Here is a 1,077,942-nt window from a genome sequence, read left to right on the forward strand (position 1 = left end):
TGAAGTTTAGCAGTAGCTAAATACATGTTTAATGCAAATGTCAACATTGATCTTTAAATGTAAGGGGTACTGCGAATGACTGCTCCAGACTCATTCTGTGTCTTTCACAAACCACTTGCCTCCCTGGTGCCTCAGGCCTTGGGCCTATAATTTTTTGAAGTTTAGCAGTAGCTAAATACATGCTTAATGCAAATTTCAACAATGATCGTTAAATTCTCAGCGCTCTGCCAGGGCCTTCTCCTACCCCGCCTGGGCCGATCCGAGGACCTCACTAACCAACTCACTAACTAATCCAATCGCTTATAGCGACGGGCGGCATGTACAAAGGGCAGGGACTTAATCAACGCCAGTTTATGAACCTCATTTACTGGTAATTCCTCGTTTTAAGGTTAAATAATTGCAATCCCAGATCCCTATCACGAACTGGTTTCAGCGTGCAACACGCACCTGTCCTTGAAAGATAGAGACACGCTAATCCATTCAGTGGAGCGCTAGTGCGGCCCAGGACATCTGAGGCCATAACACACCTGTTATTGCTCAATCTCGCAATTGATCGGGCAAGGTAAGGGGTTATTAAAGCCTCTTGGGTACTGTTGAGGCCTACTCCTGACCGCTCCTGGTGCAATGTATGGGGTAATTAAACACTCTTGGGTAGTGTTATTGTTAAATTTACTGATAATTTTATCAGTAATAAAATTGAATTTTGCAGAATGCGAACCGTTACACAACGGAACGCTTGTTGCGTGTGATTTTTTAATGAAAATATATATATATATATATATATATATGGAGAGGGATTAACTCTGCTTAATCATTTTTGGCGATTAGAATCCTTTTGTGATCTGATCTTTTGGAGACAGATGCGCTTACACAAATCTCAAACATTGTGTGGTTTATTATTTTTGAGAAGAATGTCATTTGGTGGTCCACCGTCCTGCATTATAGAGTCTTCTGAACTGCTGTATATGCGCTTGTTTTTAAAAAACAGGTATTTTGTCAGACAATTTCAATAAAATTTTGCGTTTTTGTGGGGTGGATTGTGAAGCCCGGGTGTGTATTCGTGCATCAGCCAACTCCAGGCTGTGTCTTTCAGGTAATCTATGGGTTCCTGATGCCGCAGAGGTGGGGCCTGGGTCTGGGAATTTAAAATTTTTGGATTGTGGGTGCTACCAAAAAAGATGGACACACCCTAATCCGTTCAGTGGAGCGCGCCTGCGGCCCCGGACATCTGAGGGCATAACACACCTGTTATTGCTCGATCTCAGGAGAAGGGGGGGTTCATCATCGGGAGAAGAGAGTTGCAGGTTGCCCTTGAGTCAGCAAGGTGGTAGCACGGTTGGCAGTCAGCGTGGTGTGGCAGCAAACCTCTTCTAAACTGGGTGTTTCCCGAGACACGTGTCATCAGAGAGCACTTAGACAGAAAAGAACAACCTTAACTTCAGAAGCTCATAAGTACTGAAAGGATTAAGATTTTTTAATAGAAGTAATATACAAATCGACCCATTGACTGGTTTGAGTGGCATTGGGGCCGCTCTGCCGGTGGGTCGTTTCCCCCCCCCCCCCGTGGGCACTGGTGTTGCGGCGGTGGTGGTCGCCGCCCAGTGCTATGCCATTTTATGCTAGGGAGGTTAGGGACCTAAATAGGTGGCCTTGACGTGGCGAGTGGGCTTGTACTTTTTGATCAAAAATGTATACTAACAACCTGTTAGTTTTTGATATTATGCTGAGAAGCAATCAGATCATTATACAAGATTGTAGATGTGCACCATGTCTGTTTTCTACCCGAATTCACACTGTGTTTTCTATCCCCTCCTTTTTTTTTTTTAACATGTGCTGCACTCTTCCCCACCCCCTCAGCCCAACCCTATATAAGTAGTAGTTAGCTACACAAGGGCCATTTCTTTCCTAGCAGCCTCCCAGTTCGACTGGGAGAGCATGGTAAGTGAGCTATTACACCTTGTTCACACTGGTGTTGTGCTGTGCGGCGTCTGTTGCTGCCGTGGCGCCGTGTCTGCGGGGAGGTGCGACCCATTGACTGGTTTGAGTGGCATTGGGGCTGCTCTGCCGGTGGGTCGTTTCCCCCCGTGGGCACTGGTGTCGCTGCGGTGGTGGTCGCTGCCCAGTGCTACGCCATTTTATGCTAGGGACGTTAGGGACCCACTCTAAATAGGTGGCCTTGACGTGGCGAGTGGGCTTGTACTTTTTGATCAAAAATGTATACTAACAACCTGTTAGTTTTTGATATTATGCTGAGAAGCAATCATTATACAAGATTGCAGGTGTGCGCCATGTCTGTTTTCTACCCGAATTCATAATATACAAATCTGTTTAACTTTCTGGAGCCAGTTGATATATAAAAAAAGTTTTTTCCTGGATAACCCCTTTACCGTAAATGACGCCTGAACTTTTGATTTGTTTAAACTTCAACATTAAAGAGTATTATCCTATAAAGCAATCACTTGATTCAAATAAGCTACAGTGTTCTAATCTGCTATATGTTATGAAAATTTAATTAGACGTATCATTATATGTGTAATGCTTTTCCACTTAGATCTGTAACCTACGCTATATATACAAAATTAAGTATTTTCTATAACTTAGCATTACACTTCTACAATCTGCATTTTTTTCACATTTCTTCAGTTTGTTGAGCAATCATATTTGTTTTTCTTCATATTTAGAACGTAGGAACATGTGCAGGGATCATTGTGGTTTGCGCCCTGGGGAGTTTTTTATACTTCGATGCCCAAATTCTGCTAGTCTCACTTCTTTCTTTTTATCAATGGGCTTGCGTTGTGTCATGTGGCAAATGTAGAATTCACTAATTTTAATTTTGTTGACATCCTCCCTAGAGAGTCATAGGTTAAGTTTTCTATTTTCCACAACAGAATAGGTAAAAACTAATAGTTTCAATAAGTTCTCAAACATAGTTATATTCAAATGTATTTAATAAAATATAAAATCATGATGCAGGATCTGAAGACATACATTTTCTAGTGTTATTTAACTTGGTAAAACACTTTCACAAAAAAAATGTCCTTCATTAAAAACTATTCTTCATCAAAAGATATAAATACATAAATTAATTCTAAAATAAAGTGCATATTTTTTAATATCAGTGAAAAAACGTCAATAAAATTTACAAATGCTTTTTAACACTGAAGTAAATCACAAAATATATTACATATAATATAATAAATATACATAGTTTTAGTATTTTTATGAGTAGATTTAATGACAGAAATTCTCTGAGTATTGATGCCTAAAATTGTTGATGTAAAAGTGAAGTGTTGGAATAAAAATATTGAGATAGCAGGAGAGTGCCTCATCCCAATTGATTCTTTCCGATCTTGGCCAACATGGACCTCAGGTCCACTGCTCAAAAAAATAAAGGGAACACTAAGATAACTCATCCTAGATATGAATAAATGAATTAATTGTATGAAACACTTTCATCTTTACATAGTTGAATGTGCTGACAACAAAATATCAATTGAAATCAAATTTATCAACCCATGGAGGTCTGGATATGGAGTCACACTCAAAATCAAAGTGGAAAACCATACTACAGGCTGATCCAACTTTGATGTCATGTCCTTAAAGCAAGTCAAAATGAGGCTCAGTAGTGTGTGTGGCCTCCACGTGCCCGTATGACCTCCCTACAATGCCTGGGCATGCTCCTGATGAGGTGGCGGATGGTCTCCTGAGGGATGTCCTCCCAGACCTGGACTAAAGTCAGTCAGGCTTCCTCCAGCAAGAACATGGAGGGCTGTGCAGCGCCCCAAAGAAATGCCATCCCACACCATTACTGACCCACCGCCAAACCGGTCATGCTGGAGGATATTGCAGGCAGCAGAACGTTCTCCACGGCATCTCCAGACTCTATCACATCTGTCACATGTGCTCAGTGTGAACCTGCTTTTATCTGTGAAAACACAGGGCATCATTGGCGAATTTGCCAATCTTGGTGTTCTCTGGCCAATGCCAAATGTCCTGCACGGTGTTGGGCTGTAAGCACAACTCCCACCTGTGTACATCGGGCCCTCATACCACCCTCATGGAGTCCGTTTCTGACCGTTTGAGTGGACACATGCACATTTGTGGCCTGCTGGAGGTCATATTGGAGGGCTCTGGCAGTGCTCCTGCTCCTCCTTGCACAAAGGCGGAGTTAGCGGTTCTGCTGCTGGGTTGCCCTCCTAAGGCCTCCTCCACATCTCCTGATGTACTGGCCTATCTCCTGGTAGCACCTCCATGGACACTACCCTGACAGACACAGTAAACCTTCTTGCCAAAGCTCGCACTGTTGTGCCATCCTGGATGAGCTGCACTACCTGAGTCACTTGTGTGGGTTGTAGACTCCATCTCATGCTGCCACTAGAGTGAAAGCACTGCAAGCATTCAAAAGTGACCAAAACATCAGCCAGAAAGCATAGGAAATGAGAAGTGGTCTGTGGTCGCCACCTGCAGAACCACTCCTTTATTGGCGGTGTCTGGCTAATTGCCTATAATTTCCAACTGTTGTCTGTTCCATTTGCACAACAGCATGTGAAATTGATTGTCAATCAGTGTTGCTTCCTGAGTGGACAATGTTAGTTCATCAGAACACCTATGATCTACCTAAAATCTAGATCTGTCTCAATAAGCTGTAGTCACTATTTGGTATCTTTTAAAGTGTAACTCTCATTATAATTACCTTTTATTTATTTACAAAATGTTAATGATTTTGAGATTTTTAATGTATTTTATTAGGCTAATCTGTCCTCTTCTTTTCAAAGATGGTGCTTAAACTGTCACCCCCATCGCCATTCCTGAATTGCAGTTGCTAATGCTGTGCCCCAGGGCCGGCTCTTCCTATAGGCAGAATAGGTAGACGCCTAGAGCACCCTCTTGATGGGGGGGGGGGGTTTGCCTGCCGTAAGAAAGTAAGACAACCAGCATCCGAACCACTGGCCCAGCCAGCAGCATGAGGAGGAGGTTTGTTACTGTGTGTAACCCCAGTAGTACGCTAATTACAGCAGGAGGGGGCTTGTTACAGTGTGTTGCCATAGAAGTAAGGTGGTGCGTGTCAAAGGGCAGTCCAATGGGCGGAGTCAAGGGGGAGGCAAAGATAGCTTTTGCCTAGGGTGGCAAAAATACTTGCACCAGCTCTGCTGTGCCCGTACACAGTAGCTTTGAATGGGCAGTAAAAGGGCTGCACTGTGCGCTTTCTGCTCCCAGTGCTCTCTTTCTCTTAATAATTTCACCTGATGCTTAACTTGATGCTCTTTGTCTCTATTATTGGGTACAGCATCAGGTAAAGCTATTTAAAAAGATAGAGCCCTGGGAAGCAGTGGAAACACAACACAGCTCTGCTGCTGCCTGCGCTCATCTGCTGTGTACAGGCACAGCACAGCAACTGCAGATTAGGTGTAATTAGTTTTTTAGCATAAAGAGAGCAAAACAAATATCAAGTAGGGGTCTAGTTTAGACCCCAGCTAGAAAAGACTAAAAGGAACAAAACATAGAGGGAATAAGGGGATGCTATACCATGGTAGCGAGAAGCAGTAACAGTAAAAAAAAAAAAAAAGAAAAAAAAAAAAAAAAAAAAGGAAAATCATTGGGAGGGGCCCTCCTCCATTATGGAGGAACAGTGAGCCCTTCCAACGCACCACAATGCAGAAGTGAGCAGGGGACTAGTTTAACACAACAGGGCTTCAAAATAACATGAGCCATGCACTCCAAAGCTTTAGAAATGCCTCAGATTAATTTTACTCTCCTATAAATTATTCTGACCTTCAATTCAGCAAACCAATAAATGATATATGGGGACCAACCGTGTTGAAGGATCACTAGTCAAGAGTCAGCAAAGTTCTTAGGCATACTGTTTTTCAAGAGAGACTAAGATATCTGGAAGAAGGGAGAGCAAGACCAACTGTGGAATTTTGGAAATGTGTTTACCTGAAAATTGTTGATAGATACTGAGAATACGTCCCCCAGAATGCTTTGATGTTGTTGCAGCCCCATCAGACTTGACGCATGCTGCCTTCCCCTTAGCAGCAGCACAAACAGTAATCGGAGACTACTGTCCCACTGTAGGACCCCAATACCATCATGAGATGATTTTGTAGTTTTTCTCTTTGGTGTGGGATGCCAATAACATCCTATTGATACATCTACAAATTTTCAGAGGACATACTGACTTCTTGCTACCAAGCGCAAAAGAGTGAGGCTCTAGCTGGACTGCTGAGATAGAAGTAAGCCATAAAGTCTCAAGAGAGCCGACAACCACACACTAGAGGAGGGAAACGAATGATCAAATAATGCAAGTGTGTGGCCAGAGAAACAAAGCACCAGGGAGGCCCCCACAAAGGAGAGAAACTGTCTGCACTCTTACCAAGAAAGACATCTGGCAGGCCATAGCCACATAAACTTTTAAAAGACAGTAGTTTTCCATCATTATCTACTTCAGCCTAGGCCCAGAGGTGTGATCCAAGGTCACGAAGGACCTAGCCAACTGACCCTGCAGGAAGGCAGAATTTCTGACAGAGGAATCATCAACCTTGGATGACAAAAAATACCAAACTTTAGTACTCAACTATCTCAAACACAAACAGCATACAGGACCAGGTAGGGTCCACCAGACATACCCTCCCTATCAGAACTAGCTAACCACGGTGCTTGAACCAGAGCAACCAGACAAAAAGATTAAATTCCCAAAGCTTTGGAGAGCCATTGTGTGCCCAATCTAAAAATGAGTCAGGACTGCTGCTACATGGTAAAGCCATAGATCAGGTAGCCCTTTATCACCTTGCAATTTCAATTTTGCCTTGTCCACTTAACTATGGACTACCCATGTATCAAGCATTGAGAGCAAAGGCATGCTGCAGGGAAGCAATTGTACATTTGGAATTTACTACTGTACGCATGTTATTTAGAGCGGTGGGAAATAGATTAGCCTATTAAAATACATTGGGGGATCTTCTTAAAATCATTTACATTTTGTCAATAAAAAAATATAATGATAGTTACACTTTAAGTAAACAAATGTTGCAAAAACACTGTTGGCCTATAGGAATCAATGAGAACCCGTCATCTCTCCTGAAAAAGGAAAAGCACAATTTAGAGTTCCATGGAAAGATGGTCCAGCATCATAATTTCACAATAAAAATTAGGTATTTAATAGCCAGATAGCTCACTAGTCCCCTTAGACACAAGTCTAAGGTATTGTAGAAATGTAAAGGTAGAAATGTAAAATAGTGAGTTTCAAGCTTCATCCTCAGGTGCTGTTCTCAGTCCATGCAATACACTGCAATGTAGATGAGAACTATGCCTGTTTTGGGGACTCTTTTTGCTGAGTAGAAGCATTCAGCGCAGATTATTACTATTATTATATTTAATTAAAAAAATAATATGATCTTATATGTCCTACATTTCTTTCATTCTAGACTTTACCAGTAATTTTTAGCAGTGGCTAAAAATTACTACTGCTCTCTTTCTAGCGTTAGGTCATTCTGCATCCTACTTATCTGGCTGAAAAGCAATGTTTGTTTTTCCAACAGTGGTGACTTTTTTCAAGCTCTTTTTCGGTTTAACAATGCTGTCTTGCCTTGGTAGATCACAATCATTGGAACCAAATGGGGAAAATCTTGTCGGTAAATCCACAGACTGTGAAGTACAGTCAGGTGACTGTCTCATCTGCCTCATTTCTTGCCTTTTTCCACTATTAAAAGAAACAAAAAATGTATGTTAATTTTAAAGCAGTCCTATTTCCATCCTACAAACACTGGTAAAAAGGTAAGCTCAAAGACAAAGCATAACCTGTCACTTTTATCCTTGAGTGACTGGCCTACTATGGACATGTCCTAGTTTTTATTGGCATTCAGAACTGATAAATGTTATTGGCATTCAGATGGTCCTATAAACTTGCATTATGAGACAGTGTTGGTAATGCGACACATAGCTAGGAGACAATGTGCTAAGCGCACACTTCCTCCATCTCAAGTTAGCAATCGGTGGAGGTCTAAACACCTCTGCTTATTCTGGGCTATGTAGACAAGTAACTTGGCGATGGGATAGAAAGGTGCTGGACACAGTCTGGAAGTGATCTAAAATTCAATCACCCATGATACAACACGTTTTACAGTAAGACTGCTTTATCAGTGATGAAGCAGGCATACTGTGAAACACGTTGCATCATGGGTAATTAAAATTAAGATCCCTTCCAAATTGTATGTCCAGCGCCTCTCTATCCCATTGCCAAGTTGGAGGAAGTTTTACAGTGTGTTTAAGTACTGATGTGGAACAGCTGCAGGCACTCACACTACTATCTTTACTCCATAGTTACACTTGGTGGAGTGAGACCCTATGTGGTAAGTGCCACCTTTACTACACCTAATCTGGTTTTTACGTTATCACACCAGGGATCACTGTCTGTGTCTTGTTTTTAATATGTAGACAAGTAGGTAGCCCTACTCAATGATTGACAGCACTCTCTCTAAGACACTTTTAATAGCTGTTAATTATAACTACGACTGTGAAGTTTACTACTTAGCCCAAAATGAGCACTATTTAAAGGGGTACTCCAGTGGAAAACTTATATTTTTTTAATGAACTGGTGCCAGAAAGTTTAACAGATTTGTAAATTAAAGGAATGTGGATACCGCTCTCACCAGCGCCGGACACCTCTTACACCTGTGCTGCGGACTGCCGGCACCGCCTCTGGCAACTCCTTATGCTAGAAAGAACTCCGTCCGGCACCAAGGTATGAGGTAAAAAAGGCTTGTCTTTATTTATTCCACTGCAGGATAAATACAGATAAAGATGTCTGATGCGTTTCGCCCTTTACAGGGCTTAATCGTAGTCTACGATTAAGCCCTGTAAAGGGCAAAACGCGTCAGCAATCTTTACCTGTATGTATCCTGCAGTGGAATAAATAAAGACAAGCCTTTTTTACCTCATACCTTGGTGCCGGACGGAGTTCTTTCTAGATTTGTAAATTACTTCTATTTAAAAGTCTCAATCCTTTCAGTACTTAATAGCAGTTGTATGATACAGAGGATGTTCTTTTCTTTTTGAATTTCTTTTTTGTCTTGTCCACAGTGCTCTCTGCTGACATCTCTGTCTGTGTCAGGAACTGTCCAGAGCAGGATATATTTGCTATGGGGATTTTCTCCTGCTCGGGACAGTTCGTGATACGAGCATCAGGTGTCAGCAGAGAGCACTGTGGACAAGACAAAAAAGAAATTCAAAAATAAATGAATTTCCTCTGTAGCATACAGCTGCTAATAAGTACTGGAAGAGTAAATATTTTTTTCATTGAAGTGATTTACAAATCTGTTTACCTTTCTGGCACCAGTTGATTTAAAAAAATAAAAAAAAATTTCCACCGGAGTACCCCTTTTATGGTCTATTCACACGTACAGTATTCTGTGCAGATTTGATGTATTTTGATGGATTTTCTGCTGCAGATTTCAATGTAAACTGAACACAGCTTAAAATCCTGCGCATCAAATCTGCACAGAATACTGTATATGTGAATAGACCCTAAGGCAAGATTTTCAAAATACATATGGCCCAGATTAATCAAGCTGCATAAATCCAAAACAGTCTGATAAAATTGCACTTTTGTAAAATAAACAGTTACTCAGTTACTCATTTATAGTTTTATTTTTGCGTTTTGTTTTTGTAACAATCACCAAGTGATTTAAATAATATGATAACCTTATTCTTTGGGTTAATACGATAATGCAGCTATTAAAACTTTCCCGTTTCTGAATGGTTCCTTGCACAACGGACACCAACGGATCTTGAATAGGGCTGTGTGGTTTTCTGTTGAGTCCATTGTTTTGCAGCACAAAAAAATTTAAGAAAATGGAGCTCGTACACTGATGTGAACAAGGCCTTTGAAGTTCTCTTAAGAGAAGTAAAGAAACTGAAAATCAGAAACTAGCATCTCTTGGAAAAACTGATAGAGAAAGCATTTTCGTTTATGCCATATACTACAATAATGATATACATAAAACGGGGTCAAGTACACAAAAGAATGTCCATGGGGTGCAACTATGTTCCCCAATATGAGAACTAGAAACAGTGAAAAAGCAATAATCATCAAATACTGGCAAACACCCAACTGTAGTAATCAAGGGGTTAATCGACAAGCTAAGGTACAAAATATAATACATAAAACACACAATTGAAACCATTTAAAAAACTCATGGGAGAGTACACTGCAAAACAGAGGAGGCAAGATGCTCACCCTCAAGGGACACATGTAAAAAGATAATAGAACACAATAAATATCGGCTAACAAACTATCTACGTATAATTTTAAAACATGTATTGCACTATAACCATGAAAGAGATATGAAACATGAAACAGTAATCCTGTCTCCACTATTACACAAATAGTATGCATTACAGTTGCAGCGACACGGTGTCCCCCACACCTTAGCAAACCCCTCAGTGCTTGTACCATTACTTATGTACTGCTCTCTGCCAAAGGGCACTATTAGCTTTTGCCTGACAGGACAGATACAGCAGCAGTAGAAGGCCCTCACATGTATTTTCCAAGTCCTGCGCTGATATTTTTATTTAGTGTTCAGAACAGAGAATGGAGCTGCCACCTAATGACAACTCTGTATGGATACTGCTGCATTTATGACTTATGGTCTGGAGGCCTCTCTGTCAAAATGTTTGGTTTTGTAAGGTTTTATCGTGTATACAGGTAGCTTCTTTTTGCAAACCTAATGTATAAAATTCTAATTGAGCAAACCATGCAGGTATTCGTAGTTCTAATAGAAATGGTGACAACTCTTCTGACACCCACATAGGAATCCTGACTCATAACCATTCCCAGTGGATTTTATTTAAATGTCTGATACAATGCTACAGTTGACATTGACAGGGATGTCGGCAGAGAGCACTGTGGACAGACAGAAAATAAATCCAAAAAGAAAATAATTTCCTCTGTAGTAAACAGCCGCTAATAACTACTGGAAGGATTAAGATTTTTTTAATAGAACTAATTTACAAATCTGTTTAATTTTCTGGCACCAGTTGATTTAAAAAAAACAAAACAAACAAAAAAAACTTGTTTGATAAAAAAAGAAAAAAAAAGCCACCACAAAAACATGTATAAAAAACATTCAACAGTCATACAAACAAACATAAAACCCTTAGTGCTTAACCCCTTAAGACCCAAGCCCATTTTCAACTTAAATGGGCACTGTCACCAACTTTATTTTTTGATATGTTGTAGTACTTATGTACTACAACATATCTCTAATATACTTTTATTATTATTTTTTTTTCATTAAAAAGGTTTAATTTACATTTAAAAACCGGCTACTGAAAAAGGACTGATTTTGGAGTGGCAATCAGTCCTTTTTCAGTTAGGCTGCACTGGCTCCCTGCCTGTCAATCAGACAGGTGGGAGCGAGCGCATTGGCTCCCCGGCCACTGGCTGGGAGGCCACTCCTCCCGGACATCGCCGCCGCCTTGTTGCCGCCGCTGTCCCTGCACGCCCGCTGCCGGACTCTGCAGTAACTGCAAGTGTAAAGAGGGAACGGTGTATGCGGAGCGGGAACGGGCTAGTGCCGTAGCGGGGGGGGGTTTGGGGGGGAACGGGCTAGCAAAAAAATAAATAAAAAATAGGATGGTGGGAGCTACCCTTTAAGGACTAGAGCGTTTTTTGCACATCTGACCACTGTCACTTTAAAGGGTAGCTCCCACCATCCTATTTTTTTTTTGCTAGCCCGTTCCCCCCCCCCCCCCGCTACGGCACTAGCCCGTTCCCTCCTCCCCCTCGCCCCGCACACCCCGTTCCCTCATTACACTTGCAGTTACTGCAGAGTCCGGCAGCGGGCGTGCAGGGACAGCGGGGGCAACGAGGCGGCGGCGATGTGCGGGAGGAGTGGCCTCCCAGCCAGTGGCCAGGGAGCCAATGCGCTCGCTCCCACCTGTCTGATTGACAGGCAGGGAGCGAGTGCAGCCTAACTGAAAAAGGACTGATTGCCACTCCAAAATCAGTCCTTTTTCAGTAGCCGGTTTTTAAATGTAAATTAATCCTTTTTAATAAAAAAAAAATTAAATAATAAAAGTATATTAGAGATATGTTGTAGTACATAAGTACTACAACATATCAAAAAATAAAGTTGGTGACAGTGCCCATTTAAGCATTAATAACTCTGGGATGCTTTTACTTATGAATTTGATTCCAAGATAGTTTTTTCGTGACATATTCTACTTTAACATAGTATTACATTTTCGTTGATACTTGCATCATTTCTTGGTGGAAAACTCCACAATTTCATGAACATTTTGAAAATTTAGCATTTTTCTAAATTTGAAGCTCTCTGCTTGTAAGGAAAATAGACATACCAAAAAAATTATATTTTGATTCACTAATATAATATGTCTACTTCATGTTTGCATCATAAAGTTGACATGTTTTTACTTTTGGAAGACACCAGAGGGCTTCAAAGTTCAGCAGCAATTTTCCAATTCTTCACAAAATTTTCAAAATCGGAATTTTTCAGGGACCAGTTCAGTTTTGAAGTGGATTTGAGGGACATCCATATTAGAATTACCCCATAAATGACCCCATTAAAAAACTGCACCCCTCAAAGTATACAAAAGGACATTCAGAAGGTTTGTTAACCCTTTAGGTGTTTCACAGGAATAGCAGCAAAGTTAAAGGGGTATTCTGCCCCTAGACATCTTATCTCCTTAAGGACCAAGGACGTATGAGTACGTCCTTGGTCGCTCCCGTGATATAACGCGGGGTCCCATGGTGACCCCGCATCATATCACGGCGGGCCCGGCGTCATAGTGAAGCCAGGACCTGCCGCTAATAGCACTGATCGCTATTAACCCTTTAGCCGCGCGCTCAAAGCTGAGCCATGCGGCTAAAAGTGAAAGTAAAAAGTGCCGGTTAGCTCAGGGAGCTGTTCGGGATTGCCGCGGTGAAATCGCAGCATCCCGAACAGCTGTACTACAGGAGGAAGGTCTCTTACCTTCCTTCCTGCAGTCCAATCGCCGATGGAATGCTTCAAGCCTGAGATCCAGGCTTGAGCAATCAATCGCCGAAAACACTGATCATTGCATCCCTATGGAGATGCATTGAACACTGTTAAAGATCAGTAAATGCAATGTTATAGCCCCCTATGGGGGCTATAATATTGCAGAAGAAAAGTGTAAAAAAATCATTAACCCTTTGAATTATCCCTTCCCCTAATAAAAGTTTGAATCACCCGGCATTTCCAATAATCAAAAAAAAAAACTGTGTAAATAAAAACAAAAATAAACATATGTGGTATCGCCGCATGCGGAAATGTCCGAATTAAAAAAATATACCGCTAATTAAACCGCACGGACAATGGCGTACGCGCAAAAAAATTCTAAAGTCCAAAATAGCGTATTTTTGGTCACTTTTTATATCATGAAAAGATGAATAAAAAGCGATCAAAAAGTCAAATCAATGCAAAAATGGTACCGATAAAAACTTCAGATCACGGCGCAAAAAATGAACCCTCATAGCGTCCTGAACACGGAAAAATAAAAAAGTTACAGGGGTCACAAGATGACAATTTTAAACGTATAAATTTTCCTGCATGTAGTTATGATTTTTTTCTGAAGTAATACAAAATCAAACCTATACAAGTAGGGTATCATTTTAACCGTATGGACGTAGAGAATAAAGATAAGGTGTCATTTTTACCGAAATGTACTACGTAGAAACGGAAGCCCCCAAAAATGACAAAATGGCTGTATTTTTTCAATTTTGTCGCACAATGATTTTTTTTCCCGTTTCGCCGTAGATTTTTGGGTAAAATGACTGATATCATTACAAAGTAGAATTGGTGGCGCAAAAAATAAGCCATAATACTGATTTTTAGGTGCAAAATTTAAAGAGTTATGATTTTTTTAAAGGTAAGGAGGAAAAAACGAAAGAGCAAAAACCGAAAAACGCCCGGTCCTTAAGGGGATCTACCATGCGGCACCCACCTTTAGCGGCTTCCAGAACCGCTGGAGGTCCTCAGGCTGGAGTCCATCTCGACCAAGGGTATGGAAGATCGTGATGTCACGCCTCCGCCCCCGTGTGACGTCACACGCCGCCCCTCAATGTAAGTCTATGGGAGGGGGCGTTACAGCTGTCACGCCCCCTCCCATAGACTTGCATTGAGGGGCAGAGTCCGGTCCCTGTCCAGCGAGCGGAGGGGTCTGGAATTCCCACGGGCATACATGTACGCCCTTGGTCCTTAAGTACCAGGACGTCAGAGCGTACCCATACGCCCATAATCCTTAAGGGGTTAAAGATGCTTTTTAATCCAAAGACAACTACAAGTACATGTGGAGGAGGCCTTACTCAGCATAAAATTACTTCTACTGATTCCACCTACACATTTAACTTTAGGAATTTGGAGATGTATGTAAACATACACTACAGTTTAAGAGCAAGGTAACCTAATGTTGTTGTGGCAGCAGAATACACACTTAAAACTCTTGGCAGCTCTGTAACCTGGTGCTAAAGTGGACAGGGCTTAATGTTTAGGGTGCATGGCGTCCCATGTATGCCAAATTTACAACAATGTGCACCTGCAGGTGAGAGTTGAAGGGTGCGTGCCTCTCAATAAATCCAGCAGTTATGTCTCAGGTAGATATATATTTTTTTAAGTGGGTGGTCTAACAAGACTCTGGGTCTCAGCATAAGACAGCATAGAAGCACTTCCCCCACAACCCACTTAGGAGATACGGTACTTTCGTGAAGTGTACCACTTGCAGATGCTGTCTCTTGTTGCTCTGCATGAGCCAGCATCTACATCCACATCTGTAAATCCTTTTCCCTTCTACTACGCTCCTGGTATCTGATTGGCTGGGGCATGCTAATCTATTTCCCTGCTCTTTGCTACATCACGTCACCAAATTCTGATTGGCCAGGATGCATCATGTGACTCTCCTGCATAGCAACTGTACTTATCTAATGGAGACCTATAATTATATTAATCTGTACTCTTTACATATGGATTCTAGACAAGCAATGATGTAACTACTTTAGGGTGCGTTCACACAGAGTAATTCAAGAGGAATTTACTCGAGTAATTCCTCTTAATTCTCCTCTCCAAATTAATGCACATCTCCTCTGCCAACTAACTTTAATGTTATTTCCGCTGTCCTGTTCACACTGCGGAAATTCTGCTAGCAGAATTCCGACGCTGAATTCCGTTCCGCTTGAAGAAAGAACATGTTCATTCTTCAAGCGGAATCCACTAGCAGAAATCAATGGTAAAAAAAAATTCCGCCAGACATCGTTTTCGCGCGGAATTTGCGCGGAAATGGCTGAAAAACCCTTCACTTCTTTCTCCCCCATTTCCGCGTGCAATTCCATGCAAATTGCGCATGAATTTCCTGCGAAAATGAAATTATTTTTTCCGCCCGTAAATTTTTCAGCGTGAATTACTCTCCATTTACTCTGTGTGAACGCACCCATACTTGTTGGCTTTAATTTTGTAATTATCTATTAATTACTATTGTATACCCACATGTTTTTGTCAGGTTGTGCGCCAGATTCTGTCTCATTGCACCAGAAATCTGTCTCATGGCGCCAGAAATGGAAAAAAAAACAAAAAAAAAAAACGCGACCAACTCTCCATTTTACTGAGAAAACCTGAAAAAGCATGTGGCTGTCAGGAGAAAGTGGCATGGTCACAGAAAAGGGGGCGTGCCCCTGTCATTTAAAAACATATTTACTAAGGTTTCCACAATAAATGTGGTGGATTTCAGCTGAGGAAAACCCGACAGATCAGAGCAGGTGTAAAAAAGCAAATTGTAGGCAAAGTGGAAATGTAGGGAAACCTTAGTAAATACTGTGGAAATTTATTTTTTTAGGGGATTACAACCCACAAAGAAAACTCCACTCCACTCTTAGTAAATCAGGGCCATTGTTGTTTCTGTGTATGGCCCCTCCCACATTTTCTGGCACCATTTTTAGAGTATATATACCTTGCAAGTTTATTATTCACCTATACTGATCTGATGAAGTGGGTGCAGGGGTGTGGAAATGTAATAAAAAAAACTACTTGTCCACAGGACTAAAACAGAGCAAAATCTACTTATCCCTCATGACGATCCACTTGTCCGGGCCAATTTTCGCTTTTACGCTCTCATTTTTTCCTCCTCACCCTATAATAGCCATAACTACCTACTATAAGGATATCTTTTAATTTTCAATAACATATTCTCAGAAACAAAAATATATATATAATCGGCGAAGTGAAATTGAAATAGTAAAAGATAATTTCGCAAATTTGGTTGTTTTCTTTTCTACGCCATTTACCTTGTGGTTGAGGTAACATGTTATTGTGATACTTTAGGTATACTTTATTACAGCAATACCAGATTTGTATAGTTTCCGTCATGTTTGACTAATTTTACAAAAATTCTGAACTTTTTCAAAAAATTTTAATTGCCATTTTTTGACCCCTTTAGCTTTTTTTTTTTTTTTCGCATTCCAGGCTGTATGAGGGCCAACTAGGCCACCAGGGGGCATTCACATGTCCCTTTAGACGCCGCTGTCAGCCGCTGGCTATTAGCGGCGGCCCCCGGATACTGAGAACAGCCAGGGGGCTGCTGAGTACGGAGCGGAAACGAGTCGGGAGCCTGCCATAAAGACTGCTGAGCGCCGCCGTGCTTGTCAGGTCCGGTCCTGCTTGCGTGAAGCCGGGCTAGGGGCTGGAAAAATTCACCTGCCTGGCGCCCGGAACTACATGTCCCGGGCGTCGGGCGATAGGAATTCCACATCCCTGGGGTGTGTACCCCTGAAATGCATTTCATTTTACTACCTACAGACTTTTGACTTTTTAACAAAAAAAACAAACAAACACTATGTTCTCCTATACATCCTCCTGGTTTGGACATCTTTCTTCAGTGGAATATAAGCAAAGGCAGTGTGATGGGTGGTAGAAGATAGCGGGAGAAAAATTTGTGCTTGTGACGCCTCTTTCTCCCATTATCTTCCGGTAGAATAACGGCTGCAATAACGGACATCAGAGAATCACATTTAAGTGAATGGTATCCTCTGTGACAATCACACTAATGGACGTTAAAGGCTAAAAAAAAGAGAGAGCCTTTACAGCCATTTGCAGCGGAGCCCAGCAGCATTGTGACAGTAGCCTAATATTGTAATGACTTTAATATATCATGACATTCATACATATAGAGTTTTGTATTTTTTGTATGTGTATTTGTATGTACTTAGACATCTTGACACCTTTACCAGGCATCCTAAAAAAGATTTAAAATTAAGTGCACTTATACTTTTTAACAGAAATGAAAATACTGGTTATTTTTACTGTGTAATGTTCAATTGCAAGCAAGAACACTTTTCAGGCTTTGGCAGTGTTTCCTGAGAACTTTATTTAGCAGCGAAGCCAACACAAACATTCAACAAAAATCTACCAACACATAATAATTACTGGAAAGATCAGTATCCGTTCACAAATATTTGAAGACAAAATGATAAATTATTTTATGGGGGGGGGGGGGCACTATCCAGTATTGACACACTTCCTCCACTTTGCTTTCATTTCTGTGAAACGCCTAAAGGGTTAATAAACTTCTTTAATGTCATTCTGACTACTTTAAGGGGTGCAGTTTTAAAAATGGGTTGATTTATGGGGGTATCTAACATACAGGCCCCTCAATTCCACTTCAGAACTGAAATGGTCCCTGAAAAATCAGATTTTTAAATTTTCTTGAAAATCTGGAAAATTGCTACTAAACTTATAAGCCTTCTAACATTTAAAAAAAGTTAAAGAATGTTTATCAAATGATGGAAACATAAGGTAGACATATTGTAGATGTGAATTAATTATTAATTTGGCGCAGCTTGATTATTTGTTGTACGAGCAGAAAATGTACAATCAAGAAAAAAGCTGCACATACTATGGAACATATATATGGAACTTATATGAAAAACTTTGCTTATATGCTTCCAAAAGTTTCCATCCAATAATTTAAATGTGCTTAAAACCTAGTCTTGCAAATTAGCAAATTCTCCTATATGTCAAACTGGGAAAAGGACCATTGAAAACAAGGTATAATGGGGAAGATTTATTAAATCCTGTCCTGAGGAAAAACTGCCCATAGCAACCAATCAGATCACTTCTTTCATTTTTCACAAGGCCTCTGCAAAATGAAAGAAACGATCAGATTGGTTGATACGGGCAACTTTTCCTATGCACAGGTTTTGATAAATCTTTATATATGCCCCTGGTTGAACCCAATTATAAAATTGTCCAGAGATAGCAAGTTGCGCCTTTATGTCCACCTGTAAGGAATAAAGGGGAAGTAGACACTCTTACTAATAGTTGGGGGGACTGTACTATCTTTAAAAGGTTCTAGAGCCGGATCTCGGATATGCTCTATTCAATAATTCAAGGAACAATAGCGCTGATAAATGAGACGGGTCCATGGTGAGTCCAGACACTCACAAAATTCGTATATTTTGTGTTCTCATCAGTCAAGATTGGAACAGTGACATTTTGGAACAAAAGAAACTATAACACCTTTAGTGAAATCCAAGATGAATAAGATACTGACCAAAGATTGCCTGCATAGCATAGTAATTGATAAGGGCCTATTTTGGGGTGGGGGTCTGGGGGTTGACAGGGGGTTTACTTGATTTATACATCCTTAGTAAAATTCTATACAGTAGATACCATTATAACTGGCATCTAAACTCCCCTCTGTAGATCTACACCATAGAAATATAATTTTTATCTGAATTTTGGACATGTTACAAAGTGGACAACTGGCCTTAGATTCTGCTTTATAATGTATGAATTTTTAAAATTTGGGTCCTTAACACTCTACCAGTTAGTTTACATATAGAACATATTCTACTCTCCTTAGGAGTGGATAACCGAGGAAGACCAATGCAGGATCACAATGAAAATGGAAATCTCACACAAGTAACATCCTAGCATAATGGCTAATGATCTGGAGGCATCTCTTACAATACATACCATCTGCTACCATCTTAAAAAACAGTGAAGTGTTCATGAAAGGTTACCACAGAGGAAACCACTGCACTCTAAAAAACACACATTACTGCATGTTTGCTAAAGACCACCTGGATATTACACAGTACTGCTTCATAATGTTTTGGTAAAACATTTAAAATACAACTTCTAGTGTGAGAAAACTAAATTGTTTAGCTACATCTAAATACTATTCCAACACAACTGTGTGCTTTAAAATGGCCTTCATGTGATACTGTACTACAATGTTTAAGCAGACATCTCAAAATATACATAAAAATAATATTTTAAGTCTGCTTAGAAGACGCCTAATATACTAAATATGCTACTTATCAATAGCCAACATACATTGGCATTGTAAAATACTGAATGAGCCATTAAGAATCTGAGGAAGAGGGTCATTATTTCAGAAGACTTAAAGGGATTATCCACCATAACATGATTTTAGTACTTACCTGCCAGAACTGGGTATTTCCTCATGGATTTTGTTCTCTAAACTACATATCCCACAGTTCCATGCTTGCTTTCCTTCCTCCTACACATCAAGCCACCCCACCCATTGAAACACAGTGTTTTCTAATCAGGGGGGCACCGCTGTTGCAAAATTGAAGCAGGACAGATGTCCTTTGATCATCTGACTAGTGATGTCAGGTCTCGACACACTGCAACCTGGGAAATCCCGAGGCATGAGTACTTTTGTATGCTTTTAAAAATAAATATTGGTGCGATAATCACAGAAGAATTGTGAGACCACCGTCACACACAGGTACAGACACTATATTATGAAGTACACTAACATTACAGCCCCTGTAGCATAATCAAATAAAAAAAATTCCTGGAAGGACACAGCCCATTTTCACCTAAAGGACGCAGCCAATTCTATTTTTGCATTTTTGTTTTTTTCCGCCTCGCCTTCTAAAATCCATAACTCTTTTATATTTCCATTCCCAGACCCATATGATGGCTTGTTTTTTGCGTGACCAGTTGTACTTTGTAATGACATCACTTATTTTACCCTAAAATGTATAGTAAACCCAAAAATTATTTTTTGTGTTAGGAAATTTAAATGAAAATCATAATTTTGCAAGTTTGGGGGGCTTCGTTTTCACGCTGTATACTTTATGCGAAAATATACATGTTTTCTTTATTCTCTGGGTCAATACGATTAAAATGATACCCATGGTTACATACTTTTCTATTATTGTACTGCTTTAAAAAAAATCTCAAACTTTTTTTTACAAAATCAGTATGTTTAAAATTGCCCTATTTTGACCACCTCTAACTTTCTTATTTTACCGTATTTAGGGATTTGTGAGGGCTCATTTTTTTGCACCATGATCTGTAGTTTGTTTTGGTACCAGATTTTTTGTTTGCTTTTTATAAAAAAAAATTTCAGTTTGATGTGACAAAAAAAAGCTGAATTAAAAATTTTTTTTTTTACGTTTACGCCGTCCGCCGTAGGGGATCATTAACATTATATTTTTATAGTTCAGACATTTACACACACAACTATAATATGTTTATTATTTATCTTTTTTGTAATGCTTTTATGTATTAATATGGGCAAAAAAGGGTGATAAAATTTTTTATTGGGGAGGGGATTTTTTTAAATTTTTGTAACTTTTTTTTAAAACTTTTTTTTTTTACATTTTACACTTTTTTAGTCCCCATAGGGGACTATTTATAGCAATCATTAGATTGCTAATACTGTTCAGTGTTATGCATAGGGCATAGCAAAGATCAGTATTATCGGCAATCTTCTGCTCTGGTCTGCTGGGGCAGATCAGTGCAGAAGACCCCGGGAGAAGGACAGAGGCAGGTGGGGGGACCTACGTCCGCCATCTTGGCTGATCTGATCCCGGCGGCAGTACCGTGGGCGATCAAATCAGCCATTATAAGTGTCGCACTGCCGCAGATGCTGTGATCTGCATTCATCACGGCACCTGAGGGGTTAACCCCTTAAGGACTCAGGGTTTTTCCGTTTTTGCACTTTCGTTTTTTCCTCCTTACCTTTTAAAAATCATAACCCTTTCAATTTTCCACCTAAAAATCCATATTATGGCTTATTTTTTGCGTCGCCAATTCTACTTTGCAGTGACATTAGTCATTTTACCCAAAAATGCACAGCGAAACGGAAAAAAAAATCATTGTGCGACAAAATCGAAAAAAAAAACGCCATTTTGTAACTTTTGGGGGCTTCCGTTTCTACGCAGTGCATATTTCGGTAAAAATTACACCTTATCATTATTCTGTAGGTCCATACGGTTAAAATGATACCCTACTTATATAGGTTTGATTTTGTCGCACTTCTGGAAAAAATCATAACTACATGCAGGAAAATTTTTACGTTTAAAAATGTCATCTTCTGACCCCTATAACTTTTTTATTTTTCCACGTACGGGGCGGTATGACGACTCATTTTTTGCGCCGTGATCTGAAGTTTTTAACGGTATGATTTTTGTTTTGATATGACTTTTTGATCACTTTTTATTCATTTTTTAATGTTATAAAAAGTTACCAAAATACTCTTTTTTGGACTTTGGAATTTTTTTGCGCGTACGCCATTAACCGTACGGCTTAATTAATGATATATTTTTATAGTTCGGACATTTACGCACGCGGCGATACCACATATGTTTATTTTTATTTACACTGTTTTATTTATGGGAAAAGGGGGGTGATTCAAACTTTTATTAGGGAAGGGGTTAAATGACCTTTATTAACACTTTTTTTTACTTTTTTTTTGCAGTGTTATAGGTCCCATAGGGACCTATAACACTGCACACACTGATCTCCTATGCTGATCACTGGCGTGCATTAACACGCCTGTGATCAGCATTATCGGCGCTTGACTGCTCCTGCCTGGATCTCAGGCACGGAGCAGTCATTCGTCGATCGGACACCGAGGAGGCAGGTAAGAGCCCTCCCGGTGTCCGATCAGCTGTTCGGGACGCCGCGATTTCACCGCGGCGGTCCCGAACAGCCCGACTGAGCAGCCGGGATACTTTCAGTTTCACTTTAGAAGCGGCGGTCAGCTTTGACCGCCGCTTCTAAAGGGTTAATACCGCACATCACCGCGATCGGCGATGTGTGGTATTAGCCGCGGGTCCCGGCCGTTGATTAGCGCCGGGACCCACGCGATATGATGCGGGATCGCGGCGCGATCCCGCTTCATATCGCGGGAGCCGGCGCAGGACGTAAATATACGTCCTGCGTCGTTAAGGGGTTAATGGCAGATATCAGCCCGATCGCTGATGTCTGCCATTACCGGAGGGTCCGCGGCCATGCCGTAAATGTAGGGCGCTGTGCACTAAGAGGTGCTATGCAGCGCCGTACATTTACAGCGCATGTCCTTAAGAGGTTAAAGGGGTACTCACCTGGAAAACATTTTTTTTTTTATATCAACTGGTGCCAGAAAGTTAAACAGATTTGTAAATAACTTCTATTTAAAAATATTAATCCTTCCAGTACTTATCAGCTGTTATATGCTCCACAGGAAGTTCCTTTCTTTTTGAATTTCCTTTCTGTCTGACCACAGTGCTCTCTGCTGACACTCTGTCCATTTTGGAAACTGTCCAGAGCTAGATAGGTTTGCTATGGGGATTTGCTTCTACTCTGGACAGTGCCTAAAATGGACAGAGGTGTCAGCAGAGAGCACTGTGGTCAGACAGAAAGGAAATTCCAAAAGAAGATAATCATACAACAGCTGATAAGTACAGGAAGGATTAAGATTTTTTTAATAGAAGTAATTTACAAATCTGTTTCACATTTTGGCACCAGTTGATTTAAAAAAAAAAAAAAAAAAAGGGTTTCCAGGGGAGTACCCCTTTAAAGGTAAGCAGACAATTTCATAGGGCAGTAGGAAATGCAAGCAGAAAGCTTGGGTGTATAGGGAGAGGTATTAGAAGTAGAAAGAGGGAAATGCTTATGTCGCTGTGCAGAGCACTGATGAGTGCAGCAATGTGGACAGTAATGAAGACCGTATCTCTAGAAGCATATACCGTATGTATCGGCGTATAACACGCACTTTTTAGGCTAAAATTTTTTGCCTAAAGTCCATGTGCGTGTTATACGCCGATACAGCCCCAGGAAAGGCAGGGTAGAGAGGCCGTCGCTGCCCGCTTCTCTCCCCCTGCCTTTCCTGGGGTCTAGAGCGCTGCTGCCGGCCCTTCTCTCCCCCTTGCTATCGGCGCCGCTGCCCGTTCTGTCCCCCTGACTATCGTGCCGGTGCCCCATTGCCGGCACCGATAGCCAGGGGGAGAGAAGCGGCGCCGACAGCCAGGGGGAGAGAAAGGGCAGCGGCACCCATTGCCGGCGCCGCTGCCCCGTTGCCTCCCCCCATCCCCGGTGGCATAATTACCTGGGTCGGGTCCGCACTGCTGCAGGCCTCCGGCGTGCGTCCCCGGCGTCATTGCTATGCGCTGCACGGCGCAGCGCATGACGTCAGTGCGCCGCGCCGTGCATAGCAACGACGCAGGGGACGCGCGCCGGAGGCCTGCAGCAGCGCGGACCCGACCCAGGTAATTATGCCACCGGGGATGGGGGGAGGCAACGGGGCAGCGGCGCCGGCAATGGGTGCCGATGCACCTTCTCTCCCCCTGGCTGTCGGGGTAGAGAAGGGCCGGCAGCAGGGCTCTAGACCCCAGGAAAGGCAGGGGGAGAGAAGCGGGCAGCGACGGCCTCTCTCCCCCTGCCTTTCCTGGGGGTATATCGGGGTATACACGCGCACACACGCACCCTCATTTTACCATGGATATTTGGGTAAAAAACTTTTTTTACCCAAATATCCTTGGTAAAATGAGGGTGCGTGTTATAGGCCGGTGCGTGGTATACCCCGATAAATACGGTAAATATATTGGAAAGAGTTAAAAAAAGAACTACTAAACTAGTACATGGGTTGCCGGATAGAACTTACCAGGAAAGGTTAAAGGACATTAACATGTATAGCTTGGAAGAAATACGAGACAGAGAGGTTAGGATAGAAACATTTAAATACATAAAGGGAATCAACAAGGTAAAGGATGAGAGGATATTTAAACTGTTGGGAATGAAGGGCGTACCTGCCTACCCTTCGCCCACTCCCTTTATATAATCTGCACGCTATTAAGCCTTTAGACGCATCTAAAAGGAAACTAAACTGCTGCCGGTTAGCTCAGGGGGCTGTTCGGGATCGCCGCGGCGAAATCGCGGCGTCCCGAACAGCTGTAGGACAGCAGGAGGGTCCCCTTACCTGGCTCCTCGTGTCTGATTGCCAAATGACTTCTCAGTGCCTGAGATCCAGGCATGAGCAGTCAAGCGGCAGAATAATTGATCAATGGTTTCCTATGAGAAACCATTGATCAATGTAAAAGATCAGTGTGTGCAGTGTTATAGTTCCCTATGGGAGCTATTACCCTGCCAAAGAAAAAAAAGTTAATAAAAATCATTTAACCCCTTCCCTAATAAAAGTTTGAATCACCCCTCCTTTTCCCATTTAAAAAAAATAAAACTAAATAAACATAGGTTGTATCGTCGCGTGCGGAAATGTCCGAATTATAAAAATATATTGTCAATTAAACTGCATGTTCACGCGAAAAAATTCCTAAGTTCCTAAGTCCAAAATAGCGTATTTTTGGTCACTTTTTATATCATGAACAAATTAATAAAAAGAGATCAAAAAGTCAGATCAATACAAAAATGATACCGCCGCAAAAAATTAGCCCTCATTCCGCCCCGTAGGTGGAAAAATAAAAAAGTTATAGGGGTCAGAAGATGACAATTTTAAACGTATACATTTTCCTGCAAGTAGTTATGATTTTTTTCAGAAGTACACAAAATAGGGCTCGGTGGTATGGCCAAATATGTGTATCGTGGTATTTTTGTAACCTCTGGCGGTTCCACGGTATATAACGGTATTGCCCCCTCCCCCCCAAAATTAATTATTAGCCCAGCTGCGCTGTCCCCATCGGGGTACTACTTACTTCACCCGCAACCGCTGCCCTCCTCGTCCTCCTGTTTGTTGCGGCCGCCGGCGCTGACATTCTATACTGTATCCCTATGCCCGGGCTGCAAAAGGTAAACAAAAATAAACTAACGCATGTTCTGACGTCGGCCTTACACTGGGGATGTGAACGTCGGACAGCTGTCAGCCTATCACTGGCCGCAGCGATGTTCCTCCCCGGCCGGTGATAGGCTGAGCCCACTGTCATGTAAGAAGCCGGCTTCTTACATGACAGTGCACTCAACCTATCACCGGCCGAGGCGGAACATCGCTGCGGCCGGTGATAGGCTGACGGCTGTCCGACGTTCTCGTCTCCAGGAAGCAGGTCCGGACCGACGGTGAAGGTGAGTTTAAGTTTATTTTGTTTACCTTTTGCAGCCTGGGTATAGGGATACAGTATAGAGCAGTGGTATTCAACCTGCGGACCTCCAGATGTTGCAAAACTACAACTCCCAGCATGCCCGGACCGCCAACTGCTGGGTGGGCATGCTGGAAGTTGTAGTTTTGCAACATCTGGAGATTGAAGACCACTGGTATAGTGTGTCAGCGCCGGCGGCCGCAACAAACAGGAAGACAAGGAGGGCAGCGCTTGCGGGTGAGTAGCACCCCGATGGGGACAGCGCAGAGCTGGGCCAATAATTGGGGGGGAGCAGAACAGCGCTGTCGGGTCACATATGATTAGTTCCCCGATGTGGGGACAGCGTGCAGCGGCTGATAATTAATTCATTCCCAAGGGGGAGGGGCCAAACCAGTATTGCGGTATGGGTGAAAATTTATTTCGCGCAGCACAAAAATGTCGCTATTCGGTATGAACCGGTATACCGCCCAGCCCTACGACAAAATCAAACCTATATAAGGAAAGTATAATTTTAATCGTATGGACCTACAGAATAAAGATAAGGTGTAATTTTTACCAAAAAATGTACTGCGTAGAAACGGAAGCCCCCAAATTTTCCAAATGGCGTTTTTTCTACAATTTTGTTGCAAAATTATTTTTTTTCCCGTTTCTACAGGCTTGATGTAGCTCAGGCTTGGAGCAATCAAATCCCGATCGGACACTGCAGAGACAGGTAAGGGAACCTCTGCTCGCGTCCTAGCTGATCGGGACATGGTGATTTTATCGCGATGTCCCGATCAGCCCGACTGAGCTGCCGGGAAGTGTTTACTTTCACACGCGGCGGTCAACTTTGATCGCCACGTCTGAAGGGTTGATAGCGCGCGGCACAACGATCGGTGCCGCACGCTGTTAGCCCAGGGTCCCGGCTATGAATAGGAGCCGGGACCGACCCAGTGTGATGTGGGGTCACGGTGTGACCCTGTTTTAAACACCGGGACCGGGCGTACAGGTACGCACTATGTCCTTAAGAGGTTAAGGAACATCTTATTAAAGATAGTACTCTGACTAATTCCAAAATCAGGTTCTTGATGGATCTACTGGAGATCATTCTCTACAGGAACTTTTTCAGATTTGGGGAGGAGTATTTACTCCAGAAACAGGGGACTTCGATGGGGTCCCCTGGGGCCCCAAGTCTGGCTAACATATTTATGTGTAAATTTGAGGAGAATTTTGTTAAAGGTCCTTTATGTGGACGATGTGTTTGTCCTCTTGACGGGCACACAGCCCCAACTTCACGAATATGTAGAATATCTTAATGGATGCTATCTGCTTATTGAATTTTCATGCCAGATGAATGAGAAAGAAATATATTATTTAGATGTGAAGGTGAGTAAAAACCCAGAAGGGATGCTTGATACTACATTATTTGTGAAAAATACAGATTGGAATAATTTATTATATCGTGATAGCGGACATGTCTCACAGGGTTTTAAAGGCATACCAAAAAGCCAGCTGATTAGAACAAAAAGGATCTGTAATAAAGAAAGTGAGCTTCAGAAAAATAAAGAAATGGTGAGTGAAAAATTTGTACAGAGAGGATATGACAGGAAGGAAAAGACACTTGGCTGTCTGGGCATGCTGGGAGTTGTAATTTTGCAACAACTGGAGGCACACTGTGGAATACACTGCCCTATGGGGACAAAAAATATTGTGAAAATAAATGTGTAAAACATAAAAGCAATAAATGTGTAAAAAAAAATCACCCCCTCCCCTTTTTTTCAAATAAAATAATATTTACATAAACAAACATATTTGGTAATGCGGCGTGCATACATTTCCGAACTATTAAAATATAATGGTAATGAAACCGCACGGTCAATGGTGTAAATGTAAAAAAAAATACCAACGGCCAGAATTGCAGCTTTTTGTTCACTTAATGTAGAAAAAAAAAAAAAAGGAAATCCAATAAGTCCCAATCAAAATAAAAATGGAACTAATAAAAAATACAGATCACAAAAAAAAATACAGCGCAAAACATTAGCATAAATAAGAAAGTTATAGGGGTCAGAAGAGAACATCTGTGACCGAAAACAACGTATTCCCCTATCCACAGCATAGGGGATAAGTGTTTGATCGCGGGGGGGGGGGCTGACCGCTGGGACCCCCCACAATCTCCCAACACGCCCCCTCCATGTAATTCTATGGGAGAGTTGGGAAGGCAGCGTTCGTGCCTACCCTATAGAACTGTATGGGGAGGGGGCGTAACAGTCAACCTCTCTAGGTCGACGCTACGCGCATTAGCGCTCTCACCGAGCGCTAATGCGGGGACCCTGTTCAGGAGATCGCGGGGTTCCCAGCAGACGGACCTCCTGCGATCAAACACTTATCCCCTATCCTGTGGATAGGGGATAAGTGTTATAATGCTGCGGCATACTGATTATTATTATTTTTTTAAAGATATAAGGGGGAGATTTATTGGAACTTGCTGAGAAAAATGGAGTAGTTGCTCATAGCAACCAATCAGGTAGTGTGTCCTGGAGTCAATGTATGGTGAGTGCTGTGGCTCCAAGCCCGACCAGTACTTTCTATAGCCCCCCATATGTGTTCCGGTGTCACCTTCTAGTAAATCAGTAACTAAAAAAATTCTGAGAATACAATTTTACATAAACTATATTGAAAAACAGTGGGCGGGGCAATGTATTTTCGGCTTTTGGCCAAGCAATGACCAAATTTTCGGTTTTAGTCCAAAATTTCCCTTTCGGTGCATCCCTAGTTGTTACCCTATTGTTTTCTGTACTCAACCGGACTCACAAACTAGTCTGAATTCTCCCTGGGTATAGTTGTTTTATTTTTAACCTATATTCTCCCTAAAGAGCCATATGTCTGTAGAAATGGTGGGGAGATCACCCTGAAAAAGGGCAGCATGGCACAGTAGCTCTGACCCTCATAACTACTAGACATTGATAAACTCTGCACAGAAAAGATCAAAGATAATTTTGACATTTTTAATGGATGCCCAAATGACATTTGCACTTTTATCAGCTGTTTCCTCAAATCTAGAACATAGAAGAATTTGGGAATATTGGGAACTTTTTAGTAATTGCTCTGAAAACTTTCCTGCAACCCGATTAACAGTCTATACTCACTATAAAACACTACTGAAAACACTACTATACTATAAAACACTATCGAAATCCTTTGGGTATAAATCCCATCTCATAACAACTGATGGCAAATTACAAGGATATCCTAAAGGGGCCTAAGTGCTGAATAAACATTTCCATACATTTATTCTCAGGTTTGGGACGGGCACCAAAGTTAAAACCCCTACATATCACAAAGTTATGGCAAATCCCAGCATGATGCCACTGCTTTACGAGATGGGATAACCTCTTAAATGGTGGTGTACAGTATCCTTATGCAGCCTGGGCCATAGCTTCTAGCTTTGCTTTTAGTGATAGTCTATACGTGAATTAAAACCCTGTTTCCAAGTATCTAAGCCTGTGCACCTTCAAGCCAGAGGTACACTTTCTATCACTAAAACAAAGGACTGATATTTGTTATACATAAAACTGGTTTATTAAAAATAAAAAAATTGACAATGCAATATTATGTATTAACAAAGCTTTACGCCTGCAAATGGCACATTCTAAGTAAAAACAATTGTTTCTGGCAGTGATCAGAGGGCTATTTCATTCCATATTTTATACAGGAGTGGAAAGTCTATAAAATAACTGTTTTGACATTGTGAAATAGAAGTAAAATCCCTTTAATCAGTGTATCTTACGGTGTCACAGGTGAGCCCACATCTGTGTCATGATGTGACATAAATTTCAGATCCTTTGACTTGCTGGGGACTGCTGACATCTGCAAAAACAACAGAGAGACAATGTAGAAGTATGAAAGGCAAGGAGGCCAAGTCTTTACATCTTACAAACCCACTAGCTTCCTGGGGAAAGGCAGAATACACCCTATTTCCAACATGGTCTCATTTGAGGTCTCCTTATTGAAATGTGGTAGGAAATACATCCAGGCCCCACTTTCTCCCAGTAAGGCAATTTTCAAGTGAGAAACAAACATTAGAAATTACTCAGAGTACACTTTTACATGCACCTGGCTGTTCACCGGTTGTAGACAGGTTTAGATCACTAACCACATAGCCAAGTAAGATATGAAATTGTCAATGCTAGAAATGCTACTAGCATGCCTTTTCTATTAAATTACAAGAGAATGAGGTTTGCAAATACACCTTTTACTTACATTGTACTGTACTTTATGATGGAATTATAGTGCAGATTCTTCAAACCAAATACCACAACAAATACACAAAGTGTGAGCTTGACCTTTGCCCTTTTGAATTTAGGGACAAACTAAAATATGCAAACTGTACAGTGTGCTATATTCTGACGCCTTTATTTTTCCATCTATAGAGCTGTGTGAACGCTTGCTTAGCACCAACATGTAGTCAGATATTTACCATAGCATTTATGGGATGACCAATGACCAATATCTCTGATAGCGAGTGTCGGCTGTTGATAGCAGGCGGAACCCATTGGGGTTTATTTAATAACGTGATCCTGACTCTTTTTTGTCGGGTATTGCGCCCATATTGTGTCGCACCAAAAAAAAAAAAAAGAAAAAGAAAACCCTCCATTTTACAAGAAAAACCCAAAAGAGGGGCGTGACCAACTGATAACGTGGGTGTGGTCCCGACAAAAGGGGTGTGGCCCCGACAGTTTTGAAAAATCCCAACATACTATGGTTTCCACAGAAAATGTGGTGGATTTGAGCTGAGGAAACCCTTACAGATCAGAGCATGTGTAAAAAAAAAAAAAAAAGCTAAACGTAGGGAAAAGTGCAAAATGTAGGCAAACCTTAGTAAATACCTTGGGAAAATACCAGTCGGAAATCAAAACCCACAAAGAAACCTACACTCCACTCTTAGTAAATAAACCCCATTGTGTATGAAGTGGGCTCAGGTTGTAAGCCAGCTCTATACTCCCCAAGAATGCATGCATGGTGGATGTCGCTATGGGAATAGAAAAACAGAGCTAATTTCTTTCAAAAACAGCTTCATGTCTGTCCCAAGGTTGTGTGTGGTATTACAACTTGGCTCAATTCACTTCAATGGAACGGAGTTGCAGAACCACACCCAACCTGGAGACAGACGGAGAGCAGTTTTTGAAAGAAATTGCTCTGTTTTTCTATTCCTGGATAACCCCTTTAAGGTCCTGGGTTTCTATGACTTCACATGTACCCCTATATATGATGTACATAACACAGTATAGAACTTACATGTGCTGTAAGATTTTAGTACTTATTTGTATAGTGAGATAGCATTATACAAATACTCTTCATCATCACAACGTTTTTCCTCCTAAAGGGGTTTTCCACATTGGACATTTGAGTGTGTCACAGAGCCTCACAGCCCTGTTTGTTCTAAGTGCACAGAGCCCTGCTTGTCCTCAGTGTACAGAGCCCTGCTTGTCCTCAGTGTACACAGCCCTGCTTGTCCTCACTGCACAGAGCCCTGTTTGTCTTCAGTGTACAGAGCCCCGCTTGTCCTCAGTGCACGGACCCCTGCTTGTCCTCAGTGCACAGAGCCCTGCTTGTCCTCAGTGTAGAGAGCCCTGCTTGTCCTCAGTGTACAGAGCCCTGCTTGTCCTCAGTGTACAGAGCCCTGCTTGTCCTCAGTGTACACAGGCCTGCTTGTTCTCACTGCACAGAGCCCTGTTTGTCTTCAGTGTACAGAGCCCTGCTTGTCCTAAGTGCACAGACCCGCTTGTCCTCAGTGCACAGACCCCTGCTTATCCTCAGTGTACAGAGCCCTGCTTGTCCTCAGTGTACAGAGCCCTGCTTGTCCTCAGTGTACATAGCCCTGCTTGTCCTGTGTACAGAGCCCTGCTTGTCCTCAGTGCACAGAGCCCTGCTTGTCCTCAGTGTACAGAGCCCTGCTTGTCCTCAGTGCACAGAGCCCTGCTTGTCCTCAGTGTACAGTGCCCTGCTTGTCCTCAGTGTACAGAGCCCTGCTTGTCCTCAGTGTACAGAGCCCTGCTTGTCCTCAGTGTACAGAGCCCTGCTTGTCCTCAGTGTACAGAGCCCTGCTTGTCCTCCATGTACAGAGCCCTGCTTGTCCTCAGTGTACAGAGCCCTGCTTGTCCTCAGTGTACAGAGCCCTGCTTGTCCTCAGTGTACAGAACCCTGCTTGTCCTCAGTGTACAGAGCCCTGCTTGTCCTCAGTGTACAGAGCCCTGCTTGTCCTAAGTGCACAGAGCCCTGCTTGTCCTCACAAAGGCACTAGCTGTAGAGACAAGACAGTATTTTTTTACCCATATACACATTTTTAACCAATGTATATTAGAATTATACATATAATGTTACTATCTACAATATGTCAATTTTGTTTGCATTTATTTTTCAGAATTACACAATAGGGTAGTTAAGTATTTTTCTCCCTAAACTGGGCCAGGTATAGATTATGGTTGCCATGGAGTTAAGATTACCTCTGTAACCTCAGCAGCTAAGTTACTTCCTATATGTATAAAATGCTTGACTGTTGTTATATTTAGCAAATATTACTCTATATGTTCATGTAATGTAGGATTCATTTGGCCTGATCACCTTAAGTCATATTGGTTCCCCTTTTCTATAGAATGATTTTCCATATGGTGTGGCTCCTTTTGAGGTTGTAGACCCTTATATGTAAACTTGTGGGCAGAACAATGAGCTAATATGTTTATTTTATATATAGATAATAGTTATTGTCCTGCAATAAATGTTTCTGCAGTCATAGCCATGTCTTTTACTTATTAAGTGGTAAACAGGTGCCCTTTACAGATATGCATGATAAAAAAAATCTAATAAAAGCAAGGAAATAAGCATGCATCTAATGAACTTTCTATCAAGCAATGTGTACTTTCTTCATTATTGCAAAGCAATTGCCTTAGGTGGATTGGATATGCACCAAACCATAGGACATATCAGATATAATATGAAGGAGTATTGTTTGAAGTTGCCTTTTGCAAAGAAGGAAGTCTATTTTCTCCAAAATAAACACTCATATGACTTATACTGTAATGTGTATGAACACATCCAGGAACCAGGGACAAAGGGACAAACCTTTTCACAGACTGAGAAATTAAATCCTTATTACAAAAACAGGACAGACAAAAGTTATTTGCAAATTATTAAATAGGTATTACATTTCAAGTTTGAGGTCACTCTTAAAGGTTAACTTATGCTAGTTTAAGACATTTATACGTGGATTAAAATTGTCGAAATGAATGACAGGTGAAGGCTTTCTAATGGAAATCACTATTATGGTCATATGAGCATGATGTTAATTTCTCTGATCAACATACAATGTAGTGCTGGGCTTGTGCACTGGGAACAACAGAAATATGGCTCAGAAAATGATAGTGGGGGCAAATAATAATTCTAAACATCAGTACCCACCTTGTATCTAACTTACTTTTACACATTATAATACATATATATACAGGGTGGACCATTTATATGGATACACCTTAATTAAATGGGAATGGTTGGTGATATTAACTTCCTGTTTGTGGCACATTAGTATATGTGAGGGGGGAAACTTTTCAAGATGGGTGGTGACCATTTTGAAGTAGGCCATTTTGAATCCAACTTTAGTTTTTTCAATAGGAAGAGGGCCATGTGACACATCAAACTTATTGTGAATTTCACAAGAAAAATAATGATGTGCTTGGTTTTAACGTAACCTTATTCTTTCATGAGTTATTTACAAGTTTCTGAACACTTATAAAATGTGTTCAATGTGCTGCCCATTGTGTTGGATTGTCAATGCAACCCTCTTCTCCCACTCTTCACACACTGATAGCAACACCGCATCAGTGTGTGAAGAGTGGGAGTATAAGCCTAGGGTGGGAAATACATCATCCCCCCTGTCATCATCCCCCCCTCCCCTGTCATCATCCTTGCGTCATCATCCAGACCCCCCTGTCATCATCCCCCCTGTCAACCCCACCTCTCCGTCATTATCCAGACCCCCGCGTCATCGTCACCCCGGTCAATATCCCCCATCATTATCCAAACCCCCCATGTCATCATCCAGATTCCCCTCCCCCCGTCATCATACAGATTCCCCTCTCTTGTTGTCTACTCACCTCCCCAGATTTTGCTCAGTTTTTGCTCACTCAGTCCTCACCTGTTGCCTAGTAGCCACCCATCTACGCTGCAGGGACAGTTGCAGATGTGCACATCTGCACTTGAGGAAGGGTGGTACAACACCTGAAACGCGTCTTGCACTTGATGTAGTCTGTTATTTTATTTGAGTTTATTTAATAAACAAGTTTTATTGGACTAAGAGGATTTTCCTCACTTTAATTTTTTCCTCTGGAGATAGCGCATGGTGGATAGTTTTTTCTACCTCCTCTCTCTGCATCCTCCTTATTGGTTCCACGCAGTTGGCACCGGTCGAATCCCAGGCGGCTTGCAAGTCTCCCAGAGTACCCCACTCACAGGGGTCATATGCTTTACCTCAAGGCTATATCCAGGTGAGAGTCCCATCACAGACCCTCACAGACAGCCATTTGGATCCACAGAATTACACTTCTTTCATCTAATCAGCATGACAGTGGTACAGTCACAAAGTAAGGATCAGTTGCTATGGCAGCAGGGGCTTTCTGACAGCCTATTTGGCTGCCATAATAGTGCTGGTATTACACCTGTGGAAAAAACTATTTTCAAATTAACTGGTAGCAGAAAGTTAAAAAGATTTGTAAATTACTTCTATAAAAAAATCTTAATCCAGTACTTCTTAACTGCTGAATGTGTCACAGGAAGTTGAGTTGTTCTTTTCAGTCTGACCACAGTGCTCTCTGCTGACACCTCTGTCCATGTCAGAAACTGTTCAGAGCAGGAGAGGTTTGCTATGGGGTTTTGCTCCTACTCTGGACAGTTCCTGATACGGACAGAGGTGGCAGCAGAGAGCACTTGTGGTCAAACAGCAAAGAAAAACTCAACTTCCTTTGGAGCATACAGCAACTGATAAGTACTGGAAGGATTAAGATTTTTAAATAGAAGTAATTTACAAATCTTTTTCAGTTTCTGGAACCAGTTGATTAAAAAAAAAAAAGAAAAAATAGTTTTCCACTGGAGTACCCTTTTAAAGTCACCTAGGGTGATTAGGCAAAAAATAAGATACTCATTTTAATCACCTTCCCCCCCCCCCTTTTCCAGTTTTCAAATGAAAAAAATGTAAATTTAAAATACAATTAACATAATTGGTATTGCTGTGTTAATTATCCCACATGGTGAAATCCATAAAAACTATCAAAAACTGCAATTTATTTTGGATACCTCAACCTGGAAAAAAGAGAATAAAATGCAACCAATAAAAGTGCAGCTCACTGTGCAAAAGAAGAGCCCCATTATAGCTCTGAAGAGGAAAAACATGGTCAGAAAAGGGTGATACAAAGCAATTAAAATAATAATAACAATACATTTTTATATTTTAAAAGTAGTAAAATATATCATAAACTAGACAAAATGGGTATCACTCTAAGTGTACCAATGTTAATATACCATACTGTATAATTTTTCTAATAACCATAAGATAACTGGGGGGGGGGGGGGGGGATTTTTCATTCCCTACTCCAGCGCACAGTGGCTTTTTTCACTCTCGCTTGTACAGAAAATAAGTTCCCCCTTTGTGTTGTATGTCCTGACAGACTTTAGGTTCCTAATAAATGTAACACAAAGGATGACCCCTCTCTAGAATGTTTAATAGTGTTTTACGATTACACCTTCACAGGCAATGGCATGCCTCTGTTTGCTCAAGATAATATTTTTTATTGATTATGTCTTTCTCTTCAAGGCCAATGTCAATATGTAATTCTTAGGTTATTTCATTTGACAACTATGAAAGGACAGCTCAAAGGATTAAAGCTCCTCCTACGAGATAACAAACATCTCGTCACAGCTCATCCATTCCAGCCAAACAGGTTCCAGAAAGCAGTGAGAAAGAAATGACGACATTAAGATCACATGTCAACTACAACGCTCAAACTGGTTTTGTGTATGTGAACATTCAATGAGATGAGGTATATGGGAGAAAGAAGTCTGATCAGGAGTGGCAACCCCTCTTCAGAATAGGATCGACTTTTTGTGAAGTCCCTCAGTTGGCCAAATATCCATATAAAAGTGACAGCTCCATGCCTGTGCTATAGGAATATAGAACATTATTATAGATTGTGATGGTGAGACCCACACAATCTAATGGTACCATTAAACTAATGACTACGAGGGTGCTATGGTCCGTGCATGCATTACTACTGGTCTAACAATGTTACACTAATGCGTTTTCTGTTTCTTTCACAGCTGGGTGGTTGAGTTTTGTCTAGATCACTTTCACAATTGTTAAGCTGCCCCTGCTAAATAAAGCCACCACTTATAGATACAATAATGCCAGTTTCCATTTACTCTAAATTTTACATTTATGTTTAACTACATTTTATGGGGAAAAGTATTGGGACATGTCTCTTAATAACCTAATTCAGGTGTTTAATAAGTCCCATTGCCATAGGCACATAAAATCCAGCCCCAACCAATGAGTCTGCCTATATAAACATTTGTGAAAGAACGGGTTATTCTAAAGAGCTCCCCGAATTCTAGTGTGGTATTGTAGCAGGATGGCAATGTGCAACACATCAATTCATGATAATTCTTCTCTCTTAGATCTTCCATTACCAACTTTGAGTGGTATTATTAAAAAGTTTATTTGTAATGCAATTTTTTTGTTCCATTCAAGGCATGCTGCTGCTTCATGCAGGTGCTAGAAGTCAGACCCCCAAAAACTGATATGGATGGGCTATCCTAAGGATAGGACATCAATATTGCAGGCCGGGAAACCCCTTTAACTATCTGTTCCTTTACAGAGATTTTACTGACAAACATCTGTTCATTCTTTAAATGAAACTTTTTTTGTGTGTCTTTACTAGAACTGGAATAACCAGTTATAACCTATTACATTCTAAAATCTGCACTGGAGTGTCTACAAGTAAGCCAATAATAACATAATGATGTTGACAATATTGAGTTAGTTAAAGGGAATCTGTCAGCTGCAGATCTGCAGACACTGTTAGATAGCAGTTATGGTATAAGCCATGGTACCTTCAATAGAACTGTTCATTCTTCTAAAACTACCGCTCTCCTCACTGTCAGGGATTTAATCCAATCAAGAAGGGACAGGGAAGTGAAGGGGAGTGAGAAAGCATGCCAGCATATGGCACATTAGTGGCTTGGAGCCACATCTCTGACACTTGGCTACAGAGGAAAAACATTTTTTTCCAAGTTTTCAAAGGTATTAAGAGTCGTAGGCCTCCTTTACATATACAGTATCAGGCGACCAGCGGCAGAAACTGATAGAACAACTGATCCAATTAATTAGAACAGGACAGTTCACAATCATCCAGCATCTCAGTTTTGATGCTAGATGGTTGAGCTCGCTGAACCGGCACTGGACAGGGGAACGCATCTTGCTGCGTTCCCCCATCTGGCGTTCAAAAAAAATGGACGCCAGGTGCTACACAACTGATGACAACTGATGCATGTTGTGGCATCAGTTACGCTGAGATTTAAAGGAAAACTGTCAGCTTGCTTCCCCCGCACTAACCAGCAGTACTGGCTGGTAGTGTGGGGGACGCTGATCAGTTTCATGTTTACCGTCCCCAGATCGGCCCCGCCGTTCATCCATAATCTTCTATTTTCGGTATATGCTAATTAGGTGCTAACTTGCACCGGCCGGCCAGGCTAACGTTTTCTGCCTCTTCCTCTTCTCCCCGCTCTGTAATGAAAAGGGAGAGGCGGAGGAGGGAATGAATATTGATGAACTGGGCAGTGCTGCAGCCGGCGGCGCTGACGTCAGAGTGCCAGTTAGCCCGGCCAGTGCAAGTTAGCACCAAATTAGCATATACCGAAAATAGAAGATTACGGCTGAACGGCGGGACGGATCCGGGCACGGTAAGCATCAAACTGATCAGCGTCCCCTGAACTACCAGCCAGTACCACTGGTTAGTGCAGACGGAGCAAGATGACAGTTTTTCTTTAAGATGGGATTACATATGCCGAACATCCGACATATGTAATCCTACCAAAACAGCTATCTGGCATTGTATGCATGTCATAACATGATTGGCAGCTGGAAGATTGTGTATGAAGAATGGGCCTATTTAAAGTTCAATAAGCAAGATAAAGAGAATAGTGTTTTATCACCTTGTTAAGGCTAAGTTTCCACTTTTTTTGGCAGTTTTTGAGCCAAAGTCAGACATGGATCCATAAGGAAGGAGAAGTATAAGTCCTTCCATTATATGTCCTATTCCTTTTGAATACACTTCTGGCTTTGGCTCAAAAACTGCAGTGGCAGTATTCCAAAAACTGCCAGAGAAAAAAACAAGTGGAAACCTAGCCTTAGTGGTAAAGTGGTTTCTCCTGACATTGGACAAGTATAAAAAGAATATAAAAAAGAATAAACTGATCCAACATCTGGAGCTTCCCTTTATAAACATAGTACATTTGGAAGTGTTCAGACCCTAAATTTTTTTCATATTTTGTTATAATGTGGCCTTGTGTTAAAATCAGAAAAATACATTTTTTTGCTAATTTAATAAAAAGGAAAAAAAAATATTCTCAAGGACATTCAGACCCTTTCCTATAACTATGCACTTTATCTCTGGGGTCCTCCCATTTCTTATGATCATCTGTGAGATGTTTCCTACACCTTGATTGGAGTCACCTGTATTTAGTCAGCCACCAATTGTGCACATTCTCCCTCTCTTAAAAAGATGAGAGGCCTGTAATTGTCATCATAGGTATACCTCAACTATGAGAGACATAATGAGAAAAATATCCAAAAAATCACATTGTCTGATTTTTAAAGAATTTTTTTGGCTAATTATGCTGGAAAATAAGTATTTGGTCAATAGCAAAAGTTAATCTCAATACTTTGTTATATCCCCTTTGTTGGCAATGACAGAGGTCAAACGTTTTCTGTAAGTCTCCACAAGGTTTTCACACACTGTTGCTGGTATTTTGGCCCATTCCTCATGCAGATCTTCTTTAGAGCAGTGATGTTTTGGGGCTGTCACTGGGCAACATGGACTTTCAACTCCCTCCAAAGGTTTTCTATGGGGTTGAGATCTGGAGACTGGCTAGATCACTCCTTGAACCTGGAAATGCTTCTTACAAAGCCACTCCTTTTTTGACTGGGTGGCATTGTCATGTTGAAAGACCCAGCCATGTTTCATCTTCAATGCCCTTGCTGATGGAAGGAGATTTTCACTCAAAATCTCACTATACATGGCCCCATTAATTCTTTCCTTTACACGGATCAGTCGTCCTGGTCCCTTAGCAGAAAAACAGCCCCAAAGCATAATGTTTCCACCCCCATGCTTATGGTGTTCTTTGGATGCAACTCAGCATTCTTTCTCCTCCAAACAAGACAAGTTGAGTTTTTACCAAAGAGTTCTACTGTGGTTTCATCTGATTATAAGAAATTCTTCCAATCCTCTTCTGGATCATCCAAATGCTCTCCAGCAAACTTCAGACAGGCCCAGACATGTACTGGTTTAAGCAGGGGGACACGTCTGGCACTGCATGATTTGAGTCCCTTGCGGCGTAGTGTGTTACTGATGGTAGCCTTTGTTACTTTGGTCCCAGCTTTCTGCAGGTAATTTACTTCAATGTGATTTTATGGATTTTTTTTCTCATTATGTCTCTCATAGTTGAGGTATACCTATGATGAAAATTACAGGTCTCTCTCATCTTTTTAAGTGGGAGAACTTGCCCAATTGATGGCTGACTAAATACGTTTTTGCCCCACTGTAAATTCAGCTGATTGGACAGGGTCTATATAAGATCTTTCAGCTGACAATGAATATCAGAGCAAACACAAAGCTATGAAGAGCTCAGAGATAGGGAAACCTGGAGACACAGATCTGGAGGAAGGTACAAACAAAGTTCTGCTACACCAAAAGTTCTCAAGAGTGCAGTGGTCTCCATAATTCTTAGATGGAAGAAGTTTGGACTCTTTGTAGAGCTTACCGCCCCATCGAAGTAAGTAATCAGAGGAGAAGGGTCTTTGTACTTCTCTTAGAGGTGAACAGTTACTCTGACTGAGCTCCAAAAATCCTGTGTGCAGATAGAAGAGACTTCCAGAAGGTCACCCATCGCTAAATGTCTTGGAGCTGCCCAGCCACAGCCTTGACTTGGACTCTATCGAAATTTGTGTTTTAATTTTAGCACTAGGTCACAATGCAACAAAATGTCCATTTCAAAGACCCTGCATCAAAAACTGCATGTGCGATGCCAAACTGAGGGTGCATTTAAACCACATTTTAGCTATACAGGGACCGGATCTGGCTGGGGGGAGTGAAAACCGAGCGCTCCCATATCCCAGCTGGACCCGGCCCTCTTCTCATTCATTTTCCCCATATCCAGTATTCTGACCAGACTGAAAACCGAAGCATACCACGGTTTTCAGTCTGGTCAGAAAACCGGATAGGGGGCAAAAATTAGCCGACCGGAGTCACTGTTTGACTCCAGTCGGCTCATTTAAATGAATGAGAAGGGGGCCAGTCCCCGCTGGGATATGGGAGTGGCCGGTTTTCACTCCCTCCCAATCGGATACGGTCCCCATATAGCTAAAACGTGGTGTGAATGCACCCTTATACTGCTGCCATGGAAAAAAATTATGTTTTATTGTGTATTAATCTATATCAGGGGTGTGGAACTTTAATATAAAAACTACTTGTCCACAGGACTAAAATGGAGCAAAATCTACTTGTCCCTCATGACGACCCACTTGTCTGGACCAATTTTTGCATTTACACTCATTTTTTCCTCCTCGCCCTAAAATAGCCATAACTACCGTATATACTCGAGTATAAGCCGACCCGAGTATAAGCCGAGACCCCTAATTTCAACCCAAAATCCCAGGAAAAGTTATTGACTCGAGTATAAGCCTAGGGTGGGAAATACCTCATCCCCCCCTGTCATCATCCAGACCCGTCATTAACATCCTCATCATCATCCCCTTGTCATCATCCCACACATCCCCCCTTCATCATCCCCTTGTCATCATCCCAAACATCCCCTTATCATCCCACACATCCCCCCTTCATCATCCCCTTGTCATCATCCCACACATCCCCTTATCATCCCACACATCCCCCCTTCATCATCCCCTTGTCATCATCCCACACATCCCCCCTTCATCATCCCCTTGTCATCATCCCACACATCCCCCCTTCATCATCCCCTTGTCATCATCCCACACATCCCCTTATCCCACACATCCCCCCTTCATCATCCCACACATCCCCTTATCATCCCACACATCCCCCCTTCATCATCCCCTTGTCATCATCCCACACATCCCCCCTTCATCATCCCCTTGTCATCATCCCACACATCCCCTTATCCCACACATCCCCCCTTCATCATCCCACACATCCCCTTATCATCCCACACATCCCCCCTTCATCATCCCCTTGTCATCATCCCACACATCCCCCCTTCATCATCCCCTTGTAATCATCTCACACCCCCCCCCTTCATCATCCCCACCCCCCTTCATCATCCCCACACCCCCCCCCTTCATCATCCTCTTCTCATCATTCGCCCTCAGTGGTCTTCAACCTGCGGACCTCCAGAGGTTTCAAAACTACAACTCCCAGCAAGCCCGGGCAGCCATCGGCTGTCCGGGCTTGCTGGGAGTTGTAGTTTTGAAACCTCCGGAGGTCCGCAGGTTGAAGACCACTGCGGCCTTCAACATGCGGACCTCCAGAGGTTTCAAAACTACAACTCCCAGCAAGCCCGGGCAGCCATCGGCTGTCCGGGCTTGCTGGGAGTTGTAGTTTTGAAACCTCCGGAGGTCCGCAGGTTGAAGACCACTGCGGCCTTCAACATCATCCAGCCCCCTCTCATCCCCTTTAGTTCTGAGTACTCACCTCCGCTCGGCGCTGGTCCGGTCCTGCAGGGCTGTCCGGAGAGGAGGTGGTCCGGTGAGGAGGTGGTCCGGGCTGTTATCTTCACCGGGGGCGCCTCTTCTCCGCGCTTCCGGCCCGGAATAGAGGCGTTGCCTTGACAATGACGCATAAGTACGTTGGCAATGAACGCACCTCTGCGTCGTTGTCACGGCAACGTGACTATTCTGAGGCCGGGCCCGAAGCGCTTAGAAGAGGCCTCCCCGGTGAAGATAGCAGCCCGGAACCACTATGCCACCGGACCACCTCCCTGCAGGAGCGGACCAGCGCCGAGCGGAGGTGAGTACTCAGAACTAAAGGGGGTGAGAGGGGGCTGGATGATGTTGAAGGCCGCAGTGGTCTTCAACCTGCGGACCTCCGGAGGTTTCAAAACTACAACTCCCAGCAAGCCCGGACAGCCGATGGCTGCCCGGGCTTGCTGGGAGATGTAGTTTTGAAACCTCTGGAAGTCCGCAGGTTGAAGACCACTGCGGGTGGGGGAGTTCACTCGAGTATAAGCCGAGGGGGGTGTTTTCAGCACGAAAAATCGTGCTGAAAAACTCGGCTTATACTCGAGTATATACGGTACCTACTATAATGATACCTTTTAATTTTTCAATAACATATTCTCCGGAAGAAAAAAAAAAAAAATCTATCTACCTATCTATCTATCTATATTATATATATATATATTACATCGGTGAAGTGAAATTGAAATAGTAAAAGATAATTTTGCAAATTTGGTGGTTTTCTTTTCTACACCATTTACCTTGTGGTTGAGCTAACATGTTGTTTTGATACTTTAGGTCACCTGATTAGAGCAATACCAGATTTGTATAGTTTCCGTCATATTTTACTAATTTAAAAAACAATTCTGAACTTTTTCAAAAAAATGTAATTGACATTTTTTGACCCCTATAGCTTTAAAAAAAAATATTTTGCATACCAGGCTGTATGAGGGCTAATTTTTTGCGACATAATCTGTTTTTTGTAGTAGTACCATTTTGGTATTGATCTGAATTTCAATAGCTTTTTAACTTTTTTTTCTGGAATATTATAAAAATTGCAATTTGGTATTTTTTTTTACATTTACGTAATTTACTGTATGGGATACATAATGTTATATTTTAAGAGTTCGTAAAATTACGCATGCAGCGATACTAAATATGTTTATTTTTATTATGTTTACATGTTTTTATATAGGAAAAGGGGGTGATTTGAACTTTTAACCCCTTAAAAGTTTGTCTTTTAACCCCTTAAAGACCACGGAGGTAAATGTACGTCCTGGTTTGGTGGTACTTCGCGCACCAGGAAGTACATTTATGTCCTGTGTATGACCGCGAGCATTGGAGCGGTTCTTGCGTCATACACGGCAGATTCCGGCTGCTATCGTGGCGATCCCATCATCTGTAATGGCGGACGGAGGTCCCCTCACCTGCCTCCGTCCGTCTCCCTGCATCTCCTGCTCTGGTCTGAGATCGAGCAGACCAGAGCAGAAGATCACCGATAATACTGATTAGTGCTATGCTCTATGCATAGCACTGAACAGTATTAGCAATCAAATGATTGCTATAGTTAGTCCCCTATGGGGACATAAAAAGTATTAAAAAAAAAGGGGAAAAATGTAAAACTAAAAAGTAAAACAAAAGTAAAAAATCCCCTCCCCCAATAAAAATTGTCAGTTTTTCCCATTTTACCCTCAAAAAGCGTTATTTTTTTTTTATAAACATATTTGGTATCGCCGCGTGTGTAAATGTCTGACCTATCAAAATATAATGTTAATGATCCCGTACGGTGAACGGCGTAAATGTAAAAAAAAAGAAGAAAAGTCCAAAAATGCTGCTTTTTTGTCACATTTTATTGAATTTTTTTTTTTTATAAAAAAATGATCTAAAAGTTTTATATATGCAAATGTGGTATCGAAAAAAAAGAACAGATGCCGGCGCAAAAAATGCGCCCTGTATACGGAAAAATGAAAAAGTTATAGGTGGTCAAAATTGGGCAATTTTAGATTACTGATTTTGTACAAAAAGTTTTAGATTTTTTTTAAGCGGTAAAAAAATATAAAAGTATCTAGCCATGGGTATCATTTTAATCGTATTGATCCACAGAATAAAGAACACGTCATTTTTACCGTAAAGTGTACAGTGTGAAAACGAAGCCCTCCAAAATTGTGGTTTTCATTATTTTTTGGGGTTTGCCGTACATTTTATGGTAAAATGAGAGGTTTCATTATAAAGTACAATTGGTCACGCAAAAAACAAACCCTTATATGGGTCTATAGATGGAAATATAAAAGAGTTATGGATTATAGAAGGCAAGGAGGAAAAAACGAAAACGCTAAAATAAAATTGGCCTGGTCCTTAAGGTTAAAATGGGCTTGGTCCTTAAGGGGTTAAACTTTTATTAAAACTTTTTTTTTATTACACTTTATTAGACTTTTAAGAGGAATCATTAGATTCCTCATACAAATCAAAAGAGTTCTACTGAACTCCATTGATCTGTGTGCCCTGCGATCCATTGATAGAGCCTAGTCCAGCCAGGCTCTATCAATGACAGAGCCACAGACATTAGGGAACAGCGGTAAGCCCTCCGGCTACCTCTATAGTGGATCTCCCCCCACCACGATCACACTGCGGGGAGCGATCCACCTCACTAGCCTTCACATGTCCCTTTAGACGCCGTTGTCAGCTGCGATGTAAAGGGTTAATAGAGCTGAGTGTGTGATAGTGTGTATGTAGCAGAGCTGAGTGAGTGTGTGTATGTAGCAGAGCTGAGTGTGTGAATGTATGTAGTAGAGATGAGTATGTGAATGTGTGTATGTAGCAGAGCTGATTGAGTGATTGTGTGTATGTAGCAGAGCTGAGTGTGTGTATGTAGGAGATTTGAGTGTGTGAGTATATAGTAGAGCTGAGTGTGTGATCAGGTGTATGTAGCAGAGTTGAGTGTGTGCGTGGTCATGCTTACACATAATCACACATTCAGCTCTGCCGCACACTAATGTCGCACACTAATTTCTGCTACCAGGGTGCCTACAGCTTTTGCAAAACTGCAACTCCCAGCATGCCAAGTTTTGCCATACTAGGAGGCATTCTGGTTGGTAAACACTGATATAGACAGATTGTTCAGCAAAATTACATATTTTTTGCGCCAAAATTGCAGAGTTTGGTGCCAAAATCAACAATTTTTGTGTCAAAATTGTCAATTTTAGCGCCAACTTTTACATCCAAGAAAATTCTGGTGGAAACATCTCACAAAATATTCCATGGTTACTAGTGCCCAGACAAGCGATAACTGTATAAATAAAACATTTCTGAGCTTAAATGTGCAGGTGCAGTGACCAAGAATTTTTTTTCAATTTTGTTTTTATAACATTTTTCAATAATATTGCAAGTATATGGGACATCCAGTACCTTACTCCACAAGCTCCGCTCTGCATTTCCTGGTGAATGTGTCAATCTGGCTTGCAAACCACACCCCATCTCACAAAGACACACCCACAATTTAAGCCCCACCCCTTTTATTATCTACCTTTTTGTGCATCAGTCTGGCTTGCAAATCACACCCAGTCCCACAAAGCCACGTCCCCTTCTATTTTCAGCTTACAATATCTTTATCACAAATCAGTCCCACCTGAGGACAGGATATGAGGATGGGACATAAGGATGGCATATGAGGTCAGGATGTGAGGACGGGATGTGAGCATGGGATATGAGGTTGGGATATGAGGTCGGGATATGAGGTCGAGATAGGAGGACGGGAAATGAGGCCGAGATAGGAGGTCGGGATATGAGGACGGAATAGGAGGTCGGGATAGGAGGTCGGGATATGTGGTCAAGATAGGAGGTCAGGATATGAGGACGGCATAGGAGGACGGGATATGAGGATAGGATAGGAGGACGGAATGGGGTTGGGATATGACAACAATATATGAGGACTGGATATGAAGTCAAAAGCTTCCTCCTTTGTTGATTTTCCTCCCCAACAAGGATTAGGAAGAAAAAAATGGGCACCGCTGGGTACTCAGCAAGTATATTGTATGTTTTATCAATTCTACAGAAACCAGCAATGAATTAATGCACATGAATGTTGATTTATGGTGCAGATATGCCCATCTCCCCACTGACTTCAATTGGGAATTTAACCCCTTCCTGGGTTTAACTGTATGTCTATAATAGCGAGCCATCTCCACAAATGGGTGTACAGTTACAGCCACAGGATGACATGTGCTTAGGAGCTGTGCCTGTGTCTTCTGCCGACGGTCAGTAGCAAAGCTGTGTTCTGTTCCTGTCAGTAGTTCCTTTAGATGCTACGGACAATGTGACTGCAGCATGTAGCAGTGTTACAAAAGGAGGGAGCTCCCTGTGTTCTCCACTAGCACAATGAGAATCAATTGGGGAATACTGATGGTAGCCATGGTAATTGATGGCCTGGGAATATAATTTAGAATGAAGTTTTTAGAAAATAAAAAGTATATATACATATTTGGTTTCACCCTGTCTGCAATGATCTGGCTATAAAATGCTTGTTTAAGATTCACCATAGAAAAAAAAAATACAAATATGCCAAAACTACTGCTTGTTGCTAATCCTTAAAAACAAAAACTGATTAAAGTGTTGCATGCAAAAAAAAATAAAAAATAGTACCACTTAAAATGTAAGATCATCCAGCAAAAAAGCACTTACACAACTCTGCTGGTAAGAAAAAAAAATTACGTCCTTCAGTATATGGCAGTGCACAAACAATTTTTTTTTTATTACAAAAAATTATTTTTATGGGGAAAACGTAATAAACAAAAAATATATATAAATTAGGTATTGTCGTAATTGTGCCAAACTGCATACGTTTATCGTCATTTATATTGAATAGAGTGCAGCAATCAGAGTGTCACATGTACCTCAGACTGGTACCAATGAAAACATCTTGCAAAACATTTTTGGTACCTCAAGGCCTCTGCAAACTTGAATGATGCATGCAAAATCTCACTAGGATGAATAATTTCTATTTTAAAGAAAACTCATTTTGTATTGATTTGTAATGTTAGGCTGGGTTCACACTACGTTTTGTCCCATACGGGAGCGCATATGGCAGGGGGAGCTAAAACCTCGCGCTCCCGTATGTGACCGTATGCGCTCCCGTATGTCATTCATTTCAATGAGCCGACCAGAGTGAAACGTTCGGTCCGGTCGGCTCATTTTTGCGCCGTATGCGCTTTTACAACCGGACCTAAAACTGTGGTCAACCACGGTTTTAGGTCCGGTTGTAAAAGCGCATACGGCGCAAAAATGAGCCGACCGGACCGAACGTTTCACTCCGGTCGGCTCATTGAAATGAATGACATACGGGAGCGCATACGGTCACATACGGGAGCGCGAGGTTTTAGCTCCCCCCTGCCGTATGCGCTCCCGTATGGGACAAAACGTAGTGTGAACCCAGCCTTATACAGAGTTTAGGCAACAAAAGAAAGTTAGACGGGACAGTATTTAAAATTTTTGCCCAGACTTCCAGCACAGATAGTAAGGCCCAGGCATTCACTTTGGTCTATTGGGTGAGGCTCCAGTAAAAAGTTGGAGAAGCTGAGCTATAAAACAAAGATTTTCTGTTAAGAAGTTGGACATTTACCATCAGAGAAGTATGGTCAGAATGATCTGCCTCTAAATGTTCCTGGGAAACAGGATAATATGATTTGGATGTTGTAGGGTGGTCATACTCCTGCTGGACTAGAACAGAGAAAATAGGACAGTAGTAAGTTTACACAAATAAATTTAGTGTTAGAGCAAAACAATCAGTTAAACGAACATTCATTTCTATTTTATGAACTTACTTTCAGCAGCCACATAGTTTGCTGGAAAGTAACCCTGTTGTCCATTCTGTAGACTGCCAAACCACCAATTATCATTATCTTTGTACAACACATGGATAATGTCACTACGATGGATGCTTAGCTCGTCTGATCGATGTGCTGTGTAGTCGTATAGAGCTACCACCTAGAAGAGAGATAAGACCACCACAACGTTATCACCTTCATGCCACAAAGACACCCTTTACCATTTACTTCCTCTTACAGTAAAACAGCTGAAACCAAAGCAATACCTTGGTAAAAGTTGAGGCTTTGTAAACTTTTGCTAAAGGAATCAAGGTGGTGGGAACACAGCAGGAGACATATGATAATGGGCTGTGGGAAACGTGAGAAATGGTTTAGCACACTGATCATGCCAACTACTGTACCCATTCCCAAACAGCTGGTTCTTTATTGATTTATGGACGTGACGTGAATTCATTTCTTAGAATGCAAATACACCACAGTGTGACACTTGGAAAGCTATTGAGGTGACAAGGCATTTAGCATTTCACAGCATTTTAAAGTTTCTTTTTGATCTTAGGGTTCTATGTCTTTATAAAATTTATTATACACATTTTATAGTAGTGCTGCGCACACAAGTCCTTTAACCTGTTAAGGAAGAAGGGCGTAAAGGTACACCCTTGTGTCCAGGAGCTGCGCACGCTTTAGAACAGTGATTGTCGGCTATTATCAGTAGCTTCACACTCATTGCTAATGACAGGCAGCGTCGATCCTGACGCTGCCCATCATTAACCTTTTAGATGCTATGATCAATGCCGATCACCGCATCTTAAGCGAAAGTGAAGCATCTGCGGTATCTCAGAGGGGCTCATATAACCCCTGCGATGTAATCATGGGGGTTCTGTGAGCTAAAAGTGGATAGCCAATCAGACTGCATAATGCTATGCCATAGGCATATAATTATACAGTAAATGTAATCTTATGACTATATATCAAAGTCCCCTATAGGGATTTTAAACGTGTAAAAAAATTAATACGAAAAGTTTCTAAAAAGCTGCCCGTCATTAACCTTTTAGACACGATGATCAATGCCGATCATGGCATCTAAAGTGAAAGTGAGGCATAGCATTATACAGTAAATGCAATCTAATGACTGTATATCAAAGACCCTTATAGGGGCTTAAAAAAGTGTAAATAACATTTTTTTCTAAAATTATATAAAACCCCCTCTCCTTATAGAAAAAATTAAGTACTCCTATTTTCCCATTTTGCAAAAAAAAAAAAGGTTGGTATATTTGGTAATGCTGCATAAGTAAATAGCAAAACTCTTAAAACATACTGTTTATGATCCATGGTAGACAGCGTAAATGTAAAAAAAAATCAAACACCTAAATTACTGATTTTTATCACATCATATATCTGGAAAAAAAAATATATAAAAAGCGATCAAAAAGTCCCATCGAAGCCTTCATACAAACAGAAAAATTAAGTTATAGGGGTCAGAAAATGCCAATGTTATGCATATGAAGTTTGATTAAAAAAGTTTTCTGTAGTAAAATAAAAGAAAAACTATAAAATTGGGTATAGTTTTAACCCCTTAAGGACTCAGCCCATTTTGGCCTTAAGGACTCAGACAATTTAAATTTTACGTTTTCATTTTTTCCTCCTCGCCTTCTAAAAATCATAACTCTTTTATATTTTCATCCACAGAATAGTATGAGGGCTTGTTTTTTGCGCGACCAGTTGTCCTTTGTAATGACATCACTCATTATATCATAAAATGTATGGCGCAACCAAAAAACACTATTTTTGTGGGGAAATTAAAACGAAAAACGCAATTTTGCTAATTTTGGAAGGTTTTGTTTTCACGACGTACAATTTATGGTAAAAATGACATGTGTTCTTTATTCTGAGGGTCAATACGATTAAAATGATACCCATTATTATATACTTTTATATTATTGTTGCGCTTAAAAAAAATCACAAACTTTTTAACCAAATTAGTAAGTTTATAATCCCTTTATTTTGATGACCTCTAACTTTTTTATTTTTCCGTATAAGTGGCGGTATGGGGGCTCATTTTTTGCGCCATGATCTGTACTTTTTTTTGATACCACATTTGCATATAAAAAACTTTTAATACATTTTTTATAATTTTTTTTAAATAAAATGTATTAAAAAAGTAGGAATTTTGGACTTTTTAAATTTTTTTTCGTTCACGCCGTTCACCGTACGGGATCATTAACATTTTATTTTAATAGTTCGGACATTTACCCACGCGGCGATACCAAATATGTCTATAAAAAATGTTTTTTACGCTTTTTGGGGGTAAAATAGGAAAAAACGGACATTTTACTTTTTTATTGGGGGAGGGGATTTTTCACTTTTTTTTAAACTTTTATTTTACATTTTTTTACATTTTTTTTTTACACTTGAATAGTCCCCATAGGGGACTATTCATAGCAATACCATGATTGCTAATACTGATCTGTTCTATGTATAGGACATAGAACAGATCAGTATTATCGGTCATCTCCTGCTCTGGTCTGCTCGATCACAGACCAGAGCAGGAGATGCCGGGAGCCGCATGGAGGAAGGAGAGGGGACCTCCGTGCGGCGTTATGAATGATCGGATCCCCGCAGCAGCGCTGCGGGCGATCCGATCGTTCATTTAAATGGCGAACTGCCGCAGATGCCGGGATCTGTATTGATCCCGGCACCTGAGGGGTTAATGGCGGACGCCCGCGAGATCGCGGGCGTCGGCCATTGCCGGCGGGTCCCTGGCTGCGATCAGCAGCCGGGATCAGCCGCGCATGACACGGGCATCGCTCCGATGCCCACGGTTATGCTTAGGACGTAAATGTACGTCCTGGTGCGTTAAGTACCACCTCACCAGGACGTACATTTACGTCCTGCATCCTTAAGGGGTTAATTGCATTGACCTACAGAATAAAGTTAAAGTATCATTTTTTTACTATAAAGTACACTGCGTAAACCCCCAAAAGCTGCAAAATTGCAGTTCTTTTAAAAATTTACACCCACAAATATAAATTTTGGGGTTTCATGGTACATCTTATGGTAAAACGTCATTACAAAGTACAATTGTTCGTGCAAAAAACAAGCCCTCATATGGCTTTGTAGATAATGGAGAAAATAAGAGTTATGGATTTTGAAAGGAGAGAAGGAAAAAACAAAAACGCAAAAATGAAAATTGGCCTGGTCCTTAAGACCAAAATGGGCCATGTCCTTAACCCCTTAAGGACGCAGCCCTTTATCACCTTAAGGACTGAGCCCTGCTTCGCAATTCTGACCACCGTCGCTTTACAAATTAATAACTCGAAAACGCTTTTACCGAATATTCTGATTCTGAGATTCTTTTTTCGTGACATATTCTACTTTATTTTGGTGGTAAATTTTCGGCATTACTTGCAACCTTTTTTGGTGAAAAATCCCCAAATTTCATGAAAATTTTGAAAATGTTGCATTTTTCTAACTTTGAAGCTCTCTACTTGTAAGGAAAATGGATATTCCCAATAAATTTTATTTTTATTCACAAATACAATATATCCACTTTATGTTGGCATCATGAAATGGGCATATTTTTGCTTTTAGAAAAAATTAGAGGGCTTCAAAGTAGAGCAGCAATTTTCAAAAATTTCATGAAAATTGCAAAATCTGAAGGGACAGATGTTACAGAACTACAACTCCCAGCATGCCTGGGCTGTCTGGGCATGCTGGGAGTTGCAGTTTGGCCTTCCTAGTGGTTGCCACAGTAAAGATCACTTTACTTTCACTTTCATTCCTCCCCCCACCCCCCACTGTCGTACCTGTGCCTGTCTCCGGCGACGATCGGGGGTCCCCGGCCTCCATCTTCTCCCCACGTTCCCCACAACATCCAGGGGTGGGCAGAACAGGGGGTTGCCATGGCAACCCACTGTCCTGTGCTGCCATTGGTCAGAATCAGTTCAGGACCCCCCTGGGCGATGTAACCGGCTAGCGGCGGGGACCGGAATTCCCACGGGCGTATGTATACGCCCCACGTACTTAAGGACTCGGGATGCAGGGCGTATGCATACGCCCGGCGTCCAGAAGAGGTTAAAAGGTTAAACTGGCACAATTTCTAGACATAAGTCTCTTCCTTATACCATTTGCTCCAAAACATGGCACAAGTCAAAAATAAATTTGGTGCAAGTAGTTTAGTCACATCTATTTTACATATTGCTATTGAAGATTAAAAATGTATTTCATATAGATTATTTGAGATTATATTGGTAACAAAGTCCACTAGAGACAAGGCAGATCTGGCACTGCCCGTTCATGCAATGAAAAGAATCAATGGATAGGAGGCGTGACCTGAGTGGAGTCTCTGCCCCTCCCCCTCTCCTAGTTTTGTCTCCTGTAGAAGCAGAGTGAAAATCCTGCGCATCAAATCTGCATATGTGTGAACGTACCCTTAAGCAGAATCTCCACCTTAACTACTCATCTGATATGTCTGGATTATAAACAGTTGCTAAAATGTGAAAATGTCTTTGTAGTTGCCCAAGCTTTAGATAAAGCTCAGATATATCCATACATTTTGCAATGATATGCTTATTTTATATCTTTTCAGTTCAGTATTCTGCAATAATAAATACAGTCTGAATGCAGGACACTCACCGTCTCTTGTATTGGTAGAATACTGTCAGCTTCTATTTGAAGTGAAGAAACCTTTGCTTCTGAATTACTCTTAAACAATAAAAATAATCTATGAGAAATGAATGAATTCAGAACAGAACAGTCTGACAAAATTGAATAATTAGTCCTAAAATTAGGGAAAACAGATGTCTGTAGCTTTCCTATGTACCGCATTTTTCGTTTCATATGACGCACTTTTTCTCCCCCAAACGTGGGAAGGAAATGTCTGTGCGTCTTATGGAGCGAATGTGTGTGCCGATACCCGGGATTTGCATGGTATCGGGAACTTGTTTAATGTACCTGATACCAAGACCGATACCTGCTGCGTTGCAGCCGTCAAATGCCCCGCTCTGCAGCAGGGGGCACTGTCTACAAGGGGGGGGGCCTGCTGTTTACAAGGGGGCACTGTCTATAAGGGGGGCCTGCTGTTTACAAGGGGGCACTGTCTACAAGGGGGCGGGGGGGGGGCTGCTGTTTTTTTTCTTGTTCTCCTCCTCTAAAACCTAGGTGCGTCTTATGGTCAGGTGCGTCTTCAGAAAACACTGAAATCATAGCAAAAATTTTTTCAGACTGAGTGGGTGTCTATTTGTCAAGGAAAACGGAAAACATAGGTAGCAGACCTACCGTGAAATCAAAATTATAAATACAGTGATACCTCAACATACAATAGTTTCAACATACAATGGTCTTTTCTGGACCATTGTAACTTGAAACCAGACTCAACATACAATGCTACGGACAGTCTAGATCTGTGAAATGTGTCAATGGCTGGAAGAACAGAACAATCAGAATGGGCATTCACTGGTAAAACCCCTGTATTGCTGAAGCTTATGCACTGAATGGCTGTCTGGTAGCGCCCCCTACAGTACAGGGAGTATTACATGTTCTGTACTACTTTTTACCTGTGCCAGGGATAGCTGCGCCTTTGGACACCAGGTGAGGGCTACTCCATTTTACTGTTTTAGGACATTGCGTGTACTGTACAGGACCTTGAAGACGCTCCTGTCCTCTACATAGACAGTGATTTACAGCTTCCTGCAGATTTTTCTTACTTTAATATGTAAGGATTTGCTTTCTCTATATTAGTTATCTACCTAGTTTTCTTTAATCCTCACTTTTTCCTATTTTGGATGACAATTTGGTGGCTTCAGAACCAATTACAAGGTTTCCATAGAGTTATGGTCTCAACATACAATGGTTGTCCTGGAACCAATTAATATTGTAACTTGAGGGACCACTGTACATGGAAGCTTACTAGGTAAGACTTTATACATAAATGTCTATGAAGTAAAATTACATAAAAAACTGAATGGAAGCTTTCTAAACATCACTTCCAGTTTCTTAACAGGTGCTTTCACAAAACAAGTTTTACTTCTATAATTCCTTTCTGCCCACATATTCACCTATAGCCAAATTAATAAAGTTTTTGTTTGTTTTGTAAAATTGAGGCTTTTTTTAAGGCAGGGTGTGTCTGTGTGTCTCATTGGCACAGAAGCCCCTGAGGTCTGTTTATAGTGACTCATACAATGCAGCAATAACACAGAAACCTGTAGAAATGAAATAAGTATCTTCTGAGGTGCCTGTTATAGTTTTGTACAGTTCTAACAAGAAATTGTTCAGTAACAGACACAACCATATTAGGCTGGGTCCACACTACGTTTTGTCCCATACGGGAGCGCATACGGCAGGGGGGAGCTAAAAGCTCGCGCTCCCGTATGTTACCGTATGCGCTCCCGTATGCCATTCACTTCAATGAGCCGACCGGAGTGAAACGTTCGGTCCGGTCGGCTCATTTTTGCGCCGTATGCGCTTTTACAACCGGACCTAAAACCGTGGTTGACCCCAGTTTTAGGTCCGGTTGTAAAAGCGCATACGGCGCAAAAATGAGCCGACCGGACCGAACGTTTCACTCCGGTCGGCTCATTGAAGTGAATGGCATACGGGAGCGCATACGGTCACATACGGGAGCGCGAGGTTTTAGCTCCCTCCTGCCGTATGCGCTCCCGTATGGGACAAAACGTAGTGTGGACCCAGCCTTAGTCTATTATTAGATATGCAGGGCAAATGCAAGCTGTATTGTGCTGAATTCTACAGTACCCTGCATAAATATTGACTCCTCTTGGACTTTTCCCCATTTTGTCATTATATAACCACAGATTCAAGTTATTTTCAGTGCTAATCATCTCTGGGAACTCCTTCAAGACTGTCGGAAGACCATTTCAGGTGACTACCTCTTGAAGCTCAACAAGAGAATGCCAAGAATGTGCAAAGCAGTAATCAAAGCAAAAGGCGGCTACTTTGAAGAACCTAGAATATGACATATTTTCAGTTGTTTCACACCTTTTTGTTATGTATATAATTCCACATGTGTTAATTCATAGTTTTGATGCCTTCAGTGTGAATCTACAATTTCCATAGTCATGAAAATAAAGAAAACTCTGAATGAGAAGGTGTGTCCAAACTTTTGGTCTGTACTGTATGTATTCACCCCCTTTACTGTGAAACCCTTAACAAAGATCTTGTGCGACCAACTGCCCTCACAAGCCATATAGTAAATAGTCCATCTGGCGGCAATTTAATCTTAGCACAAATACACTAGTTCTGTGAAAGCCTTAGGGTTTATTAGAGAGCGTTACAGCAGCATGAAGACCAAGGAGATCACTTAATAGGTCAGAGTCAAAGTTGTGGAGAAGTACAAAGCAGGGTTAGGTTATAAAGAAATATCCCAAGGTAATTTCGTGGAGCACCATGAAATCATTTTTAAAAAATGAAGATAATATGGCACAACTGCAACTTTACCAAGACAGAGCAGTTCACCTAACGTGCCAAGCTGGACAAGGAGAAAATTAATCAGAGAAGCAACCAAGAGGCTCACTTTGGAGGAACTGCAAAGACCAACAGCTGAGGTGGGAGAATCTGTCCAAAGGGCAACTATTAGTTGTGTACTTCACAAATAGTCTGAGCACACCATCCATACAGTGAAACATAGTGGGTAGAATCATGGGGTGAATATCTATGCAAGGCCCTGTATGTTCCATTTGGTTTCTTAGAGGAAAAGAAGGACATGTGATTCTTAGTTATACACTGCAATATAAAATATGTATATTTTTAAAGTGGTTGTCCTAGGGGTAAATTTAAATATATGTATGGAGGCAATGACCTGTCTCAGCCAGTGATTAGCTGATTGGGGTGATTTCTGTGGGGGCAACACATCACAGAAAGCAGGAAAAAGGGGGGACCTTTAACACTGGCACAGCAGTTGATTGAGGACCAAAAGAGATCAGACTTTCAGATGTATTTTTTGTTATACATTACTTGGTGTATTCTCATAGCTTTTCCTATTTTCTTATAAAGCTGATGTTAATTCATTTTGCAGGTCTTATCTAGGCAATAATTGTCAGAAATTTAAAAACCCCTTGATGTCGTGAATGCATTTAACAGCCAAAGTTTAATAAGTGCTGTTGCTAATGTATTTACTAACAATATCCTTACGTAAATTCAAGAGCTGTAGTTGCTGTAGATTGTTCTATAGATATACTAACATACTGTTTCAATCATTGGGAATCAAGCAAGACAATTTTTTTTCCATTAACATTCACACCCAAAGAGGAGGGACCCAGCGGCGGCACCCCCGCGATCAGACATCTTATCCCCTATCCTTAGAGGCGAAGTACCCCTTTAAGACAAAAGCTGTGTTCAGTCTTTAATCATAATAAACTATTAGGAAAAAGATTACCTCAACATTTAGATAAATTCTATTTTTTAGTTTCTATTATTTAACTTTGGAACCTTTACTAGGAACATTGATATAATGTGTAGTGCTGATGTTTGAAGTAAATACCACTTACCATTTTCAGTTTGATTGATGGTGTCCGACTAAGTGACTGTCCAACTGGGCTGAAACCACCTGCAAAAAGACAAAACAATTAGCTGTTTTTGGGTATGTTATTCTCTACATGTTGTGAAAACAATGGGAACTCTGTGCAGGTTTAGTGGAACCCTCATAGATAAGGGTTGGAAGAAACATCAATCGACACATGTAAGTTCTGAACTAGAATGGTTACTACAATCTTGTCTAACAGGGTTATGAAACATTTTACAAGTGTTTTTTTTCTTTCTTTTTTTTTTGGTGGTGTGGGATAGGGGAGGGAGAGTAAAGTGTTGGAATGGTTCTGGATCGTCAATTCCTGCAAAAATATTTATAATAAATTATTCATACCTAGAAGGTGAGGCCAAAGTGAGGGCTTTATTCTTTTCAAAGCATCAACAGATTTTAATATAGGCATTTATGGCATATCCAGCGGGTGTAAAATATAGGCATGGCAATTCAATTGCAAAAGAAAAATCTATGAAAGGTTTGATATGCTGCATCAAAAAATATAGTGAACGAAGAATTGATTAAGGAAATTGAGGCATTTTTCATTACAATACTGATGGGCTCTGACAGCTTACTATTATTTATCTAAAAAAGGTGTGGCAGAGCAGTCACAATACTCCAGCATATCATACCATCATAAGTGGAAGTATGACAAGCTAGACCTGTTGTTCTGGTTCACCAATGGTTCAAGTTGCATGTCATTAGAAATACAATGCAAAATCTGTCACAAATGCTGCCATTTGTGGGTGGCATTGCAATGTAAACAAAGGGAACATGACCCACACTACCACACAGAACTATTTCAAAGATATATTTTTTTGGTTTTTCTTTGAATATATATGAAGGTCCTTAAACTAAATAAATTTAAGCTTGTCTGAGCAAAGGAGCAAAAGACCTATTTTAGTGTTATACACTTTGACCCCATTTTGGAAAATACACCACACATGGATGCCAACTTGGAAACTCGTGTATCAGTGAGAGAAGTAAACATTTTGCCCGATTGGTGTTTTCTAGAAATATATATGCATTGCAAAGGGAAAAAAGCACTTTTAGGCTGGAACTCCACTGAGGTTTTTTTTTTTTTTTGCAAAAACGCCATTAAATACGCCAATTTTCCCGCACTGCGTTTTTTCTGTGAAAAAACGCCACGGCCAGATGTTAGCTGGAAGTCAATGGTAAACTGCAAAATGCCAGATTCCCTTGGTGTTTTTTAGTTTGGCATTTTTAAATCCTTTTGGCGTTTTTTAGCAATTTCGGGCTCAGAGGCTGGATTTTCAAATAGTTTGGCGTTTTTTGCCTTGAAATTGTGACGTTTTCTTCCCATAGAAGTCTATGGAAGAGCAAAAACGCCAAGAAGAAACGTCATGTTGGTTTTAAATTTTGTGTTTTTGCAGGCGGTTTTTATTCATTTTTGGACTTTTGCGATCCAAAAAAATTATGGAGATACCTTTTTTATTAAATTTTCGTAGGGCACCATAAAATTTTTTTTTTTATAAAAAAGATACAGTAGTGATGGAAAAAATTGTATCTAACGAAATTTATCTTTTTTATTACGAAATGTTTATTAATTTTTAAACAGGGATCAATTTATGTGGGCGGGTAAAACACTAAAAATATAGCCGACAATAATAAAAATTTCTTGTGTGTGTTTTTCACTGTTTTTTTTAAACATTTTTAAGGTAGTACTACTACTCCCAGCATGGAACACACTGTTCCATGATGGGAGTCGTAGTACCTGTACTAATTGACAGATCGCCCGTTGCGATCCTCCTGTATAATGTATAGATGCGGCGGCCGCTCTTCTATGGTCCCTTGCACTGACTTATATATACACATATTCATATTTCCCACAGAGAGCTGTGATTGGCCAGATGGTTCCAGCCTATCACAGCTCTAGGAATATGTGTGTATATATACGGCAGTGCAGGGGACCGTAGAAGAGTGGCCGCTGCATCCATAAATTATACAGGAGGATCACAGCGGGTGTCAGGAGTGATACCCAATGTGATCTTTCCTTAACTACAAGTACTAATACTCTCAACATGGAGTACCCTCTGCCCCATGCTGGGAATTGTAGTACTTGCATTAATAGACAGATCGCATCATGTGTCAGAAATTACACTCACTGCGATCTGTCTATTAATGCAGGTACTTCAACTCCCAGCATGGAGCAGAGTGTGCTCCATGTTGGGAGCAGTAGTACCTGCAGTAAGGGACAGATCACAGCAGATGTCACTCCTCCTGACACCTGCTGCGATCATCCTTATGTGAATGTCGGGATCAGCTGTCCTCAGGGCTACAGAGCCGGGAGAACAGCTGACGCTGAGCCGTAGGTATACATCGTCTACTGCCCAGCAAGAACTTACAGTGAGCCTGCAATGTGTAGACAGTATACACATTGCTGGCTCACTTAACCCCTTGCTGAGCTGGGCGCTATGCACAAGCCTAGCAAGGAAAGAGTTAACTTACACTGCTGGACAGTGTAGGTTAACCCTTTGGGCGGTATACACTATATACACAGAAGACGAAGTCCGCTTACTTCCCTCGAGTCCCAGGCAGGTCAGTGTAGCTCCACCCCTAATGATGACGTCATTAGGGGTGGAGCTACAGAAGGGAACCGGGCTAGTAAATCTGAAGCTCTGTTCATATTGTCCGTTTTGTATAATGTGAACAGACCCTTCTGGCAGTGTCTACCCAGACAGGGAGACTCCAGCTGTTGCTAAACTACAACTCCCAGCATGCCCAGACAGCCAAAGGCTGTCTGGGCATGCTGGAAGTTGTAGTTTAGCAACTATTGGTGGCTCCCTGTTTGGGTAGACATTGCATCATCATAGGTGCTCTCCCCAGTGGACAGCGCCAAAAATGTCATAACCAATTTTTTGTGTTTTTTTTCTTCTCGTTTCAGATCCGTGTATGCAGAGGCTTACGGCGGATTCAATGGATTACGGTGGATTCATTTTCTTTTAATAAAATGGTTAACGAGGGCTGTGGGGGAGTGTTTGTTAAAATAAAATAATTTTTCCAATTTGTTTTTTTTTAAATTGAATTTTCAGGCTTAGTAGTGGAAGCCGGTTTTTTTGACGGAATCCATTACTAAGCCAGGGCTTAGCACTAGCCCCCAAAACAGCTTGCGCTAACCCCCAATTATTACCCCGGTACCCACAGCCACAGGGGTGCCGGGTAGAGCCGGTACCAACAGGCCCGGAGTGTCAAAAATGGACTTCTAGCTTCTAAGGAGTCCTAGCCTTATACAGATATGCATTTTCTGCATATGCATTGTCCAATATGTTGTGCTGAGCCATGAGACACTAACTTCACAAATTGATAAAGGGGTTGTCCAGTAAAAGACAACTTATGCCTTATCCACAGGATAAGGGATAAGTGTCTGATCATTGTGGGTCTGACCGCTGGGCCCCCCGTGATCTCCTGAACAGGACCTCATCTCAGTGATTATGTGCTGCAGACTGCACATGCTCCATCCACTTCTGTGGAAACACCAAAAAGACCCAGGTAACTTTGGCATGGTTTTTCTGATTATTTTTTTTATAATGTTTACAGTACAGATTAAGCCCTTAAAGGGGTACTCTGGCCCTAGACGTCTTATCTCCTATCCAAATGTACTGTCAGTCATCCTTATTTACATTATGTACCATTTGCTGCCTTCCATGTACCTACTACTATTATCCCATATCAGTCAGATGTGCCAGTTATGTTGCTGTATTTTTTGGTGATGCTGTTTTCTTTTATAAATTAGCCATTTTTAATGCATATCAATAAAAATTTTCAGTTTTACATGATTTAGTGACTCAGTGTTTCTAGTTTTTTGGGTTATGCATATTGCAGGAGATCACAATGTACATTGTGCCTATATTTACAAAGGTAGATAACTTTGTCAATACTGATTAATGATAATACTTGAACATACCCTTTTTTTCCCCATAGGGATAAAAAAAAAAAAAAGGGTTGGAAAAAAAAATGTGATTGAACCCCTTCTCTAATAAAAGTTTGAATCACCCCCCCCCCCCTTCTTTTCACATTTAAACTATAAAAATATAACATTAATTAAACTTCACAGTCAATGGAGTACACACAAAAAAATTCCAAAGTCCAAAGTTGCGTATTTTTGGTCCCTTTGTATACCCTAAAAAAATTTTAACGAATTTATACACGAAAAAAAATAAAAAAGTTATAGGGGTCAGAAGACATTTTTAAACATGCTAATTTTCGTACAAATAGTTATATTTTTTTAAAAGAAGTAAAACAAAATCAAACCTATATAAGTTGGGTATCATTTTAATCATATGGACCTACAGAATAAATATAAGGTGTAATTGTTACCGAAAAGTGCACTGTGTAGAATCGGAAGCCCCCAAAACTTACAAAATAGCTTCTTTTTTTTTTTGCACTACTAAGATTTTTTTTTAATGGTTTCACCATAGATTTTGTGGTGAAATGAATGAGGTTATTAGAAAGTACAATTGGTGGTACAAAAACAAGCCCTCATATGGGTCTGTAGATGCAAAATTGAAAGCATTATGATTTTTAGAAGGTAAGGTGGAAAAAGAAGCAAAGTGCAAAAATGAAAAGAAAAAATGGTGGTCTTGAAGGGGTTAAAGTAAAAATGGGGACGTCCTTACAGGGTTAACCTTATTTTTATTTTTTTTTAACTTTTTTATTTTCTGTCCAACTGGCGTATGCTAGACTATGCAATCACTTGGATGCTGATAATACATTGTAGTACAGACCTGTAATAAAGAGTATTGTGTATGTCACAGCAACATACATGTATAGCAATTTGCAGACATGTACATCCATGCTTCCCGATGTACATGTCAGCCCTCATTATGCTTGTTAGGAAATTCTTACAGAGTTACACAGTTGAAAAAATACATACTGTATGTCCATTGAGTTCAACCAAGGAATTGAAGGGAAGGGGTATGGTTGGACGAAGGGAAAGAGATGTGTTTTTATATTTCTGCATAAACATTAATGTTATATTTTTCTAGGAATGTATCTAACCCTGTTTTGAAGCTTTCAACTATTCCTGCTGTGACCAGTTCCTGAGGTAGACTGTTCCATAAATTCACAGTTCTTATGGTAAAGAAGGCGTGTCGCCCCTGGAAACCTTTTCTTCTCCAGATGGAGGGAGCGCCCCTTGTTCTTTGAGGGGGTTTAACCTAAAATAGTTTTCCCCATATTTTTTGTAAGGGCAATTTATATAAGTTTATCGTATTCCCCCTTAAACATCTCTTCTCAAGACTAAACAATCGTAATTATTTTAATCTTTATTCATAGCTAAGATGCCCCATGCCCCTTATTAGTTTAGTTGCACGTCTCTATACCCTTTCCACCGCCATGTCTTGGGTTGATCCTCTGCTATTCCTCCTGAAAATGTATAAATATATTCTGGGTGTTACTATCTCTACTGTCTACATGTCCCTCCATAATCTTACACGATTCAATGTGTAGAGACAGGTGTGGACAGTTTGACGTCTTAAAACGTCCAGCTAGTCTGCACATGACTCCACAAGGATTTTCTGATGGTCCTTGCAGAGACTGCAGCTCCAGGACAAGAAAGTTTATTACCATACCTGCCTTCTCAATTGCTGTATAGATGGCACTCAAGTAACATCCATGATACTTTCCCCTTCCCTGCTGGTGAACACATGATCGCAGGGTAGCTTCAGCAGACCCAGATGAGCTCTGCAGTGAGTGTTAGGAGCCTGTATTTCACTGTAACTGGAGTTTAAATATCAGCTCCAGTGTTTTAGACACATCACAATAGCTAACTGGCCATATATACTTCCTGATAGCACTGGGTATATATATAACTAAGTTGTACTTTAAAGAATCCCTTACCAAAACAAGGTTTCCCGCTAAGCAAAATTGGTTGTGTGGCCACATCCCACAATACTCCTAGGACAGACCATTACATCTGTGTGCGTTATTTTTTTTTGTCACTGAGTGTGAGTAATTCCCGCAATTTTGCTTTTCAATTTTTATTATTATTTTATACAAATGTCATAAAATATATCTGTGAGTTAGTACTAAATGTTAAAAAGAGTACATATAAGAAATATGCAAGAAATGCTTTCATTTGACATTTGTCTATTTTATAGCAAACATGTAATGTACCTTTATGAAATGATATGACAATAATGGCATCACTAAATGAAGAAAGAACAAATGAACCCAGCGAAGGAGCTCTAACATAATTCAGAAAAAGTCATGAAAGGACAAAGCAGCCTTTAGGCAGCAAAACAGGACTTGTGTGTTTAATGCTGACCACAAACCAAGCTCCAAATGCCCTCAGGTTTCAGTAAAAGTATTATAGAGAAGACCAAACAGTCATTTGCATTGTATACAGTGCATCATGCTATGGGCTAGGACGGGTGAACAATGAAGTACAAAAAAGTTTTAAGAGTACATGAGTTTCTTTACACTACTAAAGTTCATGCAAATATGTGCAAAAATGAAAAAGTAGCGCCAAACTGAAAAGGATTATATATTTTTCTACCAAATTTGCAGTTCATGATCTGTCTATTAAGTTGGCTCACAATAAACAGAGTAAATGTGTTCTTCATTGCATAAAACACAAGAAAAAATAAGTAGACACCCTTTCTCATTGGTGGGTTCAGCCACACTAGCTATACTCATATGCTATACTCATATGCTTATCAATAACCATTAGTGAGTGGGATTGAACTAGCGTCAGGTGCCCTTATTCCAATGGTGTTTTTTTCTTCCTTCATGTGGATTTAGCAAATTAGTTTTAGTCAGAGTCTATTGACTAAAACAACCTTTAATTTAAGTCATATAGTAGTCATCTAACCTGTTTTATTTTTAGACAACTAATTATCATAGGCTTTTAGTTGTCTTAATCTATAGTAATCTAATAAAATTGAATGTGTTTAGTTAAAGTGTAATGCAAATTCTAGAGAAAAGCCAAAATAAAGCTCACTGATGAATACCCCTAAAGAAAAAAGCTACTGATCTGCTATTTATTAGTATTCCAGGAAAAAACTTTTTTTTATATCAACTGGCTCCAGAAAGGTAAACAGATTTGTAAATTACTTCTATTAAAATATCTTAATCCGTCAAAGAATTATCAGCTGCTGAAGTTGAGTTGGTCTTTTCTGTCTTGCAACAGTGCTCTCTGCTGACATCTCTGCTTGTCTCGGGAACTGCACAGAGTAGAAGAGGTTTGCTATGGGGATTTGCTTCTACTCTGGACAGTTCCCGAGACACCTGTCATCAGAGAGCACTCAGACAGAAAAGAACAACTTCAGCAGCTCATAAGTACTGAAAGGATTATGATTTTTTAATAGAAGTAGTTTACAAATCTGTTTAACTTTCTGGCACCAGTTGATAAAAAAAAAAAAAGTTTTCCACGGGCGTACCCTTTTAAGGTTTGAACATTGATTGCATATAGACAAAAAGATTAGTTCTGAAGGGGATCTCTTCCAAAATCAGTCGACTAAAATTTAGATAGATTTGTTAAAGTTTTAGCAGCCATTATAACTTAGTTTTTAGTTAGATTTAGTCTTGTTTTAGTTTCTGAAAAAGCAGTATTGACTGACTGAATATTCTAATGGATGGGGACTTTATAGTAAAATTTAGTGTGAATGCTAGGCTTAGGGAGTGTAATTATAAGGCTGAGGGGGGATAAATCCTTACCAAGGGTTGTGTAATTATAAAGCGCTAACAACACCCCCACCCTAGCATTGGTAGCCTATTTTGCTTTTAAAATCATTTTTGTCTCAAAAAATGATGCAATCATAACCAGTAGAACTCTGCAATAACCATGAGAACGTCTAGACTGAAATTCAGAATGAAGGTGATAGAGCCAATGAGTCTATGTTTTAAGTAAGCTTTCGCTTAAATACATTTGCTTCCAGTTTGACTGTATGCCCACTTCTGACTTTTACATAAACTGTGACGCATAGCCCAAGTATTCCAGTAAGAACGTTCAACAATAGTCATCAGCTTATTGTAAAATGTGGTAAGGGTGCTATATAAAGGGTTTTTCCCACAGATTGAATTTTATCACCTATCTGCACGATAGGTCATGATGTCTACTTGCTCCACTGCTGGGATGGCAAAAATCAATAGAACAAGGTGTCCCCCATTCCTCTCCAATGCACGACTGCAATGAAGAATTTCAATGGAACTCTCAAGCAGTTTGGTGTGTAGGTTTTTTTCGATCAAGAAATCTATAAAAACATTCAAATGTAAATATGCTTCTATACAAAATAAGTGCTTACAGGTATTTTTTTCTATAAAACAGGACAAATGTTATCATTTTTACAATGAGGTCCATTAATACAAGACAAAGCAGGAAACATTCTAAAGTTGGTCAAATACATTGAAAAAGTTTTAGTCTTTTAACCAACCACTCAATATTTCCTTTTATTTAGAACTGTACAAGCAGGGATACTTTGACCAATTGTAATGATTACTCAGGGCATGTTTGATGTCAGTATACATATAAAAAAAACATAAAAGAAATAAATAAGCATCTGCCCTAAATCTGGCTTGTTGTTTTTATGATTGAATTGGAACAATAGATAAATGAAAAAAAAGGCATTAGGTTCCTTCTGCACTCTATTCATTACTGGGGCACGTATAACAGTTGGCACTAGGGGACTGCTAACTGAGGGAATGGCAGCTAAATACAGTTTGTGTCAATTTGATGGTGCGTGATCCACAAGGAATTCTTGATGGGCCTAGATTTATCAAAACGTGTGCAGAGAAACAGTGGAGTAGTTAGCCATTGCAACCAATCAGATCCCTTCTTTTATTTTTACAATGACCTGTGGAAATTAAAGCTGGAGTCTGATTGGTGGCTGTAAAATTTACTTTTTAACATGATGTACCCTTCCAGCTTTTTGGGAACAGAAAGCAATAACCATTCTGAGAGCCACATAATGGTGTTTTTTCCATTTTTAGTCAGAAAATCAGGGGGCTGTGTGGTGACTTGCAGGCACTACTGTGACCTCACACTTCCTTGTTCACACTGGTGTGGTGCTGTGCGGTGTCCGTCACTGCCGTGGCGCCGTGTCTGCGGGGGGGTGCGGCCCATAGACTGGTTTGAGTGGCATTGGGGCCGCTCTGCCGGTGGGTCGTTCCCCCCCTGTGGGCATTGGTGTCGCGGCGGTGGTGGTCGCCGCTCGGTGCTGCGCCATTTTATGCTAGGGACGTTAGGGACCCACTCTAAATAGGTGGCCTTGACGTGGCGAGTGGGCTTGTACTTTTTGATCAAAAATGTATACTAACAACCTGTTAGTTTTTGATATTATGCTGAGAAGCAATCAGATCATTATACAAGATTGTAGATGTGCACCATGTCTGTTTTTCTACCCGAATTCGATCTCACACTTCCATTGTGCAACTTGTGGTGCAGATTGCACACTGTACACATTTTGGTGGATTAACTCTTTGAATATCTAAGCTTTATCAAAAGATATCTGAGGTTATAAACCCTACAGATCATTTTCAGTAAACTGTATGAAAAAATAACCAAAGCAACTTAATGCACTAAGTTTTCATAAAAATAAAAAAAACATTTACAATGTAAAATCCCCCTCCTATTACAAGAAGAATGGCCAGCTGTTGAAACTCTAGAAGTTTCTAAATGTCTCATCTCCCTTAGCTTCTGAGAGGCTTGTTGAGTAAAACCAAACAAATAAAACAAGCAATCCAGCATGTATAAAAAGTCTGAAAGTTCACACTGGAAGACATTTTCCAGCAAACTGACGTTCAGCCATACTATGGAAAATATACATCATCTTATATCATTTGCATCTGAGGTGTAGCCACAACAGAACAATGTGTACATCATGCCCCCATTTACTTCTTGAATTGATTCTTGATAAAATTGCAGGACAGTGCTGCCAGGAAACTCTCTGACATCAGTACCCTTAGTAAGTGTTACTTCTCACCCTATAGTGCTCCGACCTGCTTAATAAGGTCTTTCATGCCACTGCAGCTTTGGAAGGTGTGCTATAGAGTCCTAGCGCCATGTTCACACCGTACATGTCTACTCTTTCTGCGGAATCTGCTCGGAAATGCAGTGCTGTCTATGGAGATGGCTCATTTCAAAAGCAGTCCTAGCGTCGGTGCCTGCTATAGGGCACCGACGCTAGGACTGGCAGGCACCGACGCTAGGACTGCTTGGAAATGAGCCATCTCCATAGACAGCACTGCATTTCCGAGGAATTTTCCAGGCAGACATTCCGACATGTGACCATAGCCTAAAAGAGCAGACTCTGTCCCATTCTGTATGTTTGCTGTGTATGGAAAACATTATATAGTTTCTACCTACTAGCTCAGGGACGAATGAAAAATAGAGTTAGAACCTGCAGTGGAAGAATATGGTGAAAAATGCCCTACAAGATGTCACGATGCCGGCTGGCAGGAGGTGGATCCTCTGTGCCAGAGAGGGATTGCGTGGACCGTGCTAGTGGACCGGTTCTAAGACACTACTGGTTTTCACCAGAGCCCGCCGCAAAGCGGGATGGTCTTGCTGCGGCGGTAGTGACCAGGTCGTATCCACTAGCAACGGCTCACCTCTCTGGCTGCTGAAGATACAAGGGAGTAGGCAGAAGCAAAGTCGGACGTAGCAGAAGGTCGGGGGCAGGCGGCAAGGTTCGTAGTCAGGGGTGATAGCAGAAGTTCTGGTACACAGGCTTTAAACACACAAAACGCTTTCACTAGGCACAAGGGCAACAAGATCCGGCAAGGAAGTGCATGGGAGGAGGATAGATATAGTCAGGGACCAGGTGGAAGCCAATTAAGCTAATTGGGCCAGGCACCAATCATTGGTGCACTGGCCCTTTAAGTCTCAGGGAGCTGGCGCGCGCGCGCCCTAGAGAGCGGAGCCGCGCGCGCCAGCACATGACAGCAGGGGACGGGAACGGGTAAGTGACCTGGGATGCGATTCGCGAGCGGGCGCGTCCCGCTGTGCGAATCGCATCCCCAACGGCCATGACAGAGCAGCGCTCCCGGTCAGCGGGACTGACCGGGGAGCTGCAGGGAGAAAGACGCCGTGAGCGCTCCGGGGAGGAGCGGGGACCCGGAGCGCTAGGCGTAACAGTACCCCCCCCCTTAGGTCTCCCCTTCTCTTTATCCGGTAACTGCCTCCCCTGGGATGAGGACACCGGGAAAGGATGGAGGGATTCCTCAACGGCAGGCAGAACAGCAGGAGTAGGAATGGGGAGAGAGGGCAGAGGGCGAGACCTGGCACGGGGCAGTGTGACACCAGGACGAGGGCCATGCGGGGACACAGGGGCTTGCCTGATGGGACTGGGAGGGGGGGAGAGGCATTTCTTGTGGCAGGCAGAGTCCTTAATGACCTTAGGGGGACCGGATACAGAAGGAACCACAGGGTCAGGCGAGACCGATCCACTTGCATGGCCTCCTCGGCGGGAGGCCTAGGCGCAGATTGCAGTGGAGACTGTGGGAGAGGTGTCCAGAGATCTAAGTCTTTTTCCTGGCGGAGCTCTTGATGCCTCTCAGAAAAACGCATGTCAATGCGAGTGGCTAGATGAATGAGTTCATGCAGGTTAGCAGGAGTCTCTCGTGCGGCCAGAACATCTTTAATGTTGCTGGATAGGCCTTTTTTAAAGGTCGCGCAGAGAGCCTCATTATTCCAGGATAGTTCAGAGGCAAGAGTACGGAATTGTATGGCGTACTCGCCAACGGAGGAATTACCCTGGACCAGGTTCAGCAGGGCAGTCTCAGCAGAAGAGGCTCGGGCAGGTTCCTCAAAGACACTTCGAATTTCCGAGAAGAAGGAGTGTACAGAGGCAGTGACGGGGTCATTGCGGTCCCAGAGCGGTGTGGCCCATGACAGAGCTTTTCCAGACAGAAGGCTGACTACGAAAGCCACCTTAGACCTTTCAGTAGGAAACTGGTCTGACATCATCTCCATGTGCAGGGAACATTGCGAAAGAAAGCCACGGCAAAACTTAGAGTCCCCATTAAATTTGTCCGGCAAGGACAGGCGGAGGCTAGGAGTGGCCACTCGCTGCGGAAGGGGTGCAGGAGCTGGCGGAGGAGATGGTTGTTGCTGCTGTAGCTGTGACTGTACTTGCTGTAGTTGTGACTGGAGTTGCTGTGTCATGGTGGTCAAGTACGACAGCTGGTGATCTTGTTGGGCGATCTGACGAGCTTGCTGGGCGACCAGCGTAGGGAGGTCAGCGACAACTGGCAGAGGAACTTCAGCGGGATCCATGGCCGGATCTACTGTCACGATGCCGGCTGGCAGGAGGTGGATCCTCTGTGCCAGAGAGGGATTGCGTGGACCGTGCTAGTGGACCGGTTCTAAGACACTACTGGTTTTCACCAGAGCCCGCCGCAAAGCGGGATGGTCTTGCTGCGGCGGTAGTGACCAGGTCGTATCCACTAGCAACGGCTCACCTCTCTGGCTGCTGAAGATAGGCGAGGTACAAGGGAGTAGGCAGAAGCAAAGTCGGACGTAGCAGAAGGTCGGGGGCAGGCGGCAAGGTTCGTAGTCAGGGGTGATAGCAGAAGTTCTGGTACACAGGCTTTAAACACACAAAACGCTTTCACTAGGCACAAGGGCAACAAGATCCGGCAAGGAAGTGCATGGGAGGAGGATAGATATAGTCAGGGACCAGGTGGAAGCCAATTAAGCTAATTGGGCCAGGCACCAATCATTGGTGCACTGGCCCTTTAAGTCTCAGGGAGCTGGCGCGCGCGCGCCCTAGAGAGCGGAGCCGCGCGCGCCAGCACATGACAGCAGGGGACGGGAACGGGTAAGTGACCTGGGATGCGATTCGCGAGCGGGCGCGTCCCGCTGTGCGAATCGCATCCCCAACGGCCATGACAGAGCAGCGCTCCCGGTCAGCGGGACTGACCGGGGAGCTGCAGGGAGAAAGACGCCGTGAGCGCTCCGGGGAGGAGCGGGGACCCGGAGCGCTAGGCGTAACACAAGAGTTACATACTGGCAAGAAACGGTGGTTTTTCACTTGGATGGAAGTGCCACAGATACACAAAGGCACGAACAAGTATCTCTGATTTAAGCTGACTTAAGGTGATCAAGACAAATAATAAATGTAGTCATGGTTGACAATACATCTTCAACATTTTATATACTAAAATGCAAAATATATTCTGTATAAAATAGAATATAAAAAACTCTCTTCAGACTAGAAGAAAGGAAATGATCCTGCAACCTTTCCAGCATCTGCAGACTGGTACAACCAGTTTTTACACTTGAAAGAACTGGAAAAAATCCAAGCTTTCCAGTGAATATTAAAGAACAATTTGAACAATCCAAAATTTTCTTCAACATATAAAAGTTACCCCCCAATAGTTAACTAGCTGTTCACCAACAAAGCTATTCATTGAAACCCAAATACTTCATGAAACTGGATAAAAGGTTAAATTCAATAAAGTATTCCAGCCCTATAAAATGTATTCCCTATCCACTAGCAATCAGAAAAAAATATCCCTGGATCAAAAACCCTTGTCCAGTATCTAGAAGAGACTATAAACTGTCATATTTTTACTCTCCAGAAAAGCATTCAGGCCCCTTTTGAGTTCAATATATATATATATATATATATATATATATATATATATATCTTACTTTAGGGAGCATGAGGTGTGTTTACCGCATGCTACCACGTGCTGAACAAAGCAGAAGAGCAGATAGGAAATAAATATAGCAGGTGATAGTCTGCAGTAAAATTACATGTTCTTTAACACTGGAGTGCTATGGGAGGGGAGTGAGCACTGTAGGAGGACTGTAATAAAGAGCAGAGAGAAAGCAATGTATTCTGGGCACTCCATAACTGCTTAACCCCTTAAGGACTCAGGGTTTTTCAGTTATTGCACTTTCGTTTTTTCCTCCTTACCTTTTAAAAATCATAACCCTTTCAATTTTCCACCTAAAAATCCATATGATGGCTTATTTTTTGCATCACCAATTCTACTTTGCAGTGACATTAGTCATTTTACCCAAAAATTCACGGCGAAACAGAAAAAAAACCATAATTGTGCGACAAAATAGAAGAAAAAACGCCATTTTGTAACTTTTGGGGGCTTCCGTTTCTACGCAGTGCATATTTCGGTAAAAAATTACACCTTATCATTATTCTGTAGGTCCATACGGTTAAAATGATACCCTACTTATATAGGTTTGATTTTGTCGTACTTCTGGAAAAAATCATAACTACATGCAGGAAAATATATACGTTTAAAAATGTCCTCTTCTGACCCCTATAACTTTTTTTTCCCCACGTACAGGGCGGTATGAGGACTAATTTTCTGCGCCGTTATCTGAAGTTTTTATCAGTACAATTTTTGTTTTGATCAGACTTTTTGATCACTTTTTATTCATTTTTAATGGTATAAAAAGTGACCAAAAATACGCTTTTTTGGACTTTGGAATTTTTTTTGTGCGTACGCCATTGACCGTGCGGTTTAATTAATGATATATTTTTTATAGTTCGGACATTTACGCACATGGCGATACCACATATGTTTATATATATTTTTTATTTACACTGTTTTATTTTTTTTATGGGAAAAGGGGGGGATTCAAACTTTTATTAGGGAAGGGGTTAAATGACCTTTATTAACACTTTTTTTAAACTTTTTTTTGCAGTGTTATAGCTCCCATAGGGACCTATAACACTGCACACACTGATCTCTCATGCTGATCACTGGCGTGTATTAATACGTGTATTATCGGCGCTTGACTGCTCCTGCCTGGATCTCAGGCATGGAGCAGTCATTCGTCGATCGGACACCAAGGAGGCAGGTAAGGGCCTTCCCTGTGTCCTGTAAGCTGTTCGGGACGCCGCTATTTCTCCGAACAGCCCGACTGACTAGCCGGGATAGTTTCACTTTCAGTTTAGAAGCGGCGGTCAGCTTTGACCGCCGCTTCTAAAGGGTTAATACCGCACATTGCCGCGATCGACGATGTGTGTTATTAGCCGCGGGTCTGTCCCGGCCGTTGATGAGCGCCTGGACCGACGTAACGTGATGCGGGGTCGCAGCGCGACCGCACTTCATATCGCGGGAGCCGTCGCAGGACGTAAATATACACGTCCTGCGTCGTTAAGGGGTTAAAGGGGTACCCCCCTGGAAAAAAAATTTCGTTTTTTTAAATCAACTGGTGCCAGAAAGTTAAACAGATTTGTAAATTACTTCTATTTAAAAATCGTAATTCTTCCAGTATTTATCAGCTGCTGTATGCTCCGCAGGAAGCTCTTTTCTTTTAGAATTTCCTTTCTGTCTGACCACAGTGCTCTTTGCTGACACATCTGTTAGTTTTAGGAACTGTCCAGAGCAGGAGAGGTTTGCTATGGGGATTTTCTCCTACTCTGGACAGTTTCTAAAATGGACAGAGGTGTAAGCAGAGAGCACTGTGGTCAGACAGAAAGGAGATAGAAAAAAATAATAATAACTTCCTCTGGAACATACAGCAGCTGTTAAGTACTGGAGGGGGTTACGATTTTTTAATATATGTAATTTACAAGTCTGTTTAACTTTCTGGCAGCAGTTGATAAAAAATGTTTTTTTTCCAGTGGAGTACCCCTTTAACCTGGAAGTGCAACCAGGAAGTACAAGACTTAGATGCCCAAAAAGAAATAGATTTGTGTTGGTTTTAGAACAAGGGCAATGCTGTATGCTTCTGCAGATTTTTTTTTTTATCCCCTTTAGGGTCTATTCAAACGTACAGTATCCTCTGCAATTTGAAGCTGGATTCAGTAATTTAGTTTACATTTAACTCTGCAACTTCAAATCCTGTGCATCAAATATGTGCAGGATACTGTATGTGTAAATACACCCTTAATATTAGACTATACCCTTAGGCCATGTTTAGGTATGGCAGACGTCTTGTGTATTTTCTTGCAAATCAAAAATGTACTCCTAAGTTCAAATGTAGCTATGATTTGAGGAAAATGCTGCAAATTTCCAAACTGGAGCATACCTAAAATATGGCTGGATTTTCTCTCATCCCATCTGAAATTTATACCAGTGCATCTCAAACTGTTAGGTGGCTTTACTGGCATGGCTCCGGCCAAGAGCCAAGTGACTTGTTCCAAGTCACTCTGAATGTCACAATATATAAGACGCACCCAATTTTAAAGGAGGAAAATCTAGAAAAAAGATTCTGAACCAAATACAATGTATAGGACATTGATGTTCAACCTGCGGACCTGCAGATGTTGCAAAACTACAACTCCCAGCATGCCCGGTCCCTGCAGCATAGATGGACAAAGATGGACGGCCGGACAAGCTCCCCCTTCCTTCCCACCGAGGGGAGTAGAAAACAAAAGGGGGGTTTGGATGATGACGAAGGCCTCCAGATGTTTCAAAACTACAACTCCCAGAATGCCCGGACATGGCTGTCCGGGCATGCCGGGAGTTGTAGTCTTGCAACATCTGGAGGTCCGCAGGTTGAAGACCACTGGTATAGGAGGTAATACTCACATGTCCCCGCCGCTCCAGACCCGTCACCGCTGCCCTGGATGTCGCCCTCCATCACTGTCGCCGCGTCCCCGGGGTGTCCCCGTCGCTCCGGAACGTCTCTGCTGCCCGGGATCCTCGTTCTCCGTCGCCGCCATCACGTCGCTACGCATGCAGCTCCTATTGGATGACGGGATGGTGTGCGCGACATGATGACGACGAAGGAGAGTGCCGGCCATGCAGGGGATCCCGGCACGGAGCAGTCATTTGCCGATCGGACACCGAGGAGGCAGGTAGGGTCCCTCCCGGTGTCCTGTAAGCTGTTCGGAATGCCGCAATTTCACCGCGGCGATCCCGATCAGCCCGACTGAACAGCCGGGTTAGTGTCACTTTCGCTACAGACGCGGTGGTCAACTTTGATCGCCGCGTCTGAAGGGTTAATACAGGGCATCACCGCGATCGGTGGTGTCCTGTATTAGTCGCGGGTCCCGGCCGTTGATGGCCGCAGGGACCGCCGCGATATGACAGGGTTTAAATGCAGGCAAAATGTGTATTTGCCGTATAAGACGCACCAACTTCCCCACCCCCCCAGTTTTGGGGAAGAAAAAGTGCATCTTATACGGTGAAAAATACGGTATGTAATGCAGCACAGTACTGTAGTCTTTAGAAGGGGTGATTTTTTTTATTTGTTTAAGATGAATCATTAATTTATATAACAAAATAATTAATCATTACTAAATGTAGCTCTGTATTGTAAAACAATTTCAACTGTACATGTGTAGTTGATGAATAGTATGCAGCAAACAATTCAGAAGTCTTGTGTCCTTCAACAGATCAACAAACCTACATAAGGAGAATCCATGAAGCATATCATCAGTAAGGCAGTGTGTAAACTTCACGCTGTACAATCCAGGACACATACGTTGTTTGGCCTGGGAAAAGCCGGCCTCTCATTGCTCACAATTTGAGTGAAACATGAATTAAGATGACAAGATCCATCCTGTTAAACGGCTCCCTAAAAATCTCATGCTTTCCTCCGCAGACGTCTTACAGGTGTTGTGGACTTATCATGGTCTAGCAAACATCCATGTTTGACCACTGTGAAAGCTGACACAGACCTGTAGTGAAATTCAACTACGAGGAGACATCAATTATTACGGATACAGAGATCTATAGTCTAAGGAAAAATGCTGGCTATTAAGTTAACAAGGGAGTATATAGTATATATATATATATATATATATATATATATATATATATATATATATATCTAAAATCATATGCTACAATTTGCATAGAATAGAATAGAATAGAAACATAGGGGAGATTTATCAAAACCTGTCCAGTGGAAAAGTTGCCCAGTTGCCCATAGCAACCAATCAGATCGCGTCTTTCATTTTTAACAAGGCCTCTGCAAAATGAAAGAACCAGTCTGATTGGTTGCTATGGGTAACTGGGCAATTCCGTTTCACAGGTTTTGATAAATCTCCCCTATAGAGTATAACAAATCGTGATAGCAAAACTTGCTTAAATAAAGTACTATCTAGTTTTGTCTAATATTTCATGTATTACCCTCAATAAAATGAAATGCTTTACTATTTTAATTAAGGTCCAATTTCTATTTAAAACAGAACATTTTATTTATTTATTTAACTAGTGAAACTAGTTGTGGAATGGAAAATGAAGACTGTTTAAATATTTTTTTTCTAGATCTTGGAATATAGCCAGCAAGGTAAATGTTAAATGTTTTCTATCAGGTTGCAGAAGCATTGTCCAGGGTGATGTATACAGGGCGTCCCTAAAGAAATGTTGGTGTTGAGACCATTTTCTTTGATGGTCATCTATTGGTAAGACATACCTCACCATGTCGATTGACCAATAAATGCACCAAATGGAAAGGCTGGGTGAAGCACTTCCTACGTGGACCCAACATTATATGAAAGAATGTGCTTAAATTGACAAAAATGTACAGTTACTGCATCGGGTTAATCTGAATCTTGTAAAGTGCGGTGGAAATCACACTGGAGATGAAATTTATAAAAAAAAATATGCATATTGACTATGTCCAGACTCCTCTAGTCTAAACCAGATATCATAATATACAAATGCAATATATTAGAAATCATGAAAATATTAGATTTGGGATGTGTAACTACAGCAAGTATGCAGATACATAAAAAAATCTATTGGTCCTGGTGTAAAGCACAACAAAATATATATATTGATTATACATATATATATTATTGTTCAAAACATTTTTATTAGGTGTAAATATCATTACCATATATACTCGAGCATAAACCGAGTTTTTCAGCACGATTTTTCGTGCTGAAAACGCCCCCTTCGGCTTATACTCGAGTGAACAGCAAATATGTTCCTGGCTTTAGCTGTGAGGAGATGGTCCTGGCCGTCCATCTCCGCCTGTCAATCCCTTGAACCAGTGGTCCTCCAGATGTTGGAAAACTACAACTTCCAGCATGCCCGGGCAGCCATCGGCTGTCCGGGCATGCTGAGAGTTGTAGTTTTGAAACATCTGGAGGTCCGCAGGTTGAAGACCACCGGGCCTTCGTCATCATCCAGACCCCCCTTATGTTTTGTACTCACCTCCCCTCGGTGGGAAGGAAGGGTGAGCTGTTCCGGGCCATCTATGCTGCAGGGACTGTCCGGTGGGGAGGGTTAGTCGTTCCGGGCTGCCCATCTTCACCGGGAGGCTCTCTTCTCCGCTCCGGGCCTGGCCCCGGACTAGTGACGTTGCCTAGACGACGACGCGCAGGGATGTCCGTGCGCAGCAGACACTGCGCGGTGGCGTCAAGGCAGCATCACTAGTCCGGGGCCAGCCCGGAGAAGAGGACCTCCCGGTGAAGATGGACAGCCTGGAACGACTAACCCTCCCCACCGGACGGTCCCTGCAGCATAGATGGACAAAGATGGACGGCTGGACCAGCTCACCCTTCCTTCCCACTGAGGGGAGGGGAGTAGAAAACGAAAGGGGGGTCTGGATGATGACGAAGGCCTCCAGATGTTTCAAAACTACAACTCCCAGCATGCCCGGACAGCCAATGGCTGTCCGGGCATGCTGGGAGTTGTGGTTTTGCAACATCTGGAGGTCTGCAGGTTGAAGACCACTGAGGGATTGAAAGGCGGTGATCATGAAGGGGGGGGGGCGGTGATGATGACGGGGGTGATGATGACAGGGTGATGATGACGGGGGTGATAATTAAGGGGGTCTGGATGATGACATGGGGGGGGGTGATGAATTTCCCACCCTAGGCTTATAGTCGAGTCAATAACTTTTCCTGGGTTTTTGGGGTGAAATTAGGGGCCTCGGCTTATACTCAAGTATATACGGTAATATACTTTTTGTTCTATTGTGAAAAAGCTTTATATGTATTTCCTGCAGGAAAAAAAGAGCAGTGGGGTCCAGGATCAGGTCAGAATGGTGGCAGCAGTGATTGGTGCAGGTAAATATGTTGTCTTTTTTATTTTCACTGCACCCCGAGGCTTAAAAAAATAAAATAAAAACCTTTCTTGTGCAGAAAACCCCTTTAGGCCCACTCATCTGCCTGATAAACAGGCAGATGAGTGGGCCTACAAATCGTAGTGCAGAATTTCTACAGATGACATAACAAGGAAGTGCTCATATAATATCCATTTGGATAAGACATTATCATGGCAACTAGTGAACAAGTTACACTGGGTGACAGTGAGGAACCCTAAAGGTCAGTGTATGGGCATATAACTGTAATAATAACATGTTTAGCACAACCAATGGCAACCCCCATTCATACAGTTGTTGATTTTATCACATAACTATTTAATTTCAAGCAGAAATTAGCACCTACAACCTATTTTGGCCAGAAATACAGTTTTTATCCTACGCCCATGTATGACTTGGCACGAGGTACTTTCTTGGAGCCCAAAGGCAAGAACACAATTATTCTAGCATCAGGAAAAAAAGAAAAAACAAAACTGGTCATTTTGAATGTGAAGGTAAAAACCAGTTATTATGTAAGAGTGCATACAATGATATCTACCATGGGATCAAAATATTAAATAATCCTAATATAATCTTAATTGTTTTAAATGTGCATTTACTGTAATTGCTTGCATAAGGTGTAAAACCTGAAAGTGCTAGGGAGTCTGTAAGATTATATGCAGGCTAAATGGGGGATCTCCACCCACTGTAAGAGTATTTACAATTTCACAATGTTTCCATCTCTATGCGACATCAAGGGCCAATATAAGTAGTGTTCACATTCAGCTAATTCCATGCTTCTAATAGAGTGTAATAAAGCCGTAGTATGGTTGCTCAACCAGTCCCCTATTCTAGCAATTTTGCCACGGCTATAACATGATCCATTACCTCTGTGGAGATATGGTATTTGCTAAAATCCCTATTAACACATGATAGGAGAGGATAGCAACAATGCATTATTAGATTAAAGGGGTACTCCGGTAGAAACCTTTTTTTTTTTTTTTTATAAATCAACTGGTGCCAGAAAGTTAAACAGATTTGTAAATTACTTCTATTAAAAAATCTTAATCCTTCCAGTACTTATTAGTTGCTGAATTCTACAGAGGAAATTCTTTTCTTTTTTGGAACACAGGGTTCTCTGCTGAATCACAAGCACAGTGCTCTCTGCTGACACCTCTGTCCATTTTAGGAACTGTCCAGAGCCACATATGTTTGCTATGGGGATTTTCTCCTACTCTGGACAGTTCTTAAAATGGACAGAGATGTCAGCAGAGAGCACTATGCTCGTGATGTCAGCAGAGAGCTCTGTGTTCCAAAGAGAAAATAATTTCCTCTGTAGTGTTCAGCAGCTAATAAGTAGTGGAAGGATTTTGATTTTTTAATAGAAGTAATTTACAAATCTGTTTAACTTTCTGGCACCAGTTGATGCTCAGGATTTGTAACTGCAGATTAGAAGCTGTGCTCAGTCATTTAGTTTACATTGAAATCTGCAGCAGAAAATCCTGTGCATCAAATAATGTACATCATGTACGTGCGAACGTGTGAACGTACCCTAAAGGGGTATTCTAGGGGGAAAACATTTTCAAATCAACTAGTGCTGGAAAGTTATACAAATTTGTAAATTACTTCTATATAAAAATCTTAAGCCTTCCAGTACATCCAGCATACTCCAGTGAAAGTTGTGTAGTTCTTCCCAGTCTGACCACAGTGCTCTCTGTTGACACCTCTGTCCATGTCAGGAACTGTCCAGAGCAGGAGAGGTTTGCTTTGGGCATTCTCTTCTACTATGACAGTTCCTGACATGGACAGAGGTGTCAGCAGAGAGCACTGTGGTCAGACTGGAAGGAACTACACAACTTTTAAAATAGAAGTAATTTACCAATCTGTTTAACTTTCGGGCACCAGAAACATTTGTTTTCCACCAGAGTACCCCTTTAAGCATTCTAGAAATGACCCTCTTAACCAAAGCATGTATACATATGTCAAGTCTTTAGTCTCAAATCCAAGCAGTTACAGTGACTCACCTGATCTGAACTGCCTGTATGGTTATATTTACTGTAAACCCCTCAATAGAAACCGAACAAAGCAAACAGTTTTAACCCTTTCCTACCATAGCCTGCATTTAATATGATCCCACAAACATGATGGCCAGTGAACCTGGGTCAAGCATTTTTAAATCCTTATGTCTAGTGATAAACAGTTACCATTTATCCTGGCAAATTATTTCAGACAAGGTAAATATAAAGTAGTTGAGTACTGTTCGTGTTGGCTTCATAGTTTGTTGTTAATCTTTTCTCTCATGGTTTTACCATACATGCCCTACTTATGCATCCTGGAAGATTGTTTGAAGCCTGTATTTATCTTAAACAGACTTGCTATAAAAAATGATAGAAAGTACATTGTAATAAGGTGAGAGTATTCTATATCTATCTATTTTTGTGTGTTGCTAAGCATCCAATCGGAAGGAAACCCCCACAACATTCTGCTTTATATACTAAGTCTAATAACAGACACAGAATTTTTCTAAAAAAACAAAAAACAAAACAAAACATCATGGAGTTGAAAAATGAGGCGACAGGTATTGTGGCAGGTTTTTTTTCAGTAACGCTAACAAAGAAAGATAGGCGTATATAGATCAAAATATATAAATTTTATTGAACATAACGGCATCACAAAAACACACATTTAACCCCTTAACGAAGCAGGACGTAAATGTACGTCCTGGTGATGTGGTACTTAACGCACCAGGATATACATTTAAGTCCTGAGCATAACCGCGGGCATCGGAGCGATGCTGGCATCATGCGCGGTAGGTCCCGGCTGTGGATCGCAGCCAGGGACCCGCCGGTAATGGCGGACACCCGCGATCCCGCGGATGTCCGCCATTTACCCCTCAGATGCCGTGATCAATACAGATCACGGCATCTGCAGCATCGCGGTCACTTAACAGGATGATCGGATCGCCCGCAGCGCTGCCGCGGCGATCCGATCATCCTGCACGGCAGACGGAGGTCCCCTCACCTGCCTCCGCTGCCTTCCGGGAGTCTTCTGCTCTGATCTGCCTTCTCGCAGATCAGAGCAGAAGATGACCGATAACCCTGATCAGTGCTATGTTCTATACATAGCACTGAACAGGATTAGCAATCCAATGGTTGCTATAAATAGTCTCCTATGGGGACTATAAGAGTGTAAAAATAAATGTAAAAAAAAGTTTAAAAAAATTGAAATTTTTGAAATGACCCTCTTAAAAAAAGCATGTATGCATATGTCAAGTCTTTAGTCTCAAATCCAAGCAGTTACAGTGACTCACCTGATCTGAACTGTCTGTATGGTTATATTTACTGTAAACCCCTCAATAAAAACCGAACAAAGCAAACAGTTTTAACCCTTTCCTGTAAACCTTTCCTGACCGCCGCTTCTAAAGTGAAAGTGACCCGGCTGCTCAGTCGGGCTGTTCGGGACCGCCGCGGTGAAATTGCGGCGTTCCAAACAGCTTGCAGGACACCGGGAGGGCCCTTACCTGCCTCCTCGGTGTCCGATCAGCGAATGACTGCTCCGTGCCTGAGATCCAGGCAGGAGCAGTCAAGCGCCGATAACACTGATCACAGGCGTGTTAATACACGCCTGTGATCTGTGTAAAAGATCAGTGTGTGAAGTGTTATAGGTCCCTATGGGACCTATAACACTGCAAAAAAAAAAAGTAAAAAAAAAGTGTTAATAAAGGTCCTTTAACCCCTTCCCTTTAACCCCCCTTTTCCCATAAAAAAATAAAACAGTGTAAAAAAAAAATGAAAATAAACATATGTGGTATCGCCACGTGCGTAAATGTCCGAACTATAAAAATATATCATTAATTAAACTGCACGGTCAATGGCGTATGCGCAAAAAAATTCAAAAAGTAAAAAAAAGAGCATTTTTGGTCACTTTTTATACCATTAAAAAATGAATAAAAAGTGATCAAAAAGTCAGATCAAAACAAAAATCATACCGATAAAAACTTCAGATCACGGCGCAAAAAATGAGTCCTCATACCGCCCTGTAACTGGAAAAATAAAAAAGTTATAGGGGTCTGAAGATGACATTTTTAAACTTATACATTTTCCTGCATGTAGTTATGATTTTTTCCAGAAGTACGACAATATCCAACCTATATAAGTAGGGTAACATTTTAACCGTATGGACCTACAGAATAATTATAAGGTGTCATTTTTACCGAAATATGCACTGCGTAGAAACGGAAGCCCCCAAAAGTTACAAAATGGCGTTTTATCTTCGATTTTGTCGCACAATGATTTTTTTTTACGTTTCGCCGTGCATTTTTGGGTAAAATGACTAATGTCACTGCAAAGTAGAATTGGCAACACAAAAAATAAGCCATAATATGGATTTTTAGGTGGAAAATTTAAAGGGTTATGATTTTTAAAAGGTAAGGAGGAAAAAACGAAAGTGCAAAAACTGAAAAACCCTGAGTCCTTAAGGGGTTAAAACCATTTAAAGGGGTATTCCAGGAAAATCTTTTTTATATATATCAACTGGCTCCAGAAAGTTAAACAGATTTGTAAATGACTTCTATTAAAAAATATTAATCCTTTCAGTACTTATGAGCTTCTGAAGTTAAGGTTGTTCTTTTCTGTCTAAGTCCTCTCTGATGACACCTGTCTCGGGAAACGCCCAGTTTAGAAGCAAATCCCCATAGCAAACCTCTTCTAAACTGGGCGTTTCCCTTGACAGGTGTCATCAGAATTTACAAATCTGTTTAACTTTCTGGAGCCAGTTGATATATATAAAAAAGTTTTTCCCTGGAATACTCCTTTAAGAAAACATGATGACAGAAACAAAACTGCAAAGGTGCAGAATAGGATGTCTACTTGGTAAATAAATACTGTCACGACTCGGCTGGCTGGAGGTGGATCCTCTGTGCCAGAGAGGGATTGGCGTGGACCGTGTTGGTGGACCGGTTCTAAGTTGCTACTGTTATTCACCAGAGCCCGCCGCAAAGCGGGATGGTCTTGCAGCGGCGGTAGCAACCAGGTCGTATCCACCAGCAACGGCTCAACCTCTCTGACTGCTGAAGATAGGCGCGGTACAAGGGAGTAGACAAGAGCAAGGTCGGACGTAGCAGAAGGTCAGGGCAGGCAGCAAGGATCGTAGTCAGGGGCAACGGCAGGAGGTCTGGAACACAGGCTAGGAACACACAAGGGAATGCTTTCACTGGCACAATGGCAACAAGATCCGGCGAGGGAGTGCAGAGGAAGTGAGGTATAAGTAGGGAGTGCACAGGTGAACACACTGATTAAGCCTGCTGCGCCAATCAGTGGCGCAATGGCCCTTTAAATTGCAGAGACCCGGCGCGCGTGCGCCCTAAGGAGCGGGGCCGCGCGCGCCGGGACAAGACAGACGGGGAACGAGTCAGGTACGGGAGCCGGGATGCGCATCGCGAGCGGGCGCCTCCCGAATCGCATCCCGGCTGAGAGAGATATTGCAGCGCACCCGGTCAGCAGGTCTGACCGGGGCGCTGCGAATGCGAGGATGCTGCGAGCGCTCCGGGGAGGAGCGGGGACCCGGAGCGCTCGGCGTAACAGTACCCCCCCCCCCCCTTGGGTCTCCCCCTCTTCTTGGAGCCTGAGAACCTGAGGATAAGACTTTTGTCTAGGATGTTGTCCTCAGGTTCCCAGGATCTCTCTTCTGGGCCACAGCCTTCCCAATCCACCCAAAAAAATGTTTTCCTCTGACCGTCTTGGAGGCCAGAATCTCCTTCACGGAGAAGACGTCAGAAGAACCGGAAACAGGAGTGGGAGAAACAAGTTTGGGAGAGAAGCGGTTAATGATGAGTGGTTTAAGGAGAGACATGGAAGGCATTGGGAATACGAAGAGAAGGAGGAAGAAGGAGTTTGTAAGAGACAGGGTTAATCTGGCACAAGACTTTGAAAGGACCAAGATAGCGTGGTCCCAGTTTGTAACTGGGGACACGAAAGCGGACATATTTAGCGGAGAGCCATACCTTGTCTCCGGGAGCAAAAATGGGGGGAGTTCTTCTTTTCTTATCGGCAAATCTTTTCATCCGGGATGAAGCCTGTAAAAGAGAATTTTGGGTCTCTTTCCATATGGTGGAAAGATCACGAGTCACTTCATCCACAGCGGGCAAACCAGAGGGCAAGGGAGTAGGGAGGGGGGGAAGAGGGTGACGGCCGTACACCACGAAAAATGGGGACTTAGCAGAATATTCGGAGACTCTGAAGTTGTATGAGAATTCGGCCCATGGTAGAAGATCTGCCCAGTCATCCTGGCGGGAGGAAACAAAATGCCGTAAATAGTCACCCAGGACCTGATTAATTCTTTCTACTTGCCCATTGGATTGGGGATGATAAGTTTAATTTGATCTTGAGCTGTTTACAGAGGGCCCTCCAGAATTTAGACACGAATTGGACGCCTCTATCCGAGACGATATGCGTGGGCAAACCGTGAAGGCGAAAAATGTGTACAAAAAATTGCTTTGCCAACTGAGGCGCTGAAGGAAGACCAGGAAGAGTAATAAAATGTGCCATCTTGGAAAATCGATCAACGACCACCCAAACAACTGTGTTGCCATGGGATGAGGGCAAGTCTGTAATAAAGTTCATACCAATCTGTGACCAAGGCTGTTCGGGGACAGGCAGAGGATGAAGGAGGCCAGCAGGCTTCTGGCGAGGAGTCTTATCCCGGGCACAGACAGTACAGGCCCGCACAAAATCAACAACATCCGTCTCCAGAGTCGGCCACCAATAAAAACGAGAGATGAGTTGCAAGGATATTTTGATGCCCGCATGGCCTGCGAGGTGGGAGGAGTGTCCCCATTTGAGAATCCCGAGACGCTGGCGTGGAGAAACGAAGGTCTTCCCTGGAGGAGTTTGCCTGATGGAGGCTGGAGAAGTGGAGATCAGACAGTCAGGAGGAATGATGTGTTGCAGAGAGACCTCTACTTCAGAGGCATCAGAAGAACGAGAGAGGGCATCGGCCCTAATGTTCTTGTCAGCAGGGCGAAAATGAATTTCAAAGTTAAAACGGGCAAAGAACAACGACCACCTGGCCTGGCGAAGGTTCAGTCGTTGGGCAGACTGGAGATAGGAGAGATTCTTGTGATCAGTGTATATGATAACTGGAAATTTTGATCCCTCCAGCAGGTGCCTCCATTCCTCAAGCGCCAACTTAATGGCCAGTAGTTCTCGATCCCCGATGGAGTAGTTTCTCTCCGCCGGAGAGAAGGTCCTAGAAAAAAACCCACAAGTAACAGCATGCCCGGAAGAATTTTTTTGTAGAAGGACAGCTCCAGATCCCACTGAAGAGGGATCTACCTCCAATAGGAAGGGTTTAGATGGGTCAGGTCTGGAGAGCACGGGAGCAGAAGAAAAGGCAGACTTGAGATGTTTAAATGCGTCTTCCGCTTGGGGAGACCAGGACTTGGGATTGGCATTTTTCTTGGTTAAAGCCACGATAGGAGCCACAATAGTGGAAAAGTGTGGAATAAATTGTCTGTAATAATTGTCGAACCCCAAAAAACGTTGGATAGCACGGAGTCCGGAGGGGCGTGGCCAATCTAAGACGGCAGAGAGTTTATCTGGGTCCATTTGTAGTCCCTGGCCAGAGACCAAGTATCCTAGGAAAGGAAGAGATTGACATTCAAAGAGACATTTCTCCATTTTGGCATAAAGATGATTGTCCCGAAGTCTCTGAAGAACCATGCGGACATGCTGGCGGTGTTCTTCTAAGTTGGCAGAAAAAATCAGAATATCGTCCAGATAAACCACAACACAGGAATATAGGAGATCACGAAAAATTTCATTAACAAAGTCTTGGAAGACAGCTGGGGCGTTGCACAGGCCAAGGGGCATGACCAGATACTCAAAGTGTCCATCTCTGGTGTTAAATGCAGTCTTCCATTCGTCCCCCTCCCTGATGCGGATGAGATTATAAGCACCTCTTAAGTCCAGTTTGGTAAAGATGTGGGCACCTTGTAGGCGATCAAAGAGTTCCGAGATAAGAGGTAAGGGGTAGAGTTTTTTTACCGTGATTTTATTAAGTCCGCGGTAATCAATGCAAGGACGTAGGGAGCCATCTTTTTTGGACGCAAAAAAAAATCCAGCTCCGGCAGGAGAGGAGGACTTGCGGATAAACCCCTTTTTTAAATTCTCCTGGATGTACTCTGATATGGCAAGAGTCTCTGGAGCAGACAGAGGATAGATTCTGCCCCGGGGTGGAGTAGTACCCGGGAGGAGGTCAATAGGACAGTCATAAGGCCTGTGAGGAGGTAAAGTCTCAGCTTGCTTTTTGCAAAAAACGTCAGCATAGTTCATATAAGCCTTAGGAAGACCGGATACAGGGGGAACCACAGGGTCACGGCAGGGAGTACTGGGAACCGGTTTAAGACAGTCCTTGTGACAAGAAGTACCCCAGTTCTTGATTTCTCCTGTGGACCAATCAAGGGTTGGGGAATGGCGTTGAAGCCACGGTAATTCAAGAAGAATTTCAGAAGTGCAGTTGGAGAGGACCAAAAATTAAATTTTTTCGTGATGAGGTCCGATGCACATTAGGAGAGGTTCCGTGCGGTAACGCACGGTACAGTCCAATCTTTCATTGTTAACAGAATTGATGTAGAGGGGTCTGGCGAGACTGGTCACCGGGATGTTGAACCTGTTGATGAGAGAGGCCAAAATAAAATTTCCTGCAGATCCGGAATCCAAGAAGGCCATAGCAGAGAAGGAGAAGGTAGAGGAAGATATCCGCACAGGCACAGTAAGGCGTGGAGAAGCAGAGTTGACATCAAGAACTGTCTCACTTTTGTGCGGAGTCAGCGTACGTCTTTCCAGGCGGGGAGGACGGATAGGACAATCCTTCAAGAAGTGTTCGGTACCGGCACAGTACAGGCACAGATTCTCCATGCGGCGTCGTGTCCTCTCTTGAGGTGTCAAGCGAGACCGGTCAACTTGCATAGCCTCCACGGCGGAAGGCACAGGAACGGATTGCAGAGGACCAGAGGAGAGAGGATCCGGGGAGAGAAACCGCCTCGTGCGAACAAAGTCCATATCCTGGCGGAGCTCCTGACGCCTTTCGGAAAAACGCATGTCAATGCGGGTGGCAAGATGAATAAGTTCATGCAGGTTAGCAGGAATTTCTCGTGCGGCCAGCACATCTTTAATGTTGCTGGATAGGCCTTTTTTAAAGGTCGCGCAGAGGGCCTCATTATTCCAGGATAATTCGGAGGCAAGAGTACGGAATTGGATGGCGTACTCGCCAACAGAAGAATTCCCCTGGACCAGGTTCAGCAGGGCAGTCTCAGCAGAAGAGGCTCGGGCAGGTTCCTCAAAGACACTTCGAATCTCCGTGAAGAAGGAGTGTACAGAGGCAGTGACAGGGTCATTGCGGTCCCAGAGCGGTGTGGCCCATGACAGAGCTTTCCCAGACAGAAGGCTGACTACGAAAGCCACCTTAGACCTTTCAGTAGGAAACTGGTCCGACATCATCTCCAAGTGCAGGGAACATTGCGAAAGAAAGCCACGGCAAAACTTAGAGTCCCCATCAAATTTATCCGGCAAGTTTAATCGTAGGCCGGAAGCGGCCACTCGCTGCGGAGGAGGTGCAGGAGCTGGCAGAGGAGATTGTTGCTGGAGCTGTGGTAATAGCTGCTGTAGCATCACGGTCAGTTGAGACAGCTGGTGGCCTTGTTGCGCTATCTGTTGCGACTGCTGGGCGACCACCGTGGTGAGGTCGGCGACAACTGGCAGTGGGACTTCAGCGGGATCCATGGCCGGATCTACTGTCACGACTCGGCTGGCTGGAGGTGGATCCTCTGTGCCAGAGAGGGATTGGCGTGGACCGTGTTGGTGGACCGGTACTAAGTTGCTACTGGTATTCACCAGAGCCCGCCGCAAAGCGGGATGGTCTTGCAGCGGCGGTAGCAACCAGGTCGTATCCACCAGCAACGGCTCAACCTCTCTGACTGCTGAAGATAGGCGCGGTACAAGGGAGTAGACAAGAGCAAGGTCGGACGTAGCAGAAGGTCAGGGCAGGCAGCAAGGATCGTAGTCAGGGGCAACGGCAGGAGGTCTGGAACACAGGCTAGGAACACACAAGTGAACGCTTTCACTGGCACAATGGCAACAAGATCCGGCGAGGGAGTGCAGGGGAAGTGAGGTATAAGTAGGGAGTGCACAGGTGAACACACTGATTAAGCCTGCTGCGCCAATCAGTGGCGCAGTGGCCCTTTAAATTGCAGAGACCCGGCGCGCGCGCGCGCGCCCTAAGGAGCGGGGCCGCGCGCGCCGGGACAAGACAGACGGGGAACGAGTCAGGTACGGGAGCCGGGATGCGCATCGCGAGCGGGCGCCTCCCGCATCGCATCCCGGCTGAGAGAGATATTGCAGCGCACCCGGTCAGCAGGTCTGACCGGGGCGCTGCGAATGCGAGGATGCTGCGAGCGCTCCGGGGAGGAGCGGGGACCCGGAGCGCTCGACGTAACAAATACACATACAATACACCCGACGTTTCGCGTTAATAGCTTCTTCCGGGGTGTTACGCCCCGGAAGAAGCTATTAACGCGAAACGGCGGGTGGTGTCGGAGGTCCTACTGTTCTTTCACTAGGTGATACTTGTATACCCCCCCTTTTACTGCATTATATGTATACTTTTTCTACCCTTAACTGCAGCATTAGTGGGCTTACAATTTATATAGGATACGTTGCATGTTGGTTCAGCGTACATATGTGTATTTATTTACCAAGTAGACCTCCTATTCTGTACCTTTGCAGTTTTGTTTCTGTTATCATGTTTTCTTAAATGGTTTTAAATGTGTGTTTTTGTGATGCAGTTATGTTCAATAAAATTTATATATTTTGATCTATATACGCCTATCTTTCTTTGTTAGCATTAATCTCAATGAGTAGGATCTTACACTCTAGGCACTTCTTGTAAGTATAAACTATGTTTTTTTTTCAGGCCAAATACAAATCAAACAACAAACAAAAGTCGTGTCTGTTCTTAGCCGGATGGGGAAATGGAGAAATACAGAAAAAAAAATTAATAATGACATAACACAACCATACAAATGTTGACAAAAAAAACATTATGGATCAAGAAAGAGTTGTTATTTCCAATGAAACTTTATACGTGAGAATGATGACACACGTGATTATAATATTAGAAGGAAAGATTACATCTATTGGAGAAAACTGTACAACTGAAAGTAGGCTTTACTACCCTGTTGGGCCGCCTTTAGCCTGGATACAGAACTAGATACATTGGACATGGAGCCTGTATGCATTCACGTCCAATGTATCTAGTTCTGTATTCAGGCTAAAGGCGGCCCAACAGGGTAGTTAGTAAAGCATGAGGTACATTTATCCCCAAATGTTGCAGATGGGCCTAAAGATCCTGCAACACTCATAGATTGCTGAACCTGGCTTGTCAAATGATCGCCTGGTGATAAATCTGGTGACGGGGTAAGCAAGTAAGTGTTGCAATCTAGACATTCCTGGGAATTCCTTGCTGTGTGTGGGCAAGCATTATTTTTCTTATTATTATTATTAAGCACATTTGCATTTCCCCCCTTGCATTTTAATAGCCATAACCCAGCTGATTTTACCACAAAATTTACAGTGAAACATTATATATATATATACATACCGTATTTATCGGGGTATACCACGCACCGGCCTATAACACGCACCCTCATTTTACCAAGGATATTTGGGCAATAAAAGTTTTTTACCCAAATATCCTTGGTAAAATGAGGGTGCATGTGTGTGCATGCGTATACCCCGATACACTGTTTCTGACCTCGCAGAGGCCCCCAGGAAAGGCAGGGGGAGAGAGGCCGTCGTTGCCCGCCTCTCTCCCCCTGCCTTTCCTGGGGTCTAGAGCCCTGCTGCCGCCGCTTCTCTCCCCCTAGCTATCGGCGCCACTGCCCCTTCTCTCCCCCTGGCTATCAGTGCCGCTGCCCCATTGCCGGCGCCGATAGCAAGGGGGAGAGAAGCGGCGCCAGCAATGGGGCAGATGCGCTGCGAGACGCAATGACGAGTGACGTCACTCGTCATTGCGCTGCGCAGCGCATAGCAACGACGCAGGGGACCCCACACCGGAGACCAGAAGCAGCGTGGACCCGACCCCGGCAACAGGTAATTATACAACCGGGGATGGGGGAGGCAACGGGGCAGCGGCGCCGGCAATGGGTGCGGCTGCCCCTTCTCTCCCCCTGGCTATCGGCGCCGCCGCCCCATTGGCACCGATAGCCAGGGGGAGAGAAGGGGCAGCGGTGCCGATAGCCAGGGGGAGAGAAGCGGTGGCAGCAGGGCTCTAGACCCCAGGACAGGCAGGGGCAGAGAAGCCGGCAGCGACGGCAGGTCTCTGCACCTGCAAAAGCCGCTGCAGTTCATTGATTTAAAGCGCCCGCTTTAAATAATTGAACTGCAGCGGCTTATCGGCATATAACACGCAGATAGACTTTAGGCTAAAAATTTTAGCCTAAAAAATGTGTGTTACACGCCGATAAATACGGTATATATATATCTTTATTTGTGTTGCAAAATAGAAAACTCCCCCTCAATTTTTATAACTCTTGAGGGTTTTCTTTCTATGCAGTACCCTTTTCTGAACCTCTTAAACTTTTTTTTTCCCCATATATAGGGCTATATGAGGGCTACTTTTTTTGTATTCTCTAGTTTCTATTGGTACTATTTTTTTTTTATTTTAGATGGGACTTTTTGATCGCTTTTTAAACATTTTTTTCTGGTATCTGAAGTAAACAAAAATCTGCAATTATGGTGCATGGTATTTTTTACATTTATGCTATTCATATTCACCATGTGGGATCATAAACATTATACTCTAAAGGGGTATTCCACTGTAAATATCTAATCCCCTATCCAAAGGATAAGATAGTAGTTCGCGAGGGCCCCTCCGCTGTGGCAGCCCTGTAATTCGGTGGACGGAGCAAAATCCCCGATGACTGCTGTCATACCCCCACCATTCACGACTACGGGAGGAGGCATGACGGCTGAAAGCTTCCGTGTTCCGGAAGCCACCGCTGCCGGGCTGGAGATCGCGGGGGACCCTCGCGATCTTACATCTTATTCCCTGTACTTTAATAGTTTATATAATTCCTGGCATGGCAATACCAAATATGCAAAGAAAAATAAATTGTTAACATGTTTTTATTTATAAGAGAAAAAGGGGGTGATTTTAATATTTATTAGGGGAGGGGCTTATTTATATTTGAAAACACTTTTAATCCTTTAAGGACTCAGCAAATTTTATTTTTGCATTTTAGTTTTTTCCTCCTCGCCCTCTAAATATAACTTTTTTTTATATTTTTATCAATAGACAAGTATGAGGGCTGGTTTTTTGCTCATCCAGTTGTCCTTTACCATAAAATGTATGGTGCAACAAAGGTTTCGTTTTCACACTGTACAATTTACGGTAAGAATGACATGTTTTCTTTAATATGATGTGAAAAAAAGCAGCAATTTTGGACTTTTTTTTTTTTAACGTTTACGCCGTTAACCATTAACATTATATTTTGATAGATATAGCAGAGCTGCGGAAGATCCGACCATCCATTTTAGTGACCGCACTGCTGCAGATGCCTTGATCTGTATTGATCACGGCATCTGATGGGTTAATGGCACACACCAGCGTGATCGATGACGTGCCCCAATACCGGTGGGTCCCTGGCTACTGATAGCGCAGTCATGTACATGTACGTCCTGGTGCATTAAGTACCAACGCACCAGGACTTAGATTTACGTCCTGTGTCGTTAAGGGGCTAAAATGATTAATTAATTAATAATAAATAAATAAAAAAAATTTAAGCCCCCATAGGGGACTATTACAAGCAATCTTTTGACTGCTAACAATGTAAAATGCTATTCCATATTGTTATTGCCACTGTGCTTAGACAATCTGTGTGAGGCAAAACATACAGTGGGGATCAAAAGTTTGGGCAACCCAGGTAAAAATTTGCATTAATGTGCATAAAGAAGCCAAGGAAAGATGGAAAAATCTCCAAAAGGCATCAAATTACAGATTAGACATTCTTATAATATGTCAACAAAAGTTAGATTTTATTTCCATCATTTACACTTTCAAAATAACAGAAAACAAAAAAATGGCATCTGCAAAAGTTTGGGCACCCTGTAGAATTTATAGCATGCACTGCCCCCTTTGCAAAGCTGAGACCTGCCAGTGTCATGGAATGTTTTCAATCATCATCTGGGAAGACCAGGTGATGTCAGTCTCAAAGGTTTTAAATGCCCGGACTCTTCTGACCTTGCCCCAACAATCAGCACCATGGGTTCTTCTAAGCAGTTGTCTAGAAATCTGGAACTGAAAATAGTTGACAATCACAAAGCTGGAGAAGGCTATAAGAAGATAGCAAAATGTTTTCAGATGTCAATATCCTCTGTTCTGAATGTAATTAAGAAATGGCAGTCATCAGGAACAGTGGAAGATAAAGCAAGATCTGGAACACCAAGAAAAATATCAGACAGAACAGCTAACAGGATTGTGAGAAAAACTATTCAAAACCCATGTTTAACTGCACAATCCCTCCAGAAAGATCTGTCAGACACTGGAGTTGTGGTACACTCTTTATTGTCCTAGCACCTCCGCTGCCAGGGTGGATTTCCAGTCTAGCGGGACGCCGTCTCCATCTCGTGGTCTTAGGAGGCCTAAGGTATCGGTGCCACTGTTGTTTCTTGTTTACTTCTAGTATTTTTTCTGCACATGTTCTTAAGTTGAGCACGCTACCTAGCCTTGTACCAGCTATGGAGACAGATAATAGTTCCACAGATGGTAATCCAATGCCGGACACAGGAAGACAGGACGCTGGAGCGTTTTTTTCATCCTGCAATTTGCAGGATGAATTGCAGCTAATTAGCACACGAGCACTTGAGCACAGAATTGTTTCACTCACTGAAAAGGAAGCAAGATCTTTTTGGTCTATTAATTCGTTGCAGGCTTATGTTGACTCAGGCAGAGCTCCTAGGGGTTTAAGGAATTATAAATTTCCGTCCCAATTTTTGGATAGTAATGAGTTCATGCATGCTTGGAAATCTGCACATATGCAACATGCTTTGAAATTGGTAGAAATAGTCCTGGAACAACATCAGAGAGACTATGTTAAAATTACTGAAGATTTGGAAAGGTCTAAAAGTGAATTTCGTAAACGAGTATCTGAAATCCAAGCAACCACTTTCTTAAAAAATCTTGAGAAGAAGATGGCCCTCCTCCAGATTGAGATAAAAGAAGTAAAACGTGACAAATTTGTGCGCGATAAGCGCGATTATGACAACGATAATGTTTTTTCTTGGAGTACCAATAATAACAAAAATGGTAGAAGAAATGCAGGTAGAAGATTTAGAAGAAGAAACTTCAAGGGTCGCAGAAGCCAAGATTTCTGGACCACTGAATCAGACACGAGCGCTTCAGATGAGGGTAATAGAGATTCTAGCCAGGGAAACTCCTATACTCAGCAACCCCCTTTAGAAAGAAGACCAGAAGGGGGGGCAGAAAGAGGCACGCTCAGAGGAAAGTGGGCACAGAAACGCAAGGAGGTCACTTGGAGGGATTAGCAGGGGAGACTCTGGTGGAGAACCTGACAGATGTTGTCCTCCCCCAGAGTACTCTGACTGCTTTGTCTAAAGGTCTGAATTTTGGATTAGTTGAAGGTTTTGATTTTGTCTCCTTTGAAGTCGATTTATTTAGGGCTGTTCGTAAAATTAACCTCAATAAGTTTTTTTCCAGCTCCATAAAAAAACCTCCTGCATTAATTGATTGTAATACACCTTGCCATATAGGCCCTTTGGGCTTTATCCCTGTTAAGGGTTTTGATGCTAATGACATGGAGTTTACGAATATGTTAGTTGACTTGGCATCAGATGATGCCACACAGGTTCGATGTGGAGGGGACTCCCCCCCTTTTTTGGGGGGGGTCCCCTCCATATTCAACCCTCCCTTGGCACCGGGTGGCCCTATTGATTTGTTCATGAAGGCAGTAAAAAATGACATGAAGGCACTCATTTACCCCCATCCACTGAGTAACTTATCTAACGATGAATTTGAAGGTCTGAATTGGTTAGTTAAGAGAGAGGATCTTGTCACCTCAAGAGCAGATAAGGGAGGCAGTATTGTTGTTTGGTCTAAAGTTGATTATAACCAAGAGGCTCAGCGTCAATTGTCTGCGATAGATACCTATGAAAAGTTGTCGGAGAATCCTACGAGCCGTATTAAAGAGAAGTTGAGATCGTTCCTTCGCCACTATGTAGAGGTTGGAGTGTTGGATCTGAAATTAGCGGAACGTCTTATACCTGTGACCCCCAGTGACCCCAATTGGTATTTGTTACCTAAGGTACATAAGTCCCGCACCCACCCCCCTGGACGACCTATTGTTGCGGGGGTGGGTTCGGTGACCGAGTACTTATCTAAATACGTAGATTGGTCCCTTAGACCCCTCCTTACCTCCATTCCAACATATCTTAAAGATACAGGAGACGTATTAAGGTTTATTCACGACTTTAATTGGGAACCCTCTTTCTCGTTGGCATCTATAGATGTAGAGGCGTTGTACACCCGCATTCCCCATATTACGGGTGTGCAAGCCATTCAAAACATTCTGAATAGGACCGACAAGTCACACGGTTTTGTACAATTTATCTGTGATGCCCTCATGTTTATTCTTAACAATAATACTTTTCAATTCGACAATCAATGGTTCCGACAGAAAGTCGGAACCGCAATGGGGAGTCCCACCTCCTGTTCATACGCGAATTTGTTTTTAGCCGCGTTTGAACAGGAGTATGTTTTCAGTACCTCCAATCTTTTTTCAAGGCATATTCGGGCTTTTTGGAGGTATATGGATGATATCCTGGTGGTGTGGGACGGGCCTCCAAGTGTGTTTGAGGATTTTGTAGCCTATCTTAATGTCAATGCTATGAACATGGTATTTACGAGTGTGTTTGGGGGAGATAGTCTCGAATTTTTGGATCTTAAACTCTATGTGGAGAACAACCAGCTTCTGGCACAAGGCTATAGGAAAGATGTGGCAAGAAATGCTCTTTTGCACTATAAGAGCTCCCACCCTATTGAAACTAAAAATTCTATTCCGTATAGCCAGCTTTTACGTTTAAAAAGAAATAATAGCAAGCAGTCTGATTATGAGGAACAAGCAGGACACTTACTTACACGCTTTAGACAGCGTCAGTATCCTGATGAAGTATTAGCACGAGCTTACAGGAGAGCTGCAATTAAAAACAGAGAAGATTTACTTATTGATTCAAAAAATAAGAAAAAAGATTTTCCGTCCACCACTGAAGAAAATTCAAAATTCACGTTTGCTTTTAAAAACAGCCCTCTGAATCACGTTATCAAATCTGCCATCACTAAGAACTGGTATCTACTAATGGCAGATCCAGACATTGTGAATACAGCACAAAATAGACCCATAGTTACCTTCAGAAAAAACAAGACTATCGCTGATCTACTGAAGGGTCAGAAGTTGAATAGAGAAGCACATCCCAAGGAGACTTGGTTGTCTGGTATAGCCCCGAAAGGGAATAAGAAGTGCGGCTTCTGTCCTCAATGCCCTCACAACATTAATGCGATTTCTATTAAATTAGGGAGTTATGTTTTTGAAATAAAACACCTCATCACCTGCCGGAGCACCTTCGTTGTATATTTTTTATGTTGTAGTTGCCAATTTTTTTATATTGGAAAAACCGAGAGACAACTCCGGGCCCGAGTGCGTGAGCATATGTACTCGGTTCGAAAAGGAGGTGGTTCCCCAAGATTTGTTCAGCATATGCAATCCATACATGGTGGAAATTGCACCACGTTAAAATTTGGAGGTCTTGAAACAATCCCTTGTCACCCTTCTGGAGGAGATAGACGTCGTCTGCTCCTGCGTGCCGAGGCGCGTTGGATACTGCGCCTTGACGCACAGGGGCCGTTAGGGTTAAATGATAAATTTGATTTTTCCCCTTTTTTATAAATTTTTGTTTATTCAGGGCAGATTTAGGTCTATTAGTATTGATGTACTTACCTAACTTGCTTTTTGCTTCCTTATGTGGCGTTTTCGGTCCGTTCACTTTTGAATGTAACACGGGGTGAGAGTTCACCTGGAATCATGTGACTCACCAGCTGCACCTTTATAATTCGCACAGCGCGATGACGTTAACGAGGCCGGATGAAGCGCATTCCTATGCGTGAAACCGCCGGCAGTCGCCTCTGAGCGCTCCACAACCCATGTCCTCCGTGTTCGAGTCGTGACCCGAGATGGGAGCAGGATTACCTGGATAGAAGCGGTGAGTGCAGGACACCTTTTTTCTTTATTTACTACAATTTAGTGACTACGGTCTTTATTGTCCTAGCACCTCCGCTGCCAGGGTGGATTTCCAGTCTAGCGGGACGCCGTCTCCATCTCGTGGTCTTAGGAGGCCTAAGGTATCGGTGCCACTGTTGTTTCTTGTTTACTTCTAGTACACTATAAAGAGATACTTGTACAAATATGATCTTCATGGAAGAGTCATCAGAAGAAAACCTCTTCTATGTCTTCACCACAAAAATCAGCGTTTGAACTTTGCAAATAAACATATAGACAAGCCTGATACATTTTGGAAACTGTGGACCGATGAGGTTAAAATTGAACTTTTTGGCCGGAATGAGCAAAGGTACGTTTGGAGAAGAAGGGGAACTTCATTTAATGAAAAGAACCTCTGTCCAACTGTTAAGCAGGGGGGTGAATGAATCATGCTTTGGGGTTGTATTGCAGCCAGTGGCACTGGGAACATCTCACGAGTAGAAGGAAAAATGGATTCAATAAAATTTCGGCAAATTTTGGATGCTAACTTGATGCCATCTGTGAAAAAGATGACGTTAAAGAGAGCATGGCTTCTATAAATGGATAATGATCCTAAACACACCTCGAAATCCATGGGGGATTACATCAAGAGGCGTAAACTGAAGGTTTTGCCATGGCCGCCACAATCTCCTGACCTCAACATAATTGAAAATCTATGGATAGACCTTAAAAGAGCAGTGCGTGACAGACAGCCCAGAAATCTCAAAGAACTGGAAGACTTTTGTAAGGAAGAATGGGCAAAGATACCTCAAACAAGAATTGAAAGACTCATGGCTGGCTACAAAAAGCGTTTACAAGCTGTCATACGTGCCATAGGGGGCAGTACAAGATATTAACTCTGCAGGGTGCCCAAACTTTTGCAGATGTCATTTTTTTGTTTTCTGTTATTTTGAATGTAAATGATGGTAAATGATGGAAATAAAATCTAACTTTTGTTGACATATTATAAAAATGTCTAATCTGTAATTCGATGCCTTTTGGAGATTTTCCATCTTTCCTTGGCTTCTTTATGCACATTTATACAAATTTTTACCTGGGGTGCCCAAACTTTTGATCCCCACTGTATAAGTGGAGAGGCTCTAAGCAGCACTTAGGTAAAAGAGAGACCTTTGACCTTTAATCGGTACCCCAGTACTGGGCTGCATAGCTCCCAATCAGCCACTTGAAACTGCCGGCAACATTATTTCTAGCTTTCAGATGCCATGATCGACATTGATCACAGCATCTAAAGGGTTAATATTAGACATGCGTCCTGGTGGCTGATAGCTCCTGAGCTTGCTTCTTTGCATGCACAAGAGGGACACGTATATCTTGTGTTGCTAACCGGTTAAAATATAACTTAAATGTGCACTGTCAAATACAAAAACTATGTTGTATGTTATATGTTGTACATATTGGCAAAACATTAACCTAATATACTTCATAAGAAAATTTTATTTCCTATTTATAGAAACCATGGCTTATAAAATCATGGCATTGTCCAAGCTGAAGCACAGGCATTGACAAAGTCCAGTCAGTGATGGTGAGCTAGCACTCCTCCGTCTGATAGGACAGGAGAGAGCACAGGAGAGTACTATCAGATAGGAGAGAGCACAGAGGAGTACTATCAGACAGGAGAGAGCACAGAGGAGTCCTATCAGACAGGAGAGAGCACAGAGGAGTCCTATCGGACAGGAGAGAGCACAGAGGAGTGCTATCAGACAGAAGAGAGTACAGAGGAGTGCTAGCCTGCCCTCACTTACTGGATTTAGTCCATGCCTGAGCTTCAGCATGGACAAAGCCTTGATTTTATAAGCCATAAGTTCTATAAAAAAAAAAGAAAATACAATTTTCTTATGAAGCAAATAAGAAAGTTAATGTTTTTTCAACATATAAAAAGTTTTTGTATCTGACAGTGCCCATTTAAGCAACAGTTTATGTCCTTCCACTGTTCAACTCAACTCAGTGGTTGTTTGCTTCTTCTCTTTGCTGCATTATATGGCTAGTTACGTTTAGTTCTGCTCATTCAACTATTTTTTTTATTCTTATCTGCTACTTGGTTTCTATAGATTTGAAGTGACAATGCCAAATCTACTTGAGTGTCAAGCAGATGTGTGAAAATAAGGAGCATTTCCTGTGTTATCAGAAAATTACCTATTGTTTCAGTAAAGTTTTTATGTTAAACATATATGTCTTTCAAATTTTTGGTTTAACTATCATTTTAAATAATCCTGAATTCTTGCAGTTTCTATTTTGGCTAATAGTCCCCAAACTAAACTCATATGTCCTGTTCAGTACAGATCACTTGGCTTTTTTTCAACATAGACAGGAGTAAAGTGAAAGGTGACACCATTATATAAATAAAAGAGGTACACACAATACGTGTTGCTCACAGATCAGCCTCCCCATTTCTCTAGAATAACCTCTGCAAAGGTCACTGAACATCCTCAGACACCTTCATATCAATGAGACAGCTACTGTTGCCTATGTCCATGGTGCTTTCAGTAAAACATATCTCTAAATGCTGTTATAAACAGTTTAGACAAGATGCCTGCCCCTATATCAATGTATAAAAAATACAATTACAAAATAAAAACAGATAACAAAAAAGGAATGTATGCAACACATTACCTTTAAAGGGGTACTCCGGTGGAAACCTTTTTTTTTTTTTAATGAGCTGGTGCCAGAAGGTTAAACAGATTTGTAAATTACTCCGATTTGAAAATCTTAATCCTTCCAGTACTTATTTGCAGCCGTGTGCTACAGAGGAAATTATTTTATTTTTTAATTTCTTTTTTGTCTTGACCACAGTGCTCTCTGCTGACATCTCTGTCCGTCTCAGGAACTGTCCAGAGCAGCATAGGTTTCCTATGGGGATTTTCTCCTGCTCTGGACAGTTCTTGATATGGGCATCAGGTGTCAGCAGAGAGCACTGTGGACAAGACAAAAAAGAAATAAAAAAATAAAAGAATTTCCTCTGTAGCATACAGCTCTTAATAAGTACTGGAAGGACAAATATTTTTTTTACAGAAGTAAGTTACAAATCTGTTTAACTTTCTGGCACCAGTTGATTTAAAAAAAAAAAAAAGTTTTCCATCGGAGTACCCCCTTAACTAGCATATTCAATTGTGGATAGTTACTCAATGTAGCATCAATGCTATATATATATATATATATATATATATATATAGACAAACAAAAGTCCCCAGAGTAGGAGTTAGTGAATGAACATGTGGGTCTGTCATGGAACATATTCTTGTCTAGTTACATTCATTTTTAATATTTTCAAAAAGTAAGAAAAAAAATCTCTGTACAGAATAATTTGCTTTCTGGACAATGTATAGAGATCATGTGAAATAGATCCTGCTTATAAGCCAAACAAGCTTAAGTCCTACTGATTGTGAATTCTGTCAACATCCCCTTTTTAACACCCTTGAACAATATTGCTTTTTTACTTTTAATATAATAGCCCTAATATTTATAGAGAGAACATGAGCTGATGAGAGAAGTAGCAATGAGAGACACAGACGCATACACTGTGGTTAATCTCATGCTATCATTAGGGGTTGTTTGCCATCATCCCAGGCTTCAAGGTATAAGAGTTAAGTACATAAACATTATTTTCAGTGTTTACATTGAAATGATGGGGAGTATTTCTTGCGGCAATTCACACAGGCCTATAGCCTTCAAATTCAGGGAAATCCCATGCCATCTAAAAAGATTTTTTTTTTTTTTTTGTTATTACATAATGTTATTTGTTGCTGTTATTTGTTGCTGTAACATTACAAATGTATTTTACAAATGTATTTTTATTGTACATATAATAATAATGAATATGTATTTATATAGAGCCAACAAGTTATGCAGCACTTTACAAATTTTGAGGGTACAAATACAGACAAGTATGAGACATAACAATATTACACACTAAGGCTATGTTCACACATCGGAATGTCTGCACGGAAAATCTCCATACGGAAACACATAGATACATAGTTAGTACGGTCGAAAAAAGACATATGTCCATCAAGTTCAACCAGGGGATTGAAGGGTAGGGGTGTGGCGCGATATTGGGGAAGGGATGGGATTTTATATTTCTTCATAAGCATTAATGTTATTTTGTTCCAGGAATGTATCTAACCCTTTTTTAAAGCTGTTAATTGTTCCTGCTGTGACCAGTTCCTGAGGTAGACCGTTCCATAACTTCACAGTCCTCATGGTAAAGAAGGCGTGTCGCCCCTTGAGACTAAACTTTTTCTTCTCCAGACGGAGGGAGTGCCCCCTCGTCCTTTGGGGGGGTTTAACCTGGAACAGTTTTTCTCCATATTTTTTGTATGGGCCATTTATATACTTATATACATTTATCATATCCCCCCTTAAACGTCTCTTCTCAAGACTAAACAATTGTAACTCCTTTAATCGCTCCTCATAGCTAAGATGTTCCATGCCCCATATTAGTTTAGTCGCGCGTCTCTGCACCCTTTCCAACTCCGCAGTGTCCCTTTTATGAACAGGTGCCCAAAACTGAACAGCATATTCCAGGTGAGGCCGTACCAATGCTTTATAAAGGGGGAGTATTATGTCCCTGTCCCTTGAGTCCATGCCTCTTTTGATACATGACAATATCCTGCCGGCTTTGGAAGCAGCGGCCTGACATTGCATGCTATTCTGTAGTCTGTGATCTACAAGTACACCCAGATCCTTCTCTACCAGTGACTCTGCCAGTTTAATCCCCCCTAAGACATACGATGCATGCAGGTTATTAGTACCCAGAATCAGAATCCTGTTTAATTCAACTAGACTCCACTGTAGCGGAATCTCCATGCAGAATTCCTAGCGGAATTCCACACAGAAATTCTGACGTCTGAACATAGCTTAACATAACAATATTTTTTCAATCAATTGGTTCCAGAAAGTTATACAGATTTGTAGATGACTTCTATTAAAAAATATTAATCCTTCCAGTACTTATCAGCTGCCATATGCTCCAGAGGAAGTTGAGTACTTCTTTTCAGTCTGACCACAGTGCTCTCTGCTGTCACCTCCATGTCCATGTCAGGAACTGTCCAAAGCAGAAGAGATTTTCTATGAGGATTTGCTCCTACTCTAGACAGTTCCTGACAAAGACAGAGGTGTCAACAGAGAGCACTGTGGTCAGACAGAAAATAAATTCAAAAAGAAAAGAACTTCCACTGGAGCATAGAGCAGCTGATAAGTATTGGAAGGATTAAGATTTTTAATAGAAGTCATTTACAAATATGTTTAACTTTCTGGAACCAGTTCCAGTTGTTTTGAAAAAAAAAAAAAAAAAGTTTACAGCACAAGATTAACCCTGATTCCAGGCAGCATGGATCCAGAATTCAGCAAGGAAATTCCTAACTGAACTTCCATAGTATATAAGGGCCCTAAAGATGTTTGCCCTGCCCCCTGCATTTACAACATCCCAACATAGTCACATAATATCGCTGACCATACAAGAATAATATATCTTAATTGTTTGCCCTATGATTCATTTATGTGGTTAGGCTATCGTGACCTGTGAGGTCATGAGGGTAGGGGGTAGGGCTAGCACCTTAAAGATATGATCACAGATCTGGATCTGTTGTATATTTTCCTAACTAACTTTAATAGTAAAAACAAGATCTGCAGCAGACCTATAACCTGTGAACATATACGGTACTAAGACAGGGATTATAAAGTGGCAGTGGTGTATTATGAAGGCCTGCATGGCAAAACATCTGTCTTTATCCTCTTTGCTGTGAAATAAAGCTCTTTAGTGGTACAGTGGATTTTGTTGCACACTGTATGCAAATATGTACACAAAATACACAATACTAAAAAATATAAAGATATATTACTAAGCCAGACCACAAGAATACATTATTTTATCATCTCTTTATTATGCTATAGAATCCCTTTAATATTATTAACTTGAGTAAAATAAATGTTTGAGCTAGTAATAAAAAAAGAGGTGAAGTAATCAGAAAAATGGTTCTTAGTGCCATCTAGTGGTCAGTTTTGTTGTAGGCAGCTTCTGAGTGCTTGGAGTTTGTGGTTGATTCGGCAGATTAGTATATAATATTGTTAATCAGATTACACAGATGAGCGAGGGGATTATCAGTATTGACCATAAACTCTGGTGGTTTCAGTGGTCTCCTTATTTGAAAATAAATCATTTGTATTTTTGTGCTTTTATGTGTCTTATTGGTTTGCGCAGCGCCTTATGGCATTAGCAGTTGGGTGATGGATGAAGGGGCCACTAGGCTGAGCTTCCAAACTAACGGCAACACTTTAAACTGTTCTGACCTGCTATTCTTTTTGAGGAACATATCACCCCTTACCAATCAAGATGCCCATGGGCATTGACATGACCTCCCTCTTTATGAAGTATCACCAATAGAAATTGCCATGACTCTACATAATCGTGCTCATACTAACACAGTGCATGCAATATTAACATAACATATTAACATGGATCAGTTGACATTATCACAGTGATAAAATGTAGCGAACCATCTCATAGGCCTGCTGACCCCAGGGATGGGATTCCTGCTAAGCAAATGTTAGGGGGTGCTACCTTGATTCTTTCCGATTCCTGGTTAAGTTATGACTTTCGCAAAGACTAAGCTGCGACAGTCCCTGCAATGATCAGTGTTATCAGCGGTTGGAGTGCACATCGGACAAGTAACCATTCTAAACAACCAGAATATAATTTTTTAGACTGAATCTTAAAGGGGTACTCCGCCCCTGGCATCTTATTCCCTATCCAAAGGATAGGGGATAAGATGTTAGATCGCCGCGGTCCCCCTGCTGGGGACCCCGGGGATCGCCGCTGCGGCACCCCGCCATCATTACTGCACAGGGCGAGTTCGCTCTGTGCGTAATGATGGGCGATACAGGGGCCAGAGCCGCGTGACGTCATGGCTTCGCCCCTCATGACATCATGGCCCGTCCCCTTAATGCAAGTCTATGGCAGGGGGCGTGACGACCGCCACGCCCCCTCCCATAGACTTGTATTGTATTGAGGGGCGGAGTCGTGACGTAACGATGCTCCGGCCCCTGTATTGCCCATCATTACGTGCAGAGCGATCTCATTCAGCGCAGTAATGATAGCAGGGTGCTGCAGCAGCGATCCCGGGGGTCCCCAGCAGTGGGACCCCGGCGATCTGACATCTTATCCCCTATCCTTTGGATAGGGGATAAGATGTCTAGGGGCGGAGTACCCCTTTAATAGTTCCTGCTGGTGGTGGTGTAATGGTGTGGGGGCCATTTTCTTGGCACACTATGGGCCCCATTGTACCAATTGAGCATCATTTATTTGTGACAGCCTACCTAAGTTTTGTTGCTGACCATGTCCATCCCTTTACACCCTGTACAAAATTATTATGCAAATTATATTTAAGTGTCACAAAGATTAAATATTTTGTTTTTTAGTTTAACTCATGGATGTCATTGTGTCTCAGGGCTCTTTTGATCACTGAAAACAATCTTGGACACCTGTGATAATTAGATTGCCAGGTAAGCCCAATTTAAGGAAAGCTACTGAAGGTGGGTGTTCCACATTATTAAGCAGAGCACCATTTTCAAACAATATTGGAAGAAAAAGGATCTCTCTGCTGCTGAAAAGAGTTAAATAGTTCAATGCCTTGGACGAGGTATGAAAACTTTAGACATTTCACGAAAACTTAAGCATGATCATCACACTATTAAGAGATTTGTGGCTGATTCAGAGCACAGACGGGTTTGTGCAGATAAAGGCACATTGAGAAAGATTTCTGCCAGATCCATGCATCGGATCAAGAGAGCAGCTGCTAAAATACCATTACATAGCAGCAAACAAATATTTGAAGCTGCTGGTGCCTCTGGAGTCCCACGGACATCAAGGTGTAGAGTCCTCCAGAGTCTTGCAACTGTGCATAAACCTTCTATTCGGCCACCACTAACCAATGCTCACAAGCAGAAACGGCTGCATTGGGCAGAAAAATACATAAAGACTCATTTTCAAACAGTCCTGTTCACTGATGAGTGCAGTGCAACCCTGGATGGTCCAGATGGATGGAGTAGCGGATGGTTGGTGGACGGCCAACCTGTTCCAACAAGGCTGTGATGTCAGCAAGGCGGTGGTGGAGTCATGGTTCGGGCCGGAATCATGGGAAGAGAGCTGGTCGGGCCCTTTAGGGTCCCCGAAAGTGTAAAGATGACCTCTGCAAAGTATGTGGAGTTTCTGACTGACCAGAAGGAAAAACTATGCTTTCCGTAATAAAATCATCTTCATGCATGACAATGCACCATCTCATGCAGCAAATAATACCTCTGCATCAATGCCTGCTATGGGGTTAAAAGGAGAGAAAGTCATGGTGTGGCCTCCATCGTCCCCTGACCTCAAACCTATTGAGAACCTTTGGAGCATCCTCAAGAAAAAGATCGATGAGGGCGGGAGGCCGTTTACATCCAAACAGCAGCTCTGGGAGGCTATTCTGACATCTTGCAAACAAATTCAACAGAAACGGTCACAAAACTCAGAAGTTCAATGAATGCAAGATTTGTGAAGCTGCTGTGAAATAAGGGGTCCTATGTTAAAATGTAACGTGACCTGTTAAAATGTTTAAAAAGTTAAAGGTTTGATTGAAATTTAGATTTCAGTAAATATTCTGCAAACACTACAAATGACAATTTTCAGTTCTTTACAACCTATAAACAGTTTTGAAACTTATTGTGCGTAATAATTTGGAACAGTGCATTGTAAGTTTTTTATGTCTAAAAAAATACTTTTATCATTAGAAGGTTTGTTCAATAAAATTTGAATTGTACTCTTAATAGTTGATGACATGAGAATTATACTGACAGTTATTGACATGAATTATTTACTTAAATGAGAAAAATATCAAATGCATAATAATTTGGAACAGGGTGTATTACCACAGTGTACCCATCCTCTGATGGCTACTTCCAGCAGGGTAATGCACTATTTCATAAAGCCTACATCATCTCAAACTGGTATCTTGAACATGACAATAAGTTTACTGTACTGCAATGACCTACACAGTCACCAGATCTCAACCCTTTAAGCCACTTTTTGTGATGTGGTTGATAGGAGAATCTTATCATGGATGTGTAGCCAACAAATCTGCAGCAACTGTGTGATGCCATCAAGTCCATATGGACAAAAATCTTAGAAAGTATCCCACGAAGAATGAATGCAGTTCGAAAGGCAAAAGGGGGTCCAACATGGTACTAGCAAGGTGTATCTAATAAAGTGGCCAGTGAGGGTTTATAAATAGGTTTTTATCAAGTGGCATATGGTGTTAAACAATATTTCTGACTGACCATTCAGTTACACAGTTCTCCTCTGTTGAGTAGGGAAAATGTTCAACTTTTCTGTACCACTCAAATGTCCAGATGGGAACACTGGATGCAACAGAATGGATCCTTTACAAGAGGAGTCCAATCAGAAGCCCATATAAGAAAAATGGACAAAGCATTAAAGAGTACCTGCCACCAAACTAAACTTTTAATATATTGTTCCTTATGTTATTATAAGACAATTTGCTATTTACTTGCTGTTAAAATTCTCAACTTTTATGTTTTTAATGTGATTGAAAAAACGGCCACTAGGTGGCTCTGTTCTATTCCCAAATAATTAATTTAGTCTTCACCCGGACTTGCAGAAGTCCAAACTCAGGAAGTGCGTGTCGGGAATGGCGAGTCACAGCTCTTGTAGGCTTCAGGGACGTTGCGGCTGCTGGGGAATGCCTGCTTTCTCCTGCCAGGAGCTCAGACAATGGGAGCAAGGGGAGAGGTATGATACAGAGGTTTTTAAAGCACGGAATTTTTTTTTAGGGCAGGAGAGGTGTTAGGAGTAGTTAGTGAATATAATCTGAGTTAGTTTAGAAAATATGGTTTGATGACAGGTACTCTTTAAATCTACAGACCATCCAACATAGTTGCCTTCTAGAATGGTTGTGCTTGATTAAAAAATGCTCAATGCAATGTTTTTAATAATCTGCTCAACCATATCAGATGTCAACTACAGCGGACTGCCAAACCTAGCCCTATGCCATATGGCAGATTTATTAATACTGGTGTTTCTTACTTCAGCCTAGAGTAAAATGTACCAAATTGTACCAAATTTATTAAATAAATAAATTTGACTTATCTTATAAAATCCAGAACGTAGCAGAATCTCTCCATACCTGATGAACAACCCCTTAAAAGGAACCTAACATGTTTTATACAAACCAGTTAAAATGCTGCATTTAAATTTGGTTAACCGATTGATAGACCTGAGAACCACATATATTTGTATTAAATATAGGACTGTGTCATTTGGGTGTTTAAACCATGAAGAGTATAAGAAATAGGAAAAATGATTTCCTTGTCTCAAGTAGATCGTAGACAATTAGACTAACAGGTGCCATACATTGTCAATAACTGTCTGCCAAATATTTGTTCGGCCAATTATTGCTACCAATCTCTCCATACAGGAACAGAATGGGTAAGCTGCAGCCAGACTGCTTTGGTGCCAGCTTATCCCTCCCAGAACAATATCTCCCCACCAATATCATCTCCTGGTGGAAAGCAGGGGGTTTGAATGTAACCAGGGGAGAAACGGGGGGGGGGGGGGGGGGGGTTGTATGAAAGCAGGGGCAGAAGCAGGAGGGGGGCTGAATGCAAGCAGGGGCAGAAGCAGGGAGGGGATTGAATGAAAGCAGGGGCAGAAGCGGGGGGGAGTTTAAAGAAAAGCAGGGACAGAAGGGGAGGGGTGTTGAATGGAAGCAGGAGCGGTGGGGTGAAGGGAAGCAGGAGCGGTGGAGTGAATGGAAGCAGGAGTGGTGGGGTGAATGAGAGCAGGAGCGCTGGGGTGAACGGAAGCAGGAATGGTGGGGTGAATGGAAGCAGGAGCAGTGGGGTGAATAGAAGATGGGGCAGGAGCGGTGGGGTGAATGGAAGCAGTGGCAGGAGTGGTGGGGTGAATGGAAGCAGTGGCAGGAGCGGTGGGGTGAATGGAAGCAGGGGCAGGAATGGTGGGGTGAAAGGAAGCAGGGGCAGGAATGGTGGGGTGAAAGGAAGCAGGGGCAGGAGCAGGGGGGTGAATGGAAGCAGGATTTTTTATGACACTGGGCACAAGGGAATGCAGAAGGGGTTTGAATGTGAGCAGGGGTAGAAGCAGAGAGGGGGGGGGTGAATGGAAGTAGGGGGTGGGTGGTTTGGTGGCTGTGGGTGAATGGAATCAGTGGCAGGGGTGGATGGGTGGCTGCAGGGTGAATGGAAGCAGTGGGTGGCTGAGGGGTGAATGGAAGCAGTGGCAGGGTGGATGGGGGTGAATGGAAGCAGGGGTGGGAGTGGCGGCGATTATGAATTGTGAGAGATCTATACAGGAGCCTGCCGCCGGCTTGTTAACTTAATAAATGCGGCTCGCAGTGGGTCTTAGCAGAATGACGTGCTGCGATCTGCACCTGAGCCCCTGGACTATAACTCCCATCATGGACGGAGTAGTAGTCCTAAAAGTGTCGCAGCTGGGGGATGTGTAAGTGCCATCCCTCAGCGCTGCGGTACTACAACTACTCCCATCATGGGACAGACTCTGTCCCGTGATGGGAGTAGTAGTCCAAGGGCAGAGGGACAGAACGAGCTACACAGTCCAGGCCTGACTCTGTTCTCATTATGCGTTTTGCATAATGGGAACAGAGCCTTTCTAGCAGTGTGTTCCCAAACAGGGAGACTCCAGCTGTTGCTTAACTACAGCCCCCATGATGGGAGTTGTAGTTTAGCAACAACTGGAGGCTTCCTGTTTAGGAACACACTGCATTATGTGTGCTATCCCAAGGGGAGAGCGTAAAACATGTACTAACCTATATTTCTTGTTTTTCTTTTCTTCTCATTTCAGATACCTGAACTACGTCAGATTCGGTGGACTGCGACGATGAACAGCGTTTTTTTAATTTCAATAAAATGGTTAACGAGGGCTGTGGAGGATTTTTTTTTTTATAACATTTTTTTTTCAATGTGTTGTGTTTTTATAATTTAATTTTCAGGCTTAGTAGAGGAAGCTGTCTTATAGACGAAATCCATCACTAAGCCAGGGCTTAGCGTTAACCCAAAAATCAGCTAACGCTAACCTCCAATTATTACCCCAGTACCCACTACCACAGGGGTGTCGGGAAGAGTCGGTACCAATAGGCCCAGAGTGTCAAAAATGGCACTCCTGGGCATAGGCGGTAACAGGCTGGCGTTATTTAGGCTGGGGAGGACCAGTAACAATGGTCCTCGCCCACCCTGGTAACGTCAGGCTGTTACTGCTCGGTTGGTATCTGGCTGATACTGAAAATAGGGGGAACCCTATGCGTTTTTTTTTCTTTTCAAATCAATAAATAAAATAAAAAATGAGTGCGGTTTCCCCATTTTTTTCATTTTCAGCCAGATACCAACCAAGCAGCAACAGCCTGACATTACCAGGGTGGGCGAGGACGATTGTTACTGGCCCTCCCAGCCTAAATAACGCCAGCCTGTTACCACCTAGGCTCAAGAGCAACATTTTTGACGCTCCAGGCCTGTTGGTACCGGCTCTTACTGGCACCCCTGTGGCGGTGGGTAACGGGGAGCAATAATTGGGGGTTAGCGCTAACTGATTTTGGGGCTAACGCTAAGCCCCAGCTTAGTAATGCATTATGTCTACAAGATGGCTTCCACTACTAAGCCTGAAAATTCAATGATAAAAAACACAACACTTTAAAAAATATTTTTTATTTAAAAAACACACTCCCCCACAGCCCTCTTTAACCCTTTTATTGACATTTAAAAAAACGCTGTTCATCATCGCAATCCGCCAAATCTGACGTAATGCTCTGCATTCACGTATCTAAAATGAGAAGAAAACAAAAACAATAAAACTACAACCATTTCTGTGATTTCTATCAAAAAGCTGGTGTGAAATTTTGGATGTAAACTGGACTCTCACCCCTTTGAAAATATCATGTAAAGCAGACAATATACATGAACACTCCCACTTTTACAAAAAAACTGTGTAAACCGCGGCACAAAGCTCTTTGAAAATGTGGTCGATACTTTTCGCGCCACATTCTTTAAGAATCTCCCCCTCTGTGTACTTATGATTTTACTATTGTGCAGAGTTTTGTTCGGCACACACTGCTGCTCCAGCACTTCTAGCTATGTAAGAAGTACCGCGGGAAAATGCCACAGTCCTGTGAAGTGTGTGGGGTAGAGAAGGAGTGTTCGGTAGAGTGAGAGGGGGTGTTTCCATATTTGCGGGGGGAGGGGTGTTTATATTTTTGCACAAATGTATGCAAAGGAGTGCACAACTTTTGTAAATCTTGAGCAAGAGTGTAAATTAGACAAGCAGTGTAAAGGGGTAGATCTGTGTCTACAATAGACACCTAATGATAAATCTCCCCCATTGTCTGCATGTGTAAGGCTGCTGGGGGCATTGTGTGTGTGTGAGGCTGCTGGGGGCATTGTGTGTGTGAGGCTCCTAGGGACATTGTGTGCATGTGTGAGGCTGCCTGGGGGAATTGTGTGCATATGTCAGGATGCTGGGGCACTGTGTGTGTGAGGCTGCTGGGGGCATTGTGTGTATGTATGAGGCTGCTGGGGGAATTGTGTGCATATGTCAGGCTGCTGGGGGCACTGTGTGTGTGTGAGGCTGCTGGGGGCACTGTGTGTGTGTGTGAGGCTGCTGGAGGCATTATGTGCAAGTGTAAGGCTGCTGGGGGCACTGTGTGCATGTGTGAGGCTGCTGGGGGCACTGTGTGCATGTGTCAGGCTGCTGGGGGCACTGTGTGAGGCTGCTGGGGACATTGTGTGCATGTGTGAGGCTGCTGGGGGCACTGTGTGTGTGTGCATGTGTGAGGCTGCTGGGGACATTGTGCATGTGTCAGGCTGCTGGGGGCACTGTGCGTGAGGCTGCTGGGGACATTGTGTGCATGTGTCGGGCTGCTGGGGGCACTGTGTATGTGCATATGTGAGGCTGCGGCGGACATTGTGCATGTGTCAGGCTGCTGGGGGCACTGTGCGTGTATGTCAGGCTGCTGGGGGCACTGTGTGTGTGAGGCTGCTGGAGGCATTTTGTGTGTGTGTGAGGCTGCTGGGGGCATTGCGTGCATGTATCAGGCTTCAAATAAACAAGAGCAATAAACAACAAAAAAATAGCCTTCAAAAAATTCTAATCTGATGGGTCAGCTACAACATTTACACAGTACAAGGAGCTTAATAAAATCTGTAAAAATTTAATAAAAACCGCAAAAATTCAAAACGAGAGACAGGTGGCCAAAGAAAGCAAAACTAATCCTAAATATTTTTTTAGATATATAAATGCAAAAAAACCAAGGACAGATCATGTAGGACCCCTTAATAATGATAATGGGGAGGTTGTCACGGGCGATCAAGAGAAGGCAGAGCTACTGAATGGGTTTAGTTCTGTATATACTAAAGAAGAAGGAGCTGACATTGGACAGGTCAGTGCTGGTAACACATCATGTACTGAACTGGCTTAATGTAGAGATGATACAAGGTAAGTTAAGTAATATAAATGTAAGCAAATCTCCAGGGCCAGATGGATTGCACCCAAGAGTTCTTAGAGAGGTAAGTTCAGTAATATCTGTACCCCTGTTCATGATATTTAGAGATTCTCTGGTGTCTGGTATTGTGCCAAGGGACTGGCTCAAGGCGAATGTGGTGCCAATCTTCAAAAAGGGCTCTAGGTCTTCCCCAGGAAACTATAGACCGGTAAGTTTAACATGCACTGTGGGTAAATTGTTTGAAGGACTTATAAGGGATTACATACAGGAATACATAGGGGATAATTGTATTATAAGTGATAGCAAGCATGGGTTTACTAAGGATAGAAGTTGTCAAACCAATCTAATTTGCTTTTATGAAGAGGTGAGTAGAAGCCTTGACAGAGGAATGGCTGTGGATATAGTGTTTCTGGATTTTGCTAAAGCATTTGATACTGTCCCTCATAGACGTCTGACAGGTAAGTTAAGGTATTTGGGTTTGGAAATTTTAGTTTGTAACTGGATTGAACACTGGCTCATGGATTGTACCCAGAGAGTGGTGGTCAATGATTCGTACTCTGATTGGTCCCCAGTAATTAGTGGTGTACCCCAAGGTTCAGTACTGGGCCCGCTGTTGTTTAATTTATTTATCAATGATATAGAAGATGGTATTAACAGCTCTGTTTCTATCTTTGCAGATGACACCAAGCTTTGTAGCACGGTACAGTCTATAGAGGATGTGCATAAGTTACAAGATGACTTGGATAGACTAAGTGTCTGGGCATCCACTTGGCAAATGAGGTTCAATGTGGATAAATGTAAAGTTATGCATCTGGGTACTAATAACCTGCATGCATCGTATGTCTTAGGGGGGATTAAACTGGCAGAGTCACTGGTAGAGAAGGATCTGGGTGTACTTGTAGATCACAGACTACAGAATAGCATGCAATGTCAGGCTGCTGCTTCCAAAGCCGGCAGGATATTGTCATGTATAAAAAGAGGCATGGACTCAAGGGACCGGGACATAATACTCCCCCTTTATAAAGCATTGGTACGGCCTCACCTGGAATATGCTGTTCAGTTTTGGTCGCCTGTCCATAAAAGGGACACTGTGGAGCTGGAAAGGGTGCAGAGACGCGCGACTAAACTAATATGGGGCATGGAACATCTTAGCTATGAGGAGCGATTAAAGGAGTTACAATTGTTTAGTCTTGAGAAGAGACGTTTAAGGGGGGATATAATAAACGTATATAAGTATATTAATGGCCCATACAAAAAATATGGAGAAAAACTGTTCCAGGTTAAACCCCCCCAAAGGACGAGGGGGCACTCCCTCCGTCTGGAGAAGAAAAATTTTAGTCTCAAGGGGCGACACGCCTTCTTTACCATGAGAACTGTGAACTTATGGAACAGTCTACCTCAGGAACTGGTCACAGCAGGAAAAATTAGCAGCTTTAAAACAGGATTAGATACATTCCTGGAACAAAATAACATTAATGCTTATGAAGAAATATAAAATCCCATCCCTTCCCCAATATCGCGCCACACCCCTACCCCTTAATTCCCTGGTTGAACTTGATGGACATATGTCTTTTTTCGACCGTACTAACTATGTAACTATGCTGGGGCAATTGTGTGCATATGTCAGGCTGCTGGGGGCACTGTGTGTGTGTGTGTGAGGCTGCTGGAGGCACTGTGTGTGTGTGAGGCTGCTGGGGGCATTGTGTGCATATGTGAGGCTGCTGGGGTCACTGTGTGCATGTGTCAGGCTGCTGGGGGTACTGTGTGTGTGACTGCTGGGGGCATTATGTGCATGTGTGAGACTGCTGGGGACATTGTGCATGTGTCAGGCTGCTGGGGGCACTGTGCCTGTGTGTCAGGCTGCTGGGGGCACTGTGCCTGTGTGTCAGGCTGCTGGGGGCACTGTGTGTGTGTGTGTCAGGCTCCTGGGGCATTGTGTGCGGCTGCTGGGGTCATTGTGTGTGTGTGTGTGAGGCTGCTGGGGGCCTTGTGTGCAAGTGTTAGGCTGCTGGGGGCATTGTGTGCAAGTGTGAGGCTGCTGGGGGCATTGTGTGCATGTGTCAGGCTGTTGGGGGCACTGTGTGCATGTGTCAGGCTGCTGGGGTATTGTGTGTGTGTGTGAGGCTGCTGGGGACATTGTGTGCAAGTGTGAGGCTGCTGGGGGCATTGTGTGCATGTGTCAGGCTGCTGGGGGCACTGTGTGTGTGTGTGAGGCTGCTGGGGACATTGTGTGCATGTGTCAGGCTGCTGGGGGCACTATGTGTGTGTGTGTGTGAGGCTGCTGGGGGCATTGTGTGCATGTGTGAGGCTGCTGGGGACATTGTGTATGTGTCAGGCTGCTGGGGGCACTGTGCGTGTGTCAGGCTCCTAGGGCATTGTGTGCGGCTGCTGGGGTCATTCTGTGTGTGAGGCTGCTGGGGCCATTGTGTACATGTGTGAGGCTCCTGGGGCATTGTGTGCATGTGTCAGGCTGCTGGGGGCATTATGTGCATGTGTCAGGCTGCTGGGGGCACTGTGTGCATGTGTGAGGCTGCTGGGGGGCATTGTGTGTGTGTGCGTGTGTGTGAAGCTGCTGGGGCACTGTGTGTGTGTGAGGCTGCTGGGGGCATTGTGTGCATGTGTGAGGCTGCTGGGGGTACTGTGTGCATGTGTGAGGCTGCTGGGGGCACTGTGTGCATGTGTGAGGCTGCTGGGGGCACTGTGTGCATGTGTGAGGCTGCTGGGGGGCATTGTGTGTGTGTGAGGCTGCTGAGGGGGGCACTGTGTGCATGTGTGAGGCTGCCGGGGGATATTGTGTGTGAGGCTGCTGGGGGCACTGTGTGCATGTGTGAGGCTGCTGGGGGGCATTGTGTGTGAGGCTGCTGGGGGCACTGTGTGCATGTGTGAGGCTGCTGGGGGGCATTGTGTGTGAGGCTGCTGGGGGGGCACTGTGTGCATGTGTGAGGCTGCTGGGGGGCATTGTGTGAGAGGCTGCTGGGGGCACTGTGTGCATGTGTGAGGCTGCTGGGGGGCATTGTGTGTGTGTGCATGTGTCAGGCTTCTGGGGGCACTGTGTGCATGTGTGAGGCTGCTGGGGGGCATTGTGTGTGTGTGTGTGTGTATGTGTCAGGCTGCTGGGGGCACTGTGTGCATGTGTCAGGCTGCTGGGGGACATTGTGTGTGTGTCAGACTGCTGGGGGTAATGTGTGCATGTGTGAGGCTGGTGGGGACATTGTGCATGTGTCAGGCTTCTGGGGGCACTGTGCGTGTGTGTCAGACTGCTGGGGGCACTGTGTGTGTGTGTGTGTCAGGCTCCTAGGGCATTGTGTGCGGCTGCTAGGGTCATTGTGTGTGTGAGGCTGCTGGGGCTATTGTGTGCATGTGTGACGCTGCTGGGGGCATTGTGTGCATGTGTGAGGCTACTGGGGACCATGTGCATGTGTGAGGCTGCTGGGGGGGCACTGTGTGTGTGTGAGGCTGCTGGGGGGCATTGTGTGTGTGTGAGGCTGCTGGGGGCATTGTGTGTGTGTGTGTGTGTGTGTGTGAGGCTGCTTTGGGCACTGTGTGTGTTTGTGAGACTGCTGGAGGCATTGTGTGCATGTGTGAAACTGCTGGGGGCACTGTGTGTGTGTGAGGCTGCTGGGGGCACTGTGTGCATGTGTGAGGCTGCCGGGGGCACTGTGTGTGTGTGAGACTGCTGGAGGCATTGTGTGCATGTGTGAGACTGCTGGGGGCACTGTGTGTGTGTGTGAGGCTGCTGGGGGCACTGTGCATGTGTGAGGCTGCGGGGGCACTGTGTGTGTGTGTGGCTGCTGGAGGCATTATGTGCATGTGTGAGGCTACTGGGGACATTGTGCATGTGTGAGGCTGCTGGGGGCACTGTGCATGTGTGAGGCTGCGGGGGCACTGTGTGTGTGTGTGGCTGCTGGAGGCATTATGTGCATGTGTGAGGCTACTGGGGACATTGTGCATGTGTGAGGATGCTGGGGGCACTGTGTGTGTGAAACTGAAGGTATTTGTGGGGAAAAAAGATAGGGTGATGCTGGAAAAGTACAGAGCCTAATATTTTTTTTTTTTTAAAGGTTCTGTGGTGAAGACATCACCTGTGAGTCCTGCATATAGCAGCACTGTAATCTACATAGCTCAGGGATGTGGAAATCCTATTGCCCGATGCCCGGGACAAGTAGTTTTGGGTGCCGGGCAGGTGAATTGTTTATAGATTTAGCCCTGTATCGGGCTAGCAGGGACAGACCAACTTCCCCCTATTTTTTCTTTAATGCCGGTGTGAGGTGCAGGAGCCGATGCAAGTCTGCACCTCACACCGGCGCTCAGGGTGTATGGAGGGGGCAGTGGCGGCCCCCAGCTGATTTCAGTAGCCGGGGCCCACTGCTCAGAGCCCCCCCAGCCGATGTGAGGGGATCTCAGGAGCGAGGGCAGAGCCCGAGGTCACACGTCTGCAGGAGATGGTTAAGCCACGCCACCTCCTCCCCCCTCCAGGAGGATGGAGAGCGCAGCTCTGCATAATACAAGAAGACAGGGGGAGAATGAGGATGTACACAGCTCCTCCCTCCCCCACACACAGCCTCTCCCTCCCCCCTGCTCTGTCTACACAGGACCTAATTTATCACGGGGAGGTTTCAAGTATTCACGGGGGAAATATAGAGCGGGGAGAGGACGTGTGTGAGGAGACTGCACTGCACGGGCTGGGGATTTCACCTCACACCGGCTCAGGTGAGGAGGCTGAGCATGCAGGCGGCGGGAAGGGTGGTTGTATATGTATGTAATGTGTGATTGGGGGGGGTGTATCAGTGGCGGGTGTATGTATGATGTGTGCATATGTATGGTGTAAATTTATGGTGAGTGTATGTGTATATATGATGTGTGATGTGTGTATGTAATGTATGATGGGGGGCAGCGGCGGGTGTATGTATGTATGATGTGTCTATGTATTATGTATGTATGTAATGTATAATGTAATGGGGCAGTGGCCGGTGTATGTATATGTGTATGTATGATATGTGTATGCATGTATGTTTTGTTCAGGGGCGGACTGACAAGCACTGCTGCCAGTTGTGCTATATAATTTTACTTATTTTTACTGTCTTCTGGCCACCCGCACTATATTGCACCCCCAGAATCCCATCCCCTTCATACTCACCCGCCGACCAAGAGCCCCACGGATGCACGCAAACCGTAACCTAAACTGTAGAACTATAAAGTGTAACATGCTGGGAGTTGTAGTTTTGGTTCGGGTCAGCTGCAAAGCCATAGGCTGCATCAGGGCATGCTGGGTGTTGTAGTTACTAACTGTAATTCCCAGTATTCCTTGACACAGACTATGGCTCTGCAGCTGACACACCAAAACTACAACTCCCAGCATGTTACACAATAACCTTAAAGGAGTACTCCGGCGCGCACTTTTTTCCTTTTATCCTGTCCGGGCTGCAAAATAAAAGAAAACACACTTTCTCTTACCTGCCAACGAGCCCCTGAAGCTCCGGTACAGGTGTTCGGTCCCTGGGCTGTATTCTTCTTACTTCCTGTTAGCCCGACACGTCACACGGAGCTTCAGCCTATCACCGGCCGAGGCGGGACATCGCTGCGGCCGGTGATAGGCTGAAGCTCCGTGTGACGTGCCGGGCTAACAGGAAGTAGGAAGAATACAGCCCGGGGACCGAACAACTGTACCGGAGTGTACCGGAGCTCCGGGGGCTCGTTGGCAGGTAAGAGAAAGTGTGTTTTCTTTTATTTTGCAGCCCGGACGGGATAAAAGGAAAAAAGTGCGCGCCGGAGTACTCCTTTAACTGTCCTACTATACAGTGCAACATGCTGCAATACCCACACAACCATAAGCTGTATCAGGGCATGCTGGATGTTGTAGTTATCTAGTAACTAAATGCAACTTCAAGCATTTTCTGACACATAATTAGAGTAAATAAAATGCACCACAAACTGGAGAAGCAGAACCCCCCCTCCCAGTAACACAGCCTGTTCACTGTTACCCAATCAAAAGACTCCATATAGAAGTCCCTATGAAGACTGAAAAATAGTGATTAAAATATTTTAAGAAGTGCGTATCTATGTGAATAAGCCCCTTTCCTAATAAAAGTTCAGATAAAAACTACAGATCATGTCACACAAGATTGCCCTCATCCCTGTATATGGAAAAATTGGAGTTATAGTGGTCAGATGGGGGGGGGGGGGCAATTTTCTGGGCTTGCCTCTGGCGTAGAAGGAGCTAGCTACAACTCTCCCGCCGCTAATAGCCTGGCATGCTGCGATCACCTTGGCCGCTATTAGACCATTACATCACCGCTGTCTAAGTTGACAGCAGTGTCTAAAGGAATCTTATATCCATCCCTGGTGGTCTAGTGGGGTGGATCATACTATTTTGGTTGAAATAATTTTATCTACAAGGACAAGTGGATTTTCTTAAGGGACAAGTAGATTGTGTTCCACTTTAGTCCCTTGGACAAGTATTTTTTTTATTTATTTCCACACCCCTGATAGCTATCCGATATATATGTGATGTGTATTGATTCTTTTTAGCCATTTTTTCTCGCGCGTCGAATATTATTTTGGCGAGGGGTGCCCCGAGCCGAAAAAGGTTGGGAACCACTGGTCTAACGTGTTATTCCACAGTGCTGTGCAATAATTGTCATTACTCTCACAGGCCCCTTTTTCCATTATCACTAAGTGGGACATTTATCGTGTATTAAGAAAGTGTCTAAAGTCATTTATTTTTGCTTTGGTTCTGCTTATGTGCAACATATTTATCACACTATTGCAGGGGGTGTTGAAAAAATTGGCACGCACAAGCAAAAAATTATAAATCACAATTTGCTCTGTACAAAAAAAGCAGTTGGCAAAAAATTTGTAACTTTTTAAAAGAGCTTCACAAAGGCAGTCTGGTTCAGATTTACGGTGTTTAGGAGGGCCTTTTGCTTATTGTGTAAAGTCACAAAAAATGTGCAGTTGTACAAAGGTGACATTTCATGTGCTAATTATTGGCAAAAAGTCAGTCTAAAGACAATAACAAAATTTCCCCTTACTACAGTATGTCCACCATACTGCGCCACCATGTCACTAGTCAACTGTATTTCATAAGTATTAGTACAGTGGGGCAAAAAAGTATTTTGTCAGCCACCAATTGTGCAAGTTCTCCCACTTTAAAAGATAAGAGAGGCCTGTCATTTTCATCATAGGTATACTTCAACTATGAGAGACAGAATGGGGGGAAAGAATACAGGAAATCACATTGTAGAATTTCTAATGAATTAATTGGTAAATTCCTCGGTACAATAAGTATTTGGTCACCTACAAACAAGCAAGATTTCTGGCTCTCACAGACCTGTAACAACTTCTTTAAGAGTCTCCTCTGTCCTCCACTCGTTACCTGTATTGAACTTGTTATCAGTATAGAAGACACCTGTCCACAACCTGAAGCAGTCACACTGCAAACTGCACTATGGCCAAGACCAAAGAGCTGTCGAAGGACACCAGAAACAAAAATGTAGACCTGCACCAAAAATTGCACAAAATTTGCAATAGGCAAACAGCTTGGTGTAACAAAATCAACTGTGGAAGCAATTATTAGAAAATGGAAGACATACAAGACCACTGATAATCTCCCTCGATCTGGGGCTCCACGCAAGATCTCACCCTGTGGTGTCAAATGATCACAAGAACGGTGAGCAAAAATCCCAGAACCACACAGGGAAACCTAGTGAATGACCTGCAGAGTGCTGGAACCAAAGTAAGAAAGGCTACCATCTGTAACACACTACGCGGCCAGGGACTCAAATCATGCAGTGCCAGACGTGTCCCCCTGCTTAAGCCAGTACATGTCTGGGCCCGTCTGAAGTTTGGATGAGAGCATTTGGATGATCCAGAAGAAGGGTAGGAGAATGTCATATGGTCAGATCCAAACCAAAGTAGAACTTTTTGGTAAAAACTCAACTCGTGGTGTTTGGAGGAGAAAGAATACTGAGTTGCATCCAAGAACACCATACCTACTGTGAAGCATGGGGGTGGAAACATCATACTTTGGGGCTGTATTTCTGCTAAGGGACCAGGAAGACTGATCCGTGTAAAGAAAAGAATGAATGGGGCCATGTATCGTGAGATTTTGAGTGAAAACCTCCTTCATCAGCAAGGGCATTGAAGATGAAACGTGGCTGGGTCTTTCAGCATGACAATGATCCCAAACACACCGTCCGGGCAACGAAGGAATGGCTTCGTAAGAAGCATTTCAAGGTCCTGGAGTGGCCTAGCCACTCTCCAGATCTAAACCCCATAGAAAACCTTTGAAGGGAGTTGAAAGTCTGTGTTGCCCAGCGATGGCCCCAAAACATCACTGCTCTAGAGGAGATTTGCATGGAGGAATGGGCCAAAATACCAGCAACAATGTGCGAAAACCTTGTGAAGACTTACAGAAAATGTTTGACCTCTGTCATTGCCAACAAAGGGTATATAACAAAGTATTGAGATGAACTTTTGTTATTGACCAAATACTTATTTTCCACCAAAATTTGCAAATAAATTCTTTAAAAATCAGACAATGTGATTTTATAGATTTTTTTCTCATTATGTCTCTCATAGTTGAGGTATATCTATGATGAAAAATTACAGGCCTCTCTCATCGTTTTAAGTGGGAGAACTTGCACAATTGGTGGCTGACAAATACTTTTTTGCCCCACTGTATGTAGACAGGGACTATTATAATAATAAATCCGGTAGTACAGAAAGAAGTACAGGCAACTCACCACTTAGTAGATTCTTACTCTGTGTTTATTGCTGGGACATGCAGGCAAAGCGGCTCCACGCCGCACCGGGATACCGAGCGCTAGTGCGTATACGATGACAGCTGTTTCTTTCCACTTAGGAACTTCAACAGAGACGATCTGTTGAAGTTCCTAAGTGGAAAGAAACAGCTGTCATCGTATACGCACTAGCGCTCAGCATCCCGGTGCGGCGTGGAGACGCTTTGCCTGCATGTCCCAGCAATAAACACAGAGTGAAAATCTACTAGGTGGTGAGTTGCCCGTACTTCTTTCTGTACTACCGGATTTATAATTACTCTGATTTTCCATGTACATGAGCACCACCACACAAGATTAACGAATTGCTAGCTGGAAATAACACATAGACAGACGAAGGGAGACAGAATCAGGGATAGCAGTGCCGACACGCTTCATCGCTACTGGAGCTCTACTATTATAATAATGTTTTATGTATCTTTACAATTTTTCTTTTTTTTTCCTTTTAATGTATCTGGTACTGTCGCATTAACATAAATCCTTACTGTATTGTATAGACAATGCAGAAAGGTTACTTTTAGGTAGGAGTAGTTCAAGATACTAATAGGGTCCAAAAGGGTAAAACGCCTCAATGAAAAATTTTTAATAACATAAATATTCTTTGGTGGAAATATTTAGTTTCTAAGAACTGTTTGAAGCCATTAGACACAAATGCTCTTTTTTATAGTGTATTCCTGAATGACTATATCTTCATCTCAAAAGATAGATGTCAACATTTGGTTTAATATACACATGGGTTTGTTGTGTGAAAACTAAGTGTTGAGATCTCTGATATAGTAGCAGAATGGGCAAGTGCTCAAAGCAAAAAGCTCTATCTAATCCTTAGTGGAAATTCCCCTTCTAGAATCATCTGAGGTAATAACATGGAGAAATGTAATTATTCTCCTGTCCTGCCAAGTCTATTTCAGCACATGCTTATTCTTGCTGATCTGAACTATGTAGCTCGTCCCTGTTAGAGAAGCATTAGGAAATTCCAATATGAATACTGAACTTAAATGATCTTCAGCAAATGGGTAACATGCACAGCTGTAGGACTATACTCCAGAGCCCATGTGTAAAAAGTTCAGGCATTGCTATACACATGTATTATGACAATGTGACAATTTCCATTTCACCATATGAAGCACAAAGAATGCCACAATATTAAATATCAAATAGTAACTTTTGTTTTGAAGTTATTCCATGTTTCAGAGTACGGTAATTCAGTGTTTATAGTCTGAAGCAGCTGGGAATGTCTATCCTAAAAGAGGTACTCCACCCCTAGACATTGTTTTCCCTATCTAAATGATAGGTGATAAGATGTCTGATCGCAGGGGGGCTGGTCGCTGGGACCTCCCATGATCTCTGACCCAGCACCCTGGCATTCTGAGCATTGATGTTCAGAACACCGTGATCTCAAGAACAGTGACCAAAGTTCTCACTTCTGATTGGAGCGGCCAGTTGCACATGATTGAAGCCATTCCATTATTTGTCTAGGGAGCTGCCGGAGATACAAGTAAATCTAACTCTGGTAGCTCTACAGACAAAGAATGGAAGGGCAGAGCACACACAACTCAAGTCCTAGTCCTCCAGGATGAATTCTATGTTTACCTCAGTTAATATTAACATAACGTTCTGACATGACAATATTGTGAAATATTTTTAGGAAAGGAACAATTCAGGTTATGAAAATGTTTTTAGGTGTTTGTGTTTTGAACAAAAAGTGAAGCATACTTTATAGTGCAGTGTATCCTAGAAATTGGAGCACTTTTAATAAAAAAAATTATATTCTGGAGGAACATCACATTTATTTCAAGGGGTATTACAAACTTAATTTTTGTACATATAAAATGTTTTTAATGGTTTAATGTGGTGGCAATGTTATAAACAAATATGTATACCACTCTTTACCTCTGTTCTCATGATGGGTGGGGGTCCCAGTGGTTATTTCCTATCCTGTAACTTTTTTGAGTTTTAGGGGCTATTATATGAACATGTACAGTATCTTGCCCATATTTGATGCGCAGGATTTAAAGCTCCAGATTTAATGCTGTGTTCAGTCATTTCGTTTACACTGAGCTCTGCAGCATAAAATCCTGTGCATGAAATATGCGCATTATTATTGGCAATCGTCTCTTGTCTGCTCAGGCCAGAGGAGAAGACCCCAGGATGATGGCCGGAGAAGGTAAGGGTACCTCCGGCCACCATGTTGGATGATCAGATCCCCGTAGCAGCGACACGGGTGATCCGATCATCCATTTAAACGACCACATTCCTGCAGATGCTGGGGTTATTGGCAGATATCCGCTTGATTGCTGATGTCCTCCATTACCAGCTGATCCCTGGCTGCTGATAGCAGCCAGGACCTGCAGTGCATGAAGCGAGCATCGGTCCGGTGCTTGCGTCATGTACAGGACATAAATGTACGTCTGGGTGAGGTAAGTACCAGGGCACTAGGATGTACATTTACGTCCTATGTCGTTAAGGGGTTAAAGAGACGTTCCTACCACTTACTGAATATTTTCATTTGGAAAATTATTAGACGCCCCAGGCTCACATTTTGCCTTTTAAGTGACATCACAGTAACAGGTCAAACATTATAGATATTTTCACATGGGAAAATGTGTTTCATTTTGTGTTCTAGATTGTTTTAAGAAATCTATTTTCCAAAAATCCTGATTTTCAGGTTCCCTGACTTATATATTTTTGATTTATCCTGAAGGGTGTACCAGCTTTACATAGTTGTTTACATTTCCTAAGCTTGGTTGACAGTGAAAAACTAGATGGACAAGTCAATTGAACAAGGAGAGTCCATCAATTTTGGACAGAGGGAAAAAAAATTTGCATAAAAGGTAGCTTAGGAAGCTTAGTAAAATACCACTGAACTAGAGCTCTAAGGGTGTGTTCACATGTGCAGATTTTTTATTGCAATTTTTGAATACAAAACAAGGATAAGTATAAAGGGAAGATCGAAACTTTTTTCAGAGCCATTCCTGGCTTTGTATTCAGTCATTGGAATTAAAAACCCAAATGTGTGAACACAGCCTAAACTTATTAAGCACTGTGCAGTCAGATCATTGACCATTAATAACTTTTATGAAAAATAGTTTTATATTGAGAAATAAAAACTATATTTTTTTTTATTTTTTTTTTATATAATGTAGGTTACACTGAATTGCCATTTCAGTCACACAATGGCCCTCATTTACTATTGCAAACCCGACATGTTTTGTCGGGTTGTGCACCAGATTCTGTTGCATTGCGCCAGAAATTCTCTCTGCGCCAGAATTTGCGCCAGAATTTAAAAAACCCAGACTAACTCTCCATTTTGCTAAGAAAATCCGAAAAGGGGTGTGGCTGCCAGGGAAATGGGCGTGGTCTCCGAAAAGGGGCGTTTTCCCAACATTTTCACAAAAAAACAACAAATTTACTAAGGTTTCCACAGAAAATGTGGTGGATTTGAGCTGAGGAAAACCAGACAGATCAGAGCATGTATAAAAAAAAGCAAAGTGTAGGGAAAGTGGAAAATAAATTGTAGGGAATTAAAACCCACAAAGTAACCAAAACTCCACTCTTAGTAAATGAGGGCCAATATCTCAGTCACTATAAAAAAAACTTTTGATATGTCACAGGGACACGACCAAAATTTTGATCGGTTGGGGTCTGGGTGTTATCTATATCAAGCGAGACGAGCACCATTATATGTGCAAGAGATTTGTCCCACTAAGGGACTTGTCTTATGCAGCAAGACAGAGATTAAAGGAACCCAGTGAGTTAAGGGGGTTTTCCAGAAATAGAAAAACAGAGTTATTTTCACTCAACAACAGAACCACACCTGTCATTGTGTGCGCTATTACAATTTGGCTCCATTGACTTTAATGGAACTGAGCTGCAATACCACACACAACCTGAAGACACATGTGGTGCTGTTTTTTGAAGAAATCAGTGCTTAATGATGCACTTCCCCCAGATCTAAAGGTTAATGGGGATCTAAACACCCAGACATTGACTTTTCACATGTCCCTGTAACATGTAAATTTTAAGAATCACAACCAGAATGGAAGTGAAAGCCTTATGGGAAACCTTTGTGTTGTCCAGACCACCAGTCATAGAGGCAATCCCTGGTGGCTTCTCCATTATAGTCCAAATGGAATAGATCAATTAAGCTGCTGGGGATCACCCGGATGACTGACGCTTCTGGAAACATGAAAGTGATGACAGGTTGCCTTAAAAAAGTAACACTAAACCTTGATAAATGTTAATATAAAAATTATATTTTCTGACACAACAGTCAAAATTCCACAGACTAAAGAGACAGACTATTTCCTGGTAATAGAAACAATGTTATAGAATTAAAATTCTTACCATATGTATTGGTACCAAGAGGTTGTAACTGTGTGCTGGATGTGCCCGTAAGCCTCAATTTAGAATGAGGTGACAACAAAGAAGGGGCTGGTTGGAAGCCATTGGATCCACTCTGTAAACAATAACAATAAGGAATGTGATATCTACAGTGTAATTTAAAACTTTTTTCATTTCAATTTAAAAAGGTCACTTTGAGAAATAAAAACTAAATCCATGATGCTGAAACTTCAGTATTAGCAGGGCTTTTATACCAGAGAGGCTCCATAAATAAGTGTGGAAGCCCAACATTACAAAAGGGGTAGACAAATATGACTTGCTATGTAAATGTATTACTAATAATACTATGCACTAATAATAAACAGCTCAAAATTAAGTAAGTAATAGTAGTTACTGGCTACGATAAGTAGGCAGGTGCCAAGGTCTCCATTCAGGGGAAATTTATTAATAACCAATACTGGGGCAAATTTACTATAGCAAATGAACCCGATTTCTAGAGATACATGGAGGTGTTGTGTCGGCCGCGGCTTCCTGCGGGGGTCGGAACGGCCACTTCTGGCAGACTGCCGGGGTCCCGTTCAGGAGATCGCGGGGGATCCCAGCAGTCGGACACCCCACGATCTATAAATTATTTTTCACTGCACTACTCCTTTAAATATTGTAGTCTAAGGAATTGACTGTTGTAGCCTGGGCCACTGTGCTTTTACATTTGTGCACCCAACTGGATCATGTGTCTCTCCCGAAAATGCAAAAAATTCTGCAGTCTGGTTTTCTGTTGTGAAACGGTGAGGGTTCAGCACTGTGGGACGTTTCTGTGATGCTTTGTCTGTGGGGTGGAGTGGCCCAGAGCCAGGGGCTTGGTCGTGCAGCAGTGGGGCTGCCTGGCCACTGGGTCGCTCCCCCTATTGGGCATGGGGTCTCGGAGGCAGTGGTCACCGCCGGGGGCTACGCCAGTGTTGGGTTAGGGACCCACGAGGTGGCCTTGACGTGGCAAGTGGGCTTGTACTTTTTGATCAAAATGTATACTAACAACCTGTTAGTTTTTGAAATTATGCTGAGAAGCAAGTAGATCAAATTACAAATGGTGGATGTGCGGCTGTGTTTCTCTCTTTTTGTGTTGACAATGGTACTCACCTTGTCCGGTTTCGTGGCGGGAATCTCCGGAAATCTTGGCCATTAAACTTTAGCTCCGGCCCGACTTGGGGCACGGGCCGAGCTTAGTGACGTCGCATTTACAATATGTCTACTTTATGTTGGCATAATTTGTTAAATGTTCTTTTAATTTTTTACAATGTTATACAACTTAGAAGTTTGGCAGCAATTCCCAACATTTTTGAGAAAATTTCAAAATCAGATATTTTTTAGGGACCAGTTCAGTTCTAACATACAGTCCCCTCAAAGTGGATTTGAGGGGACTGTATGTTAGGACCCCCTGTAAATCACCCCATTATAAAAACTGCACCTCTCAATATAATCAATATGACATTTGGGAAGTTTATTAACCCTTTAGGGTCTATTCACACGTCAGAATTCCGCCTGAAATGAAAGCCCAATACACTTTTATGGGATTACACACTCCCGTTAACACTTCGGAAATCCCGCTATTCCGCAAGCGGGATTTCCGAAGTGTCAACGGGAGTGCGGAATCCCATAGAAGTGTATTGGGCTTTCATTTCAGGCGGAAATTCCACCGAGTGAATAGACCCTTAGGTGTTTCACAAAAATTAAAGCCAAGTGGAAGTGCAGATTGTCATTTTGCTCCATTTTTTCTGTAACACAGCAGGTGCTGTTAGAGAAAGGCCTCTCAATATTTTCTCCCCTAATTCCGACGTATTTGGAAATATTCAATATGTGGCCCTTGTGCACTACATAACTCATACACAGGCCTCAGACATGACCGAGTGCAGTGTGGATTTTGTGTCTTGCTTTTATTAAGGATATTTTATTGGCATCATATCAAGATGCAGAGGCCTTGGGGTCCCAAAATATTTTTGTGAGACAAATTGATGTTTTCATTGGTACCATTTTGAGGTACATGTGACATATGCGTCACACATTTAAATAATTTTTTTTTGGTGGCAGGATTACCAAAATACTGGAATTTTAGCAAGTTTATTTATTTATTTTGTATAAATTACATGGTAATTTTATTTTGCTGGTCAGTTTGAATAAAGTGATACCTCATTTATGTACTTTATTTTGTAGTTTATTATATTTACACTATAAAAGCTATTTTTGATTTAAAAAGTCATGTTTGTGCATCACCATTTTCTGAGATCCATAATTTTTTTTTACATTTTTATACACACACATATATATATATATATATATATATATATTTATATATATTCCAATGCGGAATTCCGCACGGAAATTGTGCTATGTGAGCATAGCCTTACACTGACACCTATCAATTTTAGGCAATGTTCACACAGCAGAATTTCCGTGTGGAATTGAAATCAATGGGATTCTGCTGTGCTGTTCACATAGCAGAATTCAAATTCCGGTGTCCGCAGAAAGAATAGACGTGTCAGGAGCAATGTTCAAACAGAGATTTTCTGTGCGAACAGTGCCGTTTAAACATAGCCTTGCACTGACACGCATAGCAGATTAGAATTTGATCGGCTTCCAGAGCCAGGTACCCAGACACCGTTCTGAGGTCTCTGGTTGCCATGGCTACCATTGAGACCCTGTGATCACATTGTAGAGTCTTGATGGAGTACAAAGGGGGCTCCCTGCCTCTGTCATCCCGATCAGTGCTGCAGTCACACTGCAGTTCACCTGGGTAATTCCAGCGCTAGAAGCCTGATTAGTTGACCAGGTGCAGTGATCAAATGCCACACCCTCAGATAGAGGATTCATGGGAAATGTTGGCTGCATTACAGAACTATTTCTATGATGAATTATCATCCAAAATGGAGCCTAATCCCTGCCTGCCACATCAGCCTAAACAGGTAAGCACAGGCATACACAAGAACCTCTACATTATTCTTTTGTAACAGCCTATGCTACACTATAGAAGAAAACAAAAATTTCATGGGAGTGCTTCTTGATTTATTACCAGCAGTAGGGCTGTGATTCCACTTGACAGTTTTTTGGAATACTACCACTGCAATTTTTAAGCCAAAGTGGTTTTATGAGGAAGGAGAAGTTTAAAGGGGTAATCCACCATAAGGTGATTTTAGTACATACCTGCCAGACAGAAATGTACATGCTTAGGAAGGATCTGCGCTTGTCTTGGGGGTAAATGGCTATGTTGTGAGATTACTATAATGCTGAAGCTATCTTTTTGTGAACTGGGTATCTCCTGTTGGATTTCCGTTCTCTCAAACTACAAATCCTATAATTCCTTGTTTGTAAGTTTGAGGTCACTTTCCTGCCTCCCACACATCAGCCACACCCACCCATTGAAACACATCTGTGATCCTTTCCAAATGAGTTGCATTCCATTCAAAAGACAAGTGTTTTCTAAATAGGGTGCCTCCAGCTGTTGCAAAACGATCTCTCTCCCACCCAGCGGTCGCTCCACCCATTAAAGCAGGACAGGCTCCCTTTGCACACCTGACTACTGTCTGTCGCACTGCAACCTGGGAAACCTTAAGACCTGAGTAATTTAGCATGCTGTTAAAAATAAATATTGGGGCGATAATCACAGAAGAATTGCGAGACCACCATCACACACAGGCACAGACTATATTATGAAGTACACTAACATTTCAGCTCTTGTAGCATTGTCAAATAAAAAAAAAATCCTGGAATACCCCTTTAAGTTCTTCTCTTCTATTTCCCATTCCTTTTAAATCCACATCTGGCTTTGGCTCAAAAACTGCCAAGGGGAATCCCAGCCTTACAATATTACTGGCATGCTTCAGCAGTGTTTTAAATGACCAAATCTTGATAAAAACGACATTTTACATACACTCACTGTCACTCCAAAGGCATGCTGAGCATCTGCTAACCCCCCTCTCTGCATGGAACATGTTTTAATCTCAGTCATTTGAAGCTTTTGCATATAGAAAATGCAATAGAAAATGCTAACTTTTCACTAGTATTTTCAAAATATCAGCAGAATGGAAACACCTAAGGTACCGTATATACTCGAGTATAAGCCGAGTTTTTCAGCACGATTTTTCGTGCTGAAAACACCCCCCTCGGCTTATACTCGAGTGAACTCCCCCACCCGCAGTGGTCTTCAACCTGCGGACCTCCAGAGGTTTCAAAACTACAACTCCCAGCAAGCCCGGCCAGCCATCGGCTGTCCGGGCTTGCTGGGAGTTGTAGTTTTGAAACCTCCGGAGGTCCGCAGGTTGAAGACCACTGCGGCCTTCGACATCATCCAGCCCCCTCTCACCCCCCTTTAGTTCTGACTACTCACCTCCGCTCGGCGCTGGTCCGGTGCTGCAGGACTGTCCGGAGAGGAGGTGGTCCGGTGGGATAGTGGTTCCGGGCTGCTATCTTCACCGGGGAGGCCTCTTCTAAGCGCTTCGGGCCCGGCCTCAGAATAGTTACGTTGCCTTGACAACGACGCAGAGGTGCGTTCATTGCCAACGTACTTCTGCGTCGTTGTCAAGGCAACGCCTCTATTCCGGGCCGGAAGCGCGGAGAAGAGGCGCCCCCGGTGAAGATAGCAGCCCGGACCACCTCCTCACCGGACAGCCCTGCAGGACCGGACCAGCGCCGAGCGGAGGTGAGTACTCAGAACTAAAGGGGGGTGAGAGGGGGCTGGATGATGTCGAAGGCCGCAGTGGTCTTCAACCTGCGGACCTCCGGAGGTTTCAAAACTACAACTCCCAGCAAGCCCGGACAGCCGATGGCTGCCCGGGCTTGCTGGGAGTTGTAGTTTTGAAACCTCTGGAGGTCCGCAGGTTGAAGACCACTGAGGGCGAATGATGACAAGGGGATGATGAAGGGGGGATGTGTGGGATGATAAGGGGATGATGAAGGGGGGATGTGTGGGATGATAAGGGGATGATGAAGGGGGGATGTGTGGGATGATAAGGGGATGATGAAGGGGGGATGTGCGGGATGATAAGGGGATGATGAAGGGGGGATGTGTGGGATGATAAGGGGATGATGAAGGGGGGATGTGTGGGATGATAAGGGGATGATGAAGGGGGGATGTGTGGGATGATAAGGGGATGATGAAGGGGGGATGTGTGGGATGATAAGGGGATGATGAAGGGGGGATGTGTGGGATGATGACAAGGGGATGATGATGAGGATGTTAATGACGGGTCTGGATGATGACAGGGGGGGATGATGTATTTCCCACCCTAGGCTTATACTCGAGTCAATAGTCAATTTTCCTGGGATTTTGGGTTGAAATTAAGGGTCTCGGCTTATACTCGGGTCGGCTTATACTCGAGTATATACAGTAAATAAAAGAATACACGGCTTACTTTCATGTCAAAATGGTCATACCTATTCAAAACACCTTCTTTTAAATATATTTTCATGATCTATAAATGAGACTGTATTTGGGAAAAGTACAAAATAATAAACTTATACCGTGGGGCAAAAAAGTATTTAGTCAACCACCAATTGTGCAAGTTCTCTCACTTAAAGGAGATGTCCGGTACGGACTATTCCTATTCCATCCTGCCCGGGCTGCAAAAAAAGAAAAGAGAAAACAAACTTTCATTTACCTTCCTATGTTCCCCCGGAGGTCCGCAACAGCTGATCGGTTGGCCGGGTCATCTACTTTCCTTAGCCCGGGAAGTCAGACGATGCTTCAGCCTATCACCAGCCAAGGCGGGACATCGCTGTGGCTGCTGATAGGCTGAAGCGCCATGTGACGTTCCGGGCTAAGGGAAGTAGGAGGTAGACAGCCCGGCCGACCGATCAGCTGTTGCGGAGCTCCGGGGGAATGTAGGAAGGTAAGTGAAAGTTTTCTCTTTTTTGTAGCCCGGGCAGGATGGAATAGTCCGTACCGACATCTCCTTTAAAAAGATGAGAGAGGCCTGTAATTTTCATCATAGATATACCTCAACTATGAGAAACATAATGAGAAAAAAATCCATAAAATCACATTGTTTGATTTTTAAAGAATGTATTTGCAAATTATGGTGGAAAATAAGTATTTGGTCAATAACAAAAGTTCATCTCAATACTTTGTTATATATACCCTTTGTTGGCAATGACAGAGGTCAAATGTTTTCTGTAAGTCTTCACAAGGTTTTCACACACTGTTGCTATACCATTCCTGGCCCATTCCTCCATACAGATCTCCATGCAGAGTGATGTTTTGGGGGGGACGTTGAGAAACACGGACTTTCAACTCCCTCCAAAAGGTTTTCTATGGGGTTGAGATCTGGAGCCTGGCTAGGCCACTCCAGGACCTTGAAATGCTTCTTAAGAAACCACTCCTTCGTTGCCCGGGCGGTGTGTTTGGGATCATAGTCATGCTGAAAGGCCAGCCACATTTCATCTTCAATGCCCTTTCTTTACATGGATCAGTTGTCCTGGTCCCTTAGCAGAAAAACAGCCCCAAAGCATGATGTTTCCACCCCCCATGCTTCACAGTAGGTATGGTGTTCTTTGGATGCAACTCAGCATTCTTTTTCCTCCAAACACGATGAGTTGAGTTTTTACCAAAAAAGTTCTACTTTGGTTTCATCGAACCATTCACCCAATCCTCTTCTGGATCATCCAAATGCTCTCTAGCAAACCTCAGACAGGCCTGGACATGTACTGGCTTAAGCAGGGAGAAACGTCTGTATGATTTAAATCCCTAGCGGCATAGTGTGTTACTGATGGTAGCCTTTGTTATTTTGGTCCCATCTCTCTGCAGGTCATTCACTAGGTCCCCTCGTGTGGTTCTGGAATTTTTGTTTACCGTTCTTGTGATCATTTTGACACGATGGGGTGAGATCTTGCGTGGAGCCCCAGATCGAGGGAGATTATCAGTGGTTTTGTATGTCTTCCAATTTCTAATAATTGTTCCCACAGTTGATTTCTTCACACCAAGCTGCTTGCCTATTGCAGATTCAGTCTTCCCAGCCTGGTAGAAGCAAATCCCCATAGCAAACCTCTTCTACTTTGTGCAGTTCCTGAGATAAGCAGAGAGCATTGTTGCCAGACAGAAAAGGACAATGCAACTTCAGCAGCTGATAATTATTGGAAGGATTAAAGGGGTACTCCCGTGGAAAACTTTTTTATTTTTATTTTTTTAAATCAACTGGTGCCAGAAAGTTTAACAGATTTGTTAATCACTTCTATTAAAAAATCTTAATCCTTCCAGTACTTTTTAGGGGCTGTATACTAAAGAGAAATCCAAAAAAGAAATGCATTTCCTCTGATGTCATGACCACAGTGCTGACCTCTGCTGTCCATTTTAGGAACTGTCCAGAGCAGCATATGTTTGCTATGGGGATTTTCTCCAGCTCTGGACAGTTCCTAAAAGGGACAGCAGAAATCAACAGAGAGCACTGTGGTCATGACATCAGAGGAAATGCATTTCTTTGTTCGATTTCTCTTTAGTATACAGCCCCTAAAAAGTACTGGAAGGATTAAGATTTTTTTTTTATTTTTTTTAATAGAAGTGATTTACAAATCTGTTTAACTTTCTGACACAGTTTATTTAAAAAAAATAAAAATAAAAAAGGTTTCCACGGGAGTTTTTAATAGAAGTAATTTACAAATCTGTTTAACTTTCTGGAGCTAGTTGATATAAAAAAAAGAAGCTTTTTCCTGGAATACCCCTTTAATACAGGCAACGAGTGGAGGACAGAGGAGACTCTTAAAGAAGAAGTTACAGGTCTGTGAGAGCCAGAAATCTTGCTTGTTTCTAGGTTACCAAATACTTATCTTCCCACCATAATTTGAAAATAGATTCTTTAAAAATCAGACAATGTGATTTTATGGATTTTTTTTCTCATTATATCTCTCATAGTTGAGGTATACCTATGATGAAAATCTTTAAGTGGGAGAAATTGCACAATTGGTGGCTGACTAAATACCTTTTTGCCCCACTGTATAGGGTTTTTGCCTCCTAACTTTTTATTTTTTAAACTTACATAGTAGTTTGGGCCCTAATTTTTAGGAAAATATATGGCAGCATTTCATTTAAATACACTTCAGTATGGAGAAATAAGACATTTCAACACTGTGTTTATGCCATTTCTGTTATGATTGATCTATTGATCTGGTACATATTTTTTTGTATTTTTTGCATTATAGTTTTTTCGCCGTTGGGACCCCTGCAATCTCGATGCAGCCCCCGGCATACTGTGAAGGGAGCTGTCTCCGAGACAGAGATATGACGTCACGGCCACGCCCCCTTGTGACGTCACACCACACCCTCTCCATTCACATCAATTCAGGGGGCTGCACAGAGATCGCAGGGGTCCCAGCGGTGGGACCCCTGCGATCACACATCTTAAGGATAAGGGATAAGATGTATAAGGCCGGTATACCCCTTTAAGGGACTTTTTATTTTCATTATTTTTATTCTCCAAAATCCAAACAGACACCTTTGGGGGTCTCTACTGAGCCCAGGGCGGTCCAGTAACCCAATAAGTCCAAGTGTTCACATTGCTGGGACTAACAGGATCAGAGGGAAGGGGGACCCCTTCATTTTGATTGCACCATGGCCAGCAATAATCAAAGTGCTTAAGGGGTTAAAAGGTTGGGATTTACTCCAATGCAATTTATTACTGCTGAAGGGAGACCATCTACCAAAGCCATCCTCTATCAGGCAAGCATGTGTGTACTGCTGCGGTGCCCCGCACCATCACCACTATATACTCAAACTGGGATGCAAGAAAGGAACCCCTTCCATAAGATACATGTTCATGATGATTCTGAAAGGGTAGGGGTTATGCAATCCTTTAAAATTAATTACCTATTCTTAGGCTGGAGTAGATGATAAAGGCAGCATTGTCTCCAATGAACAGATTCAGGAGAGGTGGGTACCAGACTCTAGTGGTAAGCCTCCTAGACACATGTATTAATGTGCAACAGGAGAGGTGGCACACCAATAAGTGATTTTGCACGGTGTTAATACTTCTCCATGTCTGGAAAGAGAATTGCTGTGCAGTTCATGTTTATCATTCAGATATATGAATTATGGTATTGAAAGGTTTGTTGCAGACAGAGCACAACACATCACACAGAGAGCAGTGGACCCACCAGTTCTTTATGTGAATCGTGCTTTGCACTGCTAATCCCATAAAATAAGGTGTTGTCATGCTTTTATTTATAAGGTATTAGCTTTATTGGTTTTGCAAACCCTGATATGCAAAATCTTGCCAATCGGGTAAGCAGTGCCATTTAACTGTTCTTTTAAGCTCATCCACTTCATGCGAACATGCACCACATTTTGGCAGAAACGACACTCCAATTTCAGTGCAACACTTTTTAATTATTCCCATCAGAGAGGTGGGACAACCCCTTTAACTTGATCAACCACTAGGTCCAAACTGTCCAAACATCAATCCACAGGTATATGAAGACCCTGAGTGTTTCAAGAGAATATTCTACACGCCATCTCTAACCGCCTGAATTGTCAACATCTGACAGAGTTAAACAATGCATTGAGCAGCAACACAAACCTGGATTCATCTGAGCAGACATTGTTTATCCATTGCTCCATGATTTCATTGTTTCACTCTTCAGCTCACTGGATTCTTGAATTTCTACTTCCCTTAGACAGCAATGGCACTCAGAATGGTAGTCTACAGTTATAGCCCGCCCATCTATGTTAAGGAATGATGAGTTGTGCACTTGGACACAGCGCTGTATTTTGTTAAAATCTGCCTCAATGTGCACTACCTGTTCATCAAAATTATTCTTGACATCCTTCTTAGACCCATTTTGTCTACAAGTTGTTTAGATTCACAGGATCCCCTGAATGTTTTTTCCTCGATCACATCATTTTTTATATACTCTTGACACATTTGTGTAGAGGACTCCACAGGGTTAACATTGCTTGTGTAGTGGCCCTGGTTTATCTATCAATGACAACAGTGGTCCTAGCTAATCTATGACAATAGTCTTATACATCACTTGATTTTCTTATACAAGGGAAGGGTCACGTGTATTTTCTGCAGCTGATTTTGCTCCCTAGTGACTTCAATGGGTAGGAAAATATGCAGCAGCAAATAGGCAGCATATATGCTACATGTGACCCTACCCTATGTGGATACACACTGAAACTTATCCACAGAAGACTTTCTCGCTTGATTTTATGCCGCACTCCCAGATTATGGGGGACATTTAGTATACTGTTTAGAACAGTTTAGATGGTCTATATTTGTCTCTCAGAAAGTCTCAGTCTTTTTAGTTTAGACTTTTATGCGACTTTTGCTTTAGAGCTTTTCTCCGCAGAAATAGTATAGTGGTCTACAATAGAGCTTAAAATGCAGTGGTCAGGAATTTATCAACTGAGACTTTTACTGGAAAGTCTCAAAAAAGTTGAGTCAACGGAAAAAACGCAGAAATGTCAGACCATGTTAGACCCAGCAGAAATCCAATCTAGATAGTTAGTAGAAAGCTTTTTATCAATTTTTTAGGACGTACAATGCCACACAGTGCTGTTTATGTTTCAATTGACATTTTAGCTTGAATCTTAGGGGTAATCTAATATAATAATATAAAAAATTCTAAATTAATACAATTTAATCCCATTAATCCCTAATTTTTGAACACATCAGACCCTAAGAACGAAAGCAAGTGTAACTACCTCACAGAAGACGTACGAGGTGTTCGCTTTAGAGTATACCTTCTGTGTGGAGGGAAGTCCGTTTGAATAAGTTACTGTTCTACGATATATTTGTCTCTGGCTCTGAGACTTTTATGAGACTTTTCTAGTCTTATTGTCTCAGGCTCTGAGAATTGTATGTGACTTTTCTCACCTGAAGTGCTGTGGAGATTAGACAATAATGTCCAATAGAAAAATTTACTAAACACTGTGCGACGTTTGATAAATTTAACGGACAATAGACCCATGCGTAGAGATTTTTCTCATCTAAGAACTGCGGAGAATAGACAATGATAGTAAATCTCCCCCAATGTGTCTAATTTGCATACAGTAAAGCTCCAATCATTATAAGGTAGGGATGTCTCAGAGGCTACTCAGACCATGTCCAAAATGATGACATTGATTATACCTTAAAATCATTACTCTCAATGTCTCATAACATTTGTTAGTTACACAATGGAGTGTCAAAAACCAGAGTGGCACAGAAGACTCTGTCTATCCCGAGCCTGTCATTAAATAGGTACTCGGCCCTGAGACATCTTATCCCGAATCCAAAGGATTGGGGATAAGATGTCTGGTCTTGGGGGTCCCAGCGACCCTATCCTATGTAAGATATATAGGGGCATAGAACCCCTTTAATAGCATATTCTGGTGGGCTTACCCTTGCTTGTAACGTCTTTTTGTTGCAATATTCTTTGCTATAAAGGAATAAATAAGATAGTAGGTAGTTTCTGATTAGAAAGAAAATACACTTTTCTACTATGAGGCAACTCATTTAAGAAATACAGGTTGTGAAGAGAATTGCTTAACACCTTTACGACAACAAGTAGTGGTGTTGGTTAAGCTTGCCTAATGAAAGAAACCACAATCCTGTCAAAATGATTGTTTACTACAGCTTTTGCTAGACAGAGATAAAACTTCAATAGGAAAGCCATTTATGTAAAGCATGTTTGGCTTCATAATAAAATACTTTATCCAAGTTCAGGGTACCTGTTTTGCCTCTTGGCAACACAATGCAAATTATGTGAATAATAAATGTACAGTGGTTCCTAATTTTCATGCAAAATGGGGCGATTGTGCTCCTTTAAAAATAGTTAAGTAAAAAATGTAAAAGCAATTCATCTTTGTTTTGTGAATGCTCAAGTGTATGACCCATGAGATTACCAATTATTTGCACATGAGCTTGCAAGTCAAATAGTTTTCAAGTTCTACTGTTTGAAGTTCTTTTTCCCCAAAATAAAGAATATAAATAATTTATTTTAAAAAGGTCAACAGCTCTTGACAAAGCAGTTTTGTTAGCAGCAATGATCACAGGTTGTAGTGGTGCTAGGGCATCTCACATTAAGGTGGTAACAATATGCTAGGGAACCTGGCAGCAAGTGTTCAATTACCCTGCACAATGCCACAGGAATGTTAAAGGAGGATTACATTTTAGATCACGGGGGGTCCGACCGCTGGGACACCCCAAGATCTTTTGTATGGAGCGCCGACTCTCTTCAGGAGTTTTAGCACGGACTGAAAGGCGCAACAGACCATACTTTTCAGTCCAAGCCAAAAAAATCAAATATAATCCAAAAGTAGTCACTAGGGGGGACATTTATCAATGGAATAAAAATGGTGGGGTCCAGCTAACAAATATAAAAATTTAAACAAAACTTTTACTGAGTGGTATTAAAACACGATCAAGAGCAACAAAAAACCTAAAGGTACATTAAAAATAAAATGCTGATGCGTTTCGAACTTCAAACGAGTTCTAAGTCATGGCAAAATAACATAAAATCGTGAAGGTTCTATACTTGAGTATCGGAGAGGTTTAGAAGATGGAGTCAGAGTTATTGCTAGAAGAGTGCAGTCACTTAGAGACAGATTATCACCCAGGGAATATTGTTCTCCACAAGGTAGTAACACTTGGATTCCACTATCGGATGCTACAAGTGTAACCAACCGAGATGTTCTATGTGCAAATTCATGTCTAGTACAAAACAATATACATCTTGCATCATAAATCAAACTTACTGTATCAAAAGTCTGAAACTGCAACACTGATCATGTCATGTATCTAGCCACCTGCAGAGACTGTTCGTTGCAATATGTAGGATGCACACTAGAAAACCAAAGCTTCGAATAGCGGAACATATGAGACACACCCTGCCCTCCAATATGACCTCCGGTAACAGACCTTCTTCTGGTTTTACTAAACATATTCGTGAGGTACATGCAGGTGATACATCCTGCATTATGATCACTGGGATAGAAAAGGTTCAACAAACCCATCGGGGAGAGGATTGGGCCCATCTTGTGTTTACACAGGAGGAATTCTGGATATTGTCTCTTGACTCCCGTGTACCAAGTGGGTTTAATTATTGTAACAACCTCATGTATATCTACTAGTATATCAGTATAATGACTTTTGATAACCTAAATGTGTACTGTAATACACAGTAACTACCATGTGCGATTTAGGTCTCAGGTTTTAATAATAATATTGTCATCGTTAATATCTTTTAATTATCGTTAATATCTTTTTAATATCTTTTTTTAATAGACATAGTTTATGTCTATTGCGGTTTTTGTCTACTTAAATTGCTCTGTTTATATGTTAAGACATGTGGTCTCCCTTAGCAACCACTGTTCATCACTTAATACATGGTGCACTGTCGTTGCTAGGCAGGCAGGCATTTGGCATATCAGTGCTAGCCATGTCGATCTTTAGTGAGTTCCTCGATAAGCCATATTAATTTTTTTTTTCGATATTTATGTTTTCACTGCTCATTCTTTTGGTCCAAAATGTTACTGATCGATCGACATGACACTATGTTGCTGCTATTTATCTGTAAGTATATTTCTCTAGATGTAGTGATGGTGAGATTCTAACGTTGTGTCACACTTTGACCAATTTGCAAATGTCGGGCAGTGAGTTACTAATGGCTACCACGGTTCCCTTGTTCACTCGTCTGCAGGGTCTGGTTCCACACCAGATATTATTCCTTATCCTTGCAGCCGGCAGAACCGGAACTTTCGTCACACGCCGAATCCACTGCCGACACCTCTCCAATAATCAAGTATGGATGTATATAAACCTTCACGATTTTATGTTGTTTTGCTATGACTAAAAACTCATTTGAAATTTGAAAAGCGTCAGTGTTTTGTTTTTAATTCACCTTTAGCTTTTTTTTTTGTCTTGTTCATGTTTTAATACCACTCAGTAAAAGTTATGTTTTCATTTTTATTTTTGTGAGCTGGACCCCACCATTTTTGTTCCATCCATTCCATACGGGATACGGCCCGCATTGTCCGTGCTCCAAGCATTCCTGCAGTGCCGCACTACAGCCGCAGTCCTGTTATCCAGTGTCCGTATTGGGTGGTGAACTGAACTACATTTTTTTCTTACATTTATCAATGTTTGCATCGGTAAGCAAGATGTGTATGCATTTTTTTTTGCTTTAGTTTTGCTTATGTATTACATATTTATCAAACTATTCAAGGGGCTTGATAAATTTGGCACAAATAATAAAAAATCTATAAATTATGTATGTATAGCATTTTTTATTTCACAGATCAGCAAAACTTAAAGAATGACTTCTGAACATCACTTATAAAAACCACCTTGTCACCTGTTATTATTCTGCCCTAAATGTTTGAAAATGACTTTTTCATGTGTAAAACTTTAAAATGTTTTTATACTTAAATATATATTGTGGATTTTTAAGTGAGTACATATATATTTTTACTATTATTATTATATATTTTTTTACTTTTAAATATATATATTATTCCTATCTTTTTTGTTTGGGGGGGGGGGGGGGGGCCGCTAATAAATATTGCCCCCCCCCCCCCCCCCACACACCCGAAAAAAAATATATATATATACACACACACACATATATATACACACACAGTCATGGCCTTAAATGTTGGCATCCCTGACATTTTTCAAGAAAATGAAGTATTTCTCACAGGAAAGGATTGCAGTAACACATGTTTTGCTATACCCATGTTTATTCCCTTTGTGTGTATTAGAACTAAACAAAAAAAGGGAGGGAAAAAAAAGCAAACTGGACATAATGTCACACCAAACTCCAAAAATGGTCTGGACAAAATTATTGGCACCCTTAACTTAATATTTGGTTGCACACCCTTTGGAGAAAATTACTGAAATCAGTCACTTCCTAAAACCATCAATAAGCTTCTTACACCTCTCAGCCGGAATGTTGGACCACTCTTCCTTTGCAAACTGCTCCAGGTCTCTCTTATTGGAAGGGCGCCTTTTCCCAACAGCAATTTTAAGATCTCTCCACAGGTGTTCAATGGGATTTAGATCTGGACTCATTGCTGTCCACTTCAGAACTCTACAGCGCTTTGTTGCCATCCATTTCTGGGTGTTTTTTGACGTATGTTTGGGGTCGTTGTCCTGCTGGAAGACCCAAGATCTCGGACGCAAACCCAGCTTTCTGACACTGGGCCATTGGTAATCCTCAGATTTCATGATGCCAGAGGCAGCAAAACAACCCCAAAACATCATTGCACCTCCACCATATTTCACTGTAGGTACCGTGTTCTTTTCTTTGTAGGCCTCATTCCATTTTCGGTAAACAGTAGAATGATGTACTTTACCAAAAAGCTCTATCTTGGTCTCATCTGTCCACAAGACATTTTCCCAGAAGGATTTTGGCTTACTCAAGTTCATTTTTGCAAAATGTAGTCTTGCTTTTTTATGTCTCTGTGTCAGCAGTGGGGTCCTCCTGGATCTCATGCCATAGCGTTTCATTTCATTTAAATGTCGACTGATAGTTCGCGCTGACACTGATGTTCCCTGAGCCTGCAGGACAGCTTGAATATCTTTGGAATTTGTTTGGAGTTGCTTATCCACCATACGGACTATCCTGCGTTACATAGTTAGTTACATAGTTAGTATGGTTGAAAAAAGACATACGTCCATCAAGTCCAACCAGTTGACACCTTTCTACAATTTTTCTCTTCTGTCCACACCCAGGGAGATTAGCTACAGTTCCATAGGTTGCAAATTTCTTGATAATGTTGGGTACTGTGGACAAAGGGAAATCTAGATCTCTGGAGATGGAATTGTAAGTCCTCAGACAGTTCTCTTTTCCTCTTTCTGTTGTCCATGCTTAGTGTGGCACACAGACACACAATGCAAAGACTAAGTGAACTTCTCTCTTTTATATCCGCTTTCAGGTGGGAATTTTATATTGCCCACACCTGTTACTTGCCCCAGGTGAGTTTAAAGGAGCATCACATGCTTAAAACAATCTTATTTTTCCACCATTTTGAAAGGGTGCCAATAATTTTGTCCAGCCCATTTTTAGAGTTTGGTGTGACATTATGTCCAATTTGATTTTCTCCTCCCATTTTTGGTTTAGTTCCAATACACACAAATTGAATAAACATGTGTATAGCAAAACATGTATTACTGCAATCCTTTTCTGTGAGAAATACTGCATTTTCTTGAAAAATTTCAGGGGTGCAAACATTTACGGCCATGACTATATATATATATATATATATATATATATATGCCAAGCAGCTCATGACACCACCTTCTCAGGTAGCATGCCCTAAGATCAGCTCTGACTCCTGTTACGAAGTCTCAGAAACTGATTGGGATTTATGCCAAGCCAGAATTCTCCCAAGAAGGGAAGAATACCCATCAGCAGACAGCTGTTTCAGGGTGCTTGCCCCTCATCAGTACAGGGTGTTCTGGCTTGGCTGAGGTGAGAGGCCTGTGACTAGCTAAAAGAGGTAAGTATTCTCCTTAGGGAGGAGCACCGCTTCTGGTGTAGAATCTCCGTTCTACACCGGAAGCGGAGCTTCTCCCTAGGAGAATACTTACCCCATATATATATATCACAAAAGAAAACGTCCGGCACTCAGGGAGTTGCAGGTAAAACTTGTGGATGGCTTTATTCAAACGCTGTAGGCAGGACAAGATCTTGTCCTGCCTACAGCGTTTGAATAAAGCCATCCACAAGTTTTACCTGCAACTCCCTGAGTGCCGGACATTTTCTATTGAGGGGCCAGGAAGAGAGAAAAACCCCTGGTGGGATCAGAGGGGAGGGGGGAATGGAGTCTCCCTCCCAAGAAAGCAGATATGATATTTAAAACAATGCTAGACTCAGGGTGTTCAATGCTGTGCAACAAGCTGACAAGACCATCCTAACACAGCTGCACTCTCACTCTCATGGGCTGATACCATCATGCTGTAAGAACTTCATCTTTTGTTTTCTGAACTTGCCTTGCTAAACTCTTTTATATATTGTTATACCTGTATGTCATTTATTTCTGTATTTTTATATAGTCAGCACTGTGATACCTTTTATCAGATTAAATGTTTAATTAATCAGCTCTGGTCTTTGATCTCTAAATACATGAGCTCACCTTTCTGAAGGCAGCTCTGGTGGAAACACGTTTATCTAAGGGTTAATTTGGTGACTTTCTGGGACTTGTAGTGGATACCCAGAGGTCTGGTGGCCTTAACCCTTGCACCATCACACTTTCTCTAGCGTCGTAGGTGGACTGATAGGGTGTGATCGTGACAACTGGTGGCAGCGGTGGGATATATTTAGAGATTTTTAGTGTTTGCTGGATTTTACCTGTAAGGAAATCTTAGCACTAAAAAAGAAATTGCATACATATTCTTGTGTGTAAATTCCAAAGACAGAGCTCAGTGCTGGTTTAAAAGACATACAAAAAGAGTGCAAGACAGTTCTGTCCTCCCCATCTCTTGTTTTACCTCCTCTGTCTCATCACGGAAATATGGAGGCATATCGCAAGCAGTCCAAGCCTGCACTGGAGCTAATGTGCCGAGAAAAGGACATCCCTACTGCAGGAAAGAACAAGGAACAACTTATTGCTGATCTTGTGGAGTATGATGCCCGTGCAGAAGAGCTGAGTGACATGAGACAAAGTCCTACAGCTGGAACTGCCATCCAAGGACTGATATCTCCTGGGGAATACAACATTACTCCCCATCAGGACAGTACTCCACATGAGGCCTTGGACTCTTATATGCGGACTGCCTTACAACACCTTGGGAATGTGGATGCCAATAAGACACTCCAACTGCTTCTCCAGTACCAAACTGCAGAGAGAGAGGCACAGATACGAGCTGCAGAGAGAGAGGCCCAGATACGAGCTGCAGAGAGAGAGGCTGCAGAAAGAGAAGCCCAGCGAAGGCATGAACTGGAGGTTCTGAGGCTGAGAGTGGATGCTTTATCCACATGCAGTGATGTGCAGGATCAAGGAAACCACAAACCTCGCCTGGAACATTTCCCCATGTTGGACAAAGGTGGTGATCTGGATGTGTTCCTGAGGGGATTTGAAAAGGTCTGCCGGAAGTTCCATCTACCTAAGGAACAGTCGGGACGATATCTAACCCCACGGCTGCGAGGGAAAGCTCTGGATGTGTTTGCTTCTCTTCCCTCTGAAAGTGACCAGGACTATGAGGCAATAAAATCTGCCCTGCTAAAAAGTTTTAATCTGACTCCAGAGGCTTATAGGAAAAGATTTAGGACTTTGCAACAAAGCGCCACAGAAAGCTGCATTGAACATGCAGGTCAGCTAAGGACTGCATTCAGGCAATGGACTGGGGGCCTACAAGTCACTACCTATGAGGCCCTGGAGGACTTGATGGTCCTGGATCAGTTTCTCCAAACACGGAGCTTCGAAGCCAGAGAGTGGATTTTGGACCGCAAGCCCAAGACAGCAATGGAAGCAGCAGAACTAGGAGATGACTTTGCCAATAACCGGGTGCCAGCAGCAAAAGCATGGATCTGCACAAGCTGGAGTAAGTACCTGGAGGCGAGCCACACACCCACAGAGCACCACCAGGTCAGCCAGGAAATTCTTGCCATCATCCCCAAAAGCAACAGGAGCCACATTGGGTCAGGGGGCACCCGCCGATGTTACAGATGCAACAATATTGGGCACCTGAGTGCCACTTTCCCCAACAAGAAGAATTCTCCACCGGCAGCTGGAGGGCACACAGCCGTTCTTCTGGTGTCTGGAGCGGTGGAGAAAAGAGGGGATAACCTACAGAGTGTAACTGTGGGTGACCGGGTGACAGTGGGGTTACGAGATTCTGGAGCCTCATTTACCTTGATGCGGCCTGAAGTGGTGGATACAGAGAACATCATGCCTGGAAGAACCATGGCCTTAAAAGGAATTGGAGGTGTGCGGCCTGCTGTGCCCATGGCCCGTGTGTACCTGGATTGGGGTACAGGCAAAGGTTTGCGGGAGGTGGGGGTCTTTGAGGACATCCCTGTTAATGTTCTGCTGGGGAATGATTTGGGTCGGATGCTCTGTCATTATGCTCCAGAGGACACTACCTGCACATTGGAAGGGCTAGGAGAGAGCCCTGTTCATTCTGAGGTACTGTGTGAGACTTTGGGAGACACTGCGAAATGTGGTAACTGGGAGGGGGTGCAGGGGATTGATAATTGTTTACCTGTGACTGAACCAGTAATGTTTTCCAAAAGCTGAATGGGGTGTATTGTAAAATGTGGTGACAATGCATTGCCAATGCCAAAACCTAGTGGAGATGGGCTAGGGGGAGGGGTTGGTGTGCCCCTGGTGACATGTAAGGATGAGGGACCAGCAGTGAGTGATATGTCCCAATCCTGTGAGCCTAAGGAGGAGGAGGGAAGGAGCGATAGCTCTGTGTATGATGCCTGTATTGTTATGTCTGGAACTGGGGAGAGGAAGGTGGAGATGCTTGTTCAACTGGGGGAAATGTGCTCCCTGATGCCCCAAGATGGGGGGAGGGAAATGACCATTTCCGGGAAGCTCTGCGCAGTGACCCTTCCCTTGAAGGGCTGAGACAACGTGCTGAGCATACAGATGTTGACACAGAGGGGCATCGGGTATATTGGGAAAATGATATCTTGTACTGGGAGTCCCTTTCCAAAGGCATGCTAGGGGCCCAGGAGAGAGAAAGGCAGTTGGTAGTTCCTAGGCAGTACAAGAAAGACACGGGGAGGTGTCAGGCCCAAGGCCTGATTATTAAAATCCTATATGTGTATTATAATTATAACTGTGTGATGTATTATCCAAGCCATGGGTGAGAGGTCATTCAGACTGTGGGTTTGTGTATTGCATTTTATTGGGGAGTCTGGCTGTTTGTTTACATCTCTTTTGAAGTCAAAGGCTTTTTTGAAGTCATGCACTGTGGTCCCATCCTATAATCAAACAGATAAGGGGCCAGGAAGAGGGAAGACCCCCTGGTGGGATCAGAGGGGAGGGGGGAATGGAGTCTCCCTCCCAAGAAAGCAGATATGATGTTTAAAACAATGCTAGACTCAGGGTGTTCAATGCTGTGCAACAAGCTGACAAGACCATCTTAAGAACAGCTGGACTCTCACTCTCATGGGCAGATACCACCATGCTGTAAGAACTCCATCTTTTGTTTTCTGAACTTGCCTTGCTAAACTCTTTCATATATTGTTATACCTTTATGTCATTTGTTTCTGTATTTTTATATAGTCAGCACTGTGATACCTTTTTTCAGATTAAATGTTTAATTAATCAGCTCTGGTCTTTTATCTCTACATATATGAGCTCACCTTTCTGAAGGCAGCTCTGGTGGAAACACGTTTATCTAAGGATTAATTTGGTGACTTGCTGGGACTTGTAGTGGATACCCAGAGGTCTGGTGGCCTTAACCCTTGTACCATCACACTCTCTCTAGCGTCGTAGCTGGACCGATAGGGTGTGATCGTGACAACATCTATATATATATATAAATATATCCATATATTTTTTGTTAGTGTTTTTTTTTATGGGGGGGTGTACTTTCACATTTTTATAGATGAAGTGCATTCTTAAGCCAGGGCTTAGTGTAAGATTTCAAATCATGAATCAGTATCTCTCTTTTGTTAACTGGTAGCCAGGTATTTGACGGCTCTCACTTATGTTTTCTAAAATATAGCTCTGTAAATAAATTTTTACTGAGTACAGTCAGGCTTTGGAGATGGCTCACTGTCAAATCTGGGCAATGAATTAGTAAAGTCCAAACCCCTACTTTAAACTTTTTTGTACGCAGGCCAGCTCTGGTGAAGGTATACCCGACCTCATCACCATGCTGCTATTTTTTGTAAGTAAAACTCAAAGCATGCCCATCCAGTGCAGACATGCTGCGAGTTGTAGTTGCACAACATAGCTGGCAGATGTTCTAGGCGGCCGGGTGGTCGTATTTATTTTGTTTACTTACCTCTCTCATTGCTTCCTTACTTGCTTCTGGATTTTTCCTTTCATTTTTTTCACACTTGCCTTTGTGCGACATTTTGATCAAAAAGTCGCACAAAAGTAATAATTACGTTGCACGGGGTAAAAAACCAAGTGCTGTAGAACAGATCCTGCTGCAAATTACTTTTAACTGTGAAAACCCAGATTTGGAGTCTACCACAATGTCCCTTTCACCCCCAAGCCGCCTTGATTCTGACCCCACTGGATGTATAAGCTTTGTTTGAGAAATGAAAAAAAAAGAATTACACAGACCAAGAAATTATAATTAAGAAAATATAAAAACATAATAAAATAATTAAAAAACAAAAACATATGTGGTATCGCCGCGTGCATAAATGTCCGGACTATGAAAATATAATGTTAATTAAACCGCATGGTCAATGGCATATACGTAAAAAACATACAAAAGTCCAAAATTGCGTATTTTTGGTCACTTTGTATACTGTAATTTTTTTTTATAAAAACCGATCAAAAAGTTCCATCAAAACAAAAATTGTACCGATGAAAACTTCAGCTCATGAAAAAAGTTATATGGGTCAGAATAGGAAATTTTAACCTCTTAAGGACGTAGGGCGTACCTGTACGTCCTACACCCGGGACCCTGGGCTAACAGCGTGCGGCATTGATCGTTGCGCTGCTCGCTATTAACCCTTCAGACGCGGCAATCAAAGTTGACCGCCGTGTCTGAAAGCGAAAGTAAATGCTTCCGGCAGCTCAGTCGGGCTGATCGGGACATCGCTATAAAATCGCAATGTTACGATCAGCTGGGACGCAGGCGGAGGTCTCCTTACCTGTCTCCGCGGCGTCCGATCGTCGATTGATTGCTCCAAGCCTGAGCTACAGGCTTGAGCAATCGAGCCCCTATCTCGATGATCCGTGCAAAGCTATGGCTTTGCAGGGATCAGCATAAGAGATCAGTGTGTGCAGTGTTATAGCTCCCTATGGGAGCTATAACACTGCAAAAAAAAAAGTGGAAAAAAAAGTTAACAAAGGTCAAAGCATTAATGAGAGTTTAGCAGTTTCAGTAGTGAGAAACGGGCGGATTCTTGAAATGTTTTTGAGATACAGGTGACAAGAATGTGAAAGGGACTGAATATGGGGAGTGAAAGACAGATCAGAGTCAAGTATAACTCCAAGACAGCGAGCCTGCTGCCCGGGAGTTATGGTAGCACCACATAACAAGATGGAAATGTCAGGGTTTGGTACAGTATCAGTTGATGGAGAAAAGACAAGAAGTTCTGTTTTAGAAAGATTTAGTTTTAGATATGAAAAGGACATGATGTCTGAGACGGCAGAGAGACAAGTATATGATGATAGCATCAATTATGGTTGGTGAATGGTGGCTTTAGTCTGCAATTTATCTTATATCACAAACATAAGAATAAGAAATATAAAAGTGTTAATTTACATCACGTAAGCACAATGACGGGAATTTCGCACACTAGTAAAAACAGATAATTCTAATTATGTAAAATACATTCTTGAGGGAAAACATGAGGCTCAGTAATGATTACATGGGGGCTAGTGTTATAAGTCCTAGTTTTTGGCTTTCATTAAAGACACCTGGAATTGGTACGAAACAGAATTAAATAGCTGAAATGCAAATGACAAACAAATCAGCTAAAAACACATTAATTCATGGTAGACTGCTTTAGCTGTACACCTATTATGCAAAATGTCTTATACATTTCGTATAAGTCACAATTTTGCAAAATGTGCTGAGAGCAAATCTAGATTAAACTTTTATTTTTTAACTGCCCTGAATGCCAGCAAGAAAAAAAAAATGGCCTTACCTCCCACATCTCCCCTGGTGCCTCTGGAATCCCCCGGCCTTCCTGCTTCTTGTGGTCAACTCGTCACACTGCAGCTCAGCTAATTGCCGTCCGCAGCGATGTCCTGACTTGGACACTGATAGGCTGTGCCGCGGTGTGACTATTAAGCCCCGACCCCGTTCTTCCTGTTGCCAGGGCCCAATGTCAAAATCATTGGACAAGGTGGGACATTGCTGCGGCCAGTGATTAATTGAGCCGCAGTGTGACAAGTCGAACACAAGTAGCAGGAAATTATACCTGTCTCATAGCAGATGATTGTCTGCAAGGTTATAAGATCATGTTTTACCTATAAGCTTAAGAGTCGTTGGGGCTGGGCTGAACTAAAGCATATACACCCTCCTCCATGCTTGGCATGTCTGATGCACAGGGTTTGTCTTTCAACACTGAGCCCTGTACATCTAGGGAGGGATAAGGGAGGTATACATGCTGCAGCTCAGCCCGGCCTCTACGAGTTTTTAGCTTATTTAAAGAAAAAACTCAGCTGAAAACTACACCCAAATGAGGAATTGAATTGGCACACAAACTTTCAGGTAAACTGTGAGCTGTTGGCAAAATTGTAGGCATATGGGTTTGATTTTGAATGTGCTAACCACTATGTAGGACGGCCCTCTATCTGCCTGAAAAATCTTGCAATTTTTTTTGGCAGAAATCAAAAGCATAACTTTAGTTTTCTGTTGCAGATTTTAGTTTGTTATGGCTTCGAAATGCCCACAGATTGGCTCCATAGCGAGGCATTCATGGCCCCCCACTGGTCTCTTTTCTTCTGGCTCCAGCAATGATGTAACCAGACCCACTGCAGCCTGTAATTGGCAGACATCATTTCTGGAGGCCAATAAAAAGAGTCTGGTTAAGGGCAAGATAAGTGATACCCCAGCAGTGTAATTAAATTATTAAAACACTGATATGCACAATAGGGGACATGTATCAAATAATTTACACCATTTGTGTGTGTAAACTCTTGCGCAAAAATTTGGCAAGCTTTTTTTTGCGGCTTTTTTTGCATACATTCTGATAGAGCATTTCCTCCTGATGTCGCGATACGGGGGACCTTGGAGTGACATCTATAGTACACACGGATTTATTAACTGCGTCCTTTTCCTTTACACCCAAAAAATGTCCGCAAGTACCATATTATATATATATATATATATATATATATATATATATATATATATATATATATATATATATATATATATATACTCGAGTATAAGCCGACCCGAATATAAGCAGAGGCCCCTAATTTCACCCCAAAAACCCAGGAAAAGTTATTGACTCGACTATAAGCCTAGGGTGGGAAATGCATCATCTGCCCCTGTCATCATCCAGACCCCCCTGTCATTAACACCCCTGTCATCATCACCCTGTCATCATCCCCCTTCATCATCCCCCCTTCATCATCAACCCGTCATCATCCCCCCCTTCATCATCACCCTGTCGTCACCCCCCCCCCCCTTCATCATCACCCCGTCATCATTCCCCCCCCTTCATCATCACCGCCTGTAAATCCCTCAGTGGTCTTCAACCTGGGGACCTCCAGATGTTGCAAAACTACAACTCCCAGCATGCTTGGACAGCCATCGGCTGTCCGGGCATATGCTGGGACTAGTAGTTTTGAACCATCCGGAGGTCCACAGGTTGAAGACCACTGTGGCCTTCGTCATCATCCAGACCCCCCCTTTAGTTTTCTACTCACCTCCCCTCGGTGGGAAGGAAGGGTGAGCTGGTCCGGGCCATCTATGCTGCAGGGACCGTCCAGTGGGGAGGGTTAGTCGTTCCGGGCTGTCCATTTTCACCGGGAGGCCCTCTTCTCCGGGCCCGGCCCCGGACTAGTGACGTTGCCTTGACGATGACACGCGGGGACGTCACGCTGCTGCTCACGGACATCCCTGTGCGTCATTGTCAAGGCAACGTCACTAGCCTGGGACCGGGCCCGGAGCGGAGAAGAGGGCCACCCGGTGAAGATGGACAGCCTGGAACGATTAATCCTCCCCACCGGACGGTCCCTGCAGCCTAGATGTCCCGGACCAGCTCACCCTTCCTTCCCATCGAGGGGAGGGGAGTAGAAAACTAAAGGGGGGGTCTGGATGATGACAAGGCCACAGTGGTCTTCAACCTGCGGACCTCCAGATGTTTCAAAACTACTACTCTCAGCATTCCCGGACAGCCGATGGCTGTCCGGGAATGCTGGGAGTTGTAGTTTTGCAACATTTGGAGGTCCGCAGGTTGAAGACTACTGAGAAGGGATTGACAGGCGGAGAGTTCACTCGAGTATAAGCCGAGAGGGCGTTTTCAGCACGAAAAATCTTGCTGAAAAACTCTGCTTATACTCGAGTATATACGGTACCTTATTTTTTTTTTATTTTTATTTTTTTTTTAAAGCCATCTTGGACTTGACGTAGCAAGATGCTCTAAATCATCGATTCTATTTTTCAAAGAGTTAATTGAGGAGACTACTATATTTGCCCACAATTTATGAAACTCATTGTGCTTGACTGATAAATTTAGCGCTTCTGAGCATAATTTAGAATTCGGAAAAAGGGTTAAACTGCTTCTACCATACACAAATAATGATACATGTCCCCCATTGTGCACTAGGCTAAGAGAAGCTATGGTAGGCACAATCGCGAGGAATAATATATCAATGAAAAAATGTTTTAGGTCCGCAGGTAGGTATCACAGACAAATACCTGGGGGTGCAGAACCTGGAATATGCAGTCTCAAAAATAAGTAACAATATAAGAAAAAGTAGGTAGCACTCATCCAGGTAAAGATAAAGTTTACAATCTTTATTGAAGCATTCTTAACCCCTCAAGGACCAAGGACGTGGCCCCGCGTCATAGCGGGTCGGGCCCGGCCTCTAACAACGGCCAGGACCTGTGGCTAATAGCGCGCGGCAGTGATCGCGGTGCCGCGCGCTATTAACCCTTTAGACCCGGCGTTCTAAAGTAAAAGTGAAACCATGCCAGTTAGCTCAGGGAGCTGTTCGGGATAGCCGCGGCAAAATCGCGGCATCCTGAACAGCTGCAGGACACGAGGAGGGTCTCCTACCTTGCCTCCTGGTGTCCGATCGCCAAATGACTGCTCAGTGCCTGAGATCCAGGCATGAGCAATCAAGCGGCAGAATCATCGATCACTGGTTTCCTATGAGAAACCAGTGATCAATGTAAAAGATCAGTGTGTGCAGTGTTATAGGTCCCTATGGGTGCTATAACACTGCAAAAAAAAAGTGAATAAAGATCATTTAACCCCTTCCCTAATAAAAGTTTGAATCACCCCCCTTTTCCCATTAAAAAAACAAACAAACAGTGTAAATAAAAATAAAAATATGTTGTATTGCCGCATGCGGAAATGTCCGAATTATAAAAATATATTGTTAATTAAACCGCACCGTATATGGCGTACGCGCAAGAAAATTCCAAAGTCCAAAATAGTGTATTTTTGGTCACTTTTTATATCATGAAAAAACGAATAAAAAGTGATCAACAAGTCCGATCAATACAAAAATGGTACCGCTAAAAAAGTTATAGGGGTCAGAAGATGACAATTTTAAACGTAAACATTTCCGTGCATGTAGTTATGATTTTTTTCAGAAGTACGACAAAATCAAACCTATATAAGTAGGGTATCAATTTAATTGTATGGACCTACAGAATAAAGATAAGTTGTCATTTTTACCGAAAAATTTACTGCGTAGAAACAGAAGCCCCCAAAAGTTACAAAATGGCGTTTTTTTCAATTTTGTCTCACAATGATTTTTTTTCTCCGTTTTGCTGTAGATTTTTGGGTAAAATGACTGATGTCATTACAAAGTAGAATTGGTGGCGCAATAAATTAGCAATCAATTGGATTTTAAGTTGCAAAATTTAAAGAATTATGATTTTTTAAAGGTAAGGAGGAAAAAACGAAAGTGCAAAAATGGAAAAACCCCTGGTCCTTAACTTTTTTTTTAACCCCATAGGGGACTGCATACGCTGATCTTTTACATCGATCTTTATTATCTCATAGGATAAAATTGATCAATGATTCTGCCGCTTGACTGCTCATGCCTGTAACCTACAACGTAGAGGGGGAAGATAGTGTAGATAGAGAGGGGGGACTTATTAAAGGAGTAGTCCAGTAGTGAACAAGTGGTGAACAACTTATCCCCTATCCTAAGGATAGGGGATAAGTTGCAGATCGCGGGGGTCCGACCGCTGGGGCCCCCCGCGATCTCCTGTACGGGGCCCCGACAGCCCGAGCGAAGGTGGCGTGTCGACCCCCGCACGAAGCGGTGGCCGACACGCCCCCTCAATACAACTCTATGGCAGAGCCGGAGTGCTGCCTTCGGCAATCTCCGGCTCTGCCATAGCGATGTATTGAGGGGGCGTGTCAGCCGCCGCTTCGTGCGGGGGTCGACACCCGCTATCTGTCCGGAGAGCCTGGCCCCCGTACAGAGAGCTCGCAGGGGGCCCCAGCGGTCGGACCCCCTGCGATCTCAAACTTATCCCCTATCCTTAGGATAAGGGATAAGTTTTTCACCACTGGACTACCCCTTTAATATACCTGGGGGTGGAGCGGAGGGAGGGGTTAGAAAAACAATGAACTTTAGGAAGGCAAAGTTTGATCAACTCTTAACAATATAAAATGGGATAATGTCCTCAAAAACAAGAATACTGACACTAAATGAGAGACTTTTAAAAATATCTTAAATTCTCACTGTAAGATGTCTATACCTTATGGGAAGAAAAGGGTCAGAAATAAAAGAAAACCAATATGGATGAATACAAATGTTACGGGGGCAATCAATGACAAAAATAAAGCATTTAAACTACTAAAACATGACGCAGGAGTGTGGAAATTTTATAAAAAAAACTACTTGTCCACGGGACTAAAATGGAGCAAAATCTACTTGTCCCTCATGACTATCCACTTATCCGGGCCAATTTTCGCTTTTACGCTCTCATTTTTTCCTCCTCGCCCTATAATAGCCATAACTAACTACTATAATGATACCTTTTAATTTTTCAATAACATATTCTCTGAACCCAAAAATATATTAGGTGAATGGAAATTGAAATAGTAAAACATAATTTAGCAGCTTTGGTGGTTTTCTTTTCTACGCCATTTACCTTGTGGATGAGATAACATGTTAGTTTCATACATTATGCCGGCCTTATTACAGCAATACCAGATTTGTATGGTTTACGTCATGTTTTACAAAGTTTAAAAAAATTCTGAACTTTTTAGAATTTTTTTAACTGCCATTTTTTAACCCCTTTAGCCTTATTTTTTTCCACACCAGGCTGTATGATGGCTCATTTTTTGCTCCATAATCAGCTTTTTGTATCGGTACCATTTTGGTATTGATCTGACTTTTTAATCACTTTTTAACTTTTTTTTTCTGGGACATTATAAAAATTGCAATTCTGTGGTTTGGTATTTTTTTTTACATTTACCGTACGGGATACATATTGTTATATTTTAATAGGTCGTACAATTACGCACAAAGCGATACCAAATATGTTTATTTTTATTATGTTTGCATGTTCTTATATAGGAAAAGGGGGTGATTTGAACTTTTAACATGGAAGGGTTAATGTGAGTTTTTTTTTTAAACTTTTAATAAACCTTTTTTTTTTTTTTTACACTTTATAAGAGACTTATTATTTAGACTTATAGGAGGAATCATTAGATTCCTCATACAGATGAATTGAGTTCTATTGAACTCAATTGATCTGTGTGCTCTGTGATCTATTGATAGAGCCTGGTCCAGCCAGGATCTATCAATGACAGAGCCACGGGATGGTAGGGAACAGAGGTAAGCCCTCCGACTACCTCCAAAGTGGATCGCCCCCCTCGCGATCAAGCTGCGGGGGGCGATCCACCCCACTAGCCCACCAGGGAGCATACACATGTCCCTTTAGATGCCACTGTCAGCTTTGACAGCGGCGATCTAAAGGGCTAATAGCCAGCCGTGGCGATCGCCGCATGCTGGCTATTAGCGGCGGCCCCCGGCTACTGCGAACAGCCTGGGGCTGCAGAGTATGGAGCGGGCAGGAGTCTGGTTGCTGAGTCCGACTGCTGAGCGCCGCATGCTAGTTATTAGTGGCGGTGTGAAACTTGCGCCCCGTGCAGACCGCTCCTCCCCTCAGCTCTCCGAAGCTAGAGCTGGGGGAAGAGAAGGCAGAGGATGCAGGTCTGCACGGGGAGCAAGAAGCCATGCCGCCTCATCTCCCCCCGCACGTCTGCATGGCATAAAGAAGGCAGAGTAGGAGAGAGCCCGCTCCATACAGTCTGCAGAGCACCGCAGCGCTTGTCAGGTCCGGCCCTGCTTGCCCGAAGCTGGGCTAAGGGCCGGAAAAATTCACCTGCCCGTCGCCCGGAACTGCATGTCCCGGGCGTCGGGCGATAGGAATTCCACATCCCTGATGACGGCAGCGAAGAAGCATTAAAAAGCTATAGAAAAAAATGTGGAATAAAACAGATAAAAGCCGCAAAAAATAGAGACAGAAAGACTCGTTTCCAAAGAGAGAAAAACTAACCCCAAAATGTTTTTTAACTATATAAATAATAAAAAGGTTAAAATAAAAGTGTTGGCCCTTTAAAAAATTATGAGGAATAAATTATAAACGGGGATCAGGAAAAAGCTAATATATTAAAACACATTCTTCTCCACTGTATTTACAGACAAAAATGAAATGCCAGGTGAATTACAGCGAGTTAAAGGGGTACTCCGGTGGTTAAGATTTTGGCTATATTGCACCTTCTTTTAATGTTCATGTTTTTTGCAATTGGCATGTATTATATATTTGTGTAGCATGTGTCTTTTTTTCTTACCTGTTTGTGGGCCAGGAAGTTCGGTAGTTCTGTGTTGGATCTCCTACTGTTGTCCACAGGTTAGGAATAGGCTGTGGACAACATGTCATGGCTTTTTTTTTCTCTGTTCTTTCAGAACTGCATGAGAGAAATAAGCCACGCCCCTTATCTCCCCCTTCTGGAGGACGCAGTTCTGCATGAGAGAGAGAAGCCAGAGCAGGGGGAGAGAGAGGACATACACAGCTCCTCATCACCCCTCCCCCTGCTTTGTCTTCTGAGGATGCAGGTCTGCACTGAAAGAAGACAAAGAAGATTAGAGTGTTATCTGAAGGGGAGGATAACAAGGTGCACGGGCTGGGGATGTATAGACTGCAGGAGAATAAATCTCGGACTGGGGGTGATTTCTGTGTGTGAAGAGGGGGGGGGGGGGGACTCCTGAATGACACAAGCTGGGAGTTGTGGTCCCTGTTATGTGTGTGTATGCTAGGGTTTACAAACCAGTGTGCCTCCAGCTGTTGCAAAACTACAACTCCCAGCATGCTTGGACAGACTTTGGGCATGCTGGGAGTTGTAGTTTTGCAACAGCTGGAGGCACACTGATTGGGAACACAGGCCTAGCCTATTCAGTATATTACAAAAAAGGGCATTGTTTCCCAACCAGGGTGTCTTTAGCTGTATCACAACTACAACTCCTAGCTTTTGGCTGTCCGGGCATGCTGGTAGTAGTAGTTTTGCAACACATGGAGGCGCCCTGGTTGGGAAACACTGGTGTATGCCCTATAGAGGTGTGGTTAACTACAACCTCCAGGAGACTACAGAGGCAGCATGCTGGTGTTATACCACAGACTGAAGACTCCTGAATGACACATGCTGGGAGTTGTAGTCCCTTTTGTGTGTGTATGCCAGTGTATCCCAACCAGGGCTTATTATATTAGTGTGCTGTGTATAAGGGGGCTAACCCGGGAAAATAGTAGGGTGGGTAAAGGGCGGAACAAACAAAAAAAACAGCAAGCCATGTGGCATGCTGGGATTTGTAGTTTTCAGCACAGTAAGAAAAAGGAAATAGAAGCAAAGATAGGAAAACAAAGTGGGAGATAAAAAGACAACAAAGAACGGAAATAGAGTTGCCAAAACAACAAGAATAGAAATGAAACAAAATAGGGTAAGTCAAAAACGGAAAAACACGTTGACCACCGGAGTACCCCTTTAACCCCTTAAGGACATAGGGCGTATCCATATGCCCCCGTTTCCAAGTCCTTAAGGACCGAGGGCGTATGGATACGCCCTGAGCATTTCCGGCCCCCACCGCTAGCCGGAGGGGAGCCGGGGCCGGATGCCTGCTGAAATCGTTCAGCAGGCATCCCGGCATATCGCCCAGGGGGGTCATTATGTCCCCCCATGTCGGCGATTGCCGCAGATCGCTGGACAATTCAGTCCAGCGATCTGCGGCAGATTCCGGGTCAATCGGGTCTCCAGTGTCCCGATGACCCGGAATTACTGGCTGAACAGCCAGAGCCTGCAGGGGTGAGGTGGCACTGGTGCCACCTCACGATCGCCCTGATTCGTCGGCCGGATTACCGGCCGACCAATCAGGGCGCCTGCTGCGGGTGTCACTCCCGCAACCCGCTCCGCCCCTCTTCCGGAGGACGTGAGCGGATGCGGGAAGACGACCCCCGGTGCTGGGGACCCCGATCCCCGGCGCCCCTGTTGGGATCGGGGCCCCAGGAGCAGCTGCGGCGGTGGAGACGACGAGGGACTGACCTGTGCTGCTGGATCGTTGGAGGTGAGTGACAGCCTCCTGTTGTTGCTTAGCAACAGCTCCCAGCATGCAACAAGGGCATGCTGGGAGCTGTAGTTATGCAACAGCAGGAGGCAGACCACCACAACTCCCAGCATGCCCTTATGGGCATGCTGGGACTTGTAGTTTTGCAACAGCTGGAGGCACATTCTTTCTATGGAAAAGTGTACCTTCAGCTGTTGTGTAACTACAACTCCCAGCTTGCACAATCAGCTAAAGTGCATGCTGGGAGTTGTAGTGGTGCATCTGGTGGTTGCATAACTACAACTCCCAGCATGCCCGTTGGCTGTCGGTGACTGCTGAGAGTTGTAGTTTTGCAACAGCTGAAGGCACACTGAGTTAAGTAGTAAACCAGTGTGTCTCCAGCTGTTGCATAACTACAATCCCCAGCATCCCCAGCCAATGTAGTATGCCTCCGGCTGTTGCATAACTACAAGACCCAGCATGCCCTTCCGCTGTCCGTACATGCTGGGGGTTGTAGCTTTTGCAACAGCTGAAGGCACACTGGTTGCAAAACACTGAGTTTGTTACCAAACTCGGTGTTTCACAACCTGTGTGTCTCCAGCTGTTGCAAAACTACAACTCCCAGCATGCACTGATAGACCGTCCATGCTGGGAGTTGTAGTTTTGCAACAGCTGGATGTTTCCCCCCCCCAATGTGAACGTACAGGGTACACTCACATGGGCGGAGGATTACAGTAAGTATCCGGCTGCAAGTTTGAGCTGCGTCAAATTTTCTGCCGCAGCTCAAACTGCCAGCGAGAAACTACTGTGAACCCCCGCTCGTGTGACTGTACCCTAAAAACACTACACTACACTAACACAAAATAAAATAAAAAGTAAAAAACACTACATATACACATACCCCTACACAGCCCCCCTCCCCTCCCCAATAAAAATGAAAAACGTCTGGTACGCCACTGTTTCCAGAACGGAGCCTCCAGCTGTTGCAAAACAACTACTCCCAGTATTGCCAGATAGCCACTGACTGTCCAGGCATGCTGGGAGTTTTACAACAGCTGGAGGCCCCCTGTTTGGGAATCACTGGCGTAGAATGCCCCTATGTCCACCCCTATGCAAGTCCCTAATTTAGGCCTCAAATGCGCATGGCGCTCTCACTTTGGAGCCCTGTCGTATTTCAAGGCAACAGTTTAGGGCCACATATGGGGTATCGCCGTACTCGGGAGAAATTGTGTTACAAATTATGGGGGGTATTTTCTGCTTTTACCCTTTTTAAAAATGTAAAAATTTTGGGAAAACAAGCATTTTAGGTTAAAAAAATTTTTTTTTTTTACATATACAAAAGTCATAAAACACCTGTGGGGTATAAAGGTTCACTTAACCCCTTGTTACGTTCCCCGAGGGGTCTAGTTTCCAAAATGGTATGCCATGTGTTTTTTTTTTTTGCTGTCCTGGCACCATAGGGGCTTCCTAAATGCGGCATGCCCCCAGAGCAAAATTTACTTTCAAAAAGCCAAACGTGACTCCTTCTCTTCTGAGACCTGTAGTGCGCCAGCAGAGCACTTTTCACCCCCATATGGGGTGTTTTCTGAATCGGGAGAAATTGGGCTTCAAATTTTGGGGGGTGTTTTCTGCTATTACCCTTTTTAAAAATGTAAAAATTTTGGGAAACCAAGCATTTTAGGTAAAAAAAAATAAAAAATGTTCACATATGCAAAAGTCGTGAAACACCTGTAGGGTATTAAGGTTCACATTACCCCTTGTTACGTTCCCCGTTCCCCTTAAGGTGAAAAAGGGCTTGGTCCTTAAGGGGTTAAGGTAAATTCCTCAGTACAGGTCACCTGTCTAACCAAGAAGAAGTACAGTGCCGCCTACAAAAAATCTAAATAGACAAATCACCAGGTCCAGATGGCATTTACCCCCGTGTTCTAAAGGAATTAAGTAATGTAATAGACAGACCCCTATTTTTAATATTCAGGGACACTCTAGTAACAGGGACTGTTCCCCAGGACTGGCGCATGGCAAATGTGGTGCCAATATTTAAAAAGGGGTCAAAAAGTGAACCCGGGAATTATAGGCCTGTTAATTTAACCTCTGTGGTATGTAAACTGTTTGAGGGTTTTCTAAGAAATGCTATTTTGGAATATCTTGATAGAAACAAATGTATGACTCCCTATCGGCATGGCTTTATGAGGGATTGGTCAAGTCAAACTAACCTGATCAGCTTTTATGAGGAGGTGAGATCCAGACTGGACCAGGGGCAATCGCTGGATGTCGTATATCTGGATTTTTCCAAAGCATTTGATACGGTGCCTCATAAAAGGTTGGTGCATAAAATGAGAAGGATGGGGCTGGGGGAAATTGTGTGCAAGTGGGTAAGTAACTGGCTCAGTGATAGGAAACAAAGGGTGGTTATTAATGGTACTTATTCTGATTGGGTGACTGTTACTAGTGGGGTACCACAGGGGTCAGTCTTGGGTCCTATTCTATTTAATATATTCATTAATGATCTTGTAGAGGGGTTGAATAGTAAAGTAGCAATCTTTGCAGATGATACTAAACTCTGTAAAGTGGTAAACACAATAGAGGACAGTGCACTGTTACAAATGGACCTGGATAGGTTGGAAGTTTGAGCTGGGAAGTGGCAGATGAGGTTTAACACTGATAAATGTAAGGTTATGCACATGGGGAAGAAAAATCGGGGCTGGGATTATGTATTAAATGGGAGCACACTTGGGACAACTGACATGGAAAAGGACTTAGGAGTCTTAGTTAAAGGAGTAGTCCAGTGGTGACACAGTGGTTTACAACTTATCCCCTATCTTAAGGATAGGGGATAATTTGCAGATCGCGGGGGGTCCGACCCCTGGGCCCCCCCCCCATCTCCTGTACGGAGCCCCGACAGCCCGCGGGAAGGGGGCGTGTCGACCTCCGCACCAAGCGGCGGCCGACACGCCCCCTCAATACAACTCTATGGCAGAGCCGAAGCGCTGCCTTCGGCAATCTCCGGCTCTGCCATAGAGATGTATTGAGGGGGCGTGTCGGCCGCCGCCTCGTGCGGGGGTCGACACCCGCTATCTCGGCGGAGAGCCGGGGCCCCGTACAGAGAGATCGCGGGGGGCCCCAGCGGTCGGACCTCCCGTGATCTCAAACTTATCCCCTATCCTTAGGATAGGGGATACGTTTTTCACCACTGGACTACCCCTTTAACAGTAAATTTAGCTGTAGTGACCAGTGTCGGGCAGCTGCTGCCAAGGCAAATAAAATCATGGGGCGCATCAATAGGGGCATAGATGCCCACGATAAGGAAATAATTCTACTGCTGTACAAATCACTTGTCAGACCACACATAGAATACTGTGTAAAGTACTGGGCACCAGTGTACAAGAAAGATATAGTGGAGCAGGAGAGGGTTCAAAGACGGACAACCAGAGTAATGCGGGGAATGGGAGGACTACAGCACCCAGAAAGATTATCAGAAATTAGGGTTATTTAGTTTAGAAAAAAGGAGGCTTGGCACGACCTAATATCGTATTTTTCGCCCTATAGGACGCACCGGCATATAAGATGCACCCAATTTTAATGGTGTAAATCTAGGAAAAAAAAGATTCTGACCCCAACAGTGATCTCCAACCTGCGGACCTCCAGATGTTGCAAAACTTCAACCCCCAGCATGCCCGGACAGCCAACGGATGTGTTGGCATGCTGGGAGTTGTAGTTTTGCAACATCTGGAGGTCCGCAGGTTGAAGACCACTGGTATAGGAGGTAATACTCACGTGTCCCCGCCGCTCCGGACCCATCATCGCTCGTCACCGCTGCCCTGGATGTTGCTCCATCGCTGTCACCGCGTCCCCGTGGTGTCCCCAATGCTCCGGACGTCTTCTTCCCCGGGATCCACGCTCTCCGTCGCCGTCATCACGGCGCTACGCACGCCGCTCCTATTGGATGACGGGACGGCGTGCGCGACGACGTGATGACGTCGAAGGAGAGCACCAGCCATGCAGGGAATCCCGGCACGGAGCAGACACCGAGGAGGCAGGTAAGGTCCCTCCCGGTGTCCTGTAAGCAGTTCGGGACGCCGCGATTTCACCGCGGCGGTCCCGAACAGCCCGACTGAGCCGGGTTAGTGTCATTTTCCCTTCAGACACGGCGGTCAGCTTTGATCGCCGCGTCTAAAGGGTTAATACAGGGCATCACGTCGGTGATGTCCTGTATTAGCCGAGGGTCCCGGCCGCAGGGACCGCAGCGATAGGTGTGTATTCGCCGTATAAGACGCACCAACTCCCCCCCCCCCCCCCCCAGTTTTGAGGAAGAAAAAGTGCGTCTTATACGGTGAAAAATACGGTAGCTATGTATAAATATATCGGGGGCAGTACAGAGATCTCTCCCATGATCTTTTTATACCCAGAATTGTATCTATAACAAGGGGGCATCCTCTACATTTAGAGGAAAGAAGGTTTCTACACCAGCACAGATGGGGGTTCTTTACTTTAAGAGCAGTAAGACTGTGGAATTCTCTGCCTGAGGAGGTGGTCACAGTTAACTCACTAAAATAATGTTTAATGGGTCTGGATGCATTTTTGGAGAATAACAACATTACAGGTTATGGATTCTAGATTTATAGGGACAGAAGGTTGATCCAGGGATTTATTCTGATGCCATATTTGGAGTCGGGTAGGAATTTTTACCTCTAGTATGAGGGTTTTTTTGCCTTCCTCTGGATCAACTCAGTAGGGACTCATTAGGGTTATAGGTTGAATGTGGTGGACTCTGGTCTTTTGTCAACCTTATGAACTATACTACTATGTAAGAATGAGAAATTTTTATGCACAAGTAGGGGGCTATCAGGGGCTCAATAACTCCAGTAAGAGCATGGAAATCACTATGAGGGACATTTATCAATGTTTGCTTATGTATTCTTTTTTTTTTGTAATTTTTTCCTTACATTTTTTTTGCTTATGTGTGACGTATTTATCAACTGGTTTCAGCCTGTTGATAATTTTCTTTCACGTAAGCAATTTTTCCTTTTTTACTTTGGTAGTAGCTTTTTCTGCTCCATGTTTGAGCTGGAGTAAATTTAGTCAATTTTTTATGCTGTTGCGACTTTTTTTTACGCAGTTGCGACTGTCGCAGTTAATAAATACCTGGCTACCCGTAGTCCATTTTAAAATTATTACTACATAGTAAATTTTAGGAAAACTTGCTTTTCTCGCTTTCCAGTCAAAATGTCGCACGAAAAATCGAGTAGTCGCAGTTGAGACAATTTTGCGACAATTATAGTAAAGAAAACCTGACTAAACCCGTTGATAAATGTCCATATTTGTCACCATTCTGAATGGGTATTGTAACAAAACCATACATGGTGTAACCCTTTTGAAATATTGGTACACTGTAACTGAATTTTAATGCTCCCTGAACCAAGATCCAATACGCTGAGTAGTGTGGATGCAAGCATTGGCAGATTGCATCCCCATCTGGAAACAAAGTCTGGACTATGGAATGGAATTGGTCACTTTGAGTACATAGATACTTCTGGGCTGTTACTTTACCTTTGAGGGAAACTATCAGACCCAACTAGTGCAATAATAATTCATCACAAACATGCAGGAATCCCTGACATACTTGACAGTGGGTGCAAGACAATTAACATTACAGCCTTCCCACAGTCATTCCAGCCATTTTTATGACCATTAGGGAGTAAAACCAGACCCATCAGACCAAATTACAAGTTCCCATGACTCCAGTGTTCATATTTTGTGGTTGTTGCCCCACTGAACACATTGATGTTTTGTGGTATCAACAAAGGTTTAGATATTGCAGCTGCCACGGATATTGGGGAAGATTTATCAAAACCTGTGCAGAGGAAAAGTGGAGCAGTTGCCCATAGCAACCAATCAGAGCACTTTCATTTTTGTAAATTTTTTAAGGCCATTAAAAAAAAAAAAATTAAAGTAGTACGCACCACCCTTCCTTTGCACAGGTCTTAATTATAATCTGCAGTTTTCACTGATACTAGTGCCCATAAACTTGCATTAATTTGAGGGGTAGAAGTTTTGTGGGCTTTAATTACACAAAGTGCTCTTCTGTCCCTCCTGTGAAACTCTGGCATTCGACCACAGCTACTTCTGTCTGTGGATGTTTTTACGCACTGCATAACAAAATGTCATAAAAGAAAATTTAAAAAACTGTAGATTTTGACACACCCATCAAGCCTGAGTTAAAGCCTCCCCAACTGGCACACACCAACAATCATTCCCACTTAGAATGAGGTAAGGTTTATCAACTGCAATATATTACGTGACGAAAACACTTGTGTGTGTGTGGGGGGGGGGGGGGGGTTGGGGGATACTAGTAAGAGCAAGTGTGTCAGCATGAGTTCAAATTCACTATGTAAAAATGGATTTGTTCTAGTTATTTTATCCAACCCCTATATGTGTCATGACCAAATGGGGGGACAGGGAGAGTGAGCCCTAGGCTTTCCCTATATATACACTCACTGCCTACTTGTCCATATACCCTTAGCGGTGAATCGGCAACTTGGAGCCGGTCCCTCCCTGTGCTACAGTGCAGTGGCGTAAAAACAAATAATATACATAGTCTGTCACATAAACCAGACAGGCTACAAATACTAACAGGGCAGAATATAGTGTATTAACAAACAGTTCATAAACTAGATATCAGATAAACGTCAGACATGATAAAATGAACAAGACTAGGTATGCAACAAGAATACAGCAGAATCCAACAGATGCAGAGGATGGACGGAAAACTGAAAGCTAAAACACTAAACTGATCAGGTAACATAGGACACTGTTCACACTGGACACAGATAACAAACATGAACTTCATGAAAACAGATCCAAGAAAACCAAACTCTACAATGTAGAGGAACACTGGTCAGGATACTAGACAAGACATTTCTCAAGATTAAAAACAGGATATATATATATATATATATATATATATATATATATATATATCAAGACAGGATAAATTCAAAACCAAAACTTCACTATGTGGAGGAATAGAACAGGATTCTCACAGTGTGAACACAGACTAAGCAGAACAGACATACTAATCCTAAAACCGACAAATGTAACAGACTAAAATCTACAATAAACAAGACTATTTAACCGTGGCTAAAACTCAGATATATAACAGGATAAGTACAAGGTGCATGCTTAAGCAGATTTGGAAGTGTATTGCACAATAACCAGACATCATTGTAGCATTATTGCACATTACCAGCACAAGAATGCAGGAGAACTTTGGTTAAAATAGATACACCCAAGATCTAAGTGGTTCTGAGCATTAGCCATTCCCAATCCAGGGAGAATAGCAAACTGGTCAGAACAAACTAGTGTGTGAATACACACCTAAACAGAAAAATGCAAAAACAAATAAACGAACATTACAATATGTGCCTGTTCCTATGAAATACTTGATGATATAGACTAAGGGACAAAGAAGAAGAAGTGAATGAAATGGTTGAAGACATATACACCAATAGGACTTTCAGGGGAAGGAAACAATTATCCACCTTGTTATTCCCCTTCCTCTAATAAGTACTGACTTCTGCTAGCTGCCCTATTGTATTGGTTTACATAGTACATCCCACTGTACATGACTGTTTGTGGATTTCTATAGAAATGGCTGTGCTTGGCAGGATTCCCAATATCACGCCCACACCGAGAATACACCTGTGCAAAGACTGCTGATCGAGAACACCTGTCACAGGGACTGCCTGGGACAATTCCATAACATAATATAACAAAGCCTTACACATAAAAATCAGCCCCCACACTCAGGAGTCAAAATGTGGAAGTAAAATTGCGAGATATGCGAAACAGGATGCATAAAGAGGTCCACACCTACATTATTTTCAGTATTAAATGTGTGCACTCACAAAAAAACTAGCAGGTTTCATGCTTTTCTACAGTATATTATAATTCTGAAGAAAAAAAAAAAAAGGATGAAATGAAATGGTTTGTCTGGTATACTAAAATAAGTGTGCACACCACCTATTACTTAGCGCTAATCCTGAAATACAGTATATACTGCCTATAGACCATGGCTGCAGCAGATGTCCAAATATATAAACACATGCAGACAGGCACATACAAAACAGAGCTCATATATACAACCAGAGTTACTGGAAACGTCATTTAGTCTACGCCTCCTAAAATGCAAATCACCATTGCGCTCTCCATACAGACACTAGACTTGTAAAGAATGGTTAGGAAATAAAGCTCGGCCATTTAGATAATTGTACATGCAGCTATGGAAGGTAAGGGAACGTATTACAGGCTTTACAGAACGAGCACAACAAGTGATGCAATTTATTTGCAAAGTTACTCAGCCTTTAACCTATGTTTTAACACCTTCCTTGCAATGGATATATCTGTGATTTGAGCACTAGATGTAGACCTAACAGCCAAATCCTGGCCAAATAATTCTATAAATATATTAAAAAGGTGGTGGTGAAGTAAGGAGACAAATCAGTGACCACAAGGAGGCATGTACTAATAAAACACAGAGACAAACAGGTCTGTGACCGTAATCCACTAAAACATTTTAATAAAGTTTATAGATTTTACTCTTTCTCTGTCAATTTCAGATCCTCGAGGCCAATTTCATAGAGGATTAATATGGCCACATGTTTTCGACCATATTATAAGTCCTGGCACAACAGTGTTTCTAAACACCAAAACTAACAGCTGTCAGTTGGGTTATACATATAGATAAGACTCCAATAATGTTTAACTCCTTGGGGACGGAGCCCATTATAACCCTAAGGACGGGACCAATTTTTGAAATTCTGACCACTGTCACTTTAAGCATTAATAACTCTGGGATGCTTTTACTTTTCATTCTGATTCCGAGATTGTTTTTCGTGACATATTCTACTTTATGTTAGTGGTAAATTTTTGTCGATACTTGCATCATTTCTTGGTGAAAAATTCCAAAATTTGATGAAAAAATTGAAAATTTAGCATTTTTCTAACTTTGAAGCTCTCTGCTTGTAAGGAAAATAAACATTCCAAATAAATAATATTTTGATTCACATATACAATATGTCTACTTTATATTTGCATCATAAAGTTGACATGTTTTTACTTTTGGAAGACATCGGAGGGCTTCAAAGTTCAGAAGCAATTTTCCAATTTTTCACAAAATCGGAATTTTTCAGGGGCCAGTTCAGTTTTGAAGTGGATTTAAAGGGCCTTCATATTAGAAATACCCCATAAATTACCCCATTATAAAAACTGCACCCCTCAAAGTATTCAAAATGACATTCAGTAAGTTTGTTAACCCTTTAGGTGTTTCACAGGAATAGCAGCAAAGTGAAGGAAAAAATTCTAAATCTTCATTTTTTTACACTCGCATGTTCTTGTAGACCCAGTTTTTGAAATTTAACAAGGGGTAATGGAAGAAAAAGCCCCCAAAATTTGTAACCCAATTTCTCTCGAGTATGGAAATACCTCATATGTGTATGTCAAGTGTACGGCGGGCGCAGTAGAGGGCTCAGAAGGGAAGGAGCGACAATGGGATTTTGGAGAGTGAGTTTTGCTGAAATGGTTTTTGGGGGCATGTCGCATTTAGGAAGCCCCTATGGTGCCAGAACAGCAAAAAAAAAACACATGGCATACTATTTTGGAAACTACACCCCTCAAGGCACGTAACAAGGGGTCTGGTGAGCCTTAACACCCCACAGGTGTTTGACGACTTTTCGTTAAATTTGGATGTGTAAATGAAAAAAAAAATTTTTCACTAAAGTGCAGGTTTTTTTTCCCAAAATTTACCATTTCTACAAAGGGTAATGGGAGAAAAATCCCCCCAAAATTTGTAATGCAATTTCTCCCGAGTACAGAGATACCCCATATGTGGCACTAAACTGTTGCCTTGAAATACGACAGGGCTCTGAAGTGAGAGAGCGCCATGTGCATTTGAGGCCTGAATAAGGAATTTGCAATAGGGGTGGACCCGGTTACAAGGATGGGGCTTGTCTCCACCAAAACCCTACAGCAGTGTCTCCCACAGGGTGCCTCCAGCTGTTGCAAGACTCCCAGCCTGCCAGGACAGTCTATGGCTGTCCGGCAACACTGGGAGTTGTGGTTTTGGAACAGCTGGAGGCGCCGTTTAGGAAACACTGCTGTATGAGACGTTTTAGATTTTTATTGGGGGTGGGGGGGGCGACGTGTAAGGGGGTGTATGTGTAGTGTTTTACTTTCTATTATTTGTTAGTGTAGTGTAGTGTTTTTAGGGTACATTCACACAGGCAGGGGTTCACAGTAAGTTATCTTGAAGGAAACCCACTGTAAACCCGCCCGTGTGAATGTACCCTGTACATTCACATGGGGGGGGGGGGGCGCCCCAAACCTTCAGCTGTGGCAAAATGACAACTCCCAGAAGGCACTGATGGACCGTACATGCTGGGAGTTGTAGTTTTACAACAGCTGTAGGCACACTGGTGGGGAACCACTGAGTTAGAAAACAGATTCTAGCTCAGTGATTCCAACCCATGTGCCTCCAGCTGTTGCAAGACTACAACTCCAAGCATGTAGTCTGTCAGTGCTCTCTGGGAGTTGTAGTTTTGCAACAGCTGGAGGCACACGGGTTGGAATCACTGAGTTAGGAAACAGACTCTAGCTCAGTGTTTCCCAACCAGTGTGCCTACAGCTGTTGCAAAACTACAATTGTCAGCACAGCCAGACAGTCACGGATGCTGGGCGTGTAGTTCTGCAATATCTGGCCCTTCAGATGTTGCAGAACTACAACTCCCAGCATGCCTGGACTGTCTGGGCATGCTAGGAGTTGTAGTCATGCAACAACTGGGGAAAAACAGTGGCCTCCAAACTGTAGCCCTCCAGATGTTGCAAAACTACAACTCCAAGCATGCTCAGACTGTCCAGGCATGCTGGGAGTTGTAGTTCTGCAACATCTGAAGGGCCAGATATTGCAGAACAACACGCCCAGCATCCCTGACTGTCTGGGCATGCTGAAAGTTGTAGTTTAGCAACATCTGGAGGACCACAGTTTAGAGACCACTGCACAGTGGTCTCCAAACTGTGACCCTCCAGATGTTGCAAAACTACAACTCCCAGCATGCCCAGACAGCCTTTGGCTGTCTGGGCATGCTGGGAGTTGTAGTTTTGCAGCTTTTAGAAGGCCACAGTGAAGATCACTAATCGCGGTCTTCACTGCAGCCTTCTCAGCCGCACTTTCCGGCCGCCGCTCCTCCTGCTCGCGCCGCTGGTTCCTGATGCCGCCTCCGCCGGTCCGGAGGCGGCAATAGGAATGGCGTACGCAGCGGCGTAATGATGTCGCTACACAGGCCCAGTAAGGCCTTGCGGAAGACAGCAGAGGACCGGAGAAAACAGCGGAGGTCCGGAGATGACCAAGAGAGCCCAGCGGAGGCCCGGGGTCACCATCGGGAGCGGCAGGGACACCATCGCGAGCGGCGGGGACAGGTGAGTACAGCTTCCTATACTTTACATTGCACGAATCCCTCAACATACAATGGATTCGACAAACGATGGCTTATTTGGAACGAATTACCATCGTATGTTGAGGGACCACGTCAGTGCGCCGCGCCGTGCAGTGCATAGCAACGACGCAGGGGACGCAGACCGGAGGCCTGAAGCAGCACGGACCCGACCCCGGCAACAGGTAATTATGCAACCGGGGATGGGGGGAGGCAACGGGGCAGCGGCGCTGGCAATGGGTGCCGCTGACCCTTCTCTCCCCCTGGCTGTCGGCGCCGCTTTTCTCCCCCGGCACCGATAGTCAGGGGGAGAGAACGGGCAGCGGCGCCGACAGCAGGGGGAGAGAAGTGGCGGCAGCAGGGCTCTAGACCCCAGGGAAGGCAGGGGGAGAGAAGCGGGCAGCGACAGCCTCTCTCCCCCTGCCTTTCCTGGGGGTGTATCGGGGTATACACGCGCACACACGCACCCTCATTTTACCATGGATATTTGGGTAAAAAACATTTTTTACCCATATATCCTTGGTAAAATGAGGGTGCGTGTTATAGGCCGGTGCGTGGTATACCCCGATAAATACGGTACATTTTTCATTTTCACAGACCACTGTTCCAAAAATCTGTCAGACACTTGTGGGGTGTAGATGGGGTCACATGGGGGGGTCCATTGTTCTGGCACCATGGCGGCTTTGTGAACACACATGGCCTTCAATTCCGGAGCACTTTTCATCCACATATGGGCCATGTTCTCACTCAGAAGAAATGGGGTTACACTTTTTAGGGGGCTTTTTTTTTCCTATTTTCCCTTGTAAAAATGAAAAATTCAGGGTAACACCAGCATTTTAGTGAAAAATATATATTTTTTTCATTTTCCCAACCAACTTTAACCCCTTGAGGACTCAGCCCATTTTCACCTTAAGGACGCAGCCAATTTTATTTTAGCGTTTTTGTTTTTTCCTCCTCACCTTCTAAAATTCATCTCTTTTATATTTCCATTCCCAGACCCATATGAGGGCTTGTTTTTTGCGTGACCAGTTGTACTTTGCAATGACATCACTCATTTTACCCTTAAATTTATGGTAAACACAAAAAATAATTTTTTATGTAAGGAAATTTAAACAAAAATAATAATTTAGCAAATTGGGGGGGCTTCGTTTTTGCGCTGCACACTTTCCAGTAAAAATACATGTTTTCTTTATTCCTTGGGTCAATACGATTAAAATGATACCCATGGTTACATACTTTTCTATTATTGTACTGCTTTTAAAAAATCTCAAACTTTTTTTTACAAAATCAGTATGTTTAAAACTGCCCTATTTTGACCATGTCTAACTTTCTTATTTTACCGTATTCAGGGATTTGTGAGGGCTCATTTTTTGCGCCATGATCTGTAGATTGTTTTGGTACCAGATTTGCATTATTGTGCCTTTTTGATCGCTTTTTATTTTTAAAAAAATTGCAGTTTGATGTGACAAAAAAGCAGACATTTTTTACTTTTTTTTTTTTTTTTTTTTTTTTTTAACGTTTACGCCGTTCGCCGTAGGGGATCATTAACATTATATTTTCATAGCATGCAACAATACCAAATATGTTTATTATTTATTGTTATTTTACACTTTTATGTATTAATATGGGAAAAAGGGTGATTAAAAACTTTATTGGGGGAGGGGATTTTTCACATTATTAAACAACTTATTTAGTCCCCATAGGGGACTATTTATAGCAATCATCAGATTGCTAATACTGCTCAGTGCTATGCATAGGGTATAGCAAAGATCAGTATTATCGGCGATCTTCTGCTCTGGTCTGCTGGAAGGTAGATCAGTGCAGAAGACCCCGGGAGACAGATGAAGGCAGGTGTGGGGACCTCCGTCCGCCATCTTGGCTGATCTTATCCCCGCGGCAGTGCCGCAGGCGATCAGATCAGCCATTATAAGTGCTGCACTGCCGCAGATGCCATGATATGTATTGATCACGGCACCTGAGGGGTTAATGGCAGACATCAGCGCGATCGCTGATGTCCACCATTACCGGCGGGTCCGCGGCTGCTGACAGCCACCGGAACCCGCCGGGAATGAAGCGAGCGCATCTCCTACGCTCGTATCACAGCCATGCCGTAAATGTACGCCGTTGTGCGCTAAGAGGTGCTATGCGGCGCATGTCCTTAAGGGTTTAAAGAAATTCGCCAAACACCTGTGGGGTGTTAAAACTCACTATACCCCTTGTTACGTTCCGTGAGGGGTGTAGTTTCCAAAATGTGGTCACATGTGGGTATTAATTATTTTGCATTTATGTCAGAACTGCTGTAAAATCAGCCACCCCTGTGCAAATCACCAATTTAGGCCTCAAATTTACATAGAGCATTTTACACCTACATAATGGGTATTTTCGGACTCAGTCTTTTTTTCCTTTTATGAAAATGAAAAGTATGGGGCAACACCAGCATGTTAGTGTAAAAAATGTTTTTTTTTTTTTTTTACAATAACAGGCAAGTGTAGACCCTAACTTTACCTTTTCATAAGGGGTAAAAGGAGAAAAAGCACATCAAAATTTGTTGCAATTTCTCCCGAGTAGAGAAATACCCCATATGTGGCCCTAAACTGTTGCCTTAAAATATGACACGTCTCCGAAGTGAGAGAGCACCATGCGCATTTGAGGCCTAAATTAGCGATTTGCATAGGGGGGGGGGGGGGGGGGGCGTATGGGTTAGTGTAATGTTTTCAGTGTACATTCACACAGGCATGGGTTTACAGCGAGTTTCCCGCTGGGAGTTTGAGCTGCAGCGGAAGATTTGCTCCATCTCAAACTTGCAGCGAGAAGATCACTGTAAACCCCCGCCCGTGTGGTTGTACCCTGTTACAAATCTGTTTAACTTTCTGGAGCCAGTTGATATATAAAAAAAAAGGTTTTCCCTGGAATACCCCTTTAACTCTGTTTCGCAACCAGTGTGCGTCCAGCTGTTGCAAAACTACAAGTCGCAGCATGTTGGGAGTTGTAGTTTGCAACAGCTGGAGGGACACTGGTTGCTAAACACTGATTTAGGTAACAAATTCAGTGTTTTGCAACCAGTGTGCCTTCAGCTGTTGCAAAAAGCTACAAGTCTCAGCATGCCCGGACAGCCAAAGGGCAAGCTAGGACTTGTAGTTATGCAAGAGCTGGAGGCATACTACTAAAACTCCCAGCATGCCCTTTGGCTGCCCGTGCAAGATGGGGGTTGTAGTTATGCAAAAACTGGAGGCACTCAGTGTTTCGCAACCAGTATGCCTCCAGCTGTTGCAAAACTACAACTCCCAGCATGTACGGTCTATGCATGCTGGGAGTAGTAGTCTGCAACAGCTTGAAGCACACTGGTTGCAAAACACTGAGTTGGGTAACATACTCTGTGTTTCGCAACCAGTGTACCTTCAGCTGTTGCAAAACTACAACTCTGAGCATACACTTAAAGCCGAAGGGCATGCTGGGACTTGTAGTTATGAAACAGCTGGAGGCACACTACTGCAACTCCCAGCATGCCCTTTGGCTGTCCGTGCATGCTGGGGGTTGTAGTTATGCAACAGCTGGAGGCACAAAAATGTGCCTCCAGCTGTTGCATAACTACAACCCACAGCATGCACAAACTACCAAAGGGAGTTGTAGTTGTTCCTTCTGCTATTGCATAACAACAACTCCTAGCATGCCCTGAGTCCTTAAGGATCAGGGATGTAGGGCATATGCATACGCCTTGCATCCCCAAGAGGTTAATTATCATTGTCGCCCTCCTCTGCACTATGTTCCTGTCTCAAGTCTTTATGCCTCTCTTGATATAACTCATGACTTTGTTAACCTTGACAGCAGCTGCCTGGTACTGATCACTAAAGTTGAGCTTACTGTCCACCAATATTCCAAGACAGATTGATAAATCTGGTCTTCAGTGTTTGATGAACTCTGCTCTATTTTAATTGCCCAATCTTTTGGTTGTTGAGGGGTTATTAACTGCCGCCATAGGAGTCTGGCAGCAGCTGTCCTTCCTCTCCTCATTGAGAAAACATCCAAAACTCAATCAAGCCTAGCATGCATGTGTATGAGGGGATCAAGAAAGATAGCTATTGGTATGCTTATAGCCAGCTTAGGGTTTTTGTTGCATGGTTTAGTTATATGTTTGTGCAACAGTGATTTATTATTATTATTTATTATTCTTTAGTAGCCTGAAGCACTGTAAAAGTACTATTTCCTATAATCAATTTAGGCTGCTTTCACACTGTAAAATAGTTCTGTTTAGGAACTTCCGCCAGAAGTTCCATCACTATATCGGCGAAACCTGGCCGTTACAAAACCCCTGACGGCAGTGATTAAATTGCATTCAGGCCTATGGGGTTTTGTAACTGCCCGTTTGCATCTGCAGATGCCCGTAATTCATTACGGGCGTTATATAGTGACGGGACATCGTGGCGGAAAAATTACTGCATGAATTACGGGCATCTGCAGGTGCAAACGGGCAGTTACAAAACCCCATAGGCTGCAATGCAATTTAGTCACGGCCGTCAGGGGTTTTGTAACGGCCAGGTTTCGCCGATATAGTGACGGAACTTCTGGCGGAGGTTCCTAAACGGAACTATTTCACAGTGTGAAAGCAGCCTTATGTGTAGGAAATGAAACCTCAGTAAAGATGTGTTCATTTTCTCTTTAAAAAGTTTGAACGTCAATAGCAGACAAACTTAAAGGGGTACTCTGCCCCTATCCAAAGGATAGGGGATAAGATGTCAGATCGCTGGGGTCCCGCCGCTGGGGACCCCCGCAATATAGCACGCAGCACCCACCTGTGACTGCTTCCGGAAGCGCTGGAGGCTCTCAGGCTAATTCCTCCCGACCACGGGGACGGAAGATCGTGACGTCACGACTCCGCCCCCGCGAGACGTCACGCCCGCCCCCTAAATGCAAGTCTATGGGAGGGGGCATGACGGATAGGGGATAAGATGTCTAGGGGCGGAGTACCCTTTAACACCTTAAGGACCGAGCTAATTAAGCCTGTACGCCCCGCGAAGACCAGGTCTGTTTTTTTCAAATCTGGGATGTCTGTCTTTATTAGAGAATAACTCTGGTGACATTGTTTTTTTGTCACAAGTTGTACTACATGTAAATAGTAAAAGTTATTCGATACAATTTGTATTTTTTTATTTACAACGCAAGAAATCGTGAAATTTAAAAAAAAAGACGATTTTATTGATGCTAATAGATTGCATATATTTATACATACTGTGCATTTTTCCTATAAAAAATTATAATTTCATATGTCTACTATATTTTGTCAGCTTTTTTTTTTTTTTTTATAATTCACATTTTAGTTGTATTAGAGGCCTTTAATTTTCATCATAGGTCATACCTCAACTATGAGAGACATATTGAGAAAAAAAAAATCCATTAAATCACATATAAGTATTTGGTCACCAACAGACAAGCAAGATTTCTGGCTCTCACAGACCTGTAACTTCTTTTTTAAGAGTCTCTTCTGTCCTTCACTCGTTACCTGTATTTATGGCACCTGTTTTAACTTGTTATAAGTATAAAAGACACCTGTCCACAACCTCAAACAGTCAGAGTCCAAACTCCACTATGGCCAAGACCAAAGAGCTGTCGAAGGACACCAGAAACAAAATTGTAGACCTGTATCAGGCTGGGAAGACTGAATCTGCAACAGGCAAGCAGCTTGGTGTGAAGAAATCAACTGTGGGAGCAATTACTTGAAAATGGAAGACATACAAGAACACTGATACTCTCCCTTGATCTGGGGCTCCACGCAAGATCTCACCCCGTGGTGTCAAAATGATCACAGGAACGGTGAGCAAAAATCCCAGAACCACACGGGGGGACCTAGTGAATGACCTGCAGAGAGCTGGGAGTAAAGTAACAAAGGCTACCATAAGTAACACACCCCGCCGCCAGGGACTCAAATCATGCAGTGCCAGACGTGACCCCCTGCTTAAGCCAGTACATGCCCGGGCCCGTCTGAAGTTTGCTAGAGAGCATTTGGATGATCCAGAAGAAGATTGGGAGAATGTCATATGGTAAGATGAAACCAAAGTAGAACTTTTTGGTAAAAACTCAACTCGTCGTGTTTGGAGGAGAAAGAATGCTGAGTTGCATCCAAAGAACACCATACCTACTGTGAAGCATGGGGGTGGAAACATCATGCTTTGGGGCTGTATTTCTGCTTAGGGACCAGGATGACTGATCCATGTAAAGGAAAGAATGAATGGGGCCATGTATCGTGAGATTTTGAGTGAAAACCCCCTTCCATCAGCAAGGGCATTGAAGATGAAACATGGCTGGGTCTTTCACCATGACAATGATCCCAAACACACCACCCAGGCAACAAAGGAGTGGCTTTGTAGGTTCCTGGAGTGGCCTAGCCAGTCTCCAGATCTCAACCCCATAGAAAACCTTTGGAGGGAGTTGAAAGTCCGTGTTGCCCAGCGACAGCCCCAAAACATCACTGCTCTAGAGGAGATCTGCATAGAGGAATGGGCCAAAATACCAGCAACAGTGTGTGAAAATCTTGTGAAGACTTACTGAAAATGTCTGACCTCTGTCATTGCTAACAAAGGGTATATAACAAAGTATTGAGATGATGAGGTATACCTATGATGAAAATTACAGGCATTTAGCTACCAGGATTCCTTTTTGCATTTACCGTAGTTCCCAGGATTCCTGTTTGACTCTTTTTGAATTTTGGTACCACATATGCTACAGTCCTGTTGAACAATCCCCGACATTATAGAATCTTTAAATACAAGGAATAAAGGTCTGTCTAGCATGGTACCTAATTCCTGCAGATGGATGCCATCTGGGCCCAGTGATTTGTGTGTTTTAATGTTATAAGCTGGAGGCACACTTCTTGTTGGGTTAAACAGGTGGGATTTGCTGCAAAATTTACATTATTGCTTTTTATGTCCTCTGATTTTCCTGTGTAAACACAGTAGAGAAGAAGATATTTAGTACATTGGCCTTTCCCCTCATCCTCCTCTGCTATTACACCCAGATTATTTCTTAGGGGGCCAACATTTTCAGTTTTAAGTATCTTATAATTTATGTAGGTAAAGAATATTTTTCAATTATTTTTACTTTCTATGGCAATCATTCTCCCTGTTGCAATGTATGCCAATATTATTAGTTTTTTACAGAATTTATTCTCTTCCTTTTTTAACATCTCCCCACTACCATCTTGTTTCAGTAGTCCAAATGAATTCCTCTTATCATTTATTGCATCCCTACCTGTTTTGCTTAACCACATTGTTCTTCTGCTATGTCTAACAAATTTATTCCCATAGGGTATATGTTGTTCACCAGATCTATTCAGGAGGCCCTTAAAAATACAGAGGTCCCTCAACATACGATGGTAATTCGTTCCAAACGACCCATCGTTTGTCGAATCAATCGTATGTTGAGGGATTCATGCAATGTAAAGAATAGGAAGTTATACTCACCTGTCCCCGCCGCTCCGGACCGTGTCCTCACGCTGTCCCAGGGGCTTCTGATGCTGTCCCGCGTCTTCTTCGGGATCCTCCGGTGTCTTCCGCATCTTCTCCAGGGTCCGGGCCTCGCTTTCTGGTGACGTTATTAAGCTGCTGCGCCGGCATGGCGTGCGTAGCGACGTAATAACGACGCCGGAAAGCGAGGCCCGGACCCTGGACAAGATGCAGAAGACGCTGGAGGATCCCGAAGTGGACCCGGAGCAGCCGGGATAGGTAAGCGAACCTGTCCGGGATGCTTAAACTGCTATCAGACAGCAGCTTAAGCATTTTGCGCTGTCGGATAGCCCCGATATATAAAAGCATCGCATGTCGATGCTGACATCGACTTGCGATGGCCTCTGAGAGGCCATCGTATGTCGATTTGATCATATGTCGGGGCCATCGCATGTCGGGGGGTTATTGTATCCCATTTAGTGTGTCTACTTTTATCACTGAGGGCAAAGACCCAATCTATGTGACTAAGTTGCTCTCTTAGTTGGTAAAAATTGGCCTTCCTAAAGTTTAATGTTTTTGTAGCAATTAGTTAATAAAAATGTATAAATTAAAAAATAAATAAATAAAAATAATAAAAACTTATTATGTTGTGATCAATATTACTAAGATGACCCTCTACCTCTACTTTGGATACGATGTCTGACCTACTATTTAGTACAGCACTTGACAAATTTGTTAAGATTTTAGGAGCCAGCAAAAAAGTAAAGGAGCGAGGCCGCTACACATCACATAACATTATATAAATCGGTCATTAGTGTCCCTTCATATCTTTCCAAGTCACAGTCATAAGTGTCCCCTCAACTCTCCATGTGTTACAGCCATTACAGTCTCCACATCTCCCCGTGTTACAGTCATTACTATCCCTTCATCTCCTCCTGTGTCACAGTTATTACTGTCCCCTCATCTCTCCATGTTTTAAAGTCATTATTGTCCACGCATCTCCCTCTGTGTCACATTTGGTACTATATTTTCCATTGTTCTCTACAATGACCACCCACTTGATTACTTAGCCAATAAAGAGCAAAGATTTACATCAATAAATGACAAGTTAATCTAGAACTTTTCCCACAAAACCATATATCAATCTGCATTTTCAATGTGACAGGTTTAATGTTGTACTAGAATCAGGAGAGAATTTATATATTGAGGAAAACTTTTAATATTTTTGGTATGCGCTTTGAAAGAGGCTCAGATATCACCATATTATGGCTGGTGGGCCAATTGAATAATCCTATACCAAGTACATTTAAATCAAACACTATACACCTTTTAACATCACATATACAGGCCCTGTTGTATGTTAGATTAAATATGCCTTGGGTTGAACAGCCTTAATATAACTGCAGGCTTCAGAAATAATTCACATATGCCGCTTACACATAGGAGATGTTGTCAACGTGAATTATCTCTTTCACTGCTTGGTTGATAGGAAGATTGAGTAAGGGAAACTGAGATAACCACCTGGATAGCCAGCAGCATTGATGATGTAACACAGATCTGCAGGGCTTGATACTACATATGCATGATCACTGTTGTTTTAATAATTATGTGCTAAAACAAACATCGGCATTACAGTAATATTAAGACTATTTCTTTGTTCTATCACAACTACAAAGAAGTCACATGGCAAAGAAAACACAACTTCTTACAAGGTGTTGATGGCATTAACGTGAGAAGGCTTTTTCACTCATAATTATGATGCTGCTTAAAGGGGTTTCCCACAATCATCACTTCTATGCAAGAAATGCAATAAGTGCCTGATCAGTGGAGGGCAAACTGCTGGGACCCCCACTAATGATAAGGGAACCCATGACCATGATGCTTAAGGCATACCTCCAAGGTTCAACTTCTGCCTTTTCTTCAGTGTGGGCGTGAAGTGACACAGTCTACGCTGGGCAGTAGCTGCTGGGGTAACTGTGTGACAGCCAATGAGTTCTATGTACAAGTCCTAGTAATCAGAAATTGGTTTGTCGACAGAACTCAGTGGGTGTCATAAGGCTTCGTCTGCAACTGTACCACCCAGCATGCACTAAGTCACTCCACGCCTGATCTGAAAAACAGAGGGGAATTGATCTTTAGAGGCATGCTTTAAATCTTGGGGACTTGAATATGAGGTTAAAGGGGTATTCCAGGCCAAAACTTTTTTTTATAAATCAACTGGCTCCGGAAAGTTAAACAGATTTGTAAATTACTTCTATTAAAAAATCTTAATCCTTCCAATAGTTATTAGCTTCTGAAGTTGAGTTGTTGTTTTCTGTCTAACTGCTCTCTGATGACTCATGTCCCGGGAGCTGTGCTGTTCCTATGGGGATATTCTCCCATCATGCACAGCTCCCGGGATGTGACATCATCATTGAGCAGTTAGACCGAAAACTTCAGAAGCTAATAACTAGTGGAAGGATTAAGATTTTTTAACCTGTTCAGGACCCAAGGCATCCAGGGCAAACGCCGAGGGGGGCCATGTAGGGGAAATCGCCCTTGCGATCTGCGGCGATACCGGGCTGATCAGGTCTCTGGGACCAGACCGCCCGGTAATTTAGCATGATCCCGGCTGTCACAGACAGCCAGGACCATGCTGAAGGCTAGGAGCGAGGTGGCAAGCCTGCCACCTCCTCCGATCCCCTGAGATCCGTCGGTTAGTTAACCGACCAATCGCAGGGGGGGGCGGTTACTTCCTCCCACCCTGCCCGTCCCCTGAAAGTCAGGAGAGGACGGGAGGAAGACCGGAGGACGCGGCGGGGGACGGGGGAGTGCTTGGGACCGTCCCCGATACTTAGCACGTCCCGGATCCCGGCGATGAAAATGGTGGCAGCGGCGACAGGTGAGTGGATCTTCAGCCGCAGTCGGGCCCTTTACAGCAATGCATGTCGCCGTAAAGTGACATGCATTGCTGTAATGGGACCCTGTATATTACAACTCCCAGCATGCCCAGACAGCCCTTGGCGTCTGGGCATGCTGGGACTTGCAGTTTTGCAACATCTGGAGGTCCACAGTTTTGATACCACTGTGCCCTTCCAGATGTTGCAAAACTACACATTCTCAGCATGCCCTTACTGTCCAGGCATGCTGGGAGTTGTAGTTCTGTAACATCTGGCCCTTCAGATGTTGCAGAACTACAACTCCCAGCATGCCTGGACAGTTTTGGCATACTGGGAGTTGTAGTTTTGCAACATCTGGAAGGGCACAGATTGGGAACCACTGTATTACTGGTCTGCAAACTGTAGTCCTCCAGATGTTGCAAAACTACAACTCCAAGCATGCTGGGAGTTGTAGTTCGGCAACATCTGGCTCTAAAGATGTTGCCAAACTACTACTTCCAGCATGCCTGAGAATGTTTGGGAGTAGTGGTTTTGCAACAACTGGAGGCACACTGGTTGGGAAACATTGTCTGTTTCCTAACTCAGTGTTTCCCAACCCGTGTGCCTCCACCTGTTGCAAAACTATAGCTACCAGCATTCACTGATGGACTGTACATGCTGGGAGTTGTAGTTTTGCAACAGCTGGAGATCCCCCGCTGTGAATGTACAGGGTACATTCACATGGGCAGGGGCTTACAGTGAGTATCAGGCTGCAAGTTTGCGATGCAGCAAATTTTGTGCGGCAGCTCAAACTCGCAGCGGGAAACTCGCTGTAATCTCACGCCCGTGTGACTGTACCCTAAAAACACTACACTACACTACACTAACACAAAATAAAATAAAAAGTAAAAAACACTACATATACACATACCCCTACACAGCCCCCCTCCCCTCCCCAATAAAAAATGTCTGATATGCCACTGTTTCCAAAATGGAGCCTCCAGCTGTTGCAAAACATCAACTCCCAGTATTGCTGGACAGCCGTTGACTGTCCAAGCATGCTGGGAGTTTTGCAACAGCTGGAGGCACCCTGTTTGGGAATCACTGGCATAGAATACCCCTATGTCCACCCCTATGCAAATCCCTAATTCAGGCCTCAAATGCGCATGGCGCTCTCACTTCGGAGCCCTGTCGTATTTCAAGGCAACAGTTTAGGGCCACATATGGGGTATCGCCGTACTCTGGAGAAATTGCCTAACAAGTTTTGGGGGGCTTTTTCTCCTTTCACCCCATATGAAAAGGTGAAGTTGGGGTCTACACCAGCATGTTAGTGTAAAAAAATAAATTTTTTACACTAACATGCTGGTGTTGCCCTATACTTTTCATTTTGACAAGAGGTAAAAGGGAAAAAATCCCCCCAAAATTTGTAATGCAATTTCTCCCGAGTACGGAGATACCCCATATGTGGGCGCAAAGTGCTCTGGGGGCGCACAATAAGGCCCAGAAGGGAGAGTGCGCCATGTACATTTGAGGTGATTTGCACAGGGGTGGCTGATTGTTACAGCTGTTTTGACAAACGCAAAAAAAAAACAAAAAAACACATGTGACCCCATTTCGGAAACTACACCCCTCACGGAATGTAATGAGGGGTGCAGTGAGAATTTACACCCCACTGGTGTCTGACAGAGCTTTGGAACAGTGGGCTGTGCAAATAAAAAATTTTGTACAGCTCACTGTTTCAAAGATCTGACAGACACCAGTGGGTTGTAAATGCTCACTGTACCCCTTGTTACGTTCCTCAAGGGGTCTAGTTTCCAAAATGGTATGCCATGGGGGGGTTATTTTGCTGTTCTGGCACCATAGGGGCTTCCTAAATGCAACATGCCCCCCAAAAACAATTTCAGAAAAACGTACTCTGCAAAATCCCCTTGTCGCTCCTTCGCTTCTAAGCCCTCTACTGCACTCACCGAACACTTTACATAGACATATGAGGTATGTGCTTACTCGAGAGAAATTGGGCTACAAAAATAACAATCCATTTTCTCCTTTTACCCCTTGTAAAAATGAAAAAATTTGGTCTACAAGAACATGCAAGTGTAAAAAATGAAGATTGTGAATTTTCTCCTTCACTTTGCTGCTATTCCTGTGAAACACCTAAAGGGTTAAAATGCTGACTTAATGTAATTTTGAATACTTTGGGGGGTGCAGTTTTTATAATGGGGTCATTTGTGGGGTATTTCTAATATGAAGGCCCCTCAAATCCTCTTCAAACCTGGTCCCTGAAAAATTGTGATTTTGGAAATTTTGTGAAAAATTGGAAAATTGCTGCTGAACTTTGAAGCCCTCTGGTGACTTCCAAAAGTAAAAACTCATACATTTTATGGTGCAAACATAAAGTAGACATATTGTATATGTGAATAAAAAAAATAATTATTTGGAATATCCATTTTCCTTACAATCAGAGAGCTTCAAAGTTAGAAAAATGCTAAATTTTCACATTTTTAATCAAATTTTGGGATTTTTCACCAAGAAAGGATGCAAGTTACCACAAAATTTTACCACTGTGTTAAAGTAGAATATGTCACGAAAAAACAATCTCGGAATCAGAATGATAACTAAAAGCATTCCAGAGTTATTAATGTTTAAAGTGACAGTGGTCAGATTTGCAAAAAATGGCCGGGTCCTAAGGTGTAAAATGGCTGGGTCCTTAAGGGGTCAATAGAAGTAATTTACAAATCTGTTTAACTTTCCGGAGCCAGTTGATATATAAAAAAAAGTTTTTGCCTGGAATACCCCTTTAATGTAGAAGCCAGGCATTTGAGCATGTGTGTATCCTGCACCACACTCCAATAATCCACCATGGTTAGGACACGATTTAAAGCAATCCTTTCCTACACCATAAGATTACCTCAGTAAGGTAATGTGAATCAGGGTACACGGGTTTAGGTTACATGAAAGGAAGGACATCAGAACTGGTGTTCCTGGTAATTACTAGAAGGAAAACTTGAAAGATAATGCACCTTTCTGCTTGACCAGGGTTACCACATCTACCTGGATAATTTTTAAACCACTAGCCCAATATTCAAGTGCCTCACACACACTTCCAGAAGAAGTTGTGTGCCATGTGGCACTGTTAGTAAAAATAAAATAAGCCTTCCTCAGCCTTTATCATAGGGCCGTAATGAGGTACCTAAACTCTGTATGACTTACACTGAGAACATTATACAATGTTGTCAATTTTATTAATAGGGTAAGCATTGGATGAAGTGTCAATGTACCAAAATGATTGATATTTCCCATTATATAGAACACAGATTAAAGCTACAGAACACCAGAAAGATATTTAAAAAAAAACATCCTTGAATTGCTACTGTCAATGTTCAAGGTGCCACGACAAAACACACCCTACGTAAAAGGAAAGTGCCCATATATGCAGTAATAAAAAAATTTTTTAAAACACCACCCGCTCAGATGGAAACGTTACCGCATTTGCCAAGTAGTGGAGAATACCCTTGTAGAAACCGGCGCTGCAGGTTTTAGGACATCAATAGAAGTTTGGAGACAGAAGTATAGTTTGAAGATCCTTGGCAGGACCGATTATTGAGTAATACACATAAAATAACAAACATATTTATGTATATTGCTATTATGCCCCATATGTCTCTATTGCTAATATGGCTAATACTTAATATGCTATCACACTAAACCTAATTGTGTCCCCTAAATTTTTCAGCCCAGATTGCCTTAATCTGTTACGAGCCTTATATGCGCAGACTCCTGCTATATGTTCCCAATGACAGCTGTCAAACAGTCCACAGTGTTCCCTTGTGTGCCTGTTTACACTGACAGCTGTCATCCACAGCACTTCCCGGTGCCGCCTATATGCACAACCTATACCTTAAGTAGCGCCCCCGAAATGTTAGACCCTCAGAAATGTTTTCCCAATATCCTCCTTTTTAGTGTTACTGTGATGTACTTTATATTCACTGTGAATTGCACTGACAGCGGCCCCGTACTTACAGCGCCGCCCGACACCCAAAGCACACAGGATGTTATCCCCGCTCCTGATTGGCTATGAGCTGGACATGTCACTGCCTACATAGCAACCTGTCATAGCAACCCTGCGCTAGATGCGAAGAAAGCCTCAGGCGCTTGTTCACACAGTTTCAGTCACTGAGTGTCCGCACTGACCGGAAGTAAACATTCGGCGCACGGACAGGACGCTATATACTATTTTAGATATAATGAAGTTTATTTATCGGTGAACATTTGTTTTACTATGTAAACATTTATTATTGATGTTTTTATGTTTATTATGCTACTTTTATGGAAATTCTCCACTGTGTGTGTGTTTTTTACCATGGCTCCTCCCCTGATTTTTGGTGTCATTTACTGCATTATTTATTGACCCTCTGCACTGTATGTTGGTATTCTGATCTGAGGAAGGGAGAGTTCCTCCCGAAACGCATCATCCACCTTATTGTTTGTTAATTTATGTGTATTACTCAATAAACGGTCCTGCCAAGGATCTTCAAACTATACTTCTGCCTCCAAAATCCTATTAATGTCCTAATACCTGCAGCACCGGTTTCTACATGGGTATTCTTCTCCACTGCTTCCCAGACTCTATTGGACAAGGGCTCCTTGTTTCCTGCTACCCACAGGCATAGCAGCAGCTTCAGGACACACTAACCCCAGTGGTGGAGTGATATGCACTTTTTCTGCTTAATAAAGGTGAGTGGCCACCTGACAATTCTTGCAGGTTGCCCCTGCATTACTGTCAAAGCACTCCAAGGGTAATAGACGAGGCACCGGCATCGGTTGTTTCTTTTTTCTATTTCTATACAGGTACCGCATTTGCAAGGCATGCTTTGTCATGGTAAATTCAAATAGAAAAATGTCAGCAGCACCACCATTCATAAAATGTCATCCTTTGTTCATATGCCATATAGATACACCAGTCCTCTCAGACCGGTAAAACTATACGGAAAATGAATAAAGAAAGACTGTACTCCGACTGTCTTTATGTTATCAGCTGAGCACCAATAAAAGTCCTGTGTGCTGCCCGCGGCTTATGTGTATGTATAGACAGAAGTGAGCTGTGGAGAAGTGTCATGGTGTGCACAGGTTATCCCCAGAATGTACCGAATGACATAACTTAGTAGTTAAAAATGAAAACATAAGATAGTAAGGAATGCACATACCAAAACAGAATCCAATTTCTGCTTCACTTTCATCATTCGCATTGAGGATTTTGCAGCAATTACAGAATCTTGAAATGTAAAAGTATCTGACCTATTTTTTCCATTTGCATCAATAGAAGTTTGCACTGATTCAGCTTCAAGTTGGGCAACTATGATAAATAATATAAAAACAAGTGCTTTAAGACATTTTTTTCTCTAAATCCATATACCCACATATTATAGACATATACAATTTATATAAAGGTTTGCGTTTAATATCATAGTCTAAGACAGTTAATACAGCCTTTTGCAGAGCATTATATAGAGGAATAAAAATTAAGACTTAACCCCTGCTGGACTTTGAGAAAACTCTTCTCTACTTTGAAGTCTTTGTAAAACTTGGGATAGTTTCTATTTCATAATCCATAATAGTTTATATAGTGAATAAATTAGAATGCAGAAAAATGAAACATGTGCCCTGTGGTATGGTCTCTGCAGTGGATCTGAAGCCTTTACTATGCTGAGAATCTTCTCTGCACTGCCTTAGTTCACCAGGTTGGGACTAAATCAATAGGATCCCAGTATGTGAAAATAAAAGGCCTCATTTACTAAAGCTTTTCCGAGTAAATTTTGTAGGGTTTTTGTGTTGCACGTGTTATGTGGCAGAATTTCCAACAACAATGCCAAAAAACCCTGCTAACTCTCCACTTTGCACAGAAAACCCCAAAAAGAGGCATGGCCATCAGGGAAAAGGGGCATGTTTCCACATAAAATGTGGTATATTTGAGCTCTGGAAAATCCAACAGTTAAGAGCATGTGTTAAAAAAGTAAAACAAAAAAAAACGGCAAATACAAGATACAATAATGAAAACCATGGGAAAAAAAACGGAATAACTAGTAGGACCCAGGCAGGATTAAAAAAAATATCACTATATTACTTTTTGTAATTGTTTTCTGCAGTTTGCAGTTTAGAATAGTTACAAAATTCAAATGTGCACTGTCAGAATCAAAAACTTTTTATATGTGGTACATCTTGACAAAACATTACATTTCATAAACATTTTTTACTCCTTTTTATAGAAATCAAGGCTTATATAATAAAAAGACCAATAGGGGGTTCCATACATAATCCTGTTCAGCTGCAGCATTATCTTTGTCCAAGCTGAAGCACAGGCTGAGACAAAGTCCAGGAAGTGAGGGTAGGACTAGCACTCATCTGTGCTCACTCCTGTCCTGTCTATCAGACTGCAGCATGAAAACAGAGAGAAGGGGGATGAAGAGAACAAGCATAGCACAGCAGACTCAGGAGGGAAGTGAATGCAAGGTGAGTGATGGCAGGCTCAGTGCTTGCCTCGGACACGCCCTTCCTGAGCAGCAAATATCAGAACGAGTGAGCAAAGATCAGAAGGGTTTGTTAGCCAAATACAAATGCTAGACACATTATTAACATATATAAGCTTTATTTTGTTCAGTGATATGATAGATTAAACGCGTTAAATATGACAACACACATTTTCAGTTAAAGGCAAGACAGAAAGCTATGTTAGCAGAAGCAATATTGAATCCGTAAGCATGCTCACCCTTGTAGTCATAAATGTATACAATAATTGGCTGGCTAAGCCCAAAGGCACAAAATGCTACCATGTGTTCATGAGGATGAAAGGCCACATCTCGAAGTGGGGCTGTATATGAGAGCTCTGTATACTTTGCTACTTGATCTCCTAGGATAAAAGAAACAACCATGTAACAACGTTTATAGGCAGTATAGAAATTAAAGGCATAAAATAGCTGACGTCTACCCGTCTATGGGTCATAATAACTCTGATTTAATATAAAATAACTAAATGTTACAGTGCAATGGATTTCTACCATGTCTCACCTGTTTCAGCATTCCACACATATGCAGCCCCATCTTCACTACCTGCTATGACAAATGTTCCACATGGTGTAAAGGCACTGTGAAGTTTTTCTCTGTAATTTGTAGCTCCGATATATTTTTTTGCAGCTAGTCTAGATAGAAATAAATGGCAATAAAAATTACACATACAAAAAAATGTACTAGATTTTCTAAAGAGTCTTACAAAGAGAATCAAATATAAGCTAACTGTACTAACCATATGTTTAAAAAACAAACAAAAACACTATGGAAAAGATTTTCTAAGAACGGCTTTTCATACACTGGTTTCATGTAAAACTTTACCCATGTTTGCTATGGTGGATTTACGGAGAGGTGCACGCCTTTCAGTAAATCCTGTGCTTCATGTTAGCATGAAACTGGCATAGATTTTAACTACACTGTATGCATGTTTTAAATGTAAATTGTAATAAATGAGGTGCATGGGAAGCGGGGCACCCCTTTCCCTCCACTTAGCAAGCCTGCGCCGACTGGGGTTTTTGCATTCCAGTCTGCACCAGGCACGGCCCTGGATAGATAACCCCTGTATAGATTTTACAAAATTCTTACATTCTAAGATCCATAATTCGAACGGTGCTGTCTTTTGTATGAATTAACAAACGCCTTCCATTTGGATGGACTTGTAAGTGATTCACAGCTATTCCTTTCATTTCAGTTTCTTTTATTTCCTAAAGAGGCATCACAAAAAAGAACAAATTCATTTACAGATTCTTACAACACAGGGTACGATGGCGTAAATATTTTCCAAAAACCTAGTGCTATTTAAAAGAAATATATAACCTACATGTATATTAGAACTAGATAAACAGGTTCCTTTTTTATTTTCTGTATATGATGAAAAATTCTGTGGTATGGAAAAGGTATGCTTTTCCCATCACCTATTGACCATGGTGTCATCCTTTTATGTTTGCCTCCAGTTGATAACACTACCTTTGATAATTGGATGACAACGGAAAAGTCATTGCTACAAAACAGAAGGTGTAAGCCTATTATGAGCCTAAGTGGTAAGCATGGAAAAATTTTATATTTTAGGGTTATTTACGTAGATAGTGAAATCAAAAACATGAAAAAAGACACCAAAACTTTCAAAAAAATATTTTTAACTTAAAAGTTTGATTTAAACAATGGATGATTTTCTAACAGTACAATCAATACTGGGTTCTCTCCTCAGAAACAACTTTCAGTTTAGAGCTATTAGGCTAAGTTTATACTTGTTTTTCTGTCCTGCGTTTTTTGGTTTGAAAAAAACGCAAGAAAAAAACCAGTGCAATTTCCTGCGTCTGGCGTTTTCTCTGGCGTTTTTTCATTTGTATGGAAATTGCATTTTTGGCCCCTTTGAAGGATGCAGTAGTGATACATTATACAGAAGGATCGCAACGGAACTCAGGGCGATCTGTCAATTAGTACAGGTATTACTACTCCTATCATGGAACAGTGTGTGCTCCATGCTGGGAGTAGTAGTACCACCTAAAAAAAAAAAAAAAATAAATAAATAAAAGTAAAAAACACACACACACTAAGTTTTTATTATTGTCGGCTACATTTTTAGTGCCCTGCCCGCCCACATAAATTGATCCCTGTTTAAAAATTTATAAAAATTTGGTTATAAAAAAGATAAGTTTTGTTAAATACAATTTTTTCCATCACTACTGTATCCTTTTTATTATATTTTTTTAATGGTACCCTACAAAATTTTATTTAAAGGGTATCTCCCTCACTTTTTTGGATCGCTAAAGTTCAAAAGAGAATAAAAACCGCCTAAAAAAAAAGGCCAAAGTTAAAACCCACATGGCGTTTTTGTTGGCATTTTTTTACTCCCATAGACTTCTATGGGAGAAACACACCACGATTTCAGGGAAAAAGACGCCAGTGGCTCAACATGCTGCGATTTTGCAAAACCGTCAAGGAGCTGAAAAACGCAAAAAAAGAGTGAAAAAAACGCTAAAAAGGATTAAAAAAAAAAAAAAAAAAACGCCAAACTGAAAAACACCAAGTGGAAAAAGAATTTTGCGATTTCTCATCGATTTACAGCTAACATCTGGACGCAGCGTTTTTTGGCCGAAAAAACACCATGCGCCACAATTGACGTTTCTCTCCCCCCCCCCCCAAAAAAAAAAACAAGTAGAAACTTAGCCTTACATTACTTAGCTGAGTTTCCCAGTGGAGCCTATGCCAGCCAGATATTTTGCCATGGTGGCCATTGTAATAGCCATGTAATGTTATATAAATGAAAAAAGAAATACATTTTATACATAAACACAAAAATCCAAAGAAGGAAGCGGCACTCCAAAATGTCCAAGCAAAAAAAAAAAAAAAGAAAAAAGACATTTTGCTATATCCAATTTTTTTTTTAGGACATTTTGGAGTGCTTCCTTCTTTGGATTTTTGTATTACATTTTGGGATGTAATGTCAGGTCCTGGAGCGGAGTCTCCAACTTGGATAACTATCCGTTTAGGGACTAGAAGTCCATACACAGTGCCCAACATAATACGAATACATGGACATTTTATACATAGATGTCTTCACTTAACTAGATTTAAACTATATATACTAAACTTCCAGAGATTCCCACAACTTGAAAAGCTTACCTTTAATATTCCCCAGAGCTCAACAGGGTTCTGTTTAGGACCTCGGCTGATGCTTGTATTCCACATGATTATAAGTCCTGAGCTGTCTCCAGAAAACATGTGAAGTCCTAAGTGAAAGATAACAACAGGTTACTAAACCACTTACAAAGTATTCATATAGGCCAGTAGTGTGCTGCTTGGTGAAGAATTGCACATGGTCTATTACAGTTTGGCGAGGAGGTTTATGTCTGTGCATTTTTTACAGGTGAAACCCACTAAAATATATAATTAGGGACAAGAATTAGAAAACAAAAAATGTGTCGGCAGATGAGAACCATTTGGCCCATGTAGTCTGACCATTATTCAGATTTTTTTTCCCAGCAGTTCTACACTGCCCAGAATCCGTGGTTATTAGGCCCGGAAAGATGCAGTGGAAATAAGCCTCTTTAAAAATCATTTTAACCCTTTAAGGACCCAGCCAATTTTCACTGTAGGACCCGGCCATTTTTTGAACATCTGTCACTTTAAACATTAATAACTCTGGAATGCTTTTAGTTATCATCCTGATTCCGAGAATGTTTTTTCGTGACATATTCTACTTTAACATAGTGTTAAAATTTTGTGGTAACTTGCATAATTTTTTGGTGAAAAATCCCAAAATTTGATGAAAAATATGAAAATTTTGCATTTTTCTAACTTTGAAGCTTTTTTGATTCACATATACAATATGTCTACTTTATGTTTGCATCATAAAATTGACAAGTTTTTACTTTTGGAAGACACCAGAGGGCAGCAATTTTCCAAATTTTCACAACATTTTCAAACTCACAATTTTTCAGGGACCAGTTCAGGTTTGAAGTGGATTTGAAGGGTCTTCATATTAGAAATACCCCACAAAGACCCCATTATAAAAACTGCACCCCCTAAAGTATTCATAATGACATTCAGTCAGTGTTTTAACCTTTTAGGTATTTCACAGGAATAGCAGCAAAGTGAAGGAGAAAATTCACAATCTTTTTTACACTTGCATGTTCTTGTAGACCCAATTTTTGAATTTTTACAAGGGGTAAAAGGAGAAAATTTATACTTATATTTGTAGCCCAATTTCTCTCGAGTAAGCACATACCTCATATGTCTATGTAAAGTGTTCTGCGGGCGCAGTAGAGGGCTCAGAAGCCAAGGAGCGACAAGGGGATTTTGGAGAGTACGTTTTTCTGAAATGGTTTTTGGGGGGCATGTTGCCTTTAGGAAGCCCCTATCGTGCCAGAACAGCAAAAAAAAAAACACATGCCATACCATTTTGGAAACTAGACCCCTTGAGGAACGTAACAAGGAATAAAGTGAGCCTTAATACCCCACAGGTGTTTCACGACTTTTGCATATGTAAAAAAAAAATTTTTTTTGCACTGAAATGTGTGTTTCCCCCCAAATTTCACATTTTTGCAAGGGTTAATAGCAGAAATGACCCCCAAAATTTGTAACCCCATCTCTTCTGAGTATGGAGGTACCCCATAAGTTGACCTGAAGTGCACTACGGGCGAACTACAATGCTCAGAAGAGAAGGAGTGATATTTGGCTTTTTGAGAGCAAATTTTGCTCGGGGGGCATGTCGCATTTAGGAAGCCCCTATGGTGCCAGAACAGCAAAAAAAAAAACACATGGCATACCATTTTGGAAACTAGACCCCTTGAGGAACGTAACAAGGAATAAAGTGAGCCTTAATACCCCACAGGGGTTTCACGACTTTTGCATATGTTAAAAAAAAAAAAATGTTTCACTAAAATGTGCGCCTCCCCCCAAATTTCACATTTTTGCAAGGGTTAATAGCAGAAAATACCCCCCAAAATTTGTAACCCCATCTCTTCTGAGTATGGAAATACCCCATGTGTGGACGTCAAGTGCTCTGCTGGTGCACTACAATGCTCAGCAGAGAAGGAGCGCCATTGAGCTTTTGGGAAAAACATTTTTGGAATGGAAGTCAGGGGCCATGTGCGTTTACAAAGCCCCCAGTGGTGCCAGAACAGTGGACCCCCCCCTCCCACATGTGACCCTATTTTGGAAACTACACCACTCACAGAATTTAATAAGGGGTGCAGTGAGTATTTACACCCCACTGGCGTTTGACAGATTTTTGGAACAGTGGGCTGTGCAAATGAAAAATTAAATTTTTCATTTTCACGGACCACTGTTCCAAAAATCTGTCAGACACCTGTGGGGCGTAATTACTCACTGTACCCCTTATTACATTACGTGAGGGGTGTAGTTTCCAAAATGGGGTCACATGTGGGTATTTATATTTTTGCCTTTATGTCAGAACCGCTGTAAAATCAGCCACCCCTGTGCAAATCACCAATTTAGGCCTCAAATGTACATGGTGCGCTCTCACTCCTGAGCCTTGTTGTGCGTCCGCAGAACATTTTATGCCCACATATGGGGTATTTCTGTTCTCAGGAGAAATTGCGTTACAAATTTTGGGGGTCTTTTTTTCCTTTTAACGCTTGTGAAAATAAAAAGTATAGGGCAACACCAGCATGTTAGTGTAATTTTTATTTTAATTTTTTTACACTAACAAGCTGGTGTAGCCCCAACTTTTCCTTTTCATAAGGGGTAAAAGGAGAAAAAGCCCCCCAAAATTTGTAGTGCAATTTCTCCCGAGTTTGGAGATACCCCATATGTGGCCCTAAATTGTTTCCTTGAAATACGACAGGGCTCCGAAGTGAGAGAGCGCTATGCGCATTTGAGGACTAAATTAGGGATCGCATAGGGGTGGACATAGGGGTATTCTACGCCAGTGATTCCCAAACAGGGTGACTCCAGCTTTTGCTAAATTTCCAGCATGCCTGGACAGTCAGTGTCTGTCTGGAAATGCTGGGAGTTGTTGTTTTGCAACAGCTGGAGGCTCCGTTTTGGAAACACTGCCATACAATACGGTTTTAATTTTTATTGGGGGGGACAGTGTAAGGGGGTGTATATGTAATGTTTTACTCTTTATTAGGTGTTAGTGTAGTGTAGTGTTTTTAGGGTACATTCACACTGACGTGTTACGGTGAGTTTCTCGCTAGGAGTTTGAGCTGCGGCGAAAAATTTGCCGCAGCCCAAACTAAGCAGGAAACTTACTGTAAGCCTGCCCGTGTGAATGTACCCTGTACGTTCACATGGGGGGGGGGGGGGCAAACCTCCAGCTGTTTCAAAACTACAACTCCCAGCATGTACTGACAGACCGTGCATGCTGGGAGTTGTAGTTTTGCAACAGCTGGAGGCACACTGGTTGGAAAACCTTCAGTTAGGTTCTGTTACCTAACTCAGTATTTTCTAATCAGTGTGCCTCCGGCTGTTGCAAAACTACAACTCCCAGCATGTACTGATCGCCGACAGGCATGCTGGGAGAAGTAGTTATGCAATAGCTGGAGGTATGCAACTACAACTCCCAGCATGCCGAGACAGCTGATTGCTGTTTGGACATGCTGGGATTTGCAGTTTTGCAACATCTGGAGGGCTACAGTTTTAGAGAACACTGCAGTAATCTCCAAACTGTGGTCCTCCAGCTGTTGCAAAACTACAATTCCCAGCATGCCCTGACAGCAAACAGTTGTTTGGGCATGCTAGAAGTTGTAGTTTTGCAAGATCTGGAGGGCTACAGTTTAGGGACCACTATATAGTGGTCTCAAACTGTAGCCCTCCAGCTGTTCCAAAACTACATATTCCAGCATTCCCAAACAGCTGTCTGGGCATGCTGGGAGTTGTAGTTTTGCAACATCTGGAGGGCTAAAGTTAGAGACCACTGTATAATGGTCTCAAACTGTACCTTCCAGATGTTTATAGGCAACTCACCGGCTTCTGTCGGATCCAGCCGCACGTCATCGCCGCCCGCCGATCTCCGTCGCCTGCATCCTCCGTCGCCCGCCCGGATCGGTAAGTGGATCTTCGGCGCCGGTCCCTGTCGTTTCCCCGTCCTGCCCCGCCTATTGTGGGAGGGCAGGACGGGGAAAACGAAAGTAAACCCCCCCGCCCCCGATCTGCTATTGGTGGTCGCGTCTAGACCACCAATAGCAGGGATAGGAGGGGTGGCACCCGTGCCACCTCACTCCTATCAGTTCAGGGGGATCCTGGGTGTCTTAGACACCCGCGATCCCCCTTACATTCCGGGTCACCGGGTCACTATAGACCCGTAATCGCGCAAATCGCAAGTGTGAATTCACTTGCGATTTGCCGCGATCGCCGACATGGTGTGGTCTGATGACCCCCCTGGGCATTTGCACGGGATGCCTGCTGAATGATTTCAGCAGGCATCCCGCTCCGATCCCCGCCCGGCGCACGGCGGGGACCGGAACTGCCCATGACGTGTTGGGACGTAACGTTACGTCATGGGTCCTGAACGGGTTAAAGGGGTACTCCGGTGGAAAACAATTTTTTTTTTAAATCAACTGGTGCCAGAAAGTTAAACAGATTTGTAAATTACTTCTATTAAAAAATCTTAATCCTTCAGGGATGTGGAAATCCTATAGCCCGACGCCCGGGACAAGTAGTTTTGGGCACCGGGCAGGTGAATTGTTTATAGATTTAGCCCTGTATCGGGCTAGCAGGGACAGACAGACTTCTCCCTTATTTTTCTTTAATGTCGGTGTGAGGCGCAGGAGCCGATGGAAGTCTCCACCTCACACCGCCTCTGAGTGTATGGAGGGGGCGTCGGCCTCCAGCTGACTGCAGAGCCCCCTTATCTCCCCTCCCGGAGGATGGACGCAGCTCAGAAGACACAGCAGGGGGAGAGAGGATGTAGACAGCTCTGTGCACAGCTCCATCCCCCACACACAGCTCTATCCCTCCCCCTCCCCCTGCTCTGTCTAGACAGGACCTAATCCACCACGGGGAGGTTGCTTGTTTGCACCGGGAAAACATAGAGGAGGGGGAGGGGAAGGACGGAAATCTCACCTCACACCCGCCGGGACTACAGCTCTGATGTCCACTCATGGCGGCTCAGGTGAGGAGACCGAGAATACAGGCGGCAGCAGGAAGGGTGGTTGTATATGTATGGTGTGAGTGTATGTATGATGTGTATGTAATGTATGACGGGGGGGCAGCGGCAGGTGTATGTATGATGTGTGCATATGTATGGTGTATATCAGTGTTTCCCAACCAGGGTGCCTCCAGCTGTTGCAAAACTACAACTCCCAGCATGCCCTGGGCATGCTGGGAGTTGTAGTTTTGCAACAGCTGGAGGCACCCTGGTTGGGAAACACTGGTGGATATGTATGGTGTGAGTGTCTGTGTGTGATGTGTATGTAATGTATAATGTGTGTATAATGTCTAAGTGTGATGTGTGTGAATGTAATGTATGATGTGTGCATATGTATGGTGTATATGTATGGTGTGAGTGTTTATGTGTATGTAATGTATGATGTGGGGGGGGGGGCAGTGGCGGGGGGGTGTGTATGCATGATATGTGTATGCATAAATGTTTTGTACAGGAGCAGACGGGCATTAGGGCAGTTGTACCATCTAATTTTATTTATTTTTGTGGCACCCGCACTAAATCGCACCCCCGGAATCCCACCCCCTTCATACTCACCTGACGACCAAGAGCCCCACGGATGCACGCAAACACGCCCGAACCAAAACTACAACTCCCAACATGTTGGACCATAACCTAAACTGTAGAACAATAAAGTGTAACATGCTGGGAGTTGTAGTTTTGGTTCAGGTCAGCTGCAGATCTATAGGCTGCATCAGGGCATGCTGGGTGTTGTAGTTACTAACTGTAATTCCCAGTATTCCCTGACACAGACTATGGCTCTGCAGCTGACACAAACCAAAACTACAACTCCCAGCATGTTACACAATAACCTGAACTGTCCTACTATACAGTGCAACATGCTGCAACACCCACACAACCATAGGCTGTATCAGGGCATACTGGGAGTTGTAGTTATCTAGTAACTAAATGCAACTTCCAGCATTTTCTGACACAAAATGCACCATATAAACTGGAGAAGCAGAACCCCCCGCCCCCCCAGTAACATAAGACCCTATGAAGACTGAAAAAAGGTGATTAAAATATTTTAAAAAGTGCGTATACATGTGAATAAGCCCCTTTCCTAATAAAAGTTTCCAATTTTCTTTAAATAAAAATAATGTACAAAAATAAACATAAGTGGTATCGCTGCATGTGGAAATGTCCAGACTATTAAAATATAATGTTAATTAAACCGTACGGTGAACGGTGTAAATGTAAATAATAGTCCAGAATTGCTCATTTTTGGTCACTTCATATGAGAAATTTTTTATAAGGTGATCAAAAAGTTACATCTAGACTTTTCTGGGCTTATCTGGGGTGTAAGAGGAGCTACAGCTCTCCCGCCGCTAATATCCGGACATGTTGCGATCGCCTATTAACCATTAGATCACTGCTGTCAGCAGTGTCTAAAGGGATCTTATATCCATCCCTGGTGGTCTAGTGGGGGGGGGATCAGACTATTTTGGTGGAAATTATTTTATCTGCCAGGACAAGTGGATTTTCTTTAGGGACAAGTAGATTGTGTTCCGCTTTAGTCCCTTGGACAAGTAGTTTTTTTTAAATTTCCACACCCCTGTCCTTCTAGTACTTATTAGCTGCTGAATACTACAGAGGAAATGTTTTTCTTTTTGGAACACAGAGTTCACTGCTGACATCATGACCACAGTGCTCTCTGCTGACATCTCTGTCCCTTTTAAGAACTGTCTAGAGTAGAAGAATATCCCCATAGAAAACATATGCTGCTCTGGTCAGTTCCTAAAATGGACAGAGAGCACTGTGCTCGTGATGTCAGCAGAGAGCTCTGTGTTCCAAAAAGAAAATAATTTCCTCTGTACTATTCAGCAGCTAATAAGTACTGGAAGGATTAAGATTTTTTAATAGAAGTCATTTACTAATCTGTTTAACTTTCTGGCACAAATTGATTAAAAAAAAAAAAGTTTTCCACTGGAGTACCCCTTTAATCCTTCCAGTACTTATTAGTGGCCTTCCAGTACTTATTTACGACCACAGTGCTCTATGCTGACACCTCTGTCCATTTTAGGAACTGTCCAGAGCGGCATATTTTTGCTATGGGGATTTTCTCCTGCTCTGGACAGTTTCTGACACGGACAGAGGTGTCAGCAAAGAGCACCGTGGCCTTGACAGTAAAGAAATCCAAAAAGAAAAGAATTTCCTCTGTAGTATACAGCCCCCAGATTAATGACAGAAATGCATTTAGTTGTCATCATGATGTAAATTAAAGCATTAAGCAGTTCTGATGTTTACATGCCCACTGGATGAATGGGCACACTGATCGGTCTGTCGTCAAGCTGTGATGTACTGTATATTCTGACACCTTTACATCACAGATTGAATTTCCTTCATTCCAGCTAGTTGTGGTTTTGTAGTTCTTCTATGAGACAGGACTTGACAAGCAAGACTTCACTTCCCATCCACATGAGTGAGCATTTGGCACTCATGACCCTGTCACATTTTACCAGCTGCCCAACCTCTGACCTCTTTTATTTGGTGCTTATCACTACAAGACCTCCCTTTTTGGAAATCGTCTGACCCAATCATCTACACATTACAATTTGGCCCATGTCGAAAGTAGCTCAGATTCTTACGCTTGCCCATTTATCTGCTGCCAACACATCGATTTTGAGAATTAACGGTTCACATAATTATATATATCCTACACCAGTAGTCTCAAACTGTGGCCCTCCAGATGTTGCAAAACTTCAACTCCCAGCATGCCCGGACAGCCATTGTCTGTCCGGGCATGTTGAAAGCTGAAGTTTTGCAACATCTGGAGGGCCACAGTTTAAGACCACTGTCCTACACTATACATGGCAGGAGCTATTGTCACAAGATTATCAATGTTTTCCACCTTGAGGGTAGGGTCCCACGTAACGGATCCGTAGCGTATTTTAAGCTGCAGATCCACCGGTGACCCAACCCATAGTGTGCCTCCAGCTGTTGCTAATCCGCTGCGAGCAGGCCAGGGGGCGGGGAGTGGCGGGGTGGGAGGGTCAACAGCTGGAGGCACACTATGGGTCGGGTCACCGGCAGTCCCACAGTGTAAAATATGCTGCGGATCCATTACGTGTAACCCTAGTTTCCAAAATGGTATGCCATGTGGTTTTTTTTTGCTGTCCTGGCACCATAGGGGCTTCCTAAATGCGGCATGCCCCCAGAGCAAAATTTGCTTCCAAACAGCCAAAATGTGACTCCTTCCCTTTTGGGACCTGTAGTGTGCCAGCAGAGCACTTTTCACCCCCATATGGGGTGTTTTCTGTATCGGGAGAAATTGGGCTTCAAATTTTGGGGGGTATTTTCTGCTTTAACACTTTGTAAAAATGTAAATTTTTGGGGAAACCTAGCATTTTAAGTAAAAATATATATATTTTTTTACATATGCAAAATTCGTGAAAACCCTGTGGGGTATTAAGATTCATTTACCCCTTGTTACGTTCCCCAAGGGGCCTAGTTTTCAAAATAGTATGCCATGTGTTTTTTTTTGTTTTTTTTTTTGCTGTCCTGGCACCATAGGGGCTTCCTAAATGAGACATGCTCTCAGAGCAAAATTTGCTTCAAAAAAGCCAAATGTGACTCCTTCTCTTCTGAGACCTGTAGTGCGCCAGCAGAGCACTTTTCACCTCCATATGGGATGTTTTCTGAATCGGGAGAAATTGGGCTTCAAATTTTGGGGGGTATTTTCTGCTATTACCCTTTTTAAAAATGTAAAATTTGGGGGAAAACAAGCATTTTAGATAACATTTTTTTTTTTTTTTTACATTTGCAAAAGTCATGAAACACCTGTGGGGAATTAAGGCTCACTTAATTCCTTGTTACGTTCCTCAAGGGGTCTAGTTTCCAAAATGGTATGCCATGTGTTTTTTTTTTTTTTTTTGCTGTTTTGGCGCCCTAGGGGCTTCCTAAAGGCATCATGCCCCACAAAAACCATTTCAGAAAAATGTTCTCTCCAAAATCCCCTTGTCGGTCCTTCCCTTCTGAGCCCTCTACTGCGCCCGCCGAACAATTTACATAGACATATGAGGTAGGTGCTTACTCGAGAGAAATTGGGCTACAAATACAAGTAAAAATTTTCTCCTTTTACCCCTTGCAAAAATTCAAATATTGGGTCTACAAGAACATGCGAGTGTAAAAAATGAAGATTGTGAATTTTCTACTTCACTTTGCTGCTATTCCTGTGAAACACCTAAAGGGTTAACACACTTACTGAATGTCATTTTGAATATTTTGCGGGGTGTAGTTTTCATAATGGGGTCATTCATGGGGTATTTCTAATATGAAGACCCTTCAAATCCACTTCAAAACTGAACTGGTCCCTGAAAAATATCGAGTTTGAATTTTTTTTTTAAATTTGGAAAATTGCTGCTGAACTTTGAAGCCCTCTGGTGTCCTCCAAAAGTAAAAACATGTCAATTTTATGATGCAAACATAAAGTAAACATATTGTATATGTGAACCAAAAAAAGATTATTTTGAATATCCATTTTCCTTACAAGCAGAGAGCTTCAAAGTTAGAAAAATGCAAAATTTTCAATTTTTTCATCAAATTTTGGGATTTTTCACCAAGAAAGGATGCAAGCTACCATAAAATTTTACCACTATGTTAAAGTAGAATATGTCACGAAAAAACAATCTCGGAATCAGAATGATAACTAAAAGCATTCCAGAGTTATTAATGTTTAAAGTGACAGTGGTCAGATGTGCAAAAAATGCTCTGGTCCTTAAGGTGTAAAATGGCCTGGTCCTTAAGGGGTTAAGTTTTGTGAACAGCCGCTCTTTCATTGTTATGCAATTTACACAAAAATTACATTTACTTTATTCCTTTTTATGTATGTATTATGCAAATATTTTTCCCATTACACTATATCCTGTTGTAACTTTTTGCATATATACAGCATCCTGAACTGAAAGGCAGATTCACTAGTGAAAAAGCCAAAATCAACAAAGGGAGAGGTTTACTGAATATGACCTTAGGGTTATTTTATTCATGTTTAAATATGGGCACCTGTCTAAAGCAGACTTAATTATACTCTGTTAAGCTATGTACCCATGGATAAATTTCCTGGGACTACAGAACATAGCATTATACCTGTGCTTTTTATCTGAAGTAAGCTGTGAGGGAGAGGAGGACAATTACAAAGCATATTATTTCAGTAGAATTTATATACACACACACACACACACATATATATATATATATATATATATATATATATATATATATATTTTTTTTTTTTTTTTTAAATCAACTGTTGCAAGAAAAGTTGAACAGATTTGCAAATTACTTCTATTAAAAAATCTTTATCCTTCAAGTACTTATCAGCTGCTGTATACTACAGGGGAAGTTGTGTGCTTCTTTTCAGTCTGACCACAGTGCTCTCTGCTGACACCTGGACAGTTGCTCCTACTCTGGACAGTTCCTGACATGGACAGAGGTGTCAGCAGAGAGCACTGTGGTCAGACAGAAAAGAACAACTCCACTTCCTCTAGAGCATATAGCATCTGATAAGTACTGGAAGGATTAAGATTTTTTAATAGAAGTAATTTACATATCTGGTTAGCTTTAATCAGTCAGTTAATATAAAAAAAAAATAGCTTTCTACCAGAGTACCCCTTTAAATGGAACCTTTTAGGCTATGTTCACATGAACTTGATTTAGTTAAAAAGACAAGACTTAAGCAGAGAAGAAAAATCCTGCATGTCAGATTTTTTTTCCTCTGCTAAAATGCTGAAAAATAACGGACATCTAACAGAACCCCGTTGGACAACATTTAAAGTGAATAGGACCTGTCAGGATCCGCTTTGTGTCCATGTTCTGTTATCAGTGGCAGTAATAGAGCTCTCGAATGGAGCCCCACAACACTGATGTAAGCCTTAGGCTGGGTTCACACTACGTTTTTGCCATACTGTTTTCAATCCGTTTTTCTAAAGAAAACCGTATGGCAAAAAAACGGATGGAACAGTATGGACAAAAGTAAACCGTATGCGTTTTTAAACAGTATACTATTATTAAAAGTGCATACAGTTCCGTCAGTTTTTATTTTAAAAAAAAACCATACGTTTTTGAAAATTTTGTCCATTTTTAATGGGAGGGGTCTTGGGTGGGGACTTTAGGATTCAAATGTGCATGTGCAAAGTAAAAAGGTATACGTTTTTCCCGTATGGAACCGTATACATGTGCGTTTCCCACTGACGTCCATGTTAAAAAAAAACGTATGCGGTTGCAGTACGGTTTTTAAACCGGAGTCAAAACCGTGGTTGACCACAATTTTGTCTCCGGTTTAAAAACCGTACTGCAACCGCATACGTTTTTTTTTAACATGGACGTCAATGGGAAACGCACATGTATACGGTTCCATACGGGAAAAACGTATACGTTTTTACTTTGCACATGCACATTTGAATCCTAAAGTCCCCACCCAAGACCCCTCCCATTAAAAATGGACAAAATTTTAAAAAACGTATGGTTTTTTTTTCTATAAAAACTGACGGAACTGTATGCACTTTTAGTAACAGTATACTGTTTAAAAACACATACGGTTTACTTTTTTCCATACTGTTCCATCCGTTTTTTTCCCATACTGTTTTCTTTAGAAAAACGGATTGAAAACAGTATGGCAAAAACGTAGTGTGAACCCAGCCTTAGTTGTTTCATACTACCTGAACCATGTGTGCGCTCACTACAATGCACCTAGATTTAATCGAAAAGTTGTGGAGTTTTAGAGAAATCTAATTTGACAGCAGCCTACTTTACTGTATGCCTGATTTGTGGCTCATCTGTAACTTCTATGAAAAGCAGCAACAATGATGATTAAATTATATTGCATGACAGTGAGGGTACCTGTGCCCATATCATGCCCCGCCCCCTCAATGCAAGTCTATGGGAGGGGGCGTGACGCCCCCTCCCATAGACTTGCATTGAGGGGGCGGGGCGTGACGTCACATGGGGATAGAATCGTCACGTCACGATCTTCCGTCCCAGTGGTCGGAAGCCAGACCCTCCAGCGCTTCCGGAGCAGTAACAGGTGGGAGCTGCGGGCTATATTGTGGGGGTCCCCAGCGGCCGGACCCCCGCGATCAGACATCTTATCCCCTATTCCTTTGGATAGGGGATAAGATGTCCAGGTGGAGTACCCCTTTAAAGAAAACATGCCAACATGTCGTGAAAACTGACTAGTTGGTATACAGTCACAGGTAAAAGATTGGAGACTGGTATAAATTTTGGTATTCACACAGTTTGCGGCTTCAGTGCATCAAGATCTTTCAGTCAGAATGAAACGCATCAAGCTAATGCTATACTGTTTTTGTCCTGCTGGTTATGCGTTTTTAATGTACTACAAATAAAGAAGATTGACATTTTTGTGGCAGGAGAGCTCCCCATCGGTCTGGGCATGGATTCATCATGCTGGTTTATGTTTTGTATTTTTGTTTTTTTACATTGACTGAAGTACAATATAAGCATTTAATAAGTTTATAAACTTTCATTGACAAATATTTTATGTTTACAATATTTACAGTGCTTCTTTGTCCAGACTTCTGCAATTCAGTCTGACATGCTGGATATCAGCTTTCTGCTCAAATCCTCATGACAACCCATTCTTGCCTAGTCACTGTTTGAAGTGTATCAAAATGTCACTGTTTTGTTTGCTAACCCACTTTTCATTGATTTGCTTTATGCACACTACGGAACTTCTGATGAGGAACTGATTTTGCCAAAAGAACAAACATGTTCACTCTTTTGGCCCAATCTTCCCAGAATGGCAATTTGGTCTACAGGACAACACTTAATGTCTGTGTGGACAGTAAGCTCAAACTCTAGAGGAGACTGCTGCACATGGAATCCACGCTTAGTTTCCTTGTGGAAATTCAGTGCAGAAATTCCATAGTGTGAATGGGTACTCTGCCCCAGATATCTTAGCCCCTATCCAAAGGATATGAGACAAGATGTCTGACCGCTGGGGACCCCCGCAATCTCTGCTGCGGTTCCCCAGACATACGGTGCATGGAGCGAACTTCGCTTTGTGCCGGATGACCGGCGATGTGGGGCGTAGGCTCGTGACGTCACAAGCAGGGCATGGCCTTGACGCCACAAGCCTCCGCCCCAAGGACATGCCCCGCTCGTGACGTCACGGCCATGCCCACTTAATGCAAGTCTATGGGAGGGGGCATGACGGCCGTGATGTAACGAGCCTCCGGCGCTGCACCCGACGCTCTAAACGAATGCTAGGTGCAGCAGGGAGATTGCGGGGGTCTCCAGCGAAGGGACCCTCGCAATCAGACATCTTATTCCCTATCCTTTGGATAGGGGATAAGATGTCTAGGGACAGAGTTCCACTTTAAGAAATTTGTAGGTCAGTGTAGGCATGCATTAAGTCCTGATTTACCACAATATTGGTCAATAAAATAACTTTTCTTTTCAGACGAGGACACTATTTGTAAGGAGTCACATTTTTATCTTATGTTTAAAACCTCTCAATTTAAAAAAAATACCAGAAAGAAAAAACATTTTGGAAACATACTCTGCTCAAAAAAAAAGGGAACACTTAAACAACACAATGTATCTCCAAGTCAATTGCACTTGTGTGAAATCACACTGTCCACTCAGGTGGTGACCACAGACCACTTCTCAGTTCCTGTGCTTCCTGGCTGATGTTTTGGTCACTTCTGAATGCTAGCGGTGCTTTCATTTTAGTGGTAGCATGAGATGGAGTCTACAACCCACACAAGTGGCTCAGGTAGTGCAGCTCATCCATGATGGTACATCAAAGCAAGCTGTGGCAAAAGGTTTGCTGTCGGTCAGCGTAGTGTCCAGAGCATGGAGGTGCTACCAGGAGACTGGCCAGTACCTCAGATGTGGAGGAGGTTGTAGGAGGGCAACAACCCAGCAGCAAGACCGCTACCTCTGCCTTTGTGCAAGGAGGAGCAGGAGCACTGCCAGAGTCCTGCAAAATGACCTCCAGCAGGCCACAAATGTGCATGTGTCCACTCAAATGGTCAGAAACAGACTCCATGAGGGTGGTATGAGGGCGACATCCACAGGTGGGGGTTGTGCTTACAGCCTAACACCATGCAGGACGTTTGGCATTTGCCAGAGAACACCAAGATTGGCAAATTTGCCATTGACGCCCTGTGCTCTTCACAGATGAAAGCAGGTTCACACTGAGCACATGTGACAGACGTGATAGAGTCTGGAGACACGTGGAGAACATTCTGCTGCCTGCAACATCCTCTAGCATGACCGGTTAGGCGGTGGGTCAGTAATTGTGTGGGGTGGTATTTCTTTGGGGGGCCACACAGCCCTCCATTTGCTTGCCAGAGGTAGCCTGACTGCCATTAGGTATTGAGATGAGATCCTCAGACCCCTTGTGAGATCATATGCTGGTGCGGTTGGCCCTGTGTTCCTCCTAATGCAAGACAATGCTAGACCTCATGTGGCTGGAGTGTGTCAGCAGTTCCTGCAAGAGGAAGGTATTGATGCTATGGACTGGCCCGCCCGTTCCCCAGACCTGAATCCGATTGAGCACATCTGGGACATCATGTCTCGCTCCATCCACCAATGCCACATTGCACCACAGACTGTCCAGGAGTTGGTGGATGCTTTAGTCCAGGTCTGGGAGGACATCCCTCAGGAGACCACACACCACCTCATCAGGAGCATGCCTAGGCGTTGTAGGGAGGTCATATGGGCACGTGGAGGCCACACACACTACTGAGCCTCATTTTGACTCGTTTTAAGGACATTACATTAAAGTTGGATAAGCTTGTAGTGTGGTTTTCCACTTTGATTTTGAGTGTGACTCCATATCCAGACCTCCATGGGTTAATTTGATTTCCATTGATAATTTTTGTGTGATTTTGTTGTCAGCACATTCAACTATGTAAAGACGAAAGTATTTCAGATGATTAGTTCATTCATTCAGATCTAGGATGTGTTATTTTAGTGTTCCCTTTATTTTTTGGAGCAGTGTAAATTTTCTTATATAGTTTAACTCCTTGCATAGCCTCTATGTAAGTGTAAGGCCAAGTCAAGAGGAGGAGGCAAATCACATCAGGCATTATTCTTTGGCAAAATCTGCATGTGTTACATTTTTATTACGTTACAGATCTTGCCAAGTGCCAAGTGTTACATTGTGAAGTAAGAAATACACTGAAGAAATGTGCTGCTTCTCCACAACAGAATGGGCATGCTATGCATTTCAAAATCACCAGCACATAATATTTCAGGTACATGTGGTTGGGCCTTTCAACACCCCATTCAGCCTGCACAATCTGCCATGGTCTGGACCTGATCTAAATTTCCATACTGCCCAGTATGAGCCACAGGAATGAAATATAGCAGCAATGGTTCTTTTCTGGCACAGACATTGTAGGAGACTTGGGAATGACAGTCCTGATTGAGAAATATAAAGACCTGCTAACACTGGTTATGAATTCCATGATAGTGTATTTATATAGGATTGCAAAGAACTCTGGGAGGAAGTTGATCTTTAAACAAAAAACTTACCTTCTGCATCAAAACAAAGCGAATTAATAAAACTTTTATGGCCATCAAACTCCTGTAGTAGATGACCATAGATCTCCTTAACCTTTACATTCCACACTCTTATGACTGCATCATAGCATCCAGTCACAGCTAGCTGATCGGACATGGGGTGAAACTTAGCTGTGTATACAAAGGAAGGGTGAGGTAATACTTTTGTGGCAGATGAAGCCTCATTTGTAATTTTCCAAAGTCTGTAAAAAAACAAAGATGAAATAAATGTTAAAGGATTGTACTTGACTTCATGTTAAAAAGCTACTTCTATATTGTTGCTAATTCATTTCATTTAAAGAGGTTCTCTTCTGCCTCTGAGACATTTCCAACATAATGCAGTATTAGTGATTGGCTGCAATGAATTCAGAATGTCAATTTTTATCACTGGAGCAATGTAACATCATTTAGTAGATTAATGTTAGGTACAGCAGTGATTTAACACCTATTATCTTAACTATAAATATGTTTTTCAGCTGTTCCAGCTAGTAGTTATGAATAGCCCTTCATATTGAGCATTTACTTGGACTCAAAGAAAAAGATGATCATGCCCCTCAATCTAGTCTCAAATTTTTTTGCAGGGTACAGCATCCCACTGCCATTATGGAATACCATTGTTATGTACAATTTATAGGTAGGTTGCACAAATCAAAGTAATATCCATATGTCAGGACCCCAAATTTCCTAGAAGAACATTATCCAGAGCATTACATTAGCTCTGCTAGGTTGTCTTCTTCTTACCGTACATCCTAGTGCTAACTCTTTCCCAGGTAAACAGCACAAATTAACTGGGCTGTTCCCATAATGTAAGAAAGTGTCATTCATCAGGCCATCATCATCAGCTATTTCTCCATAGTCCACATCTGACTGTCATGTGCACATTGCAGATACCATTGGCATTGGAGAGGGGTCAGCGAGGGCACTTTGACTGATCTGCAGCTACACAAGCTCATATACAGCACTGTGCGTTCTGACTTTCATTGATGGGATTACCTTCTTTTAATCAATCTTTGCTACAGAAGCTGTTCTGTGGGATTCCACCAGACAAGCTAGCCTTCACTCCCCAAATGTATCAATAAAAACAAGAGATCGATACCGCGCCTAGCGCATTACCCTTGGTAACAAGAGTAGTGAATTCAAGGGTTAACAGAGGAGACCATATAGATGGCCGCTCACCTTGAGTCAGATAAATGCAAGCCTATCACCCCAGTGATAATGGGGTACTCAATGTACGTGGAGTCTCTGCTGGCCTTCTAGGTTGCAGGGAACAGCTGCACTGCTGTCCTGTTGCGATAGAGGAGAAGTTTTTGAAAAAAAAAAACCTTTGGAGATGGCGCTGCGGCTTCCTTGGAAATGAAGGCGATGGACTGGATGTATATTTTAAAAGGTTCGCAGTGGAACTACTTTATTAAATCAAGAAAATTAAAAAAGTGGAGATGACGCGTTTCGGGAGGTGCCCTCCCTTCCTCAGATCAGGATGCTTACAGTCAGATCAGTGCACTTATATATACACCAAGAAAACGCCAAAGTACAGGTAAAGGGGCGTGGCTACATGACATCATACAGGTAGATATACAAACTAAATTATATATACAATATAAATGCTTATTCCACGTGTTCTGTACATCTTTAAAGAGGACACTTACATAGACATGTATATAGTAATATAATTCATTAAATATATACAGAACACGTGGAATAAGCATTTATATTGTGTATATAATTTAGTTTGTATATCTACCTGTATGATGTCATGTAGCCACATCCCCTTTACGTGTACTTTGGTGTTTTTTTGGTGTATATATAAGTGCACTGATCTGACTGTAAGCATCCTGATCTGAGGAAGGGAGGGCACCTCCCAAAACGCGTCATCTCCACTTTTTTTATTTTCTTGATTTAATAAAGTGGTTCCACTGCGAACCGTTTAAAATATGCATCCAGTCCATCTCCTTCATTTCCAAGGAAGCCGCAGCGCCATCTCCAAAGGGTTTTTTTTTTTCACAAACTTCTCCTTCAAATGTATCAATGGTTGTCCATTCTTAAAGCACCTTTGGTATGGTTTAACCATTGCATACTGGAAAGAACCCAGTAGACTTGCCTTTTTTTTGAAGATGCTCTGACCCAGTTGTCAGCCCATCTGAATTGCACACTAGTTAAAGTCGCTCATATTACTTCACTTGTCCATTTTTCGGATGGGAGTAAAAAATTGCATTCTCAATTTTTAAATCCCCCACTCTTTGAGCACTATTGGAGAAGTAGTCCCCCTTGAAAGCATTGTAGCTTGGTGTACAGAAACATCACAACATCATATAAACTGCAAATCACAAAAAGGTCAAAAATCTAACTCACCTTACTGTACCATCAGAAGAAGCAGATAGCAAATGCTGATCATCTTTGGACCAGCAAAGGTCATAGACAACATTAAGGTGACCATGAAGCTCTATGAGATACTGACCTGAAGGAATTTCATATACTGCAAGACAGAAATGAAAAACAACTATTAACTCTTTTAATTAAATACACTTATGGATTTTATGCTTTTAAAAATATAATTAAAAATAGCCTTCCAAGGGGGTGTTAGCAATAAAAAATAAGTTTAAGTGCTCAGGCTAGCTAAAAAATAACTAACTAAGGGATATTACCTAAATAAGGGATATTCTGATCCCCAATCCCCTGCCACTGTGGTCCAAACTGTTCCTGGGACCTATTAGCACTTTCTGGTCTGGTCTTTTCTAGTCTTGACACAAGAAAATGCTCATTCAGCCAACCACTGGTTAAGGCAGGTCAGGACATTTCTTGCTTGGTGAGACCCAGGCAGTCAAAAGAGCAGACAAAGATTCACACTCTAAGCTTTCAGGAAACTGTCTTATTTTTTTATATTATGATGACACTGTATACTCAAACGTTTGGCTATGTAGTCTAAACCTCTTTATGTAACAGCAGTCTGACTCTGTATTATATATCCCAACAATAAAGGTTTTGGCAGTGAAGTCTGGATCTCCTGCTAGGATTCTCTATCTTCACTGCATTTTGTCTACTCTCTGTTCTACAGCCTCTGCAGAATCCTGTTATCAGTGAAGTCCATCACAGTTATTCTCTGTTTGGTTTGTTGTCAGCCCTTCTCTCCTCTCCTGAAGACACTTTCAGCTGATTTCTGACCACCTCAAAGTTGACCTCTTTTCCCATGAGCTTAGAACAGTGATTCCCAAGCAGGGTTTCGCGGGCTCCAGCGGGGCAATTTTTTTTTTAAACTCCTGCCCCGGCCAGCGCACCTGTGAATCACAGCCTGTGTGCGCATTGCGTGTACGAGCGCACTGTGCACACAGCGTCCCCCTCCCCCTGCGGCGCAGTGAGTGAGTTACAGGCGCAAATTTCTGAGGGATTTCCTGAGCCGAAAAAGGTTGGGAAACAATGGCTTAGAAGTTGGATCAGGAGGGGTTAGAAAGGCTAAACTAGCTTTCCTGATGGACTTTGCTTGTAAAAAAAAAAAAAAAAAAAAAAAAAAAAAAAAAAATATTTAATACAGACTTATGAAGAAAGTAACATAGTCCATCAAGTTCAACCTATACCCCTAATGAGTCCCTACTGAGTTGATCAAGAGGAAGGCAAAAAAAAAACTCATACTAGAGGTAAAAATTCCTTCCCGACTCCAAATATGGCATCAGAATAGATCCCTGGATCAATGTTCTGTCCCTATAAATCTATTATCCATAACCTGTAATGTTATTATTTTACAAAAATGCATCCAGACCCTTTCTGAACTCTTTAACTGAGTTCACCATGACCACCTCCTCTGGGATAGAGTTCCACAGTCTCACTGCTCTTACAGTAAAGAATCTGTGCTGGTGTAGAAACCTTCTTTCCTCTAGACGTAGAGGATGCCCCCTTGTTATAAATCCAGTCCTGAGTATAAATAGATCATGGGAGAGATCTCTGTAAGGTCCCCTGATATATTTATACATAGTTATTAGGTCGCCCCTAAGCCTTCTTTTTTCTAAACTAAATAACCCTAATTTCTGATAATCTTTCTGGGTACTGTAGTCCTCCCATTCCCCGTATTACTCTGGTTGCCCATCTTTGAACCCTCTCCAGCTCCACTATATCTTTCTTGTACACTGGCGCCCAGTACTGTACACAGTATTCTATGTGAGGTCTGACTAGTGATTTGCACAGCGGTAGAATTATTTCCTTGTCGTGGGCATCTATTGATGCCCCCCATGATTTTATTTGCCTTGGCAGCAGCTGCCCGACACTGGTCACTACAGCTTAATTTACTATTAACTAAGACTCCTAAGTTCCACATCAGTCATCCCAAGTGTTCTCCCATTTAATACATAATCCCAGCACGGATTTTTCCTCCCCATGTACATTACCTTTCCCAGCCCAAACCTCCAACCTATCCAGATCCATTAATAACAGTGCACAGTAGGGATCGACCGATATTGATTTTTTAGGGCCGACCTTTCAGGCCGATAGCAGATAACTTATACCGATATTCCGGTATAAGTTATCAGCTATTCCCTTAAGGTATATCCCTCTTACAGTGAGAATTTAAGATATTTTTAAAAGCCTCCAATTTAGTGTCAGTATTCATATTTTTGAGGACATTATCCCATTTTATATTGTTAAGGGCTTCTCTGAGTTGATCAAACTTTGCCTTCCTAAAGTTCATTGTTTTTGTGGCCCCTCGAGAGATTCCCTTATTGAAGAACAAGTTATAATGTATTATATTATGATCACTATTTCCTAGGTGTCCTTCTACTTGCACATTAGTTACTCTGTCAGGTCTGTTGGTTAATATTAAGTCTAGTAGGGCGCCCTCTCTGGTCGCACCCCATACTAGGTATTGCCACATCCAAAATGACGTGTACTATACAGCTATAATGTAAATTATCCCACTGTAAAAATAAAACAAAAAAGCACAAAATTCGCCAATTTTGGTGCAAATAGCGGAATAAAAAAGATCAAAAGGTAGACATATTGCAAAAATGATACCAATAAAAAGTACAGCTTGTCCCGCAAAAAATAAGCCCTCACTCAATGGCGTCGGACGAAGAAAATTAAAAAGTTACGGCTGTCGGAAAATGATAACACAAAAAAGGGAAAAAAATAATTTTTCTCAGAAAAGGAAAAAAGAACAAAGCTATATAAAATGGGTATCGCCATAATAGTACCGACTCACAGAAAAAATATAACATTACTTTTACCATACAGAGAACACCATTAAAAAAAATAATAAAAAAAAAATGCCAGAAATTTTCCATAGTTTTTTCGTGACATATTGCACTTTATATAAGTGGTGCATGTGTCAACAAAAATGCACCACTTACATAAAGTACAATATGTCACGAAAAAACTATCTCAGAATAGCTCGGCTCAGAAAAAGCGTTCTAAATGTATTACCATTTAAAGAGACACATGTCAAATAAAAAAATAAATAAAAAAGCCTGGTCATTAGGGTAATAAATGGGTCTGTCTTTAATGGGTTAAAGTCCCACATTATTATCACGTCATTCTGATTTGCTGCCTTGTCTATTTGCCTCAGAAATTGATCTTCTGGCTCTTCCATTATATTTGGTGGCTTATAGCAAACCCCTATCAGAATGTTTTTATTTTTATCTCCATACTAGCTGAGTACCCGGCGTTGCCCAGTTTTTCCTTCCTAATCCTTGTTGGGGAGGAAAATCAACAAAGGAGGAAGCTTCTGAATTCATATCCAATCATCATATAGTGTTGCCATATCCCGTCCCCATATCCCGTCATCATATCTCAACCTCATATCCCATCCTCATATCCCAACCTCATATCCCGTCCTCATATCCCGACCTCCTATCCCGACCTCCTATCCCGACCTCATATCCCGACCTCATATCCCGTCATCCTACCTCGACCTCATATCCTATTCTCATGTTCCATCTTTATATGCTGTACTCATATCCCTTCCTTATGTCCCATCCTCATATCCTGTCCTCAGGTGGGACTAATTTGTGATGAAGATATTGTAAGCTGAAAATAGAAGGGGATGTGACTTTATGGGACTGGGCCTGATTTGCAAGCCAGACCGATGCACAAAAAGGGTAGATAATAAAAGGGATGGGGCTTAACCAGTCTTTGTGAGATGGGGTGTGGCTTGCAAGCCGGGCTGACACATTCACCAGGACATGCAGAGCGGAGCTTGTAAGGTACTGAAAGTCCCATATACTTGCATGAGACTTGAAACAAAAACCCATCTTTTATATAAGGGTGTAGGTAAGGGTTAATTTAACGATCATATTTTTATTTGACATATAAGTAATATGTGTACCAGGATTATTGAAGTATCTCCAGCCGTACGGAAGTTTTGTGGGAACATACATTTCCCATAGATTTGCATGGGACTTTAACCCCTTAAGGACTCAGGGTTTTTCCGTTTTTGCACTTTCGTTTTTACCTCCTTACCTTTTAAAAATCATAACCCTTTCAATTTTCCACCTAAAAATCCATATTATGGCTTATTTTTTGCGTCGCCAATTCTACTTTGCAGTGACATTAGTCATTTTACCCAAAAATGCACGACGAAACGGAAAAAAAAATCATTGTGCGACAAAATCGAAGAAAAAACCCCATTTTGTAACTTTTGGGGGCTTCCGTTTCTACGCAGTGCATATTTCAGTAAAAATTACACCTTATCATTTTTCTGTAGGTCCATACGGTTAAAATGATACCCTACTTACATAGGTTTGATTTTGTCGCACTTCTGGAAAAAATCATAACTACATGCAGGAAAATTTATACGCTTAAAAATGTTGTCTTCTGACCCCTATTACTTTTTTATTTTTTCACGTATAGGGCGGTTTGAGGACTTATTTTTTGCGCCGTGATCTGAAGTTTTTATCGGTACCATTTTTGTTTTGATCGGACTTTTTGATCACTTTTTATTCATTTTTTAATGGTATAAAAAGTGACCAAAATACGCTTTTTTGGACTTTGGAATTTTTTGCACGTACGCCATTGACCATGCGGTTTAATTAATGATATATTTTTATAGTTCGGACATTCATGCACGCGGCGATACTACATGTTTATTTTTTATTTTTTTTACACTTTTATTTTTTTTATGGGAAAAGGGGGGTGATTCAAACTTTTATTAGGGAAGGGGTTAAATGACCTTTATTAACACTTTATTTTGCAGTGTTATAGGTCCTATAGGGACCTATAACACTGCACACACTGATCTTTTACACAGATCACAGGCGTGTATTAACACGCCTGTGATCAGTGTTATCGGCGCTTGACTGCTCCTGCCTGGATCTCAGGCACGGAGCAGTCATTCGCCGATCGGACACTGAGGAGGCAGGTAAGGGCCCTCCCGGTGTCCGGTCAGCTGTTCGGGACGCCGCGGCGGTCCAGAACAGCCCGACTGAGCAGCCGTGTCACTTTCACTTTCGCTTTCGAAGCGGCAGTCAGCTTTGACCGCCGCTTCTAAAGGGTTAATACCGCACATCGCCGCGATCGGCGATGTGTGGTATTAGCCGCGGGTCCCGGCCGTTGATGAGCGCCGGGACCGACGCGATATGATGCGGGATCGCGGCGCGATCCCGCTTCATATCGGGGGAGCCGGCGCAGGACGTAAATATACGTCCTGCGTCGTTAAGGGGTTAAACAAAAACCCCGACCCTCATAAATGGGGGTAGTTAAGGGTTTAATTAACTTTAAGTGGAAATATAAATTTAAGTGGACAATATCGAAATATCTCCTGGAAATTATGCAGTAACATATATTTCCCATTGACTTGTATGGGACTTTAAACAAAAACCTTGGTCCTGGCAAATGGGGGCGAGTAAGGGTTAAATCACCTATCCTATGTTTGTTGTTGACATAAAGGTAACATGTGTGCCAAGTTTCATGTTAATAGCTTTAGCCGGACGTGATGCTGGAACATACACACACACACACACACATTGGGAAAGATTTATCAAAACCTGTCCAGAGGAAAAGTTGCTGAGTTGCCCATAGCAACCAATCAGATCACTTCTTTCATTTTTCACAGGCCTTTTCAAAAATGAAAGAAATGATTTGATTGGTTGCTATGGGAAACTGGGAAAATTTTCCTTTGCACAGGTTTTGATAAATCTCCCCCATTGAGTTTTATATATATATATATATATATATATATATATATATATATATATAAATTCTACCCATAATGACTCCACATTATTGTTTCCCTCCCGTATATCCTCCTGCAGTGCGGCCTTCAGACTGGACTTTACATAAAATCAACCACTCCAGTTCATCAGTTTTATTGGTCAGACTTCTGGCATTAGTCATCACGCAATACAATGGTGCATGTTTTTCTTCCTATGAAGCCTATTCTAGCCGCTCCCTCATCTGCCCCCTCTATGTTGTAGGTTCCCTCCCCCCCAGTCCCTAGTTTAAACCCTCCTCCACCCTTCTGGCCATCTTCTCCCCAAGCATTGTATTGTATAATTGTATTCTATAAAGCAAGAAAAAAAATATAACAGCATGCTGCGCTATTTGTTGGTAAAAATGCTGCACACCATACCAGAAACACGGCAGATCCCATTAAAGTAAATAGGGTCCATCAGGCAATGCAAAGTCTGTTATGCAACGGATTCACTGTTTTTTAATTGCTGTGCTTTAATGAGGTGGAAACAATGGAAAAGACAATGCTGGTGTGAAGCTAGTCTTTTCCCCTCCATGTATATATTCCTTCTTCATTTACTTGTTTAGTGTTGCTACGACAAGCTAAAACCCTTCTAAATATAAAGCGTCATCATTTTTCTACCAGATTAAGATACTTTGACTCCAACAAAACCAATTTTTGCGTTCTCCCTCAAGTAGATTATTGTATAACTGGCAATAGATCGCCATCTAATGGTCATGAAAAGGATTATTTGCTTTTGCTAGTTTACCATAGTAGGGACATAAACAAAACTAGTGCAAGGCTAATGTGTGAAGTAGCACCTCACTGCTTACACATTTACAATAAGTTCTTCTCCTAATGTTTGATATGGGCATTACCACTAAATATTACCAATCTACTTATTATATGTCCTATAACCAACTCCCATCTAGTTATATAACAAAAAAATAGCAATACATATTGCAGTGCCAAAGAAATCTTAGTCATGACGCCAAATCTGGATGTACTGGCTGGACCTCGTATCCTGAAAGAAAGAGGATTAATGTATAATGGGATTTTCTTCAGCTTTTAAGAAGCTGATGATCTAAAGAGAGGTTGCAGAAGGGGAACCTGTATTTTGATGGGTAAGATAATGATTGGCTATCAATATTTTTGGTTCTTCAAATAATTCTGCTGCTCCACATCATAGCTATTCCCTAAGAATGTTACCGTTAGATACTAAATACTCAATGCTAATGTTTCTCAATGCAGCAGAGGTTTGAAAAGGAGAAGTAGTGGTCAGTATAATAAGAAATTCTTCATAGTTAATCTCTATATTTAATGAATATGTAAACATAACATATAGGTCCATCATACACAGCAAGAGTCATAGGGCCTCTGTATACAGAGAAATACAAAGGCACTCACACATGTTGACCGCTCCAAGAGCTGGCCGCCCCATTAAACTAAGTAATTGGGGGGAAGGGCTTTAGCAAAAGAGATGACCAAGAACCCAACCGTACTCTGGCTGAGCTCCAACGATACTGACAGGAGACAGTTCCAGAGAGTATCTCAGTCTCTCCCATAGAGAAGAATTGAGGGCACGCGAGGAGAGCCGCAGTGCCAGGCAGGAGATCGTGGGGGAACCCGCATTCACACACTTATCCCCTATCCAAAGCATAGGGGATGAATCTTCACGAAAAGGACTTCTCCTTTAAAGAGGGAATTCGCTCCCTCTGTAAGCCACGTCAATGCCTCAGTCACAATAGAAAGCCAACCACATAGTCCAGCTGGTACAGGACTCCCATGCAAAGTTCTGACTATGCCACAGTAAAAAGCTGCAGTGACTGCAGAAACAAAGGTGTGCTGGTGCTCGTTAAGGGGTTAATTTCTCTTGTGTTCTGCAATAGTCAAATAAGTTATACAGCAAACATTGGAACTCTGCCTAGAACCTCAAGAATTTCCAGTTGGTCAGGATAAACATAAAAGGAGCTCATATTTTACCATGCCAATCAAGTATACATACAAAATACTGCTCCATAATAACAAGTAGGAAGCATAGCCTTTTATAATAATACAACACACATAGAGAAACACAGCCGCACATCCACCATTTGTATCTGATTGCTTCTCAGCATAATTTCAAAAACTAACAGGTAGTTAGTATACATTTTGATCAAAAAGTACAAGCCCAATCGCCACGTCAAGGCCACCTGTTCAGAGTGGGTCCTTAACCCAACACTGGCGTAGCACCAGGCGGTGACCACAGCCTCCGAGACACCAAGCCCATAGGGGGATGGCCGCCACAGAGAACCACACCAGTGTAAACACTTACCATGTGTTCCCTACCAGAGGGCTGGGAGAGTGTAAGGAGGAAACCATTTGCAATCTCCTGCTAACTTTTTGATCAAAATGTATATAAAGCTGTTAGTTTCTACTTGATCTATTTTCTGAGAAGAAAGTAGATCAAAATACAAATGGTGGATGTGCGGCTATGTTTCTCTATTTGAGTTTTACATGTGTAATCTCTCCCTTCTTCCATGGCCAGCGCTCCACTCCACCCATTCGGCCCAGGCGTTAGTAGGACACTGTATGATGGTTTCCTCCTTACACTCTCCCAGCCCTCTGGTAGGGAGCACATGGTAAGTGTTTACACTGATGTGGTTCTCTGTGGTAGCCAGTGTTTCTGTGATGCTTTGTCTGTGGGATGGTGCGGCCCAGAGCCAGGGGCTTGGTTGGTCAGCAGTGGGGCTGCCTGGCCACTGGGTCTTTCCTCCTGTGGGCTCACTGTCTCGGAGGCAGTGGATCCCCGCTCGGGGCTACAGCAGTGTTAGGTTAAACTCACTCTGACTAGGTGGCCTTGACGTGGCGAGTGGGCTTGTACTTTTTGATCAAAATGTATACTAACAACCAGTTAGTTTTTTAAATTATGCTGAGAAGCAAGTAGATGAAAATACAAATGGTGGATGTGCGGCTATGTTTCTCTATTTGTGTTGTGCCTTTTATAATAACTTCATTATGACATTGGAAATAATAAGAAAGACGAGTTTAGCTCTTAAAGGCTAAGTTTCCACTTTCCTAAGTGTTCATTTTGCCCCCCCCCCCCCCCCCCCCCAAAAAAAAAAAAAAAATCCAAAAGAGTCCCATGTAATTTTTTTCTGTGAAAAAACGCTGCGGCCAGATGTTAGCTGTAAATCAAGGAGAAATCACAAAATTCCTTTTCCACTTGGTGTTGTTCAGCTTGGCGTTTTTTAAATCCTTTTGGTGTTTTTTCCACTCCTTTTTGGCGTTTTCCTGCTCCTTGGCAGTTTTTTTCAAAATCGCAGCATGTTGAGACTATGGCGTTGATTTCCCTGAAATCATGGTGTTTTTCTCCCATAGAAGTGAAAAAACGCCAGGAAAAACGCCATGTGGGTTTTAACTTTGGCGTTTTTGCAGGCAGTTTTTATTCTTTTTTTGGACTTTAGCGATCCAAAAAAGTGATGGAGATACCTTTTTTTAATTAAAATTTCATAGGGTACCATTAAAAAATTTATAAATAAATGATACAGTAGGGATGGAAAAAATTGTATTTAACGAAAATTATAATTTTTATTACGAAAATTTTATAAATTTTTTAAGAGTGACCAATTTATGTGGGCCGGCAGTGAACTAAAAATGTAGCCGACAATAATAAAAATGTGGCCATTTAAATGTAAAAATAATATTTTTTATAATTTTGTTAAACGTTTTATTAGTAATGTATTTTAATAATGTGTTTACTAAAGTGTGTGTCTAACTTTTTTCACTTTATTTTCTTTATTTTTCAAATTTTTTAGGTAGTACTACTACTCCCAGCATGGAACAGACTGTGCTAATAGACAGATCACCCCGGGTGTCACTTCTGACACCAGTTGCGATCCTCCTATATAATGTATAGAAGCGGGCGGCATGGCTGCTTCTCCACTCCTCTGCAATGCATTCTGCGATGTGACATTATCTTCACATCACAGATTCAGATTTCCCGCAGAGAGCTGTGATAGGCCGGATGGTTCCAGCGAATCACAACTCTCAGCAGCATATACGAATAGGTATATATACAGATCAACAACAAAGAGACCCCAGGGTGGGTTAGGGTAATAATAACCAAAAAACACCTTTGACCCTGGAAGACCCAGGGTCACTGATACCCTTATTAAATCCCACCCCTAAAACTTAACTTTTATTTATATTTAGATTAGAATTATTAAATAATAAGTATATAATGAATGATGAGTGTGTTCACTTAAAATCACGGGTTGGTGTGCTTTGTAATAGTATTTCAATTGTATCCAGTTAACCACTGTATATGTATTCAATATCGCAGGTGGGCTGCAGTACCACCATGGATTGCACACCAACTACCGCTAATTAAAATGCTGAAAATGCCCCCTCAAAGCACACCAACCCGTGATTTTAAGTGAACACACTCATCATTTATTATATACTTATTATTTAATAATTCTAATCTAAATATAAATAAAAGTTAAGTTTTAGGGGTGGGATTTAATAAGGGTATCAGTGACCCTGGGTCTTCCAGGGTGAAAGGTGTTTTTTGGTATATATACAGCACATAATACAGTGCAGGGGACCAGAGAAGTGCGGCCGTGCCCCCCGCATCTATACATTATACAGGACAATCGCAGCGGGTGTCAGGAGTGACACCAGCTGTGATCTAACTTAACTGCAGGTACTACTGCTCCCTTCTGCTCCATGCTGGGAGCTTTAGCACCTGCATTAATAGACAGATTGCGACAGGTGTCAGAGGTGACACCCACTTCGATCTGTCTAATAATGCAGGTACTACAGCTCCCAGCATGGAGCAGAGTGTTCTCCATGTTGGGAGCAGTAGTACCTGCAGTTAAGTTGAGATCACAGCTGGTGTCACTCCTGACACCTGCTGCGAACGTCCTTCATCCTTTTGAGATGCGGAGCGGCTTTCTCCTGCCCTTCGGATCTTTGCACTATACTCCGGCCAGCCAGTATATAGATACAAATTTACATCACTGATTCATATTTCCCGCTGAGAGTGGTGATTGGCTGGAACCATCACTGGCCAGCCCGGAGTTCAGAGCAGATATGAAAGTGCTGTGGAGAGCAGCTCCGCATCTCTGCAATATAAAGGACAATCGCATTGGGTGTCAGAAGTGACAGCCGGAGCGATCTGTCTATTAGTACAGGTACTACTACTCCCATCATGGAACAATCTGTTTCATGCTAGCAGTAGTAGTACTACCTAAGAAATGTAAAAAAATCAAGAAAAAAAAGTCATACACACTTTAACACATTATTAAAATACATTACAAATTTAAGGGTAACAAAATTACCGTATTTATCGGCGTATAACACGCACTTCTTAGGCTAAAATTTTTAGCCTAAAGTCTGTGTGCGTGTTATACGCCGATACACCCCCAGGAAAGGCAGGGGGAGAGAGGCCGTCTCTGCCCGCTTCTCTCCCCCTGCCTTTCCTGGGGTCTAGAGCGCTGCTGTCGGCCCTTCTCACCCCCTGGCTATCGGCGCCGCTGCCCGTTCTGTCCCCCTGACTATCGGTGGGGGCGCCCCATTGCCGGCGCCGATAGCCAGGGGGAGAGAAGCGGCGCCGACAGCCAGGGGGAGAGAAGGGGCAGCGGCACCCATTGCTGGCGCCGCTGCCCCGTTGCCTCCCCCATCCCCGGTGGCATAATTACCTGAGTCGGGTCCGCGCTGCTGCAGGCCTCCGGCGTGCGTCCCCTGCGTCGTTGCTATGCACGGCGCGGCGCACTGACGTCATGCGCCGTGCATAGCAACGACGCAGGGGACGCACGCCGGAGGCCTGCAGCAGCGCGGACTCGACTCAGGTAATTATGCCACCGGGGATGGGGGGAGGCAACGGGGCAGCGGCGCCGGCAATGGGTGCCGCTGCCCCTTCTCTCCCCCTGGCTGTCGGCGCCGCTTCTCTCCCCCTGGCTATCGGCGCCGGTAATGGGGCGCCGGCACCGATAGTCAGAGGGACAGAACGGGCAGCGGCGCCGATAGCCAGGGGGTGAGAAGGGCCGACAGCAGCGCTCTAGACCCCAGGAAAGGCAGAGGGAGAGAAGCGGACAGCGATGGCCTCTCTCCCCCTGCCTTCCCTGGGGGTATATCGGGGTATACACGCGCACACACGCACCCTCATTTTACCATGGATATTTGGGTAAAAAACTTTTTTTACCCAAATATCCTTGGTAAAATGAGGGTGCGTGTTATAGGCCGGTGCGTGGTATACCCCGATAAATACGGTAATTATAAAAAATATTATTTTTACAATTAAATGGCACCTTTATACATTTTTATTATTGTTGGCTACATTTTTAGGTCCCTTCCCGCCCACATAAATTGGTCCCTGTTTAAAAAATAAAAAATTTGTTATAAAAAATATAAATGTTGTTAAATAAAAAAATTTCCATCCCTCACTATTCCTAAGGCTGGGCGGTATGACCAAATATGTGTATCACGGCATATAACGGTATTTTCAACTGAGTCTGAGCACACTATCATGTAAGAAGCCGGCCAGAGCTCCTCACATGATAGTGGGCTCAGCCTATCACTGGCCGGGGCGGGACATCGCTCCGGCCGGTGATAGGCTGATGGCTGTCCGACGTTCCCGTCCCCAACGTGAGGCCGACGTAGGTGAGTTACAGTTTATTTTCTTTATCTTTTGCAGCCCGGGCATAGTGATACAGCATACAGCAGTGGTCTCAAACCTGCGGACCTCCAGCTGTTGCAAAACTGCAACTCCCACCATACTGGGAGTTGTAGTTTTGCAACTTCTGGAGGTCTGCAGGTTGGAGACCACTGGCGTACAGTATAGAGTTCCAGCTCCCGGCGGGCCGCAACAAAGAGGAGGAGGGCAATGCTTGCGGGTGACATATGTGAGTAGTACCCCGCTGGGCTGATAATCAATTGGGGGGGGGGGGGGGGGGGGGGGCAGAACAGTGCTGGCGGGTAACATAGGATTAGTTTCCCGATGTGGGGACAGCGCTGGGCTGGGCTGATAATACATTCCCGAGGGAGAGGGGCCCAACCGGTATTGCGGTATAGGGGAAAATTCATATCGTGTAGCCCGAAAAATTCGGTTTTCGGTATCAACCGGTATACCACCCAGCCCTAACTATTCCTTCTTTTTTTAGTTTCTTTTATTTATTTTTATTTATTTATTTTTTGGGGGGGGGGGGGCTTGGTACTCAACAAATTTTGAAAAAAAACACCAAGAGGGCCAAAAATGCCATTTCCACTCAAAGGCAAAAACGCAAGAAAAAACGCAAGAAAAAACACCAAACGCAGGAAAATGCAGTGGCGTCGTTTTTCAGGCTTTTTTTGGGCTTCACTTACTTAATCTTAATCTTCACTTACATGCTGCAACATTTCCAGGCATATGCCACATCCCTGCTAAGAATTTTTTTTTGTATCTGCTGCTATTGTACATATTACACATATGGAGAATTTAGCTTTCATTTTCATTTAAGCAAAATCACAGTTAAATGTTGCCGTGACCTGGGTATCTAGTCATCGGGTGGGTCTTGGCAGCTGATCTATACTCCGTGAGAGATAGCAAAATGTCCCAAATCACAGGATGGAGGTCTGACCCTACCCTTCAGAATGTTATATTGTTATGAAATATCATTTAAGTGTCACTGCCATTTAAAACAACTTTTGACATGTCAAACAGACATGTCAAAAGTTTAGATTGAGCTCAGTCCTGAAACCTGCTGCGATCGCGAGTTTAAGCTGAGCGAAGTGAAGAAGTACTGGCATATTCTTGCAATGTGCCATCATTTCTTATACGTGGAAAAATTGAACAATACTTTAAGGGTACGTTAGGCACGCAGGTTTGATGCACAGGATTTGTAACTGCCGATTAGTAGCTGTGCTCAGTCATTTAGTTTTCATTGAAATCTAAAAGCAGAAAATCCTGCGCATCAAATCTGTGTGCATGTGAACGTAGCCTAAAGGGATTATCCAACAGTTGCTGGAAAACAAACGGTTTGGCCATTCAGAAGCACTAATACATGCACTGTATATTGCTCACTGGTAAATAAAATTCACTTTAACCCCTTGCCACAAATGGACATATATATATATATATATATACGTCCATTTTTCCTGTGACTAAACGCAAATAGACGTATATATACGTCCATTCCCGATCACGGTGCTGCAAGCGTGGGCTGGGGCCGGCAATCGCATATCGCCGGGAACCCGACGCAGCTGTCATGAGCGGGGCTCTGATCCTGACAGTTAAAGGGGTACTCTGATGGAAAACTTTTTTTTTTTTTTTAAATCAATTGGTGCCAGAAAGTTAAACAGATTTGTAAATGACATCTATTAAAAAATCTTTACCCTTCCAGTACTCTTTAGCAGCTGTATGCTACAGAGGAAATTCTTTTCTTTTAGAATTTCTTTTTTGTCTTGTTCACAGCGCTCTCTGCTAACACACAGTGCTCTCCGCTGACACCTCTGTCCGTGTCAGGAACCCTCCAGAGCAGAATAGGTTTGCAATGCAGATTTTCTCCTGCTCTGCACAGTTCCTGATACGGGCATTAGATGTCAGCAGAGAGCACTGTGGACAAGTCAAAAAAGAAATTCAAAAAGAAGAGAATTTCCTCTGTAGCATACAGCTGCTAAAAAGTACTGGAAGGGTAAAGATTTTTTAAATAGAAGTAATTTACAAATCTGTTTAACTTTCTGGCACCAGTTGATTTAAAAAAAAAAATGTTTTCCACCGGAATACCCCTTTAACCCCTTCAGTTTGGGAATAAAAGTAAAAAAATAAATAAAATGCCCCTTTGCCAAGAAAAGCCCGGTAGTATCATAAATGAAATAAAAAAAATAAAAAAAACACACAAATTATATAGATATTAGGTATTGCCACAACCGTAATGAGGTGTACTATAAAGCTATAATGTAAATTATCCTGCACGGTAAACGCCATAAAAAAATTTTTTTAAATAAAAAAAAACGCAACATTTGCCAATTATAAATACAAATAGCGGAATAAAAAAGATCAAAAGGTAGCATGTATCGCAAAAAAGATATCAATAAAAAGTAAAGCTTGTCCCGCAAAAAATAAGCCCTCACTCAATGGCGTCGGACGAGAAATAAAAAAGTTAAGGCTGTCGGAACATAACACAAAAAGGGAAAAAATTTATTTTGTTCAGAAAAAGAACATAAAAAGCTATATAAAATGGGTTTTTCATGTTCCTTGAAAAAGTCTATCTGACAAAACGTACGTCAGAACGTGTGGTGCCTGGGTGTAACATGGGTGAGTGCAATATCTTAGAATCATAGTATGGTATATTACATTAGCACATTAGGAGAGTGGTAGGAAGTTTACAAGCCTGATATAGTGCATCCCACCTTGGGGTTAACATTGATTGTGCAATACACTACCTACCTCTGTCTCCCACCTCATGTTAGTATATATGATTTTTGCACTTTCTCTTGACCATTATATGTATCATTGACATCCAGTCCCATCTGATTGTATTTTAATTAACTCTTTGGTGTTCCCTATATGTGTTATGTGTTTGGATTTAAAATAAAAACATATTTTAGTATCAGTAGTAAGTGCTCAGATGCTTTTGTGTACAATAAAATGGGTATCACCATAATCGTACCGACCCACAGAATAAATATAACATCACTTTTATCATCCAGTGAACATCATAAAAAAATTTTTTTTTTTTTAAAAGCCAGAAATTTTCCAGTTTTTCACAACATTTGTGAAAAATGCTTCATGCATCAACAAAAAATGCACCACTTATAAAGTACAATAGGTCCCGAAAAAACAATCTCAGAATCGCTCGGCTCAGAAAAAGCTATTACCATTTAAACATGTCAAATAAAAAATTTTTAAATTTTTTTAAAAAAAGAGCCTGGTCATTAAAGGGGTATTCCAGGAAAAAACTTTTTTTTTTTAAATCAACTGGCTCCAGAAAGTTAAACAGATTTGTAAATTACTTCTATTAAAAAATCTTAAGCCTTCCAATAATTATCAGCTGCTGAAATTGAGTTGTTCTTTTCTGTCTGGCAAAAGTGCTCTCTGCTGACATCTCAGGAACTGCACAGAGCAGGATAGGTTTGCTATGGGAATTTGGTTCTACTCTGGACAGTTCCCGAGACACGTGTCATCAGAGAGCACTTAGACAGAAAACAACAACTCAACTTCAGCAGCTCATAAGTACTGAAAGGATTAAGATTTTTTAATAAAAGTAATTAAAAATCTGTATAACTTTCTGGATCCAGTTGATATATAAAAAATGTTTTTTCCCTGGATAACCTCTTTAACCACTTAAGGACCCTGGGCGTACAGGTACGCCTTGATGCCCTGGTACTTTAACCCCTTAACGACGCAGGACGTATATTTACGTCCTGCGCCGGCTCCCGCGATATGAAGCGGGATCGCGCCGCGATCCCGCATCATATCGCGTCGGTCCCGGCGCTAATCAACGGCCGGGACCCGCGGCTAATACCACACATCGCCGATCGCGGCGATGTGCGGTATTAACCCTTTAGAAGCGGCGGTCAAAGCTGACCGCCGCTTCTAAAGTGAAAGTGAAAGTGACCCGGCTGCTCAGTCGGGCTGTTCGGGACCGCCGCGGTGAAATCGCGGCGTCCCGAACAGCTGATCGGACACCGGGAGGGCTCTTACCTGCCTCCCCGGTGTCCGATCGACGAATGACTGCTCCGTGCCTGAGATCCAGGCAGGAGCAGTCAAGCGCCGATAATGCTGATCACAGGCGTGTTAATGCACGCCAGTGATCAGCATTAGAGATCAGTGTGTGCAGTGTTATAGGTCCCTATGGGACCTATAACACTGCAAAAAAAATGTAAAAAAAAAGTGTTAATAAAGGTCATTTAACCCCTTCCCTAATAAAAGTTTGAATCACCCCCCTTTTCCCATAAAAAAAATAAAACAGTGTAAAAAAAATAAAAAATAAACATATGTGGTATCGCCGCGTGCGTAAATGTCCGAACTATAAAAATATATCATTAATTAAGCCGTACGGTCAATGGCGTACGCGCAAAAAAATTCCAAAGTCCAAAAAAGCGTATTTTGGTCACTTTTTATATCATAAAAAAATGAATAAAAAGTGATCAAAAAGTCCGATCAAAACAAAAATCATACCGATAAAAACTTCAGATCACGGCGCAAAAAATGAGTCCTCATACCACCCCATACATGGAAAAATAAAAAAGTTATAGGGGTCAGAAGATGACATTTTTAAACGTATAAATTTTCCTGCATGTAGTTATGATTTTTTCCAGAAGTGCGACAAAATCAAACCTATATAAGTAGGGTATCATTTTAACCGTATGGACCTACAGAATAATGATAAGGTGTAATTTTTACTGAAATATGCACTGCGTAGAAACGGAAGCCCCCAAAAGTTACAAAATGGCGTTTTTTTTTTCGATTTTGTCGCACAATGATTTTTTTTTCCGTTTCGCCGTGCATTTTTGGGTAAAATGACTAATGTTACTGCAAAGTAGAATTGGGGACGCAAAAAATAAGCCATAATATGGATTTTTAGGTGGAAAATTGAAAGGGTTATGATTTTTAAAAGGTAAGGAGGAAAAAACGAAAGTGCAAAAACGGAAAAACCCTGAGTCCTTAAGGGGTTAAGGGGTACTCCGGTGGTTAATTCTTTTGACTATATGGCATCTTCTTCGCAAGTTTTTTTGCAATATACATGTGTTATATGTTTTGGCAGCATGTATGTGTTTTTCTTACCTGTTTGTTGGGCAGGAAGTTCTGTAGTTCAGAGGGTTTTCTTTTACTGTTGTTCACAGTTCTGAGTCTGTTGTGGACAAGATGTCATAGCTTTTTTTTTCTCTCTGTCTGCATGAGAGGAATAAGCCACGCCCCCTCATCTCATTCAGCTGAGTACACAGCCCCTCCCCTCCCCCCTGGTCTGTATTCTATGGACACAGGTCTGCACAGTAGAAGAACCTCACAGATAAGTGTTATCTGAAGGGGAGGATGAGAAGGTGCACGGGCTGGGGATGTATGGACTGCAGGGGAATAAATCTCATACTGGGAATGATCTCTATGGGGGAGATTTATCAAAACCTGTGCAGAGGAAAACTTGTCCAGTTGCCCATAGCAACCAATCAGATCCCTTCTTTCATTTTTCACAGGCCTTCATAAAAATGAAGGCAGCAAGCTGATTGGTTGCTATGGGCAACTGGGCAAGTTTTCCTCTACACAGGTTTTGATAAATCTCCCCCTATATGTGAAGGGGGAGGGGGGGGGGGGGGGGGGAGGGACTTCTGAATGACACATGCTGGGAGTTGTAGTCCCTGTTGTGTGTGTGTGTGTGTATGCTTGTGTTTACAAACCAGTGTGCCTCCAGCTGTTGCAAAACTACAACTCCCAGCATGCCCTGACAGACTTTGGGCATGCTGGGAGTTGTAGATTTGCAACAGCTGGAGGTACACTGGTTGGGAAACACTGTTCTAGCCTATTCAGCATACACATCATGTTACACCAGTGTTTCCCAACCAGTGTGCCTCCAGCTGTTGTAAAACTACAACTCCTAGCATGCCCAAAGGCTGTCAGGGCATGCCGGGAGTTATAGTTTTGCAACACCTGGAGGCACCCTGGTTGGGAAACACTGGTGTATGCCCTACAGAGGTGTGGTGAACTACAACCCCCAGGAGACTACAGAGGCAGCATGCTGGTGTTATACCACAGACTGAAGACTCCTGAATGACACATGCTGGGAGTTGTAGTCCCTTTTGTGTGTGTATGACAGTGTATCCCAACCAAGGCTGATTATATTAGTGTGCAGTGTATAAGGGGGCTGACCCGGGAAAATAGTAGGATGGGTAAAGGGCGGAACAAACAAACAAAAAAAAAAGGAGCCGCCCCAAACCAGCAAGGCATGTGGCATGCTGGGATTTGTAGTTTTCAGCACAGCAAGAAACAGGAAATAGAAGCAAAGATAGGAAAACAAAGTGGGGGATAAAAAGACAACAAAGAACGGAAATAGAGTAGGCTAAACAACAAGAATAGAAATTAAACAAAACAAATAGGGTAAGTCAAAAACGGAAAAACACGTTGACCACCGCAGTACCCCTTTAAGGACCCAAAAATGGAAAAACCCTAAAATGCTGGTGTTACCCTAAATTTTTTATTTATACAAGGGAAAAAATGAAAAAAAAAAGCCCCCCAAAACTTGTAACCCCATTTCTTCTGAGTAAGAACATACCCCATATGTGGATGTAAAGTGCTCTGCGGGTGCACTACAATGCTCAGAGGAGAAGTAGCGCCATTGGGCTTTTGGCGAGAAAATTTTTCCGGAATTGAAGGCCACGTGTGTTTATAAAGCCCCCATAGTGCCAGAACAATTGACCCCCCCCCCCCCACATGTGACCCCATTTTGAAAACTTATAAGGGGTACAGTGAGCATTTACGCCACACAGGTGTCTGACAGATTTTTGGAACAGTGCTCCGTGAAAAAGAAAAATTACATTTTTCATTTGCTCAGCCCATTGTTCCAAAGACCTGTCAAACGCCAGTGGGTTGTAAATGTTCACTGTACCCCTTATTACATTCTGTGGGGGGTGTAGTTTCCAAAATGGTGTCACATGTGGAGGGGTCCATTGTTTTGCCCCCACAGAGGGCTTTGTAAATGCTTCTATTCCAACCAAATTCTCTCTCCAAAAGCTCAATAGCACTCCTTCTCTTCTGAGCATTGTAGTTCGCCAGCAGAGCACTTGATGTTCACACATGGTGTGTTTCCATATTCAGAAGAAATGGGGTTACAAATTTTGGGGGGCATTTTCTCCTATTACCCCTTGTAAAAATGTAAAATTTGGGGAAAAACATTTTAGTGAAAAAAACATTTTTTTTTTCATTTACACATCCAACTTTAACGAAAAGTCGTCAAACACCTGTGGGGTATTAAGGCTCACTGTACCCCTTATTACGTTCCTTAAGGGGTGTAGTTTCCAAAATAGTATTCCATGTGTTTTTGTTTTTTTTGCTGTTCTGGCACCACAGGGGCTTCCTAAATGTGACATGCCCCCCAAAAACCATTTCAGAAAAACTCACACCAAAATCCAATTTTTGCTCCTTCCCTTCTGAGCCCTCTACTGCGCTCGCCGAGCACTTCACATACACATGAGGTATTTCCTTACTCAAGAGAAATTGGGTAACAAATTTTAGGGTGATTTCTCTCCTTTTACCACTTGCAAAAATTCTAAAACTGGGTCTACAAGAACATGCCAGTGTAAAAAATGAAGATTTTGAATTTTCTCCTTCACTTTGCTGTTATTCCTGTGAAACACCTAAAGGGTTAACACACTTTGAATACTTTGAGGAGTGCAGTTTTTATAATGGGGTCATTCATGGGGTATTTCTAATATGAAGGCCGTTCAAATCCACTTCAAAACTGAACTGGTCCCTGAAAAATTCAGATTTTTAAAATTTTGTGAAAAATTTGAAAATTGCTGCTGAACTTTGAAGCCCTCTGATGTCTTTCAAAAGTAAAAACATGTCAACTTTATGATGCAAATATAAAGTAGACATATTGTATATGTGAATCAATATATCATTTATTTGGGATGTCCGTTTTCCTTATAAGCAGAGAGCTTCAAAGTTAGAAAAGTTGGAAATTTTCAAATTTTTCATAAAATTTTCAAATTTTTCACCAATAAATGATGCAAGTATCGACAAAATTTTACCACTAAAATAAAGTAGAATATGTCACAAAAAAACAATCTCGCAATCAGAATGAAAAGTAAAAGCATCTCAGAGTTATTAATGCTTAAAGTGACAGTGGTCAGATGTGCTAAAAATGTTCGGGTCCTTAAGGTGAAAATGGGCTGGGTCCTTAAGGGGTTAAGGTAAAAAAAAAATGGGTCCGTCCTTAAAGAGGTTAATTATATTCACCCGGATAACTCATTTGAAGGGAATCTGTCAGACTGTTTCACATAGTGGGTAGGAGTTTAATAACCCGTTATGGACGCAGGGTTTTTCCGTTTTTGCACTTTCGTTTTTTCCTCCTCACCTTTTAAAAATTATAACCCTTTCAATTTTGCACCTAAAAATCCATATAAGGGCTTTTTGTTTTGCGCCACCAATTCTACTTTGCAGTGACATCAGTCATTTTACCCAAAAATCTACGGCGAAACGGGGAAAAAAATTGAAGTGGTTTTAGTGGTCTGACACGAAATTGAAGAAAAAATTTTGTAAATCTTGGGGGCTTCCGTTTCTACGCAGTACATTTTTCGGTAAAAATGACACCACCTCTTTATACTGTAGGTCCATACGATCAAAATGATATCCTACTTATATAGGTTTGATTTTTGTCGTACTTCTGAAAAAAATCATAACAACATGAAGGAAAATTTATACATTTAAAATTGTCATCTTCTGACCCCTATAACTTTTTTATTTTAGCGTGTATGGGGCGGTATGAGGGCTAATTTTTGCGCATTGATCTGAAGTTTTTAGCGGTACCATTTTTGTATTAATCGGACTTTTTTATTTACATGTTTTTTTTTTTATGGGAAAAGGGGGGTGATTTGGACTTTTATTGGTTAAAGGGTTAAATCACATTTATTAACTTTATTTTTACACTTTTTTTGCAGTGTTATAGCTCCCATAGGGGGCTATAACACTGCATGCACTGATCTTTTACACTGATCACTGCAAAGCCATAGCTTTGCATTGATCAGTGTTATTGGCGGTCGATTGCTTAAGCCTGCATCTCAGGCTTGGAGCAATCAATCGCCGAACGGACGCGCCGGAGGAAGGTAAGAGGACCTCCGCTCGCGTTCTAGCTGATCGGGACACCGCATTTTCACTGCGGTGGTCCCGATCAGCCCCACTGAGCAGCCGGGAAGCTTTTACTTTCGTTTTAGAGGCGGCGTTCAACTTTGAACGCCACATCTAAAGGGTTAATAGCACGCCACACCGTGATCACTGCCACGCGCTATTAGCCCTGGGTCTTGGCATGAGTTACATGACGGGACCGACCCGATATGACACGGGGTCAACGTGTTACCCGGCGTTATATCGCGGGAGCCGGCCAAGGATGTAAATATACGTCCTTGGTCGTTAAGGGGTTTTCCAGTGTCAGAAAAAAAAAATCATATATTGCTTGGGACAAGGTAAAATAAAAAAAACTACTCCTGTTGCAGCCCCTGCTACAGTCTTTTACTGGCCTCTATCTCTTCCTGCTTCCAAGGTGAGCCTTCTTAACAGGACCTGGCTAATCAGCCAATTACTGACTGGAGTCCACTGTTGGCAGTTACTGTCTGATCAAGCAGGTCCAGCTCAGACATCTCGTCTTGGAAACAGCACTGACCAGCTGGGGTCCGGAAGGTGCTGGAATGGAAGCTAAGGTAAGGAACCAAGGTAGGTATGACTTTTAGAACTTTTGCTGGAAAAATTTGCAAATTGTTTTTATATATACCTATATATGCAAGTACAGCCGGGCAGATCATCTCCTAGCATTTCCATCCCCTATGGCTGCTTGCCTCCTCCACCTGCATTTGACACGGTGCTTGGGGGTAGAAATGCTTGGCATTTGAAGCGACTGGCCTTGCCTGTGGGCACTTTCTTCTCATTTGCATATATATAAAAAAACGCAAATTGCTTTGTTCACAAGCGGAAGGTCACAAAGATAAAGCTATGCCTACGAAGGGGCTTTTAACTCCTGCATGGGATTAGGGGTTGTCGAAAAGGCAGAAAAGATCTTACTTTTTTTGCTCCCCTGTGCTCATTTTCGCCCTTTGCACATTTCAGTAGTATACTTTCCGAAGTCATAAACATCATGTGTGGGCGTGGTTTCGCCCACATGCGTTGATCGTGACTGGCACCCAACCTCTCTTATCTTTAAAGGCATTCTTCCGAGATGTGCATGGTGGAAGTGAATGCTGGGGAGCAGAACAGGTATGACATTTTCTGCTCCCTGGATAACCTCTTTAAAGTGAAGCCTTACTGTAAAAATGGCCAGACAGCTCTGATATTAAAGAGTTTGTGTCACCAAAATGCTGTTTCTTTTACCCAATCTCGTGCAAATTCATCAGACATGTTAACTTCAAAGTTAAAACACAGTTAGTGTTAACCACATCTACTACTAATTTGGTTCTGATTAAAGGGCTTTCTTTTTATTACAGCCTGATCACAACTTTAACTATGTATAAACTAGAATTGAAAGTGTTACTGTCATTTATAGAAATGTTGACATGTGAAACAGACATGTAAAATGTTTTGAACGGTCCGGTCCTAGTGTTCAAACTCCCACCAAGCTCTAGATATAACCGGGAGAAGCGTAGGCCATGTGCTTAACACCCCGGCTCGCCACCTGATCCCAATAATAACCAGGAGATGGGCTCCATTTTAAGTCTATAAAGTCACTCTCCTGCAATGAGTAGAATCAGATATGCGAGCCAGCAAGTGAAGCACGCACACACACTTCTCCTGGCTACATCTGGAGATCGGTGGTGGTGTCAGCACTGATACCCAACAAATCAAAGCCTACATAGTAACACAGTAAAGCTTTAAACAATATGATAAGTTAGTGTACTTACAGTATATCGGATAACCATCTCTGTTAGCACACGCTGCAGCCAATGTTCTACCAACATGAGAAAAACACAATGAGAAACACCCCATGTGTCCACCTCGAAGTGACAAAAAATGTTTGTTGGGAATACGGCAAGCCTATCAAAAATAAACACAAAAGGCACAAGATGTTACCAAATACAGAAATGACAAATAATAAATGTCCAACCTGCTAGTAAGAATAAAAGGGCCCTAAGGCTGAAATACCTATACAAGCAGAAATGGAAAATCAACGCCAAAGTCTAATGATATTCTGCATACTGTGCATGAGAATGCGGTTTCCGCAACTGCATAGAAAACATTTTTGCGTATAAATCTGTAAAAGTTGCATACTTGGAGATTCTAGACAGAAAAGCAAACAGATGCACATTAAAAGCACTTTAAAGTGGTACTACACTGGAAAACATTTGTTTTAAATCAACTGGTGCCAGAAAGTTAAACAGATTTGTAAATTACTTCTATTTAAAAATCTTAATCCTTCCAGTACTTATCAGTTGCTGTATGTTCCAGAGGAAGTTCTTTTCTTTTTGAATTTCCTTTCTGTCTGACCACAATGATCTCTGCTGACACCTCTGTCCATTTTAGGAACTGTTCAAAATAGGAAAAAATCCCCATAGCAAACCTATCTTGTTCCAGACAGTTCCTAAAATGGACAGAGATGTCAGCCGAGAGCACTGTGGTCAGACAGAAAGGAAATTGAAAAAGAGAAGAACTTCCTGTGGCACATATAGCAGCTGATAAATACTGAAAGGATTAAGATTTTTAAATAGAAGTAATTTACAAATCTGTTGAACTTTCTGGGACTAGTTGATAAAAAAAAAATAAAAAAAAATGTTTTCCAGGAGAGTACCCCTTTAAACTGCACATTTGTGCTATATAAACTTAGCGTTTTAGGAAACTTACACACGGTATCATTCTTGATTTTAACCCCTGTTTCTTTATAGTACAGGACTTTGGAAAAATATCAAAAAGTAGTAAATAGTGATATTTTTTTACAAACATTTTAGCAACACTTAATAATCTATAGGTTACTTTGCAAGCAGAAGATTTTACATGTACCTGACCAGGCAGTCGAGTCCACTTGAAAGGTTCCTTTTTCTGTCTAGAGTCGGCTGAATTATTTTCCGTCATAGCACTGTCATTCTGAAGGTCAGAGTTTAGGTTTTCCTGTTGGGCAGCCATACTGTAATTTTGGTTTACCTTAAATACAAAACATTAAAAAGAAAACTTTCAATTGTAACAGTGTGTTCACTTTAAAGTTGTACAAGATAAAAAAAAGATTACTTACATGATCAGGTAGCTTTAGGCCTTTAACAGATACATAAAGAGTAGATGGGTAACGGTTTCTGGGATATTTTAGCCACCATTCGTAGACATGAGTGCTGGAAGCTACCCTAGCTCTGGAAGGAGGGTAATAAAGTTGAAGGCGTAATTTTTTATCTACATTGAGAACTTCATTGGCACCAACAATCTAAAAGTGAATGGGAAAAAAAAGGATGTAAGGCAAAAAATATACAATAGTTTTTTTGTTTTTGTTTTTAGAATAGTTATGATTTTTAATTCACAAGATAACAAATAGGTTGGCTGACTATCTGATGCATGGGGGTCCTCCAAATCGTACTGCCACTGATCACGGAAATGAAGAGGCCAAGGATCCCTGCTCTAGGAAACTACAATTTTGCCTTATTCAAGTGAAACCGTTTCTATTGAAAAGTGTTATGAACAAGTTAGGGAATAGTTGTACAGAAAAGTAACACAACAATAATCTGAAGGCAACCCCATCCTAACAGGGCACAGTCTTCTTAGACAATGGCCCTGATTTACAATTGTAAACCCTACCTGTTTTGTCAGGTTGTGTGCCAAATTCAGGCGCATTGCGCCACAAATTGTGCCTGAACAAAATTTCAAAAAACCAACCATCCATTTTACTTAGAAAACCCCAAAAAGGGGCGTGGCTGTTCGGAAAAGGGCCGTAGCCACTGAAAGGGGCGTGTCCCGACATTTTCAAAAAATCCCAACATATTTACTAAGATTTCCCCAAAAATGTGGTGGATTTGAGCTCTGGAAAACCCCACAGATCAGAGCATGTGTAAAAAAAGCAAAATGTAGGGAAAAGTGCAAAACGTAGGGAAATATTAGTAAATACCATGGAAAAATACTTGTGGGGAAACAAAACCCACAAAGAAAACAACACTCCATTCTTGGAAAACCAGGGTCAAAGTATATAATATTTGCTTGAAGATGGAAGGTTTGAAGAAAGATGTAAAATACCAGGAAAAACAGGAAATGTAAAATACCTTTAGGAAAGCCCACGCAATTTTTTGGAATCCTTTCTCCTTTATTTCAATATCCGAGTTGGAGTTAAAACCTTCTTCGTGTGATAAATCAAGGATCTGTAACACAATGTATTCAAATTCAAAAAACTCCAAAAGTAAAAATGTGTACCTTTATTAGGAATAACAATACATACGGTATAGTCTGTTCAATGGAAAAACAACAACGGAGGGCAACAAATCAAAAATTCAAGATTTACCTATAAAATCAGAAATGATGGCGACGACAAAAAGAACCTAAATAGGATTGCAAGTTTACATAACAAATGAACTGCACAGTAATCCCAATACATGCAATGCATCCAAAATGCTGGGCCCTTCAACCACCAATAGATAACAATACAAAGAAAAAGCAGATCTCACAACAATTTAGCTTGCAATTTGGAACTGTTTCCATGGCAACATTTCAGCTTCTGGCTCCACCCATCTGAAGCGTGCTACTGCCCTACATGGCTTTATCTCGCAATCAGTAGGGGGTCTACTTTTTTTTTTATCTAGAAAGTTGACTGTATTACAGAATAACTCTGGTTAGATTATGACATTTATATTTTCAATTTGTAAAGGACATTTTGTTTTAATGCACTAAGCAAGGTTTGCAGAGACTAAGAAGTGGCAGATCATTGGAACCCTGGGGGGCGTGGCTTGGCATGCTGGCGGACGGCAGCAGACCTTGAGAGCTCTGGCCGGGCCATCTCTCTCAGGGCAGCAAGAAGGCTATGGGAGGCAGGCATAAACATAAAAAGAAGCCTGAAGCTACTTTGGAAGTCCAGGAGTCCACCCATACCACTGCAGCATTCTTCCACCCCCAGAGAAGAGAAGAACGGGGCTCAGATGCAGCAGGCCTCCTCCCAGTCATCCTCCTCAGAGATGCCGGCAGTGAGCAGCGCTGCGCGTGCTCCGCGCTCAATAATGGCGGAAGCGTCCGCCTTACATTGTGATCTGCAGAGTGGTCGGGCGGCCGACTCTGCAGCCCCGACGGAGAAAATCAGCGCACCCCATGATCCAGGTACACACCTAGCCCCGGCCCCACAGCTTGATCAGCAGCTCTCCACTCTTACCTCCTCAGCTGCTCCTGCTCAGAGTGGCTTGCAGGCGCTGCTTCCACTACCACAGAGGGGTGGGAGAGAGGCATCTCCTCAGCTTCCATCTTCTCTATTGCAACGCAATAGCTTAGAGCTGCAGAGAGGTCCTGATAAAATCAGCGCCACACAAGTCCCAGGCTGCCTGTGACAGCCACCTTGCCACCAATGAGAAAGCAGTCTACATCTCTACTGTGCAGCAGCCCCTTCCCCCTCATGATAGGGACACTTCTGGACTCACATGGCATCAAGTCTCACAAGCCTCTCCTGTCCCATATGGTTCTTTAAACCAGCAATTAACCTTGCCTTCTGTTCCAGCACCCCAGTTAACTCATTCCATGTCTCCATCCCTTTATTCTCCCGGTGGAGCAGCTCCTATCTCTATGGTTGATATGGACTCAGGTGCCTCGGCATCTAGTGAGGAATCTACTGACTACACTAGCCCACCGGAATATTGGGGTGCCAGCCCACTGGCAAAAAAAAAAAACTTTTCAAAACACCACTGAAAAATGCTCCTACTGAGAGACAGGGATCTGACTATTCTCCAGATGATTCCAGACAGAGAGCTTCAAGCTCTCGCAGGTGCTCGCTCACCAGTACGCCTACCACTGTTCTGCCACCTGATCCACGTATCCAGCTGAATGCGTCAGACCCACCATAACCATCTCCTGAGATGGCAGCACATACGCTAAAAAGCCATCCAGAACTCTAAGCACTCTTGGCCTTACTTCCCACAAAAAAGGACTTACTCACTCTAGCTACAGATCTTAAATCAGCCTGGGAGGCAGACCTGGAGCCTGTTCACTTAGATGTCACAAAATTGAAACTACAAGTCCGTGACCTGAAACACAGGGATGTGGAAATCCTATCGCCCGACACCCAGGACATGTAGTTCCGGGCGCTGGGCAGGTGAATTTTTCATAGATTTTGCCCTGTATCGGGCTAGCAGGGCCGGACCGACTTCCCCCCCTTTTTTTTTCATAACGCCGGTGTGAGGTGTGGGAGCGGATGTAGACTTGCATGGGACGCAAGTCTGCACCTCAGACGGCACTCAGGGTGTATGGATTGGGCTCCTGATTCCTGCCCGCTCCATACTCGGCGGTCCTCGGCATTTCAGATGCCGGGGGCCGCCGCTAATAGCCCGGCATGCGGCGATTGCTGCGGCAGGCTATTAACCCTTTAGATCACCGCTGTCAAAGTTGACAGCGGTGTCTAAATGGATCTTTTAACCATCCCTGGTGGTCTAGTGGGGTGGATCGAAACCCCCCCCCCCCCCCCCGCAGCGCGATCGTGTGGGGGCGATCCCCTGTGGAGGTAGCCGGAGGGCTTACCTCTGCATCTGTGGCTGCCCCCATAGATCTGAATTTGATTGAGCCGGCCTTGAGCAGTTTCAATCAAATGAACACAGATCAAATGGAGTTCAATAGAACTGCATTGAACTGTGTGAGGAATCTAAATGATTCCTCCTAAAAAAAAAAGTGTATAAAAAAAAAAAGTTTAATAAAAGTTTAAAAATACCCATTAATCCCTTCCATATTAGAGGTACGTTCACACGGGCGGATTTATTTGCAGGTTTCCCGCTGCGTATTTGAAAGGGTCTCTTCTCTGCTGTCCACAGATTTTCCGCAGTGGAATTTCCGCTGCGGAAAATCCGCCGCAGACCCTTCTGACTTCAATGGGGCTTGCGGCCGATTTTCCACAGCGTAAATTCCGCCTCAGAAAATCTGCTGCGGACAGCTGAGAAGAGCCTGCCCCCTTTCAAATACGCAGCGGGAAACCCGCAAATAAATCTGCCCATGTGAACGTACCTAAAAGTTCATATCACCCCCCTTTTCCATACTGGGAGTTGTAGCTTTGTAACATCTGGAGGTCCACAGGTTGGAGACCACTGGCGTACAGTAAAAGAGTTCCAGCAACAAAGAGGAGGAGGGCAGTGCTTGCGGGTGACATATGTGAGTAGTACCCCGCTGGGCTGATAATTTATTGGGGGGGAGCAGAACAGCGCTGGCGGGTAACATGATTTTGGGGGGGGGGACGGGGAGCAGAATAGCGCTGGCAGGTGACATGTGACTAGTTCCCCGATGTGGGGACAGCACAGCGGGCTGATAATTCATTCATTCCCGAGGGGGAGGGGCCAAACCGGTATTGTGGTATGGGGAAAAATTCATATTGTGCAGCACAAAAATTTCGGTATTCAGTATGAACCGGTATACCGCCCAGCCCTAATTTCAACCTGGGCAGCGCCACTACAGCATTTTCTTCCTACCGTCGTCTGGACCTCCACCGACTTCCGCAAAGAGCCCGGTTATCGCTGCAGGCTGCAGCCAAGGATCTCTCCAACCACCCCCCTAATCAGGGGTTCAATGCAAGAAACCAAGTGTCACCTAAGGTGAGCAATATTTCTGGGCATACGGGACATCTATACGAGGCACAGTCCTCTTTTTTTGTTCGCATATTCCCCTCTAGAGCTGGCGGAAAGCCCAGATCCCAAAAAGCCTAGAGATGTTATCTGCAGGGTTCATCACTATCAAAGAAATTATGCGACAGGCTTATACTTTACAACATCTCACCTATAACGGATCGGAGTCCGTCTCTCTCACAGAGAACCCTACGTCCTAGGGCAGCATTACGGCCCCTCCTATCTATGCGCAGAATGCTAAAATAATCTACCACTGAGGATTTCCCTTTGCCCTCATTGCCAGGCATGGCTCAACTGTTGCATCCCTACGACACCCTGGAGAACTGAGAGCTTTTCTAGAGACAATCAAACTGTTCCTCTGCCGGATTGGGAACAACTCTACCTGGCTTCAGTTCCTCTTCCACCGCCAGGTTCTCACCATCTTGATTCGCCACAGCGTTCACGACCTCCGACTGTTCCACCTCCGCAAGCTGGACCTCTGGATGTCACCCGCCAGAAACGTAAGACCTGAGATTCTCCTGCCTTGTGATATTTATGTTACTGCCTTTTCTCTCTTTTGATGGTACCTTTTACAAAAATGCTTCATCTCGAATCCTACTGGACTTCCCTGAATTTTGCACTAATGTGTTGATGCCCCTTTATTTGCTTTTCTTCCACCCTTAATTACATTGTTCACAGTGTTTGTTCCTGTCTTTCCTTACATTATATATACAGTCTATATTATTACTGGTGCCCTATTAAGCTACCCACTGATTGCTGAGTCAGCTGGGTATTTGTCCCTGAATTCTCAGCCTTAATGTTCTCAACCCTCTTGCTGCCTTCCTAGTGTTTCCCACTAGGTTATTGCCTGGACTGGTTCCGGTGTCGACAGTAGCCCTTATGGCCTCCTCTTGTAGACCTCTTGTGACTGTCCTCTTACGGTTGCTCTCTTTTAGCTCTCTGGTCATCTTCTCCTTTGTTCTATTTCTCACACCTCAAATTTTCATTTTAATACTCCGGAGAAAAGAGCACAACTTCTTTACACATTTCATAAGCAGAAGATGCATATTTTGTGTCTGCAAGAAACCCATTTTACGAACGAATCTTTGCCCCGTCTCCACTAGATATAATTCTACCTGGTTGAACAGCACCAACCCAGATACAGGACAAAGGGTGTTTCCATAGCCTTTTCACAAATCCCTTCCCATAGTTGTTTCCTAACACATCCTCAGGCCTGATACATTTTCACTAACTGTGAGTTAGCGGGTCAGAAATTGACGATAGCGACAATCTATGCCCCCAACCATGCTAAGGTGCCGCTTCTTCTCAGAACGCTTGTTTGACACAGGTCCTATTATTTTCTGTGGCGACCTAAACCTTTCGCTTTTCCCACTGTTAGATACCTCTGCGGGACACGCTTATGTGTCTTATCGCAAACTACGCGCCCTGAAGAAGAAACTGCACCTAATGCAGTTGAGTGATGTCTAGCGGGCCCTCCATCCTGACTACACTTCAATTTTCCCATTCTTGAAGATCCTACTCTAGAATAGACTACATTTTCTGCCCCCATCACCTTTTGCCATCTGTACATTCAGCGGCCATTGGTGTCACTACATTGTCAGACCACACACCAGTAATGTTCACCTTCTCCCTTCCCGCTTTGACCAAGCCCCATGCGACCTGGAAATTAAATTCTAGAGTCTTTGATACTGGATCAACTTTGCCTCCAAGAGCTTCGAAACAGTGAGTCCAACTTTGCGACCTTCATAAGCAAAGCCGCTCTGAATCGGTGCTTCTAGACCTGATCAAAACCAGACATGAGTTACTAGCCCACATGAACAAGCAATGCAAATATTATAAACAACTGACAGGTAAGGTGTTCTACGAATGGGGGAAGAAAGCAGGTCTGATCCTAGCCAGGGCCCTACGAGCTAAATGATCTTCGTTGTTTGTCCCCTCTATCCGCAATTCCTCGGGCTCTCTCACTTATCTCCCTAACAAAATTGCAGAAGCATTCCACTCCTACTACTCCTCCCTTTACAACTTACCGAAACAGAGTTCCCCATCTGCTTCCACTCCTCCTCCTCCTTCCCTTCTGGAATACGTTTCCTCTACGGCTTTACCCTCCCCCCCCCCCCACCCCCCTTTTGCTGCGACCATCCAAGAACTTGAGGCTCCGTTCTCACCTGCCGAATTAGACTCAGTGATCTCGACCCTTCCTTTTCCTCCTTCCCTCATCTCCTTCTCCTCTCTCCCTGTGCCTACCAACCTTCTCAACCCCCCCCCCAGGAGGTTGGCTTGAGCTCTTGGACTTTTACGGATATTGGGTCACCTATAATGGTTGTCACTAAACTTTCCATGACTCCTGAATGGCATATGGAGGCATGACAGAGAGGAAATGCATAACTAGGCCAATCTAACGTAAATGTTTACTTTTTTTTTTCTTATTTTTTAAACGACAGGGACAAATGTGGCAGCAGAGAGCAGTGTGGTCAAACTGAAAAGAAATACACAACTTCCTGTGGAGCATACAGCAGCTGATAAGTACTTGGAGGGTTAAGATTTCTAAATAGAAGTTATTTACAAATCTGTTTAAAGAGTACCTGTCACCAAACTAAACTTTTAATATATTGTTCCTTATGTTATTATAAGACGCGTTGATATTTACTTGCTGTTAAAATTCTCAACCTTTATATGTTTTAATGTGATTGAAAAAAAGGCCACTAGGTGGATCTGATCTGTTCCCAAACAGTTAATTTGGTCTCCACCCGGACTTGCAGAAGTCAAAACTCTGGAAGTACATTCCGGACATGGCAAGTCACAGCTCTCGCAGGCTTCAGTGATGTCACACCTGCTGGGGAATGTGCACTTTCTCCTGCCGGGAGCTTACATAGTATGAACAAGGGGGAAGGTATGATACAGAGCTTTTTAAAGCTCAGAAATTTTAGGAGTAGTTAGTGAATATAATCTGAGTTAGTTTAGAAAATATGGTTTGAAGACAGGTGCTCTAACTTTCTGGCACCTGTTGATTTAAAAAAAAAAAATGTGTTTTCCACCCGGAGTGCCCCTGTAAGAGGTTACTATCAAGCTGTACATTAATTTATAAACCATTTCCTTTACCTCAAAGAATATGACAACATTAGGGTGGTCTTCCTTCATATGCAAAAAATGTGTGAAACTCTCCATAAATATGATTTGTTCATCCCACTCAGGAACCAATGTTTTCATCCGCTTGTAGTCATATGGCTGTGTAAACTTGGGAAGAACATACTCATTTCTTTCTTGGTCATCAAATGATGAAACTGCATCAGAGCTGAAAATAAAGCACCACAATTACAACACAAGTTGTGAACTGGATCAGGTTATTTAAAGGTAAACTGTCAGCAAAGTCACTCCCATTAACCAGTGGTACTGTCTGGTAGTGCGGGTTACGTTGATTTAAATGATGCCTACCATGCCTGGATCCGTCCCTGCGTTCGCCTGTCCTCTTCTTCTAATGAGGCACAAGTGGCACGGACGGGGTTACGAGCTGAGCCTCTGGCACTGTGATGTCAGCGCTGTTCATTCAGCACTCGGCCCGGGTAATGAGTATTAATTCCCTCCCTTCGCCTCTCCCCAGTCTGTAAGCGCTTCTACTGCGCATGTGCCACTTCCTGGATACACTCACAAAGATGGCCTCCGCTGTAATAAAGCTGCGCTAAAGCCGATTCCGTGTGTACCCAGGGAGCGGCACATGGGCAGTAGAAGCGCCTACAGAGCGGGTAGGCGGGGAGAGGCATAGGGAGGGAATGAATACTCAGTGTGTCAAGGATGTAGAGCTAAGCTGTTCCGTTGCCACAGCCTGACATACTTCCTTGCCTGTCCTCACCTCCCAGTCCCATTTTGGCTGGTGTACAGGGCCCTGTATATTAATCAAAAAGGGACTGAGAGGTACAGGGAAGTGAGGGGATGTGCTAGGCAGTGGCAATTGAGTTGAATAGTAAAAAGGCCATTTTATAGACTTGGCAACCACCATCAACTCCAGAAAAGGTACAGTCTGTTTTATACTCTTAACAGCTATCCAACGGTATCAGCTTTTTTATGAGATACAAGCAAAAAATCATCCTAAAATTTCACCTTGTCTCTTTCTTGACATATTCGCCTGTTCTTTGATCAATGACATGAACCTTCACCAAGGGCCGAGATACCATGAGATCAGTTTTGAGTTTGTCAGAGCGATGAATATGTAGTCCCAACACCAGGCTGTCATCATACATGTGTCTAGGGCTGCTTTTATCTACATTGTCTTCTCTTGGGTCAAGTCTTTGGATACCTATTAACATAAGCAAAGTGTTTCCTGAGCAAAAAAATATGAAAACTTGTATGTGGACTACATTACATCTTAAGGTTACATCCAGAACTGGCATTGGCTGGATTATGCAAAGAAAATCTACAAAAGGTACGGTGCACTATGTGTGATTGATTTTGTTATAGATGTGTCACAGTATTCATCTGAAAAGGGCAATAAAAAAATTAGTTAGTACATTCAAATTAGGGATCGATAACTTATACCGATATTCCGGTATAAGTTATCGGCCATTTCCCCCCCACCCCCGGCCCAGCAGAAGCGGGCGCTTTAAATGAATGAACTGCAGTGGCTTTCGCGGGGTCAGAGACCGCCGCCCGCTTCTCTTCCCCTGCCTGTCCTGGGGTCCTCCCTAGTCCAACCACCACCGCCGCTGCTGCCCCATTGCCTCCCCCATCCCCGGTTTTATAATTACCTGTTCCCGGGGCCCGGGGTCCATGCTACTTCTGGCTCCGGCAGTGTCCTGAGCTGTCACTGTGCGCACTGACGGTGATGTCGCGTTGAGGACGTCACTCGTCATTGCGCTGCTCAGCGCGAAGGACGCAGCAGGACTTCGCAGGAGCCAGAAGTAGCACGGACCCCGGGCCCGGGAACAGGTAATTATAAAACCTGGGATGGGGGAGGCAATGGGACAACGGCGGCGGTCTCTGGCCAGGGAGGCGGGCCGGGGGGCGGGGCATTATCGGGATATCGGCAAGGTAATTGCCGATACCGATAATGTCCAAAATCGTGACTATCGGCCGATAATATCGGCCAAACTGATAATCGGTCGATCCCTAATGCAAATAACATCATCTATAGGGCATATGGCTGAGGGTAAAAAGAGAATAAGGAATAAAAAGGGACTTGAATTATGGGAATTCTCGAAATGTGAAGAAGTTGGATTTCAATATAATAAATTTAAAAAAAAAATTATTTAACAGATATTTTAGTAAACAATTCTATGAAATGTGGAAAGTTACCCAGACTTTGGATTATAAAGCTTAGTTAAACAGCCCTTTCTGACAGAATATACATGTGGGCTCCTAAATGAACAGATACTTCTGGCATCATGGCTCTTATTACTGAGAAGTGATGGCACGAGTACAGAAGATGACCACTGAGGCCACTGTGACACCCACCGAAGCTTGTTCTAGGATCGCCGCAGGATCAGATAAGTGAGTATCTATTGCTTTGTCCTGCCATGTTTTGGGCCATTTAAAAAAAAGCTTGATAAGCCCTTTAAAAGGTGTTTTCTGGATATATAAATGTTTTGATATATCAGGCAGTGAATGCTTGAGATGACTACATCCCGGTAGTTGAACGATGAAAGGGGCCCTGCTTGAACCTACAGCTTTTATAGCGGCCCAAGAAAAAAAAAGACACTGTTCAGTACCAACCTGTCTTTGACTTCTTAGATTTCCTGCCTTCTATTTTAGGAACCTCTTCATGTACATCAGCGTTAGATGGAGATGCGTCTGACTGAGGCTGATCATGTATTTCTGCTGGTGTGGCTTGCAATTCCAATAGGGACATAACACTGTGTAAAAACAATAGATATCATGAGTTTATCTGCAGTTCATTTTACACTTAGAAATTAAGAAATAGCCTGAACTAAGATGCTTTGAAGGAAATCTGTCAGCTCTCTTCGCTGCAGACACTGTTGGGTAGCCCCACTGTGACACTGTGGAATTTACGCGCTGAAGTTCCACGTGGACGCGCCGATTCTGGAGGAGGCTGCTGTAAGTGGAATCTGCCTCGGAATTTTCTTATTTCCATGTGATAGTTTTTACTTTTTCTGGAAGCATCTGCATAAAACAGGGCCGTTTGCTGTACTAATTCATACAGCACAAGATGGAAACCCTGACATAGAGGTCATTGGGGGCCTATAAATGAATTTATCACGAGACAACATACACCTGTGCTCGCTTTATAGACTGTGAACGATGGCTGTTTTCAGCAGTCATGCACTCACTGTTTTTGACAACCAAAGACGATCCTGTCGATGTCCGTCTATAACCCCTTAACCGCACTGATCAATAGCGATCACGGAACTTAAGCACCACAATAACAGTCCCTGTAACTGATTGGCACCCCAGCAACATGTATGCAGGTTTGATTGGTTGATTGGTTTTAATGCATGCAGGAGATCCACTCACCTGCCCTATGCGAGTCCCGGATCCAATCTGCTGATAGAGCCGGCTAAGGTAGGCTCTATCAGTAGATGATCAGTAACACTGAGTAATGGTATGCAATGACGTAGCAATTATTCAGTGTTAGCAATCTAATGATTGCATATAATGAATGCATATATATATATATGCAATATTTTTTATACTGAAAATAAGCCCCTCCCCTGACGAAAACTAAAATCACCCACCTTTTCCATTTTTCTAATAAAAAACACAATTTTGTATTTCCGCGTTTGGAAATGTGCAAACTATTAAAACATGATGTTAATGATTCTATATAGTGAATGGCGTAAAACTAAAAAAAACACCAACGTCCAAAATTGCTCATTGTTGGTCACATCCCATCCCAGAAAAAAATGAAATGAAAAGTAATCAAAAAGTCATATAAAGGCAAAAGTTGTAACAATGAAAACAATTACAGCAATAAAAATGAACCCTCATACAGCCACGTATATGAAAAAATAAAGTTAAAAAATAAGTTATAGAGGTCAGAATAAGCACTCTGTTCTATGAAAGGGACAATTTCTGATGGTATGGGACAGTCCATGGCATCAGGACCTGCCTCACTGAATACCACTTGTTTGTTATGGGCATGAGGAGGCCTGCAAGCCACATGTGGCTCAAAAAAACCCACTGCAGGTCCCCTTACATTTAACTACCCATGACAAACTCAATACCTGGTTTCTGGCTCCGTTTCCACCAAGTCTCTCTTCTTCCTCCTCTTTTTCCTTTCAGTCCCATTTGGTAGAAGATGTTGTTGGTCGTCGCTGCTGAAAAGATGAGTGCTTAGTTTCTTCTTTATCTTCTCTTTGATTTCATCGGTCTCCTTCTGGGAAACTTTAAGTCTGTAATCCTCCAGAAGTTGATTCTCATCCTGAAACTCAGTAGCGCTAAGATGTTCTGAAGTGGTCTCCACCATTATCTCAGAATGTATAAATTGTTGTCCCTTGAGGTTTGAGATGTTACTAGCATTGACTTCCTCTACTAAGTCTGGTTTTCCCATTTGGTCACTAGGACTGCTTTTGTCTACCACACCAGCTTTCTTTTTTTTCTTCTTTACAGATTTTACATGCTTGAGCTCTTTGGTAACTTCATTGCCACCTTCTTCACTTTCCCACAGCAATTCTCTGGCTTTTTTCCTTGTAATACTTGGATGATCATCTTCTACGATGTATGAACCACTTTCTAATGTTTCTTGCACGTGATCAATGGCAGGGGGGAGTGGATGTCTGAATGTTTCAAGCTTCAATGATAACATGAAAAAAATCAGAAAAATGCTATACAATTACAACAGATGTTGACCTCCACTTGCAATGGTATTCTCACATAAACATTATGAGGAAATCTCATTTTTACGTATACAATATAGATTTACACTAGCATTTCTGCCCATTACTCTGTTCAGTTACCTACTGACTTTTACTCTGGGGGATTATTACACTAAAACTATTAAAGTATCAGATCACACAATGCTCTTGTAGTTAGATATTCCTGTTACATTCTTGCAATGTTGCCCCTTGCTGTTCTTTTGATTCCTCCCCAGAACATTCATCTTATGTGCCCGGTTAAAAAATAGTTCTAATTTAACTGAACTAACACATAAAAATAACATTTAATATTGGGACAACCCCTTTAATAAGTCTCCCAGAAAATGAGTAGAGACTGTGAACTACAAAGTAACAATTCACAAAAAAATCTTTCAGAGCTGAGCACTATGGATGCACTACCTTCAAATAAATGGCCACATATCGCTGTACACATGAGATACATACTACAACATGTTCTTCTTTAGGAGTTTTCTTCTTTCTTGTCTTCTTTGCCTCTGCAAGGGCAACATAACTCTGGAAGACTTCATCAAAACGGCTCTTGGTCCTCACTTTAGCCTCACTCTCTACTGCAATAGAAATACTGGGTTATATTATACATAGATGCATTAAGTACAAAGTACAAGATCCAATGAGATGTCAATAACCAGAACAATTCTGTAATAATCACTACAACTGTACTCTTAACCCCTTAAGGACATAGCGTTTTTCCACTTTCGTTTTTCCTCCTTCCCTTTTAAAAATCACAACCCTTTCACCCATTTGATGGCTTATTTTTTGCGCCACCAATTCTACTTTGTAATGACATCAGCCATTTTACCCAAAAATCTACAGCGAAACAAAAAAAAAACATTGTGCAACAAAATGTAAGAAAAAATGCAATATTGTAATTTTTGGGGGCTTCCATTTCTACACAGTACATTTTTTAGTAGAAATGACACCTTATCTTTATTCTGTAGGTCCATACAATTAAAATGATACCCTACTTATATAGGTTTGATTTTGTCGCACTTCTGGAAAAAATCATAACTACATTTACGTTTAAAATTGTCATCTTCTGACCTCTATAACTTTTTAATGTTTCTGCATACGGGGTGATGTGATGGCTAATTTTTTACGCCGTGATCTGAAGTTTTTATCGGTATCATTTTTGTTTTGATCGGACTTTTTGATCGCTTTTTTTTTTTTTCATTTTTTATGGTATAAAAAGTGAAAAATACGCTATTTTGGATTTGGAATTTTTTTGCTTGCGCATACGCCATTGACCATGCGGTTTAATTAAAGATATATTGTTATAGTTTGGACATTTACGCACGTGGTAATACCACATGTTTATTTTTATTTACACAGGTTTTTTTTTTATTGGGAAAAGGGGGATGATTCAGACTTTTATCAGGGAAGGGGTTAAAGCATCTTTATTAATTTTTTTTCTTTTTGCAATGTTGGACTATAACATGCAGAACATTGATTCAATAAACTTGATCAGTGTTATCGGTGGTCGATTGCTCAGGCCTGGATTTCAGGCAATCAATTGCCGATCGGAGGCGCAGGAGGCAGTCCTAGCTGATCGGGACATCCCAATTTTACCGTGATGGTCCCGATCAGCCCGACTGAGCTACCGGGAAGCATTCACTTTCGACAAGGCAATCAACTTTAATTGCTGCGTCTAAAGAGTTAATGCCAGACATCTGCCTGAACGGCGATGTCTGGCGTTAGCCACGGGTCGTGGCTGCTGATAGCAGCCGGGACCGTGCGGGTATGATGCGAGCTCAGCTCCTGAGCTCACTTCATAACCCTGCCGTGCCGCAGTGCCGTTTATAAACGGCGTTTTGCGGAAAGAGGTTAAAGAGTACCTGTCACCAAATAATACTTTTAATATAGTGCTCCTTGTGTAATTAGCAGACACTTTCCCATTCACTTGCTTTTAAAATTATCAACATAAATATGTTTAAAATGTGATATAAAAAACGGCCACTAGGTGGCTCTGTTCTGTTCCCTGACGCAATTAATACAGTGAGTTCAGTCTCTTCTAGCCTGGCAGGAGTCCGAACTCAGGAAGTGTTTCTCCGCACTGAGCTTGATTTACAGATGCACAGAAAGTGAAAGCTCCACAGATTCTCACTGAAAACCACACAGACTGACAGCTGAAGGGGAGCCTCACTGATAGCAACACAGACTGAAACATGCACAGAGCCTGAGGACTTCTATTCATCACAATGCTGCAACAATGTGAGGGCAGAAGTTGTCCCCCAGAAGGCTTCAGTGATGTCATGCCTGCTGGAAAACACCCACTTTCTCCTGCTGAGAAATAGCACAATGCGAGCAAGAAGAAAGGTAAGATACACAGGAGGGGTGTTCTGAATAGTTAAGGAACATAGCCTGAGGTAGCTGAGAACAGTTTATTTGGTGACAGGTACTTTTTAAGCTGCATCCAGATAGTTTATTTGGTGACAGGTACTTTTTAAGCTGCATATGGGTGCAGTCCAATAAATGCAAGAATGCTCTCCCATAATTGGGGATGACCTGATACTGATACCCATTCAGATACCTGCAGACCATAAAAAATCCCTCTCACCTTCCCTCAGCTGAAGTCTCTTAATAGTTCGCTCCATAATTCAGAGTGGTGCAGGCACTGCTGTGTGATGAAATTACATCATCGTGTGGGGTGCAGAAAAAGGTCCTGCACCACTACCAGAGCGGAGGATGCAGAGGCCTCAGGGCAAGAGCGGATGGAAGGTGAGAGGGATTTTTATTATTTTCTTTTGGATGGGACTTATTGGGGGAAACTACATAAAGGAAATACACTGCTCAAAAAAATAAAGGGAACATTTAAACAGCACAATGTAACTCCAAGTCAATCACACTTCTGTGAAATCACACTGTCCACTGAGGAAGCAACACTGATTGACAATCAATTTCACATGCTGTTGTGCAAACGGAACAGACAACAGAAGGAAATTATAGGCAATTAGCAAGACACCCCCAATAAAGGAGTGGTTCTTTAGGTGGTGGCAACAGACCACTTCTCAGTTCCTATGCTTCCTGGCTGATGTTTTTGTCACTTTTGAATGCTGGCAGTGCTTTCACTCTAGTGGTAGCATGAGACGGAGTCTACAACCGACAAAAGTAGTGCAGCTTGTGTAGTGCAGCTCATCCAGGATGGCACATCAATGCGAGGTGTGGCAAGAAGGTTTGCTGTGTCTGTCAGCGTACTGTCCAGAGCATGGAGGTGCTACCAGGAGACAGGCCAGTACATCAGGAGATGTGGAGGAGGCAATAGGAGGGCAACAACCAAGCAGCAGGAGGAGCACTGCCAGAGCCCTGCAAAATGACCTCCAGCAAGCCACAAATGTGAGAAGGAGCGGTTTCAGCAGGAACGCCGGTTCAACGTGGCGCTGGACACGGACAGCCAAAGGTGGATAAAAGCAAGGTTTTTTTAATCTTCCCAGAATGCAACACGTTTCACTGCAGAGGCAGCTTCATCATTATGGGGGCGTTTGAAGCCCTCCACATAGCACAGTCCCTGACCTATTCACCATACATATTTTATTTTCATCGATATATCGATGATTTGTTCTTTTTATGGACAGGGACTGAAGATCAGGCCCATGATTTAGTTTCTGCCTTAAAGGGGTACTCCGGTGCTTAGATATCTTATCTCCTATCCAAAGGATAGGGGATAAGATGCCTGATCGCGGGAGTCCCGCTGCTGGGGACCCCCGTGATCTTGTTTATGGTATGTTTATTTTTGGATAAGGGATCAAGAAGTCTAGCACCACCTCTGTTGTCACTTGACTTGTCACTCAAAAAAAAAAAAGGATTGGTTACTGGCACTTGTGAGTACTTGGGGAAAAAAAAGGAGGATTTTTTTTTGTACTCACCGTAAGATCTCTTTCTCATAGTCTTCACTGGGGGACACTGATACTGATGGGTATATGCTCTTGCCACTAGGAGGCGCTGACACTAGGAAAAAAAGACCACTCCTCCCTGGCAGGATATACCCGCCGTACCTGAAGGGTAATAAAATGCAACGTCCGCAAAACGCTCCGGGTGATAAACTTCCGTGTCGAGACAAGTAGAAGTGCGGTATGGTGAGACCGCCCCACAAATGGGATTGCAGAGAAGTCTGGGCAGGATCACTACACATGGTCGAGACCTCAACCACCACTAAAGCCCAAGATTTCGGAGGGCCGACCCAGAACCGACCCAGAAGAGAAGGCATGCCACAGTCTCCCAGGATAGTGTCCAAGACAAGGAGACTAACTGGTCTTGGACCCCAGCGGTCTGAGCGGACCAGAGCACTGCGAAGCAACATGCTGTCCAAACGGGAATGGAGGGGGGACAAAAAGGAACCCAGCTGGGACTCCCAGGTTCTGGGCACAGGAAGGTTACCCCAGAAGACTGTGGTGTCAGTGCAGCACCAGTGACACTGTAAAAGGGAAGGATGAACACACCCTCCAAGGAGATTGTGCCGAGGGAGGAGGAAAGCAATGGTACGACCCAAACAACAGACGGTGGCTAGACCGGCTGTCGCTGATCCACGCATGATCACATAAACACCTCCAACAGAGGAGAGTGCCATGGCTGCATGAGCAGCAGTAGATAACCAAGAAACAGGAAAAGAGCCAGGCTGCAATAGCGTTCAGTAAGCACACAAGCATAGACTGCTAAAAGCTCTTCTTCTGCTCGCAGCAAAAAGCAGGGCCCGGCCAGATACCCCACCAATAAGGTGGGAAGAGAGAGATGGCTCCATCTTGGCAATAGAAAGCGCTCCGCAGAATAGTTCCCCCCAGTGGAGGGGAAAAGAAGGGGTAGTCGAGAAGAAACTCAGGCACTGACCATGTCAAGCTGTCTGATTTCCGTAACCCCTGTGGAAGGGGCAATGTCATATGTGCCAGGCACTGAAGGAACAGGGGAATTCTGCCCTACGGCAACGGAACAAAGTACTGGGTAGACGAAGCCCCCAGGAACCCTGCAACAACATATCAAGGAATGAAGGATCTAAATTGTATCCCCAGAGGGATTGCAATCCCAGACACTGGTGCATGGCAAAGACACAAGACATGACTACGAATGCATGTAAGAAGCAAAAGCACACAGCAACCAACAGAGTTGAGAGGAACCCCCATTGGTGTGAAACTCTGGACCATATGGGCGCCAACGGAGCCATCCCGGTTGAGTCCAAGGCAACTGAGCGGGCGCCTGAGCCACCCTGCACAGGAACCCAGGAAGGTATCTGGAGGCATGGGGGGAGGCTGAACTGACGGCGTTGCCCCAACAGGCCCCATGCCAGAAAAGAGGAGTTCAACCGCCGCAGAACTGTGGTAGCAAGATCACAGGAAGGCCAGAAGCACACACCACCGGCGGAAGGGAAAGTGGGCACTACACGTGCAGAGAGTCTATAGCATATGTAGGGACACCGACATGGTTACCTCACGACATTAGTGGGGTTCCAAGACTGCAGACACGAAAGAAGCCGCAGACATCCAAAAATCCAGAATATGGAAAACAGGCTCAGCACCCAACAGTGTGTCACAACCATGCCCCAAGCAGACCAATGTGACACACTTGGAAAGGGGAACAGAAAGTTCTGCAGTGGCTGTAAAAGGCCATGGAACCTGCAGGAAATGCCTACACCCCATCCCCTAATGGTGTCACACACCAGGACAGCTGTCGCAGATGCAGAGATGAAGGATGCATGTGGGGCAGTACAGGTATAAAAGGTCAAGGGAACCCACAGAGACACACTTTGTGGAACTTCACATGGAAAGAGTCACCGGACTGCAGACGCGGGAGCGGCAGGAATGGGGAAGGTGACCTGGTGAAGCAGAAAACCATGCAGACACAGACACCGGGTTCCGCATGCAGAACCACACACCAAAAGTGGGTAACCAGTCCTCAGCCGTGAGAGCGGCAGGCATGTAGAGAGGGACCTGGTAAAGAAGGGAACCCTGCAAACTAGTATGTGGTGTATTGTATATGGCACAGGGAGCAATGTGGGGTGATTTACACGGAACTACACCCTGGCAGTGGGTCACCTGAACTTCCATCCATGGTGTGGGAAGTGTATGGTAGTTGACCCAACGTAGTAGTAAACCATGCAGACAACCGTCTCGCTGACTGGGAAAAGATTCCTGAAGGTACAGGATCCCTCCATCAAACATTCCACAAGAAGTGGGGTACTGTAGTGTGGCCGATTGGCCGGGTAATCCGGTGGTGTGGGAGACCCAGCAGACAAAAGTCTGGCTGAGTGGTATCAGTCCCAGTACCTGCAGGGACCCTCATCCAGATTCCTTACACCAGCAGAGAGGTACGGAAAACCTGGCCATGCCCGTGGCAGCCCTGAGATGGGAAACCAACGCTAAGTCAGTACACCCCCAGGCGCTGGCGAAAAGGGGACGACAGCCAGATATGTGAACACGATGCCCCTCTGTCGCATGTGGGAGGGAGGTGAGGCCTAACAGCCATGGATAGCATCCCAGCCACCCTAGGAGATCGAGGGAGGCCGAGTAGTCGTGGATTGTATCCCCGTCACCTCGTATAGGGTCCATAGGACATGTTGGGGACCTTATCGGACCCCTCGCTGTTACGCCGAGCGCTCCGGGTCCCCGCTCCTCCCCGGAGCGCTCGCAGCGTTCTCTCATTCGCAGCGCCCCGGTCAGACCTGCTGACCGGGTGCGCTGCGATATTACTCCCAGCCGGGATGCGATTCGCGATGCGGGACGCGCCCGCTCGCGATGCGCATCTCGGCTCCCGTACCTGACCCGTTCCCCGTCTGTGTTGTCCCGGTGCGCGCGGCCCCGCTCCTTAGGGCGCGCGCGCGCCTGGTCTCTGCCATTTAAAGGGCCGCTGCGCCACTGATTGGCGCAGCAGGCCTAATCAGTATTCTCACCTGTGCACTCCCTACTTATACCTCACTTCCCCTGCACTCCCTCGCCGGATCTTGTTGCCATTGTGCCAGTGAAAGCGTTCCCTTGTGTGTTCCTAGCCTGTGTTCCAGACCTCCTGCCGTTGCCCCTGACTACGATCCTTGCTGCCTGCCCTGACCTTCTGCTATGTCCGACCTTGCTCTTGTCTTCTCCCTTGTACCGCGCCTATCTTCAGCAGTCAGAGAGGTTGAGCCGTTGCTGGTGGATACGACCTGGTTGCTACCGCCGCTGCAAGACCATCCCGCTTTGCGGCGGGCTCTGGTGAATACCAGTAGCAACTTAGAACCGGTCCACCAGCACGGTCCACGCCAATCCCTCTCTGGCACAGAGGATCCACCTCCAGCCAGCCGAGTCGTGACACTCGCACAGCAGAGGGGAACCGGAACTCCAGTTGTAGATGCCTCAGCCACGTGATAAGTGACAGGAGGCGGAGGAAACCACGCAGACCACTGTCTGGCTTACTGATATGGGTCCATAGTATACAACAGGTCACTCCATCAGAAACCTCGCACCAGTAGTGGCGTAGCAGAATCCAGCCGCGGATGCGGCAGCTGTGAGATGAGTGACAGGCGAGACTACTGTCTGGCATATTGATATCAGGTCCAATCCCTGCCACTTCCACGGAGACCTCACACTGGATGTGGGGATCTGGAACACTAGCCACGGATGTGGCAGCCTGTGGAGGAGGGACAGATAGTATGCCCATACCAAGGACACCCCCTAGATGGGTGACCAGCGGAATGACAGAAGAAGAACTGCCAAAGTGTCTGTAGCGTGTGTCAGGAATGCAAATGCCCTTGCAAGGGCAGTGCCATTCACTGTAGGGGGGGGGGGGTTGCCGGAATTCGGCTGAGGGCACGACAGACATGGTTTGGCACCCAGCGATAGGGAAGAACTGACTGCATTCCCAACCTTCCGAGGGATCGTGAATCTCTGGCAACGACCTACCATGGCGGATTTCATAAAATTCCCTGACAGAGTGAGAACCCAGCAGAAAAAAGGTATGCCGGAGGTGTACCGTATTTGACTCAAGGTAATTTGCCACATCAGGCCCCTTATGAGGCGATGGAAGCAAGAAGGCGGTCCCCATATACAGTCCCTAGAAAAGAAAAACTAGCAGATATTAAGCTGATAAGAACAGTTATTAAAGGCCTGTAGTAGCTATTGGATGTCAAGTGGGACCCCACAAGAAGAAATGGAAATGAAGGCACAATTCAATTAATGACCACAGGAGGGTGCCAAGCAACACCAAATGGTCACAGTGACTAGAAAAATAATCTTTTTTGAGTGTGTGTGAGCGATTGTACTGAACATGGCAGGAAGGGAGCGTGGGGAGCAAGGCACCCCGCTCTGTAGTGGCCGCATGAACATCTAAGCGAGAGGGGCTGGGACACCCACACCATGAGCAGCACGCATGCAGGCAGCCTTAGGAGCGGTGACGGCTCAGAGCAACGCGCTATAGAAGTACCTGGTAAGCAGCCACACAGCTCAGAGGCCAGGAGAATGGGCCGGCTGGAAGAGCTCCCGCCGGGCTGCACTTAGTTGAGGCCAGCAGTACCGCTTTATGGAGCGCCACCAACCTCTGCAAAGGTGGATGGGCGGAGCTAGGCACCGCTGGAGGCACACAGAATAATAGCTGCGGGGAAGTACATGCCGGTCATAAGAATGACCCGTACAGCGTACACATCTGGAGAGGAGGCGCTGCCTAGCCTCCCGGTTCATGCGCTGGCTGAGGGAGAGAAGAAGTGCGGAGCCACACGCAGCCATAACCCCCTGAACTCCCGCCGGCTGAATACACCGGACGGAGCAGAGGAACTGCAAGGAAGTTCAGAAGTAAGTGGGGAAGGAAACACCTGCGGAGGGAGCCGCTGCATAGGGCCAGCGGCTGTCCTCCAAGACCGAGTATGTAGAACACACGACCCCCCCAGGAGATCCCAAGCGAGCCCCACACATAGGCGCTCCCAATAAAGGACAGAGTCCATATTTTAAAGAGGAATGGAGGGGGAGGGGGGTACATACTCACCTGCTGACGCCATCCTCTATACTCACCTCAGGCGTCTTCAACCAGCTTATGGCCACGCTGCATCATACCAGGCTAAGATAGCGGGGCGAGCAGGGGGCAATGGGGGACCCGGACCCAGGTTACAACCACCAGGCGCTGGCCGTTGGTGATAAGAGGTTGACGGCCCATAGTCTTATGTTCCGTGCCCCTTTGTCGCATATGGGGGAACAGGTAGTGCCTGAACCCCCCACCTGAAGAAAGGAAACAAAAGAGAGGAAAAACCTAACTAAACAGCCCTTACTAGAAAATAATAAAAAAGAGACCAGGTCTGGAGAGCACCAGACATGTGTCTTGCCTCCTACTGACACTAGCTAAAACTGATTACCTCTCTTCCAGTGGGCGGATACATCCTGCCAGGGAGGAGCAGACTTTTTTTTCCTAGTGTCCCCGCCTCCTAGTGGCAAGAGCATATACTCATCATTATCGGTGTCCCTCAATGAAGAGCGGACGAGAAATATTGGTATTTCTACATGGTCTTAAAATAATGGTATTGGGACATCCCTATCCGTAATATACAGTAAGAAATCCAGAATCTACAAGGCATTCATAGTTTCCAAGATTATTTTTAGTATTAAATAGGTTCAGCGGATTTAGAGAAAAGTGCTAATGTGTTGTGTGACTAAAAGGCCACAGGCTGCTGATCACTGACATACGTAATACACAATAACAGCCTGCTGGATGGAAACAAGAAATAATGACAGCCATTTCACCTGTAGGCATCTTCAAACCAAGAACCAATGCTGTTTGCACATAATCATTTTAGCTTCATATCTGTCCAGATCTCAACCTGTATATAAAAAAAAAAACATAAATCCATTAATACATAACAATACTGCGCACAAAATATATTATAAAGGACATACAAAATTTGAGGAGGTTAGAGATCTCACGTCACTTACAGTGAATGAAAAAATTCCAGTTTGCATTAACTCCTTAAAGGGGTACTCTGCTGCCAAACATGTTATCCCCTATCCAAAGAATAGGGGATAACATGTCTGATCGCGGGGATCCGGGCGATGGGGACCCCCCACGATCTCTGCTGCGGTGAGAACTCCGTGCAGTGCCGTATGACTGGCGAACACAGCCGCCACGCCCCTTCCATTCATGTCTATGGGAGGAGGCAAGACGGCTGTGTATTAGCAAAGGATCATAAACACTATAGTTAATTAGTTAGTACAATTCCCTACACGGCAATACCAAATATGACTATTTTATTTTGCTTAGATTTTTTTATTTACAAATAATAGGAAAAGGGTGATGATCTGAATTATTTTATTTACACTTTTTAAGTCCCCACAGAGCGCTTTTTAAAGTGTTGCTGCAAATGCAAAGAGACCCACGGTTCTTCAATTCATTTACCCTAATATAGTCTATGGCAGGGTTTCCCAACCAGGGTACCTCCAGATGTTACAAAACTACAACTCCCAGCATGCCTGGACAGCCTTTGGCGGCTGTCCCGGCGTGCTGGGAGTTGTAGTTTTGCAACACCTGGAGGCACACTGGTTGGGAAACACAGGTCCATGGAACCAATGAGCTGGACGAGGCGGCTGGTTTGGTAGTGAAGTCTGCTGCCCCGCACTTCACCACCTAATAACTCACGATCCCAGCGGGTCTCAGGACTGAGACCTGATGCAATCTAAACTTTTGATATGAATGGACAACATGTCAAGTATTTTTTGGCAAAAGTGCCCTTTACCATTATAGTGGCACCCTATGTGTGTCACTGGTAATAGGGGCACTCTAGGGTCATCAATGGTTTTAGAGACACTCCAGGGTCTGTCACAGGTTATAGGAAAATTCTGTGGTCTTTCAATGGTTATAGGAACACTCTTTGGCCGTAACTGGTTGTAGTGGTACTCTAGGGTTGTCACTGGTTGTAGGGGAACTCTAGGGATGTCACTGGTTGTAGGGGAACTCTAGGGATGTCACTGGTTGTAGGGGCACTCTAGGGATGTTACAGGAAAACTCTTGGGCTGTCACTGGTTCTAGGGGCACTCTAGGGATGTTAAAGTTATAGGAAAACTCTCGGTCTGTCACTGGTTCTAGGGGCACTCTAGAGTCTGTTACTGGGTCTAGGGGCACTCTAGAGTCTGTTACTGGTTCTAGGGGCACTCTAGAGTCTGTTACTGGTTCTAGGGGCACTCTAGAGTCTGTTACTGGTTCTAGGGGCACTCTAGAGACTGCTACTGGTTCTAGGGGCACTCTAGAGTCTGTTACTGGTTCTAGGGGCACTCTAGAGTCTGTTACTGGTTCTAGGGGCACTCTAGAGTCTGTTACCGGTTCTAGGGGCACTCTAGAGTCTGTTACCGGTTCTAGGGGCACTCTAGAGTCTGTTACCAGTTCTAGGGGCACTCTAGAGTCTGTTACTCGTTCTAGGGGCACTCTAGAGTCTGTTACTGGTTCTAGGGGCACTCTAGAGCCTGTTACTGGTTCTAGGGGCACTCTAGAGACTGTTATTGATTCTAGGGGCACTCTAGAGTCTGTTACTGATTCTAGGGGCACTCTAGAGACTGTTACTGATTCTAGGGGCACTCTAGAGACTGTTACTGATTCTAGGGGCACTCTAGAGTCTGTTACTGGTTCTAGGGGCACTCTAGAGTCTGTTACTGGTTCTAGAGGCACTCTAGAGTCTGTTACTGGTTCTAGAGGCACTCTAGAGTCTGTTACTGGTTCTAGGGGCACTCTAGAGTCTGTTACTGGTTCTAGGGGCAATCTCTAGAACAGGTACATTCTACCAGATAGCACTGTTTATGGGGCTCCCTTTAGCTGCCTCCGTCATTCGGTAGCACTATGCATGGCATAGATTACACAGGCACTCCCGTTGGCATACACTGATAGACGTGAAGTTTCCGTGAAGTGCCCGGTGTACATTAGGGAGTGGGGCTTGTCCGGGGCAGGCAGGGCTCCGGGTGTACACGGAGGGTAGGGTTGCACTAGGGCACAGGCTCCTCCATTGCTGCAGCACAAACAGGATGACGATCTCACCTCAGCGCCACAACATTCAGAACCAGAACCGCAAGGACAACACTCTGCCCGCTCTTCCGTTACTTTCCTGCAGCAACAACAGCTCCACGGTTACCGGCCCCGCCTCCCGCCGTCACCCGGGCAACCCGGCAGCCAATCGGCTTAGAGAGGGGTAGGCGGGCGCCATTCGTACGGAGGATGTGGCACGGCAGGGCATGCGGAAGTGGCTGGGCTCTGGGTACAGGGACTGTGGGGATGCTCGGGCTCCGCTATGGTCATTGTGTGCGCTATATGGGGGAATCCTACAAGCTGTGCCTGAAAATACGTTTACACTCAGGCGGCATCGGAGCGGCAGATCTGCGATAACACTAACCAATAATGACCCGAGCTACCCAAATGACACCTATACCCACAGTGTCTGGGAAAATACAATACAGAATATGGGGCTCATGGTCACGGATATTTAACCAATATACTATTTATTGTGTAGAAAAATATGTCAACACACACATATATATATATATATATATATATATATATATATATACAGTATATATAGCTGAGTACCCAGCATTGCCCAGTTTTTCCTTTTCAATCCGTTTTTCTAAAGAAAACCGTATGGCAAAAAAACGATGGAACAGTATGGGAAAAAGTAAACCATATGCGTTTTTAAACTGTTATACTGTTTTTAAAAGTGCATTCAGTTCCTTCCGTTTTTATTTAAAAAAAAAATTTTTTTTTATAATTTTGTCCATTTTTAATGGGAGGGGTGTTTGGTGGGGACTTTAGGATGCAAATGCGCATGTGCAAAGTAAAAACCGTATACACTTTCCCGTATGGAACCGTATACATGTGCGTTTCCCATTGACGTCCATGTTAAAAAAAAACGTATGCAGTTGCAGTACGGTTTTTAACCTGTTCAGGACCCATGGCGTAACGTTACGTCATGAGTCCGCTGCTGATCTTTAACGCGGGGCCGGGACCCGTGGCCTAGCGCGTGGCATTGATCGTGGTGCCGCGCTATTAACCCTTTAGACGTGGCGTTCAAAGTTGAACGCCGTGTCTAAAGTGAAAGCATGCCGGTTAGCTCAGGGAGCTGTTCGGGATAGCCGCGGCAAAATCAGGGCATCCCGAACAGCTTACAAGACAGCTGGAGGGCCCCTACCTGCCTCCTCGCTGTCCGATCACCGAATGACTGCTCAGTGCCTGAGATCCAGACATGAGAAGTCAAGCGGCAGAATCATTGATCACTGGTTTCCTATGAGAAACCATTGATCAATGTAAAAGATCAGTGTGGGCAGTGTTATAGGTCCCTATGGGAGCTATAATACTGCAAAAAAAAGTGAATAAAGATCATTTAACCCCTCCCCTATTAAAAGTTTGAATCACCCCCCCTTTTCCCATAAAAAAAAAAAAGTGTAAATAAAAATAAACATATATGGTATGTGGAAATTATAAAAATATATTGTTAATTAATTAATGGCGTACGCGCCAAAAAATTCCAAAGTCAATAAGTCCTATCAATGCAAAAATGGTACCGCTAAAAACTTCAGATCACTGCGCAAAAAATTAGCCCTCATACCGCCCCATAAGCGGAAAAATAAAAAAGTTATAGGGGTCAGAAGATGACAATTTTAAACGTATTAATTTTACTGCATGTAGTTATGATTTTTTCCAGAAGTACGACAAAGTCAAACCTATATAAGTAGGGTATCATTTTAATCGTATGGACCTACAGAATAAAGATAAGGTGTTATTTTTAGCGAAAAATTTGCTACGTAGAAACGTAAGCCCCCAAAAGTTACAAAATGACGGGGTTTTTTTTCAATTTTGTCTCACAATGATTTATTTATTTTTTTTATATTCAAAATGCTTTTATTGAATCCAAACAGGTCATAACATACCATATACATAACATAGCCAATGCACTTAAGGAACTCTAAATCGGCAGACAAAATTCAGAATATTGAGTGACTTGGGCATGAGTCCGGTACAACAGACATATATGTAAATTGTAGGTTCAGAGCATCAAATCACTATTTGGCATTAAGTGGTGCACATTACCGAATAATATAGATAAAGAAAACTGTGGCATTGTCAAGAAATTGTCAGGTCAAGAAAGCAAAACAAACAGAAACATCTAATCGTAAAAAGAGGAAAAAGGAGAGGTAGGATAACGTAGAATGAGGGAGGGAATAGACGGAGCAAGGGAGAGAAAGAGTAGGGAAGGTGGGGCTATCGCCCCTTCAACTAACCTGTCCATCGGCGGCCGCCTCCAGGCCGCCACGCCCACACAAGCAACATCAGAGGTCACTGCAAATGAACACATCAGGTCGAAGCCGCACAGGTTAAGGTGGAGGCTGGAGAAGGGGTGTCATACTCAAACACCAAAACTATTGCAAGAGGAAGGACGGGGAGTCTATATAGGATAGCCACGGCAACCAGATCGCCGTATATTTAGCCTGTCGGCCATACGAATCCGCTATCAATTCCTCCATTCTGCAGATGAACAGGACCTCCTTGTACCAGTCCGAGACAGTGGGTGGAAGCGTGTCTTTCCAACGCCTGGGAATCACTGTTCTCGCTGCCACTAGAAGAAAGTGGGCCAAAATTTTAGAGGGAGTTTTCCTGGACACCGGCAGAATGGACAAGAGGACTTTAGCTTCGTTAGGGTAAGCCACACCAGCAATCGAATGTATTTCAGAAATCACTCGGGTCCAGAAGGGGGCCAGTGATGGGCACGACCACCAGATATGCAGCATGATGCCTCGAGCCCCCCCACATCGCCAGCAGGCCTCAGATACTGAGGGGTAGATTCTATGCAAAACTGAGGGCACTCTGTACCACTGGGACAAGATTTTATAAGTGGTCTCTTGGGCTCGGCAAGAGATAGACATCTTGTGGCGCAATCTAAAGGCCGCTGACCATTCTGACGGAGCAAACTTAGTGCATAGTTCCAACTCCCAAGCCCCCACAAACGTAGGCAGAGTTTGCTCTGCTTCTTCTAGGAGTAATCCATATATCTGAGAAACAGTTCGTGTGGTCGGGGAGGAGAAAGCACACAATTCCTCAAATGGGAGAAGGGGTCTATTCAGTAGTTGCCAGCCCGTAGTGTCTACGAAATGTTTAAGCTGGAGGTATTGCATGTACAGTGCTGGCGTGCAGAGGTGCTCAGGCACCAAAGCCGTGTAGGGGCGAAGCATCGAACCCTCAAGGAATCCCCTGATCAGCAGAGTGGGAGGTTCCGAAACGTCCAAAAAAGAGGAGCGGGAAAGGCCAGGAGGAAAGAGAGGGTTACCCAGGAGGGGGGTGAGGGGTCAGTCTTGGGAAAAAATAGACCTATGAGACAGACTTCGTTGGAAAAATGTGATCAGTTCCCCTATGACCCATGGGAAGGTAGACCGCCTAACACCTGTCAGAGCATGTGGGGGCAACCATGGTAGGGCTCGGAAAGCCCTGGTCTCGTCGATGAGCTCTACCTCCGTCCATCTCCTGGTAGGGGAGCCGTACAGGAAATCCAGGAATCTGGTCAGAGAGGCAGCCATATAGTAGGCTTTGCAGTCAGGGACTGCCAACTAGGGATCGACCGATTATCGGTATGGCCGATATTATCGGCCGATAATCACGATTTTGGGCATTATCGGTATCGGCAATTATCTTGCCCATAATGCCCCGCACCGCGACCGCCACCCCCTCGACCCGCCGCACCGCACCCCCGACCCACGTCGCACCCCCCACCGTGATGCTAGGCGGTATACCGGTATGGATTTTTTCCCATACCGCTATACCGATCGGGCCCCTCCCCCACCCTCCGAGTCAATAAAAAAATTAAACTTACCCGTAATGGGGGTGGTCCAGGCCATCCTTCCTTCATGTAGTGTCCGGCGGCGTCGCTGCGCACGGGCGTCACTGCGCAGCGACGTCTATGCAGTGTACTAGGCCTGCCCGGAGTGGAGAAGATGACCGCAGGAGAAGGACAGCCCGGACCGGACCACCCTCCACCCGGAACGCCCCCGGACACTACAGGAACGATGGATGGATGGCCCGGACCACCCTGACAGGTAGGGGAGAGAAGCGGGTGGCGGCGGCGGTCTATGGCCCCACAAAAGCCACTGCAGATCATTGATTTAAAGCGCCCGCTTTAAATCAATGATCTGCAGCGGTGTCGCAGGGGGTTAAATAGCCGATAACTTATACCGGAATATCGGTATAAGTTATCGGCTATCGGCCCTTACCTGCACCGATTATCGGTATCGGCCCTAAAAAACCGACATCGGTCGATCCCTACTGCCAACCCCCCCCGATTGCTTCCGAATGAGTAAAACCGCCCTAGAAATCCTGGACAGCCTCCACGCCCAGATAAACAAGCGGAACAGTTTGTCTAGTCTGCGAAAGAAAGCGGGTGGGACGCATACCGGTACCGTCTGGAAAAGGTAAATGAGTCTGGGTAACATATTCATTTTCAGTATTCCTATCCTGCCCATCCATGAAAACAACCCAGATGACCATTTTGTTAAGTCCCCTTCTAAAGTGCGTAACAGAGGCAGGTAATTCAGACTATACCACTCTTGAGGGTCCACTGGGACCTGTATGCCCAAATACTTGATCGAGCCCGTGGCCCAGCGAAACGAGTATTTCCTTTTCAGTCATGACACTTCAGAGGCAGAGAGGGTGAGATTTAGAGCGACACTTTTGGACATGTTAATCCTATGGTTACTGAAGTCCGAGAAACGGCTCAAGACACTCATGACCACGGGCAAAGAGGTGTGGAGAGAGGAGATATAGAGGAGCAGGTCATCCGCAAAGGCCGTGCAGAGGTGCACACTACCATCCCGGGAGAACCCCTGGATATGGGGGTCAGATCTGAGAGTGATCAGGAGATGCTCCATACAAAGAAAATATAAAAGCGGGGAGAGCGGACTCCCCTGTCTCGTTCCGTTGCGGATGGTGATCGGGGAGGAAAGAGAACCATTTACTCTGATTCTAGCCTGCGGGTCCCTGTCTAAGGCCAAAATTCTACCCAACATGTTCGGGCCCAGTCCTATCTGTCTCAATGATGCCTCCATGAACCTCCAGTCCACCCGATCAAAGGCCTTCTCGGCGTCAAGGGACGAGAGCATCAGTGGTTGTTTGGTTGCCACACCTCGATGTACAATAGAGTAGGCCCGCACAGTGTTATCCCGAGCCTCTCTAGTTCTGATGAAACCTGATTGATCGGGGTGGACCAGAGGGCCAAGGATGGACGCCATACGGTCCGCCAATATCTTTACGAACTACTTTGTGTCTGCATTAAGGAGGGCTATAGGCCTATAACTCTATCATGAATTCGGGTCCCGCCCTTCCTTGGGGATAACAGTTATAATAGCGCCCAGAGACGCCGCCGGGAAACCGACCTTGGGGGAGATGGAATTAAAGGTTCTACACAGGAAAGGGAGGAGGAAATCTTTCAGTGACTTAAAGAATTTGTGCCTATAGCCATCTGGGCCCGGACTCTTACCCGACTTCAGCTGTGAGATGGCATGAGATATTTCCTCCTCTGTAAAGGGGGCATCCAAAAAGTCTATATCTCCCTCTGGGAGTCGGGAGAGAGCGGTTTGCTGAATATAGTCAACAAGGGCACCATTCGGGGAGGGTGCAGAGTTATCCTTGGTCTGGGTAGGGAGATTATATAACTCAGAGTAATATGTCTCAAATGCCGTCAGAATCTCATCAGTGAGATGAGTCTTCCTACCATCTCGGGCAGTGATAGACGGGACGTACAACGACGCCCTCCTCTCTCTGAGAGCTTGGGCCAGGTATTTCCTGGGCTTGTTGCCCCATTCATAAAACGCCCTTGAACAGCACTGGCGAAACTGTTTATATGAATCGTTCAACAAGGCACAAATGTCATGTCGCGTCCTAATGAGATCCCTCAGCATGGCTTCTTGTAATGAGCGTTTATGTAAAGCCTCCAATCTAGAGAGCTGAACATAAAGGCCCTGCAATTTGACTGCCTTTTCACGTTTGAGACGGGTACCATGACTAATCAGGACCCCTCGGATCACACATTTGAGCACCTCCCATTGTGCAGGTAAGGGCATTTGGTCAGAAGCATGCACAGCAAGGAAATCAGTCTCAGCTTTCCTCAAATCCGCCAAACACACAGTGTCAAGGAGTAGGGACTCATTAAGACGCCACATGAACTGTGGTCTACACAGAGAAGGCATAGAGAGCGTGCAGTAAACTGGTGCATGGTCCGACAGAAACAAGTGACCAATTTGTGTGGAGGAAAGACTTGATAAGTAAAAGTGTGTGAGGAAAATATAATCAAGTTGGCTATACGTTCTATGAGGGCTAGAAAAATGTGTGTAGTCCCTGTCCCCCGGATGTTGGAGATGCCACACATCGCACAGTTGTAGAGAATGCAGCAGTTTCCTGAGTCTGCTCAGTTGTCGGTAAGAGATAGCAGTGCTTTATGTCGATGTGTCCAACACAGGCTGGAGAGGGAGATTAAGGTCCCCACCCACTGACAGCATACCCTGGGCGAAAGTCTTCCAAGGCTTTCAGAAGGAATGGTACCTGGGAGGTGTTGGGTGCATAAATGGATGCCACTGTCACCACCTGGTCTAGAACAGCACCCTTAACAAATAAATAGCGAGCCTCCGGGTCCACCTTCACTGCTTGCGCATCAATAGGGAGCGATCGATGAAAGCCGATAGAGACTCCCTTGGAACGTGCGTCGGGATTAGGGCTGTGAGCCCAGGTGGTAAAGTACCGCACCAACCTGTCCGGGACATGGCCTTCTTTAAAATGGGTCTCTTGCAAACATAAGATCTTAACTTTCTGTTTATGCATGTGATAAAGAATCTGAGACCTCTTCTCCGGCACATTAAACCCCTGCATGTTTAACCCCTTAACGACGCAGGACGTATATTTACGTCCTGCGCCGGCTCCCGTGATATGAAGCGGGGTCGCAGCGCAACCCCGCATCACATCGCATCGGTCCCGGCGCTCATCAACGGCCGGGACCCACGGCTAATACCACACATCGCCGATCGCGGCAATGTGCGGTATTAACCCTTTAGAAGCGGCGGTCAAAGCTGACCGCCGCTTCTAAAGTGAAAGTGAAACTATCCCGGCTAGTCAGTCGGGCTGTTCGGGACCGCCGCTGTGAAATCGCTGCGTCCCCAACAGCGAGCAGGACGCCGGGAGGGCTCTTACCTGCCTCTTCGGCGTCCGATCCCCGAATGGCTGCTCCGTGCCTGAGATAGCACCCATGGCAGTGATCTCTGCATAGAATAAAAGTATGCATTGTTATAGCCCTCTATGAGGGCTATAACACTGCAAAAAAAAAAAAAAAAAAGTGTAATAAAAAATTAAACATGTAAATAAAAACAAATATAAACATATGTGGTATCGCCGCGTGCGTAAATGTCCGAACTATAAAACAATATCATTAAATAAACCGCATGGTCAATGGCGTACGCGCAAAAAAATTCCAAAGTCCAAAATAGCAAATTTTTTGTCACTTTTCAAACCATTCAAAAATGAATAAAAAGTGATCAAAAAGTCCGATCAAAACAAAAATGGTACCGATAAAAACTTCAGATCACGGGGCAAAAAATTAGCCCTCCTACCTTCCCGTCCCCATAAAAATAAAAAGTTATAGGGTTCAGAAAATGACAATTTTAAACATATAAATTTTACTGCTTCTAGTTATGATTTTTTTCAGAAGTACGACAAAATCAAAAGTATACACGTAGGGTATCATTTTAACCATATGGACCTACAGAATAAAGATAAGGTGTCATATTTACCGAAAAATGTACTGCGTAAAAACGGAAGCCCCCAAAAGTGACAAAATAGTGTTTTTTCTTCAATTTTGTCGCACAATTGTAATTTTTTTTGTTTCGCTGTACATTTTTGGGTAAAATGACTTATGTCATTACAAAGTAGAATTGGTGGCGCAAAAAATAAGCTGTTGCATAGAATTATAGGTGAAAAACTGAATAGAGTTATAATTTTTTTAAAGTAAGGAGGAAAAATTGAAAAGGAAAAAACGGAAAAACCCTGAGTCCTTAAGGGGTTAAAGTGGCAACTTTTACCTCCGCCATCCTACAGCCGCTGGTAGTCCAGACAAGGGGAGGTGATGTGGACGGGGCGGGACACTCAAGGCGACCACCAAGGAACAGGCACCTAAAAGAAAGAAAGGAGAGAGAAAAGTTAATAAATAAACAACAAGGAGAGATAACGGGTTAGTAGAGCTATAAGGAGGGACAAAAGCAAGAATCACTTGCGCTAGGATATTAGTGGCAGTATCTAACGGCTGGGGGGGAAGAAGAGGAAAAAGGGGGGGAAGGAGGAAGGGGAGGGGAAAGGAGTAAGGGGGGGAGGGAGGGGAAGGGGGGGTGGGGGGAGAGAGAGGGGTAAGGGGGGGGGGGAGAGAGAGGGGTAAGGGGGGGGCGAAGAGGAGGAAGGGGGAGACTGTTCCCACGAACCACCAATAGACAATGGATAGGCTTCAGGGAGCAGTGATATACTGTATTAAGGCACTCTAGGCAACGTCTCTATATGTATCAGGGTTCCATTGAGGGGCCAGCTGAGCCGCGTCTCGGTCTTCTCTGGCGTTGCGGCATTGGCCATCCTGGGTTAGGGCGTCTGACTGGAGGGCGCTGTGAAGCCGTGTGGGGGTGCAAAAGGGTGCTTTAAAAAGTCGGCCCATTCCGGCAGCTGCATAGGTGGGAGACCCAGTTCGGTAAGAAAATGTGGCAGTTCCTCTGGGACACGGAGTGATGCAGTCAGGTCTTCGTTGTTAACATGCAATGCGAAGGGAAAACCCCAGCGATATGGGATATTTCTCTCCTGAAGGACGCGGAGCAGGCGTCGGAGCAAAGCACGTTGCCGGAGAGTCCTTCTAGATAGGTCAGGGTACAGGTGCAAGGATAGCCCCATCAAAGTTTATTTCACCCCTCTGTCTCACTTTATGCATAATCTGCTCCTTCAGCACGTATCTGTGGACCCTACAGATTACATCGCGTGGTCGGGTTGAGTCAGAACTGGGAGCCCTCAGGGCTCTGTGTACTCTGTCCAATTCAATCAAGGACTCAGGTTAGCGACTAAGCAACATATTAAAGATGCCTGTGACAGTAGGCAGGAGGTCCTGAGAGCGAGTTGCTTCAGGCAAGCCGCAAATACGTATATTATTTCTACGGCTGCGGTTCTCAATATCTTCAAGATGATCCGCAAGAGCATGGTTAGTTGTCGACTGGGCCGCCGCGGCCATCTGTAGGTCTCTCAGATAATCCAGGACAGTAGTTTGAAAGTCCTCCAGAGCCCTAACTTTACCCTGCAACTCAGCGACATCGTTTTTAACAGGTTGAAGGTCCTGAAGCCAAACATGCTTTAAATCAAGGGCCATCGCTGACATGTCAGACTTGGTTGGCAGAAGTGATAACAGGGCCTGCAATTCGGGGTGACCTTTCAGCAGTTCCACCACCTGGGCTGGGGGCAGGAGAGATGAGGCAAGGGGGTCACCCTCCACCATCGCCAGGTGGGCTTGGCCGGAGACTGGGATGAGAGCTGCCTTATGCATTTCAGGAGTCAACAACAGGATTCAGCAGGGCCTTGGCAGTAACGGCACCCTGTTGTCCCAGGGCTGGTATAGGGCTGGAGTCCCAGGACCCCTCGGACAGTGGGCTATGGGGCTCCAGGGCAGGAGGGGGGGCATCCAGAGGTCTGTCAACTGTGTCAAGGGGCCAGTCCCGTGAACTGGGAAGGGGGCCAGAGCCAGCGGGGATTTCCTGGCTTCCAAATATGGAGGGGGACTCCTATAGATGGCGAGCGCGCCACAGCCTCCACTATTCCAGGTGAGGGGGGGGGGTGCCATGTGGTATCCGTGCACAGTCCCGTTCTCAACCACCGTGGTCTCCTCGGCACTCCTCTCTCCACACTCCGCGAGCAGCGCAAGTGAAGAGGGCTATCAGCAGTGATCTCCGTTGGTGTGGCCGGGAGCCGGTGAGGATCTGCACAGCGCGCACTAAGTACGCGCCTCTTCGCGGCCCACGGGCGGCCGTCCCTGTGAGAGAGCCGCCTCCTCCTCCCGCCTGGCAGCTGTCTGCGGCTGTTCTCTGGCATCCGGAGTCCGGGTCGGAAGATCCATGAGGGCCTGTAGCTGCGATCCACGGCCCGAGCTCCCGGACACAGCAGCGCTCCTGCGCGTCACTGCTGCGAGGACTCCCGCGCCATCTTGGACTGACCAGGCGTGGGGTCCTCGGCGTGTGTGAGCCCAAAGAGCGGGCTAAAAAAGTTTGAAATGGGGTTTGTAGGCTGCGGGGAGCTCCCTCTGAGTCTCTTGGTTCTGCCTGTGCGTTTGGGTGGCATGAGATCAGCAAAATCCCCGCTATTTAGGGCCGTAGGAGCGGAGCTCAGCAAATGTGCGTCTGTCTTCTTCACATGTCAGGCCACACCCCCCATCTCACAATGATTTTTTTTCTGTTTCGCCATAGATTTTTGGGCAAAATGACTGACGTCATTACAAAGTAGAATTGGTGGCGCAAAAATAAGCCATCATATGGATTTTTAGATGCAAAATTGAAAGAGTTATGATTTTTTCAAGGCAAGGAGGAAAAAACGAAAATGCAAAAACGGAAAAACCCCAGGTCCTTAAGGGGTTAAACCGGGGTCAAAAACGTCAACTGCAACCGCATACGTTTTTTTTACATGGACGTCAGTAGGAAAGGCACATGTATACAGTTCCATACGGGAAACCGTATACGGTTTTCACTTTGCACATGCGCATTTGCATCCTAAAGTCCCCACCCAACACCCCTCCCATTAAAAATGGACAAAATTATCAAAAACTTATGTTTTTTTATTTTTTTTATTTTTTTTTTATAAAAACGGACGGAACTGTATGCACTTCTAAAAACAGTATACAGTTTAAAAATGCATACGGTTTACTTTTTCCCATACTGTTCCATCCGTTTTTTTGCCATACGGTTTTCTTTAGAAAAACGTATTGAAAACAGTATGGCAAAAATGTGATGGGAACCCAGCCTAACCTGTCCATCCGGGGAATTAAGAATTAGTACAAGATATCTCTGTGCTCCAAGGTGGACTCTGGGAGATTGCGTTCTAGTATCAAAACATTCCTGTTTCTACTGGATGTTATATGGGGGATTGCGATAATTCCTGTTTAGCTATAGATCCCTGTTTCTGGTCCATGGACTTGGAGTCTATTGGATGTTCTGGGGGATTATGCTATATTCCTGTCTGTTCCTATAGTCTGTTGACTTATCCGTTTTCCTGGTTGGTGTTTTGAACTCTATTTGTTATTAGTTCTTGTATTCTGATCTCTTGAGTTTTGTACATGTCTACTTATCTATAGTGACCTCTGTTAATGACCACAGATCTATAGAGACCTCTGTTCATGACCACTGAGTCCTCTGTTCATGTCCGACGATCTTTAGTGTCCTCTGTTGATGTCCGCTGATGGTGTCCTCTGTGCTGCTCCCTGATCTGTGTCCTCTGAACTTATATACTATAGAGTTGTATTTTCCTGTTCGTTTTCTGGTTGGTGACTGACTATTTATTAGTGTGTGTTTTTATTATACCCCAGCACTTTAGTTCAGGGAGGGACCATCGCCCAGTTGTCGATTTACCGTATAGGGTTTAACCCAGTGTATTAGGTTTAGTGTAAGTGAACAGGCTGACAGTTTTCCTTTATATAGACACTGCATATATATATATATATATATATATATATATATATATATATATATAGGAGCTGCAGCAGGATATGTTTAAATGTCTTTGACAATTGCGAAGCCTGAGAGTAGCCACACGACTAATGCAATTAGGAGTCTGAATATTGCAAGCCCAATATAAGTCAATGGAACTTTGGCCATTCACACTCCTGAAGGCATCAATTTGGGGGCAAGTTATGTCCTACGAGATTCTATGTGACTTTTAAAACTATCATGCTGCAGATCATTGTGATAGCTACTCTAATAATCACCTCTTGTATCCCAGCAACCTCCTGCCCTAGAGAAAAAAAAATATCTATCTATCTATCTATCTTACTAATAATGTCTTGTAGGAAAGAGCAATTGGTAAATCTCTAACCACATCTTCTTTGTGTGGGCATTGTCGGCATACTTTGGGTTGGTTATATCCCATGACAAAGTCCTTTCTTGGACATAATTAAAGGGGTACTACCGTGCTGACAACTTATCCCCTATCTAAAGGATAGGGGATAAGTTGCGCCTGATCGTGCGGGGTCCTGCCCCTTGGGACCCCCGCGATCTCGCACGCAGCACCCCGCTGTCATCAGGCCCTGGAGCGAACATCTCTCTGGGTCTGATGACTGCCGATCACGGGGCCGGAGTATTGTGACATCATGGCTCCGCCTCCATGTGACGTCACTCTCCACCCCTCAATGTAAGTCTATGGCAGGGGGCGAGACAGCTGTGCATTTGGGGTTGAGCATCTCCAGCCATTTTAGATCACGTCTTTGTTGTTGCCGGACATGAGATCACGGGGGGTCGCAGTGGCCGGAGCACCCACTATCTCCTGTCTGGCACCCACGTTAACCTCAAAACAAAGCAAACTACGCTACGTGCAGGATTAGTAGTCGTGACACCACTTGCATTCATGACTATGGTTGAGCCAGAGATACCCGAATGCTGTATACGCACATATATACATCCATGAATGGAGAGGGCATGTCGGCCCCAGCCTGCTGAAGCCTAGCACTGCTGTTATTCCGACCCCTTGCAATCAGACAGGGATAAGGGATACGATGTCTAGCAACAGAGTATCCCTTTACATAAAGTACACATACACAGGTATACTGTACTTACCTTTTCCTGACTTTTGCCTTAGGAAGAAGATTGTTTAGCAGTTTGTTTTAGCGTGTGGGTTGTTCCAGTAGTGGTCCAAATGAATATCCAAACCAAAATTTCAAAATATGGTTCATATTTAATATTGTCAGTTTAAAATTTTACCTGGCTACCTTCACTCTGGGTTGAAGCTTCTGTTTCACAAAATGCTTCTAATTCTGGCTAGAAATTAAAATCATAGAACACTAAAATTGAACTTTTAGAGGGATGTGCAGTCTGCATTGTTTCCCACCCAGGGTGCCTACAGCTGTTTCACAAGTAAAATTCCCAGCTTGACCTGCCAGGCAAAGACTGTCAGGCCATGCTGGGAATTCTAGTTTCAAACCAGCTAGAAGGCACCCACGTTTGGAAACCCACGTCTATTGAGCAACCCGAATGTGTGCCTTCTGTTAGAAACGAAAATTAATCAACTTACTGAAAATTGTTGGGGTTCCGGAACAGTTTCAGGACTGGGAGACTGTTGGAGACAAAAAGATTATAAGTATTCCATCTCTGGCTATTCATGTACTGTTGTTGACCTTAATGGGCTATGAAACTAAAGCAATACATACACCGCCAAGAGTCCTCCGTCAAGAGTCCTTCCTCAGCAGAAGACATCATGCAACCTATGTATGAGTAGCGTATATACATTTTTGTAAAATAATAAAATTTAAAAGATAGCTATCGATCTCTAAAAAATGTTTTTTATTTTTAAAAATATTTGTTGTTTGAAAAATCTATATTTTTTTCTTCAAACATGTGTCAAAGTGCCAAACATGCATAGAATGTTTAAAAAAAACACCAAGGAAGGCACTCCCATTTTGCCCCACAATTATCAAATGGTACCCCTTTAGCGAGCACATAGCACTACCAGACATTGCAGGGTTAACATAACTGAATGTGCAAGCACCCCCACTTTATGCCACAATAAAAAAGATTGCACCCCTTCAGTAAGCACATGGCATTACCAGACACTGCATGGTTAACCAAACTGAATATGCATGGACCACCATTTTGTAACACACTTAAAACATTGCACCCTTTAAGCAAGTACATGGCACTACCATACCTTGTAGGGTTAACATAACTGAAGGTGAATGTACTCCCATTTTGCGCCACACTTTAAACATTGCTCACGTTTGGCAAGCATATGGCACTACCAGACATTGCAGTGTTAAAATAACTGAATGTGCAAGCACCCCCACTTTATGCCACAATAAAAAGATTTCACCCCTTAAAGGGGTACTCCGCTGCTCAGCGGAACTGGAGCCGGGAGCTTGTAATGTCATAGCCCCGCCCCCTCGTGACATCACGCCCCGCTGCCTCCTCAATGCAAGTTTATGGGAGGGGGCGGTCATGCCCCCTCCCATATACTTGCATTGAGGAGGCGGTGGGGCGTGATATCATGAGGGGGGGTCTATGACATCACAAGCTCCTGGCGCCGGCTCCAGGAACAGTTTGTTCCAAACGCTAAGCAGCGGAGTACCCCTTTAAGCAAGCACATGGCACTACCAAACATTGTATGGTTAACCAAACTGAATGTGCATACACCACAGTAGAAACAATGCACCCCTTAAAGGGGTAGTCCAGTGGTGAAAAACTTTTCCCCTATCCTAAGGATAGGGGATAAGTTTGAGATTGCGGGGGGGTCCGACCGCTGGGGCCCCCTGCGATCTCTCTGTACGGGGGCCAGGCTCTCCGGCCAGATAGGGGGTGTCGACCACCGCACGAAGCGGCGTCCGACACGCCCCCTCAATACATCTCTATGGCAGAGCCGGAGATTGCCGAAGGCAGCACTCCGGCTCTGCCATAGAGTTGAATTGAGGGGGCGTGTCGTACGCCGCTTCGTGCGGAGGTCGACACGCCCCCTCCCCGCGGGCTGTCATGGCTCCGTACAGGAGATCGCGGGGGGCCCCAGCGGTCGGACCCCCCGCGATCTGCAACTTATCCCCTATCCTTAGGATAGGGGATAAGTTGTTCACCACTGGATATCTCCTTTAAGCAAGCACATGGTACTCCCAGATATTACATGGTTAACATAACTACATGTGCATGCACCCCCACTTTGCACAGTCCTAAAAACATTGCACCCCCATATAGATACTCACTTTATCGGCAAAGTGTACAAGATGGGGTGCGGGGTGCATTAAATGTTCAGATCACCATGGAGATCCTTGACAGACTTTTATAGCAAGTACCAGTGCTTTTCAGCAAAGGTCAACTCTTCTACTGAGCATGTGCAAGACAAAACAGTATACAAAAAACAGTATGCCACTGCGGACACATACGGTTTGCATTGACTGCAATGTTAACAAAAACAGTATGTGGAACATATATACGGCTTTGAAACAGGACACAAATCTGTAGTTGACTATGGTTTGCTGTCCGGGGAAAAAACCCTACGAACACAAAACCGTACATGGTGTAAAGTCAATGTATACGTTTTTCGATATGGGGCCATACGGTTTTCACATATAAAACTATGTACGGGAACCGAGTAACAAAATCATGATGTGAATGCAGCCTAACTTACAGGTATACATCTGTACTCTACTGCCCTCTGGTGGATTGGAATCATTATTGCTGCTTCATACCCCTGTTTTGGCATATGGATAGACATCATGCATAGAGTGGGACCTGGATCTACATTCTTATCAGAGACAACCCCTTTAACACTTTCCTGCAGATTGTAATTGCATAACATCAATTCATATTACATAGATTATTGTATGGAATCATGATAATTCTATTTCCCTTACATGTTTAGCTTATATTATACCAAAATTGGGCTGCTAATTCTTTTAAAGAACTTTCGTTGTATTTCACTTGCAAACAGTTTTCAATTAAATATTCAGCATTCATATTCACGATGCTCTAATGCCAGAATCAATATGTATATAAAATAATATTCTTAGTATGGATATAATCAATTCGGATTATTTCTATAGCTTCTCCAGACTTATAAACTGGTGCATGGTGCCATCCGCAAGCTGACATGATGAATTTTTAATGTGAATTTAATCTAATAATTTTATTTGGCTGCTTGACTGTTATTCCTGACTCAGGGGGTGTGAGTCTGATTCATGCCTTCCCAGCCTCACGTTTACACCCCCTCAGATTCCTTTTATTTAGGATATTGGGTAGGCATCATATAAACATACAGAGGCCTTGGGGGGGTGCCAAAATATTTTTGCAAGAACAGTTGACGTTTTTGTTGGTACCATTCTGGGGTACATGTGTACTCTGATCACTTTTCATTCATTTTTTAATTAGGTGACATGAATTATACAAAAAACAAACAAAAAAAATTTTTTTTTTAACCGTTCTTTGTGCAGTGTAAATTTACTCTAGAATGTTCTTTCACTAAGCCTATGACCCAGGATTATCAAAGTTGTTTTTACTGTACGGTGAACAACGTTAATTTAAAATGCAAAAAAGGAAGGACAAATAGCTTCATTCCATTTCTACCACAAAAAACGAGTTAATAAAATTAACCAATTAGATACTGTATCTGTACCCCTTCAGGATCTACTCCTGAAGAACATCACAAAGTTAAAGGGGTACTCCGGTGCTTACACATCTTATCCCCTATCCAAAGGATAGGGGATAAGATGCCTGATCGCGGGAGTCCCGCAGCTGGGGACGCCCGTGATCATGCACGCCGCACCCCGTTTGTAATCAGTCCCCGGAGTGTGTTCGCTCTGGGTCTGATTACGGTCGACCGCAGGGCCGGCGGCGTGTGACGTCACGCTCCCCCCATGTGATGTCACACTCCGCCCCTCAATGCAAGCCTACGGGAGGGGGCGTGATAGCTATCACGCCCCCTCCTGTAGGCTTGCATTGAGGGGTGGAGCGTGACGTCACACGGGGGCGTGACGTCACACGCCGCCGGCCCTGCGGTCGCCGGTAATCAGACCCAGAGCGAACACGCTCCGGGGACTGATTACAAACGGAGTGCCGCGTGCATGATCGCGGGCGTCCCCAGCTGCGGGACTCCCGCGATCAGGCATCTTATCCCCTATCCTTTGGATAGGGGATAAGATGTATAAGCACCGGAGTACCCCTTTAATGAATGGTTCCTGGGACTTTTCTTGAGATGATCTCTGTAAAGCGTTCACAGAATGTATAAAATATATAAGTTTTAATGATGTGACACCAGCCCATGGTCTGTATTGCTTGCCAAATGCTGACTCTTTGTTCTCCAGTAATTCAGAAATATTATTTTTTGCATGTATTCTGATTTTTTTCATATGTTTTTGTCATTTAACTAATAGTGCTCAGAACAAGACTATTGCTGCCAAGTGCTACAAACTCATGTAAAGGCAGCTGTGCTTTTTCATCTCTTCCTACCATAACCCATATTTGACTTTAAAAAAGTTTTTACTGTAGCTGTAGGAAGGATTTTGGATAACAGTCTTTAAAGGGAAAGGTAGTTTACTTTCTATATACACTGCTCAAAAAAATAAAGGGAACACTTAAACAACACAATGTAACTCCAAGTCAATCACACTTCTGTGAAATCACACTGTCCACTCAGGAAGCAACACTGATTGACAATCAATTTCACATGCTGTTGTGCAAATGGAACAGACAACAGGTGGAAATTATAGGCAATTAGCAAGACACCCCCAATAAAGGAGTGGTTCTGCAGGTGGTGACCACAGACCACTTCTCAGTTCCTATGCTTCCTGGCTGATGTTTTGGTTACTTTTTAATGCTGGCAGTGCTTTCACTCTAGTGGTAGCATGAGACGGAGTCTACAACCCACACAAGTGGCTCAGGTAGTGCAGCTCATCCAGGATGGCACATCAATGTGAGCTGTGGCAAGAAGGTTTTCTGTGTCTGTCAGCGTAGTGTCCAGAGCATGGAGGCGCTACCAGGAGATGTGGAGGAGGCCTTAGGAGGGTAACAACCCAGCAGCATGAACTCTACCTCCGCCTTTGTGCAAGGAGGAGCAGGAGGAGCACTGCCAGAGCCCTGCAAAATGACCTCCAGCAAGCCACAAATGTGCATGTGTCCACTCAAACAGTCAGAAACAGACTCCATGAGGGTGGTATGAGGGCCCGACGTCCACAGGTGGGGGTTGTGCTTACATCCCAACACCGTGCAGGACGTTTGGCATTTGCCAGAGAACACCAAGATTGGCACATTTGCCACTGGTGCTCTGTGCTCTTCAGCAGGTTCACACAGAGCACATGTGACAGACGTGACAGAGTCTGTAGATGCCCTGGAGAAAGTTCTGCTGCCTGCAACGTTCTCCAGCATGACCGGTTTGGCGGTGGGTCAGTAATGGTGTGGGGTGGTATTTCTTTGGGGGGCCGCACAGCTAACCATGTGCTTGCCAGAGGTGGCCTGACTGTCATTAGATACCGAGATGAGATCCTCAGACCCCTTGTGCGACCATATGCTGGTGCAGTTGGCCCTGGGTTCCTCCTAATGCAAAACAATGCTAAACCTCAATTGGCTGGAGTGTGTCAGCAGTTCCTGCAAGAGGAAGGCATTGATGCTATGGACTGGCCCTCCTGTTCCCCAGACCTGAATCCGATTGAGCACATCTGGGACATCATGTCTTGCTCCATCCACCAACACCATGTTGCACCACAGACTTGGCCTCATCAGGAGCATGCCCAGACATTGTAGAGAGGTCATACGGACACGTGGATGCCACACACTACTGAGCCTCATTTTGACTTGTTTTAACCTCTTAAGGACACAGGGTGTATGGATACGCCCTGCATACCGAGTCCTTAAGGACCGAGGGCGTATCCATATGCCCGTGGGAAATCCGGTCCCCACCGCTAGCCAGTTGGGGACTGGAGCCGGATGCCTGCTGTAATCATTCAGCAGGCACCCTGGCACATCGCCCAGGGGGGTCCTGAGACCCCCCCATGTCGGCGATCGGAGAAAATCGCATGTCAATTCAGCACCACAGACTGTCCAGGAGTTGGCAGATGCTTTAGTCCAGGTCTGGGAAGACACCATCTGCCACCTCAACAGGAGCATGCCCAGGCATTGTAGGGAGGCCATAGGGGAACGTGGAGGCCACACACTACTGAGCCTCATTTTGACCCCTTAACGACTAAGGACGTATATTTACGTCCGTGGCTGGCTCCCGCGATATAACGCGGGGTCACGCGGTGACCCCGCGTCATATCGGGTCGGTCCCGGCATGTATCTGAAGCCGGGGCTAATAGCGTGCGGCAGCGATCGTGGTGCCGCCCGCTATTAACCCTTTAGACACTGCGTTCAAAGTTGAACGCCGCGTCTAAAACTAAAGTGAAAGCTGCCCGGCTGCTCAGTGGGGCTGATCGGGACCACTGCAGTGAAAATGCAGTGTCCCGATCAGCTGGGACACGAGCGGAGGTCCTCTTACCTGCCTCCGCTGTGTCCCTTCGGCGATTGATTGCTCCAAGCCTGAGATGCAGGCTTGAGCAATCAACCGCCGATAACACTGATCACGGCAAAGCTATAGCTTTGCAGTGAACAGTGCTGGCAATCAGTGTGTACAGTGTTATAGGTCCCTATGGGAGCTATAACACTGCAAAACAAAAGTGTCCAAAAAAAAACCCATGTAAATAAAAATAAATATAAACATATGTGGTATCGCCGTGTGCGCAAATGTCCGAACTATAAAAATATATCATTTATTAAACCGCACGGTCAATGGCGTACGCGCAAAAAAATTACAAATTCCAAAAGAACGTATTTTTGGTAGTTTTTTATATCATGAAAAAATTAATAAAAAGCGATCAAAAAGTCCGATCAATATAAAAATGGTACCGCTAAAAACTTCAGATCACGGCACAAAAAAGTGAGCTCTCATACCGCCCCATAAGCAGTAAAATAAAAAAGTTATAGAGGTCAGAAGATGATAATTTTAAACAGATACATTTCCGTGCATGTAGTTATGATTTTTTTCCAGAAGTACGACAAAATCAAACCGATATAAGTAGGGTATCATTTTAACCCCTTAAGGACTTTGCCCTTTTTCACCTTAAGGACTTTTTTGCAATTCTGACCACTGTCACTTTAAACATTAATAACTCTGGAATGCTTATACTAGAAATATTCTACTTTAACATAGTGGTAACATTTTATGGTATCTTGCATCCTTTCTTGTTGAAAAATCCCCAAATTTTATGAAAAAAATGAAAATTTTGCATTTTTCTAACTTTGAAGCTCTCTGCTTGTAAGGAAAATGGATATTCAAAAAAAAAAATTTTTTTGGTTCACATATACAATATGTCTACTTTATGTTTGCATCATAAAATTGACAAGTATTTAATTTTGGAAGACACCAGAGGGCTTCGAAGTTCAGCAGCCATTTTCAAATTTTTCACAAAATTTTCAAACTAGATATTTTTCAGGGACCAATTCACTTTTGAAGTGGATTTGAAGGGTCTTCATATTAGAAATACCCCATAAATGACCCCATTATAAAAACTTCACCCCCCAAAATATTCAAAATGACATTCAGTCAGTGTTTTAACCCTTTAAGTGTTTCACAGGAATAGCAGCAAAGGGAAGGAGAAAATTCAAAATCTTCATTTTTTACACTCGCATATTCTTGTAGACCCAATTTTTTTATTTTTGCAAGTCGTAAAAGGAGAAAATTTTTACTTGTATTTGTAGCCAAATTTCTCTCGAGTAAGCACATACCTCATATGTCTATGTAAAGTGTTCGGCGGGCGCCGTAGAGGGCTCAGAAGGGAAGGAGCGACAAGGGGATTTTGGAGAGAACATTTTTCTGAAATGGTTTTTGGGGGGCATGTCACCTTTAGGAAGCCCCTAGGGGGTCAAAACAGCAAAAGAAAACCACATGGCATACCATTTTGGAAACTAGACCCCTCGGGGAATGTAGTATGGGATAAAGTGAGCCTTAATACCCCACAGGTGTTTCATGACTTTTGCAAATGTAAAAAAAAAAAAAAATTTTCACCTAAAATGCTTGTTTTCCCAAAAATGTAACATTTTTAAAAAGGGTAATAGCAGAAAATACCCCCTAAAATTTGAAGCCCAATTTCTCCCGATTCAGAAAACACCCCATATGGGGGTGAAAAGTGCTCTGCTGGCGCACTACAGGTCTCAGAAGAGGAGTAGTCACATTTGGCTTTTTGGAAGCAAATTTTGCTCTGGGGGCATGCCGCATTTAGGAAGCCCCTATGGTGCCAGGACAGCAAAAAAAAAAAAACACATGGCATACCATTTTGGAAACTAGACCCCTCGGGGAATGTAAAAAGGGGTTAAGTGAACCTTTATACCCCATAGGTGTTTCACAACAAAAAAAAATTTTTTTTTTTACCTAAAATGCTTGTTTTCCCAAAACTTTTACATTTTTAAAAAGGGTAAAAGCAGAAAATACCCCCCAAAATTTGTAACACAATTTTTCCCGAGTACGGCGATACCCCATATGTGACCCTAAACTGTTGCCTTGAAACACGACAGGGCTCCAAAGGGAGAGCGCCGTGCACATTTGAGGCCTAAATTAGGGACTTGCATAGGGGTGGACATAGGGGAATTCTACGCCAGTGATTCCCAAACAGGGTGCCTCCAGCTGTTGTAAAACTCCCAGCATGCCTGGACAGTCAGTGGCTGTCTGGTAATACTGGGAGTAGTTGTTTTGAAACAGCTGGAGGCTCCGTTTTGGAAACAGTGGCGTACCAGATGTTTTTCATTTTTATTGGGGAGGGGGGCTGTGTAGGTGTATATGTATATGTAGTGTTTTTTACTTTTTATTTTATTGTGTGTTAGTGTAGTGTAGTGTTTTTAGGGTACAGTCGCACGGGCGGAGGTTCACAGTTTCTCGCTGGCAGTTTGAGCTGCGGCAGAAAATTTGCTGCAGCTCAAACTTGCAGCCGGATACTTACTGTAAACCTCCGCCCATGTGAGTGTACCCTGTACGTTCACATTGGGGGGGGGAAGCATCCAGCTGTTGCACAACTACAACTCCCAGCATGCGCTGACAGATTGTACATGCTGAGAGTTTTAGTTTTGCAACAGCTGTAGGCACACTGGTTATGTATCACTGAGTTTGTGACCTAACTCAGTGTTTCACAACCAGTGTGCCTCCAGCTGTTGCAAAACTACAACTCCCAGCATGTATGGTGCATGCTGGAAGTTGTAGTTTGCAACAGCTGGAGGCACACCGGTCGTGAAACACTGAGTTAGGTAAAAAAAAAAACTCTGAGTTTCACAACCAGTGTGCCTTCAGCTGTTGCAAAACTACAACTCTCAGCAGTCACCGACAGCCAACGGGCATGCTGGGAGTTGTAGTTATGCAACCAGCAGATGCACCACTACAACTCCCAGCATGCACTTACCTGTTTGTGCAAGCTGGGAGTTGTAGTTATACAAAAGCTGAAGGTACACTTTACATAGAAAAAATGTGCCTCCAGCTGTTGCAAAACCATTAAGTCCCAGCATGCCCATAAGGAAATGCTGGGAGTTGTGGTGGTCTGCCTCCTGCTGTTGCATAACTACAAATCCCAGCATGCCCTTTTTGCATGCTGGGAGCTGTTGCTAAGCAACAGCAGAAGGCTGTCACTCAGCTCCAACTGCTGCTCCACGCCGCCGCTGCAGGTCAGTCCCTCGCCGCCGCCGCTCCTGGAACCCCGATCCCAACATTGACGCCGGGGATCGGGGTCCCCAGCTCCCGGGGTCTTCTTCCCGCACCCGATCACGTCCTCCGGAAGAGGGGCGGAGCGGGTTGCGGGAGTGACACCCGCAGCAGGTGCCTTGATTGGTCGGACGGTAAACCGCCCGACGAATCAGGGCAATCGTGAGGTGGCACCAGTGCCACCTCACCCCTGCTGGCTATGGCTGTTCGGGGCCGTCAGAGACTGGAGACCCGATTGACCCGGAATCGCCGCAGATCGCTGGGCTGAATTGTCCAGCGATCTGCGACCATCGCCGACATGGGGGATCATCATGACCCCCCTGGGCGATATGCAGCAATGCCTGCTGAACGATTTCAGCAGGCATCCGGCTCCGGTCCCCAACCGGCTAGCGGTGGGGACCGGAATTCCCACGAGCGTATGGATACACCCTGCGTCCTTAAGGACTCGGGATGCAGGGCATATCCATACGCCCTGCGTCCTGAAGAGGTTAATCGTATGGATCTACAGAATAAAGATCAGGTGTCATTTTTATTGAAAAATTTACTGCATAGAAACGAAAGCCCCCAAAAGTTACAAAATGGCGTTTTTTTCTTCAATTTCGTCACACAATGATTTTTTTTTCCATTTCGCTGTAGATTTTTGGGTAAAATGACTAATGTCACTACAGAGTAGAATTGGTGGCGCAAAAAATAAGCCATCATATGGATTTTTAGGTGCAAAACTGAAAGGGTTATGATTTTTAAAAGGTAAGGAGGAAAAAACGAAAGTGCATATCCAGACCTCCATGGGTTGATAAATTTGATTTCCATTGATAATTTTTGTGTGATTTTGTTGTCAGCACATTCAACTATGTAAAGACAAAAGTATTTCATACAATTAGTTCATTCATTCAGATCTAGGATGTGTTATCTTAGTGTTCCCTTTATTTTTTTGAGCAGTGTATTACTGTTGCATATTGTTATAACATTTGTGGGCCTAAAACAGTTTTATTTATTAGAAAAATAAAAATATAAGTATAGAGTTCCCCCATTTTTTATTCTCAGCTAGATACCAACCAATCAGCAACAGACTGTTACCAGGTGACTTTTAACAGGGTAAAAAAAAATTGTTTTCAGAGAAATGAAAACATGTAAAAAAAAATGCTGGAAAAGCAGTTGCAGTTTCACACACATATATATATATATATATATATATATATATATATATATATATATATGTGTAAACCAACATTTTACAACAGATTGAAAAAAAAAAAGAAATAAAGAAAAAAAAACACTATTCATTATAAAATACTTTATCTAAACAACAAAAAACATATTTGGTGTTGCTGCATTGGTGAAAACTTGTGCTAAAAACTAACAAAAAATAAATAAATAAATAATGCAACAATGCTTCAATTAAAAGAGTTCCACTCCAGAAAGGTATCAATGTCATCCTACAAAAGATAACCCAATCATTCCCCCCCCCCCCCCCACCCCATTCAGAGCTGGTATTCTTTACTCTTTTATGTATTCCCAAGACTGGATATAAAAGAAGAAAATTCTCAGTCTTTGCTTTATACCATTCCATCTCTTTAAATGGGCACTGTGACCAACTTTATTTTTTGATATGTTGTAGTACTTATGTACTACAACATATCTCTAATATACTTTTATATATTTTTTTAATTAAAATTGTTTAATTTACATTTGAAAACCGGCCACTAGGGGTCTCCCTCCTAGTGGCCGGCTGCAGCCTGGCGTGACGTCACGCCTGAAAAAGGACCGATGCGGCCGGGCATCGGTCCTTTTTCATTCAGCCTGTGCTCGCTCTCTGCCTGTCAATCACACAGGCAGGGAGCGAGCGCATTGGCTCCCCGGCCACTGGCTGGGAGGCCACTCCTCCCGCACATCGCCGCCGCCTCCACCACCTCGTCGCCGCCGCTGTCCCTGCACACCCGCTGCCGGACTCTGCAGTAAGTGTAATGGGGGGGGTGTTGTGATGGAGGGAACGGGGTATGGCACGGGGGGGGGGGAGGGAGACGGAGGGGACGGGCTAGCGCCGCATGTAACTAATAGTTTATCTACACAGGGTGCCTCCAGCTGTTCCAATACTACAACTCCCAGCATGCCCTGACAGACAATAAATGTCAGGGCAAGCTGGGAGTTGTAGTGATGAAAAAGCTGGAGGCACCCTGTGTAGATGAACTAAGGGCGGAAGTCCCCCCCCCCAGCAGGCATCAGTGACGTGGTGCCTGCAGGGGAAGTCTGCCTGGTAGTGAGCACACTGCCAGGCAGACAAAAAGCATTTTTAATATAGTAAAAATTAAAAGCAGGGAGGGGGTTAGGGATAGATTGGCAATAGGCAAGGACAGAAAAAAAAATAGGATGGTGGGAGCTACCCTTTAAATCCACTCATGGCTTATGCTCAAAAATCGGCATCAAAAGCTTTTACAAAAATAGGCAGTGAGATTCCTGCCTCAAATTCCTTAAAATCTTTAAAAAATACTAAGTATAAATATATATCCTTTGGCCCTGTCTTTACCAGAAATGAATAAGAATAGCCATCTAACTGTTACATTATATGACAACCCACATATTAACAGGATGTAAATGAGACAAGGCATCATAAAAAATAAGATGCAGGTGGAAACAATGTTGCTCTCGGAGACAGTACTGCCTCTGTTAAGCTGAATCCCAACATATCAACCCACATAGTTATGCCAATGTAAAGGCCGAGCTTTTCCTGCTCAGCGGCCAGATGGACAGGAAGCCCAATGTGTTTCCTGGTCTCATAGGTGGCATATTGAAGAGGGCAGCCAGTGAAAGCAAATGTTCAAAGCATGACTGACCAGACGTTTAAACGCTGACCTCACAAGGTTAAAGTTGCTATCCTGTAGTCATCTAGTCTGGCGGACAAAAATTAGATGCCAAAATATTCTGATTATTTTGTAAGTTTGAAGGTTACCAGGGCATCTGTTTATTTTGTGTACTGCGTTTGTACTATGTCATTTAATATTGAAGAAGACAATATATTATAGTGTCCCTTTGTATCTTGACATCTGCAATAACAGATCTGTTAGGGACCTTTGCTTGCAGTAAATCTCGATAGACGCTACTATAGGTCAAATACTATTCTGAGGAAACATTAGTGCTGGAGCATCTCTTCATAGAACTTTATGTTAGGTCATTATTCTCTCATTCTTCCCTGAAATGTATGAATAGATTGACGTCTGGGTAATGTCATTCTCCCTGTCAAAGGGATGGGCGCACATTGTCACTTTCTGATTGGACAGTGACAGACTGTAGTGACATGGTCCCCAACTGGTAATGCCTGGTAGTCAATTTCTTCATAAATAACAGGAAAAGCACAATGTAGAGTTCTGGGATACTCTCTTTAGCAGTTTTTTTCTAGTTAAAGTAATAGCCCTGAATCTGCCATCCTAAACAACAGATAGACATTATGGGGTTGCCCATAGCAACAAATCAGATCGCTTCATTCATTTTTTAGAGGCCTTTTCAAAAATGAATGAAGCAATCTGGTTGCTATAGGCAACTCAGCAACTTTTCCTCTAGACAGGTTTTGATAAATCTCCCCCTATAAGAGAGTCGCCATGGTAACACATCAACATCCTCTTGCACCTTTTCCTCAAGCCAATTAGATTCCCACTTATTCACTTTGACCACTTCATCTAAGAGGTTACACAGCTGGAATCAGAGTTAGCCAAGATGCGCGCTGTTGTAGCATAATGTCAGCTGTGTATCAGCTACAGCCATTAGTGTACTGTAACATTGCATTGTGGTGTGGTATCAGTATACTACACTGTAGGTAGGGGTTAGTGGTTCAGAATGCTCTTTGCCAGCTATTTTAGCCCCTTCCTGCCCTAGGACATATGCATATGTCCCAGTTGCTAACATGTAAGCCCAACTGGACGTATGCATACGTCCCGGTGATATCCTGCTCAGCGCAATGCCCTGCAGGAGATCGCTGGAGGGACCCAGCTGTCAATCACATCCCGTGTCCCACCGCAGCTGCTGAGATCAGGAACGTGAAGGTCTCGGAAGGATTAACTCCGTAGATGCTGTGTTCAGTCCTGATTACAGATGAGCAAATTTTTTAAATTTCGATTAGGCCGATTCGCCGAATTTTCCGAAATAATTTGGTTCGGTCTGAATTTATTCATGGCAAATTTCAAATTAAAAATGGCTATTTCTGGCCTACAGAGAGCCTCAATAGGGGTCTTGAACACTTTGCCTTGCTGTAACACGCATGGGGTGTGTGCTGGGTTAGTGATATAATACTGTTATTCAGTATAACATGCAGATTAGAGGCATTGTTATTAGAATCATTGTCGCAGAGTGGCACAATGACAGAGCCTGGAGGTGGCATCAGTATGAGGAGACCATATAGTGGCTGGATGACACAGCCTGGAGTTGGCGGAAGCATGAGGAGACCATTTATTGGCTGAATGACACAGCCTGGAGTTGGCGGCAGCAAGAGGAGACTATATAGTGGCTGAATGACACAGCGTGGAGGTGGCGGCAGCATGAGGATACCATATAGTGGCTGAATGACACAGGCTGGAGGTGGAGGCAGCATGAGGAGACCATATAGTGGCTAAATGACACAGCCTGGAGTTGCAGGCAGCATGAGGAGACCACATAGTGGTAGAACGACACAGCCTGGAAGTGGAGGAAGCATGAGGAGACCATATAGTGGCAGAATGAGCTCAGGCCTCTCGCTGCGACTCCTGCTGCCACTCGCCCCTAGTCTGCTGAAACCTGTGCCTGATGAATTTAGGCCTCTACCACACCTCTGTGCATGTCCTCGCACTTGTCTGCCTGACATACTTAGTGTGTATATGAGGGGAGGACAATATGCTCCACTATGTTTAAAACAGTATTTGTCCACAACACCACCAGGTGTATACTTTTGGCTGGCCTTTCACAGTATCTAGGCCCTTAAGACTTTAACAGGAACAAAATGGTACACCACTTAGATGTACGCACAGGTTACACTTAATATAGGACAATACACTTTTAGTGCCTACCTACCTTACCTTCCCGCCTTCCCAGGGTTCCTTGCCCCATGTCCTTACAACAACTAGTCCTTTGAAGCATATTCCATGGTACAAGAGTAGTTGTGAGCCAAACCGTTTCTAAGCATAGATGTACCAATGACTAGTTAGGGAGAGCTAGCAACAAAAACCTTGAACCTAAAAATCAGGGGGGAGGGAGGACGGGAGGGGAAGGGAGGAGAGGAGGGTGGCAAGTGGGGTGAGGGTATCGGGGGAAGGGGTGGGGCTGGAGGCGGGGAAAGGGGGGGAAGGAGGGGTGGGGAAGGGAGTGGGTGGGGGGATGCATAGGGTTGTGACAATTACCAGGGAGGGAAGAGAAGGTAGCACTCAGAGAACCGTCCAGGAACATGCCCGGGAAGGGGAGGCATATGGACAACTTGCTAACCAGTAGGATGAGCTGCAACTGAGATTCAGCCTTGACCCAAGACACGCGAAGGTGAGCATGAGTGCCCTGAGCTTCACAGGAGAGCTTATCTGCCGTGCTGTGTGAACACCCACTCAACTAAGCGATCATATATTATTACTATTACTATGGCAAGGAACATCCAGACGGCGTGGTCTAGACCTCCCTGTCTACGCAAAAGTTGGAAACCATCCACGGTTGCCATATTTTGAGGAACTTGTCGCGAGTATGCATTTGTCTGTGTTGCATCCCCTCAAAACAACAGATCTGGTGTACTTTAGTGAGCCACCCCTCTATGGATGGAGGGTCAGTTTGTAGCCAGTGGAGAGGTATAATCGATTTTGCTGCCATTAGAAGGTGTGTGATAAGTGAGTGAGTGCCTGCCGAGTAGCCAAGGCAAGGGAGTCCTAAAAGGGCTGCTGCAGGAGAAATCAGTGTCTTAGTGGATGTAATGGAGTCTATGGCCCTCAACACTTCTCTCCAAAATGGTTCTATAGCTGGGCAGGTCCACCATATATGGGCGAGAGTTCCTGTGTGGGAATTACATCTCCAGCATAGGTTGGTGTCTGACAGGCCACGTGTGTAAAGAAACTCAGGGGTCCTGTACCTTCTCGATGTCAGTTTGTATTGCGTCTCCTGGAGTCTCACGCACCTTGAAAAGCCATGCGACTGCTTCAGTATAATGGAAACATCGGTTTCCGACAGAGAGAGATTCAGTTCCTTAGCCCATGAGGCCACATAATGAGGAACATTTCAAGGTGACACCTGTGCAAGGAGAGCGAGGCACCCAGGTAGAAGCCTCTGCCTGGCTTGGGGGTCGAGGAGCATTTCCTCAAACTTATTTGGCTTTCTCAGCGGGCCATACAGTTTCCAAAATCGTGCACAACATGAGGTAAAGTGGTTAACATGTAGAAAAGAGTACCTCTGGTTCGGGAACAGTCAAAGCAGCGTCTCAGATGATGGCGTCACACCACCCTCGAACAACCGACTCACAGGCATACGCCGTAGGTTATGCCACATTGGTTGAAGTGTCTCCGAGAACCTCTGCACAGCCGCAGGTATAAGGCTAGCAGGGAGAAGTGGCGAGATAGAAGGAGAAGCAAGAAGCTTCTTGAGCATTGGATCTGACGAAGAGGGGGTCTCCGCCCCTCGAAACGCATTATCCCTGCACATTCCTGCATGAATAAAGTATTTTCTGCTTTATTGAAAACCAGACCTACGGCTATTATTCATCTTGAAAAGGAGTGCTTTTGGAGCACCGTGTACTTCCGAGGATCATAGATCCTCACTTCTTGCTTCCATTGACCGGACGTCCAGGACCGGTTCCCGGGATAGTGAAGTGCCAGCAGCTCTTTCTAGACCACGTGTCCCCCAGAGATCTGGGATCAAAGCTGATTACGGTGTTGTGCCTGGGACACAACACGCTCAGGTGAGCGCAACACCTTTCTTCTCATCGCCACACTATTGCATAAACAGAATCATGGCACATTAGTGCGCTTTTTCTCTGTTTCTTTTTCATACATATACTGAGATAGAAGGAGAGAGAGAGGGGGATAGGTCATACCAAGTAAATTGCATGCCTTGGAGCAGAAGGTTTGGGGAGCCATGTCTAAACCTATCGTTAGGGGGCAACCATAGGGTCTCCAGGATATCAGGCAGAGGAGACCTCACATCATGGGTAGTGTCAGCACCCCCCGCTTGCAGCTGGGTAGCTTTGTAGAGTAGCCTGACATCAGGGAGTCCGATACCCCCCGCCGTAGGACTTCTGATCAGGATGCTATGTGTTAAACGCGGCCTTTGAGATTTCCAGACATACTTAGAGAACATAGACTTTATGAGTTTGAAGAAGGATTGAGGCAGGGCGATCGGCAGCATTCTCAAGACATATATAAATTTTCGGTAAAGCGTAGCAGTTTATAACATTTTTCCTACCAACCAGGAAATCAATGGGAGATCATATTCCTCCAATAACGTACCTATGTCCTTTAATAATGGCCTATAGTTACAATCGTATATCTTGGAAACGCTTTTATGGATGCGAATTCCCAGGTATTGCAAAGAAGAAGCCGCCCATGGGAAGGGGATAGTGCTGGCAAGGTGCTTTTCTAGGGCCTGAGGCAGGGAGATGTTTAAGAGCTCGGATTTCAGGATATTAACCTTAAAATTGGAGATTTCGCCAAACTGTGTAAACAGAGTGATAAGATGTGGTAAGCTATTCACGGGATCTCTGAACAGAAAGAGAAGATCGTCAGCGGATGCTAGAAACTTCAGTTCCGCTCCCTGCGTGAAGATGCCCCTCACACCCTCCATCTGGTGAACCTTTTGTAGAAGCGTCTCCATGACCAATACGAAAAGGGTGGGGGACAAGGGACACCCTTGGCGAGTGCCGTTCCCTATGGCGTACGGGGGTGAAATGACCTAGTTTACAAGCAGCGCGGCCGTGGGGTTAGAGTAGAGGGTGAACACAGCGTCAATGTAGGGCATAGGAATCTGAAATGACATCAAGGCTTCCTTCATGAAAATCCAGCTGACTCTATCGAAAGCCTTCTCGGCGTCGACACCAAGAAGGACTAGGGGCTTGCCTCGGTGGAAGGCTTCATGCATACTCATCAACAATTTCCAAGTGTTCATGCACCCCTCCCTACCTGGGATAAAACCTGCCTGCTCATTCCCAATCAGATGTGGCAAGAACTTCTTTAAGCGCAGAGACAGCAGTTCTGCCCAGACCTTTAGATCCGCATTTAACAGTGAAATCGGACGATAACTACTGCATTTTACTGGGTCCTTACCCTCCTTAGCTAGTAGAGTGATATGGGCCTCCTGCGTCTGAGTGGGGAGAGTGTCACCCCAAAGGGCCGCATTGCACCACTCGGAGAGTCTAGGTGTTAGGAGGGTGCTAAATTGTTTATAATAGGCAAGGGGTAGGCCATCCGGGCCTGGGCTTTTGCCTTGTGGGAAGGAAGACAAAACCCTAGTGACCTCCTCCTCCGATACTGGCCTGACTAGGTCCCGACCCATCTCAGGCGTGATGGTGGGGAGATTTAGCTCCCGTAGGAAGGTCCTCGCCTGGGATTGTCGATCCTTGAGCTGCGTGGGGGTGTCACTCGCCCGTAGATTATATAGGGATTGCAAACAGATTATTTTTTTTTTTATATAGGGCCATGTTAGAGATAATTTGTGGATCGTCCCATAGGAAGCGCGAATAGCATGAATGTGAGTTTTAGCCCTTGCCTTCTTGAGCAACGTGTTCATAACCTTCCCTCCCTTATAACCATGGGCATACATTCTGTGTCTGGAATGGAGGTAACATTTAGCCGATTTTTGTTCCAGGTAGGTAAGTAGTTTTTCCCTTAGCGCCTTCAGTTCAGATTGAACCCCAAGGGCAATTGTACGCTTGTGCGTTCTTTCCAGCCTCGAGATGTCCCCGAGCAATTGATTTATGTGCCTCTGCTGATCCTTCTTCAACTTAGATCCCCATGATATGAGTATACCCCTGATATATGTTTTGTGGGCTTCCCACACAATCGGGACTGAGGGACCAGATCCTGAATTGATGTTAAAGTATGTCTGGAGGTGTCCCTCTATGTCCTCCCTGACTTTCTGATTGTCTAGAAGGCTTTCATTAAGCCTCCACCTGATTGGCGTGGGCGTGGGGGGGGAAGAGAGAGGGATAGGTGAACAGGTGCGTGATCAGAAACAGTTATAGCAGCTATACCTGCGGCTGTGACGTTGGCGAGCAGAGAAGAATGTACCAGTAAGTAGTCCAGTCGTATTGACGAGTTGGTAGATTGGGGACTCTCCCCTCTTTAAAGTGTGTCTCTTGTAATAGTAGCAGTGAGGCCTTTCGTTTACGTATCACCTCCAGCACATGATTCCGTTTATTAGGGGTGTTGAACCCTCTTACATTGTAAGAGAGAATCGTGAAAGTGGACATACTGTGTAAATCGATTGTGTCAATGGTAGAGTGCTAACTAGGGGAAGGATGGGGGGGATATTAGAGGGGAAGGATGGGGGGGGGATATGAGAGGGCAAGGAGAGGGGGGGGGGAAGGGGTGGGAGAACTGGACCGGGAGGGGGAAAAACCTACTGGGATGGCTAGCTAACAGGTGAAAAACCTATAAACCAGGGAAATAGCACACCGGCGGTGTGCTAACGTGGCCCGCAGTGACAACTAGGAAGTATGTAATCACTAGGGTCAGGGTAGAGGTGAGGGGGAGATGTCAGTCAGAACACAACTAACGGGTTTCCTAGCCTGTGAGCACGGGCCTAACACCTAGCTAGGTTGGGTCAAGGGAATATTGCAAACAGTGGACTATCATACCAGGAAGATACAGAAAGGTTTTTAGAGAACCATTCCAAGATAACATGACAGATACAACATAGTAAAAACCATAACTTGAAACATTCCCACAGTCCCCGACCGAGGGGAGAGCCCCAGTAAGAAGAGACATAGAGGTCGAGTATGTGCGGTTGCTGAGACAGGACAGAGTAGAGTAGAGTAGCGTAGCGGGGAGGAGAGGGAGCAGAGCTGCGGGTAAGGGGGGTTAAGAAGGAGAAGAGTTGGAAGAGAATCAGGAGGGAGAAAAGGAGTGGGTATGTAATCAGTGGAAACATCCCCCCAGAGCTAGAGTAACTATATGCGGTGGTCTGGCACCCAGAGCAAGTATAACTCAGTATGATATAGGAAAATGACATAATACCCAGGGTGACCGTCAGTACGGTATTAATCAAGTGCGTTATGTGCAGACTAAGCAGCTTAACGAACCGGGGCATCTTGTGCCGTCAGAGCTGTCCAGAGAACGCAGTGTTAAGAAAGGTAGGAAGAGTATAAGAGAGAGACAGCGGGGATTAAAGAAATGAGTGTTCGAGAGATCAGGTAAAGAGAAAACGCATCAGGGAGACTGGGAAGGATGAGCATGCTTTCAGAGAGAGTATTAACCCCCCAGGCCCTCCATCATGAACAAATAAATGCATTGTATACGGAGATACCAATCTTACATACGGTACAACATAGAGTCAAAGGCAGGGGTCGGCAGCTGGAGTGTGTCCGTTCCGTCCCACACATGCAATAGTGAACGCTGTAGATATACAGGCAGAACAAGGTAAGTGATAGGCAGGAGAGGGGATCGTGAGTAAAACAAATAGTAGAGGTGTAAATTACAGAAGGAAGGATAAGAGAGGGATAAGGAAAGGAGGGTAGAGATGGCAAGAGGGAGAGCACGGAGAGACGTTTCAGTTCAGAATTAGGCAGTGGGTACTCCCTGTGAGAACAGGAGCTCGAAACAGGATACAGTCTCGCATAGAGAAGCCTGTCACAGTCCCACCGGAGCAAGAAGCATAATCTCATTCAGTCGGCCGAAAACAGGTTCCCACATCCAAGGCGCAGCAGCCGCTGACTTTCAGGCCGAAGCAGGGAGCCTCTCAGCGCGGAGGGGGGGGGTTCTTTCGTCGGGGTCTTCTTATTCTTGTTGGACTTCTGCTTTGTGGATTGTCTCCAGCCCTCTCGCCTAGGCAGCACGGGTAACTGGGGTAAATCAGAGACCGGCAGCCAAGTAGGAATTTCCATCGGTGGCACATCCAGAAGCAACCAGACAGCAGGTAAGTCCTCTGGAGTTCTAACTACGATCCTTCTCCCGTTTATGTTGATGGAAAGTCCAAAGGGGTAAAGTCAGGCGTAGTTAATGTTTCTGCTCCTCAGCAGCTCCAGCAGAGGTCTAAGTAACCTTCTCTTGGCCAGCGTGGTCGGGGAGATATCCTGATAGATCGCAATTTCATCCTCACCCAGGACAAGCGGCCTATGGTCCCTTGCAGCCTTGAGAACTGCCGCATTGTCCACATATGAGAGTAGTCCACATATTACGTCTCTCGGAGGCTCCAGAGGACGGGGTTTGGGGCATAATGCTCTGTGAATCCGCTCTATGGTGATCCCCGCTGCCCTCTCAGGGTCCAGTAAGGCAGTGAAAAGTTCCAGCGCAGCGTCCGACAGTGTTTCGGGGGCCCAAGCCTCTGGGATGCCTTTGAACCTCAGGTTCTTCCTGCGGCTCCTGTTTTCTTGGTCCTCAATAAGGGCCAGTGCCGAATTAACATTCAATACCAGCCTGCTCTGCCGAGCCACCAGCGCCTCTGAGTGAGCTGTGAGTCCCACGCATGTAGCCTCCAGAGCCTCGGTACAGTAGCCTATGGCGTGGACGTCAGTTTTTATCTCGGTTAAGTCAGCAATGACCGGCTTCAGCTCGTCTGACAGTGCCTTTTTCATAAACGATTTTAGGAATCGCTGTGTAATTACTGCTGCCTCCTGCCCCTCTTCCTCCCCGCCAGAATCCTCAGCGTCGTCATACATACTCTGCAGGGAGGACGCCGGCGCCATCTTGGGAGGTCTCACTGGTGATGCAGCACCTTTCTTCTTTAGAAACTTGGCCATGTCGGCTTGATTTCTTCCCGGCCCAGGGGATTCAGAGCGGTCCTGGTAGGATCCCCTACCTATTTCACCCATTTTTCAGCTTGGAACAAGGCAGTAATAGGTGTTAGTTGCGTGCTAGGACAGGGAGCTGCAGGCTCACATGTCCATTCATTCCGCGGCTAGGCTCCGCCCCCTCAGATCCACCATTTTAGATGCCCTGGAGCCTGGACCGCACTAAATGGAGTTTAATGAAGCGATTCGTGCGATTCGTTGCGAATCAAATTTGTCCTGAAATTCGTAAGGAATTGTCAGATTCGATTCGCTTATCCCTAATCCTGATCACAGAATCTATGGGGTTGAAAGGGGGAGGGGGCATTTGAACTATTATATGCCGCTTTACTGGTGGTTTAGTGGGACAAATCGGCTCTGTTGACATTGCAGCCCAAGGCTTTCTAAACGTCTCGTTGTCTTTACAGATGTGCTTATAGAGTCTACCATAGACATGCTGCACTAGCAAATCACAGAAAAATCTAGTCAATACATTGCAATAGCAATTCATTGAATTTAAAGGGGTACTCCTTATTAGCTGCTTAATACTACAGAGGAAATTATTTTCTTTTTTGGAACACAGAGCTCTCTGCTGACATCTCTGTCCATTTTAAGGACTGTCCACAGTAGGAGAAAATCCCCATAGCAAACATATGCTGCTCTTGACAGTTCCTAAAATGGCAGAGAGTACTGTGGACCTACCCCACCACACAGAGCACAGACCTGCACGGTACAGGCTGCGCTAAAGTGAGTTGGGCTGCCACACCTGTGACAGACCTTGGGCTGCCGCTGGTAAAAAATTTGGATTCTGTCTCTCCCAAGAAAAGCAGCTGATGGGATGTGGGCAACAGTGCTCCCCGAACGCTTCAGTTTAACGAAAAACGTCCAGGCCCCAGACCAGATCCCATGTTAGTCATAGTTCTTTTTCGGCATGTCCGTCACATCCCCATATCGGCTGAGCCAGGTCACAATGTCATAGCAAGAGAGTGACTCGTTAAGTGTCAAAACGGTCACTTTCTTGGCCAAATTCTGGCGGGATATCGCCTTTACGGTGAAATCCCTCCAGCCAGGCTCGCTTTTCACCACCTCATAGTTTGACCAGAAGAGTTCAAGACCCTCTGGCCGAACTAAGCTGATGTCAAACTCGGAAGTACCGTAGCGGTGGATCAGGGCAAAGATGTCACTTTCCCTGAATTCCATCTGGAGGAGGAGCTCAACCACCTTACCCTGAGGCGGACATGCATCTTCGCCCCTCCACACTAAACGGACTACATTCCTACAGCCACTTTCGGGAGTGGACCAGACCACCTCCCTGTTTTGTTCTCGGAAGGCCCCTAGGCCATGTCTTTCTATTCAAAAAGACAGGTCAACCTCACCCCTTCCCTCTACATGGATTGACCTGTCTCCCCTACGTAGAGCCTCCAGGAGGCGCTGTTGCAAAAGATCCCCAGAGCCAGATGGAGATGGGGATCCCCCTGATCCCCCGGCAGTGTCGCTGGCATAACTTCTGGGAGAAGCAGCTACTACCGGGAGGGCAGTCGAACTAGAACCTGACCCAGACCCCAAACCATGACCCTTGTTCCTAATATAAGCATCAGCAATAACACCTCTCTTTTGCACCACTCTTCACCTGCATTTCACAAGCAACCCTCTCATGCACCCCACTTGCACTTCTCTCATGCACCCCACTTGCACCCCTTCCTTTTACTCCACTTGCACCCCTCTCTTGCACCCCTCTTGCACTCTGCTTGCACCCTCTCATCCACACTGCTACTACAACTCCTCCCATGCACACTACCATAACTCCCATTCTGCACATTACCATTTTTATTCACATTTTTGCTCTCACTTTCACTCTTGCCTACACTCTCCCTTGACGTGTTACAGGCCGGGCTGGCTTGGTCTATTGCTCCTGGTATAAGAGTTGCCAGTTTAATGATTGGGGCTATACGGCTCTTCTATCCAGTCTCTTGGTGCATAGATGCAGGCTCCGTCTCCAGCATAGGTGGCCATGCCCCCTCGCACGCCACCATAGATTTTGGCGGGAGCTGTTCCTCCGGTCCCGCCCCACCTACTGCAGCTGACGTGCAGGGAACCTCCCCGTTTGCAGGGGAGTGCCCGCAGCGCCAGATCCAATACCGACCACATCACCTAGGGGACCGCCTCCTGAACCAACATGATCCGGCACCCGGACACTCCCCCCCCTCACAGGGGAGTGCCCTGCAGCGCCAGGACCTGTACCGCCCACTTCAACCGGGGGACCGCCCTCTGAACGGGTAAGTCTGCTGCCATTTTCTGGTGCCTGGACACCCTCCCCCCTCACAGGAGCGTGCCCTCTTTTTTCTATAGCACCCGCGGCCATTTTGGGTGCACTACTGTATCCCCCATGCTGGCCCCGCTCCACTACAGAAATGGGGTCTGGCAGATTGGGGGACCAGCACCCTGAACCAACTTCTCAGCTGACCCAGACTGGTGGAAGGAAGAAAAAACAAACTTCATTTGTCCTTCTGTTTTCTTTCTTTTCTTGCCCTTTGCTTTTTTATTCCTCCTCTTCTCTTCTGGGCCCAAATCTTCTCCAAAATAAACATTTTCTAGACGGGTGGGGGACTCCTGTATAGCAATTGTCTGCAGGAGACCCCCGTCTGCGAAGCCGCTGCCTTCACTGCAGTCACTGCCATCCTCATCCTCACTGGAGGGAGGTAAGGCCACCTGAACTGGATTTATATAGTCTTCACTCAGGGTAAGTGGGGGGTCAGGGGTAGCAATGGTGGCACACATAGATCCAGTGTCCATATCCCCCTCACTCACATTGCCCTCCTCACCTCCTTCACCTTCCTCCTCACCTCCTCCTCACTGCAGCAATCATCTTGGTGACTTTCACCACCTTGTTGGAGAACTTCTCTTCATTAATTAGCTTCTCTCTGAAGATGCTAGCACCCTCCACAATGTCTGCTCTCCTCCTCACAATCTCCTCCACTTCTTTCCTCAGAGATCTTACCTTAGTATTGAATGCTGCTCTCTTGGCCTTAGGTGCGTGATCATCTTGGTGAATGGCAAATTCCATATCATCTCTAAGGCCACGAAGCTGCTTTCCAAGTTGTTCATATTCAGCCATCTTCGCCTAGATTTTGGATCCAAAGGTTATCAGGGATTCTCTGTTCCCCTTTGCCCCCCATTGCTGGGGTTCTGAGGAGCCAGAGACAGCTGCTTTTCCTCCACTCCTTTTCCTGGAAGAGCTTCTTTTCCTTGCTGAGCTTTTGCTGGAAGCTTTGCAGCTCCCAGCTGAGGTCGGGGGAGGGGGCCCCACATTGCTGTGGGCCCTGGTGGTTCTCCACACCCCATCCTGACTACTGGCCGTTGCATAGTCCTTCACCCCCCCCCCCCCCCCCGCCGGCCAAGCACGGGGAATGCAAGATGAAGCCCCAGATTCCCGGGGCTCCATAGCAGGAGAACCTACCCGGGTGCCTGCCACACACCTGGCTAGGGGCTGATGGAATCTCTGCTTCTTTGGAAGTAACAGGAGCTCAGAAGAACACAACCTCACTCCAGAGATGTACTCACTATTCTGCTGGTGAGGTCACTGTGTACATATATTACATTACTTATCCTGTACTTATCCTGAGTTATATCTTGTACTAGCTGAGTACCCGGCATTGCCCGGTATTCCTACCTAATCCTTATTGGGAGGAAAATCAACAAAGGAAAAAGCTTTTGACTTCATATCCCATCCTCATATATTGTTGTCATATCACGTTCCCATATCTCATCCCCATATCACGTCCTCATATCCCGTCCAAATATCCCATCCTCATATCCCGATCTCATATACTGTCCTCATATCCCATCTTTATATCTCGTCCTCATATCCCGTCTTCATATCTCGGCCTCATATCTCGACCTCATTTCCCGACCTCATATGCCATCCTCATATGCCATCCTCCTATCCCGTCCTCATGTCCCGACCTCATATCCATACCTTATATCCCGTCCTCATATCCCGTCCTCATATCCCATCCTCATATCCCGTCCTCATATCCCGTCCTCATGTCCCGACCTCATATCCCGTCCTCAAATCCCAACCTCATATCCCATCCTCATATCCCGTCCTCATATCCCATCCTTATGTCCCATCCTCATATCCTGTCCTCAGGTGGGACTGATTTGTAATGAAGATATTGTAAGCTGAAAATAGAAGAGGACGTGGCTTTGTGGGACTAGGTGTGATTTGCAAGCCAGACCGATGCACAAAAAGGGTAGAGAATAAAAGGGGTGGGGCTTAAACAGTTGGCGTGTCTTTGTGAGATGAGGTGTGGCTTGCAAGCCGGACTGACACATTCACCAGGAGATGCAGAGCGGAGCTTGTGAAGTAAGATACTGGAAGTCCCATATGCTTGCATGGGAATTGAAACAAAAACCTATCTTTTATATAAGGGTGTAGGTAAGGGTTAATTTAACTATTATATATTTTTATTTGACATATAAGTAATATGTGTACCAGGTATTATTTAAATATCTCCAGCCATATGGAAGTTATTTGGGAACATACATTTCCCATAGATATGCATGGGACTTTAAACAAAAACCCCAACCCTCACAAATGGAGGTAGTTAAGGGTTAAGTTAACTATCCTATATTTTAAGTGGACATATAAATAACATGTAACCAAGTATTATCAAAATATCTCCAGCCGTTTAGAAGTTATGCAGTAACATATATTTCCCATAGACTTGTATGGGACTTTAAACAAAAACCCAGACCCTGGCAAATGGGGGTGAGTAAGGGTTAAATTACCTATCCTATGTCTGTTGTTGACATATAAGTAACATGTGTGCCAAGTTTCATGTTAAAATCTCTAGCCGTTTGGACGTGATGCTGGAACATACAAATATACACACATACACACATATACACACACATTGAGTTTTATATATATATATATATATATACTATCTGAGTACCCGGCGTTGCCCAGTTTTTCCTTCCTAATCCTTGTTGGGGAGGAAAATCAACAAAGGAGGAAGCTTTTGACTTCATATCCCATCCTCATGTATTGTTGTCATATCCCAACCCCATATCCCGTAATCATATCTCAACCTCATATCCCGTCCTCATATCCCTTCATCATGTCCCGACCTCATATCCCGTCCTCATATCCCGTCCTCATATCACGTCCTCATATCCTGTCCTCATATCCCGACCTCATATCCCGTCCTCATATCCCAACCTCATATCCCGTCCTCATATCCCAACCTCATATCCCGTCCTTATGTTCCATCCTCATATCCTGTCCTCAGGTGGGACTGAATTGTGATGACGATATTGTAAGTTCCCATAGACTTGTATGGGACTTTAAACGACTTTAAAGGGACTTTAAACCCTGGCAAATGGCGGTGAGTAAGGGGTAAATTACCTATCCTATGTTTGTTGTTGACATATAAGTAACATGTGTGCCAAGTTTCATGTTAATATCTTAAGCCATTTGGACATGATGCTGGAACATACACACATAAACACATACACACACATTGGGGGAGATTTATCAAAATCTGTGTAGAGGGAGAGTGGTGCAGTTGCCCATAGCAACCAATCAGATAGCTTCTTTCATTTTTCACAGGCCTCTTTAAAAATGAAAGAAGCGAGCTGATTGGTTGCTATGGGCAACTGCACCACTCTTCCTCTGCACATGTTTTGATAAATCCCCCCAATTGAGTTTTATATCTATACTAGCTGAGTAGCCGTCGTTGCCCGGTTTTTCCTTCCTAATCCTTGTTGTGGAGGAAAATCAACAGAGGAAGCTTTTGACTTCATATCCCGTCCTCATATATTGTTATCATATCCCAACCTCATATCTCGTCCTCATATCCCGTCCTCATATCCCGACCTCATATCCCGACCTCCTATCCCGTCCTTCTATCCCATCCTCCTATCCAGTCCTCCTATCTCGACCTCCTATCTCAACCTCCTATTCCGACTTCTTATCCTGTCCTCCTATCCTGAACTCCTATCCCGTCCTTCTATCCCGACCTCCTATCCCTATATCCTATATTTTAAGTGGACATATGTGTAACATGTGACTAAGTATTATCGCAATATCTCCAGCCGTTTGGAAGTTATGCAGTAACATATATTTCTCATAGACTTGTATGGGACTTTAAACGAAAACCCCGACCCTGGCAAATGGCGGTGAGTAAGGGTTAAATTACCTATCTTATGTTTGCCTGGGTCGGGGTTTTTGTTTAAAGTCCCATACAATTCTATGGGAAATATATGTTACTGCATAACTTCTAAACGGCTGGAGATATTTAGATAATACTTGGTCACATGTTACTTATATGTCCACTTAAAATATAGGATAGTTAATTTAACCCTTAACTACCACCATTTGTGAGGGTTGGGGTTTTTGTTTAAAGTCCCATCCAAATCTATGGGAAATGTATGTTCCCACATAACTTCCGTACGGCTGGAGATATTTCAATACCTGGTACACATATTACGGGTTGGGATATGAGGACGGAATAGGAGGTCGAGATAGGAGGTCGAGATATGAGGATGGGAAAGGAGGTCGGGATAGGAGGTTGGGATAGGAGAGCGAGATAGGAGGTCGAGAAAGGAGGACGGGATAGGAGGACGGAATAGGAGGACAGGATAGGAGGACGGGATAGGAGGTCGAGATAGGAGGTCGAGATAGGAGGACGGGATAGGAGGACAGGATAGGAGGATTGGATAGGAGGACGGGATAGGAGGACGGGATAGAAGGACTGGAAAGGAGGTCGGGATAAGAGGTCGAGATAGGAGGTTGAGATAGGAGGTCAAGATATGAGGATGGAAAAGGAGGTCGGGATAGGAGGACGGGATAGGAGGTCGAGATAGGAGGTCGGGATAGGAGGTAGAGATATGAGGACGGGAAAGGAGGTCGGGTAATGAGGACAGGATAGGAGGTCGGGACAAGAGGTCAAGATAGGAGAACGGGATGGGAGGACGGCATAGGAAGTCGGGATAGGAGGTCGGGATAGGAGGTCGGGATATGAGGTGGGGATATGAGGACGGGATATGGGGTTAGGATATGACAACAATATATGAGGACGGGATATGAAATCAAAAGCTTCCTCTGTTGATTTTCCTCCACAACAAGGATTAGGAAGGAAAAATCGGACAACCCCGGGTACTCAGCTAGTATATAGATATATTATACTCCAGATCTGTACTCACTATTCTGCTGGTGGTGTCACTGTGTACATACATTATATTACTTAGAACCTGTATAAAAGAGAAAAAGAGAAGGACCAACGGGCGGCGCCTCGTGTATTACCCCAATATATGTGTTGGAGGTGGGGGGAGATGGGGATGACCCCACGGGGATTATAGATGGACTTCATTATTGCTTCCTCCATAACCTGGATTACAGCACTACCACTCCTAATAGTCGCAGCGCCGGGTTCAAGGGTTCTTTTTGCCGGACCTTCTACTCACATTATATTACTTAGGGTATGCTCACACTGCGGAATTGAAGCTGAATCTCCACTCGCTGAATTCAGTGAGCGGAGATTCAGCCTGGCAGCCGGCGGCGGCGGTATGACCGCGCGGCATTGCGCCGTCACCATTGACATCTATGCAGTGCTCGCGGACTTCCGCGCAAAGAATGAACATGTTCTTTCTTTGCGCGGAACAATTTTAGCGGCCGCCACTGAAATTCTGCAGTGTGAACGGGTCTCGCGGAAGACCCATTCACAAAGATGCTAATGTTCACTCTGCGGAATTTTACTTGCGGAATTCCGCTCACGAAATTCCGTGGGGATTCCGCAGTGTGAACCTACCCTTAGTACTGCTTCTGAGTTATAGCCTGTATTATACTCCAGAACCACTTTATTAATTTATTTTTTTGGTGGGGGGGTGCAATTTTCTGGGCTTGCCTCGGGTGCAAAAGGAGCTAGCTATATGTTCATATACACTGCTCAAAAAAATTAAGGGAATACTTAAAGGGGTATTCCAGGCAAAAACTTTTTTTTTATATATATCAACTGGCTCCGGAAAGTTAAACAGATTTGTAAATTACTTCTATTAAAAAAATCTTAATCCTTCCAATAGTTATTAGCTTCTGAAGTTTTCTGTCTAACTGCTCAATGATGATGTCACGTCCCGGGAGCTGTGCATGATGGGAGAATATCCCTTGCATGATGGGAAAATATCCCCATAGGAGCTGGACAGCTCCCGGGACGTGAGTCATCAGAAAGCAGTTAGACAGAAAACAGCAACTGAACTTCAGAAGCTAATAATTATTGGAAGGATTAAGATTTTTTAATAGAAGTAATATACAAATCTGTTTAACTTTCCGGAGCCAGTTGATATATAAAAAAAAGTTTTTGCCTGGAATACCTCTTTAACCCCTTAAGGACCAAGGACGTACCGGTACGTCCTTGGTCCTGCTCTTCTGATATAACGCGGGGTTACACAGTAACCCCGCGTCATATCATGGCGGGCCCGGCGTCATAGTGAAGCCGGGACCCGCCTCTAATAGCGCGCAGCGTCGATCGCGGCGCCGCGCGCTATTAACCCTTTAGCCGCGCGCTCAAAGCTGAGCCGCGCGGCTAAAAGTGAAAGTGAAAGTTCCCGGCTAGCTCAGTCGGGCTGTTCGGGATAGCCGCGGCTAATCGCGGCATCCCGAACAGCTGACAGGACAGCGGGAGGGCCCCTTCCTGCCTCCTCGCTGTCCGATCGCCGAATGACTGCTCAGTGCCTGAGATCCAGGCATGAGCAGTCATCCGGCAGAATCGTTGATCACTGGTTTCTTATGAGAAACCAGTGATCAACATAGAAGATCAGTGTGTGCAGTGTTATAGGTCCCTATGGGACCTATAACACTGCAAAAAAAAAGTGAAAAAAAAAAGTGAATAAAGATCATTTAACTCCTCCCCTATTAAAAGTTTGAATCACCCCCCTTTTCCAATAAAAAAAAAAAACACAGTGTAAATAAAAATAAAAATAAACATATGTGGTATCACCGCGTGCGGAATAAGTCCTATCAATGCAAAAATGGTACCGTTAAAAACTTCAGATCACGGCGCAAAAAATGAGCCCTCATACCGCCCCATACACGGAAAAATAAAAAAGTTATAGGGGTCAGAAGATGACAATTTTAAACGTATTAATTTTCCTGCATGTAGTTATGATTTTTTCCAGAAGTCCGACAAAATCAAACCTATATAAGTAGGGTATCATTTTAATCGTATGGACGTACAGAATACATGTGAGGTGTCATTTTTACCGAAAAATGTACTACGTAGAAACGGAAGCCCCCAAAAGTTACAAAACAGCGTTTTTTTTTTCAATTTTGTCGCACAATGATTTTTTTTCCCGCTTCACCGTAGATTTTTGGGCAAAATGACTGACGTCATTACAAAGTAGAATTGGTGGCGCAAAAAATAAGCCATCATATGGATTTTTAGGTGTAAATTTGAAAGAGTTATGATTTTTTAAAGGCAAGGAGCAAAAAACGAAAATGCAAAAACGGAAAAACCTCCGGTCCTTAAGGGGTTAAACAACACAATGTAACTCCAAGTCAATCACACTTCTGTGAAATTACACTGTCCACTCAGGAAGCAACACTGATTGCATGCTGTTGTGCAAATGGAACAGACAACAGGTGAAAATTATAGGCAATTAGCAAGACACCCCCAATAAAAGAGTGTTTCTGCAGGTGGTGACCCCAGACCACTTCTCAGTTCCTATGCTTCCTGGCTGATGTTTTGGTCACTTTTGAATGTTGGCGGTGCTTTCACTCTAGTGGTAGCATGAGACTGAGTCTACAACCCACACAAGTGGCTCAGGTAGTGCAGCTCATCCAGGATGGCACATCAGTGCGAGCTATGGCAAGTAGATTTGCTGTGCCTGTCAGTGTAGTGTCCAGAGCATGGAGGCGCATTTTTTTCTGATTTTGTGGTCAGCGCATTCAACTATGTAAAGACGAAAGTGTTTCATATGATTAGTTCATTCATTCAGATCTAGGATGTGTTATCTTAGTGTTCCCTTTATTTATTTTTTATTTTTTTGAGCAGTATATATAGTTCTGAATACACTGCAGTATATCAAACAGTGACCACTCAGCAACATATAGTAACATATATTTAGTACTACTTGCACTGCAGATGCTATACAGCTAACTAATGAGTATGGCAGAAGTACATCATATTTAACAATGGGCACACTTTAATATTTTCTGGGAGGAAAGTAATTCAATTCCTCTCTAGAAAATGAATAGATTTTTGTAAATTAAATAAAACATCAGTGATTTATCTTTCAAATGTAGCACAATTTAAACACTGTATTCCAAATCCCCAACCTCCACTAATTTTATTTTATTACTAGGAAAAGCTTGGCAGGAGTGTAGCTGTCATGGTCTACTGACGTAAATGACTTAGGTTTGGTGTTCGACTGCCAGGTGCTGATATTTTAATTGCATAAATCTGGCTTTTCTGTCTGGGACATCAGTAAAGTCCTCTTAGGACAGTGGTAGTAGCAATAAGTGCTCCTATTACAATACGGTCCTCTAGTTATTATAGAAGCAGTCCAAGAATAGGGGTTTCTTACTAAGTACAACATAGGCTAGAATTGTAGAATACTGTAGAGGCTCTTGTGTATACCTATTTTACCTAATATGGCATGCATGGGTTATCTATTGCAGCCTACATTTATCCTGATGCCCCTAAATTAGCAGAGACAGGAGAGGGCGCAGTGTCTCAACACTGCATTTGATTTAAGTCCTATATAAGTGCAGCAATTGATAGATCAGTGACACAGAATGTCTGTTCCCTCCCTATCACTACACTTACAGATTATTATATTAGATACAGCTTCAGCATATCTCCTTTTTTCCCTGTAAGCTGTTACACTCAGGAGAGCATTGTATGACTGCATCTTATAGGACACACTAGAAAATCTCCACACACCACCTAGCAGAAACAGGCAGTGTCAGGGCAAGTGTATCATTTTTCAGTTGGTTACTGTACGCACTCAAATACTATATTACTGAACTCCTGGCCTCTTAGATAGGCCGACATTTTATCTTGATATCCTGTCTACACAGTAGAACATGTAATTTTGTGACTAGGAAGGACATGATGCATTTGCAGTAATGATAAAGTATGGATTCAGCTGAGCTGGGATGAAATAAATGACACTAGAACATAGCTTCATATGAGCAATACATTTTTTTTCTTAACCCCCTAACGACGCAGGACGTATATTTACGTCCTGCCCCGGCTCCCGCGATATGAAGAGGGATCGCGCCGCGATCCTGCATCATATCGCGTCGGTCGCGGCGCTCATCAACGGCCGGGACCCGCGGCTAATACCACACATCGCCAATCGCGGTGATGTGCGGTATTAACCCTTTAGAAGCGGCGGTCAAAGCTGACCGCCGCTTCTAAAGTGAAACTGACCCGGCTGCTCAGTCGGGCTGTTCGGGACCGCCGCGGTGAAATCGCGGCGTCCCGAACAGCTGACCGGACACCGGGAGGGCCCTTACCTGCCTCCTTGGTGTCCAATCAACGAATGACTGCTCCGTGCCTGAGATCCAGGCAGGAGCAGTCAAGCTCCGATAATGCTGATCACAGGCGCGTTAATACACGCCAGTGATCAGCATAGGAGATCAGTGTGTGCAGTGTTATAGGACCCTATGGGACCTATAACACTGCAAAAAGAATTTAAAAAAAAAAGTGTTAATAAAGGTTATTTAACCCCTTCCCTAATAAAAATTTGAATCACCCCCCTTTTCCCATAAAAAAAATAAAACAGTGTAAAAAAAAATAAAAATAAACATATGTGGTATCGCCGCATGCGTAAATGTCCGAACTATAAAAATATATCATTAATTAAACCGCACGGTCAATGGCATACGCGCAAAAAAAATTCCAAAGTCCAAAAAAGCGTATTTTGGTCACTTTTTATACCATTAAAAAAATGAATAAAAAGTGATCAAAAAGTCTGATCAAAACAAAAATCATACCGATAAAAACTTCAGATCACGGCGCAAAAAATGAGTCCTCATACCGCCCTGTACGTGGAAAAATAAAAAAGTTATAGGGGTCAGAAGATGACATTTTTAAACGTATAAATTTTCCTGCATGTAGTTATGATTTTTTTCCAGAAGTGCGACAAAATCAAACCTATATAAGTAGGGTATCATTTTAACCGTATGGACCTACAGAATAATGATAAGGTGTAATTTTTACCGTAATATGCACTGCGTAGAAACGGAAGCCCCCAAAAGTTACAAAATGGCGTTTTTTTTTTCGGTTTTGTCGCACAATGATTTTTTTTTCCGTTTCGCCATGCATTTTTGGGTAAAATGACTAATGTCACTGCAAAGTAGAATTGGCGACGCAAAAAATAAGCCATAATATGGATTTTTAGGTGGAAAATTGAAAGGGTTATGATTTTTAAAAGGTAAGGAGGAAAAAACGAAAGTGCAAAAAACGGAAAAACCCTGAGTCCTTAAGGGGTTAAGTGAGTTCAGATGCCATGCATAATGTAAATATATTAGTGTTATTTTAAGAACTGTTGTTTTTAACATAATGGCCCTTATTTACTAAGAGTGGAGTGTAGGTTTCTTTGTGGGTTTTAATTCCCTACAATTTATTTTCCATGGTATTTACTAAGGTTTCCCTACAGTTTCCACTTTCCCTACACTTTGCTTTTTTTACACATGCTCTGATCTGTGGGTTTTCCTCAGCTCAAATCCACCACATTTTCTGTGGAAACTTTAGTAAATATGTTGGGATTTTGTGAAAATGCTGGGAACACGCCCCTTTTCGTGACCATGCCCCCTTTCCCCGATGGTCACGCCCTTTTTTGGGTTTTCTCATTTCAGGCGCAATTTCAGGCACAAATTCAGGCGCAGACAGAATTTCAGGCGCAAGTTCGGGCGCAGACAGAATTTCAGACGCAAAGCGTGGTACTTGGCTTTCTGAAAGGTACCTATATAACTAAACCTCCTGAGCGGTAATCCTGAGCGTGACTCGGGGTTAATTTTCCCTGCCAGGATCGGTAACCCCGAGTCACGCTTGGGGTAGAATTGCAAAGTTCCCGGCCGGGCTGTACGATATATCGCAAAAGAAATGCAATATAGCGATACGGCCCCCGGGAAAACATGCGATTATCTGCTCGGGTCGGCTCCCGTTGCGGGGGCCGGCCAGAGCAGGTAAAGAAAAATACTAAAAGTCAGTGTTTCCCTACCAGGGGGCCTCCAGCTGTTGCAAAACTACAACTCTCAGCATGCCCGAACAGCCAAAGGCTGTCCGGGCATGCTGGGAGTAGTAGTTTCACAACAGCTGGAGGCACCCTGTTAGAAAAACACTGAGCTAAATGTAAAAGGAAAAAGTAGTAAAATAAAAAAGCCTTTTGCTCACCTAGTCCCGGTCCCTGAAGATGCCGTTCCCCTCCGTGCGCTCTGGTCCCTGCTCTATTCATCTTCTAGGACCTTTCACTTTTCAGCCAATCACAGGCCGCAGTGGTGTAAAGCCTGTGATTGGCTGAAGGGGAAAGGGCTTGTTCTGCAGCAAATACACTAGGTTTGAAATCTGCCCGGTAAACCTAGTGTATTCTGCTGCAGGACAAGGGGAGAAGGGGGGGGGGGGGGAAGAATGTGACAAAGGGGGGAATGTGACAGAGGGGGGGATGTGACAAGGGGGGGGGGATGTGACAAGGGGCAAGGGGGAGGGGAATGTAACATGAAGGGGGAGAATGTGACAAGGGGGGGAATGTGACAAGGGGGGAATGTGACAGAGGGGGGGATGTGACAAGGGGGGGGGATGTGACAAGGGGGAGGGGAATGTAACATGAAGGGGGAGAATGGGACAAGGGGGGGAATGTGACAAGGGGGGAATGTGACAGAGGGGGGATGTGACAAGGGGGGGGATGTGACAAGGGGGAGGGGAATGTAACATGAAGGGGGAGAATGTGACAATGGGGGGAATGTGACAAGGGGGGGAAGAATGTGACAAGGAGGGGGGAGAATGTGACAAGGGGGATGTGACAAGGGAGAGGGGGAATGTGACAAGGGAGGGGGAATGTGATGGGTTAGATGTGAAATGGGCGGGGGGGAGATGTGAAATTTAGTGCAAAAAATTGTACCGCTTTTGGTACAAATTTCCAGAAAGAATCATACCGCCAGGGAGGTTAAGCCCTGAGCCATTGGGGCCGTTGTTGCCCGTTGTGCCCCGTCACGGCCGTTTTCCACGGTATTTACTAAGATTTCCCTACATTTTCCACTTTCCCTACACTTAGCTTTTTTTACACATGCTCTGATCTGTAGGGTTTTCCTCAGCTGAAATCCACCACATTTTCTGTGGAAACTTTAGTAAATATGTTGGGATTTTGGGAAAATATCGGGAACACGCCCCTTTTCTGTGACCATGCCCCCTTTTCCCGACGGCCATGCCCCATTTCTGTTTTTTTCTTAGCAAAATGGAGAGTTAGGCCCTTATTTACTAAGAGTGTTGTGTAGGTTTCTTTGTGGGTTTTAATTCCCTACAATTTATTTTCCACGGTATTTACTAAGGTTTCCCTACAGTTTCCACTTTCCCTACACTTTGCTTTTTTTTACACATGCTCTGATCTGTCTGGTTTTCCTCAGCTGAAATCCACCACATTTTCTGTGGAAACTTTAGTAAATATGTTGGGATTTTGTGAAAATGTCGGGAACACGCCCCTTTTCTGTGACCACGCCCCTTTCCCCAACGGCCACTTCCCTTTTTTCGGGTTTTCTTAGCAAAATGTAGAGTTAGTTGGGTTTTTTCATTTCAGGCGCAATTTCAGGCACAGACAGAATTTCAGGCGCAGACAGAATTTCAGGCGCAAATTCAGGCGCAGACAGAATTTCAGGTGCAATGCGCCTGAAAATGGCGCACGTCCCGACAAAACATGTTGGGTTTGCAATAGTAAATGAGGGCCGATGTCTTTGTAATATTCTGCCATAGAGAGCTGATCTAGACAGCCATAGGGGTTTTGTGTTCAGCCACATACACTCCGCGCTCTCATAAGACCAGGACTGCTTTATTTTAATCATAAAATGAATACAAATGTGTATCCTTTATGTGTTTTATATTGTGTTTTGTACACTTTATTGCTTGTTTGAAGACTGTAGCACATTCATTGTCAACATCACAAAGAAATTCAGGAGATATCAATAAAAAATTTCTCTAAACTTTCTCAATTCTGGGCAAGTAAAGCAACCTAATTGCAAAGTCTAGATTACAATATACTTATCCAATTGGCATTGGTCACTGGGCACGGAGGAAACCATAATAGCTTTAAGTAAATCATTCAGTCTCATTTTACTATAGGTCTGAATTTCGTTTCATATATGAAAAGTATAATTTGCTGTTCTTATACGCTGACAAGTAGCACATAGCAAATAAGATAATTATGGTGTTATGAAGAATTGGGGCTTACTGCTCTCTTTCATATATGTATTTTTTTAACGTATATTTCAAATGTACAACATATTCTTGGAGTAGAATGGTTAGTTAATAACATCATACACATCATGCAAGAAATGTCTATGTATCTGTAAATTGACCACCCTTATACATTATATTATTACTATTTCTTTTTTTTCACACTTTTTACTACATATATTTAATATATTAAAATAAATTTTATTACAGACAGGAGGCTCGTATCAGATGCATATTCCTTCTTTATTTTGCCCAATAGCAGAAAGAAATGCAAGTGTTAACAACATAAAAAGAAAAAATGCTGGTAACTAGGTACCTAGCAACCCTGGTGACTCCCCTTTCTCTCCTCCACCAATGACCACACACAGGGAGTCCTATATAAACTGGCTGCAGCTCCTCCTCCTCCTCTTTCTTTCTGCTCAATAGCAGCATCAGTAACAGATAAGTGTCTCTCTCAGTTTTGAATTAGTTATTGCTCACATATCTGGGGCCCATTCTCTGCGGGCTTCCAGGTGACCCTAGTGTCTTTTTCACTTTCATTCTGTACATCCTGTACATTCATCTTATGTAACCCTTACTTTTAATTTTCGCTCGCCTGTGGTCAGTACTTCAGACTTCAGGCTCTTCCTGTCCCTCTCTATCTCGATCCCCTGTCATCCCGTTCCCGCCTGGGACGCCCTCCTCCTTCTCTTACCTCCGTTCGGGCCCTCCGCCATTCTTCCTTACGTCAGCACTTCTTCTTCCCTGCTGTTCTTGCGAGATCGCTATCGCGCATCTCGCGCTCGCTAGTGTGGGCGTGTCCTGTATCGCGCTTGATCTCGCGAGGGCGGAGGGAAAGGGACGTGATCTACATCGTCATCTTTCTGCTGACTGCGGCTGGGTGTGTGTCCCTGCCCGTGTCAGCTCTCCTAAACAGGCCGCACAGTTCAGTCGCCGGCGCGCCGTTGCTCCGCCCGGCAGTACGGTCAGCCTGTAACATGCTCTGCACTTGCGCACTTTGCGTGGCTGACTCGGGGGACTGTGTTCTGCGGTCGTTTTTGTTATAGTGGAGGTGCTGCGGGACAGGGTTAATTCCCTGCGCCTTGCTGCCATACTCCCACATTTGTGTACTTTTGTTTATTGTTAACCCTTGAGTGTCCCAAGTTCTGGTTTCTTCACAGCCCTGTGTCCAAGCTCCATTAACCGGCATACTCCGTTCCTCATTTAAAAATCACTATGTCTGATGACAATATGACTGTCCCTTCGGGCGGTGTAACCCCCTCTACGCTGGATGCAGATATCTCCCCCACTGATCTACTGCACCAGTTGACTAGATCTATGCATTCCGCTATTGCATCCGCAATGTCGGCCGTCAATGCCAATATTTCCCGCTCTGTCTCCCTGGCGCTTGCTCAGCCTCCCCAGGAGGAGTCTGCGTTGGCCGCGGATCCGCTCTCTGCCTCCCACGCTCCCTCACAGGCTCCCAGCCTTTTAAGACCCGGTAAGTCTGACCGGAAAAGACGACACTGTACAGACATACTTACCCATCCCGCTGGATTAACGGCTGATGTGGATGGCGTGAAACATAAGACCTCAGTGCCTCCTGAGGATAACAATGCTTCGAGTGCTAGACCCCCAGCCCACGGGGATTATGTAAGTGGTCGGGCTTCTCGTTCCTCCAAATGAGTCAAACCAAACTCATTTGTGGATGAGTTGGAGGAGGAATCTGACGTGATGTCTGAACATCTTGACACGGACGTGAGTGAGGAGGATGAGGATTTTGATGTGGAGGCTGGCCCTTCGTCCGCCCCTGTCTCCAAGACGGAGCCCCCTTCTGGAGGCCCAGTGGACTCGTTAGGAGTCCCCATTTTTAGCCCGGATGACATTACTCACCCCAGATCCGGGGAGTGGACACCCTCTCCTCAGGTGTCTAACTATATTGAAACCTGGTTGCGCAAATCAATGGATCGCGCCAACCGCAGTAAACTTCGGGCGGAATGCCCTAGGCCATCTATTGGCAATAACGTGGCGATGACGCCCGAATTGGACCCCATCCTGGTAAAATACCTCCTTAAGTCGGGCAAAAATCCAAGGAAGGGAATAGACAAATCCTTCAAAGGGGTACAGGACAAGCTTCTGGATGTCCTGGGTCCCTTAACAAAAATTTTGGACCTGTCCGAACAGGCGGTCGCTTCAGGCGCCCCTGTGGATGCGGAGGTCCTAAGGGGGTGGGCGTTGCGAGCAGTACGTATGCTCGGCAACGCCAACACTGCCATGTCGGCGGAACGCCGTAGATCTATCCTGATGCGGCTGGACCCCCAACTGACTCACTTGGCCAGCGATGAGCCCGGTCCATCTGCAGATGGCCTTCTTTTTGGCGAGTCATTTATCAAAAACATAAATAAATTTGTCGGCTTATTCTCCAGCCTCGACAAAGCCCAGAGCTCCCTTAAGAAATCTTCTCAGGGGAAGGTTTTCAACAAGGCTGGAAGGGGCAGGGGTTGTCCTTCCAGCCGTGGATAATATTATCGACCCTACAACAGAGGAACTGTGCATTTCATTCCAGACAGGCAGCATTATGCCCCCGCTCTGCCTACACAACCAGTCACCCCTTTCTTCCTGACCAGAGCCCGTCCATGGAGGGCATGAGGATCAGCGCGTGGCTACCCCAGGTCCAGGGGCGCAGGTGAGACTTCTTACTCCAATGTTGCCGGATATACCGGTGGGGGGTCGTCTAACATATTTTTTCCACGCCTGGTCCCAGATCACGTCAGACCCATGGGTTCTCCAGGTAGTTTCGGGCTATTGCATAGAGTTTGCATAGGCTCCCGTACAGACCCGCTGCCCGAGGGTCATTCAATTTGCAAAGGCGGACAGAGATCTGGTTCGCACAGAACTGATAGAGTTGGAGCAAAAGCGAGCCATAGTGGAGGTGCCTTGGCGTGCTCCAGGCTTTGTCAGCAATATATTTCTGGTCAAAAAGAAGGACGGGGGGCACCGACCCGTAATCAATTTACGTTACCTGAACGAGTGCGTTGTATACCGACATTTCAAAATGGAGGGGATACACCTTCTCAGAGATCTTCTGCAGCCAGGAGATTGGCTGGCGAAGATAGATCTGAAAGACGCGTATCTTACAGTGTCGGTTCACCCTTCTTGCCGGCGGTTTCTCCAGTTTTGTTGGGAGGGCCGCAAATGGGAGTTCACATGTCTCCCGTTCGGTCTGTCCTCTGCTCCGTGGTGCTTCACCAAGCTGCTGAGACCAGTCATGGCCTTGCTCAGAAGTCGCGGTGTTAGGCTAATCGTCTACCTCGACGATATTCTGATCATGGCTCATACAAGCGAACTGGCCAGACAACACGTCCGATGGACAATATCGCTTCTCTCGGACTTGGGATTCCTGGTCAACGACAAAAAGTCGGTGTTGTCACCGGCGAGGAGTATGGAGTTTCTGGGTTTTCTAGTGGATACCCAGTCTGCCACTCTGAGTCTTCTGACCAAGAAATTGACCACGATACGCAAGGAGATTCGGAGTCTCCTCCACAAACGGGTGGTTTCCTTGAGAGCTATCGCACGGATCGTCGGATTGCTGACGGCTTCCGTGCAAGCGATTTTTCCATCACCCTTGCACTACCGAGCGCTCCAGCGCCTGAAGATCAGGCACTTACAAGGGGGCCTTTCCTACTAAGACGAGGTTCCATTGTCACATGAAGCCAGAGATGAACTCCTTTGGTGGCTTCGACACGTTCGGGATTGGAATGGAAAGACCATTTTCAATTCCAAACCGGATTTGGTGATGGAATCGGATGCCAGTCTCTCCGGCTGGGGTGCTCGTTGCGGGACATCTTCCACAGGGGGAAAATGGTCCGCGACGGAAATGCAGTTACATATCAACTGCCTGGAACTCCTGGCGGGTTCCTTTGCTCTCCGGAGCTTCGCATCCCACAGATCAGATTGTTGCATTCTGCTGCGTATGTAGCGGCCGTGCAATATATCAATCGGCTGGGCGGAACAAAGTCGAAGGTCCTTGCAGACCTGGCAACGGAGTTCTGGGAATTCTGTCTTCAGCAGAACATCTTGCTGAGAGCGGAATACCTTCCGGGGATTTCCAACTCCATCGCGGATTGGAACTCCAGGTACCTCAGGGATTTCAGCGACTGGATGCTAGACCCTTCAGTTTTCCAATCGATACTATCATTGTGGGGACCGTTGACCGTGGACTTATTCGCTTCCCGGGTCAATCTTCAATTGGATCTGTTTTTCAGTTGGCGACCGGACCCGGAGGCCGCGGCCACGGACGCGTTCCTGCAACATTGGCCGCAGGACATACTTTATGCCTTCCCGCCATTTGCCATGATTCCCAGAGTGCTCTGGCAGACGGAGAACCAGAAGGCGACTTTGGTGTTGATCACCCCATGGTGGTCGGCCCAATCGTGGTTTCCCCAGATTCTGGGATTGACCATAGATGTGCCGAGACTGTGTCCGCATCATCCCTCGTTGCTTCGGGATCCGAAAGGGGAACCCCATCCTTTGATTCTACTCGATCAGCTGCCTTTGATGGCTTGGCTAATTTCGGGTCATCGTCACTTGAGGGACGTATTTCACAAACAGCTAACAACCTTATTAATGAGGCATGGGCTCCGGGTACCAGATCGGCTTATCGATCTGCCTGGGGATTTTGGCTACGTTGGTGCGCACGACGGGATCTGGATCCCGTTCGCGCCCCTTTAGCTGAGATCATAAATTTTCTATCTGACTCGTTTGAGGCGGGTAAGGCTTACCGCACAATCAATGTGTATCGATCGGCCATTTCGGCACATCATTCCCTAGTGGATGGTTTGCTGATCGGCCAGCACCCTGTTATATGCCGCCTCATGAGAGGAATTCGGTTCCGAAGACCGCCTTCTTCTCGGTATCAGGTTACTTGGGATGTTTCCCTGGTGATACGCATGTTTGAGATGTGGGACGATAATGATGACCTGTCCTTTAAACATCTTTCCTTTAAATTGACTATGTTGTTGTGTCTTATCTCCATCAAACGGATTTCTGACGTGCGCGCCCTCGACGTCTCGCGGAGACAGTTTATCCCTGATGGGGTTCGTTTTTCTGTTTGCCGACGTACGAAAACTAACTTGCGTTCGGTTTTTTACCCGTCTTTCCCGTCGCACCCAAAGTTGTGTGTGGTTCGATGTCTCCGGTCTTATGAGCAAAGGACCGTTCCATTTCGTTCTGCGCGGAATTCGCAACTTTTGATTTCTTTTTGTTCCCCGCATTTACCTGTTTCTCCTCCTACGCTAGCTCGTTGGGTGAAACAGACTGGCGTTGGCGGGGATCGACGTGTCGATTTTTAAAGCGCATTCCACTAGGAGTGCGATGGCGACCAAAACTCTTCAGTCTGGAGGTTCACTTGCTGAACTTCTTAAGGCGGCTGATTGGTCGTCCGAGGACGTCTTTTGGATGTTTTACTTTAAACCTACTCCACATGTATCTATGTCTGTACTATAACCATGTTTTATTATATTGTTTTATTATACAGTTATTTATTGTCTACGCTTTGAACATGCATCTGATACGAGCCTCCTGTCTGTAATAAAATTTGAGATTTTCCTAGTATAATGACGGAAAATTAGGATTTTATGAAGACAGGAGGCGAGTATCATCCCACCCAATATTCCCTGCCCTACTCTGCTTCATGTGTTCTCTGTTTCAGGATATTGAAGAGTTCCTAATCAGCTGGGGGTTCTATCGTTGAAGTTACCCGTTGGTGACGCTGTTTCTTGTTGAAGTTACTGTCTCCGGTTGGCTTCGCATCATTGGAGTTGGCTGTCTACCGGTGGATAGGTCCCAGATCCGCATTGGACAGCTGGACTCCTGTTCCGGGTGGTGTTCTGGCGTTCGAGAGATGGTTGTCTACTAGGAGGCTGCTTGACATAAAGAAAGAGGAGGAGGAGGAGCTGCAGCCAGTTTATATAGGACTCCCTGTGTGTGGTCATTGGTGGAAGAGAGAAAGGGGAGTCACCAGGATTGCTAGGTACCTAGTTACCAGCATTTTTTCTTTTTATGTTGTTAACACTTGCATTTCTTTCTGCTATTGGGCAAAATAAAGAAGGAATATGCATCTGATACTCGCCTCCTGTCTTCATAAAATCCTAATTTTCCGTCATTATACTAGGAAAATCTCAAATTATAAAACATTTTTTTTGCTATTACATTTTTTGGGAAAGAATCTTCCTGTAACACCTCCCTACACTGTCATTAAAGGGTTATTCTACCCCTACTCCACCCCTACTCCACCTGATCGCGGGGGTCCGGCCGCTGGAACCCCTCGTGATCTCCAGGCCGACACTGCGGCGTTACGGACACGGAAGCCTGGGGCTTCTGTGATTGTGATGCCACGCCACACTCCCTTCATTCATGTCTATGGGAGGGGCGTGACAGCTAGTACACAGCCATCATGTCCCCTCCAATAGACATGAATGGAGGGGGCATGGCATGAAACCCCTGGCTTTTAACACGCGGCCAGACCCCTTGTGATCAGACATGTTATCCCCTATCCTTTGGATAGGGGATAACATGTCTAGGAGAGGAGTACCCCTTTAAGTAGCTTGGCTAGTGATAGTGTTGTTTTTGTCCCTAAAACTATATATAAGTGTTTAGTACCCTATATACAGAATGCATTAACTATTTTTTTCTTTTAAGTGCAGAAATCTCCCTTATTCATAGCACTTTAGCTGTCTAAGTTGTGGTAACTATATAATAGAACAAGAGTACCGCTCGATCCTCGGATCCTAGCCCCTGTGCTGCAGACTGGTAGGGTGGCGTTCCCTTCCACGTGCAAACAGTAGAAAATAGGAGGCGTCCAGCACCAAGAAGGCAGGTAAAATCGATTTATTAGAGGTACAAAAACGTGGCAAACAGCATACAAGGAGCGTAGTTCCTACGCGTTTCGGGCTAGTGTGCCCTTAGTCATGGCATCTATATAATAGACCATTATTCTTTAATTTTTGAGTTGGAGGTTGAATGGAGCTATAGCATGGAAAGGTGGATGAGCCCTTCAAGGGGTTTTCCAGGATAGGCCATCAGTATCTGATCAGTGGGGTTGGCAACACCTGCACCCCAGACCTGTACATTTTGGGGGAGATTTATCAAAACCAATGCAGAGGAAAAGTTGACCAGTTGCCCATAGCAACCAATTAGATAGCTTCTTTCATTTTGCAGAGGCCTTGTTAAAAATGAAAGAAGCGATTTGATTGGTTGCAATGGGCAACTGGGTAACTTTTCCTCTGCACAGGTTTTTATAAATCTCCCCCTTTGTAGTCTCCCTGCTGGGTTACCACAGCTCAACTATTATTAAAGTAGTAGTCTCATGGATAAAAACGTATCCCCTATTCGCAGGATAGGGGATAAGTTTTAGATTGCGAGGGGTCTGAACGCTGGGGCCCCCGGCAATCTCCTTGTATGCAGCCCCAGCTCTCCCCTGGAGAGGCGTGTCACAACCCCCACCCAAAGCGGAGGCCGCCACGCCCCCTCAATATATTTCTATGGGAGAGCTGAGAGCCAGGGCACCATACAAGAGATCACGGTGGAACCTCAGCGGTCGGACCCCTCGCGATCAAAACCTTATCCCCTATCCGCAGATAATACATTTTCATCCATGAGATATCTCCCTTAAGACCTGGCACCATCACTACACAAAAAAATGCCAGGGCTTCTGTCAACGTACATCCAGGCACCATAGCTCTGTAAAACAGCTGATTTCCACAGTAGTTGGGTGTTGCAGTCCTCTGATCAAATATGCATGGCCTCTTAAACTGTGGAAGATTCTCACCATTCCAAAAAATTGGAGGCTTTAGTTCCAGCTGCTGGTACAGTGTATGATCACTTATGCACTTACAGCATGACTTCCCTCCTGACAAAAAGTGATGAATGTTTTCTTCTTCATGACCAGTGTAAACAATCTTCTGGACACACAACACCCATAAAAAGATATTTTAAAATCACCCAAAAAAATCTGATCATGTCCTCCTCTGCGTCATTCTGTCGCAGCTATATGCTATTACTATTTTGTAGAACAGAAGAAAAACTATCATTAAAGGTTTTTCATAAAGCTCAGAATCTTGTAAATTTGTTTTTTTTTAGTTATACCTTTTATTGGCAGAAATATACTGTGTCATTAAAATAGTGAACCAGAAAGAAAACAGAAACATGGAAAGTGGAATCCTTGCCAAATCTGATTATTGGAGCATTCTTAAGGTGACGGAGATGAAGGGATTTTCTTATCTATATGCTTGAGTATTTATATCATAATAATCTACAAAAAGAAGCCAACTTATTTTGAAAGGTTGTCTGGCAGAAATAGATCCTTGCAAAATCCAGATTAATTCAACAAGCAGAAAGGTCTAGAACTGAACTACTACTCAGATCATGCGAAGAAGGCAGAAAAAGATAAGTCACACTAAGAATATGTCATGCGCCTCACCTGGTTCAGCAGTTTTCTCTGCAGGCAACTGCAACTCCAGTTGCCGTACGCACCCATTTGCCAGGAAACTGAACACCTCCTTCTTCTTCGCTCCAGTGATTCCATGGATTTCTGCTTCCTTTGACCAGTCACATTAAGTTGGCCATTGATGACTTGAGATTCTTGCCTGTCTCATAGTTTTTCTGTTATTTACTCTGTACCTGACTTTAATCTTGCCTTCCTTTTTTGGTTGCACCCCTGCATTACCCTTTGAATTGATCACATTGTTTCTGTGGTGGTGGTGGTGGTATAAGATCCTGGCCTGATTCTTCTGACTACAGTTCTGTTTTACCCTCTGGCTTGTTGCATCCTCTATTAATGCACCCTGAATACATTCCTGACTTTTCTTCCAGTTCTTACAAGTTTCAAGTTGTTACCTAAGAGTTAAACTGGGAAAGGATGAAGATCAGGGAGATTTCTTAGACTCCATACCCTATTCTAGCCAGCACCAAATCAGTTGTGGCCCATTTTTTTGGTAAGAAACCTTGTGTGTATACGAATATCTCGACTAACCCCTTAAAGAGACTCAACTATTTATATTTTATTTTTATGCTAAATAATGTCTGACACATATTCTGTTCTTTTTACAGATGCATCATAATGATTCACCCCTCAACTGAAATTTGGTTTATTTGCAAACTTTGCACATTAATTTGATTGAATGTTGCTTTTGGTCTTAACACAGGAAAGTGCCTTGCTCAGCCAATCGGTGGCCGCAACAGTGACCCGCTTCAGCCACTCATTGGGTAAGTGGGCATTTCTCTGTGTTGGTACTAAAACGAGGAAGTGCCGGATTGAGAGACCAGCCTCTGGTTTTTACACTAGCCTAGGCACATTTAAGTATAAAAATACATTTCTTTACAAGCCCTATACATAAATCTGCAAATGTGTGTAGGTCAAGGCTTAAGTGGTCCTAGAAGAAGCCCAAGGAATTGGTTTTTGTATGCACAGGCTTACCCATGTCAGCTAAGTAAGCTTGCAAAACTATCATGTTTATTAAAGGTGTCTTGGTGGCTTCTCTTACTAAAGACCTTTTGCATGGTTACTAACAATTATTACTTTCCTGAATAGTGGGGAGTTTGCATTCTCAACATAGGAACAAAAAGAATAATGGCCATTTGAGTTGCAATCCACTGATTTTTTGCAATACACATGATATTGAAGGGTTTTATGAACTGTGCCTTTTTGTTAAAAGGTGCAAAAAAGGCGCAAAGCCACTGGCAACTTCACCAGCCCAGACTTAGCTTAGCTTTATGGTGTTTGTGAAGAGAGAAATTTCAGAAAATGTGACCTGCACAAAATTTATCAAATATTCTGACCAGTTAATAAATGTGGTACTCCTACACATTACCAGCACACACAAAAAAAGTGTAAAAAAAATGCTCCACTTACATCTACAATGATAAATGCTGACCATTGTGTTGGTTTCTCTGACATCATATTCACTTTTGGCATCATGTGGTTAATACTATGGGCACATGTGGGCAAATTATGACACTCTATAAGCACTATATATACCATCCTTTGGCTTTATGTGCATAGGGAAATGCATTTTCATGTAAAGTAAATTTTTGTTATGTATGTATTGTTAGTTTTTTACTTTTTATCTCTGTAATACCTGCCCACACACATACACACAATGGGGGAGATTTATCAAAATCTGTCCAGAGGAAAAGTTGCCCATAGCAACCAATCAGCTCGCTCCCGAGACATAGACCACATGACATCAGCCATTGCTCGGGTGCCTGGCTTGCTGCTGTGTCTATTGCTTAGCCATGCTCCTGTACTGATGTCAACACATCAAGCCCAATGCAGTCAGAAGAGAGCTGCACTGACAGCGGGGAACTTTAGTTTATGGCCAACGTGCGCCATGAAAAGAAGGACAGAAATATAAAGTTGCATGGAAACAAAAATAGTTGTCAGCAATTGATGCAAGGGGGATGCATGTAAGTTAATGTGCTGGTCTGGGTGCTTTATTTCTTTTTTTCCACTTACTCGGCTAACACCCCAAATCAATTTCTATGTTACACATATTTTTTTTTGCAAGACAAAAGGATGCCCAGCACAAGATGTACAGTAAAACTTGAAGATCTTTATTGGATAAACTTCATGTGGAACAAGTAACGCCGACGCATTTTGGACCTCACAGGGTGCTTAGTCATGGCATTGTAAGGCACAGATCACAGAGCATGCTTAGTTAACTCGTCAAAAGAACTATACAGGGTCTTCTCCAGGTGATTGTCCCTATATTCATGGAGCTTGCATATCTTTAAAGGGGTACTCCGGTGCTTAGACATCTTATCCCCTATCCAAAGGATAGGGGATAAGATGCCTGATCGCGGGAGTCCCGCCGCTGGGGACCCCCGTGATCTTGCACGCGGCACCCCGTTTGTAATCGGTCCCCGGAGCGTGTTCGCTCCAGGTCTGCTTACCGGCGACCACAGGGCCGACGGCGTGTGACGTCACGCTCCGCCCCTCAATGCAAGCCTACGGGAGGGGGCGTGATAGCTGTCATGCCCCCTCCCATAGACTTGCATTGAGGGGCGGAGCGTGAGGTCACACGGGGGCGGAGGCGTGACATCACACGCCACCGGCCCTGTGATTGAAAGAGCGAACACGCTCCGGGGACTGATTACAAACGGGGTGCCGCGTGCAAGATCACGGTGGTCCCCAGCGGCGAGACCCCCGCGATCAGGCATCTTATCCCCTATCCTTTGGATAGGGGATTAGATGTCTAAGCACCGGAGTACCCCTTTAAATGCTGTTATAAACAGATTGATGCCCCCATAATATTGCACAAAAATAAATACAAATTACAATCAGAAAATAGAAATAGACTGTTTTTAACTCAAGTGAAAAATAAATATAACACTGCATATAACATCTACTGAACTCGGGGGCTTTATCATACAGATACTACAATTTGTCCTTCGGCTATGCATGTGGAAAGGTTTAGAGGTAAGGCATTAAAAGGGAGTCTAACAAGATGTGGTGAACCAAGGATAGAGCCTTGAGACATAACATTTTAGTCAGTGAAAATGGTCAATGTATTCTACGTTATCTGACCCTGATTTATAAATAGCACCAGTATTGTGAAATCACTTGCTGCTTTAATATTGATATGTTTGGTTAAAACTGAAATCTGTCTGATCACACAATAGTGGTTACTGCTAAAAAGATTATGAGGGGAATTTATGGAAGCTGCTAAGTGACTTTTTTTGCTTATTTTATGCGGATAAATTGTCACATGTGCGCCAAAGCAACTTTTCGTGCGACTTTTTGAGGGTATGTGATCTTAAGCAAGAATTGTTAAAATTCCTAGGTAAGCAAGTTTTCAATTTTTCACTTTGCAGTAGTAGTGAATTTATTATAGCGACATTCGCAAAAAAAGTTGCATGTAAGTAAAAAAACACTGCACAGCAAACCAAATGAAATCCTATCTTTTGAATTTCACTTATGTACTGTTTCTGAATTAATGGCGATTTCACTTGAATTTGTGCTATTTATTAAAAAATGTTTCCACAAAACTCTACAATCTAAAAAATCCCCGCCAGCGCATTTATAATGTGACCCCGCCGGTGCATTTGTCTTAATTTTCCCGTGCAGCACTATATTTGACAATAATATCTATCAGAACGCATCCAGCATCCGCCCAGCCCATGATCCTGATAGATATACTATTCATTCATAGAGCAACGGCTGCAATGTATATAGAAGTTCTGGGGGGGCAGACATATAGCGTTATCTGCCCCCCACAGCGCTTCTATATACATATGCAGCCGCCGCGCTATGAATGAATAGTATATCTGGCCGGGCGGCTGCTGGATGCGCTGCTGACAGATATACTTGTCACATATAGCGCATTTTTCATAATTTTCCCGTGCAGCGCTATATGTGACAAGTATATCTGTCAGCAGCGCATCCAGCAGCCGCCCAGCCAGATGATCCTGAAAGATATACTATTCATTCATAGAGCGGCGGCTGCATATGTATATAGAAGCGCTGTGGGGGGCAGATAACGCTATATGTCTGCCCCCCCCAGCACATCTATATACATATGCAGCCGCCGCTCTATGAATGAATAGTATATCTATCAGGATCATCGGCTGGGCGGCTGCTGGCTGCATTGTGATGGATATACTATTCACATATAGCGGCGCTGCACTGTTGACAACTGTGCCGGCGGGGTCACATTATAAATGCACTGGTGGGGGGTATAGATATATACATATAAATGCGCTGTCGGGGGTCATATTTTTATTAATGCGCTGGTGGGGGTATATATTATATATATATTCATTTAACAAGCCGCCAGCACCTGCGACTACACTGCGCTGCCGCTGGCTTCTATATACACTGAAAAAAATTAATTATCCTTGCGGGAGAGGGGAGCTCTGATTGATCATTAGCTATTCACCAATCAGAGCTACCGTGTTCCGGCAGCGAGGATTATGAATTATGAGAGTGTTTATAGAAGCCGGCGGCAGCGCAGTGTAGTCGCATGTGCCGTCGGCTTCATAACTTAATTAACATTTAAGTTAAAAAGCCGGCGGTACATGCAGCTACACCGCACTCCTGTGCTCCTATATACACTGACATAATTCATAATCCCTGCCACCGGGAGACAGGAGCTCTGCTTGGTGAATAGATTTTTACCAATCAGAGCTCCCGTCTCCCGGCGGAGATTGTGAATTAAGAACTGTATATAGGAGCTGGCGGGGAGCGCAGTGTAGCTGCATGTACCGCCGGCTTTTTAACTTAAATGCGGATCGCTTAACAAGCCGGCGGTACATGCGTCTACCCCTCGCTGCCACCAGCTTCTATATACACTGTAATAATTCATAATCCCTGACGTCGGAACATGGGAGCTCTGATTGGTCAATAGCTATTGACCAATCAGAGCTTCCCTCTCCCGGCGGCGGGTTTATGAATTATTACAGTGTATATAGAAGTTGGCGGCAGTGCAATGTAGTCAAATGTACCGCCGGCTTGTTAACTTAATAAATGCGGATCGCAGTGGGCCTCTGCAGAATGACCCCTTGCGATCTGCACCTCAGCCCCTGGACTATAACTCCCATCATGGGCAGAGTCTGTCATGATGGGAGTAGTAGTCCTAAAAGTCCCGCAGCCAGGGGATGTGCAAGTGCCATCCCTCAGCAGAGCCGCAGTACTACAACTACTTCCATCATGGGACAGACTCTGTCCCATGATGGGAGTAGTAGTCCAAGGGCAGAGGGGCAGATCACAGCAGATAATTCTCCGAAGATCCGCTGCGATCCGCATTTATTAACTCTACAAGCCAGCGGTACATACGTCTACACTGCGCTCCCCGCCGTCTCCTATATACAGTTCTTATAATTCATAATACCTGCCAGGAGACAGGACCTCTGATTGGTCAATCAGCTCACCAATCAGAGCTCCCCTCTCCCGGAGGGGGTTTATGAATTATAAAAACTGTATAAAGGAGCCGGCAGGCAGCACAGTGTAACCACAGCATAGTGTAACTGCATACAGTGTAGCTGCATACAGGACTGCACAACTGTTACCGGCTGTTCTAAAAAGTCTGTCTGGAAATCAATGGCATACATGGACAACTTTGGTCCATAATACCTTTAACCCCTTAAGGACGCAGGACGTAAATGTCATCATACAGATCATGGCGCAAAAAAGGAGCCCCCATACCGCCACTTATACGGAAAAATAAAAAAGTTAGAGGTCATCAAAATAAAGGGATTATAAACGTACTAATTTGGTTAAAAAGTTTGTGATTTTTTTAAGCGCAACAATAATATGAAAGTATATAATAATGGGTATCATTTTAATCGTATTGACCCTCAGAATAAAGAACACACGTCATTTTTACCATAAATTGTACGGCGTGAAAACAAAACCTTCCAAAATTAGCAAAATTGCGTTTTTCGTTTTAATTTCCCCACAAAAATAGTGTTTTTTGGTTGCGCCATACATTTTATGATATAATGAATGATGTCATTACAAAGGACAACTGGTCGCGCAAAAAACAAGCCCTCATACTAGTCTGTGGATGAAAATATAAAAGAGTTATGATTTTTAGAAGGCGAGGAGGAAAAAATGAAAACGTAAAAATTAAATTGTCTGAGTCCTTAAGGCCAAAATGGGCTGAGTCCTTAAGGGGTTAAAATGAAAAATGTTGATGATTTTAACTAAAGAGAAAAAAAAAGTATATTACATACCTCATCCACAATTATCTCCAAATCTTCATCAGTAACATTTTTTTTTTTTTACGCTCACGCCATCTTTTATGATGTACAACACCAGAAAAATCAGAGGCTGAATCATGGTGTGAATGAAAAGTAGCTAGGGATCCCTGACTTTCAACTGCAGCTCCATCTTCAGTCATTTCTAGTAATAACTGCTTAGCTGCACTTGGTGGTACTGAATGTTTTTTTTTTGGACTTATGCTTGCCAAAAGATTGAGCCATGGCAAGGATTATACTCAGGTAATGTTTTAAAACTTTAAAGAATTACGGAAAAATGAATTCACACTTGACAGCAAAGTAACAAAGCTTGGAGATTGATGAGGAAAGACTTTCTAGCTACTTGCTTAGTAGTATACCTTCAGAAGTTGCTTTGTGAGGTGATTTTCAAAGTTTGACTTTCGTGCGCAAAATTTACTACTGCCGTGCAACATTTTGATAAATCATGAAAGAAAAAACAAAGCAAAAAAAATATAAAAAAACACTACATAGATAATGACTTTCAGAAGCAACCTTTGATACATTCCCCTCTATATCCCAAAATTAAAAGTATTTAGTAATTTTTGACAACCTCTGCATGATTGCAGTGAGTAATACTCATCTGTTTATGAGGTGGTATATAAATGTCACACACAGTATTAAAATTTTTACTTGTATTGTTGTGCAAACATTACAATATTGTGGTAGGTGGGGGTTGATGATAGATATGAATTCTTGGCTTACCTTTTGGGTTGCACAAATATCAAGTTCATGATGCCAGAAGTAGGGTTGTGTTTGTAGTAAATGGTAGATGATGAGGCTTGTAGTGTCACGTGTCAGGAGCGGAGGATTTAGAATAATAATCCCACTAACCAATACTTCAAGCTGAAATCTGTACCAAGGCCCCAGGAAAATAATACCTCAAAAGCCAGAGTTTTTAGATGAGAACTAGGAGGGGCATTCATCAATATTTTATTAGTATATGTGCTATTATTGATGTGAAAAGTCGCCTAAGAATACACCTCTCTGCACCAAATTCACCAAAAGTCGCACGCCATTTGATGAATATGGTGCATGGGAACATTACCTCAGAGTCCTCCTATTTTTCTCACCTGTTCCGTCAGTGTGCGGCACTGGAAATACACTAAGCAAGCATCAGGCAGTAGAAACAAGCTACTTCACTTGCCTGCTCGGCATCATCATCCCCCCCTGCCACCCATTATCCCAAATTATCCTGCAGGCACAATTGGGGGTGGGGGGGAATCAGAGGACCAACACCGCGTCAGTTCATCAGGGGGATGTGTTCCACCTGTCCCCCACTGTACTGGCGCCTATGTTACTTGTTTAGACTGCTTTCCAGGGCTGAAGTGACATGGTGTGAGTTTGTGTGTAAATCCCAGTGCTGCAACTTTTTGAGACTTTCAGAAAAAAGTTGCACATAATGAATCAGTGCCTACTGCATAAAACTAGTCTAAAGCACTGCAAATGGTAGCTCACTTTCAAATATGATCAAAAGCAAATGTCTCGCAAAGGTCGCATGGGAAGTGCCTGAGACTTTTGGTGAGACAATTTTAGGCTGAAAAAAAGTTTCTAAACAGCTTAATGAATTCCCCTCTTGTTCTTTACTTCAGAATGCAGTTACAATACAGGTAAAGAATCCTTTATACTTAATGCAGAATTGAAAATGCAATACTTGAGGTACATTTGGTGGGTTCTGAAGTAGCTGATAATTTGTCACTGTCACAGTCCTGGAGTAAATGGTAGACTTGAAATATGGTCACTATGGGATTTTTACAGGGACTTTTTTTTTTATACTGGGAACACTGTTCCTATTAGCAGGAGTCCTGCAGGTCCAGCCCTTGAGTGGAAATTTTGGTTGAGTTGAATTGAATTGACTTGTGATTCCCTTGTAACATGTGCTGACTCAGAGGTTGCGGCTACAGTGAAGCTAAGGCTATGGGTAACGTCTGTGGGTACCTGGCTTGTTCATGATGAAACTTTACTGCAAAGATTTATCCTTGGCTGTGGACTGTACTTCTAGGCTAGGTATTATCTAAAATAAATTTTCATGTTTCAGGGGTCTTTACAGGGGTGTCCCATTTTCAGATATGCAAAGTCCCTCAATTACATTTCCTCAGGTATTCTGGGACATCTTTATCTGAGTTTATCCAGAAGGGAATCCACTCAACTGCCACTCGACTAGGCCAGGTCCTGAAGAATAGTAGCACCTAGTCTTTCCTTTGAAATAGAGCCTGTCGGTTCTGCTTTTATCTCCAATGCTACCGCTTGTAGTTGTTGCACACCTAAAGCTGAATACACTAGACAGGTTTTTAACCTGTGCTGAAAAATCTAAGATTTGGAGAAAAACTCCCTTTTTCTGCATCATCTAAGGGTTAATCTATGGTTTGTGTGTGTATACCATTATGAATACAATACAGCATTATAAACAGTAATAATGTATCTCTTGTACATAAAAAGTTATTTAAGAACATCTAAACACTAGAAAAAATTCATTAATGCAAACCACCAAACCCTTAATATAAATTTACAATATTTAGTAATAATGTTAAGCCAAACCTAAGGCTGTATTTTAGTGATGACTTTAACAGGTTATTAGGTTCACTTTTTGCAACTTGGCATCCAGTCAGTCCATCTTCCTCTCGCACTCAAACCGTCTCCAGGAAATGGGATGTAACACGAGAGGAAGGCAACAAAAATTTAGACACCCAATAAGAATTGTGCATATTCTGCCATGAGGTTTCTAATGTTTATGTTCCGATTAGTTCATCCAAAGCTTCCATGAAAGTATAATCCTATGTTTAGTCAATGCTTGGCAACACAAGTTAATCTAAAAGCCTTTCACCCACAGACATTCATTGTTGTTAGTTTAAATGTCTAAGAACTGAGGGGGCCACACATTGTGATCTGATAAACACTTTATTCGAGTAGGAGCAATAAAAACATCACATTTAAGAAATGCAGCTGATAAGTACCACCAATGTTTTATAGTCTTTATACTTCGATAAAAAGGATAAATCATTCCATTTGGTCTCCAATTATTACTCTGTTTTGCATGTAGCCATTATAGGGCTCACTAAGTCCATGTAAATGGGTCTATGCTATATGATTTGTTTGACTCTGATTTAATAAAGAAGGATACTAAGGATTGTTTTTTGGATTCCAAGCATATCAGACAGGAAACAATTGGGTGATTCTCCACCAGACTCTGTATGTATGTTGAAGGTTTCCAAACATGTAAGTGCCCAATAAATAGACAGCAAAATGATCTGGAATATACAGACTTTATAATAGCTCATATCCCTGGAAAACTGAATTTATTTTATTGTAAACTTTCTTTTTTTAAGAGGATTTCACACCAATAGTTTTTTTAAATTGTAACGGTAACCCCCAGGGGTTAATTTCTGCAAGCAGCTCCCAAGTCTTTTTGGGAATATTTCTTTAATGGCAACCGCTCTCTTATCTGGCTAAACCAAGGTGTGCCTTTTAGGGAACAACTCTATTCATCACCCTTACCTGTTTCAAGGAAATATGCATTTTCTTAGTCAGATTACCAATTCCTAGTCCCTGCTCAGAACAACTGAGAACTGGAGGTGTGGAGCAGTCCTGATTTGATATGCCAAAGAATGAGATAAAGACTCCATCAAAAGATGTGCCAGGGGTCAAATGACATGAGATTCAACTTTATGTGCCATATAACAAATTCAAAGGAGCAAGGTATGCGGAGAGGACACGGGTGGTGGATCCTCTGTGTCAGTGAGGTGATGGCTGGGCCGTACCAGGGGAACGGAATCTAAGGGGTTACTGGTTTTCACCAGAGCCCGCCGCAAAGCGGGATGGACTTGCAGCGGCAGGTAACCCCCAGGTCGTTCCACCCGATAGCGACTCAACCTCACTGACGGCTGAGACAGGCGCGGTACACAAGGACAAGGCAAGAGCAAGGTCGGACGCAGCAGAAGGTCTGGGCAGGCAGCAACGGTTCGTAGTCAGGGGCAACTGCAAGGGTCTGGGTACATAGGCAATGGAACACACAGAAACGCTTTCTCAAGGCACAAGGCAACAAGATCCGGCAGGGACAGGAAGGGGAAGTGGGTTTATAAAGTGTAGGGAGTGTTAGGAACTAATTGGGCCAGGCACCAATTAATGGTCGCCGGGACTGAGCAGGAGGACGGGGCAGGTGAGAGACATGGGGCGCGATCCGAGAGCGGGCACATCCCACACCTCGGATTGTGTCCCCTCCGGGAACATGGGAGCGGTGCCGACCGGAGCGCTGCATATGGAGGAAGCAGCGGGACCCGGAGCGCTCAGCGTGACAATGATCAAGGACCAGCTGTCCTATTTGCTGTACCCCAAAAAATTGGACCTATTTAAAGGAGTAGTCTAGTGCAGACTATTCCAACTCCGTTGTGCCAGGGCTGAAAAGAAAAAAGAAAACAAACTTTGACTCACTTTCCTGCATTCCCCCGGAGCGTCACTACAGCTGATTGGTCCTCTGATCCCATCACTGCTTGTTTGTTTTCCTTTTTTTTTTTCAGCCCGTGCACAACAGAGTTGGAATTGTCTGCACTAGACTACTCCTTTAAGAGCATTACTGGCCACAAGCAGGGGTGTTGGTTAACACTATCATCATTTATCCTTTAGTAATTGACTATGAACCAATCAACTGGTCCCAAGGACCCCCAAAATATTCAGAATTCACCCTATAGATCTGTATATCTTCCCCACCCAAATGAAAAGACATCCAAACTGTCTTCTGCAAGATGCACACCATCTGACTAAACATAGGAACCACCCTTGTCCAGCAGTTTGTGGCAAACAGCCAATCCACAACTGACATTTACAAATTCATAAACTATTATAAATAACATATTTCTTTAAAGGTTTCTGGTATTCTGTGGATTTGGTACAGAATAAGTACATTATTTAAACCAAACCACAATGGATCTTACCACCAAACAATTTCTCTCAATCCCCGGTCAGGCTCATGGCTAAGGCCATAACAGCATGGGTTAATCATGAGGGCACTGTCACTGTGCCACTGCGATCAACCAGCAGAAGCCTTGCTCGAACCTTTCGAGAATAGAGTTATAGAGTTGTGCCTTGCACCTCCCCCCCAGCAACTATATCTGGCACCCTAATACTTATACATATAGTACAAGGTACTGTGTGCAATGTTATACTGTAATTTGACATTCAAGGTAGTTTCTTATTGTTTACAGTTTACTAACTATACAACAACACATGGTACAATAAAGAATATGCTTGCGATTTGTAAACTGGTCAATGTCACGTTTTATGCAGACAACTATAATGCTTTTCCATGCCAGTTCTTTGGTGCAACTCAACATTCACTTGTCTGTGCCAAATTATTTTCCATTTTATCTGAAGCTTGTCTTCTAAACTTTTTTTTACATGATTTACATATCTTTAAAGCATACCTGTCATTTCATGGCACTTGTCAGAATAAGCGGCAGTGTGTGTACATGAGAAGTAGAAAAAAAGGCTCCTTTTAATACTGAGTACAAATCACACATCAAAAAAGTGCATTGAAAAAACACTCCTTTTAATACTGAGTACAAATCACACATCAAAAAAGTGCATTGAAAAAAATGTGCAAATTCATCATATATAGCGAGACAATTTTATACATTTTGTAGAACTAAAACTAGCATAAGAGATTTGAAAGTGCAATATTTGGTGCTTTATTAAATCCAGTGGGTTCAATAGAAAATATATGCATTCAGAAGCATTTTATGCATTTCGTGTTATACGCTGTTAGTCATAGTGCAGATTCAGCAGCATTTGACGCGTTTCGGGATAAACACCATTAATCATAGTGCAGGTTCTAGTCACAATAGAACAGATTAAAATAGTGTTATAAATGGTCACGAGACTGTAACTACTACAACTAATGGAACCCAAGTATGGCAGTAACTTATACAGGAGATTATACAAGAATGTATAATGTCTGGTTAATCATATTATCCAGCATGTATCGATTTTCATCTCTCACTATAAATAGTTATTTTGGAAACATGGAACAAACCCAAAGGTGGATAAACAATCTGTCAAATAATAATAATAATATTTTCACATAGCAACAGCAAAAATATTAACACAAAGTAAAGAATAATTCCACTCAGCTTAGGAAAACTAATATATTAAAATCTAGTCCTTGGCTTAGGTTCATGCTTGACCAGTTGCACTTTGTAATGACATCACTCATTCTATACTAAAATGTATGGTAAACCTAAAAAAATATTTTTTGTGTAAGGAGATTTTAATGAAAATCTTAATTTAGCAAATTTGGGGGATACACTTTACGGTAAAAATGACATGTTTTCTTTATTTTCTGGGTCAATACGATTAAAATAATAACACAAGCAATGTGTGCAACTCACAACCAAAGATCCGAGGTATAAGTGGTTAAATGCCGATCCCCCACCGGCCAGAAATGAAGTAAATGACAAAATTATTAACCACACCTCAAAGATCTCACCATACTAATATGGTGCACAATGTTATTGATGAAGACAGAATTGTTTGAAAAAAATGCAGAATTTATTACGATAAAATAAAAATTTTTTATAATAAAACAATAATAGATGTATTAATAGTACATGTATAAAGCAATGAAAAGCACCTATATGAACTTCTACCACTGGGCCCTAGTGGTAGATAGTATAATAAATTAATTAGCAATAGATGCTGTATGATGTCGGCACTAAAATAGTTAATCCCAGAAAGTCCATTATTAGTATTTGAGATGGTAAATGTCCATTACTGTAGATAATTCCGGATATATTGTATAGTTCTTATATATATATATATATAAAACACCCGTGTGGATGCGCTGTTACTGTGTTGTAACAAATCTTATACACTCACCAGTGTGAGTTAACATTATATTTGTATAGCTCGGACATTCACACACGCGACGATATCAAATATGTTTATTATTTATCTTTTTTTTTTTTTTTTACGCTTTTGTGTATTAATATAGGGAAAAGGGGTGATTTTAAACTTTATTGGGGGAAGGGCTTTTTCACATTTTTTAAACTTTTTTTTACATTTATTTTTAATTTTTTTTAGTCCCCATTGGAGACTATTTATAGCATTCATTAGATTGCTAATACTGTTCAGTGCTATGCAGGACGGAGGCAAGTGAGGGGACCTCCGTCCACCATCTTGGCTGATCTGATCTCCGTGGCAGTGCCTCAAGCGATCAGATCAGCCATTTTAAGTGCCGCACTGCTGATGATGCCGTGATCTGTATTGATCACGGCATCTAAGGGGTCAATGGGAGACATCAGCGCAGCTCCTGCACTCGCGTCACAGCCGTGCCGTAAATGTACGATGCTGTGCACAAAGTGACGCTATGCAGCGCTGTACATTTACGGCACATATCCTTAAGGGGTTAATGAAATCTAAAATGAACATGTACTAACAAATGATACATCTTTGTCATCCAAATTTCCAGTTCCTCTTAAATCTAAACCAAGATTGCCCCAATGAATTCAAATATCATAAGAACACACTGGGTAAGAGACGTGTCTCCAATGAAGGGGTCTTGTTTGGAATCCATGTAAATACTTTTGGATGTGATGTCCCTTAAAATGGGATCTTGTGCGAGAACTACGGTAGTTAGTGGTGGTTGACAATTTTAGCTCTGAACTGGCTACAAAAAATATCACAAAAACAGGACCTTTTTCACATGTGTTTTATTCTGACCGCCCTTTTTTCTTTGACTATGGGCAATCAGAACCCTGTGTTTCCCTATATTACCCTATAGCAAGCTTTATTCAAACAGTACTGATAATATCCTCTTTGTCGCAATCTCTCCATTAGGAGCAGTAACTTTTTGGAAAAAAAACTCACCACTATATTTTGCTGCATATCTTCTGCAGCTAGTTTTGCTTCCCATTGACTTTAATGGGTAGGAAACTAAGCAGCAGCAAATACACAGGAAAATATGGCACCTTTGACCCTACCTAAAATTTGCATAAAAGAGTAAGTGCAAGTTTAAAAAAAAACTGGTGTGAAAGTTGCAAATTATAAATTCCCCCCTCTCTTATCCAGGCTATGACTGGTCCATAGTACTCTGGTGGAAAACTTTTTTTTTTTATCAACTGGTGCCAGTAAGTTAAACAGATTTGTAAACTACTTCTATTAAAAAATCTTAACCCATCCAGTACTTATCAGCTGTTGTATACTACAGAGGAAATTCTTTTCTTTTTGGGTTTCTTTTCTGTCACAACCACAGTGCTCTCTGCTGACACCTCTGTCCATGTCAGGAACTGTCCAGAGCAGGAGAAAATCCCAATAGCAAACATATGCTGCTCTGGACAGTTCCTAAAATGGACAGAGGTGTCAGCAGAGAGCATTGTGGTCGTTACAGAAAAGAAATTCCAAAAGAAAAGAATTTCCTCTGTAATATACAGCCGCTAATAAGTACTGGAAGGATTAAGAATTTTTAATAGACGTAATTTACAAATCGAAAAAGAGAAAATTATATAGGTATGTGCAGCTCACAATTAATACGCACCGAGGTCAAACTGGGCAAGCAACTATACCTTAATTGCTGGAAAAGGGAAAACCAAAAAATACACAATGTACCCCGGACCTTCTAGGTGAGTAAATGAAAATAGATATACGTGGATCGTGCTTCAATAATAATCAGTATTTATTATAAAAATATGAATAAAATTAGGTACTTCTCACAGGGCCCTTGTGAGGAGAACATACATATTAAAAGGCAACCTAACAATATATTTAGGCATATAATAATTAAAACAATAATCCTGGCATAAGATAACAAAAAAATGAGAACTGTACCAAACAAGTATGTTAAAGAATTGCTCTTATGAATATTTAGGGTAGATATGTCCCTTTTAAATGCAGTATCAAACAGTCTGTAGTATTAAAGATTATGTTACTGGTCTTTGAATGGTAACTCAGGCGATGGGTGTTGTTCCCGCAATGACTGGGTGTCCGTGGTGCACACAGTCCTCTGTGTAGCGCTTCCAATCGAAGGCCTGGTCCAGTATTGTCCGATTGAGAGCGGTGGCAGTCGCCAACGGCTGAGGCGCTGGCAGGCGCCGAAGATCGCAATAGTGCCCGGGGACTGCTGGCGCTGGCGTGCGCTGGAGTTGGTAATTCCTCACCGCTTTGCTGGTTGATAAGCAGGACCATATACTGGAAGGCTGAAAGCTCGCCTCGTGTTGCCGGCGTCTGACGTCAGCTGTGGTCAGAGCCGGGATGGCTGCACCGGGATGGTTGTACCGGGATGGATTTGAACTGCTGGACCGGCTAGGTAACAGAGTAAGAGCGCTGATGGTGGTACAGTTCATGAAAGGTAACCGGCCTTGAGGTTTGGGCACAGTTCTCCAAGGGTAGTATTATGCACATTTACTGGCACAATACTACCCTTGGAGAACTGTGCCCAAACCTCAAGGCCAGTTAGCTTTCATGAACTGTACCACCATCAGTGCTCTTACTCTGTTATGTACCCGGTCCAGCAGTTCAAATCCATCCCGGTACAACCATCCCGGTGCAGCCATCCCGGCTCTGACCACAGCTGACGTCAGACGCCGGCAACACGAGGCGAGCTTTCAGCCTTCCAGTATACGGTCCTGCTTATCAACCAGCAAAGCGGTGAGGAATTACCAACTCCAGCGCACGCCAGCGCCAGCAGTTCCCGGGCAATATTGCGATCTTCGGCGCCTGCCAGCGCCTCAGCCGTTAACGACTGCCACCGCTCTCAATCGGACAATACTGGACCAGGCCTACGATTGGAAGCGCTACACAGAGGACTGTGTGCACCACGGACACCCAGTCATTGCGGGAACAACACCCATCGCCTGAGTTACCATTCAAAGATCAATAACATAATCTTTAATACTACAGACTGTTTGATACTGCATTTAAAAGGGACATATCTACCTTAAATATTTATAAGAGCAATTCTTTAACATACTTGTTTGGTACAGTTCTCATTTTTTTGTTATCTTATGCCAGGATTATTGTTTTAATTATTATATGCCTAAATATTTTGTTAGGTTGCCTTTTAATATGTATGTTCTCCTCACAAGGGCCCTGTGAGAAGTACCTAATTTTATTCATATTTTTATAATAAATACTGATTATTATTGAAGCACGATCCACGTATATCTATTTTCATTTACTCACCTAGAAGGTCCGGGCTACATTGTGTATTTTTAATTTACAAATCTGTTTAACTTTCTGGCACCAGTTGATTCCACCAGTTTTCCACCGGAGTACGCCTTTCATAGTCCCTGTCAAAAAAACGTTGCTCAATTAGTTATTTTGTAATATATCCTATTAGACAAAAATGCTTATTTTCTTGTTATCAAACTGTTTACCTCTCACCCACACTGCTGCTGCCCAAATCATCTTTTCTGAAAATCAGCTCAGCACTGTCCTATGTCTTTAGACAAGCAATACAAGTCAATGGGGGAGGGGAGGCAGCTCTGGGAGAACTGCAAATTATAGATGAAGCCTGTAGAGCAGAAATCTGCTGAAAAATACCATATATCAGTTAAATAATTGCCAAATATAGTGCTTATGTACACAAACAGGGCAGTGTATCCTGATAAGTCACCTGAATGACAGGTATGCTATATTAAACAATAATAAAGAGGACCTAAGGACCTACTGATTACTTTTTTAACCATGTTAGATCAAATATCTTGAAACTCTCATCCTCGGAAACAATGTCGTAAAATGACTACCGACAGGTGCTTTACTCTTCCAACCACATAAATTGACCATGGCTGAAACAAAAAAATATATATATATTTTCAAATTTTGCAACTAACTTTGTTCTTATTGAGCACTTACACTGTTATTTCATGTCTTAGTTGAGCTCTGGGACAGACTAGTTTATGGCCAGATTAGTAGGATAATAAATAATTCTAGGCTAATGACCTAAGCAGAGAGGAGACTGGTAGCAGAAGGAAACATAGAAAGAAATACAGTATGTAATGTGTAAGAACATTAAAGTTAGTCCCCAGCCAAAAACTGAACTCTTGACAACTTGAAGGTTCTTTACATTTATCAGCTATGAACTTCAAATGTACAATAAATTGTGTCTGGGACTTGGAACTGTAAATGGAAAATCACTCTGAAGCATATAAAATGCATTACAAACTGCACAAACATATATCCACAGCTGCATAATAAAAAAGGTTAAGAATTTTCTGAAATTGTTATTGTTCTGCAGGCAGACATGATCCAACAGGATACGGCTTCATAAATGTCATCTATGAATGCTAAAAAAAATATAAAATGTAAACATAAATGTCATGTAAAAAGGCATATTAATGGTAGACAAAAGACAAGATAAGGCAGTACCGTACTTACATAGTTATTTTATCTAAGGCATATGTGCTCCATTCCACATTCAAGATAAGTAAAGTAATGTAGGCAAGTGGGTCTCTAATACGAGATCGGATCTAAAGAATGCATTACTTTCTTTTGATGTACTGTACATATGGTAGTATATGCTACTTCCTTGAAAGTTATTATGATCTGCTGACTCAGACTTTTTCTACTGTATCTCCTTTTTGAAGCACTTTGGGAAAGTATGTTGTCATGAACCAGCGACTTTTTGCCATTTTTGACTAATGCTTGCCCATATTTGGGGTGTTTTATCCACTTGTAAATGGCAGCCATGCTTTAAGAGGTTGTCTGGTTTAGAAAACCCCTTACTGTGGGCTCCCTTAATAGAACATAGTAGCAGCTGGTAAATGAGGGATTACCCCTCATAGCACCTACAGGAAATAATCATTCTATGACTGATTTTCCTTTTTGGTGCCTTACCTACTTGCCTCTGAGCTTTTGTACTTTTGGCATACTTCATACCTGCAACCTAGGTCTTAAAAAGTTACTCCCATCTCAAACTTTTTGTCATATCCACAGGATATGGTATAAATATCTGATAGATGTGGGTCCTACCTCTAGGACTCACAACTATCTCAGGAATGAAGGTTCTCCAACTCCTGTATAGCCTGCTTGCTGAAGTTAAGGAGACATCATAGCCTGCGGTTCCACACTTTTTATGCAACTCCCATCATCCTCTGTGGCAAAATTTGGCTGGTTGACCACCTCCAGCAACTACAAGCAGGCCAGAGCCGGGGCCCTCTTTCTATTGATAAACAATCTACATTGAGAACTTCCCTGCCCTGCCTATCAATGTAGAGGGCTCTGGGTATGGAAGAAGAGCCCACTCTTTGTAGCTTAAATCTGCTGACAGATTCCCTTTAAATATGCCAAAACATCTAATTTTCGAGCTTTTATGGCATGCTTATTGTGGAACTCACTGTCCGCATGAAGTGTAGTGCACAAGGACAGTGGAAACACAGGTCAGTTGGAAGTAGTAGTCCTTTACTTGTTATGTCATTTGTAAAGCAAAGAAAGAAACAGGCGCTCCCTTGTGAAGAACCAACGGGATCACAGGTGTGTGGGAGGGGAGGGAAAAGTAAAGGCTCACCCTGCCAGGTTGTGCGTACTCCCACACAACCAAGATGTGCGTTTGATATGATGATCTCGGTCTGCAGCCTTCCCAGAGATAGCGGAGAGGTGTAAGGTGAACTTCAGAAGAGATGGGAATATCGGCGCTGACCAAGGAGAGGACAATAGAGCCAGGTGTGTAGCGAACAGATTTAATCCAATGCGACGCGTTTCACCGCGCTTGCGCGGTTTCATCAGGCCTGATGAAACCGCGCAAGCGCGGTGAAACGCGTCGCATTGGATTAAATCTGTTCGCTACACACCTGGCTCTATTGTCCTCTCCTTGGTCAGCGCCGATATTCCCATCTCTTCTGAAGTTCACCTTACACCTCTTTGTTATGTCATTTGGCACACTTAAAGGGGTACTCTGCCCCTAGACTTCTTATCCCCAATCTGAAGGATAGGTGAAAAGATGTCTGATTGTGGGGGTCTCCTGCAGCACCCCTGTCATCTGGTGCACGAAGAGAGCTTCGCTCAGTGCCTGATGACTGATGATGCAGGGGCCCGAGGATCGTGATGTGTGGGGGTGGGTGATGAATGTTGAGGAGGCACAGAAAGGGGGGTGGGGTGTTTGGATGAATGATGAGGCACAGGGTCATTGGGGTATGATGAGTGGGGACAGCAGTGTGGCGGGGGTGATGAATATGTTAAGGAGGCATAGCAGAGGGGATGATGAGGAGGAAGCATGGGAGGGGGGTTGAGGTGTGACGAATGATGAGGGGGTACAGCAGTGGGGGGGGGCTGATGAATGATGAGACAGGCACAGCAGTGGGAACAAGATGAATAATAAGGAGGCATAGTGGGGGAGGGGGGTTTGAAAGATACGGAGGCACAGCAGTGGGGGGGGGGTGATGAATGATAAGGCACAGCAGTGGGAGTGTGATGAATGATGAGGAGGCTGAGGCACAGCGGTGGTGGGGGGGTGATCAATGATGAAGATTTATTTCAATATAGTCTTCCTTTAGTGTTATATGGCTACAAAAAAATTACTGCGTGGGGGCGGTGTTATGTTGAGGGTGACACCATTTTCTTCCGCACCGGGTGACACCAGCCCTAGCAACGCCACTGCTTACAATTGTCCTCTTCTGACTGAGGACTGTTTTTTTTTACTGTGACCTGTAGTTTTTATCAGTACCATCTTTGTCTTGATGGGACTTTTTGATCGCTTTTTATCCATTTTTTCTGGTATATAGGTGACCAAAAACATCACTTCTTAAACTTTGGTGCTTTCTTATGTTTATGCCATTCACTGTAAGGTTTTATTAACCTTATATTTTAATAGTTCGGACATTAACCCCTTAACGAACACGGACGTATATTTACGTCCGTGGCCGGCTCCCGCGATATAATGCGGGGTCACGCAGTGACTGCGTGTCATATCGGGTCAGTCCCGGCATGTAACTGAAGACGGGACCCGGGGCTAATAGTGCACAGCAGCGGTCGCGGTGCCGCACGCCATTAAACGAAAGTAAAAGCTTCCTGGCTGCTCAAATGGGCTGATTGGGACCAACGCAGTGAAAATATGGTGTCCCAATCAGCTAGGACGTGAGCGGAGGGTCACTTACCTTCCTCCGGCACGTCCGATCGGCTGATATCGACCGCTGATAACACTAATCAATGCAAAGCTATGGCTTTGCAGTGAACAGTGCTGGCAATCAGTGTATGCAATGTTATAGTCCCCATTGAATTCTGACTCTCTCCTCATGGTACTGTTTCTATGAACATAGTTTTTCTTTTCAGGATAATGTATGGGGAAAATTTGTTCCATCTGCAAACACTGCCAGCATAGCTGTAATTCATGATTTCTCAGAAGACTGGTGGGAACTGACTTATTTCCCTTCTTCTGCACTAGGACATTGCTTGGCATGTCAAAAAAACACTGGCATTTGATTTGCATTACAGATTTGACTGTGGGTGTACAGTACCGTATTTATCGGCGTATAACACGCACTTTTTAGGCTAAAATTTTTAGCCTAAAGTCTACCTGCGTGTTATACGCCGATAAGCCGCTGCAGTTCAATTATTTAAAGCAGGCGCTTTAAATCAATGAACTGCAGCGGCTTTGCAGGTGCAGAGACCACCACCGCTGCCGGCTTCTCTGCCCCTGCCTGTCCTGGGGTCTAGAGCCCTGCTGCAGGCCCTTCTCTCACCCTGGCTTTCGGTGCCGCTGCCCGTTCTCTCCCCCGACTATCGGTGCCCGCACCCCATTGCCGGCGCCGATAGCCAGGGGAGAGAAGCGGCGCCGGCAATGGGGCAGCGATGCCGACAGACAGGGGGAGAGAAGGGGCAGCGGCACCCATTGCTGGCGCCGCTGCCCCGTTGCCTCCCCCATCCCCGGTTGTATAATTACCTGTTGCCGGGGTCGGGTCCGCGCTGCTTCAGGCCTCCGTTGTGCGTCCCCTGCGTCGTTGCTATGCGCTGCGAGATGCAATGACGTCACTCGTCACTGCGCCGCGCCGTGCAGTGCTGTTACCCGGCAACAGGTAATTATACAACTGGGGATGGGGGAGGCAACGGGGCAGCGGTGCCGGCAATGGGTGCCGCTGCCCCTTCATCGATAGACAGGGGGAGAGAATGGGCAGCGGCACCGATAGCCAGGGGGATAGAAGGGCTGGCAGCAGGGCTTTAGACCCCAGGAAAGGCAGGGGGAGAGAAGCGGGCAGCGTCGGCCCCTCTCCCTCTGCCTTTCCTGGTGGTGTATCGGGGTATACGCATGCACACACACGCACCCTCATTTTACCAAGGATATTTGGGTAAAAAACTTTTTTTACCCAAATATCCTTGGTAAAATGAGGGTGCGTGTTATAGGCCGGTGTGTGGTATACCCTCGATAAATACGGTAATTATGCTGTTTAAGAAAAGTGATCACAAACCATTGGTAAAGTGGTGCACTGCCTCAATGCCAGACCATGTCTCAGCAATGGCATCATCCTTCTGCACCAGCATGGCTGTAAATTCTGTTATTTTTAACTCTTTCGCAATTTCCAGAGCTTTTAGCTCACGGAATCCTCTGGTCACAGCATATCCTTTGTGACACAGTTCGCTAAAACTCTTCTACCTGTTTGTCAAGTTCTTCATGGCAGCCAACCTAAGGACCTCGAAAACTTTTACTAGTTGCCTTTACGCTGAAAGGGTACATTCACACTGTGTAATTCCCGTGGAATTTCATGATTAAAATTATGGGCAGTGAACATTAACATCAGTGGGAATGGGTCTTCCACGAGACCCGTTCACACTGAGGAATTTCAGTGGCGGACCATTCAGCCGCTGAAATTGTTCCACGCAAAGTCTGCGAGCACTGCATAGCCGTCAATGGTGAAGGTGCAGTGCCACGCGGTCCTACAGCCGAAGTTCTGCCACTCACGGAATTCTGCAAGCAGAGATTCCACAGTGTGAACTAAAAGTTCTTTCTTATGTGCCCCCAGTGCCATTTCAGTTCATCCCTCTCCATTCCAGCTCATTCCCCATCTTTACAGTTCATTCCCCTCCATTTCATTTCATTCCCCTCCATTTCAGCACATACCCTCCTTTACAATTAATTCTCCACCATTCCAGTACATTCCCCTCCTTTACAGTTCATTCCTCTCCATTTCAGTACATCCCCCTCCTTTGCTGTGAATTCTCCACCATTCCAGTTTATTCCCCTCCTTTACAGTTCATCCAGTATAGTGATCCCTCAACTTACAATGGCCTCAACATACAATATTTTCAACATTCAATGGTCTCTTCTGGACCATTGTAACTTGAAACCAGACTCAACATACAAAGCTACAGACAGTCCAGATCTGCGAAACATGTCAATGGCTGAAAGAACTGACCAATCAGAATGGGCATTCACTGGTAAAACACCTGTATTACTGAAGTGCATGCATTGACTGGCTGTCTGATAGTGCCTCCCTACAGTACAGGGTGGTACTACATGTTCTGTACTACTCTTGCCACAGTTAAGTGTGGCTCCATTTTACTTTTTCAGTACACTGTGTGTACTGTACAGGACCCTGAAGAAGCTCCTGTCCTCTACATAGACAGTGATTTACAGCTCCCAGAAGATTTTGGTGGCTGCAGAACCAATAACTAGATTTCCATAGCATTATGGTCTCAAGATACAATGGTTTCAACATACAATGGTTGTCCTGGAACCAATTAATATTGTAACTTGAGGGACCACTGTACCCACTGTACATTCCCCTCCATTACAGTTCATCCCCCTCCTTTACAGTTCATTCCTCTCCAATCTAGTTCATAATCATCCACTCCAGTTCATCCCACTTCATTCAAGTTCATTCCCCTGCATTCCTCCATTTCAGTTCTTCCCACCATATCATATCCAATCTCCTCCATATCATGTTTATTGGATGAACATGAAATGGAGGCGATATAATATGAAATGGGGAAGAAAAAAACTTCTTCCTCTCCATTTTATGTACTGAAACTTTGTATATGGCCTGAAGTCTGGATGCACACTCCCTCCCATTTGGCTCTGTTCTGCTGCTGTGCCATAGAGTGCAGGGAATTATTGGCATCATCAAATCATCAAGTGAATGATCACTTTCTCCCAACAGTAGGCACTGCTGGGAGGTGCGCAGAAAAGGAGCCAGACCACCACAGAACAAGAGCCAGGAGCCACAAAGGAGGAGCCTGGAGCCACAAAAGAGGAGTCAGGAGCCAGACCGCATGTGGAAAAGAAGTTACATAGTTAGTATGGTATAGTTACATAGTTAGTATGGTTGAAAAAAGACATACGTCCATCAAGTTCAACCAGGGAATTGAAGGGAAGGGTGTAAGGGGATAAGGGGAAGGGATGTTGTTTTATAATTCTGCATAAGCATTAATGTTATTTTTCTTCCAGGAATGTATCTAACCCTGTTTTAAAGCTATTAATTGTTCCTGCTGTGACCAGTTCCTGAGGTAGACTGTTCCATAAATTCACAGTTCTTAGGGTAAAGAAGGCGTGTCGCCCCTTTAGACTAAACTTTTTCTTCTCCAGACGGAGGGAGTGCCCCCTCGTCCTTTGGGGGGGTTTAACCTGGAACTGTTTTTCTCCATATTTTTTGTATGGGCCATTAATATACTTATCATATCCCCCCTTAAACGTCTCTTCTCAAGACTAAACAATTGTAACTCCTTTAATCGCTCCTCATAGCTAAGATGTTCCATGCCCCACATTAGTTTAGTCGCGCGTCTTCACCCTTTCCAGCTCCGCAGTGTCCCTTTTATGGACAGGTTACCAAAACTGAACAGCATATTCCAGGTGAGGCCGTACCAATGCTTTATAAAGGGGGAGTATTATGTCTCTGTCCCTTGAGTCCATGCCTCTTTTGATACATGACAATATTCTGCTGGCTTTGGAAGCAGCAGCCTGACATTGCATGCTATTCTGAAGTCTGGGATCTACAAGTACACCCAGATCCTTCTCTACCAGTGACTCAGCCAGTTTAATCCCCCCTAAGACATACGACGCATGCAGGTTATTAGTACCCAGATGCATAACTTTACATTTATCCACATTAAACGTCATTTGCCAAGTGGATGCCCAGACACTTAGTCTATCCAAGTCATCTTGTAACCTATACACATCCTCTATAGACTGTACCGTGCTACAAAGCTTGGTGTCATCTGCAAAGATAGAAACAGAGCTGTTAATGCCATCCTTTATATCATTGATAAATAAATTAAACAACAGCGGTCCCAGTACTGAACCTTGGGGTACACCACTAATAACCGTGGACCAATCAGAGTATGAATTATTGACCACCACTCTCTGGGTACGATCCATGAGCCAGTGTTCAATCCAGTTACAAACTAAAGTTTCCAAGCCCAAAGACCTTGACTTACCTGTCAGACGACTATGAGGGACAGTATCAAATGCTTTAGCAAAACCAGAAACACTATATCCACAGCCATTCCTCTGTCAAGGGTTCTACTCACATCTTCATAAAAGCAAATTAGATTGGTTTGACAACTTCTATCCTTAGTAAACCCATGCTGGCTATCACTTATAATACAATTATCCCCTATGTATTCCTGTATGTAATCCCTTATAAGTCCTTCAAAAAATTTACCCACAATGCACGTTAAACTTACCGGTCTATAATTGCCTGGCGAAGACCTAGAGCCCTTTTTGAAGATTGGCACCACATTCACCTTGCGCCAGTCCCTTGGCACAATACCAGACACCAGTGAATCTCTAAATATCATGAACAAGGGTACAGATATTACTGAACTTACCTCTCTAAGAACTCTTGGGTGTAGTCCATCCGGTCCTGGAGATTTGCTTACATTTATATTACTTAACTTACCTTGTACCATTTCTACATTAAGCCATTTTAGTACATTACATGATGTGTTACCAGCACTGACCTGTCCAATGTCAGCTCCTCCTTCTTCCATAGTATATACAGAACTAAAGAACCCATTCAGTAGCTCCGCCTTCTCTTGATCGCCCGTGACAACCTCCCCATTATCATTATTAAGGGGTCCTACATGCTCTGTCCTTGTTTTTTTGTATTTATATATCTAAAAAAATATTTAGGATTAGTTTTGCTTTCTTTGGCCACCTGTCTCTCATTTTGAATTTTTGCTGTTTTTATTACATTTTTACAGATTTTATTAAGCTCTTTGTACTGTTTAAATGTTATAGCTGACCCATCAGATTTGAATTTTTTGAAGGCTATTTTTTTGTTGTTTATTGCTCTTTTAACCTCATTTGTAAGCCATGTAGGATTTAGTTTTAATCGTTTATATTTGTTCCCCTTTGGTATATATTTAGCTGTATAGTTATTTAGAGTTGATTTAAAAATTTCCCATTTACCTTCTGTATCAGTATTTGAGAACACCTCCCCCCAGTCTATGCCCTGTAGTGCAGATCTCAGCCCAGGAAATTTGCCTTTTTAAAGTTATATGTTTTTGCCTTCCCCGTCTGTCTTTGTTTTCTACATTTTAAATCAAAAGTAACTATATTGTGGTCGCTATTACCAAGGTTTTCCCGCACAGTTACATTACCAACCAGCTCTGCATTGTTGGAAATTATCAGATCCAACAAGTCATCACTTCTTGTTGGGTCCTCCACAAACTGGCCCATAAAATTATCCTGCAATAAATTTAGGAATTTTCTCCCCTTTGTAGTTTTAGCCAGCCCCCGACCCCAATCTATATCTGGATAGTTAAAATCTCCCATTATTACCACTGTACCTGCCCGGGCAGCCCTCTCTATTTGTTTATGCAGCCGACCTTCTATCTCTTCAGTTGGGAGCTGGACTTCCACAGCCGCTTGGTAATGTATGAACCACCATTCTGGCGCAGCCCCTAAGGCCCGAATTTAGATTGACATTGATTATACGACGAGTATGGTAATAATAATTTCAGGAGGTACAGTATATATTGTAATTTATTTCTGGGGATACAGAGTGTGTTATAATCAATTTCATGGGGCATGGGGTGTATTATAAATCATTTTAGGATAACAGTAAGTAACGCTATTTTCAAGTGACACCATGTGTGGTGCTGTTATTTTCATAGGGCATATCTTGCCACAGTACAATATTGAGAGGGCACAGTTTGTTGACCTGTTGCTTTTAGAGGGCAGAGTAAGTGGCAGTGTTAAATTTTGGGGTAGAGTGTGGAACTTGTCTTAGAGAATGAAAATCTGCTTTAAAAGTGAGGAGCCAAAGATTTCTGGTTTGCAAATTGTGCAGAGATGACACATAGCTGAAAGAAGTCATGGCAGTCTGAACCAGAGATCACCTGTGAATCACTGAATGTCATTGTGTATTCTGTCTGACCTGGTGTTGTACTATGTTCACTTGTAAGGTCTGCAGTGATGGTGGGTAAAGGAGTAACTGTTAGCTGTTAGCATACCCTTATAAATGTAAAGTTCATGCTGAGAGCTAAAGTTTCACTTAGTCAAAACTTTAAAGAGTACCTGTCACCAAACTAAACTTGTATTATATATTGTTCCTTATGTAATTATAAGACACTTTGCTATTTATTTTCTGTTAAAATTCTCAACCTTTATATGTTTTTAAAGCGTACCTGTCAGATCCCACAAAAAAAACTGTTATATGTTACTCAGTACCTCATCCTGATCATGTACATGTAATTTTTATGTCTCTATCACCCATATTTCACTAAAGAATACTGTAGCATATAACAGCTGCTCAATGTCTTTTCCATCTTGTCAAAGGGAGGGGGCGTGTCCTTCTCTTGCCTACACTGTGATGACTCCTCCTCCTCCTCATGCTGACTCACTGCTTTCGGGAGCCTTGCAGCCCTGCTCTGTAATCCTTTCCTCTCTGGTTTTATGCTGCACACACACACACACAATGATTATTGGAGATTGCCTGTACTCTATCAAAGACAATATAGTGAGTGTATAACTTACATAACTTATACGGCCATCTTGGCGGAGCCTCAAATAGAAGACCTGCAGAAAAGCACAGTCAGAACAGCAAAGAAAAGCAGAGTGTTGCAGAGGACAGAAAGTCTTAAAGAGCCAGCACAGTATAAAACCCTGAAGTACCAGATCGCTAAGCTAAGATCCTGTCTGGACTCACTCCAACTCCCGAACGTCGCACTCAAGTTCCAGCTCAATGCCCTCAATTTCCAGATCAGTGCTCTCAAGTTCGAGATCTACGCTCTCAAGTTCCAGATTAAAGAACAGCTGCATCTCTTAAAAGGACCTACGCTCCCGAGCCTCATTTAAAGGGACAGTACTTTAAATCAGGATGTCAGATCCTGCAGCACCAATGCCACCTCCGGGCCCTGCTCCAGCTCCACCACCTGCCCAGCAAGATGGTGGTGCTCCGGTGGTCTCATCAGCGGGGCCGCCACCACAAGCCAGACAAGATAAAGCTGATTCATTTCCAGCTTCTTCATTCATCTCAGGAGCTCCAGTTGCCGCACCTGTCTTTTTGGGGAAACCAGTTCTCCCCAACTACAATGGGGATCCCTTTACATTGAGGGACTTCAAAGAGAAGATACAAAGTCTTTTTGTTTTTTATTTTTTCCCCCCTAACCAGCAGGTGCAGTTACTCACAGGACAGCTACAGGGGCCTGCCCTGGAGGAGGCCCGCACCTGTCCAGCAGCCGACAAGGCTACAGTGGAGAAAATCTTTGAGGGGCTTTACCAAGTGTTCGAGTCTCACTCCCCCTCTGAGGTATGTCTAAGACTATATGAGCGACGTCAGAAGCCAGGTGAGACTCTTCGGGCATATGCTGTAGCATTACAGAATGCTTTAGAAACGGTGCAAAAGTTGGATGGCATTATGCCCGAGCAGGGTAACAAAGTACTGACGGACCGGTTAATAGATGGGGCATAGAATAAATGGAATAAGGCCCAACTTAGGATGCTGGCGGTGCAGAATCCCGATATGCATTTCCCAGCCTTTAAAAGACTAGCTATCAAGGTTATTGAGTCAGGGCCTGACGCAGAGGAAGTTAGTGCCCCTTCTGCTGAGGCCCCGGGAGCCTTGGTGTAACCAGTACCCCCTTCACCACCTATTCCTGCACCTACTCCCACTAGTTCCTGGACCACTGACCTACAGAATGTACGACAGGACATAGAGTATTTAACTAAAGCTTTTAACCCCTTAAGGACTCAGCCCATTTTGGCCTTAAGGACTCAGACAATTAAATTTTTACGTTTTCATTTTTTCCTCCTCGCCTTCTAAAAATCATAACTCTTTTATATTTTCATCCACAGACTAGTATGAGGGCTTGTTTTTTGCGCGACCAGTTGTCCTTTGTAATGACATCACTCATTATATCATAAAATGTATGGCGCAACCAAAAAACACTATTTTTGTGGGGAAATTAAAACGAAAAACGCAATTTTGCTAATTTTGGAAGGTTTTGTTTTCACGCCGTACAATTTCTGGTAAAAATGACATGTGTTCTTTATTCTGAGGGTCAATACGATTAAAATGATACCCATTATTATATACTTTTATATTATTGTTGCGCTTAAAAAAAATCACAAACTTTTTAACCAAATTAGTACGTTTATAATCCCTTTATTTTGATGACCTATAACTTTTTTATTTTTCCGTATAAGCGGCGGTATGGGGGCTCATTTTTTGCGCCATGATCTGTACTTTTTTTTGATACCACATTTGTATATAAAAAACTTTTAATACATTTTTTATAATTTTTTTTTTAATAAAATGTATTAAAAAAGTAGGAATTTTGGACTTTTTTAATTTTTTTTCGTTCACGCCGTTTACCGTACGGGATCATTAACATTTTATTTTAATAGTTTGGACATTTACGCACGCGGCGATACCAAATATGTCTATAAAAAATGTTTTTTACGCTTTTTGGGGGTAAAATAGGAAAAAACGGACGTTTTACTTTTTTATTGGGGGAGGGGATTTTTCACTTTTTTTTTACTTTTACTTTTACATTTTTTTACATTTTTTTTTACACTTGAATAGTCCCCATAGGGGACTATTCATAGCAATACCATGATTGCTAATACTGATCTGTTCTATGTATAGGACATAGAACAGATCAGTATTATCGGTCATCTCCTGCTCTGGTCTGCTCGATCACAGACCAGAGCAGGAGACGCCGGGAGCCGCACGGAGGAAGGTGAGGGGACCTCCGTGCGGCGTTATGAATGATCGGATCCCCGCAGCAGCGCTGCGGGCGATCCGATCGTTCATTTTAATCGCGAACTCCCGCAGATGCCGGGATCTGTATTGATCCCGGCACCTGAGGGGTTAATGGCGGACGCCCGCGAGATCGCGGGCGTCGGCCATTGCCGGCGGGTCCCTGGCTGCGATCAGCAGCCGGGATCAGCCGCGCATGACACGGGCATCGCTCCGATGCCCGCGGTTATGCTTAGGACGTAAATGTACGTCCTGGTGCGTTAAGTACCACCTCACCAGGACGTACATTTACGTCCTGCGTCCTTAAGGGGTTAAAGAGATGGTGGGCAGGTCTGAGCCTTCCAGGCCTGATATGTTTACACCTAAAAGGCCTGCCCTCGTCCTGTTCCTCCGCCCCCTACTCCCCCTGTAAGACCACTCAGCGACCTATTTGTAGTTTTTGCAACAAAACGGGACACTGAAAGAGTCAATGCTGGGCTTTAAACGGGCGTCCCCTGGGGTCGAGGACCACACCTCAGGAGTAGCTATTGAAGGTCCAGAATCAACCAGCACCAAGACAGGTTTCTCGATGTATGTTGCCCCTTGCCCGTATGGGAAAATTGTAGTAGAGGGGGTCCAGCTAGAGGCCTTGATAGATACCGGGTCCCAAGTGTCTACTATTCCTCAAGGGGTGTTTTATAAATATTGGGGGCCTGAAAGGTTATGTGAACCAGATGATGTAGATTTTAGGGTGGTCACGGGGAATGGGAAACCAGTACCCAGACATGGCTACTGGAAGCCCACAGTGCAGGTCGGGAGGCATGTTCTTCAAGGACAGGGTGTTATTGTTAATAACGTTAACGATCAGCATGCAGCCGAATTTATTTTAGGAATGAACATCATGAGACACTGTTTTGACGAGGTTGTCTGTTCATTGCATGCATCTCTCCCTCACATGTCACCCTCAGGCCGGCGAGTCGCGCTACACCATCTAAGAACCCTTCAAGCGGAGCAGAAGTTCATCAACCGCCAAGGGGAGATCTGTCATGTGAGAATAGAGGATATATAAGGGCTGTAACCTGCAACCGCAGATGGAGAATATTATTTGGTGTTGTGCCCAACCAGGGGGGAAGAACCAAGATTATCAGGCGTTATTGGAACCCATCCAACTGGAAGACTACCCTCTAGTATGTGCAGCCAGAAGTCTTGTGACAGTAAAGAATGGAAGAGTACCGGTTCAAGTGGTTAACCTAGCAGATGTCGTTACCTGGCTACCAAAGTATACTCCGGTGGCTCAGCTATATCACCTGAACTCCAAAGATGTGGTGTCAAGGCCAAAAGTAGCTCGACAGGGGACCACTCAGACTGCCCAGGGGGCCGACAAGGGCCATCCAGAACCCAGGTGGACTCAGTTGCAGATTGGAAGTGAAGATATTCCCAGAGACCAGGTTAATTGGGTCATCCAAGTGGCCAAGCAATACCAAGAGGCCTTTAGTAAGCATCCCAGTGATTTTGTCCAGACCACGATGATCCAGCATCGGATTCTGACTGGCGATAGCCCCCCAATAAAAGAAAGACTTCGTCCTGTGGCCCCGGGAATTTATCAGACGGTGAAGAAGATATTACTGGAGATGAAGGAGGCTGACGTCATTCAGGAGAGCCAGAGTCCCTGGGCTGCTTCTTTGGTCCTCGTCAAGAAGAAAGATGATACCATTCGCTTCTGTGTGGATTATAGAAACAAAATTTTTGGTTCTGCACATGTCTAGTGCCGATGGCGAAGGAGGACCGTGAGAAGGACCCCTTACTGCCCTTCTGCGGGGTACCACGAAGGAGAATTACAATGGAAGACTCCCGATACAATGGGCAGAAGAACAAGAGACAGCTTTCCGCACTCTGAAGTGTCTTCTCATTGAACCTCCCATCCTGGCATATCCTGACTATGGTCAGCCCTTCCGGCTGTACACTGATGCCAGCTTTGAAGGCCTGGGAGCTATCCTATCCCAGGTGCAAGAGGGTAAAGAGAGAGTGATCGCCTATGCAAGCAGACACCTGCGAAGAGCCGAGAAGAATGATGCCAACTACAGTTCTTTCAAGTTAAAGCTCCTTGCCTTGGTCTGGGCGGTCACTGAGAAGTTCAAGGACTACCTGGCAGCCACTCCCTTTATGGTCTACACTGACAATAATCTGTTGGCACACCTGAATACTGCAAAATTGGGAGCCATTGAACAGCGTTGGGGCTCCCGACTGGCTAACTATGACTTCCTTATCAAGTATAGGAGTGGTAAAAGCAACATCAACGCTGATGTACTATCCCGTATGGCTCCTGTCGAAGAACCACCCGTAAAAGACATGTGGGAAAATGTGGAGATGCCGCCCTTCTATCAAAGGTTTGTGAGTCAAAATACTCAGGCTACCTAGGAAGGAGAAGAGCCTGGACCTCCCTAGGTTCTGGAAGATCTGTATACTTGGAAGACTCTCCAGGATGAGAGCCGAACCATGGGGGATCTCCTAGACTACGTACTCCAGAAGAGGGTACCCACTCGCCTGCGCAAGTCACAAGGAGACTTTGAATTGAAAAGATTGTGGCGACAACAAAATCGCCTGTTCATCCACAAGGGATTACAGTAACCCCCCGACATGCGATGGCCCCGACATATGATCAAATCGACATATGATGGCCTCTCAGAGACCATCGCATGTTGATGTCAGCATCGACATACGATGCTTTTATATGTCGGGGCCATCGCATTAACTGCTATCCGGCAGCGCAAAATGCTTAAGCTGCTGTCGGAAAGCAGTGTACAGTGGTCCCTCAACATACGATGGTAATTCATTCCAAACGACCCATCGTTTTTCGAATCCATCGTATGTTGAAGGGTTCGTGCAATGTAAAGTATAGGAAGTTATACTCATCTGTCCCCGCCGCTCCGGACCGCATCCTCACCGCTCCCGATGCTGTCCCAGGGGCTCCTGATGCTGTCCCGCTGCTCCGGCTTCTTCTTCGGGGTCCTCCGGCTTCTTCCACATCTTCCCCAGGGTCCGGGCCTTGCTTTCTGGTGACGTTATTACGTTGCAGCGCCGGCACAGCGTGCGTAGCGACGTAATAACGACGCCGGAAAGCGAGGCCCGGACCCTGGAGGAGATCTAAAAGACGCCGGAGGATCCCGAAGTGGTCCTGGAGCAGCGGGAATAGGTAAGTGAACCTGTCCGGGATGCTTAAACTGCTATCCGACAGCAGCTTAAATTTTGCGCTGTCGGATAGCAGTTAATGCGATGGCCCGGACATATAAAAGCATTGTATGTCGATGCCTCTCAGAAGCCATCGCATGTCGATTTGATCATATGTCGGGGCCATCGCATGTCGGGGGGGTTACTGTAATGTGCCCCAGCAGGTTCACTTACCTATCCCTGCTGCTCCGGGTCCTCTCCGGGGTCCGGGCCTCGCTTTCCGGCATCGTTATTACGTAGCTGCGCATGCTGTCCCGCGCAACAACGTAATAACATTACCAGAAAGCTAAGCTCGGACACCGGTGAAGATGCGGAAGACGCAGGAGGACCCAGAAGAAGATGCCGGAGCAGCGGGACCCCATCGGGAGCCCCAGGGAGACCATCGGGAGCGGTGAGGACGCGGTCCGGAGCGGCGGGGACAGGTGAGTATTTAATGCACTTTTACATTGCACGAATCCCTCAACATACGATGGATTCGACAAACGATGGGTCGTTTGGAACGAATTACCATCGTATGTTGAGGGACCACTGTACTGTACCGAAATTCCTTGGATCTGTACCGAAATTCCTTGGATTTCAGGGGAGCGTCTGCATCAAATTCTAGTTCCCCGAAGGGACGCAGCCATGGTCCTGAATGCATACCACGACCAGTCAGGACATTTTGGAGTTCACAAGACTGAAGCCACCATCAGACGAAGGTTTTACTGGGTGGGAATGCGTGGAGATATTGAAAAGTGGTGCACCAAATGCACTGTCTGCAATGTTACTAAGAATCTTTGCAAGGATGCGAGAGCACCTCTACACCCCATCCACGCTGAGAGACCTAATCAGTTGGTTGCCTTGGACCATGTGAAGCTGTCGCCCACTCGATCTGGCTATACATATGCCCTGACCATGGTGGACCATTACTCCAAGTGGGTGGTGGTCGTCCCTGTCAAAGACTTTACTGCCAGGACTGCTGCTCAAATGTTCTACAACCATTGGGTTCAGCCTTTGGGATGTCCAGAGTCAGTCCTCACGGATCGAGGGACTGCCTTTGAAGCTCAGCTGTTTAACCCCTTGGGGACGGAGCCCATTATGACCCTAAGGACGGGAGCATTTTTTGCAAATCTGACCACTGTCACTTTAAGCATTAATAACTCTGGGATGCTTTTACTTATAAATTTGATTCTGAGATAGTTTTTTCGTGACATATTCTACTTTATGTTAGTGGTAAATTTTCGGCGATACTTGCATCCTTTCTTGGTGAAAAATTCAAAAATTTCATGAAAAATTTGAAAATTTTGCATTTTTCTAACTTTGAAGCTCTCTGCTTATAAGGAATATGGATATTCCAAATAAATTATATATTGATTCACATATAAAATTTGTCTACTTTATGTTTGCATCATAAAATTGATGAGTTTTTACTTTTGGAAGACACCAGAGGGCTTCAAAGTTCAGCAACAATTTTCCAATTTTTCAGGGACCAGTTCAGGTTTGAAGTGGATTTGAAGGGTCTTCTGGTTAGAAATACCCCATAAATGACCCCATTATAAAAACTGCACCCCTCAAAGTATTCAAAATGACATTCAGTCAGCGTTTTAACCCTTTAGGTGTTTCACAGGAATAGCAGCAAAGTGAAGGAGAAAATTCAAAATCTTCATTTTTTACACTGGCATGTTCTTGTAGACCCAGTTTTTGAATTTTTACAAGGGGTAAAAGGAAAAAAATCCTCTTAAAATTTGTAACCCAATTTCTCTCGAGTAAGAAAATACCTCATATGTGTATGTCAAGTGTTCGGCGGGTGCACTAGAGGGCTCAGAAGCGAAGGAGCAACAATGGGATTTAGGAGAGTGAGTTTTTCTGAAATGGTTTTTGGGGGGCATAGAAAGCCCCTATGGTGCCAGGACAGCAAAAAATCCCACATTGCACACTATTATGGAAACGACACCCCTCAAGGAACGTAACAAGGGGTACGGTGAGCCTTAACACCACACAGGTGTTTGACAACTTTTTGTTAAAGTCGGATGTGTAAATGAAAAAAAAATATTTTTCCACTAAAATGCTGGTTTTTCCCCAAATTTTACTTTTTTACAAAGGGTAATAGGAGAAAATGCCCCCCAAAATTTGTAACCCCATTTCTTATGAGTATGGAAATACCCCATGTTTGGACGTCAAGTGCACTGCGAGCGAACTTCAATGCTCAGAAGAGAAGGAGCGCCATTGAGCTTTTAGAGAGATAATTTGTTTGGAATGGAAGTCGGGGGCCATGTGCATTTACAAAGCCCCCCGTGGTGCCAGAACAGTGGACCCCCCCACATGTGACCCCATTTTGGAAACTACACCCCTCACGGAATGTAATAAGGGGTACAGTGAGCATTTACACCCCACTGGCGTTTGACAGATCTTTGGAACAGTGGGCTGTGCAAACAAAATTACATTTTTCATTTTCACTGACCACTGTTCCAAAAATCTGTCAGACCCCTGTGGGGCATAAATGCTCACTGTACCCCTTGTTACATTCCGTGAGGGGTGTAGTTTCCAAAATGGGGTCACATGTGGGTATTTATTTTTTTGCATTTATGTCAGAACCGCTGTAAAATCAGCCACCCCTGTGCAAATCACCAATTTAGGCCTCAAATGTACATAGTGCGCTCTCACTCCTGAGCCTTGTTGTGCGTCCGCAGAGCATTTTACGCCCATATATGGGGTATGTCCGTACTCAGGAGAAATTGAGTTTCAAATTTTGTGGGTCTTTTTTTCCTTTTACCTCTTGTGAAAATAAAAAGTAAAGGGCAACACCAGCATGTTAGTGTAAACATTTTTTTTTTTACACTAACAGGCTGGTGTAGACCCCAACTTTTCCTTTTCATAAGGGGTAAAAGGAGAAAAAGCCCCTCAAAATTTGTAGTGCAATTTCTCCCGAGTACGGAAATACCCCATAAAATACCTAAACTGTTTCCTTGAAATATGACAGGGCTCCAAAGTGAGAGAGCACCATGCGCATTTGAGGACTAAATTAGGGATTGCATAGGGGTGGACATAGTGGTATTCTACGCCAGTGATTCCCAAACAGCGTGCCTCCAGCTGTTGCTAAACTCCCAGCATGTCTGGACAGTCAGTGGCTGTCCGGAAATGCTGGGAGTTGTTGTTTTGCAACAGCTGGAGGCTCCGTTTTGGAAACACTGCTGTACAATACGTTTTTCATTTTTATTGGGGGGGGGGACAGTGTAAGGGGGTGTTTATGTAGTGTTTTACTCTTTATTAGGTGTTAGTGTAGTGTAGTGTTTTTAGGGTACATTCACACTGGCGGGTTACGGTGAGTTTCCCGCTAGGAATTTGCGCTGCAGCGAAAAATTTGCTGCAGCTCATACTTGAAGCAGGAAGCTTGCTGTAAACCCGCCCGTGTGAATGTACCATGTACGTTCACATGGGGGGGGGGGGGGGGGGGCAAACCTCCAGCTGTTTCAAAACTACAACTCCCAGCATGCACGGTCTGTCAGTACATGCTGGGAGTTGTAGTTTTGCAACAGCTGGAGGCACACTGGTTGGAAAACCTTCAGTTAGGTTCTGTTACCTAACTCAGTATTTTCCAACCAGTGAGCCTCCAGCTGTTGCAAAACTACAACTCCCAGCATGCACGGTCTGTCAGTACATGCTGGGAGTTGTAGTTTTGCAACAGCTGGAGGCACACTGGTTGGAAAACCTTCAGTTAGGTTCTGTTACCTAACTCAGTATTTTCCAACCAGTGAGCCTCCAGCTGTTGCAAAACTACAACTCCCAGCATGCACGGTCTGTCAGTACATGCTGGGAGTTGTAGTTTTGCAACAGCTGGAGGCACACTGGTTGGAAAACCTTCAGTTAGGTTCTGTTACCTAACTCAGTATTTTCCAACCAGTGTGCCTCCAGCTGTTGCAAAACTACAATTCCCAGCATGTCTGATCACAGAAGGGCATGCTGGGAGATGTAGTTATGCAACAGCTGGAGGTACGCAACTACAACTCCCAGCATGCCGAGACAGCTGTTTTCTGTGTGGGCATGCTGGAATTTGTAGTTTTGCAACATCTGGAGTGCTACAATTTAGAGACCACTGAACAGTGATCTCCAAACTGTGGACCTCCAGATGTTGCCAAACTACAACTCCCAGCATGCCCTGACAGCAAACAGCCTGTGTGGGCATGCTAGCAGTTGTAGTTTTGCAAGATCTAGAGGGCAATATAGAGATCACTGTGCAGTGGTCTCTAAACTGCAGACCTCCAGCTGTTGCAAAACTACAAATTCCAGCATGCCCACACAGCAAACAGCTGTCTGGGCATGCTGGGAGTTGTAGTTTTGCAACATCTGGAGGGCTACAGTCTAGAGACCACTATAGTGGTCTCAGACTGTAGCCCTCTAGATGTTGCTAGGCAACTACTCACCGGCTTCCGTCGCATCCGGGAGCCCCCCTCTTCTGCCGCACGCCGCCGCCGATCTCCGTCGCCGCCGCCGATCCCCGTCGCTCCGCTGCCTCCGGAGGGGTAAGTGGACTCCGGCGCCGCTCCTCTTCATTTTCCCCGTCCTGCCCCGCCTATTGTGGGAGGGCAGGACGGGGAAAACGAAAGTAAACCCCTCCGCCCCTGATCTGCTATTGGTGGTCGCGTCTAGACCACCAATAGCAGAGATAGGAGGGGTGGCAACTCTGCCACCTCACTCCTATCGCTTTAGGGGGATCGTGGGTGTCTTAGACACCCGCGATCCCCCTTCTATTCCGGGTCACCATAGACCCGTAATGACCCGGAATCGGCGCAAATCGCAAGTGTGAATTCACTTGCGATTTGCGCCGATCGCCGACATGGGGGGGGGTCTAATGACCCCCCTGGGCATTTGCACGGGGTGCCTGCTGATAGATATCAGCAGTCACCCCGGCCCGGTCCCCGCCCGGCGCGCTGCGGGGGCCGAAATTCCCACGGGTGTATGGATACGCCCTTCGTCCTTAAGTACCAGGACGCAAGGGCGTATGCATACACCCTTCGTCCCCAACAGGTTAAAGAACTCTGCCAGTTCCATGATTGCAAGAAACTCCGGACCACAGCCTATCATCCTCAGGGGAATGGGTTGTGTGAAAGGATCAATCAGATGTTCATTCATATGCTGAGAGCAGCGTCTGTCTCTAGACACGAAGAGTGGCCCCGACTCCTGCCTGAGCTGCTGGAAATCTACAATAACACTATCCACTGCTCCACAGGGTACACTCCGGTTTTCCTCATGATGGGACGACATTGTCAGCTGCCAAAGGATAGGGCTTTTGGATTACAAGTCCCTTTTAATAACTCCCCTCAGACCTCACAAGATTGGGTCACTGAGCACCAAAGGGGGATTGAAGAGGCTAAAGAGATTGAGGAAAAGAAGATGGGTGAAGCTCAGGACCGACAGCAAAGAGATTACAATCGGCACGCTTCAGCCCAACCATTGCAGCTTGGAGACAGAGTGTGGCTCAGAAAATTCCCCAAGTCACATAAGCTGGATTCCCTCTGGGAGACAGAGCCCTACACTATTACTGCAGTGCCGTATCCTGATACTGATGTCTACGAGATCCAAAAGGAGGGATTTGAACCCCAGGTGGTCCATAGAAACAGGATTAAACTATGTCTAAAAGAAGAATTACCACAACCACCTCCTCCTACTCCCCCGACTGCAAGGCCAGTGAGAGAATATGTTGAATTCATCCATCAATGGACGTTCCAATGTTCTCCCCTCATCAGCCTGCAATGTTCTGTGGTGTACCGTGGCCAACCCCTGTCCAGCCATCTTTAGTTTCCTCGCCCAGCTTTAGTCCATCTCCACTGACCGCTCCAAGCAACTTAGAGCCAACTATGCCTATTCCAGTGGGTTCTCTCAGTCTAGAAAGGGATCTCACTCCTGCTTCCAGCCCTCAAGCTGGTCCCTCAGGGACTGAAGTGGTCAGAGAGTTGTTGATCAACGAGGTTCCACATAGTCCAGAGATGGTGTTGCGACGTTCTCAAAAGTCTACTCAGGGTAACCTACCCTTAAGATACCAAGACTGACTCTTCACATAATTCATGTACACATAATACATCAAATAATCACTCTAGTGAACCTACCTCACTATAACTTAATACACTAAACCAAACAAAAATATATCTCACATTCTAAGTAACCAAAGAAACAAAACTTTAAGGGATTGTAGCCTATGTTATTATTCAATTCCTGCCACTGTTGTGTACACTAACTTTGTTCTCTCTATGTGTTCAGGATGCTCTTCCTGGGCAGAAGGCACTCCTGTAAGCATAAGTATATACACGTATTCAAAAGGTAACCTATATAAGGTCTATCTGTTGAGTTCTAGGGATAAGTGCGTGTAGCCAATGGACCCTAGTAGCTAGTTATTGGCAGATACTGTGTCCCTGAATATTATACTGTGCCCCCCCTGAATATTATACTGCCACATGCTGTGCCTCTGAATGTGATTCTGCCACCCACACTGTGCCCCTGAATATAATACTGCCACACACTGTTCCACTAAATTATAATGATGCCACACACTGTGCCCCAGAATATAATACTGCCACTCTCTGTGCCCCTGAATATAATACTGACAGGAGCACATGATTGGAGCTGTATATTTGAGACCACTGGAGAGTTACAGGTTGAGGAGCACAATTCTATATAACCTGTCCCCCTTAATAATACTCACCTGTCTCGCATACCATCTTGCATCGCTGCTCTGGCCTCTTCTAGTTAGGACTGGCTAAAGCAGAATGATGCAGGTAGTGCTAAATGAACAGGGGAAGAAAATGAAGGGGTGCCTGGGCATGGAGCATAGTGTTTCCTTGCACTGGCCAGCACTATAGCTATTTGGTTGTATCAGTGTCTTAAAGACAAAGATGCAACTCACTGCAGGGAGATTGGATCCCTCCTTTCGCTGGATGCCCAATTCAGCAAGGGGTGGGTTAGAGGGTTAGGCAGTTGCAGTGCAGAGGTGCTGCTTTTCTGTCAGGATAGTTGGGGCTGTGGTCAGGGTTTGGACCTTAGTCCACCAGTTAAGAACCCCTGCACTATAGCAAAGCCCCTGCCAGGATGTTTTCCATGTATTATAATGGAGGTTTTTGAATTGTGTGTTAAGGGCAGATTTTTGTGTGTGTTTTGGGCTGAAGTCTCAGCCTAAGCACGGGTCTGATGATTTGAACTGACAGCTGTCAGTTGAGGGCATTAGATCTGCGGGTGTGCCAGGACTTGTTGCTGTAATAAAACCGACCTATAGCTGATTGTGAGTGGTACTTTTATAATAGGCAAGATATCTACTGTTGGAATCTGTGGTGTGTATATTAGGGTTTGGCCTATGTTTAGAATTTAATATACATGTTCTGATCCCGTTTGTGCTTGTTGTAACTTTAATGCTAAAAGCTAGAATTTGATTATTGGTTTTTTGTTGCATATGCTTTAAGAAGCTGCACCTATATATATCATTGATCGACTTACATCACAGTTAAAGAGTACCTCTCATTTTATAATCCTCCCAGTTCACTGCCCCATGATGATAACCCACCCCCTGCCTTTATTTTTTTAATTTCCTACCTTGATATTGCTCTGTATTTTCTGCTCAGTCAGATTCATAGACTGGGAAGGGGCAATCCCCAGCAGGTGTGACATCATCTGAAGCCATACAGGGGAGAACTTCCTCCCTCACTCTGCTACACATAGCCCAGAGCAGTTCAGTGTGTGAAATGAGCTCTGATTGGCTAAGGCTGCATACACCCCCTCAGCAGTCCAGACTGCATTTCCTGATGTTGGACTTCTGCCAGGCCCGCAGGAGTCCAAAGTCTGTGCAAGAGATTGGGAAAAATGTGCTCTGGACAAGTAGGGAGACACCTAGTGGCAGCTTTTTTTAAACACAAATAAAACAGAAAACATTATTTTAAACAAAGTTGTTACTATTGTTACGTTTTGTGCTCCGGCCACACACGCTGGCTGTTAGCGCATGGTCCCGTTACCTGCTGCTTCCGGCGGGGCTGGGACTCACATCATGTGATGTGCCCGCATGCGAGCCCCAGTCCGTCACTAACCTGGTGCTTCTCCTGCCCCAGCCTATGCCTCTCTGCTCTGGAGCGCGTGTCCCCATCCCCTAGGGCCAGTGCGCTCATTAGTGTAATTCCGCTGTGGCTCATTGATAAATTACCCCACCCTCCTAATTTCCCTGCCGGATCTTTGTTGCCTTGTGCCTGAGAGAAAGCATTTCTGAGAGTTGCCTTACCGTGTATCTGATCCTTTGCTGTGTGACTTGACTTTGCTCCTCTGCCGCCTGCCTACTGACCTCCTGCTACATCCTGACTATGCTACTTTGCCGCCGGCCTTGACCTTCTGCTATCCTGACTACGAGCTGCCTTATCCCTCCTGTGCCTCGCATCTCCTTTATCCGCCTGTGTGGTCGAGCCGTGCCAGAGGTAGCGACCTGGGTGCCGCTTGCCACAGCAAGTCCATCCCGCTTTGTGGCAGGCTATGGTGAAAACCAGAGGCACCTTAGACTCTGCTCCCTGGTACGGTCCGAGTAATCTGCCACACAGGACCAGCGGATCCACATCCACCGGAGTTCCTGTCTTCTGAAACGTGAGCATTACAATTATTTACCATAAGGAATGCATTAGCAAAAATTAGTTTTAATGACAGTGCCCATTTAACCTCTATTCTGTGGATGTTTTTGTTTCTATGTGCTCACAATGCAATTTTTTATAAAGTACAGTAATCCCTCAACTTACAATGTCCTCCACATACAATATTTTCAACATACAATGGTCTTTTCTGGACCATTGTAATTTGAAACTAGACTCAACATACAATGCTATGGACAGTCCAGATCTGTGAAACGTGTCAATGGCTAGAAGAACCAACCAATCAGAATGGACATTCACTGGTAAAACACCTGTATTCCTAAAGTGCATGCACTGACTAGATGTCTGGTAGCACCCCCTACAGTACAGGGAGGTATTACATGTTCTGTACTACTCTTTGCCTGTGCCAGGGATAGCTGCTCCAGGTGGGGTGGCTCCATTTAACTTTTTTGGGACCCTGTGTGTACTGTATAGGACCCTGAAGAAGCCCCTGTCCTCTACATAGACACTGATTACAGCTCCCAGCAGATCTTTCTTACTTTTAAATGTAAGGATTTGCTTTATCTATATTAGTTATCTACTTTTTTTTTTTTTTTTTTTTAAATCCTCACTTCCTATTTTTGGATGACATTTTGGTGGCTTCAGAACCAATTATCAGGTTTCCATAAAGTTATGGTCTAAACATGCAATGGTTTTAACATACAATGGTCGTCCTGGAACCGATTAATATTGTAACTTAAGGGACCACTGTATGCGATTACGAAGACATGTGATGAATTCTTTCTAGACCCAATTATGTATATGGGCTTTGTTTGCGTTTAGCAGACACCCCCGAGTGAAAGGGTTACACATTGTTTTAACCGTTTTCTTGGTGCAGAAACCAAAAATCACAAATAAACGAATTTCATCCTGGCGATAAGAAAGGACATAGACCATAAAATGGCTGGCTCTGTGAGGGCTGTGAAGCAGGCAGCTCACAATGCGTGTGATGGTAAGGTATGTGCAGAACACCTCTACCTATGAATAAGTGTGAGAACACATTCCTCTCATCCCCGCTCTGTGAAATGAGTTGTGCATGCAGCAAGGGAGAAGAGGAAAAACTCCAAGCTGTTTGACGTCACTTTGGAAATGAGGAAACAAGCACAGAAAGGGGAGCTCAGTGCTGGGAGCTGACAGTGTTCAAGCTTATTGGTCTGCTGCTGTCTGCCAGTGGCGACTGACTCCAGCACCTCCCAGCTCTACAGCCTTCACCAATAAACAGTCCTATAGTTCACACTGCAGCAGCCTCAAACTAAAGTAGAACCCCCCCCCCCCCCAAGCTGGGACCCTCATCTGCCTCATCTACCCTCTCTTATTAACCCCCTTCTTCCCATTACCATTGAATCATTCCCACACCTAATCCTGGATGCTGTTGCTGGACTCTGCAGCACAAGTCTACATGTACAAGCAGCATCGATCACACATTTCAAGGCAATCGGAGGTCACTGAGCTGCAACTATGGTTAAATGTCTTGTTTAATGGTTGAGGTAGGTAGCACTTATTGCATTTGCATCTAATTCTTGAAGCAGTCGTAGATCCGACTTCAAGTGATGAAGCTGGATGTCATTAGTATTGCTATTAGTTATGTTTCATGTTGCTTTGGTCTTGGTGATACAATTATATTTCCATGGTAACAGGTTTGTAGTATCTGCTGCCTTCATGTTGCCTCTATGGCAGGTCTGATTTGCCTTACTAGGAGGTGGGCTTACAAGTGTGCACTTTATAAACAAATAAATACATAAATAATAAATATAAAGTAACATAAAATGATACATTATATATATATATATATATATATATATATATATATATATATATATGCAGCAAGCTATATACGTATCCAACAGCACTCTGATTCAGTGAACAAAAGTGAGTTGTTTATTCACACACACATATATATATAAATATGTATATATAGTTCACCAATATGTAGGTATTACATATATGTCATATTCAGTGTGTAGTTGACCAATACGTAATTATATATATATATATATATATATATATATATATATATGTCATCTTCATATCTGCTGTAAACTAAATACTTGGTAAGCAATGAGGTACGTGCATGGCTAATAGAAGAGTGATTAATCTCATGCCCGGAATGGCTTCATTTGCCTGTCGGGCTATTTTATACAGATAACGTCTCTATTTTTATAATGCTTTGAGTGGTCACGTCTGAATATGACAGTAAACATGTACTAGACAAGTTGATGCCAGATAACACACTGGTACATTGTGGATGAGTTATGTGTTGCCAGAGTTATGCCCTAATCATGCCTTTGTGTCTTAATTTGCTACACCAATAAAAAGTTGGGTAATATATATATATATATAAATATATATATATATATATATGTGAGACATATGTCTATAGACGCACATGTATATTCTGTTTACTCTATAATAATCTGCTACACAAATATAATGAGAACAAACCACAGATGTTGTTTCGGCAGGCTTCAAATTGTTACTTGTTGCAACACAAAATAAGACTGAAAATGACAAATTCTCCTACTATTGCGCTAGTTTTGACTTTGCTGTATTTTTATATGTTTTGGATGCTTTGCTTGGATTGAATTTAGAGGTTTCAATGATCCGGTCTGAATTAAAACCAAATATTATTCTTTATCCCTTTTCCTTCTTAATATTCTGTTTCCAGCCTTTGAAAAAAAGAGCTACTGCTAAGTCGAATCGAATAGTAAAAATAAGAATGAATTCTTTGTGGCCTAGGCAGCAACACAACACTCGACCTACTCATGCAATGCAGAGCTTGTTGGGAGATTGCTGCAGTGTGTGAATGTGCAAGGCACTGCATAGCATTATTGAATATTGAGTACAACAGGTAGACAACCGTACATGGCTTGCCTATATATATATATATAACGAGTCAGAAATGATTTCCAAAGGTGGGTGTACATTCATAACAGCCCAGTGGATTGTTTATCGACTTAACCTAGTGCGTGTGGGGACAAAAGCGGGCGCTAATGTTTTGTCTATTTCCAAATACTATATGAAACGTGAAACGTGTCATCATTTTCTGCATCTGCTTCTTCGACCTTTCGAGATATGCATTTTAAAGGAGACATCCGCGGAAGCATGAGATTTACAGGCGAATACCTAGGTAAACAACCTCTATGGTGTTAGCAAAATGCCTGTTTCTCCTACCTAAAATATGGGATAATAAGGACTTACAATAAATTATATTGTACGAGAGGCAGCAGTGTGCTCCGAAATGCCAAAGTGCTGTATCGTAGCAGAAAATCGGCATCCCCGATGACATGAAATTACTTCTCTATCTGGTAAAAAAAGGGTTAAATCCTAGTTTGCTCCCAACGTATTGCAATATGTTGGACTTAAAGCACTTCGGGCATTGCACATCGCATTTACATTCGTTTACTTATTAGCGTTTCTAAGAATGGTTGGCATTGTGAAAGGTGTTACTTTGCAATGTGCTGCAGTTTTTTTTTTTTCCCCCCAAGCAGCCTTGGAGTTAAGGACTGTACATATATTATCAGGGAAAAATGCAGAGGATGTGGTATGTGCTGTGAATGGACAATTGCTATTCTGCAGTGCTTGGTAGGAAAACAGGGACTTTGTTTGTTGCTTACCAATGACTGAGACTCTTCTATCTTGTGAACTGTTTTTTTTTAAATCAAATATTAATAATAATAATAATAATAATAATAATAATAGACTTTAGATCAGTGTTTCCCAATCAGGGTGCCTCCAGCTGTTGCAAAACTACATCTCCCAGCATGCCCGGACAGCCTTCGGCTGTCCGGGCATGCTGGAAGTTGTAGTTTTGCAACAGCTGGAGGCACCCTGGTTGGGATACACTGCTTTAAATGAATGATGGCTGCTGATTCTATTAATTATTTGATTGTTAGCACATAGTGTGTGGTTCCTTGTACGAAAATTTAACCTGTCACCTACTGTAAGAAGACTGCACAATAGTAATTTCTTTTTGAAGCTACACTTTTGTGCATCCATTGAACGCACCCTGACCCCAGACCGATTCTTTCACTTTATGGAAGCTCACAGATGGTTTATGTTGCTGAACTTTAGGGGGCGCCACTGCGCTCAATCCTTAAAGGGGTTGTGCGCTGCCCTGACTTTCGAAGCTCGAGCTCACAGCGTCCGGAAGTTCATTACTCCGAACGCTGTGTGCGAGCCTCTGTGTTTGCGGCCGCCAGGCGTGACGTCACGCCCGGCCCCTCGTCCAAAGTCTACGGGAAGGGGGCATGACAGCGGTCGCGCCCCCTTCCCATAGACTTTCATTGATGGGGCGGGCAAAACGTCACGAGGGGGCGGGCGAGACGTCACGAGGGGCCGGGCATGACATCACTCCCGGCGGCCGCGAACACGGAAGCCCGCACACAGCATTCGGAGTAATGAACTTCCGGACGCTGTGAGTGGAGCTCCGAAAGTAAGGGCAGCGCACAACCCCTTTAATGGCGACCAGGAAGCTGTAAAATAGCTTGCCAAAATGTGCCCTCCATTCTGTAAGGCGTCTTAGCCATTTAGCAACGCTTCTTTAACCCCTTAAGGACCAAGCCCGTTTTGGCCTTAAAGGGGTACTCCGGCGTTTAGACATCTTATCCCCTATCCAAAGGATAGGGGATAAGATGCCTGATCGCGGGGGTCCCGCCGGGTCTGATTACTGTCGATCACGGGGCCGGAGCGTTGTGACGTCAAGGCTCCCCCCATGTGACATCACGATCCGCCCCCCTCAATGCAAGCCTATGGGAGGGGGCGTGACAGCTGGTCATTAAGTACCAGGCACAAGGGCATACCTGTACGTCTTTCATCCTTAAGAGGTAAAGGGTCAATCCGGCGAAAAACAACTTATCCCCTATAGCACTCGGGTCTCTTTGGCGGTCCCATAAAGAATGAATGGACATTCTTCTCTCAGAGAGCTGGGGCACCAAGCAGGAGATTGTTGGGGTCCCAGCAGTTGCCCCATCCCCCTCCCCCCCCCCCAAGTTGTTTTTGCCAGACCACCCCTTAAAGCCTTTACAACTTACAATAGTATAAAGATTGTCAGGAAAGTAATGTACTTTTTCAGGCACCCTGGTACATTATCATCATTATTTATTTAATTATGCTTGATAGCACCTACATATACTGGGGCACTGTACAGAGATTCTCACAATTCACATCAGTCTCTTAACAACCTGGCTGGCAATTTAATTTCCCTATCTAAAAAGCATACAGAAACTTCCATAAAAAGTCAAATAGCCTATTAGTATATATTTGGATCATGGAAAAATATCAGAGTACCCAAGTACCTGTAGGAAGCCCATGCAGACACACACATAAATGTGAACGTAAAATAGTCCACAAAGTAACCTTTCTTACAACATCCCTGAGTATTACTTATATATGACTGTTGTTTCAGGTGCTCTAAATCTAGTTAAGGGAGTGTAGGGCCAAAATGGAATTGGCTGTTGAATCTAAAACTAATTAAATTGCTAATTCTATCAAAACTGACTGCTGTGGCCTCCACTGATAACAAGAGTGGGGGTCCCAAGTGCCGGAAAATGAAGCAGTGGCACTTTATATAAGACTGTCAAAATAGCTAAGCCATTTTTGACAATCCCATATAGGCTAAACAGAGTGCTACTGCTTCATTCAGGCAGGGACACCTGTGACCCCCATTCTTTTGTTATCAGTGGAGGCCTATCTTGTGAATACAAGACATACAGAAAATCTTCAGATCCTTTAACTTTTTTCACATTTTGTAATGTTGCAACCTTCTGCTAAAATAAAAAAAAAGTCTAACAGATGACAGTAAATACCAAGCTATGAGGCAAAAATAATTGCCTGTACAGCTCAGAGAAAGGATTGTGTAGAGGTACAATTCTAAAAAAAAAAAAAAAAAAAATTCTGATGCACTAAAAGCTGCCAAGAGCACTGTGGTCACCATAATTCTTAAATGGAAGACCTTTGGAACAACCAGGACTCTTCCTAAAGCTGTCCACTCCACCAAACTAAGTAATCGGGAGGAAAGGACCTTGATAAGAGAGATGACCAAGAACCCAATAGTCACTCTGGCTGAACTTCAAAGATCCTGTGTGCAGATAAGAGAAACTTCCAGAAGTGTTGTGATACGTGGCTTTGGGGTAGATTTAGATTTGGCTCAAAAGGTTTCACAGTAATTGATTAGTCAAATATCTGCAGGCCATTTGTCTGAGGTCATCAAGGTGGCTGCCCAAATGCTATGTCAGCTGGCCACCCATACGCCTCAGTAAATATTCAAAATGTCTGCTCCATGTGCTTTACTGAATATAATATACTCACAAAAGCCCAAGTACATTAGACACTTAACTAAGCAGTATTACTGGAGCCCAAATCTAAATAAACACCCCACAGGCCAACCTTTACTTAGGAGTTTCAAGGGTAACTGATTATTAGTTATTGGCAGCCTATAGCTTTGATTCTCCTGCTCAAGGATGACTGGTTTGGTTGTATTGCGTAAATATGAGTTATTTGACAACATTTTAAGCATATAAAAGTTGCCTGTTGTACATGTGTTGCATGAGCGTGATTGTATATGCTAACTTTGAATCATACAACCGAGCTTTAATGTAAGACTTGTGTGTATTTATAAGGAAAGCTAAGTTTGAAGCAGATAGGTAGTAACTTGACATAGTATGAGTTTGCTTGTTCATCAGTTTGCTTGTTTCCCTAAGTGATGGTACATGTGCCTGTTATTCTGTGAAAGAATATAAAGGGGTACTCCGCTGCTCAGCGTCGCCCCCGGCGCCAGCTCCATTGTTTGGAACAGTTTGTTCCAAATGCTGAGCAGTGGAGTACCCCTTTAAACATATGTGATTGATTTCTGGGTATGATTACTTTAATTAGAAACACTTGTGTGCTGTAAGTTTTGCAGCACTAACTTTAAGGTTTATCTAATGGAGAACATGAATTCACTTCTGTGTGCTGTAATAGGTTTGAAGCTTTTATGTCTAGCATTGCATTCCAGGTACTAAAAAAAAAAAAAAAAAAGAGGTTTCTTTTTGTCCAGGTCAAATGGCTCCACTGAGAATGGGCAGATTTAGGTTTAACAAAGGTTTATCAATAATGGAGACCCGTGTAAGGGGATGAACTTAATTGTCCAGGGATGAAATGTACAATATCTAATGTTGCATCTGAATTTATAAATCTTCTTAAATCTCTGTACCCGTCAGCTGATTTATGGGCCATAATGGACAAAGAGGGAAGAGACCCATGGGACCGTTGATTCCTGGCACAGTGTTTGTTACCCATTATGGCTTAGGATCAATGGCCCCATGTTTTCCTTTGACTGTATTGGTGGAGATAGAAACCAACCACACCAAAGTTTTAGCCTTGGTAGACACTGGGGCCGAGGTAACCTTCCGAAGTTGTAGGCTCCATCATTGAATCACAAAGAGGGTCTAATGGAAGAGCAACTAAGGCAGAAAGAACAAACAGTCACACACACATTCCATAAACAAAGAGTCCATGGGTTTATGGCTAACATTTTGGGTTTCCAATTTCCTGACAATATCTTGGGGATAGATATATTGTTAGGGCACAGAGTATAGATGCAGTGAGAGGTGCTTAGACTCTTTGTTTTCAAATCCTCTATGGTGAGGAGAAATGCAAAGTGGAAACCTGTGGTCATTTCTTCCCTCTCTGTAGTCCAACAAGGGCTGCTGGGAGGGTTGAAAGAAATCAGATTATTGTTAGGTGTAGTTCATCCTGCAATTAGCCCTTTAAATGCTCTTGTGTGTGTAAAGGAGCTAGATTCCTCCTGGCGAATGACGTATTGATATTAGGGGCCTCAATGTATTTGCTCCTTCATCGAGCGCAGTAGTCCCCCAATATCGTCTGTCAGTTTAATACAGCCAAACAAACCCAAGAGTGGCATGCAATGATTGATCTAGTCAATCCTTTCTTTTCCAATTCTCATTGCACCAAAGTCCATTTTGCATTCACTAGGCTAGGCCCCAGACTATCTACATTCCACCACCACAAGCCATGGACCAGTTGCCAGAGAATCAAGCCAAGCTGAAGGTGCTCATATTTCAATACTTCATAGAGACTATGACTCTAAAGGCCCCATAACTGGGTGCGAAGAGGCCTACCAATCTATGCAGAGGTGGACAAAAGTCAAGCTCTTACACAAGTGAAAATGGTACCCACAAGAGCAAGGTGGATTTAAAAACTGGTGAATTTATGGATTTTAACCAAGCTTCAATGGTCTCGTGACACATGAATTCTTGCCACATCCAAGATACCTGCTTTCTCCAATCAAGTCAGTTTTGGTTAGTCTCATTAGGAATTATATCCTGTAAGGAACAAAATACACTGGACAGTTGTAAAAGCAATCCATATGCAGAGATGAGGATACAAGAGCACGATAATGGTGATTCACATAAGCACATGGATACAGGGGCTACAATTGGCTTGTCACATGGCTCTTTAGTGAGAGGAGCTATCGGAAAAGATCTGGGCACCTGCCCCGACAAGAGGGATACCAAGATGACTCAATGAAGGAACCTGAAGACCAAAGACTGAGATCCTGTGGTTCCAGTTTACTTCAAATGGCTACACGGGGGCATGCAACTGAAGGACTACAACTACACACGTCCCATCTGCAGACAGTATACAGCATGCCAACAGAAGTTCAAAACTGACACCAGTTACTCACTTTACTGGTTAGTCCAACAATGGGCACAGGACTATCCCATTTAATCCACCCAATCCTCGGGGTTGATTAATAGGTGCAATGAGCTTTTGAAAGGATATATTCATACATGGGGGGGGGATAGAACATTTACACACTTTCTTATAATTCTGCATGACTGACCACAGAACGCACCTTTATGTGCCAGGGTTACATGTAATAATGACAATACTTTTGTTAGTTTTAAGGTTGACATGTACAGGTAACCTCCCCTAAAAAGTGGAAAAATAAAACCTTGTTTTAATGTAAACTAACAGATCAGTAGGCCTGGAGAGGACTGGAGTAGAACTGGGTGGAATGTGTGGACAAATAAATGTGGAACACATCTCTGTTTAGAAAAAAAAAATGGAATAGCTGCCGGTACCGTTCTAGGAGAGGTGGCGATCAGGGCTTTCCACAGTTCAAGTAGGAACCAAAGCATGGTTATTTCCAAAGTCTTATGAAATAGAAGGAGGAAGTTAGTCTAAATAGTCATGGTTATATAAAAACTATATTATTAAATAATGATTCTAAACCTGTTTATTTTCCTTTCAATTGATAATGACCGTGTAGCCCCACTGATCTCCATAGATGCCCAACACCTCACATATTTACCAGATGCACGCTCCCCTAAATATTATCGTCCAATCCATCTGTCCAGCCTGGCTGCAGCTACAAGCTTCATGAAACACCAGACATCAAATTATTTGGGGTGGATGGGAAGCTTGGGGAAATATTATTGTACATGAAATATTTATTACAGTATAAATATGTATTTCTTTATATGTTTCACTATGTGTATGTATTTTTGAGCAAGATTAGCAAATACGGATTTTGGAGATACCCCTATTAGCAGTAACTTCAGTGTATTTATGGTATTAAAACCAAGAGGTGGAATGTTATGGATATGAATAATGATATGAAATTGTTATATTTGTGTTTTTATGCCCATAAGCTTCACAGAGTTAAAAGTTAAATACCTTTTCAACACAGGAAGGGCTCATTTCAATGTAACATCCTGTCTTTTGTTATAGACCTGCCTGACTGCTTCTAGGAGGTGTTACCTGCTGACTACACCAATTGTGGTTTTTAGGATAAGAGTACAACAAAACATGCACCTCCCCCCCGACCACGTGCTTTCTTTGTTAGAATCCCCAAAATGGCCACCAACTATATAAAACGGAAGCAGAAAGAACAGGCTAAATTTATAGGGCCTAAATATGTTTGTAAACACCCAGAAACACTGACTAATCCCTTAGGGACCAAGCCCATTTTCACCTTAAGGACCAGAGCGTTTTTTGCACATCTGACCACTGTCACTTTAAGCATTAATAACTCTGGGATGCTTTTACTTTTCATTCTGATTCCGAGTTTGTTTTTTCATGACATATTCTACTTTATGGTAGTGGTAAATTTTGTCGATACTTGCATCATTTCTTGATGAAAAATTCAAAAATTTTATGAAAAAAATAAAAATTTTCATACTGTGAAGCTCTCTGCTTGTAAGGAAAATAGACATTCCAAATAAATTATATATTGATTCACATATACAATATGCCTACTTTATGTTGGCATCATAAAGTTGACATGTTTTTACTTTTGGAAGACATCAGAGGGCTTCAAAATTCAGCAGCACTTTCAAATTTTTCACAACATTTTCAAAATCGGAATTTTTCAGGGACCAGTTCAGTTTTAAAGTGTATTTGAAGGGCCTTCATAGTAGAAATACCCCATAAATTACCCCATTACAGAAACTGCACCCCTCAAAGTATTCAAAATAACATTCAGAAAGTTTGTTAACCCTTTAGGTGTGAAGGAGAAAATTCTAAATCTTCATTTAGGGATAATAAAAGAAAATGCCCCCCAAAATTTGTAACCCAATTTCTCTTGAGTAAAGAAATACCTCATATGTGTATGTGAAGTGTTCGGCGAGCGCAGTAGAGGGCTCAGAAGGGAAGGAGCGACAATGGGCTTTTGGAAAACAAATTTTGCTCAAATAGTTTTTGGGGGGCATGTCACTTTTACGAAGCCCCTATGGTGCCAGAACAGCAAAAAAAACAAACACATGGCATACTATTTTGGAAACTACACCCCTCAAGGCACGTAACAAGGGGTCCAGTGAGCCTTAACACCCCACAGATGTTTGACCGCTTTTCGTTAAAGTAGGATGTGTAAATAAATAAATAAATTTCACTAAAGTGCATTTTTCCCCCCAAATTTACAATTTTTACAAAGGGTAATACCCCCCCCCCAAAAAATTTGTAACCCCATGTGTGGCCATCAAGTGCTCTGCTGGCGCACTACAATGCTCGGAAGAGAAGGAGCGCCATTGAGCTTTTGGAGAGAGAATTTGTTTGGAATGGAAGTCAGGGGCCATGTGCATTTACAAAACCCCCCGTGGTGCAAGAACAGTGGACCCCCCACATGTGACCACATTTTGGAAACTAAACCCCTCACAGAATTTAATAAGGGGTGCAATGAGCTTTTACACCCCACTGGCGTTTGACAGATCTTTGGAAAAGTGAGCTGTGCAAATGAAAAATTAAATTTTTCATTTTCACGGACCACTGCTCCAAAAATTTGTCCGACACCTGTGGGGCGTAAATGCTCACAGCAACCCTTATTACATTACGTGAGGGGTGTAGTTTCCAAAATGGGGTCACATGTGGGGGGGTCCAGTGTTCTGGCACATGTGGCCTTCAATTCTGTAAACACACGTGGCCTTCAATTCCAGACAAATTTTCTCTCCAAAAGCCCAATGGCGCTCCTTCTCTTCTGAGCATTGTAGTGCACCCGCAGAGCACTTTACATCCACATATGGGGTATGTTCTTACTCAGAAGAAATGGGGTTACAAATTTTGGGGGAATTTTTTCCAATTTTCACTTATGAAAATTTAAAATTTAGGGTAACACCAGCACTTTCGTCAAACACCTGTGGGGTTTTAAGGCTCACTATACCCCTTGTTATCTTCCATGAGGGGTGTAGTTTCCAAAATGGGGTCACACGTGGGTATTTATTTTTTGGTGTTTATGCCAGAACTGCTGAAAATTTGCCACCCCTGTGCAAATCACCAATTTAGGCCTCAAATGTACATAGTGCGCTCTCACTCCTGAGCCTTGTTGTGCGTCCGCAGAGCATTTTACGCCCACATATGGGGTATTTCCATACTCAGGAGAAATTGTGTTACAAATTTTGGGGGTCTTTTTTTCCTTTTACCTTTTTTGAAAATAAAAAGTATGAGGCAACACCAGCATGTTAGTGTAAAAATTTAAATTTTTTACACTAACAGGCTGGTGTAGACAACAATTTTCCTTTTCAGAAGGGGTAAAAGGAGAAAAAGCCCCCAAAATTTGTAGTGGAATAGCTCCTGAGTACAGAAATACCCCATATGTGGCCCTAAACTGTTTCCTTGAAATGCAACAGGGCTCCGAAGTGAAAGAGCGCCATGCGCATTTGAAGACTAAATTAGGGATTGCATAGGGGGGGACATAGGGGTATTCTACGCCAGTAATTCCCAATCAGGGTGCCTCCAGCTGTTGCTAAACTCCCAGCATGCCCGAACAGTCAGTGGCTGTCCGGAAATGCTGGGAGTTGTTGTTTTTCAACAGCTGGAGGCTCCGTTTTGGAAACACTGCTGTACGATACGTTTTTCATTTTTATTGGGGGGGGGCAGTGTATGGGGTGTATATGTAGTGTTTTACCCTTTATTATGTGTTAGTGTAGTGTTTTTAGGGTACATTAGCACGGGTGGGCTTACGGTGAGTTTCCCGCTAGGAGTTTTGCACTGTGGCGGAAAATTTGACCGACCAATAGCAGGGATAGGAGGGATGGCACCCCTGCCACCTCACTCCTATCCCTTCAGGGGGATCGTGGGTGTCTTGGACTACCCTGATCCCCCTTGTTTTCCAGGTCACCGGTGACCCGTATGACCTGGAAACGCCGCAAATCACCAGTGTGAATTCACCGTCAATTTGCGGCAATCACCGACATGGGGGGGTCTCAGGACCCCCCTGGGCATTGGCACGTGATGCCTGCTGATAGATATTAGCAGTCACCCGGTCCGGTACCAGCCCGGCACGCGGCAGTGACCGAAATTCCCACGGGCGTACAGGTATGCCTTTGGTCCTTAAGTGGTTACGTTTTGCACAGCTATGAAATATTTGTACAAGATATTTTGGCAGAAATGTCTTGTACCACCAGTGTATCCCACCAAATCACTCGGTAACCAGCAAAGTTGATAACATTTAATAAAACATTAATTAGCTAAACCAAATAAGACATACAAGTATTAATACAATAGTACATACTCTATGTTTAGCACACTAGCATAGATCTACCCGACTGATATAAATATTTAGTGTAGAAATGATACAGCAATATACTTATCCATCCATCTATGGTGTTGATGAGCAGATGCTCCCCTCTTGCAGGAAGTTCAAAGATACTAAAAAGAGCCCTTTCTAAGACTATTATCCCCTAATGCCCCACCTTTTGGCTTAGGCTCCACCTGCTTTCCTCACATAAAGCGGAAAACAGGTTCTTTGGCTACGCCTAATGTGGCTGTGTTTGAAACTAAGCTGTAGACTGTGGGAGCAGGACATTTATACTAAATGGGATATAATGGATGTAAAAACACATAATTTCAATATCCATAACAAAAAGGTCAACCATTACTGTAGCACTCTAGGGTTTATGGCAGAGTGGCCAGAAAGAAGCCTCTCTTCAGTAAGTGATACATGAAAGCCTACTTGAACTAAAAAAGAAAAAGCACATGAAAAAGGACTGTTGTACTTGAATCCAACTTTAAACGTTTTGGTCTAAACATCATGTCTAGAGTAAACCATGCACTTCTCATCACCTGCCCTATACCATTAAATTACCCCTTTAATAAAAACCTGATCCATAGTGCTTTGGACCTCAGATGGGATGACAACAAGACAATGACCACAAGCACACAGCCATGACAACACAGGAGTGGCTTGGGGACATCTCTATGTCCTTGAGTGGCCCAACCAGAGCTCTGCCTTGAACCTAGTAAAATAGCTCTTATATTGTTGTTGGTAATGAGCGAAACCCTCAAGATTTGTTTTAGGAGGTTTTGCTAGAATTAGCCATTAAATTAGTTTCAGATTCAACAGCCAATTCGATTTCAGCCGGACACTACCTGGGCCAGATGTAGAGCACCCGAAATGAGTCTCTCATCACTTATTGTCATGTATTAGTGTACCTGGGGAACACCTCTTTAACTACATTGTAAGAAACAACTGTGGTAAAAAACTGTGATAAATTCCCTTCAACCCCCTGAAGATGCACACCATAATGGTTTGGTGCCGCCATAGGACCTGCATTGTATTCTTACTGAATGCTCTGAATGCATGAGCATTGTCACTCTGCCACGTGATCAAGAGAATGACCACTAATAGAATACATGGCTGTGCTCTTGTTCTAACAAAAAACAAACAAAAAAAATCAGAGAAACTTCTGATCTCCATTATTTAACCCTTAGTATGATGCAAACAATGTATATTGTAACATATAAGAGGAAAGTAAAGGGGGATCCCCCTTTGATTACATTACATTGTGATATGATCTACAGAATGCAAATACACATACAGCCCAGTATCCATTTGAAATTCTAGGGCTGTCTGTCCATGATTCACGTTGTCAGACTATACTTAAGTATTTCCCAGCAACAGCCTGTGTATGAGATTTATAAAAAAAATTAAATATAAATGAATAAAAAATATTCATTCAATGAAGAAAAAATGAACACAAATATGCATTTACATACATTTTATAATATAACTCAAAGCAACAAATAATACACCTAGTGGGTATCACCATAATCATAACAACCTGTTGTATAAATATATGTATTACATTATTAAAGTTAAATTGCGTAAAAAAATGTAATGAAAATTACAACAATCTTTTTTTGTAAATTCATTAGTATCAACACACAAACACACACACACACACATATATACAGTATATATATATATATATATATATATATATATATATATGTATATATACACACTAGCTGAGTAACATGACGTTGCCCTGTCTTCCGACCTATACCCCATATCCTGACCTCATATTCCATCCTCATATCCCTTTATAATTCCTGACCTCATATCCCGACTTCAAATCCTATCCTCATATCTTTTCCTCATATCCTGACCTCATATCTCATCGCCCATACTAACTATTCTTTACAACTGCCTGCTGGACAGTCATAAGGATGTTTAACCCCTTAAGGATCAAGCCCATTTTAACCTTAAGGACCAGACCAATTTTATTTTTGCATTTTTGTTTTTTCCTCCTCGCCTTCTAAAATCCATAACTCCTTTATATTTCCATCTACAGACCCATATAAGGGCTTGTTTTTTGCGTGACCAATTGTACTTTGTAATGAAACCTCTCATTTTACCATAAAATGTACGGCGGGAGGAAATTTTAATGAAAACCACAATTTTGCACATTTTGGAGGGTTTTGGAGGGATTTTCACTTTTTTTACTTTTTATTTTTACATTATTCAACTTTTTATGTCCCCATAGGGGACTATCTATAGCAATCCTTTGATTCCTAATACTGTTCAGTGCTACTGTTCAGTGCTATGTATAGGACACAGCACTGATCAGTATTATCTGTGATCTTCTGCTCTGCTCCGGCCAGAGCAGAAGACCCCGGGAGACGGCTGGAGCCAGGTGAGGGGACCTCCGGCCGCCATGCTGGATGATCGGATCGCCACGGCAGCGCTGCAGGCGATCCGATCAGCCATTCAAACTACCGCACTGCCGCAGATGCCGTGATCTGTATTGATCACGGCATCTGAGGGGGTTAATGGCGGACATCCACGGCTAGAAGCCGGAACCTGCCGTGTATGACGCGAGCACTGCTCCGATGCTCGCGGTCATACACAGGACGTAAATGTACGTCCTGGTGCGCGAAGTCCCGCCAAACCAGTACGTACATTTACGTCCGTGGTCGTTAAGGGGTTAAAAGTCCCGGGCAATCTCTGCAGCCTAAAAGTAATGCGAAAACCACAAATGTTATGGAAATGAGTCCTGTAAAAAAGAACATTTATAATGTTAAATGCTGAATGTTGAATAATTACAAATGGAAACACTGGGGTTCTACAAGTCCCAGCATAACTTTTTATTAAATAAATACACTTTAAATACATATGTAATACATTAATACATAAGTACACAGTGGAACACTGAGGCACTCAAAGTACCAGAAATGCTTTGGTTCTAAAAGTTCTAGCATATTCTAGTTATAAATATACAGTGGAACATTGAGGCAATACAATTCCCAGCACAACACAGTAACGCATTTAAACAAAGAAGAACCCAGGAAGACTGCAAGTCCTTGCAAAACCTAGTAATAAAAAAATTACACAGAAAGACACGGGTACTGCAAGTACAGCATAACCTAGTCATCGTAAAGCATAACCTAGTCATAGTACAGCATAACCTAGTCATAAGAAAAACACAGTAAACTATGGAATAGAACAATGAGACTTACCTATCCTATCCCCTTTATGACACGGCACACCATTGTCTTCTCTCTTGTATGCAGAGAGAGCTCAGAGGGGAGAGAGAGGAGCTCAAGGGACATGTCATGTACGAAAAAGAAAGACTGGGGGCTGGGTGACTGACACTGTAGAAAAAAATAGGATCAGCATGGCCACATTACTAAATATTCAAAATAGGAAACGACAATTACTATCCTTGAGTGGCCCACTGCCGACAGAGGCCCAAAATCACCAGATGGGCAGTCCAGACCTAAAGACACCATATTGACAAGGAGTCAATAACTTCATTTGACAAACTTCATATTAGACTTATCTGACATATCAATAGAAAATTTAGATGCCCCATTATTCTTTTCTATTCTTTTTTTTTTATCATACAGGAGAAAAATTAACATTAAAATTGGGCATCATGTGAATTAACATCTAGCTACACCCTCCTGGCAGGAATCACAACCTAAAATTTCTTGTAGCCTTACAGCCTTTGTATACTTCTAGTTCATAATTATATCTAGTTGTCTGGCATGGAAAAAAGAAAAACTGCTCTCAGATTTTCAGCACTATTCAAGGCTGGGAACTGTGAAGGCCGATCTGAAACTCTAATCTTTCATTTCTTGAAGTAGTTCAAGGCTGGAGGTGAAGTATATTTGGGATCATTGTCTTGTCTTTGTTTCAGCTTCAGTCTCTTCACTGACTGTTGACCATTTACTCCCAGAGTCTGTTTATAAGTACATATGCAGCAAAGAAATGAATGAAAGCCGGCCACTCACCAATTAGTTCTTTCTTCAAGCTTTTATTGCAGCAGCATAATACTCACATGATAGACGGGGGGTATACAAAGGGAAGAGCATGGCTGGACGAAGCACTTGAGTGTGCGAAATGGAGCTTGCCGGCTCTTTACCATCCTGCTCTTCCCTTTGCATACCCCCGTCTATCATGTGAGTATTATGCTGCTGCAATAAAAGCTTGAAGAAAGAACTAATTGGTGAGTGGCCGGCTTTCATTCATTTCTTTGCTGCATATGAACATTGTGAACCTGTTGAACACTGCTACTAGCCAGAGCACCACCTACACTATAGAAGCAAGAACCAACTACACACCCTAGTCCATGTACCTCCAGCAGTTGTGAAGCCGCAGTGCCGAACAGATATTCTCTGTGCTTTCTGTTTATAAGTAGTAGAACCCATTCTTCCCCTTTGCACACAAGGTTTTGGATCTGACACACTTAACAATACTTGAAACTGTTACTACTTTTTAAGGATTTTCTTTTTTTTATACAACCAAAGTAGTTTTTTTTTAAATAATTTTTTTAATTAACTATATTTTGATATCTTTGACTACAATTAAAGGAATCCTGTCTTTAATTTTATGTTGCAGGAAGCAAATAATCACAATTGCGGAACACTATGAATTATACTGAGACTCTCAGGCATTTCAGAGTAATCAGTTTGAAAAAGCCACCAGTACCTGGGTAAATAGTCATGGGGGCGGGCCCCGGCAGGTTGGGTGATACGTCTCACTCTATACACTGCTAGGAAGAGACGTGTCACTCAAGCTGGCCAGGTTGGAAGCAGTCTCCAAGGCCTGCCCACACTAGTACTTACACGAATGGCATTTGTAACCAATGATCACTATGAAAACTTTGAAACAACATAGACCTCATACAGCTTGGTATACGGAAAGATAAAAGCGTTAAAGGGATCAGAAGAGGACAATTTTATGCATACTAATCTTTGTACAAAAAGTTATAATTTTTTTGTAAAATAAAACAAAACCTATATGATTGTATGGACCTACAGAATAATGATAATGGGGGAGATTTATCAAAACCTATGAAGGGGAAAACTTGCTCAGTTGCCCATAGCAACCAATCAGATTGCTTATTTCATTTTTGAAAAGGCCTGTGAAAAATAAAAGACGCAATCTGATTGGTTGCTATGGGAAACTCCACAACTTTTTCTCTGAACAGGTTTTGATAAATCTTCCCTATGTCATTTTTACCGAAAAGTGCACTGTGTAGAAACACAGAGTCTTTGGCATCTTCACTATATGAAGCTCCATTTGCAGTTTTTTTTTATGAATTAAAGTTTTTTTTTTACAGAAGCTAAAGCAATATAATTTTCTGCAGCATATATGTCTGTATTTATCCATGTTTCTCATTTCCTCCTTCCTCCCCCCCTCCCCAACTTACCCTTACCTCCTCCATAGACTTCTATGAGCAGTGTAACCTGATCTCTCATTGAAACTAAAAGCCTTTGTAGATTCCCTCTAGTGATGGACTGAAGAGGAGGGAGGGTGGTTGCAGCTTCATAACAAAAGAAAGAGATATTTTATCTAATAAGATATGTGACATAAATTCTTATATTTACTTGTGATACTGATTTATGCAAAGTTGTTAGAAATGACAGTTACACTCTAAGTTCCTTTTAACCTATGAAAGTATGTATGGAAATGAAAGATTTATTCTGTTACAAGATATCTTATGAGAACCAGTACTGCATAGTCTCTCCATATATGTATAGTCCTATTGTCTCTCTTTTACACAGGCTTATAGAAGTTCATAAAGGAAGTATATAAAGAACAAGTATTAAATACAAGGGATGAATTGGTGGGGACAGTAAAGAATAAAACTCAGGGGAGATTAGATCTCATAGCACTGTGTTATAGTGAGATCTCTAGAGCTGTGTGTGGGGGATTACCTTCTATGCAGGTCAGTGGAGGAAGACTGGAGAAATAAGCTCTGGTAACTAGGAAGGCAATGTTTCCAAGAGATAGACTGCATTGCACAGCTGGAAAATACAGCTGCTTGATGGTCACATGATGTACACTGGTAGAGAAGACACTAGAGCTGCACAGAGGCATAGATGAGCCTATAAAAGGTGGAATACCCCTAAAAGTGAATTCTATTTTTGCTTGACTGTTGTTACAGTAGTGATATTCCTTTTGTCCAGGGTTTTATCTATAAAAAAATGTACATATTAACAACATTTAAAATGATAAATACTTACAAATATAACCAGAGTATTTATCCTAGGATTTGGCAGAAGCATAGAAAACCATGTATGTGATGTTTTGCCAGTGCTTGAGAAACTTCAAATATTAATTGTACTAGTTCTATTAGGGAATTTCCACAGTAAATGCAGTACACAGTATGCAGAACAGGTTGCTCCTATTGTTTGAAGATAGACAATTGTGCGCGAAGCAAATAATGGAGCTTTCCAGGAGCAAACACAGTATAGAAATGTTTGCTGTTATGATACAAAGCCCAATAATTATAGTTTAGGGTACCTGGAAAATGTTACATCCTGTTCTAGTTCCTATTCAGGATTAAACACTTTTTTATTGGGCAGGACTAAAGGCAAAGTCTAATGAACAATGGTTACACCAATTCATCCCTACGTATTTGAGCCCATATTGAATTTTACAGTTGTTCAAACTGCCTATACCTTCAATAACACTGGGCAACATGACTGACTTCTTTCCTGACGCTGAAGGTCTGTCAACATTAGATGATTGTTTGGTAATGTGTTTGGGTGACCGCTTCCCCCATCAGTGATTTTTGCCATGTTTCCAACTCCTTATCTTCTAGCTATTTTATTTTTCCACATAGAGAGCCACAAAAAGGCTTGTTTTTCTGTGAGATTAATTGTCGATTTTAAAGACACAATTTAGTTTACCATAAAATATACAGCAAAAACAAACAAACGTTTGAGGGACTTTGTTTTTGCGCCACTCCCTTTGAAGTAAAACTAATATGTTGTCTTTATTCTACAGATCAGTATGACTATAGGGATCAGTAGCATTTTAAACATTTGTAGTGTGGGTGATTTAGACTTTTATTATTTTATTCTTGTTCCCCAAGGGGACTTTCATTAGCAATAAACGTCTATGGCCTATCCTTACGATAATACTGTAAAGTTTATTCAGTGGGGTGCAAACCTTTGGTATTCTGACCAATCATAATTCATGGTCATGAAGGCATCATGGTGGCTCAGTGGTTAGCATTGTTGCCTTGCAGTGCTGGCATCCTTGGTTCAAACCCCACCATGAACAACATCTGTAAAGAGTTTGTATGTTCTCCCAGTGTTTGCATTGGTTTAGGTACTTTGGTGGGGTCCTCCCACACTTCAAAAATATACTGTTAAGGTATTTTAGATCATGAGCCTCAGTAAGGACATGGACCAGTTTGAGTGTACAGCACTGTGGAACCTGCGTGCACTATATAAATAAAGAATTATTATGAAAGGCCCTCATCAGCATAAGCATCTCTACCTGGTAATGCAGGTGGTTCTATTCATACGCAAGTGTTGTGGCCCCTACTCATCAATCTACCATTGATGGCCTACCCTAAGGAGCCCAGAGGTCATTGCTTGAAAACAGCTGACACAATCATTTCTCAGTTTCAAGAGGGAACAGTGCAAAATTTTATGGGATACAAAGCTAGCAAACATGTAGCATGCTTATTACTTAAAGGGATACTCTGCCCCTAGACATTATATCCTATCCAAAGGCAGGAATGGAGGGGGCGTGGTGTGATGTCATGAGGGGCGTGGCGTGATGCCACGACCACAGCCGTCCGAACCCAGCTTTGGATAGGGAATAAGATAAGACCTCCTTTGGTGGCCTGTAGTTGCAAAGAACAAATAATATGATTTTTCAATGTCACAAGGAGTCATGGCCATAGCTATATAGATTGCTGAGGCAGCAGGGACATAATAGGTTATCCGCAGCTGAACCAGCCACATTACATGGCAGAAGTGGCACAATCTTTTAATCATGCTAGATCACATCATAAATGACTACAGTTTTTAATATGTAAACACGGTAGATTCTATACGGCACCATAGTATGTGCAGTATTTTTTTAATTTAGGTAGAATGCCTAGCTATAGCTTTTACACTAGACCATGTTTAAGCTATTATTCAGATTACTCATATTAGAATGTAGCAGAAATTCCTAAGGATTTTGGAACCTTGGTCTGGGTATTAAATGACTTGACCCTATATGTAATCACAGGATTCCATGATCACATCATTATCATGTGTATTATGTATAGTAGTTGCAGAAATAGCTAAATCTTTTTTCATGAAAAAAGATCTGACCCTTGAAGCACATTTTTGTTACCTTTGTCATTTATCATAAACAATGAGGGAAAAATGATGATTTAGTGCTTTGTGCTCAATACAATGGAGACAGCTATGCAATGATGCTATAGACCAGTAGATGGAGAAATGGGCATGGTAATGCCGGGCGCTTCATGGCTGTACCAGAATTCTTTTAATACCTGAGAATTGATTTATTAAAGTCACGTAGGGGTCACATGATGCAAATCTTAAGCCAGGATCACACTACCACTCAATAAAACATATCTGTCTGCACAATAATCTGTTCAATTTAATAATGTGTCCAACGCACATCTATGTTTTATAAGCTGACAGAATTAGAACTTGTGTGAATGTGTGATGTAAATGCCATTTTCTCTGCTAGTATTAAGTATTGCAGATGAAGGTCAGTTCAAGTCTTTACCATAGTTGTTACCATAGTCACAATATATAACCTACAATATATAACCTACAAATTATATATAGGATATTCATTATGCATCAACAGAGTCTTCTAAAATATATATGAATTATACTGTATGTATTTCAGATGTTTATGCCACAAATGGAGTCTAGCCAATGACTCGCATAGCTAAGGGTCAGAGCAGAATCTGATGAAGATATTTCTATAACACGGACATCATTTTTCTTTGCCCCATTCTGGATCTTCAAGGGCCCAACACCTTGCTCTGTTTACTGGTTTTAGTTTTGGTTTCTGTGCCCATTTTCTTCACATTTCTTCTATGAGGCCTATTACTTATTTGGGATGTGTTCCTTCTTTTGAACTGATGTGTCTACAGTTTCTTTTTGTAACTTGACAAAATTATAAACTTGTATGATTCCATTAAAGGGTACCTTTCATCAAAAAAACTTTTGATATATTATAGATTCATGTATGCAGAATAACTTTCCAACAGCATGTTATTGAAAAATATGCTTCTTTCTATTTAATTTTCCACTTTGAAAAAATGACCACTAGGGGTCTCCCTACCAGTCCTTTTTAATAGATTTCAAACTCATGAAGGAGTCCTAAATCTCAGACTGCAGCCGGGACACAGACAAACTCAGCACTGCTCACTGCCAGGGAGTTTGCCTGTGTCCCGGCTGCAGTCTGAGACACCTAGTGGTCATTTTTTCAAAGTGGAAAATTAAATAGAAAGAAGCATATTTTTTAATAACATGCTATTGGAAAGTTATTCTGCATACATTAAACTATAATATATCAAAAGTTTTTTTTTGATGAAAGGTACCCTTTAACAGAATATATTTGTTTGGTAAAGAGTTCCTGTCATTTCAAGTAATCTTTTAGGGTCAGTTTCCTTGTGTGTACATGCAGTGTTTTTTTTTTATTTTTTTGTTGTTTTTTTTTTTTTTTTTACTACTAAATGACTTGTATATGGCATTTTTACTACTAAATGACTTCTATATGGCATTTTTACTACTAAATGACTTCTATATGGCATTTTTACTACTAAATGACTTCTATATGACATTTTTAACCAGATTTCTGCTCTGCAGGTTTCATCTCTAATCTTATATTATCCCTAAAATAGTGGATGGAACTTGAAGGGGTTGTCCAGTTAAAGACAACTTTTTCCCTAGCTACAGGATAGGAGATAAGTGTCTGATCATGGGGGCTGACTGCCTTTTTTGTGAAGTACAATATATAAGAAAAGTGAATGTTTTGCCACGATGTACAACATATAAAAATATTTTGAATCTGACAGTGCCCATTTAACCTTTTACTATTGGAAAAGTGGGTGCTATGTTTGTGCTAGTAGTTGGAAATATGTTTTTTTTTTTATACACCATCAACTTTCATTAAAGTGAAATTTTTTTTTATTTTTGATTATGTGTATTTTTTAACACCATTATTTTTTTAAACTAATAAAATAAAACCTTTACAGATTTTTTTTTTTTTAAATACGTTTTGTATGTACATTATGTATAGTGGCTTCTTTTTATACAGCTATATATGCCAGTCTTTGAATAGTAATAATATTAGAACATTTATATAAAGAAACGACTTGATAGTAGTTCAGCCTGTGGTTCACTACTGGCGTTCCTGTTTTCCATGTATTAGGTCCTGAGTTTAATGGACATGTTCATGGACATGTACAAATTCAGAAAATTCTGAGACTTTCTCCAAACATCAAGTGGAGCAACATTCAAAAAGACAATAAAAAGTAGTTATTCTAAAAACAAAATACGGTAATATTTTGTCAGGATGGGCCACAGTTGGACAGCTGACTGGTTTGATTAGACTATAATGCCCTTACAGGTGTGGACCTGCTGAGCAGAGTCTAAGTATCCTCTCAGTTTGACCCTTTTGTATCCTCTCAGTTTAGCCCAGTTTGATCCCGCTAGAGGATGAGGAAGCTGCTGCAAGATACCATTTTGCTGCCCCAAGACTGGTCCTGGTATAGGCAACGGCTGGCAAGGCAGGCTAAACAGCCCTGATGCAAACTCTGGGGATACAGGAAGAGGTGATGCTAGTGTAACAGGAGAGTCAGTCAGAGTCAGTGCTGGTCAGCAACAGGAAATGTAGCCTAATGATGGTTAAACAGCTTTAACCCCTTAAAGGGGTAGTCCAGTGGTGAAAAACTTATCCCTTATCCTAAGGATAGATGATAAGTTTGAGATTGCGGGGGGTCCGACCGCTGGGGCCCCTTGCGATCTCTCTGTATGGGGGCCAGGCTCTCCGGCCAGATAGCGGGTGTCGACCACCGCACAAAGCGGCGTCCGACACGCCCCCTCAATACATCGCTATGGCAGAACCAGAGATTGCCGAAGGCAGCGCTCCGGCTCTGCCATAGAGTTGTAATGAGGGGGCGTGTCGGCCACCGCTTTGTGCGGGGGTCGACACGCCCCCTTCCCCTGGGTTGTAGGGGCCCCGTACAGGAGATCGTGGGGGGCCCCAGCGGGGCTCTCACCGGCAATCACAGCGGGGACATCGCTGGATCGCAAGGAGAAGGTAAGGAGACTCCGCTGCCAGCTCCGATATCTACCCCGAGCGTGACTCGGGGTTACCGCTTCTGGTAGCGAAAATTAACCCCGAGTCACGCTCGGGAATACCGCTAGCCTGGTTAAGGACGCAGCCCTTTTTCACCTTAAGGACTGAGCCCTTTTTCTCAATTCTGACCACTGTCCCTTTACGACTCGAAAATGCTTTTACCGAATATTCTGATATTGTTTTTTCGTGACATATTCTACTTTATTTTGGTGGTAAATTTTCGGCGTTACTTGCATCCTTTTTTGGTGACAAATCCTAAAATTTCATGAAAATTTAGCATTTTTCTAACTTTGAAGCTCTCTACTTGTAAGGAAAATTGATATTCCCAATAAATGTTATTTTTATTCACAAATACAATATGTCCACTTTATGTTGGCATCATAAAATGGACATATTTTTGTTTTTTTTTTAAATTAGAGGGCTTCAAAGTAGAGCAGCAATTTTCAAAAATTTCAAGAAAATTGCAAACTCTGAAGGGACAGATGTTAAAGAACTACAACTCCCAGCATGCCTGGGCAGTCTAGGCATGCTGAGAGTTGTAGTTTTGCAACATCTGGAGGGCTACCGTTTGGGCACCACTGTAACAGTGGTCTCCAAACTGTGACCCTCCAGATGTTGCAAAACTACAACTCCCAGCATGCCCAGACAGCCTTTGGCTGTCTGGGCATGCTGCGAGTTGCAGTTTGGCCTTCCTAGTGGTTGCCACAGTAAAGATCACTTTACTTTCACTTTCATTTTCACCCCCCAACATGGTTTCCCTACCTGAGCCAGGATCCAGCAGTCTCCAGCGACGATCGGGGCACCCCAGGCATCTTCTTTTCCAGGTACCGGCCTCCATCTTCTCCCCACATTCCCCTCGACATCCAGGGGTGGGCTGAATGGGGGGTTGCCATGGCAACCCACTGTCCTGCCCCGCCATTGGTCAGAATCAGTTCTGACCAATGGCAGGGGATAGGAGGAGATCGCAGCACTGTGACATCACTCCTATCCCTCAGGATGATCAGTGCTGTCACTGACAGCTCCGATCATCCCTATTTTCTGAATTGACATGCGATTTTCTGCGATCGCTGACATGGGGGGTCTCAGGACCCCCCTCGGCGATATGCCGGGATGCCTGCTGAATGATTTCAGCAGACGTTCCAGTCCGGTCCCCAACCGGCTAGCGGCGGGCACTGGAATTCCCACGGGAGTATGCATACATCCCACGTCCTTAAGGACTCGGGATGCAGGGCGTGTGCATACGCCCGGCATCCTTTAAAGGTTAAGGTGCAACTGAAGGTGAATTGCTGTCTAAGTACAGATGCAGTTAAAAGGGGTACTCCGGTGGAAAACAATTTATTTTAAATCAACTGGTGCCAGAATGTTAAACAGATTTGTAAATTACGTCTTTTAAAAAATCTTAATCCTTACAGTACTTATCAGCTTCTGTTTACTACAGAGAAAGTTATTTTCTTTTTGAATTTCTGTTCTGTTTGTCCACAGTGCTCTCTGCTGACACTTCTGTCCATATCAGGAACTATCCAGAGCATATGTTTGCTATGGGGATTTGCTCCTGCTCTGGACAGTTCCTGACATGAACAGAGGTGTCAGCAGAGAGCACTGTGGACAGACAGAAAGTAAATTCAAAAAGAAAAGAACTTCCTCTGTAGTATACAGCAGCTGATAACTACTGGAAGGATTTGAATTTTTTTTTTAAATAGAAGTAGTTTACAAATCTGTATAACTTTCTGGCACCTGTTGATTTAAAATAAATTATTTTCCACCGGAGTACCCCTTTAAGTATGGACAGTCCATGTCATGCACAGGAGAGTCATCAAAGTACACAAGGGTCAGGCAGAGGCAACGTCAGGTAAACAGACACAAGTCAGATACAGAATAGCGGATCAGGAACAAAACAACTTCGCAAGAGCAATATTACAATTTTGCTCGGAAAAAAGGTCATTGGGCAGGGAAGCCTTAAATAATTAATGCCAGATAGAAATAGGTGGAGAACACTTTAGTGAAGCACACACTGGCCCTTTAAGTGGCAGCCAGTGCATGCTGCAGCCATGGGGAAAGCAACAGGAGAGAAGCCAGAGGAGGAAGCCTGGACCAGACAGCAGGAAGGTTGAGCAAAGAAGGAAGCCCACCAGTGGTGCATGCCAAGACACACTGCACACCAGCGGGTGCCAACCTCTGCTGTTACATACACCCTGTGTCCTTCAGAGGGGGAGAAAGGTAAAAACTGCTGTGAAGACATTTCCGGCTGATCCATTATTCAAACCAGATCAAACAGAAGAAACATTTACTGTATGTCTGAAAGTAATATGCCTTTAAGTTTCCTGAGAACTGATTGCACAATGGCAGGGTATGTACACTTCATGACAATGGGAGTGGTAAGACCGTATTGTCAGTTTTGTCATACATTTCCAGGAGGAATAACTTATTTAACTCTACAAAATTTTGATTTTATAGGATATAGGGGCATTTACTAAAACAGACATGTTGGCAGTCAGGTTGATTTATCACGAGTTTTTAAAGGGAACTTTTATTAACTATAAAATGTTGGATATGAGTAATGTTATTTACACAACTTATTTCTAAAATAACCAGGAATAAAAAAATAAAATAAAAAAAAATATCTCCTCAATGTTTATTATGCATTGGGAATATGAAGAGCCTTGTGAATTCACAGTATTCAAAGTTACACTTCTAAGAGTGTTGCTATTGATCGCTATACTCAGCTAAGCATGAATGATTTATGGGAAAAGCTACTTGTACTGTCATAGATGAAACAGATGGATGGAATTAGCTTTTTTTCTATCGTATCGAGCCTGGTCCAAATAGCAGAGAACACATTTAAGTTTACAAAACTTTTCTTTTCTCCTGCCAAAACTTTCAGCACAAAACATAGGATGCGTTGCTATGATTTGTAGAACTGGAGACACAAATATTCCCTAATGTGCAAAATATTGAGTGAGAACACTTTGATTTTCTGAGCTTTTGCTAATAATTTAGTCAGTTTATAGTATTTTATAGTATAGTATAATTTTTTTGTATGGCTGCTGTAGAAATACATGTTCCAAGTTTTGCAATGGAGCAGAATTGACTAAATGTTTTCCTTTCCAAACCTCTTTATTTTTTATATATTAAAAAAGCCAATAGAAATGATCAGAATGGAAAATAAAAATAAAAATGTTCAATACTTTAACTGTCATATACAGAGCCCTAGAATCATAACACTGGAACTTGTACTGGGTATCAATGTGTCATCAGTAAATGACCAATTGTTTAAATCAAGTTAAACATGTTAATTTTTGGTGGTTTTTCTATTTTTTCCATTTTTATTTTCTGTATTTTAAAATAATTCTTAAATCTTGCAGTATTCCTACCACTAAAGGTGGCCACACTTTTAATAACTTTTAGCTAAACAATTAACAAAGGCTGCCAGAACAAAAGAGTCTGGCAACTCCATCTGTTGGTGAAGAGTTGGGAGGCTGCCATCACCTTAGAGAGTCAGCAAACCGACTGCCGTAAGCTGATTTTACCGTAAGGTGTGTGAGAACCTTAAGCCTAAAACCATGCTGACTTAACAAAAGAAGAGAAAAAACATACCAAAAGGTGCACATCAAGAATAACAGCAAATAGAAATCTTTATTAATACAAAGATAATGATCTATATACAAAGAATGTACATGAATAGGCACACTGACAATTAAAAGCAATTAAAAATGCGGGGAAGAACCCCCTCCCCACCCCCACCCCCTCTCCACAACCAGGAGGATCCAAATTGGATCCCTCTACAAGGACGCCAATATGCAATATGTAATAATTGGAAAGGACTCCCCTTCATGGTACACAAAATATAAAATAACAGGTATCATGCAAAACAACATTAGTGTACGCTATCAATTATGTATTGTTGCAATATAAAGAATCATTTACAGCCTCACAATAATATGTACTAGCCAAGTGGCCCCAAATATAACCAAAGATAATCTGGAATCAAACATGGAAACCTGGAAAAACAAAGCAGGGAAATGGAGTCAGAGTAGCACTATCCTGGGAGCGGGCGCCCGACCGAAGTCCCCGCGCTTTCCGTCACCAGAAAGGGTGACTTTCTAATGGGTGTTGTCCCAACACCACTGAGGAAGTCACCCTTTCTGGTGACGGAATTGCAGAATAGGGCAATTTTGTTCGAAAAGTTTGGCAATTAAAAAAAAAAAAAAAAAAAAAAAACAGAACAATATTCAAAATGCATGTAAAGATAACAAGCCAATTTTACTGTAAAGTGCACGTTGTAAACAGAAAACCCCTAAAAAGTTGCAAAATTGCTTTTTTCTTTTCAATATCCCCATCACAAATCATAACATTTTTTTGTTGCATCGTTCATTATACGCAAAAAAAAAAGCTGTCATCAAATAGTGCAATTGGCCCCACAAAAAACAAGCCCTCAAATGGATATGTGGATGTAAAATTTAAAGAATTATGGCTCTTAACCCCTTAAAGACAAAGCCAACTTCAATTTAGCATTTTCATTTTTGCAACTCGGTAATACTGACATGTTCTCTTTATTCTGGGGGTCAATATTAGGGATCAGCGAATCGAACCTTATGAATCCGAATTTGTTACGAATTTCAGGAAAAATTTGCTTTGAAACTAATCCAAATATCGCTTCGATTTGAGTGCGGTCCAGGCTCCAGGGCATCTAAAATGGTGGATCCACATGTGAGGACGTGGGGCAAGGAATCCTGGGAAGGCGAGATGACCCTGAATCACATGCAGCATGCAGCCTATCAGCAGCCAGCCACCCCTGTGATGTCACAGCCCTATATAATCAGCCATCTTGCGGCCAGGCATTGCAACATTTTATTTCAGAGAGATAGAGCTTTGTGTGCGTTGCAGAGAAAACCAGCTTTACAGCAGCGATTCACCACAAGCTCAAATCACTGCATCAAAGCACTGACAAGAAAGAGAGAGAGAAAGTACACAAAAAGGAAAGGTGTGCAAAAAACACCATGTGCCACCTACACCACCAAGTATTGATGGGATGCAAAGACCTCTAAAAGGTGGAAGGGAACAACATATGGTCCATTGTAATAGGTGGAGGTAAAAACTTCCCCTGTAAGGCCCTACTCTCACACTATTAATTACCTTCTTGATTAGTGTTAAGTGTTACTCGTCCTAAAAAGGGCAGCCCCACACAGGAACCTCTCCCTATTTCCAACAAAAAATACAGGGAAATGGCAGTGTTTTTAGGTGGAAATAGGGAGAGGTTCCTGTGTGGGGCCGCCCTTTTTAGGGCCAGTAACACTTGCCAATAAGGGAATTAATAGTGCGAAAGTAGGGCCTTACAAGGGAAGTTTTTACCCCCACCTGTTACAGTGGACCATACGTTGTTCCCTTCCACCTTTTAGAGGTCTTTACATCACATCAATACCTGGTGGTGTAGGTGGCACATGGTGTTTTTAGCACACCTTTCCTTTTGTTAAATTTCAAATAATATAGTTCATCCTAAGAATAATATTAAAAGTAAAGTTTTACGTAATGCATTTCCTCAATTCTTACTTGTGCATACCAACACTTTGACAAAAAAGACCTTTTTCTTCTGCCTACCTGCCTCAGCTACTATTCTGATCCTGCCACGCACCTGATGCCACACATTTGATGCCAAGTTCTCCTTCTTTCACCAACCTCTGTCACCGGGTACTGGTATTAACAACCACCCGCCCACTCTACCAAAGTGTACCAAAGTGTACCAAAGTGTACGGCAGTGCAGACATGTGGAGCTGTAACTATGGTCAGGAACAATACATATCTTTTATGGCCCACTGGGTGAATGTGGTTCCTGCAGAGCCACAAAAGCAACTTGGACAGGTCATGCTGCTTCCGCCTCCATGCTCTCAGGCCATTTGTCCTGCGACAGTGTGCGACTCCGCCTCCTCATCCTCCACTTTGTCCTCAGCGTCCACTGCACGGACAAGTCTCAGTGCCTCTCCAGCATACCATGTGTACAGGGCACGGCGATGTCATGCTGTTCTTCACATGGTTTGCCTTGGCGAACGGAGTCACACAGGGGAGGAACTGCTAAAAGTAATTCATCAAGAAATCAAATCATGGCTTACTCCACGAAAACTGGAAATGGGAACCATGGTGACTGACAACGGGAAGAACATCTTGTCTTTGCTGCGTCAAGGAAGCCTGAGTCATGCACCCTGCATGGCACACATGTTAAATACAGTGGGGATCAAAAGTTTGGGCACCCCTGGTAAAAATTTGTATTAATGTGCATAAAGAGGCCAAGGAAAGATGGAAAAATCTCCAAAAGGCATCAAATTATTGATTAGACATTCTTATAATATGTCAACAAAAGTTAGATTTTATTTCCATCATTTACACTTTCAAAATAACAGAAAACAAAAAAATGGCGTCTGCAAAAGTTTGGGCACCCTGCAGAATTTATAGCATGCACTGCCCCCTTTGCAAAGCCATTGTTTTTGTTTTCTGGTATTTTGAAAGTGTAAATGATGGAAATAAAATCTAACTTTTGTTGACATATTATAAGAATGTGTAATCTGTAATTTCATGCCTTTTGGAGATTTTTCCATCTTTCCTTGGCTTCTTTATGCACATTAATACAAATTTTACCTGGGGTGCCCAAACTTTTGATCCCCACTGTATGGTTGTCAAGCGGTCCCTGAAGTGTTCTCCCCATCTGCAAGACATCATAACAATGGGAAGGAAACTTTGCATGCACTTTAGCCACTCATACACCGCAGAGCACACCCTTCTTGAGCTGCAGCATCAGAACTGCATCCCCCAACATAGTCTGATTTGCGACATTGCCACACGTTGGAATTCCACCCTCCATATGTTGGACCAACTATATGAACAGAGAAAGCCATCACCGATTTCTTGATGATCCAAGCGGATGGGGGGACTCCCCTGCGTAATTTCAATGTCAACCAGTGGCAGCTCATTCGTGACACCTGCCGTTTGCTCAGGCCCTTTGAGGAAGCCACATTATTAGTCAGTCACAAGGATTACGGGATGAACAATATCATTCCACTGCTTAATTTCCTACAATACATATTGGAAACAATGGCTGGTCAGGGCACTGGAGAAGTGGCGCCTACATCTCATGGCCACATGAGCCCTGTGGGGACTGAACTGGAGGAGGGTGTGGAGGGGGGACATTGGAGCACAGGCAAGGTTTTGCAAAATGGGTGGTATTTATAGTCATCTGACAAGAGAGGAGGATCAGGAGCAGACTGTGGAGCTACAGGGTGATGAGGAAGACGAGACAGAGGACCCAGACACACCGTGGCCATGTGGTATCCTCATGCTGCTGGCACATTAAATAAAACTGAGGCCCTATGGTCTTGCCAGGCTGTTGCCACCTCCAGGCTGGGTCATTCTGCCACATTATGGTCTCCTCATGCTGCTGCCACCTCTAGGCTAGGTCATTTTATCAACTGGTGCCAGAAAGTTAAGCAGATTTGTAAATTACTTCTATTATAAAATCTTAATCATTCCAGAACTTCAGCTGCTGTTATGATCCACAGGAAGATCTTTTAATTTCTGATCTAATTTTCTTTCTGCCTGACCACAGTGCTCTCTGCTGACACCTCTGTCCATTTTAGGAACTGTCAAGAGCAGGATAGGTTTTCAATGGGGATTTGCTCCTACTCTGGACAGTTCCTAAAATGGACAGAGGTGTCAGCAGAGAGCACTGTGGTCAGGCAGAAAGGAAATTCAAAAAGAAAAGAACTTCCTGTGGATCATAACAGCAGCTGATAAGTACTGGAATGATTAAGATTTTTTAATAGAAGTAATTTACAAATCTTTCTGGAACCAGTTGATTTAATTTTTTTTTCCAGTGGAGTACCACTTTAAATGAAACGTTTTAGGTTCATCTATTTGAAATCTTAAATTTAAATAAAAAACAAAATATATCTTTAAACTTTTCAATTGTGAGGTCCTATGGTCTCACCAGGCTATTGCCACATCCAGGCTGGGTCATTCTCACACCATATGGTCTCTTCTTGCTGCTGCCACCTCCAGGCTGTGTCATTGCACCACCATATAGTCTCCTCATGCTGTTGGCACATTAAATTAAACTTTTAAAAATGTAATCTATATAAAATCTTCAATTATTTAAATTTTACAAAATATCTTTAACTTTTTCACTTGTGAGGCCCTATGGTCTTGTCGGGCTGCTGCCACCTCTAGGCTCTATCATTGTGCTGCCATTTGACTCCTTGTTATATTGGGTTTTGTGGACATACAGTATTTGTTCAAAGTAAATGCTTCAGGCACCTGGGACATTAAACTTGTGAATCTAATCAAAATCTTCAATTTAAATTTAAAAAAATCTCTTCAATCTTTTCATTTGTGAGGCCCTATGGTCGTCGTCATATATATCCTGTGGAATTACCACAAGAAACCAATGAAACAGGTTGGAGCGATAACAATGAACCATAACTGATTAAATGAAACATTCACACTTTTACAGTTGGGGGTGGGGGGGGGGGGCTGAGAGGCAGGGGCTGGAACAGGTGGTAGCTCACCTCACGGAGGACCAGACCAGACCGAATTTCTTTCAGAAGATTCGGCGAATTGGCCGAATCGAATTTTTCAAAAATTTGCTCATCTCTAGTCAATATGATTAACCCCTTAACGACCATAGATGTGTATACACGTCCAAGCAGGATGAACGTTCCCGCACCAGGACGTGTATACTCGTCCATGGTTCTCGTGGGTGCTGCCCAGTGCACCCACGAGATCGCGGCAGGGACTTGGCTGTAACACACAGTCGGGACCCTGCCGCACTGCCGGGACCGAAGAAAACTTCGGTCCAGGCAGTTTAACCCTTACAGCCGCGGTCGGAAGTGACCGCTTGCTGTAAGTGTTATGACAGAGGGAGGGAGCTCCCTCTGTCTCCCCTTCAGCACCCCGCAGCGCGATCGCGGGGTGCTGTGTGTAATCCCGGCGGGCGGGGACCTGCTGCACTAGCAGGCAGCATATATCTGCAATGCTTGTGAATACTAAGTATTCCAAAGCATAAAAAAAGTGAAAAAAATATAAAATAAAAGTGTATAAAAGCAATAAGTATAAAAAAAGTGTAAAAAAAAGTGTAAAAAAAAGTAAAAAAAGTGTAAAAAGTGTAAAAAAAATAATAAAAACACATTTATTAAATAAATATAATAAAAAATAAAAATGTATAATGTGTAGTATCACATGACGCACATCCGCAGCATATTACATGTCACAATAATGAGCTCCCCTCAAGTTAAATTGTTAGGCTTCTAATTAATTTAAAATGTTAATTAAAAACAAAAAAATGCTGTCAAAATAAAGTAGACATCTGAAATTATAAGTTTCATAAACTATTTGGTCAGTATGTATAAATTTTTCCAATTAAAAGATATCCATGTTTACCTACTTTACTATTATTGTACTACTATAAAAAAAAAAACTTCTTTTTAAACAAAGTTAGTATGTTTAAAATCGCCAAATTTTCCTAATACGGGGCTGTATGAAGGCTGTTTTTTTGCACTGTGATCTGTAGCATTTATTGGTTCAATACGCGGAAATACCAAATGTGTTTATTATTTTAATTTACTTACATTTTTCATGTCTGCATAGGGGCTATCTATCAACAACACTAGATTGCTATTACTGTTCAAGGCTGTGCATAGCACTGATCATTAATATCGGCGATCTGTTTCAATGGTCTGTTAGAAGGCAGGCCAGAGAAAAAGACCTCCGGAGCTGCTGGAAGGCAGGTGAGGGGACCTCTGGCTACCAACCGAACTCATTGAACCATTGATCAGCATCTTAAGTGTTAATGGCAGGCATCAGCGAGATCGCTGAAGTCCGCCATTACTGCTGTTGAAAGCAGCCAGGATCTGCCATGCTTCTGTGTTCGCTTCCTGTATAGGACGTAAATGTACGCTCTGGGTCATTAAGTACCAGGGCACCAGCATGTACACTTACATCCATTGTCCTTTAGGGGTTAAAAGACGAGGTGTAAAAAACAAAAAGGCGAAAATTAAAGTAAGGCCGGGTTCACATCACGTTTTGTCCCACACGAGACCGCATACGGCAAAGGCAGCTTAAAACCTGCGCTTCCGTATGCCTTCGTATGCGTTACGTATGTAATTAATTTCAATGAGCTGACCGGAGTGAAACGCTGACTCCGATCGGCTCATTTTTGCCCCGTGTGCGGTTTCCCCACCACACCTAAAATCATGGTCGACTACGATTTTAGGTCCGGTGGAAAACTGCATACGGGGCAAAAATTAGCCGACGGGAGTCAGCGTTTCACTTCGGTCAGCTCATTGAAATGAATTTCATACGGGACCGCATACGGGAGCGCCAGTTTTAAGCTTCCCCTACTGTATGCGGTCCCGTATGGGACAAAACGTGATGTGAACCCAGCCTAACCTGTGACCTAATGACAAAATGAGCTGTGTCCTTAAGGAGTTTAACCCCTTAAGGACGCAGGATGTAAATGTACGTCCTGGTGCGGTGGTACTTAACGCACCAGGACGTACATTTACGTCCTAAGCATAACCGCGGGCATCGGAGCGATGCCCGTGTCATGCACGGCTGATCCCGGCTGCTGATCGCAGCCAGGGACCCGCCGGCAATGGCCGACGCCCGTGATCTCGCGGGCGTCCGCCATTAACCCCTCAGGTGCCGGGATCAATACAGATCCCGGCATCTGCGGCAGTGCGCGATTTGAATGAATGATCGGATCGCCCGCAGCGCTGCTGCTGGGATCCGATCATTCAGAACGCCGCACGGAGGTCCCCTCTCCTTCCTCCGTGCGGCTCCCGGCGTCTCCTGCTCTGGTCTGTGATCGAGCAGACCAGAGCAGAAGATGACCGAAAACACTGATCTGTTCTATGTCCTATACATAGAACAGATCAGTATTAGCAATCATGGTATTGCTATGAATAGTCCCCTATGGGGACTATTCAAGTGTAAAAAAAAATGTAAAAAAATGTAAAAGTAAAAGTAAAAAAAAAGTGAAAAATCCCCTCCCCCAATAAAAAAGTAAAATGTCCGTTTTTTCCTATTTTACCCCCAAAAAGCGTAAAAATTTTTTTTACAGACATATTTGATATCGCCGCGTGCGTAAATGTCCGAACTATTAAAATAAAATGTTAATGATCCCGTACGCTTAACGACGTGAACAAAAAAAATAAAAAGATAAATCCAAAATTCCTACTTTTTTAATACATTTTATTAAAAAACAAAATTATAAAAAATGTATTAAAAGTTTTTTATATGCAAATGTGGTATCAAAAAAAAGTACAGATCATGGCGCAAAAAATGAGCCCCGATACCGCCGCTTATACGGAAAAATAAAAAAGTTATAGGTCATCAAAATATAGGGATTATAAACGTACTAATTTGGTTAAAAAGTTTGTGATTTTTTTTAAGCGCAACAATAATATAAAAGTATGTAATAATGGGTATCATTTTAATCGTATTGACCCTCAGAATAAAGAACACACGTCATTTTTACCATAAATTGTACGGCGTGAAAACAAAACCTTCCAAAATTAGCAAAATTGCGTTTTAATTTCCCCACAAAAATAGTGTTTTTTGGTTGCGCCATACATTTTATGATATAATGAGTTATGTCATTACAAAGGACAACTGGTCGCGCAAAAAACAAGCCCTCATACTAGTCTGTGGATGAAAATATAAAAGAGTTATGATTTTTAGAAGGCGAGGAGGAAAAAATGAAAACGTAAAAATTAGTCCTTAAGGCCAAAATGGGCTGAGTCCTTAAGGCGTTAAAGTGTAAAAAAACACAAATACTTTCAACCCTTGGCAATATCACAGCTTTTTATATTTTTTTGTAATGTTACTTACAACTTTGTTCCCATAGGCCAAACTCTTAGAGTTTCTGTATCCTAAAAACACTGTATTAAACTGCATAACCTCCATAACTTTATAGCTTTTAGTTGGCTAACACAGGGTCAATAGTTATTATAAGGAGACTAAAAAAATGGAATATCCTTGGAATTGTTGCCCATGCTTTTACAGACAAGGTTACGGAGGAGATAAAGATAATGGATATTGTGTAAATGTTTAGGTCCTTGAAACTGTTCTGGAAAAAAAAAATCTAATTTCTGTTATTTAATATTTGGACTAATGTGACCACTAACTCTCATAACAGAATGTTATACTTTTAAAGAAACAAATTGCATTGTCTTTGTCTAGCTGATTCACCCTAAACACAACTTTAGTTCTACAAACCACTCTGCAGAAAAGTTACTTCTCCGTCTGCTGTAAAAATGCTGTTAAATAACAGGGCCAGACAACTTATTATTTGTGATTTACAATAGAACTACACTATTATTACACTGTCTAATAAAACAACTTACTGGCCCTGATTTTTTTTTTTTTTTGAGTGAACAACTTGGCAGATTTACATGTTGTTCTTGACCAGAACACAAGACCTCCTTTTAGTAATATAATAAGGCTACGTACTGAGCCGTTGCACTGCCCTTAGATATCTCTATGTACACATTTATGTATACCATAGTTCCCAAACCCACTCCTTAGAGGGGTACTCCACCCCTAAACCCCTATTCATGTCTATGGAAGGGGGTACGAGGGCTAGTACACAGTTGTAATGCCCCCTCCATTCATGTCTATGGGAGGTGGTCGTCTGTCATCCGATTGTCGCCCATCATCCGGCATGGAGTTGAGTTCGCTCGGTGCATTGGATTGCGGGGTGCCGCGCCAGAGAGCACAGGGTGTCCCAGCGGCCGGACCCTCACGATCAGATATCTCATCCCCTATGCTTTCTATAGGGGATAAGATGTTTTGGGGCGGAGTATCCCTTTCAGACCCACCAACAGTCTAAGGCCTTGAGGACTGGGTTAGGGGCCACTGATCTATATACATCTTTTGTTTTTTAACTTTAACACCTAATATAAAGTTAAAGATTGTTTTACTTTTTTGGTCCCTTCTAACATGAATCGAAAACTAAGGGTGCATCACTTATCTGGAGTTTTATGTGCTAGATATTGTGGTTAACTCGGTTCTTTATGCAATATTTTCTTGGTTCAGCATTATCCTCCAGATAGGAGGTACCGAATCTGAACACGAAAACAGGCAAACTTTAGGCTTGAGCAGGATAACCCATGGTCTCAGTGTTTATAGCTGGTCCTCTTTACTCTAGTTCTTCTTATCGCTAGTTTCTTTGTCTTTATCCCTGGATCAGGTTATAACTGCTTGATTTACAGTAAGTACTTGATCATGGCTAAAAAACATTGAGGTAGAAAACATCCACTTGTCTTGACACAGCTTAAGTTCTTAACTGCAGGTTATAGGTCCTGATAGATTATGACTTTGTAGACATGAGGTACTAGGCCATCTTGGGTCCTGGTGTACTGTTATGGGTCACTTTTGCAACTTATCCCCAAAGTCTGTAGTTCAATTCTTTTTTTCTTCTTTTTCTGCTCTTAGAAAAGGATTAGGTATAGCTAGTGTCCTGGAGTTACAAGATGTCTGGTACTTGTCATAAACTGTCACAAGGAGAGAGGTTGGCACACTTCTCTATGCTCCACAATCCCCACTAGACTAACTAAATTTACTGTTCCTCTCAGTAGAGAGACTGGGCCAAAGCAAGATCCTTCCTTCTGTTTGAAAGGGTGCTAGCGGTGTGTTCATTTTTCTTAACCACTTAATAAAACATTATGAAATATTGCAAATGGTTAGAAAATTGCATAAATATCACAACCACATATAAAATGATCTATACAACAGTCACCTATCAGACTACACCCAACACCCTGCAGGGATCTCAGTGGGACACTGCAAATCCTGTGCTCACCAATTCCCTCTGAAAGTCTTCTCCAGCTACAGTAAACAAAAAATATGCTCTAAACTAGGGATTACTCCAGACTTAAAGTAGATTTTTTTTAATCTACTGTATTGCTATATCTCTAAATGTCATATGTCAGTATACTATGCCTTAAAAAGATAATAATATTAATATAATTTTAATACATATAGACAGAGAAAGTCTACTTGTTGACAACAATCCTTGAGGCTCACTGGTAGGTTTCATACAGCAGTATTTTGCATCACTATTTTTAGGCTAAAATTACTTTTTACCTTGTCTGTGTTTTAGACCAACTCATGGTTTTTGGCTTACAAATACTGATGCAAAATACTAAGCCGAATACTTCTGTGTGAAACCAGTCGTGTCTATGCCCCCCATCTATAATATCCTGAGTTTAACCCCTTAAGGACTCAGCCCATTTTCAGCTTAAAGGGGTACACCGGTGAAAAACTTTTTTTTTTTTTAAATCAACTGGTGCCAGAAAGTTAAACAGATTTGTAAATTACTTCTATTAAAAAATCTTAATCCTTCCTGTACTTATTAGCTGCTGAATACTACAGCGGAAATTCTTTTCTTTTTTAAACTCAGAACTGTCTGCTGACATCATGAGCACAGTGCTCTCTGCTGACATCTCTGTCCATTTTATGAACTGTCCAGAATAGCATATGTTTGCTATGGGGATTTTCTTTTACCCTGGACAGTTCCTAAAATGGACAGAGATGTCAGCAGAGAGCACTGCTATTTAAAAAATAGGAAAAGGGGGGGGGTGATTTAAACTTTTATTAGGGGGATGTGGCTCATTCACATGTATTCTCTTTTTTTTTTTTACCACTTTTAAAAAAAAAAATTTGCCCCCTTAGGGGGCTATACTATGCAATCTTCTGATTGCAAACACGGTTCAATGCTATGCCATTGCACAGCATTGATCAGTGTTGCTGGTGCTCTGCTGCTCTAGCCTCTCTGCAGGCAAAGAACAGCAGATCGACGATCGGACGACGAGGAGGCAGGTGAGGACCCTCTTGTCATCCAGTAAGCTGATCAGGACATCATGATTTTGTCGCAATAGTCCTGATCAGCTCCGCTGAGCTGCCGGGATAGTTTCACTTTCAGTTTAGATGCCGCGATCATCTTTGATCGTGTCGTCTAAAGGGTTAATGCTGGGCATCGGCCCGGCATCAGCCGTGGGTAGAAATTCTTTTCTTTTTGTATTTCTTTTTTTGTCTGTCCACAGTGCTTTCTGCTGACACCTCTGTCCATGTAAGGAACTGTCCAGAGCAGCATATGTTTGCTATGGGGATTTTCTCCTGCTCTGGACAGTTCCTGACATGGACAGAGGTGTCATCATAGAGCACTGTGGACAGACAAAAATAAAAAGAAATCCAAAAGAAAATAACTTCCTCTGTAGTATTCAGCAGCTAATAAGTACTGGAAGGATTCAGATTTTTTAATAGAAGTTATTTACAAATCTGTTTAACTTTTTGGCACCAGTTGATTTAAATAGAAAAGTTTTCCACTGGAGTTCCACTTTAAAGGATAACCAGTGTAGTAACTGGCATGAGGGTAGCATTGGTGTAGTGGCTAGAAAGAAAGATGTGCAAGGCTGCTGCATTGAGGTTGAACTGGAGAAGGGAGAGTTCAAGGAAGGGAAGGCCTATTAGTAAATAGTTACAAGAATGAATCAGAACAACAATAAGAGTTGATTCTGGAGATGTTGTTTTACATGAGTCTAGCATGACCCCCAGGACAGATTTGCTGCCTAGGAGTTATAGTGGTACTGAAGACCAAGTTTGCTGATAGTTTGTCTGATGGTGTTTGTGTAGAGAGAGAAGAGGAGATGACCCAGGACTGATCCCTGAGGAACCCCAATAAATGGGAAAGGAGGGGAAGTAAAGCTGGGGAATGATACACCGAAGGAGTAGTCAGGAAAAAAAGAGGTCCGTGCCCTTAAAGGGGTACTCCGGTGCTTAGACATCTTGTCCCCTATCCAAAGAATAGAGGATAAGATGCCTGACCGCGGGAGTCCCGCCGCTGGGGACCCCCGGGATCTTGCACGCGGCACCCAGTTTATAATCAGTCCCCGGAGCGTGTTCGCTCTGGGTCTGATTACCGGCGACCACACGACCGACGGCGTGTGACGTCACGCCTCCGCCCCCCGTGTGACGTCACGATCCGCCCCTCAATGCAAGCCTACAGGAGGGGGCGTGACAGCTATCACGCCCCCTCCCGTAGGCTTGCATTGAGGGGCGGAGCATGACGTCACACTGGGGCGGAGGCGTGACATCACAGGCCGCCGGCCGTGTGGTCGCCGGTAATCAGACCCGGAGCGAACATGCTCCGGGGACTGATTTCAAACATAGTGCCGCGTGCAAGATCACGGGGGTCCCCAGCGGCGGGACTCCCGCGATCAGGCATCTTATCCCCTATCCTTTGGATAGGGGATAAGATGTCTAAGCACCGGAGAACCCCTTTAAGACAAATGGAGCAAGGCATACTAAGAAAATATTGGTAATCTACAATGTCAAATACTGCAGGGAGATCCAGGAGTATCAACCAAGAGAAATTGCCTTGAATTTATCTGCAAAGAGATTATTTGTCACCTTAGTAAGAGCAGTTTTTGTGTTAAGCAGCAGAAACCAAATGGGCAGGGGTCAAAAAGAGAATTATAAGAAATCTGTTTATTAATATGTATAAATATATTGGTATGTATAATTTTATACACTCAGGCTTGGCAGACTAGCTGCAGACACTTCTGCAACTGAAAAACTGTATGATATATATATATATATATATATATATATATATATATATATATATTTATATATATTTATATTGTACAGTTTTTCTGTTGCAGAAATATATAGGCCTTTTTGCAGCATGTGCATGAAATACTGCAAGCCACATAGAGATGAATTAAACAGTCTTAGGGGGCTAAATTCAAAAACTGTCCGCTGCCATATCACCGCCGAACCAGCATCGCACCCCAGATAGCGACTCCAGATTTTGAATCGTATCGGATTTTGTTGCCGGATTGAAATCTGTGATCTGCCATGATTTTTAGTTCGGCAATAAAACTGAATCCACCTGGTGCATTCAAATGAATGGGGTGTGACGGGGATACCGCATTGGTCAATTTTTTAATTCTACCACCAGATCTTGCTGCCCTATCCCCAGAATATGATGGGAATGTACCCTCAGATTTTTTAGCACAAAATCTATTGTATCCAGAGCATTCTATTATGAGGCCTAATGTCTCTATGTTAATATTAAGCTGCAAGAGTTTATAGAGAAGCAGTTCCCATATGGGTTTCCTGGACAATATTTTTACATGGGGCTCTAATTTAAAGAGGGTTATAAGATGTGACATTGCCGTCACATCCTTATTATGGTGCCCTCTACTGTTATTTAGATTTCTTCTAAATGTGTCCAGTGCTGGTGAGAAGCTACTTATTGGTAGTGTTGCTCGCGAATATTCGCAATGCGAATGCGTATATTCGCGAAATATCGCAAATTCGAATATGACCTATGCCGCTCAACACTACTTATTGGATACTGATTCTTATTGGTTGACCTGCGCAATAGATAGAATCCATCTAAAGCCTATGTATTGAATGATCTATGAGCGCTGACTACTAAGCTGTGTGACCACTGCAACTGGATATGCTGATATCAAGAGAACACAGGGGGGCACAGTATGTAACAGCAACAAAAAAAAAAATTTTTCTTTGTGATTTAACACAGTAAATTAATATTAATTTATGGGAAAACCCCTCAGGACTGAGCCTGCAGTAATTTATTTTTATTTTTGTATCACCACATGAAAAGAGCCATAACTTTTCTTTTGGCATTGAGTTGTATAAGTGGGATGAGTTGATTCATACAGTGTAACTTTTTAAACATTTTTTTACCTTTCTGAAGGGAATGAAAAAACTGAAATTCTGCCATTTTTATGCATTTTATATGATATGGCATAAATTATCAATGGCTTGCTACAATCACAGCAATATCAATTAATTATATTTTATGGAGAAACTGTTTTTAATTTACCACCTTAGGATATTATTTTTGTTTTCCTTTGATGTAACCAGATGTTTGCGCATGACAAATCATACTTTTTAATATACTATTTTGGAGTACCTATAAATTGTTTATCCTTATAAATACTGTTTATTATCTTTTATAGACATGTCAGTCATTGGCACCCTGCAATTGCATCCTGGGATCTGATGGAATGGCAGAGATACCTGTTATCCATGACATTTAAAGGGTTAAACAGCAGAATGTTAATTATCTTAGATCCTGGTCATTGTAGTGGGATATCAGTCATGCCGGGCATGCTGGGAGTTGTAGGTTTGAAACATCTGGAGGTCTGCAGGTTGAAGACCACTGCGGCCCTCGTCATCATCCAGACCCCTCTTTCGTTTTCTACTCACCTCCCCTCGGTGGGAAGGAATGGTGAGCTGGTCCGGGCCATCTATGCTGCAGGGACCGTCCGGTGGGGAGGGTTAGTCGTTCCAGGCTGTCCATCTTCACAGGGAGGACCTCTTCTCCGCTCCGGGCCAGCCCCGGACTAGTGACGTTGCCTTGACAACGACGCACAGGGACGTCCGTGCGCAGCAGACGTCCGTGATGTCCCTGCGCATGAACGTCCCTGTGCGTCGTCGTCAAGGCAACGTCACTAGTCCGGAGCCGGCCTGGAGCGGAGAAGAGGGCTTCCCAGTGAAGGTGGACAGCCGGAACGACTAACCTTCCCCACCGGACGGTCCCTGCAGCATAGATGGCCCGGACCAGCTCCCCCTTCCTTCCCACCGAGGGGAGGTGAGTAGAAAACTAAAGGGGGGTCGGGATGATGACGAAGGCTGCAATGGTCTTCAACCTGCGGACCTCCAGATGTTTCAAAACTACAACTCCCAGCATGCCCGGACAGCCGATGACTGTCCGGGCATGCTGGGAGTGGTAGTTTTGCAACATCTGGAGGTCTGCAGGTTGAAGACCACTGATGAAGGGATTGACAGGCGGTGATGATGAAAGGGGGGGGGGGTGATGACGAGGGAGATGATGACAGGGTGATGATGACGGGGGTGTTAATGACGGGGGTCTGGATGATGACATGGGGGGGATGATGTATTTCCCACCCTAGGCTTATAGTCGAGTCAATAACTTTTCCTGGGTTTTTTGGGGGAAATTAGGGGCCTCGGCTTATATTCGGGTCGGCTTATACTCGAGTGTATACGGTATATGTTTCTGTGCAAGGAGCAGATGCTACTTTATGGAATCCCACAAGGTATATGTTTGTACGGTCCAGTAATATAACCATCAGTTAATACATGGCTATCACTGAAGCTATGAATGGATGCAGCCACAAGATGCAGATTACTATACCAGGCTTATTGTAGTGGCAGATCTGAGTATGACAAGCAGTAGTGCCAAGTAGAAAGAAGAAAAAAGATTTCCCTGTTGCAGCATCCAGCAGAAGAGCTTTGCCCATTCCAGCTGCCACCCAAAGTCAATGTTTAGTGCATTTGTGCTATTTCCTCTGGCTCAATAGTCTCTGCATCAAAGCTGCACATAAAGGAGACTGCATCCATGTAAAATGGTGAGTATGGGAATAGGCCAGGAGAGTGACTTCTCCCACCAGCTATCTCTACAGTAAGATGTGTTACAGTCTAATATCAATGGTATATATCAATTGTCCTCAAGATGTATATCTCATACCTTGGCTGTTTGAAGTCATGTGGACAGTGCTTTACTATTTAAATGTACTGTACTTTAATGAGAGTAGTACTGTGCTTACAGATATCAGCTTACCACTGCTCTTGTCCCAAATGTTATGACAATTATGCTTTATGTCAATCAATAAAAATACCTTTAAAGATGTTTTCAGACTCTTAAAAACAACATGCCAATGGTTTACATTCTGTGACATAAGTCACTTACTAATTTTCACACAATATATGTTTTTACATTTATATTCTATTATATTTTTTACATCAGATTAATTGATTGCACATATTGTATATATATATATATATATATATATATATATATATATATATATACTTTGGAGAATTTGCATGTCACGTGTGATCACTTTTTTTTTACACCTTTTTGAGCACTTGAGCACTTTCTTTTTTCTTTTTTATTCTCATATACGGTATGCACTTTCTATATTTATATTGCACTTTATATATGAACTGGAAGTTTTCCAGATACCTTTGATATTTGGTTGAGTCCCTCATTAGAAGAATAGTGACTGGAATATATTATACTGTATTTTTTATAGTGATAATGTTAATGCCTTACCTTGTATCTATGTTGCCCTTACACAATATGGCCAATTCGTGGACCTGGTGGGATGGGCGCATGCGCGCGATCCCATAAACGGTCATGCGAGATCTAGCAAGTCCGCAGGCTGGATTCTTACTGCGCATTCCTCCGAGCGTGAATACGTGGTGGACGCACCACGTCGTCTATACACCGGGACATGCGCAGTGCAGTCCAAGATGGCGGCGGCCATGCGAGACACGAGGGGAAGCGCTTCCACGTTCAGGTGATGTTGTGCTTTTACTTTCTGTCTTGTGATTGGTGTTTGGGGGATCATATAAATAAGGTGTTTGTACAATATACCATACATTGCCTGAAGAAGTTCTATGCAAAACTGTGTTGGGGTGGCGGTCTCAGTGGTAAGGGTTCCCCTTTTCTATCACATGGATATTGTGCAGTATTGTACCTACCTATACTGTGGGCTGTAGTTTGTGGTTGCTAGTACCTGTCAGTACGCTGACAGTGGTCATTGGCCCTACAACATAGCACCATACTTATTGGATTGGTAATACTGCATTATACTTTCTCATGTGTGTTTACATCTATGCATTGGTAACCCTTGAGGTGTGTGAGTAGGCTGGCATATTATATGATTAATTCTCCCGTGGTTACACCTGCTCTTATATATTTGTCATTGTCTTATGACTTAATGTGGCATATGAGGCATAATGGCTGTCTCTGTGGTTATATGATTTAATGTTGTTTTTTGTAGTTAAAAATGCCTTTGTAAAGCAGTGTCGCATGCAGTCACATGACCATGCTCCTAGTGTTTGTTTCCTGATTGTGTGAGGTTCTGTAAACTGAAGACTGGTTATCTCCCCTTCACCTGTTTCCCTTACTGCTGTATGGGAGGTTACATACCACATGCCTTTTCTCTCTCTGCTCCTTCATTCTTCCCCTTTCTTTCTGTCTTAGGAGGATCATGTGTCCCATGCTGGGCAGTAGTTCTAGTGAGAAATAGAACTGCAGAGCTGTGTTTCATGTAAAGACAGTTATTAATTGCTCTAGCTGTAAATGAGGGAAATGTCTTCAAAAGGGAAGAGGGGTCAAGAACTGCAGTTCCTTATAAGTTATTCCCGTTTAAAGCAAGCTCTGGCAGCATCAAAACAAAGGTGTTATATAAAGTTGGATAAGATAATGAAAAGTAACTACATCTGATGTACTATGGTAGTATCATCTTGTGAGCATTTGTAATGTCCCAGTACTGGATATGGTCCTGTACTACCCTTAGGCCCTGTCTGGTTGAGACCCTCAGTGACCTGGGGGCTCCCCTGCATGATCTCCCCCTGTTGTTTCCAGAATGTTGTGTATATCACTTTAATACATAGACAGTATCCTTATGTATAGGTAGTACAAAGGACCTGTGTAAGTCTGTCACACGTTACGTTATGCAGTCTCATGATTTGTTGTCACATGTTCTCCCAGAGAGCGCAAGCTTAACCTATGGCCTGCAGCTTGACCAATGGGCTTTAGTCCAACCCCCCTCTATATAAAGGGGCGGCCATTACAATTAACTCTCTTAGCTCTTATGCTACCTGACTGAGCACAGCAACCACCAGAGATCTCAGTGCAAGTGATCAGCATCTGTAAGACCCCAAAAGCTACAGTCATTCCAGTAAGTCACAAGTCTATGTCTGCTGTCACTGAAACTAGTCAAGTCCCGATAAAGTCAAGTCAAGTCCAATCTCGAGTCAAGTTAATTACAAGTATATTGGTCCAGCAAGCTGCAAGGTCCTTCTAGGTCCTGGCCACCTCTCTGGGAAATCTGGCCTTAGCTGTGAAGATAATTCCCTCTGTCTTATACTAAGTAAAGCCTTCATTTGACCATAACTGGTTGTGGACTTTCCTTTCACTACTAGCAACTGGGAAAGCAGAGAAACCGGGCGTGTGGTGTTCCGGAACCCTAAAACCCCACTGGCGTCACAAACATTAGGGGTTCACAACATCTTGTTAATACAATCTGATCCCACCACTAACACCGCTACACCTGTGGTCCCGCCATACACCCCTGAGTCACCACACATTTATCTTATCAGCTTAGGAAAATATTACCTGTTAGGCCCCTTTCACACTACAGGCATCATACTGTAAAAACCTCCATCATTATTCCCGTGAAATAGTCCTTAAAACGGACATAAAAAATCCCATTCATGTCAATGGGATTTTTTTGCCATCCTTTTGCATATCAGTTTTTACTAATCTCCGTTATTTTTGCCTGCACAAAAGACTGTGCATGCACTTTTTGTTCTGGCAAAAATAAAGGTGCAATAACGTCTGTAAAATTTAACATTGAAGTCTACAGGGAATGGATGTTCACAAAAGAAATCTGTTATTATCCGTTATTGTCCGTTTTTAATGATCCGTTTTTTGTACTGAGCATGCTCAGTACAGCATTACAATCAGGAAGTCACATGGAAATAAAATAACGGACATAAAATAATGGACTATAACGGGTGATAACAGATGATACATGTCCGTTATTTTGACAGAATGTCCAGCAAAATTGGTCATCACTCATCACCAGTTGTATTCAGTTATTTTATCCATTTTTTCATGACCCGTTATTGCTGAATAACGGATGTCCGAATGCAGGAACATAACTGTAGTGTGTAATAGGCCTTACTCATTGTACACGATGTATATTACCTAGGAAAGGTCGAAAGATTTCCATGAAGGTATTTCATTGTATCTCTAGTGTCAACATACTGTCAGAATGAAGCACTTTGTATCAGTTTAAATTCATCCTTTAAAGTCCAGTGCCTTTACTTTGTAAGCAGAAATATGTCATGGACAGAGTTGTTTAGTATATAACAGCAGTTGTTCTTCTTTTCCTTCATATAATGTACCATAGTTGACGTGACCATGTATGCTGTTTCACATAAAAAAAAATGTGCAACATCACAATGAATAAACACACCTGCAGCACATATTAACGTAATGCACATGTTGTACGCCTTTGTGCAACCCTATGGGGGCAAAAAAATATGCAATTTCTCAAGCACCAGGCTGTATCCTATTTATTCAAATACACATTCCCATGAGATACAGTGAGATATTTGGTTTAATAATCATGCTGCAGATGTCTTGGATGCTTGACTCTATGTTCCTACATCTGCTCTTTATTTTTGAAAGTAAAAGATAAAAAATAAATCTCAGTGTATTATAGCCAGATATACATGCAGCCTGAGGTTAGATGAATACAAACTTCAGAAAACAGAGCAAGAGGAGAAATGGGAAGATAATACATTTGGCAATGTCTAGAATGGACAAGCTCCAGACAATAGATGGAGAAAAATACCCAGATTTCAGGCACAGGAACGTTCCTTATTGAAGGACTTGCTAAGGCTAATATTACTTAGCAAGAAACGCACTTTATTACGTGCAACAATATTAACCCCTTAAGGACCAAGCCCATTTTCACAAATTTTTTCACTAAAATGCTGGTTTTTCCCCAAATTTAAAATTTTTACAAGGGGTAATAAGAGAAAATGCCTCCCAAAATTTGTAACCCCATTTCTTCTGAGTATGAAAATACCCCATGTGTGGACGTCAAGTGCTCTGCTGCCGCACTACAATTCTCAGAAGAGAAGGAGCGCCATTGGGCTTAGGGAGAGAGAATTTGTTTGGAATGGAAGTCAGGGACCATGAGCGTTTACAAAGCCCCCTGTGGTGCCAGAACAGTTGACCCTCCCCCCACATGTTACCCCATTTTGGAAACTACACCCCTCACAGAATTTAATAAGGGGTACAGTGAGCATTTATACCCCAATGGCGTTTGACAGATCTTTGGAACAGTGGGCTGTACAAATGAAAAAATATATTTTTCATTTTCACGGATCACTGTTCCAAAAATCTGTCCGACACCTGTGGGGCGTAAATGCTCACTGCACCCCATATTATATTCCATGAGGGGTGTAGTTTCCAAATGGGGTCACATGTGGGGGTTCCATTGTTCTGGCACTATGGGGGCTTTGTAAACACACATGGCCTTCAATTCCTGACAAATTTTCTCTCCAAAAGCCCAATGGCGCTCCTTCTCTTCTGAGCATTGTAGTTCGTCCGCAGAGCACTTTACATCCACATATGGGGTATGTTCTTACTCTATTTTTCCTATTCCTATACGCTTTTTTCCTATTCTCCCTTGTGAAAATGAAAAATTTAGGGTAACACCAACATTTTAGTAAAAAAAAAATGTTTTTTCATTTTCCCATCCAACTTTAACAAAAATTCGTCAAACACCTGTGGGGTGTTAAGCCTCACTATACCCATTGTTATGTTCTGTGAGGGGTGTAGTTTCCAAAATGGGGTCACAAGTGGGTATTTATTTTTTTTGCATTTATGACTCAAAACCACTGTAAAATCAGCCACCCCTTTGCAAATCACCAATTTAGGCCTCAAATGTACATAGAGCCTGAGCCTTGTTGTGCATCTTTTTATGCCAACATATGGGGTATTTCCGTACTCAGGAGAAATTGCATCTTTTTTTCCCTTTTACCTCTTGTGAAAATAAAAAAGTATGGGGCAACACCAGCATGTTAGTGTATCTTTTTTTTATTTTTATTTTTTTTACACTAACAGGCTGGTGTAGACCCCACGGTCTCCATATTTCTTCACAGTGCCCCCATACTGCAGGCCCCATGAAAAAAAAAAAAACACCAGTCACTTCTCCATTGTTCCACCGAAGCTCCAGGCGCTCTTCTTTCTGCGGCTCCTCTTCTTTAAATGCAGGCAGTATAATATACAGAGACACTGCACACACAGGCAACACTGCCTGAGGTGACAGGACAAAGCTACGAAGCTCCATCCTGTTACAGCTGCAGTATGCTTCAGCACATAAAGTTTTAAGTTGAACTCGCTTGGAACTAGCGCCCTGAATCCCTCATCCACTGAGCAATCTAGGCTGGAGCCTACTTTGCCTGTAGATGGTGCCGGCCCTGAGACTAATACCTCTTTAATAGTTGCCTTAAAGGGAAAACTTTTTTTTTTTTTTATTAATTGGTGCCAGAAAGTTAAACAGATTTGTAAATTACGTCTATTAAAAAATCTTAATCTTTCCAGTACTTTTTACGGTCTGTATGCTACAGAGGAAATGGTTTTCATTTTGGAACACAGAGCTCTCTGCTGACATCATGACCACAGTGCTCTCTGCTGACATCTCTGTCCATTTTAGGAACTGTCCAGAGCAGCATATGTTTGCTATGGGGATTTTCTCCTGCTCTGTACAGTTCCTAAAATGGACAGAGATGTCAGCAGAGAGCACTGTGGTCACGTTGTCAGCAGAGAGCTCTGTGTTCCAAAAAGAAAACCATTTCCTCTGTAGTATTCAGCAGCTAATAAGTACTGGAAGGATTAAGATTTTTTTTATTAGAAGAAATTTACAAATCTGTTTAACTTTCTGGCACCAGTTGATTTAAAAAATTTTTTTTTCCACAGGAGTACCCCTTTAAAACACCACATGCAGCTGCATTTTTTTCACTCCCTCCCATTTCCCCTTTTCATCACAGCCACGTCTGTTATGTTTCTTGCAGCACCTATTACCAGACATCTCAGTCTTCCTGACACCCAGTGAAAGGGGAAAGTGTGTGTAAAGTTGTTAAATAAGGACATCCTGAAATAGAAAAACAGCATATTTTTAGCACTTATCAGTATCTGCAATCTATTGCAAAAATAGTCCCCTGTAGGGATATAACAAGTGTAAAATTCAATAGTAAAAGAAAGTTAAAAGTTAAAATGCGTAACTGTCCAAACTCGTAAAATATAATGTTAATGATCCTGTACAGTGGACAGAGTAAATGTAAAAAAATAAATCCAAAATTGCTGTTTTTTGTTACATCTCTTTCCAAAAGTTTTTTTTTTATAAAAAAAAAAACTAATGAAAAGTCACATATGCACAAAAGTGGTACCAATAAAACTAAAGATCACGGAGCAAAAAATGATCCCTCATACATCCTTGTATACGGACAAGTGAGAAAGTTATAGGTGGTCAAAATAGGGCAATTTTGAACATACTTCTTTTGGATATGTAACCATGGATATGAATTTAATTGTATTAACCCAAAGAATAAAGAAAACATGTCAAGTGTACAGAGTGAAAACGAAACTTTCCGTTCATTTTATGGTAAAATGAGTGATGTCTTTACAAAGTACAATTGGTTGGGCAAAAAAAGCCTCATTTGGGTCTGTGGAAGGAAATATAAAAGAGTAATGATTTTTAGAAGGCGAGGAGGATAAATGAAAATGCAAAAACAAAAGTGTCTGTGTCCTTAAAGGGGTAGTCCAGTGGTGAAAAACATATCCCCTATCTTAAAGATCAGATCTCCTGTATGGGGCCCCGGCTCGCTGGCCAGATAGAGTGTGTTGACCAATGCACGAAGTGGCGGCCGACACACCCCCTCAATACAACTCTGGCAGAGCCGGAGATTGACGAAGGCAGTGCTCCGGCTCTGCCATAGAGTTGTATTGAGGGGGTGTGTCAGCCGCTGAACAGCAAGCTGGGGCCCCATACAGGAGATCGCGGAGGGCCCCAGCGATCGGACCCTGCACGATCTGAATCTTATCCCCTATCATTAGGATAGGGGATGCGTTTTTCACCACTGGATATCTCCTTTAAAGCCAAAATGAGCTGTGTCCCATGTTTATATACTTTGCTTTTATTGTACTGCTTTCAACCTCTTAAGGACGTAGGGCGTACCTGTACGCCCTAAGCCTGGTCCCGGTAAATAAAACAGGGTCACACCGTGACCCCGCATCATACCGGGTCGGTCCCGGCGGCTAATGACAGACGGGAACCTGGGCCAATAGCGTGCAGCACCGATCGTTGTGCTGCTCGCTATTAACCCTTTAGACACGGCAATCAAAGTTGATCGCCCTGTCTAAAATGAAAGTGATAGCTTCCCAGCAGCTCAGTCGGGCTGATCGGGACCATCGCAATTAAATCGCGATGTCCCGATCAGCTAGCACGCGAACGGAGGTCCCCATACCTTGCTCCGTCGCGTCTCGGTGAGTGATTGCTCCAAGCCTCCAGGCTTGAGCAATCGACCGCCTATAACACTGATCAATGCAAAGCTATGGCTTTGCAGTGGACAGTGTAAAAGATCAATGTGTTCAGTGTTATAGCCCCCTATGGTGGCTATAACACTGCAAAAAAAAAGTGACATTTTTTTTAATAAAAGTCATTTAACCCTTTCCATAATAAAAGTTTGACTCACCCCCCTTTTCTAATAAAAAAACAAACAAACTGTGTAAATAAAAATAAACATATGTGGTATCGCCGCGTGTGGAAATGTCCGAATTATAAAAATATAGCATTCATTAAACCGCATGATCAATGGTGTACACGCAAAAAAATTCCAAAGTCCAAAATAGCGTATTTTGGGTCACTTTTTATATCATGAAAAAGATTAATAAAAAGTGATCAAGAAGTCTGATCAATACCAAAATTGTACCGATAAAATCTTCAGATTGCGATGCAAAAAATTTAGCCCTCATATCGGCCCGTACACAGAAAAATAAAAAAGTTATAGGGGTCAGAAAATGAGAATTTTTAACATATAAATTTTCCTGCATGTAGTTATGATATTTTTCAGAAGTACAACAAAATTAAACCTATATAAATAGGGTATCATTTTAATCGTATGGACCTACAGAATAAAGATTGGGTGTCATTTTCACCGAAAATTGCACTGCGTAGAAATGGAAGCCCCCAAAATTGACAAAATGGCATTTTTGTCGCACTATGAATTTTTTTTCCCGTGACTAATGACTAAGGAAAAAATAAAAATGCAGAAAAAAGGAAAAACTTAAGGGGTTAAAAAGCAATTTTTTTGGGAGAAAACAAGTATGTTTAAAACTTTCAAATTTTTCCATATACGAGGCTGTATTAAGGCAAACTTTTTGGGCTGTGATCTGTAGCTTTTATTCGTTTTATCAGTCCCACTTTTACATGTATGTGACTTTTTGATTGCTTTTTATAAATCATTTTTTGGACTTTGATGTCACAAAAATGCAGCAATTTAGGACTTTTTTTTTCGTTTATGCTGTTCACCGTATTGGATCATTAATTATCATTAATTTTAATAATTTGGACATTTACACACACACCGATACCAAATATGTCAAATTTTTTATTTTTTTGGCTTTTTGAAGTTAAATGAGGAAAAGGGGCAATTAAAAATTATTAAAACAATTTTTAAGGTGATTTAAAAATTTTTTATTAAACTTTTTTTATTTTTTATTTTTTTTTACACTTTTTATTCCCCCACAATTTATATACATGGCTCTGAAGACCCTGGGATGATATCCGGAGCAGGCGAGGAGAAGTCTGTTGGCCATCTTGGATGATCCCTGTGGCCGTGCTGCCGGCAATCCGATGATCTATTAGAACACCCGTATTGCCACTGTATGTCCACCATTACCGGCCAGGACCTGCCATGCATGAAGCGAGCACCACTCCAATGTTCGCGTCATGTACCAGATGTAAACATACTTCCTGGTGCGTTAAGTACCAGGTCACCAAGATGTACATTTCATCCTATGTTGTTAAGGGGTTAAATCTTTGTTTCATTAACTTCAATAGAACTAAGCTGCAATTCCGCATACAACCTGAGGATAGGTTTAGGCACTGTTAACCCATAGTCCCATAGATACAAATCATTGCTTTGTTTACATAAAAACTAAAAATATTAACCTAGAGATGGTACTAAACAGGATGCAACAGCTTATTTAGCATCCAGGGATAACTATGTCTGGGAATAACATTTGTTATAGTTAATATCTATGTGATTTTTGACATTCGGCATCAGGAAGTCCATGATTTCTTCCTATTATTTCTCAGAACTGGGTGTTAACATATTATTTTTCAGTAAAGGAACAAGTTTCTTTTAATCCATAACCATATATAAAGTTCACTTCCTCATCAGTAACAGTGATTATCCAGTAATAAATCACCCTACAAATAATACAGGGTTAAAAGATGACTTAGCAGGAAGTTATTTTTTCTGGGTTCCAGGAAAAAAAATAAGTTATTATGTGAAATTCCTCCTAGTAGTGAAATGCAGCCTGTGGTGCCATAGCAGGAAGTGATCTTTCCACATTTGACAGCCTGTGTCAGTTGTCCATTTACCTAGTAGTAGAATTGTAGCCTGGGAAAACATAACTCAATGAATACTCTTGACCGAGGATTAAAACGAACAATTCTGGCAGTACAGAAACTTCAGTCTTCTGTCATTTCTAGCAGACAAATGTATAAAATAAACTGTATATCCTATAAACAGCACATGCCAATCCATCTTTCCTTTCGTAACAGTGATTGTTTTGTTTTCTAATTTGCTCACAGTATGTAATATAAAATAGAGAATTGCAGAAAAATTAAAATAAAAAAAAACTATGATAGATAGGTAGATAGATAGAGAGAAAGCAAATCCCTAATATATTGCTATAGTGCTATTAAAGTGGTAGTCCAGTATAAGTGTCAGATTGCGGGTTGTCAGACCGCTGGGACCCCCGTGATCTCCCACCCGGAGCCCCGGCTGTGTGCATGAATGCGGTGTGGCGACCGCTGCACGAAGCTGTGACTAACACGCAACCTCCATGTTTAATGTCCGTTTTTCTGTGTTTTGGTATTTTCTGTTTTGGGTCCTGTTCAGACATGCAGTTTATGTCTGAACAGTTTCTGTGTTTATTCTCCCTGGTTTGGGATGAGTTAACCTTCCAGCCCATCAGCACTGGGAGGGTATGTAAGGCCTCTTCAGGTGCTTCTCTTGGCTGGTAATTTCACCTATTACTCTGACCATGTTTCTTTATTAACCTTGGTCTGTCTGGGCACATTTGACCATGGTTATCTGTCCTTTCTATGTTTTTAATATCTGGATTTTACAGCCAGAAAGAAATCTCTGTACAGACTGATACTGTGCTGGAAGATGATATATAGTACAGTACAGTGGGGGAAGAAGAGGTTACTAATGCACTGGGTATGCAAGGTGCTATGAGCAGAAATAAAATATACAGCAGCAGCAAAGCAAGGAAAGGGTTACACAAAGCACTGAGCTGTTGAGATGAGTGGAAAGAGAGTCTCTGGACATTCCCAGATGCATGTGCACAGACTCTCTTATGCTAATCCATATTCCCACTTCTTGTGTTCCGTCTTGCTTTGTACAGATGGATCTCCCCTATCAGGAAGTGGACAGCAGATTTCAAAGAAAGGAGACGCCTAGTGGCCAAGACTTAAGAGCTGTTTTTCTGGGGTATGAAGTCATTTATGTTTAATGGAGGGTTTTACACTCAATTGGAGGGAAGTTGGTGAAAATGACAGTGACTATTCAAATCAAATCGGTTGGGAATCCAACTTATACATTTGATTACTGTTTATAGGACCCTATTACTCAGGTTGGGGGTTTATATTTCCTGGTGTTCATGTTGAAGTTCTTTTCCTTTACATTTTCTCATAAACCTTATTTATGGAGCCTCTTCATCATCTCTCATCAAGAGCCATCATGACACCATTCAGCCTGGCACACTCCTGTGTAAAGTGCCTATAAAACCATCAGCATTACAAAAACATTGACCCACCCTCTTTATTACTTATCCCTGTGGTCTTTGTTATATGTAACTTTTATTATCAGTTTTTCCGGAATGTTTTTTCCCCCCCAAAATATTACTTTTATTACTTTATTTTACCATCTCTTTGCATTTGCTTCCTATTTGTTTATACTCAGTGTGATATTATTACATAAACAGAACGCAGTATATATTGAAATGTCATGGAGGTATTTACTTAGAAGTGGGCAGATGTTATAACATATTAGGTCAGTTACAGATTAGACTTAGATAATGTCATTACTGACTGTTGGTGAAACAGATGGCAAGAATGTACATAGTACAGTATGATGGTGACCCAAAGTGGGTGTAACTTCTGCCTCTGCTCTAGTGAATTACAGAGCAGCCAAACAAAATGAAGATGTCTTTGGGATCCCTAAGGTAAGTATTAACCACTGCAGTAGGTTTAGCTACTTTCTAATTTCAAAATGACTTATTTTGTTAATGAAATCTTACAAACCTATGTGGTCATGGACATAAATGTAAGACGGACACTTCAATAAATAATAAGTTAATTAATTTAGGAAATATTTTTACTGTATTAATCCTGTACAGATTTTTAGGATACTTTAGGGTTTTCTTCTTCACAGCAAAATCTAATGTCAGAGTTCTGTCTGGTTTTCTCCAACCAGAGAGCAATGCATTGTGTGAGCTCACTTGACAGGCCAGGTCCACACTATAGAATCAGCGGGTGCAAAATTTCCAGGGGGAAAATTCTGGGCGCCACATGGGCTTTGCCGTCCTGATAGACAGCAATGTCTGTGCTATTGATTCATTGAGAACATTGAGCAGGTTTAATGTGCTAGCAAAATTTTTTGATCAGAATTTTCTGACCGAAATTCCGCCCAGAAAATTCTGCAGTGTGAATGGGTTAACGGAAAACCCAGTGTGAACCCAGCCTTACACTGATAAGCTGTTAGGTTGCATGCCTGACATTGGAGTGGTGCTACAATGCTGTGCCTTTCCAAGGGCAAACAGCAAATTATGAAAGCAACAAGATTAAAATTGAGGGTCACAAACTAATTTAAAAACATTACAAAAAACATTGTAAAGTTAAATAGGACCTGTGGAAAAGTGCAGGTAGTAAACACAACAGTAAAATCCCTATATCTGAGGAATAGCAAATCGGAGCAACAAGATAAAAGTAGTTTAAGAGTATTTTTCAGAACTTGCATGGCAGTTTTATGGTGTAAAAAAAGTTGCAAAATATAGTGCAAGCTTCATCTTGCTGAAAAATGAGTGACTTTTCTGTGTTATGGGCAGAAATTGAGAGCATTGCGCAAACAAATTGCAATGCCAGATTACTGGGGAAAGTATTGATAAATTCTCTTCAATGTTAGAATCAGGGCACCAGAGGCTACAAACTGATAATATACAGTAACCCAATTATTTACACTTACTACAGATTGCCTGTATTTACATTTCCAGGTGTTAGTACACAAATATATGTGAAACGGAAGGAAAGTCTAAGGATCTTCGTAGTTGGGGTTTTCTTTACTGTAGGGCAGTGAGTCTATGCACTTGCTGCCAGAGAATTTGTAATGGTTTAATCATTGAAGGACTGTAATAGAAGCCTTACTTGTAGCACATAATAATATTACATCTACAATAGACTGCTGGAAATGTTAGTGATTGTCCTATTGGAGTTAAAAATCATTCTCCCCCCAGCAACAGTTCTCATAGGGATTGTGTGGTCGTCCTCCGGATGATGCAGCAAGCATATAAATTGAAGATTGTAACCCTTCGACATTTCATCTTAGTTTTTATTCCAAGTCTCAGCCTCTGTTATACTAAGGTGTGCCAGCAAGGATTCATTGCTCATGGAAACTTTCTCTGAATGTTAGAATGTGATCACTTGGACACCAAACAGATCATAAGGTTAAACCATAAACCCAAACGGGTAATAAATGGCTACCAGCTGGAATATTGTACATGTATGAAATATGGGGGTTTAGGCTTAATGCTCGCTCCCTAGGTAGAAAAGGCAGTTGATGCATTATTGTTCAGCATAAATACTACATCCAAATACTAAAAACATACTACAACATTTATATGAATCCCCTAAAGCCTAGTTGAAGCTGCCAACTACTCACCTCAAACCAACTACTTGGCTCAGATCAAATATTCACCTTAGGCCAACTACTCACCTCAAACCAACTACCCACTTCAAACTAATTACTTACCTCAGATCAACTACTCACCTTAGGCCAACTGCTCACCTCAAACCAACTACTCACTTTAAAGGGGAACTCTGGTGGAAAACTTCTATTGAAAAATCTGAAGCCTTCCAGTACTTATTAGCTGCTGTATACTCCAGAGAAAATTGTGTAGTTCTTTCCAGTCTGACAACAGTGCTCTCTGCTGACACCTCTATCCATGTCAGGAACTGTCTAGAGTAGATGCAAATACCCATAGAAAACCTTTCCTGTTCTGGACAGTTCCTGACACGGACAGAGGTGTCAGCAGAGAGAATTGTGGTCAGACTGGAAAGAACTACACACATTTCTCTGTAGTTTACCTGTAATATACAGCAGCTGATAAGTACTGGAAGGGTTAAGATTTTTAAATAGAAGTAATTTACAAATTTGTATAACTTTCTGGCACCAGTTAATTTAAAAACATTTTTTTTTCCACCGGAGTTCCCCTTTAAACCAACTACTCACCTCAAACCAACTACTCGCCTCAAACCAACTACTCATCCCAAACCAACTACTCACCCACCCAAAACCTACTACTCACCTCAAACCAACTACTTACCCCAAATCAACTACTCATCCAGACTAACAACTTACCTCAAACCATTTGCATTGCCAGTGGCTCACTACAAGGAAGCTGCCAGTGCTTTTTGTCCTTGCCACGGAAACAATGGCTGCAGTGATCCATACTGACTAGTGTTAATATTTTTCCCAACAACACTCCCTCATATAAAATAGGTCTCTTGCCAATATTTCTTTATTCCTAATCACTCAACCACTTGCGCCTCTGCTGGACCCTCCTTTTCTACTTTAGAAATTCGAACTACTTTGGGGACTAGAGATAATTGTGGACAATTCCAGTCACCTCGTGTAGAGATCATTATCACTTCATTTCACAGTTTGACTTTTAGGTCAATGCATAGCATAAATCGGTCCCTTTTCTTACCAACAAAAGTTTCAAGAAATTATAATAGCCTTATAACACAATTTTAAAATGACCTTACCATTTGGTCCACACCATCTCTACGGTTAGAAAAAATACACGTCATCTAAATACACTCCATAGAGCTGATCACATTCCTACCTATCTTCAACAATTTGACCCTACAGTATCCAATGAATGCTTTTGAGGATGTGGCTTGCATTGTGACATATGGTGCATAATGTGAACAATTCATGCTATTAACGCCAACAGCAATGCTTATAAGTAACAATGGATACATTTCCAGGATTAATGGAACCAACTAGATCATTCCATTCATTGCTTTAACTATTAGAATCCATATTGCAGCTAACTGGAAAACTAATTTTTCCACTTAAGCATTGATCAAAGAGCAAATTAACTCAATAATTCTGTCTCAATGAATAATGTATGTAACCATAACTGATACCACTGACGATTTCAAGCCATATATAAACTTTGGCGAGATCATTCAGCTACTCAAAAACTACTATAGACTATTACAATATAATCTTTATTATTTCATCTCCTGGCTCTACACTGTTTTATGGCCCTAACAGACAAACCTGGCTTAACATACTAGTAGGTAAACCATAACTTACATGTTTCACTGTGTGACCTTTACATGTTGTTTTGTAATCCATCGTTCTCCCCTTACCCTTGTCTGTTTTATATTATTTTGTTGTTTTATTCTCAGCCCTCTGCAAGAAAACTTATATTGGTTTTACTTGTGTGTAAAATGTTATGAAACAAAAAAATATTTGGTGAATACCATTTCTTCATGTTCTTCTCAGTCTGTAATACAGATGTTACGTTACCCCCACTGTATATTGATAGCAAGTACTGTAAATAAATAGCAATAGATAGCAAGTACTCAAAAAAATAAAGGGAACACTAAGATAACACATCCTAGATCTGAATGAATGAACTAATCATATGAAATACTTTTGTCTTTACATAGTTGAATGTGCTGACAACAAAATCACACAAAAATTATCAAAGGAAATTAAAATTAATAAACCCATGGAGGTCTGAATATGGAGTCACACTCAAAATCAAAGTGGAAAACCACACTACAGGCTGATCCAACTTTGATGTAATGTCCTTAAAACAAGTCAAAATGAGGCTCAATAGTGTGTGTGGCTTCCATGTGCCCGTATGACCTCCCTACAATGCCTGGGCATGCTCCTGATGGTCAACTTCTCTACAGTCTGTGGTGCAACGTAGCTTTGGTGGATGGAACGAGACATGATGTCCCAGATGTGCTCAATCGGATTCAGGTCTGGGGAACGGGCGGGCCAGTCCATAGCATCAATGCCTTCCTCTTGCAGGAACTGCTGACACACTCCAGCCACATGAGGTCTAGCAATGTCTTACATTAGGAGGAACCCAGGGCCAACCGCTTAAGCAAATGGTCTCACAAGGGGCCTGAGGATCTCATCTAAGTACCTACCATCTTAGTCTACCTCTGGCAAGCACATGGAGGGCTTTGCGCCCCCCCCCCCCCCCCCCAAAGAAATGCCATCCCACACCATTACTGACCCACCGCCAAACCGGTCATGCTGGAAGATGTTGCAGGCAGCAGAACGCTCACCATGGCGACTCTGTCACGTCTGTCACATGTGCTCAGTGTGAACCTGCTTTCTTCTGTGAAGAGCACAGGGCACCTGTGGCGAATTTGCCAATCTTGGTGTTCTCTGGCAAATGCCAAACGACCTGCACGGTGTTGAGCTGTAAGAACAGCCCCCACCTATAGACGTCGGGCCCTCATACCACCCTCATGGAGTCTGTTTCTGACCATTTGAGTGGACACATGTACATTTGTGGCCTGCTGGAGGTCATTTTGAAGGGCTCTGGCAGTGCTCTTCCTGCTCCTCCTTGCACAAAGGCGGAGGTAGCGGTTCTGCTGCTGGGTTGTTGCCCTACTACACGTCTTCTGGTGTACTGGCCTGTCTCCTGGTAGCGCCTCCATGCTCTGAACACTACTCTGACAGACACAGCAAACCTTCTTGCCACAGCTCGCATTGATGTGCCATCCTGGATGAGCTGCACTACCTGAGCCACTTATGTGGGTTGTAGACTCCGTCTCATGCTACCACTAGAGTGAAAGCACCGCCAGCATTCAAAACTGACCAAAACATCAGCCAGGAAGCATAGGAACTGAGAAGTGGTCTGTGGTCCCCACCAGCAGAACCACTCCTTTATTGGGGGTGTCCTGCTAATTGCCTATCATTTCCACCTGTTGTCTGTTCCATTTGCAGAACAGCATGTGAAATTGATTGTCAATCAGTGTTGCTTCCTGAGTGGTCAGTGTGATTTCACAAAAGTGTCATTGACTTGGAGTTACATTGTGTTGTTTAAGTGTTCCCTTTATTTTTTTGAGCAGTGTATTACTTCCTTATGCAAAAAAGCCATTTCTGCTTTCTTCTTCTGACAGTCTGTGTTTGTGGGGGATGCTAACTTTGATACAGTCCAGATGTTGTCCTGTTTATGCATGTGAAACACTAAGACAATATTTGCTTTTAAGAAGCTTTTGTAAATACACTGTATCTTGTCAGGATTTCTTCTAGAATCTTCATCAGGTAAAGTTGACTGGACTATTTCAATTACAGCTTAAAGGCACTTGTGTTAAGATTAAAGGGGTACTCCAGTGGAAACATTTCCAGAATGTTAAACAGATTTGTAAATTACTATAAAAATCTTAATCCAGTATTAGCAATCAAATGATTGCTATAGATGGTCCCCTATGGGGACATAAAAAGTGTAAAAAAAAAATAAATAATAAAAAAAAAATGTAAATTGTCCCTTTTTTCCCATTTTACCCCAAAAAAGCATAAAAAAGAAAATAATAAATATATTTGGTATCGCTATGATCCCTTAATGTGAAAATAAAAAAAGTCCAAAATTGCTGGACTTTTTTTTATTTAAAAAAATGTATAAAAAGTGTTTTATAAGTTTTATATTCGCAAATGTGGTATTGATAAAAAGTACAGATCATGGCGCAAAACGATACTCACGGCGTCCAGATTCACCCAGCCATTCTGCCACAATTCGCCTTTTTTATTATGCAAATTAGGGCCTTGGGTATGGGCGGAGCTCTGAACCAAGATTGGGGCACACAAGCGCCGTACACTAACAAGGGGCGCAAGAGCAGGGAGGGGGGTTATGAACATTGATGAGCCGGGTGGAGCACCCACTCTGTGAAGATAACGTCAGCGTGCCCCTAGCTCGATTAGGAGCTCCGCCCATGTCCCAAGGCCCTCATTTGCATAATAAGAAAAAGGCAAATTTTGGAGGAACGGCTGGGCAATTCTGGACGCTGTGAGTTTTGTTTTAATCAGCATCACCCACACTACAAGCCTGTGTGACAGCTTTAGTCTGGGTGATACTGCTGACAGATTTCCTTTAAAGGGGTTATCCACCATTTAGTATGTACTTGGCAGACAGTAATGGACATGCTTAGGAAGGATCTGCGCTTGTCTTGGGGCTAAATGGCTATGTTGTGAGATTACCATAATACTGTGGCTAGCTTTTTGTGCACTTGTATTTCCTGTTTGACTTATGTTTTTTTGACTACAAATCCCACAATGCCCTTTTCCTCCCTCTCACACATCAGCCACCCCACCCATTGAAACAAAAGACCTGTGGTTTTCAATCAGGGTGCCTACAGATGTATTAGTTGCAGATTGATCGCTCCACCCATTGAAGCAGACAGGCTCCCTGTCATCAGCTGACTATAATCCGAGACAACAGTCATTTTGTATGCTGGTAAAAATAAATAGTGGGGTGAAAATCACAGAAGAATTGTGAGAAAATCGTCACACACAGGTACAGACACTATATTATGAACTACACTAACTTTACAGCCCCTGTAGCATAGTCAAATAAAAAAAAATCCTGGAATACCCCTTTAAGTGGTGCAATTTCTGGGGAAACCTTTTTGCCATGAATCACATATACATAAAAAGTAGAAAAGGAAAACAGCACACAATGAGACAAATTTTCCCAGACTTTGTTTTAAATTGTGTCACTATATGGTGTACAGTATATTGGAGCAGTGAGCGTGGCTTCACCATGAAGAGAGATGAATGGAGTGTGATTTAACATGTGCCGCAATGCTCATATTCCAAGTTGTAATAATTTAAAGCCAACTTGAAATTGGCATAATTAGCATAAATAAGCACATGCCTAGATAAAGCTAGTCATCAGGATTCCAGGCATACCTTTTTGTAGCCATATCCTTTCCAGCACATCTTCTTTCATATTAGCATCATACTATTACTGAACAAATCCTGTATACAAATACTAACATAAGGAATAATGCTATTATTCAAGGTACAATACCAACACATCATGACCACAATACATAACAGCCTTGTGTCTGAATAATACTGCCATGCTGTTTCTATAGAGAACACCCTACACAGATCAGAAATACCCACATACAGTGCCCATATGGCTGTAGATACCGGCACTACACATGCTTTACAGAGTATATAAGTGATGTGCAGTTACATCTATTAACTCACAGATGGCATCCACATTTCTATGAGAATCTGTCAAACATCTTAGGCTTTGCACTTTTCCAACACCATCTTCGTCTTTTCTACATCCACAGTGCACCAAATGGTATTGCCCATCTTGGTATTTACAGTAGCTGCTCCCAGTAGGTAGATATGTGCCTCCTTTAAGTATTTTCCCCCAAGTAAGATGGCTGCCATCAGTAGATAGATAGGTACCCGCAGTAGGTTGTTTCCCCCAGTAGGTAGCCATTTGACTATTGACTGTGGCTTATAAGTCGTTAAACTGGCAGGAGTGGACATAACCCCCTTTCCTGGTGTTCCCAGCAGGGTCTCGGCAATGTATTATAATAAGGCTCCTGCTGCTTAATCCTGCAGGCAAAGTGACAGTGCCCCTGTGATCAGAATGGGCTCTGCTTGTCCTAAGGTCTATTGGCTTTGGCCACTAAGGATTGTGCAGAGAACTCCTTAAATTAAATAATTCACATCCTCTCTTTTTGTTAACCTTTCATGGGGACTGTTCCTGCATATGTGTGTGTGCAGCTTTATTTTTAGTTGGATTTTTCATTAAATATGTTGCCTTTGGAATCTCCTAATATTTCTGTTGATATCACTCCAATTTTTTGGTTAGATTGCTCACAAATAGTACAAAATTGGTATGAACACTGCCAACCCTCCTGAATGAGTGTATACTGTAACATCTCCAATTGCTTCCATCTCCAGTGACATGTTTAACATGTTTTTCTAATATATAGGTATCGATGAGTAATTGAGTATCATAATTAAAATAATGAGGCATAGGTCCTGAGCAGATTCTCTGACGAGGTTAGTTATAGATTGGACCAGGGTGAAGTTGTGAATATTTTGGAGTAAATAGGTTAGCAACTAGCTCAGTGATAGGAAACAGAGGGTAATTATAATAAAACATAATCTGGCTGGGTCACAATTACTAGGGAAGAACCACAGGGGTAAGATTTGACTCTCAACATTATCCTAGGGGAGGGGAATGGGAAGGTGATATTGTATAGGCGCAATGCCCATGGGGAGAAAAGGTGTACACCGGTGGAAACATTTTTTTAGCTGTGGAGGGGCATCTCTTCTATCTAGAGTTTTTTTTTTTTTCATTTAGAGTTTCCAAAAAACTTTATTTGCTTTCAAAATAAAAGAAAGAAACCATACTTACCTTCCCTGATCCCCCACAGATGACATTCAAACTGCTTCCTGTTCCCACAGTAGATCTTCCAGTAAAATCTCAGTCCAAACACAAGGAGTAGAAAAAATCATATAGGGACTTAGATATACAACTCTTCCATCTAACAATGTATTACAAAAGAATGGGAAGTGCTAGCACTTCCCATTCTATTGTCAGATATTTCAATCCTGTAGTAAATGCCCACTCAGACAATTGCCAGCTGAGGTGGGTCTCCACGGTGACCAGTCATTGGAGCAGGCATTACCTGCAGGAATGAGACAGCACAAGAAGTGGGAAGCAGCTGTGAGCATAGGGGGTTGGGAGCAGTTACATCAGCAGCTGCTGGGGATCAAGGCAGCTGCGTATATTGTTTCTTTTTTATTTTATAATGCAATGTCCCAGTACAGGATATGGTCCTGCACTACACTTAGGCCCTTTCAGGTTGAGTCCCTCAGTGACTTGGGGGGCTCTCCTGCAGTGTCTCCCCTGCTGTTATTATAAGTGTCATTTATGGTCATAGGATTATAGTCAGTGTCCTAATGTCTAGCTAGTCTAAAGGACCTGTGAGATGTCTGAAGGACCGGTGAAATGTCATATGTTATGTTATGTTGTCACATGATGTTACCCAGAGAGCACCAGCTTAACCTATGACCCGCAGCTTGACCAATGGGCTTTAGTCCAGCCCCCACTATATAAAGGGGCGGCTATTACAATTCACTCTCTTACCTCTTACCACCTGCTACTGAGCACAGCAAACACCGGAGATCTCAGTGCTAGTGACCAGCATCTGGAAGGCCACAAAGCTACAGTCATTCCAGTAAGTCAAAAGTCTATGTCTGCTGTCACTACAAATAGTCAGGTCTAGTCTATAGTCAAGCCTGAAGTCAAATCTCTAAAGTCTATTACAAGTCTAATTGGTCCAAGCAAGCTGGGAGGTCCTTCTGGGTTCTTGGCCACCTCTCTGGGAATCTGGCTTAGCTGTGAAGATAATACCATCTGTCTTAATTCAGTAAAGCCTCCGTTAAACCATAACTTGGTTGTGGACTCTCCTTTCACTGCCTATCCATTGGAATAGCGGAGATACCATTCTTGTGGCTCCGGTACCCAAAAACCACTCTGGCATCACGAACATTAGGGGCTAACAACACCTTGCCCCTGGGGTTAATACCATCTGGCCCCATCCACCTACATCGCTACACCCCCCGTGGTCCCGCCATCACCATGGGTCACCAAATTTAAACACCCTTAGACCACTCTTAGAACATGTTTATGCCTGCATTACCCCTTTAAGACCTGATGTTGGCATCATGGCACAATGATTGCAATTTTAAAGGGGTAGTCCAGTGGTGAAAAACTTATCCCCTATCCTAAGGATAGGGGATAAGTTTGAGATCGCGGGGGGTCCGACCGCTGGGGCCCCCCGCGATCTCTCTGTACGGGGCCCCGGCTCTCCGCCGAGATAGCGGGTGTCGACCCCCGCACGAGGCGGTGGCCGACACGCCCCCTCAATACATCTCAATGGCAGAGCCGGAGATTGCCGAAGGCAGCGCTTCGGCTCTGCCATAGAGTTGTATTGAGGGGGCGTGTCGGCCGCCGCTTCGTGCGGAGGTCGACACGCCCCCTTCCCGCGGGCTGTCGGGGCTCCATACAGGAGATCGCGGGGGGCCCCAGGGGTCGGACCTCCCGCGATCTGCAACTTATCCCCTATCCTTAAGATAGGGGATAAGTTGTAAACCACTGAGTCACCACTGGACTACTCCTTTAACACTTTTCAGTGTTGGACATTGTGTGAGCCTACACTGATGTTCTGCAATTCCTCATTCTGCAAGATGGCAGCCAGGAAGTCTTGTTTCCTGATTCCTAGTGAAATGCCAAGTGGCAGCGCACTTGTGTGCAGCAGCATGCTAGTCATGAAGACATACAAATACTGTATGACAATTACACAGGACAGGTTCCCTTTAATAAATTGTGAACATCAATGGACAGAGGGGTAATGTTTCCCGCCATAAATAATGCAGTAGATATATAATCTTATTGTTTTCTTCTACTTCCAGAAGAAACATGATTGACAAGCTGAGGTTCCTTGCAATTAGGAAACTAAAGAATAATATGTAATAAACCTACAAGTCCATGATGTGACTGGGTAGCTGCCCCTGCTCATTTGCATGCATGTGGGCTGTCTTGGGCTTTTTGAAGAGATGGGAAGATGTGGTGAGTAGGAGTTATGAATGATAGACAACAGATAAATGTGTACCACACAAGCACAGATATATGATTAATACTTTTAATATATCTGAGAGTATTGATGCTCAAAGATATGTAGTTTATTCTCTCTCTACCTGTCACATTATAAAGTGTTCTAGCTAAAACGCTAGATGTAATTCCTGCATTTTCTGAAGAGATTTCATATTTTTATTGTGCATTCACCACTACCTCAAATGAATGAATAAATTCTGTATTTGTTTTGCCATTTTGCATAATAGAGAAAAATATTCTAAGGCTAGCATGTTTTTTTGATGCAGTTTTTTATGAGGCAGAGCCAGAAGGGCATCCAGCAAGAAGAAGAAGTAAAAGTCATTCCTTTATAATTCTCATTTTCATTCTTTTAGAATTTATTCCTGGCTTTGGCTTAAAACACACACAAAAAAAATCCCATAACAATAATGTGTGAGAATAGCCTAACTTTAGCTAAAAAATAAAACAGTAGTTTTATGTCCAGGAGTTGGTGGATGCTTTAGTCCAGGTCTGAGAGGACATCCCTCAGGAGACCATCCGCCACCTCATCAGGAGCATGCCCAGGCATTGTAGGGAGGTCATACGGGCACATGGAGGTGACACACACTACTGAGCCTCATTTTGACATTACATCAAAGTTGGATCAGCCTGTAGTGTGGTTTTCCACTTTGATTTTGAGTGTGACTCCATATCCAGACCTCCATGGGTTGATAAATTTGATTTCCATTGATAATTTTTGTGTGATTTTATTGCCAGCATATTCAACTATGTAAAGACGAAAGTATTTCATACGATTAGTTCATTCAGATCTAAGATGTGTTATCTTAGTGTTCCCTTTATTAAGCAGTGTAAGAATGTTGGCATTTTTTTTATATTAAGTCTACAATACTGTATAAAAGGTTGCAATATGCATTCTTAAAGGGACTTTGCTATGAATAATGCTTGGAATAATGGTGCCATCACCATCATTACTGGTGTATAAGGCTGGATTCACCCATTTTAGGCGCGTATTGTATTTTACCCGAAAATGTCACATGAAAATGTGTCAGCATTTTATCAGATTACGGCCTCAATTTTTTGACAAATTGGCAAGTTAAATTAAACAATTAAATTGAATAGTTAAATTGAATTTAGCCTAATGTATACCAACAATACATTTTAGTTGCCTACTTTGAACACATGAAATGCACTGTTGTATGGCAGTACAACAAGCGCACAAATACGTTGGTAGTACATAACACTTGCTATTTGGTTCACTCTGGATTTTAGTCATTGTACAAACAAAACATTGTAGTTATATAATGATTTGGAAATGTTTTCTTCTGTGTGTATTTTCATTTTTAGGCCATATGAACAAATGGACATCATAAACCAAAGGGGCTACGGCTATGGCGGACTAGGCTAGAAATTCTAAAATGCCACTGCACAGCTGTCAGTATCTTCTGACGGTAACACATGTTCTGTTCACTAAGTATCTCAGGCAATACCTGGATATCTATTGTTTTATAAAAGAATAACAACACACTGGACAAATTTTGGGGAATTATTGCACAAATAACTGGATTTGTAACAGGTTGTTCAGTTCCATACAGGCCATTCATAATGACGTGAATTATTTAAAGAAAAGTTTAGAACTTTTGTGACAGAAAGACAGAATTTTAGAGGTAAAGGTCGCACATTTCATATGTAATAAACAACAAATAAAATTTTACAGAATCTAAAGAAAAACCTCAGGACTTCAGGTCTCTATAACATGTAAAGAAAAGTTGTATAACACAGCACAAGGAGCCACGTCTAGCAACAAAAGCAAAAAAAATAGCCTACCCTCTACTAGTATTGTATTGTATTGTATTAAAACACAAATGTAATTTTTATGCCAATTTATGAAGTATTTTTCTGAGCCAAAGCCAGGAGTGAATCCATAAGGAAGGTTTACACGCAACCAACGCAAGTAACAACATAGTGACATTCATGTGTTTGGCTCACAAAATGGCATAAAAAACTGCAAGTGTGGCTCCATCCAAAATAGGGACATAAAATCCATATATACTTATACCATTTATAAATTTCTGATTTTACAAATGGATACTTATATGGCATTCCGGAGTGTACACAACCGGGTAAAAGTATGTTCACCCAGCTATCATTGGTATATATTACATTAGCATTTCATTATGTAAATGATTATGTATTTCATAAGTCTACAGATAAAAATATAACTGCACCTACCCCCCCCCGATGAAAAATCAAGTCGGCAACAAATTCCCATTTTTCAAAAAAACAGCAAACAAAAAAAAACCTTCAAACACATAAACATAGTTGCTATTGCCATGTGCAGTATTGTCTGACCTATTTTAATATAATATTAGGGATCGTGTACAGTGAGCAGCGTAAACAGAAGAAAAAAACACAATTTTTAATCAAGTATATATCAGGAAAAAAAATTCTAAGAAAGCGTCAAAAAGAAGAAAACATGTACATTTTATCATGAAGTGCACTTTGTAAAAACAACCCCTTCCCCCTGGTCTCCCCCAAAAGTTGCTAAATTGCAGGATATTTTTTTTATTTTTTACTTTTCCCATATGGCTCAATGGAAGGAAACATGAAAACAGTTATGTCTCGTAAAGTGTGAGGAGGAAAAAAATAGAAACTCAAAAATGAAATTTGGCTGTTTCCTTAGGGCCACAATGGGCTTGATCATGAAGGGATTAAAATCATGGGAAAAACTTGCGCTCATGAATGCAGCCTTACCAAACTCTTGTATTGAACAAAGCCAAAAAGAAAAAACATGCTCCCCTAGTGCAGTTCTTTTGGGTATTTGGCAAGTGCAAACAAAGAAATTCACTTACCAAGTGATGTTGTGCTGAGGGCAAAACACCATATAGCGTTTTAATAGAGATGACACTCAGTGTGCAGCCTTGATCCTCAGGGCAGAGACTCGCTCACCGGCTCACAAGTAGAAGAAAAGGCAGAAAAATGAATCTTCACCAGGCGCAATTTCAGTGTCGGATAGAGGTCACTTGAATCAAGGATAATGTACCACCAACGGTTTATTAGGCACAACAAACAACGCGCTTCTTGCCCGGAAAGGGCACTTCATCAAACAACAAACATCCAGGTTTAAATAGACAGTCCTTATGTCAATTCAAAGGTTACATCAATCAGGCTATTCAGAGTAGTTTACAACATCTGAGTAACCTTCAGTGCAGTATTTAGAACAATAGATAATATTAAAACATCCTCTAAAATAATATACTAGGCTGACTACATATTAGTTAAAACATCAACAAAATAGCATATTGAAAATTAGCAATATAATCCCTCGGCAATTTCTAGCTGGAATGATGCGAAAGAGAGAGAGAGTGCGTGTAGGCATAGGTGTAGTAGGGGATTCGCTGCAGAGCCCTGTGGCCGTGGTAAAACTGGTTTTAGTGAATGGGAACGCCAGACATACCATAGCGTGGCTAGCATTGGGCGAGGTTAGTTACAGTTAATAGAGATAAGGTCTTTGTATTAGAAAACATGTTTCAATAGAGACCAGAACTGTATTAGTGGATAGTGCCGTATCAGGGCTGATATCTCCGCAGACAACCGCTGTGTCACAGGAGCGCAATAGATGTTTGAACTACTACAGGTAATTAGATAAACGGAGAGTGCTACATTATAGTAGCGTAGCTAGTGTAGGCCGGGGTTGGGATAGTTAGACTGGCAGAACGTTATGTTGTAGTAGCGTAGCTCATATGCGGCAGGGTTTTGCCCCGACAGTATGTAAAGTAAATAGACACGCTGGAGAAAACATGCTTCTCTCTCGCATCTACATGCACTCTCTCTCGCATCGTTCCAGCTAGAAATTGCAGAGGGATTATATTACTAATTTTAAATATGTTATTATGTTGATGTTTTAACTAATATGTTGTCATGTAGTTAGCCTAGTATATTATTTTGGAGGATGTTTTAATATTATCCATTGTTCTAAATACTGCACTGAAGGTTACTCAGATGTAGTAAACTACTCTGAATAGCCTGATTGACGTAACCTTTAAATTGACATAAGGACTGTCTATTTAAACCTGTATGTTTGTTGTTTGTGCATGCACATTGCCTGATGAAGTGCCCTTTCTGGGCAAGAAACGCGTTGTTTGTTGTGCCTAATAAACCGTTTGTGATACATTATCCGTGATTCAAGTGACCTCTATCCGACACTGAAATTTCACCTGGTGAAGATCCATTTTTCTGCCTTTTCTTAATTAACTCTTGTATTGAAAATCTTAGATATTAACCTCTTAAGGATGCAGGGCATACCTGTAGGCCCTGAGTCCCCTCCCTTTCTATAACACAGGGCCACGGCATGGCCCCGCGTCATAGCGGGTCAGGCCCGGCCTCTAACAATGGCCGGGACCCGTGGCTAATAGCGTTCGTTGATTGCCGCGTCTAAAGTGAAAGTAAACTACTCCCGGCTTTTTGGGATTGCCACGGCAAAATTGCGGTGTCCTGAACAGCTGGAGCACACAAGGAGGGTACCTACCTTCCTCCTGGGTGTCCGATCGCCGAATGACTGCTCTGTGCCTGAGATCCAGGCATGAGCAGTCAGGGGCAGAATCATTGATCAATGTTATCCTATGGGATAACAATGATCTATGTAAAATATCAGTGTGTGCAGTGTTGTAGCCCCCTATGGGGGCTATAACTTTGCAAAAAAAAGTGAAAAAAAGTTAATAAAGATCATTTAACCCCTTCCCTAATAAAAGTCGGAATCACCCGTCTTTTTCCATAAAAACAAAACAAAAAACTGTGTAAATAAAAATTACCATCGGCGCGTGTGGAAATGTCCGAATTATAAAAATATATGGTCAATTAAACCGGCGCGGTAAATGGCGTACATGCAAAAAAATTCCAAAGTCCAAAATAGCTTGTTTTTGGTCACTTTTTATATCATGAATAAAAAGTGATCAAAAAGTCTGATCAATACAAAAAATGGTACCACTAAAAACTTCAGATCACAGCGCAAAAAATTAGCCCTCATATCACCAGCTGTACGCGGAAAAATTTTACGGAAAAACCCTGAGTCCTTAAGGGGTTAATGATACAATCAGCAAAATGTTACATTTGTAATTAAGCATTTGTCTAATTAAGAAGCAATGAATCTAGTCATCAATGAGTAAGAGTCTATTCACACGGCAGAATTCTGCCTCAAATTAAAGCACATAGACTTCGATTAGATTCCGCACTCCCATTCACACTTCTGAATTTCCGGTTGCAGAATTCTGCAAGCAGAAATTCCGGAGTGTAAATGGGAATGCGGAGTCCCATAGAATTCTATAGGCTTTAATTTGAGGCGGAATTCCGTAAGCGGAGATTCTGGCATGTGAATAGACTCCAGCTAGACACGTGTGGTGAGGGTGTGATAAGGGCAGATGTTATTACCCTAGGGGCATGTTTGTATGCCTTGTATTCGTGATGCCAGGGCGTGGTTAACCTCTGCACCACCCGAGGTATGGCCCTTGAATCCTGGGTTGGGCACGGGGCAAATAATGACGTGTTACGGAACAACAGCAGCTTTACTGAGGCAGACAGATGGAATGGAATAGTTTTTACAGCTCAGTTAGGCTAAGACTTAGGAGACTTGCGGGCTTCCTGGGACTCGTAGTAGACTTGGCTGAATTATGAAGACCCATGCTGAATTTAGACAGACTTGACTGATTTGACAAGAACAGACTAGACTTTACCCCTTGTGTAGCTTACCAGGCTTTGACGTTCACCTGTGGGGCACTTGGTTGGTGGATGCGTGGCTGCATGGTTAGGCCTTGGGTCTCTCCAGGACACCAGACACTCTCAGGTCTTGACTATTCCCCAGAATGCTCTAAACTGCACTGCTCTGGCTAGCTCCTCCCTTGGTTTATGTGGGGGAGACTTTGGAGGGGTCCTATAGGTTACCCACAAGTCACCTGGTCACTGATATTTTCCCTGGTTACACAGGCTTAGCAACAATATTTAAAGTCATACATGCCTCAAAAGATTAACCAGCACATAACATAAGAAAATGTTGCATATTTAACAATTGACAGTCCATAAGAGGGATGTGGACCCAGGGGACACTGCAATAGAGTCCACCAGACAGGACAACAAGGGTACTGGGGTCCAACTCCTGTATTGGGCCACCACACATGCTGGTTGGTACAGTTGCCGACCAGTTTCCAATTATAATTTATAACTATTAGTGCTTTTGTATGGGACTCATTGAACGCTGGTACAGTTGCCCCGGCTCCTGGATCACTCAGCGGGTCCAGCAACTCTCCATACCAAACATTGCAGAACTGGCCAGAGTGCAACACTGGATTTGCACTTTTGTTCAAAGAGGACAAATCCACTTGAAAAGTTTTAGCACAGTTTATTTTATGATTCTCATTTTTTTATTAAATAAAGTATGTGTAAGGTTTATTTGGCACATTGAATTTTAAACCTGATCTAGATGCTTCCTGTAGTAAACACTTTGTACAGCTTGTCAGTCGTGAGATTCTTTTATATGAACTATAAACACGGTCTCTGTTTATCCTTAACACAGTTCATTATTTCAGAGTAAAGGTACTGCATGTTCCAAATATTCTGTCTTTCTGTAAGTGCTTATTAAAAAGTTATTATTTGTTTACCTTTATTGGAGTCAGGAATCAGGAATGATTCATATTCTTGGCATTTTTTTCTAAAATGCTAAACAAGCATGGTGGTTTATATTTACAGAACCCTCAGCAAAAAGGCATAACATGGTCTGCTGCAATTACACAAAAATGAAAACACACTTTTTTTTTGTTGTTTTTTTTTAAACATTTTTTCAGGGTCAATATTGACAATAATCAAAAGGCATACAGAGAACATACAAAGTGATGTGCAAATTAAAGGGTACCTGTCATGATCTTGATAATTTTTTTTAAAATTCTCCCAGCTCACGGCACCCATCATAACAAACCACCACCTTCCTTTTTTTTCCTTTAATTCTTTTTTAGTTTTCTACCATGAAATTGTGCTGTATATTCCTTGACAGGCATGATATCATCTGAAGCCCTGTAGGGGAGAACTTCTGTTCTCTCTCTGCAACACCACGCCTAGAGCAGTTTAGTGTGTGATGAGCAGTCATTGTCTGAGACTGCACACACCTCCCTCAGCTCTGAACTCTAACTGAACTCTACATTCTCTGAGCTCTGCCCAGCAGCTGCAAAAGGGAGCAGAAATATCCAGCACAATGTTAGGCACAATATTTAGCACTATGCACTTAAGGCACCATGACTCTACAGCAGTGTTCCCAACCAGGGTGCCCCCAGCTGTTGAAAAACTATAACTCCCAGCATGCCTGGACAGCCTTTGTAGTTTTGCAACAGCTGGAGGCACCCTGGTTGGAAAACCCTGCTCTACAGTCTAGCTCAGCTCAAAGGGAAAGGTAACTGAATTCAGCCATATACACTATAAACACTATGCTGAGGTCCCACCTGCATTTAGGACATTTGTCTCTTCCAGGCTGCTGTAGGAGACAATCTCCAAGCAGGATTGCAGGCAGAACCAGAAGGAGGACCCCTGGTGGCCAAACTTTTAGGGGTTTATCTAACGCACAAAATTTTATTAAGAAGTCTATTAGAACAGTAAATCATATAAGCTAATGTATAATATATTAAATGTAATTGATCGTGACAGGTACCATTTAAGATCATGTACAGTTTAAAGCTTTACGAAACATAGCTATTCTAGAGTCCCATCCACTCCATATCCAATAAAGACCCCTCACCACTTTTATTTAATAAAAGGGGGTGGGGGGGTTTGTATTAACCCCTTAACGACATAGGACGTAAATGTACGTCCTGTACATGACGGACATCAGCGATCGCGCTGATATCCGCCATTAACCTACCCAAATGCCGTGATTAATACAGATCATGGCATCTGCGGAAATGCCGTTGTTTATATGGATGATTGGATTGCCCCCAGGGATCCGATCATCCAATATGGCGGCCGGAGGTCCCCTTACCTGCTCCGGCCATCATCCCGGGGCCTCCTCCTCTGGTCTGACATCGAGCAGACAAAAAAAGAACATTGACGATAATACTGAGCAGTGCTGTGCCTATGCATAGCACAGTTCAGTATATGCAATCTATTGGTTGCTATAAATAGTCCCTTATGGAAACTATAAAAGTGTTTAAAAAAAAAAAAAGTAAAAAAACATTTGAAAAAGCCCCTCCCCCAATAAAAAATTTAATGGCCCCCTTTTCCCATTTTATCCCAAAAAGTGTAAAAAAAATAATTAATAAACATATTTCGTATTTCTGCGTGCGTAAATGTCTGAACTATCAAAATATAATGTTAATGATCCTGTATGATAAACAGCGTAAATGTTAAAAAAAAATAGGCCAAAATTGCTGCTTTTTTTGTCATTGATTAAAAGCTAATAAAAGTTACATGTACGCAAAAGTGGTACCAATAAAAACATCACAGGACAAAAAATCAGCCCTCGTACAGCCCCGTATCAGGAAAATGAGAAAGTTATAGGTTGTCAAAATAGAGTGATTTTAAACATACTAATTTTGTTAAGAAAGTTTGAGATTTTTTTTAAAGCAGTACAATAATAGAAAAGCATGTAACATGGCGATCATTTGAATCGCATTGATCCACAGAATAAATAAAACATGTCATGTTTACCGTAAAGTGTACAGCGTGAAAACAAAACCTTCTTAAAATTAGCAAAAATGCGGTTTTCTTTAAAATTTTCCCACACAAATAATATTTTTTTGTTTCGCCTTACATTTTTCGGTAAAATGAGGGATGTAAAATGAGCGATTTTAAGAAGGCAAGGAGGAAAAAACTAAAATGCAAAAATAAAATTGGCTATGTCCTTTAGGCCAGAATGGGCTGTGTCCTTAAGGGGTTAACAATGTAAAAAAAAATTGTAATAAATAAATAACAATGTAAAACTAATACATATCAGAACAAAGTAGAACTTGGTTCACACCCTGGTAGACCCACCAACTCCCCAAGGAAACTATACATAGATTGGCACAGGCACCTTGAAACAACAAATTGCATTTCAACACATTTACCTGGTACCCTGAGAAATGTCCAGATGCAGCCAAGGACCAAAGAATACTGTCCAGGAGCACCTCAGGAGAGTCTACAAAAAGATACGTATTATTGACAAAACATGCACATTTTATTTCCCCTCTGTCCATCTGGATCCCTAGAGGCTTAAAATCTATATGAAACAGCAATGGTGACAGGAGACATTCCTGTTTAGTACCCTTTGGTCCTAAGAGAATAAAAATACTTATCTGCCGATCTGCATACAAAAGTTTCTTCAGATAGCAGAGAACCATAAATCACTTGTCACGTATGGGAAGGAGTACAACACTATTCTCGCCCACTCCCCATTTCCTTGTCTACTTGCCTATCCGCCCTAGGCAGCGGATCGACAACCACGTTGACGGACCCTTCCTGAAAAAGTGAGGGAAGTTAGGGTCAACACAACAAACTACAATACAGTCTGAGTCAGGACACTGTAAGGGAGCACACAGACTAACAGAAATTATATCTAAACACACACACAATAAGTCACAGTCCAAAAGCTGAGTCAGTACCAAGAGATCACAGAAGTGCCAAGTCACAGAAACAGGAGAAGGGTCAGAGTACAGAGCCAATAGGTCAGATATGCCAAAAATACAGGATACAATATAAATGCTAGCTAGGAAATTAAGCTCTTTCGCAGGCAGGGTGTAAGAGCAGACTGCCAGCTTATATAGGAGCCAGAACAGGTGCTCCAATCAAGGTCAGCTGACCAAAATGTAAACAAAATGTAAGCAAAAGAAACTGTCAGAACTGTTTAACCCTATGGGTTCTGACATCACTTTTGTGGATAACATAACCTTTTAACATGCCATGAAGCAACCGTCATAGCATAAAGAGGTGAAAAATGAAAAAAGATCAAAGCTAAACAGTCTAGCCATGTAAGAGTGTAGTCCTAGAAATTGACAAAGCTGACCAGTATGGAAGTAAAGGTGCTACAAAACACAGAATGGTTTATCTTACAATGTCTGTGTTTGAACATTTACAATGTCTAGATAAAACTTTGATTTATGTTAATAAATGTGTGTTGCGTTCTTAGTTATGAATACCAAGGCTATAATTTTGCATCATCCTTTTTGAATCACCCTGAATAGTATTTAAACAGTTATAGAAATGTTGTCCATGTATACAAGCCCATGCAAAAAACATGTATTAAAAAAAGCATCTGTCAACAGGTTTAAAGGGGTTATCCACCATAAGGTGATTTTAGTACATATCTGGCAGGCAGTAATGGACATGCTTAGAAAGGATCTGCGCTTGTCTTGGGGCTAAATGGCTATGTTGTGAGATTACCATAACACTGTGGCTAGCTTTTTGTGAACTAGTATTTCCTGTTTGACTTTTCTTTTTTTGACTGCAAATCCCACAATTCCATTTTCCTTCCTCCGACACTTCAGCCAACCATCCCCTTGAAACATAAATGAGCTGCATCCATTCAAAAGACCTGTGGTTTTCAATCAGGGTGCCTACAGCTGTTGCATTAGTTGCAGATTGATCTCTCTCCCACCAAGCGATCGCTCCACCCATTGAAGCAGACAGGCTCCCTGTCATCAGCTGACTAGTGAGTCAGGTCACGGCCGCACTGCAACCTGGGAAAAATCTGAGCCAACAGTCATTTTGTATGCTGTTAAAAATAAATATTGGGGTGAAAATCACAGAACATTCATGAGAAAACCATCACACACAGGTACAGACACTATATTATGAACTACACTAACTTTATAGCCCCTGTAGCATAGTCAAATAAAAAAAATTCCTGGAATACCCCTTTAAGCCCATGAAATCGCTAACACAGCAACATTGGTCCCATTGAATGGAGTTTAGACATAACTTTACTGCCGATAATGCTGCAGGGGAAAAAAGAGAAATTAAGGTTTTAATATCTCCTGCAATGCATACAAATGTTAGAATAATGTGGCAGAATTAGTTATCATATTACATTTTTGGACATTGTTAACTTAAAGTGGAGTTATCATTTCAGCAAGATGTCCCCTGACCACAGCATAGGTGATAGCTTGCAGATTGGTGGGGGTACAATCCCTGGAACCCCTGCCGATCTGCAGACCACAGGAAAATTGTAGGTCAAATGAACGGAGTGCACCATACATGCGTGGCCACTGTTTCATTATTTCTCTATAGCCCTTCTAAATTTTTGAAAGGTTAATAGAGAATGGTTGGCTGCGCAGGTGCAGTTGGCTCAGTTCCTTTGGGACTACAATTCTACTAGGTTTTGGGGATCGGCAAGTGTCCCAGCAGTTGGATCCAGCTAACTAACTAGTTGTTCACTAACCTAGGTAACAGATGACATGTAATTTGATTATTATTAGTTTTCATGAATGCTGCCAAATTAGGTCTTCTTGTCTGCACCTATGAATCGAATTACATATTTTCCTATCCTAACCACTCAGTCTTGCCTCCCAACAGACCTAGTTGCCATGTTCAAAGTCAAAAACTGAAACAGGGGTTGTGCCAGGGGGATAATTCTAGAAGGTTGTTCGCTTTCTGCACAACACATATCATCAGGGGAGTAGCTAGAAACCCCAGGGCCTGGTATGAAAAATTGCCTTGGGCCCCCCTACCACCTGATGACCCACTTCCCCAATCCCGGACAAACCCTTACTCGGCCGCACAAAGATATCAGTGAACACAGCACTGATGGGACACAGTCAGGAGAATTCACAACAATACAAGTGACTAACAGGCAGGGCCAGACAGACAAAACAGACATTTAAAAATAAGCAGACCATTTTTCTGGAGGGGGTCCAACTGCAAGGACCCCCACCAATCACCCAATCACCCAATCACCTTGGTTCCAGTTACTATCCAGCTGTTATAAAGCTATAACTCCCATCATGTCAGGAGAGCCTCAGGCATTATAGGAGTTGTAGTTTTGCAACAGATGTATAGCCACAGATTGGAGTACAGCGTCACCCATCATCACTGCGGAACTTACAAGTGACTCCAGCTGATAGGACAGTCAGGAGTATACACAATGATATGAATGACCTAAGTGATGTCTTCTCTGTTGTCTTTTCTTTTCTTCTTCATCTGGTCCAGACGTCAGGACTTCTTCCAGCTCCATCTTCTCTGCAGAGTCTGATACCCGGACATCATAGGCTCCTCACTTTGTCAGTAGATCCACACTTTGAAGACAATAATCATTATTATCCTGCTAAATACTGTACCCCCTTAATATAATACTGCCAACCACTGTAACCCCTGAATATAATACTGCCACCTACTGTACCCCTGAATATAATACTGCCACCTACTGTACCCCCTTAATATAATACTGCCACCTACTGTACCCCCTGAATATAATACTGCCACCTACGGTACCCCTGAATATAATACTGCCTCCTACTGTACCCCCTGAATATAATACTGCCACCTACTGTACCCCCTGAACAGAATACTGCCACCTACTGTACCCCCTGAATATAATACTGCCACCTACTGTACCCCCTGAATATAATACTGCCTTCTGCTGTACCACCTGAATATAATACTGCCACCTACTGTACCCCTGAATATAATACTGTCACCTACTGTACCCCCTGAATATATTACAGCCACCTACTGTACCCCCTGAATATAATACGTCTACACACTGTATCCCCTGAATATAAAACTACCATCAACTGTACCTCCTGCATATAATACTGCCACCCACTGTACCCCCTGAATATAATATTGCCACCCACTGTACCCCTGAATATAATACTTCCTCCTTCTGTACGCCCTGAATATAATACTGCCTCCTACTGTACCCCCTGAATATAATACTGCCTCCTACTGTACCCCCTGAATATAATCCTGCCACCCACTGTACCCCCTGAATATAATACTGCAACATACAGTACATACACACACACCATTCATACATACAGTACATACACACACATCATAGACACGCCGCCTCCGCCCCCACACACATGCATAACACATACATACACATCATACATACACATATCATACATACAACTGCTGGCTCCAGATCCCCCCGCATAATACATCTCCACACATCATATATACATCTTGTTTACACACATCTATCATTCATACACACACATCATTCATACATCATACATACAGTACATACACACACATCATACATACAGTACATACACACATCATACATACAGTACATACATACACATGACATCATACATACAGTACATACACACACACTTCATACATACACACACATCATACATACACATGCTACCTCCGAACCCCAAATTCTATGATCACCTCATGAACGAGCAGATACCATTATTCAGGATGGTTGAACGTGTGTAGCCCACAAATCCCTCCCCCACCCCACAGATTCAATACATTTTCTGCTGCAGATTTGCTGTGGTAGATTCTGCTACCCATTGAAGTCAATGGGCAGCAAAATCTGCTGAAGCAAATCTGCAGCAAAAATACGCACATGTGAATGCACCTTTAGGGTAGGGTCACATGTAACAGATCAGTAGTGTATGTTACTCTGATCCGTCAATGACCTTACCCTATAGTGTGCCTCCAGCTGTTTTCCCCCCCCCGTGTCCTGCTGACAGCAACAATCTGCCACTATGAGCCGCTCCATTATGTTTCAGAGTACACAGCATGTGCCCACGGTGACTCGCAGGTCCCTGTGTGGCTGCTTGTTAGTGGCAGATTGCTGTTGTGAGCAGCACACAGTGTGAAAAACAGCAGGAGGCACTCTATAGAGTCAAGTCATTGGTGGATCCGCAGCGTAAAATACGCTGCAGATCTGTTACATGTAACCCTACCCTAATGTTAATCTGTACAGGTTGATTTATGATAAGAGAGGTTTCCACAATATATTTTTTTTTCTCTAACTTAAAGGAGTACTCCAGGATGCAAAAATTGTCATTCAGACTGCCGGCAGTAAAATAATAAATGTACATACCTGCTGTCGCTCCCCAGGTGCCTCCAGTAACCCGCTCCGGCCTCCGCCGCAATCCTTTCCCTGTTGTCGGTGCCTATCGCCGGCCGAGTCGGAACTTCGCTGCAGCCGGTGATTGGCTGAGTGCAGTATGACTCACTGACAACCATGAAAAGGATCGTGGCGGAGGCAGGAGCAGGTTACTGGAGGCACTATGGCACTGTAAGCCAGTGTTTTCCAATCATGGCACCTCCAGCTGTTGCAAAACTACAACTCCCAGCATGCCCAGACAGCCTTAGGATTTCGGGCATGCTGAGAGTTGTAGTTTTGCAACAGCAGGAGACACAAAACTAGAAATCCCAGCATGCCCAAACAACCTTTGGCTGTCCAGGCATGCTGAGAGTTGTAGTTTTACAACAGCTGAAGACACCATGGTTGGAAAACACTGGCTTGTGACGTCAGAGGATGTCACTATGCGCAACTACTATGAAGTGAGCGCAGGAGTAATGACGGGCGTTACAGGGGATGGTGCAGCGTGACGTCGTGGCCCCGCCCCTCGTGACATCATGGCCCGTCCCCTTAATGCAAGTCTATGGCAGGGGGCATGACGACCGCGACGCCCCCTCCCATAGACTTGTATTGAAAGGGGCGGGCCGTGACGTCACAAGGGGCGGAGCCGTGACGTAATGATGCTCCGGCCCCTGTATTGCCCGTCATTACGTGCAGAGCGAACTCGCTCTGTGCTGTAATGATAGCGCAGTGCCGCAGCGGGGATCCCGTGGGTCCTCAGCAGTGGGACCGCAGCGATCTGACATCTTATCCCCTATCCTTTGGATCGGGGATAAGATGTCTAAGGGCGGAGAACCCCTTTAATATTGATAACCAATCAGAGCCTAGGAGGGGGTCATATGTAGTCTCCTCAGGCCTTCAGCCTGGGTGCTGATTTTTACCTTGTTCTGGGTTTAATCCTGTTCACTTTTATCTGCGTGTGTGCACATTGTATGTTGTATTGCCATGGCTTTTTGCTCATTGCTAGCTTTTAGCTCTATTCTGATATTCTTGTTATTATGTGCACCTGGTCGGGTTTAGTCTGTCTCATGTGTGTCTTATTATGTGTTTTTGTTGGTGTGTTTTCACACCTGCTTCTGTGAGCCTTGAATCTTGACCACTGTTGAGACCTGTTTGTGCTTTGTGTATTTATGAATCAGTTTAGTATCTGTAACCGTGTTTAGATGTGTTTTGGATTTTAAGTTTCCTCCAAGGTTAGATCCTCTCTCACACAATGGTGTGCCCTCTAACTTCGAATCTATTTGGATTTGGTATTTTGTGTCTCTCTATTATTGGAGTTTGGTGTTGCAGTTATCTGGTTCCTCCTAGTGTTGGAGTGGTTTCCTAAGCTTCGCTTTGTCCCTTACATAAGAATCAGTTTGCTTTGTTTGAATTAGTTCTGTGTATCCTGTTGGTCTTTGAGTGTTTGTCTCTCCCTGTTCTTGTAATTCTAGTATTAGCATATCCTTAAAGGGGTACTCCCATGGAAAACTTTTTTTTAAATCAACTAGTGCCAGAAAGTTAAACAGATTTGTAAATCACTTCTATTAAAAAACCTTAATCCTTCCAGTACTTTTTGGGGGCTGTATACTAAAGAGAAATCCAAAAAAGAAATGCATTTCCTCTGATGCCATGACCACAGTGCTCTCTGCTGACCTCTGCTGTCCATTTTAGGAACTGTACAGAGCAGGAGAAAATCCCCATAGCAAATATATGCTGCTCTGGACAGTTCCTAAAATGGACAGCAGAGGCCAGCAGAGAGCAATGTGGTCGTGACATCAGAGGAAATGCATTTCTTTTTTGGATTTCTCTTTAGTATACAGCCCCTAAAAAGTACTTAAAGGATTAGATTATTAAAGATTTTTTAATAGAAGTGATTTACAAATCTGTTTAACATTCTGGCACCAGTTGATTAAAAAAAAAAAAAAAAAGTTTTCCACGGGAGTACCCCTTAAAGTTATAGTGTCTGGCTTCAGTCTTACCTTGTTCATTCCCTGCATCCCTGGATAAATCTCACCGTATATAATTCCTAGTTTACCTGTCTTGTTCACATTATCATATCTTTAGTTTATCTTGTTCTTAGGCTGTTGTCTGTTCGCTGTATTTCTGTTACTTTGTTTCTCTGATGTCTGTTTTGTGTTACTTTGTATTCCTGCTGTATTCTGGTTTATTGACTCTGTGTTCCCAACCTGTACTATACTTATTTGTTGTTTTGAGTGTGACGGCCCTGCACCTTAGCAAAGGCACTGGCTCCAAGTTGTGAGATGCCATTTAGGGCAGTTTTGCAAGTAGGCAGGGAAAGAGGGTTCCGGGATAAGCTTAGGGCTTACTCTTCCCTGCCCAACGTGAAGTAAGCATGACAACAATGATACCAAATTTAAATAGTGTTTTACCAGTAAAATGACATTTAGTTTTTTTTGCTTTGGATCTTCATAATCTGACCCCTATAACTTTTTACATTTTTCTATCTATGGAGCAGTGTGGGGAGTTTATATTGGTACCATATGACATAGACTGCCCAACTGCCTTTTGCAGAGTATAACAAGAGATCTATCATAGCAGCCTTTGGGGCTTTCAGGAGGTTCCTGGCTGCCATGACGAGCAATCGACAACACACAATTGAGTTGGTGGGAAGACAATCCGAAACATGAAAGGACTGGCACCTTCCAAATAACTGCCTAGCTGCCACAGTCACTATTGATGGTGGCATCTATAGAGTTCAAATGCCAGCAATTATTTCAGCCATATTTTCAGAAAAACTGATACTTTTTTTTTTTTTTTAAAGGGAATCTATCAGCAGGTTATGGCATCTTACAATACAGAGACACCTTGCACCAGAGTGCAATATTAAGGTTCTCAAATCAAAAACTGTCCAGAGGTTTGGATTTTTTAAAGCAGCCCTTTTTCATACACTGTGTCAAATATACCTTGAACAACCTTACCTACAGTACATCTCTCGTTTTCTGATTTGAATCAGACTTCATAATAGGAATGTATCCCTAGACTTTTTTAAACGATTAGAGCCAGATACTGAAACATGTTCTTTATTCTAGTCTCTCTATTTTCTGATTGTAATTTCTTTAAATTTAATTTATTTTGTACTTTATACCGTATACCGTATTTTTTGCCGTATAAGACGCACTTTTTCTTCCCCAAAACTGGGGGGGAAAAAGTCGGTGCGTCTTATACGGCGAATACACCCCTATCGCGGCGGTCCCTGCGGCCATCAACAGCCGGGACCCGCGGCTAATACAGGACATCACTGATCGCGGTGATGCCCTGTATTAACCTTTCAGACGCGGCGATCAAAGCTGACAGCCGCGTCTGAAGGGAAAGTGACACTAACCCGGCTGTTCAGTCGGGCTGTTCGGGACCGCCGCGATCTCACCGCGGCGGTCCCGAACAGCCCGACTGAATAGCCGGGTTAGTGCTTACAGGATACCGGGGGGGACCTTACCTGCCTCCTCGGTGTCTTCTCCATTCAGGGATCCCCTGTATGCCGGCGCTCTCCTTCCTCATCATCACGTCGTTGCGTACGTGCGTCGGTGTGCGTAACGACGTGATGGCGGCGACGGAGAGCGAAGATACCCGGCCGGCAGCAGAGACGTTCCGGAGCGACGGGGACACGGCGACAGCGATGGAGCGACATCCAGGGCAGCGGTGACGGGTCCGGAGCGGCGGGGACACGTGAGTATTACCTCCTATGCAGTGGTCTTCAATCTGCGGACCTCCAGATGTTGCAAAACTACAACTCCCAGCATGCCCGGACAGCCAACGGCTGTCCGGGCATGCTGGGAGTTGTAGTTTGGCAACATCTGGAGGTCCACAGGTTGAAGACCACTACTGGGTTCAAAATCTTAATTTTTTTAGATTTTGCCCCTAAAAATTGGGTGCGTCTTATACGGCGGTGCGTCCTATAGGACGAAAAATACGGTAAGTAGCCACTAGAGATGAGATAATTTTTTAAAAATTCGATTCGGCCGACTCACCGAATCTCCCAAAAAATTTGGTTCGGGTCGAATTTATTTGTGGCAAATCGCTATTAAAAATGACAATTTCTGGCCTACAGAGAGCCTCAATAGGGGTGTAGAACACTTTGCGTTGCCCTAACACGCATAGGGAGTGTGCTGTGTTAGTGAAATAATACTGTTATTCAGTATGACATGCAGATTACATGCATCTCTATTAGAATCACTGCCGCAGAGCATCTGGATGTGGCAGATTATTTTATGTAATTTTTATTTAAGTTAATTAGAATTTTTATTTTATAGTTTGATTACCCATTCTGGTGAGCATCGAGCTGGCAGTCCGCCGCGAGGCGAGCTACCACCTGTTCCAGCCCCTGATATAAAATCAATGCACTTGGGTCAATAATGGCATTTGAGAATGTAGATTTAGTGGCTGTTACTGAGACATGGTTTAATGAAAGGAATGACTGGGACATATCCATACCAGAATGTATTCTATGGAGAAAAAGATAGAGCAGAGCTCCTCATAGGGCAATACGTTTGGAACAATGTAAATATGTGTATGGTGAGACTGTAAAACAAGTAAGTAGTCTCGCTCACCTTGTACTGTTGTGTATATAGACACAACAGCAATAAGCGCGTGGTTCAAAGTGATGGTGGAGCAGCTTCCTGGAATCGGCAGCAGGTAAACCTGTCCGAGGTATTTGATGCAAGTGCTGGTGCTAGGCAGGAAAGGTACCAGGTTCTATAGCGCAATCCACCACTCAGGCAACTCAACCTGCAGACTGTACAGGAGCCGTGTGCTTACAGGACCTGCCATACCAGGGTACTCTTTATACAGAAGAGACAGAGAAGGCAAGAAAGGAGGAGGAGTGGCCCTACATGTGAAAGATAGCATAAAATCTAACCTAATACAAGTTAGTGAGGCCAACATAGAGTCTGTTTGGGTTACGTTGCAGTTTGGTAATCATGCAGTAACTCGTGTAGGTGTGATATATAGACCACCTGGCCAAGTCAAAGAAGTAGATGATCTACTAGTTGAAGAAATATCTAAAATGACAATGAAAGGAGAAGTTATCATTATGGGAGACTTCAATCTTCCAGATATAAACTGGAAAACCAGAATAGCTAGTTCTGCCAGGAGTACAGATATTCTAAATTCCCTCCTGGGATTATCTCTACAACAAGTGGTTGAAGAGCCAACCCGGAGGGAGGCCATTTTGGATTTGGTATTCACAAATGGGGATTTGGTATATGATGTTATTGTTGGTGAAAGCTTGGGATCTAGTGATCACCAATCAGTGTGGTTTAATATGAGAACAGTGAAGGAGCCACACCACACAAAAATAAAAGTTTTAGATTTTTAGAAAAACCGACTTTTCAAAAATGAGATTAGTCATAAATGAGTCCCTATCATACTGGAACAAATTACATGGAGTTCAGGAGAAATGGGACTACTTAAAAGACACATTATTGAAGGCAACAGAAAATTGCATTAGACTTGTCAGTAAAAGCAGAAAAAGGAAGAGACCACTGTGGTACTCAGCAGAAGTGGCCAAAATCATAAAAAACAAGAAACTAGCATTTAGTAATTATAAAACAACCCAGAGCAATGAAGATAGGGAAATCAACAAGACTAGGCAGAAAGAGGCCAAGCAAGTTATAAGAACTTCTAAATCGCAGGCAGAAGAAAAACTAGCTCAGTCTGTGAAAAAAGGGGATAAGACATTCTTCAGATATATAAATTAAAAAAAGGAAATTAAAACAAGGAATAACTAAATTAAAAACAAAGGAAGGAAGGTATGTTGAAGAGAATAAAGGGCTAGCCGACTGCCTTAATGAATACTTCTGTTCAGTTTTTACAGAAGAAAAAGAAGGAAAAGGACCTCCATTAGAGAGGAAAACTAAGGAATCATTTGATGCATGTGTCTTTACAGAGGAAGAGGTTCTACGTTTGCTGTCTAAAGTGAAGACAAATAAATCACAAGGGCCTGATGGGATACACCCAAAATTATTAAGAGAGCTTAGTGGTGAGCTAGCAAAAGCGTTAACAGATTTAATTAACCAATTACTGGTAACAGGAGTCGTCCCGGAAGATTGGAAATTAGCGAATGTCGTGCCCATTCACAAGAAAGGTAGTAGGGAGGAATCAAGCAACTATAGGCCAGTAAGTCTGACATCAATAGTGGGGAAATTAATGGAAACCTTACTGAAGGATAGGATTGTGGAACATCTAAAATCCCATGGATTGCAAGATGAAAAACAACATGGGTTTACTTCAGGGAGATCATGTCAAACAAATCTTATTGATTTTTTTGATTGGGTGACTAAAATTATAGATGGGGAGGGGCAGTAGACATTGCATATCTAGATTTTAGTAAGGCTTTTGACACTGTGCCACATAGAAGACTTATCAATAAACTGCAGTCATTGAGCTTGGACTCCCATATTGTTTAGTGGATTAGGCAGTGGCTGAGTGACAGACAACAGAGGGTTGTAGTCAATGGAGAATATTTAGAGCAAGGTCTTGTCACCAGTGGGGTACCTCAGGGATCTGTACTGGGACGAATATTGTTTAATATCTTCATAAGTGATATTGCAAAAGGTCTCAATGGTAAGGTATGTCTTTTTGCTGATGACACAAAGATATGTAACAGGGTTGATGTTCCTGGAGGGATACGCCAAATGGAAAAGGATTTAGGAAAACTAGAAGAATGGTCAGAACTCTGGCAACTGAAATTTAATGCGGATAAGTGCAATATAATGCACCTGGGGCGTAAAAACCCTCAGGCAGAATATAGAATATTTGACACAGTCCTGACTTCAGTATCTGAGGAAAGGGATTAAGGAGTAATTATTTCAGAAGACTTAAATGTAGGAAGACAATGTAATAGAGCAGCAGGAAACGCTAGCAGAATGCTTGGATGTATAGGGAGAGGTATAAGCAGTAGAAAGAGAGAAGTGCTCATGCCGCTGTACAGAACACTGGTGAGACCTCACTTGGAGTATTGTGCGCAGTACTGGAGACCGTATCTCCAGAAGGATATAGATAGTCTAGAGAGAGTTCAAAGAAGAGCTACTAAACTAGTACATGGATTGCAGGATAAAACTTACCAGGAAAGGTTAAAGGACCTTAACATCTATAGCTTGGAAGAAAGAAGAGACAGAGGGGGTATGATAGAGACTTTTAAATACATAAAGGGAATCAACACGGTAAAGGAGGAGAGCATATTTAAAAGAAGGAAAACTACGACAAGAGGACATAGTTTTAACCCCTTAAGGACCCTTGAAGTACGCGTACGTCATGACAACCTGGTACTTAAGGACCCATGACGTACGCGTACGTCATGGACAATTCCGGCCCCTGCCGGGCAGGGATCGGCAGCGGATGCCTGCTGAAATGCTTAAGCAGGCATCCAGGGCAAACGCCGAGGGGGGCCATGTAGGCCCCCCATGTCGGCGATCGTCGCAAATCGCAAGGGAAATCGCCCTTGCGATCTGCGGCTATACCGGGCTGATCAGGTCTCTGGGACCCGACTGCCCGGTAATTTTGCATGATCCCGGTTGTCACAGACAGCCAGGACCATGCTGAAGGCTAGGAGCGAGGTGGCAAGCCTGCCACCTCCTCCTATCCCCTGCGATCTGTCGGTTAGCTAACGGGGGGGGGGGGGGCGACAGGTGAGTTCCTCTTCAGCCACGGTCGGGCCCTTTACAGTAATGCACGTCGCCGTAAAGCGACATGCATTGCTGTAATGGGACCCTGTATACTACAACTCCCAGCATGCCCAGACAGCCCTTGGCATCCGGGCATGATGGGAGTTGCAGTTTTGCAACATCTGGAGGTCCACAGTGTGGAGACCACTGTGCCCTTCCAGATGTTGCAAAACTACACATCCTCAGCATGCCCTTACTGTCCAGGCATGCTGGGAGTTGTAGTTCTGTAACATCTGGCCCTTCAGATGTTGCAGAACTACAACTCCCAGCATGCCTGGACAGTTTTGGCATACTGGGAGTTGTAGTTTTGCAACATCTGGAAGGGCACACATTGGGAACCACTGTATTAGTGGTCTGCAAACTGTAGTCCACCAGATGTTGCAAAACTACAACTCCCAGCATGCTGGGAGTTGTAGTTCGGAAACATCTCTCTCTAAAGATGTTGCCGAACTACTACTTCCAGCATGCCTGAGAATGTTTGGGAGTAGTGGTTTTGCAACAACTGGAGGCATATTGTCTGTTTCCTAACTCAGTTTTTCCCAACCCGTGTGCCTCCAGCTGTTGCAAAACTATAACTACCAGCATGCACTGATAGACTGTGCATGCTGGGAGTTGTATTTTTGCAACAGCTGGAGGTCTCCCCCCCCCCCCCCCCTGTGAATGTACAGGGTACAGGGTACATTCACATGGGCAGGGGGCTTACAGTGAGTATCAGGCTGCAAGTTTGCGACGCAGCAAATTTTGCGCGGCAGCTCAAACTCGCAGCGGGAAACTCGCTGTAACCCCCCGCCCGTGTGACTGTACCCTAAAAACACTACACTAACACAAAATAAAATAAAAAGTAAAAAACACTTCATATACACATACCCCTACACAGCCCCCTCCCCTCCCCAATAAAAATGGAAAACGTCTGGTACGCCACTGTTTCCAAAATGGAGCCTCCAGCTGTTGCAAAACAACAACTCCCAGTATTGCCTGACAGCCGTTGACTGTCCAAGCATGCTGGGAGTTTTGCAACAGCTGGAGGCACCCTGTTTGGGAATCACTGGCGTAGAATACCCCTATGTCCACCCCTATGCAAATCCCTAATTCAGGCCTCAAATGCACATGGCGCTCTCACTTTGGAGCCCTGTCGTATTTCAAGGCAACAGTTTAGGGCCACATATGGGGTATCGCCGTACTCGGGAGAAATTGCCTAACACATTTTGGGGGGCTTTTTCTCCTTTAACCCCTTATGAAAAGGTGAAGTTGGGGTCTACACCAGCATGTTAGTGTAAAAAAATAAATTTTTTACACTAACATGCTGGTGTTGCCCTATACTTTTCATTTTGACAAGAGGTAAAAGGGAAAATTGCTGTTGAACTTTGAAGCCCCCCGAGTCTTCCAAAAGTAAAAACATGTCAATTTTATGATGCAAACATAAAGTGGACATATTGTATATGTGAATAAAAAACAAAATTATTTGGAATATCCATTTTCCTTACAAGCAGAGAGCTTCAAAGTTAGAAAAATGCAAAATTTTCAAATTTTTCATAAAATTTGGGGATTTTTCACCGAGAAAGGATGCAAGTATCGACAAATTGTTACCACTATGTTAAAGTAGAATATGTCACGAAAAAACTATCTCGGAATCAGAATGATAAGTCAAAGCATTTCAGAGTTATTAATGTTTAAAGTGACGGTGGTCAGATGTGCAGAAAATGGCCGTGTCCTAAGGTGTAAAATGACTGGGTCCTTAAGTGGTTAAATTAGAGGGGCAAATGTTTAAAAGTAATATCAGGAAGTATTACTTTACTGAGAGAGTAGTAGATGCATGGAATAGCTTTCCTGCAGAAGTGGTCGCTGCAAATACAGTGAAGGAGTTTAAACATGCATGGGATAAGCATAAGACTATCCTTAATATAAGATAGTGCCAGGGACTATGATAGGATAGGATATTGGGCAGACTAGTCCTCCCTCTCAGTGGGTGAAAAAAAGGCCCCCATTTTGTGGCGGTAGCGAGGGTCCAACAAGGTGGAGAGCCAGAAGTCATCCCGCTGCCGAATGGTGACAATTTGGCGGTCACTACGCCAGCAAGTGAGGTTGCATCGTGCCATTTGTGCAAATGACTCGGAGGGACTCACTGCCTCCATCTCCACTGCATACTGCCACGGTGTGTCTGGGTCCTCTGTCTCACCTTCCTCACAACCCTTTAGCTCCTCTGGCTGCTCCTGCTCCTCCTCTCCTGTCAGATGACTAGAAAAACTGCCCATTTCACAAAACCTAAACTGTGCTCCACTGTGCCCCTCCCCTCCTCCTCCTCCAGTTCAGCACCCACAGGGCTCATGTGGCCGTGAGATGTAGGCGCCATGTCTCCATTGCCCTGACTAGCCATTGTTTCCAACGTGTTGTAGAAAATGAAGCAGTGGAATGACATAGTTCATAACGTAATCCTGGCGACTGACAAATAAGGTGGCTTCCTCAAAGGGCCTGAGCAAACGGCAGGTGTCATGTATGAGCTGCCACTGGTTGACATTAACTTACACCCGCTTTGATGATCAAGAAATCGGTGATGGCTTTTCTCTGTTCGCATAGTCGGTCCAACATATGGAGGGTGGAATTCAAACATGTGGCAATGTCGCAAATCAGACTATGTTGGGGGATACCGTTCTGACGCTGCAGCTCAAGGAGGGTGTGCTTTGCGGCGTATGAGTGGCTGAAGTGCATGCAAAGTTTCCTTCCCATTGTTAGTATGTCTTGCAAATGGGTGGAACACTTCAGGAGCCGCTTGATAACCTGATTGAACACGTGTGCCATGCAAGGCGCATGGCTCAGCCTTCCTTGTCGCAGTGCAGACAAAATGTTCTTCACGTTGTCAGTCACCATGGTTCCCATTTCCAGTTTTCGTGGAGGAAGCCATGCTCCGATTTCTTTATGAATGACTTTTAGCAGTTCCTCCCCTGTGTGACTCCGTTCGCCAAGGCAAACCATGTGAAGAACAGCGTGACTTATCCGTGCAGTGGAGGCTGAGGACACAGGGGAGGATGTGGAGGTGAAGTCGCACACTGTCACAGAACCAACGGCCTGAGAGTGTGGAGGAGGTGGCATGACCTGTTCAAGTTGGTGTTGTGGCTGTGCAGGAACCACATTCACCCAGTTGGCCGTAAAGGACATGTATTGTCCCTGACCATAGTTACAGCTCCAGACATCGGCACTGCCATGCACTTTGGTACACACCGACAGGACTGGCCCACCTTCACAAAGTTGTGCAGGGCTGATACTGCCTTCTTCGCAAAGAAATGACGGCTTGGGACCCTCCACCTCGTCCACCACTTGAAAAGGGAGGGACTGCAGCACCAACAGCTTGGACAGGAGCACATTCAGCTTCTGTGCTGTTGGATGAGTGGGCGCATACTGTTGTCTCTTGGACATGGCTGGCGGAATGACTGACTAAAAGTAGGAGGAGCAGGAGCATCTGGAGTGACAGAAGGAGCTCCCTTTGGCTTAGGTGGTGGAGCCTTGGCTGGCTGAAAGAGGGAGCGACGTGGTACTGGGTGATGTAGAAGGCTGGACCACTACATCGGAGCCACGGTTTTCCCAGGCTGCTTTATGGTAGTGCAGCATATGTAGACGCAGAGTTGTGGTGCCAACATTGGGACCCTGGCCACGCCTCACCTTCTGCCGACACATCTTGCATGTGGCTATGTTAACCACCTCTGGATGCTTGATTAAAAAAAACGTCCACACAGCCGAGTAGCTGATTTTCCCACCAACAGTCCGCACTAATTGACTGCTACTGCCGCTGTCTCCAGGAACCCCTGTTCCACTACCTCCCAGGAAGGTTGGCTGCCGCGAAGCAGGTGGTCTCCCCAGGGCACTTTTGGCTCCAGAAGTTCCACTTCTGCTGCCATGCTGACTGCCAATCATGCTACCACCTTGCTGGCTCAGCTGCTACCTCACGGGCAACCTGCAACCCTCTTCTCCTGATGATGAAGCCCCTTCTGCACCCGGCTCCCAATTGCGATCGGCTTCATCATCATCAAGTGTCTGCACGTCACTGATGTCCTCCTCAGGTTCCTCAACAGTGTCTGCTTCAGGACGCTGAACACTGGCAACAACACCACCCACGTCACTCTCCTCATCACTACTTGCCCACCTAGCGGAGGAAGCGACGGATGTCTCATCCACTTCTTGGCTGGGCAGTAGCTGCTGACTGTCCTCTATTAGATCGTCCTCAGTGAATAGTGGAGCTGAACCCACAGCATAAGATACTTCTGTAGGAGAGGGAACAGCATAGGACAGAGGCAATGGGAGGACAGGGACTGCTCCCGGGCCATGCCAACATAGGGTTGTGTCTGAGGAACCCACCAACTGTTGACTGGGGGTGTCAGATGTCACTTGTGATGAAGTGGATGACCGTGTTAACCAATCAATGATGGCAGACGGGTTACTGGTCGAGACACGACCGCTAGCTGATACCGGTAGATCAGGCCTCTCGCTGCGACTTCTGCTGCCACTCGCCCCTAGTCTGCTGTAACCTCTGCCTTCGCCCGATGAATTTAGGCCCCTGTGCACTTCTCTGACTGACTTACTTAGTGTGTATATGAGGGGAGTACAATACGCTTCACTACGCTTAAAACAGTATTTGTCTAGAACAGCGGCAGGGGTGTACCTTTGGCAGTCCTAAACCAGTATCTAGGCCCTTGAGAGTTTAACAGGTACAAAATAGTACACTCCTTAGATGTAGGTATGTGGTATGCACTTATGAGGGCTGAAAAATTTGCTACAGTACGATAAAAAAAAGTATTGGAGTAAAACACCAGCCGGTGATTACTTTTGTCTGGCCTTTCACAGTATCTAGGCCTTTCACAGATTAACAGGTATAAAATAGTACAGTACTTAGATGTATGTATGTGGTATGCACATATGAGGACAGAAAATGTGCTACAGTATGCTTAAAAAAGTATTGCTTTCACAGTATGTAGGCCCTTTACAAATTAACAGGTACAATATAGTACACTACTTAGATGTAGATATGTGGCATGCACTTATGAGGGCCGTAAAATGCTTAAAAAATGTGCTACAGTACGCTTAAAAAATTTATTTTTGCACAACATTAGCAGTACACAACAGTACTGCAGCACACAGTCGCTGTGTACTAAACCCAAAATTGCACTCTTTCAAAGACTATTAGGAATGGATTGCTGGGTATTATACAGTCTATAGACTAGTATAATCAGCAGACCATTTGTTGTGGAACAAAGACACAGAGTTGCGCTGAAAAATGATTCCTCCATGTGCAGTGAAATAGCCACTAGTGGGGGCTATAACTCTGCAAAAAAAAAGTGTAAAAAAAAAAGTTAATAAAGATCATTTAACCCCTTTCCTTATAAAAGTAAGAATCACCCCCCTTTTCCCATAAAAAAAATCTGTAAATAAAAATAAACATATGTGGTATAGCTGAATGTGGAAATGCCCGAACTATAAAAATATATCGTTAATTAGACCGCAAGGTCAATGGCGCATGCGCAAAAAAAATTTCAAAGTCCAAAATAGTGAATTTTTTGTCACTTTTTATCATGGAAAAATGAATAAAAAGCGATCAAAAAGTCTGATCATTATAAAAATGGTACCGATAAAAACCTGCATGTAGTTATGATTTTTTTTTAGAAGTACCACAAAATCAAACCTATATAAGTAGGGTATCATTTTAATCGTATGGACCTACAGAATAAAGAGAAGGTGTAATTTTTACCAAAAAATGCATTGCGTAGTTATGGAAGCCCCCAAAATATGCAAAATTGATTTTTTTTTCAATTTTGTCGCACAATGAATTTTTTTCCGGTTCGCCGTGGATATTTTGATAAAATGATAAAATAAGCCATAATATGGAATTTTAGCTGCAAAATTGAAAGCGTTATGATTTTTAGAAGGTGATGAGGAAAAAATGAAATTGCAAAAATGGAAAAACCCTGTGTCCTTAAGGGGTTAAAGGAGTATTCCAGGAATTTTTATTTTACTATGCTACAGGGGCTGTAAAGTTAGTGTAGTTCATAATATAGTGTCTGGGCCTGTGTGTGACGGTTTTCTCACAATTCTTCTGTGATTTTCACCCCAATATTTATTTTTAACAGCATACAAAAGTTTGAATCACCCCACTTTTCCCATAAAAAAAACCAGTGTAAATAAAAATGAAAATAAACATATGTGGTATCGCCGCGTGCGGAAATGTCCGAATTATAAAAATATATCATTAATTAAACCGCACGGTCAATGGCGTACACGCAAAAAAAAATCCTATCAGTCCTATAAGTCCTATCAATGCAAAAATGGTACCGCTAAAAACTTCAGATCATGGCGCAAAAAATTAGCCCTCATACCGCCCCATACCCGGAAAAATAAAAAAGTTATAGGGGTCAGAAGATGACAATTTTAAACGTATAAATTTTCCTGCATGTAGTTATGATTTTTTCCAGAAGTACGACAAAATCAAACCTACATACGTATGGTATCATTTTAATCGTATGGACCTACAGAATAAAGATAAGGTGTCATTTTTACCAAAAAATGGACTGTGTAGAAACGGAAGCCCCCAAAATTTACATAATGGCGTGTTTTTTTTCCAATTTTGTCTCACAAAGATTTTTTATTCCATTTTGCCGTAGATTTTGGGTAAAATGACTGACGTCATTACAAAGGACAATTGGTGGCGCAAAAAATAAGCCATTGTATGGATTTTTAGATGCAAAATTGAAAAAGTTATGATTTTTTAAAGGTAAGGAGGAAAAAACGAACAAATGCAAAAACGGAAAAACCCCGGGTCCTTAAGGGGTTAAGTATATGCCATTGCCTTAATTAAAATTATATTTTTATAGTTCAAACATTTATGCACGCGGCAATACCACATATGTTTATATTTATTTTAGTTTTTTTTGTGATTCAAACTTTTATTAGGGAAGGGGTTAAATCACATTTATTAACTTTATTTTTTTTACACCATTTTTTTGTCTCCATAGGGGACTATTACATGCAATCTTCTGATTTCATATACTGTTCAATGCTATGCCATAGCATAGCATTGATCAGTGTTATCAGCGCTCTGGTGCTTGAGCCGGCTGAGCAGTCATGGAGCAGCAGATCGCTGATCGGACGGAAATGGAGGCACCGTGGCAGTCCCTAACAGCCCGACACTGAGCTGTCACGTATTCTCGCATATCTCACATATTTACATATTTTCATATTTTCAATGCAACACAAGAGACCTTTGAAAATGTAAGGAGAAAAAAAAGAAAATGTAATTAACATCACTGTAATAGAAATTACTGTAGTTTTTTTAATATCTCCCCCCCCCCATGTGTTCCTTATCCCTTCTTTAGACCCTCTCACAGTTTCCTTCATTATGTCACACTTAATATCCCATAATGACAAAGTGAGAACAGAATGTTGGAAATGTTTGCTAATTTATTGAAGTTTGCATTATTTTCCCATCATGGTTTGGTTTTTGCTCTGATATACATTGTCGGCTGTGAGACCTTATATAGACAGGGCTGGGTCTTTCCAATCAAGGTGTAGAAACATCTCAGAGATGATCAGGAAATGAGAGGCCCCCAGTGCTAGATATCTGGTGGAGCAAAGGGTCTGAATACTTCTGTCTATACAACATTTTAGTTTTTAATTTTCAATAAATTTGAATACATTTATAAAAATTCAATTTTCACATTCTCACGAGTGCAGAATGATGGAGAAAAAATAGATTTTTTTTTTATTTTATTTTAGCACACAGCTGCAACACATGCACCATTTTGCACCAAACTGCACCAATCATATCAATTATGTCAAAACTGACCAATTTAAAGTTCATCAGTAAAATACAAACATCATGTGTCATTATCAGAAGAAAAATCTACCATAGATACATTGGGGATGCAGAAAATACTAAGGCCACACTTAGAATTTTCTAGGTAGGTGCAAAATCAAGCAAACACTGATGGAAAAAAAACAATAAATGTGTCAGGAAAAGGTGTTATGGGGGGGGAAGATGTCTAAGGACAGAGTACCCCTTTAATGCACGCATTGAGTGACTAAAGTGAAGAAACTGTTAAAATGGTGCTCCGGTGGGAAACAATAGTTTTCAAAGCAATTGGTTCCAGAAAGCTTACTGCCCCCATTATGATAAAACCCCCTGCCTTTAATTTTATTATTTCTTAGTTTTCTACCTTGTGTGTGAGATATGATTGGATAAGGCTGCACACACCCCTCAACATTTCTTGCTTTTGGACTTCTGCCAGGCCAGCAGGAGTCCAAAGTCTGGGCAAAAGATGGGGAAAAATGTGCTCTGGACAAGTAGGGAGACACCTAGTGGCAGCATTTTTAAACACAAATAAAACAGAAAACTTCATTTTTTTTTTAAACAAAGTACATTAGGAAGATTTTGTATTTACCATATGGAGTGCAATAGCAAAATCTAGTTTTAATGACAGTGCCCATTTAACATTGCCCATGTAAATTACTTCTATTTAGAAATCTTAAGCCTTCCAGTACTTATCAGCTGCTGAATGTTCCATATTGGTTGCACTATGTCACTGAATTGTGCATGCACATGGGGCATAAATTTTATATTTGTGTCAACCTTTCTGTTGTGTTTGTGAACAGGAGATTCATTGTTTTATTTATTTAAATAAAACAATGCATCTCCTGTTCAGGACCACAATAGAAAGGTTGACACAAATATAGAATTTATTTATTTATCCATCCGTCAGTTTTACACACTGAACCCCAATGAGGTCATAGAACTTTTTACTATATGTTTTTTTTTTAAAGGGGTATTCCAGGCAAAAAAATGTTTTATATATATCAACTGGCTCCAGAAAGTTAAACAGATTTGTAAATTACTTCTATTAAAAAAATCTTAATCCTTTCCGTACTTATGAGCTTCTGAAGTTAAGGTTTTCTGTCTAAGTAATCTCTGATGACACGTGTCTCGGGAAACACCCAGTTTAGAAGAGGTTTGCAATGGGGATTTGCTTCTAAACTGGGCGTTTCCCGAGACACGTGTCATCAGAGATTACTTAGACAGAAAAGAACAACCTTAACTTCAGAAGCTCATAAGTACTGAAAGGATTAAGATTTTTTAATAGAAGTAATTTACAAATCTGTTTAAATTTCTGGAGCCAGTTGATATATAAAAAAAAGTTTTTTCCTGGATAACCCCTTTAACTTATTTCTGACATCTTAGCATTTGGAGGAATACTTTCTCCTGATGTGCACTGCAGAACTGAGCTGGGTCCACTGAGACCAACAGCTCCTGCGTCTACCTGGCACCCAGCGGTCAAGTCCTTTACAGCACTGTAGTAAACACCATTGTATACAGCAAGGAAGGGACAGAGTGTAAAGATGTTTTGTGGTGTGCCGACATTAAACAGCCTAGTAAATGTTAAAGGCAATTGTGTCTAAATTGGTTATATGTATTTAATAATATAAATGTATAGTATAGTGAAAAAGACTTTTATTACCTTCAGTAGATGGGTAAAATTGCATGAAGCCATGTGCTCTTTATGAATGCTGTCACATTGGCTTTCTAGACATGTGGTTATCCTTTTAAGAAAGTATAAAATGCTGTTGCATAAGGAGGCATTTTATTATGGTAGAGTCTGTTACACTGACATATTTACATGCCTGTTAAAATAAGCCTAAAAATGCAGCTACTTTTAGTGGCATGTAAAATACTAGTAAAGTTTGACTTAACTGAAATATTGTAGCTTTTAAAACACCCGATCATAAATTTTTTCAAATACATACTGCAAACCTGATACACACTGTTCGACTGCCGTAAAGACAACAAATGCATCCGTCATAAAACTCTGATTAGAACAGGGTGTCAAACTCAAATTCATCGGGGGCCGCATCAGCAGTTTGGTCACCCTCAAAGGGCCAGTTGTATCTGTAGGACCCCTCCCCCCCCCCACATACCCTATATGCTGGCGTATAAAACGACTGGGTGTATAAGATGACCCCCAACTTTTACAGTTAAATGTAGAGTTTGGGATATACTCGCCATATAAGACTACCCCTCCTACCGCAATGTACAGTACCTTGTAGTTCCCCCCACATTAGGTAGGTAGCATGTTCCCCCACATTGGTAGGCAGCATGTTCCCCCACATTAGGTTGGCAGAATAGTTCCCCCCACATTAGGTAGGCAGTATAGTTCCCCCCACATTAGGTAGGCAGCATGTTCCCCCACATTAGTTGGCAGCATGTTCCCCCACATTAGGTTGGCAGTATAGTTCCCCCCACATTAGGTTGGCAGTATAGTTCACCCCACATTAGGTTGGCAGTATAGTTCCCCCCCACATTAGGTTGGCAGTATAGTTCCCCCCACATTAGGTAGGCAGCATGTTCCCCCACATTAGTTGGCAGCATGTTCCCCCACATTAGTTGGCAGTATAGTTCCCCCCACATTAGGTTGGCAGTATAGTTACCCCCACATTAGGTTGGCAGTATAGTTACCCCCACATTAGGTTGGCAGTATAGTTCCCCCCACATTAGGTAGGTAGCATGTTCCCCCACATTAGTTGGCAGCATGTTCCCCTACATTAGTTGGCAGTATAGTTCCCCCCACATTAGGTTGGCAATATAGTTCCCCCCACATTAGGTAGGCAGTATCGATCCCCCACATTAGGTAGGCAGTATAGTTCCCCCACATTAGGTAGGCAGTATAGTTCCCCCCACATTAGGTTGGCAGTATAGTTCTCCCAACATTAGGTAGGCAGCATGCTCCCCCACATTAGTTGGCAGCATGTTCCCCACATTAGTTGGCAGTATAGTTCCCCCCACATTAGGTTGGCAGTATAGTTCCCCCCACATTAGGTTGGCAGTATAGTTCCCCCCACATTAGGTTGGCAGTATAGTTCCCCCCACATTAGGTTGGCAGTATAGTTCTCCCCACATTAGGTAAGCAGCATGTTCCCCCACACTAGTTGGCAGCATGTTCCCCCACATTAGTTGGCAGTATATTTCCCCCCACATTAGGTTGGCAGTATAGTTCCCCCCACATTAGGTAGGCAGTATAGTTCCCCCCACATTAGGTAGGCAGTATAGTTCCCCCCACATTAGGTAGGCAGCATGTTCCCCCGCATTAGTTGGCAGCATGTTCCCCCACATTAGGTTGGCAGTATAGTTCCTCCCACATTAGGTAGGCAGCATATTCCCCCACATTAGTTGGCAGCATGTTCCCCCACATTAGGTTGGCAGTATAGTTCCCCCCACATTAGGTAGGCAGCATGTTCCCCCACATTAGTTGGCAGTATAGTCCCCCCCACATTAGGTTGGCAGCACCCAGTATAGTTCCTCCCCACAGACATACAGCCTCCAGCCATATACAGTGTATGGCTGGAGGCTGTATGTCTGTGTGCTGCCCCCACTGTGATCTGGTCACCGCTCCTCCGGCCCGGGGTCACATCTACTGCTATGGCCTATGGACCATAGCAGTAGGTGCCAGGACCGGTTGAGCGGTGACTGCAACGCTGAAGAAGATAACGCGCCGCCGGTCACTTAACAGGGCCTGCGCGCATCCTCCTGAGATGATCCTGCCGTCCTCCTGTTCCTCCCGCGTCTCTATGGTTGTACGCACGGGACGTCACTGATGTCCCATGCGTACAACCATAGAGGCGGAGGACCAGGAGGACCGAAGGAGGATCGCCGCGCATGCGCTGAAGAGGCGGCTTTCTTTAAAAAAACAAAAGCGAGATTAAAGGTGAAGGCTGGCGGCCGGTGGCGGGCCACATGACGAGGTCTGGCGGGCCGGGTGTTTGACACCCCTGGATTAGAACATCCTTCAGGAAAAATGTAAATAAACATGGTCAGTTTAAGTCCTGTTCCCACTGGCATTATCATTTTTCAAGAGTCCATGATAAATGTAATCAAAGTTTTTCACTCCATATGCCCAGGCTTTTGCAACAAAAAAAAAAATTGAACTGGCATACATCCTGCTCCCCCCCCCCCCCCAATAGTGATGAGTGGCAGGGCCATATTCGAATTCACAATATTTTGCAGAATATAAGGAAGAATATTCGTCCTATGTACACATAATTTGCATATTCGCTGTGTTCGTTCTCGTTTTTTCATGCGAAAATTCTAAATTAAATTAGCATAGTGCGCATGCGCAATTATATCTTTCACCTAAAAGAAGGGAGGGATCAGTGTCCAGTCAGGTAGTGCCGATATTCGCATAAACTCACATAAAAAATTTTGCATAAAAAAAAACTAATATTCGTCCTTACGAATATATATCACTATATTCATAGTATTCATGAAATCGCAAAGTGCCGATATTCGCGGTAAAAATTAGCATTTTGAATATTCGCGCACCCCCTCCCTGGTATTGCCGGCCCGTCCTCCGCTGCAATCTTATTCCTGCTTCTAGTTCCCGACATGCAACAAAGCAGCTCAGCTAAGTTCTGTGGTCTGCGGCCTGACAAAGTGCTTAGGGGCGTGATACGGTCCGTGGCCAGACGTCTGAACTCCCCCCGGATCCGTCTGTCGCCTCCCTGCTCGGACCGATGTGGTCTGCTGATTCCTGAATCTGGTCCGCCTGCAATTGGAACGGTGAGCGCTCCATCTCTTTCTTTCTCTTTGTGTGAGGTTAAAGGGGTATTCCAGGAAAAAAACTTTTTTAATATATATCAACTGGCTCCAGAAAGTTAAACAGATTTGTAAATTACTTCTATTAAAAAATCTTAATCCTTTCAGTACTTATGAGCTTCTGAAGTTAAGGTTGTTCTTTTCTGTCTAAATCCTCTCTGATGACGCCCAGTTTAGAAGAGGTTTGCTATGGGGATTTACTTCTAAACTGGGCGTTTTCCGAGACAGGTGTCATCAGAGAGGATTTAGACAGAAAAGAACAACCTTAACTTCAGAAGCTCATAAGTACTGAAAGGATTAAGATTTTTTAATAGAAGTAATTTACAAATCTGTTTAACTTTCTGGAGCCAGTTGATATATAAAAAAAAATTTTTTCCCTGGAATACCTCTTTAAGTTCTGTGGTGTCTCACCTTGGCCAATGATTGACCAAGGTAGCCAAGATGACATATTGTGCTCAGGCACCAGGAAGAAGACCAGGGCCAGGGCTCAATATATCCACCTGCCACTCAGTCACTCACCGGCCAGCTGTACCCAGCAATTAGCTAAGCTGCATTGTTTTGTGTTGACCACCAGAAGAAGAGGATCACAACAGAGCACGGGATGGTAATACTGACACAAGCGGGAATAGCAGAAGGTAAGTCCATGTTAATTTTTTTAATTGCAGCAGTCTGGGCATAATCTCTTTTCTAACAGACCCTAAGGGTACATTCACACAGATGGATTACCTGTGAAATTTCCGCAGTGTGCATCCTGTTCCAAATTATTATGCAAATTCGATTTAAGTGTCACAAAAATGAAACATTTTGTTTTTCAGTTTAACTCATGGAAGGCATTGTGTCTCTGGGCTCTTTTGATCACTGAAAACAATCTCTGAAGCCTGTGTTAATTTGATTGTCAGGTGAGCCCAATTTAAGGAGAATCTACTAAAGATGGATGTTCCACATTATTAAGCAGAGCACCATTTTTAAGCAATATGGGGAAGAAAAAGGATCTCTCTGCTGCCAAAAAAAGTGAATGCCTTGGACGAGGTATGAAAGCATTAGATATTTTATGAAAACTTAAGCGTGATCATTGCACTAGTAAGAGATTTGTGGCTGATTCAGAGCACAGACTGCTTTGTGCAGATAAAGGCACATTGAGGAAGATTTCTGCCAGATCCATTCATTGGATCAAGAGAGCAGCTGCTAAAATACCATTACATAGCAGCAAACAGATATTTGAAGCTGCTGGTGCCTCTGGAGTCCCACAGACATCAAGGTGTAGAGTTCTCCAGAGTCTTGCAACTGTGTATAAACCTTCTATTCGGCCACCACTAACCAATGTTCACAAGCAGAAATGGCTGCATTGGGCAGAAAAATACATGAAGACTAATTTTCAAACAGTCCTATTCACTGATAAGTGCCATGCTACCCTGGATGGTCTAGATGGATGGAGTAGTGGATGGTTGGTGGATGGCCACCCTGTTCCAAAAAGGCTGCGACATCAGCATGGTGGTGGTGGAGTCATGTTTTGGGCCAGAATTATAGGAAGAAAGCTGGTCGGCCCATTTAGGGTCCCCGAAGGTGTAAAGATGACCACTACAAAGTATGTGGAGTTTCTAACTGACCACTTTCTTCCCTGGTACAGAAGGAAGAACTATGCTTTCCGTAATAAAATCATCTTCATGCATGACAATGCACCATCTCATGCTGCAAAGAATTCCTCTGCATCAATGGCTCCTATTGATAACCTTTGGAGCATCCTCAAGCAAAAGATCTATGAGGGTGGGAGGCAGTTTACATCCAAACAGCAGCTCTGGGAGGCTATTCGGACATCTTGCAAACCAATGCAAGCAGAAACTGTCCAAAAACTCACAAGTTCAATGGATGCAAGACTTGTGAAGCTGCTATCAAATAAGAGTATGTTAAAATGTAACGTGATCTGTTAAAATGTTTAAAAAGTTTAAATATTGTTAAAAGTTTTATTGAAATAGCTTTTGATTTCAGTAAATATTCTGCAAACACAACAAATGACAATTTTCAGTTCTTTACAACCTATAAAGTGTTTTGAAACTTAATGTGCATAATAATTTGGAATAGTGCATTGGAAGTTTTTACGTTAAAAAAAAGACTGTTATCATTAGGAGGTTTGTGCAATAAAATTTGAATTGTAAAAGGAGAATTATGCTGACTGTTATTTACATCAATTATGTAGGTAAATGAGACAATATAATTTGCATAATAATTTAGAACAGGGTATATTTGCTGCGGAAAAACCGCAGAAGATTTTGCTACCATGGACTTCAATGGGTCCGAAGGAAAATCTGCCTCTATTGTAGATGGATTTTCTGCTGATCCATTGAAGTCAATGCTAGCAAAATCTGATGTGGATTTTCTGTGGCAAATACACTGCAGAAATTACGCAGGTAATCTGCCCGTGTGAAGGGTGCGTTCACACGTGCGTATTTTCTGCTGCAGATCTGCCAATGGGCAGCAAAATCTGCAGAAGATCTGCACTAAAAGTATACATGTGTGAACGTACTCTCTTGGATCATATTGAAAAGGTAGATCATCAAGTTTATTGGGTTTTTTGTTACCTGGACAGAACAATTTAGAAAACTGTATTATTCCTTCCCAGGATCAATGGAAGCCTGAAGGGCTTTTGTAAGTCTTCTTGTTTCACGTTTCTTATATTTAGGTCACCATTGATTTTAAATCTACAGTATCCCATGATAGTATCACCTAATTTTTTATTGTAACTTTTTTAATTCTATTAACTGTGTAAGATCATAGGGAATGTCATCTTAGTGAGCTGCTTCTAACAGCATTTAGAGAGATTCCTTTAAGCAGTCGATACATGTCTGTACATTTACGCCCTGAAGTGCATTCTGTCTATGAAGCGAGTGGAGGAACTACACTCTTCTTTTCTTTTAAATAGTAGAGTAATAGAAAATGTATGTAACCATGGATATCACTTTAAATGTATGCAGAATAACTTTCCAATAGCATGTGTTACGCCGAGCGCTCCGGGTCCCCGCTCCTCCCCGGAGCGCTCGCTTCACTCTCCCCGCTGCAGCGCTCCGGTCACATCCTCTGACCCGGGGCGCTGCGATTCCGCTGCCAGCCGGGATGCGATTCGCGATGCGGGTAGCGCCCGCTCGCGATGCGCACCCCGGCTCCCGTACCTTACTCGCTCTCCGTCTGTTCTGTCCCGGCGCGCGCGGCCCCGCTCCCTAGGGCGCGCGCGCGCCGGGTCTCTGCGATTTAAAGGGCCACTGCGCCGCTGATTGGCGCAGTGGTTCCAATTAGTGTGTTCACCTGTGCACTTCCCTATATCACCTCACTTCCCCTGCACTCCCTTGCCGGATCTTGTTGCCATTGTGCCAGTGAAAGCGTTCCTTGTGTGTTCCTAGCCTGTGTTCCAGACCTTCTGCCGTTGCCCCTGACTACGATCCTTGCTGCCTGCCCCGACCTTCTGCTACGTCCGACCTTGCTTCTGCCTACTCCCTTGTACCGCGCCTATCTTCAGCAGCCAGAGAGGTGAGCCGTTGCTAGTGGATACGACCTGGTCACTACCGCCGCAGCAAGACCATCCCGCTTTGCGGCGGGCTCTGGTGAAAACCAGTAGTGGCTTAGAACCGGTCCACTAGCACGGTCCACGCCAATCCCTCTCTGGCACAGAGGATCCACTACCTGCCAGCCGGCATCGTGACAGTAGATCCGGCCATGGATCCCGCTGAAGTTCCTCTGCCAGTTGTCGCTGACCTCACCACGGTGGTCGCCCAGCAGTCACAACAGATAGCGCAACAAGGCCAACAGCTGTCTCAACTGACCGTTATGCTACAACAGTTACTACCACAGCTTCAGCAGTCATCTCCTCCGCCAGCTCCTGCACCTCCTCCGCAGCGAGTGGCCGCTCCTGGGCTACGCCTATCCTTGCCGGATAAATTTGATGGGGACTCTAAGTTTTGCCGTGGCTTTCTTTCCCAATGTTCCCTGCATCTGGAGATGATGTCGGACCTGTTTCCCACTGAAAGGTCTAAGGTGGCTTTCGTAGTCAGCCTTCTGTCCGGAAAAGCCCTGTCATGGGCCACACCGCTCTGGGACCGCAATGACCCCGTCACTGCCTCAGTACACTCCTTCTTCTCGGAAATCCGAAGTGTCTTTGAGGAACCTGCCCGAGCCTCTTCTGCTGAGACTGCCCTGTTGAACCTGGTCCAGGGTAATTCTTCCGTTGGCGAGTATGCCATACAATTCCGTACTCTTGCTTCAGAATTGTCCTGGAATAATGAGGCCCTCTGCGCGACTTTCAAAAAAGGCCTATCCAGCAACATTAAAGATGTTCTGGCCGCACGAGAAATTCCTGCTAATCTACATGAACTTATTCACCTAGCCACTCGCATTGACATGCGTTTTTCCGAAAGGCGTCAGGAACTCCGCCAAGATATGGACTCTGTTCGCACGAGGCGTTTCTTCTCCTCGGCTCCTCTCTCCTCTGGTCCCCTGCAACCTGTTCCTGTGCCTCCCGCCGTGGAGGCTATGCAGGTCGACCGGTCTCGTCTGACACCTCAAGAGAGGACACGACGCCGTATGGAGAACCTCTGCCTGTACTGTGCTAGTACCGAACACTTCCTGAGGGATTGTCCTATCCGTCCTCCCCGCCTGGAAAGACGTACGCTGACTCCGCACAAAGGTGAGACAGTCCTTGATGTCTACTCTGCTTCTCCACGTCTTACTGTGCCTGTGCGGATGTCTGCCTCTGCCTTCTCCTTCTCTACTGTGGCCTTCTTGGACTCTGGATCTGCAGGAAATTTTATTTTGGCCTCTCTCGTCAATAGGTTCAACATCCCGGTGACCAGTCTCGCCAGACCCCTCTACATCAATTGTGTAAATAATGAAAGATTGGACTGTACCATACGTTTCCGCACGGAGCCCCTTCTTATGAGCATCGGATCTCATCACGAGAGGATTGAACTTTTGGTCCTCCCCAATTGCACCTCGGAAATTCTCCTTGGACTTCCCTGGCTTCAACTTCATTCCCCAACCTTGGATTGGTCCACTGGGGAGATCAAGAGTTGGGGGTCCTCTTGTTCCAAGAACTGTCTAAAACCGGTTCCCAGTAACCCTTGCCGTAACTCTGTGGTTCCTCCAGTAACCGGTCTCCCTAAGGCCTATATGGACTTCGCGGATGTTTTCTGCAAAAAACAAGCTGAGACTCTACCTCCTCACAGGCCTTATGATTGTCCTATCGACCTCCTCCCGGGCACTACTCCACCCCGGGGCAGAATTTATCCTCTCTCTGCCCCAGAGACTCTTGCCATGTCTGAATACGTCCAGGAGAATCTAAAAAGGGCTTTATCCGTAAATCCTCCTCTCCTGCCGGAGCCGGATTTTTCTTTGTGTCCAAAAAAGATGGCTCCCTACGTCCTTGCATTGACTACCGCGGTCTTAATAAAATCACGGTTAAGAACCGCTACCCCTTACCCCTCATCTCTGAACTCTTTGATCGCCTCCAAGGTGCCCACATCTTTACTAAATTGGGCCGATGCTCTCTCTCGTTCCTCGGATGCCTCAGAAGTTGAACTCTCTCCGCAACACATCATTCCACCTGACTGCCTGATCTCCACTTCTCCTGCCTCCATCAGGCAGACTCCTCCAGGAAAGACCTTTGTTTCTCCACGCCAACGCCTCGGAATCCTCAAATGGGGTCACTCCTCCCATCTCGCAGGTCATGCGGGCATCAAGAAATCTGTGCAACTCATCTCCCGCTTCTATTGGTGGCCGACTCTGGAAACGGATGTTGTGGACTTTGTGCGAGCCTGCACTATCTGTGCCCGGGATAAGACTCCTCGTCAGAAGCCCGCTGGTTTTCTTCATCCTCTGCCTGTCCCTGAACAGCCTTGGTCTCTGATTGGTATGGATTTTATTACTGATTTACCCCCTTCCCGTGGCAACACTGTTATTTGGGTGGTCGTTGATCGATTCTCCAAAATGGCACATTTCATCCCTCTTCCTGGTCTTCCTTCTGCGCCTCAGTTGGCTAAACAATTTTTTGTACACATTTTTCGTCTTCACGGGTTGCCTACGCAGATTGTCTCGGATAGAGGTGTCCAATTCGTGTCTAAATTCTGGAGGGCTCTCTGTAAACAACTCAAGATTAAATTAAATTTTTCTTCTGCATATCATCCCCAGTCCAATGGACAAGTAGAAAGAATTAACCAGATCTTGGGTGATTATTTGCGACATTTTGTTTCCTCCCGCCAGGATGACTGGGCAGATCTCCTCCCATGGGCCGAATTCTCGTATAACTTCAGGGTCTCTGAATCTTCCTCCAAATCCCCATTTTTCGTGGTGTACGGCCGTCACCCTCTTCCCCCCCTCCCTACTCCCTTGCCCTCTGGTCTGCCCGCTGTGGATGAAATTTCTCGTGACCTTTCCATCATATGGAGAGAGACCCAAAATTCTCTCTTACAGGCTTCATCACGCATGAAGAAGTTCGCGGATAAGAAAAGAAGAGCTCCTCCCGTTTTTTCCCCTGGAGACAAGGTATGGCTCTCCGCTAAATATGTCCGCTTCCGTGTCCCTAGCTACAAGTTGGGACCACGCTATCTTGGTCCTTTCAAAATTTTGTGTCAAATTAATCCTGTCTCTTATAAACTTCTTCTTCCTCCTTCTCTTCGTATCCCTAATGCCTTTCACGTCTCTCTTCTCAAACCACTCATCCTCAACCGTTTTTCTCCCAAATCTGTTCCTCCCACTCCTGTTTCCGGCTCCTCGGACATCTTCTCTGTCAAAGAGATCTTAGCTTCCAAAAAGGTCAGAGGGAAAACTTTTTTTTTAGTGGACTGGGAGGGTTGTGGTCCTGAAGAGAGATCCTGGGAACCTGAGGACAACATCCTAGACAAAAGTCTGCTCCTCAGGTTCTCAGGCTCTAAGAAGAGGGGGAGACCCAAGGGGGGGGGTACTGTTACGCCGAGCGCTCCGGGTCCCCGCTCCTCCCCGGAGCGCTCGCTTCACTCTCCCCGCTGCAGCGCTCCGGTCACATCCTCTGACCCGGGGCGCTGCGATTCCGCTGCCAGCCGGGATGCGATTCGCGATGCGGGTAGCGCCCGCTCGCGATGCGCACCCCGGCTCCCGTACCTTACTCGCTCTCCGTCTGTTCTGTCCCGGCGCGCGCGGCCCCGCTCCCTAGGGCGCGCGCGCGCCGGGTCTCTGCGATTTAAAGGGCCACTGCGCCGCTGATTGGCGCAGTGGTTCCAATTAGTGTGTTCACCTGTGCACTTCCCTATATCACCTCACTTCCCCTGCACTCCCTTGCCGGATCTTGTTGCCATTGTGCCAGTGAAAGCGTTCCTTGTGTGTTCCTAGCCTGTGTTCCAGACCTTCTGCCGTTGCCCCTGACTACGATCCTTGCTGCCTGCCCCGACCTTCTGCTACGTCCGACCTTGCTTCTGCCTACTCCCTTGTACCGCGCCTATCTTCAGCAGCCAGAGAGGTGAGCCGTTGCTAGTGGATACGACCTGGTCACTACCGCCGCAGCAAGACCATCCCGCTTTGCGGCGGGCTCTGGTGAAAACCAGTAGTGGCTTAGAACCGGTCCACTAGCACGGTCCACGCCAATCCCTCTCTGGCACAGAGGATCCACTACCTGCCAGCCGGCATCGTGACAGCATGTTATTAAAAAATATGCTTCTTTCTATTTAATTTTCCACTTTGAAAAAATGACCACTAGGGGTCTCCCTACCAGTCCTTTTTTTTTTTTTTGATAGATTTCAGACTCATGCAGGAGTCCTAAATCTCAGACTGCAGCCGGAACACAGACAAACTCACCCCTGCTCAATGCCAGGGAGCAGTGTTGAGCTTGTCTGTGTCGCGGATGCAGTTTGAGATTTAGGACTCCTGAATGAGTCTGAAATCTATAAAAAGGACTGGTAGGGAGACCCCTAGTGGTCATTTTTTCAAAGTGGAAAATTAAATAGAGGAAGCATATTTTTTTAATAACATACTATTGGAAAGTTATTCTGCATACATTAATCTATAATACATCAAAAGTTTTTTTGATGAAAGGTACCCTTTAATTGTATTGACCCACAGAATAAAGATACTGTCAATTTTACTGCAAGGTGCACTGCGTATAAAGAAAACCCTCAAATTGTTTTCAATTTCTGGCTCAGATAATTTTTTTTTGCTTGTGCCGTGCATTTAATAGTGAACTGAAAGGTGTCTTTGTAAAGTACAAATGGTCACTCAAAAAACAAGCCATCACATGGCTCTATGGATGGAAACATAAAAGATGTATATATCTTAAAAGGCGAGGAATAAAATACTAAAACACTAAAATAACAATTGTCTCTGTCCACAATGCCAAAATCCGCTGTGACATTAAGAGGTTAACATAAAAAATTGGTTTACACAATAGGTCATTTTTTTTACACCATCATGAAGGCAGCCTGTGTTCACATGCCCTATTAAGATACATTATAAGAAACATTATAAAAAAAGGGAGAATGTATGAGCATATCCAGTTCTGATGGTCAAGACATACCGTACTTGAATTTCATAAATGGCCATTGTCCCCCCACATAGAAAATGCTGCCCACACTATTACTACATCACCACCAGCCTGAACAGTTGATACAAGACAGAATGGATCCATGTTTGTATGTTGTTTACATCAAATTCTGACCCTTCCATCTAAATATATCATCTGGAATTTCGATTTGTCAGACCATGCAACGTTCTTTCAGTCTTCTATTGCGAATTTTGGTGAGCCTGTGTGAATTGTAGACTCGGTTTCCTGTTCTTAGTTAACTGGAGTGGCACCTGGCGTGGTCTTCAGCTGCTGTAGCCCATCTGCTTCAAGGTTCAATGTGCTGTACTTTTAGAAATGGTTGTAATGAATGATTATTTGAGTTACTGTCGCCTTTCTGTCATCTTAAACCAGTCTACCCATTCTCCTCTGACATCATATACTGGATTATTATTGTTTTTAACCATTCTCTGTAAACCCTAAAGATGGTTGTGGGTAAAAGTCTCAGCAGATCAGAAGTTTCTGAAATACTCAGACCAGACTCTCTGGCACCAACAACCATGCCACATTCCAGGTCACTTAATTCCCTTTTGTTCCCCCCATTCTGATGCTCAGTATAAACTTCAGCAAGTTGTCTTGACCATGTATACATTCCTAAATTAATTGGGTTGCTGCCATGTGATTGGCTGATTAGCTATTTGTGTTAACCACCAATGGAGCAGGTGAACCTAATATAGTGGTCTTTGAGTGTATGTGTCCAAGCATTCGTAAAGCCATAAAACTAGCTAAAAGAAATATTTCCTGACTTCCAGAACTTTTCTTTGGCTCCTATAACAATAATTTCACGTTTTCTCGCATAAGAAAGCAATTACTTTCCACAGTCTAGGCTTCACGGGTCCAACTGCTGTCACTTATGTATGAAGAGAACAAAAGCTAAATCCAAACTTGTCTTTTTGTTTTGTAAAAGAACTTTTGTGATTGAAATCTTGAATATTTGCTTTGGATGAAACAATTTGTAAAATAATTGCTGCATAGAAAGTTTTGGACTTAAAATGTGCGAAACAGGAATACTGAGACAGCTGCCCATACGGTTTTAGGGGATTGAGATGTGGGCATCCCACAGTGCAAAATGAGTAATGGAATATTCATTGTTGCAATGTATATATCGTTGTTATGGTTAGGTAAAAAAAAAAAAAAATTGCAAAGGTTAATCAAGTTTATTCTCTATATATATTAAAAAGGGGTGCATAAATATATAAAGATAAACTTAACCCCTTAAGGTCCCAGCCAATTTTCAGTGTAGGACCCGGCCATTTTTTGCACATCTGACCACTGTCACTTTAAGCATTAATAACTCTGGGATGCTTTTACCTTTCATTCTGATTCCGAGATGGGTTTTTAGTGACATATTCTACTTTATGTTATTTGTAAAATTTTGTCGATACTTGCATAATTTCTTGGTGAAAAATTCCAAAATATGATGAAAAAATTGGAAATGTTGCATTTTTTTTTTACTTGTAAGCTCTCTGTTTATAAGGAAAATGAATAATCCAAATAAATTATTTATTGATTCACATATACAATATGTCTACTTTATGTTTGCATCATAAATTTGGAAGACATCAGAGGGCTTCAAAGTATAGCAGCAATTTTCCAATTTTTCACAAAATTTTCAAAATCAAAATTTTTCAGGGACCAGTTCAGTTTTTAACTGGATTTGAAGGACCTTCTTATTAGAAATACCCCCTAAATGACCCCATTATAAAAACTGCACCCCTCAAAGTATCCAAAATGACATTCAAAAGGTTTGTTAACCCTTTAGGTGTTTCACAGGAATAGCAGCAAATTAATGGAGAAAATTCAAAATCTTCATTTTTTACACTGGCATGTTCTTGTAGACCCAGTTTTAAAATTTTTACAAGGGGTAAAAGGAAATACCTCTTATGTGTATGTCAAGTGCTCTGGGGGGGGGGGGCACTAGAGGGCTCAGAAGGGAAGGAGCGATAGTGGGATTTTGGAAAGTAAGTTTTTCTGAAAAAGTTTTTGGGAGGCATGTCACATTTAAGAAGCCCCTATGGTGCCAGAACAGCAAAAAAAACAACAAAAAAAAAACACATGGCATACTATTTTGGGAACTACACCCCTCAAAGAATGTAACAAGGGGTACAGTGAGCCTTAACACCCCACAGGTGTTTGACGACTTTTCGTTAAAGTTGGATGTGTAAATGATTTTTTTTCACTAAAATGCCAGTTTTCCCACAAATTTTTATTTTTTAAAAGGGGTAATAGGAGAAATGCCTCACAAAATTTGTAACCCCATCTCTTCTGAGTATAGAAATACCCCATGTGTGGACGTCAAGTGCTCTGCTGGTGCACTACAATGCTCAGAATAGGAGGAGTCACATTTGGATTTTGAAAAGCAAATTTAGCTGAAATGATGCCAGAACAGTAAAAAAAACTACATGGCATACTATTTTGGAAACTAACATATTTTGGAAATGTAACAGGGGGTACAGTGAGCCTTAACACCCCATAGGTGTTTGACGACTTTTTGTTAAAGTTGGATGTGTAAATGAAAAAAAAAAGAAAAATTCACTAAAATGCAGTTTTTTACCCAAATTTTACATTTTTACAAGGGGTAATAGTAGAAAATGACGCCCCACAATTTGTAATCCCATTTCTTCTGAGTATGGAAATACCCCATGTGTGGACATCAAATGCTCTGCTGGCGAACTGCAATGCTCAGAAGAGGAGGAGCGCCATTGAGCTTTTGGAGAGTGATTTTGTTAGGAATGGAAGTCAGGGGCCATGTGCGTTTACAAAGCCCTCCGTGGTGCCAGAACAGTGGACCCCCCCCACATGTGACCCCATTTTGGAAACTACACCCCTCACAGAATTTAATAAGGGGTACAGTGAGTATTTACACCCCACTGGCGTTTGACAGATGTTTGGAACAGTGGGCTGTGCAAATGAAAAATTACATTTTTCCTTTTCACAGACCACTGTTCCAAAAATCTGTCAGACACCTGTGGGGCGTAAATGCTCAATGTACCCCTTATTACATTACATGAGGGGTGTAGTTTCCAAAATGGGGTCACATGTGGGGGGCTCCATTGTTCTGGCACCAGGATAGCATTTCTCCTGCGGTGTTGCTATCAGTGTGTGAAGAGTAGGAGAAGAGGGTTGCATTGACAATCCAACACAATGGGCAGCACATTGAACACATTTTAGAAGTGGTCAGAAACTTGTAAATAACTCATGAAAGAATAAAGTTACGTTAAAACCAAGCACATCATTGTTTTTCTTGTGAAATTCCCAATAAGTTTGATGTGTCACATGACACTCTTCCTATTGAAAAAACAAAAGTTGGATTCAAAATGGCCGACTTCAAAATGGCCACCATGGTCACCACCCATCATGAAAAGTTTCCCCCCTCACATATACTAATGTGCCACAAACAGGAAGTTAATTTCACCAACCATTCCTATTTTATTAAGGTGTATCCATAGAAATGGCCCACCCTGTATATAGAAATGAACATAAACTACTTTGATACCATATTGGCAAATAAGACATGAATTATTGTAACACTAGCATTCTGCTCACGCTAATGTATTGCTCATCCTGGCATTTGCTTTGGGTTAGCTTCCCTGCATGTGACTTTAAAAATATATATAAAAAATCCCATAAAAAATTTGAAAATACAAAAATATCCTGGCAAACATATTTAGTAGAGATGAGCGAACTTACAGTAAATTCGATTCGTCACGAACTTCTCGGCTCAGCAGTTGATGACTTATCCTGCATAAATTAGTTCAGCTTTCAGGTGCTCCCGTGGGCTGGAAAAGGTGGATACAGTCCTAGGAGACTCTTTCCTAGGACTGTATCCACCTTTTCCAGCTCACCGGAGCACCTGAAAGCTGAACTAATTTATGCAGTATAAGTAATCCACTGCTGAGCCGAGAAGTTCGTGACGAATCGAATTTACTGTAAGTTCGCTCATCTCTAATATTTAGTGATGCTGTGCGTAAATTTTTTACATTTTTTTTAAAAGATAAGGTTTATAATCCTGCATAGTGGGCGGCATAAAAGAAAAAAAAATATGTTTGCTGATTTTTGTTCAATGATATGGATTTTATTAGTGACCTATTAAATATCTGACCCCTGTCCTAATTCGTTATCAGAATATATGCACCAAAGGAAATGAAACTTCAAAATTTTATTAGTCAGTCGTCCAGTTGTATAGACATTGCAATTAGCATAAATTCCCGCCCTCATAGGGAGGTGAATATGGCCTTGGCATACCATAAAAGGTATGGTCTTTCTGTTAGATTTTTAGAAGGCTTCTAGGCGTTGGCTGGGACTGGAAATTCCTCAACTCGATGGGAGGAGGGAAAGCAAGGAGCAGAGTAGCGTGGGGGATGGGCTTTGTCAAATAGTCTTTTTATAATGCATACACACACACACACGCACACATACACATATATATATATATATATATATATATATATACACATCGATTACAACATCATACATTTTGAAATGTTACTAATGAAAAGTATAGATCACAGTGCAAAAATAGCAGTAGAAAATGATGTCCGGCACCAAGCAGCAAGTAAAAGTCAATTTTATTGATGCATACCAATAAAAGTACAGGCAGATCGGAGCAGCCTACGCGTTTCGGACAAGCATGTCCTTAGTCATGGCATTATGACTAAGGACATGCTTTTCCAAAACGCGTAGGCTGTTACGCAATGCCTGTACTTTTATTGTTATGCTTCAATAAAGTGGACGTTTACTTGTTGCTTGGTGTCAGACATCATTTTCTACGTTTGTATTGGAGAGGGGTGGCGCTACCCCTCAGCCCAGGCACAGCGGTGGCAGCAAGGATTCGAGCGGTCTCCTCCACATACACAGTGAAAAAATAGCCTTAAAACTGTTCCGTAGACAAAATAAATTAATAAAATAAAAAAGTTCTAGGGAGTCAGTTTTACCATAAAGTGCACTGCGTAGAAACGAAAGCTAAATTTGGCTCTGATTTTGCGGTAAAATAAACTACCAGGTCCCACATAAAACCAGCTCTCATATGAGCCTCCAGATGGAAACTGAAAGTTATTCTTTTAACCTCTTAAGGACCCATGACGTATGCATACGTCATGTCTTTTCCTGGTCTCCGCCGCTCACCCGGCGGAGATCGGAAGCGGATCCCTGCTGAAATCCTTCAGCAGGGATCCAGGGCAAACGCCGAGGGGGGCCATGTAGGCCCTCCATGTCGGCGATCGCCGCAAACCGCAAGGGAAATCGCCCTTGCGATCTACGGCGATACCGGGCTGATCGGGTCTCTGGGACCTGACAGCCCGGTAATTTTGCATGATCCCAGTTGTCACAGACAGCCAGGACCATGCTGATGTATAGTAGCGAGGTGGCAAGCCTGCCACCTCCTCCTATACCCTGCGATCCGTCGGTTAGTTAACTGACCAATCGCAGGGGGGGGGGGGGGGCGGTTACTTCCTCCCGCCCTGCCCGGCCCCTGGAAGTCCGGAGAGGACGGGAGGGAGACCGGAGGACACGGCGGGGGACGGGGGAGTGCTGGGGCCCGGCCCCGTTACTTACCTCGTCCCTGAAGCCAAGGATCCCAGCGAGGAAGATGGTGGCGGCGGCGACAGGTGAGTAGATCTTCAGCCGTGGTCGGGCCCTTTACAGCAATGCACGTCGCCGTAAAGCGACATGCATTGCTGTATTGGGACCCTGTATACTACAACTCCCAGCATGCCCAGACAGCCCTTGGCTTCTGGGCATGCTGGGAGTTGCAGTTTTGCAACATCTGGAGGTCCACAGTTTGGAGACCACTGTGCCCTTCCAGATGTTGCAAAACTACACATCCTCAGCATGCCCTTACTGTCCAGGCATGCTGGGAGTTGTAGTTCTGTAACATCTGGCCCTTCAGATGTTGCATAACTACAACTCCCAGCATGCCTGGACAGTTTTGGCATACTGGGAGTTGTAGTTTTGCAACATCTGGAAGGGCACAAATTGGGAACCACTGTATTAGTGGTCTGCAAACTGTAGTCCTCCAGATGTTGCAAACTACAACTCCCAGCATGCTGGGAGTTGTAGTTTGGCAACATCTGGCTCTAAAGATGTTGCCAAACTACTACTCCCAGCATGCCTGAGAATGTTTGGGAGTTGTGGTTTTGCAACAACAGGAGGCACACTGGTTGGGAAACATTGTCTGTTTCCTAACTCAGTGTTTCCCAACCCGTGTGCCTCCAGCTGTTGCAAAACTATAACTACCAGCATGCACTGATAGACTGTGCATGCTGGGAGTTGTAGTTTTGCAACAGCTGGAGGTCCCCCCCTTGTGAATGTACAGGGTACATTCACATGGGCAGGGGGCTTACAGTGAGTATCAGGCTGCAAGTTTGCGATGCAGCAAATTTTGCGCGGCAGCTCAAACTCGCAGCGGGAAAATCGCTGTAACCCCCCCTGCCCGTGTGACTGCACCCTAAAAACACTACACTACACTAACACAAAATAAAATAAAAAGTAAAAAACACTACATATACACATACCCCTACACAGCCCCCCTCCCCTCCCCAATAAAAATTAAAAACGTCTGGTACGCCACTGTTTTCAAAATGGAGCCTCCAAGCTGTTGCAAAACAACAACTCCCAGTATTGCCTGACAGCCGTTGACTGTCCAAGCATGCTGGGAGTTTTGCAACAGCTGGAGGCACCCTGTTTGGGAATCACTGGCGTAGAATACCCCTATGTCCACCCCTATGCAAATCCCTAATTCAGGCCTCAAATGCACATGGCGCTCTCACTTTGGAGCCCTGTCGTATTTCAAGGCAACAGTTTAGGGCCACATATGGGGTATCGCCGTACTCGGGAGAAATTGCCTTACAAATTTCGGGGGGCTTTTTCTCCTTTCACCCCTTATGAAAAGGTGAAGTTGGGGACTACACCAGCATGTTAGTGTAAAAAAATAAATTTTTTACACTAACATGCTGGTGTTGCCCTATACTTTTCATTTTGACAAGAGGTAAAAGGGAAAAAAGCCCCCAAAATTTGTAATGCAACTTCTCCCGACTACGAAGATACCCCATATGTGGGCGCAAAGTGCTCTGGGGGCACACAACAAGGCTCAGAAGGGAGAGTGTGCCATGTACATTTGAGGTGATTTGCACAGGGGTGGCTGATTGTTACAGCAGTTTTGACAAACACAAAAAAAAAACCCACATGTGACCCCATTTCGGAAACTACACCCCTCACGGAATGTAATGAGCGGTGCAGTGAGAATTTACACCCCACTGGTGTCTGACAGAGCTTTGGAACAGTGGGCTGTGCAAATTAAAAATGTTGTACAGCCCACTGTTCCAAAGATCTGACAGACACCAGTGGGGTGTAAATGCTCACTGTACCCCTTGTTACGTTCCTCAAGGGGTCTAGTTTCCAAAATGGTATGGCATGTGGGTATTCAGGTCAACTTATGGGGTACCTCCATACTCGGAAGAGATGGGGTTACAAATTTTGGGGGGTATTTTCTGCTATTAACCCTTGCAAAAATGTGAAATTTGGGGGGGGAAACACACATTTTAGTGAAAAATTTTTTTTTTTTTTACGTATGCAAAAGTCGTGAAACCCCTGTTGGGTATTAAGGCTCACTTTATTCCTTGTTACGTTCCTCAAGGGGTCTAGTTTCCAAAATGGTATGGCATTTGGGTATTTTTTGCTGTCCTGGCACCATAGGGGCTTCCTAAATGCGACATGCCCCCAAGCAAAATTTGCTCTCAAAAAGCCAAATATGACTCCTTCTCTTCTGAGCATTGTAGTTCGCCCATAGTGCACTTCATGTCAACTTATGGGGTACCTCCATACTCAGAAGAGATGGGGTTACAAATTTTGGGGGGTATTTTCTGCTATTAACCCTTGCAAAAATGTGAAATTTGAGGGGAAACACACATTTTATTGAAATTTTTGTAAAATTTTTTTACATATGCAAAAGTCGTCAAACACCTGTGGGGTATTAAGGCTCACTTTATTCCTTGTTACGTTCCTCAAGTGGTCTAGTTTCCAAACTGGTATGCCGTGTGTTTTTTTTTTCCTGTTCTGGCACCATAGGGGCTTCCTAAATGCAACATGCCCCCCAAAAATCATTTCAGAAAAACGTACGCTCCAAAATCCCCTTGTCGCTCCTTCCCTTCTGAGCCCTCTACTGTGCCCGCCGAACACTTTACATAGACATATGAGGTATGTGCTTACTCGAGAGAAATTGGGCTACAAATATAAGTATACATTTTCTCCTTTTACCCCTTGTAAAAATTCAAAAATTGGGTCTACAAGAACATGCGAGTGTAAAAAATGAAGATTGTGAATTTTCTCCTTCACTTTGCTGCTATTCCTGTGAAACACCTAAAGGGTTAAAATGCTGACTGAATGTCATTTTGAATACTTTGGGGGGTGCAGTTTTTATAATGGGGTCATTTGTGGGGTATTTCTAAGATGAAGACCCTTCAAATCCACTTCAAACCTGAACTGGTCCCTGAAAAATTGTGATTTTGGAAATTTTGTGAAAAATTGGAAAATTGCTGCTGAACTTTGAAGCCCTCTGATGTCTTCCAAAAGTAAAAACTCGTCAATTTTATGATGCAAATATAAAGTAGACATATTGTATATGTGAATAAAATAAAATAATATTTGGAATATCCATTTTCATTACAAGCAGAGAGCTTCAAAGTTAGAAAAATGCAAAATTTTCAAAATTTTCATCACATTTTGGGATTTTTCACCAAGAAAGGTTGCAAGTTACCAAAAAATTTTACCACTAAGTTAAAGTAGAATATGTCACGAAAAAACAATCTCGGAATCAGAATGATAACTAAAAGCATTCCAGAGTTATTAATGTTTAAAGTGACAGTGGTCAGATGTGCAAAAAATGGCCGGGTCCTAAGGTGTAAAATGGCTGGGTCCTTAAGGGGTTAAAAGGCAAAGAGGATAAAATGAATTTTGTTCTCATGCTTCTTGTTCCATTATAGTGTAATTCCCAAGCCTGTTTTCTGACCCTGTCTCTGCCTTCCATCTTTATCCCAGCCGTATTCTAGTGTTTGACCGCAGTTTTACCCGGACTATTGAACCTCAACTACTGTTTTTGACCATGAACAATCTCTATCAGCCCAGACCCCATCCTGTACCCCTCTGTGCTCTGCACTAGTGTTTTCAGTCCGGCAAGGCCCGCTGCCTCCTACACTTAAACTCCTAGAGGTAATACCCTAGTTGTCCTCTGCAAGGAAAAACTGATCCTTGTATTGGGGTTAAAAAATAAAAGCCTGGAGATAACTTAGAAGACACCTTCAGGAGTGGCCCAAAGTCAAAGCAGCAAGGAGCTTTATACCCACTGATTGTTACAGCCATGTATAGGGGCTTAAACAGAAGACATGCTGCTGAAGAATTAGGTTGTTTGACCTATACTACTATATTATAGAATTAAACAAACTATATTTAATATTTTAGTCAGGATAACTTACAAAAGACAATTCTAACAATACAATATGGATACCGTAAGGAACTCCTATGCCAAAAGACTTTTCATAATATGAGGAGGATGGCCAAATGGCAGGTTTCATAAAAAGTACTATATATATATATATATATATATATATATATATATATATATATAACCATGAGTATTTGTTTTTGCAGTCTGAACTCTTATTCTTATTCTTGGACTATATATAACCTATACAGGTGTTTTCATAGGGATTGTTGTTACATGGGGTGTGCTACAAGTTATATATAGTGTGTGACTTTTCCAGTCAGTTCAGGTTATTTATACCGCACATTTACCTCTTGTCATTCCTTCTATTTCCTTTCTATGGTCTGTTCTTTTTCTTGTGAAAGGTCTTGCCATTATTTCCCCTCAGGTAAGGAAAAGGAGATTCCTCTGTAAAAGAATTACTAGCTTTGTTTGGCTTAGTGTTTAAAATAAATCTGACTTCATGGCATTGTAACATTAAAGTATTAAACTTCTTCTCCACATAATTATATTTCCATAATGTATTTTAGGAGTAAATGGGTTAAGAAAATTTCCAAAGGTAGATAGTGGTATAACGTAAGTGTTATAATGTAAGTGTATAAGACATATACCATATATACTTCTCCACTCCAGGCCGGCCCCCGGCCTAGTGACGTTGCCTTGACGACAGCGCACAGGGACGTTCATGCGCAGGGACGTCTGCTGTGTACGGACGTCCCTGTGCGTCTTCGTCAAGGCAACGTCACTAGGCCGGGGCCGCCCCGCAGCAGAGAAGAGGGCCTCCCGGTGAAAATGGACATCCCGGAATGACTAACCCTCCCCACCGGACGGTCCCTGCAGCATAGATGGCCCGGACCAGTTCACCCTTCCTTCCCACCGAGGGGAGGTGAGTAGAAAACTAAGGGGGGGTCTGGATGATGACGAAGGCCTCAGTGGTCTTCAAACTGCTGACCTCCAGATGTTTCAAAACTACAACTCCCAGCATGCCCGGACAGCCGATGGCTGTCTGGGCATGCTGGGAGTTGTAGTTTTGCAACATCTGGAGGTCCGCAGGTTGAAGACCACTGAGAAGGGATTGACAGGCGGAGAGTTCACTCGAGTATAAGCCGAGGGGGGCATTTTCAGCAGAAAAATCGTGCTGAAAAACTCGGCTTATACTCGAGTATATACAGTAACTATATCTCAGGCTGTGTTTGGTGCGTCTATTGCAGATTCTTTCAGATTTTGAAAGGATATATACACTAGACACTTTTCAAGATTGTCAAGATAAGCATAAAAAGTGTCTAAAACACACATCATGCCATGTACCCCACATTAGTGGTTCTGTTAGTTACAAAATTACAGAGAATATTGTTTGGTAAGCAAAAGTGTCTGCACCTATATTTGTCAATAGAGCAATATGATCAATGCACACATATTGGGGACATTTTTTAACTTAAAGGGTTTAAATGAATCAAACTGAAAAACATGGACAGATGCACTGTGTTTCAGTTTTAGGTTTGATGTCAGATATCTGTTTTGCATTCTTTACTGGATACTGTTTTCTCCTTGCGCACACACTATTGGCTGCCTCCTCCTTACTCCAGCAGGATGTTGTGTGGATATATGGGGTGGGGTGGGGCATGCTGCTGATGGGGGCGGGGGGCTTGATGGGGGACATGCTTATAGTGGGGCTGGATGGAGGACATGCTGATGAGAGATGAGAGTCTGGTGTGGATCTTTAGGGGGCATGCTGATGGAAGGCCTGGTGTGGATGTATGGGGACATGCTGATGGGAGGAGCGGTGTGGATGTATGGGGGACATGCTGGTGGAGGGGGCTGGTGTGGATAGATGGGAGACATGCTGATGAGGAGTAGTTTTATATCAATAGAGGTCAACGAAGGGTGCTATCCACTGCATTAAGGCTACAAAGTGGTCACCTGGGCTGGATAAAGGAAGTTCCCTAATTCCATTGTGTATTTTATGTCCCATCAGTGCTGTAGTCACTGATAGCATCTTGCAGGGCTGGGTGAGTGGGGTCAACTGGTGGCATTGTCAGCAGGGAAGGGGTGTCAACCCTTTGGTTTCCAGCTATGCGCATGTTTACTCCCTCACTTTCCAAAATTATTTCTCAATTAAATATTGGCTACTTCATAAGCATGTTTACTTGGACATTATACAGTATTTCTATAGAATGATGTAAAGAGATACGTTAGTATGAACAGTGATTATAAATCAGTTATATAGCATCTGTGACTATTGATTATTAGTACAAAAAGCGGAACTTCTGTCTAATAATAGTTTATGACACATTAGTAAAGTTCTATAGCCAGGATACCTAAATACTGACTACTATTGATTTACCTAGTTTATTGCTAGCGTAGTGGCTACAGGAACATTTCAGGCTGATGAGGGCAGTAGTCCCTAATGATTGTGTCATGAAGTTAAAGGAGTACTCCGGTGAAAACCTTTTTTCTTTTAAATCAACTGGTGGCAGAAAGTTAAACATATTTGTAAATTACTTCTATTAAAAAATCTTAATCCTTCCAGTAGTTATTAGCTGCTGAATGCTACAGAGGAAATTCCTTTCTTTTTGGAACACTGATGACATCACGAGCACAGTGCTCTCTGCTGACATCTCTGTCCATTTTAGCAACCATGCATAGCAGATGTATGCTAAGGGCAGCATGGTGGCTCAGTGATTAGCACTGCTGCCTTGCAGTGCTGGGGACTTGGGTTCAAATCCCACTAAGGACAACAATAAATAAAGCATTATTATTATTATAATAACATCAGCAGAGAGAACTGTGGTTGCGATGACATCAGAGAGCATTCCAAAAAGAAAATAATTTCCTCTGTAGTATTCAGCAGCTAATAAGTACAGGAAGGATTAAGATTTTTTTTAATAGAAGTAATTTACAAATCAGAAAATTAGAAAAATGTGTGCAGCTCACAACCAGGTATTCGAGGTTATTGTGGTTAAAGGATTGATCCCCACCAATCCAAATGGGTAAAAACTAAAACAAAGATTAACCACACCTCAAGAATACTACCCTAGGGTACACAGTAAATAATTGTTTGAGACATAAAGTTTTGAAAAAAAGTGCAGATTTTATTAAAACAATAAAAACCTAAATGGTTAAAAATATCAGAGCAATGTCAATGTTATCTTAAACTGTCATTGGGCCCTAATGACAGATTTAGAAAATATGAATATATGTATAGCAACCACCTAATATAGAATAATCTATAGATGTAAAAAACAAATGCAATTTTTCAACGATATATAATGATCCGGAGTCGACTATTAGTCCGGCACCTATGATGAATAAAAAAGGGCTGATAGTCCGGCACTTGTAATGGAAAAGGCAAAGTCACTTGATGGACTGATGTATAGGTGTATAAAAAGCTGCCCACAGTTGTTAGACAAATGCAAAGTTCAACCTCACCCTGGCTGCTGGTCCCGTACTGCGACGGGCCGATAGTTGAAATTCTTGTGTTGGCTGCAGCAATCCTGGCGTGAGAGCCTGGATGGATATGGGCTCCGGCAGGAGACTCTCTCGGGAACGGTCCGTGGTATCGGCAAATACCTGGATGTGTATCGGACCTTCGCTGGAGAGATCGTGGCTGGGTTCTGGTAGTGCAGGCAGCAGGTTGGTAATGCGCTCAGTAGGAGAGGATGTTTGATGAATGCAGCAAGTGGTGCACAAAGTTCTGGTCCGGCTTCAGTCTAGGTGGTGCGTGCAAATTGTGCTCTGTTCAGATTAGATATCAGCCTAGACGCGTTTCAGGGTGCTAAAAACGACCCCTTCCTCAGTAGGCGACTGAGGAAGGGGTCGTTTTTTAGCACCCTGAAACGCGTCTAGGCTGATATCTAATCTGACTTTGCCTTTTCCATTACAAGTGCCGGACTATCAGCCCTTTTTTATTCATCATAGGTGCCGGACTAATAGTCGACTCCGGATCATTATATATCGTTGAAAAATTGCATTTGTTTTTTACATCTATAGATTATTCTATATTAGGTGGTTGCTATACATATATTCATATTTTCTAAATCTGTCATTAGGGCCCAAGGACAGTTTAAGATAACATTGACATTGCTCTGATATTTTTAACCATTTAGGTTTTTATTGTTTTAATAAAATCTGCACTTTTTTTCAAAACTTTATGTCTCAAACAATTATTCACTGTGTACCCTAGGGTAGTATTCTTGAGGTGTGGTTAATCTTTGTTTTAATTTACAAATCTGTTTAACTTTCTGCCACCAGTTGATTTAAAAGAAAAAAGGTTTTCCCCGGAGTACCCCTTTGAGTTGAGTTAACTTGCTCTTCCTCTGTGAACTCCACAATATTCTTTTTTTCCTGCTTAGTAACATAGTTCATAAGGTTGAAAAAAGACCACCAAGTTCAACCTATATCTCTAATGAGTCCCTGCTGAGTTGATCAAGAGGAAGGCAAAAAACCCTCATACTAGAGGTAAAAATTCCTTCCCGACTCCAAATATGGCAGTCAGAATAAATCCCTGGATCAACGTTCTGTCCCAATAAATCTAGTATACATAACCTGTAATGTTATTATTCTCCAAAAATGCATCAAGACCCCTTTTGAACTCTCTTACTGAGTTCACCATGACCACCTCCTCAGGCAGAGAATTCCACAGTCTCACTGCTCTTACAGTAAAGAACCCCCATCTGTGCTGGTGTAGAAACCTTCTTTCCACTAAATATAGAGGATGCCCCCTTGTTATAGATACAGTCCTGGGTATAAATAGATCATGGGAGAGATCTCTGTACTGCCCCCTGATAAATTTATGCTTAGTTATTAGGTCGCCTTTAGGCCTTCTTTTTTCTAAACTAAATAACCCTAATTCTGATAATCTTTCTGGGTACTGTAGTCCTCCCATTCCTCGTATTACTCTGGTTGCCCGTCTTTGAACCCTCTCCAGCTCCACTATAGCTTTCTTGTACACTGGTGCCCAGTACTGTACACAGTTTTCCATGTGTGGTCTGACTAGTGATTTGTACAGTGGTAGAATTATTTCCTTGTCATGGACATCTATTGATGCCCCCCATGATTTTATTTGCCTTGGCACAAGCTGCCCGACACTGGTCACTACAGCTAAATTTACTGTTAACTTTTCCACGTTAGTTGTCCCAAGTGTTCTCCCATTTAATACATAATCCCAGCCTGTATTTTTCCTCCCCATGTGCATAACCTTACATTTATCAGTGGTGAACCTCATCTGCCACTTCCCAGCCCAAACCTCCAGTCTATCCAGGTGCATTTGTTTAGTATCATCTGCAAAGATTGCTACTTTACTATTCAACCTCTCTACAAGGTCATTAATGAATATATTTAGAGATTAGCGAATTTTTGAAAAATTCGATTCTTCCGCTTTGCCGAACTTTCCGAAAAAATCTGGTTCGGTCCGAATTTATTTGCAGCAAATCTGTATTAACCACTTAAGGACCCAGGGCGTCCTGAGTCCGCTCCCATTCAATAACGGCGTGGCCCCGTGTCATAGCGGGTCGGGCCCCGTGGCTAATAGCGCACGGCACTGATCGCGGTGCAGCGCGCTATTAACCCTTTAGACGCGGCGTTCAAAGTTGATTGCCGCATCTAGAGTGAAACTAAACTAATGCCAGTTAGCTCAGAGGGCTGTTCGGGACCGCCGTGGTGAAATCGCAGCATCCCGAACAGCCGTAGGACATGAGGAGGGTCCCCTTACTGGCCTCCTGGTGTCCGATCGCTGAATGACTGCTCAGTGCCTGAGATCCAGGCATGAGCAGTCAAGCAGCAGAATCATCGATCAATGGTTTCCTATGAGAAACCATTGATCAATGTAAAAGATGAGTGTGTGCAGTGTTATAGCCCCCTATAACATTGCAAAAACAAAGGGGAATGAAGATCATTTCACTTCCCTAATAAAAGTTTGAATCACCCCCCTTTTCCCATTAAAAAAAAAAGTGTAAATAAAAAAAAATAAACATATGTGGTATCGCCGCGTGCGGAAATGTCCGAAATATAAAAATATATACTTAATTAAAACAACACAATGGTGTACGTGCAAAAAAAAGTACAAAATAGCGTATTTTTGGTCACTTTTTACATCATGAAAAAATGAATAAAAAGTGATCAATAAGTCCGATCAATAAAAAAAATGGTACCACTAAAAACTTCAGATCACGGCGCAAAAAATTAGCCCCATACTGCCCCAAATGTGGTAAAATTCAAAAGTTATAGGGGTCAGACGATAAAAATTTTAAACGTATAAATTTTCCTGCATGTAGTTAGGATTTTTTTTCAGAAGTACGACTAAATCAAACTTACATAATTAGGATATCATTTTAATCATATGGACCTACAGAATAAAGATAAGGTGTCATTACAAAGTAGAATTGGTGGCACAAAAAATAAGCCATCATATGGATTTTTAGGTGCAACATTTTAAGAATTATGATTTTTTTAAAGGTAAGGAGCAAAAAACAAAAGTGCAAAAACGGAAACACCCTGGGTCCTTAAGGGGTTAAAAACCTATATTTCTGGCCTACAGAGAGCCTCAATAGGGGTGTAGACCACTTTGCCTTGCTTTAACACGCATAGGGTGTGTGCTGGGTTAGTGAAATAATACAGTTATTCAGTATGACATGCAGATTAGAGGCATCGCTATTAGAATCACTGTTGCTGAGCGGCACAATGAGCCTGGAGGTGGCATCAGTATGAGGAGACCATATAGTGGCTGAATGACACAGCCTGGAGTTGGCGGCAGCAAGAGCAGACCATATAGAGTCTGAATGACACATTCTGGAGTTGGCGGCAGCATGAGGAGACCATATAGTGGCTGAATGACACAGCATGCAGTTGGCGGCAGCATGAGGAGACCATCTAGTGGCTGAATGACACAGCCTGGAGTTGGCGGCAGCTTGAGGAGACCATATAGTGCCTGAATGACACAGCATTGAGGTGGCGGCAGCATGAGGAGACCATAGCATGGCTGAATGATGCAGCGTGGAGCTGGTGGCTGCATGAGGAGACCATATAGTGCCTGAATGACACACCGTGGAGATGGTGGCAGCATGAGGAGACCATATAGTGGGTGAATGACCCAACCTGGAGGTGGCAATAGCCTGATATAGGGTCTCACAATTAAAAAGATTAAAGATATTTTTTAACATTTAAATTCAAGATTTCAAATAGATGAACCTAAAAAGTTTTATTTAATGTGCCCGCAGTATGAGGAGACCACATGGGGGTACAGTGACACAGCCTGAGGAGACCATATAGTGGCTGAATGATACAGCCTGGAGTTGGTGGTAGCAAGAGAAGACCACATAGTGACTGAATGACACAGCCTGGAGTTGGCGGCAGCATAAGGAGACCATACAGTGGCTGAATGACACAGCCAGGAGTTGGCGGCAGCATGAGGAGACCATATAGTGGCTGAATGAGACAGCCTGGAGGTGGCAGCAGCATGAGGAGAACATATGGTAGCAATATGAGACAGCCTGGAGGTGGCATCAGCAGCATCAGGAGTTCTGAAAGTGACCCAGTGACATAGTGGGGTGGTGGGTGGCAATACCCGTACCAAGTGATGAAGGTGGGTAAAAATGGAGAACTTGGCATGAGATGTAAGCATCAGGCAGGTGGCAGGATCAGAATAGTAGCTGAAGCAGGTAGGCAGAAGAAAACGGTTTCTTTTGTAAAAGTGTTAGTGTACATTAGTAAATATTGAGGGTATGTATTATGTAAAACTTTTAATAATATTCTTAGGATAAAATATATGTACCCAAATTTTTTTTAAATCAAACAAAAGGAAAGGTGTGCACCAAGTATTGATATGATGCAAAGAACTCTTAAAGGTGGAAGGGAACATCTCTCTACTCTACTCTCGAATTATTAATTCCCTTCTTGGCAAGTGTTACTCGCCCTAAAACGGACGGACCCACACAGGAAACTCTCCCTATTGCCACCTAAAAATAGTAGGGCCTTACAGGGGAAGTTTTTACCCCCACTGGTTACAATGAACCATATATTGCTCCCTTCCACCTTTTAGAGGTCTGTGCATCACATCAATACTTGGTGGTGTAGGTGACACATGGTGTTTTTTGCACACCTTTCCTTTTGTTTGATTTCAAAAAATTTTGGGGTACATATATTTTATCCTAAGAATATTATTTAAAGTTACGTTTTACGTAATGCATACCCTCAATACTTACTTATGTACACTAACACTTTTACAAAAGAGACCGTTTTCTTCTGCCTACTTGCTTCAGCTACTATTCTTATCCTGCCACCCGCCTGATGCCTCACATCTGATGCCAAGTTCTCCTTTTTTTACCCACCTTTATCACCGGGTACTGGTATTGCGACCCACCGCCCCACTATGTCACTGGATCACTTTCAGGACTCCTGATGCTGCTGATGCCACCTCAAGGCTGTCTCATTTCCTTTTTTTTTATTTAAAAAAATTTGGGGGTACATATATTTTATCCTAAGAAAAGTTATGTTTTAGCTAATGCATATCCTCAATATTTACTTGTGGTCTGATGCCGAGGAATGTCTGTAACTGGGGAGCAGCACCTTAAATATGTTTTACACTACCCATATTTGTGTTGGTGTGGCACCATGGTCAATCTACTCTAATGCATCAGGCATTGGTGGGCGGAAATCCTGGCTGATCCATGTCTGATTCATCTTCACAAAGGTCAGTCTCTCCACATTTTTCATGAACAGACGAGTTATCCTTGGGGTTACTATGGCCCCCACCACGCTAGTCACCCGCTATGATGGCACATTACTGGCCGGGCAGGACAGCTTTTTAAGGGAAAACTCTGCTAGTTGCAGCCACAAATCAAGTTTGGCTGCCCAGAAGTCCAGCGGATCTTCAAGGTCTGTTGGCATGGTCATGTTAAGGTATGCCACTGCTGGTTCAGGTCCTGCTCCAGGTCTACCTGCTGCTGATGAGTTGCTTCACTATGTTGGTGAAGAAATCTACTCATCAGCGACTGTAGACTAAGGCTGCTGATGGAGCTGGTACTGCTCCTGCCAACCTACCCTTCCCCAGCAGGCATGGCAGTGGACAGTGGAAGGTGAGTGCAGAGGGCCCCCCGAGTCAGACTTGTGAGAGGATGGACGATGGCGCAAATAGGCATCGGCCCACTGACTACGTAGCATGTCTCTGTAGTAGGTCAGTTTGTCCTCCCTATCAGTGGGTGGAAAAAAGGCCCCCATTTTGTGCCGGTAGCAAGAGTCCAATAAGGTGGAGAGCCAGAAGTCATCCCACTGCCGAATAGTGATAATTTGGCGGTCACTACGCAAGCAAGTGAGCATGCATCGTGCCATTTGTGCAAGTGACTCGGAGGGACTACCTGCATCGATCTCCACTGCATACTGCCACGGTGTGTCTGGGTTCTGTGTCTCACCTTCCTCATAACCCTCCAGCTCCTCTGGCTGCTCCTCCTCACCTGTCAGATGGCTAGGAAAACTGCACATCTCACGAAACCTAAACTGTGCCTCACTGTGCCTCGAAGTATGACTCGAAGTAGGAGGAGCAAGAGCATATGGAACGACAGAAGGGTATGACACACAGCTTCCTTAGGCTGAAGTGGTGGAGCCTTGGCTGGCTGAAACAGGGAGAGGCGTGCCACTGGGTGATGCAGCATGCTGGACCACCATATCAGAGCCATCGTTCTCCCAGGCTGCTTTATGATGATGCTGTATATGTTGACGCAGGGCCGTGGTGCCAACATTGGGACCCTGGCCACGCTTCAGCTTCTGCCAACACATCTTGCATGTGGCCAGGTTAACATCCTCCGGATGCTTGATGAAAAACTGCCACACCGCCGAGTAGCAAATTTTCCCACCAATAGTCCGCACTGATTGACTGCTACTGCCACGTACTCCAGGAACCCCTGTTCCACTACATCCTGGGAAGGTGGGCTGCCGCAAAGCAGGCACATTTTGCTCCAGACTTTCCACTTCTGCCACCATGCTGACTGTCAACCATACTACCACTGTCATACTTATTGTAGGCCCAAAAATGAATCACTATGTTTAATAGAATAATAGCATGACGTGTCCGCCATGTTACCCCGACACCACCTTGCTGGCTCAGCTGCTGCCTCACGGGCAACCTGCAACCCTCTTCTCCTGATTATGATGAAGCCCCTTCTGCACCCAGCTCCCAAGTGCGATCGGCTTCATCATCATTGAGTTATATCTGCATGTCACTGATGTCCTCCTCAGGTTCCTAAACAGTGTCTGCTTCAGGAGCCTGATTTCTCGCAACACCACCTCCAACACCACTCTCCTCATCACTACTTGCCTGTCTAGCAGAGGAAACGGTGGATGTCTCCTCCACTTCTTAGCTGAGCAGTAGCTACTTACTGTCCTCTAGTAGATCATCCTCACTAAATAGTGGAGCTGAACACACAGCATAAGATACCTCTGTAAGGGAGGGAACAGCATAGGACAGAGGCAATGGGAGGACAGGGACTGCACCCAGGCCATGCCAACTGAGGGTTGTGTATGAGGAACCCACAAACTGTTGACTGGGGGTGTCAGATGTCATTTGTGATTAAGTGGATGACCGTATTAACCAATTGATGATGGCAGATGGGTTGCTGGTCGAGACACGACCGCTAGCTGATACCAGGAGATCAGGCCTCTCGCTGCGATTCCTGCTGCCACTCACCCCTAGTCTGCTGTGACCTCTGTCTGATGAATTTAGGCCTCTGCCACTCTTCTGTGCATGTCCTGGTACTTCTCTGCCTGACATAATTAGTGCGCATATGAGGTGAGTACAATACGCTCCACTAAGGTTAAAACAGTATTTGTCTACAACACCAGCAGGTGTGTACTTTTGGCTGGCCTTTCACAGTATCTAAGTTCTTAAGACTTTAACAGGAACAAAATAGTACACCACTTAGATGTATGTATGTGGAATGCACTTATTAGGGGAGGACAATGCGCTCCAGTAGGCTTAAAACAGTATTTGTCTACAACACCAGTGTTACGCCTAGCGCTCCGGGTCCCCGCTCCTCCCCGGAGCGCTCACGGCGTCTTTCTCCCTGCAGCTTCCCGGTCAGTCCCGCTGACCGGGAGTGCTGCTCTGCTATGGCCGTTGGGGATGCGATTCGCACAGCGGGACGCGCCCGCTCGCGAATCGCATCCCAGGTCACTTACCCGTTCCCGTCTCCTGCGGTCATGTGCTGGCGCGCGCGGCTCCGCTCTCTAGGGCGCGCGCGCGCCAGCTCCCTGAGACTTAAAGGGCCAGTGCACCAATGATTGGTGCCTGGCCCAATTAGCTTAATTGGTTCCCACCTGTTCCCTGGCTATATCTAGTCTCCTCCCTTGCACTCCCTTGCTGGATCTTGTTGCCCTTGTGCCTAGTGAAAGCGTTTTGTGTGTTTATACCCTGTGTACCAGAACTACTGCTATCTCCCCTGACTACGAACCTTGCCGCCTGCCCCCGACCTTCTGCTACGTCCGACTTTGCTTCTGCCTACTCCCTTGTACCTCGCCTATCTTCAGCAGCCAGAGAGGTGAGCCGTTGCTAGTGGATACGACCTGGTCACTACCGCCGCAGCAAGACCATCCCGCTTTGCGGCGGGCTCTGGTGAAAACCAGTAGTGTCTTAGAACCGGTCCACTAGCACGGTCCTCGCTATCCCTCTCTGGCACAGAGGATCCACCTCCTGCCAGCCGGCATCGTGACAGTAGATCCGGCCATGGATCCCGCTGAGGTTCCCCAGCATTCCATCTCTGATCTCACCACGGTGGTCGCCCAGCTATCCCGACAGGTCGCCCATCTAACCCACCGACTGTCGGAAATGTCCACCATTGTGCACCAACTTCAGTCGCAACTGCAGCAGCAATCATCTCCTCCGCCACCTCCTGCACCCCTTCCGCAGCGAGTGGCCACTCCTAGCCTCCGCCTGTCCTTGCCGGACAAATTTAATGGGGACTCTAAGTTTTGCCGTGGCTTTCTTTCGCAATGTTCCTTGCACTTGGAGATGATGTCGGATCAGTTTTCTACTGAAAGGTCTAAGGTGGCTTTCGTAGTCAGCCTTCTGTCTGGAAAAGCCCTGTCATGGGCCACACCGCTCTGGGACCGCGATGACCCCGTCACGGCCTCTGTACACTCCTTCTTCTCGGAAATTCGAAGTGTCTTTGAGGAACCTGCCCGAGCCTCTTCTGCTGAGACTGCCCTGCTGAACCTGGTCCAGGGTAATTCCTCCGTTGGCGAGTACGCCATACAATTCCGTACTCTTGCTTCTGAACTATCCTGGAATAATGAGGCTCTCTGCGCGACCTTTAAAAAAGGCCTATCCAGCAACATTAAAGATGTTCTGGCCGCACGAGAGACTCCTGCTAACCTGCATGAACTCATTCATCTAGCCACTCGCATTGACATGCGTTTTTCTGAGAGGCATCAAGAGCTCCGCCAGGAAAAAGACTTAGATCTCTGGACACCTCTCCCACTGTCTCCACTGCAATCTGCGCCTAGGCCTCCCGCCGAGGAGGCCATGCAAGTGGATCGGTCTCGCCTGACCCTGGAAGAGAGGAATCGCCGTAAGGAAGAGAATCTTTGTCTATACTGTGCCAGTACTGAACATTTTCTGGTGGATTGCCCAATCCGTCCTCCACGTCTGGGAAACGCACGCTCGCACCCAGCTCTCGTGGGTGTGGCGTCTCTTGATGCCAAGTCGGCTTCTCCACGTCTCACGGTACCTGTTCGGATTTCCACTTCAGCCAGCTCTCCCCTCTCAGCCGTGGCCTGCCTGGACTCTGGAGCTTCTGGGAATTTTATTCGGGAATCCTTAGTGAATAAATTCCGCATTCCGGTGACCCGTCTTGTCAAGCCACTCCACGTTTCCGCGGTCAACGGAGCCAGGTTGGATTGTACCATACGCTTCCGCACGGAGCCCCTTCTAATGAGCATCGGATCTCATCACGAGAGGATTGAACTTTTGGTCCTCCCCAATTGCACCTCGGAGATTCTCCTTGGACTTCCCTGGCTTCAACTTCATTCCCCAACCCTGGATTGGTCCACTGGGGAGATCAAGAGTTGGGGGCCCTCTTGTTCCAAGGACTGTCTAAGACCGGTTCCCAGTAACCCTTGCCGTGACTCTGTGGTTCCCTCAGTATCCGGTCCCCCTAAGGTCATTAAGGACTCTGCCTGCCACAGGAAATGCCCCTCCCCCCCTCCCAGTTCCATCAGGCAAGCTTCTGTGTCCCCTCATGGCCCTCGTCCTGGTGTCACACTGCCCCGTGCCAGGTCTCGCCCTCTGCCCTCTCTCCCCATTCCCACTCCTGCGGTTCTGCCTGCCGTTGAGGAATCCCTCCATCCTTTCCCGGTGTCCTCATCCCAGGGGAGGCAGTTACCCGATAAAGAGAAGGGGAGACCTAAGGGGGGGGGTACTGTTACGCCTAGCGCTCCGGGTCCCCGCTCCTCCCCGGAGCGCTCACGGCGTCTTTCTCCCTGCAGCTTCCCGGTCAGTCCCGCTGACCGGGAGTGCTGCTCTGCTATGGCCGTTGGGGATGCGATTCGCACAGCGGGACGCGCCCGCTCGCGAATCGCATCCCAGGTCACTTACCCGTTCCCGTCTCCTGCGGTCATGTGCTGGCGCGCGCGGCTCCGCTCTCTAGGGCGCGCGCGCGCCAGCTCCCTGAGACTTAAAGGGCCAGTGCACCAATGATTGGTGCCTGGCCCAATTAGCTTAATTGGTTCCCACCTGTTCCCTGGCTATATCTAGTCTCCTCCCTTGCACTCCCTTGCCGGATCTTGTTGCCCTTGTGCCTAGTGAAAGCGTTTTGTGTGTTTATACCCTGTGTACCAGAACTACTGCTATCTCCCCTGACTACGAACCTTGCCGCCTGCCCCCGACCTTCTGCTACGTCCGACTTTGCTTCTGCCTACTCCCTTGTACCTCGCCTATCTTCAGCAGCCAGAGAGGTGAGCCGTTGCTAGTGGATACGACCTGGTCACTACCGCCGCAGCAAGACCATCCCGCTTTGCGGCGGGCTCTGGTGAAAACCAGTAGTGTCTTAGAACCGGTCCACTAGCACGGTCCTCGCTATCCCTCTCTGGCACAGAGGATCCACCTCCTGCCAGCCGGCATCGTGACAACCAGCAGGTGTGTAATTTTGGCTGGCCTTTCACAGTATCTAGACCCTTAAGACTTTAACAGGAACAAAATGGTACACCACTTAGATATCTCTTTATGTGGTATGCACTTATGAGGGGAGGACAATGTGCTCCAGTACGCTTAAAACAGTATTTGTCTACAACACCAGCAGGTGTGTATTTTTGGCTGCCCTTTTCACAGTATCTAGGCCCTTAAGACTTTAACAGGAACAAAATGGTACACCATTTAGATGTACGTATTTGTTACGCATTTATGAGGGCTGGACAATGCGCTCCAGTATGCTTAAAAACAGTATTTGTCTACAACACCAGCAGGTGTATACTTTTGGCTGGCCTTTCACAGTATCTAGGCCCTTGAGACTTTAACAGGAACAAAATGGTACACTTAAAGGGTACCTCTTATCAAAAAAACTTTTAATATATTATAGATTGATGTATGCAGAATAACTTTACAATTGCATGTTATTAAAAAATATGTTTCTTTCTATTTAATTTTCCACTTTGAAGAAATGACCACTAGGGGTCTCCCTACCGGTTCTGGCAGCAAGCATTTCAGACTCATGCTGGAGTCCTAAACACTACGAGCTGCCAGTCTGCTTTGTTCACAAAGGAGAACACTCAGCGCTGCCAGCCTGCTTTGTTCACAGCCTGTTTGGCTGTGAACAAAGCAGGCTGGCAGCTCTGAGTGTTTAGGACTCCAGCATGAGTCAGAAATGCTTGCTGACAGGACTGATTGGGAAAAATACAATAGAAAGAAGCATATTTTTCATTAACATGCTATTGTAAAGTTATTCAACATTCATTAATCTAAAATATATCAAAAGTTTATTTGATGAGAGGTACCCTTTAATAGAGGACAATACTTTTTTAGTGCTCTGCTCACCCTAACTGGCTGGCTACTATTAGCTTTTCAGTTGTTGTACACACTTTCGCTGCTGTAATACACCCACAAGTGTACTTTCTCTCTCAGTCTCTCTCCCTTCCCTATCAGTGCTTCTAGGTTGGATTTGGGCTTGAGGTGAATCACTGCTGTAAAAAAGCTTTTCTGTGCAACACACACTGCTGTCTGTCCCTCTCTCTCTGTAATAGAACGCTGATGTGACTGGCTGCAAGATGGATGCCGATTATATAGGGCTGTGACATCACAGGGTGGATGGCTGCTAATAGGATGCTCATGCCGCATGTGATTCAGGGTCATCCCGCCTTGTTCCCACCTTCCCAGGATTCCTTGCCCCATGTCCTCACATGTGGATCTGCCATTTTAGATGCCTAGCCCCTGAAGCCTGGACCACACTAAATGGAGTTTAATGAAGTGATTTGCGCGATCGAATCTCGGCGATAATTACATTAGTTATAAATCAAATTTTTCCTGAAATTTGTAACAAATTCAGATTCATCAGATTCCATTCGCTCATCTCTTAATTTATCAAATAGAATAGGACCCAAGACTGACCCCTGTGGTACCCCACTAGTAACAGTCACCCAATCAGAATAAGTACCATTAATAACCACCCTCTGTTTCCTATCATTGAGCCAGGTACTTACCCACTTGCACACATTTTCCCCCAGCCCAATCCTTCTCATTTTATGCACCAATATTTTATGTGGCACTGTATCAAATGCTTTGGAAAAATCAAGATATACGACATCCAATGATTCCACCTGGTCCAGTCTGGAGCTCACCTCCTCATAAAAGCTGATCAGGTTAGTTTGACAGGACCGATCCCTCATAAATTCATGCTGATATGGGGTCATACATAGTGATGAGTGGCAGGGGCCATATTCGAATTTGTGATATTTTGTGAATATAAGGACGAATATTTGTACATATGTTAGCGAAATTCGCATATTCGCTATGTTCGTTTACTTTTTTTCCCATGCAAAAATTGTAATGAAATTCGTATAGTGCGCATGCACGATTATAACTTACAACTAACTAACACTATACCCTACACTAGAACCTATTTGCTAAACTAACCTACCCTATCTAACACTATCACTTTTTTTTTACACAGTACACATCATCAGTGATGTGTGCTGTGAAGAAAAAAAAACAAACGAATATTCGTCATTACAAATATATAGTGCTATATTCAAAATATTCGTGAAATCGCGAAGTGCCGATATTTACGGTAAAAATTTGCTCTCGCTGTATTTCCCCTGGCATTTCATTTCCCTCTATGAACACAGTGGAGAAGAATTTGTTTAATATATTTGCTTTTTCCTGATCCCCGTCTATAATTTCTTCCTCATCATTTTTTAAAGAGCCAACACTTTCATTTTTAACCTTTTTGCTATTTATATAGTTAAAGAACATTTTGGGGTTAGTTTTAATCTGGCAATTACTTTGGCAATGAGTATTTCTGTCTCCACTCTTGCGGCTTTTATCTGTTTTTTACATATTCTACATTTTTCTCTATAGCTTTTTAATGCTTCTTCACTGCCGTCCTGTTTTAGTAGTTTAGATGCTTTATTTTTGTCATTTATTGCCCCCTTAACATTTTTATTCATCCACATTGGTTTTCTTCTATTTCTGACCATTTTATTTTCATAAGATATATACCTCTGTGTTGGCCCAGTACAGGAGTTGCACTCCTGTACCTCTTTCTGTCCTGTGTGGCGGACTCTATCTTAGTGTCCCCTAAGTCCACCCTTATTGTATATATCTCAAATTGTAAATAAGTGCCTAATGTTATATGTGAGAATGTCTTTATAATGTTCATATGCCTTTAAATAAGGGGTCTCAAACTCAAATTATCCGGGGGCCACTGGAGGTAGTAGCTGGGTGAGGCTGGGCCGCATGAGCCCCTTACATATAATGCCCTCATCATACGCCCCTCATCATCCACCAACAACACCCCCCACCAGCAGTAGCACCCCCATCATCCACCAGCAACCCCTCCATTCCCCCTACCCCGTGTAGTAATAGCATGAGCTGACGGATGATGGGGGTGCTACTTCTGGGGGTTCCCCACATTAGGTAGGCAGCAGGTTCCCCACATTAGGTAGGCAGCAGGTTCCCCACATTAGGTAGGCAGCAGGTTCCCCACATTAGGTAGAAGCAGGTTCCCCACATTAGGTAGTAGCAGGTTCCCCACATTAGATAGGCAGCAGGTTCCCCACATTAGGTAGGCAGCAGTTTCCCCACATTAGGTAGGCTGCAGGTTCCCCACATTAGGTAGCAGCAGGTTCCCCACATTAGGTAGTAGCAGGTTCCCCACATTAGGCAGAAGCAGGTTCCCCACATTAGATAGAAGCAGGTTCCCCACATTAGGTAGAAGCAGGTTCCCCACATTAGGTAGAAGTAGGTTCCCCACATTACGTAGAAGCAGGTTCCCCACATTAGGTAGTAGCAGGTTCCCCACATTAGGTAGAAGCAGGTTCCCCACATTAGGTAGAAGCAGGTTCCCCACATTAGGTAGAAGCAGGTTCCCCACATTAGGCAGAAGCAGGTTCCCCACATTAGATAGAAGCAGGTTCCCCACATTAGGTAGAAGCAGGTTCCCCACATTAGGTAGAAGCAGGTTCCCCACATTACGTAGAAGCAGGTTCCCCACATTAGGTAGTAGCAGGTTCCCCACATTAGGTAGAAGCAGGTTCCCCACATTAGGTAGAAGCAGGTTCCCCACATTAGGTAGAAGCAGGTTCCCCGCATAAGGTAGAAGCAGGTTCCCCCCATTAGGTAGTAGCAGGTTCCCCACATTAGGTAGAAGCAGGTTCCCCACATGCACACACACACAGACACACACACACAGAGACACACACACACACACACACATAGACAGACAGACACACACACATGCACACACACATAGACAGACATGCACACACACATAGACAGACATGCACATACACATAGACACACACAGAAAGACATGCACACACACATAGACAGACAGACACACACACATGCAAACACACATAGACACACACAGACAGACACTCACACATGCACACACACAGACAGACAGACACACACATAGACAGACATGCACACACACGGAGACACACACACAGAGACACACACACGTAGACAGACATGCACACACACAGACACACACATAGACAGACACACACACACACACACACACACACAGACACACACACACACACATAGAGACACACACACACACACACATAGACAGACAGACAGACAGACACACACACATGCACACACACATAGACAGACATGCACACACACAGAGACACACACACACAGACACACACACATAGACAGATATGCACACACACAGACACACACATAGACAGACAGACACACACACATAGACACACACACATAGAGACACACACACACACACACATAGACAGACAGACAGACAGACACACACACAGACACACACACACACACACACACACACACACATAGACAGACAGACACACACACACATGCACACACACATAGACAGACATGCACACACACAGACACACACACATAGACAGACAGACACACACACACGCACATGCACACACACATTGACAGACAGACACTCACACATGCACACACACATAGACAGACAGACACACACACATAGACACACACAGACACCCACACATACACACACACATAGACCTGTCCTGCGCTTCTACTGTAGTGAAGAAAACTGTGTCTTGAAGCGTTCTCTGTCCCGAACAGCTGAGGAAATTGCTGAGTCACTGTGCTGAGTGCTGAGACACTGTGATTGGTTGATGGGGGGGGGGGCGTGTGCAGTCTCTGCTCTGCTCAGGACACAGAACTGCTTCCAGACACAGTTGTGTTCACTACATACCTGGCGCAGGCCACAAACTTTCGTTCCGCTGGCCGCAAATGGCCCGCGGGCCGGGAGTTTGAGACCCCTGCTTTAAATGTTGTTACCAAGTCATGTAACTAGGGAAGGTGTCAGTGACCAGATGACTTGTGTGGTCACCTATAGGACCTCTCCTAAGTGCTCCTATATAAACCAAGGGAGGAGCTAGTTCAGTCTCTGGAGCTTTTTGAGTTCATGTTGAGGAACAGTCAAGACCTGAAAGTGTCTGGTGTCCTGAAGAGACCCAAGGCCTAGTCACGCAGCCATGCTTCCATTATATTATGATCAGGTGTCCTTTTCCCAGGTGTCCTTTTACCTGCACATTAGTTACTCTGTCAGTTCTGTTGGTTACCATTAAGTCTAGTAGGGCGCCCCCTCTGGTCAGGCCCTGCACCATTTGAGACAGATAATTGTCTTTAGCTATAGTCAGAAACCTGTTTCCTTTATGAGATTAACAGGTCTCAGTCTCCCAGTTTATATCTGGATAGTTAAAATCCCCCCATTACTATCACCTCATTCTGATTTGCTGCCTTATTTATTTGCCTCAATAATCGATCTTCTGGCTCTTCCATTATGTTTGGTGGCTTATAGCAAACCCCCATCAGAATTTGTTTTAATTTTTATCTCCATATATTTCTACCCATAATGACTCCACATTATTTCCCTCCCATATATCCTCCCGTAGTGCGACCTTCAGAATGGACTTTACATAAATATAAACTCCTCCCCCTTTCTGTTTTGTCCGATCCTTCCTGAATAGACTATTACCCTGTTTGTTGACCGCCCAGTCACAGCTATCGTCCAACCAAGTCTCTGTTATACCCACTATGTCATAATTCTCCTCAGACATTATCAACTCCAGTTTGTCAGTTTTATTGGTCAGACTTCTGGCATTAGTCAACATGCAATTCAATGGTGTACATTTTTTTCCCTTTGAAGCCTATCCCTATTAACTATTCTAACCCCCCCCCCCCCCCTTCACTCCAACCCCAGGTATATTAATAAGTCCCACCTCTCTGTCTACACTATCTTCCCCCTCTATGTTGTAGGTTCCCTCCCCCCCAGTCCCTTGTTTAACCCCTTCAGGACGGAGCCCATTTTTATCCTTAAGGACCGGAGCGTTTTTTGCACATCTGACCACTGTCACTTTAAACATTAATAACTCTGGAATGCTTTTAGTTATCATTCTGATTCCGAGATTGTTTTTTCGTGACATATTCTACTTTAACATAGTGATAAATTTTTGTCGATACTTGCATCCTTTCTTGGTGAAAAATCCGTAAATTTGATGAAAAATTTGAAAATTTAGCATTTTTCTAACTTTGAAGCTCACACGAATAGCAGCAAAGTGAAGGAGAAAATTCACAATCTTCATTTTTTACACTTACATGTTCTTGTAGACCCAATTTTTGAATTTTTACAAGGGGTAAAAGGACAAAATTTTTACTTGTGTTTGTAGCCCAATTTCTCTCAAGTAAGCACATACCTCATATGTCTATGTAAAGTGTTCGGCGGGCGCAGTAGAGGGCTCAGAAGGGAAGGAGCGACAAGGGGATTTTGGAGCGTACGTTTTTCTGAAATGGTTTTTGGGGGGCATGTTACCTTAAGGAAGCCCTTATGGTGCCAGAACAGCAAAAAAAAAAACACATGGCATACCATTTTGGAAACTAGACCCCTCGGGGAATGTAACATGGGATAAAGTGAACCTTAATACCCCACAGGTGTTTCATGACTTTTGCAAAGTGCTCTGCTGGCGCACTACAGGTCTCGGAAGAGAAGGAGTCACATTTGGCTTTTTGAACGCAAATTTTGCTCTGGGGACATGCCGCATTTAGGAAGCCCCTATGGTGCCAGGACAGCAAAAAAAAAACCACATGGCATACCATTTTGGAAACTAGACCCCTCGGGGAACGTAACAAGGGGTTAAGTGAACCTTTATACCCCACAGGTGTTTCACGACTTTTGCATATGTAAAAAAAAAATTTTTTTTTTACCTAAAATGCTTGTTTTCCCAAAAATTTTACATTTTTAAAAAGGGTAAAAGCAGAAAATACCCCCCAAAATTTGTAACACAATTTCTCCCGAGTACGGCGATACCCCATATGTGACCCTAAACTGTTGCCTTGAAATACGACAGGGCTCCAAAGTGAGAGCGCCATGCGCATTTGAGGCCTAAATTAGGGACTTGCATAGAGGTGGACATAGGGGTATTCTACGCCAGTGATTCCCAAACAGGGTGCCTCCAGCTGTTGCAAAACTCCCAGCATGCCTGGACAGTCAACGGCTGTCCGACAATACTGGGAGTTGTTTTGCAACAGCTGGAGGCTCCGTTCTGGAAACCGTGGCGTACCAGACGTTTTTCATTTTTATTGGGGAGGGTAGGGGGGCTGTTTAGGGGTATGTGTATATGTAGTGTTTTTTACTTTTTATTTTATTTTTTGTGTAGTGTAGTGTTTTTAGGGTACAGTCGCACGGGCGGGGGTTCACAGTAGTTTCTCGCTGGCAATTTGAGCTGCAGCAGAAAGTTTGCGGCAGCTCAAATTTGCAGCCAGATACTTACTGTAATCCTCTGCCCATGTGAGTGTACCCTGTACGTTCACATAGGGGGGGGGGGGACATCCAGCTGTTGCATAACTACAACTCCCAGCATGCCCGTTGGCTGTCGGTGACTGCTGAGAGTTGCAGTTTTGCAACAACTGTAGGCACACTGGTTATCTATCACTGAGTTTGTGACCTAACTCAGTGTTTCACAACCAGTGTGCCTCCAGCTGTTGCAAAACTACAACTCCCAGCATGTACGGTGCATGGTGTACGGTGACTGCTGAGAGTTGTAGTTTGCAACAGCTGGAGGCACACCGGTCGTGAAACACTGAGTTAGGTAAAAAAAAACTCTGAGTTTCACAACCAGTGTGCCTTCAGCTGTTGCAAAACTACAACTCTCAGCAGTCACCGACAGCCAACGGGCATGCTGGGAGTTGTAGTTATGCAACCAGCAGATGCACCACTACAACTCCCAGCATGCACTTTAGCTGTTTGTGCAAGCTGGGAGTTGTAGTTATACAACAGCTGAAGGTACACTTTTCCATAGAAAGAATGTGCCTCCCGCTGTTGCAAAACCATAAGTCCCAGCATGCCCATAAGGGAATGCTGGGAGTTGTGGTGGTCTGCCTCCTGCTGTTGTATAACTACAGCTCCCAGCATGCCCTTTTTGCATGCTGGGAGCTGTTGCTAAGCAACAGCAGGAGGCTGTCACTCACCTCCAACGATCCAGACGCTGCAGGTCAGTCCCGCCGCCGCCGCTGCTCCTGGGGCCCCGATCCCAACATTAACGCCGGGGATCGGGGTCCCCAGCACCCGGGGTGCACGTCCCGCACCCGCTCACGTCCTCCAGAAGAGGGGCGGAGCGGGTGCGGGAGTGACACCCGCAGCAGGCGCCCTGATTGGTCGGCCGGTAATCCGGCCGACGAATCAGGGCGATCGTGAGGTGGCACCAGTGCCACCTCACCCCTGCAGGCTCTGGCTGTTCGGGGCTGTCAGAGACGGCCCCGAACAGCCAGTAATTCCGGGTCACCGTGTCACTGGAGACCCGATTGACCCGGAATCGCCGCAGATCGCTGGACTGAATTGTCCAGCGATCTGCGGCGATCGCCGACATGGGGGGGGCATAATGACCCCCCTGGGCGATATGCCGGGATGCCTGCTGAACGATTTCAGCAGGCATCCGGCTCCGGTCCCCAACCGGCTAGCGGTGGGGGCCGGAATTCCCACGGGCGTATGGATACGCCCTCGGTCCTTAAGGACTCGGGATGCAGGGCGTATCCATACGCCCTATGTCCTGAAGAGGTTAAACACTCCTCCACCCTTCTGGCCATCTTCTCCCCAAGCACAACTGCACCCTCCCCATTGAGGTGCAGCCCATCCCTATGGTAGAGCCGGCCCAGTTCTCCATGAACCCAAACCCCTCCTTCCTACACCAGCTTCTGAGACACTTGTTTACCTCCCTAATCTCCTGCTGCCTCTCTGGTGTGGCTCGTGGTACAGATAATATTTTTTTGAAAATATTGCCTTGGAGGTCCTTGCCTTAAGCTGACGGCCTAAGTCCCTGAAATTATTCACCTACCTCTTACTTTATCATTGGTGCCAATGTGTACCAGGACTGCTGGGTCTTCTTCAGACCCATCCAACAGCCTCCAGCTGAGAGGCTGAGAGTTGTAGTTTTGCAACAGCTGGAGGCACACTGGTTGGTAAACACTGAAATAGATAGATTGACTGGGCATAGATCAGTGTTTTCCTACCATGGTGCCTCCAGCTGTTGCAAAACTACAGTCCAGGCATGCTGGGAGTTGTAGTTTTGCAACAGCTGGAGACACCCTGGTTGGAAAACACTATCTATCTACCTGCCTCCAGCTGTTGCAAAACTACAACTACCAGCATACCTCAACAGCCAAAGGCCCAGGAGTTGTAGTTTTTTAGTTTTGCAACATCTGGAGGCACCCTGGTTGGTAAAAATATATCCATGTCCTATCTATCATCTATCTATCCATCTAATATCTTTCTATCTATCTATCTATCTACTGTATCTATCTTATATCTATCTATCATCTATCTATCCATCTAATATCTTTCTATCTATCTATCTATCTATCTATCTCATATCCATCTCATATCTATCTGTCTATCTCATATCTATCTATCCATCCATCTCATATCTATCTATCTATCTATCTACTGTATCTATCTTATATCTATCTATCATCTATCTATCCATCTAATATCTTTCTATCTATCTATCTATCTATCTATCTATCTATCTATCTATCTACTGTATCTATCTTATATCTATCTATCATCTATCTATCCATCTAATATCTTTCTATCTATCTATCTCATATCCATCTCATATCTATCTGTCTATCTCATATCTATCCATCCATCTCATATCTATCTATCTATCTCATATCTATCTATCTATCTTTCTATCTATCTATATCCATCTCATATCTATCTATCTATCTATCTAATATCTATCTATCTATCTATTTCATATCTTTTTATCTCATATCTATCTATCTATCTCATATCTATCTAATATCTATCTATCTATCTATCTATCTATCTCATATCTATCTCATATCTATCTCATATCTATCTATCTATCTATCTATCTATCTATCTATCTATCTCATATCTATCTATCGCATATATGTCTATCTATCTCATATCTATCTATCTATCTCATATCTATCTATTGCATATCTATCTATCTATCTCATATCTATCTATCTATCTATCTATCTATCTATCTATCTCATATCTATCTATTGCATATATATCTATCTATCTCATATCTATCTATCTATCTATCTATCTATCTCATTTCTATCTATCTATCTCATATCTAATATTTATCTCCTACCTGAACAATTGATGTATGGGGGGGCAGACAAGTTCTTTGCACAGGGGCCCTATGCTGTCTGTGTCCGCCCCTGAACTGCAGACATAAATTAACACTTGAACATATTGTATCCCTTCTATTTTCCACCCCCAAATGTTATGTCCGTTCTCTCCCTTCTATTTTCCATTGATCTTCATAGATGGAAAACAGAGACACACCTCCAATAGCGCAAAAGTAAAGAGGCAAACAAATCGGGTTAAAAACATTAAAGAAAACATACATGTAATAGAGTGAAAATCAAAAACCTCAAGAATCTGAGCTACAACGTTAAACCTTCAATTGAAAAGGTACATAGTCTCAATTAACTCTCTAGGCATTCCAGTATTCAATTTAAAGATCCATTTGGTTTCTTTGTGGGCGTATATCTGTTTCCACTTACCATCTCTTGGAGACACCACTGTTCTATCAATCCCTCTGATCTTCAGTTTGCTTGTCTCACAATCATGAAAAATCTTGACGTGACATGGAATTGTCTTCAATTTGGACACTTCCTCTTCATCCTTCGCTGCAATAATTCCTGGAACATGTTTGTAAAACCAAAAATATTGGAAACCGAAGTATCCCTTAGTATCCCCCCCCCCCGATGTCTGACACGTGATAGAATGTGTAATCCTGTACTCAATAGGGATTTTGACTTGGATATTTTTCTATGAAAAGAGAATAATGTACAGAACAATGTTAGTATGAGCAGAGCTAATAAATCAGTTATATGGCATCACTGGGTGACTCTGTTTATTAATAGTACAAAAAGGGGAACTTCTATCTAATAATACTTTATGACACATCAGTAAAATTCTATAGCCAGGGCATCTAAATACCAGTATAGCATATTATAGTGACTAATAGTGACTGCGATTGATTTATCTTGTTTATTGCTAGTGCTGGCTGAAATATAGATTCAAACCTGTGTTGTATATGAGACATATGGTTTATAATATATATATATATATATATATATATATATATATATATATATATTTATTTATATATATTTATATATATATTTTATATATATATATATATATATATATATATATATTTATATATATTGATCCTACAGTATTTTAATACAAATGCACCATAACCAAGGTAGATCAGCATGTTTACAGCATGATCAGCATACCAGTTTCTGCATCGTCATGTTTTGCTTTTTAGATGCACTAGTACAGATACTAAATAAATAAAATGTATTACTAATTTTGTGATAAATTATTTATCACCCACCCACAGAACAGTAAATACATACAATGCTATTGATGGGTTTCCTACCAAACAGAAGAAGTTGGTAATTCACAACCAAGCTAGGAAAGAAGGTTGGTACAATATATGTCAAATGCTGGTAACACTCTTGCCATTCTAAAACCTATTTATCAATCTGTTTATAGCATAATTCCTACTAGAGGAGAAAATAAATATTGCCTATGGTTCTGTATCTGTACCCAATGGGGCAGTTTATTAAGCTTTTTAGACATTGTAAACTTAGACTGGACAATTTAAGGATAAACCAAATATAGCACAGTGGCTCATGCTACCAGATAAATTTGACATATCTTTAGACACTGTTGTCTAGCCTTATACCACCTATTAATTGGCTTTTTATCATGGCAAAATTTTGCATATACAATTTTTAACACACTGTGATGTATTTCAACCCCTTCCCCCATAAGCCCAACTTCTTTCTGGATAAGCCATGGTAATTCATAAAGCCGATAGCTCTACCCCCCCCCCTCATATTATACCCATGAGGTACAATACCCCTTTTCCTGACAAGGAGCGGAGCGAGGTACCGGGACACCAGGGGAGCGGTGGCATGTTCTATTTTCTTGCAGCCTGGGCATTTTGGGGGGAAAAAAATTGTCTGGTGAGATATCTCTTTTAACTTCCTCAATATTTGCCTCCTAACAGCCCAATCAGGGAGTATTAGAAATTTGCTTAAAGGGGTACTCCGCCCCTAGACATCTTATCCCCTTTCGAAAGGATAGGGGATAAGATGTCAGATCACCGGGGTCCCGCTGCTGGGGACCCCGGGGATCGTTGCTGCAGCACCCCGCTATCATTACTGCGCAGAGTGAGATTGCTCTGCACGTAATGACGGGCGATACAGGGGCCGGACCATTGTTACATCATGGCCCCGCCCCTCGTGATGTCATGGCCCGCCCCGACAATATAAGTCTATGGGAGAGGGCGTGGCAGCCGTCACGCCCCCTGCCATAGACTTGCATTAAGGGGACAGCCGTGATGTCATGAGGGGCGGGGCCATGACGTCACGCTGCTCCGGCCCCTGTATCGCCCTACATTACGCACAGAGCGAACTCGCTCTGTGCAGTAATGATGGCGGGGTGCCGCAGCGGCGATCCCCGGGGTCCCGAGCAGCGGGACCACGGCGATCTAACATCTTATCCCCTATCCTTTGGATAGGGGATAAGATGCCAGGGGCGGAGTACCCCTTTAATTACACTTCTATTCCCACTGACATAGACTTATACCAGACCTTGGTGCCTGCAATATCACGCCCTAACATTTTACACACTCCCCATGCGATGCTCTAAACACCGGTTAAGGACAATCCTCTCTGCATATCTGTGTGGAGGTATTGGTAAAAAATTGCAACCTCAAATCACTGAACCCATACAAATCTATGTTGGTCACCCTAGTAGGGGACTTTAGTTTCCAAAATGGCTGTTTAGATCTGGTATTTCTACATTGGCATGCACAGGGTGTTTGTACACCATTGCACTTATTGGACCTTCGTACCAAATCTCTGCTACCTCTCCAAACATTGCGGGACAAACACTCCCTGACCATTGCCCTCATTGTCACATTGTCATCTATGTTTACACTCTTTCTCCTGCTGAATGGGGCTCAACTTTGTATTCCTTCATGACAGGTCCCACACCTTGTTGGGGAAAAATATCTCTCTTTTAAAAATACTTACACTCTCTCTTTAATTATAAGTCTATGATGATGAGGGGGGCCTCTCTGCCCTTCCTTTCACAAAGTATACAGAAATTACCCTTAGGACCCTTCATAGGGCAAACATATCTATGCTAATAGGTCACAAGATGGGTATTTATTCCATGGACTATTGTGTTCACTGTGCTTCCCCCTGGGCAAACATTTACCATTGTCTGTGTGCTTATTCAGCCTTTTTGGAGGCAAGGCTGTGACCTCACGAATATTTACTTGACCAATAACTTTCTGGTTGACACTTGGGGACTGCTTGTCTGAGTGGACCCTAAAACCTGCCGATATAAAAAGGCACTAAGAAAATCCTATAAATGGTCTCCACAGCAGCTCAAAAAGTCATACTACAGAAATGGATAGGTCCTATCGCTCCACTATGTAAATTTTTTCTTAAAAAATTGCATTTATGGTTTTGCATGGATTGGGTTAAAGCTATCCTCCAAAAGGAGAAGAAAGTGGAACACTTCTTTAACACTTGGGCAAGCTACATTTCCAATTTACCTTCTAGCACACAACTAGCTATGAAGGGACACTTTGAATATACCGCTTGGTACCTTGAGCAGGTAGTCGGGGTCCATCCCCCATGTAACTCCCTAGTAGTACCCATTTCTGGGTGCCAAAAATACTGCTGTCTCTGAATCGTACTCTTGTATACACTATCAAGCCTCTTACGGACCCAATACCTGATTTCTCCTCATGCATTTTCTTTACATCCTCAATATTGTTCTTTCCTTTTGTTTATTGTGCTATGGTATTAAATCGGGGCACCCTAAGCTATTTAAAGAAAAGAAAATATATATTTTTTGTTTGCCCACAGGTCCTCTTTAACTAATTTTTGTCAAGGAATATCTTAGCTATGAGGAAAGATGAATAGAATTGAATTTGTTTAGTCTTAAGAAGACACATTTAAGGGGAAGATCTGATCAACTTATTTAAGCATATCAATGGTCCATACAAAAATACGGTGAAAAACTGTTCTAAGTTAAACCCCCAATCACCCAAATAATCAGAAAAACTTATTGGGAAAATAATATATCGCTATAGTAGCTCCCAACAGTCTTATAGCACTTATTAGGTGAATGCCAAAATATGCAAAACCAGAAAGACAGAAAACAGCGGAGTCACTTATCAAAAAAACAATTCATATAATATGCAAATAAATGTTATTGACAGAGAGATTTCATAAAAGAAAAACACACATAAATGATAAAGAGGAAACTAACACCAATTAAAGGCAACATCACCAAATACTGCAACAGATAATAGTACATATAATATACATAGGGATGGTAAGTACACGGCTCAAAAAATTAAGTAAATACTGTGTAGTGCACAATTGAGGCACAGGCACACTAAGACAAATAGGTACCTAGAAATTGAATAAGTATATGACTAAAGTGTTACATGCCTTGTGCAAATATGCAAACATATGCAGTGTGTAGACTACAGCAGCCAAAAAATACTATGTGCAAAAAATACAATTAGACAACTGTATGATCTAGATAGCACAATAATGAGGCAAATATATTGCACAAATAAAACACAGACACGTGAAATACCAATAGCTATAAGTGCTAGAGATAGAGACATATGAGACAAAGGTGTCGGGTGCCTATGTGCAACGTTACAAAGGTATATGGCAAGTAGACTATGACAGACAACACATTTAATGTGCAAAATACAGTTGAGCAGCAATACAGATGAAAATAATTGCAGTTGCAAGGTACAGATGCAGCAGCCTGCATTTCTGCATGTCACCTTTATCCGGGAGTACTTCCATCCCAGTCTTAATGGGGGAGATTTATCAATATCTGTCCAGAGGCAAAAGTTGCTGAGTTGCCCATAACAACCAATCAGCTCGCTTCTTTCATTTTTTTTTTTTAAAGAAGCGATCTGATTGGTTGCTATGGGTAACTCAGCAAATTTTCCTCTGGACAGGTTTTGCTAAATCTCTCCCAGTTTGTCTATATATATGCAAAAAGCATCAATGAGGTGAAGGTAGTTATTAAGCTCAAGATACGCCCATTATTAACATCAAAAGCACATACTTTTATGGTGTTAAGATGGCGCATGAATGTCGCTTTTAGCTCCGGCCGCAGGTGATAAGGCATGTAGCTGAGTCACAGAGAGACATGACACTCGGGGGGAAACCGTGCCGAAGACGAGCGACGCATGCGCACAAATGACAAGGTCCGTGTGTTGGAAAAGTGCCAACACACTGAAGTGCAGGAGACACGAGAGCTAGTGGAGTCCTGAGGAAGCCTTCCTAGTTGAAGGCGGAATGCGTGGGGTCTGCTGCCTCCGTGTTTGGGATGAGGACATTCTGCCATTGCACCTTTACTATCTAGAGACGGTTATCTCTCTCATGTCACATGCACTTCACTAGGACTGGTATTTACCTTGATTTGACCTGCTAGCCATTAAGATAGTTGGATAGATGCATGTCAGTTGGTATGCTCATATTTGGATAGTGTGGAATTGATTTCATCTTGATGTTATTACCTTTGTGAACGTTTTGTACTAACTGCATTATATATTTGAAAGTGGTGTTACTCTCTATTCAGCAATTTTTGTGGCAGGATTGTCCCAGCACGGGGTGGGTGTAGTAGAGTTACATTTCTCCACCCAGAATGTATGTTTTTTAATTGTTTTTAAATGTCAGTATACTCTCTTCCTTTTTGCATATTGAAATAAAGATGTTTTTTGTATGGCACATGAGACTGATTAAATAATTTATTGGTGTGCAGCATCATATAGTTGCTAGCTTTCTCTCTTCTTTCTGAAATAGTATCAGAGGAACTGGTCACTGCAAAAACAGTCGAGGTCTTCAATACACGGTTAGACAAATTCTTAGAACAAAATAATATTAATGCTTTTATAACAATAAAGAATCACATCCACCCATACCTTTTTCCTTCATCCATCGCCTCCCTTCCTGGGTTAAACTTGATGGACATGTCTCTGTTTAAACCGTGTTAACTATGTACTATATATCTACCTATTTACTGTCCTGCAATAAAATGTAGGAAAAAACGGAGGTAGCGCCGGGTGCGGTTTAGGTCTTTATCCAGTATAGGTGGGTACCCAGGTGGGGGTAGTGTGTTCCTTGCCGGTGATGGTAGCTTGGTATGCAGGCCAGCAGCGTGAGGACGGAGCCCAGAGAAGAGTCCGTAGAGTAATGTAGAAGTATTGGAGAGAAAAAGCTGCGTTGGCGCTCCCAAGGAAGTAACCCAAGTCGTGGATATTGATGCAAAATAATTTATTCTTACAGCATAAGAAATCAAAGAAAATAATAAATATAATATATATATATTTATATTTATTATTTTCTTTGATTTCTTATGCTGTAAGAATAAATTATTTAGCATCAATACCCACGACTTGGGTTACTTCCTTGGGAGCACCAACGCAGCCTTTTCTCTCCAATACTTCTATTTACTGTCCTGTCCCACGTAAAAATCTGTAGATCAGTTGTGCAGAACAGTAGCCAAGCATAGGTGCTACAGAAAAGCTAAATACTTTCATCTAGGTTGGCATGCTGGGGGAGAGGGATGCAGTTCCCCACACTAATAAAGGAGAAGTCTCCCGGTAAAAATCTTATAGCCTATCCACTGGAGACCTCCCACAATCTACTGTATGAAACGGGGGCCGCCATGGGAGAGCAGTTCCGCTATCTTCGGCTCTCCCATAGAGCTATATGGAGGGGACGTGATGGCCCCCCCTTTGTGCGGAGGTCATGACGTGTCGCTCTCGGGGAGAGCCAGGGCTCCATACAAGAGTTTGCGGGGAGTCCGAGCATTGGGGCCTACAAATAGGAGATACGTTTTTCACCATGAGGCTTCTTTAATAATATGTATGAGTTATCAGATGAAAAGATATAGAATTAGATTTATCATTCTTTTCAAACGTATTTGAAAAAACATAACGTTTTTTTTTTTTTTACGGAAAAATTTTTGTGCCATATATGGGTTATTTATGAAGTCTGTAAAAATTCTTACACAATTATTTTGTTCCTTATTCTATTTTAACACAACATTTATTTTAAAATTTAGTGGGTACGCCAGCATGTACGTGTCCCAAAATGAAAATGAACAAGGTGTGCAGTGTGTATTAGTTAGTTATTATTTATATAATAATTTTTTTCTATAATTAACATTAACATTAATGTAGTAGCTTTGTTTCATGAACAGTTGATAAAGTGGGTGTTAATGTCCTTTTCTGCAGACGGATGCACTTTCTGTAAGCCAGGTTGGACCTGGAATACATATGCGACTTTTAAATGGAGATGCAACTTTTTTTCTTCATAAATAGTGACTATCGCATTTAATTAATACATGACCACTGCAAAGTAAAAAAAAAAAAGTTACTACGTGAGCAGATTTCAGAAATGTGCTTTGGAATAAGCAAAAATCTAAAAGTTGCAGCATGTATAGAAAAGTCCCACGTGCACAAGTACGTGTGTCTTTTTTTACTATGGAGCTTGATAAATCACCTTCATAGATGTCAATAGCTGGAGTATTCTTTTAAAGCGCAACTGTCATGGATATTGTACCCCCCCCCCCCCCCCCCAGACTAATACCACCCGCTTTCTCTCTGCCTGTAGTGAAAGCAGAAGCAGCACGCCTCTGGCACCAGGAGAAGAAAGAAGAGGAGTACGGGCACTGTATATCATAAAGGTGCACATAATATGTGTAGGCTCAGTGGAGTCACACCGGCCCGCACATCATGGACATCGGGGGGTGGGGACCTGTGTGTCAATCACACAGTGGTCTAGCGCTCACTTACAGGGGATAGGCGTGGCAGAGGCGGGGCATTACGATCCCCAGCCACGCCTGTCCGACAGTTGCTGACCGCACTATAAAACTATTTTCCTGCTGATAAAGTGTGATAAAGAGCAGCCAAAAGTATAGCTGCATTACACATATCATCATCTATACTATCATGTTATTAGTCTGGGGGTATAATTTCCATGACAGTTGCGCTTTAAAGCTGGGGCAACAAACAGATTTTGTTGTTTTTGCTCTACGTTTTAATAATTTCAGTTTGAGACATATTATATAAACATTTCAAACAACTTTTTTTTCAGTGAATGTTATGGTTTAATGGATAATTCTGTGGTAAATATTTGGTATTTTGCGGCCATAAAATATAAACCCCAAGAAGCTTTGTTCTGTTGCATCCATTTCTTGTGATCATTTCACTTTTCTATGTGGTTTCTTCATGAGGGCATGGATAAAATCCTACTTTGAAGCTGCTCTAGTATGAAATTGCATATAATTCATAGTTATGAATACAGAAGCATTTAAATGCTAAAGTCTTACATAAACAGTCTTTTGTTCAATATAAATATCAATTTGACCGCAGGCTGGATAAAATCCAACAGATTACTTGTATAAGGATGTGTTGAAGGGTTGTGATACCAGATGTGTGTGTTGTGTCAACATTAACAGCCAAGTAAGGCCAGAAGAAGTGCATTTGCGCGAAACCTACCGGTTTGCAGCCTCTGAGCCTCCCCTCCTCCTCCCAGCACCCTCCATCGGTCTCTATATGATGTGGTCTTAGGACGCAATGAGTTTGCTGGACTTCTCCATTATTGTTCATTAACAGCCAAGTGCCTTTATATCATGAAATAATATCATACATAATATATGGTGATAATATATTTATGGCGATAATACCCACGAGATAGCATAGACATGTATGTCAGTCCGGCTGACTTATTTATCAGCTACCCTGAGGGATATAAATCACAAGCCTATAAATCAAGCCACAAGGACTCTTTGCTGACTTAGGAAAAGAATTACATAATAATCTAAAATCACAGCTCTGCGTAATCATTATGTGCCAATTTAATAGTAACTTAATCCCCACTAGGGGCATAATGATCGTGGTTGCAAGGGGTGTGACCGTGACTGTGCCTGGCAGAGCAGGGAGGACAACCAAAGATTTGGAGCAATGTGTCGGCTCCTCAGGACATGGCCTCTACTTGTAGGTTGCCTTTAAGTGATCAAGGACAATTGAGAAGTTATGTCCGACAAAGTCTTTTCAAGGACCAGGAAGCATCCAGCAAATAGTTGCTCAGGGTGTGAATGGAGAGGGATGAGTTATTGATGTTTTGTTTTTTTATTAGCACAAAGAGAGGAACTATTGATGGGAAAGGGACAAATATAGTGTGCCTCACAAAAGAGGGCATAATGATAGTATTGAGGGCAAAAAAAAAAAGGTATATTTGTGTTAGGGCACAGGAGGAGGGCTTGCTGCAGTGTGAGAGCACAGAATGGGACCTAAAAGAGTGTGGGGCCACTGTATGTGACATAAAAATTGTGACACCCTAATAGAATTCTGACAAAAATCCACAATTCATTGCATAGTGATTTTTTATACTACACTTCCATAATTCACATCGGATAATTGGCTTCCTATGAAATGAATATTGCCTGGTAGAGCATGAAGGAATATATTGATCTTATTCTGTATATTCTGCAACATTTATAGAGCCTTACTCTATTTCAGTATGTCTTCAATGTCAGAGAAAAAGAGAAACATAAAAATTATGAATACAGCAGAAAAAATATGTATTATATGGCAGAATAACAGGGTGCCTATAGCACCATAGGACGGTGCCGCAGGAACTCTGCTTCCCTTAAGACTCTATCCACATCTTTACCATGTACAGGAGGCTTTATGTGGTGTCCCGGTACCGCATCCTATGCGGTCCCTTTATGTGTATGGGTCCCCATAGCCAGAGTCCCTAGGACGTAGGGGTCCATGTTGTATAGTCTACCCCTTGTTACCTCTATTCCATCTAGTAAACCAGTAACTTATGCAAGATTTATGTAAATATAGTTATATAAGGGAGCGGTGGCCATTATTCGCTCTCTTGTTCCTGCGCAGCGAAGCAGTAAGCATCTCTCTTGTTCCTGGGCTGTCAACCGAGAAGGATCTGCGTAGCTATTCTCGCAGTGAGTTAGGCCTGAGCCTTGCGGCGACGGCTGATCAATGCTAAATCGAGAGTGTATCAATCCCCAGACACTCTGCAGCATCACCGGACCTAAACTAACCCCTAAATCCGGACGGATCTGCAATATCTACCCTAAATTCAGAGACTTTCTAAATACCTCAAGGTCCGCAACAACTGTCAGTCACTAAGCAATATAAGGACTGTTATATTAGACTGTTACTGTGCCTTGGATGTACCGTAAGCACTTAAGTAAAGTTGTTCAAGTTCAAGTTAAATCTCCTTGTGGACCTTCAGTCATTTCATGCACCTATCGTTACTGGGAAGGGCGGCGATGGGCCAGAGAATTACCTCAGCATACTAGCCCTCAGCCTGGCGTCACAAACTATAGGGTTAACATTAACCCCTCATATACCAATACAACATCCCCACCACTATACACCCCCCCAAGGGCTACCACATTTACAAGTACAAATCAAACTTACAGTGGGGCAATAAAGTATTAAGTCAGCCACCAATTGTGCAAGTTAAAAAGATGAGAGAGGCCTGTAATTTTCATCATAGGTATACCTCAACTATGAGAGACATAATGAGAAAAAAAAAAACCATAACATCACATTGTCTGATTTTTAAAGAATTTATTTGCAAATTTTGGTGGAAAATAAGTATTTGGTCAATAACAAAAATGTATATCAATACTTTGTTATATACCCTTTGTTGGTAATGACAGAGGTCAAACGTTTTCTGTAAGTCTTCACAAGGTTTTCACACACTGTTGCTGGTATTTTGGCCCATTCCTCCCTCCAAAGGTTTTCTATGGGGTTGAGATCACGAGACTGGCTAGGACACTCCAGGACATTGAAATGCTTCTTATGAAGCAACTCCTTTGTTGCCTGGGTGCTGTGTTTGGGATCAATGTCATGCTGAAAGGCCCAACCACTTTCATCTTCAATGCCCTTACTGATGGAAGGAGGTTTTCACTCGAAATCTCAAGATACATGGCCCCATTCATTTTTTCCTTTACACAGATCAATCATCCTGGTCCCTTTGCTGAAAAACAGCGCCAAAGCATGATGCTTCCACCCCCATGCTTCACAGTAGGTATGGTGTTCTTTGAATGTAACTCAGCATTCTTTCTCCTCCAAACACGACGAGTTGAGTTTTTACCAAAAATTCCTACTTCGGTTTCATATGATCATATGACATTCTCCCAATACTCTTCTGGATCATTCAAATGCTCTCTAGCAAACTTAAGATGGACCCGGACATGTACGGGCATAAGCAGGGGGACACATCTGGCACTGCAAGACTTGAGTCCCTGGCGGGGTAGTGTGTTACTGATGGTAGCCTTTGTTACTTTGGTCCCAGCTCTCTGCAGGTCATTCACTAGGTTCCCCCTTGTGGTTCCAGGATTTTGCTCACCGTTCTTGTGATCATTTGGCACTACAGGGTGAGATCTTGCATTGAGGGAGATTGTCAGTGATCTTGTATGTTTTCCATTTTCTAATAATTGCTCCCACAGTTGATTTCTTCACACCAAGCTGCTTGCCTATTGCAAATTCAGTCTTCCCAGCCTGGTGCAGGTCTACGATTTTTTTCTGGTGTCCTTTGACAGCTCTTTGGTCTTGGCCATAGTGGAGCTTGGAGTGTGACTGTTTGAGGACAGGTGTCTTTTATACTGATAGCAAGTTCAAACAGGTGCCATTAATACAGGTAACGAGTGGAGGACAGGGGAGACTCTTACACAAGAAGTTACAGGTCTGTGAGAGCCAGAAATCTTGCTTGTTTGTAGGTAACCAAATACTTATTGTTGCACTCAGACTCCTGAATCAGATACACCTGGACTGGCCCCTACATGGTGTGTTGTAGTGCTCATGTAAAAATCACAATTCCATCTTCACAGGCGCACAGAAAAAGAAAGACGGAATACATACAACAGGGATGTGGAATTCCTATCGCCCGACTCCCGGGACTAGCAGTTTTGGGCGCCGGGCAGGTGAATTTGTCAGGCCCTTAGCCCGGCTTCGGGCAAGCAGGGCCGGACCTGACAAGTGCTGCGGCGATCTGCAATCTGTATGGAGCGGGCTCCCGACTCCTGCCCGTTCCATACTCTGCAGCCTGTGTCCTCCGAAGCAGAGCAGGGGAGATGAGAAGCTGTGTACAGTATTTGTCTTCTCTCCCCTGCTCTGCAGACGTGCGGGGGGGGGGGGGATGAGGGGGCGTGGCTTCTTGCTCCCCGTGCAGACCTGCGTCCTCTGCCTTCACTCCCCCCCAGCTGTAGCTTCAGAGAACTGAGGGGAGGAGGCACGTTTGCATGGGGAGATGCTTGCGGCACTCACAGGGGAGTATGGAGCAGGCTCGGGATTCCTGCCAGCTCCGTACTCTGCGGCCCCCGGCTGTTCTTAGTAGCCGGGGGCCGCCGCTAATAGCCAGCATGCGGCGATCGCCGCGGCTGGCTATTAACCCTTTAGATCGCCGCTGTCAAAGCTGACAGCGGCGTCTAAAGGGACATGTGAATGCTCCCTGGTGGGCTAGTGGGGTGGATCGCCCCCCCGCAGCGCGATCGCAGGGGGGCGATCCACTATAGAGGTAGCCGGAGGGCTTACCTCTGTTCCCTGCTGTCCCGCTCTGTCATTGATAGAGCCTGGCTGGACCAGGCTCTATCAATGGATCACAGAGCACACAGATTAATAGAGTTCAATAGAATCTATTCATCTGTATGAGGAATCTAATGATTCCTCCTCATAAGTCTAATAAAGTGTAAGAAAAAAAAAAGTTCTAATAAAAGTTTAAAAGACACACATTAACCCAGTGGTCTTCAAACTGAGCCCCTCCAGATGTTACAAAACTACAATTCTGGAGGGCCACAGTTTGAAGACCGCTGCATTAGCCCCTTCCATGTTAAAAGTTCAAATCACCCCCTTTTCCTATATAAGAACATGCAAACATAATACAAATTAACATATTTGGTATCGCTTTGTGCGTAATTGTACAACTTATTAAAATATAACATTATGTATCCCGTACAGTAAATGTAAAAAAATACCAAACCACAGATTTGCAATTTTTATAATATCCCAGAAAAAAAAGTTAAAAAGCGATTAAAAAGTCAGATCAATACCAAAATGGTACCGATACAAAAACAGATTATGGCGCAAAAAATGAGCCCTCATACAACCTGGTATGCGGAAAAAAAATAAAGCTACAGGGGTTAAAAGATGGCAATTAAAAAAATTAGAAAAAGTTCAGAATTAGTAAAACGTAAAATTAGTATGACGTAAACGATACAAATCTGTTATCGCTGTAATCAGGCGGCCTAAAGTATAAAACTAACATGTTATCTCAACCACAAGGTAAATGGCGCAGAAAAGAAAACCACCAAATCTGCTAAATTATTTTTTACTATTTCAATATCACTTCCCTAAATATATATATATATATATTTTTGGTTCAGAGAATATGTTATTGAAAAATTAAAAGGTATCCTTATAGTAGGTAGTTATGGCTATTATAGGGAGAGGAGGAAAAAATTAGAGCGTAAAAGCGAAAATTGGCTGGGACAAGTGGATCGTCATGAGGGACAAGTAGATTTTGCTCCATTTTAGTCCCGTGGACAAGTAGTTTTTTATAAAATTTCCACACCCCTGTACAATATACAATGCCTTGATTTCTTTATTTTCTCCAAATGGGGTAAGCCATGAGGGGAAAGGGAGAGTGGACGGGTGCTTCGGAGGAACTCTGTATCACACTGGTCCGCACTTCATCAGGCCCTATGTCACATATCTAAAGGGAATGTTTTAACATCACCGTGGGACGCATAGAAAATGCAGACATACAAGTGGATCAGGATTGGGGTAACAGTGAATACAGGTAAGCAATAACAAACGATTAAAAACAATGCATCTATAATGCAAATCAAGTTTCAACTAATCAGGTTGAAAAGAATAAATATCGATTCTGAAACCTATCGTATACAAGCAAAAGAATTAGAGGATTGTTTAAGTCAGAGAGCTTACCCAGTGGAGGTTATATTAAAAGTGAAAGATAGAGTAGAATTCCTAGAGAGGTGCTGTTCAGAAAAAAGGAAAATCTGATAGGACAGTATTCACATTTAGGAACTCACCATTAACTCAAGTGATAAAGCCAATAACTCAAGCCATTCTCAAAAACTGACCCATGTTACAATGCGATGAGGATCTGAAATCAGTAACAGATAAAAAAAAAAATATTTTAAATTATAGAAAGAATTGAACAATCCAAGTTCACCGTATTTTTTGCTCCTTAAGATGCACTTTTTCTCCCCCAAAAGTGAGAAGGAAATGTCTGTGCGTCTTATGGAGCGAATGTGTGTGTGCAGGGAAGGCTGCAAGGGGGGAGGGGGTAGGCTGCTGACGCTTACCTGCTCCTGGGTCTGAAAGGGAAGTGCTCCTCTGCCCCGTTCTCTTATTCATGCCGCTGTTGCTGTCCCGTTCTCCTGTCCGCATAATGGAGTCTTTTGGAGGAGCATGTGACGTGTGTGTCAGATGCTCCTCCATAGACTCCATTATGCGGATGGGTGAACAGTGCAGCGGTAGTGACCGGTAAGCAACTACAAGGGGGTCCTGCTGGCCACAAGGGGGGTCCTGCTGGCTACAAGGGGGGTCCTGCTGGCCACAAGGGGGGTCCTGCTGGACACAAGGGGGGTCCTGCTGGACACAAGGGGGGTCCTGCTGGCTACAGGGGGGGTTCTTCTGGCTACAAGGGGGGGTACTGCTGGCCACAAGGGGGTCCTGCTTTTTACAAGGGGGGTTCTGCTGGCCACAAGGGTGGTCCTAAATATTTTAATACCCGTTTGGTTCAGAATATTATTTTTCTTGTTCTCCTCCTCTAAAACCTAGGTGCGTCTTATGGTCAGGTGCATCTTATGGAGCGAAAAATATGGAATTTGAAAAAGTAAAAAAGACGGATCTTGCGGTAGCTGTTCTTTTTGTGACCTTAATTTGGAGAAGAATGAAATAAATTTGGGAGGAACAGTAATAAAACTCAAACAATTTGCTACTTGTAGGACTAGCTATGTAGTATACTACCCCATATGTGAATGTGGATAAGGATAAGAGAAAATTTACGTACGTTAATAACTAAGAAAGGTTGTACTAGATCATTCAACATATGTGTGAAAATCACAATGGAAATCTGAGGGCCCTAAAATTCATGGTCCTAGAAAGGATTGAACAGTTTCCAAATGGTGGAGACATGCATCAGCAGTTGCTATTGTAGAAATCCACATGGATTCTCCGTAGGAATGCAACAGGCCCGTTAGGCCTAAATGAATATAATAAAAGGGGGGGGGGGAGTATTCATATAACAGCAACTGTGATGTATCAACTTGATTTGCATTATAGATGCATTGTTTTTAATCATTGTTTGTTATTGCTTACCTGTATTCACTGTTACCCTGATCCTGATCCACTTATATGTCTGCGTTTTCTGTGTCCCATGGTGATGTTAAAACACTCCCTCTAGATATGTGACGTAGGGCCTGATAAAGCGCGGACCTCCGGAGCACCCGTCCACCCTCCCTTTCCCCTCACTGCTTGCCCCGTATGGAGAAAATGAAGAAATCACGGCACTGAAGAATATGGTATGTGTCCGTCTTTCTTTTTCTATCTTCTGGTGAAAATTCTTTAAAAATCAAATATAGTGATTTTATGGATTTTTTAAGATCATGGGGGAGATTTATCAAAACCTGTGCAGAGGAAAAGTTGCCCAGTTGCCCATAGCAACCAATCAGATCGCTTCTTTCATTTTACAGAGACCTTGTTAAAAATGAAAGAAGCAAACTGATTGGTTGCTATGGGCAACTGGGCAACTTTTCCTCTGGACAGGTTTTGATAAATCTCCCCCTATGTCACTCATAGTTGAGGTATACCTATGATGAAAATTACAGGCCTCTCTCATCTTTTTAAGTGGGAGAACTTGCACAATTGGTGGCTGACTAAATACTTTTTTGCCTTACTGTATATATATATATATATATATATATATATATATATATATTAATTTACCAAGTTTACTTAAATGCCTCTTCTGCAGATTTTAATATACAACACAAATTCTTCATTGCTGTGTAAATGTCTATGTCTTGTCCTAAATATGGGATAATTATAATAATTAAATACAGACAAGTGTTCAGTGCTTCAAATCTATTGTATGAAAGACAATTAGAAATGAAAGCGAACATTTCCCTAGAGAACTCACAGTTTAGCTTTTTTCTTTGGATTTGTCACACTCATGCAGCATTTCACGCTTTGCATTTTTTTACATGGTATAAATGATGTTTCATAGAGTACATTATCATTTCTTAACCGGGTCATATTACTTATTAGCAAGTCAATTTGATAGCATATTGTGCAAAGCAATAATAAATTATTACATTAGGAAATTCTAGATTTGTAGGAAATTTACCGTATAATTGAAGTAAAAATGCTAAATTGTTTTGATGTAAAGGAAATAATGTTACTTGTAATGTTATTGTTGACTACCTGTGCTTAAAGTGTAGCTCCCACCAAGTACTATATAATCTAATATGTCCCTACCTAGTAGTAATCTAGCCCTAACCCCCTACCTGGCTTCAAAAATTTTTTTAATCGCTTTAATAGAGCAGATTTAGTGCTTCTAAATCTGCTCTATAAAGCAGGGCAGGAAGCAGCGCTTCCCAACAGGCGCGACGCCACTGACGTCTTGCTGGGCGCTTGCTTCCGCCCTCAGATCGTCTATGCATGAGTGTTTTATTTATCTAATATGGTGCCTCCAGCTGTTTCCCAACTACAACTCCCAGCATGCCATGATTGCTATTAGCTGTCAGGCCATGCTGAGAATTGTAGTTGTGAAACAGCTGGAGGCACCCTATTAGATAAATAACACTTATTCCTAGTGCTGGGTGGTATACAGTACCGGTATGAACCTGATACCATTTTTTTTTCTCCCAGCGGTGTCACAAGAATGCCTCCCGCGAGCGCAATCGCTACCATCACCGCTAGCGGGGTCCCTGTGCCCACTAGCAGTGTCACAAGAATGCCGAGCACGAGCGCGGCTCTGTTCCCCGTCCCTGTCAGCTCTCAGGGTACGGGAACAGATTTAAAAGCCTCGCGCGCGGCTAACGTAGTACTGCGCAGGCGCAGCACTACGCAAATAGCGTAGGGCTAACGTAGGCAGTGCCAGGAGCCTGGCGTTAGCCCTACGCTATTTGCGTAGTACTGCGCATGCACAGTACTACGTTAGCTGCGCGCGAGGCTTTTAAATCTGTTCCCGTACCCTGAGAGCTGACAGGGACGGGGAACAGAGCCGCGCTCGGCATTCTTGAGATACCGCTAGTGGGCACAGGGACCCCGCTAGCGGTGATGGTAGCGATCACGCTCGCGGGGGGCACATTTGACACCGCTAGTGGGCACAGGGACTTCGCGTGCGGGGGGGCGGAAGTTAGGTCAGTGGAGCTGGCCAATGCGCGCAGCCCCAGCTATCAGCGTGCTCGCTCTCGCCTGTTTGATTGACAGGCGGGAGCGAGCACCGCAGTGACTGAATTTTGACTCATTGCCAGGCTTAAATGAGTCGAAATTCTGTAGTGACGTCACTGCCGAATGCATTCGGCCACTAGGAGGGCGACCCTTAGTGGCCGAATATAAAAGTGATTTTAAACTGGTTTAAAATCACTTTTTTTTTATTAAAGTATATTAGAGATATGTTGTAGTACTTAAGTACTACAACACATCAATTTTTTTACTTCATGACAGTGCCCATTTAAGTGCGAAGGGGGGTTCACACTCAAGAGTTTAATTCAGCTTTTTGAGCCAAGGCCAGGGATGGATCCAGTAAGAGGAAGAAGTCCTTCCTTTATATTCCATGTTCCTTTCCAATTCACTTCTGGCTTTGACTATAAAAAGATATTAATGTAATAAAAAAAGACTGTGCATGGTTATATGCTTAAGGTTTTTTTTTTTATGTTTTAGACTGGAAATTTATAAAAACAGGACCAACATTAATAAAAAAACAAACCCTGATGTTCATGACTATATGAACAACCAAATATCATAAGGAATGTTTTACTTTGGGGCAAGTGGATTTTGGAGTGGAGATTTCCTACTCCATTATGACCAGCCAGTAGGGAAAGCAAGTCAGATGCTTTGCTGCATCGCTCCTAGGAAGAAGGAGGGGATTCTGCTGTATAAAGCTCAAGAGAGTCCTCATCTGGAATACTGTATTCAGTTCTGCACTCAGGCAGCAAGTGTCTAAGGAGTAGAGGTGCATTTGTAGAATGTCTAGACTAAGAACTAAGAAAAAGACACTCTTGCCACAATGTCTTAAATGGTATTTTCCATCCCATAATGTGATTGTCATTATACTTGGAGGAATTAATAAAAACTGTCATAACAACTATCTGTTTTTTTCCCCATGACAACCAATCACAGCTCAGCTTTCATATTATAACTGGCTGTGGTAATATAACAGCAGCTGCTTTTATTTATTTCCCCAATGTATTTTTATTTTTCCCAGGTTGCCTGGAATGTAAGAATTGTTTGTAGTGGAAAGGCCTCCTTGGAGTGGTTATCTTGGATGTATCTAAGAAGTTGCAAATAAAGGACTTCAATTTCTTAAAGAACAGATTAAATTTTTGTGTGTGTGTGTGTGTGTTCTGTCTTCAATTTGTACATTTCCATTGCAACAGAAGGTGACAGCCATCTCACCAAAAGGCTTCTTCTGGCTATTAATTAACCCCTTAATGAACGTGGATGTATATTTACATCCGTGGCCGGCTCCCAATCTGTGAAGCGCGCTCAGAAGCTTAGCGCACTTCGTATCTGTGGGGTCCCTGTTGCTATGAGCAACTGGGACAGTCGGCTAATACCGGACATCGCCGATTGGGCTGATGTCCGGTATTAACCCTTTAGACGCCGCGGTGTCTAAGACGAGAGAAATCCATGCCGGCTAGCTCAGCGGATCTGTTCGGGACCGCCGCGGTGAAATTGTGGTGTCCCGAACAGATGAGAAGACAGCAGGAGGCTTCTACCTAGCTCCACGCTGTCCGAATTGTGTTTGATTGCTCCAAGCCTGAGATCCAGGCTTGAGCAATCAAGCACAGATAAGACTGATCTATGCTATGCTATGGCATAGCAGTGATCAGTGTGTGCAATGTTATAGCGGCTATAACATTGCAAAAAAAAAGTGTAAAAAAAGAGTTAATAAAGGTGATTTACCCCTTCTCTAATAAAAGTTTGAATCACGCCCCTTTTCCCATTTAAAAAATGTGTGAATTTTTTTTAAATAAACATATGTGGCATCGCCATGTGTGAATGTCCGAACTATAAAAATATTAATTAAACAGCACAGTCAATGGCGTATATGCAAAAAAATTCAAAAGTCCAAAAAAGCTTATTTTTGGTCACTTTTTATACCATAAAAAATGAATAGAAAACGATCAAAAAGTCAGATCAAAACAAAAATGGTACCGATAAAAACTTCAGATCACAGCACAAAATATGAGCCTCATACCGCCCCGTACGCAGAAAAATATAAAAAGTTATACGGGTCAGAAGAGGACAATTTTAAACATGTAAATTTTCCTGCATGTAGTTATGATTTTTTCCAGTAGTATGACAAAATCCAACCTATATAAGTAGGGTATCATTTTAATTGTATGGACCTACAGAATAAAGGGAAGGTGTCATTTTTACCGAAAAATTTACTGCGTAGAAACGGAAACCCTAAAGCTTACAAAATGATGTTTTTTTCTTCAATTTTGCCGCACGATGATAATTTTTTTTTGTTTCGCCGTAGATTTTTGGGGTAAAATGACTGATGTAATTTCAAAGTAGAATTGGTGGTGCAAAAAAAAAATGACATATAGATTTTTAGGTGCAAAATTGAAAAGTTTATCAAGTGCAAACACGGAAAAACGCTTAGTCCTTAAGGGGTTAATTGTTTGGAGGCACATGAAATAGTAAAAATTATAGGTAGACAATGAGTTTCAAAGGAAATGTAGTTTTATTATAGACAGGATTGATGCCCACATTGATTTGGAATTTGATTGCTGATTGATTTGGAATTTGATGGCTTTATTTCCCGCAGAGAGCACAAAAGCTTTGAAGTTACAGTTTACTCTAGAATAGATTTTGCGAAATAGGTATAGGTCTCACTGATGTTACTGTTGGGTTTACAGATAAATCAGACCAATGTTATTTTAATGAAACACCTGCACTTTCCAAAATCCTCCCGATACCAAAACTAATGCTGTACACAGAAAAAACAAAACTGCACAGTTTATTTATGACACAATACACCCCAATTAATTTATTATATAAGAATGTAAATCTTTAAGTGGACAAACACCTTGTAACGGTCTTACCGTAAACGGCTGGGAAGTGGATCCACTGTCCTGTGTGGACAATGGCTGAACTGCACCAGGGAGCGGAGTCTAAGGTGCCGCTGGTATTTTCCAAAGCCCGCCACAAAGCGGGATGGACTTGCTGCAGCAGACGGCACCCAGGTCGCTACCCCTGGCACAATCCGTCCACAAAGGTTGCCTTGATGTAACTTGCAGGATTGGTAGCTGGGTGCTACAAAAAAGCCGGTTTGTGGGAGGCGCTGCTCGCATATGTGGCCTCAGGCCTCAGACTCAGGCCAGCACAGGTAAAAATTGTTTATTGTGTATAAAAGTGGACAACGCGTTTCGGCACATAAAGTGCTTTCCTCAGGTCCAAAACGTACTATGCTATAAGATAGTAAAATGAAAAGTATAATAAAGATTAAGTAAAGACAAAAGTAAGAGATTATACAGAAGGAATGTAGTGTGATATGTACCGCACAGGTATGTGCGTGGTCTAAAATGGATACAAAATTATGATTATGATATTTTATTTTAATAATTAAAATGTGTCACAATATGAATTAAAGTATGCAAATGTAGCATTCGTTGGCTAGTTTGCATTAACATACTGCAGTAACACACTGCCTATGGTCCCAGAAAATTGGTATGTCAGTGGTGTTACAAAGTTACAAAGAATATAGGAAATCTTGACATATTGCATCGCATTACAGACACATTTCTACAGGACGCTATATACATGTGGTTATTAGTTCAAACATTGAATGTTGATGGGGCACAATATATATACACTTACTTTATGGCACAACTTTGGTATACGGTATGTTAGTTTAAAATATGGTATTGCAATAGATTTATAGAAAGGGACTTACCAAACTTCTTTGATAGTATGCAGAGTTAATTAATGGTGAGCTGGTCCTTTAAATTATACAGAGCTGGTGCGCGCGCCCTACAGAGAGCAGAGGAACAAGCAGGTGAGAGGACACTCGGGACTCTGATGCGGGCGCTTCCCACATAGCGAGTCCCGGAGCCGCTGGGTGCACAAAATGGGGAGCGCTCACGGCCGCACGGAAGGGCTAGTAACGCCCGGGACACACATGTGGGGACACATACGTGCGGGCGCGTCCCGCACCACGCGTCCTGGGACGGGCAGGGACAGAGGAGAGGGAGTGCTCATGGACAGAATGGATGGCCGTTCAGGAGCATTGCCCCAAGCACACCTAATACACAGTTATATTGAGTGATCATTGTGCTGAGTAGTTGTTTTTTTTTTTTTTTGGTGTATAGCAGTGTTAGATTTACACTGACTTCAACAACCCAATTTATTTATTATATAAGAATATAAATCTTTAAGTGGACAACCACCTAATACACGGTTATATTCCTCATTGTAGTCATCATTATGCTGAGTAGTTTTTTTTGTTGGTGTATAGAAATGTTAGTTTTACACTGACTCCAACAACCCAACACTGCTTTCAAGGATTTGTCACATTTAATAACTAAAACCTGTAAAACTCGTAGAACTTTGGGAAATGTTTGTTTTGTTGCAAAGGCAAACATTAGCTAATTTGCTTCGGCCAAACCTGGTAACACAAGACCAATGAAAGTATGGACACAGATATGATGTCAGGGTAGCCCAGAATACTTTGCAAAAAGCAAGATCACATGACCTCAATTTAGCCAATAATTGCTTGCATAGAGGTCCAAGCCAAATAAGTTGCAGTATAGAGGTTGGTCAAGGGCAGAACCAAAGTGTATATATGCAGCTATGGCTGGGATTTTAAGGAGATGAGCTGATCTGTGAGAGACAGTGTGTGTGTTTACAGCATTCTGCAGTCCTTGTACAATAAATACTAAAGGACTATAGTATCTGCATTGCGATTGCCATTTTCCATTTGCTTTGTCAGGGCAGGCAAAATTGTATGTGAGTTCAGAAAACACATTGTCTAAATGTTGCTGATTTAACCATGCCGGAAGCATTGCTTCTTGCCAGACACTAAACCTTGTGCTACTCCCAAGGGATACTTTTTTGGATTGTTTGGAAAAAGCCATTACAGTTTAACATGGGCAGGCAACTGCTAACAAAAAGGAATTATTTTTGTACTTCTATTTTTATTTAAAAATGCATACAAAATATGAGTACAGTGTGTTTTTAAGTTGTTAGTTACTACGGGTTACCACAAGCCGCTGTAACATTGACATTAACTTAGCCTTAAAACCAGTTCAAAAAGTACCTAGATATACCTCTATATGACCTAGCAGTGTTATTTAGGGCTTTAGGCACTGTTGTACATAAGTTTTGGGGTTATTGCTGAGTTCCAGGTTGAGTCACAACTTATTCACTCAAAAACAAACATTTTATGAAAGGGTTCGGAGAGCTTCCTGATTTTTCTTTTTTAAGTTTACTCAACCCTACTAATAACTCACAAGTTAACTTTCTAACACACATTTGTTGTACACAAACCGTAGGAGGGTCACTACTATTTTTACTCCCACTACTAAGAGTCCTTCTTCAACTGTACTCTCCTACCATCTTGTGTCCAGTCCACTGGCACCACAGAGCTAAAATGGTCAGGAACAAAACACGCATTAGGGGACCCAACCTTCCTCTACACACTGTGCACCAATCACTTCCAAGCTGTTTGTCTAGAACTGTACATTCCTGGACTCTAACTCCAGGATCAACAGTCAAATCTTGCAGCCTAAACCACCCTGCTACAAAGAAGCCAATTACCAATCACAGTTACTATTGCCCTATATTGATCAACCACTACTTCCTGTGAATGAGTATTTTGGCTCAACGGTGATCTGGCTTTCCTGGTCTTAATACTACCACTATCTCTTGTACAAAGCATAGATCTGACCTCTGACCACAGTTGGTCTGTCTGTCTCCTGTGTACTAAACTCTGCATTTGTCTGACCACAGCTGATCCCCCCCCCCCTCTATCCCTCCCTCTCTCCCTCTCTCTCTCTCTCTCCCATTTACCAAATAATACATAACATCTTTTTGTAATTGTGTAAATGCATTGTCTCTCTTATTGGATTTAAGATCTAAGAACCACCATTGTTACATAATTAACAGATCCAAAGGACGCTTTTCAGATCTCTGAATAGCAATACATTGCTTTCAACCTCTGTGTAAGAGTAACTGAAGAGCCAAGTCATGGAATTAGACATACAAGTACAGGAGTTGTGTGCTGATACTACTGTTGTTAGTGCTACAGATACATTTTTTTCCCTTAATAGTTAAAAATATTCTTGCACCAATGGTTTCTTATCCGCTGCTATAATTTTTTTTCTAGTGATGCCATACATTCCCTACCAATTAGTTATTTATCATAGCCCCTGCTAGTTGATGATGCGCAAGCCTGTGCACCCCCTACTCTGGATAGCTTGAAGGACTTACTTGATGGCCCCCAACCACTGTGCTTACACTGAGTGGGTCTTAAGTAATTTTTGCCAGGGAATGCTCTCAGTTCAAAAATACACTGCAAAGTTTAGATGCTTGGCTTCTGGTATTTTGTGAAAGTTTTTCATGGAAACCTTTCTGAGGTTAAAAATGAGTTTGCTGAATTATATCTTCCAGCAGGCTGTGAGAATTATATTCTTTTAAGCATTTACAACTATCTGTTTGGGATATCACTTTGCTTGTTATGGTGTTAAGAAATAGCATACCCTACTTCCAAGCAAAATGTTTTGTTGTTCTATATGATCCATAGGAAATATCTAGCCAATCTGTATGAATTTTTTATTTCTTCTGCTGACAACTGCGTAAGGTCCTTGTGGAAGGGAACGAATGGCATTACAATACAGGAATTTAGGTGCACTACTGTTGTAACGAATGGCATTAATAGAAAAAAAAATTCTAGCAGCGGATAAAAAAAACCTTGGTACAAGAGTCTTTTTAACTTTTACTGACAACAGTAGTATTAACAAACAACTCCTGTCCTGGGAGTTGTCAGGGAGGCAGGGTCTAATAGGCAGGCCGAAGTTTCTGTATGGGTCACTGTTCTAAGGGTGAGTGTTCTTTCTATGCATAGGGTCATCTAATATCAGAGTGTAGGGAGAGGTATGTGTGTTAAGGTTATGTACATTGTTCAGACCTTATTTATATATTTCTCAAATGACCCAAAAATACACCCTACTAATTAAGCACTGCCGAACATCCATGTGTTCTGTCTGTGGAGAGGAAAGATAATCCACAGCCAGACAGTTCTTATGTCAGCTTATCTCTCCTCAAACAATAGGTTGGGCAGTTGAAACCCAACCCATCTTTCTACCAACAAAGTCTGACAGTGAAGACTGGTGAGTGTAATGTCCATTTATTTGTTTTTGTATCTTTCTGTTTAGGTGTATATTCACACACTAGTATGTTCTCCCTGGATAGGGAGTAGGTTCTCCCTGGATAGGGAATAGTTAATGCTCTGAAGAATGAGATCTCGGGTGTGTGTGTTTTAACCAGAGTTCTCCTGCATTCTGACTGCTGGTTATTTTGTGCAATAATGCTACTATGATGTCTGTTTGTGCTATATACTTGAGCATGCACTTTGTATTTATCTTGTGATATTTTATCTGAGTTTTAGCCATGGTTTTATAGTCTTGTTTATTGTATATTTTAGTCTGTTATTTGTTGGTTTTTAGGATTAGTATGTCTGTTCTGCTTAGTCGGTGTTCACATTGTGTTATTCTAGTTTTACCTGTGCTCTGTATGAATAATTCCTGTTTGGTATCCTGGAGTCTATTTAGACTCATCTGGTTCTGGTCTAGAGTTTCATGTATTATATTTCTGTTTCCTACTGGGTCAGCATCCTGATCACACGGTGGAGTGTGCCCGCTGACCAGTAGTCTATTTGGCTTCATTATAATGGCTACTCCTTTTGTGGAGTGGGGTGTCTAGTTCATGTTTGTTATCTGTGTCCAGTGTGAACAGTGTCCTATGTTACCTGTTCAGTTTAGTGTCTTAGCTCTCAGTTTTTCTGTTTATCCCCTTCATCTCCTGGATTCTGCTGTATACTCATACCATGCCTAGTCCTGTTCATTTTATCATGCCTGCCTTTAATCTGTTATCCGGTTTATGAACTGTTTGTTAATTCACTATATTCTGCTCTGTTTGTGAGTTTATATTCTGCCCTGTTAGTATTAGTATCTTGTCTGGTATTTCTGGTTGTCTGGTAGCTTTCCGTTTCTGTTTCTGGCCTGTGACCGACTATGTATATTATTTTTTTTTATGCCACTGCACTGTAGTGCCGGGTAGGGACTGGCTCCAAGTTGTCATTCACCACTTAGGGTGTTTGGGCAAGTAGGCAGGGAGAGTGTTTTTAGGGTCAGTTTAGGGCTCAGTCTCCCTGTCCCCACAGTCGGTCATAACAGTGAGGCTACCAAACACTTCCAACATGCCAATTCACTTGGCACTTGACTTTATGATTTAAAAAGATTTCTGCAATTCTTATATTCAGCATTGTCGTTTCGGCCCTAACAGACCTTTATCAGAAATCAGTATTGCAGCGCAGGCATAGAAAAAGATCAATAATGGGGCCGGATGGCAGGAAGCAGGTAATGTGCATTTGTGACATGTAGAGACTAGAGGACTCCTCAAGTGACTATATGTTGTATGCACCGATATCTGGACGCATTATTGATCTTAAACTACGCCTCTGCAGCAATCCTGATTTCTGATGAAGGTTGGTTAGGACCAAAAGGACAATCCTGAATGTAAGGATTGTGCAAAATAAATCTTGAATCATAAATTTGAGTGCCATGTTGTTTATTGTACACTACGAGGGATTGGGATCCTACTTGGGCACCACCAATATGTATACATATGGTATATATAAATAAATATATTATATATATATATATATATATATATATATATATATAGCAACAGGAGAATACAGCAGCAGACTGCTAGCACAAAGATATAGATAAAACATGAGTATATAGATAAAACATGAAAAGCTATACAGCTGTAGTGCAATAAATGAAAATATGAAATCATGAAACCGTGAGGTACTTAGCTTGCAATTTGGCGACCAAATAGCTTGGACCGTCCCACCACGGTAAGGTGACCTCATTGGGACGGACCCTACACTATGAATATGCCCCTGTGTGAACAGTTCAGCAGGCAATGCACGATCTGAAACATCCAAGACACCTTATATACACCTGATAGAGGTGTATATATATATATATATATATAACAAAAATAGAGAAAAAGAAACACAGCCGCACAGCCACAATTTGTATTTTAATCTACTTGCTTCTCAGCATAAATTCAAGCACTAACAGGCTGTTAGTATACTTTTTGATCAAAAAGTACAAGCCCACTCGCCCCGTCAAGGCCACCTATATATAGTGGGTCCCTAACCCAACATTGGCCTAGTGCTGGGCGGCAGCCACCACCACCACAACACCATGCCCACAGGGGGAGCAACCCAGTGGCCAGGCAGCCCCATTGCTGCCCGACCAAGCCCCTGGCTTCGTGCCACACCACCCCACATACAAAGCATCACAGTAACAATGACCGCCACAGTGCAACTACATCAATGTGAATACATACCAAGTAGGTGAATACCTACCATGTGTTTCTCTATTTGTGTTGTATATAAATGTATGTGGTATATGAGTTGTGGTAGCTTCTTAAAGGGGTACTGCGGCCCTAATACATCTTATCCCCTATCCAAAGGATAAGATGTATGGGGATAAGATGTATGATCGTGGGGGTCCCGCCACTGGGGACCCCCGCAATCTGTCATTTCGCACCCACCTTTGTGAACTCTCAGCAGCGCTGGAGGCTCCGATGTGAAGCATGACAACCACGGGGCCGGAGTATCGTGATGCCCTCGTGTGACATCACGCCCCCCCCCCTCAATGTAAGTCTATAGGAGGGGGCGTGATGGCCTAGAGGTGTCACCTGCCCACATCAAAGTATAAAACTGCAGATGTAGAGAACTGGAGTGCACTTGCATGGGGGACTAGATCTAATTTTGGATGTCAAACGCCATTTCCTACCAGACCCCATGGAATAGAACTCTGTAACTTTTGTAAGTAAGGATTCAAGTTTTTCCATTTTATTTTATTTTCTGTGTGGGGAAACTTTGTCTTATCAATATCTGTTTTTATATGCACTGTGAATATTCTTCTTTTCTAATAAATCATTTATTTATTAAGTCCCGCCTTATGTCTGGTAAAACCGACATACATTGTCCTTGAAGAGAGCTGATTTATAGTCTTAAATTTACTTACCTTTTCGGCTACATCATAGATTTGAGTTAATCTTTTTCCTGTTTTGATATGCTACTGGGGATAGTATATTATATCTGGGAATTGTAGCATATCCAGATTGGATTAGAAGCTTCCTTTTAGCTTGAAATTTACAGGTGGTGGCAGTGATCCCTTTAAGTGTGAGTGACATAAGAGGGGATTTTTTTAATCATTATTTTCAGTCTAGTGTAGACAAATAGGGATTTTATAGATAACCCTACTACCCGCTCCTGTCGGTTCATGACAGTCAGCAACAACAAAAAGTAAAATTGAATTCTACATTACAATCACAATGCGTGTACCCCACAGTATCAGCAAACTAAAATTAGAGTTAGGGTTTCATGGGGATCTAAATTGGGTTTTGTTGTACCAACGAAGGTTGATCACCAACGTTTGATTTTATTAAAGCAGAACCATATACATTATAACATATAAGTTAGAAAGGTTTGAACAAAAGAAGCAGTGCAACAAAAAGTGGTAAATATAATAACATTTTCTGCTGGGATAACTTAGTTATATGATACTTACTATAAGATGTACTCTACAGCTACATAGCCTTCATGCTGCCATATGCTGTACCTCAAGTAAATTAAAACAATAGTTTTAGCAATATAATATGTCATTCTTTATGATCATTGGGGATCTTGCCCTGTCCATCTTAAAATCAGTGGGGGACTTGGAGGTTGGACATTAACCAATCATAAAGGAATGACATATTCTAGCGATGTAATCACTTTAGGAGATAGGAGTAACCCTTTCATGAATTCATTAGCAGATCATATATAGAGAACTTAATACCAAACATTCTCTTTTGTCCTTTCAGAGGTGCGGAGAAATCCCATTTGACAACCTTGATCAGAATGCCAGATGTGTGTGCATGTTAGGTAAGAGCTCTTTATTTTCCTAATGTAAAAGCTAAATGTTAAGGAGCTTCACCGCTGTATTTCTGGTGTGAAACGAATACAGTCATTATGTTGCTCGGTTTTCATTCACAAAATAATCCTATTAGTTTTGGCCGGGAACACAAAGTTAAAATATTTTTATATACTGAAATACTCTTTCTAAAAAATATGTATATAAAATAAAAGTTGAATTAGGCCATAAAATTGATGTCAAAAGTGCTTTTTTCATGTGCCTGGAATCTTGTTGAATATTGGGCTGGAAGATATTTGTGGTTTGAATCCCAATTCCCACAAGCCACGTGAAAATAGTTTCTTGGCATTCTCTGTACAGCAACCATTGCAAGGACATTCACAGCTAAGAAATTATTGGCATCAAGCAATGAAGCAAACATTGCAGGCAAATAAACTCCTTATTATGACTATAGATGGATCTTACTGAAAGTCATCTTATGAAAAAGCTACCATCATATTCCCTAACTGTCTTGTTCACAGAAATGTCTACACGTTGTAGACACATCATTATTGTCTTCATTGATGGCTAATAAGAAACTGTCTGGGTTATTTGTTTACATAAAAAGTATGTTTGCCTTGTTTAAAGGAACAGAGATAGCTACTCTGGTCTAAGATATGACTAGGCCAGGGTACACGAACAATTGTTAATTTGGACTTCTCATAAGGAAGTGATCTCCGGGATAGCAGATCTTGAGGGACTCCTTAGTCTGAACTTTGACACCCTAACAAAAATAAAGTTAAAAAGTAAGTTTCTTTGCAATTCCTTTTGGCCAGGCAGCAGAGTTAAAGGGGTTAAATCAACTGGTGCCAGAAAGTTAAGCAGATTTGTAAATTACTTCTATTAAAAAATCTTAACTCATCCAGTACTTATCATGCTCCACAGAAAGTTCTATTGTTTTAAAATTTATTTTCTGTCTGACCACAGTGCTCTCTGCTGACACCTCTGTCTGTCTCAGGAACTGTCCAGAGCAGAATAGGTTTGCTATGTCGATTTGCTCCGGCTCTTGACAGTTCCTGACATGGATAGAGGTGTCAGCAGAGAGCACTGTGGTCAGACAGAAAAGACATTTAAAAAGAAAATAACTTCCTATGGAGCATACAGCAGCTGATAAGTACTGGAAGGAATAAGATTTTTTAATAGAAGTAATTTACAAATCTGTTTAACTTTTTGGTACCAGTTGATTGAAAAAAAAATGTTTTTCACCAGAGTACCCCTTTAAGCAAGCCATTTAGTGGGGGCAATAGCATTCACCAACATGTCTAGTTCTACTTAGCATGTCTATTTTATTTCATAATGTTAACCCTTAAAGAATGATGGCATTGAGCATAGTGTTTGTCCTGTCTGCCACAGATTACACAGCACCATGAACTGCATGATTTCACTATTTTGGTATAACTGCTCCTCAACTGGCATGAATTAAGGACAATAAATAATGTTGTCTACACATTAAACCTTCATGTATAAACATGCGGCCTATGAAAAGCATTGGGGTTAGATTTATTGCATCATATATTATCTGCAAATATGCATAGACTTTTATGAAAGAAATCTAATCTCACTATTCAGTTCTGAACAATTTGTTATTTTACATTAAAGAGTACCTGCCATCACAAAAACTTTTTATATGTTGTTAATGAATGTATTAGAAACAACTTTCTTATAGCATGTCATATTAAAAAAAATTTATAGATATTTATTTTGACTTGTAAAAACTGACCACTAGGGGTCTCCCTATATGTCCTGGCCACATGTCTCTCATAGAGTTCAGACTCATGCATGAGTCCTAACTCTCATAGTGCAGCCTGGACAGTCACGAGCACAGCGCAGCTCCCTGCCTGTCAATTAGACTGACGGGAACGGGCACTGTGCATGCTGCATGGCGCACCTCAGCAATATTGAACACTGCCTGCAGTGAGCAAGCTTTGAAAGAGGATTATGAAGGAAATATTGGGCGAAAATGAAAATGAAAAACTATGGGGCAGGTAATGAAAAGGGCAACATACCAGCAGGATATTATAAAGCAATGGTGGCAGGTACTTAAGTCAGATTCATGAGCTAAAAATGTTATTGTGGACATCACAAGTCCTTTAAAGTTGTACATTCCTTTTTAAATAATTAGCACTAAAGAAGATTTTTTGTTGTGGGATAGGACCAGATGGGTTTGCCAACATGTCACATGCATATCAAAGAGCGTTGGGAGGTTATGGATCTGTTGCTTGTTTACTAGTTGTCTGTACCATTTTTGGCATGTGTTAACCACTGCATAACAGGAACACACCCCAAGACCTGTTGCTTTGGAAATGCTTTGACACAGTCATCTAGCCATCACAATTTGACTGGGCCAGATCATCTCCAAAATGAAAGGTCTTGTGAGTTGTTCCCAGTATTTAGCGGTTAGTTGATAGCTTCAAAGAGTGCTTTCAGGAAGGACAACCAGCAAATTGTTGAAAGAGTCATGGGTGCTCGAGGCTTATTGATGAGTGCATAAAAGGAAAGCCAGCCAATCTGGTCCAATGCTACAGAAATGCTGCTGTAGCACAAAATATTGGAAACGTTAAAGCGGTTATCCAGGAAAAAACTTTTTTTTATATATCAACTGGCTCCAGAAAGTTAAACAGATATGTAAATTACTTCTCTTAAAAAATCTTAATCCGTTCAGTACTTTTTAGCTGCTGAAGTTGAGTTGTTCTTTTCTGTCTTAGTAATCTCTGATTACACGTGTCTCGGGAACTGTCCAAAGTAGAAGCAAATCCCCATAGCAAACCTCTTCTACTCTGTGCAGTTCCCAAGACAAGCAGCGATGTCAGCAGAGAGCACTATGGCCAGACAGAAAAGAACAAGTCAACTTCAGCAGCTGATAATTATTGGAAGGATTAAGATTTTTTTAATAGAAGTAATTTACAAACCTGTTTAACTGTTTAACTGGGGCCAGTAGATATGTAAAAAAAAAATGATAGAAAGATGTCAGAACACAAAGCGCATCACAGCTTGCTGAATACTGTGCTGATGCCTAGCCATCGAAAGGGCCTATATTAGGTAAGAATCAAAACTGGACCATAAAGCAAAGAAGGAAAAATAAACCTGGTCTCATAATTTTGTTTTACATCACATGAATTGCTGGGTGCATGTGTGTCACATCTGAATAAGACATGACTCCAGGATGCATCATAGGAGATTAAACTCAAAAATAGAATGGCATGGCTAACATGGAGAAACAAGAAAATGTGTAGTTGCAAAAATCTTTATATAAATGTTTCACTGTGAAATTTAAAACTGTTAGGGGGTTAGGTTATGTTTACAATATTTTAGTATGAGAATATGGTTAGTGTTGAGGGGCATAGGCCATATTCGAATTTGCGATATTTCGCGAATATATGGATGAATATTCGTCATATATTCGCTAAATTCGCAAATTCGTAATATTCGCGTTTTATTTTCGCATATGCGAAAATTCGCGTATGCAAAAATTAGCATATATAAAAATTTGCATAAGCGAAAATTCGCATATGCGAAAATTTGCACGCCAGTCTCACACAGTAGTATTAGAGCCTTCTTTACACCACACAAGCTGGAAGCAGAGAGGGGTGATCACTGTGATGTGTACTGTGAAAAAAAAAAACGAATATTTGTAATTACGAATATATAGTGCTATATTCGCGAATATTCGCAAATTCGCAAATATGCGATATTCGCGAATAAAATTCCTATTGCGAATATTCGCGAGCAACACTAAATATGGTCATGTTCCTGGCTTCTATGGTGAGCCATGCAGTCAGATGCCACTTCATTGGACCCATGCACTATATTAATAATTGGAAAGCTTGCTTGCTTCCCTTCCCCTTCATGCTTGATTGACAGTTAGCCGGAAGCCGAGCCCTATTTAAAACCTTATAAGTGTGCACAATTTGCATGCACAGCACATAAAAGACATTTGCACACAGGGCTCGGGAATATTAGCTGAATCTGACTGTCAATCAAGCAGGGACAGGGATAGGAGAGGGAGCGTGGAGGTGTTCCAGCCCTCAGCCCTTCAGGGGCTTGGGAATGCCTTTTAGACACTTGGCATCAGATAATAAAAGTATTTTTCTATGTTATGGAAGCACAGACAGCTATGTAACAGTGTCAGCAGTTTGGCACGTGACTTGCAGCTGACACATCCTTTTTAACATGTTTCAGTTTACATATTTTTGAATAATAAGAACAGATACCCTGCATTGTTGTTGTTTTTTCGCACTAGTACTAGTATTTTTTAAAAAAAAATTTCCACCTTATCCCTTGCTTGAACACTCTCTACATTGAAAGGATGACACAGTTTGTTTTCACTGCTCGTTCATAAGGTAAATTGGTTGATTAAGGATTATCAGGGTTATATAAGCAGTAAAGGTGATTACTGTAATCCGTCCTTCAACAAGCCATGCTCCAGGCCAGTAGAGTCATCACAGGGAAAAAAGCCCTATATCAAACAGCATTCTATGATATATTCTTTACATCCCTAACTATAACCTGAGAGCTAACAATTTTCACCCAAAAATTATTAGCCCCGATTAATGAAATTGTTCAAACTTACGCAAGGTGTTCTAAGAAAGCACCAAATTTATAACCGTGGCTTATGCTTTTCACTAGATTAGTCTTAATCTTTAGACATGGTTATCTAACACATTTTAGACCATTCCTATATACCTACACTGCCTTTTATAAATCCATCTAGATTTATTCCTATCAATGACAATAAATTCCTTATGACACTTACTATCACACTATATCTATCATATACACATACATACATTCACTCATATACATATTTTAATAACAATGATCGCCACACTTTTCTTCAGATTTACATACTAGTCCATTTCACTCCATTTCGGTTCTTTCCATTGCACACCTGTCTATGTCCATGCTTGCCGGCAGTCCACAAGATGATCTCGGACATCACTGTCACCACTATCACAGCCAGAAGGCATAAGGACTGCCACATCCAAGGGTAAGCGGTACAGTGTACCGAACCGGTTACCTAACGGCCGCCGTGCCGTACTCTCATTACCATCTGATGGCCGCCGTGCCATGCTTCCAGCACCACCCATCGGCCGCAGTGCCACTTCTTCATCTCTTTCACCTGCTTCCATCGGCCGCCGTGCCGACTAAATTTTGTTGAAGCCACTGGGCTACTTGGTTTCCCACGGTTACCTCTGAAATTAATTGGATTCAATACACTGCTGTGTTTAGCAAATTTCCATCTGGAGGAGCAAACTGAACATTTGTATTTCTAGAGCAGATTATACCCCAACAGTGGGCTGTTAGTTTGGGGACTCCAGCGCTTGCAAGTGCACTGCAGACGCTCATATCAACTCCCACTGCTCTACAATCCACTTCTAACTACCAATGGTGTCAAACTAAATAAGCTGCTCATGTGATTGTTTTTTGTAATTATTATTTTTTATTATTTTAAAATCATTTTAACTATATATGGAAAGTGCAAGGATCCTGCACTTCCAGTGATTGTTACTTTGTATTTAGCCAAATAAAACATTGTTGTACCTTGGACATAGACACTGTTTGATTCATTTGTTACAAATCTGTACACTACATTATTAGTTAGACAGTGTATCCAGTTTTTCATTTAACCAGCTGCACCCTTATCTAACTACACCAAACAGACATACACCACATCTTTAACATTAGACCAACACCACAACTTCCAACAGTATTTTCATTTACTCTGATCCCATTACATCAATAGACTTACACCACATCATAAATTTCCATCCCTGCACATTTCTCTTCTCATCCATCTCTATTCCCACTGACAACATTACTATCACATTTACCTTTATTCCTAGCATATCTAGTCCTTGAGAAGAAGCCAAAACTGCTGTTTTACATTTTAGACCATGCTCCATTCTGCAACACACCTATTTCTCACAAAAGTGTTCAATGGAAAAATACATGACAGTAAAGTTTCACATAGGGCCATAATTATACCAGTTTATGGTTCTTGTTATGGGCTGTTTAAAGGGGTTATCCAGGAAAAAACTTTTTTTTATATATCAACTGGCTCCAGAAAGTTAAATAGATTTGTAAATTACTTCTATTAAAAAATCTTAATCCTTTCAGTACTTATGAGCTCCTGAATTAAGGTTGTTCTTTTCTGTCTAAGTGCTCTCTAATGACACCTGTCTCGGGAACCGCCCAGTTTAGAAGCAAATCCCCATAGCAAACCTCTTCTAAACTGGGCGGTTCCCGAGACACGTGCCATCAGAGAGCACTTGGACAGAAAAGAACAACCTTAACTTCAGAAGCTCATAAGTACTGAAAGGATTAAGATTTTTTAATGGAAGTAATTTACAAATCTGTTTAACTTTCAGGGGCCAGTACACACACACACACACACACACACACACACACACACACACACACACACATATATATATATATATATATAATGTTTTTTCCTGGATAACCCCTTTAACTCTTTTAATACAAAGAGGGGGGCTCAACCACAATATTAAAACTAGGTGCTACTTACAGTGGAAGAAGCTAAACTAAACACACTGCAAAAAGGCTAAAACTGAGAAGAAAGTGGACACCACTATTATATCATGAATACAAATGAAATAATTTATTGCACATAATTAATAAATAAAAAAAACACAGATACATATATATTGCACAAAGGACATTTAAAATCACTTAAAACTGCTCACTAGGAGCAGAGCACAACCCTGTAGAGGGGCCATGAACCCACTCCCCCGGGAAATGGTTGCTGACCAGTATAGATGTAAACAATTACTATTGGTATGTCCCAATGCCCATAAGAGTATAAACAGTCTCCACTGAAATAATAACAGGCTAAACCGTGCCACAATAGACAATACAATGGTAGATTACCTGGGCAAGGAGATAGAAATAGCAAACCAGACTGGTGAAGATGGTATGGTCAGCAACCATTGTAGTGTGCTATTAGTACTGGGTCATTTCCTGGGGGAGGGGGTTCATGGCCCCTCTCCAGGGTTGTGCTGTGCTCTTTGTGAGCAGTTTTAAGTGATTTTAAATGTCCTTTGTGAAATACATTTGTGTTTGTGTATTTTTTGGAAGAATTATGTGCAATAAATGTTTCCATTTGTATTCATTATATAATAGCGGTGTGTATGCAGTGAGGAGAGATAAAAATCGAGGAACAAAAGAAGGCGCTATCAAAGTGCCGTAAATGGTGGTATACAAAATGAAAATAAAAATTATTTTCAATACATAGAGATGAGTAGAATGGTGTGTGATGGTCACACTCACCTTTTGGTGTTGTGCAGGTTCAGGCACAATGCTGATGTTCACTTTGTGAGTGTATTCACTCTGAGAGATCCTTAAGGCTGCCGGGCATCCGTCCCGAAATCCGTGATGTCGGTCTGATCTGTAGTGATGTGGGTGCCGGGGAACCTCCGGTGAGGTGCTAGTCCGACCCTGGTGAAAATGGTGATGCTTCTCTAGGGCGCCTCAGGTATTGCAGATTCTCAAACCTCCGTTTCATTAGCTTAGCACACTTCCTACCCGGTGGGTCCCAGTTGCTATGAGCAGCCAGGACCCATGGTTAATGCCGGGCATCACTGATGGGGCAGATACCCGGCATTAACCCTTTAGACACCGCAGTTAAAGTTATGATGTACAAAATGCAAGGTTAGCGGTGCTGGTAGCTCAGGACAGCTGATCGGGACATCCATTGAGTGGACAGTGGGAGGGCCCTTACCTGCCTCCTCGCCGTATGATAGATGCTCTGAGGCTCTGGGCAGCTATGGCACGCTATAGCAGCAGAGCACCGTTAACACTGACTAATGCTATGCTATGGCATAGCATTGAACAGTGCATGCAATCATAAGATTGCATGGTATAGCCCCCCCCCCCCCCCATGGGGACTAAAAAAAAGTGTAAAAAAAAGTTAATAAAGGTGAGTTAACCTCATCCTAATAAAAGTTTGAATCCCCCCCTATTCCCATTTTTTTTAAAATAATGTAATGTAATAATAAAAAATAAACATAATCATATGTGATACTGCCACGTGCGTAAATATCCGATTAAAATATAAGGTTAGTTAAACCGCAAGATGACTCATGATACAGGGGCCGGAGGATCGTGACATCACGGCCCTGCCCCTCATGATGACACGCCCCACACCCTCAATGCAAGCCTATGGGAGAGGGCGTGATGGCTGCCACGCCCCCTCCTATAGAGGTTGTGATGTCACGAGGGGGCTAGGCTGTGATGTCACATTCCTCCTCCCCTGTATCGTAAGTCATCAGGCTCATTGCAGCTAATGGCAGTGAGGGCTGCAGGAGAGATCTCGGGACCCCTGCGATCAGACATCTGATCCCCTATCATTTGGACAGGGGATAAGATGTCTAGGGGTGGAGTACAACTTTAAGGCCAAAATGTGCAAAAAACTGATAGGTGGTGCTAATTATTTATTGCGATTACCTATTGACTTTATTTTTTTTATTTTTTTTGCCTTTTTTATTTGCCTATTGACTTTAATTAGGACGTCATTAATCTGCAAAATCTGCAATAAATCCTCAACTGTTTGGATTTTGCAATGGAAGCAGCAAAATCCGCAAGTGTGTTTAGTTTGCACACTGTATGCACTGAAAGGCTGTTGCTTTGTGGCACTGGAGTGAGATTAGCTCGGCCTCATCCAAATAATCAGGGACTGAAGTAGTTTAGTTAGCGCCTGGACAAGGATGAGTAGTTTGAGGGGAATGTATCAAACCATTAAAAATTTGTAGCATTAAAAATCGCAGGGAGGCCCTGTGCGACATTTTCTGCCACATTTCATTTAGAACATTTACATTTTATTACCATGAAGTGTTCTTATTTAAAGCACTTTAGAGTACCATGTGCGACGTTTTGTGAAATGTTGCACAAAAGTTGCACTGGCCAGATTTAGAAGTTAACACAGGGCAGGTCAACCTTGCCCTATATAACTATTTAAATGTCTCTATGCAACAATTGTTTTATGGTCCTTATGACAACAATTGTGACATTTAACCAGAATGAGGTAGAACAGTTCTGTGGGAATTCAACAACTTTTGTGCGCCATTTGATAAATTTGGCATACGTCCGACACTTTCTCTGTGTCGTTTGTGCTCTAAACAAGTTCAAAACTCACTCCAGTCTTTGTAAATGTCCCTCTTTGTGTTTATCTTGATTTCTGAGATACTGTATGGAAGATAAATAAAATGGGCAAGGAAAAGGCTGGTGTCACACGGTAGTTTTTCGGACAACTGCCACTGCCATTTATGAGCCAAACTTAGAAGTGGATCCAGCTGGAAGTATAAGTCATTCCTCTATATCTATTATTGCTTCTGAAGTCACTCTTGGCTCTGGCTGTATACGCCCCTATACGGATGCAACAGAAACTTACGGAACACTCAATGGGGGATATTTATCAAAGTTGTCTATGTCCCGCATCAATATAGACCAAACTACAGAGCGTTAGGCCAGTCTATTGTGCGCCTAATTTATCAAAAGGCCCACGGCTCTTGATAAATTCTGCGCACGGACTTCGTGATCTATGCTTTAGATTGTATTTAGACCTGCTCCAGTATGGTCTCACATTTCAGTGTACTTTCAGCCGATGCCGCTTTTGATAAATTCCGCACCAATGCATTTTTCGGTCTAAAATAGACTAGCATGCATCATGTTCTCAAAATCTTCTAAAGCAAAAATCACACATATTTAGACTGCGACTTTCTGTGCGACAAATTTAGACAGGAAAAAACCAGTCTAAATCCTTTGATAAATATCCCCCCAATGTGTGTATATATGTCCCTGCTTTTACACTAACAGGCCACTATACACATTAAACAGCAAACACGTACAACAGCAGAGAGCTTCTATATTTTACTTTTTATAGAGAAATACGCCAATATACGGCGGCAACAGAAACTTGCAGAACAGTCAATGAGTGTGTATATAACCCTGCTTTTTACACTTCCAGGCCACTATACGCTTGAAACTCAAAACACGTACAACAGCGGAGTGCATCTATATTTTACTTTTTATAGAGAAATATGCCCCTATATGGCTGCAACAGAAACCTGAGGAACACTTAATGTGTGTGTATATATACAGTAATAAACCCCAGTATGGTTACAACAGAAAAAAGCATACTCTCTCTCTCTGAATTGTCCCTGCCTGCACTATGGTTGCTTGCAGTCTTTGAACTCAATTGGCAGACTCTGAAGCAACTTCTGAACTGTTACAGGTGGCCATGACATGGCTAGTGGGCTTGCACTTCATGATCATAAAGTATACTAACGACCTGTTAGTTTAATAAATATTGCTGAGAAGCATTAGGTCAAGGTGCATGTTGTGGACGTGCGGACCATGTTTGTTTTTTCTCAAGTTGAATTCACATTGTATTTTCCGGTCCCTCTTTTTTTGTTGTTGTTGCTTGGTCTGCACTCTGCCCTTCCCCCTCAGCTCAGGCCTATATAATTGGCAGGAAACTGCATTAGGGCTCTATTCCTGGCAGCCTCCCAGTTTCATAATGGGAGCACAGGGTGAGTGAGCTTTTTACATCTGTTCCCCCTGCTTCGGTGCTGTTTGGTGTCCGTTGCTGCCCCGGCGCTGTCTGTGGGGTGGCGCGGCCCAGGCACTGGTTTGAGTGGCATTGGGTCTGCTCTGCCAGTTGGGTCATTTTCCCTGTGGGCACTGGTGTAGGGGCATTGGTGGTTGCCACCCAGTGCTGCGCCATTTTATGCTAGGGACCCACTACTTACAGGTGGCCGTGGTGTGGCTAGTGGGCTTGCACTTCATGATCATAAAGTACACTAACGACCTCTTAGTTTAATAAATATTGTTGAGAAGCATTACATAAAGGTGCATGTTGTGTATGTGCGACCATGTCTGTTTTTTCTCAAGTTGAATTCAACTTCTGAACTGTCCCTGCCTGCACTACGGTTGCTTGCAGTCTTTGAATGGGGAGTGCTTCCTGTGATGATCTTAATTGGCAGACTAAACTCTCCCTGCCTGCCTGCAGTTATGCAGGCTTGAGGTCAATGGATTTCCCCTATGCTGATCTGTATGTATCAGTAACGCCGATTATTGACCACTCAGTGTCTGCTCTCTCTCTTGCCAGAATGAATGCAGGCTTGAGGTGAATGGATTTGCTGCTGTAAAGATCTGTATTGTCAGTAACAGTGATTAGTGCACACACACAGTCTCTACTCTCTCAGCAAAATGTCCGGGAAATGCCCGTCTTCGGCAATGGCTGACGAATATATAGGGCTGTGACATCACAGGGCTGGCTGCTGATAGGTGCATGCCACTAGTGTTCGCAATTCGAATTTTATTCGCGAATATCGCATATTCGCGAATATTCGCGAATATAGCGCTATATATTCGTAATTACGAATATTCGTTTTTTGTTTTTTTTTCACAGTACACATCACAGTGATCATCCCTCTCTGCTTCCAGCTTAGGCTGGGTCCACACTACGTTTTGTCCCATACGGGAGCGCATACGGTAGGGGGGAGCTAAAAGCTCGCGCTCCCGTATGTGACCGTATGCGCTCCCGTATGCCATTCACTTCAATGAGCCGACCGGAGTGAAACGTTCGGTCCGGTCGGCTCATTTTTGCGCCGTATGCGCTTTTACAACCGGACCTAAAACTGTGGTCAACCACGGTCTTAGGTCCGGTTGTAAAAGCGCATACGGCGCAAAAATGAGCCGACCGGACCGAACGTTTCACTCCGGTCGGCTCATTGAAGTGAATGGCATACGGGAGCGCATACGGTCACATACGGGAGCGCGAGCTTTTAGCTCCCTCCTGCCATATGCGCTCCCGTATGGGACAAAACGTAGTGTGGACCCAGCCTTATGTGGTGTAAGAAGGCTCTAATACTACTGTGAGACTGGTGTGCGAATTTTGGCATATGCGAAAATTAGCAAATGCTAATGTTCGCATATACGAAAATTTGTATATACTAATTTTCGCATATGCAAATTTTCGTTTATGCTAATTTTTGTATATGAAAATTTTCGCATATGTTAATTTTCGCACGCACGAATATTCGCATATGCGAAAATAAAACGAGAATATTAAGAATATGCGAATATTCGCGAATATGATGAATATTCGTCCATATATTCGCGAATATTCGCGAATTCGAATATGGCCTATGCCGCTCAACACTACATGCCACCATGTGATTCAGGGTAATCCCGCCTACCTGCCTTCCCAGATTTCGTTGCCCCATGTCCTTACACATGTAGCTGTCATTTTATCCCCCCTCAGCCCACACAAAATGTAGTGACTGAAGAAGTTCGTTACCACGAAGCGCGAGAAAATTCGAATTCATTAAGAATCAAATTGTTCATGAAATTCGGAATGAATTCGACTTCGTCAGCTTCGATTCGCCCATTTCTAGCCATAATCACAATTATGACAAATCACGTCTTGAACCATTTTGCTTTGCATGTAATGAGTCTCTCTCATATATTAGTTTTACCTTTTAAGTTGCATTACTGAAATAAATGAACTTTGTATGATATTCTAACATTTCGAGTTTCACCTGTATACTCTCTGCACCCCGCCCACAAAGTGTTAAGCCTGCATATGGCGTGAAGTGAACCTGTTCTGGATTTCACGCAGCTAAATCCGCAATATGAAATCCGCAGCAGAGTCGCTACGTGTAAATACCCTAAGGGTCTATTCACACGTACAGTATCCTGCGCAGATTTGATGTGCAGGATTTGTAACTGCAGATTAGAAGATGTGCTCAGTCATTTAGTTTACCTTAAAACCTGCAGCAGAAAATCTGCGCATGAAACTGTACGTGTGAACGTATTCTAAGGGTAGTCAAATAGGGATGAGTGAATCGAATCTGACAAATCCAAATTTGTTACAAATTTCATGAAAAATTGGCTTTGCAACGAATCCGAATATTGCTGCGATTCGATCGCACAAATCAATTAATTAAACTCCACTTAGTGCGGTCCAGGCTCCAAGGTATCTAAGATGGCGGCTCCACATGTCAGGACATGGGGCAAGGAACTTCATGTAGGCAGGATGACCCTGATTCACATGCAGCATGCAGCCAGCCCTGTGATGTCACAGCCCTATATAATCGGCAGCTATCTTGCGGCCAGTGTTCTATTGCAGAGAGAAATGGACAGGGATTAGAGTGTGATGCACAGAAAAGCATTTTTACAGCAGCGATTTACCTCAAGGCCAAATCCAGCCTAGAAGCACTGATAGGGAAGGGAGAGAGATTGAGAGAGAAAGGGCAATTGTGGGTGTATTACACAGCGACTGTGTGCTGCAGCACTGGTGTGTACAACAACTGAAAAGCCAATAGTAGACAGCAAGTTAGGGTGAACAGAGCACTAAAAGCCATAATAATTTGCTGTTAGTGTTATCAGTACAGGTTGTGTGGTGGAGCGTATTGTCCTCTATTAAATACAACCTGTGCGTACAAAGGTGGTGTACGATTCTGTTCCTGTTAAAGTCTTAAGGGCCTACTTACTGTGAAAGGCCAGCCAAAAGTACACACTTGCTGGTGTTGTAGACAAATACTATTTTAAGTGTAGTGGATCATATTGTACTCCCCTCATAAGTGCATACCACATAAGTACATCTACATGATGTACCATTTTGTTCCTGTTAAAGTCTTAAGGGACTACTTACTGTGAAAGGCCAGCCAAAATTACACATCTGCTGGTGTTGTAGACAAATACTGTTTTAAGCGTAGTGGAGCGAATTGTCCTCCCCTCATATACACACTAATTATGTCAGGCAGAGAAATGCCAAGACTTGGACAGAGTAGTGGCAGAGGCCTAAATTCATCAGGCAGAGGTCAAAGCAGACTAGGGGCGAGTGGCAGCAGGAGTTGCAGCGAGAGGCCCGAGCTCCCGATACTAGCAAGCAGTCATCTCTCGACCAGCAACCCATCTGCCGTCATGGATTGGTTAACTCAGTCATCCATTTCATCACAAGTGACATCAGACATCCCCAGTCAACAGTCGGGGGGTTCCTCAGACACAACCCTCAGCTGGCATGGCCTGGGAGCAGTCCCTGTCCTCCCATTGCCTCTGTCCTATGCTGTTCCCTCCCCCACAGAAGTATCGTATGCTGTGGGTTCAGCTCCACTATTTAGTGAGGACAATCTACTAGAGGACAGTCAGCAGCTACTGCCCAGCCAAGAAGTGGAGGAGACATCGTCCGCTTCGTCCACTAGGCAGGCAAGTGATGAGGAGAGTGGTGTGGGAGGTGGTGTTTCGAGCGTTCAGGCTCCTGAAGCAGCTGAAGCAGACACTGTTGAGGAACCTGAGGAGGACATCAGTGATGTACAGACACAACTCGATGATGATGAAGCCGATCGCACTTGGGAGCTGCGTGCAGATGGGGCATCATCATCAGGAGAAGAGGGTTGCAGGTTGCCCGTTAAGCAGCAGCTGAGCCAGCAAGGTGGTAGCATGGTTGGCAGTCAGCATGGTGGCAGAAGTGGGAAGTCTGGAGCCAAGCGTGCCCAGGGTAGACCACCTGCTTCACGGCAGCCTACCTTCCTGGGAGGTAGTGGAGCAGGGGTTCCTGGAGTCAGAGGCAGTAGCAGTCAATCAGTGCAGACTGTTGGGTGAAAATCAGCTACTTGGCGGTGTGGCAGTTTTTCATCAAGCATCAAGAGAATGTTAACCTGGCCACATGCGAGATTTGTATGCAGAAGGTGAAGCGTGGCCAGGGTCCCAAAGTTGGCACCACGGCCATGGGTCAACACATGCAGCGTCACCATAAAGCGGCTTGCGAGAACCATGGCTCCAATGCGGTGGTCCAGCCTGCTGCATCACCTAGTGGCACGCCGCTCCCTGTTTCAGGCAGCCAAGGCTCCACCACCTCAGCCAAAGGGAGCTGTCTTTCATACCCATTTTCTGTCTCTCCAGATGCTCCTGATCCTACTACTTCGAGTCAGTCATGTCTAGTTTCAAACACAGCCTTTTGTGACAGTTTTTCATTTCTAAGAGGATATCACACAACTTTATTTTTTACTTTCGTCTCGTTTCTGCTAGATTCACTTCTAATATTGGCTCAAAAAACTGAATAAAAATTATGCCAAATACTATCACAAAAAGCTGTGTGTGAATCTTTCCACCAACAGGCGTCATACTATCTTTTTTTAAAGGTAAAAAAAAAAAATATTTAATTTTGGCAACAGTTTTTTAATTCAGTTTGAGCCCAAGTGAGAACTGGATTTAAAAGAATTAGTCCTATTGTTTACCATAGTCCCATTGATTTCACACATACATAATCCTCTGCAGGTTTTCCGCACTGGAAATTCCGCTTGCTTTTCTGCAGAAGAAAACCTGCAGCAAAATTGAAGTAAATGGGAAGCATATTAAAGGGGTACTCCCCTGAAAAACTTTTTTTTTAAATCATCTGGTGCCAGAAAGTTAAACAGATTTGTAAATTACTTCTATTTAAAAATCTTAATCCTTCTAGTACTTATCAGCCTCTATTTGCTCCACAGGAAGTTATTTTCTTTTTGAATTTCCTTTTCAGTCTGACCACAGTGCTCTGTGCTGACACCTCTGTACATTTTATGAACTGTCTTGAGCAGGATAGGTTTGCTATGGGGATTTGCTCCTACTCTGGACAGTTCCTAAAATGAACAGAGATGTCAGCAGAGAGCACTGTGGTCAGACAGAAATTCAAAAATAAAAGAACTTCTTGTGGAGCAAATAGAAGCGGATAAGTACTAGAAGGATTAAGATTTTTAAATAGAAGCCATTTACAAATCTATTTAACTTTCTGGCGCCAGTTAATGTAAAAGAAAAAATGTTTTCCAGGGGAGTACCCCTTTAATCTGCTTGCAGAATTCTGCAGCGGGAAATCCACAAGTGGAATTTCTGCAGTGGCAAAGCTGCAGTGAATTATGTATGTGTGGATGTACCCTTAGGAATAATAAGATCTGTCAACTAATTGTTGACAATTTTCGAAGAGCAACGGAAGAGTTTAACTGCAAAACATGGAATAAAACAGATTGACGGATGTTAGATTCTTACACACATCCTAAATGTCTGTATATGTATAAAATGGCTGTAAGGTAAAAAAAAAATGTTGTCTGTGGATTCACTTTGCTTAGACAGACACCTTCTATTTTACCGAGCATCCAACAATTCTCTAAAATAGCTTAGATTGTGTTACTAATATAACATGTAATGTAGGTTTGATGCTGTACTTTATTTTCCTTCTCTTCAGAGAAGGAAGAGGTGGATTTAATGTGTGTATGGGCTTCTGACGTCAGTGAAGGAATGTGGGAATCCAGTGCTTCCCACATTGTTAGTGCAGACCAGAGGCAAGCAGCAAGCACAAACTCTGCTCTAAAGAAGAGTTCTTTGTGCTTCCGTGTTGCCCTCGCAGTGAACTGATATTAGTGGGTTGTTGTTTAATTGTTATCCTCTTTGGCATTGAACAAAACTGCAGAACCTCCTACAGCTAAGATAACATCAGGATTGCATTATTGCCTTATTAAACACTATTATGGTAGTTTTGTCTATAGAATTGGCTGCTACTGTAAATATCCTGCTTACAATTTTACACAGAGTAATTTAATCCAAGATTCCAAGGTCCTTGTAACAAATATATACCTTCTCCAAATAATATTCAGTACGAATTCACTATGATTGGTATGATCATAATAGATGGCTATAGATGCTTTGGCCCCTATTCTCTTTAATATAATGAATGACTTTGTGGAAGAATGCACAAGGAATTGCACAAGTAAAACGTCACTTTTTGCTGGTGAAAGTAAACTGTCAGGTAATGAACACCAATAACAGTATTTTATTACAAAAGGATCTGAATACGTTGGAGCTTTGGCAGAAAAGAAGCAAATGGGATTTTAAACTGATCGATGAAAAAGCAAATAATACACAACAATAAGTTCAACACTCACCAAGCACCAAGACATACGTAGATAATGTTAGATTGCTTTACTGTTATATTTATTATATTTATAAACTTGAGTTTCTCAGCAAGTCCATCCCCCATGTCAAGGGGACCTAATGAATCCCAACTTGTTGTTCCACTTTTGGGGTAGGGTCACACGTAGCGTATTTTGCTGCTTATTTGCGGCTCCATATTTTTCTTCCCAGGGAAGTCAATGGGTAGCAAAATCAGCTGCGTATTTTGCTACCCATTGACTTCAATGGGAAGGAAAATACACAACAGCAAATACACAGCAAATTACGATACGTGTGACCCTATTCTTAGGGTCTATTCACATGTACAGTACCCTGCACATACTGTATTTGATGCGCAGGATTAAGAGCTGGGCATCAAGGGTCAGTCCACACTTCCTTATTTTTGCTGCAGATTTGCTGCAGCAGATTTAGCTGCCCAGTGCAGCAAAAAATAATAACGTGGGAACTGAACCTGAGGGTATATTTACACATACAGTGTCTATTTCAGATTTCATACTGCTAATAGGATCCTGCAGACTTTATGCTGTGTTTACTCATTTACTTACATTGATTTACAAAGCATGAAATCTGCAGCAAACAACTTACCCTAAATGTTAGCATATCCAAACAATATTGCCTGAAATGTAAAAACAAACATGCCAAAAAATTTCAGCAACATTTGGCAAAATTGAGTGTGCAGACTGTTTTTGATTTTTTCTCATTGACTTGCGCCTAGATTACAATCTTTATATCTATCTATAATCTAATATCATGTTCACACAGTGGAAAATTTGTGGAATGTCTGCCCAAAAAACATGAGCAGACATTCTGCAAACAGCATGCGCCAGCAGAAAATGCTGGCGCTAGGACCAGCTGAATTTTTTTGCCGTATTCTGCTCGGAGGTTTCGTCGTGTGAACATGGCCTAAGACTTCCTGAAAATGATTCATGCCCTCAGCCTCATAGACACACACCCTGAACCTGATTAATCCCCTTTCATAAAATTAAGTTTCCACCCATCTGACTATCCAGGTAAAAATGCAGCTAGTCAACCAAAGAGTAAAATCCCTATATCTCAAGCAGCAAAATAAAAACAGTCTTGAAATATGAACCTCCGGGGCTATAAAATGGCATAAAAAACTACATTTTATGATCTTAACTAAAGGTTTCTTTTTACATTCATGGATTATTTCAATTATATTACTGTTATATTTACTATACATATACTGTACAATTGAGCTTACTTTGTGTAAGACCATCATCCATATCAAAGTGACCTCTCCAGATAGGACCCTATGCTAAACAAACACATTTGTAAGGTTATGTAAATAGAAAGGGAGAATACTTTAAATGTGCACTGTCAGATACAAAAACTTTTTATATGTTGTAAAGCATGCATAACCAATTGGTTTTGCAATTTCTTTCATTAGAAAATTTTCAGTATTTCATACTGAAAGATCCAGTCAAACAACTGCCCCCGCCTGCTTGGACGCATACTAGTCCTGCTGTGTCCATGTGTCATGGACTCACTTCCTTGATTGACAGCTGTGAGCGCAGGACTCACAGCTGGCGGAAAGATCCTCCCACTGTCAGCTCGTGTCCCGCTACTGTCAGTGAGGACAAGCTGGGAGTTGTAGTTTTGCTAATGCTAGGGGAGATGTGAAGATGTGAGCAGACAGCCTACTGAGGAAGGCCATGCCCCCTCCCTTTGGGAGGAATTCAGACTAGTGATCTAAATTAAAAGTGTAATAAAAAATAAATAAAGGTGCTAGACACATATAAGTTAGATGTACAAGGTCAGGATTAGGTACTGAATGATATATAAAATTAAAAAAATTTTTGTTGGATCTGACGGGTACGCTTTAAGTAATGAATTTAAGTTGACAGTAAACCTAGATCTAGCAACCAGAATCAAGCAGCAATCGTATATAACATCAAGGAGTGCATCAAAAGGGGCACATGATGAGAACATAGTTATACCAATTTCTAAGTCAGTAGTGACACTACATCTGTAACATTATGTACAGATTTGGGCACCAGTCCATAACAAAGACATAGTAGTGATTGATTAAGGTGGACAACCTAAATAATGATGGGAGGAATACAGTACCTAGAAGTATTATTATGTTATAAGATTAGGTTATTTAGTTTACGAACAAAATAACTCAGGAGTAACCTAATATATATATATATATATATATATATATATATATATATAAACATTACTATGCAATAAGTTTAGGCAGGTGAGGAAAAATGAAAGCACTGCTGTTGTGCCCCGTCAATAACGGACATCAAACTCTCAAATTTTTTTTTTTTTAGTTTGACGACCGTCATTGTGATGGGGCGCAACGTGCAACAGCATGTCCCGATGGACCCCATTATAGTCAATGGGGTCTGTCAGGCACCCCTGTTTTTCAGCGGGAGTAGCAGGAGAAAAAGATGGCGCAAGCTGAATATTTTTCCCCCGCTATTTTCCCTGGTGGCCCCAATGGCCGTCACACTACCTTGTTACAATGGTGTTGTGAAAGAGGCCTAAGAAAGCTAAAAAAAAGAAATGTTAATAGTTAATTTATATCAATAAACAAAATGCTAAGTGAATAAAAAGAAGGAAAATCGAGAAACAGCTTTGTTGGAAGCTTTACACTGGGTGAGGAATAGCCAAACTCTGCTACAAAAGGTGAGATTGTGGAATATTTTTTCAGGTTACAGGTCATACACTTCTGTTTTGAAAGCTTTCTTGCTTTGCAACATCTTTTCCACACCTTCCAAAATCTTTTTCACAGTACTATAGTTCAATACAATGATCTATCCCACTGATACCCATAATATAACAAATGGGCACCCTCTGCATCTAAAGGAAAGAACTTTTTGATGCCAACATAAAAGTGGATTCTTTACTGTAAAATCTGCAATATTGTAGGATTCTTTGCCAGTGAAAACTGTCATGATAACCTCACAAAAAAAGATCAAAAGGAGCCTGGATGCTTTTTCTTAATGTAATAATACAGTATTACCTGTTCTGGTTACTAGATTACTACAGATAAATTGTTGTTTCAGGGAATAATCCAGGTTTCATTTCTGTAAAATGAGGAAAACAAGCTTTTGCCTTAAGGAGATTTTTGCCTTGCTTTGGATCATCATCAAAGGATAAAAGGCTGAACCAGATGGATTTATATATTTGTTTAGCCTTACAAACTATGTCACAATGTTATGATAATCAAGGTCAATATAATAATAATACCACAAATAGTAACTCTATATACCATATATACTGCTATATAAAGGACATAATACTGCCATATTATGACCAAATATTAAAACCACATAGTGACTGAATAATGCCACTGTGCTGTCATTGCCTACAAACCACCATATTAGGACCAATAATACCCCCATACTGTATAGTGACCATATACTGGTTGCTACCAGTTTTACACAGGCACTTTTCACTTTCTCTATTTTTCTTTCTCCACCTTCCCTGAAACTTTCCATCCATAGAGCTTTACAGAAGATTAGTAATAACCCCCCTTTTGTTCCTAGCACAGTAATAGTGCTCCCAGTTAACATGCTCCCACAAAGTATTTGTTCCTCTTTTGTGTCACCACACAGTAATAATTTCCCCTTGAATTTTGCCTAGACAGTACGCCTCCATTTGTGCCCACATATAGTAGTAATGTCACACCTTTGTGCCCTCACAGAGTGACAGTCCTCTTTTGTGTCTCCACACAGTAATGTCTTTTGTGCACATGTCTCCCATTAAAAGTACTTCTTTCTAACAAAAACAGGTAGAAAATATTAAACTTACCCATTACCATTTCCACTGGGTCCCTTTCCTGTTTCTGCTGTCCTCAACCCAGCGCAGATGGTGCTGATAGCCTCAAAATGCACCAAACTTCCTTCAGGTCACAAGACTAAGGCAATGTGTGGCTTACAAGAGTCAATGGTGGGACAGGAGGCCAAGGGCTAACTGGAACTGGGTCCCTAGTTGGGCAGCTGAAAGCAGTTCTTGATCCAGTGCATGTGTCTTGATTACCCAATGCTAGCTACACCACTGGTGGGCACCTGCACCCCCTGCAGTCATGATTGTTTTACCATTAATTTGCACATCCACATTATAAAACCCCTTTGATGTCATATTAGTTATTATAAGAGAAAAGGCATGCTTCTAATATGGCTAGTGCTCCACGTCAGGATGGTATGACCAGCTAGCCATGATAGAAATATGGGATTACTACAACTGCACCATATTTTTTGTGATTCACTGAAAAACTAGCTAGTTCTTCCATTGTAGTCCATTTTTAAACTATTTATGCTCATCAAAAGCCAAACTATATCCTTTATGCATACATACATCTGGAGCTGGAGACTTGTTATTCTAAGTCTCCAGTTGTGCTAAAAACCTACACATAGATCACAGAAGTGGTAAATGGTGCCTACCTCTAGCAAAAGCTAGGGTAGACGGTGTGTGACTTAAAAATTATATAACCTATGAAAACAAACCAAAAATGATGTAGAAAGTGGGGTATGTGAACAACATAATGGGTTCCTTTATGTCTTGCTTCTTAGTTGGCCTTAAAATAACAGGCAATAATTTGAGATATACTAGATGTAGCCACAAATGGGAGGCCAAAGACAGGAATAAAGAAAAATAGAAAGGTGGCACAGGTTAGATAGATTGAGCATCAAAAAGAGTGTTTTATAATATGACAGGATGAATTTGTTCTGGAGGAAATCTTCTCAAGGGTGTTACTTCCTGTAGAGGCACCAAGCGTAACTAACACGATAGGATAGAAAGGCTGCCTAGATTTAGTTTAAGCTGCTGCTGAAAGTTTTTCGGTCATGTAAAAATAAACAAGGATGAGCAAGTAAACAGTTAAATAAGACTAACAGAACACATCATTTTACAATATGTGAAACATTTCCAGTAAATCAAGTCAGATAACAGTGAATGTACTTTCCTGTAATATTACCTTTTGCCAAAAATTCCTAAAAGTATTGGCTGTAGATGGTATTAAGTTGAAATGCATTTCTGAAATAAAACTACTCCCATAAATAACCATTTAAATCTATAAAGTTTGGGAAGTATTGAAAGCCAAATTAATGTCAACTAGACACAGTGAATGCTTATGGCTGGCACAAAGCTTCAGTAGTTCCAGAGACCCAGCAGTGTAGCAAAAATGTATAGGGTGCATATGGTATTATGTTTAAAGAAATGATTGCCGACTTGTACATTTCATTTAAAATAAAATCAGGATTTGCTATCTGTTGCGATGGTAAGTTTATAAATGCAGGGACAGATCCAGAGTCTAGTTTTGGGAGGGGCACTATCAGTATCGTGCGGTGGTCGACATGCCCCCTCCCATAGACTTGCATTGAGGGGGCGTGATGTGATGTCACAAGGGGCTTGGCTGTGACATTACAAACCCCGCATCCCGCACCTAGAGTTGGGAACAAAATGTTCCGAATGCTGTGGCAGTGGAGTACCCCTTTAAGTATGCAGCATAGTTCCCCCACACTAACTAGGTAGGCAGCATAGTTCCCCCACACTAGGTAGGCAGCATAGTTCCCCCACACTAGATTGTCAGCATAGATCCCCCCACACTAGATTGTCAGCATAGTTCCCCCACACTAACTAGGTAGGCAGCATAGTTCCCCCACACTAGGTAGGCAGCATAGTTCCCCCACACTAGATTGTCAGCATAGATCCCCCCACACTAGATTGTCAGCATAGATCCCCCCACATTAGGCTGTCAGCATAGATCCCCCCCCCACATTAGGTTGTCAGCATAGATCCCCCCACATTAGGTTGTCAGCATAGTCCCCCCCCCCCCACATTAAGTTGTCAGCACAGTTCCCCGAACATTAGGTTGTCAGCATAATGTGATGTCCCAGTACAGGACATGGTCCTGCACTACACTTAGGCCCTGTCAGGTTAAGTCCCTCAGTGACCTGGGGGCTATCCTGCAGTGTCTCCCCTGCTGTTAATATACTGTAATTTTATGTAAAAGGATTATACTCAGTGTATTAATGTATAATTAGTATAAAAGACCTGTGAGAGATCATCTAAAGGACCTGTGAGATGTCACATTTTATGTTTATGTTATCACATGTTATCCAGAGGGCACCAGCTCAACACATGACCCGCAGCTTGACCAATGGGCTTTGGCTCAGCAACCCTCTATATAAGGGGGCGGCCATTACAATTCTCTCTCTTGTACCATCATCACTTTATTGAGACCAGCAAACACCAGAGATCTCAGTGCTAGCGTCCAGCACCTGGAAGACCTCAAATCTACTGTCATTCCAGTAAGTCCAAGTCTATGTCTGCTGTCACTATTATCTACAGTCTAGTCAAGCCTCAAGTCAATTCTATTATAAGTATAACTGGTCCCAGCAAACTGCAAGGTCCTTCTGTGTTCCTAGCCACCTCTCTGGGATTCTGGCCTTGCTGTGAAGATAATAACTGTTACGCCTAGCGCTCCGGGTCCCCGCTCCTCCCCGAAGCGCTCACGGCGTCTTTCTCCCTGCAGCGCCCCGGTCAGTCCCGCTGACCGGGAGCGCTGCACTGTCTTGGCCGTTGGGGATGCGATTCGCACAGCGGGACGCGCCCGCTCGCGAATCGCATCCCAGGTCACTTACCCGTCCCGGTCCCCTGCTGTCATGTGCTGGCGCGCGCGGCTCCGCTCTCTAGGGCGCGCGCGCGCCAGCTCTCTGAGACTTAAAGGGCCAGTGCACCAATGATTGGTGCCTGGCCCAATTAGCTTAATTGGCTTCCATCTGCTCCCAGACTATATCTGCTCACTGCCCCTGCACTCCCTTGCCGGATCTTGTTGCCTTGTGCCAGTGAAAGCGTTTAGTGTGTCCAAAGCCTGTGTACCTGAACTTCTGCTACCCATCCTGACTACGAACCTTGCCGCCTGCCCCCGACCTTCTGCTACGTCTGACCTTGCCTCTGCCTAGTCCTTCTGTCCCACGCCTTCTCAGCAGTCAGCGAGGTAGAGCCGTTGCTAGTGGATACGACCTGGTTGCTACTGCCGCAGCAAGACCATCCCGCTTTGCGGCGGGCTCTGGTGAAAACCAGTAGCTTCTTAGAACCGGTCCACTAGCACGGTCCACGCCAATCCCTCGCTGACACAGAGGATCCACTACCTGGAAGCCGAATCGTGACAGTAGATCCGGCCATGGATCCCGCTGAGGTGCCGCTGCCAAGTCTCGCTGACCTTACCACGGTGGTCGCTCAGCAATCGCAGCAGATTGCCCAACAAGGACAGCAGCTGTCGCAGTTGACCACCACGTTACAGCAACTTCTGCCTCTGCTACAGCAGCAACCATCTCCTCCGCCAGCTCCTGCACCTCCTCCGCAGCGAGTGGCCGCTCCTAGCCTCCGCTTGTCCCTGCCGGACAAATTTGATGGGGACTCCAGACTCTGCCGCGGATTTTTGTCTCAGTGTTCCCTGCATATGGAGATGATGTCGGACTTGTTTCCTTCAGAACGGTCTAAGGTGGCGTTTGTAGTAAGCCTTCTTTCAGGAAAGGCCTTGTCTTGGGCCACACCGCTCTGGGACCGCAATGATCCTGCCACAGCCACAGTCCAGGCCTTCTTCACTGAACTCCGGAGTGTCTTCGAGGAGCCAGCCCGAGCTTCTTCTGCCGAGACTGCCCTGTTGAACCTGGTCCAGGGTAATTCTTCCGTTGGCGAGTATGCCGTACAATTCCGTACTCTTGCTTCAGAATTATCCTGGAATAACGAGGCTCTCTGCGCGACCTTTAAAAAAGGCCTATCCAGTCGCATCAAGGATGTGCTGGCCGCACGAGAGATTCCTGCCAATCTGCAAGAACTCATCCATCTAGCTACCCGCATTGACATGCGTTTTTCTGAGCGACACCAAGAGCTCCGCCAGGAAAAAGACTTAGATCTCTGGACACCTCTCCCACAGTATCCGTTGCAATCTACGCCTGGGCCTCCCGCCGAGGAGGCCATGCAAGTGGATAAGTCTCGCCTGACCCAGGAAGAGAGGAATCGCCGTAGGGAAGAAAATCTCTGTCTTTACTGTGCCAGTACCGAGCATTTCTTGGTGGATTGCCCTATCCGTCCTCCACGCCTGGGAAACGCACGCACGCACCCAGCTCACGTGGGTGTGGCGTCTCTTGGTTCCAAGTCTGCTCCTCCACGTCTCACGGTACCCGTGCGGATTTCTTCTTCAGCCAACTCCTCCCTCTCAGCCGTGGCCTGCTTGGACTCCGGTGCCTCTGGAAATTTTATTTTGGAGTCATTTGTTAATAAATTCAGCATCCCGGTGACCCGTCTCGTTAAGCCGCTCTACATTTCCGCGGTCAACGGAGCCAGATTGGACTGCACCGTGCGTTACCGCACAGAGCCCCTCCTCATGTCTATTGGACCCCACCTTGAGAGGATTGAGTTCTTTATTCTCCCCAACTGTACCTCTGAGGTCCTCCTCGGTCTGCCTTGGCTCCGGCTTCATTCCCCCACCATTGATTGGACCACCGGGGAGATCAGGAACTGGGACTCTGCCTGCCACAGGAAGTGCCTCTCCCCCCCTCCCAGTCCCGTCAGGCAAGCCTCTGTGCCTCCCCATGGTCCCCGTCCTGGTGTCACACTGCCCCGTGCCAGGCCTCGCCCTCTGCCCTCCCTCCCCATTCCCACTCCTGCTGTACTGCCTGCCGTTGAGGAAATCCTCCATTCTTTCCCGGTGTCCTCATCCCAGGGGAGGCAGTTACCGGACAAAGAGAAGGGGAGACCTAAGGGGGGGGGTACTGTTACGCCTAGCGCTCCGGGTCCCCGCTCCTCCCCGAAGCGCTCACGGCGTCTTTCTCCCTGCAGCGCCCCGGTCAGTCCCGCTGACCGGGAGCGCTGCACTGTCTTGGCCGTTGGGGATGCGATTCGCACAGCGGGACGCGCCCGCTCGCGAATCGCATCCCAGGTCACTTACCCGTCCCGGTCCCCTGCTGTCATGTGCTGGCGCGCGCGGCTCCGCTCTCTAGGGCGCGCGCGCGCCAGCTCTCTGAGACTTAAAGGGCCAGTGCACCAATGATTGGTGCCTGGCCCAATTAGCTTAATTGGCTTCCATCTGCTCCCAGACTATATCTGCTCACTGCCCCTGCACTCCCTTGCCGGATCTTGTTGCCTTGTGCCAGTGAAAGCGTTTAGTGTGTCCAAAGCCTGTGTACCTGAACTTCTGCTACCCATCCTGACTACGAACCTTGCCGCCTGCCCCCGACCTTCTGCTACGTCTGACCTTGCCTCTGCCTAGTCCTTCTGTCCCACGCCTTCTCAGCAGTCAGCGAGGTAGAGCCGTTGCTAGTGGATACGACCTGGTTGCTACTGCCGCAGCAAGACCATCCCGCTTTGCGGCGGGCTCTGGTGAAAACCAGTAGCTTCTTAGAACCGGTCCACTAGCACGGTCCACGCCAATCCCTCGCTGACACAGAGGATCCACTACCTGGAAGCCGAATCGTGACAATAACACCTATCTGACCTCAGTAAAGCCTCGGTTAAACCATAACCTGGTGTGGACTCTCATTTTCACTGCCTAGCTATTGGAATAGCGGAGATATCGTTTGGGTGGTTCCGGTACTCAAAAACCACTCTGGCATCACGAACATTAGGGGTTAATAACACCTTGCCCCTGAGGTTAATACCATCTTGCTCCATCCACCTACACTGCTACACCCCGTGGTCCCACCATCACCACAATAGTTCCCCCCACATTAGGTTGTTAGCATAGTTCCCCCCACATTAGTTTGTCAGCATAGTTCCCCCCACATTAGGTTGTCAGCATAGTTCTTCCACATTAGGCTGTCCGCATAGTTCCCCCCACATTAGGTTGTCAGCATAGTTCCCACATATTAGGTTGTCAGCATAGTTCCTCCACATTAGGTTGGCAGTATGGTTCCCCACATTAGGTTGGCAGTATAGTTCCCCCACATTACGTTGGCAGTATAGTTCCCCCACATTAGGTTGGCAGTATAGTTCCGCCCACATTAGGTTGGCAGTAAAGTTCCCCCACATAAGTTGGCAGTATGGTTCCCCCCACATTAGGCTGGCAGTATAGTTCCCCCCATTAGGTTGTAGTTCCCCCACATTAGGTTAGCAGTATAGTTTCCCCGCATTAGGTTGGCAGTACAGTTCCCCACATTAGGTAGGCAGTGGCCCCCACAGACATACAGCCTTCAGCCATATACAGTGTATGGCTGAAGGCTGTATGTCTGTGTACTGCCCCACTTCAGTGCTCTGACCACCGCTCCTCCAGTCAGGGGTCATGATCTACTGCTATGGCCTATAGGTGGTCGGAGCACCAAAGTTGACCTGCCGCTGGTAACTTTCCATGCGAGTGTCCTCCTCCTAGCTGCTCCGCTCCACTCTGCTCTGTTTCTGTGTTGCCCTCGCCCTGGATCCGCCACTGGGTGAATGGGTCCTATTTTGAATTCGGTATCCATAAAATAAATCTTGATCTTTAGAAATGGTATGTGTAGAACATAGAAATAGAACTACATAGTAAAATAGAACTGATTGTGATAACAAGAGAAATTATTGATGTTAGGATATGTTATGGGGTATTTCAATGAGCAAAAATGTATTCCCTACAGGGCCTTATTGGGGTAGTTCCAACCGCTATGACCTCCTGCGATCCTCTGAACAGAACCCTGACTCAGGGCTCTGTTCTGGAGATAACATTGTGTTGCAGAGGTCAGAATTCTCACGGTCTGACACGTATTCTCTATCATGTGGATAAAGGATAAGTTTTTAGTTGCTGGAATACTCCCTCAACATGGTTTTTGACCCCACTAAGTTTTACATAAAAAAAACAACTGCTATTTATTTCAGTGGGAGAAGGTAAACCATGCACAAAAAGAAAAGCTGTGTTACTACTTTCTGTGTGATCCCACTGAAATCATTGCTCTGAAAACGGCAAGGCACTGCACACAGGCAAGGTTTTTGCTGATGCCCATAGCCGAGCTTAAAGGGGTACTCCACCGCCCCAGCATTCAGAACATTTTGTTCCAAACGCTGGGTACAGGCTTCGGGGGTTGTGACATCCCACCACGCCCCCCTCAATGCAAGTCTATGGGAGGGGTGTGGCAAAATGTTTCGAAGCTGGGGCAGTGGAGGACCCCTTTAAGTCCTGCAATAACACATGGGAACAGAGTTCCTGAACTTTTTTCACAGCAGGAACACTGTTCCCATTAGCAGGTGTCCTGCAAGACCAGCACTTGAGTGGAAATTTCCAAACATTTTTCCAAACTTTTTCCCAGGACATGACCACTCCCCATAAACTGAATTTTTTTTATGACAATGTTTTCTATATTTACATATACTGCAGAAGTATGCAGAAATTCATCTTAATTATTATTAATTGCTGTGAAAAATGTGTAAAAATTGTGTGCGATGGTAAGACACACCTGTTTCACTGTTTACTGGAGCACCACTAGATTGGAGATAAAATGTGTATTCTAGGATTAATGCTTCCCTAGTTTCCATTTTACAGGAAACCAAAACTTGAAAGTACTATGATTTACACTCTAATGGGTAAGAAAAAATGCAGCAACAGCAAGTTTGTGGGTCTAAATGACCCATATCCAGGCCGCACATTATTGTGTATGGAATATAATGATCTATCAGAAGTGGTTAGAGTATGAGGTTAGGTAAGGATAAAAGTGTAGGAGGGAAAGAAACTCTCAGTCGCAGAATTAACAGTAAACAATGTCGCCAACCATCAGTAAATTTACCAACACTAGCTTAAAAAGGAGAAATGTTTCTTCACATGTGAAAAAGAACAGAAGCAAAAACTAATCTGCACAGATTTAAGAAGATTCCTTTTGAAATGTATTTTTCAATTGAATTGGGAAACACATTACAAGCAATAGTTGTTTTCTGGTTTTCTACAAGATAGTTCTTGTGGGAATGGATCTTAAAACTGCTTATTAAAAATAAAAGGAGGACAATTTCACACATAGAATTCTGGTTACTGGAAGTACTGGTAACCATAACCAGGAGTAGATCCAAAATGTTCCATTACAATTTCACATTGTGTTCTGGTTCCACTCCTGGTTTTGGCTACAAATACTGACCAAATTACTTACTAGAGTACAATGGGAGGTATTTATCATTGGGATTATTTTTTATAACTAACGCAAATATTTACACACTCCAGAAGTGCAAATATTTGCCATTTTTGCTAATGCACAGTGAATAGCTAAAAGGGGGCATGATTTTGGGTAAACGGGGCACGGCCACCTCTCTCGCCTTACTCGTTTACACTGGGAAAACTGCTGTTAAAATTTCAGCTTTGTGGAAATTTCAGGATGGGCGCACAGGCTCGCTGGATTTATGTAAAGGCACAATCCTCTACAGAAATCCAGCGAGCCAGTTCACTGGTGGGACGTTTTGAAGACCAGCACAGTCTTGATAAACCCCCCCCCCCCCTCCCTATTGAAAGATAGTTACCTATACTGGATATCCTGGGGACCAGTCCTCCTGGCATGGTTTCCAGTGGTGCTTCCTTAGTCAAAGGGGACTAGAAGAGTGACAAAGACAGGTGAAAGTTTATGGGGGTTAATTTTTGTTAATTCTAGATATTCTGCGGAAATTGTATTAACACATGGTAACCCTATCAATTTTCTGTGAAGTTTTATATTGAGGAACAGTTACCAAATGGAAACTAGCATTTTTTGAGATTTTTTGGAGGAAATGTAGGACTGGCTTTTATTGAATGTGTAGTAAATGACTGTGGAGCTAATGGGCTTCATAGTTATGAACTCCATAGAAATTAAATACAACCCCATGTAAACATTTTCAGCAGTAAATATTCAGTTCATGAAAAGCCTAACATTATGTAACTTTACCACTTTAAGAGTCGAGGGGTGTGAATCTGCTTTGCTACCAAACCAGTTTGGCTTTGAACCATGCGTAGGAGTGGAGTACCCTCCTGATTTCCACCCTTTATCCCACTCCAGAATACCAAAGATGGACTGCCCCTAGATGGTACTAAGTGTAGTCCTGATGTGGCTAGCAGCTGGCCCAATAACCCAGAAGGTACCAGTGCATGGCACCAGTGGTTCAGGCAGATAAGTATAGTTTGCAGTCCTAGGGACATACAGTGTGTCAGCAGGATGCCCAGGGATGAGGCAATGGCGTTGCCAAATACAGACAGACTGGTTAGGTAGGTGGCATAGGTACAGGTTTGCAATCCAGGTTGGCAACAGAAGTGTCAGTACAGTAGAAGAGGGGTCAGGCATAATTGGAAATAAGGAGATATGCACAGGCCAGGATGTATGAAATAACAGGATGAGAGTAGCACACCTTTGCTTGGAACATCTAGAACCAACAACAGACCACTTTTAAATAGGTACAACAGAAAGGGGATAAGTGTGAGAAGATACAAGGTGTGCAAGCTGACTCTTTAAATGGGTAAAAGTAGCTATGCATGGCTCCTATAGGCCACTAGTGAGGCATGGTGTCAGCTAGAAGAGAGGGGCACAGTGCAGAGGGTAGATGTAAAATCCACACGCCATAAAGAGTCATGAGAAGATGGGACACGGTCACCATCCACCAGCATTACATCCACGGTGCCTTATCCTCCTTTCTTGGTCTCCCTGAGATGTCACTTTTCCCTTGATGCTCCCTTTCTGTAACCCATAATAAACTCCACTGGCTTTGATATGCTATAGGGCCCATCTGGAGCTGACACTTATAGAACCACAGTTCCAATGCTAATTATTTATGTTTGTATAAAAGAATGCGACTGTGTTCTGCATGGAGAATAGAATAGGTTTACAAGGTATAATAGGAGAAGAAACCAAGCTCTGGCTTGCTAGACTTGAAGTTCAGAATAAGCAATATTATAAATAGAATTCAGAGTTTTATTAAATTATACAAGAGGTCAAATAGACTGATAGCCATGACTCCCTGTGGTTATAACTGAATTCCCAGTAGTCCAAATTACATTTAATGGAGCATGATTAAAGAAGATTATTTCTCCAAATATTTCCAGGAATGTGGTTTCATTTAAATGTGTCTTATGTCAGCTATATTACTGCTGCACCAAAGCAAATGTTACACTAAACTTTCTTTATATTGATTTGTACCTTTTATGCCTGGTAATAAGAAAATTGACTTATTAGTTTAGATTAGAAAATCATTTTCTGCAGCATCCTTTTGGCTGTTCTCATATAAAAAAAAAGCAAATCTGCAATAGATTTACATCAAGAGGGTTGCAAAATACTGCATTATATGTTGGCTGTACATTCCTATGAAAACAGGTAATCAAAAGCTAAAAATATTAAATACAGCTACATACATGATGCGCTTCCTTCTGAAAAACTGGTACAGTTATCTTTAGACACATTTGTTAACCAAATCTAGCCAAAAGAGTAGAAATGTGCACAACCCTTGACAAGAGGTGGGGCTTGGCTGAAAGCAGAAATGGAATTGCATAAAAAAGCGTGGCATGAATGTGCCACCGTGTAAGAAGAATGTACCACAATTTTGACATGCATTTCTGGCTCAAAAAAAAAAATCCAATTTAAAAGTATATATATATATATATATATATATATATATATATATTTCAGGGGGGGACTGACAACTCATGAGGCCCCGGGAAATAATTAGAGGATCATGGGGCCCCCATTAGCCCAACCATGTGTAAGCCACAACCATATAGATGCCCTGCCCACATATAATAAATAAATATTTCAATACATAAAGAAGATATTGAAAAAAAATATTAGTAAAATTGAAATGAAACAACGCAATTTAGAATTTTTTTTTTTTGGGGGGGGGGGAGTTCGTTTCTACGCAGCATATTTTAAGGTAAAAATTACACATTATCTTATTCTGTGGGTCAATATGATTGCAACGATACTCAATTCATGTAGGTTTTGTTTTATTTTACTACATTAATACATTGAAAACTTTTTGAAGGAAAATTACCATGCATAAAATTGTCCTATCATAACCCCTGTAACAATTTAATTTTTCCATATACAGGGCAGTATGGGGGCTCTTTTTTTGCGCCATTATCTTTAGATTTTATTGGTACCTTTTTTGCTTAAATGGGACTTTTTGATCACTTTTAATATATGTTTTTATGGTATATGAAGTGACCAAAAATCTGCAATTCTGGATTTTTGGGTATTTTTTTTTACATTTACGCCATTCACTGTTGTCTCCCAATATCACCACTGACTGCTCACTGACTTCACCCCCTGACATCACCATTGAGTGCCCACTGACATCACCCCTGACATCACCACTGAGTGCTTACTGACATCACCCCGTGACATTACCTTTGAATGCTCACTGACATCCCCCCTGACATCACCACTGAGTGCTTAATGACATCACCCCGTGACATTACCTTTCAATGCTCACTGACATCCCCCCTGACATCACCACTGAGTGCCCACTGACATCACCCCTGACATCACCACTGAGTGCTCACTGACATCACCCCCTGACATCACCTTTGAATGCTCACTGACATCCCCCCTGACAATACCACTAAGTGCTCACTGACATCCCCCCTGATATCATCACTGAATGCTTACTGACATCACCCCCTGACATCCCCCCTGGCATCCCACCTGACATCACTAGTGTTGCTCACGAATATTCGCAAAACAAATTTTATTTGCGAATATTCTTTTTTTTATACGAATATTCTTTTTTTTTCACAGTACACATCACAGTGATTATCCCTCTCTTCTTCCAGCTTGTGTGGTGTAAAGAAGGCTCTAATACTACTGTGTGAGACTGGCGTGCGAATTTTCGCATAAGCGAAAATTAGCATATGCAAATTTTCGCATATGCTAATTTTCGCATAAGCTAATTTTCGCATATGTGAAAATAAAATGCGAATATTACGAATATACAAATTTAGCGAATATATGACGAACATTCATCCATATATTCGCAAAATATCGCGAATTCGAATATGGCCTATGCCGCTCAACACTAGACATCACCACTGTGATTGCTCACTGACATCACTCTTGACATGGCCCCCTAACATTACCCCGACATCCCCCCTGACATCCCGCTTGACTTTGCGCCCAACATCCCTCTTGACATCGACCCTGAGTGCTTACTGACATCAACCCGACATCACCTATTGAGATCACTGCTGACATTGCCCTCTGATATCACTGTTGACATCACCATGTGACATCAAACCCACTAACAACTAATGTAATATATGTACACAGTGACCTCACCAGCAGAATAGTGACTACAGCTCTTGAGTATATTACAAGATATAACTCAGGATCAGTACAGGATAAGTAATGTAATGTCTGTACACTGTAATGTCTCTTTGTGTGTTTTTCTGTCTTTGGGTCTGTTCAAACTCTGGTTTTTGTGTCTGGGCAGTTTCTGTGCTGATTCTTTCCAGGGTTTAAAAAGTTAATGCTCTCAACCTATTGCAGCTCGGGTGTGGCTTTAAAAGTTGGAACTCAGAGCTGGGGATTAGGTTTTATTCTGACTATTACTGTTTTTAGTCTATCTGTTTATTTCTGAGTTTTAACCATGGTTATTATGCCTGTTTATGATAGATTTGTTACACCGAGCGCTCCGGGTCCCCGCTCCTCCCCGGAGCGCTCACGGCGTCTCTCTCCCTGCAGCGCCCCGGTCGGTCCCGCTGACCGGGAGCGCTGCACTGACATGGCCGTCGGGGATGCGATTCGCACAGCGGGACGCGCCCGCTCGCGAATCGCATCCCAAGTCACTTACCCGTTCCGGTCCCCTGCTGTCATGTGCTGGCGCGCGCGGCTCCGCTCTCTAGGGCGCGCGCGCGCCAGCTCTCTGAGATTTAAAGGGCCAGTGCACCAATGATGGTGCCTGGCCCAATCTTCCTGATTAGTTTCCACCTGTGCACTCCCTACTTATACCTCACTTCCCCTGCACTCCCTTGCCGGATCTTGTTGCCCTTGTGCCAGAGAAAGCCTTTCCTTGTGTGTTCCTAGCCTGTGTTCCAGACCTCCTGCCGTTGCCCCTGACTACGATCCTTGCTGCCTGCCCTGACCTTCTGCTACGTCCGACCTTGCTCTTGCCTTATCCCTTGTACCATGCCTATCTCAGCAGTCAGAGAGGTTGAGCCGTTGCCGGTGGATACGACCTGGTTGCTACCGCCGCTGCAAGACCATCCCGCTTTGCGGCGGGCTCTGGTGAAAACCAGTAGCTACTTAGAACCGGTCCACCGACACGGTCCACGCCAAACCCTCTCTGACACAGAGGATCCACCTCCAGCCTGCCGAATCGTGACAAGATTTTAGTCTGCTTGGTTTTAGTACATCTGTCGGATTTTAGGATTATGTATGTCTGTTCTGCATTAACCATGATATCTTAGTCTGTGTTCACACTTTAGCCTTGCTTGTACCTGTGCTCTGTATTTAGTATCCTGACCCATATTCCTCCATGTTATGGAGTTTGGTTTTGTATTATTCATGTTTGGTATCCTGACCTGTATTCCTCCATGTTATGGAGTTTGGTTTTGTATTTTTCCTGTTTGGTATCCTGATCCGTATTCCTGCATGTTATGGAGTTTAGCTTTTTCTTGTATCTGTTTTTATAGAGTTCATGATTCCTGGTCTTAAGTGGTTTTTGTATATGCACTGATCATAGTGTACAAGATTACTGATCTAGAGTGTCCTCTGTACATTACCATTGGTCTATAGTGTCCTCTGTGCTTTTCACTGATCTGTGTCCTCTGAACTAGTATATGTTTATGTTTAGTGCTCTGTGTCCAGTGAGAACAGGGTTCTATGTTTCCTGACTTGTTTAGTGTTTTACATTCAGTTCATCTGTTCATCCCCTGCATCTCCTGGTTTCTGCTGTATACTTATTCCATATCTAGTCTTGTTCATTTATTCATATCTGCCATTTTTCTTGATTCCGGTTTCTGAACTGTATGTAAGTATGCTATATCCTGCCCAGTTTGTATATTTATATCCTGTTTGGTTTATCTGGTTGTTTGGTTGTTTTCCCGTTATGTTTCTGACCTGTGACCGACTATGTTCTGTGTTACCACTGTGGTTGTCAATCTGCCATTTAGAGCGGATGGGCAAATAGGCAGGGACAGTGCTTCTAGGACAGATTAGGGCTCACTCTCCCTGTCCACTCCATCGGTCATGACATACATATTGACCCCACCAGATGTACACAGTGACTCCACCAGCAGCATAGTCAGTACAGCTCTGGACTATAATAGAGGATCACTACAGGATAAGTAATTTATATATAAAAGCAAAACATTAAAACCACTAATATTAGATCCATCAAGACATGAACTTAAAGAAGATGTGAAGTTGTCCTATAGTATCTTAGCAGCAGATACTTTAGGTCTTGTAAATTGTGGAGATTTGAGATTTGGGAAACAATTGTTGCATATGTCATAACATACTGCAGAAAAAGGGCGCTGCCATTAGGGAATATAATTGTCATGTGCAGGTGTACTTAGTCGGCGCCATTGTCTAGGTAGGCAGTAAGATAAAAAAGAAATGTAGCTAGTGGTACATGTAAAAATAACATCCACATAAATGCCAGGACCTAAGGTTTCCCAGCAGAAAATTGTCCAGCATAACTTCTCTCTGTCGAACATTGTGGTGCTATCTTTTTCCTAAGTAAACAGTGCACACTCACCTGGCCATATAAAAGATGATAAATGTGATGTCATGAAAGGGGGGGGGGCAGGGAGAAGTGAGCCCTAAGCTGTCCCTAAGAACACTTTCCCTGCCTACTTGCCGAGACACCCTAGCGGTTAATGACAACTAGAAGCCGATCCCTTCCTGTGCTAAAGTGCAACGGGCGACAAGGGGAACAGGTCAGGAACATAACGGGAATGCAATAACCAGAACAGATATCTAAAAACAAACAAGGCAGGATATAGCATATTAACAAAACGGGTAAGAAAATCAAGAGCACTGTTCACACTGGACACAGAACAAAGAACACACAAGACTACAAACATATAAAACCAGTATTAAAGTACAGAGGACACTATAGACCAATGGTAATGTACAGAGGACACTATAAATCAGTGATCATGTACTAAAAACACTAAGGATCAGTAATCATGAACACACTACCCACTCCAAACATGGAGGGACATAAATACCAAAGCCAAATAGACTCCTAGCCAGCAGAAGCTCTCCACCGAGTGATTAGGGTACTGGCCTAAAAGGAAACAGAAATACTAAATACAAGTAAACATGGGTGCAGGACTGATATAACGCACAGTTTGAACACGGACTTCGAACATACAAAATACTAAAACCCGATTAATATACTAAAACCAAGCAGGATAAAATCTATATCTCAAACAGGACAGGTGACCATGGTAAAAACTCAGGAAATATACTAAAACAGACAAAACTAAGCTAAGGTGCATAATAAACCATAGTCAGAGTAAAGCTCAATTACCAGTCGAGAGTTCCAGCAGAGCTTGGGTTTCAAAACCACACGCAAGCTGCCATAGGCTGAGAGCATTAATTCTTCCAACCCAAGGAAGAATTAGCACAGAATCTGTTCAGACACAAAAACTAAGTCTGAATAGGACCTAAAACAGAAAAATGCAAAAAAACACAGAAAAGGACATTACATGTGATTCAGTAGAACAACCCACCTTCCTTCATTTCTGCATGGTCCAGTTCTGGTGCTCACATTTCATTAGAGACCCATTGGGCAGTAGACAGCTGTCATCATGTGTCCCCTGACTCATCTGCAATCTGTGTTCTGACTAATGCTATTTTGTATAAATTCAAATATTGCAATCCTGTTTTCTACCCTTTTTACCCAGAACCGCAACACAACAGTGTTTCTTCTCTTTCCCAAACCTTTTTACGTCATGTCATAGACTTAAAATTTTGATAAGATTAAAATTCTGTAAATGTTCAACAGATTATTTTACCTTAAATCTTAATATTACTGTATGGCTATGGGCCCTGAATATTTTAGGTATTTTATGAAGCCTCCTTATTCATTCAGTTTATTATTCATTCATTTTTATCACCAAGGTCAATGTATTAACTCTATTAGATTCCTTTTTTCTTTTAATGTATAGCCATTTAGAGGGGGCTATACTATGACTTGCATTTCATACCCCGCTAGTGTAAGATCAAGCTGGACTTATTTTGAGGTACAATGAATCCAGGTGCATCAGTAGCTGCCTGTGCGCCTCACTGAAATCTACACAAGCTAGGAGCTCGCGTAGATTTCATTTACAACTTACACAAGTACTTTAGCATAAGTTATAATAAATCAAACAGGTGTGGAGACATGCCCTCTGTAGGACACGGTTGAAGGACAACCATACTTACGTGTCCTCAATCCATGCTCCCGTTGTCTTGGTATCTTCATCTGTTCCCTCCATTCAGCCATCAGGCTTGGGACCTCGGGTGGAGCTTCATGAAGTCGCCACTGCTGTTTTTCTGCTGGACACTGCTGCGATCAGACCTAGGAAAACAGCAGCGGTTTTGTCACAAAGCCCCGCCTAGTTAGTGCAGTCACACTGATGACAGCAGGTTATTGTGGTGACATTGATGACAGTTTTCCTTATAAGATTGTCACCATTTGTGTCTATTGTGATTAGTGTGAGTATTGACTGCAGCTACACCACCTCTGTGTACGAGCTTTATATACCACAGCAAAAGCAGAGTATTAGACATTTAAGTCAGTATCCAATGAGGCCCTTGGTTGAGGTTTTTAATCTTATAGGTACTTTAATAAAAGTAACATTTTCTATTCTATGTTAAAGGATGGAAATTAGAGGATCTTTTTGATCACCTATGGTGATCATGTTCTTGTACAGAGGTATCCACTATATGGGGTGTATCTGCTATATGGGACACAGAGGGGCCTATCCACTATATGTGGACACAGAGGGACCTATACACTATATGGGAGCACAGTATGGGGACCTAATAACTACATGGGGGAACAGAAGGGCCTAATACGATATGAGGGCAGAAAAGGACCTAACACTATATGAGGGCACTGAAGGGGGCAAACCTTTATATGGGGGCATAGATGGGACCAACTTCTTTATGGGGCACAAAGGTGTCTAACTACTATAGGTGGTCAAAGATGTGGCAATAGAAAAAGGAGGTATATCAGCTTACCCAGTCGTATCCAAGATGCAAGGAATCGTGGCACAATACACCTGAACCAGCGGGAGCTTCGGATGAATCTCTGAGGCCAAGTCCTCAGGTGGAGTAATCACGGAGAAGGAAAGGAAGTTCCGGCTCCCAAAGCTGGGTAAAATTTCAAGTTTATTTCTTCATATAAAAATCCAGTGCATGAGCAACAATAAAAACATAGAAAAATAGCAACACAAAACGCACCAACGCGTTTCGACTTAACGCTAAGTCTAGACTTAGCGTTAAGTCGAAACGCGTTGGTGCGTTTTGTGTTGCTATTTTTCTATGTTTTTATTGTTGCTCATGCACTGGATTTTTATATGAAGAAATAAACTTGAAATTTTACCCAGCTTTGGGAGCCGGAACTTCCTTTCCTTCTCCGTGGTCAAAGATGTGGGCCTAAATATTATATAGAGGCACAGTGGGGCCTAACTACTATATAGGGGCACAAAGAGGCCTAACTTGTATATGGAGGCAGAGAGTGGACCTAACTAATATATGGGGGCACAGAGGGGCCTAACTACTATATGGAAGCAGAAAATGGACACTGTTAATGTGTGGGGCAATATAGATGGAGACAGTTGTATAGAGACAAAGAGGGTATAAACAAGCCTAAAATGTTTGTCTGACAGATTCTGTGGAGAATATCCGTAGCCTGAAGAAGTCATTATGACTGTCTGGTTTGCAAAGCCTCTGTGTACAACTGAGTGGGCCCTAAGGTTGGTGATGAGGAGGTTTATGCTAAGTGTCGTAGTAGCCGATAGGTATGTCACATGGCACTAACTCAATGTTCCTCTCTGACCCACAATCACTTTTTTTCTAATGAAGCTTTTTACACATGCAAATAACAGGAATGAGTCTTCTAATGCTAGGATTATATTAAACAACTTATAAACTTTACTTAGCTCCTTTCACAAATCCAGAGCAATACATATTTAGATAATACAGTTTATGAGTCAGGAGAATGTAGACTTGGTCACTGTCCCAAGAAATTGTGCTTTTATAGCAGCTGCTAAAGTGTTTAGGCAAGTGTACGTGAAAATGTCCTTTGCAGATGCATGTGCAGAAATTTAAAAGGGTACTCCAGCCTTTTACCATGTATCCCCTATCCACAGAATAGGGCATATGTGTCTGATTGCCAGGGCTCCAACTGCTGGGACCCCCTGCAATCTCCTGAAGGTGCCCTGGCTCACCTCATGCACTAAGTGGGGTCGACACTCCACCTCAATGTATTCTCTATGGGAGCTCCAGAGACAACCCAGTGCTCTGTGCACAAGGAGATAGGGGATAAGAGGTAAAATGCTGGAGTACTCCTTTGAATCTTTGCACATGTATCTACAGATGACATTTTCACATACACATGCTAGAGCACTTCAGCACCTAAGCTGCTATTAAAGCACTGTTTCTGGGGACAGTGACCAAATCCTGACTTCTAAACTGTATTATCTAAATCTGTATTTAGGTAATTGTATTTCTCTGGATTTATAAATGAAATTAAGTAAAGTTTACAAGTCGTTTCACAGAATTCTCAGTGGTTTACCAAGGGGGGGCAGCCCGCCCCGTGTCCCACTCACAAGGGGGGTGCCGGGGGTGACCACTACTGAGGATCTGGGACACTCGTCCCAGATCCCCAGCAGACAGCGCTGCCTTCTCCAGTATGCGCGATACACACACATACAGGAGAAGGCAACCCCTCTGTGTGAGCCGCATCTGCAGCTTACACAGAGGAGACGTCACCTTCGCCCCCACTCAGCACGCAGTACAGGCGCCGATGACGTCACTCATCAGCGCCTATACTGTGGAGGGGAGAAGATGCGGGCCCTGCTGCTGAGGAGATCGCTGCGTGGGATATCTGGGGAGCATCCTTAATTTATTTATTTTTCTCAACTCTTCATATACCTATGGGAAGGGGGGGGTAACTCTGCATATATTTATGGGAAAGAGGGGGGTGTAACTGCATATACCTATGGGAAAGAGGGGGTAGGGTGTAACTGCATATACCTATGGGAAGAGGGGGTGTAACTCTGCATATACCTATGGGAAAGAGGGGGGGGGGGTAACTGCATATACCTATGGGAAAGAGGGGGGTGTAACTCTGCATATACCTATGGGAAAGAGGGGGGTGTCCCTGCTTATACCTATGGGAAAGAGGGGGGGTGTAACTCTGCATATACCTATGGGAAAGAGGGGGGTGTCCATGCTTATACCTATGGGGAAAGTGGGGGGGGGGGGTAACTCTGCCTATACCAAGGGGGAAGGGAGGGTAACTCTGCTTATACCAATGGGGAAGAGGGGGGGGGGGGTAACTCAACCTATACCAATGGGGAAGAGGGGGGGGAGTGGTAACTCTGCATATACCAATGGGGAAGAGGGGACGATGATTCTGCCTATACCTATGGAGAAAGGAGGGGGGGTAACTCTGCCTATACCTATGGGAAAAAGGGGTTTAACTCTGCCTATACCTATGGGGAACGGGGGGGGGGGGGTTCAACTCTGCCTATACCTACGGGAAAGGGGGTGGGGGGGGACTCTGCTGCCTATACCTAAGGAGAAAGGGGTGTTAACTCTGTTCCTATACCTATTGGGAAGGGGGTTTAACTCTGCTGCTTATACATATGGGGAAGGGTGGGGGTTAACTCTGCTGCCTATACCTACAGGGAAGGTGTTAACTCTGCTGCCTTTACCTACAGGTACGGGGGCATTAACTCTGCTGCCTATACCTACAGGGAAGGGGGGCTACCTAACTTTATACCTGGATGCCTAACTACTTACCTACATACCCAGCTACCTAACGATGTACATACCTGGCCTTCATACATGGCTGCCTAACTACCTAGCTAGCCCCCTACCTACCTAACTTGTCACCTACCTACATATCTGGCTTCCTGATCTACCTACCTAGTTATCTACTTACCTGGCTACCTACCTACCTGCCCTTTTACTGTGCAGGACACCAAGGAGGGCATTATTACAGTTTGTGGGCCTATAGATGGAAAGATTGTGTAGAGTAGGGGAGGGCACTGGAAAAATGCAGTGTCTAACATGTTTTTCCTGCAGATGTTAAGAGATCCACATAGCGGTCTTATCCGGAAGGAGAAGAAAAGGAAAGAGGACGCCGCTGATCAGAAAAGACGTAATTGTGAGTCCCTTGCTGTAACTGTAATCACTTAAATGGTATAAACATCCTGTGTACAGCTGTTATCTACCACCATATGGTCCTGTATATAATCAATTATATTGTATATAGATCCTGTAAAGTGGTTTTATTCAGTACAGTATGGCGGTATTATCCAGTTATTGTGTGGTGGTATATATTTACTCCTTGTATACCAGTATTATTGGTCATGCAAATTTACCTACATTAAAGTGTTTCTTACATATATAAATTTTATTTATTGTGTGTGTGGGATTTGGGTGGAATAGGGGCGTGGCAGAAGATTGACGAGCTGCAGAGACTAGCAGGGGCCCTTGCCTTTTTTTGGTCTGAGGGCCCCGAGTGTTGTCAGTCCGCCCCTGGGGGGAGGGAGGGTGTGTAATTGAGGGGGGGGGGGGAGGAGGAGGTGTAATTAAAGGGGGGAGGGAGGGGGTGTAATTAAGGGGGGTGCGGTGCCAAACAAAGTGTCCGCCCCGGGTGTCAAATGCTCTAGGTACGCCCCTGAGAATTCTAACATCAGAAGACTGATTTCTGTGATTAGTATGTGTATGTATGTGTGAACAGCATTATTTGAAAAAAAGGTGTTTGTGGTTCACAGAGGAATATTGAGTTAGTGCTATATGACATATCCACCCATCACTGGGACCTCCCAAAATAAGACTCTTGGATAGGGAATAACTGTTAAAACGCTGGAGTACACCTTTAAGGTACTTAAGCTCTCAAAATCTCAATTCCCAATTAATGGAACTACTGGACAAGGATAATTATGGGTTGATTATTCCTGGTGTAAGGTACAATATAGGACTCCACTTTATTCATTATTTTGGCAGTAATATTTGACACGACATGCAGACAGGCTGAAACTGACCTGAAAGAAATGTCCCTGTAATCCTTTCTTGGAAAATAATCTCCCTTTAGGAGACTAAAGTAATGTAGAACCCTATACTTGTAGTGTGGACTAGAATGTAGAATATGAACAGCCACAGGGGGTACAAGTGGTCTAGAAGGATGTAGGCCTAGCAATGACTGGACCCAACTGAAGCACATGTGACTCTGGCAAAGGACAGGCTCTATTGTCTTTCCAGCAGGAGCTGAACTGTGAGACGGGTTTCTCCAGCCAGACTAGAACTAACTAGAACAAGTTTAGGGCCACCTATTTCCCCAGGAGAGTAGGGTTGGACTAGGGACTTTCTCCAGCATTTATTGGAAAGGAGCTGATATGTGACCTAATCCTCATTCAGATGTAATTTAGAATATTAGACTTCTGAGACACATAAACGAACTGCACTCTGGTTATCTCAGTGTACGCATGAAATAAAAGTGAAATACAGAGAATACATTTGTAATGCAGTTAATTATATATACAATATTATCCAGTTCTTGATTTACACACTGTGCATCAAAAAAACCTTTATATACTGAGCAACCTGACAACCCTGTAGTGGGCAGCAGCTGGAACTGTTGTACTGGCACACAACACTGCTATGTGATAATGAATATGACAATGATCTAAGTATGTCAACAATATTATTTTATCATGCCATGTAGTGGTACAATTGATCTAACATTACTGTATATTGTTTCTGGATCACTCTTGCAACACTCACGTTTCAGAAGACAGGAACCCAGGTGGATGTGGATTCGCTGGACCTGTGTTGCAGATGACTCGGACCATACCAGGGTGTTGGTTTTCACTAGAGCCCGCCGCAAAGCGGGATGGACTTGCTTCGGCAGGCGGCACCCAGGTCTCTACCCCTGGCTAGGCTCGACCACACAGGCAGCTGAGGAGATGTGAGGCACAGGAGGGATAAGACAGCTCGTATTATGGATAGCAGAAGGTCAGGGCAGACGGCACAGTAGCGTAGTCAGGAACATAGCAAATGGTCAGTAGGTAGGCGACAAGGAGCCAGGTCAGGTCACGGATCAAAGGATCAAATACACAGCAAGGCAATAACAGAAATTCTTTCTCTCAGGCTCAAGGCAACAAACATCCTTTAAATCTTAAGGCTCCAGCGCGCGTGCCCTAGGGGACGGGGACACATGCGCCGGAGCAGAGAGGCAGAGGCGGGAGCAGGAGAAGTACCAGGCGAGTGACGGACTGGGGTTCGCATGTGGGCGCATCCCCCGATGCAAGTTCCAGCCCTGCTGGCAGAAGCAGGTAACAGGACCATGTGCTGACGGCCAGCGTGTGTGGCCGGAGCGCATAACGTAACAGTACGTAACAGTACCACCCCCTTTGGTCTCCCCCTCCTTTTATGTCAAATAACTCCTGAGAAGGTCACGGTCCAGGATATTCTCCTCAGGCTCCCAAGATCTCTCCTCAGGGCCGTAACCCTCCCAGTCGCCCCCCAAAAATTGTTTACCTCTCACAGTTTTTGTAGAAATAATCTCTTTAACCTTGAAGATGTCAGAAGAGCCAGAGACAGGTGTGGGGACAAGATTCTTCTGAGAAAACTAGTTTATGAGAAGAGGCTTGGGGAGAGAGACGTGCAAGAATTGGGAATACATAACGTAGCAGGTAGATGGAGTTTGTAGGAGACAGGGTTGATTTTTTGTAGAATCTGGAAGGGACCAAGGTAGCGAGGACCGAGCTTGTAACAGGGGATCTTGAAGCAGATGTACTTAGAGGAAAGCCACACCATGTCACCAGGAGAGAAGGACGGAGGAGGTCTTCTACTTTTATCCACTTGCGCCTTCATGCGTGAAGAAGTCTGGGATAACGACTGTCGGGTCTGTTGCCAGATGGTAGAGAAGTCACGGACCAGCTCATCAACAGCAGGCACATCGGAGGAAACTGGGAGAGGAAGAGGAAGACAGAGATGGAGTCCGTAAACAACAAAAAAGGGGGATGACCTCGTGGACTCGGAGCCCTTATGATTATATGAGTATTCAACCCAGAGGAGAAGGTCAACCCAATCGTCTTGGCGAGCTGAAACAAAATGCTGAAGATAAGTCTTTAGGATTTGATTAACCCTCTCCACCTGACCGTTGGACTGAGGGTGGTAGGCCGAGCAGAAGTCCAGATTGATGTCCAGACTGTTACAAAGGGCTCTCCAGAACTTAGAGACAAACTGCACACCTCGATAAGAAACGATATACTGAGGAAGACCTTGTAAATGAAAGACATGCAAGAGGAAGTACTTTGCCAGCTGTGGGGCAGAAGCAAGACCTGGTAGAGGAATGAAATGAGCCATCTTGAAAAACTTATCTACAATGACCCAGATGACCGTGTTATTATGAGATGGAGGCAAATCGGTGATGAAATCCATGGCGATCTGGGACAAGGGAGTCTCTGGAATGGTTTACTGTGACAAAGGCCATCTTAGCACATTCCGTCGGAAACTGTTCAGATATGAGCTCCAAGTGCATGGAGCACTGTGTAACAAAGCCTCTGCATGACTTGGAATCCCCATCATACTTGGACGTTAACTGAAGACGTAGCTGGGAGCCAGAAGACACTGCAGGAGCCGGTGGTGGGAGTGGACCAGGTTGCGGTACCTGCTGCTGTTGTAAGGCCAAAAGCTGTTGCATCATAGCAGAAAGTTGAGAAAGCTGCTGAGCCTGTCAGGACAACTGCTGCGACTGATGTACCACAACGGAGGGAAGATCCACGACTTCAGGCAGGGGTATCTCAGCAGGATCCATGGCTGGATCTCACTGTAACACTCACGTTTTAAAAAAGACAGGAACCCCAGTGGATGTGGATCTGCTGGACCTGTATGGCAGATGACTTGGACCGTACCAGGGAGAGGAGTCTAAGGTGCTGCTGGTTTTCACCACCACGGCTTGACAACACAGGCAGCTGAGGAGATGCGAGGCACAGAAGGGGTAAGACAACTCATAGTCTGGATAGCAGAAGGTCAGGGCAGGCAGCACAGTAGCGTAGTCAGGAACTTAGCAAATGGTCAGTAGGCAGGCGGCAAGGAGCAAGGTCAGGTCATGGAGCAAAGGATCAGATACACAATAAAGGAAAAACAGGAATGCTTTCTCTCAATGCTCAAGGCAAAGATCCAGCAGGGAAGTGAGGAGGGTGGAGGAATTTATCAATGAGCCACAGGTGAATTACACTAAAGAGCACACTGGCCCTTTAAATCTCAAAGCTCCGCGTGCCCTAGGGGATGGGGCCACGCACACCAGAGCAGAAAGGCAGAGGCAGGGGCAGGAGAAGCACCAGGTGAGTGACGGACTGGGGCTCGCATGCGGACGTGTCCCGCGATGCAAGTCCCAGCCCCACCGGCAGCAGCAGGTAATGGGACCATGCACTCACGGCCAGCCTTTGCGGCCAGAGCGCATAACATAACAACTCTGTTTAGTTTGCTTGCTTTTTGCCCCTTTGAAATTACAAAGCTACTACTAAGCTACCATTCACAATAACAGATGTAGCCTTACACACTTTTAAAAAGGAAACAATTTGGCCACTAAAATGAAGGAGGCAGGATGATCAGTCTATTTACTTCAGCTTGCATGTAAGGTCTTTACTATTTTATAAATGTCTACAAATGGTGTTTGGTTCCCCATATGCATAGGCATTTTGAGATGTGTTCTTGTCCTTCTAGCAGATGTTTAAAGAAATAATCAGCCTTATAAAATAGATGGTCTGTCCTCAGAATAGGCCATATATATTAAATTAGCGCCAGCCTAACTTTTGACACACCTTGCTGATCAGCTGTTTTAAGGGGCCGTGGCATTTGTTGGACAATGTTGCTAAGTAATTTGAGGAGATTGCAGGGCCAGACCAGCAGTGGTGCCAGAATTCGGATCCCTTATAATCTGATATTGATGGTTTATCCAAAGGATAGGCTATCAGTTTTGTAAAGCTAGATAAGCCCTTTTAAGAATTGTGGTCAATATAAAAAAGTTTTCTTATAATTTTAAAGCCATTTAACTCCAACACTGTTTTTATATTGTTGCTATACTCGCTCTGTTCCTCACATTTGGTTAACTACTGTATTTATTGTATTTAGTTGACTATCTGAACTTCACAATGAATTGTCAGATGGACAGAACTTTATAAAAAAAAAAAAAGGGGGGATATTAATGCTAGGTTTTGGGGGGTTGTGAGCCCAGTTCATGTGTTTTCAGCCTCATATCACACTTCCTGAGCCTGAATAACACCCCTTAGCCTCATATCACACGTCCTGAGCCTGAATAACACCCCTTAGCCTCATATCACACGTCCTGAGCCTGAATAACACCCCCTTAGCCTCATATCACAGTTCCTGAGCCTGAATAACACCTCCTTAGCCTCATATGACAGTTCCTGAGCCTGAATAACACCCCTTAGCCTCATATCACAGTTCCTGAGCCTGAATAACACCCCTTAGCCTCATATCACACGTCCTGAGCCTGAATAACACCCCTTAGCCTCATATCACACGTCCTGAGCCTGAATAACACCCCCTTAGCCTCATATCACAGTTCCTGAGCCTGAATAACACCCCTTAGCCTCATATCACACGTCCTGAGCCTGAATAACACCCCTTAGCCTCATATCACACGTCCTGAGCCAGAATAACACCCCCTTAGCCTCATATCACAGTTCCTGAGCCTGAATAACACCCCTTAGCCTCATATCACACGTCCTGAGCCTGAATAACACCACTTAGCCTCATATCACATCTCCTGAGCCTGAATAACACCCCCTTAGCCTCATATCACAGTTCCTGAGCCTGAATAACACCCCCTTAGCCTCATATGACAGTTCCTGAGCCTGAAAAACACCCCTTAGCCTCATATCACACGTCCTGAGCCTGAATAACACCCCCTTAGCCTCATATGACAGTTCCTGAGCCTGAATAACACCCCCTTAGCCTCATATGACAGTTCCTGAGCCTGAATAACACCCCTTAGCCTCATATCACACATCCTGAGCCTGAATAACACCCCCTTAGCCTCATATGACAGTTCCTGAGCCTGAATAACACCCCTTAGCCTCATATTACACGTCCTGAGCCTGAATAACACCCCCTTAGCCTCATATCACAGTTCCTGAGCCTGAATAACAGCCCTTAGCCTCATATCACACTTCCTGAGCCTGAATAACACCCCCTTAGCCTCATATCACAGTTCCTGAGCCTGAATAACACCCCTTAGCCTCATATCACCCTTCCTGAGCCTGAATAACACCCCTTAGCCTCATATCACACATCCTGAGCCTGAATAACAGCCTTTAGCCTCATATCACACTTCCTGAACCAGAATAACACCCCCTTAGCCTCATATCACAGTTCCTGAGCCTGAATAACACCCCCTTAGCCTCATATCACAGTTCCTGAGCCTGAATAACACCCCCTTAGCCTCATATGACACTGCCTGAACCTGAATAACACCCCTTAGCCTCATATCACACTTCCTGAGCCTGAATAACACCCCCTTAGCCTCATATGACACTTCTTGAACCTGAATAACACCCCTTAGCCTCATATCACACTTCTTGAGCCTGAATAACACCCCCTTAGCTTCATATCACACTTCCTGAGCCTGAATAACACCCCCTTAGCCTCATATGACACTTCCTGAACCTGAATAACACCCCTTAGCCTCATATCACACTTCCTGAGCCTGAATAGCACCCCCTTAGCCTCATATCACAGTTCCTGAGCCTGAATAACACCCCCTTAGCCTCATATCACAGTTCCTGAGCCTGAATAACACCCCCTTAGCCTCATATCACAGTTCCTGAGCCTGAATAACATCCCCTTATCCTCATATCACCCTTCCTGAGCCTAAATAACACCCCCTTAGCCTAATATCACACCTCTTGAACCTGAATAACATCCCCTTAGCCTCATATAACACTTCCTGGACCTGAATAACGCCCCTTAGCCTCATATAACACTTCCTGAGCCTGAATAACACCCCTTAGCTTCATATCACACTTCCTGAGCCTGAATAACACCCCCTTAGCCTCATATCACAGTTCCTGAGCCTGAATAACACCCCCTTAGCCTCATATGACACTTCCTGAACCTGAATAACACCCCTTAGCCTCATATCACACTTCCTGAGCCTGAATAACACCCCCTTAGCTTCATATCACACTCCCTGAGCCTGAATAACACCCCTTAGCCTCATATCACAGTTCCTGAGCCTGAATAACACCCCCTTAGCCTCATATCACAGTTCCTGAGCCTGAATAACATCCCCTTAGCCTCATATCACCCTTCCTGAGCCCAAATAACACCCCCTTAGCCTAATATCACACCTTTTGAACCTGAATAACATCCCATAGCCTCATATAACACTTCCTGAGCCTGAATAACACCCCTTAGCTTCATATCACACTTCCTGAACCTGAATAACACCCCTTAGCCTAATATTACACTTCCTGAGACTAAAACCCCTTGAGACTGAATTACACTCCATCAGCCTCATATTCACATCCCATCTGCCTTAATTTTACATCCTTAGCCTATCATTTATTCTTTGTTCCTATATATCTAACAATTCAGTAAAAAGTTCTGATTCCCCTGGACCCACATATATGTACACTATTTATCTTGTTGGCAAAAGCTTTGCCTGTCATTTGAAATGTATTTTAGCTACTGGAATAAGTATGCTTTGGAATGAGTTTTGTACTTTTAAAAAGCACATTGTGTTGCTTAGTGTGGCTCCATTATCATCTTTTATGTCACGCCTGCTCTGGTAACAGGAGGTATGGTACATTTCTGACATAGCCAACTAGTGGTTTTATACCAGTGATTTGGTAGGTAAAGCTTTTCCCGATTAATAATTCCAGAATGGATAATGACTTATTGTTACATAAGGTTGAAAAAAGAGTCCATCAGGTATAATCTATATCCCTGAGGTGTCCCTACTATTTTGATCCAGAGGAAGGCATAAAAACCCTCATGATGCTCATACCAATTGCCCCATTCATCATATTTTTTGACTTGTTATCTTTTTTTTATATATGTATACATTATTTGGGCAGTGCTTTATCACCAATGTGTGCTGCTGTGAACCCCTTTTGTCCTCCTGGGTTTAGTGTTGGTGTTATCCTATTTACTGTATTGATTTTGTTTATAAAAAAATAAAAATAAAAAAAAAGTATACTGCTAAAACTATGCAGTTTTGATATTTGGGATGAGTGTTTTTTCAGCATGATCCTTTTTTCTTCTGTAAATTGGTCTTATGTTTGCTACTGCTAGGCATACCTGGCAAATTATATTTAGGAGGCAGCACTGTAAGAAAAGCAAGGACCCTTGTCAGAGGCCCACATATAGCAGGTACATAGCCCAAGCTGCCTTATCCCTCTCTTCTGCACCCAGCACTGTATAAGCTGTACCCTAACTTGCTGTGTTCCATCTTGTCCTCTCTGCTGCTAGAGACAGAATTCCCCTAACAACAGACAGTTGGCAACAGTTTGCAAAGGAGTAAGGCACCTAGTGGCCAAGGCATTAAATAATATTTTCTTGGTAAAGCTTTTCCCGATTAATAATTCCAGAATGGATAATGACTTATTGTTACATAAGGTTGAAAAAAGAGTCCATCAGGTATAATCTATATCCCTGAGGTGTCCCTACTATTTTGATCCAGAGGAAGGCATAAAAACCCTCATGATGCTCATACCAATTGCCCCATTCATCATATTTTTTGACTTGTTATCTTTTTTTATATATGTATACATTATTTGGGCAGTGCTTTATCACCAATGTGTGCTGCTGTGAACCCCTTTTGTCCTCCTGGGTTTAGTGTTGGTGTTATCCTATTTACTGTATTGATTTTGTTTATAAAAAAATAAAAATAAAAAAAAAGTATACTGCTAAAACTATGCAGTTTTGATATTTGGGATGAGTGTTTTTTCAGCATGATCCTTTTTTCTTCTGTAAATTGGTCTTATGTTTGCTACTGCTAGGCATACCTGGCAAATTATATTTAGGAGGCAGCACTGTAAGAAAAGCAAGGACCCTTGTCAGAGGCCCACATATTGCAGGTACATAGCCCAAGCTGCCTTATCCCTCTCTTCTGCACCCAGCACTGTATAAGCCCTACCCTAACTTGCTGTGTTCCATCTTGTCCTCTCTGCTGCTAGAGACAGAATTCCCCTAACAACAGACAGTTGGCAACAGTTTGCAAAGGAGTAAGGCACCTAGTGGCCAAGGCATTAAATAATATTTTCTTGGGTAGAAAGCTATTTTTGGTAAATGATGAGGTATACATATATGTTAAGAGTCACAGGCTTTTAAATGGACAGACGTTGTTTGAAACAACCATTTAAGCCACTGTTCTTCTGACCATGCATGCTAAAAGGTAGTATTTAGAATTTGTAAATATATAATTTTACTATAGAATAAACTAGTATATGCTGAGTTTTTGTCTCTCAGTGAGATAGGAGTAATTGTATCACTTTCTATTTGTGGTGTACATGTACCCAAACTTTCTGTGTTAAAGCAGATGTTGTATTGACACATATCATACAGTATGTGTGGAAATAGCTTAGTCACTGCTATGTTCATCACAATATTTATCTGCATTTGCCCCAAATTCTGATGCCTACGCACTTTTATTTAAACTACAAAAAGAATGTGTTAATGTAATGGGCAACAGGTGGAAACGCGCTTTGCCACTTTATCAGTTTGGCTTAGGACCACTCTCAAGGGCACTGCCTAAGTAGCCTGCCTGGTTTTTACACTTTAAGGGTGCGTTCCCACAGGGCGTATATGCAGCGTATTTGACGCTGCGCAAAATGTATGGCAGCAGCGGGAAATACGCTGCGTATCCCTTGCTCACTATACACACAGGGCTTTCCGGCGGCAGCCCTATGTGTGCAGTGAGTTTTGGAGGCGGGGCCGTGTGCCGGCGTGTCTGTGACGCGTGGCTCCGCCTCCAAAACTCACTACACACATAGGGCTGTCGCCGGAAAGCCCTGTGTGTATAGTGAGCAAGGAATACGCAGCGTATTTTCCGCTGCTGCCATACATTTTGCGCAGCGTCAAATACGCTGCGTATACGCCCTGTGGGAACGCACCCTAACTCCTGTACACGGATCTAGACTTTTCTGCAAGGGACTATCAGATCACTACCTCTAAAAAGTGGTCCTGGTGTTGGCTGACCCTGTGGAATAAGAGACACTGGCGCAATGTACCAAGGGGTCAGGGAGACACAGGTGTGGGTTCTGGCTGAGGTAGTAGGCAGAATAGTAACCTGGCCAGGAACAGACAGAATATCAGGCAGGTAGCAAAGGTTTATGGTGGCCAGTTCAAGTCATACACTAGAGAGGCAACAAGGTACAGTGGATTAGTTTTTGTGCCACAATCTGCACTTTGTAAGGACATAGCTCATTTTACCACCAAATTGCAAAAATTCGCAATTCTTAACCCCCTTAAGGACCACGTGTTTTTCCGTTTTTGCACTCTTGTTTTTTCCTCATCACCTTCTAAAAATCATAATGCTTTCAATTTTGCACCTACAGACTCATATGAGGGCTTATTTTTTGCACCACCAATTTTACTTTGTAAAAACATTAATCATTTCACCACAGAATTTATGGCGAACCCAGAAAAAAAATATTTGTGGGGCAAAATTGAAAAAAAAACACCATTTTGGGGGCTTCCAGACTTTTCGGTAAAAATGACACCATATATTTAATCTGTACGTCCATGTAGTTACCATGATACCCAATTTATATAGGTTTTTCTTTATTTTACTATTTAAAAAAAATTATAACTACAAGCACCAAAATGAGTATGTTTAAAATTGTCCTCTTCTGACCCCTATAACTTTTTTAATTTTCCATATACGGGGTGGTATGAGGGCACTTTTTTGCACCGTCTTCTGAAGTTTTTATCAGTACCATGATTGTTTTCATTGGACTTTTTGATCACTTTTTATACATTATTTTAGGGTATACAAAGTGACCAAAAATACGCAATTTTGGACTTTTGAATTTTTTCACGTGTACGCCATTGACTTGCAGTTTAATAAACATTATATTTTTCCCCCATAGGGGACTATTACTTGCAATCCTTTGATTGCATACACTTCAATGCTATGCAATAGCATAGCATTGATCAGTGTAATCTGCGCTCGATTGCTCAAGCCTGGATCTCAGACTTGGAGCAATCAAACTTCGATCGGACAGCGTGAAGCACGGTAAGGCACCTCCTGCTGTCTTCCCAGCTGTTTGGGATGCCGCAAATCTCAACGCAGAAACGGCTCCGCTGAGCTAACCGGCAGTGTATTCTCCCGTTTTAGACGCCACAATCAACTTTGATCGCAGCGTCTACAGGGTTAATACAGTACATCGGCAATATCCGGTATTAGCTGCGGGGCCTGGTTGCTGATAGCAATCGGGACCCAGCAGATACAAAGCGCGCTCAGCTTCTGACCGCACTTTATATTACGGGAGCCGGCCACAGTTGTCCGTGGTATCTACGTTCGTGGTCATTAAGGGGTTAAATTTGGTATTTTTTTTTTGTTCACGCATTGTTTGTGCAGTTTAATTAATGTTGTATTTTTTTAGTTTGGACATTTACGGACGAGGCGGTACCATATATGTTTGTATTTATTTTTGTTTACATAATTTTTTTTTTTAATGAAAAAAGGTGGTGATTCAAACTTTCATTAGGGAAATACATTCATATTTATTAACTTTTTATTTTTTTACACTTTATTCACAATTTTTTGTCCCCATAGGAGACTATTACCTGCAATCTTCAGATTGAAAACACTGAACAATGCTGTTCCAAAGAACAGCATTAATCAGTGTTATCGGCGCTCCATTGCTCCAGCCTGCAATGGCTGGCTGCAGCATAGGCTGCGGACAGCAGGGAAGCAGGTAAGAGACTTCCCACCATCCTTACAGCTGATCAGGATGCCACAATTGTGATGTCCCAGTCAGCTACCCTGAACTACCCGCACAAGATTTTGGCACTTTTAGACACAGCGATCAACTTTGATTGCGGCGTTTACATGGTTAATGTTGGATATTGGCCTAATTGGTGATCCGGGTACAAGATGCAACCGGAAGCAAGGGGGTATGAAGCCTGCTCAACTCCTGATCTCGCTTCATACCCCTGCTACACTGCTGCACCATATAAAGATAGTGTTCTGCAGTAAGGGGTTAATGAACTGAATAACTGCAATTAACAGATTTTTAGTGTTTTTTTTTTTGTTTGTTTGTTTTTTGGTGTGACCACTAAGAGGCTCTATTCTACCTTTGTGCTGCATATGCAAGCGATGACATAACCACTAGCCAACAATTCACACTAGTATTGTAGCTTCTGTTCATAACTGTGCAATGACAGGATGTGTTATAAAACAAATCCCGATTAATCCTGGTGGATCCCAGTGCCAAATAATGGAGTCCAGCAGGTTTTTGTCATTATTTCTAGTACTTTAGACTGCAAGAATAGTACTGCAGACAACTCTGTTGTTGTCATCAAAAGGCGATGTGAACATAGCCCTTTGTTTGGGATCCAATACAATTTTTCTATAATTATATGGAAAAGCATTTACCCTAGAATCTCTTTACAAGGCAGATTTCATTAAAGAGTACCTCTCTTTAACTTGATACATTTTATAATCCTCCCAGTTTACTGCCCCATCGTGATAAACCACCCCCTGCCTATTTTTTATTATTTTTTAGTTTTCTACCGTGATATTGCTCTGCATTTTCTGCTCAGCCTCAGGTTCACAGAGTGGGAAGGGGCATTACCCATCAGGTGTGACATCATCTGAAGCCATACAGGGGAGAACTTCCTCCCTTACTCTTCTACCAACAGCAAGCAGAAGTTAAGTGTGAGAGGAGCTATAATTGGATAAGGCTGGACACACCCCCCTCAGCACTCCAGACTGCATTTCCTGTGTTTGGACTTCTGTCAGGGCAGCAGGAGTCCAAAGTCTGTGAAAAAGATGGGGAGGAAATGAGCTCTGGACAAGTAGGGAGACACCTAGTGGCAGCCTTTTTAAACACAAATAAAACATAAAAAAAATTTTTTTAAACAAAGTATATTAGAAAGATTTTTAATTTACCATAAGGAGTGCCATAGCAAAAAATAGTTTTAATGAGAGTGCCCATTTAAGGGTTCTTCATTTTAGTGATAGTAGAGCTTTACTTCTATTACTAACAATACTTTACTAGCATGCCATAAAGCAATAAAAGTTGTCCAGCTATTTCAATATTTTAGTCTCTGTCCCTGGAACTTTCAAAGTCACTTGGAAAATTAACATCCCCAGAGGACTTAATAAACCACTCTCTCTCTTATTCTGCATTGAAACAGATCCAAATGATTTGGCATTAGAAATAAGATGTTCTAACAGGATTATGACATCATGTGGGAAGAATATATGAGCAGCTGTTGCATAAGCATTCTTGCTCAGCGGGGTCTACACTTATCCTCTCTCATTGGAGAGGTGTAAATAACTGTACTTGTGTATTCTTACCACAAAGAGAGCAGCTGATGCCCTCCAATATTTCCATGAAAGCATACAGTCACTATAGAGTCGCTAGGATCAACATCCACATTGACTTTACTGTTAAAACACAAAGGAGGGAACAATGTTCTTTCACTGGAAGTTGAGTGTATCATAATGTACATCCTGCCTTATTATACTATGTTGCTGGTTGTAAAATAATCATTTAGTCACTTTAATTTGAGCTATTTCTTTACAAACAATGTATGCATAGGCTGTATAATGCCTTAACAAGAATGTAACCATTGTAAAAGCCAGCAGTCCAGCAGCGTTAAAGAAATCCCACATGGACTGGATAAGACAAAGACTTTTACTGTAAAACATCAATCATCTTCTGTTGCCAAACAATACATACAGTCATGGGGGGAGGGGGGTTACACCCTCGGTATATGTTGGCCATAAAGCCATTTTATATTTTTTTACTTTTGGTCAACAGTTGATAAAAATAATGGTATGATCTATTATTAACAATGCACAGCATTTGACTGACGTCTTCGGAAAGAGAGGACATCTGTCAGATCCTGGCCATTGTTAATGATAGGTCATTCAATTTTTTCTATGAACTGTTGGCCAAAAGTAAATAAATATATCTATATATATATAAAACTCAACGTGTGTGTGTGTGTGTGTGTGTGTGTTTGTATGTATATTCCACAAAAACTTGCACATGGCTAAAGATATTAACATGAAACTTGGCACACATGTTACTTATATGTCAACAACAAACATAGGATAGGTCATTTAACCCTTACTCACCCCCATTTGCCAGGGGCGGGGTTTATGTTTAAAGTCCTATACAAGTTTATGGGAAATACATGTTACTGCATAACTTCCAAACGGCTGGAGATATTTTGTTAATACTTGGTCACATGTTACTTATATGTCCACTTAAAATATAGGATAGTTAATTTAACCCTTAACTACCCCCATTTGTGAGGATCGGGGTTTTTGTTTAAAGTCCCATGCAAGTCAACGGGAAATGTATGTTCTCACACAGCTTCTGTACGGCTGGAGATATTTCAATACCTGGTACACGTATTACGGGTCGGGATATGAGGACAGGATGAGAGGTCGAGATAGGAGGTCAAGATAGGAAGACAGGATGGTTGAGATATGAGGACGGGATTTGAGGGGGAGATAGGAGGACGGGATTGGAGGTCGACATAGGAGGTCGGGGTAGGAGGTCAGGATAGGAGGTCGGGATAGGAGGTCGAGATAGGAGGACAAGATAGAGGGTTGAGATAGGAGGACGGGATAGGAGGTCGAGATAGGAGGACGGGATAGGAGGATGGGAAAGGAGGTCAAGATAGGAGGATGGGATAGGAGGATGGGATAGGAGGATGGGATAGGAAGACGGGATAGGAGGTCGGGATAGGAGGTCGGGATAGGACGGGATAGGAGATCGGGATAGGAAGTCGAGATAGGAGGTCGAGATAGGAGGACGGGGTAGGAGGATGGGATAGGAGGACTGGATAGGAGGTTGGGATAGGAGGTCGGGGCATGAGGACGGGATATGGGGTTGGGATATGACAACAATATATGGGGATGGGATGTGAAGTCAAAAGCTTCCTCCTTTGTTGATTTTCCTCCCCAACAAGGATGAGGAAGGAAAAACAGGGCAACGCTGGGTACTCAGCTAGTATGTATATATACAAAATGGCTTTATGGCATTTTTTTTTTCTTGGCAAAAGTAAAAAAAATATATAAAATGGCTTAGAAAATGGAGAGGACCTTAGAGTAATATGCAGCAGCTATGAATATTACATATACAGCTCCTCTACACCATGGCCATACTGGTGTGGAGAAAGGGCGAAGTTAAGATCTACTATGTACTCATCTGAGGCAAAAACTATTCATCCAATGAGCTTACATGGTTCCTAACATGGCTAGGGAGAAGCAGGACCGCATTTCATGGGTACAGAATTTGGGGCCACCATCATGAAATTCCTACATATGTCAAAATATAGACATATAGGCCCAGATTTATCAAACGGTATGAGAGAAAAAATTGAGAGATTTTCCCATAGCATCCAATCACAGCTCAGCTAACAAGGTCTGGTAATGTGAAAGCTGAGCTGTGATTGGTTGCTGGGGCAAAATCCCTCTATTTTTCTCTCTCGCACAGTTTGATAAATCTGGGCCATACTGCATAAATGTCATGGTAGTGAGCCTGAGGTTCATACTGCCTTTACTGTCCTGTCAGCTTACTTGTATGCCACAGATAAAAGAATAAAGAAATTCCTGTTTGTACCGCACCTTAAAGGGGTATTACAGGATTTTTTTTTATTTGACTATGCTACAGGGGCTGTAAAGTTAGTGTAGTACCTGTGTAGTACCGGTGTCTGTACCTGTGTGTGATGGTTTTCTCACAATTCTTCTGTGATTTTCACCCCACTATTTTTTTTTACCAGCATACAAAATGGCTGTTGTCTCGGATTTTGCCTAGCTTGCAATGCGGCCGAGACCTGACATCACTAGTCAGCTGATGACAGGAAGCCTGTCTGCTTCAATGGATGGAGGGATCAATCTGCAACTAATGCAACAGCTGTAGGCACCCTGATTAAAAACCACAGGTCTTTTGTTTCAATGGGTGGGGTGGCTGATGTGTGAGAGGGAGGAAAATGGCATTGTGGGATTTGTAGTAAAAAAAACACAAGTCAAACAGGAAATACAAGTTCACAAAAAGCTAGCCACAGTGTTATGGTAATCTCATGACATAACCATTTAGCCCCAAGACAAGCGCGGATCCTTCCTAAGCATGTCCATTACTGCCTGCTAGGTACATACTAAAATCACCTTATGGTGGAGAACCCCTTTAACAATGGACATCTCTTCATGTGTACTTGTATGTCTTGATATACTGACAGTTTTGACAAAAGCCAGTGTTTTCTTGCTGCCTTTTCAGCCGAGCAAATAGCAAACAGCCCAGCAGACAATATATGTAATTGTGAAAAATCAAACAAAAAAAAAAACATTAAACGTAATAGCATAAATCAGTGTTTAGTAATGGCCCCAAATATAATGATATGAGAAACAAGTAGCTTAGACCTAAAAAAAAAGTTGATAAATTGCTGTCCAACCACCTTTCTGGCTCCACTATTAACCACATCACTGCCCCTGGGAATGTGTCTATACCACACATAAGACGAATAAGATGCATGTCAAAATAGGCCTGTTCCTATACAAGGAGTGAACTTTAAATTCTGATTTTACTAGCCGTATTGGTGTTAAGATTTTGTCTTCTGATTCACTCAATTTTAAGTTATGAACTGGCTACTCTACATTTATTTCTGTCTGCCATTTGGTATGTCACAAACATGCACAGTAAAGTTTTGTTTTCCTGTTAGATGGAGTTCCTCAGTCCCGTTAGATGCAGGACTATTTGGCCATGCCAGAATAGTTATTGGCTGGTAGCTTTTAACCTGCTCTAGACACTGTTATTTATGTGCTTTATAAAGCATGTAAACAAACACCTGCAGCTTAAGGCAAGTTTTCTATGTTTCTATGTTTTTTTATGTGCCTTAAATTTGCTATTAAAGGACATGTCCGGTGCTCACTTTTCTTATTTTATCCATTCCGGGCTGAAAAATAAAAGAAAAATTTTTTCTCTTACCTGCCTAGGCTCCCCCGGTGCTTCAGTACAGGTGTTCGGTCCCCGGGCTGTATTCTTCTTACTTCCTGTTAGCCCGGCACGTCACACGGAGCTTCAACCTATCACCGGCCGCAGCGATGTCCCGCCTCGGCCAGTGATAGGCTGAAGCTCCGTGTGACGTGTAGGGCTAACAGGAAGTAAGAAGAATACAGCCTGGGGACCGAACGCCTGTACCGGAGCATCGGGGGAGCGTATGCAGGTAAGAGAAAGCTTATTTTCTTTTTTTTTGCAGCCCGGAATGGATACAATAAGAAAAGTGAGCACCGGACATGTCCTTTAATATCAATTTTAACACCTTAATGACACAGGAAATTAAAATTTTTGTTTTTTTTTATATTTTTTATCTCTTTTACACCTGCTTTTACTATTTCATCTACAGAGTTATATGGGGCTTATTTTTTTTAGCGGCATTGACATCCTTCATGTTACGATAAAATATTCTGCATTACAGAATAAAAAAACATTTGTCAGGTGAAATACAAGAAATATGCAACTTTTCACATTTGAGGGGTTTTTATTTTTATGCTGCTCAATATGCCATAAAATTTACACGTTATCTGTATTTTGTAGGTTGGTACAATTACAAAAATACCCAAGTGGCATTGTTTTGATAATCTTTTACTTCTTGTAAAAACTTTTCTGAAAACTTAAATAAATATGAAATTTACTTTTCTCTCTGTAAAGCTGTATGGGTGCTCATTTTTGCACCACAGTCTACTATTTATCGATACCATATTGGAATTGTTCAGAATTTTTTATTGATTTTTATTAGATTTTTGTAGTTAGACAGACATTTTCGTACACTGCCATACCAAAAATGTTGTTTTTTTTATTTGAAAAAGGAAGTGATTAACTTTTTGTTGAGAGGTTTTTATATATATATTTTTTTACATTTTTAAGTTCCCCTAGGACTTTTATAGACAAGCATTGGATTGCTTAGTGTTATAGCAATACACTGAATTGATTTATCTGTAACCTGCTGGTACAGAAGGCTTATGCTCATTGGATGTATACAGAATCAAAAACACAGTGGTAACAAATCACAGATCCCCCAAGAAAAAATACAATCACAATGGGGATAATTTACTAATGTGATCCGACTGTTTTTTTTTTCCTCCGGCTTTGCGCCCAAATTGTGTTGTGGTGGGTCAGAATTTGTGACCACAAAAACTGAAAAACCCGACCAACTCTCTATTTTATTCTGAAAGCCCAAAAAGGGGTGTGGCTGCCAGAAAAAGGGGATGTAGCTATTGAAAAGGGGGCCTTCCCCCAACAGTTTATAAAAATCCCAACAAATTTATTAATATTCCAGTATAAAATGGTGGATTTGTGCTTTGGAAAACCTAACATCTCAGAGCAGTTGTAAAAAAGCAAAACGTAGGGAAAAATCGCCAACTTAGTTAAAATCAAGGAAAAATAAAAAAAAAATAAAAAACAAAAAGAAAACTATACCCCACTCTTAGTAAATCAGGGATAATGAGTCTGTTGAAATACACTACAGATAATAAATGCTGCAAAACAAATATAGTTACCTGCCAATGTATAAGTATATGACAGAAGTCACTCATCAACCTCAAAAAACCCAAATATGAAAAGAGAAGAACGTATATAGAAAATGATATAAATACACATCTGCAAAGGAAAGGCAGAAATAGACAAAAAAATGTGATGCGAGTTTGTGAGTTTCAGCAAATGAGCAGCAAAAGAAAAGGGTTGTTACCCTTACTGTACCTGTACCCATCGCCTGAATACACATCCGTATGCCATTTCACTCCCACTTTGTCAGGGGGCTGTCTGTGCTAACAACGTGTTGGCTATTTGTGTGGCCGACAACCAATCAGAAGAAAGTGTACATTTAATAAATATTGCAAAAACCTGCGAAGACTAGTTGTGCAAGACCGCATGGGATCATGTGCCATCTTCCCTCTAAATATGGTAAAGTATTTATTCGGGATTAAACCCTATCTATAAGATAGATCCATACGTATAGAAAAAAAATATTTATTATCTGTAGTGTATTACAATAGACTCATTGGCCCTGATTTACTAAGAATGAAGTGTAGTTTTCTTTATGGATTTTTTTTCATGTTTTTTTTCCATGGTATTTACAAATTTTTCCCTGCTTTTTTTATAATTTTTTTTTTTTTTTACAATTGCTCTGAGCTGTCAGGTTTTCCAGAGCTTAAATCCACCACATTTTATATGGAAACATTAGTTAACATGTTTTTGTTTTTTTTCTTCTTTTTAAATTTCGGGGACACGGTCTTTATTTGGTAGCCAGGCCTCCTTCCCGTCGGCCAAACCCCCTTTCCGAAGAAAGTGGACAGATCTCTGGTTGGTTGGATTTTTTTGGTCGCAAATTCTAGGAACACAAAGCATGCGACACAATTTGTGCACAAAGCCAAAAAAAACTGTCGAGATCACTTTAGTAAATGACCCCCATTGTGTATGTATTTTTCCTTGGAGGATTTGTGATTTCTTACCACTGCTTTTTTATTCTGAATCCATTACCTGTGCATACATACTTTCAGTCTGGTGATTGCTATTTTATTTTATCTGTTTATATAATATTTTGTGTCTTCTTAATCCCCCCAAAAATTTGATATCTATATAATTGTGTGGTCTGATATCTTTCATATTCTGTAACTATGGAAACCAAACAGAAATAAGTTTGTAAAGGGTATTTCAGTATACAAAACTTAATTCCATTTGAAAGTATGCATTGCAAAGTAAAAATCCTCATTATATTGTAATAAAAAAACTATAGTACCGTATATACTCGAGTATAAGCCGACCCGAGTATAAGCCGAGACCCCTAATTTCAACCCAAAATCCCAGGAAAAGTTATTGACTCGAGTATAAGCCTAGGGTGGGAAATACCTCATCCCCCCCTGTCATCATCCAGACCCGTCATTAACATCCTCATCATCCCCTTGTCATCATCCCACACATCCCCTTATCATCCCACACATCCCCCCTTCATCATCCCCTTGTCATCATCCCACACATCCCCTTATCATCCCACACATCCCCCCTTCATCATCCCCTTGTCATCATCCCACACATCCCCCCTTCATCATCCCCTTGTCATCATCCCACACATCCCCTTATCCCACACATCCCCCCTTCATCATCCCCTTGTCATCATCCCACACATCCCCTTATCCCACACATCCCCCCTTCATCATCCCCTTGTCATCATCCCACACATCCCCTTATCATCCCACACATCCCCCCTTCATCATCCCCTTGTCATCATCCCACACATCCCCTTATCCCACACATCCCCCCTTCATCATCCCCTTGTCATCATCCCACACATCCCCTTATCATCCCACACATCCCCCCTTCATCATCCCCTTGTCATCATCCCACACATCCCCCCTTCATCATCCCCTTGTCATCATCCCACACATCCCCTTATCATCCCACACATCCCCCCTTCATCATCCCCTTGTCATCATCCCACACATCCCCTTATCATCCCACACATCCCCTCTTCATCATCCCCTTGTAATCATCCCACACCCCCCCCCCCTTCATCATCCCCACACCCCCCCCCCCCTTCATCATCCTCTTCTCATCATTCGCCCTCAGTGGTCTTCAACCTGCGGACCTCCAGAGGTTTCAAAACTACAACTCCCAGCAAGCCCGGGCAGCCATCGGCTGTCCGGGCTTGCTGGGAGTTGTAGTTTTGAAACCTCCGGAGGTCCGCAGGTTGAAGACCACTGCGGCCTTCAACATGCGGACCTCCAGAGGTTTCAAAACTACAACTCCCAGCAAGCCCGGGCAGCCATCGGCTGTCCGGGCTTGCTGGGAGTTGTAGTTTTGAAACCTCCAGAGGTCCGCAGGTTGAAGACCACTGCGGCCTTCAACATGCGGACCTCCAGAGGTTTCAAAACTACAACTCCCAGCAAGCCCGGGCAGCCATCGGCTGTCCGGGCTTGCTGGGAGTTGTAGTTTTGAAACCTCCAGAGGTCCGCAGGTTGAAGACCACTGCGGCCTTCAACATGCGGACCTCCAGAGGTTTCAAAACTACAACTCCCAGCAAGCCCGGGCAGCCATCGGCTGTCCGGGCTTGCTGGGAGTTGTAGTTTTGAAACCTCCGGAGGTCCGCAGGTTGAAGACCACTGCGGCCTTCAACATCATCCAGCCCCCTCTCACCCCCTTTAGTTCTGAGTACTCACCTCCGCTCGGCGCTGGTCCGGTCCTGCAGGACTGTCCGGTGGGGAGGTCGTCCGGTGAGGAGGTGGTCCGGGCTGCTATCTTCACCGGGGGCGCCTCTTCTCCGCGCTTCCGGCCCGGAATAGAGGCGTTGCCTTGACAATGACGCATAAGTACGTTGGCAATGAACGCACCTATGCGTCGTTGTCACGGCAACGTGACTATTCTGAGGCCGGGCCCGAAGCGCTTAGAAGAGGCCTCCCCGGTGAAGATAGCAGCCCGGAACCACTATGCCACCGGACCACCTCCTCTCCGGACAGCCCTGCAGGACCGGACCAGCGCCGAGCGGAGGTGAGTAGTCAGAACTAAAGGGGGGTGAGAGGGGGCTGGATGATGTTGAAGGCCGCAGTGGTCTTCAACCTGCGGACCTCCGGAGGTTTCAAAACTACAACTCCCAGCAAGCCCGGACAGCCGATGGCTGCCCGGGCTTGCTGGGAGATGTAGTTTTGAAACCTCTGGAAGTCCGCAGGTTGAAGACCACTGCGGGTGGGGGAGTTCACTCGAGTATAAGCCGAGGGGGGTGTTTTCAGCACGAAAAATCGTGCTGAAAAACTCGGCTTATACTCGAGTATATACGGTAGTTTCCCATACGATCACTCATGTTATGTTTATAGCCCAGATTTGAGACCTATAGTTCATCTTTCTGGTTGAGTATGTTCAGTTTCAGCACCAAGAAATACAGGAGGGTGGGCTACTTGGAAGAGTTTTTTCAGACCCTGTGCAGAGGAAAAGTTGACTAGTTGCCCATAGCAACTAGATTGCCTGTTTAATTTTTAAAAAGGACTCTGAAAAAAAAAAAAGGTGTGGTCTCCCGGTACTGTACATCGTACCGTACCTTGTGTGCTAAGTCCCCAAAGTCAGAGTTCCTGCTTACCGGTAGGATCCTCCTAGTGGGATAACCCCTTGTCACCTCTTCCTTCTTTAATTTTATATGTTTGGTGTGTATAATATGTATATAGTTTATAGATATGTATAGTACTTCCAGGACCTTAGGTCACATGACTACTAAGCCTACTGTTAGGTTAAGCTTAAGGACCGTCCAGGTCACATGAGTGGGTCACATGATGTACCACAATGCTTTGTGAAAGGACTGACAGTTGGTGGGAACCAATAAGCTATGAGCCTGCCCCCTTGCCATATAAGGGTGCTGTATCCAATGATCACTCTCTTGCTCCTGATCATCTCTAGAGAAAGCATCACTCTGTACAATTCTGCAAGAGAACTTAGGCCTGAAGCCTGATAACTTCAGCCGAATACAAAACCGTGAGTTCAACTAAACTCAGTCCTAAATCTACGTGACTACTGAACCTAGAACCAAACCCTAAATTCAGTGGAACAGCGTAAAGCAGGCCTCAGAGCTTATTTCCCTACAAGGTCCCAACCGACTGTGAGGAACCTAAAATCCGGTCCTCTGTAAAGACTGTTACTACTGTTAACTTGCATAAACGTTGCAGTAAAGTTATTTCCAGTTTACTAAACCTCCGGTTGTGGACAATCCTTTATTCCTCCCTATCGTTCCTGGGATGGGTGGCGGTAAGATATATATATATATATATATATATATATATACAGAGGAAGAACTCGCACCCTGGCATCATGACAGTTAAGGGTTAATCCAATACCCCTTCATCACTGCACAGCTACACCTTACCTACCCTACATCCCCACAAGCTCACCACAAAAGCAATCTGAATGGTTGCTATGGACAACTGGTCAACTTTTCCTCAGCACAGGTTTTGATAAATTTTCCGCCTGTCTATAAAACAGCAGAGGATGAGCTATAGGAACTAATGTCAGAGGCTCAGAAGTGAGGGAGCACATTATCAACTGCATAAAAGGGTGGAGTTCTGCTGCTACTGAATCCTTGCCCACTCTTGTTGTGCTGAAAAGGAGAACAGAGGGAGCAAAGATGTGACAAAAAGATAAGTACATATGCATAGGATGCAGTATTAATGTGATAGGGACCCTTTGTGTGCTATGAACTTCCCTTCTTTCAATCCTTTTGTCCGAAGTTTGGAAAACCCTTCAATACTTCTACTTATCAATATGTACTTTAAAGGGAACCCGTCATTAAGTTTTACCATATATAACAAGTGGCGACACGTAATAGAGGTTAATATCATGTGTCCTACCATGTTTGGATGTCTGCTGGCACGTCTGTAAATGTGGCAAAAACAACTTTAATAACTGTCACATGCAGTATGTAAATGAGGCTTAAGTAGTCACCAGGCATGCTCAAGTGGTCACCAGGCATGTAGCCTGATGAAGAAGTCACGGCTCCCCACGCTGTACTCACGCTCATTCAGGCTCTAATCACTCCTATTTAGACATGATTGACAGCCTACCTCTGAGAAATGACATTAGACCCTGACTGAGCTGCTGAATCATACCTAGATAGGTATTATTTGAGCCTGAATAGGCGTGATTACTGCTCTGGTAGCCATGACTACTTTAGCAGCCGCACGCCCGACTGAGCCTCATTTACATACTGCGTGTGACAGTTATAAAAGTTGTTTTCTCCGCATTTAGAGACGTACCAGCAGATATCCAGGCATGGTAGGACACATGATAGTAACCTCTATTATGTGTTGCCACTTGTTGTATAGGGTAAAACTTAGTGACGGGTTCCCTTTAAAAGGACTTATCTCAAGATTAAAACTGATCATCTATCCTAAGGAAAAACAATAAATGTCTGATCTGTGAAGGTTCAACTGCCGGGACCACCACGATCATGAGAACAGGAATCCTTTGTTATTCAGTTAATAAAAAGAAAAAACGAAACTGTCAAAACTGATGTCTGAGCCTTCCATCAGATTGTCAAAAGAATTGCACAACAAATACCTCCAACAGAAGGCTCCAACATATGTTACTGTATAGGCCCATGTAAGAAAAATAAATAAATACATAAAAAAATATATATATATATAGATATACTTTATTTGCAAGATGCCTCTGCATAGACAGGCTTAGCCAAATACCATTTTCACAACAATAAAAAAAGAAGGTAAACCTACATATACTAGCCTGACAAGGAAATTTGTCTGACCTCGATTAAATACTAACTAATCTAGGTAAATGCGAAATAGAGGGCTAAAATATGATCTTAAAAGAACTTTAGTACACTCATGTCTAAACTTAGCATTACAGGCTTTACATGATTCTGATACAGTACTGTAATCCTATGTGCTAAATCTAAGCATTTTCTGTCTGGGAGGATCTTCTACCTGCACTTACATGCAGAGAAGGCACTGTAACATTAAAGGGGTACTCCGCCCCTGGCATCTTATCCCCTATCCAAAGGATAGGGGATAAGATGTTAGATCGCCGCGGTCCCGCTGCTGGGGACCCCGGGGATCGCCACTGCGGCACCCCGCCATCATTACTGCACAGAGCGATACAGGGGCCGGAGCAGCGTGACGTCATGGCTCCGCCCCTCATGACATCACGGCCCGCCCCCTTAATGCAAGTCTATGGCAGGGGGCGTGACGACCACCACGCCCCCTCCCATAGAGTTGTATTGACGGGGGCGGGCCGTGACGTCACGAGGGGCGGAGCCGTGACGTAACGATGCTCCGGCTCCTGTATTGCCCGTCATTACGTGCAGAGTGATCTCGCTCTGCGCAGTAATGATAGCAGGGTGCTGAAGCAGCGATTCCTGGGGTCCCCAGCAGCGGGACCCCGGCGATCTGACATCTTATCCCCTATCCTTTGGAGAGGGGATAAGATGTCTAGGGGCAGAGTACCCCTTTAAAACTACAGAATCTGCAATAAATGTATTGTGCAAAAAACAGCATTGTCATAAATATACAACGTGACCAATCTCTTGAGGTCGTCATCGGGAGTGTCCCAGGAGCTGCATGTTATACTACTGACAGCCCTGCTAACCTACCAGGAGGGGGAAGGGCCAGGCAAATCAGCTGCGGCACGTGTTCTGACACCTTCTGGAGAGGGGGTATATTTAAACCAGCAGCTGCACTACTGCCTCGCCCATGACTGAGGTTTATTTCTTCACTAGTATTTGTATCCCTGTGCTTAGTCCCTGTCTTATGACTTACCTGTCCTGACCCTATGCCTATATTTGATTGCCTTCTGATTTTGTACTTTTCTGCCTTCTAAGTTTGACCCATTGTTAATCCTGGCTCTGCTTTTGTTTCCAATTCTGTACCTTGTAGTCATACTGGTTTGATTCTTGTTAGTCTTGACCTTGCTTCTTATCTGATCTTGTACTAAAGTCACTATATATATATATATATATATATATATATATATATAAATATATATTTCATATTATTATTAATTTATGAATTATATATAATATTCTTAATTACCATATATACTCGAGTATAAGCCGAGTTTTTCAGCACGATTTTTTGTGCTGAAAAGGCCCCCCCTTGGTTTATACTCGAGTGAACTCTCCGCCTGTCAATCCCTTCTCAGTGGTCTTCAACCTGTGGACCTCCAGATGTTGCAAAACTACAACTCCCAGCATGCCCGGACATGTCCGGGCATGCTGGGAGTTGTAGTTTTGCAACATCTGGAGGTCCGCAGGTTGAAGACCACTGATCAAGGGATTGACAGGCGGTGATGATGAAGGGGGGGATGATGACGGGGGTCTGGATGATTACATCGGGGGATGATGTATTTCCCACCCTAGGCTTATAGTCGAGTCAATAACTTTTCCTGGGTTTTTGGGGTAAAATTAGGGGCCTCGGCTTATATTCGGGTCGGCTTATACTCGAGTATATATGGTATATTCTGAGACACTAATATAATAGTGACAACCAGTATGGCTGTATCTGTTGTTATTAATGCAAAAATAATGAAATCTTGTTTTTGTTTTTCCTGTGACCAGTGGGTGATACCCTGTCACCAAGGCTACAGTCATATAGACTTCTGTAGCGTGAAACCTGGATTTAAGTTTAATAAATGAAGGATAAAAAATGAATTGTTTTCAGTGTTTGATTAGATTTATTTCTGACAGAAATTCATTTTGGCAATGATGCCTTATACAGTATTTTCTGCACTTTATTTTAGGACTGTTCACTGGGCAGAAGCTGTATTGTCTGTTTTTGCATTGCAACATGATAAATCAAAGCTAAATGTTGTTCACTATGTTTTATGTTATTCACAACTTTTTTCAGAGCCTTATGTCATACCACTGAAATGCCATCTTTTCTACTTATTACTGTTGAGACAGAGTGAAGAAGTTATCCAGAAATAAATAAAAAGTGGCATTTTCTATAAAAACAGCACCACATCTGTCTTCAGGTTGTGTATGGTATTACACCTGGCTACATTCACTTCATTGAAAATGAGCAGCAATACTAAACACGACCTGAGGACAGGTGTGGTGCTTCATTTTTATAAGAAATTAGCTCTGTCTTTCTAATCCTGGATAACCACTTTAATGGAAATAACAAACAAAATGGTGTTTCCTATCAATTTAGTGGACTTTTCTAGAAGGTGGGAATTTAAATGAAAGATTTTGTTGTTTTAGATGATCTGATTGTTTAAAAAAAATTCTTCTGCATTAAAAAATACAATGTAAACCCTGCACCAGATAAGCCCAGTTACTAGCTCCATCAGCTTCCACATGTTCAAGTGATGATAATAAAAAAGTAATAACAAGGTATGGTAGGGAAATCCATCATATAAATCATCAGCTCTTGTATTCCTTATAAGTAACTTCTTCTGTTCCTATAAGGATCTTTCTTTCCTCATAATAATTCTTTATTTTAAATTACAAGTATAATTCATTAAGTATCTAAGTTTAGTTTTTATACTTCCTAAATACATATTGTCACCAACAAAAATACAAATTAGTTACAAAAGCTGTGCAATCCCATAAACTCACACCAAAAAAATGAACTAATGCACAACATAATCAAAACAGAATATGTTTATTAATACATCTTTATTGTGTCACAACAATGAATAGAAACTTGTTCCTAAAATGGCACCAATGTACATCACTGGAAAGTACACAGGGGTACAACCTAACGTTGGATAACTATGGCCCAGAACTGCACTGTAAACAGATACACTACATCTATCTGAACACAGCATGTAGACCAAGCAACCACATTGTAGAAATCATATATACCAGACATACATATAGAAAAAGTAAAAACTACTATAACGTATACCTTACCCATGTGTACTTCACCCCAACGTACATTTTGCGGTATTGTGCTTCACGTCCCCTGACAAAGTGCAATACTACGAAAACGTACGTTGGGGTAAGGTACACATGGGTTTCAACTCTGCATTGGGTTTTGCTCTTTTCACCTTATAATTGATGGTATTTATTTCTTTTTTCCACATGTATGTCTGGTAAATATGATTTGTACAATGCGCTTGCTTGGTCCACATGCTCCAAATAGATGTAGTGTATATGTTTCTGTGCCATAGTCATCCAATGTTAGGTTGTACCCCTGTTTACTTTCCAGTGATGTACATTGGTGCCATTTTAGGAACAAGTTTTATTCATTGTTGTGACATACTAAAGATGTATTAATAAACATTCTATTTCGATTATGTTATGCAATAGTTCTTTCTTTGGTGTGAGTGTTGCTAAATATATAGTCAATGTGAGTGGAAGATAAAGCTTGACTTTTGCTTCACGTAGAGACCTTTTCTTGCATCATTTCCAGAGTGACAGATGCAGTCCACAGTTGCAGCTGTATAAATCCATCCTCGTATTTATTACATTTATTGACTCCATCTGAGAATGATTTCCAAATTTATTTAGGCTTAGGCTAGGTTTACCTTAGGCTAGGTTTTTTTTGGGGCGTTTTTTTTGGAAAACTGCCACTGCAGTTTTTGAGCCAAAGCCAGAAGTGTATTCAAAAGGAATGGAAACTATAAAGGAAGGACTTATATTTATTTTTCCTTCTGGATCCACTTCTGGCTTTGGCTCAAAAACTGCAGTAGCAGTTTTCCAAAAAATGCCAGAGAAAAACCTGTGTGGAAACCTAGGCTTAAAGTAGGCAACATTTCATGTTTCTAAGGCTGCTTTCACACTATGAGCATTCATCCGTTATTAAATGTCCGTTTTCTCTGTAAAAACTGATGTTTAATAACGGATGAAATGAAGGGTGCTAATGGATGAATAAATATTCATCCGTTACCCTTATCCCTCATGTATGGCCAAACTCCTCTGCCTACAGACTCCCACAGCCGGGACTACTACTACTCCCATCATGGAACAGACTTGTTTCCATGATGGGAGTAGAAATTCCCTGGCTGCAGGAGTCTGCAGACAGCTGGGGAGGCTACATTAGTGCTTGTACTACTACCCCCATCATGGAACAGACTCTGTTCCATGATGGGGGTTGTAGTACAGGGGCTGAGGGATTGATCGCACCAGGTTTCACTTCTGAGACCCGATGCGATCAAAAGTTATTAAGCAGGCATAGGCGTGCGCACGGGGTGTGCCGGGTGTGCCCAGGCACACCCTAATCAAGCCCAGGGGGGCATCCGAGGCCACCACTGAGCAGCCCACAGAGGACCCCCCCCCTCACATTCGGGACATCCCTGTGTCCCGAAAGATCTTTTCGGGACACAAGGATGTCCCGGTTACCTTTCTAAAGCGGCCCCCGCATTAACTTTAAAAACACAGGGGCCGCTGGGAAGTAGCGCACGCAGGGACGTCATTGACGTCCCGTGCGTGCGCCCATAGTAACGGAGGAGCGGAGATTCAAGGAAGAGGATGCGTGCGCCGGCCGGAATGGTAAGTGACCAACACGATCTGGCAGCACGTCGTCTTCAGTGTTCCGACTACCGATCCTCCGGTCCCGGGACCTACTGCTATGGTCTATAGGCCATAGCAGTAGATCGTGACCCCGGACCGGAGGACCGGTGGTCGGAACACTGAAGTGGGGCAGTACACAGACATACAGCCTCCAGCCATACACTGTATATGGCTGAAGGCTGTATGTCTGTGGGGAATATACTGCACCTAATGTGGGGAACTATACTGCATGCTATACTGCACCTAATGTGGGGGACTATACTGCACCTAATGTGGGAAACTGTACTGCACCTAATGTGGGGAACTATACTGCACCTAATGTGGGGAGCTATACTGCACCTAATGTGGGGAACTATACTGCACCTAATGTGGGGAGCTATACTGCACCTAATGTGGGGGAACTGTACTACACCTAATGTGGGGGAACTGTACTGCACCTAATGTGGGGAACTATACTGCACCTAATGTGGGGAACTATACTGCACCTAATGTGGAGAACTATACTGCACCTAATGTGGGGAACTATACTGCACCTAATGTGGGGGACTATACTGCACCTAATGTGGGGAACTATTCTGCACCTAATGTGGGGAACTATACTGCACCTAATGTGGGGAACTATACTGCACCTAATGTGGGGAACTATACTGCACCTAATGTGGAGAACTATACTGCACCTAATGTGGGGAGCTATACTGCACCTAATGTGGGGAGCTATACTGCACCTAATGTGTGGAACTATACTGCACCTAATGTGGGGAGCTATACTGCACCTAATGTGGGGAACTATACTACACCTAATGTGGGGGACTGTACTGCACCTAATGTGGGGGACTGTACTGCACCTAATGTGGGGGGACTGTACTGCACCTAATGTGGGGGGGACTGTACTGCACCTAATGTGGGGGAACTATACTGCACCTAATGTGGGCAAACTGTACTGCACCAAATATGGGGAACTATACTGCACCTAATGTGGGGGAACTGTACTGCACCTAATGTGGGGAACTGTACTGCACCTAATGTGGGTGAACTGTACTGCACTTAATGTGGGGGAACTGTACTGGTGCAGTACAGTTCCCCCACATTAGGTGCAATACAGTTCCCCCACATTAGGTGCAGTACAGTTCCCCCACATTAGGTGCAGTACAGTTCCCCTTCATTAGGTGCAGTACAGTTCCCCCACATTAGGTGCAGTACAGTTCCCCTACATTAGGTGGCACCTAATGTGGGGGAACTGAACTGCACCTAATGTGGGGGAACTGAACTGCACCTAATGTGGGGGAACTGTACTGCCAACCTAATGTGGGGGAACTGTACTGCCAACCTAATGTGGGGGAACTGTACTGCAAACCTAATGTGGGGGAACTGTACTACCAACCTAATGTGGGGGAACTGTACTGCCAACCTAATGTGGGGGAACTGTACTGCAAACCTAATGTGGGGGAACTGTACTGCCAACCTAGTGTGCGGGGACTTATACTGCCAACCTAATGTGGGAGAACTATACTGCACCTAACGTGGGGGACCTATACTGCACCTAATGGAGTGGTACTTATACTGCACCTAAAGTGGGGGAACTATACTGCACCTAATGTGGCGGGACTTATATGGCACCTAATGTGGGGGAACTATGCTGCACCTAATGTGGGGGAACTATACTAACTGTGTGTATGTGTGCGTATATATATATATATATATATATATATACGCGCGGCGGGAGTTTGTGCTTTAGGGTGCACACCCTAATGCAATAGGCTGCGCACGCCTATGTAAGCAGGGGAGCGGGCGGCATGCTCCGCAACCCTGCGGTGTATCAGTGTGTTTTAACTTTCATTTTTTAATCCCCCGTGGGAAGCCCTGAATGGCCGATCAGGGCTCTCAGCGAGAGATTGAAAAATGAACTTTGAGAGTAGCAGGGGCCGAAGAGCACTGTGGGGGGCAAGATATATAGCACTGCAGAGGGGGGGGGGGGCAGACATATAGCCTATATATCTAGCCCCCCAGCAGCGCATTAGATATGACCCCCGCCTGCACATTAAATATATACCCGCTGGCGCATTAAATATATACCCCCGCCAGCGCATTAAATATATATCCCCCGCAGCCAGCGCATTAGATATGACCCCCGCCTGCGCATTAAATATTTACCTGCTGGCGCATTAAAGATATACCCCCGCCGACGCATTAAATATATACCCCCGCAGCGCATGTATATGTGCCCTCTCAGCTCTGCCATATGAATGAAAGGTACAGTATTTCTATTAGCAGCGCATAGTGCCGGGAGCCGACTCTATGCGCTGCTAATAGAAATACCTTTCATTCATACGGTGGCAGGGGCATGTGCATATAGAAGAGCTGTGGGGGGCAGACATATAGGGTTATCTGCCCCCCCCCCCCCCCAGTGCTTCTATATACATATACCCCTGCTGCCATATGAATGAAAGGTATTTCTATTAGCAGCGCATAGTGCCGGGAGCCGACACTATGCACTGCTAATAGAAATACTTTTCATTCATACGGTGGTAGGGGCATGTGTATATAGAAGAGCTGTGGGGGGCAGACATATAGCGTTATCTGCCCCCCCCCCCCCCCCCCCAGTGCTTGTACATACTTGTACCTCTGCTGCTATATGAATGAAAGGTATTTCTATTAGCAGTGCATAGTGTCGGCTCCCGGCTCTATGCGCTGCTAATAGAGATACTTTTCATTCATACGACGGTAGGGGCATGTGTATATAGAAGAGCTGTGAGGGCACATATACATGCGCTGCGGGGGTATATATTTAATGCGTCGGCGGGGGGTATATATTTAATGCGCCAGCGGGTATATATTTAATGCGCCAGCGGGTATATATTTAATGCGCAGGCGGGGGTCATACCTAATGCACTGGCTGCGGGGGGCTAGATATATAGGCTATATGTCTGCCCCCCCCCCCTCTCTCTGCGCTATATATCTTGCCCCCCCACAGTGTTCTTTGGCCCCTGCTCTCAAAGTTCATTTTTCAATCTCTCGCTGAGAGCCCTGATCGGCCATTCAGGGCTTCCTGCGGGGGATTCAAAAATGATAAAACACACTGACACATCGCAGGGTTGCGGAACATGCCGCCCGCTCCCCTGCTTAATAACTTTTGATCGCATCGGGTCTCAGAAGTGAAACCCGGTGCGATCAATTCCTCTGCCCCTGTACTACAACCCCCATCATGGAACAGACTCTGTTCCATGATGGGGGTTGTAGTACAAACACTAATCAAGCCTCCCCAGCTGTCTGCAGACTCCCGCAGCCGGGGAATTACTACTCCCATCATGGAAACAAGTCTGTTCCATGATGGGAGTAGTAGTCCACCCTCAGCACTGCAGGAGTCTGCTGATGTCACATCTTCTGAGCATGCTCAGAAGTAATAACGGATATCATAAACTCAGCCATAGACTTCAATGTTAAAAATAAAGGCCGTTAATTTACCCGTTTCTTGTGACGGAAGAAAAATTTGTGCATGTGACGTTATTTCTTCCGTCACAACTAACGGCCGTTATTCATGACGGACTATAACGGGTCATAAAGGATAATCAAAAAATCCCATAGACTTTAATGGGATTGTTTAACGGCCGTTTACCAGGGCTTTTCTAACGGACGTTTGTAACGGATGAATTTTTATAGTGTGAAAGCAGCCTAAAATCAAAACAATTTTACACGTTGGCATAGTAGCATGCTTATGATATAAGGCAGATGAAAAAATGTGGATGGATTACCAAAAAACACACTAATGTACAAGTGACCTGGGGTAGGCCTTTTATACATGTAAAATTTAGTAGAAGAAGTATAGAGTGTGCATAAAAGCTGAGCCCACTCCAAACATGGCAGGTGACACCTGACTTTAATGGCCAGGATCAGACATAACTTTGATCTCAGCTGTTTAACCTCAAGGTGCAATTGCAACTGCATCATTTAGGTGATTAGACAAAGGGAGGGGTCCCTTAGTTGGGGAATTCCCCTTTACACACTGCAAATAAATTGCAGGTTGCTGAACGGTTGACATGGCAGCCAAGGATCCATTGATGGCCTTCAGGTATGCCATATTAGGTTCTTCAGTTTACCACACTGCAATACAGTGTATTACACAAAAGAAAAAACATTTATTGCAGAAAAATAACGATAATTTTAAAATTATTATAAAAATTAATGAGTGTACATGACATCCATAAAAGTCCAAGCTATTAAAATATTGTGCTATTAATCCCACACGGTAAATGCTGTAAAAAAGAAATATGCCCGCATATCAGTGGACGGATCCAGGGGGGGGGGGGCAACTGGGCAATTGCTGCCCCACCCCGAGATTGCTGCCCCACCCGATACTATATTAGTGATGAGCGGGAGCTGTCAGCCCCAGCTGCACTGTCCCCTCACCTGCAGCGTGTGAACCGCTGGGGACACCATTCTCTACAGGACACCATTCTCTGCAGGACACCATTCTCTGCAGGACACCATTCTCTGCAGGACACCATTCTCTGCAGGACACAATTCTCTGCAGGACACCGTTCTCTGCAGGACACCGTTCTCTGCAGGCCTCACAGGCTGCCTGTCAGTGCTGAGAATGCTTCGGTCTCAGCATCATTCAGTCTGCAGCCATTACACTGTGCAGGGGCTGGGAAGAGATAAGCTCCTCCCCCTCTCACCCCTCTGTGTTTCCAGCAGGCCGGGCTCCGCTTACTGTCCTCCACCACAGGCCCGGACACCCACCCATTGCCTCCAGCCCCCCCTGCCCACCCTGATGCTGCCCTTCATGGTAAGTAACTTTGGGGGAGTGGGTGGGGGGGTCAGGCTCGGGAGACAGGTAAAGGTGAACTCTTATCAGTGTTTCTCAGCAGAGGCCTCTAACTATAGTAAAACTACAACTCCCAGCATGTATTTGGCTTTGTGGGCATACTAGGAGTTGTAGTTTTACAACAGCTGGAGGCACCCTGGTTGGGGAACACTGATCTATCTGTCTTTCTATCTCCTATCTATCTCTCATATCTTTCTATATCTATCTATCTCATATCTATATATCATCTATCTATCCTATCTATCTATCTCATATCTATCTATCTATCTCCTATCTATCATCTATCTATCTATCTATCTATCTATCTATCTATCTATCTATCTCAAATCAATCTATCTATCTCATATCTATCTATCTTCTATCTATCTATCTCAAATCAATCTATCTATCTCCTATCTATCTATCTATCTATCTATCTATCTATCTCATATCAATCTATCTATCTCATATCTATCTATCTTCTATCTATCTATCTATCTTCTATCTATCTATCTATCTATCTCAAATCAATCTATCTCCTATCTATCTCATATCAATCTATCTATCTTCTATCTATCTATCTATCTATCTCATATCTATCTATCTATCTATCTATCTATCTATCTATCTATCTCATATCTATCTATCATCTATCTATCTATCTCATATCTATCTATCTCCTATCTATCTCATATATATCTATCTATCTCCTATCTATCTATCTATCTATCTCCTATCTATCTATCTATCTATCTCTCTCATATCTATCTCATATCAATCTATCTATCTATCTCATATCAATCTATCTCCTATCTATCTATCTCATATCTATCTATCTATCTCTCATATCTATCTATCTATCTATCTATCTATCTATCTATCTATCTATCATCTATGTCCTATCTATCTATCATCTATCTATCTATCTATCTATCTATCTATCTCATATCAATCTATCTATCTCATATCTATCTATCTATCTCATATCTATCTATCATCTATCTATCTCATATCTATCTATCTATCTCCTATCTATCTCATATATATCTATCTATCTCCTATCTATCTATCTATTTCCTATCTATCTATCTATATATCTACTATCTATCTCATATCAATCTATCTCCTATCTATCTATCTATCTATCTCATATCTATCTATCTATCTATCTCTCATATCTATCTATCTATCTCTCATATCTATCTATCTCCTATCTATATATCTATCTATCTATCATCTATCTCCTATCTATCTATCATCTATCTATCTATCTATCTATCTATCTCTCATATCTATCTATCATCTATCTCCTATCTATCTATCATCTATCTATCTATCTCTCATATCTATCTATCTATCAATCAATCTATCTTCTATCTATCTATCTCATATCTATCTATCTCATATCTATCTATCTATTATCTATCTATCTAATATCTATCTCATATCTATCTATCTCATATCTATCTATATATCTAGATCATATCTATCCCACTGCTGCCAGCATCTATTTTTCATTTACTTACAGCCTATTTAGATGCCGTGACAGGGGATAAGTTATAGATTGTGGGGGATTCGAGCGCTAGGACCCCCTACAATCTCCCGAACAGGGCCCCTGCTGTCTGCTGGAAGGGGGTGCTGAACCCTGCACGGAGCTTCCTGCGGGGGACATTGGAATGGCCACTTCCGGCAGACTGACAGGGCCCCGCTATGTGCCCCTCACTTATAATGCCCCCTGTCATGTGCCCCTCACTTACAATGCCCCCCTGTCATGTGCCCCTCACTTATAATGCCCCCCTGTCATGTGTCCCTCACTTATAATGCTCCCCTGTCATGTGCCCCTCACTTATAATGCCCCCCTGTCATGTGCCCCTCACTTATAATGCTCCCCTGTCATGTGCCCATCACTTATAATGCCCCCCTGTCATGTGCCCTTCACTTATAATGCCCCCCTGTCATGTGCCCCTCACTTAGAATGCCCCCTGTCATGTGCTCCTCACTTATAATGCTCCTCTGTCATGTGCCCCTCACTTATAATGCTCCCCTGTCATGTGCCCCTCACTTATAATGCCCCCCTGTCATGTGCCCCTCACATTTAATGACCCCTGTCATGTGCCCCTCACATTTAATGACCCCTGTTATGTGCCCCTAACTTATAATGCCCCCTTCAAGTGCCCCTCACATTTAATGCCCCCTGTCATGTGCCCCTCCCATTTAATGCCCCCTGTTATGTGCCCCTAACTTATAATGCCCCCTTCATGTGCCCCTCACATTTAATGCCCTGTTATGTTCCAATCACATATAATGCCCCCTGTCCTGCACCCTCAGGGGGCATTTTAAGTAAGGGGCACATGACAGGGGGCATTAAATGTGAGGGGCACATGACAGGGGGGCATTATACATTAGGAGCCCCCCTGTCATGTGCCCCTCACTTATAATGCCCCCTGTCATGTGCCCCTCACTTATAATGCCCCCCTGTCATGTGCCCCTCACTTATAATGCCCCCCTGTCATGTGCCCCTCACTTATAATGCCCCCCTGTCATGTGCCGCTAACAAATAATGTGCTCTGATTTATAATGCCCTCATTTTATGTGCCCCTTACTTAAAATGCCCCCTGAGGGTGCAGGACAGGGGGCATTATATGTGATGGAAACATAACGGGGCATTATAAGTCGATGCACATTGTATATTAGCGGCCCAAGACGGGGGCATTATGAGTGAGGGGCACATGACGGGGGCATTATAAGTGATGGGCACATGACAGGGGGGCATTATAAGTGAAGGGCACATGACAGGGGGGCATTATAAGTGAGGGGCACATGACAGGGGGGCATTATAAGTGAGGAGCACATGACAGGGGGGCTCCTCACGTATAATGCCCCCCTGTCATGTGCCCCTCACATTTAATGCCCCCTGTCATGTGCCCCTCACATTTAATGCCCCCTGTCATGTGCCCCTTACTTAAAATGCCCCCTGAGGGTGCAGGACAGGGGGCATTATATGTGAGGGGAACATAACGGGGCATTAAATGCGAGGGGCACATGAAGGGGGCATTATAAGTTAGGGGCACATAACAGGGGGCATTAAATGTGAGGGGCACATGACAGGGGGCATTAAATGTGAGGGGCACATGAAGGGGGCATTATAAGTTAGGGGCACATAACAGGGGGCATTAAATGTGAGGGGCACATGACAGGGGTCATTAAATGTGAGGGGCACATGACAGGGGGACATTATAAGTGAGGGGCACATAACAGGCCCTCACTTATAATGCCCCCCTGTCTTGGGCCCCTCACTTATAATGCCCCCCTGTCTTGAGCCGCTAACATATAATGTACTTCAACTTATAATGCCCTTTGTTATGTGCCCCTTACTTATAATGCACCCTGAAGGGGCAGGAAAGGGGCATTATATGTGAGGTGAACATTACAGGGGCATTATATGTGAGGGGCACATGATAGGGGGGCATTATAAGTGAGGAACCCCCTGTCATGTGCCCCTCACATATAATGCCCCCCTGTCATGTGCACCTAACATATAATGTGCCCTGTTTTATAATGCCCCCCCTGTTATGTTCCCCTCACTTATAATGCCCCCTGAGGGAGCAGGATTGGGGGGCATTATATGTGAGGGGAACATTGCAGGGGCATTATATGTGAGGGGCACAGCACAGGGGGCATTATATGGTAGGGGCACAGAACAGAGGGCATTATTATTATGAGGGGGAACAGGACAGGTCATAGTTATATGTGGGGGCATTATTACTAGTATTACTACTATATATGAGGGGCACAGAGTATAAGGATTTCCTGGGGTAGTACGGTTTTCATTAGCCACAATACATCACGGTATTGTATTCAGAGGGATATTTAGAGCGTACAGAGTGTGGTAGTATTATATTCAGAGGGTACAGTGTGTGACAGTATTATATTCTGAGGGTACAGTGTGTGGACAGTATTATATTCTGGGGTACAGTGTGTGGCAGTATTATATTCTGGGGTACAGTGTGTGGCAGTATTATATTCTGAGGGTACAGTGTGTGGGCAGTATTATATTCAGGGGTATAGTGTGTGGCAGTATTATATTCTGGGGTACAGTGTGTGGCAGTATTATATTCGGTGGTACGGTGTGTGGCAGTATTATATTCTGAGGGTACAGTGTGTGGGCAGTATTATATTCAAGGGTGCAGTGTGTGGCAGTATTATATTCTGGGGTACAATGTGTGGCAGTATTATATTCTGAGGGTACAGTGTGTGGCATTATTATATTCTGAGGGGACAGTGTGTGGCAGTATTATATTCTGAGGTTACAGTGTGTGGCAGTATTATATTCATTGGGTACAGTGTGTGGCAGTATTATTCAGTGGGTACAGTGTGTGGCAGTATTATATTCAATGGGTACAGTGTGTGGCAGGATTATATTCAGTGGGTACAGTGTGTGGACAGTATTATGTTCAGTGGGTACAATGTGTGGCAGTATTATATTCAGTTGGTACAGTGTGTGGCAGTATTATATTCAGTGGGTACAGTGTGTGGCACTATTATATTCAGTTGGTACAGTGTGTGGCAGTATTATATTCAGTGGGTACAGTGTGTAGCAGTATTATATTCGGAGGGTACAGTGTGTGGCAGTATTATATTCAGTTGGTACAGTGTGTGGCAGTATTATATTCAGAGGGTACAGTGTGTGGCAGTATTGTATTCAAAGGGTAAAGTGAGTTGTAGTATATTCGGAGGGTACAGTGTGTCAGAATTATATTCAAAGGATATGGTGTTTGGTAGTATTATAATAATACTTTTTTCATATAGAGGATCAGAATCCGCTGACACAGTGAAGAGCCGTCTGGGCGTCAAGTTATGCAGCGAGAATATTTAGCTGGACCTGGCGGTATGTACCATCTGAATTAGATAAGGAAAGACTATAGAGAAGACGTCACCTGTAGTCACTGATATCATTGTGTATTGTCCTGACTGTCCCATCAGAGCGGTAGTCACTTGTAAGTTTTGCAGTAATGATGGGTGAAACAACAACTCCCAGCATCTCCTCACCACTACTTAGGTCATACTGGGAGCTGTAGTTTTAAATGGTAAAAACTTCTTTAGCGTTTTCCCATTCTGTGGCAATTGGTATATTTGATTATTATACTGGATACATTTTATAATATTGTAAGTTCTTTAAGCAACACCTTATTTTCTGTCCGCCAACGCAAAATTCTCTAATAGTGGCCCTCCCGAGAGTAGTCTCTGGATCCGCCCCTGCCTCATATGCCCTCATATGGTTATTCTGATGGAGAAAAATGTTATGTAATGGCTCTTATAAGATGAGGAAGAAAAAAAAAAACACTGTTACAAAAAACTAGTGTTGTGGGAAGGGGATAAGGTCTACTGCTCTGCTCCCATTGAACTTTTATTGACTTCTATTGTTTTGTGTTTATATGTCTTGTGTTCTTTTACCTTTGCAAGTGCATTGTAAATTCTGTTATTTCCCGTTTCTAAAATTTTTACCATTGCGTAAGAATATTGTGTGACTTACAGCAAGCTATGTATAATAGTGTATAATCTCACAACAAAAGTATATGTCCTTGTACAAAAAGAGGTTGGTTGTATGAAATATTGTTGCTGTTGATATTTGGAACCATATTGTCCTTCATGTTGTTTAGATCAAGATTAATGAAAGTATCTTGAGAGAGTGAGGGTTAAGTCTTGTGTTATGTCATTTGGTAAAACATTATTAGGTTACATCATGATCCACTTCTTAAGGTATAGCCCTGTTGTAACATGTTGACTTGTTACTACCTTGAGATCTTATTGTCTTCACATTTGACAATACTTATATGTGGGAACCTTTCATAACAGTTATGCAGTCCCTCGCTGGGACATGCTGTTTTCAATGGTCTGTCCCTTACACCACGATGTACTGTGGGTTAGAAGAACCTACACACAATATCTGGCAGCATGCAGATAAGAGTTACCCCTGCCACTGACTACTTGTCAATAATTGACAGATGTTCCCTCTTACTGTACATAGGGAGAAATGTATCAGTCCTGGGTTGGAGCATCAACAATGACCTTCTCTGGCTACACGCAGCCAACTCTCAGGTGTAGGTTCTGCTTACCTGCATTACATTGTAACGTCATGAACAAAGAGGGCAATATCACCTAAGTGACAGGTTCCCTTTAACAGAATGATACTATCACAAACATCATAAGAAAACTGCCTGGCCCACCTATACTGCAGGTATATCCCTGTTCTAACATGTTGCACTTATTAATAACTACTTTCGTACTTAAGCTTTAGGGCATGGAAATTCCCATGCTAGTCAGTGGACATGTCCGTCTTCTCTTGCTCTCTTAACAAACATGATCCTTCTAGTTTGCACAGTTCAAGAGTGTGTGTTTAGTAGCAACCACGTAGCAACCTGTAACTTGTGTTTGCCAGTTGTCACATGGTATACGTCTGGTGATCTTATCAACATAACTATAGAGTTTTTGAATTACTTTACACGTTTAATGTTGACACCTACCCTAACATATTTTCATCAGCTTACATATGACACTATTCTTGTTGACTTATCTAAGCATTTGCACATGAACAACTTAATCACCTTGGCCATATACAGCAGGGCATTTATTGCTGAACGCAGCAAAACAAACTGTAACCTATGGTAAAATGGTAAGTCTATTACGATAGCGATGTAAAGCAATATGTGAAAAGTAATATAACTTTATTACAGCATTCCAAATACATAAAGACGTAGGTGCTATAGAAAGATAAAATATCACTTTTAGAATGTAGCATTCTCCATGGGGGAACATAGGCCATATTGGTCATTACTTCTTCCACCTTCTTATTCGCTGTATATACAATTCTATACAAGTTTACCTATCTTAGAATAGCAAGGGAGTACAGCGTGCTGCACTCTGCTGTATATAGAGATTGGAGGGGATCTCAGCACCGAGACAACGACCGATTAAAACTTTTGACATGTCTGCCTGACAAAATTGTCTTTTGATCATAGTAACATTTTAACGTAGAAAGCTATGAATAATCTAAACTAAGTACATTTTAGGGCATTTCATTTTTCTTTCCCTCTACCTTCCCCTTCCCATGGACACTAAGGTAATAAACTATGAAACTTCTAAGATCCACTATTAAATGCTATACAGTATTTACATTAAAAAAAAGGTAATGCTAGACTTCCCTGTTATATAGATTAAACTCATTTCTTATATACTGCTTTTGAAATATGCTTTCCTGCAAATAAAATTTTGAGAAAGTCTTCCTCAATAAAATGTTCTCTAAGTTCCTTATTGATGTAAATCATTGAACAACTTTTCTTCAGGATAGTAAGTCATTAAAGGGGTTAACCAGGAATAAAAAAAACAGCTAATTTCTTTAAAAAAAATAAAATAAAAAAAATAAAAAAAAGCACCACATCTGTCCTCAGGTTGTGTGTGGTATTACAACTTGGTTCCATTGACTTCATAGGAACTGAGCTGCAATACCACACAAAACCTGATAACAAGCTTTTTATTTATATAATTCTGGATAGTCCCTTTAATAATAATAAAAAAAATATATACCACTTATCTTCATTTATAATCCTCTCTCTAAACACAAATATGTGAATCAGAGCCCCATTCCTGGCCCGTTTTTATACTAGGATTCGTCTATAATAGGGAGTCCGTCCATGTGCCATTCATGGTTCCGGCAGCATGTACTGTATCTGATGACAGGTTCCCTTCAATCCTGCCCTTACATCTGCACTGATAAAAGAATTAAAACTGTCTCTAAAACCAAAAGCTGATAATACCTGACCAAGCCAGGGTCAGGCCACTGTTATAGACATGGTTCTGACCTAGTTCAGAATAGCCAATCCATCTTTAGGGTACGTTCACACATACAGGATCCTGCGCAGGATTTGTAACTGCAGATTAGAAGCTGTGCTCAGTCATTTAGTTTATATTGAAATCTGCAGCAGAAAATCCTGTGCCTCAAATCTGCGTACGTGTGAATGTACCCATAAACTGCATACATCTAAAAGTCCCCTTAAAAGGGGTACTCTGGTGAAAAACTATTTTTTTTAAATCAACTGGTGGCAGAAAGTTAAACAGATTTGTAAATTACTTCTATTAAAAAATCGTAATCCTTCCAGTACTTATTAGCTGCTGAATACTACAGAGGAAATTCTTTTCTTTTTGGAACACAGAGCTCTCTGCTGACATCATAAGCACAGTGCTCTCTGCTGACATCTTTGTCCATTTTAAGAACTGTCCAGAGTAGGAGAAAATCCCCATAGCAAACATATGCTGCTCTGGACAGTTCCTAAAATAGACAGAGATGTCAGCAGAGAGCACTGTGCTCGTGATGTCAGCAGAGAGCACTGTGTTCCAAAAAGAAAATAATTTCCTCCGTAGTATTCAGCAGCTAATAAGTACTGGAAGGATTAAGATTTTTTAATAGAAGTAATTTACAAATCTGTTTAACTTTCTAGCACCAGTCAATTAAAAAAAAAAAAAGTTTTCCACTGGAGTACCCCTTTAAAGCCCTGTCTGAAATCTATATGTCAGAGCTGGTAGTCTTTTAGATAACATCTCCGCAACTATTTTTTAAATTAATTGAGTCTACATTGGTCTATAGGATACTGTCTCCATGAGACCTTTATATCTTTATCTTTTTTAAACATGATTTCACAGACAACCTACCTAACTCAAATATGAACCAGTATTATATATTGTATTTTACATTTTATGTAGGTGTTCGACAATTCCCGGAGTCAGCATGCTATAGAATGATGGTGTGAAATCATCAGAGCCTGGTGCCTTAACCTATCACAGCCTATCGATTGTATAGACCACCTCCATATATAAGATATTTTCACATAACACTCTCTCCTGCTCTCACATAATCTGGAGTAGGTTAATTTACCTTGATAATGTTCTCCCTTTGTCCTCATCTATTTCCTCATTACACTAAAAACCTTTATAATATTTAGTGAAGGTTTTTAAACCTTCTCTGTCTCTGATTTATTATTCTCCATTTGATCTTGAATTCAGAGAATATCCCCTATATTATCCCCAAATTTGTAACATTTCAGCTGACTGATAAAAGTCCTTTATTTGATTCAAATACCTGGCAAATGCAATTCTTATGTTACTTGTTGGAACTGAAATAATGCATACTGTATATAGGTTATTTTTTGCTTAACTCTTTAACCCATTCTGCTGTACATGTACAGTAGAAGCATATCGGGGAAATATGGAGCAGACTCAGGAGGTGAGCCTGCTCCATAGTGTACAGCTACTAAATGCTATCTACCAGCATCTAGAGAGCAAGTATGTGCCCAACGCTTCCGGGGTTAGATACTCCCCCAAAGTGGTTGCCGCAGTAGTGTTTCAGCCAAGCCTACCTTGAATGTGTATTGGACCGTGTAATGAGCTAATTAAGACAGATTTTCCCATAGAGAGCTCCAAATTGTGACCAAGGGCTTAGTTGCTCTGCATAGGCCTGTGACCATGCTTAGTTCTAAGGTAAAAAGATTAGCTGTGCACTGCATATGCACTGGCAACATACAGCTTTCAGTGCCATGAGAAAGCTACACAGATCAAGTGGTAAGAAAATTGTTTTTAGGACTGCTGTTGAGAGCTGTGACAGAGACTGCTGTTGAGAGCTGTGACAGAGACTGCTGTTGAGAGCTGTGACAGAGACTGCTGTTGAGAGCTGTGACAGAGACTGCTGTTGAGAGCTGTGACAGAGACTGCTGTTGAGAGCTGTGACAGAGACTGCTGTTGAGAGCTGTGACAGAGACTGCTGTTGAGAGCTGTGACAGAGACCGCTGCTGAGAGCTGTGACAGAGACCGCTGCTGAGAGCTGTGACAGAGACTGCTGTTGAGAGCTGTGACAGAGACTGCTGTTGAGAGCTGTGACAGAGACCGCTGCTGAGAGCTGTCACAGAGACTGCTGCTGAGAGCTGTCACAGAGACTGTTGTTGAGAGCTGTGACAGAGACTGCTGTTGAGAGCTGTGACAGAGACTGCTGTTGAGAGCTGTGACAGAGACCGCTGCTGAGAGCTGTCACAGAGACTGCTGCTGAGAGCTGTCACAGAGACTGCTGCTGAGAGCTGTCACAGAGACTGCTGCTGAGAGCTGTCACAGAGACTGCTGCTGAGAGCTGTCACAGAGACTGCTGCTGAGAGCTGTCAAAGAGACTGCTGTTGAGAGCTGTCACAGAGACTGCTGTTGAGAGCTGTCACAGAGACTGCTGCTGAGAGCTGTCACAGAGACTGCTGCTGAGAGCTGTCACAGAGACTGCTGCTGAGAGCTGTCACAGAGACTGCTGCTGAGAGCTGTCACAGAGACTGCTGCTGAGAGCTGTCACAGAGACTGCTGCTGAGAGCTGTCAAAGAGACTGCTGTTGAGAGCTGTCACAGAGACTGCTGTTGAGAGCTGTCACACAGACTGCTGCTGAGAGCTGTCAAAGAGACTGCTGCTGAGAGCTGTCACAGAGACTGCTGCTGAGAGCTGTCACAGAGACTGCTGCTGAGAGCTGTCACAGAGACTGCTGCTGAGAGCTGTCAAAGAGACTGCTGTTGAGAGCTGTCACAGAGACTGCTGTTGAGAGCTGTCACAGAGACTGCTGCTGAGAGCTGTCACAGAGACTGCTGCTGAGAGCTGTCAAAGAGACTGTTTCTGAGAGCTGTCAAAGAGCCTGCTGTTGAGAATGGCTACAGAGCGTGCTGTTGAGAATGGCTACAGAGCCTGCTGTTGAGAATGGCTACAGAGCCTGCTGTTGAGAATGGCTACAGAGCCTGCTGTTGAGAATGGCTACAGAGCCTGCTGTTGAGAATGGCTGCACAGCCTGATGTGAAGAACTTTTGCAGAGGTAGATATAAAAATTGCTAAAAGGTCATTAGTTTCTTTGTTGTCCTAGGTGCAAAGTTTGTTAATTGACAGGTAGCATGTAGTCACCACAAAGAGAAGGCTCTAGGCACTTGGTGAAGGCGTGTAGTAGATCACTCCATATAGGCATACTCTCCGCCACATGTTATACCTGCCACTGCTAAGACTGGGGACCTGCAATCAAACAATCCCATTGTAATATTCTATTGAGAGTCTAAATAAAAAACATGATTGTAACTCTAGGTGTAAAAGAGTTGCCATGTTTTTTTCAAACTGCATTAACAAGGCTATGTGTGCACACAGTATCTTAAGCTTTTCACTGATCTGTATTTTTACCAAAACCAGGAGGGGGTAAAAAAACAAACAAAAAAAAAAACTGTGCAAATTTTTAAATTATCAGAAAAAAAAATATTAACCAAAATATTGATCAAAACACAGACCAAATACTGACCACAATACTGAGTGAGAACATAGCCTAAAGCCTAGCTTTAAAGAAAACGCTCTGGCTATTGGAATGCAGTGACATAAAAAATTTAATTTTTGGTCTTGCTGTATTTGGACTACACAATGCAAAACAAGGTCATATGTTATTTATGGCACATGGTAAACAGAAAAAAATCAAGAAAATCACAAAACTGCTGTTTGTTTTTTTTCTATTTTCTCCCTAAAAAGTTTTTTTTAAGTTCTTGGTTTTCCTTTTGTTTTGGGTTTTGTTTGTTAGTTTTTCTTTTTTCATTTTTTTTTCATAACTGCCACGCTACAGTTTTTGCACAAGAGTCAGAGGTTGATGGATGCTCATCTGTCTGTTCGTTTTGTCATGCTCACTTGCACTGACTCTTCATATGTCAATAGGAGATGTGCAGTCAACAAACGAATGAGCAAAGGTTCACATGAATGATCCAGCGATTGTTTATGCTCCCCTCTTCACATGATAGAAGGGTCTTCTTATAGGCTCTGAAAACAAGCTCCAATCTACAAGATTGTTCACACAACACTTCGGCCTGTCTCAATAGAGCCCTTAGTTTCTGTCTCTTTTGTGACCCCATTAGTAACTATGCTGTTGCTGAGACATCATATTCTGAAAATCTACTATACCCATTTTTTAATTGATTCATTTAGCTGGAATTTAACATTACATTATTATAAGACATAAACCATCAAATTCAGCATACTTCAGCAAACTGTAGTTTATACAATAATTTAGCTTATTATGATTCATATGTTTAGTTTTCTACATTTAAATCCATTTATGTTAGTTGAAGGAAAGGTCAACATTTTAACTTGTAAGAAAATATATTGATGCTGTGCTATGTACACTGCTCAAAAAAATAAAGGGAACACTAAGATAGCACATCCTAGATCTGAATGAATCAACTAATCGTATGAAATACTTTTGTCTTTACATAGTTGAATGTTCTGACAACAAAATCACACAAAAATGATCAATGGAAATCAAATTTATCAACCCATGGAGGTCTGGATATGGAGTCACACTCAAAATCAAAGTGGAAAACCACACTACAGGCTGATCCAACTTTGATGGAAAATCCTTAACCTGTTAAGGATGCAGGGCGTATCCATACGCCCCCGTTTTAAAGTCCTTAAGGACGCAGGGCGTATGGATACGCCCATGGGAATTCCGGTCCGCACCGCTAGCCGGTTGGGGACCGGATCGGGGTGCCTGCTTAAATCATTCACATCACCCATGTCAGCGATCGGAGAAAATCGCATGTCAATTCAGACATGTGATTTTCTCCAATTCCGGGCTGATCGGGTCTCTGGTGACCCAATCACCCGGAAAATAGGGATGATCGGAGTTGTCAATGACAGCCACGATCAGCCTAAGGAATAGGAGTGAGGTCGCAGTGCTGCGATCTCCTCCTATCCCCTGCCATTAGTCAGAACTGAGTTCTGACCAATGGCAGCACAGGACAGTGGGTTGCCATGGAAACCCCCATTCTGCCCACCCCTGGATGTTGGGCAGAACGGGGGGGGGGGGAGAAGATGGAGGCCTTTACCTGAGGACCAGATGCGTGGGGCCCGGCGATCATCACAGACATCCAGGGGAGATCACGGCCCAGGTAGGGAATCGACGGTGGGGGGGGAGAAATGAAAGTGAAAGTAATGTGATCTTTACTGTGGCAACCACTAGGGAGGCCGGACTGCAACTCCGAGCATGCCCAGACAGCCAAAGGCTGTCTGGGCATGCTGGGAGTTGTAGTTTTGCAACATCTGGAGGGTCACAGTTTGGTGACCACTGTTACAGTGGTGCCCAAACGGTAGCCCTCCAGATGTTGCCAAACTACAACTCTCAGCATGCCTAAACCACCCAGGCATGCTGGGAGTTGTAGTTCTGTAACATCTGTCCCTTCAGATTTAGCAATTTTCATGACATTTTTGTAAATTGCTGCTCTACTTTGAAGCCCTCTAATTTTTTCAAAAAGTTAAAATATGTCCATTTTATGATGCCAACATAAAGTGGACATATTGTATTTGTGAATAAAAATAAAATTTATTTGGAATATCCATTTTCCTTACAAGTAGAGAGCTCCAAAGTTAGAAAAAGGCAACATTTTCTAAATTTTCATGAAATTTTGGGATTTTTCACCAAGAAAAGATGCAAGTAACGCTGAAAATTTACCACCAAAATAAAGTAGAATATGTCACGAAAAAACAATCTCAGGATCAGAATATTCGGTAAAAGCGTTTTAGAGTTATTAATGCTTAAAGTGACGGTGGTCAGAATTGCAAAAAAGGGCTCAGTCCTTAAAGGGTACCTCTCATCAAATAAACTTTTGATATATTTTAGATTAATGAATGTTGAATAACTTTCCAATAGCATGTTAATGAAAAATATGTTTCTTTCTATTGTATTTTTCCCGATCAGTCCTGTCAGCAAGCATTTCTGACTCATGCTGGAGTCCTAAACACTCAGAGCTGCCAGCCTGCTTTGTTCACAGCCAAACAGGCTGGGAACAAAGCAGGCTGGCATCTCTGAGTGTTCTCCTTTGTGAACAAAGCAGACTGGCAGCTCGTAGTGTTTAGGACTCCAGCATGAGTCTGAAATGCTTGCAGCCAGGACTGGTAGGGAGACCTAGTGGTCATTTCTTCAAAGTGGAAAATTAAATAGAAAGAAGCATATTTTTTAATAACATGCAATTGTGAAGTTATTCTGCATACATTAATCTACAATATATCAAAAGAGTTTTTGATGAGAGGTACCCTTTAAGGTGAAAAAGGGCTCAGTCCTTAAGGGGTTAAAACAAGTCAAGGTGAGGCTCAGTAGTGTGTGTGGCCTCCATGTGCCCATATGACCTCTCTACAACTCCTGGACAGTCTGTGGTGCAACGTGGCGTTGGTGGATGGAGTGAGACGTGATGTCTCAGATGTGCTCAATCGGATTCAGATCTGGGGAATGGCCGGGACAGTCCATAGCATCAATGCCTTCCTCTTGCAGGAACTGCTGACACACTCCAGCCAAATGAGGTCTAGCATTAACTTGCATTAGGAGGAACCCAGGGCCAACTGCACCAGCATATGGTCTCACAAGGGGTCTGAGGATCTCATCTCGGTACCTAATGGCAATCAGGCCACCTCTGGCAAGCACACCCATGGAGGGCTGTGCAGTCCCCTAAAGAAATGCCACCCCACACAATTACTGACCCACCGCCAAACCGGTCATGCTGGAGGATGTTGCAGGCAGCAGGACGTTCTCCACAGCATCTCCAGACTCTGTCACATCTGTCACATGTGCTCAGTGTGAACCTGCTTTCATCTGTGAAGAGCACAGGGCGCCAGTGGTGAATTTGCCAATATTGGTGTTCTCTGGCAAATGCCAAACATCCTGCACGGTGTTGGGCTGTAAGCACAACCCCCAACTGTGGACATTGGGCCTTCATACCACCCTTATGGAGTCTGTTTCTGACCGTTTGAGTGGGCACATGCAAATTTGTGGCCTGCTGGAGGTAATTTTGCAGGGCTCTGGCAGTGCCCCTCCTGCTCCTCCTTGCACAAAGCCCGAGGTAATGGCCCTGCTGCTGGGTTGTTGCCCTCCTATGGCCTCCTCCACATCTCCTGATGTACTGGCCTGTCTCCTGGTAGTGCCTCCATGCTCTGGACACTACGCTGACAGACAAAGCAAACCTTCTTGCCACAGCTCGCATTGATGTGCCATCCTGGATGAGCTGCACCACCTGAGTCACTTGTGTGGGTTGTAGACTCCGTCTCATGCTACCACTAGAGTGAAAGCACTGCCAGCATTCAAAAGTGAACAAAACATCAACCAGGAAGCATAGGAACTGAGAAGAGGTCTGTGATCACCACCTGCAGAACCACTCCTTTATTGGGGGGTGTCTTGCTAATTGCCTATAATTTCCACCTGTTCCATTTGCACAACAGAATGTGAAATTGATTGTCAGTGTTGCTTCCTGAGTGGACAGTGTGATTTCACAGAAGTGTCATTGACTTGGAGTTACATTGTGTTGTTTAAGTGTTCCCTTAATTTTTTTGAGCAGTGCATATATATATATATATATATATATATATGTGCATATATATATATATATATATATATATATATATATATATATTTGTGTGGATATATATATATATATATATATATATATATATATATATGTATCTAAAAATAACCAAAGAATAAATTGGCCAGCAGGCTGCTGGGCTAAATATACAGCAACAGGAGAATACAGCAGCACACTGCTAGCACAAAGATATAGATGAAACATGAGTATATAGATAAAACATGAGTATATAGATAGAACTTGAAAAGCTATACAGCTGTAATGCAATAAATGAAGATATGAAACTATGAAATTATGAGATACTTAGCTTGCAAATTTGGTGCCAAATAGCGTGGACCATCCAACCATGGTAAGGTGACCTCATTCTGGGACGGACCCTACACTGTGAATATGCCTCTGTGTGAACAGTACAGCAGGCATGCAAGGTCTGAAACATCCAAGGCACCTTATATACACCTAATAGAGATGGGTGGGGTGCAGGAGCCAACATAGAGGTAGCCACTCCCCCGTATGTGTAATACAACCAAAGGATAAATTGGCCAGCACTATTGATCCAAACTATTGTAAAAACCTGGCATGCAGGTGCAGGCTGCTATGCTAAATATACAGCTACAGGAGAATACAGCAGCACACTGCTAGCACAAAGATATAGATAAAACATGAATATATAGATAAAACATGAGTATATAGATAGAACATGAAAAGCTATACAGCTGTAATGCAATAAATGAAGATATGAAACTATGAAATTATGAGGTACTTAGCTTGCAAATTTGGCGCCAAATAGTGTGGACCTTCCCACCACGGTAAGGTGACCTCATTCTGGGACGGACCCTACACTGGGAATATGCCTCTGTGTGAACAGTACAGCAGGCATGCAAGGTCTGAAACATCCAATATACTCATGTTTCATCTATATCTTTGTGCTAGCAGTGTGCTGCTGTATTCTCCTGTTGCTGTATATTTAGCCCAGCAGCCTGCACCTGCAAGCCAGGTTTTTACAATAGTTTGGATCAATAGTGCTGGCCAATTTATTCTTTGGTTGTATTACACATACGGGGGAGTGGCTACCTCCATGTTGGCTCCTGCACCCCACCCACCTCTATTAGGTGTATATAAGGTGCCTTGGATGTTTCAGACCTTGCATGCCTGCTGTACTGTTCACACAGAGGCATATTCACAGTGTAGGGTCCGTCCCAGAATGAGGTCACCTTACCGTGGTGGGACGGTCCACGCTATTTGGCGCCAAATTTGCAAGCTAAGTACCTCATAAATTCATAGTTTCATATCTTCATTTATTGCATTACAGCTGTATAGCTTTTCAAGTTCTATCTATATACTCATGTTTTATCTATATACTCATGTTTCATCTATATCTTTGTGCTAGCAGTGTGCTGCTGTATTCTCCTGTTGCTGTATATATATATATATATATATATATATACAAAAGAATAAAAAAAATAAAAGAATCCAGAACACTAGGATAAACAGATATATGATAGACAGATAAATACTAGATAAATAGATAGATAGATAGATAGATAGATGAATATTATGTCTTAGGGAGGGGTAGAGTCCTGGGGAAAAAAAGTGTGGGAACTCACCCAAGATTTCCACTCAAGGGCTGGTCCTGCAGGACTCCTGCTAATAGGAACAGTGTTCCTGCTCTGGAAAAAGTGCAGAAACTTAGATTCATGTAACACCAAAAGTACCCTTATTATGGAAGCCAATTAACTATAAATCCAACAAGTGCCAAAAAGGCACAAAATGCCAAATAACCCCTAATAAAACGTAACTTTTATTATACGTAGTTAAAATGACGTGAGATTAAAAAGATCTATATTGCCACGGTGATGAATTGTGTAAAAACTGTGACTAAGTGAATATGTATGTAATATGACCAATATATCAGCATTTGCTGTCCACTTATATCATGAAGAAAAAATGGTAATCGCCCACGGCTGCAGTCTGAGGGTTATAAACCTGACAACACTGATATTTTAAAAGCAAACAGACACTGCCCCCTATCTAGTTTCACTCAAATGAGCTTCATCAGAGGTACAGGCTATTGACTGTCAAAATGGCGGTCGTTTGTCCTTTGATATCCTCTGAGAGGGATCCATCTAGAGGGACGGCTAGTTGTGTGGCCAACCATGTTATTCCTTAGGGCATCCCAAACTGCCATCCTATCATATAGATGGTGACAGTGTATCTATGTCCAATCCAAATACTTGTTTACATGTATCCATTGGTAACCCCAATCTGGAGTTGCCACATAATTTGTTTGTGGATGCGCATTATCCAATCATGCGTATCGAGCAGTCACCAATCATGAAGTTTGTTTGTACATACCAGTCCCAATGCACGTCTCTCCCGGCTATTAAGGCGCATCATGTTATGGGTCGTTATTTGTTTATTTTCCTATCCTTTGCGCATGGCAGTGAGCTTCTCCACAGTCTTTGACAGTCACAGAGATTCTCGCGCATACGCCGGTCCTTTAACTTTGCACTGTGTGCAGAGGTATCATAGCACCTGCGCTGGCACTTATCCTCTGTATGAGATCTGCTGTTTTACTGTGCATACTTGTGCACACAGTCTCTAAACCTATCGACACCTATATTGCATAAGTGTAGTTAAGTAATGTTGTTACTCACTAATATTGAATAGATAGATAAGTGAAGAAAAAGAATATGTAGCATCCAAATGAAAAAAAATAGTGGCTCTAGGAAGCCAGGAACCAAGAGGAAAGGTAGACGTTATCCACAAAAACAACAGAAAAAGAAGACCCCTAAAAGAGCTAATTACCAAGCAGCACAACAGCTACCCCCAACTCCTATACCATGTGCACCTCAGAGAGTGCAGTCTCAAGTTTCTGTATTACAATCTGGATTTTTCTCTTATGTTTCTGGTCCCGGGACCATTTTAGCCAAGAAAGCAAACCGCAATGGCATTATGAATACGACACAACGACAAGGGGTGTTGGACGTTGTGAACCCTGTTATCCCAGGTTCACACTCCCAATTTACCATTGACGCGAAGCAACAGTTTGCCACTGTGGGTGTCCCACAGACGGGGAGTTTTACATCAATGAACACCCAACCCAGACAATCCCCCCCCCGCACGCTATTTTTTTTTAGGGATGAACAACCCTCATTCGATGTAAGATTGAGGTTTCAACAACCCTTAAAGGGGCACTCTCATTAAAACTAATTTTTGTTATTGCACTCCTTATGGTAAATAAAAAATATTTCTAATATATATTTTCTTTTAAATGAAGTTTTCTGTTTTATTTCTGCTTAAAAAAAGCTCAAGAGAACATTTCCACCCCATCTCATACACAGACTTTCGACCGAAGCCCAAACACAGGAAGTGCAGCCTGGAGAGCTGAAAGTCTGTGTATGAGATGGGGGAGAATGAAAACTTAATTTTTTTTTTAAACAAAGTTATTACAAATGTTTTTTTATTTACCAAAAGGAGTGCAATAGCAAAAATTGGTTTTAATGAGAGTTACCATTTAAGTGATGCAGAGGGGAGAAGAGACAAGTGGTTCGTCCCTACAAGTAATCAACCTGTCCTCACAGACCCTCAGTGTGGACCAGTTGAACCTTTTGAGGAAGGGTCTATCATTTACACCTATCCCAAAGTTTGACCAATTCATATGGATTAAGGATATCCACTTGTTTGCCTGTAAATTGGCTTTGCATAAATGGCAAAAGAACCGCAATCAGGATCTGAGACGTCTTAAAACCAGAGAGAACGAAGCTATTGATGCCCTGGTTAGCCTTCAGGATGAGAATGAAGGTGGTGAGAGGGAATTTACCTCACTGCAAACTACTCTAAAACCTAAGTCCCAGTTTACACCGAGTATTTCACAATTCCCCAATATAGACACTTTTGTGTCCTTATTTACTGAGGACATCATCCCAGGAAAGAGAAAATTTATTCTAATTTGTCAGCCAGTGAACAGAAGGCACTGACTGAATTGAGGGAATTAGACAAACTGGAGATTAAACCCTCCGAGAAGGGGGGTAACATTGCTCTCATGGAGAAGTCAGACTATGTGAATATTGTTCGAGCCTATGCTGGATGATGACACTACATATACTAAACTTGAATACAACCCCACTACAACCTTCCTTCAGGAACTACATGCTATACTGAGAGATGCTGGGGTGGATAATATCATTTCAGAAGAGGAATACAAATTCATTTATAATCCCAGCCCAACCCTGGCCACATTCTATGCACTCCCCAAGGTGCATAAAAAAACAACACCAATCAGGGGGAGACCTATCGTTTCTGGAAATTATAGTTTAACCCAGGGGGCGAGTGTTTATGTTGACAAAGTCCTGTCACCTTTTGTGAGCACTTTACCCTCTTATATAAAGGACACTAAGGATATGGCGAGTAAAATCACAGTCACTAATACCACTTCACTTGCTAGTTTTGATGTAGAGTCACTATACACTAGCATAAGACACAAGCTAGGTTTGGTGGCTGTTAAGAAATTTTTGGACACCCGCAGCATGACATATTCAGGTCACAACAATTTCATTTTGTCTCTATTACGATTTATACTCACTCATAATTATTTCCTTTTCGGTCGCACTTTTTCCTCATCAAATTAAAGGTACCGCCATGGGGAGCACATGTGCACCCACTTATGCCAATATCTTTTTGGGGTGGTGGGAGCACGAGCACGTTTTTTCTGAGAATTAACTTTTCTACACTGAGCACATATTGTTTTTGGGGCTGTACATGGATGATATTCTTATTTTTTGGGATGGGGACACTGCACTTTTTCAGTACTTTGTCGACATACTCAATCAAAATGACATTGGCATTAAGTTCACGTCCGAGATTCATGCCAGGACAATTAATTTCTTGGATCCACCATTTACATCAATTGACGGGGGAAGGTACAAACAACCATCTTTAGGAAACCTATGGCTACTAATAGCCTGTTACATTGGAGTAGCCATCATCCAAAACCATTGAAAATGGGCATACCAGTTGGGCTATACCTATGAGCTCGGAGAAATTGTTCGGAGGAGGAGACTTTCCAGACAGAATGTAGAAACCTAACAGAGAGGTTTATACAGAAGGGGTATCCTAGAAAACATCTCTGTAGGGCCTACAATCGAGCTTGTAGGAGTGATAGGAACAGACTTCTCCATGGGGGCGATCACCCCCAATCAGACACAAATGGCAATCATATTACAATACAGTGTTTTGGGACTTATGATGCGTACTCAGAAGAAGTTAAAAGGATTCTCACTAGGCATTAAAGAATACTAACTTTGGATGAGGACCAAAAACAAGTGCTAGGGGCAAGACCCAATATAACCTATCGTAGAGGGCCTAATCTGAAAGTACTTTTGGTCGTAGCCATTTTGCGCGAGAAAGCAAGGAGACATGGTTGAAATCCACAATTATAGGCTCCTTCTCCTGTGGCAATTGTGTCTTTTGTAAACACGTGCCTATAGTCAAACATTTAACTATTCCGGTGCATGGTAGATCATATGAGGTTAGACAATTTTTCAATTGCAGAAGCAAAGGAATTGTATATATTGCCAGATATATTTGCGGGAAACTCTATGTTGGAAAGACAGTTCAAGAATTTAGAAGAAGAATATGCCAACATTTAAGTGCCATCAGAAGACACAAGGACACGCTTATCTCACGCCATGTCAACTTGTTACATGGTGGGGGTGTGGATGGTTTGCACTTCTGGGGGATTAGCCAAATTAAATTGGGGCCACGCAAAGGCAATATGAATAACCTCCTCCTGAGGGAGGAGGTGCGCTGGATATACAGGCTTAAAAGTCTGAGCTCCAATGGTCTCAATGAAGGTTTTTTCCTAGTTTCTTTCCTGTGTGTCTTCACTATATTCTTTATTTATTTATTTTTCTTTTACTTCATCTTACTCTGGTCTTCTTTTGACCATTTAGTCACTTTCACTGTGGATCTTGAAATTGGACTTTGAGAAAATATGACTTCAATTCTGGAAGGTTCTTTATGCGGATACTATTTACTAATATATTGATCATAATCTGACGTTTTTTGGCGGTATTTAATCCTTCTGTTTTATTAGTTGCGGACAAACAATTCTGATACCCAACAGGTCTCCTGAGAATAAGGGTGTATTCTGAGGATATGGTTTATGTCATTTATATGTCCTTTCCATTGTACAATACACTATATGTGGTCACCTGCTATAGAGAGTGAATATACATCACCTCTAGACAGATATTACATTATAAAATATACCCAGTGAATAAATAACATTTATTTTATTTTATTGTATTTCCCTATTAATGAGTAACAAAATTACTTAAGTACCCTTATGCAATATAGGTTTGCTGTTGGGGCATGCTGGGATTTGTAGTTTTGCAATAGCTGGAGGACTACAGTTTGGAGATCACTCTGCAGTGGTCTCTAAACTTTGGCCCTCTAGATCTTGCAAAACTACAACTCCTAGCATGCTCAGAAAGCAGTTTGCTGTCTGGGCATGCTTGGATTTGTAGTTTTGCAACATCTGGAGGGCCACAGCTTGGAGATCACTGTGCAGTGGTCTCTAAACTGTAGCCCTCCAGATGTTGCAAAACTGCAAATCCCAGTATGCCTAAAGAGCAAACAGCTGTATCGGCATGCTGCAAGTTGTAGTTGCGTACCTCCAGCTGTTGCATAACTACATCTCCCAGCATGCCCTTCGGCAATCAGTACATGCTGGGAGTTGTAGTTTTGCAACAACTGGAGGCACACTGGTTGGAAAATACTGAGTTAGGTAACAGAACCTAACTGAAGGTTTGACAACCAGTGTGCCTCCAGCTGTTGCAAAAGTACAACTCCCAGCATGCACGGTTTGTCAGAGTTGTAGTTTGAAACAGCTGGAGGTTTGTACAGGGTACATTCACACGGGTGGGTTTACAGTGAGTTTCCTGCTTCAAGTTTGAGCTGCGGCAAAATTTTCACCGCAGTGCAAACTCCTATTGGGAAACTCACCGTAAACCCCCAGGAGCGAATGTACCCTAAAAACACTACACTACACTAACACATAATAAGGGGTAGTACACTACATATACACTCCTTACACTGTCCCCCACCCCAATAAAAAATGAAAAACGTATTGTATACGCCAGTGTGTCCAAAACGGAGCCTCCAGCTGTTGCAAAACAACAACTCCCAGCATTTTAGGGCAGCCACTGTCTAGGCAAGCTGGGAATTTAGCAACAGCTGGAGGCACCCTGTTTGGGAATCACTGGCATAGAATACCCCTATGTCCACCCCTATGCAATCCCTAATTTAGTCCTCAAATGCGCATGGCGTTCTCTCACTTCAGAGCCCTGTTGTATTTAAAGGAATCAGTTTAGGGCCACATATGGGGTGTTTCCGTACTTAGGAGAAATTGCACTACAAATTTTGGGGGCGTTTTCTCCTTTTACCCCTTATAAAAAGGAAACGTTGGGGATACCCCATATGTAGAAGTAAAATGCTCTGCGGACGCACAACAAGGCTCAAGAGTGAGAGCGCACTATGTACATTTGAGGCCTAAATTGGTGGTTTACACAGGGGTGGCTGATTTTACAGCGGTTCTGACATAAACACAAAAAAATAAATACCCACATGTGACCCCATTTTGTAAACTGCACCCATCATGGAATGTAACAAGGGATATAGTGAGCCTTAACACCCACAGGTGTTTGAAGAATTTTAATAAAAGTTGGATGGGAAAATGAAAAAAAAAAATTTTTTTCAATAAATTGCTGGTGTTACCCTAAATGTTTCATTTTCACACTGGAAAATAGGAAAAATCTAAATCAAACTTTGTAACCCCATTTCTTCTGAGAAAGAACATACCCCATATGTGGATTAAAGTGCTCTGCGGGTGCACTACAATGCTCAGAAGAGAAGGAGTGCCATTGGGCTTTTGAAGACAAAATGTATCCGAAACTGAAGGCCACATGTGTTTACAAAGCCTCCATAGTACCAGAACAATGGACCCCCCATTTGTGACCTCATTTTGGAAACTACACCCTTCATGTAATGTAATAAGGGGTACAGTGAGCATTAACGCCCCACAGGCGTCTGACAGATTTTTGGAACAGAGGTCCATGAAAATGAAAAATTTTATTTTTCATTTGCACAGCCCACTGTTCTAAAGATCTGTCAAATGCCAGTGGGGTGTAAATACTCACTGCACCTTTTATTAAATTCTGTGAGGTGTGTAGTTTCTAAAATGGGGTCACATGTGGGGGGGGTCCACTGTTCTGGCACACGGGGGGAGGGGCTTTGTAAACGCACATGGCCCCCGACTTCTATTCCAAACAAATTCTCTTTCCAAAAGCTCAATGGCGCTCCTCCTCTTCTGAGCATTGTAGTGCGCCAACAGAGCACTTGACATCCACACATGGGGTATTTCCATACAAGTTTTGGGGTCATTTTCTCCTATTACCCCTTGAAAAAATGTAAAATTTGGGGAAAAACCTGTGAAAACATTTTTTTTTTCATTTACACATCCAACTTTAACAAAATGTCATCAAACACCTGTGAGGTGTTAGGGCCCACTTGTTACGTTCCTTGAGGGGTGTAGTTTCCAAAATAGTATGCCATGTGTTTTGTTTTTTACTGTTCTGGCATCATGGGGGCTTCCTACATGGGACATGCCCCCCAAAAACCATTTCAGCAGAATTTGCTTTCCAATAGCCCAATGTGACTCCTTCTCTTCTGAGCATTGTAGTTCGCCCACAGAGCATTTTATGTCCTAACGGGGTATTTCCATACTCAGAAGAGATGGGGTTACAAATTTTGGGGGGCATTTTCTCCCATTACCCTTTGTAAAAATGGTAAATTTAGGAGAGAAAACTGCACTTTAGTGGAAAAAATTTTTTTTTCATTTACACATCCGACTATAACGAAAAGTATTTTCTTACTCGAGAGAAATTGGGTTACAAATTTTGGGGGGCTTTTTCTCCTATTATCCCTTGTCTACAAGAACATGCGAGTGTAAAAAATTATGATTTTGAATTTTCTCCTTCCCTTTGCTGCTTTTCCTGTGAAACACCTAAAGGGTTAACACACTTACTGAATGTCATTTTGAATACTTTGAGGGGTACAGTTTTAATAAAGGGGTAATTTGAAAACATTCTTGGAATCAAATGAAAAGTAAAAGCATCCCAGAGTTATTAATGCTTAAAGTGACAGTGGTCAGATGTGCAAAAAACGCTCTGGTCCTTATGGTGAAAATAGGCTTGGTCCCTAAGGGGTGAATAGCCGGGAGTGACATGCATTGGGACTGGTATGTACAGACAAACTTCATGATTGGTGACTGCTCGATACGTATGATTGGATAATGCGCATCCACAAACAAATGATGCGGCAACTCCAGATTGGGGTTACCAATATGATAGGATGGCAGTTTGGGATGCCCTAAGGAGTAACATGGTTGGCCACACAATTAGCTGTCCCTCTAGATCAGATCTGGGCATTGTACGGCCCCTGGGCCACATACGGCCCTTTGATTGGCTCTGACTGGCCCGCGCTGACTGTTGGCCGTAAAATGCCCAGGTCTGCACCAGCCTGTGCACTGAGCTCCTGTGCGATGACAAGTGCTGACAGGAAGAGGGAGGGGGCGTGCACTCTCTCCCCTCCCCCGCCTTCTCTCTGCTGTGCAGTCTTAGAACCTCTGAAGGCAGAGGAGAGGCCGTGTATCCTGTCTCCCTCCGCCCCCTCCCCTCAGCTCTAAACTCCGGCCGGGGGAGTGTTTCTGTGTTGTCTGTGTATATATGTGTCTGTGTATATATGTGTCTGTGTGTTGTCTGTGTATATATGTGTCTGTGTGTTGTCTGTGTATATATGTGTCTGTGTGTTGTCTGTGTATATATGTGTCTGTGTGTTGTCTGTGTATATATGTGTCTGTGTGTTGTCTGTGTGTGTTTATATGTGTATTTATAAGTGCCTGTCTTTGTATGTGTTGTCAGTGTGTGTGTGTGTAGCGGGGGGGGGGGGGGGGCGGTTGAGCTGCCTAATCTGGGGGACAACTATGCTGCCTAATTCGGGGGACAACTATGCTGCCTAATCTGGGGGACAACTGCTGCCTAATCTGGGGGACAACTGCTGCTTAATCTGGAGGACAACTGCTGCCTAATCTGGGGGACAACTATGCTCCTAATCTGGAGGACAACTATGCTCCTAATCTGGGGGACAACTATGCTGCCTAATCTGGGGGACAGCTATGCTAATCTGGGGGAAAACTAAGATCCTTATCTGGGAGACAAGTATGCTAATCTGGGGGACAACTATGCTGCCTAATCTGGGGGACAACTATGCTGTGGCAATATAGGTCTTTTTAATCTCACGTCATTTTAACTACGTATAATAAAAGTTAAGTTTTATTAGGGGTTATTTTGCATTTTGTGCCTTTTTGGCACTTGTTAGATTTATTGGAATTTAGATCCCAGGACTTGAGCTCTGGTCTTAGGGTGCATTCACACCACGTTTTCTTCATACAGTCATCGGATCCGGCTGGGAAATGTCAAACTGGGCACTCCTGTATCCCAACCGGACCCAGCCCACATCTCATTCATTTGAATGAGCAGACCTGAGTCAGATAGTGACTCCTGTTGGCTCATTTTTGCCCCATATCCAGTTTTGTGGCCGGACTGAAAACCGTTGTATGCTATGGTTTTTATCCAGCCACGGGGCAAAAATTAGCTGGCCGGAGTCACTATCTGACTCCGGTCGGCTCATTCAAATGAATGAGATGTGGGCCGGGACCGGTTGGGATACGAGAGTGGCTGGTTTTGACACTACTCAGTTGGATCCGGTGACCGTATGAAGAAAACGTGGTGAGAATGCACCTTTAAAAGGGGACAGTCCTCCAAGCATTAATGTTGTAATCTAGAAAATGATGAGAAAGTTACTGTACACTAAGACAATATTAATGTAATCTTCTTGCAACATAATATTACTCAGAAAATTGTAATTGTAGTCTGAGTTATGGGAAATAAGTATAAATGGGTTTGTTTTATGATGTATTCAGCCACATTTTAATCCCTAATATATATTGTGTCTTGCTTCAAAAGCTTGATAATGTTCCTCGGACTTGTGTGACTATAGCAGCACAAACAGAACATACCAGTATCTCACATAAGTGAGTACACCCTTCACATATTGGTAAATATTTATAATGAAAGCAGGCTCTATCAATAGAGCACAGATAGCAGAGACCAGGTCCGATTTATTAAAATATACCATTATTTATCCCACAAGGTGAATGGCGCCAGTATAAAAAAATAAAATAATAATCCAGACTTAAAAAAAATAAAAATCCGATCAATACCGAAATGGTAAAAACTATAGATCATGGCACAAAAAAATGAGCCCTCAAGCCCAGTAAACAGAAAAACAAAAAGGTTCTAGGGGTCATAAAATGAGAATTACCTTTTTTTCTAAAAAGTTTATTAAAAGCAGTAAAATATGGCGGAAATTAAACAAATTGAGTCTTGTTGCAATTATGTTGACCTAAAAAAATCAAGATAACATGTCATGTTTTACCACATGGTGAATTACATAAAGCCCTCACAAATTTGCAATATTGCTTTTTTTACTTTTAAATTAAGAAAGTTGTTGCAAAGTACAATTGGTTCCCCCAAAAACAAGGCCTTAAAAAAATAATCAAGGCTATTAAAAAATGAGAAGGAAAAAAAATAAAGTGGAAAAATAAACATTGGAAACCCAAAAGGTCTTCATATGGCAGAAACATGTGCAACTAATAACTACAGTTTGTTTAGCAAAAATCAAGCCTTCATACAGCTAGGTTTACAGAAAAACTAAAAAGTTATGGCTCTTAAATAATATAAGTATGTTGCACTTTATTATAGCAGATAGCATTTCCATGTATTTACAGACTTCCCTTTTGATTTAGATGAAGTCAAAATAGTGTCCTATCTATTTATTGGCTATGTAGTATTGTGATGCCACAATAGTGTGTGTCTATTCATAGATTGTTCTTTAGCCCCTTAAGGACTCCGCCTGTTCTTACCTAATTGACAGGGCCCCATTTTTCAAATCTGACCTGTGTCTCTTTCAGTGGTAATAACTGAGAAATGTTTTTACAGAGTGAAGTGATTCTGAGATTGTTTTTTCATGACATATTCTACTTTATATTAGTGGAAAATTTTTGTTGATACATGCAGCATTTTTGTAAAAAATCCAAAATATTCTTAAAAATTTTAACATTTCTGGTGTTTTTATTTTGTTTAGTTTTTTACAGTGTTTATATATAGGTTTGCTTTTAGGTTTTTTTGGTGATATTTTTGTGATAATAAAGGACTTAATTGGGAAAGGTACATTTATTTTTTTATTTTTTTATTGATAAACATTTTATTTTTATAATCTGTACTGCAGCACAGCATAACTGTCCCTATTACACTCAGCCTGTAATTACTGTTTACTATATTTGGCAGACAGGAGGCTATCAGCTGGCTTCCTGCTAGCTTGACAACCATCAGGACCCTGCAATTACATTGCAGCGTTGCTGATGGAGGACAGGGGGAGCCCTTTCTCCCTGTCAATCCTATAGATGCCTTGGTCAGTACTGACCACAGCATCTAAGGGGTTCACACTGCTGAGACCAGCGCTATCTTGGTCTAAGCAGCGGAGACAGGATCCCGGCTGTGGTTGAAGGCTGGGTCCCGCTGGCGATCTCCTGTGACGTTTCCAGGATCGCAGGCAATCGATAGGATGCATGCACACATCCTATTGCAGCACTGTATCTGCAGATAGGAAGTATGCATACATCCATTAGTGGGATGGAGTTAAAGGAAAACTGTCAGCCTGCTCACCCACACTAAACCCAATACACTGGGTTATAGTGTGGGTGAATAGGAGTCCAACAAGGGGTCCCTTACTTAAATATGACCAGTAGGTCCTGAGATATGTCCCCCAGAATAGCCTCTGCTAAATTCAGTGAATTGCGTGGAGGGTGGAGCTCCGCCCACTCAATTTACATATTCATTGTCTGTGACTCCACTTCACTAGGATGTGGAGTCAGAGACAATGAATATATAAATAGAACCGTGAAGCCCCGCCCCCTGCACGGGGTTCACTATTTTCAACAGAGGATCTTCTGGGGGACATATCTCAGGGCCTACTGGACATAGTTTAGTAAGTGACCCCTTGTTGGACTCCTTTTCACCCACACTATAACACAGTGTATTGGATTTAGTGTGAACAGGCTGACAGTTTTCCTTTACAGTGTCTTTTTTCACAGCTCTGATTGTACATATGTAAATATGTTGTGATGTACTATAATGATATCAAAATACTGTGTCTGTATTGATACTAGAGATGAGCAACCCTGGAGAACTTGCTCATGCTCAGGACTTTATGGTATATTCTGCTCATTGAACTTTCAAACTTTTCCACGTTTGGCTTGCGTGAGCCTGGCATTGGTGCTATTAAAAGCAATAGGGATAAGAAACCTTTGGCATTTTTGCACCTGAATGAATGGTGGAAGTACTGGGAACACTAAAGTGATGTCATGGTAACCCAGCATACCTTGCAGCTAGCAGCAAGATCACATGACCCCAGGTTATTCAATCATTGCTTGCATTATGTGACATACAAATCCCAGGCTATCAGGAGACAGTGTAAGGGTGGGTTTAACCTGTTAAGGACCAAGGGCGTACCTGTACCTCCTAGGTCCTTTCCCTTTCTATAACGCGGGGCCACGGCGCTATTAATCCTTTAGATGAGACATTCAAAGTTGATAGCCGCGTCTAAAGTGAAAGTAAACTAATGCCGGTTAGCTCAGGGGGCGCTGTTTGGGACTGCTGCGGTGAAATCGTGGCATCCCTAACAGCTGTAGGACACGAGGAGGGTCCCCTTACCTGCCTCCTGTTGTCTGATCACCGAATGACTGCTCAGTGCCTGAGATCTAGGCATGAGCAGTCAAGTGGCAGAATCATCGATCAATGGTTTCCCATGAGAAACCATTGATCAATATAAAAGATCAGTGTGTGCAGTGTTATAGCCTCCTATTAATAAAGATCATTTAACCCTTTCCCTAATAAAAGTTTGAATCACCCCCCTTTTCCCATTAAAAAAAAAAAACCTGTGTAAATAAAATAAACATATGTGGTATCGTCGCATGCGAAAATGTCCAAATTATAAAAATATATTGTTATTTAAACCGCATGGTCAATGGCGTACGCGCAAAGAAATTCCAAAGTCCAAAATAGCGTATTTTTGGTCCCTTTCTATATCATGAAAAAATGTATAAAAAGCGATCTAAAAGTCCGATCAATACAAAGATGGTGACGCTAAAAACTTCAGATCACGGCGCAAAAAATTAGCCCTCATACCACCCCGTACGCAAATAAATAAAAAAAGTTATAGGGGTCAGAAAATTAAAATTTTAATATAATATAACGTATACATTTTCCTGCATGTAGTTATGATTTTTTCCAGAAGTACGACAAAATCAAACCTATATAAGTAGGGTATCATTTTAATTGAATGGACCTACAGAATAAAGATAAGGTGTAATTTTTACCGAAAAATTTACTGCGTAGAAACTGAAGCCCCCAAAAGTTACAAAATTGTATTTTTTCTTAGATTTTGTTGCACAATGATTTTTTTTCCGTTTCGTCGTAGATTTTTGGGTAAAATGACTGATGTCACTGCAAAGTAGAATTGCTGGCACAAAAAAATTTCCCATCTTATGGATTTTAAGGTGCAAAATTTAAAGAGTTGTGATTTTTTAAAGATAAGGAGGAAAAAATGAAAGTGCATAAGGGATTAAAAGGCTGATAAAACCATATGCACTGCATTGCTATCGCTGTTTTTGAGAGAAAACTGGGAGAGAGAAAGCAGTGCACAGAGGAACTACTGATCACAGGAAGCCCTTACAAATCTAATAGAAAGCAAGCTGAGCAAAGCATTGAGCAATGGGCTGACCTCAGAGAGTGAGCTCCTGTCACGTCCCTGCATTAGTGTGTCCAGTTGGTGCACTACAGATCCCAGTAGTATCCCTGCAGAACAAGAATATTAAAACTATCACAAAGCAGGGTCAGGGTACAAGTAAAGGAACTATGTCTCTTTGTAGGCATATGGAGCACATGGCCGTGTGGGACAGTCGAGAGCCCCTGCAACCCTTTCCCTGCTGCTGCTCCTCTTCCAGTTCCCTACTATCTGTATAGCAGCCAGGCCTTGTCCACTGGTTGTGGAGGAAAATAATTGTTTTTAAATCAACTGGTGCCAGAAAGTTAAACAGTTTTGTGAATTACTATTTAAAATCTTAATCCTTCCAGTACTTATCAGCTGCTGTATGCTCAACAGGAAGTTAAGTTGTTCTTTTCTGTCTGACCACAGTGCTCTCTGCTGACACCAGTCTGTGACAGTAACTGTAACTCTGCCTGTAACTTCTCTACTACCTGCTTTGTCTAAGACATAATAAATGAGGTGTAAGTCATGTACACCAGTTTTTCAGCACACATTGACATCAGTTTTTTTGCAGAAATTAAGCCAGAGTTCTTGTACTTAGAATAGTAAATCTGCCCCAGTATGCTGTGCCAGGGAGGACAAATACTGCAGAGTGTCACCTGGTCCATAGAGTTAAGTGCTCAAGATGGCGATCCACTCACTTTTAACAGTGCACCAGCAAATAAAGTAAAACAAGGTGTTAAATTAAAGGGGTTATCCACCATAAGGTTATTTTAGTACGTACCTGGCAGGCAGCAATGGACATGCTTAGGGAGGATCTGCGCTTGTCTTGGGGATAAATGGCTATGTTGTGAGATTACCATAACACTGTGGCTAGCTGTTTGTGAACTAGTATTTCCTGTTTGACTTTTTTTATTTTTATTTTACTACAAATCCCACAATTCCATCTTCCTCCCTCCCACACATCAGCCACCCTACCCATTGAAACATAAATGAGCTGCATCCATTCAAATCAGTGTGATTTTCAATCAGGGTGCCTCCAGCTGTTGCATTAGATGCAGATTGATCCCTCCACCCATTGAAGCAGACAGGCTCCCTGTCATCAGCTGACTAGTGAGTCAGTTCTCGGCCGCATTGCAAGCTGGAAAAAATCTGAGACAACAGTCATTTTGTATGCTGTTAAAAATTAATATTGGAGTGAAAATCACAGAAGAATCGTGAGAAAACCATCACACACAGGTACAGACACTATATTATGAACTACACTAACTTTACAGCCCCTGTAGAATAGTCAAATAAAAAAAAAATCCTGGAATACCCCTTTAACTGTTCTAAAGCATCTTAAAGATGGAAATGGTTATGTGCAGTTGTCAATCTATTCACACATTTCCATAAAGAGTAACAGAGCAATTGCATAATACAGAGTTATGGGTAAAGAATAATTGTTTCATAAGGACTGTGGGGGAGATTTATCAAAACCTGTGCAGAGGAAAACATGCCCAGTTGCCCATAGCAACCAATCAGCTTGCTTCTTTCATTTTTATGAAGGCCTGTGAAAAATGAAAGAAGCGACCTGATAGGTTGCTATGGGCAACTGGGCACGTTTTCCTCTGCACAGGTTTTGATAAATCTCGCCCTGTATGTATTTATTAAATCATCATGAGAGCTGCCAGATAATATGGCTGTTCGCTACATTGCCTTAAGAGACCCTGTACAGCTGCACGGGCTGGATATACAGTATTATATGTCAAACCTAAGAAAACTGGGTCAATAATTGCAGAAATAGATACCATTTACAGTAAAGCATCTTTAACATCACCACCCAAAATTTCACAAAAAGTGGTCTTCTAGGGGAGTGGCCTTCTCATAAAAAGGCATAATAAATAGTGGAAGTGAAAATCTTTCACACAAAACCTAGTCTGGAGAAGGGGATTGTCTTCATAAAGAGTTGGTCTTTTAGAAAAGTTTTACTGTACCATACTCCAGAATCAATGTTAAGTCATTCTGTTAGCCCCTCACATGTTCTTCATTTCCACAGGTGTTTATGGACTTCTTTACTTGTAATCTGGCATCAAATTCTATTTTATATTTTTCTCTTGTCATATAACTTTCACCATAGGATAGGCATAGCCGGGGGTTCACAATGCCCGCCTCCGCCATGCCTCTCCTGTATGTGAGCGCTGGGACCGCTGTGTGAGTGACACACAGGTCCTCAGCGCATATGCCCCTTATATGAAAAGAACAAGGGAATCCCGGCACTCCAAAAACAGCTTGCTCAAAATCACTTCATGTTTATTGTAGCAAAGAATAGTAAAAAATGCTAGCAACAGCACGTGTTATGGCACGCAGGCCTTTCCTACAGTGCCGACTTTCCCTGTTGGACATGCGCCCTTTATATGCTTGATGTGTGCGCCGACTTTACATCACCGGCGTGTATCCTTAGAGCAATCCGGATACTCGCTGTGTGGTATTCCCATCACTAAAGGCAGAGAGCTCCCTGCCTCTAGCACTGCACAGGCACACTGGGGTGCAGGAGCGAGAGCTCGCAGAGGTAATGAGCACTTGCTCTGAGGATTCACAGCAGTGATGTAAAGCATCGCATGTCAAGCATATCAGGGGGTGCATTCGCTGAGGACCTGTGTGTCACTTACACAATGGTCCCAGCACTCACAAACACTGGGATAGACGAAGTGGAGGCAGAGCATTGTGAAACCCCGGCCACGTCTATCCAACTGTTGCTGACCCCAGGAAAAAAGGATTTTATGGCTAATAAAAGAGGGAAACGTGCAGTCAAAGGTATGGCTGCATTGCAGTGATTATCACCAATACTATGGTGGCTTAGATCTGGGAGAACAACAATTGGTGACAGTGCGCTTTAACTACTCAATTAGTTATGCATAAGTTAATATCAGTGTTAAAATAGACTGTTTGCAGGACGTTGCTGGGGGGGGGGGGGGGGGGGCTAACAGGGTTGGAGCCCCAGGTCTCAGGCCCATAGCCCCTGGTCTCAGGCTGCCGCTGTGTTTTTTTATTTATTATTGCCACAGCAGTGGCTTTAAAGGGGTATTCCAGGCAAAAACTTTTTTTTATATATCAACTGGCTCCGGAAAGATAAACAGATTTGTAAATTACTTCTATTAAAAAATCTTAATCCTTCCAATAGTTATTAGCTTCTGAAGTTTTCTGTCTAACTGCTCAATGATGATGTCACATCACGGGAGCTGTGCATGATGGGAAAATATCCCCATAGGAGCTGGACAGCTCCCAGGAAGTGAGTAATCAGAAAGCAGTTAGACAGAAAACAGCAACTCAAATTCAGAAGCTAATAACTATTGGAAGGATTAAGATTTTTTAATAGAAGTAATTTACAAATCTGTTTAACTTTCCTGAGCCAGTTGATATATAAAAAAAAGTTTTTGCCTGGAATACCCCTTTAAGGTTACCTTGTGACATGACACAATTGTCCGTTGTCAGCCCCTCTGTTGTCCCGTTCTCCATGCGTAGCAGCAGTCTCAGAAGATTTCATACTTTCAGGCTTGGCTCGGAGAGTGGGAGAACAGCATTTCACTGCCACAGATGGACTGAGGAGCGCAGGCAGAAGGAGCACTTCACAGACCTGCTCCATCCCACCTGCGCCGCTCAACTCCAGCCACTCACATCAGCCTGCCGCACATCTCTCCATCATCCTTGCACATCTCCCTCCACACATGTCCCGCCGCTCACATTGCCCCCGTGCTGCACATCTCTCTGCTGCTGACATAGACCTGTCGCACATCTCCCGCTGCTCACGTTGCCCCTGCGCCACAATCTCCTGCTTCTCACATTGCCCCCATGTCGCACATCTCTGTGCTGCCCACATAGCCCCACTGCACATTTCCCCGCCACCTCCTTCACCCAATACCATTAGCAAAACTACAACATGGTGGGGTTTGTAGTTTTGCAACAGCGCAGCAAGCCCTTCTAACATCTCCCCTCCATCTGTTGGCATCAGCAAAACTACAACTCCCAGCATGCCCTGACAGTGAGGACATGCTGAGGGTTGTTGTTTTACAACAGCTGGGGAGTCATAGGGTCTGTTAATGTATGGTGTGTGTGCGAACGTACTCACTGCAGCACGTATGGCTCATGTACCTAAGTAGTTAAAAAAGTAAAAAATGCATGAGGTCCCTCCTCTATTTGCTAACCAGCCAGGTAAAAAAAAAGATTTTAGAAAATGTACAGGGGTGTGGAAATTTAATAAAATTACTTGTCCACGGGACTAAAATGGAGCAAAATCTACCTATCCCTCATGACGATCCACTTGTCCTGGGCAATTTTTGTTTTTACACTCTAGTTTTTTCCTCCACGCTCTATATTAGTCATAACTAACTACTATAATGATACCTTTTAATTGTTCCATAACATATGCTCCGGAAAAAAAAAAATATTGGTGAAGTAAATTGAAATAGTAAAAGATAATTTAGCAAATTTCGTGGTTTTCTTTTCTATGCCATTTACCTTGTAGTTGAGCTAACATGTTATTTTGGTACTTTAGGCCGCCTGATTACAGCAATACCAGATTTGTATAGTTTCCATCATGTTTTACTAATTAAAAAACAAAAACTCTAAACTTTTTTTTTTTTTTTATGTAATTGCCATTTTCTGACCTCTGCAGCTTATTTTTTTTCGCACACGAGGCTGTATGAGGGCACATTTTATGTGCCATAATATGTTTTTTGTATTGGTAGCATTTTGGTATTGATCTGACTTTTTAATCGCTTTTAACTTTTTTCTGGGATATTATAAAAATTGCAATTCTGTGGTTTGGCATTTTATATTACATTTACATAATTTTCCGTATGGGATACATAATGTGATATCTTAATATTTTGGAATATTATGATTGTGCACGCAGCGATACCAAATATATTTATTTTTATTATGTTTACATGTTTTTATATAGGAAAAGGGGGTGATTTCAACTTTTAATATGGAAGGGGTTAATGTGTGTCTTTTAAACTTTTATTAAAATATATATTTTTTTTACACTTCATTAGTCCCTTAGGGGACTTTTAGGAGGAATCATTAAAGGAGTAGTCCAGTGGTGATTCAGTGGTGAGCAACTTATCCCCTATCCTAAGGATAGGGGATAAGTTGCAGATCGCGGGGGGTCCGACCCCTGGGGCCCCCCGCGATCTCCTGTACGGAGCCCCGACAGCCCGCTGGAAGGGGGCGTGTCGACCTCCGCACGAGGCGGCGGCCGACACGCCCCCTCGATACAACTCTATGGCAGAGCCGAAGCGCTGCCTTCAGCAATCTCCGGCTCTGCCATAGAGATGTATTGAGGGGGCGTGTCGGCCGCCGCCTCGTGCGGGGGTCGACACCCGCTATCTCGGCGGAGAGCCGGGGCCCCGTACAGAGAGATCGCAGGGGGCCCCAGCGGTCGGACCCCCCGCGATCTCAAACTTATCCCCTATCCTTAGGATAGGGGATAAGTTTTTCACCACTGGACTACCCCTTTAAGATACCTCACACAGATCAATAGAGTTCTAATGAGCTCCATTGATCTGTGTGCTCTGCGATCCATTGATAGAGCCTAGTTCAGCCAGGATCTATCAAAGAAAGAGCCACGAACACCAGGGAATCAGAGGTAAGCCCTCTGGCTACCTCTATAGTGGATCACCCACCAACCCCCCCCCGCGATCACGCTGCGGGAGGGCATCCACCCCACTAGCCCACCAGGGAGCATTCACATGTTCATTTAGATGCCACTGTCAGCAGTGATCTAAAGGGTTAATAGCCAGCCGCGGCGATTGCCACATGCTGGCTATTAGCGGTGGCCCCCAGCTACTGAAAACAGCCGGGGGCTGCAGAGTACGGAGCAGCCTGAAAAATTTTACCACACAGTAAATGCCAATAAAAAAAGAAAAAAAAACTGTAGCAACATAGATATACCACTAATATAAAGTAAAAAAAATGTCTCAGAATCACTTCACTCAAAAAAATCCTTTCCAGGTTATTACCACTTTAGGGGACACAGGTCAGCTTTGAAAAATGGAGTCTGGTAATTAAGGTAAAAATGAAGCAGATGAAGAGTCACTGATGTGAAACAGTCTGTCGCTCCTTTGCTGCGCTCCTGCTTGCGGCTTGGGCTACTTTCTCTCCCTGCACCAGGTGAATCCTTCTTATGTGACTACTGAAGCTTGAATAAAGTGCAGTTATTTATGATTAACTATGACTGGTGAGCGCTGTATAGATCATTTATTTATGGTGGACTATGACTGGTGAGTGCTATATAGATCCGTTATTTGTGGGAAACTACGACTGTTGAGTGCTATAGAGATCAGTTATTTATGGTGAACTACGACTGGTGAGTGCTATATAGATCAGTTATTTATGGTGAACTACGACTGGTGAGTGCTAAAGAGATCAGTTATTTATAATGAACTACAACTTGTGATAACTATATATATATATATATATATATATATATCTCAATTCATTTGTGGAACTACTACTGGTGTGCGCCATAGTGATCAGTTATTTATGGTGAACTACGACTGGTGAGTGCTATAGAGATCAATTATTTATGGTGAACTATGACTGGTGAGTGCTATAGAGATCAGTTATTTAGGATGAACTACGACTGGTGAATGCTATAGAGATCAGTTATTTATGGTGAACTACAACTGGTGAGTGCTATACAGATCAGTCTTATTGTGTCTTGGACTTGTATTGGATTCTATATTTCATATGAGCACCGCAGTCTATGATTCACCTGGGTCTCATTATCCTGTCCAGAGCTTGTAATAGTCTCCTCACTGCCTCTCCAGTCTCCTCACTACCTATCCAGTCTCCTCACTACCTATCCAGTCTCCTCACTGCCCATCCAGTCTCCTCACTGCCCATCCAGTCTCCTCACTGCCTATCCAGTCTTCTCACTGCCTGTCCAGTCTCCTCACTGCCTATCCAGTCTTCTCACTACCTGTCCAGTCTCCTCATGCCTATGACATCACATAGTACCACTTACGTGATATGCGGCTATTAAAAGAAATCCTGGCTAGATATGTGGACTCTAGCCCTGGGTAATTTGAACACCTAAGAACGCCCCTGGCTGTTTGTTAAAGTAAATGTTTTATAATTTGTGTTTCAATCTACCGAGTGCTCAATTCTAGCACTAATAGCAAATGTTAGATTTTCATCATAACATATTTCTTAACTATACTGAAACTGAAAGTATAAAGCATGAGGATCCCCTCAACAAATGGGATCAACACATTAATAACAGCTCTGGTTACTATTGCATTAAAGAACTGTTACCATATTAAATGTCTCTCCTCAGCAAAAGGTTTACAGTACAATTGTACTCAGTAAAGAGAGAGAGATTACTTAGAAGAAAAATCAATCCTGCATTTAGTTATACAATAATGCTCTTGTACAGATAAAACCTTAAGAATCTAAATACCTGACTTTGTGGCAATCAGTAAAATTGACCTATATTTTCTACTGAAAAGTTGACTCATCGTAACCCAGATAATGGTTAACAAAAAAAAAAAAAACCCTACTAGAGCTTATATGGTTGGTAATATCTTCTGGGCCCAAATACAGAAGGAATAAGAAATGTGAAGCTCAAACATTTGGGTTATAGTCTACTAATCTACTGTACATACAAATATTGCATATATGTTTTCATGAGCAAAGACAAGTTCTTATTACTGGCTAATAGTACAAACTGAACTGTTTGTACTATTAGTTTCATCCTTAAAATGTTGTGCAATAACACATTAACCCCTTAAGGACTCAGCCCATTTTGGCCTTAAGGACTCAGACAATTTAATTTTTACGTTTTCATTTTTTCCTCCTCGCCTTCTAAAAATCATAACTCTTTTATATTTTCATCCACAGACTAGTATGAGGGCTTGTTTTTTGCGTGACCAGTTGTCCTTTGTAATGACATAACTCATTTTATCATAAAATGTATGGCGCAACCAAAAAACACTATTTTTGTGGCGAAATTAAAACGAAAAACGCAATTTTGCTAATTTTGGAAGGTTTTCTTTTCACGCCGTACAATTTATGGTAAAAATGACATGTGTTCTTTATTCTGAGGGTCAATACGATTAAAATGATACCCATTATTATATACTTTTATATTATTGTTGCGCTTAAAAAAAATCACAAACTTTTTAACCAAATTAGTACGTTTATAATCCCTTTATTTTGATGACCTCTAACTTTTTTATTTTTCCATATAAGTGGCGGTATGGGGGCTAATTTTTTGCGCCATGATCTGTACTTTTTTTGATACCACATTTGCATATAAAAAACTTTTAATACATTTTTTATAAATTTTTTTTTAATAAAATGTATTAAAAAAGTAGGAATTTTGGACTTTTTTTTTTTTTTTTTCCTTCACGCCGTTCACAGTACGGGATCATTAACATTTTATTTTAATAGTTCGGACATTTACGCACGCGGCGATACCAAATATGTCTATAAAAAATGTTTTTTACGCTTTTTGGGGGTAAAATAGGAAAAAACGGACGTTTTACTTTTTTATTGGGGGAGGGGATTTTTCACTTTTTTTTTACATTTTTTTTTACACTTGAATAGTCCCCATAGGGGACTATTCATAGCAATACCATGATTGCTAATACTGATCTGTTCTATGTATAGGACATAGAACAGATCAGTATTATCGGTCATCTCCTGCTCTGGTCTGCTCGATCACAGACCAGAGCAGGAGACGCCGGGAGCCGCACGGAGGAAGGAGAGTGGACCTCCGTGCGGCGTTATGAATGATCGGATCCCCGCAGCAGCGCTGCGGGCGATCCGATCGTTCATTTAAATGGCGAACTGCCGCAGATGCCGGGATCTGTATTGATCCCGGCACCTGAGGGGTTAATGGCGGACGCCCGCGAGATCGCGGGCGTCGGCCATTGCCGGCGGGTCCCTGGCTGCGATCAGCATCCGGGATCAGCCGCGCATGACACGGGCATCGCTTCGATGCCCGCGGTTATGCTTAGGACGTAAATGTACGTCCTGGTGCGTTAAGTACCACCTCACCAGGACGTACATTTACGTCCTGCGTCCTTAAGGGGTTAAAGGGGTACTCCGGTGAAAATTTTTTTTTTTTTTAAATCAACTGGTGCCAGAAAGTTAAACAGATTTGTAAATTACTTCTTTTTAAAAATCTTAACCCTTCCTGTACGTATCAGCTGCTGTATATACAGAGGAAGTTCTTTTCTTTTTGAATTTATTTTCTGTCTGACCACAATGCTCTCTGCTGACACCTCTGTTCATGTCAGGAACTGTCCAGAGCAGGAGAGGTTTGCTGTGGGGAATTGTTCCTGCTCTGGACAGTTCCTGACAAGGACAGAGGTGTCAGCAGAGAGCACTGTGGTCAGACAGAAAAGAAATTCAAAAATAAATGAACTTTCTCTGTTTTCTACAACAGCTGATAAGTTCTGGAAGGATTAAGATTTTTAAATAGATGTAATTTACAAATCTGTTTAACTTTCTGGCACCAGTTGATAAAAAAAAAAAAAATATTCCACCGGAGTACCCCTTTCAGTTCAGGAGGGATTTATTTTTCTCCAGGACAGTTTCATTATTTTGTTTTTCAAAATGATTCTGTTAAACCACAATTCAAAAGAAATGTCTGATTTTCATCAGGTAATTTTCAGTTTCACGTATTTCACAGAGCATTGTGGGTTTTTCTGACATTAACCTAAGTTTATCAACCAACAATTTTGTCCTCAACTGTTTAATTAAAGTGATATTTGTATCTGTAGTTATCCAATAGTCAATTTATTAAAGGGGTACGCCCGTTGAAAACTTTTTTTGTGTAGATCAACTGGTGCCAGAAAGTTAAACAGATTTGTAAATTACTTCTATTAAAAAATCTTAATCCTTCCAGTACTTTTTAAGGGCTCTATACTACAGAGGAAATGTTTTTCTTTTTGGATTTTTCTTATGTCACGATCACGGTGCTCTCTGCTGAAATCTGCTGTCCATTTTAGGAATTGTCCAGAGCAGGAGAAAATCCCAATAGCAAACGTATGCTGCTCTGGACAGTTCCTAAAATGGACAGCAGAGGTCAGCAAAGAGCACTGTGGTGGTGACAAAAGAGAAATCCAACAAGAAAGCCATTTCCTTTGTAGTATACAGCAGATTCCAGGCAAATCTAACAAATTCTTCAAATGTATGCATCATGCACTTGAAATAAATAATAATAAGAACAATAAATCAAATTGTTCAACATTGAAAAATATTTGATAATATGACAAGATGTTCTTGTCTTAAAGGGTACTCCGCACTCCTAGACATCTTATCCCCTATCCAAAGCATAGGGGATAAGATGTCAGATCGCTGGGGTCCCGCTGCTGTGGGCCCCTGGGATCTCGGCTGCTGCACCCACCTGTATGGCTTCCACCTCACACCGGCAACGTTGGAGGCTTCGGAGCCCGACCACAATGGCGGACGAGCATGACGTCACGACTCTGTCCCGTGTGACGTCACGCCCCGCTCCCTCAATGCAAGTCTATGGGGCGTGACGGACCTCCGACAGACTTGCATTGAGGGGACGGGGTGTGACGTCACACGGGGCGGAGTCGTGATGTCACACTTGTCCGCCATTGTGGTCAGGCTCCGAAGCCTACAGCGTACATAGAGTTCTCTTAAAGTCTCCACTAAGACGATTGCTGGCAACTGTAAAGACAGGGATAAAGGGGGAGATTCATCAAGACCTGTGCTGAGGAAAAATTGCTAAGTTGCCCATAGCAACCAATCGGATGCTTCTTTTATTTTTCAGAGACCTTTTCAAAAATGAAAGAAGCGATGTGATTTGTTACCATGGGCAACTGGTCAACTTTTCCAGATGAATCGCCCTCAAAATCCCTAAACTCCCCAAATGCAAACAAGACATCCATCATGACAATTCAGAGGTTTTTTCCCAGGTTTTTCAGTATAACTGCAGAGGTCAGGTGCCTGAATACATTCAATACTCTACCGCTCATCCTTCTAGGCTTCATCTCCAAGATTAAAGGGGCACTAGACATCTTATCCCCTATACAAAGGATAGGGGATAAGATGTTAGATCGCCGGGGTCCCGCTGCTGTGGGCCACCGGGATCTCGGCTGCTGCACCCACCTAACCTTGTTTGATTACTTGTTATAATGTGAGCCGTCTGCAGCTATATGTTGGTCTTCAGTACTGATTTGTCTTTAATTTGTAGTACGAAAAATTTAGTGATGAGCGGCAGGGACAATATTCGAATTCGCAATATTTCACGAATATATGGACGGATATTCATTCTATGTTCGCGAAATTCGCATATTCGCTATGTTCGTTCTCTTTTTTTTTTCCATGTGAAAATTCATAATGAAATTCACATAGTTCGCATGTTATATCTTTCACCTAAAAGAAGGGAGGGATCAGTGTCCAGTCTGGAAGTGCCGATATTCGGATAAATATTCGCATAAATTCGCATAAAAAAAAAATATTACAAATATATATCACTATATTCTAAATATTCGCAAAATACCGAAGTTGACGATATTCGTGGTAAAAATTTTCATTTCGAATATTCGTGCTCAACACTACAAGGAATACATTAATGCACAATGCCGGCAAAACTTCTTTAGGTGGTTCGCCATCTGTTGTGATTTAAAGGGACTTATCTTGTACAGCTATTAATTGCTACAGTTCAGTTACTTAGCGGCCTGTATAATTATTTACAGTATAGAGAAGTATATGCCCCCATTCACACTCCAGAATCAGAAAGGGACTCATACAACAGTCTTTTAAAGGCTACTGTTTTTCAATTTGCAAAAGATAAAAATTTTTGTGCTATACATGCCGGCTTGCTTGCGTAGCTTGCTGCTGTAGTGTATAACCAACTATGGCCACAGGAAAGGCACAGTTAATAGAAACCAAACAATCCAGATAGGAAGAAGGTCAAAACTGTAGGGAAGGGAAGTCTGTACCTAAAACCAAGGTTGATTATGGTTATCACTTTGGTAGTAAGTCTTTCATGATGTAAGAAAGCAGCATCCCTCTGTGCCTCAGCAGCCACTCTTCAATGTGAATAGGACCAGACAGACCCATTTCACACTACAGACATGGGGCCTAATGCAGCACAGAGGTAGCAGAGAAACAGGCCACGCTTACATAATATGGCAGTAGAATGGTGGAGGCTTCTATATAGTTAGCAGTAAGATTCGGATGGCACTGACGGACCCAGATCAGACATGGCAGGACTGGTAAAAAGGATTTATTTGACCAAGATGCAACACGTTTCGCTGCACATGTGCAGCTTCCTCAGTCCTGCTGTGTCTGATCTGGGTCTGTCAGCGCCATACGAATATTGCTGCTAACTATATAGAAGCCTCCACCATCCTACTGCCACATTGAATAAGCTTGAGGGCTGCAGACTGGTCCCTACCTTGATTTATTCACCTTTATCATTGTTGTGTATGAACTACACAGCCCACTGGGTAAGCGGCTTTTATCCAATATTCCTTACCCTACCTCCGGTATTGTTTTACACTATAGAGCGCTCCTACTTTCTCTCTTGGAGCACTTACATGATAAGCTTCCCTGATTTGTGTCTCCTTCCCGAGTCTGGACAGTAAGGTAGAGTGTCCAATATCTCATCAATCTCAGTGTGTAGCATAGCTCTTTTGGGCAACAAAGGAGGCTTTCTGTGCTTACTTGAGTACTCTGCAAGGTTGTACAGCATAAAGAAGAGGTTACCAGTGGCTAGCAGCCTTAAGCAGGTGAAATTTGGTTCAGCTTTGAAAAAGTTAAAAGTAGATTTTAATCCATATGGTTCAGTGATTTCAGGATCAACTGGGACCCCATGGGTTTAGCTATAAAGTGTCCTACTACAAGAAATGCATTTTAACCCCTTAAGGACGCAGGACATAAATGTACGTCCTGGTGCTGTGGTACTTAACGCACCAGGACGTACATTTACGTCCTGTGCATAACCGCGGGCATCGGAGCGATGCCCGTGACATGCGCGGCTGATCCCGGCTGCTGATCGCAGCCAGGGACCCGCCGGCAATGGCCGATGCCCGCGATCTCGCGGGGTCCGCCATTAACCCCTCAGGTGCCGGGATCAATACAGATCCCGGCATCTGCGGCAGTGCGCGATTTAAATGAACGATCTGATCGCCCGCAGCGCTGCTGCGGGGATCCGATCATTCAGAACGCCGCACGGAGGTCCCCTCACCTTCCTCCTTCCGGCTCCCGGCGTCTTCTGCTCTGGTCTGAGATCGAGCAGACCAGAACAGAAGATAGCCGATAACACTGATCTGTTCTATGTCCTATACATAGAACAGATCAGTATTAGCAATCATGGTATTGCTATGAATAGTCCCCTATTGGGACTATTCAAGTGTAAAGAAAAATGTAAAAGTAAAAGTGAAAAATCCCCTCCCCAATAAAAAAGTAAATGTTAGGATTCGGCAGGCTGGATGTGGATCCTCTGTGTCAGCGAGGGATTGGCGTGGACCATGTCGGTGGACCGGTTCTAGGTTGCTATTGGTATTCACCAGAGCCCGCCGCAAAGCGGGATGGTCTTGCTGCGGCGGTAGCAACCAGGTCGTATCCACCGGCAACGGCTCAACCTCGCTGACTGCTGAGAAGGCGAGGGACAGAAGGACTAGGCAGAGGCAAGGTCAGACGTAGCAGAAGGTCGGGGCAGACGGCAAGGTTCGTAGTCAATAGCAATAGCAAGAGGTCAGGTACACTGGTAAGGCAAACACTGTAAACGCTTTCTCTGGCACAAAGGCAACAAGATCCGGCAAGGAAGTGAAGGGGAAGTGAGGTTAAATAGACAGGGAGCAGGAGGAGGCTAATTAGACAGATTGGGCCAGGCACCAATCATTGGTGCACTGGCCCTTTAAATCTTAGAGAGCTGGCGCGTGCGCGCCCTAAGGAGCGGAGCCGCGCGCGTCAGGACGAGACAGCCGGGGACCGGGACAGGTGAGGGACTTGGGATGCAATTCGCGAGCGGGCGCGTCCCGCTATGCGAATCGCATCCCTGCCGGCAGTGTCAGTGCAGCGCTCCCAGTCAGCGGGTCTGACCAGGGCGCTGCAGAGAGAGGAACGCCGCAAGCGCTCCGGGGAGGAGCAGGGACCCAGAGCGCTCGGCGTAACAGTAAAACGTACGTTTTTTCCTATTTTACCCCTAAAAAGCGTAAAAAATAAATTTTATAGAAATATTTGGTATCGCCGCGTGCATAAATGTCTGAAATATTAAAATAAAATGTTAATGATCCCGTACGGTGAACAACGTGAACATTAAAAAAAAAAAAGTCCAAAATTGCTACTTTTTTAATACATTTTATTAAAAAATAAATTATAAAATATGTATTAAAAGTTTTTTATATGCAAATGTGGTATCAAAAAAAAGTACAGATCATGGCGCAAAAAATGAGCCCTCATACCGCCGCTTATACGGAAAAATAAAAAAGTTAGAGGTCATCAAAATAAAGGGATTATAAAAGTACTAATTTGGTTTAAAAGTTTGTGATTTTGTTTAAGCACAACAATAATATAAAAGTAGGTAATAATGGGTATCATTTTAATCGTATTGACCCTCAGAATAAAGAACACATGTCATTTTTACCGTAAATTGTACGACGTGAAAACGAAACCTTCCAAAATTTGCAAAATTGTGTTTTTCTTTTTAATTTCTCCACAAAAATAGTGTTTTTTGGTTGCGCCATACATTTTATGATATAATGAGTTATGTCATTACAAAGGACAACTGGTCGCACAAAAAACAAGCCCTCATACTAGTCTGTGGATGAAAATATAAAAGAGTTATGATTTTTAGAAGGCGAGGAGGAAAAAATGAAAACGTAAAAATTAAATTGTCTGAGTCCTTAAGGCCAAAATGGGCTGAGTCCTTAAGGGGTCAAAGGGGTTATCTGGCCAAAGACATCTTATCCCCATCCAAAGGATAGGGGGTAAGATGTCTGATCATGGGGGGCCCGCCGCTGGGACCCCCACAATCTCCGTGCAGCACCCGCATTCTATGTGGGACGGCGTCTCCAGTCTCTGAAAGCTCTTTGTTTCCGTGACTGGGGACGTGACTTAACACCACGCCCCCTCGTGACATCACTCCATGCACTCCATTCATGTCTATGGGAGGGGGCTTTCCGAGCTTTCCGAGACTAGAGACGTAGCCCCACATATTGGCCGGATAGCCCCTTTAAGTGCTGAAAGCATAATATACCTTACGTTCTCTTATTTTTATATTGAATGTAATTGTTCTAAATGGGTAACAGAGCACATCTCAACACTGCATGCTCTGCATGTTATAGTATTTTGATTTATTTTTCATTTTGTCAAGTATATTACAGAATCACCAGTGAATTTGTGACATCAAATGACCTGCCAGCAGACCAACAGTATGAAAAAATATGAGGAATCTTGTTTTTCCACTTCATGGTAATAGTAGTAGTCACATAATCTGTTCAGATAACAGACCAGTGCTAATTCTATTATAGTTTATTTTAGAAAACATTCCCCAGCTTCAGGCTTTGTCAAGCCTATCATTTTATCCTTAAGGGCACGTTCACACGTGCGCAGATTTGATGCAAAGGATTTTCTGCTGCAGATTTTAATGTAAACTAAATGACTGACCACAGCTTCTAATTTGCAGTTACAAATCCTGTGCATCAAATCGGCGCAGGATCCTGTATGTATGAACAGTATTTGTATTTCACATGGATTGTCTATGCATTGGGATCACTTATACAAATGAAAGTGCACCTGTCATTTAAGAAAAAAAAAAGTTTAAAGGGTTATTCCAGGAAAAAAACTTTTTTATATACATAAACTGGCTCCAGAAAGTTAAACAGATTTGTAAATTACTTCTATTAAAAAATCTTTATCCTTTCAGTCCTTATGAGCTTCTGAAGTTAAGGTTGTTCTTTTCTGTCTAAGTAATCTCTGATGACACGTGTCTCGGGAACCGCCCAGTTTAGAAGCAAATTTCCATAGCAAACCTCTTCTAAACTGGGCGTGTCATCAGAGATTACTTAGACAGAAAAGAACAACCTAAACTTCAGAAGCTCATAAGTACTGAAAAGATTAAGATGTTTTAATTGAAGTAATTTACAAATCTGTTTAACTTTCTGGAGCCAGTTGATATATAAAAAAAAATAGTTTTTTCCTGGATAACCTCTTTAACATATCACAGAGATATGTCAAAAGATTTGATTGGTCAGGGTCCCAGAGCTAAGACCCCCACATATCAGAAGACTGAATGAGGATAAGCACACAGCAGTGTACCTGATTCCCCCACATTGTTTTCTTTTTCTTACTGCCCCATGGACTTATAATGGATCATCGAGATGAAAATCTCTTAGAGCCGGAAAATAAAGCGTGTGTTCTTTTGTTCAGTGTGGGTCTCTGTACTAAAACCCAGACCGATCAAAACTTTGTGACACGTCAAAAGTTTTGTAAATGACATGTACGCTTTAAATAACTGTCCTCCAAAAGTTTTTTAGCTAGCAACAATCTCTTACATCTCAGTTTTCTAAGAGCTGAAGAGCTTTAAGTGCATGTTATTTCTATATCTGGCCCAACACCTCAAATTACGTTTATTCCTGAGGATAGCAAATTATTGCTAAACAAAATAACAACACAATAATATGCTATATGCAAGGAATAAATGGCATACAGATTCTACCAGCTCCAGTCCATATTAATCCTGCTAAGGAAAGTTAAAGGAGTTGTCCAGGATTACAAAAACAGAGCTAATGTCTTCCAAAAACAGCACCACACCTGTCCTCAGGTCGTGAGTGGTATTACAGCTCAGTTCCATTGGAGTGAATGGAGTGAGTTTAATACTACACATAACCTGAGCAATGTTTTTCTATTCCTGGATAACTCCTTTAACCACTTAGGGACCAAGGGCATACAGGTACGCCTTCGCTCCCTGGTACTTAAGGACTAAGGGCATACCTGTATGCCCGTGGGAATTTCGGTCCCCGCCGCGCGCTGGGCAGGAACCGGACCAGGGTGACTGCTGATATCTATCTATCAGCAGGAATCCCCTGCAAATCGCTGGTGAATTCACACTGGCGATTTGCCGCAATTCATATGGGTCTCTGGTGACCCGGAAAATAAGGGGGATCAGGGTTGTCTAAGACACCCACGATCCCCCTGCAGGGATAGGAGTGAGGTGGCAGGGATGCGACCCCTCCTATCCCTGCTATTGGTCGTCCAGAAGCGATGACCAATAGCAGATCGGGGGCGGGGGGGTTAACTTTTGGTTTCCCCATTCTGCCCACCCACAATAAGCAGGGCAGAATGTGGGAACCGATGAGGACTGGCGCCGAAGATCCACTTAACCATCCGGCAGCAGCGGGCGGCGATCAGCGGCGGTGATTGATGGCAGAAGAGGACGGCGATGCGGCTCCCAGGATCCTACTGAAGCCAGTGAGTTGCCTAGCAACATCTGAAGAGCTGCAGTTTGAGACCACTATACCGTGGTCTCTAAACTGTAGCCCTCCAGATGTTGCAAAACTACAACTCCCAGCATGCCCAGACAGTTATTTTCTGTGTGGGCATGCTGGGGTTTGTAGTTTTGCAACACCTGGAGGGCTACAGTTTGGAGATCACTGTGCAGTGGTCTCTAAACTGTAACCCTCTAGATCTTGCAAAACTACAACTCCTAGCATGCCCACACAGCAGTTTGCTGTCTGGGCATGTTGGGATTTGTAGTTTTGCAACATCTGGAGGGCCACAGTTTTGAGATCACTGTGCAAACAGCTGTCTCGGCATCCTGGGAGTTGTAGTTGTGTACCTCCAGCTGTTGCATAACTACATCTCCCAGCGTGCCCTTCGGTGATCAGTATATGCTGGGAGTTGAAGTTTTGCAACAGTTGGAGGCACACTGGTCTGAAAATACTGAGTTAGGTAACAGAACCTAACTGAAAATTTTCCAACCAGTGTGCCTCCAGCTGTTGCAAAAGTACAACTCCCAGCATGCACGGTCTGTCAGTACATGCTGGGAATTGTAGTTTTGAAACAGCTGGATGTTTGCCCCCCCCATGTGAATGTACAGGGTACATTCACACGGGCGAGTTTACAGTGGGTTTCCTGCTTCAAGTTAGAGCTGCAGCAAATTTTTCGCTGCAGCGCAAACTCCTAGCGGGAAACTCACTGTAAACCTCCACCTGTGTGAATGTACCCTAAAACTACTACACTACACAACACTAACACATAATAAAGGGCAAAACACTACATATACACCCCCTTACACTGTCCCCCCCAATAAAAATGAAAAATGTATTGTACGGCAGTGTTTCCAAAACGGAGCCTCCAGCTGTTGCAAAACAACAAATCCCAGCATTTGCGAACAGCCACTGACTGTGCAGGAATACTGGGAGTTTTACAACAGCTGGAGGCACCTTGTTTGGGAATTACTGGCATAGAATACCCCTATGTCCACTCCAATGCAATCCCTAATATAATCCACAAAAGCGCATGGCGCTCTCTCACTTCAGAGCCCTGTCGTATTTCAAGGAAAGTTTAGGGCCACATATGGGGTATTTCCATACTTCGGGAGAAATTGCACTACAAATTTTGGGGGGCTTTTTCTCCTTTTACCCCTTATGAAAAGGAAAAGTTGGGGGCTACACCAGCCTGTTAGTTACAAGCGGTAAAAGGAAAAAAAGACCCCCAAAATTTGTAACGCAATTTCTCCTGAGTATGGAAATACCCCATATGTGGGCGTAAAATGCTCTGCGGGCACACAACAAGGCTCAGGAGTGAGAGCGCACTATGTACATTTGAGGCCTAAATTGGTGATTTGCGCAGGGGTTGCTAATTTTACAGCGGTTCTGACATACACGCAAAAAAAAATACCCACATGTGACCCCATTTTTCTAAACTACACCCCTGACGGAACGTAACAAGGGGTATAGTGAGCATTAACACCCCACAGGTGTTTGAAGAATTTTCATTAAAGTTGGATGGGAAAATGGAAAAAAAAAAATTTTTCACTACAATGCTGGTGTTACCCTAAATCTTTCATTTTCATAAGGGAAAATAGGAAAAAAGCCCCCCAAAATTTTTAACCCCATTTCTTCTGAGTAAGAACATACCCCATATGTGGATGTACAGAGCTCTGCTGGCTCTACTACAATGCTCAGAAGAGAAGGAGCGCCATTGGGATTTTGGAGAGAAAATGTGTCCGTAATTGAAGGCCACGTGTGTTCACAAAGCCCCCATAGTGCCAGAACAATGGACCCCCCCACATGTGACCCCATTTTGGAAACTACACCCCTCATGTAATGTAATAAGGGGTGCAGTGTGCATTTACACCCCACAGATGTCTGACAGATTTTTGGAACAGTGGACCGTGAAAATGAAAAATGTAATTATTCATTTGCACAGCCCACTGTTCCAAAGATCTGTCAAACGCCAGTGGGGTGTAAATACTCACTGTACCCCTTATTAAATTCTGTGAGGGGTGTAGTTTCCAAAATGAAGTCACATGTGGGGGGTCCACTGTTCTGGCACCACGGGGGGCTTTGTAAACGCACATGGCCCCTGACTTCCATTCCAAACAAATTCTCTTTCCAAAAGCTCAATGGTGCTCCTTCTCTTCTGAGCATTGTAGTTCACCAGCAGAGCACTTGACGTCCACATATGGGGTATTTCCATACTCAGAAGAAATGGTGTTACAAATTTTGGGGGTCATTTTCTCCTATTACCACTTTTTTTTCATTTACATATCCGACTTTAATGAAAAGTAGTCAAACATCTGTGAGGTGTTAAAGCTCGCTGGACCCCTTCTTACATGCCCTGAGGGGTGTAGTTTCCAAAATGGTATGCCATGTGGGGGGGTTTAACTGTTCTGGCACCATAGGGGTTTCCTAAATGTGAGATGCCTCCCAAAAACCATTTCAGAAAAACTCACTCTCCAAAATCCCATTGTCGCTCCTTCCCTTCTGAGCCCTCTACTGCGCCCGCCGAACACTTGACATACATATATGAGGTATTTTGTTACTCAAGAGAAATTGGGTTACAAATTTTGAGAGTATTTTTCTCCTTTTACCTCTTGTAGAAAAAAACTGGGTCTGCAAAAGCATGCGAGTGTAAAAAATGAAGATTTTGAATTTTCTCCTTCACTTTGCTGCGATTCCTGTGAAACACCTAAAGGGTTAACACACTTACTGAATGTCATTTTGAATACTTTGAGGGTGTAGTTTTTATAATGGGGTCATTTATCGGGTATTTCTAATATGAAGACCCCTTAAATCCACTTCAAAACTGAACTGGTCCCTGAAAAATTCTGATTTTGAAAATGTTGTGAAAAATTGGAAAATTGCTGCTGAACTTTGAAGCCCTCTAATGTCTTCCAAAAGTAAAAACATGTCAACTATATGATGCAAACATAAAGTAGACATATTGTATTTGTGAATCAAAATATAATTTATTTGGAATGTCTATTTCCCTTACAAATAGAGAGCTTAGAAAAATGCTACATTTTTAATTTTTTTCATCAAATTTTGGAATTTTTCACCAAGAAATGATTCAAGTTTTGACAAAATTTTACCCTAACATAAAGTAGAATATGTCATGAAAAAACATATCAGATCGAAAAGTAAAAGCATCCCAGAGTTATTAATGCTTAAAGTGACAGTGGTCAGATGTGCAAAAAACACTCTGGTCCTTAAGGCCAAAATGGGCCTGGTCTTTAAGGGGTTAAATAGTTGTAAAAAAATATCTTCAGTTTTTCACGAACCCCTGTAGTTATATTGAGCTTTTTTTTAACAGGACAGTTTTAACAGGTAAAACATTTCAAAAATGTATTTCACCTGATCAGAGTTAAAAACCTAATTGCAAAACAATGCCCATTCTTAATATAAACTGTTTCAGACAGTTTGTGACTTTTGCATACCCCACTTTTGGTAAATGTGTTCTATTGAAGTCAATTTTGCTTTGGTGGTTGTAGGTAACAGATTTATTATCTGCAACCTTTTTTTATATTGTGGTAAAAAAAAGTCACAAATATACACCAGCACAGGCATGACTTAGGGTTTTGGCGTGTGTAGAAAAGTCACAACATTTTTGCACAACCGTTAAACCAGAGAAAATAGTGTATTGAAGTGGTTTGGGGTGTCGCACATATGTTCGCTTTTGCCCCATGTCCCACAATCTAAGATGTTTTGGGCGCGTTTTTGGTATGATTTCCGCTGCGAACAAAAGTTTCCCTCATGTATGATGTGGGACATTCGCAGAACTTGCACATGTTTTCACAGATGCCATGCTATTTGGGTCCACACATACATTGTATGCCTCCTGCTCAGCCAGGAAAGAGTTAAAGGAATGCACAGGGGCTCCAGTGTTCTGAATATTTTGTTCAGAAAGCTCAGAGCTGGAGGCCGTGATCCTGACGTTATGGCCACACCGCTCATGGCGCCACGCCCCCTCCATTCACGTCTATGGGAGGGGCGTGTTGGCTGACACGCCCCCTCCCATAGACATGAATGGAGGGGGCGTGGCATCACGAGTGGCGTGGCCATGATGGCACGACCACTGCAGCAGGAATCAGGTATTTGTTTAGAACACCGGAAGATCGCGGGGGGGCTCCAGCAGCAGGACCCTCACTATCAGACATCTTATCCCCTAACTAACTATGCTGTTCTCTTATAGGAACAGACAGTAACCAGCTGGGCTTTGGGGTGTTTTATTGTTAAATTAAAAATTGCCCCCCCCCCCCTATCTTTTCTTAACCAGCCAGGTACAAAACAAGGAGCAGCAGGCTTGTGTTATCATGGTAACAAAGGGCATTTATTTTAGCCCTTCACAGCCTAGATAATCGCCAGCCTACTACCACATAGCCCCAAAGCACATTTTTTTTTTTAAGTTTTAGGCCTGACTTTACCCACCACTTTCAATACTTCCAGTACTGGTGGGGCTGGGTACTGGAATCAAAATTGGGGGTATGTGAGAACTCTTTTAACCCCTTAAGGTTTTTCTATTTTTGCACTTTTGTTTTTTTCCTCCTCACCTTCTAAAAATCAGAACACTTTCAGTTTTCTACCTACAGACCTATATGAGAGCTTGTTTCATGCACTACCAGTTTTACTTTGTAATGACATCAGTCATTTGGCAAAACAAAAAAAATTTATTGTGGGACAAAATTGCAAAAAAAAAAAAAAGCATACCGGTTTGGTAAAAATGACATCTTATCTTTATTCTGTAGATTCAAACAATTAAAATGATACCCAACTTATATAGGTTTTATTTTATTTTACTACTTAAATGGGCACTGGCACATATAAAAACTTTTTATATGTTGTACATCTTGGCAAAACAATAGTTTTTTTCTAATATACTTCATTAACTCCTTAAGGATGCAGGGCGTATAGGTACGACCTGACGTCCTGGTACTTAAGGACTCAGTGCGTACCTGTACGACCTGGTCACGCTTACCGGGTTTAAACCATTCTCACCAGCAGAGCAGCCAGGACCCACGGCTAATGCTGGGCACCGCCGATCGGCCAATGCCCAGCATTAACCCTTTAGATGCCACGATCAAAGTTGATTGCAGCGTCTAAAACGAAAGTGAGAGAATCTCGGCAGCTCAAACTAAATCGCGATGTCACAATCAGCTTACCAGATGACAAGAGTATCCCTCACCTGCCTCTCCGTCATCCGATTGGCGATCTACTGCTCCATGCCTGCTAAGCAGGCAGGCGCAGCAGAGAGCCGGTAAGACTGATCAATGCTATGATATGGCATTCCATTGATCAGTATATGCAATCAGAAGATTTCATGTGGTAGCCCCCTGGGCTAAAAAAAAAAAAAGAGCAAAAATAAAAGTTAAAGGAGTACTCTAACCCTAGACATCCTATCGACTATCCAAAGGATAGGGGATAAGATGTCTTTGCTGGGGACCCCCACAATCTCTCCTGCAGCACCCCAGTTCCTCAGCTGCACAGAGCAGCCACCCTCCCATAGACTTGCATTGAGGGGGCAGGGGGCGTGACGTTATAAGGGTGTCCTTTGGATAGGGGATAAGATGTCTAGGGGCGGAGTACCACATTAATAAAAGTTCATTAACCTCTTCTCTATTTAAAGTTTAAATCACCCCCCTTTTCACATTTTTTAAATAAAATAATGTAATAAAGAATAAAAATAATCATAAGTCGTATCGCCGCGTGCGTAAATGTCCAAACTATTAAAATATAAGGTTAGCTAAACCACATGCGTACATGTAAAAAAAATACCAAAGTCCAAAATTGTGCATTTTTGGTTACTTCATATACCATAAAAATATTGTTAAAAAGCTATCAAAATGTCCCATCAAAACAAAAATGGTACCGATAAACAACTGCAACCACGGCGTAAACAACTACAGACCACGGCCTTTCATCTTAGTCCATGAAATCTGACGTAGTCTTCTACATACACATATTTAAAAAAAAAGAAAGAGCACAAAAAAAAATGTTAGTATATTTTTGTTGCTTTCCCTAGCAGGGAAGAGGTTTGGAAGGCTGTGTTCACACATAACGTTTTTAACATGCGTTCTTAGTTCTGTGTGCCTGTTCATCTGTAATGTTTGTTATTCTGTATATGCTAATGAAGGAACTTGGTGCCCCATTTGTACAGTGATGTTCGGGCTGGATCTTCGTATTAATGCCTCCTCAAAGAATGAAAACTCTTGGTGTGCGACCAAAAAAGTGGGGAGTGAATGTATTAAAACATAACTATTACTAGTTTACGTAAAATAAATCCTGCATATACCGTAAATTCAGTGACCAGACACCAATATCACATAATAAACTCAAGACACAGATGGATCCATGGATCGAATGTATCCCCTCTAGAGTCCTAAGTAGAAAATCTATAAAAGCGTATTAAATCATGTCCCATAGCCAACATGACCTTCATAATATATCTCAAACACAAGGTTTCTCTAATATATCTCAAGCAGGTTTCTCCCGAAGTGCATCGGCTTCCTCAGGGGAAACCCTTGTCAGGTATTTATATATGAGAAATAAATTGCATAAGACACTATGGAGGTAGTACAAATCAAATTGAATAGTATACATTTCCCTATCAGCCTGGTATAGGTCCGATGCTTATAGTGTCAAGCATACTAGTATAATAGACCACGTTGCTGTGGGGATAAACCGCAGGGCATCCGGTACCTTAAAAAAGAGAAAAGCACAATATAGAACGGGGAACACCATTTTTCTATAATCACTGATTCTCCCATGGCTTTTACTCACATACAGAACTTTTCTGCTTAGGTAAACCTGCAAAAAAAAAAACACAAGAGGAAAAGTGCTATTCACTCTATGTCCTGTGGAGAGAATCGAGAAGCTTTACGTGCTTCATGTAGTGATTACTCACGGTTCAGAAGTCCGGCCCTCAGATACTGCGGTGATGTGCAAACCTGCCTAGAGCAGGGAGCCGCGATCGCCGGCTTCACTGCACATCCCGCCTGTCAGCGGCATCTGACGTAATATCCGATCACCCGGACACATGCATCAAAAGGCCGCACCCCGTCACTCGCCTCTGATAGGCGCTGCCGGGAATGTCTATGCGCATGCGCGTGAATAGCGGCAAAAGTGTCAGAACTGGCTTGGATACAAACAGTCTTGTCAGTTGGGCATATCCATAATAATGTAATATATCCAGATCTTATTAGGGGAACATGTACGTATGTGTAGAGATGTCATGGATAATCAATATGAGATTATCTTACAATAAAGATTGTGGCAAATGCGGGCTCTAATCAACCACTGGTAGAAACTAATATACACAAATGCATTGAAGAGTACCACAAAAGACAGTTAAATTAAGATGCTGTCAGTGGTGTCACTATAAAATATGCTAATTTCATGTGTGGAGACCGCCAAGGCGATGCGGACACCAGGCGCCCCAGATTAAGCTGGGCACATGTGCCATTGTTGATTGGGGTGTCCCATCACATCGGCAGCCCCCCACACGTGTATAGTCATAAGATGCGAGTGACGGGGCACGGCCTTCTGACGCATGTGTCTGGGCGACCGGATATAACGTCAGACGCCGCTGACAGGCGGGATGTGCAGTGAAGCTGAGGATCACGGCTCCCTGCTCTAGACAGGTTTGCACATCACCGCAGTATCTGAGGGCCGGACTTTTGAACTGTGAGTAATCACTACATGAAGCACCTAAAGCTTCTTGATTCTCTCCACAGAACACAGAGTGAATAGCACTTTTCCTCTTGTGTTTTTTTGCAGGTTTACCTAAGCAGAAAAGTTCTGTATGTGAGTAAAAGCCATGGGGGGAATCGGTGAATATTGAAAAATTGTGCTTTTCTCTTTTTTTAGGTACCGGATGCCCTGTGGTTTATCCCCACATCAACGTGGTCTATTATACTAGTATGCTTGACACTATAAGCATCGGACCTATACCTGGCTGATAGGGAAATTTATACTATTCAATTTGATTTGTACTACCTACATAGTATCTTATGCAATTTATTTCTCATATATAAATACCTGACAAGGGTTTCCCCTGAGGAAGCCGATGCACTTTGGGAGAAACCTTGTGCTTGAGATATATTAGAGAAACCTTGTGTTTGAGATATATTGTGAAGGTCACTGTCACGATTCGGCTTCCAGGTAGTGGATCCTCTGTGTCAGCGAGGGATTGGCGTGGACCGTGCTAGTGGACCGGTTCTAAGAGGCTACTGGTATTCACCAGAGCCCGCCGCAAAGCGGGATGGTCTTGCTGCGGCAGTAGCAACCAGGTCGTATCCACTAGCAACGGCTCTACCTCGCTGACTGCTGAGAAGGCGTGGGACAGAAGGACTAGGCAGAGGCAAGGTCAGACGTAGCAGAAGGTCGGGGGCAGGCGGCAAGGTTCGTAGTCAGGATGGGTAGCAGAAGTTCAGGTACACAGGCTTTGGACACACTAAACGCTTTCACTGGCACAAGGCAACAAGATCCGGCAAGGGAGTGCATGGGAGGAGGTCAGATATAGTCAGGGACCAGGTGGAAGCCAATTAAGCTAATTGGGCCAGGCACCAATCATTGGTGCACTGGCCCTTTAAGTCTCAGAGAGCTGGCGCGCGCGCGCCCTAGAGAGCGGAGCCGCGCGCGCCAGCACATGACAGCAGGGGACCGGGACGGGTAAGTGACCTGGGATGCGATTCGCGAGCGGGCGCGTCCCGCTGTGCGAATCGCATCCCCAACGGCCAAGACAGTGCAGCGCTCCCGGTCAGCGGGACTGACCGGGGCGCTGCAGGGAGAAAGACGCCGTGAGCGCTCCGGGGAGGAGCGGGGACCCGGAGCGCTAGGCGTAACAGTACCCCCCCCCTTAGGTCTCCCCTTCTCTTTGTCCGGTAACTGCCTCCCCTGGGATGAGGACACCGGGAAAGAATGGAGGGTTTCCTCAACGGCAGGCAGTACAGCAGGAGTGGGAATGGGGAGGGAGGGCAGAGGGCGAGGCCTGGCACGGGGCAGTGTGACACCAGGACGGGGGCCATGGGGAGGCACAGAGGCTTGCCTGACGGGACTGGGAGGGGGGGAGAGGCACTTCCTGTGGCAGGCAGAGTCCCAGTTCCTGATCTCCCCGGTGGTCCAATCAATGGTGGGGGAATGAAGCCGGAGCCAAGGCAGACCGAGGAGGACCTCAGAGGTACAGTTGGGGAGAATGAAGAACTCAATCCTCTCAAGGTGGGGTCCAATAGACATGAGGAGGGGCTCTGTGCGGTAACGCACGGTGCAGTCCAATCTGGCTCCGTTGACCGCGGAAATGTAGAGCGGCTTGACGAGACGGGTCACCGGGATGCTGAATTTATTAACAAACGACTCCAAAATAAAATTTCCAGAGGCACCAGAGTCCAAGCAGGCCACGGCTGAGAGGGAGGAGTTGGCTGTAGAAGAAATCCGCACGGGCACCGTGAGACGTGGAGAAGAAGACTTAGAACCAAAAGAAGCAACACCCACGTGAGCTGGGTGCGTGCGTGCGTTTCCCAGGCGTGGAGGACGGATAGGGCAATCCACCAAGAAATGCTCAGTACTGGCACAGTACAGACAGAGATTTTCTTCTCTACGGCGATTCCTCTCTTCCTGGGTCAGGCGAGACCGATCCACTTGCATGGCCTCCTCGGCGGGAGGCCCAGGCGAAGACTGCAAAGGATGCTGTGGGAGAGGTGCCCAGAGATCTAAGTCTTTTTCCTGGCGGTGCTCTTGGTGTCGCTCAGAAAAACGCATGTCAATGCGGGTAGCCAAATGGATGAGTTCTTGGAGGTTGGCAGGAATCTCTCGTGCGGCCAGCACATCCTTGATGCGACTGGATAGGCCTTTTTTAAAGGTCGCGCAGAGAGCCTCATTATTCCAGGATAGTTCAGAAGCAAGAGTACGGAATTGTATGGCGTACTCGCCAACGGAAGAATTACCCTGGACCAGGTTCAGCAAGGCAGTCTCAGCAGAAGAGGCTCGGGCAGGTTCCTCGAAGACACTTCGGACTTCAGCGAAGAAGGACTGGACTGTGGCTGGATCATTGCGGTCCCAGAGCGGTGTGGCCCAAGACAAGGCCTTTCCTGAAAGAAGGCTTACTACGAACGCCACCTTAGACCGTTCTGTAGGAAACAAGTCCGACAACATCTCCATATGCAGGGAACACTGAGACAAAAATCCACGGCAGAGTTTAGAGTCCCCATCAAATTTGTCCGGCAGGGACAAGCGTAGGTTAGGAGCGGCCACTCGCTGCGGAGGAGGTGCAGGAGCTGGCGGAGGAGATGGTTGCTGCTGTAGCAGAGGCAGAAGTTGCTGTAACATGGCGGTCAACTGCGACAGCTGCTGTCCTTGTTGGGCAATCTGCTGCGATTGCTGAGCGACCACCGTGGGAAGATCAGCGAGACTTGGCAGCGGCACCTCAGCGGGATCCATGGCCGGATCTACTGTCACGATTCGGCTTCCAGGTAGTGGATCCTCTGTGTCAGCGAGGGATTGGCGTGGACCGTGCTAGTGGACCGGTTCTAAGAGGCTACTGGTATTCACCAGAGCCCGCCGCAAAGCGGGATGGTCTTGCTGCGGCAGTAGCAACCAGGTCGTATCCACTAGCAACGGCTCTACCTCGCTGACTGCTGAGAAGGCGTGGGACAGAAGGACTAGGCAGAGGCAAGGTCAGACGTAGCAGAAGGTCGGGGGCAGGCGGCAAGGTTCGTAGTCAGGATGGGTAGCAGAAGTTCAGGTACACAGGCTTTGGACACACTAAACGCTTTCACTGGCACAAGGCAACAAGATCCGGCAAGGGAGTGCATGGGAGGAGGTCAGATATAGTCAGGGACCAGGTGGAAGCCAATTAAGCTAATTGGGCCAGGCACCAATCATTGGTGCACTGGCCCTTTAAGTCTTAGAGAGCTGGCGCGCGCGCGCCCTAGAGAGCGGAGCCGCGCGCGCCAGCACATGACAGCAGGGGACCGGGACGGGTAAGTGACCTGGGATGCGATTTGCGAGCGGGCGCGTCCCGCTGTGCGAATCGCATCCCCAACGGCCAAGACAGTGCAGCGCTCCCGGTCAGCGGGACTGACCGGGGCGCTGCAGGGAGAAAGACGCCGTGAGCGCTCCGGGGAGGAGCGGGGACCCGGAGCGCTAGGCGTAACAGTCACGTTGGCTATGTGACATGATTTAATACGCTTTTATTGATTTTCTACTTAGGACTCTAGATGGGATACATTCGATCCATGGATCCATCTGTGTCTTGAGTTTATTTTGTAATATTGGTGTCTGGTCACTGCATTTACGGTATATGCAGGATTTATTTTATGTAAACTAGTAAAAGTTATGTTTTAATACATTCACTCCCCACTTTTTTGGTCACACACCAAGAGTTTTCATTCTTTGTACGTATTGACTGGGAGTTTAGGTTCATTGCTAGACCCTTATTGTGAGCAGTTTTTTTTTTGTCAACTATTAATGCCTCCTCCCTGTACTGAGCCTCCTGCACTGCAGAATGAAGCTCCACTCATCTTGCATCATAATGCCTATGGCTGTAGCTATTTTGCATGCAGAGAAGAGGGGTCTAGATAGTATATACTGAATAGCAGGGATGACAAACGAATGGAGACATGGAGCAAAGAACAGTAAGAATCATTTTCATCAGTGTGTCTCCAAAAGAGTTAAGTAGTGATGCTAGTTAAAGAAGATATGCATCAGAATATCCACAAGATAGGAGATTAGTGTCTGATTGCGGGGGGGGGGGGGGTCCACCTGCTCAATCCCGACACTGCTCCTGTAATGGCGTGTTGCACCCAGCACAGAAGCTGGTCAAAACACTGCCATCTCATCTCTATGATAAAGGCGGTGGCACACGAACGCTGTGTCTCTGCCTCTCCTATAGAGATACATGGCCATGTGTCTACCAGCTTTCGTGCTGGGTACGACACGCGCATTATATGAGTAGAGCTGGGGCCAAGCTGGGGCCCCATACAGAAGATCGCGGGTGGTCCCAGCAGTCGGATCCCCGCGAAAAGACACTTATCCCCAAACCTGTGGATAAAGGCTACGTTTTTTACGCCGCATATCTCTTTTATCTCTTTCCTACTTGGGCAGGAGGTATACAGGGTAAGTGCCAGAACAGTATACAGCAGTGTGCTGTGCATCACTGTATACCATACAGCCTGGCAGGGGTAAACAGTGATGATATGTATCACTACTTACCTCCTAAAACTCTGTAAGCCAGGCACACTGCACTCGGCCCACAGAGTGTATTTATTATGCACAGCAGGTCAAAGCTTGCTGTGAAAATGTGTGCGACAGTCATTTATTAAGAGGCTTACACCTCTTCATAAATGCCAGCTGGCTGCACCAGATGTGCACCTGGTGTAGCAAACACCAAAAGTCACAGAAAATGATACATTCTCTGCGACATTGATAAATGGTTTACAAATGATACATTGTTTACATGTGTAAAGAAATCTGGGTTATTCTACTCTTCCCTGGAGTGGGCATCTTGTTAAAAAAATTCAATAACACTGATGCTCAGTAGACATTTTATTGTCTATGATGTCCAATTAATAAGCAGGTGGTATAAACATATTGTATATTGCATATATGTATACACATGTGCTTCAACAAAAACTTCAACCTTAGCTGAATTATTGTCTTTCTGAAATGTCTTCTTTTCCTCAATGTGATGTTACTTATTTGTATGTAACATCACTTATCAAAAATTCTTATCCCAGAAAAAAAGCTCTAAAATCGTTTCCACTTCCCAGCAATCTGCTGTGCTTGTTTTTAGAGGAGTTCTGTCTCCAGTAGCCAAGAGACCAAGATGGAACACAGGAATTGAGGGTGGGGCTTAACTTAACTACTAATCTAAGATATGAGTTGACTTAACCCCTTAACAACAATGGACGGAAATGTACGTCATGGTGCCGTGATACTTACCGCACCATGATGTACATTTACGCTCTGCCATGACTGCGAGCACTGGACCGATGCTCGCGTCATGAACGGCAAGTTCCAGCTGCTATTAACAGCCAGGTACCCACCGGTAATGGCAGATATCCGCGATCGTGCGGATGTCCACCATTAACACCTCATATGCTGTGATCAATACAGATCACGGCATCTGCGGCAGTGCGGTACTTTAAATGGATGATCGGATCGCCCGCAGCGCTGCCGTGGGGATCCGATCCTCCATAATGCTGAGGGAGGTCCCCTCACCTGCCTCCATCTGTCTCCAGGGGTCTTCTGCTCTGGTCTGAGATCCAGCAGACCGGAGCAGAAGATAGCCGATAACACTGATCATTGCTATGTCCTATACATAGCACTGAACAGTATTAGCAATCAAATGAATGCTATAAATAGTCCCCTATAGGTACTATTAAAGTGTAAAAAAAAAAAGTAAAAAAAGTACAAAAAAATAAAAAAAAGTAAAAAAATGTAAAAAATCCCATCCCCCAATAAAAATCCCATTTTACCCCAAAAAAAGTGTAAAAAAAAATGAATAAACATATTTGGTATTGCTGCGTGCATAAAAGTCTAAACTATCAAAATATATTGTTAATTATCCCGTACAGTGAACAGCGTATATGTAAAAAAAATTAAAAAGTCCAAAATTTATGCATTTTTGTCACATTTTATTCCCCAAAAATTTATAAAAAATCTTTGAAAAGAAAAACCTATACAAAGGTGATACCGATAAAAACTACAGATCATGGTGCAAAAAATGAGCCCACATACCGCCCCATATACAGAAAAATGAGAAAGTTATAGATGGTCAAAATAGGGCAATTTCAAACATACTAATTTTACAAATAGTTTGAGATTTATTTTAAGCGGTACAATTATAGAAAAGCAAATATCATGGGTATCATTTTAATCATATTAACCCACAGAATAAAGAAAACATGAAAACAAAACCTTCCAAAATTTACTAAAATACGATTTTCTTTTGAATTTTCCCACATAAATAATATTTTTTGGGTTGCGCCTTACATTTTATGGCAAAATAAGTGATGACATTACAAAGTAAAATTGGTAATGCAAAAAACAAGCCCTCATACTAGTCTGTGGATGGAAATATAAAAGATTTATGATTTTTAGAAGGCGAGGAGGGGAAAAAATGAAAAAAATGCAAAAATAAACTTGGCCTGGTCATTAACCCCTTAAGGACCCAGCCCAAATATACCTTAAGGACCCGGCCATTTTTTTAACATCTGACCACTGTCACTTCAAGCATTAATAACTCTGCGATGCTTTTACCTTTCATTCTTATTCCGAGATTGTTTTTTCGTGACATATTCTACTTTATGTTAGCGGTAAAATTTTGTCGATACTTGTATCATTTCTTGGTGAAAAATTCCACAATTTGATGAAAAAAATTGAAAATTTAGCATTTTTTTTTTACTTTAAAGCTCTTTTTGTTTTCTTTTTTCCTTTTTGCCTCCCCTTCTTCTCTCCTCTTCTCTTCTTTCCTCTTCCCCTTCTCGCCTGACTTTCCCACCTCTCGCTGCTTGCTTTCCTATCCCTCCCTATTTTTTCTTCTCGCCTTTATTTGCCTACTTTAAAGTATTGTTACTAGTAGGGTTGTAATTTTTGGAGAAATTGGGTATGAAGAGTAACACAAGGGTGTTGAAATTGGGTTCTCTAAATGTGAGAGGACTGTATAGTGCTGGTAAACGAGCTATATTATGGAATATGTTTAAGAAAGACAAACTGGATATAGTGTTTTTACAAGAGACACATTACATGAAACAGCATAAATACAGTTTGTTATCTAATTCTTTTTCGAAAGCTTACTATTGTTTCAGTTCACAAGCCAGAGCAAAAGGTACTAGCATTCTTATAGCACATAATATTCCCTGGGAGGAGATAGAGAGTGAGGTAGATGAGGAGGGGAGATATATATTTCTGAAAGGGACCATTTTGTCACAAAAGTATACTTTTGCATCGGTCTACCTACCCAATACTAAACAGAAGACCACTTTAAAATGGATACTAGGGAAATTGGAAAATTTCACAGAAGGGATACAAATTTTGGGGGGAGATTTTAATTTGGCGTTAGATCCCCAGATGGATACATCGAAAGGTACCTCTGGAATGAGTATAGCTGGGTTACAAGGGTGCAAAAAAGAATTATTTTATAATCAATTGCTGGATGTTTGGCGAATCATGCATCCCGGAGAGAGAGATTATTCTTTCTATTCCCCGGTGCATGATTCTTTTTCACCAATAGATTACTTTTTTTTTAAAACAGAGAGATATAGACAGGTGAAATCAGCAACAATTGATAATATTATTTTCGCGGACCATGCTTTAATTAAAATTGAAATTGAAACAATAGCGCTAGTGGGAAAACAGTGGAATTGGTCTTTAAACAATTCTTTATTGAAGGATTTGTTAATGATGGGGGATCTAAAAAAAACAATTAAAGGAATTTTTTCAGATTAATGATATTGAAGGGATTACACCAGGTACCCTCTGGGAGACGCACAAAAGCTTCGCCAGAGGGATACTAATCAAACATGGTTCTAGAATTATGCGGATCAAAATGGAAAAAATGAATACATTAATGAAGGAACTAGGAGAACTAGAAGTAAAACATAAGCGAGGAGAGGATCGAGATTTACAGCTCAAAGTTATACAAAAAAGAGAAGAACTTAGATCCCTCCTGATGGATCAAGCAAAAAAAAAACAGATTTCAAGGCTGAGGAGGAAGAGCTATGAATACAGTAATAAAGTAGGAAAAGCATTGGCAGAAGCTACTAAGACACAAAAAGCAAGCTCTTACATACCGAAAATACGTCAGGATTTGGGTAATATTACGTATAGTCCATCTGAGAAAGCAGAAACGTTTAAAAAATGTTATGAAGAATTGTACAACATTGATAACCAGAATCCAGCTACACTATGTAAGAAATTTAGAGAAAAAGTTAGAAAATATATAGAAAGCTCAGGACTTCCGCAGCTGGATAGGAAGATGGCAGAGGATTTAGAAAAAGAAATTACGCTGGAGGAATGGGAATATGCAATAAAAACAACAGCTGAGAAGAAGGCCCCTGGTCCAGATGGATTCTCACTAAATTACTATAAGAGTGTAAAGGAAATTTTAGCCCCTTATTTTTTTAAAACCTTTAATGCTGTAAGTATAGGGGTACCCTTACCTAAAGACACTACGAGAGCAACTATAGTGGTTATACCTAAAGAAGGGAAAGATGCAACCCAATGTGGCAATTATAGACCTACTTCACTACTAAACGTAGATTACTAATTATTAACAAAAATTATGGCTTTTAGATTGGCCAACGTAATGGAGGGTATTATCCATCTGGACCAAGTGGGCTTTATGGTAGGAAGGGAGGCGAAGGACAGTACCACTAGGACCATTGATTTGGTTCAGTTTGCCCGGTCAAAACGAATTCCGGCAATGTTATTATCTACAGATGCTGAGAAGGCGTTCGACCGGGTGAACTGGACCTTTATGGAAGAAACATTTAAATACTTAGGATAGAGGGGGCGGAGTTTGGGGTTTTTTGTTTTTTTTTTGTTTTTTTTTTCTTTCTTTCTTTTTAGTGGGGGAGGGGAAGAGTGGGATATGGGTTAGTAGAGAAAATAAAATATGGCACATAAAATGTTACTTAATGATTATAAGGCAAGAGAGTAGGATAGGTTTCGTTGAATTGAAATGAGATGTAAAAGCTTGGTATTGTTGTGTTTCTTGTTTTGCTGGAAAATGCTTTGTTGGACTGGTACGGTATGTGCAAATATAAATTTAAAAAAAACTTTGATGCTCTCTGCTTATAAGGAAAATGAATATTCCAAATAAATTATATATTGATTCACATATACAACATGTCTACTTTATGTTTGCATCATAAAGTTGACATGTTTTTACTTTTGAAAGACATCAGAGGGCTTCAAAGTTCAGCAGCAATTTTCCAATTTTTCACAAAATTTTCAAAATCGGATTTTTTCAGGGACCAGTTAGGGTTTGAAGTGGATTTGAGGGGCCTTCTTATTAGAAATACCCCATAAATGACACCATTATTAAAACTGCACCCCTCAAAGTATTCAAAATGACATTCAAAAGGTTTGTTAACCCTTTTGGTGTTTCACAGGAATAGGAGAAAGGAGAAAAGGAGAAAATTCAAAATCTTCATTTTTTACACTCGCATGTTCTTGTAACCCAGTTTTTTTTAATTTTTACAAGGGGTAAAAAGAGAGAAAGTTTCTTAAAATTTGTAACCCAATTTCTCTCGAGTAAGGAAATACCTCATATGTGTATGTAAAGTTTTCGGCGGGTGCAGTAGAGGGCTCAGAAGGGAAGGAGCGACAGTGGGATTTTGGAGAGTGAGTTTTTCTAAAATGGTTTTTGGGGGACATGTCACATTTAGGAAGCCCCTATGGTGCCAGGACAGCAAAAAAAAAAAAACACATGGCATACTATTTTGGAAACTACACCCCTCAAGGAACGTAACAAGGGGTCAAGTGAGCCTTAACACCCCACAGGTGTTTGACGACTTTGCATTAAAGTTGGATGTGTAAATATTTTTTTTCACTTAAACGCTAGTTTTCCCCCAAATTTTACATTTTTACAAGGAGTAATAGGAGAATATGCCCCCCAAAATTTGTAACCCCATCTCTTCTGAGTATGGAAATACCTCATATGTGCACGTCAAGTGCTTGGATTTTGCAAAGCAAATTTTTCTGAAATGTTTTTTTGGGGGCATGTTGCATTTAGGAAGCCCCTATGGTGCCAGAACAGCAGAAAAAAACCCACATGGCATACCATTTTGGAAACTACACCCCTTAAGGCACGTAACAAGGGGTCCGCTGAGCCTTAACACCCACCAGGTGTTTGACAACTTTTTGTTAAAGTTGGATGTGTAAATAAATTTTTTCTTTTTTTTAACTAAAATGCTGGTTTTCCCCCAAATTTTACTTTATTACAAGGGTTAATAGCAGAAAATCCCCTCCAAAATGTGTAACCCCATCTTTTCTGAATATGGAGGTACCCAATAAGTTGACCTGAAGTGCACTGCGAACTACAATGCTCAGAAGAGAAGGAGTCATATTTGGCTTTTTGAGAGCAAATTTTGCTCGGGGAGCATGTCGCATTTAGGAAGCCCCTATGGTGCCAGGACAGCAAAAACAAACCCACATGGCATACCATTTTGGAAACTAGACCCCTTGAGGAACGTAACAAGGAATAAAGTGAGCCTTAATACCCCACAGGGGTTTCACGACTTTTACATATGTAAAAAATAAATAAAAACATTTTCACTAAAATGTGTTTCCCCCCCAAATTTCACTTTTTTGCAAGGGTTAATAGCAGAAAATACCCCCCAAAATTTGTAACCCCATCTGGTCTGAGTATGGAGGTACCCCATAAGTTGACCTGAAGTGCACTATGGGAGAACTACAATGCTCAGAAGAGAAGGAGTCATATTTGGCTTTTTGAGAGCAAATTTTGCTCGGGGAGCATGTCGCATTTAGGAAGCCCCTATGGTGCCAGGACAGAAAATAAAAACCACATGGCATACCATTTTGGAAACTAGACCCCTTGAGGAACGTAACAAGGAATAAAGTGAGCCTTAATACCCCACAGGGGTTTCACGACTTTTGCATATGTAAAAAAAAAAAAAAAATTCACTAAAATGTGTGTTTCCCCCCAAATTACTGTCACGATGCCGGCTGGCAGGAGGTGGATCCTCTGTGCCAGAGAGGGATAGCGAGGACCGTGCTAGTGGACCGGTTCTAAGACACTACAGGTTTTCACCAGAGCCCGCCGCAAAGCGGGATGGTCTTGCTGCGGCGGTAGTGACCAGGTCGTATCCACTAGCAACGGCTCACCTCTCTGGCTGCTGAAGATAGGCGAGGTACAAGGGAGTAGGCAGAAGCAAAGTCGGACGTAGCAGAAGGTCGGGGGCAGGCGGCAAGGTTCGTAGTCAGGGGAGATAGCAAAGTTCTGGTACACAGGGTATAAACACACAAAAACGCTTTCACTAGGCTCTAGGGCAACAAGATCCGGCAAGGAAGTGCAAGGGAGGAGACTAGATATAGCCAGGAAACAGATGGGAACCAATTAAGCTAATTGGGCCAGGCACCAATCATTGGTGCACTGGCCCTTTAAGTCTCAGGGAGCTGGCGCGCGCGCGCCCTAGAGAGCGGAGCCGCGCGCGCCAGCACATGACCGCAGGAGACGGGAACGGGTAAGTGACCTGGGATGCGATTCGCGAGCGGGCGCGTCCCGCTGTGCGAATCGCATCCCCAACGGCCATGACAGGGCAGCGCTCCCGGTCAGCGCTGACCGGGGAGCTGCAGGGAGAAAGGCGCCGTGAGCGCTCCGGGGAGGAGCGGGGACCCGGAGCGCTAGGCGTAACAGTACCCCCCCCCTTAGGTCTCCCCTTCTCTTTATCGGGTAACTGCCTCCCCTGGGATGAGGACACCGGGAAAGGAAGGAGGGATTCCTCAACGGCAGGCAGAACCGCAGGAGTAGGAATGGGGAGAGAGGGCAGAGGGCGAGACCTGGCACGGGGCAGTGTGACACCAGGACGAGGGCCATGAGGGGACACAGAAGCTTGCCTGGGAGGGGGGGAGGGGCATTTCCTGTGGCAGGCAGAGTCCTTAATGACCTTAGGGGGACCGGATACAGGAGGAACCACAGAGTTACGGCAAGGGTTACTGGGAACCGGTTTTAGACAGTTCTTGGCACAAGAGGACCCCCAACTCTTGATCTCCCCAGTGGACCAATCCAGGGTTGGGGAATGAAGTTGAAGCCAGGGAAGTCCAAGGAGAATTTCCGAGGTGCAATTGGGGAGGACCAAAAGTTCAATCCTCTCGTGATGAGATCCGATGCTCATAAGAAGGGGCTCCGTGCGGAAACGTATGGTACAGTCCAACCTGGCTCCGTTGACCGCGGAGATGCGGAGTGGCTTGACAAGACGGGTCACCGGAATATGGAATTTATTCACAAAGGACTCCCGAATAAAATTCCCAGAAGCTCCAGAGTCCAGACAGGCCACGGCTGAGAGGGGAGAGCTGGCTGAAGTGGAAATCCGAACAGGTACCGTGAGACGTGGAGAAGCCGACTTGGCATCAAGAGACGCCACACCCACGAGAGCTGAGTGCGAGCGTGCGTTTCCCAGACGTGGAGGACGGATTGGGCAATCCACCAGAAAATGTTCAGTACTGGCACAGTACAAACAAAGATTCTCTTCCTTACGGCGATTCCTCTCTTCCAGGGTCAGGCGAGACCGATCCACTTGCATGGCCTCCTCGGCGGGAGGCCTAGGCGCAGATTGCAGTGGAGACTGTGGGAGAGGTGGCCAGAGATCTAAGTCTTTTTCCTGGCGGAGCTCTTGATGCCTCTCAGAAAAACGCATGTCAATGCGAGTGGCTAGATGAATGAGTTCATGCAGGCTAGCAGGAGTCTCTCGTGCGGCCAGAACATCTTTAATGTTGCTGGATAGGCCTTTTTTAAAGGTCGCGCAGAGAGCCTCATTATTCCAGGAAAGTTCAGAAGCAAGAGTACGGAATTGTATGGCGTACTCGCCAACGGAGGAATTACCCTGGACCAGGTTCAGCAGGGCAGTCTCAGCAGAAGAGGCTCGGGCAGGTTCCTCAAAGACACTTCGAATTTCCGAGAAGAAGGAGTGTACAGAGGCAGTGACGGGGTCATCACGGTCCCAGAGCGGTGTGGCCCATGACAGGGCTTTTCCAGACAGAAGGCTGACTACGAAAGCCACCTTAGACCTTTCAGTAGGAAACTGATCCGACATCATCTCCAGATGCAGGGAACATTGGGAAAGAAAGCCACGGCAAAACTTAGAGTCCCCATTAAATTTGTCCGGCAAAGACAGGCGGAGGCTAGGAGTGGCCACTCGCTGCGGAAGAGGTGCAGGAGCTGGCGGAGGAGATGGTTGCTGCTGCTGTAGCTGAGACTGAATCTGCTGTAGCTGCGACTGGAGTTGCTGAGTCATGGTGGTCAAGTACGACAGCTGGTGATCTTGTTGGGCAATCTGTCGGGCTTGCTGGGCGACCAGTGTGGGGAGGTCGGCGACAACAGGCAGAGGAACTTCAGCGGGATCCATGGCCGGATCTACTGTCACGATGCCGGCTGGCAGGAGGTGGATCCTCTGTGCCAGAGAGGGATAGCGAGGACCGTGCTAGTGGACCGGTTCTAAGACACTACAGGTTTTCACCAGAGCCCGCCGCAAAGCGGGATGGTCTTGCTGCGGCGGTAGTGACCAGGTCGTATCCACTAGCAACGGCTCACCTCTCTGGCTGCTGAAGATAGGCGAGGTACAAGGGAGTAGGCAGAAGCAAAGTCGGACGTAGCAGAAGGTCGGGGGCAGGCGGCAAGGTTCGTAGTCAGGGGAGATAGCAAAGTTCTGGTACACAGGGTATAAACACACAAAAACGCTTTCACTAGGCTCTAGGGCAACAAGATCCGGCAAGGAAGTGCAAGGGAGGAGACTAGATATAGCCAGGAAACAGATGGGAACCAATTAAGCTAATTGGGCCAGGCACCAATCATTGGTGCACTGGCCCTTTAAGTCTCAGGGAGCTGGCGCGCGCGCGCCCTAGAGAGCGGAGCCGCGCGCGCCAGCACATGACCGCAGGAGACGGGAACGGGTAAGTGACCTGGGATGCGATTCGCGAGCGGGCGCGTCCCGCTGTGCGAATCGCATCCCCAACGGCCATGACAGGGCAGCGCTCCCGGTCAGCGCTGACCGGGGAGCTGCAGGGAGAAAGGCGCCGTGAGCGCTCCGGGGAGGAGCGGGGACCCGGAGCGCTAGGCGTAACAATTTCACTTTTTTGCAAGGGTTAATAGCAGAAAATACCCCCCAAAATTTGTAACCCCATCTCTTCTGAGTATGGAGGTACCCCATAAGTTGACCTGAAGTGCACTATGGGCGAACTACAATGCTCAGAAGAGAAGGAGTCATATTTGGCTTTTTGAGAGCAAATTTTGCTCGGGGAGCATGTCGCATTAAGGAAGCCCCTATGGTGCCAGGACAGCAAAAAAAAAAACACATGGCATACCATTTTGGAAACTAGACCCCTTGAGGAACGTAACAAGGAATAAAGTGAGCCTTAATACCCCACAGGGGTTTCACAACTTTTGCATATGTGTATGGAGGTACCCCATAAGTGGACGTCAAATGCACTGCAGGAGCGCTACAATGCTCAGAAGAGAAGGAGTCACATTTGCTAATTTTGCTGAAATGGGGGGGGGGGGCATGTCGCATTTACTGCCAGAAAAGCAAAAAAAATTAAATTTGTAAATACATTTCTTTGGAAAAAGGACATACCTAATATCTGGGCGTAAAAAGGATCTCCAGGTGCACACTGGTCACGGAGGAACAGGAGGGCAGTCAGGGGCCTTGAGCTTCTGCCTATGGAGCCAGAACAGTGGGACCCCCCCCCCCTCAAGGAGCATTACATGGGGTAAATAACTGGGGTACATTAAATAACTAAATTTGGGTACAGTGGGACATAAAAGGATAAAACAGGTTATGTTCCAAGAATGATGACCCAGAGCATAGCCAAAAAAAAAAAAATATGCCCACCCCAAACCCTATGCTCTGAATCATCATTCTGGGAATGTGATGTGTGTGGCCATCCCTAACCTGTTGCCTCAAATGCGCACCCCGCTCAGGGGGAGAGAGAGTGCTGCGCATTTGAGGCAACATAAAAAGTCCCCGATGATAGTGACTCAGTGACCCATGACCCCGAGAAAAAAAATACCCCCAGAGGTCTTATCAGTTTTTATTTTTTGAGAGTTTTTTTGGGCAATTTAGTGGTTTTATGGGGTTAAAATTTGGAATGTACTCTGGACTTTGTACATTGGGGTCAAAATATGGAAAATTAAAATGAAAAAGGGAAAATTTTGTACTGCATGGAAGTGTGATACTCCCTGAAGCAGTTTTTAATGCAGAGGCCCGGATGATCAGGGCAAGTGTCACATTGATAGGTTGTGTCCTTCCCCCATCAACTCCCCCCATATACTGATTGTAGTCCAGAATACAATCAGGCTTGAGGATCGTTGTTGTGGTACCTCGCACAGGGACAGGTGAGCTGCCGTTACCATGAATAGTGGTCAGCATACGGACATCCCTCTTATCCTTATACTTGACCAGCAACAGGTTTTTATGGGTAAGGGCACGGGACTCACCCTTGGGCATGTGTCTGAACAAAATTTAGAGGGAGGCCTCTCTGATTCTTCCGCACGGTCCCACAAGCGGATGTCGATCTGGCGGCAAGGGATGTGAAGAGAGGGATGCTGATATAAAAGTTGTCCACATACACGTGGTAACCCTTATCCAGCAATGGGTACATAAGGTCCCAAAAGATTTTCCTGCTAACACCCAGAGTGAGGGAACAATCTGGGGGTTCAATACGGGAATCTCGTCCCTCATACACCCTAAACTTGAGAGTGTACCCGGAGGTACTCTCACAAAGTTTATATAGCTTCACGCCATATCATGCCCGCTTCGAGGGAATATACTGGCGGAAGATGAGTCTCCCCTTAAAACTGATGAGAGACTCATCTACAGAGAGCTCCCTAAGCGGTACATAGGCCTCCAAAAATTTGGCCCCAAAGTGATCAATGACCGGCCTCACTTTATAAAGCCGGTCATAGGTGGGATCACTTCGGGGTGGACATGCCTCATTATCTGCATAATGCAGGCATTTCCGAATGGCCTCGAACCGCTTCCGTGCCATGGCCATACTGTACAGCGGGGTCTGGTATAGGACGTCCCCGCTCCAGTACTGCCTGACACTTGGCTTTTTGACCAGGCCCATGTGCAGCACGAGGCCCCAAAATGTCCTCATTTCGGCTGCACTGACGGCGTACCATTCATTGGACCTGGCCAAAAAAGAATCAGGGTGGTGGGCGATGAACTGCCTGGCGTACAGATTCGTCTGCTCCACCATGTGATTGACCAGGCTGTCACTGAAAAAATAACTGAAAAAGTCAAATTCATTGAACCCAGCCGTGTCAATCCGGATTTCGGAGTCGCCAACAAACTCTGGAATCTGTGGCTGATAACCGTCTGGGGGTCTCCAGACGGGTTCACCGGAAGGGGGCTCCGGTAAAATCGCCTGGGGGGGTCGGACTCCTAGTACGAGCGGCATCACCACTCGCACTAGTGCCAGCCACTGGGGCACTTTCATGGGGGGTGCGTGGCCTCGCCTGGCAGCATCTCCGCCGCCATGCAGGGGGCTCATCATCACTGCTAGATGAGGAGGAGGATGATGAAGAACACAGGAATGTTGGATCTTCATCGTCCTCACTGACAGATTCGGAGTCGGAGGCAAGAAAAGCGTATGCCTCCGCTACCGAAAATGCCCGGCGAGCCATCGCCTTTTTCTATGGTGGCAGGGGGGGGGCGTTGGCGGGGGTAGGGGGTGTATGGGGGGGTGGCGGGGATGTATGTAGTGTGTGTGCTTGGTGTATACTATATATAACGGTGTGTGATTAGAAATCACACACCGTTATATGAACAAAAATAAAAAGCTGCGGCCCCCAAAAAATGGGGGGGGGGGGATTTTTTTTTTTACTTTTTTTTTACTGTTTTACACTATTTTCTCCTACCTTTCCCTGGGGGGTTTTCTGTCCCTGCTCTATGGGGGATCGTCGGTCCTGAGGGGGCTCCAATCTTCACAGGGGGGGGGGGGCCTGGCACCTTCAAGCAGCTTTGCCTGCTGACTGAATTCAGCTAACAGGTAGAGCTGCAAGAAGATGCAGTTAACCCCTCCCCCGCCGGCTGCTATTGGCTGGACCATCCAGCCAATAGCAGCGCTCCTGGGAGGGTGACGAAATCGCCACCTCCCCATAGATACAGTGGGTGATAGGGGGTGTATTGTACACCCCCGATCACCTTGTATCTTCGGGTCAGCGGGTCACACGTGACCCGTATGATCCGAATCGCGGCAGATCGTTAGTGTGAATTCACCAACGATCTGCCGCAATCGCCGACATGGGCGGTCTGATGACCCCCCTGGGCATTTGCACGGGATGCCTGCTGAACGATATGTACCAGGACATTAAGGCGTATCCAGACGCCCTAGGTCCTTAAAGGACATCTGCAGCGTTACAAACACTTATCCCCTATTCTCAAGATAGGGAATAAGTGTTTGATCACGGGGGGTCTGAACTCTGGGGCCCCTGGCGATCTCCTGTATGGGGCCGCGGCTCTCCCGTGCAGGGGGCGTGCCAGCCGCAGCATGACGTTGCAGCCAGCACGCCTCCTCCATACATCTCTATGGGAGAGGCGGGGAGGCAGCATTCGTGCCTCCCTGCATCCCCCATAGAACTGTATGGGGAGGGGGAGGTGCTTATGGCGACGCCCCATTAGGGAGATCGGGGGGGTCCCAGCGGTCGGACCCCCCCGCGATCAAACACTTATCCCCTATCCTGTGGATAGGGGTTAAGTGTAATGCCGCTGCAGTTGTCCTTTAAGTGGTTAAAATGGTATTCCAGGTAAAAACTTTTTTTTTTTTTTTTATATCAACTGGCTCCAGAAAGTTAAACAGATTTGTAAATGACCTCTATTAAAAAATCTTCATCCTTCCAATAAATATCAGCTGCCGAAGTTGAGTTGTTCTTTTCTGTCTGGCAACAGTGCTCTCTGCTGACATCTCTGTTTGTCTCGGGAACTGCACAGAGTAGAAAAGGTTTGCTATGGAGATTTGCTTCTACTCTGGACAGTTCCTGAGACAGGTGTCATCAGGGAGCACTTAGACAGAAAACAACAACTCAACTTCAGCAGCTCTTAAGTACTGAAAGGATTAAGATTTTTTAATAGAACTAATTTACAAATGTGTTTAACTTTCTGTAGCCAGTTGATTTATATATATATATATATATATATATATATATATATATATATATATATATATATATAAAAAGTCCGGTCAGAAAACCGGATATGGGTCGAAAATTAATCGACTGGAGTCAAACGGTGATTAAAGTCAATGGATTTCAGCTCCGGTACGGGAGCGCATGGTTTTCCCCTCCCCCAGCCTGATCCGGCAGCCAAAGGCTGAAAACGTGGTGTAAAAGCACCCTTATAAATGCCACACATTAGACATGGGGCCCTGTTACAGATTTTTTATTGGGGCCCTCTCTGTGTGAGTGTTGGCAGTGTGAGATTAGTAGTGCAAATTCAATTAACCTATAAAATTACAATACTGGGGGGCCACTTTGATGCACATTTCTGTACCAACCAATTTTTGGCTCATGTCAAATGAATTCACCTCTGGGCACTTGGATTCAAACTAATTGATTATTAATTGAAGGTTTGTTTGTTTTGTTTTGTGTTATTAAGCAATTGTTTTTTGTGAATAAGAAACAGAATTCAGCCCTGAATAAAAAAAAAAAATCAAAAGTGGTGAATAAGAAATAAGGTTTAGCACAATCTACACTGCCCTCCCTGGTAATCCCTCCACATGGAAAGGAAAGAGAGCACATTACACAACATGTGCTGCCTGTGATTTACTTCTCCCCGACTGTCTGTGAATCAGCAGTGTGGTGGCCCAGTACGGGAAGTGTTACCCCGTGCTCCTGTTGTCCTGTCAGGCAGCCTACTTCAGTGTCCCCAAGCCCTTTGCACTTGTTTCCCCATTGTAAATATGTTTAATCATGTAAAGTGTTTAAAATGTAATGTTGCTTTAAGAGTTATACCATGTGATATGTCATGTGATTGTTACCCAGGAGGTACCAGTGACCAGGTGATCCCAAGAGTGACCTATGTGCTCCCTGCTAGTCTCCCCCATATAATCCCTGGGTGGCTCTAGCTTCTTCCCTTCTCTCTTAGCTCTTGCTTCCTCCTGAGGTCCAGTGCAATCATGCCTAGTGTGTGTGTCCAGAGTGTTGGAGACCTCAAAGTCAAGTCCTGCAGCCACCATCAAGTCAAGTAAGCTAAAGTCACAGCTTTGAGTCAAGTCAAGTCAGTCCCTGTCATCTGCCAAGTCAGCGTGGTCTGCATTCAATTCTCCAGTCCTACTGCAAGTCCCAGCAAGCCCTAAGGCTAAGTTTCCACTTTTTTTTCTGGCAGTTTTTGGAATTACTGCCACTGCAGTTTTTGAGCCAAAGTCAGAAGTGGATCCATAAGGGAGGAGAAGTATAAGTCATTGATGGCTATGCAGTATGAACAGTATTTAAACATGTTCTTTCTTTGCACGGAACAATTTCAGCGGCGGAATTGTCTGCCACTGAAATTCCACAGTGTGAACGGGTCTCGCGAAAACCCATTCACCCTGATGTTTATGTTCACAGCACTTAATTCCGTGAACGGAATTCCGCAAGAATTACATAGTGTGAACATACCCTTAAGGTCTCTGCGTCACTGGTCACCCCCTTGGGCCCTGGCTGAACTGTACAGACTTTACCAACTGTCTATCCTCAGTAAAGCTACCGTTGTCTGTAATGTTTGTCAGCGTCTTTATTGCAAACGGTATACCTTCGGGTGGTTACAGGCTAAGCCACACCCTGGCGTCAGGAATACAAGGGGTTAATGCCATCTGCCCCTAGGATAACAACATCTGCCCTGCACCACACACCTCACCACCACAGCAGCCTCCACTGCAGATGCCTGTCCAGAATGATTACACTGAAGCCCAGCAGAGGTCATTGCCCAGCACCAGTGCCCTCCTGACCATGCACTGACAGGAAGGAAGAGCTGGCTCCCTGCCAGTCCAGGGGAAGAGGCAGCTGCTGTGCCGAGCTCCGGGAGTCAGTCAGTGGCTCGTCGTGTCCCGGGCTACCTGGGCTCCTTCTCCTGCCTCACCTATCCTGGTGAAGACCCTGAAAGCTGCTCCTGAGGGGTCCCGGGCTCCTACTCCTGCCTCAGCTACCCTGGTGAAGACCCTGAAAGCTGCTCCTGAGGGGTCCTGGGCTCCTACTCCTGCCTCAGCTACCCTGGTGAAGACCCTGAATACTGCTCCTGAGGGGTCCCGGGCTCCTACTCCTGCCTCAGCTATCCTGGTGAAGACCCTGAATACTGCTCCTGAGGGGTCCCGTGCTCCTACTCCTGCCTCAGCTATCCTGGTGAAGACCCTGAATACTGCTCCTGAAGGGTCCCGGGCTACCTGGACTCCTACTCCTGCCTCAGCTACCCTGGTGAAGACCCTGAATACTGCTCCTGAGGGGTCCCGGGCTCCTACTCCTGCCTCAGCTACCCTGGTGAAGACCCTGAATACTGCTCCTGAGGGGTCCCGGGCTCCTACTCCTGCCTCAGCTATCCTGGTGAAGACCCTGAATACTGCTCCTGAGGGGTCCCGGGCTCCTACCCCTGCCTCAGCTATCCTGGTGAAGACCCTGAATACTGCTCCTGAGGGGTCCCGGGCTCCTACCCCTGCCTCAGCTATCCTGGTGAAGACCCTGAATACTGCTCCTGAGGGGTCCCGGGCTCCTACTCCTGCCTCAGCTATCCTGGTGAAGACCCTGAATACTGCTCCTGAGGGGTCCCGGGCTCCTACCCCTGCCTCAGCTATCCTGGTGAAGACCCTGAATACTGCTCCTGAGGGGTCCCGGGCTACCTGGGCTCCTACCCCTGCCTCTGCTATCCTGGTGAAGACCCTGAATACTGCTCCTGAGGGGTCCCGGGCTACCTGGGCTCCTACCCCTGCCTCTGCTATCCTGGTGAAGACCCTGAATACTGCTCCTGAGGGGTCCTGGACTCCTTCTCCTGCCTCAGCTACCTTGGTGAAGACCCTGAAAGCTGCTCCTGAGGGGTCCCGGGCTACCTGGGCTCCTACTCCTGCCTCAGCTACCCTGGTGAAGACCCTAAAAGCTGCTCCTGAGGGGACAAGACATGACCCAAGTCAGAAGCCGGGGGGAGCGCCAGCCCTCTGCCTGGACTGTGTTGTGTGCGTGAAACCGATTTCATAGCGTTCTTCTTTCCTACCCAGCACTGCAAGCGTTAACCCGGAGGCTGTCACTGTGTGGGCTTCCCTCAAGCAGTACAGAGAGCAGGATGCCAGTGCTGGATCGATGCTACACGACGGCAGAGAGCTGGAGGACAGGTGAGGTGCTGCTGCCAACCTACATGGGTAGCCTGCCCACCTACCACTCCGGGAGTCTGGGCTGTGAGCTGCCAGAGATCATAGAGATGGTGAAACTGCTATGGAAGTCTAAGAATGGTATCCACAGTGTGAAACAGAGGGGGCTGCTGGCTAATGAAGATGTCCTGGGGGCACTACCAGGTAAGGATTCTTACTACCAGGGTACATGGGCTGGCATCTCACTGCTTCATGTCTAGCCCCAATATGTGTATACACATAGGATGGAGCAGTGTTCCCTAACCTGTGGCCCTTCAGCTGTTGAGGAACTATAATGCCCATCATGTCCTAACAGGTAATGGGCACGATAGGAGTTGTAGTTTTGCAGCAGCTAGAAAACCACAGAGAGGATACTCCATAACCATCATGTGAGTGTGAAACCACTGCTACATCTTCAGGAATGGGTTAGAGCAGTGTTTCCCAACCAGGGTGCCTCCAGCTGTTGCAAAACTACAACTCCCAGCATGCCCGGACAGGCTTTGGCAGTCTGGGCATGCTGGGAGTTGTAGTTTTGCAACAGCTGGAGGCACCAGACACTGGGTTAAAACTTGAGGAAAGGGATTTACTTCTTATTTCTTGAGGATTCCTTGTGTGTGAAGGATTCTGTAGGACACATATGTAACAATAGGATGGCTGGTGTGTGAGAAGGAATTCCCAGTACAACACTATGGAGGTAAGAAAGTCACTGACACATTTGTTGTTTACTAAATAGAACCTACAGATTATTTCCTACATTCATGTTCAACAACTACAATGTTAGTTATACCTTTAATATGGCTTATACACGCTACATGATAAATAGATTTTTTTTTTCTGTTAGGATTTTAAGACTTAAGGATGTAAAGAAAGAAAGTAATGATATTGTAGTTGTAAAAAATGATACTTGTGAAAAACCTGCAAGAAATGAAACAAGGATTGAAGTAACTTGTCCAAAAATGCTGATAGGTAAAGTAATGTAAATGATAGAATAGTAGACCTGATCATTGGAGGTATTTTGATGCTCTTCTGGTTTTTCACCGGCCCATAGTGCAGTGTTTCCCAACCAGGGTGCCTCCAGCTGTTGCAAAACTACAACTCCCAGCATGCCCAGACAGCCGTTGGCTGTCTGGGCATGCTGGAAGTTGTAGTTTTGCAACAGCTGGAGGCACCCTGGTTGGGAAACACTGCTCTAAGCTGAAAGCAGGACTGGGGGAGGGGGTAATCTATTAAAACGTGTGTAGAGTGGTGCAGTTGCCAAAGCAGCCAATCAGTTTTTTTTCCCCTTAAAAACCTTTTTAAAATTTAAAGTAGCAATCTGATTAGTTGCTATGGGCAACTGCACCACTTTTCTTCCACGCAGGTTTGCAAAAATCTCACCATAGGTCTAGATGGGATGTAAATGAGGAATGTATTTATTTCACTGACAGCAAGCAGAGATCTGGTGAGAGATTTATCAACTGGTGTGTACTTGCTAAATTGTGTGCGCTGTGTGTTGTTATTTTGCGCATTGATTCGCGCCAAAGTTTTCTAAGTTTGTGTTATTTTCATGTTGTCTGTCATTTTTCTTGCTGTGCCCTTGCAGGGGTCTTGGTTTGCAGATGCGGGAATTTATCATGTGCCCAAGAATTATTTTTGCGCAAATTTACTACAGTGATCGTCTAGCAAAGGAATGCGTGTTAGCTTTTCACTCTTTTCACCGCCATCCAGGGGCTGTATGTCATTTGCACGAATGTATGAAGTGATGTGCGCCACGTGATAAATTTGCGCAGCATCTGGGAAAACACATGCGTATGTAACAGATTTTGCATTGCACAAAAACCTACGCTCTTAATATTTTTTTTTAATTTTTAATGCTGGTTCTGGCTACATGTAATTTTTGTTAACCCCTTAAGGACCACGGTTTTGTTTCAAGTTTTTGCACTTTCATTTTTTCCTCCTTACCTTTAAAAAATCATAACTCTTTCAATTGTACACCTAAAAATCCATATGATGGCTTATTTTTTGCGCCACCAATTCTACTTTGTAATGACATCAGTCATTTTACCCAAAAATCTACGACGAAATGGAAAAAAAAATCATTGTGTGACAAAATTTACTTTTAGGAGCTTTTGTTTCTACGCAGTACATTTTTAGGTACAAATGACACCTTCTCTTTATTCTGTAGGTCCATACGATTAAAATGATCCCCTACTTATATAGGTTTGATGTTGTTGTACTTCTGGAAAAGATCATAACTACATGCAGGAAAATTAATACGTTTAAAATTGTCATCTTCTGACCCCTATAACTTTTACATTTTTCCCCGTACAGAGTAATATGAGGGCTCATGTTTTGGGCTGTGATATGAAGTTTTTATCGGTACCATTTTTGTATTGATCAACTTTGAACGCCGCGTCTAAAGGGTTAATAGCGTGCGGCACCGCGATCAGTGCCGAGCGCTATTAGCCACGTTGTTAGAGGCCGGGCCCAACCTGCGTTATAGAAAGGGAGCGGACTCAGAGCGTACAGGTACGCCCTTGGTCCTTAACAGGTTAAAGGGGTATTCCAAGAAAAAACTTTTTTTTCATCAACTGGCTCCAAAAAGTTAAACAGATTTGTAAATTACTTCTATTAAAAAAATATGAATCCTTACAGTAGTTATCAGCTGCTGAAATTGAGTTGTTCTTTTCCTTCTGACAACAGTGCTCTCTGCTGACACCTCTGCTTGTCTCAGGAACTGTCTGAAGCATTAGAGGTTTGCTATGGGGATTTGCGGAGAGCGGAGAGCACTATTGTCAGACAAAAAAGAACAACTCAACTTCAGCAGCTGATAACTACTGGAAGGATTAAGATTTTTTAATAGAAGTAATTTACAAATCTGTTTAACTTTCTGGAGCCAGTTGATATATTTAAAAAAGTTTTTTCCTGGATAACCCCTTTAAGTATCACAAAACCCATATATCACTCTACATGCATAGACTATAGCACAATCTACCACTCTTTCTTCCCCTTTCTGCCAGCACTTCATACTGACAGTAGCATCCATAGAAACCAAGAGCTTATTATTGTCCGCCCCAGAGACCACAGCACCAAAATGACAAATACCCCTGTTATGTGTTCTTTCATTGGTATCTGAGTTAAGTACCGTATTTTTCGCCCTGTAGGACGCACCGGCGTGTAAGACGCACCCTATTTTTAGGTGCAAAATCTAAAAAATTGAAGATTTTGAAGCCAATAGTGGTCTTCAACCAGCGGACCTCCAGATGTTGCAAAACTACAACTCCCAGCATGCCCGGACAGCCGTTGGCTGTCCGGGCATGCTGGGAGTTGTAGTTTTGCAACATCTGGAGGTCCGCAGATCGAAGACCACTGCATAGGAGGTAATACTCACGTGTCCCCGCCGCTCCGGACCCGTCACCGCTGCCCTGGATGTCGCTCCATCGCTGTCGCCGTGTCCCCGTCGCTCTGCTGCTGGCCTGCTGCTGAACGTCTCTGCTGCCGGCCGGGTATCCTCGCTCTCCGTCGCCATCATCACGTTGTTACGCACGCCGACGCACGTACGCAACGACGTGATGACGAGGAAGGAGAGCGCCGGCCATACAGGGGATCCCTAAACGGAGAAGACACCGAGGAGGCAGGTAAGGTCCCTCCCGGTGTCCTGTAAGCACTAACCCGGCTATTCAGTCGGGCTGTTCTGGACCGCCGTGGTGAAATCGCAGCGGTCCCGAACAGCCCGACTGAGCAGCCAGGTTAGTGTCACTTTCCCTTCAGATGCGGTGGTCAGCTTTGATCGCTGCGTCTGAAGGGTTAATACAGGGCATCACCGCGATCGGTGATGTCCTGTATTAGCCGCGGGTCCCGGCCGTTGATGGCCGCAGGGAACGCTGCGATAGGGGTGTATTCGCCGTATAAGACGCACCGAAGAAAAAGTGCGTCTTATACGGCGAAAAATATGGTATGTTGTATGGCTATACCAGTATTCTTACTACACAATGAAGGAAATCTTCTTCTGACCTAACAGAACTTTGTGTATCGGTAGATTTCTGAAAGGTTTATGATGATGACTGTGGTAGCATTGGTGTATTATTCTCCCGTACACACATACTTACCCCATATTTGGAGGTCCTGATCACTACCTAAGATTTCTCCACCTGTAATTTTGGCCTGAAAAAATACAGCGCAGTTTCCTCTCCTCTGGTAATAACAAGGTTGTAGCATGGTTAAATGAGCATTTTGTTCTGGTTTCCAAGGTGGAATAAAAGGAATGATTTATAGACATAGGAATGCAACAGTTTCATGGGGTTTACATTTAGTGATCTGTCTCTTTAGGTTTGTAACCTACATTTATTTTCAATTTCATTCGGCATTCTTTAAATACCTCAGGATATGTTTTACTGCAACTGTCCATCAATGTAATGCACCAGCTATTTTACATGGCCGGAGATGAGAATCGTTCTAGATAATGTTATTGCTTCAAGTGTCAGATGGCCGAATGCTTTCCTGTCATCATGAAATTTCATATACTGCATACTGGTGGACATAAAAGATGTCTGCCTACCGAGCAAGAGGCTTGGATAAAGCCCAAATGAGGCTGGGTCCACACTACGTTTTGTCCCATACGGGAGCGCATACGGCAGGAGGGAGCTAAAAGCTCGCGCTCCCGTATGTAACCGTATGCGCTCCCGTATGTCATTCATTTCAATGAGCCGGCCGGAGTGAAACGTTCGGTCCGGTCGGCTCATTTTTGCGCCGTATGCGCTTTTACAACCGGACCTAAAACTGTGGTCAACCACGGTTTTAGGTCCGGTTGTAAAAGCGCATACGGCGCAAAAATGAGCCGACCGGACCGAACGTTTCACTCCGGTCGGCTCATTGAAATGAATGACATACGGGAGCGCATACGGTGACATACGGGAGCGCGAGCTTTTAGCTCCCCCCTGCCGTATGCGCTCCCGTATGGGACAAAACGTAGTGTGGACCCAGCCTGATATATAGCCCCTGCTACAAACCTTAAAGGGGTATTCCACGAAAAAACTTTTTTTTATATATCAACTGGCTCCAAAAAGTTAAATAGATTTGTAAATTACTTCTATAAAAAAAATTATAATCCTTCCAATAATTATCAGCTGCTGAAGTTGAGTTGTTCTTTTCTGTCTGGCAACAGTGCTCTCTGCTGACATCTCTCCTTGTCTTGGGAACTGCACAGAGTAGAAGAGGTTTGCTATGGGGATTTGCTTCTACTCTGGACATTTCCCGAGACACGTGTCATCAGAGAGCACTTAGACAGAAAAGACCAACTCAACTTCGGCAGCTCATAAGTACTGAAAGGATTAAGATTTTTTAGTAGAAGTAATTTACAAATCTATTTAACTTTCTGGAGCCAGTTGATATATAAAAAAAAGTTTTTTCCGGGATAACCCCTTTAAGGAAGGTTTAAAGGGAAACTGACAGCCATGTTTTAACCATTGACATTTCTTATTGCAAGGCATAAACCTCATTATAGATACCATTGTATCTATATTATATTGTTCCATGTTTAATTGTTTATTCCAACTTATTACATTCTTTTTTCATTGTCACTGTAATACATCAATTCATTGATTTTTTTCCCACCCTCTGCACAACCTCTTCTGCCAATGAGCTGCTCTTCCCTACAGAACTAGTCACCAGCTCACAAGACTTTTAGATGTTTTCTTCAAAACTTTTCCCATAAACCAGAGAAAACCCCTGTCCAACTGTTGCCAGTTTTGCTTTCTGTCCCCCAAAAGGCAAGCTGGGCCCCGTTCATATCACAGAAAAATCAGTCATGTATCATTCATTTCTGACAAAGTTTTACTCTCTCAACTTTTGCCATTGTTGTGGTCTTATTCGCTGGGGCTCATCCAAGTCCTGGCTGCCCAACAGATGGAAAATCTGACGTGCTTTCAGAACCATGTTCAGAAAAATTCTGTATCATGTGGATGGTAACATGGATTCCCATTAATAGCAATGGGGAGCAGTTTTAGAGGCAGAATTGACCTGGATTTCTGTGCAAAATACACATGTACTGGGCATTAAACATTACTCATTACTGTATGAATTATGGCTGAGAATAATGTTGTTTGTGGACAACTGTTTAGCCCTGTTTTAAAGGTAAACTGACAATAGGGTCACCTGAACTAACCTAAGTATACAGGCAGATAACTTTGTTCCCTTCATTGACATGCTGAAGAATAGGGATGAATATTTACAAATGGGGCGTTGTTATTGACCAGAGCCGGCAGGAGAAAGCATTGCTGGTATACAGCAGCAGCCGTCTCCAGTGCATAGAAGAAATTACCACATTAGCAGCAAGATTGATATCTCCTTCACCAATTTTCACCTAATATTAGAACCCTCAGTTTTCCTTTAAGGGTGCGTTCACACGTACAGGATCTTGCGCAGATTTTATGCGCATGATTTGTAACTGCCGATTAGAAGCTGTGCTCAGTCATTTAGTTTACATTGAAATCTGCAGCAGAAAATCCTGCGCATCAAATCTGCGTATGTGTGGACATAGCCTAAAGGAGTCTGTTAGGAAATAAATGCTGCCTGAACTGCAGTCAGCATGAGATTGGGACCTACTTTCTTGTAACTTGCATCTAGTTTAAAACTAGCCTCTGGCACAGGGTAAAGTGTCTTATTGGTGGTCTTTCCAGCTCTTAACCCAACACCACTTGGTGAAGCAACCTCCCATTGTGCTTAAAGGGGTACTCTTCTGGAAAACATTTTTTTTTTTTAAATCAACTGATCCCATAAAGTTATACAAATTTGTAAACTACTTCTATTTAAAAATCTTAATCCTTCCAGTACTTATCACCTGCTGTATGCTCAACAGGAAGTTCTTTTCTTTTTTGAATTTATTTTCTGTCTGACCACAGTGCTCTCTGCTGACACCCCTGTCCATGTCAGGAACTGTCCAGAGTAGGAGCAAATCTTCATAGCAAACCTATCCTGCTCTGGACAGTTCCTGACATGGACAGATGTGTCAGCAGAGAGCACAGTGGTCTGAGAGAAATTACATTTTAAAAGAAAAAAACTTCCTCTGTAGCATACAGCAGCTGATAAGTACTGGAAGGAGTAAGATTTTTTTAAATAGAAGTAATTTACAAATCTCAGTTAATATGGAGAGGCTCTTGTGAGTCGTCTGGGTCACCTCTCAATCAATAAGATACTATTCATATCATTAGAAATGTAAAAAATATATAAAAGATAATAGACTGATATAACATGTGACCATACACCTAATAGAACTAGTCCAAGTATTCCAAATAGCAAGCTCTGTTACTGTCTCTTAGTGCAAAAAATACTCGGCTGGTATGCTTAACAAGCAGACTTGAGGATAGTACTCCGTTAGTATCCTCAGAGATTATATGCAATGCATGCAGTACGTTCAATTGCAATGTTGTTCACAAATCCTAGGATGTTGGATATAGGTGAGGAAAATGTACCTTCCTGTAATGCTGGTCTTAATTTTCTGTGCCGCCTCTCCTTGTAGGAGCGAGCGCTGCTGGAGGGTCGGCCGTCTCACAGGATCGCAGTGCTGGGTACAGTGGGCTCGGGCTCAGTGAACTGCAGCGCTTCAGTAGTAAAGGAAGCTGGTACGCTTCGCTTGGCAGCGTCCTCGTGTATGTTACGTGCGCCTGCCAGTGCTTTGATTGACAGGCAAATATCCCTTAGGTAACAAAGTCAATAAGTGCCGGAAATGCATTGCCATGTATGAAAACGGTTAAAAATATCACTAAAATGTACTGTGCTTCTATTAAACTTGACATGTGCTCTTTAAGACTTGTTGCATCCAGGGGTGGATCCAGAGTCTAGTCTCGGGAGGGGCACTATTAGAGTATTTTGTGTTGGTGGACAGAAAATAAGGTGTTGCTTAAGGAACTTACAATATTATTAAATGTATCATACAGTCCTAACCTTGTTTAAGACTCATAGGCCATGTTCGCAGGACAGAATTTCCAATGCGGAATTAAAGGGGTATTCCAGGCAAAAACTTTTTTTTATATATCAACTGGCTCCGGAAAGTTAAACAGATTTGTAAATTACTTCTATTAAAAAATCTTAATCCTTCCAATAGTTATTAGCTTCTGAAGTTGAGTTGCTGTTTTCTGTCTAACTGCTTTCTGATGACTCACGTCCTGGGAGCTGTGCAGCTCCTATGGGAATATTCTCCCTTCATGCACAGCTCCCAGGACGTGACATAATCATTGAGAAGTTAGACAGAAAACTTCAGAAGCTAATAACTATTGGATTAAGGATTAAGATTTTTTAATAGAAGTAATTTACAAATCTGTTTAAGTTTCCGGAGCTAGTTGATATATAAAAAAAAGTTTTTGCCTGGAATACCCCTTTAAGCACGGAAATTCCGCTGCAGCAGAGTCCCGTTGAATTCAACAGGATTCTGCTGCTCTGCAGAATATCCATGCCAGATGTTTCCAGCACGGAAATTCCGTTTTCTGTATCCGCAGAAAGAATGAACACGTTCATTCTTTCTGCAGACACTTTGTGGACATTCCGTAGTGTGAATATGGCCTTACATTACAAACAGATAGGATATGTTTAAAGAGAGATATCAATATTACAAAGATAAGACATTTTAACCAGTTTATACAGTCATGGCCGTAAATGTTGACACCTCTGAAATTTTTCAAGAAAAGGAAGTATTTCTCACAGAAAAGGATTGCAGTAACACATGTTTTGCTATACACATGTTTATTCCCTACACATGTTTATTCCCTTTGTGTGTATTGGAGCTAAACCAAAGAAGGAGGAAAAAAATCTAATTGGACATAATGTCACACCAAACTCCAAAAATGGTCTGGACAAAATTATTGGCACTCATTCAAAATTGTGGAAAAATAAGATTGTTTCAAGCATGTGATGCTCCTTTAAACTCACCTGGGGCAAGTAACAGGTGTGGGCAATATACAAATCACACCTGAAAGCAGATAAAAAGGAGAGAAGTTCACTTAGTCTTTGGATTGTGTGCCTGTGTGTGCCACACTAAGCATGGGCAACAGAAAGAGGAGAAGAGAACAGTCTGAGAACTTGAGTACCAAAATTGTGGAAAAATGTCAACAATCTCAAGGTTACAAGTCCATCTCCAGAGATCTAGATTTGCCTTTGTCCACAGTGCGCAACATTATCAAGAAGTTTGCAACCTATGGCACTGTAGCTAATCTCCCTGGGCGTGGACGGAAGAGAAAAATTGATGAAAGGTGTCAATGCAGAATAGTCTTGATGGGGGATAAGCACCCCCAAACAAGTTCCAAAGATATTCAAGTTTTCCTGCAGGCTCAGGGAGTATCAGCGCGAACTATCCGTAGACATTTAAATGAAATGAAATTCTATGGCAGGAGACCCAGGAGGACCCCACTGCTGACACAGAGACATAAAAAAGCAAGACTACATTTTGCCAAAATGAACTTGAGTAAGCCAAAATCCTTCTGGGAAAATGTCTTGTGAACAGATGAGACCCAGATAGAGCTTTTTGGTAAAGCACATCATTCTACTGTTTACCAAAAATGTAATGAGGCCTACAAAGAAAAGAACACAGTACCTACAGTGAAATATGGTGGAGATTCTATGATGTTTTGGGGTTGTTTCGCTGCCTCTGGCACTGGGTGCCTTGAATGTGTGCAAGGCATCATGAAAACTGAGGATTACTAACAGATTTTGGGTCGCACTGTACAGCCCAGTGTCAGAAAGTCCGAGATCTTGGGTCTTAAGGGTGCCAATAATTAAGTTAAGGGTGCCAATAATTTTGTCCAGCCCATTTTTGGAGTTTGGTGTGACATTATGTCCAATTTGCTATTTTTCCTCCCTTTTTTGGTTTACTTCCAATACACACAAAGGGAATGAACATGTGTATAGCAAAACATGTGTTACTACAATCCTTTTCTGTGAGAAATACTTAATTTTCTTGGAAAATTTTAGGGGTGCCAACATTTACGGCCATGACTGTATTAGAATGTTTACATAAAGTGTGAGCCGCGGGAACGTGATCTCCGGGCGCCAGCGCGATATGACGTCATCGTGCTGGCCTTCAGTGGATGGCGTCCTCGCTGCTCACATGCTGCAAGAATGGAGCAGCGTGTGAGAAAGGTTAGGGAATGGTGGAGAGGGAGCTGTCACCATGCTATAGTACGGGAGGGGCAGCAATTATCCCCCCCAACTGGATCCACCACTGGTTGCATCACAGCTTTAATCATGAAGTCTTCCAAGCTAACTTGGATACAGCTTTATAGCCTAGGCATATGTATGTAACACGTGCTGGAAGCAAAGTCTTCGGCTTCATAGCAGCCTATGTAAAACTAGACTGTGCTGAATATTTAATAGGCACGTTTTCAGTGCATACAACACATATGCAGAAGAAGTGCCTGACCCAAACATGTTTGTATATGGTCTAAAAGAACATGTAGGGCAGAGGTATAAAGCCATAGGAGGAACTTGAGCAGAGCTCTAGCTGACATTAAAGGGGTATGCCAAGAAAAACCTTTTTTTTACAACAACTGGCTCCAGAAAGTTAAATAGATCTGTAAATTAATGCTTGTAGTGAGAAACAGCGTTCGGCACAGCCAACCATGCAGCCCGATATTCGCTCTTGATGGAACAGGTGTGTATGTATGTCGCTGCTTGTGGGGGGCTCAGCCAGGACAGAGTCATGGATCAAACATTTGAGAGAGCATGGAAAATAAGCGGCACTCACCAAAAACAGCTAGCGACAACTTCTTTATTTCTTAGGCGTGCAGTGAAACATGCAGGTGCAGGGAGACAAGGACGCCGGGGAATCCGGCTGACTGGTCACAGCCGTATCGTGCTTCCGCACTTCGTCAGACCAAGTGTCTGACGAAGTGCGGAAGCACGATACGGCTGTGACCAGTCAGCCGGATTCCCCGGCATCCTTGTCTCCCTGCACCTGCATGTTTCACTGCACGCCTAAGAAATAAAGAAGTTGTCGCTAGCTGTTTTTGGTGAGTGCCGCTTATTTTCCATGCTCTCTCAAATGTTTGATCTGTAAATTACTTCTATTAAAAAATCTTAATCCTTCCAGTAGTTATCAGCTGCTGAAGTTGAGTTATTTTTTTCTTTCTGACAACAATGCTCTCTGCTGACACCTCTGCATGTCTCAGGAACTGTCCAAAGCATTAGAGGTCTGCTATGGTGATTTGCTCCTACTCTGGACAGTTTCTGAGAAAAGCAGAGGTGTCAGAAGAGTGCACTGTTGTCAGATGGAAAAGAACAACTCAACTTTAGCAGCTGATAACTACTGGAAGGATAAAGGGTTTTTAATAGAAGTAATTTACAAATCTTTTTAACTTTCTGGAGCCATATATATATATATATATATATATATATATATATATATAAGTTTTTCCTGGATAACCCCTTTAACCCCTTAAGGACCCAGCCATTTTACACCTTAGGACCTGGCCATTTTTTGCACATCTGACCACTGTCACTTTAAACATGAATAACTCCGGAATGCTTTTAGTTATCAATCTGATTCCAAGATTGTTTTTCGTGACATATTCTACTTTAACATAGTGGTAAAATTTTGTGGTAACTTGCATCCTTTCTTGGTGAAAAATCCAAAAATTTGATGAAAAATTTGAAAATTTAGCATTTTTCTAACTTTGAAGCTCTCTGCTTGTAAGGAAAATGGATATTCCAAATAATTATTTTTTTTATTCACATATGCAATATGTCTACTTTATGTTTGCATCATAAAATTGACGTGTTTTTACTTTTGGAAGACACCAGAGGGCTTCAAAGTTCAGCAGCAATTTTCCAATTTTTCGCAAAATTTCCAAAATCACAATTTTTCAGGGACCAGTTCCGGTTTGCAGTGGATTTGAAGGGTCTTCATCTTAGAAATTCCCCACAAATTACCCCATTATAAAAACTGCACCCTCCAAAGTATTCAAAATTACATTCAGTCAGCATTTTAACTCGTTAGGTGTTTCACAGGAATAGCAGCAAAGTGAAGGAGAAAATTCACAATCTTCATTTTTTACACTCGCATGTTCTTGTAGACCAAATTTTCGAATTTTTACAAGGGGTAAAAGGAGAAAATGGATTGTTTTTGTAGCCCAATTTCTCTCGAGTAAGCGCACACCTCATATGTCTATGTAAAGTGTCCGGCGGGCGCAGTAGAGGGCTCAGAAGCGAAGGAGCGACAAGGGGATTTTGGAGAGTATGTTTTTCTGAAATGGTTTTTGGGAGGCATGTTGCATTTAGGAAGCCCCTATGGTGCCAGAACAGCAAACCCCCCCCCACATGGCATACCATTTTGGAAACTAGACCCCTTGAGGAACGTAACAAGGAATAAAGTGAGCCTTAATACCCCACAGGTGTTTCACGACTTTTGCATATGTAAAAAAATATATAATTTTTTTCACAAAAATGTGTGTTTCCCCCCAAATTTCACATTTTTGCAAGGGTTAATAGCAGAAAATACCCCCAAAATTTGTAACCCCATCTCTTCTGAGTATGGAGGTACCCCATAAGTTGACCTGAAGTGCACTACGGGCGAACTACAATGCTCAGAAGAGAAGGAGTCATATTTGGCTTTTTGAGAGCAAATTTTGCTCGGGGGCATGTCGCATTTAAGAAGCCCCTATGGTACCAGGACAGCAAAATAACCCCCACATGGCATACCATTTTGGAAACGAGACCCCTTGAAGAACGTAACAAGGGGTACAGTGAGCATTTACAACCCACTGGTGTCTGTCAGATCTTTGAAACAGTGGGCTGTACAAAATGTTTTATTTGCACAACCCACTGTTCCAAAGCTCTGTCAGACACCAGTGGGGTGTAAATTCTCACTGCACCCCTCATTACATTCCGTGAGGGGTGTAGTTTCCGAAATGGGGTCACGTGTTTTTTTTTTTTTTTTTGCGTTTGTCAAAACCGCTGTAACAATCAACCACCCCTGTGCAAATCACCTCAAATGTACATGGTGCACTCTCCCTTCTGGGCCTTGTTGTGCGCCCCCAGAACACTTTACGCCCACATATGGGGTATCTCCACAGTCGGGAGAAACTGCATTACAAATTTTGGGGGGCTTTTTTCCCTTTTACCTCTTGTCAAAATGAAAAGTATAGGGCAACACCAGCATGTTAGTGTAAAAAATTTATTTTTTTACACTAACATGCTGGTTAGACCCCAACCTCACCTTTTCATAAGGGGTGAAAGGAGAAAAAGCCCCCCAAAATTTGTTAGGCAATTTCTCCCGAGTACGGCGATACCCCATATGTGTCCCTAAACTGTTGCCTTGAAATACGACAGGGCTCCGAAGTGAGAGCGCCATGTGCATTTGAGGCCTGAATTAGGGATTTGCATAGGGGTGGACATAGGGGTATTCTACGCCAGTGATTCCCAAACAGGGTGCCTCCAGCTGTTGCAAAACTCCCAGCATGCCTGGACAGTCAACGGCTGTCCGGCAATACTGGGAGTTGTTATTTTGCAACAGCTGGAGGCTCCATTTTGGAAACAGTGGCGTACCAGACGTTTTTCATTTTTATTCGGGAGGGGGGCTGTGTAGGGGTATGTGTATATGTAGTGTTTTTTTACTTTTTATTTTATTTTGTGTTAGTGTAGTGTAGTGTTTTTAGGGTACAGTCACAGGGGCGGGGGATTACAGCAAGTTTCCCCGCTGCGAGTTTGAGCTGCCGCGCAAAATTTGCTGCATCGCAAACTTGCAGCCTGATAATCACTGTAAGCACCCTGCCCATGTGAATGTACCCTGTACATTCACAGGGGGGGGGGGGAACCTCCAGCTGTTGCAAAACTACAACTCCCAGCATGCACAGTCTATCAGTGCATGCTGGTAGTTATAGTTTTGCAACAGCTGGAGGCACACGGGTTGGGAAACACTGAGTTAGGAAACAGACAATGTTTCCCAACCAGTGTGCCTCCAGTTGTTGCAAAACCACAACTCCCAAACATTCTCAGGCATGCTGGAAGTAGTAGTTCGGCAACATCTTTAGAGCCAGATGTTGCCTAACTACAACTCCCAGCATGCTTTGAGTTGTAGTATTGCAACATCTGGAGGACTACAGTTTGCAGACCACTAATACAGTGGTTCCCAATCTGTGCCCTTCCAGATGTTGCAAAACTACAACTCCCAGTATGCCAAAACTGTCCAGGCATGCTGGGAGTTGTAGTTCTGCAACATCTGAAGGGCCAGATGTTACAGAACTACAACTCCCAGCATGCCTGGACAGTAAGGGCATGCTGAGGATGTGTAGTTTTGCAACATCTGGAAGGGCACAGTGGTCCAAAAACTGTGGACCTCCAGATGTTGCAAAACTGCAACTCCCAGCATGCCCAGACGCCAAGGGCTGTCTGGGCATGCTGGGAGTTGTAGTATACAGGGTCCCAATACAGCAATGCATGTCGCTTTACGGCGACGTGCATTGCTGTAAAGGGCCCGACCGCGGCTGAAGATCTACTCACCTGTCGCCGCCATCTTCATCGCCGGGATCCGGGTCTTCAGGGACAAGGTAAGTATCGGGGCCGGTCCCCAGCACTCCCCGTCCCTCGCCGCGTCCTCCGGTCTTCCTCCCGTCCTCTCCGGACTTTCAGGGGCCGGGCAGGATGGGAGGAAGTAACCGCCCCCCCCCCCTGCGATTGGTCGGTTAACTAACCAACGGATCGCAGGGGATCGGAGGAGGTGGTCGGCTTGAGCATGGTCCTGGCTGTCTGTGACAGCCGGGATCATGCAAAATTACCGGGCGGTCTGGTCCCAGAGACCCAATCAGCCCGGTATCGCCGCAGATCGCAAGGGTAATTTCCCTACATGGCCCCCCTCGGCGTTTGCCCTGGATGCCTGCTGAAGGATTTCAGCAGGCATCCGCTTCCAATCTCTGCCTGGCGCGCGGCAGGGACCGGAAACCGCCTCTGCGTAAATTTACGCCCTGGGTCCTTAAGTTCCAGGGCGCCGGGGCGTAAAATTATGCCCTGGGTCCTGAACAGGTTAAGCCATTAGTTTGTTATCGCGTCAGGCATATGATGAATCTTCTGTAATAACCGTACATCTCTTCATCACACGTGCTTGCGAAATACCTAGGTTGCACATCAATGTTAAAAGAACGACCTTTTACGTGTATCAGCAGCAATATTCTCTCACATGAGTGTAAAATGATGTGGATTTGTGGATCTATACATTTCACATAGCATTGCTATCTGCTCCGGGATTATGAGCTGCTCCTATAAATAGCAGGATATGGTTGATAGGCTATTTACATTGTGGTACCCACAGGGCCTTATGTATACAGTAAGGAGTCTGGAATACGTACAACTTGGATAGAAAGATTTGTAGTCATGTCAGCGATGTGTCCTTGTGTGCCTTCTAATCAAATAGATTCATTTATATTGACACGGGATATATATTATGGGAACAGCTCGAAGCCTGCATGCATTCTAGACATGAGGTATTGCCCGCTGAAGTATTTGGACTACCAGGAAAAAAATAAAATATGTTGTCCTCCAACCATAAGTAGATTATGTTGTTTTGGGAAACATATAAATACTACTGTAACATTTCAGTGAAACAAAATGTGTAATGTCAGTGTTTTCCAACCAATTTCCCAACCAGTGTGCCTCCAGCTGTTGCAAAATTACAACTCCCAGCATGCCCGGACAGCCAAAGGCTGTCCGGGCATGCTGGGAATTGTAGTTTTGCAACAGCTGGAGGCACACTTGTTGGGACTGGAAACCCCACTGTAGATTGTATTCGGTTTTCTTTATTTGGAAATGAAGGGATTATAGTGTTTGTTCCAAACTAAAATAGTCCAATACTGCATGCATTACATTGCCTGGTCATTTGCCTAGTGAAATTTGGCCATAAGTTCTTAGACCATAGACCCGGTACTACCTTTGTCTGTTTGGCGCTGTTACCACCTTCCACTTTTGGTTGTAACTTTTCCTTCTAGGAGACTCTACGTGAATGAATGGGATAAATCCTTGGGCAGTATCATTGTATAAAATTTGTTGATGGATACCTGGTATAGGGAAGGAAACCCCAGATGGGACTCAAACTCACAATCTCTGGCTTAGGAGGCCAGTGCTTCATCCATTAGGACAGTGGTCTAATGGATAAGGCACTGGCCTCCTAAGCCAGGGATTGTGGGTTTGAGTCCAATCTGGGGTGTATGCTTTCCTTCCCTATACCAGGTATCCATTGACAAATTTGTAGAATTACGCTTACGTGGTGTCTTTAGTTTATGACATAACCAACAATGCTCATCTAGATCTGTGATACAGTGGAGACCAATGGTTGATGGAATTCCATCATGGCAGTTGCACGGCTGTAAGAGGACAGTAGATGTTAGCCAGACAAATCCTTGTAGGGGTAAACACTTAGGTGTCAAAGAACTATTTTCGAGTGACACCTTGGCTAACCATAATAATTATATATGTGGGTTTTCAAAGTACAAACATTTCTGCCTCAGGCAAGTTTACAATTGAATGAAACAATAGGAAATGGGACTATTATTGAGTCATTCATTTGTTAAATTGCCTGAGGAAGGAATCTTTCTACTACGAAAACTCACATATATAATTTTTTTTTGGTTAGCCAATAAGATTATCACTTTTGGTACAAAAGTATCTACTATCTCCTATAAGGCTCGATTCACAACATGTTTTTGTGCCCTGTTATTAAAGGAGTAAAAATGAATCCCCTATCCAAAGGATAGAGGATAAGTGTCAGATCGCCGGGGGTCTGGCTGCTGGGATCCTCTTAATCTCTTGCCTGGCGCCCGTTCTCCCCATGCATGGAGCTGTGGCGAGCACCCTTGGTCGACACGCCCCCTTCCATGGATCTTTGTGGGCGAAGTGGAGATACATGAGTACATCGTTTCGATTCTCCCTTAGGCTAAGTTTCTACTTGATTTTATTTATGTGCATTCCCCCCCCCTCCCCCCCCCCAAAAAAAGCCAAAACGGCCACCATGGCGTTTTTTCATTGAAAAAACGCTGCGGCCAGATGTTAGCTGTAAATCAATGAGAAATCTCAAAATTATTTTTTTACTCTGCAATTTCAATTTGGCATTTTTTTCCCCCCTCAAATCAAGGCATTTTTCTCCCATAGAAGTCTATGGGAGTAAAAAAAAAACGCTGAGAAAAACGCCATGTGGGTTTTAATTTTGTCGTTTTTGCAGGCGGTTTTTATTCTTTTTTAGACTTAAGCGATCCAAAAAGGGATGGAGATACCTTTTTTTTATAACACTTCGTGGGGTACCATTAAAAAAAATTATAAAAAAGATACAATAGGGTGGGAACTCAGCATTCTTTCTCCTCCAAACATGACGAGTTGAGTTTTTAGCAAAAAGTTCTAATTTGGTTTCATCTGACCATATCACATTCTCCCAATCCTCTTCTGGATCATCCAAATGCTCTCTAGCAAACTTCAGACGGGCCCGGACATGTACTGGTTAAAGGGGTACTCCACTTAAAGGGGTACTCAACACTATTGATCACGGCATCTGAGGGGTTAATGGCGGACATCCGTGGGATCGCGGTTGTCCGCCATTACCGGCGGGTCCCTGGCTGCGATCAACAGCCGGGACCTGTCGCGCATGATCCGGGCATGGCTCCGATGCCCGCGGTTATGCTTAGGACGTAAATGTACGTCCTGGTGCGTTAAGTACCACTTCACCAGGACGTACATTTACGTCCTTCGTGGTTAAGGGGTTAAAGCCTTAAATTATAGCTTTTGACATGTCAAAGAGACATGAAAAGTTTTGATTGATCGGCATCTTGTTGTTTAGACCCCACCGATCATTTCAACCAGTCAGGGGAGCATCTGAGCCCTGCTCTCCCTGACTGACCGCAGGTGACAGAATGTATAGTTAGTCCATCTCCTGCAGCCAAAGCACTTCTCCTGACTCATTCTAGTGATCAGTGGGGATCTAAACACCCATACCCTGACCGATCATAACCTTTAACCCCTTCATGACCCAGGGTTTTTCCATTTTTGCACTTTCGTTTTTCCCTCCTTACCTTTAAAAAACCATAACTCTTTCAATTTTGCACCTAAAAATCTATATTATGGCTTATTTTTTGCGCCACCAATTCTACTTTGTAATGACATCAGTCATTTTACCCAAAAATCTACAGAGAAACGGAAAAAAAAATCATTGTGCGACAAAATTGAAGAAAAAACACAATTTTGTAACTTTTGGGGGCTTCCGTTTCTACGCAGTACATTTTTCGGTAAAAATGACACTTTCTCTTTATTCTGTAGGTCCATACGGTTAAAATGATACCCTACTTATATAGGTTTGTTTTTATTGTACTTCGGGAGAAAAATCATTACTACATACAGGAAAATTTATACGTTTAAAATTGTCATCTTCTGACCCCTATAACTTTTTATTTTTCTGCATACGGGACGGTTTGAGGGCTAATTTTTTGCGTCGTGATCTGAAGTTTTAGCGGTACCATTTTTGTAATGATCGGACTTTTTGATCGCTTTTTATTCATTTTTTCATGATATAAAAAGTTACCAAAAATACGCTTTTTTGTACTTTGGAATTTTTTGCGCGTACGCCATTGACCGTACGGTTTAATTAATTATATATTTTTATAATTTGGACATTTCCGCACGCGAAGATACCACATATGTTTATTTTTATTTTTATTTACACAGTTTTTTTTTAAATAAGAAAAGGGGGGTGATTCAAACTTTTATTAGGGAAGGGGTTAAATGATCTTTAATCACTTTTTTTTCCACTTTTTTTTGCAGTGTTATAGCTCCCATAGGGACCTATAACACTGCACACACTGATCTTTATCATTGATCACTGGTTTCTCATAGGAAACCAGTGATCAATGATTCTGCCGCTTGACTGCTCATGCCTGAATCTCACGCACTGAGGAGGCAGGTTAGGATCCTCCGGCTGTCATGTAAGCTGTTCGGGATGCTGTGATTTTGCCGCGGCGATCCCGAGCAGCTCCCTTAGCTAACCGGCATCAGTTTACTTTCACTGTAGACGCGGCATTCAACTTTGAACGCCGCGTCTAAAGGGTTAAAAGCGTGCGGCACCGCGATCACTGCCGCGCGCTATTAGCCACGGGTCCCGGCAGTTGCTTGGTGCCGGGCCCGACCCGCTATGACGAGGGGCCACGCCGTGGCCCCACGTTATAGAATGGGAGCCGACCCATGACATACATGTATGCCATAGGTCGGGAAGGGGTTAACATGTCAAAAGTTTGTTGAAATGATAGTAACACTTTAAACTCTCCACTATTCTAGACCACCAGGGAAGACTAAACATAGCCTGAAATCTTTTGTTTTTATTTCTTGTTGTCTAAACGTAGGTATGTCTTCTAGTCCATCATTCATATAGTCCTAATGTGATAAATTATGGTAGACTTTAGTAGAAAAGTCTGCATTTCTCTGTAGACCTTCCATGTAATGGAGGAGTTTTGTTGAAGTTATTTTATAAATAGATCATACTGATGTATATACATCCTAGCTCTTTTCTCTGTTACCATATAAGTGTTTCTGAAGTATGTATTAACATCCTGAGAATCTGAGTGGGCCGATGGATTATAAAGTAGGAAGTCATGTGTTAGTGTTTATACCAAAGCAGAACTGATGTTTTGCAGGTGAAAGGAGATCCTGCGATAGAAGATGTGTTTAAGAGTTAAGACCCATTGGAAGGATTTGTGAATAATGACGGAGCCAGGCTGAACTGGCACGGTTGTTATGCTACAGTGTCCGGAATCCTTGAGGTGGCCTGAGTACACTTTCACCGAGGTAGAAGACTGCTTTTGTTGGAGACTCAAGCTGACATATTGCATGCAGATCTATGTTAGCTGACACAAGGCCAGCTTTAATGTCAGATAATAACCATAATATAGAATGACTCACATCCATGGACTGAAAGTTGAAAAGTACATTATTCTTCAATCCATATGCCTCCCCCTTCTTTTACTGTTCCTTCCAATTTTAAATTGGGGGATGGATTTTTTCCAGAGCTTTAGAACTTAAATGAAGCAGTGATGAATTATGGTTTGTTGGGACTAGGGTTATTAAAATAACACACATATAGTATATTAAGGGGTTTTCCAAGATAAAAAAAATGAACAGTCTGCTCGGGGGATAAAGTGACAAAATTCACAATACTCACCGATCTTCGGCTGCTTTGGTCCCCATTGTTGCCTCTTTCTTCCCCTGATGTCATGCTGTCCCTGCTCTCCTTGTGACATCCTAAGCACACTGCATCCAAACACTGGCCTTAATGGTAGCCAGCAAAAAAGCACTGAGTATGATATATTTTGTAATAGTAATCCCTTAGCAGTTATTTTTATGCCAGACAACCACTTTAAAGTAGTTGTTGCAAATGTTTTCAAATGTATGGCATGGTTGCCTGTGCCATAACACACCATGCTATAACATTTCATATAACATAATCAACGTCTATAGTACTGTGAACCTGCCTTGTTGTCACTCTTTACATAGAAGAGATAAGAAGGGTAGATGGGGGTCCAACCGCCAGGATCCCTGCAAATCATGAAAAAAGGGATTTTGAAGTTTGATGCCTGTACTTGGGCATCTCCAGCATGCCCATACAAATGAATGCAGCATGTGCTTTCTATAGCACACACTCTTATTGAGAGCCAAGATCCTGTTCTGGAGATTGCAGGGGGTCCAGAACAACCTCTTTAAAGGAATAGTACAGCCTTCCAATAGGTTTTTAGTATTACATAATTACTTTGCCTACAGTCATTTATTGGAAAGCTTCATTGTTTGGCTATAAACCTGCCCTGTCATATGATGGACACACAGGCCCTCAACTCTAGTACTGTTACTAGAGTATAAGACTCTGTTTCCACTTGGCATTTTTTTGAAAAAACTGCCACTGCAGTTTTTCAGCCAAAGTCAGAAGTGAATCCAGTAGAAAGGAGAAGTAGAAGTCCTTGTTTTTATATTTCCCATTCTTTTTGAATCCACTGCAGTGGCAGCTTTCCAAAAAAAAATTCCAAGTAAAAAAGCAGAAAGACTTACATTTAGCATGGACATAAGTATTCAGACGCTTTCCTATGATACCTGAAATTTATTCATGGGGGTCTAACATTTGACCATCTTTGAGATATTTTTTTTTATACCTGACTGATTTGTAAAGTTCATAAAACATAGAAGACCCATCATACAAAAGAACACAACGTTTCCATCATACAATTTATTTATTTATTTTTTAAGTTGAAATGTTTTGTTCTTTTGTATGATAAGTGAATAAACCTCACTTCTATTCACAATTTTGGAGTGACGCTTCCCTACTTTGGAGTTGAATTTGCTTAATTGGACCCTGTGTCAGGCATGTAGAAACCCTTGCACTAAAAATATAAAATTTTTATAGGTATTATTTTTGACATAAAATTCTTTTTACCACAGGAAGACATCTTTGTAGTGCTACTTCTATTTTAGCATCATAGTGCACACCATACCCTGCAACAAATATACCTAGATGTGTTGTGCAATAATTTTTGTGGTGCTATGTGGTCCGCATAAAGTGATAAAGTCCGTCATGAAGAGATCAGGTCTGCACTAAGGAATAGGCGTTCATTTGTACCAGAAGAAAAATAGTGCAGGTATTCTCTAAAGCTGGAGTAATTATGGTTAAGGATGTATGTGTTAGCTTTAGCACAGCAAGTAAATATTGGAGCAGGGAACATTTTGAAGCAGTGTATAGTGAGAGCAGTGTGCAACACTTCCTCAATCTGCTGTGTTTCCAGATGACAGGGTGTTTTCATTTGCCGAAAAGTGTTATATAAACAGAAAGTATGAGAGAGCACTGTATCTTTGCACTTCTAATATGTTTTTTGCAAAGATTTATGTTTTACTATATGCAAATAAAGATGAACCACAAAACACGGTAGACTGAGTACTGTTAAATTTGTGTGCATCTTATTATCACATATTAAGAAGGGCCCATTCTTTATTTGGTGTTCCATGTAGATTAATTACAGTCAACCTTTACATTCCATAAAGAGGACCTCTCACCCACCAACGTACTAGAGGATCGTCCAGTAGGCCCAGGATGTGACATAACAATGGTCGGGCAGAAGCAACCACATAGGAAATCACTTCCAACTAGGATCTGTTTCTTACGAGTTGATTCACAAATAATCTTTCAATGTTGTGTCCTGTGTGTGCATCCCTGACCTAAAGTTTATGATGTATTTTAAAGTGAATGTCCACATATTCTGCATAGAGGGAGTGTGTTCCCTGAAATTAATTTCAGGCTATCAGGCTATTCCATTTTGGAAAATTTCCATTTTATTAAACAAAGACAACGGCAATGATATAAGAAAGATATTTGAGTAGAATTTTAAAGGGATGTATTTTAGAAAATTGATTTCTTATTTAATGTATGATTTCCTATTTAATATTTAAGTAGAATTTGAAATGAAGATATCGTATTTTAGAAAATTGTATGATTTCCTATTTATAAATATAAAAACTGGAATACTTCTGTTGCACAGTTGTGTGATCCGGCTTTTTTAGGCTGCTAACCTCTCTGAAGCATACACTTTCCCTGGTGACTGACCTTTTAAGTGAGTGAGAGTTTCAACATCCACATCACTGGTGTTTAAGCATGCAGATGCCCTGCCAAGTAGATCGACCTTGACTAAATCGCCTGCCCGTCACTGCTCTGTGATGTCACACTGCCCAATGCAGACATGTATCTGGAGTCACTGAAGAAAAGTTCATGGGAGTTCATGTCAAACTATTGTAAATCCATTGTGCCTTTAGTGCAAATGATAAAAATAAACAGGCGGAGGGAGAAGACCTATTTCAAGTCAGCGTGTCCTTTAAGGGGATCTATAACTTCAATGATGGATCTCTGCCCTTTATCAAGCTACTTTTCTAACTTAAACATCAGCTAGAAATTTGGGGAGTGTTCATACAAGCCAGCTGGATGGGGGGAGGGAGGCATTATATTGTACAGTACATGTTCAGATAATAAAATAGATTAAGACTGGATTAAATTCTTGCAGTTGCCTCTTTTTCTATTTTGTGCGTAATGAATCTGCTATCTTTCAGCTTTAAGGTTCTTATAGTTTAGATCAGAAGAACACTGTTCAATAAGAACAGATTGTAAACTGTTGGGCAAGAATCCAAAACAATACTTCAGTATGTACATTCAGGGCGTGTAGAATGAAGCCTTCCTCTACAGTGCTGATGAGTGTTTCCTGACAGCATTAGCCGAATTACATTCTGTTTGCTATGCCTTCAATGGAAGCTCTTGTCACTCATCTCTAATAAGTGGAAGAGTCAGTCGGTTGTTGCCATCATACCTGCACTTACTAGTTGACATGTACATAGAGTACCTTCTGTGAAATTCCTTCTTTAAAGGTCTATTAAAGAGATTTTCTGCAATCTAAAGCAAATTGGCTTAAGGGGAGGGGGGATGCCATAAAAAAACAGCACCTCTGATAGATCCTCAGCACGGCCGCTGTGGTGCTCCTTTCTGGTCTTTGTTTACTTGGCTCCAGTGATGACATAACTGTATACCCACATGACCGCTGTAGCCAATTACTCACCTCTTTGGCCCTTAAACATTGGAGAATTTATTAAGTAGTCATGTATGTTCTATTATTTTATTGCCTTTTCATCATTTAACCCTTTTTTTATCTCAGTAAACACCTTTGAAGAAGACCTCCAGCAGAAACACAACTTTCCATCACTGCACCCTCCATCTGTCTATCACTTCGGACATCTTTTACATGTAAAGCACCACACTTTTTCTTCCTCTATGCCAGTGGTCCTTAACCCAGTCCTCAAGACCCACCAGCATTCCAGTTTTTTTCAGTTACTCCATTGAAATAGAACAGGGGGGGAGGGGATTTCAAATATTGGACTGTTTGGTGTCTTGAGGACTGGGTTCTGCTCTATGCTATCAAAGTCATGATGCCTCAGCAAAGCATCACATAAGTAGTGAGAGCCAGAACCATCTCTACCTGCTGGGAAGTCGGTGTAACAATCGTCCTCCACATATGCACCCAAATAGGCTAGGAAATAATGCATTAATGGCCGAAATCTTGAAAGTTAAGTCCTGTCCTAGCAACACCTGAGAACCATTCCCAAATCACCCACTTTTGGGCAGAATTTTCATATACGGTGTCCCTTTATGCAGTTGAGTTCATGGGATTGTCCTGCTAAAATGGGGACTGATGCAAAGTAAAGGTAAGAGACTAACAAATTGAATTCCTTAAAGGGGTTTTCCCATCATGCCAAGCTATCTCCTATCCACAGGGACCCAATTCTCCCGTTAGAATGGAGTAGCAGGTCATGCATGCATGCTGACGCTCCATTCATGCGGATAGTACAAGATAGTACAGCATTTGGCTGTCTCCACAGCTCCCATAGAGAATGTTTGATTCGAAGAGGGGCTGAAGATTAAACAATCAAAGCAATTATATAGAACATGCACATTGAAGAGCTTACATTATATTGTAATACATGCAAGCTGCAGACAAAAAATAAAGGAAATTTCTTAAATAAAACGAATATCAGAGAAACTTTCTAAAATAGCAAAGAATCTTTATACTTGGGACATCTTAAACGTGTTCTCTGCCCCTAGACATCTTATCCCTATCCAAAGCATAAGGGATAAGAAGTCTGATCGTGGGGGGGGTCCTGCCACTGGGGAACCCTGCGATCTCCCTGCTGCACTCGGCGTTCTTTTAGAGCGTCGGGTGCAGTGCCGGAGGCTTGTGACGTCACGGCCACGCCCCTCAATGCAAGTCTATGGGAGGGGGCGTGACGCCCCCTCCCATAGACTTGCATTGAGGTGGCGAGACGTTGTGAGTGGGGCGTGGTCCTGACATCACGATCCACCGCCCTGCTTCGCCAGTCATCTGGCACCGGATGTGTGGGGTGCCTCAGCCGAGATCCCCTTTGGAAAGGGGATAAGATGTCTAGGGGCGTAGTACCCCTTTAAGTCCTTTTATTCTAGGTGAAATTATTCTATGTAACAGAACATTGAACTAAAATAGGACTGAATATGAGGAAGGGGTGGTCTACGGTTTTATATATGTTATGGATCCTGTAGAAAACCATTATGATGTCAGGTTGAACTAATTTTTATTCACAGCTTTAGTCAGTTTGTAGTTTATATAGTAGTATCCGATTTCTTTAATAAAAAGCTATCGGATGCTCAATGTCTTAAGCATCTCTTGCCATGTTAAAGTTTGCCACCTGTTTGGGCATGCAAATTGTGCAAAGGACTAAGATATAGGATATAAGGATGCGACTGATACATTCACAATTGTGCAGCATTACATATGGTACATTGCACACATTCTTTCCAAGTGTAAAATATGTGGCCCTTAACTTAAGCATTAAATACGTGAGGAAACAGTAGACATGTCTGGTGTTTATAAAGCGCAAAGAAGCTTATATTGTATAGTCTTACTAACATGTGCTTTCTTTAGAAGCCTATCATGTAGTATCGAAAATGTTGCCAAAAGATAAAGACAGAGTTATGAAATGTCTCTGGAAAGGCAGACTTGTTAAATCGTTCAAGGTTATGAAGCTCGTCAGGCAGAAGAGCAAATGTGAACAAACGCGTGTGTAATCTCAGGGTTACTCTATCTACCGCATTGACGCAATAAACCTTCAGGGAGGATCAAGCACATTTCAAAAGTATTTCACTGGACACCTTCTGTGTGGGAAATTTCGGGAAAGTACAGAAATGCAGAAAATAGATGTACTATGTGCAAATAGCGAATTATAGAATGTTCTAAGGACCACTATAATAATGAAAAATGTTTATATTACACACGTTTCTCATTTAGTTTGTTGATTGGAGTACTTTGTAGTCATCATTTTCTCTTTTTTTTATATTAAAGATTTATTATTATATTTTCAAAAAGGAACATGGGTACAATAACACAGAAAATATTAAAATCAGTAGAAGACTGCATGTATAACTCACTTCAGCATCCGGAACCACAAGAACATGTACATATTTGGGAAGTGTGGTACTCATCCGGGAATAAAAACAATAGCAATATTCCTTTATCATATTTGGAAGGGAAGGGAAAGGGGGGAGAGAAAGGAAAGGAGGGGATCTGGGCGGGGAGGGGGATGCGGGCTAGATGGGGTGGGAAGGGAAACAGGAATCAGGGGAAGTAACCAGGGCAGGAACGTCCAAGAGGATGACAGAGAAGGGGAGAGGGGGGGGCCTCCTCAAGAAAAGGAGGGGGGAGAGGAGACCAGGGAAGGAGAGAGGAAGAGAAAGGAATATAGAAGGAAGGAAAAATGAGAAGAAAAAGGGGAAAAGAAGAGAGGAATAAGAGAAAGAAGAAGATGAGCAGCATACCTCGTGCGGCGATCCCAGCTCCGAGCCCCTCTGACCGTCGTCAGAGAAAAGAGATAGGGTGAACACACCTCGAGTCAGGATCAATTGGGACCAGAAGGTGGAGAGGAGGTGTAACTGTGCGTGTATAGATCTCAAAAGGCTGATGAGGAGATCAAGCTCAGCCACGGGGACCAAATAGCAAAGTGCTTTTCCACAATGTTGCATGTGTCCGCAAGTAGCTCTTCCATTCTATGCAAATGGGCCACTTCCTGGAGCCAGGAATAGAGGGTGGGGGGGATTGCAGATCTCCAGAGACGAGGAATAACGGACTTAGTTGCTAAGAGTAGACAGCGTAGAAGAATCTTAGTCCCTCTAGTGTTTGATAAGATAGACAAGAGCATGGAGACAGGATCAAGGGTCAAACGGACCGTGGTCATACAATGAATGAGATCTAGGACTTGGGACCAAAAGGACGCAAGGTTCGGACACTCCGACCATATGTGAGTGATGGTTTCTCGAGACCTTCCACATCTCCAACACACATCTGGCACATCTGATAGTAGCGTGAAAGCAGGGCCAGCACCCTATAACACTTAGTAAGGAGTTTGTAATTTGTTTCCTGAGCTTTGCAGGAGAGAGAGGTTTTATGACACATGGTAACTGCCATTCCCCACTCATCGTTTGATAGTGGACGACCTATAGCATGTTCCCAGCCACAGGAGTCTAAGGAAAGGTTGTATATCCCACTGATAGAGCGGTCAGAAGAGTAAACACAAAGATGTTCAAAGGAAGACGGGGATGATGTAATGGCAGTGTCTGTAGAAGTGACGTAGTTGCATATATTGTCAAGAGTTAAGTGGATGAGGGAGCCGGATGAGGTTCAAATGGACGGAACAAACAGAGACGATCTCTTCTCTTTCAATGCTCTTATTCCATCACTAGTAAGACACACAGCCTGTCAGTTGCTTTTAGTATTGGTAGCTTTTATTCATATGGGCAAGTAAGTCATGTCTAACCCCAATCAAGTCACGGAGAACCGCATCCGAATTAGATTGCTTGTGGAGGGACTCCAGTGTATGTAGTTGGACATTAAGAGAATCGAATTTGGCGGCTGCTTCCCTCTTTAACCTAGCCCCATGCCTAAACAAAACTCCTCGCAGGACACACTTAAGAGTATCCCAGCGATTTGCCGGGGAGGTTTCTCCATTACTGTGATCTATAGCAAAATTATTTACCGTGTCTTCAAGCTCCTGGAGACAGAGTGTATTCAGTAGCAAAGACTCATTACATTTCCAGGTCGCATGGGGATTGGTCAGGGAGGGAAGGAAGAAGGTAAGTACATGGGCTGACAAAGACATAACACCAATAGATGCTGAGGACACAGCAGGGAGAAGATGATGTGGGCAGAAAATATAGTGTATCATAAAGTAGGATTTCCGGGGATGGGAGAAGAAAGCATAGTCGCGGGTGTCAGGGTGAAGGGCTCTCCAGGCATCGCTCAGTTGCACCAGGTGTAGTTTCTTCTTCAAAGTACGCAGCTTGCGATATGACAAATACGAGTATCCTGAGGAAGTATCCAGCAGGGGAAATATTGAGAGGTTAGGTCCAGTGGCAAAATTAGTCAACAAGTCTAACGTCTTAAGAAGAAACGACACCTGATCATGATTGGGCGCATAGTAGCAATTGTCAGTTTCTGATCGGTCAGTTCACAGTTGGCGAATATGTAGCGAGCAAAAGGATCTATCAGAGAATCAGTGACAGTGATTGGGAGGGATCTGTGAAAAGCTAAGGATACACCCTTTATCCTTGCCTCAGTTTTAGTACCGTGCAGCCACGTAGAAAAATATCTGGGGGAGATAGATGGAAGGCAACCTGTCTTAAAGTGGGTCTCTGGTAGACAGAGAATGTGTTTTCTGCTTGTGAAAAGTGTAGAGGAGCCGGGCCCGTTTCTCAGGTGTGTTAAAACCCTTAACATAAAGGGGGCTATCTTGATGTCAGCCATGGGAGATGTGCAAGTGGGATCTCAACTTACCGCAGTTCAGAAGGGCTCGGAGCAAGGCAAGGGGAGCAGTGTCCAGGCTGTGGAAAAAAGGAGAAAGTACAGGTTAGGTAGTAGAAACACCATAGAAGTGAAAGAGGAGCAACTGTAAGGAAACAGCTACAGGGGGACTAAAAGGAAAGGCCATAAGGGCCACAAGCAACTCTGGAACCAGTCCGGGTAAGATCCTAATGGGGGAAAAGTGGAAGGGACCCTAGGAGGGGATCAGTAGAACAGAAAACAACAGAGGGGAAGGGCCTAGTTACACCAAGAACAGCACCTTACTCACTTAATCAAGTAAGGGCAAGCAATATAACAGGGCTACATTATAGATGATAGTGCAGGGCCCTATTGAGCCATGCAAACATAATGAGGGGGGCAGGAGCGGGCATGAAGGTCAAGTAGAAAAGAGGCAAGGGTGGCAAGAGGAGAAACACAAAAGAGCAATTAAACAGACTGTTAACTGTAACAAGTGTGGTGATGAATCTTCACAGGGACCATAGCTTCCAGATGCTTAGCGCTAGCAAGGAGTAATGGGCATCAGGAAGGCCTCAGGTCTTGCGTTTCTGACGCTGAGTTTCAAGGCAAATCTCGAGGACTAGGCAAAGTAGGTGGTGAAGAGTGCTGCAGTGGGTCAGGATGAATTGATCCTGACGGGTGAGGAGGCATCGGTGGCAGGTACATCTGTTCCCAATCCAGAAGAGGAACTGGGGGCAACCTAAAAGTCTCCAAAAATGTTCATAAGTTATCAGGATGGCGCAAAGTAGCCACAGTCGAGCCGAATCGGGTGGTGAGGGAAAATGGAAATCTCCAACGGTAAACAATTTTGGAGCATCAGAAGGAGTGGTCTCAAGGTCGCTCTAAGACGTAGGGTTCTTTGTGAGAGGTCAGGAAAGAGTCGTACTTCTGTCCCATTATAGGTGAGATGTTGAAGGGAGCGAGCATTTCTCATGATTTCTTCCTTGAGTTGGTAGTGGTGCACTCTGCAAATTATATCCCAAGGTTTTTATAACAGCTGGGTTTTAAGCCTTTAGGGCCCTATGCAAAGTTCCAGGTATGTCTTGAGAGCACGGTTTCGGGTAGGCTCTTGACACAAATATTGTTTCTCCTTTTTTGGTTGTCTAAATCATCAATATGTGACATAGTAGAAGCCTGCCACGAGTGGTGGACACTTGTAATGGAGCGTAGATCAGCAACCTGAGCGATTATAGACGAGTGGAAATGTTCTAGGACATCAGAATGGATTGGGCGAAGATCGTTCTTCCAAGCCGTTTAAAGATCTTTGGACAAAGTTAGCAAGTCCATTTTTGTGGGGAAGAGAGCTAGTAGCGCTTGAAGCCCTGGGTGGTTTTGTAGAGTATGTGCTGCCATTTCAGTTGACGGCAGAGATGGAACTGAAGGGTTAAACACAGAGTACTTTGTAGAAGGTGGAAGAGTGTGAACAAGGGAGCGTCTGCGGCTGTTTGGATCACGTTTCCCAATGTCTTCTGAAGGTGAACAATCAGAACTCTGTCCCTCGGATTAGCGGTATTTCAGGGGTGTTTTAAAGAGCTTTTTCTTCACTGGGGGGCTGGCACCCCAATATTCAGGCAGGCTGTCCCCGGCAGAGGAATCCCCACTAGAAGCTGAAGCACCAGAGTCCATATATGTAGCAGGGGCAGCCGCCACTGCATATGGAGAGTAGAGAGGAGGAGACATGGAGTGAGTCAACTGTTGTACATTTACATGTTGCTGAGGCCCTCATTGTGCAGAGGGATAGAGGGACAGGAGCACAGGCAGAACCATGGTCTGTATATAGGGTCTGGTGATGAGACAGTAAAGGAGCCCCTCCAATGGCCAAGCAGGGGAGCTGCTGCACATGGGAAGGGTGAACAGATGGTATTGCATGTGTGGAGGATATATCAGGTGGCATAGGGGACTGAGGCTTGGAGAGCTGAGCATCTAAGCACTTCTGTGGACTCTGAGGTAGACCTGTGGAATCTGCTGGGGAAATCTGCACTCCTGAGACAGCCTGCTGGGATGGATGGATCATGGATGGTTTGGTATGTGATTGCTGGAGCACGCTGGTAAGCTCCGTAGCAGAGGAAGTGCAGGTTAGTGCTGGAGGGTTCTGGTCAGGTGGCACTATCTGTGTGCGCAGCATATCATTGGCAGAGGTAACTGTAATTACTGTCCCTTGATGCAGGAATTCGGCAGCCCGGGGAATCTGGTGCTGCTGTTGAGCGCGGGGCGCTGCCGCCATTATGCTGTGTGTGTCAGGTGCAGTGCTGGGAGCCGCCGGCAGTTCAGAGGAAGCGCTCGGTGAGATGGCCCAATCCATCTGTGGTCCGTGCGCAGTACCGCATGTGCAAAAAAAAAGGCTGCGATGGTCTGCGCTGATTCCTGGGTGTCTGAGGTGCGTTTATCTGTTTTTTATGCCCGATTCCTGCCACCCATTACTGTGGAAATATCCCCAGAAGCAGTGGCCGGGTCGGAGGTCTCAGGTTCTGCTGCCTTTCACCAGCGTGCCAAGCCACGCCCCCTCCAGTTATATTTTATGGTATAGATTAATGAATATTTATATGATAAATATATAAGGTAAGAGTATGTTTGTCCGAAAGTCAGTGCACATAGAAGAAGGCACTTGTAGTTGAAAGGAAACCTGGCATTCGAATGTGTCTTCGAGTGATTTTGTTCAGCAGACAGCAAACATACGCACTGAAGGGTTCAGAGTGTGTATGTTTGCTGTCTGCTGAAAAATAGGACCAAAAGACACATCTGAGTGCAGAGTTTCCTATTCTCGTGATCAAGGCTATGGTTATTTTAATGCACTAGCGGTCTGAATTCAAGAATAAATAATGTGCAAGACCACCAAAACTAACAAAATTAATTCACAATACCATTTCTCACTTTGTAAAGCAGGTTTCTAGAGCAGCACTGTATCACTAAAAAAATCGCACAAAAAAAAAACAAACATGCAAATTTGACCAATAACAAGTGAAAACAGATTAATAAATCTTCCCCAAAGTCCTTTGTGACTATTCTGCTTTAGACACATTAAAGATAAATAACAATTACTGGTATTGTAGTAATTGTGCTGTGGTCCTCCCTGTAGGCAAGTAATGATCATTATGTAGTGTTCACGGCATACAAATATACAAATATCGTCACTAGCCTGCGGGGTGGAGCGCACTCTGAGCAGAGTACAGGCGCTGCTGCCTCACCGCTGCTTGCACGGCGGGCCAGGGCAGTGATTATTGAGAAGGCAGGGGAGCTTGGCGAGGCAGCTCCTGCCCTCCATTGCGCACAGCAGCACAATAACAAGTGAATGAATAAGCGTCCATAACTCTACAACTACTTCACCAATTAATGTAAATAACCCTTATTTTTAAAGCTGTTCAGTTGCACTATAACATATTAGGTTTAATGGGGGGGAACAGGTGGGCATTTTTATTTAGGCCCAAGTGAAGCCGCCTGTATTACTTAGGAACAAATAACAGTTTTCTTATGAATATATATCCCTTGTATGTCTGACCAATATTTCCACCCTTTAGGTATCTCTGTCACTTGAAAGGAATCAATGAACCACATTTTTTCTAACATATCACACATTAATTCTCCACTTAAATATCGTAATTGAACAGTAAACTAGATAGGAATAGCTTGTGAAAAGAAAATGTGTGTAAATAAACAAGTATAAGTGCATTTTTCACACAGAGTGAAAGAAAAACTAGCAAACAACAGAAAACAGATTCACTTGGAAAATAAAAATAGATTTCATTGTAATAATTAAAACATATACGCATAAAAAAAGTCTCAAAATATTGGAGACAGAGGAGGTACCGCTTCAGAGGAGAAAGAAATGTAGCACCCCCTGCTTCTTTTTATGTGCCTTTAGAGGTCACACATTTGCCCGTACTATGTGAGGTGTAACTATTGCCATACAATTGTTGACTACACAGTATATAGTATTGTATAGTATATATTTATATTGTCCCCCGTCTTTGTCTATTTCAAGTGTACACACACTGAAAGCCATGAATAGAAATATTGAAATTAGGCCCCTTTCACACTATAAATTTAATCAGTTTTAAAGATCTGTTTAATGTTACGTTATAAAAACCCTTAAAATCGCCCGTTAAACGTCCATTACAGAATCCCATACGGCCGTTAAAAAATCCCATTATAGTCTATGGGATTTTTACATTATCCGTTTTAACCATCATAGCCCGTTATTAATAACGAGGGCCACTATAGACTAGATAAACACTGAAAGAAGCGCACACCACTATAATGCAATGAATGTATCTTGATTCTTTATTAATTCAACAGACAAGCATATTTTCTATATCACACTGTTACGCCGAGCGCTTCGGGTCCCTGCTCCTCCCCGGAGCGCTGGCGGCGTTCTTCTGCGTGCAGCGCCCCGGTCAGACCCGCTGACTGGGAACGCTGCTCTGTCATCACCAGCGGGAATGAGATCCGCGTAGCGGGACGCGCCCACTCGTGGGTCGAATCCCAATCTGCTCACCTGCCCCGTCCTCCTGCTGTCCTGTCCCGGCACACGTGGCCCCGCCCTCTAGGGTGCGCGTGCGCCGGCTCTCTGAAATTTAAAGGGCCAGTGCACCATTAATTGGTGCCTGGCCCAATCAGTACCAAACACTTCCACATTATAAAAACCCACTTCCCCTTCCTGTCCTTGCCGTATCTTGTTGCCTAGTGCCAGTGAAAGCATTCTGATGTGTCCTTTGCCTGTGTATCCAGACCCTTGCCGTTGCCTATGAACCATTGCTGCCTGCCCTGACCTTCTGCTACGTCTGACCTTGCCTTTTGCCTAGTCCTTCTGTACCGCGCCTGACTCAGCAGTCAGTGAGTTTGAGTCACTATTGGGTGGAACGACCTGGGGGTTACCTGCCGCTGCAAGTCCATCCCGCTTTGCGGCGGGCTCTGGTGAAAACCAGTAACCCCTTAAATTCCGTTCCCCTGGTACGGCCCACACCATCACCTCACTGACATAGAGGATCCACTACCTGTGTCATCCCTGCATACCACTCTAGACCTTGACATTAGATCCGGCCATGGATCCCGCTGAGGTCCTGCTGCCCAGTGTCGCTGACCTAACCTCCGTGGTCACCCAGCAATGACAGCAGATCGCGCTACAAGGACAACAGCCGACTCAGTTGACCGCTATGCTGCAACAGCTTCTGCCTCAACAACAGCAACCATCTCCTCCGCCAGCTCCTGCATCTCCTCCGCAGCGAGTGGTCGCTCCCAGATTCCGCCTGTCCTTACCAGACAAGTTTGATGGGGACTCTAAACTGTGCCATGGGTTCCTGTCCCAGTGTTCCCTACACCTGGAGATTATGTCAGACCAATTTCCTACAGAACGGTCTAAGGTGGCATTCGTGGTCAGCCTGCTGTCTGGAAAGGCCTTGTCCTGGGCCACACCGCTTTGGGACCGCAACGATCCTGCCACTGCTACTATCCAGTCCTTCTTCTCAGAAGTACGCTGTGTCTTTGAGGAGCCAGCCCGGGCTTCCTCAGCCGAGACAGCCCTATTGAATCTTGTCCAAGGGAGTTCTTCAGTGGGCGAATACGCCATTCAGTTCCGCACCCTTGCCTCTGAGCTATGCTGGAATAATGAGGCCCTCTGCGCGACCTTCAAAAAAGGCTTATCCAGTCACATCAAAGATGTTCTGGCCGCACGAGAAATTCCTGCTACCCTGTCTGAACTCATCCATTTGGCCACCCGCATTGACATGCGTTTCACTGAAAGACGCCAGGAGCTTCTTCAGGATAAGGATCATGTTCGCACCAGGCGGTTTCCTCCCCTGGCACCTCTCTTCCAGCATCCTTTGCAATCTGTTCCTGTGCCTTCCGCCGAGGAGGCTATGCAAGTGGATCGGTCTCGCCTGACCCAACAAGAGAGGACTAGCCGTAGGAACGAAAACCTGTGCCTGTACTGTGCTAGTACTGAACATTTCCTAAAGGACTGTCCCATTCGTCCTCCGCGTCAGGGAAACGCTCGCACCTAGTTAACGTAGGAGAGGCGTTGCTAGGTGTGAATTCTTCCTCTCCACGACTGACTATTCCTGTGCGGATTGCCATACCCACTAATACTAATACTTCCTTCCCCGCTGTGGCCTTCTTGGACTCTGGTTCAGCAGGAAGTTTCATTGAACCCTCCCTAATCAACAGATTCAATATTCCAGTTACCCGTCTTGTCAAACCTCTCTTCATTTCATCCGTCAATGGAGAGAGACTGGTCTGCACCATGCGTTACCGCACTCAACCGCTACTCATGAGTGTTGGAGTTCACCATCATGAACATATTGCATTTTTTGTGCTACCCAACTGCACTTCTGAAATTCTTCTGGGCTTGCCCTGGCTCCAACATCATTCGCCTAGCCTCGACTGGGCCACCGGGGACATTAAGAGTTGGGGAACTTCTTACCACAAGCGATGTCTCCTCCCAGTTCCTTCCTGCCAAGTCTCCATGGCTACTCCATTGCCAGGTCTTCCTAAGGCCTATCAGGACTTTTCGGACGTCTTTTGTAAAAAGCAAGCAGAGGTCTTACCTCCACATAGACCCTATGACTGCCCTATCGACTTGCTCCCTGGTACCACACCACCCCGTGGTAGGATTTACCCACTTTCTGCCGCGGAAACACAAGCTATGACAGAGTACATACAGGAAAACCTCAAAAGAGTTTTTATCCGGAAATCTTCTTCTCCAGCCAGAGCTGGATTTTTCTTTGTTGCTAAAAAAGATGGATCTCTCCCCCCCCTGTATTGACTACCGCGGTCTTAATAAAATTACTGTAAAAAATCGCTATCCTCTGCCTCTCATCTCCGAACTCTTTGACCGACTGCGTGGAGCTAAGATTTTCACCAAACTTGATCAAAGGGGCGCATATAACCTCATCCGTATTCGAGCAGGTGATGAATGGAAAACCGCCTTCAATACTAGAGATGGTCACTTTGAATACCTAGTCATGCCCTTTGGACTTTGCAACACCCCAGCAGTCTTTCAGGACTTTGTTAATGAGATTTTTCGGGACATGCTGTATTCCTGTGTGGTAGTCTATCTTGATGACATCCTCATTTTTTCCTTTAACCTTGAGGAACATTGCCTTCATGTCCATCAAGTGCTTCAGCGACTACGCCAAAATCAACTTTACGCTAAAATTGAGAAATGTTTATTTGAACGCAGCAGTCTTCCCTTCCTGGGATACATTGTGTCCGGTCAAGGTCTTCAAATGGACCCTGATAAGCTATCTGCGGTAGTTGATTGGCCTCGTCCCACTGGCCTACGAGCTATCCAAAGATTTCTCGGATTTGCAAATTATTATCGTCAATTTATTCCCCACTTTTCCACCATCGTTGCTCCTATTGTAGCACTGACTAAGAAAAATGCTAATCCGAAATCCTGGCTGCCACAGGCGGAAGAAGCCTTTAACCACCTCAAAGCCGCCTTCTCCTCTGCTCCAGTCTTGTCCAGACCAGATCCGCTGAAGCCCTTCTTCCTCGAGGTAGACGCCTCCTCAGTTGGAGCCGGAGCTTTCTCCTACAAAAATCCGCAAAAGGAAAAAATGTCACTTGCGGATTTTTCTCCAAAACCTTTTCTCCTCCTGAAAAAAACTATTCCATTGGAGATCGTGAACTATTGGCTATTAAGTTGGCCCTTGAGAAGTGGAGACATCTTCTGGAAGGATCCCTTCATCCTATCACCATCTATACAGATCACAAAATTTGTCTTATCTTCAATCTGCCCAGCGGCTAAATCCTCGCCAGGCTAGATGGTCAGTGTTTTTTGCCCGTTTCAACTTTCAAATCCATTTTCGTCCCGCAGACAAGAATGTCAGGGCTGATGCCCTATCTCATACCACCGATGCCTCTGAAGCCGAGACCCTTCCTCAGCACATCATCCCTCCTGAGTGTCTGATCTCTTCTGCTCCTGCTTCTCTGGTGCCTATCCCTCCAGGAAAAACTTATGTTCCTCCATGTCTTCGCCTCCGGATCCTCAAATGGGGCCATTCCTCCCTTCTGGATGGTCACGCAGGAATCAAAAAATCTATACAGTTGATTGCCAGACACTATTGGTGGTCCTCCCTGGAAAAGGATGTGACCGATTTCGTACGAGCCTGTACAGTGTGTGCACATGACAAGACCCCACTCCAGAAGCCTGCAGGTCTTCTCCTTCCTCTGCCGGTGCCTGAACAACCTTGGTCCCACATTGCCATGGACTTCATCACTGAACTTTCTTTATCCCATGGCAACATTGTCATCTGGGTGGTCGTTGATCGTTTTTCCAAAATGGCTCATTTTATTCCGCTTCCTGGCCTTCCTTCTGCGCCACAGTTGGCGAAGCAATTTTTTCTGCAGATTTTTCATCTTCACGGGCTTCTCACGCATATCGTCTCGGATAGAGGCGTTCAATTTGTGTCCAAATTTTGGAGAGCTCTCTGTAATCAATTAAAGATCAAATTAAATTTCTTTTCCTCCTATCACCCCCAATCCAATGGACAAGTGGAAAGAGTGAACCAGATTCTTGATGACTACTTGCGACATTTTGTCTCCTCCCGCCAAGATGATTGGGTCGACCTTCTGCCCTGGGCTGAATTCTTGTACAATTTAAAAAATTCTGAATCTTCCGCCAAATCTCCATTTTTTGTGGTGTACGGCCGTCACCCACTGCCCCCCCTCCCCATTCCCACTTCTTCTGGAGTTCCTGCCGTGGATGAAGTAACCCGGGACTTCTCCGCTATCTGGAAGGAGACTCAAAAGTCGCTCTTACTGGCCTCTTCTCGTATGAAGAGACATGCGGATAAAAAGAGAAGAACTCCTCCTGTCTTTGTCCCTGGTGACAAAGTGTGGCTCTCTGCCAAATACATACGGTTTTGTGTCCCTAACTACAAGTTGGGTCCTCGTTACCTCGGGCCATTTAAAATCAAAGACCAAATCAATTCTGTCTCCTACAAACTCCACCTTCCATCTTCTCTTCGCATTCCTACCTCTTTCCATGTATCTTTTCTCAAACCTCTTATACTTAACCGTTATTCTCCCAAGGTCACTGTTCCTGCTCCTGTTTCTGGCTCCTCTGATGTCTTCTCTGTCAAAGAGATCCTCGCCTCCAAGATTGTCCGAGGTAAAAGATTTTTTTTAATTGATTGGGAGAATTGTGGTCCAGAAGAGAGGTCCTGGGAACCTGAGGCCAACATTTTGGACAAAGAGCTTGTCCGCAGATTCCTGGGCTCCAAAAAGAGGGGGAGACCAAAGGGGGGTACTGTTACGCCAAGCGCTCCGGGTCCCTGCTCCTCCCCGGAGCGCTCGCTGCGTTCTTCTGTGTGCAGTGCCCTGGTCAGACCCGCTGACCGGGAACGCTGCTCTGTCATCACCGGCGGGGATGCGATCCGCGTAGCGGGACGCGCCCGCTCGCGGGTCGCATCCCAATCTGCTCACCTGCCCCATCCTCCTGCTGTCCTGTCCCGGCGCACGCGGCCCCGCTCTCTAGGGCGCGCGCGCGCCGGCTCTCTGAGATTTAATGGGCCAGTGCATTATTAATTGGTGCCTGGCCCAATCAGTACCAAACACTTCCACATTATAAAAACCCACTTCCCCTTCCTGTCCTTGCCGGATCTTGTTGTCTAGTGCCAGTGAAAGCGTTCCCGTGTGTCCTTTGCCTGTGTATCCAGACCCTTGTCGTTGCCCTTGACTATGAACAGTTGCTGCCTGCCCTGACCTTCTCTTATGTCTGACCTTGCCTTTTGCCTAGTCCTTCTGTACCACGCCTGACTCAGCAGTAAGTGAGGTTGAGTCACTATTGGGTGGAACGACCTGGGGGTTACCTGCCGCTGCTGGTCCATCCCGCTTTTCGGCGGGCTCTGGTGAAAACCAGTAACCCCTTAGATTCCGTTCCCCTGGTATGGCCCACGTCATCACCTCACTGACATAGAGGATCCACTACCTGTGTCATCCCTGCATACCACTCCGGACCCTGACACACACATATAACATAATGGACATTTAAAATCAATAAAAAATTGGGTTTCGGCGTGACCCCGTCCATCGCATATCTCAGGATTCTTACCAGTGTGGATGTCCATCTCTGTCTCTTGCCTAAGTATCTTTGTATTGCAATGATATACTAATACTGTGATATTGTCTGTGGATATTGTTGCAGGATAGGCATAGGACATCCTCATATGACACTGTCATTTGTTGATAGAGTGTGGTACTCAGGACGGGGTCATTTACCTGTGGGAGGGGGTTCATGGCCCCTCTCCAGGGTTGTGCTATGCTCTGAGTGAGCAATTTTTATTGATTTTAAATGTCCCTTATGTTATATGTGTGATGTAGAAAATATGCTTGTCTGTTGAATTAATAAAGAATCAAGATACATTCATTGCATTATAGTGGTGTGCGTTTCTTTCAGTGTTTATCTATTCTATAGTGGCTTGAGTTTAGTTTTTTCACTGAAGCAGCACCCTTTGTCTTCTTCTCAGTGGTAGAGCCCCACTCATTCTTACCTTTTGCGTTATTAATAACGGATGTTATTTTGTGGAGGGAGAAAGTAACGGGAGAAATAGTGCATGCGAACTACAATGCTCAGAACAGAAGGAGCGCCATTGGGATTTTGAAGAGAAAACGTGTGCGGAATTGAAGGCCACTTGTGTTTACAAAGCCCCCATAGTGCCAGAACAATGGACCCCCCAACATGTGACCCCATTTTGGAAACTACACCCCTCACGTAATGTAATAAGGGGTGCAGTGAGCATTTACACCCCACAGGTGTCTGACAGATTTTTGGAACAGTGGTCCGTGAAAATGAAAAATTTAATTTTTCATTTGCTCAGCCCACTGTTCCAAAGATCTGTCAAATGCCAGTGGGGTGTAAATACTCACTGCACCCCTTATTAAATTCTGTGAGGGGTGTAGTTTCCAAAATGGGGTCACATGTGGGGGTCCACTGTTCTGGCACCACGGGGGGCTTTGTAAACGCACATGGCCCCTGACTACCATTTCAAACAAATTAACTCTTCAAAAGCTCACTCTTCAAAAGCTCAATGGCGCTCCTCCTCTTCTGAGCATTGTAGTTCGACCACAGGGCACTTAACGTCCACACATGGGGTATTTCCATACTCAGAAGAAATGGGGTTACAAATTTTGGGGGGTATTTTCTGCCATTAACCCTTGCAAAATTTTTTTTTTTTTTACATATGCAAAAGTTGTGAAACCCCTGTGGGGTATTAAGGCTCACTTTATTCCTTATTACGTTCCTCAAGGGGTCTAGTTTCCAAAATGGTATGCCATGTGTTTTTTATTTTTTGCTGTTCTGGCACCATAGGGGCTTCCTAAATGCGACATGCCCCCCGACCAAAATTAGCTCTCAAAAAGCCAAATATGACTCCTTCTCATCTGAGCATTGTGGTTCGCCCGTAGTGCACTTCAGGTCAACCTATGGGGTACCTCCTTACTCAGAAGAGTTGGGGTTACAAATTTTGGGGGGTATTTTCTGCTATTAACCCTTGCAAAAAAGTGAAATTTGGGGGGTATGCCATGTGTTTTTTTTTTTTTGCTGTTCTTGCACCATAGGGGCTTCCTAAATGCAACATGCCCCCCAAAAACCATTTCAGAAAAACGTACTCTCCAAAATCCCCTTGTCGCTCCTTCGCTCCTGAGCCCTCTACTGCGCTCACCGAACACTTTACATAGACATGAGGTATGTGCTTACTCGAGAGAAATTGCGCTACAAATACAAGTATAAATTTTCTCATTTTACCCCTTGTAAAAATTCAAAAATTGGGTCTACAAGAACATGCAAGTGTAAAAAATGAAGATTGTGAATTTTCTCCTTCACTTTGCTGCTATTTCTGTGAAACACCTAAAGGGTTAAAACGCTGATTGAATGTCATTTTGAATACTTTGGGGGGTGCAGTTTTTATAATGGGGTCTTTTATGGGGTATTTCTAATATGAAGACCCTTTAAATCCACTTCAAACCTGAACTGGTCCCTGAAAAATTGTGAGTTTGAAAATTTTGTGAAAAATTGGAAAATTGCTGCTGAACTTTGAAGCCCTCTGATATTTTCTTTTTTATTTTCCTTTCTGTCTGTGCTCTCTGCTGACAGCTCTGTCCATGTCAGGCACTGTCCAGAGTAAGAGCAAATCCCCATAGCATACCTATCTTGCTCCAGACAGTTCCTGACATGGACAGAGGTGTCAGCAGAGAGCACTGTGGTCAGACAGAAAAGAAATTCAAAAAGAAAAGAACTTCCTGTGGAGCATACAGCAGCTGATAAGTACTGGAAAGATTAAGATTTTTAAATGGAAGTAATTTAAAAATCTGTTTTACTTTCTAGCACCAGTTGATTTAAAAAAAAAATTGTTTTCCACCGGAGTACCCCTTTAAGCTAAATATGTATTAATTGTCAGAGTAATTTTACAATATTGAAAGGAAATCAGTCAGAGGAGGCCCTCTGAAAACTTTGCTGTTTTTTTTTTTTTTTAGCACTCGGAGCATACCAGCACTGCCAAGCAAAATCCTTCTTACTTTATAATAAATCAGATTTTTTACTTTCCATACCAGTTTATATTGTGTCCTTTACCACTAACCAACACAAAAATACTGCTTGTTTCTTTAATAGCACATTCATTATAAATTTGCCCAGGAAGCTGTATGCTGAGAAAGGATTTCTGAATTACGCACACCAAAAAAGAAGTCTATTTATTGGTCTATGTATACACGATGACAGCACCTCCTAGCAGAAAGATTGCCAGGCCTTCTAAGAAATATGATTCATCAGCAGCACAGTGGCAGTGAGGAAGGTTATTATTAATCAGAAGCACATGGCGACTTGTTTTCTATCAGCAATCCAAACTTTCATAAAGACAGCACCAACCTAGTAAAGATTTAGGGACATTTTGTCCGCCGCTCCCCTGCATATTTGGTGACATGAGCAGATTCTGTGGAGGACAGATGTAAAATATAATAATGCTTTTTCAGTATGAAATACTGAAAATTTTCTAATGAAAGCAATTGCAAAACCTATTGGTTATACATGCTTTACAACATATCAAATGTTTTTGTACCTGACAGTGCCCATTTAATGTCACTCAGCAGGCTAGAATAATTTTAGTTGGTACTGCTATAAGCACCATGGGGGAGATTTATCAAAACCTGTCCAGAGGAAAAGTTGCTGAGTTTCCCATAGCAACCAATCAGATCGCTTCTTTCATTTTTGAAAAGGCCTGTGAAAAATGAAAGAAGCGATCTGACAGTACACACTGCTTGTACAATAAATGCTAATATTTAGTAAAAGAAAAAATATTATTATGTTCAGCTAATGAATGAAATTAAAATGTTATGTGCCTACTTCATCACTACTACAAAGCTTGTTTTACTGACAATTTTTAGATGTACCTTGTAATTTCCTATTCTAAGGTTTAAAAGGTTACTGGAGTCCTCTTCCACTCCTCGATGAAGACATTATGGAACTGGTGGATATTAGAGACCTGGCGCTCCCTCACCTTCCATTTGAGGATGCCCCACAGGTGCTCAATAGGGTTTATGTCTGTTGACATGCTTGGCCAGACCATCACCTTTACCCTCAGCTTCTTTAGCAAGTCAGTGGCCATCTTGGAGATGTGTTTGGGGTCATTATCATGTTGTGATACTGCCCTGTGTCTCAGTCTCTGAAAGTAGGGGATCATGCTCTGCTTCTGTAGGTCACAGTACATTTTGGCATTCATAGTTCTCTTAATGAACTGTAGCTATGGTCTGAGCACTGACAGGCTGACCCACCCCTTCAACCTCTGCAGCGATGCTGGCAACACACATATCTATTTTCCAAAGACAACCTCTGGCTATGATGCTGAGCACATGCACTCAACTTTTTTGATTTACCTTAGTGAGGCCTGTTTTGAATAGAACCTTTCCTGTGAAATCACTGTATGGTCTTGTTCATCGTGCTGCAGCTCAATTTTATGATTTTGGCAATCTAGGCCATCTTTATGTAGAGTAACAACTTCTTTTTTCAGATCCTCAGATAGTTATTTGCTATAAGGTGCCATGTTTGACTTCCAGGGACCAGTATTCGAGAATGTGAGAATGATAACACCAAATTTAAGACACCTACTACCCATTCACACCTGAACATTTGTAACACTAATGAGTCACATGACAGTGGGTAAGGAAAATGGCTAAATAGGCCCAATTTAGACATTGGGTCCAATGTTGCTGCAAACCCCTTGCCGTAAAACGCTGCTTATGAACGGCGCTGCACCAGCAGCCAGGACCCGTGGCTAATGGCGGACATCGGCATTCAGTACTGGAGGCGGTATCTCCAGAAGGATATAGATACTCTAGAGAGAGTTCAAAGAAGAGCTACTAAACTAGTACATGGGTTGCAGGATAAAACTTACCAGGAAAGGTTAAAGGACCTTGACATGTATAGCTTGGAAGAAAGAAGAGACAGAGGGGATATGATAGAGACTTTTAAATACATAAAGGGAATCAACACGATAAAGGAGGAGAGCATATTTAAAAGAAGAAAAACTAGCACAAGAGGACATAGTTTTAAATTAGAGGGGCGAAGGTTTAAAAGTAATATCAGGAAGTATTACTTTACTGAGAGAGTAGTGGATGCATGGAATAGCCTTCCTGCAGAAGTGGTCGCTGCAAATACAGTGAAGGAGTTTAAACATGCATGGGATAAGCATAAGGCTATCATTCATGTAAGAGGGCCAGGGACTATTCATAGTATTCAGATTATTGGGCAGACTAAATGGGCCAAATGGTTCTTATCTGCCGACACATTCTATGTTTCTACGTACGGCATTAACTCTTTAGACGCGGCGATCAAAGTTGATCGCCGCGTCTAAAGTGAAAGCTTCCCGGCAGCTCAGTCGGGCTGATCGGGACCACCGCGATGTCCCGATCAGCTAGGACGCATCAGGAGGGTGCCTTACCTGCCTCCTCCGCGTCCGATCGGTGATTGATTCCTCCAAGCATGAAATCCAGGCTTGAGCAATCGACCGCCGGTAACACTGATCAATGCAATACAATGCAATGGTATTGATCAGTGTATTGAATCAATGTAAACTTAGAATGAACAAAGTCTCTGTGTAGACTGTGTAAATGCACAGCTGTGGGCATATATTAACAAGCATGGACTGTACACTTATTCAAATGAATTCCAGTACTCACGGTTAGATGGTTCATATTTTCTTGTTTATTCGGATCTTTTCTGTAGTTTATATCAGCTTGACAGATGGGATTTTGGCACACATCCAGTCTAGCAGAGGTCTTAACACACTAGCTGGGAGCCATCAGGGTCATGACGTGACGTTTCGGGGGACCTCCCCCTTACTCATGCGTACTAGATCCTGGATATCCGAGGGAAGCTATAGGAATCTCACACCTGAGTTCCACTTAATTAGTGTCAGGTAACAAAGAAAATTATTATTATTTTTATTTTTTTTAATCTTCCCTCGAATATCCAGGATCTAGTATGCATGAGTAAGGAAGAGGTCCCCCGAAACGTCGCGTCATGACCCTGATGACTCCCAGCTAGTGCATTAAGACCTCTGCTAGACGTGATGTGTGCCAACATCCCATCTGTACAGCCCATGCTTGTTAATATATTGAATCAATGTACTGCATGTTATAGTCCCCTATGGGAGCTATAACATTGCAAAAAAGTTAAAAAAAAAAAAAAAAAAAGTTAATAAAGATGATTTAACCCCTTCCCTAATAAAAGTCTGAATCAACCCCCTTTTCCCATTTAAAAAAAATAAACTGTGTAAATAAAATAAACATATGCGGTATCGCCACGTGTGTAAATGTCCAAACTATAAAAAGATATATTGTAAATGAAACCGCATGGTCAATGGCGTACGCGCCCCAAAAAATTCCATAAGGCCAAAATAGCGTATTTTGGTCACTTTTTATACCATAAATTTTTTAATAAAAAGCGATCAAAAATGGTACCGATAAAAACTTCAGATCACAGTGCAAAAAATTTGCCCTCACACAACCCGGTATGCGGAAAAATAAAAAAAAGTTATAGGGGTCAGAAGAAGACAATTTAAACGTATCAATTTTTGTGCATGTAGTTATGATTTTTTCCAGAAGTAAGACAAAATCAAACCTATATAAGTAGGGTATCATTTTAATCGTATGGACCTACAGAATAAACATAAGGTGTCATTTTTACTGAAAATGTACTGTACTGTGTAGAAATGGAAGCCTGCAAAAGTTACAAAATGGCATTTTTTCCTCAATTTTGTATCACAATGATTTTTTTGGTTTTGCCGTAGATTTTTGGGTAAAATGACTGATGTCATTACAAAGTAGAATTAGTGGCGCAAAAAATAAGCCATCATATGGATTTTTAGGTGCTACATTGAAAGGGCTGTGATTTTTAAAATGTAAGGAGCAAAAAACGAAAGTGCAGAAATGGAAAAATGCTATGTCCTTAAGGGGTTAATCATTGTGTGTTGGGTTGTTTTGAGGGGACACAACATTAAACACTTATACAGGCTGTGCACTCATTACATTGTAGCAAAGTGTTGTCACATGTTGTCACATACAATATAATGTTTACAAAAATGTTAGGGGTGTACTCACTTATAGGAAATACTAAATAGCTGGGGGAGTATTAGATATAAAAATAAATGATATCTGCCCTGATTCCCCGCCTTCCAGTGTCCACTCAATATTTGTTCTTCCTGGTTCTAAAACAAGCAATTTCACCAAGAATTGCCCGCTCAGACAATCACTGGCCACAAGGTATCCTGCCTTAGTCAGTGTTTGGCTGAATGGGCAGTTCTTGTTGGGATTACTCGTCTTGGAACTAGAATGAGCAGGAAAGGGAGGTTTCGGAAATGCAGCTTTGGGTGATCTGGGTTGGTAAGTTTGACTTTTTTATGTTTATCCCACCCCAACCATATTTAAATATTTTATATCCCCAGACATCCCTTTAAAGCCAACATTAATACATTTAAACAATTGAGTTTTAGAACTAAAGTACTAAAGTATGACAACAGGAATATCAGTATGACAACAGGGGCTCGTGTTATCTTCTACAAGATTCATTGTTGGTCAGGAAGTGACAATTGCTATCCTTTCCATGTGGTAAATTTTAAGACTTATCAGTAACTGTAACTAAGTTACCAGTATCAGTTACTCAGAAAAATATTACTCCTCCTACCACATCATTAGTTCAATGACAGGAATCTTGATAAGTTTCCCTAATGGCTCTTTAATAAGACATATACTTAATTTTAAGGAGTAGTCTCATGCAAAAAAATAAAATAAAATAAAACGTATCCCCTAACTGCAGGATGGGGGATAAGTTTTAGATTGCGGGGGTCTGAGATGAACCCATAGAGATATATGGAGGGGGCCATGACACACCGCTCCAGGGAAGAGCCAAGGCTTCGTACAGGATATCTCAGGGGAGCCCCAGCCCCCTGCAATATAAAACTACTCCTTTAATTTCTGCCATTCAGGTGTGGCATTTATAAATGTAGACCTGTTCCAGCTGACTTTCACCACTTTAATATTGCATAACTAAGATTTGGTTTTTCCTCCAGTGAAAGATGCTCGACATTAGTATGTATGGTTGGAGAAATAATATCAATTACAAATTACAATAAAACAAAGGCTGGTAGTGGGAATTTGTTCTAAAAAAAAAAACAATTCCTACTAAGTAAGATTTCAGCAGCAGTAATGGCAAACAGAAAAAAGTAGAAAGTCAACACATTACAGGATTTCCTTTACAGTCTATCTCAAAGGGCAGTTTTATGCTGTGCTTCAGATTTACCTCACACCCGACCTTACTGAAACCATATTTTCACTTGTCTTGTAAATAATGTTGCACGGGTCATTTCCTTTGTACGTGTGGATCCTCTCTTTGTTTTCGGTTAACTGTCTTAGAAAGGCATATAATGAAATACAAATATTACTTGAACTATGAAGGAGTCAGGAAAGCAATGTGTAAACATGGATGCACGCAAGCACACATCCATACATCTACATGGAATATCTTAGTACCTGCAGATGGTACACTACTGTCAAATAATAATAAGTATTCTGCTTGTCTATTCTTCTGTATTAAATTAAATGTTGGTTATCTGGCTTCTTAATCTATAAAACATATTGCCATATGAACTAATAGATTTATTTAAAGGGGTTTGCTGGTGACTTTTTTTTTTTTTTTTTAATAGTGGCGAGTCTTGAGTGAGTGAAATAATACTATGCTAAGCTATTAAAAGTGACATTATATAATTTCAAAAAAAAATTAAACCTGAGTATCCTATATTTTCAGAACACAGGACGTAAATAAATAAAATTGATATTGAAAAAAAGACTATAAGGCTAAGTTTCCACTTGTTTTTTTTTTTTCTGGCAGTTTTTGGAATTACTGCCACTGCAGTTTTTGAGCCAAAGTCAGAAGTATAAGTCCTTCCTTTATATGTCCTTTTCTTTGAATACACTTTTGGCTTTGGCTCAAAAACTGCAGTGGCAGTATTCCAAAAACTGACAGAAAAAAACCCAAGTGGAAACCTAGCCTAATAGTATTAAAATGAATAAAAAAAAGGACTAGTGTAATTTTATAGCAGGCACTAGAAGATTTGATGTGCCTTACATTAAAGGGAATCTGTGAGCTGTATTTGCTGCTAGCAGATTTACAGGGGGAGATTTATCAAAACCTGACCAGAGGAAATTTGCCAAGTTGCCCATAGCAACAAATCAGCTTGCTTCTTTCATTTTTAACAAGGCCTCTGCAAAATAAAAGAAGCAATCTGATTGGTTGCTATGGGCAACTGGGCAACTTTTCCTTTGTACTTTTCCTTTTGATAAATCTACCCCATAATGTCAACCTACAAAGACACCCATAATTATGGCTTTAACAGCAGACTATATTAGCTGTTATTTGTATGGTACATTTTTATAAAATGTAAGACAAATGTCGGTAAAGACAGATAGTGCAGGTTATAGTCATGACATCAATACTTACCTGATCCCGTTCCAAGCTGTGGTTCTTCTGTAATCTTTCGCCTTATCTTCCACTCCTGGCCCGACTTGGAGCATGGGTGGAGTTTAGTGATGTCACTGCTGCTGTTCTCTGCTATGTCCCGATGCTAGCAAACAGCAGCGGTGATGTCACTAAGCCCTGCCCATTCTCCAAGTCAGGCCTGCGGCGGAAGATAAGGCGGAAGATTGCAGAAAGAACCACGGCACGGGCCCAGGTAAGTATTGTTGTCATCACTGTCACCTGCACTACCTGTGTGTACCGACAGGTTAGTGCACAGATTTCTTTAAACTTGTTTTTGTCATGTTAGTGACTAAGATGTGATAAATTGGAATCTCCCAGATTATAAGGAAATGCTTCAGGTGCCACTACAACCAGTTTATGTGTATCTGTAAATTGGTAATAGTTTTGTGATTTTGAGAGAAATGTTAAAGGGGTACTCCGCCCCTAGACATCTTATCCCCTATCCGAAGGATAGGGCATAAGATGTCAGATCGCCGGGATTCCGCTGCTGGGGACCCCGGGGATCGCTGCTGCAGCACCCCGCTATCATTACTGCGCAGAGCGAGATCGCTCTTCATCGTTACGTCACAGCTCCGCCCCTCGTGACGTCACGGCCCGCCCCCATCAATACAAGTCTATGGGAGGGGGCGTGGCGGTCATCACGCCCCCTGCCATAGACTTGCATTAAGGGGACGGGCCGTGATGTCATCATGGGCGGAGCCATGATGTCACACTGCTCCGGCCCCTGTATCGCCCGTCATTACGCACAGAGCAAACTCGCTCTGTGCAGTAATGATGGCGGGGTGCTGCAGCGGCGATCCCCGGGGTCCCCAGCAGCGGGACCGCGGCGATCTAACATCTTAACCCCTATCCTTTGGATAGGGGATAACATGCCAGGGACGGAGTACCCCTTTAAGGTGCATTAGAATGACAAACTTCATAGAAGGCATAGCAGTCATAGTAGGCCCCTTCAGTGGCTATTTGTTTGCTTGTTCCCTGTTTTATGCCTGCAGAGATGAGGCATGATAAATGACAGGCTGTAAACACCAACTTTGAAAGTTATGAAATTAAGGTAGTTGTGGCTTTACGGTTTCCCTTGAACTGAACAAAACAGCAGGAGAATATTTAAGAAATAACCAGCATAGCAATGCCACCCACATTTTGAGTCAGATGCCACAGATTCAAAGGTTTACATTTGTGTAAGGTGTTGCAAATAACTGCCTACATGTTATGTAAACACAACGTACAACAACGGTAGTGTCTTCAATCATGAGGCTGGGCTGCATGCAACACTCTATATATAAACCTTACTGAGATGGCTATTATTTCCTACTGATCAATATCACATAACACAAATGCCACAATTGAGGACACACAGTTTGGGGACTCCATTACTAGGTATCTCTGTGATGTGGCTACCACTGTGGGTGGTTAGCCAACAGCTAACATTTTTCATCTAGATAGGGTTTTGTGGGGCACATATTGTTGGAATATTCTGTAGATCTATGAACTGCCAAGGTATTTTTCTTATTAAATTATATGGTAATATCCATAAAGTAACCATAATGTACACACTTACAAGAAAATGTGGATTTCATTTTTAAGTAATGTCTACAGCCAAACTGACTCTGTCTAAACCAGCTGGGAGCATATATCCTTCATTCATTCCATGATTTTTACATCTTACCATTTACATTGTATTTCTTCATTGCTAGTGATTGCAGATTTATATGGTGCTACCCTGCCCCCAATCTAGATACGGTACATACACATTATATATGTTATTTAGGAAGTACTCAGGCTGATACTTATACTAAGAACAACTATTATGTGTAATTGTTACAGTTCAGGAAATACAGGTACCCATTGCTGGGTGCAAAGTTAAAAATGAAGTGATAGTCTCATGCTGTATTGCAATGGACTTCAAGGCTATGTATCCACGCAAAAACAATTTCCAGCATAGGTAGAACATTACGGCAGAGGAATATTATTTATGTCATTTACTTCACTTTAGACTTGCTTATAAAGTAGAACCAAGACTCTCCTGTGAATATTTAACCTATATTGTATAGCAGGGGCTGTTTTATGTTGTCTGTTGAATGCCAGAACTGTTTTCTATAACCCTATTGCTTATTTCTATGTCACTCCATAATTTTACTATGTATGTAAAGCTCTTGTTTGACCTTTAAAGACCCATGACTCAAGGGCCCTAAAAACCACATTCTGCACTTTAATATGATTTATTATTGCAGATAACTGTACAGTTGGCCTGATGCCCACATGTAGAGTAAAGTAATATAATATTAAAGGCTAGCTAGTATATATATATATATATATATATATATATATATATATTATATTGATATACATTGATATATATACACACACTTCTTTATACTACTATATACTACTTTATATAAAATATCCCATTGTTGTCATGGGTACCAAAAGCTTGTGTCTGTGGTACTGTTTGTAGAGTCCTTGTACTCTAGGTCTGGTAGGTGTCCCTATTTCTTCAGAGGTGTGTGCAAGTAGTGTTTTTGTAGCTTTGTGAGACTAAAGTAATAAATAATGGTCAATTAGTGGCCTGGTAAAAAGGAGAGATGATTATTTTGTGTGAAAGATAATACATTTAATGAAGGGTTATCTTCGATTGTAAAATGATGTGACAGATCAGTCTCAATTTCCCCACATGTGGAACATATACATCAGTTAAGGTCATATGTGACCACTATAAAGATGCTGGTGAGAGCCAATGGGGAAAAAAAGTAAGGGCTAACCCTACTAAGGCTGGGTTTACAGCTGCATTGTATCATTATATATTCTACTTTATATAATAACAAATCCATTGCATATTAGATAATAACTTTATCGGGGTCCATTGGGTTTCCTTCTTTGTGGCCTGCCTTTTACAGAAAAACAATGCATTATGCTGCACTATTTTGCCTGGTATTTTTGACATAACCTCCAATGCAGGTGTGAACCCAGCCTCCCTTTGCATTCACTTCCAGGCAGTGGAAGAGAGAGTGGGTATCTGGTAACTATAAAAGCAAGTACACTAAGTGATTGATTGTCTGTATACAAGAGTGTGAAGTATACAAGTGAGTTTAAGTACAAAAAGTGAGACTTAAATTAAGGGACTACTGTAAGAAGTATTGTGAGCATTGAGTGCATTTCTCTGTTTTTTTTTCTTTGTCTGGGAGGAATACAGGTGGAGAGTGGGTGGAGTGAGAGTGGGTGGAGTAGTTAAATAATTAGCAGCTGATAAATTGCAGCTGTTTGCAGCCAACTATCCTTTGCATTCACTTCCAGGCAGTGGAAGAGAGAGGTGGTATCTGGTAACTATAAAAGCAAGTACACTAACCGATTGTTTGAGCTAGTGATTGTGTGTCTGTATACAAGAGTGTGAAGTATACGAGTGTAAGTATAAAAGTGAGAGGGACTTAAAATTGAGGAAATACTGTAAGAAGTATTTTGAGCATTGAGTGCATTTCTGCATTTTTTCCCCCTCTATTTCTGTCTCGGAGGAATACAGGTGCAGAGGAATCTCCTGCTCACTGAGCAAGTACTCTCTAGGGTAGAGGTGGGAGAGGATAGTGGGATGGAGATGCAGGACAGTCAGGCAGCTAGCTGGGTTACAGTTAGAAAACAGGGTAGGGGGAAAAGTGTCAGGAAGGCTAGTCCTGAACTGGCACACCCCAACAAGTTTGCCTGGTTGGCAGATGAGGGGGGTGCCATTTCAGAGCTAGCAGTACTGCAACAGGACTCTGCCTCTGACCACCAGGGGGGTGTCTTCTCCAGTAAGGGGGGAAGGAGGAGTGCAGGGAATGCCAGACAGGTACTGGTAGTGGGGAACTCAATTATTAGGGGGACAGAAAGGGCGATCTGTCACAAAGACTGGGATCTTCGAACAGTGTGTTGTCTTCCTGGCGCTCGAGTTCAGCACATTGCGGTTTGATAGGTTGCTGGGAGGGGCTGGAGAGGACCCAGCAGTCATGGTACATATTAGCACCAATGACAAAGTAAGAGGTACAGTGGGGATCAAAAGTTTGGGCACCCCAGGTAAAAATTGGTGTTAATGTGCATAAAGAAGCCACGGAAAGATAGAAAAATCGCCAAAAGGCATCAAATTACAGATTAGACATTCTTATAATATGTCAGCAAATTCTGCACCCTGCAGAATTTATAGCATGCACTGCCCCCTTTGCAAAGCTGAGACCTACCAGTGTCATGGATTGTTCTCAATCATCATCTGGGAAGACCAGGTGATGTCAATCTCAAAGGTTTTAAATGACACTCACAAAGCTGGAGAAGGCTATAAGAAGATAGCAAAATGTTTTCAGATGTCAATATCCTCTGTTCGGAATGTAATTAAGAAATGGCAATAACCAGGAACAGTGGAAGTTAAAGCAAGATCTGGAAGACCAAGAAAAATATCAGACAGAATAGCTAGCAGGATTGTGAGAAAACCAATTCAAAACCCATGTTTGACTGCACAATCCCTCCAGAAAGAGCTGGCAGACACTGGAGTTGTGGTACACTATTCTACTATAAAGAGATACTTGTACAAATATGGTCTTCATGGAAGAGTCCTCAGAAGAAAACCTCTTCTACGTCCTCACCACAAAAATCAGCGTTTGAACTTTCCAAAGGAACATTTAGACAAGCCTGATGCATTTTGGAAACAAGTTCTCTGGACCGATGAAATTTCAGCAAAGAAAATTTCAGCAAATTTTGGATGCTAACTTGATGCCATCTGCGAAAAAGCTGATGTTAAAGAGAGTATGGCTTCTACAAATGGATAATGATCCTAAACACACCTCGAAATCCACGGGGGATTACATCAAGAGGCGAAAACTGAAGGTTTTGCCATGGCCTTCATAATCTCCCGATAATTGAAAATCTATGGATAGACCTTAAAAGAGCAATGCGTGACAGACAGCCCAAATATCTCAAAGAACTGGAAGACTTTTGTAAGGAAGAATGGGCAAAGATACCTCAAACAAGAATTGAAAGACTCTTGGCTGGCTTCAAAAAGCGTTTACAAGCTGTGATACTTGCCAAAGGGGGCAGTACAAGATATTAATTCTGCAGGGTACCCAAACTTTTGCAGACACCATTTTTTTTTGTTATTTTGAAAGTGTAAATGATGGAAATTAAATCTAACTTTTGTTGACATATAAGAATGTCTAATCTGTAATTTGATGCCTTTTGGAGATTTTTCCATCTTTCCTTGGCTTCTTTATGCACATTAATACAAATTTTTACCTGGGGTGCCCAAACTTTTGATCCCCACTGTAGGTGGAGTGTCCTTTAAAATGATTTCAGGGACTTAGGCCACAAGCTTAAGGCAAGGACCTCCAAGGTAATATTTTCTGAAATATTACCTGTACCACGAGCCAAACCAGAGAGGCAGCGGGAGATTAGGGAGGTAAACAAGTGGCCCAGAAGCTGGTGTAAGAAGGAGGGGTTTGGTTTTATGGAGAACTGGGCCGACTTCGCTGTCGGATGCAGGCTTTACCGTAGGGACAGGCTGCACCTCAATGGGGAGGGTGCAGCTGTGCTTGGGGAGAAGATGGCTAGAATGGTGGAGGAGTGTTTAAACTAGGGCCTGGGGGGAGGGAACCTACAACGTAGAGGGGAAAGATAGTGTAGATAGAGAGGGGGACTTATTAATATACCTGGGGGTGGAGCAGAGGGAGGGCTTAAAATAGTTAATAGGGATAGGCTTCATAGTAAGAAAAAACATACACCTGCATGCTGACTAATGCCAGAAGTATGTCCAAAAAAACAGAGGAACTGGAGTGGTTGATGTCTGAAGAAAATTATGACATAATGAGTATAACAGAGACTTGGTTGGATGATAGCTGTGACTGGGCGGTCAACATACAGGGTTATAGCCTATTCAGGAAGGATCGGACAAAACGGAAAGGGGGAGGAGCTATTCTTTATGTGAAATTGAGTCTGAAGGCCGCAATGTGGGAGGATATATGGGAGGGAAATGATAATGTGGAGTCATTATGGGTAGAAATATATGGAGATGAGAATAAAAAAAATTCTGCTAGTGGTTTGCTATAAGCCACCAAAGATAATGGAAGTAAATAAATAAGTCAGCAAATCAGAATGAGGTGATAATAATGGGGGACTTTAACTATCCTGATATAAACTGGGAGACTGAGACCTGTTAATCTCATAAAATAAAACAGGTTTCTGACTATAGCTAAAGACAATTATCTGTCCCAAATGGTGCAGGGCCCGACCAGAGGGGGCGCCCTACTAGACTTAATATTAACCAACAGACCTGACAGAGTAACTAATGTGCAAGTAGAAAGACACCTAGGAAATAGTGATCATAATATAATACATTATAACTTGTTCTTCAATTAGGGAATCTCTCGAGGGGCCACAAAAACATGAACTTTAGGAAGGCAAAGTTTGATCAACTCAGAGAAGCCCTTAACAGTATAAAATGGGACAATGTCCTCAAAAACAAGAATACTGACACTAAATGGGAGACTTTTAAAAAATATCTTAAATTCTCACAGCAAGATGTATATACCTTATGGGAATAAAAGGGTCAGAAATAAAAGAAACCCAATATGGATGAATAAAAATGTTAAGGGGGCAATAAATGACAAAAATAAAGCATTTAAACTACTTAAACAGGATGGCAGTGAAGAAGCATTAAAAAGCTATAGAGAAAAATTTAAAATATGTAAAAAAAAAAAAACAGATAAAAGCCACAAAAATTGAGACAGAAAGACTCATTGCCAAAGTAATTGCCAGAGTAAAACTAACCCCAAAATGTTCTTTAACTATATAAATAGCAAAAAGTTTAAAAATGAAAGTGTTGGCACTTTAAAAATGATGAGGAGGAAATTATAAACGGGAATCAGGAGAAAGCAAATATATTAGGCTCCTTTCACACTATGAATTTCTCCGTTTAGAAACTTCCGTCAGAAGTTCCGTCACTACAGCTGCGAAACCCGGCCGAAATTCTTCTTCTCTGTATTCATCGAGGAAAATGAAATGCCAGGTGAAATACAGCGAGAAAAGGTAAACTCCCTAGTACAGGTCACCTGGCTAACCCAGAAAGAAGTACAGTGCCGCCTACAAAAAATCAAAATAGACAAATCGCCAGGTCCAGATGGCATTCACCCACGTGTTCTAAAGGAATTAAGTAATGTAATAGACAGACCCCTATTTTTTAATATTCAGGGACTCTATAGTAACAGGGACTGTTCCCCAGGACTAGCGCATGGCAAATCTGGTGCCAATATTTAAAAAGAGGTCAAAAGGTGACCCCAGGGAATTATAGACCTGTTAATTTAACCTCTGTGGTATGTAAATTGTTTGAGGGTTTTCCAAGGGATGCTATTTTGGAGTATCTTGATAAAAATAAATGTATGACTCCCTATCGGCATGGCTTTATGAGGGATCGGTCAAGTCAAACTAACCTGATCAGCTTTTATAAGGAGGTGAGATATAGACTGGACCAGGGGCAATCGGTGGATGTCGTATACCTGGATTTTTCCAAAGCATTTGATATGGTGCCTCATAAAAGGTTGGTGCATAAAATGAGAAGGATTGGGCTGGGGGAAATTGTGTGCAAGTGGGTAAGTAACTGGCTCAGTGATAGGAAACAGAGGGTGGTTATTAATGGTACTTATTCTGATTGGGTGACTGTTACTAGTGGGGTACCACAGGGGTCAGTCTTGGGTCCTGTTCTATTCAATATATTTATTAATGACCTTGTAGAGGGGTTGAATAGTAAAGTAGCGGTAAACTCTATAGAGGAAAGTGCACTGTTACAAATGGATCTGGATAGGTTGGAGGTTTGGGCTGGGAAGTGGCACATGAGGTTCAACACTGATAAATGTAAGGTAATGCACATGAGGAAGAAAAATTCAGGCTGGGATTATGTATTAAATGGGAGAACACTTGGGATAACTGACATGGAAAAGGACTTAGGAGTCTTAGTTAATAGTAAATTTAGCTGTAGTGACCAGTGTCGGGCAGCTGCTGCCAAGGCAAACAAAATCATGGGGTGCATCAACAGAGGCATAGATGCCCATGACAAGGAAATAATTCTACCGCTATACTAATCACTAGTCAGACCTCACATAGAATACTGTGTACCTTACTGGGCACCAGGGTACAAGAAAGATATAGTGGAGCTATAGAGGGTTCAAAGACGGGCAAACAGAGTAATACAGGGAATGGGAGGACTACAGTACCCAGAAAGATTATCAGAATTGGGGTTATTTAGTTTAGAAAAAAGAAGGCTTAGGGGAGACCTAATAACTATGTATAAATATATCACGGGCAGTACAGAGATCTCTCCCATGATCTATTTATACCCAGGACTGTATCTATAACAAGGGGGCATCCTCTACGTTTAGAGGAAAGAAGGTTTCTACACCAGTACAGATGGGGGTTCTTTACTGTAAGAGCAGTGAGACTGTGGACTTCTTTTTCAGAGGAGGTGGTCATGTGAACTTGGTAAAATAATTTAAAAGGGGTCTGGATGCATTTTTGATGAATAATAACATAACAGGTTATGGATTCTAGATCTATATGGACAGAAGGTTGATCCAGGGATCTATTCTGATGCCATATTTGGAGTTGGGAATTAATTTTTACTTCGAGTATGAGTTTTTTTTTGCCTTCCTTTGGATCAACTCAGTAGGGACTCATTAGGGGTATAGGTTGAACTTGATGGACTCTGGTCTTTTTTCAACCTTATGAACTATGTTACACACACACACACACACACACACACACCAGTCCCTCTCATTTACTCTTTCACTATATGGAACATAAAGGCTAGAATGGAATTGTAGAAGTGGTTTGGTTTTTGTGGGTTACATGACTGTATTTCTGAAACCTGTTTTGAAAAATCTTCCCAGCTGTGACTGGAGACAGAGCTATCCAGGATATATCCATGAACATTGATGTCTGAGAGGAAGAAACATATAGGTTGAATATACTTCAGAGGGATTTGTTTCCCCTTCTCTTTTGGTGGTAGGCGGTAATATCCTTCCTTGTCATGTCATTCCTCCCATTAGTGTACAAAATGGGACTAGCTTTGTATTAGCTTTAAGAAACAAACTTCAGAGAAATGTTGTGTCACAAATAATAGAGTTCACAACTGATTCTTTCCTACTGGGCAGCCCAGTGGTACACGGTATTTATGCTGAATATTAAAACTATATTAATGACTTTTGATATTGCTTTTATTTAGCGAGTACCCATTTTATGTGTTATTAATGTATTATGTAGATTTAACATTTATCCATACTATGGCCACATAAACTGCCCCATTTATTGTTTTAATGGGTATTTTAAGTGTATTGTCAATTGTTATATCCCAGGCCTAGCTTGCTGGGGATATTTTAGGATACAGTGTATATCTTGTAAATGAATCCCAGGAAGTTAAGTGTAGTTTTTAATCTATCCACAACATTGTGTGTCAGTCATATCTAAAGAGTAATAGCTCTCTGGGCTCTATATGAAGGTGTGTATGCCATCATTGCATAGATACGGTATGTTTTTGTCAACAACAGACACATACCAACAACAGATCATACAGTAAAAAGTCTCAGCACTCTACTTAGAGCACCTTATAGTATAGTACCTTTTTAGTATGGTCTTTTTCAATAGTCAGTTGTGGAAAGAAGGGATAGTTAGACATATATGCATTATGCTGTGGCAGATCACAAGCTTTTCATGACTAGTGTCAGCGTGGAGAGTTTCAGAATGTACATATAAGAAACCATATCCAGGGTACATTTGCAACTACCCTCTTGGCTGCAGATTCCATGCTGTGTTCAACCATTCAGTTACACTGATTTACAATCTAACAAAATCTGCAGCATCAAACCTGCAGCAAACAATGTGTATGTGAATGTACGATTATACAGCAATATATAGGGATGCACTCACATGTAACTTTCATGTCTGACCGAAGCCTAAGGTAGACCTGATTGATGAAAAATTCATGCACATGATGCACCTGTCTGACATCCATAGCTGGACAGAAAAAACATTACATGCACCATTTATCTGTGCAGCTTAGGGAGACACAGGTAGAAAAACTGATGCCATAAGACATAAAACAGTCTCCTTAAGAAATTAGGGGGTCAATCTTGTCATTCATTTTCCTCCAGTGTTTTTGCACTCTTATAGGAAAAAAAATATATAGCAGAACCTTATATACAGTCATGGCCGTAAATGTTGGCACCCCTGAAATTTTTCAAGAAAATTAAGTATTTCTATCAGAAAAGGATTGCAGTAACACATGTTTTGCTGTACACATGTTTATTCCCTTTGTGTGTATTGGAACTAAACCAAAAAAGGGAGGAAAAAAAGCTAATTGAATATAATGTCACACCAAACTCCAAAAATGGTCTGGACAAAATTATTGGCACCTTAACTTAATATTTGGTTGCACTCCCTTTGGAAAAAATAACTGAAATCAGTCACTTGCTATAACCATCAATAAGCTTCTTACACCTCTTACACCTGGACCACTCTTCCTTTACAAACTGCTCCAGGTCCCTCTTATTGGAAGGGCGCCTTTTCCCAACAGCAATTTTAAGATCTCTCCACAGGTGTCCAATGGGATTTATATCTGGACTCATTGCTGGACGCTTCAGAACTCTCCAGTGCTTTAGTGCCATCCATTTCTGGGTGCTTTTTGACGTATGTTTGGGGTCATTGCGCTGCTGGAAGGCCAAAGATCTCGAACGCAAGCCCAGCTTTCTGACACTGGGCTGTACAGTGCGACTCAAAATCCATTGGTAATCCTCAGATTTCATGATACCTTGCACACATTCAAGGCACCCAGCAAAACAACCCCAAAACATCATTGAACCTCCACCATATTTCACTGTAGGTACTGTGTTCTTTTCTTTTTAGGCCTCATTACGTTTTCAGTAAACAGTAGAATGATGTACTTCACAAAAAAGCTCTATCTTGGTCTCATCTGTCCACAAGATGTTTTCCCAGAAGGATTTTGGCCTACTCAAGTTCATTTTGGCAAAATGTGGTCTTGCTTTTTTATGTGTCTGTGTCAGCAGTGGGGTGCTCCTGGGTCTCCTGCCATAGTGTTTCATTTCATTTAAATGTTGACAGATAGTTCACGCTGACACTGATGCTCCCTCAGCCTGCAGAACAGCTTGAATATCTTTGGAACTTGTTTGGGGCTGCTTATCCACCATCTGGACTATCCTGCGTTGACAACTTTCATACATTTTTCTCTTCCGTCCATGCCCAGGGAGATTAGCTACAGTGCCATGGGTTGCAAGCTTCTTGATAATGTTGCACACTGTGCACAAAGGGAAATCTAGATCTCTGGAGATGGACTTGTAACCTTGAGATTGTTGATATTTTTCCACAATTTTGGTTCTCAAGTTCTCAGACAGTTGTCTTCTCCTCTTTCTGTTGTCCATGCTTAGTCTGGCACACACAGGCACACAATGCAAAGTCTAAGTGAACATCTCTCCTTTTTATCTGCTTTCAGGTGTGATTATTATATTGCCCACACCTGTTACTTGCCCCGGGTGAGTTTAAAGGAGCATCACATGCTTAAAACAATCTTATTTTTCCACAATTTTGAAAGGATGCCGATAATTTTGTCCAGCCCATTTTTGAAGTTTGGAGTGACATTATAAACAAACAAGAAGAAGAATGGGGGCTCAATCACATCAATAATCACAGTTATGTGGGTGCTGATCAGTGCACAATTAAGCACAAAACAAGAAAAAGAGAAGAAGCATAACACCGAAAAAAACATCAGCACACCAATATTATGATGCTAATAAGACAATTCTTTAATGAATGCAAAAAATCCCAGATGAAAAAATACAATTATGTAATCAGGGCAGGAAAGTGATAAAACCAATTAAAAGATGAGCTTAATAAAGGCCCAAGCACAGCCCTAGGAAGGGGCCATGAACCCCGTCACCTGGGTATTGGCGCCCGCCCTACTATGTGCTAGATGTTATAATACTCCATTCATATAGCATGAATAATATAAATAATAAAGATATGATACAGTATAAAGTCAAAGCAACACAGGAAATAAATGATACAAAAACAATAGTGTCAATACTATGAATAATATCACCCTCAATTCCAAATTGCTATTGCCACAATCCCTGTATACTTGCAATCATGTGAAATCATAGGGACGCTTCCTTCTGTTTTTGTATCATTTATTCAATGTGTTGCTTTGACTGTGTACTGTATCATATCTTTATTATACATGCTATATGGAGTATTAATAAGCCCATCTTTTAATTGGTTTTATCACTTTCCCTCCCTGATTACACAATTGTAGTTTTTCATAGGGGATTTTTTGTACTCAATAAAGAATTGTCTTATTAGCATCATAATATTGGTGTGCTGATGTTTTTTTGGTGTTACGCTTCTTTTTCTTTTTCTTGTTTGGTGTGACATTATGTCCAATTAGTTTTTTTCCTCCCTTTTTTGGTTTAGTTCCAATACACTTAAAGGTAATAAACATATGTATAGCAAAACATGTGTTACTACAATTCTTTTCTGTGAGAAATACTTGATTTTCTAGAAAAATTTCAGAGGTGCCAACTTTTACAGCCATGACTGTATGTGAACAAGCCCTAAAGCTACACAACACAAGCTGTATTCTCAGGGATTCCTACCTGGGTCGTCTTTAACACGGGGCAAAAGAGGCAGCTGCCCTGGGCCCTGTCGTTCCTGGGGTTCCAAAGCAGATTGCCTTTAGCCGCACGCTAAAGCAACTAGCCCACAAGAATGCCACCCGCATCCCCCACATGTAAGTGTATGTCTGTAGTGTGTGTCTGTAGTGTATGTCTGTAGTGTCTGTAAGTATATGTGTGTAAGTATATGTCTGTAGTGTGTGTCTGTAGTGTGTGTCGGTAAGTGTGTCTGTAAGTATATGTCTGTAGTGTGTGTCTGTAAGTGTATGTGTAGTGTGTGTCTGTAAGTGTGTGTCTGTAGTGTGTGTCTGTAAGTGTATCTGTTTATAGGGTGTGTCTGTAAGTGTATGTCTGTAGTGTGTGTCTGTAGTGTGTGTCTGAAAGTGTATGTCTGTAGTGTTTGTCTGTAAATGTATGTCTGTAGTGTGTGTCTGTAGTGTGTGTCTGAAAGTGTATGTCTGTAGTGTTTGTCTGTAAATGTATGTCTGTAGTGTGTGTCTGTAAGTGTATGTCTGTAGTGTGTGTCTGTAAGTGTATGTCTGTAAGTGTATGTCTGTAGTGTGTCTGTAAATGTGTCTGTAGTGTGTGTCTGTAAATGTATGTCTGTAGTGTGTGTCTGTAAGTTTATGTCTGTAGTGTGCGTCTGTAAGTGTATATCTTTAGTGTGTAAGTGTATGTCTGTAGTGTGTATGTCTGTAAGTGTGTGTCTGTAGTGTGTGTCTGTAGTGTGTGTCTGAAAGTGTATGTCTGTAGTGTGTGTCTGTAAATGTATGTCTGTAGGGTGTGCCTGTAGTGTGTGTCTGTAAATGTATGTCTGTAGTGTGTGTCTGTAAATGTGTGTCTGTGTGTGTCTGTAAGTGTATGTCTGTTAGTGTGTGTCGGTCGGTCAGGCGGGGGCGGGGGGTGGGGAGTCTAGGGTTGTAGGGGGGGAGGGTTGTTTGTGTGGGGGGGGGGTGGAGAAAAAAATTTCTTGCCCAGGATCCAATCAAAATTAAAGATGGCCCTGATTCCTACTTTGGGTGGCAAATAGTGGATTCTGCTACTATTGGTATATGGCAGAGAGTCCACTTTTCTTTATATAGTCCGACACTTTTTTTTACTGTAAATTCATTAGAAGGGAACTAGTCCAGGATCATCCCTGTATCCTGTCTGCTGCTGTCTGTACAGTTTTTTTGTTTCCTGTTCTCAGTGTTTGCGGAGCCTGTATATTGTTTCCTATCTTAATTTAGCAATTAATATTGTCATTTGTAAAAATCTAGCTACGATGGTCTGTAAGAATTTTCATAGTTTAAGGTAAATCCTCAAAATAGCATATATCATACATTTTAGTTGTTACGTTACAGCAATTATTAGGTCACAGTTTTAGGGATCACACAAATAAGAAACGTAGTGTGCATGCACCCTAATGTCTAAGATACAGGACCGTATATGGCTGGGGAGAGGGGGGTGGAGAGTTGTGGGCGGGGCAACCGCACGCTGCCACATGCGGTCCCGTATCTAATGTATTTCAATGAGCGACCGGAGTGAAACGCTGCCTCCGGTCGGCTACGTTTTGGCCCATATAGGGTTTCCCGACCGGACCTACAAACGTAGTCAACAGCGTTTTTAGGTCCGGTCAGGAAACCGTATACGGGGCAAAACGGAGCCAACCGGAGGCAGCCTTCCACTCCGGTCGCTCATTGAAATACATTAGATACGGGACTGCATACGGCAGCGTGCGGTTGCCCCACCCCGACTCTCTGCCCCCTCTCCCCAGCCGTATACGGTCCCGTATCTTAACAAACGTAGTGTGCATGCACCCTTACTCTTTCATACTGGCTCTGTGGACTGCTGTACTAGTTCTGTGCAAAGTACTGTCCTTGGTCCATGAGTCCTCACACATAGGGAAGAGTTGCCTTATGTACTATGGCCTAAGAACCAACGTCAACTTAAATAGGTTGTTAGATACCAGGAAGAGTTCTTAAAGGGGTCTGATTACTGGCAATCACGGGGCCGGAGCATTGTGACGTCACGGCCCCGTGTGATGTCACACTCCGCCCCCTCAATGCAAGCCTATGGGAGGGGGCGTGACAGCTGTCACGCCCCCTCCATAGGCTTGCATTGAGGGGACGGACCGTGACGTCACACGGAGGCTGGCCCGACACGTCACAATGCTCCGTCCCCGTGATCGCCAGTAATCAGACCCGGAGCGAACATGCTCCAGGGACTGATTGTAACGGGGTGCTACGTGCAAGATCACGGGGATCCCCAGCGGCAGGACCCCCGCGATCAGGCATCTTATCCCCTGTCCTTTGGATAGGGGATAAGATGTCTTAGCGCTGGAGTACCCTTTTAATTGTTTTTCAATTTAACATTTTTATTATTGCATCAATGACCCAATTTTATTACCTGTTGTGCAGTCCTGGACATGGAGCTTTGCCTGTAAGTTGTAACGTTGTGACACAGGCAGAAGCTTCCTACTGCTCTTCTCTGTTGGTGGTGTGAAGATGGGCCTTGCTGTCTTGCTTAGTTTATTAGCTAAGGAAGCCTGTTTCTTCACCATGGCTGATTCAGAGGTTTAGCTTATGAACAGAGGCAGATAGTCAGTCCCTTCAAACATGTAACCAACATAGAGAGGGGGAAGAAGTCCTCTTCTGCCAGAGCCCATTTCAGAACATCACAGTTTACATAGCAGCAGCTCCACTTCCAGGACCATGCTGGAGGCAGTGAAATTCAGCCATCTGTGCAGTTATAAAAATGAAAGTATATATGAGTTTCGAAATTTTACATTTTTGAATCAATGAAGAAATTTAGCCGGTGGTCCCTGTGGCTGCTCCCCACGCACCATGAGTGACACATCTCTCCCTAGGGATTTATAGGGAGAGACTACTTACCCACTTTTTTTGTATATAATAATTTCTTTGAAAGACCTGAGCATTTCAGAGTAGACCATACTGTCTTAGCATCCTGCTGCAGTATTTTTAAATCCACAGCATGTCAGTCTATGACACAGATTGGTTTTGGATTTGTTGCAGATTTTTCTATTGAGTTCAATAAGAAAGTCAAAACTCAGTAGCGGATTGTACTGCAGATCTGCAGATAATATGCAGCAAAATCTGTAACAAGTACAGAAAAAAACATTAATAATATAGAACACTACACTTCCCTCCCCCGATGCTTCCATCATAATATTTCTCAAGCGCCCTGTCCTGGTAGCGACTTATCCTCGCATATGACTACTGCAGCCTTTGCTCTGAGCTGTGGTCACATGTGATATGTCATCTCCCTAGACTGTTGTACAGAGACCAGCAACAACACATTGGCATGCAAGATCCAGGGAAGATGACTACAGTGGGTTTTTATATATTACATATCCCATTCCCTGGGAAAGCAGCAACAAAACCTGCAACAAAAATTGCATTATTCATTTCCTTTTTTCCCCTGTGGATTTTCCTGTGGCAGCATGTTAGAATACCCTTGTGCTCAGAGGCATAATCTGTGCCCATGTTCAGCACTGCAAGAAAGGGGCAGCCCTAAAGCTCCCACTGATTTCAATAGACGCTTCAGCATATAATGGCACAGAAAAAGAGTGGCATGTTTCTTCATCTCCTTTTGAAGTCAATAGAAGTCAAAAGTTTTTTTCCATAGAAAACGACACGGTTAACCAAATGCTTCTTAGAAGTAGGCATTCTATGTTAGAGTGAGGACACACTTTGGGGGAGACTTATTAAAACCTGTGTAGAGAAAAGTTAACCAGTTGCCAATACTGGTTTACCAATCAGATTTCTTCTTTCATTTTGGAGGGTCCCTTTTAAAAATGAAAGAAGTAATCTGATTGGTTGCTATGAGCAACTGTGCAACTTTTCCTCTGCACAGGTTATGATAAATCTCCCCCATAGTGGTCAAGGTCATTTTGCTATGCAAATGTTTTCGGCTGCCCAAAAGGGCATAGTACAGAACTGCACCAATTTGCAGTATAATATCTGGCTGGTCTCCGCCAAACTTGCGATGCTTCATGTGGCCTCACCTGTCTTGATTGCCTTCTGTTAGGTGAGAATGTAAATTGTTATGCTTTCTATTTCTTACAGGAGATGCTCGAGTGAGAGGTCCAGCAGGGGTTCTCTCGGAACGCCGTGGCTCATACCCTTTCATTGACTACCGACTCCTGAACAGTAAGTATGGCGCACACACTTTAACTAAAGGGCAGTTACAAATAAAAGTGTTCTAGGAGGAAATATGTAACATCATTCCAGTATATGGGGGTGCTATCCATACCTGTAAAACATCTTCACCAGTAACATTTTAAATGCACCCCCAAGTAAGTTATGCAGATCACACCTCTGCAGGGATCATTGTTATGCTTTATGATATTCCATAAGCACATTAATATATCCAGGTGAGTTCACATGCAGCAAATTACTTGCAGACATTTCTATTTATTTGTATGGGGCTTGCACAAAATGCATGTGCTTGCTTCATCTATTCAGATGAATGGAAAATATTTTCTGTTATAAAAGTTCTGCTAAAAATCTGCCAGGTGTGAACATACCCTTATTTACATGGCTGCTGTAAAAAAAATTGTCCATATTTATACATATTGTATGCGCAGACAACCACTTTCCCGTAGCCTTACATGGAGCACATTAATGTTAAAAATTAGATTGCGATTTGTCCACGATTTTGCAGACGCATTTTTTTTTTACAAAAGAAAAAACCCTGAAAAATCACTGTGTGAATCTAGCCATAGGCCTTTTACTCCTTGTGATTTTTGTATTTGCTACTAAGTAAATGAGCTGTTCAACCATCCTATAAATAAAGTTATTGAAAATAATAATATTATAAATGTAGGGATTCAATCTATTTTATGTAAATGTAACACTTGAATTACAGAAAACCATTGCTTTCTTAACCAACGCTAGTATATCTTCAGTCCATCATCGCAGCCCATAAAACATCTCTAACCCTGGTCACCCTTTCTACACCTTTACAGATTACCCTCATAGCACAAATAGCCCAAAGCAAAGATGTCTGTACATTTACATTGTCAACAGCTTTTTACCATGTGGGTTTATTGTTAATGAATAACACATAGGTCAACACATAGGCATGTGTCTGTGCAAGTTGTTAGGGATCTACTAAGACTTAAATGTGAACATTGCTCTTACAGCTCTACAGTACTCAAGAAATACAGAAATGAGATCAACATTCCATAAGATGCTGAAATATGTAGTTAAAGTAGATTTATTATTAAAGGGGTACGCCGGTGGAAAACAAATGTTTTCAAATCAATGGTGCCTGAAAGTTAAACAGATTTGTAAATTACTTCTATTTAAAAATCTTAACCCTTCCAGTGCTTATCAGCTGCTGTATACTACAGAGGAAGTTGTTTAGTTTTTTCAAGTATGACCACAGTGCTCTCTCTGTCCATGTCAGGAATTGTCCAGAGCAATATATGTTTGCTATGGGATTTGCTTCTACTCTGGACAGTTTCTGACATGGACAGAGGTGGCAGCAGGGAGCACTGTGGTCATACTAGGAAAAAGTACATAAAGTCCTCTGTAGTATATAGCAGCTGATAAGTACTGGAAGGATTACAATTTTTAAATAGAAGTAATTTACAAATCTGTTTAACTTTTTGGCAACAGTTGATTTGAAAACATTTATTTTTCCACCGGAGTACCCCTTTAACTTCTTTCATTGAAAATAAAATTGAACAATGTGCTATTTATCATGAGAACACTATCCTGTTTGCTGTATAAGGCAGTGCTGCAGAACTCCGCAGAATGCACTCAGTATATTTAGCATAGCATGTTTTTAGGACTCACCAAGTAAGACTCAAATTTAAGAGTCCAAGCAAGGGAAAAAAGGCTAGGCAAGAAGAGGTGCACCCCAAATATTATGCTAATAGTACTATATTGTATAAATCACACAAAAAATAGCAATTTATGTGTGATTTATACAATAAAGTACTGTTTGCATAATATTTGGTATGCACCTCTTCTTGCCTAGCCTTTTTTCCCTTGCTTGGTCTCTGTATATTGGTCAGTGGCATTGGTAGCACCCATGTGGTTATTACTAGGTTGAGCCCACTGTCTCTAAGTCAAATTTAAGAGTAAGATTTATCAAATAGGCTTAACAGAGAACCATCTAGGCCAAGTCCTAGGCCAAGACCAAGTCAAGAGTTGATTTTAACCTCAGTTGACATCATGACATTCACTCACAGCAGGGGGGGGGGAAATAATGAACACATTGTCCAACACGTGTTACCATCGCAACTTTTTTCCTGAGATTTCAATCTCGCTAGAAAAAAAAGACTTCTCTACAAACCTTTGTAAGGACCCCTTCCTTTGCCAAGCTGTAGCCATAAATTAAACCTTTCCAGGTCTAGCTATTTATTTACAATACTGTCAGCTTTCCGTGTTATTCATAAAGCTAGAGAAACATTTTGGTCTTACATTTTTGATTGCCTTCTTATAAATGTAAGAGCAGTTCAGTTTCTTGAGAAAAATTTTTGAAATTCACATAAATGCTTTTGTAAGGCTGGATTTTCATCGAGTAGTTTTTGCAATGTTTGGGAATTTCTGACAGTCCTGTAATTGTGACATATAAATGATCAGATCTGTTGGTCATGTCACCATTATTCTTACTGTAATAAGTCCTTAGGGCAAAATCATGTACATCATATAAATGCTGTACATGTACATCATCGTGGTCATGGGATCCTTGCTGACTATCTGTGATTTGGGCTTTTTAACACCTTGAACCTAAATTTTTTTTCTGTATACTGTCTATACCAAATAATTATGCCAGTGATCAGATAATCTCATTGTGATGTCCCCTATTGGGGAAAAGTGTACCTGTCATTTCAGGTGACTCTAAGCTGTCATGTGTGGAGCAGTGATAAGCTGTCAATGAGCAGTAGCACTAATTCTGACTGTAATATTACTTGTATGCAACATATTTCACCACATACATGATACTTCTTTGATTATAATGACCCGTATAATAGAATTAACATGTTTCTTAACCACATATGTTTATGTTCATTTTTGTTTACAAATATTTATTTTTCTTATGGCAAAAGGGGGTGATTTACTTTTATTAGGGAAGGGGTTAAATCACATTAATAAATAAAAAAATTTACACTATTTTATAGTCCCCACAGAGGAATTTAACATGCAATCATTAGGTTCTATAAACTGAACAATACTATGCCATAGCATATCATTGATTAGTGTTATCGGTGCTCCATTGCTCCTGTCTGCCATGGCTGACTGGAGCATAGGAACACTGATCAGATGTCCAGGAGACAGGTAAGGGCCCTCCTGCCATCCTCTCAGCTGATCAAGACACCGCGGTTTCATCGTGGTGATCTCAATCAGAACCGCTGAGCAGCCGGGATTGTTTTTTTATTTTAGATGCCGTAATCTAAATCGGTGATGTCCAGCATTAGCCACTGGTCCCCACGGGCCAATCGCTATGATGCATGCCAAGCTCCCGAGCACGTCACAGAAGAGGAGCAGCCTTAGAAATATACATTCTGGGTCCTTAAGGGGTTAAACCATCTAGTTTAAGAACAATGTTTAAAGGATAAGTCTAATGCTTAAAAACGTATCCCCTATTCAAAGCATAGAGGATTAGTTTTAGACTGCGGGGCGTCCGAGCACTGGGGCCCCCCGCAATCTCCTGTTTGGAGCCCCCCTGCGCTAGCACAGGAGCACATCATGACCCCCGCCCGAAGCGGAGGCCGCCACGCCCCCTCCATATAGTTGTATGGTAGAGCCACTCAGCAATCTTCGGCTCTCCCAGAGACGTGGCAGCCTCTGCTTCGGGCGGGGGTCATGACGTGCTCCTCTCCAAACAGGAGATTGGGGATTTTCGATAGGGGATACGTTTTTGACCATGAGACTTATCCTTTAAAAAAAAGTGAAAGTGAAATTTCTTTTTTCCTTTGCCCCCAACAAAAAGGATAAAAGTTAAAGAGAACCTATGGCCAACCTGCAAAAAAAATTAGATTATTATTTAATAGCTTAGAGTTCCCTGATAACACACCGCTTTACAGTTTCTTGATACACCCTTTCATTCTCGAGATATGTGGGTTTATAGTTTGTATGTGGGTTTATAGTTTGTATAAGTTTATCAGTCAGATGGGCATGAATTTAAAGGGGTATTCCAGGATTTTTTTTTTATTTGACTATGCTACAGGGGCTGTAAAGTTAGTGTAGTCCATAATATAGTGTCTGTACCTGTATGTGATGTTTTTTTTTTACAATTCTTATGTGATTTTCACACCAATATTTACTTTTAACAGCATGCAAAATGACTGTTGTCTCAGATTTTTCCCAGGTTGCAATGCAGCCGAGACCTGACTCACTAGTCAGCTGATGACAGAGAGCCTGTCTGCTTCAATGGGTGGAGCGATCGCTTGGAGATCAATCTGCAACTAATGCAACAGCTGTAGGCACCCTGATTGAAAACTACAGGTCTTTTGAATGGATGCTGCTCATTTATGTTTGAATGGTTGGGGTGGCTGATGTGTGGGAGGGAGGAAAATGGAATTATGGGATTTGTAGGCAAAATAAGAAAACCCAAACAGGAAATACCAGTTCACAAAAAGCTAGCCACAGTATTATGGTAATCTCACAACATAGCCATTTAGCCCCAAGACAAGCACAGATCCTTCCAAAGCATGTCCATTACTTTCTGCCAGGTACGTACTAAAATCACCTTATGGTGGATAACCCCTTTAATTTTTCAGATGATGGGAGTGGTTATACAGTCAGTTTACAGTATATGCATAATATAGTTAACCTATTATGTTGGACAGTGTTCGACACACACAGTTTTAACTATGGCAGAATTGCTGTTTTATTAACATTCCCCACAGAAAAAGTTAATAAAACCTAATCAACAAGATGGCGCAATTAAAATGTACAACTTATCTTACAAAAAAGCAAACCCATATAGAGGTATGTACAATAAAAAAAAAACTCGGAATACGACAATTCAAAAAAAATAAAAAAATAAGCATGATACTTAAAGGGGTTTTACCATGTTCCATTTCTACAGACAATTTAATATTTTGTTAGGTTGAATGAAATTAAATGTCTACCTCTGAAAAATAATGCAGACATGACCTAATTTTCTTGTCTCTGCCTTCTTTTTTATTCACTTTTCTTTTCATATTAAAATATGTGTGGTGGGTGGAGCTTATGACAGTGACATGATTTGGTTTGAATTTCAATTCCCAGCAGTCATTAGTGCAGATGCTTATTCCTGTGCTGCATCGATAATCTATTCTTCATAATGGTTAAGTTATTTATTCTCTCCATACACAGTGTACAGTATTATTAAAGTGAATAATATTCTCCCCCTCCCATCCTGCCAAGTGAATTTAGTGTTATAGACTGTGATATAGAAGCTATAGCAGTGCAGTGATAATGTATATTTACCTCATCATGGCCAGTGAAAATTCAGCCAGACTCCATTATACATATTTATTGCAGTGAATTATGTACTTCTAGAAGGGCCAGTGTAGCATCTGTATATGCTGCAGTCTATTTGGCTGTATTTCACTGTGTGTGAGGAAAACTGAGCAACTGAGCATGCCTGACCAAAAGAGAAAACTACCTACAAGATGTATCCCATGTCAACAAGCAAGAAACAAGAGGACATCCTGCCTGTTGATTTCTGATAATTACTTGTATTTACAAATATGTTTAATTTTACATAATGCACTAGTTTAGACCCAAACACGCATAGCCAGTAACAACCTAATTCTAAGGCCAATAGCCCATCTATAAAAGATTGGTGGGTATCTGCTCCCCCAGCCCCCAATAACCCTTTCTGACTGAAGGGGCCACATATTTTACTGTTTCAATGTTTTACAGCTCTTTACTTTTCGTGGTTACTGTATCTGGTATTTTTGTTCAGTCATATTGATTTGGCTCACAACCACAACAAAAAGTATGGAGCTTTGTGGCTTTGCCTGTTGTTTGCCTTTCATTGTGGGTAAACAATAGAAAGTGAATGAAATGTATTTTTAAAAAGATGACACATATCATGTATGACTCATATGTCAATTATTTTGCAGCTACATTTACTAAATTAAATAAAACTAAAGAATATGGCTATATTCTGAAATATCATGAGTCATGTTACAGTATCACTCCCTGTTAGCTGTGGGGGGAACCATCTATTTCTGATTTTGTAAATTTTTATTACCATGGCATGATTCTCTGTTTTTTTGGGGGCTTTTGATAGATATTTGCCAAGTTCACTATTGACCTGTTGTCCGATGAAACAGGAAGGGTGTTCCAGAGATAGCAGTCCGGATACATCCCATACACTGAAAAGGCAAAAGGAGGAGATAGAGTGATGTGATTGTGAAAACAATAAGGAGGATTTTTTGACATTTGCTATCTATTTTCATTACAGAAATAATTCAAGTACTGAACGCAGAGACAATGCAATATGATGATAGGATAACCCTTTGTGACCAGAAACATTTCTGCTTTATCCAAACTTTTAGAGTTTATTTTAATATTCTAAAGGGAAACCTCAGGGTCCTCAAGGTTCTAGAACTTCCTCTAAACAAAGCATTCGCAACAAGATGTAGAAGTGGAATTGACAGTTACCTGGGCCTCTGGGTAGGAAGAGTAATGGGCCCAGAGACGTTTTATATGGGATGTTGTGTTTCCTTGGTCAGTTTGGCTTACTTGGGTAGATAACTTGTAGACATCTTCTATTATATATATACTATACACTATTCTAGTATTACATCCTATCCCATTTTAAAATTGGAAGACAGTACCTGTATCTGATGTGTATTGTGCCCTAAATCTATTAGGAAATGCAGGGACTTCCAATAAATTTGGCACGATTTTGACCAACTGTGCCCCACAAAGCTTAAAAGAAAAGAAAAGAAAACTACAATATTTTACAAAAAAAACTATAACAGTATTCTCTTTTTCAGACATACATCTTTTTATTGAAATGTAAATACTATTCCTTTTTTAATTAAAATTTTACTGACAGGGAGAGCATTAAAAGCAATGACGTAGGTCCTCTATTGGAGTGAGCAGAAAATCCCTTAAAGGGTAGCTCCCACCATCCTATTTTTTTTTTTGCTAGCCCGTTCAACCCCCCCGCTACGGCACTAGTCCGTTCCCTCCTCCCCCCCGCCCGTATACCCCGTTCCCTCATTACACTTGCAGTTACTGCAGAGTCCGGCAGCGGGCGTGCAGGCACAGCGGCGGCAACGAGGAGGCGGCGATGTGCGGGAGGAGTGGCCTCCTAGCCAGTGGCCGGGGAGCCAATGCGCTCGCTCCCGCCTGTCTGATTGACAGGCAGGGAGCGAGTGCAGCCTAACTGAAAAAGGACTGATTGCCACTCCAAAATCAGTCCTTTTTCAGTGGCCGGTTTTTAAATGTAAATTAAACCTTATTAATGAAAAAAAAATATAATAAAAGTATATTAGAGATATGTTGTAGTACATAAGTACTACAACATATCAAAAAATAAAGTTGGTGACAGTGCCCATTTAATGCTTAAAGGGGTACTCCGGTGCTAAGACATCTTATCCCCTATTCCCCCTATGGGAGGCTTGCATTGAGGGGGCGGAGCGTGTCATCACACCGGGGCGGAGCTGTGATGTCACGTTATTCTGGCCCCATGATAGTGAGTCATCAGACCCGGTAGCGATGTTCGCTCCAGAGGCTGATGATAGTGGGGTGCTGCAAGAAAGATTGCAGGGGTCCCCAGCGGCAGGACCCCTCTGATCAGGCCTCTTATCCCCTAACCTTTGGATAGGGGATAAGTTGTCTTAGCCCCGGAGTACCCCATTAATATAAAAGCTTCCAGGCGACACAATTTGCCGGGGCGCTGGAGATCACATACTACATGGGTAAACCATATCTCACAACAGTAATGTAAGTCAATGTGCAGAAACTACGCAGGATGTTTTGATGGGTTTAAATGTTCTCCATTCAGATCAGCCCACCGGCTCTTACAGATGAATTACAATTACTCTAAGGGTACATTCCCACACAGCGTATTTGCTGCGTATTTGCTGCTGCGTATTTTATTTTCTCTGTTGAAGTCAATGGGTAGGAAAATACGCAGCACCAAATATGCAGCAAATACGCAGCAAAATACGCCCTGTGGAAATGCACCCTAAATGTTACTTTTCATTGAGCAAAACTTTGCAGAGTGCTTCACTTGCAATGCAAAAAAAACTAGTCCTGGGGCCATGCGTAATTTCAGTCTACCAGCACCATAAAAGCTAAATGTTTCAAAAAGAAATACTAGGGAATGGGTAACTACTGTATATTGATAGTGGCTGCTGCTTTATTTGGGATTTGCTCAAGTGGATTTTTTATAATACACAGCAATAATTAAACCATTGAAAAAGTTACACAATACGCATGTGTCTTAAAGGGGTACTCCTTTGAAAAAAATGTTTTAAATCAACTGGTCCCAGAAAGTTAAACAGATTTGTAAATTACTTCTATTAAAGAATCTTTATCCTTACAGTACTTTTTTTTGCAGCTGTATGCTATAGAGGAAATTCTTTTATTTTTTAATTTCTTTTTTGTCTTGTCCACAGTGCTCTCTGCTGACACCTGATGCCCGTATCAGGAACTGTCCAGAGCAGGAGAAAATCCTCATAGCAAAAATAAACTACTCTAGAAAGTTCCTGACACGGACAGAGGGGTCAGCAGAGAGCACTGTGGACAAGACAAAAAAAGAAATTAAAAAAGCTAATAATTTCCTCTGTAGCATACAGCTGCTAATAAGTATTGGAAGGAAAAAGATTTTCTAATGGAAGTAATTTACAAATCTTTTTAATTTTCTGGTACTGGTTCATAAAAAAAAAAAAAAAAAAAAGTTTTCCACTGGAGTACCCCTTTAAGGCAGTTTTCTCATTTTCCTTTTTTTATTTTTTTTTAGACCATGCGGATTTAAAAAGTATAAACTTTCTTCTTGTTCAGTTATTCAAATATGTGATGCTTATGGCTTCTGTGTCATTTTTATATCAGTAATTTAAGTTTTTGTTAGTTTTTGTCACTTTATGTATTTTATATGGGGATTTTTCTCTTTACATTATTTGAATATTCTCAACTTCTTTAACATTATAAATGCTCTTTTTCTAGTCATTTTATATTAGTAAGGTCTGTTCACATAACGTTTGGCTATCTTGGTGAAAGACCTGCTTGAAAAGATCAATCAGTTTTAAGTGGGGTGTCTGTCATGGTTAAAAATTGTATCTTCTTCTTAAAGGAGTACTCCGTGATAGGGTTCTTTTTAAATCAAATATACCATTTGGTCAGGTATAAAAAAAAAAAAAAACATTTACTTACCGTCCACTACTCTGCCAGTGCCACTGTTGTACCTCTGCGATCCCCGGTTTGCTCTTTTTCCAGGTTCCCTCATGCTGTGGCCCAGCAGTCGCTGGGCACAGCAATGTCCTTCCTCGGCCAGTGATTGGCTGAGCAGCGATTTGTAGTATTGATCCCCGTCACCAGGGAGAAGACCAGGGCCAGGGCCTAATACGTTGGATTGCAGCCCAGCAATCACTGGCCTAGGCGAGTCATCACTGCGGCCAGCAATTGCTAAGCTTCTGGGGAGTGGCAGAAGGTAACCAAAAGTTTTTTTTTATACCTGACAGAATGGTAAATTTGGCAAAAAAAAAAAAAAAAAACTATCCTGGAGTACTCCTTTAACTTTTGTAAAAGAAAAAACTTCTGCGTGTACCATGTAAGTCAGTAGTTGAAGGTGTGGTTGATTTTAATGGGTAACGGAAAAAGGTGATGACATGTTTGCATTTTGTCATCTTTTTCAGTCAGCCATTAAAAGGTATCAACTATTGAAAACTCTATTTTATTATGTTCATCTTAAAATAAATGAGAAACCTACAAATAAAACAATAGTTCTGTGTAAAATCTTAGAGTTTTAAATCTTTTTTTCCATTTGCTTAGTTTTTCTGCGTGTAAGTATTTTAGAGTTTTTGATTTTATATTTACTTTGTATTTGAAGAGTTTGGATTTTGGCCGAGGCACCCATTCTCATGTAACCTATAGAAATCCTCTCAGAATAATTTTTTCTTCGAATTAGATACTTGTAAATCTTACATGTTCCAATACATAAAGAACACTTGTATTGTTTTCTTTTTGGTCCTCCGCAGATCTCTGAAATACTGGAGCATTTTTTTTTGTAGATCAATCATTAATACCATGAGCTGAAATAAATCACAATGTCTGCCTGTTCTTTTGAGTTTCAGCTGGTATATTAATTCCAGATAACAATAAGTTATATGGTAAACCATGTGAGATTTAGATTTTTTTGAAGTACAATTTGTTTTTCTGAAATGTTTTTGCTCATGGAAATCTGCAAAGCTTGTTACTGCAGACTGACCATAAAGGCCCAGATTTATCAAACTGTGTGAGAGAAAAAGTGGAGTGATTTTCCCCCAGTAACCAATCACAGCTCAGCTAATAAACCGTGGTAAAATGAAAGCTGAGGTGTGATTGGTTACTGTGGGAAAATCACTCCACTTTTTCTCTCACACAGTTTGATAAATCTGGGCCAAAGTGTCACATATGCCTTCACTTTCCTTTAATACCTACAGCAGAACGGAAGCTAAATGTGGAATAATCCTATGATACTGGGATCATTTATGGTCATTGTGGATAAAAAGTATCCATATGTAGTTTTTCAGTGCCTGTATTCCAGCCACAGTCCCTAAAGAAACTGTTATGTAGCAGTGAAAGAACTTTCTGCAAACTACTGTTTAGGGTATTGTGGGTTTAATTGCAAAACTGTTTTGGTGGATTTTGCTACATTACTAGCATACAGTGAGGTAAAGCAAGATAGGTGAGAGAGTAAGGGTTAAAATAGGCATACTGTTGCATCAGATGAATAATGCCTTGGTCACATGATACTCCCTAAGCCTATGGCTATGGAATGAGTCCCTAGTTCTGTGTCTTCTCCTAGGAGAGGGGTGGACCCAAGCAGTGAGTTTCAGCTTGGCTATTGCCAAATACATGTCTTCCAGCTCTGCTTTTGCTGGGCAGACCAGTCAGATTATGGTTCCGGCAAGAAAAGTGTGAACATCTCCTAGGTGATGCTAGGCATAACTACACCTAGGCCGAGTCCTGTTTAATGAAGAACCTGCTAAAAGTAAGTATCTGTCCTGTTCCAGTCCAAATTGAGGATAAAGTGCTCCAGGAAAGTGTTTTGTCTCAGTCAGTGGAGAATACCACTGAACAAGGGTCCCTCTGCAACACTAATCTCTTCAGTGGCCTAGAGTCAAGTTAGTTTAGAGTGGCTTTACAGAATCCTAGTGTCCAGAGGTCTTATTTCTGCACTTTGCACTAGGGGAACAACTCAAAAAAAAGGTTGTTGGGTTGACATGCCCATGGGAAAGCTGCACCAATGTTCCTCTACACAGCATTTGATAAGTCTCCTCCACTGACCATAGCACACAATCTCTACAGTTTCATATTATAGAAATATACCAGGGATGTGTTTTTTTGTGTGTGTGTATATATATATATATATATATATATATATATTACAGCATATGCTATTATTAGAAAATAATGTATAGGGGCATGCTGTCTGCTTACCTATTTTTGCTGATGCATGCAGGGGATAAGCTCCATTTTGGATGTTAATCCTTCACATTTCACATGAAAATTCTAGCTTTGCATGGGGCGTTTAATCTTTGCACCTGTGCATCTCATCAGGCTGCTAGTGCTAGAGGTGACACAGGGCAACTTATTAGACTTATAAGGGGGTTGCCTTCAATTTACCTTACATGCAGTTTTGCATTTTCTTATTCAGGGTAGGGTCATGCGAAACTGTAAAATACGCTGCGGATGTGCCGAAGACCCAACCCTATAGTGTGCCTCCAACTGTTTCCCGTGTGTCCTGCTCGCAGCGGGAATACACCACTCCGAGCAGCCACATGGGCCTGCAAGTCGCCACGTGTATTTACAGTGTACTCACAGACATCACAGAGCGGCCATGATGTCTGAGTACACCGTGCGGTGACTTGTAAGTCCCTGTGTGGCTGCTCGGAGCAGCGCATTCCCACTGCAAGCAGGACACGGGGGGAACAGCTGGAGGCACAATATAGGGTTGGGTAAAATACGCTGTAGATCCGTTAGGTGTGACCCAACCCTCAAAGTGTGTTTTTAGGGAAGTATTGCCATGAAAAGAAAGTGATATAACCTATAATCACAATTGAGGTGTTTTATGAAGTTTTGAAGTCTATAGGCTGTGTTAGTACGTTGACTTTTTACTACATTTTTTCTCTTTATGCTTTCGATATTGGAAAACATTTTTACTCTGATTTGCACAATTGCAGTACATTATCATGGCAAAAACAGAAAGAAACCAATGTGTACACAGTGTCAGGGGATATCTATAACTTTTATGTAAAAATTATTAATTTATATAGCATCAACATATTCCATAGTGCTATTACATCACTCAAATCACAAATCTAAATTCAACTATCAGTAAGTTTTTGAAGTGTAGGACTCCAGCACTGCAAGGCAACATTGACCACTGACCAAGGCTAACCACTGAGCCACCATGCTGCCCTGATGTCATAAAGATAGGGGAGGTAGCAGGTGGGGATCTGGTAGGTGGTTATGTCATCCTGTGGTTCACAGGAAGTCAGACCCAGAACTGACATCCTGTTGTGACCATTAAAGGGGTACTCCGGTGGAAAACATTTTTTTCAATCAACTGGTACCAGAAAGTTAAACAGATTTGTAAATTACTTCTATTAAAAAATCTTTATCCTTCCAGTAATTATTAGCGGCTGTATATTATAGAGAAAGTTCTTTTGCTTTTAGATTTTTTTTTCTGTTCACAGTGCTCTCTGCTGACACTTCTGTCCATGTCAGGAACAGTCCAGAGCAGCATTAGTTTGCTATAGGGATTTGCTCCTACTCTTGACAGTTCCTGATACTGACAAAGGTGTCTGCAGAGAGCACCGTGGACAGAAAAAGAAATCCAAAAAGAAAGGAACTTTCTCTGTAGTATATAGCAGCTAATAAGTACTTGAAGGATAAAGATTTTTTAATAGAAGTCATATACAAATCTGTTTAACTTTCTAGCACCAGTTGATTAAAAAATTAAATGTTTTACACCGGAGTACCCCTTTAACCCCTTAAGGACTCAATTTTCATTTTTTCATTTTCAATTTTTCGTCCTTACTTTAAAAAAATCATAACTCTTTTAGTTTTTCACCTAAAATTCTATGCGACAGCTTATTTTTTGCGCCACCATTTCTACTTTGCAGTGACATCAGTCATTTTACCCAAAAATGTACAGCGAAACGGAAAAAAAATCATTGTGCGACAAAATTGAAGAAAAAACACTTTTGTCACTTTTGGGGGCTTCCGTTTTTACGCAGTACATTTTTCGGTAAATATGACACCTTATCTTTATTCTGTAGGTTCATATGGTTAAAATGATACCCTACTTGTATACTTTTGATTTTGTCGTACTTCTGAAAAAAATCGTAACTAGAAGCAGTAAAGTTTATATGTTTAAAATTTTCATTTTCTGACTCCTATAACTTTTTTATTTTTATGGGGACGGGACGGTAGGAGGGCTCATTTTTTGCGCAGTGATCTGAAGTTTTTATCAGTACCATTTTTGTTTTGATCTGACCTTTTGATCACTTTTTATTCATTTTTTAATGGTTTGAAAAGTGACCAAAAATACGCTATTTTGGACTTTGGAATTTTTTTGCGCGTACGCCATTGATCGTGCAGTTTATTTAATGATATATTTTTATAGTTCGGACATTTACGTACGCGGCGATACCACATATGTTTATATTTCTTTTTATTTACATGTTTAATTTTTTTATTATAGGAAAAGGGGGGTGTTTTAAACTTTTGTTCAGGAAAGGGTTAAAACATATTTTTTTTTTAAACTTTTTTTTACACTATTTTTTTGCAGTGTTATAGCCCTCATAGAGGGCTATAACACTGAATACTTTGATTCTATGCAGAGATCACTGCCATGGGTTACCATGGCAGCGATCAGTGCTATCGGCGCTTGACTGATCCTGCCTGGATCTCAGGCACGGAGCAGCCATTCGGGGATCGGACGCCGAGGAGGCAGGTAAGAGCCCTCCCGGCATCCTGCTTGCTGTTCTGGACGCCGAGATTTCACCGTGGCGGTCCCGAACAGCCCGACTGACTAGCCGGGATAGTTTCACTTTCACTTTAGAAGCGGCGGTCAGCTTTGACCGCCGATTCTAAAGGGTTAATACCGCACATTGCCACGATCGGCGATGTGTGGTATTAGCCGCGGGTCCCGGCCGTTGATGAGCGCTGGGACCGACGCGATGTGATGCGGAGTCGCAGCGCGACCCCACTTTATATTGCGGGAGCCGGATTAAAGTTAAGGGGTTAAGCTCTGGAGTATTTGGAGAGTCAGACTGGTGATCACATGACCAAATAAGAGTAATAAAACACATACATGGAGCTGTGCTAGAATAAAACAAATGGTGCTGTAGATCTATTGATGTATAGTGTGCATGATATAGGCAAAAAGGACCAATTGATATTCTACTACAAATGTTTCAAGAGGGGTACTCCGCTGCTCAGCGTTTGGAACAAACTGTTCCAAATGCTGGAGACAGCGCCGGGAGCTCGTGACATCATAGCCATGCCCCTCTAACCCAGTATCCCTTTAACCAATATGCAATATGGTGTGCTATGGAGTATTCCACAACTTCTTTTTTTCACAGATTTGTACAAATATTGGGGGGAAAAATTACCTCTGAATGTGGGGAAAAAATCAATATAAATGGTCATAGCAGTGTATGGGCACAGTATAAAGCATCTGTACAGCATACATCTATAATAAAGCAGTGTATGGGCACAGTATAAAGCATCTGTAAAGTATACATCTATAATAAAGCCACATGCACAAGAATTAGACATTTTCCAGTGAGACTATCCAATCCATGAAATAAAATATACAACTAAACATTTTACACATAGAAACTGTATCATTTAGAAATAGCAGGCAGGGGTACAAAAATGAGTAGCTTATGCCTTGCCCAATATTAATGGACCTTTGTGTGCTTAAAATCATCCAAGTAGGCATTACTGGCCATCATTTCCCATCCAAGCCATTTGTCAAATCCTACCATGCCTCTTTTTAATAAACATTTCTATCTCCATATTTACTCAGATCAGTCTTGTGTTCTCATAGCTTCCAAAAGGCTGCCATTATTCATCTCCGGCATTTTGCTGGGGTCAGTTCAGGCAAAGCAGTGTTTTTATTCTCAATTCTTTTTTTTTCACCTGTCAAGTACCGTTTTCTTATGCACTTCCTCCCTCAGAGAGTTTGGTATGTGAATCTCCTGAATGTGCCTTTCTACAGTAACTTCGTTCTTCTCGTCCAAGCATTTATAGCTGTGTAAGATATACACTGTATCATAACCCATGGAGGGGACATTTAGGTTTGTAAGGGTAGGCTCTGTTCACACCTTGTTTTTGGTTTACATCCAGCATGTGTTCCCAATGTATTTAGTAGACATAAGGTCCTCACTTTAGTTGTTTTCTTTTTCTAGCAAGATGCCCTATATTGAAAAACCAAGTCAACTAAACTTAAAATTTTGAGAATAAATATACCACCCAGATGTATACCAAAGGGACACATATGGACACTTTCTGTATATGTCATGCTCATTATAGTCTATAGAAACATTTGGCATATCTGTCCGTCCATAGCATTTCTTGCATATGCACTGAATGTACCCCATGAATGTTTTGAACATAACAATATGAATCCTCCTTCTTAGGGCTCATTCACACTACAGAATTTTATCATGAAAATTCCAGGGGGATTCTGCTTACAGCAGTCTTCTCCGGAATTGGTGCTTTATGTCCATGGCAATCTGGATGCCATCCTGTTTACTACAGAGCAGCGCTGGGACTTCCCCAACAGATTCCGCTGAAGGATTGAACATGTTCAGTCTACTGGTGGAATCCAGTTCCACATACGAAGTTCTGCTAAAAAATTCCCATAGTTTGAACTGAGCAGCAGATTCTATTGAGATCAGTGGGATTCTGTTTTAAGCAGAATTTGCGCAGAATTTAATTGGGAAAATTTTGCAGGAAATTCTGTATTGTAGCTGTGTCCTTAGTATAGAAGGACACTCTGTGCATAATTAAGAATTTTTTTTTGTACAGTTTTGTACAGTGTGTGTGTATAATGGTACGATGGTAGTATGTGCTGACTTTTCCTGAACAGCGCACAACATTAATAACCCCTTAAGGACCGAGGGTTTTTCCGTTTTTGCATTTTCGTTTTTTCCTCGTTGCCTTTAAAAAATCATAACTCTTTCAATTTTGCACCTAAAAATCCATATGATGGCTTATTTTTTGCGCCACCAATTCTACTTTGTAATTACATCAGTCATTTTGCCCAAAAATCTACAGCGAAATGGAAAAAAAATCATTGTGAGACAAAATTGAAAAAAAAACGCAGTTTTGTAACTTTTGGGGGCTTCCGTTTCTACGTAGTACATTTTTCGGTAAACATGACACCTTATCTTTATTCTGTAGGTCCATACGATTAAAATGATATCCTACTTATATAGATTTGAAAAAAATCATAACTACATGCAGGAAAATTAATATGTTTAAAATTGTCATCTTCTGACCCCTATAACTTTTTTATTTTTCCGCGTATAGGGCGGTATGAGGGCTCATTTTTTGCGCCGTGATCTGAAGTTTTTAGCGGTTCCATTTTTGCATTGATAGGACTTATTGATCTCTTTTTATTCATTTTTTCGTGATATAAAAAGTGACCAAAAATGTACTATTTTGGACTTTGGAATTTTTTTTGCGTGTACGCCATTGACCGTGCTGTTTTATTAACGATATATTTTTATAATTCGGAAATTTCCGCACACGGCGATACCATATATGTTTATTTTTATTTACACTGTGTTTTTTTTTATGGGAAAAGGGGGGTGATTCAAACTTTTAATAGGGAAGGGGTTAAATGATCTTTATTCACTTTTTTTTTAACCTTTTTTTGCAGTGTTATAGCTCCCATAGGGACCTATAACACTGCACACACTGATCTATTACATTGATCACTGGTTTCTCATAGGAAACCAGTGATCGATGATTCTGCCGCTTGACTGCTCATGCCTGGATCTCAGGCACTGAGCAGTCATTCGGTGATCGGACAGCGAGGAAGCAGTCAGGGATCCTCCAGCTGTCTTGTAAGCTGTTCGGGATGCAGCGATTTCGCCGCAGCTATCCCAAACAGCTCCCTGAGCTAACCGACATGCTTTCACTTTAGACGCGGTGTTCAACTTTGCGCGCGGCACCGCGATCAATGCCACGCGCTATTAGCCACGGGTCCCGGCCGTTGTTAGAAGCCGGGCCCGACCCGCTATGACGCAGTGCCACGCCGTGGCCCCGCGTTATAGATCGGGAGCGGACTCATGACGTACCGGTATGTCATGTGTCCTTAAGGAGTTAAAAAGTAAGATACAACTACTGAACTACTCCAGGTTACACCCTAGGAAATTAGTTGTGTGGAGGGCAACATAAAAATCAAGAAACTTCTATTAATGTGGGTATGAAAACTTGGCGATGAGGGGGTATAAACTCTTTGGCCCCCGATCTGTCTGTTTTTCAACATGACAACCAATCACAGCTCAGCTTTCATTTTACAAGAGCTCATTAAGATACGAAAGCTGAGCTGTTATTGGTTGTTATGAGCAAAACCAGACAGTTTTTGTCCTCATACACATTGATAAATCTGGGCTGTTATTTCAATGTTATCAGTCTGTTTAGCAAAAAAAATACCACAGAAACCAGTGTGCCTAAATACATTCTAATATGTCTAGTCAACATCTGAACCACTATTGCTAGGCCACTGTGATATAAACAGTATGTAACTTCCCAGTTACAGAGCAGCATTTCTTTTCGTACCACCCCCTAGATGGAGCCTATATTTTTGCTGGCAGCCAGTTAATGGAGAACTATCGTGCACAAAACGGGATAAGGGCATAAGTTTTATGCATGGGACGCCGGCTCTGCCTGGGAACAAGGCTTGTTAACCCTCATATGAAGCATTGGCCATCACTCCCCCTCCATATATCTCTACGGGAGAGCTGGATATACAAAGAGATACATGGTGGGGGCATGTCGGCTGTCACTTCATGCGGGGGTCAACACACTCCGTTCCCAGGGAGAGCCGGGGTCCCGTGCAGGAGGTCGCGGGGGGGGGGGGGGGGGTATCCTTGTATAGGAGAGACATTTTTGTACACAATAGGTATTTGTAGTATTTTTTTCTTCCGCATACACCTTACATACTAGTAGTATATAATGATCTCTGAAACAAGGAGAGAAAAAAATAGCCAGAGCTGCTTCCACAGTTTTCTTGTAAAAAGCAGAGCGGCCTGTCCTCGTAGGATTTCACCTTGTTAACATAGCTCTTGTGAAGTTGGAGCTACAGCAATGAGAGTGTTAGAGCTTTCTATGAAACCAAATGGAAACCCAAACTAATCAGTAAATCTGTCAGGACGTCTCCCAGGGAAGAATTGTACGAGGTGTAGTGATCTGAGATCATGCACTACAAATCCACAACTGTCAGGAATCAAGTTTACAGGGAAGAAGTGGGCTGACTTATGGACACGATAAGAATACAAATGCCTTTCTGTGGAGCTGCAGGTCTGAATTACATATTGTACCATGGGAAATCAAGTTGTTATAATAACCGGTGGTCAAGGGGAACGCTAGACATGGCCTGCATGTAAATCACTTCGGCCATGTCCTTTTTTTTCCCCTGACTTTTAAAATAATTTTGCATTTTCTTTTATTTTTAATGAGTGGTATACATGAAATATGGAATAAAGTGGCAACAGAATGGATGTGAAATAGTTATAAACAGAGAGTCATGCTGACACAGAGTTAAAGGGGGTTTCTAGTATTTTTGGAAAGTTGTATACTGTCTGGGACCAGAGTTATAATTTTTTTTTAAAATCCTTTACTTCAGTACCTGATGGAGGTGCTACAGTAATCTTGTGTACATTGTACACGCAAGGCTACAACCAATTAATGGCCTTAGCAGTGTCTTTATTCATATATGGCTTGTGACCACAGTGATTGACTGTAACTTTGTGGTGACTAGAGGGCACAGTTAGTATAGATACTTGACTCGCAGAAGTAGGGTGGTATTCTGTGTATGGGTTGATGATGGGGATTGTAGTGTGATAATTCTGTTGTTTAACTGATCGTTCCCACCACTACTTTAAGTGAAGCGGCTATCTATATCAAAGCCCTGTGAATAAATAAATATCTCAAAGGCGAGGATGTATGGATAACAGCCTTAAATTTACTGGGGTTGCAGGTACAGCAAACAGAGAGGATGATACAGACTTAAGTTTTGACACTTGATAGACATGTTATGCATAGATAGCCGGTACAAAGTCACTGCTGGAGTCCTTGTAATTGTTTGACTTGCAATGCTCCTGAGTTAACTATAGACTTACTGCAGACAGATTTGATCTGAGAATGACTAGCCTTATAACTGACTTGACTGCTAACTGGCTTGACTTATGACAGACATGACGTGTGAAAGATTTAACTGATGACACACTTGACTTTAAACAGACGTGACTTGTGACAGACTTAACTAATAACTGACTAGACTAGTCACTGACTTGACTTATTTCAGTTTCTCCCTAGATGCACATTTAGGCTCAGAGGTTTGCGGTCCCGTAATCTACTGCTGTGAGAAACCTCTGTGGGTACCTGGCTTTTCCTTCAATACACTAAACTGTGGCTGACTACCATATGGCTGACTACCTACCCTGGTGGCTATCCAGTGAGAGTGCTTACCAAAGGGGTCTTCACGGGAGTGGTCTGATGCAAAGTCTCCCTCCCTCACCCACCCACATTTCCTTAGGTTTCTCTTAGATGCCAGTGGCATAAGGGCATCCAGAAGGGAGACTCCAGATGTTAGGCTGTGGCTTTAGACAGACCAGCCCAAAGGATACCTGAACCTATTCCTGCTTTACTAGAGGGCCCCGCAGCTTTTCTATTTTCCCTAAAGCTATACTTGTGTTGGTCCTATCCCTGCAATGGGATTTACCAGGATGTTTGCAGCTGTGTCTGGATCTGAATCTTGACCTTGTGGACTGACTTCAACCGAAGGTGTGTGAGCTGCAGAAGAGAGGTATTGCTTCTCCTCTGGCCCGGCTCTAACTAACATGTACTTTTGGCCCCTTCCCTGCCCCCTGGGGACTGTGGTGGAGAAAACACTGCCTTTAGTCTTTTATTGGCACAAGGGTGACATGTTACCAGCTTAACACAAGGAATATGGGTGCAGACAGTTAACCCTTTTACTAAATTTAAGAACAGTGCATGCATGGCACATAAAAATACACATTCATAGCAATACATTTAAAGACACAATGATATCCAAGTCCCTCCATATGTTCTCCAGAGTTAAGTATGTTGTAGTATTTGCTTCTTGCATGTAGATTCCTTAAGTTATTGGCATAGCCCTGTCATCTTTTACCTACTTGCAACTGAACTTGTCAAAATATTTCATACATGGTTTCAGCGATTCATTGTTTAAAACAATCTATTTGTTGACCTGTTATGGCAATACTGAACTTCCTGAGGTGTAGTCTATAGTACTATAAAAAATGGCATTTTGGAGCCTTGTTTAAATTCCACCTTCCTCTGGTGCCTGAATCTTGCCAGCACAAAGGTGGAGATATTTGGATAGTAGAAGCTTATTAGGTAGGTGCTGACCCCTTTCTTTAACATGATAAAGGGTACCTTTTATCAGAAAAACCCTTTTTGTAGATTTCAGACTCATGCTGGAGTCCTAAATCTCAGACTGCAGCCGGTACACAGACAAGCTCAGCACTGCTCCCTGCCTGTCATCCAGACAGGCAGGAGCCAGCACTGTGCTCATAGCACAGCAGACCATACTCCTGACTCTGCCTTACTGCATGCCCCCATTTTACTATCTGAGCTCCGATCTTTCTTCTCTCTGCATATGCAGTTGTAAACAGAGAGGAGAAGATTCTGAGCTGCCGGCTGCTATGTTCACAGCCTCTATGCTGGGCCACGCCCCTTTCCTCTCTCACACTAGGATGGCCGAATGAGCAGCCAAGAAGACAATAAATCTGGAAGAAAGAGGGGGTTTTGAATGAAAAGAAACACAGGGATAGTGTCAGTGAGAGTCAGGGACAGATGGGGGGGATTAGGGAGAGTTTAGATCATGATAGGTACTCTAAGTATATACGTATGAAAACTGGTCTATATACGTAAATGTGTGTGCATTATTCTGTTCTCTGCTACTGTAATCATTTGAAAATGTATTGATTTGCATGTAATGAAAGGAAAAGATTTACTCTCCTATTTAAGATCCACATACAGTACATCCTATCCTAGGTTTAGATTTCTTGTAGTGTGTGTACAAACATGGAACACTGTAAAATGTATAAGTTACGGGTCCAGGTTTTGGTAAGAGTTGGTAAAATGGTGGTCACGTCTGTGATTGTAAAGATTCTTTGTTACATATAGGTGAAATAAAGATGAATTAAATTGTATAATTCTACCAGTATCAACTAGAAACTAGAATTCAAGTAGGATTCCTATAATGGAACATATTTCCATCAGGTAATAACCTTCATTTTACCATCATAGATTTTAAGTTTATTGTCCTAATTTCAAATGTATGCCCACACGTCATAGGGAAAACGTAATATAAATAACTAATACTTTGCTGTCATAATATTTGTCATATTTATGAACCCTTTGTCTTGTTTACTCTTCTATGCGAGAAATGTATATTTTGTTTGTTCTTTGCTTCAGTACATGAGTTTATAAAAAGCATTAAAGGTAAGCTTGGTTGACAGCTGTGTAGCTATTTGGTTGTGTAAAAGTTTCTTCTACATGGCTATCTAGAGATACAGTCAAAGAATTTCTGTAACATTTATAATACACTTGATTCCTAAAAAATGTTATGCTGCCTATGAGTAGTTTCTCTTTCTTATAACCGGTATAATACTTTTATAATACGATGAGTAAAAAAAGAGTGAAGTACGGTTAAAAAGAAGGATTTCTTTACATCATGCCTTTATGTGTATGCTGTTTGTACAAATTAGGAGTAAGGAGAGACGATTCCTATGATACGACTTCTGAGATCTATACCGTATAACGCTGAGCGTTGCGTGCTTACATTTTGTTTGTCTTTGGATCAACCTTAAGTAAATTGTCTAATTTCCTGAGCTCTGAAAATGTATCATGAGTCAGGAACAGTTGTTTTAAATCTGGACACTTGTTATAGTCCTTCAGCTCCATTCCGTAACAGGGATGACAAAATGCAATGTTAACCCGAGCAGACAAGCCGAGTGAGTTGATGTATATGCTACTATAAAATATTACCCTAGCAAACTCAGCATTCAGCCTGCTCTAGCTAGTAATATCCAGTTTCAGTGGAAGGTTGAAGAAGGGGTCAGACCAGTTACCACATACCATGAGAATCTTTTTTTCATCAAATCTATCTTGGTGGGAATTCAGAGCTCTCCTACCTTCTCCTACTTGATAACACACAATGTCTGTGTGTGGAAAGATGATGCAGGCAATGGCTGCCACCTGGGGATATGCATAGAAGTCTGGTATGTTTAGGGACAGGTCCCTTGATAGGACGCACAGTATATAGCCTCCTCTCCAGCAGAGAAACTAATATATCAAATGTATTCTCTAGTCTGCTCTACAGGGCTTTTTCCCATTACCAACTATATTGAATAATGTTCATGTGTGATACTTCTACATAGCTTTCAGTCAAACTGGGCTTTGCATGTTTAAAAGTCCATTTTTGTATATACATAGAAGAGCTTAGGCTCTGTACTGAATATTGAGGCTGATAATAGGCTCTGCACACTCTTACAACAGATTATGTCCCTTAGGGTCACTCTTACCCTGATGGGCTGTATAGCATGGTACTGTTCTAGTCTGTCTAGTAAAAACACAAACTATGTGGACTCAGTAGAATTCATTAGCTCTGCTGCAAGCTAAGTAAAAGCAGACCTGTCGTATTCATCATGGATACTGCACACACACAAAAAAAAACCTATAATGATAGAATAAACTGGTGTATAATTTCTATCTTCAGCCAATGTGATAGGTATCCCACTGACTACACACACACACACACACACACACACACACACAAGCACAAGCACATCTTATCTGGTATCTAAGAGAAATGCGCACACATTTCCTTTGGCAGAGGGGAAAGCTTCAGCCTAATGCCCTCTTGAGTTTAGGAAACACATCTCAAGTGTTTTCAGGTTTTCATAAGGAAATGAATCTGAAGAGGAAGGAATTAAAGGTACTTTGGATGACTGGTGGATATAATAAGAAGATATGAATAAGAAACACAGAGGTGTCTACAAAGTTTTCATTGCAGACAAACCAGTGGCAATGAACACATATCGCACACATAACACATAACATAGTTATGCATATATGTATAACATAATCTAGGATTACATGGCCAGCTCATCTACCAATATAAATTTTTATGGGTGTCAATAGTGCAGAGCTGATTGTGGACTGCTGGTTGCTAAGCTAGAGTTATATTGAAGTAAACAGAAGGCAAACATAGATATATTTCCTCGACACTTAGCCATAAAGTATGAAGTTTTGCTTCTTTATACTACACTGCTCAAAAAAAATAAAGGGAACACTAAGATAACACATCCTAGATCTGAATGAACGAACTAATCGTATGAAATACTTTCGTCTTTACATAGTTGAATGTGCTGACAACAATATCACACAAAAATTATCAATGGAAATCAAATTTATCAACCCATGGAGGTCTGGATATGGAGTCACACTCAAAATCAAAGTGGAAAACCACACTACAGGCTGATCCAACTTTGATTTAATGTCCTTAAAACAAATCAAAATGAGGCTCAGAAGTGTGTGTGGCCTCCACGTGCCCATATGACCTCCCTACAATGCCTGGGCATGCTCCTGATGAGGTGGTGCATGGTCTCCTGATGGGTGTCCTCCCAGACCTAGACTAAAGCATCCGCCAACTCCTGGACAGTCTGTGGTGCAGCGAGACATGATGTCCGAGCAAGACATGATGGAGCGAGACATGATGTCACAGATGTGCTCAACCGGATTCAGGTCTGGGGAACGGGCGGGCCAGTCCATAGCATCAATGCCTTCCTCTTGCAGGAACTGCTGACACACTCCAGCAACATGAGGTCTAGCATTGTCTTGCATTAGGAGGAACCCAGGGTCAACCGCACCAGCATATGGTCTCACAAGGGGTCTGAGGGTCTCATTTCAGTACCTCTGGCAAGCACATGGCTACCTCTGGCAAGCACATGGAGGGCTGTGTGGCCCACCAAAGAAATGCCACCCCACACCATTACTGACCCACCACCAAATCAGTCATGCTGGAGGATGTTGCAGGCAACAGAATGTTCTCCACAGCATCTCCAAACTCTATCACATCTGTCACATGTGCTCAGTGTGAACCTCATCCTGCATGATATTAGGCTGTAAACACAACCCCCACTTGTGGATGTCGGGCCCTCATACCACCCTCATGGAGACTGTTTCTGACCATTTGAGTGGACACATGCACATTTGTGGCCTGCTGGAGGTCATTTTGCAGGGCTCTGGCAGTGCTCCTCCTGCTCCTTCTTGCATTAAGGCGGAGGTAGCGGTCCTGCTGCTGGGTTGCTACCCTCCTACGGCCTCCTCCATATCTCCTGATGTACTGGCCTGTCTCCTGGAAGCACTTCCATACTCATTGAAAGACACAGAAAACCTTCTTGCCACAGCTCGCATTGATGTGCCATCCTGGATGAGCTGCACTACCTGAGCCACTTATGTGGGTTGTAGACTCCGTTTCATGCTACACTAGAGTGAAAGCACCCCAGCATTCAAAAGTGACCAAAACATGAGCCAGGAAGCATAGAAACTGAGAAGTGGTCTGTGGTCACCACCTGCAGAACAACTCCTTTATTGGGGGTGTCTTGCTAATTGCCTATAATTTCCACCTGTTGTCTGTTCCATTTGCACAACAGCATGTGAAATTGATTGTCAATCAGTGTTGCTTCCTGAGTGGTCAGTGTGATTTCACAGAAGTGTGATTGACTTGGAGTTGCATTGTGTTGTTTAAGTGTTCCTTTTATTTTTTTTGAGCAGTGATTATTATTCGTTTCTTGTTTTTTTCACATGACTAGCCATACATTTTCAGTGCTTATTTTTATGATTTAGCCATCTTTGTAAACCTCAAGTATGAATTCAATTAAAGAGAACCTGTTTGATCTACAGGGCCTAGCACACCAACCTAGGACCTGACAGGTGAGGACAGTGTTCCAATGCTATTCCACTCAGCTGTCTGCCAACTAAAAAAGAAGTTTGAATGGGGTGTGCCATGACTTGTGTCCAGTTATGTGGGGGGATTGTGGTGGCATCCAGTCATGCTTGCTGCGCCCTCCTATCGCCCAGACTGGCTTGATTGACAGTCTGAGTGCCACGTCAGTACACTGCTCTCCTCACCCGTCTCAGCGTCTAGTCTAGACTAAGGGTCTCAGCTCTAGTACCCTTAGTCAGGAAGTGTTAAGTGAGGATAGATGAGGTATAAAGCCTGCTAATTTTAAACTTACTATAGGGATACTTTACATAAAAAAATCTGATCAATACCACAATGGTACAGATTAAAACAACAGATTACGGTACAAAAAAATGCAACCCGGTACACGGAAAAATAGAAAAAGTTATAGGGGGGGGGTGGCAGAAGATGACAATTTAAAGCATACAAATTTTTGTAAAAAAATAAAGTTCTAATTTTTTAAAAGATTGAAAATAAATCAAAACATATACTGTATAAATTGGATATCGTTTTAATAGTATGGACCTACATAATAGAGATAACTTGTCATTCTTACCTAAAAGTGCACTGCGTAGAAGAGGAAGCCCCTAAAAGTCACAAAATAGCATTTTTCAATTTTGCCCCACCAATAATATTGTTTGTTTTACTGTAGATTTGGTAGTAAAATGAGTGATGTAATTACAAAGTACAAATTGTGTTGGAAAAAACAAGCCAAAGCCTAGGTTTCCACACAGGTATTTTCTGGCAATTTTTGGAAAACTGCCACTGCAGTATTTGAGCCAAAGTCAGAAGAGGATCCAGTAGGAAGGAAAAGTATAAGTCCTTCCTTTATATTTTCCATTTATTTTGAATACACTTCTGGCTTTCGCTCAAAAACTATAGTGTCCAAAAAAAAAAAAAAATGCCAGAAAAAACTTGGGTGAAAACCTAGGCTTATATGAATCTGTAGGTGAAAAATTAAAAGTGTTATGGCTATTAGAAATAAGGAGGAAAAAATAAAAGTAAAAAATGTCCCTCCTCCTTGAGTGGTTAAGATTATGTTTAGCATTTAGAGAGGAATTTACTATGTTTTCTGTGCCTGTTTTCTTTTGCATTTTACACTAATTGCTTCGTCTTTGGCTTTTTAGACACATTTGTCAGGTTTCTGCACCATTCTTTCGCAGGTTGCTGTCATGAGCTTTTGGCCCAAAATGGGATCTAGCTGTGGCATGTTACATACATTCATTATATGTGACTTTTTAAATATAAGTTTCCAGCAATTCCATTCCACTCAATCGGTGGTGTAAAATCCACATCACTTGACAATGAGACATTTTGCAACAATAAAAATTGTGAAAAAAGTGGGGTAAAAAATGCACAAATAATAAGTAAATCCCTCTCATTGTTCCTGAAAAAGGCATTTTCTAACCCAAAATGTGTAATGGACAACTTTGAATATCTCAGTTTTATAAACTGGTGAATTACGTATTTTATCTAGCATAACAGTGGATACCTAGGAATGATGATATAAGGAGCTCTAGGGCCATCCGTTTTCTGCTTTGACAAAATCTATACTGTGAATTTATTGTGCATTAGTTTTAGTATGCTGTAAATTCATTTAAAAGGAAAACTGTCAGTAGGGTCACCCGCACCGACCTGAATCGGACCAAAAATGATTATTACTTGTTATGTGCAATGGAGGTGGCTGTTGAAGGTGGAATGCTTTCTCCCTCCTCCTCTGGCTGATAACCCTGCCCTCTTCAGGATGAGAAGGTGAATATTTATGAAGGGGCGGAGTTATCAGTTGAAGGTGGGCAGGGTTATAGTTTGGAGGGGGAAGTCCTGCAGGAACATGTGAGAACTGAGTTCCTGCACTTTTTCCACAGCAGGAACACCATTCCCATTAGCAGGAGTTCAGCAGGACCAGCCCTTGAGTGGAAATCTTGAGTTCCAGCACTTTTTTTTTTCCAAGACTTGATCCCTGGGGAGTAGAAAGCGTTTCACAAAAAAATAAAAAATAAAAATAAAAAAAAAAGCAGGCCACATCTATTACACAGAAATTACCATATTAGCAACACGATAAATATCTCCTGAAAGGTTGCACCAATTTTCAAGTCACCCACACTATCTACTCGTATATTGAGGTCAAGTTACATGCATACATTTGTGTATCTGACTGTTTCTTTCTCCAGAAAATACCTTATATTTCATGATAGATTGTACTTACTCCAGCGATTAGAACAAACTTCCTAAATTGGAAGAGTGGTTTGATGTAAACTGCGTTGGTATCACCGGTGGTAGATTAATGTGCGGTTCTTAGCTTTCCCATTGTACGATTGTGTAGAACCAGAAAGAGATCTTCACTGAAAGGCTTGTTGTGGAGCTGCTTTTATGTTGTGCCAGTCAGTGAAGCTATGTCTGAAAGCCTAATTGAATCTGAGCATGGGCTCCAACATTTTAGTTGCACTATAATCTGCAGTTATGTAATGGTGATGTGCTCTGGCCCCTCATAAATGAAAGTGATGTTTTTATAATCTGCTTTTATGCTTAAAATACCATACCAAATGATGCAAATGAAAAGCTGTATCGTGTTGCCATTGTACAAAGTATTAGTCAGATCCCATGTACGATAAAGGTTAGAGTTCTGGGAATAAGCAAAAGCTATAATATGGCATGTAGAAGAGAAGATTATATATACTTCTGATTCTTGGCCATCTATACAAGAAGGTGTCATGGATTGTCATTTGAAGAAGACCTGCCATTAAAGCAGATTTCCATCTAAAATACATATATATCAACTAAAATTTCAAGTATGAAGTTAGTCTGAAAAGTAATTATATTTTTCAGACTTTATTTTTTTTTCAGTGCCTTTATAATATACAGACCCAAAAATGCCTTAAGAAACTACTATACCAAAAAAAACTTTAACTACCTTTAACTAAATATAGAAGCTAGAAAAAAACATATGTCTTGAAAATAGGAAGAAAGGTAAAAAAAAATATGCAGTAACACGGTAACAGCAAGTAGAAATAGCGTTTAAATGATAATCACCTAGTTATGGCAAATCCCTAATCTTTTATTGGAGTGTTCCTCTAAGGTCTATGGGCTAGAGCCTAAAAAGTGCTTAACAGTTTCGGTTAAATGTGAAATGTCAAATGCTTTTGATTCCAATGTTGGGGATACAGAATAAACAAAAACAGATTTTCATTTTTTTTTCTTTCAATTCGACCATCCAGTTGCACGATGGCTCATATAATTCAAAGGAATCTATCTGTATTGCATTGTATTATGTCTGTAGGCTCTTCCTCTGCCTGCTTCATTAGGACTTGACTGCAATTAAACCTATGGGCACCCCACAATCATTAGTTTTCCCTCTGTCAAACCACTGAAATACAGTAGTTACTATTGACCTCAGTATCTAAGGGGTTAAACACCCAGATTTTGAATTATCTCCAATCTCAGCCATTATAGCTGGATGTTAGCTGTTAGTTACCTGGTGCCTGCACAAACATCAAGTTTCATTAGTTCATAGGAGCAAACCTCTTACGAGGATGTACCATTATGCCATAGTAATAAGGTATGGGACTTCTTACTCTTGGTAGCTCCCAAGTTACCACAGCTCAGCTCCTCTGTCTCCATCCACTAACCTGCATAGAAAGAAATTCCCCACACACAGCTCCTGAAATCTCACTAATAAATTGTGTTATTGGATCTAATCTCTCTTAATTTTATTCTCCATTGTCCCCACCATTGTATTCTTCTTATACATTATTTGTACTTAATATACGTGCATATGTAAATAGAATACATAGATCCATATTCTTTCTCCCTCTCTCTAAGGGTCCATTAACACCACCATTGTTCAATATGGAGACCGGTCCGGTTGGGAGATGTGAAAACCGGGTGCTACTGTATCCCAGCCAGACTCGGCCCGCACCTCATTTATTTGAATGAGCTGACCGGAATCAGATAGTGACTCCTGTTGCCTCATTTTTTACCTATAGTATACCACGGTTTTCAGTCCAGTCACAAAACCGGATAGGGGGCAAAAATGAGCCGGTCTGCTCATTCAAATAAATGAGATGCGGGCCGGGTCCGGTTGGGATACGGGAGCGCCCGGTTTTCCCATCTCCCAGCTAGATCCGGTCCCCATATTGAACAATCATGGTGTGAATGCACCCGTACAAAAAGATATATTTCTAAGAATTTCTGGGTAATACTAGTTCCCTCTCTCTTCACATATACAGGCTTATGGAAGTGCATAAAGAAACTATATGAGGAGGGGGGGGGGGGGGTGTAATACATTTTCCACTGGCTATAGTTTTAGCAGATTTATTAAAAAGCACCAATCGTGAATCTCTGAAACCCCTATAGCCCTGAAGCTATTTTATATTAAATAAAAATCTAAAATATTGTTTTTCACAATTGTCTTGAAAGTATCCTGCAACAGGACTGTCAATAGAGGCGATAACGTGTGAGGTAAAACCATATCAGGGATGAGGTCATTTGTGTTTTACTGGTTTTGTTTATTATAATGGGTTTTGTGTTGTTACAGATACAGCACACTCAGAAGAAATTGGCACAAAGAAAAAAGTAAAGAGACTCTTGAGCTTTCAGAGATATTTTCATGCATCAAGGCTTCTGCGTGGAATTGTGCCACAAGCTTCACTGCACTTACTGGATGAAGACTATCTTGGCCAGGCACGGGTAAGCATAAACACACAGGTCTGCTAACAATCATATCCCTGGAAACATGGAGGATGCACATAAAACTCCCCTGCTTACAACATCAGAAATGGTCACATTTTCTTGCAAAAAAACTTTGCATCCACCACCATTTTAAATTTATTTTTTTATTTTTTTGCCATGTTAGACAAATTCTAATGTTACCAGAGAGCAGTGCATTCTGGGAACTCAAATTACAGTTGTACAGTTAGAACCTAGTCACATGACAGGAGCTGTTGACTAGCCTTTATAAAACAAACAGAACAGTGTGTACGTACCAGTGTGTAAACGGACTAGATAAAAACTAGTGCAGGCAGCACTGGTAAAAGTTTAATAGTAAAATTGCTCCAGCAAGGCATCAGGACATGGGGAGATGTATCAAAACCTTCTTTTATTTTGCAGAGGCCTTGTTAAAAATGAAAGACACAATCTGATTGGTTGCTATCGGCAACTCAGCAACTTTTTCTCTGGACAGGTTTTGATAAATCTCCCCCCATGGTGCCTCACTTTACAGGGGTTTTACTGTTTATTGGTATAGATTCAGGCCCTGTATGAGGTAGAACACAGTGGGGAAAATTTGTACTTGTTGTCCATAGCAGCCAATCACAGTGTATCAGTATGAAAATAAGGGTTACCTGTTTTTTGGATTTTCTTCTCATTTATTGTCAATTTTTTAATGATTTTATTTATATTATTTTTAGCTGCCTTAGGGCACTTTTACTTTCAACAATTTAATTATATAGAGAGTATATGAGAGTTTGAATATACTATCATGTGTCTATACTGTCATGTTCTGTCTATGTCTTGTACGTGCACATCGGGTTAAAAAGTTTTCCAGGCACAAAATTTGTTTGTAATATGCCTCCCAGTGCAGTGAAAAAAAAGACTACATACTGAGCTCCCCCAGTCCTATGCTGCTGCTGTTCTACAGTCTTCCGGTCCCTGTTCCTGCTTTATCCCTTAGATAAAGCGGTCAGCAAAACATGTGTCAGATCATGTGGAGTGGTCTATATTGTGTTCACTACATTATCTTGCTGATTGTCTTGTATGCTTCACTTTGGGGGTTTTTATAATTGAGATTTATTTATTTCTCCCTTAACATTTGGAAGTTAAATTGCATATGTATATTCTATAGCAGTGGTTCTTAACCTTGTTGGAGGTACTGAACCCCACCAGTTTCATATGCGCATTCCCCGAACCCCTCTTAATTGGAAAAATTAAATATGATTTTTTCAAATTCAAAACATAGGAGGTATATATTTAAGTATATATTTATACATAGGTGCACAAATTGAACAAAACCATTAAAAACAAAGAACAAAACCATGAAAACCTGATTTTCACACAAAAACATAATGAATATTTACTGCAAATCAGTGTGACTTCTGCTGTTGTCTTTCAGATACCAGTTCAGAAATGCGCGGCTTTACCTTGGCAAGTGCCACTCTCATGTCATTTTCACAACAATGGCAGTGTTCCCCCACATTAGGGAGGCAGTGTTCCCCCACATTTAGGCAAGCAGTGTTCCCCCACATTAGGCAGTCAGTGTTCCCCCACATTAGGCAGACAGAGATCCCCCACATTAGGCAGGCAGTGTTCCCCCACATTAGGCAGGCAGTGTTCCCCCACATTATGTAGGCCAGTGGTCTTCAACCTGTGGACCTCCAGATGTTGCAAAACTACAACTCCCAGCATGCTGGGAGTAATAGTTTTTTTGCAACATCTTGAGGTCCAAAGGTTTAAGACCACTGATGTAGGCAGTGTTCCCCACAGACGTACAGCCTCCAGCCATATATAGTGTATGGCTGGAAGCTGGATGCCTGTGTATTGCCCACTTCATTGCTCCAACCACCGCTCCGGCTATAGCAGTAGCTCTCGGGACTGGTGGTCGGAGCACCGAAGATGACGTGCTGCTGGTCACTTACCAAGCTGGCCAGCGCGCATCTTCCTCCTTCTTTATCCTCCGGTCCTCGGCGCCTTCGTTTCCATGGGCGCACGCACGGGACGTCAGTAACAACCCGGCGTGGGCTATGTCAGGACGTCCCTGCGTTTTTAAACTTAACGCGGGGCCACAGGGAGTGAATAGTGATGGGGGGAATTGCCCTGTCGCTACAGGATGGGCAAACACCGGCTCTGCTCGGGTTTGCCTGCCGTGTTGCGACCTCCCCCGCCGAACCCCCGGGACTGACTCACCGAACCCCTGGGGTTCGATCAAACCCAGGTTAAGAACCACTGTTCTATAGCATGTAAAAAGCCTAATTGGCTGCATTTGTGGGAGTGGCGTGGGGTATATAAACTCCCCTCTCCCTCAGGTAGGGGCGTATGACTCGTGGGCGGTATTTCTCTTGCAGGATACTGTGTTAGGGCGTACGTCTCGGAGGTGTCAGTTGTTTGCAGTGGGTTGCAGTTATTTCGTGTTTCAGGTCGGTAAGTATCACTCCTGCCGCAGGCCCCTGTACCGGTTACCCGCCTGCCACCTGCTCGCTGCCGCTCTGGGGGAGCGCTGCTCCTGCGGGTCGCGCGGCCCGTCCTCTCCTGCCGGCTGTCAGCACTCGCTCGGCTGGCCGGGGGGGGGGGGGGGAACGGGTTGTTGGGCCCTGCACTACGGCGTTCTCCCCGGTGTTGCGCTTCCGGGTGTGGGTGGGGGACCTCCCTGGTTCAGCCGCGCCGCCGCCGCTCGTCGGCCCGGCCGCTCCGTCCGGGCCTGGTGCCCCGCTTCCACGCCATCTCCTGCCTCGTGCGCTGGCTGGGCGGGGCTTCTGGCCCGGGGGGGGGGGGCGGGGTTCTGTGACGGCGTCGTCCGGCACCGCGGCGCTGCCGCTGCTCAGCCGTAGGACGCTGCCGCTGACGGCCTCCACACAAACGGCCCCGGCCATAGGGGAGGGGTTTCCCAGGACCCGCAATACAGTCCCGCTCCCCTTCGCCGCTCGGCTGGGGGGGGGGGGGTCGATTCGGTTTCAGTTAGAGCCACGCACGGAGGCCACAGCTTCCCTCCAGTGGCACGTAGGCCCTACTAATCACGCCGGATTTCTCCAGGGAGCAGCGACTCTTTCCCACCACTGCTCCAGCACCCCCCCCTCCCCCCCCCCCCCCCCGTTTTCACATACAAGGTGGGCACATGGCAGGAGTCGCCAGGCCCAGCAGGTCCTGGGTGCCAGGGGGAGGGGGCGTCAAGGGAGCGGGGTTGGGAGCTGCTTGTCACCACTACGGCACGGAACTTGTTTGTTGATGTCACTGTATACATATATTTAGCTTGACGGCCGGTGGCTCGTCAACGTTGGCAGTCACGGTCAGTCAGGGTGCTTCCTGCCTCATCACGTTTTGCTTGCTCCACAGGGTACCAGGTGGTCGGATTGTGTCCGTATTCCCGTATACATCTCATATAGCTTTCAGTTGAGGTACTTACAGAATCAATATTAGAGAGGGGAACCGTATGTTCTCCCCTCGTCTATCACTCCATACTCATCCCGTACATTTACGCAGTCACGAGCACTCCCGCCACCGGTTAGGACGCTGCTACTGACACGTCTTCAGAGCCACGTGCGTCACCACACTCACGTCAATCGGCCCCAGCCTGACTCAATTTCAGTTGGGGCTTGACGACATGGTTATTTCTGACTCTTCTTCAGAACGACTCGACATCACTCATAGGCAGAGGATCACCTGCGGCTGACTCATCTTCAGTGGGGTCCTCTGCGTATGCTGTTCTGACTCTTCTTCAGCGCAACAGCATACATTTAGCCTCAGTTTCAGTATCACACTTTCCTCCATCACGCCTTTTCGGTCGGTCACATTCATGTGTAATTAATCTTTTCCTTTAAAATATCCACAGCCGGAAGCCATTACCGTGCGGTCAGTACTCCCGGTGTTGGAAGCTTTTCAGGAAATTCAGCAGGTCAGTTCCCTCCTGTAGCCAGGAGAACGAAAACAAAAACAAAAAAAAAAAAAAAACCTGTGTACAGAGAGTATATATACATATATAGGGAGGGTATATATATATATATTTTCTTTTTTCACTAGTCATTTTTTATTGTTCTCTTTTCCTCTTATTCTTGCCGGCACCCTTCTATGGCCAGGACAGGTTGCCAGCAGCATGTCTCAGCCAGCGGATATCGAGGAGGCACTCTCGGTTCCTGAGACTCCTGCCAGGGCCTCGGACCGAGGCAGCTTGCCCTCGTACAGGTCCTGGACCATCCCCAGGCTAATGGAAGAGTTGAGAAGGAGGGGTGTCCCCTTTCCGGCCTCAGCTAGGAAGGGCGAGTTATTCAACTTGCTGAATGCTGACCAAGCCCCCCGGGGTAGCCAGGCTGCGGCCCAGGATCAAGTTTCAAGCGCCTCCTTGTCTCAGCTTCACACGATGATGACTGAGGTGCTTACGACGGTGTCAGGTTTCAAGGCTAGGCTAGACCTAATGGAACTCTCCAGGAGTGACGTAGCAGTCCCGACCGCAGCGTCGCCCACGGCTTCTACCTCTCAGGCCACGCCTTCAGGTATGCCACATCCTCCACCGATCATCACGCCCGCACATTTCATCCCGGCAGCCATAAAAAAGGACATCCTTGAGGGAAAAGAGGTCAACCTCGCCTCTCTGCTAATTGCCACCACGGACGTACATGATACCAAAACCGTTGCCTGCGGGGAGCTGGCGGTCACGTTCAAAAGCAAGGACGCTAGGCTCAGCAGGAAGTTGAGTGTCACTGAGTTTGTGCTGGCATTTGGACTATTCAGGGACGTACTCTGTTCAGTCAGCCCTGGCCGCAGGGAGGAGTTGGACCTGTACTTACACAGGGTTGTGCAGATGGCGTACAAGTACGGGGGTACCACGTTTTACGAGTACCACAAGTCTTTTTCAGCAAAAGCAGCAGCCGCATACGCGCAGTTTGGCTACGTCACCAACTGGGGGTCCATAGACACGGAGCTATACTGCGAACATTTCGCGGGTCTGAAAGCCCCCTCCTGCACCGCATGCGGGGTGACCACGCATTCCTCCAGCTGGTGCCCGCAGGTCAGCAACCCAGGGGAACCCAGCACCAGTAGGAGCCTGAACGCCTTCACCCCTCCAGCTCCAAGGAACGTGGCCGCCCTAGATAGGCTCGGTAGACCAGTGAGGTACCTGGGCAAGACCCAGATCTGCAATAACTTCAATCTTTCCTCCTGCGTGTACAGCAATTGCAGACTACTACATGTGTGTTTCATTTGTTTCAGGGCTCACCCCAGCTCTATCTGCTCCCAGAAGGGCCCTCAGGCATGACTAGGCGTGGTACAGGTCCAGGTCCTCGCCCAGGTCCTAGCTGGTCATCCTGAGCCCGACTGGGTGAGATGGCTGGTGGCGGGTTTCTGCGATGGGTTCCACACAGGTTTGGTCACTTTGCCGCAAAGCACGCATGAATGTGGTAACCTGTCGTCAGCCCTTTCTGAGCCAGAGATCGTGTCCGGGCTAATCCAGCAGGAACTGGCAAAAGGTTTCATGATAGGTCCCTTTGATGTGCCCCCTTTTCCATGTTGGAGAGTCAGCCCTCTGGGGCTTGCCACAGGCAAATTTTCCAATAAAAGAAGATTAATCTATGACCTCTCAGCGCCTTATTTCTCCATCATTCCCAGCATCAATGCTTTAATCCCCTCCGACGAGTTCTCCATGAAATATGCTACTATTGACCGAGCCATACAGATCATCCTACAGTCAGGGAGAAACACTTGGTTGTCCAAAGCGGACATAACGGACGCTTTCAAACTACTCCTGATCAGACAAGACCTCTGGCAATGGCACGGTGTCAGGTGGCTGGACAAGTATTATTTCGCAGTTAAGCTCACATTCGGGGCAAAGAGCAGCCCCTGGCTCTTTGACCAACTAGCCACAGCACTGCATTGGGCACTCCAGAACGTGGCTGACTGCCAGCACGTCATACATTACCTGGATGACTTCTTACTACTCGAAAATCCTAGTCTCGCTCCTCGCAACCTCACTTCACTACTGTCTCTGTTCAAGGAAATCGGGGTCCCAGTGGCACCTCACAAGACGGAGGGCCCCGTCAGGCAACTGGTGTTCTTGGGCGTCATCCTAGACACTGTAAACTTGCAGGCTAGGCTTCCCCAGGAGAAACTAGTCAGAACCCGGGAGATGATACACAACCTATCCAGGAGTCGCACAGTAACCAGGGTCGAACTCCAGAGCCTCCTGGGCATGATGGCTTTCGCTATGAGGATCATCCCACAGGGGAGAGCCTTCATATCCAGACTTTTGGACCTTCTCCCTTCAGTATCGGGTCAGAGGCAGGTCATCCACATCAACAATGAGGCGATGGCTGACCTACTCATGTGGGATCACTTCTTGGAGAGCTGGAACGGCGTCTCCTTCTTCGTTCCCCCTTTATCAGACGGGTCCCCGACTATAGTGTCCGATGCCTCATCGGTTGGCTTCGCAGCCATTTTCGGGAACTAATGGTTAGCCGGCCCCTGGCCAGCTGAGATCCGCAACATTCCTGACTTCACAGTCACGTCAGCCCTGTTTGAAACATTTCCCATCGTAGCCGCCGCTGCTATCTGGGGAAACTCCTGGGCTAACTCCACAGTTCGATTTCTGTGCGATAATTCCGCTACGGTCGACATTCTCAACAGAGGACGCTCTAGGTCCCCCCACATAATGCGCTTTGTCAGGAGGTTCATTCTGTTGTCTCTCCAGCACAATTTCCATTTTTTGATCGAGCACATAGAAGGTAGGAAGAACTTGGCGGCTGATGCACTCTCTCGGGCTAAATTCGGTGTGTTTTTTCAGGTACAACCAGACGCAGACCGGGTCGGAGTCCCGGTGCCTCCGTTCCAACAACTGCTAACGGACTAGCCAGATACGTCTCCATTGCCAACACTCTAATCAAGAAGTCTTTAGCTCCCAGCACGATCCGGGCTTATGATACCGCTTTGGCGGTTTTCTCCTCCTTCATGCAGGGCTTAGGGCTTTCCCCCACAATCACTTTACACTCTGCCCTAGCTTTTGTTGGTTTTTGCCATTCTTCTGTACACTTATCCCAGAACACCATCAAACTTCACTTAACAGGTCTTCAACACCACAGGTCACTCTCGCACCCTCACGCCTCTTCTCTACTCTCTGCTCATCCGATCAAAGCAGCACTCAAGGGCATTTCAGTCTTGTCACACCCCAAATCTCTTTCTCGCGCTCCGGTCACGGGGGATCTTTTCCGGGCTATGTCTTCCTTACTGGACACGCACCCTTTTGGCTTTCACCTCAGCACGGTCATCAAAGCTGCCATACACCTTGCTTTTTACGGCTTCCTTAGACCGGGGGAGTTCACGCGCACTGGCTGCCGAGCACCCGGGCCGACCCTGAGCCAGCTATCATCCAACAGGCTAGGTTTCATTTTCACCCTTCCGTCCACCAAAACCTGCAGATGGGGAGCATCCATCAGATATTTCCCCACCTCAAATCAGTGGTGCCCAGTCTCGTCTCTCACCGACCTCCTCTCAATGCTGTCCGGGCAAGCAGCGGACAGTCCGCTCCTCCCGGTGGCTGGGCATGCTCTGTCTTCCTCCCAGTTTACCAGATACGTCCGCTCCCTAGTCACCATGCTAGGTCATGATCCCGCTGTCATCTCAGGACACTCATTCAGGATCGGAGCGGCCTCCGCAGCCTCCAAACATGATGTCCCAGCTCACATCATTAAGAAGCTAGGCCGCTGGAACTCCAGCTGTTTTGACCGGTACATTCCGGATCCCTCTACCGAAATGGCTAATGTGTTTAAAGTGTTGGCGTTGTGATACAAATAAAATAGTTACACCCTACTCTTGACTCTTTGCCCTCTATAGGCGTGCCCTCGGTCGCGGTTATTGGGCACACCTCATCCGCTGTTTGTATTTCTTAATTCTGTACTAGGTCTACCGGGGTTCCAAGGCTCAGGACGGTAAGTACTCTTGTTCTCCTTTTTCGTATACTTGCTCGTTCGGCCTTTCGAGCCATGACCACAAGTAAAAAGCCTAATTGGCTGCATTTGTGGGAGTGGCGTGGGGTATATAAACTCCCCTCTCCCTCAGGTAGGGGCGTATGACTCGTGGGCGTCACCCACCCAACCCTCCCTTTTTTCTATCACAATCCATACATAGGGCATGCCCTCTATAGGCGTGCCCTCGGTCGCGGTTATTGGGCACACCTCATCCGCTGTTTGTATTTCTTAATTCTGTACTAGGTCTACCGGGGTTCCAAGGCTCAGGACGGTAAGTACTCTTGTTCTCCTTTTTCGTATACTTGCTCGTTCGGCCTTTCGAGCCATGACCACAAGTATACTTTAAAGACCATTCCACATTCATTTCTGTTATATACCTGCTACTACCCTCATTATTTGTCATTTTTATGTATTTTTTTAAATCTTTGCTTAAACTAATAAAATCACGTATTTATAAGGTTTTTAGATATGTGATAAAAAAAAATGTGGTATTGTTCCCTTAAAGGGGTAATCTGGTGTAATTTTTTTTTTTCATATCAACTGGTTTCAGAAAGTTAAACAGATTTGCAAATTACTTATATTTAAAAATCTTAATCCTTTTGCATTTGTGATGTAACTACAGGTTGATCTTCTGCTCTTAAACTGTATATTTGCTACTTGTCATTGCCTTTATCTAGACACATGCCCTCTATAACCTGTCCTGTTTATATGTTTTTTCACATAAAATTCAATAAAATAAAAATTATAATAATAATCCTTCCAATAGTTATTAGCTGCTGTATGTTCCAGAGGAAGTTGAGTTCTTCTCAGTCTGACCACAGTGCTCTCTGCTGACACCTCTGTCCATGTCAGGGGCTGTTCGGAGCAGGAGAGGTTTGCTATGGGGATGTGCTCCTACTCTGGACAGTTCCTGACATGGACAGAGGTGTCAGCAGAAAGCACTGTGGTCAGACAGAAAAGAACTACTCAACTTCCTCTGGAGCATACAGCAGCTGATAAGTACTGGAAGGATTACGATTTTTTTAAAAGAAGGAATTTGCAAATCTGTCTAACTTTCTGGAGCCAGTTGATATAAAAAAAAAAAATGTTTTCCACCGGAGTACCCCTTTAAAGATGACAAAGGAGATTCTCCTTCAGAAAGAGCATCATTTGGCATGTTGAGAAAAAAAAAAGAAATTTTGAATTAAAATTTTATGTAGAAATCATTCAAAATGTATTACTCCACAGTATTCAAAGACTGTAAACTCAAGTCCCAGTTTTGAAGAACCCAGTCCAACAACTAAATGACATTTTTGCAGACATCCTCTCTTTTGGCATATTGAGTAATCTCTGTGTGTTAAACCACCTTTTTACCCCATAAATATGTTTTTTTTATACACATGCCTAGCAGGCAAAATCTAGACCTTCTGACTGCTATAAGAACTGAATTTGTGATTGTATAATATGATAACTGGCAGGTATTAATTATGTAAACAGATACAAAGACACAAAGATTGTGAATTTTTATATGGGGAGATTTCTAACTTTTTTCTAAGTTCTAAGCATCTAAAATGGCATGCATAGTTGAAAAGGTTTTTCTGCATAATCGGATATTCTAAAACTGTTGGTCTCTTAAAGAAGAACTCCAGAGAATTTTTTTTTATCCCAAATGCACAGGCTGCCGGAATAAAAATAATAAACCCTAATTTACCTTTCACTGCTCCCCCGATTCGCCAATGTCATCGTCCTCCAGCCTGGATTCTCTTTCAGCTTTTGGTGCCCGAGACATCACACTGCGTCTCAACTAATCACAGCAATGTCCTGCCTCGGCCGGAGATACACTGAGCGACAGTGTCATGTATTGGGCCCAGGCTCGAGCCCTGTTTCCTTCCTGATGCCTGGGCCTGTTACATGACACTACAGCTCAGCCTATCACTGGCCATAGAAGAACATTGCTATGGCCGGCGATAAACTGAGCCGCAGTGATACCTGTAGGGCATCAAAAGCTGGAAGAGGGCAGGGGCCAAAAGACCGGACCGCAATATCGGCACACCAGGGAAGCAATTTCCACTTGCATTTCTAGTATGTGTTTATGCAGTGAATTGTTATGTAATGACATCAGGACTTCGCAGCATTACATCTTACTATTTACTTACTGTGTAGACTTCATTTACAGGAGTGTATACATTCTGACATGTTCCGCACACTACTTAAACAATCTAACAAGATGTTCTGTTTTATTAACAGCATATGTTATCTAAAGTGGGGATGTGGAATTTTGACATTTTCCTCTTTGACCGTCTGACAAATGGTAAGCAGAATTTGTGACACATAGCTATAAGCACATGCTTTAACCTTCTTTGATTTGACATCTACAGAAATCTGGGCTGCTGAAGTGGACGTGTGCTATGTATACATCATTGGTCCCTGTAGTCATGAAACAATCATGACTAGAACATTGGCACCAGATTGGTTTCCATTGTTTATAGCTCCAGTATGAATGATCTCAGGTCAAGTTTCTCATCTCAATCCCAGCTTTGCACATATTTAACACCATGATGTAGAAATCGTGTTAAGATCTTTCCCAGCCAGTTGGTCATCGAGAGATTAGGCCTGCCCTCCGCATTAACTATGACGATTACAATCCTGGCTTAATAACATAAGACATTATATAACTAAATTATAATCAGCTCGGTATTCTGAACAGATGGTGATCATTCAGAACAGATACTTATGTTGAATTGTTGACCATGTGCTTCTCATGAACCTCCATCTTTTACAGGGCACTTATTTACTTAAACTATAACTAGAGTATTAAAATTGCATCACTGACAAATATATGTAACAGAAGAGAACTGACCTTGAGGAATGGACAGAAGACCCAATGTGTATTTAGCAGCATGGGATAACTTGGACAATTTTCACAAAAATGATTCACTAATTACAGATATAAACACTTTCATATCCTATAGTGCCCCGGATGCAACTGTGCAAGGGCATGCCATATGGGGTGTCTTTTTTATATTGGCTCTGAAATTGGAGAAGTAAATTTTATGCTTTTGAGTAGAAGTATGGTTAATTTTAATAAGATGAAACTTGGGTCCTAATAACATTTTTGTGGTACCTTGTCAGTAGATAAAAGGTATACCGATTGTAGCTATGTTTCTTTGTATAATCTACTGTACATTTTTGAATCCGATAAATCTGGGCCATACTGTTTTTTTCTGCCAAACTGTGTGAGAGACAAAATGTTTTCTCTCCCACAGTTTGATAAATCTGGGCCCATATGTTTAAGAAATGGACTGAACATAGTTACTATTAGACTATTTTGTATAGTTTATGGGGTTGCAAAAAGACCATCAAGTTCAAAAGACCATCCCTTAAATCTAGTATCAGTCTATTGAAGTTATTGGGCTATGGGACCTTAAATCTGTAAATCTAGTTTCGGTCTATTAAAGTTATGCTGTGAACGGGACTTTAAAATATATCGGTCATCTGTCATATCACAGAAAATAATAATTTTTATATCTGTTACTCGGTCATGCAGACTCTTTACATGTCTTTTTTATGTCACTAGCTTCTGTATTTGGCTCACAAATCCCACAGATTCTGCTGCTTACTCTTTCTGGCATCTACTGGTTAGAAAGGGGTGTTTCCAAGACAAGCACTGAGCTTTCCCTCACTTACTCAACATTCATTCACTTCTGCCCTGAGTCTGCTGTGCTGGGTCTCTTCATCCAACCACTGCAGGCTGCCCTGTAACCCATTCTCTCTGTTTTCATGCTGCAGTCAGATAGACAGGAGAGAGCACAGAAGAGTGCTAGTCCTCACTTACTGGACATTGTCCCAGCCTGTGCTTAAGCTGGGACAATAAATGATGATGCTGCAACAGTTATAGCTGGATGAAGTGCGCAGCAGCACTCACCTCACTTCCCAGCTGTCACTCAAACAAACTGTTTCATTTCAAAAACCTACGAATTGAAAAAATTTAATGGAGTGGGCGAAGAGGGAATGAAGAGCGCTGCCACACACTTCCCAGGGTTATAACTTGTGATCACAGGAGTAAACCTGGTGCAATTTAAACACTTGCCATATCTTGACATGACTAGTTTATTCAAATGACCTTAAAGGAGTAGTCCAGTGGTGACTCAGTGGTTAACAACTTATCCCCTATCTTAAGGATAGGGGATAAGTTGCAGATCGCAGGGGGTCCGACCGCTGGGGCCCCCTGCGATCTCCTGTACGGAGCCCCGAGAGCCCGCGGGAAGGGGGCGTGTCGACCTCCGCACGAAGCGGCGGCCGACACGCCCCCCTCAATACAACTCTATGGCAGAGCCGAAGCGCTGCCTTCGGCAATCTCCGGCTCTGCCATTGAGATGTATTGAGGGGGCGTGTCGGCCGCCGCTTCTTGCGGGGTTCGACACCCGCTATCTGGCCGATGAGCCGGGGCCCTGTACAGAGAGATCACAGGGGGCCCCAGCGGTCGGACCCCCCGCGATCTCAAACTTATCCCCTATCCTTAGGATAGGGGATAAGTTTTTCACCACTGGACTACCCCTTTAAGGCTCTGCACCATCTTTCCTGGCAGTAGATCTATTTCTTCTGCAAGTAACTACAGTAACAGAGATGGCATCATAAGGTTTAAAGGGGTAGTCCAGTGGTGAAAAACTTATCCCCTATCCTAAGGATAGGGGATAAGTTTGAGATCGCGGGGGGTCCGACCGCTGGGGCCCCCTGCGATCTCTCTGTATAGGGCCCCGGCTCTCCGGCCAGATAGCGGGTGTCGACTGGCCCCCTCAATACATCTCAATGGCAGAGCCTGAGATTGCCGAAGGCAGCGCTTCGGCTCTGCCATAGAGTTGTATTGAGGGGGTGTGTCGGCCGCCGCTTCGTGCGGAGGTCGACACACCCCCTTCCCGCGGGCTCTCGGGGCTCCGTACAGGAGATCGCAGGGGGCCCCAGCGGTCGGACCCCCCGCGATCTGCAACTTATCCCCTATCCTTAAGATAGGGGATAAGTTGTTCACCACTAGTCACCACTGGACTACTCCTTTAAACCTGATCTAGTCCAGACATTCAATAAACACAGTGGTCATATTCTATTTAATAGCATTTTAGCAGAAAGCTATGAAAAAATAAGGTACTATATGCTATAATACTATGCCTTAATGTGATCTATACTATTTGAGTGTGGTACAAAACCGGTGAAGTTCACAGAAAGTCAAAGTTTGTTTATGCCAAGGAAACAGTATACATACTTTATTGTTTCCAGATTCTGTACTCAAAAACCTGGAGCGTGAGAGCTATTGATTTTTTTTACTGATCCCTAGCTGTGCAAGAAAGATAAAGGACTGTCAGGAACCTTATTACTTTTCTGCCAATTTAAGAATGAAAAGGCTTTTGTGGTTCACAACATTCCAGTATTTTCTTATTCACTAGCTCACAGTCAGTGATGGAGACAGGAGTTGTGTATTATAGTGAAAATGTCAGCAAGATAAAGGTGAACAATCCTGCACCTCAGGATATCAAAAGAGAAAACTACTACAGTTATAAATATGAATCCCCCTCTTAACCATCCTTATTAAGGACAAGTGAAAAGCCTTATTTTTTATTGCTTAAAACTAACTATAGCATTTCTGCTCCACCAGGTAACAGCCTTGTAACACTATTGTGTCATCTCTTCAACGTCCACGGACTTATCCATCACTTTCAGCTTGACATGGTGAAATTGCATAGGTTTCTAGGTATGTATCCTCAGGCTATATGTAATGTTTATATATAATGTTTGCAAACAATGATCCAAACTGTAAAGAGGATCTAGCATGTTTGTTAGTAAATACTTGTATTCCCCATGAAATAAATTAATTTTAGTAAAATAGTGAATGTGTGTGATCAATGCTTAAATGGGCACTGTCATGAAATCAAAAAATTGATATGTTGTAGTACTTAAGTACTACAACATATCTCTAATATACTTTAATTAAAAAAAGTGATTTTAAAACAGTTTAAAATCACTTTTAAATTCGGCCACTAGGGGTCGCCTAGTTCTTAGGAGAACTAAGGGCGGAAGTTGGCCCCCAGCAGGCATCAGTGACGTGGTGCCTGCTGGGGAAGTCTGCCTGGTATTGAGCACACTACCAGGCAGACTAAATGCCATTTTTAAAATAGTAAAAATAAATAAATAAAGGCAGGGAGGGTGTTAGGTATAGAAGGGCAATAGGCAGGGACAGAAAAAAAAAACATGATGGTGGGAGCTACCCTTTAATACATATATTTATTTGGCAATTGTTTCAGTCATGGTTCAGGAAGACTACCATAGTCAAAACCCATATCACAATGCTGTCCATGCTGCAGATGTCACACAAGCTATGCACTGCTATTTAAAAGAGCCAAAGGTACGTGCACTCTATGCTCATGGTTAAAGGTCACTGCTGTTTATAATGCCTACCCGTCATTTCATTGGTGGTTTATATAGTATGAACAGGTCATCATTTTCTGTAATGACCCTCATTTTTTTTAAAGGGAACCTTTTACTAGTTTTATGTTGTGTAAACTATGGGCAACATTAAACGTTGACAGGGTTGCCTGTTACAACCATAGATGGTTATGATAGGGAAGCCTGTCAGTGTTTAATGCTTCCTGGGGTTCAGGCAGGATGGAACTTGTAACATCTTTCTGGCACTCAATGCACTTAAGAATACATTTAGGTAAATAATCTTTATTATACATCTAGAAACAATCTCTAAAGAAGTTTGTTCATAGTTTAAATGCAGTATGATTTATCACTTACTAATGTACTTTATTTTAAGCTGAGATGCCTCTGCTACCACCTTTGACCATGTCAGGAACTGTCCAGAGCAGGATAGGTTTGCTATGGGGACACAGACAGACATGGCAGCAGAGAGCACTGTAGTCAGACTGGAAATAATCACATAACTTTCTCTGAAGCATACAGCAGCTGATAAGTACTGGAAGGCTTTAGATTTTTACATAGAAGTAATTTACAAATCGGTGTTAAATAGAAGTAAATTACATATTGGTGCAACTTTCTGACACCAGTTAATTTACATTGATGTATCCCTGTAATTTAATAACTATACAATACAATTGTATTAGACTAATGGTAGAATGTTGTAAAACCATTGTGTTATAGATATTATTGATAGAACTCTAGTTTATAAGTTATGAATTCCTAATGTACAGAAGGGGTGAACAATGGGCAAAGATAACTGGGTTTATAGTCTTTGCTATCTTAGGACAATTCCAGGTTTCTCAGTCTACATAGTTAAAGGTGAACTCTGGTGGAGAAAAAAGGTTTTCAAATGAACTGGTGCCATGACTTCTATTTAAAAATCGTAATCCTTCCAGTACTTATCAGCTGCTGTATACTACAGATATACTACAGAGAAATTAGTGAAATTCTTTCCAGTCTGACCACAGCTCTCTCTGCTGGGGGGATTTGCTTCTACTCTGGACAGTTCCTGACACGGACAAAGGGATCAGCAGAGAGAGCTGTTGTCAGAGTGGAAAGAACTTCAAAATTTTCCCTGTAGTATATCTGTAGTATACAGCAGCTGATAAGTACTTGAAGGCTTCAGATTTTTAAATAGAAGTAATTTACAAATCTAAACAAAAAGGACCCATCTGCTCTTGTTCTTTTGCCCCTCACCCCTCCCCCTTTTTTTTATCCATTTTTTTGTCTTGTGTGTGGTATGTATGAGAGTGGTTCTATCTAGACCCATGTTCTTTATGGCTTATATTGTATCATTATTTATGATTCCATGTTCGTGGCACCATGGGTACTGCTTTATCCTCTTGCCTTTGCACGTTACTATTTGCACTTTTCAATATTACTGGTATTGTTTAAAAAATTATTTGAAAATCTAATAGAGTTAAAAAAATAAAAAAAAAATAAAAAAAAAAGGGGTTTTCCACTTGTTTCCACCGGAGTTCCACTTTAATGCATTTGATCTGTTTTAAACAAGGTCTCCATTTGCATATCAGTTGTCTCTTTCAAGGATACTTTATCTAGTTTCTAGTTTTATCTGTAGAAAATAAACATATACTTACTTCATACAGCTTGCAAGCTACCTAACTCCTCTGGATATAATGCTCGGGCTATTGGCAGCAGCTGCACATGATGTGGATCATCCAGGAGTAAACCAACCATTTTTGATAAAAACTAAGCACCATCTTGCCAGCCTGTACCAGGTAAGACTGTAGGCTCAAAGTGAACTTAGTCATACTAAAGTGTAAGAAAAATTTACTGGGAACCATTATTTTGCATAAGTGCCTAGGTAAGGTTGGAAATAAAATATTGGCTGACTAGTTCTCTAACGAGAGCTGTGATGATAATGATATGCCTTATGATGACTATGATATATTCATTGCTTACTGTATAGAGCCTGCATCTGTAAAAATCCTTTGTATACTTATTCTAATGACATGTTATGCACCCAATGTAGAAATATATTAATGGACAGTACAGAGATTATTCTAGTGATCTTTAATACCTGGGCCAGTATCCATGACAAAGGGGGAATCCTTTACATGTAGAGGAACTGAGGTTTTACCATCATCACTGATGGAGATTCGTTACTGTAAGAGCAGTGAGACTATAGAACTCTCTGATAAAGTTGTGATGGTTGATTTATTGACCAAAGTCAAGAGGTGACTGGATGCCTTTCTTGAAAAATATTATAGTACAAGCTATAGCTAGATTTTTGAATGTGGGATGTTGATCTGGGGATGTATTCTGATCACTATATTTGGAGTCAGGAAGAATTTTTTTCCCCTTGTGTGGGGCAACTAGCATTTGCAACACCTAAAAAGTTTTTTTTGTTTTACTCTGGATCAACAAAATTAGGATTATAGGTTGAACTTGGACTTTTTTTCAACTATGTAAGCCATGCACAGTTATAACTAAAAGTTTAGCATTTTTTGCATATACCAGTCAGGCAAGTGGCATCAAACAGCAGTAGACAGTGACACAGTTTAAAGCAGGTCTTCTCCTACCCTTTATTTGCAAAAGACGCAATAAAAAAAAAAAAAAAAAAAAAAACAGGCATAAAATAAATTAACTCTTTTTGTCTGAGCTCTAAAAATAAGTTTGCCCTAAAATTACAGGTGGCTTACTACCAGCCACCCAGCAGAAAATAAAGCAGCACTTGCATTACCTCAGAAAGAATAGCACATATTAGTTTTGCTAAGGATACAGTGGGGATCAAAAGTTTGGGCACCTTAGGTAAAAATTTGTATTAATGTGCATAAAGAAGCCAAGGAAAGATGGAAAAATCTCCAAAAGGCATCAAATAACACATTAGACATTCTTATATGTCAACAAAAGTTAGATTTTATTTCCATCATTTACACTTTCAAAATAACAGAAAACAAAAAAATGGCATCAGCAAAAGTTTGGGCACCCTGCAGAATTTATAGCATGCACTGCCCCCTTTGCAAAGCTGAGACCTGCCAGTGTCATGGATTGTTCTCAATCATCATCTGGGAAGACCAGGTGATGTCAATCAAGGTTTTAAATGCCCAGACTCATCTGACCTTGCTCCAACAATCAGCACCATGGGTTCTTCTAGTTGTCTAGAAATCTGAAACTGAAAATAGTTGACGCTCACAAAGCTGGAGAAGGCTATAAGAAGATAGCAAAACATTTTCAGATGTCAATATCCTCTGTTCGGAATGTAATAAAGAAATGGCAGTCATCAGGAACAGTGGAAGTTAAAGCAAGATCTGGAAGACCAAGAAAAATATCAGACAGAACAGCTCGCAGGATTGTGAGAAAAACAATTCAAAACCCACGTTTGACTGCACAATTCCTCCAGAAAGATCTAGCAGACACTGAAGTTGTGGTACACAATTCCACTCTAAAGAGATACTTGTACAAATATGGTCTTCATGGAAGAGTCATCAGAAGAAAACCTCTTCTACGTCTCCACCACAAAAATCAGCGTTTGAATTTTGCAAATGAACATATAGACAAGCCTAATGCATTTTAGAAACAAGTTCTGTGGACCGATGAGGTTAAAATTTAACTTTTTTGCCGGAATGAGCAAAGGTATGCTTGGAGAAGAAGGGGAACAGAATTTAATGAAAAGAACCTCTGTCCAACTGTTAAGCATGGGGGTGGATCAATCATGCTTTGGGGTTGTATTGCAGCCAGTGGCACAGGGAACATCTCACAAGTAGAAGGAAAAATTGATTCAATAAAATGTTAGCAAATTTTGGATGCTAACTTGATGCCATCTTTGAAAAAGCTGAAGTTAAAGAGAGGATGGCTTCTACAAATGGATAATGATCCTAAACACACCTAGAAATCCACTTGGGAGTACATCAAGAGGCATAAACTGAAGGTTTTGCCATGGTCTTCACAATCTCCTGACCTCAACATAATTGAAATAATTTTAAGGTCTATGGATAGACCTTAAAAGAGCAGTGCGTGACAGACAGCCCAGAAATCTTAAAGAACTGGAAGACTTTTGTAAGGAAGAATGGGCAAAGATACCTCAAACAAGAATTGAAAGACTCTTGGCTGGCTACAAAAAGCGTTTACAAGCTTTGATACTTGCCAAAGGGGGCAGTACAAGATATTAACTCTGCAGGGTGCCCAAACTTTTGCAGATGACATTTTTTTGTTTTCTGTTATTTTGAAAGTGTAAATGATGGAAATAAAATCTAACTTTTGTTGACATATTATAATAATGTCTAATTTGTAATTTGATGCCTTTTGGAGATTTTTCCATCTTTCCTTGGCTTCTTTATGCACATTAATACAAATTTTTACCTGGGGTGCCCAAACTTTTGATCCCCACTGTAGCCAGCTACTCTGGATTTCACACATCTCACCCAGATTTCCTTGGATGAGATATGCACTTCCTAGAGTCTCATAGACATAAATTTTGGGGAAATACTGTAATCCCTGACAACTATTTTTGTCACTATCTCACAATATGTATAAAGATAGATAAATAGATAGACAGACAATATACTCAATATACAACAAGAGATTGTAAGATATCTTGTTAAAAACTACACAATTAAATTACATAATATAACCAAGAAGGCTAAGATAGGTAGCACTAGGAACAATGCAGTTCACATACCTCTTAATTAATCTGCCACATCTGTGTCTGCCCCATGTGCCTCTGACTGAACTGATTTCAGATAAAACTTATGCCTGATTGCCATAAGTTTCCATTTGTTTTATTTATTTTTTGGCAGTTTTTGGAAAACTGCCATAGCAGTTTTTGAGCCAAAGCCAGAAATGTATTTAAAAGGAATATGACATATAAAGGAAGGACTTACACTTCTCCTCCCTTATGGATCCACTTCTGACTTTGGCTCAAAAACTGCAGTGGCAGTTTTCCAAAAAAAACTGCCAGAAAAAAAACCAAATGGAAACTTAGTCTTCGTAAATCTGATGGGTGATGGAGGTCACTTCCTTCTCTACTGCCCATTTGTAAAAGTAGTGTAAAGTTGCGAATTTTTCATTAAAATTGGGATAGTGGAAAAATGTGCAACTCTTTGACATCAGAACACTGCTGTGCCTAGTTGATAAACTTCCCCCTTTGTTAACTGGTTAGACAAAAACAAAAATGTCCTCACGCAATGTAAAATTTAGTAGTATATTTTCTTTTACATGCACATTTTCGGCCATAATCTGCAAAAATGTTGTTGCAAGAAAAAAAAATGCAAACACATTTTTGCCCATTATGGACAAAAAAAATTAAATACAATACAACATTTTATACTATGTGAACATAGCCTAAAGGTCTAAAGTGCAATATAATGACTCTTCAATTTATGGTTAACGTTCCTTGAAAAATCCTCCGCACTCATGTCATGCAGTTGGAGGTACAAGGACCCCCGTTCTAGCAATTGTTAAGGGTTCAAATGGGCAGGCCTCCATTTATGCTGCGGATCCGCCGCTGAAGGACCGCTACAGAGTGCTTGCTCGGAGCGGCAATACGAGCTGTGAGCAGACACACTGTGATGTGCGAGTCGCAGCACGCATGCCAAGTGTACTCGCATATGACGGCCGCCCACGCCTAGCTCATAGAGCAGGGGGAGCGGCTATGATGTGTGCGAGTACACCGCTCATGCGCGGTGACTCGCACATCGCTTCAGTGTGTCTGCTCGTAGCGGCATATTGCCGCTCCGAGCAGGCACATCTAAAGGCAGCAAGTAGTGGTCCTTCAGCGGTGGATCCGCAGCGTAAAATACGTTGTGGATCCACTCGTCTAAACATACCCTTAAACTAAGATTCAGACTAGGGCTACAAAAGGCATCTTAATTGTTATGTTTAATAGGGAAACTGTTAGATTTTAAATACATTTAAAACACAAAATTAAACAAATTTAAAGTTACTGCAGTAACAGCAAGTTGTGTGGAATTCATGTAGCCCTAACTTGGAAAGCCTATACTAGTATCAGTCGAAATGTGATCATTCATTTTTAAGGAAAAAATATATCAAGGGGGGATTTATGTTATTAACTAATGTGCTTGGTTTATAAATTTAGATTTTAGATCAGTTTGGTAAAATAGTGCCATTGACTAGACACTACATTACGATAGATTAGTAATAGCATGTGATTCACCTTTGACAATATGTCTTTACTAGATTTTGTTTCTTCCTTAGAATACATCTGTTTTAGAGAACCATCACTGGAGGTCCACGGTTGGCATGCTAAGAGAATCAAGGTTATTTGCACATTTGTCAAAGGAAATTACGTAAGTATTATGAAACAGCAGAACTTTAATCTTTGTATATTTCCCTAAAATGTAAAAAGAATTGAAACACAAGGTCATTTTTTTATAACATACATTCCTTCATTCATTTTTTCTTGAGCGAAAGAAAATATACAGAAAATTTGTAGGAAATATTTCTATGTTAAATGGAAGAGGAAGCGCAAGTTAAGACAGCTTATACCCGCATGGTTTTTGACGCGCCAATTTGCGCATAAACAACCATGCAATGTCACCTTTGAAAAACCTGTTCCCATTGGCTTTAATTGGGGACAGGGAATAAAGCAAAGAAATAGTGACAGGCCAGCTCACAGGTCGTTACAGTTGACACTTATTCTGGGTGGACATTCTGTGTGCAACAGGTGCTGAAAAATCTTGACTTTTTTAGTTTTTTGCTAGAAAGCATTCTAGAGGTTGATCGCTATTCAAAAAGGGTGTACTTTTCCTACTTTTGTACTTTTTACCTTTTTTTGTGTTTGGTAATGCAACTCCTCTTAATTCAGGTGTATGCTGCAATACAAGATACAGATTTAGGGTATGTTCACACACGCATTTTAGCTGCATATTTGCTGCTGAAGATTTTGCTGCCCATTGACATGGGTAGCAAAATCTGCTAAAGCATATCTGCAGCAGAAACGTGCGAATGTACACGAATAACAGAAATGGAGGAAACCACAGTCTGTACTGACAGAATTTTAGGTAGTGTCTCCTTGTGTACTGGTGTGGGAAATGTTCTGACACAGAGTAGGGCAGTGTACAATGTCACAGGATGTCATCATGGGATGGGTTAATTATATTGATGACATGGAACAAGCTGTGCAGAGGAAAGACACATCTTCTATGATCCTGCCACAACACAAGAGATTACACTCCAAACAAGGAAACAAAGCCTTGTTCCGGTCATGGTTCTCTCTTATTTTAATTTCACCATTTGATGTCATTTCAGGCTGGATATTGAACAGCAGTTGGGTTCTTTAATATTATCAACAGACATCAATCGCCAGAATGAGTTTCTAAGCCGTTTTAAAGATCACCTTAACAACAAGGATCTCATCTTGACAGATTCGGACCACAGGCATTTTATGTTACAGGTAAAAAATATCCATTTGTATAGCCTAAACCCCAATGCTCTCATAAATGACCAGACAGATGCCTGTAAGGCATTTCCAGCTAGGCAGTACTGCATTTGCTTCGGGTGAAAAGGCACAGAATTATGTTGTACTGTGATGTCCGTTTATTTGTTTTTGTATTTTTCTGTTTAGGTGTGTATTCACACTAGGATGTTCCCTGGATTGGGAATAGTTAATGCTCTGAACGAATGAGAACTCTGATGTGTCTGTTTTAAGCCAAACTTCTCCTGCATTCAGGGCTGGTTATTGTGCTATACACTTCCAATTCTGCTTGAGCATTTACCTTGTATTTATCTTGTGATTTTTTTATCTGAGTTTTTAGCCATGGTTAATTAGTCTTGTTTAGTAGAGTTTAGTCTGTGTTACATTGGTTGGATTTTTAGGATTGTATTTCCGTTCTGCTATGTCGCTGTTCACACTGATTTTTCTTGTATCCGTTTTCTGAGTTTTTGTAACAAGACATCCCTTTGACCTTTCAATGGGACTCTTGGGAAATTAGGATTTAGTACAAGATATTTCCGTGCTCCATGGTGGACTCTGGGAGATTGTGTTCTAGTATCAAGATATTCCCATGTTTTCTGGAGGTTTTCTGAAGTCTATGCTGACTCATCAGTTTTCGAGTCTTGTGTTCTGGACCTAATCTGTTTTTTAGTTATCTGTGTTCAGTGTGAACATTGTTCTATATTTATATATATATATTTATATCAGTTTGCCTGTTTATATTCTGCTCTGTTAGTATTTATATCCTGTTTGGTATATCTGGTTGTCTAGTAGTTTTCCGGCTTTTTTTCTGGCCTGTGACCGACTATGTATAACTGTTCTTATGCCACTGCACTTTAGCGCAGGCAGGGACCGGCTCCAAGTTGTCGATCCATCGCTTAGGGTGGATGGGCAAGTAGGCAGGGAGTGTGTTTTTAGGGTCAGTTTAGGGCTCACTCTTCCTGTCCCCCCGTCGGTCATGACATGTACTATGTTGGCTGCAAACTCTGTGTGTATATAGTTTTAGTTATAAAAGACAAGCAAGGGCTCTTTAATGCTTTTTTTTGGGAGATTGTAAAACATGCCTTGAATTTCATGTGCTTTTTACAAGCACAATGTTAATCTAGAGGTTATTCACAAATATGCACATATGTTAAAAACATGCAGCATGTGCTAGTTTTGTGGGCCATAAATAAAGATGCATCTATATGCATTTTGTATCAGTGTTTTATCTTATTGCATCCAATAAGAATTTTTTTTACAGTGCTCAATTTTGTATTAGTGTTTAATGTACAGAAATACGGATGCAATTCGGATGCTATTTCATACCTTATTAGCGAACTAGAAATGTTATAATTTCATGAAAGCTTGAAAATATAGTTTTGCCTAGTCAACAGGGCATTATTACTAGGTTAAGATGCTCCAATACTTTTGTCTTTTTAACAGCAGTATTTAAAGGATTCTCAAGCATTACTCTTATCCCCTATTAACAAGATAAATGTATGATTATGTGCATCCAATTTTAGGGACAACTTTCAACCTAGAGAATTACACATTCAGCTAATATCTGACACATCCTCTATGTTCCTACTAGACATGTGCACGAGGGAAATTTTTGTTTCGTTTCATTATATCTTTTTCATTCGGGAAAATTTTTTGTGTTAGATTTTTCAATAAAGTGTCAAGAAAAAGTTTTCCACAGCAATTAATTATGCATTTCGTTAACCTACTAAACCAGTTCAGTAAAGGGAGAGGGAAATTTAAAAAAAGAAAAAACAGAAATAGGTAACTTAGCGCAGTATTTGCCAACGAACCAGGGTGCCTCTAGCAGTTGCAAAACTACAACTCTCAGCATGACCAGACAGCATTTGGCTGTCAGGGCATGCTGGATGTTGTAGTTTTGTAACAGCTGGAGGCACCCTGGTTCGTTGGGAAACAGAAACACTGGGTTAGCGCAAGTGTAAACGACGTATCTAACATATTTACATGTTCAAAAAAATACATGTTACATAAAAATAAATGTATTAACAATAAGTATATATTAAAAACAAATATTTTACTATAAATATCTACATAAAAAAATACAATAAAAATAACCAACATGGCATGTTATACATAAATCACCCGTCAATCAAACACATCGATCAAACACATCATTCATTCATTCATTCATTCAAACACAGCAGCATTCATTCATTCATTCAACATTACATCATGTATTAATAAATCACATAAAATTATACATTGTCTTACCTGTCTTCCAATATTCTGATCTCCGCGGGTCTCTTCTTTTCCGTGCACCCGCTCCCGATAATGGTCTCCTGCTTCTAAACAAAAAAGAATTTTGTTTTAAAAACAATAAAATTAATTTCTCACAATTTCGTAGGCATGTACAATTTGCTTTGTTACAAATTTGGATTCATTCGGATGTAAATATTTTGTACATTCGGATCAATCTGAATGTACGAAATATACACAATTCGGACAAAAACGAATTTCTTACAAAACGAATTGCACATGTCTAGTTCCTGCCACAACACAAGAGATTACACTTCATACAAGAAAACAAAGCCTTGTTCTGGTCATGGTTCTCTCTTATTTTAATCTTACCATTTGATGTTATTTCAGGCTGGATATTGAACTACAGTTGGGTTCTTTAATATCATCGACAGACATCAATCGCCAGAATGAGTTTCTAAGCCATTTTAAAGATAACCTTAACAACAAGGATCTCATCTTGACATTCTGTGGGAATAGACTGGTGGTCGTGCATGCAAATTGCCATTCTATTCACTGTCCATGGGACTGAGAAGAAAGCTGAGTACAGTACTTGGCTATCTTCTGCAGTCCCATAGACAATGAATGCGGCAAAAGTATGCATGGATCACCATTTTTTCATTCCAACAGAAGACTTGGTAGTTCCTCCCCAGGATCTGATAGGTCCGACACCTTACAATCATTATCTCCTATACTTTAAATAGGGAATAAGAGATAATTGTTGGACAACCCCTTTAACATCACTGAAAGGGCATAAAACGGTTTTACATATGGAAATATAGACAAGTACTGATTTATTCAGCTTGAGCATCATACAAACAATACATTACAGTGACCCAGAATGTGTAGTTAACATACTTGGTGCCTTCTTTTTTTGTACTTCGTGCTGCAGTTCATTCCATTCCCTATACTCTCCATATATACAGTATATAAAATGCTTACAGATTTTCAGACTGCTCTTCTGCTTAGGTAGTCTGGATGCCAGTGCTGGACCTTCTGAGAGCATGGGGATGTCTTCCACTACTGAAGCACGCTGTGGGTAGTCTAAGAGTTGGATGGTTAATATATATACAGTCTACGGAGAGAAATCTGGAGGGGAATGGGATTAACTGCTGGAGAAAGATTGAAAACACCCAACACCTGCAAAATGTTACACTAAACATTAAAGAGCACCAGTATACAGTATAGGCCGATACATTTATTTACATTACTTGTATGTATGTAACTAAGAACTGACATATGATTTCTGAATATTATAAATGCAAACATGAGAGGAAGATTTACTCACGATCTGAAGGAGCGTTTTCTGTAAATCCTACGTCTTACAAGACAAAAGTGGATACATGCAAAATAGCAGAAATTATTGACATCATCTTCGTCTCCCAGACCATGGCATGACGTTTCGTCCCCCCCAGCCCGAGACATTGTGTCTGGGAGACACAGTTAATGTAAATCATTTCTGCTATTTTGCATGTATCCACTTTTGTCTTGTAAGACGTAGGAATAAAGAAAACAAGTTTACAGAAAACGCTCCTTCAGATCGTGACTAAATCTTCCTTTCATGTTTGCAATTATCGGATAGCCCATAGTGTATAAAGCCCATAATGTATATATTGAGCTTGAAGCTGAGAGTGTAATGGAAATCTGAATTGGAGGACTGTCCTCACCTGTGTGAGTGAACACTTTGGGGAATCGTGCAACAGTGTTGTTATATATTGAATATATAAACCCATTGTTACTAACTCAATTGCAATTTCAGATCGCCCTGAAGTGTGCTGACATCTGCAATCCATGCCGTGTGTGGGAGCTGAGCAAGCAGTGGAGTGAGAGAGTCTGTGAAGAATTCTACAGACAAGGTTAGATACTGCCAGAAATTCAGGGAAGCTTGTCCAGCAGTGCTGAGCCAATGCAATAACTTCCATCTATTTTTTAAACAAAGGTTAAAAGATCCTCTCAGGACAAAGCCAAGTCTCAAGAATACAGTGAATATCCATTGCTGGATTTCTGTAATGATGCAGTAGTTAAAAAAAGCTGTTTACAGGAGACTCTGTCTGCAGTCACATTGCATTGTATTGTCTGGAATATCAGTCTCCTGCCCAATATCATTCACCAAAACTGAGAATGAGTGGAGGTTACAAGGGAGACTGATAAACTTGGAGTCAGAATCTATCCCTGTTTTGTTTTTGTCAATGATAGACAAATTTATTATTACCATAATATATGGAGGATGTAAAAAACTGCACCATTTCCATAGAACAACCCAGTACTTTTATAGTTAGGATGTCATGGTGGATGAGAACATTGTATCTGAAATGGGATACTGTAGTTGACACTCTTACTTGTTGGTCTCACTTGGCCGTTTCTGTATGTCCCATGACTTTTTATTGACCACCACTCCACACAGTTACACCTATATACACATGCTGGTGGGAAGGAACTGAGGACTAGAATCTACTGATCAGAACGGGTGTCAACAGGGGCCTCCAGCAATCTAACATTGTGGATATGTGGAAAAATACTTAAAGATCTCCACTCAATATGGGGAAGCATGAACATCATTTATTAGAACTGTGCCTTGTTCTGGAAAATATATGACTGAATTGGCAACTTGATGGATGAATTGACAATGACAATGGTGACTAGTTTGAAACTTCTAAGAAATTTTGCTTCAGAACTGTTATTTCATGGGAAATATAGACATGTCAGAAGACTTTAGGAGGCCTCTGTAATGTGTCCTCCAATGGAACCTCAATATCTTGGGGTACTGTGGAGATCAGTTTCATGGGTCCTGAAGTCTGAAAGTATACCGGACATCATATCCATCAACAAGATTGCACACTGTTATATTTCTTTATTAGTCAATGATGGGGTGTGAAACAGATTATCATATTATTATTTTATTTAGTTGTATTACTGGACTAAAGACTATGGGGGAGATCCATAGTCCAGAGGAAAAGTTGCTGAGTTGCCCATAGCAACCATTCAGATTTCTTCTTTCAGTTTTGAAAAGAACTCAGTAACTTTTCCTCTGGAGAGGTTTTGAACCCTGATCTTAACCGAGGAGGAGCACTCTGATGCAAGCATATACAATGTTTTATCAGTTTAACAGATCTCTTTAGTTTTTATGGCATTTAAAATTTTTACTGTACATACTGGGGGAGATTTATCAAAACCTGTGCAGAGGAAGAGTGGTGCAGTTGCCCATAGCAACCAATCAGATTGCTTCTTTCATTTTTCCCAGGCCTCTTTAATAATGAAAGACACAATCTGATTGGTTACTATGGGCAACTGCACCATTCTTCCTCTGGACAGGTTTTAATAAATCTCCCCCACTGTGTGCAGAAACAAACCAATATGTGTCTACTTGAGAAGTGTTTCACTAATATAATAAATTACACCATATATTTGCTCAAAGTCAAAAACCGGTTTCTACTTTTTGTATCTGAAAGGGGTAACGTACAGCACAAACGCTTATTAAATACCCCTCTAAGTGCTGTGAATTTTATTTCTGAAACCTTGACTACCGACAATATAATGTGTATTCAGTCACTTAGTAGTATAATGACAGGGAACTAGGAACTACCGTGACTTTTTTGTGCTTTTTAGGGGACCTTGAAAGAAAGTTCGGCCTAGAAATAAGCCCACTTTGCAATCAACAAAAGGACTCAATACCCAGTATACAAGTTGGTAAGTGGCCTTAAAATGAAATTCATTATATCCAACATTACAAATGTGTTAGATAATAAAAATAGATAATGGCCCTGATTTACTATTGTAAACCCGACATGTGTTGTGGGTTGTGCGCCAGATTCTGGCGATTGCGCCAGAAATTCTTTCTGCATCAGAATTTGTGCCAGAATTTTTAAAAAAACTGACAAACCCTCTATTTTACTGCGAAAACCCAAAAAGGGGGCATGGTCACCGAAAAGGGGGCGTTTCACTGACATTGTAGAAAAATCCCAACATATTTAAGGTTTCCACAGAAAACGTGGTGGATTTGAGCTGAGGAAAACCCTACAGGGAAAAGTGCAAAATGTGGGGAATTCTAAGTAAATACCATGGGGAAAAAAACACAAAGAAAACTACACTTCACTCTTAGTAAATCAGGGCCAATATGTGGATTTGTTTTATTTTCTCGATATAGCTCAGGAGCTACTACTGGAAAAAAAAACTAAAAACGTATGTTATTTTATATATCCATTCCTTGTTTTAGATAAAAATAAAACCCTATAAACTATGCCTTATAATTCTTTTGGATCCAATCCTGGTGTTAGGTTTTCCTCTCCTATAAGGACTGCGCACAAGGGAATTTTAAGGGGAAGTTTCTTCTCTTGTGCACAGATCCAATTCTCCTTTTGGTTAAAAACTGTATTAGACTAAAAAGATGTGCTCCCTTTTTGCAATAGACACAACATTTAAAGTCCTTTTAGATGGGCCGACACTGTTCACTATGTGAGTAACGATCTCCTAGATTGCTGGATTGTTGGTGCAGCTCTTCGATTACACCATCCTCGGCTGCACATCCCCCATTCACACAGGGCAATGTGTGGCAAACTAATAATGATTTTTTGGCCTTCTTAAATTTTTATGTGGTCCGCCAAGGATCTGGTATTTTACCATAGTTGAGCAGACATACAAAAAATGGGATATACACAATTTTTTCTCCACTCAACTCCCGTCATTCCGACAGACTGGCCGACGGAGTTCCATTTACCGGAGCAGAACAGCAGTGTGAACAAGCCCTTAGTCCATGCTCGTGTTTGTTTATTTGGCTAACACTATTTATAAAGTATATATTAGACTGAAAACACTGCAGTATCCCACCAAAACAACAGTATAAATAGTCTGAAATAAATACAAGGCCAAGCACAGTATGCAAGAGTGAGAGTTTCTCTGAATAGTGGTTCTCCATCCTGGGAATTAAAATGGGATACTGAGACAGTGTCCTATATGACAGTTGGGGACCTCCTTCTATTATGCCTGAACATTTCCAATGTCCGTGTAAAAAGGCATCCATATTTTAGGCTGTTTAAATTCAAGTTGGTGATTGTAGTTATCATCACAAACTCATATTGTTATACCTAGCTATAGATATGTATGTATTACTTTATTGGTCCCTAAAATATATTGGCTGTCCAGGCTATTTGGATACATTATCAAGATTAAAAAGAAAAATGTAGAATGGCAACCCTGAAATCTACAATAAAAACAAATTTCCTATTATTAAAGTTCTACCTTGCTGTCTTTTTTAGACTACCCTTTTGTATTCTTTGCTAACCATATTTAAACTTGCTTGTTTTCTTTTGTCCTTAGGCTTCATAACCTACATTGCGGAGCCACTGTTTGTGGAGTGGGCAAGATTTACTGGAGACACTCCTCTATCTGTAAATATGCTAAATCACCTCAGGAAGAATAAGTCCAAGTGGAGAGCTCTTTTACATAAGCAGCACAGCAAGAGCAATGACTGTTTAGGGCCTGTAACTGAAGGCAAAGACAGCCAAAAGATCAGTGAAGGTGGCGCCCCCTAGAGACCAGATCTTCTTCTATCATTGCTGCCTTTTTCGTAGCTGCTTTCAATGAAGAGGGATTCATATCAACCTCAGGTGGGCTGTTGTCACTTTCTACAACAGGTCTAAGAGAGTTCAGAAGGAAGCAGAGTATAGTAATCGGGTAACACTGGTTACCTACTGCCCAGTCTGATATGTCTGTTATATCAGGCTTTCCAGCAATTCTCACCTATCTCTGGGCAAGATCAGCACTTTCTTTTTCAGTGATCAGACTGTCTAACTAGACTCGAGGATGCAGAACTAGGTGGATTCTCCTAAATGAACCTTCCAGTTACAGGATGCCACATGCAGACTAATGTAGCAGCATATAGCACTTTTGTACTGTGTTTCAAGCTTAATGCAAGCTACCCCCAAGCTACTGAGTGACATCCAACCATCACTAAATCAAATACAAAATACTGAACAAAACCACAGCAAAATGGGGATAAACACCAGCATCAACTGGACTCAGAAGAAAGCTATCTGACAAGACAACTTTATATTATTATTATTATTATTATTATGTAAAGTAACACAAGCAAGATATTATTTTTATTTTTACTTTTTATATGGTCTAGATCAGAACAAAAGAAGCACTACCCACACTACCCTGCAAATGTACAGACACTTTTGTACACCACTTTGGATGTAACCATGGCCTCTCAGTAAAATATAGTATATAAACTGTTAGCCGGACTTGTTTGGCTCCATACAGCTCATTTGATCACAAAGGGTTTATAGAGACAGCAGATTTATTTTTGCATCTGCTCTATTTTCTGTATCTGCTCTATTTTCTACATAGATACATATATATATATATATATATATAAATATATATATATATATATATATATACACACACATATATATATTATATGTATACACAGAGCTACTGATCCCCATGCCAAAATACTGACAAGTTGTAAAATTGCTACCTGTACAGATATTGGCACTGTGAACAGAAAAAAACTGTTACTTTTAAGACAAAATATATATATTATAGCATTTGTAAATATGGTATATAGATTATTTCTAATAGAGCGCTCACTTGCAGATAAAGGCCTTAAATTTTAACTTGTTACGCTTCAGTCCTTGTATTATCCATGTAATTCACTAATGCCAATGGTCAAACGTCAGTGGTTTCCATATGGATAGTCACTATATGAGCTCAAACACTAGAGCTTATTAACTAATATTGCTTTGTGCACGATGAACACCATCATCACAGTCCGCCAGCATATAGACTGTAAGGTAACCTATGAAGTTAGGGGTGTGATTGATTGAAGCGGGGTGCCAACATTGTATCATTAGGTGATGATAGTAAACAAGCTAAAGTCTTGATCTTTAACAGTCAATGCACAAGAATAGACTATATACTAAAAGTGAATAGATCTCAATAATACATTTAGCTGCAGTTGTCCTTCTAATATGGTATTGCACAGTAGCCACACAGATTTTGAAAATCATCAATGCATTGCAGTAACTGTACATTGAAAACAAAGGTGGCATTGTATTTAATACCTTACATTTTTAATGTTACAAAAAAAAATATTAGGGCAGAATTATCGAAAAAGTTAAACTGATCAGGGTTTTATCCATTTAATGACATTTAAAATAGATCTAAATAAATAGTGCACTTTAAGCTACAGCATTTTTGCTAGTTAAAACATACATAAAAATTCTGCATTGCAAAATGCTGGTTTAAAGATGTACTGTGTACCCCAATATTTTTTTGGCACCATGAAGTTTTTAGAAGACAAAGTAAGTGCACTCTGCAGCTTAGATCTACATATTGACCATCTATAAAAAGAGAGTGCAGAAGATGAGGTGGCTGCATGTATGGAAACTTTGTTGACAAATCCCAGTAGGCCGTGCACCTAGTGGAGGTCACTTTTGAGGCAATTCAGCTTCTCCATCAATTATAGAAGAGCCATTTTAGGGAAGAGAAACTAAAATACCAATATTATATATTTATTGTTTTTAATGCTGAAACAAAATTAAGATAATAAATCAAGAGCATAAAGAGTCTTCAAATATGCACTTTATATTAAGCTAGATTTGTTAAAGAAAAATGTTACTCCCTACATGTGCATACAGCTTATATGTTTTATAAATACAAGTCATACTCCCTGTCACCTCTATTATTTGATTTGCAGTCTTTAATATATGTATATGGTTTGTTAGGAATACGTTATTGATGGTCGACTGTGTGATTTGCTCGTTCTACGCCAAAAATGAATAAAGATAAAAAGAGGAACATTGTATGTTAAGTTGAAAGTGAAGCTTCATTCAGCATTTATTCTTTATTCCTTCTAAAGATAAGATTTGTATGGGTAATGTTGACTTGCAGCATTTAGATTAATGTCAGGTGATGCCACCTTCATTCACTTATGCACTGTCTATGGAATCGGTAACCAACTACAGTGCATAGGACTTCTTTCTGGAGATTAGATACTGTGGAGAGGGGATATGTTTTAAGGGCTGGAATACCCCTTTAACCTGGCCATACAGATAGGATTTTTCCCGATCTCACGTACACATACACGCTCAGCCAAGTCTCAATGTCTTCTGGCAGGGGATTATATCCCGAGTACAAAATGACCAAGCAGTTGAAATCCAACATGCCGAATCCTTTTCTCCCTTCCGTTATCATGTGTCGAGGAAGAGTCAGGATGGCACCATACACATTATGTGAACGGCTGGTTCCACAGAAGTATGTGGGTTTGGCCAGCTTAAAGGGGTACTCCGGCCCTAGACATCTTATCCCCTATCCAAAGGATAATATGTCTGATCACGGGGATCCCTCCACTGGGGACCTCCGCAATCTCTCCTGCAGCACCCACTTATCAGCTTCACGGAGCGATGACTCACGATACCGGGGACGGAGTATCGTGACATCATGGCTATGCCCCTTCAACCACCACGCCCCCTCCTATAGACTTGCATTGAGGGGGTGGGGTGTGACATTACGGAGCCATGACGTTACGATACTTCGGCCCCTGTATCGTGAGTTATCAGACACGGAACAATCTTCGCTCCATGAGCCTGATGATAAGTGGGTGCTGCAGGAGAGATTGCGGATGTCCCCAGCAGCGGGACCCCCACGATCAGACATCTTATCCCCTATCCTTTGGATAGGGGATAAGTTGTCTAGGGCCAGAGTACCCCTTTGTGAATCAATCATTTTCCATTTTGAATTGAATCTTAGATACTGATTTGACAATGATAGTCTCACTAAAAATATCACAGGGAAAAATGTATCAAAAACATGGAAAATACATGCTGTGTGAACAGAGCCTAATAAGTGTAATGAAAGTAATATGCTTCAGCCTAGCTTTACTTTTGAAACCACTTTAACTGTTACCTGATAATAAAATACATTACAACATGCTACTGTAAATTGTTTCTATGGAAATACTCAAAACTAGTCCTACGATGAGTGATGAAACCTATAGGATAGATTTGTTCTGAACTATTAAGGGGGCCTCTAATTTTAGAAAAATCATTTAGCAATTTCCATATTTAGCTAATATAGAGAATCCCATATTTGGGATCTCATTGACTTATACTAGCAACAAAATAATGGCCACAATGAAGTAACCACAATTGGTTCACTTAACCAATGCTCACAATCAAAGAGAACCAATCGTGTGAAATCACAATTTTTATTGAACAGATACCAAAAAAGACATACGTTAAAAATAGAAAGAACGTTAAAATATGGGCACATTGGTGACAAAAACAGAAGACTGGAGCGGGTGAAGGAGGTACAGCAATACATGGAATACGGGACAAAGGTAAATATAATGAAATGGAATTATCTCTCTGAATAATCAACCACAGGGTAAAGTATATGACAAAGAGGTACCACAACAATAGACAGAGAGAGTCAAAACATAGATAAATAAATAAAACATAGATATGAATAAGATAAATCCTATTCAATTGAGGCTGGACTAAAACAGAAAAAACAGCTAAAGAATAAGACACTGCCCGCCATGCACGTTACCACCTACCAGCTCACCCCAACGTACGTTTTGTGTTTGAGCTTCATCAGAGGGCGTTAGCAGGAGCATTGACTTAACAGGAGCTGAAAGAGCTAATAAAAAGCACCTTGGTGTTTTTGGGACCAAGCATGTCAGTGTATTATCTGATTTTCATCTTTAAGTGAAATGCAGCAGGGAATGGGAGCAGAGATCCCAGAAGCTATGGGGACTTAGAAAGGTAAGTATAGTTATTGTTTTTTGTTTGTTTTTTAAACAAGCAACCTGGCCATGTTTTTACAAATATAATTTTTACCAGACAACCCCTTTAAACACATATGTAACTACACTAAACATAAAGTGAACAGCCACACAAGCTCTTACTCCTTTTTGACACACATAGGTCCAGATTTAACTGTGTGAGAGAAAAAATAGTGATTTTCCCACAGCAGCCAATCACAGCTCAGCTAACAAGCTCTGGTAAAGTGAAAGCTGAGCTGTGATTGGTTGCTTTGGGAAAACTCACAATTTTATCTCTCACACAGTTTGATAAATCTGGGTCATGGTGATCTTTTTCATATAACATCTAACAAAGGGGGGATTGTTAAAAGTGGAAAACCCCTTTAGTTGTATTTGTCACGTATGGCCACGGAAAGAGTGCACACTATTCTTGCCCACTCCCCTTTCCTTGCCTACTTACGTACCCGGCCTAGGCGATGGGTCTGTAAACATGGTGACAGTCCCTCCCTAGACAAGTGAGGGACGTAATTGTCAAAATAATAAAATACAATAATACAGACTCAGGTCAAGGAACAGTAGGGAACAGCCAGACTAACAAAGCAAAACTAACACACTCACACAAAGTCAATGTCCACTATTCACGTCAAAAGCCAGGAGTTGTCAGAGTACAAAGTCGCTAATACCAGAGAAAAGTCGAGAAAACAAGCCAAAAGTCAAAGATGCTGGGTTAAACAAGAATAAACAGGGATAAATCGCTAGCTACTGGAGTTGGACTCTTTCACAGGCATTGAATGAGAGCAACCAACAGTTGATAAAGAATCTCAGATGATAAGAAATATATAAATCTTTATTAATGCAAATATTATAATACATGATTGGTGCTCAGCTAAAAATTACAGACCAACAATAGCTAGGAGAATGTACACAATAACAAGGTCATATAGAATATAAAACAATGATCTAATAGCAGTGTAAGGGGACATCGACCTTACACCCGGGGACTGTGGCAGTGCTTATATTAGTGCATCTACAATATCTATGGCATTATGTGAGCTCAGTGTAAACATATCAGAAGTCTAGCAGCAGGGAGAATGTGGTCGGAAGACTTCTATAACCATAATAGGCTCCGACCCACATTCACCCATATAGTAATAAGTTGCATCAATTGCATAAACAACAGCTCATAAAAATTGCTCACACTCACCCATTATATGTAGAGATGTACTCTCCTAAGAACAGCGGACCGGAAGCAGATATGGCATTCCGGAAACTACAGACCCACTCCAGATAAAAGGCAGCCGCATACAGAACTAGGTAGCCCCATGAGGAAGGAGCGAAAGTGCGCTTGGGGTGTTAGGAGAGTACATCTTTATATAGCATGGGTGAGTGTGAGCAATTTTTAGGAGACAGCTAAGCATAACCAGGCAACAAAAACAAAGAACCTGTCAGAACCTTTTAACCCTATAGGTTCTGACAGGATTAAGGTAAAGTATTCAATTTATTTATCTATGATGTAAGAACATATAAACAGACTAGATACACATACAGTGGCCATGTACTTTAAATTAATGTCTTTTGAACGTACTGCGTTTGGAGAGCCTGGTCGACCATTTAGTGTGTAGAGGGACCACCTGACTCCCACAGCAAATCATGAGAAGGTTAGGGCAATCAAATGTCAATTTTTTCAATCCTTCTGTTATCAATGGGCATAAGCCACTGACAGTGGTGTCTGGCATCAGTTTACTCCACACTCAAAAAGGAAAAACTAACATTTTGCCTGGAAGTAAGTAATCAGACCCTTTGCTCTGACACTTGAAGTGTAGTTCTGAGGTCTTCCATTTCTCTTGATCAACTCTGAGATGTTTCTACACCTTGATTGGAGTCACTTGTGGTAAATTCGGGTGATTGGACAGGATTTGAACATATGCTATGCTATGCTATGTATAGCACGTAACAGTAATAATAGTGCAAACATCCATCAAAAATAGCACTATTATAGTACAAATATCTAAGGATATAAAGAGCAGGAATGTAAAAGGTAGTTCATTATAGCAGCCTCAAGAACAATGTATATTCATTTTATAAAGGTTATCTTAGATTTATCAACACATACATGAATAAATGATGATACATAATAGAACATTATTAACCACTTAAGGATGCAGGGCGTAAAGGTACAACCCTGTTCCCGAGTCCTTAAGGACTCAGGGCGTACCTGTATGTTGGTAACAAACTCAGTGTTTTGTAACCAGTGTGCCTTCAGCTGTTGCAAAAGCTACAACCCCCAGCATGTACGGACAGCGGAAGGGCTTGCTGGGTCTTGTAGTTATGCAACAGCTGGAGGCATACTACTTTGGCTGGGGATTGTAGTTATGCAACAGCTGGAGACACACTGGTTTGCTACTTAACTCAGTGTGCCTTCAGCTGTTACAAAACTACAACTCTCAGCAGTCACCGACAGCCAACGGGCATGCTGGGAGTTATCCAACCAGCAGATGCACCACTACAACTCCCAGCATGCACTTTAGCTGACTGTGCAAGCTGGGAGTTGTAGTTATACAACAGCTGAAGGTACACTTTTCCATAGAAAAAATGTGCCTCCAGCTGTTGCAAAACTATCCCTGCATGCCCATAAGGGAATGCTGGGAGTTGTGGTGGTCTGCCTCCTGCTGTTGCATAACTACAGCTCCCAGCATGCCCTTTTTGCATGTTTGGAGCTGTTGCTAAGCAACAGCAGGAGGCTGTCACTCACCTCCAACGATCCACGGCGCATCAGGTCAGTCCCTCGTCGTCGCCGCCGCCGCTCCTGGGGCCCCGATCCCAACATTGACGCCGGGGATCGGGGTCCCCAGTTCCCAGGGTCTTCTTCACATCCTCCGGAAGAGGGGTGGAGCGGGTTGCGGGATTGACACCCGCAGCAGGCGCCCTGATTGGTCGGCCGGAAAACCGGCCGACGAATCAGGGCGATCGTGAGGTGGCACCAGTGCCACCTCACCCCTGCTGTCTATGGCTGTTCGTGGCCGTCAGAGACTGTAATTCCGGGTCACCGGGTCACTGGAGACTCGATTGACCCGGAATCTGCCGCAGATCGCTGGACTGAATTGTCCAGCGATCTGCGGCCATCGCCGACATGGTGGGGGAATAATGACCCCCCTGGGCGATATGCCGTGATGCCTGCTGAACAATTTCAGCAGGCATCGGGCACCGGCTCCCCTCCGGCTAGCAGCGGGGGGGCCAGGATTTGACAGGGCGTACTCAAACGTCCTGAGTCCTTAAGGACTCGGAAAAGGGGCAGTTTGAGTACGTCCTGCGTCCTTAAGGGGTTAAACATACAAATTTTGGTGCATGTAGTTATAATTTTTTTTAAAGTAGTAAAATGAATAAAACCTACATAAATTGGGTATCGTTGTAACTGTATGAACCTACAGAATAAAGATTTATTTTACTGAAACGTGCACGAAGTAGAAATAGAAGTTGCAAAATGGCATTTTTTTCCATTTCACCCCACATATATATTTTTAGTTTCGCCACCAATCTATATATATAAAACTCAACGTGTGTATGTATGTATGTATGTATGTTCCACAAAAACTTCCAAACGGCTAAAGATATTAACATGAAACTTGGCACACATGTTACTTATATGTCAATAACACACATAGGATAGGTGATTTAACCCTTACTCACCCCCATTTGCCAGGGGCGGGGTTTATGATTAAAGTCGCATGCAAGTCTATGGGAAATATATGTTACTGCATAATTTCCAAAAGGCTGGAGATATTTCCATAATACTTGGTCACATGTTACTTATATATCCACTTAAAATATAGGACAGTTAATTTAACCCTTAACTACCCCCATTTGTGAGGGTCGGGGTTTTTGTTTAAAGTCCCATGCAAATCAATGGGAAATGTATGTTCCCACATAACTTCCGTACGGCTGGAGATATTTTAAATACCTGGTACATATATTACTGGTCGGGATACGAGGACGGGATGGGAGGTCGAGATAGGAGGTCGGGATAGGAGGTCGGGATATGAGGACCGGATAGGAGAACGAGATAGGAGGATGGGAAAGGAGGTCGGGATGGGAGGTTGAGAAAGGAGGTCGAGATAGGAGGACAGGAAAGGAGGACAGGAAAGGAGGTCGGGATAGGAGGTCGGGATAGTAGGTCGGGATAGGAGGTCGGGATAGGAGGTCGGGATAGGAGGTCGGGATAGGAGGTCGGGATAGGAGGTCGAGATAGGAGGTCGAGATAGGAGGATGGGATAGGAGGTCAAGATAGAAGCTCGAGATAGGAGGTCGAGATATGAGGATGGGAAAGGAGGACAGGAAAGGAGGTCGGGATAGGAGGATGGGAAAGGAGGACAGGAAAGGAGGTCGGGATAGGAGGTCGATAAATAAGGATGGGAAAGTAGGTCGGGATAGGAGCTCGAGATTGGAGGAAGGGATAGGAGGTCGGGATAGGAGGTCGAGATAGGAGGACGGGATAGGAGGTAGAGATAGGAGGACGGATAGGAGGACGGGATAGGAGATCAGGATAGGAGGTCGAGATAGGAGGACGGGATAGGAGGTCGGGATAGGAGGAGGTATAGGAGGTCGGGACAGGAGGTCGGGATAGGAGGTCGGGATAGGAGGTCGGGATAGGAGGTTGGGATATGACAAGAATATATGAGGACTGGATATGAAGTCAAAAGCTTCCTCCTTTGTTTATTTTCCTGCCCAACAGGGATTAGGAAGGAAAAACCGGGCAACGCCGGGTTCTCAACTAGTCTATCTATATAAAACTCAACGCGTGTGTGTGTGTATGTATGTATGTGTGTATGTTCCAGCATCACGTCCAAACGGCTAAAGATATTAACATGAAACTTGACACACATGTTACTTATATGCCAACAACAAACATAGGATAGGTGATTTAACCCTTACCCACCCCGATTTGCCAGGGGTGGGGTTTATGTTTAAAGTCCCATACAAGTCAATAGGAAATATATGTTACTGCATAACTTCCAAACGGCTGGAGATATTTCCATAATACTTGGTCACATGTTACTTATCTGTCCACTTAAAATAAAGGATAGTTAATTTAACCCTTAACTACCCCCATTTGTGAGGATCGGGTTTTTTGTTTAAAGTCCCATGCAAATCAATGGGAAATGTATGTTCCCACATAACTTCCGTACAGCTGGAGATATTTCAATACCTGGTACACATATTACGGGTCGGGATAGGAGGTCAAGATAGGAGGTCGGGATAGGAGGACAGCATAGGAAGTCGGGATAGGAGGACAAGATAGTAGGTCGGGATAGAAGGTCGCGATAGGAGGACGGGAGAGGAGGACGGGAGAGGAGGACGGGAGAGGAGGACGGGATAGGAGGTCGGGATAGGAGGTCGGGATAGGAGGTCAGGATACGAGGTCGGGATAGGAGGTCGCGATAGGAGGTCGCAATAGGAGGTCGTGATAGGAGGTCACTATAGGAGGACGGGATAGGAGGTCGGGATAGGAGGTCGGGATAGGAGGTCGAGATATGAGGTTGGGATAGATGGACTGGATAGGAGGACGGGATAGGAGATTGGGATAGGAGGTCGAGATAGAAGCAGGGGATATGAGGATGGGATAGGAGGTCAGGATAGGAGGTCGAGATAGGAGGTTGGGATAGATGGATTGGATAGGAGGACGGGATAGGAGGTAGGGATTGGAGGTCGGGAGAGGAGGTATGGATAGGAGGTCTGGATAGGAGGTCGGGATAGGAGGTCGGACCCCACTCTACAATATGGCCATGACACGTCCCCGCATTCGGAGATGTTTGCAGATTGTTCCCCCACTCTGGGTGTTAGCGGGAAAATCGTTTGGGGCCTTTTGCACCCATTGCCAGATAAAGGTTACCACCTTTACGTGGATAACTTTTATACTAGTATCCCTCTCTTCACATCCCTCGCCGACAGATCCACAGTCGCTTGTGGGACAGTCCGGAAGAATCAAAGAGGCCTTCCTTCCTATCCCCTGCAGACTCCTATCCCCCGGGGTGAGTCCCATGCCTTTTCCCATGAGAACCTGTTGTTGGTCCGGTATAAGGACAAGAGGGATGTCCTTATGCTCACCACTATTCATGGGAACGGCAGCACCCCTGTCCCTGTGCGAGGTACCAGGGGACCGGTCCTCAAGCCCCATTGTATTATGGACTACAATCGGTATATGGGGGGAGTTGATCTTTCTGATCAAGTCCTCAAGCCATATAACGCCATGCGGAAAACAAAGGTATGGTACAAAAAAGTTGCGGTCTACATGGTACAGGTTGCCATGTACAACACTTTTGTACTGTACAAGTAAGCTGGCAACACAGGGATATACCTGCAGTTCCAAGAGGAAGTTCTAAAGGCCCTCATCTATGGTGACCGCCAAAGAGCGGGTCAGAGCACCTCTGGAATTTTGGGCGCCTGGATCATCCCTGGCCAACACTTTCCAGGTGTGATCCCCCACACTGGAAAGAAGGGACGATCTCAGAAGAAATGCAGAGTGTGTCGCAAGAGGGGGATTCGGAAGGACACCACCACTCAATGCGACACTTGCCCAGATAATCCGGGCCTCTGCATAGGCTGCTTCAGGGAGTATCACACTTCATTGGAGTACTAAATTTTCCATCCTTTGCCCTAATTTTCATTCCCCAAAATTTGACTCCAATGTACCAGTACAGAGTACATTGTCTTCCAAATTTTATACCAAACCCCCCCCCCCCCCTCCAAAAAAAAAAAATACCTTTTTCCCAATACCCCCAATATCTTTTTTATTTCTTCCCCCTAAAAAATGGGTCATGGGACACAGAGTCAACAGCATTGGTGGTTTGCAGTTGCCTCAAATGCCCAACGCTCTGTCCCCACCTGAGCGGGTTGAGCATTTGAGGTAACAGAATAGGGACTGCCCCACACATCCCCTTCCCAGAATGATGATTCAGAGTATAGGGTTTGGGGCGGGCATCATTTTTACTTTTGGCTATACTCTGGGTCATCATTCTGGGAAAATAATTGGCATATCAGTACTAAAATTGCAATTTTCTTCCCCCCCATAGAACACCCGTCTGTTCCAAATCTCCACTTCAACCTATACACCTTCCCTAGGGGGTGTACTGTTTGTAATAATCTCACATATGGGTGTTCCTTTCTTGTATTTTCCTCTGAATGTAATGGTTAGGTCCGTAACATTCGCCTCAAATACGAAGAGTTCTCGCTGAGCTCTGTCGTATTTCCAGGCGACAATTCGGAGTCACATGTTAGTTGTTCCCAGAAAAATGAAGCAGAGCATAGGTTGAAAATTGCAATTTTCAAAAGCTACCCTTCACCAATTCCTGGAAAATAAGTTTAGGAAACATCTGTGCGTTCAAAATGTCCTCTTTACCCCTATACCCATTCCTCAGGGTGGGTACTTTCTGTAATAGTGTCACATGTGGGTGTTTCATTTTTGTATTTTCCTCCGAATGTATGTAACCGTCAGCTACTGATATGCCATAGGCCACAAATACAAACTGACCTCAATGACTTCTGAGCCTTGTTGTGCGTCCGCCCAGCACGTTACCCCATATGTGGATGTATTTTTATAGTCAGGGGGAAAAGCCCTCCAAAATTTGTAACCCAATTCCTCATATTACCCCTTGTGAAAATGTAAAAAATTGGGTAACCCCAGCATTTTACTGTAAAAAAATAAAAAAATTTCCATTTATGGCCCACTTTTCAAAAAACCTGTGAGGTGTTATTTCCCACTGTACCCCTTGTTACGTTCATTGAGGGGTGTAGTTTCTAAAATGGTGTCACATGTGGGGTTTTTTTTTGCTGTTGGGGGCTTTATAAATGCACATGACCCCCGACTTCAATTTCAACAAAATTTTCACTCCTTCCATTCTGAGCATTGCAGTGCGTCCACAGAGCAATTTACATCCACATAAGGGGTATTTTTTTTTCTCAGACAAAATTGTTCTACAAATTTTGGGGGCCTTTTGCCCTATTACCCAATGTGAAAATGAAAAAGCTAAAATGTGACTCCTTCTCTTCTGAGACCTGTAGTGCGCCAGCAGAGCACTTTTCACCCCCATGGGGTGTTTTCTGAATCAGGAGAAATTGGGCTTCAAATTTTGGGGGATATTTTCTGCTTTAACCCTTTTTAAAAATGTAAAATTTTTGGGAAACTAAGCATTTTAGGTAAAAAAAAATTCTACATATGCAAAAGTCGTGAAACCCCTGTGGGGTATTAAGGTTCACATTACCCCTTGTTACGTTCCCCGAGGGGTCTAGTTTCCAAAATGGTATGCCATGTGGGTTTTTTTTTTTGCTGTCCTGGCACCATAGGGGCTTCCTAAATGCGGCATGCCACCAGAGCTAAATTTGCTTCCAAAAAGCCAAATGTGACTCCTCCTCTTCTGAGACCTGTAGTGCACCAGCAGAGCACTTTTCACCCCCATATGGGGTGTTTTCTGAATTGGGAGAAATTGGGCTTCACATTTTGGGGGGTATTTTCTGCTTTAACCCTTTGTAAAAATGTAAAATTTTTGGGAAACCAAGCATTTTAGGTAAAAACTAAATATATATTTTTTTTACATATGCAAAAGTCGTGAAACCCCTGTGGGGTATTAAAGGTTCACTTTACCCCTTGTTACGTTCCACAAGGGGTCTAGTTTCCAAAATAGCATGCCATGTGGTTTTTTTTTTGCTGTCCTGGCACCATAGGGGCTCCTAAATGCGGCATGCCCCAAGAGCAAAATTTGTTTTCTGAATCGGGAGAAATTGGGCTTCAAATTTTGTGGGGTATTTTCTGCTTTAACCCTTTGTAAAAATTTTAAATTTTTGGGAAGACAAGCATTTTAGGTAAATAAAAAATATTTTTTTTACATTTGTAAAAGTCATGAAACACCTGTGGGGTATTTACTCTCACTTTATGCCATGTTACATTCCCCGAGGGGTCTACTTTCCAAAATGGTATGCCATGTGTTTTTTTTTTTTTTTTTTTTGTTGCTGTTTTGACACCCTAGGGGCTTCCTAAATGCAACATGCCCCCCAAAAACCATTTCAGAAAAATGTTCTCTCCAAAATCCCCTTGTCGCTCCTTCCCTTCTGAGCCCTCTACTGCGCCCGCCGAACAATTTACATAGGCATATGAGGTATGTGCTTACTTGAGAGAAATTGGGCTACAAATATAAGTATAAATTTTCTCCTTTTACCCTTTGCAAAAATTCAAAAATTGGGTCTACAAGAACATGCGAGTGTAAAAAATTAAGATTTTGAATTTTCTCCTTCACTTTGCTGCTATTCCTGTAAAACACCTAAAAGGTTAAAACACTGACTAAATGTCATTTTTAATACTTTGGGGGGTGTAGTTTTTATAATCGGGTAATTTATGGGGTATTTCTAATACAAAGACCCTTCAAATCCACTTCAAATCTGAACTGGTCCCTGAAAAATATCGGGTTTTTAAAATTTTGTGAAAAATTGGAAAATTGCTGCTGAACTTTGAAGCCCTCTGGTGTCTTCCAAAAGTAAAAACTTGTCAATTTTATGATGCAAACACAAAGTAGACATATTGTGTATGTGAACCCAAAAAAATATATTTTGAATATCCATTTTCCTTACAAGTAGAGAGCTTCAAAGTTAGAAACATGCTAAATTTTCATTTTTTTCATCAAATTTGGGGATTTTTCGCCAAGAAAGGATGCAAGTTACCACTAAATTTTACCACTATGTTAAAGTAGAATATGTCACGAAAAAACAGTCTCAGAATCAGATTGATAAGTAAAAGCATTCCAGAGTTATTAATGTTTAAAGTGACAGTGGTCAGAATTGCAAAAAAGGGCTCAGTCCTTAAGGGGTTAAAGTCATTAGGCTAACTTATGTATGCCCATCATATTGTCAGTAAGAGTGCCAAAATAAGATAAAAAAAAAAAAAGGAAGGAATAAGGTGCTACATGCTACAACTGTAGTCTAAGACAATACATTGCATTTTATGCAATCTTGTGGGCAGCAGTTGTAGCTTTACAAAAGGTTTTAGTGTAGCCCTGATGCTTACACCTGAAAATTTCATACTAAGGGTATGTTCACACTGAGGAATTGGAGAGGAAGTTCCACAAATAATTCTGCTCGCTTTTTCCTCTCCAATTCATTCAGCAGTGAAAATCCCCATAGAGCTGTGCAGAATTTCTGCCCCTCAGTTCACACTGAGGAATTTCCTCAAGCAGAATTCTGACGAGGAAGTATGTTCCGCTTGAAGAAAGAACATGTTCTTTCAGGTGGAATCAGCGTCTTACTCCCATAGAGATCAATGTAAAAAAAAAATCAGTCAGAATCATTTCCACGCCGAATTGGCGCAGAAAAGGCGCAGAATTTGAGCGGAATTGGTGCGGAATTTCCGCATTAAAAAAAAAAAGAGGATATATATATATATATATATATATATATATATATATATATATTATACTCTTCTCCTCCTCCGCTTGAAATTTTCATTTCCGCGTGTGGAATTCCGCTCGAATTCCGCTCAAAATTCCGCGCAAAATCTCTGTGAGTTCTTGAGGAAAAGTAACAATATTTTGAGGCCGAAAATTTCTGCTTGATTTCCGCCCCAATTCCTCAGTGTGAACATACCCTAAGGTTCATCAAAATAAATCTTACATAAAAGGTTTAGTATTTGCTCTACAACCCCATTTTCACACAGCCTTTTTTACTTCATAGCACAATAGTAAAATGTTCCAGGATCATATGCGTGGCCAGTGCAGATTGGGTATTCATTACAGAATAGTACTTTCATCCAATCCTCCACATTCCATGATGGTTTCCCTTTAGCCCACTGTAACCTTGTTTTCTGGTGTCTAGATGTTAGTGCCAATGTTCGTTTCATGTGTTTAGATGTTTGTTTTGCTTTATTATGTGAAAATCCCATTTCATTTGTGCTATTTTCTTACAGATCTGTCATAAATATTGACTCCAGTTTATGCGGATTTGTTTTTGTTTATTTGTTGTGCCTTTTATATTTTCAAGGCAAATTGCTTTGAGTTTTCTTTCTTAACACTTTGACATCTTCCTTGGTCTCCGTTTTTCCTTTTTAACCTTGAACTTGCATTGAATTTTACACAAAGCTGACTAGGAACTACCAACATCTTTCGTCATACTCCATGTTAGATTTTCACCTTGAGAGTAAGGTCACACTGAGCGGATACGCGGTGTATTTTACACTGTGAGAAACCTGCATAACATTTGGAAATACCCTGTGTATGCCCTAGGAGCAGACATAGGTCTTTCCCCGCTACAGTTCTATGTCTTCAAAAGACTGTGGGGAAGATTTATCAAAATCTGTGCAGAGGAAAAGTTGCCCAGTTGCCCATATCAACCAATCAGATAGCTACTTTCATTTTGCAGAGGCCTTGTTAAAAATGAAAGAAGCAAGCTGATTGGTTACTATGGGCAACTTTTCCACTGAACAGGTTTTGATAAATCTCCCCCATCACTTTTAGAAGATATATATATATATATATATATATATATATATATATATACATACATATACATATACATATACACACACACACACACACACACATATATCCTAAATGGGAATATATTAGGACTGAAATGGTAAATCTATACATATATTGCTGCAACTATAGTTCCTCATTCTTGCACATGATTTAAAGTGGTTTTCCCAAAATTAAAAGTTATCCCAGATCCATAGTGTAGAGGATAACTAGCTGATCAGTGGGTGCTCGCCTGCTGGGATTCACACCAACTCCAAGAAAGAAGGTCGATTGTCTCCTGTGTGTGCCCAGAGCTCCGTTCATACTCAATTAAGATCCCAAACATGCTGAGCAAGTGTGTAGAGAATAAATGAATAAACACCTGCCCATGCTACTTCTTTTTTGTTTATTCAGGGGGACAACTGAGCTTTCTCATGGATTGGTGGGGTTTGCAGTGATCATACCCCAATCAATCAGCTAGTTATGCCATACGTTGTGGATAGGAGGATGATCTTTGGTCTTGGGCAACACCTTTAATACATAGCCAAATAGTTTATTTTAAGGCATACATTCTAGTATAGTATGTGTTAGACAGTATAGCAATGACAATTGTTCACACTGTTATCAAACTTGTTAAATACAAGCCATCTAAAATTCATGGTGCCCTTTAAGAAACATTTTTTCGTTTCTTTTATAAAAGTATCGTCTGATTTTTTATACCTTCAATCTTTTAAATGTATGTGATAGCTTCACCAAACAAGAATATTAATATTAGTGTTTATACCACAGTATAACATTATTGATAAGAAATTAAATTTCAGAACGGAAAACTGTGTAAATATGTCCGTACTTTGTTCATAAAAATGTAATGGCTTTCTCCTGCAGTTGACCTACAGCATTCCAGGGAATTACTGTCAAATGGATCTTAAAAGGGTACTCAAGCCCCAAGACATCTTATCCCCTATCCAAAGGATAGGGGATAAGATGTCTGATCGCAGGGGTCCCACAGCTGGGGACCCCCGCAATCTCTCATTCCACACCCACCTTTTTGAGCTCTCCACAATGCTGGAGGATGCGAGTGTGAAGCGTTATGACTACGGGGCCGGAGTCGTAACATCACGACTCCGTCCCCGTGTGATGTCATGCGCCACCCTCTCAACTAAGTCTATGGGAGGGGGCATGGGTGTGCAATGAGAGATTGCAGGGGTCCCCAGTGGCAGGACCCCGCGATTAGACATCTTATCTTGGATAGGGGATAAGATGTCTTAGGGCCGGACTGGCCATCGGGCATACCGGCATTTTCCCATTGGGCCGGGCCATCCATGGGCTGGGCTGTCCCCCTGCCTATCTTAAATACTGTGGAGCTGCAGCCCGAGGCTGCCACCTTAAGAGCTGGGGCTGCTACTTTAAGAGCACCGCACAGAGAGTGAGGGAGAGAGGCCTGATCTTTTCACTCCTCAGTGGTCACGGAGCAGACAAAGAGAGCCAGCCCGCCTCTGAGGAAGCAGGGCCGCAAGTTATGTCATTTATCTTTACCTTTTGTTCTACTTGGAGAGAGTCTGCAAAACAGAAGAGAATGGAGTCACTTAGAAATATAGAAAATCCAAAGTTTATTTAATCATATATACTTAAAAACACATTGGAGGCATAACACACAAAATGGAGAGAGTCTGCTGTAATCCTGGCTGGGGCCATGAGGTTAAATCATCATCATCAGGACCCAAGACAGATCTCTTCTCAGGCTGCTCCTGTGTTATCTGGAAGATTTGTTTATACCAGCAAGTTTAACCTTACACTGCCTGGCAGGAGCAGCCAGAGAGGAGGGAAGGGAAAAATAGGGGGAGATTTATCAAAATCTGTGGAGACGCAAAGTTGCCCAGTTGCCCATTGCAACCAATCAGCTCGCTTCTTACATTCTTAACAAGGCCTCTGAAAAATGAATGTGCAACTGGGCAACTTTGCCTCTCCACAGGTTTTGATAAATCTCCCCATAGTGCTTTCAATGAGACAAAGTATGTCCCTTCTAAAGCCTTTTGTTCACCTCCCCAAGCCCCCCTTGTCCTCTCCACACCCCACTGTCCATCCCTGATCCCTCTTTCCATCCCTGATCCCTCCTTCCATCCCTGATCCCTCAGTCCATCCCCGATCCCTCAGTCCATCCCTGATCCCTCCCCATCCATCCCTGATCCCTCCGTCCATCCCTGATCCCTCCGTCCATCCCTGATCCCCTATTCTGCTTGTGAAGTCGCTGGGGAGAAGTTATCATTGGCTTTACCCTGGTTTTGTGGTGTACATTTGTTGCAGTTTTTCGTCTCACATGCTGGTCAGAGACTTTTCATTGCGACTTTTGCTTTAGAAGGTTTTTCACAAAGAACATACCAAGGGGTGATTTCAGTTGATATCATTCAGTGGTCAGGAATTTATCATGTGCTACTTTTTAGTTTGTACCATCTTTTGTTGCATCTGCCCAGACTTGGCTTACAAAACTAAAAGCAAACAGCATTATCAAAAAGTCACACATTTTGTTGCATGGGCTAAAAAGGCGTAGAGGGGGAACCACAAAAAAGTGACGTACTGAAGTCAGAGATATTAGTAGGTGCATGTCTTTTTACCCCATTCGTGTGGTGGAAACTATGTACCTGCACCAAATTTATTAAATGGCACAGGAAAAGTGATAAATATGGTGCTGATGACATTTCTTACATCAGTACTCCACTCTGTATGGTGATTCCTCTATGTTTTGTAAGCCAAGTCAGGGCTGGTGTAGATTTGCACCTCAGTTAGTGCATTTGCGCCAAAAGATGCAACAAACTGAAAAGTCGCACATCGTACTTTTTGACCACTGCATGATATGAACGGAAATCACAACTTGGTATGTTCTTTTTTTTAAAAAAAACTTCTAAACGAAAACTCGCTAAACTTTGGCACAAAAAATTACTGCGCCAAAGAAAAGCACCAAAGAACAGCAAAAAAAATTGTAAAAATATTCATAAATTCTCCCCCAGTGTGTACATATTTTTCATTACTTATCCTGTACTGTATTCCAGAGCTGTACTCACTATTCTGCTGGTGAGGTCACTGTGTACATGCATTACATTACTTATCCTGTACTGATCCTGAGTTATATCCTGTATTAAACTCCAGAGCTGTACTCACTATTCTGCTGGGGAGGTCACTGTGTACATACATTACATTACTTTTTCTGTACTGATCCCGAATTATATCCTGTATTATACTCCAAAGCTGTACTCACTTTTATGAAATCTGAGGATTACCAACTGATTTTGGGTTGCACTGTACAGCCCAGTGTCAGAAAGCTGGGTTTGCGTCCGAGATCTTGGGTCTTCCAGCAGGACAATGACCCCAAACATACGTCAAAAAGCACCCAGAAATGGATGGCAATAAAGCACTGGAGAGTTCTGAAGTGGCCAGCAATGAGTCCTGATCTAAATCCCATTGAACACCTGTGGAGATATCTTAAAATTTCTGTTGGGAAAAGGCGCCCTTCCAATAAGAGAGACCAGGAGCAGTTTGCAAAGGAAGAGTGGTCCAACATTCCGGCTGAGAGGTGTAAGAAGCTTATTGATGGTTATAGGAAGCAACTGATTTTAGTAATTTTTTCCAAAGGGTGTGCAACCAAATATTAAGTTGAGGGTGCCAATAATTTTGTCCAGCCCTTTTTTGGAGTTTGGTGGGACATTATGTCCAATTTGCTTTTTTTCCTCCCTTTTTTAGTTTAGTTCCAATGCACACAAAGGGAATAAACATGTGTATAGCAAAACATGTGTTACTGCAATCCTTCAGGGATGCCAACATTTACGGCCATGACTGTATATATACTGTATTATACTCCAGAGCTGTACTCACTATTCTGCTGGTGGGGCCACTGTGAATATATACATTACATTACTTATTCTGTACTGATCCTGAGTTATATTCTGTATTATACTCCAGAGCTGTACTATGCTGCTGGTTGGGTCACGGTGAACATATGCTACAATGTGCCCCGCTAATTGCTGCCTGCCAGAGCTGCCACTGATGTAACAAGGAAGGTGAGAGCCTGCTGCGAGGACAGATTTGGAGGTACCGCTATTAGAAGCGTAACTTTGTTGTAGAATGTTGTGCAGCTCAGGACACTGCTGTTGTACACTGACTGCACTGACTACAAAAGTATGATGGTAATATATATGGTGATAATTTCCCTCCTTGTATACTGATATTATTGGCCTCAGTATACAGGATTTGGTCAGTAACAGTATGATGGTAATATGTATGGTGATAATATTCCTCCTTGTATACTGGTATTATTGATAATTTTGGTCTCAGAATACAGGATTTGGTCAGTAACAGTATGATGGTAATATGTATAGTGATAATATTCCTCCTTGTATATTGGTGTTATTAGCAATATTGGTCTCATTAAGTTTATATTGCTGTATTTAAGTTTATGGGAAAAAAAGAATGTATTTTTTTACATCTGTGACAGGTCACTTTTTTACACAGCTATAGAAAACATGTCTTTTTTTTTAACAAACTATGTGCACAGACACTACTTTCTCACAGACATAAAGCACATTAATGTTAAAAATACAGACACAATCTTTGTGCAGCTTTGCGAATGCATTATTTACAATGAAATACGCATAAAATACACAGTTTTTCTCTAGCCTAATGTATATATATAGTATATTTTTTCTGTTATGTACCCTGTCATACCCAGTTATTGTTAACATTTGCCCCCTCCCATTTCTGGCTCCCCCTCCCACGATCAAAATGGGCTGCTTATTCTAAAATGCCCAAGATCATTTTTGGTCCCAGTCCGGCCCTGACCCCTTTAACTATATAGTTCTGTAGGTGAATGTATAGATCATCAGGCTGTGACACGTGAGGATCAAGGAGAAAATATAAGAGATTTTCCTTTCTGCTAAGCAGAAGTGCACGTGTAGTCATTCTAAAGTTTGTACAGAAATAGTCAGTACTGAGAGATTGACGTAAACCATTCAGGCAGCAAACTTTTAGCAATTACTTTTCAGCAGGATGAAAATTGTCAGATCAAATGCTCTCATCCTGTCATCAAACATTGCAACGTAGCCAGGGCTGGAAAAATTTCACAACTTTTTGGCCGAAGGACAAACAAAAATATATGGTCTGTGGTTTTGTAGCAGCTTATAATAAGGAATTTAATACCATAATGGTTAAAAGCTGTATCTACCCCTAGGATTGTTTTATACTAACTGATTATTTAAATGAGCCAGAAACTTACTAGCCTTGTTTATGTCTCTCACTGGCTAAAGATAGTTTTAAAAATCCTTTTTATATGCTTGCCATCATATATGAAAAAGGAACCCAATGGTCGAGCACAAACACATGCCCAGTTTTCATGCCTGCCAGCTCTCATCTGTTTTGTATTGTTGAACTAAATTTCTCAGCAGGTTCTGAGAGCTAAACCTTTGGATAATGCTTTTTTGGGGCCAAAATTGTGTATATGAACATTGCTTATAAAGTGTTTTGTCTCAAAGAAGTTACTACCAACTAATGGACCGGGTTTTTAGGTCAGGAGGTCTGTCGGCAAAACGTCACATATATAGCCCAATGTGTCCCTGCTAGGCCCATAGACTTCAATGAGCCAATCATTTTTGAGTTCCACACAGAGTATACATTTAGGAAGTGGATCAAACATAGTAACAATTACAAGTCTGCCAGCCAATTGGCAACACGTGGGACTGTACGTCAACATCCCTGTTTGACTTTTGCTGATGGACAGCCCTCTGTAGATCTAAGAACATGGTCTAAATGCAGTCTAAAGCAGGTCTTATCACAAACTACCTGTGGTGACATGTTACGAGGAGAGCAAGCAATTACATGCAGTATATATGGGTGAAAGTACATTGCAGTACACAGAAGAGAAGGGGATTCCGTAGAAAGGTAAAAATGACATCCTATATAGAATTTATAAATATAGAATATGTATGTAAACCAGTCCTCAAAAGCACAGGGGAGGAAGAAAAGAAAAGACTAGTGAAGATAGGATCCAATAGATGGTCTTTATTATGTAAAAATAGGTATATATATAGCCAATCACCTAGCAGGGCCCTTGCTAAAGGTGAATGGTATATATAAGGTAATTAAAATAAGTAAAATAAATGAATAAATAACACAATAAAAATGGATAAATAGCACCAAAAACATTAGTCAGTATCTGCTGCATGTATCAAAAAAGATCGTTCTCAGTCCATATAGTTCATAGGAATAATTCAACAGAAAACCCACAAAGTATATCCAGAATAAAAAGTCTCAATTAGTTCAGGTATATCCAGAGTATAGCAGCAAATGTAGCGACATTGGCTACAGTAGCAAGTCTCTAATTATATCAGAGAGTTCATAGACAAATGTTCAGTAATAAATAGCGATTGTGTGCTTCTAATTCATGTCCTGTCAAAGTTATACCTTTGTTGTAACTTAGTTAATACTGCAGACAATGTAGCAAACACTGTCAGCGGTGAAAGTGTAAGGTCTCAGTGCACAGCACCACTCACCCTCCTTCTGAAACCTCAGGTCCGGGTTGGCACGGCTGCGTCCGGCACTTCAGATATCAGTATCCGCCTGAGTGGTATGCTGGGTGAGTGGCTAAGTCTCCAGGGTCTCCGAGTGTCCTGGGCTAGCACGGGAGACGTCCAGCCTTGGGAAGGATGATGTCCAGGAATGACTCTGCCGACCGGGGCTGTGAGTGGATGCAGGGAATAGGTGGTGCAGATTGCACGAGTGAATGAGGCGCTAGCAGCGCGCGTGCAGCAGTGGTCCCGGAATCGCGGGCATCCAGCTATTGCAAATAGAATATAACAGATACAGTCTGTTTGAAGTGATATACACTTATGGATAAGGTGCAGATATTGGGCTAGACGCGTTTCAAGGCCGCGGGCCTTTTCTTCAGTAGCTATGAAGAGCTACACATATTTTACAAAAATGACATCCTGTTGTGGTTCAAGCTTTGCCGCCCAGGACAGATGAGCCTGGTGTCTGTTTTCCCTTCATACTCTGGGTCCATACTTTGGGCCTATTCCCTGCCTGTTTGCTACAAATTCAGTTGCTCTGAAGGGCAGTTGCTCTCTAAAATGTATATTTGGAGTGTCTATGTTTATTTTTGAATTTTCACAAAGGTTTTGGGAGACTACAGTTATTCTTCTAACATATTAAGTTTGATCACCGTCTGTTCTAAATGATCATAATCTGTAATGTAATTCTGTCAACATCTGGACTTTTATGTAGCTTGCAATATAATAGACAGGGAGACTCCAGCTCGATTACAGATCCAATAGCCATTTTTATTCACATAAAGCTACACGAATCACAGATACAAGGCAGGATGTGACGCATTTCGGCCAGGTGCTGGCCTTACTCATACACTGAGTGTATGAGTAAGGCCAGCGCCTGGCTAAAACGCATCACATCCTGCCTTCTATCTGTGATTCGTGTAGCTTTATGTGAATAAAAATGGCTATTGGATCTGTAATCGAGCTGGAGTCTCCCTGTCTTTGCTATTTAAAAGGTGCAGTCTGCACCCTCTCCGTGCTCGGAATCGTTGGCTTTGGGATGCGCTAATTCTTTTTTTCTAATGCTTGTAACAATGTAATGTAATGAAAAAGAGGCAAATGAGGCTTGTTTGCATCTTGTAAATGTCTTTTCTTCTTTTGGGTAAACTTTACAAAAAGGGCCAATGGCTGTCATGAAGTATATCCTTTTATTCTTGTACAGAAAATCATATACTTTTATAAAACACAATTATTGTAGAGCATTTTGTATGTCACGAGTCAAGTTGAAAAGAAAACATTGTGTAACAATGTGGTGACTGCTATGCAGTGATGCCAAGTATTAAATCACAGACTTGACTGTATCTTTCAACAAAACTGCTGTAAAGTATCTATCAAGTCACGAGATGAAAATTTGAGAGATGAAAAAAATATGAGAGGATTGTTCCATGGGGCTTGCAGTTCATTTGTTTGCTGGTGCGATTAGGAGTTGAGTTTTGTTTTGAGATCTCACTTATCTTTTGTCAAATAAGATAAAGTATGGATAAACACTGTCATTTATCATTAGCACCAATGTGTACAGAAGGGTATATAAACATGTACGACTTTCTATGGATGAAAAAACACAGGCTTCACAAGGCTATGTCACTTCAGCCCTGGAAAGCAGGCTAAACGACTAGCATGGGTGTAGGAGCTGGTTAATTCATCAAGTGGCGTGCAACCTTTGGTGAATTTGGAGCAGGAAGGTATATTCTTAGGCGACTTTTCACATCTATAATAGCACATATACTAGTAAAATATTGATGAATGCCCTTCATTATCACCACATTACAATTATACTATTACTTAACAATTTCATAATACTAAGACCAGTATTACGAATAACCTGCAGTATACAAGTAGGAACATTATTATCATAATTATTACCATCATACTGTTAATGATCAAATCCTGAATACAGAGACCAATCTACCAATAATACAGTGGGGAAGAAAAGTTTGGGCACCCCAGGTAAAAATTTGTATTAATGTGCATAAAGAAGTCAAGGAAAGATGGAAAAAGGCAATCTCCAAAAGGCATCAAATTACAGATTAGACATTCTTTTAATATGTCAACAAAAGTTAGATTTTATTTCCATCATTTACGCTTTCTAAATAACAGAAAATAAAAAAAAATGGTGTCTGCAAAAGTTTGGGCACCCTGCAGAGTTAATAGCTTGTATTGCCCCCTTTGGCAAGTATCACAGCTTGTAAACACTTTTTGTAGCCAGCCATGAGTCTTTGAATTCTTGTTTGATGTATCTTTGCCCATTCTTCCTTACAAAAGTCTTCCAGTTCTTTGAGATTTCTGGGCTGTATGTCACGCACTGCTCTTTTAAGGTCTATCCATAGATTTTCAATTATGTTGAGGTTAGGAGATTGTGAAGGCCATGGCAAAACCTTCAGTTTACGATGTAATCCCCCATGGATTTCGAGGTGCGTTTAGGATCATTATCCATTTGTAGAAGCGGTCCTCTATTTAACTTCAGCTTTTTCACAGATGGCATCAAGTTAGCATCCAAAATTTGCTGACATTTTATTGAATCCATTTTTACTTCTACTCGTGAGATGTTCCCTGTGCCACTGGCTGCAATACAACCCCATAGCATGATTGATCCACCCCCCATGCTTAACAGATGGACAGAGGTTCTTTTAATTAAATTCTGTTCCCCTTCTTCTCCAAACGTACCTTTGCTCATTCTGGCCAAAAAGTTCAATTTTATCGGTCCACAGAACTTGTTTCCAAAATGCATCAGGCATGTCTATATGTTCATTTGCAAAGTTCAAACACTGATTTTTGTGGTGAGGACTTAGAAGAGGTTTTCTTCTGATGACTCTTCCATGAAGACCATATTTGTACAAGGATCTCTTTATAGTGGAATAGTGTACCACAACTCCAGTGTTTGCTAGATCTTTCTGGAGGGATTGTGCAGTCAAAAGTGGGTTTTGAATTGTTTTGCTCACAATCCTGCGAGCTGTTCTGTCTGATATTTTTCTTGGTCTTCCAGATCTTGCTTTAACTTCCACTGCTCCTGATGACTGCCATTTCTTAATTACATTCTGAACAGAGGATATTGACATATTTCTAGAGCCTTCTCCAGCTTTGTGAGCATCAACTATTTTCAGTTTCAGATTGCTAGACAACTGCTTAGAAGAACCCATGGTGCTGATTGTTGGGGCAAGGTCAGATGAGTCTGGGCATTTAAAACCTTTGAGATTGACATCACCTGGTCTTCCCAGATGATGATTGAGAACAATCCATGACACTGGCAGGTCTCAGCTTTGCATAGGGGGCAGTGCATGCTATAAATTCTGCAGGGTACCCAAACTTTTGCAGATGCCATTTTTTTTAGTTTTCTGTTATTTTGAAAGTGTGAATGATGGAAATAAAATCTAACTTTTGTTGACATATTATAAGAATGTATAATCTGTAATTTGATGCCTTTTGGAGATTTTTCCATCTTTCCTTGGCTTCTTTATGCACATTAATACAAATTTTTACCTGGGGTGCCCAAACTTTTGATCCCCACTGTACCAGTATACAAGGAGGAATATTATTACCATAAGTATTACCATCATACTGTTACTGACCACATCCTGGATACTGAGACCAATATACCAGTAATACCAGCATATAGGGGAGAATAATACAGCTACACCATAACCACAACCATTATCACCACAGTGATTGGATAATACTGCCAAACTGATACTGAATAAAAACCACTGTATACAGACCAATACTCTCCCATACAAAGCCCTTATAGTGGTGACCCGAGCTCTGCACAGGTGTTGCAGGCAGTATAAGTAATCACAGTGCAGTTACATCTGCTGACTTACAGGTGGCATCTTCTTGGAGTCATTCTCTTTCCTTTCCTTCATCTTCAAACCATGACTGATCACTGCAGAATCTGCCAGACAACAAACATCTTGCACATTCCCCAACGTTTCCCTACCCTGAGTGCCCCATATAATTCCCCCTTGGTACCCTTTATAATCTGAGGAAATAGGTAAGTGTGTTGGGGGGAGGTTGATTTGGAGGTGGTGGGTATGTTATTCCCCACTATTAGGTTGAAGCTCTCAGCAGCTATGTAATTTCCCCTTTTCCTATTAGGTAATGCCGCCAGTAGGCAGGAAATAGGTAATGCCCCTGGTAGATAATAGTTCTAGTAGATAGGTAGTAGGTAATGTCCCCAATAGGTAGGTTGAAGTTAATACCCCAAATAGGTAGGTAGTAGGTAGTTCCCCTAGGTAGGTAGGTAAGTAGTAGTTAATTCTCCCACATAGGCAGGCTCTCTGTACCCTCTGGAGCAGCAAGAGACATCTTTAGCAGGTTGCGTGATGTCAGCATCACACAGCCTGTAGCATAAGGCTACTGTCCTGTACATGCATTATGTATGCTCTTTACGTACAAGAGCAGGAGGTCGCTGTTTTTTTTCTAGTTTTTTTTCTAAATCAGATTTTTTTTTCACTTTACTTTTTAGCCCCATTTACTTTATTTTATTTTTTCAGGCATTCAGATGTGCTGCCATGAATAACTGTAGGGGTCAGAGACAAGCCGAGGACAGAGACATCAGTAATATGTATAATACAGTAGGAAAAAAAAAAAGGCTGATTTTCCCTAATTTGCCAAAAATCCATAAATTTACAGAGGTCTTCTATCAGAAATCAAAGATACTTCAAATTGTAATTTGCGGAGGCAGATGTTCGGGACAATAATTTATGTATGTATATATTTAATGTAATTGTGAAAGACAATGTCATTGTAATTACGCGTACACCATTGACCAGGAAGTTTAATTGCCATTATATTTTTATAGTTTGAACATTTACGCATGTGGCAATACCACATATGTTTATATTTATTTTTATTTACACAGTTTTTTTTAAGGGAAAAGAGAGGCGATTCAAACTTTTATTAGTGAAGGAGTTAAATCATCTTTATTAACTTTTTTTTGCACTGTTATAGCCCCCATAGGGGACTATAACATGCAGTACATTCATTCAATACACTGATCCCTGCCATTGCATTGATCAGTGTTATGGATTTCAGGCTTGGAGCAATCAATTGCCGATCGGACACGCAGGAGGCAGGTAAGGCACCCTCCTGATCGGGACATGGCGATTTTACCACGATGGTCCCGATCAGCTTGACTGAGCTGCCGGGAAGCATTTACTTTCACTTTGATTGCCGCGTCTAAAGAGTTAATGCCGGACATCAGCCCGATTGGTGATGTCCGGCATTAGCCGTGGGTCTGGTTGCTTATAGCAACTGGGACCCACCGGGTATGATGCGCGCTCACACCTTGGGAGCTGCTTATGGACGTTAATAAACGTCCATATGCGGCAATGGGTTAAACAGGGATCAATTTATGTGGGCGGGCAGGGACCTAAAAATGTAGCCATTTAAATGTAAAAATAATATTTTTCAAATTTATTTTTTGTTAGTAATGTATTTAATATTGTGTTTAGTAAAGTGTGTTTCACTTTTTTTCTCAGTTTTTTACATTTCTTAGGTAGTACTACTACTCCCAGTATGGAACAGACTTTTTCATGATGGGAGCCGTAGTACCTGTACTAATAGACCGATCGCCCCAGGTGTCATTCCTGACACCCGATGTGATTGTCCTATCTATTGCAGAGATGGAGTGGCTTTCTCCTGTGCTCGCATCACTGCACTATACTCCGGCCAGCCAGTGATGTGAAAAGAATGGTTCCAGCCATTCACAGCTCTCTGCGGGAAATATGAAAAATATATATATATACGGCATATACTTATACTACAGTGGGACCAGGGAAGAGTGTCCACCCACCTGCATCTATACATTATACAGGACGATCAATTCGGGTGTCAGAAATTACACCCGCTGCAATCTGTCTGTCACGATCACATCCTATCAGTCCAACCAAGACATTAGAGAGAGTGTGATGGTGCAAGGGTTAAGGCCACCGGACCTCTGGGTATCCACTACTAGTCCCAGCAAGTCACCAAATTAACCCTGAGATAAACGTGTTTCCACTGGAGCTGCCTTCAGAAAGGTGAGCTCATATATTTAGAGATCAAAGACCAGAGCTGATTAATTAAACATTTAATCTGATAAAAGGTATCACAGTGCTGACTATGTAAAAATACAGAAACAAATGACATACAGGTATAAAAATATATAAAAGAGTTTTGCAAGGCAAGTTCAGAAAACAAAAGATGAAGTTCTTACAGCATGATGGTATAGCAGTCCATGAGAGTTAGTTCCAGCTGTTCTTAGGATGGTCTTGTCAGCTTGTTGCACAGCATTGAGCACCCTGAGTCTAGCATTGTTAAAATATTATATATCTGCCTTTTTGGAGGGAGACTCCATTCTCCCCTCCCCTCTGATCCCACCAGGGGGGCATCTCTGTTCCTGGCCCTCTTATCTGGTTGATTATATGATGGGACCAGAGTGCATGACTTCCTGCTGCTTCAAAAGAGCCTTTGACTTCAAAAGGAGATGTAAACAAACAGCCAGACCCCCAATAAAATGCAATACACAAACCCACAGTCTGAATGACCTCTCACCCATGTCTTGGATGATCCATCACACACACACAGTTATAATTTATAATACACATATAGGATTTTAATAATCAGGCCTTGGGCCTGACACTGTCTATTAATGCAGGTACTACAGCTCCCAGCATGGAGTAGAGTGTGCTCCATATTGGGAGCAGTAGTACCTGCAGTTGAGGACAGATCACAGCAGGTGTCACTCCTGACACCCACTGTGATCGTCCTAACTATTGCAGAGATGCAAGTGCAGGAGAAAGCCGCTCGCAGCTATACATTTTACAGGATGATCGCAGGGGTGTCACTAATTAAGAAATTCTGTATTTCGAATCGAGTCAAAGTTCCAATACAGTCCGAATCGAATTTTCCTTAAATTCGGAAAGAATTCGACTTCGTCTGATTCAATTCACTTATCTCTAACTACTACAGACAAAAAACATTCCTATTCACAAAAATTAAAATGGCCCGACATTCCTTTTTTTCCCTCGTCATCATGCAGTTGTACAGAGGTGTCAGCAGAGAGCACTGTGGTCAGACTAAAAAGAACTACTCAACTTTCTCTGGAGCATACAGCAGTACTGGAAGGATTAAGATTTTTTAATAGAAGTAATTTGCAAATCTGTTTAACTTTCTGAAGCCAGTTGATTTGATTTTTTCCCCACAGAAGTACCCCTTTAAAGGGGTGCTACGCCCCTAGACATCTTATCCCCTATCCAAAGGATAGGGGATAAGATGTCAGATCGCCGCGGTCCCGCTGCTGGAAAGCCCCGGGATCCCCGCTGCGGCACCCCGCTATCATTACTGCACAGAGCGAGTTCGCTCTGTGCGTAATGACGGCAATACAGGGGCCGGAGCATCGTTACATCACGGCACCACCCCTCGTGATGTCACGGCCCGCCCCTTTCAATATAAATCTTTGGGAGGGGGTGTGGCGGTCGTCACGCCCCCTGCCATAGACTTGCATTAAAGGAGTAGTCCAGTGGTGATTCAGTGGTGAGCAACTTATCCCCTATCCTAAGGAAAGGGGATAAGTTGCAGATCGCGGGGGGTCCGACCCCTGGGGCCCCCCGCGATCTCCTGTACGGAGCCCCGACAGCCCGCTGGAAGGGGGCGTGTCGACCTCCGCACGAGGCGGCGGCCGACACGCCCCCTCAATACAACTCTATGGCAGAGCCGAAGCGCTGCCTTCGGCAATCTCCGGCTCTGCCATAGAGATGTATTGAGGAGGCGTGTCGGCCGCCGCCTCGTGCGGGGGTCGACACCCGCTATCTCGGCGGAGAGCCGGGGCCCCGTACAGAGAGATCGCAGGGGGCCCCAGCGGTCGGACCCCCCGCGATCTCAAACTTATCCCCTATCCTTAGGATAGGGGATAAGTTTTTCACCACTGGACTACCCCTTTAAAGGGACGGCCGTGATGTCATGAGGGGCGGAGCCATGACGTCACGCTGCTCCGCCCCCTGTATCACCCGTCATTACGCACAGAGCAAACTTGCTCTGTGCTGTAATGATAGCGGGGTGCCGCAGCAAGGAACCAGGGGCTTCCCAGCAGCGGGACCGCGGCAATCTGACATCTTATCCCCTATCCTTTGGATAGGGGATAAGATGTCTAGAGGCGGAGTACCCCTTTAAGCCAGTTTCCAATCCAGTTACAAACTAAAATTCCCAAACCCAAAGACTTAACTTACCCATCAGACGTCTGAGGGACAGTGTCAAAAGTTTAGCAAAATCCAAAAACACTATATCCACAGAGCTATAGAAGATAGGAAGAACGGAGCACTCACCACGTTTGCAGGTAAATCACAGAGGGTTCTTTATTTGCGGGATTCACAGGACAACAAAGGGAGGTGCAGACAAAGATGGAGGTGCAGAAAAAGGCCGGGGGCTGACGAAGCTCAAGTGAGCGATACGCACCGTCGCCCCGTGTGACTGTTGAACCCCCCGCACATTCCATCTTTGTCTGCACCTCCCTTTGTTGTCCTGTGAAACCCGCAAATAAAGAACCCTCCGTGATTTATCTGCAAACGTGGTGAGTGCTCCGTTCTTCCTATCTTCTATAGCGATGATCAATGCCTTGTTCCTATAATGTGTAGCACCATCAATGCAAGAGACGAGGAGTGAAAGCCGGTTCTGGGACTGTGAAAGTTAAATTAGCACCGACCAGGATTTAACCATTTAGGTAGTGCCAGGAAGTATTCCGAGCTGAATATAGGAGTGTTACTATATCCACAGCCATTCCTCTGTCAAGGCTTCTGCTCACCTCTTCATAAAAGCAAATTAGACTGGTTTGACAACTTCTATCCTTAGTAAACCCATGCTGGCTATCACTTATAATACTATTATCCCCTATGTATTCCTGTATGTAGTCCCTTATGAGCCCCTCAAACTATTTTTCCAGAATGCGTGTTAAGCTTAATGGTCTATAATTACCTGGGGAAGACCTTACATCAGTGTACCCTTACAAGTTTAGTGTTTATGAAGGAAGGTACACTCGCATTCAAACCCCAAAATGCTTCCCCATCTTCAGGCCAAGCGGAAAAATTGTGTACCCACTGCTGGATCAGGGTTACCACCTCTATGTGGATAACTTTTATTCCAGCATCCCCTTTTTCTAGTCCCTCCCCACCAGAACCACTGTTGCTTGTAGTACTGTGCCTAATGGTACGTTCAGATGAGCGGATTTAAAGTGCGTATTTGGCTGCAGAGCCGCCGCTGAAGGACCTCTGTATTCTGCCTTTACATGTTCCTGCTCGGAGCGGCAATACGCAAAAGGAATGTCCTTATGTTGACCACAATACATGTTAATGGCAGCACCCCTGTCCCATTGCTGGGTACCACCACAGTGACACAAAGAACAGATTGTGTAGTGAATTACAATCTCTCAGATCAAGTCCTCAAGCCATACAGTGCCATGCACAAAATCATAGTATAGTACAAAAAGCTGGCTGTGCACATGGTACAAACGGCACTGTATAAAGCTTTTGTGCTTTTCCAATGTGCTAGCCACACAGGGTCATTCCTTCAGTTTCATTTGGTGGTAATCAAGGTGACAATATATGGTAACCTAGAATCGGCGAGGCCCAGGTATAGTACTAGGGTAACCATTTCCTGAAGAAGTCCCCCACACTGATAAGAAGGGGAGATCCCAGGAAAGGTGCACAGTGTGTCATAATAGGGGGATAAAAAAAGGTTACCACTTATTAGTGTGTCCCCTGTCTAGATTAACCAGGCCTCTGCATTAGAAATTGCTTCAAAGCATACCGTTCATCCATGGATTGTTACACTTATTATATCTTTACCATATATATATATATTTTTTTATCTTATGTTACTCCAATGTACTCTGCACACCTTCATATTCTCCTACATAAAAACAAACAAACTGCTCTTTGTCGTAATACCCCTTGATAACACCCCATGGTGTATAATTTCTACTTCTGTGAGGTTTCCCCTATATTCGTATTGTATTGGGTGAGTGGGTGTCACATTGGCACACTCCAGGCTCAAAATACTGAATTTAGAGATGGCATTTTGGTAGAAAAATAGAAATTATCGTTGTTGTTGTTTTTTTTTTTTTGGGGGGGGGGGGGGGTTGATAAAATAGGGTTTTATTGGGAAAGGGGCATTTATTTTATTTATTTCTAACTTTATTAATTTATTTTAAAACCTTTTATTTATTTTTTACAGGTTATACTATGCTGCAGTACATCTACAGCACATCATAACTGTCAGTATCATGCTGCAGCCTGTGCGATCCAGCCTGTGGCTGCCATACTAGGATGTAGAGTTACCGCCTTTGAATATGTAAATTGAGCAGGTGGAGCCCTGCCTCCTGTGCGCGATTCACTGATTTAGCAGAGAATCTTTTGGGGGACATATCTCATGACCTACTCGACATATTTCAGTCAGTGACCCCTCGTTTGACTCCTGTTCACCCACACTATAACCCAGTGTATTAAGTTTAGTGGGGGCGAACAGGTTGACAGTTTTCCTTTTAAAAGACACCATTGAAAACGACATAATTCTAGGAATGTAACTAATGGTGTAGTGAGCATTTAGACCCCACAAATGGTTCCAAAATGTTTGAAACAGCGGGCAGTAACACCATGTTGGTGTAACCCCAAATTTTTCATTTTCAGAAGGGGCAAGTCCACTTTCCAAAAGCCAAATGGTGCTCCTTCCCTTCTGAGCCCTGCCATGCGCCCGCACAGCACTTTACATTTATATATGGGATATTTCTGTACTTGAAAGAAATTTCAATGCCCTGCAGTAGGTTAAAAGTGTTATTTATAGGGATCGACCGATATCGTTTTTTAGGGCTGATACCGATAATTGGTGGAGGTTAGGGCCGATAGCTGATAACTTATACCGATATTCCGGTATAAGTTATTGGCTATTTATCCCCCCCCCGCGATACCGCTGCAGATCATTGATTTAAAGCGGGCGCTTTAAATCAATGAACTGCAGTGGCTTTTGCATTGCCACGCGTGCCCCCTACCGCCCCACCGCGCCGCGTCGCACTACACACCGCACCGCCCCGGCCCCATTGCCTCCCCCATCCCCGGTTTTACAATTACCTGTTCCCGGGGCCCGGGGTCCACTCTACATCTGGCTTCGGTGGCATCCTCCTGAGCTGTCACTGTGCGCACTGACGGTGATGTCACGTCACGTCGCGTCACTCGTCATTGCGCACAGCGTAATGCAGGACGCAGCAGGAGCCAGAAGTAGCATGGACCCCGGGAACAGGTAATTATAAAACCGGGGATGGGGGAGGCAATGGGGCCGGGGCGGTGCAGTGGGGGGTGCGACGCGGTGCGGAGGGTTGGGGGGGGCGGTTGCGGTGCGGTGGGGGCGGTGCGGGGGGCGGGGCATTATCGGCTTATCGGCAAGGTGATTGCCGATACCGATAATGCCCAAAATCGGGAATATCGGCCAAACCGATAATCGGTCGATCCCTAGTTATTTATTTTGCACGGTGAACGCCATAAAAAAAAAAATGCTAATGAAAAATAAAGTTATGGCTGTCAGAACATGACAACACGAAAAAGGGATTTTGTTGAGAAAAGGAAAAAGAACACTAAAAAAAAACTATATTGATTGGGTATCACCATAACCGTACCGACCCACAGAATAAAAATAACATTTTTACCATACAGTGAATTCCATAAAAAACTTAGAATTAGTTTTTTACAATATTTTGGAGTAAAAAAAAAAAATAAAATGCTGCATGAATCAACAAAGATTGCCACCAATATAAAGTTATAAAGTACAATATGTCAATCGTGTTGCTAAGTAAAGGCATGTCAGAGGTATTACCACTTAAAGAGAAACAGGCCAGATTTAATCAATTGGGCTTGGTTGTTAGGGTAAAAAACAGGCAGCATCCTAAAGGGGTACTCCGCTGAAAAACTTTTTTTTTATTTATTTTTTTTTAAATCAACTGGTGCCAGAAAGTTAAACAGATTTGTAAATCACTTCAATTTAAAAATCCTTCCAGTACTTATCAGCTAAATGTATTTTGGATTTCCCCCACCTGTAACTTTAATTCTCAGAAAGATGAGCACCTGCCAGACCTATGCGGCAGTGGTTTACTCCTCCTCTCTCCGTTGAGGGCACATTGGCTTTGTTACAAATTCATGTGTATGAGGAGATCAAGAGAGATCAGCCGTATGGCCACCTCTACTTTGCCAACTGTGGCCTTGTCTCCCTTAAGCCCTATATGTGAAAGATACTCAGAACAATGATACCAACACCCCATCAATTGACTGTAGAGCACCCTCTTCAACTATTGCGGAGATATGACCTTGTTACACTTGGCAGGTAAGATTTTGGAATACATTTAAATTATAAAAAAAAGAGAAAGGGGAAGGCATACTGGAAGTTACGGAATGAGCAATGCAAGTGAACTTAAAACCACCACCACAATTCTATATACACTGCTCCAAAAAAATAATAAAGAGAACACTTAAATAACACAATGTAACTCTAAGTCAATCACACTGACCACTCAGGAAGCAACACTGATTGACAATCAATTTCACATGCTGTTGGGCAAATGGAACAGACAACAGGTGGAAATTATAGGCAATTAACAAGACACCCCCAATTAAGGAGTTGTTCTGCAGGTGGTGACCACAGACCACTTCTCAGTTCCTATGCTTCCTGGCAGATGTTTTGGTGACTTTTGAATGCTGGCGGTGCTTTCACTCTAGTGGTAGCATGAGATGGAGTCCGCAACCCACCCACAGTGGCTCAGGTAGTGCAGCTCATCCAGGATGGCACATCAATGCGAGCTGTGGCAAGAAGGTTTGCTGTGTCTGTCATCGTAGTGTCCAGAGCCTGGAGGCACTACCAGGAGACAGGCCAGTACATCAGGAGACGTGGAGGAGGCTGTAGGAGGGCAACAATCCAGCAGCAGGACCGCTACCTCCGCCTTTGTGCAAGGAGGAGTACTGCCAGAGCCGTGCAAAATGACCTCCAGCAGGCCACATATGTGCATGTGTCCACTCAAACGGCCAAAAACAGACTCCATGAGGGTGGTATGAGGGCCCCACATCCATAGGTAGGGATTGTGCTTACAGCCCAACACCGTGCAGGACGTTTGGCATTTGCCAGAGAACACCAAGATTGGCAAATTTGCCACTGGCACCCTGTGCTCTTCACAGATGAAAGCAGGTTCACACTGAGCACATGTCTGGAGATGCCTTGGAGAACGTTCTGCTGCCTGCAACATCCTCCAGAACGACTGGTGTGGCAGGGGTGGGGGGGGTGGTGGTATTTCTTTGGGGGGCCGCACAGCCCTCCATGTGCTTGCCAGCGGTAGCCTGACTGCCTAATGGCAGATCCTCAGACCCCTTGTGAGACCATATGCTGGTGTGTTTGACCCTGGGTTCCTCCTAATACAAGACAGTGCTAGACCTTATGTGGCTTGAGTGTGTCAGCAGTTCCTGCAAGAGGAAGGCATTGATGCTATGGACTGGCCCGCCTGTTCCCCAGACATGAATCCGATTGAGCACATCTGGGACATCATGTCTCGCTCCATCCACCAACGCCATGTTGCACCACAGACTTGGTGGATGCTTTAGTCCAGGTCTGGGAGGACATCCCTCAGGAGACCATCCACCACCTCATCAGGAAGCATGCCCAAACATTGTAGAGAGGTCATACGGACACGTGGAGGCCATACACACTATTGAGCCTCATTTTGACTTGTTTAAGGACATTACATCAAAGTTGGATCAGCCTGTAGTGTGGTTTTCCACTATGATTTTGAGTGTGACTCCATATCCAGACCTCCATTGCTTGATAAATTCCATTGATAATTTTTGTGTGATTTTGTTGTCAGCGCATTCAACTATGTAAAGACAAAAGTATTTCATATGATTAGATCATTCATTCAGATCTAGGATGTGTTATGTTAATGTTCCCTTTATTTTTTTTGAGCAGTGTACAACTCAATGGGGGAGATTTATGAAAACCTGTGCAGAGGAAAAGTTGACCAGTTGCCCATAGCAACTAATCAGATTGTTTAATTTTTGAAGAGGCCTCTGAGAAATGAAAGAAGCGATCTGATTGGTTGCTATGGGCAGCTGGTCAACTTTTCCTCTGGATGTTCCAGCCTCACTTCCAAATGGGTAAACATATTTTCATAAAACTTGGCACACATGTTACTTATATGTCAACTTCAAACATATGATAGGTAAATTAACCCTCAACCACCCCCATTAGCGAGGGTTGGGGTTTTTGTTTAATGTCCCATACATGTCTATGAGAAATATATGTAACTGCATAACTTCCAAACTGCTGGAGATATTTTGATAATACTTGGTCGCATGCTACTTATATGTCCACTAAAACTATAGAAAATCTAACCATAACCTACCCCCTTAATTTAAGCATGTTTTTATTTTTATGCAAGTATATGGGACTTCTGGTACTGTACTCCACAAGCTTCGCTCTGCATCTCCTGGTGAATGCAAGCCACACCCTCCAAGCCCAATCTCACAAAGACACGCCCACCCTTTAAGCTACACCCCTTTTATTTTCTACCCTTTGTGTGCATGAGTCTGGGCTGCAAATCACGTCCATTCACACAAAGTCATGCCCCCTTCTATTTTCGGCTTACATTATCTTCATCACAACTCAGCCCCACCTGAGGATGGGATATGAGGATGAAATATAAGGACTGGATATGAGGACAATATATGAAGATAGATTTGAGGTCAAAAGCTTCCTCCTTTCTTGTTTTTTCTCCCTAAGGCTAAGTTTCCACTTGTTTTTTTTTCTGGCAGTTTTTGGAATACTGACACTGCAGTTTTTGAGCCAAAGTCAGAAGTGGATCCATAAGGGAGGAGAAGTATAAGTCCTTCCTTTATATGTCCTATTCCTTTTTAATACATTTCTGGCTTTGGCTCAAAAACTGGAGTGGCAGTATTCCAAAAACTACCAGAAAAAAACAAGTGGAAACTTAGCCTAACATGGATTAGGAAGGAAAACCCGGACAACGCCGGATACTCAGCTAGTAAACAAGTAAAACACAAGAAAAAGGTAGATATTTCTGGGGAACCATATTAGTTACTCTCTGGTGTGGTTGTTTTTTCTTTTTGTTTTTCTTTTCCAAGAGTTTATATGTACAGTAAGTACAGTGTCCCTTTTCAACCTAGGAAGCTCCAGAGGAGACAATAAGTGCAATGTATCTAAGGCTGCTTTCACACTATAGAATTCTCCATTTTAAAGATCCAGTATAATGACCCGTTAACAAAACTATTAAAAACGGCCGTTACAAAATCCCATTATAGTCTATGGGATTTTTACATTACCCATTTTAACCCGTTATTAATAACGGACATTATTTTGTGACGGGAGAAAGTAACAGGAGAAATAGTACATACATTATTTCTCCCGTTACCTCACCCGTCACAAAATAACGTCCGTCATTAATAACGGACTACGACGGGTTAAAACGAGTAATGTAACAATCCCATAGACTATAATGGGACTTTGTAATGGCTGTTTTTAATGGTTTTGTTAACGGATCTTTAATACGGAGAATTCTATAGTGTGAGAGCAGCCTAAGCAGAGCTGGGACAAGGTATTGTGTTGCCCTAAGCAGATAAAACAAAGGGCCCACCCTTTCATAGCCATCAGCATCCTGACATCTCCAAGAAAAAATAGCCCTAGTCAGCTATCTACCCATGTAATCTGGTGTTCATATCCAGGGTGACTGGATTGCCAGAAACATGAGAACCCAGCCTAAATCATAAAGCAAGGATGTCTCAGTAAAATCACCAACTAAGCAGTAGCATGATACACTTTTAGAGGGACTTCACTATAAGGCGGACCACTGTTTTCCTGAAAAGAAAAAAAAAAAAAGAAAAAAAGGAATCATTGTTTCAAGCAGATATATAAAGGATTTTTTTTATTTGACTATGCTGCAGGGGCTGTAAAGTTAGTGTAGTTCATAATATAGTGTCTGTACCTGTGTGTGACGATTTTCACCCCAATATTTATTTTTAACAGCATACAAAATGACTGTTGTCTCGGATTTTTCCCAGCTTGCAATGCGGCCGAGACCTGACTCACTAGTCAGCTGATGACAGGGAGCCTGTCTGCTTCAATGGGTGGAGTGATCGCTTGGTGGGAGAGAGATCAACTGCAACTAATGCAACAGTTGCAGGCACCCTGATTGAAAACCACAGGTCTATTGTTTCAATGGGTGGGGTGGCTGATGTGTGGGAGGGAGGAAAATGGAATTGTGGGATTTGTAGTCAAAAAAAGAAAAGTCAAGCAGGAAACACAAGTTCACAAAAAGCTAGCCACAGTGTTATGGTAATCTCACAACATAGCCATTTAGCCCCAAGACAAGCGCAGATCCTTCCTAAGCATGTCCATTACTGCCTGCCAGGTATGTACTTAAATCACCTTATGGTGGATAACCCCAAGTCTGATATGATCCACTAACACAGCAACATTTGAGGGTAATGACTATTATGTAAACTAAAAAGGACCTGATTTCTTCTAACCTATTAAAAGTATAATTTGCTTTCTTGGGATAGGAAATTTTGTCCAGGAAATTATTTTGAAAGGGAGCCAAATGGCAAATTCCACGTAACACGGAAATACTGGTTTATGTAACACATTGTGCAAGAAGCATCACCACAAACTTAAAAACATCTGTGTTTCCAGCTGCTGTGTAAGCCCCTGGGATGTTATTTTGTGGGAATCTTAACTTCACTTAAAAAAATCTCTATAACTTGGAGGTCAACAGATCTGCATCATAAAGCAGGTGTAAATTATATTACCTAAAATAATGGCTCACACAACAGATTTCATGGGTATGGAGCTGCTTATAGAACAATCCATTCATATTTAGCAAATCAAGTAGAACTCTGTTGTGGTGTCTACAGGACTTTGTCACACTGGAATTGTAAACAACCCTAACCCCTGGGGTATTTTGGGCATTCATGACCAACAATTTCTTTTGGCACGTCAATACTGTAGACATTCTGCTGAGGAACTCTGGTTACAGCACAGCCCCATTGTTTTCAATGGGAATCTGTTGGTCTCTGCGCACTGCAAAATCAGCACAACAGCAAGCGAACATTGAGCCAGTGGAATTCTGCGAGCTGAATGATCGCAGTGTGAACAAGCCCTTTGAGCAGGTGCTGCCGAATACTTTGGTGGTAGGACCGCACAGGTATGTGCTGTCTCCATAAATGGCAATGCAGTCCAGTGCAATTCTTCCCAAAGAATGAACAACGTACTTTCAATGGGTAGAATTCCACTGCAGTAATTCCACAGTGTGCACAGAGCAGTATAATCCAATTGGATGCTGCTGCAAGCATATTTCTGCAGTGGAATTACACCTGCAGAATATTCACAGAGTTGACGAACACTTACATGTTTTTCTTTCTTGTTTAACACCTTAAGGACCTGGAGTTTTTCTGTTTTTGCATTTTCGCTTTTTCCTCCTTACCTTTAAAAAATCATAACTCTTTCAATTTTGCACCTAAAAATCCATATGATGGCTTATTTTTGCGCCACCAATTCTACTTTGTAACAACATCAGTCATTTTACCCAAAAATCTACGACGAAACGGAAAAAAAAAACATTGTGAGGCAAAATTTAAAAAAAATAAAAAAAAGGCATTTTGTAACTTTTGGGGGCTTCCATTTCTACACAGTAAATTTTTTGGTACAAATGACACCTTCTCTTTCTTCTGTAGGTCCATACGATTAAAATGATACCCTACTTATATAGGTTGGATTTTGTCGTACTTCTGGAAAAAAATCCTAACTACATGCAGGAAAATTTATACGTTTAAAATTGTCATCTTCTGACCCCTATAACTTTTTTATCTTTCAGCATATGGGGCGGTATGAGGGCTAATTTTTTGCACCGGGATCTGAAGTTTTTAGCGGTAACATTTTTGTATTCATAGTTATTTATGGTCACTTTTTATATCATGAAAAATGAATAAATAGCGATCAGTATTTTGGACTTAGGAATTTTTTTGCGCATACGCCATTTACCATGCGGTTTAATTAACAATACATTTTTATAATTCGGACATTTACGCACGCGGCGATACCACGTTTATTTTTATTTACACAGTTGTTTTTTTTTTTAAATGGGAAAAGGGGGGTGATTCAAACTTTTATTAGGGGAGGTGTTAAATGATCTTTATTCACTTTTTTTCCCACTTTTCTTTTGCAATGTTATAGCTCCCATAGGGGGCTATAACACTGCACACACTGATCTTTTACATTGATCAGTGGTTTCTCATAGGAAACCATTGATCAATGATTCTGCCGCTTGACTGCTCATGCCTGGATCTCAGGCACTGAGCAGTCATTTGGCGATCGGACACCAGGAGGCAAGGTAAGGGACCCTCCTGCTGGGTCACAGCTGTTTGGGATGCTGCGATTTCGCCGCAGACATCCCGAACAGATGGCGGCAGATGCCGGGACTGGTGATCGCAGCGGAGGCACCAGTAAAGGTCAGCGGTAAGTGATCTTCACTGCTGCCTTCCAGGAGTTGCCAAACTACAACTTCCAGCAAGCCCAGACAGTTAAAGGCTGTTTGGGCATGCTGACAGTTGCAGTTTTGCAACATCTGGAGGGCCACAGTTTGGAGACCACTGTGCAGTGGTGTCCAAACTGTAGCCCTTCCAGATGTTGCAAAACTACAACTCCCAGCATGCCCAGACAGTCCAGGCATGCTGGGAGTTTTAGTTCTGTAACATCTGGCCCTTTAGATATTGCAGAACTACAACTCCCAGCATGCCTGGACAGTCTGGGCATGCTTGGAGTTGAAGTTTTGCAACATCTGGAGGGCTACAGTTTGGACACCACTGCACCGTAGTCTCCAAACTGTTCTCCTCCAGTTGTTGCATAGCTACAACTCCCAACATGTCCTTTGGCTGTCTGGGAATGCTGGAAGTTGTAGTTTTGCAACAACTGGAGGCACCCTGGTTGGGAAACACTGAGTTAAGCAACAAATTCAGTGTTTTGCAACCAGTGTGCCTCCAGCTGTTACATAACTACAACCTCCAGCATGCATGGACAGCCAAAGGGCATGCTGGGAGTGTTAGTAGTATGCCTCCAGCTGTTGCATAACTACAAGTCCCAGCATGCCCTTCAGCTGTCACTGCATGCTGAGAGTTGAAGTTTTTGCAACGGCTGAAGACACACTGGTTGTGAAACACTGAGAGTTTCGTAACCAGTGTGCCTCCAGCTCTGGCAAACTACAACTCCCAGCAAGCACTGATAGACCATACATGCTGGGACTTGTAGTTTTGCAACAGCTGGAGGCACACTGGTTGCGAAACACTGAGTTAAGTAACAAACTGTGTTTTGTAACCAGTGTGCCTCCAGCTGTTGCATAACTACAACCCCCAGCATGCTTGGACAGCCAAAGGGCATACTGGTAATGGCAGTTTTGCAACAGCTGGAGGCTCCCCTCCCCCCCCCCCACCCACATGGGTGGGGGTTTACATAGAGTTTCTCGCTGCAAGTTTGAGATGCGGCAAATTTTTCACTGCAGCTCAAACTCCCAGCGGGAAACTCTCTGTTTACCAATGCCGTGTGAGTGTACCCTAAAAACACTGCATTAACACAAAATAAAAAGTTAAAAACTACATATACATATACCCCCTACACAGTCCCCCCAGTTGGAGGCACCCTGTTTGGGAAACACTGCCATAGGGTATTTTTGGTATCGGAGGCAAGTCTAATTCTTGCCTCCGGGTCCGTCCCTATGCAAATCCCTTATTAAGGCCTCAAATGCGCATGGCACTCTTTCACTTTGGAGCCCGGTCGTATTTCAAGGCAACAGTTTAGGGTCACATATGGGGTATTTCTGTACTCAGAAGAAATTGCCTAACAAATTTTGGGGGGCTTTTTCTCCTTTTACCACTTATGAAAAGGTAAAGTTGGGGTCTACTCCAGCATGTTATTGTAAAGAAAATTTAATTTTGTACACTAACATGCTGGTGTTGCCCCATACTCTTCATTTTCACAAGAGGTAAAAGGAAAAAAAGACCCCCAAAATTCGTAACTGAATTTCTCCTGAGTCCCCATATGTGGACGTACAATGCTCTGCGGGCGCACAACAAGGCTCAGGAATGAGAGCGCACCATGTACATTTGAGGTGATTTGCACAGGGGTGGCTGATCGTTACAGCGGTTCTGACATATATGCAAAAAAAAAAAAAAAACACCCACATGTGACCCCATTTTGGAAACGACACCCCTCACGGACCGTAACAAGGGGTATAATGAGCCTTTACACCTTAACGAATATTCGTTAAAGTTGGATGGGAAAATTTAAAATTTTTATTGTTTCACTTAAAAGCTGGTGTTCTCCCAAATTTTTCATTTTCACAAGGGGAAATAGGAAAAAAGCCCCTCAAAATGTGTAACCCCATTTCTTCTGAGTATGTAAATACCCCATATCTGGATGTAAAGTGCTCTGCGGGCGAACTACAAGGCTCAGAAGAGAAGGAGCACCATAGGGCTTTTGGAGAGAGAATGTGTCTGGAATTGAAGGCCATGTGTGTTAAAGCCCCCATGGTGCCAGAACAATGGGCCTCCCCCACATGTGACCCCATTTAGGAAACTACACCCCTCAGGGAATTTAATAAGGGGTGCAGTGAGCATTTACGCCCCACAGGTGTCTGACAGATTATTTTGAACAGTCGTCCGTAAAAATAAAAAATCTAATTTTTTATTTGCACAGCCCACTGTTCCAAAGATCTGTCAAAGGCCAGTGGGGTGTAAATGCTCACTGCACCCCTTATAACATTACGTGTGGGGTGTAGTTTCCAAAATAGGGTCACATGTGGGGGGTCCATTGTTCTGGTTGCATTGGGGCTTTGTAAACGCACATGACCCCCGACCTCCATTCCAAACAAATTCCCTCTCCAAAAGTCCAATGGCGCTCCTTCTCTTCTGAGCATTGTAGTTCCCCGCAGAGCACTTTACATCCACATTTGGGGTATTTCCATACTCAGCAGAAACGGGGTTACAAATTTTGGGGGGCATTTTCTCATATTACCTCTTGTAAAAATGGTAAGTTTTGGAAAAAAAACTGCATTTTAGTGAAAAATAGTTATTTTTTTCCTTTAAACATCCGAATTTAACGAAAAGTCCTCAAACACCTGTAGGGTGTTAAGGCTCACTGTACCCCTTGTTACGTTCCTTGAGGGGTGTAGTTTCCAAAATAGTATGCCATGTGTTGTTTTTTTTTTTTTTTTTGCTGTTCTGGCACCATTGGGGTTAACACACTTACTGAATGTCATTTTGAATACTTTGAGGGGTGTAGTTTTTATAATGGGGTCATTTATGGGGTATTTCTAATATGAAGGCCCTTCAAATCCACTTCAAAACTGAACTGGTCCCTAAAAATTTCTAATTTTAAAGATTTTGTGACAAATTTGAAAAATGCTGCTGATCTTTGAAGACCTCTGATATCTTCCAAAAGTAAAAACATGTCAACTTTATGATGCAAACATAAAAGTAGACATATGGTATATGTTAATCAATATATAATTTATTTGGTAGGTCTATTTTCCTTACAAGCAGTGTTTCAAAGTTAGAAAAATGCTAAATTTTCAAATTTTTCATGAAATTTGGGAATTTTTCACCAAGAAATGATGCAAGTATCGACGAAAATTTACCACTATGTTAATGTAGAATATGTCAAGAAAAAAAAAAACTCTCAGAATCAAATTCATACGCTCTGGTCCTTAAGGTGAAAATGGGCTTGGTCCTTAACCCCTTAAGGACCCAGCCCATTTTCACCTTAAGGACCCGGCCATTTTTTGCATATCTGACCACTGTCACTTTAAGCATTAATAACTCTGGGATGCTTTTACCTTTCATTCTGATTCCAAGATTGTTTTTTCGTGACATATTCTACTTTAGGTTAGTGGTAAAATTTCAATGATACTTGCATAATTTCCTGGTGAAAAATTCCCAAATTTCATGTAAAAAATTGAAATTTTTGCTTTTTTTTTTTTTTTTTTTTTACTTTGAAGCTCTCTGCTTATAAAAGGAAAATGGATATTCCAAATAAATTATATATTGATTCACATATACAATAAAGTGGGGATCAAAAGTTTGGGCACCCCAGGTAAAAGTTTGTATTAATGTGCATAAAGAAGCCAAGGAAAGATGGAAAAATCTCCAAAAAGGCATCAAATTACAGATTAGACATTCTTATAATATGTCAACAAAAGTTAGATTTTATTTCCATCATTTACACTTTCAAAATAACAGAAAACAAAAAAATTGCATCTGCAAAAGTTTGGGCACCCTGCAGAGTTAATATCTTGTACTGCCCCCTTTGGCAAGTATCACAGCTTGTAAAAATTTGCTGAAATTTTATTTAATCAATTTTTCCTTCTACTTGTGAGATGTTCCCTGTGCCACTGGCTGCAATACAACCCCAAATAATGATTGATCCACCCCCATGCTTAACAGTTAGACAGAGGTTCTTTTCATTAAATTCTGTTCCCCTTCTTCTCCAAACGTACCTTTGCTCATTCTGGCCAAAAAGTTCAATTTTAACCTCATCGGTCCACAGAACTTGTTTCCAAAATGCATCAGGCTTGCCTATATGTTCATTTGCAAAGTTCAAATGCTGATTTTTGTGGTGAGGATGTAGAAGAGGTTTTCTTCTGATGACTCTTCCATGAAGACCATATTTGTACAAATATCTCTTTATAGTGGAATAGTGTACCACAACTCCAGTGTCTGCCAGATCTTTCTGGAGGGATTGTGCAGTCAAACGTGGGTTTTGAATTGTTTTTCTCACAATCCTGCGAGCTGTTCTGTCTGATATTTTTCTTGGTCTTCCAGATCTTGCTTTAACTTCCACTGTTCCTGATGACTGCCATTTCTTAATTACATTCCGAACAGAGGATATTGACATCTGAAAACATTTTGCTATCTTCTTATAGCCTTCTTCAGCTTTGTGAGCGTCAACTATTTTCAGTTTCAGATTTCTAGACAACTGCTTAGAAGAACCCATGGTGCTGATTGTTGGGGCAAGGTCAGATGAGTCTGGGCATTTAAAACCTTTGAGATTGATATCACCTGGTCTTCCCAGATGATGATTGAGAACAATCCATGACACTGGCAGGTCTCAGTTTTGCAAGGGGGCAGTGTATGCTATAAATTCTGCAGGGTGCCCAAACTTTTGCAGATGCCATTTTTTAGTTTTCTGTTATTTTGAAAGTGTAAATGATGGAAATAAAATCTAACTTTTGTTGACATATTATAAGAATGTCTAATCTGTATTTGATGCCTTTTGGAGATTTTTCCATCTTTCCTTGGCTTCTTTATGCACATTAATACACATTTTTACCTGGGGTGCCCAAACTTTTGATCCCCACTGTATGTCTACTTTATGTTTACATCATAAAGTTGACATGTTTTTACTTTTGGAAGACATCAGAGGGCTTCAAAGTTCAACAGCAATTTTCAATTTTTCACAAAATGTTCAAAATCTACATTTTTCAGCCAGTTCAGTTTTGAAGTGTATTTGAAGGGCCTTTATATTAGAAATACCCCATAAATGAACCCATTATAAAAACTGCTCCCCACAATGTATTCAAAATGACATTCAAAAAGTTTGTTAACCCTTTTTTCAGGGACCAGTTCAGATTTGAAGTGGATTTCAAGGGCCTTCATATTATAAATACCCCATAAATTACCATAAATCAAAGTATTCAAAATGGCACTCAGAAAGTGTGTTAACCCTTTAGGTGTTTCACAGGAATAGCAGTAAATTGAAGGAGAAAATTCAAAATCTTCATTTTTTACACTGGCATGTTCTTGTAGACCCAGTTTTTGCATTTTTACAAGGGGTAAAAGGAGAGAAATATTCCTAAAATTTGTAACCCAATTTCTCTCGAGTAAGGAAATACCTCATATATGTATGTCAAGTGCTCTGTGGATGCACTACAAGGCTCAGAAGGGAAGGAACAACAGTGGGATTTTGGAGAGTTTTTCTTAAATGGTTTTTGGGGGGCATGTCACATTTAAGAAGCCCCTATGGTGCCAGAACAGCAAAAAATAAAAATAAACCCATATGGCATACTAATTTGGAAACTAGACCCCTCAAGTTGACGACTTTTGTAAATGATTTATTTTTTTCACTTAAATGCTAGTTATCCCCCAAATTTTAAATTTTTACAAGGGGTAAAAGGAGAAAATGCCCCCCAAAATTTGTAACCCCAAGAGAAGGAGTCACATTTGCAAATTTTGCTGAAATGGGGGGGCATGTCGCATTTAGGAAGCCCCTATGGTGCCAGAACAGCATAAAAAAACAAAATAAAAAAAAAACACATGGCATACTATTTTGGAAACTACACCCCTCAAGGCATGTGACAAGGGGTACAGTGAGCCTTAACATCCCACAAGTGTTTGATAAATGTTCATTAAGGGTGCATTCCCACAGGGCGAATACGCAGCGTATTTGACGCTGCGCAAATTTTACGGCAGCAGCAGCAGGAAATACGCTGCGTATCCCTTGCTCACTATACACACAGGGCTTTCCGGCGGCAGCCCTATGTGTGTAGTGAGTTTTGGAGGCGGGGCCATGTGCCCACATGTCTGTGACACGCGGCCCCGCCTCCAAAACTCACTACACACATAGGGCTGCCGCCGGAAAGCCCTGTGTGTATAGTGAGCAAGGGATACGCAGCGTATTTCCCACTGCTGCTGTAAAATTTGCGCAGCGTCAAATACGCTGCGTATACGCCCTGTGGGAACGCACCCTAAAATGGGATGTGAAAAGGAAAAATTTAATTTTCTTTTTACACTAAAATGCTTGGGTTACCCCATAAATTTGTAAGTACATTTCTTTGGAGTAAGGACATACCTCATATCTGGGCGTAAACAGCTCTGCGGGTGCACACCGGTCACGGAAGAGCAGGAGCACAGTCAGGGGCCTTGAGCTTCTACATAGCTGCCTATGGAGCCAGAACAGCGGGACCCCTCCTCAAGGAGCGTTACATGGGGTAAATTACTAAAATGGGGCACAGTGGGACATAAAATCATAAAACAAGTTATGCTCCCAGAATGATGACCCAGAGCATAGCCAAAACTAAAGAATATGCCCACCCCAAACCCTATGCTCTGAATCATCAATCTGGGAATGCAATGTGTGTGGCCGTTCCTAACCTATTTCCTCAAATGCGCACCCCGTTCAGGTGGAGAGAGAGCGCTGCGCATGACCCATTTTTGGAAAAAATACCCCCAGAGGTATTATCCGTTTTTTTTGGGGGGGATGAAAAAATTTTTGGGGCAATTTAGTGGTTTATGGGGTTAAAACTTGGAATGTACTCTGGACTTGGTACATTGGGGTCAAATTATGGGAAATTAAAATGAATTAAAATGAAAAAGGGAAAATTTAGTAAGTATTGCATGGAAGTGTGATACTCCATGAAGCAGTTTTTAATGCAGAGGCCCGGATGATCGGGGCAAGTGTCACATTGAGTGGTCATGTCCTTCCGAATCCCCCTCTTGTGACACACTGCCTTTTTTCTGGGGTCGTCCCTTCTTTCCAGTGTGGGGGACTTCACCTGGAAAGTGTTGGCCTGGGACAATCCTGGCACCTATAACTTCAGTTCCTTGGGAACTCCGGCCTGCTCGTTCCCGGTCGCCAAAGATCAGGACCTTTAGGACATTTCTTGGAACTGGAGGTATGTCCCTGTGTTGCCAGCGTGCTGGGACAGTACAAAAGAGTTGTACATGGAAACCTGTACCAAGTAGACCACAACTTTTTTGTACCATACCCGTGTTTTGCACATGGCGATGTATGACTTGAGGATTTGATCAGAGAGATCAACTCCCCCCATATAACGATTGTAGTCCAGAATACAATCAGGCTCGCACAGGGACAGGTGAGCTGCCGTTATTATGAATTGTGGTCAGCATAAGGACATACCTCTTATCCTTATACCTGACCAGCAACAGGTTTTCATGGGTAAGGGCACGGGACTCACCCTTGGGCATAGGTGTCTTAACAAAATTTTGAGGGAGGCCTCTCTGGTTCTTCCGCACGGTCCTACAAGCGGAAGTGGATCTGGCGGCAAGGTATGTGAACAGAGGGATGCTGGTATAAAAGTTGTCCACGTAAAAGGTGGTAACCCTTATCCAGCAATGGGTGCACAAGGTCCCAAACGATTTTCCCACTAACACCCAGAGTGGGGGGACATTCTGGAGGTTCAATACGGGAATCTCATCTCTCATTTACTCAAAACTTGTAAGTGTACCCGGAGTTTCACGCTATACCGCGCCAGCTTCGAGGGAATATACTGGCGGAAGAGGAGTCTCCCCTTAAAACTAATAAGAGACTCATCTAACGAGAGCTCCCTGAAGGGTATGTAGGCCTCCAAAAATCAGTGTAATAGAGGCATTTCCGAATGACCTTGAACCGCTTCCGTGTCATGACCATACTGTAAAGCAGGGTCTGGTAGAGGACATCCCCGCCCCAGTACTATCTGACACTGTTTTTTTTGACCAGGCCCATATTCAGCACGAGGCCCCAAAATGTCCTCATTTCAGCTGCATCAATGGTCTACCATTCATTGGACCTTGCCAAAAAAGAATCAGGGTGGTGGGCAATGAACTGCTGGGCGTACAAGTTAGTTTGCTCCACCATTAGATTTACAAAGCCGTCACTGAAAAAGTAACTAAAATAGTCAATTTCAGTGAATCCAGCAGTGTCAATCCAGATTCCTGAGTCACCAATAAATTCAGGAATCCGTGGCTGATAACCCTCTGGGGGTCTCCAGACAGGTTTCCCGGGAGGGGGCTCCGGTACGCTTGTCTGGGGGGGTCGGACTCCTATTAGGAGCGGCATGGATACTCGTACTAGCCACTGGGTCACTTTCATGGGGCCTCACCATACAGGGGACTCCTCATCCGTGCTAGATGATGAGGAGGACGAGGAAGAACACAGGAAAGTAGTATCTTCCTTGTCCTCACTGGCAGATTTGGAGTCAGAGGCAAGTAAAGAGTATGCCTCCAACGCCAAAATACTCGGCAAGTCATCGCCTTTTTTCTACGGTGGCGCGGGGGGGATGGTGTAAGTATGTAGTGTGTGCTTGGTGTTAACTTTTATATATAACAGTGTTATAAAAAACAAAACAAAAAAAGAAACGCTGCGGCCAAAAAAATAATGGGGGGGGGGGTCAAATGCAGCGCCCTGAACCCCTAATATGGCCCGGGTCATGCTGAAAAAACTGCGGCGGACCCTTGAGGACCAATTAGGGGGGGGGGGGGAATGTTTGTTTTACTTTCTTCCATTTTTAACCTCCTACCTGTCCCTGCATACTAACTCAGCTTGACTAAAGGACCCTTCTTCAGCCCTGAGGGGCTCTGATCTCTGTAGAGGCGGGGTCCCTGGCTCTTTCTCACAGCTCTGCCTGCTGACTGAACTCAGTGGCCTAGCAGAGCTGCGAGAAGGGGACATTAACCCCCTCCCCTGCCGGCTGCTATTGGTCGCTCCTGGGGGGGGGGGGGGGGGGGTGATGAAATAGCCACCTCCCCATAGATACAGGAGGGCCTCAGGATCCCCCCTGGGCATTTGCACGGGGTGCCTGCTGATAGATATCAGCAGTCTCCCTGGGTCCTTAAGTACCAGGGAGCAAAGGCGTACCTGTACGCCTTGGGTCCCTAAGTGGTTAAGGGGTTAATGTTTTTTTTTAAAATCAACTGGTAGCAGAAAGTTAAACAGATTTGTAAATTATTTCTATAAAAAAAATCATAATCCTTCCAGTACTTATTAGCTGCTGAATACTACAGAGGAAATTCTTTTCTTTTTGGAACACAGAGCTCTCTGCTGACATCACGAGCACAGTGCTCTCTGCTGACATATCTGTCCATTTTAAGAACTGTCCAGAGTAGGAGACAATCCCCAAAGAAAACATATGCTGCTCTGGACAGTTCCTAAAATGGACAGAGATGTCAGTAGAGAGCACTGTGTTCCAAAAATAGAATTTCCTCTGTAGCATTCAGCAGCTAAGAAGTACTGGAAGGATTAAGATTTTTTAATAGAAGTAATTTACAAATCGGTTTAACTTTCTGGCACCAGTTGATTAAAAAAAAATAATAAGTTTTCCACCGGAGTACCCCTTTAAGGATGAGGTGTGCTTGGTGACATGATGCATTACCTTGCTGGAAGTAGCCATCAGAAAATGGGTAAGCTACGGTCATAAAGGGATGGACATAGTCAGCAACAATTCTCGGGTACGAGGTTGCATTGAAAAGATGCTGAATTGAAACTAAAGGACCCAAAGTGTGACAAGAAAATGTCCCCCTACACGATCACCAGAATTATTGATATAAGGCAGGATGGATCCATGTTTTCATGTTTATGCCAAATTCTGACCCTGCCCTTTGAATACTACAGCTGGAATTGAGACTCGTCAGAAGTGGCACCATGCTGCAGCCCATCTGCTTCAAGGTCGAATGTGCTGTGTATTCAGAGATGGTATTCCATATACCTTGGTTTTATCGAGTGGCAATTTGAGTTACTACTGTTTTTGCTATTATCTCAAACCAGTCTACCCATTTTCCTTTGACATCAACAAGGCATTTTTGTCCACACAACTACGGCTCACTGGATTTTTTTTGACCATACTCTGTAAACCCTAGAGATGGTTGCGTGTGTGAAAATCCCAGTAGATCAGCAATTTTTGAAACACTCAGACCAGCCAGTCTGGCACCAACCACCATTTCCCATTTAAAGTCACCTAAATTCCCATTCCCAAGGTGTCTTGACCAAGTCTACATGCCTAAATTCATTGAATAGCTGCCATGTGATCATGTGATTGGTGTTAACAAGCAATTGATCAGGTGCACCTAATAACGTGGCTTGTAAGTGTATCTCCTCCTCTGAATTCTTTAATAACCTTCACCGGATGACCACTGGCACCAGAACTCTTATTTCCTAAAATCAACAAGCAAAGGTGCACTTAGAGCTGTGTTTCCCAACCAGGGTGCCTCCATGTGTTGCAAAACTACAACTCCCAGCATGCCCGGACAGCCAAAGGCTGTCCGGGCATGCTGGGAGTTGTAGTTTTGCAACACCTGGAGACACCCTGGTTGGGAAACACTGACTTAGAGAGACGTTTATGGTGATTTGCCATAATATGAATGTTGTGAAAGGATTATGTACCAAATTCAGTTCATAGAGAAGTAATGCCCCCTAGTGGACCAATGTGGTATCAAATAAAATGTGCAGCATATTATTAGCAAATGTGAAAAGATCAGAAATTCAATAGCTGGAAATTATTTATTGGAAATTAAATAATAAAACAAAACCTAACATCCAGTAGATAAAATACCCATCCTGCTGTCCTACGAGGACTGGTACACATCTAGAGAGCCTGGGGTTGATGCGGAATGATCCTATATCTGGCCACTACCATTGTCCCATAAAAGCCATATTAACCCCTTAAGGACCAAGCCAATTATGACCTTAAAGGGGTACTCCGCCGCTAGACATCTTATCCCCTATCCAAAGGATAGGGGATAAGATGTCAGATCGCCGTGGTCCCGCTGCTGGGGACCCCGGGGATCGCTGCTGCAGCACCCCGCCATCATTACTGCACAGAGCGAGTTCGCTCTGTGCGTAATGACGGGCGATACAGGGGCCGGAGCAGCGTGACGTCATGGCTCCGCCCCTCATGACATCACGGCCCGTCCCCTTAATGCAAGTCTATGGCAGGGGGCGTGATGACCGCCACGCCCCCTCCCATAGACTTGTATCGACGGGGGCGGGCCGTGACATCACGAGGGGCGGAGCCGTAACGTAACGATGCTCCAGCCCCTGTATTGCCTGTCATTACGTGCAGAGCGATCTCGCTCTGCGCAGTAATGATAGCGGGGTGTTGCAGCAGCGATCCCAGGGGTCCCCAGCAGCGGGACCCCGGCGATCTGACATCTTATCCCCTATCCTTTGGATAGGGGATAAGATGTCTAGGGGCGGAGTACCCCTTTCAGGACCAGAGCATTTTTTGCACATCTGACCACTGTCCTCTTAAGCATTAATAACTCTGGGATGCTTTTACTTATGATTCAGAGATTTTTTCATAACATATTCTACTTTATGTTAGTGGTAAATTTTCGTTGATACTTGCATCATTTCTTGGTGAAAAATTCAAAAATTTCATGAAAAATTCGAAAACTTTGCATTTTTCCAACTTTGAAGCTCTCTGCTTGTAAGGAAAATGGACATTCCAAAAAATATACATATTGATTCACATATAGAATATGTCGGCATCATAAAGTTGACTTGTTTTCACTTTTTGAAGACATTAGAGGGCTTCAAAAGTTCAGCAGCAGTTTTCCACTTTTTCACGAAAATTTAAAAAAGTTCTTGTAGATCCTTTTTATTTTTTTTTTCATTTTTACAAAGCAGAAAAAGCCACCAAAACGTGTAACCTAATTTCTTGAGTAAGGAAATACCCCCCCCTCAAGGAATGTAACAAGGGGTACAGTGAGCCTTAACACCACACAGGTGATGGACAAATTTTCCCTAAAGTTGAACAATGAAAATGAAAAATTTTTTTTTCACTAAAATGCTTGCCTCTGCCGCCAAAATAGCCTAGGCAGCGTATCCCAAACGGGGTGCCTCCAGCTGTTTCAAAACTCCCAGCATGCCTGGACAGTCAGTGGTTGTCCGGCAATACTGGGAGTAGTTGTTTTGCAACAGCTGGAGGCTCCGTTTGGAAACTGCCATACAAGCCTTTTTTTTTTTAACTGCACTCCCTCTGTGCCCCCGGCCACCCCCTCCGGCGTGCGCGAGGCCCCCCTTCAAAGATCATGCTGAAGGAGGCCTCGCTCTTAGCTGGGACAGGGACACTGCTGCTATAAAAGCAGCAGACGCCCATGCGCAGACACACCCTGATGTCACGGACGTGTCCCCGCCCGGCCGCTCCAAGCAGGAGGGAGAATGGCTGGTGCTGCAGCATGCTGATCCCCTCCTGCATAAGGTAATGATTAGTTAAAGAAAAGGGCAGAGTATTTAGGGCAGAAAAGGTGGAAGGAGGTGGACTGGGGCGGCGGGGAGGGGGAGTTGGTATGGGTACAAAAGTATTATAATGATTATTGTCTTCATACAGAGGATTTGCTGACAAGTGAGGAGTCAATGATGTCCGGGCCTCAGACTCTGCAGAGGAACATGTAGCTGGAAGAAGACACAGCATCTTGACCAAATAAAGAAGAAAAGAACAAAGGAAGACCACAAAGAAGACGTCTTCTGTGAGTCATTATACCATTGTGTATCCTGCATGACAGCCGAAACTGTACCCCAATCTGCGGCTCTCCAGCTGTTGTTACAAAACTACAACTCCCATCATGCCAGAAGCTTTGCAGTCATTATGGGAGTTGTAACTTCGCAATAGCTGGAGAGCCACTTGACCCGAGATGATTTTAGACTATGCAGCCCAGTTTATTTTAATGGGGGTCTGACTGCTGCGACCCTCACCCAAAAATAATTAAATACAAAAAAATGGGCTGCATAGTCAAATGTGCCCGGGCCTACTTTTAGCCCCAGTCCTGCCCTGGGTGTGTATATGTAGGGTTTTACTCTTTATTTTAGTGTAGTGTTTCTAGGGTACATTAACACAGGCAGGGATTAACAGCGAGTTTCCTGCTGGAAGTTTGAGTTGTGGCGGCAAATTTGCTGCATCTCAAACTTGCAGCAAGAAACTCTCTGTAAACCCCCGCCCCTGTGTGAATGTACCCTGTACATTCACATGGGGGAGGGGATGCAAACCTCCTTCTGTTGCAAACTTACAACCCCCAGAATGCATAGACAGCCCATACATGCTGGGAGTTGTAGTTATGCAACAGCTGGGGGCACACTGGTTGCGAAACATAGTTTGTTACTTAACTCAGTGTTTTGCAACCAGTGTGCCTCCAGCTGTTGCAAGACTACAACTCTCAGCATGTACAATCTGTCAGCACATGCTTTGAGTTGTAGTTTTGCAAAAGCTGGAGGGACACTGTGAAACACAGAGTTTGTTACCTAACTGTGTTTCGTAACCAACCAGTGTGCTTTCAGCTGTTGCAAAACTACACTTCTCAGCATGCATTTACAGCCAAAGGGCATACTGGGAGTTGTAGTTGTGCCTGCAGCTGTTGCAAAACTACAACTCCCAGCATGCCCTTTGGCTGTGCATGCTGGGAGTTATTATACAACAGCTGGAGATACACAGCACTCACCTCCTGCTGTTGTATAATACAACTCCCTGGGAGTTATAGTTATTCAACAGCTTGAGGCACACTTTATAAAAAAAAAGTGTGCCTCAAGCTGTTGAATAACTATAACTCCCATCACGCACAGACAGCCAAAGGGCATGCTAGGAGTTGTAGTCAAGCCTCCAGCTGTTGTAAAACTACAACTCCCAGCATGTCCTTTGGCTGTGCATGCTGGGAGTTGTTGCAGGAAGCAAACAGCACTTACCACCCTTGCCTCCAGGGACCCCCGACACCCGTCGGAACAGGTAAGGGACCTTCTCCACCGCCCAGCACGTCCCGTGATTGGTTGGCCGTTCTCTGTCGACCGATCATGCAATCGTGAGGTGGCACCCATGCCACCTCACTCATGCTAGGCAAGGGTGACTGGTGTTGTCTCGGACAGTACCAGTCACCTTTTTTTCTGGGTCACTGGAGACCCGATTGAATTGTCGCTGGTCTGAATTGAATGACAATTTGTCTCAGTACCCCCCCCCCCCCCAGGGGTTTGCACGGTATGCCTGCTGAACGATTTCAGTAGGCATCCCGTTCACAGTCCGGTTACCGGCGGTGAACGGAAACCTTCAGGGCGTCCTTAAGTACCAGTTAGCCAGGGCGTACCTGTATACCCTATGTCCGGGATGGGTTAAGGGCATGCGTCATGAAGAATCAGACTAGTGACAAACACATGGCAATCATTTCCTACCAACGCCATGACCACACTTCTGAATGTCACCCAGCTCTCAATAATACCTTGTGTGCCTGGTCTGACATACACCAGTGTCCATTTACAGACAACATGCTTTGGATAGGGGATAAGATGTCTTAGCGCCGGAGTACCCCTTTAAGGACACAGCCTATTTTGCATTTCCGTTTTTTTCCTCCTCACCTTTTGAGGATCATACCGCTTATTTTTTACTCTATAGACCCATATGAGGGCTTGTTTTTCTCACAACTAATTGTACTTTGCATGACATCTTTCATTTTACCATAAAATGTATGGCGCAATCCAAAAAATATTGTTTGTAGTGGGAAATTAAAATAAAACCACAATTTTGCAACTTTTTTTTTATCTAACTTTTTTTTAGTTTTTTAACAGAATAGGTATGTTTTAAATTGCCCCATTCTGACCACCTATAACTTTCTTATTTCCCTATAACTTTGCCTTTTCTGTGCCATGATCTCGTGTTTTCATCTGTGCCACTTTTCCGTACATGTTACTTTTAAATCACTTAGTTAATCGTTTCGGGGATTTATGCAATAAAAAATCTGCAATTTTTTTTTTTCCCCATTTACGCTGTTCATCATACAGGATCATTAACATTATGTTTTCATAGTTCGGACATTTCCGCATGCAGCGGTACCAAATATGTTTGTTTACTTATTTTTATTTTATTTGTAAAATGGGTGAGTTAATTTTTTTTATTGGGGAGGGGCTTATTCACATTTTAGAAAACTATGGGTATTAGAGGCGCTGCACAATGGAGGTCACAAAAGGAGAGACTTGAGCCAACACAGGACAATTTGAGTTTATTTGGCACAATGGATGACTCGTTTCGGCACACAGAGTGCCTTCCTCAGGTCAAAATATACAGTGCATTCACTGGGGTAGTGGGATGCAAAGATGCACTGCAGGAAGGAGGAAAAAGGTTAAAAATGGAGTAGATAGGGGAAAGGCTGTTTGTAGTAGGTAATTGGAAACAAGAGTACCTTGTGGGGATCCTGTGAGTTGCGTGCTGGAATGGGTATTGAATTTAAAGGGGTATTCCAGGCAAAAACTTTTTATATATGTCAACTGGCTCCAGAAAGTTAAACAGATTTGTAAATTACTTCTATTAAAAAATCTTAATCCTTTCAGTACTTATGAGCTTCTGAAGTTAAGGTTGTTCTTTTCTGTCTAAGTGCTCTCTGATGACACCTGTCTCGGGAAACGCCCAGTTTAGAAGAGGTTTGCTATGGGGATTTGCTTCTAAACTGGGCGTTTCCGAGACAGGTGTCATCAGAGAGGACTTAGACAGAAAAGAACAACCTTAACTTCAGAAGCTCATAAGTACTGAAAGGATTAAGATTTTTTAATAGAAGTAATTTACAAATCTGTTGAACTTTCTGGAGCCAGTTATATATTATATATATATACAAAAAAGTTTTTTCCTGGATAACCCCTTTAACATCAGAATTCTGCTAGGAGAAATTCCTCAGAGTGAACAGGACAGTGGAAAGTCCATTGAAGTCAATAGAACTTTCATTTAAAAGGGGTAGTCCGGTGGATTTTTTTTTTTTCTTTAAATCAACTTGTGCCAGAAAGTTAAACAGATTTGTAAATCACTTCTATTAAAAAAATCTTAATCCTTCTAGTACTTATTAGCGTCTGTATACTACAGAGAAAATTCTTTTATTTTTGGTTTTCTTTTCTGTCACGTACACAGTGCTCTCTGCTGACACCTCTGACCATGTCAGGAACTGTCCAGAGATGTCAGCAGAGAGCACTGTGTTCCTGACAGAAAAGAAATCCAAAAAGAAAATAATTTCCTCTGTAGTATATAAACGCTAATAAGTACTTTTTTTAAAGATTTTTTTTTAATAGAAGAAGTAATTTCCAAATCTGTTTAACTTTCAGGCACAAGTTGATTTAAAAAATAAATAAATAAATAAAAAGTTTTCCACTGGAGTACCCCTTTAAGGATAAATTGGAGTGGCAGAATTACTCAAGTAAATTTCTCTCAGTCCTCAGTGTGAACATACCCCTACAGAAAAAAAACTGTTACATAAATAGCTGTAGAAGTATATAGGTTAATTTCCCAACAGATAAGGGGAGTAAAACAACAGTAGTTAGGTCTAATATTGTTAGGCTCTAAGTACCATCACATAAGTTCTATGCCATTCCTATACTTAGATGCCAAGATCTGTATATCTGTGATATGGCATACAAATATTCACATTTATCCACACTACTATCCGACACGTTTCGTTTTGCTACGTGCATGGTAGCACAGCTCCTCAGGGATAAGAAACAAAACATATGGCCACCAATAAAGGCCCAATAGGTAAGACTACAATTGCAGCAGTTTATCTAGAACACCAATGAATGGGTCAATGGACGCATAATCATACACCAAAATCAATAATACAGATATACAGAGATCCCCATAGCAAGCTGGTCTATAAAGGATATACAAAGATCCCTTTTGCCAGCAATCACATAAGGCCAAGATGACTACTTCAAAAGAGCACAGACAGAGCCGCACAGACCTTAAAAGGTCTGAATTATTCACACTGGAAAGGGGGATGTTAAAGGGGTTATCCAGCATAAGGTGATTTTAGTACATACCTGGCAGACAGTAATGGACATGCTTAGGAAGGATCTGCACTTGTCTTGGGGCTAAATGGCTATGTTGTGAGAACACTGTGGCTAGCTTTCTGTGAACTTGTATTTCCTGTTTTCAGTTTTCTTGTTTGCTAACAAATCCCACACATCAGCTACCCCACCCATTGAAACATAAATGTGCTGCAGACCTGTGGTTTTCAATCAGGGTGCCTCCAGCTGTTGTATTACTTGTAGATTGCTCTCTCCACCCAATGAAGCAAACAGGCTCCCTATCATTAGCTGACTGGTGAGTCAGGTCTCGACCGCATTGCAAGCTGGGAAAAATCTGAGACAGGAGTCATTTTGTATGCTGTTAAAAATAAATATTGGGATGACAATCACATAAGAATTGTGAGATGACAGTCACACACAGGTACAGACACTATATTATGAACTACACTAACTTTACAGCCCCTGTAGCATAGTCAAATAAAACAAATTCCCGGAATACCCCTTTAAGTCAGGCTTAGATAGGTCAATAGTTGTGATCACCTGACAGAATGACCCCTCACTGAAGTCACTCTATAAAGTGGGGTCCATACAAAAATGGTGTCATGTGTTCCTCCAGACAAACGCAGAGGCCGTCTCCATGCACAGAGGACCATGAATGAGACTTTAAAGAAGCCTGAAGCTGGGAGATAAAAACATTTATTTTAAAAACTATTTACAAGATGAGACAATGTACAATATTTTTTTTGTGTCTTGAACAAGTCATAAAGCGAAGCAGCATTTTATGGTTTTGCATGATTGCAAATTTATAACATAGAAAAAGTAAAAGACAAGTAGACCAATAATGTAAACAAAACTGAAAAATTTGGGTTACAACATTTTTTTCATATCACAAGTGTAAGCAAGTGCAATGAGCTTATTTTAAGGAGAAACCCCAGAGTAGGAGCTTGTACATGGTACACAGCTATCAATATTCAACTAGCAATCCTCAGCAAGATTTCACACGTTCCTTTCTTCCAGTCACTTCTTTGCCTTCCCAACATTTGTCTATCAACTGTACAAGGAATGATAAACATAAAGCAGACTGCTTGTAGAGGGATAGGAAGGAAGCATTAAGCTTTATATTTATGCAAGCATTACATCCTTAAGAGCGATTCTTTATTCACAGTCCCCATCCATTAGTACAAACATCACTTAAAACCCCCCAAATTCCACTTTCCTGGCCTCCATAATTCAGCACCGCAAAGCTCTTCCTACCATAGGAGGATTTTCCCACACAGCCTTTACTTTTCCATTTTAAGACTTTTTACGTCTTAAATCTATTAAAACCGCATGTGACCCATTATTCTGGCTGGATATGAACACACACTTGTCCCAGCTACAAGACTAGTTTGGCCAAAGTATTTGGAGTTTCTCAAGAAATCACTAAGCATGTGTGTACCAATGCTCTGCAGAGTCTATGTATACACGAGTATGCTACCTGTATTTGCCAGACTCCAGGGAACCAATCAGCATATTTTAGCATATATTAGGCTTGGCAATGCATTATATATGCTAAAATCATTATCCTCACCATCCCCGGGGACGTTTGTGCCCCCATGGATGGTGAAGATATTAAGTTATAAAGTCCCCCCTGGCCGCCCGGCAAGTAGTCCCGTGGGCGGGACTTACACTTACTAGCTACGGTCGCAGCAAACGGACCTGGTATGTCCCGCCCAGGGGACTACTTGCCGGGTGGGATTTAGGGAACTTAATATCTTCACCATCCCTGGGGGCACAAACGTCCCCGGGGATGGTGAGGATAATGATTTTAGCATATATGACGGATTGCCAAGCATTATATATGTGCTAAAATATTCTGATTGGTTCCCTTTAAAAACATAGTGTGGGCTCTTCTATCATTGATTTCCTGCAGAAATAGAAGCATAGAAGAGAATAATACTCAGTAACTTTACCGGCAAAGTCACTAACTACAGTATGTATTCAGTTCATTACGAGTCAAGGTTGTCTATGTTATGTTAAGCAAGAAATGTTCTGGGCAGTGTCCAGTGTCTCTTATGATTTTGGTTCAGTGCATCAGAGTGTGCAGACCTGGTCATTTGGTCTGATGTAGAAATATATGTGAATCCAGGCAAATCTTCAGAATTTGTGAAGTGGAGCTAAAGGTTTATGTAACATACCATTCATTCCACTCTGGTCCTTTACCTTAAAGGGGTACTCCGGTGCTTACACATCTTATCCCCTAGACAAAGAGATAGGGGATAAGATGCCTGATCATGGGAGTCCCGCAGCTGGGGACCCCCGGGGATCATGCACGCGGCACCCCGTTTGTAATTTATTTTTATTTTTTTAAATGGGCAAGGCATGGTCTCCCACTGCCCAACACTTTAACTAAAATCCATGCCAGAAACTGGTGCAAAGTGTAGTTACAACAGCTCATAGCTGACTTAGTTTTTAGTTTGTGTCTCAGAGATAGCCACAGTTGTGCCAATATAAAATTGTAAGGTATGTAACCCCTTAAAGAGCTTGTCTGAAGGCTTTGATATGGAAATGTGCTCAGGCTGAACTTTCTTGTCTCGGTCTTAACACAAAGTGCCCATTTAGCCAAATCACTAGCAGCAGCAGGACACCCCTCATCCAAACCAATTCGATGGAAACAGAGACCAGGTCACTGGCAGAACACTGGCAGAAAGAGAGCAGGTCAGACGAGTACCTTTCTTAATTTTTTTATTTTATTTTTTAAGCCCTGCCTGAGTACTTTTCCATTTAAAAGTAAGTCCTCGGACAACCGCATTGATTAACATGGGCCACAGTGTACATAGCAGCTTGGAAACTTGTATTTGACGTGCCAGAGTGAAGGAAATCCTGGCCATGATATGTTACATTACACCAGTAGCTCTTTTTGCCAGGAGTGTTGTGTTATTTTGTTGAGGTATTCTGTTAAGTACATACCCATACCGTTTGACATAAAATGTCTAACGGGTACCACCTAAGACATCCAACAACTAGGAAAATAGTGAATCCCATTACCACTATAAACCTGGGGAAAGAAGCAGAAGATATTGTGCCACACGTACACGAGGAATCTTCATTGATGTTTACAAGGTCTGTCTGAAATAAAATGGTCAGACCCCTTTTCTCATTATTTTCTGCAGGTTTAAATGGGCACTGTCAGATTCCAAAACTTTTTTTTATGTTATACATCTTGGCAAAATATTAAACTTTCTAATATACTTCCTAAGAAAATTGTATTTCCTTTTTATAGAAATTATGGATTATAAAATCATGGCTTTGTCCAAGCTGAAGCACAGGCATGGACAAAGTCCAGTATCTGAGGTTGGGCTAGCACTCCTCTGTGCTCTCTCCTGTCTGATAGTACTCCTCTGTGCTCTCTCCTGTCCGATAGGACTCCTCTGTGATCTCTCCTGTCTGATAGGACAGGAGAGAGCACAGAGGAGTCCTACCAGACAGGAGAGAGCACAGAGGAGTCCTATCAGACAGGAGAGAGCACAGAGGAGTCCTATCAGACAGGAGAGAGCACAGAGGAGTACTATCAGACAGGATAGAGCACAGATGAGTACTTTCAGACAGGAGAGAGCACAGAGGAGTACTATCAGACAGGAGAGAGCACAGAGGAATACTATCAGACAGGAGAGAGCACAGAGGAATACTATCAGACAGGAGAGGGCACAAAGGAGTACTATCAGAAAGGAGAGAGCACAGAGGAGTGCTATCAGACAGGAGAGGGCACAGAGGAGTGCTATCAGACAGGAGAGAACACATAGGAGTGCTATCAGAAAGGAGAGATCACAGAGGAGGGCTAGCCCACCCTCACATACTGGACTTTGTCCTTGCCTGTGCTTCAGCTTTGACAAAGCCATGATTTTATAAGCCATGATTTCTATAAAAAGGAAATACAATTTTCTTATGAAATATATTAGAAAGGTTAATGTTTTGCCAAGATTTACAACATACAACATTTTTTTTGAATTGGGCAGAGCCCATTTAAGGTACGGCAGTATTTTGGTCAGTACTTTTAAGCCAAAAACTAGTGGGCAAAGAAATGCTAATATTTTCACTATAGTTTTTCTGTGTTGGTTCCACATCTAATGTTGGCTTACAAAAACTAACCAAAATACGGCTGTTTGAAAGAGAAGGTAGTAACAAATTATGGGAACCTCACACTTCTTCCGATTGGTGAAACCCTTAAGTTATGGCTTTGCCTAAAACAATGTCATTGATCAAAATTCCACTTTTAGGGTACGTTCACACGTACAGGATCCTGTGCAGATTTGATGCGCAGGATTTGTAACTGCAGATTAGAAGCTGTGCTCAGTCATTTAGTTTACATTGAAATCAGCAGCAGAAAATCCTGTGCATCAAATCTGTGTACGTGTGAACATGCCCTTAGCAAAGTAAAAAAAAATTAAGAAAAAAAAAAAAAAAAGTAAAAGCCTCTGCAGACCTCGTCAGTTCTTACAATAGGGTAAAATGACTTTACAGTAAAATAAAAACTTAATAAAAATGTTTTGGGTCTTACAAAAAAAAAAAATAATCCTGTTACACTGGGCTAGTTGTAGTAATTGTCAGATTTCCAGATTCTTTCACCCAAAACATCACAAACCGGTTCCATCAAATCACAGATGTACTTGCTTTCTTGTCATTTCTCGCTGTGTTGTTTTCCCCACAGGCTTTAGCAAGTGGCGTCCAAACTACAAATTAAGAACATAGGAAAAGTTAGAAATAGCACATGCTTGTGTAGATTTATCATATAAATAAACAAGGTCTTCCAACCCTGCTCTGTTTCTTTCTAATATAAGAAATAAAGAAGCAAACCCCAAAACAAACAAGCACACAAACATCAGTCAATGATCTAAATTTAGGTCTATGGGACTTAAAGGGGTACTCCGCTGCCCCAGTGTTCAGAACACCCCCATAAACTTGCACTGAGGGGTTGTGGTGTGACATTACGAGGGGCGTGGCCGTGACATCACGCCGCCCACACCCAGCGTTCTAAACGAATGCCAGATGCTGCACAGAGATTGCGGGGGTCCCAGCTTTGGATAGGGGATAAGATGTGTAGGGGCGGAGTACCCCTTTAACTCCCTGCTTAAAGGATAACTCTGGTATGTAAAAAACTACCTACCTTAAGGATAGGTGATAAGTGTTAGATCGCGGTGGGTCCAACTGATGTGGCCCCCCCGCGATCTCCCGAACGGCACCTCGGTTCTCACCATGTATGGGGCGTATCAACTACCACACAAGCTGCGGCCAACACCTCTCCATGCAGCTCTATGGGAGAGCCAGAGCGCTGCTTTTGGCAATCTCCAGCTCCACCATAGAACTGCATGGAGGGGGCGTGTCGGCCACAGCTTTGTTTGGAAGATCCCGGGGAGCCACAGCTGTCGGACCCCCCACGATCTAACGCTTATTCCCTATCCAAAGGATAGAGAATACGTTTTTACATCCCGGAGTTATCCTTTAAATTACATCATGATCAGTTTGAGAAATGCGTAAATAGAACTGATATATATACACACACACACACACACACACACACACATACATATATATATATATATATATATATATATATATATATATAAAATATACATACACACACACACACACACACACTTATAACTAAGCATTTGAGATTTATCTATCTTTTAATAGTTCATTATCTTTTACAGTAGAGCAGTTGCCAACCAGATTTCAAATTTCATTATTCGCTGTCCAAGAATTAAGAATAAAACAAGCAATTTGATTGGTTGCTATGGGCAACTGTTCCACTGCATAATGTTGGATAAATCTCCCCATTGGCCCTTGATTTACTATTGTAAACCCAACATGTTTTTTCGAGTTGTGCCAGAATTGAAAAAAAACCCGACTAACCCAAAAAAAGGGGCATGGCCAACAGGAAAAGGGCATGGCCACTGAAAAGGGGGCGTGCCCTCGACATTTTCACAAAAACCCAACACATTTACTAAGGTTGTGTTGGATTTCAGCTGAGGAAACCCCTACAGATCAGTGCGTGTGTAAAAAAAGCAAAATGTAGTGTAAGTGCTAAATGCAGGAAACCTTAGTAAATACCGTGGAAAAATAGTTGTAGGGAATTAAATCCCACAAAGAAACCTACAAAACACTCTTAGTAAATCAGGGCAATTGTGTGTTAATATTTAGTCTTTGGTACCATAGCTTTTGCAAAGAGTATGTGAGTGTGTAACATAGTAACATACATAGTTCATAAGGTCGAAAAAAAGACCAGAGTCCATCAGGTTCAACCTATAACCCTAATGAGTCCCTACTGAGTTGATATAGATCTAGAATCCATAACCTGTAATGTTATTATTCTCCAAAAATGCATCCAGACCCCTTTTAAATTCTTTTACAGAGTTCCCCATGACCACCTCCTCTGGCAGAGAATTCCACAGTGTCACTGCTCTTACAGTAAAGAACCCCCGTCTGTGCTGGTGTAGAAACCTTCTTTCCTCTAAATGTAGAGGATGCCCCCTTGTTATAGATACAGTCCTGGGTATAAATAGATCATGGGAGAGATCTCTGTACTGCCCCTGATATATTTATATATATATATATATATATATATATATATATATATATATATATATATATAGTTATTAGGTCGCCCCTAAGCTTTCTTTTTTCTATACTAAATAACCCTAATTCTGATAATCTTTATGGGTACTGTAGTCCTCCCATTCCCCGTATTACTCTGGTTGCCCGTCTTTGAACCCTCTCCAGCTCCACTATATCTTTCTTGTACACTGGTGCCCAGTACTGTACACAGTATTCTATCTGTGGTCTGACTAGTGATTTGTACAGCGGTAGAATTATTTCCTTGTCGTGTGTGTGTGTGTGTGTGTGTGCGTGCGTGCGTATGAGAATAAAACCAGCCTTCCCTGAAGCCATAGTTCCAGAGACTATGGGGGAGATTTATCTGACTGTGTGTAGAAGAATGGTGCAGTTGCCCATAACAACAAATCAGATAAATACTTGCTAAAAGATTGATAGAGTCCTGCACCACTAGGTTTTGAGAAATCTTCCCTTATATTTCAACAAACGTGTATGTGCGTATATTGGATATAAAAGAAAACACTATCTATGATTGTAGCCAGTGTCCCCTAGATCAAGTAAAAATTGCAAAAAATAAATAAATAAATAAATAAAAACGTCAGTCTAGTCAATTATGGTTATTAAAACAGACAAAAAAAAAAAAAGACCAGACACCCTTGTCATGTTATCAATTCATTCCTGCATAGATGACTACTGACGACTATGGAGCTCCACTATCAGAATGGGTTAAAATAAAAAAACAATTGTCTTTGTTGCCCATAGCAACCAGAGCTCAGCTTTTATTTCTAAACTGCTGAGGTAAATGAGAGTTGTACTGTGTTTGGCCGCTATATGTAAAACAGAGTTTTTCTGATAATTGTGGCCTTATGTTGCCATGGAGCCCAAGCCTTTCATGGGGGATTCCAGGATTTTTATTTTTTATTTAACAGAGTGTGGGTGCTTTATAGATAAAAAGGAAACCATACTCTCAGCAGCTGCTGTCCCGACATTTCCCAGTCCTCATATCACCATTTCTGCTTTGCTGGAAATGCCTGCACAGCCAGTTCGTGATTGAGGCAGGTCACTGCTGTGACCAGTAAGTGGGTATTTCCTGGGAGGGTCAACACATAAGAGGAAGCTGAGAGCAACAGTGAACAGTGGGGACCAGCAGCCGACAGAACAACAGCTGTGGGGAAGAGGTGCAGGTAAGTAGATTTTATTTTTGATCTTTAACCCCCTTAAAAATGCAGGGACTTTTCATTTTTGCACTCCCCCATCTCCACCAATCCATAACACAGTTTTGTTTTGCGCCACCAATTGTACTTTGTAATGACATCACTCATGTTTCCACCAAGTATATGGTGAAACACAGAAAAAAAATTTGTAGGGTGAAATAAAAATAAAAAAAACACGCTTCAGTTTTTACACAGTGCACTTTTTGGTAAAAAAGGTCATAGTATCTTTATTCTGTAGGTCCACAGAATTATGAAGATGCCCAACTAATATATGTTTTAGTTTGTTTTAGTCATTTTAAACAGTTATAACTTTTTGAATGAAAATTAGTATGCTTAAAATACTTCTGACCCCTAAAACTCTTTTACGCCCTGCATCCTGAGGCTAAGTTTCTACTTGTTTTTTTTGGGGGGAAAAAACGGCAAGAAAAGCGCCAATTCTGCCTCACGGCGTTTTTTCGGCCAAAAAACGCTACGGCCAGATGTTAGCTGTAAATCAATGAGAAATCGTAAAATTCTTATTCCACTTGGCGTTTTTCACTTTGGCGTTTTTTTTCACTCTTTTCTTTTTGGCGTTTTTCAGCTCCTTGGCAGTTTTCCAAAATCACAGCATGTTGAGCCACTGGCGATTTTTTTTGTCAAAATCATGGCATTTTTGGCCCATAGAAGTCTATGGGAGTGAAAAAACGCCAAGAAAAACGATATGAGGGTTTTAACTGGTGTTTTTGCAGGCAGTTTTTATTCTTTTTTTAACCTTATCAATCAAAAAAAGTGATGGAGATACCTTTTTTTTTTTTTTATAACATTTTGTAGGGTACCATTTAAGAAAATTAAATAAAAAAGATACAGTAGTGAAGGAAAAAATTGTATCTAACGGAATGTAAAATTTTTATTAATTTTTAAAACAGGCATCAATTTATGTGGGCGGGCGGGGACCTATAAATGTAACCGACAATAATAAAAAATGTAGTGTGTGTTTTTTTTTTTTTTAGGTAGTACTACTACACCCAGCATGGAACACATTGTTCCATGATGGGAGCAGTAGTACCTGTACTAAGACAGATCGCCCGTTGCGATCCTCCTGTATAATGTATAGATGCGGCTGGCCGCTCTTCTATGGTCCCCTGCACTGACGTATATATAAACCTATAGGTTTATATATACGTCAGTGCAGGGGACCATAGAAGAGTGGCCGGCCGCATCTATACATTATACAGGAGGATCACAGCAGATGTCAGGAGTGACATCCACTGTGATCTTTCCTTAACTGCAGGTACTACTACTCCTGTAGAGCTGTAGTACCTGCATTAATAGACAGATCGCAACAGGTGTCAGAAATTACACTCGCTCTGTCTATTAATGCAGGTACTGTCTATTAATGCAGGTACTACAGCTCCCATCATGGAGTAGAGTGTGCTCCACGTTGGGAGTAGTAGTACCTGCAGGTAAGAACAGATCACAGCGGGTACCACTACTGACATCCGCTGCGATCGTCCTGTCTATTGCAGAGATGTGGAGCGGCTTTCTCTTGCGCTCACATCTCTGCACTATACTCCGGCCGGCCACTCACTCATTCATATTGCCCGCTGAGAGCGGTGATTGGCTGCAATCATCCGGCCAATCCCCACTCTGGGCGGAAAATATGAATGAGTGATGTTCTATTCACATCACTGGCCGGAGTATAGTGCAGAGTTGCGAGCCCTGTATAGAGCCGTTCCACATCTGTGCTATATTATGGACGATCGCATCGGGTGTCACGACTGACACCCGGGGCAATATGTCTATTAGTACAGGTACTACTATTCCCATCATGGAACAGTGTGTGTTCCATGCTGGGAGTAGTAATACTACCTAAAAAAGTTGAAACTTAGCCTTAAAGGGGTACTACGTTGCTAGACATCTCTCTCTTTTGGATAGGGGATAAGATGTCTGATCATGGGGGTTCGGCCGCTGGGACCCCCGTGATCTCCATCCAGACACCCAGCATTCGTCCCCCCCCTCCCCTTGTGAATTCTTGCCGCCCAAACCCAGCGTGCTGCACATAATGTTCAGAACACCAGGTGTCTGCACAGAGATTGCGGGGGACTCCCACAATCAGACATCTTATATTCCCTATCCTTTGGATTGCCAATAGAGTTGCCACTAGAGATGAGCGAACTTACAGGGATTTCAGTACCCCCCTAATCCTCCTGTGCCATATTAATTGACACCCCCCATCCCCTTGCTGTGGTTTTAATTGAACCCCCCTGTGCGCTCCTTAACCCCTTACTGACAGAACAATTTTTTACCTAAATGACCAGGCTCTTTTTTTTCCTTTTTAAATATGACATTGTCTCTTTAAATGGTAATAACTTTAGAACGCTTATTCTGAGCGGAGCGATTCTGAGATTGTGTAATGAAAAAAACATTGTACTTTTGTGGTGCATGTGTACATGTGGTGCATTTTTGTTGACACATGCAGCATTTCTGGCATGATTTTTTTTTTTTTTATGGTGTTCACCGTGTGGTAAAAGTGATGTTACATTTATGCTGTCGGTACAATTATGGCAATACCCATTTTATATAGCTTTTTATGTTCTTTTTACTTTTCTGAGCAAAATAATTTTTTTCCCTTCTTTGTGTTATTTTCAGACAGCCGTAACTTTTTTTATTTTTTGTCCGACGCCATTGAGTGAGGGCTTATTTTTTGCGGGACAAGCTGTACTTAGTATAAATTTTGCGATACATGCTACCTTTTGATCTTTTTTATTATGCTATTTGTACCAAAATTGGTGAATTTTGCCTTTTTATTTTTTTACGGTGTTCACTGTGCGAGATAATTTACATTATAGCTTTATAGTACACATTATATGGATGTGGCAGTACCTAGTATGTATTTCATTTTTTTTTAACACATTTTTATTGACCTTTTATTATTTTATTTTTCACTTTTTACAGGTTATACTATGTTGCAGTACATTTATACTGCAGCACAGTATAAACTGATGAGCTGCACACACTACAGCCTATGAGATCCAGCCTGTGGCTGGATCTCACAGGTTTCCGTAGCTGGCAGACAGGAGGACATCAGCTGGCCTTGTGCTGCCATAGCAACCAACGGCGGCCCGCGATCGTATTGTGGCAGCGCTGCCGTTGGTGAACAGAGGAAGCACTTTCCCCCTGTCAACACCATAGATGCCATGATCAGGATTGATCACGGTATCTATAGGGTTAATGCTGCTGGGACCAGCGCAATCGTGGGCCTGGCAGCTGTGATTGAGAGCCGGGTCCCACCGCCGATCTACTGAGCAAGAGATCAGCAGAACGTATGCATATGTCCCAGCGCACGAACATGTAGGGTGCTGGGACGTATGCATTGCATGGCCGGTATTTTTATATGAATTTACCAGCAGCAGATTAGAAATACCGGTTGTGCCAGTAAATTACTGGCTGGGTGGCAACCCTATCCACAGGTGATGTGTGTTAAAAAATCTTAACTCTTTTATATTTTCATCCACAGACTAGTATGAGGGCTTATTTTTTGCACGACCAGTTGTCCATAAAATGTATGATGCAACCAAAAAAAATACTATTTGTAGTTTTCACGTCATACATTTTACGGTAAAAAAAATAAAAAAAAATAAAAAGACGTGTTCTTTATTCTGTGGGTCAATACAATTCGATTAAAATGATATCCACAATTACATACTTTTCTATTATTGTTGCGCTTAAAAAAAAAAAAATTTGTACGTTTTAAATCCCTCTATATTGACGACCTATAACTTTTTTTTCCCGTATAAGCGGCGGTATGAGGGCTTATTTTTTGCACAGTGATCTGCACTTTTTATTGATACCACATTTGTGTATATAAAATTTATTTAAAAAATTCATACATTGTTTTAATAAAATGTGACAAAAAAGCAGCAATTTTGGACTTTTTTTTTTTTTTAACGTTCACGTTGTTTACCATATGAGATCATTATATTTTAATAGTTTGGGCATTTATGTACGCGGCAATACCAAATATGTTTATAATTTTTATTTATTTATTTATTTTACACTTTTTATGTCCCCATAGCAATAACTTGATTGCTAATACTGTTCAGTGCTATGCATAAGGCATAGCACTGATCAGTATTATTGGCGATCTTCTGCGAGGCAGATCAGAGCAGAAGAAGCCGGGAAGGCGGCGGAGGCAGGGGAGGGGACCTCCGTCCGCCACGTTAGCTGATCTGATCCCTGCTGCCCTGCCTCATGCGATCAGATCAACATAAAATGTAGCCGCACTGCCACAGATGCCGTGATTTGTATTGCTCACGGCATCTGAGGGGTTAATGGCAGACATCCGCACGATCACGGACGTCGGCCATTACTGACGGGTCCCTGGCTGCTATCAGCAGCTGGTACCTGCCGCGCATGACCCGATCATCGCTCTGATGCTCAAGGTCATGTACAGGTAGTAAATGCACGTCTTGGTGTGCAAAGTACCGCTGCATCAGGACATACATTTACGTCCTTGGTCATGAAGGGGTTAAATCACCTCAAGTCGATAAAAAAAAACTAAAAATTATAATAAATCATCACTGTAATACCCTTTAAGTGTGATAAATGTAGCAGTAAATCCAATTTTCATGTGGCTGATTTACAGTGTAACTTGTGTAAATATCATAAGTGTACCATTGGGGTTTCAGGACTAGAGAACGGAGAGTCCTCATGAGATCTATTTTCTTTATCATAGGAATCTTCGTTATGTCTGTGTGCAAACTTTTGCTTTAAGGCTCGAGCTATAATAGCTGCAGGGTCTGTTGCCCCATTGAGAGAACTCCTCTTCTTATTCTTTGTTGTAAGAGGTGTTCCACCGGGGGATCTGAAGTAAGGGGGACAAAAAAAGAAAAAGATGTCAAACATTTTAAGGGTGCATTCACACAGGAAAGAAACTATGCAGAATTACTGAAATATTTTTACAAGTAAATATGCAGTGGTATATGCTTTTTTTTTTGTGATGTTTTTTAAACAATCTCTGACCTCTGAGGTCCAGTTCCCAGAATTGTTCTTGCCCGTTCCGTGGCGGGGATCTTCGGTAATTTCCTACGTAAGCTCCAGTCCCAGCAGCCGGCTTGGGGCACGGGTGGAGCATACTGACATCACCGCTGTTGCTCCCTGCTGGGTCCCCTGTGAGAGAACAGCAGCTGTGACGTCAGTAAGCTCCACCCGTGCCTTAAGCCAGGTGCCCGGAGCGGAGCTAACGGAGGAGTTTACCGAAGATCCCCGCCACGGGACAAGGTGAGTACCGTTGTCAACAGTGTCACCTGCACTCTGTCGAACCGACAGGTTAGTGCAGGTGACACTGGTTACAGATTATAACCAAGACTTCACCATCCAATACTGAAATTGATTTTCCAACTGTATATATTTATGGCATAGTAAAAGAGGCACCTTTATCTTTCAGGAAGGACAAAGGTGGTCCCCAACATGCGGGACAGACCAAAAAAAAAAAAAAAAAGGTATTCAAATGCCCAAGATAAGGAAATTTTTTATGCTTACCGTAAAATCTCTCTCTCGAAGGATCCATAGGGGGACACAGACCTTGGGTGTATGCTGCTGTCTCTAGGAGGTGTGACATTATGGCAACAAAAAAGTCCTCCTCCCAGCAGGATATACCCGCCTCCAGGCCCTGAGCTAATAATCAGTTTTAGTACCAGAGCAATAGGAGAAGACCGACAGGTCAAGGAAAAAACACGAACTGTCCGAGAACCAGAAGAAAAAAAACATAACAGAACACACCCTCGGACAGAGAACCAAAGAGAAACCCCAAAAAAGGGTGGGATCCGTCGAGAAAGATTTTACGGTAAGCATAAATAAATCTCCTTTTCTCTATCGGCTCCATTGGGGGACACAGACCGTGGGACGTACCAAAGCCGTCCCGTGGGTGGGTAAGGAATCAGACAGGTGGACAGTTGGACCACCGCCGTCTGCAACATCATACAGCCCAGAGTAGCATCAACCGATGCGAAGGCATGAATCTGGAAGCACCTTGAGAAATTGTACAAAGACAACCACGCGGACACCTTACAGAACTGCAAGGCCAGAGCCACGTAGCGGAGGGCCCAGGATGCCCTGAAAAACGGGTGGAATGAGCCAAACCCCCTGAAGGGTGGGATCTTCCCCTTGCAGCGATAAGCTCCCAAAAAAGAGCTGACCGGATCAACCGAAAAATGGTGGACGTAGAAGCAGGTTGTCCTATACAATGACCTTCCGGAAACACAAAAAAGGGGGTGTCACATTGCCAAAAGGAAAGAGAGACTGAGGAGAGAAGTCCGAACAGCCCTCACCACAACCAGGTTGTGGAACAAACGCTTCCAGAGATGAGAAGGAGCCAGACAAAAAAGGACGGTAGGACGATGTGCTCATTGAGATGAAAAAGTCAAAAACCATCTCAGGTAAGACCTGGACGGAAAACAACTTGTCCTGGTATACAACCAGGAAGGAAGAACGTAAGGAGAAAACTACCAGCTCTGACACCCTCCTAACAGAGGTAAGAGCAATAAGGAATGCCACCTTCTGGGGAAGGAGGCAAAGAAAAATGTCCCTGAGGGGGTCAAAAGGGGTGCCTTGCAGTGCACCTAAGACCAAGTGTAAGTCCCAAGGGAAAAGAAAGGGAATGATAAGGAGGGGCAGCTTGTGCCACTCCCTGAACAAGGTTCAGACATGAAAATTGAACGCCAGAGGACGTCGAATGGAAAAGACCGAACCATGACCCTTAAGGAAGCTGAAAGCCAACCCTTGGGCCAGCCCCGACTGGAAAGGGGTCGGGAAGGAAAACCGCGACCGGAGAAAAAAAACTGAGTTTCACACCAATGGAAACAAGACCGCCAGCTATGGTGGTAAGTCTTGTAGAGGAAGACTTGTGAGCCCTCAGCATGGTGCGAACCACTTGGGAAGAGAAACCGAGGGTCCTCAGAACCACTGTCTCAACCGCCACACCAGCAAAAGCAGAGACGGTAAATAGGGTGGCAAGAGAGACCTGAGCTTGGAGGTCTGGACAATAGGGAAGGCGCAGCGTTAAGTCGTTCAGGAGTCTGACCATGATGACGAACCACGGCTGGGTCACAAGAATGGCGGGAACGCCCTACTATGAGTTTCCTCAGAGGTCCGAAAAGAGAGGAAGGGGAGGAAAAACAGACAAGGTAGGGCAACGCCCGACCACTAAACAGATAAGGTAGGGCAAAGCCCGACCAAGAGAGAGGAACACTTCGGTTGTGGCGGGAAAAGCAGAGATCCACACCAGGAGCGCCCCAGGGGTTGAAGATCACCGCTGACACCCCCGGATGTAGGGACCACTCGTCTTGGATGACTGAGGACCAACCGGGAAGACCACATCCCAGGGACGGCCGGAAAGAAGATAGCTGAGATGGCCGGAAACTTGAGTTCCGCCCAGAAGGGAAATTCCCAAGAATCAAGCAAAGAAAAATTTGCCCTAGACCCCAACATGTTGAAGGGGAAAAGGGCTTCTCGGGAGACCAAGGCCCCAGAAAACACTTCCCCAGCCCGACAGACAGGCAAGGAGGGGCAAGAAGGAACGCCCCTGAAAATCAGGGGGAAAACGAAGCCACCATAGAAGGGACTGACAAGACTGTCGAGAGCCAATGGAGACCTGTCCCACCGAAGAGAATCAGCAGGGCGAATGGCACGGCCTCCACCAACTGACCCAGGACATCCATGCAAAAGCGAATGGAAAACTGGAGCAGGGTGCCAAAGTCACCGGACTCTAGATAAGAGAGTCGGACGATTGTTCGGCGGAGTCGAAAGCGGGCAGAGGCCGTGTTGAACTGGAGCCCCAGGTGAGCGGTTGGACTTGTCCCGATAGACCATCCAACCGAAGCGAGACAAGGACTGGAGGTTGAGACCAAGACTCTCCAGGATCTGGGCCCTGGCTGGAGCTCTGATCAGGAGGTCGTCCAAGTCAGGGATCACGGAAACAACTGATGTCCGTATTAAAAGGGCTATCACAGGAGCTAGGACTTGGAAAGGGTCCGCGAAGAAGTGGCCAGACCGAAATGGAGAGCCACAAAAGAAATGACCGCCCGGAACTGCCAAGCGGAGGTACCGCTGATGACCGGGAAACAATGAGACGTGGAGGCAGGTATGTGATGTCCACCTGGGAGCGAAAACTCCCCTTGAACCACGGACGCCAGCAGAAGATGCTGGCTGAGATACTCGAGAACCAAGATTGGGCGAACAGAAATGCTTTTCTTGGGGACCACAAAGAGGTTGGAATAAACCTCGAGAACTTTCCCTTGAAGGAACCGGAACAATTATGATCTGGATAAAAAAAAGAGCTTGAGCGTGCCCCGAACTGCCTTCGCTAGAAAGGGAAACCAGAGGGTCCAGGAAAGAAAAAGACAATCCCAAGGAAGGGAAGCAAACTCGATCCCATATCCGTTGACTACCACGTCCCTGACCAAGGGATCCTGAATGTGCGTGGTCCGGGCATCCCTGAAGAGTAAAAGGCGACCAACCACCCAAGAAAAGGTCGGTGAGTGGGGCGACCCTTCAGGCCGAGGAAGGCCTATGGGTGGGTCCAGAAGGGGGGAGCCCTCTACCCGTGAAGGCGCCAGGCTGGACCCTTTGCTGGAACCAAAGGTCTACAGGACTGGAAGGAGGAGGACTTCCGATGGAAAGTAGTTCTGCAAGCCTTATCCAGAGGTATAAGGAACTCTTACCGCCCGTCGCCTCCCTTCTTGAAGGCTGTGTCGGCATTCAGGCTATAAGTCACATGGAGCGACGGAGGGCTGCCAGGTAGCCTGTGGCAGGACCTGGTCTGGAGAGAACTCTAGACCGTGTCTACCTTAGTCACTAAGCTAAAACTGATTAGCTCAGGGCCTGGAGGTGGGTATATCTTGCTGGGAGGAGCCGACTTTTTTGTTGCCATAGTGTCACACCTCCTATAGACAGCAGCATACACCCACGGTCTGTCTCCCCCAATGGAGCCGATAGAGAAAATAACGATTCTCAACTGCTCCACCATTCATATAAGGGCCCTCTGGTCCCATTCTCCTATGGGTAGGAGTCCCAGAAGGTAGACTGCCACTGATCACAACATTTCCTCTGGTGGTAGGTGGGATGATCCCATTAAAAAAATTAGTCTAGCACAGATATGGCTACAATATTCAAAACTTAGATGTAGCTAGATGCAAACATATGTTATTGCTCTGATCTCATAACTTGGAAATGAAAGATATGGAGGGCTAGTAACAAGAATTCAGTTTACATTGGAATTACACGTTATGAAAAATAACAGGCAGGCCAATTTTAAACCAGGATCATGCAGTCCTGTGAGATTGTAATTGTGAGATTACAGATGAAAAAAATATGGTACATTCTAATACACACTGAAAAATCAATATTCGTGCAATAAACAGATTTCAGACATTTATTATGGTTTACATTTTTGACCAACATCACAATATAACATTTAAGTATTTAGATTTTACCTTTCAACTGCACGAAGCTTGATGGAATTCATGCCTTTTAAAATATCCATCATACTAGGAGGCCTGTCCACACCGCCTTTCTCTGAAACATCTTCCATTGGGCTGTGTTTGTGAGAAGCCTTACGTTCCTTTATCAGATCAATTGCAGATTTTCCAGACTTCAAAGATGGGGCTGGAGGTGGTGGTGGTGGTGGAGGAGGAGGAGGCGGCGGCGGCGGCAGGACTGGTGTTGTACATTGTAAGAACTGTGCAGAGAGGGGGGTAGAGGATGAAGATGGAGGAGGGAGGGCATTACTTGGGCTGCCAAATAAGCACCTGGATTCTGTATCTGAAAAGAAAAAAAGCAAGTGAAGTGATGCTAAAACATATAGGTAGCAAAAGTTCTACCTATTAAACCAATAAACTTATTAATACAGTAATGGATAGTCTCTATCAGGTGTTCTAAATATAAAATCAACTTACGAGACTGCGCAGCTTTTGTCTCTTGCATGGTGACAATGGCAGCAATCTGTGCTCGCAGCTGGATCAGCTCATTTTCCAAAGCTGCTATTTTCTGAAAGGCATGATCATTTGCAGGAAGGAGACTGTTCTCAGACACCGACATGGTCAGAAATCCTGAATCTGTATTAGGGTGTCCCGCAATGAGGGGTGCTCCCATAGACCTTTGTGATGGAATATCATGTCTGATGAAAAAAAAAAAAATCACTATTTGGCAATTAATGCAAAAAATTGTTCTCAAATCAAATGGTGACAAAGTTATACAGATTTATAAATTATTGCTGTATGCTCCACAGAAAGTCATGTAGTCTTTCTAGTCAGACACTGTGCTCCCTGCTGCCACCTCTGTATCAGGAACTGTCCAGAGCAGGAGACGTTTGCTATAATAATTTTCTCCTGTGCTGTACAGTTCCTGACACGAACGGAGGTGGTAGCAGAGAGTACTGAAGTCTGACTGAAAAGACTACACAAATTCTTGCAGTGCATACAGCAGCTGATGAGTACTAGAAATCTTAAATGGGCACTGTCATTATACAGTGACCCCCCGACATACGATGGCCCCGACATATGATCAAATCGACATACGATGGCCACTCAGATGCCATCGCATGTCGATGTCAGCATCGACATACAATGCTTTTTTATGTGGGGGCCATCGCATTAAGTGCTATCCGGCAGCGCAAAATGCTTAAGCTGCTGCCGGATAGCAGCTTAATGTTCCCCGTGTGGTGCGGTGAGTATTACTAACCCCTCCACGATGCTCCGGGGGTGCCCTTCGGGTCCAGCGCTGGTCCTCCGGTGTCTTCTCGGCCCACTCCGGTGACGTCAATACGCTGTTGCGCACGCCGTCCCGTCATCCAATAGGAACTGCGTATGCAGCGGCGTAATGACGTCGCTATGCAGGCCCAGTAAGGCCTTGCGGAAGACCGCGGAGGACCGGAGAAGACCAGGAGAGCCCAGCGGAGGACCGGAGAAGACCAGGAGAGCCCAGCGGAGACCCGGGGTCACCATCGGGAGTGGCGGGACGCGGTCCGGAGCGGCGGGGACAGGCCAGTACAGCTTCCTATACTTTACATTGCACTAATCCCTCAACATACGATGGATTCGACAAACGATGGCTCGTTTGGAACGAATTATCATCGTATGTTGAGGGACCACTGTAAACGATTTGTAACTTGCTCCCTGTAAAAAAAATTTCTTTCTAGGTCACTTCATGGCCTTATAAATCTGGCAACTAGGGGTCTCCCTTCTGGTACAGACTGCATTCCGTCTGCTCAAAAGCACAAACTTTGCTCTCCTGCTGGACTGGCAGGAAACCAAACTCAAGAATTGCTGTCTGGCCATAGGCAGTGAATAATACTCACTCTCGGGCCTGTGTATGAAACAGGGAGAGTGCGAGTGCTATTCACTGCCTATAGCCAGACAGCACTTCCTGATTTGGTCTCCTGCCAGTCCAGCAGAAGACCAAAGTCTGTGCTTTTGAGCAGACGGAATGCAGTCTGGACCAGAAGAGAGACCCCTAGTGGCCATATTTATAAGGCCACGAAAGTGACATTTTTTTTTTTTTTTTTTTTTACAGGGAGTAAATTACAAAATTGTATTTTTTTCCTGCTCTATCATCTGAAAAAAATTAATTTTATGACAGTGCCCATCTAAGGTTTTTAAATATAAGTAATTGGCAAATCTGTATAACTTGATATAAAAACATTTATTTTTCCCTCTTGTATATCCTGTACACAAAACAGTACAAATGACCATGCAGCTCTGTTCAGGTATTTAGGTGCTGATTTTTGATGCTTCATGATAGACTTTTGTCAAAAAAAGCACTACTTTGAGAGTAATAAAATGTAATTATTACCTAAATCGAGTGTAAGTCATAACATTGTCATCTAACAGACATGGGGCATCTGCCAAAGAGGGGATTACAGGTCGGTTGATAGCTTCATGTTCCATAGTCTCAAACCCTTCAGATCCTATAATATTCTGAAAGGGAAAAATAAAAGATGTTATTACATATATAACTGGGGTGAAAAAACTTTTGTGACCTCATTACATAGTCTTAATGGGGTTGTGTCATGAGTTGGGCAGTGATATGGAGGTGCAGGAGAAAGAGGCAGGTAGATTTAGGACAGTTAGAAGGCGGGGTAGAGGGATAAGGGTCAGGGAGGCTAGCCCTGATCTGGCACACCCCAACAAGTTTTCCCTAGTTGGCAGATGAGGGTGATGTCAGTTCAGAGGTAGCATCGCGGCAGCAGGACTGATAGCCAATGGGATGTCTGCTCCAGTAAGAAGGGGAGGAGGAGTGCAGGGCAAGCCAGAAAGGTTCTGGTAGATGGGGACTCAATAATTAGGGGGACAGACAGAGCAATCTATCACAAAGACCGGGATCATCAGTGTGTTGTCTTCCTGGCGGTTGAGTTTGGCACATTGTGGATCAGGTTGACAAATTACTGTAAGGGGCCCAGCAGTCATGGTGCACATTGGCACCAATAAAAATAAAAAAAATTAACGTAAGGGAAATGCACTTCAGGGAGATGCATGATTTCAGGGACTTGGCAGTAAGCTTAAAAGAGGGACCTCCAAGGTAGTAGTCTCAGAAATATTACCTGTACCATGAGTCACACCAGAGAGGCAGCGAGAGATTAGAGAATTAAACTACTGGCTGAGAAACTGGTGTAAGGAGAAGAGGTTTGGATTTATGGAGAACTAGGCCAACTTCTCTGCCAGATACAGGCAGCACATCAATGGGGAGGTGCAGCCGTACTCAGAGAAGATGGCCAGAAGGGTGGAGGAATGTTTAAACTAGGGACTGGGAAAAGGAAACTACAATATACAACAGGCAGACAGTGTAGACTGAAACTGGGGGTGGAGTGTTAAGAGGTGTAAGAACAGTCATAATTGATAAAAAAAAGTAAATATAAAAAAATATCCATTGTATATATACCAATGCTAGAAGCCTCACTAATAAGATGGAGGAACCAGAACTGTTATTATTGGAAGTGGACTATGACATAGTGGGGATAAGTGAGACATGGGTGGAGGAGAACTATGACTGGGCTGGTAATTTGCAGGATTGCATTCTGTTCAGAAATGACTGTACAAGTAAGAAAGCGGCAGGGGTTTGCTTATATGTAAAATCCTGTCTTCTGCACAGACATGTGGAGTTTCCATGGGTGGAGTGCTACCTCCAGGGGCTTAAACGCAGCTGTCTTGAGGCGGAGTTTAGGCTGGGATATGAGCGGATCTGCCTCTAGTTTGCACTCCTTCCACTGCATTTAAATAACTGACTTAACTTACCTGCCGGTGACCCGATCTGCTTGCTTTGTGTGCTGGGAGATCGCAGCTTTCATTCCATAGGCTGAAGGTGGTGGCAGAGGCAGTCGGAGGAGGCAGGAGCAAGTGGCCACAATTCTCAAGATAGCGCTGCAACTCAGAGGGCAGCATCGGAACATAGCTGCTGGGACAGCAGTACGACTGGTGAGCTTTACTAGGGAGGCAGAGGCTGGGGACCTGGCTTTTTCTGCAGCCCCTGCTGCCCGGTTGGCTGTTACAGATTGTGCCCCTGGTGAGGCCTTGATGCATTTGTATCTTACAGCCCTCAAGATGCACATATCTGCCAGTATTTACAGAAGGTACCACACAAACCTCCATGGTGGAGTAGAGTGTCAGTGAGGTGGAGGACAAGCTGCCCCCTTTGACCTAAGATGTTCTCTGCCATGATCAGCTTATTACTTCTATTTTAGGTGGATGATCTAAAGAAAAGACTTAAGCGGAATAACATACTTAGGGTTCCTGAAAAGTCTGAGGGGAACAATGCTACTACCCATTTTGGCTTTTATCTTTCTTTAGAAAGGAAGCACCATCTCCTCTTTATCCTGTTGAGATGGCACAGGATAAGTGCCAGTGAGAGTGAGGCATTCCATAATGCCTGCAGCCAAATGGATATTTCTTTTAATGACCAGCGAGTGTTCTTTAACCCGACTACTCCTCAGAAGCAGCACCACTAGTTTGCAGATCTTAAGTGCCACCTGTGTGCCTTCCAGGTGCCCTGCCCCATGTTGTGACCCGTACGTCTGAGAGTTGCAGCCAATGGGACCACTCACATTTTTTGATTCATCTAAAGATGGGTTCCGCTGGCTGGATAACAATGAGCGGCAATTATGTTTCTTCCCTTCCTTGACATTCCCCCTGGGACTCGGAGTGTTTTTGGCTACTTCATCTTCTGATTATGCATAACTGCCCCCTAAAGTCACAGTCTATCCTTCACTGCAAGACTGATATTTTCATTCTGTGGGATATCTCCCTATGGCTGTATGGTGAACTGGTGCCTCACCCTGCACTATGTGATGGTTTAGGCAACAGTAAATTATGTTCGACATTGTTTGTTCTGTGTTCCTTTGACAGATTTGAAATCCTATATACCTGCTGTGCATTACTGTTTCTATGGTGCTTTTGCTATACTATGCTGCCATCTTATGTCTATTCTGTGAACAGCTTTATTTTTTTTCTTGTTTGCTACTATTTGTTTTCTTGTGCCTGGCTATAATGATATTAATGATCATGCTATGCCTTCAAATCTATGTCTATCAATGAACTAAGGGTAATCCTCATAAATGCCTTGCCCTATGTGTGTCCTCCACTACCGGTAGGGATCGGTCTGCAGGAAACTTATTTAATTGCTGACAAATTCCACTTGCTGCATAAGGAGACTCTTGAGAGATTGAGTGTGCTTGTGTACAGCTCTTCTAACCCATTTGAACGTATGGGCTCTCATGCGGAGGGTTGATATGTTTGTTTGCACTGTCGATCTTACTCTGCTGTGTATATTCCCCCTCCGTATTCAGCTTAAGTAATCTGTAATATTATGTTATGTGTTGATCAGTTTCCAGTAGCTCTTATGTTGTTACTGGGGGATCTAAATTTGGGGACTTGTTATATGAATTGGGTATTTTTGACCTGTGGGGAGCGAGTCATCCTGGAGAACGGCAATATTGTGTTATGGACCTTGCCTTGGTTTCTGGCTGGGTATTGAGTGGCCTTTGCTCTATCCATTACCTCCTTCCCAAAATCCAATAGAGCCATTCTTGATAGCCCCTTGAATCTAGGCAAGCTAGAAATAGTGCCATCTATGGCCAACCGCAAGGCTTCAGGATCGAGCAGCTTGCCGCTGAAATTTTTTAATTTTGTGGTTTCCTTGCTCCCTAAAGATGTGGTCAAAGTCCTAGCATTGCAACTACGGTTTTAGGTCCAGTCAGGAAACCACATACGGGTCAAAACGGAGCCGACCGGAGTCACCGTTTGACTCCGGTCGGCACATTAAAGTAAATGGAGTCACGGGCTGATCAGGCTGGGGTACGGGAGCGCCCAGTTTTCCCCTCCCCCAGCTGGATCCGACACCAGTATGTAAAAAACGAGGTGTGAATGCAGCCTAAGAGAGAAGTGGCTTTCATGTCTGTCTGTTATATTTGTGTCCGTACAGTCAGTATGCAAATTACTGGCTGTTTATCATTTGCATTGGGGAGGGGATGCAGCAGGGGTAGTGAGGGAGTTTAAATACCTGGGGATTGTGGTGTCTGCCCTCAAGGGGTTGAACCTGCAGCATTACTGCGCAAACCATTACAGTGTCATACATGTGTAACAGATGTCATATACATTGAAATACAGAGCGGATCTCATGGGGAGTGGAGTTGCTGGAGTTTAGAACAAACCTGGAAATGAGGTCTAGGGCACTGGTCCAATGGCAGCAATGTTCCAATAATCCGAACCACACTACGAGTCCAGCCATAGTTCTTGAGCTTCAAAACTTGTATGGACTAGAGAGAAATGTATATTTATATAAACAAGGTTTTTTTTTCAGGGACTAAGGAAACACATCAATGTATATGAAATCTGTCCTCAAGTCTAATTCTTAAAGCCTGTGGCTATATGTATATCGCTCCAGACCTGTGTCTGACCTCCTAGATGACACTAGTTAAAACTGATTACCTCACTGCAGGCGGGTATATCCTGACAGGGAGGAGCCGACTTTTTATCCTAGTGTCAGCACCTCCTAGTGGCAAGAGCATATACCCATCAGTTAGGTGTCCCCCAATGAAGAGCGACTGAGAAATGTATTGCTTTGAGGGGGGGGGGGGGGGGGTGTTAGCGCCACGGCCAGGGGGGTTAGCGCCGCGGCCAATAACAAAGTTATTATTTTCACCTGTACAGTATGCCTCCAGTTGTTTCCCCACTACAACTCCCAGCATGCCCTGACAGCCAATAGATGTCAGGGCAAGCTGGGAGTTGTAGTGGTGAAACAGCTGGAGGCACCCTGTATAGGAGAACTAAGGGCGGGGAAGTGTCGGCCCCAGTAGGCATCAGTGACGTCTGCCTGGTAGTGAGCACACTACCAGGCAGAAAAAAAGGCATTTCTACCATAGTAAAAAATAATAATAATTAAAGGATGGTGGGAGCTGCCCTTTAAACAGATTTGTAAATTACTTGTATTTTAAAATCTTAATCCTTCCAGTACTTATCAGCTGCTGTATACTACAGATGAAGTTGTATAGTTCTTTTTGTCTGACCACCGTGCTCTCTGCTGACACCTCTGTCCATGTCAGAAACTGTCCAGAGCAGCAACCTGTTCTTCTCTGGACAGTTCCTGACATGGAAAGAGGTGTCAGTAAAGAGCACGGTGGTCAGACAGAAAAAAAAAAATCTAAAGGAAAAGAAAACTTCCTGTAGAGCATACAGCAGTTGATAAGTACTGGGAGGATTACGATTTTTAAATAGAAGTAATTTACAAACCTGTTTAACTTTCTGGCACCAGTTGATTAGAATTATTATTATTTTTTATTCTTTTTTTAGGATTTATACCCTTTGTTAGTTATATTGTCTCTCTAGATCTGTAAAGGGCTCTGACCCTTATTTAATTGCTATTTATTTTCAGGTACATTTTTTATTGTTTCTATAAAATGTAGCCCAGATTTATCAGTCTGTCTTAAACCTAACAACCAATCACAGCTCAACTTTCATTGCCATTTCTTGTTAAAATATGAAATCCGAGCAGTAATTGATGGTTATGGGCAAAACCAGATAGTTTTGGTTTTAGGCAGATTAATAGATATAAACCAGTGTGTGTCATATAGTTTTTAGATATATTTTTTGTATCTATGGTATGCTTGACCTATGGCCTTTCTTGAAACAAGCCTTGTTTGTTTTAATAAAGACATTAAAAACTAGATTTATCAATCTGTCAGAGATAAAAACTGACAGTTTTTTTTTTTCCAAAGCAACTACCTGCAGCTCAGCTTTCATATCTTAAAGGAGTATTCTGTGGAAATGAAAGGTAACCCCCTATCTTTAGATCGCTGAGCAGGCCATCACTGAAGCCTGTCATCAAAGGTGGAAGCCGGAGCACACCAGAGGCGGGTGAGTAGCCGGCCCCTGTTCAAGAAATTAAGGAGGTGCCCAGCAGTCTGATGTCTCCCAATCAAAAATGTATCCCCTATCCTATGGATAGAGAATAAGTTTTATTTCCCCGGAGTACCCCTTATATGAGCTCTGGTAAAATGAGAGCTACGATTAGTTGCCATGGGAAAAGTAGACAGTTTTTGTCTCAGGTTCTGTGCCGTATAGCATTTGCATCTACTGGGAGGGACAGTGTCCATTGTTTGCATGATTGCTTGGTTTGGGTTTTGTTCCCTGTATGTGAAATGGATGACAGGCCTATTTGAGGTGCCTGCAAAGATATGATGGTTAACAGAAGGACACAACTATATTGCTCACATAGGGCCACAGGCCCAAAAAAAGTATCCCCTATCCGCAGGATAAGTTTAAGATCGCGGGGGGTCCAACCGACATATCTCTATGAGAGAGCCAAATATAGCCGAATGGCTCTCCTAAAGAGATATATGGAGGGGGCGTGTCGTGCAAGGGTCAATGCGCCCCCGAGAGAGCTTGCGCCCATACATTAGACTGCGGGGGGGGGGGGTCCCAGCAGTCAGACCCACTGCAATCAAAAACTTATTTCCTATCCTGGGCATAATATATCTCTTTTAAGAAACAATGGTAGAATACATTGCTAGTAAAAGGATTAGATAGAAAAATCAAACAAAATAGTTCTTTAAGACTGGAAAACAACTTTAAAAGGATATAACTAAAGTACATTTAGATCCCTTATGTACTAAATAATCCCTCCTGCAACTTATCAGGAATTGGTACAGTTCATAGCAAGCCTCGTGTGTTCTAAAGGAATAGCCAGAATGTCTATTTTTTTTTTTTAACACAACACTTCATGGCTATTAAACTCTACCAGCAAATATTACAGATCAGGAAGGGGTTACCTAACATTTTGGTAAAGAGGATTTCAGAGATATGAAAATGTATGGCATAGGAGAAAAAGCTGCAGTATCTGGCATAGCAGCTACCAAGTGCACTGCGTGCAGGGGTATGCACTGATCTAAGCCCCACTGCCTAATGGTGATGGCCTACCATCGGTTTGCAAGTCACTTATTTGCGGCAGTGCATACCTACTTCATTAAATTGGGGGGCATCTACAGCTAAAGTTTAGGTGGTTTTATGAGGATAATTCCCTATTGAAAGGAGAACTCTGGAAATAGTTTTTAGTTTTATGTTCGGACTGCCACAATTAAATTAAAAAACCTTAACTTACCTTTTACCTCTGGATTAACTCGCTCGTCCTCCAGTGCAGTATTCTTTCTGTTTATGGTGTCCGACACGTCACACTACGCTCAGCCAATTGCTTGCAGTAGCAATGTCCCGCTTAAGCCAGCAATAGGCTGTGTGGCAGTGAGATGTAACAGGCCTTGGCCTGGCCTTTTTTCTGGTGCCCAGGTCCATTATATCCCATTGCTGCACAGCCTATGACCGGCTGAGGCGGGACATCTCTCTGGACGGTTATTATCTGGGCGAAGTGTGACGTGTCGGGCAGAAAGAAGACCGTGGCCGGAGGATGAGAGAGGAATTCCAGCAGCACTGGGGAGCAGCAGAAGGCAAGGTTTATTATAAGCGCTGCGGAATCTGTAGGCGCTATATAAATAAATATTTTAGTTGCAGCAGCCCAAGCATAATAGCAAAATTAACATTTTTGCTGGAGTTCTCTTTTAAAGCACAACTGTCATAAAATCTGGGTGCAATAACCTGCACACAGCCTTTGTACTGTGTGCAGGTGGTGGGTATAGCAATGTTTTTCCCTAATATTTGCAGGCTTTCATGACCCCAAAAAATGCTTTTGATCAAAGCCACTGACTGTCAGATAGGTGTGGCGTGAGGTACACAATGCCATACCGCCACCACGCCCACCCCCGTATTTCAGCGCTGGGACCGCTGTGTGAATGACACACAGATCCCAGCGCATGCGCCCTTCAGCTCACCTTTTTTGGCTGGTTATTATACTCGTGCCCGTTATCTTCTTTCTTCCCTCTGGTGGAGACGTGTGAGCAAGCAGGACAGTTCCAGATACTAGGGGCAGAGAGGAAGCACGCTCTCTGCACCTAGCACTGCGCAGGCGCACTGAGGAGGAAGGTGGTGGCGGGCGCTTGCCTGAATGACACGCAGCGGCGCGCCCACTAGATGAGCTGAAGGGCCCATGCGCTGGGACCTGTGTGTCAATCACACAGCGGTCCCAGCGCTGACATACAGGGGTGGGCGTGGCGGTGGTAGGGCATTGGGTACCTCGCGCCACGCCTATCTGACCGTCAGTGGCTTTGATCAAAAGCATTTTTTGGGGTCATGAAAGCCTGCAAATATTAGGTAAAAACATACACACCACCTGTACACAGTACAAAGGCTGTGTGCAGGTTATTGCACCCAGATTTCATGACAGTTGCCCTTTAAGAAGTGGGAAGTTTCATATCACACCACTGCAGGAGAAATGTAGAATTAGATGTCAGCCATTGAAATAAATGCCCATATGTGTCGAGCACAGGAATGGTCCCTGTATTACTGGATACTGGTGGTTATCAAGAGTTATCACATCATCCAGTGACTGCAAAAGTATTTACAATAGTGTGACAGTAATAAGTAATATGCCCTCTACTGAATGCAGGGTGTAAAATTGCCTTCATCCATTCACTGTGCTCTAAAGTCATGGAAAGTTTGATTCTAAAAAGATATCACAACTTGTGTCCACTGCCATATTGTACTTGTATAATAATTGTACAATAAAACAAACCAATAGTATTTATAACTATACCTGTATATCAATTCCTTCAAACAGCACAAGGGGAAGGCGATTCGCTATAGCACGAACAATACTACGTCTGTGGGTAAACCGTTCCAATACTTGCTCAAGCTGGTGAAAACATAACACAAAAATATTCTTAGATCAAAGCCAAACAAGATTAAGAGATTATATTCCTAAATGTTATTAATTAAACCATATACCGATACATTTTATCTTATGTTTTTATTTTCTGATTGTTGATATTTTTTTATAAGAGCAGCCATATTGCATCAGCTGTTTTCAACAGCATTCAGAGATACTTTACAGATACGACAGACTTGCTTAGATCTTATTCATTTGTATGGGGACATGTTTGCAGCCATGTTCTGTGAACTATGCAGAGGTCATTTTACAGGAAGGGGGAGGCTGAGCTGATGTTGTCTTATCTATCTACTGGTGTCACCTTTCACCATAATCCTGTATTTGATAAGGACCATGTTAGACTGAGAGTTTAACAGCTGAACATAGGGCCAAAGAGGAACCAACAATCAAGCAAACACAATCATTTGGACCGGTTAAAAAACAAAACGAAATGTGCAGCCGTTGGGCGATTGCTGCAAAGGGCCACATAAATGATCCAGAGATTGTGGCCCTTGAGAAGTCTGATCGGCGATTATCTACTGAGCCACTCTTAGAGATTGGAGCTTGTTTACAGGGCAGCTGGGGCCCTAAGGGTATGGTCACACAGCGGAATGTCCGCAGGAATATTCAGCACAGATATTCCGCTGCAGCTGAGACCCAGTGATCTCAATGGGATTTTGCTGCACTGTTCACATGGTGGAAACAGCTGGCACGAAAATCCCGATTCCAGCATCCGCAAAGAGAATAGATATGTCTATTCTTTTTGCAGATTTCGCTCAGAAACGCAATGCTGTCTGATGCATTTGCGAGTGGTCCTAGCGCCCAATGGATTCTTCAAATGTGTGGAATGTCTACATGTTTTCGGTGAGGACGTTCCACACAAATAATGCCGTGTAAACATGGCCTCAGGAGGACACTGCTGAAAAGTGATCTGTACAAAACAGGAAATGTCAGCTTATTATTATTTAGGCCTAGTGGCCAGAATGAAAACGGTAACATTTTAGGATTATTTTCTAATGTAGATTAAAAGAAAAAAAAAATTTACCCAAAGTTCTTAAAAGATATGTTTAACATGAAAACTTGATCTAAAGGGGATGTCCTGAGAAAAATAAATTCTTGGGGTGGTATAAAAAATAAACATGCTATACTCCTCTCTTTTGGTCCTCTGCAACTGCCATGTCGACACTTTAGGTCTGCTGGTCACCACTTCTCCTTGGCTTCTGTGACTTGCCAACCCCAAGGGAACTGCCCCGCTCAACCCATCGCTGATGGATGTGGATTACCGCTGTGGCCGCACTGACGCGGGTCAGAATGTCACAGGCACCAGGAAGAAGCGGTAACAGTATATGGGAATACCAACCTAACTTTTTGCTGGTATTTCGACAATGTATACCATAGACGGACAGCAAAACTGAGGAGTGTAAGATGCCTAGAAATAGCAGTAAAGAAAAGCACTTCACTCCCTTCCTGGGCACTCACTCTGACTCACTGCAGGAGACAACAACTAGAAGTCAGAGTGAGCGCCAAGTTGGGGAGATAAGCGCATTTATTCAATGATAAATAGGTGGAGTTTTCAGACCCTGACTGATATATGCAGACATCACTTTTTTTTCCAAAGAAATTACAGTAGTGCTTTAAAGGGAATCTGTCATCAGTATCACCAGCACTAACCTGTTGGTACAGACTACTTTTAGGGCAGACTTAAAAGGAGTAGTGCAGTGAAATATACCTTATCCCATATCCAAAGGATAGTGGATAAGTTATAGATCGCGGGGGGGGGGGGGGGGGGGGGGGGGTTCCGACCCTTGGGACGCCCCCGCAATCTCCTGAACGGGGCCCCGGCCCTCTGTTGGAAGGGGGCGTGCTAACCCCCGCTGGGAGCGCCCCCTCCATGTATTTCTATGGGATACATGGAGGGGGCGTGTCAGCATGCCCCCTTCCAGCAGATTGCTGGGGCCCCGTTCAGGAGATCGCAGAGGGTCTGACCGCTGGGATAAGGGATAAGTTATATTCATTACAGAACTCCTTTAACAATCCTTTCTCTATGTCTGCAGTAATTACCAGTCTTCTGGATATGCTAATGAACCTGCTTGGTACACGGGGAGGAGGGCATTCAGATGTCTGCCTGGCATCTTCATAGTAACGCCTCCTCTGCAGCATAAAGGCTCTCCTCCACACGCACAACAGCCGTGGCCACAGGCGTTATGCCCCAAAGCGGAGCACTATCCTGTATCAGAGGAAACGATAAAGATGCTTGCCGAATGTCACCATGCATCACCCCCCCCCCCCCCCCCCCCAAGCATTAGCATATACAGAGGGCCTGGGATTATCGGAGAATGGAGGCACAGAGCGAGGAACTTTAAAGGGGCACTCTGGTGAAAACCTTTTTTTTTTCTTTTAAATCAACTGGCGGCAGAAAGTTAAACACATTTGTAAATTACTTCTATTACAAAATCTTAATCCTTTCTGTACTTATTAGCTGCTGAATACTACAGAGGAAATTATTTTTGGAATGCTGTCTGATGATATCATGACCACAGTTCTCTCTTCTGACGTTATTATAATAATAATAACGCTTTATTTTTGTTGTCCTTAGTGGGATTTGAACCCAAGTCCCCAGCACTGCAAGGCAGCAGTGCTAACTACTGAGCCACCATGCTGCCCTTAGCATACATCTGCTATGCATGGTTGCTAAAATGGACAGAGATGTCAGCAGAGAGCACTGTGTTCGGGATGTCATCAGTGTTCCAAAAAGAAAGGAATTTCCTCTGTAGCATTCAGCAGCTAATAAGTACTGGAAGGATTAAGATTTTTTAATAGAAGTAATTTACAAATATGTTTAACTTTCTGCCACCAGCTGATTTAAAAGAAAAAAGGTTTTCACCAGAGTACCCCTTTAAGTATGATTTTAATTTGTGTCATCCACACTACAAGCCTATACCAAAAGGTTAGTGCTGGCGACACTGATGACAGATTCCCTTTAAGCAAGCAATAAGAAGAAACCATTTGTTCCCTGCACTGCAATGAGAGGTGGAAACAGGCTGTGATAACCAAGTGTGTGCCCACTGCAGTGCCCGTATGTACAGTATCTCTCTGCACTTACCTGTTCAGTCGGTACACCCAGATACTCTAATAGCTGTCTAAGAAGCTCCAGAAGCAGAGACATCTCTAGGCCTTGTAGATGACTCTGTACACACCGTCAGGTATTTCTTCACATTACGGATTTCTTCCCATGGAAAACAATGATAAAACGGCAGCAGTTATCTTTGTGCGCCAATATAAAAGTTAGCATTGTTCTTTATCAGTCAGTGTTTATATAAGGAATTTCCCATTATCAGTCAGGTAGGACTGCAAACTTTAGGTATGGGGTGGGTGCAACTCACTTATTCTAAATATAACAGAGGTTACTGAGAAGAACTCCCACATCCCTGGAGTGTATAGACAAAGTGAAAAAACTAAGTTATCTTGTATTCCACATAGGCTGTTGAAGAAAGGATGTCTATCCTGAAACGCGTCCAGCCAATTGATCCATTTTAAACCTACATTGCTGCCTTTTACTACTAGTAGTATTTCAGTTCTTACTGCCTTTCCTACATCTGGTGTGTAAAAAACACCAACATCCTGCCAGGCATCCATGAGGACGCTGTCCCACCTGGCCCATCTCCTATCACTTATCATTCTACCTATTGGATCGGCGCAGTCTGCAATTCTACCAACGAAGAGACGCAGATCGCCAATCTCCAGGAAGCGGCGCAGGCGGCGAATCATTTCTACCTTCCAGATCTCCACGTACCTGCTACCAGCTAGTGCCACATGCGCGAACTAGCGAATCCCCATCGGACAGTTACATTGCGGGGAGAGGACTCACACAGGAGCGGGTAAGATCTATCTTGTTTTCTACCTTTGGATTATCAGTCTATTTGTTCAGCGGCTAACAGAGGAGCCTGCCAGGGGTGCACAATGGGCATTAACTGTTGCTATTTTTTGGGGGTTATCCACTATACCATCAACGATCTCACTTGTGGAGACTATAAATCCCAGCATGCCCTACAAATACCGTCAGTAACAGTCACACATTTGTTATCTACTAAACCACCAACGATTATATCAAGTGGGTATATGCTATATATGGACATTTGCTAAAGACTTTACCCACGGAGACTACAAATCCCAGCTTGCCCTAAAAAGTACTGTTCAAGCTGTATCACACAAAAGGCAGTTACCAATCTACAGCTGGTTATAATCTAGATCCCAGCTCATTCTGCACAAAGTAGATATCTCCAAGCAGCATTTTATATATTCTTATTGTCCTATTCTATTTAATATATTCATTAATGATCTTGTAGAGGGGTTGATTAGTAAAGTAGCAATCTTTGCAGATGATACTAAACTCTGTAAAGTGGTAAACACAATAGGGGACAGTGCACTGTTACAAATGGATCTGGATAGGTTGGAGGTTTGGGCTGGGAAGTGGCAGATGAGGTTCAACACTGATAAATGTAAGGTAATGTACATGGGGAAGAAAAATCTGGGCTGGGATTATGTATTAAATGGGAGAACACTTGGGACGACTGACATGGAAAAGGACTTAGGAGTCTTAGGGTATGTTCACACTATGGATTATGAACAAAATCTCGCTCGCAGAATTCCGTGAGCGGAGATTCCATTCTGACGTCCGCCACCGCAATACTTCAGCGGTAGGACCGTGTGGCACTGCGCCGTCACCATTGACGGCTATGCAGTGTTGGCAGACTTCCGCTCAAAGAATGAACATGTTCTTTCTTTGCGAGGAACACACTGAAATTCCGCAGTGTGAACGGGTCTCGTGGAAACCCATTCACACTGATGTTTATGATCACAGCACGGAATTCCGTTCATGGAATTCCGCGGGAATTACGTAGTGTGAACATACCCTTAGTTAACAGTAAATTTAGCTGTAGTGACCAGTGTCAGGCAGCTGCTGCAAAGGCTAATAAAATCATGGGGTGCATCAATAGGGGCATAGATGCCCACGAAAAGGAAATAATTCTACCACTGTACAAATCACCAGTGTACAAGAAAGATATAGTCGAGCTGGAGAGGGTTCAAAGACGGGCAACCAGAGTAATACGGGGAATGGGAGGACTACAATACTCAGAAAGATTAGCAGAATTAGGGTTATTTAGTTTAGAAAAAAGAAGGCTTAGGGGCGACCTCATAACTATGTATAAATATATCAGGGACCGTACAGAGATCTCTCCCATGATCTATTTATACCCAGAATTGTATCTATAACAAGGGGGCATCCTCTACGTCTAGAGGAAAGAAGGTTTCTACACCAGCACAGACGGGGGTTCTTTACTGTAAGAGCAGTGAGACTGGGGAATTCTCTGCCTGAGGAGGTGGTCATGGTGAACTCAGTAAGAGAGTTCAAAAGGGGCCTGGATGTATTTTTGGAGAGTAATAACATTACAGGTTATGGATTCTAGATCTATAGGGACAGAAGGTTGATCCAGGGATCTATTCTGATGCCATATTTGTCGGGAAGGAATTTTTACCTATAGTATGAGGGTTTTTTGCCTTCCTCTGGATCAACTCAGTAGGGACTCATTAGGGTTATAGGTTGAACTTGATGGACTCTGGTCTTTTTTCAACCTTATGAACTATGTTTTATGATTGTATTTTATACAAATGATTATATGTATTGGTTGTGAGTCACAAGGGCCCTGTGACTACACCGCCTAGTTAACCAATATCTTAATAAATGTATTTATATTGTATCCATTTATGTTACTTATTTTCATAAAATATTATCCAATTTACGTACTATTTCCCAATACCATTACCTGTATACCTTGTTCTTAATATCACATATGTTTTTATACTTTTTTTCCCGCCTATATAACCTAGAGGACTGAGATATCTTTGTGTGGTGTCCCGGTACCGTATTGCATCCAGTACCTAGTGTAGAGGTCCCCAAAGTCAGTGTAACTAGGTTCAGGTGGGGTTCCTCGGGTGGGACAGCCCCTAGTCGCCTCTCCTAAAGTCTATCTTTAACATTAATAAATGTATATATTAATAATTATTGCTATATTATATAGGAATGTATAGCACTTATCTTGTTCAGCGTTGCAGGACCTTCGGTCATGTGACCAGGCTAGTAACCTCTATGGTGTGTTGTAGGACCTTAGGAGGTCCTTGGGTCACGTGTTACCCACAAATCTCTAATGGTGATTGACATCCGTTTGGACCAATTAGTGTTAGTCCAGCCCCTGCCCATATAAGGAAGCTGGGTCCAATTATCGCTCTCTTGGGTTGCTGCTCTCGTGGATGCCGGACTAACAGGACGGTGCTACGCAACTTTCAAAGACATGCTAGGCCTCAAAAACCTGCCGGCCTCAGCGGAACCAAAACCGTGAGTTCAAATCTAAATTCCTGCTAATGCTAGCGTGACTACAGGACCGCAACTAATTCCCCTAAATCCAGTGGAACAGGGCAATAGACTAAAGACTCTTAATGCTAAAGTCCCAACCATTGTCAATCTCCAAAGGAAAGCTGTTGTTATGCTAAGAGACTGTTATGTTAATGAAGTGTACAGAAAATCTTCAGTAAAAGTTAACGCTGTTTACAGAAGCTTTCCGGTTGTGGACAATCCATTATTATTATCTACCTCAAACCTATTATCATCCACCTCCCTATCGTTCCTGGGAAGGGCGGTGGTAGGAAAAGCTTTATTGAGGAACCCTCACCCTGGCGTCACGAATAGCAAGGGCTAACAAGCACCCTTTGATTACCGCACAGCTACACTCCCCATACCCTACACCCATCAGGCTATCACATTTGTTTTCTCCCAGGACTGTAATACAGCAATAAGGTGCCTGAACTCCAGAGTGCCACAGGATAGTCTAGTGCAGTGTTTCCTAAACAGGGGGTCACCAGCCATGGCAAAACTACAACTCCCAGCATGCCCGGACAGCCAAAGGCTGTCCGGGCATGCTGGGAGTTGTAGTTTTGCAACAGCTGGAGACACTTTGGTTCGGCAACACTGGTCTAGTGCACTGTCCTTCAAGTCATTGCAAAACTTCAACTCCTATCACGCTATGACAGCCACAGGCTATATGGGCATGATGGGAATTGTAGTTTTGCATCAGCTGGAGAGACACTGGTTCGTGGACACAAATGAAAACATCAGGTATGAATCCTGCAGCAGATGCCCCGCAGGCTAAAGTATATGTAGATTATATACGTCACACATCGAGTAGAGGTATCACTCACAGTCCCCGGTTTACTCCATCGGTGTCCGCCCTGGCGCTGCCGGTGAACGGTGACAGTGCTCGGTGCACTCAAGGACAGACGCGACTCATTCAAACGCAGCGCCGCGAGATCACGTTCCACACTGTGATTGGCCAGTTCAGCTTCGCGAGGACACGTGACGGATTGTGTAACCAATCAGCTGCCTCTGTCGCTGTGGGCGGGGCTAAGAAACGGTCGCTGTGTCCCTGAGGCAAAAGCGTGTGACCACAGCTACCGGGCAGTGGACTAAGTACAGGAACAGCCTCGGCGGACCCGGTGAGTGTCGGGAGAAGTCCGGTGAGATATATCTGTACGGGTAGACATATTTATTTCTTACTATACATCACGTGGTTTGTGTGCACTGATACGTAGAGTTACTTCAGGGCAGTAGAGGTTGGGTCTAATGCCAAGCTGTCAGTATGTCTCAATACGAAAGTGTAACAACCAATCACAGCGCAGCTTTCATTACCTCAAAGCAGCTGTAGAAGTGAAAGTTGCTCCGTGATTGGTTGGTTGTTTTGGATGATCTCTCTCTCATGTTCTGATACTGCTTACAAATGGTGCACTGGGATATAACAGTGATCGTGTAGAAGACCAGTGTTTGGCAACCAAGGTGCCTCCAGCTGTTGCAAAGCTACCATTCCCAGCATGCCTGGACAGTCAAATGCTGTCTGGTCATGCTGAGAGTTGTAGTTTTGCTACAGCTAGAGGCACCCTGATTAGCAAACACTGGTATAGACTGGTGCCCAGTGCAGCAAAGTGCCCCCTTTAAAGGGTACTCCCGTTTATCAATTGGTGCCAGAAAGTTAAACAGATTTGTAAATTACTTCTATTAAAAAAAACTTAAAGGAGAACTCCAGAACATAAAAAATTGCTCCCTATAGTGCCGGCAGTAAAAATATAAAGATGTACACACCTTCCTCCGCTCCCCCGGGGCCTCCGGTAACCGTCTCCGGCCTCCGCCGTGATCCTCTTCCTGGTTGCCGGTGGTCGGAGAGTCTTACTGCGCTAAGCCAATCACCGGCCGCAGTGAAGTCCCGACTCGGCCGGTGATAGGCTGAGCGGCAGTGTGACGTTTTCGGCTCCGGCTGCAGGTGCCGGTGTAGTGAAGAATTTTGTGTCCTGAAGCGTTTTCACACTTCCGCTTAGCCTATCGCCGGCCGAGTTGGACTGTGCTGCGGCTGTTGATTGGCTGAGCGCAGTATGATTTATCCAGCAACCAGGAAGTGGATTGCGGCGGAGACCGGAGCCGGTTACCGGAGGCCTCAGGGGAGCAGAGGAAGGTATGTACATCTTTATTTTTTTACTGCCGGCAGTATGGGTGACAATTTTTATATTCCGGAGTTCTCCTTTAATCCTTCCAGTATACTACAGAGGAAATGGTTTTTCTTTTTGGATTTCTCTTATGTCACGACTACAGTGCTCTCTGCTGACCTCAGCTGTCCATTTTAGGAACTGACCAGAGCAGTATATGTTTGCTATGGGGATTTTCTCCTACTATGGACAGCAGAGGTCAGCAGAGAGCACTGTGGTCGTAACATAAGAGAAATCCAAAAAGAAAAACATTTAGTCTGTAGTATACAGCCCCTAAAAAGTACTGGAAGGATTAAGATTTTTTTAATAGAATTAATTTACAAATCTGTTAGAAGAAAAAATGGGGCTCAAGGTCAGAGATATTTGGTTTAAAATAATAATTAATATACAATAAATTAAATAGGGAATGTACAGGGCCCTTGTACCCCCCTAAATAATATTAAGAATACAAAATCAATATAAAAGACAACAATAAATATGACAACTGTAAAATAATCTGCAACTTGAGCCTCTAAAAACAATATAGCAGTCTATTGATCAAATATTGTAGAGCAACAGTCTCAATGGAAATATTCATTCAATTTTTCCTGCTCTCAAGGATAGATATAATGTAGCAGCAGCGGCTACACAGTTAATTTCTTCATCAATTGATGTAGTTGTACATGTATCTCCATGGCACACAAAAAAATCATATTTAAATTAGCCAATTTGCCAATATGCTCCATGTAATGCTCACCGCTCCCAGGGTCCCACAGATCGTCCCTCTATGCGGTCCTGTATGCTGCCTCCCCGGGGGTTTCTTGCCTGAAGTCCTCAGCCAGGGATTGCACTGCTGGAGTCTCGGCCAACTCCTAGGATCGCAGCGTTTAGTGGTGGGCACTGTATATGGGGACTGCAGCGCTGTCAAGCAGCGTCCCTTAACTTCACCAACTGGGAACGGTGGCGGTCGGTAAACTCAGGGTCCGTATAGTAGATGGTCCGGTCCGCCTTTGATTTGAAGATTAATACCGTACTTCTGTATGCAATAAGCAAAGTCCCGATGTGTGGATAACCCTGGCTGAAGACTTCAGGCAAGAAACCCCCGGGGAGGCAGCATACAGGACCGCATAGAGGGACCATCCGTGGGACCCTGGGAGCGGTGAGCATTACATGGAGCAAATTGGCTAATATAAATATGATTTTTTAATGTGCCATGGAGATACATGTACAACTACATCAATTGATGAAGGAATTAACTGTGTAGCCGCTGCTGCTACATTATATCTATCCTTGAGAGCAGGAAAAATTGAATGAACATTTCCTTTGAGACTGTTTCTCTACAATATTTGATCAATAGACTGCTATATTGTTTTTATAGGCTCAAGTTGCAGATTATTTTACAGTTCTCATATTTATTGTTGTCTTTTATATTTATTTTGTATTCTTAATATTATTTAGGGGGGTACAAGGGCCCTGTACATTCCCTATTTAATTTATTGTATATTAATAAATATTAATTATTATTTTAAACAGACAGGAGCCTCTCCATATTTCCTATAATTTACAAATCTATTTAACTTTCTGGCACCAGTTGATATACTAAAATAAAAAAAATTCCCCGGGAGTACCCTTTTAAGGGGGCATTTTGCTGCACTGGGCACCACAGTCTACACCAGGGTGCCTGTAGCTGTTGCAAAACTACAACTCTCAGCATGACCGGACAGCATTTGACTGTCCAGGCATGCTGGGAATGGTAGTTTTGTAACAGCTGGAGCGGGAGTACCCCTTTAAGTCTATGCTGACCATGCAATAGTACCTGCTAACAGCTAGGTACTGAAGGCCAGTGCCATAGAGGGGTCACTGCCTGCTTCTCCCTTATTATTTGGGACAGGGCGGCCTGCTCTCTGGGGGCCCATTACTGTGGTTTATCCCTTTTTTGAATGGGCTTCACATAATTCCATTAGCCGTGCAGGACCAGTCATCAAGTTGGTCCCAAACGGCTTCTCCCCGACCTGGCTTGTTTGGTAAATAGAGATGAGCGAATTGATCCTTAATTCATTGAATCCAATTTTCTCATAAATCTGAATTTGTTTCAGGCAAATCTGTTGGAATCAGGAGTCCCTGCTCCTCTACTGTGAGTGGTGAGGCATACACTGGATGAGAGGGCCGAGCCCATAGGTAAGCTGCGCTGTTGTATGCGCTATGCATTGCTGCTGCTACATTCTGCACTTGGCCAAGCGCATGTTAATTGAGAGGTCGGGCACCAATACATGAAAACATATCGATGTGGGTCCCACCTATATGAGGATTCTTGTAAATGAAAGCAGCACAAGTTGTTAAAAAAAAGTGTTACTTTCTTTGCGCATGTTTGATACGTCTACATGTCAAAGCACCAAGTTAAATTTGGCATACAATATCCCAAAAATGTGTGCCATTATAAAACATAGTTTGGCACAGCTTGGCAGAGGAGGCAATGTATCAGAAATTTTATTGAGCACAATACAAATGACAAGGAAATGTCAGTTTTAGGTTAGTTAAAACCTATAACATTCTTAAAGGGGTTATCAAGGGAAAACAAAAAAAAAATTGCTCCATGGCTGGGTGTGGTGTACAAATATGAAACTTACTATACTTGCCTCCTTCAGTCCCCCTGCAGTTACCAATTCTCCTAGTCCTGCTGGTGGGGTCAACCAGCCTAAATATATCCATATAAACTAGAAATTGAGATAGCACTCAACATTTTGAAGCAGTTAATCCATTTATTTCATATGTCGTGTCTTGGATACAGGTAATGGCCATTACCTGTATCCAAGACCCAATATATGAAATAAATGGATAAACTGCTTTAAAACATGAGTGCGATCTCAATTTCTTGTTTATATATGGATTCAAGCTTCATTTCAAGATTGAGCACCACATAAGCATGTTTGTAAAAGAGAATATTGGGTGTAGGCTGCAGAGCACATGCAGCTTTTTATGTCCGGTAGCAGTGCCGACTGTTTTGTATTTTCGTTATCGGCATGTATGCCCTGGCTGCCTGGTACTTGGTGCACCAGGAAGTACATTTACTTTGTAAGACTCATCGGACCCCCACAGTGCGATTGCATGGGTCCGATGAGTCAAGATGCCTCCTGGCAGGCTGTACAAGTGGATCACAGATATCACTGATCAAATAAACATACAGTATATGCCGGCGTATAAGACGACCCCCAACATTTACACTGAAAATATAGAGCTTGGGATATACTTGCCGTATAAGACTACCCCTCCTACCGCGATGTACAGTACCTTGTAGTTCCCCCACATTAGGTAGGCAGCATGTTCCCACACATTAGGTCGGCAGCTCCCACACATTAGGTCAGCAGCTCCCACACATTAGGTCGGCAGCTCCCACAGCCTTTGCCGATCCGGGCATGCTGGGAGTTGTAGTTTCACAACAGCTGGAGGCACCCTGGTTTTTAAGTATACAGTTATTAGTTTGTACATGCTCTGGCCGGCCCCTGCCTGCAGCCGCACACAGGAGCCAGCCCGGGCAGATAATCATAAGTATTCCTATGCCGGACCCCAATACCCGGTGTATAAGACGACCCCCGACTTTTCAGAAGAAAATTTGGGGTTAAACAGTCGTCTTATACGCCGGGATATATGGTATGTGGTATCGCAGCATGCTAAATTTTCCAAACTATTAAAATATAATGTTAATGATCAAGTACAGTGAATGGTGTAAACATAAATAAATACAGTCCAAAATTGCTCACATCAAATCCCCCAAAAAGTGGAATAAAAAGTGATTCAAAAGTCACGAATAAGCAAAAGAACTATAGGGGGTCATAATAGGGAAATTTTAAACACTTATTTTGTTAAAAAGCTTGACTATTTTAAAAGCATTACAATTAGAGATGAGCAAAGTTACAGTAATTCGATTCGTCATGAACTTCTCGGCAGTTGCTGACTTTAGCCTGCATAAATTAGTTCAGCTTTCAGGTGCTCCGGTGGGCTGGAGACTCTCCTAGGACTTTATCCACCTTTTCCAGTCCACCGGAGCACCTGAAAGCTGAACTAATTTATGCAGGCTAAAGTCAGCAACTGCCGAGCTGTGAAGTTCGTGATGAATCGAATCACTGTAACTTCGCTCATCCCTAATTCTAGTAACAGAAAATCTTGTAACTATAGGGATTATTTTACTCATATTGACCCACAGAATAAAGAAAATATATCCGATTTATCATAAAGTGCACTGCATTAAAACAAACTCCTCGCCCCCCCCCCCTCCTTCACCCTTCACCCTTGACCCTTCACCCAAGTATGCAAAATTGTGGTTTGCTTTTCAATTTCCTGTCACAAATATACATTTTAAATTGCTTGATCATGGTTAAATGAAAGGTGGCAGTACAAAGTAACATTGGTCTTGCAAAAAAAAAAAAAAAAAAACGTCCTCATATGGCTCTGTGGATGGAAAAATAAGAGTTCTGGCTCTTACATGGCGAGATGGGGAAAAAAATAAAACAAAAATTGGTTTTCTTCTTAAGGGGTTAATGACCTAGGAAATTTTCATTTTTAACTTCCCTCCTTCTAATAAGCTATAACTCTTATTTTTTTTACTGGATCAGTTATTCTTAATTTTACCGTAAAATATAATGCGAAACAAATGTTCACTTTGCGGTAAAATTGACTTGCTGGGTCTCATTTACTAAGGCTTTTCCGAGTAGATTTTGTAGGGTTTTTTGTGTCATGTGTGGTGCGCCAGAATTTCCAACAAAAAACCCTACTAACTCTCTACTTTACTCAGAAATCCCTACAAAGGGGCATAGCCATGAGGAAAAAGAGGAGTGTCTTCAAAAAACCCAAATTTTTCAAAGAAACCTACAAATTTAACGTTTCCCCATAAAATGTGGTGGATTTGAGCTCTGGAAAACCCAACAGCTCAGAGCAGGTCTAATAAGTGCAAAAACCTAGTGAAAATTCAAGATACAATGGTAAATACCATAGAAAAATACCTGTTGAGGGGGGGACCTACAAAGAAAACTAGACTCTACTCTTATTAAATTAGGGCTGCTATCTTTATTTGTCCAGTTGGTACAATAAGCGGAATTCCGCGAACAGAATTACGTGCTGTGAACATAAACATCAGTATGAAAGGATTTCCGCGAGACCCGTTCACACTGCGGAATTTCAGCGGCGGACAATTCCGCTGCTGAAATTGTTCCGCGCAAAGAAAGAACATGTTCATTCTTTGCGCGGAAGTCCGCGAACACTGCATAGCCGTCAATGGTGACAGCACAGTGCCGCAAGGTCCTACCGCTCGCGGAGATTCCATTCATTATCCGTAGTGTGAACATGGCCTAACCACTTATAGCAGCTACAAACATGCAGAAAAAGGCCAGAAAGCCCTCAAAATGAGAAGTAATAGGGTAGGGTAGGGTCACATGGAACAGATCCGCTGCGTATTTTACACTGCCGATCCGCCAATTACTACAGTGTGCATCTGCTTGTGCTGCCTGCTCGTAGCGACAATCCGCTGCTACAAGCAGATACAGTACACTGTGCACGTGCAGTGTACACACAGACATCGGCTGCTCCCTGAGTTATACCGAGAGAAGCCGCGATGTGTGAGAGTACACTGTTCATGCAAACTGCGACTCCCAGAACACTGTGGCCCTCATTTACTATTCTAAACCCGACTTGTTTTGTCGGTTTTTTTTTGGCGCATCTTTGTCTGCGACATGTCGCAGACATCGTGCGCCAGTCTGCGACACGATGAAATTTTTTTCCCGACGGACCCGATGTGGATTCTCTCAAACCCTAAAAAGGGGCGTAACCCGATATTTCTGAGCTTTCCCACGTATTTAAAAAGGTTTCCAACCCGAATTTGTTGAATTGTTGTGGATTTTTTCCCGACAACTCAGAGGAGTTGGAAACCAAAACCAACAAAACCCACGTGCGACAAACAGGATGCGACATAATAATAAATACCAGGGAAAAAAGCAGTCGGGTAACAAAGCAAGATAGACTTACAACCCGATTTTCTAAGTAAATGAGGGCCTGTGTGTCTGCATGTAGTGGCACATTGCTTCTACAAGCAGGCAGGCACGTAAAATACGCTGCGGATCTGATCTGTGTAACCGTACCCTTACAGGGAACCTGTCAGCTCATTTTGACCAAACGACCAGTTGAATGTGTTCCTTGAATAACAGTATGAGTGTACGATAGAGATTCCCTTTAAAAGTGTTATCCGGCAGTAGGGTGTTTATTTTTTTTTTTTTATTTCAATAGCTGACAGAATGGCCATTAAAACAAACTTGCCTCCTGCGCTCCCAATACCACTAATATCCTGATCCCATCTTATGGTTTGATCCATTTCCTGGTGCTGTAGTCAATCCGCAACAGTGCTGCTCAGTGATCGGCAGCGATGTCCTGCTAGGTCAGTGATTGGCTGAGTGGCAATGTGGTGCATTGGTACCAGGAAGAAGATCGAGCTCAATATGTCACATTGCCCGTCAGCCAATAACGGACCGTGGCGGAACACCTCTGCAGCCAGTGACAGATTGTACTGAAGGCCATGTGCAGGATACCAGGGGAGTGCGCAGGATACCAGGGGAGTGCGCAAGATAGACAGAATGGGCATATTTTTTCACACAAAAAAAAAAAACCTTACCTCTGGATAACCCCTTTAAGCATTTTCATCTTTTTAAATGTCAGAATGTATGGATTTCCACTTTAGATCCATAGAATGTATGTATGGATTTCCACTTTAGATCCATAGACTGTATGGATTTCCACTTTAGAATTTAAGAATGTGGTTAAAATTCTGTACCACAAATGCATGGCTCTATACAGTAGAGTATATAGTGGATAGGGTTTTCAGGACCCTATCTAGGCATCTCAGAAAGATTCTGCACTATAAAAGTAGGTAATTGATTTTGTTACATGTATATTCATTTGCATATCTTATAACCTTTTTATTTTACGTGACTTTATAGTTCCAGTCAGAAATGGATGCTGTGTCTGTTGTTACCCATTTAAGGAACCTGGCTTCCCAACCACAGAACAGAGCAAGCATTGTGAAGGACAAGAGTTGTCTTGCGGGTCTTATCCTTTTTCTTAGCCATCAGGATACACAGGTGGTTGAAGCTGCACTTCAGGTGAGACAGTTTGAAACTGGGTTGTCCACATTGCGGACAATCTGCCGGCAGAATTCCCAGTGTTTTCAATGAGATTCTGTGCCCTGTTCAGACTGCGGAATTCTACAGTGGAAAGTATGTCCGCCTGACTGCGTTGCCGTCTGTAGAGACTGAACATGTCCCCGCAGTCCTGCTGCAATCGGCTTTCAGCCAGGGGAATTTCCCTGGCTGAATGTTTGTAGTGTGGATGAGCCATTAGGCTGGGTTTACACATGTAGTATTTCCTCAACTTATTCATACAAAAACCAGATCCAATTTATGCCTGGAATCCTTGTGGAATAAAAGGGGTATTTCAGTAAAAAACATATGTATATATTTTTTTCATATCAACTGGCTCCAGAAATGTAAACAGATTTGTAAATTACTTTTATTAAAAAATCTTAATCCTTCCAGTACTTCTCAGCTGCTGATGTTGAGTTGTTCTTTTCTGTCTGACAACAGTTCTCTTTGCTGACACCTTTGTCTATGTCAGGAACTGTCCAGGGTAGAAGATGTTTGCTATGGGGATTTGCCCCTACTCTGGACAGTTCCTGAGACAGACAGGTGCCAGCAGAGAGCACAGTGGTCAGACAGAAAAGAGCAACTCAACTTCAGCAGCTGATAAGTACTGGAATAATTAAGATTTTTTTTTTTATAAAAGTAATTTACAAATCTTTCTGGAGCCAGTTGATATGCAAAAAAATAGTTTTTAACTGGAATACCCTTTTAAAGCCCTGTTGTTGTTAATAGAAGGTCCTGATGAGGGTAATTTTAGGTGATGGAATTCTATAGTGTGAACAGAACCTTAGGATGGGTATACAGAGAGCCGCCTGCTCCATAAGGGGCCAGCTCAATAAACAGCTGTGTGTTCCACTGAAAGCATGCCCAAGATCATTCTCTCAGCGGTAGAATTTCAGCTGCAGAAAGCTCCGCCACTAAAATTGGGTAGTGTGCACTGTGCCGCAGAATTCAGTTGACAGCAGTTACATGAGATTTTCTTAGTGGAATTACACTTGAAATTTCCAAAATGAGAGAAAATGTGTAATATGTTTTGTACTATATTCCTATTACAGACAATCCACTACTTATGTGACAATCCGAATCACTGTGAAGTAATAAAAAGTGAGCTTGGTATGATGGTGAGTCTGCAGAACATTAGGAACAGGTAACCAGAATTATCTTAATTGCTAAGCCTTAAAGGGTTACTCCGCTACCCAGCGTGTTACATTGAGTTCCTAACACTGTGTGCGGGCTTCCGTGTTCATGCCTGCCCCCTCGTGACGTCATGCCCCGTCACCTCAATGCAAGTCAATGGGAGGGGGCATGACTCCCCCTCCCATAGACTTGCATTAAGGGGGCGTGACGTCACGAGGGGGCGGGCGTGAACACGGAAGCCCGCACACAGTGTTAGGAACTCAATGTAACGGACGCTGGAGAGTGGAGTAACCCTTTAATTTATGGAACAACCTTTTGTAAACTGTGCTTTAGTATTTGTTGGTAGTAATGTCTGTATAACAGAGGGCAAAACATGACTGTGCATCTGGCCTAAATGTATACATGAGGAAACCCTGTGCCTCAATCTGCATATCTAACACATGGCATGTTGGCATATTAGGTCCTGTAGTTTGGTGCAGTCAGTTTTAATGAATAAATATATACAAAGATTGGACCATTTGTTAATAATGTACACAAAAAAAGTTTCATGTCACAGCAGCACTTCATCATGTCCTCTTTTCTTTACCTGACACAATGCACCCAACATGCCATGGATTCTGGGCAAAGCTATAGGGGAGGAGTAGCATTCTCCTATTCAGGAAGGTGACACATATGCTTTAGCCTAATGGTGAGGAATAGAGCGCTGGCAAGTTTAGATTTACAAAAGAAAATAATATATATGTGTGTTTATGAAAAGATAAAGGTGCAGGCACTGCAGATATGTCTCCTTTGTAAGGATATAGTAGCTACCTGGCCGGAGAAACCTATTCATGCAGAGTGTAGAGGTGCTCATTCGTGAGAAAACTTCAGGTGTGTGCAAATCCAGAGCAAAAGAATACAAAGGCACTCACCAACTGTACTGTGTCTTCCTCTTTATTTTCAGTGCAGATACATACAGGTATTCGGCGGCAGCATGCCGCTAGCTGTGAGCAGACGCCAGTGTGCTCAAAGTAGACCACGGCAGCATGCTGTATGTATCTGCACTAAAAATAAAGAGGAAGACACAGTACAGTTGGTGAGTGCCTTCGTATTCTTTTGCTATGGATATGTGTGTATATATATATATATATATATATATATATATATATATATATTGCTCACCCCCCTTCTGTTAGGGCTCCTAAAGGAATTTCCAGGTGCATGGATCAATATCTCATTAAAGACAACATACCGTAGTTCGAAACGCACTAGCTCGCTAGAAAATGCATCAAATGTATGGCGTTTTTGTTTTTACTAAACATCTCTTCCGGAGTGGTGGATTCACCATTGTTGATGTGAAGCCTTTTTATTTTGATAAAGTTTAAATAGCAACCAGTGGGCTAGAGAGGGTGAGCCAACAATATGCTTTGTACAGTAGATACAGAGCCCACTAGATATATGTACTTCTGTCACAGCTCTGCACTGGCACATCTATGTTCTTCAGCTTCTTATGTGCGAGGAGATAGACCTTGAAGAGGATCATGTAGTGTGCCACCCATGAGCCAGATCCCAGTTAAGAAAACAGCGCCAGTGAGAAATTTTTTATTTTTTTAAGCGGGTTTGTGGGATAACCCCTTTCCTGTCTGTCAAAGGCTCTGCTTGGAGCGTCTATCACAGATTCTTCTGATTTCCCCCCCCCCCCCCTTTTGAAACCACAAACACCTGGGTAATGATTATAAATCATTGATGTCCGTTTTGCACCGTTTCTGTTTTGGACAACAGTCTCCTGTGTGGCGGGGTCCCCGATGATGATCTGTAATTGCCATGTATTCAGACTAGCTTATATCTTATTGCAGTGTTATAACTTTTTAACTGTTATTGCTGTCCATGAAGTATTATTTAAGGGTTTTAGGTGATATATATAATCTACTACTATACATGTTTTACACAAGGATCTACGGCTGGCATCTCTTGCTAGACCATTTGGGCAGTTATTGATATACAGTCAGAGGAAAGAACATACACCAGTCCATGTGTGTGACTTTGATCTTCAGTCCATCAGAGCACACAGTCTGCCCCTCAACCTTCTAATTTCATGAGTGCATACTAGGGCCTGTTCTCTTCCAGATAAGTAAGGGCTGGGTTCACATCACGTTTTCTCCCATACGACAGGGGAGAGCTAAAACTTCGCCCTCCCGTATGTAATTCATTTCAGTAAGCCGGCTGGAGTGAAACATTTTACAACTGGACCTAAAACTGTGGTTGACCACAGTTTTAGGTCCAGGAAAAAGCGCATATGGCGCAAAAATGAGCCGACCGGACCGAACGTTTCACTCCGGCCGGCTCATTGAAATGAATGACATACGGGAGTGCATAGAAAGGCATACGGGAGCGCAAGGTTTTAGCTCTCCCCTGCCGTATGCGCTCCCGTATGGGAGAAAACGTGATGTGAACCAGCCCTAACACTGTTGCACTCAGCCATCCATATTATGTAAAAGTGATAAATCCAAGCAAGTCACCTTCTTCCATTGCCCCATGGTCCAGGTTTGATGCACATGTGTCCACTGTAGGTACTCTTTGCAGTAGAATACAAGCTTTGGCCATGTAGCTATGCTGTCCCACACACAGCTTGCTATTGTGCCCTGTGTGTTTTGACACCTTTTCTAATTAACCTATAACCATGTTGCTGGTTGACCAGTGGGTATTTGGTAGGTATTAACCCCTTAAGGACCAGGCCATTTTACACCTTAAGGACCAGAGCGTCACTCTAAACAGTCACTTTAAACATTAATAACTCTGGAATGCTTTTAGTTATCATTCTGATTCTGAGATTGTTTTTTGTGACATATTCTACTTTAACTTAGTGGTAAAATGTTATGGTAACTTGCATCCTTTCTTGGTGAAAAATCCCCAAATTTGATGAAAAAAAATGAAAATTTTGCATTTTTCTAACTTTGAAGCTCTCTGCTTGTAAGGAAAATGGATATTCAAAATAAAAAAAAATTTGGGTTCACATATACAATATGTCTACTTTATGTTTGCATCATAAAATGTATGAGTTTTTACTTTTGGAAGACACCAGAGGGCTTCAAAGTTCAGCAGCAATTTTGAAAATTTCACAAAATTTTCAAACTCTCTATTTTTCATGGACCAGTTCAGGTTGGAAGTGGATTTGAAGGGTCTTCATCTTGGATATACCCCATAAATTACCCCATTATAAAAACTACACCCCCCAAAGTATTCAAAATGACATTCAATAAGTGTATTAACCCTTTAGGTGTTTCACAGGAATAGCAGCAAAGTGAAGGAGAAATTTCACAATCTTAATTTTTTACACTCGCATGTTCTTGTAAACCCAATTTTTGAATTTTTGCAATTGGTAGAAAGGAGAAAATTTTTACTTGTATTTGAAACCCAATTTCTCTCGAGTAAGCACATACCTCATATGTCTATGTTAATTGTTCAGCGGGCGCAGTAGAGGGCTCAGAAGGGAAGGAGCGACAAATGGTTTTTGGGGGGCATGTCACCTTTAGGAAGCCCCTATGGTGCCAGGACAGCAAAAAAAAAACACATGGCATACCATTTTGGAAACTAGACCCCTCGGGGAACGTAACAAGGGGTAAAGTGAACCTTAATACCCCACAGGTGATTCACGACTTTTGCATATGTAAAAAAAAATGTTTTACCTAAAATGCTTGGTTTGCCAAAAATTTTACATTTTTAAAAAGGATAATAGCAGAAAATACCCCCCAAAATTTGAAGCCCAATTTCTCCCAATTCAGAAAACACCCCATATGGGGGTGAAAAGTGCGCTGCTGGCGCACTACAGGTCTCAGAAGAGAAGGAGTCACATTTGGCTTTTTGAAAGCAAATTTTGCTCTGGGGGCATGCCGCATTTAGGAAGCCCCTATGGTGCCAGGACAGCAAAAAAAAAACCCACATGGCATACCATTTTGGAAACTAGACCCCTCGGGGAACGTAACAAGGGGTAATGTGAACCTTAATACCCCACAGGTGATTCACAACTTTTGCATATGTAAAAAAAAAAATTTTTTTTACCTAAAATGCTTGTTTTCCCAAAAATTTTACATTTTTAAAAAGGGTAATAGCAGAAAATACCCCCCAAAATTTGTAACACAATTTCTCCCGAGTACGGTGATACCCCATATGTGACCCTAAACTGTTGCCTTGAAATACGACAGGGCTCCAAAGTGAGAGCGCCATGCGCATTTGAGGCCTAAATTAGGGACTTGCATAGGGGTGGACATAGGGGTATTCTATGCCAGTGATTCCCAAACAGGGTGCCTCCAGCTGTTGTAAAACTCCCCGCATGCCTGGACAGTCAACGGCTATCTGGCAATACTGGAGTAGTTGTTTTGCAACAGCTGGAGGCTCCGTTTTGGAAACAGTGGCGTACCAGACGTTTTTCATTTTTATTGGGGAGGGGGGCTGTGTAGGGGAATGTGTATATGTAGTGTTTTTAACTTTTTTTTTTTTTGTGGTAGTGTAGTGTTTTTATGGTACAGTCGCACGGGCGGGGGGTTCACAGTAGTTTCTCGCTGGCAGTTTGAGCTGCGGCAGAAAATTTGCCGCAGCTCAAACTTGCAGCCGGATACTTACTGTAATCCTCTGCCCATGTGAGTGTACCCTGTACGTTCACATTGGGGGGGGGGATAAACATCCAGCTGTTGCAAAACTACAACTCCCAGCATGTACAGTCTATCAGTGCATGCTGGGAGTTGTAGTTTTGCAACAGCTGGAGGCACACTGGTTGTGAAACACAGAGTTTGGTAACATACTCAGTGTTTTGCAACCAGTGTGCCTTCAGCTGTTGCAAAAGCTACAACCCCCAGCATGTACGGACAGTGGAAGGGCATGCTGGGTGTTGTAGTTATGCAACAGCGGGAGGCATACTACTTTGGCTGGGGATGCTGGGAATTGTAGTTATGCAACAGCTGGAGACACACTGGCTTGCTACTTAACTCCTAACAGCCTTCAGCTGTTGCAAAACTACAACTCTCAGCAGTCACCGACAGCCAACGGGCATGCTGGGAGTTGTAGTTATGCAACCACCAGATGCACCACTACAACTCCCAGCATGCACTTTAGCTGATTGTGCAAGCTGGGAGTTGTAGTTATACAACAGCTGAAGGTACACTTTTCCATAGAAAAAATGTGCCTCCAGCTGTTGCAAAACTACAAGTCCCAGCATGCCCATAAGGGAATGCTGAGAGTTGTGGTGGTCTGCCTCCTGCTGTTGCATAACTACAGCTCCCAGCATGCCCTTTTTGCATGCTGGGAGCTGTTGCTAAGCAACAGCAGGAGGCTGTCACTCACCTCCTGCTGCTGCTGATCCACGCCGCACAGGTCAGTCCTGCCGCCGTCGCTCCTGGGGCCCCGATCCCAACATTAAGGCCGGGGATCGGGGTCCCCAGCACCCGGGGTGCACGTCCCGCATCCGATCACGTCCTCCGGAAGAGGGGCGGAGCGGGTTGCGGGAGTGACACCCGCAGCAGGCGCCCTGATTGGTCGGCCGGGAATCCGTCCGACGAATCAGGGCGATCGTGAGGTGGCACCAGTGCCACCTCACCCCTGCTGGCTATGGCTGTTCGGGGCCGTCTCTGATGGCCCCGATCAGCCAGTAATTCCGGGTCACTGGAGACCCGATTGACCCGGAATCGCCGCAGATCGCTGGACTGAATTGTCCAGCGATCTGCGGCCATCGCCGACATGGGGGGGGCATAATGACCCCCCTGGGCGATATGCTGCGATGCCTGCTGAACGATTTCAGCAGGCATCGGGCATCAGCTCCCCTCCGGCTAGCGGCGGGGGGCCGGGAATGGACAGGACGTACTCCTACGTCCTCGGTCCTTAAGGACTCGGAAACGGGGGCGTAGGAGTACGTCCATTGTCCTTAAGGGGTTAAAGTGGTACTCCGCTGGAAAACTTTTTTTTTTTTTTTTTTTTTTTTAATCAACCTGTGACAAAAAGTTACAGATTTGTAAATTACTTCTATTTAAAAATCTTAACCCTTATAGTACTTATCAGCTGCTATTTGCTCCACAGTAAGTTGTTTTCTTTTTGGAATTCCTTTCTGTCTCACCACAGTGCTCTCTGCTGACACCTCTGTCCATTTCAGGAACTGTCCAGAGCAGGATAGGTTTGCTATGGGGATTTTCTCCTACTCTGGACAGTTCCTAAAATGGACAGATATGTCAGCAGAGAGCACTGTGGTGAGACAGAAAGGAATTCCAAAAAGAAAAAAAATTCCTGGTAAGTACTGGAAGGATTAAGATTTTTAAATAGAAGTAATTTACAAATCTGTTTAACTTTCTTGGACCAGTTGATAACGTGACACGCACAAATTTTTTGCCCGTCACAAGAAACAGGTAAATTAACGGATGTTATTTTTAACATTGAAGTCTATGGCCAACGGACGTTAGTAAATACACCCGATGCGATCAGAAGTTATTAATCAGGGGAGCGGCGCATGCTTGCAACCCTGCGATCACAATGTATTTTTATTACTTTCATTTTTAAATTCCCCGCTGGGAGCCCTGAATGGCCGGTACTGAGGAGCCATTCAGGGATCCCAGCTGGGTTTTTAAAATGGACAATGTGAGGGGACATATGTATATTAAAAGTGTTGTGGGATGGGGAAGATATATAGCGCTGCAGAGGGGGGGAATAGAGCGCTATATATCTAGCTCCCCCCCAGCGCATTTATAATATGCCTCCCACCAGCGCATTAATAAAAATATATATCCCCACCAGCGCATTAATAAAAATATGACCCCCGCCAGCTCATTAATAAAAATATGACCCCCGCCAGCGCATTTATATGTATATATCTATACCCCCGCCAGCGCATAGTGTGACCCCGCTGGCACATTTGTCTTAATTTTCCATTGCATCGCTATATGTGAATGGTATATCTATCAGAATGCATCCAGCAGCCGCCAGCCAGATGATCCTGATCGATATACTGTACTATTCATTCATAGCGCCGGCGGCTGCATATGTATATAGATGTGCTAAGGGGGCAGACATATAGCGTTATCTGCCCCCCACAGCACTTCTATATACATATGCAGCCACTGCGCTATGAATGAATAGTATATCTGTCAGCATCATCGGCCGGGCAGCTGCTGGATGCGCTGCTAACAGATATCACATATAGCGTTGCACATATGTGCTATATGTGACAAGTATATCTGTCAGCAGCGCATCCATGTATATGTTCATAAGAACTTCTTGTGTGAAAGCAGCCTTACATCACAATTTGCCAATTTTTTTCTTCTATGCCCACCACATCACCTTAAAGAAATGACTGTTAACTTGCTGCAGAATATAGCCTACCTCTTGACTATTGCCATAGTCACATAATAATCTGTTATTCACTTCACATTGTTTAATATCTTGTTTTTAATAGTTTTTTTTTTTTATAAGGATCTTTTACAATAAAGAACAAATAAATCCTAAGCTATCTTGTGTGTCTTATTTCATCAGTGCCCTTAGTAATCATGTGAAACTACTTGCTCATCGGATTTATGTGACACTAAGCATGCCAAGTCACCAGCACACACCAGAAGCAAAGAATAAGCAAAACAGCCTACAATTCTTCCTTCCAAGTGCAAATAAAAAGGCAAGAATCATAACACTTCACATCCATGGACTTGATAATATGGTAAGGATTATGGGGGGCATTTACCAAGATGTGTGTGATTTAGTAAATTTTTTTTTTTTTTTTTTTTTTTGCGTGACACATTTATTACATGGTCGCAGGGCATGTGATATATTTCGTGGAGGATACACATTTTCTGAAATTTCACTTTTTACATACACCAAAAAGCTACGCTAGGTCTAAGCTGGTGTAGAATTGCGCCTTATTGGGGGGTTTTGCGACTTGTTTGCGAAAGTCACAGTTGATAAATTCATTACCACTGCACAAGACTAACACAAAACATCTGGCCTGCACGCTTTTAAAAAAAAAAAGTGTAAATCGAAAAGGCGCAAAAAATAGCCTGAAGCGCTGTGCCTAAATAGAGACAAATCTACACCCAAAAAACGGCTCTTAAGACAATGATAAATGCCCCCATATGTCCTTCATATTGCCATTCTCAGGACATCACACACTAAAAGAGCATGTGTGAAAGGGTTGTTTAACCCCCTAAGGACCAAGCCCATTTTAGCCTTAAAGGGATTATCCGGCCCGAGGGGGTCCCACCGCTGGGGACCCCCGCAATCTTGTATTCGCCACCCACCTGTTTGAGCTGCACGCCGCTGTGCCAACTCACAAACAGCCGGGTGGTGACCACAGGGCCTGAGTATCGTGATGTCATGACTCCGCCCCAGTGTGACGTCACCCCCTGCCCCCACTATACAAGTCTATGGGAGAAGGCGTGACTTTGCGTCAGTTCTGTCAATATAAATCTAGTATACATAACCAGCGATTTTATTATTCTCCAAAAATGCATCCATACCCCTTTTGAACTCTTTTACAGAGTTCACCATGACCACCTCCTCAGGCAGAAAATTCCACAGTCTCACTGCTCTTGCAGTAAAGAACCCGTCTGTGCTGGTGTAGAAACCTTCTTTCCTCTAAGGGTGCGTTCACACGGAGTAATTCAAGAGAAATTTACTCGAGTAATTCCTCTTGAATTCTCCGCTCCAAATTAATGCACATCCCCTCTGCCCATTGACTTTAATGTTATTTCTGCTGTCCTGTTCACACTGCGGAAATTCTGCTAGCAGAATTCCGACGCTGAATTCCGTTCCGCTTGCAGAAAGAACATGTTCATTCTTCAAGCAGAATCCGCTAGCAGAAATCAATTGAAGTCAATGATAAAAAAAAAAATTCCGCACGACATCGTTTTCGCGGGCAATTTGTGCGGAAATGGCTGAAAACCCCTTCACTTCTTTCTCCCCCATGTCCACGCGCAAATCCGCGCAAATTGCGTGCAAATTTCCCACGAAAAAAAAAATTTCCGCCCTTAAATTTTTCAGTGTGAATTACTCTCCATTTACTCCATGTGAACGCACCCTAAACGTAGAGCATCCCCTCTTGTTATAGATACAGTCCTGTGTATAAATAGATCATGGGAGAGATCTCTGTACTGTCCCCTGATATATTTATACATAGTTATTAGGTCTCCCCTAAGCCTTCTTTTTTCTAAACTAAATAACCCCAATTCTGATAATCTTTCTGAGTACTGTAGTCCTCCCATTCCCCGTATTACCCTGGTTGCCCGTCTTTGAACCCTCTCCAGCTCCATTTCTCGTACACTGGTGCCCTGTACTGTACACCGTATTCTATGTTTGGTCTGACTAGTGATTTGTACAGTGATAGAATTATTTCCTTGTCGTGGGCATCTATGCCCCTATTGATGCACCCCATGATTTTATTTGCCTTGGCAGCAGCTGCCCGACACTGGTCACTACAGCTAAATTTACTGTTAACTAAGACCCCCAAGTCCTTTTCCACATCAGTCATCCCAAGTGTGCTCCTATTTAATACATAATCCCAGCCCGGATTTTTCTTCCCCATGTGCATAACCTTACATTTATCGGTGTTGAACCTCATCTGCCACTTCTCAGCCCAAACCTCCAACCTATCCAGATCCATTTGTAACAGTGCACTGTCCTCTATAGTGTTTACCGCTTTAAAGAGTTTAGTATTCTTCAAAGATTACTACTTTACTATTCAACCTCTCTACAAGGTCATTAATGAATATATTAAATAGAATAGGACCCAAGACTGACCCCTGTGGTACCCCACTAGTAACAGTCACCCAATCAGAATAAGTACCATTAATAACCACCCTCTGTTTCCGATCACTGAGCCAGTTACTTACCCACTTACACACATTTTCCCCGAGCCCAATTCTTCTCTTTTTATGCACCAACTTTTATGTGGCACTGTATCAAATGCTTTGGAAAAATCCAGATATACGACATCCAGTGATTGCCCCTGGTCCACTCTGGAGCTCACCTCCTCATAAAAGCTGATCAGGTTAGTTTGACAGGACCGATCCCTCATAAAGCCATGCCGATAGGGAGTCATACATTTATTTTTATCATGATATTCCAAAATAGCATCCCCTTGAAAACCCTCAAACAATTTACATACAACAGAGGTTAAACTAACATGTCTATAATTCCTGGGGTCACCTTACACTTTTTATGTCCCCTTAGGGGTCTATTTATTGCAATCACTTGATTGCTAATACTGTTTAGTGCTATGCCTAGGGCATAGCACAGATCAGTGTTATCGGTGATCTTCTGCTCTGGTCTGCTCGATCTCAGACCAGAGCAGAAGACCCCTGGAGACGGCCGGAGGCAGGTGCGGGGACCTCCGTCTACCATTATGGATGATTGTATCCCCACGGCAAGCTCTGGGGGTGATCCGATAATCCATTTTAAGTTCCACACTGCCACAGATACTGTGATCTGTATTGATCACGGCATCTGAGGGGTTAATGGCGGACATTGGCGCGATCGCTGATGTCCGCCATTAATGGCGGGTCCCTGGCTCCTGACAGCAGCCGGGACCTGCCATGCATGACCCGTGCTCCACTCCAGTGCTCACGGTCACGTTCATGACATAAATGTACTTCATGGTGCATAAAAGGGAAAGGGGTACTCTGGTGTGTCTTTTTTATTATTTTTTTTTTTTTATCAACTGGTGCCAGAAAGCTAAACAGATTTATAAATTACTTCTATTAAAAAATCTTTATCCTTCTAGTATTTATTAGCTGCTATATACTACAGAGAAAAATCTTTTTGTTTTTGGATTTCTTTTTTTTTTTTCTGTCCACAGTGCTCTCTGCTGACACCTCTGTCCGTATCAGGAACTGTCCAGAACAGGAGCAAATTCCCATAGCAAACCTATGCTGCTCTGGACAGTTCCTGATACAGACAGAGGTGTCAGCAGAGAGCACTGTGGACAGAAAAAAAAGAAATCCAAAAACAAAAGAACTTTCTCTGTGATATACAGCTGCTAATAAGTGCTGGAAGGATAAAGATTTTTTTTAATAGACATAATTTACAAATCTGTTTAACTTTCTGGCACCAGTTGATGATGATAAAAAAAAAATTAAAATGATACCCTACTTCTGGAAAAATCATAACTACATGCATGAAAATTAAAACGTTTAACAACATCCTCTTCTGACCCCTATAACTTTTTTATTTTTCCGCATACGGGGATGTATGAGGGCTAATTTTTTGCGCCGTTTTTTGCGGTACCATTTTTGTTTTGTTCAGACTTTTTTTTACGCTTTTTATTCCATTTCTTTATGGTATAAAAAGTGACCAAAAATACGCTATTTTGGACTTTTGAATTTTTTTTACGTGTACGCCATTGACCGTGTGGTTTAATTAATTATATATTTTTATAGTTAGGACATTTGCGATACCACATATGTTTATATTTTTATTTACATAGTTTTTTTTTTTTTTTTTATGGGAAAAGGGGGGAAATTTAAACTTTTATTAGGGATTTATTTTTTTTTTTTTTTTGCAATGTTATAGCTTCCACAAGGGACTATAACATGTATTACATTGATTGCAGGCACTGATCAATGCTATGCCATAGCATTGCATTGATCAGTGTTATTGGCGGTCGATTGCTCAAGCCTGGATCTCAGGCTTGGAGAAATGAATAGCCGATTGGACTTGCAGAAGACAGGTAAGGGACACTCCTCGAGTGTCCTAGCTTATTGGGACACTGCGGTTTCACCGTGGTGGTCCCAATCAGCCCGACTGAGCAGCCCTGTCTAAAGAGTTAATACCGGACATCACTACGATTGGTGATGTCCGGTGTTAGGCCCGGCTACCATTAGCCGCCAAGACCGACCCGATATGACGCGGGGTCAAAGTATATGGATGTACTAAATGCACCATCTCTTGCCTGTGAAAAAATGTTCCACTACAAAGAGCCTCCCTACCATCTCTGACACAGAACCAGGTACAGCTTTTTATGCTGCTTCCTGAATATTGCAGTTTAAGTTTTGCTCTTAAATGGGTACTCTGGTGGTTTATTAACTGGTGCCAGAAAGTTTAAACAGAATTGTAAATTATTTCTATTAAAAACTCTTAACCCTTCCAGTACTTATCAGCTACTGTATACTCCAGAGGAAGTTGTATAGTTCTTTTCAGTCTGATCAGTGCTCTCTGCTGACACCTCTGTCCATGTCAGGAACTGTCCAGAGAAGGAGAGGTTTGCTATGGGGATTTTCTCCTACTCTGGACAGTTCCTGACATGGTGTCAACACCAGTGTGGTCAGACAGAAAAGAAATCCAAAAAGAAAAGAACTTCCTATGGAGCATACAGCAGCTGATAAGTACTGGAAGGATTAACCTTTTTAAATAGAAGTAGTTTACAAATCTGTTTAACTTTCTGGCAACATTTGATTTAAAAATAAATAAATTAAAAAAAAGTTTCCCGTCGGAGTACCACTTCTAATTACCTTTTTAATATAAAGTAGAATACAAGTGCTAGAGCTTTTTTTCGATACTGTAAATATGAACCTGCACAGTCTTGTCACTCCTTTCTTCTATAAAGACAAACAACCATGAACACATTACCTTGTAGTCGTTCTTAATTGTGGATTTAATTAAATTGCAGGAAAGAAAATCCCTATGTGAAGAGGCATTATTAAAGGTGAAGGGTGTCATCAGCTTTACCTTTCAGATAGCAAAGAGGAGGTGCACTGTACGAGTGAAGCCAGACCTGGCAACAGAGGTAGGAGTGAATGAAACAATGGAGACATTGGAATATTAGAGAAAGGGGGGGCAGGCGCCCACCCATCCATCCATTGATATGTATCTGTTTTTGTACAAGAAAATGGACAACTAGGTTATGCTTTTCCTATTCTCAATGGGGAAGAATAACTGGAAAAGCACAATGCTGATTTCTTAACCTGTTGGGGATGGAGGGCGTACAGGTACACCCTCGCATCCTGGTACTTAACCCCTTAAGGACTCAGCGTTTTTCCGTTTTTGCATTTTAAAAATCATAACTTTCAATTTTGCACCTAAAAATCCATATTATGGCTTATTTTTTGCGCCACCAATTCTACTTTGCAGAACTCCACAGCAAAACGGAAAAAAAATTCATTGTGCGACAAAATTGAAGAAAAAATTTCATTTTGTAAATTTTGGGGGTTTCCGTTTCTACGCAGTGCATTTTTCGGTAAAAATGACACCTTATCTTTATTCTGTAGGTCCTTACGATTAAAATGATACCCTACTTATATAGGTTGGATATTGTCATACTTCGGAAAAAAAATCATAACTATATGCAGGATAATTTATATGTTAAAAATTCTCATCTTCTAACCCCTATAACTTTTTTTCTTTTTCCACGTACGGGCCGGTATGAGGACTCATAGATTGCGCCGTGTTCTGAAGTTTTTATCGGTATCATTTTTGTATTGATTGGACTTTTTGATCGCTTTTTATTTTTTCATGATATAAAATGTGACCAAAAATACACTATTTTGGACTTTGGAATTTTTTTGCGCGGACGCCATTGACCGTGCAATTTAATTAATCTTTTTATAATTCGGACATTTTCGCACGCGGCGATACCACATATGTTTATTTTTATTTACACAGGTTTTTTTTTTATGTGAAAAGGGGGGTGATTCAAACTTTTAATAGGGAAGGGGTTAAATGACCTTTGTTAGCTTTTTTTTTTTCCATAGCTTTGCAGGGATCAGTCATATAGGGGCTCGATTGCTCAAGCCTGTAGCTCAGGCTTGGAGCAATCAGTCCCCGATCTGACTCCGCGGAGAGAGGTAAGGAGACCTCCGCCTGCGTCCCAGCTGATCGGAACATGGCGATTTTATCACGATGTCCCGATCAGCCCAACTTTGATCGCCGCGTCTGAAGGGTTAACAGCCCAGGGTCCCGGCTATCGTTAGCAGCCGGGACCGACCCTAAGTCCTTAAGAGGTTAAAGGGGTATTCCAGTGGTGAAAAACTTATCCCCTATCCTAAGGATAGGGGATAAGTTTGAGATCGCAGGGGGTCCGACCGCTGGGGCCCCCTGCGATCTCTCTGTACGGGGGCCAGGCTCTCCGGCCAGATAGCGGGTGTCTACCCCCGCACGAAGCGGCGGCCGACACGCCCCCTCAATACATCGCTATGGCAGAGCCGGAGATTGCCGAAGGCAGCACTCTGGCTCTGCCATAGAGTTGTATTGAGGGGGCGTGTCGGCCGCCGCTTCGTGCGGGGGTCGACACGCCCCCCTTCGCGCGGGCTGTCAGGGCCCCGTACAGGAGATCGCGGGGGGCCCCAGCGGTTGGACCCCCCCCCCCCCCCCCCCCGCAATCTGCAACTTATCCCCTATCCTTAGGATAGGGGATAAGTTGTTCACTACTGGACTACTCTTAAGGATGGAGGGCGTACCAGTACGCCGTCCATATTTACGATCACCATTGCTCGCCGGGCGGTGATCAGACCAGGATGAATGCTGATATCTATCAGCAGGCATCCCGTGGCAGTGCCTAGGGGGGTCCTGAGACCCCCCCCCCCCCCCCCATGTCGGCGACTAGCCGCAAATCGCCGGTCAATTCAGACCGGCGATTTGCTGTGACTGGTGACCCGATGGCCCGGAAAATAAGAGTGATCAGAGATGTCCGAGACAGCGCCGACCATCCTAAAGGATAGGAGCGAGGTGAGAGGGGCGCCACCTCCTCCTATCACCTGCCATTGGTCGGTCAGGCTAACCGACCAATGGCAGTTGGGAGTGGGAGGGTTAAAGTTAATTTCCCCCGCTCTGCCCACCGATTGAAGTTCGGGCAGAGCAGGGGGGGCACTAGCATATCGGAGCGGCGGCGGCAGGAGGAGTGCAACGGTGGAGGAGGCTGCAGTGAAGATCGCTGTTAAGTGATCTTCACTGTGGCCTAGAAGTTGCAAAACTACAACTCCCATCATGCCCAGACAGCCATGCTGGGCATGGTCTGGGCATGCTTGGAGTTGTAGTCTTGCAGCATCTGGAGGACCACAGTTTGGAGACTCTAGCTCAGTGATTCCAACCCGTGTTCATCCAGCTGTTGCAAAACTACAACTCCCAGCATGCACTGACAGCCGAACGTTAGGCAACAACTGGGGGAGAAGTGTTTGGAGACCGCTAAGTAGTGATCTCCAAACTGTGGTCCTCCAGATGTTGCAAAACTACAACTTGCAGCATGCACTGACTGTCTGGGTATGCTGGAAGTTGCAGTTTTTCAACATCTGAAGTGGCACAGTTTTGGCATCAGAGGGCTACAGTTTGGAGACCACTACTTAGCGGTCTCCAAACACTTCTCCCCCAGTTGTTGCCTACCGTTCGGCTGTCAGTGCATGCTGGGAGTTGTAGTTTTGCAACAGCTGGATGAACACGGGTTGGAATCACTGAGCTAGAGTCTGTTTCCTAACTCAGTGGTTCCCCACCAGTGTGCCTACAACTCCCAGCATGTATGGTCTGTCAGTGAATTCTGGGAGTTGTAGTTTCCTTCTCTTCTGAGCATTGTAGTGCGCCCATTATATCCACATATGAGGTATTTCCATGCTCAGAAAAAATGGGGTTACAAATTTTGGGGGCTTTTTTTTCCTATTACCCCTTGTAAAAAGGAAAAATTTGGGGTAACACCAGCATTTTATTGGAAAAAATGTATTTTCAGGGGTGTGGAAATTTTATAAAAAACTACTACTAGTCCACGGGACTAAAATGGAGCAAAATCCACTTGTCCGGGCCAATTTTCGCTTTTACGCTCTGATTTTTTCCTCCTCGCCCTATAATAACTACCTACTATAATGATAACTACCTACTATAATGATACCTTTTAATTTTTCAATAACATATTCTCTGAACCAAAAAATATATATATATATTTAGGGAAGTGAAATTGAAATAGTAAAAGATAATTTTGCAGATTTGGTGGTTTTTCTTTCCTGCGCCATTTACCTTGTGGTCAGATAACATGTTAGTTTTTTACTTTAGGCGCCTGATTACAGCGATACCAGATTTGTATAGTTTACGTCATGTTTTACTAATTCTGAACTTTTTCTAATTTTTTTAATTGCCATTTTTTAACCCCTGTAGCTTTATTTTTTTCCGCATACCAGGCTGTATGAGGGATCATTTTTTGCACCATAATCAGTTTTTTGTATCGGTACCATTTTGGTATTGATCTGACTTTTTAATCGCTTTTTAACTTTTTTTTCTGGGATATTATAAAAATTGCAAATCTGTGGTTTGGTATTTTTTTACATTTACCGTACGAGATACATAATGTTAGATTTTAATAGGTTGTACAATTACGCACGAAGCGATACCAAATATGTTTATTTTTATTATGTTTGCATGTTCTTATATAGGAAAAGGGGGTGATTTGAACTGTTAACATGGAAGGGGTTAATGCAGCGGTCTTCAAACTGTGGCCCTCCAGATGTTGCAAAACTACAACTCCCAGCATGCCCGGACAGCCAACGGCTGTCCTGGCATGCTGGGAATTGTAGTTTTGTAACATCTGGAGGGGCACCGTTTGAAGACCACTGGGTTAATGTGTCTTTCAAACTTTTATTAAAACTTTTTTTTTTCTTTTACACTTTATTAGACTTATAGGAGGAATCATTAGATGAATAGATTCTATTGAACTCTATTAATCTGTCTGCTCTGTGATCCATTGATAGAGCCTGGTCCAGCCAGGATCTATCAATGACAGAGCCGGGACAGGAGGGAACAGAGGTAAGTCCTCCGGCTACCTCTATAGTGGATCGCCCCCCCTGCGATCGCGCTGTGGGGGGGCGCGATCCACCCCCCTAGCCCACCAGGGAGCATTCACATGTCCCTTTAGACCAGTGGTTCTCAACCTTTTCAGCGACCGTACCCCCAAGGCCTGAAAGTATGTCCACGGGTACCCCCTCACGCGGAACTTGCGAGCGAGGGGTACCCGCAGACAAAAGGCGTGTTCTTACCTTTATACTAATGCATCCCATCTCCATCTTAATCCCCTTGTGCTATTATTCCCCCTCCGTCTTACTCCCCCTGTCCCACAATTCCCACCTCCCTCTGATTCCCTTTTACCATTATTCCCCCTCCATCTTTATCCCCTTGTGCCATTATTATCCAATATGGAACAAGGGGATTAAGATGGAGGAGGGGGATTAATATGGAGGGGGGGGGGGTTGATAATTCCCCCCTCCCTCTGACCCCCTTTTGCCATATCGGATAATAATAGCACAAGGGGATAAAGATGGAGGGGGAATAATAGCACAAGGGGATTAAGATGGAGGGGGGGGGGATAATCAACCCCCCCTCCTCCATATTAGTCCCCTTGTGTCATTATTCCCCCCTCCCTCTGATCCCCTTTTGTCATTTTCCCCCCTCCAGATTAATCCCCTTGTGCCATTATTATTGGATATGGCAAAAGGGGGATCAGAGGAAGGGGGGAATGGTGCAAGGGGATTAAGATGGAAGGGGAGAGGGGAGTAATAAAGCACAAGACATAAAATTTCAATGCCTTGTGCTTTATTACCCCCCCCCCCTCCGCCATTATCCCTCTCCCCCTCCATCTTAATGCCTTGTGCTCCGTCCCATACAGTCCCCCCCCCCCCTCTGTGCCATACAGTTGTTTACCTGGCGTCCTGTGGTCCCGTTACCTGCTGCTTCACGGGATGTTCCACAGGGCCGCACTGACGTGTGACGTCCCCCTTCGCTGTGCGGCAACTCCGCGCAACGTCAGGGGAGGCCACACGTCTCCCTGGCAACCACGCAGCTCACTTACAGTAGCCCCGGCCGCATCTCTGGCCGCGCTACTGTACAGTGAGCTGTTGCGGCTATGCGCTGACAAATACTGGCCAATGCATGGCCAGTATTTGTCAGCGTTTTCGCGTACCCCAGGTTGAGAACCCAGGCTTTAGACGCCGCTGTCAGCTTTGACAGCGGCGTCTAAAGGGTTAATAGCCAGCCGCGGCGATTTCCGCATGCTGGCTATTAGCGGCGGCCCCCAGCTACTGAGAACAGCCGGGGGCTGCAGAGTATGGAGCGGGCAGGAGTCCCGAGCCCGCTCCATACATACTGCAGAGCGCCGCAAGCATCTCCCCGTGCAGACGTGCCTCCTCCCCTCAGCTCTCCGAAGCTACAGCTGGGGTGAGTGAAGGCAGAGGACGCAGGTCTGCACGGGGAGAAATAAGCCACGCCCCCTCATCTCCCCCGCACGTCTGCAGAGCAGGGGAGAGAAGACACATACACAGCTTCTCATCTCCCCTGCTCTGCTTCGGAGGACACAGGCTGCAGAGTATGGAGCGGGCAGGAGTCGGGAGCCCGCTCCATACAGACTGCAGATCCGCCGCACTTGTCAGGTCCGGCCCTGCTTGCCCGAAGCCGGGCTAAGGGCCGGACAAATTCACCTGCCCGGCGCCCAAAACTGCTAGTCCGGGGCGTCGGGCGAAAGAAATTCCACATCCCTGATTTTTCAATTTTATGTCCAACTTCAACGAAAGTTCGTCAATCACCTGTGGGGTTTCTAAAGGAGTACTCTGGTGCAGAGTATTCCTGCTCAGTCCTGCCCGGGCTGCAAAAAAAAAAAAAAAAAAGAAAATGAACCATCTCTCACCTTCCTGGGTTCCCGCAGAGCGCCACTACAGCTGATCGGTCCTCCGGTCCATCCTCTTCATACTTCTGTGTATAACGAAGCGTCACATGGCGCTCAGCCTATCGCCGGCCGCCGCGATGTTCTGCCTCGGCCGGCGATAGGCTGAGCGCCATGTGATGCTTCGTTACACCCGGAAGTATGAAGAGGATGGACCGGAAGACCGATCAGCTGTAGTGGCGCTCCGCGGGAACCCAGGAAGGTGAGAGATGGTTCATTTTCATTTTTTTTTTTTGCAGCCCGGACAGGATGGAGCAGGAGTACTCTGCACCAGAGTACTCCTTTAAGGCTCACTTTACCCCTTGTTATGTTCCTTGAGGGGTGTAGTTTACAAAATAGTATGCATGTGTTTTTTTTTTTTTTTTTTTTTTTTTTTTTTACTGTTCTGGCATCAAGGGGCTTCCTAAATGCGACATGCCCCCCAAAAAAACATTTCAGCAAAATTCGCTCTCCAGAAGCCCAATGTCGCTCCTTCCCTTCTGAGCCTTCTAGTGCACCCACAGAGCACTTTACATCCACATATGAGGTATTTCCTTACTCGAGAGAAATTGGGTTCCAAATTTTGGGGGGCATTTTCTCCTATTACTCCTTGTGAAAATGAAAAGTTTGGGGTAACACCAGCATTTTAATGATAAAAATCAAATTTTTCATTTTCGTGTCCCACTTTAACGAAAGTTTGTCAATCACCTGTGGGGAATAACTACTCAATTTACCCCTTGTTACGTCCCTTTAGGGATGTAGTTTCCAAAATAGTAGGCCATGTGTGTGTTTTTTTTTTTTTTTTTACTGTTCTGGCATCATGGGGGCTTCCTAAATGCGATATGCCCCCCAAAAACTATTTCAGCAAAATTCGCTCTCCAAAATCCCATTGTTGCTCTTTCCCTTCTGAGCCCTCTAGTGCACTCACAGAGCACTTTAAATCCACATATGAGGTATTTCCTTACTTGAGAGAAATGAATTACAAGTTTTGGGGGGCCTTTTTACCCCTGGTAAAAAAATGAAAAAAATGGGGCTACAATAACATGTTAGTATAATAAAATGGAGATTTTGATTTTTCACCTCCATTTTGCTGCTATTCCTGTGAAACACCTAAAGGGTTAACAAACTTTTTGAATGTCATTTTGAATACTTTTAAGGGGTGCAGTTTTCACAATGGGGTACATCATAGGGGATTTCCAACATAAAGACCCTCAAATTCACTGCTAAACTTAACTGGTCCCTGAAAAATTCTGATTTTGAAATTGTCATGGAAAATTGCTGCTATACTTTGAAGCCCTCTGATGTCTTCAAAAAGTGAAAACATGTCAACTTTATGATACCAACATAAAGAACACATATTGTATATGTGTATCAATATATAATTTATTTGACATGTCCATTTTCCTTACAAGCAGAGACCTTCAAAGTTAGAAAAATGCAAAATTTTCCTGAAATTTTGGAATTTTCACCAAGAAGTGATGCAAGTATCAACGGAAATTTTACCACTAACATAAAGTAGAATATGTCACGACAAAACTGTCTCGGAATCAAATTTATAAGTAAAAGCATCCCAGAGTTATTAATGCTTAAAGTGATAGAGGTCAGATTTGAAAAAAAAAATGCTCCCGTCCTTAGGGTCATAATGGGCTCCGTCCCCAAGGGGTTAAGGATAGGCATCCGTGTTAGATTGGTGAGGCTTTGATTCCCAGCACTCCACTGTTTACAAAGGCAGTGGTGCACTTGAGAGCACTGTGGCCTCACAGGGTACAGCAGTTGCAAGCTGGAGCATTGGTAAACTTTAAAGGCTGCAACAATCTAGATGGTGGGACAGATAACTAGTGACTAGTTGGTGCACTCGCCAATGGTATTATAGAGGGTTACATCCTTTACATTGCAGCAGCTTATAGACTTATGTTAAACCCTTTTATTTAGCTAGTATAACGGTACAGAATGAAATGCAACAGACCAGGCATTGTCATTTTATACTCAGTGTACTATCCATATATGTGTACACATGGATTAAATTACATTTTTATTTTTTAGTGTATAACATCAGCAATTGCCAACACAAAAGTGCTGAAGGCACAGCAGGTGATAAAGAACGAATGTGGAAAAGAGGTATGTGCACTCTCATAAACCATGTTGATTCTTTTTTAGAGTGGATGTTTTGGTTTCTCGGACAACACTAAATACTGGTTTAGTCTAGTCTGTTTGGTCTGGGACCTGGAAAAAGGGTATATAGGCTATGTATACACTGAGTTCACTGGATTCCATTGAAATGTATACGCTCATGTTTAATGAAAACACAGTGACTGTGATCCCTGTCCCCCAAATGATGCATAGAATGACTGTGATCCCTGTCCCCCAAATGATGCATAGAATGAATGTATATCGGTGCCTGCAGCTAAGGATACCACAACAGCAGGCTAAAATAAACCTAAACAGTGTGTGTACTAAATAGTGTTATTTCGCCCATTCCATGAGAAAAAGCAACTGTCAGAGTAGTAGAAGGGGTACAGCCATGAAGTTCGAGTATGCATGTACGTGCTCCACAAAGGCCCAATGTGTTCGGTTGCTCACGGCTGTAGTAAATGAAGACAATGTCTTAGGGCCGGTTCACACTACATTTGTAGTGTAGGGGAGCCGGCCCGTATGTAATGCATATCAATGAGGTCCAGTCAGAAAAATGTATACAGGGAAAAAATTAGCATTAGACTCCGGTCGGCTCATTCAAAGGAATGGGGTTCAAACGTAGTGTGAATCCAGCCTTACTCATGGATATGTCTTTATTGAGGAATCATACCTGGCAGGTGCGGGTCCCTCAACTTTTCCACACACACACTCAAATGTCTATTACCATACTTCCATCCAAGATTCATGACATGGTCACCCCCTAAACCAATCTTGGATGGAAGTCCAGTAATACACATGAGAGAGTTCAAGGGGTGTGCACCTGCCAGGTATGATTTCACCAATAGAAATGTATCCATATAAGTACATAAGACACTTGTCTTAATTTACTACAGCATTGAGGAAGTTGTTGTGAGCAATGGAACGCACGGGCCTCTATGGAACACATGCCAGCATACTTGAACTTCTTGGCTGTACCCCTTCGACTTCTCTAACCGGTGGTCTTTTTCCATGGAAAAGGCAATATGACCCACTTGTTTAGATTTATTTTAGACTGCTGTTGAAGTATCTTTGGCTCCAGGCACTGATATACATTCTTTCTGTGCATCATTTGGGTGACAGGGATTATGGTCACCGTGTATTATCCATTCCTTAACCCCTTGCCGCAGAATCACGTCTATAGACGTCGGATTGCACAGGTCCTTCCCGCATTCCGACGTCTATAGACGTCATTCAGTTAACCCGGCGATGCGCGGCATCGCACGGGTTAACTGGCAGAAGTCCCGCTGTTACCAGCGGGGGACAACTATTGCTAGCCCCCCAGGACCATCTGTGGATGGTCCTGGTCAGCGATCACGGTCATTGGTCCCTGTGGACCAATCACAGTGTCTCAGCTGACGCGGGGTGAAAGTTCAGATTCCGTGGGGACCAGGGACTGGCGGCAGGCACACGTGGAGGCATCAGGCAAGTGGAGGAGGCGGCGGCATCAGAGACAGCAGTGAAGATCATCACTGATCTTCGCTGCTGCTTCTAGGAGTTTCAAAACTACAACTCCCAGCATGCCCAGACAGGCTTTGGCTGTCTGGGCATGCTGGGAGTTGTAGTTTTGCAACATCTGGAGGACCACAGTTTGGAGACCACTGTGCAGTGGTCTCCAATCTGTGCTCTTACAGATGTTGCAAAACTACAACTTTCAGTATGCATACAGTCCAGGCATGCTGGGAGTTGTAGTTCTGTAACATCTGGCCCTACAGATGTTGCCGAACTACAACTCCCAGCATGCCTGGGCAGTCTGGGCATGCTTGGAGTTGAAGTTTTGCAACATCTGGAGGGCCACAGTTTGGAGACCACTACAGTGGTCCCCAATCTGTTCTCTTCCAGTTGTTCCAAAACTACAACTCCCAGCATGCCCTTCGGCTGTCTGGGCATGCTGGGAGTTGTAGTTTTGCAACAACTGGAGGCACACTGTCTGGGAAACATCTGTTTTCTAACTCAGTGTTTCCCAACCCGTGTGCCTCCAGCTGTTGCAAAACTATAACTCCCAGCATGCACTGAAAGACCATGCATGCTGGGAGTTTTAGTTTTGCAACAGCTGGAGGCACACGGGTTGGGAAACACTGAGTTATGTAACAAACTCTGTGTTTTGCAACCAGTGTGCCTCCAGCTGTTGAAAACCACAACCTCCAGCATGCACGGACAGCCAAAGGGCATGCTGAAAGTTATAGTAGTGCGCCTCCAGCTGTTGCACAACTAGAAGTCCCAGCATGCCATTCTGTCACTGCATGCTGAGAATTGTAGTTTTGCAACAGCTGGAGGTTTGACCCCCCCCCCCAGCAAATTTTCCGCTGCAGCTCAGACTCCCAGCACAAAACTAGCTGTGAACCCTATATGTGAATGTACCCTAAAAACACTACACTACACATAATAAAGAGTAAAACACTATATATATACAAATACCCCTACACCATTTCCCCTCCATAAAAATGAAAAACATCTGGTACGGCAGTGTTTCCAAAACTGAGCCTCCAGCTGTTGCAAAACAACAACTCCCAGTATTGCCAGACAGCCACTGACTGTCCAGGCATGCTGGGAGTTTTTTAACAGCTGGAGGTACCCTGTTTGGGAGTCACTGGCGTAGAATACCCCTATGCAATCCCTAATTTAGGGCTCAAATGCGCATGGTGCTCTCTCACTTCGGGCCCTGTTGTATTTCAAGGCAACAGTTTATGCCCACATATGGGGTATTTCCGTACTCAGGAGAAATTGCGTTACAAATTTTGCAGGGCTTTTTCTCCATTTACCCCTTACGAAATGGTAAAGTTGGGGTCTACCCCAGCATGTTGTTGTAAAAAAAAATATTTTTTTACACTAACATGCTGGTGTTGCCTAATACTTTTTATTTTCATAAGAGGTAAAAGGAAAAAAAACACCAAAATTTGTAACGCAATTTCTCCTGAGTACGGAAATACCCCATATGTGGGCGTAAAATGCTCTGCGGGCGCACAACAAGGCTCAGGAGTGAGAGCGCCATGTACATTTGAGGTGATTTGCACAGGGGTGGCTGATCGTTACAGTGGTTCTGACATAAACACAAAAAAAAAAAAAAACGCCCACATGTGACCCCATTTTGGAAACTACACCCCTCACGGAACGTAACTAGGGGTATAGTGAGCCTTAACACCCCACAGGTGTTTGAAGAATTTTTGTTGAATATGAAAAATTTTTATTTTTTCACTAAAAAAATTCTGCTGTTATCCCAAATTTTTCATTTTCACAAGGGGTAATAGGAAAAAAGCCCCCAAAATTTGTAACCCCATTTCTTCTGAGTATATAAATACCCCATATGTGGATGTTAAGTGCTCTGCGGGCGAACTACAATGCTCAGACGAGAAGGAGCGCCATTGGGGTTTTGGAGAGAGAATGTGTCTGGAATTGAAGGCCACGTGTGTTTACAAAGCCCCCATAGTGCCAGAACAGTGGGGACCCCCCCCCACATGTGACCCCATTTTGGAAACTACACCCGTCACGTAATGTAATAAGGGGTGCAGTGAGCATTTACACCCCACAGGTGTACATATTGTATATGTGAATCAATATATAATTTATTTGGTATGTCTATTTTCCTCAAATTTTTCATGAAATTTTGTAATTTTTCACCAAGAAATTACTCAAGTATCGACAAAAATTTACCAATATGATAAAGAAGAATATGTCACGAAAAAACAATCTCTGAATCAAAGTAAAAGTATCCCAGAGTTATTAATGCTTAAAGTGACAGTGGTCAGATGTGCAAAAAATGCTCTGGTCCTTAAGGCCAAAATGACCTCGGTCCTTAAGGGGTTAAAGGGGTATTCCAGGCCAAAACTTTTTTTTATATATCAACTGGCTCCGGAAAGATAAACAGATTTGTAAATTACTTCTATCAAAAAATCTTAATCCTTCCAATAGTTATTAGCTTCTGGGAGTTGAGTATCTGTTTTCTGTCTAACTGCTTTCTGATGACTCACGTCCCGGGAGCTGTCCAGCTCCTATGGGGATATTCTCCCATCATGCACAGCTCCCGGGATGTGATGTCATCATTGAGCAGTTGAAATTGACAGGAAAACTTCAGAAGCTAATAACTACTGGAAGGATTAAGATTTTTGAATAGAAGTAATATAAAAAAAATTAGCCCTCATACCTCCGCTTATACGGAAAAACGAAAAAGTTTTTTTTTAAGCGAAACATTAATAGAAAAGTATGTTATCATGGTTAACATTTTAATCGTTTTGACCCAAAGAATAAAGAACACTTCATTTTTACCGTAAATTGTACAACGTGAAAACAAAACCTTCCAAAATTTGCAAAATTGCTGTTTTCTTTTTAATTTCCCCACACAAATAGTATTTTTTTGGTTGTGCATATGTTTTATGGTAAATTGAGTGATGGCATTACAATGGACAACTAGTCTGTGGATGAAAATATAAGAGTTTTTCAAGGCGAGGAGGAAAAAAAGAAAACGTAAAAATAAAATGGGCTGAGTCCTTAAGGGGTTGATGCCAATTGGGGCATACATCTGGAGTGATTGTTCCTATGTGTAAAATTTGTCTGCTCTACTCCATTTGCATAGGTTTATGTTCCAATGCCAACTATGAACAATCAAGTGGAAAAAAGCCATTGCTTGCCAGACTATTTGCCAGAAGAGGAAAGTCCTCAAAAAGATCTGGAAAAAGCTTTAACCCGACCAGTATCAAAAGAAGAAACGCGTGGGAATTGGCTAAAAGCTACTGTTGGTTTTCTTAGTAAAACTTTTTACTGGTGACTTATATAAAAAATCTTAAGTTAGGTTAAAGTCAGATCTGTGTTCATTGGTTATGATGAGGTCTAAACAGGATTTAGATCATGGTGTATTTATTTTTACTGGACAAAATAGAACTACATGTCGGAATCTGCAGCAGAGGTTCCAACACACATGTAAACATAGTCTGTGTATTAACCCGAGACCTCTAAATATTGTCTTGTGTGTATTTATATGTGATGTACCTACTTATGAGTGTAGATGCTAGTATATGTTTTCTTGTCTTTGCTTGTAAAATGTAAATAACACATTTGGGTCCAGTTTACTATATTTGTAACTAAATAATAGGAAATATGCAAGTGTGTTCTGTAGGCATTAGATATTATTGTTGTACATATTGTACAATTTGCACTGTAGATGGGTGCTCTACCTTTTAGAGATTCTTGTTTGGCTGATAATTCCTAGTCACCTTACAAGGTTCTTTTATGGGTTTAAAGGGGAAATCCGGTACTCAACTTTTTATCCCCTATCCACAGGATTTGGGTATAAGTGTCTGATAGCAGGGGGTCCAACCGCCAGGACTCCCGCGTGATTTCCTGCCCAGTGTTCCAAGGATTTTTGTTCAGAACAGCTGTTCTCGTGCACGGAGTGACATTGGCCGACATGCCCCCTTTATGCACTGTCTGAGAGAGCTGGAGATACACGAGTTCTGTACTCGTGTATTTCTGGTTCTCCCATGGAAATGCGTGGAGGAGGGGACATGTCAACTACCTCTGCAAGGAGCAGTGGTCAATACGTGCACCGCGATCAGACACTTATCCCATATGCTGTGGATAGGGGATGAGAAGTTCAGTAACATTTCTCCTTTAAAGTTAATTTACAGTGTAGCCAGAAACTTTCTGCCCCCCCAGAACAGAATTTATTAGAGCAGCAATGTTAGGCTCTTTTAGCACTTATTACTGTAAGTAACTTATCTACTCAATAATCCTACAAAAAAACAACATTTTGTGGAAAAAAAAAAGTAATTGTTTGTGTTTTCATTTGGTTCACTGCATTTACTTGGTAATACTAGTAATGGCCCTAATACATTGGGTGATTATTGACCAAACAGGCCAGTTATAGGTTAATGTGCATCAGGGCCAGTGATCAACTGACAAATAAGCAAACGCTTGTTCATCAGCTGCTCGCTTCAATTTGACCTGTCATAACGACAATCTTCGTACACACCACATGTAATAGGGTATGTGTGACAGACAGCAGCAAAGGTCTACACAAATGATCCAATGATTGTTTGGGCAACCCTGCCTGGACAATTGTCAAGCCTTGTAGATGAGCGCTGATCCAAGAGATTGGTGCTCCTATACTTTCCATATAATAAGCCCTGTCAATCAAGATTATAGAAAAGTCAACAGAAGAACAGTCTTGGTTTTTATTTACATGTCACTCATGCCAAGCAAAGAAAAGGAGGAGTTGCAGATGAGCTTGTTTCTAACCTAGATAGTCAAATTGTCAACCTAATACAGCCTTCAAAAATCCACTAGGTGGTATTTGGGCTACTACAAGCTTCATAACACCAGATGAATGGAAATGAGTAGTCTAGGGTGATGAATCCCATTTCACAGGCATTATAATAGATGCCTAGAGCAAAATTTGTCACATGTTAGGAATAAATTTAGCTGTATAGTTATTCATTAAGGGGAACAAGTATAAACGATTAAAACTAAATCCTACATGGCTGACAACTGATATTAAGAGCAATAAACAACAAAATTCTGCTGTATAAAGGGGGGGGGGGTTTGGTGCTGTCTAAATGGGGGGGCTGCTGCTGTCTAAAGGGGGGGCCCTGCTGCTGCTGCTGTCCAAAAGGGGGGGGGAGCTGCTGCTGTTTAAATGGGGGCCCACTGTCTAAAGGGGGCTGTGGTCCACAAGGGGGGGCGGTTGTCTACAGGTGGGGCTGCTGCTAATGTCTACTATTAAAGGCAATCTTACAGCAGAGTCACCTGCACTAACTTTAATTTATAGATAGATAGTGCAGGTGACCCGGTTTCTGCTGCTGCTAACCATGTGGTCATCTGTCTCACCGCCAATGCAAATTCTCTGTTCTGTCCAATGGAGAAGAGAGAAATCTTGGCTCATACTACAGCAGTCGCCTCCATTGTACACAACAAGGACCCACATATCATACGGTAAACAGCGCCAGAAACCGGGTCACCCTGGTGTCAGATTCCGTTTAAAATAAAAGTAATCGCACTTGGTATTGGCGAGTACTAGAATTCAAGTATCGGTACTCGTACTCGGTCTTAAAAAAATTGTATCGGGACATTCCTAATTACAAAGAACTTAATTAAATGTGTAAAAATGTAATAAAAACAGCAAAGATTCAAAAAGAGAGACAGGTGGCCAAAGAAAGCAAAACAAATCCTAAATATATTTTTTTTTAGATCTATAAATGTAAAAAAAAAAAACAATGACAAAGCATGTATGACCCCTTTATAATGATAATGGGGAGGTGGTCACTGGTATTCAAGAGAAGGCGGAGCTACTGAATGGGTTCTTTTTTTCTGTATATACGAAGGAAGAGGGAGGAGCTGGCGCAGGCCTGGCCAGTGCAGGTAACACATCATGTAATTTACTGCACTGGCTTAATGTAGATATGGTCAAAGGTAAATAAAGTTAATGTAAGCAAATCTCCAGGACCAGATGGATTACACCCAATAGTGAGCTCAGTCATTTCTGTACCCTTGTTCATGATATTTAGAGAGTCTCTGGTGCCTGGTATTGTGCCGAGGGACTGTCTGAGCGTGCTTAGTTTCTGCGGGGTCCCGGTTGCTATCAGCAATTGGGACCCGTGGCTAATACCGGACATCGCCGATTGGGCTAGTGTCCGGTATTAACCCTTTAGACGCCGCGATCAAAGTTCATTGTGGCGTCTAAAACGGGAGAATACACTGCCGGTTAGCTCAGCTGAGCTGTTTGAGACCGCCACAGTGAAATCGCGGCATTCCCGAACAGCTGAGAGGACAGCGGGAGGTGTCTTACCTTCTTCCTGGCTGTCCGATCGGCGTTTGATTGCTCCAAGCCTGAAATCCAGGCTTAAGCAATCAAGCGTAGAAAACACTGATCAATGCATTCCTAAAAAATGTAATAAACATATTTGGTATCGCCGCGTGCGTAAATATCTGAACTATTAAAATATAATGTTAATGATACCATACAGTGAACGGCGTGATCTTTAAAAAAAAAAAATTTAAAAGTCCAAAATTGCTGCTTTTTTATAACGTTTTATTCCCCCAAAAAATAAAAAAGTATTAAAAGTTTTATATAGGCAAATATGGTACAGATCACGGCACAAAAAGTGAGCCGCTTATACGAAAAAATGAATGTTATAAGTCTTCAAAATAAAGGGATTTTAAACATACTAATTTGGATAAAAAGTTTGCACATTTTTTTAAGCGCAACAGTAATAGAAAAGTATGTAATTATGGGTATCATTTTAATCGTATTGACCCAAAGAATAAAGAACACGTGTCATTTTACCGTAAATTGCACACCGTGAAAACGAAACCTTCAAAATTTGCAAAATTGTGGTTTTCTTTTTAATTTCCCCACACACAGTATTTTTTTAGTTGTGCCATACATTATGGTAAATTGAGTAAATGCATTACAAAGGACAACTGGTCGCATAAAAAACTAGCCCTCATAGTAGTCTGTGGATGAAAATATAAGAGAGTTATGATTTTTTGAAGGCGAGGAGGAAAAAACTAAAACGTAAAAATAAAATTGTCTGAGTCGTGTCCCCCTGCTTGAGCCAGTACATGTCTGGTCCTATCTGAAGTTTGCTAGAGAGCATTTGGATCATAAAGAGGATTGGGAGAATGTTATGGTCAGATGAAACCAAAGTAGAACTTTTTTGTTAAAAACTCAATTTGTCGTGTTTGAAGGAGAAAGAATGCTGAGTTGCATCCGAAGAACACCATACCTATTGTGAAGCATTGTAAATCATTTTACAGAAAAAAAAGATATTTATGGGGCAAAATTGAAAAAAAAAACAAAAAAAACTTTAACTTTTGGGGGCTTCCGATTCTGCGCAGTGCACTTTTTGGTAAAAATGACACCCCATTTTTATTCTGTAGGTCCATACGGTTAAAATGTGATACCCTACTTATATGGGTTTGATTTTGAAATACTTCTGAAAAAAATCAAATACATGCAGAAAAATGTATACATAAAAAATTCTCATCTTTTGACCCCTATAACATTGTTATTGGTACCATTTTTGTTTTGATCGGACTTTGATAGCTTTTTATGAATTTTTTCATGATATAAAAAGTGACCAAAAATATGCTATTTTGGACTTTGGAATTTTTTTATTTTTATAATTCGAACATTTCCGCACGCGGCGATACCACTTGTTTATTTTTATTTACAATTTTTTTTAATGGGAAAAATGGGGTGATTCTAACTTTTATTAGGGTTAAATGACCTTTATTAACTTTTTTCACAGTGTTATAGCTTCCATAGGGGGCTATAACACTGCACACCCTGATCTTTTACATTGATCCCTGCAAAGCCATAGCTATGCATTGATCAGTGTTATAGGCGGTTGATTGCTCAAGCCTGAATCTCAGGCTTGGAGCAATCAATCTTCGATCGGACACAACCGAGACAGGTGAGGGGATCTCCGCTCGCGTGCTAGCTGATCGGGACATCGCGATTTTATCGCGATGGTCCCGATCAGCCCGACTGAGCTGCCGTGAAGCTTTTACTTTAATTTTAGACGCGGCAATTAATTTTGATAGCCGCATCTAAAGGGTTAATAGCTCATGGCACAAAGATCGGTGCCGCTTGCTATTAGCCCAGGGTCCCGGCTATCATTAGCCGCCAAGACCGACCCCGTGTTATATACCAGGCACAGGGCGTACAGGTACGCCCTGCGTCCTTAAGAGGTTAAAGTTATATTGTTCTAGGAATGTATCTAACCCTGTTTTGAAGCTTTCAATTGTTCCTGCTGTAATTAGTTCCTGAGGTAGACTGTTACATAAATTCACAGGCCGGCATTTATCATTGTAGGTGTAAGTGAAGCATTTTTCTACACCTTTTTTTGTGTGCTGGTAAAGTGTAGGAGCACCAAATTTATTAACTGGTCAGAGCATTTCTGAAATTTCTCTCTTCATACACCAAAAAGCTAAACTAAGTCTGGGCTGGTGTAGTTTTAGAGACTTTTCAGTGACTTTTCACCTTTTTTTGTGCCTTTTCACAAAAAGGCGCTGTTCATAAAACCCTTCCATATCATGTGTATTGCAACTCAAAATCAGCAGAAATGTGTCAATTAAAAAGTCAGAAATAAACCCTGCTTGCGCCTTTTGTAGACACACAAAAAAGTCTAAAGACAATAAATGTCAGCTACAGTTCTTATGGTAAAAAAAAAAGTGTGTCGTCCCTTGAGACAATCTTTTCTTCTCCAGACAGAGGGAGTGCACCCCTGTCCTTTGAGGGGGGTTTAACCTAGCAGTTTTTCCCCTTATTTTTGTATGGTCCCTCTATAATATTATATACATTGATCATATCTTCCCCCCTCCCTTAAACGTCTCTGCTCAAGACTAAACAAATAATTATTTTAATATTTCCTCATAGCTACGAAGTTCCATGCCCCATATTAGTTTAGTTGCGCATATCTGCACCTTCTCCCGCGCCACAACGTCCCTTTTATGAACTGGTGACCAAAACTGAACAGCATATTCCAGGTGAGGCCGTACCAATGCTTTATAAAGGGGGAGTATTATGTCCCTGTCCCTTGAGTCCATGCCTCTTTTGATACATGACAATATCCTGCCGGCTTTGGAAGCAGCAGCCTGACATTGCATGTTATTCTGTAGTCTGTGATCTACAAGTACACCCAGATCCTTCTCTACCAGTGACTCTGCCAGTTTAATCCCCCCTAAGACATACGACGCATGCAGGTTATTAGTACCCAGATGCATAACTTCACATTTATCCACATTGAACCTCATTTGCCAAGTGGATGCCCAGACACTTAGTCTATCCAAGTCATCTTGTAACTTATGCACATCATCTATTGACTGTACTGTGCTACAAAGCTTGGTGTCATCTGCAAAAATAGAAAAAGCTGTTAATCCAATCTTCTATATCATTAATAAATAAAACAAGAGTGTGGGCCCAGTACTGTACCTTGGGGGTTCCCCACTAATAACCTAGGACCAATTGACCACCACTCACAGGGTATGGCCCTTAAACCAGTTTTCAATCAAAGGGTTAAAAAAAAATATATAATCTATTTTCCTAATAAATATTAAACAGAATTGGTATTGCTATGTGCTTAACCCCTTAACGACGGCGGACATAAATGTACGTCCTGGTGAGCTGGTACTTAACGCACCAGGACGTACATTTATGTCCTATGCATAACCGCAAGCTGCGGAGCGATGCTCGGGTCATGCGCGGCAGGTTCCGGCTGCTGATAGCAGCCAGGGTCCTGTTGATAATGTCAGACATCCACGATCACACGGATGTCCGCCATTAACCCCTCAGATGCTGTGATTAATACAGATCACAGCATCTGCAGCATCGCAGCCACTAAAATGGATGATCTGATCGCCCGCAGCGGTGATCCGATCATCTAGAACGTTAGACGGAGGTCCCCTCACCTGCCTTCCACGGGTCTTCTGCTCCAGTCTGCGATCGAGCAGAAGATAACCGATAATACTGATCAGTGCTATATCCTATAGCACTGAACAGTTTTAGCAATCGAATGATAGCTATAAATAGTCCCCTATTTCCCCACTTATACGGAAAAATTTAAAAGTTATAAGTCTTCAAAATAGGGGGATTTTAAACATACTAATTTGGTTAAAAAGTTTGCAATTTTTTTTTTAAAGTGCAACAGTAATAGAAAAGTACCGTATTTTTCGCCGTATAAGACGCACTTTTTCTTCCCCAAAACTGGGTGGGAAAAGTCATGCGTCTTATACGGCGAATACACCCCTATCGCGGTGGTCCCTGCGGCCATCAACGGCCGTGACCCGCGGCTAATACAGGGCATCAATCGCTGTGATGCCCTGTATTAACCCTTCAGACGCGGCGATCAAAGCTGACCGCCGCGTCTGAAGGGAAAGTGACACTAACCCGGCTGTTCAGGACCGCCGCGATTTCACCTCGGCGGTCCCGAACAGCCCGACTGAATAGCCGGGTTAGTGCTTACAGGACACCGGGAGGGACCTTACCTGCCTCCTCTGTGTCTTCTCCGTTCAGGGATCCCCTGTATGGCCGGCGCTCTCCTTCCTCGTCATCACGTCGTCGCATACGTGCGTAACGACGTGATGACTGCGACGGAAAGCGAGGATACCCGGCCGGCAGCAGAGACGTTCCGGAGCGCCTCGAACACTGCGACAGCGATGGAGAGACATCCAGGGCAGCGGTGACTGGTCCGGAGCAGCGGGGACACGTGAGTATTACCTCCTATGCAGTGGTCTTCAATCTGCGGACCTCCAGATGTTGCAAAACTACAACTCCCAGCATGCCCGGACAGCCAATGGCTGTCTAGGCATGCTGGGAGTTGTAGTTTTGCAACATCTGGAGGTCCGCAGGTTGAAGACCACTATTGGGTTCAAAATCTTTAATTTTTTAGATTTTGCACCTAAAAATAGGGTGCGTCTTATACGCCGGTGCGTCCTATAGGGCGAAAAATACGGTATGTTATCATACTGTCACAGTCACTTGTGGGTCACAATGCAACCCCATTCTCCATGATCACGGCAACGTGTCATTTTCAGATGTTTGACCAGAAATTGGCATGTGGTCGCAGCCTAAATTGGGGTCTTATTTTTATTTAAAGGAGTTGTCTAGGATTAAAAACATTTTTTTTATTTATTTGCAAAAACAGCACCACTCCTGTCCACAGGTCAGGTGCAGTACTGCTGGCTGGACATAATTTAATAAGCTGTAGAGTGGACAATAGATAGAAATAGTTGATTTTTTGTAAAATTCTTCTACATAAAATAAAAGCACTTCTACTGTTATGCTTGTTTTAACAATGCCAATGCAGAAAAATTTATATACCTATTAGGGCTGCACGATATGGGGAAAATGTGCGATTGCGATTTTGGGCCTTAAAATTTCGATTTTGATATGCGATGCGATAAAAAAAAAAAAATGGTGAAATCCCCCCCATTTCATGTCCAATCGCCCCCATTTCACATCTCCCCTTGTTACATTCTTTCCCCCTTGTCACATTCTCCTCCCCCTTGTCACATTCTTGTACTGCAGCAATACACTAGGTTTCCCGGGCGGTTTTCAAATTTTCTGTGGGAAACCTAGTGTTTGCTGCTGAAAAAGACCTTTCCCCATCAGCCAATCACGGACTTGACACATGACACCACTGCGGCCAGTGATTGGCTGAAAAGGGAAAGGTCCTACTAGTTGAATGAAGAGAGGACACCCCGGACCGCACGGAGGGGAACTGCATCTGCAGGGACCGGGAGTAGGTGAGCAGAAGTTTTTTTTTTTCCTGCGCCCTTTTATTTAGCTCAGTGTTTTTCTATCAGGGTGCCTCCAGCTGTTGTGAAACTACTACTCCCAGCATGCCCGGACAGCCTTTACCTGTTTTTCTTCTGCACCTCATTTTGGTCCCGTCCCCTCCAGTGTCACATCATTCCTCCCCTTTTATCAGTCCCTGTGCCACATTTACCCCCCACCATCCACTCCATCATGTTCCTCCTATGCCATTCTTCCCATGCCTCATCATTCCCACCCCATGCTTCATCCCCCCCTTTTCCCCTGCTTTTTATATAATTTTTTTTATTTTCCCTACCTACCCCCTCCCTCATCACGCCCCCCACCCCGCTTTATATTTTTTTATTTTCCCTACCTCCCTCATCACTCCCCCCCCCATTGCTTTTTACATATTTTTTCCCCTGTCTCCCCCTACTATATATATATATATATATAATTTTTTTTATTTCCCCCCTGCTTTTTTATATTTTTTCCCCTACCGCCCCCCTCCCTCATCACTTCCCCCGTATTTTTATATATATTTTTTTTTTATTTTCCCTACACCTCCCCCCTCCCTCATCACTCCCCCCCCCATTGCTTTTTACATATTTTTTCCCCTGTCTCCCCCTACTATATATATATATAATTTTTTTTATTTCCCCCCTGCTTTTTTATATTTTTTCCCCTACCGCCCCCCTCCCTCATCACTTCCCCCGTTTTTTTATACATATTTTTTTTTTATTTTCCCTACACCTCCCCCCTCCCTCATCACTCCCCCCCCCCGACGCTTTTTACATATTTATTTTTATTTTCCCTACCTCCCCTCTCTCATCACTCCCCCCCTGCTTTTTATATATTTATTTTCCCTACCTCCCTCATCATTCCCCCCTTTTCCCCTGCCTTTTATATTTTTATTTTCCCTCCCTCCCCCCTCCCTCATCACTTCCCCCTGCTTTTTATATATTTTTTTTACTTTCCTTAATTGGCTGCGCTTCGGCAGGCCAGGTCAGGCGGTGGGTCTTGCGGGCTGTGTGGTCAGTGAAACAGATGAGTGACGTCCTCTCCCGGCTTCTCTGCGCGGCATCAGTGACGTCACTTTTCATTTCCTGCAGTCGCCGCACTCCGAACTCTGACTCACGGCAGCTGCAGGAAATGAAAAGTGACGTCATTGATGCCGCGCAGAGGAGTCGAGAGAGGACGTCATTCATTTGCTTCATGACCACACAGCCCGCAAGACCCGCCATCTGACCTGGCCTGCCGAAACGCAGCCAGGTAAGGAATAAAAAAAAAAAAAAAAACATTAAAAGCAGGGGAAAAGGGTGAATGATGAGGGTGGGAGGGGGGGTAAGGAAAATTAAAAACACAGGGGGGGAGAAGCCGCCGCTGGTCACTGATTTAAAGTGTCTGCGGCCGGACTGCTAATACTTCACAAGCAGCTGCTACTACGGCCGCTTTAAATCAGTGACCAGGAGATTTATTGGCATATAACACACAAGCAGGGGTGCGTGTCATACACCGATAAATACGGGTATTTACATGTTTTTACCTGCTCCGGCTGGCCCCGCCACGGGGTAATCGCATGTTTTCCTGGGGGGCCGTATCGCTATATCGCAAAAAGCGCGATTTGATTGCTTTTGCGATATATCATGCAGCCCTAATACCTATCAAATATGGGCATTTTACTGTAACACACATCCACAATTAGCTGCTTATAGTTAGGTTTGCAGAAAGGGTGTTAATTTTATGGACATATAAAATATATTCTGCTTATACTAATATAGGATATACTCCTAATAAAGATTTCCAAACACTATGGGGGGGGGGGGGGGGGCATTTATCAATGTTTGCTTATGTATTCCTTTTTTTAGTTATTTTTTTTCTTACAATTTTTTTGCTTATGTGCGACGTATTTATCAACTGGTTTCAGCCTGTTGATATAATAAAAAATGCTTAAGTGAAAGAATTTTTTTTTATTTTTTTACTTTGGTAGAGGCTTTTTCTGCTCCATGTCTGAGTTGGAGTAAATTTAGTAGGTTTTTTCATGCCCTGCGACTTTTTAGCTACTGTCGCACTTCATAAATTTCTGACCACTGCAAGTCAAAATAGTTTTTCTACAAAAAATAAAATGCGGGAAAAAAAAGTAGCTTTTCTCGCTGTCAGAACAAAGAGTCGCACGCAAAATCGTGCAGGCGCAACTGCGACAATTTAGCGACAAAATTAGAAGAAAAAAATTGACCAAAGCCGTTGATAAATGCCCCTTATAACTTTAGAAATAGTTCAGCGTATATATTGGGACTGACACACTGAAGCTAATAAAGGCATATTCCAGATTTTTTTTTTTTTTAGGGAAAATATACAGTGCAAAGGAAGTGGCTTTTTTTTTTTCACACAACCCCTTTAATATCAAGTCTGTAAATAAATTTCAAATCCAGACAAAATAATACAAGAAGCGATCCAGGAGTTAAAGGAATATTTGCAAGTATCTGTTACAGTCAAATACATTCTATGTGTGCAAAGCAAATCTTTACCTATCACAAAAGAAAAAGAACCAATTCACAATCTTCACCATACAATCATGGCAAACACACAGGATAAACGGAAACACTTAAAAGCAAATTCTTAAAAGTTGTGGTTGTTAAACAGCATTAACCAGTCTTTTCCAGAGTCATGTTGACAGATGTACTCCACGTGAAAACGTCAGATTCTTTAAAACTAATTTCCATTTGTTGAGTAGCAACTGAATTAAAATACAGTTCATATGTTGGGCGACTAGTAAATTATAGTCAATAAAAAAAAAAATATCTTGTAGCATCGGTTTTCTCCAGATGAGTTACTCCTGCAAATGAAAGAAAGGTGTTGGTATATTATATACTTTATTAACAAATTCTACGGCTGTGAAGCAAAATTCACATTTTAAAACAATTTCATACTTGAAAGTTGTGGAACTTTTATACTTTATTGTTTTTATAAAGTTGCTTGTTTTCCTATTCATAGCTTTTAAAATGCTGCTGGCTTTATTCAGACACAATGGTCTTTAAGCATTATTAAACTACCTGCCGTTTTAGAGTTCCAAGTGTATCACTCTTCTCTGAGTTCCCACAATGCACTTCTATTTGGGTAGTCATCTGAATTATTTTTACATTACTGTCTGAATTGCCAATAAAAAGTTTCATGTAATTAAAAGGAGGAACAATAAAGGAAAATATCAGTGTCAGGCTGCAACTGCTCCCTTATATGCAAACCATGTATGCAACAACATGTGTAAGGCTGCATTGACACCTAATTTTTACGTTACGGGTGCCGGATCCAGCTGGGGGAGGGGCAAACCGGGCTCTCCCGTAACCCAGCCGGACCAGCGCTGAAATCCATTTACTTTAATGAGCCAACTGGGGTCAAACGGTTACTCCGGTCAGCTCATTTTTGACATATATCCAGTTTTGTGACCGGACCTAAAACCGTAGTATACTATGGTTTTAGGTCCGGTCAGGAAACCTAAATGAGCCTGGGGTCACCGTTTGACCCCAGTTGGCTCATTAAAGTAAATGGATTTCAGCGCTGGTCCAGCTGGGGTACGAGAAAGCCCGGTTTGCCCCTCCCGCAGCCGGATCCAGCACCCGTAACGTAAAAACTAGGTGTGAATGCAGCCTAAGGTGTTATCTCTGACATTTTTTGATCAGATATTGTTTATGAAAAGGATTCTGTCAGCTCCGATTGCTAGGGGGATAAAATGAACCATACCTTTTAGTTGTGTATTGTCATTTGTCAAGTGCTTCTTTTGTTAGCAGCTAAAGTGAAAGAGGTTGTGGCCAGTCATAGCAACACATTTCCTCCCTCTACCACCCTGTATGATTGATGTACGGGGCTCAGCTTTCAGCAATGAACCCTGTAAGTCAATAAGTGAATGCGGGGAAAAGAAGAGGTGTGCTGCTGTCACGTGACACCTCCTCTATTACACTTTAGCTGCTAACAAAAATGGCACTTTTACAACTTTACAAACAGCAATCAGCTAAACTAAAAAGTAAGGTTAATTCTACCCCCTAGCACCTATATGGCAGGATGTGCAGCTCTGTAACTGGTACAGACCTGACATTCCTTTTAAATGGGCAATATCATTTAGAAGAGAGAGAAAAAGAAAAAAAAAAAGATTTGTTGTAGAGATATATTAAAACTTTCCAATCTGTCTGGGTCTGAGTGTTCAGACCCAGACTGATCAGTAGAACAAGGCAGGAGATGCATAGTATACAGATACCCCAACTGATAAAAACTTCTAATATTTCAAACTTAAAAAAAAAAAGGAGAGGTATATGGTAGTGGTGGTGTAGAGATTTTCTACCTTTTCATCTTTGCGCCTTTCTTCCATTGTTTCATCTTCCTCATCTATATGGCCATCTCCCTGGAACTTGTCATGCGTCCATTTTGGACTGCTCCCAGACTTTTTAAAAGGAAACCTTCCTCTTCCACGCTGGAAGTTGCCACGGCCCCTTGCTCTCCTTGCCCAGTAATCCACTCCATCATCTCGATCATCATGCTATACAAATATATTTTATTATGCTAAACTGAAAAGCAAGTCTACAAATAAACTGCATTGTTTTGTGCTCAACAAGCCATCCTTTTGCTGATAAACAACATCTGTAAATCACAATGTCAAATTTTTTTTTTCTTTTTTTTTCTTCATGCACCATTTTTTCAATAGCACATATATTTATCAAAATTCACTGCCAACAACTTTGTTCAAGAACAAAAAATACATCACACTATATTAATTTTCGTCTCTACAGAAAATGACAAACTGCTTGGTAAATCCATGTGTTTAATGTTAGGCTGGTTGTTCTGTCACTAAGCAAATGTTCTGCATATGATATCACCAGATCAGCCCGTTTATAAGGATAATCCAAGAAACTAAACTTTTTAGACACATCTCCTATCCAAAGAATAGTGGATAAGTGTCTGATCGCGGGGAGGGGGTCTGACCTCTGGGAACCCCCAATCTCCTGTATGGGATCCTGGCTACTTACGCGTCCTTAGTGCTCTGTGACAGAAAAACCAACATAGCATTAAGTGCAAGGATTTACCAAGAAGTTGATCACTATATATCTAACATATACATACACTTGCATGACATAACATAATATGCATTCATTTTTTATTGTACTCATATTTCTGCATATAATGATTTTTAGACTTTTCCTAAGAGGTCCTTTATTATCGACAGCCTGCATCTTTCACCAGGAGGTTCATTATATTTAGCTGTATAGTGCTTTCATATACAGAGGTTGGACAAAATAACTAACACACCCCTATTTTTACATAGTCAAGTTGAACTCATGACGCACAGGCCGTGACTGGTATAAACTTTCATTCTTGTGCGGTTATATAAAAAAAATGTTTGTTTTAGGGGCATGATATGTCTGACTTGACTGAGTTCCAAAGGGTAAGCCATTCTGTCCAACCCCTGTACACCGATCAACCATAACATTAAAACCACTGACAGGTGAAGTGGGTAACATGGATTACCTTGTGACAATGGTACCTATCAAGAGGCTGGATATATTAGGCAGCAAGTAAACAGTTCTTGCAGTTGATGTATTGAAAGCAGGAAAAGCTTAAAAGGAGTTGTCTCACCATCAATCCCCTATCCACAGGATGGGTGATAAATGTATGATTTCAAGGGAATCTGGTTAGTGAGACTCCCAGAAATTTCTAGAACAGAGTCCAGAGTATCTTGTCAGGAAAGACCAGCAGACTTGTGCACTGCCACTCCATTCATTGTCTATGAGAGCTGTTGGAGAAAGTTAAAGGGGCAGTCCACGATCTCCTGTAAATTCCACAACAACTTACTAGTCCTAACTTCCTATACGAATGGGTGTGACAGCCAGCTCAAATCACTGGCTGAGAGGGCCCATCACTACCTCTTGTCTCAAAAAGTTGACTGAAAGTTGGTGGCTGTTCTGCTCCAGAGACAAGAGATCGTGGGGGGGTCCCCAGCAGTTGGACCCCCAGGTTCAGACACCTATATCCTTAGCTTAGCTATCACCATCAGCTCCAATAGACAATGAATAAGTGTTAATGGTTAAACAACCCCTTTAACCCTTTCCCAGGGCATATAGATACGTCCTGGGGGGTGGCTTTGGAGTGGGATTTTACCTAAGGATAGTAGGTAATAGTCCTTTATAGGGACAAAGTATAAATGTGAACACATGTGGAAAGGTCCAAACTATAAAAAAAAAATAATACATATATATCATTAATAAAACCGCAGAGTGAATGGCATAAACAAAAAAATAGCAAAGTTCAGAATTGCTGACTTGATCAAATAAAAAAAAAATTAGCCCTCATTTGGCACTGTATACGAAAATAAACAAGTAAGAGAGGTCAGAAAACAAATTTACGTTTACTCTTTCTTACAAAAAGTTATCTTTTTAGTTAATAAAATAAAATCAAACCTATATTAATTGGGTACTTTTGTAATTGTATGGACCTACAGACCTATGGTCATTTTAACCATAAAGTGCGCTGTGTAGAAACGAATCCCCCTAAAATAATTTTTTTGAGCTTTATCATACATTTTGTGGTAAAAGAAGCAAGAGGAAAAAACTGAAATTGAAAAAAAAAATAAATTGCTGTCATTAGGGGTTAAAAGGGAAACGGACAGCAGGATCACCTGCACTAACCTGAATATACAAGTAGATAGAAACAGGTTCATAGTGAGTGAAAATCGATGCAGCCGTTCAGGAGATATTCATTTTGTTGCTAATATTGCTGCTGTATGTGCAATTCTTTTTCCCACCCCCTTTGACTGATAACTCCATACCCACCATAAATAGCGATCCCTCTTTCTCAGAATGACAGTAAAGGAGGAGTTATTGGCCTAAGGAGGCGGGAGAAAGAATTGGACATACAGCAGCAGCCTGTCTTCATTGCAGTCAAGAAGAAATTACCATATTAGCAGCAAGATGAACTTCTGAACAGCCGCACAGATTTTCACCTGATAAGAACTCGCACTATTCAGGTTAGAGAGGTGGTGAGACTCCTGTGAGTTTTTCTTTAAAGAGGACATGTGGTCAACACAAAAAAAAAACTCAGGATTTAAAGGTGTACTCTGGGGAACTAAACCCATAGCCCATCCTTTCCCTCTCACCAACCTATGTATGTCTAAATATCATTCATTAGCTATATACAGCAGTTTCCCTCTTTCAGCTATCACTTACATGCAGTAAGTGAGAGAAAAACGTAATTTTCAGATCCTAGCCCCCTCCCTTCAAGACAACGCCACCAGTTTTTTTCCTGTGTAGATCTAATCACTGATTGCTGCCATTCAGAGCACAGCATGATTTATTGCTGGAGGAAGGATAGTCTGAAAGATAAGACCTGTACAGTATGTGAGCTGCAGTGTAAGCCTGCACACAGATAGTGAAAGCAGATGGCTGGCAGCCATTACACAGAACTGCACTGACTTCTAGGAGTTGAAGCCTGTGCTGCAAACAAGGAAAGGGTATTTAGGAGACATTAGGGGCCAAAGGGTCTGCAAAAACCACATGGATAACTACGGAGGACACAGAACAGGTATTGAGGTGGCTTTGGGGAATTTTTATTTTTCTTAACTTCCCTGGAGTACCCCTTTAAATAGCTTAGGGTACCCTGATCACCCACCTTTCACAGTTTCTTGATATTGCCTTCCTTTCCTGAGATATGAGAGCTTATAGTTTGTCAGACAATTCAGGGAATCAGTCACATGGGTGTGAATTTAATTTTAATAATGGGAGTGACTTTCAGGTGATGGGCAGGATTATACAGTCAAGGGTGTAAATGTTGTACATTGATGTACATAACTACACATATCCTGACTGTATAATCCCACCCATCACCTATTAACTCCCATTATTAAAATTAAGTCCCCCCCCCTCTGACAGATTCCCTGAATTGTCAAAAACTAAACCCACATATTCCAGGACAGAACGGCATTTCAAGAAACTAAACAGATGTGTGATCAAAGCATTCTTAGCTATTTTATCGATTATTTTACTGTTGGGGGGTTGGCCACAGGTCTTCTTCAAAGTCCTGAAACCTCTTTATATTTCTGGTCTTGTGGTGTGTTAAAAGTTATAAGTATTGGTCTAAGGATGGACAACTGGCATCAGGGTCATGAGCACCGAAAGCTCACTTACATGTGGGGAGAGGAGACTAGCACTTCTGCTCCCTTCCAACAGTAGAATTACTGTAGCAAAAACTGCTAAAAAATTTACCGCTGGCTATGAAAGGTAATACACAGCGCAGCTTGTTGCATAGCCAAAAAGACTGGCGAGTGCTAACAATGGGCAGGTCAGCATGGGAACTGTACCAAGAAAAAAAAAATGTAGTATGGTGGCTGGATCTGATAAACATAGGATCTACACATTATTATGGAGTTGGTTTTAATTTTAAGGCTGATCGGTGTTGGTCCAAAAGAACTGTGTACAAACTGTTAACCCAAGCAGCACCCCTGGACCACAAGCAAAAGGAGGAACCGGGGACTGAGTTCCAATTTCTTATTAAATATATTGAGAACAGTCCTACAACCTCCACTTTCCTCATACTACCTACTTTCCTATATAAATCACTAAGACACTGTCTTGGGCAGCAGCTCATTTGATAAATGTGTGGTATCGTGGGCAGATTGTTCATGCAAATGTAAAACCTTGAAAACCCACCAGGAAGTATTTCTTGCTTTTAGGAGTATATTCTGGATCCCACTCCTCCTCTTTAGATCGCTTTTGAAAAGTTGGTGCTGTAGTCATAGGAGCAGTACTTGTTCCAGCAAACACCCCTCGAGCACGGCCTCTGCCTCTAATTCGGAACTGCTAAACAATTGGTTTAATTGGTGAAGTGTTCCTTTTGAACATGGCAAAGACGATTATGTGGTCAATGTATTTGTGTATGAAAGAAACTGCTGGCAATGTAGTTTATAAAATGTATGGCCACATGCCTCAGCTTTTTTCTATTAGTACTAATGCATATAAAGACAGTAAGATTATTTTCAGTTGGGGGTTCATGTTTAACAATAGACCCTGTAAATAAAAGCCATATTTCACAAATGCAGAGTACTTTAGCAATGATGATAATGGAGCCAAAAAATAAAAATAAAAAATACTGTAGGCAAATACAATGCACGTTATACCTCCACTACAACAAACATGGTATAACAAAGACAGATGATGTCATTAACAGGCATGGTTTTCAATTTTGTTTGTTTTTATTTGGATGTGTAACATTTAGAATTTATCAATAAGACAGTGTTTCTTAACTTTAGTCCTCAAATAAGCCAACAAGCCATGGCCAAAAGATCCCTGAGCTATGCTTCCATACACGTTAGAGAAAAAAGTTTGCTGAACCTATCGAAATTTGACTGGCTGACTGTACAATGCGTATGTGGGGCCTTGCAGCTCTCCCTGACAGATGTCAGACAAGCCACCAAAGATCAATCAGGCTGCAGCTATCTATCCTGCAGTGAGCGTATGGTGTAATCAGGAAGAATAGATGTAAGTTGAACAAAGCAACTATAGACTATAAAGGTCTTTTGGCTGGAAAACAATGAAGGGGGAAAAAAAAAAAAAAAAAAAAAGGATTCTCACCTGCTCTCTTACCCTGCTTTGTCAGCTTGACCGTGATGTATCACGGTCAGTGACTGGTGAAGCAAACACTTTCTGCACGTCAAAACGAAGACAAGAAGTGCTACAATGCTATGACCAGGCACCTTAAGAATTACATACAGTGGGGAATTGAGGCAGGTGAGTATCACTTTTGCTAAATTTTTTGCCAACCTGAGCCTGTCTTTAAATGGTCACTGTTTCAAACAATTTCCCTTCATTACTTTATTAACCAAAAATAACTCCTTACTGCAGAAAGACCTTTAAAGTCTTGGCCACTAGGTGTCTACCTTCTCTGCAATCTGCTGTCCACTGCCTGTTAGGGCAAATCTTTCTCTTAACAGCTAGACAAAGACAAATTACAGAGGGAGTATAGATTTAGTCTAAACTATATGCAACAGAGGAAGAGAAAGACTGGCCTATGTAACTGCGGTGAGCCAGTGTGCCTACTAAACATATTCCACACTGCTCCTTAAAGGATAAATAAAGGTTTCCATCTCATCTCTCACCATTAATAAAGCTTAGGGTAGCTGTACCTTGTACATACTAGTGAACCTGATGCTGTATGTCAATAGTACTGCAGTGTTATCTCCCGCTATCCCTTCCTTTAGCTTTTCAGCAGCAGCTGCTCTGTGCTTAGTGTAACTCTGTCCTTGCTGTTATCCTGCTATTACTGTTTCTTCCATTCCTGTTCTCATAACACGTTGAAATCCTTATGCACCAGTAACCCCTTCTACCCACACTTGCCATTTAGTACTGTACTGTGTAAATCATTAGCTCAACAAAGTGCAAGCACTATGTTATAGTAAAGCAGAGAGGAGTATGTGCTCTGCTTTGATTGGCGAGAGAAGGAAACACCCCCTTCTGAAATGCTAAGTATGCCTATCATGTGTACCATGGAGGGAACTCATTGGGGCTTAACAGCAGTGAGAGCACTAAACTCGCCTTGTCACCACTGTGAAGGGTTATTCTAACAAAATCATGTAGGTAGTTACATCCTTCAAAATGACAAGTACGCTTTAAATATTTTGCAGACAAAACCTTGAAGAACTTCCTTACATAATCAGTAAAATTCTTGAAACATAACCTGTTAGAGATACTTGAGAAGTACAACTAAAAAAACACTGATATAGGACATGGCATAAATGTCTGGTGGGACTATAACCACTACAACTATGTCCCCTCATTTTTGTAAATGCAGGGTAAAGAAGGAAGAGGGGACCAGCTACTGTCAAAGTTTATGGAAAATGAAAGAAACACAGTATTGTTTTGGAAATACTGAAACTGTCCAGAGTTTCCATTTCTATCCTGTACTGGTTTTAAAGAAGTAGAAGGGGCCATCCGACATCATATTTATGGCATATCCTATGGTCTTGTCACATCACACAAGTCAAGCCTTTGCATCCATCTGCTTTTACCATGAAAAGCCATGGGAATCTGACATGGACTCCTATGAGAGAATGGATGGCAGGAATGAGGCATTTTATGATATGGTTACTAACATAACCCTTGAAATGTCACAGGAATATAAATGGAATAAATGGTTGACAATCACTAAAAATGTTGCTCTTCAAGATAGCAATAGCTTTGAAGAGAGGTAATGAGACATGGCAAATGTATCCAGAAACAGCAGAGTGAGTTTATGAGAGAATGTAAGATTTCTCTATAACATTGATTGGAGTCAAAGTCTAGAAGACTGAGCACACTAATTTCTGCACAGAGTACAACACGTACTTTAGGAAATCCTGGTAACGTATCTTTTAATCTTTAACTTTGCAGCAGAATAGAACATCAACTATGCCCTTTCAATTTTTTTCCTTTGCTTATAACTGGAGATACACTTTAGTACTATGTGGTGCGAAGGTTAAAAGTTCTAAAATCTGTAAAAATAGGGAAATTCTCCAAATATATACAATATAATATACAAAAAGTTCCAAAACAGCTTCACTTTTAAAAGTGTAATCTGACTTAAAATACATACCCCCTAATCACAGGATACACACTCCTTTGTTTTAAATGACATGTGTCCCCGCAGCTCCATTAATTGTCTATGGAGCAGTCAGAGATAGCTGGGTACAGCAAATTTCCAGTGGCTTCTTAGACAATGAATGGAGTCGTGGCGCTTAAGTCAAAACAAAGGAGTCAGGTGGTATTCTGGAGATTGCAGAGATCTCACACTTACCCCTGTGAATAACTCATACTTTAAGTCATTACACCCCTTAAAGACTTGGAAAACACAAGTTTGCACTGTTACATCTACACAATATCATAGATAGGAACCAAACTTGACATGCCATTATGAAAGGTCAAGTTTGATGAAATGATAGTTACTCTATAAAGTGTATCTGTGACTTCAAATACAGTTGTGAAGTCAGCGACATAGTCTAGTAAAGGTTAACAAGCATATGCAAGGCACAACTTTGTTTTAAGATTTGGTTACTTTTAGAGATGAGCAAAGTTACAGTGATACGATTCGTCACAAACTTCACTGCTCGGTAGTTGCTGACTTTAGCCTACATAAAGTTCAGCTTGCAGGTGCTCCGGTGGGCTGCAGACTCTCTCCTAGGACTGTATCCACCTTTTCCAGCCCACCGGAGCACTAAAGTCAGCAACTGCTGAGCCGAGAAGTTTGTGACGAATCGAATGACTGTAACTTCAATCATCTCTAGTTACTTTATTTCAATAAAAAATATTTTATAGTGTCAGAGGAGCGTTCCGGGGTCTGTTATGCCCCAGGGCTGCAACCCTACTTTTCAGACTCCACATGCGAGCACCATAATCCCCACTGATGGCGCATATGTGGGAAAACTACCCAGGGTTTTCGAAGGTAGGCAATCCCTGAGGCTGAGTGTACGTCACGTAAGCAGAGAGATGCGTTGAGGCCCTGGGGCATAGTAGACCTTGGACAATGCCTCTGACACTCTTGAACGCTATAAAAATGTTTATTGAAATAAAGCAACCATATCTAAAAACAAAAAGGTATGCCTTGCATATGCTTGATAACCCCAATTAAGACTGTGTTGCATGTTTCCCAACTATAGATAAATTACAGATGCGCTTTGACTACTACTCACTGTAAAGTCTTTTTAAACTTACAAATGTGCCCCTGGGCCTACTGTTGCCTGGAAAACCTGGATATTCTTTGGGCTCCACTGGGCCTTTGAATTCCTCATCTCTGCTTTCCTTCTTATTGTCTTTTTCATCATCAGACAGAGAAGGAGATGGCTCATGATCTTTTCTTCTTTTGCTGTATAAAACAAAAACCACACATAACACACAAAAAACTCTTATAAAAAACACACACCACCACATAAAAACAAGACAGACATCAAGATCACTAAATGTTATCTGTGTAAATTTTAAAAAAAGGTATTCTGCTTGCCATCTCAAGATAACAAACAAGATAAATAACCCTCAAATGTATTCATTCTGTGAGGCCCCACACACTGGCCCTGATTTTTTTTTTATTATCAACAGTTTGTAGAACAATATGCCCAATCATCAAATTCTCGGAACTCACACAGGGGAAGATTTATCAAACCCTGTGCAGAGGAAAAAGGTTGACCAGTTGTCCATAGCGACCAGATTGCTTCTTTCATTTTTAATTTTTTTTTTTTAAATAAAAGAAGCAAGCTGATTGGTTGCTATGGTCAACTGGTCAACTTTTCCACTGCACAGAATTTGATATATCTCCAACATAGTGTGGGACATCAAAGTGATTGGGACCTCCTTTACTTCATCAGAAGTTATTAATAATGGGCGATAACGGGTTAAAACGGCTATTAGAAAAATCCCATAGACTATAATGGGATTTTCTAATGGCCGTTTAACGACCGATTTTCGAGATTTTTATGATGGACGTTCATTACGGATACATTTTTATAGTGTGAAAGCAGCCTAACTGACTTGAAACAGAACAATGCCACCTAGTGGCATTTTTTTTTCAATTACCATACATTAAAAACCTAAAATGTTGAGTATTTTAACATCAAGAAAATAGCAAAGTGTCTTATAATAACATAGGGAACAATATATTAAACTTTTAGTTTGGGGACAGGTACTCTTTAACCCCTTAACGACGCAGGACATAAATGTACGTCCTGGTGCGGTGGTACTTAACGCACCAGGACGTACATTTACGTCCTACACATGACCGCGAGCATCGGAGCGATGCTCGGGTCATGCATGGAAGGTCCCGGCTGCTAATAGAAGCCAAGGACCCGCCGGTAATGGCCGACCTTCGCAATCGCACGGATGTCTGCCATTAACCCCTCAGATGCTGTAATCAATACAGATCACGGCATCTGCAGCAGTGCGGTCACTAAAATGGATGATCGGATCGGCCGCAGCGCTGTCGCGGCAATCCGATCATCCAGAACGGCAGACGGAGGTCCCCTCACCTGCCTCCCACGGGTCTTCTGTTCTGGTCTGAGATCGAGCAGACCAGAGTAGAAGATGACTGATAACACTGCCCTAAGCATAGCACTGAACAGTATTGGCAAACGAATGATTGCTTTAAATAGTCCCCTAAAGTGTAAAATTAAAAAAGGAAAACAAAAAAGGAAAAAAATTAGAAAAATCCCCTTCCCCCATAAAAATGTAAATTGTCTGTTTTCCCCATTTTACCCCCAAAAAAGTGTAAAACAAAATTTTTATAAACATATTTGGTGTCGCCGCGTGCGTAAATATCCGAACTATTAATATAATGTTAATTATCCCGTATGGTGAACAGCGTGAATGTAAAAAAAAAAATTCTAAATTGCTGCTTTTTAATAACATTTTATTCCAAATAAAATTGATAAAAATGTATTAAAAGTTTTATAAATGCAAATGTGGTATCAAAAAAATTACAGATCACGGCGCAATTTTTTTCCCCTCATACCGCCGCTTATACAGAAAAATGAAAAAAGTTATAGGTCAGCAAAATAGAGGAATTTTAAATGCACTAATTTGGTTAAAAGTTTGCGATTTTTTTTAAGGGTAGAATAATAGAAAAGTATGTATTCATGGGTATCATTTTAATAGTATTGACCCACAGAAGAAAACAGGTCTATTGTACCATAAAGTGTACAACATGAAAACGAAACCTTCCAAAATTTGTATTTTCTTATCAATTTCCCCACACAAATAGTATTTTTTTGGTTGCGCCATATATTTTATGGTAAAATGAGTGATGTCATTACAAAGGACAACTAGTCGTGCAAAAAAACAAGCCCTCATACTAGTCTGTGGATGAAAATATAAAAGTTATGATTTTCAGAAGGCGAGGAGGAAAAAAACGAAAACTTAATAAAATTGCCCGAGTCCTTAAAGGAGTACTCTGGTGCAGACTACTCCTGCTCCGTTCTGCCCGGGCTGCAAAAAAATGAAAATAATCCATCCCTCACCTTCCTGGGTTCCCGCGTTGTGCCACTACAGCTGATCGGTCCTCCGGTCCATCTTCTTCATACTTCCGTGTGTAACGAAGCGTCACATTGGCGCTCAGCCTATCGCCGGCCGCCGCAATGTTCTGCCTAGGCCCATAATAGGCTGAGCGCCATGTGACGCTTCATTCACAACGAAGTATGAAGAAGATGGACCGGAGGACCGATCAGCTGTAGTGGCACAACGCGGGAACCCAGGAAAGTGAGTGATGGTTTATTTTCATTTTTTTTTTTTTTGCAGCCCGGGCAGGACAGAGCAGGGGTAGTCTGCACCAGAGTACTCCTTTAAGGCCCAAATGGGCTGAGTCCTTAAGGGGTTAAGCACAACTACAGTAATTCTAACCAATATTTATAGAATCACATTTACATTTATTTCATTTTCTCCAGAGAAGTTTATTGGGTCCAGAGGTTAAGCACACTGATCCCTGGTGGGCTTAATGAAACATTTAACTTTGTAATGTGTTTCTACAAATATTGCTTGTTTTAATACTTAGTATATTTTTCTCATGTTTTATGTACCTAACTGAATATTGCTTGTTTTCTATCAGACCCAATATCGCAATATTTTGCACTATGTATTATGGGGGTAGGATCATGGGGGCTTGAGAAAGGAGGCATGTCTCCTGAAACATCATACTGTTTTAGCTGTTATGTATCTCCATACCAAACCTTCTCAGTAGATGGCATCTCTGAACCAAAAGCTCCTGGTGGAGTGAAAAAGGTCCCAATTACAAGATTTCAGCATAATGCGATCACGCTGAGTGTTTGATAATTGTCCACATTGTTCTACAAACTGTAGAGGTGGCAAGAAAGTCTGTCCTGTTTACTATTGGATAATGAAGAAAGTACCGGAACTGTATCCTGTGTCTCAGCATGTGTGATTTAGTATTAAAGGGGTACTCCGGTGAAAACCTTTTTTCTTTTAAATCAACTGGTGGCAGAAAGTTAAACATATTTGTAAATTACTAGGAAACAACAGAGGAAAAAATATGTGCAGCTCACAATTATATCACCAACCGAGGAGAAATGGGTAATGCACCTATACCTATGGTGCCAATAATAAATATTAGAAAAAGAGACAAAAATACCCAGACCTCAAGGAAGGTAAACTATATGAATACAATTGAAGGAAACAAGGATCGTGCTTCAATCATAATAGGATATACAGATTTTATTAAAAACTGATATAAAATATTCCACCTCACAAGGGGCCCCTTGTGAGAGGAGTATACAATGACCAAAAATAGACTATCACTGGTAACTAATTAATATTGTAACAAGTTCCTCTTAATGGATGGCAGTGAAACAATGTTTGGTGTGTTAAACTGAGGAAGTATTAAAGTTCACAGTTGCTAGTTTCACTGTATCACTGTGTCAGGACAGATAACAGGCAGCTTTGTGGTACATTACCGGTCCTGAGAGCGGAAGACTCCCGTGAGGCTGGATGGATCTAGCACTTGGATGGTCACTGCAGGTGGGCTACCTCCGAGTCCCGGCGCTGGCAGGCATCAGGGATGGACACTTTCAGAGCTGAAAGTGTCCAGCGCCGGGACTCGGAGGTAGCCCACCTGAAGTGACCATCCAAGTGAAAAGGACTGATTTCCAAGAGACTTTCCGGCAATTCAAGTGTCTAACTATTTCAGTCCATATCAGTATATTTTGCCTTCACTATTTCAGTGCAATTTGTCTTTAACTGTTCCAGTTTAAATAGTACATTCTGTGATATTAGTTAGTTACCAGTGATAGTCTATTTTAGGTCATTGTATACTCCCTTGTGAGGTGGAATATATTATATCAGTTTTTAATAAAATCTGTATATCCTATTATAATTGAAGCACGATCCTTGTTTCCTTCAATTGTATTCATGTAGTTTACCTTCCTTGAGGTCTGGGTATTTTTGTCTATTTGTAAATCACTTCTATTAAAAAATCTTAATCCTTCCTGTACTTATTAGCTGCTGAATACTACAGAGGAAATTCTTTTCTTTTTGGAATGCTCTCTGATGACATCACGAGCACAGTTCTCTCTGCTGACGTTATTATAATAATAATGCTTAATTTATTGTTGTCCTTAGTGGGATTTGAACCCAAGTCCCCAGAACTGCAAGGCAGCAGTGCTAACCACTGAGCAACCATGCTGCCCTTAGCATACATCCGCTATGCATGGTTGCTAAAATGGACAGAGATGTCAGCAGAGAGCACTGTGCTCCTGATGTCATCAGTGTTCCAAAAAGAAAGGAATTTCCTCTGTAGCATTCAGCAGCTAATAAGTACTAGAAGGATTAAGATTTTTTAAATAGAAGTAATTTACAAATATGTTTAACTTTCTGGCACCAGTTGATTTAAAAGAAAAAAGGTTTTCACCGGAGTACCCCTTTAAGTACCACATGAACAATGTGAAGACTTTGGCACCAGATCAAAGGGAAACTTAACTCTATTTGCTGCTATAAGCTGTAGACACCTGTTAATAGATGTTAGGGTACAAAAGCAAACTGCACCTTTCATAGAACTTATGGTGGTTGCCAAATTTAGAAAACCAACCTTTGTATTCTCAGCCAAGTGTCAAGGAGGCAAAGCCTAAATGCTCAGGTGCCACAGCTGAGCACACCTACTCATTTCCCCTTACCACCTAGCTCTTTCTTGACTAACCTACAGTACACTGTACATCAGTTAACAACAGTACATTACCAAGGAGGTGTGCCCGGCACTTAAGCTGTTTGGCATTGCCTCCTTGATACCCGAGGGAGAAATAAACAGATTTCAATAAATAAATATATCCCCAAATAAATATATATCTCGATACTTGCATTCAAGGGAATTCAACTCTATTACATGCAAGTTAATGGGATTGTGTTCTAGGACCCTGCATAAAGAATACATGGAAAAACTACTGTACAGGACAAAAATGGACAACCACCAATAAGGAAGGAATGGCATGTCTAAAATTTCGATTTACAATTTATAAACACATTTAAAAAAACACTTTACTTTGTTCATATCACACTTGAAATAATCTGTTGCTAATGTCTTGATGTGAGATACCAAAATATGCTTTAAAGGGGTACTCTGGTGAAAAAATGTTTTTATCAACTGGTCACATTTTCTGTCTGACCAAGGTGCTCTCTGCTGACACCTCTGTCTGTCTCAGGAACTGTCCCAGAGCAGAAGAGGTTTGCCATGGGGATTTGCTCCTGTTCTGGACAGTTCCTGACATGGACAGAGGTGTCAGCAGAGAGCACTGTGGTCAGACAGAAATTTAAAAAGAAAAGAACTTCCTATGGAGTATACAGCAGCTGATAAGAATTGGATGAATTAGGATTTTTAAATTGAAGTAATTTACAAATCTGTTTAAAGTTCTGGCACCAGCTGATAAAAAAATAAAAAATAAAAATGTTTTTCACTGGAGTACCCCTTTAAGAGGGGACCTACACAACATTAGGCAGATGTTTTTTAGGTTATGGCTGGTGTGTACATTTATAATTTTTGGCATACGTCTGGCCAATAATGCGCATGTTGGGACCAATACCAGGTGTGTATGCTAAAAAGTGCACTGTGAACACAGTTTATACCTAGATTAAATTATTTCCACACAGCAGTAAGTATTTGTTAGTGAAGACCAAAAGTAAGCCCAGCACATGTACATATCTTTCCAATATAGGTTTTAATCCATGTAGGCTTCACTACTGGTTTCCTCTTTCAAATACTGAAGCTTATCTGGATGTTGTCATGTGAAAGTGGCCTTACCTGAATGGAGGTTAGAGAAAATCTGTCAGGGCTATTTGCTGCTAAAAGCTGTAGACACAATTGCATAGCTGTTAGGGTATAAAAGCAAACGGTACCTTTCCTGGAGTTTGTAGTGGTTGCCTAACTTATTAAAGTGCCTCATTATTTCTCAGTCAAGGGTCAAGCAGGAGGAGCCAAGCTACTCATGTGCCTAAGCCTAGAATACCTTCTCACATGCCCTCATTCCATCCCCTCCTTTATTGTTGTACAGAACTAAGATAACTTTGGCAACCACTATCAGCTCCAGCAAAGGTGCAGTTTCCATTTATACCCTAACAGCTATCCCATGTGCCCGCAAAGGAAATCTAGCAGACAGATTTCCATAAACAGAAAATGAATCCCAGTTGCCTATGATCATCATTTTAAACACTGGGTACTAAAATAAATGAATTATTATTCAAAATAAATGTCATCGCTTGACTGTAAACCTGCAATCTGGCATTACTGTTGGCCCAAGCATTCTGTTGTCACCTCCTCCCCCCAAATTTGTATAGTTTTTTTTTCTTTTTGTTCCCTTTTTGTTATATTTATAAATATATTTGCAGCTGAAGAGAAATGCTATAAACTGATACAAATTCACAGTATAACAGCGAGATCTACATAAAAATAATCAGCTGCTCCTACCACGGAAGAGCTATTCCTAAATCGAAAGCAAAAACTGGAAAACTCACCACAATGAACATTAACAATAAACACAGTAACACCACACTACTACTACACCTAACATTGTTGTCTCAAATGTGACAGAAAGATCTCCCAGAAACATGTCTCCAGGCACCACCTACAAACAGTGGTGTCAATCCTTGATCATAATAAACGTTTGTTTCCTTCATTGACATTGAAGACTCAAGAGAAATCAGTGATCTGTTCAAACTGCGGTGTTATGAGTGGAAAAAGTGGAATCAAGCAGAAAGAACCAAAGTTCTTACACAAACGGGTTCTAGAAATGCACTGCACTGAAGTCCAACTTCCTCATGTTGCCTGGACAATAGGACACAATAATTTGTCATATTTTTCAGTTAGCTTGCTATTCCAAAGTTTTTGTCCTCATCCACCATTAGTCGTGTAAAAGACAAATACATTTTTGCTGTAAAACAAACAATTGTGATTGTTTACGTTAAGCCAATACTTGAGACAATGTATTCATAAAGCAATCACAGCTTGCAACTAGACTGATATGCGTTCTGCTTACTTGTCATCCTTGAACACTTTCAATTCCTTGTGCTCTTTCTGGGCCTTCTCTCTCTTGCGAGAATCACTAGATTCCCGAGAACACTTGGAGTCCCCTCGTTCTTTACTGTGCTCTTTCTTACGACGGTCTGTATCACCCCGCAGATCAACCGCGGTACTCCTTACTTTCTTTTCTATCTGTAAAAAAATAAAAATAAATTCTATAAATGCACTTTTTTCAGGGTTTGCCCAGTTCAGATTTTTTTTTTATTAATTTGTTTATAGGATAAGAAATCCTAATATGTTTCTGCTATATATGCATTTCAAATTCTACTTGCATACCTTTCACCACTGCAGTATTTCTGGTCCACCACTGTAGAATTATACAGTCCACTGGTTAGATGTGTCACTTAAAGCGCAACTGTCATGAGCTCCAGATATGCATATATGAGTGACATGCAAATGTCTACCTCTAGACATGACTTTTTTATATGTTTATATACAGGTTGTTTTTGTTTTGTTTTTTACACTTCATTTTATCAAGTCTGGTCCAAGAAAACTAACAAGGGATTGCCTACAACAACCAATCAGATGACACCTTTGAATTTCAAATGGGGGTCTGAAAAATGAGATCGGAAATGTGATCCACCGTTCTAAAAGCGACTGCTTCTGCTCCAAGGGCAGAGCCGCTCTTATCTCCCAGGTCCCCACTCATTGTCTCTAACCCAAACAGTCAGGCTTGTTAGGAGGACTAGACACAGGAGTCCCCGACACAAGAAATGATATACTTTATTGTCAGATGCTAACAAAGAATTTCTTTGGACCAAAAGGAAGCATCACACAGAAAAATGACAGCCATTATTTCACATATGATGTTGTGTTACACAAGATAATTGTTACATTAGTCAAAGACTGAACTCTGGCTTTAACAGTAAACCCTTCAGATACAACAGTAAGGACATGCATCAGAACAGACCCAGAAGAAAAAGGAGTCATGTATAGTGTTAGAACTACATGATTTTAATCTACAGGTTCTATGGAGTTTAGACAAATAGTCTCTTTCCAAATGGACAAAGACATGAAAAAGACTCAAAATACCTTGGACGGCTCTTCCTTCACTGCAAAGGCCTTGTCTTCATTCTGCATATAAGTGTGTTTTCTTTGGATGTTGTGTGACAGATCTATCCTCCTATAACAAAACAAAATATAGACAGAAAAAGCCCAAATTTAAATAATATTTTGGTACAAGTAGGTATAGGTCTAGAAAATGGCAAAAAGATACTTCAACATATACTACAGCTCAGACTGATTTTTATCACACTGAATGTAGTCTATTAGTGACTACATTTGGTCTGTTTACTGTTTACTTTTTTTATTTGCAGGACTCAAGATTGTAGCCCACTATGCAAATGCGAAAGAAAAAATAATATTAGTTGGGAAAGAAACCAAAAGTACAGTAAGGATATTGAAGTCAAAGGACCTGCTATGGCATATATTGAACCCGGACCTTTATTAGTAACGTATCCCAATAAAGTAATTGGGGCCTAAACTGCAAAAAATAAAAATAAATAAGAACAAACAAAAGATTTTCCATCATTCCTTTCTTAATATTTTACCAGGTATTACAATTATAACTTTATATTTAGAAATATATACGAGAATCCCGTGTGTGTCCTACGGTCAACCATACTCACTCTTGTCCCTTACTATCCCGTGACCGGTAGTTATGCCTGCCCCTTTAGCAACCCCAGACAAAAAAAAAAAAACAGAAGATTAACACCGGTTCTCAAGGAGAGTTTTAGCTACTTTTTCATGAGTGTCAATAGTACAGATCTGATTAGCAGGTCTGAGTTCTGCCAAATAATATTTTATAGGGGTTTCCAGATTTACATTAACTGAGGATGCTGCTAATTTGGAACGGCATCTGAATAAGAGCGTATCAACATAAGTAAATTAAAGCACCACAGCGAAACACATAGCCGGTGCTAGACTGGGAGAGGAGAGTATGGAGTTTGCCATTTTATAGGCCTAGCTGGCTGCAGTTTACATTCAGAATTTCCCTTTAATCATACAGAAAATATTACATTATTTAGTATAGCAGAATTTGTAAGGAAAATGACAAGTGTTATAGTATTCATGGCACATACCGGTGAATTTCTGGGCTCTTTGGACGGCTGGCATGCTCATCTGTGCCTGTCTGATACCCTGCAAACCTCTCACTGAGGGTCTTTCCGTCACCCTTGAAATAATGCTCTGTTGGTTGTAGAGGAGAAAAACTGCCTCATTAGTTTAACTCCCTTTAAACACAAAGCCACAGATCTTAAAGAGGGACTTGAAGAATGTCAACAATTATTACTAGGTTGAATCCTAATAAGAGAGAGAAAGAGAAAGGAAACATGTTTTACATCAAACAATTCTTCTCTTCCATTGAATATTTATTTGCCCCTAATTCATTCAATATTAAGATGCATATTCGCAACTTCCCTATGATTTACTAATATACAATTGAAAACTAACTCCAAATTGACAATGTTCTGTATTATTATTAACCATGCTGAAAACATTTCTTTAAGACCACAGGACTTCCAGACCTCTTCTGGTCTCTACTTCCGAGACAAGGTGTATCAGCAGTGCCTGCCCACTCCACCACTGACATCAGCAGTGTCTTGTCTGAGCCAGCGATTGGATGATCAGGTAGCTACTGCTGAAGCATCTCATCTCTGAGGTAGGAATGGCAGAGACTAGCAGGGGATCAAGGTAGAGAAGTATCATTTATTCTTCATTCTTACCAGCCTCGCTGTAACAAGAAAAACTTTAGGATTCCAGTAGACACCTTTAAGATGTATTCATATGTACAGTATCCTGTGCACATGTAATGTGCAGGATTTGAAACTGCAGATTTGAAGCTGTATTCAGTCATTTATTTTACATTGAACTCTACAGCTTCAAATCCTGTGCATTAAATATGTTGAGAATACTGTACATGTGAATACACTTTTTAAGTATAATACAAACGCTCATAGCAAATAGTATAAAACAGTAGCATAAGAAGAATGTGTAAATGCTCTAACCACAGAACTGCCATAGTAAATCATTTCATTCTAATATGGGCATGGTCAAACTGGTTTCTGAACCATCAAAAGCAAACTTTTGATGGTTTCTTGGACTAAAGACGATTTTGATGACTGCTAACTGCCGTTCCTTTCATTCAGAAGCACCCTACTGTAATACAGGTGGCAAAGGCCTAAAAAGACCTAAATGTCCTGTTATAGACATGTGCTCAATTTGAGAAAAGAGGTCTGTCACACAATGATCTCACGATAGGTCCAATTTACCTTTTCGTATATTTTCCATAATATCTGGATCTGACTGTTATTTGCTTTACTATGCTGAACATTTTGCATTACATAGGAAAAAACTGTTTTAAAGGGAGCCCCATTGACAGCATTTTTTCTCCAGGAGACATCCCATACTTCAGAAATAAGCAGAGAGGAATCTACCTCAATTGCTACCTCAGATCTACTTTTTCTGAGAAATAGTACAAGAAGGCAAAAACTAATGCATCATCCTCAAGAATGAGGAAAACCAACAAACTGCTTTAAGCCCACCCGGTACCCAATTAAATACAATTACTAAAGAGGTCTTAAAAAACGTTTTTTGGGGGGAGAAAGAGTTGCAGATATGGTCATCTAAAGATGTGTACACATTCTTTTTATACAAATAGGCCCACGCAAATGGACAATGCCCTTTGTACCATGGTCCCTGAATGATTACAGTTTATATGATAAAGTGTGAGCATGTGCTCTACTGGTGAAATTACATTTATCAAGGTGTATACTAAACAATCATATTTTGTTTGTAAGCAATGAGTAAAAACACTACTTAAAATACTATCTAAAAGAAATAAATAGTTTGGTAGCATGCACAAAGAACATAATACTAGTAATGCTGAGTTATAACATTATCACCCAAGTGTGTATATGTCATATCTTTTAAACAACCTGTAATCACAGTTCATGCAATAGGAGACATCAATCCTGTGAAAGAAAGCAATATACAGCTATGTCCACTTACCGCCCAACATCCAGTACAAGTCTCAAAATCAAGAAAAACACCTGGAAAGAGCCACTAAAAGGTAGAGCCTCAAGCTTAATTCCAGCAAACCCAGGAATTTTAGGATCTAGCAATTTTGCCATTTGTGTCAGGAGGACTTTGGCCTGTTTTGCCCCAGCAACAGTATATTTTATTGTGTTACATGGGCTTTCAAAACATTATCCAGGACCTAGTCATAATGAAAAAGAAATCAACACTGGCCAGTTCCAGCTCAAGAGCGGTGTACATGGGCAAACATCACAAAACTAGATCAGAAACGTCAACCACCCATTAGTATTGTACAACACGTTTAGTGCCATTTTGAGACAACCGACCTTCTTTAGTTAACCCCTTTATTTTTCTAAGAACATTGTGGACTGGCAAAAACATGGCATTAAATGAGATGTTCACATAACCCATCCAATGAGATGGCATATTTGCTTGCACATAAGCATAGTTGCCGGACTTTTGCCCTAACACTCACCATAATTTAAAAGACAAAGCAGGATTTATTTTTTTTTGGTCTATTCTTAGAATTGGCCATGAATATCTGATCAGTGGGGGTCAGACTCCCAGAACCCCCTCTTATAATCTTTAAGAAGGGAATGGGATGAACTGCCATACAATGTACAGCTGCTACCCAGTGTGCTGCCTCTGGTAGGAGGTTTAGAGGCTGTACTGCTTACACAAGCGCTGTGTCAGATCCCCACCAGTAAGATAGATTGAGGGCATATCCTAAGGACATGCCACCAATCTGTAAAACTCCTGGAGAACCTCTTTAAGGAAACCACACTGACCAGGACCATTTGTGAATATCAGGCAGGTGTGAAAGGTCTAGGTGTCTGGCTCCTAACTAATATACCTGTGCAGGGCAAAGCTTACTAAAGAGGGTGGAGGCTGAACCAAGAAGGCAATTTATTAAAAAATAAATAAAAAAAAAAAAAAGACAATCGCACACAATAAAAAATACCATTCACTGTAAAAAAAAAAAAAAAAATTTAAAACCACGGTGCAACAGATGTACAGAAACTTATCTTAGTATCTGAAAATATTCTGAAAAGCATACTGAATTTACATAAAAACTACTTAATTGCTATGCAATACTGTTTCTTTTCTGGAATTATAAACTATAGGCAAAGATAAAAATAAATACATTTAAAAAAAAAGAATGTAAACAAAAATGGTGGAGCTTCCCACAGTAACCAAGAGACCATTGATTTTCTGATGTACCTATGAACAAGAAAAGCTTTAATGTCATTGGTATCTATGGGAAACTGCACTACTTTTGTTTGCACTAGTTTAACCCATTATTGGGCTTCGTGACAGACAAGATGCATACAATGTGCAATATGAGAAAAGATTAAACACAGGTCATGTACAGTACAGACTACTAAAGCAATCCAACTATAAAATGCAAATTCTCAAAATTTGAAATACTGCGGAAATATGCCACGTTCCTTTTAAGGGGAAAGACATATACAAAGACGCTTCTCTGAAAGAAATGATCAACAAATACATTTTCTTCCATTATTATTATTTTTTATTTATTTATTGTTTTACAGCAACTGTGCCGTGTATGAGTATATGTGAGATATAGAGAAGCAGCATCTCCTGTTCTCTATGTGGGCTGTATATGGGAAACAGCACAGCAGTTAGACTCCATCCACTCTGGAACAGAGTTCAGGAAAAACAGAGGGCTGAACAATGCAACTGCTGAAAAATGCAACATACATGTCACATAATGGTAAGAAATATTCCATTCTTAGATTAGAAAACATGGGGGGGCTTTCCTCCAGAAAGAGTGCCATAATTGTCTTCAGTTAGTGTGTGGTATTGCAACTGTGGTATGGGGCGTTGTAATTATACACAATTTGAGGACAGGTGTGGTGCATTTTTTTTAAGAAATCAGCTATATATACACGTGCTGAATTCCAGTATAGAGCCAATGAGGTGTTAAGCAAGAGTAGCTCTAAACTGTTGGCGAACCAATATGAAATTATAACCAAGTTGTGGATATTCATGCGCCATTGTCATTGCTTACCTTTGACAAACTGTACTAGAGACACCACATGGTAGATAAATGACTCTGGAGAGGTTTTGTTGGAGAACGAAACCTTCATGTGGTCAAAGATGGATCTGAAGTCTTTCTGCCTCCTGACTGAATGTACAAGCGTGCTGGCAAGCAGGCGGTCACTAGCCAGAGAGGATGGCCTTTATTGTAACAGAAAACAACATTTAGATTACATTTCATTCATCTGATAAAACCTGTCTCTAATAAAGTCTCCTTACCTAATATCATCAAGGGGAACCGCGGGTATCCGAACTTTAACCTCAGGATGGTGAGATTCTGTTGCTATCACTCTGATCCTAAGTGGACTATCTTCCCTAAACACTACTTTCTCCCTCACTTCATCACTTGGGTGTAAAGGAAAATTGCAACTGAATGGGTTTTTCATCTTATCCAACAGAGCTGGGTCAGGCGACTTGGACTCCTTTTTACCACTTTTATCATCATCTTTATGTTTCTCTTTGGTGGCCACCTTATGTCCCTTGCCCTCCCTGATCTTTTCTCCTTCCTTATTGCTCTTTGTCACAGCTTTGGACTTATACTTAGTCCCTTCTTCTTCAGCATTCCACTGGGATGTAGAAGAAAAGCTTTTACCTTGTTCTGCTAAGACAGACTTTCTAAACTGCCTATAATCCTCTGCTTCCTCTAGGTCTTCACTTTCAGAAACTGACAAAAACTGAGACTTAGACTCTTTTTCCAAAAGATAATCTAACATATCCCGATCATCCCAATTTCGGCCTGATTCCTTTTTAGTCTTATCCAATGTCTTATCCTTGTGGCTTTCTTTCTCTCTATTAGTTTTCTCAATTGGAAATAACCTATGTTCTTCATCTGTATATCTGGAAAAGTAAGATAAAGCATGCATCATAAATAAGAAGCACACTGTATGGTGGTTAGGATCCATTCTACAATAAATTTCCATTTTTACCAAAGAGGAATAGTGAAACAACATGTTCATTGTAATAAGTTTATAGGCTTAGGAATAAAAAATAAACTTGAAACAATCTCCTTACCTTTTTTGAAACTTTGTACCTTTAGCAACATCTTGCTCTGCTGTTTCGGTGAATAAAGAATACTGAGAATGGCCTTCCTCATGTGAGGTGTTTGGGGGCACAGCAGTCTCTGCGGGACTCTTTTGAACAGGGATATGAATTGGACTGTTTTGTGAAGGACTGTACCTAGTTGAACCGTTGCCACCTGAGCCAGAACCAGACCTTTCTGGGCTATGGGCCATGGAATGTGAATTTTGAGATGTAGTGTCTTTACCAGAGTGGACCGCACTAAGAATAGGTCCATCAGATTGGGAAGAACTATCACTAGGAGGAGAAGCTACTGGCGAAGGACTACAAGGGGACCTCGGACTGTTATCATAGGCAGACAGCCCTGCCCAACATTCCCCATGCAAATCCAGTTCTTTCCCAAGTTCATCTAAAGGCTCAGATGGGTCAAAAGCATCCTTATTTTCATCACCTGATTTCTCATTCGAGGGACTTTTTGATTTTTCTGCCTCTTCAGTTTTTTGCTTAGGTTTTTCACGGGAAGCTCGAGATTTTCTCTCAGGAGATTTGCTGTAAGGGGATGAAGATCTGGACGAAGATGACCTCTGTGACGGAGAAGACTTGTATGATCGGCTTCTGGATCTTTGAGATGAAGCAGAGCGCCTCTTTGGACTCCTAGAGCGAGACCGTCCACGGCGAGGACTTCGGGAGTACCTGCGATTCCACATTGGTCGATAACCACCACGATGGTACCTGCCACCTCCACCTTGGTAGTAACCTCTTGCTCTTCCCCTGAAGCCATAGGGGCGCCTCATTCCTCTATTATTCCTATAATCTCTGCGGAAATCTCGATTGTACACACGTTCTCTGCTGCGAGATCGAGAGTATGATCTTGATCTAGATCTGGAACTTAAAATAAAAATAAAAAAAAGTTTAAGACATTTTCTTTCCATAGCCGGGAAAAAGAATAGACAAAAAAAAAAAAAAACACAGTTCTCAAGCATAAGAGGATAAAGCAGTCATCACGCATGTGAACCGACGGACCATTACTTTCATGCATGTAGTTGTGACACATTTAAATAGGAAAACTCAATGCAGTTGCTGATAATGTTTTCTAAAAAAAAATTCTGCTCCCTTAAATTTGTACTCCGGCAAAAAAAATTCTCAAATCAACTGGTTCCAGAAAGTTTAAAAATCTTAATCCTTCCAGTACTTATTAGCTGCTGTATACTACAAAGGAAGATGTATAGCTCTTTTCTGTCTGACCACAGTGCTCTTTGCTGCTACCTCTGTCCATGTCAGGAACTGTCCAGAGTAGGAGCAAATCCTCATAGAAAACCTCTCCTGCTCCGAACAGTTTCTGACATGTACAGAGGTGTCAGCAGAGAGCACTGTGGTCAAACTGAAAAGAACAACTCAACTTCCTGTGGAGCTGGAAGTCCTGGAAGGATTAACATTTTTGTAAAGTAGTAATTTACAAAACTGTTTATCCAGTTGATTTGAATTTTTTTCCCCCACCGGAGTACCCCTTAAAAGGGAATCTGATAGCAGCACCCATACTAACCTGAATATAAAAGGTTAAAAGTGCTGGTAATACTGAAAGAAACCCAGTTTATATTATAAAAAAAATCTGCGTAGCCATTTTGTTGAAATCTTTAGAAAAGAAAATATTAGCCTCTGAGCAAAGGAGACGTTCCTTATGCTGTACTAGCAATGCTATTCCCACCAGTAGCTCTATCCCCTTTCATGGACTATAAATCTATATATATATATATATATATATATATATATATATATAAAACTCAAGGTGTGTGTATGTATATGTGTATGTTCCAGCATCGCGTCCAAACGGCTAAAGATATTAACATGAAACTTGGCACACGTTACTTATATGACAACAACAAACATAGGATAGGTGATTTAACCCTTACTCACCCCCATTTGCCAGGGGCGGGGTTTATGTTTAAAGTCCCATACAAGTCAATGGGAAATATATGTTACTGCATAACTTCCAAACAGCTGGAGATATTTCGATAATACTTGGTCACATGTTACTTATATGTCCACTTAAAATATAGGATAGTTAATTTAACCCTTAGCTACCCCCATTTGTGAGTGTTGGGGTTTTTGTTTAAAGTCCTATGCAAATCAATGTAGGTAACAAGAAAAAAAGCAAAGTTGGGCCGTTGGTGGAGCTGGTCCTGATGGAAAGAAAGCTCTGTAGACCCTTCTCAGTGTCTAAATGAGGTTTTATTAGCACAGAAAGCAACGCGTTTCTGGTCCGAACTGGACCCTTCGTCTGGCAGTGTGCATACAACATAGTGAACAGATGCGGTTAAAATACATTCCTTACGCAACCATAAAGGTTACGTTCATTTGGCAATTCACAGACATGGTTTACGCAAGTAGCGTGGGTAAGTAGAACATCTGTAGCTGGAACCCAGTACCGTGCGAGTGCATTACTATATCTGCACTTGCCGGCCAGGACGTCGGCAACTTGCAAGGGCAATCTGATACAGGTATGTGCAGGGATTGCCTTACTGGGAAATATTGGCCGGAGAGCGATATCCTTCTTAGTTACTGCGGCTGAGGGAACAAGGCTGATTGGGTAAGCGGAGCTGGAGATGCTCCTGATAGGTCAGGGGGCGGAGACCTATGTTCCGTGCGTATCACTCTTACCTGTGAGTCTGAATTTGTCATCTACCTGATTGAATGCTGCTGCGGCCTGCAGTACATTGGGCGGACTACTCAAAAGTTGCGCAGCAGGATCAATAAGCACAGGTTTAATATAAGGACAGGATTCCTTTTACATGGACTTTCCAGGCACTGTGCCTTGGCCCACAAAGGGATTGCTAAACCTTTAAATGTTACCCCTGTTGATCAAGTTCCAAAATTCCGTTCGAATAGATTTGACATACTGAAGAGACTAGAGGTCTTCTGGATTTTCAAGTGTGGATCCCTCCAGCCTACTGGACTCAACGAAGTCTCTGAAACTATCCTTGTGTAATCTCTATAACACACCCTAAATATTTTAAAATACTGCCTGCTCCTTCAATTCCAACTTTCACACATCACCAGTATGCCACACCAAATACTGACAGTCCTACATACCTCACACGGTATACTGTACATACTGTATTATATGCCAACAGCCAGGCATACCCGGGTATACCTGGGACACTACCATTACCACCCTCCCCTATCCCTGGCAATAATAGGATTTTTTCCCAATAGGGGCTAAAAAATTTTCCCCATCTCTACCACACCACATACCTCATACGGCTGCTGCATACCCTACCCAGTAGATTTTAACCATTGTCCACCTAGCAAGGTGCCAGCACATCTAGCCGGTCACACTACCCTTCGACCGAAATCTGTGTCAGTTCTCCTAATCCAGCTGGTCACACTACCCTTCTACCCTAATCTGTGTCAGTTCTTCTAATATAGGTCCGCCCCTTTTCTGTGTCAGTTCTTCCAATACTGGTCCGCCCCTTTTCAACTCTGCCACCGCCGCATATCGCCCCGCTGTATATCGCCCTGCTTCTAATACCGCTGCATATCGCCCCGTTTCCTACAAGGTCCGCCTTTTTTCAACTCTGCTACCGCTGCATATCGCCCCGCTGTGCGATAGCAGACTCACCCGCATTGGTACAGTACCTTTGTAGGTCCGCCCCTTCTCAACTCCGCCACCGCTCCATAGCGCTAAGGGATCTGACAGCTCAGTAGTCAGAGTGATACGCACGGAACATAGGTCTCCGCCCCCTGACCTATCAGGAGCATCTCCAGCTCCGCTTACCCAATCAGCCTTGTTCCCTCAGCCGCAGTAACTAAGAAGGATATCGCTCTCCGGCCAATATTTCCCAGTAAGGCAATCCCTGCACATACCTGTATCAGATTGCCCTTGCAAGTTGCCGACGTCCTGGCCGGCTAGTGCAGATATAGTAATGCACTCGCACGGTACTGGGTTCCAGCTACAGATGTTCTACTTACCCACGCTACTTGCGTAAACCATGTCTGTGAATTGCCAAATGAACGTAACCTTTATGATTGCGTAAGGAATGTATTTAAACCGCATCTGTTCACTATGTTGTATGCACACTGCCAGACGAAGGGTCCAGTTCGGACCAGAAACGCGTTGCTTTCTGTGCTAATAAAACCTCATTTAGACACTGAGAAGGGTCTACAGAGCTTTCTTTCCATCAGGACCAGCTCCACCAACGGCCCAACTTTGCTTTTTTCTTGTTACTTTCACTGCTGGGACATCACCTTTGCTCCAGAGGACCGTGGCTGCAGACCTGAGACATCACCTAAGGCTATCACAGATGTTGTGCTCTCAGCACAACGAAAATAGGTGAGTGTTACAACTTAACTTGTTTTCATCTCACCTATAAAACATCCTTCACTAGGGGTGCATATCCCTGTTTTTTTCTTCTACTTTTTCTATATGCAAATCAATGGGAAATGTATGTTCCCACAAGATGGGACAGGCAGACGGGACAGGCGGACTGGACAGGAAGTCAAAAGCTTCCTCCTTTGTTTATTTTCCTCCCCAACAAGGATTAGGAAGGAAAAACAGGGCAACGCCGGGTATTAAGCTAGTGAATAATATAGCAGGGACAGTGTTACAACAGAATGGCTGCATGAACTTTTATAAGGTAAACTGTGTTTATCAGCATCATCTGCACTATTACCCTGTATATTCAGTTAAGTGCGGGTGAAGCTGCTGTCAGATTCCCTTTATCCACTCCTTGCTTTGCCTTTAAAGGGGTACTCCGCACCCCTAGACATCTTTTCCCCTATCCAAAGGATAGGAGATAAGATGTCAGATCGCCTGGGTCCCGCTGCTGGGGACTCCCGGGATCTCGGCTGCAGCACCCACCTGTACGGCTTCCACCTCACACCAGCAATGCTTGTGGCCTCGGATCCCGGGGATCTGAGATCCCGGGGGTCCCCAGCAGCGGGACCCCAGCGATCTGACATCTTATCCCCTATCCTTTGGATAGGGGATAAGATGTCTAGGGGTAGGGATATCTCGATACCATTTTTTTAAGATCGAGTACGAGTATCGATACTTTAATTCTAGTACTCACCGATACCAAGTACGAGTACTTATATTTTAAAGGGAATCTGACCCCAGGGTGACGCGGTTTCTGGCTCTGCTTACCGTATGATATGTGGGTCCTTGTTGTGTACAATGGAGGCGGCTGCTGTAGTATGAGCTAAGATTTCTCTCTTCTCCATTGGACAGAACAGGGAATTTGCATTGAGGGTGAGACCGATGTTAACATGGTGAGCAGTGGTAGAAACCGGGTCACCTGCACTATCTACCTATAAATTCAAGTTAGTGCAGGTGACTCTGCTGTAAGATTGTCTTTAATAGTAGGTAGTATCCCCTTGCAGACATTAGCAGCAGCCCCCCGGCAGTCATTAGTACCGCCCCCCCCCCCCCCCGCGGGCGCTTTAAATCAATGAACTGCAGCCAAAGACCGCTGCTGCCCGCTTCTCTCCCCTTGCCTGTCCTGAGGTCCTCCCTAGTCCAACCACCAACGTTACCCCATTGCCTCTCCCATCCCCGGTTTTATAATTACCTGTTCTCGGGGTCCGCGCTACTTCTGGCTCCGGCGTTGTCCTGAGCTGTCACTGTGTGCACTGACGGTGACGTCGTGTTGAGGACGTCACTGCACAGCGCACAGGACGCCGCAGGAGCCAGAAGTAGCGTGGACCCCGGGAACAGGTAATTATAAAACCGGGGATGTGGGAGGCAATGGGGCAGCGGCGGCGGTGGTCTCTGGCCGGGGAGGCGGGGCATTATCGCCATATCGGCAAGGTAATTGCCAATACCGATAATGTCCAAAATCGTGATTATCGGCCAAACCGATAATCGGTCGATCCCAACATTTTGCTAAAGCTCAGAAGCATAGGTCTAGATCATTGAGTTAGATTGCTGATATTGTCATCTGAGCAGTGGGAAGACCCTAAATGTTAGGTTTCTAAAATTATCAAGTTTCTGGAATCTGATGGCTTACTAGGGGAGTCTAAATTCATAAACCTATATCTGGTTATTTTGAGGCACTGCTACACTAGGACAAATGTAAACATCAATATAAAGCATACTGAAGCCTAGCAATTTTCCCAAAAAGGTGTATATTTGTATTTAACAAATGCCTAACCCCTTAACGACATAGGACGTCAGTGTACATCCTGGAGCCCTGGTACTTAACGCACAAGGACGTACATTTACGTCCTATAAATGAGCACGAGCACCAGAGCCGTGCTCATGTCATGTGCGCCAAGTCACAGCTGCTATCAGTAGCCAGGGACCCACCGGTAAAGGTGCACATTAGCGATGACGCTAATGTGTGCCATTAACCCCTCATACCGTTATCAATTTTGATTACAGCATCTGCGGCACTTAATATGGATGATCAGATCGCCAGCACCGCTGCTGCGGGGATCCGATCATCTTGCATGGCGGACAGAGGTCCCCACACCTGCGCAAATTCGTGTGAGGGGTACCCGTGGACAAAATAAGTCATAAAAGTACTTAATTTCATAATGGCGTGTGCTTACCTTTCTAAAGCGATGCTTAATCCCCTTGTGCCATTATGCCCCCTCCATTTTAATCCCCTTGTGCCATTATTCACCCCTCCATCTTAATCCCTTTTGTCATAATCGGATAATGGCAAAAGTGAATCAGAGGGAGGGGAGAATAATGGCATAAGGGGATTAAGATGGAGGGGGTATAATGATTACCCCTCCTCCCTCTGATCCCCTGCTATAAATAGTCCTCTATGGGGACTATTCAAGTGTAAAGTAAAAAAAAAACTGAAAAATCCCCTCCCACAATAAAAATGTAAATCGTCCGTTTTTCCCATTTTACCCACAGAAAAAGTACAAAATAAACATATTTGGTATCGCCGTGTGCGTAAATGTCCGAACTATAAAATATATGTTATTGGTCCCGTACTGTGAATGGCGTAAACTTAAAAAAAAAAAAAAATTTGTCCAAAATGTATGCTTTTATTGTCACATAATATAAAAAAAAATAATTAACATTTAATTAAAAGTTTAATATATGCAAATGGATTATCAAAAAAAGTACAGATCACGGCGCAAAAAATGAGCCCTCAAACCGCTGATTAAAGGAAAAAATGAAAAAGTAATAGCTCGTCAAAATAGATGCACTAACTTTTAAGCGGTACAATAATAGAAAAGTATGTAATCATTGGTATCATTTTATTCGTATTAACCCACAGAATAAAGAACACGTAATTTTTACCATAAATTGTACAGCATGAAAACGAAACCTTGAATTGAGGTTTTCTTTTCAATTTTCACACACAAATAGTATTTTTTTAATTTCGCCATACATTTTATGGTAAAGTGAGTGATGTCATTACAAAGGACAACTGGTTGCAAAAAAACAAGCCCTCATACTAGTCTGTGGATGAAAATATAAAAGAGTTATGATTTTTAGAAGGCGAGGAGGAAAAATCGAAAACGCAAATAAAATTGGCGGAGTCCTTAAGGCCAAAATAGGCTGGTTCCTTAAGGTGTTAAGAGAGGAAATTATTGACATGGCAACATCTTTTAATCATTTTCTCATCAATATCTTATCTCTTACTGACTTGAATGGGAGATAAGTGAGCGAAAAAGTAGTGAAATGTCACTTGTAGGTTTCCCTCCCGAGTCTATATCATGTACAGAGCAAAGAGAGAAGCATGCAGCCGTATGCTTCTCTTCCTACTTGTTGTGAAGATCAGAGTCTGAATACTCCGACTTTGACAAAAAAAAATTTTGACGTGTCATTTTTATCCACAGGCACACTGAGAAACAGCTCAGGACAGCTTCCTTTGATCTGCCCTTAGTCTAACATGCATCTCATCTGTGAGTGAAAACTACAAGAAACAGCCTGTGGTCACATATTTAATTGGGAGCATCTTTATTTTCTCCTGTAGTTTCTCCAGGACAAACAGCAGCAACTCTTACTAGGATCTCTCAGTAAGCAATACACATTCATACTAAATATATAAGCCAACTCTACCTATATCTTTTTTTCCTCGAGTGCGACCTTGATCGTGAGGATGATGGCGATCGGGATCTTGAAGAATGGGACCTAGAATTTGACCGGACCATTTTCTATTACTGCAAGGCAGGCGAAAACTGAAAAGAGAAACATGTAAAAAAAAGAAATGGTTAGGAGCAAATATAGGTCCAGTCTATCCATTCATCCTCTTACTGCTGGTCTCATAGTGAACTCTGTACAATATTAAAAGAGATCTGCAGTGTATAGCACTTAAGTACCTGATCACGGGGGGTGGGTGTTAGGGGGTCCGAACGCTGGGACTCCCTGCAATCTCCTGTACGGGGCCTCAGCTCTGCCATGGCTCTCATGTGCTCTATGGGAGGCGGAGATGTAGCTGTATTTGGGGGGGGGGGGGGGGGGTGTCGTCAACCTCAGAGAGGCAATGCCTCAGCCGTGGCAATGTCTGGACCCCGTACAGGGGATGAGTGTTATACACTGCAAATCTCCTTTCAAGGGTTTATTCGCATATACAGTATCCTGCGCAGGATTAGAAGCTGTGCTCAGTCATTTAGTTAGCATTGAAATCTGCAGCGGAAATCCTGCAAATCAAGTCTGCGCAGAATACGGTACATGGGAATAGACCATAAAGGGTATTCCAGCCCTTAAAAACATCTCTCCATGGAAGCTTATCTTGAAAAATATAGTACGAATACTAGATTTCTGGGGACAAGACGTTAATAAAGGGATTCATTTTGACTGCCATGTTATATCAACACAGTAGAGTTATAAGTTGAACTTGATGGACCCTTGTCTATTCAACCTTATGAACTTCATTTACAGTAAATGAAAGCATAAAAGTCACTAATTAGCTGGCCAGAGTCACAAATAAATACATACACACACTGTATATACACATATATATACACACACACACACACACACACAAACATTGGAGCTAACAAATTGTCAAAAACAACTAAGCCGCAGGCAGGGCCATGGTCACTGCTCTGCTCCATTTGTTTAGGTTGAGTTAATGTTCTAGGGCTGTCAATCAAACCTAGAAGTCTCTGGAACTACTCCAGGATCATAAGACTACAGCACAGAACAAGTTCAAAAGTCTCTTCACGAGCAAGGACTGGAAGCAGAACCTGAGCACATAATGAGAAAAGATTTTAGCCTACATAACGCAGTGTTATCCATTATATAAGGTAAAAGATGATGGCAGGTTCCCTTTAAAAAGAGATTTTTTATATGTATATATATAGCAGAGAAAAAAAAAAAGGAAAAGAATAGCACAACCAGGACAGGTGCTGTGACAAGACAGGTGCTGTGGGTGAAGGTCTCAGGGACCCCGGTCCTGGATCCAACAAGCAACGTAACTGCAGCACACCAACTTATTCAAAGCAGTGAGGTAGCTTTATTCTCACACCACCATTTTCAAGCCTTCAAGGCAGGGCTGCAGTCGCCGTGTGTGTGTGTGTATATATTTTCCTGCAGATAATTTTGGTGGGTGTGGCCTAAAATAGGGGCGTGTCTTTCGACTTTTACGCTCTCCAGTGTGCAGAACTGCACATCAGCACCTCACACCGGAGCTACACTGCCTCATCCTCCCTGTGCCGCGGAAGGGAACCCAGCAGTCGGCAGTACATCCCCCCACCCCCCTTCCACAGGTCTTGTGCGGCCTACGGTCGCCATTATGGGCCTACGGTCTCTCCTCCCAGCAGTAGCGAGCACTGGGAGGAGGTGACGTAACCCTTACACCGCTGACTGCCGTGTGTATACGGTGGGTGTATGAACCGAGCTCAGGAGCTGCACTCACTTCATATTTGCTAATGCCGGACATTGCTGATCCATGTGATGTTTGACATTAACCCTTTAGATGCCGTGATCAAAGTTGATTGCGGAGTCTTAAATGCCGAAAACAATCTGAGGTAGCTCAGTGGAGCTGATCAGGACACACGCGGCAAAACCCGCGGGGTCCCAATCAGCTGAGAGGACGGGTGGAGGTTTCTGTCCTGTCTGATCGGCGCTCCAATATTGCAGGCAGCCTTAACAGCCTGTAGTAATGGAGGGCTGATAACACTTATCAGTGCTGTTCTATAGGCTCCTATGGCACAGCATTGATCAGTGTCTAGAAGTAAAAAATTAAATCTGTGTCTCCACCTGCCATTGGCTGTCTGAGCATGCTGGGAGTTGTAGTTTTGCAACAACTGAAGGCACACTGTGGAAAACACTGCCCAATGGGGACAAAAAATATTGTGAAAATACATTTGTAAAAAATAAAAAGGCAATAAATGTAAAAAGCACCTCCCCCTAAATAAAAGCTTTTTCAAATAAAATAAAGTTAACAAAAATAAACACATTTGGTAACGCCGCGTGTATAAATGTCCAAACTATTAAAATATAATGTTAATGAAACCGCATGGTCAATGGCATAAATGTAAAAAAAAAATATAAAAAAAAAATACCAATGGCCAGAATTGCTGATTTTTGTTCACTCGGGGTCTATTCACACGTACTGTATTCTGCATAGATTTGATGCGTTGGATTTCAAGCAGTGTTCAGTCAGTTTACATTGAAATCTGAAGCATAAAATCCTGCGCATCAAATCTGCACAGAATACTGTACGTGTGAATAGACCCTTAATGTAGCAGGAAAAAAGAAAAAAAAAAAAGTGATCCAAAAAATGTGCGACAGCTGGAAGTTTGCCCCCCCATGTTTACAATGAGTTTCTCGCTGCAAGTTTGAGAAGCAGCAAGTTTTCCGCTGCAGCTCAAACTCCCAGCGGGAAACTCGCTGTAAACCCCCGCCCGTGTGAATGTACCCTAAAGACACTACGCTACACTACACACACCCACAATAAAAATGAACAACGTCTGGTACGGCACTGTTTCAAAACAACTCCCAGTATTGCCAGACAGCCATTGACTGTCCAGGCATGCTGGGAGTTTTGCAACAGCTGGAGGCACCCTGTTTGGGAAACACTTCCGTAGGGTAATTTTGTTATTGGAGGCAAGTCTAATTATTGCATCCGGGTCCATCCCTATGCAAATCCCTAATTTAGGCTTCAAACGCGCATGGCGATCTCACTTCGGAGCCCTGTCGTATTTCAAGGCAACTGTTTAGGGCCCCATATGGAGTATTTCTGTACTTGGAAGAAATTTTTTGGGGGTGGAACACATTTTGGGGGGCTTTTTCTCCTTTCACTTCTTATGAAAAGGTAAAGTTGGGGTCTACTCCATGTTATTGTAAAAAAATTTAAAGTTGGACGTGAAAATGAATTTTTTTTTATTTTTTCACTAAAATGCTGGAGTTATCCCACATTTTTCATTTTCACAAGGGGTAATAGGAAAAAAGCCCACCAAAATTTGTAACAACATTTCTTCCGAGTATGGAAATACCCCATATGTTTCCCCACATTAGACCTGTGAGGAGTAAGGCTGGCTTCACATCACGATTTGAGTGTCCGCTGCACAGATACGATTTCAGAAGCTCAAATCGCCTGAAATCATATCTGTGCAGGGACAGGTACTGACCGATACGGAGCCATTAACTATTATGGGGCTGGGGACCCGATCGTAGTCAGCTAGTGACTACGATCTGGTCCTTTTCTCAGCAAGTCAGATTTTTGACAGGGACTGAAAATCGTGGCAGACCATAATTTTCAGTCTGTGTCCAAAATCTGACCTGCTGAGAAAAAGGACCAGATTGTAGGCACTAGCAGATTACGATCGGGTCGGCAGCCCCATAATAGTTAATGGCTCCGTATCTGTCAATACCTGTCCCTGCACAGATACGATTTCAGGCGACTTGAGCTTCTGAAATCGTATCTGTGCAGCAGACACTCAAATCGTGATGTGAAGCCAGCCTAAATGCTCACTGCACCCTAAGTTACATTCTTTGAGGGGTGTAGTTTCCAAAATGGGGTCACATGTGGGGGAGGGGGGGCACTGTTGTGGCACCATGGGGGCTTTGTAAACGCACATGCCCTTCAATTCCAGACAGTCTCTCTCCAAAAGCCCAATGGCGCTCTCTCTCTTCTGAGCATTGTAGTTCACCCGCAGAGCTTTTTAGGTCCACATATGGGGTATTTCCGTACTCAGGAGAAATGACGTTACAAATTTTGGAGGTCTTTTTTTTGTGAAAATGTAAAGTATGGGGCAACATTTTTTTTTTTTTTACACTAACATGCTGGAGTAGACCCCAACTTTACCTTTTTATAAGGAGGTAAAGGAGAAAAAGCCACCAAAAATGTGTTAGGCAATTTCTCCCGAGTACGGAAATACCGTGGCCCTAAACTGTTGCCTTGAAATATGACAGGCCTCGGAAGGGAGAGAGTGCCACGTGCATTTGAAGCCTAAATTATGGATTTGCATAGGGACAGACCCGGATGCAATATATAGACTTGCCTCTGATACCAAAATTACCCTACGGAAGTGATTCCCAAACAGGGTGCCTCCAGCTGTTGCAAAACCCCCAGCATGCCTGGACAGTCAATGGCTGTCCGGCAATACTGGGAGTTGTTTTGCAACAGCTGGAGGCTCCGTTTTGGAAACAGTGCCATACCAGATGTTTTTCATTTTTATTGGGGGGGGGGCTAACTGTGTAAGTTTAGTGTAGCGTAGTGTATTTAGGGTACATTCACATGGGCAGGGGTTTACAGCGGAAAATTTTCTGCATCTCAAACTTGCAGTGAGAAACTCACTGTAAACCCGACCGTGTGAATGTACGCTGAAAACCTCCGAAACTAGAACTCCCAGCATGCCTTTGGCTGTCCGTGCATGCTGGGGGTTGTAGTTAGGCAACAGCTGGAGGCACACTTATTACTTAACTCAGTTTTTCGTAACCAGTGTGCCTCATGCTGTTGCAAAACTTCGACTCCCAGCATGTACGGTCCGTAAAAACAAAGAAAAATAGCCAGCACAACTACCTAATACACAGGTGCACGCTGCTGTGGCAAATACAGAGTATACAAAAAAGAAGGTTGCAGCAGCACTTTTGATCAAAAAAATGGAGGCCCTTAGCGCACTTTTTGATCAAAACCTGTCCCCCATCCACCACACGGAGGTGGCCTCATTTCGGATGGGACCCTAACACTCATTTCACTCACCTCTGCTGGGCATATAGCCTCTGATTGGGTGACATGCTGGATCCACTATCAAAATAAAAAACTTATGGGAAAAAGGGGAGGGGTGCAGGGCTAGAGAGTGTGCCACTCCCCCCTACATTGCACAGCAAAAACAAAAAGAAACATAGCCAGCACAACTACCTAATACACAGGTTCCCATCCGAAATGAGGCGACCTCCGCGTGGTGGATGGGGGACACGTTTTGATCTAAAAGTGCGCTAAGAGCCTCCATTTTTTGACCAAGAGTGCTGCTGCAACCATCTTTTTTGTAAGGTCTGTCAGTGCATGCTGGGAGTTGTAGTTTACAACAGCTGGAGCCCCACTGGTTGCGAAAAACTGAGTTAGGTAACAAACTCAGTCTTTTGCAACCAGTGTGCCTTCAGCTGTTGCAAAACTACAACCCCCAGCATGCACGGACAGCCAAAAGGCATGCTGGGACTTGTAGTTATGCAACAGCTAGAGGCATACTACTAACACTCCCAGTAGTGCTGGGCGGTATACCGGTTCATACTGAATACCGAATTTTTTCCTGCACGATATGAATTTTTCCCATACCGCAATACCGGTTGGGCCCCTCCCTCAAATGAATGAATCATCCGTTGCAGCGTCTGTCCCCACATCGGGGAACTAATCATATATGACCCACGGGCACTGTTCTGCTGCTCTCACACCCCCCCCCCCCCCCAATGAATCAGCCCAGCGCTGCGCTGCCCCACATATCCTGTGCCCGGGCTGCAAAAATAAACTTTAACTCACCTTCCGACGTTCCCCGTTACCAGCCTCACGGTCCCTACGCTGCGGTCCTGGGAACATCAGAGCCATCAGCCTATCACCGGCCGCAGCGATGTCCCGCCTCAGCCGGTTATAGGCTGAGCCCACTGTCATGTAAGGAGCCGGCTGGCTTCTTACATGACAATGCGCTCAGCCTATCACCGGCCAAGACGGGACATCGCTGAGGCCGGTGATAGGCTGACGGCTCTGTGACATTCCCATCCCCAGGACCGCAGCGGAGGGACAGTGAGGCCGGGAACGTTGGAAAGTGAGTTAAAGTTTATTTTGTTTATTTTTGCAGCCCGGGCACAGGATAGTACAGTACAGCGGCTAATAATTATTTGGGGGGAAGCAGCGCTCGCGGGTAAAATATGATTAGTTCCCCGAACTTACGGACAGCGTAGCGACGGGCTGATAAACCGGGGGAGAGCAGAGGGTCACATGATTTGGAGGGGTGTGGAAAATACTGTGGAACCACCATAACTTACAAAAATACCGTGATACACATACACAAAACACTGAGTTTGTACTTAACTCTGAGTTTTGCAACTAGTGTGCCTCCAGCTTTTGAAAAACTACAATTCCCAGCATGTACAGTCTATCAGTGCATGCTTTAAGTTGCAGTTTGCAACAGCTGGAGGCACACCGGGGATTGGTTTCAGATTGCAGGGGGTCCGACCACTTTGACCCCCCGCGACCTCCAGTACGGGGCCCCAGCAGTCCCCAGATAGGGGGCGTGTCGACCACTGCACGAAGTGGTGGCCGACACATCTCCTCAATACAACTCTATGGGAGAGCTAAAGCGCTTCCTTCGGCAATCTCCGGCTCTGCCATAGACCTGTATTGAGGGAGCGTGTCGACCGCCACTTCGAGCGGTGGTCGACACGCGCTGGCTGGAGAGCCAGAACCCTGTACGGAAGATTGTGGGGGATCCCAGAGGTCAGACCCCCCCTCGCAATCTGAAACTGATACCCTATTCTTAGGATAGGGGATAAGTTTTTCATTGCTGGACTACTCTTAATAGGAATCAGATAGATGAATTCCAATTAAGGCCGATCTGAGAGGACAGAAAATGTACAAGAACAACAAGATTGAGCCTAGTCAAAACCAAAACTTCAGTGCCCCTAGAGAGAGTATTAAAAACTGCATTCTCAAAATTTTAATTGTATTCCAAAATGTGCTCGTTTTCAGGTGTGACAGAAGAACTTTAAAAGATTTGAAGATGTCTCTCGAAGGTCTAAATGTTATATAGTTTAAATACCATGCTATTTATCATTAACACGGGGTCAAAGGGTGCAGCACACATCTTCTGCTTCCTGCATCTCCTCTCTGCAAATACTGCAAGTCAGGCCTGTCATAAGAAGCCTGACAGCCAGGGACACAACATAGAAAGACACTACACTGAAGAGAAGCAGAAAGCTAAAGACCACATGTGCTGGGTCACTCTCTTAACGACGCAGGACGTAAATGTACGTCCTGGTTATGTGGTACTTAACGCACCAGGACGTACATTTACGTCCTATACATAACCGCGGGCATCGGAGCGATGTCGGCATCATGCGCGGCAGGTCCCGGCTGTGGATCGCAGCCAGGGACCCGCCGGTAATGGCAGACACCCGCGATCCCGCGGATGTCCGCCATTAACCCCTCAGATGCCGTGATCAATACCGATCACGGCATCTGCAGCATCGCGGTCACTTAACAGGATGATCGGATCGCCCGCAGCGCTGCCGCGGCGATCCGATCATCCTGCACGGCAGACGGAGGTCCCCTCACCTGGCTCCGCTGCCTTCCAGGAGTCTTCTGCTCTGATCTGCCTCCCCGCAGACCAGAGCAGAAGATGACCGATAAACCTGATCAGTGCTGTGTCCTATACATAGCACTGAACAGGATTAGCAATCCAATGGTTGCTATAAATAGTCCCCTATGGGGACTATAAGTGTAAAAAAAAAAAAAAAAAAAAAAAAAAAAAAAAGTAAAAAAAAATTTGAAAAACCCCCTCCCCCAATAAAAACGTAAATTGTCCCATTTTCCCTATTTTACCCCCAAAAAGTGTAAAAAAAAATTATTTTATATACATATTTGGTATCGCTGCGTGCGTAAATATCCGAACTATTAAAATAAAATGTAAATGATCCCGTACGGTGAACGGCGTGAACGTAAAAAAAAAAAAAAGTCCAAAATAGCTGCTTTTTTTATAACATTTTATTCCAAAAAAAAAAAAATTATAATTTAATAAAAGTTTTGTATAAGCAAATATGGTATTAAGAAAAAGTACAGATCACGGCGCAAAAAATGAGCCCTCATACTGCCGCTTATACGGAAAAATTAAAAAGTTATAGGTCTTCAAAATAGGGGGATTTTAAATGTACTAATTTGCTTAAAAAGTTTGCGATTTTTTTTTTTAAGCGCAACAGTAATAGAAAAGTGTATAATCACGGGTATCATTTTAATTGTATTGACCCAGAGAATAAAAAACACATGTCATTTTTACCACAAATTGTACGGCGTGAAAAAACCTTCCAAAATTAGCAAAATTGGAGTTTTCTTTTTAATTTCCCCACACAAATAGTATTTTTTTGCTTGCGCCATACATTTTATGATAAAGTGAGTGATGGCATCACAACGGACAAATGGTCGCGCAAAAAACAAGCCCTCATACTAGTCTGTGGATTAAATTATAAAAGAGTTATGATTTTTTGAAGGGGAGGAGGAAAAAACGAAAACGTAAAAATAAAATTGTCTGAGTCCTTAAGGTCCAAATGGGCTGAGTCCTTAAGGGGTTAAAGTGGTACTCTGGTGAAAAACTTTTTATTTTTTTATATCAACTGGTGCCAGAAAGTTAAACAGATTTGTAAATTACTTCTATTTAAAAATCGTAATCCTTCCAGTACTTCGCTGCTTCCTTGATTTGAAAAAACATGCCTGGTCTTTCAGGGGCGTACAGGTTTACTTGTATTGGTCCTTAAGGGGTTAAATTTCTTTTCTGTCTGACACCTCTGTCCATGTCAGGAACTGTCCAGAGCAGGAGCAAATCCCCATAGCAAACCTATCCTGCTCTGGACAGTTCCTGGTCAGCAGAGAGCACTGTGGTCAGACAGAAAGGAAATGTATGAATAGGAGAAAGAAACAATGAGGTCTAAAAGTTAGCTTTTATTGATATACATTAAAATAGGAACATGAACAAAATAGGGTATTAGATAAAGAGATAACTCATGGTTTGGTTATATTCCAACACAGCAATCCCCAGATATTGGGGCGTGCGGTGTTGGAATATAAACAAACCATGTGTTATCTTTATCTAATACCCTATTTTGCTCATGTTCCTATTTTAATGTATATCAATAAAAGCTAACTTTTAGACCTCATTGTTTCTTTCTCCTATTCACAACTAGCTGACATAAGGTCTACACAATTAGTTACTCACCTATTAGTCTAGAAAAGAAATTTAAAAAGAAAAGAACTTCCTGTGGAGCATACAGCAGCTGATAAGTACTGTTTAACTTTCTGGCACCAGTTGATAAAAAAAATAATTGTTTTTTAACAGAGTACTCCTTTAACTATACAGGCTGCCAGGGACTGCAGTTGAATATATACAGTTAAAATTGATATGAATATGCAAACGTTGGAAGTTGTTAATCCCCTAACTAATCATTGTGATGATAGTTAACAACTCTTTTCAGAATCCATTGATTAGTTGTTTCATTCCTATAATGATAGTGGCACATGTCAGCAAGACATTGGGGATCACCAAAGTGGCAGCAGGAGATTGGAGCAGAGCTTCTGAGCTATGTAAGTATGGTGGTGGAATATCCAGGACTGTGATTATACACTGAAAGGTGACACACACAGTTCCCTACATCCTATGTAAAACATAGGATAGACTCACTCCACTACATTAGCTTATACGTGCATTAAGCCAATAGAAGGTATTGAAACGTAGAACTCACCCTTTATCTTCAGTCATAGGAAGCTTTATTTGAAAGGCTGCATTACAGTACACAATTCTGCATCGCGGACAAAGAACAATGAAACAGCCCCCAGCGAGCAGGGGAGCGGTGACGGCTCCGTTTCTCAGGTTTACTGCTTGGTCTCACCTAATATGGCACCTTCACTGGTGTGAGCAAGCGGTAAACCTGCGAAACAGAGCTGTCGCCGCTCCCCTGCTCGCAGATGGCTGTTTCTACATTCTCTGTCCGTGATGTGGAATGGTGTAAAGCAATGCAGCCTTCCAAATAAAGCTTCCTGTGACTGAAGATAAAGCCTTAGTACTACATTTTAATACCTTCCCTTGGCTTACTGTATGCTTCCCTTACTCTTATGAGTGCACAGCACCACCACCCCCCAGTCAAAACAATTTGCGAACCCTTTTGTTTCACCTCCATAGTGCCATATTATGCTACCAGTGCCGAATGTGCTTTGTTCTGCTCTTTTCATATTTTAGCTTATACATGCACATGCCAACCTCTATGGAAAGAGTACACGTGTCCAATCATCTGCCATATTTTTGACAACCAGTGCAGAATCAAAAATGATCAGTGTTTTCTAATCTGATAAAAAATACACGAGGGTAGCTATGCTGGATGGTCCACAGGTGTGGTGCCATGCTGCATGGTATCCTATGGCACTGGACAGTAGCCATGGCACTTGATCAGATGTAACGGATCAAGCTTATTCATTCGGATGACTTCAGATTACCTGTTAAATGTGTGGAGGCCGTAAACACCAAACCCATAGAACAGTGCTTCCCAACAGGGTGCCTTTGGCTGTCCAGTATTGGTGAGGGTTGTAGTTTTGCAACAGCTGGAGGTACCCTGGTTGGGAAACACTGCCATAAAAGATAAGCCCTGGAAATACAAGTGCACATATATAACAGACTTCAGCTTCCCTTAGTACTGGGGACAGCATCCATTGTATGGGAGAAGACATGATGTATGCAGCAATGGAGGGACGTGCAGTGTGCTAGACTATGTCCGCTTAGTGTGTATGTGACATCCACCAGAGCATGCGCGTTCAAGGGCCTGCTCACATTACAGCGTTACTGCAGACTGTACTAGGCGCCATGTTAGAAGTATAGGCCTGGAAAGAGACCTGTCCAACACAGTGCAGACGGCAGAACGCACCTGACAGAACAGTCGCAGCTCACACAGACGTACGGCCGCTGTTCTCCACCATTCCTTTTCCTTCTCCGTGTGAAATGACGCTCCAGTAGGAGGCGAAAACAGGAAGTTGCAGAACCGGAAGCGGAAGACGGAGTGACGTCGCCACGCACAAGTCCGTATAGGAAGTAAGACCGAGCTGGTGAGCTATTGCCTCGCCCCCGAACGTGGAGCGCGCGGTTTTAAGGCGCGAGAGGCTTGTGCTGTTTACGCGCGCAGCTGCCCGGCTCATGTGATGCACCCCTGTAGTGCTCGGGCATTTCGGGGCAAACTTTTCGTTTTTATTGAATTCTTTAATCAGTCTTCACTGACGTGGCAATAGCGCTCCATTGTCTTTGCTGTATTTACCTTACACATATGACCACTGGGATAGGAGTCTCTCTTTGGACTCAGAGCTTAGTGTCCTGTATTCAGTTTTTTAATTTTTTGTAGCTTTTGTGAAGAAGGTGGTTTAAGACTGCAGTCAAACTTCCCTCACATATCTGCAACCTACACCACTGTGCTGCTATATGATGGCCATTGGCCACAACGGAGAAACTGTACATGTGGAATTATCAGCTCTCACCTTAAAGGGGTACCCCCATGGAAAACTTTTTTTTTTTTATCAGCTGGTGCCAGAAAGTTAAACCGATTTGTAAATTACTTATATTAAAAAATCTTAATCCTTCCAATACATTGTATGGGCTGTATACTACAGAGGAAATGCTTTTCTTTTTGGATTTCTCTGATGTCATGACCACAGTGATCTCTGCTGTCCATTTTAGGAACTGTCCAGAGCAGCATATGTTTTTTCTATGGGGATTTTCTTCTGCTTTGGACGTTTGCAAAAATGGACAGCAGAGATCACTGTGGTCATGACATCAGAGAAATCCAAAAAGAAAACCATTTTTTCTGTAGTATATAGCCCCTAAAAAGTACTGGAAGAATTAAGATTTTTTTTTAATAGAAGTAATTTACAAATCTGTAACTTTCTGCCCCCAGTTGATTTAAAAAAAAAAAAAAAGTTTTCCACGGGAGTACCCGTTTAATGACATCACTGAAAATATAACCTATCCATTCACTAGACATCTGTGGTGACATCACAGAGAATACAACCTATCCATTCACTAGAGATCCGCGGTGACATCACAGAGAATACAACCTATCCATTCATTAGAGATCCACGGTGACATCACAGAGAATACAACCTATCCATTCACTAGAGATCTGCGGTGACATCATAGACAATACAACCTATCCATTCATAAGAGATCAGCAGTGACATCCCAGAGAATACAACCTATCCATTCACTAGAGAGCAGCAGTGACATCCCAGAGAATACAACCTATCCATTCACTAGAGATCTGTGGTGACATCACAGAGAATACAACCTATCCATTCACTAGAGATCTGTGGTGACATCACAGAGAATACAACCTATCCATTCATTAGAGATCAGCAGTGACATAATAGAGAATACAGCCTATCCATTCACTAGATATCAGCAGTGACATCACAGAGAATACAACCTATGCATTCACTAGCGATCTGCTGTGATATCACAGAGAATACAACCTATCCATTCACTAGAGGTCTGCAGTGACATCACAGAGAATACAACCTATCAATTCACAAGAGATCTGCAGTGACATCACAGAGAATACAACCTATCCATTCACTAGAGATCCGCGGTGACATCACAGAGAATACAACCTATCCATTCACTAGAGATCCGCGGTGACATCACAGAGAATACAACCTGTCCATTCACTAGACATCTGCAGTGACATCACAGAGAATACAACCTATCCATTCACTAGAGATCAGCAGTGACATCACAGAGAATACAGCCTATCCATTCACTAGAGATCCGCGGTGACCTCACAGAGAATACAGCCAATCTATCCATTCACTAGAGATCTGCGGTGACATCACAGAGAATAAACCCTATCCATTCACTAGAGATCCGCGGTGACATCACAGAGAATACAACGAGATGAGCAAACTGTGACATCACAGAGAATACAACCTATCCATTCACTAGAGATCTGCGGTGACATCACAGAGAATACAACCTATCCATTTACTAGAGATCCGCGGTGACATCACAGAGAATACAACCTATCCATTCACTAGAGATCCACGGTGAGATCACAGAGAATACAACCTGTCCATTCACTAGAAATCTGCAGTGACATCACAGAGAATACAACCTATCCATTCACTAGAGATCTGCAGTGACATCACAGAGAATAAAACCTATCCATTCACTAGAGATCCGCGGTGACATCACAGAGAATACAACCTGTCCATTCACTAGACATCTGCAGTGACATCACAGAGAATACAACCAATCCATTCACTAGAGATCAGCAGTGACATCACAGAGAATACAGCCTATCTATCCATTCACTAGAGATCTGCAGTGACATCACAGAGAATAAAACCTATCCATTCACTAGAGATCAGCGGTGACATCACAGAGAATACAACTAGAAATGAGCAAACTTTTGAAAAATTCGATTCGGCCGATTCGCCGAATTTTCCGAAAAAGTTCGTTTCGATCCGAAATTTTTTGCGGCGAATCTATATTAAAAAAGGCTATTTCTAGCCTACATACAGCCTCTATAGGGGTATAGAACACTTTGCTGTGTTCTAAAACGCATATGGAGTGTGCTGGGGTAGTGAAATAATACTGTTATTCAGAATAACATGCAGATTACCGGCATCGCTTTTAGAATCACTGCCGCACTGCAGCACAATGACAGAGCCTGGTGGTGGCATCAGTGTCACTGGACCATATAAGGTGAAGCAAAAAACAGATCCCTCCAGGACAGCACAGGATAGAGCTGGCACACAAGACTTGAGAGGTAAAACTGATTTATTTTACCCGGCATGCAACAAGTTTCGCTGGATAACCAGCTTCATCAGGCATGTTGGGAAAGGGGAGAACTAGGGATATTTATACAGAAACATTAACCCATACATTGCTGGTAAAAAACACAATATACAGGAAAAAACAAATACAGACCATAAAATATTTTAAAAAGAATTATCATTAAAAGAAGGGTGGGAAGCAGTTCATGCTAACTCGCGTTCTTGATCATCTCATTTAATCCTTCAGGAAAAAGGGAACATAATGAGAAAATCCAAAAGGATTCTCTGTTGATTAATCTTTGAAAACGGTTTCTTGCAGCTGATGGTATAACTTCAATAACTTTCAATTTCAAACATTCAAAATTCCCTGCATGTATCTGACAAATATGTCGAGAGACACTATGCAGCATGAACTGCTTCCCTACATTAGACCGGTGTTTGTTCATGCGGGACCACACAGTCTGAATGGTGTGGCCCACATATTGTAAACCGCATATACAAGAGAGAAGGTAAACAGCGTAGCTGCTCTCACAATCACGTAACCCATTAATTAAAAAGGACTTTTTCGAAACATTCGAAGTAAAGCTGTCACTTTTATCAATCATAGTGCAACATTTATGTCAGGATTCGGCAAGCTGGAGGTGGATCCTCTGTGTCAGAGAGGGATTGGCGTGGACCGTGCCGGCGGACCGGTTCTAAGAGCGCTCGGCGTAACAGTACCCCCCCCCCTTGGGTCTCCCCCTCTTTTTGGAACCTGAAAATTTGTGAATGAGGTCTTTGTCGACAATGTTATCCTCGAGTTCCCATGACCTCTTCTCAGGACCGCAATTCTCCCAATCTACAAGAATTTTTTTTTTACCTCTGTCCGTATTAGATGCGAGAATTTCTTTAACCGAGAAGACATCTGAGGACTCGGAGACAGGAGTAGGAGCGACAACCTTGGGTGAGAAGCGGTTAAGGATAAGCGGTTTAAGGAGAGAAACATGAAAAGCGTTAGGGATACGGAGAGAAGGGGGAAGAAGGAGTTTGTAGGAGACAGGATTGATTTGGTACTTGATCATAAAGGGTCCAAGATAACGTGGTCCCAGTTTATAACTGGGGACACGGAAACGGACATACTTGGCGGAGAGCCACACTTTGTATCCACGAACAAAGACAGGAGGAGTTCTTTTTTTGTCGGCATGCCTCTTCATCCGGGATGAGGCCTGTAAGAGGGATTTTTGAGTCTCTTTCCAGATGGTGGAGAAGTCCCGGGTAACCCTCATCAACAGCGGGCAAACCAGAAGGCGTGGGAGTGGGGAGGGGGGGGGGAAGAGGGTGACGGCCGTACACCACAAAGAACGGGGATTTGGCAGAGGATTCAGAGATTTTGAAATTGTACGAGAATTCAGCCCAGGGTAGAAGATTGGCCCAATCATCCTGGCGGGAGGAAACAAAATGTCGCAAATAATCACCAAGGACCTGGTTAACTCTCTCTACTTGCCCATTGGATTGGGGATGATAGGAAGACGAGAAATTTAATTTGATTTTGAGTTGATTACAGAGAGCCCTCCAGAATTTCGACACAAATTGAACGCCTCTATCCGAGACGATATGCGTGGGAAGCCCGTGATGGCGAAAATGTGCACAAAAAATTGTTTTGACAACTGTGGCGCAGAAGGAAGACCTGGAAGTGGAATAAAATGTGCCATCTTGGAGAAACGATCAACGACCACCCAAATGACTGTGTTGCCATGGGATAAAGGCAAGTCCGTTATAAAGTCCATGGCAATCTGGGACCAGGGTAGCTCAGGAACAGGCAAAGGATGAAGGAGACCGGCAAGCTTCTGACGAGGAGTCTTGTCTCGGGCACAGACTATACAAGCCCGAACAAAATCAGCAACATCTGCTTCCAGGGTAGGCCCCCAATAAAATCGAGAGGTGAGTTGGATGGACTTTTTGACGCCAGCATGGCCGGCAAGATGCGAGGAGTGTCCCCACCTGAGAATCTTGAGGCGCTGGCGTGGAGGGACGAAAGTCTTTCCAGGAGGTGTTTGTCTGATGGAAGCTGGGGAAGAGGAGATCAGACAGTCAGGAGGAACAATGTGTTGCAGGGGGGTTTCCATTTCAGAGGCATCAGAGGAACGAGAGAGGGCGTTAGCCCTGATGTTCTTGTCAGCAGGGCGAAAATGAATTTCAAAGTTAAAACGGGCAAAAAACAATGACCACCTAGCCTGGCGTGGGTTCAGCCGTTGGGCAGACTGAAGATACGAGAGATTCTTATGATCTGTGTATATGATAATTGGGTATTTGGAGCCCTCCAGCAGGTGCCTCCATTCCTCGAGGGCTAGTTTTATGGCCAGCAGTTCTCGATCACCAATGGAGTAATTTTTCTCCGCCGGAGAGAAGGTCCTAGAAAAGAAACCACAAGTAACGTTATGTCCAGAAGAGTTTCTTTGTAGGAGTACAGCTCCGGCTCCCACCGAGGAGGCGTCTACTTCCAGAGAGAAGGGTTTAGATGGATCAGGTCTGGAGAGTACGGGAGCAGAAGAAAAGGCAGTTTTGAGACGGTTAAATGCCTCGTCCGCTTATGGAGACCAGGACTTAGGGTTGGCGTTTTTCTTGGTTAGGGCCACAATTGGGGCCACAATGGTGGAAAAATGTGGAATAAATTGTCGATAGTAATTGGCAAACACCAAAAAGCGTTGGATAGCTCAGAGTCCGGAGGGGCGTGGCCAATCTAACATGGCTGACAGTTTGTCTGGGTCCATTTGAAGTCTCTGGCCGGAGACTAAATATCCTAGGAAGGGAAGAGATTGGCATTCAAAGAGACATTTCTCCATCTTGGCATATAATTGATTGTCACGGAGTCTCTGGAGCACCAGGCAGACATGACGGCGGTGTTCTTCAAGGTTGGAAGAGAAAATCAAAATGTCGTCCAGGTAAACCACCACACAGGTATATAACAGATCACAAAAATTTAATTTACAAAGTCCTGGAAGACAGCAGGGGCATTGCAGAGCCCAAAGGGCATAACCAGATATTCAAAGTGTCCGTCTCTGGTATTAAATGCGGTCTTCCACTCATCCCCTTCCCTGATGCGGATGAGATTATATGCACCTTTTAAATCCAAGGGAGCCGGGCCGCGCGCCGGGAGAGAACAGATGGGGAACGAGTCTGGTAAGCGGGCCGGGATGCGAATCGCGAGCGGGCGCGTCCCGCATCGCTGATCGCATCCCGGCTAGAGACATTATCGCAGCGCTCCCGGTCAGCGGGTCTGACCTGGGCGCTGCGAACAGGAAAGCGCTGCGAGCGCTCCGGGGAGGAGCGGGGACCCGGAGCGCTCGGCGTAACAATTTACACCTAGCTTTCCCACATATGATGGTACCATTGCCCCGTTCTGCAAATTTAAGGGCATCAGAGGGATTGTGTCTCAGACCATCACTAGGGGCAACCAAATTCCGCAGATTTTTGGACCTGCGGAATGTGACACCCGGGTGGTCTGCCAAAACATCCCTCAAAATTGGATCTCCTTTTAGTACGGTATATACCAATATTTATTCATGATTGTTTTTATTTTAGATGCTGCACAGTTAAAAATGGTAATGAAATTACGACGATAGCTATTATTAATCTTAGTATTTCTCCCTACAATCTCCTTGTTAGAGTTATCAATGGTCACGTTTTTAGGGGTTAATAAGTCTCCCTGTTGATGTATTTTTACTCGATTGAAAGCCTTATTAAGTATGCATTTAGGATAATGTTTTTCTCTAAAACGATTCTGCAGAACACGGGACTGCTCAATAAAATCCAGATTAGAAGTACAATTTTTACGGATTCGTAAATATTGCCCATAGGGCACATTGCGAATCCACTGTGGATAATGAGAACTGTTGAAATCTAGCAGGCTGTTAATATCAACAGGTTTAAAAAACGTTTTAGTTTTTATACTATCATCAGAATCCTTTCTGAGTTGTAGATCCAAAAAATCAATAGAAGAAGGGGAACAGTGTAACGTAAATTTGAGACCCCAGGTTTTCATGTTGAGTGTATCCACGAACTCCTGGGCTTGTAAAACGGACCCTGTCCAAATAATGAACAGGTCGTCGATATATCGCCTATAGAAGGCGACATACCGACTGAAAACAGGGGACTGTGCGATAAACAGGGACTCGAAACACCCCATAACCAAATTGGCATAACTGGGGGCGAATCGAGTCCCCATTGCACAGCCCCTGCATTGCCTGTAAATAATATCATTGAAACTAAAAATGTTGTGTTCCAATATAAAAAAAAATGGAATCTATAATAAAAAGTGCCTGATTAGGTTTTTATTATAGATTCCATTTTTTTATATTGAACACAACATTTTTAGTTTCAATGATATTATTTACAGGCAATGCAGGGGCTGTGCGATGGGGACTCGATTCGCCCCCAGTTATGCCAATTTGGTTATGGGGCGTTTCGAGTCCCTGTTTATCGCACAGTCCCCTGTTTTCAGTCGGTATGTCACCTTCTATAGGCGATATATCGACGACCTGTTCATTATTTGGACAGGGTCTGTTTTACAAGCCCAGGAGTTCGTGGATACACTCAACACGAACACCTGGGGTCTCAAATTTACGTTACACTGTTCCCCTTCCTCTATTGATTTTTTGGATCTACAACTCAAAGGATTCTGATGGTAGTATAAAAACTAAAACGTTTTTTAAACCTGTTGATATTAACAGCCTGCTAGATTTCAACAGTTCTCATTATCCACAGTGGATTCGCAATGTGCCCTATGGGCAATATTTACGAATCCGTAAAAATTGTACTACTAATCTGGATTTTATTGAGCAGTCCCGTGTTCTGCAGAATCGTTTTAGAGAAAAACATTATCCTAAATGCATACTTAATAAGGCTTTCAATCGAGTAAAAATACATCAACAGGGAGACTTATTAACCCCTAAAAACGTGACCATTGATAACTCTAACAAGGAGATCGTAGGGAGAAATACTAAGATTAATAATAGCTATCGTCATAATTTCATTACCAATTTTAACTGTGCAGCATCTAAAATAAAAATCATGAATAAATATTGGTATATACTAAAAGGAGATCCAATTTTGAGGGATGTTTTGGCAAACCACCCGGGTGTCACATTCCACAGGTCCAAAAATCTGCGGAATTTGGTTGCCCCTAGTGATGGTCTGAGACACAATCCCTCTGATGCCCTTAAATTTGCAGAACGGGGCAATGGTACCGTCATATGTGAGAAAGCTAGGTGTAAATGTTGCACTATGATTGATAAAAGTGACAGCTTTACTTTGAATGTTTCGAAAAGGTCCTTTTTAATTAATGGGTTACACGATTGTGAGAGCAGTTATGCTGTTTACCTTCTCTCATGTATATGCGGTTTACAATATGTGGGCCGCACCATTCAGACTGTGCGGTCCCGCATGAACAAACACCAGTCTAATGTAGGGAAGCAGTTCATGCTGCATAGTGTCTCTCGAAATATTTGTCAGATACATGCAGGGAATTTTGAATGTTTGAAATTTAAAGTTATTGAAGTTATACCATCAGCTGCAAGAAACCATTTTCAAAGATTAATCAACAGAGAATCCTTTTGGATTTTTTCATTATGTTCCCTTTTTCCTGAAGGATTAAATGAGATGATAGAGATAGCATGAACTGCTTCCCACCCTTCTTTTAATGATAATTCTTTTTAAAATATTTTATGGTCTGTAGTTGTTTTTTTCCTGTATATTGTGTGTTTTTTTTTATCAGCAATGTATGGGTTAATGTTTCTGTATAAATATCCCTAGTTCTCCCCTTTCCCAACATGCCTGATGAAGCTGGTTATCCAGCGAAACGCGTTGCATGCCGGGTAAAATAAATCAGTTTTTACCTCTCAAGTCTTGTGCGCCAGCTCTATCCTGTGCTGTCCTGAAGGGATCTGTTTTTTTGCTTCACCTTGTGTTGTCAGGAGCGGCTGCCGAGTCTCACCCGTCCAGGGTTTTATGCCTACACCATTGTTGTACTTGGTCTCAGTACAACCAACATCGGTGAGCAAGTTTGCTTATAGACCATTTTTTATTATCTTACGATATCACACTTGGAGCGCTGTCTCCCTTTGTCTATAGTTACTAGACCATATAGTGACTGAATGACACAGCATGGAGGTGTTAGCAGCATGAGGAGACCATATAGTGGCTGTATGGCACAGCGTAGAGGTGTTGGCAGGATGAGGACACCATATAGTGGCTGAATGACACAGCTTGGATGAGGCTGAAGCATGAGGACACCATATAGTGGCTGAATGACACAGCGTGGAGGTGTTGGCAGCATGAGGAGACCATATAGTGGATGAATGGCACAGCCCGGATTTGCCAGCAGCATGAGTAGGCACTAGGCCTTCACAATCCCTAAGATTAAAAGATGAATTAAGAAATTTAAACCAAAGATTTTGGATAACGGGTGCTACCTATGATAAGATTTAAATTTCTCAGACCCAGGCCCAGCAGCGGCATCAGTAAACCATATATTGCCTGAATGACACAGGCTGGAGTTGGCTGATGAATGAGTACACACCAGGGCTTCACAATCCCTAAGAAAGAACACAAACATTTTAGAAATTTTTTTAAAAGATTTTGGATAGCGGGTGCTACCTATGAGAAAATTTGAAATTCCCAGACCCAGGCCCCACAGCGGCATCAGTAAACCATATATTGCCTGAATGACACAGCCTGGAGTTGGCTGATGCATGAGTACACACCAGGGCTTCACAATCCCCCCAAAAAATGTAAAGATCTGTTACGCCGAGCGCTCCGGGTCCCCGCTCCTCCCCGGAGCGCTCGCTACACTCTCGCTCCCGCAGCGCCCCGGTCAGATCCACTGACCGGGTGCGCTGCGATACCGCCTTCAGCCGGGATGCGATTCGCGATGCGGGTGGCGCCCGCTCGCGATGCGCACCCCGGCTCCCGTACCTGACTCGCTCTCCGTCGGTCCTGTCCCGGCGCGCGCGGCCCCGCTCCCTAGGGCGCGCGCGCGCCGGGTCTCTGCGATTTAAAGGGCCACTGCGCCGCTGATTGGCGCAGTGGTTCTAATCAGTGTGTTCACCTGTGCACTCCCTATGTATACCTCACTTCCCCTGCACTCCCTCGCCGGATCTTGTTGCCATTGTGCCAGTGAAAGCGTTCCCTTGTGTGTTCCTAGCCTGTGTTCCAGACCTCCTGCCGTTGCCCCTGACTACGATCCTTGCTGCCTGCCCCGACCTTCTGCTACGTCCGACCTTGCTTCTGTCTACTCCCTTGTACCGCGCCTATCTTCAGCAGTCAGAGAGGTTGAGCCGTTGCTAGTGGATACGACCTAGTCACTACCGCCGCAGCAAGTCCATCCCGCTTTGCGGCGGGCTCTGGTGAACACCAGTAGTGACTTAGAACCGGTCCACTAGCACGGTCCACGCCAATCCCTCTCTGGCACAGAGGATCCACCTCCTGCCAGCCGGCATCATGACAGTAGATCCGGCCATGGATCCCGCTGAAGTTCCTCTGCCAGTTGTCGCCGACCTCACCACGGTGGTCGCCCAGCAGTCACAACAGATAGCGCAACAAGGCCACCAGCTGTCTCAACTGACCGTGATGCTACAGCAGCTACTACCTCAGCTTCAGCAATCATCTCCTCCGCCAGCTCCTGCACCTCCTCCGCAGCGAGTGGCCGCCTCAGGCCTACGACTATCCTTGCCGGATAAATTTGATGGGGACTCTAAGTTTTGCCGTGGCTTTCTTTCACAATGTTCCCTGCACTTGGAGATGATGTCAGACCAGTTTCCTACTGAAAGGTCTAAGGTGGCTTTCGTAGTCAGCCTTCTGTCTGGAAAAGCTCTGTCATGGGCCACACCGCTCTGGGACCGCAATGACCCCGTCACTGCCTCTGTACACTCCTTCTTCTCGGAAATTCGAAGTGTCTTTGAGGAACCTGCCCGAGCCTCTTCTGCTGAGACTGCCCTGCTGAACCTGGTCCAGGGTAATTCTTCCGTTGGCGAGTACGCCGTGCAATTCCGTACTCTTGCTTCAGAACTTTCCTGGAATAATGAGGCCCTCTGCGCGACCTTTAAAAAAGGCCTATCCAGCAACATTAAAGATGTTCTGGCCGCACGAGAAATTCCTGCTAACCTACATGAACTCATTCATCTAGCCACTCGCATTGACATGCGTTTTTCCGAAAGGCGTCAGGAGCTCCGCCAGGATATGGACTTTGTTCACACGAGGCGTTTTTTCTCCCCGGCTCCTCTCTCCTCTGGTCCTCTGCAATCCGTTCCTGTGCCTCCCGCCGTGGAGGCTATGCAAGTTGACCGGTCTCGCCTGACACCTCAAGAGAGGACACGACGCCGCATGGAGAATCTCTGCCTGTACTGTGCCGGTACCGAACACTTCCTGAAGGATTGTCCTATCCGTCCTCCCCGCCTGGAAAGACGTACGCTGACTCCGCACAAAGGTGAAACAGTCCTTGATGTCAACTCTGCTTCTCCACGTCTTACTGTGCCTGTGCGGATATCTGCCTCTACCTTCTCCTTCTCCACTAAGGCCTTCTTGGATTCCGGATCTGCAGGAAACTTTATTTTGGCCTCTCTCATCAACAGGTTCAACATCCCAGTGACCAGTCTCGCCAGACCTCTCTACATCAATTGCGTTAACAATGAAAGATTGGACTGTGCCGTGCGTTACCGCACGGAACCCCTCCTAATGTGCATCGGACCTCATCACGAAAAAATTGAGTTTTTGGTCCTCTCCAATTGCACTTCCGAAATTCTCCTTGGACTACCCTGGCTTCAACACCATTCCCCAACCCTGGATTGGTCCACAGGGGAGATCAAGAGTTGGGGTACCTCTTGTTTCAAGGACTGCCTTAAACCGGTTACCAGTACTCCCTGCCGTGACCCTGTGGTTCCCCCTGTAACCGCTCTCCCTAAGGCCTATATGGACTTTGCTGATGTGTTTTGCAAAAAACAAGCTGAGACTCTTCCTCCTCACAGGCCTTATGACTGTCCTATTGACCTCCTCCCGGGCACTACTCCACCCCGGGGCAGAATTTATCCTCTGTCCGCCCCAGAGACTCTTGCTATGTCTGAGTACATCCAGGAAAATTTAAAAAAGGGCTTTATCCGCAAATCCTCCTCTCCTGCCGGAGCCGGATTTTTCTTTGTGTCCAAAAAAAGATGGCTCCCTACGTCCTTGCATTGACTACCGCGGTCTTAACAAAATCACGGTAAAGAACCGCTACCCTCTACCTCTTATCTCTGAACTCTTTGATCGCCTCCAAGGTGCCCACATCTTTACCAAACTGGACTTAAGAGGTGCTTATAATCTCATCCGCATCAGAGAGGGGGATGAATGGAAAACGGCATTTAACACTAGAGATGGACACTTTGAGTATCTGGTCATGCCCTTTGGCCTGTGCAACGCCCCTGCCGTCTTCCAAGACTTTGTTAATGAAATTTTTCGTGATCTCTTATATTCCTGTGTTGTTGTGTATCTGGACGATATCCTGATTTTTTCTGCCAACCTAGAAGAACACCGCCAGCATGTCCGCATGGTTCTTCAGAGACTTCGTGACAATCAACTTTATGCCAAGATGGAGAAATGTCTGTTTTTTAATGTCAATCTCTTCCTTTCCTAGGATACTTGGTCTCTGGCCAGGGACTACAAATGGATCCAGACAAACTCTCTGCCGTCTTAGATTGGCCACGCCCCTCCGGACTCCGTGCTATCCAACGTTTTTTGGGGTTCGCCAATTATTACCGACAATTTATTCCACATTTTTCCACCATTGTGGCTCCTATCGTGGCTTTAACCAAAAAAGAATGCCAATCCTAAGTCATGGCCTCCTCAAGCGGAAGACGCCTTTAAACAGCTCAAGTCTGCCTTTTCTTCTGCTCCCGTGCTCTCCAGACCTGACCCATCTAAACCCTTCCTATTGGAGGTAGATGCCTCCTCAGTAGGAGCGGGAGCGGTCCTTCTACAAAAAAATTCTTCCGGGCATGCTGTTACTTGTGTTTTTTTTTCTAGGACCTTCTCTCCGGCGGAGAGGAACTACTCCATCGGGGATCGAGAGCTACTAGCCATTAAATTAGCACTTGAGGAATGGAGGCATCTGCTGGAGGGATCAAGATTTCCAGTTATTATTTACACCGATCACAAAAATCTCTCCTATCTCCAGTCTGCCCAACGGCTGAATCCTCGCCAGGCCAGGTGGTCTCTGTTCTTTGCCCGATTTAATTTTGAAATTCACTTTCGGCCTGCCGATAAGAACATCAGGGCCGATGCTCTCTCTCGTTCCTCGGATGCCTCGGAAGTAGAGCTCTCTCCGCAAAACACATCATTCCTCCTGACTGCCTGATCTCCACTTCTCCAGCCTCCATCAGGCAAACTCCTCCAGGGAAGACCTTCATCACTCCACGCCAACGCCTCGGAATCCTCAAATGGGGTCACTCCTCCCATCTCGCAGGCCATGCGGGCATCAAGAAATCCGTGCAACTCATCTCTCGTTTCTATTGGTGGCCGACTCTGGAGACGGATGTTGTTGATTTTGTGCGGGCCTGCACTGTCTGTGCCCGGGATAAGACTCCTCGCCAGAAGCCAGCTGGTCTTCTTCATCCTCTGCCTGTTCCCGAACAGCCTTGGTCTCTGATTGGTATGGACTTTATTACAGACTTACCCTCATCCCGTGGCAACACTGTTGTTTGGGTGGTCGTTGATCGATTCTCCAAGATGGCACATTTCATCCCTCTTCCTGGTCTTCCTTCTGCGCCTCAGTTGGCAAAACAATTTTTTGTACACATTTTTCGTCTTCACGGGTTGCCCACGCAGATCGTCTCGGATAGAGGCGTCCAATTCGTGTCAAAATTCTGGAGAGCTCTCTGTAAACAACTCAAGATTAAATTAAACTTTTCTTCTGCTTATCATCCTCAATCCAATGGGCAAGTAGAAAGAATTAACCAGGTCCTGGGTGATTATTTACGGCATTTTGTTTCCTCCCGCCAGGATGACTGGGCTGATCTTCTACCATGGGCCGAATTCTCGTATAACTTCAGAGTTTCTGAATCTTCTTCCAAATCCCCATTTTTCGTGGTGTACGGCCGTCACCCTCTTCCCCCCCTCCCTACTCCCTTGCCCTCTGGTTTGCCCGCTGTGGATGAAATAACTCGTGATCTTTCCACCATATGGAAAGAGACCCAAAATTCTCTCTTACAGGCTTCATCACGCATGAAGAAGTTTGCTGATAAGAAAAGAAGAGCTCCCCCCATTTTTTCTCCCGGAGACAAGGTATGGCTCTCCGCTAAATATGTCCGCTTCCGTGTTCCCAGCTACAAATTGGGACCACGCTATCTTGGTCCTTTCAAAATTTTGTGCCAGATTAATCCTGTCTCTTATAAACTTCTTCTCCCTCCTTCTCTTCGTATTCCTAATGCCTTTCACGTTTCTCTTCTTAAACCACTCATCATCAACCGTTTCTCTCCTAAACTTATCTCTCCCACTCCTGTCTCCGGTTCTTCAGACATCTTTCCTGTAAAGGAGATACTGGCCTCCAAAAAGGTCAGAGGACAAACCTTCTTTTTGGTTGACTGGGAGGGCTGTGGTCCTGAAGAGAGATCCTGGGAACCTGAGGACAATATCCTAGATAAAAGTCTGGTCCTCAGGTTCTCAGGCTCCAAGAAGAGGGGGAGACCCAAGGGGGGGGGGGGGGGGTACTGTTACGCCGAGCGCTCCGGGTCCCCGCTCCGCCCCGGAGCGCTCGCTACACTCTCGCTCCCGCAGCGCCCCGGTCAGATCCACTGACCGGGTGCGCTGCGATACCGCCTCCAGCCGGGATGCGATTCGCGATGCGGGTGGCGCCCGCTCGCGATGCGCACCCCGGCTCCCGTACCTGACTCGCTCTCCGTCGGTCCTGTCCCGGCGCGCGCGGCCCCGCTCCCTAGGGCGCGCCGGGTCTCTGCGATTTAAAGGGCCACTGCGCCGCTGATTGGCGCAGTGGTTCTAATCAGTGTGTTCACCTGTGCACTCCCTATGTATACCTCACTTCCCCTGCACTCCCTCGCCGGATCTTGTTGCCATTGTGCCAGTGAAAGCGTTCCCTTGTGTGTTCCTAGCCTGTGTTCCAGACCTCCTGCCGTTGCCCCTGACTACGATCCTTGCTGCCTGCCCCGACCTTCTGCTACGTCCGACCTTGCTTCTGTCTACTCCCTTGTACCGCGCCTATCTTCAGCAGTCAGAGAGGTTGAGCCGTTGCTAGTGGATACGACCTGGTCACTACCGCCGCAGCAAGTCCATCCCGCTTTGCGGCGGGCTCTGGTGAACACCAGTAGTGACTTAGAACCGGTCCACTAGCACGGTCCACGCCAATCCCTCTCTGGCACAGAGGATCCACCTCCTGCCAGCCGGCATCGTGACAAGATCATTGTTGAAATTAGCATTAAGCACGTATTAGCTACTACTAAACTTCCAAAAATTAAAGGCCCAAGGCCAGAAGCATCAGTGAGGCAAGTAGTTCCTGAAAGACACAGGATGAGCCAGGAGCAGGCATTCGCAGTATCCAAGAGGGTTTCATAACCCCTTACATTTAAAGACCAATGTTGAAATTTGCATTAAGCCTGTATTTAGCTACTGCTAAACTTCCAAAAATTAAAGGCACAAGGCCAGTAGCATCAGTGAGGCAAGTAGTTCCTGAAAGACACAGGATGAGCCAGGAGCAGGCATTCGCAGTACCCAAGAGGGTTTCATAACCCCTTACATTTAAAGATCAATGTTGAAATTTGCATTAACCTGTTCAGGACGCCGGGCGTATGCATACGCCCTGCATCCCGGGTCCTTAAGGACCTGGGGCGTATGCATACGCCCGTGGGAATTCCGGTCCCCGCCGCTAGGCGGTTGGGGACCGGACCGGAATGCCTGCTGAAATCATTCTGGGAGTTGTAGTTTTGCAACATCTGGAGGGTCACCGTTTGGAGACCACTGTTACAGTGGTGCCCAAACGGTAGCCCTCCAGATTTTGCCAAACTACAACTCTCAGCATGCCTGGACTTCCCAGGCATGCTGGGAGTTGAAGTTCTGTAACATCTGTCCCTTCAGATTTAGCAATTTTCATGAAATTTTTGAAAATTGCTGCTCTATTTGAAGCCCTCTCATTTTTTCAAAAATATGTCCATTTTATGATGCCAGCATAAAGTGGACATATTGTATTTGTGAACAAAAATAAAATGTATTGGGAATATCCATTTTCCTTACAAGTAGAGAGCTTCAAAGTTTTCATGAAATTTGGGGTTTTTTCACCAAAAAAGGATGCAAGTAACGCCGAATATTTACCACCAAAATAAAGTAGAATATGTCACGAAAAAACTATCTCAGAATCAGAATATTAGGTAAAAGCATTTTCGCGTTATTAATTCGTAAAGCGATGGGGGTCAGAATTGGGAAAAAGGGCTTAGTCCTTAAGGTGAAAGAGGGCTGCGTCCTTAAGGGGTTAAGCATGTATTTAGCTAATGCTAAACATCCAAAAATGAAAGGCCCGAAGCATCTGTGAGGCAAGTAGTTCCTGAAAGACACAGGATTAACCAGGAGCAGGCAATCGCAGTACCAAAGAGCGTTTCATAACCCTAATTGATAACCCAAGACGGTTTCATAACCATAATTGGGAAGTGTTGGTGTAGCAGCATGGTCAATCTACTCTGAGGCATCTGGCATTGGTGTCTGGAAATCCTGGCTGATCCATCCCGATTCATCTTGACAAACGTCAGTCTCTCCACATTTTTAGTGGACAGACGAGTCCGCCTTGGGGTGACTATGGCTCCGGACGCACTAAACACCCGCTCTGATGGCACACTACTGGCCGGGCAGGACAGCTTTTCCAGGGCAAACTCTGCTAGTTGCGGCCATAAATCAAGTTTGGCTGCCCAGAAGTCCAGCGGATCTTCAATGGTTGTTGGCATGGTCATGTCTACCTATCTCCATGTCTACCTGCTGCTGATGAGTTGCTTCACTATGCGGATGAAGAAAGCTACTCATCAGCGACTGTAGACTCAGGCTGCTGCTGATTGAGCTGGTACTGCTCCTGCCACCCTTCCCCTCCCTAGCAGCCATGGCAGTGGAAGGTGAGCACAGAGGGCCCCCCCCGAGTCAGACCTGCGAGTGGATGGACCATGTGGCCGATAAGCATCGGCCAACTGACTACGTAGAATCTCTGTAGTAGGTCAGTTTGTCCTCCCTCTCAGTGGGTGTAAAAAAGGCCCCCATTCTGGGACGGTAGCGAGGGTCTAATAAAGGTGGAGATCCAGAAGTCATCCCGCTGACAAATTTTGACAATTCGGGGGTCACTACGCAAGCAACTGAGAATGTATCGCGCAATTTGCGCCAGTGACTCGGAGGGACTACTTGCCTCCATCTCCACTGCATACAGCCACAGTGTGTCTTGGCCCCCTGTCTCGCATTCCTCATAACCCTCCAGCTCCTCTGGCTGCTCCTCCTCTCCTGTCCAATGACTAGAAACTCCGGCCATCTCATCCAACCTAAACTGTACTCCGCTCTGCCCCTCATCCTCCTCCTCCTCCAGTTCAGCCCCCACAGGACTCATGTAGCCTTGAGATGTAGGCGCCACGTCTCCATTGCCGTGACCAGCCATGGTTTCAATCATTTGTTGTAGGAAATGTAGGAGTGGAATTAAGTTGTTCATGGCGTAATCCAGGTGACTTACAAATAATGTGGCTTCCTCAAAAGGGCTTCAGCAAACGGCAGGTGTCACGTATGAGCTGCCACTGGTTCAAATAGAAGTTACACAGGGGAGTACTCCTATCTGCTTGGATCATCAAGAAATCGATGATGGCTTTTCTTTGTTCATATAGTCTGTCTAACATATGGAGGGTGGAATTCCAACGTATGGCAACGTCACAAATAAAACTATACTGTGGGATACCGTTCTGACGCTGCAGCTCAAGGAAGGTGTGCTTTGCGGTGTACAAGTGGCTGAAGTGCATGCACAGTTTCCTTGCCATTTTCAGGATGTTTTGCAAATGGGGTGAAGACTTGAGGAAGTGCTTGACAACCAGATTCAACACGTGTGCCATGCAGGGCGCATGTTTCACACTTCCTTGTCGCAGCGCGGACACGATGTTCTTCCCGTTGTCAGTCACCATGGTTCCCATTTCCAGATTTCGTGGAGTAAGCCATACTCGGATTTCTTTACGAATGAACTTTAGCAGTTCCTCCCCTGTGTGACTCCGTTCGCCAAGGCAAACCATGTGAAGAACAGCTTGACACTGCCGTGCCCTACACACATGGTACGATTAAGGGCCACCGAGATTTATACGTGCTGTGGAGGCCGAGGACATGGTGGAGGATGAGGAGGCGGCATCGCACACTGTAACAGGACCAACTGCCTGAGAGCGAGAGCGTGGAGGAGGAAGCGGTGTGACCTGTCAAAGTTGCTGTTGTGGCTATGCAGGAACCACATTTACCCAGTGGGCCGTAAAAGACAAGTATTGTCCCTGCCCGTAGTTACAGCTCCACGCGTCGGCGCTGCCGTGCACTTTTGAACACACTGACAGGCTCAAGGACTGGCCCACCTTCTCTTGTACAAACTTATGCAGTGCTGGTACTGCCTTCTTCGCAAAGAAATGACTGCTTGGGACTCTCCACCTCGGCTCAGCACAAGCCATCAATTCTCTGAAAGGTGCAGAGTCCACCACTTGAAAAGGGAGGGACTGCAACACCAGCAACTTGGACAAGAGCACATTCAAATTCTGTGCCGTTGGATGAGTTGGCGCATACTGTTGTCTCTTGCACATCGCTTTGCCGAAGGATTGTTGGCGGAATGGCTGACTAAAAGCTGGAGAAGCAGGAGCGACAGAAGGAGGGTTTGACTCACAGCTCCCTTCGGCTGAGGTGGTGGAGCCTTGGCTGGATGAAGGAGGGAGCGGATGGCCACTGGGTTATGCAGCAGGCTGGACCACTACATCGGAGCCACGGTTCTCCCAGGCCGCTTTATGGTGGTGAAGCATGTGTTAACGCAGGGCCGTGGTGCCGACATTGGGACCCTGGCCAAGCTTCACCTTCTGCCGACAGATCTTGCATGTGGCTACGTGAACCTCCTCCGGATGCCTGATGAAAAACTTCCACACCTCCGAGTAGCTGATTTTCCCAACTGCAGTCTGCACTTATTGACTGCTACTGGCGCCGTCTCCAGGAACCCCTGTTCCACTACCTCCCGGAAAGGTAGGCTGCCGCGAAGCAGGTGGTCTCCCCCAGGCACGTTTGGCTCCTGAATTTCCACTCCTGTCACCACGCTGACTGCCAACCGTGCTACCGCCTTGCTGCCTCAAGGGCAACCTGCAACTCTCTTCTCCTGATGATGATGAAGCCCCTTCTGCACCCGGCTCCCAATTGCGATCGGCTTCATCATCATCAACAGGTGTGTGCACGTCACTGGTGTCCTCCTCAGGTTCCCCAACAGTGTCTGCTTCAGGACCCTGAACCCTTGCAACACCGCCTGCCACGTCATTCTCCGCATCACTACTTGGCCGCCTAGCGCAGCAAGCGGCGCATGTCTCCTCCCCTTCTTGGCTGGACAGTAGCTGCTGACTGTCCTCTATTAGATCGTCCTCAGTAAATAGTGGAGCTGAACCCACAGCATAAGATACTTCTCTAGGAGAGGGAACAGCATAGGACAAAGGCAATGGGAGGACAGGGACTTCTCCCGGGCCATGCCAACTGAGGGTTGTGTCTGAGGAACCCACCGACTGTTGACTGGGGGTGTCAGATGTCACATGTGATTATGTGGATGAGCGTGTTAACCAGTCGACGACGGCAGATGGGTTGCTGGTCGAGACACGACCGCTGGCTGATAATGGGAGCTCAGGCCTCTCGCTGCGACTCCTGCTGCCACTCGCCCCTAGTCTGCTGCCAACTCTGCCTGAAGTATTTAGGCCTCTGCCACTCCTCTGTGCACGTCCAGGCACTTCTCTGCCTTACATGCTTAGTGCGTATATGAGGGTATTACAATACGCTACACTACTCTTTAAACGGTATTTGTCTAGAACAGCAGCAGGTGATTACTTATAGCTGTCCTTTCACAGTATGTAGGCCCCTGACAGATTAACAGGTACAAGATGGTACACTACTTGGATGTACGTATGCTGTATGCACTGATGAGGGCAGTAATATGCGCAACTATACGCAGAAAATACTCTGTATGTTTTTTTAAAACACCAGCCGGTGAATACTATTGTTTGGACTTTGACAGTATGTAGCCACTTGACAGATTAACAGGTAAAAAATTGTACACTACTTGGATGTACGTATGCGGTATACACTGATGAGGGCAGTAATATGCGCAACTATACGCAGAAAAAACTCTGTATTTTTGTAAAACACCAGCCCTTGAATACTATTGTTTGGACTTTGACAGTATGTAGCCACTTGACAGATTAACAGGTAAAAAATGGTACAGTACTTGGATGTACCTATGCGGTATGCACTGATGAGGGCAATAATATGCACAACAATACGCAGAAAAAATAAGTATTTTTTTTAAAACACCAGCAGCTGATTACTTTTGCCAGGAGTCAGGACTTTCCCTGTATCTAGACTTGTTACAGATACAGAATAGTAGACTGCTTTGATATAGGCATGTGTTATGCACGTATGAGGGCAGACAAATGCACTACAGTCCGCTGAAAAATAACGTATTTGTGAACAGCAGCAGGACCCAACAGTCCAGCACCACAATAAAAAAAATACAGGGATTAAACCCTAAATTGCACTCTGTCACACAATTCTGAGCAGCAGATGATTTGTGGAGCAAAAAAAAAAATACTGAATTGCTCTGAAAAATGAGGTGGTAAGATGGTTGATAAAGTTCAGGCAGCTTGTTGATCTGTATGAGGCAGCTAACAGCTATCTGCCCCTCTCTGCTACAATGCTCAATAACGTGAATAGGAGGTTTAGCTATCAATGATCCTTCTCAGTGTGAACAGCAAAGCACTCTGCACTCCTGTCTTTCCCCAATGCTGATGTGACTAGCAGTTGCAGTGTAACGCTGTGGAAGCTAGTCAGACACACGCAGTCCCATTCTCTCTATCTCTGAGTGCATAGACGAAATGAAGAGAGGCAAGATGGCTGCCGATTATATAGGGCTGTGACATCACAGGGGTCAATGAATGCTGATAGGCTGCATCTCACATGTGATTCAGGGTCATCCCGCCTACCTTCATTCCCGCTGCTGTTTCCCACCCTCCCATAATCCCCTGCCCCATGTACTCACATGTGGATCCGCCATTTTAGGTCTCCAATAGCCTGGAACGCTGTAAAATGAAGTTTAATGAAGCGATTCACACGATCGAATCGCGGCTATATTCGCATTCGTTGCAAATCGAATATTTCATGAAATTCGTAACTAATTCGGGTTCGTTAGCTTTGATTCGCTCATCTCTAGTAATGACACCTCATTTGCCTCTACATGTTATTGGCACCTCCTCCAGACTCCTCTAAGTGTTAAGGAAGTCTTGACCTCCAATTATTGATGTTAAAGGGGGTCTCCCACTATCCCATATAAGGCCAATTAATTTGCCTGATAGTAATGACACCTCTATTGCCTCTAGGTGTTATTGGCAACTCCTCCAGACTCCTTTAGGTGTTAAGGGAGTCTTGTCCCCAATAAGTGAGGTTAAAGGGGGTCTTGTCCTACCCCATATCAGGCAAATTTATCCTACTAATGGTAATGACACCTCGTTTACCTCGATGTTATTGGTACCTCCACCCAACTCCTCTAGGTGTTAAGGGAGTCTTGTCCTCCACTTAGTGATGTTAAATGGGGTCTTCTCCTATGCCATATGAAATATAATGAATCCTTCTGATGGTAGTGGTGTCTCATTTGCAATTAGTGATGTTAAAGGGAGTCGCTTTCCACCCCTTAAGTGGCAAATGATTCTTCTGGTGGTAAAGGTGCCTCTAGATGTTATTGGCACCTCCTCCAGACTCCTCTAGGTGTTAAGGGAGTCTTGTCCTCCAATTAGTGATGTTAAAGGGGGTCCCTTCATTTGCCTCTAGATGTTATTGGCACCTCCTCTGGACTCCTCTAGGTGTTAAAGGAATCTTGTCCTCATATTAGTGATGTTAAAGAGGGTCTCTTCATTTGCCTCTAGATGTCGTTTGCACCTCCACCCAACTCCTCTAGGTGTTAAGGGAGTCTTGTCCTCCACTTAGTGATGTTAAAGGGGGTCTTCTCCTATGCCATATGAAATATAATGAATTCTTCTGATGGTAGTGGTGCCTCATTTGCAATTAGTGATGTTAAAGGGAGTCGCTTTCCACCCCTTAAGTGGCAAATGATTTCTTCCGGTGGTAAATGTGCCTCTAGATGTTGTTGGCACCTCCTCCAGACTCCTCTAGGTGTTAAGGGAGTCTTTTCCTCTAATTAGTGATGTTAAAGAGGGTCTCTTCATTTGCCTCTAGATGTTGTTTACACCTCCTCCAGACTCCTCTAGGTGTGAAGGGAGTCTTGTCTCCAATTAGCGATGTTAAAGAGGGTCTCCTCCTACCCCATATGAGGCCAGTTAATGCTCCTGATGGTAATGACACCTCATTTGCCTCTAGATGTTATTGGCACCTCCTCCAGACTCCTCTAGGTGTTAAGGAAGTCTTGTCCTTCAATTAGTGATGTTAAAGGGGGTCTCCTCATTTGCCTCTAGGTGTTATTGACACCTCCTTTAGTCTACTCTAGGTGTTAAGGGAGTCTTGTCCTCCACTTAGTGATGTTAAAGGGGGTCTTCTCCTGTGCCATATGAAATATAATGAATCCTTCTGATGGTAGTGGTGCCTCATTTGCAATTAGTGATGTTAAAGGGAGTCGCTTTCCACCCCTTCAGTGGCAAATGCTTCCTTCTGGTATTAAAGGTGCTTCTAGATGTTATTGGCACCTCCTCCAGACTCATCTAGGTGTTAAGGGAGTCTTGTCCTCCAATTAATAATGTTAAAGGGGGTCTCTTCATTTGCCTCTAGATGTTATTGGCACCTCCTCCAGACTCCTCTAGGTGTTAAAGGAGTCTTGTCCTCCAATTAGTGATGTTAAAGAGGGTCTCCTCCTACCCCATATGAGGCCAGTTAATGCTCCTGATGGTAATGACACCTCATTTGCCTCTACATGTTATTGGCACCTCCTCCAGGTGTTAAGGAAGTCTTGTCCTCCAATTATTGATGTTAAAGGGGGTCTCCTCATCTGCTTCTAGGTGTTATCGACACCTCCTTTAGTCTCCTCTAGGTGTTAACAGAGTCTTGTCCTCCAATTAGTGATATTAAAGGGGGTCTCCTCCTACCCTATATGAGGCCAATTAATCCTCCTGTTGATAATGACACCTCATTTGCCTCTAGATATTATTTGTACCTCCTCCAGGCTCCTCTAGGTGTTAAAGGAGTCTTGTCCCCCCAATAAGTGAGGTTAAAGGGGGTCTCGTCCAACCCCGTATTAGGCAAATTTATCCTCCTGATTGTATTGGCACCTCATTTGCCTCTATATATTATTGGCGCCTCCTCCAGACTCCTCTTGGTGTTAAAGGAGTTAAGGGAGTGTTGACCTCCAATTAGGGATGTTAAAGAGGGTCTCCTCATTTGCCTCTAGATGTTATTAGCACCTCCTCCAGACTCCTCTAGGTGCTAAGGGAGTCATATCCTCCAATTATATTTATGTTAAAGGGGGTCTCCCCCTATCCCGTATGAGGCCAATGAATCCTCCTGATGGTAATGACACCTTATTTGCCTCTAGGTGTTATTGGCACCTCCTCCAAACTCCTCTAGGTGTTAAGGGAGTCTTGTCCCCCAATAAGTGAGGTTAAAGGGGGTCTCTTCCTACCCCATTTGAGGCCAATCAATCCTCCTGATGGTAATGACACCTCATTTTCCTCTAAATGTTATTGGCACCTCCTCCGGACTCCTCTAGGTGTTAAGGGAGTCTTGTCCTGCAATTAGTGATGTTAAAGGGGGTCACGTCCAACCCCGTATGAGGTAAATTTATCCTCCTGATGGTGTTGGCACCTCATTTGCCTCTAGATATTATTGGCACCTCCTCCAGACTCCTCTAGGTGTTAAAGTAGTGTATTCCTCCAATTAGTGATGTTAAAGGGTGTCTCCTAATTTGCCTCTAGATGTTATTGGCACCTCCTCCAGACTCCTCTAGGTTTTAAGGGAGTCTTGTCCTCCAATTAGTGATGTTAAAGGGGGTCTCTTCATTAGCCTCTACATATTATTGGCACCTCTTCCAGACTCCTCTAGGTGTAAAGGGAGTCTGGTCCTCCATTTAGTGATGTTAAAGGGGGTCTCCTCCTACCCCATATGAGGCCAATGAATCCTCCTGATTGTAATGACACATTATTTGCCTCTACATGTTATTGGCACCTCCTCCAGACTCCTCTAGGTGTTAAGGAAGTCTTGTCCTCCAATTAGTGATGTTAAAGGGGGTATCCTCCTACCCCATATGAGGCCAATGAATCCTCTTGATTGTAATGACACCTCATTTGCCTCTAGATGTTATTGGCATCTTCTCCAGACTCCTCTAGGTGTTAAGGGAGTCTTGTCCTCCAATTAGTGATGTTAAAGGGGGTCTCCTCATTTGCCTCTAGGTGTTATCGGCACCTCCTCCAGTCTCTTCTCGGTGTTAAGGGAGTCTTGTCCTTCAATTAGTGATGTTAAAATGGGTCTTCTACCTCATATAAGGCCAATTAATTCTCCTGATGGTAAGGAATAACCATACTTATAATCCTGATAATCCTTGCCTTTGTTGTGTGTTGTGTTTTGCCTTATTTAAAGAAGATGTGTGAGAAGGCTGTCGAAAATGCAACACCAGTGATGACGAATTTGGACTATGAGACTACAGAAGATGGCCTATACCCCATTGCAGAGCTTCAATGCCATCTCTAAATTCAGTAAACCTTAGGGACAGCATCTGACTCCATATGTGTAAAGTCTGAGGCTAAGGGGGTCCATGGACAAGCCATGGGTCGTCTAAAGTACAGTGAAACGTTCGAGAAAACACATTGGGGCAGATGAGTTAAGATGATGGAAATTAGGGAAAGGTAAAATGATCATTTTTTAGGGGGGCTTGTAATAGATGTTTCTATGATTTCCTTCCATGTAAAAAAATCTAGGTGTTAAGGGATTCTTGTCCCCAATCAGTGATGTTAAAGGGGGTCTTGTCCTACCCCATATCAGGCAAATGTATCCTACTGATGGTAATGGCATCTCATTTGCCTCTAGATGTTATTGGTGCCTCCTCCTGACTCCTCTAGGTGTTAAGGGAATGTTGTCCTTCAATTAGTGATGTTAAAGGGGGTTTCTTTATTTGCCTCTATATGTTATTGGTACCTCTTCCAGACTCCTCTAGGTGTAAAGGGAGTCTTGTCCTCCAATTAGTGATGTTAAAGGGGGTCTCCTCCTACCCCATATGAGGCCAATGAATCCTCCTGATGGTAATGACACCTCATTTGCCTCTACATGTTATTGGCACCTCCTCCAGACTTCTCTAGGTGTCAAGGAAGTCTTGTCCTCCAATTAGTGATGTTAAAGGGGGTATCCTCCTACCCCATATGAGGCCAATTAATCCTCCTGATGGTAATGACACCTCATTTGCCTCTACATGTTATTGGCACCTCCTCCAGACTCCTAAGTGTTAAGGAAGTCTTGACCTCCAATTATTGATGTTAAAGGGGGTCTCCCCCTATCCCATATAAGGCCAATTAATTTGCCTGATAGCAATGACACCTCATTTGCCTCTAGATGTTATTGGCAACTCCTCCAGACTCCTCTAGGTGTTAAGGGAGTCTTGTCCTCCAATTAGTGATGTTAAAGGGGGTCCCTTCATTTGCCTCTAGATGTCATTGGCAACTCCTCCAGACTCCTCTAGGTGTTAAGGGAGTCTTGTCCTCATATTAGTGATGTTAACCTCGAATCTTGGAAGAGGATAAGCATCCTTTTGGGTGATGTCATTCAGTTTCCTATAGACGACAAAGAAACGGATGGTTCCATCCTTCTTTTTGACCAGAACAAGGGGCGTCGACCAGGGACTCTGACTTTCCTAAATTACATGGGCGTCCTTTATGTCAACTAACATCTTTTTGACGATTTGGTACATTCCGGGTGCGACCAGACGGTGTCTATCTTTGATAGGTGGGTGGTCGCCTGTCAAAATCTGATGCTGGATCATGGACATACGTCCAAAGTCTGTAGGATGCTTACTGAAGGCTTCGTGGTGCCTCTTGGCGACATTGATAACTCTGTTGACTGTCATTCGGGGTGATTTCATCTCCCACTTGAAGTTGCGCCCATCAGGGTTCTGGGGGTCTTTCCACAGAACCTCGAGCCACTTGGGCTGCTCGTTGTCGAGCCACATTACGTTCCGATAAAATATCACCTGGCAATAAAAGATACAACTAGGCCACTGGAGTGCACTTTGATAGGATTGTAGCCACAATTGACTGATTGACTAGTCGGACTGGAACTTTCCCAATGATAACAGTGATTAGACTCCTTGCTGCTTGAACTAGTGGATGATCTTTCAACTGGATAGGCTCCAACAGGGCTTGATAGTCCTTGTTTCTCACTCCAGGACAAGCACGGCACCACAGGACTGTCTCTGTGTTAGGTTGTAAGGTCACCGACTGGATGTCTTCAATCTGTACTTTGCAAACTTCTCCTTGTCGATTGGCAAACTTCTGCTCTGCTTGGAGAACCTTTTAAGTGGTGCTGCACAGTCCACTGGCATGAGGGGGACATGTATGGGATCCTGTCTATACATTAAAGCAGTATACACAACATTCTGCAAACAACAGGGGGAGACCCTGCAGGGGAGTCCCCAGGTCACTTAGGGTCTCAACCTGACAGGGCCTAAGGGTAGTACAGGACCGTGTCCTGTACTGGGACATTACAGGAGTTTTGTCCTCCAATTAATGTTGTTAAAGAGGGTCTCCTCTACCCCATATGAGGCAAATTAATGCCCCTGATGGTATTGGCACCAAATTTGCCTCTAGATATTAATGGCGCCTCCTCCAGACTCCTCTAGGTGTTAAGGCAGTATTGTCCTCCAATTAGGGTGTCTTCTCATTTTCCTCTGGATGTTATTGGCACCTTCTCCAGACTCCGCTAGGTGCTAAGGGAGTCATATCCTCCAATTAGTGATGTTAAAGGGGGGTATGCTCATTTGCCTCTAGATGTTATTGGCACCTCCTCTAGACTCCTCTTGGTGTTAGGGGAGTCATGTCCTCCAATTAGTGATGTTAAAGAGGGTCTCTTCATTTGCCTCTAGATGTTATTTGCACCTCCTCCAGACTCCTCTAGGTTTTAAGGGAGTCTTGTCCTCCAATTAGTGATGTTAAAGGGGGTCTCCCCAATCCTATATGGGGCCAATGAATCCTCCTGATGGTAATGACAACTTATTTGCCTCTAGATGTTATTAGCACCTCCTCCAGACTCCTCTAGGTTTTAAGGGAGCCTTGTCCTCCAATTAGTGATGTTAAAGAGGGTCTCTTCATTTGTCTCTACATGTTATTGGCACATCCTCCAGACTCCTCTAGGTGTAAAGGGAGTCTTATCCTCCAGTTAATGATTTTAAAGGGGGTCTCCTACCCCATATGAGGCCAATGAATCCTCCTGATGGTAATGACACCTTATTTGCCTCTAGCTGTTATTGGCACCTCCTCCAGACACCCCTAGGTGTTAAGGGAGTCTTGTCCTCCAATTAGTGATGTTAAAGGGACTCTCCTCATTTGCCTCTAGATGTTATTGGCACCTCCTCCATACTCCTCTAGGTGTTAAGGGAGTCTTGTCCTTCAATAAGTGAGGTTAAAGGGGGTCTCATCCAACCCTGTATGAGGCAAATTTATCCTGTTGATGGTATTGGCTCCTCATTTCCCTCTAGATGTTTTTGCCACCTCCTCCAGACAATAGGTGCTAAGGGAGTCATATCCTCCAATTAGAAATGTTAAAGGGGGTCTCCTCATTTGCCTCTAGATGTTATTGGTGCCTCCTCCCAACTCTTCTTGGTGTTAAGGAAGTTTTATCCTCCAGTTTATTATGTTAACGGGGGTATTCTACTCCATATGAGGTAAGTGATTCCTCTTGATGGTAAGGGTGTCTCATTTTTCTCTGTATGCGTATCCTTCAGACAACTCCAGATGGTAAGGTAGTCTTCTCCTCATGCTGATGGCGCAGTGTAACTCAGAAAGGAGCTATAACAAAGTGTTGATAAAACAGGATTGAGGAGATCCTTTGAGATCCTGTGAGATTTATGTCACTTACTTTTAAGTGGTCTTTGGTGCCACAGCAGCAACAGAATAGCGCCCTCAGTCTACAAAAAAAGAGCAAAACCATAATTACTTTCCTGAGATGACAGAATAGATAAAGGGCTACAATGCTAGAGTGCCATTTATTATTACCTGGACTGGATGGTCCTTCTGCTACTGCTTCTGCTGACAAGAAATGACCTAGAAATGTCCATAAATGAGTGGTGAGTTCAACAAATCAGAATCATTGAACACAATGGAGTTTATTTACTAACGTGATCCCGACTCTTTTTTGTCAGGTTTTGCGCCCAAATTGTGTTGCACGTTCCATGCGACACAATGTGCGACCAAAAAAACCAAAACCCTCCATTTTACAAGGAAAACCCGAAAAGGGGGCATGGCCACTGGAGAAAGTAGGCGTGTCCACAACAAAAGGGGCTTGTCCCCGACAGTTTTGAAAAATCCCAACATATTTACTAAGGTTTCCACAGATAATGTGATGGATTTGAGCTGGGAAAAACCCGACAGATGAGAGCAGGTGTAAAAAAAAAAAAAAAAGCAAAACGTAGGGAAACCTTAGTAAATACCTTGGGAAAATACCTGTCGGAAATCAAAACCCACAAAGAAAACTACACTCCACTCTTAGTAAATAAACCCCAATGTATACAAAAGCACATATATTATTGTATACAGGTCCTAAGTTTTACTTTTTGTACAGTAGGGACTGCAAAGCTAAGGCCCCATACACATCATGTTTCTGGCATATGTCAAACAATATGTCATCCGATAGCCTAATGTGGCAATTGACTTTAAGGCTAGGTTCAGACTACAGAATTTCCGCCTGCAATTCTGCTTTGAAATTGGAGGCGGAAATTCTGCTTGCTAAAATGTAAAGTGTAGTCAATGTGTTTCCGCTTCACAAATTCACACTTCGGAATTTGTGAAGCGGAATTTGTGAACGGAAAATCCGCTTAGAAATTTCTGCCTGAAGAATGGCGTTGCTCTTCCTTCAGGCGGAAATCCGTGTGGAACACATTGCAGTCTATTGGAGACTAAGGTGTCCGCACAGTCCTAGCCCCGACTGATTCAGTCAGCGCTGGCCGCACTCGGAATCTCTGGGCGGAAATTTTCTGCCCGGAGATTCCGTAGTCTGATCCTAGCCTAAGGGGCTTACTTTACTGTCGGTCCATTACCCAAAAGTATTCCAATCGTGTAGGGGACTTAAATGGTCTAACATAAGTTATAAGCTTAGATACCTCACCTGGTGGTGACTGTGGCCTTGTCCACCACCTCCTCTTCTTCTGGAGCTTCCCTGTGTATATAGCATAAAATATTTCTTCTATAAAAATGTAGTGTACAAAGACAGATCTGAACACATGGCTGTACCTTTTTCTTTGTGTCATTTTCATTCTTAGGAGTCCAACCTCTGGGACCACCCGAAATTTGTAGAACAGACACCACATCCCTTATCCTGCAGAGTAGTGGAGTACCCGTTTAATTTATTTTATTCTGTCAGCAATGTACTTGTGTCAGATCCAGAATGTCGTTCTCCTCCTCATGTCCATCAGTCCTGTTAACCAAAAAAAAAAAATAGAGAAGATAGCAAGAACCCAACACGCTAGAGTAATTCACACCAGGTAATGTACAACACATATTGGGATAACCCCAATAATATCTTAAACTAAGGACCCTCCTAAATCAGCAAAAACTTAACTTTTAATATCTATTAGTAAAACATGTGCTCTGTGCTCAGTTATCACTGAGTGGCAAGTGTGGGTTAAAACTGCGTGCAGTATGTCATAGTTTGTCTTGTTTTCTACTTGTGCCTTTTACCGGACTTTATATTCCTCTTGCTCTGACAATCCCTGTCATTAGCTTTGCTAAAGCTGACATGTGTGACGTTCTAAAATCAAATCCCCATCCTGTCTGGACGTTTCACTAGAAAATCTGGCATTATCAAAGACTGGAAGCATGGTGAGTGTTCAGTTGTTTGGCTATTTATAGACTAGGCAGGAGGCATCATATCTGCGCCATCTGCCTGCGTCTCAATGGTCCAATCCAGTACCTTAGCGTCATTATCCAATGACATGTTATGCTTCATGTTATGCACACGCATGCGGGAAAACTTTATGTATTCTTCTATGCTGAGGTGGGATCTACGCATGCGATCAGACTTAGCCTCACCGCTATATAGTCACTGTGATGTCTCTCTTACATAATGTGCTTGCAGAGAAGATTTTTATATATTTTATAATGCATTGGTTCACCTGTGCATATGGTGGGACTAGATTTTCTCACTTCCCTATGGGCTAAAAGATATATTTTATGGTGCTTCATAGTCTTTAGATGCCATGCTATCAACTACTTCTGGACCATATAAACCTGGTGCTGCTGTGTGTAACACTTATTAGCATATACATTTATAGATCTAGTTTGATTATGGAGCATACTTCAATTATGTAATGTACCATAACTCAACTAATAGTTCCCTGTATCCTATTACCATGTCACTCCTTTTATGTATCTTTTAATATTGTTCTTGCTACTGATCTTCATACAGTTTTTTAACCCCGTATGGACTCAGGCCATTTTCACCTCAATGGCTCAAAACAATCTTCGTTATTGCACTTTCGTATTTCCTCCTCATTTTCTAAAAATCATAACGCGTTCAATTTGGCACCTACAGACCCATATAAGGGCTAATTTTATGTGTCGCCAATTGTACTTTGTAATTACTTATTTTATAACATAATCTGCGGCAAAACAAAAAAAAAATATTTGTGGGGTGAATTTAAAAAAAAATTAAATTTTGCTACTTTTTAGGGCTTCCGGTTCTGCACAGTGCACTTTTCAGTAAAAATGACACATTATCTTTATTCTGTAGGTCCATACGGTTACAGGGATACCACATTTATGTAGGTTATAATTCTTTTACTACTTTAAAAAAATTGTAACTACATGCACCAAAATTAGTATGTTTAAAATTGGGGCTATATGAGAGCTTAAAGGGGTACTCCGGTGAAAACCTTTTTTCTTTTAAATCAACTGGTGGCAGAAAGTTAAACATATTTGTAAATTACTTCTATTAAAAAATCTTAATCCTTCCAGTACATAATAGCTGCTGAATGCTACAGAGGAAATTCCTTTCTTTTTGGAACACTGATGACATCACGAGCACAGTGCTCTCTGCTGACATCTCTGTCCATTTTAGTAACCATGCATAGCAGATGTATGCTAAGGGCAGCATGGTGGCTCAGTGGTTAGCACTGCTGCCTTGCAGTGCTGGGGACTTGGGTTCAAATACCACTAAGGACAACAATAAATAAAGCGTTATTATTATAATAACGTCAGTAGAGAGAACTGTGCTCGTGATGTCATCAGAGAGCATTCCGAACAGATAATAATTTCCTCTGTAGTATTCAGCAGCTACTAAGTACAGGAAGGATTAAGATTTTTTAATAGAAGTAATTTACAAATATGTTTAACTTTCTGCCACCAGTTGATTTAAAAGAAAAAAGGTTTTCACCGGAGTACCCCTTTAATTTTTGTGCTGTGGTCTGTAGTTTTTATCAGTACTATTTTTGTTTTGATGGGACTTTTTGATCACTTTTTATTATTTTTATGGTATATGAAGTGACCAAAAATTCACAATTTTGGATGACCGTGCGGTTTAGCTAACCTTATATTTTAATAGTTCGGACATTTAATAACGCAGCGGTAGCACATATGATTATTTTTTTTTATTAGATTATTTTAAAACATAGGAAAAGGTTGGTGATTCAAACTTTTATTAGGGGGTGTGTGGCTTATTCACATTTATTCTCTTATTTTTTTACCACTTTTCACTTTTTTTTTTAGCCCCCTAAAAAGATTGCTATACCATGCAATCTTTTGATTGCATACACTGTTCAATGCTATGCCATAGCATAGCTCTGCTGCTCTAGCCTGCTGCGGCATGGCATGGTGCAGTAAATCGCCGATCGGACGACGAGGAGGCAGACGAGGACCCTCCCTGTTGTCCAGTAAGCTGATCGGGACATTGTGATTCTGTCGCGATAGTCCCGATCAACTCCGCTGAGCTGCCGGGATAGTTATACTCTCAGTTTAAAAGGTTAATGCCGGGCATCGGCTCTATCGGCGGTGCCCGTCATTAGCCGTGGGTCCTGGCTGCCCGTAGCAACCAGGACCCCCGGGTTTTAACCCATTCCCTACTCTGTCCAATGCAGGAGAAAATCCCCATAGCAAACATATGCTGTTCTGGACAGTTCCTAAAATGTACAGCAGAGGTCAGCAGAGAGCAATGTGGTCATGACAGAAGAGAAATCCAAAAAGAAAAGCATTTCCTCAGTAGTATACCGCCCCTAAAAAGTGCTGGAAGGATTAAGATTTTTTAATAGAAGTAATTTACAAATCTGTTTATCTTTCTGGCACCAGTTAGTAAAAAAAAAAAGTTTTCCACCAGAGTACCCCTTTAACCCCCAGAATTTGATAGAAAATTTATTGGTGGGATATATTAATCTCATGTGTATTGCTAAGGGTGCATCTACATCAGTCCTAATTGTGCTGATGTCTTTACCCACTCTTTTCCAAAATTCTTGTCTTGTCTTTCCCACATACAATTTCGGTGAAAGACATTGTGCCAAATTCTTTGTACCATAATTTATAAAGTCCCAAATTTCATAACTTTTATCATCTGCTGGATTCTTGAAACTCTTGGTTTTGGGTGTGTATTTACAATGACACAGTGCCCGCATGGAAACAATCCCTTTGGGGGACTGGGTAACCAAGTTTGCCTAGAGGATTCTGATTTCTCTACATGGTGACTATGCACCAATATGTCCCATAGATTTCATCCTCTTTGGTATGTGATGCTTGGTCTAGGGCCTATTATCTCTTTAAGATCCGGATTTGATAATAGCACATGCCAGTACATTTGCAAAAAGTTCCTACACATCTGATCACTTCACTCTTAGTTGTTTTTATTGGTGCATTGTCCAACAAAGTTGTTCTGCTCGTTGATTTGGCTCAATTAACCCTTTAAGGACCAAACCCATTATGACCTTAAGGACCAGAGCATTTTTTGCACATCTGACCACCGTCACTTTAAGCATTAATAACTCTGGGATGCTTTTACTTATGAATTTGATTCCGAGATTGTTTTTTGAAGACATATTGTACTTTAACATAGTGGTAACTTTTCGTCGATACTTGCATAATTTCCAAATTGTTATGAAAAATTAGAAAATTTAGCATTTTTCTAACTTTGAAGCTCTCTGCTTGTAAGTAAAATAGACATACCAAATAAATTATATATTGATTCACATACACAATATGTCTACTTTATGTTTGTATCATGTTTTTACTTTTTGAAGACATCAGAGGGCTTCAAAGTATAGCAGCAATTTTTCACAAAAGTTTCAAAATCTGAATTTTTCAGGGACCAGTTCAGTTTGATATGGATTTGAGGGGCCTTCATATTAGAAATACCCCATAAATTACCCTGTTTTAAAAACTGCACCCTCAAAGTATTCAAAATGACATTCAGAAAGTTTGCTAACCCTTTAGATGTTTCACAGGATTAGCAGCAAAGTGAAGGAGAAAATCCAAAATGTAATAAACAGCGCTCCGGCCGGACACACCGGCCGTGAGCGCATCACTCCCTGTATGTCGGCTCTGGGCTGGGCTGGGATTCGCATCGTGGGACGCGCCCGCATGCGAGCTCCAGCCCATCACTCACCTCTGTCCCCGGCCTCTGTCTCTCAGCACCGAGGCGCGCGCCTCCGCTTCTTAGCGCGCACGCACCGGAGCTTTGAAATTTAAAAGGCAAGTGAGCCCGTAATTAGTATTAACACCTGCACCATTATTATAAGTTTTAGCACCTCCCTAGTACCCTTGCCGGATCTTTGTTTGCCTTGCGCCTTAGAGAAAGCAGTTCTAGTGTTTCCTTGCCGTGTAGCAGAACTTTGTATTCCGTGACCCGACCGTGTTTCTAGTCGCCAGCCTATTGACCTTCTGCTACCCTACTGACTATGCTCCTGTGCCGCCTGCCCTGACCACGTCCTGCCTATTCCTTCAGTGCCACGCATCACCTCAGCCGCCTGTGTGGTTGAGTCGTGCCAGGGGTAACGACCTGGGTGTCACCTGCCGCAGCAAGTCCAATCCGCTTTGCGGCGGGCTCTGGTGAAAACCAGCGGCACGTTAGACTCCGCTCCCTGGCACGGCCCGCGTCATCTGCGACACAGGTCCAGCGGATCCACTACATCACCCTCTCCAGACTACCGTGGAACTATGGATCAACTACTCCCTGGGTATCTGCCGTCTGCGGTGAGTCTTACAGTAAGATCCGGCCATGGATCCCACCGAGGTACCTCTGCCTAAGGATTCGGATCTCTCCACCGAAGTGGTCCATCAGTCGCAACAGTTGGCCCATCAGGCGCAGCAATTAAATCATGTCCGCTATGGCGCAGCTACTTCTGACTATGCAGCAGCAGTCCCATTAGTTCCTGCAGCTCCTTCAGCATCTAAGCTTCGTCTTCCCCTTCCCACGAAGTTTGACGGAGATCCAAAGCAGTGTAGGGGCTTTGTGACGCAGTGCTCCTTGCACCTGGAGCTCAAGGCGGATCTGTTTCCTATGGAGCGTGCTATGGTGGCCTTTGTGATCAGTCCCTTGTCGTAGCGATCCAATTACCTTCAACCTCACGGCTTTCCTGGCTGAATTCCGCAGCATTTTTTGAAGAACCCGCACGTGTTTCCTCTGCCGAGTCTGCGCTTCTTAACCTAAGTCAAGGGACTTCCTCTGTGGGAGACTATGCAGTCCAGTTTTGAATCCTTGCTTCTGAATTGGCATGGAACGACGAGGCCTTGTGTGCTATATTTAAAAAAGGACTTTCTAGTAGCATAAAGGATGCTCTTGCTGCTCGAGATCTTCCGTCTAACCTGTGTGAGCTGATTCATTTGGCCGTACGAATTGATGTACGTTTGTCCGAAAGACAGGAGGAGCTCCTAAAAGAAAGTGGATTTTCTGAAAAGGCTATGCAAGAGAATCATACTCGCCTCACCTAGGAGGAAAGATACCGACGTTGCAGCAAGAATTTGTGCCTATACTGTGCCAGTCCGGAACATTTCCTCAAAGACTGCCCTGCCCGTTCTCAGAATCCAGGCAAATGTCCGAACTCAGGATATGCAGTAGGGACTTCTCTGGGTGTGTGCACCATCTCTTCTCGTTTGAATATTTCCGTACAAGTCCACATTTCTGCTCAGACTTCTTTCTTCGCTACTGCATTTTTGGACTCTGGTTCTGCTGGCAGTTTTATTGATGCCTCACTCGTGCATGAACATCGCCTTCCAGTGAGTCGCCTTGCCAAGCCTCTGTTCATCTCTTCTGTCACAGGACAAAATCTGGACTGTAGAGTACTATATCGCATGGAGTTCTCCTTCTGCAAGTAGGGGTTTCACATAAGGAGAGGATTGAATTCTTTGTGCTACCACATTGTACTTCTCAGATACTTCTTGGTCTTCCTTGGCTCCAACTCCATTCCCCGCAGCTTGATTGGAAATCCGGAGAGGTCACTCGCTGGGGGCAATGCTGCTATAATCGTTGTCTAGAGTTGGTCCATCCTAAAATTCTTTCTGCAATTTCTCCCATGCCAGGGTAGAATCTATCCTTTATCTGTCCCAGAGACTCAATCCATGCAAGAGTACATCCAAGAGAACCTCCAAAAAGGATTTATCCGGAAGTCTTCGTCACCAGCTTGAGCCGGATTCTTCTTTGTCAGTAAGAAGGATGGTTCTCTCCGTCCTTGTATTGATTACAGAGTTCTGAACAAGATCACGGTCAAGAATCGTTATCATCTTCCTCTGATCTCAGAACTTTTTGATCATCTTCAGGGGGCCAAAGTTTTCTCCAAACTGGATTTATGAGGTGCCTACAACCTGATTCGAATTCGAGAGGGAGATGAATGGAAAATGGCTTTCAACACCCACGATGGACATTTTGAGTACCTAGTGATGCCTTTTGGCCTTTGCAATGCTCCAGCTGTTTTCCAAGAATTCGTCAATGATATCTTCCGCGACCTTCTCTATACCTGTGTAGTCGTTTATCTTGATGACATACTGATTTATTCTTCCAACTTGGAAGAGCATGTACTCATGTTCGTCTGGTCATACGACGCCTACGGAGGAATCATCTCTATGCCAAACTGGAGAAATGCCTTTTTGAAAAATCCAGTCTTCCTTTTCTAGGATACATTGTCTCTCATGAAGGACAACAAATGGATCCAATAAAATTGCCTGTGGTTTTGGATTTGCCTCGTCCGACCGGTCTACGGGCTATTCAATGTTTCCTGGGATTTGCAAACTACTACCGCCAGTTCATCCCACATTTTTCTTCTGTGGTTGCTCCCATCGTAGCTCTCACCAAGAATGGCGCTAACCCGAAGTTGTGGTCTCATGAGGCAGAGGAAGCTTTCTCCAGCTTAAAGTCTGCTTTTGCTTCAGCTCCCGTGCTATCAAGACCGGATCCGGGAAACCTTTTGCCTTGTAGGTTGATGCTTCCTCCATCGGAGCAGGCGCCATTCTTACCCAGAAAACTGCCAAGGGTAAAACTGTGACCTGTGGGTTCTTTTCTAAAACGTTCTCGCCTGCGGAGAGAAACTACTCCATTGGAGATCGTGAACTGCTTGCTATAAAGCTCGCCTTAGAGGAGTGGCGAAACCTGTCGGAAGGATCTCCTCATCTGAGCAGTATTTATTCTGACCACAAGAACCTCCTGTACCTTCAGTCAGCGCAATGTTTGAACCCACCTCAGGCAAGGCGGTCGTTGTTCTTCTCCCGATTAAATTTTTCCCTTCATTTCTGTCCAGCTAATAAGAATATCAGAGCTGATGCCCTCTCCAGATCTTCTGATGTGGTGGGTTTTGATCCTACTCCAAGACATATTATCCCTCCTGATCGTCTGATTCCTGCCGATCTTGTACAGCAACCTCCTGGTAAAACTTTTGTACCAGTCAGATTGAGACGCAAAGTTCTAAACTAGGGTCATTCTTCCTTATTGGCTGGCCATCCTGGAATACACAAGACACTTCTTCTTATCTCCCGACACTATTGGTGGCCATGTCTGAAACACGATGTCTCTGAATTTGTGCATTCCTGTACCAATTGTGCTCGAGACAAGACCTCTCGACAGAGACCCTCGGGATTTTATTACCGACCTTCCATCATCACACAATAACACAGTCATCTGGGTTGTGGTAGACCGGTTTTCTAAAATGGCTCATTTCGTTCCTCTTCCCGGACTCCCATATGCTCCACAACTGGCCAAGCACTTCTTACTTCATATCTTCCGTCTTCATGGTCTTCCAGAAAACATCATCTCGGACCGCGGAGTGCAGTTTATGTCCAAATTCTGGCGAGCCCTCTGTTCCTGTCTTGGATCAGTTTGGATTTCTCCTCTGCCTACCACCCCCAGTCCAATGGTCAGGTGGAAAGGATAAATCAAATTTTGGAGACTTATTTACGCCATTTTATGTCTGCCCGTCAGGACGACTGGATAGATCTTCTTCCCTGGGCTGAATTTTCCTACAATCAGAAGGACTCTGAGTCCACAAAGACATCTCCGTTTTTTTATTGTTTTTGGTCATCATCCTAGGTCTCCTCTTCTGGTCCCAGTCTCTTCCAGTCTACCTGCTGTAGATGAACTTGTCAGAGATTTCTCCTCCATTTGGCGACAGACTCGGCAATCTTTATCTTTGGCATCCTCCCGAATGAAGACTCAGGCAGACAAAAAAGATCTCGTCTATCCTTCTCTCCTGGTGAGAAAGTTTGGTTATCTTCTAAATACATTCGGTTTAAAATCCCAAGTTACAAACTTGGTCCTCGTTTCCTGGGTCCGTTCGAGGTCTTACAGAAGATCAATCCTGTTTTATACAAACTTCGCTTGCCACCTTCTTTACGTATTCCTAACTCTTTTCATGTTTCTCTCCTCAAACCTCTGGTTATCAACCGTTATTCTCAAAGAAAAAAATCTGCTCTAACTCCTGTCTCCGGTTCCTCAGATATTTTTCAAGTTAAAGAGAATCTGGCCTCTAAAATGGTACGTGGCAGAATTTTTTTTTTGGTCGATTGGAGGGGCTTTGGTCCTGAGGAGAGGTCCTGGGAGCCCGAGGAGAACATCTTGGACCGTAATCTTCTCAAAAAAGTTTTGTCCCACAAGAAGAGGGGGAGACCAAAGGGTTATTAACAGCGCTCCGGCCGGACATACCGGCCGTGAGCGTATCTCTCCCCGCAGGGCCGTTTGAAGGAATTTGGGGGCAAAATGGACATGTAGGCCCCGCCCCTTTGATGTTCACGCACGTCACGCTCTAGGGCCGGCGTCAGGACATAGTAACGCCAGCCCTTGAATTCTGGGAGCGCAACGTGAGCGAACATCGATACGACGCACATTAGGTGCAGCAGTGTTCCCCCCACATTAAGTAGGCAGTGTTCCCCCCACATTAGGTGCAGCAGTGTTCCCCCACATTAGGTGCAGCAGTGTTCCCTACCCATACCCCCTCTCCAGACCCCCCCCCCCAGGGCCATTTTTTATGGTGGGGGTTTGACTGCTGAGACCTCCACCAATCACCTCGGTTGCAGTGGTTCTCCAGCTGTTGGAAAGCTAAAACTCCCATCATGTCTGAAGAGCCTCTGGCAATGGGAGTTGTAGTTTTGTAACAGCTGGAGAGACAAAGATTGGACACAGTTTTACCCATCATCACTGCAGAACTTACAAGTGACTACAGCTCTGATGGGACAGTCAGGAGAATACACAATATCAGTGACCTGAGTGACGTCTTCTGACCTGAGTGATATCTTCTCTGTTATCTTTTCTTCTTCATCTGGTCCAGAGACGAGGTCTTCCCCCAGCTCCATCTTCTCTGCAGAGTCTGACATCCAGACATCATTGGCTCCTCACTGTCAGCAGATCCTCATCCTCTGTATGAAGACAGTAATCATTATAACCTTGCCAGAAAGTGTACCCTAAATAAAATACTGCCCCACACTGTACCCTGAATATAATACTGCCATACACTGTACCCACTAAATATAATACTGCCACCGCTGTACCCTGATTATAATACTGCTGTACACTGTACCCTGAATATAATACTGCTATACACTGTACCCACTAAATATAATCCTGCCACACACTGTACCCTGAATATAATACTGCTATACACTGTACCCTGAATATAATACTGCTATACACTGTACCCTGAATATAATCCTGCCATACACTGTACCCTGAATATAATACTGCTATACACTGTACCCTGAATATAATCCTGCCATACACTGTACCCTAAATATAATACTGCTATACACAGTACCCACTAAATATAATCCTGCTATTCACTGTACCCACTAAATATAATACTGCCCCACACTGTACCCTAAATAAAATACTGCACCACACAGTACCCTAAATAAAATACTGCCCCACACTGTACCCTGAATACTGCTATACACTGTACCCTGAATAAAATACTGCTATACACTGTACCCTAAATAAAATACTGCCCTACACTGTACTCTGAATATAATACTGCCATACACTGTACCCACTAAATATAATCCTGCTATTCACTGTACCCACTAAATATAATACTGCCCCACACTGTACCCTAAATAAAATACTGCCCCACACTACCCTAAATAAAATACTGCCCCACACTGTACCCTGAATATAATACTGCTATACACTGTACCCTGAATAAAATACTGCTATACACTGTACCCACTAAATATAATAGTGCCCCACACTGTACCCTGAATATAATACTGCCACACACTGTACCCGCTAAATATAATTCTGCCACACACTGTACCCTGAATATAATGCTGCCACACACTGTACCCTGAATATAATGCTGCTCCACACTGTATCCACTGAATACAATACTGCCACACATCATATATACATATACACCCCCTCTTATCCTCTGTCCTCATCACCCCCATAACCCCCCGCCAAACCTCTCCTCATCATTACTATAACTCCCCCCACCTCTCCTCATCACTACAAGAGGTGCAGGGGGGGCACCTCTCATCACCCCCATAACACCCCCCCTGCACCTCTCATCACCCCCATAACACCCCCCCTGCACCTCTCATCACCCCCATAACACCCCCCTGCACCTCTCATCACCCCCATAACACCCCCCTGCACCTCTCATTACCCCCATAACACCCCTCTGCACCTCTCATCAGCCCCATAACACCCCCCCTGCACCTCTCATCAACCCCATAACACCCCCTGCACCTCTCATCACCCCCATAACACCCCCCTTGCACCTCTCATCACCCCCCCTGCACCTCTCATCACCCCCATAACACCCACTCTGCATCTCTCATGACCCCCATAACACCCCCCCTGCACCTCTCATCACCCCCATAACACCCCCCTGCATCTCTCATCACCCCCATAACACCCCCCCTGCATCTCTCATGACCCCCATAACACCCCCTGCATCTCTCATGACCCCCATAACACCCCTGCATCTCTCATGACCCCCATAACACCCCCTGCATCTCTCATCACCCCCATAACACCCCCCCTGCATCTCTCATCACCCCCATAACCCCCCTGCATCTCTCATCACCCCCATAACACCCCCCCTGCATCTCTTATCACCCCCATAACAGCCCCCTGCATCTCTCATGACCCCCATAACACCCCCCTGCATCTCTCATGACCCCCATAACACCCCTGCATCTCTCATGACCCCCATAACACCCCCCTGCATCTCTCATCACCCCCATAACACCCCCCCTGCATCTCTCATCACCCCCATAACACCCCCCCCTGCATCTCTCATTATCCCCATAACACCCCCCTGCATCTCTCATCACCCCCATAACACCTCCCTGCATCTCTCATGACTCCCATAACACCCTCCCTGCATCTCTCATGACCCCCATAACACCCCCCCTGCATCTCTCATGACCCCCATAACACCCCCCCTGAATCTCTCATCACCCTCATAATACCCCTGCATCTCTCATGACCCCCATAACACCCCCTGCACCTCTCATCACCCCCATAACACCCCCCTGCATCTCTCATGACCCCCATAACACCCCCCTGCATCTCTCATGACCCCCATAACACCCCCCCTGCATCTCTCATGACCCCCATAACATCCCCCCTGCATCTCTCATCACCCCCATAACACCCTCCCTGCATCTCTCATCACCCCCATAACACCCCCCTACATCTCTCATGACCCCCATAACACCCCCCCTGAATCTCTCATCACCCTCATAATACCCCTGCATCTCTCATGACCCCCATAACACCCCCTGCACCTCTCATCACCCCCATAACACCCCCCCTGCATCTCTCATGACCCCCATAACACCCCCTGCATCTCTCATGACCCCCATAACACCCCCCCTGCATCTCTCTTGACCCCCATAACATCCCCCCTGCATCTCTCATCACCCCCATAACACCCCCCTGCATCTCTCATCACCCCCATAACACCCACCCCCCCACCACACACACCTCTCATCACCATTGCAGTCCCAGTTTACTTACCCTGCCGCGGATCGTTGCAGCGGCGTGAGTCTGCTGCTGCTCCTGTCACTGCACGGAGGATGCTGGAGGTTTGCGTGGGGACGTAGGCAGGGACAGGTCAGGTGATTGGCGTAGACGTGCGTGCCTGCGCGGGGCACGTTACGTATCAGCCCCTCACCTGTCCGGTGCCGGTTTGTTTCTTAAGGGGCCCATGCCCTACAAAGGTAATTTAATTGAACTGTGCGGGCCTCCCGAAGTGCCCCGTCGCTACAGAACGGGCAAGCACCGGCTCTGCTCGGGGCCCCCCAGCCAGCTCGGGGCCCCAAGCAATTGCTTGGTTTGCCGGTCTGGTAGCGACGGGCCTGTCTCCCCGTATGTCGGCACCTCAGCCGCCTGTGTGGTTGAGTCGTGCCAGGGGTAGCGACCTGGGTGTCGCCTGCCACAGCAAGTCCAACCCGCTTTGCGGCGGGCTCTGGTGAAAACCAGCGGCACGTTAGACTCTGCTCCCTGGCACGGCCCACGTCATCTGCCACACAGGTCCAGCGGATCCACTACATCACCCGCTCCAGACTACCGTGGAACTACGGATCTACTACTCCCTGGGTACCTGCCGTCTGCTGTGAGTCTTACACAAAATCTTCAAGTTTTACACTCGCATGTTCTTGTAGACCCCTTTTTTTAATTTTTACAAGGGGTAAAAGGGGTCCACCCCTGAGGAAGTCACAACGGAACGCATGGGGTCTGCTCTCATGGACATGGGCTAACTGAGACGTTCCCTCCTTCCTCCATCTGTGGTTTTCATTTTTCATTCACTATCACTTGTTTTCTTATTTTAGCTTTGTATGTCCCCCTCAAAATATATTTTCTGATCCATTATTCATCATCTATTAGTCATATCAGGGGTGTTCATACTTGCTTTTGTTGCTTTCCACATTATTATTGTGATTTATTATTATTTTGTTCGGATGTAAGGAGGTATTTGCATATACAGCTCATGTCCTGTGGTGGCCACTACTGGCCTCACTGTTGTAGTGTGGCTCTTTGGAGCCTTTTAACCTGTTCAGGACCAATGACGTAACATTACATCATGAGTCCGCTCCTGATCTATAACGCGGGGCCACGTCATAGCGGGTCGGGTCCGGCCTCTAACAACGGCCGGGACCCGTGGCTAATAGCGCGCGGCATTGATTGCGGTGCCGCGTGCTATTAACCCTTTAGACGCGGCGTTCAAAGTTGAACGCCGCGTCTAAAGTGAAAGTGAAAGCATCCCGAACAGCTTGCAAGACAGCTGGAGGATCCCTACCTGCCTCCTCGCTGTCCGATCGCCGAATGACTGCTCAGTGCCTGAGATCCAGGCATGAGCAGTCAAGCGGCAGAATCATCGATCACTGGTTTCCTATGAGAAACCAGTGATCAATCTAAAAGATCAGTGTGTGCAGTGTTATAGGTCCCTATGGGAGCTATAACACTGCAAAAAAAAAAGTGAATAAAGATCATTTAACCCCCCCCCCCCTTTTTCCATTAAAAAAAAAACACAGTGTAAATAAAAATAAACATATATGGTATCGCCGCGTGTGGAAATGTCCGAGTTATAAAAATATATCGTTAATTAAACCGCACGGTCAATGGCGTATGCGCAAAAAAATTCCAAAGTCCAAAATAGTGCATTTTTGGTCACTTTTTATATAATGAAAAAATGAATAAAAAGTGATCAATAAGTCCTATCAATGCAAAAATGGTACCGCTAAAAACTTCAGATCACGGTGCAAAAAATGAGCCCCATACCGCCCCATACGCGGAAAAATAAAAAAGTTATAGAGGTCAGAAGATGACAATTTTAAACGTATAAATTTTCCTGCATGCAGTTATGATTTTTTCCAGAAGTACGACAAAATCAAACCTATATAAGTAGGGTATCATTTTAATTGTATTAGACCTACAGAATAAACATAAAGTGTCATTTTTACCGAAAAATGTACTACGTAGAAACGGAAGCCCCCAAAAGTTACAAAATGGCGGGGGTTTTTTTTCAATTTTGTCTCACAATGATTTTTTTTTCCGTTTCGCCGTAGATTTTTGGGCAAAATGATTGACGTCATTACAAAGAAGAATTGGTGGCGCAAAAAAATAAGCCATCATATAGATTTTTAGGTGCACAATTGAAAGAGTTATGATTTTTTAAAGGCAAGGAGGAAAAAACAAAAATGCAAAAATGGAAAAACCCCTGGTCCTTAAGGGGTTAAGTGTTTTTAATCTTGTTTTCCCTTGTCACATTGTTTGATATGTGTTAATAAAATGATTGTCTTTTCATTACATGATTTTGGTTGTGCATCCTTTTTGGCATTGCAGTCTGGTAGCTTTTTCTCAGAGAACAATTATAAAACAGTAGTAAAGGAGTGTCAGGCCTACTTAGTTGACATCGTTCGAACAGCATATCAAAAACTTTCACCTGGCACCATTTATGAGTAGTGGGGAAATATCAGACCACAACCACTTCTCCTGGTAGAGATGTCTTAGTAACAGTCAAGGACAATACATAATGCTCTGCCTCACATTCTAGCTGTATATAGCGGAAAAAAGCGGAGGTAGCGCCGGGTGCGGTGTAGGTCTCTAGCCGGTGTAGGTGGGTACCCGGGTGGAGGGTATCGTGTCCCTTGCCGGTGATGGTAGCTTGGTATGCAGGCCTGCACCGTGAGGACGGAGCCCAAAGGTGTATCCGTATGTGGAATGCAGAAAATGTAGAAAATGCTGCGGTGGCGCTTCCAAGGAATTCACCCAAAGTCGTGGGTATAGGTATAAAGTAAATAATTTATTTTTACAGCATAAAGAAATCAAAGAAAATAAATAAATAAAGCATTCATTTTTTCATGTTCTAGCTGACTTAGCTTGAGATATGAGCTATCGGTATTGCGACTGGTAAATTCCCCGGGCCTTAGGATCCATAATACCCCAGATACATAGCCGCTTTCAAACATAGACTATTAATTAAACCAAATGGGGCATTGTCCAATATGTCAAAAAGTTTCCTAAAATCATCACCAGAAATAGGCTGTCTAGCGGGTTCCCTAGGAACTTCCCCTTTAACAATACCTTTCAATGCCGCCTTGACTAATCGTGAAGAAAACAATGAGACTCTGTCAAGGACAGATGATGTTGGATACCTGTCAAATATATCTTTATAGTATTATGGGCTAGATGTAAATCAGTGTGGCAAAACCCGATAAATGCTAAAATAAAGGACACTGATCTGACATCCCCTTCTGGGAAATCACTATGAAATTTGCTCTCCAAGCTGTGTCATAAACTTGACGAGTATTAGCTGACAGTGAATTAATAAGTTGTTTGGCTACTTGACAGTGTCCCTCTAATCGAGCATCAGTGTATGCAACGCTGGGATCTGAGCCCCTGCTAGCTCTGCCTCTGGCATCACCTGAAAGAAAAGTGAGAGATTTCTTCTAGAGAGAGCATCGGCAGCCACATTCTGTATACCACTTATGTGTGTGCAAGTGAAATTGAATTTATGATGTAACGATAACCACACAAATTTTCTAGCAAAATACATTATCAGAGGACATTTAGACCTGCCCTTCAGTAGCACCTCTACTATGGCTGCATTGTAAGACACAAACAATACCGTGGTCTTATCCCAGTAATGGCCCCAAGCTTGCGCTGCCGCCACTATTGGATATAATTCAAAGAGTGCCGAATTGCGCTGAAAACCTGACAGCATGCTAGCTTCTGGAGGCCAAGGACTTGCCAACCATTTCTTAGCTGCAAACCCTGAAATTGCAGAAGCATGTGAGAAAACTATAGGGGATTGATCACTGACTCTCGGAATGAAAAATGACACACCATTCCAGTTACGTAAGAACAACTCCCACATATTCAGATCAAATGCCGATCCAGCTGGATAATGCTGTGCTGTTCGGGCGTTGTAGGCAGAAGTTTTAAAAGACGAGAAATTAATGTGCGGCCTTGCGGAATGATTCGCATGGCGAAATTTAACATTCCTAAAACAGACTGTAGCTCTACTTATGATATGTGAGGATTGTCATTAAATCTGGAAATGACTGCTCTGACTCTCTGCAGTTTCTCCTGTGGTAACCTAGCTTCCATTTTTTGCAAGTCTAGTACAATCCCCAAGAAGGTGATAACCTTCAATGGGCCATCAACCTTCTTAGGGGAAACTGGAACTGCCAACTATTCAAAGACTGCTAGTAATATGTCTAGATCTCACGGAGGCTTATGTGCAGGTTCTATGAGCAAAAAATTGTCTAGATAATGTATTACATGACCGCACGAAAACCTGTTTTGTAATATCCAATGAAGTGCTTCCGCAAATCTATTGAATAACCACGGGCTGCTCCTTGCCCCAAAAGTGAGTTTAACCGCAAAATAATAGTTGCCCATCCATTTAATGCCATGCCATCTCCACAACTGAGGTTGTATGGGCAGGAGCTTGAATGTGTCTGAGATGTCTGCCTTTGCAAGCCAAGCCCCCTGCCCCATGTTGAGGATGATGGCAATGGCACTGTCAATGGAAGCATACTTCAACGCAAACTCTTCTGCGGGTATGAGGGAGTTGAGACTAGGAGTAGATGAAGAATATGGCGCAGTCAAATCATAGATCAATCTTTTTTTATTGGAAAATTTGCCCTTAACCAAACCGATGGGACTCACTCTCCACATGTCAAAGGGGGGCTGATAAAAGGGGCCTATAATGAAGCCTTTGTCCAATTCTGCCTTTATGAGGATGGAAACAGTGTCTGGATCCGCCGAGGCTGATAGCAGATTATTTGCTGGGCTTTAAGGCCAAGCAAAATGATTGCAATATATCTCGGTGTCTACCACTGCCCAATTGACTTCATAGTTAAATTCACTTAGTGCTGCTGCAGCTTTGGCAGAGAAAGACCTATGATAATCATAAAAGGTGTGGCCCCCATACTAATGATAGAACTCTGTAATTTTGTAAAGAAACTGATCTAACTCCTCCCTCCTTCCCGGCTTGACTGTGCAGATAATGTCTCTATAAATACTGAAGGACATTATGAACTCAGACAACGTCAACTTCCTGTTGAGCCTTACATCCTTAGATTTCAAGACCACCAACACCTCTCCACAAGCTATAGTTTTGTTTTCAGAAGGAGCTGTAGGATTCATCAAGTTCCTGCTCTCTAAAGCCTCGACTCTAGTCTGCATATCTGACATGTTGTTGGACATATTGTTAATGAGAGCATGAAGCTGCGTTAATGATGTAATGTGTTCATGGAGACCTCTTCGTTAGAGGGACCAGCAGCATCAGCCATCAGGAGCCTGTATAGTTCTACCTTCCTTGCAGACGGTGGAAAGGGGATCCCCCTCTTAACGAGTTCGGCCGTGATCTTTGGAATAGTCCAGTTCCTCAGAGATGACACGCTAGCCTGCTCCGAAGATCTAGCCACATTCTCCATGACCGATGCCGACTCCTCTATGTCTGAAGCATGCGACATACTGAAAAATAACCCCCAAAACCCCCCGAAACCATAAGGCAAAATCTACCTCTAACTACAATTATATAAACAATTAAGTGACTACCACCAGATCACTACCCTTACCTGAAAGTACTCACCTGCCAACCGACCTAAAACAATGCAAGCTACCAATCCGAAGACTAATACACGTAAGACCTGTGAGGCGATTTAGTGCTACAGGTGACAATGAATACTCGTGATTTACCCCAAGTTACACCTTATTACTGGATCAACGTATAGTGACTGTAACTGTGACTGAAGTGCACCGAAATCCATGAGGTAATCGCAACCCAAAGGCGTGTCGGGTTAATGAGGCGATTACTAGGGATGTAAAATCAGGAAACCTTACCCGGGAATGGATGGAGCTGAACCTCCTGATGCTAAAACAACAACAACATAACTTCATATTAGAAATATAACCCATACTACATCACCTATACCTGGACTTCAACCTAATGACATGAAGCTATCAACAGAAAAGGATACATAAACATGACCTCTTGACCTGAACACGTACCAACTAAAGATGAGCCGACTGTAAGAATGTGATGACCACACAAATTTCAGGTGTTACTGACACCTAACTGACTTGACTGTCCAACCTGAAAAACAGAACCCATGAACCAACATCCGAGCTTACTAATTGTTGACCTATGCTAGGTTACATGCCGGAATGAAAATCAAGAAGACTAATACACGTAAGACCTGTGAGGCAATTGAGTGCTACAGATGACAACCAATACTCGTGATTTACACCAAGTTACACTTTACTACTCGATCAACGAATAGTGACTGTAACCGTGACTGAAGTGTACCGAAATCCCTGAGGTAAACGCAACCCGAAGGCGTGTCGGGTTCATGAGGCGATTACGAGGGATATGAAATCAGGCAAATCTTACCCGGGAATGGATGAAGCTGAACCTCCTGATGCTAAAAACACAACATAACTTAATATTAGAAATATAACCAATACTACATTACCTATACCTGAACTTAAACCTACTGACATGAAACTACCAACAGAAAAGGATACGTATACCTAACCTCTTGACCTCAACACGTACCAACAAAAGATGAGCCGACTGTAAGAATGAAATCAATGTAGATCCTTGTGCAGATACTGACTGACCAGCCGTTAAACCTGGGGATAATAAAAACATGATTTGACCTGATCTTAAACTAACAACATTGTATCACCAACCTACCTACCTAATAAGAAGAACTGAGAAAAACCAGCTACGATGATGTATATGAACTGAGACTACAGTCTACCAGATTACGGAATCTATAAAATAGACAAAGTACTCACTATGCTTACTACTGATAATATCAGCCAAATAACCACTTTGTAACTACATACTGTGTACCCACCAAGTAACTGGTAGATAATTGTAGCGGATGATACTGGAATCAGATGACCCAAATTCAAGCTGACCAAATAGGGCAATCTAAAATATCAAAATAAGACTTACTGTACAACACAAAACTACCTTACCCAAAACTACCACATACATACCGGATGAAAGTGTGTGCGAAAAAGACGTAACCAGTAACTCGATACAAAAGGACGGAAGAATACCTACATGATGGAAATAAAACAAAATAGGTCGTGTGAATAGACTAAATCTCTGAGCTAAGTCACATGGTTCTGCATGCGATCATTTAGACTTACCGACAACTGAAAGACTGATGTGTCCCAAAATGAAGACTGCGACTGATCAAACCGTGCTGACTGATGACCACAATAAGCTGTACCTATAAAAATTTACATTAAAGGGGTACTCCAGTGCTTAAACATCTTATCCCCTATCCAAAGGATAGGGGATAAGATGCCTGATCACGGGAGTCCCGCCGCTGGGGACCCCCGTGATCTTGCACGCAGCTCCCCGCTGATAGCTGTCACGCCCCCTCCCGTAGGCTTGCATTGAGGGGTGGAGCGTGACATCACACGGGTGCGGGGGCGTGACGTCACACGCCGCCCGCCCTGTAGTCGCCGGTAATCAGTCCCGGAGCGAACATGCTTCGGGGACTGTTTACAAACGGGGTGCCGCGTGCAAGATCACGGGGGTCCCCATTGGCAGGACTCCCGCGATCAGGCATCTTATCCCCTATTCTTTGGATAGGGGATAAGATGTTTAAGCACCGGAGTACCCCTTTAACAACCTATCCTTAATATCTGTCTTAGTTATGCAGATTATTAAACGTACCAAATGTTATCTGAGGATATCCCAGATGTACTTGATAATGGTAAGATGAGCTTGGTCCTGCGCATACCTAATGAAACATGACTTAATTAGCTCCTTCCCTTTTGATTATAATTTTTTTTTTGGGGGGGGGAGAGGAGAGGTGAGGTAACAGAGTAGACAAGCTGTGTGTGGGATGTTACTTCTCATGTTACAATATACAGCCTGCTAGCTTGTACTACTCAGACTACCTTACTCTCGTGCCCATATACGCCTGAACAAAATGTATCGTGAGCCAGAGCAATGAAACTCCTTATGCAACATCAATAATTATAAAGTTGATGCGAGCTTGTGTGCCCCTCCATACCATGCTCTCTATGTGATGCTGGCCAGGCTGATATAGCCTGACCATGTATAACCATACAGACTGGCCGGAAGCTTGATGTGTGCCTGAGACTTATGAAAACTGTAGCGTGGCCCCAGCTGAGAATCCCCCTCATAAAAGTGCCCTTCTATGCAGAGATCCATGGCTTGGCACGTGCTGACAACCCCCCCCCCCCCTATCTGATACTAAAGATTGTTTCGTGCGCTGAGCTGGTCTGCCCTTAGGCATGATAACACCCCCTGTGTAGTGTGTACCGAGCTGGCCTGCCTTTAAGCATGGGAAACCCCCTATGTAGCGTGCACCGAGCTGGCCTGCCCTTAAGCAAAATACCCTGTGCAGCGTGCACCGAGCCGGCCTGCCTTCCGGCATGAAATGAAAACTTGCGCATAGAAAGGAAACAACCAGGGCCGGACCGAACGGGGGATCCCTCTAGCTCCGGCTTACCTCCGGAGCAAGGGAAGATAAAACACATCACCTGCTCAGTCCGGCCACTTACCCATTCGCACGCCGCCTGTGCTCGTAACTTCCGGATACGGTCAGCTGACCCGACTAGTCAGCTGATCGGAAGTTAGTGAAGAACCCACGGCGTACAGAGAGTTCGAGCCGTGGGTTCTTATGTACCTCCCGCTCCTCCCACAAATGCAGGCTAACAAGTTAGCCTCAATACTATCAAGTTCAAACAAGATTACACACTGCCAACAAGTAAACAGAAAGTGTCCACAGCTTAGAAAAGATGGTAGTCCATAGCAACAGAAGGAAAACTTAAGTTCAGGTAAAGTCAGAGAGGTGCTGGAGCACCACAAGAAGTGCCTACTCCTGCAGCGCTACTGATGTGTGCACTATATTACTGGTATTCGTGCCAATAATCACACTTGAGCATGAAAAGGATTAATGTGGAAACTGGAGATATTCCCAGGCAGCCTCCATAGTAATAGTGGTGGGTGAGACACTGTAGCGCGACTCGGCGGGTTGGCAAAGAAGGTAATCCGGTTCACTCACCCACCCTTTGGATCCGGAGGAAGGACATCTACAGTCTCTGGGTGCCCGCAAATAGCGCCAGTGTTTTTGCTTCAAGCTGGGAAGTCTGCCGTGAGACAGACAAGCCTTGCTGTGAGGGATGTCTTGGCGTGTGGGATACCTTGCTGTACGGGTCCTTCTGGAGATTTGCGCACTCCAATGATGTGCAGGATGAATGATAGGCTATGAGGCTCTGGAAGAATGGTTGATTGGAAGTGTGGCATGGGTTCACTTAAATATCAGTGATGTGTGGACTTGGTGTGATTTTGGTACGATTTCTAGTTCTCTAAATTAGTAGTTTACAAAACCTGTAGTGGATCACTGTTATGTATATACTTTTGGTGGCTAAAAACAAAACCAGGACTGGATACAGATGTGAGAATTTAGAGGACAAGATTTAAAGTGCATGAGATGAATAAATAAGTATGCTTTAGTGTGTGGGAATGGTTTAGTGTTAAAAATACTTTGCATATATGCGTAAAATCTGTGGAAATTTTTAAAAAATATATGAAGGTATAAACATATGATTAAAATATATAGAGATGTAAACATATAAAATGTATGGGAATAAACAGAAGATAAAAAAAATGAAAAAAACTTTTTTACATTTTTCAAAAATTTGATACATTTTTCTATAAAATTCTTTCAAATTTTTTTTAAAATGTAAAAGGAATGGAGATATATCTGAATGGTAGAATATGACTAGTTCAATGTTATATCAAAAAGCCAAAAATTTCCAGGTCTGCATTAAGACTGCTTTCTTCCCTTGACATCTTTGGGATCTGGTCTCCTCCTCTCCAATTCTTTTTTACTGTTATTAAAGCTATGAACGATATACCAGATGGATCACTGTTATGCACCTCTTTGAAATGCAAGGACAGAGAGTGTTTTTGGAAGCCTATTTTAATAATGTGTATATGTTTTCTCACTCTAGTTTTTAGGCTTCTCTTTGTTCTACCAATATACTGCTTTTGACATGAGCACATAATCATATAAAGTACCGAGGTGCTTGTGCATATTAAAAACTCTGTGATGTCATATTGGTTATTGTTGCTATTGGATATGATGGTCTCTGTCTTTTTCGGAAATTTTGTTATCTTGCAGTTGCTGCATTTACCACATTTGTAAAATCCTTTTAAGGCTAACCATGTTTTCTGTTCTCTTTTTGTTTCCAGGATTGGTTGTTTTGTAGCCAGGGCAAATTTTATTCCCAAGTTTGGCAACTTAGTGTATACTATTTTTGCTTTATTGTTTAAAATTGGAGCTAGTATTTTGTCCTGTTGAAGTAGAGGCCAATATTTGTTGATTATATGTTCCACCTTTTTGTAATGACTGTTGAAGGGTACGATCAGTTTCATCTGTTGTTCTTTTTGTTCTTCCATCTTAATTTTTACTTTGAAATAATCTTTCCTCTTTTCCACTCTGATTTTTGCCAGTGATTTTATTAGTAGTTCTTCTGGAAATTGACCGAGGATTTTAAAGGAAAAAACTATCCAGAAGAACTACTAATAAAATCACTAGCAAAATTTTCTTTAAAATCCTTTAAAGTCAATTTCAGGGCTCCTTTTTCAAAATCTTCTTCCTCAGTACAGTTTCTTTTCACCCTTCTACATTGGCCTTGTGGTACATTTAAAAGCCAACGTGGTAAATGGCAGCTGGAAAATAAAATGAAGGAGTTTCTGGCCATCGGTTTTCTAAAGGTTTCACATTCTAGCTCTGTATTCTTTACCTTAATTGTCAGGTCCAAGAATTCCACTTGAGTTCTGCTTGTTTGTGGGGGTGAAGATAAGATTAAAAGCATTCTTGTTAAGAGTGGTTAAAAATTTGCTCAAAGATTCTTCGGTGCCTCTCCGTATCATAAAAATATCGTCAATGTAAGTACGCCAGAGGACCAGATTTGCGCCGAGAAGAGGGCTGATGGTTAAATCTTCCCAGAACCCCATAAATAAATTCACATAACTTGGCGCGAACCTGCTCCCCGTGGCAGTCCCAACTTTTTGACGATTTTTTTTATTAGAATAGAAATAATTATGATTTAAGATAAAATCCATGCTGTCTGTGAAAAATCCAATCTGGAGGGGTGGAATGTTTCCTTGGTTAGTCAAAAAATGAAAAGCGGCTTGAACGCCTTGCTAATGGTTTATGCATGCATATAAAGAACTCACATCCGGGGTACATAAATTCCAATCCTTCTATCATTGTAAACTTTCTACAACTCTAATAATGTCCGTTGTGTCCTTCAAATATGAAGGGATTTGTTTCACTAGTGGCTGAAGGTATTGGTCCACATATTCTGAAAGATTTGTAGTTAGGGATTGGATCCCTGAAACTATGGGTCTTCCCGGAGGTTGTGTGGGGTTTTTATGTACCTTTGGTAGTACATAGAATAATAGAAGTCTTTTTTTCGGTACCTAATAAAATTCTCTCTCTGACTTACTTAAAATTTGGTCTGCAAAAGCTTTATTGCACAGTGTTTCCATCTTAGCTGAGTATTCATCTGTGGGGTCCGATAGCAATTTCTCATAGGTGTCCTCGTCCTGTAGTTGTTGGTTACATTCCTGGACATGATACTCTGTGTCTCCAGGACCACAATCGCCCCTTCTTTGTCAGCAGGTCGGATAGTGATTTGATGTGTGTAACGCGCTGCGCTCCGTGAGCGCAGTATCCCAGGGTACCCGTCTGTTGGCGGGGCTGGGATGCGCATCGCGGGACGTGCCCGCATGCGAATCCCAGCCCGTCACTTACCCCGCTCTGCTGCTACTGTTTCTCAGCTCCGCTGCGCTCGTCCCCGTCTCCTAGGGTGCGCGCGCGGTGGAGCTCTGTGATTTAAAGGGCCAGTATGCCCATTATTAGCATGTGCATCTGACACCACATGATAAGTTCCTGCTACTCCCACACCCCCCTGCCGGATCTTCAGTGCCATTTGCCTGAGAGAAAGCGTACCCTATAGCCTGTTTGCCATACCCGTGTACCCAGACCTTCCCACTACATTATTTGACTACGAACCTTTGCCGCCTGCCTTGACTTTCTGCTACGTTGACTACGCCCCTGTCTCATCCTCCTGTACCGCACCTTGTCCAGTTACCTGTGTGGTCGAGCCGTATTGGGGGTAGCGACCTCGGTGTCGTCTGCCGCGGCAAATCCATCCTGCTTTGCGGCGGGCTCTGGTGAAGACCAGCGGCACCTTAGACTCCGCTCCCCTATACGGTCCAAGTCATCAGCCACACAGGAAGAGGATCCACTACCTTCTCCGAGACATCAGCATCCAGGTGCGTGACAATGTGTATCTTGCAATTCTCTTAATGCTTTTATTACTTTATGTGTGATATTTCTTTGTGGCTTTTTCGGGGGTGGGAGTTCTCTGAGTTCTTGGGTAGTTCAGTGTGTTTCTTATGGTTTGGTGTAGTTATGGGATTTCCATCCCTCCAATTACACCATACCCTCAAAGACTCTGAACCCCCTCTGGCAACTTTTTATATACATGCTGAATTTTTCCAAAGAAGACTGTCTGCCTTCAAGGCACAGAGGTGTGTCAGCCTTCCCCAGCAGCCAGCCACAATAATTAAACTAAGCAGAGGCTGGAGCCAACTTGGAGGCCTGAGCTTGCTGGGTATCACAGACAGTTATTACAAGTTGGCATAGTAAGGGGAGGAGGATTCATTTGGGGAGATTTATCAAAACCTGTACAGAGGAAAAGTTGACCAGTTGCCAATAGCAACCAATCAGATTGCTTCCTTTACTTTCAAAATTAAAGAAGGAATCTGGTTGCTATAGGCCAGTCAAATTTTCCTCTTCAGAGATGTCACGATTCGGCTGGCAGGAGGTGGATCCTCTGTGCCAGAGAGGGATTGGCGTGGACCGTGCTAGTGGACCGTCTTGCAGCGGCGGTAGTAACCAGGTCGTATCCACTAGCAACGGCTCAACCTCTCTGACTGCTGAAGATAGGCGCGGTACAAGGGAGTAGACAAGAGCAAGGTCGGACGTAGCAGAAGGTCGGGGCAGGCAGCAAGGATCGTAGTCAGGGGCAACGGCAGGAGGTCTGGAACACAGGCTAGGAACACACAAGGAAACGCTTTCACTGGCACAATGGCAACAAGATCCGGCGAGGGAGTGCAGGGGAAGTGAGGTATACATAGGGAGTGCACAGGTGAACACACTAATTAGACCAACTGCGCCAATCAGTGGCGCAGTGGCCCTTTATAGCAGAGACCCGGCGCGCGCGCGCCCTAGGGAGCGGGGCCGCGCGCGCCGGGACAGGACCGACGGAGAGCGAGTCAGGTACGGGAGCCGGGGTGCGCATCGCGAGCGGGCGCCACCCGCATCGCGAATCGCATCCCGGCTGGAGGCGGTATCGCAGCGCACCCGGTCAGTAGATCTGACCGGGGCGCTGCAGTAGCGAGGGTGTTGCGAGCGCTCCGGGGAGGAGTGGGGACCCGGAGCGCTCGGCGTAACAAGAGATTTTAATAAATCTCCCACATTGTGTTTGAGGGTATGGTGTTGTTAGAAAATTGGCATTGTCATCCCTCCAACTGCACCATTTTTACGTTATGCGCTCCGGCCGCACACGCTGGTGCCGGTCCCGACACCTGCTGCTGCCAGCGGGGCTGGGATTCGCATCGCGGGACGCGCCCGCATGTGAATCCCAGCCCGTCACTCACCTGGTGCCTGACTACGCTACTGTGCCGCCTGCCCTGACCTTCTGATATCCAGACCACAAGTTGTCTTATTCCACCTGTGCCTCGAATCTCCTCAGCCGCCTGTGTGGTCGAACCGTGCAAGAAGTAGTGTCCTGGGTGCCGCCTGCCACAGCAAGGCCATCTCGCTTTGTGGCGGGCTCTGGTGAAAACCAGCGGCACCTTAGACTCCGCTCCCTGGTACGGTCCGAGTCATCTACCACACAGGTCCAGCGGATCCACTATCATCAGTGTTTAAGTCTACTGAAACATGAGTGTTACAACCATATTAAAGGAGATCTGTGGAAGGGGATATGTATCTGATCGCGGGGGGCCGAACGCTGGGACCCCCGTGATCTCCTGTAAGGGGCCCCGGCTATGCTGCGGCCCTCCCTTGCAGGAGGCGCCGGCCGCAGCATGACGCCGTAGCCGACACGCCCCCTCCATGTATCTCTATGGGAGAGGTGGAGATGCAGCGTTCGTGCTTCCATACCTCTCCCATAGAGCTGTATGGAGGGGTCGTGTTGCGGCAATGCCGGATCCCTGTACCGGAGATTGCGGCAGGTCCCAGCGGTCGGACCCCCTGCGATCAGACACTTATCCCCTATACTGCGGATATGGGTTAAGTGTTAAACACTGCAGTACTCCTTTAATAATTTATATTGCACTTTTTGTTCTCTGTACATAAAGATTCTGTTATTATATAGTGTTAAAAAGGTGGAATTTGTACTTTGTGAAATGTAGGGGTAGGGTATGAAAAGGGGATTGGGTAGAATAGGGGCAGGGGAGAGGTTTGGCCCTTGCTTTATTTGGTCCGGGGGCCCTAGTGTTGTCAGTCCACCCCTACTTTCATGAGTCTCTAAGGAGACGCGTGACAGGGGCTCTTCTGAGAGAGGGACAGCTTCTTTAATGGTAGAACCCATAGCAGTCATGCTTTTTTTTTTTTTTTATAATTTTTATTGAATTATTCCATATACAGACACAGTTAAGATGATTTAATTATTAAGCATTAACCTCTTCAGGACGCAGGGCGTATGGATACGCCCTGCTTTCCGAGTCCTTAAGGACGCAGGGCGTATCCATACGCCCGTGGGAATTCCGGTCCCCACCGCTAGCCGGTTGGGGACCGGAGCCGGATGCCTGCTGAAATCGTTCAGCAGGCATCCTGGCATATCGTCCAGGGGGGTCATTATGCCCCCCCCCATGTCAGCGATGGCCGCAGATCGCTGGACAATTCAGTCCAGCGATCTGCGGCGATTCCGGGTCAATCGGGTCTCCAGTGACCCGGTGACCCGGAATTACTGGCTGATCAGCCATAGCCAGCAGGGGTGAGGTGGCACTGGTGCCACCTCACGATCGCCCTAATTCATTGGCCGGATTACGGGACTGACCGTGGTGCCGGCAGCAGCAGGAGGTGAGTGACAGCCTCCTGCTGTTGCATAGCAACAGCTCCCAGCATGCACAAAGAGCATGCTGGGAGCTGTAGTTATGCAACAGCAGGAGGCAGACAACCACAACTCCCAGCATTCCCTTATGGGCATGCTGGGACTTATGGTTATGCAACAGCTGGAGGCACATTTTTTCTATGGAAAAGTGTACCTTCAGCTGTTGTATAACTACAACTCCCAGCTTGCACAAACAGCTAAAGTGCATGCTGGGAGTTGTAGTGGTGCATCTGCTGGTTGCATAACTACAACTCCCAGCATGCCCGTTGGCTGTCGGTGACTGCTGAGAGTTGTAGTTTTGCAACAGCTGAAGGCACAATGGTTGTGAAACTCAGTTTCTTTTTACCTAACTCAGTGTTTCACGACCAGTGTGCCTCCAGCTGTTGCAAACTACAACTCTCAGCAGTCACCGTACACCATGCACCGTACATTCTGGGAGTTGTAGTTTTGCAACAGCTGGAGGCACACTGGTTGTGAAACACTGAGTAAGGTCACAAACTCTGATACATAACCAGTGTGCCTACAGCTGTTGCAAAACTAAAACTCTCAGCATGTACAATCTGTGAGCGCATGCTGGGAGTTGTAGTTTTGCAACAGCTGGATGTCCCCCCCCCCCCCCCCCCCCCCAATGTGAATGGACGGAGGTTTACAGTAAGTATCCGGCTGCAAGTTTGAGCTGCGGCAAATTTTCTGCCGCAGCTCAAACTGCCAGCGAGAAACTACTGTGAACCCCCACCCGTGTGACTGTACCCTAAAAACACTACACTACACTAACACACAATAAAATAAAAAGTAAAAAACACTACATATACACATACCCCTACACAGCCCCCCTCCCCAATAAAAATGAAAAACGTCTGGTACGCCACTGTTTCCAAAACGGAGCCTCCAGCTGTTGCAAAACAACAACTCCCAGTATTGTCGGGCAGCCGTTGACTGTCCAAGCATGCTGGGAGTTTTACAACAACTGGAGGCCCCCTGTTTGGGAATCACAGGCGTAGAATACCCCTATGTCCACCCCAATGCAATCCCTAATTTAGGCCTCAAATGGGCATGGCGCTCTCACTTTGGAGCCCTGTCGTATTTCAATGCAACAGTTTAGGGTCACATATGGGGTATCGCCATACTCAGGAGAAATTGTGTTACAAATTTTGGGGGGTATTTTCTGCTTTTACCCTTTTTAAAAATGTAAATTTTTTGGGAAAACAAGCATTTTAGGTAAAAAAAAATAAAAAATTTTTTTTACATATGCAAAAGTGGGATATAAAGGTTCACTTAACCCCTTGTTACGTTCACCGAGGGGTCTAGTTTCCAAAATGGTATGCCATGTGTTTTTATTTTTTTCTGTGCTAGCACCATAGGGGCTTCCTAAATGCGACACGCCCCCCGAGCAAAATTTGGTCTCAAAAAGCCAAATATGACTCCTTCTCTTCTGAGCATTGTAGTTCGCCCGTAGTGCACTTCAGGCCAACTTATGGGGTACCTCCATACTCAGAAGAGATGGGGTTACAAATGTTGGGGGGGGTATTTTCTGCTATTAACCCTGGGAGGGGGGGGAACACATTTTTGTGAAATTTGCAAAATGTAAAAAATGCAAAAGTCGTGAAACACCTGTGGGGTATTAAGGCTCACTTTATTCCTTGTTACATTACTCAAGGGGTCTAATTTCCAAAATGGTATGCCATGTGTTTTTTTTTGCTGTTCTGGCACCATAGGGGCTTCCTAAATGCAACATGCCCCCCAAAAACCATTTCAGAAAAACGTACTCTCCAAAATCCCCTTGTCGCTCCTTCGCTTCTGAGCCCTCTACTGCGCCCGCCGAACACTTTACATAGACATATAAGGTATGTAATCCTTAAGGGGTTAATACTTCTTTCAATATTTTTAACCATGCCCAAACCCAACGGAGCAGAGAGAGGAAATAAAAAGTTTTTTAAGAGATAATAATTTTCTGATCCCTCCTAGCCATCCCTCCACTTTTCCACATCTTTACAGCCTTTTCTCCCTGGTTCTTACTTCTCTCTTTGGCCAGGATGAGTTTATATGCACCTGATTTTCTCAAATATTAATGGATCAAGTCAGCGGCTGCTGACAAACGTCGGGATGAGAGGGGCTATATAGTGTGTTTTAACTAGCAGCCATCATCTCACTGCCAGAGTGTACTTAGTTACATCACTAAACAGAGTGGCCTCCATTTGAGATGAGATACAAACATTCAATGAGAGGCATTAACACTGCAAACCACGATATGGACTGAGCAGTGGCTGTATATTTTAAGTTGCACTGACATCTAGTGGTTGTAATAGATATTGCATATTAAGTGAATTATAACAAAGATTCAGATTTTAACAAGGGGGGATTTGTAGTTTAGGGCGTGCCCCTTGGGGAAAAACCCCTAAAGGTTGTTGGTTATTAATAAATTTGCCCTGGAATCTCTTAGAGATTTTTTTAGTTTGAAGTAAATACTAATGGACAGCAATATTTTTTAAAACAATTTTTTTTCTGTACTGAGAGTCCACTGGTCTTAACCCCTTCCCTCTCCAGGGTGTATGGGTACATCCCGAGAAGTGGGGGCAGCTACGGAGCGGAATTGTGACATCATCCTGCTCCATACCACACAGCCCTCGGCTGGAATCAACAGCCAGGGGCCACGGCTAATAGCCTTCACGGGACCTAAAGCTGGGAATTCAATGTTGCCAGCTGGCTGCTATGGGTGAACATGACCAGACCGCAGATAACACTGATCAATGCTGTGTAATAGCACAGCATTGATCAGTGTTGGGAATCAAAAGGTTCCATGTTATAATCCCCTAAGGGGACAAAAAAAAATTAAAAAAAATAGTCATAAATGTGTATAACCCCTACCCCCAATAAAAGTCTGAATCACCCCTCTTTTCCCATTATATAAAATAATGTAAAAAAAATGTGGTATCGAAGTGTGCGTAAACGTCTGAATTATTAAAATATAATGTTAACCCCTTAACGACACAGGACGTATATTTACGTCCTGCGCCGGCTCCCGCGATATGAAGCGGGATCGCGCCGCGATCCCGCATCATATCGCGTTGGTCCCGGCGCTAATCAACGGCCGGGACCCGCGGCTAATACCACACATCGCCGATCGCGGTGATGTGCGGTATTAACCCTTTAGAAGCGGCGGTGTCCGATCGGCGAATGACTGCTCCGTGCCTGAGATCCAGGCAGGAGCAGTCAAGCGCCGATAATGCTGATCACAGGCGTGCTAATACACGCCAGTGATCAGCATAGGAGATCAGTGTGTGCAGTGTTATAGGTCCCTATGGGACCTATAACACTGCAAAAAAAATGTTTAAAAAAAGTGTTAATAAAGGTCATTTAACCCCTTCCCTAATAAAAGTTTGAATCACCCCCCTTTTCCCATAAAAAAAAATAAAACAGTGTAAAAAATATAAAAAATAAACATATGTGGTATCGCCGCGTGCGTAAATGTCCGAACTATAAAAATATATCATTAATTAAGCCGCACGGTCAATGGCGTACGCGCAAAAAAATTCCAAAGTCCAAAAAAGCGTATTTTGGTCACTTTTTATACCATTAAAAAATGAATAAAAAGTGATCAAAAAGTCTGATCAAAACAAAAATCATACCGATAAAAACTTCAGATCACGGCGCAAAAAATGAGTCCTCATACCGCCCCGTACGTGGAAAAACAAAAAAGTTATAGGGGTCAGAAGATGACATTTTTAAACGTATAAATTTTCCTGCATGTAGTTATGATTTTTTCCAGAAGTGCGACAAAATCAAACCTATATAAGTAGGGTATCATTTTAACCGTATGGACCTACAGAATAATAAGGTGTAATTTTTACCGAAATATGCACTGCGTAGAAATGGAAGCCCCCAAAAGTTACAAAATGGCGTTTTTTTTCCAATTTTGTCCCACAATGATTTTTTTTTCCGTTTTGCCGTGCATTTTTGGGTAAAATGACTAATGTCACTGCAAAGTAGAATTGGCGACGCAAAAAATAAGCCATAATATGGATTTTTAGGTGGAAAATTGAAAGGGTTATGATTTTTAAAAGGTAAGGAGGAAAAAACGAAAGTGCAAAAACGGAAAAACCCTGAGTCCTTAAGGGGTTAATTAACCCCTTAACGACGAAGGATGTATATTTACGTCCTCCGCCGGCTCGCGCAATATGCAGTGAGCCCGCGTCATATCGGGTCAGTCCCGGCGGCTATCAATGGCCGGGAACCGTGGCTAATACAGGACATCACCGATCGCGGTGATGCCCTGTATTAACCCTTCATACGCGGCGATCAAAGCTGACCGCCGCGTCTGAAGTGAAAGTATCCGGCTGCTCAGTTGGGGCAGTTTACAGGACACAGGGAGGGCACTTACCTGCCTCTTCGGTGTCCGATCGGCGAATTACTGCTCCGTGCCTGAGATCCAGTCATGAGCAGTCAAGCACCGATAACACTGATCACAGGCGTGTTAATACACGCCAGTGATCTATGTAAAAGATCAGTGTGAGCATTGTTATAGGTCCCTATGGGAGCTATAACACTGCAAAAAAAAAAAGTAAAAAAAAGTGTTAATAAAGGTCATTTAACCCCTTCCCTAATAAAAGTTTGAATCACCCCCCTTCCATAAAAAAAAAAAAAAAAACAATGTAAATAAAAATAAACATATGTGGTATCGCCGCGTGCGTAAATGTCCGAACTATAAAAATATATAATTAATTAAACCGCGCGGTCAATGGCGTACACGTAAAAAAATTCAAAATTCCCAAAAAGCGTATTTTTGGTCACTTTTTATACCAAAACTTTTATACCAAAACTTTTTAAAACAAAAATGGTACTGATAAAAACTTCAGTTCACGGCGCCAAAAATTAGCCCTCTTACCGCCCTGTACGTCGAAAAATTAAAAAGTTATAGGGGTCAGAAGAGGACATTTTTAAACGTATAAATTTTCCTGCATGTAGTTTTTTAGATTTTTTCCAGCAGTACTACAAAATAAAACCTAAATAAGTAGGGTATCTTTTTAACCGTATGGACCTACAGAATAATGATAAGGTGTCATTTTTACCAAAATATGCACTGCGTAGAAACGGAAGCCCCCAAAAGTTACAAAATGGCGTTTTTTTTTCGATTTTGTCGCACAATGATTTTTTTTTTCCGTTTCGCCATGAATTTTTGGGTAAAATGACTAATGTCACTGCAAAGTAGAATTAGTGACGCAAAAAATAAGCCATAATATGGATTTTTAGGTGGAAAATTGAAAGGGTTATGCTTTTTAAAATGTAAGGAGGAAAAAACGAAAGTGCAAAAACTGAAAAACCCTGCGTCCTTAAGGGGTTAAACCGCACAATAAATGGCGTAAAGGTAAAAAAAATATCAAAATCCAGAATTGCGCATTTTTGGTCACTTCATATAGCAGAAAAACAAATCATAAAAAGTGATCAAAAAGTTCATGAAAAACTAAAATGATACTATTAAAAACTACAGATCACGGCGCAAAAAAAAAACTAGCCCCCATATAACCCTATAGGCGGAAAAATAAAAAAATTATAGGGGTCAGAAAGGGACAATTTTAAGCCTACTTATTTTCTTACAAAAAGTTACATATTTTTTTCACTAGCAAAATAAAACAAACCCTATATAAATTGGGTATCGTTGTAATTGTATGGGTCTACAGAATAAACATAATGTGTAATTTTTACAGAAAAGTGCACTATGTAAAAAGGCAACCCCCTAAATGGTGTTTTTTTTCCAATTTTGCCCCACAAATAATAATTTATTTTGCTTCACTATATATTTTGTGGTAAAATTAGTGATAGCAATACAAAGTACAATGAAAAACAAACCCTATAGATGAAAAATTTATGAAAAATTGGAAGAGTTATTGATTTTAAAAGACGAGGAGGAAAAAATTTAAAGCAAAAAACAATAAATCGCCTCATCATTAACCTGTTGGGGACTACGGGCGTATGGGTATACCCTTGCACCCTGGTACTTAAGGACCAAGGGCGTACCTGTACGCCCGTGGGAATTTCGATCCCCACCACTAGCTGGACGGGGATCGGAACGGGATGCATGCTGAAATTATTCAGCAGGCATCTTGTGCAAATGGCCCCCATGTCGGCCATCACCACAAATCGCCGATCAATTCAGATCAGCGATTCCGGGCTGATCGGGTCTCTGATGACCCGATAGTCCAGAAAATAGGGATGATCGAAGCTATCAGAGACAGGGACCGGCGGCTGACAGGAGGTGGCAGTCAAGTGGAGGCAGCGGTGGCGTTGTCCCAGATGAAGCAGTGAAGATTGCCGTAAAGTGATCTTCACTGCTGCTTCTAGGCCTTTGGCTGTCTGGGCATTCTGGGAGTTGTAGTTTTGCAACATCTGGAGGGCCACAGTTTGGAAACCACTGTCCTTCCAGATGTTGCAAAACTACAACTCTCAGCATGCCCAGACAGTCCAGGCTTACTGGGAGTTGTAGTTCTCTAACATATGGCCCTTCCAATGTTGCAGAACTACAGCTCCCAGCATTCCTGGACAGTCTCAGCATGCTGGGAGTTGTAGTTTTGCAACATCTGGAAGGACAGTGGTCTCCAAACTGTAGTGCTCCAGATGTCAATTCAAAGCATGCTGAGACTGTCCAGGCATGCTGGGACTTGTAGTTTGGCAACATCTGCCCCTTCAGATGTTGCCAAACTACAACTCCCAGCATGCCTGGGCAGTCTGGGCATGCATGGAGTTGAAGTCTTGCAACATCTGGAGGGCTACAGTTTGGAGACCACTACACAGTGGACTCCAAACTGTTCTTCTCCAGTTGTTGCATAACTACAACTCCCAACATGCCCTTCGGCTTCCTAAATGAGACAGGCCCCCCAAAAACCATTTCAGCAAAATTCGCTCCTTCCCTTCCCTTCTGAGCCCTCTAGTGCACCCACAGATCACTTTACATCCTCATATGAGGTATTTCCTTACTCGAGAGATTAATTTGGGGGATATTTTCACCTATTACCCCTTGTGAAAATGAAAAATCTGGGGTAACATTAGCATTTTCACATCCAACTTTATTGAAAATTTATCAAACACCTGTGGGGTGTAAAGGCTCACTGTACCACTTGTTACGTTCCTTGAGGGGTGTAGTTTCCCAAATAGTATACCATGTGGGGTGTTTTTCGCTGTTCTAGCACCATAGGGGCTGTCACGATTCGGCTTCCAGGTAGTGGATCCTCTGTGTCAGCGAGGGATTGGCGTGGACCGTGCTAGTGGACCGGTTCTAAGAGGCTACTGGTGTTCACCAGAGCCCGCCGCAAAGCGGGATGGTCTTGCTGCGGCAGTAGCAACCAGGTCGTATCCACTAGCAACGGCTCTACCTCGCTGACTGCTGAGAAGGCGTGGGACAGAAGGACTAGGCAGAGGCAAGGTCAGACGTAGCAGAAGGTCGGGGGCAGGCGGCAAGGTTCGTAGTCAAGATGGATAGCAAGGGTTCAGGTAACACAGGCTTTGGACACACTAAACGCTTTCACTGGCACAAGGCAACAAGATCCGGCAAGGGAGTGCAGGGGCAGTGAGCAGATATAGTCTGGGAGCAGGTGGGAGCCAATTAAGCTAATTGGGCCAGGCACCAATCATTGGTGCACTGGCCCTTTAAGTCTCAGAGAGCTGGCGCGCGCGCGCCCTAGAGAGCGGAGCCGCGCGCGCCAGCACATGACAGCAGGGGACCGGGACGGGTAAGTGACCTGGGATGCGATTCGCGAGCGGGCGCGTCCCGCTGTGCGAATCGCATCCCCGACGGCCATGACAGTGCAGCGCTCCCGGTCAGCGGGACTGACCGGGGCGCTGCGGGGAGAGAGACGCCGTGAGCGCTCCGGGGAGGAGCGGGGACCCGGAGCGCTAGGCGTAACAGTACCCCCCCCCCTTAGGTCTCCCCTTTTCTTTGTCCGGTAACTGCCTCCCCTGGGATGAGGACACCGGGAAAGAATGGAGGGTTTCCTCAACGGCAGGCAGTACAGCAGGAGTGGGAATGGGGAGGGAGGGCAGAGGGCGAAGCCTGGCACGGGGCAGTGTGACACCAGGACGGGGGCCATGAGGAGGCACTGAGGCTTGCCTGACGGGACTGGGAGGGGGGGAGAGGCACTTCCTATGGCAGGCAGAGTCCCAGTTCTTGATCTCCCCGGTGGTCCAATCAAGGGTGGGAGAATGAAGCCGGAGCCATGGCAGACCGAGGAGGACCTCAGAGGTACAGTTGGGAAGGACGAATAACTCAATCCTTTCGTGGTGGGGTCCAATAGACATCAGGAGGGGTTCTGTGCGGTAACGCACGGTGCAATCCAGTCTGACTCCGTTGACCGCGGAAATGTAGAGCGGCTTGACGAGACGGGTCACCGGGATGCTGAATTTATTCACAAACGACTCCAAAATAAAATTCCCAGAGGCACCAGAGTCCAAGCAGGCCACGGCTGAGAGGGAGGAGTTGGCTGAAGGAGAAATCCGCACGGGCACCGTGAGACGTGGAGAAGCAGACTTAGAACCAAGAGACGCCACACCCACGTGAGCTGGGTGCGTGCGTGCGTTTCCCAGACGTGGAGGACGGATAGGGCAATCCACCAAGAAATGCTCGGTACTGGCACAGTAAAGACAGAGATTTTCTTCCCTACGGCAATTCCTCTCTTCCTGGGTCAGGCGAGACCGATCCACTTGCATGGCCTCCTCGGCGGGAGGCCCAGGCGTAGATTGCAACGGATACTGTGGGAGAGGTGCCCAGAGATCTAAGTCTTTTTCCTGGCGGAGCTCTTGGTGTCGCTCAGAAAAACGCATGTCAATGCGGGTAGCCAAATGGATGAGTTCTTGCAGGTTGGCAGGAATCTCTCGTGCGGCCAGCACATCCTTGGTGCGACTGGATAGGCCTTTTTTAAAGGTCGCGCAGAGAGCCTCGTTATTCCATGATAACTCGGAAGCAAGAGTACGAAATTGGATGGCGTACTCGCCCACTGAAGAATTACCCTGGACCAGGTTCAACAGGGCAGTCTCGGCAGAAGAAGCTCGGGCTGGCTCCTCGAAGACACTCCGGACTTCAGCGAAGAAGGACTGGACTGTGGCTGTGGCAGGATCATTGCGGTCCCAGAGCGGTGTGGCCCAAGACAAGGCCTTTCCTGAAAGAAGGCTTACTACGAACGCCACCTTAGACCGTTCTGTAGGAAACAAGTCCGACAACATCTCCATATGCAGGGAACACTGAGACAAAAATCCACGGCAGAGTTTAGAGTCCCCATCAAATTTGTCTGGCAGGGACAAGCGGAGGCTAGGAGCGGCCACTCGCTGCGGAGGAGATGCAGGAGCTGGCGGCGGAGATGGTTGCTGCTGTAGCAGAGGCAGAAGTTGCTGTAACGTGGCGGTCAACTGCGACAGCTGCTGTCCTTGTTGGGCAATTTGCTGCGATTGCTGAGCGACCACCGTGGTAAGGTCAGCGAGACTTGGCAGCGGCACCTCAGCGGGATCCATGGCCGGATCTACTGTCACGATTCGGCTTCCAGGTAGTGGATCCTCTGTGTCAGCGAGGGATTGGCGTGGACCGTGCTAGTGGACCGGTTCTAAGAGGCTACTGGTGTTCACCAGAGCACGCCGCAAAGCGGGATGGTCTTGCTGCGGCAGTAGCAACCAGGTCGTATCCACTAGCAACGGCTCTACCTCGCTGACTGCTGAGAAGGCGTGGGACAGAAGGACTAGGCAGAGGCAAGGTCAGACGTAGCAGAAGGTCGGGGGCAGGCGGCAAGGTTCGTAGTCAAGATGGATAGCAAGGGTTCAGGTAACACAGGCTTTGGACACACTAAACGCTTTCACTGGCACAAGGCAACAAGATCCGGCAAGGGAGTGCAGGGGCAGTGAGCAGATATAGTCTGGGAGCAGGTGGGAGCCAATTAAGCTAATTGGGCCAGGCACCAATCATTGGTGCACTGGCCCTTTAAGTCTCAGAGAGCTGGCGCGCGCGCGCCCTAGAGAGCGGAGCCGCGCGCGCCAGCACATGACAGCAGGGGACCGGGACGGGTAAGTGACCTGGGATGCGATTCGCGAGCTGGCGCGTCCCGCTGTGCGAATCGCATCCCCGACGGCCATGACAGTGCAGCGCTCCCGGTCAGCGGGACTGACCGGGGCGCTGCGGGGAGAGAGACGCCGTGAGCGCTCCGGGGAGGAGCGGGGACCCGGAGCGCTAGGCGTAACAGGGGCTTCCTAAATGCAACATGCCCCCCAAAAACCATTTCAGCAAAATTCGCTCTCCAAAATCCCATTGTCGCTCCTTCTCTTCTGAGCCCTCTAGTGCACCCACAAAGCACTTTACATCCACATGAGGTATTTCCTTACTCGAGAGAAATTGGGTTACATATTTTGGGGGGCTTTGTCTCCTTTTACCCCTTATAAAAATATGGGTCTACAAGAACATGTTAGTGTAAAAATTTTGATTTTGAATTTTTGCCTCCATTTTGCTGCTATTCCTTTGAAACATCTAAAGGGTTAACAAACTTTCTGAATGTCATTTTGAATACGTTGAGGGGTGCACTTTGCACAATGGGGTCCATTATGGGGTATTTCTAACATAAAGACCATCAAATTCACTTCAAAACTGAACTGGTCCCTGAAAAAATCTGATTAATAAATTTACTTGGAAAATTGCTGCTATACTTTGAAGCCCTCTGATGTCTTCAAAAAGTGAAAACATGTCAACTTTATGATGCAAACAGAAAGTAGACATATTGTATATGTGAATCAATATATAATTTATTTGGTATGTCTATTTTCCTTATAAGCAGAGAGCTTCAAAGTTATAAAAATGCTAAATTTTCAATTTTTTTGGGAACTGGAAGGGTTATGATTTTTAAATAGAAGTAATTTACAAATTGTTTAACTTTCTGGTACCAGTTGATTTAAATAATGTTTTCACTTATATTCTCTCTGGTGTTTCACTCAGAACATACATAATGAAGCATAACGACTCTACTCTCTTTTTTCACTCCCCGGCTGATTTATCAATATGGTTTGAGGAAAGAGGTTATGGATTGTTAAATATATACCATTGTCATTTGGGGGGGGGGGGGAATGGGAGTGAGTGAGTGAGGGGATGTTGTTGGGAGGGTTTGTTCAAGTTATTATGGAGGAGAGTCTTTGCATGGTACAAGACAGTAGTGTCGGCAAGAATGGGGGGGGGTACGTGTTTTTTATTTTTTATTTTACCATTTGCTCATCAAAGCAATCATAGAGATCGCTATGTTTTTTTCATCATGGCATACTGGATGGTATCCAAGTAGTTCTGGCATTTGTTTACATCCCCTCACCAATCTCTAGTGAAGTATTAGTTAAACTGGGTGAATTCTTACTTTATAAAGAGTTAGCCCAGGTATATATCTGTGGTGATTTCAACTGTATACTGAATAGGGTGGAGGATAGAATCCTCCCCATTGAAAAAGTTCGCCACTGAAGTAGGGTGGCATAATGTCTGTAGGGTACTCTATGGTGAGAAACGGGTATAATCATGTTAAAGTTCTTCGTTCAACTCAGCATCTAGGATAGATAAGGTGTTATACAATGAGTTTGCCCTTGCCCAGATCCGGCGTCTGAAATATGAGGCCAGAACCATATCAGATCACTCAATTATGGTTCTGAAGCTCAATCTGGACAGTGGTCATAAAAGAAAGGGTATTTATAATATAAATGCTCGCTGGTTGAACTTGATAGACAACATTAATGAACTAAAGCAGGAAATGGAGAAATTTTCCCTTAATAAAAATTTGACTGATATTACAACGGTTTGGGACACGCTTAAAGCCTATTTGCGGAATATGCTTAATAGGAAAAATATCAAACTTAAGAAAACATTTAAAGCAAAAGAACACAAATTAGAAAAGGAAATTTAGTAGTTATCAGAAAAGACTTCTGTTTCCTCAACTAAAGCAGTAGCAGCATTTGTAAATAAGGAAGGAATATAAATCCTATAATAGAAGAAAAAACTCAGAACAGAATGTTATGTCACAAACAACACATGTTTAGTGAGGGTGGTAAACCTAAAAAGTGGCTGGCTAAAATAATCAAAAATCAAAGATTGTAAAATACAAATTTTGTAAAATCCCTGTACAATAAAAAAAATAAAGTAATTCATACTCAAGAGGAAGTTGTAAAAGGAATTTTTCTTGACTACTTAAAAAATATCTATACTAGTGATTTGGGAATCAGTGGCATCGAAATAGAGGAATTTTTGAACAAAATTGATCTTCTAACACTAACTGAAGGCCAGAAAGATATTGTAGACTCTCTTTTGACTAAGCTCAAAGAGGTCATAGAAGAATCCTGTAGGAGAGAAGGGCTTCCTGCCTCACTACGTGAAGCAGTGATTGTTCTAATCCCATTTCTTTATTAAATACTGATTTTAAACTTTTCTTAAAAACCCTCACGCTCCGTATTAAGCCCTGTATGAGTCAAATGATAGGAGAGGAACAATCAGGATTTATGGCAGGGAGCAGTGTATTTGATAATATTAAGAAGGCCCACATTGCCATTCAAAAGGGGGGATGCCTGCTCCATCCTGTCTTTAGAAGCAGCAAAGGTGTTCAACAGGGTGGAGTGGGCATTCCTTTGGAAGGTTTTGGAGAGCTTAGGCTTCGGAAAAGATTACATTAACATGGTACAAACACTATATTTTGGAGCATGTGCTCGAATTAAAGTTAATCAAGGGATTACTGACAGCTTCAAATTAGAAACAGACACTAGACATCGCTGCCCTTTATCCCCATTATTATTTATTATGGCAGCCTACATTAAAGAATATACCAAATTTGAAGGTTTTGGGTTAAAGGGAGATGTGGGTAAAGCCATTTACTACGCAGGCAATATAAAAGATCCCCCCCCCCCCATAAGTACATCCAAGCTATCATACAAAAAATGTGAGAATTTGTGGAACTGTCTGGATTCAAAATTGAATGGCTATAAATAAAGGAACACACACTGATAGTGGAGAAATACAGGTTATCGAATTCCCCCATTCAATAAAATACTTGGGTATAGAAATCAGCGCAAGGGTACAAGATTATGTGAGAATTAATTTGAAACCAGCAATTAAAAAAAATTAAAGAAAAAACTAAAAGAGAGATTTAACTGACAATTTCTCTATCAATGGCGGATAGGAAAGCCTTAGTCGTTATGGTAGTTCTGCCTCATCTGCTTTATTTTCTGCAAGCTTCCCCGGTGTATATAGGTGAAAGATGGTTTTGGGAGATTGATCGTGTTGTTAACAGATTAAGTTTTGGAGGGGGGGGGGGGGGTGAATGCATGAGTGAAATTGAAATATACAATATGTCATTACCAAAACAATCAAGGGGATTTGTGATCCCGAACTTTAAGATATATTATTGGGCGCCACAGCTATACCAATTTACTGGCCAAAATGGAGACACTTGAAAAGAAGATATGCACAAAGGGGTGAAAGTTTATTTGCAAAAATAGAATCAGGTGAAGAATCAGCTGGACAATCGAGGGAGACGTAATAACATCCGTGTGCGTGGTCTCCTGGAGGCTATGCGGGAGGAGGATCTCCATGTGACCCTTGAGGCCAACTTCAATCTTAATGAATGAACAGTCACGCAAATGCTGGGTCTCTGCTGCTGCTCAACTATAGGTACCACTCCCTGTCTATTGTACTAAAGGGTTAAGGCAAATATATAATAGCAATAGAGAGTGCTGTAGAGGATTTTACCCAAGTTGATAAACTATTAATAAAAAGCATGTGGTAAATGCATACACATACGTGTTGCAGAAATAGATAGAAAAAATAACTGTAGAAGTAGATTCAAAATTAGGAGTTGTGTCACAACTGTATACTGCAAAAAAAGGGGTTAAAAGGCTATAAAAAATCGGGAGTACTTATTTTATCTCTGTATTACAAAAAATTTGCATATATATATATTTTTTAAATAATAATAATAATCATGAGCTTCAAATTAACTGATCAGCATACCTCTATATGTAATATTGATTAGAGAAATGCTCCGTGGTTAGTGATCGCCGATAATATTAAAAAATTAATATACATTTGTAAGGGGCAATTCCCAGTCACTGGTTACAGAGCGCTGTTGTATTTAAGTGCTTTAATAAGCTACCTGCTTAGTTTGGTTCCCAGTTGTCCTCCTGTTCCTGGATACTTTAAAGGGGTACTCCACCCCTAGACATCTTATCACCTATCCAAAGGATAGGGGATAAGATGTCTGATCGCGGGGGTCCCGCCGCTGGGGACCCCCGCAATATAGCATTCGGCACCCACCTGTTACTGCTCCGGAAGCGCTGGAGGGTCTGGCTCCCGACCACGGGAATGGAAGATCGTGACTTCATGACTCCGCCCCCGTGTGACGTCACACCCCGCCCCCTCAATGCAAGTCTATGGGAGGGGGTGACAGTCACGCCCCCTCCCATAGACTTGCATTGAGGGGGCGGGGCGTGATGTCACATGTGGGCGGAGTCGGCGTATTAAAAAATGTATACTTTTTAAATTTCACAGCTTCTTATAGCCAAACTATGGTGAACTTTTTAGACTTGAATATTAATATGAAAAACAACCAAATTGTCACTAGTACATACAGCAAACCAACCAACAGCAATAACTTTATTAGAATGGACAGCTGTCATTTACCAACCTGGCTTCACAACATCCCCCAGAGTCAATTCTTGAGGTTGCGGAGGAACTGCACCGATGTGGAAAAGTATGATGAAGAAGCCCAACAATTAAAGAAGTTCATATGTAAAGGATATGAGGAAGAATCACTTAACAAGGAACAAAACAAAGTACGAGAAACCGCTTGGATTTAAGGGAAATGACAATTCAAAATACAGAAAAAGGGAACTTGGTGACTCTGATCAAGTTATAAAAATTGCATTCATTACTCAAAATACAGAACATAGTTTTATTTTCCAAAAAAATTGTAAGGCGTCATTGGAAAACCTTGTCACGCCCCCTCCCATAGACTTGCATTGAGGGGGCGGGGCAGGGCGTTACATCACACGGGCCAGAGTCGTGATGTCACAATACTCCAGCCCATGGCCGTAATGCTTCACACTCTGAGCCTCCAGCGCTGCGGAGAGCTTACAAATCCTTTGGATAGGGGATAAGATGTCTTAGGGCCGGAGTACCCCTTTAACTATTCACTAGCCAGGGAGAATAGCACAGAAAACAGATTATACATAAAAAACAAAGTCTGAACAGAGTCTAAAACGGAAAAATACAAAAATGGACATTACACTATGGGGCAGATATCTGGCCAAAAATTTACTGAAAACAGATAAAATGACATGAACATGATACTAATTGCATTGTGTATTTTTTTTTTTTTGTGAAGGGCCACATAAAAGAGATATGTTTGCTTTCTCTTTGGCTGAATGCTGGGTCTTTTACCCAGGGCAATAATCACCCCGTTTGTACAAAAGATCCTTAAGGTAAGTGTATTGACAGGAATGTCTATTTTACTGCCAATATAGACATTGATATTAATAGTTGGCAAAAAACACTTACAAGCGCAACAACCATTGTCTATTATATGCTAAAATGGGCATAACTGTAATAAGGTAGAAAAGTTAAATTGAAGATCATTTTTTTATAAACCAATATTAATATTCAAACTCTTTTAGAGACCCATTTAGCTATTGCTGTTATTTCATATGAGAGATTAGAGATACCCAAGTGTTGAAAATGTATAAAATAATGTGATGGTTTGAATTTCCATGAGGAACGTTTAGTATGGGGGACCCCCAGGATGAAGGACCGTACCAAAACGTACGTTGGGGTGGCGTCACTCCTGCTGCACTACTCTGCACCTTCAACATATCTATACAGGGTATGAAATGGCTTCGCAATAATATGTTTAAATGTTTATCTTATGAATGTCATGCTATGCACTTTCTTTTGCCCTAATTGCACAAGGTGTAATATGTTTACTATGATATAGTGTAGCAGGTCTGTGACGCCCTTTCGGTCTAGTCCCCCCCCCCCCCCTGTGCCAGCCTCCTCCCCCCCCCCCTTTTTGTTTTGCTTGTAATCATTTTTATCATATTTAATAAAAATATATTTTACATTTCAACAAATGACTCCAAATTCTGGCGTTTGTATACAATTGTAAGAAGTGCATTATGTGAAGCCCATACAGTGGTAACCTCTTTTTATAGTCTTTTTATGGTGGCTCAGTGAGAGCCTATAGAGGTTGTAGGATTTTTCCACAATTCTGTAGATACATATATATATTAATGTATTATTTATTTGCTACACCAGTACCACCATATACTTGGACAAGGAGATTACCCTAAATGTGTGTTTTGCTATTCTTGCTAAAAGTTGTATGAGGGTAATAGAGGTCAGCAGAAGGTAGAAAATGGGGCTGTTCATATGGATGGCAGCTCCAGAAAGTTTGGTGAGGTAAGGATTGTGATAATTAGTTATTAGAGGATTTTCACACACACACCTTTTTGTGGCGTTTTTTTATTTTAATTTAGCTTATTTAGAAAAAGCCAGGATTGGATTCAAAAGGAATAGGTAACATAAAGAAATGAATTGTCTTACCTGCTGGGCCCACTTCTGACTTCGGCTCAAAAAAGTGAATGAAAAACTGTCATAAAAAGTGTATTTAGAAGCTATGTGTGAAACCCCCCTTAGGTTTAGAGGGGATTAAGGTAGGGTAGAACTTAAAAAAGATAAAAGTTTTGGGGCCCCCCAGAATTATCTGGGCCACCTGACTGTACAATGTTTCTGATATGGTTTTGTGTGCTTATTTATTGTGTGGTTGGGATATTGGGGATTTACATTTGCTAAGTTGCATATAAAACACAGATCTGTTCAGTCCTAGTGATGATACAATACACTAGTAACAAGACAAATGATGACAATTTATATGCTAAAAACAATCATTTCCATTTTTTTATACCAAAAACAAGTACAAGTGCCATGAGCTATTGTTATTTACCACTGGGCAATTCTGTTTACCAACTCTTATAGGCGGAGTATGCAGCTTCCTAAGAATGTCTGCCATCGGACCCCCACTGATTAGACATTGTGACATATCCTAGTAATACACCATCAGTGTCTCTCCTGAGACAACACCTTTTAGTTCTTTTGTTCTAGACGGTCTGCAACTTTTGCAAATTAGCCTTCCTTCAAAAGGTGGACCAAGGTCTCTCTAAAGCCACATATAGGGTTTTAAGATAAAATATCTGGCATTTCCTTAATTAAATAGCCATAGAATTACAAAAGTCACCACAACTTCCTGTCATTCCTGAACAATGTGACTTGAAATGCTCTGTACATTCCTATGTGTAGCTACGAAGGGCCATACAGCAGACCTGTATGTACAGAACCACATAGACTACTCATTGTTCAGGAGAATATTCTAAAAATGAATATTCCAAAAATTGTTCTTTGCTTTTAACAAACTTTCCCCATATACTTATTACTTACAATGAAAGTATGAACTCCAGCACAGACTCATGTGGTGGTGTGGATTTATGTCCACATACAAGTGTAATTATCGGCACTAACTGCTCAGTAAACCATTCTGTCCACAGAATACTATTACCAACTTTAACTTGCAAATAGATAAATCCACAGCAGCTTGTGAATACAAACTTCTTTTTTGCTCTTCAGCTGATACAAATGGGAAACCATTGTCGCCTGTTTGTATCAGCTGAAGAGCAATAAAGATGTTTGTATTCACAAGCTGCCGTGATGTAGATTTATTCCAGCATAAAATCAGACATAAAACATAGTAATTATGCCAAGAGAAATAATCTGTTGCACCATATACTGTATAAAATATATTCATCTTTATTGTATCACATAAAAAAAATTTTTTATTGAGATGCATACAAAAGTACAGAAATAACAGCCAGTGTAGCGCATGTATTGTACACCACTAATAGATATTACTCCAAGGTAAGCTGCAACTTCACAACAGTTAATATAGCAACATGAATGCACAATTTATATTGCGGTTGGTGAAGAAAAATATACTCAAATCTTATATAATAAAGTGGCTGGTGCCATCCAATAACAAACTTAATCAACACTCTTTATCGGGTGCAAAGCAGTTACCCTCCTAGCAGTTACTCATGTAAAGTGACCAGTGCCAAGATAAACAACTCACGCATATCGTATTTGCGCTACCTGCTGGACCCCGAGCTTTTGCTCCTTCCTCACGGGACTAATGTGTGGACTGTGTGTAAGTCTGGGTTATATAGGGGGAGTATTCGAAGCAGAAAAAACACACCAATAAGGCAGACCTAGATATTAGAAATTATTATTTACTCAAAAGTGAAGTGCCCAACATACAGTATATACAAAGATGAGCGTATTTAAAATATTAAACACCAACCACAAAGCGTGGGGGATGGGGGGGGGGATAAGGGTACAGGTGAATGACTACACTAGAGTTCCTACCTATCTAGGGTGGACACTCCTGAACTAAGTGTGGATAGGGAAGGGAGACAAAATATAATGATAATAATAGTACTAAATGAGCAAACCTCTCTACCAACGCGTTTCACCCGATAATAGACGGGGCTCATCAGGGAACGAGAGGAGGCCGAACAGGTAACACAGTAAAGATAAATCAGATAGCAGGATTGATAATCACATACATGTTAGTTGACATGATAAGTGGGCACAATTGATGTCAATACATAATATTAGATACAACAAATAAAAGAAGAGATAGGTTAGCACAGCGTCAGTGGGTCAGATATAGTCAGTCAGGCAGTCACCAGGGGTTTGTACGGTCCAAAACTATGTTGTGCACATGGACAAAACTCCAAAATTATACCAAACTCAGATACACTATAATATTGAAGCCATAACCTAGGGCTATGTATATGGCCAAATAATACCCCAGTCAATTGGACAGATGCTTGATGAATGCAAGAATATTGCACTGAAAAAAGAAGAAAAAGAGGAACACAAATTAAAAAAAAAAAAGTTCCCCAAACATGCACGATAATTCCATGATGCATAGAAGAAAGTAGGACAGGGCTTACCATATGTAGTAAGACCCAAGAGAATAACCATGTGGAGCTGATGATATAACAATATAGCCCCAATCAGGGAGCACCAGGACCCAGCACCTGTAAATATATATATATAGAAGGCATAATGACCTAGAGGCTAATGCCTAAAGATGTCCTTAATAGGTGTAAATGTCCACTTACCCGGACTCGTAGGTACCGAGAGGACTAAGGATAGCAGTCAAAAAGACTTAGGTATGCCACCAGTTATCAACCAATAGGTATCCAAGAAATAAGGATTACACTAAGATAAAAGAACAATGATATTCCAAACTCAGATACATCGCCATTGACAATCTAATTGTACATAACCACATATCCCAAAAACACTTACCTGGTGCTGTCAGGGTTACAGCGTAGGGAAATCCCAAAAGATGAGGGAGAGACCAATGAGATCAAAGTGCAGTGTACTGTGGACAAATATATAGAAACCAATACTAAGCAGTGGTCGGAAATTAAGAGGAGGAGGCAACACTACAATGATCGTGTAGTGAGACCTTACCTATGGTGCTGTTATGTCCTTCATGGTGGCTGCTGGACCCCGATGGACGCTGGTGTGGAGGTGCCGCCGTTACGGCGTTTAAATAGCCCTAATGGCGCACAATACTAGCACATTTCCGGTGGGTGGAACGCAAGCGTCCATCTATATCCGGGGCTTGGAACTCATATCCGGCGTTGTGAGACGGCTTGCGTAGGTATGCTCAGCCGTATAACACAATACGGAGCAGTGGAACGCATAGTAAGCTCATTTCCGGTCTGGTGGAACGCATCGTATCCGGAACGGATCAGGAATAGCTAGAACTTGCGTTCCAAAAGGGGCAGCACAGCCTAAATTATGGAAAGATAATCTAATAGGTGTATTCCTTACAAATATACACTACATGATGAAAAGTATTTAAAAAATGGTAGAAATAGAAGGAAATAAATGTGATAATGTATAATTAATCATATAACCCACGACGCTACACCTAATGAACTAGATAAATGGCAATTAGGACCTCCAATTATGCACGGTCCTAGAAATGAAAATGAAAGCGAAAATGAAAACAGGGAGAAGACCCATGATGAGGACTTGATTAAGGTAAGTTAGACAAGGGATGAAAATCTCTAGAAACAACCATATGTTGTACAAGTAGGCCACTTAGGATGAAGAAATGAATGAAATAGATTAAATAAATGAATAAATGAATAGAGGGGGAGGGGAAGTCACTAAATTATATGAACGAGGCGAAAGATATTACGTCATTCAAACCGGTAGGAATTGCGGTTTTCAAACGATAAATCCATCTCGCTTCTGTTTGCAATAATCTCTTGTCCAGATCACCTCCTCTATTGTCCAGTTTAACTATCTCTATGGCCTGAAACAAAATGTTGAGAGGACATCCAGGGTGAACGGAATGCATATGATGCGATAAGGTCTTGTCTCGTTTATTTTTAATATCGCCAATGTGTTCCAAGATACGGCGTTTAAATTGTCTTCTATGCATCATGGAATTATCGTGCATGTTTGGGGAACTTTTTTTTTTTTTTTTTTTAATTTTTGTTCCTCTTTTTCTTCTTTTTTCAGTGCAATATTCTTGCATTCATCAAGCATCTGTCCAATTGACTGGGGTATTATTTGGCCATATACATAGCCCTAGGTTATGGCTTCAATATTATAGTATATCTGAGTTTGGTATAATTTTGGAGTTTTGTCCATGTGCACAACATAGTTTTGGACCGTACAAACCCCTGGTGACTGCCTGACTGACTATATCTGACCCACTGACGCTGTGCTAACCTATCTCTTCTTTTATTTGTTGTATCTAATATTATGTATTGACATCAATTGTGCCCACTTATCATGTCAACTAACATGTATGTGATTATCAATCCTGCTATCTGATTTATCTTTACTGTGTTACCTGTTCGGCCTCCTCTCGTTCCCTGATGAGCCCCGTCTATTATCGGGTGAAACGCGTTGGTAGAGAGGTTTGCTCATTTAGTACTATTATTATCATTATATTTTGTCTCCCTTCCCTATCCACACTTAGTTCAGGAGTGTCCACCCTAGATAGGTAGGAACTCTAGTGTAGTCATTCACCTGTACCCTTATCCCCCCCCCCATCCCCCACGCTTTGTGGTTGGTGTTTAATATTTTAAATACGCTCATCTTTGTATATACTGTATGTTGGGCACTTCACTTTTGAGTAAATAATAATTTCTAATATCTAGGTCTGCCTTATTGGTGTGTTTTTTCTGCTTCGAATACTCAATTTAGTACACCTAGGGCTTTGTTGTATCATTCTGGTTTTGAGGTACCAGTCATCTATTACCGTTCTAAGTGTTGTTTATATAGGGGGAGAGCAGTATTTAACTTCCGGGATGCCAAACCTGTTTCTGCTCCTTGTGTATCACGGTGCATGCGCAGCATCGCTGCCCGGAATCATGCAGCTAGCTCATTGCGTCACTCCGCCACCAAGTCACATGAAAGTCGCGTCACCGTTCTATAGATGCGAGAGAGAGAGAGAGAGAGAGACGGCGGCCCAGAATGACGGTATAAGCTGACTTGTGAATCACATACTTATTGCAACGGGCCCATCTTATTCATAAAGTGCAAATATTAATATTAAAGGGGTTATCCAGGATAAAACTTTTTTATATATATCAACTGGCTCCAGAAAGTTAAACAGATTTGTAAATTACTTCTATTAAAAAATCTTAATCCTTTCAGTACTTATGAGCTTCTGAAATTAAGGTTGTTCTTTTCTGTCTAAGTGCTCTCTGATGACACGTTTCTCGGGAACCACCCAGTTTAGAAGCAAATCTCCATAGCAAACCTCTTCTAAACTGGGCGGTTCCCGAGACCTGTGTCTCCAGGGAGCACTTAGACATAAAAGAACAACCTTAACTTCAGAAGCTCATAAGTACTAAAAGGATTAAGATTTTTTAATAGAAGTAATTTACAAATCTGTTTAACTTTCTGGAGCCAGTTGCTATATAAAAAAAAAAAGTCTTTTCCTGGAGTACCCCTTTAAGTGCTATATTAGAGTGAATATAAGAATATGTGCCTAATAATACATCAGTTAATATATGTACAAAAATACAAAACAATTAAAAATGTGAAAACATATTTTAACATAGTGACCAACGTGCAAAATCACATATAATCATGATTAACAAATAATTACATAATTAACGATTCAAATACAGTGAACGTGAATAAAAAAAAAAACGTTATATTTTCCAACCATCAATTATTGACACATCAAATTAACATAGTTTCTACATAATTAATGTACAATGGTTGTAAATGACCTATTATAGTAAATACATATTACAACTGTGATTATAAAAAAAAAAAAAAATAATAATTAAATAATAAAAATATAACCTAATAAATATTCAATGATAAATAATAATGGATATATCAATTCATATTGTGATAAAATGAAAAAGTGACTGAATAATGTGAATCAATAGTGAATCTAAGGGGCAGTATAATACATATAAGAGGAAATCTAATATATCAAACTAAATTACAGCAGCTTTTTTCTTCTTCTCCTTTTTTTAGTTAGTGGTCCACCGGAGATAAAGTTCCCTCCCTCCACAATGGATGGTGTCAAAGATGACATAAGTGTGTACTATTGATAGAAACCTACTAAAATCAAAAATCACAGAACAAAATGAAAATTACTGAAAGTAAAGAGAGCATTAAATGTAGGAAGCAAAACTTAATTGTTCATTTAATCCCATTGTGGACATTGTCCCCAATGTTACGATCCATCTACATTCTTTCCTAGCCAGAATTTTTCGCTTATCAACACCTCTAGTGCCAACATGTACTTTTTCAATTCCTCTAATCTTAAAACTGTGAGGATCTCCATTATGTACAAGCTTAAAATGTCTGGGGATAGTTTTAATGTATGGATATCCCTTACCTCCTTGGCCACCACAATGTCCGTCACATGTTCTCTAGTTCTAATTCTTAATTCTCTGGACTTAAGGCCCACATATATCTTTCCACAGCCACATGTTGAAATCACTGCTTACACAGGTAAACCAAAACACTAGTGTTTTCCAAAAACAAAATCGCTGGTACATTAAAACTTATATAAAACATTTTATGTCACGGTTAAAACCAAATAATCTGTTACTGAAAAAAAAACATCACTTAAAATATATACAATGGAATCCTCCACAAGCAGGAGAACAATGTATTTCTGAGGGTGATTAAACCCAGCAGCCAATGTACAGTGGTTATGATAATCACCTACTGAAGAGTATAACCACAGCCAGGAGAAGATATAGGCCCTCATTTACAAAGACTGGAGTGTTGGTTAGGTTTTTTTTTTCAGTGTACTCGTCTGTTTTTTTCCTTGTGATCTGTCGCCCAATTTCCCTTTCTTTCTGTCGCAGTTTTTTTTTCTGTCACACAAAATGTATTCTGTACGACAGAAAAAAGTCTCTGCAAATTCTGACTACATTAGTGCTTGTACTACTACCCCCATCATGGAACAGGGTCTGTTCCATGTTGGGGGCAGAAGTACAGGGGCTGAGGGATTGATCACACCGAGTCTCACTTCTGAGACCCGATCCGATCAAAAGTTATTAACCAGGGGAGCGGGCGGCATGTTCCGATCCCCTGCAATGTACTGTAAACTTTCATTTTTAAATTCCCCACCAGAAGCCCTGAATGGCCGGGGCCGAGGAGCCAATCAGGGCTCCTGGCAGGGTTTTAATATAGAAGTGCTGTGGTGGGCAAAGATGTATAGAATCGCTGGGGGGGGGGGGTATATATCTGGCCCCTCCAGCATTTCTATATATATTTCCCCCTGCTGCGCTATATCAAACTTAGTGGCCGCTGCGCTTGAATAAATGTACTGCCCCCCCAGCGCTATTATATATCTATACTGACCCCCGCTGTGCATATACTGACCCCCGCTGCGCATATTTATATATATATATATATACTGCCCCCCCCCCCCCAAGCTGTGCATATTAATCTTCATCTTCTCCCTCCCCTGGCTGCCAATGAATGAAAACTCTATTATTGAGGGAGCGGAGGGCTGCTGCCCGCTCTCGCTGCTAAGAGTTTGTCATTCATAGCGGGCAGCAGCTGCATATCATGCTGTGGGGGTCAGACATATGGATATATGTCTGACCCTCACAGCATACATATACAAATTGTGGTTACAAAGAAAGAAACGAGTGGCACCGCTAGCAACTCTAGGGTCTAATATTCCAAAGGATACACACTGGAGGAATACATCAGACAGGTATACTCGTACAGGAGGCAGGATGAAGCGCACAGTGATTGCGTGAAACTGCCGGCAGTCGCCTTTTTTGAGCGTTCCACATCTGATATGCCCGGTCGTTAGTTTGGAGGCACAGGACGAGTGAGGCCGGAGTTGCAGTACCCTTGCGGTGAGTGCAGGTGTGCATTTGTTTATTTTTATGCTATACATATACAAATGGCGGCTCACCGCTATGAATGACAAGTAAGCTATTGGCAGCAGCAGCGCGAGCCTCCGCTCCCTGCACTGCTTTACTTGTCATTCATAGCGGTGAGCCGGCACCTGTATATATAGATGCTGTGAGGGTCAGACATATATCCATATGTCTGACCCCCACAGCATGATATGCAGCTGCTGCCCGCTATGAATGACAAACTCTTAGCAGCGAGAGCGGGCAGCAGCCCTCCGCTCCCCCGCTAATAGAGTTTTCATTCATTGGCAGCCAGGGGAGGGAGAAGATGAAGATTAATATGCGAAGCTTGGGGGGGGAAGTATATATATAAATATGCGTGGGGGGGGGTCAGTATATGCGCAGCGGGGGTCAGTATAGATATATAATAGCGCTGGGGGGGGCAGTACATTTATTCAAGGGCAGCGGGCACTAAGTTTGATATAGCGCAGCAGGGGGAAATGTATATAGAAATGCTGGAGGGGCCAGATATATACCCCCCCCCCCCCGCGATTCTATACATCTTTGCCCACCACAGCTCGGTCCCGGACATTCAGGGCTTCCGGTGGGGAATGAAAGTTTACTGTACATTGCAGGGGATCGGCACATGCCGCCCGCTCCCCTGCTTAATAACTTTTGATGCGGTGCGATCAATCCCTCAGCCCTTCTACTACTACCCCCAACATGGAACAGACCCTGTTCCATGCTGGGGGTAGCAGGATTCACTCCGTTTTGAGTAATTTCCCGACAGCTCTGAGCTGTCGGTTTTCTGTGAAGCAAAACCCACAGGTTTTCCTGTGAGTTTTCTTTACACTCGGAGGGTTTTTTCTCTTTTTGTCGGGAACACGCCCCTTTTGACGGGAAAAACGCCCCCTTTGTAGGTTTTTTCACTCTGAGTGATTTTGATTTTGTCGGGTTGTGCACCAGATTCTGGCGCAAATTCTGACGCAGACAGAATTCTGGCGCAAAACCCGACAAAAAGTGTCGGGATGCTGTTAGTAAATGAGGGCCATAGTGTGTTAGTATCAAATATCCAATCTGATCTTACAGGGATGATGAGGGTGAAAGGAGGAGGGGGAAGGTCAGGGGTAGGGACTAAGGGGAGAGCCTGGATGGAGCGGCTCCTACCCCTATTCCTATGCGGAGTGTATGCCCTTATAAGGGTGGCCCCGTTCTGGGACCTAGCCTTATATGGGCCTCTCAATCCCTGATACAAGACAGAGAGGGAGATAAGGTACTCTCTCTATCTCACTAGTGGGGGCTATCTGTCTCTGTGGATAGCAGAAGGAGCACAACCCTACAATGAGCCTATTGCTCTTAATATTCAAATGACTATGTAGTCAATGCTCACAAATTAGATAGCCATTATTACATAGGCTTAATGTGAGTTAGGCAATGTTGGACAGTCTGTGCTATGATTATACCTTTGATAATTAGAAAGTGATTTAAAAAAATATGCATATAAAACACACATAATAATACTGGCATCAGCAAATATGTGAATTATCTAGATAAAGTTGCCAAATATCCAAGGAATCAAATCAACACATGATGCACCCAAAATAAATGCAATATGTCAAAACATATAGATATGCTTATTTTATATCCGGAGGGGTACTTATGCGTCCAGACGCGTTTCCAGACCCATTCGTCAGGGGACGATGAGGGGCTATGCCGATTCACAAGATATGGTCAATATGTAGGACCTGCAGGTATGGCGCAGGAAGAACCATGTCATAGCAAAGTACGGCCCCAGAGTATATATGAGAGGCCGGTACTGCCCCGGTCCTAAAACATTCCCTGATCGGATGTGGATAACACTCATCCTGTGATGACTGGAGGAGTGTTTAATCCATCATCCCAATGTCGACTGCACACTCGAGACGGATGACCGCTTCCAGTCCTGTGACAGTGCGCACCTGCCCGCTAGACCGCGTCCGTCGGCACATCACGTGATCCGCTCACAGATCACATGATGGTAGCTCCGATCACGTGATACAAAGGTCACACGACCGCAGCTCAAATCCGCATAACTGCATATAGCGATTACTAAGATCACGTGACGTGGTAGTCATGTGACATGGTGCAGACTGTGTCAAAGTCACGCCACAGGGCTATGGGGGTGTAACTCCAAGTAATTAAGAGAGCCAGTACTCACATTATTAAAAAATATGTAAATTTAGGAAATTAAGCTAATCAAATGGATAAGGAAAGTATATTCAGGCAAAGTAATAAAGGGAATGGATTTGTAAGTGGTAGCTCAAAAATCACTGTGGGTCCATTGCAATACTGGTAGAGGCATGAGCAGATAATATTCATGCTGGAAAAATGTACTGTATCCCAATAAAAAAAAAATAATAGGATACTGATCTAGGGAGATGTATGCTGTAGAAAAATTTCCACTCAAGTTAACTTTTTTTTTTTTAGCACACTCACATGCCAATAAGGGCAGTTACAGACACCTTTCTGAGGAAATGATGTATCGATACAGTCCCGATTCAACTGCATCCATCCTCACAACCAAAGAAAAAAGGCCAGATAGAATGTGGAAAGCTCAGTGCTATATAAAACATGTAAAGGACAATACCTCATTGAGGCCACGGGGAGTGGATGGCTGGAATCTTTAGATCCACTTTGTCTCTTTTTGGAGGAGGCATTTATCAATATGACTTCCTCGCGGTGAGGGGCGAACAAACTCCAGGGCTGCGAAAGTCAGACATTTGGGATGCTCATTATGAAATTCATGCACGTGTCTTGCTACCGGTGGGTTGCGACTATGGATGACATCATTCACATGCTCACAAATCCGGTGTCTAAATTTGCGTTTTGTTTTGCCAATGTAGTCCATTGGGCATCTACATTGGCACAAATATACTACCCTTTTTGTGCGGCAATTGACAAAGTCTCTCACATATTAACTTTGTCTGAGCTTGTGTTAGTCTTTGTTCTATGGATAAACGGACAAGCTTTACAGCCACTACACCCAAAATTCCCAAGAATCTGGCGTTGTAACCAGGAATTAGAAGGAGATGGTCTGGTGTAGTGGCTAATGACCAAGTGGTCCTGCAAACTAGGCCCCTTACGGAAGGTTACCAATGGATGATCTGCCACTACTTTATCTAGAAGAGGATCCGTTTGTAGAAAATACCAGTTGTAGGATGTTGTAGATATCAGATTGATGATCATCATAGGTCCCTATGACGCGGGTAAAGCCCCAATTTTCATCATGAACCCGTGGTGTTAATAAATCAGTACGATCCTCCACACAAGCATAGCGGAAAGCAGAACTGAGTGCATCAGGAGGGTATCCTTGTCCGAGGAATCTGTTTTTAAGCTTCCTAGCCTCCCGATGAAATTCTTCATTGGCGTAACAGTTTTATCGGACCCTTAAATACTGGCCTTTTGGTATACCCTTCTTTTGGGCCAAGGGGTGAAAGCTAGTCCAATGTAGCAGACTATCTGTGGCCGTGGATTTCCTAAAAAGGCTGGTGGATAGTGTGCCAGTTGTAGATTTGCCGACAAGGACATCTAAAAATGCTTATGATTGGTTACTAATTTCGTACGTAAATCGTAGTCCTAGATTGTTGATGTTCAAATAGTCAATAAAACTCACAAATTCATTCTTAGTGCCAGACCATAAAACAAAGATATCATCTATATATCTGGTCCACAGTAAAATATTCTGGGACCACAGTCTGTCAACCGGTGGGAAGACAATCTTGTCTTCCCACCAGCCCAGGAGGAGATTCGCATAGTGGTCCCCCTGAGCTGGTGATAGATCTGCCCATCAGAAAGAAATATATTGTGAGTAAGAATGTATCTGACTAAAGTGACTACGAACTCATTATGAGCGGCAAAGTATGTACCTCTTGTATTGAAATAGTAACCAATAGCAATGAGGCCCTGTTCATATAAGATGGAGCTATATAGGGCCTCAACGTCAATGCTTGCCAGCAAAACATCATCACCAACCTCGATGTCCTCTATATGTTTGAGGAAATCCATCGTGTAACGCCACATGTTGCATAGTATATCACGTTACAGCTACTGCAACAGATGTACTGTCTGATCTGCCACATTCGCTGGCCGTCCGCCGTTGTAAAATCGATGCTCTAATCATGTTCTCACATGACTTGCAGTCACCACAAGGGAAGAACCCTATCCAGGGGCCTCTGGAACAAAATGGGTTCAAATACCTGGGGACATAGTGGCTCCTGACTAATGTGTATTTTAAGTTCTTTCCTTTTATTGCATTCATAAGGACTCTATCAGATCAGAAAGGGGCAAGGTGAGGGTCCGTCTTTAGTATACCACTATGTTTTTGTAACACCTCTCTCATCTTCAATTTCATTTTCCTTATATCAATAATTATTGCAGGGCGATATGCTGTGCTTATACGTAAGACAGTGAAAATCATATGTTTGAATGTTTCTTCACTTACGGTACCCAGTATGGGTCAATTTAACGCGTTTAAGAAATGACGATTTCCTTCCTTAGAGATGGTAGCCGTAGGTCTTCCATTGTCTTATATACCACAAGTCCCAGCAAGCCATCAGATGTCAAACAGGTATGTTCATTGTGCACATTCATTAATGGTGTTTGGTTAGTCCATGTGTATGAGGGTGATGATGTCTGTGAGTTACCATTTGCAGCAATTTGTGTTTTGTTCATAAATATAAGGTTTACAACGGGCGATTAGTTACCGTATTTTTCGCCGTATAAGACGCACTTTTTCTTCCCCAAAACTGGGGGGGATAAGTTGGTGCGTCTTATACGGCGAATACACACACCTATCGCGGCGGTCCCTGCGGCCATCAACGGCCGGGACCCGCGGCAAATACAGGACATCACCGATTGCGGTGATGCCTTGAATTAACCCTTCAGACGCAGCGATCAAAACTGACCGCCGCGTCTGAAGGGAAAGTGACACTAACCCGGCTGCTAAGTCGGGCTGTTCGGTGAAATCGCGGCATCCCGAACAGCTAACAGGACACCAGGAAGGACCTTACCTGCCTCCTCGGTGTCTGCTCCGTGCCGGGATCCCGTTCATGGCCGGCGCTCTCCTTCGACGTCATCACGTCGTCGCGCACTCCGTCCCATCATCCAATAGGAGCGGCGTGCGTAGCGACGTGATGACGACGATGTGATAACGGCGACGGAGAGCGTAGATCCCGGGGAAGAAGACATCCGGAGCGTCGGGGACAGCGATGGAGCGACATCCAGGGCAGCGGTGACGGGTCCGGAGCGGCAGGGACACGTGAGTACTACCTCCTATCCAGTGGTCTTCAACCTGTGCACCTCCAGATGTTGCAAAACTACAACTCCCAGCATTCCCGGACAGCCGTTGGCTTTCCGGGCATGCTGGGAGTTGTAGTTTTGCAACATCTGGAGGTCCGCAGGTTGAAGATCACTGTTGGGTTCAGAATCATTTTTTTTCTAGATTTTGCACCTTTAAAATTGGGTGTGTCTTATATTCCGGTGCGTCCTATAGGGCGAAAAATACGGTACTTGTGATCTTTCCGCTATATCAGTAATCTATTATAAATACGAATGCTGCCAGGCTTTATTCTGATTAGTTTGCACCTTTATGAACTTCAGTTTTCATTCATTGGTTTAATTTGTACATTCACTGGTCCAGCATTTTTTGCAGTGGAACTGTAAGAATGGTATAGTGTTGTGAACCCTTATCCTGCTGTATATAAGAATATCTTATTTCTCTATCGGCTCCATTGGGGGACACAGACCATGGGTGTATGCTGCTGTCTCTAGGAGGTATGACACTATGGAAAAAAAAAAAAGGTCGGCTCCTCCCAGCAGGATATACCCGCCTCCAGGCCCTGAGCTAATCAGTTTTAGCTTAGTGTCTGAAGGAGGTGGACACGGTCTGGATTTCTCCAGACCAGGTCTTCTGTTTTATTTTTTTTCCTTGTTAGGGAATGTGTTCGTTTTTTATTCCGTTTTCTTTCATGTTTTCAGGTGGGGACTCAGGAACTGCGGCTCACTGTTTCCCCATTGCAATTGAGGGGGCACAGACATTGCGTATATGCGCTGTTCACCCCCTCTCACCAACGGTCAGCGCCTGGGGTTGTACCTCATGGGTCCGGGTCCCCCTATTCCCTGCTCGCCTCGCTTGCACATGGTAGCACAGCATGATGCAGGTAACAGAAAGCTGTCTGAAGACCTCACAGAAGAAGGTAAGTTCTTCTGACTGAGGTGAGTATATATCCTTCTCCCTTTAGGTGCTGACTTGCAACCTCTGGAGACCCTCATTTTTTGGCCCACCTTTAAGGGTCCAAGGGGCTGGCCTGTGTTAGGGGCTCTATCTTTTATTCTGAAAAAGGGGCGAGCAATGGCATATTGGGAATGTATGGTTTACTTTTTTATTATGCACATGTGTGTGTTATACTATGCGGCTGACAGCCGCTGCGCTTACTATGTGGCTGACAGCCGCAGCGCTTGTACTGTTCGGGCGCATGAAGCGCCGACTTACTTTCGCTTTGGCAGCAGGGCTGCCGGCGGATATGTGTCGCCCGCTCACTTCCCCGCGGGCGGATATGCGGCTTACATGTGCGCTTGGGGCAAGGAGCGGGCGCCATTACTATTGTTCTTCTCGGTGGCCGGGGCGCTATAGCTCCGCCCACAGGGCCGCCGGAGCTTACTGGAGGCGCGAATCGTCCTCCAATCAGCGCCGTGCGCGCGATTTTCGGTGGCAGAGGCCAATCAGACAGTGCCCCTGCTCCAGGCACGCCCCTCTCTGGCTATCGGCTGGCCTGTTTCTTAGACGGAACGGAGTTCTCCTCACAGCAGCAGCCACAGGGGACACAGACTCGGGTGAGAGTTCTTTTTTCATTATGTCCGTAACCAGAACTGTTCCTCCCTCTAAACAGACAACTGGAGCGTTAGTTTCCTATTTTGTCTGTAAGAACTGCAATTCCAAAATGACTGGTTCTGCTGAACCCACTTGCTCTGCCTGCTCCTCTGCTGCCCCAGACGCCCTGGTACCCCCGGATGCTCTTTCAGTTCCGGTGGATTCGGCTGCCCCTCCAGCCTGGGTTTCTTCCCTATCCCAGTATATGGCTGACTTGACTCAAGTCTCCTGTTCGGTGGCTGAGGCCTCCTGTGACGTGGTGTCTGCCTTGAAGAGGTTTGCCCTGCGCCGACCCTCTAAAGGGCCCCGCTCCTCTTCTCCACATACTTCACGCTCTCACAAGCGTGCTAGGGGGGCATCTTCTGACTCTTCCATTGAGTCTTCAGGTAGACGTGGGTGCTCCCCTCGTGGGTCCCGCCCCCCCCCCCGTGTCATCTGGTCCGGAGGATGTTCGCGGAGTCGCCACTCTGCCTCACCAGAGCCGCGTACCCGGTCAGGGTCCCCCCCCCCTCGTTCACATTCTCCTGGTGAACTGGCGGATGAGGCTTTCGAGTCGGCATCTGACTCGGAGGACCGCTTGGATACAGTTGAAACAGTGAACTCATTGGTTGCGGCCATAAGAGACACCTTTCACTTAGAGGACCCAGGATCTTCGGACGTGACTCTTGAAGTATCCTTTCATCGTGCTAAACCAGCACCTCAAAGGTTCAGCTCTCATGCTGAATTTGACACCCTCCTGGAATCTGCATGGAAACATTCGGACAAGAGGTTCCCGGGAATGGAGAAGGTTCAGGTGCGTTACCCATTTGACAAGGACCTTGTCTCTAAGGTGGTTTCCCCTCCCTCTGTGGATCCACCAATTTCCCGCCTCTCTAAGGCTACTACACTGCCGCTAGCAGATGCCTGCTTTCAAGGATTCGACGGACAAGAAGGTGGAGTCCTTAGCGAAGTTTGCCTCTGAAGCAGCAGGCTCTTCTCTGCTTTCCACCTTCACCTCGGCTTGGGTGTCCAAGGCCCTATCGGTGTGGTGCTCAAAACTGTCAGGGTATCTAGGCGGGATCCCGCCCAGAGGATCTGTCTGCTTTGGTTCTCCAATGCTCTAAGGCTGGGGAATTTCTGTGCACAGCTTCCATGCAGTCAGCCCGTTGTGCTGCCTTTGCTGTGGGTCACCTGGCAGCCCTCCGCCGTTCCATGTGGCTTAAGGCCTGGGATGCGGATGCCGCTTCCAAAAGGTCTCTAACCGAGCTTCCTTTTACTGGTGCCCATCTTTTTGGCAAGCGCCTTGACGAGATTATCTCTGAGGCGACGGGGGGTAAGAGTTCCTTGTTGCTTCAAAATAAGGCTCGCTCTACTTCCCAGAGGAAGTCCTCTTCCTTTCAGTCCTTTCGGACTTTTATATATACAAAGATCCCCCATGGGGTACCCGGGGTATTTAATTCATAAATTCCAATTCCCTTCAGGGTTAACAACCCCTCCGGGACTAAGACCCCCAACTAGGGTCACCCTTTTAAAACTTCACTTTTATTTATTATTTGTTAAGAACAAAATGAGGTGCAAAAAATAATACAAACGAAAGTGTTTAAAAACACAATATATAGGAATTGGATTGGTCCATTACTGGTTCCACTAATTCTGATTCACTAGGGGTTATATGTTAGGGACTTTTTATCATTGATCTGGATCCTAAGATTCCAATCTACATAGTCCACCTAACATGCACCTCCTCTATCTAATTTGCCAATTCCTATTATTGCTGTTTAAAAAGTGTTCCCTAGCATCCCCCCGACGTTTCGCTGGAAAGACCCAGCTTTATCAAGGTATAGGACACTAATGTTGGGAGTGGGTAATCACTGTGATATATATGTCCTCTGTTTGTAGGTGTGGTCACTTACCAATTCGTTTTGACCAATCAGGGACTGCCACATCACTATTTTGTCTCTTAGTTATGATTCTATATCCTGTTAACTTCTATCTTATTACCGGATCACTTCCGGGTTATCTAGGTCATGTGATATCCATTTCCATCCAAGCCTATCAACAATCACGTTCCATCCTTATTTCTTACTTGTTTATAATTCATGGTCCAATCCAGATAGGTCTTGTAAGCTTTCCTCTTCTTACGTCACTGAACCAATGATGTTAGTGCGATCAGGCATGCGCATTCGTCCCGTCCTACCCCTTCTATCATACCACGACTTTCCTCTATGGTATTTCCGGCGCTTGCGCACTGGGTTCAGTATTCCCATGGTAACAAATAAACATATCTTGGCGCTTGCGCACTATCTTCCGACTTATCAGTAATTGCGATCTTTCTCCACAGGGCTGGATGCGCACGTGCACTAAGGTGTTCCCGGTTACTTTCGGACTTTTGGCCCCAATAAGGGGTCTGGGCAGGCGCCTTCGCAGGACAAGAAGGCTCTCTCGTTCCGGGCGCGCCCGTCTTGGAAGTCGGACACCAACCGTTCCGGCCGTTTTGTGGCCAAATCAGGCAACCGCACACCCACTTCCGCATGAAGTGATGCCCCCACCCGCAGATTTTTCTCGGGTGGGAGGTCGTCTCTTACTTTTTCGAGACATCTGGACCACACACATTCAGGACTCTTGGGTCAAGGACGTGGTGTCCAACGGATACCGAATCGAATTTGCCTCCCTCCCGAGAGATCGTTTTTTTCAGTCCCGGGCCCCCCGGTCTCCTTCTCTGGTGAAGCAGTTTCGAGAGGCTCTCCAGTCCCTGCTTCTCCAGGGAGTTATTGTCCCCGTTCCTCCAAGGGAACGTTTTCGGGGTTTCTATTCCAATCTTTTTGTGGTCCCCAAGAAGGGCGGTTCTGTGCGGCCAATGCTGGACCTCAAGCGTCTCAACCGTCATCTTCTTATCCGCCACTTCCGAATGGAATCCCTCTGTTCGGTAGTGGCATCCATGGAACAAGGGGAATTTCTTTCTTCGGTGGACATCAAAGATGCCTACCTCCATGTTCGAATATTTCCCGGCCATCAACGGTACCTCCGCTTTGCGGTTCCCGGAGGGGCATTTTCAAATTGTAGCCCTCCCCTTTGGTCTGGGCACTGCTCCTTGGGTCTTTGCCAGTGATAGCCCAGTTGCGGTCGAGAGGAGTCTCAGTGATCCCTTACCTGGATGACCTTCTCATCAAGTCTCCTACCAGAGCCCAGACCCTGGAGAATGTGGATCTCACCCTCCAGACCCTGGATCGCTTCGGGTGGATGGTCAACCGGGACAAGTCTGTCCTTTCTCCCACCCAATCTCCGATTTTCCTGGGACTTCAATTCAACACGGCCTCTGCCCGGGTTTGCTTTCCGCTGGACAAACGTCTGACTCTCCTGTCAGGAGTCCGCTCCCTTCGGGCCCAGGTCCCAGTTTTCATCCGCGTTTGCATGGAAGTCTTGGGTCGGATGGTAGCGGCCATGGAGGCCGTACCCTTTGCCCAGTTTTTATTATCGCCCCCTTCAACTGGCGATTCTCTCTTGATGGGACAGATCTCCTTTGTCTCTCAATCGCAAGATTGCTCTTCCTCGTCGGATCCGTCAGTCTCTGCTCTGGTGGCTCTGCTCCCCCCTTCTTCTTCAGGGGCGATCATTTCTTCCCCTCCACTGGCAGGTGGTTACAACGGATGCCAGTCTGTCGGGCTGGGGTGGTGTGTTCAGGGACTGGACGGTTTACGGCCTCTGGTCTCCCCGGGAAGCCCTTCTTCCAATAAACATCTTGGAACTGAAGTTGATTCTTCTTTGCCTTCTTCATTAGGAGTCCCTGCTTCAGTCCTGTCCACGTCCAGTCAGACAACGCCACGGCCATGGCGTACATAAATCGGCAAGGCGGCACTCGCAGCTCTGCAGCCATGGCCGAGGTGACGAAGATTCTCATCTGGGCGGAAAACAAGGTTCCGGCCATTTCGTCGATTCACATTCCGGGTGTGCTCAACTGGAAAGCGGACTTCCTCAGCCGATCCTCAGCCGACCCCGGCGAGTGGTCCCTACATCCAGAGGTCTTCGCGCAGATCTGCGACCTCTGGGGCATTCCAGACGTGGACCTCTTCGCATCTCGGCACAATCGGAAGATCCTTCCATTTGTGGCGAAGTCCCGGGACCCCCTGGCACTAGCTGTGGACACCCTAGTGATCCCTTGGGTGGGGTTTGCTCTCCCCTATCTGTTTCCTCCCCTCCCACTCCTTCCCAGGGTTCTGAGGAAGCTCAAAGCGGAGGACATTCCCGCCATACTGATAGCTTCGGATTGGCCCCGAAGGTCGTGGTACGCTGGTCAGGCTCCTGGACGACACTCCACTGCGCCTTCCACTTCGTCCGGACCTGCTGTCTCAGGGTCCTCTTTGCCACCCCAATTTACAGTCGCTGCATTTGACGGCGTGGCGGTTGAGATCGCGGTTTTCAGAACCCGTGGTTTCTCTTCCCAAGTAATTCGCACTATGCTCAGGGCTCGTAAGCCCTCCTCGGCAAAAATTTACCACCGTACCTGGCGGTCTTATTTTCGTTGGTGTGAAGCTCAGGTCTTGTCTCCTGTAACTTTTTCTATTCCCCGCCTTCTCTCTTTCTTGCAGTCGGGGTTGGAACTGGGGTTGTCTCTCAGTTCCCTTAAGGGTCAGGTTATGGCCCTTTCTATTCTTTTCCAGCATCCTCTGGCTTCTAATTCTAATGTCAGGACCTTCCTTCAAGGAGTGGTGCATGCTGCCCCTCCTTATCGGTCACCTTCTCCCCCTTGGGACTTGAATCTGGTTCTGGGGGTCCTCCAAGGTGAACCTTTTGAACCCCTTAGGGAGGTGTCCCTGCGCCTCCTTTCTTGGAAAGTGGCATTTCTTGTTGCTATCACTTCCATTCGGAGTGTCTGAATTGGCAGCTCTCTCCTGCCGTTCTCCGTTTCTGGTGCTTCACCAGGACAAGGTTGTCTTCCGGCCAGATCCTTCCTTTTTGCCTAAGGTTGTTTCGGCTTTTCATCTCAATGAGGACATTGTTCTTCTGTCCTTTTGTCCCGCTCCTTCTCATCCTAAGGAGCATTTACTCCACAAACTGGATGTGGTTCCGGCTGTTAGGTCTTACCTCTTTATCACTTCTTCGTTTCGTCAGTGTGATTCCTTTTTCATCCTTACGGAAGGTCGTCGCAAGAGACAACCTGCTTCCAAGGCCACCATTTCTTGGTGGATCCGGTCTGCCATTTCGGAAGCCTATCGCTGTAAGGGGAAGGTTCATCCCTTCAGGGTTGTGGCTCATTCTACCCGTTCTGTTGGGGCATCCTGGGCTCTCCAGAACAAGGACTTGCAGATTTGCAAGGCGGCTACTTGGTCGTCTTTGCACACTTTCTCGAGGTTCTACCGGGTTCATACCTTCGCATCGGCTGATGCTAGTCTGGGCCGTAAAGTGCTGCAGGCGGCAGTGCAACAGCCGTCTGCCTGACTGATTATCTGCCCACCCAAGGGACAGCTTTGGTACGTCCCATGGTCTGTATCCCACAATGGAGCCGATAGAGAAAAGGAGATTTTTTAACACTTACCTTAAAATCTCTTTCTCGAAGGATCCACTGGGGGACACAGCTTCCGCCCTTTTGGGTTTCTTATTGGTTCTCTGTCCGAGGGTGTGTTCAGTTATATTTTTTCTTCTGGTTCTCGGACAGTTCGTGTTTTTTCCTTGACCTGCCGGTCCTCTCCTATTGCTCTGGTACTAAAACTGATTAGCTCAGGGCCTGGAGGCGGGTATATCCTGCTGGGAGGAGCCGACCTTTTTTTGTTGCCATAGTGTCATACCTCCTAGAGACAGCGGCATACACCCATGGTCTGTGTCCCCCAATGGATCCTTCGAGAAAGAGATTTTACGGTAAGTATTAAAAAATCTCCTTTTTACTTGCTGAAGTGTGTTTATGCTTAAATTTGTACCATATAGATTAATTGGCACTTTGGTCTTATTTCATAAATGCAAATAATTAAAAGTTCACGTTAAGTCCCCGTGGGACCATCGTGTCAAATTCAAAAATCAGTTTGCTTTCGGTTTTTAACATTTGGGATATGAAATCTCCACTGCTCCAGTGCTTTTTTACTTCCTCAATTCCAAAGAATTTTGATCCTTTAAATACCCCTTGATGGTGCTCAGTGTAGTGTTTGGAGAGGGGATGTCCCTGGAAGTTTCTTTCTATATTGTATATATGCTACCTGATGCGTTCTTTTATAGTAAATAGATGACCTCAGGCGCACCTTCTGAGAGAAAATGGCTATACAATTGTGCCCAAAAAGGCTGCTATCTCCTATAGAGGTCCCTGTTTTCCTCTATAATAGGTACAAAAAGTCCTCAAAAATAATAGATGTATAGGATAAGCGCTGTATGGGACTTGAGGGGCGGTGTGTTTCTAAAATATCCACTATAATTGTTTGGCAAGCTGCTGTTAGGTGTACTTGATGATAAGGTTGCTTACCTTGCAAGAGGTTCTGCAGTGTCCGAGGTGCCAATGCAGGGTACTGAGCGGTGTCCTTGGTGAGATCCTTTAGCGTCTGTACTGTAGATCAAGCGGATATTCGATGATGTCCTTATTGCAATGTGAACTTCTGATGATCACAAATGAAGGGATCAGTGTCGTCCGATATTATGGTGGGGAAGCGCCGGGAGAAACAGCTCCGTTCCCGCCGGAGTGTAGAAAGTTGTTTTGGGACTGGCAGCGTGACGTCACTACTGGGACCAGTGAGGGACAGATACAATCCTATCCGAAGCTTTTCGGAAGCTTAACGGCTTCCTTCCTCAGGGCGAGGCCCTTCCCTTCATTTGTGATCATCAGAAGTTCACATCGCAATAAGGACATCATCGAATATCCGCTTGATCTACAGTATGGACGCTAAAGGATCTCACCAAGGACACCGCTCAGTACCCTGCATCGGCACCTCGGACGCTGCAGAACCTCTTGCGGGGGTAAGCAACCTTATCATAAAGTACACCTAACAGCAGCTTGCCAAACAATTATAGTGGATATTTTAGAAACACACAGCCCCTCAAGTCCCATACAGCGCTTATCCTATACATCTATCGTTCTTTTATAGTGTTGGGCGTGAATATTTGCATTTTGAATTTTTATCGCAAATTCGTGAATTTGCGAATATTGCGAATATATTCGCAATATATTCGAAATTACGAATATTCACTTTTTTACGCATTTGTGCATATTCGCATATGCCTTCTTTTCACTTGTGGGACAATTAGAATGATGCAAATACACTTGTCAGAGGTTATCAACAACATCCCTTGCAACCAATAGTAAAGTTGCCCACCCCCTCACTGTTTTCTTCATCTAATACGCAAATATTCATATATGCGAATATGCAAATATAAGGAATACGTGTAATTCGCGAATATAGGACGAATATTCGTCTATATATTCGTGAAATATCGCAAATTCGAATATGGCCAATGCCGCTCATCACTATTCTTTTAGCATTCTTTTTGTCTGACCAATGTACATTTTTACATGGGCAAATAATGCCATATATCAATCCTTTCGTTTTGCAGGTTATATGTGTTGTGATTTTCTTCTCCTGTCCATTATCTTTTAGTACAATGAATATGGATGATTTTTCTTTTGTATTTGTGCGACCCTTGCATGTATGGCAAGGAAAAAAGCCATTTTTTTGGAAGAACACCTGTCCTTTTCTGTTTGGAGGATGTCTAACTGTGGGTGCCACCATGTTACCCAAATTGGATGTTTTTATGAAGATAAAACTTTAGTGTGTGGGTAGTTTTTCTCCTATTGTATGATCTCCCTGTAGGATATTCCAGTGTTTTTTTGATAATTTTCTTGAATATGAAGCTATGATTATTATGTGTGGTAATAATAGGGATAATTATTTCTTCTGGATTTTCTGATGATACTGTTTTATTTTTATGTTTTAAAAGTACTTTCTGTCCGATTTAGATATTTCCTCTTTTGTTGTTTTCCAAGATTTTTTTCCTTATATACCTTACACTCAAATTTTTCTTGTAGTTTTTTTAGCTTCTTTTTCATATTCCTGCAGTTCTGTGCAGTTTCTTCTTAATCGCACAAATTGGCTTTTTGGGATATTGTTATGCCAAGTAGAGAGGTGGCAGCTATCCATTCTAATGAGACTGTTGCTATCTGTAGGTTTAGAGTAGGATTTTGTATATAGCTGATTATCTTTGATGTAAATGGTGATATCTAAAAAAATTATTTCAGTTTGGCTGATGTAAGAGTAAAATTCTGATAAAAATTAATTTTTATTAAGATTGGTTAAAAGTTCCCTTGGGCTATCCTCTGATCCTTGTCAAATAAATACTATGTCGTCAATAAATGTTTTCATAAAACGAGCCCACTGGTTAGGGACCCTCCTGGGAAATTGGTTTGTTGTTCCCAGTACTCCATGTATAAATT

The 1,077,942-nt window shown here is 43.1% G+C and overlaps 5 protein-coding genes, 1 long non-coding RNA gene and 1 pseudogene across 24 annotated transcripts; 4 read left to right on the forward strand and 3 right to left on the reverse strand.

Annotated features, from left to right (window-relative positions):
• Positions 1-2,998: 2,998 nt before the first annotated feature.
• Positions 2,999-251,486, reverse strand: AHI1 (Abelson helper integration site 1). Of its 6 annotated transcripts, none has more exons than XM_056566601.1 (25): positions 251,366-251,486; positions 249,091-249,167; positions 239,837-239,955; positions 238,742-239,307; positions 237,273-237,412; positions 235,665-235,860; positions 234,669-234,861; positions 228,036-228,131; positions 227,027-227,209; positions 226,798-226,938; positions 225,705-225,837; positions 202,346-202,469; positions 199,970-200,199; positions 184,462-184,568; positions 182,422-182,540; positions 181,837-181,967; positions 181,538-181,678; positions 179,979-180,127; positions 121,650-121,761; positions 55,663-55,721; positions 51,797-51,865; positions 47,162-47,324; positions 46,960-47,057; positions 29,121-29,200; positions 3,001-7,699 (listed from the first exon to the last, which is right to left on the reverse strand). In XM_056566601.1, exons 2-25 carry the CDS (start codon positions 249,098-249,100, stop codon positions 7,498-7,500), a joined length of 3,561 nt encoding a protein of 1,186 aa, XP_056422576.1. In that variant the 5' UTR covers positions 249,101-249,167; positions 251,366-251,486; the 3' UTR covers positions 3,001-7,497. The 6 variants fall into 6 exon arrangements, 5 of the variants coding, with proteins under 5 accessions (XP_056422579.1, XP_056422576.1, XP_056422574.1 ...); XM_056566599.1 differs by having other exon boundaries at positions 3,002-7,699; positions 239,837-239,958; XM_056566604.1 differs by lacking the exons at positions 238,742-239,307; positions 239,837-239,955 and having other exon boundaries at positions 2,999-7,699.
• An 84,156-nt stretch (positions 251,487-335,642) lies between these two features.
• PDE7B (phosphodiesterase 7B) lies at positions 335,643-801,583 on the forward strand. Of its 5 annotated transcripts, none has more exons than XM_056566606.1 (13): positions 335,643-335,711; positions 522,245-522,305; positions 738,495-738,578; positions 768,392-768,543; positions 778,740-778,803; positions 782,140-782,235; positions 782,786-782,886; positions 784,571-784,702; positions 789,141-789,232; positions 790,194-790,338; positions 794,393-794,489; positions 796,240-796,320; positions 797,947-801,583. In XM_056566606.1, the coding sequence occupies exons 1-13, from the start codon at positions 335,658-335,660 to the stop codon at positions 798,159-798,161; spliced, it is 1,374 nt and encodes a 457-aa protein (XP_056422581.1). In that variant the 5' UTR covers positions 335,643-335,657; the 3' UTR covers positions 798,162-801,583. The 5 variants fall into 5 exon arrangements, with proteins under 5 accessions (XP_056422581.1, XP_056422582.1, XP_056422583.1 ...); XM_056566607.1 differs by lacking the exon at positions 335,643-335,711 and adding an exon at positions 352,066-352,366; XM_056566608.1 differs by lacking the exon at positions 335,643-335,711 and adding an exon at positions 394,663-394,682.
• Positions 508,651-512,434, forward strand: LOC130362328 (uncharacterized). Its single transcript, XR_008891362.1, has 3 exons — positions 508,651-508,754; positions 509,304-509,421; positions 512,331-512,434. It is a non-coding gene; the product is annotated as an uncharacterized LOC130362328 (long non-coding RNA).
• Positions 736,471-736,572, forward strand: LOC130363474 (small nucleolar RNA SNORA17; annotated as a pseudogene).
• A 58,414-nt stretch (positions 801,584-859,997) lies between the features above and the next one.
• Positions 859,998-891,544, reverse strand: MTFR2 (mitochondrial fission regulator 2). The gene is made up of 9 exons (XM_056566610.1): positions 891,401-891,544; positions 887,250-887,372; positions 884,036-884,134; positions 879,549-879,653; positions 875,699-875,823; positions 873,805-874,025; positions 873,343-873,670; positions 868,526-868,715; positions 859,998-860,776 (listed from the first exon to the last, which is right to left on the reverse strand). The coding sequence occupies exons 2-9, from the start codon at positions 887,310-887,312 to the stop codon at positions 860,702-860,704; spliced, it is 1,206 nt and encodes a 401-aa protein (XP_056422585.1). The 5' UTR covers positions 887,313-887,372; positions 891,401-891,544; the 3' UTR covers positions 859,998-860,701.
• A 19-nt stretch (positions 891,545-891,563) lies between these two features.
• On the forward strand, positions 891,564-927,563 carry LOC130362330 (armadillo repeat-containing protein 1-like). Of its 4 annotated transcripts, none has more exons than XM_056566612.1 (8): positions 891,564-891,694; positions 894,808-894,889; positions 899,692-899,853; positions 900,945-901,036; positions 908,515-908,692; positions 913,634-913,750; positions 921,671-921,745; positions 926,367-927,563. In XM_056566612.1, the coding sequence occupies exons 3-8, from the start codon at positions 899,704-899,706 to the stop codon at positions 926,556-926,558; spliced, it is 804 nt and encodes a 267-aa protein (XP_056422587.1). In that variant the 5' UTR covers positions 891,564-891,694; positions 894,808-894,889; positions 899,692-899,703; the 3' UTR covers positions 926,559-927,563. The 4 variants fall into 4 exon arrangements, with proteins under 4 accessions (XP_056422587.1, XP_056422589.1, XP_056422586.1 ...); XM_056566614.1 differs by having other exon boundaries at positions 891,584-891,715; XM_056566611.1 differs by having other exon boundaries at positions 891,601-891,728.
• Positions 927,564-937,497: 9,934 nt separating this feature from the next.
• Positions 937,498-981,391, reverse strand: BCLAF1 (BCL2 associated transcription factor 1). Of its 7 annotated transcripts, none has more exons than XM_056566617.1 (12): positions 981,247-981,391; positions 970,243-970,361; positions 962,214-963,107; positions 961,422-962,039; positions 961,174-961,343; positions 957,188-957,293; positions 956,139-956,229; positions 955,063-955,238; positions 947,762-947,912; positions 943,730-943,876; positions 939,376-939,570; positions 937,498-937,878 (listed from the first exon to the last, which is right to left on the reverse strand). In XM_056566617.1, the coding sequence occupies exons 2-12, from the start codon at positions 970,332-970,334 to the stop codon at positions 937,873-937,875; spliced, it is 2,646 nt and encodes an 881-aa protein (XP_056422592.1). In that variant the 5' UTR covers positions 970,335-970,361; positions 981,247-981,391; the 3' UTR covers positions 937,498-937,872. The 7 variants fall into 7 exon arrangements, 6 of the variants coding, with proteins under 6 accessions (XP_056422592.1, XP_056422591.1, XP_056422593.1 ...); XM_056566616.1 differs by having other exon boundaries at positions 943,730-943,879; XM_056566618.1 differs by lacking the exon at positions 943,730-943,876.
• Between the last annotated feature and the right edge of the window lie 96,551 nt (positions 981,392-1,077,942).

The sequence above is a fragment of the Hyla sarda genome, chromosome 3 (assembly GCF_029499605.1).
Source record: "Hyla sarda isolate aHylSar1 chromosome 3, aHylSar1.hap1, whole genome shotgun sequence".
In the NCBI taxonomy this organism is placed as follows: Eukaryota; Metazoa; Chordata; class Amphibia; order Anura; family Hylidae; genus Hyla; species Hyla sarda.

Excerpts from the sequence above, each read along its gene's own strand:
- MTFR2 (XM_056566610.1), bottom strand. The coding sequence starts at position 887,312 with ATGTCTCTGCTTCTGGAGCTTCTTAGACAGCTATTAGAGTATCTGGGT. Across the intron at positions 875,824-879,548 it reads GCCCTAGACCTCATTTCCAG|AATATTATAGGATCTGAAGG; the intron begins GTTTGTTCTAAA and ends TTTCCCTTTCAG. Across the intron at positions 873,671-873,804 it reads GACAAAAGCTGCGCAGTCTC|ATACAGAATCCAGGTGCTTA; the intron begins GTAAGTTGATTT and ends TTTTCTTTTCAG.
- AHI1 (XM_056566599.1), bottom strand. Across the intron at positions 225,838-226,797 it reads GGACTCGACTGCCTGGTCAG|GCTTGCCGTATTCCCAACAA; the intron begins GTACATGTAAAA and ends TATTTTTGATAG. Across the intron at positions 181,679-181,836 it reads TGTGTGGAATGCTGAAACAG|GAGATCAAGTAGCAAAGTAT; the intron begins GTGAGACATGGT and ends CTTTTATCCTAG.
- BCLAF1 (XM_056566616.1), bottom strand. The coding sequence starts at position 970,334 with ATGGTCCGGTCAAATTCTAGGTCCCATTCTTCAAGATCCCGATCGCCA. Across the intron at positions 962,040-962,213 it reads GGTACAAAGTTTCAAAAAAG|ATATACAGATGAAGAACATA; the intron begins GTAAGGAGATTG and ends TTACTTTTCCAG. Across the intron at positions 956,230-957,187 it reads AAGAGCCCAGAAATTCACCG|GAGGATAGATCTGTCACACA; the intron begins GTATGTGCCATG and ends GTTTTGTTATAG.
- LOC130362330 (XM_056566612.1), top strand. The coding sequence starts at position 899,704 with ATGGATGCTGTGTCTGTTGTTACCCATTTAAGGAACCTGGCTTCCCAA. Across the intron at positions 908,693-913,633 it reads TCCATGGACTTGATAATATG|GAAAGAAAATCCCTATGTGA; the intron begins GTAAGGATTATG and ends ATTAAATTGCAG. Across the intron at positions 913,751-921,670 it reads AGCCAGACCTGGCAACAGAG|TGTATAACATCAGCAATTGC; the intron begins GTAGGAGTGAAT and ends TTTATTTTTTAG.
- PDE7B (XM_056566605.1), top strand. The coding sequence starts at position 674,278 with ATGCCAGTGCTGGATCGATGCTACACGACGGCAGAGAGCTGGAGGACA. Across the intron at positions 674,507-738,494 it reads TGTCCTGGGGGCACTACCAG|GAGATGCTCGAGTGAGAGGT; the intron begins GTAAGGATTCTT and ends TATTTCTTACAG. Across the intron at positions 794,490-796,239 it reads TGAAGAATTCTACAGACAAG|GGGACCTTGAAAGAAAGTTC; the intron begins GTTAGATACTGC and ends TGTGCTTTTTAG.